Consider the following 1153433-nt stretch of genomic DNA (forward strand, 5'->3'; position numbering starts at 1 on the left):
AAAGCATTCAGATTTTTGTTTAAAAGTAATGACATTGAAATTGCTCATTCTGAAAATAATTTGATTAGAGGCTTAGCAGTGGTTTCTTGCTTTTAGACAATGAGGAAAATCACATAGGGCTAGCTGTGAGTTGAAGCAGAGTTCTGAAAGGTTTTACCTAAGGAAAAGGAAATGTGATGGGTTTAGACCTCTGCTGCTGAAGACACAGATCTTGTAAAAGATCAAAGTTTGCAACTCTGGCAGGTCTTGTTCAAAGGCTGTCTGCTGGATTGCAAAACAAATCCATGATGACAGGAACCAGCTGACCTCAGCTTGAGTTTCTCCATGAACTTGTCATCACAACCGCAGCATTTGAAGGGTGTTTTCTCATGTGAGGCTTAAATTGGCTTTTCCTTAAATCCATCTCTAATGCCAGTGTAAAGCCTATATTTTGGGAAAGCACATCCAGTTTCTTTTTTTCCATTAACAACATTCACACATGGCACAAATAGTAAGAAAGCTCAAAAGTGCTTTTTAGTGTCACATCTGAAAATGATCTAAATATGTAGCGTAGAACACAAACCTCTGATGGCTGCTTTTACACTGACTCATGAGAGTCACGTAATTATGTTAACTGTGGAAATGCAACACGTGCCGTTATTTTCGCCAGAGCTCAAATGCATTATTCACTGCAAGAAAAAAGTCTCCCTTAGTAAACACTTCATCATTAACAGTATTTTGTGGTTTTTATCTGCAAAAGATCAACCACTAATTCACTACAGATGCTGTTTCTATACATGTCACATATAAGCAGCTGGCAACAGGGAGAGTTTGGTTTTCTGGCTTACATCATGTACTAGAACTGGAAAATGCCCTCCTCCTACTGCTCCTACTCTTGAACATGGCTCCCTCTGAAGTTCTGCACACAAATGAAGACTGCAATTGTAGATGCTCTTACTTGGCAGCAAGTAATTAAGTTAAATGGGACTTGCTTCTGAGTAGGAATGGAAAAGACCAGGCTGCCAATTATTCAAATATGTAAATATACTTATTTATCCTGACTGCAATATCAGGCAGTTGTTCTGGCATGCGTTAATAGTAGTGGCAGAATTTGAATCTTGTTTGACTTCCTAGTTTGTAAAAGTAGGGCCTGGGGGCAGTTCGAATAAAGGATCGGGGACAAAAATCCACAAAGGAGGGCAGAGTAGCCTTAACAAGGATGGATTTGGGCTGCTTTTGAAGACACTACAACATTGGGGAGCAAGCTAGCTGAGTCTCCTGGCTCACAGAAATTCTACTGGAGTATTTAAGAAAAAATCCTACCTCTGAATGTGCAGGCCATGCACATAAGCCCCCATTATCATAACAATCCTCACAAAGACTTCATCTTCAATTTCTCCTGTACGCAGCCTTGCCTCAAGCTCAATCTATGTATGTTGTTGTTATGTGCCTTCAAGTCGATTACAACTTATGGCGACCCTATGAATCAGCAACCTCCAACAGTATCTGTCATGAACCGCCCTGTTCAGATCTTGTAAGTTCAGGTCTGTGGCTTCCTTTATGGAATCAATCCATCTCTTGTTCGGCCTTCCTCTTTTTCTACTCCTCTTTTTCGCAGTCCATGGTATGCGCAAAGCTCTTCTCCAACACCACATTTCAAAGGAGTTGATTTTTCTCTTGTCTGCTTTTTTCACTGACCAACTTTCACATCCATACATAGAGATCGGGAATACCATGGTCTGAATGATCCTGACTTTAGTGTTCAGTGATACATCTTTGCATTTGAGGACCTTTTCTAGTTTTCTCACAGCTGCCCTCCCCAGTCTTAGCCTTCTTTTGATTTCTTGACTATTGTCTCCATTTTGGTTAATGACTGTGCCAAGCTATTGATAATCCTTGACAAGTTCTATGTCCTCGTTGTCAACTTTAAAGTTACATAAATCTTCTGTTGTCATTACTTTAGTCTTTTTGACGTTCAGCTGTAGTCCTGCTTTTGTGCTTTCCTCTTTAACTTTCATCAGCATTTGTTTCAAAGTATTACTGGTTTCTGCTAGTAGTATGGTATCGTCTGCATATCTTAAATTATTGATATTTCTCCCTCCAGTTTTCACACCTTCATTTTAGTCCAATCCCGCTTTGCATGTATGTTCTGCGTATAGATTAAACAGATAGGGTGATAAAATACACCCCTGTCTCACACCCTTTCCGATGGGGAACCAGTCAGTTTCTCCATATTCTGTCCTTACAGTAGCCTCTAGTCCAGAGTATGCCTTCCCCTTTGGCTGTTTTTCTGTTCAATACTGATCTGCTGTGTTTCTACCTGTAGAGAAAAAAAATGTACACAGCCTCAGCAGTAAAATGGCATAATGTTTACAGTTCATTCTCTAGGTTCTCAACATATAGTTTATCCACTCATGAAGATATATTATTGTCTCTCCTGGGTAAATATACTGAGCTAATAATGTCTGTGGATATTGTTTTATCTGCTATTTGTAATTTGCTGTTTTCATATTTATGTTGTTGTGTTCTTACTGAAAGCCATATTGGGTACAGAAATGTAGGGTATGAATTAAGTGAATACCTTTTGTTTTTTATGTGCTTGTAGAGGTAGTTTAGTTTTCTACCCTAAAACCAGAATGTATATAAGGGAAGAGATTTCAGATGTAAAAAGGTGAACTGCTTAGAGAGGCTCTCACTAGGCAAATGCAAGGCAAAAAGGGAAATCAGACTCTAGCCTCATTTTGAGAGTCCAACCCTTTTTGAAAGAAATACATCTGAAACTAGCTGCTCCCAAGTCTTGGATAGACTCCAATTGAGGCTCATTTGGAGGAGCAAGTTCACCTTCTCACCTCACTGTATGAAACAGGAAATTAAATGACTACTTAACAAGTTATTGACTGTTACCCATGCACAACCATCTCATTTATTTCACACGGTTTAATGTAACTTGCATGATTTTAAAATCTGCCTTTTGCCTTTGTAATGCTTTAGAGAAATGCTAGATTCATCAGCTTTTTGCCCGCCAAGGATAATGAAATATGCGAAGTCATGAGAAAACATGTCTGATGTAAAGAGCATGATTTTGTTGTGAAATCAAAGGCTGATGCCCTCCCAGACACCCTTCTGCAGCTGTTATACAAGGCAAGATGTTTTTTTCTGGTAACATTAAAGACAGGGTGGTGGTGAGGTAATATTTATTGAGGGAAATGAAGTATAAAACTTTGGGGAAATAACATTTTTATCCACAGTAACCACATGCCTCCTGGGTGTTAGTATGAATGGCTTTTGTGGAAATTGGTAGTTGCTAGCTCTTTCCTCACAACCCTAGTGAGCTAGATTAGACTGAGCTATGTACTTGCCCAGGGACAGTGAGTGTCACAAGCATCTGCTTCCTGTAGGCTGAAGAAAATTAATGATAAGGCTATGGCAGCAAATATGGTGTTCAACTGACATGTCCAATTCTTTGGCTTCAATATTAAAAACATTCCGTTTAGCTTTTCACAACCTTTTCGTCTACAGAAGAACAGCTGCTTGCATGGAATTGTTTAGTCACAGTTTCCAAACTCTGGCTACTGGAAGTCCCAGCAAAGTTAATCTGTGTCTAGTTCAGTGTGCTGCAGGTTCAGTCTTTCACTGCAAGATGGAGCTTGAGCATCAGGCACTCAGCAGGCCCTTAAAGTAGAAAATGTTCTATGCTGTGCTGGCCTTTAGCCTTCCTGAACACTGCAGATTGAAAGCTGCAGCAGGACACATAGAGTGAATGCAATCTGCACATGAGCAGAAGCTGTCATCGGTGTAAGAGTCTTCAAGCCAAAGCCCACAACTACAAAAAGGGATTGCCTAACTATAGAAAAGTAGTACTGAATCTTGCCAAAGGCACATATCCCTTTACTTTTCATAAAGGTCTTAGCTTGTGCTGAGTTAATACACTGCTACAGTTAAGATATAACATAAGTTTGCCACAACAACATAGTCTTAAAATATCCAACAGTGGGCATTTCTGAAAGTTCCCAGAGAAGTGAACTCGGAAGTCTGGATGTTAAGGGAGAAGGCAAGCTCAAAGAGAGCTCCCTATCTATAATAACTAATAAATAACTAATAATTACTAATACTATACTAATTACTAATACTAATAATAACTAATCAAGGTATTTCCTTCATGTGGCTTTTGAAATTTCTCTTATGAGTCAAAATGGCTACCATTGCTTTTTGTATCTACATACTGCCACCCAGCGGATCAACTCTGAGATTGCACCAACTACCAGATGACCAATTCATCTGGTTATCTTGCAATCCTAAAGGTGACCCACTGGGTTGGTTCATGCACAGTATGAGACTTCTTTGGGTCAATGTTTTTATCTGTCTTATTCACTGTATTTTTATTGTTGCGGCGACCTTTGACTCTATAGATAGAGCAAGGTTGTGGGCCAAACTGGCCAAAACTAATATAGACAAGCATCTTCTCTTTCTCATCAGAGAACTATACACTGACAACAGTGCTAGAGTTAGGGTGGGCCTTTCTGGCACCCTTACAGACGCCATCGTTACTAACAAGGGAGTTAAACAGGGTTGCCTCTTGGCCCCATCTCTATTTAATTTCTACCTTAACGAAATAACCTCAGAATTGGCCAGCCCTGATTTCTTTCCTCCCGCCCTTGGAAACAGGAAAGTGTCGATTCTCTTATATGGTGACGACATGATCCTGTTGTCCATTACGTGTGTTGGCCTAAGGAGATTGCTTAGGAAATGCAGCGCTTATTGTGCAATAGAAAACCTCCGGATCAATTATTCCAAAACCAAAGTTACGGTTTTTGGTAAAAGGCATAGAAATTTTTCCTGGACTATGGATGGCCACCCGATTGAGCAATGTCATGCTTTTAAGTACTTGGGTATTTATTTCCAGGATAATCTTTCCTGGAAAAAACATATAAACAATACTGAAACAGCAGCTTTAAGATCCTGCGGGGCTATCTTGAGCTTCTATAGAACAGTAGGAGGCAATTTAGTCCTCCCAGCCCTAAAAATTTATACAATTTATTATTATTTATTATTTATTAATTAAGCTTATAAACCGTCCGACTAGCAATAGCTCTCTGGGCGGTGAACAAAGTACAGTAAAATCATAATACAATACCACAGGACATAAAAACAATCAAAAATCAATTACAACAATTTGTATAAATTTAAGTTAAACTAAATTAAAATGCTTCGGTGAAAAGAAAGGTTTTCACTTGGCGCCGAAAAGAAAACAGCGTCGGCGCCAAGCGCACCTCCACGGGGAGACTGTTCCACAATTTGGGGGCCACCACCGAGAAGGCCCTAGATCTTGTCACCACCCTCCGGGCCTCCCTATGAGTCGGGGCCCGGAGGAGGGCCTTTGTTGTGGAACGTAGTGTACGGGCCGGTTCATATCGGGAGAGGCGTTCCAACAGGTATCGTGGCCCTGCGCCGTATAAGGCTTTATAGGTTAATACCAACACTTTGAATCTAGCCCGGAAGCTTATTGGCAGCCAGTGCAAGCGAGCCAGAACAGGTGTTATGTGCTCAGACCGCTTGGTCCTTGTTAGCAGTCTGGCTGCCGCATTTTGCACTAGCTGTAGCTTCCGAACAGTCTTCAAAGGTAGCCCTACGTAGAGCGCATTGCAGTAGTCTAAGCGTGAGGTTACTAGAGCGTGTACCACTGATGTAAGGTCCTCTTTACTCAAATAGGGGCGTAGCTGGGCTACCAACCAAAGTTGGTAGAACGCATTCCTTGCCACCGAGGCTACTTGAGCCTCAAGTGAGAGGGAAGAGTCAAAAAGGACTCCCAGACTACGAACCCGCTCCTTTGGGGGGAGTGTAACCCCATCCAGGACAGGGTATATATCCACCATCCGATCAGAGAAACCATCCACCAACAGCATCTCAGTCTTGTCTGGATTGAGCTTCAGCTTGTTAACCCTCATCCAGTCCGTTGTTGCGGCCAGGCATCGGTTCAGGGCATCGACAGCCTCACCTGAAGAAGATGAAAAGGAGAAGTGGAGCTGCGTGTCATCAGCATACTGATGACAACGCACTCCAAAACTCCTGATGACCTCACCCAATGGCTTCATGTAGATATTAAAAAGCATGGGGGACAAGACTGATCCCTGCGGGACTCCATATTGGAGGACCCATGGTGTCGAGCAATGTTCCCCAAGCACTACCCTCTGGAGACGGTCCGCCAAGTAGGAGCGAAACCACTGCCAAGCAGTACCTCCGACTCCCAACTCCGCGAGCCTCTCCAGAAGGATACCATGGTCGATGGTATCAAAAGCCGCTGAGAGATCAAGGAGAATCAACAGAGTCACACTCCCTCTGTCTCTCTCCTGACATAGGTCATCATACAGGGCGACCAAGGCTCTCTCAGTACCAAAACCGGGCCTGAAACCGGACTGAAATGGATCTAGATAATCAGTTTCATCCAATAACGCCTGGAGCTGGTCAGCAACCACTCGTTCCAGGATCTTGCCCATGAATGGGACATTCGCCACTGGTCTATAGCTGTTAAAATTTTCTGGGTCCAAGGAGGGCTTTTTCAGAAGTGGTCTCACCACTGCCTCTTTTAGACAGCTAGGGACCACTCCCTCTCGTAAGGAGGCATTTATCACTTCCTTGGCCCAACCAGCTGTTCCATTCCTGATAGATTTTATTAGCCAAGAGGAGCAAGGATCCAGTACCGAAGTGGTTGCACGTACCAGTCCAAGCACCTTGTCCACGTCCTCGAGCTGAACCGGCTGAAACTCATCCTATAAAACATGACAAGACTGTGCTCCGGACACCTCACTAGAATCAACTGCTATAACTTGGGAGTCTATGTCCCGACGGATGCATGAGATCTTATTCTGGAAGTGACAAAGTTCTTCCCCAGATTATATACGGTGCACCTGTCTGGGGATGGGAAAGTTCCATCTTGTCCTCCCTTGAGACAATTCAAACCAGTTTTTAAAGAAAACTCCTCCGCCTCCCCCCAGGCACGCTGGCTGCATTACTCCAAGCAGAACTTGGCCTCCCCCAAATTAGAGCCTGTGCTCATTATACCCTGTTCAATTTCTGGGAATCTTTAAAAAAACGCTTCTACCAAACTCTCAAAAATCTGCTATGACCAGGGATTAAATGATAGTTTTTGGTGCTCCCGAATAGCGAGCCTACATCACTGTACCACATAACAACCCCGGATTTACTCATTTCGAACCGAGTTAAGTTGAAAGATGCAATTTTTCAACACTGCTTCTGGATTGATCGTCTGGCCATTAATAATTCCAAATTTTCAAGGTGGTATGGAGCAATTAAGTCGGATCATCAGAGGGCTAGTTATGTGTCCTATCCTATGCCAACAAACTTTAGACACGCATTTACTGCCCTAAGGTTCCAGACAATGCCGACGGCGGTCCTGTTAGGCCGCTATAGCCAGGTCCCTTGGGCCCAGCGATTATGTATTTGCGGAGCACAGGTGGCTGAAGATCTACCCCATTACTTGCTGGATTGCCCATTATATGCCCACCCGAGAGCTAAATTCCTTGATGGTTTGTTGTTACAACAGGGAACTTTGCAAGAAATCATGGTCCGTCTTTTATCGGACCAGGACCCATTAGTCACACACAGAGTAGCCCTCTTTGCCTTCGCTGCCCAAAAGCTACAGGTGAAGTATGCTGAAGTTTTGCTAACCAGTTCTTAGTGAGTAGTATCATGAATATGTACTTTTTATCTGTTTTACATGCTGGTATTTTTTTTTTAATACTGTAAATTTTATAATGTATATTGCAAAGGCCTACGGCTAGGCAATAAAGTTTGACTATGACTATGATATTTGCTAATGTTTTAAGTGGTCTATGGATTTTCCAAATAAAAAGGTAAAGACAAACAAAATGAAGTTAGGGGGGAAATGCTCATCAGATCAAAACTGACTGGGGACTCATTTAGTGCAATCAGACTCTGGATAAATTTTAGTTATTCCCACACTGATTTTTTTCCACCTGTCCCTTTTCTGGAGGGAATACATAAGCCAGCTGGCTGAGGTGGCTTGGGAGACCCAGTGCCTGCAGGAGGAAGGGGAATACCACCATCCCTTAAGAACATAAGAGCCTGCTGGATCAGGCCAGTGGCCCATCTAGTCCAGCATCCTGTTCTCACAGTGGCCAACCAGGTGCCTGGGGGAAGCCCGCAAGCAGGACCCGAGTGCAAGAACACTCTCCCCTCCTCAGGCTTCCGGCAACTGGTTTTCAGAAGCATGCTGCCTCTGACTAGGGTGGCAGAGTAGAGCCATCATGGCTAGTAGCCATTGATAGCCCTGTCCTCCATGAATTTGTCTAATCTTCTTTTAAAGCCATCCAAGCTGGTGGCCATTACTGCATCTTGTGGGAGCAAATTCCATAGTTTAACTATGCGCTGAGTAAAGAAGTACTTCCTTTTGTCTGTCCTGAATCTTCCAACATTCAGCTTCTTTGAATGTCCACGAAGTCTAGTATTATGAGAGAGGGAGAAGAACTTTTCTCTATCCACTTTCTCAATGCCATGCATAATTTGATACACTTCTATCATGTCTCCTCTGACCAGCCTTTTCTCTAAACTAAAAAGCCCCAAATGCTGCAACCTTTCCTCGTAAGGGAGTCGCTCCATCCCCTTGATCATTCTGGTTGCCCTCTTCTGAACCTTTTCCAACTCTATAATATCCTTTTTGAGATGAGGTGACCAGAACTGTACACAGTATTCCAAATGCAGCCGCACCATAGATTTATACAACGGCATTATGATATCGGCTGTTTTATTTTCAATACCTTTCCTAATTATCGCTAGCATGGAATTTGCCTTTTTCACAGCTGCCGCACACTGGGTCGACATTTTCATCGTGCTGTCCACTACAACCCCGAGGTCACCGCCAGTTCAGACCCCATGAGCGTATATGGAAAAAGGGTGGGGTATAAATAAAGATAATAAATAAAAATAAATAAATAAATATGTGAAATTAATTTTTTTGCTCCAATATGCATAATTTTACACTTGTTTATATTGAATTGCATTTGGCATTTTTCCGCCCATTCACTCAGTTTGGAGAGGTCTTTTTGGAGCTCTTCGCAATCCCTTTTTGTTTTAACAACCCTGAACAATTTAGTGTCGTCAGCAAACTTGGCCACTTCACTGCTCACTCCTAATTCTAGGTCATTAATGAACAAGTTGAAAAGTACAGGTCCCAATACCGATCCTTGAGGGACTCCACTTTCTACAGCCCTCCATTGGGAGAACTGTCCGTTTATTCCTGCTCTCTGCTTTCTGCTTCTTAACCAATTCCTTATCTACAAGAGGACCTCTCCTCTTATTCCATGACGGCTAAGCTTCCTCAGAAGCCTTTGGTGTGGTACCTTGTCAAACGCTTTTTGAAAGTCTAAGTACACTATGTCCACTGGATCATCTCTATCTATATGCTTGTTGACACTCTCAAAGAATTCTAATAGGTTACTGAGACAGGACTTTCCCTTGCAGAAGCCATGCTGGCTCTGCTTCAGCAAAGCTTGTTCTTCTATGTGCTTAGTTAATCTAGCTTTAATTATACTTTCTACCAGTTTTCCAGGGACAGAAGTTAAGCTAACTGGCCTGTAATTTCCGGGATTCCCTCTGGATCCTTTTGAATATTGGTGTTACATTTGCCACTTTCCAGTCCTCAGGCACGGAGGACCTGAGGAACAAGTTACATATTTTAGTTAGCAGATCAGCAATTTCACATTTGAGTTGTTTGAGAACTCTCAGGTGGATGCCATCCGGGCCTGGTGATTTGTCAGTTTTTATATTGTCCATTAAGCCTAGAACTTTCTCTCTTGTTACCACTATTTGTCTCAGTTCCTCAGAATCCCTTCCTGCAAATGTTAGTTCAGGTTCAGGGATCTGCCCTATATCTTCCACTGTGAAGACAGATGCAAAGAATTCATTTAGCTTCTCTGCAATCTCCTTATCGTTCTTTAGTACACCTTTGACTCCCTTATAATCCAAGGGTCCAATCGCCTCCCTAGATGGTCTCCTGCTTTGAATGTATTTATAGAATTTTTTTTGTGTTGGTTTTTATGTTCTTAGCAATGTGCTCCTCAAATTCTTTTTTAGCATCCCTTATTGTCTTCTTGCATTTCTTTTGCCAGAGTTTGTGTTCTTTTTTATTTTCTTCACTCGGACAAGACTTCCATTTTCTGAAGGAAGACTTTTTGCCTCTAAGAGCTTCCTTGACTTTGCTCGTTAACCGTGCTGGCATCTTCTTGGCCCTGGCGGTACCTTTTCTGATCTGCGGTATGCACTGCAGTTGAGCTTCTAATATAGTGTTTTTAAACAACTTCCAAGCATTTTCAAGTGATGTGACTCTCTGGACTTTGTTTTTCAGCTTTCTTTTTACCAATCCCCTCATTTTTGTGAAGTTTCCTCTTTTGAAGTCATATGTGACCACGTTGGATTTTCTTGGCAATTGGCCAGGGAAAGAGAGCCATTTGCTGCTGCTGTCTGCCTGCCGGCTTGCTGCTGCTGCTGCTCGGCTACCACCACCACCACCCTTTCCCGGTTGGATTTCTGCTCTGCGGGCGTCACACCTTGCAGGACCAGGCCCCAGGTACTCAGCCAGCTGTGGCTGATTTTTTTCCACGTGTTCCTTCTCTGGAGGGGATACATAAGCCGGCTAGCTGAGGTGGCTCCTGCTTTGTCTGCCTTTTCTTTTCTTTTCTTTTTTCTTTTTCTTCTGGGTCTTCAGCCTGGGAGAGAGGACTCAGAGCCAAGTGGGGAGATTTGAGGGGGCCCCATTTAGTGTAGTGATGGGTCGAGGGAGATATGGCATTGTGAGGAGGACTTGCCAGGTAAGTGGAACGTGGCCCAGGCAGTTAATGGCTGTGCCTTGTTCCGGTCCTCCCCACCTCTGCAGGTTTGTTGGTTGCCCTGTCAGCCAGCTCTCAGGCCTCCGGATGCTGCTGCTAAATGTCGGATCGGTGCATAATAAGATCTCCCTCATTCACTATTTAATTGTGGATGAGGCAGCCGATCTGGCATGTATAACCGAGACCTGGGTGGGTGACCAGGGGGGAGTCAGTCTCTCCCATCTATGTCCACCAGGGTACCTGGTCCAGCATCAGGGTAGACCTGAGGGTCGGGGAGGGGTGGTTGCTGTGGTCTATAGGAGCTCCATCTCCCTCTGCAAGCACCCTGTCCATGTGACTACTGGTCTGGAGTGTTTGCACCTTATGTTGGGTCAGCGGGACAGACTGGGGATTCTGTTGGTGTACCGCCCACCCCGCTGCCCAACAGACTCCCTAGCTGAGCTGACGGAGGTGGTCTCAGGTGTACTGTTGAGATCCCCCAGACTGTTGGTTCTTGGGAATGTCAACATCCATGCTGAGGTCACCTTATCTGGGGCAGCTCAGGATTTCATGGTCTCCATAACAACCATGGGACTGTCCCAATATGCCATTGGCCCAACACATGTAGCAGGGCATACTCTAGATTTAGTTTTTGCATCTGGACATGGAGTTGGTGATCTGAATGTGGGGGGCCTTACATCAGTCCCTCTGTCATGGACAGATCACTGCTTGCTGAAGTTTAGACTTACAGCGGCTTTTCCCCTCTGCAAGGGTGGGGGACCTATTAAGTTGGTCCGCCCCCAAAGACTAATGGATCCGGATGGTTTCCAAAGGGCTCTGGGGAGTTTTCCGGCTGATAGGGCTGGCACTCCTGTCGAAAACCTGGTTCAACTGTGGAATACAGAAATGACACGGGCGGTTGACATGATTGCTCCTGAGCGCCCTCTCCTGTGTAGAGCTCGTACGGCTCCATGGTATACCCCAGAGCTGAGAGCGATGAAACAATATAGGAGATGGCTTGAGTGCCGATGGAGGCGAACTCCTAGTGGATGCAATTACACACTGGTAAGTGCCTATGGTAAGCTGTATTTTGCTGCCACTATCAAATCATCAATCTGCCACCCAGCGGAGCTCTTCAGAATTGTCCGGGGCCATTACACTCTGGCCCCAGGGACATGGTAGAACCATCTGAGGCCCGCTGTAATGAATTTGCTAGGCACTTCCAGGATAAAATCTTTAGCATCCGCCAGGACTTAGACTCCAGTGTTATAGCAGGTGAATCAAGCGAGGTATCCAGAGCACAGCCTTGTCCCGACTTCTTGGATGAGTTTCAGTTGGTGCAGCTTGAGGATGTTGACAAGGTGCTTGGACGGGTTCGTGCAACCACTTCTGTGCTGGATCCTTGCCCTTCTTCAGCTTCTCACCTCCTCCCAGCCGGGCTTGGCATTCAGGAGGGACACTCGCCGGGCGGCGGCTCCCCCCCCCTTCGCCTCGGACCCCCCCGCCCGCCAACTTGATGAGTGGTTTTTGAGATCCAGGGCATACTAAAGAATTATCTGCTTAAGTTTTTAGCTTGCAAAGCTGCTGAGCCATGGCTGACTTGGACCACAATCTGAGTCTGGCGGATGCCCTGATGGAGCCCCAGCCGCAGATCGAGGAGGAAGTGAAACGGGATTTCATCGCCACCCTGGAAGCGGAGAAATTTGACAATACCGTTGGAGAAACGGTTGGCAAAACGGACTATGTCCCTCTTCTAGATGACAACGACCCAAAGTCTGGGAACCAGGAAGTGAAAACCAAACCCCATGTGGACAACGTTCCTGTGGAGCATATGTCGGAAACTGGACCGGCAGCCGTGGTCAAGAATGGTGATCATGGGATAGAAAGCTCCAAGAAGGGTACGATTTTAATGGCCCCTATTTAGTACACCAACAACCTTTAGTATGAACAAATATAGTGTTTGGTGTTTTTGATGTTTTATATGTTTTTTGCTTTGTACGTCGCTCAGAGTGGCTGGGTAGCCAGCCAGATGAGCGACTAAGAAATCGAATAAATAAATAAATAAATAAATAAATAAAAGCTAGCAGGGATGGAACAGCCAGCTGGGCCAGGGAAGTGTTTAATGCCTCTCTGCAAGAGGAGGTAGTCCCTGGCTGTCTGAAAGAGGCAGTAGTGAGACCACTCCTGAAGAGACCCTCCCTGGACCCAGAAAATCTTAATAACTATAGGCCGGTAGCAAATGTTCCATTCCTGGGCAAGGTCCTGGAATGAGTGGTTGCAGACCAGCTCCAGACGCTCTTGGATGAGACCGATTATCTGGATCCATTTCAGTCGGGTTTCAGGCATGTTTTTGGCACGGGAACAGCCTTGGTCGCCCTGTATGATGACCTTTGTCAGGAGAGAGACAGCGGGAGTGTGACTCTGTTGATTCTCCTTGATCTCTCAGCGGCTTTCGATACCATCAACCATGGTATCTTGGGGAGACTGAGTTGGGAGTGGGAGGTACTGCATTGCGGTGGCTCCACTCCTACTTGGCAGGTCGCCTCCAGAAGGTGGTGCTTGGGGAACATTACTCGGCACCCTGGACTCTCCAGTATGGGGTTCCGCAGGGGTCAGTTCTGTCCCCCATGCTGTTCAACATCTACATGAAACCGTTGGGTGCAGTCATCCAGAGCTTTGGAGTGCATTGCCATCAGTATGCTGATGACACGCAGCTCTATTTCCCCTTTTCATCTTCTTCGGGTGAGGCTGTCAATGTGCTGAACCGGTGCCTGGCTGCAACAATGGACTGGATGAGGGCTAATAAACTGAGGCTCAATCCAGACAAGACTGAGATGATGTTAGTGGGTGGTTCTTCTGACCTGATATGGATGTCCAACCTGTTCTGGATGGGGTTGCACTCCCCCTGAAGGAGCAGGTTCGTAGCTTGGGGGTTGTCCTATAACCATCTCTGTCACTGGAGGCTCAGGTAGCCTCAATGGCACAGAGTGCCTTCTACCAACTTCGGTTGGTGGCCCAACTACGTCCCTATCTGGACAGGAATAACCTGGCTTCAGTTGTCCACACTCTGGTAACCTCCAAATTAGATTACTGCAATGCACTCTACGTGGGGCTGCCTTTGAAAACGGTTCGGAATCTGCAGCTTGTGCAAAATGCAGCGGCCAGATTGGTAACGGACCAGACGGTCCGAACATGGAAAACCAATTCTGGCCCACTTGCATTGGTTGCCTGTACGTTTCCAAGCTAGATTCAAGGTGCTGGTTTTGATCTAATAAAGCCTTACACGGCTTGGGACCACAATACCTGATGGAACGCCTCTCCCGATACGAACCCACCCGTACACTACATTCAAGATCAAAGGCCCTCCTCCGGGTGCCTACTCCAAGTGAAGCTCGGAGGGTGGCAACAAGGGAGAGGGCCTTCTCAGTGGTGGCCCCCATATTATGGAATGAACATTGTGACGAGGTGCGTCTGGCGCCAACACTGTTATCTTTCCAGCGCCAGGTCAAGACTTTCCTCTTCTCCCAGGCATTTTAGCATGTGTTTTTAAATTGTTTTTATATTGTTTTGAATTTTAAAATTGTTTTAAATTGTGTATTTGTTTTTTTATTGCTGTAAACCACCCAGAGAGCTTGGGCTATGGGGCGGTATAGAAGTGCAATAAATAAATATGTATTTTGTTTATTAAAACAAAGCTTTGAGTGTTCTGCAAATGCAAAAGTGTATTAGGAGCCAACACCCCACCACACATACCATATAGGGTCTTAATGAACAGGTTAAAAAAATAATTTATTCTCCCCCTGCCAAACTTTCCACAGTTGAATTAAGCAGGAAATTAAGAATAGAGACAATCTGCTTTCCACAAATTAATACAGTGGCCCCAAGTCTTAACTCTGCTGCCATTTGGCATCAAACATGTCAGACTCCCACAAAGAAGTTACCGTTAGCAGAAGAGGAGTGGCAATTTGAGACTTCTGGGGTTTGGGTAAGAGTAGGCCACTGAATGCTGGATGGCGAGGCTTGGGAGAGTTTTGGCTTCAAATGACTGGCCTGCTGTGTCACAGAATGCCTGGCCCAGCAGTATATTTGCTATGGAGACAGCATGGGGGGGAAGGAGAAGAGAAACCTATCCTTGTTGAGCCCTCCACTCATGGACCATTGTAATCCAATTCTGCAAACTTACCCAAAAGAACATGTATGCCTCCCTATTGACCTAAGTCACCTACCACCAATTTGTAGTTTTGATATTGGTTCATCTTTGTATTAATGGTGGAGGCCTCAGAAAAACTGAAAAAAATCATTATGCCATATAAGTATTTTTAAAATGAATGTTTAAAATAATTTTGTTACAGCCAGTTCATGCTGCTGTAACGTTCTTAGAGTGAAGTTTCTGGTATATTAAGGTTTATTTTTAATATCCAGCCCCCTATTATATTCATCAAGAAACTTTTAAGGTGGCTGGGCTGCTGCACTTGCCTTGGATTACTAAGCAAGCAACAAGTGTTTTTCAGAACAGCATTTTTCACTAGCTGATAGAAGAAGCCAAATTAATCTAAAATAAAAATGTTTCCCCCCTCTGATTACAGGAACTTGGTAATGTGAAGTAGCAGGCTTGCTGAAAATGGAAAATGTTGAGCTGCCAAATCCAGAAGAAATAGGACCATATTTTCATATCAGTATCATCTGATGCACAATGATGATTGAAGCCAAATTAAGCTTTTATCAAGCTTTGTGGGCAAAATCTCAAAAATACCAAGAAAAAAACCCGGTATTTGCAAAGAGTAACAGCTTTCCATAACTGAAAATCAATACTGAAAGAACATCACAAGCTAATTCAGCCATCAGGTCAGTTACTGTCCTGTTATTGCTTATCACATTAGAAAGAGTATGACAGAACTTAAACAATGGTTAATCAGAGGACTAATCAAAGAGAATCACTGACTCTGATGTCAGAGGAATGGACTGATACAGAAAGGAAATACTTTATTGAACATTAATGTTTGTAACACTTGAACCAATACTCCTCAAGCAACTGCTGCCAAATTTTGTCATCTAAGTGAATACATATTCTCTTCACTCAGTAAAATGGCCAACAGTGCCAGTCGCTCTAGGGTACAAGCCCTTGTAATTGATAATGGGAGTAGATAAAGGGAAACCACTGCCCCTGCAGTTTATGATAGCTCTTGATTCCTATATCTGTACATTGAGTGGTCTGCTGCTTGTTGCTGAAAATGTGGGTGGGCTCTTTCCTCATGGTACCGTGAAAGTAAATAACCATTTCGTACGACAGTTGCTAGTCACAATATACAGTAGAAGGGTTTTTGCTTGGAAGTATAGCTGACCACAGCAAGAACTCAGTATCAAGAAAGATAAATCAGTTTGGATCAATAGCTTCTACCACATTAATACACAAATATTATTATAAACCCTCAATCTTTAATAGATATGAAGCCAATCTGGGTCCCAAAGTTCTCACCATCACGAACATGAGAATAAAACTTATCAGGGCAACACGATGTACAGATAGTGAGATTTTGGTTCTGGTCTATTACAGAATCATCCTGTATGTTCTGAGGCAGTATCCCTCCAGCCTCCAGAAGAATACTAATGCAAGGGGGGGGAGAAAGGGGGGGAAAGAGAGATTATTAGGTTGACACTTATTAGAGGTTGGTTACTATAGAAACATAAGATATTACTTCCAACACCTCACTGTTTAAATTTTTTTCATGGGTGGGAGTAAGCCCCAAGACCCTCTTCCACATACATGGTGATTGGGAAGAAAGGCAATACAGCTCCAGGTTTGCTTGCACCTTGCTCTGATTTATAACTATGAAATAAAAGAAGACAATATGCAACTGTTGTGCCACCTTAAATATATAATCAGAGAATACAGTGGTGACCATAGGCTTCTTTCAAAGATCTGGCAAAGGGATGGGATGTGCTTCATTACCAAAGGGGCCAATATTAAACACTGATGCAAAATGAAGAAACTATGCTTTGCAACAAACTGCATGGCAGCTATGCTTTTACTGGATCCCTAAACAGTGGACATATTATCAAAGACTCATTGGCATGCATATATCCCACCTGACAGCAATATTCTTTGGAAGTTTTACCTCACTATCTCTGTGTAAGATAATGGAAAATGCTGATGTTAAAGCACAATAGGAGGGGTCATAACTCAGTGGTAAGGCATAGGTTTGACATGCAGGAAATCCCAAGTTCAATTCCTGGCCTCCCCAGTTAAAAGATTTCAGGTTTGGGAAAAGTCCTTTACCTGATGATCCAGATAACTACAGCAAGTTAGACTGATGACAATGATTTGACTCAGTAAGGCAGTTTCATAGGTTTACCTTTTCCCCATTTATTTATGTACTGCAGCCTTGTTTAGTGACCCTACAACTAAGATGCTTGGCTTGTATTTTAATGGGCTAGGAAATGTTTATATTATATTTGTATTTATATTAAATCTTTCCCATCACCAGTAAAATTGGTCTCCTGTGCGTGGGTGCACTGATCACCAAAACCATGGAAGGGACATGCCTGGAAGTGGTCCCTACAGGTGGAAGAGGACCGTGAGATAAGCAGATAACACCAAAACATAAACACATCTCCCTGCCCAATACAATGGGAGCCTGAAAGCTGTGCATACAAGCTGCTCTAATATTGCTAATGTGTGTTAGGAGTAGAGAACAATGCATAAATGTGAGCCCTTACCCAATCCAGCTGGGCTGAAGGGAGTCAAGTCAGTAAGAACTATGCACAGTTCAACTGTCAAAAAGATCCTTTAAACTCTTAAAGGGGAACAGCAAGGGGGAATGCTGTCTAAGAGGGCAATACGGTAAACTGGATGCACATCCAAGTGTACATTCCATTGAAAACAATGCAATGAAGTAAAGATAGGCAGCATATACATTTAAATGCACATTCGATTAGGTCTGCAGTGCCTCATCCAGCCAAGTGACATGGATACAAAAGCCTGCTTCTGTACAATGAAGTGTGAGAAAGAGGAGTGAGAGGAGGAAGTTTCCTTCTTTAGTGATGGGATTAACTAACAAAAAGGGAGCAAAATACACAGGCTGAATTGTTCACAGGCCCGCACTTGTGTTATGCTAAACATCTGGAACTCTCCCAATTAAGAACAAAATCAAGCTTACCGTGTTGCTCTTCTGATATCAACATAAGGGTGTGATGATTCATAAAGTCTTACACATTTTGGATCAATCCTATAAAATTCTTTTGCTGATTCCCGAGGCAGTTTAAAGCAACAAGGTCCAACAGATGGCCCCAGCACCACAACTATATCTTTCACATTACAGCCATATTCGGTTATCATAGCATTAACAACAGCCATAGACACTCCTAACAATGTGCCTTGCCAACCTGAGAAGCAGTGAAGAAAAAAGATAATCTTATGGGTTTCAGAGTTTAAACACAAAAGACAACAAAGTTAAATAGACGTAAGCATGCAAAATTGATCACAGAAATGCGGATGGTGGCCGAAGTAGACATGATGGAAGCAAGAGTATTTGTTCTTTATGGATGTCTGCCCTATTTGCATATGAATATCAGGACCAGCCAAGCCCAGATGAGAACTCTCTTTGCAGAGGGCTCACCACCCATTACTAACCCCAGCATATACCAAGGGAAGCAGATATAGGCTGAAGGACACACCAAGGCTGCCACCCTGTAAAGCATGTTACCCATGGAGGCTGCAGAATGAGAGATCATGAAGTTCCTTGACTTGACAAATAACCCAGCTCTGGACCCTTCATCAACACTCCCTGGAACCACAGGAGCAGAGATGGCAATGAGCCCGAGCTGCAGTTCAGACCAGGAGGTGCAGTGTGTGTTTAACAGCATGAAGCCTCCTATGAAGCCTCCTTTCTCAGTGACCTACCTGAGAAGAGGAAGCAAGAACTTATGCATGCTTTTAATCAGGTGTCTTGATATTCAGGGAGGGGGAAGCTGGCAAGGTCAGTTCTGTTACTGCCTGGCTGCTGCTGCATCTTCTGACCAGTTCCTTGTGTTCTTCTCTGACACCTTGGCAGAATAGCTCCATCCCACCTGAACCTTGTTGGACAGCTTGCCAGTACAATGAAGAACTTAGTCAAACCACTCAGGATTGGAAGGAATGTAATAAAGAGTATGTGTCTCTACAATTTTTAGAGCATCTTTTTGATCCCAGGGTATGGTTTGAAGGCACATGAGGCTACAACCTACGCTGGTCTGGATGTGGTCAGTGCCTGGATGAATAAGATCAGGGGGCTGGGACAATCACTTTATCAGGAAAAGTGTCAGTGTTTGGCACTATTTGGGGTACACAACAAAGCAAATAAAGTGGTCAGGATAAATGTGTATGAAATCATGCATGATGTGGACAAAGTAAATAAGGAAGTGTTTTCCCCCCTCTCTCATAGTATTAGAGCCCAGTCATCCAAGTAAGAAGAATAGCGGGAGATCCAGGAGAGACAAAAGAAAGTACTTCACATAGTGCATAGTTAAACCATGAAATCTGATGTAACAAGATGTGTTGAACTGTGATCTTACCAACTTACAGAGCAATCCTAACTATAGGAAGATGGAAGAGTTTATGCTGACTTAATTTAAGCTGGTGTAAGTTACCTCTGTTCAGGAGCGAAGCTACTGCCAGCTAAACTGGCTCAAACCTGGCAGTGGAAAAACAAGTCTTTAAAGTAGAATTTGACTTACACCACTGTTTTTGCCTGTGTGTTCCACCAGGCTGCCAGGCCACATGAATGAGCTGAAAGAGGTGTCTGGCTGTAGTTCTGGAATGGATCAAGGAGAACAAGCTAAAACTTAACCTGGAAAAGTATTAGGAATCTAGGGCAAATGACATTGAGCAAGGGAAGTATTTCCCCAAGCTATAGTCTCATAGGTAGAGCTGTCTTAACAGCTTGGCTTCCCTGTTTGCTTTTTTCCTTTCTCCATGGTTTAGATTTGAACATTCCATTCCACGTAAGGTTTATTGTGTTTTGATAGTAGCACTGTCTAATATATAAACTATGCAATCTTATACATGTCTACTTAGAAGCAGCAGCCATTGAGTTCAATTTAACTTACTCCAAAGTATAGGATTGCAGCCTATTCCTACTAGCAGACTAAGACTAGCTGTTTATTGCTGGAATATACTAGGAAGAAATGGTAAGAAACTGGTGGAAGTGGAAATCTAAAGATGGAGTGTAAAAATCAGGGGACAGAGGTTCAAGATTTAACCCCATAACAGTCAGATTCCTACAGCATGTTTGAGGCTGTGTGTATGTGTGTTTTTAAAGTGAGAAACTGTGGTTATGGTTCTGTGAGTGTATTGTGTAGTAAGGAAGGGGATGGGTAGTACATATGTATGTATGAAATTTAACACATTAAAAATCAAATTAATCATATGACAGAGAATGTCAAAGACTTAAAACCTTCACAGTCTTAAGCCAGATATTTTTCCTAAGAGAAATTTATATTGACCTCTTTGAAACATCATGGTTATCAATAAGAATTGATAAGCCTGTGAAAACCCTATCTACTTCTTTAACCAAAGATAGAAAGTAGGAAAAATCACTGCAGCAATCAGGAAAGAATTGGGTTTCATTCCAGAGCAACAAACAATTCAGAAACTAGCAGTAACCGCAGAATTAAAAAAAAAGTTAATCACAGTTCTCTGTATTGCTGACACACATCTAAAGAAGCAGGTTACATTTCCCAACTTTTAAGTCAGCAGTTTTTATTCACAGTGTTCCCTGTTGCTTCTTAGCTGTGTCAAAACTTCCCGATAGAGAATTGCCAAGGCCCACATACAATCATTATTTTGATTTCTCAATTCAACTGGTTAAAAGACCAGCATAATCCAACATTTAAAAATCCCACAAAAGTCTGTGGGTGTTACCTTTGGCTGAATCAAGCCCTCAAGAAATTAGCATAATTCTTTAAACATTATTCCTTAAATAAGTCCAGGATTAAACAGTGGATTAAAACCAAAAAGGTACCTATTTAAGTAGCCTGCATTTTCATATGGAATAAAGTGTGGGGGAGGGGGGAACACTTGACATTAAAACCCAGAGCAAGAAAATAAATGGGGGGGGGAGAAAGTGCAAATGTATAAAAGGTTATGCAGACCAAGGATATAGTTATCCAATGGATTCCTTGACCGCTGTAAGACAGCAAAGGAGTCTTGTTACCTGAATGAGCAGCACCACATGCTTTTTTGACAGGATCAGCGAAAAGCACAGGGATGCAGTCTGCTCCAGGGGCAGCTATTGTAACACCTTTCTGGTTCGTTACTATACCATCATAGCTATCAGGCTTGGCCTTTCCCATGACCCAAACATCACTGGCATGGTTGACCTGTTAATACCAAGACAAAGTAAGGCAATCTGAAAAACTGGATTTATGAGTGCTCTTTTGCTCCAATATTTCCTAAGGCAGTACTTGTGCCTAACAATATTGCTCATTTCAATGTGATATAATTGACCTTGAAAACCTTAAATGGTCTGGGGTCAGGATATTTCAAGGGCTGCCCACTGCTTACTCCCATGTGAACTTGTCTGATGGCTCCAGTTATCTTTGGAGGTTTTCTCCATTGTACTACCCCCACCATCTAAGGCAGCGGTTCTTAACTGGTGGTGCATGCACCCCTGGGGGTGTGAGACATTTTTTCTAGGGGTGCGAGGCGTTGCTCAAGAGATTTTAAAAATTCATTTAAATAGAAGCAGAAAATTAACTATACAACCAAAGATTTTTGAAAACTGTTACTTATCTTAGCTAAGTTAGGCTAAAACACATTAAAAAAATGAACGGTATTTTTTCAGGGGGTGTGAGAGCATATTTTGGAAATCCAAGGGGTGCTGGCAGTGGATAAGGTTAAGAACCACTGACCTAAGGTATGGTGGATAGTCACAAGAGCAAAGTGTAATTTGAAACTCCTTTCCTAAGGAAATTTGCTTAGCTTCTTCCCTTTAAGTTTTAGACATCAGATTAAGCATTTCAGGGGACAGTCAGTCATTTATTTTTTAAACCTGCATTTTATTGTTCATTAGTTCTGCTAAGCAGAACTATAGGCAGAAAGGCATTTCAACACAAGGATTGCTGTCACTGATGTTAGAATGATGAGTTTTCAGGTCTCAGTTATATCTTTTGAAGTGATAGCTGATATAGCACAGTGGGGAGGAGAGCCTGGCTGGGAGCCCAGAGTCTGTGAGTTCAAATCCCTGCTTATGTCTCCTGGGTGTCAAGGGCCAGCTCAGGGGTTACGTGGCAGCTGTGGGCAAACTGCATAGTCCCAAAGAGCCCAGTTGCCCCCCAGCTGGCAGCTGTGGACAAGGAAGGGGCTGGCATGTGCAGCTGTGGCAAGCTGAGCAGGCCCTAGCCAGCTGGGGAGGACTAGCCTCAGAAGGAGGCAATGGTAAACCCCCTCTGAGTACCGCTTACCATGAAAACCCTATTCATAGGGTAGCCATAAGTCAGGATTGACTTGAAGGCAGTCCAGAATATAATTATATATCATACAGGAGGGTAGTAGAAACACTTACCAGGTAAGAAGCAGTCTGGGGCAATATCATTTTTTATTTCATGAGAAGTCTAAAGGGCCATTCAATTTTATCAATATTCTTACCATTTGTTATTTTCTGTTAATTACATCAAATGCTAGGGATGACGTGTATTTGAGGGACTATGATAGTGAATAAAAGTTTCTCTCTGCAGGATGCAATTCATGTAAAGTAAGTAGTTCTGCAGAGAGTCTGTTTCCAGTCATTAATTTAGAATTTTAGGGGTCTGACACCCAGGGATGGGGAGAATGTAGAGAAAAATCTTTCAGGGTATGGTTGTTCATTACTGTTCTGCACAGGCACTAGGACACACTAGCAGTTACCAACAGGAAGATACTTTATATAGGTTTTCTAATGGCAATCTAGGTGGTTAATTCCCCCTGCCCCCCCCCCCCTGGAGAATCCTTGTTTACTGAAGGCACATTGTGAGTAAAACTAAACAAAAAAACCCCCAATCTCTACCTTCACATACTAAAATCTTTCCCATTACTAAGCAAACTTGCTACATACATGAGCCTCCTCAGTGGCAGCCCCCTGTTTGTGGAACACTCACCCCTGGGAGGTACGCCTGGCGCCATCATCATCCATCTTTAGGCGCCAGGCAAAAACATTTATCTTCTCCAGGTATTTGGTTCTTAACTTTGGAAGCTTTTAGAGGGCTTCTGTTGTGTAGCCTTCTTAAGAAGAGTTGCTCCGCTACCTTATATACTGTTTTTTGTTTGGTTTTATACATATATATATATAATTTTATTTTTATTTTTAATGTTTATTAACTCTTAAGTCGTTTTGAATGCCATATTTGTATAGAAAAGCGACTGACAAATTTAATAAATACATATATACATAGCTAAGAATTAGCTACCTTTGTATTCTTTACAAAATTGTTCCTTTCAACTCAATCACTTCCATACTCTTTCATCTATATAATGGTTATTACTTCATCTTCAGACCTGAAATGTGTAGTTGATTAAACAGTATGCTTAATGCTCCACACACAAAATATTTGATTAAGAGTGTCACTGATTAACTTGGCAGCAGGCTTTTTTAAAAGTTACATACTTACAATATCCAGACACAACAGATATCATTTTACAATCATTTCCTCTTCTCTTGCACACAGTGGCCCAGTTTACAAACAGTGCTAAATTATGTGAACGAATTAATCACTACATGGATGAGTCTCAATGAGTTGTCGTCATGAACAATATTTTGATTACTGATCTTGCTGGTGGCTTATGCAATGCCATTTATTCCAAATATTTCCCACCTTTCCAAAACAGCTCAAGATAGCTCACAACACCTATTTAAAACAATTTCATACAACAAAAAACAAACCTAAAAATGCAAGCATTAAAATATAGAATATGAACACCTCCGAAACCAAAGCACTTTCCTCCCTCCATGTAACCAAAGGCATACAGATAAGGCACTCCTATCAGGAGGGAGGAACACTGATGATCTCTTGAACAATGTTATTCCACAAAGCCAAAACAACTGCTGAAAAAAGCATTAAATAAGGTGTTAGAATAAGGCTCTCAATGAAGATGTTAAAAAGCTTTGCCTAGGGTTGCTGTGTCCAGACCCTGAACGGACTGCTGTGTCTTTAAGAACTACGTCGACAAAAGCAGTCATACTTGGTGCATTTTCCCTTAGAAGTCCTCCAGTCTCAGTTTTCTTTGTCTTACCTTTACTCTGTAATATGTATCCTGATTGAATCCAGCAACAGCAGCAAGCCTACGAAGATTTTCCTTAACCACAACTGGAGGATCACGCCGCTTGGAACTACTGAAGAGATTGAAAGAACTCAAAGTCGGTATATAAGAAATGCCACCTGCTCTTGTTGTGAATCCATGGAGGAAGATATGATCTAGTGAAAGATATAAAAAAGAGGGGGGAAAGCACTGCTATACAGATCCAATATTGTCACCCAAATAACACATTTGATCTCTTCCCATCTCTTTAATACACAATTTCGTTAAAAACCATAACTCTTACAGATAACCTCAATCTACCAGCAAAATAAATAAATAATAAAAATTCAAGCTCAAAATTCACCCACTACTCTTAATTATTTTATCCAGAAATGTTGTGACTTGCAGAAGGCTATAGAAAATGGTTTGAGTCAGGTTTCTTCTCATCACTTTTGGTCCCCCTTTTTATACACACACTAAAAGTTCATGCCACCTGTTGTACTTTCCCCCACTTTTAGTAGTTGTTGCCAAAAACTCAAAAGACAATTCTGCAAAAATTCCAACTACTGTTGTGAATAAAACAAACTGTATGATTATTGGGGTCATTTATTCAAAGCTCACAATTTGGCTTTTCTTGCTGCAGAATGCAATGGAGGAAAACAGGTGGTTCAGGACAGACTGAAGTTTATACATCTGAATATGTATCAACAGATCTTCCAATGAAATGTGCATTTAAGAACTAAATTATTATTATGTTGCAAATTGCTTCAACAGAGTAGACATGCTGGGATTTTTTGCTAGAGCCTGGTATTCAGGTCTACTTCTCTTTCATGAACACACTGTATGTTCACACTGTTCATGATCACACTGTGTATCGAAAAGTTAAAAGACTTATTAGCATTTGAAAAGAATAAAAGGATTGAAGTAGTAGTAATCAGATTGTTAAATATATTTTCATGTTACCTGGAATCAGCAAAGATCTGAGAATAGCAAGTTCTCCTTTAAGACCAGGAAGGTTCTCCAAAAAGATTTTTATCTCACTTTGGATCTTTTCTACATCTTGGTCTGTAAGTGGTGCTAATTCATTCAGCAGTATTGTGGGTTTTGGGGGGTTGTTTTCTTCACAATTCATCTGTAAATCTTTAAACTCAAACTGGTAAATGCTAGTAAAAAGTTGATTAATGTATTCTCTCATTAAGGGTTTTCTTTGTGCTGGCAAGATTACTTTAATAGTGTCTATGTCTTTTTCATCCAGTTTTTGTTTAATGGTGTACAAGGCAGTAACTGTACTCTTGGCATACACAATCTCAAATTTTTTCCCTGGACAAAGAAAACCTTGAATTGCTGTATGAAATACATCTTCACAATTGCTTTCACTTCTGAAAGTTTCGCAACACATAATGTAAACACGTGGGGACTGGAAAGTTTGTAGTGTGCTCACCACCGATTCCCAGGTCCAGTTATTCCAAGAGCTGGGTGCTATGTTGCACAGATCAATCAAGACTGCCATATTCTACAGACAATACTTGAAGATACCAGACACTGAATGATCACCAAGCTGGGAGGGGGGAGAGAGGGAAAGAGAGAAGAAAAATGCATTATCAAAGTGATCTATTCCTTTCTTTTGGCAGATTAAGCATGCAAAAAATTCAATCCACAAAGGGATTCATCATCGACCTACAAAGAAGAAAGGTAGTCAATCATGCAGTGCAGAGCAAAGATTTATCATAGAAAGTGATATTTTGAAATTCAGTGAATTTCAAGATCCACCAAGGATTTTAGCCGGGGAAAATCTGACCTGATGTTCCAGTTTCTTTAGTTATATTGCATACACTTCAGAGCTCTTTTATGAAGTACTCCTTTATGAAAAGAACTGACATTGTTTCTAATGTAGAGGTTCTTGATGTAGAGGTTCTTCAGTGCTGAAGTGTAGGCCCGTTTACTTGAGAGAAATTCTCAGTAATCCCAATTGAGTTTACTTGCAGGGATGCATACATGTGATCAGGCCGTGGGGCACACTTCTTAGGATAAGTACCATTGAATTTAGCCTTTCCGTTGTGGGAAGTGATTAATAAATTCAAAAAAGTAAAACTAAACTAGCTAAGTTGAACTCAATGGAATCTGTTTCTAAGAATATTTTTAGGATCAGACTGCAAAGCAACACTAGGGCTACAATCCTATATGCACACTATACCATCTTGTTTCTTTCCATTGAAAACAGCATGATTGCCATCTTCCTAAACCTATCTAGGAGGTTAGTAAATTGAATTCCAGACAACATTCAAGGGAATTAAAGGTTATTGAATTCAATGGTACTTACTTCCAAGGAAACATGCTTAGAGTTGTGCAAAACGAGTAGATAAATAAAGGCATTACCTCCTCAGATAGCCATCATCAGAAACAGAAACATTACTCCTCAGTCTAACATCAGGGGGCCAAGATTTTAAGATCATTGCTGCTCAGACTTCACAGAAACATAGTCCCCAAATTAGATGCATTTACTTACTAAATTTAAGAAATAGCTTGCAACTTAACTCCTAGAAGAATCCGCGCTGTGCTGGAAGCTATACTCTAGTTTCTCTCTATATATATCACATAGTAACATGTAAGGTAAGAACGGAAAAGCCACTGCCTTCCGCGTCTACAATCGCTAATTGAGGGGAATTCCAAAGTTTGTGCAGGGAGGTGCTAATCTATTAATTCCTCCAAAGTTCCTAAACCGGAAGAGCAAGTTTACTTCTGATACGCACGCAAGAAAATGTAGTTCAGAAATGATCGCAGAGATACGTAGCTGCCAGCGCCAGACCCCTTTCCTCCCTCCCTCGGGCGGAAGTGAAGGGTGTCCTTAGGCCACAATGGAGGAATTAGGTCGTTAGAGAACCGGTGAGTAGGTTGTCACGTGCCTATTCAGAAACAAAATGCAGCAGCAAAGAGAGGAATTTCTATTCTTTCTAACTCAGATCTTCGGTCGTTTAGTAAATGTGTCTTTTATTTTTAGAAATTGATCTTTAAATGCAAGTGCAAATATGGTATATTATCTTCATATTGCAAGGCTGTATGTGTGTGTAGCTGAGAGGGCTTAATACTACTGAGTAGTGTATTCCAGAGTTTAACATTACAGCTCAGGCTGGTTTAGATTGCCAGCCAAAAACCTCTCTAAAAACACTCCTCAGGTTGAAGTAAAGGTCATTCTACTTTGACCATTAAGACTCTTGTCCATCCAAAATCCAATTGCATGCAGAAGCTTTGCGTTCCATAGGCTTGTAGTTTAAAGCATCATTGCCCTGTCCTTTATATTTTAAACACAATATAACATTAGCTGCTACAGTTTGTTTAAGGCTGCTCCCCAATCACAGCAATGGTAAAACCTAGAATTTCCTATTGTTTTTTATGGGCAGATTTCATTGCCACAATAGTGAGACAAAAAAGGTGTTACTCAACGTACATTTACAAAGTGTAGATTTCTGGACTTGAGTCATCGACCTTCCTTGCTTATGACAACAACTCACACTTGTCATGTAGAGAAAGGCAACAGGCATGAGAATCCAGTTTAGCTGAAAATCAGGTTTCCTAGGAGATGGCTGGCCTATCATTGCAGGATGAGCACGGGAAAGGCCGTGGGCATGGGGAAGGTAATAATGGCAGTGCTCAAAATACAGGCAGATGCAGTTTATTAATTGTAAAAATTACATCTCTATGCAGTATTTCCAAGAAGCCCGAGGTGGTGTGTATAAGCCTTCCAGATGGTTTTCTGTTCTAGGCAATTATTAGACCCTTTTACTACAGCAAAATTGCTATGCATTTACAATTGGAGACAGAGGATTCATTTTTTGTAGGTAGGTAGCAATTATGTACAACAAATATTTATTGCAACCGTATTTGAGACAACTGTTCTGTTCCAAGTGTTGTGCAATGAAATCAAATTTGTGCAGTACAAAAAAACAATTTTAAGCACAGCAAACTCGTAACTCTGTAATACAGCACAACTCTAATAATGAAACTAAACCAGCAAATTGACATAGGTAAAACTTTTAATTAAATGGCTGCATTAACAGAAGTATAGTTTCCAAATCACATGAAGTACTAGTTTCCTGCTATTCGGCACTGGTTAGGCCTCATTTTGAATACTGCATTCCGTTCTGGACACTGCACTTTAAGAAGGATGCAGACAAACTGGAACAGGTTCAGAGGAAGGCAATGAGGATGATCAGGGCAGGATGATCAGGGCACTGGAAACAAAGCCCTATGAGAAGAGACTGAAAGAACTGGGCAGTTTAGCCCTGAGAAGAGAAGACTGATGGGAGAAATTATAGCACTCTTCAAGTACTTGAAAGGTTGACACACACAGGAGGGCCAGGATCTCTTCGCAATCGTCCTAGAGTGCAGGACACGGAACAATGAGCTCAAGTTGGAGGAAGCTAGATTTCAGCTGAATATCAGGAAAAACCTCCTAACTTTTAGAGCAGTACGACAAAGGAACCAATTACTTAGGGAGGTGGGGGCTCTCCAACACTGGAGGCCTTCAAGAGGCAGCTGGACAGCTACCTGTCACATATGCTTTAATTTGGATTCCTGCATTGAGCAGGGGGTTGGACTCGATGGCCTTATCATTCATTCATTGGCAATCACTCATGGCCGAGTAAGATTGTCTTCCAGGGTAAAGTCTTTAGCAGTGGGTCCATAAGTGACTGTGGAGGCCAATTCTGGATCCACACAGCCTCCCACAGTGAGGACATAAGTTTCCAGATGGAAGATGGTTGCGATGAGGATTTGCTTGACGTGCCTTCCGCTTAGCTCGTTTGTCCCTTTCACCCTGTACTCGTGCTTCTTCAAAGTCCATAGCACCTTTGATAATGGCCAACCTCCAATTGGGACACTCATGGGCCAAGACTTCCCAGTTCTTGATGCTTATGTTACATTTTTTTAGATTAGCTTTGAGAACATCTTTAAACCTCTTTTGCTGTCCACCGATATTCCGTTTTCCATCATTAAGTTGGGAGTAAAGTAGCTGCTTTGGAAGACGGTGATCAGGCATTCGAACAACATGGCCGGTCCAGTGAAGTTGATGTTGGAGGATTATTGTTTCAACACTGGTGGTGTTTGCTTCTTCCAATATGCTAACATTAGTCCACCTATCTTCCCAAGTAATTTGCAGAATTTTCCAGAGGCAGCGTTAGTGGAATCTTTCAAGAAGTTGGGAGTGAGATACTGTGGTACCCCCATTTCTTTTAAAACCGTTCCATAGTTTTTTGTTATCTACACAATCAAAGACTGCTGTAATCTGTAAAGCACAGGGTGATTTTCTTCTGAAATACCTCGGTCCATTCCATTATCCAGCGTAGGCTTGCAATATGATCTCTGGTGCCTCTTCCTTTCTAAATCCAGCTTGGATTTTTTTCCCCGGAGAGCTGGTTGTTAAATATTTACGAGCACACCACTGGATGTGACCATTCATAACATACTTGAGATGGAAACTTGGTTGTGATACATCCAATGTCAAGGCCTACATTATGATTACTCCTCTCATCTTCCAAATTCACTTCCACATGCATCTGTATGTCTGTTTCATTCTGTTTTCCATTTTCATTTTCTGCATCTGCCCCTTCATCAAAATACTGTGCATGATTACCCAAATCAACTGCTCCTTGTTTGGGGATGAGGTTTCCAACAGTTTCTTCTTGCTCCAATTCTGTAGGTGAGTTCAATGAAAAATGTTTTGAAGCCGCACTTAATCCAAATTGAAAGAGCATTTGTTGACCCCTTTTTTAATTTTCCTCTCGTTCTTTCTCGTCTTTTCTGGGCTCCTGATTTGTGAGAATACATTTTGGAGAGATTATTTTCTCATCGTGATAGGGTTTAAAGGTTCACACTGCTTACCTTATATGAGCCCTCAAACCGCATTTTTCCTTTCATACTAAAGGGGAAGGGTTAATCTAGCTTCCTAATGACCACACCCTCTTAAAGTCAAAGTATCTCTTCCTCTTGTTACCTTGGCCACCGAGCATGCTCAGTTTCTTCCAGAGTAAGTTTCATAAAAAATGAAAAAAATCCTCAAGTTTGATTATTTGTATTTTCAGAATCCAACAGAAATACAAATATTTGTTTGAACAGTGTTATGCTTTTTTGCACAAGTTAGGGGGGAAAGAAAAAAAAGCACCATTTGTAGCAGGCTTGCAGAATGGGAGCCAGCAGGAAATGACATAACAAAGGGAGGAAAAGGGAGCTCCCCTCCTTTGGCTCCCGGGGCCCCTTTTTGACCCCGGGCCCAAGTAAGATGTACTCCCTGCACCCCCCTCTCATGGGCCCTGAGAGAGAGAGATGAGGCAGACTATGTTTAGGGCACCTTTTCTAGCCCCCTCCCCATACGGGGTGAGCAGAGTGGATCCTGAATAGGACTGCTCAGTTGTGGATACAGCTGCCGAACTACTCAACTGCCTCAGTCCTTGAGCCAGGACGACTGAGTTTGTATCCACCGCTCATGTGCCGGTCCATGTCTCGGGGCTTCCGGATTTCACAGTCCTGCCCCCGTTGCCATTCACCAATCACCATGGGACTTTTAGTTTGGTTTGGTTTGGTTTGGTTGGAAGACACCTGTGTGTGAATTTGTTTTATGTGGGGAGATGGGTGCACAATGATCAACACACAATCCTGACAGAAAAAGGCTTTGATCCAATGGCATGGATACCACAACGATTCGAAGTCTTTAATCTGTTGCAGCCTTCATCCGCCTTCACAGCCGTTGTAACATACACATTGTTATCCTCCACCTGTTCTGCCGTTGAGGACTTCCTTGGATCATTCTTTGTCTGGTTCCTCTCCCTTGACCTTACCCCCATGGGTGACCCTGCTGGGAGTACATGACTCCTGACGGCGTCGCTCACAGGGTTCATTGGAACACGCAAGCCCACTCACCACTGCAAGGAAGACCGTTCCAACTCTACTATTCTGTGATTCTATAAAATAGCAAAACATACAAAGATATTTCCTGACAGAGAATGTGTTCCCCACCAATTTTATATCGGAAAAGGAAGCTTCCTTTGTCTACATGGGAAAGAATACATGGAAGGAGGCAGTGGATTCGGAACACACAGCCCAGGTGCTTTAGAGCTTTTCAGGATAACGTAATGCATGTTTACTCAAAATTAAGTCCCATAGCGAAACCATGGGTCTTCCTTCCCTGTATCCAGTTTTCTGAACACATTATTTTTTTTCTGTGTCAGAACAAATAAATTATGGTTAGGATCCAAAACCACACTGATTATCTCCCTGTTTTACAGGCATATCAGCATTGAAGTATGAATGATATTTACATTTTCCCACTTCAACTGAAGCTGAGATGAGCAGGTTCCTGACAAACAAACTGGAACAGCTTAACAGCTGAATCTGAATCAGAAAGTGGTTTGACTCCCTGGTTTTAATCTTTTTGGGGGAGATAGTTGTTGTTTTGTTCTTGAAATAAAATATTTTTGAAAAAGAAAATAGTATCTTTTGCAGTGGCATTTCCCTTCTCATAGTGTTCTCATAAGCCTTAACACGTTATAGAAGCCCCACCCTTTCCCCCCAAGGACATATTTGTTGCTTATGCATACTCATGGGATTGTGCAAGAAATATTGTCTCATCAAAACATGTTTACTTGAAAGATGCCCCACTTGGTTCAGTGGGGCATACTTACAGGTAAGTATGTGTAGCAGTGCAACTTTAATTAGCTGATGGCATAGGAAAGGAGGGAATTAAATAAAAAGGTCAATGATGGCTTATTTACATGACTAGAAAGATTCAGAGGTTGCTGCAGTATTATTTCCTCAAGTGAAAATCACCCTTGTCTAGCTAAATAAGGAAGTCTGGTGCTTCAGCCACACACCCTTTCTCTGTTTTTGTCATATATCGATTGTTATATTTAAATATACAGATACAAGTTTCAGATGGTTAAGACTGCAGTTCTAACGCCACTTACCTTAGAATAAGCCCCATTAAACTCAGTGGGATTTTATTTTATTTATTTATTTATTTATTGGATTTCTTAGTTGCCCATCTGGCTGGCTATCCAGCCACGACGTACAAAATAAGCATTCAGATACAATAAACATTAAAAATTTGGACACAAGATAATAAAATCTAGCCCACCCCAAAAACCTGCCTGAGTAGGCATGGTTAAGAACACACTCTAAAGCATTAGTTGAGTAACAAATTGAGACCAATTGGGAAGAGCTGAAATTAGTTTAATTTTTGAGGTGCTTTTGATTCTGGGAACAATGAAAAAGAAAATATCAAAGATGTAATTTCCTTCTATCAATGTATGGTCATTTTTTCCTTTTTTAATTTGTAAGTTATCACAAAACCTTTGGTATTTCAAGAAGGCACCTATATTGACGTTCTGGTAATGTGCAGCTTTAATTGAGATAAAAAGTCCAGTTATTTTCAGGCTTTGTACCCAGAAGTAATGCTTTCTTTCTTGACTTAATCTTCTGAGGAACCCTTCTACATCTGTCCTAGAACTGTGCTATGCGTCACAGTTGATTCTTGGGCATGCTTCTTCATGTACCCATTGGGCCTCTCTGACGCTCACTTAAACTGCAAGTATGCTTGGGAACACCAAGAATCAAGATCATTGAACCAAGATCATTACTGATCTACTCACTGAGGAATCCATAAGGAACAGGATGGAAAACTCTGGATTAACTGACTGATTAAAAGGCAACAAGTTAATCTTTTAAAATTGACAGAGCAGGATTTATTTATGCCAGTGAACTGATATATTCAAAGCTTTGGGCAACTTTTAAAAATATGTGTATAGATTTATACTTGCTATGGGGCAGAAAAGGGTATGTGTTTGAGGAATATGTTAGAAATCAATTGAGCCTAGAGGCCCAGGAAAAATAAGAAAAGCTGCAGGAATAATATGAGTTTATGTGAAGGCCACAAATGATAACTCCTTAAAATCTAAGTCAATGTAGGCCCCAGTGGGCTGTTCTGTTTTTCCGTTTCTAGCCTGCTTCATTTTAGAAGTTCAGAGAGGGTACTATTAATATAAAACCAAACACTTTGAAAACCTTTCTCTTTCAACCAGCCTTTTAAGTAGAGACCTTATCCCAGTCTGAGTCTGTGTGGAATTGCTTTTTAAGATTTTTTAAAGATTTTAAAAAAAAGATTTTTACAAAGATGCCATTAAGGAAGTCTTGTTTGAATATATTTTAAAGTCTGTTTTTAAGATGTTTTAGAGTGTTTTTAGTGTTTTGTTTGCTGCCCTGGGCTCTTTCTGGGAGGAAGGGCAGAATATAAATTTTAATTTTAATAATAATAGCAGCAGCAGCAGCAACAAAGTAAAATAAAAGCAGAATAGTCACAAAATACCTAATTCTATTAGTCACCAAAAGATGGAAAAAACTGAAAGGTTTTTTGACACTATGAGGTTGCTGAACTTTTTTTTATTGTGGAACTTGTTTCCTCTGAAGTAACTAGTATGTGATCTCATTCCTGAACCCATATCAGTAATTGGGTCAGCTCTTTTCTGTGCTTTTGGTGTGGTTTTACTTGTCCCATCACCTCAAAACCTGCCTCTAAAATTATCTATAGAAGCAAATAATCTTTTCTTCCCAGTCAGCCAGGTTTTGATGGTTGGCTGTTTTCCACTCTACAGAGAGGGCCTTGCCAGCTACTATTTTATTCCCAGGGAATTGTAGAGAAAACTCACTCATATACTGCTGTTGTCATACAGACTGAACTGTCTCACCTACAGTCTAGTTCAAATAGTCCCTGTGAAAGCCATTGAAAATCTGTTCAGGAAAACAAATATTTTTTTAAGAGTAATATCTATTCGCTCAGGAAATGCAGTTATTTTGAATTCCTCAGGGCCATCATCTTTTTAAATAGTCTCTCTTTTGATGTCCTTCTGTTAATATATTTGTTATTTTAGCTAGCTCGGTTATTTAAATTTATGAAACAAGCATCTAAAAGACAAAATAATGAAAACAAGGGCTAATGTAATGTATATTGCATAGATAATCCTGGAAAGGGTCATCAGAACAAAGAGAAGGGATAGCAAAGGAATTGGAAGAGGGAAAGAGGGAAAGGACCCTTTCTAACAAGGGTTTTGCCTCTAAGAAATGCATTTATCATCTCAGGGCAGTGCCGGAACAGTATTTTGAATGAAAATGTGAGTGGGGATTTTTTATTTATTTATTTATTTATTAAATTTATTAGTCGCCCATCTGGCTGGTTGTCCAGCCACTCTGGGCGACGTACAAGATAAAAAACAATACATTAAAATGTTAAAATTTAAAACCATAACAGTAAAAACCTAACCCTTTGAGTGTTGACACTCTTTGAGAGTGTCAACAAGCATATAGATAGAGGTGATCCAGTGGACATAGTGTACTTAGACTTTCAAAAAGCGTTTGACAAGGTACCTCACCAAAGACTTCTGAGGAAGCTTAGCAGTCATGGAATAAGAGGAGAGGTCCTCTTGTGGATAAGGAATTGGTTAAGAAGCAGAAAGCAGAGAGTAGGAATAACGGACAGTTCTCCCAATGGAGGGCTGTAGAAAGTGGAGTCCCTCAAGGATCGGTATTGGGACCTGTACTTTTCAACTTGTTCATTAATGACCTAGAATTAGGAGTGAGCAGTGAAGTGGCCAAGTTTGCTGACGACACTAAATTGTTCAGGGTTGTTAAAACAAAAAGGGATTGCGAAGAGCTCCAAAAAGACCTCTCCAAACTGAGTGAATGGGCGGGAAAATGGCAAATGCAATTCAATATAAACAAGTGTAAAATTATGCATATTGGAGCAAAAAATCTTAATTTCACATATACGCTCATGGGGTCTGAACTGGCGGTGACCGACCAGGAGAGAGACCTCGGGGTTGTAGTGGACAGCACGATGAAAATGTCGACCCAGTGTGCGGCAGCTGTGAAAAAGGCAAATTCCATGCTAGCGATAATTAGGAAAGGTATTGAAAATAAAACAGCCAATATCATAATGCCGTTGTATAAATCTATGGTGCGGCCGCATTTGGAATACTGTGTACAGTTCTGGTCGCCTCATCTCAAAAAGGATATTATAGAGTTGGAAAAGGTTCAGAAGAGGGCAACCAGAATGATCAAGGGGATGGAGCGACTCCCTTACGAGGAAAGGTTGCAGCATTTGGGGCTTTTTAGTTTAGAGAAAAGGCGGGTCAGAGGAGACATGATAGAAGTGTATAACATTATGCATGGCATTGAGAAAGTGGATAGAGAAAAGTTCTTTTCCCTCTCTCATAATACTAGAACTCGTGGACATTCAAAGAAGCTGAATGTTGGAAGATTCAGGACAGACAAAAGGAAGTACTTCTTTACTCAGCGCATAGTTCAACTATGGAATTTGCTCCCACAAGATGCAGTAATGGCCACCAGCTTGGATGGCTTTAAAAGAAGATTAGACAAATTCATGGAGGACAGGGCTATCAATGGCTACTAGCCGTGATGGCTGTGCTGTGCCACCCTAGTCAGAGGCAGCATGCTTCTGAAAACCAGTTGCCGGAAGCCTCAGGAGGGGAGAGTGCTCTTGCAGTCGGGTCCTGCTTGCGGGCTTCCCCCAGGCACCTGGTTGGCCACTGTGAGAACAGGATGCTGGACTAGATGGGCCACTGGCCTGATCCAGCAGGCTCTTCTTATGTTCTTATGTTAACCCACCCCAAAAGCCTGCCTGAAGAGCCAGGTCTTCAAGGCCCGGCGGAAGCTCATCATAGAAGGGGCATTAGAAGGGATGGAATTAATTTCTTTTTAATGCCCAGAATTAAAACAATTTCAAAATTACATTGTATATTTCTTGATTTCTATAGTACCAGTCATCAGCCTGATATTTCTTCTACAGTGGTTAAAAACCTTATTAACAATTACTTCTATATGCATGCTTTTTAGAATGTTATGGTTTGTTGAAAATATTATAAAGAATGTTTTATTTCTTTTTTTATTCTTATTCAACTGAATAAATAAAAAGTTGAACAATTTTCAAAGAAAAAAAAGTTTAAAAGTACATACACATGTAGAATAACAAAAATATTTTAGTAATCTTTTTCTAGGAAGGCTTCAACAAAGGATTCCAGGAAAGAGAGGGAGGTGAAGACCACCTCAGAGCTTGCTCCAGCAGCACTTTCCCTCCCCACCAGAGTTATTCTACCACCAGCTGCTTTATAGGAAGGATCCTAATGGCTTTTTCTATGTTGACATTGTTGGTTGAGGTTTTTTTAAAATGTAGTTTAATGTTTCTTGTAAGCTGCCTTGAAGGGATTTGTATCCTGAAAAGCAGGACATAAATGACTGCGTTAGATAAGTAAATTAAACAATAATAAATAGTATTGTGAAATCATATTTTACTTATATGTATTCTATAGAATAAATGGTAATAACTAAAATGTTGAGAATATATAACTTACAGTTTTTTAAAAAATAGTATGTTAAATTGCAAAGAAATAAGAATATACCTGTGAATAAATGTTTAAAAACAATGGCTTGAATCAGAAGGTTAGTTAACTTAACAAAGCTCATGGAAGGAAGGTTTCCCTCCCCTCCCCTCCCCTGTAGCCACCAGCTGCATGCACTGAAATTTCTCTGGAGAGTTGGGGGGCTGTCTGGAGAATGTGGGATAGTGTGCGAGAGACTTTTGGGAGAGGGGAAATCATACCAATTGGGCTTGGATCCTAAGGCAAGTTAACTTAAGGAAGTTCATGGACACTGCTTCTTTTCTCCAGTCACTCATGCCCCACCTTGCATTGTTCAGATGCCACTCACCCCCCCACCTCTAGAGTTTTCAGGGGTCGCAGGTGACGGGGGAAGGAGAGGATGGGCCCTCCATAAACTTCCTTAAGTTAACTAGTCTTGGAATCCAAGCCATTTTTTTGTATAAAAATAATACATAGTTCCCAATAGTTGTGCAACCAGTTCTTTCTTTTTGCCATCCTCCCACTGCAAAGAGGTTTCTGTGAGAGAGAGTTTTCAAGGGGGTAGGGCTGCAGGGAGGAGGACAGGACAAGAAAGATGGGTTGCACAAGCTGCTTTCTGGATATGACAGTATGTTCTTTCCATATCGTATTAAAATCATTAATAAGGTGTGAAATTTAAAGAACAACATATTAACATTTCTTCATGGGGCCCTACTTGTGTGATCTCCATTTCAAAGTAGAACTTGAAATAATAGGGCTTACATTAACTGTACTTTGTAAGCAGTTTTCCAGGCTGCTTCTCACCAACTCTTTCTAGTCCTTTGTTTCTCTAGTGGTCTTTTTTTAAATGTTGTTTTTAGGCATGGCTAATCCAAATTCGTCATCAATAGATGAAGCTGTAAAGCAAATAGCCAAGCAACAACAAGCTCAAGCTGCTGAAATAGAAAAGAGCAAGACTGTTCTTGTGAGGTTGCAGGTAATATAACTTTTTTTAAAAAATGGCAGAAAATGAAGTGTCATGCTGAAACTCTGCTGAACATTTTGCTCCTAGCTTTTGTTTTGACAAGCAAACTTCCCATTGCCTGTCCAAAGATATGGCTGCTTAGTCCAGAATTGTCCAACACGGCAGTTTTTAGGGCTCATTCATTTGAATTTTTTTCTTTATGATTAAACACACTTTGATCCAGTTGTGGCAAATCAAGTCATAAATATAGAATGAAATTTGCTGGAAGGAGTGAAGAGTGTTTTTTTTCCATTTGTGATATCAAAGACTTGTCTAAGTACTAAAAACACTTGTTGGTCTTTAATAGGCTTTAATTTGCTGTGAACAAGCGTAACAGTACAGACTTTTCCAGAGAGGCCTTCTTCTTCTTTTTTTTTTTCAATAATTTTTATTCAGATTTTCATAAAGCATACAAGACAAAATCATAAAACATTCAAAGACAAAAAACAAAATCAAAAATAGTTAAACAAAAAGAAAAAAAGAAAAAAAAAATAAAATAAAAAATAAAGAGTAAAATATTGACTTCCCATTTGTCAAAGATCAAATCAGTTATAAGTCTATAATATATAACAATCCTGTCTCTTAAGTCATATTATAAAATCACTTTCCTCCAGTAGTTATCTTACTTAATCATCAAATCTCATAAACATTACTTTATTCTTTCCACAAAAAGTCAAAGAGAGGTTTCAATTCTTTAAGAAATATATCTATCAATTTTTTTTTCCAGATAAGCATATCGATTAATCCATCTCATTACTAATTATGATAATCTTATTGTCATAACCATAGTCAAAATAAACATTTCAATTAATCCATCACATCAGAATCTGTTAGGTTCAGTAATTTCAGTAGCCATTGTTCTATTATCCCTATTAGTTCCATTTTCCATCTTCCATCTTCAGTAGTCTTGTTAAGTCCAGTAATTTCAGTATCCAATCTTCCATTATCAGTATTCCATAATAATCTTGCTGTCAAAGCCATAGTCATATAGTAAGAGTCTGATGGGAATTACCTCTATCCCAAATATTTTCTTGCCATCCATTCTGAATAGGTTGCTGAAATACTGCTGTAAAATCATATCTCTGTTCTTTTTTTCAAAATACACTGGGTCATCTCTTGAAAGTTTTTCCATTGTCACATGGCTGCAGTTAATTCCATAGATTTTCTCTATATTGGGCTCCATCACATCATTCCAGTCCAGAAGATTATCCATGCCATTGATAACTTTATCTCTAGAATCTTCATTAATTTCTTCAGAGATAACATTGAGTTCCAAACAATAGATTTTATTTCTAAAGTCCATAGACTCCAAATCTTGTTCCTGTTCCACGTTTATTCCAATCTCCGGGATCTCCTCTCTCACAGGGACCCCTGTTCCAGTCTCCAGGGTCTCCTCTCTCACAGGGACCCCTGTTCCAGTCTCCAGGGTCTCCTCTCTCACAAGGACCCCTATGTCTTTAATCTCCTGTGTCTCCAAACAATAGATTTTGTTTCTAAAGTCCATAGACTCCAAATCTTTTTCCTGTTCCACGTTTGTTCCAATCTCCGGGGTCTCCTCTCTCACAGGGACCCCTTCCAGGGTCACCTCAGAGAGGCCTTCTTCTTCTGATGCAAATAGTAGGCATGGAGGACCTGATCCAGATTGAAATCACAGAGGGGGAGAGTCCAAGGGTTAAAGTCTCCTACTTCCTGACAGGATCCAGATCTTCATCAGGGTCCTAGCACCTATTTATTCTAAAAATATGCAGTTCTTAATTGCATGAATGATTGGCCAGGCTAGTTTGTTTATGTGTCTGGTTGAAGAATTCAATTTGGTCTGCATGTCATATGCAAGCCACCCTTGCTGGTAGGTTCTCTTCAGTGCCTGGCCTTTTGGATTTCCCCCTTTTTTCCTTTTGTACAGGAAAACCCTTACACCTATGCTGCATCTCAAACTCAGAAGAAGTTTGTCATGTAGTGGGGGAGGAAAGGCAGATGCTGTTTGAGGAACACAATTGCAATCTTCCTTTGAGTGTGCAGAACTAGCCACGTGGATCTGTGCCAGTGCTTCCCAAACTTTCCCCCCCACAGACCACTTGAAAATTGCTGAGGGTCTTTGCAGATCACTTAATTACGTTTCTGCCTGTTGTAGAATTTGTAATGTGCTGTGCTAGATGCTGTGTGGTTTTTAATTGTCTTTATTGCTTCTTTTATTTGTTATATATTGAATTTTATTGTTTTCCATAGAATTCGAATTGTGATACAATAAAATACAATATAAGAAATAAGAGAAGCAATTAAAATATAATTAAAAATCAGTATGAATATTTAATAAGATAGATGTGCCATCTCCTGTCTTCAAACAGAAATCCACAGACGTGCCGTGGATCACTTGAATGAAGCTCACGGACCACAGATTGGGAACCCTTGATCTGGGCCATTGTGATAGCATTACAAATCATTATATCATTATTTTTATTTGTAAGCCACCCTGAGTTCCAGTTTTGGAAAAAGGGCGGGGTAAAAATAAAGAGTAATAATAATATATAATATATAGGAGACGGCTTGAGTGCAGATGGAGGCTAACTCCTAGTGGATGCAATTATACACTGGTAAGTGCCTATGGTAAGCTGTATTTAGGGGCAGTGAGGGCCATGATGGCTGTGCTCTGCCACCCTAGTCAGAGGCAGCATGCTTCTGAAAACCAGTTGCCGGAAGCCTCAGGAAGGGAGAGTGTTCTTGCACTCAGGTCCTGCTTGCGGGCTTACCCCAGGCACCTGGCTGGCCACTGTGAGAACAGGATGCTGGACTAGATGGGCCACTGACCTGATGCAGCAGGCTCTTCTTATGTTCTTATGCTCTGGGGAGTTTTCCAACTGATAGGGCTGGAGCTCCTGTCGAAACCCTGGTTGAACTGTGGAATAGAGAAATTACCCAGGCGGTTGACACGATTGCTCCTGAGCGCCTTCTCCTGTGTAGAGCTTGTACAGCTCCATGGTTTACCGCAAAGCTGAGAGCGATGAAACAATATAGGAGACGTCTTAAGTGCAGATGGAGACTTTGGAGTGCGTTGCCATCAGTATGCTGATGACACACAGTTCTATTTCTCCTTTTCATCTTTTCATTGTGTCTGTCAATGTGCTGAACTGGTGTCTGGCTGTGACAATGGACTGGATGAGGGCTAATAAACTGAGGCTCAATCCAGACAAGACTGAGATGCTGCTAGTGGGTGGTCCTTCTGACCAGATGGTGGATGTCCAACCTGTCCTGGATGGGGTTGCACTCCCCCTGAAGGAGCAGGTTCGTAGCTTGGGGGTTCTTCTAGAACCATCTCTGTCACTTGAGGCTTAGGTAGCCTTGGTGGCACGGAGTGCCTTCTACCAACTTCGATTGGTGGCCCAACTACGTCCCTATCTGGACAGGGATATCCTGGCTTCAGTTGTCCATGCTCTGGTAACCTCCAAATTAGATTACTGCAATGCACTCTATGTGGGGCTGCCTTTGAAGACGGTTCGGAAACTGCAGCTTGTACAAAATGCAGCGGCCACATTGGTAACTGACCAGACGGTCCGAACATATAAAACCGATTCTGGCCCGCTTGCATTGGCTGCCTGTATGTTTCCGAGCTCAATTCAAGGTGCTGGCTTTACATGGCTTGGAACCACAATACGTGATGGAACGCCTCTCCCGATATGAACCCACCCATATACTACGTTCAAGATCAAAGGCCCTCCTCTGGGTGCCTACTCCAAGGGAAGCTCGGAGGGTGGCAACAAGGGAGAGGGCCTTCTCAGTGGTAGCTCCCAAATTATGGAATGATCATCCTGATGAGGTGCACCAGGCGCTGACACTGTTATCTTTTCAGCACCAGGTCAAGACTTTCCTCTTCTCCCAGGCATTTTAGCATGTGTTTTAAATTGTTTTAATATTGTTTTAAATTTTAAAATTGCGTTTTAAATTGTTTTTAAAATGTGTTTTAAATTGTATATTTGTTTTAATGTTTCTGATTGCTGTAAATCGCCCAGAGAGCTTCAGCTATGGGGCGGTATACAAGTGCAATAAATAAATAAATAAATAATAAATTATAAATCAAGAAAGGCCAATAACAGAAGTCTGCTCAAACTGAAATGCCAAATTTCAAAATAAACTGGATCCATATGTATTTTTTACAGTGCTATAAGTTTTCATACTAATAATTATAATGCTTTCACAATTTGGCTTTTTTTTTAATCAACAAGAACTTGTTAACTAAATCTCAAGCATTTATGCAATTGTACAAATGGTTTAGTACTATCTACCAAAACTAACTTTCCCTTGTGTATTAATATATTTTTCTATAGACTCAGCTTCAGGATCTTGAGACACAAGTGAAAGGTGTTGTAGCAAACAGAAAGGCAACAGAAAGACAAATTTATCATGAAGATGAAGCCATAACAATTATAAAAGATCACTGTGAAAACCTGGAGATTCAGATCACAGCCTTGTATGTAGAGAATGTAAAGCTGGCATTTGACATGGAAATGCTGCAAGAAGAGTATAAAATCATGCTTCTAAGAAATGGTGCCTACTACTCAAAAATAGCTGCTCATAGACACCATTTTGTGGAGGCAGAAAACAAATTGCCACTCATGATTGAGCTCACTAAAAAAAAAGCTGCGATCAAAGATATGATGACAAACAAAGAGGAACTAATGTCTGTTCTTCAGAATCCAGAAGTAAATACTACTACCCCAGTCCAGGTCCAATTAATTTGCTTTTTCAGCTATTTTATATTTTATGCAAAATTGAATTTGTTGGCCAAAATGAGCCTAACTGAAGATATGTCCAGTTTTTTAAAAAATGTATCGGATTGGGACCTAACCTGATAGTTTGATTACAAGGAGATGAGTGCTCTTGCTTGCCTGGATGGAGGATGAGGGGGCAGGGGAATGTGTATAGGAAGAACTAGCCTACAGTACAATACAATAGGGCAATATTTACATTCATTACACCACCCACTTTTGCCTCTGGCCTCCACTGACATGTGGGCCCTGGAAGGTTGCCAGAAGGGAATACAGCCCTCGGGCTGAAAAGGGTTCCCCACCCCTGCCTTAGACATGCAGCATATTGATTAATAAAAATTTGTAACTTTACAATTATAAAGTATACTGAGCATATCTGAAACAGAATTTGAAACTGCTGAACTGATTCCTGTATATGATTCCTGTCGGGGTGCCACAGACACATAAATTAATCAGGAAAAGGAACAGTACCCAAGGATTCAGCAACAACTTCTGATGTACTGTTGCTGTGGTCAAGCCTTAAGTGATGACACAGCTTTGTGTGTGCATAATTTTGATGAGAAATGGCATTGAGGAAAAAGTTAAATTCCCCCCTCAGAGCTGCTTATCTCACTAAATTAGCAACCCCCTATAGCTTCTCTGAAACAAAGAAATTACGGATCTCCTGCATCACATTTAGGTTGGACCAACAAGCTTGAGTGTGGGAAGCTATATTAGTTGTTAAACCCTTTATATTGTGTGCTTGAAAAGCCAGTGTTCCATGAGACCTACCTGTGTCTGCAGGCACTTGTTCTCAACTCAGCAAGGTTGGGTCTTACTTTTAACAGGCAGTTGCTCTTGGGCAGTCACACTAGCATCGTATATCTTAGCTGCTCTCTCAGATCCCATTTTAGTATTTACTTAAAAACTTCTAGCATGTATCTAGAAATAATCCCAATTGTCATCAAAATCCCAAAAAGATCTGTTAACACAATTTTTTTTAAATATTTCTTTATCTGTCTATAGGATGAAGTTGTATGTTTGGAAGCTGAAATTGGTGTGCTGAAAGAAGCTATCAGTGTAAAGGAAAATGCACTTAGAGATGAAAAAAATGTGCATGCTAGGCTTCGAAAAGAATTTGAGGTGATTTTCAGTCATTTGAATAAAATACATCTCTAGGTGTGTTGTGGCTCATGTCTTCTAGAAAAAGAACTCTTAATCCTAAACACTCAAGTTTATGAATTTTTGATTCGTTCTAACACTAAAAACAAAACCCAGTATTGCTGGAATTCTCTCCCCATCTCCATTTTACAAACACACAACAGTAAAAGCTGATATACCCAGTCGATCACTATGCTCTGCAGGTGAGGGCCTCCTACAGATACCATCTTACCAGGATGTCCATTCTGCACAATACAGGAAGCGGACCTTTAGTGTGGCGGCACCTATCCTTTGGAATTCCCTCCCCTTAAATATTAGACAGGCACCATCTCTGTAATCTTTTCGGTGCCTACTTTCCTCTTTCAACAAGCGTTTTAAGTAGAAAGCTTATCCCAGTCTGCATCTGTGTTGGAATTGCTTTTTAAGGTGTTTTTAAAGCTTGTTTTTAAAAAAGATGTTTTAGAGTGTTTTCAGTGTTTTGTTTGTTTGCCATCCTGTGCTCCACCTGGGATGAAGGGCAGGATATACATGTAATAAAAATAATATTTTACTTAATTGCAATGTGAAATAGTCATGATATTCAGCTTATTGTCATTAATCATTTAGCATGTAAACCACTGGCTCCACAACTTGTTTAATAAGCACATGAAGAGCTGGAAAAATATTCTGTATTCCTACGTTGCGGAATAAAATGTTGAATGCTAATAATGTAAACACTTGGGTCCTAGTGACTGTCATATTAGACCTTGATGGCCATGCCCGTTTCAGTGGTTCGTGTATAGACCAGTGCAGGAGGAGCTAACTGATCTTTGCATTTTTGTGGATGAGGAACATTGTGGATGAGGTACTTCATTGTGTTAATGGAATCTTGTGAGTAGCTCCTCTTACCCCACTGGTTATGGATATTGTTGGCAATGCAAAGAAGGATTTAATAATTACATGCAAATAAATTTTAGGGAAATTTATAAAATAGTGGAAGGTAGACTACTCATCTTCTCAAAATCCCTCTACGATGTCCAACAGGATTCCGTCTTCTTCGCTTTGGGATCAAGGTGCACAGGAGACGGTTAGATGGTCTGAAGTTTTGGAGTGGGCTGTTATCAATCAATATGCAAATATGCTGACAACACCCATGATATATCTCCTGTTCGCACTCTGGCCTCTGGGTCTCTTTTTCTATTCTGTACACCAGCCTTTCCCAACCAGTGTGCCTCCAGATGTTATTGGACCACAATTCCCATCTTTCCTGACCGTTGGCTATGCTGGCTGAGGTTGATGGGAGTTGTGGTCCAAAAACATCTGGAGGCACACTGGTTGGGAAAGGCTGCTCTACACAGTCAGCATGGCCAATGGTAAGGAACAATGGAAGCTGTGGTCCAAAACATCTGGAAAGCACCATATGGGGAAGGCAGCTGTACATAATTGGTTTTGTCCTCTGTACAACACAATATTCCTGATATTCGCTGTATTTTCATGACAATCTATGCACAGTTCAAGATGCTTGTTTTAACTTATAGCCCTAAATTGCTTAAGTCATACATAACGCTGCTTTCTCCTTTTATTCTACCATGACTTCTGTAGTTATCAGATTATGTTTCTTAGTGATTTCCTTAATAAACCAAGTCCATACCATGAAAGCATGTGGGAAAAGTATGATCAGTGAGCTCTCCCTGCCCCAGGTTTGAAACTCTATTTCATGAAGCTGTTTTGAAAACCTGAAATTATTTTGGCAGGGGATATCATGGCAGTGCATAAATCTGAGAAGTCATAAAGATTTTTCAGTTGATAGACAGTCCCTGAAGAATAAACCTGCCACGATCAAGTTTGCTAAATCTATAATGTATGTTGGTACTTAAACAGAGAACAACACAGTTATTGTGTTGCCTAATTATATATTTTAGTCTCTTGGTTTGATTGTCATAGTTTTAAAAATGTTAGATGTGTGGCTTTAAGTCTGTAATAGTGCAATCCTATATGTGAAGTAAGGCCCACTGTGTTCAAAGTGACAGCATATAGCAGGTGTGGAGAACCTTTAGCCCTCCAGATGTTGCTGAACTACAGCTCTCATCCCTAGCTATTGGCCATGCTTGCTAGGGCTGATGAACATTGTAGTTCAGCAACATCTGGAGGGCTAAAGGTTCCCCACACCTGGCACATACAGTTGCAGCCTAAAAACCTTTGTAACCAAATAGTTGTGCACTGTATTTCTGTTGTTCCCAAGCTGTTGTTAATTTGTTTTATTCTTATTGAAACAGGTGCAGAATAAACGATACGAAGCTATACTAAAACGTTTGCACTCTCAAGTGAACAAATTTCAGTCCAATAAAAGACAGTGGCACTGGAACATTCAACAAATGGAAGAAAAAGTAGTGGAACTAAGGAAGCTCCTTGAAGTAACTGACTGATAGGATTCACTTTAGGATACAGTCTGCTCTCTTTATGGAACTTACAATTCATGAAACTTTCCCATCTCCTGCTCTGCATTTTCAATTGAATACTGCCCTTTTCCCAGTGATAATCTAGTAACAAAATGTGCTTATTTCTTACACAGCAGTGACTTTACAATGCATAGAAGCAGTGAACCTGGAAAAAAGGAGGTGTGCACAACCACCTGCTCACTCTGATTTGCTGTTACTTATAAAACCTTGTGCTAATTGAATTTAGGCCTCACAAATATAGTCTAAAAAACCAGCAGATAGGTCTGATTTGGGGTAATTTTATCACGTGCAAAACTATACCTAGTCTGAATCTGGGAAATTCCTTTTTACCCAGGCTTTTGGCCCTTAATTTGAACTGCTTTAGGTATCGGTGGCCTCTTTTAATGTGGCAGGGCTTGCAAGACCTGTCTTTATTTGTACTGATCTGTTTTAGGTTGTGTTGTGTTTGTTGTTTTAATGGGTTTGTTGTAATTGGTTTTAATCTTATTGTTGTAAGTCACTTTCTGTTGCTTTGCAAGGAAAATGACTAATAAATATAATACATTCATAAAGCAAAATGTTTAATTCATTCAGAGAGACAAGAAAGTCAAGTACATGGGTGCAATTCTAAGCATGTTTACCTTAAACAAAATAACTGGAAATGTGGGCCTAACTACATGTTACATGCAAATGTGTCTTACTGCACCCTGACAGTCCTTTTCGTGAGGGTTAAAAATGTTTGGAATGCTATGGGACAAACAGATGCATAGTAGTACTGGTGGGGAATTTAGAATGCAAGAGCAGCAGCTTGGGAAAGAGTTAACCACCTCTTCCCCTGCGTTGCTACTTGACTCAAACTGGTCCCCTTCCAGAGTGAAGTCCTAAAGAAGAGGACTGAAGGATTGTTATATGCATTAGATAGGAGGACTTGCAAGTAAATGTGTTTATATTTCAGGTTCCAATAAGTGTTGCTTGTCTGTTTCTGTTGCTTGATTATTTCACTTCTGGACTTGATTGATACCATCTATTTCTTTCCTATTCCAGTATAAATAGAAGACTGAGAAAAAGGGAATATGAGGGGGTTTCCTATTTCTGTATTCAGCCACAATATATTGTGATGTTTCTATAGGCAAAGTATTCTTCATGTGGCTCAGTCTATCAGAATTATGTTACAAATATCTAATTGTTTAACGATGACAGATGTAAACCTATGCCATCTATAGCAGAAGGTATTTGAGAGATGCTGTCTGGACAGTGCAGTTTTGCACCACTCTCTATGTAGGCTCTAAGTAAATGTCAAAGCATGTTTAAAAAGTGGATTGCGTGTTTTGAAAGTGTGTTTCTCCCAGCTATGCAGCTTACCCTTTTGTCTGGTACAAGGTTTGTTTTCAATAGGGGCAGTGAGATTTTTGATGGGATGGGCAATGAGTTGCCAGTTCCTGAATAATTTCTTCTGTTAGGGCTCAGCTCAACCCTCATTGATTCCTATGGAACAGTATTATTTGAATTATCTGGAACAGAATCTCGCCCTTTGTCACCCACATTAGGATCAAGTTTATTAACTGCAACCTTCCCTAGATAATGACTTCCTTGGCAAAACTTGTCCACTTTATTACAGAAAAGGGTCTGAATAATGAGGCTGTTTAAGTGCAGGCTTTTATTTCTTTGAAAAAATTGTTTTCAAATCTTGATATAAATCCAGAGGGAAATTAAACAGAAAAAATGCACTGATATGTTTTGCAGTGCTAGTTAATTTTTTTCTGGTGCATTTTCCTTTCACTTTTAAATCAAGATTCATTTTCAAAACTGAGTAACACCAGCATCCTAACCATAATAATATTTTGAGTCATAACATTGTTACAGCATAATTAAAAGAGACAATAAACCACAAATGAACTTGAACTGAAAGATTGCATTCTAATAATTGGTAGATTAAAATGCAATTTATTTGCATCAATCACCTTGTTCCTATCACAGTTCACAAATGTGCTTTTATGTTTTAGTTCTTCTGTTTCAGCCTTCAAATCTGTAATACCATTATATGTTTAGAAAGCAATGTATCCTATATTTTATAAGTTATTTGCTTAGGTATCTGGCCTTAATTTCCAACATTCTGGTTTTACTTTATAATTTGCATGTTATATATTTTTACTAGCTTAGTAGAATGCCAAGAGATTACTGGACCCACCAACTAAATTTAAAACTAATTATCATCACGATCATAGTTTATTTCAGAAATAATTAGCGACAACAGCTTTATAACTATATTTCTCAGGACTGGGAAGGGATATACACCTGAGACATGGTGTAATGACCATAGCAGTTGGTGCCAATAGCCACAATAAGTAACCATCTGAGCCGTTCATGCCCTAGGACACCTTGCCCGTCCTTCTCCATCCCATGTTTCCCACCCCCTTGTTCTTTAGGATGATTGCCTGTGTCTGCTGCTTAATATCCCAGGACATCCTTTATCAGTTATCCCTCTACTTCATATGGACCAACAACTAAGTTTATTTCACATAAGCAGTAACTGGAGGCAGGATAGGGGGCAGTAACTATCAAGGATAGGAGGGGAGGTCACTGCAAAAATGTTTGATAAATTTGCATATGACACAAAACATACACAAACGTTAGGTAAACTTATGCCTTCTTTGGCAGGTGGAGTGGAGGGCCCAATCTATATACAGTATACTGGACACAGAAAATCCTCTTCGCATCCCTGCAAAGGCTTCTGGTTCAGGCTTGCTTGTTTATCAGAGTAACTGGGAGAGTTGGGTCTTCCTCTTCCTTGCTGACAATTGCTTCCCTTCATCCCATCCTTGATTTAGCAGAAGCCAGAACAGAATTTAATTCCTGCATGCAGCCCCCTCTCTCGACTGTTGTTTCTGTTGTTTTCATAATGGCACATGAAAAGCTCAGTGTCAGAACTGCATGAGACCTCCTCAAATAATGGCCTCACTGCAAGCTCCAGCATGTATAGGAACTAATGGGACTCGGGCTGGCTCTGACAAACACCTTGAAACCATGTACTAGAAAATGCCTCATAGGGGGAGGCTGTAGAGTTGAGGAACTTTGAGTGCTCTGAATGGCTCTATACTCTATTTTATTTAAATTCTAATTTAAAAATGAATTTATATTCTGTTATAGTTACTGTGTTGCAAAGTGATTCCTAACATGAATAGCCTAACAACACAGACTGTTTTGTTTCAAGGTGGCCCTGGGAAGATTTTAATCTAAACATGTCGGAATGAATAAATTATATATTAGTGCTACTTAGAGGTTCTCTCTTTTAGTTTCTGCATTGGCATCTTCATTTCTCTTCTGTTCTAATCATGCTACCAGTTAAAATGCCAACTCCAAACCCTGACAATTGCTAAAATGGTCAGTAAGAAGTAAGACACTACTTAAATTCTTCAACTTGCTTATCTTGTATAGATCTGTCCACGTGTCTCCCTAGTAGAAAAAGCCTACACTTACAGCTCGGAAAGTGCAAATCTATATAACACAGCCCTCACTGTATCTCCAAATATCCTTAAAATCCTTGATTGTGTAGAAATCCTTGAAAGCCAGTTTCTGCTTGAGCATCCCCTTGTCTCAGGACTGTAATGGGATGACATATGTTGCTTGTAAACATTTAAAATGCGCTTTGTGAAATTACACAAGCTTTATGTTTTCCTATTTTATTAGTTTGTTTTGATGTATTTAATTATTCATTTCTTATTAAGTTATTGACTGCACACTTGAAATGTAATTTAAAATGTTGAGATGTTCTTAACAATGGTTGACATCCATAATACAGTCTGATGGTTCCCTCCAGTGGTAATATGCTGCCTTTGTATACATTCCCACAAAAACAACCAACAGCCTGCCCATACTATTTATATAATTTATTTCAGCTCCATGGCAAGAAAAGACTGGGAGCACTCTGATGCCGTTTCCTAAGAGCCCCAGAGCAGATTCATCTACATCATTCAGGTTATAGTGTGCCATGTGCAAATAACACAAATGTGGAATAAGAGCATTTAATAGAGCAATACTTTGAAATCACTCATGCAAGCAAACCAAGTTACTTCCCAAAGGGGCAGACAAGCCCGCTTTCCTCCCATACAAATCACTACCAAGTTGAGTACTAGAAAACCTCCACTCCATCCCTTAACACAGCAATCATATCATCTGGAACATGAGTAAAATCCTGTTCACTAAGGAAATGCCATTTAGCAGTTTCTCCTAGAAGTTTTTGAAAGATCCCATAAGCATTATGAGATCACTGTTGTGCATGTTTTTAAATATTCCTTAAAAACAAAACAAAATTACTATGAAGAAATTTCCAAAATAAGATATTTCTTGAAAAGGCACTTAAAATATGTATAGATCTAAAACACCTATTTGAGAAGCCAGCTCAAATTCTTGTTTTTACTGCTTGTTTCTACTTTCAACAATAATTTAAAAGTGTTCATGGGCTGTAAAATCATGCATATAATAAAGACACTAAAACATTTTATAAAATGTTATAAATCATATAATGAAGCATAAACAATGTTAAGAGACAAATCCATTTTAAAAAGCTGTGACTCATTCCACATCAGAAGTATCAATTACAAGAAATTGTTTAACTCAAAGATGCTACACAATACTCTACCCAAAACAGTCATAAGCCAAATGTACATATGTGAATGTGCCAGTTACGTTTTGAAGGAAATGGGAATAATAGTAAGACGGATTTCCATGTGATGGATTCCATCAGATGGATTTCCATATGGCAATATATTGCTTGGGTAGGGGGAAAAGAAAAAGGCTCCTGCCCCAAGGAGTTTATAATCTAAATTTTAACATGGTGGGGGAAGACAAAAGGAGGAGAGATCTTAAAATAAGCTGCTTAGCAGTATAGGGCAATAATAAGCTAATATGGAGAACAGAAACATTTATTCACTAATAGGCAAAAACCTTGCGGTTTAAGAATGTACCTATAGCCCACAGCTATTTCTATCAAACTTTAAAAAGCAGGGAAATTGGGCAGCTATAGTGCATGCACCAGGGGAGCGGGAGACCTGAACTCCGCTCTGAGATATTGGACTGCCCTACAAATTGGTCAAAATGCAAACACCATTTGGGTTGGTCTTTCACAGTCCAATCCACTTCCTGTGTACCTTGGAGAATTTGGTAACATGTGCCTCTGAGCATAATCGGTCTCAACCAAGAGTGTCTGGAGCTGGCCCGCAACCACTCGTTCAAGGACCTTGCCCAGGAATGGAACATTTGCCACCAGACTATAATTATTAAGATTTTCTGGGTCCAGGGAGGGTCTCTTCAGGAGTGGTCTCACTACCGCCTCTTTCAGGTGGCCAGGGACCACCCCCTCTTGCAGAGAGGCATTAATCACTTCCCTGGCCCAGCTGGCTGTTCCATCCCTGCTAGTTTTTATTAGCCAAGAAGGGCAAGGATCCAATACAGAAGTGGTTGCATGAACTTGTCCAAGCACCTTGTCAACATCCTTAAGCTGTACCAACTGAAACTCATCCAATAAATCAAAACAAGGCTGTGCTCTGGATACCTCGCTTGATTCACCTGCTATCACAATGGAGTCTAAGTCCTGGCAGATGTTAAAGATTTTATCCCGGAAGTGCCTAGCAAATTCATTACAGCGGGCCTCAGATGGTTCTACCATGTCCCTGGGGCCAGAGTGTAATGGCCCCCGGACAATTCTGAAGAGCTTCACTGGGCGGCAGATTGATGATTTGATAGTGGCAGCAAAGTATTTTTTTTTTGCTGCCCTCTCTGCCGGCCCTAAATACAGCTTACCATAGGCACTTACTAGTGTGTGACCGCATCCACTATTATTATTATTATTATTATTATTAAATTTATATACCGCCCGACTAGCAATAGCTCTCTGGGCGGTGAACATGGCAATACAATAACATAAGAAATACAATAAATGACACAATATAGTACAAAAATAATGCAATCTAAAATCAATACAATAACATTTTTTAAAATTAAATCAATTTAAATTAAAATGCTTCAGAGAATAAGAAGGTTTTAACCTGGCGCCAAAAAGAAAGCAGAGTCGGCGCCAGGCGCACCTCCTCGGGGAGACCATTCCATAGTTCGGGGGCCACCACTGAGAAGGCCCTAGATCTTGTCACCACCCTCCGGGCTTCCCTATGAGTCGGAACCCGGAGGAGGGCCTTCGTAGTAGACCGTAGTGTACGGGCCGGTTCATATCGGGAGAGGTGTTCCGACAGATATCGAGGTCCCGCGCCGTATAAGGCTTTATAGGTTAATACTAACACTTTGAATCTGGCCCGGAAACGTATTGGCAGCCAGTGCAAGTGGGCCAGAACAGGTGTTATATGCTCGGACCGCTTGGTCCTTGTTAGCAGTCTGGCTGCTGCGTTTTGCACTAGCTGTAGCTTCCGAACTGTCTTCAGAGGTAGCCCTACGTAGAGCGCATTGCAGTAATCCAAACGCGAGGTTACCAGAGCATGTACCACTGATGTAAGGTCCTCTTTATTCAAATAGGGACGTAGCTGGGCTACCAACCGAAGTTGGTAAAACGCATTCCGTGCCACCGAGGCTACTTGAGCCTCAAGTGAGAGGGAAGAGACTAAAAAGACTCCCAGACTACAAACCCGCTCCTTTAGGGGGAGTGTAACCCCGTCCAGGACAGGGTATATATCCACCATCCGATCAGAGAACCCATCCACCAACAGCATCTCAGTCTTGTCTGGATTGAGCTTCAGTTTGTTAACTCTCATCCAGTCCATTGTCGCGGCCAGGCAACGGTTCAGCACATCGACAGCCTCACCTGAGGAAGATGAAAAGGAGAAGTAGAGCTGCGTGTCATCAGCATACTGATGACAACGCACTCCAAAACTCCTGATGACCTCTCCCAATGGCTTCATGTAGATATTAAAAAGCAGGGGGGACAAAACTGATCCCTGTGGGACCCCATATTGGAGAACCCGCGGTGTCAAGCAATGTTCCCCGAGCACTACCTTCTGGAGACGACCCGCCAAGTAAGAGCGGAACCACTGCCAAGCAGTACCTCCAACTCCCAACTCCGCGAGCCTCTCCAGAAGGATACCATGGTCGATGGTATCAAAAGCCGCTGAGAGATCAAGGAGGATCAACAGAGTTACACTCCCTCTGTCTCTCTCCCGACATAGGTCATCATACAGGGCGACCAAGGCTGTCTCGGTGCCAGAACCGGGCCTAAAACCCAATTGAAATGGATCTAGAAAATCGGTTTCATCCAATAGCGCCTGGAGCTGGCCAGCAACCACTCGTTCCAAGACCTTGCCCAGGAATGGAACATTCGCCACTGGCCTGTAGCTGTTAAAATTGTCTGGGTCCAAGGAAGGCTTTTTAAGAAGCGGTCTCACCACTGCCTCTTTCAGACAGCCAGGGACCACTCCCTCTCGTAAAGAGGCATTTATCACTTCCTTGGCCCAGCTACCTGTTCCATCCCTGCTAGTTTTTATTAGCCAAGAGGGGCAAGGATCAAGTACCGAAGTGGTTGCACGTACCTGTCCAAGCACCTTGCCCACGTCCTCGAGCTGAACCAACTGGAACTCATCCAGCAAAACATGACAAGACTGTGCTCCGGACACCTCACTAGGATCAACTGCTATAACTTGAGAGTCTAAGTCCCGGCGGAGTTCATCTCCATCTGCACTTAAGCCGTCTCCTATATTGTTTCATCGCTCTCAGCTTTGTGGTAAACCATGGAGCTGTACAAGCTCTACACAGGAGAGGGCGCTCAGGAGCAATCGTGTCAACCGCCTGGGTAATTTCTCTATTCCACAGTTCAACCAGGGTTTTGACAGGAGCTCCAGCCCTATCAGTTGGAAAACTCCCCAGAGCATAAGAAGAGCCTGCTGCATCAGGCCAGTGGCCCATCTAGTCCAGCATCCTGTTCTCACAGTGGCCAGTCAGGTGCCTGGTGTAAGCCCGCAAGCAGGACCTGAGTGCAAGAACACTCTCCCTTCCTGAGGCTTCTGGAAACTGGTTTTCAGAAGCATGCTGCCTCTGACTAGGGTGGCAGAGCACAGGCATCATGGCTAGTAGCCATTGATAGCCCTGTCCTCCATGAATTTGTCTAATCTTCTTCTAAAGCCATCCAAGCTGGTGGCCATTACTGCGTCTTGTGGAAGCAAATTCCATAGTTTAACTATGCACTGAGTAAAGAAGTACTTCCTTTTGTCTGTCCTGAATCTTCCAACATTCAGCTTCTTTGAATGTCCATGAGTTCTAGTATTATGAGAGAGGGATAAAAACTTTTCTCTATCCACTTTCTCAATGCCATGCATAATTTTATACACTTCTATCATGTCTCCTCTGACCTGCCTTTTATCTAAACTAAAAAGCCCCAAATGCTGCAACCTTTCCTCATAAGGGAGTCTCTCCATCCCCTTGGTCATTCTGGTTGCCCTCTTCTGAACCTTTTCCAAGTCTATAATATCCTTTTTGAGATGAGGCAACCAGAACTGTACACAGTAAATTGTACACAGCCCTTTGGAAACCACCCGGATCCATTAGTCTTTGCGGGCGGACCAACTTAATAGGTCCCCCACCCTTGCAGAGGGGAAAAGCCGCTGTAAGTCTAAACTTCAGCAAGCAGTGATCTGTCCATGACAAAGGGACTGATGTAAGGAACCCTACTTTCAGGTCACCATTTTCCTGTCCAGATGCAAAAACCAAGTCTAAAGTGTGCCCTGCTACATGTGTTGGACCAGTGGCATATTGGGACAGTCCCATGGTTGTAATGGAGACCATGAAATCCTGAGCTGCCCCAGATAAGGTGACCTCAGCATGGATGTTGACATTCCCAAGAACCAACAGTCTGGGGGATCTCAACAGTACACCCGAGACCACCTCCGTCAGCTCAGCTAGGGAGTCTGTTGGGCAGCGGGGTGGGTGGTACACCCACAAAATCCCCAGTCTCTCCCACTGACCCAACACAAGGTGCAAACACTCCAGACCAATAGTCACATGGACCACAGCAACCCCCCCTCCCCAACCCTCAGGTCTACCCTGATGCTCAACCAGGTACCCTGGTGGGCATAACTGGGAGAGACTGACTCCTCACTGCTCACCCACCCAGGTGTCAGTTATACATGCCAGATTGGCTGCCTCATCCACAATTAAATCGTTAATGAGGGAGATCTTATTATGCACTGATCTGGTGTTTAGGAGCAGCATCCGGAGCTCTGAAAGCTGGCTGATAGGGGAACCAACAAACCTGCAGGTGTGGGGAGGACTGGAACAAGGCACAGCTGTTAACTGCCTGGGCCGCGTTCCCCTTACCTGGCAAGTCCTCCTCACAACACCATATCCCCCTCTACCCGTCACTACACTAATTGGGGGCCCCTCAAGTGCCCCCAGTTGGCTCTGAGAACTCTCCCCAGGCACATAATTCAAGCAATGTTTTCTTTTTGGAAAGGAATGGAGCTTTACCTCTGCCCAGTGCCCACCCACCCAATCTCCTCCCCCTCTCCCCTCCCCCTTCTTCCCCTTCCCCCTCCTCCCCCTCTCTGTCCCTCTCCCAAGTCAGTTTCCCCTATCTTAAGCATGATTGTACAGGAGTAATCCCCAATGAACTCCAAAAGCATGCAAATGATCAAACCTGCCCTTCCTCCCCCCCTCCTCTCTCCTATATCCTCCCTTTTGCCTCTTTCCTCCCCCTTCCTTTGCCCCGTCTCCCTCCTTCCCTCTCCTGTCCCCTCCCCCTCTTTCCCCCTCCTGTCCCCTCCCCCTCTTTCCCCCTCCTGTCCCCTCCCTCCTCCTCCAGTCCCCTCCCCCCTCCTCCGTCATGATCAGTTTTACCTCTTCTAAGTATGATTGCCTGGAAGTAAATCCCATTGAACTCAATAAGCATGCAAATGATCAGACCTGCCTTTCCCACCCCCCTTTCTTCCCCTCCCCTCCCTCTCTTTCCTTCTCCTCTCCTCTCCTCTTCCTTCTTCCTCCTCCCGTGCCCACTCCAGCCCTCCTTCCCTCCTCCTCCTCCCCCATGGTCAGTTTCACCTATCCTAAGCATGATTGCAAGTGCCAGTGTGGCATAGTGGTTAAAGTGTTGGACTACGACCTGGGAGACCAGGGTTCAAATCCGTACACAGCCATGAAGCTCACTGGGTGACCTTGGGCCAGTCACAGCCTCTCAGCCTCAGAGGAAGGCAATGGTAACCCGCCTCTGAATACCGCTTACCATGAAAACCCTATTTGTAGGGTCTCCATAAGTCGGAATCGACTTGAGGGCAGTTCATTTCCATTTTCTAAGCATGACTGCACGGGAGTAAATCCCACTGACCTCAATAGCCATGCAAATAATCAAACCTGCCCTTCTCCCCTCCCCCTTGCTTCCATCCCCCTCCTCTCCTCTGCCCTTCTTTCTCCCCTCCCTTCCCCCCATCCCCCTGTGGTCCGTTTCACCTATCCTAATCATGATTGCATTGGAGTAAATCCCACTGAACTCAATAAGCATGCAAATGATCAATCCATTCTCAGCAGCCTTGCACAGGATCCCATTTCCTACCTCCCGGATTAAAAAGCAGAGAAATTAATTAATAGGCAATGAAACCTAGTGGTTTAAGAATGTACCTATAGCCAATAGATTTCTATCAAACTTTAAAAATCAGGGAAATTGAGCAGCTATAGGGAATGCACCAGAGGAGCAGGAGACCTGACCTCCTCTCTGAGATATTGTACTGCCCTATGAATTTGTAAAAAGGCAAACACATAGTGAGAGAAATATAATTTTCTAGGTTAGACTCTATATAGAAACACTAATAACACAGGAAAGAAGCAAAGTAAGAACACCAACCAACATACAAAAATGTAATTCTCCATCTTTGGAGATAGCAGCTGTTGCCACCACTCACCATATGTTCAGAGGCAGATGTTACCAAATTCTTCCAAGCTACACAGGAAGTGGATTGGACTTTGAAGGACCAACCCAAATTGAGTTTGCATTTTTATAAATTTGTAGGGCAGTACAGTATCTCAGAGAGGAGGTCAGGTGTCCTGCTCCCCTGGTACATACACTATAGGTTCCCAATTTCCCTGCTTTTTAAAGTTTGATAGAAATATCTGTTGGCTATAGGTATGTTGTTAAACTGCAGGGGTTTTTTTTGCCTATTAGTGAATATAATCTATGAAAGAATCAATCCACTTTATAAGAAAGTCTGCAGAACAACGTAGCAGATAAGCAATTAACATTTACGAGACTACAAAGACACATCTTGCAATTCAAAGTAAAGAAAGAAGGATCAATGCAAGAAATTAAAGCCATCTCATTATAAACTTTAATGAAGGTTATGTTCTTGCACTAGTGACCTTAATTTTTCAGTAGCATTTAACCCTTTGACTATTATAACTAACATTTGAAGAGGCCATAGTGATCACTTTTCATTTTGTATACAAGAACACTGCAGTATTCAGTTATCAAATGGCAAGTACCATGCCGCTAAATTTCCCTAATTTTCTACAAGTCAAACACTATTACTTTCTACATAATGTCTGTCTTCTTCCTCTATTCTTGGAGAAGAAGTTACAATCTTGTGCTCATTTACTTGGGAGAAAACCCCACTAATCAATGAGACTCACTTCTGAGAATGCGGGTAAGTGCAAGATTAGAACCTAGATAGCTCTTCGTTAGCCTTTCCCAACCTTTGGGTCCCCAGATGTTATTGGACTACAGCTCCCACCAGCCCCAGCCAGCATGGCCAATGGCCAGGAATTATGGGAACTGTAGTCCAGCAACATCTGGAGACCCAAACGTTGGGAAAGGCAGAAATGAAGACTTATGACACAATTTAATGTTTTAAGGGTGCAATCCTGTGCACTTGTTCTTGCCAGTAAACTCTACTGAACACAGTGGGATTTACTTTTGAGTGAGCATGAATACAACTGTATTGCACATTCTTGACATGCCTATTTTGAAAAGGCATCCTTTTCATATTAATGTATTGGTAATTACTTTTTACATTTTATTTTATTAGCTGAAAGCCTCAGGGGACTTTGAGTATGTTTCAGGTTGCTGACTTCAGAGATGTTCTTAATATACCTACTAGGCCTTGGAGCTGAAAATTTAGGATATATCCCAGATGTTTTAATTTTCTGGTACCATTCAAAGTAGTTATGTTTTCTTTTAATGATTATGTGTAGAAAAGGAAAAGCAGCTATATTGAAGGGATCAAGAAAATAATAGGAAAAATAATAGGATTAGAGTCAGAATAAGGCTGCAATCCTAAACATAGTTACCTGGGAGAAAGCCCCATTGAATTCAACTTATTTCTGGTTAGACATGGTTAGGATTGTGCTGTATATCTGGATCAAACCCATAATTTTAACAAAACCAAAGAGTATTGTTTTACAAACACTGGCCACAATACAGCACAGGGGCTTAGAGTTGGCCACTTCATCTGCTGAACTGGCCTTTTGCATTTTACACACGGCTAGGATTATAGTGTGGCTCAACCCTACCTTCCTGTCCAAGGTTAATATGCAGTGCCATATGAGAGTGAGGTACGATCGATATGCAGATGACACCCAGCTCTACCATCTGAATCAGAAGAGGCAGTTGAGGTGTTGAACCAGTGCTTGGAGGCAGTGATGGACTGGATGTGGGCCAATAAATTGAGGCTGAATCCTGAAAAGACAGAGGTGTTATATGTCCAGAGTTGCCATGTCCAGATGGTAGGAGGATGTCCTGTTCTGGATGGGGTTGTTCTTTCCTTGAAGGAGCAGGTCCACAGCTTGGGAGTATCCTTGATCCAACACTGTCACTGGAAGTTCACGTGGCCTCAGTGGCTAGGAGTGCCTTTTTCCAGCTTCAGCTCCTTTGGGGCATAGAAGACTTGGCCACAGTGCGCCATGCTCTGGTAACTTCCAGTCTGGATTATTGCCGTGCACTCTATATGGGGCTGCCCTTGAAGACAACTCGGAAACTTCAGCTGGTCCAAAATGCAACAGCCAGATTACTGGCAGGGGTTCCTTTTAAAACTCATATAACCCCTGTTTTAAAACAGCTGCATTGGTTACCAGTTCATTTCTGGGCCCAGTTCAAGGTGCTCACATTAGTGCTTAAAGCCCTAAACGACTTAGGTCCCAAATATCTAAATGACTGCTCCTTCCCTACAGACCCTCTTGGGTGTTGAGATCAGCAGAGGGGGCCCTTTTGGTAGTTCTGCTACCCTCGAAAGCTCGGGGTGGTGGTGGCCCAGGAGACGGTATTCTCTGTGGCATCTGCTAAGCTGTGGAACTGCCTCCCCACTGAGGTACTTCTGGCAACTTCATTGTGCAGCTTTTGGCAAATGCTGACAACACACCACTTTACCCAGGCCTTTGACACCTGAGATATCTATTGTTAGGACCCACCCTATTTTCTGTGATGTTGTTTAGTTTTTAAAAAAACTGTTTTAATTATGTATTTTTAAATTGTTGTAACCCACCCTGGGACCTCTGGGCGAAGGGTGCATAATAAATTCTAATTCTAACAACAACAACAATTTATCTCTAATGAACTTTGTATGTTTAATAATAATAATAATAATAAATCTTTATTTTTACCCCACCCTTTTTCCAAGACTGGAACTCAGGGCGGCTTACAAATAAAAACTACACATAGGTAAAAAAACCATACAAAAATATACAATTAAAATAGAATTAAACTATTCGGGACATTAAAACCATGAAACATACATTTAAGATACTAAGATGATATAAAACATTAAGAATAGGACCGTAGAACAATACAACAGACCTTATGAGGCCCTATCTTAAACATCTTCTAGTCCAAAAGCCTGTTGGAATAAAAAAGCCTTTGCCTGCCGACAGAAGGATAGCAAGGAAGGGGCCATTCGTGCTTCCCTAGGAAGAGAGTTCTAGAACCTGGGGGCAGCCACCGAGAAGGCCCTATCTTGCCTTCCCACCAATCGCGCTTGCAAAGGTGTTGGGACTGAGAGAAGGGCCTCTCCTGAGGATCTTAACGCCCGGGCAGGCTCATATGGGGAGATATGGTCTTAAACTCCTTAAGTTGTTGTCACCTGCAAGGTGTGTGCTATGTTCATCTTCTTGACAGAAACCATCCGCGATTACACTTGCAGCAAGTGCAGATTTGTGGCGCTCCTAGAAGAAAAAGTCAGGGGGCTGCAGCAATGCATCGACACCCTGCGACTTGTCAGAGAAGATGAGGACTTCCTCCATAGAACACAAGAGGAATTAAGGGAGCGACACAAAGTACAGGAAGAAAGCGACAAGGAAGAAGAGGACTGCAACAGCAACAAATCCCCATGGAGGACTGTCACTGTAAGAGCAAGGAAAAACAGGAGGGATTCAGAACTGCTGCAACTAACAAATCGCTTTCAGCATCTCTCAGCAGACAGCACCTCTGAAGAGCCTCAAAAAAATCACCTGCATCAAGAGCCACTGGCTGCAAAGGAAGACTCCACACCCCAGAAAAGGAAGCTGATGCAACCACCGCTCGCGGCAAAAAGAGGAGGGTGCTGGTGGTTGGAGACTCGTTGCTCAGGGGGGTAGAGGCACCGGTATGCCAGCCGGACAAAATGAATCGGGTAGTCTGTTGTCTCCCTGGGGCACGCATCCGGGACGTCACTGACAACCTGCCGAGGCTCATTGGGAACCAAGATAGGTACCCCTTTCTCCTCATCCATGTGGGCACAAACAACACGGCCAGAAACACCTTGCAACAGATCACCTCAGACTATGAGGTTCTGGGTAGGAAGGTCAAGGATTTTGGGGCGCAGGTGGTCTTCTCGTCAATTCTTCCTGTGAAGGATAGAGGACTACAAAGGGAAAGGAAGATACTGCAGGTCAACGACTGGTTATGCAGATGGTGTCGACGGGAGAGGTTTGGATTCTGGGACCATGGTCTAAAGCTTCTTGGAGGGGGGACTGTTGGCAAGAGATGGGCTTCTCCTCACGAGGACTGGGAAGAATCTCTTTGGCAGAAGTATGGCAAAACTCATCAAGAGGGCTTTAAACTAAAGCCTCTGGGGGATGGAGATGATAGCTTAAATACCAATCCAAAGACAGCGGGTTGTAAACACAAGGATTTGAAGGGTACAGGAGACACTGGGAGAGAGAAAGGGATGCACTGCAAAGCTCACGGTATATTAACAGAGGAATCCAATCAGGACAAAAGAGACTTCTGGTGTCTATATACCAACGCGCGAAGCTTGGGAAACAAGCAAGAGGAGCTTGAAGTCTTAGTGCATCAAGTCAAATATGACTTCATAGGGATAACAGAGACTTGGTGGGATTACTCCCTTGATTGGAATATAGCCATTCAAGGATATAAAGTCTACAGAAAGAATAGAAGCAACAGAAAAGGAGGGGGAGTAGCGGTATACGTCAAAGACAAATACACCTCTATGGAAATCCAAGAGAGCGAACAAAGTGGTCCGATAGAGACCATTTGGGTAAACATAAATGGAGAAACAAATAAAACCGACATGGTAGTAGGTGTCTACTACAGACCCCCTGGCCAAGAAGAGTGGTAAATGAGGCCTTTCTCAAACAGATCTCTGAAATCTCAAGGAGGCAAGAAGTAGTAGTGATGGGGGACTTCAACTACCCGGATATCTGCTGGGAGACAAACTCTGCGAAGCACAAAGCCTCCAACAAATTCCTGATGGGCCTTGCTGATAATTTCCTCTTTCAAAAAGTAGAAGGAACAAGGGGATCGGCAATCCTGGACCTGATCTTAACTAACAGGGACGAATTGGTCACGGGAATTAAAGCGGTCGGTACCACGTAATGCTGGAATTCGTCATTCTGGGGAAAGCCAAAGAAGAATATAGTCAAATATGGACCTTGGATTTCAGGAAAGCCGATTTTAGCAAGCTCAGGGAAATGATGGGTAGGATCCCGTGGCTATATAGACTAAAGAAAAAAGGAGCCCAAGAAGTGTGGGAGTTCATGAAGAAGGTATTACAAAAAGCGCAATCCCAAACAATTCCAAAGAGGAAGAAAAATGGAAGACATCGGAAAAAGCCAATGTGGCTACACGGAAGACTGGTGGAGGAGGTAAAAATAAAAAAGAGCATGTATAAAGAATGGAAGGAAGGACGCATCACCAAGGAAGAGTACCGACGAGCGGCTCGGGCTTGCAGGAATAGCATAAGGAAAGCTAAAACCCAGAATGAGCTGAAGCTGGCGACGGAAGTGAGGAACAACAAAAAGGGGTTTTTCAGATATGTTCGAAGCAAGAGAAAGACCAAGGAAACGGTGGGACTGCTGCTCAATGAGGATGGCAAAATGTTGACAGATAACAAGGAAAAGGCAGAACTGCTCAACGCCTATCTTGCCTCCGTTTTCTCCCAAAAAGGGAACAGTGTGCAACCTTGCATCGGTAGCAATCTCAGTAAGGGGTCGGGACTGCAGTTCAAGATTGATAAGGAGATAGTCAGGAAATACCTAGTTAACCTAAATGAGTTCAAATCTCCAGGGCCTGATGAGCTGCATCCCAGAGTATTGAAGGAACTTGCTGATGTACTCTCGGAACCTCTTGCCATCATCTTTGAGAAATCCTGGAGAACGGGAGAGGTGCCGGAGGATTGGAGACAGGCAAACGTCGTCCCACTCTTTAAAAAGGGTAAAAAAGAAGATCCGGGGAATTACAGGCCGGTCAGTCTGACTTCAATACTGGGAAAGATATTAGAACAGATAATAAAAGAGTCCATTGGCAACTATCCAGCATGGGTTTGTCAAGAAAAAATCCTGTCAAACTAATCTCATCTCTTTTTTTGATTGGGTCACTAGCTTAGTAGATGGTGGAAATGCTGTAGATGTCATCTATCTAGATTTCAGCAAAGCGTTTGACAAAGTCCCCCACGACCTTTTGATTAGCAAACTGGTCAAATGCGGACTACATGGAAATACTGTCAGGTGGATTCACAACTGGTTGCAAAACCGTACTCAAAGAGTGGTCGTTGGTGGCTCTGCTTCGGACTGGAAGGAGGTTTCGAGTGGAGTGCCACAGGGTTCTGTCCTGGGGCCGATACTTTTCAACATTTTTATCAATGACTTAGATGACAGGGTGGAGGGAAGCCTTATGAAGTTTGCGGATGATACGAAACTGGGAGGGATAGCTAACACAATGGAAGACAGGAATAAAATCCAAAGGGACCTGGATAGACTAGAAAAATGGGCTGAAATTAATAAAATGAAATTCAATAAAGACAAATGCAAGATTCTGCATTTAGGCCACAAAAACAAAATGCACGGGTACAGGATGGGAAATACCCGGCTTAGCAGTAGTGCGTGTGAGAAGGACCTTGGAATTGTAGTGGATCGCAAGTTGAACATGACCCAGCAGTGTGATGCTGCGGCAAAACAGGCAAACGTCGTTTTGGGCTGCATAAACAGAGCTATAGTTTCCAGGTCGAGGGAAGTAATAGTCCCACTATATTCTGCATTAGTCAGGCCTCATCTGGAATACTGCGTTCAGTTCTGGGCGCCTCATTTTAAGAAAGATATAGACAAGTTAGAGCGGGTTCAGAAGAGGGCGACGAGGATGATAGCCGGTATGGAGAACAAGTCTTATGAGGAAAGGTTGAAGGAACTTGGCATGTTCAGTCAGGTGAAGAGAAGGCTGAGGGGTGACATGATTGCACTCTTTAAGTACCTGAAGGGCTGTCACATAGAGGAGGGTACAGATTTGTTCTCTGCTGCCCCAGAGGGTAGGACTAGGTCTAATGGTTTTAAGTTGCAGGAGCGTAGATTCAGATTGGACATTAGAAGGAACTTCTTGACAGTAAGGGCAGTTCGGCAATGGAACCGACTGCCTAGGGAGGTGGTGGGATCCCCTTCGCTGGATGTCTTCAAGCAGAGGCTGGACTGCTATGTGCGGGAGATGCTCTAGCTGTGGATTTCCTGCTGTGAGCAGGGGGTTGGACTCAATGGCCTACAAGGCCCCTTCCAACTCTATGATTCTAAGTTCTTCATGGAATCTTTTGAGATCCTTATCCATGAAAACAAGTTTTTGATCAAACCCCTTAGTATTGTAGGTTCTTTTGAGAGTAGTGACCTCATCTTCTATGGTATTCTGTATAGGCTCATTGGTTTTCCAGGAAATTTCAATGAGTAAACAGAGCAATCCAACTCAGGGGAAGCCAGTGTAAGTGGTGCTGGCGCAAGAGAAGCCAGTGTAAGTTCTACTGCATCCAGTGGCCGTTCAGGAGCCTCTGGGTTGGTTGAATGTTGGCTCAGCCGGGAACTGTGCACGGGTACCAGAAAGTAAAAGCCTGCTCTCCCCAAAACCCCTAACGGGGAGTGAGCCCTCTCTATTGTATTTTTTTTCTTAGACCAATGTTTTTTCTGGCGTAGCTTTTGTCTGAATTGAAACCTGCAGGAGTGCTCAGAACACAAGTTGGATGTGGCCTAAGTTCCCCCCTCGGCCCCTCCTCCAGCATGCCCCTGGAACGCCCCTTTTTCACAGCTTCCACGGTTTCCTTTTCCACTGGGTTGGGCTTCCCAGGCTGAGCCAGCCTGGCCTGGCTAAGCCTTGGATGCTGGCATAGCACAGCTGAGCCAGGACCCAACCAGCTCAGCTAGAAATCTGCTGCATCCAATACCCCTCAGACTGGCAGAAATGCAAGTTGGATTGTGCCCAAAATCATTGAGAACATTTAAGTATGACTCAACATTTTTGACAATTTCTTGATTGTCTCAAAACGTGTCTGGTTCTTAATGGATCCTGAAAGCCCATGGAATACTTTGATGCCTGCAGTATTCTATGAGAGGTGAAGCAGGATTATTGAGACATTTTAAATGAAAGTAGTTTGAACAATAAAAAATCAATATAAATGCTTTTAGTATTACTATGCATTAGCTTTCTTTTCTTGGTGAATGGAGGCTCTTTGAATTGTGTAGTTTCACCCAGAAAATATACAGTGTCTTGCAAAAGTAATCAGATCCCTGACCAATGCTTTCATGTTACTGAATTACAACATTGTAATTTTGTCCTGTATGATATTTTATTTTGAAACACTGAAACTCAAAATCAATCATTGTAAGGTGACATTGGTTTTATGCTGGGATTTTTGGAAGAAACATAAAAAACTGAAACATGTGGCTTGCATAAGTATTCAACCTCTGTCCTGTGGAAGATTCCAGTTTACACAGACGAAATAAATTGCCCTGTCAAGGACACAGTTACCTTACCATTGGCCTCCACCTGTGAACCATTAAAGTTGCTGTCACATTGTCAGGATAAAAACCCCACTGTTGAAAGATCATTGGTCAGGCTGTGGATCTGAAGGAAAATGAAGACCAAAAAGCATTCTACAGAAGTGAGAGATAATGTAACACAAATGCACAGATTAGGGAAAAGGTACAAAATAATATCCAAGTGTTTAGATATCTCAGTGAGCACAGTTGTAATAATTAGGAAGTGGAAGCAGCATCACACCACCCAGGCACTGCCAAGACAAGGCCGTCCCTCAAAACTCAGCACTCGAACAAGAAGGAGACTTGTGAGAGAAGCCACAGAGAGGCCGACAATCACTTTGAAGGAGCTACAGAGTTCAGTGGCTGGGAGTGGAGTAATGGTGCACCATGTCAACCATATGAAGAGCTCTGAATAACACTGGCCTGTATGGGAGGGTGGCAAGAAAGAAGCTGTTACTGAAAAAGTATAATCTGAAAGCACATCTGGAGTTTGCCAGAAAGCATGAGAGTGCCCCAGCTGCATGTGGGAAAAGGTTTTGTGATCAGATGAGACCAAGACAAAGCTTTCTGGCAAAAGCGCTATGTGTGGTGCAAACCTAACACTGCCCATACTGTGGGGATGCTTCTCATCAGCAGGGACTAGACATCTTGTTAAAATTGAAGGAAGAATGGATGGAGCAAAATATAGGGAAATACTGCAAGAGAACCTGCTTCAGTCTGCTAAAAAACTGAAGCTTGAGAAGAAACTCACTTTTCAGCAGGACAATTATCTCAAGCGCAAGACCAAAGCAACATTGGAGTGGCTCAAGAACAAAAAGGTGAATGTCCTACAGTGGCCTAGTCTAGGTCCTGATCTCAATCCCATTGAGAATCTGTGGTGCTCTTTGGAAATGACATCCAACCAACCTGAACGACCTGGAGCGAATCTGCCAAGAAGAATGGGGCAAAATCCCTCCGACACTGTGTGCAAAGCTGGTACATACCTACCCCAAACGACTTAAAGCTGTTATTGCAGCAAAAGGTGGCTTCACCAAATATTAAGGTGTGGGGGTTGAATACTTATGCAAGCAACATGTTTCAGTTTTTATGTTTCTTACATACATTTCCCAACATAAAACCAATGTCACAATAATTGATTTTCAGTGTTTCAAAATAAAATATAATGCAGAACAAAATTACAATGTACGTGTGTAATTCAGTAATAGGAGACCATTGGTCACGGGTCTGAACACTTTTGCAAGGCACTGTATCATCTTGTTTCCTGTCATGTCAAAAACAATTCACCACAGTACTGGAGACTCTCACTGTGTTGGCATAGCATAGATATTCACAGGTCAGTGCTGGATGTTAAATGCCATGGGGCCAGTCTTCCCTGCCTATTGTCTTTTGGCCATTGGTACAGCTCCGAGGAGACAGCAGAAGCACCTCCCCCTACTTAAGAAGTAGCTTTACAATGTGGGTACCAGAACACATTCTCTGAAGGTAAGTGGGAAATTTATCTCTCCAGGTAATCATCCTGCAGAGAATATTAAGCCATCCACTGCAATACATCCAAATACTGATGTGGTTCTTCCAGTTCTTTGTAGACAGCTAAAATGTTTTATTATTCTGGGGCAGCTATTGCAGCAAGGATAAAGAGAGAAGAGATGGCTAAAACCCAAAGAGAAGATTGTATAGCCAGGGAACCAAGAAGCTCATGAAGCATAGTTTAGGTCCTAATCAGGTAGACCCATGGACCTCTGATCTATAGCAACTTCCTTCTGCTGAATCCTGTTGCAAACAGGTTGTAATTGGTGTAGCAGTTCCTTTGCACCGCATGTCCCTGTCAGAAGAACATAGGCAGAGTGCAAGTGGTTTGTTTAATGCATGTGCACCAGCTGACTGGATTTTAGTTTAGCATTGACTCTTCTCTCAAACTGTGTGTGGGACATTTAAGTTAATTTAAATATATGCAAATCTAAAATATCCACTTGCCTAGTCATGCGATTTAAATCTAATTGACAGCTTAAAAGTAAAGCTTGCCTCCCAAAATGCTTAGTTAGTCTTGCCAGGTAGAAAAACACTTGAAGGATGGGTATCATGCTGACCATACATTATAGCCAGAAGAAGAATGCAGAGTTAAGCATTCTTAAAAATGAGCACATTCAATGCAAAAATGTCTAGTTTGCTCCAGTTGTGAAAAACAAGTTCAAGATAGGTTAAGATAGAGGAGAAAAATAACCAGTAGAGGGCAGTATTTAATATCTTATAAAAAGACTGCTAAAACCTAGGGATTCTGTTTTTCTTCAACCTGTTCGTAAAGCAAGAAGAGGTGTAGCCTAGAAGGTAAGTATAAATCTAATTTAATATTCATTTTCCAGGCCATTTGTGATACATTTTGTGGCTGTGTCTTAAATGGGAGTGGGCGGCATTGGAAGCAATGATGGAACAAAAGGGCAACAGGGCTGTGCAGCGGCAGCTCCAGGGAAAAATGGGGAAAGTGAGGTAAAAAAAACGAATTGCATGCTAGAGTCTTAAAAGAAATGCATCTACACTTTATGTTCAGTTAAAATTTCACAGCTAATGGAAAACACATTAGGAGAAAGGTAATAACACTTTTATTCTAATTGAATATAGGCACTGATTTTATTGAAAAGGAAGGCAAATTCCTGGGCTGTGGTTAATCAGTGGTGAGAGATAAAGGCACGATTCTTTCTGTACATGATCAGAGGTGATCACTTATATGTCCCAGGTGTCCTGGCTGGTAGGAGGAGGCCAGTTCTTTCATGTAGTTCCAGCAGGCACCAATCTGTGACGGTAGGGTGGAAGGCAGGGAGACCAACAGCAAGTGAAGCCAGAGCCAGTGGATCCTTTGGACTGTTTATAGGCAAGATGGCAAACAAGAGGGGACTGCCTGAAGTTGGTGGGGCAGGGCTCCATTTGCCCCAATGGGCCAGACTTCACTGCTGCTAGCTGGGGAAATAGGAAGCAGAGTGGCAAGAATGGTCAGGTGCCAGCATGTGCCCATCTACAGGCACCCGTAGCATGTGCCAGGGAAAATCTCAGTGTTTGCTATATTTCTTATAATACTAAGATAACTTGCAGTGTGATCTCTGTGCCATGTCTACTTAGAAGTAAGTCCCATTGAATTCAGTGGTGCTTACTCCCAGGTGAGTGAGGTTAGGACGACAGCTTTAGCAGCTTTAGAGTTTAATCCTAAAGTAAATGGGATCACAGGATCACATCTGTCTGTTTGCTGTTCTTGTAGCGTGATGATAGGCCTTGCAGCCAAATTGTGGGCCACTAGTTATGTTACTAAAAGGTTTTTTTTACATTCAGATGTCAGGGTTTTTTTACATACATATAAACTGTCATCAGTTTAGTTGGCTTCTCTGTACAAGTTTTGACCCTATAATGTGTCCTCTGTCTGCCTCAAATATATTTATTTGGAAGACTATACCCTTGAAGGAGGCAGTGGTGAGTCCCTTCCTTAAGAGGACCTCCCTGGACTCAGAAGTGTTAAACAACTATCACCCAGTGGCAAATAACGCCTTTCTGGGCAAGGTGCTTGAGAAAGTGATAGCTGTCCAACTTCCAGCATGCTTAAAGGAAACTGATTACTTGGATCCATTCCAGTCTGGCTTCAGGCCGGGCCATGGCACTGAAACTGCCTTGGTCGCCTGGTTGATGACATCTGTTGGAAGAGAGATAGGGACAGTGTGACCTTGTTCATTCTCTTTGATCTCTGGGCAGCTTTTGATACTGTTGACTACAGTATCCCTTTGGAATGTCTCAGAGAAGTGAGGGTTGGGGGCGCTGGGCTTCAGTGGTTCCGTTCACACCTCCAGGGCCTCTACCAAAAAGTAGGGAGGGAGCCTACTGTTGTTCAGCAACATGGAAGCTGTCCTGTGGTGTTCTGCAGGGTTTTATCTTGTCCTCTATGCTATTTAACATCTATACGGAGCTGCTGGAAGCTGTCATCAGGAGATTTGGAATGAGGTGACATCAGTATGCAGATGACACTTGACCAAACTCTATCTCTCTGTTCCATCTGAATTGGAGAGGCAGTTGAGGTGCTCGACCAGTGCTTGGAGGCAGTGATATGGGCCAATAAATTGAGGCTAATCTTGAAAAGATAGAGGTGTTATGTGTTCTAAGTTCTCATGTCCAAGAGGTGGGGAGACTGGAGGCTCAGGTGACCTCATTGGCTAGGACTGCTTTTTTCCAGCTCTGGCTAGTTCATCAGCTTCAGCTCCCTCTGGACAACTTCCAGATGGGATTATTGCAGTGTGCTCTACATGGGGCTGCCCTTGAAGATGATCCAGAAACTTCTACTGGTACAAAATGCAGCAGCCAGATTACTGGCTAGGGTTCCCTTTAGATCTCTGTTTTATTCAGTCCCAAATATCTGAAAGACCTCTCCTTCCCCACATACCCTCTCAGGTGTTGAGATTATCAAAGGGGTCCCTTTTGGTAATTTCACCGCCCTCGGAAGCTGGGGTGGTGGTGGCCCAGGAGACGGAATTCTCTGTGGTGGCTCCTAAGTTGTGGAACTCCCTCCCCATTGACATGTGTCTGGCAACTTCCTTGTAAAAGTTTAGGCAAACTCACTCCTCATCGAGGTCCATCTGGCAACTTCACTGTATAACTTTCAGTGAATGATGAAGATGTACCTCTTTACCCTGACCTTAGACACACGACATATATATTTTTAGGACCCACTCTATTTTGTGAATTTAGGTTGTTTTAAATTGTTTTTAATGCTGTATTTTAAATTTTTAAAAAAGGTTGTAACCCACCCTGGGACCTCTGGGTGAAGGGTGGATAATAAATTCTAATTTATTATTTATTTATTTTTATTTATTAGATTTTTATACCACCCGACTAGCATAGCTCTCTGGGCGGTGTACAACAGAAAATACAAATACATCTCATAAAATCCCATGTTAAATACAACAAAAACATGTAAAAAGAAGAAACAATCAAAAATCAATTACACAAATTTTAAAATTTAAATTAAAACGCCATAGAAAAGAGGCAAGTCTTAAGCTGGCGCCGAAAAGACAGCAGCGTCGGAGCCGTACGCACCTCATTGGTTAATTCTAACAACAACAACAATTTATCTCTAATGAACTTTATATGTTTAAACTCCTTAAGTTCTTCATGGAATCTTTTGAGATCCTTATCCAACCCAAATTGTATTTGCCTTTTTTACAAATTTGTAGGGCAGTACAATATCTCAGAGAGGAGATCAGGTCTCCTGCTCCCCTGGTGCATTCACTATAGCTGCCCAATTTCCCTAACGATACAGTAATACAGAAGACAACACATCATGTATAGGTCTTCAAGGCCTTCAGAAAAGACTGGGGTGTGATAGCCTTCCAGGGGGCTAGTTGGTAGTGAATTTCACAGTTGTGAAGCTACCACAGAGGAGCCCCTCTCACTTGTATCCACCAATTAACTGATCTAAGTGGTGGACAAACAAGGAAAGCTTTTGTTGTTGATCTTAAAAGGGGGCAGGTTTATATTATTATCATTATTATCATTATCATTAACCTGCCCTTCACTCAAAGGAAATATCTGTTAGCTGTAGTTACGTTCTTAAACCACAAGGTTGTTTTATTAGTGAATTTCTCTGTTATTTAATCTGGGAGGTAAGAAATGGGATCCTGTGCAAGTTTGCTGAGAATGGATTGATCATTTGCATGCTTATTGAGTTAAGTGGGATTTAAGCTTATTGAGTTAAGTGGGATTTACTCCGCTGCAGTCATGCTTAGGATAGGTGAAACTGACCAGAGGGGATAGGGAGGGGAGGAGGGGGAGGGCAGCAGGCAGGAGAGAGAGGAGGAGGGGTGGTTTGATCATTTGCATGTTTACTGAGTTCAGTGGGATTTACTCCCATGCTATCATGGTAAGGATAGGAAAAATTGACCATGGGGAGGGAGGCCTGGAGTGGGCAGGGGAGGAAGAAGAAGGAAGAGGGGAGGAGAGGAAGAATGGAGAAGGAAGGGAGAGGAGAGAGGAAGGTAGGGAAAGGCAGGTCAGATACTGTCGGAAGGCAGAGCTGGGGTCCCAATCCCGGGGAGCTGGATCCCGGAGAGTTGGGAGAAGAGTATTCGGATGGATGGCAGAGGGAAGGGGGAGGAACTTCCCCCCTTTGGAGCGAAGACGAAACAGAGGAACTGCCAGTGATAAGGTCGCTTAGCAACGGGGAGCCTGAGCCCTCCCTGGACATTCTCACGCCTCCCCCTCTTTCAGGCTCAGAGCAAGAGGGGAAAGAGGGAGGGCTGCTCACAGCCGAAAAGCGGGGAGGCAGTTTACCATCAGCTCCTCCCCTATCCCCCATCCTGGAATCGGAAACTTCAGAAGAGGAGGGGGTGATGCTTCCCCCCTCACCGCGCACACGCAGACAGCTGAAAAGACATGAGAGAAGGGGGGGAAGGCGGGCAGTACCTGAGGGGCAGTTAAGGAGGAGCGAAAGATTGCGCGCCCGTTTGGCCCCTTCTTAAAGAACAGGCGGGAAGAAGTCCCTTGCTCTGTCAACTTTCTCCCAGTGCCGCAGGACCTGTATCCCTGTATTGCTTCATGAGAAAACACAGTCTTTGTTTGGACATTACCCTAATAAAACACGAATTAACTACAGCCGTTGGTCTGGTTCCTGAGTCACATCCTGGGCCTGACAGATACAATACAACCCACTTCCTGTGTAGCTTGGATGAATTTGGTAACGTGCCTATGAGCATATGGTGAGTGGTGGCAACAGCTGCTATCTCCAAAGATGGAGAATTTTTGTATGTTTGTTGGTGTTTTAAATCCATGTTTTACAGGTCCTGCCTGTTATTTAATGAAATGAAGCCAACATCTTGTTTCTTTAGCCTTAAATAATATTTGTTTAGATGCTGTTGGAGGTTGCTGATTCACAGGGTCACCATAAGTTGAAATCAACTTGAAGGCACATAACAATAAAATATTTGTTTAATAATTTTGACACCATTCTCAACCATTCTATTCACCTGAGGATATCACATGCCTAAATTAATAATGAAAAGCAAAATATCTGAATTCCTGACAACTAAATTGTGTTTCATTATCTGTCATAGCAGTCTGTAGAATACCATGTCTTGTAAAAATAGCTTTCAACTTACCTATGACATGCTTTGCATCCAGATAATTTAGCTCACAGATCTCTGGATAATGTGAAAAATAGTCAAACAAATCCATATTAAAAGGCTGTTTTACTTGGTTATCCCAGTATTTCTGACATACCTCCCAATGTTTTCCCAATGTTTTTATATCATGATTCAAATCAGACCAATACATATTTGATCAAGCTCTACGGTTACATTTTTCAAAATTCAAACAGGTGCCATGAATACACTGTAACGTATCATATCTCATAGGGCAAGGAACTATCAGCCTTCGATCTTTTCAGAGTACCCCTTCAATACATACAAAAAGTCATAAACCTATTGTATGGACTTGATACTTTTTTCAAACAATGTGCACCCTGGAGTGACTTCATCACAGTCTGCAAGACCTTATCTGCTATCTTTGCCAGAACAATTTTCTCCCATAAATTATCTAATACAAGAACTGATTTCCTTAAGCTATTGATATGAACCTCAGCCTGATCCAATTTTTTATTTAACACCCTTTGATTTCTATTAAATGACCATGACAAGGCATCAGCCAAGACTTTCTTTCTGTAATTGAAAGAAAAGTGTCTTTAAATTTGGTTGCATATCCACTGGACTTCTATGGACTGGGTTCTGTTCTGTTCTGTTTTTACTGCTGGTTTATTAATCCTGGTGATGGTTTGGAGAAGCTATAATGTTTTCTATTTTTGTATTAATAATGTATTTTGAGTTCTTATGAAAACCGCTTCAAAAGAGTTGTACTCAGAAAGGCAGCCTATAATCAGTGTGTGCTCACTGTGATTTGCTACTTTGTTAATGCATTTTCAATACTATGGACATGATCCAGCTTATTAAGCATTTGTGCAATATAATCTATGCATGTTTCTTTGGAAATAAGACCTGATCCCAGGAAAGCATGCATAGGATTGCAACATTAATTGCCATCAATTTCAGGGCGGGGGCAGGATTTAAGTACATATTTAACTATTTAAATCAATGGGACATAAAAATGTTTAAGAAAGGTGAGGTGTGTGTTACCAAAACATTTTCTATTTATGCTGTCCAAAATTATGTGATAAACTGTCAAAAAATAATATTTTTAGTCCATTACACTTCCTGACAATGAAAGAAGTAGCAAAGTAGTCTGAAAGATGCAAAGGAACAACAAATGCTGTGTAGAAAAGCAAAAGCAGACCTTGTGTTTGTGTTTACTTGCTATTTGTATGCCATGCTGCTTAACTGTGTCGTTAGTTGCATCTAGACTGATTTGCGTTGCACATGCTTTATTCAAAATTCTTGTTATTGCTTTGTGTGGTAGAGAAAATTTTGATTGGTTCCAAAGAAATAACTTTTCTGTGTAGTGTTCATGTAGTGCATTTGTGTTAATGTTCACAGATCAGCCCTTAATGCATGCACAGTGGTTAGAAGCCACTAGCTTAGAGAAGCTGTAATATGTAATAATATTACATATTTGTATCTATTTGTGTATTAAATAGATACCTAATATGATGATGATGATGATGCCCCCTGCAATATACTTGCAGCTTTAAAGAGAAAGGTTTCCTCCTTACATTATAAATTTCAATAGTGGGGGAGACCATAAAGATTGCAGACGGAAGGGAGGAAAGAAAGAGAGAGGCATGGGTAACAAGGGTTTAAGAAGAAAAAGCAGTTACACGTGTAGCACAGTCCTGCCCTGCTGTCAGCCTGTCACTTTAAAACCACTCCACTCTTTACACCTCCATCATGTCAGAGTGGAGCTGTCAGGTATCCCTTATAATACCCAAGTTGCTTCCCATCTGGCAGGGAGATGGGGAAATCCAGCAGTCATTAACACTCTCCCAGCCCATCTCCCATCTCCCAAGGTGGTAGCAGCATCTTTCTTGGCTATGTGGCACCAATTCTGTTGGCTAGACCTGGGGCAGGGGCCTCTGTCGCCCCTCTCCCACAGCCACACCCTTCACCAGCCCTGCTTTTCACCCTGCGTTTGCCTGGTTAGAATGCATCTTTGAACTCTGATCATGCTTCTTCCTTGCCTGGATGGAGGACAGAGAGGAGTGTGTGTGTGTAGACAATAGCCTACTTATTCCCCACTGACATGTGGCCCCGGGAAAGTTGCCCTTGGTCTCAAAAAGCTCTGTCTAGACAGGGCCACCTGTCAGTCAGAGATCACCTGGGTCAAGACCCTTAAAAGCTGGACTGTGGTCAACACTAGTCCTTCCTCACCATCTCTCTGAACATCCAAGGTGCTATGTTACTCGCAAGGAGACCAGATGCCTGTTTGTAAGTAGCTGTATTAGCATAGAAGTGAAATGTTTATTTTCTTTCCTGTACCTTTCCCTTTTTGCCTGCTTAAATCTTCTTTATTAAACATGGGGTTCTTGAATGGATTTGTGCTCCACTCACAGGAATATTTCCCCCTCACATGCCTAGACCATTTGGCTTCTGGCTACATGGGATTTGATGAAGGAAAGCAAGCTCCCCATTGGAGCACTAGGGGTGGGCTGGATACTTCACAACTACAATTAATCATTCAAACCCTTGAGAATTTCCTTCACCTCAAGGTTAGAACAAAAGAAGGGCTGGTGGCAACAAACTTCAGTTTTGGAAGACTGGAGATATTCCTGGTCTCTGTGCAGGAACGAAAGGAGCTTACAGCTCTCCTTTACAACACATGCTTTTGCATGTTTTCAGTTTGGGAAGACAAATTAGGGGCTAAGCCAAAGAGACTACTACATATGTTACATTTATATAAACCCTGTATTTTCAGCTGGATTTATGTCTTATTCTTTTTACTTTGCTCTAATGCACTTTATGGTTTGTTTTGACAAAGTTAAATGGTCTGAGACAGAAGGAGATGACTTTTGGAACTATATGATATATCCGAATACCTTCATGCCTGTTTGTGAACTACTTAGAACCATCTGATTGGTCAATGTCAGAAACGGGGTTGTATTCAACTAAGTCCTAAGTTCAAAGTAGACTCAGTGAAACAAATGACCCTGAGCTAGGGAGCAATCCAAGTGCTGGGCAGCTGGCCAGAGGTGGGCAGTGTAGGAGAAATTTTTAGCAGGTGTTTAAAAGTTGAACAAAAGGCGCCTGCTGAATCTCTGTTGGCAGAGCATTCCAGGGAACTGGGCTGATGACACTGAAGGCTCAATTTTGTGTCATCAACTCGGAAGACCAAAGCTACTCCTGCAGATGAACTCAGTGATCGAGCTGGGATATAAGAGTTCAGGCAGTCCCTAAGATATCCTGGACCTAAGTTGTTCAGGGCTTTGTAAACTAATACATGGACCTTGGACCTGGCTCAGTCATGAATGGGCAGCCAGTGGAGATGTTTTAAGAATGGTGTCACATGGGGTGTCACATGGGGCCATGTGCTCCCGTCAACAGCCTGGCCATGGCATTTTGCACCAGCTGGAGCTTCTGAACCAGGAACAAGGGCAGCCCCACGTAGAGCGCATTGCAGTAATCCAGCATTGAGGTTACCAATGCATGGACAAAACAAAAAGCTCCCCCATAACAATAAGTAAGGGTGATGTCCAACTTTGAGTTGGGCTGCTTTGAGTATGATTAACATTGGATTTCACTTTTAAGTCTTTTTAGTCTTAATTAAAATCCTTGCAACCTCTTCTTTTCATATGACAAGGTTGCAAACTCTGTTAGGAACATTTTGCTTGCACCAATAGTTGGTGAAATTCAATGAGCGCTGAAATTTATTTTGTTTTCAGGATCACCAATTTAGACTGTCATTGCAAATAATGAGGATAGGCTAGCACATGCAATTGATACATTGTCACTCACTATGTACCTGTGTCAGCAGCAAAGTGGAGATACTTTACCAGTGGCAACTTGCTTCTGCCATCTTTTTTTGTGGGTGTGGCAAAATATCAAGCCAAAGGCTTCTGCAAAACAACGTAAGGACAAAGGCCTGCAGGAAGTGTCACAAATGCTTGTGGCAGTACTGTTTCTGAGAACTAGTGGGAGGTGGACAGTTTACCTGAGAAGGTATTATTCCATATTCTTCTTATTCTCTGGTAATGCTTTTTTTTTTTTAAAAAAATAAGCACATGTTTTGTTTATCCTGCAGTTCCTGGACCTACTTTGCCAAGCAGATTTGGAAGATGACAAGAAGAAAATAAAATACCCACAAAAGTGTACCCCTACCCCCCCCACTATGTAGGCTGCTAAAGGTGGTTAGTTCATGAGTTTCATGCTCAGTAATTTGACATGGGTAAGTTCCTTGGGAAAGATAACAGTCTGATAAAATGGGAATCATATTTAACTCAAAAACTAAATGTGAAACCATTATTTTATGTACACAATGGCAACTTGCGGACTGTATGGGGAACAGAGTTGCCAGGTCTCAGATGAATTTATGACCAGAGTTTTAGCCACCTTTCAGGGTTTCCAGAAGAGGGACAGACTCTGGGTGAGGAGCCAGAGTTGTGAGAGAAGGCTCTTTGATGCTACAGAACAAGCATTTTTATAGCACTTTACTTTTGCATCCACGTTTGGAGCAGAACGGCTGTTGACAATTCTACAGCTATCTAATTAAGTTACATGCTTTCTAAATGGTAGCTATTTTAGAAGACTTAGAGCATTGCCCTTGACTCAGGTTATCAGTTATCTGCATCAACGTTCACGTAGTCCTGGTAACTAACAAGGTTTTTTTTAGAACAGTGCAAGGCTATATATTCCCAGCATCCTCATCTCAAATGTACCTGCTTTGGGGCAACATGTTAGGACTATAGAGAAGTTACATGTATAATTTACTAAATAGTTTTTAAAAAATCATATCATAAGTGACCATTCAAATACCATATGCGGAGGTATAATCCAGTCTACTCACCCTGGAACTCTACCACCTCATTCTGCTGTGAGTCTGGCTATACATGCTGGAGAAGAGCATGCTGGTAGACCCTGCTTAACAAGAACATCTCTTCTTTCTTCATCATTGGACCTCAGTGGATTTTCCAGACAGAAATGGTTCCCATTTATAAAACACTTACAGTACAGCATCTACTCAGAATTGGGTATAGGATTGCACCCTTACTTAGGGAGTGTTATTTCGATTGTTTTTGCCTCAATTTTGTTAAGACTGCTTTGTACTGAGAGTCGATTTATAGGTTCATCCTTAACATGCCTAATCACAGTTTTTGTCTGGTTGCTTCTCTACTAACTAGCTGTTTTCTCTGGGATTGCCATCATTTGTTTGCTCATTTTTTATGAAGAATCTAGTCATCATTATCAAATTGTTGTAGTCCAGAGTTTTTTTCTGCTTTGGTCTCCTGTGATTTTTTCAGACCGTTTCGGCTTGTGTGTGTTTTAGATGGAATCAAACTAAATTTCAACACTAGGCTGTCTTGTAAGGGGCAGTCAAAGTGCTATAGACATTTTTAAGGCTAGAGGACCTCTAAAAAAGCTTCCTGGGACCTCTAAAAAAAGCAGGTTGAACCCATTTTATGTCTTCCTATTCAGTATGGCTGGGGGATTACTGGCAAATTGCCCTTTATTTAGTCAATTTCTGTTTATCCTGTTTTTCTTTTAGAGTGAAATAGTGCTATTTCACTGTAAACCTCAAATGAAGAAATCAGTAACGAAGAAATCAGCCTTATCTCCCCAAGACAACAGAAGCTGACTAAATAAGTGGCAATTCATCACTTACTTCCCCAGCTGCACTGAACCTGCCAGGAGGAAGTGTCATATTAACATTGGAAAGGATCTTTGCTGAGTAGAAGTTACTTGTGAGTAAACATTATAGGCTTCTACTGGGAGGAAGGGCGGGATATAAATTAAATAAATAAATATGTCTTGGCCAAAGGAAAGGGCATTACTGAATAATATGGTACTATTTTAAGATGGCTATAGAACCTTGGCTTTAATCGCAGTAACAGCTCATTGCAGAAAAGCAATAACACAGCAGCACTTTAAGAGTTCTGGTATATGCACAAAGGTGATTTTTACAATTACACATTCCTGCACATATCTGACTGCATCAATAAAATTGATGGTCCCAGGCTATGGTCTGAGGGTGCATGTAGCCAGCTCAGGTCTGGTCAGTGCCTGGATGGGAGACCGTTGGGAACCGTATGTAAGCTGCCTTGGTTTTCAATCATGAAAAAGAAAGGCGGGGTAGAAATGTAATAAATAAATAAAGTTTCCCCCAACCCCAAGAGACAGATGCTCTTCAGCTGAATATCTTTGGTAGCATATAATGTTTACAGGTGCAATCAAATTTGTACAGAAATTATAGTGGGAGGTTTCTTTGTTTTTGCAGTGGAAGCCAGGAACATATTTCTGAAAATGGGCCAAACTATGTACAGTATGTTGATCTTCACATGCTTTAGCAGTCTTCAGATTGGGGGGAAAAGATTTATAGTGGCAGTCAGGAACTTCTTATAGCTCACACAATTAAACCATATTCTTTACTATAGATATGTAAACAGAGAGCATCTCCCTTAAACAGAAAACTCATTATTGAAGTGTCAGAAAAAGGTGGATAAAGTGAAACTCCTGGTGTGTCAGCATGTGCTGTGTACGTGTATAATGAGCAAAACTTAAATCATGACATTAAAATGCTCTCTGACAAGCTGTCAGGATAACAAGCTAATTATTGCTAGCACACAGTATCCAAAAGCAGCTGAGTAGTTTGCAGAGAGATATACGTTCAAAACAACTAATCAACCTGAAGAAAGGGAATGGGAGCTGTTGTCATTTATTGAAAAAAATCAAAACCTGCTGTGATTTTGATTAATCAGAATTCCTTGCACAAACGGGCAACTCCAAGGATTTTAAGCAGACATCTTAAAAACCAGTAATAAAGGCAGGTATAGTGAGAATTTTGCTCAAGAAAATGATCTATAAATGGATGACATTCTCAGTCTGACTTTCAAGGTGAATCTGCTGACCCAGGAATCCTTCCATTTCCCAGCTGCATTTCCTTTTGCCATGCTACAGAAATGTGGCCATATCCAAGATGGTGGCAAGTAGAGTGGAAATCTGAAGCTTGAAGGAGCTCCACTGAGTGGGTTGGAGGTAATTAAGTTTACATTCAATTTATGTATGTCTCACATCTTTTGGAATATTTGATAAAAGTTATCCTTTATATTACCAAGACAGGGCTATATTGATACATATTAATGATATTTAATTAATGATTTCTTTCTGGTACAAAGAACGTAAGTTTGCACATCTATTTGCAATTCATCTTACTACCAAAACTTAAGAATTCAATTTGTCCTTCCCTTAACCCCACCCAGTGTTTTACAGATGACAGTAAATTGATGAAAACTAATATATAACTTAAAAATGAGCCTTTCTGCCGTACATCCATTTGCCTTGCTCTGACAAAGAGATGGCAAAATAATAATAAGCAGGGCCCCATTGTGCCTGGCAACTAGCTTTCTTTTCCATCCAGAGTATAAGCAGTTAACTCGCACACCTTAAAGCAGTGAATTAGTTTGTATGCTTTGCCCTTTACATGGATGTCCTTGAGTTGCTCGGTGTAATTTGTGTCAGTACTGTTCCGTTGTCACTGCACAAACTGAAGCTGTGACACGTAACTCTGCCAACCAGCCAGAGGAAAAAGCCACACAAAGAAGCAAGACAAGCCAGTATCACTTAAATCAGGCAGCCTAGCAGCATGGAAATTACTTTTGCTGCATAAGGGGAGGCGGTAATCAGTAACCCCAAATATGTGCAACTTTTCTGTCTATGTTTTAATAATGCCATAATAATTCACACACAAGTGCACACGCACGCATACACACACAGAGGGAATGCAAAACATAAATGTTTATTATTTAAAATTATATCCTGCTCACAAAAGAGACCAGTTTATCAAGAATCCTGACAGTTGACATAGGAACAATGGCATCTTACAACTCCATTCACATTTATCTCCCTATTCTTGTTCCCTTTAATTTCTGGCCCTATGAATGATTACGGCAAAGCCTGTACAATGCAATACATCAAGCCACCAAGTAATCACATTAACACTGATTCTTAATTCCTTTCCCTTCAAACTTCAGTGGAGGTTACAGCTGGAAAACGAAGGGTGATTGGAGGGCTGGTTCGGCACAGAAGGCTTTGTTCTCTGGCTGTATTCCTCCTCTCATGACTTCTTGAAAGGTACTCTCTGTTTAAGTAGAGCCAGTGTGGCGTAGTGGTTTTAAGGTGATGGACTACGATCTGGGAGACCAGGGTTCGAATCCCCACATAGCCATGAAGCTCACTGGGTGACCTTGGGCCAGTCACTGCCTCTCAGCCTCATGAAAACCCTATTTGTAGGGTCGCCATAAGTTGGAATCGACTTGAAGGCAGTACATGCACATACTCTCTGTTTAAGAGCCTTTTATCATGTATAGGCCTGAGAATGCCAGAGAGGAAGGAGCCAGAACAGGGGTATGTAGCTTTTCCTCCTTCAGCACCATCTCAGCCCACTCTCCTCCTTGTCCCCGTGGGACACACCCCCAGCCTTCCAGGATGCCTCCTTCCTTCAATTGCTCATCTATAATATACTACTGAATTACGTTGTAGCTAAGCCAGCAGAATCCAGAGATCTTGTCCTTCCTTAGCAGCTGATGAAGTCTCACTTCTGTTGTTTTGACACTGCTCAGTTACATTGGCCAGACACTGCCTATTTTTTATGCAAACACCGAGTAAAACTGTATTAAAGGAATACAAAAAATGTAAATATACTGCCTTCAAGTTGATTCCGACTTGTGGCAACCCTATGAAGAGGGTTTTCATGAGGCTGAGAGGCAGTGACTGGCCCAAGGTCACCCAGTGAGCTTCATGGCTATGTGGGGATTCGAACCCTGGTCTCCTGGGTCGTAGTTCAACACCTTAACATCTACACCACACTGGCTCTCAAAGGAATACAAACCATGGCCTTTTGTTGTATCACTAGTCTTGGAGGGTAACTGGCATCAGGAAATGGATTGGAATGCTTCCTGCCACTCACTCTTCTGCTTTCTGATCTGTTAATTTAAGGAACAAACTAGCGTCCACATTTGCTTCATTCTCACATGGTCTTCGCGTCTGCCATTCAGTTATGGAGCTATCTCTCTCCCCTGCATCATGCACATAGGTCTTGCCAGCAGCCTTACAGTGCTATCCTCACTACAGCCTGGTGCTCTCCAGGTGATCTGGACTACGACTCCTATGAGACGAGGGCAAAAGATTGGGGAAGGCTGCCTTACTAGGTGCAGGTGCTGGGGCTGAAAGGGCGGAGCCCCCCCTGCTGCAATGGCTTGCTGGGGAGGTAGGCAGATGAATACTGGTGTACCCGGAAGTAACTCTCAAGACAGCAAGGCCCTCCTTTGGGTGAGCACACATTAGTTGCCACCCCAAGCCAGGACTTTCTGTCAAACTTCACTTTCCCAGGAGAGAGCTAAAAGAAGCAATGATTGCAGTTTGATGAAGACAGAAGAGAGAAAGCAATCTGAATGTGGACTTTGCTGGGAAAGATTGCTAAAAGCAAAGGATTTTGGTGTATTGGACTGAAATACTTGCTTCCCATCTGTCCAGCCTGTGTATTTGAATAGAAAATCTAGCACAAGATAGATGTGCTAGAGGTGGTATTATAGTGTAATCTGACACATGTCTCCTCAAAAGTAGGTTCCACTGCATTCAGTGGGGCTTACTCTCAGGAAACAGGCATAGGATTGCAACCTTGGTCCCCAAGCCATCCTATAGTTTGGGGAGATGGGCACCATAGAAGTATATTTTAATTGGGGAAAGTACAGTGAATACTTACCATGCTCACAAAAACCAGATGCTCAGATTTAGTAGCCTTTCCTGGCTAGAATCTGGCTGGGAAAATGAAACCACCCGATAAAAGATTTTGTTTTCTATTAAAGATCCCCCCATTATTTGCATATGGCACTATTGTGCTAGCTGGACTCCAGGTAGCTGTTCCGCTGCCTTTCTGGGTAAGGGAAGTTGTGCCAAGGCAGCTCAGAGTGGGTGCCAGTGTGGTGCTCAAGCTCAGCCTTTCCCACCCTGGTGTCCTCCAGGGTGGGGAGGTGCAGGGAGCCAGGAGTGGTGTAGGCACATGCTGTGACCCCTTTCGGTGCCAGTAGTAACCCTGCCATAGTCATCAGCACCCATTATATTATTTGCCGCCCCAATGTATCCCTAAGTTCAAGACAATGTGTTGCATTGTCAGATTTTTTTTTAAAAAATGATGCATACCTACAGCCTCCGATTAGGGTTGCAAATGTACGTACATTTCCTCGAGAGTCAGCCCCCTTGAAATCAGAGGGACTGGATTTCCAATAAAAAAGCATCAGAGGGTTGGGTGTACACCCCCACCCCGAAAACCCCCCCAGAAGGTACACAGATTGTTAGCTGCCATTTAGGAACATGACGACTTCCATCCATCCATCCACCTCCTCCTCTCAACTGGGCGACGGTTTAGCTCCGCCCTAGAGTCCGACCTGGCTGTGTCCCCCTATCTCGGCCGTCTCCGAGCAAGAGTCCCCCTCACCGCTTGCCCCCGGCTCCGAAAAGTACCTGGTGTGCCCTTTGTCTGCGCTTTGCCTGAGCGCGAGAATTTCGCCTCGGTCCCTTGCAGCGAGCGAGCGAGCGAGCGGCGGCGGCGGCAGCAGCATCAGCAACTGCTCCTCCTCCATCTCGGCTTCGCCCAGCCTCCTGCCCGCTCGCCCACCCGGGCTGCTGACAACACGCGCGTCTCTGGGAGCTCGGCGGACTGCCGCTTCCCTCCTCACCGCCCAGGACGCGGAGGCGCCGCGCCCCGCGGGGGACCCTGCGCGCAGGTAAGGGCGACCAAGGCGGGGGGGCAGGTAGCGACGGCGGCCGCCGTGGAGCAGCAGCCGCCGCCGCCGCCGCCCGGACGCGGCAGCAGGACGCTGGTGCTGCCGCTGCCGGAGCCGCTGCGGGAGGGAGAGGAGGCTCGGAGGAGGCGCCGCGGGGGACCGGGCAGGGGGCGAGTCTCGGGGCCGCCGCACGGGCGATGTCCGAGGAGGGTCGCGGCAAAAGTGGCCCCTGGCAGCAGCCGGACTTGTTGGGTGGGGGCGAGCGGCGGCACCGTGGCAGGCAGCCCCTGTTGCGGGAGAAGGCAGCAGGCCGGGCAAGGTAGCCGAAGGGGCGCTGGGCGGGCAGGGCAGGACCTGCAGCGGACCCGCCGGGCCGGGCCGGGCAGTGCGCGGTCTCTTTTGCCGCGTTCCCACGGGCTCTGCGTCCCGCTAGGCGCCCTTCTTGGCCTCCCGTTCCTCCTCCTGTTGCTGCTGGTCCCCGGCGAGTCCAAAAGTTTCCTCCTCCCCCTCCTGGCTCTGCGTTTTGTATGCGCGCCGCTGGCGCGCCGCTGGGTCGGGCAACAGCCGGAGGGATAGGCGAGGAGATGGAGACAGCCGAGCGTCCCTTCTCCAGTTTCTCCTCCCTTCCAGGAGGCTCTTGCCGAGGAAGAGCTCCTGCGATGCTTCGATAAACTTGAACTCTCGTGTGGGGTTTTTTGGGGCTGAGAGGGGAACTTTACTGGTCAGTTCCCGAAGTTTCCCTTTTGTCCTTGGCCGAAGAGAGGGGCAGGGCGGCTCCCAGGTAGGCAGTCTTGGAGAGTAACGGTTTCCAGCAGGGATGTGGTGTGGCTAGCAAGAAACGTGTTGGCATTTTCCTCGCTGGGTGGGAGAACACATGCTTTGCTTGTAGAAGGTCTGAGGTTCAGTTTCCTGCCCCTCTGGTTCAACAGTTTCAGGGAGCAGAGCTAGGAAATGCCTTCATCTGAAACATTGGAGTGCTGCTGCCCATCAGAACAGACAATCCTCAGCTAAATGACCCGTGCTCTGAGGATATGAAACAGTACCTTATATATTTAAATGCACCCGGTGGTTTCTGAAAACTGGTTTTATGGCCGTACAGAGTTATCAAGATTTGAATGCCTGGCTGGCCACTTTAATTTTGGTTGGCTGTCATACTGTGGAATGATTGTAATGGAAGTGGAAGCAGGGAATGTAAGAGATACATAAGGTGCCTGCTTATAGCTCAACAATCCTTCCTGTTTATTGGAAAGGTGCCAAGGCTGATGGCTATTGTTTGGTTTCAAGAGAGAACAGACACAACCGTATGTGAGTTTTGGGGCTGGGGAATGATTGGCACAATCACCTGCTATTTGTGCTTTTTGAAAAAATATTGTGTGTTTTTCAAAAAAGCTTATGGATGATTTTGCTTTGTTATACAGAACACTTTATTTGGTTTGTTCCTCTTAGATTAGATTTCAGCAGTAAAAATTTAAAGTACCAAGTATTCATAAAAGGAAGAAGCCTTTGGAATTGCAAGAAATGTGTCTGGCAGGCAATTCCAGAAGTTATAGATTTTATTGACCTGGAGCTTTTTCTGGAAGTTGGGAGGGGGCAGGCTGGGTAACCCTCTCTTGGGTGGACGGGGAGGACTCTTAGCTCGCTAGTGGAGCACACATCTTGCTTGTAGAGCGCCCACGAATCCTTAACATGCCTGATTCAAAGGTGACCAGAGAGCTGGGCTGCGACCAGAGAACTGCTGCCTTTTCACAGTGAGACAATATTGGGCTGTGGAGTCGTGGTCTGACTCCGTATGGCAGCTTCTTATGCTGTTAACCCATAATGTGCAGCGTCCTCCGGTAAGGGACACAAGGGCATCTTCTTATGATGTAATAATTTTTAAATGATTTACAAATCTGGAACTCATGCCTATGCTAGGAGGGCTGGCAGACCTGATGTTCCAAAATATTTAAGCTGATTTGGGCGGCAATCTTATGCACACTTTCTTTGTAGTAAGTTCAGCCGGACACAATACTTTTGAGTAAGTGTACTTAGGAACAGGTCTTTAAGTTGTGTAGAAGCTGGTGAGAAATAAAAACAGCACCTTCCTCTTTCAATAAGTTGAATTTATTATTTGCATCATACATTCAGTCATATGTAACTTATGGCATGTTTTTAAGGAAGCATAGAAAATCATAAAAGGTTTGTGTCACAGAAGGGAAGGAAGAATATAGGTTTCCTTGGATGTGTTTGGAAGATATTTTCTTTGTCTTGAAAATGTATTGCTGTTGGTTTCAGTGGTCTACTTAGGACCATTCGTGGGTTTCCTGGTTACATTGTCAGCTCCAGGAAAGTATCACGTTGTTACTCAATCTTACTCCTTTAGCAGTATTCTACTTCTGCTGCCCATCTCCCCCTCCCCCCCATCCCACTCCACCTGCTCCCCCAGTGGTCCTGGGTTGAGTTGAGGTTTAGAAAGAATTCTTGCCAGACATGCTGGGATATCCAGTGTGGTAATGGTATCTTGTTCCTTAGTAACCACCTACTGTGATCAGAAAGCAGAAGAATGCAAGGTGAAGCCTCCTTTCCCTCCCCCAAGACTGAGATGGCCAAAGACCGAGCTCATCCTCACTGGAGCCAACCTAATTGGGTAACACAAAGCGATCTGTAAAGCTTTCTTTGGTATATTCATATGGAGGTTGATGGGAGGCAGGGAACTTCGTGCCACAATTAAACAGTGAAAACTCCGCTCAGTTATACCTCAATCTATAATCACAGTATTAAATTTAAAGCTTAAAATTTAAATATAAATGGAACAGAATTTTTTCTAGCCCTGCACATGGGAACAAAAATAATATTGTATGACTGTATGGAAAATGAATATATGTTTAGAATATTTGTATTTAAAACGCCCCCCAAACAAAACCAGAGTATCAGCTCAGTAGAAGAAATACTTTTACTGCTGAGGTAAAGTATATGTATATTGCAATTCCATAATGTTTGTTCCATCACTGTCAGCAGGTGCCAGTTTATTTATCAATGGTGTTCTGTCATGCTCTCTTTTTGGGATGCCACTCCAGCCCCCACCCACCCCGTTCCAGGCTCCGCATCTCCCTATTCCCCTTTCTCTCTGCTTCCCTTCCTCTGACTAAGGGTGGCTTTGTGTTGCGTAGCAGTACAGGACACCAGTGTTTGCCGCAGTCAACTCTTAAAACCTGGCACATGTCCACTGTATGTTTGGAGGTGCATCTCCCTTTTGTACTTCATCTATGTGGCCTGCATTTGGTCCATCTCCTCCCAATAATAGTCCACTTTCTTCTATCCTCCCCTCCCCCAGGCAACTTAAAATATTATGGGACTTGACATGAAAAAGCCGTTTGGAATGCCTCTTTCATCTGAAGGTGTCGTCACTGGTCTATCAAGCCCAGTAAGATCACAAATTGTACCTGGTAGGAGGAGCACAGGCTGGGGCTTTCCCCAGCACTTCTGCTTCCGTCTGGGTGCTTGTGGATGCAAAGCATGGACTCTGCCACTGAGCTGTGAGCCCACCAGGATAGCTACAGATCTATCCTTACAAAGCAGCTGGCTGGAGCGATGAATGCATTTGGGCTCCCAGCAGGTTTTTGGTTTTAAATATTAGGGTCTAGTTTGGCTCCTGCTGAAGTTGGTGCTAAAACTCCAAAAGCAGGAGACTTTGATTCTGAACCAGGCAGTCCTTATATACATTGTCTGTTTTCATTTTCTTATGCCCCTGGTTTAAAGCTCTAGCCAGTAAAATGCTTCTTGGCACTGGGCTGTAGGTTAACCTCAGGTGCATTTAATGTGCATTGCTATTGATCATGAAGAACAAAGGCAGACATTTCATACTATGCCCTGTCAATCAAGTCCAGCAGCTGAATTTCCTGATTGCCAATTTATTTATTTATTATTTGATTTATATCCCGCCCTTCCTCCCAGCAGAAGCATTAAACAATTTGCAGTTGTTTAATGGTCCTGAGACTTTAACATTCTAGTGACCTGCTGAACTGTGCTTGCAAATGGAGCTTCATGTTTAAGGGCAAATGTTTCCCCCCCCCTTACTTTGTATTGTGAATTTCTTGAAAAATTACACATGCATAAATGGGAACATTTATTTACTGAGATTTTAAGGTTTTGTCTTCCTGAAGCTTTGGAACAGTTTCCAAATTACTATTCTGTTTATTTTTTTCCAAAGACCTCATATTGGTTGGCCCTGTAGTTAAACACTCTACCATATTTGGTCCGCATTTGATCAGAATTTCAAGAAGGTCAGTGGACTGGTGAAATTAGTTAAGAAGGATGTTATCAAGAAGGATAACATTAAAAATATATATCAAAAGGTCAGCTAGGGATGGGATTGGGAGAGGTGGCACAGTGGCTAGACATCTTATGTCACCTTGATGCTTCTCAGGCCTATTTTATCTGTTGTCCAGTCCCAGTGCTGGTAATAATAATAATAATAATAATAAAAATGATGGTTCATGTTTGGTTCATAACTGCAAGGCTGAACTTAGAATAAAATTTCATAAACTGGTCTTTGGTACATGCCTTTATTAGCTATGAGGAAACAAGAGTCGAGGATGGGGTGGACATACCCTAATCGTAGTTGAATATCTAAACTTCTGCTCATTGAGGTAGGCCAAAAAGGTTGAGTCTGAATATCTTCTGCTATAAAAAGAGTTGTTGGACAACCAGTGGGCCTGCAACAAAAATGTTTGAGTGTAGACTGCCCCATTCGTAGTTTCAGCAGCCAACCTTGCCTGCTTCCAGGATGATACATTCCTTTTCTCTCCCCCCCTCCCAGGTTTTCTCTCTCCTCCCCAAAATAAGACAGAATGTTGTCATCACTAAGCATACTCATTGGGCTGTTTGGGAGTTCTCCCCCTCCCCCAAATAGCTTTTTTCCTAAATATTTTTTGTCCTTCTACAATCCTTGGGGTTTCCCTAAGTCTGAAGATAACCTCCTCACACGCATGGACAATGTCATTTTGGCTACATGAGGATCCATACTTGGAGAATGAGTTTGGTATTATAGGAGTGCTCAGGGAAGAAGATTAGTATTTGTCAAGGATGCTTCAAATCTTGGGTGCAAATTGGTGCACTGTTTTATCAGCCTGATTCAGATCAGATGCTGCAGTCGCCTTTGTATCTCCTCCTGTGGGAAACAATGAGTGAGGCTGATAGGGAATTTATGTGACCTATTCTTACTAGATGGAGAATGGGCACGGATCATTCTTCAAGGGTGGCTGTTTTCTCCTTGGAAGCTACATTGGAAGATCTGTGGTGTGTGTTTGTGTGTGCACAGCACATGGGTGCAGGAGATCTGTGTGGCTTCTTGTGCCCATGTGGACGGGAGGATAACTAGCTTCCAATTCTTACCCACATTTCCTCAAAAGTTGCCTATAACTGAAAACTTTGGACTGGGGCACAGGGGGGGACAGGGTCCTCTAGGCATCCCTTTCTGTAGCTCCTTCTCATGTTAATACCATAAACGGGCTCCACGAGCACAAGAGGAAGCAGGGCTATGCTGTTGGCCCTCCCCCTGATGTTATAACAACCCAGCTCTGCCCCCAGCCTCCACAAACTGAGTGAAGGGCTGAATGGGAAGCTGGCTGTATTTGTGAAACAAAACGAGATATATAAAGAATATGCTTCCCTGCAGATATGGAGGGACCATATGGAGGAGGGATCTGCTCAACTCCCCTGTTCAGAACTGTAGTGTTTGAACTATTTGTGAATATGAGGTCTTGGGATGGATAAACGCATTGTGACACCAGTGTGGAAATTGTGATGGATTTTCAGACACAGGTGTGACTCTTGTTTATTGAAAGCATAGTGTGAGAAGAAGAACTAGGGTATTGTCTTTTTTTATGACCATGTCCACATTGTACCAAAATAATAATAATAATAGAATCAGCTGCTGAGTAGCTGGAATTCGCAATAGTTTTAGCACTTTTCCTTTTTATAAGAACTGTAACTGTATCTTTTGTCCTAATGGTTAAAAATGGCACTTAAGTCACTTTTCTCCATTATTAGCCTTTCTGTGTAGACTAATTTTGAGGTTTAATGCTCCATATATAGTCAAGGATACAATTCTGGTCTCAGAATTCTGCTGGGACATTCTGGATGGGTGCCTGGCTGGACCCTTGCTGGTGTCTGTTCTTCACTCCCTTTTTTTCTTTTACATTTTTCTGACTGCTGGTTCTCCTTCTTTTTCTTTTCTTAGTATTTATTACCGTATATTCCGGTGTATAAGATGACTTTTTAACCCTGGAAAATCTTCTCCAAAGTCGGGGGTCGTCTTATATGCCGGGTGTCGTCTTATTAGGGTTGCCATATTGCCCGGATAGCCAGGTTTTACCCGGATTCTAAGCATGCCACCCGGCGCCCGGCTAGCCCCTTAGGTGGCCCGGATTCTCAGCTTTCATTTAAAAAAAAAATTAAGTTTCTAGGTGGTGTGGTTCTCGAGATATATATAAAAACGTCAGGCACCACCCCCGGTTAAATCTTTTTTTAAACTACTGTATAGCACTTCGTAGCTTTAACCCCGCCCGTTCAGGATTTCAGCCAATCAGTGAAGTGTTTGTTTGGTGGCAGTGTCTGCAAAACCTCATTGTGAGGCCAGAAAATGGTGGTTTCCCCTCCTGTTTATCTGAAAATCTCATAAATTGGGTAGGTATATACATTTCAGTTTTTCCCCCTGTTGTGTGTAGGAGTCAGATCCTGGGCAGTGTTTTGAAAACCTTCCCAATAGTTGCTTTTGGGGGTAAAAATCCCATATGTCCAGAGTAAATCCTATTGAATTCAGTAGGAATTACTTTTGAGTAGACATGATTATGAATGTGCTGAAAATCAATGGGACTTTGGAGTGAATGTAAAAAAGAATTGTGTTTGTGTTCTCTTTCTGCCCCCCCCCAGTCCTATTTTAAAGCAAGTAGGCAGGGCTTACTTAGGTATTGCAGTTTTTATTCTGTAGGAAACTAATACTGATTTTTAAAAAACTAATACTGATTTTTCTGCAATGACCAATTGGTTTGACAATAAACTATTATATGGGCTGTATGTATTTATACATCTGCAGTGTGTGCGTGTGTGTATGGAGTCTTTCCAACACCCCTGTGAGGTAGGGTTGCAAACCAAGGCAGCTCACAACAAGAAATAAAGCTATTTAAAATCCAATAACCATAAAAACAAGTATAAACAGTTGCAAAACAGTGTAAAGTGGCATGATTCGGAATTTTGGGTTGTGTGAATGAAGTTGCTTATCACTTGAGGTTGCATTTCTGTCCCTGTTTGAGTAAGCCCCATTGAATACGCTGGGACTTGCTTCTGAATAAATAAATTTAGGATTGCACTATAAATATCTTTACAGTTTGTGTAAATAATAAATATATTTGATAGTTATGCTTATATAAATATTTCTTCATTTATCATATTTTTGGTTTTTGGTTAGGAATCCTGACTGGTTGTGAGATGCTTAGTTTTTTGCCTTATAGGAATCTTGTTGTGGTTGGTATGGTATTACATTTAGGAAAGTGTTACTGCCTTCTGTATTTTTTTTCCTATTTGCATTTCACTTATCTTTAACCTCACTCCGTTACAGCCATAGAAGCAACAGCAGCATATGCAAGATAATTAACTCCCATTAGTGATAAGAACAAGAATTTATAATTATTATTTCAATTAAAACAAGAGCCTTATCAATACTTTGAAGAGGACCAGATATTTATTTTCTTTCTGAGCCCAGGACTGGGTCTTTCATGATGCCCGGTGGGGGGGGAGCAGGAGAGTAGTCGATAAGACAGACATCCTGGCATTGGTAATCTAATTAGCAAGGTATGTGTGGGGTTGTTGTACACTTCCAGGCTCAGTTTCATTTTGAGTATGGAGGTGGAACCTGTGTAGATGTGGTTATCAAAGGGAGAAGAAATTTTGAGTTAAGCAAAGCTCTGCTTTTTGTTTGATTAAGCAGGGGTAGTCTTATACGGCGAGTATATCCCAAACTCTATATTTTAACTGGAAAAGTTGGGGGTCGTCTTATACGCCCAGTCGTCTTATACGCCGGAATATACGGCAGTTGCTTTTTTCCAAAAAGGAACTCAAAGCGGCTTACAAAAAAAACCTGTACTCAAAGTGGCTTACAACAAAAGCAAACAACAATTACAAAAACAATTTCATGATAAAATAATACAACAGCAGTAATAAAGCAATAACAAATGTCACAGCAAACACAAAACCCTTTTCAATACTATAAGTACAACATTACATTATTTAGCAGGCCACATTGCACCTCTTGGCAATATGGGAGAAATAAAAGGAAATTAAGACAGTTTCAGCTTTGCTCCTAGAAACACCCCACCCACGATGTTACTTGCAGTCTCACTCCTGCAGCCACTTCTTGCCAGCCTTCCAAAGGCCGGAGTAGTGGGGCAGCTGGAAACACCACGTTAGTGATTTTATGCACGGTAGCTCAGACAAGTCCCGTCATCATCCAGAGAACTTGCCATGTTGATAAAATTGCAACCTCCACCCCCTTTTTAATACCACTGTTAGAGGTGTGGGGGTGGAGAAGAGACACTTGCTTCAATAGGGCTTTTGAAGGTGTTTGTTTTCACTTCTCCTGGAGCTGCCGCACCTGCTCCACACTGAGGCCGCAGCTCTCCCGCACACCAAAGTGGCGCGGGACTTCCTCAGCTGTTGATCAAACTGCGCCAAGGCAGTATGCTTCAGCCCTGTCTTGTGGAATTTTTCAAGCACAAGAACATTCTTATTGGGACAGCTTTTTTACTGTCTGACACAGGTGGAAGAAGCATAAATATCAGAGTAACACACACACTCCTCGTATTTGATTTGGCATCTCTGCCAGCTTCTGTTTGGATGGTGAGAGCCTAGTGTGTGCCAACAATTTTCTAGGTCTAGCACTTTGTATGTGGATTGGGCCCTGTGTTTCACTCGCAAAATATGGTATTTGCAAAAAATGTGCATATGTTTTATGTTATATGCAAATGTATATCCTCTTTTGTGCATGGGGTGGATGCCCCAAAATCAGGGGCCATACACAAGTAATAAGATATCTGGGAGACAGAATATCAACAGAAGTTTGCTCCATAATTATATTTCCATATCAGCCAAAGCTTAACCTGTTGAATTTCTGCCTGCCACAAGCTGCTAAACGCACAAGAACCTGATGTGATGGATTAATTGAAATGCTTATTTTGACTATGGTTATGACAATAAGATTATCATAATTAGTAATGAGATGGATTAATCGATATGCTTATCTGGAAAAAAAATTGATAGATATATTTCTTAAAGAATTGAAACCTCTCTTTGACTTTTTGTGGAAAGAATAAAGTAATGTTTATGAGATTTGATGATTAAGTAAGATAACTACTGGAGGAAAGTGATTTTATAATATGACTTAAGAGACAGGATTGTTATATATTATAGACTTATAACTGATTTGATCTTTGACAAATGGGAAGTCAATATTTTACTCTTTATTTTTTATTTTTGTTTTTTTTTTCTTTTTTTTTTTTTGTTTAACTATTTTTGATTTTGTTTTTTGTCTTTGAATGTTTTATGATTTCGTCTTGTATGTTTTATGAAAATCTGAATAAAAATTATTGAAAAAAAAAAAGAACCGTGCTCTCATTGGATGGCAAAGCTACATGGTGCAAAGAACTCAAGCTTCACATGAACTGTAAACCTGTCATGTTGCTGTAAGTCGTTCGTCAATTAATCTTAGGCTGGCAATGCTACATTCAGTGTATGACTAGAGTAACCTCTGTAATATTTGCAAGAGTTGAAATGAATCACAAATACTCGTTAGAAGGAACAAACTTTACTTAACAGTCTGTTGCAGCATAACCAAGAGCTCTGCTTTCGTTTTCCTACTGGTCCCTCTCCCAACTGATTCCCCCATCAACTATATCTAATTCACTTGAGTTCCTACTCACATTACATCTCCCTTTTTTAAAAAAAAGAAAAAGATAGAAATTACTGTCTATATCGAATTGGTTTTCTGATCACTCTGCCTCTTGATGTAGTAACAGGTAACTCAGAGTTCAAAATCTTTTCTGGTATATCACTGGCACTTTGTGCTACAGCTGTTCCACTTTTGTTGTCTTGAGACTGATAGGTCTACCTCTGATGGAGGTGCAGTTGCAGTCTCAGTAGTCTCATCCATTTTTGGTTCACAACTTAGAGTGCTTTGAAGATCTCTTCTGTTCTGTCTGTAGACAGCTAAATCATCAGTCTGAACCAAATATGATCTTGGAGTCATGTTTTGTCCAGTCACTCTCGCTGGTTTCCACACTCCATCTTGCCAAACATTAACAGAATCACCAACCTGCAAAGGTGGTAAAGGCTTTGAACCTTTGTGAAAGTAAAGCTTCTGTTTTTCTTGTCTTCTTTTCAGATGTGTCTGTATGTCACCTTTTTACCTGCTGAGGTAGTAACAACGGTGCTGAGGTAGGCAACCTGGTTCTTAAACATCTCCCCATTAAAAGTTGTGCAGGTGAGGCTGTATCTACTGTAGGCGTAGTTCTGTAATCCAATAAACTAAGATAAGGATCTGTGTTATTCAGACTAGATTTCTTAAGAATCCTCTTTACTGTTTGGATCGCTTTTTCTGCCATTCCATTTGATTGAGGAAATAGTGGACTGGATGTTGTGTGAACAAAGTCCCAATCTTTGGCAAACATTTTAAAGTCTCTAGAGCAAAACTGAGGGTCATTATCACTGACAACCTCTTCAGGTATACCATGTCTTGCAAATATAGATTTGCAGTGTAAAATTACTGATCTACTTGTAGTGTCTTCAAGCAAACATATTTCCACATATTTTGAATAATAATCAACCAAAAGTAGATAGTCCTTTCTTTCAAATTCAAACAAGTCCATTCCTTTCGGCGCCAGGTAAAAACCTACCTTTTCGCCCAGGCATTTTAAACATTTTAAATTTAATATTTTAAACCTAATATGGATCTTAATTTATAAACTCAATGGCAATTCTATTTCAGATTTTTATCATGTTTAATGTTTTTATAATTGTACTATATTTTTCACACTTGCTCATATTTTAATTGTGATTTTATATGTTGTACACCGCCCTGAGAGCTTTCTGCTATAGGGCGGTCTAGAAATGTAAATAAATAAATAAATAAATAAATAAATAATTCCTAGCTACTGCCAAGGTCTTCTTGGAATTTCATGAGGTAACATTGGTTCTTTTTGGTTTTTATTTCTGAAGGTGTGACATGGTACATGACAGTACCAATTCTTCAATTTGGGCACACATACCTGGCCAATATACAGCTTCTCGTGCCCGCTTTTTACATAATTCAACACCCAGATGACTCTCATGTATAATATTCAATATCTCTTTCCTCAAATCTTGTGGTACTACGATTCTGTCACTTTTAAAAATGAGTCCATCATGAACACTTAATTCCTCTCTGTAATTCCAACGAACACGTATACACTCTGGAACTTCTACTCTTCTATCTGGCCACCCCTGCAAAATGGCATTTTTCAGGATTTGCAAAATGCTATCATTTTCAGTAGCCACCTGAAATTCTTTCAGTTTTGATTCGGAGATTGGTAAATAAGATAACATGAGGTTAACAGCAACCTCAGCTTCTTCAGAACTTATTCCTTCACCCTGTTCAAGATATGCCCCGGACGGGGTATCAGCAATGATTAATTCTTTGCCTGGTCTATAGTGCACTTGTAATTGATACTTCTGCAGTGTTAACTGCCATCTTTGGATTCTTGGAGGTGCATTATGCAGAGGTTTTCTGAAAATTGCCTCCAATAGTTTGTGGTCTGTTTCCACAGTCACTTTTTTGCCATAGAGAAATTGATGGAATCTTGTGCATCCAAACACTATTGCCAACATTTCCTTTTCTATTTGAGCATAGTTCTGTTGGGCCGCAGTCATTGCTTTAGAAGCATATGCAACAGGTGCACCTCTTTGCAATAGTACAGCACCTAAGCCTGTAGAACTAGCGTCCACTGACAGAGTTACAGGTTCTTTCACATTATAATATTTCAAAACAGGAGTTTTTGTTAATAGTTCTTTCAACTGTGTGAATGCTATTTCATTAACTAACATCCAGCAAAATTCAACATTTTGGGCCAACAGCTGTCTTAAAGGGGTTGTTACTGTTGATAAATTTGGGATAAACTTTGCTAGGTAAGTCACCATTCATAGAAATCTTTGAAGATCAGCTTTGTTACTTGGACTGGGCATATCAGTGATGGCCTCTATTTTAGATGAATCAGGTTTTAGTCCTTATTTGGTTAAGATGTGTCCTAGATATTTTATTTCAGTCATGGCAAATTTGCATTTCACTTTGTTCAATTTCAGATTCCTCTCTCGGCACCTGTCCAGAACTCTCTTCAGTCTCTCATCATGTTCCTGTTTGGTCTTCCCCCAAATCAGGATATCATCTATGTAGCATGTGACCCCATCAATACCCTCAAATGTCTGTTGGATCATCCTCTGATAGATCTCAGGAGCTGAAGAGATACCAAATGGCATTCTTGTAAATCTGTACCTGCCAAAAGGTGTATTAAATGTGCATAGCCTGGAACTGTTGTCATCTAGCTGAATTTGCCAGAATCCACTACTGGGATCAAGAACCATAAACAATTCTGCTTCTGCTAGCTTACTGGTAATTTCTTCTACAGTAGGCAATTGAAAATGTTCTCTTAAAATTGCTTTGATCATATCTCTTGGATCTAAACATATTCTTATCTGGTCCCAGCCAGGATTGTCTACAACCACAATTGAATTCACCCACTCTGTAGGTTCTTCTACCTTAACTATGACTTTTAATTGCTCCATACGAGTCAGTTCCTTTTGGACTTTATCCCTTAGTGCCACTTGAACCTTCCGAGGTGCATGAATTACAGGTGGAACTTGTGGGTTGATTTTGATGGCGTATTTCTCTGGTAAGCAACCTAAGCCTTCAAATACACCTTTGTATTCAACTGCAACATCCCATTGATGTACTGGAGCTCTTTTCATTAAATTAACTCTTTGCACCAAATTTAAATTAGTCAAAGCCCGGAGACCAAGTACAGCTTGTGCATCAAAGTCTACTATGTGAAATTCCAACTCAGCTCTTTGATCTTTATATTTGCAATCCAGGTTACATTTACCAGACACATGTAGTCTTTCTCCAGAGTAGGTTATTAATCTGGTATTTGAGTGCTGAAGTGGTTCAGCTTGCAAGGCTTTGTATGTTTTTAAAGACATTGCATTAGCCTGTGCTCCTGTGTCAATCTTAAAGGTCACATACTTGTGATCATTTATGAGAAGATCCACATACCATTCATCTTCCAGAGCTGTAGAATTCAGTGTGCCAATGACGAAATCACGAGCATTTTTAGCTGTATCTGCTACTGAGAACATTTGTCTGCGTTGAAGTTTTCTATCTCTAGTTTTACACATTTTAGCAAAATGATTAAGCTTGCCACATCTTCTGCATTCTTCCCATTTGCAGGACAAGCATTTATGTCATGATGACTGATACCAAACTTGTAACAGGCCTTTGCTGCTTCTACAGGCCTCTGTGGCATTTCCTTTTTGGGGGGGCTGGTAGTAGTGCCAAAGCTCCATTTGCTCTGAGGCTGGCTTACTTTTGGCTTTTCAAAGGTATTTTTGCCCTATAAGGCATCCGTTTGTTTTTCTGTTGCCCCCAAATATTTCATCTGTTTTGCAGCCACTTCTTCTGCCCTGCATATATTCACTGCACACTCAAGGATTAAATCACTCTCTCTCCGTAACTTGGCTCTCAATCTGTCTTTCTGAATGCCACACACTATGCAATCCTTAATAAGAGAATCACACAGCTCCCCAAATTCACAGGTCTGAGCCAAAGCTTCAAATCAGTCACATATTGGTCTATACTTTCTCCTTCACTCTGTATTCTAGTGAAGAACATGTGCCTTTCATAAGTAACATTTCTTCTGGGCACACAATAAGCATCACATTTATTCATCAAAACTTGAATTTTATATTTATCTGCATCATCATCAAACTGGAAAGTATTAAATACCTCTCTTGCTTCTTCACCTGCCACATGCAGAAATAATGCTGACTGGAGTCTCTCATCTTTCTTATCTGCTCCACTTGCAATGCAGTACAATTCAAACCCTTGCTTCCATCTCCAGTTCTCTGCTGCATTTCCTTCAAACACCAACTTTCGTGGAGGCTTCAACTGGTCGATTTTTCACTGCCTTATGTTTTTAGGTAGTCTTCTGACACCATGTAATATTTGCAAGAGTTGAAATGAATCACAAATACTCGTTAGAAGGAACAAACTTTACTTAACAGTCTGTTGCAGCATAACCAAGAGCTCTGCTTTCGTTTTCCTACTGGTCCCTCTCCCAACTGATTCCCCCATCAACTATATCTAATTCACTTGAGTTCCTACTCACATTACAACCTCCACAGCTTTTACAGGAGGGATTCAGATGCGTACTGAAAATTTAAGTTTGCTCTATTAAAGTGGATTAAAGTGTACTGTTGCTCTGGCACAACAAATCCACCTTTAAAACCAACCCACACTTTTTGCTTTAGGAAAATACTGGGAAAATACATAAGAGTGAGATAAAAGTGTGCTGTTGTTTAAAAAACAATAATGATAGGGAAATGCAATAGAATGTGTGAGATAAATGATAGATTGATGGGAACAAACATAACATCCATGCAAACAAATCCGGAAGAATGCTTATTGTTGTATAACCTCCCCACAAACAAATCAGAACAAATGCTCAATAAAGAGCAGTAATTGTATAACCTCCATATAAGCTTTGTACAAGGGAACCAGGGTGATGGTCATGTGGAGGAGCCCCAAGTGTGGTATATCTGGTGGTGAAAGTAAAAAAAGATTTAAGATCCTCAACAACCAAGGTTCAGATGCCCACGCTTGGATCAATTCAAGATTAAATTGGTAAAAAGCACCGTATTTAACAGCATTAGTTGTGGTTATTTATTGTTTATATGTCATAATAACTACAACAATATTATCAGCACAGGTCAAGTGGCCATCCTTTTCTATTTTTTGTTTTAGCAAAAATAATTTGAGACTTTGACATGAGTATGTCCATATAAGTGCAAAAATGCATCCCACAAAATCCCACTACTTTCCCACATTGATTGGAAGGTGGTTGATCACCCTCACCCCCATTGCTGCTACAGTCAATTTAGCAGTCCCTCCAAATGCCTAAAAAACCAGCACACCAAGAGACTGGATTACAATACTGCACAACACTGTAGGGGTTGTTATACATACACCCCCCCCACAATGTGGGGGTAGGAACACCGGTCTAATTTGCAGGGCTGATGTAACCATCACTTTCTCAACCACAACCCTCTTGCAGTATAAATATAGTAATAATGGATTTTATTTGCAGTAGCAGGGTAGCAATTTTTTTTGCATGAAATAAAGCCTGAAATAGAAAAGAATTCCAGTCTTTGCTGTTTGTTATCTTTTGTTTTTGGGTAGGCAGGTACTGCCCTTCACAGCTACACTAAAATCCTGGATTTCTCAAATTATATTCTCTGAGCAACAATCACTTCCTTATTGGGTGGGCAGAGGAGGGAAAGCATCAAAACAAGCCATGAAGTACCTTCAAAATGAACCAGGCAATCCTTCTCCATTGTCTGTATCTACAGAAAATTATACAATGAGATACACACTTGTATGACTCTAAATTTCTTTAAAGCATTCATCAGTCACATCATAGATGTGACTTTGCTCATTGGTTAACATCACAGAAAGAGTGGAGTAGCCACTCATTGAGCAATTATATAGAATGGTGCCTGCACATCATTTTCATTCATAACTCATTGTCTCTCCTGGCTGTCTCTGCACCTCTAGCAGTCTCCTAACTCCATTTTGTAACATTTACCCAGGACTAGTTTCCACGGTTTCACTCTCTTTACTCACTATTAACCCCCTAACTTTGTATCTCCTGCACCTTCCTGCTTGGACCTATTGAGATGACAAGACCACAGTGGTGGCTTGTCACATCTCCAGTATTATCATCAAGAGGTTCTTGGAGACTGAGGTCAATTCCCTGCACTCCAGGCCAGGCCTGGAGGGTTGGCAATCCTAGTCTATATGCACATGGTTGAAGCACCATGATTTCACTCAAATGACTTTGGGGGTTGGGTTGGAGTTTAAAGAAACAACAGAGGTGACAATCTAATTAGATTTATCTTTGCTGCAACCTTAAGTATGTTTTCTATGGGATGTCTTTTGCTTGAAACCCAAAATAACCATCAGTAAACAGGTGAGGTTAATGTGAGGGCCATACTTACACTGTAATATTTTAAAGGGCTGTTTAATTACCCTCTTGCCAGAGGACACTGGTGCAATATGGCTACCAGGGCAGAGCCCTTAGAAGGAGAATTTCAACCAAAATTGTAAAAGTTTTTCCCCAAATCACAAAGCCACATTCTTTCCTATACTCCACATGATTATGTCCTGCCTCCAGATTCCTGGAGACATTTTGGTAAGCTTTCCCTTTTGTGGCCAATCAGCTCTTTGCACTGCGCAGCCAATCCTAAGCAAGAACTATTGTTACGGCCAGTTGGTCCCTCCAACCCATCTCCAGGCAGAAAAACCATGTGAAAAATTAGTATTTTCACATGGCTCTAACCATCCTTTTCCTCTGATGCAATCCAGCCAATCAGGATACAGGAATAAACATATAGCCACAGAAGAACATTAATAGGACTGTGGCCATGGAACCCTATTAAGTCTGTCAGAATCATTCATCTGTTCTGAGCATGTGCAGAGCTGTTTCCTTGCAGGCCACATCTACACAATATGTTCTGGAAGCCAGGTAGCAGGAGAGGAGACTGACTGTTAGCTTCCCTGAGCAGCCTTGCCCTTTGCTTCTTTTATTTTCTTTATTTGTGTGTGAGTGCGACTAGAACAGGGATCACCAACCTTTTTGAATCAGTGGGCATATTTCAAATTTTGAGAGAGTGTGCCGTGGACCCCAGTCACAAAATGGCTGCCATGGGAGCATAGTATAACACAACATGGCTGCTGTGGAAGGCATTACATAGAAAATATATACTTCTGAGTAGATATGCACACCATTTTAGTGTAAGTTAACTGTATAGTGACTACCTGGTATCACATGAAGCATTAGAAAGATGCATCCTGGCTACTACAGAAAAAGTAATATCAAACTATAAATCCGTAAGACAGAAAGCAAGAAAGTGAACTAAAGGGGAGTGGGAAACAGAAGCTCGTTATGACCCCAGGGATTTCTGTTGCCTGATGTCCAACCAATTATTTACTTATTTAATTAATTAATTAATTAGTCGCTTTATACAATAAGAAAAGTCTCAAAGTATTTGACAAAATAAAATACAGGAAAAAAGAAATCAGAAAAAAATAAAATTAAATTAAAATTTTAAATGACAATACAAAATCCATGAAATGTTCATCTAGCAATATGTTAATAAGGACCAGGTCCTCTCCACCCCACTCAAAGATGAGCACCAATGTAGGAGGCAACATTGCAGGCTATGGTCTGAAGGCACAGAAGCTGAAGCTAAGCAGGGTCAGGTCTGGTCAGTGCCTGGATGGGAGACTGCCTGGGAACCATATGTAAGCTGTCTTGGGTTTCTATCATGAAAAGAAAGGTGGGGTATAAATGTAATAAATTTAAAAAATAACCAAAAGCCTGGGTGACTATTTTCTATACTTCCCTTGGGTGGGGCACATAAAGAAGGGTCTCTGATGAGGACAACTCATTAATCGCAGCTCTGACTACTCATTGGTTAATAGTGCTGACAAGCAGGAGCAGCCATTCTGGCTCATTTCACAGAAAACACTTAGAAGGGTCCTGTGCATTTTGCTTCATAACTTTCTTTCTAGGAGGGCTAGAGCCTTACTTTTTGTTTTTTTAAAGAAAGCTCAGAGTCTGGAGCCCTTGCCTGGGGTTGCCAGTGAAGGCCTTCATGGGCACAGTGGTGTTTATGGGTGCTGCCTTGCTGATGCCTGAAGGAGAGAGAGCGAGAGAGAGAGAGCACCAACGGACACAGTAAGTGTCTGTTGTGCTTTGCCTGTTGCAATAGTTTAGCAACATTCAATTCAAAGTTATTCTAAGTTCCATTAAAAAACAAACACAAAAATCCCTCAATCATTTTGCTGAAGGTGAAGTGACAAAAAAATCTCCAAAGGCATGCTGGGACAAGTATTCAACTAATGTTTCCCTTCAGTGCAAGGATTTCTGCTTGTTCAGTGGGACTTTCCCGCCCTCTCCTCCTGCTGTGCACCCTGTGTCCTCCCCAAATCTGCTCCAGAGGGTTGGAGGAACCCCTAGAACAGATTTAGGAGGGATGCAGGAGGAGGAGATGCGGAGAACATTCCATTGCGCAAGCAGAAATCCTTGCACTGATGGAACATTCACATAGCACTACAAGCTGTAGTTCCATGGCTTGTAGAATTTTTTTTTTTAGCTCAATAGCACTATAAAGGTGCAAATGTATTATTGCATAAGATTTCATGAATTATCAAGATTGATGCATATAATGAAGTGCACTCTCGTCCAAGAAAGCTTATGCAGTAATCAATTTGGTAAGACTTTAAGACACAAGGCCTGCTCTTTTTGCTGTTTTGCTAAAATTGCACTGTGTTCTACATTGCAAGGTTGTTGTGAGAATAAAAGACTGTATGAAAAACCTTTGGGCAATTTTAAAATTATTACAATGGTACAGTGGATGCTGCAGATGAGAACTCAATTTGCAGAGTCTATACGCAGAGTGGGAGTATGGATTGCATCCTGCCTGCACAACCCATGGAGGCAAGCCTATCCCAGAAGACAATGGATTTACTGAGGACCTCCATGCAAAGTCCAATGTATGTAAGCCTGAAAAGTATTAGATTATTTTTCTCTTTGATTTTCAGTGGTTTTTTTTTTTCATGTTTCCAAACTGGGCCACGCACTCACACGTCTTTAAATCAGGGGAGGCATGGGATTTTTTATTTTTATTCCTTATTTATCAGTAGTATGTTTCTGTAACTCTTTTCCTCCATGGAGCTCAAAGTGGCATTTATGGGCCTCATTTTCCCTGTTATCCTCACAACAACCCTGTGAGTTAGGTTAGGGTGAGAGACAGTGACTGGTCGAAGGTAACACAGTGAGTGTCTTGTCCCTGTGGTGATTTTAACCTTGGTCTCCCAGGTCTTAGTCCCTTTAATAAATAAATAAATTAATAAATAAATTCTGGAAAGAAGGTGTGTTGGAGACAATCTTTTCCCTTGGGTCTGGAGGTGTGTGTGGGGCCTTTGTTAACTTCTGTGTGGCACGTTTTAAGACTAACCAGTTCCGGCTGCAGTCCTGAAATGGAAATGGACTGCCTTCAAGTCGATCCTGACTTATGGCGACCCTATGAATAGGGATTTCATGGTAAACAGTATTCAGAGGGGGTTTACCATTGCCTTCCTCTGAGGCTAGTCCTCCCCAGGTGGCTAGGGCCTGCTCAGCCCCTTCCTTGTCCGCAACTGCCAGCTGGGGGCAACTGGGCTCCTTGGGACTATACAGCTTGCCCATGGCTGCACAGGTGGCAGGGCACGTAACCCCTGAGCCACTCACTGTGGGGGTGATCTTTAGCTGGCCCTTTACACTCAGGTGACACAAGCGGGGATTTGAACTCACAGACTCTGGACTCTAATCCAGGCTCTCCTCCCTACACACACATTATTTATTTTCGTGCCTTTCCTCCCAGAAGGAGCCCAGGATGCAATCCCAATGGAATTAACTGGGGCTTACTTCCGAGTAATGTACTATTACTGTGGCATGAACCCACGCCAGCCCATAACTAGCCAATTTTAGTTAGGTGCTAGGTATTTGTATAATTGCGATGATATGTGCCCCAAGTATCTTTGCAAGGGTGGAGGATGAGAAAACCAGAACAACTTGGCCTGCCTACCCCACCAGATCCAGGAGCCTCTGGCTGCCACTGCCTGCTGCTTTGTACAAAAGGGCATATAAAGTATATTTCACTAATGGTGATTAAGTAGGTAACAATTATGGCCCATATTAGATAAGCTTTTATTTATTTATTTATTTTATTTTATTTTATTTTATTTTATTTGTATCCCGCCCTTCCTCCCAACATACCATATATGGAGCGAGAAATGCCAGATGTCCAAGCTGGATTCAGAAAGGGAAGAGGCACCAGAGATCATATCGCAAACATACATTGGATAATGGAACGGACCAAGGAATTTCAGATTAAAATCACCCTGTGCTTTATAGATTACAGCAAAGCCCTTGACTGTGTAGATCATGAAAAACTATGGAATGCTTTAAAAGCAATGTGGGTGCCACAGCATCTATTGACAAGAGGCTACTGTAAGGACAGAATATGGAGAAACCGATTGGTTCCCCATCGGAAAGGGTGTGAGACGGGTGTATTTTATCACCCTATTTATTTAATCTACATGCAGAACATATCATACGGAAAGTGGAACTGGACCAAGATGAAGGAGGTGTGAAGACTGGAGAAATATGTATAATTTAAGATATGCAGACGATATCATACTACTAGCAGAACTAGTAATGATTTGAAATGAATGTTGTTGAAAGTTAAAGAGGAAAGCACAAAAGCAGGACTACAGCTGAACATCAGGAAGACTAAAATAATGACAACAGAAGGTTTGTGTAACTTTACAGTTGACAATGAGGTCATAGAACTTGTCAAGGATTATCAATAGCTTGGCACAGTCATTAACCAAAATGGAGACAATAGTCAAGAAATCAAAAGAAGGCTAGGACTGGGGAGGGCAGCTATGAGAGAAGTAGAAATTGTCCTCAAATGCAAAGATGTATAATTGAACACTAAAGTCAGGATCATTCAGACGAAGGTATTCCCGGTCTCGATGTATGGATGTGAAAGTTGGACAGTGAAAAAAGCGGATAAAAGAAAAATCAGCTCATTTGAAATGTGGTGTTAGAGGAGAGCTTTGCGTATACCATGGACTGCGAAAAAGAGAAATAATTAGGTGTCAGATCAAATTAAACCAGAACTGTCACTAGAAGCTAAAATGATGAAACTGGGGTTATCCTGCTTTGGACCCATAATGAGAAGACGTGATTCACTAGAAAAGACAATAATGCTGGGAAAAACAGAAGGGAGTAGAAAAAGAGGAAGGCCAAACAAGAGATGGATTGATTCCGTAAAGGAAGCCACAGACCTGAACTTATAAGATCTGAACAGGGTGGTTCATGACAGATGCTCTTGGAGGTTGCTGATTCATGGGTCGCTATAAGTCGTAATCGACTTGAAGGCACATAACAAGAAGAAATTAGATAGGCACTGGAAGCATCTATAAGCCTAGTTCCCGGCTAAAGTGTGATTATGAGCAGAAGCCACTGTCGCTTGACCCATCACCACTGACTTGCAGTGTGGGGATACTGGACTACATTTGCAGATGGATTTTACCCCCCTCCTACAAAAAAATAAAATACAGATAAACCCACATATTTTTCCAAGCAGAAAGGCCTGTGTTTTAAAGAACACAAACGTTTGTCTTTACTTCTATTTGTTTTGGGGGATGGGGGGAGGTGAACATGCTGCTGCTAAATCACTGCAACAATAAACTTCTGGATTTCTCCATTGTCTCTCAGGAGCAGCTGTCATGATTTCCACACTTAACTCTGTTTCTGGTAAGATAGTAAGTGTGTCAAAAGCAACCATGAAACCCAGTCAGCAAAGAAAGGAGATGCCAGTCTCATGCTTTCCTCTGTTTAGGGGAGGAAGGGCTGAATGCCAGGGCTGAGAGGCAGATGGTCAGGTGCAGGAAAGTGCTCTTGTGTGGGAATAGCGGAAAGGAACCTGGAAGCAAGCTGCTTGGCAATTTCTAGAAAGGGTGGGGCTAAACATAGGTAGGTCTCTGTCCTTCATTTCTGGATGGTGAAAGAATCTACAAGTGCACCAAAACTAAGTGCATGCTTCTGAACAATTAACATTTAATGCGTAAATACTTCCAGCCTGCATCACCCCACAGTTTTGCGGTAGAATCTCCTTATGATAGTATATATCATTTATGTGGAAGACAGGCAGAGTTACAGTATGTATCCAAGACACCTGATAGGGTACAGTTGTAAAAACCTGAGATTCATCCAGTGTTTTACACAATGGACTATTTAGGGAGAGAGTGGAATTCATACCTTATCCAAGGGTTTGTTGTTTCTCTGTTTTTCTTTCCTGCAAAATTTTGCATACAAGCTGTTTTCACACATTACTTTGAGCTTTTGCAGGTTTTCTGATTGTGGGTGGAGAGCCCTATCCGTATACCATGGGACATGCATAGGTTTCAGTAGAGATAAGTCAGTTGGATGCATCCTGCTCCCACTTCCTCCATATGCCCAACATAATATTTACCCTGATTTTCTTATATTTATGTCCTGCCTTTCATGGAACTCCAGGGAGTATGCATGTGGTACCCAGGCAACCTTCCATCCAGACACTGACCAAACACAGGCTTAGCCTCAGCAAGGTGGTGGCCTCATGTACATTCAGACCATGCCCTGAGGTCACATGAAAAACAAAGTGGGAAAAGGCATAAACATTTGTGTGACTGGCCTGTAAATTATTACCATTGCCCTGCCTACTTTCGTTCATCACTGGAGCCCTTTTCTACATAAAATAAACAAATGTGTTTGTTCCAATGCATCCTTGGCATCTCATAATAGACCCCTTGCTGATTACTTCTGCCACTTACTCTTAGCTGAGTTTGGTTACTTCACAAACCCATCTCAATGTTTTCACTTCTGACCCCCCCCCCCCCCCCCGTTTTTAACAAGCGGTATCAAATATATTAGGAATGTAATTGCACAATTTCAGAATATTAAGAGGAAAAGAAATGGTGGAGGTAAGAAATTCAAGCTTGCAATTCTAAGAGAAGGAAGCATGTATGTGTAGGAAATGCACAAAGGTCAGTGTGAGAGACACAGGTGAAAGGAAAGGTGACAAGTGTTGGATCAGATGTACCCTGAAAGATAATGAGACCTAAAGAAGCTGTAGGTACCAATTGCAATAAGTAACAGAAGAGCAGAAATGCCAAACTGGTTTCTTCTGGAAATGAATTGGTTTGACAAACCTGGGATGTATAGATGCCAGAGACCATCCACTAGCACTGAACCTCAAACTTTAAAAAATAAATAAATAGGGAAGTTGATTATTTTGCTGATGTTATTTTGGAGAATAATTGTTTGACAGAAATCAACACTTCTGTTTTTTCTTGGATATAAGGTGTGTGTTTGTGGTGGCAGAAGTGGGGGAGATTACTGACTTCAGTTACCAGTCATTCTATACCCTGATGGTTCCTGCACTCATCATTTTTAACCTTTTGTTCGATATTGCTGACTGCTTCATAGGTACATGCAAGACTACAGCTAAGAAAATGAATGGAGAAACTTGAATTGCATGAAAATGTTCTGGAGAGTAACTGCAAACTACTTTTAACCTAACGTAAGGATAGGAGGCAACTACACTGGTATAAAACTAATTTATCATGGATTAAATGTTGCAAACTTGGACAGGCCATAGATTTGTGTGTTAGAGATCATAGTACACATATGCAGTGTGCCAAGGAAACCCAACATCTCTCATCAGAAATGAGGAATCTGAGGGCAAATTTACATAACGCATGTTCTGATTTTATCTTTATCGGTCTCATTGCTTAAAAAACAATAAAACGTACAATGGCAAAATGAGGTGACATTTTAATTTTCTTAGAATTTGAAATTCTGTAAATATCATAGCAAGAACATGGGCAGCACAAGATAAACGGGTCAGTCAGTTGCTGGAGAGACAGTCAGGTGACTGGGATATAGGGCAAATGCCACCCCTAACTAAGCAAGGGCTTATTGAATTGTCTTTTTCTAAATGTGGCAAGGAGAACCCAATGCCTTAGAGAACTCTAGGCACCCACTTCCATCAGGTACATGCTCTCATCACAGGCCGTTGCTCTCATCACAGGCCGTTGCTCTCATCACAGGCCGTTGCTCTCATCACAGGCCGTTGCTTATTCTGTGATAGCTATGAATTTCTTCCAGGTGATTTACTGGGATGAAGCTATGTCTTGTGAAAGATTTATGGAGGAGAAGGCTAATTGTAGTGGATCGCAAGTTGAACGTGACCCAGCAGTGTGATGCTGCGGCAAAAAAGGCAAACGCCGTTTTGGGCTGCATAAACAGAGCTATAGTTTCTAGGTCGAGGGAAGTAATAATCCCACTATATTCTGCATTAGTCAGGCCTCATCTGGAATACTACGTTCAGTTCTGGGCGCCTCATTTTAAGAAAGATATAGACAAGTTAGAGCGGGTTCAGAAGAGGGCAACAAGGATGATAGCCGGTATGGAGAACAAGTCTTATGAGAAAAGGTTGAAGGAACTTGGCATGTTCAGTCTCGTGAAGAGAAGGCTGAGGGGCGACATGATTGCACTCTTTAAGTACCTGAAGGGCTGTCACATAGAGGAGGGTACAGATTTGTTCTCTGCTGCCCCAGAGGGTAGGACTAGGTCTAATGGTTTTAAGTTGCAGGAGCGTAGATTCAGATTGGACATTAGAAGGAACTTCTTGACAGTAAGGGCAGTTCGGCAATGGAACCGACTGCCTAGGGAGGTGGTGGGTTCCCCTTCGCTGGATGTCTTCAAGCAGAGGCTGAACAGCTATCTGCGGGAGATGCTCTAGCTATGGATTTCCTGCTGTGAGCAGGGGGTTGGACTCGATGGCCTACAAGGCCCCTTCCAACTCTATGATTCTATGATCACTGGCTATTAGTCATGACAGTGGTGTACTACCTCCATGATCAGAGGTGGCATGCCTCTGAAGACCACTTCCTGGGGAGTACAAGTGGACAAGAGTGTTACTGCACTCATGTCCTGCTTGTGGGCTTCCCGTAGGGATCTGGTTGACCGCTGTGAGTTGGCTGCTTGCTGGACTAGATGGTCTGATCCAGCAGAGCTTTTCTTTGGTAGGACATAGGCTATTTGGGCAGATGTGGAAGATGAGATATCCTCTCCAAGAGTGGAAGTGGGTCAGATGGTCTAGTCAGATCACCCAGTCTCTCTCCTTCCTTCCTTCCATTTTGGGCTTCTCTTGACTTGGTGTTGACAGCTATTTTCAGCAGTGCCTTGTTGACTTCAGGCATCTCTTTGACCATTCGATAGCAAGACGTCCTCTTTGGTGGTGCTTTCAGAGGTTTCCATGCTATCCTACTTTACATGACAGATTGCTTGCTGACTGTCTTCCTTAGTTCCCTTCTACTAGGTGTTTCGAAAATAGATTTCTGATCTTTAAAACTGTGGTAATAATGTATAACTTCACATTGCATCTAGTGTAATATCTTAGAATCTTTGCCCTGAATTATTCTAGAGAAGCCTACATGACCTTTCACCTTTCTTTTGTCGTGGAACCCAAGGTGACATAAATATAGTTCCCAGATGGTCATCTAGGCACTGACCAGACCTATACATTTGCCTCCATAAAGACCTTTATGCTTTTACTGAAGGGTACAAGAAAATACAATATAGTCTACTTGAGAGTGATGGGTGGTGTAATGATTCTATGTGGCGCTTTCAGTCAGGACTGTTGCTAGAGCTTTGCAAATGCAGATTTCTGTTGGATTGCTAAACTAACCAAGCTTTTTCCAGAGAGCAGTCTGTTTTCTTTCACCCTTAATTGTCAGGCCATTAAATTCTTAGCCAGCAGATGATGTTCATTTTTTTCTATTTACATGTCTAGATCCTGCACCTACATCTGCCACAGCAACCAGAAAGCTGCTATTTAAAATTAAGTTCCATGTTTGGTTCCTGTAAATGCACTCATAGTGTTTTTGTATATTGAAGGCCAAAGTGGGTGTTACATAGTACATACATGTCAATCTCCTGGCGGTTTATTTTTGTTCCAGATAAAAGTAGGTGCAGGAGGCCATCAATTTGACTAGAGGATTAGTGGAAGGAAAGGGATGCCCCCTTGGATGATTTTGATCAGAAAAACAACCTATAGGGTTAAGTGCTCCTTTCTTCGTTTTTCTTAAGAAAACAAACCAGATCAGACTTCTGTTGCTGGTTTTCTCAGTCCGTCCATCCGTCCGTCCATCCATCCATCCAACTGCTGAGAGACTTAATTTGTCTCCTCATATAGCATGTAGTTAGGCTTTTGCAGTAAGAATGGCCAACTGGTGATCTCCGCTTCTACCCAATTCCTTCCCCCCAGCATCTATCAATTCAGAGACAGAACTTTACTTGCTGCTTGAGCCAAGAGTTGCGTATGAGGTGTCACTGCTAAGGGGGTTGACATGCCACCACTGAAGGGAAAAGCTGCCCCAGAGGTAGAGGCACCTGTGTCTGTCCGTGGTAATCCATCTTGAAGTAACATGAAATTCCCAGGTATGCTGTTGAGCTTCAGCCCTGCTGCTTCTCAAGAGCTGAGCACAACACATGGTTACTTCTGAGCTGGCCAGTTGCCCTTCAGTCTTCTGTGTGATGGAGGAATGGCCTATGCTATTGAGCATCTTGGCTTGGAAGAGTTACATATGGTAACTCTTAGGAGTGCTGCATTGTCTTAGGCTAAGTCGCCACTTGAGCAAGCCTTCAGGAAGCATTTTGCATTAATCTTGGAGATAAGCTGCTTCCTGAAGGCTTGCTGAATGGCGACTTAGCCTAAGACAATGAGCCAATGAGCCTTGGGCCTTCCCATATGATGACACAAAAGCCTCTGGGGCAGATCTCCATTTCAGCACTCATTGCTGCTCCACTATGTGTTTCTTTAGAGGAGTCTTTGATCGTATAGACGTTGATGCTGGATTCTCTGTAGATAACCTCCCGAAAGTGGATGATTGCAACCTCTGGTTGTTTCCCTTGTTTTCCTACTTGTACTTTTCAGTCCAGGCAGATAGATGGAAACAGATGCAGGCATGCATCTTTTAAAGTTTGAGAACCCCACACAGCGCCTAAGGGGAAGCTCCCTGTACACTGTTGATGTTACAGGAGTGCACTGTCAGCAGTTTTATAACCCCTTCTTAACATCAAGACTGTTTTATTTATTTATTTAAAGCCATTATTATATCTCGCTTTTATACTTTTCCAGCTGGTGAATCAGACACTTAATGCAACAGATGCCACTTAAGCATTGTCAAACTGTTAACTTGCTCCTTTAGGGAGAAGCAGCCACATTTAGAACAAGTTGAAGTCACCACATCCTCCATCAGATGGAACCATCTTCCACTTGCTCCTCTGTCTTGTCATAACTGAGCCTCAGTTGTTAACCCTTGCTCAGTCTGTTTGACCCTAGAGTAGGGATGGGGAGCAATTGATTCAGTTCATGTTTAAAGCTGAATCTATCAAATTTACACTTTTTGAAATAATGTGAGAACCAAACCACAGCTATCCTGTGACATTTGCACTTATTCACATTTTGTGACGCAGTTCCCCAAGTAAACATTGTTTATAAAAATGCATATGTTGGGTAAAGTTGTGTATAAAAGATGAAAATATTAGTGAAAACAACATACAAAAGTGCCCTATATTAGGAAAGAATGCTTGCCAAAAAAGGGTACATTAGTCAACGTGGCCAACAAAAATGTGTTTACAGGGGAAAGTTACACTAAATACTGAAGAATCTCCATTAAGTTGCTGCAGAACTTAATTTAAGAAACATGAGAAGCTGAAAGAACCAAAACTGGCGAATCCTTCCATCCCTACACTAGAAATACGTTGTCTGCATTTTTTGTGCTTCATTTGTAGTTCATGAAAAGGAAAACAATTGAGCCAGATGCTGTCGATGTACTGTTGACACTTCTCCTCAGTTCCGCAGATGCCTTGTTTCAGTAAATGTTAAACAGCATGCAGGGTGGGTGGGTGGAAAATCTGTTATCCTGTAGTACCACCTTCTGAACCGCTGAAGGAGAGAGAGTGAGCACAGTTTTCTTTCTGGACAGCTAGCCCAGAAAAATACCTTGGCTGGTGGCATCAAAGGCCACTGAGAGATGTAGGAGAATTAGGATGGTGTTGCTGTCCCCACCTTCTCCTTGTGTAGGTTCAGAGGTAGCTCTGAAGTTAGTGAGGCCCTAGGCCAGCCTTTCCCAACTAGTGGGCCACCAGATGTTGTTGGAGCACAATTCCCATATTTCCTGACCATTGGCAATGCTGGCTGAGGCTGATGGGAGTTGTGGTCCAACAACACCTGGTGGCCCACTAGTTGGGAAAGGCTGCCCTAGGCAAAAGTCATATATGAGGCCCCTTGATCCCAACAATTTACTTAATTTATTGGTACAATTACTCAGTAGCAATTCCTGTTGCTTTTAAAAGTATGGCCTCTCTAGTATGTGTGGCACATGATTGCTGCCTTAGCATAGCACATTCAAATGAGCGATGGCTATTGTATTTGGAAGTAGCACCTGCTAATCCCTAGACAGGACTATTTTCCCTACAAGATATTTCTATAATATGGGGATAATTTTTCCTACACGCTTTTGCTCAGAAATTACCCCCCCTTTTTAGTGGGGCTTGCCCCTGAGCAGGCATGCATAATAGTGTACCTTTATGTTCTTGCCAGACTGGATTTATAGATTAGTTTTAACTATAACTAGAACTGTCACTTGATTAAATATATGTTAATAGTATGAATATGTGTTGGTGGATCAAATACACATATGGAGAAAATAAATAGTTCTGAAACTAAAGGGTCCACAAATGTTTTCATGAGTTCGCCAGCAATGAGTAATTTTTTTTGCCGTGTTGAGAGTACAAACCCCAGCCCTCCTGCTATGCCTGAAGACTACCTGATGCTATACTGACTTCAGAAACAAAGGAGAATGGGTTCCCGATGCCTTATGTAACCTCAAAAGAGCCCTGTCCCTTCCTCTCCAGGTACTCTAGGTCTTGCCCTGCCCACCTGACAAAATCCCAACATCATTGGAAGACTTGCAAAGCCTTCCCTGAGCTAATCTTTTCAACTTTGTGTGATTGCCCCTCCACTTCTCGTTTGTGCACCCAACAGCATTTCTTCTCCTCACTCATATCCTTCTCTCCCTTTCTATCTCCACCCAAGAACAGCTCCACCCCCACATATTATTCTTTCCCTTTCTGTCTCTCCCCTACACCCCACATATCCTTCTCTCCCTTTCACTCCCCCCCAAGAACAGCTCTCCCTCATCTTTCTGTCTCTTCCTCCCTCTACTCAAGAGCAGATTTCCCCCCATAGCCCACATATCCTTCTCTCCCTTTTCCTCTCTCTCCCCAAGAGCATCTCTCCACCAGTCTCCCCCCATCTTCCCGCTTGCCTGCTGGATGGGCAACCTCCCTCGTCCACTTGCTGGCCTGCCTTGCTTTGCCCGCCATGGACCCTTCTTTTCCCCCCTCCAGACCTTCTCTTGCAAGTTCTTTTCTTGCAGCCCTGGGGTCCTACTGGGAGAAAGGGCGGGATATAAATCTAATGAATGAATGAATGAATGAATGAATGAATGGATAAATGAATGAGGGCAGGAGCAGAGGAGGGGAGGCCAAGGTGAAGTACACGGGAACAGTCAGGACAGGCCTGGGAAGCTCCTCACCAACTGTCCTGCTCTCCTGCCCATCCCTCCTCCTTAGCCTCTGCTGAAACAGCATCAGTGCCTTTGTTGTCCATCGTCATCCAGCCTCCCTTCCCCCCTTGCTTGCTCGCTTGTCTGCTGGCCTACCTGCCAGCCAGCCAACTTATCTCCCTCACCCCACCCATTTGTCAGCCTCCTGTATCTTCATGTTTGTTTCCCTGCAGGGCCCCCTAGAAGCATCAGACCCCTAGGCAGTTTCCTATCTGACCTAAATGGTAGGGTCGCCTATGTGTAGGTTATCAATCAGAACAACTAGGACAGTTTCAGTGGCAAACCTGGGCTGGGAGCCAGACTAAAAGGGATTCAGACCACATTCAGACCATACATTTATTCCACTTTAATCAGTCACAGATTACCCTAGAGAATTCTGGAAAGGGTAGATTGTGAAGGTGCTGAGAGTTGTTAGGAGACTCCTATTCTCCTCACAGAGCTATAATTCCCCAAGTGTTTTATCAGTTAGTCCCTCTTCCCAGAGAACTCTGGGAATTGTAGCTCTATGAGGCAAACTGGGGGCAGCTCTCAGCACCCATCACAAACTACATTTCTCAGGATTCTTTGGAGGAAGCCATGACTGTTTAAAGTGGAATAAATGCATGGTGTGGATGTTGCCTTAGAAATTTGGAGGTGGGGAGAGATGGGATGGGAAGAGTGGCATAAAGATTTGCAGGTTATTGTGAGCTTGCATTAGGCTGATGATTGCACTCTGGGCCAGTGTCCCCAGAATTAGGACTGCCACTTTGGAGGGCTGCAGTGTCAGTGTTTTCCTACTGCTCAGTTATCCCATCTCAAGAGTAGGACTGTTAATCCATAATTATTCTACGTGCTCTATATTCACTGTGCAGCCCAGCACTGGACACAAATTTTGATTCTTGTTCACTTAAAATTCCAACACAGTTCCAAAAGTAGTGAGTTCCCTATGATAGGGTGGTTTATATATGGAGGGAAGACACCTGTTAATGTTTTCTTTGAGAGGCTGGGGCTCGATGCTCTGGAAAAGAGTACTGGGTGTAGGAGGAGGGAATGAGGGAGGTGGATCTGGGGGGAACTGGTTCTGTACAAAATTATTAAAATTATACTATATAATGGTGAGATAGATTGCACTGGTCTGAGCTTTTTTCATGTACTCCATGGAGAAGCATTAGTAGGGTCAGCTTGTACATGCCCTATGCGAGATCACTGTTCCCCCGTACTTCCTGCGTCCCAACTGCTGCAGAGAGGCATGCAGCAATGACTGCTACTCTTTGCTGCCAATAGGGATGGATGAGAAATTTTATTCAGTTTGCATTTGAAGCCGAATCTATCAAATTTGCATTTTCCAAAACAGTATGAGAACCGAATCGCAGCCATCCTTCAAAATTCGCACTTGTTTGAATTTTGCAATGCAGTTCACCAACCAACCAATGTTTGCAAAAATGCATATGGTAGGGGAAAGTGTGCATAAATATGAATATATGAGTGAAAATAACATAAAACGCATTATAACAATAAATTATTTGCAAAAATGTGTGCATTAGTGAAAACTGCCTACAAAAATGTGTTTGTTAGGAGAAATTTGCACTAAAATGCTGGAGGATTTTCATCAGGATTTTTTTAAAAATCGCAAATTGCTGTGAAAATGTGGAGAACTGATTTTAAGATGGGAAAATGAGAAACGGAGGGCAGCAAGTGTGCAGTGATGAAAGGGAGTAGCAGCTGCTTGCCCCTCCTTTGCCTGCTCTCTCCCTTTGGGTTGTGGATGTGAAGAAGCACCTGGAGGTGATGGGATGGTGCTGACCAGGGGCTGGCCAGAGGTTGCCCAGCTCTCCCAGGGAGCCCAATCTGCACCTGCTGCCCAGAGAGAAGAGAGAGAGAAAGAGAAAGAAGTCGAGACTGCAGTGGCAGTGGGAGCTAGTCAGTCTCAGAGTGCCTGATGGTGGTCCTGATGCTAGTCCCGAGTATTAGATCTCCAAAAAACAGTCTTCCTATGACAGATAACAAGGAGAATTCCAGTGCCATTCTACACAAATAGAGAACTGAATGAAGGACAAAATAGACTGTATGAAATCTGCTACTGGACAATTCTGCTTGTCTTAATGGTATCGCTCTTTTACAGTTCCTACCGTGTTCTTTGTGCATAGGGATGCTGAGTAATGATGAAACCAAGGACATAATGAGTCACACACTGCTGTAATGGCCTCATCAATTGATTGAAATTATTGGATTTTCTTTCTTGCAGCAAAAGAGGGATCCAGTACAAAAGGATAAAGATTAACAGTTGTTTCTTATGTTAACTTCCTATACTGGAATCTTTTTGTATACAAAAAAGCATGTGCAATGTCAGGTCATGTATAAAATATAGTTTTCCTTCGCACAAATCAAGTGACCATGCATTTTCTTACATGAAGACTCTTAATGTATGACATGGTTCTGAGACTGATAATAGCTCAAAAAGAGCAGATGAGATACACACCTCTTCTGGATCTAAGTACTATTTAGTGAGACATCTGTCCGTAAACACATGCCTTAGTTCATGCTCCTGAAGGAGTAAGAGAGATTGCTAAAAAAGATGTTGAAATTAGACTTTGGGTCCCTCCAGACATTCTTTTTATTGCACATAGATGAAGATATGGGCTTATGATGCTATCTGAATAGTCATATGTAGTACTGCTTCCAATTCTGTATGAACCTGCAAAAGTTTTGGGGCAGTCACATGGTTTCATTTCTTATCAATGTATATCCTGTAACTCCCTGCTAAAATTCTGTAACTTTTTCTGCTACAAATCTTTTGATTTATTTTTGTTCTGTTTTTGTTGTGGTATAGCCCCTCCACACAGCAATAATGTAGCATTGGGGAAGTAGTGCAGAACGCTAATAAAGCAGAAGAAATCCACCACTAGTGCACTATTATCGTGTCAAGAGCATGTTGCAGAATACACCCACAATAAAATACCAGTCTGGAAGGGCCCTTAATGCATATGAAGGTGTAGAATTCTTAATAGCAACTAATTTATACAGATTTTTCTCACACTTGCCGGCCTGAAAAATCCCATCTCAGCACTGCTTTGCCTGGGCTTTGATCGCTGATTCCCAACCCATTGCTCCTCCCCCAGGCCTCAGGGACCAAAGACAACAGTGGGCCTGGGGGTAAGTCTACAGTCATGGCAAGAGTGCCTCTTTGGTTACCAGATGGCTGTCTTGTCAGAGATCTACTTGGGTGGAGAAAGAAGACTCATCTGCAACCAGTGACCCAACAGGGGAGCTAGCAGTGGCTCTCAGTCTCCTCTGGATCTCTGGTGGGTTAACAGCCCCCTTTTCAGCCAGTTAATCTCCAGTTCTTTCTGGCTCAGCCCCTCATCTAGCTGCAGCTCTTACTCTGGTTCCAGCTTCTCTACAAGCTGGTCATGGACAACTGGGCACGGTAGCAAATAGGGAACCCATGTGGTTCCTCTAGAACTGGTGTAACCTGGCTCTAGGTAAACCAGCCAGAATTCCGTACTAGCTGAAGCTTCTGAATTATTTTTAAAGTGCACCCTCATGTACAAAATATTACAGTAATCCAACCTAGAGGTTGCACTGGATCACTGGAGAGCATGGGTCACTGGGCTCAGGCTATCCCTATTCATGAAAGACCTCAGCTGACAAATCAACCAAAGCTGGTAAAAAGTGTTCTGAGGCTAATTGTACCTCAAGTGAAACCACTGAATCAAAAAGCACCATGAAGTTGGGTGCCTGCTCCTTCAAGGGGAGTGTAACCCCATCCAGTAAAAATAATACACCAACTTCTTGGATCTGGGAACCACCAACCCATGGTGCCTCCATCTTGTCAGGATTCAGCTTCAGTAGGGGTACAGTGTGTGTGTAGAGTAGACTAGGTTTAACATCATTTTTCTATATTAATTACACACCATAGATAAAATAATAGAAATGGTTTAGCAAAATAACTCCGCAAAATTTGCAACACTGAAAGACCACTCTAAATGTCATTCAGAGATGGCACTTTTCAATTAACTCTGTGTCATTATGAACACCCCAGACTTTTAGTTAATAATGTGTGGCACATGTGACTGTTAACCACTGTCTCTTTGATGAGTGGCTTGCTGTAATGAACCCTGTTCTCCTGGGGAGGAGGCACATTTATCTGTCTAAGCAGAAAGAAACGCCTGTGAGGCCATAACTCTTGTTGACACGTGCAACACAGAGCAAAGTTTTGATGCCAGTCAAGCAATGGCTCAGTGCCAGGATATAAATATGATCAGTTTGGAGCTATAATTTGCATTTCTCAATCCACCATGAGAATGTCACTCAGTAAGCCCTCGTTCTTCTGAACAATACACCTATGATTGCAGGCTCCTTGCCCGGAATCTCTGCTTGTCTGTTACCATGAAGTTTGCATCCTTGGGTTGGGAGCCTCTTCACTGAAGAAAGGCCAGCTGCCAACAAACCTGTACATTCAGACAGTGGGAACGTCATACAGCTAATGTACCTCTGTGTTCCATTACTATTCAGTTATACAGCACTCTCATTAGCTTGAGTTACAGTGTAACTACTGCTATTTTCAAGTATAGAGAGATCTCTTTGTTGTAATGAAATAAAGCATGCTATCTTGCGTTAGCTGCAATTAACTCTCCTAACCTCCCTGGTGGTTATTTCTTGCAGAGGTTCTCAGAAGTCAGTGCTATGTGAGTAGACATTGGAATTTTGTGGAATAGGTGTCAGTAAAATGGCATTCATCTTCCGTGAGATCAGACTTGTTGATACTTAGCATATTTTTCTATCAATACTTTCCCGGCAATAAAAATAATATGAGGTAAAACCTGGGTTGTGGGTTTCTGGAAGGGCTCTTCCACACTGGAGTTTAATGTGGACCTGAAGCTGCTTGCATCTCTTTTTTTGTGATATCCACATAACATCCTCACCCATGTGGCAGCCTACACTCCCTGGCCCCTAAATTCGGATTTTCCCAATCTGTGGATAATCCAACAAGGGAAGAAATTCCAATATAGAATTGCATGGTACCCCACTGTGGATGCACCAAAGCACATTGTGTGGGTGTGCTTTTTTACAGTGTGTGGTGTCATTTCACTAGGTGTCATCTATCACTGCACCCTTTGCTTCCCATTTTGTTCCTATCAGCCCAAAGGAAAGGATGCAGCCTGCTTTTTCCCACCAGCTATTGCTGAAGGTACTTTGCATTATTTTCATTTCATCCTCACTGCATGTTACACATGGCAGAGTGGTCAGAGAAGAAGGAGCAGGTGGAGAGGTGGCAAAAGGGAGACAAAAGTTTCTTCGAAAATCCTGCTGATAAGTACTGTACCCACTGTGTTCTCAAAGCTCGCTCGCTCGCTCCTCTGTGCAGTCCTTCCGTCAACAGCTAAACACTTTTTTCTTCCGGCAGGCCTTTGGAATTGAAGGCTTTAAGGGTAGTGACTGAAGAGGATGCTGTATGTTATTGTTTTACTTGTATGCTCCTAAACTGGGTTGCAGTATTTTAAGTGTATAACTAATTGGTTTTAACATCTTAATAGTTTAATCCTGTTTTAATGCTGATTTTATATGTTTATATGTTTTATATGTTTATAGGTTCTTAATGATATGTACTTATTTTTATCTGGAAGCCGCCTTGAGTTCCAGTTTGGAAAAAGGGCGGGGTATAAATAATAATAATAATAATAATTAATAATAATAATAAATAGCTATTCTTCTGGTTTTCATAGGAAAAAGAGGCCTTTGGGTGACACTGGCAGAATGTCTTCAGAATGTGCATATCAGTGTGGGCTCTGTCAGAATTTTTTATTTATTTTATTTAATTACGCTTATATACCAGAAGCCTGGTCTGTGATGCACTAGGACTTTTCTGACTCTGTATTCTATCTCTTTGTTATATCGAGGACAGATCCCTCCCCAGCTGCCCAGGATATGCAGTGAAGATCCCTCCTCTCACTCCCTTCTTATCTTGTAGTGTAGAATATAGCCACCAAGGACCCATTTAAGGAGATAAGCCCTCCTTATCAAGGATGTGGTAAGTAGGACTCTGGACCTTGGAGGAATTGGGTCCATAGGCTCAGGATGGAGTACTGAGCAGTCTCTGATTTACCTGTTGCTGCTTTTTCCATCCTGGCTCAGGGCACATCCAGCGAAAATAGATGTGCCCTGAGCTAGACTGGAAAAAGCAGCGGCAGGTAAGTCAGAGGCTGCCTGTTTTTCTAGAGGGATCCAGGGCAGGTCTTTATGTAAAGATGCTTTTCCTACTTTCTTTGTGTCAGTAGTCTTGCACATCAATGTAGACCCAGAGGTCAATCTGAGGTGGTAGAGTGCCCCCAGCCCAGCAGTGTAGCTACTAGCAAGTCCCATGGCTGTAGCCATTGGTCTCTCCAAATGACCTTTTGCTTCTTGGCTGACAGTGGGAGGTGGGAGAGCAAGGTGGTGCTACTCAAGGCAACCAGCTCATCCTTAGCACAGAGCAATTGTATCAGAACGGAAGGGAGAGGAAGAGCACTGAGCAAACAAGAAATTCCTGACAAATGTACTTTCTTAGAGGCGTGGGACTCCCTCTAGGATGCACATATTAATGTGATGAGGGGGTTTGGAGTGTTGAAGAAGCAGATAACAATGCTGTCAGAAGTTGAGACCAAGAGGCTAGATTCCTAGCAGGGGCACCCTAGGCGGAATGGTCAAAGCTGAGACACCAGACTAAGATGCATCCAAACTCAGAGGAAGGCAATGGTAAATCACCTCTGAATATCTCTTACCATGAAAACTCTATGAACAGACTATCCAAAATGCAACATGAGATCGTGCTGGAAGATGAGACCCCAGGTCAGAAGGCACTCACCGAGCTACTGGAGAAGAACAAAGGACAAGTACAAGTAGCGCTGTGACTAAGGGTCAAAGCCAAAAGGAGCCCAGAGGCTGATGCGCACAGATGTGAAAGGAGAACCCGGAGTTGCACGACGCACACAATAGGAATATGGAATGTGAGAAGCATGAACCAGGGAAAAATAGAAATTGTCAAGCAAGAAATGGAACATATCAACATTACAATACTTGGCGTGAGTGAATTAAAATGGACGGGAATGGGACATTTTCTATCAGGCAACTACAAAATATTTTATACAGGAAATGAGAAATTAAGAAGATATGGGGTTGCCTTAATAGTGGGAAGGGATGTAGCAAAAGCAATTAGGAGCTACAATGCAAGGTCTGAGCGAGTGATATCAGTGAGATTAAACGGGAAACCTATTAACCTAACCATCATCCAAGTCTATGCTTCAACGGCAAAAGCAGAAGAAGAGGAATTGGAGAGATGTTACGCAGAAGTACAGGAGGAAATTGATCACACACCAAAACAAGAGGTTCTGATAATCACGGGGGATTGGAATGCAAAAGTAGGAAACAGAGAAGAACTAGGAATTGTGGGGAAATGGGGCTTAGGAGACAGGAATGAAGCAGGAGAAAGACTGATTGAATTCTGTGAAGCCAATAATTTATTTCTTGTGGACACATTTTTCGAGCAACCGAAAAGAAGACTGTACACCTGGACATCACCAAATGGTCAATATAGGAATCAAATTAATTATATAATTGGTAGCAGAAGATGGAGATCTGCGAAAACAAGACCAGGAGCAGATTGCAGTACAGATCATGAACTAGTTGTATCAAAAATCAGAGTAAAGCTAAAAAACAACAACAAAGCAATCATAATGCCAAAACACAATTTAAATAACGTCCCAGAAGAATATAAAGATCAAGTAAGGAACTGGTGGAACTGTGGAATGCAGAAATGACCCAGGCAGTTGACATGATCGCTCCTGCGCGCCCTCTCCGGTGTAGAGCTCATGCAGCTCCATGGTATACTCCGGAGCTGAGAGCGATGAAACAGTCTAGGAGACGGCTTGAGTGCAGATGGAGGCGGACTCCTGATGGATGCAATCATGCACTGGTAAGTGCCTATACTAAGTTGTATTTAGGGGCAGTGAGGGCAGCAAAAAAGCAACACTTTGCTGCCACCATTAAATCATCGATCTGCCGCCCAGCTGAGCTTTTTAAAATTGTCCGAGGACTACTGCATTCTGGCCCTACGGACACGGTGGAGTCATCTGAGGCGCGCTGTAATGAATTTGCTAGGCACTTCCAGGATAAAATCTCTTGCATCCGCCAGGACTTGGACTCCAATGTTATAGCAGTTGAATCGAATGAGTTGTCCAGAGCACAGTCTTGTCCCGATTTCCTGGATGAGTTTCAGTTGGTACAGCTTGAGGACGTTGACAAGGTGCTTGGACTGGTGCGTGCAACCACTTCTAGGTTGGATCCTTGCCCTTCTTGGCTAATAAAAGCTAGCAGGACCGGAACAGCTGGCTGGGCCAGGGAAGTGATTAATGCCTCACTGCGAGAGGGAGTGGTCCTTGGCCACCTGAAAGAGGTGGCAGTAAGACCACTTCTGAAGAAACCGTCCCTGGATCCGGAAAATTTGAACAATTATAGGCCGGTAGCTAATGTCCCATTCCTGGGCAGGGTCCTGGAACGAGTGGTTGCCAGCCAGCTCCAGACACTCTTGGATGAAACTGATTATCTGGATCCATTTCAGTCGGGCTTTAGACCCGGTTTTGGCACGGAGACAGCCTTGGTCGCCCTATACGATGACCTTTGTCGGGAGACAGACAGGGGGAGTGTGACCCTGCTGATTCTCATTGACCTCTCAGTGGCTTTTGATACCATCGACCATGGTATCCTTCTGGGATGACTCACTGATCTAGGAGTAGGTGGTACTGCTTGGCAGTGGTTCCGCTCCTACTTGGCGGGCCGTCTCCAGAGAGTAGTGCTTGGGGAGCATTGCTCGGCACCCTGGGACCTCCAGTATGGAGTTCCGCAGCGGTCAGTTCTGTCCCCCATGCTTTTTAATATCTATATGAAGCCGCTGGGTGCGGTCATCAGGAGCTTTGGAGTGCGTTGCCATCAGTATGCTGATGACACGCAGCTCTATTTCTCCTTTTCATCTTTTTCAGGTGAGTCTGTCGACATGCTGAACCGATGCCTGGCTGCAACACTGGACTGGATGAGAGCTAACAAACTGAGGCTTAATCCAGACAAGACTGAGATGCTGCTGGTGGGTGGTTCTCCTGACTGGGTGGTGGATGTTCGACGTGTTCTGGATGGGGTTGCACTCCCCCTGAAAGAGCAGGTCCGTAGCTTGGGAGTCCTTTTAGAACCATCCCTATCACTTGAGGCTCAGGTAGCCTCGGTGGCACGGAGTGCTTTTTACCAACTTCGGCTGGTGGCTCAGCTACGCCCCTATCTGGACAGAGAGAACCTCGCTTCAGTAGTTCATGCTCTGGTAACCTCTAAACTAGATTACTGCAATGCGCTCTACGTGGGGCTGCCTTTGAAGACGGTTCAGAAACTGCAGCTTCTGCAGAATGCAGCGGCCAGATTGTTAACGGGGACCAGACGGTCCGAACATATAACACCGGTTCTGGTCCGCTTGCATTGGCTGCCTATATGTTTCCGGGCCCGGTTCAAAGTGCTGGTTTTAACCTACAAAGCCTTACACAGCACAGGACCACAATATCTGATGGAATGCCTCCCCCGATATGACTACCCATACACTACGCTCAACATCAAAGACCCTCCTCCGAGTGCCTACTTATAGGGAAGCTCGGAGGGTGGCAACAAGAAAAAGGGCTTTTTCAGTGGTGGCCCCCGATTTATGGAACAATCTCCCTGAGGAGATACGCCTGGCGCCAACACTTCTATCTTTCTGGCACCAGGTTAAAACTTTCCTCTTCGCCCAGGCATTTTAATATGTTTTTCGCATGTGTTGGAACTGTTTTACCTTTTTAAATTTTTTTAAACTTTTAATGTGTTTTAAATTGTTAATATGTGTTTATTGTATTTTTGATGTTGGTCTTGTGAACCGCCCAGAGAGCTTCGGCTATGGGGCGGTATATAAGTTTAATAAATAAAATAAATAAATAAAACAGATTTGAGGCTTTAAACTTAGTTGGCAGAGAACCAGAAGAACTATGGATTGAAGTCAGAGACATTATCAGGGAAGAATGCAAAAAGACAATACCTCTAGTTAAAAAGAGAGAAAGACCTCAATGGATGACTGAAGAAACTCTTAAAATGGTTAAAGAGAGAAGGAAAGCAAAACCAAAAGGAGATAGAAAGACGGTCAAAATCCTAAATGCAACTATACAGCTACTACGAACGTAGAGAGAAAGAGAACTATTACAATAGTTATTGTATAGAAATAGAAGAGGACAACAAAAAGGGAAGAAGAAATGCCCTATTCCAAAAGATTAGAGAAATGAAAGGGAAATTTAAACCACGAGTAGGAATGTTGAATAATCAACAGGGGAACACACTGACTGACCGAGATGAAATAAAAGGAAGATGGAAGCAATACACTGAAGAACCCTATAAAAGAGATGCAAGGATGACAGATTCATTCACAGAGGAGCCATATGATGAAGAACCAGAAATTTTAGAATGTGAGGTGAAAGCTGCTCTTAAAATACTTGGAAGAAACAAATCACCAGGAACAGATGGCATACCAACAGAGTTGCTACAAGCTACTGACACTGAATCTGTCCAAATCTTGACAAAAGTTTGTCAAGAAATATGGAAAACTACGAAGGAAGTAGAAAAAGAGGAAGGCCAAACAAGGGATGGATTGATTCCATAAAGGAAGCCACAGACCTGAACTTACAAGATCTGAACAGGGTGGTTCATGACAGATGCTCTTGGAGGTCGCTGAGTCATGGGGTCGCCATAAGTCGCAGTTGACTTGGAGGCACATAACAACAACAACAACAAAAAAATGGCCCACAGACTGGAAGCATTCAATCCCACTTCAAAAGAAAGGGGATCCCACGGAATGCAGTAATTATCGAACTATTGCCTTAATATCTCTCGTTTAAATCTTCACCAGAGTTGGCTGTGGAGACCTTGTCCAAGTGCCTGGAATCCGTGAGTGGATGGATGGGAAGGAACAGGCTGAAGCTGAACCCCGATAAGACCGAGGTGCTGCTTGTGGGCGACAAGAGAAGGTTGGGAGATGTTGACCTGAAGTTCAACGGGGTGAGTCTTCCCCTGAAGGACCAGGTCCGCAGCCTTGGGGTTGTACTTGACTCCAGGCTGTCCATGGAGGCTCAGATTTCGGCAGTGAGCCGGGCAGCCTGGTATCAACTACACCTCATACGAAGGCTGAAACCCTACCTTCCTGCTCATCAGCTCCCACTGGTAATACATGCCCTGGTCACCTCTCATTTGGATTACTGTAATGCGCTGTACGTGGGGTTACCCTTGAAAACGGTTCGGAAACTACAACTTATACAAAACGCGGCGGCTAGACTACTTACGAATAGTCGCCGCCGGGATCACATCACACCTGTGTTGTTCGATCTACACTGGCTTCCTGTTGTTTTCCGGGCCCAATTCAAGGTGTTGGTATTAACCTTTAAATCCCTATACGGTTTTGGCCCAGTTTATCTAAAGGAGTGCCTTCAACGCCACCAATTATGCCGCCCGACTCGATCAGCCACACAGGGCCTTCTCTCAATCCCGCCAACAAAAACAGCTAGATTGGCAGGAACTAGAGAGAGGGCTTTCTCAGTGGCGGCCCCCACCTTCTGGAACTCCCTCCCACAAGATCTATGGCACGCCTCTTCCCTAAATGTCTTCCGAAAAGCCTTAAAGACCTGGCTCTTTCAACAGGCCTTCGGGATTTCTGGGGAGGGCTAAATGCTATGATTAAATGCCTCATGCCCTGTATTATTATTGCTTTTGTTGTCGCACTGTTCTATTTTGTATTTTGTATTATTGTATTGTGTTTTAATTTTTCACATGTAAGTCGCCTAGAGTGGCTATTGGTCAGATAGGCGACGCATAAATTAAATTTATTATTATTATTTATTATTAATATCCGATGCAAGTAAAGTAATGCTCAAGATTCAACAGCAAAGGCTCCTACCATATATGGGGTGAGAAATGCCAGAAGTCCAAGCTGGATTTAGAAAGGGAAGAGGCACCAGAGATCATGTCGCAAATGTTGGATAATTGAACGGAGCAAAGAATTTCAGAAGAAAATCACCCTGTGTTTTATAGATTACAGCAAAGCCTTTGACTGTGTAGATCATGAAAAACTATGGAATGCGTTAAAAGATATGGGGGTGCCACAACATCTGATTGTCCTGATGCATGACCTAATCACTGGACAAGAGGCTACTGTAAAGACAGAATATGAAGAAACCGATTGGTTCCCCATTGGAAAGAGTGTGAGACAGGGGTGTATTTTATCACCCTGTTTGTTTAATCCATACACATAACATATCATACGGAAAGTGGGATTGGACCAAGATGAAGGAGGTGTGAAAATTGGAGGGAGAAATATTAATAATTTAAGATATGCAGACGATACCATACTACTAGCAGAAACCAGTAATGATTTGAAATGAATGCTGATGAAAGTTAAGGAGGAAAGTACAAAAGCAGGACTGCAGCTGAACATCAAAAAGACTAAAGTAATGACAACAGAAGATTTATGTAACTTTAAAGTTGATAACGAGGACATTGCACGTCAAGGATTATCAATACCTTGGCACAGTCATTAACCAACATGGAGACAATAGTCAAGAAATCAGGAGAAGGCTAAGACTGGGGAGGGCAGCTATGAGACAACTAGAGAAGATCCTCAAATGCAAAGACGTATCACTGAACACTAAAGTCAGGATCATTCAGACCGTGGTATTGCCAATCTCTATGTATGGATGTGAAAGTTGGACAGTGAAAAAAGCGGATATGAGAAAGATCAACTCCTTTGAAATGTGGTGTTGGAGGAGAGCTTTGCGCATACCATGGACTGCAAAAAAGACAAATAATCGGGTGTTAGAACAAATTAAACCAGAACTATCACTAGAAGCTAAAATGCTGAAACTGAGGTTGTCATACTTTGGACACATAATGAGAAGACATGATTGACTAGAAAAGACAATAATGCTGGGAAAAACAGAAGGGAGTAGAAAAAGAGGAAGGCCATACAAGAGATGGATTGATTCCATAAAGGAAGCCACAGACTTGAACTTACAAGATCTGAACAGGGTGGTTCATGACCTTGGAGGTCACTGATTCATAGGGTTGCCATAAGTTGTAATCGACTTGAAGGCACATAACAACAACAACAACAGAGGGGCGGGAATAAAAGATATAAGGGGGAGGGACATCCAGGATAAGTTACAATTTGAATTGGTGCTCATTTCAAGTTGCTGGAAACTGGAGCAGGGTGTGCTTTTGCACTTAGGTCCTGCTTGCGGGCTTCCCATGGGCCTGTGGCTGGTCACTGTGAGAACAGGATGCCTGACTAGCATCTGGCCTGACCTCGCAGGCTCTTATGTTCTTATGATACAAAGGGAGTATAGTAGTTTGCAGATTGCTGTTGATTGGTTTGTAGGGTTGGAGAGGAGCATAAAGGAATGAGAGTGTCAGTGTAAGCCAAAATAAGATATTTGATTTTGAGAACACGACCATGAATAACTATAAAGCAACAGACTTGACATGTAGATGTGGGAGATTATCTCGCTGTGTGTGCTGTTTGCCGCTCAAATGACCAGAGCCGACTCCAGGAATGCTGGGGCCCTTGGGCATCAGCTTGCCCTGGGCCCTGGCATGTGTGTGTGTGTGCGCCCATGCACGCACCCCCCCGCTCGCACCTACCTATCTGCTGTCTTTTACCATTGCCCTTAACGAAGATGGCAGCCACTGTTTCCCTAAGGAGATGACGTCTCCGCCACCATCTTTGTTGATGGCACGTGATGGCGGCAGGGGCTTCATTACCTTAGGGAAACCGCTGCCACCATCTTTGTTAAGGGCAATGGTAAAAGACAGCAGACAGGTAGGTAGGGGGACGTGGGGGGGCGCTGATCATGGAAGGGGAGTGGAGGGATGGCTGAGGGGCCCCCTGTAGCTCCAGGGGCCATCGGGCCAGTGCCCCACCTGGCCGCCCTTTAGAACCAGCCCTGCAAATGATACATAAGTGTTCTAGCAAAAATGCTACAAGTTCTTTCAGGTGGAGAATAATAACACTCCCGCGGGTAAAATCGAGTTCAAGGCTCCTTATTTATTTACTGCAGTAAAGGCAAACCATACACTTCACACAAGGGGTGAGGCATGAGAGAGCCCTGAGCCCCCCAAAACAGGGATTTTTATATCCTTTACAAAACAAGCTGGTTAATTTTACACCCATCGTTTATTATGCTCTGCTTTCCTAAGGTCTTTCCTAAGGTCAAACCGTTAATCCTTACTTTTGCAAGCGTATGCACAGGCCACTGACCATGCTTATTTCAAAATGCGAGTCTTAAGCTTTTAAGCAAACAGACAGATACAAGCAGTATTTATGCAAATATGCAATACTGTGACCTTTAGATTTTTCAAACTTCACATAAGGCTCAATCGCATGATTTTACTTCCTTACCCCCCCACACACATACACATATGGTGTGTGCATGTGAGCATTTGCTGTAACACAACTTTGAGGTTGCATTCAAAGCCAGAGTGAGGGGATTAAACATAAGAACATAAGAAGAGCCTGCTGGATCAGGCCAGTGGCCCATCTAGTCCAGCATCCTGTTCTCACAGTGGCCAACCAGGTGCCTGGGGGCAGCCCGCAAGCAGGACCCGAGTGCAAGAACACTCTCCCCTCCTGAGGCTTCCGGCAACTGGTTTTCAGAAGCATGCTGCCTCTGACTAGGGTGGCAGAGCACAGCCATCATGGCTAGTAGCCATTGATAGCCCTGTCCTCCATGAATTTGTCTAATCTTCTTTTAAAGCCATCCAAGCTGGTGGCCATTACTGCATCTTGTGGGAGCAAATCCATAGTTAACTATGTGCTTAGTAAAGAAGTACTTCCTTTTGTCTGTCCTGAATCTTCCAACATTCAGCTTCTTTGAATGTCCACGAGTTCAAGTATTATGAGAGAGGGAGAAGAACTTTTCTCTATCCACTTTCTCAATGCCATGCATAATTTTATACACTTCTATCATGTCTCCTCTGACCCGTCTTTTCTCTAAACTAAAAAGCCCCAAATGCTGCAACCTTTCCTCGTAAGGGAGTCGCTCCATCCCCTTGATCATTCTGGCTGCCCTCTTCTGAACCTTTTCCAACTCTATAATATCCTTTTTGAGATGAGGCGACCAGAACTGTACACAGTATTCCAAATGCGGCCGCACCATAGATTTATACAACGGCATTATATCGGCTGTTTTATTTTCAATACCTTTCCTAATTATCGCTAGCATGGAATTTGCCTTTTTCACAGCTGCCGCACACTGGGTCGACAATTTTCATCGTGCTGTCCACTACAACCCCGAGGTCTCTCTCCTGGTCGGTCACCGCCAGTTCAGACCCCATGAGTGTATATGTGAAATTAAGGTTTTTTGCTCCAATATGCATAATTTTACACTTGTTTATATTGAATTGCATTTGCCATTTTTCCGCCCATTCACTCAGTTTGGAGAGATCTTTTTGGAGCTCTTCACAATCCCTTTTTGTTTTAACAACCCTGAACAATTTAGTGTTGTCAGCAAACTTGGCCACTTCACTGCTCACTCCTAATTCTAGGTCATTAATGAACAAGTTGAAAAGTACAGGTCCCAATACCGATCCTTGAGGGACTCCACTTTCTACAGCCCTCCATTGGGAGAACTGTCCGTTTATTCCTACTCTCTGCTTTCTGCTTCTTAACCAATTCCTTATCCACAAGAAGACCTCTCCTCTTATTCCATGACTGCTAAGCTTCCTCAGAAGTCTTTGGTGAGGTACCTTGTCAAACAGGGATTGCTTAACCTTTTTCTCTCCCCAAGCCTCTTTCCCATCTCCCATGGAAGGAAGGATATAATTTTCTTCCATGGGTAGGAAAGCAGCTTGGGCAAGTGGTAAGTTTGGGAAGATAAATGGCAGAAAGGGAAAGAGTTAAGCAGTCCTTCCTCTTGCCACTCTCCTGCTCTTGATTTGCAAACTTGTGGATGTTTTAAAAAAACAAAAAAATGGGAAGGAATCATGCAACTGAGCATCATGTATAGTTTGGCTCTGAGTTGACATTTTAATGAGATTCCTCCACCCTCCCTTGAAAGCTATCAAAAACTCATTTAAAAGTTGCTTCATAGAGATTGCTTAACAGAGCACTTTTGATCCTCATAAATGGGCCATTGACAGGTGATAGGATTGTTATTGCTGTACACCATAAAATGGTTTTATAACTGTACTTAATGACAGGTCTCTTCATTTAGGCTGCATTGGTATTTCCCCCCTATCCCACTTGTGTCTATGTGATGTGTGTGGATAGGATGCGGTGATGCTGTTATCTCCTTAGAGCAAGAGACTGATGGTGTGGTGCTGTGCTGCAGATCTATAGTCTCTGCTTTACAGTTGCAGCTGTCTTTAGCATTGGAGTATCTCTCATCTTGAGAGCCAGTGTGGTGCAGTGGTTAAGGTGTTGGACTATGACCTGGGAGACCAGGGTTCGAATCCCCACATAGCCATGAAGCTCACTGGGTGACCTTGGGCCGGTTACTGCCTCTCAGCCTCATGAAAACCCTGTTAATAGGGTTGCCATAAGTTGGAATCTACTTGAAGGCAGTACATTTACATTTACATCTCTCATCTTAGCTGAGGGTCCCCACAGCATGCCTTAAAAGTAAGGATAAACCTATAATATTATACACATCTAAGAATTGGGGAACAAGCCCCACAGAGTTCAGTGAGACTTTCCTCTTAAGAAGAAGAAAGGTTTGGGCTGCACGGGACAGCATTTCTGGAAAAGCAGCTTCGGAGGCAGGCAGTATACCTTTTAGTATAGGAGGTTGAATGGATTTGCTCTGATTGCACCCCATTTGGGGCTTGTTTTATCTCTATTTTGGCCAAGTAATGGCTTGTTTTATTTTTATTATTTTAAAATGCACACAATTACTTGAAACTTATAACATATTGAATATGCTAATTACATGTATTATACTATGGCTTTTGTTATTCCAGACCTCAATAAAAAGGATCTAGCTGCCCATGTGTACAGTTTTTCCTCTGTTTTCCTCATTTCCTTTACAAGCATGTAATTAGTCAATTTAGCCATTGTTACATCTTAATACATTTTTGTTCTTCTTTTATAGTTGGCATTTTCACCACTCTCCAGTAGTTTACATAAATAATTTTTGTCCTTGTGAAAATGATATATGAAATAATTTCCCTGTTTTAACTTATTTCCCCCCATAAATATTAGCAACAATAACAATGGATTTAGTTTTAAATTCAAACCAATAATATAATAATTTTTGAGAGTGTATAAGTCCAAAACTTTGACTCTGCTGGACATTACTTGTACACTGTGCCCACATTAGTTTGGCTGCATGATGCATTAATGCTTGGTGCTGTAATAACCAGTGTATGTATTGTTGCGCGCCTTCCCAATCTCCGAGCGGTGAGATTTCAGGGGGTCCCTGCACTCATCCAGGGTTTGGTTTCCTTTGGGAAGAAGGTCAGCGGAGACTGCGGTGTCTTTATGAAATATGGTTTATTTATTTATACACATTGCAACCTGAGGTTAGGATGGAGGGGTTCAAGGCATCAGCAGTCCAATATCCAGCTTTTCTATCTGGGTTGCAGGAGGCATTTTTAGGTACTGTAAACTGCCTAGAGAGCTTCGGCTATGGGGCGGTATACAAATATGATAAATAAATAAATGAAGCAATGGTGCAGAGGGATAGCGTCTCTGCCTGCCTGCAGCCCCAGCCATTCTCTAGACACAACTAAAAACAGTCAAAGCACACACTTCTGCCAGCGGCCAGGAGGGGGGGAGTTCAATGACAAAAAGATCTTCCTGGCCCATTCACCAGTTGCTGGGCAACTGATAGACCCATTATCCTACCTGGCCACTCTATTTGTTTAACAAAAGAAATTCATCTGGCCAGCCGAGCCAGCCCCAAGGCACAGGATTCCAAATCAGAGGCTGGAAAGGGGACCCACAGGGATCATCTATTCCAACCCCCATGCTCATAACAGTATACTTCCTTCACTGCTTTCTTTGCTATTTTCATTGGTGACCTATGTATAAATACAAACATCTGGAATTTGGCAGTGAGGATGCCTGCCAAATATCTGCTGGAAGAGTATTCCACAACATGAGGCCAGGAACACAAAATGCCCCATTTCTAGTTGAAGCCAGTCAGGCTTCTGAAACACAGAGGACAACTAACAGCACTCCTTGGGATTATCTCAGTAATTGAGGTGGGATATAAAGGCTTGTCCTTAAGGTATCCTGGACTCAAGTTGTTCAGGGCTGTCCATATGCATACAAGAACCTTGAATCTGGCCCAGCAGCAAATGGGCAGTTAGAGCAGATGTTTTAGCAGTGGTGTCACATGTTGTCGACTGGCTGCCTCTATCAACAGTCTAATCACTGCATTCTGCAGTAGCTGGAGCTTTCAGAGCTGGCCCCCATAAAGCGATCCCCATGAAGTGCATTTGGAAAACAGTAAACCTCTCACTTGTTCATCTTGCATGTGCTTTCTGGGCATGTCTCTATTTACCTGTCTTGTCCCCTGTCTCCACTGTCTCTGTCTCTAGTTACTAGACTTCCATTGTGCATTATATTGCTAATGGCCTTATTGTGTAGAAGCCAGAGCTTATCATATTCAGGGAGGCATTTATCATGATAGATGACAGTGTAAATTATTATACAGGAAAAATGAAAGGGAGATGTCTACAACTCTTAATTATGACCATTTAGATCCTCCAATGTTTGATGAAATTTCTGTATTTCTGAAGATCTGCAATGTATTTTCCTAGCTGCTGTTGAAGAACCTGGGGATAAAATACATTTAGTATTTCATGTTGGCTTTTTAAATGACCGTGTGTTAATTTAGATTTGCTGTGTTCTAACTAATGAACATATTTATGCTGAAGCAATTAATGATGTGGACATAATGTATCTGATTAGTTTGGATAGAACTTTTAAAAAAGTAGTTTTTAAAATTTTATGATAAAGTTATGATTTTCTGCTTAACAATCCCAGGTACTTTAATTTTTTTCGATTTAGTTTGCTATTGTTTTCCATTGGTTGTATTAGTTTCAACATAGTTCAGCCTGAAATCTCATAAGCAGAAGGTTGCACTGGAAAATGGCTTTTTGTATGCACAACTACAGTTTATGCCTCGTTGGACACTCTAATCCTCCGCCACTATCCAAAACCAGACGTTATGGCATATTTGGCTGACTGTGTTGATTTGTAACACTCTAGTTGGATGATATTAGCCAGAACCAAAACACATGGAAGTTAAGCAGAGCTTTTATTCAAGAAGATGGCACAATGGCAAACAATTCTATCAAGGAAAAAAGGGGGAAAACAGCAGAAGAAGCCACTGTGATTTCACAGAAAGCTTAGAGATGACCTGAAAACAAAAAAGGACAAATAGAGGAAGTGGAAAGAAGGCCAGGCCACAAAGGAAGAGTACAGGCAGGTATCACGGAATTGCAGGGATGGTATCAGGAAGGCAAAAGATGAGAATGAGCTAAGGTTAGCGAGGGATGTGAAAAGCAACAAAAAAGCTTTCTTCAGAGAAAAGAAAAGGTGGTACGGCTACTCAGTGAGGATGGCAAAATGATAATAGATGACAAAGAAAAGGCAGAAGTGCTCAATTCCTACTTGGGCTCAGTCTTCTCCAAAAAGAGGGTCTGTGATCATCCTGGGAAATGTGAAATGGAAGGGGCAGAATTGCAGCTTGAGATAGATAGACAAATGGCTAAGGAATACCTAATCACTTTGAATGAGTTCAAATATGCAGGGCCCGATGAACTGCATACTGATATATGGAAGGCACTGGCTGAAGAACTCTTGGAACCGCTGTCTATTATAATTGCAAAATTGTGGAGGATGGGTGAAGTACCAGATGATTGGAGGAGGGCTAATGTTGTCCCTCTTTTCAAAAAGGAGAAACCTGGGAATTACAGACCAGTCAGGCTGACATCGATCCCTGGGGAAATTCTGGAGCAGACTATAAAGTGGTCACTTTGTAAGGACCTTGAAAACAATGTAGTGATTGCTAGAAGCCAACATGGATTTATCAAGAACAAATCCTGCCAGACTAATCTTATCATATTTTTTGATCGGGTAACCTCCCTGGTAGACTGTGGGAATGCTGTGGACATAATATATCTCGACTCAAACAAAGCTTTTGACAAAGTGTCCCATGATATTCTGATTAGCAAGCTACCTGAATGTGGGCTGGATGGAACAACTCTCAGGTGGATCCACAGTTGGCTACAGAATCGTACTCAAAGAGTGCTTACATAGCCCAACAAAAAAAAAATTTTTTTAGCTGCCAAGGATGTTTGAACGACTTTAGGGTATTGTGGAGGTGCTAAATCCAAAAATGACATTAGTTTTGCCGAATTGGCTCTAGTTTTTGAGATAATGGATACCCCTCAAATGACGATTGTACCCCAATACGACCTGTAGCTGCTGACATATGCAGCAGAGTTTGGTCTGTCTTTTTACTCTTGAACACTGTTTTGCAAGTTTATCCATTGCATATAATATCATATTGTTCCTTTTTTTTTTTTGAAGAGGAATATGAGTTCGTCACGAAGAGGCTGCTTAAACAATCCTAATGCATTCTGCTACATTTGTGGCAAACAGGGCCGGTTCCAAAGGGCGGCCAGGTTGGGCACTGGCCCGAGGGCCCTGCAGCTCTAGGAGCCACTGGGGGGCCCTCCGCTCCCCTTCCGCGATCCCGCGGATCGCAGGACGAACTTCCGAACCACCCGCCATCCCCAGCGCTTCACCTACCTTTCTCTGCTGTTCACGCAGGGTTGCCATCAATAAAGATGGCGGCCGAGGTTTCCGTAAGGGACTGAAGCCTTTGCCGCCATCTTGGTTGATGGCATGCAGCGCGCGCATTGCTGCCATCAACCAAGATGGTGGCAGAGGCTTCAGTCCCTTACGGAAACCTCGGCCGCCATCTTTATTGATGGCAACCCTGCGTGAACAGCAGAGAAAGGTAGGTGAAGCGCTGGGGATGGCGGGTGGTTCGGAAGTTCGTCTTGCGATCCGCGGGATCGCGGAAGGGGAGCGGAGGGCCCCCCAGTGGCTTCTAGAGCTGCAGGGCCCTCGGGCCAGTGCCCAACCTGGCCGCCCTTTGGAACCGGCCCTGTTCGCCACAAATGTAGCAGAATGCATTAGGGAAGGGAAGCAGAGGGGCCCGGGGCAGGCTAATGCCCAAGGGCCCCCGCATTCCTGGAGCCGGCCCTGGTGGCGAATACACTCTGCAAAAACAAAGAAAAAACATCACTGACTTTGTAAGACAAGCATGTCTTGCTTATTTTGGAGTGAAGCTTGGAGATCAAGATAAGTCTTGGGCTCCCCATAAGGTTTGCAAAACCTGTGTAGAGTGCCTACGACAGTGGAAAAATGGAGAAAGGAAACGTTTAAACTTTGGTGTGCCTATGGTGTGGAGAGAGCCACAAAACCATCACGATGATTGTTATTTTTGTGTTGTGAATGTGAAAGGCTTCAATCGCTACAAGAAACATAAGTGGGAGTATCCTGCTTTGGACTCAGCAAGGCAACCTGTGCCACACAGCGAAGATGTTCCCATACCAGTGTTTACCTCACTGCCTGACCTTCCATTGTCAGATGTTGAAGAAATGCTGGACATGGAGTGTAGCACAGGTGGTAGCCCTGGAAGTGGATATGAAGAAAGCTTTTCAACACCTGAGCAGTTCTCCCAAAAGGAACTCAATGATCTGATACGAGACCTCAGTCTGTCAAAGCAAGCATCTGAACTTTTAGCATCCAGGCTAATGGAAAAGAACTGTCTACAGCCGGAAGCTAACATAACAGCTTATCGGACAAGAGAGGAGGGACTTCTTCCATACTTCAGCCAAGATGAAGAACTTGTATACTGCAATAACATTCCTGGACTTCTTCTCCAAATGGGACTACCGGAATATCGACCAGAAGATTGGCGGCTTTTTATAGACAACTCCACCAGAAGCTTGAAATGTGTTTTATTGCACAATAGTAACCGCTATGCATCTCTTCCAATTGCTCACTCAACAAAACTTAAAGAAGAATATGAAAATATCAAAATGGTCTTGCAGAAGCTCTGCTATCATGAGCACCAGTGGTCTATTTGTGTTGATCTAAAGATAGTGAACTTCTTGCTTGGGCAGCAAAGTGGATACACGAAGTACCCTTGTTTCATCTGCTTGTGGGATAGTAGGGCAAAGTGAGATCATTGGAAAAAAGTGACATGGCCTTCAAGGGAACACATGACTGTAGGTGCAGCGAACATCATTAACAAGCCATTGGTTGACAGAGAAAAAATCATTCTCCCACCACTCCATATCAAGCTTGGACTGATGAAGCAATTTGTTAAGGCCTTGGACAAAGATGGTGATTGCTTCAAATACATTTGTAGATCGTTCCTTGGACTGACTATGGAAAAACTAAAAGCAGGAATCTTTGATGGTCCTAAAATTCGTAAACTCATCAGTGATTTGAATTTCACTAAATTTATGAATGATGTTGAAGCTTCTGCCTGGTGCAGTTATGTCTCAGTTGTCAAGAACTTCTTGGGTAACCACAAAGCAGACAATTATGAAGAATTGGTGCAAAACATGCTCGCTAACTTTAAACATTTGGGTACTAATATGAGCATAAAGGTACACTATCTCCATAGCCACTTAGACAGATTTCTGGATAATCTTGGTGATTTTAGTGAGGAACAAGGGGAGAGGTTCCATCAGGATATAAAAGTGATGGAGGAAAGGTATCAAGGCAGATGGGACAGACACATGATGGCAGACTACTGCTGGAGCCTCCAACGTGATTGTCCTGATGCCCCACATAAAAGTAAATCGTACACACAGCGTTTTTCTATGCATTAATTGTGATTATCTGAATCAGCTTACTTTGTTTTCATGTTATTGTACTGAATACAACGCCATTAGGTATTTCATGTGTTTACTTTTGTATGATTTGAGACAGTTTCCATGTCATTTGTGGGTAGGCTATGCCTGACCATTAAATTTTTTGAAGTTGTTATGTTTTTCAATGGGGGCATCCATTATCTCAAAAATTAGAGCCAATCTAGCAAAACCGATGCCATATTCGGAATCAGCGACACAAAGCTACCCTAAAATCAATCAAACATCATTGGCAATAAAATTAGTGTTGACTAATAATAAAATTCTGATTAGCACAGCGCATTCATGGATCGTCACCAAATCCCCTCAGAACTGAAAGAGGTGTTTCAATTCTGGATGTACGCAGAGATACACTTTTGCACCAGTTTTCTTCTTCAGCTCTTAAATTCTTCAGCTCTTAAAACACAAGGAACTCAATGTGCAGCACCACTACCTGTTTTGGTGATGACCAGTCCTAGTTCTTGCCTTCATACTCTGCTAGTGGCCATTCCAGAAGCTTCTTTCTGACATTGTTGTAAACTGGATGCTTATTTAGATGACATGTTTGGTTTGATCTAGGAAGAGCTTTTTATTTTGTTTTATTACAAAAATAGACAATATATACATATACATCCTGCTGTTTAGTATTCTCTAAATACAGAAATATCCCTAACCCCAAATTGGTGTTCTAATACAAAACAAAAGACTGCCATTAAGAAAAAAAAATGCTCAATTGTCCCATTTCTTCCATATACCGTCTTTGTTGGCTTTTCCAGATGGGCAATTTCTAAACCAAACCTGCTGTACCCTGGACCTGGGTGTGTGGAGAGCAGCTGAATGGGACATAACTGTGGTGCCTGCCCATAAAAGCTAGTCGAGAGTGAGAGACAAGGGCTATGGCAGCATGTTCCAGGAACCCTCTTTGTTGTGAGGTTTTGTGGGTAAGTTGTATGTTGGGGTCCTGGGTGAGAGCCAGGAGCCTGAGAGGTGTTGAGTGGGAAGGAGAAGGAAATGCTATCTTCATCTCATTTATTAGTAATTTGTATTAATGGTTCATTATGTATATTTGTAACACTTGGGGTTTTTTTTGTATTCTGCTTAGAGATATTTTTATATTTTAAGAAATAGTCAAAATATTAAAAAGGAAAAAAAAGGAATGGTCCTAAATAAATAAATAAATAAATAAATAAATAAATAAAGCTATAAACAGCAATTCTCTAACTGATGGAATTGTACAATTTCCCCAATATCAGGCAACCCTTTTTGCAATCAAGTGGTTAACAAATTAGAATCTCACTCTCTTTGTTTACCACATATTGTTTAAAATGTTTGTGTACATTTTTCTATAAGATTGAACAGCAAATTTAAGGCATCAAATTATAATCTTATTCCTATCATATCACATATATCTGCTAGTGTGTGTGTGTGTGTGTGTATGGTTATTTGTTTGAGACACTTGTGTGCAATAACTTTGAATGTTTGAGCAATTCCTGACAGATGCTTTAAATGCCACAAATTAATAAAAGTCTGTGTCCATTCTGCCACACTGTCAGCATACAGAACATATTAATTCTATATATCCTGGTCACTGGGGAATCATATACCATCTCAGCAGAATTTTAAGCTGGGCTTCCTTCAATGAAGTAATAACAGAAAAGTTCCAATTTGTCTTATCTTCTTCAGTTGCTGTGTTCTGCCCAGAACATATATGTGTGCCTGCTAGCTGAGTTCTTTTCTGGAGGTAATTGCTTATTATTAATATGGCTATTTTTGGTGACGGTTCTCACTGATACAGAGTGCTGGCACCGCTTTTTTGGCTGCTCAGGCCAGTTCTGTGGTGGCACCCACTGCACTTTTGTCAAGGTAGGAGTACCAGCACCTCATTTTTTACAACCTGCCCACTTATTGTTATTGTTTTATTCATCAGTTGCTTTATACAAAGAAAAAGTCTCAAAAAGCAATTTGACAAGATAAAATACAACACATAAAAGCAATCTGAAACCAGAAAATTTTCAAAAAATAAACAATGCAAAGCACATAAAATGCAAAACACATAATAATATATTAATAAGGACAAAATCCTACCCATCCCACTAAAAGATGAGCACTATCATAGGAGGCAACCTAATTACCAGAGGTGTGGGTAAACAAAAAGATCTTATCCTGGCATGTAAAGACTGACAAGGACAGTGTTAGCATGTCTCTCTGGCGAGAGCATTCCAGAGACGGGTGGCCACCACTCACAAGGCCCATTCTCGTATGGCACCCCTCCACACTTACCTCAGGTGGGCACCTGGAGAAGGGCCTCTGATGAAGGCTGCAGTCTGGGCTCATTCATGTGGAGAAAGGCAGTCCTTGAGGTATTGCACTCCAGAGCTGCATAAGTCTTTATAGGTCAAAGCCAGTAGTTTGAATTGAGCCTGGAAACTAATTAGTAGCCAGTGCAGTTGGGTCAGAATTAGCGTAATATGTTCAGACCTTCTGGTTCCGGTCAATAATCTGACTGATGAATTCTGAAGTAGCTGTAGTTTCTGAACAGTCTTCAAAGGCAGCCCCTAATATAACCCCCACATATTGAAGTAATCTAACCTGGAGTTTACCAGAGCATAGACCATTGAAGCAAGGCTATCCAAGGCCAGATAGGGTTGCAGCTGTGCCACTAGCCCAAGCTGATGGAAGATACTCCATTCCAATGAAACCACTTGTGCTTCCAGTGACAGAAGTGGATCCAGAAGTATCCCCAAGCTGTGCACTTACCCTTGGGGGGGGGAAACACCTTTCGGAGCTGGTTGAGCCTCACCCATTCATTCTGGGGAGCCACCCACTAACAATGCCTCAGTCTTATCTGGATTGAGTGTCAGTTCATTGGCTGTCATCCAGTCCATCACTGAAGCCAGATACTGATCCAGCACATCCACCTCCACACCTGCTAATGCGGATCTCCAGATATCACCACTCAGTGGCTTCATATAGATATTTAACAGCAGGAGTAAGATCAACCCCTGTGGAACCCCATATTGAAGGATCAATGGGGTTGAACAGAATCCCCCATGCACCACTCTTTGGTTATGGCCATCCAAATAAGACTAGAACCACTGCAAGGCACTACCATCCTGTCCCAACTCAGATAGCTGCTCCAGGAGAATATCATGGCTGATGGTATTGAGACCACTGAGAGAGCAAGAAAAATTTAAAAACTCGCACTTCCCCTGTCTGTCTCCTGACAGAGGTCATCGTACAGGGTGACCAAGGCAGTTTTTGTGCCAAAACCATACCTGAACCCTGATTGAAATGGATCTAGAAAATCAATCTCATGAAGAGACCCTAGAGTTGGTTAGTGGCCACCCGCTCAAGAACTTTGTTTAGAAAGGTGATATTGGCAACTGGGGAATAGTTGTTCATATTTTCTGGATCCAGGGAGAAATTCTTAAGGCGTGGCCTTGCCTGTGCTGCCTTTAGGCACGCGAGGACCACTCCCTCTCATAAAGAGGCATTAATTGCCTCCCTGGCCCAGCCAAGGGGAGAGGGTCCAGAGCACAGTCACCCACACTGATCCAGGTATCTTGCCCATGTCTTTGAGCTGTACCAACTGAAATTCATCCAACAAAACAGGATTAGATTGCACTCTAAGTATCTCTTGAGATTCACCTGCGCTAAAAGCAGAGTTGAAGTCCTGGTGGATGCAAGTGATTTGATCCTCAAATTGCTTTGCAGACATAGGGGGCAAATGTTGGCTGTACCTGTCCTGTGGGTCAGAATGTAACAGGCCCCGTACTACCTAAGAAAGCTCCACCAGATTGCATAGTGAGGATGCAACGGAAATAGCAAAGTACTTCTTTACTGCTTTCACTTCCACTGAGTAGAGTTGCATTCATCTGGAGTTTTTCTCCACTTGCGTTCAAGCCATCTGTCAGTTTGTTTTATTACCCGCAGCTCTGGTGTATTTCAAGGAGCCAGTCAGACTCTATCAAGAAGAAGAAGGTATTCAGGGGTGATCAAGCCAATGGCCAAGGTAATCCGTGTATCCCACAGATCAACCAGGGTTCAACAGGGTGCCAGCCATATCAGCTGGGAAATCCTCCAGAGTCATCTGAAAACTGATTGAATCAGTCAGTCTCCAAGGATGGACCATTCTAATAGGCCCCTTGCCTCTACAGTGGGGGAAAGCCACTGAAAGTCTAAATCTCAGCAGGAGGTGAGATGATGACTGATGTTAAAATCCCCCATTCTCAGATTACCCTCATCCTGTCCAGTTGAGAAGATGAGGCCCAGAGCGAAGCCTATAACATGTGTCGGGTTGATGATATCTTGGGACAGCCCCATGGTTGTCGTGGTGGCCATGAAGTCCTGAGCTGCCCCAGACTTAGTGGCCTTGGCATGAATGTTGAAGTCCCCCAGCACCAACAGCCTGGGGGTTCTCAACATCACATGCGAGATCACCTTTTTCAGCTCAGGCAGGGAAGACTGTTGGGCAATGAAGTGGGCAGTAAAACAACAGAATCCCTAATCTTGCTGTAGGTGAATGCAAACTATCAGTCTTAATATACATTTTCATCTACTGTGTATAATATCTTAGTATTCTTGTGCTGGAGGAAAAAAATAGTGGGGTACTAGTTGTGCAATGTGTGAAATAATATAATGTTATGGTATTATTACTTTTAAAAATAGGCATAAATGCATTTTTAAAAATTTAGACATTCTGCTGTATTCAGAAGAAATGTTTTTCTTTTATCAGTAAAACCTGAATAGAACTGAAAGTTGACATGAAAGGTAGGGGGAAGTCGAGTTGCATTTGGTAAAAATAGAGCTGTCCTTCAAATAAGTTTGGTAAACAACACCACTTCCATTTTTCCCCTCCTGAAAAAAGTTATGATCTTATCTCTGTAATTGAAAATAATCTTCTAAAGACACTTTTTAACTAGAGTAACACAATCGCCTTTTAAATCGGCTGTTATCTTCCACTGAATTTCAGCATAAATGTTACTGCTTGCACTTGGATGCCATGGTCTTGTATAACAAGCTAGGCTCAGCAGCTGAAACAGGTAATTCAGGCTTAGTTGTAGTAGCTCTTAGCAGTCCTGGTGTGTAGATAAATATTTGTGATGGTGTTGCTGTTGAATTTTTGTGAGGATGCCTGATTCCTAATTTCTTGCCAGGCAAAACTTACTGAACGCAAGGGGTTACACACACACACACACACACACACACACACACACACACACACACACACACACACACACACAGGGACTCTCAGCCCTCCATCCCAGGTACTCCCAAAGATACACACACAAACACAGGCACCCTCAAATGCACACATGGCACATGTGCATGCATGCACACTTCCTGGGCATACACAGGGGCTCCCTAATACACACACAAAACTCATAGGCCAGAGTTTTCCCACCATTGTTGTAGCTATTAAGGGCAAATGAAGCACATTAGAGTTGGATAATGCTTCCTGTACTAGTCAAATGAGTGATCTTAGCCCCAGTTAGTGTAGTGATGGGTCGAGGGGGATATGGCGTTGTGAGGAGGACTTGCCAGGTAAGGGGAACGTGGCCCAGGCAGTTAATGGCTGTGCCTTGTTCCGGTCCTCCCGACACCCGCAGGTTTGTTGGTTGCCCTATCAGCCAGCTCTCAGGCCTCCGGATGCTGCTGCTAAATGCCAGATCGGTGCATAATAAGATCTCCCTCATTCACGATTTAATTGTGGATGAGGCAGCCGATCTGGCATGTATAACCGAGACCTGGGTGGGTGAGCATGGGGGAGTCAGTCTGTCCCAGCTATGTCCACCAGGGTACCTGGTCCAGCATCAGCGTAGACCTGAGGGTCGGGGAGGGGTGGTTGCTGTGGTCTATAGGAGCTCCATCTCCCTCTGCAAGCACCCTGTCCATGTGACTACTGGTCTGGAGTGTTTGCACCTTATGATGGGTCAGCGGGACAGATTGGGGATTCTGTTGGTGTACCGCCCACCCCGCTGCCCAACAAACTCCCTAGCTGAGCTGACGGAGGTGGTCTCAGGTGTACTGTTGAGATCCCCCAGACTGCTGGTTCTGGGGGATGTCAACATCCATGCCGAGGCCACCTTATCCGGGGTGGCTCAGGATTTCATGGTCTCCATGACAACCATGGGAGTGTCCCAATATGCCATTGGCCCAACACATGTAGCAGGGCATACTCTAGATTTGGTTTTTGCATCTGGACATAGAGTTGGTGATCTGAATGTGGGGGGCCTTACATCAGTCCCTCTGTCATGGACAGATCACTGCTTGCTGAAGTTTAGACTTACAGTGGCTTTTCCCCTCTGCAAGGGTGGGAGACCTATTAAGCTGGTCCGCCCCCAGAGACCAATGGATCTGGATGGTTTCCAAAGGGCTCTGGGGAGTTTTCCGTCTGTTAGGGGTGGCACTCCTGTCAAAACTCTGGTTGAACTGTGGAATACAGAAATGACCCGGGCAGTTGACACGATTGCTCCTGAGCGCACTCTCCTGAGCTCGTACGGCTCTATGGTATACCCCAGAGCTGAAAGCGATGAAACAACATAGGAGACGGCTTGAGTGCCGATGGAGGCGAACTCCTGGTGCATGCAATTATACACTGGTAAGTGCCTATGGTAAGCTGTATTTAGGGACAGTGAGGGCAGCATAAAAACAATATTTTGCTGCCACTATCAAATCATCAATCTGCTGCCCAGCAAAGCTCTTCAGAATTGTCCGGGGGCTATTACACTCTGGCCCCAGGGACATGGTAGAACCATCTGTAATGAATTTGCTAGGCACTTCCAGGATAAAATCTTTAGCATCCGCCAGGACTTAGACTCCAGTGTTATAGCAGGTGAATCAAGCGAGGTATCCAGAGCACAGCCTTGTCCCGATTTCTTGGATGAGTTTCAGTTGGTGCAGCTTGAGGACATTGACAAGGTGCTTGGACGGGTTCGTGCAACCACTTCTGTGCTGGATCCTTGCCCTTCTTGGCTAATAAAAGCTAGCAGGGATGGAACAGCTGGCTGGGCCAGGGAAGTGATTAATGCCTCTCTGCGAGAGGGGGTGGTCCCTGGCTGCCTGAAAGAGGCAATAGTGAGACCACTCCGAAGAGATCCTCCCTGGACCCAGAAAATCTTAGTAACTATAGGCCGGTAGCAAACGTTCCATTCCTGGGCAAGGTCCTGGAATGAGTGGTTGCAGGCCAGCTCCAGACGCTCTTGGATGAGACCGATTATCTGGATCCATTTCAGTCGGGTTTCAGGCCTGGTTTTGGCACAGAAATAGCCTTGGTCGCCCTGTATGATGACCTTTGTCGGGAGAGAGACAGGGGTAGTGTGACTCTGTTGATTCTCCTTGATCTCTCAGCGGCTTTCGATACCATCGACCATAGTATCTTGGGGAGACTAGCTGAGTTGGGAGTGGGAGGTACTGCATTGCGGTGGCTCCACTCCTACTTGGCAGGTTGCCTCCAGAAGGTGGTGCTCGGGGAGCATTGCTCCGCACCCTGGACTATCCAGTATGGGGTTCCTCAGGGGTCAGTTCTGTTCCCCATGCTGTTCAACATCTACATGAAACCATTGGGTGCAGTCATTTGGAGCTTTGGAGTGCGTTGCCATCAGTATGCTGATGACACGCAGCTCTATTTCTCCTTTTCATCTTCTTCAGGTGAGGCTGTCAATGTGCTGAACCGGTGCCTGGCTGCGACAATGGACTGGATGAGGGCTAATAAACTGAGGCTCAATCCAGACCAGACTGAGATGCTGCTAGTGGGTGGTTCTTCTGGCCAGATGGTGGATGTCCAACCTGTCCTGGATGGGGTTGCACTCCCCCTGAAGGAGCAGGTTCGTAGCTTGGGGGTTCTCCTAGAACCATCTCTGTCACTTGAGGCTCAGGTAGCCTCGGTGGCACAGAGTGCCTTCTACCAACTTCGGTTGGTGGCCCAACTACGTCCCTATCTGGACAGGGATAACCTGGCTTCAGTTGTCCACACTCTGGTAACCTCCAAATTAGATTACTGCAATGCACTCTATGTGGGGCTGCCTTTGAAGACGGTTCGGAAACTGCAGCTTGTGCAAAATGCAGCGGCCAGATTGGTAATAGGGACCAGACGGTCCGAACATATAAAACCGATTCTGGCCCGCTTGCATTGGCTGCCTGTATGTTTCCGAGCTCAATTCAAAGTGCTGGTTTTGACCTATAAAGCCTTACACGGCTTGGGACCACAATACCTAATGGAATGCCTCTTCCGATACCAACACACCCGTACACTACGGTCAAGATCAAAGGCCCTCCTCCGGGTGCCCACTCCAAGGGAAGCTTGGAGGGTGGCAGCGAGGGAGAGGGCCTTCTCAGTGGTGGCCCCCAAATTATGGAATGATCTCCCTGACGAGGTGTGCCTGGCGCCAACACTGTTACCTTTTCGGCGCCAGGTCAAGACTTTCCTCTTCTCCCAGGCATTTTAGCATGTGTTTTAAATTGTTTTTATATTGTCTTAAATTTTAAAATTGTTTTTAAAATATGTGTTTTTAATTGTATATTTGTTTTAATGTTTTTGATTTCTGTAAACCGCCCAGAGAGCTTCAGCTATGGGGCGGTATACAAGTGCAATAAATAAATAAATAAATCAAAGATCATCCTGTGAATCTAATAGTTTCTTAGCTCTTTCAAAACTATTGCTGAAAAATCAGCCCCCCAAAAGAGTTTCCTTTTTGATTCTCAAGATGTTGCTGGACTACAGCTCCTGTCATGCCTGACCATTGGCCATGCTGGCTGGGGCTGATGGGAGTTGGAGTCCAACTTCTGTGGAGTCCACAGGTTCCCCACCCGATCTGTAGGTTTTATCCTGGGTACATCAAAACAATGGTACTGGGCAGCGATACTGCCTGTACTAAATACAATACACATTACAGTATATGCAGAAGTCTTGCAAACTGTTCTAGCAAATTGAGTTACATTTCTGAGTGTATAAGCAGGACCTGGAGTGTCATAGAATTGTAGAATAGTAGAGTTGGAAGGGGCCAATAAGCCCACCACCTCCCTATGTAATTGGTTCCATTGTCATACTGCTCGTAGGAATTTTTTCTTGATATTCAGTTGAAATCTGGCTCCTTGCAACTTGAGCCCATTATTCCATGTCCTGCACTCTGGGACAATCAAGAAGAGATCCTGGCCCTCCTTGTGTGTGACAGCCTTTCAAGTACTTGAACTGTGCTATCATATCTCCCCTCAGTCTTCCCTTCTCAAGGCTAAGCATGCCCAGTTCTTTCAATCTTTCCTCATAGGGCTTTGTTTCCAATCTCCTCCTCATCCTTATTGCCCTCCTCTGAACCCATTCCAGTTTGTCTGCATCCTTCTTGAAGTGCGGAGACCAGAACTAGACGCAGTACTCAAGATGAGGCCAAACCAGTGCTGAATAGAGGGGAAGTAGTACTTCACACGATTTGAAAACTATACTTCTGATGAAAATAAAAATGGACTGCCTTCAAGTGGATCCCAACTTACAGCTACCCTATGAATAGGGATTTCATGGTAAGCGGTATTCAGAGGGGGTTTACCATTGCCTCCCTCTGAGGCTAGTCCTCTCCAGCTCGCTAGGGCCTGCTCAGCTTGCCACAGCTGCACAAGCCAGCTCCTTCCTTGTCCACAACTGCCAGCTGGGGGGCAACTGGGCTCCTTGAGCCACTCACTGTGGGGGTGATCTTTAGTTGGCCCTTGACACCCAGGAAACAGAAGCAGGGATTTGAACTCACAGACTCTGGACTCCCAGCCAGGCTCTCCTCCCCACTGTGCTATACCAGCTCTACTTCTGATAATACAGCCTAAAATAGTATTTGCCTTTTTTGCAGCCACATCACACTGTTGGCTCATATTCAGCTTGTGATCAGCTACCATTCCAAGATCCTTCTCACATATAGATTGCTGAGCCAAGTATCCCCCATCTCATCACAGTGCACTTGGTTTCTGTTTCCTAGATGCCCAAGTCTTGGATGTTGTTTATACCTACACAGAATAAACAGTGCAAGGAAGAATCTTCTGTGGCACAAAGGCAAGTTTAAATTGCTGTAGAATGAGACTACATTATATGATCCTTAGAAATCTGAGGCCCCAGGGAAGCCAGTGTCTAGGCTTGTGTTTGTCTGATTTGTATGTATATGGAAAGTATCTGGATGATGTGAGGATCACTGGATTTTCTTACCAAATGTTTCTTTGCATTTGTATTTGCGTTCCTACTAGTGATTTTGGATTTAATTCTATTGTATTCTGTTTCTGTTGCACACCATGCTGAGTTTTGTCCTCTGGTGCCTGTGTTGGTGAGTACTTCTGCATCTCCATTCAGGTTTTGGAATTTTTTCTCAGTATCCAGAGATGCACCAAAACTTTCTGAGGTAGGACTCTAATTGTGTTACTTGGTATGATCACTGCAGAGTGGTTGCCTTGACTGTAGTAAAAATGAATGATTTCCCCCCCATTTTTGAAGCTGTAGGCTTTCTGACCCATATTGGATGGAGGATACTCTCACATTCTTTGTGGTTGTTGAATCTATAGCAGTGGCCTGTTGGAATGAAAAGTGTGGAAACCTATAGGGCACTCTCTTAGGGATGAAGCGAGGAATTCTTCTCTGTAGGGGCTAATTTAAGAAGAAAATACTTACCCAGTCTCCTTGGCTTCATGGAGAGTGCTACTTCTTGAGTTTCTGAGCTCATACATCAAACTGTGTGAGACTGAAGTGTTCAAATGAAGACATGCCTGCAAGCTCATTTACATTATGTGCTTGGGAGGAGCTGTTTGGGAAGGGAGGAACATGTGCGATGCCATCCCAATTTCAGTTATCATAGGTAGGGGGAGATGTAGCCATGGGGAGGTGATACGTCATTACTGAAGGTGATGCTGTTTATGATTTGCGCCCGCCCTTCCCATGGCCAGGTTCGTAGTTGCTCACTGGATGCATGCACCAGCAGTATGTTCTGTTGTTTTAATGCCAGATTGGTACATAATAAGACCTCACTCATCCATGATTTGATTGAGAATTTGATGATGGTGAGCTGATGTGTATTATTGAGACCTGGGTGGGCGAGCTGGGAGGAGGTGATCTGACCCAGCTGTGACCACCGAGCTACATCCGCACAGACTGCAGGGATTGGGAGGAGTGCTATAGTCCATAGGACATCCACCTCTATCACCAGGAAATCCCTTTATCTTGGAGCTGGCTGTGAGGATCGGCAGCTAGTGTTGGGCCAAGGACACAGTAAACTAGGGTTGCTGCTGATGCCTGTCAGCTTCTCTGGCTGAGATGGTCTCAGGTGTGGTGTTGACGGTGATTTCAACATTCATTAGTCATACCTGGTCCTGATTTGGCACTTGGTTGCCCTGATGGATGACCTTTGTCAGGAGAAGGATAGGAGTGTGATCCTGTTTTTCTTTTGATCTCTCATTGGCTTTTAATTCCATTGGCCATAATATCCTCCTGAACTGGCTCTGTGAGATGGGCATTTGTGGCCCTGTTTTGGTTTCAAAGAATAGCATTGGTGACTATCTCTCAGCTTCCTGGCAGTTGTGCTTTGGGTGCTACAGGGTACAATTAAACATCTTTTGCCTCCGTTTTCTCCCAAAAAGGGAACAGTGTGCAACCTTGCATCGGTAGCAATCTCAGGAAGGGGTCGGGATTGCAGTTCAAGATTGACAAGGAGATAGTCAGGAAATACCTAGTTAACCTAAATGAGTTCAAATCTCCAGGGCCTGATGAACTGCATCCCAGAGTATTGAAGGAACTTGCTGATGTGCTCTCGGAACCTCTTGCCATCATCTTTGAGAAATCCTGGAGAACGGGAGAGGTGCCGGAGGATTGGAGACAGGCAAACGTCATCCCGCTCTTTAAAAAGGGTAAAAAGAAGATCCGGGGAATTACAGGCCGGTCAGTCTGACTTCAATACCAGGAAAGATATTAGAACAGATAATGAAAGAGTCCATTGGCAACTATCTAGATGACAATGCTGTGATTAGTAGGAGCCAGCATGGGTTTGTCAAGAAAAAATCCTGTCAAACTAATCTCATCTCTTTTTTTGATTGGGTCACTAGCTTAGTAGATGGTGGAAATGCTGTAGATGTCATCTATCTAGATTTCAGCAAAGCGTTTGACAAAGTCCCCCACAACCTTTTGATTAGCAAACTGGTCAAATGCGGACTACATGGAAATACTGTCAGGTGGATTCACAACTGGTTGGAAAACCGTACTCAAAGAGTGGTCGTCGGTGGCTCTGCTTCGGACTGGAAGGAGGTTTCGAGTGGAGTGCCACAGGGTTCTGTCCTGGGGCCGATACTCTTCAACATTTTTATCAATGACTTAGATGACAGGGTGGAGGGAAGCCTTATGAAGTTTGCGGATGATACGAAACTGGGAGGGATAGCTAACACAATGGAAGACAGGAATAAAATCCAAAGGGACCTGGATAGACTAGAAAATTGGGCTGCAATTAATAAAATGACATTCAATAAAGACAAATGCAAGATTCTGCATTTAGGCCACAAAAACAAAATGCACAGGTACAGGATGGGAAATACCCGGCTTAGCAGTAGTGCATGTGAGAAGGACCTTGGAATTGTAGTGGATCGCAAGTTGAACATGACCCAGCAGTGTGATGCTGCGGCAAAAAAGGCAAACGCCGTTTTGGGATGCATAAACAGAGCTATAGTTTCCAGGTCGAGGGAAGTAATAATCCCACTATATTCTGCATTAGTCAGGCCTCATCTGGAATACTGCGTTCAGTTCTGGGCGCCTCATTTTAAGAAAGATATAGACAAGTTGGAGTGGGTTCAGAAGACGGCGACGAGGATGATAGCCAGTATGGAGAACAAGTCTTATGAGGACAGGTTGAAGGAACTTGGCATGTTCAGTCTGGTGAAGAGAAGGCTGAAGGGTGACATGATTGCACTCTTTAAGTACCTGAAGGTCTGTCACATAGAGGAGGGTACAGATTTGTTCTCTGCTGCCCCAGAGGGTAGGACTAGGTCTAATGGTTTTAAGTTGCAGGAGCGTAGATTCAGATTGGACATTAGAAGGAACTTCTTGACAGTAAGGGCGGTTCGGCAATGGAACCGACTGCCTAGGGAGGTGGTGGGATCCCCTTCGCTGGATGTCTTCAAGCAGAGGCTGGACAGCTATCTGGGGGAGGTGCTCTAGCTGTGAATTTCCTGCTGTGAGCAGGGGGTTGGACTCGATGGCCTACAAGACCCCTTCCAACTCTATGATTCTATGATTCTATCTACATAAAGCAATTGGGGATGGTCACTAGAAGTCTGGGGACAATGTGTCATCAGTATACTGTTTCTCTGTAACATCTGAATCAGCAGAGGCCATGCAAGCCTTAGACCAGTACCTGGACTCAGAGGTAGGGATGGAGAGATCTGTCTGTTTCGGTTCTCTCCGTTTCTCACTTTTCCAATGTTAAATTCAGTTCTCTACATTTCTGCAGCAATCTGCAACTTTAAAAAAAAATCCTCATGAAAATTCTCCACCATTTTAGTGTGAATTTCTCCAAATAAACATATTTTTGTAGGCAATTTTAACAAAGGTACACATTTTTGCAAGCCATTTCTCATCACATTATGCCCTTTTGCATGCTATTTTCACTCATGTATTCATTTTTATGCACACTTTTGCCTAATATATATTTTTGTACATGTTGTTTTGTTTGCAAACTGCATCCCAAAATTCTAATAAATGTGAATTTTGAAGGATGTCTGTGTTTCGGTTGTCATACTGTTTTGGAAATTGTGAATTTGATAAATTCCACTTGAAATGCGAACTGAATCAAAATTCTCACCCATCCCTACTCAGTGGTGGACTGGAAGGGCGCCAAGAAACTTGGCTCTGAATCCTGGCAAGATGGACACACTCGGGGTGAGCAATCCCCACATTTGGATAATTGGTAAATTGCCTGCTTTGAATGGGGACATACTTCCCCTGAAGGAGCAGGTTCATAGTGTGAGGTTGCTCCTGGCTCCCTCTCTGTCATTAGAAACCCAGATAGCCTCAGTGGCCAAGAGTACCTTTTATCAACTTCAGCTGGTAAGAAAGCTATGGCTGGACTGGGACAGCCTGATGCACTGGTAACCTCCAGATTGAATCACTGCAATGCACTCTATGTGGGACTGCCTTTGAGGCTGACCTGGCAGCTGCAGCTAGCACAAAATGCAACAACATACCTACTAACTGGGGCAGAATATCACCATCATATTATTCCACTGCTGAAATAATTGCATCGGCTGCCAGTTAGCTACTGGGCTAAGTTCAAGGCATTGGTACTGGTGTATAAAACCATATATAGCTTATAAGAACTGGCCTTTTAGTGTGGTGGCACCTATCCTTTGGAACTTCCTCCTGTTACATATTAGATATTTGCCATCTCTATTGTCTTTTTGGCATCTGTTGAAGAATTCCTTTTTTCAACAAGTCTTCTAAGTGAAGGTTTCCCCCCCAGTTAATATCTGTATTGGATTTGACATTGTATTCATATATGTAATTGTTTTATATATGTGCAATTGCTTTATATATGTTTTTATTGTATTGCATAATCGCTTTTAGGTGCTTCGTAGGAAGCGATTCATAAATGAAAGAAATATGGTGAACTTTCTGAACAGAGATCATGGAATTATCTGAGGCTCGGCTCCTGTATAGCCAAAAGAAAGGTCTCATGAGGGACCTTTCATCTATGCACATCTTGTGCAGATCTGCTGGCTTCTAATTCAGATTCTGGAGTGGGTAGTATTTCTGTCCCGTATCTCCCCTCATAAATAAGAGAAACTTGCTTCCTTTTTGTTAATACTTGCTTAGAAATTAATCCAGGCAAAGTCAGCCAATGCAACTTTCATATAATATGATGAGAATTAGGTTTCAATTAAATCCTTAGGTGTTGTGCTTTGGCTTATGTGATTGGATAAGGAAGGGGGTACTTAGTAGGAAAATGGTACATTGAAGCACATACATCTGGGAATATCCTTTCTTTGTTTTCATGCTTTTTAAAAACTACACATAATCAAGTTCAACACTGCAGTTTTGTAGGATCAATGTATTAATCTTGAAGATAGTTAAAATGGTGAGAAAATATTAAAAATGCCCTTTTCATCTTTATTTTTGTATGTTGCATTTCCATGAGTAAGACAGGTGGGAGAATTATCCCAGAAGGTGTTAGTTTTGATTTTTCTCCACAAAAGGTCACTGATAATTGTGTGTGGGTCACTGTACTTATGGAGAAGACAATTTATTCTATTTAGAGCAGGTCTGCACTTTTTGTGACCTGCTAAGTTAAATGCATCCCAGCAGCCATTTGTTGTGTTTAGCCAGCTGCTCAAAAACCTCCCTGTTGTTATAGTTTCAGGTAAGCATAAAAATCCAGAAGTTTGGAAAGCCACCAGTGGCTTGCCAAACTTCTGGATTTTTATTGAAGACTGGAATGACATGACAGCCAGGGTAATCTGAGGAAAATATGGTGTCTCTCAAGGCAGCCAGCAAAAGGATTTCTGCTGCTGCCTGTTTTCAAAATTTATATCAGACAAAAATAGATAATATTTGCTGATTTGAATAATATGTCATTTTATTTTTTGGGGGGGGCATTTGATGTGAGCCCTACTGCCCTTTTAACCACAGAAGGGAAAAAGAATAAATGGACTAATCCAATGTCCAGCCATGTCTGCCTTTGAAGGTCTCTTAGTTTTAAAAACTTTTGACTTATTTGGGTGATATTTTATCATTTATGTTAACTATTTACAGTTGATCATATGAACTTGACCAAGGCTGCAATCCTAACCCCATTTAGGTGTGAGTAGGCCCTTTGAACTCAGTGGCACTTACTTCTGAGGAGACATGGTTAGGATTATATGGTTATTGTGGCATAAATGCACTCCAGCCCATGTACTGTGATGGCCCAATATATTTGTTAGTTGTAGTTGCTGTTGACTAAATGTGTTTGTTGTTGCTATTATTAATAATAATTTGATGTCGTCATCATCATCATCATCATCATGTTAATGGTAATGATAAAATGATTATGCTTGTCATCTTTATGAGTGTTGCCTTCATGGATAGTATTTCAGTCTTAAGGTATTTTTCCGTTTAGTTAGATGCTAAGTATTTGTACAACTGCAAAGCTTAAGGTCACAGCCACACCATACATTTAAAGCATGTGGCTTCCCTCAAAGAATACTTCACCCCTCACAGAGCTACAATTCCCAGCACCCTTAACAAACTATAGTTCCCAGGATTCTTTGGGGAAAGCCATATGCTTTAAATGTATTGTGTGGATGTCACCTAAGTGTCCACAGTATCTTTGCAAGGGAAGAGGATGGAGAGAAAACCAGAACAATTTGGTCTTGTCTATGTGACCTCCCTTGCTATTTTTTCCTCTTGTCTGCCCTTATTCCATTTTTTTCTTTTCGTCCTCCTTTGCCCTGTCTTCCTAATGGGCAACTAACAAGAAAACTGAACAATCCTTATTGCTTCTTCTTTCTCCTTCGCCTTCTCCCCCCCCCTTGACAATCAGACACAAACATACAGCTGTATCTCATCCCCCAAGACTCATAGGGACAGCATGTACATCCCTCCATCTCTCACTTGCTTGCACGTGCAACAAGTATAGACACAAATGCCTCTTTCCTCATAATCAGGAAGCAAGTGCCTGCCACCAGCTGCATGGGGTAGAACGGCTCTGTGACGGCTGCCCTCTGTGGCTCTTGGGCGAGTGTGGTACAGTGGGGCTGCTGCTGCTGCTGCTTGGATGGGCTGCTGGAGTGGGAGGCCGTCATGTGGCAGGCAACAGTCAATCTACTGCCAGCACCAAACCAATTTCAACACTTGTGTAACTTAGGCTGTTAACATGCTAGTCGCCAGATCAAAGCATTTCCATTAGTCACATCTGGAGAGGGAATGGGTTGATTTGCTGCTTAGTTGCGAAATCTCTTTAAAGCTGAATAATAATAAAAAGGCACTCAAGCTGCTCCCACCAGGTTTTGAAGTGAAAAGGTGTGGGGTTTGATTAGCGTTGTGTGCCCCCATTTTCAGAAGTGAAAGGCAGAGACACACTGGAACTGACAGAACAGTGAGTATGTTTCTACTCTTAGGCTACATGCACACTACTTATTTCAAAAGTAGTGAGATCATTTTGTCTGGTTGTGGTTTGAAAATATTTACCCATGGCTGGACACTTCTCCCTTCCCCACTGCTGATGTCAGACCTTTTAGGACAGTCCACAGCAAAGCGCTAGGCTAATCACTGTTTGCCTGAATCTACAGCAAAGCGTTTCCATTGGACACACCTGGAACAGCAACAGGGTTCATGGCCAATCAGTTCTGAAGTCTGTGTGAAGCTGATTTCAAGGTAAAATGCACTGGATTTTCAATTTCCCAGGTTTTGGAGTAAAAGGGGATGGAGTTTGACTAACGTCATGTGCCTCTGCTTTCAGAAAACAGAGGTGGAGATGCACTGAAACCAGTACAATTGCAAATGTGTCTCCAGCCTAATTCACAGGGGCCTCTGTTGTACATACCTCTTTGTTGTTCCTATCATGCCAGAACAATGCAAGGCACTTTAAAGGCAAAGAAAGTAGTAAGACTTGCTGCCTACAGAGCTTGCAATTAACTTGGTGCCCTGCCCAGGGGCTGCTTTTAATATTTGTTTTCTTTTCTCTTTGATTCTTGCCAAATGAGTTTTGACTTCTCATTCAAACATTTTCTTTAGCCATTTGATGCATTTTTGCTCTTAACCATGCATTACTTTACCAATATTTGAAAAGTTGTTATGTGGTGCTGTGGGGTGGTACACTTATCTTCTTGTACCCAACTGCAGTCCAACAAGGGGGCTGCCTCCTACAACTGTAGCAGCCAGACCCCGGAAGGGGTGTCACTGGGTACCATACACCAGCAGGGTAGCTCAGAAGCAGCAGAATGGGATGTGGAGTTGAAAGATGAGTACTGATGGGCAGAGTATTGGGAAGGAGTGAAGTGGCTGGGGAGAGAGGGAGGCACAGAGAGGAAAGGGCTGGCTTGTATGCTACAAGTCCTGTTTGCAACAGAGGTACTTTGGTGAAACTGAGAAGAGGCCTGGATCTGGGTGGCTTGCTGTGTGATTGAGAAAGACAGAGAGCAGACACAATAATTGGAATTCATCTATATGCATGCTATATAAAGCCAATCTGCATCACATGGGCTTTTGCCTTCTTTCAGGCCCCCATGGAGGTGGGTGAACTGGCTATGATCACAGGTGTCAAGCTTTGTTATGAAAAATTCAAAGAGGATTTCCCCTCAACTTGCTTTGCTGCTGTTATCATTTATTGGTACATGAACACAATGAGCACAAAATTAAAATGTCTGTTTTCATGAAATTATGTTTAGTTATATTTGTATTTAACAGTGAATACAATGAATAACAATTGAGCAATAACATATTTTAACATATAAGCAGAACAGTAACATTTCAAAACTGAAGAATCCCTTGGGGATATTCTGATGAAAACATTCATTGTAGTATAATAATAGTGTAATTAATATTTTGGCAACAGACCTGTGGGCAGAGTTGAGTTTGAGGTGCAACAGTGGAAGACATGTCTCCTCATATGTCAGTTCCATATGCCCAAGTGAAATTGATGTCAGACATCAGCTGCAGAGAGAAGGTGGCAGTAGTCAAAGGGGGGAGGTTTCTACGTGTGATCCGAGTTTTCACTGAAGGATTAAAGGGAAGGACCATATTTTTGCATTGTTGTTGTTCACTGAATGTATGAATTGCCTTCCATGAGATATCCTGAAGTGATTTAAAATTTAACAACATATATAAATCAGTTAACTGAATAAAAAGTTTTACAATTGCATGTATATGAAATATTTAAAAACAATTATATATATATAAGCAATTGAACAACAATACCACATATATAAAATCAATTCAATTCCAAGACAAATACCCACTGGGATAAAGATTTTAACAGGCTTGTTGAAAGAAGAGTGGCTTTAGCAGGCGCCGGAAAGACAATAGAGAAGGTGTTTGTCTGATATGTGATGGGAGGGAGTACCAAACATAGGTGCCACCACACTAAAAGCCCCATTCTGACATTGTGTACAACAGATCTCCTGAGAGATGGGATCTGCAGGATGCCCTCTCGTGCAGAATGCAGTGATTGGTTGAGAATGTAGGGGTGACATAGCCTTTTAGGCATCCTGAACCTAGCCCAGTAGTTAATTGGTAGCTAGTGCAATTCTTTCAGCAGCTTCCGGGTCTGTCTCAAGGGCAGCGCCACATAGAGCCCTTTGTAGTAATCCAATCTGGAGGTTACCAGTGCATGGATGACAGTAGTCAGGCTATCGCAATCCAGGAATTGCCATAGCTGTCTTCTCAAATGAAGCTGGTAAAAGACACTTCCAGCTATTGAGGCTACCTGGGTCCCTAGCTACAAAAATGGATCCAGGAGCACCCCTAGACTACGAACCTGCACCTTCAGGGGGAGTACAATATTGTAATGGAAGACGAATGACTTGGAGATAGACTGAATGTGAAGAACAGATGGGAAATAGGAGTCAAAGAATAATATAAGTTTTGTGCTTTCTTAGTGGAGTGGATGGTGTTGTTGTCAGTGGACACAAAGAATGTATGGGGAGAAAAGGTCTGGGACACACTGAGATGATGAAACAAGCAGAGATATCAGACAGACAAGGCAGCTAGAAAGATAGGATTGGATGGGAATAGGGAACTTTGCAATAGAGAGGAAAAATGATGTCATCAGTGCATAGAAGTTGATGAGGTCACTCAGAGAGAGAAGAGAGAGAGAGAGAGAGAGAGAGAGAGAGAGAGAGAGAGAGAGAGAGAGAGAGAGAGTATAGTAGCTTCCCCAACCGGGTGCCCTCCAGAAGTTTTGGACTGCAATTCCCATTAGCCCCAGCTAGTATGGTCAACGGTCAGGAATGATGGAGGCTGGAGTGCAAAACATCTGGAAGGTACCAGGTTGGGGAAGCCTGATGTATAGAGACAGAATAGCAGAGAGGCAAGAATAAATATCTGAGGGACCCAAACAAAGGGGGGGGGGAGGACAAAGTAAGATTACCTGTGGAAATGTCATAGCTATTTTTACAGTTTCATTCTTTGAAGTAGATTTTTGACAGTAGTCATTTTAGCACTGGACTGTAAGGTCGTTATTTGTTTCCCAAAGGAGTTAGATTCCTATTTATTATGTATGTCCTTACGGTTTTTAAGATAAAGTGACATATATGGAAATGTTGGTTAAAATAAATGCCCATGACCTCCCACTTTATTACAGATTTCATCATATTGCAGAATTTGACAATTGCTGAAAAAATCAAGTGTTATTAGAACCAAATAATTTCCAAATATCGGTATCACCAAGGAAATTCCTTCATATCAAACTTAGAACTTGGTATGTAGTTTAGTGTACTAATAAGGATTTGATTAATAAGGTTTTTATCCAGTTGGTTAAATCAGGACAGAATTATCAGAAGGATAACAAGTCTTTGCTATTCTGCTTAGCAACCACTAATAAATACTTACGAAAACAACCTAACTGCCACATAAGGGGATTCCATGTAAAGGTATAAGCAATATTAGGAACAGTCATCTTTTCTATTCAGTCTTCTTTTGTTTCTGCAATAGCTAATCCTTGCTCTTATTCTACAATAAATCTTTTAATCACTTTGTTCCATAATAAGAATGTTCCTCTTGTTAGATTCAACAGAAGAGTAACAAACAAGTTTGAATACTAAGTTCAGTTTGACCTTTGTAATCCTAGCAGGCCAACCTATTCCATCTGACTAGTTCCTTCTTTAGCTGGACTATAGCTGAGACATCAGCCCTGTAGCCAGCCTTCCTTGTTAGATGGGACAGCCACATTTCTAAGTGGGGCGTGTTTTGGAAGTAGTGCCTAGTGCCAACCAATTCCCCCCCCCCAACTCAGTGGTGGAGAGGATGTGAGGGCAAGACCAGGGAAAGGGAAAGGCAGTGACCTTCCCCCTCCCTCCTCCTCCATGCAGAGAGTGTGTTAACTTACATAATATGTTATGTAAAGGTTGAATGAACAGAAAATGTAGTATGAACACCAGGAAATAAATGACTGGCATATTTTTTGTTTCATAAGAAAAAAGAATGTTAAGGATACAGTGAACAACGGGATAACAAAAGGTGTAAAAAAATACTTTACCCTCTAACAAAGAAGTTAAAAACTAGTAATGGAGCTTGTTCTCTCTCTCAAAACCCCCCAGTTTTTATCTTATATCACAACACCAATACAAAAAAACAGGTTTAGAAAGAGAGTAAGAGTACATTACAATGCAACCATAGGCAAGCATTTCAGAAGAGTGGCGCTGAGAACAATATGCATGACTTTCTTGTTGAAGTCAGTGAGATTGAGTCCTTGACTTTGTAAAATATTTACCACATAATAGACTTCCTTTTGTAAACTTAATGCTTGATAAACGTGCAAGAAAGGTTTCTGAATGGTAAGTTCACAATATACTTTGTTGGGGGGAAATGCATAGCACCTAAAAAGCATACTTTAGAATATTTGCAACTTTTAGGTTTTCCTACAATTAAATCAGTGCAAAAATTTATCAAATTTAAGGTCTTTTTTCACCTGAGGGTCGATCCCTGTGTTCTCATTCTTCATGAACTAAACTACTTTGATAATGACAGTGAGCTCCTGAGCTTGGCTTTGACGCTGGATTATGTATCTAAGTTTTAGATTCCACCTGAAAAACAAACTTGTCCATACTACAATTTTAGGTACGGGTAGAGACAAAAAAAATACACAATGGTGTGTTTGTTAGCTCCTCTTTGAGGGTCCCTTCTAATCTTGTTCCTGAGCTTTAGATTTTCCTTCCTGTTGGACAATCAAGGGAAAACATTTTAATTGGTTGCTATATAAAGAACCAACTAAGCAATTGGAAACTAATTGTGGAATGCAATTGGATTTTCTTCACTAGTTGCTGGGTTGATTTTTCTGCCCAGAAACCCTGAAAAGGCCTCATGCTTTGCTGCACACATTGGAAAAATAAAAAATTAGGCCTGAGGTACAACCCAGGTGGCCAGGTAGCTACCTATAGTGTGCACAGCAATGCTGATATTCCTTTAGGGCTGAGTTCAGATCACTTTATCTCTTTATTTCACCCTTTAGCAATAAGCACCCCATCCTGCTCTACTGATCATAATAACTGCAGAATAAACAAACTCTTACTTCTAACTGCAGGCAAACAAACATTTTTTATTGCTGGTTGAGAGAGTATATAACTGAAACAGAAAAGCAGGGCAAAGGAAAGTCCAAGGAATAGAGTTCTAACTCTAGCCCATAATGCCAGGTTCTGATATTTAACTCTTCAAGGGTCATGTACTAGCTGTTTTTTTCAGGATCAATTAAGTAACTCTGGATTAAGCTTTTGTAGTGTTCTTGTTCTGTCTTATTCACTGAAGTTTCCAGAGGGTCCTGTTCTTGAATTGCTCCCATTCTTAAAACAAAAATGTCATCCTTTAAATGGATATTGTTATTTTCTGTCATGTTACAAATGAAAAAGGAATTTTTCCAAACAAATCTGGCAGAGGGGGAGGAAGCACAGCTGTAAGGGGGCGGTGCGCTCATTTGCCCCACCCTGGCTACAGGGCTGCAAGACATAATTCAATTTAAAAAGTTTGTGAGGGCTGTTGGGAGTAGAGATGTAACATTTCTGGAAATTTTGAAGCCATGGAAAAAACTGGTTTTTCCCCTTTTTTTCCAGAAAAAAACTGAATTTTTCAGAAAAATTGAAAAAATGCAGTATTAGCAGTTTTTACAGATTGAAAGTCACTTTGTTACTTCAGGAACATCAAATGTAATTATGTACCAGTTGGTTTGACATAATATTATCACATTTGGTATATTAAAAGTACATTTTATTCAAACAATTATTACAAATTGAGTTTACTTTTTTAAGCTTTTACTCTTTTTTTGTAACAAATGGAGCTACAAGCTCCTGAACTGTAAGGAGCCTCTTTCATTTTGCCAGTTTATGAGGAGCAGGCAAAAAACAAAAATAAACAGAAGAAACCATCAACATTAATAACAAAGAAAATTATTTATATCTCTGCTAGTCCTCCAGTGTCAAGCAGACATAAAGCATTCATTTCCATAAGAAGAACTGAGAAAAAAGAGAGGGAGACCAAGATTCAATGAAACATTTTATTCGTCATGCTAAAATAAAACATTCCATAATCCAACTTTTCTTCATTTTTTTCAATTTTCCCAATTTTTCAGAAAAACAAAACAAAAAAGGCTTAGGAAAAAAACAGGAAAAAACTGTTTTTTTCTGATTTTGTGTGTGTGTTTTTTGGACCTTCACATCTCTAGTTGGGAGAGTTATTCCTCAACATTTGATAACCCATCTCTAGGGTGCATTACAAATAATAGAGGTTAAATTCCATATGTAGACTGAAAGCCAAGTATCCTGATTTCTTCTCAGTCAAATTATACTCCAATATCATTTCACATTCCTTAACTACTTTCAACATTTAACTGTTGAGGGTTCCACATAAGGTTTCTGTTATTCTGGGTAGGTTTGGTTACCCAACTGACCAAATTACGGGTCCTAGTGAAGTACAACTTAAAATGCCTTTTAATGTTACAGGTCCTTTTAGTAAGAAGTGCTGCTGTGTACTAATGAAAGAGGAGGAGAAGCTTTGCATTTTTCATAATTGGGTAAGGTGAAGACTGGCATAACAGCTGTTGTGTTGCCTAGTTACCCAGGAAACTCCCATCTCTGCCTAATCTCTCCTGCTTCCATCTTCATGAAATTAGTTGTAAAAGATGCTGTCAGAACATAAGAACATAAGAACATAAGAAGAGCCTGCTGGATCAGGCCAGTGGCCCATCTAGTCCAGCATCCTGTTCTCACAGTGGCCAACCAGGTGCCTGGGGGAAGCCCGCAAGCAGGACCCGAGTGCAAGAACACTCTCCCCTCCTGAGGCTTCCGGCAACTGGTTTTCAGAAGCATGCTGCCTCTGACTAGGGTGGCACAGCACAGCCATCATGGCTAGTAGCCATTGATAGCCCTGTCCTCCATGAATTTGTCTAATCTTCTTTTAAAGCCATCCAAGCTGGTGGCCATTACTGCATCTTGTGGGAGCAAATTCCATAGTTTAACTATGCGCTGAGTAAAGAAGTACTTCCTTTTGTCTGTCCTGAATCTTCCAACATTCAGCTTCTTTGAATGTCCACGAGTTCTAGTATTATGAGAGAGGGAGAAGAACTTTTCTCTATCCACTTTCTCAATGCCATGCATAATTTTATACACTTCTATCATGTCTCCTCTGACCCGCCTTGGAACTCTTGGAACTGTTTGTTTCAGACACTTAGGTCAGACTAATACATGATGTGGATGGTGTAATTATTTCTATTGAGTGACAGTTACATCATTCAGTGAAATAGACCATGCTGATTTATAGGGCATTCAGTTTTTTCAATTCCAGTTTTCATTTCCAGTCATTGTTTAACAGATATCCATATACAACTTGTGATGAGAATGTCTGACACATGTTTGGATCACTAGTTAATCTGCCCTTCTGAAGTCAAAGCCCATTGATGCTGCAATGAAATGGAGAGGGGTCAGTTTGTGGAGAAAAGTTAAACATTTACATTAAGAATTTGAAATAAAAGATTTTTTCCAAGGTTTGCATATGGCTTTGCCTCTCCGAAAACTCACATATGAGTAATAGGCACGTGGTGAAATATATCTCATCTTCAGAAGGTCACTGGTGAAGGTGAGACCAAACTACCAAAAAAACGGAAATCATATAAAAAATAGGTGTTTGTGACATTTGCATAAATGCAGTCCCTGCAGCACTGCTAATTGCAGTGGATTTGATTGACAAAGGAAAACTGGCCTCTTCCTAGCAATGTAGAGGAAGCTTCCTTACATCGAGCTCGACCCTTGGTCCATTTAGCCCTAGACTGGCTGGCATTGCTCTCCAAGGTCCTTTCCAGCCCTACTGCCTGAGATCTAGTTCACTGGAGATGCCAGGGATTACACCTAGGACCTTCTGCTTGCAAAGACTGTTGAATCCCGGGAAACAGATTCCCTTTACAAGGGAGGCATTTGTTGTGAGTAGTGAAGGCTCTTGCACTAGGGCTACGAGCACACCCCTCCCAAACAGAATGCCAAGCATTTTTTTCCAAATGTCCCTTCCAAAATCTCAAAAGCACATACTCTTTCGTGTCCCACACACATTTTATGCTTCTATCTGAATGTAGGCTTTTGGAGACATTTCTCTCAATCTCCTGTTCTTTGATCGATTAGCTCTCTACACCACTCAGTCAATCCTAATCCAGAAGTACTGCTATGGCAAAGAGGTCCCTTGCATATGTCTCCAGGCAGAAAAGCCTTGTGAAATTCACATCTTATTAGGACTCCCAGCTATTTGGCTCCAGTTGTGCAGGTTCCCACTTCCTCCTGTCGTCATGAGGGCAAGCCAGGCAAACTACATTAGACTGGGGTGGGGGCTGCAGCTAAGGCAGCCCTCCTAGCCTCAGATAGCCTATCGGAATCCTACATATGTTCTCAGCTGTTTCTTTGGAAGCCACATGCACACAGCACAACACGTTTCTGGAAGCTAGGCCTGTCTGCTTTCCTGATCAGCTTTGCGGTTTGCTTATTTTTATTTCACTGTGGCCTGCCTGTTTGTGTGAGTGAGCACCACTAGTCCCTTCTTTGTAAAATAAATGTTTTTTACTTAAACCATTTTTGTTTAATGGATGGGAATTTGGGGTGTGTGTTAAATTATTATTTTTTAAAATGTGTTTTCCAGTCTTGCAGCAGTTCATCCTCATTAAAAGCTGATGGGATTAATAGGATAATTATACTAAGAGGGAAGGGGAGGGTGGCTTTATACAAAGGCATGCTGGGATGTGTTTTTTTAAAAATTAATTTTTAATATCAAATTTAACAAGGAAGAAAAAGAAAAAAGTGAGAGGGGAAAAAACCAAAAAAGCACCATCATCTCACATTAATGATACAATAACTGTCAGTACATCCATCTTAAATTAAACATATACCGTATATTCCGGCGTATAAGACGACTGGGCGTATAAGACGACCCCCAACTTTTCCAGTTAAAATATAGAGTTTGGGATATACTCGCCGTATAAGACTACCCCTGCTTATGACATGCAGGTACTTAGCAGGAAAACTGTCACTTATAAACTTATAAATATTAATATTTGGATTGTCCAGTTGTTTTGTTTTTGTGCCTAGGAATTACCACCAAAAACTGGGGAAAGATGTGAGAAATCTTTTTTTTAAAAGCAACATTAAATGCCTAGACTCTAGTTTCCAACACTATGGAGTATTTATTGATTGATTAAGAGAATTTATATCCTGCCCTTTTGCTGTTAAAAACAGAGCTCAGCACAGCTTACAAATATAGTAAAAACAATAAAAATACACAATCAGAGAAAAACAAGCCAAAATGTTAGGAAAAGGAGTCTTTCACACCACATGCTCAGTTCTAAATACTGTTGCAGCAAGTTTTACAAGTTCCTCCAGTATTCCACTGGTGCAGGCGCTCAGACATTCAAAGTACTGTATGTTTCTTAGGTTTTATAAAAGCAGAGCTTTGCTTAACTCAAAATTTCTTCTCCCTTTGATAACCACATCTACACAGGTTCCACCTCCATACTCAAAATGAAACTGAGCCTGGAAGTGTACAACAACCCCACACATACCTTGCTAATTCGATTATCAATGCCAGGATGTCTGTCTTATCGACTACTCTCCTGCTCCCCCCCCCACACACACACCGGGCATCATGAAAGACCCAGTCCTGGGCTCAGAAAGAAAATAAATATCTGGTCCTCTTCAAAGTATTGATAAGGCTCTTGTTTTAATTGAAATAATAATTATAAATTCTTGTTCTTATCACTAATGGGAGTTAATTATCTTGCATATGCTGCTGTTGCTTCTATGGCTGTAACGGAGTGAGGTTAAAGATAAGTGAAATGCAAATAGGAAAAAAAAATACAGAAGGCAGTAACACTTTCCTAAATGTAATACCATACCAACCACAACAAGATTCCTATAAGGCAAAAAACTAAGCATCTCACAACCAGTCAGGATTCCTAACCAAAAACCAAAAATATGATAAATGAAGAAATATTTATATAAGCATAACTATCAAATATATTTATTATTTACACAAACTGTAAAGATATTTATAGTGCAATCCTAAATTTATTTATTCAGAAGCAAGTCCCAGCGTATTCAATGGGGCTTACTCAAACAGGGACAGAAATGCAACCTCAAGTGATAAGCAACTTCATTCACACAACCCAAAATTCCGAATCATGCCATTTTACACTGTTTTGCAACTGTTTATACTTGTTTTTATGGTTATTGGATTTTAAATGGCTTTATTTCTTCTTGTGAGCTGCCTTGGTTTCCAACCCTACCTCACAGGGGTGTTGGAAAGACTCCATACACACATGCACACACTGCAGATGTATAAATACATACAGCCCATATAATAGTTTATTGTCAAACCAGTTGGTCATTGCAGAAAAATCAGTATTAGTTTTTTAAAAATCAGTATTAGTTTCCTACAGAATAAAAACTGCAATACCTAAGTAAGCCCTGCCTACTTGCTTTAAAATAGGACTGGGGGGGGGCAGAAAGAGAACACAAACACAATTCTTTTTTACATTCACTCCAAAGTCCCATTGATTTTCAGCACATTCATAATCATGTCTACTCAAAAGTAATTCCTACTGAATTCAATAGGATTTACTCTGGACATATGGGATTAGCACTGTTTTTACCCCCAAAAGCAACTATTGGGAAGGTTTTCAAAACACTGCCCAGGATCTGACTCCTACACACAACAGGGGGAAAAACTGAAATGTACATACCTATACCACCATTTTCTGGCCTCGCAATTGCAGACACTGCCACCAAACAAACACTTCACTGATTGGCTGAAATCCTGAACGGGCGGGGTTAAAGCTACGAAGTGCTATACAGTAGTTTAAAAAAAGATTTAACCGGGGGGGGGTGCCTGATGTTTTTATATATATCTCAAGAACCGCACCACCTAGAAACTTAATTTTTTTTTTAAATGAAAGCTGAGAATCCAGGCCACCTAAGGGGCTAGCCGGGCGCTGGGTGGCATGCTTAGAATCCGGGTAAAACCCGGCTATCCGGGCAATATGGCAACCCTAATAAGACGACACCTGGCGTATAAGACAACCCCCGACTTTGGAGAAGATTTTCCAGGGTTAAAAAGTCATCTTATACGCCGGAATATACGGTAAGTTGATATAAACCATCCAGATGTCCATATAGGTATCCACACATGATTACAGGGAAAATGTTCAAATGTAGCAGGGGCAGTGAGGTCCTCAGACCATTGCATAATATACATGGGTGTTTGCACTTCCATGATCAAAGTATAAGTCTCTTAGGATGGGACATGTATATATTTTTGTCCAGTAGTTGATGCTGTGAGCCTGGCAAAGTGTTGATATAGATGCGTAATGGGAATAGTAGTTTAAAGGCTTTAAACAGGAATACCATACAAAGAAGGTCTGTGTGCTTACAGCTTGATTTGACCTGGGATTATTTATTGTATGAGTGTACTGAATGCTGTTGTCACTTTTGATGTGGGGGGACTGAGTGCAGAAAAATAAATGTGTGCTGATTGTAGGATGTACCCCTTACAAAAAAGACACCTATTTTATTTAGGACAAACTGGAGCACACATTAGGCATGAGGAAAGCCTCACAGAAAGCTTTAAACTACCTCAGGGCCTAGGCTCCTGGACAATGAACTTGTCAAGGATTATCAATACCTTGGCACAGTCATTAACCAAAATGGAGACAACAGTCAAGAAATCAGAAGAAGGCTAGGACTGGGGAGGGCAGTTATGAGAGAACTAGAAAAGGTCCTCAAATGCAAAGATGTATCACTGGACACTAAAGTCAGGATCCTTCAGACCATGGTATTGCTAATCTCTATGTATGGATGTGAAAGTTGGACAGTGAAAAAAGTGAATAAGAGAAAAATCAACTCCTTTGAAATGTGGTGTTCAAGGAGTGCTTTGTGCATATCACGGACTGCAAAAAAGACAAATAATTGGGTGTTAGAACAAATTAAACCAGAACTGTCACTAGATATGCAAGAAATGCAAGAAGACAATAAGGGATGCTAAAAAAGAATTTGAGGAGCACATTGCTAAGAACATAAAAAACAACAACAAAAAATTCTATAAATACATTCAAAGCAGGAGACCATCTAGGGAGGCGATTGGACCCTTGGATGATAAGGGAGTCAAAGGTGTACTAAAGAACGATAAGGAGATTGCAGAGAAGCTAAATGAATTCTTTGCATCTGTCTTCACAGTGGAAGATATAGGGCAGATTCCTGAACCTGAACTAACATTTGCAGGAAGGGATTCTGAGGAACTGAGACAAATAGTGGTAACGAGAGAGGAAGTTTTAGCTTAATGGACAATATAAAAACTGAGAAATCAAATTTTTAAACCAAAACTGTCACTAGAAGCTAAAATGATGAAACTGAGATGATGATGATAATGATTACTCTTTATTTTTACCCTGCCCTTTTTCCAAAACTGGAACTCAGGGCGGCTTACAAATAAAACCCACACATACGTAAAAAACATACAAAAATATACAATTAAAATAGAATTATCATACTTTGGACACATAATGAGAAGACCTGATTCACTAGAAAAGACAATAATGCTGGGAAGAACAGAAGGGAGTAGAAAATAAAATCTGGGCTCCTACTGGGAGACAGGGTGGGATATAAATCTAATTAATTAATTAATTAATTAAATCTGGAGTGGAACTCCTCTAAACTCTGATGAACTGGAACACATAAAAGAGTGACTGGATTCTCTTAACATTACAGTGATTACTATCTGTTGATGCTAGAGCCACTTCCCAGTTTTTCTTTTCTGGGTATTTTGGTAAAAGAATCGTAGTATAATTTCATGTATCATGTTGCTGTCTGGCAATGAAGAGTTTATATTTCAGGCTGAAGTTACTGTTGTGGAATCACCTTAGTAAATACAAAGATTCCTCAAAGAGGAGACAGGTGCACTCTGTGCATGGTCATTCCATGTATTTCTGAGTCTCGCAATGCTTAATCATGTCTCCCGCTGCTCAAGTCAAACCCTTAGGCTGTGTCATGCTTTGATTTGTTAAAATATTGCCTGCACATTTTCCTTGTCAGTAAGCCAAGTAGCAAGAACCTGGCATTTACACTTTTTTAAAAAGAAAAAAAAACAGCCCACCAGAAGATCTGGAGGTGTAATTTAAAATTATTCCTCTGTTACAGACTGATTGTGCGATATTGGGTGTGTTACTCTGATGCACCTTCAGCCAAAGGGCAAGCCAACTAGCATTAGCAACACTCCTCTGTAGACATGTGTTACACATTCTAGGAGTCCTGTGAATTAGGATCTTTAGACATTTTTACACTCACACAGGTCTTAAACATGGAGGTATTAACATATCTACTGACATCAGTGGGGATAGCTCTGGAACAATATGTGTGAGGGAGTTAGCTAAATAAACCTAATCATAACTAAACACACACACATACAAAGGAGCAAGCACAAAAACATAAGAGAAGATGGGGGGTTGAGTTGAGCACAACGGAGGAAGGCACACTAGCCTGCCCTCTCTCTCTGGGCTCACTTTGCAGACTAGGCTTCAGTCATGTACCTCTAGGCAGGGTGGACCAGAATATGGCTTCTGAAACACAGTCACACACACAGTCAAAGATAGGCAGAGGAAGCAGATGTGGAGGCTACAATTTGTAGGGAAAGGACCTCCAGAAGACAGGGTAGAGGGCAAAAAATACCTTTCCCAGCCCTGGTGGGCAATCTGGAAGTAGAACTGGAGCATGTTGAAACTGCTGGATCAGCCAGGGAAACAGCAAATGCAGCAGGCCAGCCCTGAAATGGCTTCTTGGATCTCTGCTTTGGCTAGCAAAGGTTCAGAGCAAAGCAGGAAAAAACAGGCAGGGGTCCAGCGATAGTGAAGCAAAAGCAGGGGCGAGTCAGACCCCTGGGTTCTGGCTTGCTAAGTGATTCAGCAGCCTATTTCAAGTAGAGTGATATACATTAGAGTGGAGCTGGGCAACCAGAACCCAGAACAGTGATTCAGCAGGTGATTTCATAGTGGAACTGGGCAACCACAACCCCAAACCCTGAAAATGGCTCTAGGAGACCAGTTTTTATACCTTTCTGGACAAAAGCCTCAAAGGAGAATGCAGAATTGATTGGCTTAGGCAGGTATCCTTCCTTAATTTCCACACCTACCATAAGATTTCCATATCTATTATGAGTCGTGTGGTCAGGGTAATGGTTTTTTTGTGTGTGAAGACATGTGGTGGCATTCACTTTTTAGCCAGCTTGATAAGTTTTGAACAATAGGCTCCTCTCCTCAGAGCCACGCTTTTGGGATTGCATTGCTTGAATTGCCAAAGGCCATGTCCTATGCATATGACTGGCAACATCCTCTCAGATGAGATGACAAACTTAACTCTTCAGCTACTTTTTCTATCAGGTCTCAGCCATCCTCTTTTCAAAGTGAACCAAACTGAAGCCATTTTAAAAATCATATAGGCCATGTTAGGATGGAGTGTATCTCCAGTGTATAGGCTCATAGCCAGCCTACCAACACTAGCCATGGCTTACACCAGAAGTGAAATAATAGTCCATGCTTGTTCCACTTTTATGGCGGTTTTCGGGCGTTGCGCACCATTCTATTCAATGAGTTCTGCTTTTCAGCAGTTTTCGCTTTTTGGCGGGGGTCCGGAATGTAACCCGCCGTATGAATGGGGCCCTACTGTACTGCAAGAACAAAGAATGATGAGTGCTTTTGACTAAATAAGGCATATTCTTGCCTGAAAGGCGATTGTAATATGAGCTGAGCATGCATACTTTTGGAGGCACACAGCCATCTGATTCTTTTTAATCACATTTGCAGCCTACCATTCCTCCAAGGAGTTCAGTGCTTTATTTTGCCTTGCAGCAGCAGTGTGAGGTAGATGAGGCCAAGAGAGCAGGACTCGTTTAGTCACTCTGTGAGCTTCATGGCTCAGTGTGGATTTGAACCCAGGCTTTTCCTGGTTGGCTGTAAAAATAATCAAATGACTAGGAAAGTGATTGGTTAAAGGTGAACCTTAGTGATATTGACTTAGCCCAAGGTTACCCAGTGAGCTTCATGGCTGAATGGGGATTTGAAACCTGGGATTTGATCTCCCAGATTTTAGTCCAAGTCTAATGCACTATGCCACATGAGCGGTGTGTTCTGTGATTAGAGCATATAGATTACGTAGCATTTGTGTATTTCAAACTTTAAGTGTTCTGTTACATATCCAGGATATTACTTATGTAGCAAATGTTTGATAGTGTAAGTTACTGTCATTACTTCCTTTTTATTTTGAAAGGCAAATTTGCATTGAGGAGTTTAAAAGCTGTGTGGCATAACTATTAAATTATAGTACAGGTCATTAAACTTATTTAATTTCAGTAAATTTATTTCTGACAGGTGACTTTCCCCCACCCTCTTATCCACTAGGGAAGTACTATTTGATTCTAGTAAAGATTTACCCTTGTTATTGAGAATTTAATTTAAATGGAATTGCTATCCTTTTTGGGTGATCCCTAGATAATGTGGCCTTGTACCAGAAGAGGAAAGGAAGGGATTGTCGGTAACAAATGGTGGTGCTTTACAGAGGACTGGAGTAAAGCAAAAGTAAAACTGGAAATACTAGGGAACAGAAGCTCATCACTCTGGAAGTTCCTGTGATGTGGTGGTGTTGCTGCTGCTGCTGCCATTTGGTGAAGGGCCATAGCTCATAGGTAGAGCACGTGGCTTGCATGAAGAAGGTCCTAAATCAATCACTGGCACTTCCAGGTAGTATTAGGAAAGAGCCCTGTCTGAAATCCTGGAGAACCATTGCCACTCAGTGTAGCTGACAGTGAGCTACATGGGCCAATGGTCTGCCTCTGCTTCAGCATAAGGCACCTCCTATCTCTACTTCCTTCTGCACCGCTTGCTAGCTGTAGTACTTGCATATCCCCAGCTGTATCTCTGCTGTTTAAATGATTTGTTGGCTGCCTTTTAGATGATTTTTTAAAAACTATATGATGGTCAAAATTTGGAGGTCCAACCGTAATGCCTATGGACTGGAACTCAAACAGTGAAATGCTCAGGTTCCCCAAAGTTGTTTTGGTACCAACATTTCTGAGTTCCAAAATTGCACCTAACTGAATGTGCTAGCAATATATATATATTAAATAAAGAGGGGCTAGTTCAGGAATACTGAGAATCTAGCACATGGAATTCAAAAAGACTCCAATAGATTTTCTTGTAAAATAGTGCTGACCAAAGGGTTGATTCTGATACTGAGAGAACTCTGCAACAATCTGGAAAGCAGAAATTAAATTTGCGCTCCAGAATATTTCCAGGCGTATCTCAGGTATTCACAGGATTTTGGATTTCCACAGATGTAGCTTGGTTACTAGCCCTCTGCTCATCTTTTTGTGAAAATCTAGACCAAAAGAAAAGAAAAGAATATTCATCATCTTACATAAATCCAGAAATTCAAGGTCATTGGAAGTTAAAGGTTGGCAATTAGGAATAATTAGCCTGCAAGTTATTTTGATGTTTGCATATTATGTGGGTGTTGAAAAGAGTAATGCATGATTTTTACATATATGCTGTTATTTTAACATGTATTTTTGTTCTGTTGTATTTAATGAAGCATTTTTTTAATATTCCCAAGGCCAATGGCTAGTACAATAAAAATTACTCATTCAAACATATATGCTGTAATTCTTGGGCAGAATGGGGTAAGCTAAGGACAGCATGTCAGATGTAATTTTCACCATTCAGTCTGAATCTGCATGGTCTTGTGGATTTATCAGACCATTAATATGAGTTCTTTTTGAATTTCTAACAATTGTTTGATCAGGTAAAATTTGTTACTAAAACACAGTCTTTGTCTTCTGATTTTTTTTAAAGTTATACCTTTTACATTAAAGAAAACATCTGGCGTAATACAATGAACACTATAAACAATGCAAGTGTCTGTTCATTTTTAACAAATACTACAACTTGTCTTGTTGATTGCAAATACAGTGGAAATATTCAGTTGGCTTAACTTGTATTTGTGTAGCTCTGCTTCATAAAGGTCACCCTTTTCACTAGATGATAATCTTAAATGTCACACTTGCAAATAAGAGCTAATTATTTCCTAGAATTAAGAATCTGGCTGAATGAATTTTGAAAATTGCCATAGCCTCTTTGGAAAATGCCCACCATAATGTGATAAATAAGAACTTTCCAGGACATAAGCCATTGGTTACCATGCATTGTTCCTATGTATGAATACAGTTGTAAAATGTGGTACATCTTATATTGAAAACCAATGCTTAAATTGGTTCCCAAACTTTTATTAAAGAAATTTACACCTAATTTTACCCTCCAATTACTGTTGTAGGATAATGGCAAGCTTGCTTCTATGAGCCAGATGGTCACATGGTTTGGCCTTGTGTGGCTGGTTTTTTGTTTTGTTTTTTTAGCTAGCAGGAGCCTCCCAAGCTGGATCAGGGTTATGGAAAAGGAGGGCTTTTCTGTTCTGCCCCTGCACCATCATTTTATGACTCGTAGACCTCAGTAATTTTCAGCTGTCTCAAGTGAGGTTAGAAAGTTTGAAAACCTTGTACAGTTGAAGGTAATTTCTGTGGTTGCATATGATGCCCCTCCTTTTTTGTGATCTGTGACTGTGACACTTTTTAGCACAGTACAATGACATAGGAAAAATGACCCACTTGCATATGGATCTGGCAGGCTGGAGTGCTAAAAGCAAGGAACAGTTTAACATGGAGACTGACTGCCTTCATGGTGACATGATTCTTGGTGGCCTTTCTATTGAAGCTTATTCTTCAGAAGGCTTGAAGCAGCTTGATTTAAGAAGGTCTTGCTGAATTGACAATTAATGAAGCTCTAATATGGGTAAGAGTTTCTTAATAGTATGTAAGACTAAAGATGCTGAATTTGTCTTGTCTCATTAATTTGTTGAGTGCCTAAAAATCCAGCATTTATGGATAGGTAGAGGTCAGTTTATTTTCAGCCTGATCCACAAGCCAGCCAAAATTGCCGTACCTGAAATTAAATTGTTAATAGCCTTATCAGTAATTAATTGGACTAAATGTTTAAACATTCAGGTCACTTTTAACATTTGATTTTGGCTTAAAAATTAAAAGTCTACATAATTTGAGATACAATACAGTGTAATACAAGAAATACATTCCAGCTCTTTACTGATTAAAGCAATATGCAAATACGTTCTTTTCTTATTTTAGAATAATTATTCTAAACTCTAAAAGACTCAAATAACAGTTGTTGAAAACAACATTCTTCTCAGATGTTCATCACCTTCACACCCTTTTATTATTAATTAAGCTAAATTATCCTAGTTTAAGAAACATGTAGGATTAGGGTTGCCAGGTCAGAAGCATCTCTAAACCTGAGATTTGAGGGGCGGGCCCGAATGATGTCATGGGGCGGGCCCCAGTGATGTCACGGGGCAGACCCCAGTGATGTCATTAAGCGTGATACATTAAGCATCAATCACAGTTGCTTGGAGCATACAATTAAAAAAAATATCTGATTGGAAATTAAGACAGAAATCTTAGCTAAAAGATGGAGCCTGGGTAGGGAACATTTAATCTAGCCTACTTGCTTTCAGCAAGAAGGGTTAAGTGCCTTCAGGCCAGGCCAGTCACCAGAAGGCCACTGCAGGGACAAAGGAGCCTAGTGTTGTGGAGATGTTAGATGGGAGCTTTGGGGAGTAAAGATGGAGGCTCCTGAAGGCTGCAATTCTAAACACACTTACTAAGGGATTAAGCCCCATAGAACTCAACAGGACTGACTTCTAAGTAGATATAGTTTGGACTGTGCTGTTGGTAAACCTTGACTAGGGTTCTTCTGCAAACACATCCATATCCAAGCAGGGTTGGCAACCCCCTGCCTGGAATACCCTGCCCTTATCTTTTAATGTGGCTGCTCCAGATGTTTTTACAGATTTGACCCTTTACTTTAGAAAGAGGTCTGAAAAATGAGTAAGAGTAAGAAGTATCATTTAAAATTGTTCTTTTCCATTCACTCTTGAATGAACATCATACCTAGGGCAGATCCACACCATTCATTTAAAGCACATTCAACACCCATTTGAAGCACATGAATCCCACCACAGAATCATGGGAACTGCAGTTTGTTAAGAGTGGTGAGAACTATAACTGTGAGGGGGAAATGACACTTCCCAGAATTCTTTAGGGGAAGTCATGCACTTTAAATGCGAGTTGGATGTGCTTTACACATATTGTGTGAATCCACTTAATAAATTTTGCCTGCATGTAAATTGTTTTAATTAATTTTTCAAAATGGAAATGAACTATAAACTGTAGCGGGTGACCATGGGCTACTCACCACCTCTCAGCCTATCTGCCCCTCAGGATGAAAACAATGGAGAACCATGACTACCCCAAGGCATACTTAAAATGTAAAGGAAGTATTGTATAACCATAGTATGAAATCGGATACTTATAGGGACACAGCATGACAAAACTGGGTGGAAGTAACAAGTGGGGTACCACAGGGCTCGGTCCTGGGCCCAGTGCTCTTCAACATTTTTATTAACTACTTGGATGAGGAGGTACAGAGCATGCTTATCAAATTTGTAGATCATACAAAATTGGGGGACATAGCTAATACCGTGGAAGACAGAAAGAAAATTCAAAGGGACCTTGATAGGCTGGAGCATTGGGCTGAAAACAACAGAATGAAATTCAACAGGGATAAATGCAAAGTTCTACACTTAGGAAAAAGAAACCAAATGCACAGTTATAAGATGGGGGATATTGGCTCAGCAGTACGACATGTGAGAAGGATCTTGGAATTGTTGTTGATCACAAGCTGAATATGAGCCAACAGTGTGATGTGGCTGCAAAAAAGGCAAATGCTATATTAGGCTGCATTAACAGAAGTATAGTTTCCAAATCACGTGAAGTATTAGTTCCCCTCTATTCAGCACTGGTTAGGCCTCATCTTGAGTGCTGTGTCCAGTTCTGGTCTCCGCACTTCAAGAAGGATGCAGACCAACTGGAACAGGTTCAGAGGAGGGCAACAAGGATGATCAGGGGACTGGAAACCAAGTCCTATGAGGAGAGACTGAAAGAACTGGGCATGTTTAGCCTGGAGAAGAGAAGACTGAGGGGAGATATGATAGCACTGTTCAAGTACTTGAAAGGTTGCCACACAGAGGAGGGCCGGGATCTCTTCTCAATTGTCCCAGAGTGCAGGACACAGGATAATGGGCTCAAGTTGCAAGAAGCCAGATTTCGACTGGACATCAGGAAAAGCTTCTTAACTGTTAGAGCCATACGGCAATGGAACCAATTACTAGAGAGGTAGTGGGCTCTCTGACACTGGAGGCATTCAAGAGGCAGCTGGACAGCCATCTGTCGGGAATGCTTTGATTTGGATTCCTGCATTGAGCAGGGGGTTGGACTTGATGGCCTTATAGGCCCCTTCCAACTCTACTATTCTATGATTCTATGAAAATATTTATATAAGCATGACTATCAAATATGTTTATTATTTATACAACCTGTAAAGATATTTATAGTGCAATCCTATGTTTGTTTACTCAGAAGCAAGTCCCAATGTATTCAATGGGGCTTACTCAACCAGGGAAAACTGTACCCTGAAGTGATAAGGAACTTGTTCTTTTAACAAGTCTTGTAAGTTGAGACCTTATCCCAGTCTGCGTCTGTGTTGGAATTGCTTTTTAATATGTTTTTAAACCTTTTCTTAAAAAAATGTTTTTAAAGCTTTTAAAAATGATTTTAAAGATGTTTTGTTTTAATATATTTTAAAGGGACGGTGTAAAAGCAGGAATGGAACGGAACAGGCCGGAACGGGCCCTTTATAAAAGAAATTGATGCCAAAAACACTGGGATGTGTTAGAGACACTTGAGAACAACATTTAGGAACAACACCCATTCTGATAGGATTTTTATTAACCCTTTAACAACCAAAATGCCCTCCAGAACGGAATGAAATAGCCCAGAACAGCGACTTCCCAGCGATCCAGACCTCCCAAATTCACCAGTCCCACATGACTACATGGGATGCATGCAATAAGACACAAAACCTCCATGAAAACCACGTTCCGATACCCGTTCCGGGCTATAATATGCTTTTATGTAAAACAGCCTGGAACGACGACTTCCCAATGAGCCAGACCTCCGAAATTCACCAGTCCCACATGACTACATGGGATGCATGCAATAAGATACAAAACCTCCACGAAAACCACATTCCAATACCCGTTCCGGGCTATAATAGCTTTTATGTAAAACAGCCCGGAATGGTGACTTCCCAGCGAGCCAGACCTCCCAAATTCACCAGTCCCACATGACTACATGGGATGCATGCAATAAGACACAAAACCTCCATGAAAACCGTGTTCCGATACCCGTTCCGGTCTATAATACGCTTTTACATAAAACAGCCCGGAACAGCGACTTCCCAATGAGCCAGACCTCCGAAATTAACCAGTCCCACATGACTACATGGGATTCATGCAATAAGATACAAAACCACCACGAAAACCACATTCCAATACCCGTTCCGGGCTATAATACGCTTTTACATAAAACAGCCCGGAATGGCAACTTCCCAGCGAGCCAGACCTCCCAAATTCACCAGTCCCACATGACTACATGGGATTCATGCAATAAGACACAAAAGTTCCACAAAAACCATGTTCCGATACCTGTTCCGGGCTATAGTATGCTTTTACATAAAACAGCCCGGGACGGTGACTTCCCAGCGAGCCAGACCTCCGAAATTCACCAGTCCCACATGACTACATGGGATTCATGCACAACTGTATGAGTCAATGCTCTGGGCCACAAGCTTTCACAGCAAACACTTTCACTTGCATACACACAAACAAAGATTTGTGCTGTGCGCTCCAATTGTTTTCAATGGTATATAGCCAAATATAAAGGTAAAGGTGTCCCCGCACTTGTAGTGCGAGTCGTTTCTGACTCTTAGGGTGACGTCTTGCGACGTTTACTAGGCAGACCATATATATGGGGTGGGATTGCCAGTTCCGTCCCTGGCCTTTCTTTACCCCCCAGCATATGCCGGGTACTCATTTTACCGACCACGGATGGATGGAAGGCTGAGTGGACCTCGACCCCTTTTACCGGAGATTCGACTTCCTCCTTTCGTTGGAATCGAACTCCAGCCGTGAGCAGAGCAAATTTAAATTGGTACTGCTGAAAGTTAAGGGCACACTTCTGTATTTTTGTGAATACTTTGATTCTCTTATGTTACTGTAATATATATTAAAGATGACGTTTCATTCCAACGAGCGGTAGTGTTTATTTATAAATTATACAGTCATCTACACAAAACATCCTGAATGAAATGTTGATAGTATGCAAATTTAACTGCAAAACAAATTGCTCCAATAAATATTATTACTTAGTTGGCAGCTCTAGTAATGATTAAGGAGGTATGTGTGTGAAAACAATATAGTACATTGTTGTTTTTCTTTCCTAGCAAGGTTTTTGGAGTAAGCTATACTAGTTTTGAATGTGACTACAGATAGCTTTTGGTGCTAGAGAATAGCTGCAGTTTACTCTTCTTCCCACTAGGAGTACTATAAGATCTGCTGGTCTCTGCAGAGACAGGATGATCCCTTCTTTTTTCAGACCAAAAAGGCAGCAGCCCAGGTATGCTGTATTTATACTGTGGAGGTGGCTCAGTGGCAGCAAGTAGTGTCTTCTCCCATTACCTACAGCAGAAAAGCCATGAGTAAAGCCAGCCGACTTGCCCCTCCAATCTCTCTTTCTCTCTCCCCCCCCCAATTGACCAGCCATTCACAACCTGGTAGCAGCACCAATAGACCTACAAACAGCAAGAAAGGGTATTGCTGATCACCCCAGAGGTTCCTGGGTCATCCTGTGTTAACTCCCATTTCCCAACAAAAGCAGAGGCAGCAACATGTGTGGCTGGTGAATTTGGTAGGTCTGGCTCATTGGGAAGTTGCCATTCTGGGCTGTTTTACGTAAAAGTGTATTATAGCCCAGAATGGGTATCGGAACGTGGTTTTTGTGGAACTTTTGTATCTTATTGCATGAATCCCATGTAGTCATGTGGGACTGGTGAATTTCGGAGGTCTGGCTCAAAGTAAGTCCTAATGGAGTTCAATGGGGTTTACTCCGGGTACATGGGATTATTAGAATTGCTTTACTCCCAGAAAAGAAGATATTGGATTAAATACTTTCATATTTCATAGCCCAGGGTCTGACTCTTGGACAGAAGAGGAAAAAACCCGTTAAGCCATATTACTTATGCAGACTGAAAAATCTTAAAGCCACCATTTTCTGATGTTGAAATTAAGCCTAGGCATGCCAGGATCAATAAGTCACAACCCTGGCTTCATTGGCTACAATCCTGAAAGGGCGGAGTTACAGCCAGAGCTTTGAAAAGTTACTTTTTTAAAACTACAACTCCCATCAGCCCCAGCCAGCATGGCCACTGGATTGGGCTGATGGGAGTTGTAGCTAGAGCAAGGAATTGTTCTAAAGATCTGTAAAAAACAGTCATGCAGGCTTTTTTTGACGTTTTGGTGTATATCTCAGGAACCAGACCACCTAGAAACTTAATTTTTTTTTAAATTGAAGCTGAGAGTCCGGAGATTAAGGGGTGCGAGCCGGAGGGCCCTGTGACACCCTTCCCTGGCTCTCTCTGTCAGGTTCCTACCTGCTCGTGGTTACTGCCTGTCACTAGGCACCACCAGGGACTCCACCAGTCCGGACTGTCCTTTTTTATGGTTTCTCTCCCCGCTCTAGCATAGACCTCACCAGATCCCCCTGCTAGGCAGCACCACTAGTCACGTCCTATAACCCGTATTCCCAGAGACTCTGCCTGAGTCTCTCTATCAGGTTAGCTCTGTGACTGCGTGCTTAAGCTGTCCCAATCCCTTTGTATCAATGCAGATAATCCTGGTTTGCTCTGGATACTTGTGGTGTTATTCTCTTCACCGCTGCCACCATTTGTTACCCTTCAGCCTTGGTATTTACCTTACCCTCCCTTCTGGTCTGTGGAACCCCAGCCAAGGATCAGGCCTTTGGTAAACCAAATATATTTATTAAATAACAGAGATAACAAGATTACTTTATAAAGGCACTTAAGCATATGGTTTCATCTATTCCTGAGGTACTGGTCTTAGTATTAATCCGAACTCCACACTCTCCTCACATCCACCAACTCTCCACCCAATCTCCTCTCAAAAACCCACCAAAACAACCCACTCACGTTCACCGTCCACCCAGATTTAACTGTTATCCTTCCATTTATACCCTCAGCCATTCTAAACACTCAGCCAATCATCCAGCATTCTACTGCCCATTCACTCCCCCCTCCTCTTTCATTCCACTTACCATGTATCTCCTATACAAACAGCACTTACCATATATACACATGAACATCACAGGCCCCCCCAAAAACCAGAGACTCCAGCCGAAAACCAGAGATTAAACAACATTGGGGGCAATTCTGGCCGGAGGTGAGAAAAGCAAGAGCGGGGCCAGAGTCTCCGGCCATTTGCCGGAGACCTGGCATCACTATGTAGGATATCTTTGAATCTAAGGCTTAGAATAATAGTAGGAGCTTGTTTGTGAATCAAGTTATTTGTTGAAGTCTGATGCTACAATATAGCTATAATGGGCCAGCCATGATATTGGCCTAATATATGTATAAAATGTGCTGAAATAATTTACATTTGCCTCTGAAATATTTTTCTGGATGTCACTCTAATCCACTGCAGAAGGTGGTGGTGGAGAATGTGGTGATGGCTGAAGGAACCAGACTTTTGGATCTGTATTCCTTTGAACATTATGGGTTCTGAAAGAACACCCCCAGGCACAGTAGAGTAGACTAAACCTGCATGGAAGCCTCTTGCACAGCTCACTGCAGTCTGTTTTGAGTGTTGCAACTTGCCTGTACAGAAGCAGTAGGGAACCTCTGGCCCGTAGACTTGGAGGGGCCCCTAATTTGACCTGTGAGGCTGTTTTCCCCAAACCACATTCGCTTGCCCCACACCTGGTATTCTATGTGATTGCAAAGACCTAGCTGCAAAAGAACAACCAGGACCATAAACTGTACTCTCAATTGTTCTTTGGCAAGTGGGGCTCTGGGCATGCAGCCCAGGAGTATGCTGGATCCCCTGACTGACCTGAATGATTCTCAGTACCAGTTGTCTTGGGTGTTGCTACCAAAGCTCAGCTTGAACCAAATTTTGACAGCATCCCTACATGTAACAAACAGCTGACAATTAGAATATCTTTGTACATAAATACTATTCCTGGTATCCCAAAATGTATGTCTTTGAACATTTTCTCATTTTATGAAACCATTTACTGGTAAAATATCAACTTCTAGAGTTGAAGTTATTTTGAATGTGTGAAACCAAGCAAATACAGAACATTTTTTCCTTACCTTTTTATTTGCCTGACATAGCAGCTCTTTTTATCTGTCGTCCAGCTCCCTGGACACAACTGCAATTTATTCTAGTTTTCTGGAGCACTTTCACCCAGTTTAATTCAGAAGCTTGTAAAAACTGAATTGTTATAGTCAGTCCAATAAAGGTTGCTCCCTTTTCTTCTTTAGAAATTTTCTGCAAGTTGGGACTATGTTTTAAAATTCATCTAGAATTCAAAGTCATCATATTCCTTTGCATGGGAAAATTAAGTTATTGATGGCTATGTAATAAATCCTTGGAAACTTTACTCAAGGGAACATGATTAAAGATCATATGCAGGCAGCTAAGGATATCCTCCCCACACTTCCCTCTCATAGGTGACTCACCATATAGTGGCACTCTGAGGCTGCATGATCTCTGGGGAAAGCTTTGACAGGATGGATATGGTCTATAAGCTGTATAGCTTGAGCCTACTGATGTAAGCAACAAATAGGCACGAGTCAACTCACAGGAAGATTCCTCTAGTGATGCAGGAAGGGTTATGCTTCATAAGGCAATTTAGGACCAGGACAATGTAGGACGTCTTTGCCGGTCCCATCCCCCCAATTAATGACATTGCGAATTGTCACTGCTGATCACAAGGCACATCTGTTAAGGCATCAGCCTTATCTTCCAATTTCCCAACATGAAATACCCTTAACTCTGATCTTGAGCTACCTATTTTTATCATTGAATTACTGCATTTTCTGTATATATCAATTTCTTTAAAATCTATACCCCTAAGATCACTTACTACATCTAGCAGTATCTTCTGCCCTTGTATATTGGAAGGGGCAATGAGACTAGAGAGAGAGCATTTTATTGATTTTTTTGAGGGGGGATGTGCCTTTGTCTGTTGTAAAAGGTCGTTTTTATTTTGAAAAGCTCCAGAAGTCATCGAGCCTCTCACAGCCAGGAACGGCTAGTGTGGGTCATCTTGCTGCCATGTGCTTTGAAAAGAATAAAGCAAATCCCCTCAGGAGCCACAGGATATTAATGTTCCACTGGTGTCAGAGGGAATTGTACGAGTGAAAAACATGGCTGCACACATGTAAAAGTGGGGACAGCTATGTTTTCCCCTATACAATAACTTCTCGAGAGCAGCGGAGCATAATCAAATCCTGCCACTCCCAGGGGAACTTCCTCTGTTCTGTTCAAAGTGCCCTACGTGCTAGAGCTTATTATTATTTCTGGAGCTTATTAAAAGAAAAAATGGTGGAAAATGGACAGAGGCAGCACTGGAGCCCTTGGGTCACGTCGTAATTACTTTTCAGTTTAAAATCTGTGTGGAAATGGGAATGGATAGATTTAGTCCCATCCCCATGTAGAATTGGGACTGGCTAGAGCCAGCCTTTCCCAACCAGTCTGCCTCCAGATGTTGCTGGACCACAACTCCCATCAGCCTCAGCCAGCATTGCCAGTGGTTAGGAAGATGGGAGTTGTGGTCCAACAACATCTGGAGGCACACTGGTTGGGAAAGGCTGGGCTAGACCATAATGTATCCATCCCGAGTGAAGTCCAATTGCATGAGCAGAAGTCCACAGGAACAGAAGCAGCTGCCGTATGCTGCCTTTTGCAGAGTCAGATCATTGATCCACCCAGCTGGGTATCGTCTACACTGACTGGCAGAGGCGCTCTGGGGTTTCAGAGAAACAGGGTTTCTCCCAGTCCCACTTTGAGATACCAGAGACTGAACCTGGCACCTTTTGAATGCAAATCAGTTGGTCTACCAAGGCCCTTCCCCATTAATATGGAGAAACTGACTGGTTCCCTATCGGAAAGGGTGTGAGACAGGGGTGTATTTTATCACCCTATTTGTTTAATCTATATGCAGAACACATCATTGGAAAGCGAGATTGGCCCAAGATGAGGAGGTGTGAAAATTGAGGGAGAAATATCAGTAATTTAAGATATGTAGATGATACCATACTCTTAGCAGAAACCAGTAATGATCTGAAATGAATGCTGATGAAAGTTAAAGAGGAAAGCACAAAAGCAGGACTACAGCTGAACGTCAAGAAGACTAAAGTAATGATAACAGAAGATTTATGTAACTTCAAAGTTGATAATGAGGACATTGAATTTGTCAAGGATTATCAATACCTTGGCACAGTCATTAACCAAAATGGAGACAACAGTCAAGAAATCAGAAGAAGGCTAGGACTGGGGAGGGCAGTTATGAGAGAACTAGAAAAGGTCCTCAAATGCAAAGATGTATCACTGGACACTAAAGTCAGAATCCTTCAGACCATGGTATTGCCAATCTCTATGTATGGATGTGAAAGTTGGACAGTGAAAAAAGTGAATAAGAGAAAAATCAACTCCTTTGAAATGTGGTGTTCGAGGAGTTCTTTGTGCATATCATGGACTGCAAAAAAGACAAATAATTGGGTGTTAGAACAAATTAAACCAGAACTGTCACTAGATATGCAAGAAATGCAAGAAGACAATAAGGGATGCTAAAAAAGAATTTTGAGGAGCACATTGCTAAGAACATAAAAACCAACAACAAAAAATTCTATAAATACATTCGAAGCAGGAGACCATCTAGGGAGGCGATTGGACCCTTGGATGATAAGGGAGTCAAAGGTGTACTAAAGAACGATAAGGAGATTGCAGAGAAGCTAAATGAATTCTTTGCATCTGTCTTCACAGTGGAAGATATAGGGCAGATTCCTGAACCTGAACTAACATTTGCAGGAAGGGATTCTGAGGAACTGAGACAAATAGTGGTAACGAGAGAGGAAGTTCTAGGCTTAATGGACAATATAAAAACTGACAAATCACCGGGCCCGGATGGCATCCACCCGAGAGTTCTCAAAGAACTCAAATGTGAAATTGCTGATCTGCTAACTAAAATATGTAACTTGTCCCTCGGGTCCTCCTCTGTGCCTGAGGACTGGAACTTTCCATGTCAAACATGGCAAATGTAACGCCAATATTCAAAAAGGGATCCAGAGGGGATCCCGGAAATTACAGGCCAGTTAGCTTAACTTCTGTCCCTGGAAAACTGGTAGAAAGTATTATTAAAGCTTGATTAACTAAGCACATAGAAGAACAAGCCTTGCTGAAGCAGAGCCAGCATGGCTTCTGCAAGGGAAAGTCCTGTCTCAGTAACCTATTAGAATTCTTTGAGAGTGTCAACAAGCATATAGATAGAGGTGATCCAGTGGACATAGTGTACTTAGACTTTCAAAAAGCGTTTGACAAGGTACCTCACCAAAGACTTCTGAGGAAGCTTAGCAGTCATGGAATAAGAGGAGAGGTCCTCTTGTGGATAAGGAATTGGTTTAGAAGCAGAAAGCAGAGAGTAGGAATAAACGGACAGTTCTCCCAATGGAGGGCTGTAGAAAGTGGAGTCCCTCAAGGATCGGTATTGGGACCTGTACTTTTCAACTTGTTCATTAATGACCTAGAATTAGGAGTGAGCAGTGAAGTGGCCAAGTTTGCTGACGACACTAAATTGTTCAGGGTTGTTAAAACAAAAAGGGATTGCGAAGAGCTCCAAAAAGACCTCTCCAAACTGAGTGAATGGGCGGAAAAATGGCAAATGCAATTCAATATAAACAAGTGTAAAATTATGCATATTGGAGCAAAAAATCTGAATTTCACATATACGCTCATGGGGTCTGAACTGGCAGTGACCGACCAGGAGAGAGACCTCGGGGTTGTAGTGGACAGCACGATGAAAATGTTGACCCAGTGTGCAGCAGCTGTGAAAAAGGCAAATTCCATGCTAGTGATAATTAGGAAAGGTATTGAAAATAAAACAGCCGATATCATAATGCCGTTGTATAAATCTATGGTGCGGCCACATTTGGAATACTGTGTACAGTTTTGGTCACCTCATCTCAAAAAGGATATTATAGAGTTGGAAAAGGTTCAGAAGAGGGCAACCAGAATGATCAAGGGGATGGAGTGACTCCCTTACGAGGAAAGGTTGCAGCATTTGGGGCTTTTTAGTTTTTTTTAGTTTTTTCTCTGCCTGCCTCCAGTCCCAGCCATTCTCTAGAGTCTAGACAATTCTAAAAACACTCAAAGCACAAACTTCTGCTAGCCGACAGGAGGGGCGGGAAGGCTCTCCCTAAGAGTCTCAATGACAAAAGGATCTTCCTGGCCCATTCACCAGTTGCTGGGCAACTGATAGACCCATTATCCTACCTGGCCACTCTATTAGCTTAACAAAAGACTCATCTGACCAGCAGAGCGGGTTCCAAGGCACAGGATTCCAAATCAGAGGTTGGAAGGGGACCCACAGGGATCATCCATTCTAACCCCCATACTTATAACACTGTATTTGTTTTTAATGTTTTTAATTATTGTAAACCGCCCAGAGAACTTCGGCTATGGGGCGGTATACAAATGTAATAACAATAACAATAATAAATAGCCTGCCCAGTCAGCCATCTTCGCTGCTGCAGCCTGCGCAACACTGTGACGGCATGCCGCTTTACCTGTTTATTATATAGTGAGATAGAATACATTGCAGTTTAGTAAAATGGTTGGGAAAAGTAAGTGGTATTTGTATTTTTGTGTGTCATAGTTGTATAAATATTATTTATGGAATTATTTTAGAGTATAAGGCGTCTTACAGTAATTTAAATGTTGTGTTTTGTATGTTTATAGTTATTGCAGGCCCTTGTCTCTTATAATTTGTTCATGATAGGACCCTGTATTTTTCTGTACAGTTGTTGGATAAAAGAAAAATTCTTAAAATAAAGATAATGAAAAATAATTTATATTAAAAATAACTCCTGTTATTTTTACCATCACCATCAGTTTGTTGCTTTTCAGACAATTATTCCTCTTTTATTCCAGAGAGATAGTTCTGACAGGCACTTCAAAAAAGACTGAATTAATGTGGCCATTCATTGGTTTGGTCTTTAATTTGCCACAGGACCCCTTGTTTTTCCCTCTTTCATTATCTGCGTTTTACCAACAAGGAACTGAGGCTGAGAAGGTGAATCCCCTAGGTTGTCCTGTTGAGACAGTGATTCAGGTTTGGTTTGGACCCAGATCTGGTTGTTCAGTCCTGTTGCTGAATGAATTGTTTTGATGATCCTCATCAACCAGAGTGGTTTCCCTTCAACATTTAAAGCTTTTTTTTAATTACTCTTTCCCCAGGGGCTCTTTCCAAAAGCTTGGGCTTAGTTTACCCAAAGTGATTTATTAAGAACCAGCATGATTTGGTCAGAAAGATTTATTGAGAGATAATCTGATAGCAAATGACATCTATTTCAAGTAGTACAAGAATGGTTTTGTCGGGCTGCTGTGTTTGGCCTTGGGCCTTTAAGCATTTTATAAACTCTCAAGATAGTTATCTCTTGCTCTCTCATTTATTATAAATGCGGGTATTTGTTCCACACTTTGATTTCTGGTTTTGGAATTTAGAACACACAAACCAATAGGGCTTTGGTTTTTCTTTCCTTTTAAAAACATTTTGAGGCCATTCAGGCAAAGATAGATAGGTTCCTCTAGACAATTATGATAAAATATAGTAGCTTCATTACAAAATGTAAACCAACAATGATTTGTAAAAATTACCCTGTTCCAGACAGTTACACCTGACTTTAATTGGATTTTGCCTTGCATCAGCAGAATAAGCTGTAGCTATTGTGCAAATTTGTTAAAAATTGACTTTCTGTTTGTACTAGGTCCTGCACAAATATGTAGGGTTGTCTTAAGTCAAGATGGTTACTTGTACTGTCACTTTTTAAGGTCTGCTTAAATGCTGGGTAATGGGGCAGCTGTACATTTTGGGCATGGTGACCTGGAGTGAGCTGGACAGGATTGCAACTCCTTCTGAAGGAACAAGTATGCAGCTTAGCCGCTATGACTTATGCGGTAACCTCACAATTGGACTACTGCAATGTACTCCCATGAGGTGCTTCCCTTGAGAGTGGTCTGGAAGCTGCAGCTTGTGCAGAACCAGTGGCCAGACTGCTGAGTGCAGCACTTGGGATTGAAGATATTACCCCTGCACTGAGGGAACTGCATTTGCTGCTGATCAGCTACTGGGCCATGTCCAAGGTCTTGTTACTAGCATATAAAGTCCTGAACAACTCAGGTCCAGCTTGCCTCAGACTTTGAATTTGAAGCAATATTCAGAAAACTGAAGCTTCAGTCTTCTTATTGACTTGCTGTGGGAAACCAAAACGGCAATAACTTCATGGTTTTTCACATAGGTGCATGAAACCTGCAGACATAGTAGCCCCATATAGTGGCACATGTTACCAAATTCTTCCAAGCTACACAGGAAGTGGATTGGACTGTGAAAGACCAACCCAAATGGTGTTTGCATTTTGACCAATTTGTAGGGCAGTACAATATCTCAGAGAGGAGTTCAGGTCTCCTGCTCCCCTGGTGCATTCACTATAACTGCCCAATTTCCCTGCTTTTTAAAGTTTGATAGAAATAGCTGTGGGCTATAGGTACATTCTTAAACCGCAAGGTTTTTTGCCTATTAGTGAATTTCCCTGCTTTTTAATCCGGGAGGTAAGAGATGGGATCCTGTGCAAATTAGCACCAGCAGTAACAGAAATAGTTCAGCAGTGTATTTTAAATGTTATATTACCATCAAGAATGCCTTTACCTTTACAAGAGGGTCATGGCTTAGTGGCAGAGAACATGCTTTGCATGCAAAAGTCCCCACATTCAATACCCAGCATCTCCAATTAGGTCTGGGAGAGATCCTTATGTGAAACCTTGTCAGTCAATACTGAGCTAGGGACGTCTATTGTTATAGGAGAAGGCATTAAAAAGGATCTTATTCTCAATGCAGGAGCAAAAAAAGAAGGCGGGGCATGGCTGTGAGCATCATGAAGAGACCCTGCACTTTTTAATTTGCTACTGCACTGCTGGTCACAAACAGAAAAACCACTTGGCCACCTCATTAGTGTAACATGGTATTACACTAACTGCAAATATTTGATGCCCCTGCAAATGTTTGATGAAGACCTTCTGTTCTCTGCAAAAGATGAAAATGAAAATGCCTCTTCCCTATACACCAAAGGCTTTCACAAAAGTGGAAAGCAGTGGCCAACACAGCACTAATTTCAGATGCGGGCTTCAACACAGGACTAATTTCGGACTTCCGGGAAGGGTGACTTCGCTTGTGCCTGCTTTTGGGACGGGCTCCCGCCTCAAAAGAAGCTTATTCAGATATAAATCAGTCAGAACATTTTTTTTTTTGACTGATGAAATTTCTCCCGGGCAGGGAGAAACGTAGAGATCAACCTCAAAAGCCTGTTTTTGTTGGGAGGACTGGATTTCATTAATTTATGAGATAAGGTCCAGCCAACAATGCCGGATGGACTTTCGAACAAGCTCTATCTGCTTAAGCGATACGTTTATCTTTTCTTTAAAGAGAGAACGGACTAACAGGCAAGCACCCTTCTTTCTATTTTTTTTTTTACTTGGTTTAAATTGTTGCAGCAAAAGGAGATTTGTCAGATTGATCGGCTTTGGACAGCTTCTGAGTGAGCTATAACTCTTCTCTGTTATCCACGAAATTAACAGCTTATCTCTGTTTCTGTTGCAAAAAGCTGTCCTGGAAGTGCATTCTAAAGATATACACAGAAGAGGGATTTCTATTCCTGATTTCTATTCCAAGGAATATTATATTGTCTGGGACTATTCTCTTTTTGGTCTATTTTATTTTGACGAATCTGCTTCTTCACGACGCCACTAACTGTTTTGATGCTGGGAACTAAATTTGTTTTGCATTCTTGAACATAGAGAGATAAGGCAGGTTGCTCTGTTTATACTGTGATGTCATCAAGCCTGGAATATTAACCCAATTGTTGCTGAAATAAGAAGTGGTTTTTCTTTATTTTTGTTTTGCTTTGTTTTCGTGGTTTTAAAAATGGCAATCAAGAAAGTGGCTGAGAATCTGGAAGTAACTATGTTTCAGAAAATAATGGATGAGATTGAGATAACGAAACAAACCCTGCGACAGGGTAGTAAGGAGCTGAAAATTGAACTGAGCAAAATGACGCAGGAGTTTAAAGAAATAGGGGATCCTGTGAGAGAGGAGAATGAGATCAGAGATGAGAAAAGAAAAAATAAAGGGAAGATACAAGCCCTGGAGATTGGAACAAATGTGGAATTGGAAAAAGATCTGGAGTTTATGGATTTTAGAAATAAAATCTACTGTTCGGAATTTAACGTTATCTCTGAAGAAATTAATGAAGATATTAGAGATAAAGTTATCAATGGCTTGGATAATCTTCTGGACTGGAATGATGTGATGGAGCTTGATATAGAGAAAATCTATGGAATTAACTGCAGCCATGTGACAATGGAAAAACTCTTAAGAGATGAGCCAGTGCATTTTGTAAAAAAGAAGAACACAGATATGACTTTACAACAGTATTTCAGCAACATATTCAGAATGGATGGCAAGAAAATATTTGGGATAGAGGAAATTCCCATCAGACTCTTATTATATGACTATGGCTACAACAGCAAGATTATTATGGAATACTGATAATGGAAGATTGGACACTGAAATTACTGGACTTAACAGGACTATTGAAGATGGAAGATGGAACTAATAGGGATAATGGAATAATGGCTATTGAAATTATTGGACCTAACAGATTCTGATGAGATGGATTAATCGAAATGTTTATTTGGACTATGGTTATGACAATAAGATTATTATAATTATTAACGAGATGGATTAATTGACATGTTTATTTGGAGAAAAATTGATAGATATATTTCTTAAAGAATTGAAACCTCTCTTTGACTTTTTGTGGAAAGAATAAAGTAATGTTTATGAGATTTGATGATTAATTAAGATAACTACTGGAGGAAAGTGATTTTATAATATGATTTAAGAGACAGGATTGTTATATATTGTAGACCTATAACTGATTTGATATATGACAAATGGGAAGTCAACATTTTATTTTATTTTTGTTTAATCATTTTTGTTTTTTGTTTTGTTTTTTGTCTTTGAATGTTTTATGAAAATTTGAATAAAAATTATTGTTAAAAAAAAAACACAGGACTAATTTCAGATAGTGAGTGAGTGAAAGAGATTTAAGATTAAACAACCAAGAGCTAAATTCAAGATTAAAGTGTTAAAAACAAAGAGTCGCATCAAATCTCAAAATAACTACAACAATGTTATGAGCACAGGTCAAACAGCCACACACACTTCAAACAAAAAGCATTTGAGCATTTGTCATTTATAAACCCATTTAAGGATTTATACCACCAGCATCAACCCAAACACATGAAGCCTCTACTTTTCTCCCATGAGTGGGAAAGCAATGATCCCTCCACCCATTGCCGCCCTGGGCTCCTTCTAGGAGGAATGGTGGGATATAAATTTAATAAATTAAAGAAATAAATCTGCTGCTACAGTCAATTTAAAAGTTCTTTTCAAAAAAGAAAAAGAAAAAACACAAAACCAAGAGACTGAACAACACTGGACTACACTTCAGGGTTGACATACACAACTCCCTCTCAGCCCCCCCCCCCAATATCTGTACAGCCATACTAGGCTACTTTGCAGGGTTGCTGTAACATGGCTGCTGTAACCTATTTATTTATTAAATTTATTAGTCGCCCATCGCTGTCCAGCCACTCTGGGCGATGTACAAAATAAAAACATACAAATACATTAAAACATTAAAAATCTCAACAATAATAAAACCTAACCCAACCTATGCATTCTCCAGCACTATATCCACCCCTCCCCACTGCTCCACTATGTGCGCGCACGTGTGTGTGTGTGTGTGTGTGTGTGTGTGTGTGTGAGTGAGAGAGAGAGAGAGAGAGAGAGAGAGAGAGAGAGATTTAAGATCCAAGAGCTAAATTCAGGATTAAAGTGTTAGAAACAAAGAGTCTCATACAATCTCAAAATAACTACAACAATGTTATGAGCACAGGTCAAACAGCCACACACACTGCAAACAAAAAGTATTTGAGCTTTTGTCATTTATAAACCCATTTAAGGATAGGGGGTGGGGGTGGCAGAGCGATTGAGCCAGAGGAAAGAGCAGGCTGCGGGAGACAGCGGGGGTGGGAACACACACACACATCACTGTCACTCACCTCCATTCTGCTGCTGCCTTCTCCATCATCCTTGCCCTGTGCCTTTCTCCCTCCACCATCCAATTTTCTCTTTCTCTCTCTCCTAACTGTCTGGCTGTCCATTTCCTCCCTCGTGCTTCCTTACACAGAGCACGGGGGAAGAGCAACGCTGACCAGAAGGCCAGTGTGAGTCACATGTAGGGCTGCTTATTCCAATTCCACAAATCCGGGCAGGCTGATTTGCATATTATGCAAATTATAAATTAGTTGCATAATTTGCATAGTATGCAAATAATGTCCTGATTAGGCAAATTAATCATATTAAAAGTTGCATTGTCCAGTTTTGTTTTGTGCCTAGCAATTACCACCAAAAACTGGGGGAGGATTTGAAGATTTAAAAAAATCCTTCATTTTCAACCTTAAATGCCTATTATGGAACATTTATTTATTAAGAGGATTTATATCCTGCCTTTCCACTGTTAAAAACGGAGTTCAGGGCAGCTTACAAACATAGTAAAACAATAAAAACACAACAAACATAAAACAAGTCAATGCAGCACTATAAAAATCATACAACTTTTAACACAGATAGAAATCAAGATTTCAATATTATCAGCTCTGTCAATCATCTTATCTAAAGGGAGCATGTCTGAGCATGTAAGAAGTGTCTTTAGTACACCGATTCTCACATATCCGATCAGAGAGAGGGGAAATGGAGCCTTCTATGATAAAGGCTAGAACATGATGGAGACCTGGGTGATGGCACCTTTTTTAAAAAAGAAAATAAAAATGCAGTGAATTCTAGAGACCTGGCAAGCTGTGGTAGCATTAGACAGGGTAGCTGTTCCATTCCTTAAGGGGGGGAAGGTTACACCCCCCACTGCATTGAATATATGCATAGAGAGAGGGAGCGCCTCTGTGTGTATGTGTATATATACATGCATGTAGGTATACGTGCACACACACACACACACATATCCATCCCTGGGGAGATGGAAGTAGGGTGATCTTTGGTGGAGAGATGCCTGCCAGTCATTTTGAAGAAGGGTATGTATCAAAAAATACTTTTTAGCTTTTTCTGAATTGCTGAACAGAGGCTGTGTCAGGCAACAGGGTGAGAGTAAGCACCATTTAACAAGGTGGGTACAGGACTGAAAAATGCAAATGCTAGTATCACTGCCTTTTCTACAGAGAGGTTTGCTTTTATATCTTGTATCTGTTCAGGGGAGGGAGTGTTTAGTGGAATCAAACCCTTTTATTCCACCCTCCATGATGACAGGCAGACCCTCCCATTGCATTCACCACTTAAGACACATATCCTTGTATGTTTTATTGTAACTTTGTATTTTAACTCTGCTGTTCACCGCCCAGAGAGCTATTCGCTATGGGCGGTCTATAAATAAAATAAAATAAATAAAAATAAATATCCTGAGAAACAGGCAACTGAGATGAAAGCTGCTTCTCCTTGCTGACGCAGCCAGAAAGTGTATGGGTAAGGGGTGGAGCAGCTGCATGTGTTGATCAAGTGGGCATGTGCAGTTTTCTAACCTGCTAGATTCTGCAGATGCAGCAGGCAAGCAGACTAAAATTCTTCATTTTTCCAGGACAACTGTGGTGTCTCTCATTGGCTAAGAACAATGGAAGGCGGGAATTAGGGTTGCCAGGTCAGAAGCATCCCAAACCCTGAAATTTCAGGGGTGGGCCAGAGGAGGTACTCCTGAGTGATGTCAGGGGGTGCGCCTGAGTGATGTCACAGGGATGGGCCCTAGTGTTGCCATTAAGCATGATACATTAAGCATCAATCACAGTTGTGTAGGGCATACAATGGAAAAAAAACATTTTTCTGATTGAAAATTAAGTCAGAAATCTTAGCTAAAATATGAAGCCCGGGTAGGGAACATTTAATCTAGCCCATTTGCTTTCAGCAAGAAGGGTTTAAGTGCCCCCAGGCCAGTCACCAGAAGGCCATTGTAGGAAGAAAGGAGCCTAGTGTTGTGGAGATGTTAGATGGGAACACTCAGGAGTAAAGATGGATGTCCCTGTGATGTTCCTATATTAATGTATATATGGTAAGTGTTGTTGTTTTAGAAGATACATGGTAAGTGGAGTGAAAGAGGGGGAGTGAATGGGCAGTAGAATGCGAGATGATTGGCTGAGTGTTTAAAATGGCTGAATGTATAAAAGGAAGAGTGAGAGTGGAATCTGGGGGGGGAGAAGAGAAAGAGTGGATTGCTTGGTGGGGTTTGAGAGAGTTGTTTGCCAGGAGAGAGTGAAGAAGGAGGGAGGTGGAGTTCGGATTAGTATTGAGTAAAACCATATGCTTATGTGCCTTAAGAAGAAATCTTGTTAATCTTGTTAGCTTTGTTATCTGTAATAAATACTTAATTTGGTTTACCAAAGGCCTGATCCTTGGCTGGGGTTTCACAGACCAGAAGGGAGGGTAAGGTAATGACCAAGGCTGAAGGGGAACTGTAACAAATGGTGGCAGCGGTGAAGAGAATAACAATACCAGTATTCAGAGTCTCTGGGAATACTAGTATTGGGACGTTACTGGTGGTTGCCTAGCAGGGGGATCTGTTGAGATCTGTGCTAGAGCGGATAGGTAAACCATAAGAGAGTGCGGTCCGGACTGGTGGAGTCCCTGGTGGTGCCTAGAGACAGGCAGTAACCATGAGGAGGTAGGAACCTGACAGGGAGAGCCAGGGAAGGACGCATCACAGTCCCCAAAGGCAGCAATTCTAAACACACTTACTAATGGACTAAGCACCACAGAACTCAACAAGACTTACTTCTGAGTAGATACAGTATGGATTGTGATGTTGGTAAACCTTGACTATGGATCCTCTGCAAAGACATCCATATCCAAACAGGGTTGGCAACCCCCTGCCTGCAGTGCCCTGCCCGTATCTTTTAACATGGCTGCTCCAAAATTCTTAACAGATTTGACCCTTCAGAAAGAGGTCTGAGAAATGAGTAAGAGTAAGAAGGTTCTCTACCCTTTCTGTCTACCCTGTGGACTGCTATAAACTCACGTTGACAGCCAACCCAGTTCCAGTGAGCAATAATGGACAGAGAGACAACACACATGGTTTGGTCTACTTTCATAAGCAGCAGCTTGGGAACAACAGTTGCAGCCACACTTCCAAATATATGAATTCTCTTTTACCACTGTTGGGCAAACTGTCATGCAACCAACAAGGTGCATCACCAGTGGGTTTAAGGGGGTTGTCCTGAGCACATGGAACCACTGCTGTTGCTTCTATGGCTGTAACGGTGTGAGGTTAAAGATAAGTGAAATGCAAATAGAAAAAACAACACAAAAGCCAGTAACACTTTCCTAAATGCAATACCATACCAACCACAACAAGATTCCTACGAATAAGGCAGAAAACTCTGCATCCCACAACCAGTCAGGATTCATAACCAAAAACCCAAACTAAAAAAATCCTAGCAGCCAGTCAGCCAAGGTCACAGAAATCCCCATGCAGCACAACCTGACCTGGGGACTTCAGTTAACGCAGAATGCTGCAGCACGATTGCTGACATGAGTGAGATCCTATCAGCACATTACACCTCTGCTCTGAAATCGGCATTGGTTGCTGATTTGCTACCAGGCCAAGTTCAAGCTGTGCTTTCCATGTTATGGGTGCCACATAGTACTTGTTCTGCCCTTGTAAGAAATCAGTCCTGTAAAGTGGCAGCACCTATGCTTTGGAACTCCTTGCCTACTGACATTAGGCAGACGCCTCTTTTCAGCACCTGCTAAAATCAGTTTTCTTGAGGCAAGCCTCTCCAGGCATGTAGAAGCTATTGTGTTTTTAAATGTTTTTAACTCATTGTTGGTTTTATTATTTTGAACTTTTTAAAATATCTGTCAACGCTTTTGCCAATAATTTTATTGTTTTAAGTCTTTCTGTAAACACCTTTGAGATTTTCTTACACTAAAGCGGTATATAAATGTTGCAAATAAAAATACATCAATAAATGTTGGAGTCACTGTGGCCCTTGAGTCTCTTCTCACTTTTAGGAACCAAGGAATCTGCCTTATACTGACTCAGGCCATTTTGTACCATCTAACTCAGTACTCATGACATGGACTAGCATCGGTTCTCCAGGATTCCAGGCAATAGTCTTTTCCAGGAATTGAATTTTGGACCTTGTATGCAAAGCATATGCCCTAACGATGAGCTACAACCCTCCCCCGTTTAAAAAAGTATCTTTTAAAATTTTTATTTGCAATTCACTCTTGAATGCACATCATACCTACAACATTTATTTATAGCACATTCAACACCCATTTGAAGCACATGAATCCCACCACAGAATCATGGGAATTTTCATTTGTTAAGGGTGGTGAGAACTATAACTGTGAGGGGGAAACTACACTTCCCAGGATTCTTTAGGCGAAGTCATGGGCTTTAAATGTGAGTTGGATGTGCTTTAAATGTGTTGATCTACTTAATCAACTTTGCCTGCATGTAAATCGTTTTAATTAATTTTTCAAAATGGAAATGAGCTATAAAGTATACTGGGTGACCATGTGCTACTCACCATCTCTCAGCCTATCCTCCCCTCAAGATGAAAACAACAGAGTACCATGACCACCCCAAGGAAGAAGGGCACACTTAAAATGTAGAGAAAAAATAGTCTACAACCATAGTGTGAAATCAAATACTCATTGGGACGCAGTATGAAGAAATATTTATATAAACATGACTATCAAATATGTTTATTAATTACACAATCTGTAAATATATTTATAGTGCAATCCAATGTTTGTTTACTCAGAAGCAAGTCCCAATGTATTCAATGGGGCTTACTAAACTGGGAAGTGTGCAGAGAACTATAGCCTCAAGTGATAAGGAACTTGTTCTTTCAACAAGCCTTTTAAGCTGAGACCTTATCCCAGTCTGAGTCTGTGTTGGAACTGCTTTTTTAAGCCTTTTCTTTTTTAAAAAAAATATTTTTAAAGCTTTTAAAAAATGTTTTCAAAGATGTTTTAATAGATTTTAAAGTCTGTTTTTTATGATGTTTTAAAGAGCTTTTAGTACATTTGTTTCCCGTCCTGGGCTCCTACTGGGAGGAAGGACAGGATATAAATCAAATAATAAATAAACTTCATTCACCCAACCCGAAATTCAGAATCATGCCTCTTTAGGCTGTTTTCCAACTGTTTATTCTTGCTTTTTTGTTAGTGGATTTTAAAGGGATTTATTTCTTGTTGTGAGTTGTCTTGGTTTCCAATCACCAACCCAATCACAGAGTTGTTAGAAAGACTCCATACACACACTGCAGATTTATAAATACATACAGCCCATATAATACTTTATTGTCAAACCACTTGGTCTTTGCAAAAAATCAGTATTAATTTTAAACAAATCAGTATTAGTTTCCTACATAATAAAAAACTGTAATACCTAAGTAAGCCCTGCCTAATTGCTTTAAAACAGGACTGGAGAAGAACAGAAAGAAAGTCCTTCCCCCATTTTTTAACTCTTTCCCACTCACCTCCCATTTGATGCTGCTTTCTCCTTCCATTGTCAGCCATTCTCTCTCTCTCTCTCTCTCTCTCTGGGTTCCTCACACAGATTCAAGCTCAGCAGAAGGCCAGTGTGAGTCACATGTCTGTTGCCCACCAATCACAGGAGCAGACTTCCTCTCTCTCTCTCTCTCTCTCTTGCTTAATCACACAGAGCAAGCTCAGCAGAAGGCCAGTGTGAGTCACATGTCTGTTGCCCACCAATCACAGGAGCAGACTTCCTCTCTCTCTCTCTCTCTCTCTCTCTCTCTCTTGCTTAATCACACAGAGCAAACTCAGCAGAAGGCCAGTGTGAGTCACATGTCTGTTGCCCACCAATCACAGGAGCAGACTTCCCCTGCTTCCTCCAAGTAACTGGAAGTGGAAGGGGAAGGGGAGGGGGAGGAAGAGGAAGACGAAAGAAGTCTTTCTTTTGCGCATGCGGTACGTTATAACCCACTCTAAGGCATTTTTTAATCACTTAATTAAAAATAAACCATGCCGTTTTTTAAATTGAAACCTACTTCAGGTGAAGTACTGTGTTTGGGGCAAGCTCGGGCAATTGATTAGGGATACCTTAGAGTCATCTCTGAGTTGTAATCAAGGACAACAGATTATGTCAATTTCAAGGGAAAAAAGTCCAAACGGCTTCTAGTTTTTTTCCCTCCCGTTTTTCACTTTAACCTGTGGATTCTCCGTGGGGGGGTTGTGTATCACCACCACTTCCATAGTTGTAGAGCAAGCGATTCTGAATCCAACAGTATAAGCCTTGTAAGTTTTTGTTTTGAATTGGGACTATACAAAGCACCAGAAAGGGGTGTGGGGGGGTATTTTCATTTAACATGGTAGAACGCGAAAAATCCCTACTGACTATAGTATACAGCCACTCTGGTGGCTGTATAATACTAAAGAAGGGGCAGTGTTGTATTGGGAAGAATGGAAAAGGACAGAGAAACCAACAGGTAGGCTGGTTGTGAAATGAAGAATAAATGGACAGGTTTGATTGAGAAGGGATACAGCTGCAAATAAGAAAAATGCAACACAACACAAAGTGCTGCATGAGATTCTAGCCCTGGATTGGAAGCTACAGCTCTCAGTAAGCAAACTCCAGTTCCTCTCCTCCCCACCACCTATGGACTTGTTTACATTTTTCCTATCATTTTGGAGATGGGCTATCTGGTTTATATCATACTTTTTAAAAAACTCGGAATATTTCCAAAGAGCTTTGAGATCCCCCACTTCTGCTCAGATTGCTTTGGAAGGGCCCTTGCCTCATAAGAGCTCTGCTTCATTCTATATCCATCTGCCTCACCTCGGAATTCAGACGAAGTAGTTACACAACTCTGTAGGGTCACTAAGATCATCTGAGGAAATCTGGATTGTGGCATCACATCCTATGAAACATTGGAAGGTTGTAATCCAGAAGTGGACATTTTCCACCATTGCTCCTGTACTGTGGAATGGCCTTTCCTCTGACATGCATGAATAATAATCACTTGCTTCTGACATCTTGTAAAGAAATGTATTTTGCCCAGGCTTTGCTTGACCCATAAGATTGGACCCTGTTGTTACTAAATACTAAATATACTCTCTTTTTGTTGTTTTTTAATTGTTTTACGTTGTATTTTTGTGTACTGCTTTCAGATATTTAAATATTAACTGGTTTAGATATTTTTTTAAAAATAAATAGGTCAGATCCCCCTCCATTCTCCATTGCCCGTCCCCGTCAGAAGTGAATATCTAAGGATTTGCATCTCTGCCATTAGGTGACCTTTGGCATACTACTACCACACAGCCTCAGCCCTTCTCCATCTGGAATATGAAGATAATAAGATCCCTATTCAGGTGTGCTGCTTGCATGTAAATCATACACAGGTACAAGGTGAATGGGTACAAGTGCACTAAGCTTTGCCCGTTGTGCATTGCTATCCCTGTTACCCTCCATGAGTTGGAAAATCTGAAATGAGGAGCTTCCTCTACTCATTGAAATTCCCCACATGATTTAGAACCCTGCAAAATGTGGGATCTAAATCATACAAAATTGGAGATCTAAGTCATGCAGAATTAGGGATCTCGGTTCTCTTTGAATAGAAGAGGCTCCCTCCTTCAGGTCTCCAACTCATGCAGAGTGATGGCAATAGCAAAGCAGAAGTGGAGTGTAGCATGCTTATTCCCCAGTTGTCCTGTTCCCTTGTAGGATTTACATGCACATAGCATGCCAAATAGGGCCAATACTACCCTTACTTAGTTTGTTGATGTTAGGAGTGCACCAAGATAATATACTGTATATGAAGTACTTTGAACACTTGAAAGCAGTGAAGAAAGAATGATGATTCTATATCAGGTTTATATTTCCCATTTCCATTGACATACTGAAAGTGGCTAACAAAATGAATGCTGCCTAAAACAATTACATCAAATCAATACAAAAATTGTATAGTAAAGATAAGAATCTGATATTGTTGAAAAATGAGCACTCTGCATGATTTTTTTGGTATTCAGAAAGTGCTAATATGCTGTCCTATATGATTTATGCAGTGTTGGTATGTTCCTACTGCATTTTGGAGCAAATAGGAATTACAAATAATACATTATAGCACTGAATATAAAAACTGTGGTGATATGAGAAAGACAGGGTGTAAAGCTAAAGAGATAATGTGAGGGAAACTGTTGTTAATATGCAGACATGTGCCTAGTATTATTGAAGAGAAACATATATATATCCTCTCACTTTTTATTCTCTAATATTGTCTAAAATTGTATTGTCCAGTATTGCTGCCCTGGGCTCCTACTGGGAGAAAGGGTGGCGTATAAATCAAATAAATAAATAAATAAAGTGTTCATTGTGAGCTTTTGTCCTGGAGGACAAAAGTTCATAAACCTTGGTTTGTGCCAGTGCAGTAGCAATAATTGCAGTTAACGGACGAAATAAAACACAGAGACATCAGCTTGGGTTGAACAAGGGCCACTTTATTAAATTACAGCAAGAAAAAACCCAATTTAAAGTCACCTGCAGAGGGAAGCCTAGGTGCGGGAACTGTCTATGAGCAAGTAGCTTGCCAAACAGCTCTCGGGCGACCAGCCCCTGTTGGGGTAAGGGCAAGCCCATCTGCTTACCCCTTACCCTGACCACACCTTGTAGGTGAGTAGGGGGGCCTTCCCACGTCATCCCCACCCGGGGCCGAATAACCCCTGGGTAGATGAGATGAGTTGGCCCCAAAGGCAGCCCATATCCTGTCCTCGAGCCGCATAGCCGTGACAGACAGGTCTCCAGAACCGCCAATCACCTCCAAAGGTGCCTAAGGGGGCCACCTAGCTGTCCTTAACTATCGCCTCCTGCCATCCATTAGGAATTTCAGCAGGTGACTCCCTACCCGCTCTCTGGTAGCTGGCGAGTGTGCCAGAGGCCATGGAATCCACGGCCCTAATCCTAGTGTTCTTAAATATAAGGTGGTTACGAAATCTGGCCCATGGCCAATGAACCCTTCTGCCCATGTTGAAATCAAACACACCAGGAAAGAATTAATGAAAGGTGACATCCATAGTTAACCCTTCCATAATCCAGGCCTGCAGCTGCAGGAAAGGGCCACACAGCCAGGTCGGCGCATAAGGCAGCCATGACCCTGAACCTATAGTAAGGCTGTGCAAGCCCTGTCAGGGCATCATGACTCCTGTAAAAGACCCCTAACACCTGGAGGGCCGAAAGGAAACCTTGTATGGCCTCTGAAAACTCTAGGATCCTAGTCTGCAACAGTGAAAACATGTCTATGTGCAGCTTGTAGCCCTGGGCCCCAGGGTCAGTCTTGATACCCAGAAGGGTGAACAACTCCCCACTGTCAAGGGAATCCCCAATTACGTAGCCATACTATAAACTGTGACCTCAGGTGCTAACATGCACCCCAAATCTGCCATACCCATGAACAGCCAATCATATAGATAGTGCTTTACTGCTTCTAAGACCACTTGTCTCCTAATTGCCCCCTGCCAGGAGGATCTGAAGCACTCCATGTAAGAAATATAGCAGTCCATAGGCAAAGCTCTACTGCATAAATGCATAAGGCACCTCTGCCACATACGCGCACCATGTTAAATGAAGTGTAGCGCATGGTACCTAAACTGTCAGGTACGAACCCCTTACAGCCGAAACCATTCAATAAGACTGGTGGTGAATCAGGTGTAATTTGCATCTTTACACTCTGCCCTGGCAAATTACTGCCATAACGAAAACAGATTGAAGATTGTAGGCCATGAAGGCCAGCCTGGAGTTGGAGGCCATGAAGGCCAGCTGGGAGTTGGAGTATGGGATTGGGAAACCAAAAGGAAAACACCATAACACAGACAAACCTTCCTTTAAACCGGGTAGCCTGCAAGCAAAGTTTGTAGTACCTTGAGTCTAACCGGGGAGGAACACATGTCCCTGAGCAGCTTATGCTGGGGGCTTCTTCTTACCCCTGTGAAGAGCTCTTGCCTCCTATGTCACTGTTGCATATATTCTTCTGCAAAAGGGAAGGAAATCATTTATGAGTAAGTACACTTTACCAACTACTAGTCCATTGCAGCTAACCCAGTTCCCCTAAAGTGCAGAGATTCCAGATAATTGTTATCAGAAATCCCAACAAAGAAAGGTTTTGTTATTGATATAAAATCATCAGGAAAGGGTGAAGAGTCTGCCTGGATCTTAAAATGCAGCCTCTGTGTCAAAAACAGAGTCTAACCTTCCGTCAAAGCAGCTCCTATTTCAGTAAAGTCCAAGATCCTGGCAATGAAGATAAGGTCCTGATAAGTGATCCTTTTTTTGCTCTTTATTGCCATCCACCCATCCAGCCACACTATCATCTGCTAGACCTTCAATTCCTTGCAGAAGTTTGCATGCCCTTCTTTAATTATAATAAATGCCATATGCTTTGTGTTTGATATGAGACTGAATTCAAATAAATGCAACTCCTGTCTCAGAGTTACCCAGGAATGCGTAACTGACATTTGGAAAAGGATCACTGTCATCTAGGTTATGGTGATGTAGACTTTTTCTAGCAAACCTTATCATCTCTGCACACTATTAGTATCCAAATAGGAAGGCCGAAAGTCCCAAAAGCCTCACTCGGCCCTACAAAGGCGCCATGTAATATAATAATGATAGAATTAACTACCTCAACCAAATATTCCTGGGCCTAGCAGGAAGTCAGAAGCCTAACCAAAGAGCTCTGCACCCCCCCAAGCAACCACGATGTAATAAAATTAATAGAATAAAGTACCTTGAACCTAATACAGGCCCGAGTCAAGCAAAGGCCGCAAGCCTAACCAAAGAACCCTTCACAACAGCCAAGAGAGGCTGCCAAGGCCTCACCCACATCCTTCACTGTCTTGCCACTGTCTTGCCACTGAACTCACACCCAGCCTTGGCAACCAAAGGGGGGTAAATAGGGCCTGGTGAGAGTCGAAAGGCTTGTGCAGCCTCCTCTCCCGTAATTAGTTCTGAGCCTGCAGCCACGGCTGGTGGGGAGTTCCAAACCCGTCACCCGGGTCACATTCCAAACACCAAACAGCTGCAAGAGGAAGGTAGGAGGGGCAGCTGGGCTTAAATAAGCACAGCAGCTCCGCCCCTAAGGTCTGCTGCATCGCGCTCGCATCATAGATGTGACGTGCGACTTTGCCTTCATTCAAGATGGAGGCAGCAGCTTTGTCCCAACCTGCAATTGTGCCCAGCCTGCCAGCTACGCGGCAAGCAGGGCGTTATTAAATTGTGTTTTTGATGGGGTGGTGAATTTGTTCCAGACGGCCATTTACTCAGAGCTCAATGGAGGCCAAGCTCTGTTGTTTTAGTTAGTTTTTTTAAAAGTCCTTAATATGAGGACATTGGAGCAGTGCAGCAAGAAAGGTTAAAGGGGGAAGGAGCAAATGACACAAACCAGAATAAGAATGTCATGTGACCATTGACAAGTGTCTGCAAGTTGTTCATACCCAAGGGTATTTTGCCTAATCAATGTGAAATGTAGGAACAAGATGAGCTGTGTCATGCAAGAGGGTGAAATGACCTGATTCAAGAGCTCCATCAATAAATGATGGCAAGAATTGGTAACTGGTGCTGTTGGATTTATTGAAGTGCTGGCAACAGCTGTCATTTGGGCTCTGCTTCAACTGACTTGGGGCTGGCACGGTGTAGGGGACTGGCTAATGGTTAGTGTTGCTCTCTGTTGTTGTTGTTATGTACCTTCCAGTGGATTATGACTTATGGCAACCCTATGAATCAGTGAGCTCCAAGAGCATCTGTCATGAACCACCCTGTTCAGATCTTGTAAGTTCAGATCTGTGGCTTCCTTTATGGAATCAATCCGTTTCTTGATTGGCCTTCCTCTTTTTCTACTCCCTTCTGTTTTTCCCAGCATTATTGGCTTTTCTAGTGAATCATGTCTTCTCATGATGTGTCCAAAGTATGAGTCTAGACCCAAATATTTGTCTTTTTCACAGTCCATGATATGCATGAAGCTCTCCTCTGATACCACATTTCAGATGAGCTGATTTTTCTCTTATCCGCTTTTTTAACTGTCCAACTTTCACATCCATATATGGAGATCGGGAAAACCATGGTCTGAATGATCCTGACTTTAGTGTTCATTGATACATCTTTGCATTTGAGGACCTTTTCTATTTCATAGCTGCCCTCCCCAGTCCTAGCCTTCTTCTGATTTCTTGACTGTTGTCTCCATTTTGGTTTAATGACTGTGCCGAGGTATTGATAATCCTTGACAAGTTCAATGACCTCATTGTCAGCTTTAAAGTTACATAAATCTTCTGTTGTCATTACTTTAGTCTTTTTGACATTCAGCTGTAGTCTTGCTTTTGTGCTTTCCTCCTTAACTTTCATCAGCATTCGTTTCAAATCATTACTGGTTTCTGCTAGTAGTATGGTATCATCTGCATATCTTAAACTTTAAATATTTCTCCCTCCAATTTTCACACCTCCTTTATCTTGGTCCAATCCCGCTTTCCATATTATATGCTCTGTGTATAGATTAAACAAATAGGGTGATAAAATACACCCCTGTCCCACACTCTTTCTGATTGGGAACCAACCGGTTTTGCCATATTCTGTCCTTACAGTAGCCTCTTGTCCAGGTTGCACATCAGGACAATCAGATGCTGTGGCACCCCCATTTCTTTTAAAGCATTCCATAGTTTTTCATGATCTACACAATCAAAGGTTTTGCTGTAATCTATAAAGCACAGGGTGATTTTCTTCTGAAATTCCTTGGCCTGTTGCATTATCCAACGTATGTTTGTGACATGATGTCTGGTGCCTCTTCCCTTTCTAAATCCAGCTTGGACATCTGGCATTTCTCGCTCCATATGTGGTAAGAGCCTTTGTTGTAGAATCTTGAGCATTACTTTACTTGCATGGGATATTAAGGAAATATTTTGATAATTACTGCATTCCCTGGGATCCCCTTTCTTTGGAAGTGGGATATATATTAAACTCTTCCAGTCTGTGGGCCATTGTTTAGTTTTCCATATTTCTTGACAAATGTTTGCCAACATTTGGACAGATTCAGTCTTAGTAGCTTGTAGCAACTCTGTTGGTATGCCATCTATTTCTGGTGTTTTATTTCTTCCAAGTATTTTAAGGGCAGCTTTCACCTCACATTCTAAAATTTCTGGTTCTTCATCATATGGTTCCTCCATGAATGAATCTGTCATCCTTGAATGTATTTCTTTCACCTTCCTTTTATTTCATCTCAGTCATTCAGTGTGTTCCCCTGTTAATTATTCAACATCCCTACTCTTGGTTTAAATGTCCCTTTCATTTCTCTAATCTTTTGGAATAGGGCGCTTGTTCTTCACTTTCTGTTGTCCTCTTATATTTCTATGCAATAACTATTGCAATAGTTCTCTTCGTCCCTACGTACTAGTCGCTGTATTGTTGCATTTAGGATTCTGACAGTCTTTCTATCTCCTTTTGCTTTTGCTTTCCTTCCCTCTTTAACCATTTTAAGAGTTTCTTCAGTCATCCATTCAGATCTTTCTCTCTTTTTAACTAGAGATATTGCCTTTTTGCATTCTTCCCTGATAATGTCTCTGATGTCATTCCATAGTTCTTCTGGTTCTCTGTCAACTAAGTTTACAGACTGAAATCTGTTCCTTATCTGATCTTTATATTCTTCTTGGATGTTATTTAAATTGTATTTTGTCATTATGATTGCTTTGTTGTTCTTCTTTAGCTTTACTCTGTTTTTTGATATGACCAGTTCATGATCTGTACCGCCAGGGCCGGCCCCAGGCATGCCGGGGCCGTTGGGTACCAGCCTGCCCTGGGCCCCTCCGCTCCCCCTCCGTGATCCATGGAACTTAAGCATCCGCGGACCGCAAGACAGGAGCTTCTGCACCGCCCACCATCCCCCCGCTATCCCCCCACTTCACCTACCTTTCTGTTGTTTTTTGCAGTGCGCACAGGTTTGCCATCAATGAAGATGGCGACCGAGGTTTCCCTAAGGGGCTGAAGCCTCTGTCGCCATCTTTGTTGATGGCAGCAACGCGCACATGTAGCGCGCATGTGTGCCATCAGCCAAGATGGTGGCAGAGGCTTCAGCCCCTTAAGGAAACCTCGGCCGCCATCTTAATTGATGGCAAATCTGCACGCCGCAGAAAACAATGGAAAGGTAGGTAAAGTGAGGGGATAGCAGGGGAATGGCGGTCTGTGGATGCTTCCGTGAATCGCGGAAGGAGAGCGGAGGGCCTCCTGGAGCTCCAGGGGCCCTCGAGCCAGTGCCCCACCTGGCTGCCCTTTAGAACCAGCCCTGTGTACCAGTCTGCTTCTGGTCTTGTTTTCGAAGAAAGTATGGAACTTCTCCATCTTCTGCTACCAATTATATAATCAATATGATTCCTTTATTGACCATTTGGTGATGGTGACATGTACAGTCATCTTTTCGGTTGCTCGAAAAATGTGTTTGCAAAAAACAAATTATTGGCTTCACAGAATTCAATCAGTCTTTCTCCTGCTTCATTTCTGTCTCCTAAGCCCCATTTCCCCACAATTCCTAGTTCTTCTCTGTTTCCTACTTTTGCATTCCAATCCCCTGTGATTATCAGAACCTCTTGTTTTGGTGTGTGATCAATTTCCTCCTGTACTTCTGTGTAACATCTCTCCAATTCCTCTTCTTCTGCTTTTGCCATTGAAGCATAGACTTGGATGATGGTTAGGTTATAGGCTTCCCGTTGTATCTCATTGATATCACTCGCTCAGACCTTGCATTGTAGCTCCTAATTGCTTTTGCTACATCACTTCTCACTATTAAAGCAACCCCATTTCTTCTTAATTTCTCATTTCCTGCATAAAATATTTTGTAGTTGCCTGATTGAAAATGTCCCATTCCCGTCTATTTTAATTCACTCATGCCACATATTGTAATGTTCCATTTCTTGCTTGACAATTTCTAACTTTCCCTGGTTCATGCTTCTCACATTCCATGTTCCTATTGTGTGTCATACAACTCCAGACTCTCCTTTCGCATCTGTGCACATTGGCCTCTGGGCTCCCTTTTGGCTTTGACCCAGCTGCATCATTAGTCACAGTGCTACTCGTACTTGTCCTTTGTTCTTCCCTAGTAGCTCGGTGAGTGCCTTCTGACCTGGGAGTCTTCCAGCATTATCTCGTGTTGCATTTTGAATACTCTGTTAATAGGGTTTTCGTGGTAAAAGGTATTCAGAGGTGGTTTACCATTGCCTTCCTCTGAGTTTGGATGCATCTTAGTCTGGTGTCTCAGCTTTGACCATTCCACCTTGGGTTCCCCTGCTAGTAGTCTAGCCTCTTGGTCTAGACTCCTGCCGACATTGCTCTCAGCTTCTTCAACACTATCAAACCCCCTCACCACATTAAGGTGTGCATCCTTAATGTGTTGCTCTCTAGCTAGTACTTGAATAATCTGTCTATAATACTCTAGTGTTTGGGCCAACTACCACTTACAACCCAATGAAAACCAGAAGGATACAGACTTGTCTTGTGTGTGCATGTGGTTTGAAAAGCCAAACCGAATTAGTCTGGCTGAAGCAATGACTCCCTTTTCTGACAGTTGAAAGGAAGAGAATGGTTAGTAAATTAAGATAATCTGAGGAGCTTTCTATCCACCAGCATCTCCTCAGTCCAGCAGCCGCAACACTAGCAAAATTGTGATTCTGAACTAGGAGAGTGAGGCCCCATCTGCAGTATACATTTCAGGCACTACCAGACAACTTTATTATTTATTTATTAAAGTTATATCCTGTCCTTTCTTCCAAGAAGGAGCCCTGGCCTGGCTTCTTCCAAAGAACCCTGGGAACTGCAGTTTGCTAAGGGTGTTGAGAGTTGTTAGGAGACCCCGTTCCCTCACAGAGTGGTTTATCAATCCAGAATTGTTTATCAATCAATCCCTCTGGGAACTGTAGCTGTGTGAGGGGAATAAGAATCTCCTCAGCACCCTTAATAAATTACGGTTCCCAGGATCCTTTGGGGGAAGCCATGACCTTGAAGTGGTATGATACAGCTCTAAATGTATAGTGCAGTTGGTGTCTGAGAGAGCATTAAAAGAAAACTTCTTCAGAACTCATACTGCAAATAAATTTTTAAAATGCAATTAATCTTTTTAATTTTCCAATTTTAGTAATGCTTTTTAAAGTTGCACATCTACTGTGCAACTTTTCCTTTTACCTTCATTTTAACACATCTTCATGTGGCTTCTGACATTGCTTTGGGAGCTGCATACTAAAAAATGTACTTTTTCTGAAGATCGCCATATCCCACAATACCAATCATGCCATCAGTTATACATCCATGGCATTACACATGGTACAGTGTGGCTGTGGAAACAACTTTAAGTCCTGGCAGACAAGCCACAGTGGTGAGCAAGCAGATAGATGAAGAATCTGGAACAGCAAGCAAGGCATCATGAGGATGGACAGAGCCTTGGGGAGCTATATACAGTGCATAAGTCAGCAAGCAGGTGGCTTAGGCTTCATCATTAGAGTCCAGCTATAGTGTGGTGTTCTCTACAAGACCCTAACCCTCAGAGTGTTCTCAGCCCCCTCTTGCTCCAGAGAATGTTGCTTAGAGCCACTCTTGGTTGCCGCTATTGGACCTAAGAGTCCCAAATCATCATCAGGTGAGACTGAGAGCAGCCTATTATTCTCTGCTCCTTCCTACAAACCCACTAACTACTCTCACAGTGTTGCTTTGATTCTTTGTGTTCCTCTCTTTGGTCCCTCCATCTGTGGTTTTCCCTTGGCTTTCTCTGATGCTTATAAACCAGAAAGAGCCATCCCCATACCACTGTTCTACCTCCCATGCACTCCTTCAGTACACCTGGGCTTGTTTCCAGACAGCTGGCAGGATTGGGGAGTGTCTCTTCCATGTTGCGCTGGAATTCTGGAACTCCAATGTATTTTTCCCCTTCAAAAAGCAACCAAAGTGTATGTAATTGGACTGGGGCTGCAAAACGGATAGGCAAGTGTGGGGTCTAGCCCTTTCCTCCTGTGCTGGTACCCAAATCAACTCTGGAGTTTCCAACCAGGGGACTCCTATGTAATGTGTAGCTTGGTCCTCACTTAATTGGTGTCTGGATTGGACTGTACTACTTAAGATTGCAGGTGCAAAAAAGGCAAATACTATTTTAGGCTGTATTATCAGAAGTATAGCTGGTATAGCACAGTGGGGAGGAGAGTCTGGCTGGGAGTCCAGAGTCTGTGAGCTCAAATCCCTGCTCGTGTCTCCTGGGTGACAAGGGCCAGCTAAAGATGACCCCCACAGTGAGTGGCTCAGGGGTTATGTGCTCTACCACCTGTGCAGCCCTGGGCAAGCTGCATAGTCCCAAGCAGCCCAGTTGACCCCCAGCTGGCAGTTGCGGACAAGGAAGGGACTGGCTTGTGCAGCTGTGGCAAGCTGAGAAAGCCCTCACCAACTAGGGACGACTAGCCTCAAAAGAAGGCAAAGGTAAACCCCCTCTGAATACAGCTTACCATGAAAACCGTATTCATAGGGTCGCCATAAGTCAGGATCGACTTGAAGGCAGTCCATTTCCATTTCCATTTCACATACAAAATAATTTTTAAAAAGCTCCACACAAAACTAATTAGGACAAAGTGTTCTAGCCCAAATCCTGAAGTCCATAAACAACAGCTTGATTCAACTGTTGGCTGAGTTCCTCAAAACTTTATTAAAATAAAAATGGGAAAAGAATTGAATCTTTGTACAATTCGTTCTCTAATATGGTTCATCAGATAGCTTTGGCTAAATCTTAATTATTTAGGTCTTTGTGAGCAGATTCAGATCACATACAGATTTTTGTGATTGGCAAATTTCAGAAGCAACACTTTAGCAAAATAGCTGATTGCCACGGAAGGCAAGGAAGCTAATTGCTGGGTCACAGAAAAGGCAGGGTGGCCAAAGGAGAAGGCACTGTTGCATTTTCTGATTGGCCAAAAATCCAGGGCATGTCATAGACCATTTCAAGCAAACCATTGTATCCAGTTGCATTTCAGGGCAGCTCTATTTGGGCTTGTCCATCTGTTTCACCTTCAGTTATCTCCATTACAGGATACAGGGATACAAAACTTGGAATTCCTCTTGAACCCTCCAAAAGAAAATGATTGGGAAAAATTATTGGAAAGCCTTTGGAGATAAGGAGTGATTGCACACATGACCCTAAAATTTCCCATGTCAGTAATCTGAAAGTAATATCTGCATTAGATAGAATGTATATTTGATATAATGGCCCACTTCTATGCATACAAATAGCACAAGAGTGGCTCAGACATGAAGTTAAGTGTCATCAGTGAAGATGCCCCAAGTTACTCAGAGAGTCAGCCAGGCTTCATGTTCACGGACTGCAGTAACTATGGCAACATAAACTGAGAAGTTCAACAAGCTGCAAAGATCACAAACATGGAGAGATGAGACCTAAGACAGCAATGCTAATGCTTCCTACTCCCTTGACAGCTTGTGGATGGTGTCAGCTTCCACTTTAGAGAGCAGGCACGTCCTTGTAGCAGTAAATTTGATAGCCAGAATGCTCTCTCTACCAGTTTGCACCTTTCTTGTACCTTACTGCTGTGTCAACAGCCCCGCTTAATGTTTTCCTCTTAATTTTTAACCCTGACATATTTACGTTATTAGTGTGGAGGTAAAAGCTGAGAGGGTTCTATTTTTTTAAAAGCATAGCATATTAATGCACCCGCACCCCAAGCCTAAAATGGTACAGTCCATGAAAATTGGTCCTGACCCTTGTGACAGAAGGACCCCATGAGTCGCAACTCAACAATATGTGATGGTGTGATAATAGAAAGGATGGCTTGTGGATTTGAGACATACTTTGTGATGCAGAAGCTATTGATATCCAAAATGCTCTTACAGGTGGATTCTTAGGAAGTAGTGCAATACCAAACTCTCTATCAAACCCACAGTTTCATCACCGACAATGCTGGAGCAAAAATGGTATAACCTGGAGTGGTTTGGGGAGTGTGGGGGGAGGGTGAGAGAGAAAAGAACGCATACACATTGTTTTAGTCACAGATTGACAGTCAAGCTACACATTCAACACGATCTATTTGTTGCTGGGCAGTTCCACTTCAGACTGCAGGCTAAGGACCATGTTTATATGGGAGAGCAATTCAGAAAAACAAATCTTGCATGTACAAATCAATCTCTCCGTTGGAGACATTGCGGAAGCCCAGAACCATGTGTATACTAAGCTTGTTGCCAGAAAAGTTTTCCCTTGTTGTTTTAGTAATAGATGATGTTGGCGTTGTCATATGTATATTTAGACCCCAAGGAATGGATATGAAAATGTAAGAGAAAATACCATTTTTCCTCATCGCGCGTATGGGGCTAATAGGAGCGTTGGTATTTATTTATTTATTTATTTATTTTATTGTATTTGTATACCGCCCCATAGCCAGAGCTCTCTGGGCGGTTTACAGTAACTAAATGTAAATATACTGCCTTCAAGTCGATTCCGACTTATGGCGACCCTATGAATAGGGTTTTCATGAGGCTGAGAGGCAGTGACTGGCCCAAGGTCACCCAGTAAGCTTCATGGCTAAGTGGGGATTTGAACCCTGGTCTCCCAAGTCATAGTCCAACACCTTAACCACTACACCACGCTGGCTCTCGTACAGTAACTAAAAACATTAAAAACAAATATACAAATTTAAAACATATTTTAAAAAACAATTTAAAAATTGGTATTTGTGTGAGAATTAAATTGGGACAGTGGTGCTGGGGAAATTAGTAACTCCCCTGCACCATGGTGTTAAAACAGCGTAATGTCTATGGTCTAGCTCAGCGTTACCCAACCTTTTTCAACCCAACGCCCCTTTGCAAAATCTTTTTGTGCCCAACGCCCCCCTCAGATTAAGTATATGCCAATGCTTCCTATTCTTCCCTTAAATATGAGTAATGCATAAAAGGTATTTTCAATTATTATTACTGATCGTTTTTATCATGCCTTTTTATTGCAGTTAGATTACACATTGAATTCTTAGTATGATTTATTAATATACATACATAATTATAGTTATAGAAAAGTAAATACAATGAAATTTATTATAAAATACTAGTGTGATCCTTGAGCTTGATGAGTTTGTATAGCCCGAGGATGTGGACAAGATCCTTGGAGAGGCGAGAGCCACCACATGTTTGCTAGACCCTTGCCCTTCCTGGCTCATTAAGAGTGCCAGAGGGGGACTGGCCGACTGGGTGAGGGGAGTGGTAAATGCCTCTTTACAACAAGGCAGAATTCCAATGTGCCTAAAAGAGGCAGTTGTAAGACCTTTGTTGAAAAAGTCCTCCCTGGATCCCTCTATAATGGGTAACTATCGGGCAGACTCCAACATTCCATTTCTGGGTAACGTAATAGAGCATGTGGTGGCTGCCCAGCTCCAGAGATTCTTGGATGAAACGGATTTTCTTGACCCATTTCAGTCTGGTTTCAGGCCCGGCTATGGGAGAGAGACGGCTTTGGTCGCCTTGGTGGATGACCTACGCAGAGAGCTGGACAGCGGGAGTGTGTCCCTGTTGGTTCTACTGGACCTCTCAGCGGCTTTCGATACCATCGACCATGGTATCCTTCTGGGCCGCCTTGCCAGGATGGGACTTGGGGGCATTGTGTTGCGGTGGCTCAGCTCCTTCCTGGAGGGACGAACCCAGAACGTGGTGCTGAGGGATTCCTGTTCGACACCTTGGCCGTTGACATATGGGCTCAGTTTCCCCCCATGTTATTTTTTTTTTAACATAATTTTTTATTCAAATTTTCATAAAACATAAAAAACAAAATCATAAAACATTCAAAGACAAAAAACAAAACAAAACAAAAATGATTAAACAAAAATAAAATAAAATAAAATGTTGACTTCCCATTTGTCACATATCAAATCAGTTATAGGTCTACAATATATAACAATCCTGTCTCTTAAATCATATTATAAAATCACTTTCCTCCAGTAGTTATCTTAATTAATCATCAAATCTCATAAACATTACTTTATTCTTTCCACAAAAAGTCAAAGAGAGGTTTCAATTCTTTAAGAAATATATCTATCAATTTTTCTCCAAATAAACATGTCAATTAATCCATCTCGTTAATAATTATAATAATCTTATTGTCATAACCATAGTCCAAATAAACATTTCGATTAATCCATCTCATCAGAATCTGTTAGGTCCAATAATTTCAATAGCCATTATTCCATTATCCCTATTAGTTCCATCTTCCATCTTCAATAGTCCTGTTAAGTCCAGTAATTTCAGTGTCCAATCTTCCATTATCAGTATTCCATAATAATCTTGCTGTTGTAGCCATAGTCATATAATAAGAGTCTGATGGGAATTTCCTCTATCCCAAATATTTTCTTACCATCCATTCTGAATAAGTTGCTGAAATACTGTTGTAAAGTCATATCTGTGTTCTTCTTTTTTACAAAATGCACTGGCTCATCTCTTAAGAGTTTTTCCATTGTCACATGGCTGCAGTTAATTCCATAGATTTTCTCTATATCAAGCTCCATCACATCATTCCAGTCCAGAAGATTATCCAAGCCATTGATAACTTTATCTCTAATATCTTCATTAATTTCTTCAGAGATAACGTTAAATTCCAAACAGTAGATTTTATTTCTAAAATCCATAAACTCCAGATCTTTTTCCAATTCCACATTTGTTCCAATCTCCAGGGCTTGTATCTTCCCTTTATTTTTTCTTTTCTCATCTCTGATCTCATTCTCCTCTCTCACAGGATCCCCTATTTCTTTAAGCTCCTGCGTCATTTTGCTCAGTTCAATTTTCAGCTCCTTACTACCCTGTCGCAGGGTTTGTTTCGTTATCTCAATCTCATCCATTATTTTCTGAAACATAATTACTTCCAGATTCTCAGCCACTTTCTTGATTGCCATTTTTAAAACCACGAAAACAAAGCAAAACAAAAATAAAGAAAAACCACTTTTTATTTCAGCAACAATTGGGTTAATATTCCAGGCTTGATGACATCACAGTATAAACAGAGCAATCTGCCTTATCTCTCTATGTTCAAGAATGCAAAACAAATGTAGTTCCCAGCATCAAAACAGTTAGTGGCGTCGTGAAGAAGCAGATTCGTCAAAATAAAATAGACCAAAAAGAGAATAGTCCCAGACAATATAATATTCCTCGGAATAGAAATCAGGAATAGAAATCCCTCTTCTGTTTATTATCTTTAGAATGCACTTCCAGGACAGCTTTTTGCGACAGAAACAGAGATAAGCTGTTAATTTCGTGAATAACAGAGAAGAGCTATATCTCACCCAGAAGTTGTCCAAAGCCGATCAATCTGACAAATCTCCTTTTGCTGCAACAATTTAAACCAAGTAAAAAAAAATAATAGAAAGAAGGGTGCTTGCCTGTTAGTCCGTTCTCTCTTTGAAGAAAAGATAAACGTATCGCTTAAGCAGATAGAGCTTGTTAGAAAGTCCGTCCGGCATTGTTGGCTGGACCTTATCTCATAAATTAATGAAATCCAGTCCTCCCAACAAAAACAGGCTTTGAGGTTGATCTCTACGTTTCTCCCTGCCCGGGAGAAATTTCATCAGTCAAAAAAAAAAAATGTTCTGACTGATTTATATCTGAATAAGCTTCTTTTGAGGCGGGAGCCCGTCCCAAAAGCAGGCACAAGCGAAGTCACCCTTCCCGGAAGTCAGTTTCCCCCATGTTATTTAACATCTACATGAAACCGCTGGGTGAGGTTGTCCGGGGGTTTGGGGTTCGGTGTCATCAGTATGTGGATGACACCCAACTCTATTTCTCCTTTCCACCTAAAGCCAAGGAAGCTGTCCTGGTCCTGAACCAGTGCCTGGCATCAGTGATGGACTGGATGAGGGTGAACAAATTGAAATTAAATCCACACAAGACAGAGGTGCTCCTGGTTAGTCGAAAGGCAAATCAGGGAATAGGGATTCAGCCTGTGCTGGATGGGGTTACGCTCCCCCTGAAGACACAGGTTCGCAGTTTGGGTGTGCTCCTGGACTCAGCTTTGAACTTGGAGGCCCAGGTCTCTGCAGTGGCCAGGAGTGCTTTTGCCCAGTTAAGACTGGTGCACCAGCTGCGCCCGTTCCTGGGGACGCCTGATTTGACTACAGTGATGCATGCCTTAGTTACATTTAGATTACTGTAACACGCTCTACGTGGGGCTGCCTTTGAAGACTGTTCGGAAACTTAAACTGGTACAAAGAGCTGCAGCCAGAGTGCTAACTGGGGCTGGTTACCCCCTTGTTATGACAGCTCCACTGGCTGCCAGTTTGTTTCCGGTCACAATTCAAAGTGCTGGTTTTGACCTATAAAGCTCTGCATGGCCCAGGTCCAGGCTATTTGTCAGACCGTATCTCCCCATATGAGCCTGCCCGGGCGTTGAGATCCTCAGGAGAGGCCCTTCTCTCAGTCCCAACACCTTCACAAGCATGATTGGTGGGGACACGAGATAGGGCCTTCTCGGTGGCTGCCCCCAAGTTCTGGAACTCTTCCTAGGGAAGCACGAATGGCCCCTTCCTTGCTATCCTTCCGTCGGCAGGCAAAGACTTTTTTATTCCGACAGGCTTTTGGACTAGAAGATGTTTAAGATAGGGCCTCATAAGGTCTGTTGTATTGTTCTATGGTCCTATTCTTAATGTTTTAAATTGTCTTAGCATCTTAAGTGTATGGTTTTAACGTCACAAATAGTTTAATTCTATTTTAATTGTATATTTTTGTATGTTTTTTTACCTATGTGTAGTTTTTATTTGTAAGCCACCCTGAGTTCCAGTTTTGGAAAAAGGGGGTGGTAAAAATAAAGATTTATTATTATTATTATTATTATTATTATTATTGGCTAACTTCACAATATCTGGAGTATACTTGGATAGTAATAGTCTTACACTGTGTTACTTAACAACAAACTCATTCAGTTTACCGGCATTGTTTCATTAAACAAGTTCATTTAAACATCACAGAAACAACGGGTAGCGAGTGTGTCCCATTCCTGAAGAAAACCAGCGAATAACTGACTGTCTGCGTCACCCGTTTGCACACGGCACTCATCCGTTGAAAGAATGTGCCCTCCACCAATACACCCAGCTTATCAAACACTCTCATGATTGGTTCCAACATCCCTCAAGACAGCATCGGAACATTACCTAGTGCCGTGGCATGGCTAATATCCCCATTCCTTGATATAACACTGGCTGCTATTCAGAATTTCTTTACTAAAGAGCACACACGATTTATAGTGTTATTTCCATGAATTGAGACTATTAAACACATTCTAACTGGGGACAAAACAGTTTAAAAATTAATGATTTGTGTATTAAATAAAAATAAACTTAAATGCTTCAACTGTCACATCAGACTGCCAAATGTCAACGCCCCCCAATGAACCCAAACGCCCCCCTAATGTTTGTAGTCATGCCAACGCCCCCCTGAAAGGCTGTAACACCCCCAGGAGGGCTCTACCGCCCACATTGGGAATCGCTGGTCTAGCTGGACTCTGCCTGGGAAATATAGACAATACCCTGAGGAGAGGAAGGAATGCTCCTGTTGCAGTGATTATAGACAGGTGGAGATATGAAGGTGGAGTTTGGATGGGCTAGGACCTAGGTAAAGAGAATAGAATGATCTTGAAGTATATTCCCTCCTGCAATCTTTCATCCAGCCATTGGGAGGGAGGGAAGGAGAGGAGCCTAGTAACAGAATTTGCAGAGGGAGTGAGGCCAGGGAATGAAAGGGAAGGAAAGAGACAGCAATAGAGGTTGACAGGGAAGAGGCAAAGGAGGAAGAAGCAACAGTGAAAAGCCTCCCTCATTACAAAAACACCTTGTTGTCTTGTGCCACCAGCAACAAAACAGAAATAAGGAAAGAAAAATGAGGACCACCACCACTTAAAGTAGTTTTTCCTCAGTTCTCTGTGGCTCCACACAACCCTTTTAGTTTCTCAAATTGTTCAGCATGTTCTACACACATTACCCCCATTGGATGGATATTACAGCTACATCCTGCCTCCTCTTCATTGTGGTTGGTCAGGAGCATGGAGGAATGAGCTTTCTGTTGGGCCACTCTGTTGCAGTCAGGGCAAAGGTGGAAGGAAGGTGAATGGTAGTGTGACTTTGGGCACATTTCAACACAGCAGGGAAGGGAGCAGAGAGTGGAGCAAGCACCAGGAAAGGTCTCTCTGGGTGCCTTGTTGCCTGTGGGCACTGCATTGGGGACGCCAGTCTTATGGAGTTGCTGCTTAATGCCACCCCCACCACCGTAACCACCCCCACCATCACCATCACACCATTGGCCATCCATAAATTTATTTATTTATTTTATTATATTATATTTATATTCCATCCTTCCTCCCAATAGGAGCCCAGGGTGGCAAACAAAAGCACTAAAAACACTTTAAAACATCATAAAAACAGACTTTAAAATATATTGAAACAAAACATCTTTAAAACATTTTTAAAAAAGCTTTAAAAACATCTATTTTTAAAAAAAGAAGGTTCAAAAATATATTAAAAACCAATTCCAGCACAGACGCAGACTGGGATAAGGTCTCAACTTAAAAAGCTTGTTGAAAGAAGAAGGTCTTCAGTAGGCGCGAAAAAGATAACAGAGATGGCGCCTGTCTAATATTTAAGGGGAGGGAATTCCAAAGGGTAGGTGCCACTACACTAAAGGTCCGTTTCCTATGTTGTGCAGAACGGACCTCCTGATCAGATGGTATCTGCAGGAAGCCCTCACCTGAAGAATGCAGTGATCGACAGGGTATATAAGGGATAAGATGGTCTTTCTGGTATCCTGGTCCCGAGCTGTATAGGGCTTTGTACACCAAAACGAGAACCTTGAACTTGGCCCGGTAGCAAATGGGCAGCCAGTGCAATTCTTCCAGCAGTGGGGTGACATGTTGGTGATACCCTGCCCCAGTGAGCAGTCTTGCCGCCGCATTTTGCACCAGCTGCAGCTTCCTCAAGGGTAGCCCCACCTAGAGAGTATTACAGTAATCCAGCCTGAAGGTTACCAGTGCATGGACAACAGTGGTCAGGCTATCCCGGTCCAGAAACAGTCCAGAAATTTTATCATGGAGGAAGGATGGGATATAAATTTATAAATAAATAAATAAATAAATCACTGAGGTGTAGATGAATGACATGGGACAAGTTGATCTTTTTCAGATGAGTCCCCGCATATTCTTCGTGCAGTGCCAAAACAGGCTCAAGAACTGAGCCTAGCCTATCATTCTAGTTTGGCTTCCTGCTTTCCACAATGGTAGCCAGATGCATCAGGATGCCCATAAGCAGGGTTTGAGGCCAACAACCATTTGGAAACAAGGAGAGCCAAACTATTGTAACTGAAACCCTTTGTTCTTTCCCCTTCCATTTCTCCACAACTGACTGTGCTTTAAAAAGTAGGGAGTCAACAGGATATCTGCTGTCTCACTAATATGGCAGATAGGCTGTGACTCACCAGCCAGAAAGACCTGGAACATAAGGGATATGCATATTCATTGTCTACCAGAGTTTCTGGCAGTGTCTGCTAGAAAAGGTGAGAGGATGCTTAAGGCAGTGAACATGGTGCTTTGTAGAACTCATTGTTCATAGTTAATACTATTAACATAGTTAATACAAAAGGCAGGTTACTAACTGGGATCATTGCATCTTCCTGGTGCTTAAAGGACTCCACTGACTTCTGGTCCATTTCCAAGTATGTACAGGCTCTTATCTGGAGGTGAGGTGGGTGGCAATCAGGGACACGTTTGTGGCATCCCCCCTCCATTTGGAATGCTCTGCCCAGGGAGGTTTGCCTACCATTTACTTTAAATATTCTTTCTGTAACAGGCAAAGACTTATTTTCCCCAGACTTTTTAACATCTATTGAGCTTTCAACACTACTATTCTGTATCTGATGTTTTATTGATTGGTATGTGTTATTTTTATTATTCTGCTGTTGCTGTTGTAGTATTTTCTTAGCAGTTGTAAACTGAACTGGACATGTTTAATTTTTTAATTTATTTTATGGATTTCTATACTACCTTTCACTAAAGAATGCCCCCCACCTCTCAGCATCAGTTTGGAGCCCATTGTGATTGTTTATAAGTGAAATTTAAAATGTGGGGATATTCAGTTGCAGATCTCTTGTGTTATCATTATTACTCTTTATTTTTACTTTGGCTAGAAAAGGGAAAAGAAATAACTTCATTGGAAGTATCGGAGAAATAGTTGGAAGAAACACAATCCAAGATGTGATAACAAAGATATTCCAATCCCTGCATTATTCTAACCATAGAATAATAGAGCGTGCTCCCTTGCATTTATAAAATCATGGTAGCTTACAAAAACTAATCTAGGAATGTGCCAAAGTAATTAAAGCAAAGTAAATAATCTCCAGTGTTCTTATTCCCTACAGAAATTGTTTAGTATGTTATCTTTCAAAGCTAGTTTCCTGCTTATTCATGATGTCCACAAAAAAAGATTCTTCAGTATGCAAGGAACATATCTTGTTCCAACAGAGTGAGAATATCTCTAACCTATTATAAGGTGGGTGGCCTGCTTTGGGAACTGCCTTATCTCCATGTGTATTGTTGCCAATAAATGGGATGTGCAAGGATTAAAGAGCACAACCTACTGGAAATTTCTCTTGTGCAAGTTGCATGGAATTGAATGGGTGCTGAGCGATGCTATTGTGCAGTTTCCACTTATATCAGTGGAGCTTGTACCAGAGAACTAGCTGTTGGCTTACACATGATAGGTGTCAGATCTTCCCAAGGTCAACATTGGATGCCCTATCCCCACACCAGTGGATCAGTGCTGGTACTAAATTTATCACCTTATCCATCTTGTGGTAATTTTCTGTGACTGACATTTTCAGTCAATGAAAAGCTGAGTTTATGATTTTTATTTTATTTTTTGTTTTTATTTATTTTTATTTTTCCCCACTCTGCCTTTCAGCTCACAAAGAGCTCCCGAGGAAAGTGGAACCAATAAAGTATAGACAAATCATTAAAACAAAACGGATTAAAACCGCTCATCATCATCATCATCATTTATTAGATTTATATCCCACCATTCCTCCCAGTAATACAACATTCATAACAACAACAACAATAACTGAACCCTCAACAAAATCTGTAAAGGTAAAATATTGAAGTACACATTATTTTTGAGATTCTCATTCAAGCATCTAAAAGTTAATAATATACTTAGCATTTGAATAATTCTCTCAAGTATTCAAAGCACTTCACAAATATTATCTTGTTGCAGTTTGTACAACAATCCTACAAAGTAGGTCAGTATTATTATCCCTAAGATGCAGGAGTGTTTTTTTGGGGGGGGCAGGGGGTGTCTGCAGTTAATAGTTGCTTCCCTGAGACTATCAAGGGCATTCATAGGAGAGGTGAGATTTGAAGCAGGGACTTGCTAATTCATAGTTCAGTCTTTTGCCCATTGTGCTACACTCCCTCTCATGTTAACATCCTGAGCATTACTAATGGCATATATAGTAAAAAGGAATCAATATCTTGACCAAATATGAAATGACATGTACGTAGAACCCAGAGAAACATGGAAATGTGAAAATTACGAATACATAAAAATAAGTTAGAAATGTCTGCAATTAACATATTTAAGGAAAGAAAGAAATCAGGCTGCCTCTTAGGACTCCAGCATCCACTTACTTATCCCCTACCCCTATCTCCTAGAAGCAACAGGAGGGAAAACTGGACTGTCATTTAAATTGTGTAAGGGGTAGGCATATAAAAGGGCCCTATAGATGCTACATTTGCTGGTGAGTGGGCAGCAGCAGCAGCAGCAATGGCTGGTGAGACATGATCACAGTGGCAGTGGTGGCAACCGGCAGCTCTATGAATGGCAAATGGGGCATACTATCCACTGCCCCTCCTGAATGTAGCTCATTCCTGCCATCACCATTGGATAAGGTTTTTAATAGCCATTTTTCTGGCCCTTTGTGTTGAGCAAAATAAAAGGTGTTAACACAGACCTTGACTTTGCCTGACTAGAGTAACTCTTCTGTGAGCATTTCAAAAGAAAGAACTCTCACTTTCTCATAAGGCTGTTTCGCTTGCCCTCAGTTGAGATGTGCTGAATTTGCTGCTTGTGGACAGCAGTAGTTTGTCATAGACGGAAGTGAATGGAGATGAACCAGAAAATGAACCTGTGTTTTGCTCTTGTCAGCTGTTGTGCCTGGTCAGCTGCAATGCAATATATAACGGTTGCAGCAAACAGTATCCATGTGACCTTCTTGTCCTATTGTCTGTGAAAGGAGCAGATTGGAGAGGGAGGGAATGACAAACAGCTGGGAAGATGGCCTTGGGATATGGGGGAAACACTAAACCTTCTCAAGAGACTTTATTTAAAACTGTGGGTTATAGACCAGAAGGTATATTTTAAATTTACCCATTCTTTGGATGCATGTGTGAATATCAGAACAGAACAAACAACTAGACACAGTTTATACAAATCGATTTCTGGCAGACCTGAGTATATAGAAGTTGCAAACAGAGTGTTCTCGACAGGACCTGAGGGCAGCAGGCTAGCTTACAGTGTGCAAGACAGGCCTCCAACAGAGGGGAATACCTGGGGACATAGGTGTGAACTTCAGGAGGGGGAGCTATGGGGCTCAAGGTACTACTTGGAAGTTTGAGCCTGGAAGAAATGACCGTTTATTCCTACACTCTGCTTACTCTGGAGTCTTTGGTGTGATTCTTTGTCAAAAGCTTTTTGAAAGTTTAAGTACGGAGTGTCGACTGAATCACCTTTATCTACATGCTTGTTGACATTCTCAAAGAACTCGAATAGGTTGGTGAGGAAGGCATTACCTGTGCTGTAATCATGCTGGTTCTGTTTCAACAAGACTTGTTCTTCTGTATGCATGGTAACTTTAACAATGCTTTCCACCAGTTTTCCCAGAGCAGACTTTAAGCTAACTGGTCTGTAATGTCAAGGATCCTTCCCCCTGCTGGATCCCTTTTAAAAAAAGTGTTGTTACATTGGCCACTTTCCAGTCCCCAGGTATGGAGACAGGTATGGTATCTGAGGGACAAGTTACATATTTTTGTTAGAAGATCAGTAGTTTCACATTTGAGTTCTTTTGTACTCTTGGATACATGCCATCTGGACCCAGTGATTTGTCAATTTTATTATGTCAAAGTTTACAACTTCATCTCTTTGTCACTACTATTTGCTTCATTTCATCAGACTACCTGCATTTGAAAGCTAGTTCAGGCATGGGGATCTGCTTTATATCTTCTGCTGTGAAGACAGATGCAAAAAATCCATCCAACTTCTCTGCAATTACTTTTCCTCCTTTAGCACACCTTTGATTCTTTGTCATCTAACTGCTGCTAATGCATTTAAATATTTTTGTTACTGGTCTTTATGATTTCAGCAATGCGCTTCTCAAATTTTTTAGAATCCCTTATTATCTCTTGCATTTCTTTTGCTGAAGTTTGCTGAAGCTGGGTTTGTTCGCCTGAGATCTGGTAGTGCCTAGATATTATTTTCTGCAAATACTGCTACACAATAAGTGTGGGTGAATTTCAAATAATCCCTCTCCCCTAAGGCAAATGTTAAAACTTTGTAATGAGGCTTAGGTATGTCTCCTTCTTTGCAGGATCTAAAGACCAGGGACTCATTAAGAATTCACAGCATAGTTAAATAACAATACAATGGTATACATATCTACGTAGGTCTCTTTGTGTTTAATATGAGCTTAACAGGGGAGGAACGCTTTCCTTGAGCAGCTACTGCTGGGTGCTTCTCCTCACCACTGTGAGGGCCACTGGCCTCATATTTCCGTTTCACATAAGGAAAGGAAATAATTTATGAGTAAGCACACTTTCCCAGCCACCATTTTAGTGCAGCTAACCCAGTTCCCCAAAGCACAGGTACTGGGGATATGGCGCTGCCACCCATATTTGGCCCACTGCAGCGGCCTCCCCCTTGTAGGCTTCCAAACACCTATCATAATAGATGTCCAAAATGCAAAATTAACATCCTATATCCCTTTCTAGTAAATGATATCATAAATCCAAGAGCAGCAGATGCTGAGGATGTGTTGCTGTCACCAATATGTGGCTGCACTATAGCAGGTTTTCCAACACAACACATAGATGAGCCAATGCAACAGTTGCACACTATATGTAATTCCAGGTAATGATATCAGAAGTCCTAACTAAAATGTAATTTCAGGTAATGATGTTTCGTTGTTGGTGCCACAATCCTCAGTAAAGGGGAGAAGAGTCTGCCTGGACCTTAAAAGGCAGCCCTATGTCAATAAACAGTCTGAGATCCTGTAATATGAGGGATCTCTATTAGGCAAATTGGGCTTTCCTCTTTATTCCTATTCCCCAATCAATATGATTACCATCTGCTAAACTTTCCATTCCTAACTAAATTCAGGTAAATGCTTCTTCTGTCTCAGAGTGAACAAATAGCCTGAAATTAACACTTGGAATGCAAAAGGATCGCTCACTTAAGATACAGCGATTTAGACATTTTCTAACAAACTGTTATCTCTGCCCTTATTATCATATAACTATGAAAGGCCCAAAGGCTAAAAAGGCTCACTAGGCCCCACCAATATACTAGTATGTAGTATAATAATCACATAATTAAGTACTTCAAACCTCCTACATGCCCGGTCCTAGCAAGAAGTTGTACCTATGCCTGGGCCTAGCAAGAAGTCATAAGCCTCACGAAAGGGCTCTGCCATCACCTCATGCATCCACCCCGTAATAATATAATAAGGAACCAACCTGTGTATATCATCAGGGGGGGCTAAGCTGGATAACCTGCGGGGGTGGGCAATCCTCCCGCTATGTCTGGGCCTAGCAAGAAGTCATAAGCCTCACAAAAGGGCTCTGCCATCACATCATGCATCCACCCTGTAATAATATAATAAAGAACCAACCTGTGTATAGCATCAGGGGGGGCTAAGCTGAACCTGTTGGGGGGGGGAGTGCTCAGAGGGAACTTAAACTAGAAGGATTAGATACAATTTCATTTGTTTGTCCTTTTTATTCTGATTTATTTTTAATTTCCCTTTATGTGCATGAGTCTGTCTTTAACCAGTGTATTAGCATGACTATATTTAATTTTGTTTGTATATCCAGTATAGTCTCATTTATTTTTAAACTTCCTTTTAGTATGCTGTGTGTCTTTCTTTTAACCAGCAGCAGCACTAACGTCGTGCTGCTTAATAAAAAGCCTCAATCAACCCCTCCACAACTGCTAGGTGTGGGGGGGGTATTGGACGTGCCACTACAAGGCCCGCTGGTCAGGCCCCTTTACGAGGCCTGCCCCAGTCACAGCCACGCCGCAGTGCTACCACCCACAGCTGTTGGGGCTCCCAAAAACCCCTTTGGGGTAACCAATTAGGCCTAAAAGCCCAACCAACGCCAACTGTCCTGCAGCTCTCTCTGCTATGTCCCTCGTCGTCCTCTCGTTGCTCGCCGAAGAAGAAGAGGAGGGTGAGGGGCTGGCGCGAGCTTAAATAGGCTCAGCTGCTCGTCACCTGTGGCGCGCCTTGATGACGTCATGCCAGTCCTGGTGTAACTGCCCTTCCTCTAAATGGCAGCTAGGGCTTCACCCCAGGCCGCAAATCTCGCCCCGCAGCTGGTAAGTACTGTGCGGAGCGGGGAGTTCTTCTCGCTTGTCAAAGGCTGCCCTCCACAGGCAAGAGGATGCCCAGGGCTGGCCTTTCTTGACTGCATCTTTAGTGGCTAAGTGACATTATGCTAAAAAGACAACTGCAACTCATGCAAGCAGTTAGTTGCATGTATTACAGTTTTGTTCATAGTATACTTCCTATGACTGTTATGAAGAGACCTTTTTTATATGTTGTATTAAAATGTTAATGTTTTATATGATTTTTCATTTTTTATAGTATAATGTATTTCTGTTTATGATTGTAAATGTAAGTTGCTTGGAGACCTTTCAGGTAACAGGTGACTACTACTACTACTACTACTACTAATAATAATAAACAATAACAATAATATACAAAATGGCTCCAAAGCCAAATGAGAAGTTCCCTCAAAGCAGGAGGAGGAATAAGCTCCCTCGTGGCCTTACTCTGAATGATGGATAAATGGGGTATGCTTGTGCATGAATGTGAATGGACAAAAATGTGGGGTGGCTGCATCTACTTTTGGCTTTGGCTCTATTCCTGTCCTCTTCTAGTATCTTGCCTACATTGGATACCCCTGAGAAAATGTGGTCCTTCAGAGGGAAAAGGTTCCCTGTCTCAGCTTTAATTAATCTCTGCTTTGATTACTGGTGAGAACAGACGTAATCAATGCATCTGAAGGTGGCGCATCCAGAAATATATCATTTGAGTGGTGAACCTGGTGTGCAATTGCAGTCATCCCATTTTGATCAGATGTGCAATCTCTTAAGCAGTATCAACCTTGGGTAAACCCCATACATTCTTTTTGCATCTGAAGCATACAGTAGTGCTTGGCTGGGTCCTCCTGTGATAGTCATGAGGCCTGCCCCCCAGCTGAGTTGGTAAATTTAAAAAAGCAAGAAGGAGTGACTGAAGTTTTGTTTTGTTTTTTAAGCATGGCACCAAACAAATGTTTGGAAGAAGGTGCTTGGAAGAAAAAGTAAAGTGGGCAACCCACTTGAAGCATGGAGGCAGCTTGGAGATAGGGATGAAACTTGCATTGGATTTGAAAATAAGTATGTGCGAGGAGCAAATGAAGAGCAAAGGGATGTGAGAGGGTAAAGCCAAACACAATTAGCAGCAGCAGAAACCTCAGCAACTCTAGTAGTGGCCATATCTCTATCTGGTCTGACAATTGCTTTGTGTGTGTAAGCAGGGCACCAGCCTGCCCCGGGCCCCTCTGCTCTCCTTCCGCGATCTGCGGCAGGAGCAGCGGATTGCAGGACAGGAGCTTCCGAGCCGCCCGCCATCCCCCTCTTCACCTACCTTTCTCTGCTGTTTTCTGCGGCTGTGTGCACTGTGTGCACAGGGTTGCCATCAATCAAGATGGTGGCCGAGGTTTCCATAAGAGGCTGAAGCCTCTGCTGCCATCTTGGTTGATGGCACACACGCGCACACTGCAAAAAACAGCAGAGAGAAAGGTAGGTGAAGCAGGGGGGTGGCGGGCAGCTTGGAAGCTCCTCCTGTCCTGCCTCCTGCGGATCGTGGAAGGGGAGCGGAGGGGCCCCTCAGGGGCCCCTGTAGCTCCAGGGGCCCTTGGGCCAGTGCCCCACCTGGCCACCCTTTAGAACCAGCTCTGTGTGTATGTGTGTGTGTGTTGGGAGGATTGTATGTATGTGTGAAGGGTGGATATGTGCATCTGCTAGGATTAGTAGAAGATGAAGTTGCAGTGATCTAAGGCCTTGAAAATGTTTGCAGGTTAGTGAGAATATTATGATCTGTATGAAAGAAGCTGAAACAATTAAAAAATATATATGCCAGAACTGCCTATAAAGCATTGGCACTTAGTGTCTTAATTGGATGCACAATTGCAATTACAGAGATTTAAAGCATTTAGCAGCATTTAGAAAGCCTAAACATAGTTTATTTTCATTTATCCTTGTGATAAGTTTAGAAACCATTTGTGCAACGTATTAGTTTCCATTTCCTAGTCTATAATAGAAGGGCATATCAAGCTCATTTTCTACATATCTTCTGGTTCCCCCCCCCCTCATAATTAAATTTTAAAAATTAATAAGAGAATTAGGGAAAGAAACCTAGTATATCAATCCTTTCATCCCTTTCTTGAATTTCATAGGAAGATATATTTAGGATGATTTTAAAAAAAGATCTGGATGAAGGTAGGAGAATTGATGTTTAAAGCCAAAAGTAATGTCTTCAATTATGTTTAATTCACAGATGGTTCCATTATTTCCATTTAAAAGTGTTTCATACTTGTTATTTCATGCAGATCAGCAAATAGAAAACACTGTCAAATCTCTTACTTTCATATATTTGCAGTATATATTAGACAAATATTGAAATGAAGGGTAAATCTAAGTCTAGATATGGAAAATGTGGCACTTGAGAAACAATAAGGTGACGTTTGCCATTATACATTTGTCAAGTGCTGATTCAGAAATAACATCAATAAAAACGGGAACTAAGTGTTTTAAACCAATGAAACTTAAGTGGGATGCAGGGAGTGTTTGGTTTTGCAATTTCTCCATGCAGTTGTCCTTGTGCATGCTGGTGCCTGCAGTCTCATGTGAACTAGCAGTATCTGTTATGCTTCTCAGTGCCTTCTATGTAAGTACTGTCTTGAGCCACAACGATAATGTGCATAATTGCTGCAGTTCCCATGACACATTTTTACATGTGATTGCATGTTTGGACATAGTTTGTACAGAGCACCAGTGATTCAGTGAACTGGTTCTGCTTCAGCAATGCTTAACATCATGGATCATCAGATCACCAGAGGGTACCCTACTGCAAGATGAAGTAAAGTGGGATGTGTGTGAGGAACAGCTGTGGCTATTTTTGGGGAGCAGGGATAGGGAACCTGTGGTCCTCCAGATGTTGTTGAACCTTCAATTCCCATCAGACCCAGGCAGCACAGATGGTGACATTTGTACTGCAACAAAATCTGGAGGGCCACAAATTTGTCATTTCTGTTATAAAGCTTCATCCTTCTTGTGGCTCACAGCAGGATACAGAGCAAGTTATAGAGAAGGAATAGAGAATTTCACAACGGTTTGTCAGCAGTTCATTCAGCTTTCTAAAAGGTACAGGAACAAAGTGAATAATGGCTTGTGTCTTTTAACAGCTGTATGTCTGGCACAAATTTAACAGGCTAAGCCTTTTCTAGTATGGAAATACAATTATGGAGGAAGCTTCGCCTGTGGACATTCTGTATGTCAGATGTCTTATTACTTTGTGTGCATCCCCTGATTTGCTTTTGCACCACATATTTCAGCATAGCAGCTTGTAACATTGTGAATGTGCAGAGCCTGGAAGATTACTTTTAAAAAGTAATAAATTACAGTTACAGATATATGGCCCCAAAAGTAGTAATTCCTGTTACAATTACAATTGCTCTGAAAGTAACTGATTACTTTACTTTTTCTCAAAAGTAATCACTACGATTACATTTCAGTTACTTTTTAAAAAAAACACCTACAAAGTGCTGGCCTTGGCTGCTGCACATCTAAGTAGCCTAAAACAGCATTAAAAATAAACACACACATACAGAGGTAGTAGAATATTTCTTTTTATCCATGATAGCAATGGTGGTCTCTCCACTGGTAAGGGAGGTGGGGAGGGAGGCAGAGGCCACTACTCAGATCTTTGCACATCAAACCAAGTGCACACACCCCTCAGCCAGCAAGCACAATCTCTCTCATTTAACCACCTCCTGGACCCTGCCTTGCCACCAACCAAGGGACACTCACCCAAGCAAATATTTTCCTCTGAGATGCAAAAAAGTTAAAATGCTGCAAATGCAGCACAGTAGCCAGGGAGGGTGGTGGAGGCCACTTTGTGTGCCAAGTGCAAGCACACACATCTTTGGAGCAGGGGGGTGGGTGAGCATGGGGGCAGGGTAAGCGGGGGGCAGGCGAGCAGGCGGGGGGGTGACAGGGTGAGCAGGGGGGTGGCAGGGCAAGCAGGGGGTGGCAGGGTGAGCGGGGGCTGCAGGGCGAGAGGGTGGGCGAGCAGGTGGGGGGCGGCAGGATGAGCAGGGGGTGGCCAGGGAAGCAGGTGGGGGTGGCAGGGCGAGCGGGGGCAGTAGGGCGAGCAGGGGGACGGGCAGGCAGGTGGGGGGCAAGGGAGGGCGTGTGGAGACCCACCATCCAGAGTGAGTCCAGAGTTCACCCCTGCAAGCTGGAAAGGTTAACACACACAGACACACACACGCACATCATCATCATAATCATCACTCACATCCATAGCTCTTCACCTCCATTCTGCTGCTGCCTTCTCCACCGTCCGCTCCATGACTGATTGTCTGGCTGTCCACTTCCTTCCTTGTGCCTCCTAACACAGAGCATGAGGGAAGAACGATGCTGTGCAGAAGCCCAGTTTGACACATGTCTTTCGTCCACCAATCAGAGGAGCAGAAGACTTCCCCTGCTCCCCCCCCCAAGTAACGCCTAAAAGTAATGCTGGAAATGTTGCTGCTGAAAAGTAAGGAAATTACTAGTCGTTGTAAATTACAAGTAACTCATTATTAGTAATGAGTTACTTCCAAGGTCTGTGAATGTGGAACTAAAAAGTTCATTTGGATGAACGAACTACTTCATTTTGAAAAAGGACAAATAAAAATGGGAACTAGTTCCTTTTTGAACAGGATGAGAACTTGAAGTAGAACTAGTTCCTTTTAAAAAATGAACTTTCCAAGCACTGGATCCATGTCATACATACAGTGCCTTGCAAAAGCAGTCAGACCCCTGACCAATGCTCTCATATTACTGAATTACAAATGGTACATTATGTTACAAATGGTAATTTCATTCTGTATGATATTTTATCTTGAAACACTGAAACTCAAAATCAATTATTGTAAAGTGACATTGGTTTTATGTTGGAAAATGTTTGTAAGAAGCATAAACAACTGAAACATGTGGCTTACATAAGTATTCAACCCACACACATTAATATTTGGTGAAGCCACCTTTTGCTCCAATAACAGCTTTAAGTCTTTTGGGTTAGGTATGTACCAGCTTTGCTCACAGTGCCAGAGGGATTTTGGCCCATTCTTCTTGGCAGATTTGCTCCAGGTCATTCAGGTTGGTTGGATGTCACTTGTGGACCGTAATTTTCAAAGAGCGCTGCAGATTCTCAATGGGATTGAGATCAGGACTTTGACTGGGCCACTGTAGGACATTCACCTTTTTGTTCTTGAGCCACTCCAGTGTTGCTTTGGCCTTGTGTCTGGGATCACTGTCCTGCTGAAAAGGGAATTTCCTCGCAAGCTTCAGTTTTTAGTGGACTGAAGCAGGTTCTCTTGCAGTGTTTCCCTGTATTTTGCTCCATCCATTCTTCCTTCAATTTGAACAAGATGCCCAGTCCCTGCTGATGAGAAGCATCCCCACAGCATGATGCTGCCACCACCATACTTCACTGTAGGGATGGTGTGTCTTGAGGCATGGGCAGTGTTAGGTTTGTGCCACACATAGTGCTTTGAGTTTTGGCCAAAATGCTCTATCTTGGTCTCATCTGACCACAAAACCTTTTCCCACATTGCACCTGGGGCACTCTCATGCTTTCTGGCAAACTGCAGACTTGCTTTCAGATGGTACTTTTTGAGTAACGGCTTCTTTCTTGCCACCCTCCCATACAGGCCAGTGCTACGCAGAGCTCTTGATATGGTTGACTGGTGCACCATTACTCCACTCCCAGCCACTGAACTCTGTAGCTCCTTCAAAGTGATTGTTGGCCTCTCTGTGGCTTCTCTCACAAGCCTCCTTCTTGTTTGAGTGCTGAGTTTTGAGGGATGGCCTTGTCTTGGCAGTGCCTGGGTGGTGTGATGCTGCTTCCACTTCCTTTTTTTTTTTTGCAATTAATTTTTATTCCAATTTTCAAAACCAAAACAATACAAAAAGAAAACAACACAAATCAATAACTAGTACAATACAAAAAGAAACATATATATATATATATAAAAAAGAAAGAATATTGACTTCCGATTTGTCATAGTTCAGCTATAAATCTATAATATATATTAAACCTATCTCTTAATAGATTATAAAATCACCTTCCTCCAGCGGTTATCTTAGTTGGTTTCAAATCTCATTAACATCATATCATTTTAATCTTCCACAAAAAGTCAAAGAGAAGTTTCCAATCCTTGAGATATATGTCAATCAATTTTTTTTCTAAATAAACATGCCAGTTAATCCAACTCATCAAATCTACTAAGTCCAGTAATTTCAAATCGCTATAATTCAGCTATAAATCTATAATGTATAACAAACCTATCTCTTAATAGATTATAAAATCACCTTCCTCCAGCGGTTATCTTAGTTAATTTCAAATCTCATTAACATCCTATCATTTTAATCTTCCACAAAAAGTCAAAGAGAAGTTTCCAATCCTTGAGATATATATCAATCAATTTTTTTTACTAAATAAACATATCAATTAATCCAACTCATCAAATCTACTAAGTCCAGTAATTTTAAATCGCTCTTCTGTCATTATCCATATTGGGTCCATCTTCCATCTTCCATCTTTACGCACCCAAAAATCTTGCTGTCATAGTCATATAATAAAAGTCTGATAGGAATTTCCTCCATCACAGATATTTTCTTACCATCAAATCCAAACGTATCACTGAAGTATTGTTGCAAAGCCGCATCTCTGTTCCTCTTTTCCACATGATACACTAGTACATCTCTTGAAGATTTTTCCATTGACACAAAACAGGGATTAATTCTGTTAACTTTCTCCATTTCAAGTTCCATCAAATCCTTCCAGTTCAGGAATTTTTTTGAACCGATAATATCTTTATCTCCAATCTCTTCAATTCCTTCAGGGACAGCGCTGAATTCCAAACTGTAATATTTGTCTCCAGGATCCATCACAGCCAGGAAATCCAAATCTTTTTTCATGTCCATAATTAAGCCAATCTCCATAGTTTGAACCTTGCCTTTAATTTCTCTTTCATCCTTTTTTTGTTTTCCAGATCTATCTTTATTCTCCTTTCTCATAGAATCCTGAGTTTCTTTCAGCTCCTGTCTCATTTCGTGAAATTCAATTCTCCACGCTTGTCTATTATTTTTCAGTTCTTGTTTTATTGAGTTAATCCCATTCATTATTTTCTGAAACATGTCTAGAGATAAAGTCCCTTCTTGTACATCCATGATCTTCTTAATTGTCATTCTTATAGCCAAAGGAACAAAACCCCCTCAATTTTCAATGTCCCAAACAAAGAGCAGCTTATTTCTTTAACCAGTTACTAAGGAGTTAATCTTTCCAACCAACTAACGTCACACGCTAGACAGCCCTTATCTCTTATCTGCCCGGAAGTGTAAGAACGGCTTTAGTTCACAGCGTCCAAATAACTAGTAGCAGAGAGAATGAGCAGATTCGTCAAAAAAAAAAGTAGATCAGGAAAAATAGTCCCAGCCATATATTACACAAAAGTCTTATAAATCAAAAAGATTTCTTATCTCTTCCAATCAGAAATCTCCCGTCCGTTGTAATCTTTAAAACGCAATTTTCCATGTCAGCTTTTTGCAATAAAAAAAAGATAAGCTATTTATATTTTCTTCCCCCTTAGTTCCGTGAATAAAAAAAGGAAAGTCTTACCTCACCTAGGTTATCTCAATTGCTGTTACTTTGACAAATCTCTTTAGCTGTATAGATAAGAAAATGATGAATGTAGACAGGAGGATGTTTGCCTGTTAATCCGTAAAAAAAACGGGTCACTTATCCAGCTGAGCTAGCATAAAAATCCTCGCTCTGTCTGAGCTGCTGGAAGACAGACAATTCTGACGAATTCCAGACTCCAACAATCAAAACAAAGCTGTGTGGGAAATCTCACGTTTCTTCCTTATCCGGAAGAAATTATTCCCAGTCAGAAAAGAGCCTTCTGACTGAATTTAAACTGGATAAGTTTCATCCAAGACGGAGCTCATCTCAGAGGCTGCACAGGCGTAGGGATCCTCCTGGGAAGTCCATCCACTTCCTGATTATTGATCCAACTATGCTCACTGGAATATTATTTTGTACCCTTTTCCTATGCATTTGTATTACATTATCTCTCACTTCTGTAGAGTGCTCCTTGGTCTTCATTTTCCTTCAGATCCACAGCCTGACCAATGATCCTTCAACAGTGGGGGTTTTATCCTGACAATGTGACAGCAACTTTAATGGTTCACAGGTGGAGGCCAATGGTAAGGTAACTGTGTCCTTGACAGGGCAATTTCTTTCATCTATGTACACTGGGAGCTTCCACAGCACAAGGGTTGATTATTTATGCAAGCAACATGTTTCAGTTTTTTATGTGTCTTACAAACATTTTTCAACATAAAAGCAATGTCACGTTACAATAATTGATTTTGCGTTTCAGTGTTTCAAAATAAAATATCATACAGGATGAAATTACAATGTACTATTTGTAATTCAGTAATATGAGAGCATTGGTCAGAGGTCTGACTACTTTTGCAAGGCACTATTTCTATAGGTTATGTCACTTGGCATATGTGAATGTTACTTCTGCTTTGTCCCAGGATCTGGCATTGCCCTTTTGAAGCTCTGATAGTTTTTGTGTCCTTAAATTATGGAGAAAATTTAGAAAAAAGTCCTTAGGTAAAATATTACACTCCTTTTCTGAAGATGCTTAATTCCATGTCCGATATTTGGAGCTTCTTTTTAAGGTTGAACTAAACTATAGGTACATGTGGGAATTTCATCCATCACTGTGGGCTGTACTGGAGACAACATCTGTTGTGGTGGGGCAGAAGTGCCGAGCTGCTCTCTTATCACTGGCATCATAGCAACTTAACTGGGCAGGTTGGGGCAGGATGGTGATGAGTTTGGGGCTGGGGGGATGCACTGGTGTCTAAATCATCTTGGTTCCACTGGTGCATCCACGTAGCCCTGACCTTGCTGCCCTATCCTACCCCAACCCAGCCCTGTCCAGGTAACCTGCAGAAATGCTGATATCAGGCGGGCAGCTTTACCCCACCACATTGACTGCTTCTGCTAGACATGACAGTGGCAGTCATGTTTATTGTTCACATCATGTTTGCCTTGTTCACATATGAAGTAGAAATGGAGAGAGTCTGGTTTTTTTTAAAAAAAAACACTAAGACTGGGTGTGAGGAGCTGTCGTTCCTGATCACAGTCTGTCACTTCTTGTTCGCAGTCTGGATCACTTTCATTATTAGAGCTAGGAAGAAAAGTTACTGGAGCAATGGATTGCAAGGATGAAATGTGGTGGAGGGCTGAGTTCTCTTCACCCACATTCTTCTTCTAAACATTTAAGCACCTAACCCCATATACACTGTGTATTTGAACAGGACAAACTGGTGAATTTGTGCTGAATATAAAAAGAGCCCTTCTGGATCAGGCCAGTGGCCCATCTAGTCCACCATCCTGTTCTCACAGTGGCCACCCAGATGCCCATGGGAGGCCTGCAAGCAGGACCTCAGTGCAAGAACACTCTTTCTTCCTGCAGTTTCCAGCAGCTGATATTCAGAAGCATACTGCCTCCAATTTATCAGTGTGGCTGCCTTGTCATATCTAGTTTGGCCTTTCCTTCCACAGATCCTCAGGAGTTGTGTATAGAGACATTGTCCTGAGAAGCAGATTCCTGTTTCTGCTTTTTTTGGCCAGTCACTATATTTTTGGAAATTGTTCCTATTCAGGTTTTTGCTAATGTATTTTTGAGTGAAGGTCAATTCTTACAAAAGTTAAGCTTCCTGGATATGAAATAATTCTGTTGGTGTAATTGTATCTGCTACATTTATTTTAAAATTATGGGGAAGGCTGCACAGATATTATAAAAAGTGTGTTTGGGGAGTGCACAGTTTAAAACTGTAGATTCCTCAACACAGTTAATTGCTATCTTCTGCTACCCATTAGTATTCTTAAGTGGTTTTTGGTAGCACAAGTTTCTACTTGATTTCCTTTCCTCTTAAATATTTGAGTTTTAGATTATTTTCTCTCCAGATGTATTAGTCTGGCTTTTCAAAGCTGAATTTTTGTTCCAGTCATCCTCTTGCTTCACACCATTACTTGGTTGGTTTAAAATGTGATTACTCCAATTCCTTTAGTAGTTTGTGGCTTCATTCAAAGGGCATTACAGTTAAGTGGAATGTGTGAACATGCTTTGAAAATACTGTATACTTATTTCTCTAACTGTCAGCAAACTAAAATCGTTGCTTATGTATTCTGGGAAGAACAGCCCTGTTCAACAGTGAAATTGTGGTGGGACATTCTGAAATCGGGGACCCTATGCTGGGTGTTGAGGTTTGCTTTTCTGGGGTTGCTCTCAACTTTAGTGGCTTGTTCCTGGGGTTGCCAGGTCTCCGGTTTTCTGCCGGAGTCTCTGGCAAAAGTGGGCCGTCTCCGGCCTCCAGCAATATTTGGTGTGAAGAGGCTGATCTCTGGCTTTTGGACCTCCCCCTCAGGCACACATGCGTGATTGACACGCATGGCTGCTGGGTGGGAGGAGCGGCCGCGATGGGCGTTTCTGGCTGCGGTTTGCATCGCGGCCGATAGAGCAGTTTGGAATCTCGTTTGCTGGGTGGCAGGAGCAGGTTGGACTGTGGCTGATTGCAGAGAGAGGCCTGAGAGAGAGAGAGGCCTGAGAGAGAGAGAGAGAGAGAGAGAGGCCTGAGAGAGAGAGAGAGGCCTGAGAGAGAGAGAGGCCTGAGAGAGAGAGAGAGAGAGAGGCCTGAGAGGCCAGAGAGAGAGAGGCCAGAGAGAGAGAGAGGCCTGAGAGAGAGAGAGAGAGAGAGAGAGAGAGGCCTGAGAGAGAGAGAGGCCTGAGAGATGGGGCTCAGCAGTCTCTGGCCATCACCACACCTTGGGGGAGGAAATTCCATCACACACACACACACTCTCACACCCCGGCCCCCCCTCTTCCTTTTCTGATTGTGGAAAGCTGGTGGTTCCATGTCTGCCACTGCTCCTTGGATTGTTGAAAACCAAATGTTTAAATAAGCAAAATGTATAGCAGGATGAGGTTGCCATGTGATTTTTCCAGCTGGGTTTGTGTGTGTATGGAACTTCAGCAGGTGAACAGGCCCGTCCCCTCATCTCTGTGACAATGAAAGTTCTACGTCTTGAATTTCTGGCTGCCACCCAAAGAAAGCTGGCAGCCCAGGGAACAGGTGGGTGCAGAGTGGGTCTTAAAATAAAGAAAGAATCTTGCAGACGGAAGGCAGGGAAAACCAGGCCAGGTTCCCCTGGAACAATGTCTGTTTCCTAATCCCTGTCCCTGATAAATCACAGTTTCCATTTTAAGCATCACTTGTGTTGGAATTGTGGAAATGCAACTCGATTTGGGTGTTTCCATGTCTGGAGGGAGACAGAGAGGAGACCTCCAGGTTGCTAGGCTGTGCCTTTCCTTTGGTCATATGCTCATCTTCCTTCCTGAAAACTGATACCTCTTAGGAATGCCGACCACACCTTCCAACTCTCTCCTTCCTGCTTCTTCTCTGTCTCTTGAAGAGAAGAGATGTCTTTGCTTTGTCTCTCTCACCTGCAGCATGAGGGCAAAGGCCTTGTCAGGTCTATGAACCTCCAATGCAGGTAGTTTACTAGAACTAGAATCCCTTTCCTATCTATTGTGTATTTCCTTCAATGAAGCAAGCTGTTCCTTATTTTACTAAGTCTGAATCCTCAGTTATTGCTGCAGCGTAAAAGTCTGCTACTTCACAGGGAAAGTCTCTCTCTCTCTCTCTCTCTCACACACACACACACATATACACACAGACATCAGCGCTGGGTCTGCTCTTGATCCCAAACCTAACTCTGCTAACAAGTTTCTAGTCTTTTTTCAGCATTGAGTTGCCTCCACTGAAGACTCTGGAAGTTAAACCTTTCAGTGTGCATGCAAAGCCCCCCGCAGCAGAGTAGGAAGCCTCTTTTTGTCTGTCAAGAGCCATTGACCACCAGCAGCCAAATCAACCTGAGGCCCCAGCTGGCTTTGTCTGTGGGTCAGTGGCCTGAGGAGAAGATGCCTTGGGTCAGCTGCCAGCCTGCCCAATGTGCACTTTCAAAATTCTCCTCAAGCAGAGACTGCCCAGTGCTGAACACCGTCCCGCCTGAGAAGAGCCTGTGGAGCAGGTGATATTGGGGGAACTGCAGGCCAGAGCCCGTCCCCCCCTTTTAACTCAAGGGAAGATGGCCGTAACTCAGTGGTAGAGAACATGGACAGTCGCTGCCAGTCGCTGTAGACAGTGCTGATGCTGAACCAGATGGACCAATGGCCTAACTCAGTATAAAGCAGCTCCCTGTTTAAATCACCCTTCATTCAGAACCATAAGGATTAGAATCTTACTTTATTTTTAGGGAAACTGTTGCGCATGCAGAAGGGCCCAGGTTCAGTCCTCAGCGGCATCTCCAGGTAGGGCTGAGAGACACCCCTGCCTGAAGCCCTGAGAGCCGCTGCCAGTGCAGACAGCACTGGGCTAGAGAGCACCCATGGGTCTGCATCCAACATTCCTGGGTCAATGAAGTGGATCCTCGCATCTGGTCTAATCCTGCCTCAGGCCAGGGCTCGGAGTCTTAGTTTGCCTTGGCCACCCTGCTTCATCCGCCCGTGCCAGGAGCTGCACAGCAGGAGTTGGGCCCATCTGTTCTCCTGGTACCTTTCAGTAGTTTTCAGGTTCCCTTAAGGACATAAGAACATCTAGTTCCTCACCCCAACCGTAATAGGAGGCCTGCAAGCAGGACCCTTCTGGGAGGAAGGGCAGGATATCAGTTTAATAGATAAATAAAATAAATAAGCGCAACTGGCCTTCGGAGGCATATTGCCTCCAAATGTTAATGCAGCTTCAAATAGCATTTGCCTTTTTTGCAGCCACATCACACTGTTGGCTCATATTCAGTTTGTGATCAACAACAATCCCAAGATCCTTCTTGCATGTAGTATTGCTGAGCCAAGTATCCCCCATCTTAATAACTGCATTTGGTTTCTTTCTCCTAGGTGTAGAACTTTGCACTTATCCCTGTTAAATTTCATTCTGCTGTTTTTAGCCCAATGCTCCAGCCTATTAAGATCCCTTTGAATTTTGTTTCTGTCTTCCAGGGAATTAGGTATTCCTCCAAATTTTGCATCATCTACAAGTTTGATAAGCATTCCCTGCCCCTCCTCATCCAAGTCATTAATAAAAATGTTGAAGAGCACTGGGTCCAAGACCAAGCCCTATAGTAGCCCGCTAGTTACCCCCCCCAGGTTGAGAAGAAACCATTGATTAGCACTCTGAATATGATTGTGTAGCCAAGTGTGGATCCACCCAATAGCTGTTCCATCCAGTCCACATTCAGCTAGCTTGCTAATCAGAATATCATGTGGCATTTTGTCAAAAGCTTTGCTAAAGTTGAAATATATTGTGTCCACAGCATTCCCACAGTCTATCAGGGAGGTTTGTTGTTGTTATGTGCCTTCAAGTCGATTATAACTTATAGCGACCCTATGAATCAGTGACCTCCAAGAGCATCTGTCATGAACCACCCTGTTCACATCTTGTAAGTTCAGGTCTGTGGCTTCCTTTATGGAATCAATCCATCTCTTGTTTGGCCTTCCTCATTTTCTATTCCCTTCTGTTTTTCCCAGCATTATTGTCTTTTCTAGTGAATCATGTCTTCTCATGATGTGTCCAAAGTATGATAACCTCAGTTTCATCATTTTAGCTTCTAGTGATAGTTCTGGTTTAATTTGTTCTGACACCCAATTATTTGTCTGTTTTGCCTAGAATGCCCTCCCTTGTTCTTAACATGGCTGCAACCATATCTACTCAGAAGTAAGTCCTATTGAGTTCTATGGGGCTTAGTTCCTTAATAAGCATGTTTACAGTTGCTGCCTTCAGGGGCATCTATCTGTGCTCCCATCTAACGTCTCTGCAACACTAAGCTCCTTTCTTCCAATAATGGCCTGGCCTGGGGGCACGTAAACCCTTCTTGCCAGAAGCAAGGAAGCTAGATTAAATGTTCCCTAAAGGTGTTGAACTGTGACCTAGGAGACCAGGGTTCGAATCCCCACACAGCCATGAAGCTCCCTGGGTGACCTTGGGCCAGTCACTGCCTCTCAGACTCAGAGGAAGGCAATAGTAAACCACCTCTGTCTGAGTACTGCTTACCATGAAGACCCTATCTGGGATCAACTTGAAGGCAGTCCATTTCCATTTTGCATCACCCTAAGCTTGTGAGAAAGAATGACCTTGTCACTTCAGATGGACCTAGGAACACCCTATTTTAGGTAAGATTTCTATTTTAATCTCCAGAGAATTGTTTTTGAATGGTATGCTCCAAGCAACTGTGGTTGATACAATGTATCATGTTTAATGATATCACTAGGGCCCACCCCCTGATGTCACTAGGGCCCGCCCCCTGACGTCACTAGGGCCCACCCCCATTTTCTCAGGTTTTTGGATGGTTCCGACCTGGCAACCCTACTTGTTCCTGTTCTTTGGTTTTCATTGTTCTGCTTTTGCAGGAAATGTGGGATCAGAACACCCTTGCAAATAAGTACATGTTCACTTTCTGTCTGTGTCTGTAGTAGAATCCTTCCAGGAAACTAAAATACTGGTTCACTGTTCTGTGTAATGCACTGCTGCCAAGCCACCAAGCATAAAAGAAAATTATCTTGAGGAAACCAATAGACTTTATTTCAAATACAAATTGAATTGCTGTATCTCTATAGATTTCCTCCTAAATTTGTTGCTTACTTAAGTGGTCCCAGGCATTTTCTGTAATCTAGCAATTTGCATACATTCATTAAACTAAGCGACAGGGGCATTTGAAGAGGTTTTTATTTGTGTATGCCTTATTGCATCTTCATGCTGAGCACTTTTTAAACCATGGATGTGATCTTCAATTTGCCAGCCTTTATAAAGAAAATCCAGTCAAGGTGTTTGAACTCTAGAGAACTGGTGTAGCACAGTGAACTAAGAGAGTGAGCTATGAATCGGGAAGCTCGTGGTCCATATCTCACTTTTGCATATACTAGCTAGATGACTTTATGTTACTCATTTATCCTCACAGCCCAATCTTCAATATGGAGATAATGCTCCCCTGCAATACATGGTTGTATGAATCATTTTGAACACTAGGAAGTACTATGCAAGTAACGTTAAAAATGGCTTGTTTAGGAATTGAGAAAAACAACCATTCAAACCCCAAAGAGGCACCGGTTTCCCCTCCATGCATCTACAGTCTACATTATAGAGCTTTGTGCCCAGGAGGTGATACCTGCTGTGTTCAGTGGAGTCTTTTAACCACAGCCTTCTCAGCCAGTTGCGTGCATGGTTGGTATGCTGCAACCATTCAGCTGTTTGCTTACAATGGGAGACCTACTGGCACTTCCATCAGATCCAGCGGCCTTGTTCTCCCCCAGCCTGCGTGTGAGGCTATGTTTGGATGGAGCATGGGAAACAGAGTCCCAAAACTGTTTTTCTCAGTTGGAATTTTGTGGGTTTGGCGCTCTTTTCAGCACAGATGATAGACAGCATACATTTAAAAACAGATGTAAGCCCCATAAGACCCTTTCTTCACAATTTTGGAGTCAACTGGATCACAGTGCAGTGATTTACTAGCAGTGTGAATGGTGATTGCTATTGTGAAGCTCTTTGTGGAGAAACATTATTATAGTAATGCTGAATAAAAATGGTTTGTTTTTATTCATATCTCACTATGTCCCTAGGGCTGAGAGTGATTAGCAGGAATAAACATGTTTCTCCTAAAAAAACAACCCCCCCCACATCTCACTATATATTAAAAATATTTATTTATTTATTTATTAGATTTATATCTCACCCTTCCTCCCAGTAGGGGCGAAAATACATGCATTACAAGAAGTCTAGTGAATGGTTTTCAAGGATATTGTCTACAAATACCTAATAAAGACTAGGAAGTTTGCAAAATTTATCAAGAGTGATCATATTTTGGATTTTATGGTTTATTGTAAACCATTTTTTTCTAAATTGAGCTCAATGCAAATAACAGTTAAATCACAAATAGCATAAAGCAAAAAAAGAAAAAGAAATTTAAAATTGCATAAAATTTTGCAATACAGCCAGATTAAACTAGAAAGGGAAACGTGAGTATAATGCAATAAAAGCAATACACTCTACATCAGATATAAGTAAAAATAATTTAAAAAATGAATTAGCTTATTTAAAGTTTCCTTGGCAGGTTCCGAAATGTGTCACCACCAAGAAGGACCTGTTGTGTACCCTCATAACCACTGTATACCTTAATGCAGGAATCACAAGCAAGGTGACCTCCACTAGTTTCACCAGATGGTGGTGAATATATCAAGAGAAGTATCTGTTCTTTCAGGTACATGATATCCAAAGTATAAAATAATTCATGAGTAATCACCAAAACCTATCATGGCCTTCTTATATTTGAGGGTGAGGCCATGGACTCTTAGGAAGTGATGAAGGCATCACTTCCCTTCTGCATCAGACCTGCATAACCCCACTTCCCCAGAAGACTCAGCACAGGAAGATCCAATCTTTTCACCACATCCCCAGTCTGAGGAGGTCATGCTGCCATCCTCAGAATTCAAGGTGGCCAACATACCCTACTGTTCGCGCTGGAACTCTTTTATTAGGCCAGTGTGTGTTAACCATGCTGGGTAACAATCAACCTAATACCCAAAACCCCCTGCATCCATCAGTACATTACAACAAACTGTGGAAAAGTGTGTATCTGAGATGTTGCCTGCAAGTTAAAGAGGGTGAAAGTTGGGGAAATGAAATGGGCCCATATGCTCAGGATGACTAATCATTGGCCTGCAGACTGTAAGGTTGGCATGAAAAGAAAGGTTTGTACTGAAAAAACTATTCCAAGCCTAATGATGAATTGAAGAGTGTCATCTAACAAAGCCCTGTAAACAGTGGCAAGCATGTTTGTGGCCTTCATATGAGGCATTCCATTCTTTCTCTGAGCCAAATAACTGTGCTGTCTGTAGGCAAATTCTTCTCTGTTTTCACATTAGTTTTAATGGAATTCTCGTTGTGATCCCTATATTTCTCAGCTATGAAGTTCTGTCACCATGGGGATTCTATTAAAAGTGCCACAATATATTCTGTTGTTTTTATTTCCCTCTGTGACAATTTTTGAATGTTCAAGGTTACTTGATCTGAATTCAACATTAAACTGTGAAAATGGTAATGAAGCATATATGTTTTGTCAGCATTGAAGTACAATCTCAAATTTGTGGTGTGCTAAGAGTGACTGCCTGTAGAGGTAAACTTGAGGGTGGGGAGGGAGATACTTGGTAAGTGCAAACCACAAAAACATAATTTTTTTGTAGCTCTTGGGATGTCTTGTAGCTCTGAGGAGGAGGTGAATAGATTGCTCCCCCCCAAAAAAAATTAGATTATGATTTGAGGAGCCTTGGGGTTCAGGATTCTATCATTCATACCTACACCAACCATTGCATCATTGAAGGATCTTTGCTCTTAATAATTGCAAATGTTTAATTTTCTTTTTTCCTTTAGATGAACCAATCATTCTTGTGATTATTATTATTATTAATAATAATAATATTTGTATACTGCTTAATATACAAAATCCCTAAGCAGTTTATATAAAATACCATAACATCATAAAAAAGAATATACATGCTACACAGAAATATACCAGTAAAAACAAAGAATCCATCAATAAAACATTGTTAAATATCAATACATAATAAACCAGCAGTGTGATCAGGCTTAGGAGCCTATGTAACTGCATAGCAATAATGTGCAAGGCTGATGGGGACTTCATGCAGAGAGAGCTTTACACTGCAGGGGCCAGTCAAATGACGTCGTAGTAAATGAGATATTCCCTGTGCCACTGTCACTTGAAAAATATAGATGGTCTCCATGCTGGCGGCTTCACTTAACCCAATGAAGGATGATCATCATTGGGACCTGGTTCAGGCATTGGTTGATTATCCAGGTGCAGGTCGCCGGCTTTGTGAACCACCACCGACAGGTTTGTGTTGTCGGCTCCCGCCACCATCGCCGCTCACTTCTCTGTCCGTTGAGGTGACGCACCTCAAAACGCTGCGGCTGCCACTTCGCCTTACTGAGCCGCCTGGGAACTGTGCATAGGGACATGCTACTCAAACGCTTCCTTGGGCTTCTGGGCTGTTAGAACGCGGCAAGAAAGAACTGTGGGATTCCAGTGCCATTTGGTGGCTCAAAATAATTTCACCACAGTCAGGCTGCATGCTGAAAAACACTTTTGCATTGTTTTATAGTATTTTATGTTGTGCCTTGATATTTTATGTGAATGGGTAGTATATAAATACTTTTATAAATAAATAAATAAATGGGAATTTGTACTCCCACTCCTGTAGCTAGGGTCAAATAAGTTTTTCTTGACTGCCTCCCCAGTATAATAGATGTTGAGTGAGGAGGGTAGTCAAAACTCCACACACACACTCTTGCAAATACTTTTTGGCCTTGCTAAGTTAGTCCTGTCCCTTCCTCATGCCCTTTTAGCAACATCCTCTTTCTTGCCTCTTTCAATCATGGCCAGGGAGCTGGTGTGGGGCAGAGGACAATATGGAGTGATGGAGGAGGCCTGGTGAGAAAATGCACTGTATAGCTCCTCAGAGGCAATGTGTTTTTCACATATTCTAGGGAAAACTTGTTTATTATAATTGAGGGTGACCTGAATTGTATGGTTTTGGTCCACAAAACAGGCACTATTTTCTGTGTTTATCCTGTGATGGAGACCTTTGGAAATAAAGTGAAGTGGACCCCTGTTTAGAGAATTTATTTTCTGTATGGTAATGACTGTACCAAGGTATTGATAATCCTTGACAAGTTCAATGTCATTGTTGATTTTAAAGTTATACAAATCTTCTGTTGTCATTACTTTAGTCTTTTTAACGTTCAGCTGTAGACCTGCTTTTGTGCTTTCCTCTTTAACTTTCATCAGCATTCTTTTCAAATCATGACTGGTTTCTGCTAGTAGTATGGTATTGTCTGCATATGTTAAGTTAATTATTTTTCTCCAATTTTCACACCTCCTTCATCTTGGTCCAATCCCGCTTTCCGTATGACATGTTTTGCATATAGATTAAACAAATAGGGTGATAAAATACACCCCTGTCTCACACCCTTTCCGATGGGGAACCAGTCAGTTTCTCCATATTCTGTCCTTACAGTAGCCTCTTGTCCATAGATGCTGTGGCACCCCTATTTCTTTTAAAGCATTCCATAGTTTTTCATGATCTACACAATCAAAAGCTTTGCTGTAATCTATAAAGCATAGGGTGATTTTCTTCTGAAATTCCTTGGTCCATTCCATTATCCATCGCATGTTCGCAATGATCTCTGGTACGTCTTCTCTTTCTAAATCCAGCTTGGACACCTGGCATTTGCACCCAGACCCACCCAAAATGATGAGGCAGACACAAGCGTATGGGTTAAGAATGGGCAACGTTTATTAATGCCAGTTAACGAATTGAAGCACATTAGACCAATGAAAACCAATGATAGAAAATGAAAACTGGATTTAAGCCAAAGCCTCGAGATTGAGGTCTGTGAAGGGGACCTGGATAATTTTAAAAGATCAGTGAGGGCCCTTATAAATATGAGTGCTACGGAACTTAATTCCCACAGCTCTGATTTTTGAGCGAATAACCTTGGCTCAAGGCCGCAGAGTAGTGAGCTAACTACTCCTAGCCTTTTATTGCCGGCACATTAACTGTGCCTAGGGAATCATGTCCATCTCACCCCCGACTCCAGCCTTGAGGCATTGAGTCTGTGATCTGGGCAGTCCTCAAGGAGGGCTCCTGTCCCCAGCATCTGGCCATGAGGCTTTGATGGATAGGTCTGAGGAAGTCACCTTTCACAGCTGGGGTAGGGGACCGGGATTGCCGTTCTTGCTCCATATATGGTAATAGTGTTTGTTGTAGAATCTTGAGCATTACTTTATTTGCATGGGATATTAAGGCAATAGTTCGATAATAATAATAATAATAATAATAAAATTTTATTTTTAGGCCGCCTATCTGGCCGAATGAACAGCCACTCTAGGTGGCGTACATAATTACTGCATTCCCTGGGATCCCCTTTCTTTGGAATTGGGGTCAATATTGAACGCTTCCAATCTGTGGACCATTGTTTTCTTTTCCATATTGGTTGACACATTTTTTTTTTACAGTAATTTTTTTATTCAAATTTTCATAAAACAAACAAAACAAAATCATAAAACATTCAAAGACAAAAAACAAAACAAAACAAAAATGATTAAACAAAAAAAATAAAATGTTGACTTCCCATTTGTCGCAGATCAGTTATAGGTCTACAATATATAACAATCCTGTCTCTTAAATTATATTATAAAATCACTTTCCTCCAGTAGTTATCTTAATTAATCATCAAATCTCATAGACATTACTTTATTCTTTCCACGAAAAGTCAAAGAGAGGTTTCAATTCTTTAAGAAATATATCTATCAATTTTTCTCCAAATAAACATATCGATTAATCCATCTCATCAAATCTGTTAAGTCCAATAATTTCAATAGCCATTATTCCATTATCCATATTAATTCCATCTTCCATCTTCAATAGTCCTGTTAAGTCCAGTAATTTCAGTGTCCAATCTTCCATTATCAGTATTCCATAATAATCTTGCTGTCATAGCCATAGTCATATAATAAGAGTCTGATGGGAATTTCCTCTATCCCAACTATTTTTTTGCCATCGATTCTGAATAAGTTGCTGAAATATTGTTGTAAAGTCATATCTCTGTTCTTCTTTTTTACAAAATGCACTGGCTCATCTCTTAAGAGTTTTTCCATTGTCACATGGCTGCAGTTAATTCCATAGATTTTCTCTATATCAAGCTCCATCACGTCATTCCAGTCCACAAAATTATCCAAGCCATTGATAACTTTATCTCTAATATCTTCATTAATTTCTTCAGAGATAACGTTAAATTCCAAACAGTAGATTTTATTTCTAATATCCATAAACTCCAGATCTTTTTCCAATTCCACATTTGTTCCAATCTCCAGGGCTTGTATCTTCCCTTTATTTTTTCTTTTCTCATCTCTGATCTCATTCTCCTCTCTCACAGGATCCCCTATTTCTTTAAGCTCCTGCGTCATTTTGCTCAGTTCAATTTTCAGCTCCTTACTACCCTGTCGCAGGGTTTGTTTCATTATCTCAATCTCATCCATTATTTTCTGAAACATAATTACTTCCAGATTCTCAGCCACTTTCTTGATTGCCATTTTTAAAACCACGAAAACAAAGCAAAACAAAAATAAAGAAGAACCACTTCTTATTTCAGCAACAATTGGGTTAATATTCCAGGCTTGATGACATCACAGTATAAACAGAGCAGCCTGCCTTATCTCTCTATGTTCAAGAATACAAAACAAATTTAGTTCCCAGCATCAAAACAGTTAGTGGCGTCGTGAAGAAGCAGATTCGTCAAAATAAAATAGACCAAAAAGAGAATAGTCCCAGACAATATAATGTTCCAAAGTTCATATTTTTTATTTTTTTCTCCTCAGAATAGAAATCCCTCTTCTGTTTATATCTTTAGAATGCACTTCCAGGACAGCTTTTTGCAATAGAAACAGAGATAAGCTGTTAATTTCGTGAATAACAGAGAAGAGTTATAGCTCACCCAGAAGTTCTTTAAAGCTGATTCATTTGACAAATCTCTTTTTGCTGCAACAATTTAAACCAAGTAAAAAAAAAAAATAGAAAGAAGAGTGCTTGCCTGTTAGTCCGTTTTCTCTTTGAAGAAAAGATAAACGTATCGCATTAATCAGATAGAGCTTGTTCGGAAGTCCATCCGGCATTGCTGGCTGGACCTTTTCTCATAAATTAATGAAATCCAGTCCTCCCAACAAAAACAGGCTTTTGAGGTTGATCTCTACGTTTCTCCCTGCCCGGGAGAAATTTCATCAGTCAAAAAAAAAAATGTTCTGACTGATTTATATCTGAATAAGCTTCTTCTGAGGCGGGAGCCCGTCTCAAAAGCAGGCACAAGCGAAGTCACCCTTCCCGGAAGTCCATTGGTTGACACATTTTTGTCAAAATTTGGACAGATTCCGTCTCAGTACCTTGTAGCAACTCTATTGGTATGCCATCTGTTCCTGGTGATTTGTTTCTTCCAAGTATTTTAAGAGCAGCTTCCACCTCACATTCTAAAATTTCTGGTTCTTCATCATACGGTTCCTCTGTGAATGAATCTGCCATCCTTGCATCTCTTTTATATAGTTTATTGCTTCCATCTTCCTTTTATTTTATCTTAGTCAGTCAGTGTGTTCCCCTGTTGATTATTCAGCATCCCTACTCTTGGTTTAAATTTCCCTTTAATTTCTCTAATCTTTTGGAATAGGGCTCTTGTTCTACCTTTTTTATTATCCTCTTCTATTTCTATACAATAACTATTGTAATAGTTCTCTTTGTCCATATGTACTAGTGGCTGTATTATCGCATTTAGGGTTCTAACCGTGTTTCTGTTTCCTTTTGCTTTTGCTTTCCTTCTCTCTTTAACCATTTTAAGAGTTTCGTCAGTCATCCATTGAGGTCTTTCTTTTTAACAGGAGGTATTGTCTTTTTGCATTCTTCCCTGATAATGTCTCTGACTTCAGTCCATAGTTCTTCTGGTTCTCTATCAACAAAGTTTAAAGCCTCAAATCTGCCCCTTATTTGTTCTTTATATTCTTCTGGGATGTTATTTAAATTGCATTTTGGCATTATGATTGCTTTGTTGTTGTTCTTTAGCTTTACTCTGATATTCGATATTACCAGTTCTTGATTTGTACCGCAGTCTGCTGCTGGTCTTGTTTTCGCAGAAAGTATGGAACTTCTCTATCTTGTGCTACCAATTATATAATCAATTTGATTCCTTTATTGACCATTTGGTGATGACCATGTGTACAGTTGTCTTTTCTGTTGGCTTCACAGAATTCAATATGTTTTTCTGCTGCTTCATTTCTATCTCCTAAGCCCCATTTCCCCACAATTTCTAGTTCTTCTTTGTTCCCTACTTGTGCATTCCAGTCCCCATGATTATAAGAACCTCTTGTTTTGGTGTGTGATCAGTTCCTTCCTGTACTTCTGCATAACATCTCTCCAATTCCTCTTCTTCTGTGTTTGCTGTTGGAGCGTAGACTTGGATAATGGTTATGCTAATCGGTTTCCTGCTAAATCTTGTTGATATCACTTTGCTCAGACCTTGCATTCTAGCTTCTGATTGCTTTTGCTACATGACTTCTCACTATTAAAGCAACCCTGTTTCTTCTTTATCATTTCCTGCATAATTTTTTTGTGGTTGCCTGATTGAAAGTGTCCCATTCCCGTCCATTTTAATTCACTCACGCCAAGTATTGTAATGTTGACACATTTTATTTCTTGCTTGACAATTTCTAATTTTCCCTGGTTCATGCTTCTCACATTCCATGTTCCTATTGTGTACATTGTACAACTCCAGACTCTCCTTTTGCATCTGTGTGCATCAGCTTCTGAGCTTCCATTTGGCTTTGACCCAGTGGTGTCATTAGTCACAGCGCTAGTTGTACTTGTCCTTTGTTCTTCCCCAGTAGCTCACCGAGTGCCATATGACCTGGGGGTCTCGTCTTCCAGCACTATCCGTGTTGCATTTTGGATACTCTGTTCATAGGGTTTTCATGGTAAGAGGTATTCATAGGTGGTTTACCATTGCCTTCCTCTGAGTCTGTATGCATCTTAGTCTGATGTCTCAGCCTTGACCATTCTGCCTTGGGTGCCCCTGCTAGGAGTCTAGCCTCTTGGTCTAGACTCCTGATGGCATTGCACTCAGTTTTTTTGACACTCTCAAACCCCCACACCACGTTGTGCCTTGTAGAAACCCTATATCCTTCTGAGGCATCTCACCGTGGCTCATTATTTGGGATTCTTTTGCACACCTCTAATATATAACAAGTAAGGGAGAAGAAAGATTACAGATTAACTTAGATTGGTTAGGCTTGCTGGCCACAGTGGACCTACTCAAGTTTAAAGGAGTGTGTGAATGTTTCCCCTCAATTACTTGTACTTGATGTATAGCATGTTCTGCTACAAGAAAAGATGAAGTCCAAAGAAATATTATCCAGTCTTTTTAATTCAAGAAGGATTTTAGGATCTAAGTAGCTTTCCCCCAACTTAGATCTAAAGAAGAACAGGTGGATTTGACCATATTTATTTGATCTCTAGAAGCTTAAAAGGGCTAAGAGTTTGGGAGGAATTGATTATTTGGAAGAAAGAAGACCAGAGTCAGTCATACAAAATCTAAGATTAGGTTGGTTAGTCTTTAATAGTATCATTTATATTTCCCCTTTCATCTTGCTCTCAGAGATCATTTTAGCAATGCTGGAGTAGTCATGTTTTATAGATGGAGGAAATAAAAGGAATAGAGAACTGCTCAGGAAGGGTGTTTTATGTAGCTTTTAGCCATTCTTAGATTCAGCTGTTAGCCTGTGCCTTGTTATCATCATGCAGGGATACTGCTCAAAGATAATTATAATTTGGTGATAGTAGCATTTTAAACATCTCTTTAGCTAAACACAATTAATTTATTTTGAAAATATAGAAAGGTGAAAACAAAATTGTGTCAGCAAAACACTTTAATGAAAGGATTCCAACATATATTTTTTTAGCAAAAACATTTTCAGGTGAATAATCTGAAAAAGTTGTAGATACTGATACCCAAAAAATAATTTGAAAGAGTCAAAGGTGATTGGTTCCAGTTTTTTCATTTTTTTTATCATTAATTTTTATTCAAATTTTCAAAAACAAAACAAAACAAAAATACAAATTAAACAATAAAATAAAATGTTGACTTCCGATTTGTTGCAGATCAGTTATAGGTCTACAATATATAACAAACCTGTCTCTTAAATTATATTACAAAATCACTTTCCTCCAGTAATCTTAATTAATCATCAAATCTCATAAACATCACCTTATTCTTTCCACAAAAAGTCAAAGAGAGGTTTCAACTCCTTGAGAAATATATCTATCAATTTTTCTCCAAATAAACATGTCAATTAATCCATCTTATCAAATCTGTTAGGTCCAATAATTTCAATAGCCATTCTTCCATTATCAATGCTAATTCCATCTTCTATCTTCCATCCTTGCACCCATAATAATCCTGTTAGGTCCAATAATTTCAGTAGCCATTCTTCCGTTATCAGTGTCCCATAATAATCTTGCTGTCATAGCCATAGTCATATAATAAGAGTCTGATATGAATTTCCTTTATCACAAATATTTCCTTGCCATCAATTCTGAATGTGTTGCTGAAATATTGTTGTAAAGTCATATCTCTATTCTTCTTTTTTACGAAATGCACTGGCACATCTCTTGAAAGTTTTTCCATTGTCACATATCTGTAATTAATTCTATAGATTTTTTCTATGTCAAACTCCATCACATCATTCCAGTCCAGAAATTTATCCAAGACATTGATAACTTTATCTCTGATATCTTCATTAATTTCTTCAGAGACAACGCTGAATTCCAAACAGTAAACTTTATCTCTAATATCCATAAACTCCAAGTCTTTTTCCAGTTCCACATTTGTTCCAATCTCCAGGGCTTGCATCTTCCCTTTAATTTTTCTTTTTTCATCTTCTAATGCTTGACCATTTGTATCTCTGATCTCATCAACCTCCTCTCTCACAAAATCCCCTATTTGTTTAAGCTCCTGCTTCATTTTGCCAAATTCATTTTTCATCTCCTGTCTACCCTGTCTCAGGGTTTGTTTCATTATCTCCATTTTTTTCAAGGCACCCATGTAGGAGAGAGCTTCCCCTTTATCCAGAACATCAAACAATTTTTGCTATTGTCCATGTGTTAAAGCTTTGAGAATTGTTGTACGTGGTAGATTCTTTATAAGAATTCTAACTCCCCAGTTTTTTCTTTTTTAAAAAAGTATTATGTTTTTAACATCTTTCCACTGAATCTGCTCTGCTTATTTAGCATGACTCTAATAACATAGCAACATCAGTGTACAGCACAAGCTTATCCATAGTTGCTCAGAAGTAAGTCCTACTATATTCAGGCAGGCTTATATCCAGGTAAGTATATACAGCCTTCATGCCATGGTTCTATAATGTAATGCTTAAAATAATAGCAGTAGAAATAGCAGAACACAATAATTTTATAATTCTATAGCACTTTAGAGTAACGTTGGTCAGTATTATTCCCATACTGTAGGTGGGGGCTGGTGTTGAAAGAGTCACTTGCCCAGGGACACCTCATGAATCTCTTGTGGACCAGGACATGCCCTGCCATTAGGCAGAGTGAGGTAGTTGACTCAGGTGGCACATGTTGGGGGGCACCATCTTGTCCTTTGCCTCCCTGCCAGGAACCTTGTGACCTGAAGTTCAGTCTCAGCCACAAACTACATTAGTTCTCATAGGCTCCCAGAGGCTGACTAGCATTCTGTAAAGCTACCACAAACGCCACAACTTCATTGTACAAAAGCCAAAATAAAATGATTCGTATGCAAAAATAAATTGTCTGCTCAAAACTATAAAACTAGAGAGTTACTTTTTAGCAACCAGTCTCAGTTCTCCAAGCTTCTGGACTGCAGTAGGAGAGTTTGCTAATGTCATCTACAACTCCTTGAAGTGCTGGGTAGCTATGTAGAGGCAGTTTGGGTGGCAGGGGAAGCCCATGTAAGCAACTACCTGGATCAGGGGCTGGGATGAAAGACAAGAAGGGGTAGAGCCCCCTGCTCCTATATAGGCTCTTTGTCTAAGCAGCTTCATTGCTGAAGCAACAGCTTCCTTAGAGCTCCAAGCTCCAGTCAGTAGCAGATTGCATGGTGGGGCACCACCACTTACCTGACCTCTGGGGGGTAGAGGGGAGAGGCAAGGTGGCAGTGAAGTTGATGTAGTACAAATGCACCAGCAGAGCCAATCAAGTGCTTCCACTGGTGCATCTACACTGTGCTGACCTCACTGCTGACTTGCTCCTCCCAGTGGCGTACCTAGCATATTTGACACCCGGAGCGGATCATTTTTAAACACCCCCCTCCTCTTAACAGTCCCCTCCCACCAAGACCCTCTGCAATTTTGAAGTGGTCCTTGGGGGGAAAGGTTTGGGAACCCCTGCGCTAGATTCCCCCCCCCATGAACTACAAACAGACATGTTTAAAAGTGGAAACATTTGACTCCTCTCTACTGGCATTCCCACAGTAACAACCTCAATGCAATTCCTGCCGCCAACCTCAAAACTGTCTTGGAATTTATTTAACAAGCTCCCATCCCATTTAAACCATGCACGGGGGGTACTTTATTTGCTTATACGATGGCATCACTGTGCCTAGTGCTTTACAGGGTACAAGAAGAGAGGTCCTTGCCCCCGGGAGCTTCCAATCTAAAACTTCCACAGGGGCTGGGGAAGTAGAAGTCGCCCTGTGGAGGGTTACTTACAGCAGGGCAAGGGAACTTATGTGTGTGTGGGAGAGACTGACAAACCGTGAAAAGCTAAAGCACTCTGCATTCGCTCAGCCTCAGAGGTGCCTCTTTCAAATGGGAGGGCGCTCACTAGCGTTGCTGATGAGAAAAAGTCGCTGGAGCCGGCCAGCCCCACCGCGGAGCGCCCGCCCGGCCTGGAGCATGCGCTGCAGCCCCTCGTCCGAGGCCAGGTTGGCTGGCAGGTAGGCCCTACACGTGCAGTGCTGGGCAGGCGGCATGCAGCTTGCCCTCCAGCTCGCCCAGGGCACCGGCTGAGCAAGCCACCAGCAGCAGGGCTGAGCCAGGTGCCAGCCACAGGGCCAGCAGGCATGCCAGGCTCCGGCCCAAGCCCCACGAGGTGCCTGTCACGATGCACACAGCTTGGCTCAGGCCACCGCCACCCGGCTCGGCCTCCATAGCTGCACGTCCAGCTTCATAATGAACACTCCATCTTATGGTTGCCAGGTCAGAAGCATCCCCAAAACTGAGTTTTTAGAGGCAGGCCCGAGTGATGTCATGGGGGCGGGCCTGAGTGATGTCACACGGCGGGCCCGACTGATGTCATTAAGCATGATACATTAAGCATCAATCACAGTTGCTTGGAGCATACAATTAAAAAAAATATCTGATTGGAAATTAAGCTAGAAATCTTAGCTAAAAGATGGAGCCTTGGTAGGGAACATTTAATCTAGCCTACTTGCTTTTGGCAAGAAGGGTTTAAGTGCCTTCAGGCCAGGCCAGTCACCGGAAGGCCACTGTAGGAAGAAAGGAGCCTAGTGCTTTGGAGATGTTAGATGGGAGCATTCGGGAATAAAGATGGATGCCCCTGAAGGCTGCAATTCTAAATTCACGCACTAAGGGACTAAGCCCCATACAACTCAACAGGACTTACTTCTGAGCAGTTTGGATTGTGCTGTTGGTAAAGCTTGACTAGGGATCCTTTGCAAAGAGATCCATATCCAAGCAGGGTTGGCAACCCCCTGCCTGGAATGCCCTGCCCTTATCTTTCAATGTGGCTGCTCCAAACGTCTTTACAGATTTGACCCTTCACTTCAGAAAGAGGTCTGAGAAATGAGTGAGAGTAAGATTCTTACCCTTTCTGTCTACCCTATGGGCTGCTATAAACTCACTTTGACAGCCAACCCAATTCCAGTGAGTAATAATGGACAGAGAGAAAACAGGCAGCAGCTTGGGACAACAACTGCAGCCACACTTTCAAATATGTGAATTCTCTTTTACCACTATTGGGCAAGAAACAAACTGCCATGCAACCGACAAGGTGCATCATCAGTGGGTTTTAGGGGGTTGAGCTGAGCACATTCAACCACTGCTGTTGCTTCTATGGATGTAAGGGAGTGAGGTTAAAGGTAAACGAAATGCAAACAAAAAATGAAAAACAAAAGACAGTGATGCTTTCCTAAATGCAATACCATACCAACCACAACAAGATTCCTATGAGTAAGGCAGACAACTTAGCATCCCAGTGTACCGGACACAGAAAATCATGTTGGCACCCTTGAGAAGCCTCCCTGTGACTGAGAACTCAGTTGGATGGAGTTAGCACATCCTCTAGACTTTTGCATCCAACACACTAAGATTGAAAGTGAAGGTGACACATATGGGCCCATTGGGGGCAGGGCTTGCATGTGCATTCCCACCCTCTCCAGGGGTCACCAACATTTTTGGACCAGTGGGTGCATTTTGAATTTTGAGATAATCCACCTTCTCCACATTTTCATATATTATACAGTCACAAGTGTGGTTCTATACTATAGCCAGTGTGGATTTTTCACATTCTGCAATGTTAAATTGAAAATACCCCCCATGCCATTCTGATGCTCCCCATAAGCTCATTTAAAAACAAAACGTAACAAAACTTATAGTCCTGAACTCAGAAACGCTTGCTTAATAACCCTCTCAGTTTTCATGGCGATACACAAAACAGTCAGAGAGAATAGAGAATTCAAAGTCTAAAAAGAGAGGAAAACCCCCAGAGCCCTTTTGGACTTTTTTCTGTCAGAGTTCGCATAATCTGTTGAAATTCATTAAAAATCAGCCACGTTCACAGAGTACCTGTAATCCTATTACTGACCTTGCCCCATACTCTGACCTTCATCTTCTGCAGTTTAAAAGTAAAAAAAATGCCTGGCTGATTTTTAATTAATTTAAGAAATTTTGGCTGGAACTCAATGATAATGTCGGGCATGCTCAGTAAGAACCAACTGTCAGTGTTCTAAAAGCCAGACTCACAGCGTCTGGGCTTGGCTAATCAGGGGACCACACCCACACCAGAATTTGATTTCACTTGAGACAGTCATGGCTTCCCCCAAAGAATCCTGGGAAGTGTAGTTTGTGAAGGGTGCTGAGAGGAGACTGCTTTTCCACTGACGGAGATCCAGTGGCCAGACTAGTTTAACAGTCAGCCACTCTAATTGAAGCTCTGTGAGGGGAACAGGGTGTCTCCTAGCAACTCTTAGCACCCTTCACTTACACTTCCCAGGATTCTTTGAGAGAAGTCATGACTCTCTAAAGAGAAATAAAGGCCTGGTGTGGATGTTGCCAGGGACAGCTTTGGTTTAAATTTGGGTGGGAGGCTACATGTGCCTGCTGTAGAATAAAAAAGTGGGGGGAACGCTGAAAAGCAATGATACTGTTCACAATGTTTTTCTTTTGAAGGCGTTTCCCCTCTGCTGAGTGCCCACCCACCCAATCTCCTCCCCTCCCTGCCCCTTCCCTGGGTCAGTGTTGGACTGTAGTCCTGGGAGTCCAGGGTTCAAATCCCCACACAGCCATGAAGCTGACTGGGTGACCTTGGGCCAGTCACTGCCTCTCAGCCTTAGAGGCTCTCCATAGGTCGAGATCGACTTGAAGGCATTCCATTTCCATTTTCAAACATGATTGCACAGAAATAAATCCCAGTGAACTCAAAAAGTATGCAAATAATCAAACCCACCCTCCCTTCTCCTCCCTCCTATCACCTCCCTCTTGCCCCTTCCCTCCCCCTTCCTTTGCCCCTCCCTCTCCATCCCCATCTCCTTCCAATCCCCTCCTTACCATTCCCCCTCCTCCCCCTCCCCTTCCTCCTCCCCATGGTCAGTTTTACCTATCTTAAGCATGATTGCATGGGAGTAAATACCATTGAACTCAATAAGCATGCAAATGATCAAACCTGCCCTCCTCTCCCCCTTCCTTTGCCCCCTCCAATCCACTCCTCCCCCCTCCTCCTGCCCCATGGTCAGTTTTACCTGTCCTAACCATGATTGCATAGGAGTAAATCCCATTGAACTCAATAAGCATGCAAAATGATCAGACCTGCCTTTCTCCTCCTTCTCTTCTCCTCTCCCTTCCTCCTCCCCTCCCCTCTTCCTTCTTCCTCCTCCCCTGCCCACTCCACTTAAACCTTGCAGTTTAAGAATGTACCTATAGTCCACAGATCTTTCTATCAAGGTTTAAAAAGCAGGGAAATTGGACAGCTATAGTGAATGCATCAGGGGAGCAGGAGACCTGACCTCCTCTCTGAGATATTGTACTGCCCTACAAATTGGTCAAAATGCAAACACAATTTGGGTTGGTCTTCCACAGTCCAATCCACTTCCTGTGTAGCTTGGAAGAATTTGGGACATGTGCGTCTGAGCATATGGTGAGTGGTGGCAACACCTGCAACTGCAAAGCACACTTTGAACTTGGCCTGGTAGCAAATCAGCAACTAGTTCAGATTTCAGAGCAGAGGTATTATGTGCTGATAGGGTCTCACTCATGTCAGCAATTGTGCACAAATGCCAGCATTCTGCACTAACTGCAGCCCCAGGGTCAGGTTGCACTGCATGGGGATTTCTTTGACCTTGGCTGACTGGCTGCCAGGAATTTTTAGTTTTGGATAGGAACCCTGACTGGTTGTGGGATGCTGAGTTTTCTTCCTTACTCGTAGGAATCTTGTTGTGGTTGGTATGGTATTGCATTTAGGAAATCATCACTGTTTTTTCTTTTTCTATTTGCATTTCATTTTTCTTTGACCTTACTCCCTTACATCCGTAGAAGCAACAACAGTGGTTCCATGTGGTCAGCTCAACCCCCTTAAACTCCCTGATGATGCACCTTGTTGGTTGTATGATAGTTTGTTTCTTACCTAATAGTGGTAAAAGAGAATTCACATACTGGGAAGTGTGGCTTCAATTGCTGTTGATCCCAGTCTACTGCCTGTGAAGGTAGACCAACCCATGTGCATTTTCTCTCTGTCAATTATTACTCGCTGGAATTGGGTTGGCTGTCAAAGTGAGTTTATACCAGCCCACAGAGTAGGCAGGAAAGAGTAGAGAGTCTTCTTTCAGAATTCAGAATCGATTTATTGCTTAGCCGTAGGCCATCACATATCAAACATCACATATAAAATTTGAACAATAAGACCAATACATTTAAAAGTGCAAATATGTAACAAAACAGTTACAATAAAATAACAGTTAAAAATCTAAAATCCACTAGCTAATCTATTATGAGAAGTAACCATAAAGTGACCTTATAGAAGCAGGAAGACTATCTAGCCAATAACCAGCACTGGTGAATTATGTCGCCCTGGCAATCAACCCCATGCTCTAAAATGAATTTGGCACGAATCTTTTGTGCTGCCAGCGCAAAGAGGGAGACCTTGTATGTTACAGAAAAATCCATATCAGACATAAGGTAAGCAATCCTATTGTCATCATGGTCCCACAACGAGCAAGCCAACAGGCTTTCCAAAAATTTGGCACAGGCTTGTGAATACAAGGGGCAGAATAACAGGTAGTGGGGCAAATCTTCGACCTCCGGGGCTACACAAATACAAAAGTGCTGAGACCAGGGAGACTGAAAGTAGAGTCCATCTAACACAGCGTTTGGCATTGTTTGAAATTGGAGTGCCGTGAAGGCCTGCTGGAGTTTTAAACATAAAGGCCCGGCCAAATAAGATGATCTGCGGTGGTCATTCTTGTATAACCTATACCATTTAGAGAATTTCGAATTGATGATAGCCAGCCTATCTAAGTAGGCACTATGGCGGAAGATGGCATTCCGTAGGTTCCCTCTGGTGTTTAGGAAGTTCCTGCGGAGAGATATGGTAGAAGTGTAAGAGGGGTTTTATTCTTGCAACCCAATACTTGGCTCCTAGTTGATGTTCAAGACATGATTTAAGTATAGTCTTGTAAGGGGCGTCTTTTATAGTTCTCCCAAAAATTATCAGAGCAAGATGGACACGCGCTCTAATTGAGGGCAAGCCGGTTTCTGCGCGAAGCAGGGTGGCGGGAGAACCAGGGGGTAAGTGCAGGAGTCTTTTCAGGAAGCTGTTTTGAACCACCTCTAAGCTTACTAGGTAAGTATCTTCCCATCCCCAAACTGCTGCACCATATAAAATCTGGGGGAGTACTTTGCTTTGGAAGATTTTCAGGGCAGGGTCAATTAAATTGCCACCGGATGAACGGGCAAATTTAAGAATAGCCCCGCTAGTTCTTGCTGCTGTTAGTTTGGTCATGTGGGCATGTGTTTTCCAGGATAAGTTCTCCGAGAAATAAATGCCAAGGTATTTGAATTCTCGACATTGTTCGATTGGATGACCATGGATTGTACAACTAAAATTGACATGTCTTTTACCAAACACCAACACCTTGGTTTTAGCATAATTAATCTGTAGCTTCTCTTTTACACAATAATCATAAAGCTTTGACAATAGCCTTCTTAGTCCAATGTGAGAGATAGATAACAATATCATATCATCTGCATACAATAGAATTGAAATTTTCCTGTTGCCAATTGAAGGTGGAAAAAAGGCCGGGTTGGTTAATTCAGATACTATATCATTTATATAAAGATTGAAAAGTATGGGGGCCAAAAGGCACCCCTGTTTGACCCCTTTATTTGTAGAAATGGGATCTGTTAATATACCAGATGTCCCCGCCCTTACTCTTACCGTGGTGTTTGTGTATAGGGCTCTCATTAGAAATAGCAACCGCCTATCAATGTTGGTGTTGGTCAATTTAGCCCACATCATATTCCTATCTATTGAATCGAATGCAGCAGCTAAGTCAACAAAGGCCACATAAAGGTGTTTAGTGGGACCAGTAATAGTCTGTTTAGCAAGAAAATACAGGGTCATACAATGATCAGTAGCACTTTGGCCTTGCCTAAAACCAGCCTGCTCTGGGCAGATAACTTGGTTAGCGGATTCCCAATCTTCAATTTTCTGGAGAAGATATTTACTATATAATTTAGAACCAATGTCTAAAAGACTAATTGGTCTATAATTATTTGGGCCCTGCTTATCATCCGTTTTGTAAATAGGGAGGACTATGCTCATCCTCCAGCCTTCCGGGAGGATTCCAATATTATTGATGTAATTAAACACCTTTGCCAATATGGGGGCCCACCAGTCCGGAAAGTTTTTGTAAATTTCTGGGGGCAACATATCCTCCCCTGGAGCTGTACCCGATTTAAGGGCAGAAATTAAAGATTTGATTTGTGCTGGAGGCCAGTGTGGCAGCATAGTTGCCTCTGTTAAAGGACAAAACGTGTTATTTGCTAGCGGGGACAGATAGAGCTTGCTAAAGTGGGAATGCCAGACAGATGGGGTTATTTGGTCAACAGAAAAGGGACTGGGTGAACCCATACCTCTAGCAACAAGATTCCAGAACTGACTCCCCTTCCTTTCTGTCACGGCTAACTCCAATTGCTGCCATTGGGATTTGGCATATGCTTCCTTCTTTCGCTTTAGAAGCGATTTATAAGCAGATCTTAGGTATATTAGCTGCTCATGCACATAGTTTGCTGGGTTTCTAATAGCCAGTCTAGAATAATTCATCGTTACTTTCCTGGCCTTTCTACACTCTTGGTCAAACCACCTTTTACCCAGGTTCCTGTTGGCCTTAAGTTGTTTTTCCTGCACCAATAATGGTTTCACGAGACACGAGATAGAGTGCGAGGCCTCAATAGCATCTAGGTTGGAGTTCACAACTCCTTGCCGAAGTGACTGCAGGGTGTTGCTGGCCAAAAATTGTGAAACGGAGGAGTGATTACTAATGGCTGAGGGGACAGGGAGTGCGCGAGTCTCAAGAACAACAAGAGTGGAAAGTGATCACTTTCCACTCTATTCCCGACCTCAAACCTAGTGATGTCTGGGAGCAAAGAGGTGAAAGCTAACATGTAATCTATAGTACTAGCTCCCCGATTGGTTAGATAAGTAAATGGTCCTTTGGACACGTCAACACCAGAGCCCTGGAGACATTCCAAATAATAATAAATAATAATAAACTTTAATTTATAGGCCGCCTATCTGGCCAATGGCCACTCTAGGCGGCTTACAGTAAAATATGATAAAATACAATAAGTAAGATATAGTCAATACATTACATACAGTTCAGTATAACAAATTATCAGCATTTCAATACAAGGCTAATTTACCCTAGAAGTCTCAGAGGTTGTAAAGGCCTGGTTAAAGAGCCAAGTCTTCAGGCCCCGGCGAAATATTTCTAGGGAAGGGGCATGTCGAAGATCTATTGGGAGGGAGTTCCAGATCGAGGGGGCCGCCACAGAGAAAGCTCTCTCCCGAGTCTTCACCAACCTAGCCACTTTAGTTGGCGGGACTGAGAGCAGGTCTTGTGTGGCCGATCTCGTAGGGCGGCACAATTTATGACGGTGGAGGCGCTCCGTCAGGTATACTGGGCCCAAACCGTATAGGGCTTTAAAGGTTAATACCAACACCTTGAATTGAGCCCGGAAAATAACTGGAAGCCAGTGGAGATTGTAAAGCATTGGAGTAATATGATCGTATCGGCGGCTATTCGTGAGTAAACGAGCCGCCGTATTTTGTACCAGCTGTAGTTTCCGGACTGTTTTCAAGGGTAGCCCCACGTAGAGCGCATTGCAGTAGTCTAAACGAGAGGTGACCAGAGCGTGCACTACAAGTGGGAGCTGGTGAACAGGAAGATAGGGTTGCAGCCTTCGAACGAGGCGCAGTTGACCCCAAGCTGCTCGGCACACCGATGAAACTTGGGCCTCCATAGACAGCTCGGAATCAAGAATCACCCCAAGACTGCGGACCTGATTTTTCAGGGGCAATTGTACCCCATTAAATATCAGGTCGATGTCTCCCAATCTTCCCTTGTCTCCCACGAGCAGTACTTCAGTTTTATCAGGATTCAGCTTTAGCCTGTTTCTTCCCATCCATCCACTCACAGATTCCAGGCATATGGACATGGTTTCCACAGCCGACTCTGGTGAGGTCTTAAATGAGAGGTAGAGCTGAGTGTCATCCGCATATTGGTGGCACTGCAGCCCAAACCTCCTGATGATGGTTCCCAGCGGTTTTACATAAATGTTAAATAGCATGGGAGAAAGGATAGAACCCTGTGGCACACCGCAATTGAGGGGCCAAGGGTCTGAAACCTCATCTCCCAATGCTACTTGCTGTTGTCTACTGGAGAGAAAGGAACGGAACCAGTGTAATACTGTGCCTCCTATTCCTAATCCCTCCAGACGATCCAGCAAGATACCGTGGTCGACGGTATCGAAAGCCGCTGAGAGATCCAGGAGGACAAGAAATGTGAGTTCTCCCCTATCTAATGCCCTCCTCATATCATCCACCAGAGCGACCAAGGCTGTTTCTGTTCCATGTCCAGTCCTGAAGCCTGATTGGTATGGATCTAAATAATCCGTTTCATCCAAATGCGCTGACAACTGATTGGCCACCACTCACTCAATGACCTTGCCCAGAAATGGTAAATTTGAAATTGGGCGAAAGTTGTTTAAATCTTGGGGATCCAAGGAGGACTTTTTCAGAATTGGTCTTATAACTGCCTCCTTGAGGGCTAATGGCAATGCACCCTCATTCAAGGATGCATTTACCACCGCCTTGATCCCATCGCCCAATTTCTCTTTACAGCTCATCAAGAGCCATGACGGGCAAGGATCAAAGAGACAGGTGGTAGGTTTCACAGTTGACAGTACCTTGTCCACATCCTCAGAAGGAAGAGGCCGAAACCAATCCCATTGGATCACATTATGACTGGTCAACTCCGGTCCACTATCTGCATTCACGGTATGCGGAATCGAGCTTTTTAGATGCTCGATTTTATCAGCAAAGTGTTTTGCTAAATTGTCACAGGAGGCTTTTGAACATTCCAAGGGTTCTTGAGCAACTGGACCGACCAGGCTTCGGACCACTTGGAATAGCCTCCTGGGACAACACTCTGCTGATGCAATAGAGGCAGCAAAGTAGTCCTTCTTTGTTGCCTTCATTGCCTCATGATAGGCAGTTACTGCTGCTCTACTTGTGTCCGGGCATCTTCGGAGCGGGACCTACGCCACCGGCGCTCTAGTCGTCTCACCTCCTGTCTCAGAATAATGGAGATGCAAAAGTTCAGCCAGTCTCAAGCCTTGTTTGTTACACATTTTGTCCTGGGAAACTCTATTAAACAATGTTGATTCAAAGGTAGGACCATAGTTTGTAGAGGTTTCGGGTTTTGTCCATATATCCCCCAGTCTGGCGTTGAAATCGCCACACAGCAGCAATCTAGAGTCTGGGAATTGCAATTCCAGCTGGAACAAGATTTCAGACAGACGTTCCCATATGCTGTTATGACCCAAGTTCTTAGCCAGAGAAGGGGGAAAATATATATTGACGCATATGAGAAGACCTGTGGGTTTACCCCAGATCTTCAGAATCTGGACAAACTGTGAACTATTATTATCCATTACTTGGGCTTCTACTGGCAAGTCCGCTGCAATAAAGATGGTAAGACCGCCACTGCCGCGGCCTTTTGAACTATGTTTGACAGCAGGGTTGGAATAGGCGCGGAAGCCATGTAGAAACAGTGAGTTTGTATTAACAACCCAGGTTTCTTGAAGGCAGAGGATCTTGAACTTTTGCAGATAAATAACAAAATCCGCATCTTGCAACTTATTTTCCCAGCCCATAATATTCCACGATAAAATGGGTAGATGTCAGGCTGGGGAGATTAAATCAGACTCTTTGGTGGCTAACACACAACCGTTTGTTTTAGCGACAGATGGGCCCAAACTAGATAGATGGGGGTCATTCCCAGAAGGCGTCAGTCTTAACTCAGATCCAACTGTTTCAACAGGGGCTAAGTTCTTAAGGAATTGGATGTTTGCCTCTACCGGGGCCTGAAAGGTGGAGCTTGATGTTACTCTATTCACAATAGGCCTTTCTGGCAGACCTAGCTCCTCCTCTGCAAGGAATCTCATATTTTGCCAGTGATTAGCACTTACACAGTTCATATTATCGGTCGCAAGGGAAGTAATTGAGGCCTCAGGGAATTTATTAGCGCAATATCTAGGTAGGGCATCTTGCTTCAACGTGGTCTGGTAGGTAGAAGGAAAAACTCCCCCAACAGCTTTAATTGATCCCTCGCGATTGCATTTCCCTAAACTATTATGCAGAGAAGTATGGAACACTCCTACTGATGACCTACCGTCAGCCATAGACACACTCTGGGATATAGGAATAGGCAATGGTTGACTCCCCCTTGAGATGTCAGGAGTGCACACTGCTTTAGGAGGCGTTGTTTCTAATACTGCCGTCAGTGGGCCTGACTCTGGGGCTAAGACCGCCAGGTCAGTATTGAATAAAGATTTCTTCTCTTTATGAATATATACAAGGTGCAATTTAAGAAGCTCAAGTCTTCTTAATATTTCAGTTTGGTCTTGAGGTGATAAAGTGCCAAAGGAATCAATCAGCAGTCTTTCGTCCATATCAAAGGGGGCATTGAGCACCGCGGAATTTTGACTTCGTTCTTGGCAGTAGAAGGCCGGAGTTCCTTTGTAGATTGCTGGCTCAGTATTCTCCTTCCTGGCACACACATCAACCAAGTCCACATCGATAGGGATGTCCTGGCTTGCCTTTCTCTCTTCTTGGTTGTGCTCGGCACGTAAGAGATGGTGGGGGATCAAGGACAGTGGAGGGGCCTTGTTTTCAAAATGTCTTGCAACTACTATTCCGCCCCTAGCAAGATCGTCTTTGCTGTTAAGGATTTGGTCCACTGCTTGCCTTGTAGTGAGGGATACTACAGCTCGTGCTGTTATGCCACTGTAGTATAAGTACTCCACCTTTTCGATGTCAGTTGTTATAAGATGGCTTAAAGAGAATCTCTTCAGGAAGTCCAAAAGGTGTAGCTTGCGTTCCATTTGCGATAGTTGCCCACTGGATTTAGGGTAGTTTACTAGCACCAAGTTGTAATGATTCAGTACCAGATTCCATTTAGTGGCTTGTGGATTGTCCGCCTGGACCTGTTCTTTGTTCCCCTTTAGGAGGACATCCGGCCACGGATCCTGGGGGGCATTATGGGACTCCTGCCTAGAATTGTGGGAGGCTAAAATAGATGGAGATGGGGATATGGATATGGATATACAATGAATGAAGGAATCCTTTTGGGGCTTTGTAACATTTTTTCTTCTGGGGCTCTTGGCCGGAGTTATCACTTTCTGTACCGGAGAATTGTCCAGAAGATTAAATAGTTTCTTGAAATTCATTTTCTTACAGTGGGCAGGTTTATAATTTTTAACGTTTTTACTCTTCTTCACATTAATGAGCCCTCTTTTGGTTTTCCTACGCATCACCCTCGAAATCTTTGGCACTGATTTCTTCTGCGTTATGAGTGGGATCTTATGTAAAGAAGGCGGAACACCCTTTTGGTGTAGTTCCACAAGAAGCGTTAATAGATGGTTACATTCCGACAAGAAAGTTTTTACATGTTCGATGTCTGTGACCAACATAGATAGGCAGCCCAAAATTGGAAGCCATTGGGGGTCCAAGTGTTGTTCCTCCACCAAATATTTCCTTTCCTTTCCCTCAGTTGGGTCTGCTTCTTCGCTCGGGATGTTAGTCAGCTCTGTGAGTTGTGACTGAGTTAGGATCTCTATAAGCCCATCCTTAGGGGTATCCGGCTGTATTTCTCCAGGAGCTGCATCTTGATTTGGGGGTATCTCCATAGGCTGTGGTGTAATTATATCATCAGTATCTAAATCGGATGAGGTCAAATTCGATGGCTTTGTTACATGTGCGCCCTCGGCAAGAGCTATTTCTGCTGCCAGACTTAAGGTTGAATACTCCCCTGGGGCTGGATGGGCATTCCCCTTAAGATTAAGCGACCAGTCGAGAGGGGAGTGTAGATTTTGGAAGGCGTCCTCGCAAGGTACATGGTCCGTTGCTGGAGCAAAAAAGTGAGTGATTTTAGGTTGACTCTTTTGGCTCTTTTGGCTCTTTTCCATGGATTGAAAATGGGGAGATGAGGCTTGGGTTTGTTTCCTCCTCCTCAAGGTTTTTTTTACCGGCATACTCTCAAACACAGGGGGACTTCCCAAGGCTTTCCTTGCTTTTCTTGTTAACATCATAGGAGTTATCTGACACCTCTTCTACTACAATTGAAGTCTTTCCATGACCTTATGGCTGTCTGAAAGATTAATGAGTTCTTGATGGTTATACGACGCCATTAACCACGTCCCTGGTAATCAAACAGGCTGTTCGCCGGGGGAGGGGTGTCTTTGGGTAGCTTAGCAGTTTATCAGCCACCCACCAGGTATTGGGCGGTGCAAAGAAGATCTTTACCTTGTTCTTTAGTGTTAGAAACCCCGCCAGGAAAGTTTATAAAATTACTTTCTCATTGCTTTGCTCTCGGCCGTGTTCTCCTGCTCCACAGGCACCGGAAGTCCCACCGGAAGCCTCCTAGAGAGTCTTCTTAACTCTTACTCATTTCTCAAACCTCTCTCTGCAGTGAAGGGTCAAGTCTGTAAAGAAGTTTTGAGCTGCCATGTTAAAAGGCAGGCAAGGCATTCCAGGCATGGGGTTGCCAACCCTGCTTTGATATGGATATTGTTGCAGAGGATCCCTAGTTAAGCTTTACCAACAGCACAATCCTAACAATATTTACTCAGAAGTAAGTCCTATTTAGTTATATGGGGCTTAGTCCCTTAGTAAGTGTATTTAGAGTTGCAGCCTTCAGGGGCAACCATCTTTACTTCTGAGTGCTCCCATCTAACATCTCCACAACACTAGGCTTTCTTCCTACAATGGCCTTCTGGTGATTGGCCTTTTTTGCCAGAAGCAAGTAGGCTACATTAAATGTCCCTTAGCCAGGCTGTCTAAGTAGGTGAGAAGAAATGAGCCCATCACTCCAGCTGGACTGAAAACACCCTCGTTTAGTTAAGATTTCTGTCTTAATTTCCAGTCAGAGAATTTTTTTTGTTTGAGTGGTATGCTCCAAGGAACTTTGGTTGATGCTTAATGTATCATGCCCCCATGACATCACTAGGGCATGCCCCCATGACATCACTAGGGCATGGCCCCATGACATTATTAGGGCCCACCTCTGAAATCTCAGGGTTTGGGATGCTTCTGACCTGGCAACCCTAGAGGAGAGACTGAAAGAACTGGGCATGTTTAGCCTTGAGAAGAGAAGACTGAGGTTGATATGATAGCACACTTCAAGTACTTGAAAGGCTGTCACACAGAGGAGGGCCAGGATCTCTTCTTGATTGTCCCAGAGTGCAGGACACAGAATAATGGGCTCAAGTTACAGGAAGCCAGATTTCAACAGAACATCAGGAAAAAACTTCTAACTGTTCAGACTGGTATGACAATGGGATTATGTAGAGAGTTGGTGGACTCTCCAACACTGGAGGCCTTCAAGAGGCAGCTGGATAGCCACCTGTCAGGTATGCTTTAATTTGGATTCCTGCCTTGAGCAGGGGGCTGGACTCGATGGCCTTATGGGCCCCTTCAAACTCTGTGATTCTACTTCAGTCTCCTGATTCCGCTCTTTCATGTTGGCATGGTTCCATCATACTTCACGGAGAGTCTTCTTCCACAAGAAACTCCTCATAAAGTATGAGGGATGGGGATGTTCATTCCCATGAGATCTGTGAAAGCATAAATTAGGGTTTTCTGTGAAGCACTATAGTAATGATGGAATATTCTCCCAAATGAACCCTACCGGACAGCTTGCACGTAGGGCTTTGCTGTTTTAATCTGGCCCCATTACAGAAATTCTGGCTGCAGCCTGGTGAGAATTCAGGGGAAAGTGAGGAAAATAAAATAATCATGACTAATGAAGAAAAATGTTTAAATTTTAGATTTTTCTATCCTTGAGAAACATCAAAAATTAATCAAATACTCAAAAAGTAGCTTTTATGAAAATGAAGAGCAGTAGGTTGTTACCAGAGACAGCAGGAGTGGGGTGATGGATATAAACTACAGGAAGCAAGATGAAGAGACCACCATTAGCCCATGTTTGATGTTCATTCATTTTCTGTTTGGACTCCTAAGCACTGTGGCTCTTCTAGAAGAGGGACTAGGAAGTTCAGGTGCTCTGACCATGCTACAGCTTTTTGAGTTCTTTTCTGGGAAGCCATGACAATAACTGGTGTGTACATTGTACATTTTCACTTTACAGTCTTCATGCAGGTCTGTTTGCTGGCTCGTGTATTCTGTTCCCAATATGTTCCAATGATATGTATGAGGGCATTTAATTAATCCTGTTGGTATTAGTTCCTTGCTTCTTAGAAATGTTGGAACTGAGTACTGCATTAGTCTGTGTGATGATTGGTTACTGAGCAGAGAGGAACATAAATTGGTCACAGGCAGGTATTCTAGAAGATCTATTGCAACAACGTGAATATCTACATGCTATATTTGTGTTAAATGTCATTCAGCAATTTGTGCTGCAGTGTATTCTTTTCTGTACTTGAAGCATGTGAATTATTGCTTTAATAAATTCTGCCTGCCTTTGGCCAGGTTTCCAGCTAGGACTGATAGTGTGGCTCTGCTTTTGTACATGCTCAGCCTGCCTCCATTAACCAAAGCCAATTCTTTGTTTCTGACCACTATCCTTAACACATCACTCTCTGTACTGAGCCTTTCAAGAAGATTTTGGGGGTGTAGTACTCCAGAAAGTATTTTGTAATAATTCTGAGGGCTTACCTTTCATTATGAGAAGTATTGGCTGTCTGAAGAACGTTCTCCTATACTGCAATCCCATTTTCCTTCCACCAAATTCTAGCTGCCTAGCAGAGCTATTGCTTGTTTCTTATATTTATTTATTTATTATCATTGTTTTTACCCCGCCCTTTTTCCAAAACTGGAACTCACGGTGTCTTCCAGATAAAAGCACACATATAATTAAAAACATACAAAAGTCTAGATTAAAATCAAGAAGTTTCTTCTTCTTTGTTCAATTACACATCAAGTATAACATGGCTGCCACTCATTAGTTAGAATGTTGGAAGATGGAAGCGGCCTTGCTTCAGTAGAACAATTGGTCAGAATAATGCCTGCCTATTTCCCCTCATATATTTAGGACTGTAAGGGTTAGAGACTTACCAAAAGCTTAACATCTGGATCAGCTCATGCCCTCAATGGATGCTGGCTAGCATGCCTGAAATTTCAGCAAAACCTGGTTATTTGAGTATTGCCAAGGTATCCAAATAGTTCCTAGCCCCAAAAGGCTCGGAGGAGATTTGCAACAGAATTTGGGTAGTATTACTGTAGCCTTTGGGCTACATCATTTGGAGGATTGGAAAAAGGGATTAATTGTACAATGATGATAATGGCTAATATGTTTTTCTGATTTTTAAAAATACATGTGTAGTAAATTTGAATGTAGCAAACATTTGAAAGCCACTGGAGGTATGTAATGGCAGAACTGATATGAAATAATAACAATATACTGTTTTATATAAGCTATCTGATCTAAATTCACAAAATAAGAAACCTTTTATTAGCTGAACGTTGTCAGTCAGTTATTTATCGGTCATATACTTGCTAATGAATCCTGACAATCTAAATTAACCCTCTGTCAGAAGCTCTACCGCCAACTATGTCATACTAGCAATTACTCTAAAAGAACATAGTCACTCTACCCTTTCTAAACATAAAGCATTTTTGGGGTTTTTTTTTAATACTTTCAATTGTAGGCTGCTATTAATTTAATTACATTTAATTAGTTTGACAATAAAAGAACCACTGTCTTAATTCCCTTGCCTGTTTCTTGGAATTTTATTCCTAAGAGAAATGGTACAGGCTGCTGATTAACAGCTGAATAGGTTTTTGAGACAAAAGAGAGCATGAGAGTGGATGCGGTGCCATACACAAGCTGTGTATAGATGGTAAAACCAGGCACAATGGTTCTTTGTTGCAGTCACTTTGTTCCATAACTAAGGTAACATAAAGCAAATGTCTCTGCATTGTTATTGCCCACATGCAATACACACTTTCTCCAAAAGCTAATTGTTACTAATGTGGAATGGACACTCTTCATGGAGTTTTGCATGCCTTTGCTTATTACGTGTAGCTGCCAGTGTCGTTTACATCAAATGCCAATCCATCTCAATAATTAAAATAGCTAATAAGTTTAATCAGTAGACTAAGTAAAGCTTAGGGTGTTACTTAGGGGGTTTGGGAGTGTGCAGTTTGTCTTCAGGTCTCACATGCAATCCTGACATTGAACGTTGAGATCTGAACACGCTCCAGAATTTGGCACTCTAAAGGGTTGAAGGACAACAAAAATAGATCAAAATTCAATTTTATTGTATCAAAAAAGGAATTTGCATATTTACTAAAAATGTTGTATAAATCAATAAACAGCACACTAATAATAGGCTAAGTTTACAAGAGTTTAAAATGAATAAAATAGTTAAAACTAATTAAGTTCTAAAAACATTTCTACACACTAGGATGCAGTAAAATTGAGTAGGGAAAGAAGGGAGTAAAGGAGAATGTTGGTGGAATGAGGGAAAGAGGGAGGTTTGGCTAAAGGGATGCAGGTGGTACTCGAAGGAAAATGGGTGCCGACTAGACCTGTTTTAGAATGTTATGGAGCACTGTTTTGTCCCCAGGGCTATTCGGCATCTACCTACCTACAGAGTTGTGTCCAGAGAGTAGCATTGGGAGACTGTGTTTTGGGTGACTGTGTTTTGGGCCCATGGTCCTTTTGCTATGGTGTACCTCAGAGTACAATCATGTCCCCAATGCTGTTTGACATATATATGAAATGACTGGGTGTGGTCATTATGAATTTTGAAGCAAAGCATCATTAGTACGCTGATAACACACAGCTCTAGTTCTCCATAATGTCTGAGTTGGGAGAGGCTGTGCATGATCTGAACCATTGTCTGGACTCACTTGTGGACTAGATGAAAGCCAGTAAGCTGAGTCTTAAGCCTGGGAAGACAGAGGTTTTGTGAGTGAGTGGTTCTCTGACATGGGAGACAGGCCAGTTGCCTGCCCTGAATGGAGTTGCACTCCCTCTGAAGCAGCAGACGCATAGTTTGGAGGTACTCTTTGAACCATCACTTGAGGCACAGGTGGCCTCTGTGGCTAGGAGTGTCTTTTATCACCTTTGGCTGGTACATCAGCTATGGTCATTCCTAGACAGGGATAACCTGACCACTGTAGTTCATGTGCTGCCAACCTCAAGACACTGGGGCAGCCCTTGGGTCTGGTCCAGAAGCTTCAGCTAGTGCAGATCGAAACAGACTACTACCAACACATGACACCATGTTCAAAGACCTGCAATGGCTTCCCTTCTGCTACCAAACCAGGTTCAAGTTTTTTGTACTTGCTGGGAAAAACAGAAGGGAGTAGAAAAAGAGGAAGGCCAAACAAGAGATGGATTAATTCCATAAAGGAAGCCACAGACTTGAACTTACAAGATCTGAACAGGGTGGTTCATGACAGACGCTGTTGGAGGTCACTGATTCATAGGGTCGCCGTAAGTCGTAATTGACTTGAAGGCACATAACAACAGCAAGAATAACTTTGGCCAAGGATTACCTTAAGGACCCACCTTACCCTGTACAACCCAAGTTGATCACTGAGATCTTCTGGGGGAGCACCCTTAGTAGTCCCCAATGGGCCAGAAGCATGACTCGCATGGCTGGCTCCAGGCATGCGGGGGCCCTTGGGCATCAGCTTGCCCTGGCCCCCCGGTGGGTGGGTGGGTGTGCACATGCACGTGTGCATGCGGGGGCCCCCAGCCCCCCTACCTGTCTAGTCTTTACCATTGCCCTTAATGAAGATGGCGGCCGCGGTTTCGCTAAGGGGAATGAAGCCTCCGCTGCCATCTTTGTTGATGGCACATGTGCATGCTATGCGCACACATCTCTGCCATCAACTAAGATGGCGGCAGCGGCTTCAGTACCTTAGGGAAGCTGCGGCCGCCATCTTCATTAAGGGCAGTGCTAAAAAGCCAGCTGACAGGTAAGTGGGGGGTGTGGGGGGCACGGATCGCGGAAGGGGAGCGGAGGGCCCCTCAGGGGCTCCTATAGCTCCTGGGCCCTTGGGCCAGTGCCCAACCTGGCCGCCCTTTAGAACCAGCCCTGATGACTCATGTCAGTGGGCCCAAGTCTAGGGAACTTACTCCCACTAGAAGTTAGACAGGCACCATCCCTGTAGAGTTTCACATGCCTGGTTAAAACCATTTTATTTTGGGAGCCCTATGGATCATGAATGCTTATCTAATGTTTTACATTTTCTGATGGTCTTTCAAAAAAGTTTTTTTTTACATTTTGTATATTTTTATCATTGTAAACCATGTTGAGACCGATGCTGAAAAGTGGAATATACATTTAAAAAATAAAATAATAATCAATAAATAGAAAGGGAAGGGTAGGTGGTCAGAGGAAGAAGGTAGTTTGAATGGTGACTTTGTCGAGTTTATGGAAAAGTTTCAAGGCAAGAATCAGAAGAAAGCAGGTGGAAGACTTCGGGGCAATGGCAGAGAATAAATGTTCAGTTTTTGCAGTAGGTAGTTATGGAAGGAGAATTTGAGATTTTAGGTGAGACAGCTATGGAAGAAGAAAAGAGGATAGCAATGGGAAGAAAGGGAGGTGGTCTCCCCAGGAAACAGGGTGTCCTGCCCAAAGTCGAGGGATTCAGACTCAGACTCGGTTGTGGCTTATTCTCTTTTATTAAAGTAATAGATACATCCAAAGCAGTCCACCTCATTAACCTAACTACTCTTTCTAGGAACTTAGCTCTGCTCTAACTAAGGGTGACTTTGCCAAGACATTGACTCAGCAACTGCCTCCCACAAGTCCACTTAAGTAGGCTTGGATCACGCATGCAAACAAAGACTCTGTCTCAGCTCAGTCTGTTGAACTTCCTGCCTCAAGCGCCTCCAAATGTGAGGTGAAGGTGGTTTGATCTCAGCTTCCCTCTCCAATGGAAGGGGGCTGCTAACTGTCAGTTTGGGCGTGGGAAGCTGGGCAGCGCTCGGCTGGGAAATGTCTGAAGTGCAAGGTGGAATCTCTGGTGGTGGCAGCAGCAGCGGCGTATCCAGTTGGAGAGAGTCAGATGGGCCAGGGGGAGCTTCCACAGGGGGGTCAGGAGCTGAGGGGACTAAGTTGTCAAAGATGGGGGCTGGGGTGCCCTGTGAGTCCACCTGACTGTCTGCCCGCTCCCCAGCTTTCCAGTCCAAGTCCTCTGTTTCACCCTTGTCTATCCGCCCCCTCCCTGCGTGGCTCATGACATCATACCCCCATGCCAATTCCCCCCTCACCCTGGGGGCTTGGGCTTGTCTGGATAAGCTTCATGGAACTCTCTCACCAAATCCAGCACGTGGATGTCTGTCACCGCCTCTCAGGATCTTTCCTCCGGACTGAACCCTCTCCAATGAATCAGATATTGCAGCTTTCCTCGACGCCAACAGGAGTCAAGGATCTGCTCCATTTCATACTCCTCTTGACCATCAACCATGACTGATGGGTACGGAGCTTTGGGTGCTCGATGGGGGTCAGGCAGCTTCTCTGGGGTGAGCAAAGATTGGTGAAATACTGGGTGGATATTCAAGGAGGCAGGTAAGTGTAGGCGGAAGGTGACCAGGTTGATTTGTGCTTCTACTTTGAAGGGTCCCAGCCTCTGCGCCTCTAACTTGTGGCAGGGAACCTGCGTTGGCAAATAACAAGTGGAGAGCCACACTTTGTCGTCCACTTGTATTTCAGGTTGGCGATGCTGATCTGCTACTCTTTTGTAGGCAGCTTTAGCCCTGGCTAATTGTTCTTTTAGCAGTTGGTGTGTAGCTTGCAACTCTTGCACAAATTCTACCACCGCTGGGATGGCCGGATTAGAGCTGGGGGTGGCAAAGGCACACGGGTGGTAGCCAAAATTGGCAACGAATGGTGTCTGCCAAGTGGGTGCATATACTGAAGTGTTGTAAGCAAATTCAGTCAGGGGCAGCAAGGACATCCAGTTATCTTGCTGGCAGTTCATCTAACACAGGAGGTACTGCTCCAAAGCGGCATTCTCTTTCTCCATTTGCCCATCTGTCTGGGGGGGGGTGCAGATGACATTCTCAGCTGCTCTGCAACAGCTGCCACAGGAGGGTGTGCCCTGATCCGAGACCAAACTGGTGGGGAGTCTGTGCAGCCGGAGAACGCGTTGAGCAAACAGCTGGGCCGTCTCCCTCACAAAGGGCCGTCTGGCGCAGGGGATGAAATGAGCCATTTTACTGAAGGCATCCAAGATTACCAATACTGATGCTTTTTCCTAAGAAGCAGGCAAGTCCATGATAAAGTCCAGAGTCACCATTCACCATGCTCCTTCAGGTGTGGGGATTGGCTCCAGCAATCCAGCTGGCCGCCCTGGGGCATTTTTAGCTCTCATGTATGTGGGACAGGACTGTCCATATCTTTCCACGTCATGCTTGACCCTTGGCCACCAGAAGTCCTGTGTGACCGCCTGTAAAGTTTTAAACACCCCAAAATGCCCTGCAGTTGGGGAGTCGTGGCATTGACAGAGGACCTTGGCTTTAACCTCTCCTGGTGGCACATAAAGGACTTCATAATGGTAGAGCATCCCCTCCTCTGAGAGAAGCCTGGCGCACTGTCTTGGGAAGGCTGCTCCAGTTCTTGCACCCTCTCCTGAGTGAAAAGGTCTTGCTTTTGAGCACGACGTAGTTCCTCGAACCATGGATCTGGACAGGCGGCCACCACCATTTTCTCCAGTGGTATAATGAAACATAGTGAGAATGGATGTTGGTCTTCTTTATACTCTGGCTTGCGGGATAAAGCATCAGCCCGGCGGTTCTGCACCTGTGGAATGTAGTTAATGCGGAAGTGGAACCTAGCAAAGAACTGGTCCCACCACACTTGCCACTGGTTTTGGGCCGTCTGGAGGCTTTCTAAATTCCAGTGGTCGGTGTACACCTCCACTTCATGCTGAGCTCCCTCCAGGAGGCGCCACCAGGTCTCGAACGCATTGTGGATGGGGAGTAACTCCTTCTCCCAGACTGTGTAGTTTGTTTCCGCACTAATCAACTTTCAAAAGAAGTAAGCGCAGGGTTGTAACCCCCCTTTTGGTCTGGTTGTAATAACACTGCTCTGATGGCTACGTCTGATGCATCACTCTCCATCATAAAAGGGCTTTGGGGGTCTGCATGCTGAAGTATTGGCTCTGAGGAGAACAGCAGCTTTAGATCCTCGAACGCCTGTTGAGCCGCTTTGGTCCCTTGGAAGGGGCCAGGTCCCTTTAGATACTCAGTGAATGGGGTTGTCAAGTCGGAGAAGGCTCCAATCCCAGAAAATGTTACAGGTCTTTCTTGGTTTGGGGTGGGTGCCAGGAGAGCACCCAGCGCACCTTCCCTGGATCCATTTCGACTCCTGTGGGGGTGATATGGTAACCCAGAAAGTCCAGGGTGGTCAAGTGGAAACCACACTTCTCCAGCTTGGCGTATGGGTTATGCTCTCTCAGTATCTGCAACACTGCCGACACATGTGACTCATGCTGCTCTGGGGAGTCAGAGTAAATAAGGATGTCATCTAAATAAACTATCATAAAGTGGTCCAGGTAGTCCTGAAAGATGTCATTCATGAAATTTTTGAAGATAGCTGGAGCATTCAATAGCCCAAATGGCATGACCTGATACTCAAAATGGCCACACTGGGTCTTGAAGGCAGTTTTCCACTCATCCCCCTCTTTGATTTTGACAATTCTTCCTGTGAAGGATAGAAGACTACAAAGGGAAAGGTCTAAGCTTCTTGGAGGGGAGACTGTTGGCAAGAGATGGGCTGCACCTCACGAGGACTGGGAAGAATCTCTTTGGCAGAAGTATGGCAAAACTCATCAAGAGGGCTTTAAATTAAAGCCTCTGGGGGATGGAGATGATAGCTTAAATACCGATCCAAAGACAGCGGGTTGTAAACGCAAGGATTTGAAGGGTACAGGAGACACTGGGAGAGAGAAAGGGATGCACGGCAAAGCTCACGGTATATTAACGGAGGAATCCAATCAGGACAAAACAGACTTCTGGTGTCTATATACCAACACGCGGAGCTTGGGAAACAAGCAAGAGGAGCTTGAAGTCTTAGTGCATCAAGGCAAATATGACTTCATAGGGATAAAGTCCCCCACAACCTTTTGATTAGCAAACTAGTCAAATGCGGACTACATGGAAATACTGTCAGGTGGATTCACAACTGGTTGGAAAACCGTACTCAAAGAGTGGTCATCGGTGGCTCTGCTTTGGACTGGAAGGAGGTCTCGAGTGGAGTGCCACAGGGTTCTGTCCTGGGGCCGATACTCTTCAACATTTTTATCAATGACTTAGACGATGGGGTGGAGGGAAGCCTTATGAAGTTTGCGGATGATACGAAACTGGGAGGGATAGCTAACACAATGGAAGACAGGAATAAAATCCAAAGGGACCTGGATAGACTAGAAAATTGGGCTGAAATTAATAAAACGACATTCAATAAAGACAAATGCAGGATTCTGCATTTAGGCCACAAAAACAAAATGCATGGGTACAGGATGGGAAATACCCGGCTTAGCAGTAGGGAAGCGAGGAACAACAAAAAGGGGGTTTTCAGATATGTTCGAAGCAAGAGAAAGACCAAGGAAATGGTGGGACTGCTGCTCAATGAGGATGGCAAAATGTTGACAGATAACAAGGAAAAGGCAAAACTGCTCAATGCCTATTTTGCCTCCATTTTCTCCCAAAAAGGGAACAGTGTGCAACCTTGCATCGGTAGCAATCTCAGTAAGGGGTTGGGATTGCAGTTCAAGATTGATAAGGAGATAGTCAGGAAATACCTAGTTAACCTAAATGAGTTCAAATCTCCAGGGCCTGATGAACTGCATCCCAGAGTATTGAAGGAACTTGCGGATGTACTCTCGGAACCTCTTGCCATCATCTTTGAGAAATCCTGGAGAACGGGAGAGGTGCCAGAGGATTGGAGACGGGCAAACGTCATTCCGCTCTGTAAAAGGGGTAAAAAAGAAGATCCAGGGAATTACAGGCCGGTCAGTCTGACTTCAATACCGGGAAAGATATTAGAACAGATAATAAAAGAGTCCATTGGCAACTATGTAGATGACAATGCTGTGATTAGTAGGAGCCAGCATGGGTTTGTCAAGAAAAAATCCTGTCAAACTAATCTCATCTCTTTTTTTGATCGGGTCACTAGCTTAGTAGATGGTAGAAATGCTGTAGATGTCATCTATCTAGATTTCAGCAAAGCGTTTGACAAAGTCCCCCACGACCTTTTGATTAGCAAACTGGTCAAATGCGGACTACATGGAAATACTGTCAGGTGGATTCAGAACTGGTTGGAAAACCATACTCAAAGAGTGGTCGTCGGTGGCTCTGCTTCGGACTGGAAGGAGGTCTCGAGTGGAGTGCCACAGGGTTCTGTCCTGGGGCTGATACTCTTCAACATTTTTATCAATGACTTAGATGACGGGGTGGAGGGAAGCCTTATGAAGTTTGCGGATGATACGAAACTGGGAGGGATAGCTAACACAATGGAAGACAGGAATAAAATCCAAAGAGACCTGGATAGACTAGAAAATTGGGCTGAAATTAATAAAATGACATTCAATAAAGACAAATGCAAGATTCTGCATTTAGGCCACAAAAACAAAATGCACGGGTACAGGATGGGAAATACCCGGCTTAGCAGTAGTGCGTGTAAGAAGGACCTTGGAATTGTAGTGGATTGCAAGTTGAACATGACCCAGCAGTGTGATGCTGCGGCAAAAAATGCAAATGCGGTTTTGGGCTGCATAAACAGAGCTATAGTTTCCAGGTCGAGGGAAGTAATAGTCCCACTATATTCTGCATTAGTCAGGCCTCATCTGGAATACTGCGTTCAGTTCTGGGCACCTCATTTTAAGAAAGGTATAAACAAGTTGGAGCGGGTTCAGAAGAGGGTGACGAGGATGATAGCCGGTATGGAGAACAAGTCTTATGAGGAAAGGTTGAAGGAAGTTGGGATGTTCAGTCTGGTGAAGAGAAGGCTGAGGGGTGACATGATTGCACTCTTTAAGTACCTGAAGGTCTGTCACATAGAGGAGGGTACAGATTTGTTCTCTGCTGCCCCAGAGGGTAGGACTAGGTCTAATGGTTTTAAGTTGCAGGAGCGTAGATTCAGATTGGACATTAGAAGGAACTTCTTGACAGTAAGGGCAGTTCGACAATGGAACTGACTGCCTAGGGAGGTGGTGGGATCCCCTTCGCTGGATGTCTTCAAGCAGAGGCTGGACAGCTATCTGCGGGAGATGCTCTAGCTGTGGATTTCCTGCTGTGAGCAGGGGGTTGGACTCGATGGCCTACAAGGCCCCTTCCAACTCTATGATTCTGTGATTCTATTCTATGATTCTAAGGTTGTAAGCTCTGTGTAGGTCTAGCTTGGTATAGATTTTGGCTGTACACAGATGCTCCAGCATCTCATTGATGAGAGGCAAGGGGTAGCTGTTGGGGATGGTGATCTTGTTAAGCTCCCTGTAGTCATGACAAAGGCACAGCTCCCCACTTTACTTCTTGTCAAACAGCAGCGGGGCTCTGGCGAGCGACTTGGACGGGTTGAATAAACCCTCTCTGCAGGTTGGTGTCCAGGAACGCCCTGAGTGCCACCAGCTCTGGCTCTGACAGGGAATAAATGCACCCCAAGGGGATGCTAGCCCCTAGGACCAAGTCTTCAGTGCAGTTGCAAGAACGATGGGGGGGCAGCTGGTTGGCTTCTTTTTTTTATCAAAAACATCCTGAAAGTCTTTGTATTTGTTAGGCAGGTGGTCTCCTTGGGCAGGGATGTGGCAGCCAGCATTGCTGGGACGGTCATCTCTGGAGGCTGGCAATGCCACTCACAGTAATCTGATTGGGTCACCTTGGCCTTTCCCCAAGAGATGACAGCATCGTGCTGGGCCAGCCAGGTCATTCCCAGTACCACCAGGAATCAAGGCAAATCAGCTAGACAGAACAACATCCTTTCCCCATGTCCCGATATCTCCACCCTCAATTCTGCTGTGGCTTGAGTTACCACCCCAGCGTCAGGGGCCACCCATCAATAGTTTCCATGGACAGCCATGTCTTGAGCTTGCTGCTTGGCAGGCTGTGCCTTTTGACGAAGCTCAAGTCCATAAAGTTGCTGGATGCGCCTGAGTCTATCATGGCAAACACCTGAACATTTTGCCCCATGGGTAAGCCTAGGTGGACTGGCAAATGTAGACCAGACTTCGGTGGGAGAGGCTTAGCTTGAGGTTGCTGACTAAAGGTCGGTCCCAGCTTGTGGACCTCTACAAGAGTTGGGATTTGATGTTTTCCTGCACTGGGGCCTTTTCCGACTTAGAGGGGCACGTCTTAGCCAGGTGCCCTGCTTTCCCACAATATAAACACAGTCCCTCTTTCCAATGCTTCTCTTTCTCTGCCTCCGTCAGGCACAGTCGTGCCCCCTATCTGCATGGGCTCCACCCCTGGTGGCATCGAGATTCCCATGCCGGGGGAGATGTGGATGCAGGGAAGTGGTAAAGGAGGCAAGGATTGAGTCATCTCAGCTTTGCATTCCTGGCAATGACCTTCAAGCCGGCTGTCTATCTGCAGGCACAAATGGGCCTGCTCTGGGAAAGGACTTGGCTGTGGGGCTCGCATCAACTTGTCCAAGATCTCCACGCTGAGCCCATTGGGGTACAAATACATTAAACCAAAATAATTAAAATCCATTTTCTGGGCAAGGTTATGAAAGGTTTTAGTGTAAGTCCCAACAGAGTTCTTCCCCTAGCTCAGGTTTCCCAGTTGGCGGGACACAGTTTCTTTCCACTGGTGTCTCGAAAGATCTTGGCCATGGCATCAACAAAGGTGGTATACTGGGACAAGACGGGGTTGTTTCAGAGCAACAATGGGGTAGCCTACTGGGCAGCCTCTCCTTCTAAGAGACTGATGATGAATGCCACCTTCACGTTATCATTAGGGAATTCTGATTGCCACACTTGTATGTAAAGCTCGCAGTGGGCTATGAATGTGGTGAATTGCTCTACTTTTCCACTGTAGCAGGCAGGCATTCCCACTTGACTTGGGGGGCGGGCACAGGTGGGACAGGTCCCTGTCCTTGCTGTGTGGGAATCACCTGAGTCACCAGTTGAGTCATTTGGAGGCACAAGGTATGTTTTTTGGTTCTTAGAGACTGAGTCTCAGTTCAGAGGCTCTGAACTTCGGTTATTAGAGTTTCAACGACTCTCTGTAGGACCTCCCTGGCTCCACCGCTTGCTTCCATCCCTTTCATGGGGGCATCAGTTGGAGGAGGTTGTGGCTGAGTCAAACTGTCCTGCCCAAAGTCAAGGGATTCAGAGTCAGACTCAGCTGTGGCTTTTTCTCTTGTTATTAAAATAATAGATACATCCAAAGCAGTCCGCCTCATTAACCGAGCTACTCTTTCTAGGAACTCACCTCTGCTCTAGCTCTAAGTAAGTGTGACTTTGCAACTCTAACACGTTGACTCAGCAACTGGGTCCCCCCACCCCAAGTCCCCTTAAGTAGGCTTGGATTGTGCCCACAAACGAAGACTCCACCTCAGCTCAGTCTGTTGAACTTCCCACCTCAAGTGCCTCCAAATGGCGGGTGACAGTGGTTTGATCTCAGCTTTCCCCTCCAACAGAGGGGGTCTGCTGGCTGTCAGTTCAGGCATGGGAGTCTGAGAAATGTCTGGTAGTGGCGGTGGCAGTGTGTCCAGTTGGAGAGTGTCAGATGGGCCAGGGGGAGCTTCCATAGGGGGGTCAGTAGCTGAGGGGGCTGAGCTGTCAAAGATGGGGGCTGGGGCACCCTGTGAGTCCACCCTGCTGTCTGCCCCCTCCCCAGTTTCCCAGTCCAAGTCCTCATCTTCTGTTTTGCCCTTATCTATCTGCCCCCTCCCTACTTGGCTCAGGACACAGGGACCTGACTGAGCTGGAAAACAGAAGAGAAGGGAAAGGGAGGAAGTTTGGGCAGGGACTTGCCAGGGAAGAGGAAGTGGAGATTTAGTACATGTGCTTGTTATGTGAGGCTGAGGTTCAGTGTGGTATATGCGAGGGTACCTCTTCAGCAATAGAAAGGGACAGAGAAAGGAAGAAGAGAGTGGGGAGAGAATTCCTGGGCAGAGCAATGGGATTTATTTGGTATCCAAAAGAGTCTTAGTTGATATGGTGAAAAACATCACCTTTCGTGCTCAAGTTGAAGACAAAGGCTCGTGTCCTATGCTGCAGGTCTGCTAGCGTGAGGGAATTCCATGTATGAAAGGAACTTTCTCTTACTCTTCAGTCCCTTCCAACCCAGCTCCAGAGGGTTGGGAGAATCCCGCTGGTGCAGCATTGGATACAACCCAACAACTACAAATCCTGTCTTCCTGGCAGTGATCGGGTGTTAATGTTTTTAAATGGTGCTAGTCAAGAAGAATTTGTCCTAAATCTCTGAGAAATGGCTTCTAAAAATGCATCTTTATTTTGCTTTCCAGGTGAGTAGGAAAAAAAGATTAATATGTATTTTGGACCCTTCTGGTGGGAGCCTCAGGCCATTGAAACTATTTGGTTAATAACTGGGAGTAGGGTAAGGACAGGAGGAGTGACATTTTAGGTGGTCATATCTTGGCTTAACACTTTCAGAAGGAGTTTTATGCTCTTTTGTTTACTTTAAATTTACAAATGATAAAGGAGGATAGCAGAGATTTACAGTGAAGGAGGATAGCAATCAATGGATTTATCAGAAGGTGTTGCTACTAAGCTTGCTTCAACGTGCATGCCTGGGATCCTGTAATGGAGGTGTAACTCTTTATAAGATTTTACCCTGCCTTTATATGTCAGAGTTCTTTATTCAGGGTCTCTGGAGAGACTCACAGCAAAGGACTTATGCAGAGGTAAATAACATAAAACTCTCAAACACAGAACCATAACTGCATTCTGTTTTAACTATATGTACACAAATATATAAGGATTTTATTAAAATGACATGATTTACATAAATGATGCAAAACAATACAAAAATGTACCATCCTCCCAAAGGTCTGTCTTCTGAATGTTAACAGGGCCCTCCACAAATTTCTAGACCTGCAGGAAAATACTATTCCCTTCTCTAGCGTATTTATTTCTATATCTTCTTTCCAGTATGTGGAATAACTTGGAGGGATATTAAGTGGACTAGGACCTGGGAAATCTGGGTTAAAATCACCTCTCAGCTGAAATTTACTGTGTAACCTTGGGCCAGTCACTCTCTCTCAGGCGAACCTACCTCACAAGATTGTTGTGAGGATAACAGAGAAATTGAGACCCATGAATGCCACCTTAAGCTCCTTGGAGGAAAGATGGAATAGATATAAACACAATACTGATAAATAAGGAATTATCAAAATAAAAACTCTATCTCCAGCTTGCCTGTACCTGATTTTGAATTGGGGGAAGGTGTGTGTGAGAGAGGGGGGCAGGTTTAGAATCATGAAAAAAAACACATCCAGGACACAACCAGTATATTTAGGCCTACAAATGTTGGACTTTACATGTAGATCCTTGGCAGATCCAATGTGTGGCTTGCCTAGGTGGGGTGTATGGGCAGGGTGCAATCCATATAGGCTCTGCACACTGAGTTTTCATCTGAACCATCCTACATTGCTTTATAGTCTTTTTATCCTCACAACAAACCTATTTTACAACCCTGTAAAGTAAATCCTAGTGCAATTTTGCAAAATAACAAAAAGAACAGTACTAGCACCTTCAAGACTAACGAATTTATTATGGCATAAACTGTCTTGGGCTAGAGTCTGCTTCACAAGATGCATCATTCTTGGTAATCCATGAATTTTATGCAATAATACATTTTCTAGCCTTCAAAATGCTACTGGACTATTATTTCACTTATGGTGTAAGCCATGGCTAGTGTTGGTAGGCTGGCTATTAGCCTATAAGCCTATAAACTGGAGAGATACTCCATCCAAACATGACCTATATTGTTTCATTTCTGTGGTAAACCATGGCTTGTTACCTACCCCTTTGACTGAAACTCTACCAGGGCAATATATCCAGTCCTATGCAATGAGCCTGTGGAAGAGAGGAAGAATTTTAAATGACACCTTCAGATCTTGCTGGTGCCCCCCCCTCTCTTGTTATATTCCTTCAAATCAATTATGACTTACGGCGACTCTATGAATCAGCAACCTCCAGTAGCATCTGTTATAGCAAAGTGGGGAGGAGAGCCTGTCTGGGAGTCCAGAGTCTGTGAGTTCAAATCCCCACTCATGTTTCCTGGGTGTCAAGGGCCAGTTAAAAATCAGCCCCACAGTGAATGGCTCAGGGGTTACATGCCCTGCCACCTGTGCAGCCGTGGGCAAGCTGCATAGTCCCAAGGAGACCAGTTGCCCCCCAGGTGGCAGTTGCAGACCAGGAAGGGGCTGGCTTGTACAGCTGTGGCAAGCTAAGTAGGCCCTAGCCAGCTGGGGAGGACTAGCCTCAGAGGAAGGCAATGGTAAACCCCTTCTGAATACCGCTTACTGTAATCCCTATTCATAGGGTAGCCATAAGTCGGGATCGACTTGAAGGCAGTTCATTTCCATTTCATTTTCAGATCTTGTAAGCTCAGGTCTGTGGCTTCCTTTGTGGAATCAATCTATCTCTTGTTTGGTCTTCCTCTTTTTCTATGCCCTTCTGTTTTTACCAGCATTATTGTCTTTTCTAGTGAATCATGTCTTCTCATTATGTGTCCAAAGTATTATAACAAATTAGTTGATCTTTCTCGTACCCGCTTTTTTCACTGTCTAACTTTCACATCCATACACAGAGATCCGGAATACCATGGTCTGAATGATCCTGACTTTAGTGTTCAGTGATACATCTTTTCATTTGAGGACTTTTTCTAGTTCTGTCATAGCTGCCCTCCCCAGTCATAGCCTTCTTCTGATTTCTTGACTATTGGCTCCATTTTGGTTAATGACTGTGCCAAGATATTGATAATTTTTGAGAAGTTAAATGTCCTCATTGTCAACTTTAAAGTTACATAAATCTGTTGCCATTACTTTAGTCTCTCTCTCTATAATATACAGCCACAAGAGTGGCTGTGTACTATAGCCAGCATGGCTTTTCACATTCCGCAATTTTAACTTGAAAATACCCCCACGCCATACTGCTGCTTCCCATAGGCTCATTTCAAAACAAAACCTTACAAAACTTATAGTCCTGAACTCAGAAACGCTTGCTTAACAACCCAGTAAATTTTCATGGTGATACACAAAACAGTCAGCCAGAATCGAGAGTTCAAACTGTAAAAAGAGAGAGAAAAAACCCAGACCTCATTGGACTTCTGTCAGAGTTCTCATAATCTGTTGAAATTAATTAAAAGTCAGCCATGTTCACAGAGTACCTGTAATCCTATTCCTGACCTTGCCGCATACTCTGACCTTCATCTTCTGCAATTTAAAAGTTAAAAAAAAATGTATGGATGATTTTTAATTAATTTAAGAAATTTAGCATTGGAGTCAATGATAACATCGGGCATGCTCAGTAAGAACCAATTGTCAGTGTTCTAAAAGCCAGACTCACAGCTGCTTGGCTGTGACCACACCCAGATCAGAGCTTTATTTCACTTGAGACAGTCCTGGCTTGCCCCAAAGAATCCTGGGAAGTGTAGTGTGTAAAGGGTGCTTAGAGTAGTTAGGAGCAGGGCCGGCTCCAGGAATGCCGGGGCCCTTGGGCATCAGCTTACCCTGGGCCCCTGGCGTGTGTGTGCGTACACATGTGTGCACGCATGCCCACAACCCCCCCACACCCCCACCTACCAGTCTGCTGTCTTTTAACATTGCCCTTAACGAAAATAGCGGCCGCAGTTTCCCTAAGGAGATGAATCCTCTGCCACCATCTTTGTTGATGGCACGCGTGCCTGCTATGCACACGCATCTCTACCATCAACTAAGATGGCGGCAGGGGCTTCAGTACCTTAGGGAAACTGTGGCCACCATCTTTGTTAAGGGCAATGGTAAAAGACAGCAGACAGGTAGGTGGGGTTGCATGGGGTGTGTGGGGGCTGCAGATCGCAGGAGGGGAGTGGAGGGGTGGCTGAGGGGGCCCCTGTAGCTCCAGGGGCCATCGGGTCAGTGCCCCACGTTGCTGCCCTTTAGAACTGGCCCTGGTTAGGAGAATCCTATTCCCCTGACATAACTCCAATGGCCAAAGTGCTGTGATTGAAGCTCTGTGAGGGGAATAGGGCATCTCCTAGCACTGTTCACTAAATACACTTCCCCAGATTCTTTGGGGGAAGCCATGACTGTCTAAAGTGAAATAAATGTCTGGTGTGGATGTGGCCAGGGACAGCTTGGGTTTAAATTTGGGTGGAATGTGCCTGCTGTAGAATAAAAGGGTGGGGGAAAGCTGAAAAACAATGATACTGTGATACTCTGCCCTTCCTCCTCCCCTCCCTCCTCTTCCCCTACCCCTGCCCTTCCTCCTCCTTCCCTCTCCATCCCTCATGGTCATTTTCACCTATTCTAAGCATTGCACGGGAGTAAATCCCATTGAACTCAATAAGCATGCAAACCATCAAACCATTCTCAGCAAACTTGCACAAAATCCCATTTCTTATCTCCCAGATTAAAAAGCAGAGAAATAGGCAAAAAAACCCACCCTTCTTAAACCTTGTTTAAGAATGCACCTATAGCCAACAGATATTTCTATCAAACTTTAAAAATCAGGGAAATTGGGCAGCTATAGTGAATGCACCAGGGGAGCAGGAGACTTGAACTCCTCTCTGGGATTTTGGACTGCCCTACAAATTTGTAAAAATGCAAACACAATTTGGGTTGGTCTTTCACAGTCCAATCCACTTCCTGTGTAGCTTGGAAGAATTTGGTAACGTGTGCCCAATTTCTCTGCTTTTTAAAGTTTGATAGAAATATCCCCCTCTAGGATGCACACCTTAATGTGGTGAGGGAGTTTGAGAGTGTTGAAGAAGCTGAGAGCAATGCCATCAGGAGTCGAGACCAAGAGCAGGGGCACCCGAGGCGGAATTGTCAAAGCTGAAATACCAGACTAAGATGCATCCAAAGTCAGAGACATTATTATGGAAGAATACAAAAAGACAATACCTCTAGTTAAAAGGGGAGAAAGACCTCAGTGGATAACTGGAGAAACTCTTAAAATGGTTAAACAAAGAAGGAAAGCAAAAGCAAAAGGAGATAGAAACACGGTTAGAACCCTATAAAAGAGAGGCAAGGATGACAGATTCATTCATGGAGGAACTGTAAATGAAGAACCAGAAATATTAGAATGTGAGGTAGAAGCTGCTCTTAAAATTCTTGGAAGAATTTTTTTTTTATTTTTTTATTTTTTATTTTTTTATTTTTTTTTATTTTTATTTTTTTATTTATTTATTTATTTATTTATTTATTTATTTATTTATTTTATTTTTTTTTACTTTTTTGTTGGTGTGTTGATGCAATTTGAGATGAATGGGTGCCTGATTATATGAATGTATGTCTGAGTGAGTGTGTATGTTTATATGCTGTATATATGGCTGTATATATAGCTGTTTTTATACGTTTAATTGTTGTATATTTTAGTTGTATTATGTGCTTCGGAGAGAGTTTTATCCATCAGGCGGGGAGACTTGAGGGGGCCCCAATTGCCGTAGTGACGGGCAAAGGAAGGTATGGCGCTGTGAGAAGGACGTGCCAGGTAAGGGGAACGCGGTCCAGACATGTTGTGGCTGTGCCTTGTTCCGGTCCTTCCCACACCCGCAAGGTCGTTGGTAGTCCTATCAGCCAACTCTCAGATCTCCAGTTGCTGTTATTAAATGCCAGATCGGTATATAATAAAACCTCCCTCGTCCACGATTTGATTGTGGATGAGGCAGCCGATCTGGCATGTATAACCGAGACCTGGGTGGGTGAGCAGGGAGGAGTTGGTCTCTCTCAGCTCTGCCCACCGGGGTACTTGGTTCAGCATCATGGTAGATCTGAGGGTCGGGGAGGTGGGGTTGCTGTCGTCTATAAGAGTTCCATCTCACTCACCAAGCACCATGTTCATTCAGTTACTGGCCTGGAGTGTTTGCACCTTGTGTTGGGCCAGAGGGACAGGCTGGGAATCCTTTTGGTGTACCGCCCACCTTGCTGCCCAATGGCTTCCCTAACTGAGCTGGCGGAAGTGGTCTCGGATATATTGTTGAGGTCCCCCAGACTAATAGTACTGGGGGATTTTAACATTCATGCCGAGACCACTTTGTCTGGCGCGGCTCAGGACTTCATGGCTTCCATGACAGCCATGGGGCTGTCTCAATATGTTAGTGGTCCAACACATGTATCGGGGCACACTCTAGACCTTGTTTTTGCTACTGAGCATGGGGAAAGTGATCTGGATGTGGGGAGTTTTACAACACTCCCTTTGTCATGGACAGACCACTGCTTGCTGAAGTTTAGACTTTCAGTAACCTCTTCCCTCTGCAAGGGTGGGGGACTTATTAAAATGGTCCGCCCCCGGAGACTAATGGATCCTGAAGGTTTTCAAAGGGCTCTGGGGGATTTTCCGGCTGATAGGACTGGCGCTCCTGCTGAAGCCGTGGTCGCTCTGTGGAATACGGAGATGACCCGGGCTGTAAACACGATCGCTCCTGCATGCCCTCTCCTGTGTAGAGCTCATACAGCTCCATGGTATACTCCGGAGCTGAGAGCGATGAAGCAAGATAGGAGGAGGCTTGAGCGGAAATGGAGACGAACTCCCGACGGATACAATTATGCACTGGTTAGTGCTTCGACTAAGCTCTATGTAGGAGCAGTGAAGGCAGCTAAAAAACATCATTTTGCTGCCACTATTAAATCATCTCTTTGCCGCCCAGCGGAGCTCTTTCGAGTTGTCCGGGGGCTTCTCCATTCAAACCCTCCGGACACGGTGGAATCATCGGAGGCCCGCTGTAATCAGTTTGCCGATCACTTCCAGAATAAGATCTCATGTATCCGCCAGGACCTAGACTCTCAAGTTATAGCAGTAGATCCTAGTGAGATGTCCGGAGCACAGTGTTGTCCTGTTTTGTTGGATGAGCTTCAGTTGGTTCAACTCGAGGACGTGGACAAGGTGCTTGGACAGGTACGTGCAACCACTTCGGTACTGGATCCTTGCCCCTCCTGGCTGATAAAAACTAGTAGGAATGGAACAGGTAGCTGGGCCAAGGAAGTGATAAATGCCTCTTTACGAGAGGGAGTGGTCCCAGGCTGTCTGAAAGAGGCAGTGGTGAGACCACTCCTGAAAAAGCCTTCCTTGGACCCAGACAATTTTAACAGCTACAGGCCAGTGGCGAATGTTCCATTCCTGGGCAAGGTCTTGGAACGGGTGGTTGCTGGCCAGCTCCAGGCGCTATTGGATGAAACTGATTATCTAGATCCATTTCAATCGGGTTTTAGGCCCGGTTTTGGCACTGAGACAGCCTTGGTCGCCCTGTACGATGACCTATGTCGGGAAAAAGACAGAGGGAGTGTAACTCTGTTGATTCTCCTTGATCTCTCAGCGGCTTTTGATACCATCGACCATGGTATCCTTCTGGAGAGGCTCGCGGAGTTGGGAGTTGGAGGTACTGCTTGGCAGTGGTTCCGCTCCTACTTGGCGGGTCGTCTCCAGAAGGTAGTGCTTGGGGAACATTGCTCGACACCGCGGGCTCTCCAATATGGGGTCCCGCAGGGGTCAGTTTTGTCCCCCCTGCTTTTTAATATCTACATGAAGCCGTTGGGAGAGGTCATCAGGAGTTTTGGAGTGCGTTGTCATCAGTATGCTGATGACACGCAGCTCTACTTCTCCTTTTCATCTTCTTCAGGTGAGGCTGTCGATTTGCTGAACCGTTGCCTGGCCTCGACAATGGACTGGATGAGAGTTAACAAACTGAAGCTCAATCCAGACAAGACTGAGATGCTGTTGGTGGACGGGTTCTCTGATCGGATGGTGGATATATACCCTGTCCTGGACGGGGTTACACTCCCCCTAAAGGACCGGGTTCGTAGTCTGGGAGTCTTTTTAGACTCTTCCCTCTCACTTGAGGCTCAAGTAGCCTCGGTGGTTAGGAATGCGTTTTACCAACTTCGGTTGGTAGCCCAGCTACGTCCCTATTTGAGTAAAGAGGACCTTACATCAGTGGTACATGCTCTGGTAACCTCACGTTTGGATTACTGTAATGCGCTTTACGTAGGGCTACCTTTGAAGACAGTTCGGAAGCTACAACTAGTGCAAAATGCGGCGGCCAGATTGCTGACAAGGACCAAGCGGTCCGAGCATATAACACCTGTTCTGGCCAGCTTGCACTGGTTGCCAATATGTTTCCGGGCTAGATTCAAAGTGTTGGTATTAACCTATAAAGCCTTATACGGTGCGGGACCACGATACCTTGCGGAACGCCTCTTCCGATATGAACCGGCCCGTGCACTACGTTCTGCTACGAAGGCCCTCCTCCGGGTTCCAACTCACAGGGAGGCCCGGAGGGTGATGACAAGATCTAGGGCCTTCTCAGTGGTGGCCCCCAAACTATGGAACAGTCTCCCTGAGGAAGTACGCCTGGCGCCGACTCTGCTCTCCTTCCGGCGCCAGGTCAAAACCTTCCTATTCTCTGAAGCATTTTAAGTTACACTGATTTAATTTTAAAAATGTTTATTGTGTTGGATTGTTGCTTGTATTTTAGTATTGTTTTGTTATTTATTGTATTTTTATGCTGTTTTATGTTCACCGCCCAGAGAGCTATTGCTAGTCGGGCGGTATATAAATTTAATAAATAAATAAATAAAATAAATATAAGAAACAAATCACCAGGAACAGATAGCATACCAATAGAGTTGCTACAAGCTACTGAGACTGAATCTGTCCAAATTTTGACAAAAATTTGTCAAGAAATATGGAAAACTAAACAATGGCCCACAGACTGGAAGCATTCAATATACATCCCAATTCCAAAGAAAGGGGATCCCAGGGAATGCAGTAATTATCAAATTATTGCCTTAATATCCCATGCAAGTAAAGTAATGCTCAAGATTCTACAACAAAGGCTCTTACCATATATGGAGCAAGACATGCCAGATGTCCAAGCTGGATTTAGAAAGGGAAGAGGCACCAGAGAGCAACGGAGCAAGGAACGGAGCCAGGAATTTCAGAAGAAAATCACCCTGTGCTTTATAGATTACAGCAAAGCCTTTGCCTGTGTAGATCAGGAAAAACTATGGATTGCTTTAAAAGAAATGGGGGTGCCACAACATCTGATTGTCCTGATGTGCAACATGATCACTGGACAAGAGGCTACTGTAAGGACAGAATATGGAGAAACCGATTGGTTCCCCATCGGAAAGGATGTGAGACAGGGGTGTATTTTATCACCCTATTTGTTTAATCTATATGCAGATCATAGGAAAGCGGGATTGGACCAAGATGAAGGAGGTGTGAAAACTGGAGGCAGAAATATTTAAGATGTGCAGACGATACCATACTACTAGCAGAAACCAGTAATGTTTTGAAACAAATGCTGATGAAAGTTAAAGAGGAAAGTACAAAAGCAGGACTACAGCTGAACATCAAAAAGACTAAAGTGATGACAACAGATTTATATAACTTTAAAGTTGACAAGGAGGTCATTGAACTTGTCAAGGATTATCAATACCTCGGCACAGTCATTAACCAAAATGGAGACAATAGTCAAGAAATCAGAAGAAGGCTAGGACTGGGGAGTGCACGTATGAGAGAACTAGAAAAACTCCTCAAATGCAAAAATGTATCACTGAACACTAAAGTCAGGATCATTCAGACCATGGTATTCCCAATCTCTGTATTGATGTGAAAGTTGGTCAGTTAAAAAAGCAGGTAAGAGAAAGATCAACTCATTTGAAATGTGGTGTTGGAGGAGAGCTTTGCACATACCATGGACTGCGAAAAAGACAAATAATTGGATGTTAGAACAAATAAAACCAGAACTATCACTAGAAGCTAAAATGATTTAAAATATATCAAAATAAACCATCTTTAAAAATATTTTTTTTCAATTAATTTTTATTCCAATTTTCAAAACCAAAACAATACAAAAAGAAAACAACACAAATCAATAACTAGTACAATACAAAAAGAAATATATATGTATATATATAAAAAAGAAAAAATATTGACTTCCGATTTGTCATAGTTCAGCTATAAATCTATAATATATAACAAACCTATCTCTTAATAGATTATAAAATCACCTTCCTCCAACGGTTATCTTAGTTGGTTTCAAATCTCATTAACATCATATCATTTTAATCTTCCACAAAAAGTCAAAGAGAAGTTTCCAATCCTTGAGATATATGTCAATCAATTTTTTTTTCTAAATAAACATGCCAATTAATCCAACTCATCAAATCTACTAAGTCCAGTAATTTTAAATTGCTCTTCTGTCATTATCCATATTGGGTCCATCTTCCATCTTCCATCTTTACGCACCCAAAAATCTTGCTGTCATAGTCATATAATAAAAGTCTGATAGGAATTTCCTCCATCACAGATATTTTCTTGCCATCAAATCCAAACGTATCACTGAAGTATTGTTGCAAAGCCGCATCTCTGTTCCTCTTTTCCACATGATACACTAGTACATCTCTTGAAGGTTTTTCCATTGACACAAAACAGGGATTAATTCTGTTAACTTTCTCCATTTCAAGTTCCATCAAATCCTTCCAGTCCAAGAATTTTTTTGAACCGATAATATCTTTATCTCCAATCTCTTCAATTCCTTCAGGGACAGCGCTGAATTCCAAACTGTAATATTTGTCTCCAGGATCCATCACAGCCAGGAAATCCAAATCTTTTTTCATATCCATAATTAAGCCAATCTCCATAGTTTGAACCTTGCCTTTAATTTCTCTTTCATCCTTTTTTTGTTTTCCAGATTTTGTTTTCCAAAGCTTTAAAAACATCTTTTTAAAAAAATGTTTAAAAACATATTAAAAAGCAATTCCAACAGAGGCACAGACTGGGATAAGTTCTGTACTTAAAAGGCTTGTTGAAAGAGGAAGGTCTTCAATAGGAGTCTAAACGAAAACAGAGATGGCACCTGTCTAATATTTAAGGGGAGGGAATTCCAAAGGGTAGGTGCTACTACACTAAAGGTCCGTTTCCTATGTTGTGCAGAACGGACTCCTGATAAGATGGTATCTGCAAGAGGCCCTCACCTGCAGAGTGCAGTGATTGACTGGGTATATAAGGGATAAGATGGTCTTTCAGGTATCCTGGTCCCAAGCTATATAGGGCTTTGTACACCAAAACCAGAACCTTTAACTTAGGCTGGTAGCTAATAGGTAGCTGGTGCAATTCTTTCAGCAGCAGGTTGACATGTTGGCAATAGCCTGCCCCAGTGAGCAGTCTTGCCACCGCATTTTGCACCAGCTGCAGCTTCTGGACCAACTTCAAGGGCAGCCCCACATAGAGTGCATTATAGTAATCTAGCCTGGAGGTTACCAGTGCATGAACAACTGTGGTCAGGCTATCCCTGTCCAGAAACAGCCGTAGCTGTCATACCAGACGCAGTTGGTAAAAGGCGCTCCTAGCCACTGAGGTCACCTGGGCCTCCAGGGACAAAAATGAATCCAGGATCACCCCCAGACTACAGACCTGCTCTTTCAGATGGAGTACAGCCCCATCCAGAGTAGGCAACTGACCAATTATCCAAACTCAGGAACCACCAGCCCACAGCATCTCTGTCTTGCTAGGATTCAGACTCAGTTTATTAGCCCTCATCCAGCCCACCACTGATATTTGGTCAATGTGAATTATAATGCCTTGTGTGGTTTGCGTCACAAATTGGGCTTGATTTTGTACTGGTGCAATTTCGACTTAATTTCCAAGAACCTAAATATAGCCTTTGGTGGTAGGTAGCATCACAGTGATACTGAAAGTGTAGTTAATCGCTTTAAGTGGATATTGAAGGTGCCAAAGAAAAGAAAGAAATACCCTGTAGTGGCAGCATGAGTTAATTTCATAAGAGTGCTCAGAGGGAATTGTGCCTTGCCTTAGCTCCAGTGTTATTTCCAATAAATATGAAAGTAATGTCTCACAGTGCTGCAACCTGTTTCGAGATCTCATGGGAAATATCACAAGATTACGTGATGAGTTTGAAATTAATCCATGGTTTTATTGAATTTGCACACACTCTAGTCTGATTTCTGGGTCTACTTACAGGAGATGGTAAATACCTTCATCCAAACCTGGTATTGCATTTTGTCTACTGTTATTTATTTAAATTAATCAAGTAACAGAAAAACAGAAGATGTAGCTTTATAAAATCGCTGGACAGCAACACATGGCAGTCTGCTGGTTTTATTTCTGTTTTTCAGCAGCTTTGTGATTTCACTGGTCAGCCTCCTTTTTTTAACAGCTCTTCCAGAAAGTAGTCTTTAATAGTTATGTCAAAGGCCTTTATTTTTTAACAAAAAATGAATTATGAAGAGAAAATAGAAGAGATTGATTCTTGTATAAATATGTGCTTGCAGGTGGTGAAGGTATCAGTTCCTGTGTTATTTCTGGTCTCACAGCCTTTTCTTAAAAATTGCACTTTTTATTTCAGGTTTCACTGGAATCTTGGGTGGAATCTTCGGTAACTGAAACTACCTGGCAGAGAGACACATTTCACCTTAAAGATATCATTGAAAAGTAGGTTGTCAAAATTTCCCCCCTCCTCTCAAAAAGCTTCTCTAACATAAAATATTTTATTTTTTAAAAGTGATTTTATTAGTAGTGTTGTTTTTGTCACCAGCATTGTGAAAAGTATTCATGCTGCAAAGCACAGTAGTTGTGAACTTTGAGTCAACTGCTTTGTGTTGTTTGACAGAAAAATTAAGTATAAGTTTAAATAACATCATCATCATCATCATTGTACTCTGCATTGTGCAGAGCAATCCAACACAGAAGAGGGTGGTGGGAATGGAGCTGGTGGAAGGAAAGGCGGAGCTGGTGAAAGGAAAGGCGGAGCTGGTGGAAGGAAAGGAAAGGAGCCGCCACATTCTACCATGGTTCAGGAGCGCCAGGGAGGGGAATATGCTTGCTGTGCTGGCAGGGCTCAGCGAAAGAAAAGAAAATGCTTGTTTCCTTTCATCACTCTTTTCCCTGCTGTAGCATCTGCTGGGACCGGGGGCTGCAGGTTGGAACCGAATGGGGCCAGGATGCAGTGTAAGTCCCGCTCCCCATAGTTCCACCATGACACACCCCCAGAATGCCCTTTGGGGGGGCTTGCGCTAGCCTTGGCTGTGCCAGCCAGGCCTCAGCTATGCCCTGATGGCTGTGGAGTTCCCTGGCTGTGCCATGGCTGTGCCCAGGTGGGGGATTTCAGCCTGCGCAGCCCGGCTGCACTGACACCCTCCCTCCTCTTCCTCTGGACATATGCTGCATTCTGATTCCCCTCAGCCTGGCATAAACACCCTGGATTGCACCCTAAGATACACACATGACTGTTGAAGAAATATGTAATAGTAGCTGGGCAGTTCTTGAATCCTGATAAGTGTAAGCATTTGTTTTTGAAAAACTGCACATTATTTCTAGTCCTGAGAATTGTAATAAATAACCAAAAAAGTAGGAAACGTGGCTAGTTGCAGGTAAACTCTTTGTAGCAGAATGGTAAACAGTAGTAGTTTTGCATGGTTCCTTATGCCTTTACGCACTTATCTGTCTTTTTACACGTACACTTATTTGTACACCAAACTTCTTAAATGTTCATATCATCAACACAAATTTGACATCAAAAGATCAGGTTCATTTCCTATAACAAAGAATAGGTTTTAAAATAAATCTATGCATAATTTGCAAGGTTCTAGGCAGGCTGAGCGTACCTTTCCTTCACAGAGTTTGAATTATATTACAACGGTAGTAAAGTCCATTTTGAATTGCTTTGATAAAAGCATCAATGCAAAAAAGTACCTTGAGAATAAGTTCTGCTGTAATTGGTACTGGTTCAGTTTGAAGTGCTGAATGTGCTTGTCTCCCACACTTTTGCAAGCAATACAAACAGATGATTGTTCAGAACAGAAAGAAACCAAAAGGAAAAAGAAAAGGTTGGAATCAATGGCCTCCTTGGAAAGGCTGCAAGAACAGGTTATTTTTAGTTGTTGACAGCTTTCAGATGCCTTAGGGTGCTGTAAGGAAGAGGAAGACCAAATGTGCCAAGGAGCCACTGATTCATGTTGCAGAGAAACAAATTTAGGATGGCAGTAAGAAAAAATTGTGCATTAAAGCAAAGCCAGAATGTATCCTGCAAAGTTGCAAATGCAAATGGTACAACAAATCTCTTTTGGATTTTTTTAAAAAATTAAGATCTTTTGTATTTAATTTTAGTGAATAATGAAAACTAGCATTCCTACAAGGCAGGAGGCAAGCAGGCTGCGGGTTACCTACCTTTTAAAGTTCATGCTTGGTGCAGGAGCTGATACACTATTCCTACTATGTAACCTGGTGACCCAATTAGTTCTGCACTACTTTGCATAGTAGGAATACTTTGCGTAGTTTGCATAGTAGGGATTTCAAAATCAAGTAGGAAAAGGGTCGTTTTTTTGCCTACCATGCTCTGTATCTCCTGTGAAATCATTTATTTAATTATAAAATATTATACTGCTTAATATAATAAGAATGTGTAAGCAGTTTACATAAAAATAATAAAAATACAACATTCAATAAAATTCTCTAAAACTAGATAAAATGAGTTAAAAACAAAACATAACTGTATAACACAAATAAAACTAAGAAGTGCTCAAAAATTGAGTCAGAATCTTACCAAGCTTGGATTATTTTCAACTCAGTACTAAAGCTGAACATTCCATCAGCGCAGTGATTTCTCCTTTCTCAATGGAACATTCTCCTCCTCTCCATCTGTGTTTTCCCTAACCCTCCAGAGCAGATTTGGGGATGCCATGGTACACACATGGGAGGAGGAGAGAGGAGAAAGTTCCATTGCGTGAGCAGTAATCCTTGAGCTCGGACAATTATTTAGTTGAGTCCCTTGGGTATAATATACGTTTTAAAGAGGCATTTAAAGGCCATTAAAATTGGCACACTTGATTGGCTACAGGGGTAGTGTAGGGGTATCCAGCTTTTGGCTGATAGCTAGTTAATAGTTTAATTAAGTATATCTACTGTATATCATGCCTTTCCTAGAACAAAATGTTCAGCTCCCTTCACCTGTGGTGACTTTTTGTTGAAGGAATTAGATACCCACCCTACTTTATCTGTGAATGGGACAGTCATGTGTATAAACAAACGTGCTTCTCTAATCATGTTTAATTTGGCTCTAATAAATTACAGAGCAGGAAGGTAACAGTAGTGAAATTATGTGAGTGTCTTGTGGCTTTAGCTGGTTGGTGAGAATGCTGGCTCAGGAAGGTAGTGCCTGGAGTCAGATTCCCTCACTGACCTAGAACTTGCTGGCTAATTATATATTTTACATACATCCTATTCTTCCAGCTGAGGGTAATAGTGTTTTCCCTTCTCCTTGGCATAACTTATGGTGTATAAGTTGTAAAGAAAGAGAAAAGAGGTCCTGCTTTCAGCCTTAGTTCACATCATACTTCTGGGTCCGGACATTGTTGTTGAGGAAAGAGATGATGATTACACGGGATGTCATTGACAACATGATTACAAGGTTAGTGTGTCAGCTCATTATTAAAGGAAATTATGGATAATGAACAAGACCATGGTAAGCCTTCTTTCATAGGCCTTGGCTAGGATCCAAAGAAGCGTTTGAGGGAAGTCATGCTGGCGAGCATTGGGCATCATAATTAACACAAACTCTGTTGATAAAATATTTTTTTATTTCAGTATTGTATTGTTTTTATTTGTTCAAACAAAACAATACTCATCTGTTGAAAAGATAGTTGTGATACTTTGCTTGAATTTTCATATTTTTCTACTGAATATGTTTTATCATAATTTTCCAAGTAGTTTGGGGACTGAATCAGTCTTAGCTGCCCTGATGGATACCTGTATCGAGAGTGGAATGGGGTGTGTGTGCTTCTTCTTCTTGATCTCTTGGCAGCTTTTAACACCATTAACCACAGTATTCTCCTGGAACAGCTCTGTGGGATGGGTATTGGGGACACTGTTTTACAGTGGTTCTGCTCCTACCTACAGAGTCATGTCCAGAAAGTAGCATTGGAAAATTGTGTTTCAGCCCAGGGTCTTTGCACTGTGATGTACTGCAGGGTACATTCATATCCCCAAAGCTGTTTAATAGCTGTATGAAGCCATTGGTGTGGTCATTAGGAGTTTTGGGGCAAAGTGTCATTAGTACACTGATGACACTCAGCTCTATTTCCATCTAAATCAGGAGAGGTTGTGCATGTTTGGACCATTGTCTGGGTGCAGGAATGGACTGGATGAGGGCCAATAAGATGAGCGTGAGCTCTGGGAAGATGGAGGCACTGTGGGTTGGTGGTTCCCATGTCTGGGAGATTGGCCATGTGATTGTACTGGATGGAGTTGCACTTCTCTGAAACAACACATTCGGAGTTTGGGAGTGCTGCTGAATCTATCTTTGTTACTGGAGGCTTGGATAGTCTCAGTGGCTAGGAGTGCCTTTTACCAGCTATGGCTGGTATACCAGTTACAGCCATTATCGAACAGTGATAATCTGGTCATTGTGATTCATGCATTAGTAACCTCAAGACTCTATGTAGGCCTGGTACAGAGGCTCCAGCTGGTGCAAAACACTATGGCTAGACTGTTATGGAACAGACTATTGCCAGTACATAATTCCAGTTTTGTTTTCATACACTGCCAAACCTTCCTGTGGCTGCATGGGAATGCTATTGCTGTTGTTTATTGTTATGTTTTATAGTGTGATTTATTTTTGTTTTGTTTTAACATTGTGTAAGTTGCTGGGGACCTTTGGGTATCAAGCGACTAATAAATCTTCTTCTTCTTCTTCTTCTTCTTCTTCTTCTTCTAATAATAATAATAATAATAATAATAATAATAATAATTGCTCAAAAGCTTGCACTAGCCATCCATACACTACTAAGCAATGTTCAGGGTTCTTGTATTAATTTACAAGTCCTTTTAGAAGTTAGGTCCAGGATACCTCAGTAACTACCTGATCCCTTATATCCCTGGTCAATCACTATAGTCTTCGAGGGAGTCATTGTTAGTAGTCTCTCATGGCTTGGATACACAGCTCATATCTACCAGAAGCTGTGCCTTCAGTGTTGTGGGCCCAGTTTTATGAATCTCCCTTCTAGTTGAGGTGAGACAAGCCCCCTCCCTGTTTAACTCCCAGCACCTACTCAAGACTTTTTTATTCCAGTAGGCATTTTAACGGAATTCAGATTGTATAATTTTAACTCTTTATTTTCATTGTTCTGAGTTTTTGTACACCACTTAAAGACAATAGCAATTAAGCAGTATATAAATACTCTAAATAAATAAATAGAAAGACAGGCTATTTTTTTAAACAAAATCAGTTTACTACCATTAAACCGTCCATGGTCTTGCATTCCTCCTGTGCTATATGACTCATTCTAATAGTGAAATCAGATGGTGAGTGCTGACAGGATGGGAGCTAAAATGGAGAAGCCTGAGGTTTGTATAAGTACCACCTGCCATCCCTCCCCCCCAAAAAAACCTTAGAAAAAGGAAACCTCTCCAGGTAAAGCAGCACCCTAATGAGGACTAAACATGCCCAGTACCACAGAATGTTGAGTGTCAATTGGAACAGAAAAGGGAGGGGAAAGAGTATACTGGAATATACAGCATGGCTAGCTAACTGGCTGGACCTCTGAAAGGAGCATTCCTGTTAGGAGATGAGGATATGGTGCAACATTTTGATATATTTCTGCCATAACCTTTCTCCTGAAACTCTGCCACCTTCCGTTAATAGATTATGGCCTTGGGTTGACTTCAGCAACTCTACCCATTCTCTCTTGCTGTCCCTTATGTCTTCACATCCTTCCAAGATTCCATGTTGAGCTTTAAATCTCTCCTCAGAGCCCATCTATGAAGTCCTTGATAGAATGAACTGATCAAATCAAGCCAATTTTAATTTTAATTATATATTTTAAAAATACAAGTTTAAACTTCCTTTTGTTGACAAAATGCAACCATGATTTAAATTGCCAAGAAAAAAGACTGGTTGAAATTAATACTTAGTTTGGAGGATTGGAGAGTGCAATGTATGAATGCAGCCCCGTTCAGACAGTAATCTAAACCGTAAATGATCATAAATGACCCTTGGGTTTGAGTACTTCTCCCAAACTCTCCTTGTTTGTACACTAGAAGAGGAGACTGAAAACTTCCTCTTTCACAGGTCTATGTTACATCTGAACTAATCAAAGTTAGCTAACAAAGCAAGGTATTTTTATTTTTTATGTAAAACACTCAAGAGATTTTTATTATATTAAATATATAATAAATTATAAATGCAGTATAAAATTTTAAAATAAATAAATAAATGTAAATTTTATTTATTTACATAAATTATTTTATAATTTATAATTATTTTATAAATTACATTATTTATTTATTTATTTACATAGCCCAGGCTATGGTCTAAAGGCACATGAGGCCAGCTCCCTGCTGAAGCTAAGCAGGGTCAGGTCTGGTCAGTGCTGGAATGGTAGACCGCCTGGGAACCATATGTAAGCCGCCTTGGGTTTCACAAAAAGAATGACAGCGTATAAATGTAATAAATAAATAAATAAATGTCAGACTACAGTTTGATCCTAGTTTGTTTTAATTAATTTTGGTTAGAACAAACTACAGTTCCCAGAACTCTTGACTTAGCATGGTGCTGTGATTTGTCTTGAGTGAAAGTAGAAACTGTCACTTATTTTATCTGGCAAGTGACAGAGGAGAAGAGAGCAGGAGAAATGTGTGCTAGCCTGAGGCTCACACTGGTACATTCACAATAGTCTACTCTAAACCGTAGTTTAGAATTAGTGCTAAGAAACTTCTCTGCTTGAAAAAGGAATATAGATTAGGCAAATTTCCCTAAACATTACTTGCGTGCATTATGCAATTTAGGGAACTGTATACTATATTGATTGAAAATTTATGTTACTAGAAATTTTGAAACAAATTGACAATAAAAGCTTGCCTATAAGGTCTGAAAGGTATTGGGGAGAGAGGGGATAGTAATGGTTTGTAGCTAAAATTGTGTGAAACCTCTCACACATGCATACCCTAGGATCTTAACCAAGATTTTCTCATCCCAGTTTCTTCCCTCAAGCATAAGAAACCATGTCCACCTATATTCAGGATTTTCCTGCTGGTATTATGGTTTTGAAATGGAAATGAGATCTTCATAATTTTCCATTCAGCCCTGTAGTAGGGGGGGAATGGGGGACACCCCCCACAGCTGTGCTTTGCCTCCCCTCCAAATGTTTTGGGGAGCAACTGTCTTTTTAATTTTGTGACATGACAGACACTGACAACCTCCATTTAAAGAATGATAAATTGTTTTAAGAACAGGAGCAATTTAAGAATAGGATCCTCTGAAAAATTCAGTGAATAAGGCAAGGCAAGTGCACAACAAAAGCCTCATCTGGAAGAGCCCCCCCCAAAAAAGTTTGCTCACTCAAGATTTTCCCTGGCTGAGGGTGGATTTTTTTATTATCACAATTGGCCTATAATTACTTAAATGAACCTGAAAAAACAGCCCATATAATAACACGACCTTGAAGAGTTAAATATTACACCTTTATATTCTGGGCTAGAGTTAAATTCTACCCCATGGAGTTTCCTTTGCTCTACTTTTCAGTTTCAGTTTCAGTTGTATTCTCTAGCCAGGCAGCATGTTTGTTTGCCTGCAGTAAGAAATAGTAGTTTGTTTGTTTGGCAGTTATTACATGAGTAGAGCAGGATTGCTGAATAGTGAAATAGAGATAATCTAAAGTAATCTGAAAAAATGGCTACCCTAGGTTACCCTTTACTCTTTTAAAGCAGTCACTGTATTCACAATCACAGCAGCTATTTTTTTCTTCTTTTTCTTGTGTACTTGATGGCAAAGAATGAAAACAGACCTAGAGGAACAGAAATATTAGCTAGCTGGGTGGCCAACCACCTAGGCTGTAACTCAGGCCTAATTTCTGATTTTCCCAATATGTGTAGCTCAGCATGAAGCCTTTTCAGGGTTTCTGGACAGAAAAATCAACCCAGCAACAAGTTAAAAAAATCCAATTCCATTCCACAATTAGTTTCCAAGTGCTTAGTTAGTCCTTTATATAGCAACCAGTTAAAAAGTTTTCTCTTGAATGTCTTGAAGGAAAATCTAAAAGTCAGGAACAAGACTAGAAGGAGGGACCCTCAAGGAGGAGTTAATAAACACACCCTATAGCATTTACTTTCTCTCTGCTTTTCTCTAAACTTGTAGTATGGACAGGTTTGTTTTTCAGGTGAAATCTAAAACTGAGACACCTGATGCAACATCAAAGCAAAGTTCAGAAGCCCACTGTCATTACTAAAGTAGTCCAGTTCATGAAGAATCAGAACACAGGGACAGACCATAGGTGAAAGAGGACTGTAGCTATAGGCAAAGTCAAGCTTTTGGGCCTGATGTTCCTGGGAATCTCTCAAAAAAGGGTGAGACAATTCAACATATTAAACTTCATTCATATAAGTTCACACATGTCCTCTCCACCAGTGAGAGTGTGTGTGTGGGAATTGGCCAGCGCTTTGCGCCTCTCCCCTCCATGCCCCACCTTGAATTGTGGCTCCCCACCTAACAAGGAAGGCTGGCTCCAGGTCTGTCTCAATCTGTGATATTAGTGTACACTCAGTAGTGCAATTTGTTGTGAACCCCCTCTGTATGCACCCTGACAGTGGCATGTCATCCCCCCTTCCCTAATATGTAAGTTAAATTATTATCTATGATAGTTAAACAGACCTGTTGTGTTCAGAGATAATGTCCCTCTGAATTCCAGGTGCTGGAGGAAAAATCACCAGGAGCGGGAGAGCAATTGCTGTTATGTCCCGCTAGTGGGTTCCCTGGAAATATCAAAGCTGGCTGATATTGGATACAACACTTGGAATTTGATGGACCCTTGTCTGATTTTGTTTGGTTGTTCTTTTGAGTACACAATCTATGCTTTCTTTCATGCATGTTCCATGTTACGACCTGAGAGACCAGGGTTCGAATCCCCACACAGCCATGAAGCTCACTGGGTGACCTTGGGCCAGTCACTGCCACTCAGCCTCAGAGGGAGGCAATGGTAAACCCCCTCTGAATACCGCTCACCATGAAAACCCTATTCAAAGGGTCGCCATAAGTCGGGATCGACTTGAAGGCAGTCCATTTCCATTTCAACCTTCCATTCAGTTTTAATCGTACACAGATGATTATACCTTTAACACTCCAACAAATAATGCTAAAGCTCCTTTCATCAGGAGGTGGTAGGAATACTGCTAAGTAACTTTTCTACTGTTCTAGTCCCACTGCTTCATTTTTGTCATTGACTGAAAGTTCAAGGGTTTCGTTTATTTCTCACTATTCAGCAATTTTTCTCTGTTTAACATGAGATATACAGAACCTTTTGTCTCCATTTTGATGACTTATTTATTGTGTGAATTATCTGTCTTTTCTTTCCCCTTTATGAGTTTCTTCAGGAGGGGAACCTGCTCCCTTAACAGGGAAAAGAAATTTCAATTGTTTCAGAATATTTAGAAGTGTAAGATAAATTATTCTGGTCACTTATATGTTTGCTAATCAATGTATTGGAAAACTATTGCATTCTTTTTGTTTGTTTAAAAGAAAACACTACCATTTTGATCTCTGATAATGTAATACATCACAGAGGAAATAGATGGGTGCAGCTGAGAGTTTTTCACTATCTTTGTATAGGGCTGTAAGAATGTATCTATTTCCATTCTCACCTGTGTTTGTCGCATACTGCACTGTGTCCATTCTGCTACAGGTTGGCTTCTGACGAAAATGGCATTATTCGCGTCACTGTCTGCTGTGGCAGAATTTTACATAATTAATTACATTATTATTAAGTTATTCCACACCATTTCCATGCAAAGGTCATTCATTTTCATGCAAAGGAAATGCAATGCAAATTGGGTGGGATGGGGACATCAATTACACATAGAATCATAGAATAGTAGAGTTGGAAGGGGCCTACAAGGCCATCGAGTCCATCGAATATAGTTTGTGGACAGAAAACAGCAGCAGCAAATACCGATTGTATTCTGGGGAAGGCGATTGAGCGTGCAGTGGCCATTCAACTGCAAACCCATCTGGATGAAGGCTGTCATTTAGATATTTTACAGTCTGGTTTTAGGCCAAAACATGGGGTTGAATCTGTTTTGGTCACATTGGTTGATGACTTGAGAAAAGCTTTAGACAGAGGAGAATATACCTTCCTCGTTCTTCTCGATTTGTCTGCAGCCTTCGACACGGTTGATCATAACATCCTTCTAGATCGATTAATGTCTATGGGTGTTCAAGGAGTTGTTCTGCGTTGGTTTTGCTCCTACCTTAGCGAAAGAACTCAAAGAGTAGTATTGGGGGATGAGGTTTCCGAGCCTTGGCCACTGGATTGTGGAGTGCCGCAAGGCTCGATTCTTGCCCCAGTGCTCTTTAACGTCTATATAAGACCGCTAGGTGATTTTATTCGGAGCGTGGGCCTACAATTTCATCAGTATGCAGATGACACCCAAATTTACCTCTCCTTTAAATCTTCTCCACAGGTGGCTGTCACACAACTGACCAAAGGGCTGGAGTTAATAGGGGAATGGATGTCTAGGAATAAATTGCGATTAAATCCTGAAAAAACTGAAATCCTCTTGGTGGGTGATCAGTCTAATTTAGGGATAACTCAAGTGACTTTTAACCAAGTCACAGTTCCCTTGAGTGATCAAGTCCTCAGTCTAGGTGTCATCTTAGACTCTCAGTTGACTATGGAGGCCCAGATAGCGGCGGTAAGCCGATCCGCACTTTATCACTTGTCCCTGATTCGAAAAATCTGTCCATTTCTCCCTAAGCATCTACTACCGACTGTAGTAAGTGCCCTGGTTCTCTCCCGTTTGGACTATTGTAATGGCCTGTATGTAGGTTTACCCTTGAGAACTATGCGTAAACTTCAACTCGTTCAGAATGCGGCGGCACGTCTTATCAAGGGCTGCCATTGGAGAGATCACATCACTCCAATCCTTCGGGAACTTCATTGGCTCCCGATTGTGTCAAGGGTGAAGTTTAAAATATTGGTCATAACTTACAAATCCTTTATCGATGCTGGTCCATGTTACTTGAAGAATAGACTTTCTCTTCTTGGAGAAGGTGGTCTCACTAGATCTTTAGCTGCTAGATTTCTTGTTGTTCCTTCAATCAGAGTGGCTAAATTAGCCGGCACTAGGTCTAAAGCCTTCTCTATTGCGGCTCCCTTACTATGGAATACCTTGCCAGTTTCTGTTCATCTAGCTCCATCACTTTTGTGTTTTCGGAAGCAGTTGAAGACCTGGCTTTTTGATTAGGCGGGATAAAAAAATTATCAGAGCTGTGTAGTTAAAGGTGTGGATTGGTCTTTTGTTTTCTGTGATTTTAATTTGATTTAATTGACTGTTTTGTATTTTGTGTTTTGACATGTATTTGTATTATATTTTTATTGTACGTCGCCTAGAGTGACAAGATTTTACCTACCAGATAGGCGTCTAATAAATTTTAGATAATAATAATAATAATAATAATAATAATAATAATATTCACTGGATTGATTTCCATTCTGAACATGGGATGAATAAGCAAACATTGGCAATTTCTGCTCCCATTTCCATTTCTGTGTGAATTCTCTGACATCCTTATCTATCTTTGTTTGTAGAAGCCATCACATTCCAATCCACAGCCTGCCCCAAATAGTGCAATGCACATGTCTGGATGAGGGTAAGGGGTTGTTGGCCCAATTGTGTTTGCACAACAGATGTATTACCCAGTTGCAAACAGTTTCACACTGTGAAAGAAATGGGCTGTTTGTATGGACCTTGCTTTTACAGACCATTGTGTATTACATGAACAAAAGCTCTTCCCTGTCTGTTGGTTTCATAGGGTTGTGAGGTTAACTTGCTATGCCTACCTTGTCCTGGGATTCAAATGGGAAGTGGAAAATCCACTGATGATTTGGAGGATGTCACGTCTCTTGCCTCAGAGCTGGGAATTAAAAACCCCAATACTTTGTGGTGTCTGTAATCTGCTGGGCAGAGCCTGTGATTGGCAGGGGGACAAATAGGGAGAAGCTTTTTTTTAGAGCTGGCTAACTTTGAGGCGGGCCAGTGTGGAACTTGGGAGACATCAAAGCTTTTGTACGCCTGGGAAAGAGGTGGCAAGAAGACCGTACTGGGATCATATTGAATACAATTTGGTTGTAAATTTGAGACAGGGAAAGAGTATTGTGTTTAACCCTTTATTTGTTTCTTCTTTTTGCTCCCTTGGTGGTTATGCTGGTTTTCTGTGTCTTTTCCATAGAATACCTTTTCCCTAAAACTCCTTATTTTTGTCTTAGCAAACTTTTTTTGTCTTGTTCCTTGTGGTCTCTCATTATTCACCACCCATGTCTGAAGCCAAAACACATGTTAATTGGAGGTACTCTTGGGAAGACACAGAAAAGGGTTTTTTGCTTTTGTTGTTGTTTAACCTGGGTGATAAAGGGTAGCCTTTATCTGGTGGCAGAAGGTTCTTGATAAGGGGAGAATGGGATGAGAAGAGTATACTCTTACGTTAGCTGGGAACTCTATTCGATCATTTGGCACAGGAACAAGGGTGGCTGGGGTGCCATCCCACATTCAAAAAGAGGTGCAAAAAAGATCACTAAAAGTGTGGGCCATGTTTCACTGGGGAAGGGAAATGTTTGTGAAATATGCACATGCCCCTTTTCAAATTGGACTGATACTTCCTTGTGGGTATTGTAGGGGTGTGCAGATACAGTGTAGGCATGGAAGGCCATTGTAGTCATATCATGAAACATAACATTTGTTTAAAAACTAATAATTTTGTGGGCCCCAGGATATTGTCTGAAGCCATATGATGTAACAACCTTGCCAAATCTAAAAGTGAATAATTTCTTATGCTCCTGCTTATGTCCACTGGTTCAACTGTCAGCATGCCCTAAAATGTTCTCTCTAACTGCAGATGTTGATCCTGCTTCTTTGACATGATAATGGGCCAGGAGCCCACTACAATTCTCAGATTAGGTCCATGCTGCACTGGGGGTCAGCTGTCAAGGGCCAGCATGATTTGGAATCTGTTGCGGTTTCACAGCCCAGAAGGGGGCTCACTGACAAGAGCTCCTTTGACCTGCTGCTCCTTTATCATTGCCCTCTGAAGTTTCATTCACCTCTCACTCTGGCTCAGACAAAGGGGGATTGTTAGATACTGCTGCCTGCTTGCTCATTGGCTCTCTATCTGGCAAGCAACCAAGTGATAGCAATGATGAGGAAGGGGAGTCATAGCAGAAACAATTGGCGATGATGATGGTGAGGAGCAAGACTCACTGCAGGAGGAGGGGCATGGAGGGTGTCTTGCCCAAAGGTCCTCCGAAATCTGGAACCAGCGCTGCCAGAGGTATTCGCACAAAACTAAGCTATAGGAAGAAACATTGGCTAGGAAGACCCCACTCTCTCCAGTGCCTTATCAGCTTAATGATTAATTCTGTAGTATAGTCATGAGTATACTATTATTATTTGGAAGCTTTTCTGTAAAAAAAACACAAACCCTCATAGCAGCATACAAAATCAATGCTGTAGCATTCCTGTAACCTTGATCACACCACACACATCTATTTACTGGCCTTATTGTGTCCCTCGTGTACCAGCTTTTGCAATGGATCCCTTTGTAATCCATCAGGGTACTAGCTGGCTGAATTTCTGAAGGATCAAAAGATAAACATAAACACTCATTCACTGTACGGATACTTCCACGGTCTACAGAAAACATTTGTTGGCCAAGAATTAATTTAATCCTTCCTGCAGTTCTACTGACTAAATTTTAAAAGCTGAGATGTTCACAGCCCTGAGCTGACCTTGCCAAGACATAACTGGTATACGCTGAAATCTCATTATAGTGAAATCATTGGGGAAGCAAAGAAATCCAGCTTCAGATATTTCTTACTGTGCTGTATGAGATAAAAGAAAAAAGGCTGAGAAATAAGATTCAGGTAGAGTTGTGTTGTGGCTACAGTGTTTTCACTTTTTTGTCTTTGCTTTTAAAAGCCTTTTAAAATGGTCCTGAAGAAATGAGTATTTTGTGTTCAGCAGCTTGTCCTTGGTGTGATCTCCTTCTGGTGGAGCCTGGTATATGTTACATTGCAAGCCACTTTCTCCTTTTTGAACAACCTTTTATGAAAGAAGGTATTTTTGAGAACAAAGATTGATCTGTTGAGAAATGACAAATAGTATTTAAGCATTGTAATTCAGTTATTTGAAGGCTATTGCAGACCTCTTATATGCAGGCTTGTGGGGGGTTTGGAGGAGGGGCTGAGGCTGTGTAACCCAGTTAACATTTTGAAAATTCAGAGAGGCAGAAATGGATACCATCCTAATTTAGTTAAAGTTAAGGCACATTAAGCTGAAAATTCACTAATACACAAAAAACCCTTGCGGTTTAAGAATATACCTATAGCCAACAGATATTTCTATCACTTTAAAAAGCAGGGAAATTGGGCAGCTATAATGAATGCACCAAGGGACCAGGAGACCTGACCTCCTCTCTGAGATATTGTACTGCCCTACAAATTTGTCAAAATGCAAATACAATTTGGGTTGGTTTTTCACAGTCAAATCCACTTCCTGTGTAGCTTGGAAGAATTTGGTAACTTGAGCAGATCATCCACCCCAATTCTGCCTGCATTGTGCCCCCTTGGAGGCTAGGGAGGTAGTGGTGTGGTGGCTCCTTGAAAGGAAGATGCCCATCTGACTTTCCCACTTGGTTCATGTACACCTGAGTAAAATTGGGGTGGGCAGGCCACATAAAATGGATTGTTTCCTGTCCTGATTTCTCTTTCCTGGCCCCCAAGGTAGCTTTTGCCCCCAAGGAGCAGGGGGGCTAGTGGGGGAGGACAAGGAAGACATTGGCTCAAAGATCTGGTGCGGGGTATGTAAGGGAGAATAGGTGAGTGGGCAGAATGGTTTCCCTTGAGCAGCCTGAGTGAACACTGAAACTGGAGAGCCTCTCTGATTTCCTCTGTAATCTTTAGTATTTTAACTCCTTAATTGCTGTGCCTGATCTCTTTGGGACCCTATGGCACACACATGCATGTGTGCGTGTGCACATGCACACCCACACCCACACATGCAAAACCTGGCAGGCACATACTCAAGGGAGATTACAGTCTGTCATTCTCCCTTGCTTGCTTTCCCCTCCACCCCCATTTGCATTTGTAAGTGTGTGTGATCATTTTATTCATGGGTTTGGGGGAGGAGAAGTTTTCATCCCCTTGAAAAACAGCAGAGCTACATTGAATGTGTATGCAAGCAATGGTGTTTGTGTGTGTGTGTGTGTGTGTGTGAGAGAGAGAGAGAGAGAGAGAGAGAGAGAGAGAGAGAGAGACTGCAGCCTGCTAGTTGACACTTAATAGAGTTTAGCTGGATTCCTGATATGGCTGAATTATTTTATGTGCCTTCTAGCTACTTATACTGGTTCAGAGAGAGAGAGAGAGATGCTTTGTAGAGAATTATCAATATTATAATTACTATTTATTCACAAGTGTCCACTGGTATTGAATTGGACTCTGTAATTATTGCCCATTTACATTCCTTTTCAAATGCATTGCAGAGGAGATTAAGGCAGATAATCAAGTCAGTATCTTCCCCTCTGCTGCTTACAATCAACACCTCATTCCCCCACTGCCACTTTCTGTCTGTCAGTTACAATCAACATTTCATTGACATCAGTGAAAGGGAAATACACATTTGAAGAGCTCACATAGAAAGTAGATCAATCAAGGTATCGCTCACCCTCCTCTAGGATGCACACCTTAACATGGTGAGGGGGTTTGAGAGTGTCAAAGAAGCTGAGAGCAATGCCATCAGGAGTCTAGACCAAGAGGTCTCTGTATGGATGTGAAAGTTGGACAGTGAAAAAAGCGGATAAGAGAAAAATCAACTCATTTGAAATGTGGTGCTGGATGAGCGTTTTGCGGATACCATGGACCGCGACAAAGACAAATAATTGGGTGTTAGAACAAATTAAACCAGAACTATCACTAGAAGCTAAAATGATGAAACTGAAGTTATCATACTTTGGACACATAATGAGAAGACCTGATTCACTAGAAAAGACAATGCTGGGAAAAACAGAAGGGAGTAGAAAAAGAGGAAGGCCAAGCAAGAGGTGGATTGATTCCATCAAGGAAGCCACAAACCTGGACTTACAAGATCTGAACAGGGTGGTTCATGACAGATGCTCTTGGAGGTCGCTGATTCATAGGGTTGACAGAAGTTGAAATCAGCTTGAAGGGTCATAACAACAACAACATGCTATCAATGATTTTAAAGTGAATTTAAAAAAGTGAATTGCAAAAGAAGAAGAATGAATTGGAAACCAGTCTCGGAGAGTTGCTACTTCAAAATTCTCTCCACAAAGATAGAGAATATCAGAAAAAAGAATTAATCCAATGGTAAATGCAGTTATTGCAGAAACAGAGCCCATTGCTAGTGAGAACAGAAGAACACAAGAGGAGCCCTTCTGGATCAGACCAGTGGCCCATCTAGTCCACCATCCTGTTCTCACAGTGGCCAACCAGTTGCCCATGAGAAGCCTGCAAGCAGGACCTGAGCACAGGAGCACTCTCCCCTTTTGCGGTTTCCGGCAACTGATATTTATTTATTTATTTAAAATATTTCTATCTCACCCTTCTACCCTATAATAGGGCACTCAGGGTGGCTCACAATAAAATCGAACATGTACATAATAAAAATTGTACAAAATAAATATCACAAAAACATTAAAAAATTAAAATACAAAAAATGCAATTAAAATACATAAAATACGATAGATAGATAGATAGATAGATAGATAGATAGATAGATAGATAGATAGATAGATAGATAGATAGATAGATAGATAGATAGACACACATACATATATATATAAGGAGTGGTACTGAAGGGACTACAGAGGTAAAAATTAACATAGAAGGCATAAAGTCAGTGTCAGGCTCTACCCTCAGTCCCTCCGAAAGGCTCTCCAGAACAAGATCATTTTCAGATTTCTCTGGAAAACCATCAGGGAGGCAGCAGAGCGGTCTTCTTGGGGTAGGGTATTCCAGCATACTAAATCTGACTATGGTGGCAGAGCACAGCCATCATGGTTAGTAGCCATTGGTAGCATTATCCTTCAAGAATTTGTCTAACCCTGTTTTAAAGCCGTCCAAGTTAGTGATCATCGCTGCCTCCGGTGGCAGCAAATTCCATAGTTTAACTACGTGCTGCATGAAGAAGTATCAGAAGTAGTTAATGCACTATTTGGTCCTGTGGAAATATGCACTAACTTCCAGATTATTTATGGCACCCTAGCTGTCATAAAGATCCTCCATAGTGCAGAGTGGTAAGCAGCGGTAACGCAGCCGAAGCTCTGCTCACGGCCGGAGTTTGATTCCAACAGAAGGAGGAAGTCGAATCTCCAGTAAAAGGGGTCGAGGTCCACTCAGCCTTCCGTCGTCGGTAAAATGGGTATCTGGCATATGCTGGGGGGTAAAGAAAGGCCGGGGATGGAACTGGCAATCCCACCCCATATATACGGTCTGCCTAGTAAACGTTGCAAGACGTCACCCTAAGAGTCGGAAACGACTCGCACTGCAAGTGCGGGGACACCTTTACCTTTTTAGCTGTCATAACTGGATGAATCATTGCTGTTGGACACCATTCTGTACATCTTCAGAGCCTTTTGTTTTGATCTCAAACTCATTACAAAACATTAAAGCGTGTAAAGCAAGGTTGGCTTGATGATGGGGGAAGGAGTAAGGGAGAATAGGTCAGTGGGCAGAATGGTCTGTGTTTAAATACATTTCCACACAAGTCAGAGATATTATTTTTGGAGTGGATGGGAAAATGCACCACAGCCAATGTACATCCCTGGGAAACAAAACCACAAACTGAAGAACAGCTGCTGAAGAGGGCGTTTCTAGGGACATCTGTAACATTGGCGTATCATTTGCTGTTAAAGGCCATTAGAGAATTGGGGAGAATGAATGCTCCAAGAAAAAGAGTCCTAGGTTTAAAAAGGCAACTTAAGGGATTTGGATAGGTACATGTGTACATGAGGTTCTCCAATACAAACCTTATTGAAGGGGGGAGGCTGCACATGGTAATGCTTTGTGTAACTTCTGTGTGCAGAAGACCTTCCTGTTGGACCTGACCATTGTTTGCTAAACATGACTCTTGCAATTTTCCTCCTACCCACCCTGCTCTGCCCCGCTCAGTTACTGTGGAGATACAAAGTTGTGCAGTTGTTTTGATGACCGAAATTGAAGAACTTGGTTTAAGAACTTGGAGAAAGCCGTATTACTTCTTGGCTGTTTGCAGTAGCAGTAAGGAAAAGCATAACGGCAGTCACCAGAAGGCACCACACTTCAAGTAGCAGCTGCTTTCAAAAATAATAATAATTAACAAGATTTTTAATCCAATTACATGACCAGGTCTGGGAATTACCAGGGTTTTTACACTGCTGCTATTGTGTGAAATATTAGTTGAGCTGTCTGAGAGAGGATTTAATTATGATAGTTAACTGTATGGATTTTTTCATCCAAAGCTGAGAAGTAGCCAGCAGATTAGAAAACCAGATGTAGTCCACGAAGCAAAATACCATCTCAGTTTTCTGGGCAAAAATTGTTATTCGTGAATACCTTCTGCCTGGACAAATTGTGTACCTTTATGCCAACAGTTGCTTGAAACAGCTTGTATATTATTTGCCCTACAGAGAATTAGAGGAAAATAAAATTTGGATGCTAGTGCTGCTTCAAAGTTTTTTTTAAGTCAGTTTTGTCCAAAAAAAGGCAGTCTAGTTACAGTTGTCCTACAGACACAGGGTTTTATTTTGACAGTAATTGTTATGGAGATAAATTTATTTCATTTCATTTCTAGTCCGCCCTTCAGCCATATAGATTGCAGGGCAGTATATTTATTTCCCTCATTAGTCACTGGGACACCAACCTGCAGAAGGGGCACCTCAGATGCTTTGGGCACCATGGGGGAATGAGCTCAAAACAAGTCTCAGATGAGGATCCGACAAGCCAAGTGCAACTACTCACAGTTTATTGAAGTGTAGCATCAATAAACTGGGATCAGTAAACTAGAATATACAGGATCAGGCCCCCAACTCCACATGTCCTTCTGGGACAGGACAATGACAGCTTCTTAGCTGGTGCATTCCAAGACCCCCAATAGCTCCTTTCCCCAGGCTTTGGATTTGGGGGAGTGAAAGGTCCCTGGCTCTGCTGCTGGCCCCTGCTTAAGATATCTGGGGACAATGCAGATGGCCAGGTCCTCCCAAAACTGTGTCCAAAAGGGTTGGAGAAACAGCAAAGGCCTTTCTGTAAACGGGAGGATTTAAAAAATATATATATTAGGCAGCGTAATCCAACTTGCTGGAGGCTGGCAGGAGTGAAGCCAGCAGAAGCAGAGCTGGCAGAAATGGCTGCCACATCCGGCGGCTGCTTGGAGGCCTCTTGGAGGGGAGAACGCTGGCTGTGCCAGCACGACACAGTAGAGGGAAAGAAAATACATGTTTCCTTCTACCACCCCTTTTCCTGGCATACCAGCTTCTGTGATGGAGGGCTGTGGGAGGGAGCTGAACGGGACCTGAATATCACATAAGTCACCCCTTCAGCCCCCCCCTCCACCCCCAGAACACACCTTTTACAGACCTTCCACTGGCTGCCTTTATGCCAGACTGGGCTTCACTGATGGACCTCTAAATGAGCTGGCTGGGTCTTGGCTCAGCCATGGCTGAGCTAGGATGAAGGGCTCAGCCGAAGGTCCACCATCTCCAACTCACCTCAACCCGACGTAAATAGCAGTTGAATTGCTCCGTTAGTGATTTAGAAAAAGGTTAATACCCCCAAAGGCATAACAAATAAAACATTTCAATAAAACCATACTAGGAACCCATGACCAAACCCAGCAGAAAAACAACAAAAAATTCAGCAGCAAGAACATTTCATCCAATAGGCCATCAACCAGCTTTCCATAATTCATCAAATGCCTGGGAGAAGAGAGACATTTTAAAGTAGGGGTGGGGAACCTCTTTCACACAGGCCAGACTTGGCCTGCCAGGCCTCCCCATTTGGCCCATGAAGCTTTTGGGGAAGTCACATCTACCCATTCCAAACCTGACATCCTACATGCCATCAGGTATAGGGTGAGTAGGGCTCAAAGGAACAATTGGGAGCTTAAAGTGGGCTCCCCCTTGTTCCTTTGCTGGAGAAAGGTGCACTCCCAACTGCCTATCGACTGGTGGTGGGTTGGAGTGTGCTTTGCACAGGGAGGCGGAAGTGGTTCCCATTCAGTGACAACCGCTTCTCCCTCCTCGTGTTGCTCCTTGTAGCCCTTTGCCAGCTTCAAATTCCTTTTTGATCCTCTATGCACTTCTCTTTTGCCACTCTGACATCAGCAATGAGATTGCAAAGGGGAAATCGTAGGGCCAGCAATGCCCCTTACACTGTGGAGCCCCACATAAGGGATTTTTACAGGTGGGTAGCTCAACTCACCTGTCAGTCATGTCATGTTCTAATGTCATGTGATGGACAGGTGGGTTGCCCTGTCCACCTATCATCATTGGTCCAGAGAGGCAGATAAAGATGTGGCCCCCCAAGGCCAAAATGGTTCCCTATGCCTGTTTTAAAGTATATAAATAACCATATAAAAACCCATAACACACAAAATTCAGACACAGTTTTTAAAAAAATCAAATTAAAATATATTACACTGCAAAATTAAAACATCTTTGAATCTAGGAAAGGGCCATATCTCAGGAGAGCATCTGTGTGCATACAGAAGGTCCCAGGTTCAATCTCCAGCACCTTCTAGACAGCCACTGCCAGTCAGTGTAGAAAATACTGAGCTACTGAGTGGGTTGTCATAAAGCCATGTCATCCTACTGATCCTGAATGAAAAAGTACACCTTCAGCTGGCATTGAAGGATAAGTACCGATGGAGACAACCTTATTTCCAATGGGAAGGAGTTTTATAGTTGGGATGATGTTATGGAGAAGGCCCTGCTTTGTGTCATTGCACAATGAGCTGATCTTCTTGGTGGTACCATGAGTAGGGCCTTTCCTGAAGATCTTGGGACCAAATCAGCACATATTGGGAAAAGTGCTCCTTCAAGTATCTGGATCTTGAGGCATTTGGGCTTTTATACACCAATGTAAGTACCTCAGATTGGACCCAATAGCATATAGGCAGCTATTGAAGGCCCTGGAGAATCAGTGTTATATGATTCCATCATCTGCAGCATCTGGATCATCTTTAAGACTGTCCCACATAGAGCATATTCATGTAATCATATTGTGATATTAGCAGGGCATGGATAACTGTAACCAGGCTATCGTAGTCCAGGAGTGGCTGTAGCTGGTGGGCCACCAGGGCTTCAAGAGACAGTTAGGATCCAGGACTACTGCTAGACTATGTACCTGCTCCTTCAGGTTGAGTGTGATTCTATCTAGAGCAAGCCAATGTTTGGTTGTGGGAACCATGTACCATCAATACTCTGTTTATTGGCCATCATCCATCCCATTACTGCCTCCAGACAGTGATTTTGCACCAATATGGCTTCACATGATTCAGCTGGGTGTCACCCACATATTGGTAACACCAAGACCCAAATCCCCAGATGTCCTCCCCCAGAAACTTCATGTTAAAAAGCATGGAACACAAGATGAAACCTTGTTAGGACTTCACAGTACAAGTGCCATGGGACTGAGCAGTAGTCCCCCAGCCTTACCCCCTGGAAGTGATCTTGCAGACCATATGGTATCCCCAACTCCCAATCTACAGAGCCATTCCTGGAGGATACCATGGTTGATGGTATCAAAAGCCACTGAAAGACTGAAGAGAACTAACAGGGTTTCACTCAATCCTATCTCTCTCTTGACATAAGAAATCTATCACATTTGCATCCTGCCCTTTCTCCAAGGGGCTCACTGTGACATATATGGAGAGTTATACCCCTTCATCCTAACTATAGTCATCTAAGTTAGATTAGATGAGTGACAGCAGTGGAGTAGAGAGGCAGTACATGTATGTATTGCTTAGGTTTGAGAAACCAAAACTCAGCACTGTGCTAGATTAGCATGACCTTTTGGATAAGCCACTGATTCTGCCCCCTTTTTAAATACGGCAATAACAAACCTAACAATTTGCCTCACAAGTGTTACGATTGTCAAAGACTTCGCCAAGTAGCAATCATGGTTTAATAATAAATAGAAGTGTAGGTTCTGAATTAGGCCACTTGCATGAATAGGTCTGTTCCGAACAGAAATAAGATCCTTTGTTTTAACTGTTTTAATATCTCCGGAGCAGTGTAAAATCTGTTTTGTTCTTAAGTGGTTCATTTTGTATCTGATTTTAATTGGGACACATTAAGCCAGCAACGAGATGGCTTTTCAGAAACCATCTGGAAAGGGTACGCCCACTGTTGCCCAGTCTTTCCTTTGACATCTGTTGAGCGGCAGAGGGGAAAACATTAGCTTGTGAATTGTTACCCAGAAAGGCTGGTTCCCATCTCTTTCATTATGTACAGCAGTGTTTCCCAAACTTTCAACATGCGTGTACCCCTTTTGAGACATTGATTTTACCGGTGCACCCAACTTCCACAAAAATATTTGGGGGAGGGGTAAGGTATTATAACACATTTCTAATTCCTATAATTTTATATGAAATGTTTGTAAAAAAATAAATACAAAGTAAGTGATAAACATTTTAATAATAGAAATAATATTTATATAACAAAAATATATATCCAAAAATATATAAATAATTCATATACTAATAATTAAAGTAACTATTATTCAAACAAAAAAAACCATTCTGGAAATAAAGAGTGTATATCTCGGGAACCAGACGACTTAGAAACTTAGTGTTTTTTTTTAATTGAAGCTGAGAGTCCGGAGATTAAGGTAAGTTAGCTGGAGACCCAGAGGGGACCCCCCAAAACCAGAAACTCCAACCGAAAATCATGCAGCATGCAACGGGTTTACAGAGGCAGTGCTTGCCTGGGCTGGAGGTTTGAATCTCCCGCTCTTTGGTTGCAGAGCGTTTTTTCCCCCATCCTGCCTGGGAAGCCACTCAGGCACGCAGCCCAAGAACAGGCAGGGGATTCATACCTCTCGCCTAAAATTCACAGCTGATGAGCGTGCAGGCCAGGCAGGATGGGGGAAAAAACCGCTCTGCAGCCGAAGAGCGGGAGATTCCCCAAGAGGGAAGTGGCTGGCGAGATGGCCGCTGCAGGGCTGAAGATAGAGAAAAAAACCCACTTCACCGCTTCCTGGTGTGAACATTTTTGTAGTCTAGTATACGCATAAATATCTTTGTGGTGCCATCTGTCTGTTTGTAGAAGCGTTTTTTGGTGGCCAAAGTCATTGCGAGGGAGTCCGAGTCTTATGATAAACTGGAGGGGTGCACGAAAAGACAAGGAATGCATTGAGAGTGAAAGAGACTACGCGTTGAATAACATTGGGATAAACCACTGTTATTATGTTGATCTTCCCTCACATGATTGTGTGAGAAACTGGAGAAATCACTAGAACTGTATTTTCTCTTAAAAGAACACACACACACACACACACACACACACGTGTTTTGCTGCTAAAACCCAATGATAAAGTACAAAAAAAAACATTCGGCCGCGTACCCCTTGAAACCCTTTCGCGTACCACCAGGGTTACGTGTACCACACTTTGGGAAACACTGACATACAGCAACAGTTTTAAATTCAAACGGGACAGCATTTCAGAAGAGTTGGGGTGGGTAGAGAAGATCAAGTGTAAGAACAGTATATAGAATATGAGGAAAATGAGAAATGTGAACAATTTCTTTTTTGATAAAGTACTTTGTCCCATATATATAATATCTATAACTGGTTCTACTGCAATGAGAAATGTGTTGGCATTTATCCATCTTTGTTGGATGATGGATCTGCACTGTCCCTTCTGGAAGGTTTTATTAGTTTAAGCTTCATTTCCTCTGGTGAACAAAGAGGCTGAACCTGGACTTTAAAGGCTTGCTACAACAAAGTCACCTCTATAATTTCCTGTGGATAAATCATGAGCAGTACTTACAATCTTGTGTTCGTACTTGTCCCAGAGGTGTAGAAACCAATATTCATTGTGGCTTTGTGTGTTGTTCCTGGGTCTGTGGTGTCCCCATAATTTACCTAACTTCCTTACTGATCAGTATCTGTTTTGAAACCTCTCAGGTCACATTTGCAAACATCCTTAAATCAACTCTTTGGATGTCCCATAGCTCTTCTGGTATTGGATATCATACTATAAAGCAAGGATGGCTAATATCCAGTTCAGGGGCCTTATCCAGCTCCAAGCCAATGTTTCTGGGGGGGCTGACCCCACCAATTTTGGAAGCAGCAGCAATTAAAAAAAAAGAAAGTAGCCACAGTGCTGTAGTGGACAGAGCCCTGATGGGGACACAAATTCCCCCCTCTGGTAATCAAATCAATCATCTGATGAGCGGAAAGTGGGAAATAACCCCCACTCCTGAGCTCTGTGTGTGTACACACTCATGCAAGAATAAGCATGAGAGAAAGTGAGGTAGCAACACCCACTCTTGGCCATACTTGTTATAAAGCATTGTTTTGCTATGCATCCATTTTGCACCCTGGTTATTTTCTTTCATTTATATCCTGCCTTTCTTCCATAGTGGAACCCACTACATGTACATGTGTGTCCCAGATGGTCATCCATGACACTGACTAGACCCAGATCTGTTTAACCTTAGCAAGGTGATTGTCTCATGTGTGTTTGGACCTGACCACAGGGCCAATTAGTGCCCAAAGCCTGTGTATTTAAAAGGAGCCACAAAGCTTGGAAGATTGCCCTGAGCAAGAACTTTTATAATAGTTACTATAGTCTGCTTGCTTGCTAAATAGTCTGTGGCAGCAGACACACCACTATCTGAAACTGGCTGTCCATGCAGTTAGTGCTTGTATGAATAGGAGCCCTCACAGAGATCTCTGCTTGGAAAACTGGTGCCACTCTGTGAATACCTTGCTGGGTTAGATAGATGAACCAGTGGCCCAACTAAGTATACAGTAAATATATGGCAGATTGTGACCACATGGGATCCAGGTAGGACTTGGTGAGGCAGAAAGAACTGTGTAGGTATGGCTACCAGGCACACAAGTTACTGCCCTGGCTATGAGAAGAATTTGCCTCAGGAAGCAGACTTATTTCAGTTGTTTGAAGGCTAAATTAAGGCACACCTTGATGTAGAATTTCCTAGATTGTTTATAAAGAGAGAAGTTTATGTGCAGCATCATGTACCTCTCCAGCTTGAAAATGACAGTTGTAGGACAACCACTGATAACTCTTGTCAGTGCTTTTCTTGATAATGCCAATTAAATTCTTCTTCCATCTGTGGTGACTAATAATTCACTCAATTAAAGGAAAATAAATGTTCACATTTTGACAGCAGTAACCATCATGGTGGGTTCAGAAAGCTTGCCTAGAACTATGTCAGAAGAACCGTTAAGATGAAGTAATCAAAAGAACCATCAAATAAAGGTGCTATAAAAACGCCTATGTTCTTGATATTAATTGCATTTAGTAAGGAATGATCCACCTACAATTACTGGTGGTGTGACTGTTGCCACACTCCCAGGCCACATGGACCTCTCTCTGTGCATTTAGGTACTTCTATGAATAGGCAGCCACACAGAGATCCATTGTAGCCATTCACAGAGAACGCTTCATGTCTCAGGTCTATTCTCAAGATCTTCATAAGTAGAAACCCCTGTTGTCAACGTTGCGGCCCAGCCACTGGATGTTTGGTGTCAGGATACATCTCATAGGAAGAAGGAAGAAAGGGTTAATCAGGTTCCCAGATGGATAATGAGGGAGCCTGACTGAGTAGGGCTAGTTTATTGTTACTGTTATGGATGTGACTGATGACATCAGTAGTACACTGAACCCTTGTGGTATAGAAAGAAGCTCCAAATTTCCAGGTTGAGATATGGCACAAGTTTGCATAAAAGGATCTTCATTTAGTTACACCTGCATGCAGAAAACAAAGCCATTTACAGTTGCATCCTGACCCAATGATTATAACATGCAGACTGAATCAGACAAGTATGGTTGATGGAGATGATAATACTTAGGAAAGTGTCTACTCAGGTCCATGGATTAAGAGGATTTCGATGGTTTCCTCGTGGGAGAAGCTATGCTTAGGACAGAGACTTTTTCTGGGTAATAAGGCTGACTGAGAAGGATAAATCAAACCAGCAGGCAGCCTTTAGGAGCCAGTAACTTGTATACTCCCAAAATGGAATTTGGGGGTCAAAATGTCTCTAATCAGCAACAGACTAGCAGGTCTTGCACACAGACTAACACTTGGCATCTTGTACATGCATTAACATGAGCTCTACCACTGAGCTTTCATCTCCAAAAGAAAAGGGAGGAAAAGCTTCTCAGAGCCTTAACTTTTTTAAACTAAGAAATGCCAGGGATTGAACCCAGGTCTTTTGCATATAGCCCTATCAGAGGCAGCTGGGTATATGTGAATGAATATAAATATTTAAAAACCCAACCAAGTTTTATTGGTTTTCTTATTAGCCTAAGGCAAAAGGGAATTGTTATAATGGTGGGCTATGTGTTTTCTTAATAGTTTTTCCTAATAAATCTGTTTGAGCCTGCTTTAGTATAATGGGGAAAATTATTTTGTGGTAGAAAAAAGCTCCAAGAAGCAACTCCATATGATTAGTTAACCAAAAGAGAATCAGAATTTTCTATGGTAGAAGCGGGGGTGCCTAAATTTTACAAGATGGCAAAAAAATTGATTAACCAGCCAAAAGACTGCTGTTGGCCAAGACATTGGTCTATAGGTAATGGGTTACAACATGACCTAAGATGAAACACTTTGGTGGCAGGATCACTGTTTTCTTTGATATGGTGAAACTTCTGTTGGTTGCCGGCAATCCAAGAGTATCCTTTGCAACACTGCAGAGGGATTCTGGGGAAACAAAGTCCCAGAGTCTCTGCAATATTGGAACAGTTCAGGCATTGCTGCCTCTTGGAGTGCCAAGATGACTCGTTTGCTTATTACATGTTTATCCTACCTTTTCTTCAAGGAGCTCAAGGTGGTATACAAACATGGCCCTCTAGCTCCTGCTTTTACTCTGACAACAACTCTGTCAGCTAGGTTAGACTGAGCAAGCTCTTCTCTAATTTACCATTTTCTCCACAGAAACTATTGCATGGTTTAGACCAGTGATTCTCAAACGGTGCGCCCAGGCACACTAGTGCGCCCTAAGAGGTGGCTAGGTGTGCCTCAAATATTATGAAAGTATATTTTAAAAATGAGAAGAAACCCATTTGTATAGGGTAAGTAATAGTTTTCTATAGTTTGTTATTTTTATTCATAGTTTAAAATATATTAATATATTTTTAATTTTGTACACAAAGTGCGCCAGAATTTTTTTATATGTTTTACAGTGCGCCGTGGACCAAAAAAGTTTGAGAACCACTGGTTTAGACAGAGAGAGACAGAAAATACATGTATTTCTGCTGGTCTTGGCTGTGAGAAGCTGAGAACTAATATAGGTAACTAATAGTAACAGGATGGGCACTTGTGGTGGGGAGGAGGGGCTCTCTCAAGACCAGTGTTGCTGCTGCTTATCTTGATGGGGGTGGTGTGGTGGCGAGGTCAGGACCATGTGGTTGCACCAGTGAGAGCACTGGTACCAGTCTGGTGTTCCTGGCTGTGCAACCGTGTGGCCCTGATCTTGCCACAACCCCAGCCCAGGTTGGTCCAGGTAAGCAACAGAAACACTAGCATCAGGAGGGCAACCCCACCCCTTCCCATGCATTGCTATTGTGATTATTCTGAACTGATGTTTTAAGGCCAAATGCCTTTTGTAACTGGATCTGTATTTCTTAAGAGCGCTTTAAGCTTTGGGGCCTTTTATTTTGCTGTAGCTTCCTATGAGGAAAACTCAAATGTCGTGTTGATAGACAAGCAGGCCAGTGCTATACTGTGATGAAAACATGGGCAGTTGCTGGAAGAGACATTAACTTTATTTATAGCATTATCCACCTCTTTTGAGATTTCTTGAAATATGGAGCAATATGCCAGAAATATAAATAAAAACAATTAAATAGAGTAGCATAGTTGTTGTTTTTTAAAAAAGGAGCTTATAATCTAAATTTCAATAGCAGAGGAGTGGGGTAGTAAGAAAAACAGAATAGATATGTGCAGATATCATTACATAGGCTTAAGGTTTGTATATTTAGTTTCTGTGATTCCTCTAAGGAGCTCATGGTGGTATACATTATTCTCTCACTGCTGCATTCTAACTTATACCACACTGCTTTTAGTTCAGGATACTAACTAAGAGGCTAAGGGCAAAGGTTCAAGGAGGAGGTGGGTTTTGAGGAGGGATTTAGAGGACGAGAGAATCCATGAATAGCGCCATGCACAGGTAGCCTATGAGAGGGGACCGATACAGTCTGTGGCAAACAGCTAGGGGACACCTATGCATGTGTGAGCTCAGAGCCTGCAACATGACTGCCTCCTGGTGGTTTGGCAAGGAACATACAGAAGAGTGTGTATCTTGAAGACATCCAGCCTCATGAAAATAATTGCAGGCACAGGTCAGGCCCATGTAAAAAAAAGTTAATTGGGCATGACTGGGGGGAAGCCACTCATAGATGTAATGTAAAAAATACAGCTATTAAACCCCATTTCATTTGAAGAGAAGACCTGTAAATAACGAGGCTATTTTACAAATGTTCCAGCTGACTTAGGTGGCATGTGTATTGGCCGTCCTTTTATTTTAATGTGTTTGGAGAACTAGGAGTGACTCTGGAGCCCAGACCTGCAACATTAAAGTAGAAAGTGAAAAGTGATTGTAATAATTTGCTAGCCTGTTAATTTAAGTGGTAATTTATGTATTACTTTTGAATGTAGGCTTAACTGGTAAACTCCTGATATTTTCATGGAAGTATACCTAATTATTTTAAATTAACTAGCTGAAGCACATTCTAGCTTCTTAAGATTCTATCCTTGTAACTGTGAAACAGATCTTAAGGTTCTCAAGCTTTCACACTTGTCTGGGTGGTGGAAAGAACAAGGGAGAATTTTAATTGAGCACATATTAAACATGAATGGCAGGGGAAAAGTATCTCCAGCTCACAGACCATGGTTGAGTAACAGCCAATGTACATCTGGAATTGTTAATCAAAACAGAGCAGATGCTAGTGTGAAATAGGTCATTCATGGCACTGAGGCATTGGAAGAAATTTCTTCGTGTCTCTTTTTGCATAGAGCAACTGCTTTTTTTATCTGTGTCAGTAATGAAAATGTTAAGTTTCAATAGCTGCTGTATGATGGCTGGCCAGCTGTGGGCTTGCTTCTGAAGGGCACTGAGGCAAACGCTTAAGCCAGCAATTAGGCTTTTTTCATTATGTCCTTCTGTTTTGCATTATAGCCAAATAAAGCAGAGATATGTCTCTATGGCAAATAAGTTAAAAAATAATTTGTACCATGAAAAGCAAAATACTGTGATTTTAAACATCATATACATTAAATATATTTTGTGATATTGTTTCTACATAGAGCTTGCAATTTTTTAAAATTTTGTTTGTCTGAGATTTAGCTGACATTGCCCACACATTTTTAAATGTGTATTTGCCACTATAAAGGCTAGAAACTTGGAGGTTTTTTGTTTTTGTTTTAAAAAGTTGAGGTTCTTAGGAATCTGAATTCTGCTCCCAATATCATGTTCTGAGCCCCTCATGGCCTATGGCTAGTAGAAATAAAATCTGATTTTACTTAACTTGGCAAATACAGAGCCTTGCAAACAACCTTTGCAGTGTAACTGCACATCCCTCCTAGATATGTGCACTGTGTGGATATTCTCTTAAATTTCAGGACAGGCATTTCTGGGAGTGCCACCTTGGTGGCAAATGACCAGCTGTAGAGATGCTAATTCACAGACACTTCATCCATCATTTCAAAGGAGAGGTCACTCAGATAAGAAAAATGAACAGCATGCAGTAGGCAAAGCTGTGACATTCGATGAGTCCTTGTCACTGGCAGCCATTAGCATGCAAGCTGGTGTGGTTTATTTCTGAGCAGTCAGTGAACGTTCCTTGACCCAAGCAGTGAGCCTTTCAGGAAGTAATGTAGCAACTAATACTGTCCAAGTTGTTTTGTTCTTCAGAGCTGTGTGTGTGTGTTTACTGTCATGGAGAAACTGTTCTGTTCACTTTGGTGCCTCTTCTAAAGAGAACCAACAGATGTGGTGTTTAGATGCTGAAGTAATGGAATGACTCAGTAGTATCTGTGATGGGGATGGTGTCACATTTTATTGTCCCTGAAGGATGAATTGATTGCATGTGTAAACTGGAAACATTTGCCCCAGGGATACCCAGATAATTATCTTTTGCAGCTGCAGGCGTGTGGATTCCAGGAAGACTCAAACATTAACCCACAGTGGATTGAACCTGTCTTCACATCATTGTTGCCACAGTGAAAACCACAACAAGGACTGCATCAGAAGGAATGAAACTTTGTTTTTTCCATTCTAAGGACCAAATGTTATGCGTGCATATTTCTTTCCCCTGATGTTCTTTTTTAAATGAACATAAGAAAAGCCCTGCTGGGACAAACCAAAGGTCCATCTAGTCCAGCATCCTGTTTGCAACAGTAGCCAGCCAGATGCTTCAAGCAGAGCATGAAGGCAGCAACCCTCCACTCCTGTTTGTCTCCTAGCAACTGGCATTTAGTGGCACATTGGTTTGAAACATGGAAGCCCTACTTACCTGTCATGGCCATTGATAGACCTCTCCTCCTCATCCTCCATGAATAAAGCCATCTAACAGAGTGACCATCACTCTGAATTCAATAAATTCAATAAGTGTTCTGTGAAAAAATCCTTTTTTAGTACTGCCAACCAATTTTGTTTGGACAGGCACATTCCAACATTATATGAGAGGCAAAAAACAAAGCAAACTCCTACTGCATCCTCCTCCTGTTATACACTAGTCGCCTTGGATGCTGCCAATAGGAGCAGGAAAAACCAGCATGGGCTAAGGAAAGGGGCTGCTTAACCCTTTCCCTTCGTGCCATTTGTCTGCTCAATATTTCCATTAGCTGCTTCACATCTTCCCCCAGGGAAAAACAAAGAGAAAAGAAAAATATCTGTTCTGTGGGGAGAAAGGTCATTTGGTCAGAAAAACAACTGGGGGGGAGAAGTAAGCCATCCCTCCTCATTGCTGGTTCCTTGCAGGGCCGGCCCCAGGCATGCCAGGGCCCTTGGGCACCAGCTTGCCCTGGGCCTTGGTATGCATGTGTGCATGCACACATACATGCATGTGCGTGCCCAGGGCCAGCCCCAGACACACTGGAGCCCTTGGGCAAAAGCCTGCCCCAGGCCCCAGCACTCCCCTTCCACAACTCGTGCACGGCGAGAGCTTCGGGGCTCCGCCATTCCTTTCCTTAACTTACCTTGTCCTGCGGTTGTGCACGCAGCGGTGCCCTTAAGTAAGATGGCGGCTGAGGTTTCCCCAAGGAGCTGAAGCCTCTGCCGCCATCTTGGTTCATGGCAGGGATGCGAGTGCACAGCACGCATGCATGCCATCAGTCTATCTGAAGGAGTGCCTCCAGCATCAGCAGCGATGCCGCCCAACAAGATCAGCCTCAAAAGGCCTTCTCTCTATCCCACCAGTTAAAACAGCTAGACTGGTGAGGACTAGGGAGAGGGCTTTTTCAGTTGTGGCTGGCTCTTCAGGCAGGCTTTTGGGGTGGGCTAGGTTTTATCTTCCTTGTTTTTAGATTTTTGATGTCTAGGTATTATATGCCTATGTTGTACGTCGCCCAGAGTGGCTGGACAGCCAGCCAGATGGGTCACTAATAAATTTAATAAATTAATAAATAAATAAAATAAAATAAATAAATAAAATAAATACATGTGGCTGTCCAAAATATGTGCGAAGGCAGGCATGGGAACATGGATCCATGAATGCATGGAAAGCTGAGGCATTTGTTTTTTTCTTGAAATTATTTATTTTGTTACAAGGCAAATTTTTTACTTGTGTAGGAAGGATCAGTGAAGTGCACTCACAAAACTATTTTGGGTCTAACTGAGCCTGCGAGTGCCATGGCTAGAAAGAAATTTTTACTTCTTTTGATATGTTATATGATTGAAATTGCACTCTTAAGATGTGTGCTTATAGGCATTTCAAAGGGAATATAAACTGAGGAGGCATTTGTTTATCCTTTACAATGGGGAATGTATCTGTTTCTCATGCATCAAAACAGTTTCTGGAGGCCTATTCAAGTAGGAGATTATTTCCCTCATTATTCATCCGACAAATCTGTGTCAAATTTATTTTTATTAATTTCAAAGCCTTTTTATTGGTCTGTGTCATATGATGGTGAAGACAGCCTTTTGTGTTTCAAACTGGAGGTTAGGTTCTATTTCTATTTTGGGTGCATTAAGAGTTGAATCTGAAACTGCAGTTTGATGTCAAATCAGACTGATTACAATATGTTGCTACTTCAGCAGTGACTCTAGCTGTTTTGGAAAAAGAGGATGCATGTTTTCAGCCTGCTACATTTCATTTAAGGCAAGGTGGGCACGGTTAATTAAAAACATAGAGCACACCTAGAATTTTGCTAGAATATATTTCACCTCCCACTGTTTTATCTTGTGCAAATTGAGATACTCCTGAGGTCCACTGGAGACTATTCTGCAGAAGTCAGTGCCATTATTCCACAATTATGTTTGGAGTTTTTTTAGTATAAATTTTGCAAAGAGTTGCTATACTTCACAAATACACAGAAATAGAAACAAAAGAAAATGATTTCCTATAGGAAACTTCACTAAAATTGCAAAGTAAATCAGACATATTTAAAGTGACCATCTGAACTATATCAACTGTCTTAATAATGTTGCTTCCTCCCTGCTAAAACAAGATCAGCACAGCACATGTCTTTTTATTATTTGGGCTGATTGCAGGTGTTGCCACCACTCACCATATGCTCAGAGGCACATTACCAAATTTTTCCAAGCTACACAGGAAGTTGATTGGACTGTGAAAGACCAACCCAAATGGTGTTTGCATTTTGACCAATTTGTAGGGCAGTCCAATATCTCAGAGAGGTCAGGTCTCCTGCTCCCGTGGTGCATTCACTATAGCTGCCCAATTTCCCTGCTTTTTAAAGTTTGATAGAAAGATCTGTGGGCTATAGGTACGTTCTTAAACCGCAAGGTTTTTTGCCTGTTAGTGAATTTCTCTGCTTTTTAATCTGGGAGGTACGACATGGGATCCTGTGCAAGTTTGCTGAGAATGGATTGATCATTTGCATGCTTATTGAGTTCAGTGGGATTTACTCCCCTTCAATCATGCTTAGGATAGGTGAAACTGACCACAGGGGATGGGGAGGGATGGAGGAGGAGGAGGGAGGGGAGGAAAGGCAGAGGGGAGGACTGGGTAGCTAAAACTGACTGGGGGTAGGGAGGGAGGGCTGGAGTGGGCAGGGGAGGAGGAAAGAAGGAAGAGGGAGGGAGAAGGAAGGGAGAGGAGAGGGGAAGGAGGGGAAAAGCAGGTCTGATCATTTGCATGCAATTGAGTTCAATGGGATTTACTCCTATGCAATCATGGTTAGGATAGGAAAAACTGACCATGGGGGAGGAGGAGGGGGAAGGGGAAGAAGCATATTGGAGAGGGGCAAAGGAAGGAGGAGGGGAGGGCAAGTTTGATCATTTGCATGCTTATAAAGTTCAATGGTATTTACTTACTGCAGTAATGCTTAAGATAGGTAAAACTGACCATGGGGAGGAGGAAGGGAAGGGGGAGGGGATAGGAGGGAGGAGATGGGAGGGTGGGTTTGATAATTTGCATACTATTTGAGTTCAATGGGATTTATTTCTGTGCAATCATGTTTGAAAATGGAAATGGTCTGCCTTCAAGTTGATCCCGACTCATGGCAATCCTTTGAATAGGGTTTACATAGTAAATGATATTCAGGGGTGGTTTTACCATTGCCTTCCTCTGAGGCTGAGAGGCAGTGACTGGCCCAAGGTCACCCAGTCAGCTTCATGGCTGTGTGAGGATTCGAACCCTGGACTCCCAGGTCGTAGTCCAACACTGACCTGGGGGAGGGGCAGGGGGAGGGGAGGAGATTGGGTGGATAGGCACTGGGCAGAGGGAAAGTCCCTTTCCTTTCCAAAATGAAAACATTGTGAACAGTATCATTGCTTTTCAGCGTTCCCCTCACTTTTTTATTCTACAGCAGGCACATGTAGTCTCCCACCCAAATTTAAACCAAAGCTGTCCTTGGCCACATCCACACCAGGCCTTTATTTCGCTTTGGACAGTCATGGCTTCTCTCAAAGAATCCTGGGAAGTGTAGTTAGTGAAGGGTGCTGAGAGTTGCTAGGAGACACCCTGTTCAGAGTGGCTGACTATTAAACCAGTCTGGCCACTGAAGCTCTGTCAGTGGAATAGGAGTCTCCTCTCAGCACCCTTCTCAAACTACACTTCCCAGGATTCTCTGAGGGAAGCCATGACTGTCTCACTGAAATCAAAGTCTGGTGTGGGTGTGGCCCTCTGATTAGCCAAGCCCAGCAGCTGTGAGTCTGATGTTGAGAACACTGACAGCTGGTTCTTACTGAGCATGCCCGATGTTATCATAGGGTTCCAGCCAAAATTTCTTAAATTAATTAAAAATCAGCCAGGCATTTTTAAAATTTTTAAATTTAAGAAGATGAAGGTCAGAGTATGGGGCAAGGTCATATTAGGATTACAGAGACTCTGTGAACATGGCTGGTTTTTAATGAATTTCAACATATTATGAGAACTCTGACAGAAAAAAGTCCAAAAGGGCTCCAGGTTTTTTCTTTTTTTATATACTTTGAACTCTGTTCTCTCTGACTGTTTTGTGTATCGCTATGAAAATTTAGAGGGTTGTTAAGCAAGCAATTCTGAGTTCAGGACTATAAATTTTGTAAGGTTTTGTTTTGAAATGAGCTGATGGAAAACATCAGAATGGCATGGGAGTATTTAATTTAACATTGCGGAATGTGAAAAATCCACGCTGGCTATAGTATTCAGCCACTATTGTGGCTGTATAATAAATCTTCAATTTCTTTTTGACCCCCCTTCCAATTCCCACTTATCTGAAATACCATGCCTGTCTTGCGCTGAATGTAGCATTAGTAGACTAAGGAGTGTCTGGGTTGGGGAGAATCCATGTTGCGACAACTCTCCATTGCTTCCACATGCCTAGTGCTGTATCCTGATTTATGCCTAGAATGTTTAAAGCTGTGTTCCTGTGCTGACGTCTGGAATAAAACCTCATGAGAAACCTAGTCTCAAGTCCTGAGTCTGCTTCTTTGGTTGGGAGCCTGGACAATATGTCTGTGGATCTGTACTGATATGAAAAAGGTGGCAACCCATGTAGAGGCCATTGTAATGTGATATTGGTTTCTGATGTGGAAAATCAAATTCAAAGTCTTGGTTAACCAGGAACTCACTGGTGGCCTTAAACAAAAATTTACCTCTCATTGTAACTCTCTGTACTGCTTCCTATGTCTGGAAAACAGGCCAGTGGCCTGTTCTGGATGAGGTTGCACTCCCTCTGAAGGGGCAGGTATGAAGCTTGGGGGCACTTCTCAGTACATCTTTGTTATTAGAGGGCCAAGCAACATCTGTGGCTAGCAGTGCTTTTTACCAGATTTAGCTGGTACACCAGCTATGGCAGTATCTGTCTAGGGATAACCTGGCCTGTGCATTAATGACAGGGCTGGCTCCAGGCATGCCGGGGCCCTTGGGCATCAGCTTGCCCTTGGCCCCAGCGTGTGCACGCAATGCTCACATCCCCCCACGTTCCCCCACCTACCTGTCTCCTGTCTTTTACCATTGCCCTTAACGAATATGGTGGCCGCGGTTTCCCTAAGGGGATGATGCCTCCGCTGCCATCTTTGTTGATGGCACATGTGCGTGCTATGCACACACATCTCTGCCATCAACTAAGATGGCGGCAGGGGCTTCAGTACCTTAGGGAAACCGCAGCCACCATCTTCGTTAAGGTCAATGGTAAAACACAGGACAGGTAGGTGGGGGCGTGGGGGGCATGGATCGCAGAAGGGGAGTGGAGGGGTGGCTGAGGGGCCCCCCGTAGGTCCAGGGGCCCTCAGGCCAGTGCTCCACCTGGCCACGCTTTAGAACCGGCCCTGATTAATGACCTCAATTGAAATGTGCTCTATGTAGGGGCTGCCCTTGGGCCTGATCCAGAAGCTCCAGCTAATGTAGAATGGAACAGCTAGACTGCTGATGGGGGCAGATGGCTGACAGCATGTAACACCCTTGCTAAATCATCTGCACTGGTGCCCATATGCTGTCAGGCCAGGTTTAAAGTTCTTGTATTAATATACAAAGCCCTGAACAATTTGGGTCCAGGATACCTTAATTACTGAATGAGCCCTTATATCCAAGCTGAACCACAGATATAATCCAGAGAAGCATTGTCAGTTGTCCCCTGTGTTTTAGAGCCTGACTGGCTTTGACTAGAAGTAGGCATTTAATGATGCCAGTCCCATGCTGTGAAATACTTTTCCAGCAGAGATTCAGGAGGCATCCACACTTCCACATTTCAGGAGTCTCTTGAAGACTTTTTTATGTTGACGGGCCTCCATTACTTTAAGCTTTTAAGATGAGCCAGTCATTTTTATGATTATTCTGCATTGTTTTTAGCTCTCTAGTAAATATTTTTATATACCTCCCTGGGATTTTGTGTGAGGGTGGTTTAGAAATATTTTTATGAATAAATTAATAACCTACTTCACAGCATTATTGTAATGACACAAAAAGAAAAGATTGTTCAACTCTCTGTACATGGAAAAAAGCTATAAAAATTATTGTTAATTGTGAAATTATTTCCAGTCCCAGATCTCATTGCTGGAGTTCTGCCCTGTTCACAAAAGGATTTATTGTCTAATCGTTTCTTGAGCAAGATTCTGGCAATTACTACTTTAGGACTGGCTGTCACTTTGCTTTCCAAAAATCTTTCCATGAACAGACCACAATTTCCTGGGCCTTATCAGCCAAGAGAGGTATTGATCCAATTTGTAGGTTACAGTCTAATTCTCCCTAAGTACTTGGAAAGCCTTAGTGAATGACATTTGGTAAAACTTGGCACAAGAATGCAATTTTTATCTCTGGCTTTTATACACTGAGTTTAAGCAAGCATACTCTTTAGAATCCAAGTTTCAATAAAGTAGGTGAAAATTCGTTTGTATTGACCAGGTCAGAGCTGTTTGATTCAGCACTGTGATTCATCATACTGTATTCACTGCATTAGAATCCTTGAAAGTTGCCTTTAGAATCCCTCCAACTTGTGTTGTAACATATATTGAACCTAAGTAAATTTGATGATGTCTCTTTAATGTTTGCCTGCCTTTGAAATCACTTTAGTATTCAAGTTTATATTACAGTAGGGCCCCACTCATATGGCGGGTTACGTTCCAGACCCCTGCCTAAAAGTGAAACCCACCAAAAAGCAGAACTCCATCAATAGAATGGCGCCCGACATCCGAAAAACGCCATAAAAGCGGAATAAGCACCATATGAGTGGGGCCTTACTCTAATTGAAAACCGCCGTATTAGCAGAATGCCGAAAACCGGGCCGCCAAAACCCGGGGCCCTACTGTGCTTCTGTATGAAAGCTTGTTAACAAAGACTTGTTATGCTTTACCTGCAATAACATAAAATTAGTGCAAAAATCATTCACTTACAGATCGATTTAGAATTTGGGAAGAATTCTCAGATTTCAAATTAATAAGAATACCACAGTAATCTGTCAACTGTTACAGTTGAATGGCATAAGAAGATTCAAAAATATTCCCAGGAACTGTCTATGGCACTTACACTGTCCCTAGCACTGCCTCTGATGATGTGGAGCCTTAACTGGAGAAAGCTGAGCCTGTTTGTCAGGTTGCAGCACCCAGTGAGACCAGGTTCTCTTTTAAAATTCAGTCCAGAACTGAAACTAGAAGCTAAAATGATGAAACTGAGGTTATCATACTTTGGACACATCATGAGAAGACATGATTCACTAGAAAAGACAATAATGGTGGGAAAAACAGAAGGGAATAGAAAGAGAGGAAGACCAAACAAGAGATGGATTGATCCCATAAAGGAAGCCACAGACCTGAACTTATAAGATCTGAACAGGGTGGTTCATGACAGATGCTATAGTAGGTCACTGATTTATAGGGTCGCCATAAGTCATAATCGACTTGAAGGCACATAGCAACAACAAAGAAAGCAGGTACAGAAATTCACATTGCTTTTTTTTAGCCTTACAATTTTCTGAAATCAAAGGCTGGTTTATAATCCCCACTCCTAGCCACAAGCTTTCTACAAGTTTCTACAAATTTAGAAAACATTAAGTTCACAGTCCTATGCTATGACAGTTTCTATCCACCCCTGAAAAACAAGCCTGATTTTCAGTGAAAAACCCACCACCATCTTCACATGATTTGCAGGATAAGAGCAAATCCTAATTTGTTTTTGTGTTGCCTATTAAAATGTTTTGTTCATTGCCCTGCAATTTAACACATTTATGTTAATAAAAAGTGTGGTTGCCTTTTGTTTGAAAGCCTCTTTGCAGTTAAGTAGGAGCAAAGAGCAACATGGTGTGACAAGCTGTAAACTGTATCCGTTCTGTATGGAATTCTAGTTGCCACAAAGTGCTGGGTCTTTCCAAAGCTCTTCTCGTTTCTACCATCTATGATATCTGTACCAAACAGGATGTCATCTGCTTGCTCCATTGACACAAGTTGTGCATATTTACTAGCTTGTTAATTGGGAATGTGTCATGCTGCTGAACTGAGCTGCTGCTCTCTCTGTTCCCATTTTTCTTTTTCTTTTGCCAATGATTCAAAATGCTAACATGTCTAGAATGTATTTTGTGCTTGGAGTTTCTCTTTGTAAACCAATTAGGTCTTTGCAATTTAAATGCTGTTTTGTTTGCCAATGGGGAAGCATCCTCCTTGGTGGAAAAAGGTTTTCTTCATCTTGAAACTGCTGTTTGATATAATGATTTATTAAGGTACTAGGAGAAATATTGATCTGGTAATGGCTTCTGCCTTGCTGCATAGCGCTTTACATTTTACTCAGCTGAAAGGGCCCCATATTCCTTCTCTCATCCTCTGATTGACCATAAATGTTTTGGCCTTTTCCCCAGCAATTATCACCAAAGAAATAGAATTTATGGACTAATTAGAGAAGTCAACATGTCCAAATAGTGTTCTGTGCATAAGGGATAGAATCCCTTGTAAGGTTAAAGAATGTTTCTGTAGTGTTCCATAGAAGAAAAGGTTGCTTTAAATCAAGTGTGGGGAACCTTTGGCCCTGCAGTTGTTGCTGAACTACAACTCACATCATCCCTAGCAACTGGTTTGCTGAGGCTGATGGAAGTTGTAGTTTGGCAACATCTGAAGGCCAAAGTTTCCCCACACCTGCTTTAAAAAATATCTTAGCTCTAGAAGATTCACTAGTGCCTAATGAGGGCTGGATGAGAATTCTGTAAAGGAGAACAAGGGCTTTGTAGGCAGAGATCTGAACATCTTGTCTCACTCTTATGAACAGCTACTGATCAAACAGGTATCCTGGCTTAAGACCCACTTCCCTCCAGGCTGATGGAATAATCCATCTCTTGTTTGAACTGGCATGCATTTCTACAGGCCAAGAGCACAAGCTAATCCAGAATACTAGGACACATCTGGTTAAGAAGATTTGCTGTAATGAAACATTGGTCTAACACTCCTACAGATCTGAAAATTTGCCTCTCCCCCAATTTTCAGAAAATTACTTGCTGGCAAGTAGCTACGAGGAGACGCAGCAGATTGCATAGTTGTTATATTTACATAAGAAATTAATTTGGAGAACTTAGAAAGTGAAACCTGGGATGTACAGTCCATCAGGTCAATTGACCATCCCTCCACTTGCTAAGGAGCAAAAAACACATTACATACCACTTTGGGAGAGGGCTATTTTGAGCAGAGGAATGTGGCATCTGCCCAGCCCTTTCCATGCCAGCCATTATTCTTTTCCAAATGCTTTTTCCCAACATGCCTGGCACCTCATGGGAGAAAAAGCAACTGTTGGGGTGATTTGGAATTGGCTAATGGGGAAGCATGGCTCCTACCATTCCTTTGCTGAAAAAGCCCCCCCTCACAAAGCTGTCTTTATGTTTTTACACATCTTTGCAAGTATTGTGTACTTTTCCCATAAGAAGCCAGCTAATGAGGAACCTGACAAGTTGCTTTTAAGTCTTCATGACAAGCTGAACTCAAGGAGCTGACCAGGGTGCTGAAACCATCAACATCCAGGAATGGGGTAAACGGCATCATTTGGAATGAAGTATGGTGTGCCTGTTTGTTTTTCTACATTAAATTGTATTTGATGGCCTACTTTAATTTTTTTCTCCTTGTATTTCTACAATAAATGCTTCTGGTAAAGTGTAATAAATATGTTTTATGAAATTACTTAATTCTGTAATGGCTTCTGAAATGTGAGGTATTTTGTCTTTTTTGTTTGAGGAAAAACTAGTATTTCAGGATGGACTGGATGACATTTGTACAACTGTCTCCTCTGGCAAGAGCTAGATTTCTTGTTAGAAATCAGAGTTCTTCTAATTCAAGTAATGGACATGCAAATATTTGGTTCCAATGGCAGCACAGTTAAACTTTGGAATGGCTGGTGCCTTTGTTTTAAAGGGTGAGACTAATCTCATTTTATTCTGAAAAGCACCATTCAGGGCTGTGCTCTAGTGGGGAGAGATCCCAATAAAGCAGAATGTGAATGTAAACTTTAAATTAATTGTGCTCTAGTAATTCTGTTCTGGTAAAATCTGGGCTATGAAATGGGAATGAGAGGTTTCATTTGGTCCTAGTTCTTACTCAAGTGGTTAAACTTATGCCTGGGCTGTAACTTTTAAGTGTCTCACATATTCCATGTGCCTTAAGGTGAACTTCCTCTATATAGAAAACTAGATGTCATGGAAATGGCTAGGTTAGAACCTTTCCCTCAATGTTAGTTTTCTGTAAGGAGGGAATTTATTTTTGTCCAAAGAAGCAGTCAGTCTTGTGATCTCCCATTGCAGTCTGAAGACATAGGTTTATTAGTTTTCTTTTCTTGTTGTTTATAATATTAGCCAATAATGGAGGCAGTCTTCGGAGGCAGCAAAGGTAGAAGGCCCTCAATTGCATTCATTATTCCTTCTAACAGTGACTTCAGTGATGAGTGTTGCCAAGATTGTAGTCAAAATGAGATCACTGAAAAACATGAGGAAATGAGCATGCTTGGGGGAAGTCTAGAATTCTGAGGTCTGCAGAACTATAAGTTTTTTTAAAAACAAACAAACCAAGGGGGCACCCCTGCTGAAAAACTAGCCCAATGTGATGTGGGCCACCGAATGTAGTGACAGTTGAGGAAGACATAACATGGATGGTGGTGGGAAGAACTGGATTTGCTGTTCTTGAAGGGAATGGCTGGCTGGAACCCTGAACACTGCATTTAGGAAAAGGGATACTGCAATATTTTGTTGCAGGCCCCACTAGTAGTTTTCGAATGCTAAACCTATAAATTATCGTTTGCTTTGTAGCATTGGTTTCAGATTTCTCCTCCATGGGTATTTCTCTATGGGAAACCATGATGTCAGAAGTGGTACAATGTCCTCTACCCGCCATCTGTGAGTCTCCACTTGATTTGGTGCTTGGATGTACAGGGGCCAAAACTACTACATAAAGATGGGTTTTGTCCTTTGGAACTCCTTGTGTTTGTTTTATTATTATTTATGTATCGCTAATATTTTGATATCACCTTTCTGAAAACACATTTACAATTTATTTTATGTACAAATCATTGTAGAATTACATTTACAATGATTCGTACATGTTGTAACACTTCTGTTTGTTAATTTGATTTTTTGTTTTGTTTTTTATATGTTTAGATTATGGCTAATAAAATTACCTTTTTAAAATTAAAAAAATAAAAGTAAAACAATTACAAACAGAAACACTACTAAAAGGCTAAATTAAAAAGATGTGTCTTGAAACCTTTTCTAAAAACAGAGAGAGTGGGAGCTGATTGTAGCTCTGAAGGGAGTATGTTCCACAGTCTGGGAGCAACACTGGAAAAAGCCCTCTCACATGAGCTCATCATCCAGGCTTCTGTAAGTGGCAGTATCCTCAAAAGGGCTTCTGCTTGGGGATATTAAGCAGACCCACACTTCTTTGAAGCTTTAGCTGAACTTTTGCTTTAATCTGTCTTCATTTTGTCTCAGGACTGAAACACCAACCATTTCAGCAGACTTTGGTGTTTAATGACCTGCCTCCCAACAAATGCAGCTTAATGTTCTTTTTTAAAAAGCTGAGGACAAGCAGTGAGTGCTGAGACATAAGTAAACTGCTTCTCATATTAGCAGTTGTGATCATATTTCCAGTGTACTCTATGTGCAGGTGCATAGTATATTAGTTTATGAGTCATCAGCTTTGAACTGCAGTCTTAACTTTTGAGGGGGGAAAACCTTACTGCTAGAAAAAAATCAGGTCTCCCTATATACAAATTCTTTTAAAAAAATTAAGGCTGTAATCCTAACCTCACTGGAGTAAACCCCATTGAATTCAGTAGGATTTACTTCTGAGTAGACATGGTTAGGATTGCACTGTATTTATTTAATTTATTTATTTAATTACATTTCTAGACCGCCCTATAGCAGAAAGCTCTCAGGGCGGTATACAAATTGATAACTTCTTGGGGAAGAGGATACAAACCACACTGAGCCAGCATAATCTTGTGGAAAAAAGAAGCTGATATGCCTCAGTTTTACTGCTCCATTCTGACATAGAATCATAGAATCATAGAGTTGGAAGGGGCCTTGTAGGCCATCGAGTCCAACCCCCTGCTCACAGCAGGAAATCCACAGCTAGAGCATCTCCCGCAGATAGCTGTCCAGCCTCTGCTTGAAGACATCCAGCGAAGGGGATCCCACCACCTCCCTAGGCAGTCGGTTCCATTGCCAAACTGCCCTTACTGTCAAGAAGTTCCTTCTAATGTCCAATCTGAATCTACGCTCCTGCAACTTAAAACCATTAGACCTAGTCCTACCCTCTGGGGCAGCAGAGAACAAATCTGTACCCTCCTCTATATGACAGCCCTTCAGGTACTTAAGGAGCGCAATCATGTCACCCCCCAGCCTTCTCTTCACCAGACTGAACATGCCAAGTTCCTTCAACGTGTCCTCATAAGACTTGTTCTCCATACTGGCTATCATCCTCGTCGCCCTCTTCTGAACCCGCTCTAACTTGTCTATATCTTTCTTAAAATGAGGCGCCCAGAACTGAACACAGTATTCCAGATGAGGCCTGACTAATGCAGAATATAGTGGGACTATTACTTCCCTCGACCTGGAAACTATAGCTCTGTTTATGCAGCCCAAAACCGCATTTGCCTTTTTTGCCACAGCATCACACTGCTGGGTCATGTTCAACTTGCGATCCACTACAATTCCAAGGTCCTTCTCACACGCACTACTGCTAAGCCGGGTATTTCCCATCCTGTACCCGTGCATTTTGTTTTTGTGGCCTAAATGCAGAATTTTGCATTTGTCTTTATTGAATGTCATTTTATTAATTTCAGCCCAATTTTCTAGTCTATCCAGGTCCCTTTGGATTTTATTCCTGTCTTCCATTGTGTTAGCTATCCCTCCCAGTTTCGTATCATCCACAAACTTCATAAGGCTTCCCTCCACCCCATCATTTATTTATTTATTAGATTAGATTTCGCAGAGTCTGTCTCCCAGCAGATATCCGGGTAGTTGAAGTCCCCCATCACTACTACTTCTTGCCTCCTTGAGATTTCAGAGATCTGTTTGAGAAAGGCCTCATTTACCACCTCTTCTTGGCCAGGGGGTCTGTAGTAGACACCTACTACCATGTCGGTTTTATTTGTTTCTCCATTTATTTTTACCCAAATGGTCTCTAGCGGACCACTTTGTTCGCTCTCTTGGATTTCCATAGAGGTGTATTTGTCTTTGACGTATACCGCTACTCCCCCTCCTTTTCTGTTGCTTCTATTCTTTCTGTAGAGTTTATATCCTTGAATGGCTATATTCCAATCATGGGAGTCATCCCACCAAGTCTCTGTTATCCCTATGAAGTCATATTTGCCTTGATGCACTAAGACTTCAAGCTCCTCTTGCTTGTTTCCCAAGCTCCGCGCGTTGGTATATAGACACCAGAAGTCTCTTTTGTCCTGATTGGATTCCTCCGTTAATATACCATGAGCTTTGCCGTGCATCCCTTTCTCTCTCCCAGTGTCTCCTGTACCCTTCAAATCCTTGCGTTTACAACCTGCTGTCTTTGGATCAGTCTTTAAGCTATCATCTCCATCCCCCAGAGGCTTTAGTTTAAAGCCCTCTTGATGAGTTTTGCCATACTTCTGCCAAAGAGATTCTTCCCAGTCCTTGTGAGGTGAAGCCCATCTCTTGCCAACAGTCCCCCCTCCAAGAAGCTTAGACCATGGTCCCAGAATCCAAACGTCTCCATCTGCATAACCAGTCGTTGACCTGCAGTATCTTCCTTTCCCTTTGTAGTCCTCTATCCTTCACGGGAAGAATTGACGAGAAGACCACCTGCGCCCCAAAATCCTTGACCTTCCTACCCAGAGCCTCATAGTATGAGGTGATCTGTTGCAAGGTGTTTCTGGCCGTGTCGTTCGTGCCCACATGGATGAGGAGAAAGGGGTACCTATATTGTTTCCCAATGAGCCTCGGCAGGTTGTCAGTGACGTCCCGGATGCGTGCCCCAGGGAGACAACAGACTTCCCGATTCATTTTGTCCGGCTGGCATACCGGTGCCTCTATCCCCCTGAGCAATGAGTCTCCAACCACCAGCACCCTCCTCTTTTTGCCGCAAGCGGTGGTTGCATCAGCTTCCTTCTTCTGGGGTATGGAGTCTTCCTTTGCAGCCAGTGGCTCTTGATGCAGGTGAGTTTGTTGAGGCTCTTCAGAGGTGCTGTCTGCTGAGAGATGCTGAAAGCGATTTGTTAGTTGCAGCAGTTCTGAATCCCTCCTGTTTTTCCTTGCTCTTACAGTGACAGTCCTCCATGGGGATTTGTTGCTGTTGCAGTCCTCTTCTTCCTTGTCGCTTTCTTCCTGTACTTTGTGTCGCTCCCTTAATTCCTCTTGTGTTCTATGGAGGAAGTCCTCATCTTCTCTGACAAGTCGCAGGGTGTCTATGCGTTGCTGCAGCCCCCTGACCTTTTCTTCTAGGAGCGCCACCAATCTGCACTTGCTGCAAGTGTAATCACGGCTGGTTTCCGTCAAGAAGATGAACATAGCGCACATCTTGCAGGTGACAACAACTGATTGATTCCCCTCCATTTTCTGTTTGTTGTTTACTATTCCTGTTGTCAGTGCCAGGAATTAGTTGAACGGATTGTAGTTTGTGTGTGTGTCTGTGTGTTTAATTCGTGCACCCCTGTCAGGCGCGCGCTGCTGAGCCTGGTGGGAAAGAAAGTATGCAGATGAGCTGCTTACCTCACCAGAGCTCCTCCTCCTCTCTTGGTCAGCTGCCTCCCAAGTCTCTGTATGCCTTCCACATCTGCAAGAGGACAGAGGAATGATTGTCTTGTACATCTTTACTGGAAGAAGATGGGAAAGCAGCTACTGCTCATTGGTGCATGTTCTTTAAAATGTTCTTAGGAGTTTTTACTTTTAAAAAAAGGAACACTAAGAAATGCCTTTCAGGCTGCTCAATATCTGGCGTAAAGAATCTATATAAAGATCCTTCTATTACCACCTTAGGACTGAAGCAAACTGCAAACCCTTAGGATTTTTTTCTCCCTCTCTTGATTTTGGTTTTGCTTTATTTACCATGCAGCCTGTGTAATTAAGAAGCTTATATATCGCACTGAAATTTAGTTTAGCCTAATAAAGGTTCACTGTCTTTGTTTGAATATTTTATAATGGTTCCACACATCCATCTGGTTTTTTCCACCTACTTTGAGAATACCAAAGTTTTGGTTTGAAGCCTATTACTTCTATAAACATAAAACTCTTCTCTCCCCCCCCATCCCCATTTGGAGTGTTTAAATTTCAAGCCAGTGTGGCATACCAGAGCTTGGAAAAGTTACTTTTTTGAACTACAACTCCCATCAGCCCAATCCAGTGGCCATGCTGGCTGGTGCTGATGGGACTTGTAGTTCAAAAAAGTAACTTTTCCAAGCTCTGCATATAACCTAATGCTTAATGGCTGTTTAACTAACAGCAATTGGCTATATTTGGAAGGCATATTAAGAGATGTAAGAAATATCACCAGGTACCGGCTACTTGCTTCTTAAATAACCTTTTGAACATGCTATAAGCAATGGTGGCAAACAAAGCAAGCCTTAAAACTTCCTGAGTAAAGGGCTGGTGTTCCTAATTGCTTCAAGGTAAAATCAGGCTATTCTTTGCTGTTCATAGTTGACCTAGCAAAAGATCACTTAATTTTTCTATTAAGATTGAAAGTGGCTTAGATTTTTGTTGTTCTTAGCAATTTTTTAATGGACCCAGGCATCCAAGAAGGCTTTTAGGTAGGTATGCGCTGGCCCAAAGGCCTTGGAGATTAGCTTCTAATGCATTCAGCACATAACCTTCCACGTGACATTTCGATTTCTGCTAAGTACAGTGAGCATTCCAAGGTGAGGCTTGTCTCTCTGCAAAAAATATTCAATACTCTAAGCACTCAAAGCTATCAGACTATGGACAGAAACTATGCTATTGTTCTGTTCCCATTAATTTCAGTGAACTTTTGCAGGAGAACTTCCTGGTGGGTAATGCCTTCTGACTATCAGGATACAGACACAAATGTTCTGCTTGTATTGGTATCAGATCTTAAGAAAGTGAGTGATATTAGTTCAAATATATTATATATTATTTGAAATGTATTGGGGGGAACAAGCACTAATATTTTCATTAGTGTTTGCTTCATTTGGCATATTCATTGTGTATCATAAGGATGTTGGAGAACTACATGCACAACCTTGTTAGGTATCCTAATAATCTAGAAAATATGGGGGAAATTAGCTGTCTTCTATGGTGTTGGACCACTAGCTCATTTACCCTAGTGCTGTCTACTCTGACTGGTAGCAGCCTCAACAGTTCCTCAGACAAGGATCTTTCCCTGATCTGCTGCTTGAGATGCCAGGAACTGAAACGGAGACATTTAGGATGCAGAACAGGCATTCTGCCACCAAGCTATGGCGTGTCTCCAGCTCTGCAGTTTTTGTCATTTTTTTGGTGGTATCACCCCCTACTTCCCAATTTCTTTTTTATTTTGTATTTTAAAAATTTATTTTAAATGCTTTTATTCTGCCTTTCATCCTTTCTGGTTTTCAGGGTAATCAATAATAATAGTGTGAAATCAATAATACAATAATAAATAAATAAATTAAATCCCTAAAATTAACTTCTAACAGATTAAAATTCCTGGGTAAACAAACATCAAAAAGATTGCAACTGTTGGTGCCAGGTGAGTCTCTTTAGGTAGGTTGTTCCATAGCTGGAATAAAAGCTCTCTTGTTGTTGAATATTGTACTTCCAATTAAGGAAGTACCTGAAGAAATTTTTCAGCAGAAGATGCCAAGGTATGGGCAAATAGATATGGGGAGAGGCATTGTTAGGCTTAAGTTCCAGCATCTTGAATTGGGCCCATAAACAAATAGCCAATCAGTGGAATTCTTTCAAAATTGGTGTTATATGTATAAACCTGGTTGTACCAGTCAACATCCTAGCAGATGCATTTTGCACCAAGTGAAGTTCTGGGTCTTCTACAAGGCAACTCCATTTATAATGCATAGCAGATATCAAACCAGGAAGTTATAAGAGATGTATCACCACAGCCAGATTATCCCTGTCCAAGAATGGTTGAAGCTGGCTCAAGGCACTCTGTGCCACTGACGCACCTGGACTTGTAATAAGAAAGATGGATGTAAGGAGTATCCTCAAACTCTGCACCTGTTCTTTCAGGGGCAATGTAGTCCTTTCCAAAACAGGGCACCTGCTAGTTTCCTGGATCTGTGCGACAATACCTCTATCTTGTCAAGATTCAGCTTCACTTTATGAGCCTTCATCCAGCCAAATGCAGTATCCAGGTACAAGCTCAGTATCCTTGCAGGCTTACCTGACTGAAATGACACGGAGAAACAGAGATTAATGTCACCAGCATGCTGAGGGTATTTCATTCTATATTCATGGAAGACCTCTCCAAGCAACATCATATAGACATTAAAAAGGCTTTTTAAAAAAGATGTTTTTAAAGATGTTTTGTTTTAATATGTTTTTAAGGATGTTTTGTTGTAATATATTTTGAAGTCTGTTTTTATGATGTTTTAGAGTGTTTTTAGTACTTTTGTTTGCCTCCCTGGGCTCCTTCTGGGAGGAAGGGTGGGATATAAATCTAACAACAACAACAACAATAATAATAATAAAGCATGGGAGATAAGATGAAGCCCTGTAGGACTCCCCTCCCAATAACATGAGTGCCACAGGGTAGAGCAGGAATTTCCCAATTCTTCAATCTGGAACTGATCCTGTAGGTAAGAGCAGAACTATCATTTTGCTACTTCTCCTCCGATCCCACAAAAGTAGTCCAGAAAGATACCAAAAGCTACTGAAAAACCAAGGACAATTAACAAGGTTGTATTCTCTCTGTCTCTCCCAGCAGAGGTGATTTATCTGGACAGCCAAGGCTGTCATTGTTCTTCTCTTAGGTAGTGGCAGTAGCAGGACAAAAATGAGAACATCTGAGTGAATAAGGAACACTTTCTGTGCTCCCTTTAGAGACTCAATGGATTATCTCCATCAAGAGCATCTTTTGAACTTGAAAATGTAGTTACAGAATAGAGTTTTGTCAAAGACAGCTATTGCTCTGCAATCTTTTATTACTTTTTATATGACTGCCTCAGTTTGGAGGAAGAAAGTAAAGCAACTGGGATCCTTTTATTCTGACACTAACATTCAGATAATTCAGAATTTTCACCAGTGTTCTATACTCGGAACTATAGCCATGATCCAGCTCTTATGCTGCGCTGGTGACCTCAAGTCCTCTGAATGTTTCTCCTCCCTTTGGGGGAACATCCTAGCTATGCACGTCGAGTAGCAGGTGTGAGTTTTGCATGTGCTGTCCTAGCTGCTCCATGGGGAGGAACAGGAGGCTTTATCCCAAGTGAGCTCTGTATGGCCACTATTACTGAACAACAAATGAAGCATAGCGTGGAATAGAGGGCAATAGATCAACTCAGCTGCTTCAGCTCTTTTGGCCTCCCCCTGTACACCAATGCACAATACAGGTACCCTATGTTCCAGTTTTCATGCATGTAGGCTCTGCTCCACACTCTTAATGGTGAAATTGTGAGCATCTTTTGTCTCTGCAGTTTTATAGCAGGTAATGGAAGAAAAGTGACATTAATTAGCCACGAATCTTGTATGCAATCTTAAATGTATGTGATTCCTGTCAAGATGCTATGACAGCAGGTTAAATTAAAGGACCACCTTTAAAAATAAGCAAGAAGTCACTTGCTTGAGTTGTAGACCTTTAAAAATGGTTGAGACCAGATATTATTTAAAATAGATATACACACCAAAATTATTACTTTTTTCCTTTGAAAGGCTATAAAATGCATCTAGCCACATTCATCAATGTCTTTATAGTGTAATTACAAATCCTGTGAAAGTTGGGATCCCTAAATTGAAATACAGAGACGCGTCTGGAAAATGGTGCCGTGTCAGCACTGTTAGTGCAATAAATATGAGCCACACAGTAAACGCAGACTTTGAAGCTGTCTAAGCAGGCATCGTTTTTCTTTCTTCTTGACATATGGTTCTCTGCCCCCTTTGTTTTTCATTTCAAGGTTATGCTTTGTCTCAGTTTTGGAGAGGTGAGGAATTGCCACATCCCAAGGGGATTTTTTTTCTTTTATTTTGGAGCCATTTGTAGTTTTATTTCTGCTACAAATAGCTCCGTTAATCCATTCCAGTTTGTTGTCATCTCTCGACATACAGTTGGCAGGTAGACTTATGAAGCAAGAGGTGAGAGGATCACCTGCTATCAAAGGTTATGGCTATGACTGCAGAGAGAAATAGGGTTGTATTGTTCCGGAGCAGGCATCCTGCATGTAATTTTCCTCAGTTAAGCCTTTTATCCTCAAGTAGCTACGTAATTGGGTTGTATGGAGCTGAACCCTCCTGCCTCTCCCACTTTGGTTTGTTCTACTCTGTTGCTTCAGACCCTTTTGTTTCAGTATTGAGAGACCCAGCACTTTCCCAGTATTGGTGCCTGGCCAGGAGGAAGGTACCTGGGGCAAGGGAGCCAAGGGAGAGGCAGGGGGCAGGATTTAGCTTCTTTCATCCACATGACCTTTTCTTCTAGAAAATAGAACCCACCTTCCACTTTATGCATGAAAAAGGCAGGCACATGAACAGAAACAGTCTAGGCTGGCCCATGTAAAATTAGGCATGGATTTTTGACACAAGTTTGTTTTTAAATCAATTTGGAGTCTTGACCATCCTTATTGTAACTTTTACCAAACTGACAGATTCCAGGACTCAAAACTGAGAGGGTTGGTGTGGGTAAAAATTTACAAGCCCCTTCTTCAATGTCTTCAGTGCTTTTTAATGGAACTACTAGCAAAATACCAATCATTATAATAGATCAGACAGAGAGTCCATAGATTATAAAGCCACTCTTGGGGTGGGGTGGGGTGGGGTGGGGATGCAGTACCCCTCTGTACACTCTACATACAGAGACACAATGAACTTCACATATTAGACTGGTCATATGTCAGGCCAGGATATGCAAAGTTTTGTTTCCAGTTAGTGCTTTGCTTTGCTTTTTTCTGAGGGCCGTCTGTTTACCCTATTATACAGAGTCTTCCTCCTATTAGTACTTACCTTGGAGCCAAAAAGGATCCAGCCAGTTCTTATTAGCACAGCCCCCATTTCATCTTCATAGTTTTAGTTTCTTGACTCGTGCTATAGTAGCCCTGTTCAGACATTTGTTTTATATACAGATGAATGCATGAAAGGGGAATTGGGATTGTACTTGCTGGTCCCAATCCTGATTTCAATGCATTGATTCTAACTCCTTTACAGGGACCTATATGCACAGACTACATATGCACAAACTGGACCCGCTGTTGTTGGGTTTTTTTGCAGCCTATGGATAGTGGATGGTGCTATCAGAGCCTACACAGGTAGACCCTATGCAGAAAGGGCCATGACTGTGTGAAGGTAAGAGCAAAATGCCAGTCGGCTGGGTTTTGGTTTTCCTTTCCATATTTTCATTGCTACATAGATGACAAATCTGTGTAGAGTTGATGTATAGGACCCAGTTGTTCTTTATACTGTGGAATACTGACACACCTGCAGTTAGGACTTTATTTATTCATTTCATTTGATTTGATTTATGTATTTGTGAGGAATGGGAGGAGGAAGCTTCTAGACCAGTTGCTTACTCCCAGGTAGTCTGACCAGCAGTCATCTCTCACAGAGAGAGTTGGAGAACGGTAGGACTGTTGAGATGCTGCAAGCTTCCAGATTTCTCCTTCAGATGGCTTTTAAGTCTCAGAGGAAGCTGCCAAGAAGAACTATTTAAATGTTGTTTTGACCTGAAAACATGGCTCTGCATGATGGATTCTGGGCCCATCTTGGATGATCCTGACAAGTAAAATCTGGATTGAAAGCAGGTCGTGTGAAATAAGCTGTTTTTCTTTCTACAGGCTCCTTCCGTTAACTGACTGTGTGTGATCATCTCTTGCACCTGGGTTATCTCTGATGGGTTTCTCAAGGTCACTGTTGCCCCTTGCTATTGGATTCACATGCTTGGGTCATGAGACTCTCACATATGCCCCATGCACAGAAAGTTCCATTCAAATCGCCCATCTGATTGGTTAAGACCTGTCCCAGGTCTAGGAAATTCTAACCATTTAGCCCCCATTTTTCTGTCCTGACTCATGTTCCTGAGGGGCTGCTTTGCTGTCCTAAAGCTCTGTTCATATGTATAGAGAAGGAATAGCTAGAGTTTGTTATTTTGTCCTGTGGTCTTATTTCTCAACTGTCCTTTTGATATTTTGATGTTTGATGCCTACACCATTTGTGCAATCTGGGTTCAAGGAATTTGATGCTGCTCCTTTTATGCATTTACTCATTTTGATGCACTTACATATTTTCTTTATGTGCTTCTAATATTTTTAATAAAGCTATCTCGTATTTATGCTAGCTAGTGTGTATTCTTCCAGAGAACTCAGGTCTAAGTCTAGCACTTTGGCCCTTCTTGGCTATGAGCTACTGGATAATTTTTCTGGCTTAGGGCTGCAAGAGCAGAGAGCATGGCTTTAGCTCTTACTTTATTGGAATCCCAGGCAAGCCCCTTATTTTCTTTTGGGGTTTGGATTTTCTTCCTTTGACCCAGGCTATTGGGAATAGAAGAGGTGGTGGCAGTGTGACTACTTTGCAGGGCTGGGTTGTTGTTTTCTTGTTATTTTTACCGGCTCCCGCAGAGTTGGGACCCAGTGACCTTGACAGAAGTCATAGATGCATCATCATCATCTTCAAAGCATCATCAAAACATCGTCAGAGCATCATCAAAACATCATAAAAGAAGAGCATTTTAGTTAGTCCAGTTTTCAGGGGTGTTTTGCTCCTCTAACCTACAAAAGTCATTGAATCAAATACGTTGCCCAGCACTAGGCTTAACCAAGTATCTGTTTCCTGGAATTTGGCTTAAAAGGTTATAAAGAAATACATCTTTATCCCTGATCTGCTAATTACATGCAAAAGCAAACTCAAATAAGCTTTGTTCCATGATCTGTCATTCAAGAATGTGTTATAGCTGATTTGGAATTACTGTATTTCATGAAAGGCCTTTGCAGGTCAAAGTAATTGGCAAGCTTTGCTGGCTGGAAAAGCTGGGAGGTCAGGGACTGTCAGCAGTGAAGAAATATATTGTTCTGGAGGAAGAGGCATTGTTCCTTCAAAATCTTGTGGGCTTATGAATGTGAATTGCTCCTTTCCCATTCCTCATATCTCTTCACTCAGCCTAGGCATTAATTCTAAAAATACTTTCAGTGTCTTTCAGTTCTTATCCCTTCAGCCAGCTAAGACTGCCATATTCAGAAAGGGCACGTTTTCAGAACCCCTCTGAATAGAAATGGGCGATAGCAATGTTTCATTTTCCCCATTTGATCTAATTTTAGGTCTGCCTCTGTTGTTTTTTTGTATCACCTGGGATTCAGCCTGGTCAGTAGAGATGAAATCATTTTCTCACTAGACCTTTTGACAAAGACCTTCTGCTACATTCCCTTCCCAATATTTTGCCTGGGCAAAAATAAAATATAGGGCAGAAAAGCTGAGATAAATGAGCAATGACAATTAGGTTCTTTGCAAAATAGCTGGGATAAAATAGAATAACCATGACCTTTATCATGAAAATATCTCCAGACAGCTCTACTTCTGAGTCTGATTGGGGAAGCACTTTAATTTATTTCCTAGAGTTACCTACACAAATTTGAAAGCTGATGTTAGCAAAGAAAATCAGAAGTGGCAAACACAATAGGTAATATCCAATGCCACTCCTACTCAGATTAGACCCAGGGAAATAAATGGACTTATTAGTGGACTAATGCTGTACATCACTCTATTGCAGGAATGGGGAACCTCTGGCAAGTGGGCCAGATTTGGCCCACCAGGTCTCCTCATTTGGCCCATGAGGCCATATTGGCCAAGACACATCCACCTGCCCTACACCCACTGTCACGTGGAAAAGGCAAGGCTTTGCCAAAAGAGGCTTGGCTGTCACTTCCTGCAGAGGCCCTTCCACAATGCTTCCCGGCTGGTTGCCAGATGCTGGAAAAGCTCTGCGCAAAGCGCTGAGCCCAAGGATTGAAAAGTGCTTTGCACAGTGCTTTCCAAATGCCGAACAATCAGTTGGTTGTAAGGCATTTGGGACGCACTGTGCAAAGCACTGCACTTTGACAGGTGTCAATCACTTATTGTCATTATGACATCAAATTGACCAGTGGGTGATCCCATCCACCTGCTAGATTTGATCCACAGGGCTGGAGTTGGGGTGATAAAGATACACAGATGCAGAAGAGCAAACATCTGACACAGGAAAATTACAGCTGGACTGTTAAAAAAAGGGACAAAGCCTGAATTAGTTAATTGATTCCCATTTCCTTGTTACCTCATGTTACTTGGGAGGAAGAGCAGACTGCTTTGAAGCCCTCTCTAACATTGATTCTCATATTAATAAATACTGCTTGCTATGGTGGAGCCCCAGCACTGAAAGGTGACTTCAAGTGAAGTATTGGACCTTTGGGCTACTTTCATCTGATGATTTGCATGTGTGAATGAATAACTTATTTATTGAGTACATTTATATATGAGTATGAGTACATTCATATTCTCCTCACATCAGCTCAAATGCATGTTCTTAAGTGGAGTCAGTTTGCACATTAGCTGCCAGTCATGAACTGTAGAAAAATCAAGTGATGTCGGCTGAAGAGTGGACATCTATGAATCAAAGAGCTGGAATGAGTTTTGAGGTCATGAGCTTCAGGCTTCTGCCCTGCCTGTAAGTAAGTCTGGTCCAATCTTCTTTAAATACTCATATTCAGAACTTTCAGAACTTTCAGAAACCATATTCTCCAGCATGAGATGCCGGTAGGAGCAACAGCTATGGGCGAGGGAGCTCCACAATGAACGGCTTTTATACGGTAATTTCTCCCTTGTTGGAGGTTACAATGCATTGGAAAATACGGGGCAGCCTCCCCCCTTCTTATGCCGTCACCCTTGGACCCGACCTGGACGCCAGCTATCAGAAATGCGATGTGAGACTTCCACCTGCGCTGGGCCGCCGCCGCCGTTTCTTGTTTGCCGGGTCGGAGCTGGGAGTGGGCTGCGGCCCTTCGGCGGGCCTGGCGCCGCGGCCTATCTTTGGGAGACGGCGTTGCTGGCTGCGACGGTTTTCCGATGGCTGCTGGGGTTGGGGCGCACCCCTGCAGCTCCCGCTGTCCTGCCGTGTTGACCTTTGTTCGTTCCGCCTTGTGTTGGCCGCGTTTGCCTCTCGGCGCCTTTGCCTTTGGCTTCTTGGGGAGAACTTTCCTGTTGGTCGCGTCTTCGTGGGGCCTGTTTGTGCCGCCCCCTCGCTGTTTACTACACTGGACGCTGGATGCTGAGAGTGAGAGGAGGTGCCGCTTTCGGTTTCGCAAATGACGCAACTTTTGGACTATACGGGCTAGAAGCCTTATTGAACCTTACTGTAGTAGCTTTTACCTGGTTGTTTTAGTTTTATTGCTTGTTTTTTGATGTTGTGATGTTTATATACCTTTACTTTGTACATCGCTCAGAGTGGCTGGGTCTCCAGCCAGATGGGCGATAAATAAATCGCATAAATAAAAATATTCAGAACTTTCATGAACAGTTTGTTGCCTTATCCAGTTGTAGACTTAAGAGTTGTTCCCCAGGGTGTTGGAAGTTTAGAGCTATTCAAAAGGAGACTAGATCGTCTGGTTCCTAAAGCCTATGTAACTTCTTACCTACAACAGTACTTGCTGTTCATGTCGTACTTGCTTTATTTTTAGTGTGCCACTCTTTTTCCTCATCGTCCTTCAGTGGATTCTTTGACACTTTACCTTCATTCCTAGTGTCATTTTCATGTGTCCTGCTAGCTACCTCCCATTTGATGACATTTCCTCAATACAGTAATACCTCCGTTAACAAAGTAGATGCTTTCCTGGACACATTACTTCTTTAACAGAAACTTTGGTACCAAAGGTAGGAATAACATGGAAAGAATAGGGATAGGTTCCTACACCCACTCATAGATGGTGGGGGCAGCTTCAACAGGGACTTTAAAGGGTGCCTACCTGGCACACATCCCTCCCCCTCCCCCTCCCCCTCCAAATCATATTGGATCCTTTGCTCCCCAGGGAGCAAGCAAGAGAAAGCAAGAGATCTCCTTAATGCAAAGCAACACAGAGACTTGTCAGTTTCACCCAACCAAAGCAAAGAGATAGGCTGGTCAGTTTCACCTTAAAGCAAAGGCACAGGCTTGAACCCTTATCCAAAGCAAAGACACAGGCTAGGAAGGGCAGGATATAATGATGATGATAATGATGGATGCAGTACTCAATATGAGGTCTAACCAGTGCTGAATAGAGGAGAACTACATGCAATTGGAAACTGTACTTCTGTTAATTCAGCCTAAAATAGCATTTGCCTTTTTTGCAGCTACATCACACTGTTGGCTCATATTCAGCTTGTGATCAACAACAATCCCAAGATCCTTCTTGCATTTAGTATTGCCGAGCCAAGTATCCTCCATCTTATAACTGTGCATTTGTTTTCCTTTTCTTATCTCTCTTAAATTTCATTCTGTTTTTCAGCCCACTGCTTCAGCCTATCAAGATCGTTTTGAATTTTGTTTCTGTCCTCCACGGTATTAGCTATCCCTCCCAATTTTGTTTCATCTGCAAATTTGATACACATTTCGTGCACCTCCTCATCCAAGTCATTAATATAAATGTTGGAGAGCACTGTATTCAGGACTTACCACCCTTCAGTTTGAGAAGGAACCATTGATTAACACTCTGTGATTATGATTCTGTAGCCAATTGTGGATCCACCTGATAGCTGTTCCATTCAGCCCACATTTAACTTGCTTGCTAATCAGAATATCATGGGGCACTTTGTCAAAAGCTTTGCTGAAGTCAAGATTTATTATGTCCACAGCATTCTCACAGTCTATCAGGGAGGATAGCCAATCAAAAGTTACTACTTTTTACAAAGACATCCTGGCATTTGCAAAAGACAACACTTCCTGTACTATAAGAAGTAGATTAGATATGCTCAGTGCGTGCATCTGGCTGGGGTTAGCCTGTTTCACAGAAATTGTAGCCCTTGTCAGCTTCAGTTGTAAATCATGTATCAGGACACTTATATGTTTCCCTCCTGCATTAAAATCTCTGACTACATTAGAGAGCGGTGTAAAACTGACATGTTTATAAAGTGAAACATTCCTGGTGTTCATTGTGCCTAAGTCTGAAAAAACAGCACTGATTGCTCAACCAGACCTGATAATTAATTTGTAATAGTTTGATTTTGACATAAGAAGCAGTTGTTACCAGCTGGAATCATTTGTCTTTAAAATTCTGGCATTTAAAAAAATGGCAGAGAATTTTTTTTTTCCTTGTAAGCAATGTCCTATACTGGTTCATTTAGCCACAAAGTGATCGTGTGAGATTTAAGCACTTGACACCTCTGCATATATCTTAGACAGCATAAAGGCCAATTTATGTTCTACATGGCAAATGAGTTTGTCTCCTGAACCATAATATTTGAAAGGCTGGTATTCACTTAGAGCTATTTTGTGGTTATTTTAAGTACCAACTGCATTTTTACTACGTAATGAGTGAATTAAGAAATCGGATAAGACAACCAGAGGAGCTTTAGGGTACAGAGGCAGATTGGCCCCAGTAGCTGGACTGGGTTGTGGGAGTATTTGTCTGGGGTGAAGGTTTAGGGAATTTGGCCAAGTTAGAGGCTAGTGTCATCAGTGGTGTCTCTTGAGTCTTCAGAAACTGTCAACAGTCTTAAAGACCCCAATATAGGTATTGGTATTTCCTTAGGTAAATACTATTCCTTTAATAAAACAATCTTAGTTTAAGCTTTATCCTATCTCTAGTGTTGGTCTCCATCTCACATCTAAAGTCTACTATACACACTACTGGAGGTTTTCAAAGTATTCTGAGTGAATTGATGGCAGAAAATTAGAAGCACGGATACCTAAACTGGTGTTTACCCAACAAGAAGCTGGGGGGGGTATTCAACTAATGCATCCCGTCAGCGCAAGGATTTTCATTTGCTCAATGAGATTTCCCCTCCCTCTTCTTCCCCTGCGTGTGCCCATCACCCTCCCCAAATCTGCTCCAGAAGGTTGGGGTAACTCCTCAAACAGATTTAGGGGACATGTGGGGGGAGGAGAGGGGGAGAACGTTCCATTGCTCGAAGAGAAATCCTTGCACTGATGCAATATTCACGTAGCACTACATTGGATACAACCGATTGGCAGCTACTTTTCATATGCTTAATATATTTTCAGTATCTCTCTACAGATAATTCTGGCAGACACCTGCACACACCTCCATCCTGTCCCTATGTTGATCTTCCTATGAATCCCTTGTATGCATTTTACTGCTGTACTCTCTACTCTCTCCCTGTCAAGCAAGGAACCTATGACAGTTTTCTGGAATTGATAATAGGCATGCAAATTAGCCCACACAAGATTAGTTCAATGGTTCCTATGCTATTGTGTTTTTTTCTGGACTTGATAAGGAAACCAATTAAAAGCCATGAAGCATGTTTAATGACAGTGCTAAATGGGGCACATCACAAATTAAAAATTCACCATGCAAAGAGAAAGCTATTTACTGTGGTTTGTTAACAAGTTTACTTAAGAAAACTGTATACATTATTTTTATTACTGCTTTTAAGAATAGATTTATACTCAGGAGGGTCACAAGCTGGGATTAAGGCAAATGAAATCAGAAGGACCCTGGCATGTCTAGTGGACATTTTTAATCTTACCTGTTTGACCTGCCAATTTTTCAGACGTCTTCCCAGTGTGTCCACCTGACTGATAGGCCTGCAATAGGAGGATCTCAGACAAGCACACTCTCCACTCCTTCCACTTTGCTCTTCCTCAGTTTCCTAAGCCACATAGGCTGCTTTCACACATGGGGCTGATTGTGTTAGTTTAATGGATTAAAAAGGTAGCGCTTCTATCCCGATTTCTAAAATCTCCTTCACACTGCAATACGTGTTGCGTTAAGGAACAGCAGTTTTTTTTCAGCCAATATACCGCCATTTCACGCAGTGGTCTTTCACGCAGCTGCAATGAACATCTGGTTTTCATCTCTAAACCATTATACACATGCATATTGTTCCCCACTATGTAGGAGGTCTAAGATCTCATCCTGTCTCCCTTTAGGAATTGACTTTTAAAATTATTTTAGTTGTGTGTGTGTAGGAAATGCTGCTGCTTTCTGCGCTGATGTCGGAATACTGGTACAATTTTCATCAGGCAAAAAAACCCCTGCGTGACTAAAGGGCGGGAATGCACTGCATGCTGGGATGCCTGTCACATGAGCGGCTGCAGCTAGTGAAAAACTCCAGCAATCTTCCAGGTTCCCAGCCTTGCAAACGGATTATTTCTGGTATCATTTATCATGGAAATTTGCGCTAAACTTGCACTGTATTCCACTAGAATCTAAAGCTAGCTTGTACGTTGTGTGAAAGGTCAAATAAAATGTGCAAATTACCAGGTAAGAAATCGTCAGAATAACGAAATAAAGTGCAGTGTGTGAAAGCAGCCATACAAAAATGGATCCTGTATGGCTTCAGATCCTGATAATTTATCAGCCTTAGTTCTGCAGTTTCTTAACAGTGTAGAGCAACTGCAATTTGTCTCACCCAGAAATTAAACAATACTATTTTAAAATAATTCAGGATTATGTAGGAAACTTTCAGTTAGATTAAAACTGCAAGATCCTGTTCCGTTCTATCCTTTACTGAAAATACTCAGCTAACAAATACTAGGATCAGCAATGGCTTTTGTTATTATTTATTTATTTATTTATTTAATTACGCTTTTAAACCGCCGTATAGCAACAAGCTCTCAGGGCGGTGTACAGCAAAATAAAACCACATTTAAAAATGAACAAGTGTGGATTAAAACATACAATATAAAACATATTTAAAAACAAAATTAAAATACGAATAAAATAAAAATACAGTTACAGTTAAGTTTAAAATAAAATTAAATTTAAGTTTAAAATGCCTGGGCGAAGAGGTAGGTTTTTACCTGGCGCCGAAAAGATAACAAAGAAGGCGCCAGGCGTATCCCATCTGGGAGGGCATTCCATAATTCGGGGGCCACCACTGAAAAGGCCCTAGATCTAATTGTTGTTCTCCGGGCCTCCCTATGGGTTGGGACCCAGAGAAGGGCCTTAGATGTCGAGCGCAGTGAACGGGTAGGTATATAGCGAGAGAGGCGTTCCATCAGATATTGTGGTCCGATGCCGTTAAGGGCTTTATAGGTAAGAACCAACACTTTGAATCTGGCCCGGAAACATATAGGTAGCCAGTGCAGTTGGGCCAGAATAGGTGTTATATGGTCGAATTTCTTCGTCCCAGTAAGAACTCTGGCCGCAGCATTCTGCACTAGCTGAAGTTTCCGAATCATCTTCAAAGGTAACCCTACGTAGAGTGCATTACAGTAATCCAATCTAGAGGTTACCAGAGCGTGAATAACTGAGGCTAGGTTCTCCCTGTCCAGATAGGGTCGTAGTTGGGCTACCAGCCGAAGCTGGTAGAACGCATTCCGTGCCACCGAGGCTACCTGAGCCTCAAGTGACAGGAGCGGATCTAATAAGACCCCCAAACTACGGACCTGCTCCTTTAGGGGGAGTGTAACCCCATCCAGAGCAGGTCTGACATCAACCACCTGGGCAGAGTACCCCCCACCACCAACAGCATCTCAGTCTTGTCAGGATTGAGTTTCAGTTTATTAGCTCTCATCCAGTCCATTATCGCGGCCAGGCTATTGACATTGTTTTACCTTACAAGAAAGGTTTCTTTGACATACTCTGAGCATTACTGTTCAGAATGCAACATACAGAAGGAATGATGAGAGCTGACATTATGTGTGTGGGGGATATAATAATAAATCAATGAAATACTTGGGCCCAAATAGCAAAATGTTACGTAAACATACCTGTTTTAAAACCTGAGACAGCTTCTATTTATGTGCTCTTGTAAACTACCCCTTTGCCAGTGTATGCATGGGGTCGAGGGCTCTTGCTTTCTCCCTTCTCCTGTATCTACACAGAGTCTTTGTATGTCGAAAGTTAGGTCACCTAAGCTCACAGGTTATCAACAGCAGTCGTCTAATGTAGGCGGAGAATAGAATAGAGGAGACCCCAGAGGTACTAGAAATTTTCTATTTGGGAGTCAGACTTCAGACAGCAGAACAGTCTTTAGAATATATGCTATTTATTCATATCTTGCACACTACAACTAATAAAATGCCTTCTAGGTGGCCTTAGCCATCATTGCAGAAACAGAAAACAGAAAAATAGAAAAATGTATATCAGCATAAAAGAAATAGTTGGATATCCATTTAACATCAAAGTAAAACTCTGAAAACACATCTTGATTAAAACAAGTTGCAATAGTTGAAGAACTGAGTTAAACAGAGCCAAATTACAAAGGACATAGGAATACATGTCATGATACATCACCCATCAGATATTATGGATGGTATAGATGGATGGTTCTCCTGCTTTCTTCGACCCCCCCCCCCAGCAGAGCTGAGGGGTCCTGAGTGCTTACTCATGAACTTTGTTACCATTTAGGTGTGGCCTTCAAGGAAACAGCTCTGAACATGCTCAGAACAGACGTATGGGAACAGACCTACTAACGTTATATGCTATGCCTGGATTGCCTTCCGGACAACAGAAAGGAGGGGGAAATTGCACAACCCCTAACCCCGATAAAATACAAATTTATTATCACATGGTTTTCTGTATGGAAATGGGTGGGCCCTCCAGACCATAGCAATACTTTTAGATTGAGATTGGCCGAGTGGTGCAGAGAGCCGATTGGCCAGAAAACAGGAGAATGACAGAAAAGTCTCAAGGAGCTTCTCTTAATTCAAATGGATTAGTAGGTTTGTTTATTATTTATTATTATTTATTAAATTTATATCCTGCTCTTCCTTCCAGTAGGAGCCCAGGCAGCAACCCAATCCCCTCCATGTGTATATCCAGTACATAGAAGGGGCAGGACTTCACTTCTGAGCCCTGCCCCAAATGTTGCATGCCTTGCTTGCCACCACCCACATGTTCAGTGCAACATTTGAAAGAACCAACCCGTGTAGGCTGCCCTTTCAAACATTGCACTAAAAAGACAGATGTCAGGACCAGGAGCGTAACATTGGCAGTGGATTGTGTGACACTGACAATGGATCTGGACGGGGTAGGGTTGAATGAACATCTCTCATTTCTAGGCTCAATTCATGCTGGTGGCAGTTATCTTTAAAGCCCTACAGAGGCTGTGTCCAGTTTAACTGTGAGCCAAATTAGATGTGATGGTGACAGTCATGTGTGTGTAATCATAGATCTCTGCTATCCACATATAAAGTAGAGGGTGTGTATGTGGGTGTGGGAGTATCTTGCTTTCACATCAAAAGAGGCTCATGGGTAAGAAGAGGGTGAACCCTCCCCTGGGTTTACCTCCCTGCATTCTGATGCCCCAGTAGAGGCTTTCCTCCTAGCCTGGTTCAGGGGAAGAAAGTTCAAGTGATTGACTGACGGCAGGGAGGTTTAAATTTCCCCCACACACCTTTTCTGATCTATTAAATTTAGACTGCCTACCTCCTTCTGCTATATAAATTAGTGAGACAGACTCTGGCTGCTGCTCACATGCCTCTGGCTGCTGCTGACATGCCTGACTTGGCCCTTAGGGAGCTTCTTTTCCCATGTGGATCTTAATGGAGAAGGGAGGTGGTAAGAGTGACTTACAGGTGAGTAAGGTAGATGGAATAGGGAACAACTAACTGAAGGATCACCTTCATTTTATAGGGTTTTGGATGTCAACAGGGAGGGGGCCAATTAGCTACCCTAGGTGCCCCTTCCCTGATCACCTTCTTTGAAGATAGGAAGGGCTAGATAGTCACATCAAGTGGTCCCTGATCTGCAATACCCAAACTCCTGACTTTGATCTTAGGAAGCAGATAAGAGAGAACAGATAGGACTCAGCTGCATCTTCTTGACATCAGCAATTTGCAGCTGTCTGGCACTAAAACACTTGGGTTTCCCCAGCACAGAGTATCCCAGAGGACTTTGCAACAAAGCCCCCCAGAATTCCCTCTGGTTGAACCATTTTAGCTTGACCAAACTTAGCTATTCTTGACAGTCAGTAATAGGATTACAGATACTCTGTGAACATAGCTGATTTTTAATTAATTTCAACAAATTATGAGACCACTGACAAAAAAAAGTCTGACGGGTTTGAACTCTCTATGCTCTCTGTTTTGTGCATCACCATGAAAATTTAGAGGGTTGTTAAGCAAGCATTTCTGAGTTCAGGACTACAAGTTTTGTAAGGTTTTGTTTTGAAATGAGCTTGTGGGAAGCATCAGAATGGCATGGGGGTATTTTCAGTGTAACATTGCGGAATGCGAAAAATCCATGCTGGCTATAGTATACAGCCACTCTTGTGGCTGTGTAACAAGCAATGGCTGATGTTGTTAAGTAAAAGAACCTGTTTAAACCTTATAGCCATGTCTATCTTCCTTGAAGTGAGACAAAGAACCTACTCTGCAACAGTAAGCATGACTTGCTGCAGTGAAGGAACAATTGGGAGCTCACATTAAACTCTTGATTGTTCCTTTGAAGCTTCACTTACGTCCCCCACACCTAATGACTGAAGAAAAAGGCTATGGGGTAGAAAGCGAGAAGGAAGTCTAATCCTCCCAAAGGCTAACAGAGACCTTCCATTAAATGGATGAGGAGCAAAGCCAAATATGAACATGGGCCAGGCCAATCAATGAAACCACCTTTGTGCCATGTCTAGGAACTGGCTGCCTTGAATGGCTCCTCCAGGGAGCCATTAGTGAAGATAGTTTGGACCTCCTTATGCTGGCTACACTGTACATAAAACAGAGCAACATTTACAAAAGCTTATCCTGAGAAGGATGTAACAAGGTCCATCAAAGAAAGGGAAGTTATCTACCACCACTACCCTTTGAAGAAAATCCTAGGAGAGCAGGCAAGTAAGACCTCGGTGCCTGCTCAGCAGAACTGTCTCTCCCCCCACCTCCAATGTAGGACTTACAAAAATAATAATTCATCCCTGCATATAGAAAATTAGCATGTCAGGGAAAAGACTAGAGTAGAACTCCTCTCTCTGGCATGCTACTTTTTGATGTGCGTGTTTCATTTATCTTTTTGTATGGAAGACCATGCATAAGCTCCCCATGCAACCTGAAGTAGCGCAACTGAGACTCAGGTTTACTATATCACGGAGAACAGACTTTAAGCTGCAGTGCTTTAAGGCCTTGGTATATATATTTTTTAAAAAAACTCTCCTCTTTGATCATCTAATGAATAACAGAAGGATCTGCAGGACACTTTTTTTCGAGACATTTCAAATGATCAATTTTTCTGTTCGTTTTTTCTAAATTTGATATCAAAGCTATTTCAAAAAGGTGAGGATTTCACCAAAGTCAGTGTTGACTATCACAGTCTGATCCTTCCCCAGTCTCCTTTTCTCTCATTGCACATCAGTTCTTGCAGTAACATTAAATGTGTTTCTGCTTACAACCGAAATAGGAGTCTGATCCCACAGATGTGCGATGAGAGAAACCAAGAAGAAGACCATGGGGTCATAGTGGATAGCTTAATGAAGATGTTGATCCACTGTGCAGCAGCTGTGAAACAGGCAAATTACATGCTAAGGATCATTACAAAAGGTATTGAAAATAAAACTGCCACTGATATAACACAGTTATAAAAATCTGTCGTGTGGACGCATTTGGAATACTGTGTACAGCTCTGGTCACTCCACCTCAAAAAGGATATTGTAGAGCTGGAAAAAGTTCAGAGAAAGACAAACCAGAATGATCAAGGGGATGGAGCAACTCCCCTATGAGGAAACGTTGCAGCACTTGGGGCTTTTAATTTAGAGAAAAGGTAAGTAAGAGGTAACATGACAGAGGTGTATCAAATGGAGAAAACGGATAGAGAATTTTCTCGCTCTCTCATGACACTAGAACTCATGGATATCCAATGAAGCTGGATGTTGAAATATTCAGGACAGACAAAACAAACTACTTCTTCCCAGCACATAGTTACATCATGGAATTCACTCCCACAAGAGGTGATGGCCACCAACTGGGATTGCTTTCTAAGAGAATTAGACAAATTCACAGTGGATACTAGCCATGTTGGCTATGTTCTATCTCCATAGTCAGAGGTAGTATGCTTCCAAATACTAGTTGCTGAAAACCGCAGGAGGGGAGAGTGCTTTTGCAATCATGTCCTGCTTGCGGGCTACCACGGTGGCATCTGGTTGGCCAAAGTGGGAACAGGATACTGGACTAGGTGGGCTACTGGCCTGATCCATTGGCCTCTTCTTATGTTATCATGTTATGTTAAATCTGACTCTTCTGTTCCATTCCAGTCTCTACCAAACGATAATTCTGCTGAGCAAGATTTGTTGTGTCCCTTTTTTTTTGTTCAGTTGAAAGGGACAAAAATAATCCTCCATTGTTAAGCCAATGATATGGTTTCTTGGCCTTTCAGTACTGAAATGCAAGGTATTTAGCTACCAGTTCTGCACACAGGAGCCCCTCTTTCTTTTCCTTTTTAGACATTTTCCCAAATAAGTAGCCTGTTAAAAAAAAGTTAAATGCAAAGGTGTGTGATGTGTTCAAAAGTAAGTTTATAATTGGGAGACCTTATACAAAACTAAATAAACATACGTTTGTATCTCTAGTGATCTTCTGCCAAATTCAGACTAGTTTATGAACATCTGAGGGCTCCAATAAGCACACTTTGCGCACCCCACTCCATTCCACCTTTGCAGGATTAGTATAAGGCAGCCTCCTATGGTCACAGCTGGACCTTATACTGAGTCAGACTCAGAGCTTGGAAAAGTTACTTTTTTAAACTACAACTCCCTTCAGCCCCAGCCAACATGGCCACTGGATTGGGCTGATGGAAGTTGTAGTTCAAAAAAGTAACTTTTCTGAGCTCTGGTCAGACTATAGGTCCATCTAGTCCAGCACTACCTACTCTGATTACTCTGACTGGCAGTGACTCTGAAAGGTCTTTAGCAGAATTATCTCCAAGCTTGCATATTGAGAGCCTTTTTATCTGAAGATGCCAGGGATTAAAGCGGGAAACATCTAAGTCCAAATATGTGGGAGGAACAGTGTATCCAGTTTCCTGCACCAAGCTTTTTTATTTTCCTGACATCACACTGAGCTTTTTACTATCATGACTACAACTGTTGAGCAAAACTTATGGAGAACATGGAGCCACTCATAGTAGCAAACAATCGTAAGTGTTATATGTTTATTCACCACCTCCCATCCCCAAGAGAATCCTCAGAGCACCGATATACTCTTACTTCAGAGTACACTGGGTAAGACTTTTGCTACAAGAGCTCAGGCACCCTTCTCATCACTGGACCCCTCCTGTGGTCTTGTCTTTTATCCTATTTCCTTCTCTAGTTTCCTTACATTACTTTTTTTAAAAAATATGTTTTTAAATATGTTTTGTTTTAATATGTTTAAAAGTCTGTTTTAATGATGTTTTAGAGTGTTTTTAGTGCTTTTGTTTGCCGCCCTGGGCTCCTACTGGGAGGAAGGGCGGGACAAGAAAGAAAGAAATGAATCCCACCAATCGTCTGTTATAGGCTCGCCACTGGGAGTCTTTGTCACTGACCCTGACTCCCAAATCTTGATTTCTTGTTTCCTCTAAGCTTGAAGGCTTTCCCTTTCATTCTTCTCTCCACTTTCTTTGGATGTGCTTCAGAGGACACCACTCTCTTATCTCTGTTCCTCTAAGCTGCTCGCTCTGTAAGCAGAATGCAATGTATCCTGACCATTCCTCTCCTTCTCCTGTTTCTTTCAGCTTTCCTCCTCCTGATTCCTGATCAAGCCCATGCGCCCCTCTCAGCATTTCTACTTTATCCCTGCAGCGGAGAGGAGAGGCATCCCCTCCAGCTGTGTTTCTTCACATACCTGCTCTCAATGTGTCTCCAGTGTGCCCCTGTTTATTGCCAGTGGAGCCTCTGGTAGGGACTCATGGTGGTACAACACAATCCCCACTACCTCCTCACAGGAAGGTTTACTTGAACCCTCTTGCACATGGAAAGAACATGTGAGGGGGCTCTCTGGATCATGCTGTCAGCCCTGCCCCTCATTAATGTGTGTGCTAGCCATGTCTTTTGCAGCCATGAGAAGGCTCTCCCCTTATCTGGAGGAGCAATATGCATGCACATCTGCATGTTTGTATGGGCCCTTCACATGGCCTGCAAAAGTGTAGCTGGCAGGGGAGCATGACCTGTACATATGACAGTAGCAGGAGGGCGGGGATATGTGTTGCAGCCTGCAATTGCAACCCTCTAGGTTAGAATACTGCAATGCATTATACGTGATGCTGCCTTTGAAGACGGTTCAGAAACTGCAACTGATGCAGAATTCAGAGGCCAGACTGCTGACTGGGGCAAGATGGTCAGAACACATAACACCAATCCTGTCACAGCTGCACTGGATACCAATTAGTTTCCAGGCTAAATTCAACATGCTGGTTTTGACCATATGTACCTCAAGGACTTCCTCTGCCCATATGAACCAGCCCAGACCCTTCATCATCTGAGATCCTTCTCCATGTGTCCCCTCTGACGGAGCTGCAGAGGGCAGCAACGTGAGAACAGGCCTTCTCAGTGGTGGCTCCCCATTTGTGGAATGCTCTCCCCAGGGAGGCATGCCTGACACCATCATTCTTAGGTGCCAGGTAAAAACATTTTTATTCATCCAGGACTTTGGCATTTAATTTTCTGTTTGGTTTTAGTCAGGTGGAGGGGAGTTGGATTTTGTTTTTATGTATTTTTTATTTTAGGATGTCTTTATTCTTGTTTTGATATGTTTTTAATGTTGTAAGTTGCATTGAGTTTCTTTTTGAAAAAAGTTATAAATAAATAAATGCTTCGTCCTTTCTTTCGACGCATTGAGGGGGGAGGGGGTTAAGTGAACACCCATAAATTATTTATATTACTTATTTAACAAAATTATATCCACTTGATTGTTATAATCCCTCAAAGTGGTTTACAAAAAACTCATAAACATCTGAACTACTGAAGCAAGTCAAACTTTGGTGACTGAAACAACCAAATGTCACCATAGAGTTTGTCTTGCTTCAGTAGTTGAGATGTAGTGGGAGTATTAGAAGCGTTTGTTCTGTGAAGCTTATATTTTTGCTAGATACAGAGGAAATGCTATCTGTGTCAAACAGAGTCTTGACAGGTTTTTGGAAGAATGTAAAGGGAGAATTAAGAGAGAACATGCCGCATACTTCGTGCATTTATATTGCTTACATTTCGTTCAAGAGTGCTTTATAGTAAGTCAATACAAATAGTTGTACCCAGGTTTCCTTTGGTTGCTTAAACATTTTCTTGCTTGCATGCTAATCTTAATTCTTTTTCATCACAGAATATGTTTAACTGCTTTAGGCAGCAGTTCTCAAAATTCTCACTCTAGAATAGTTTCCTTTGACTTTCTTTTGAAGGAAAAGGTTTGAGGATTGTCGCATTATCAGGTCTATCATACTACTTTGCATTAGAAATGGGGGAAACACTATAGGGAGCTTTTTTGATTCACAAATTCTGTTTTTAGGCCTTTGTCAGAATAACTCCTTTGATGTGAACGAAACTCCAAATCCTTTTTATATTAAATTTAAGTAGGAAGCGTGCTTGAGAATGCTTATGTATTCGCTGTAGATTCTTGAATGGAAGTAACAGCAGAGATGTAGAATGCTGCTTCAGATGTCCCTGACTTTATTGTTGCTGAAATATAGTTTTTAAAGTGTAATGAAGTAGCATATTCACTGTCCCAAACTGGCCTCCTTGTTTGTGGGAGAGCTGTCTGGAAGAATAGTAGGATCCAGCCCTTCTTGTCTCCTCTGGAGGCCATCAGTCCCTTGAAAGTAGTTAAGCAGTTAAATATTTGTATTCAACTTTGAGGCATGGTACTACAAACATTATGTCTGGCAGGTTTTTTTTAAGTCTCTCCCCCATATTTGCATAACTTTTAAATAACAAGGAAGTTTTAGGTTACATGGTGTGTGTTTTAACATTTGAAGAATGGAAATGGACTGCCTTCAAGTTGATTCTGACTTATGGCGACCCTATGAATAGGGTTTTCATGATAAGTGGTATTCAGAGGTGGTTTACCATTGCCTTCCTCTGAGGCTTAGAGACAGGGACTGGCCCAACGTCACGCAGTGAGCTTCATGGCTGAGTGGGGATTCGAACCCTGGTCTCCCAGGTTGTAGTCCAGCACCTTAACCACTACACCACTCTGGCTCTGTTTATAACATTTACTCCTACCTAAATAAGCTGCTATCTGCTGCAGCATTGTGTCAGGAGTTGGTTGGTCTGTCTAGTTAAGTTTCAGTATGGGTATTATTGGAAAACGCTTCATTTTTAAAACAAATAAATGTGTTTTTGAACCTTGTCCCCCAAAATTTCCCTAAAGTCCTGGATATCAAGTCGTAAAAACCAGCCCTTTATTGCTGTTGCACAACACCTCCTAAGAAGTGGTTGATTTCAGGATTCTGATGAAAAACAGAGAACACCTTCAATTTTGAAAATCTAATTGGCTTGCCTCTGAAAGATTCTCTGTTGTGGAAAATGCAAATGTTAGCATGAAAAGTGCAACTCACAAAAATTCATCTCGACTCTCTTGTAATCATACCTGCATTTGCAATTATTTGGCTACAATTTCAGATATAGAGGTGATATCTAATATTAGCCATACTCAGAGTTGATACAGTGAAATTAATGGACTTAGGTAACTTAAATCCAATTAATTCAGTGGGTCTACTCAGAGCATGACTAACATTAGATATCACCCATAATCTTTAAATTGTTTGTGACTTGCATTTGCCATTCACCTGTAGTGAGGAAGAATTGTCCTCATGTGGTCAAGCAAATAGCAAACCGTGCTGTGCTCTAGTCGCTAAAAACACACATGTTGCTTGTTATGGGCTGCTTGCAGACATGGTGAGAACGAGATGGTACTGGGCACATGACAAAAGAATTGCTGGCTCTTAGAATCATAGAATCATAGAGTTGGAAGGGGCCTTGTAGGCCATCGAGTCCAACCCCCTGCTCACAGCAGGAAATCCACAGCTAGAGCATCTCCCGCAGATAGCTGTCCAGCCTCTGCTTGAAGACATCCAGTGAAGGGGATCCCACCACCTCCCTAGGCAGTCGGTTCCATTGCCGAACTGCCCTTACTGTCAAGAAGTTCCTTCTAATGTCCAATCTGAATCTACGCTCCTGCAACTTAAAACCATTAGACCTAGTCCTACCCTCTGGGGCAGCAGAGAACAAATCTGTACCCTCCTCTATGTGACAGCCCTTCAGGTACTTAAAGAGTGTGATCATGGCACCCCTCAGCCTTCTCTTCACCAGACTGAACATGCCAAGTTCCTTCAACGTGTCCTCATAAGACTTGTTCTCCATACCGGCTATCATCCTCGTCGCCCTCTTCTGAACCCGCTCTAACTTGTCTATATCTTTCTTAAAAAGAGGCGCCCAGAACTGAACGCAGTATTCCAGATGAGGCCTGACTAATGCAGAATATAGTGGGACTATTACTTCCCTCGACCTGGAAACTATAGCTCTGTTTATGCAGCCCAAAACCGCATTTGCCTTTTTTGCCACAGCATCACACTGCTGGGTCATGTTCAACTTGCGATCCACTACAATTCCAAGGTCCTTCTCACACGCACTACTGCTAAGCCGGGTATTTCCCATCCTGTACCCATGCATTTTGTTTTTGTAGCCTAAATGCAGAATTTTGCATTTGTCTTTATTGAATGTCATTTTATTAATTTCAGCCCAATTTTCTAGTCTATCCAGGTCCCTTTGGATTTTATTCCTGTGTTCCATTGTGTTAGCTATCCCTCCCAGTTTCGTATCATCCACAAACTTCATAAGGCTTCCCTCCACCCCGTCATCTAAGTCATTGATAAAAATGTTGAAGAGTATCGGCCCCAGGACAGAACCCTGTGGCACTCCACTCGAGACCTCTTTCCAGTCCGAAGCAGAGCCACCGACGACCACTCTTCAAGGCATAAGGATGTCAGAAAGAATAATACTGGTATGTCAGCCAACAGCTCTGGTGAGTGGGATTAGGGTGTAGATTACTATGATTTATTACTTGCATGGCTAAGCTACCTTGATGGGAAATACAACCCTTTCTCTTTATTACGAGCAGCAACAGAGTCAAAATACAATTTGTATGCGTGAGTCCCAAGAGAAATTCAACAATGGAGCAACCTGCCCAAGGAGTGGGTAGAACTGACTTCCTTTGAAGTATTCATTAAAATGTTGGCTAGGTATCTAAGGGATGTTCAAGGTATATGGTATCCATCTTTAGAATGAGATTAATAGAGTATATGATTGAAGCCTTTTCTGATTCTGTGAATGGCACTTACGTAAACACAAAGAAAAGACCTCTTTTGTTCACTTAATAAATGGGCACAATATATGTAGAAAACCAAATCCCAGTTCTGTTGTGTTTGTTTTTAGTCAAATTATATTTTAGCTTTGATTGATGAGACTGAAATCACACATGACTCAATAAAAGTGTGAGTTGGTAAGATATACGAGGAAGAAAAATAAATAAAATTTGGGAGATTGCATACTTGGGGGTGGGAGTGGAATTGTTTTTTCTTTGGCATTCACTATAGATTTCTTTGAATAAATGCATTGTGCTGTGCAGCCATAGCATGGATTTCTACAACTGTGTTTGATATGATAATTAGAATTGCTACATGTTAGTATGGTTCCTTTTCATCACATGAAACATTTGCAAATACTTTCCTCTTTCAACAAGCCTTTTAAGTTGAGACCTATCCCAGTCTGCATATGTGTTGGAATTGCTTTTTAATATGTTTTTTAAACCTTTTGTTAAAATATATATATGTTTTTATCCCTTTTTAAAGGATGTCTTTAAAGCTTTAAAAATGTTTTTAAAGTTGTTTTGTTTTAATGTATTTTAAGGTCTCTTTTTATGATGTTTTAAAGTGTTTTTAGTGCTTTTGTTTGCTGCCCTGGGCTCCTGCTGGGAGGAAGGGCGGGATAGAAATAAATAAATAAATAAATAAATAAATAAATAAATAAATAAATTTCTTGGTGCAGCGGAAAGTTGACCCAAGCTGATCATTATTAAGGATGTGAGGAAACTATCCTTTTAGTTCTGAAGAGTGTTCTTCTTTTCTGCATCTTTAAGTGTCCAGGTTTCTTGCAGTGAAAGCACACCCTGGTTTCTGTCCTCTGCCTGGGGCCTTTGCCTACCACAAGAGCTATCTCCGGTCCCTCAGTCTCCTTGCCTGCCCTGTTTTCCTTTCTGTGGCTGTACTTGTCAATTAGACTGTCTGTAATTTATTCTAGAGTCAGTTCTGGTCTGGTGTCAAGGGCATTAATCAGGGTATTGTATGATTTGAGGAGGCTACACATTGGGCTGTGGAGTCAGAGTCGTGGAATCGGAAGCAATTTTGGGTGGAGTTGGAGTCGGTAGAAATATACCGACTCTGACTTCAAGATAAATTTTGATTGACAATTTTTTAAAAATATAAATTCAAAATGTCAAAGAAGCTTCCCATCAGCTGTAGTTGAGCATTTCACCATAACTCAAGATGGAAAACATTTTGTGTCAGTGTATGACACAGGACCCAGATGAAGACAAATGCTGTGATGCCAAGATCAGCGCATATTCAGGCAGCGATAAAAATGCTCCTACGAGAGCTTCCAATTTAAAAAGACATTTACAGCCCTTTCCAGGGCTGTGGAGTTGGAAGCAATTTTGGGTGGAGTCGGAGTTGGACAGTAGAAAAATAGAGGAGTCGGAGTCAGAGTTGAAGGTTTGGCGTACTGACTCCACAGCCCTGGCTGCACAGCAGTAGTGCTGCAACATGATTCAGTTCCTCCCCTATTCCCCTCAGCTGCTCCACAATATCCAGCATGGAATTCATTTGCTCCTGCGTCTCCTGGCCCCTTCACAACTTCATCCCATACACTTTGTGTAGCAGGTACAGCTTACTGTTTAAGTTTGTACTCTCATGTAGTTCTCACTGGGACAAAGAAATTTGACCATATAACACCTGTCCTGGCGCAGCTGCACTGGCTACCGATATGTTTCCGGGCCAGATTCAAAGTGTTGGTTCTTACCTATAAAGCCCTAAACGGCATCGGACCGCAATACCTGATGGAGCGCCTCTCTCGCTATGTACCTACCCGTTCACTACGCTCGACGTCGAAGGCCCTTCTCCGGGTTCCAACCCATAAAGAGGCCCGGAGATCAACAACTAGATCTAGGGCCTTCTCGGTGGTGGCCCCCGAACTATGGAATGCCCTCCCAGACGAGATACGCCTGGCGCCTTCTCTGTTATCTTTTCGGCGCCAGGTAAAAACTTACCTTTTCGCCCAGGCTTTTTAAATTTTGTAAATTTTTTAATATTTTAATTTAACATTTTAAACTTAATATGATCTTAATTTAAATCTCAATGGCAATTTTATTAATGTTTTATAATTGTACTATATATATATATTTTTTCCACACTTGCTCATATTTTAATTGTGATTTTATTTGTTGTACACCGCCCTGAGAGCTTTCTGCTATAGGGCGGTCTAGAAATGTAATTAAATAAATAAAATAAATAAAATTTGGAAGGCATTCCACATACCTTTAGATATATTTTCTTTCCTTATGTGAATGAGCTGGTCATCTTCTTCAAGCAGGCTGATCACTCCTTTTACTTGCCTGTTCTTTTTATCCCTGTTTTCAGAGACGTCAGCAGGTTTGTCTGGGTTCAGCACTTCCCAAAGGTCATCCTTGGAAAGCAGCATTTCTAGTTTGAACTTCTGTAGCCAGTTGTTCCCATTGTTCAGCTTTGCAGTTCACAGTTGAAAATCTGAGCTGCTTGCCAGTTTCCTCAGAGGTCTTGTGTGCTGTGGACCTTCTTTTCTTTTCTCTCCTGAGTCAGAGTCACTGGTTACAGCAGCAGCAATCTGGGCCCATAACCTGTTAGCAGATGCACTTAAATAATGCGGATGGACTCCAGAGAGAAAATCCTGGTAAACATTTATTGAACAAAACAGTATATAACTTGAGCAGAAACAAACAGAGGAGGTTGTTTTTTGACAGGTCTTGTTGTGAGCAGGGTTAGATTCAAGTATAAATCCACAAGAAAATTCCCTCATAGCTAGAAACCTACTGGAGCACATGCTTCCTCACTAAAGATGATGCCACCTTCCCTGGTTGTGATACAACACCTCTTCCTCCTCCACCACCACCACCTTTGGCTAGTAGACTTTCCTCACAACACTAACAACAGAATTAATCCTTAAGTTACACACTGAATTACCTCTGCTATTGCACTTTCAACAGTGTGTGTATTTCTGGATGGAAAGTAAATTGGATAAAATTAGTTATAAGAGCTTGAATCTAGCAGATTACTGTGCCATCCCTAATAACTATGAATTGATTGTTTGAATCCATTCTCAAATATTTGAACAGAAACAATATTCTGTGGGGAAAACATTGAATTAGTAAATTAGTTCCCCTAGGAAAACCCCAGTAGAATTTTTTTGTAATTGAGGGGAGTTGAAAAGTTCTCAGTTGAAAACATTTGATTGAAATTTGAGGAAACTGGTGAAATATCCTTCCCCCCCCCACATTCTTCAACAGCTTTTTGAGGTCAATAGTAGCAGTAGTAGCTTCTTTCTTCTTTCTATATCAGCTGCCAAGCTATCTTTTTGTGTTTTTTGCATTTTTGTAATTGGATATATCTAAATTTACATTTCCTCCCATGGGAGACAGCAGTCACCTGTCACCTGGGTGTGAGTTCTAATTGGCCAGAGACCCCTCATGATTTCCCCGTCACTCTCTACAGGAAAACAATATTGTGATGGCTAATCACAGCTCATTTCCTGAATTCTTTGTTGTGCAATGTCCCCTGTGTTCAGCCCTGCCCTTAAATCACATTTTGTGTTAGAGCTTACGCCTATCAGGAAGTATCTTTCCTATAACTGCACATTCCTCAGTCCATACTTTGTCAGTCTTCTGCCCAGGATGCTATTCCACAGTACTCTGATTCAGCTTTTCCCTTTAGGCTGTTCCATGCTTCCCTCCAGTTCAGATTTTTGAAATCATGCTGGAGGCTGCTTTGCATCATTCTTTTCTAAGCCTGCTGCAACTCCATGAATTCCTGTGGAGCCAAACGTCAGTCTTACTAGAGCTCTTATCTTTGTCTCCTCTCTCATCTCCCTGCTTCTCAACCATGTTTGTTGTTTTTCTCTCAGTTTAGTCAGGAGCTTGCAGGAAGTACAAGCCAGGAAGCACAACTCACCAGAAAGCTTTTTCTACTTTAAACTATATCAAGAATGTCCTGAGGAACCCAGGATGGAATTGGACTTTGGTTCAATGGCTACCTAACTTTGGTCATCCCATTGCTGTGTGATCATTTGTCTCTCAGGGAAAGAAAACAGCTAACAACTTGCTTTTCTAACCTCACCACAGAATTTGTGTCCAGCCTTTACCAGTGACCCCAGACGTTTTCCATATACCCATAGGTCATGGGGAGACTCAGGAGGCCACTTCTCTTTGCTCTCCCTTGGAACAAGTAATTATTAACTTCTCTTTCTCCTTTCCCATTTCCCTAATCTTGCTGTCTCTGAGCTCTTTCATTAGTTCAAACCTCAGTCATTTGCTGTCAATCCCCCCCCCATGCATTTAGCCCTAAATGTTGCCTGGTTCTCTAGCACTCTCTTCAATCCATTTAAGGCAATATTTCCACCTATCTCCATCTATGCAATGGAACTGTTTAAGTTTCCTGTCCAGGCAACATATAACCATTAACCCTTTTTCTGATTTACTTTTCTGCACTGGTGCTTCAAGCTGCAATGCCATTTTAGTTACTGTCTGTCACTTTGTGTAAATAAATATTTATATTCCTTTATATTTATAGGTTGTTTTTTTAAAAAAATCTCTCCAATACAAGGAAGGGCAACGTTGGTGTTTACCAGTCATATCCACTACACAACAAGTGATGTATCTGCAGTAAGGATCCCCAAAGAATTACTTCTGCAAACATGTGTGTAAAATATGGGTTCACATATCTATGTGAACCAAGACAGATTCAGTAACAGGAGACAATCTTGAATGCTGTTTTCCATGCCACTCCTCCCATACCACAGATTTCTGAACAAGTCCTCAGAGATAAGGAACAGTCTCCCAAACTTATCTTTCAAAAGTTGTAGATGCTGCAATATGTTTTTAAAAAATCAGTTTGTCTTCAGGAACTAATGTGTAGCTGTGATTTAGCTGAGAGCAGAGCTAATTGTACGTTACATCAATAACTGTCAACCTTTTATTAAGAAAATAGCAGATGTGAAAAGAGGAAGGGGTTCTTCTGGCCACTTGCAATTTTACTGCAAAATAAGAATAAAAATTATTTGAGGTGACAGATAAACAATATTGATCCAATTTTGTTTGCCAGTTAGAAACCTATCTTCTGTTTAGTATGCTTCAACAAGATTTGTATAAAAGAAAAAAATATACTTGGCTGGGTATTTTTCTACATACATTTTTGCATAAGCATTTGTAAAGCTCAGAAGGTATGGGATAGCTATGTTGCACAGTAGGTTTCTATCTCGCCAGAAGAAAAACAGACAGGTCTGTAAAGTTTAAACTGGATCCTTGACTTAAGAAGAAAGACTGGGAAGAAGGGCGGAAAATAAATTTAATAAATAAATAATAAAAATACCATGCCTTTTAGAAGTTGTGGTGCAAACCAGTTTTGAACTGGTTCTTTACTTGGAATCATCAGCCATTATTTGTTGCAGAAGAAGCAAGAAAGAAAAGGGGGAAGAGAAACTAAACTCACAACTCACAAAGGCCACATAGCCTTGAAACAGGTACTTTTACTTAAGAACGCCAGCCATTACTTGTTACAGCATAAGGCAAGGAAGAAAAGGGAAAGAGAAACTAAACTCACAACTCAGGAAGGCCACAGTTTCCTGGGCCTGTATGCATTAACCCTTTAGTGTAGTGTATTATACTATGTGATTTTATTGTATTTCCTATGTTCACCGCCCAGAGAGCTATTGCTAGTCGGGCGGTATACAAATCTAATAAATAAATAAATAAATAAAAATACCATGGGTTTTAAGTGAGGGCTTTTGCATATTCCAACAAACTACTAAGTATTGTAGAGTCAATGCTGTTCAGCATGTTCTCAAATGGAAGAATATGTTCAGCGGTATATACTTGATGGAACTCAGCACTCATGAGATGTTGAAAACAAACTGAGGTTTTAACACTAAGAACTGTTGTTTGCCCACCAAAATCTGTTGATCCACACAAAATTCGAGTGAGTCTGTTATCATCATCTGCCGCCTCTAATCTGATACTAAAAGCAAAACGAATTCTACTGAATTTGCTGCTTCAGGACAGGATTTCCAAAACATGAGAGCATTTTGCCCTTCTCCCTTTTCCTTTGTTTCTGTGGTGCCGCACGTTGGCATATAAAGCAAGCAGTTCGTTGTGCTCTTTTTGTGCTTATAAGGGAAAGCTAGTATGCAAAGTGCCCAAATTGATGGAAGCAGCAGAGTGTGCTATGTCGGTTGCTAAGCGTCATTTAAAGTGCAGCTCTCCTCTGATGAGAAACAATTGCAAATATGGCATCATTGTACTCAATAGAACTTAGCCCTGGGTGTATTTGGAATCCTGCCTCTTAGTGACACAGGTCTGTTCTTAACAGCTGTTTATTTCTGTTCATACTGCAGATGCAGAGCAGATAGAAAATGTGAATTTTGTTTCATCACTTCATATCAGTAAAATTATTCCCTAAAACCCAGCCTAAAAGCTTACTTCTGCTCCCATTGCAGCTATGCTGAGTTATTTACAAGTGTCTACAGAAGACTCAATTGGCGTTCTTGTCCTCAGGTTTTGCCAGCACTCTCACCAAAAGGAAACAGTTAAATATTGACATTTTGCGTAACTTGTATGGTTTTTCTTCCAATATTTGTATAATGGGAGGAATTTCCAAAGCAGACTGGTTCAAGTTCTGGCCGCACCAGAGAATAAAGAAGTGTCATTTGTAAGAGGGTGGCTCTTCCATTGCCATTATTTAACAGCTAAACTGAGGTAGGTCTCAGAAAAGTGATGAAGTGAAAACATGACCAAGGGGAAAAAAGGCTTTTAGTAAATCCCAATCAACAATTCAAAGAAATTACATGAAATGTCACACAGGTATTTTATCTGCACTGAAAATATGACATGTTTTCTTGTCCAGGGGATTGAAAGTAGCTTTAATGTTTTAGTTGCTTGTTCTTTTCTTATTCTTTGCTGTCCTTTTTGGAATATTTCTGTAACATATTCCAGATGTCTTAATTGCATCAGAAGATGGGTTCTGCATTAGCTGCAGTCTGTGATCTATCATCGAGGAGAGAACCATAGGCAGAGCCGTCCAACTTGTCAGAGGCCAGTAGAAGCAGTGCTGGCGGAAGCGGCCACAACATTCAGCTGCCACTTGGAGGCCTTATGGAGGGGAGGATGCTGGCTGTGCCGCAGGGTGTGGCCAAAGGAAGCAAAATACATGTTTCTTTCCACCACCCCTTTTCCTAGAGTACTGGTTGCTGCGATGGAGGGCTGTGGGAGGAGCCAAGTGGGACCTGGATATCACGTGTCCCCCTCTCGGCCCCTCTTCCATCACACACCCAGAACACCTCTTTTGCAGGTGTTCCGCCAGCTTCCCTTACACCAGGCTTGGTTTCCCTGGCAGACTCTGGCTGAGCCAGCTGGGTCTACACCTGATCTGGGATGAGGGGCTTATTCCAGTGTAGCCTGGCTGAGCTGGCACCCAGCTAGCTTAGCTGGAGATCTGCCATATCCAACTCTCCTCAGCCCCACATAAACAGCAGTTGGATTGTGCCCAAAAAGTGCATTGCAATCCTTGAAGTTGTAAAGACATGAATTAAAGTTACCAGTACTGAACATAGGGTTTGAGAATCTATTAGATAAAGAGCCAATTAGTGTCCTTCCTCTCAAATGTTTGCCAATATTCTCACTTAAATTTTACTATTAATAGTAAAATAGTATTTTACTATTAAAGCTTACTTTACAGCATTTGTATAATGAGAGGATGCTTTAACATTACTGGAAAAGGTGTTTGAAGCCAATGAATTTCCATAGCAGGCTGGCTATTTTTGTGATGCAGCCAGAATATTTGAAATGTCATTTGTAAGAGGCTGGCACTTTCTCAGCTGTTAAAAATGAGGTGGGGTAAGAATCTTCCAATTTTCTCACCATGAAGATTTGATGAAATCAGCTCTTAATCCCTGTGGCAACTTTAATGTTCTGGATTCACCAGTGTGAAATTTTCTCTTAGTCCTCAGAGTGTGTAAAACTGAGAAAGAGGGGAGGGACAAATGTCTGCTGTAATGGGTGTCCCTATCCCCCAGCACATAAAACCTGCTAATTGTTACTGCAGCTTTTTCTGGGCTTAGCCTCAATTATCTCAACTTAACCAAAGTCCGAATCACATTCTGACATTATGTAAAAATAATAATAATGGAGACCTGCCACAAAATGTTGCTTGCGTGCTGTGAAGCTCCTTCTTCTGGGTGTGGAGGGAGGCTGCCTAGAATGGGAAAGCCTCTCCACTGAACAGGAAGAGCTTTGAAGTCATGTATTGGTCTGCCTGACAGCAGACCTACATCTTCAGAGATCCATCTCTCCTCAAGTGGGAGGCCTAAACTGACCTAATCTGCACCTTCAGTGACATCTCTCCTCCCTCACTAAGCTTCAGGGCCAACCCAAGACATTTTGCTGCAAGGCAACGGACAAGATGGTGGTTCCCATGTCTCATGTTCAAAAGCCAACCAGATTGGCAGTTGAGTCTTATTTTGCTGCAATAATGCCTTCCACTGCACATGGACAGATACAGAGCAGCCCACATGGCACATGAAGCTCTGTCTACTACCTGACCCTCAGTATGTGCTCCTTGAGGTGGTTGCTTCACTCTGTCTAAAGGTAGGGCCAGGCCTGCTACGCTTCCTCTACTCAACTCTCCTCCCTCTCACATCTCTTTATTGTTTGTTCACCTCTTTCCTTCCCCATTCCTCCTCTCCTTCCTTCTCCCACCTCACTCAATCATGAACCTGCACAATGACTTTTGGAAGACTTCCATGCAATCCTTGACTTAAACAGACCTGGCAATGGACCTAGGTGAGTCAGGCATGCACTGCACAGGTGCATAATTGTGTGTTGGCAGTTTGGGGAGTGAAGTACTCTGTCTCACTGTCTTAGCACAGTGTCTCCTTAATCTTTGCTCCACATGTGACTGTGTCAATCAGGAGCATAGGTCAGCATGATAGATACACAAACCTTGGCTCACACTGGCATTCTTAAGTTGAGCTTATTCTCCTTTTCTGCAAAATGTAAGGACTCAAGACATGAGCTTAGAATAGCAGCAACATTAAGGGCTTATTGGTGCTTATTAAAAACATACCTATCATGCTCTCAGGCTTTTGTGGATGTTTCATTTCCAGTAGATTGGTTGTTAATTTTAACTCTGCTCTGGATGCTAGCCGCATTTCATGTGTTGTAATTTTCATGTTGATGTTGTATTTTAAAGCTGTGTTCACTGCCTTGTGATTGATATGAAAGGAGGTATAGAAATGTCTCAATAAATAAATAAAAATAAAATAAAATAAAGATATATCTTAATACCTTATTCCTTTTGCACTCAGCATCTATACGTGTGTGCCTGTTCAGCCATTAATCGGCTCTGGCAAGAACAAAAAACACCTTTTCAAAAAGCAGTGTATCTTTGGTCAATTAACCAATAGGCATTTACATCAGTGAAGATTAGAAAACACCCCCCCACACACACACACACCATTTTGCAGTCAGCACTTTTGTACAAAGCACCCATGCCCCAAATCAATCTGAACTTAGGTTCCGTATTTTATTTTATATGTGAAACCCACCTTTACCTTTTTATTGAGACCAATGACTGAGAGGCATTCTCCACTTTTGCATGCAAGTCCATATCACACTTAGGGGAGTTAACCATTTCTAGTATAAAGCTACTTTAACCTCACTGCCATTTTCATGTAAGGACATCAGAACTATCAGGGTATTTCCAAACCAGATAGGCTGAAGTTTAGCATGCATGTAACTCCAAATACTGTAATTACTGGAACAAAATGACACATTTGTATCCCATTTTCTTGAACTGTGCATTGTACAATCTACCTCATTATCACAGCCAGCAAGCCAGGTTACATACAACCAGCCCTATTTACTCCATCCCCACCTCTCACATGTTGACTGTACATGCAGAGGGATTGTGCTCACTAGGAGAGGCTCTTCTGTGAGTAGAACTCCTGTTCTAGTCTCCCTCTTCATCCTCCCACACCACAGACCACCCAATTCAGTGGGGTGTCCTAACTCTCGGAAGTGGGTGGTGAAGGTGGGAGAGAGCTCAGGAGGCTGCTGCGGAGCGGAGGGAGCAGGAAAGTCACCTTCCATGAGTAGATCTCTGGATCCAACCCACAGACTTCAATAACCAACAAAAGGTTAATCTGATTTGCATGCTGTCCTTTGCTTTACAAAACTTCTAAAACAGTTAACAAATAACCAATAAACAATAAAAACAGATTGAAGCAGCTGAGCTGGTAAAATCCACCAAAAAGTTGATTGAAGATAGCTTAGGTGACATACTGGAAGGCTTAGGCTCCAGCACGTGCTGAAAAAACATCAAGTTCAGCACCATATGAGCCTCCCTGAGAGAGCATCCCACATGTGGGAGGGAGAAACACAAGTGAAAAGGCATCTTTCTCACATATCCACCTCCCTCGCTTCAAGAAGAAGGATTCCTGCATTGGATTCCTGCATTGAGCAGAGGGTTGGACTTGATGGCCTTATAGGCCCCTTCCAACTCTACGATTCTATGATTCTATGAAAGACTAGCTCTGTTCAGGCAATACAAATAAACAGTGGTAGTATAAAAATAAACATCGTGGTGGTGGTGATGATATGCCTGAATGGGAAAGCTCAAGCTGGGGCTATGCACACCATCCATCCCAATGTCCCTGCACTTGCTAGCCCAGGCCTCTCTCTTCCAACCTTCCTGTGTTGGATGGGGAAAATCTGAAGGAGGCCATATGCCCTCATTTAGTTGAACATGAGTAGAGCCCTCTGCACAGGGTTCCAAATTGCATGGAGGCTGCCGTTTGCATTCAAGTGAGTGTGGGTAGCAGCATCCGTCATACCTTCCCCATGCAAGACAGGAAGGTCAGAGACTGAAGAGGTGGGGACAGGGATGCTGTGGGCGGTTCTGTGCCCCCTACATGTGTTGAGATTTCCTTTTCAGGCATAACACCTAAACAGGACTTTGTAGGGCCTCTGAAGATGATCACAGCATTCAGTTAGGTACACATGGGCAGAGGTGGCCCTTTTGATGTATGCATTGTCTATTCGGAGCCAGTATTGTGCTGTGCATTGTTTTATTACATAACAATTACAGTACAGATGCTTGTTTTATAATAGTCATGTTGTCCTGGTTTGAATGGTGTGGTGCCAGGAAGGTGCTTCCCTTGTAACTAAACCTAGAACTGTTTTTACCCCTCTTCAACACTGTGAAGTCGCTGCTTCAGGACCATCTGGTGTTTTTTGGATAATAAAAATTGTCGTGTGAATGCACCCCTCTGATTGGGCTACATTTTCAGTTGAAGAGTGCCCAACTTGCTTGCAAAAAGATGTGCTTGACATCTTCCCCAAGGAAATCTCTAAAATAAATATTGGCATTATGGGAGGGTTTTCAATGAATCTGAAAAATACTATATAATAAATATAAGAGTATAAATTTTAAATTTATAGGCAAGTGTTTTCTTTCCTTATACACATTAACACATATATCTAATCAGGATACCATAAGAACTTGGCTGGAAGATGCTCCCTTGGTGCAGAGCACTATTTGTGTTTGTGTAATATGTATTCTTTGCTGTTCATTGCACCCTGTATAATTTCAATGACTGAAGGCACTTCAGATATCTTCATACATATATTTCTCACACGTATAAGGAGATAGGTGAGGCTGCCAATTGTGAGAAATAATTGGTGGTGTGACCTCCTCATCTCAGTGAGTTATTGGACTGATGGATGTAGCATTAAGATTACACCACTTTCCTTGTGTCAGTCAGCATAATTTATTGGGTGAAATTGAACTACTATATAATATATTGCTAGCCTGTCATTCTTATTGATCATCTTGTGAAACAATCATGGATCTAGTAGCACAAGAAGATGCTGAGATTCATTTCCTAACATACACTTTTCAAACTGTGGGGAGAATAAGGCTGAGAAAAGGCAATGTTGGGGGGGAGGAGCTGAAATAAACCAGAGGGAAGGAGGGAATAAGGAGTGGGGAACAGAACAATGATTAGTATGTTTTGGTGGAGAAAAGCTACAAGACAAAGAGAAACATAGAATGTTCAATGTAGGCTGTGTACACGCCATACATTTAAAGTATGTGCAAAGTACGTGCCCCCACTGCCAAATCCTGGAAACTGTAGTTTACCCACAGCTTGGAAAAGTTACTTTTTAAAACTACAACTCCCATCAGCCCTAGCCAGCATGGCCACTGGATTGGGTTGATGGGAGTTGTAGTTCAAAAAAGTAACTTTTCCAAGCTCTGAGTTTACCCCACACACAGCTAAAACTCCCAGCACAAACTACAGCTCCCAGGATACTTTGGGGGAAGTTCTATGCTTTAAATGTATATTGTGTATGCAGCCTCATTCTAGTTTTCTAATTTCAGAGCTTTGAGCATTTTGTTGTAAGGCTTTACTGCCTCATTTTGAGGTGCTAAAAATCTCTAGTTGAGGTTTGAAATGAGACACAGGGGACTGATATCATAGAAATCAATCCACTTCTTCTGAGGTTTTATAAATAGCATTCTGTTTGGATTTGTTTTTATTACCATAGTAGTCAACATACAGAAAAGTAAAAGGGACAAAAGGTTTTATTGAAATGAAGGCAAAAAGCATAGTATGTATATCATATTATTGTGTACAAAAGATCCAGTCCCCAGGATCTCCAGTATAAAAATATATTCTGGCCTGGGAATAACTAAGTCTTTATGGAAAAAAGCATAGTAACTAGAGGGAAGCCTGAGGGCCAATCAAGAGCCTGCCTTGATGGAACTTTCCAGTGCCTTTTCGCCATCATGTACATACCTTTTCATAGCTAACTAGCAGTCTCCTAGTTGGGCATTACCAGATGACCCAGGTGCCTGCAGCATGAGCTCATTTCTCTCCTAATGAGAACAGGCTTCTTAGCAACAAGATTTTACTCATAATTCTACATGGCAGACAAATTTTCTTAGGCCAAAGAAGCAGGATTTCTTGACACAGACTAGGGTACAAAAACGTCTGCAGCCATCTGAGGAGTTTGCATGATATTTTGCTGATGTTTTTACATCAGATCCTTGGTTGATTAGTGGTTGGATCACTTCTAGCTGATTTCTTGATGCCAACCAGCAGCAATATGTATATTCGATCCCTCCATATCCATCCTGCTTAATCCAAAACCAGGAGGGAAAGACTGTACTATGTGTGTTTGCCTTACGGGTGGTGGACAGATTTTCTAGGCATGTGCATTAGCTGATAATTTCATCAGTCTGAATCCGCATCTGTCTCTTTTTGCGGCTCTCACCTCTGTAGAGTGCATTAGGACCTTGCTGGCACCAGATACCTCCTTGGTAATAGTGATAGCTGCACCAAGTGCCCAATCCACACATAACCTCATCAGAAGTCCTAGAAGCTTTGAGCATGTGTGTCTGGTTTACCACATACTAGGTAAAAGGGGTCGAGGTCCACTCAGCGTTCCGTCCATCCGTGGTCGGTAAAATGAGTACCCGGCATATGCTGGGGGGTAAAGAAAGGCCGGGGAAGGAACTGGCAATCCCACCCCATATATATGGTCTGCCTAGTAAACGTCCAAGACATCACCCTAAGAGTCGGAAATGACTCGCACTACAAGTGCGGGGACACCTTTACCTTTACTTTAGGGATAGAAAAATCTGTCAGTTTTGGTTCTCTCAGTTTCTCATTTTTCCAGTCTGAAATTTGGTTCTCCACATTTCTGCAGCAATTTGTGATTTTAAAAAAAAGAATCTGCATGAAAATTCTCCAGCATTTTAGTGAGAATTTCTCCTACTAAACACATTTTTGAATGCAGTTTTGAGTAATGTACACTTTTTTGTAAGCAATTTATCTTAATGTGATGCATTTCTGTATGCATTATATTAATTACATATTTCACTGATATATTCATTTTTATGCATACTTTGCCTAAAATATGCATTTTTGCAAACATTGCTTAGTTGGAGAACTGTATTGCAGACTTCAGATAAATGCAAGTGTTGAAGGTTTTTCAGTTCTCATGTTGTTTCAGAAAGTGCAAATTCGATAAATTCAGCTTTAAATGTGAACTGACTCACATTTATCTCCCATCCCTACCGAGTACACAGTATCCTGAGATGATGCACACTGCCTGATTCAAATGCACATGGGGAGGCTCTAAGGACCTTGGCCACTTGCCTACTGGGTGGCAAATATCAGCCCCCTCTGTTGATTTCATTTGAGTCCTAGCAGCAGAGATAGTGACTCTATGGGCATGACCCACAGGCTGCTGTTTCTGTCCTCTGTTTGGCTGCAGTCCAGTACAGTAGGGCCCCGCTTTACAGCGTTCCACTTTACAGCGTTCCGCTGGTGTCGTGGCTTTCAATCAGGGGAAATTCCCTGTTTTAAAGCCGATTCTGCCATTTTGCGACGTTTTGCGATGCTTTCGTGTCATTTTCATGCGACGCGGCCCATTATAGTCTATGGGGTTCCGCTTTACGGCGGGGGCCTGGTCCCTAACCCACCGTATTAGCGGGGCCCTACTGTAGTAATCCTATTTTAGTACAGTAGGAACTTTCCTTCACTCACAGCTTTTATGAAATGTGCATTGTTTTACTTCCAACAATCATCGTAAATACACAGCAATGGAAGAGCTATATATATGCACTAACTCAGGAAGTAGTTTGCTAAAATTAACATTTAGAAGCAGGCATCACTAGTTATTTCACACATTATTAACTTATATTACAATTCAAATAAGCTTACAGCTGGCAAAAAGAAGTCTCTTTTGTAAAGTGATCTCAAACATAATAGGCTTAATCAGAGATAAATTAAATTAGTCACTCATGCATACTACAGCATATTAGCACTGAGTAGGTATTAAATACACTATCTTCTGTCAGTTGCACAAGCGGGGATTGTAAGCAAACAGAAGATAACAGGCACCAGTAAATAAAGTTTGTTAGGGAAGCCCTATTCTTGACAGTTCCTCATTTTCTTTCTTTCTCTGTATGTGGTAGGGTTTTTGCTACTAATACTGGTTAGCAACTTAAACTTCCATATATGCTCAAACTTCACTCCCAGGCAATGAGCCAAAAGTACAGCAGACAGAACTAATTAATACCTAGACAACAGATGTTGAGTGTGTTTTCTGATGGGAACTTTTTCCACAGCAATTTAAAAAAATGCATGAATGAGTCATAGCTACTGAAGTGGAAGATGATGATGACAATTCGTCATTGTTATAAAACGGAACTTAATGTTTAAACCTTTGCAATGCAAATAGTCCTATGGATTGTGAGATACCCTTTATAGATCAGTCCTCAAATCCAAGCTATGGCAGCCAAAAAGAGGCTACTGCCATAAAAAGCTGCTGTATTCTGAATCTCTTTCTCCCAGTAGCGTGTTTTTGGCCTAGCACGGCTCTCCAAAATCTCAGACAGTCTTTCCTATCCCTTCTCCTTTTAACTAGAGATGGTGAAGACTGAACCTGGGACCTTTTGTGTTCTAAGTGTTTCAGGTGTTATTATTTTTTTGTCTGCTGTGGACAAGTTTTGCAGATCCAAATATCCTGCTCTGAAAGATAAGGAGTAGATTGAGGCCACTATAATGGCCTATAATGTATATATATATCTCTGATCCTAAAATAAATGTTTCTCTAAATATACTAATGTACTTAACTACATTTGAATCTTAACACACTTGCTTATGTACCCAAGGCCATGTATAATCAATTCTGTGAGAACACCAAAGGCATCAGATGTAGCACTGGACACAAATTTTAGTCACCTGATAATTCAAGCTTTCATATGATAATCATTTTTTTCTAGCCCTTATATCTGTGAAGATATGTTTGGAAGTGTGTGAAAACCATTCTTGGTGAAATCTCAGAAGGCAGAGAGGTGGCTGAATAAGTTTTGCAGTTGTCTAGGATGTGACTTTAGTGCCTTGTGTAGCAATTTGCAGTTGATTGAGCACATTTATATTTTTCCTTTCTCCAAAAAGCTCAAGGTGGTACATATTGTTCTCCTTCTCCTCCCTATTTTATTCTCACAACAACTCTGAAAGGTAAGTCAGGCTGAGAAGTAGCAACTGGTTCAAGATCACACTGTGAGCTTCATGGCTGAGTGGGGATTTCAACCCAGTAGTCTGGCACGCTTAACTTCTACACCACACCGAGGCATTGGCTTTTATATGTACAGAAAGTGGGACAGGAAAACTAAAGTGAAGGGAGCAAAGTTTTCAGTGACAGTTAACAAGCCTGTTCAGTATGAAACACTTTTCCTGGCTAGAGCTAAGTAAACAAATGTAATGAATTAATAATGGCACTGCACATATGGTCACTTTTACCAATAAAACAGCCAACTTCTTAAGTTCGTTGTGATAAAATGAGAATGAAAGAGGAGTAGAGCTGAGAGATAATGCTGATCCGGTTAGTCTCCTCTGTGTGACATTATTTTTGGGCAGCCCACTTCTCACACATAAAGAATAAGCTTCATTAATGCTGGCAGACGCAGCACCCAGCATCTTCTTGCTCAGTTAAAGCATCTTCTGTGATAAAAAATGAGATACAACGTCTCTCAGGCCTTTTTGACAGGAAAAATACATCTTTGATAGGTTTCTAAGAGATGGATGAATGAACAAGGCAAGCTGCCTGAATCCTATCAGTTGTGTACCCAGAGATGGTAAAAGTTCCTGAATATGACCCTGAAGTCTTTGGAACACATCTGACATTCTCTTATGCTGTGCACATTTAAAACTCAATGTAAGGTGACAAGAACATTAAGCTGCCCACAGAGCAAATTGTGTGACTAATCTTTATCTGTTCTGAGCCACAGGTACAATAATTGGAAAATTAAAGTGCCTGTGAACTACTAGGCTGGCTGCATTGAAATGCAACATTTTGAAATGATTAATGAAGACAAAGGCATGCAACTATTTCTATCGACATGCATTTCAGACAACCACAAGTCTAGTATTCCATTTGCCACTTATTTTCCTGTATAATCCTATCATTTCCCATTCTAGAAATACTCACAGGCACTGAAATGATTTAACTGGTGGTTTGCCATATTTGACCCTAATGTATGAAGGCATCAGCTAGGAAACACTACATGTTTATTACAGTAAATCAGCTCTCAGTTGAGTTAAAACCAAATCATCAATCACTTTTGCATGGAGTGCTCAATACCATAATAACAATGGATTAAACGCCGTAAAGCAAGATGGCCCTGGGGTACTACCAGTGATGTTTGTGTTAAATACTTGTGATGTATCTTTGCCAACCCATCCACCCATAGTGCTGTGTTGTTGCTGAATATTGTTGTTTCTCGTAAACTGCTTAGAGGTTTTCTTATAGCCAAGTGGCATATACATTTTGTTAAATAAAAATATATGGCAGAGAATTACCTCTTGAACCGAGCAATAGAAGGCCAATATGAAGTTGATTTCATCACTGTAAAAGTGACGTAAGTATTGCAGCAGTTGAATTGATCAGATGTTAGCAGTCCCATAAGTACTTTACACAAATCCATTAAGTACTGTTACCATACTATGCATCACAGGATATTCAAGGCAGGATCTGGGAGTCTTTATGCAACAGCATCCATACACAAAATACCCCAATATATCACACACAAGATTTTTTAAGGCCATAAGATGGGCCTCCACTCCAGGAAACATTATTCAGCTCTGGTACCTCTTTGTAGACTGTCCTCTTCCATGCAGAACCAAACCAGCAAACCACCACCACCACACAAACGTAGAGGCATTGCACGTACCAAACACTGATTACAAGTATTATGACAGATCAGCTCGTCCCTCTCTTCCCCTGAGGGCTTAATTTATGTGAGTGCTCAACAAGTATCAATAAAGCAAACAAAGAGCAAAGGTAGCTGTGTAAGAAAAGTACCAAAGTCTACATTTTGAAAATATCCTAATTAGGCCCACCAATAGGTCATGAAATAATATGCAAGCTTTTGAGTTTCCCCAGTACCCTTCACCAGGCACTGGGGAGGACAGAAAGGCTGTTGGTGTTAGTCAAGCCATCTATGCCTGTATCTGGTATGTTTTTTAAGCTGGAGTGTGGGATGTGCTAGTAGACATTGAAATGATTTCTGTTTCCTGACTCCTAAATGAGCAGAGCAGAGGGAGCTGTCTCAGCTCGTCCAGAGGTGATACAAGCGAGCCAGTTCTCAAAGAGCAAGCTAACAGAGTGAGCTAACAGGAGCTTGGCAGAGGAGCTTGGCAGGGGAGGTCCCTAAAAATGGTTTTCCCTTGTACGGCACACCACATACCGGAGGGACTCTCCTATTTACCCCGAAGGAGGACAGGACAAAGCCCAGGCCATTCCAATACAAGTAGAAAGAAAGAAACAAAAGGCAGTAGAGATGATGGACGGGACAACAGGAACAACAAGACTGCCACTGACAACAGGAATAGTAAACAACAAACAGAAAATGGAGGGGGATCAATCAGTTGTTGTCACCTGCAAGGTGTGTGCTATGTTCATCTTCTTGACGGAAACCAGCCGTGATTACACTTGCAGCAAGTGCAGATTGGTGGCGCTCCTAGAAGAAAAGGTCAGGGGGCTGCAGCAACGCATAGACACCCTGCAACTTGTCAGAGAAGATGAGGACTTCCTCGATAGAACACAAGAGGAATTAAGGGAACGACACAAAGTACAGGAAGAAAGCGACAAGGAAGAAGAGGACTGCAACAGCAACAAATCCCCATGGAGGACTGTCACTATAAGAGTAAGGAAAAACAGGAGGGATTCAGAACTGCTGCAACTAACAAATCGCTTTCAGCATCTCTCAGCAGACAGCACCTCTGAAGAGCCTCAACAAACTCACCTGCATCAAGAGCCACTGGCTGCAAAGGAAGACTCCACACCCCAGAAGAAGGAAACTGATGCAACCACCGCTCGCGGCAAAAAGAGGAGGGTGCTGGTGGTTGGAGACTCGTTGCTCAGGGGGGTAGAGGCACCGGTATGCCAGCCGGACAAAATGAATCGGGAAGTCTGTTGTCTCCCTGGGGCACGCATCCGGGACGTCACTGACAACCTGCCGAGGCTCATTGGGAAACAAGATAGGTACCCCTTTCTCCTCATCCATGTGGGCACGAATGACACGGCCAGAAACACCTTGCAACAGATCACCTCATACTATGAGGTTCTGGGTAGGAAGGTCAAGGATTTTGGGGCACAGGTGGTCTTCTCGTCAATTCTTCCCGTGAAGGATAGAGGACTACAAAGGGAAAGGAAGATACTGCAGGTCAACGACTAGTTACGCAGATGGAGACGTTTGGATTCTGGGACCATGGTCTAAGCTTCTTGGAGTGGGGACTGTTGGCAAGAGATGGGCTGCACCTCACGAGGACTGGGAAGAATCTCTTTGGCAGAAGTATGGCAAAACTCATCAAGAGGGCTTTTAACTAAAGCCTCTGGGGGATGGAGATGATAGCTTAAATACCGATCCAAAGACAGCGGGTTGTAAATGCAAGGATTTGAAGGGTACAGGAGACACTGGGAGAGAGAAAGGGATGCACGGCAAAGCTCATGGTATATTAACGGAGGAATCCAATCAGGACAAAACAGACTTCTGGTGTCTACACCAACGCGCAGAGCTTGGGAAACAAGCAAGAGGAGCTTGAAGTCTTAGTGCATCAAGGCAAATATGACTTCATAGGGATAACAGAGACTTGGTGGGATGACTCCCTTGATTGGAATATAGCCATTCAAGGATATAAACTCTACAGAAAGAATAGAAGCAACAGAAAAGGAGGGGGAGTAGCGTTATACATCAAAGACAAATACACCTCTATGGAAATCCAAGAGAGCGAACAAAGTGGTCCGATAGAGACCATTTGGGTAAAAATAAATGGAGAAACAAATAAAACCGACATGGTAGTAGGTGTCTACTACAGACCCCCTGGCCAAGAAGAGGTGGTAGATGAGGCCTTTCTCAAACAAATCTCTGAAATCTCAAGGAGGCAAGAAGTAGTAGTGATGGGGGACTTCAACTACCCGGATATCTGCTGGGAGACAAACTCTGCAAAGCACAAAGCCTCCAACAAATTCCTGATGGGCCTTGCTGATAATTTCCTCTTTCAAAAAGTAGAAGACGGAACAAGGGGATCGGCAATCCTGGACCTGATCTTAACTAACAGGGACAAATTGGTCACGGGAATTAAAGCGGTCGGTACCTTGGGGGAAAGTGACCATGTAATGCTGGAATTCGTGATTTTGGGGAAAGCCAAAGAAGAATATAGTCAAATATGGACCTTGGATTTCAGGAAAGCCGATTTTAGCAAGCTCAGGGAAATGATGGGTAGGATCCCGTGGCTAGATAGACTAAAGAAAAAAGGAGCCCAAGAAGCGTGGGAGTTAATGAAGAAGGTATTACAAAAAGTGCAATTGCAAACAATTCCAAAGAGGAAGAAAAATGGAAGACATCGGAAAAAGCCAATGTGGCTACACAGAAGACTGGTGGAGGAGGTAAAAGTAAAAAAGAGCATGTATAAAGAATGGAAGGAAGGACGCATCACCAAGGAAGAGTACCGACGAGCGTCTTGGGCTTGCAGGAATAGCGTAGGGAAAGCTAAAACCCAGAATGAGCTGAGGCTGGCGAGGGAAGCAAAGAACAACAAAAAGGGGTTTTTCAGATATGTTCGAAGCAAGAGAAAGACCAAGGAAACGGTGGGACTGCTGCTCAATGAGGATGGCAAAATGTTGACAGATAACAAGGAAAAGGCAGAAATGCTCAGCGCCTATTTTGCCTCCGTTTTCTCCCAAAAAGGGAACAGTGTGCAACCTTGCATCGGTAGCAATCTCAGTAAGGGGTCGGGATTGCAGTTCAAGATTGATAAGGAGATAGTCAGGAAATACCTAGTTAACCTAAATGAGTTCAAATCTCCAGGGCCTGATGAACTGCATCCCAGAGTATTGAAGGAACTTGCTGATGTGCTCTTGGAACCTCTTGCCATCATCTTTGAGAAATCCTGGGGAACGGGAGAGGTGCCAGAGGATTGGAGATGGGCAAACGTCATCCCGCTCCTTAAAAAGGGTAAAAAAGAAGATCCGGGGAATTACAGGCCGGTCAGTCTGACTTCAATACCGGGAAAGATATTAGAACAGATAATAAAAGAGTCCATTGGCAACTATCTAGATGACAATGCTGTGATTAGTAGGAGCCAGCATGGGTTTGTCAAGAAAAAATCCTGTCAAACTAATCTCATCTCTTTTTTTGATCGGGTCACTAGCTTAGTAGATGGTGGAAATGCTGTAGATGTCATCTATCTAGATTTCAGCAAAGCGTTTGACAAAGTCCCCCACGACCTTTTGATTAGCAAACTGGTCAAATGCGGACTACATGGAAATACTGTCAGGTGGATTCACAACTGGTTGGAAAACTGTACTCAAAGAGTGGTCGTCGGTGGCTCTGCTTCGGACTGGAAGGAGGTTTCGAGTGGAGTGCCACAGGGGTCTGTCCTGGGGCCGATACTCTTCAACATTTTTATCAATGACTTAGATGATGGGGTGGAGGGAAGCCTTATGAAGTTTGTGGATGATACGAAACTGGGAGGGATAGCTAACACAATGGAAGACAGGAATAAAATCCAAAGGGACCTAGATAGAGTAGAAAATTGGGCTGAAATTAATAAAAAGAAATTCAATAAAGACAAATGCAAGATTCTGCATTTAGGCCACAAAAACAAAATGCATGGGTACAGGATGGGAAATACCCAGCTTAGCAGTAGTGCATGTGAGAAGGACCTTGGAATTGTAGTGGATCGCAAGTTGAACATGACCCAGCAGTGTGATGCTGCGGCAAAAAAGGCAAACACGGTTTTGGGCTGCATAAGCAGAGCTATAGTTTCCAGGTTGAGGGAAGTAATAGTCCCACTATATTCTGCATTAGTCAGGCCTCATCTGGAACACTGGTGGGATGACTCCCATGACTGGAATACAGCAATTGAAGGATATAACTTGTTCAAAAAGAACAGAAGGAATAGAAAGGGAGGTGGAGTTGTGCTATAGGTTAAAAATATATATCCCTGCACAGAAATACAGGAGGATGAGTTAGTAGCTCCACCAAGAGTATCTGGGTTAAAATAAATGAGGCAAGACATAAAAGAAACATGGTGGTTGGAATCTACTACTGACCACCCAATCAAGGAGAAGACAAGGATGGAACTTTTGCAAAGGAAATTCCCAATGTTGTGAGGAGGCATGTTGTAGTAGTAATGGGGCACTTCAGTTACCCTGATATCTTTTGGGAGACAAATTCTGCCAAATACGGCCCCTCCAAGAAATTCCTGACTTGTGTTGGAGGTAACTTTCTCCTACAAAAAAGTGGTGGAAGCAACTAGAGGATACTTGATTCTACCCAATAGAGATGACTTGATGGATGAAGTGGCAGGTACGGGAACTCTGCTGGAAAGTGACCATGCTATACTTGAGTTCTTGATTTTAAAGGAAGCAAAAGCTGAGAGTAGCCATATGTGTACCTTGGACTTCAGCAAAGTCGATTTTAAAAAACGCAGAACAATGGTAAGAAAGATTCTGTGGCAAGCGACCTTAATGAGAAAAAGAGCCCAAGGTGGGTAGGAGTTTCTAAAAACGGAAATTCTAAAGGCACAATGGCAAACAATTCCATCAAGGAAAAAAGGGGAGAAGACAGCAGAAGAAGCCAATGTGGCTTCACAGATGCTTAGAGATGACCTTAAAACAAAAAAGGACACATACAGGAAGTGGAAGGAAGGCCAGGCTACAAAGGAAGAGTACAGACAGGTAGCACAGAATTGCAGGGATGGTGTCAGGAAGGCTAAAACTGAGAATGAGCTGAGGATAGCGAGTGACGCTGAAAGCAACAAAAACGTTTCTTCAGGTACATCCATAGTAAAAGACAGAGAAAGGAAATGATGGTACAGCTATTCAGTGAGGATGGCAGAATGATAACAGATGACAAAGAAAAGGCAGAAGTGCTCAATTCCTACTTTGGCTCATTCTTCTCCGAAAAGAGCGCCTATGACAGAATCGTACTCAAAGAGTGCTTATCAATGGTTCCTTCTCAAACTGGGGGGAGGTAACAAGTGGGGTTTGGTCCTGGGCCCAGAGCTCGTCAACATTTTTATTAATGACTTGGAGGAGGAGGTGCAGGGAATGCTTATCAAATTTGCAGATGATATAAGATTGGGAGGGATAGCTAATACCTCTATTTGGGCACTGGTTAGGCCTCATCTTGAGTACTGTGTTCTGTTCTGGACACCACACTTTAAGAAGGATGCAGACAAACTGGAATGGGTTCAGAGGAGGGCAACAAGGGTGGTCAGGGGACTGGAAACAAAGTCCTATGAGAAGAGACTGAAAGAACTGGGCATGTTCAGCATTGAGAATAGAAGACTAAGGGGAAATATGATAGCACTCTTCAAGTACTTGAAAGGTTGTCACACAGAGGAGGACTAGAAACTCTTCTCGATTGTCCCAGAGTGCAGGACACAGAATAATGGGCTCAGCTTACAGGAAGCCAGATTTCAGCTGAACATCAGAAAAACCTTCCTCACTGTTAGAGCAGTACGACAATGGAACCACTTACCTAGGGAGGTGGTGGGCTCTCCGACACTGGAGGCCTTCAAGAGGCAGCTGGACAGCCATCTGTCGGGAATGCTTTGATTTGGATTCCTGCATTGAGCAGGGGGTTGGACTTGATGGCCTTATAGGCCCCTTCCAACTCTACGATTCTATGAATCTATGACTGTGGGCTGTTTTTTAGGGGCTTTTGTTTGAGCCAAAATTTAATTCTGCTGGTCAGTTATTTTTTGTTGTTATTGGGCTTATGTTTTTGTATTATTGTTTAACCGTATTATGAATTATAAAGATATTGTTTTAATTCATTGCACATTAATATTTCTTCTTTAACCTATTGTTTGTGTATTTGAAATTTGTTTTTAACAGTGAATTATGTAACTTTTTTCATGTTCAGAGCTGCCTTGAGCTTAGATGACTATGGAAAAGTGGTATACAAATAAACCATGATGATGATGAAAAAACCCTGTCATGGAACAATACCCGCCAGGCAGCCCGCAATGGCAGTAGCAACAACAAGGCCTCACCTGCTGATTGTAGGGTCTGTTATGGTTGATACTGGGGAAGGTGCTCTTTCAGGTACTTGCATCCCAAACCAGTTAGGGCATTATATGCTAGTACCAACACCTCAGATTGGTCCTGGTAGCTCACTGGCAAAGTGCAGTGCTTTCAGGACCCATCAGGCTGCCACACTTACCACTCTACCAGATGCATTCTCCACTGCAGCCTCCAGACCATCTTCAAGGGCAGCCCCACATCAACATGTTACAGTATACCAGACAAGAAGTCACCAGATCATGGACAACTGAGGCCAGACTATCCTGATCCAGGAATGGCCATAGGTGATGAATCAGCCTTAACGGGGCATAAGCACTTGTAGCCACAGAAGTCGCTTGAGACTCCAGTGACAAGTTGGAATGCAGGAGTACTCCCAGCCTGTTCCTTCAGGGAGAGTACAGCCACTCCCAGAACAGGCCATACACTTAATTCCTGGACATGGGAACCACGCACCCGTAGCCCTTTTGTCTTATCAGGATTCAAATTGTTGGCCCCCATCCAGCCCGTCACTGCCTCCAGACATCTGTCCAACACCTTCACAGCCTCTCCTGATTCAGATGGAATGGAGAGATAGAGCTTCATGTCATCAGCACACTGATGACATCATGCTCCAAATCTCTGGATGACTACACCCAATGGTTTTATATATTGTAGATGTTAAATGGCATAGGAGACAGAATGGACCCTTGTGGGGACCCCACAGCTGAAAAGCTATGGAATCAATCAACATACTACTACTTTCCTGCAAGTAGGAGCAGAAGGACTGCAATACAGTATTTCCCATTCCCACCTCCTTCAGTTGCTCCAGAACAACACCATGCTTAATGGTGTAAAAAGCCACCGAGAAGTCAAAGAGAATCAATAGAGTTGCACTCCCCCATAGTACCTCACCAGTCTAGTGGTGTAGGGCACACACCAGGTGGGACGCTATGCTCATCTTCAGGCCAGGGAGTTGACCCTTAAAGAATCTGAAGTTCTCCACAAGAGGGCCTAGGAGAGGTAGTCTGGAGACAGATGCTTAAAAAGGCTTGCTCTCGACCTCTGTTGGAGCAAGTTGCCTACTTGAACCTCTGTCTGTACTTCTGTAACTTCTGACTTGCCTTCCAGCACCAGACCAGAACATCACACTAGCAAAGGATCTTAGAGTTGTAGTGAACAGCTTGATGAAGATGCCGGCCCAGTGTGCAGCTGCTGTGAAAAAGGCAACTCCTTGTTGGGGAACAAATTTTATAATTTTTATCGTTTGTATTGTATTATTGTGATGTATTTTATTGTAACTGAGTTGTACGTCGCCTAGAGTGGCCACTGGCCAGATAGGCGACACATAAATTAAATTATTATTATTATTATTATCAAAGGAACCTAAAATAAAACTGCCATCACCATTATACAAATCTATTATTTTATTTTATTTATTAAATTTATATCCCACCCTTCCTCCAAGTAGAAAGCATCTGTGGTGCGGCCATACTTGGAATACTGTGTACCGTTCTGGTCAATACACCTCAAAAAGGATCTCCCAGAGCTGAAAAAGATGAGGAATAGGGTAACAAAAAAAAGATCAAGAGTTCGGAGCAATTTCCATACAAAGAAAAGTTATAGGGCTTTTTAGTTTAGATAAAAGGTGAATAAGGTGGGACGTGATAGAGGTATATAAGGTTATTCATGCTGTGGATAGGAAGACATTTTTCTCCCTCTCTTATAATACTAGATGCTGAAGTCATCCAGTGAAGTGAACAGTGGAGTATTCAGAACAGATAGAAGCGGTTTTTCACACAGTACATAGTTAAACAATGGGATCCATTTAAAGATGTAGGAATGGCCACAAACTTGGATAGACTGAAAAGGGGATGAACACATTTGTGGAGGACAAGGCTACAATACCACATCTTGCATTAATGCATATTATCTCTGGTATCCAAGGCAACATGCCTCTGAAGACCAGTTGCTGGGGAACATAAGCAAGAGCGCGCTCTTGTATGCATGGCCTGCTTGTGGGCTTCTCATAAGCATATGATTGGCCATGGTGAGGATGCTGACTAGATGGGCCTTTGGTCTGATCCAGCACAGCTCTTCTTAGGCTCTTATGCCCTATCTGTGCTGCCATGCTAAATGAAATGTCTGGCACATTACCTCAATGGATTGGTTGCAACCTGAATGGTATGGCTACATCCTACACTGCTCTAGGAGAATGTATGAAATGATCAAAGCAATCCCACTTCAGTGTTATAGTTCCTGGCAATACCACCAATGTGATCTGTTCTCCTTTGCCATTTTGCCATTTCATATGGTAACAAGAACAGCATGGAATGTACCCATAGGGAAACAACACCCCTGTAGCTCTGGTAAGATATGAATCAGCCTCATTTGACATTTAATCACATGTTAACCAGTTAAAGGTGTATTGTGAGTCAGCTCTAACCATGTTTGTCTGTAGCTTCTGGACTGTTGCTGGGGTATATATTTTTAACATGAAGGATAGCCGATCCTCTAGTTACTTCCTTCACTTTCTGTAGGAGAAAGTTATCTCCAACACAAGTCAGGAATTTATTGGAGAGGCCGTGATTAGTCTCTGGCATCTCCAGGTAGTAGCGCTTTTAGAACTGTAATCAGTCAGGGCCACACCCTCCCAGGCTGGGGGAAAGTGGCCACTAAGCAGGGAGGGGTTTTTGCAGCACTCACAATCGAGGTGGTCTCTGACATCTCCAGGTAGCAGCAGTGGTGGCTCCCTGTTTTTGGAAAGCCCTTTCCAGTGAGGTGCATCTGTCTTCACCATTATTGACTTTTAGGAGGAATTTGAAAACATTCCTGTTTACCCAGGCATTTGACCACTGTTCCTGACAATCCAGAAATCACTGGATGAAAGCATGTTTTTAAGTGTGCTTGTAGACTGTTTTTAACTGTAAGTGTTTTAGAAAGTTTTGACTGCAACTGTTTTTAGAATGTTTTCAATTGTTTTTGGAATGCTTTTTGTTTGTTAAATTGTTTTATTGATGTTTTTACTGCCCTGGGCTCCTTCAGGTGGAAGGACAGAATATACATTCAATAAATAATCATAATTATTCATAATGTCCAGAGAATGCTCAAAATAATGCTCACTGATAAAGTGGTGGTAGGAGAACCATGCTTGCCACCCCGAATCCCTTGGACAAAGGGCAGGATGAAGTTTAAGGTCCAGGAAGTGCCCTGCAGAGGTCCTTGTGGCACTCAGGCTGGAGAACCCTCAACAGACCTAAACAGGGCTTCACCTCAGACTGGGTGGTTAGCTAAAAGCCACCTCTTCCAACCCTGCCTTGCTTCAGCAGCCAGGTCCTTCAACAGCACAGAGTCTTCAGGCTCAGAGGATGGCAACATGATAGCTGGTCAGGGAGCATATGCCTATTCACGGGAAAATATGGCTATTGACACCTTGGGCTTTCCATATTGTTTTAGGCTGCAATCCTATACACACTTAATTGGGAGTAAGTCCCATAGAACTCAATGGAGCTTATGTCTGGGTACACATGTATAGGATTGCGCTGTCAAAGTAGTCTATATTTGAAGAGAGGTAGAATGAGCCGCAATATAAACGCTGTACTTTAATGAAATACACTTTCTTCTTGATGTCCATGTCCAAGAGCTGCCTCCTTATTTCTAGCTTTGCAGTTTAACATTTTTACACCTAGTTGGCTATTTGAATCTGCAGGTAAGCACCACAGGTTTGAATCTGTCGGTAAAGCACTGAGGTAAAGCATGTAGGGTGTCAATTTTCCCTATTACTTCAATTCTAGGGTTCATGAAAAATAGGACATTGAGGGCAATAACCATGTATTATCAGTTGTTTAAAAAAAATCTTTTTGATTTGGTGCACTCTCGAAAAACATTGATCTGCAAAAGGTCAACAATGTTTGATAGCAGGATGTTAAAAGAAAACAACATTGTTATCCTGAGGCATTTAATGCAAGAATTTGAACCACTTTCAGACTGTAGACATTTTATAGTTAAGCAACACATTAATCCAACTTTCTGTCAGATGGTTATTGCTTAAGAGTTGCTCCCTCCTTAAAGTAGTAATTGAAAAATGAATGGGGCACTCTCTCTTGAAAGGATTACATAGATATACAATATTTAAATCTCTAGAAAGGATTAAATATATTATAGAGAACATTGTTCATCCCTCTAGTAGGCTGTACTGCTCTTCAAAAGGTAAGGTAGCTCTGAAACAACAAATAATATTGAATTTATGCTTATAAACTGAGATTGCACATTAGCAAAGGAGTGGATTTTGAACAGCCAAAAATTTAATCCATCACCTCTCTTGTCACCTGTAGTACATTAGGGACACTGTGTGCATGAACTTTAAAAACAGAATCACAGCTGTGCCTTAAGACATGTACAAATATAATGTTGGAAGGAAACATATGCACTTTTTTCACGCCTAACCCATAATATTAATCAAAGGCTGTCTAAACTGTCAGAAGAGTGATGAGGGTCTGAGTAAGGCCCAAATTGTGCAAACTGCATATATTTAAAGTTTGTAGTTTGTTTGAGTTAAAGTGCATGGCTGTGTGGTAAGCTGCATTTGTATGCCAACCTGAAGGGCATTTGTTTCAGCTTTTGATAATGCAGATTGGATTTTTAAAGCAGCATTTACCTGCTGTGAATGATTCTTTCTTAGTTAAAACTGAACTTCCCATGACTCTAAATTTACTCACTTGTCAAGTAAATGCTAAACAAAAATTCCACAATAATACTTGTAAGTTAACTTAATGTGGCTGCTTGATGTTGGAGGCAGCCCTCTTGGATTTTATAGTAGGGGGGGAACTATTATTAGGTAACATTTATTAATGCACTATGTAGATGTTCCACTCGTAAAGAGACGTATTGCTTTACTGCTAATAATTTTACTGACAGACTTGTCAGTTTAAAGATAGCAAAGAACATAAGAACATAAGAAGAGACTGCTGGATCAGGCCAGTGGCCCATCTAGTCCAGCATCCTGTTCTCACAGTGGCCAACCAGGTGCCTGGGGGAAGCCCGCAAGCAGGACCCGAGTGCAAGAACACTCTCCCCTCCTGAGGCTTCCGGCAACTGGTTTTCAGAAGCATGCTGCCTCTGACTAGGGTGGCAGAGCACAGCCATCATGGCTAGTAGCCATTGATAGCCCTGTCCTCCATGAATTTGTCTAATCTTCTTTTAAAGCCATCCAAGCTGGTGGCCATTACTGCATCTTGTGGGAGCAAATTCCATAGTTTAACTATGCGCTGAGTAAAGAAGTACTTCCTTTTGTCTGTCCTGAATCTTCCAACATTCAGCTTCTTTGAATGTCCACGAGTTCTAGTATTATGAGAGAGGGAGAAGAACTTTTCTCTATCCACTTTCTCAATGCCATGCATAATTTTATACACTTCTATCATGTCTCCTCTGACCCGCCTTTTCTCTAAACTAAAAAGCCCCAAATGCTGCAACCTTTCCTCGTAAGGGAGTCGCTCCATCCCCTTGATCATTCTGATTGCCCTCTTCTGAACCTTTTCCAGCTCTATAATATCCTTTTTGAGATGAGGCGACCAGAACTGTACACAGTATTCCAAATGCAGCCGCACCATAGATTTATACAACGGCATTATATCGGCTGTTTTATTTTCAATACCTTTCCTAATTATCCCTAGCATGGAATTTGCCTTTTTCACAGCTGCCGCACACTGGGTCGACATTTTCATCATGCTGTCCACTACAACCCCGAGGTCTCTCTCCTGGTCGGTCACCGCCAGTTCAGACCCCATGAGCGTATATGTGAAATTAAGATTTTTTGCTCCAATATGCATAATTTTACACTTGCTTATATTGAATTGCATTTGCCATTTTTCCACCCATTCACTCAGTTTGGAGAGGTCTTTTTGGAGCTCTTCGCAATCCCTTTTTGTTTTAACAACCCTGAACAATTTAGTGTCGTCAGCAAACTTGGCCACTTCACTGCTCACTCCTAATTCTAGGTCATTAATGAACAAGTTGAAAAGTACAGGTCCCAATACCGATCCTTGAGGGACTCCACTTTCTACAGCCCTCCATTGGGAGAACTGTCCGTTTATTCCTACTCTCTGCTTTCTGCTTCTTAACCAATTCCTTATCCACAAGAGGACCTCTCCTCTTATTCCATGACTGCTAAGCTTCCTCAGAAGTCTTTGGTGAGGTACCTTGTCAAACGCTTTTTGAAAGTCTAAGTACACTATGTCCACTGGATCACCTCTATCTATATGCTTGTTGACACTCTCAAAGAATTCTAATAGGTTACTGAGACAGGACTTTCCCTTGCAGAAGCCATGCTGGCTCTGCTTCAGCAAAGCTTGTTCTTCTATGTGCTTAGTTAATCTAGCTTTAATAATACTTTCTACCAGTTTTCCAGGGACAGAAGTTAAGCTAACTGGCCTGTAATTTCCGGGATCCCCTCTGGATCCCTTTTTGAATTTTGGCGTTACATTTGCCACTTTCCAGTCCTCAGGCACAGAGGAGGACCTGAGGGACAAGTTACATATTTAAGTTAGCAGATCAGCAATTTCACATTTGAGTTCTTTGAGAACTCTCGGGTGGATGCCATCCGGGCCCGGTGATTTGTCAGTTTTTATATTGTCCATTAAGCCTAGAACAAATCAAAGACACAGGCTTGTCAGTCCAAAGATTGTCAGTTTAATGTTTGTAAAGCAAATGCACAGGGTGGTCAATTTCACAATCAAACACAAGATTGGTTAGTTTAACCCTAGCAAGGCACACAGGCTACTGAATTTCACTTTAGCAAAGCAAAGACACAGGTTTATCGGTTTCAAGTTATCAAAGTAAAGAAGAGGCTGGTTAATTTCACATTAGCAAAGCAAACTTCAATTTTTAAAATTATAATTAAATAATCCAGTGTTGGGGAAAGCCAGGAAAACTCACAGCATTCAGGATCAGTCTGCAAAGACTGCCAGCCTTCATACTATCAGGAAATCTGGTGCTAACGTCGATTTTAACTTCAGTAAATTCTCGCCCATCCCTACATAGGAGTGATGTAACTTGAGTAGTTAATGTGTATAACAACTGGTCATTGTGCATATTCACTAGGCCTCATAGAGAATGTGCACATAACCCAGGGGTTGCCAACCTTTTTGGACCAAAGGGCACATTTCAAATTTTGAGAGAGTGCTGGGGAAACCAGTCACACAAGGGCTGTCATGGGGCATGTGGCATAAGACAAAATTAGAGGGTAGTCATGGAAAACTTTCCCCATAACTGTATTTCCATACTAAAAAAGGCTTCACCTGTTGAATTTCTGCCTGCCAAATAACTGCTAAAGTCACAAGAACCCTGTTTTCTCCCAAGGTCAACCCTAAACCAAAGCATAGGTTGCCATCCTTTAACTATTAAAATAAAATAAAACAATTATTAAAACAACTGCTTACTCAAAAACATTTTAAACATCTGCATAAGCCTGTTAGCACGAATCAGTCTTCAAGAGATGCCTGAAATTTAAAAGTGAGGATGCCTGCCAAATCTCTGCTGGAAGGGTGCTTCACAGCACAGCATAGGAATCAGCTATACTAAATGCCTAACTTCTGGTTGAGTCCAGTTAGGCCTCTGTAACACAGGGGGAAACTAACAGTGCACCTCTGGATGATCTTAGTGATCAGGCTGGGATATAAATGCTCAGGTGGTCCTTAAGGTATCCTGGACCCACGTTGTTCAAGGTTTTGTATATCAACACAAGCACCTTGAACCTGGTCTGGTAGCATATGCACAGCCAGTGCAGATGTTTTAGCAGGGGTGTAACATGCTGTTGGCTGGCTGCCACCATCAGCAGTCTAGCCTCTGCATTCTGCATCAGCAGGAGTTTCCAGACCCAACGCCAGGTCCACATACAGCACATTGCAGAAATTCAGTCTCAAGGCTGACATACCAGACAAAGCTGGTAAAAGGCACTCCTCACTACTGAGGTCACTTGGGCCTCTAATAATAAAGACATATCTAGCATTACCCCCAAGCTACGTACCTGCTCCTTTAGAGGGAGTGCAGTCCCATCCAGAACAGGCAACTGGCTTATCTTCTGGACACAGGAACCACCTACCCACAGAGCCTCCATCCTCCCTGGATTCATTCAGTTTATTGGTCCTTATGAAGCCCACCACTGCATTGGTCTAGAGCTTGAACATTGTCTCCTGATTCAGATGTTATGGAGAAGTAGAACTGTGTGTCATCAGCATACTGATGGCGCTGTGTGCCATAACTCCTAAAGACCATTCCCAGTGGCTTCATATAGACATTGAGTAGCATTGGAGACAAAACAGTGCCTTGCACAACCCTATAGCACAGGTGTCAGGGAACTGAAGACCACTCCCCTGTGTTACTCTCTGGACTTGATCATGCAGCTACGAATGGAGCCATTGTAGTACAGTGCCTCTGATGCCCATTCCACACAGTCAATCCAGGAGGATACCATGGTCAATGTCACCAAAACCTGCTAAAAGATCAAGTAATAGTAATAGGGTTGCACTCCTCTCACCCTCTCTTGATACAGGTAATTCATCAGGAAGATCAAGACTGTTCCTTCCCCTGCGATCCTGATGATGATTGGCCCCATGGTGCTATTAAGTTTTTTCCTAAGCTTAATAGCAGTAGGGGGGATTTTTATCAGCATCATGTGAGGGGTGTTGAAAACTCTTATCTCCCTGCGATCCTCCCTGGACTACTCAGCTGACTGCTGAACAGCAGAGAATAGGGAAAAGGAGGGTTGGCTGCAGACAAAAGTGCTTGGCTGATCAGTGGGACAGTATGCTGCGGGTCACATAAGATTGGGGAATGGGCCAGAAGCAGCCTGGAGGGTGGAGTGCACACTTCTGAACTAGAGAGGGCATGTTTCTTGAAGCCTGCATAGTGAGTGAAGAATATATATATTGCCCAGAGAATGCACAAAATGCAGTTCATAATATACATATACCCCAAAGTTTATTGAAGATTATGAATTTTTACGGAACTGTGTAGATAGTTTTTGTAAACTGCATTTACAATCAATAAAGTGGTATATAAATTTTGTAAAATAAATAATGACCAGAGAATGTTCAAAATTCAGTCAATATATGCACATTCCCCAAGACCTGGAGATTTTGTATATTGACCAAGAAATGTGCACAATCCTCTCTTCATCGAGAGATTATGTGAGCATTCTCTATGAGGCCTGATTATTATGCACAATGGCCAGTTGTTATGCACAGTAACCACTCACATTACCTCTAAGATATGTATGTGAAAATAATGAATGATTAAGAAACTGCTGTCTGAGTAATTTTGGGTACCTTTGGTAATCTGTCAAATACGTATTAATATTTTAATTTACAAAATGTTGCACAGTAAGTATATTAGCATTAAACTCTTTCATCAGAAATGCTTTATAGATGATAAAATGTTTTTTGTATTTTATGCTGTTTTACTTTTATGTACACCGCCCAGAGAGCCTTTTGGCTTTGGGCGGTATAGAAATTAAATTAGATAATAAATAAATAAAATAAATAAAATGAAGATGCCAAGCAGAACAACAAAGTATCCCTGTGAAGTTATTTAATATGTTTTTATTTTAGTCACATAATAGCTGTTGACAATCTTCACTAGTGTTGCCTCTATAATTTCAGGCATTTCTCCAGTTCCATGCAAAATTGATCATCTTTCCATGTCATTGACAGCAGTGTCCACATTTTAAAAACAAGGCTGCCCTTGAAACCTGTTGACATGATGCAGCTGATGACATGGCATTTTTTTTCTGCCTGCCTGTCAATAGGAGAATATGAGGAATAAAATTGCTATCATGATACAAAGCACCCTTTGTGTGCCATGGGGTAGAGGGAACAGATAAATAGGGTTGCTAATATCATTTCATTGGCCCAGTTGGCATGTTATGGTACTGTGAATGTGTTTGTTGATCTGGGCCACTTTGCTCCTCCTTGCTAGTGTACAGGAGAAACACAATCCCTGTGTTAGCATTATGTCTGAACAAGGGATTATGGTTTGCTTTGCTCAAACAAACCACAATCTGTAAGTCAAGAACAAACTGGTGTGGATGCTATCTTGTGTTTCAGCTAACTCTCTCTTATTGTTACAGGATCTGCAGCACTGAAACAGAAAAGCTGGAATAGAGCAGCCCTTGTTCATGGAATATACCTGCTGAATTGGAACTGCCACAGACTTGAAAAAGGTAGAAATTTAAATAATTAACAGTCACAATCATATCTTGGTGACGGTGTACTTAAATGCTCTTTGTGAACTTTTCACATTTAATGTATGATGTACCTTTGTCCAATAGCTTTAGGTGATCTGAGGTGAAGTTTTCCTTTTTTAACTACCAGGAGGCATATATTAATGTAAGGCTGTTGATACTCTTACCAACAACCACTGCTAATATTCTACATTAATGAAACTTTTGGGGGGAAATGCTATGCTTCAATAATTCAATATGCAAATATTTTTGTAAACATTTGCTAACTTTGCAAAATTTATTCAAGCTACAATGTATGAAATGTGGCTTCTCTCCTAGGATATTAGAAATGTTGACAGACACAGTACTCATATTTTAAAATACATCTCTACAAACATTAGCACTAGAAACTTTTTTCCCCCAAAAAAGAAATCAACAGTACAGGTCTATAAACATTTTATGGGGCGTAAGCCTCTGAGTGAGACTGAGTAAATTTGTGTATGAAAGGGCTGTGGGATGCTCAGAACTCCAGCTTCTGTTCTACATATATTGTTTCACATGTAGTTCTGCACGTGTGGAAACACAGAGGATCCAAATAACCTTGAATATAAATAGTTCCTCATTTGAAATTATTATAATTTATTTATTATTTAGTTGCATTTCTAAACCGCCCTGTAACTAGCAGCTGGGCCCCCGGCACTCAAGGACTTACATATATCTGTAACTACCTTTATATCAAATTAAGGCATAGTTTCTAAGATATATTTCCAGTTAAATATATCCTCTTACGTTTTGTATTACTGTTAGCGTGCTGCCAAAGTTTCCTGTGGTTGTTGCTGGGAATGGGCTTTTTGCATTCTGCATGACAACAAAAAAAATGCCTCATGTCTCCCCCTCCTCTTTATAAAGCTGTTTAGGGAAGGGCCATTTGAAGCTGAGAAGGGATGCATGATGTTTTCCCCTATGGGGCATTTTGCTTTCTGCCTGTGAGAAAAGTAGCTGGAGACAGGATTGTGGCAGAAAAATAGCCCAAGAGAAAAGGGTTAAGTAGACCCCCATTCCACAAGTCCAACCTCCCTCGGGGGATTTTCCTGAAGAAAGAAAGAGGAAAACATTAGTGTAGTCCCCTCTCTGCATACATTCTTACACCTGCTTAATTTTAAATATAACACAAGAAGCTGCCTTTATACTCACTTTGCTAAATGTTTCTTTCCTAAATGTGATTGGGTAGAATCTCAGGAGTTAATGGGAGGACTTCAAGCGTTGTACTGCCCTTTCTCCCTCTGTAGCCTATTTCTTTTTTTCATGCTCCCTGACTCAGTAGCTCTCTTATCTTAATCTCTCTATTTTTCCTTTACATTATTCACCAACCTGGTGCTCTTCAGATATTGTTTGACTTCAGCACCCACCAGGCCCAGACAGCATGGCCAGTGGTCAGGGATGATGGGAGTTGGAAGATACCATGTTAGGAACAGTTGTCCCAGATCTTGCCACCGTTCACCAATTGCTTCAAATGCTGGGTCATGTAAAACACAAGGAAAATGCATTTGTATAGTTTGACTATTTTAATATGGTCACACTTTCTTGATTATGCACTTCTGTAGTGCAGAATTCTGATTCCTCCTCCCTCGCTGATAGAAAAAACCTACCTCTTCAGCTCCCTTTTATCATCCTGCTCTCCAGCCCCATGCACGTGTTTGGTTCTGGCAAATTATTGTGCATGGTCATTACTTTTAGAACAGGATAAATGTACTAGTCAGTTTGAGTTTTCTTTCAAAATGCTTCATTCCTCAAGGGCTGGTTGTTACCTTACAGGCAGCTTCTAGATACTGGGTGATCTTTGTGAGTGTTTACACAAATGGACACAGTAGGGAGGATAAGAAATGAGAGAGAATTGAAAATGGGAATGTGTTTGGTGTTGCCTCAGCATTCCTGTAGAATATGTAGTTGCCTTTACAGTAGCATTTGTTCTTTGAATTATTTAGTCAGACCTTGGATAATGGAGAACCTGAGGATTTGTATCCTGTCCATCTCTTCCAATATACTAAAAATTGGAATTGGTCTTTATTTCTCAGGCATTTATCAGGTGACCTGCTGTGAATGTTTTCACTGGTTCCTCTTTATTGGATAAATCAGATCTTACATGCGTTTCTGAGCTTTATACAGAGTATATCTTACTGGCTTCCACATTACACTAACAGTGCCCACACATTTTCATTTCCTTTCCCCTCACTTCCTCTTATCATTTTTTCATGTGGTCACATAAACAAAATCCCAAGGCCTGCTTTTATCATCAGCCCTTTAAAAGACTCCATTCTAACCTATCAATAATTATTAGTTTACTTCTTCTCAAAGGCAAACTTGCATCTGTCTAATCTCCTCCCTCAGCAGTATTTCGGAAGTAGGAATAACCATTTTAAAAGGCATCATGATAAATATTATGTTGTGTTAAAACTCCTGCTGTGCTTCAGTGACCGCTGTTTTGTCTGCCATGTAGGTTGTAAACAATGAAGGATAAGGTGTCATGCCGGGATGAGCATGTGGTTTCTAAACAAATAAAATGGTAATCTGATTAATTATACAGATGCACTGGAAACCTCTTGAAATCCTGGTTTATTAGTGAGCCAAATACAGTTCTCATAGTTACAGCCCGATACAATGCATGTTCATTACTTTTAGAGGAGAGCTTTGCTCACAACATGAACCATGAAAAAGACAAATAACTGGGTGTTAGAACAAACTAAAGCAGAACTATCACTAGAAGTTAAAATGATGAAACTGAGGTTATCATACTTTGGACACATCATGAGAAGACATGATTCACTAGAAAAGACAATAATGCTGGGAGTAGAAAAAGAGGAAGGCCAAACAAGAGATGGATTGATTCCATAAAGGAAGCCACAGACCTGAACTTACAAGATCTGAACAGGGTGGTTCATGACAGATGCTCTTGGAGGTCACTGATTCATAGCGTCGCCATAAGTCGTAATCGACTTGAAGGCACCTAACACACGTATGCATGTTCATTCAGAGGTCCAACCACTTCTTTCAACAGGGCTTAATCTCAGATAAGTATACATAGAAATGAAGCCTAAATGTGCTCAATAGTAAAAGGCATTTCCCATTTAATCCCTCCATATAATGTTGATTTCTCTGTTGCCTACTGTGGCTAAGATTTTGCATATAAAACCATGTGCATTAGGGTTGTGTTCAGTAAAAATACAGGATGTGTTCCATGTAAAATTTCTGCAAGCAGGACTTTAAGCTGGGGAACTTGTCCTGTGGGAGAAAATATATTCTTCCTTTCATGGAGAACTCATTTTGTAAAGTCAAGAGAAATCTCTCATGGAACCTTTCATGGGGCCTTAATGAACTGATTTCTACAAGGTTATGGCTGGACCACAGCAAAGCATCTGACTTACTACTGTTGAAAACAGAATTCTGGCTAGATGGAGCTTTGGTCACTTCTGCAGTCTTCTTGAGGCAACTAATTATGGCATCTGGGGAGAAATGTAAGAAAAGATTTGGACATATATGCTCAACCCTCCAGAGAGAGAGAGACCTTTAGCCATAATGAGTACTTCTTGTTATTACATTTATATCCTTCATGGAGCTCTGGACAGTGTGAGGGAAGAAATGGTGACTAGCTCAAGGTTACCTAGTCCAACAGATTTCTCTACCCATACCCCACTTTCCAGGAGAAGATCTCTGTCTGTTTTGTGGCTTTGTGGGACAATTTCTAGAAGAAGTTTCCATTATTCTCACCAGTAGGTGAATGATCCAGTGGAGATATTTGAAATTTTTGATGGTTTGGAATGTTGCTTTTTATAGCTCCTGGCAACCAGAAAGAGCAAGGAGCTTCTGAACAGAGCCAAAGTCCATCTTGGACATAGCGAAGGAATGCTACTATACTCCATTCATTCATTGGTGATCACTCGTGGCCAAGTAAGATTGTCTTCCAGGGTAAGGTCTTTGGTTGGAAGATTTTTATTATTTATTATTTATTTAGTTGCATTTCTAAACCGCCCTATAGCTAGCAGCTCCCAGGGCGGTGTACAACATGATAAAACCACAATATTTAAAATACAGCAAGTGTGTATTGCGCAAACAATATAAAACATTATATAAACAAAGTAAAAGAAAAGAAAAAGATGCGCGCCTATGCGTGAATTTGTTTTATGTGGGGAGACTGGTGCATGACAATCAACACACAATCTTGACAGAAAAAGGCTCTGATCCAATGGCATGGATACCACGACGATTGGAAGTCTGCTGCAGCCTTCATCCACCTTCACAGCCATTGTAACATACACATTGTTATCCTTCGCCTGTTCTGCCATTGAGGACTTTCTTGGATCGTTCTTTCTCTGGTTCCTCTCCCTTGACCTTACCGCCATGGGTGACCCTGCTGGGAGTACATGACTCCCGACAGCATCACTCACAGGGCTCATTGGAACACACAAGCCCACTCACCACTACAAGGTGACTAAGTTAGCACTGTGTATGCTTATATGACAATCCATTACCCTCTTAGTTCTCACTCTGAGGGCAGATCCACCTTGGGATTCTGGAGCACCTTGATGGTACCGTTAAAGTTTGAGGCAAGTAGTGCTTTCCCCCAGCCCACCCCTCCACCCTAAAAACTGGGTAGACTGAATGCCCACCGGCAGTAGACTGAATTTGGGGAGGTGGCTGAACATTTTCTGTCCCATCATTCCAATGTGATTTGGGAAAAAGGGAATTCAGACAGAGCTAGTGTTTCTTTCTTACACTTTCCTATACAGAGCTTTAGGAGTTGGTTGGAGAGAGCCTGATTTGTTTCTCTTTTAATGCCAGTATTAGAAACACTACGTCAGTCCACAGATTCTGGCATGCAGTAGCAGCCTTTGTGCTCACGACTGCATGCAAGGACCTGTGCACTTGTGGAACACATTGTTGTCCCTGAATTCAAGGGAACCAGAAGGTACTGTAGGTTTAGTGGAAGGGGGGAGTTTAAAATGTTTGAAAAAAATGTTACATTACACCATTACCTCATAGCAATTACAAAATGCCCAAAGCTCATCACTTGGAATCTTTTCTAATCAACATGTCATTACAAAACAGATTGGTCAGGTGCTATCTGTGCATTGCTAGGTAGACTTGACATTTTCTTAGTCTTGTGGCAGTTAAGGAGAGAAATGCTTAAAATACAATTTAAGTTGTTCCCTGTAGCGTAATTACAGCCTTTTCAGTAAGGGAAGTAATTTTTAAATTATAGATTAGTCCAGTCATTTAATTTAATAGGAACAATTGTGGTTAATTTTACAATTCCTTGTGCTACCAAAACAGTGACAAAAATGTTTTTTTATCTGCCTGACTCTGTTTTGAAGTGTCTCTTATTAAAATTGTTTTCTCTCTATATATATTTTTAAGAAAGATAAATAGTGTGATCAATACTTTGGTTATTTTTGTTGAATAAGAGTGTTAAGAAAGAAATGTGGAACAGATAAATGAAAAAATCAAGCAGAGCATGTATCTCACCCTGCTGATATAGCGAAGCCTAGAGATTGTGGAAGTGAATCCATATTAATTTGTTTTAATGGTGTGAACAAAAGGGCTTGTAGAATGTGTGAGTTGGCAGGAAGCTGCTGTGTACCTAATATCCAAGACAAGCACTGGATGGCAACTCTCCTTTCTTTTTGCCAATCTTATTTATAAAAATAGTACTATATCACTAATTCATATAGAAAGCATCAAAGTCAGGGTTGCCAACCTTTTTGGTTCAAAGGTCACATTTTGAATTTTGAGAGAGTACTGAGAGCATCAATCACAAAATGGCTGCCATGGGGGAATGGCATAACACAAAATTATAGAGCAGGCATGGTGAAGCTTTCCCATAATTGTATTTCCATACTATAAAAGGCTTGACCTGTTGAATTTCTGCCTGCCATACAGCTCTTAAAGGCACAAGAACCCTTTTCCCCCAATGCCAGTGCTGCCATCCTGTACCCACTTACCTAGAAGGAAGCCCAATTAAAGACAAAGACTTATTTCTGACTAGACATGTATACCATTGTACGTTAATTATACAGTGCATTTTTAATAGGTGCTTGGACATCATCTCCAGCACAGCTGGAGACATTCCTAAGCCTCTTTGCAAACTTTTCACATCTTGCATTTGCCATTTGGGGGAGGGGGATTCTTTAACATCTACCCACTCTTATTGTGCAGTAGTATTTGAAAAAAATAATTTCTAGGCACTACCTGATCTCAGGTGAACCCAGCACAGGAAAGATGCATCCTGGTTGTTAGGGAAAAGAGAAGGGCAAACTATGTAGATTGGAAGGACTAGGGGAAAAGACAGAAGAAGGAATAGTGCGCTAAAAGAGAGGGCAAAACAGCAGCTTTTTGAACCCCAGGGATTCCCATTGCCTGGTGTCTAAACAATTCACTTGTCAGTCACAGCTCTGACTTCACTCATTGGCTAAAACACTGACAGGCCAGAACAGTCAGGCTGGCTCATTCCACAGAAATCACTTAGAGGTGTACTTGCACATTTTGCTCCATAACTGTCTTTCTAGGAGGCTAAAGACTTACTTTTTAAAAAAATGAAAGCTCAGATTCTGGGCCACCTGCTGGGGGCACCACTAAAGGCCTTAATGGGTGCCATGGCTCCTGCAGGCAATGGGTTGATGACCCCAGCTCTAAGTAATATGTAGCAAATATAAAATCACAATAAACATAAAAGCAGAAATTGCCGTAAGGAACTAATAAAACTGATCCAACTGAAAAGGCCTGTCAATACAAGAAGGTCTTAAAAAGACATTTAAAAATAAGAAGTGAGAATGCTTGGTGGATTTCCATCAGGAGGGCATTCCACACTTCTGTGCCGAACCTGCTAAATGTTCAGTTTCTCATAGATACCAATAGGGCTCATTCACGCAGGGGCAGTTAACAGCATTCTTTCAGGAGATCTTAAGAGACAGAGCTAGGATATAAGGCCTAGACCCAAGTTGTGCAGGGCTTTATAAATTAATGCAAGGACCTGGTCCATTAGGTTATTCTGCTGTTGTCTGCTTCTTAATTCTATTTTTTAAAAAAATAAGAGTCTTATTGAAGAGTATCCAGTTCCCATCACCATTTTATTAAAGAGTCTGCCTAGATTTACAGGAAATACTCCCAAATTGATCAACATCCCAGTAAAAGTTGCATTTTAATGTTAAACTTGTGTGTTGATAGCAGTAGCAACTAAACCCTTTCTATCATCAATCTTCTAGATTTTTAGCCAGCAGGCTTCTGATTAAACTATCTCCTTTCTTCATGTGTTGCTGTTTATTTTCCTCCATTCTATGGAAGGCCATTGAGTGTTAAGTACATGAACTTCAAGAGCAGTCTGTTTCTGCCTTTCCTTCTTTGTGATGAACACTAATTAGGTAAGTCCCTCTAGGCAGGACCAGACTTCGCAAAGATACATGGATTCTCATTCTACAACTGTGCCTTTTCCCAGTACCTTTCAGAATCTATTTGAAACATCTTGTGAAAGAAAATTAACTCCTATCAGTTATCCTGTGTGGACTATAACATTAGTCTGTTCAAGTTTATTTTCTGATTTTAGTGCTTAAGTATAACTGTAGCTTCTAAACCTTTCCTGTCAAATCTGTCCTCTCAGTCGAGGTTAAAACAGAGGGAGAAGAAAGGAAATGCAGCTTGTATTCATCTGAATCTGTAGGCAGAGATGAATAGTAAGGTGGCATGTTTTAGAGCAATGGTTTCCAACTTCTTTGGTATGGCAACCCATTAGTCCAGGTTTACTTGGTATGGTGACCCATCAGTTTATTGCCATATGAATTTTGGACTTTAGGTTTTTGGCAAGCAAAAATTTACTTAACACCCCTAATATGGAATTTGTTGAAATAGATATAGTACTTGCAAAGCCATTCACAGGGCTTTTTTAGGGGAACATCAGAACATCAATTATCTGATTGTAGGATATTGCTTCATAAGCTATACAAATTCATTCTAAAAACATACAAGCAGTATCAATATAATGATCTATGAACAGGGCCGGTGCCTGGCATGACTGGGCCCTTGGGCACTAGCCTACCCCGGGGGCGCGGCTCCTGCCTGTTGCACCTACCTCTCTCCTGTGTTCTGCTGCCATCTTGATTGATGGCACACATGCATAGTATGCTACATGCGTGCACATGCCTGCCATCAACCAAGATGGCGGTAGTGGCACCAGCCCCTTAAAGAAGACTCCACCGCCATCTTGATTGATGGCAGCCCTGTACATGATGCAGCATGTGCAGCAGCAGAACACAAGAGAAAGGTAGGTGGAGTGAGCAAATGGGCAGGCAGCCTGGAAGCTCCATTCCTGCAATCTGTGGCAAGGACCCTGCCACGGATCGTGGAAGTGGAGCACTATCTCCCATCCTAACGAGGGGCCTTTCAGGGGCCCTCAGCCAGAGCCCGACCTGGCTGCCCTTTGGCGCCGGCCCTGTCTATGAATATTTTTAATAGTTTTATTCACGATAAAGTCCATTTTGGCAAGTGTCAGTGGGATGGCTGAGCTTGCATTTTGCCAACAAAAAGGTCAAGTGCAGGATCTGATGGTTGCCAGACATAGTCTCAGATCATTACAGATATATAGCCTGCTACTTTATTTAGTCTTCATAGCAGTCATTGCTGTCTCTCCAAGACATACTACCAAATAGCAGCAGCATAGATATTGCTTCATCAGCAAGCTCAAGGTACTCAGTGGTAACTAAGAAATTTTGGTAACGTGAAGCCAAAATTTGGATCACCTCACTTCCAAAAAGTTATCATTGAGGGTGCTACGACATGACAGTTCAATGAGTTGTGCTTTCTACACAGAGTCAACTTTGTGACATCAGTTACAAATGGATTTCACATCTACTGAAACTTTGTTTCTTCAGCAGAAAAGTAGTGGACAAATTTTGACTAAGCAAATTACCTTGGCTTCAACTATTAACTAACACGGTGGAAGATCCGGTGACGATTTGCCACAAGGTGCTCATACTGGGAGTGGTTTTGAATGATGATTACAGCTTGCTTCTGATGCACAGGCATTGCCTTTGGTGCCTCCACATCAGAGGAGCTGTAACAGTCACACAAAACCACTCCTTGCACCTTGTGTCAAACCAACACTGGATCTGCTGCCAGAGAGCAGTTCCCAAGTGTTATAATGTAAGACTCGAGCCTTTCCAACATTCAGTTACATGTGTCAACACAGCACTCTAATATGCCAGCAAAATAAAGAGTTACTCATCATACTAGTTAAAGATTAAAATGTAAATGTACTGCCTTCAGTCGATTCCGACTTATGGCAGCCCTATGAATAGGGTTTTCATGAGGCTGAGAGGCAGTGACTGGCCCAAGGTCACCCAGTAAGCTTCATGGCTAAGTGGGGATTTGAACCCTGGTCTCCCAAGTCATAGTCCAACACCTTAACCAATATACGACACTGGTTCCCTATCACAGATCAAAAGCAACAATTATTTTGAGTTTACTTACAAAACCTGCAACCCACTTGCACAGGCTTTGCAACCCACTTACAGGTCGTGACGGGTTGGGATAATACCAGAATTTTAAGGATGGTTGAATTGTATATTTCAAAAGAACTTCTCAAACTGGGCGACTGTGAAACAAATCACAGCAGATGGAGTCCAAAGTAAATAAATAATTCCAAAGCAATATACAGTTGTTGAATACAGTACACACTTCTAATTATGCATATACTCTAATGGGTATGGAGTTGGCTATCTCAGCACAAAGATCTTGGAACCAGTGATGGCTGGTGCCTACTAAACCCTGCTAAGAGGTCACAGGGAGTGACCAATGGGAGGTCTGGTTTTCTACCCATCCTTCATTGCAAAGGTACTGCAAAAGCTTAAGCATTGCTGTTTTACAAATAGTTAGTACCTAACTAAACTAAAAATATGGCTTACTGTGGTTCAGAAGGGGTCCCTACTGTCACAATTGCTTCTGTGCTGGAAGAAAGGTTGTGTGATCTCCACCTGTTCTGACTTAAACTTAGTTATTTTAGGCCTGCAGCCATTAAGGGTGGGTTGAGATGGGCTGAATGATACAGAGATCTGACTGGCCAGAGAACAGGAGATTGACAGGAAAGTATCCAGGACTCTCTCTGCATTGAAATGGATTGTGGAAGATTGTGTGGTACAGGAAAGAGTGTGGCTTTGAGATTTTGGGGAAACTTTAAAAAATTGCCTGGCATTTCACTTGTTAGGGCTCTGAATTCCATAGTCCCCCACCCTCAGTACCTGCAGACCTAAGATAACTCTTCTTAGGAATCAATCCCCTGTGCTCACTAATTTAGGAGTAAAATCAATTGAACACAAATAGGATTTGTGCACCTAAAGAATGCAATAATCAGGAAGACTAAGATTGGCTTAAGACTTGGAGTTGTACTAATTTGCAGGGTGAGGGGAAAAAGCATGGCCTTTTATTGTACAAAGATGCTTCATTCTGGTAAAAGGAACCAAAGATTGGATGCCTATGATATAAGCACTAAGTCCCCTTTTACATGTTTTTTTCTCTCCTATATCTTCACAACAGCTATGTGAGGTAGGTTAGACTGAGAGCTGGTAACTGGCCCAAAGGCCAGTGTGGGGATGTAGTTAGAGTATCAAACTAGGACCTGGGACACCAGGATTGAAATCCCCACTCAGTCATGAAGGTCACTGGGTGACCTTGGGCGAGCCTTACCCACCTCACAGGGTTCTTGTGTGGATAAAATGGGGAAGGGGAGAACTATGTACACCACCTTGAGCTCTTTGGGGAAAAGGTGGAATGTACATGCAATAAATAAGGCTGCATGCCAATACATGTCTACTCAGAAGTAAGCTCCACTGGGTCCAATGGGACTTACTCCAAGGTAAGTGTGTATTGAATTGCAGCGTTTGTCAAGACGTGAGCTAAATAATGAGTTAAACGAGTTTAAAAGGCGAAACTGCATATGCTCAAAGTATTTTCTTTCTGTTTATCAAGTTTGACAAAGCTTTTTTCTTTGTGTTTGCTAATAGTTGTGAAACTGCACGTACTCAGTGGTTTTGTTTTCTGTAGTGCACAAAAGCTTATGACAATAAATTTGTTAATCTTGAAGATTGCATAAGACTTATTTCTTGGTACCTTATTTGATGTTCCTTTCTAGGAAAAGGGGGCCCTATTTTGGAACTGCACCAGGGGTCCCAACCATACTGATCTTGCCTTGATTCTTGCATGAACTTCATGGATTATCAAGAATGGTGCATCTGATGAAATGGATTCTAGCCCAAGAAAGCTTTTGCCACGACCTATTTCTTAGTATTTAAGGTGGTAGCACTGTTCTGTTGTTTTGCTAAAATTGTACTGTGACCTACGTTACAGGATTGTTGTGAAGATAAAAGACTCTAAAACACTTTGGCAAATTTAAACTGCCATTACAAAAAGTAGGAAGCTGCAGTGGCTGGTTCAGATCAGAATGCAGTATGCAGAGCCTATATGTAGTAGGGCAGCATGGGTTACACCCTGCCTGCATATGCACACCCTTGCAAGCTTGTCCCAGTAGGCAGCCACACATTGGATTTGCTGAGGACCTACATGTTAAGTCCAATGTTTGCATTGGACTGGTTGTGTTCCAGATTCTTTTTTCTTTGTTTTCAAGTTGGGTTTTTTCATGATGACAAATCTGCATCCCAATTCAAAACCAGGGACAGGCGTGCTGGAGATGGATGTTTTTATTCTGAGTATTCCTTATTTGTCAGTATTACATTTATATCCACTCCACCTTTCCTCCAAGGAGCTCAATGTCGCATTCATGGGTCTCCCTCTCCCTATATTATCCTCACAGCAATTCTGAGAGGGAGGTTAGGCTGAGAGACAGTGACTGGCCCAAGGTCACCCAGTGAGCCTCCTGGCTGAGGGGTGATTTTAACTGTAGTCTCCTAGGTTCTAGTCCACTTAATTTCCCTGCATTTTATTCCACGTTCCAAAAAAATATGTAGAAATGAATAAGCTGGGGGAGGGGGGAAATAATATTTCCCCATAGGTCTGGAAATATATGGGGTCCCTTGTTAACAGTCCTGGATGGCACTTTTAAGATTAGCCAATTCAGGCTGTAATCCTGTACATATTTATCAGGTAACCATCCCCATGTAATTCATTGGGGGATTCCCTCTGAGTAATATATGGTTAAATCCACACTAGAAATTGTGATAGCAGGGACCCCTTCTGAACCAACACTTAGGTGCTAAATATTGATAATTCAGAAATGTTGAAGTGTCCACTGTTTCTTTGCAGACGAAGAGGATCGGGAGAGAACCAGAACAGGTGGAGGCCACACAACTTTTCTTCCAGCGTTGAAGCAACTGAGACAGCAGAGACGCCATCTGAACCAAAGTAAGGCATATTTCAGTTATGTTAGGTGCTAACTATTTGTAAAACAGCAATGCTTGAGTGTGTACAGTATCTTTGCAAGGGAGAAGACTGAGAAGAAAAGCCAGAACAACTTGGCTATCACCCCATCACCTCTTAACAGCCCTACTAGGGTCTAGTAAGTACCAGCCACCTCTGCTTGGAAATTGTGATTAGGCTCATTTGCCTAGAATACCTAGGATGGGATGCCATCTTGCAAAGATTATGGATAATTTAGGCTACAATGTTTTGCTATAGCCCAATCCCACTGGCACACTCATAGAATCTCATAGGCATAAGCAACATCCAATCACAGATCTCAACATTTTAGTTTTACTTTGAAGTAGCCACAAATTTTGATTTAGCAGTGGCTCTGAGTGAGGTATTTCCCCCTTTCCCACTGTGTCATTTTCCTGCCCTCAGTGTGTGTGTGCGCGTGCATGCATGCATGTGAAATACAGACACAGACTGATGAGGTTAATAACGGCTTTTGTGGTGGGTGATTAAATTGGGGAAATGTTAAAATACCCCCTGCCAAAGGCAAGCCCGCCCACCTGCAATTTTTGTTTGTTACACAAAGTGTTTTGATGTCCAATCAAGGACCACCTATTTCACATGCAGCTTGACCCTGAATCTGCAAACAAAAATACCATTTTAGAACAAGCATTCATAAAAGTAGAGGATTTTCTCTGATCTTCATTTTGCCTTTGAGACATGTGTGTGAGCACACAGTTTTATTTCCCACCTTCTGTTGCTTTCCTGTTCCTCCCTCCCTGGCATAATCTGTTCCTTGATGCCATCAGTGTCCTTTCAGTGATTCAACTAAGCGCAGGTGCCTCGTTTCTAACCTGACTGCTTAAATAATAGGATATAAATCGCTCAGTGTATATTTTACTCTTCACGAATGAGTTACGGTTGTAGCTGCAACCCCAGGAGGTAAAGGTGATATTGAAATGAAACTATTGTTCCCATTCTGAATTGCCATCTGTTCCTCTATGGTACGGTGAACTTCTGTTCTGCATCTTAGTTTAATTACACTTTGCATGTATCTGGTTCAAACAGATACTGCATGCTTAAATTCTAAAAAATCTATCTGCCCTTTAGTACAGGCTCACAGTTGTGCTACTTCGTTCCTGACTCGCCCTCCCCCAGTTCCTTGCACTTCTACATAAAAATTGCATGTGTAAGGGGCTGAATGAAATCAGTGGGTTATAAGAAGGATAATAGGATAGTCTATTTAGGTCACCATCAGGTTTGCAACAGTGGCCAGGCAGATGCTTCTGTGAAGTCCACAAGACAATTGTGTCAAATAAATGTTGACAGGTTCACTCTTCTCCATGATTTCTTCTAAATGCCCTGTTTAAAGCCATCTAAGCTAGTATCTATCACTGCATCTTGTGGCAGTGAATTCCATAAGTTAATTACGTGCTGTGCGAAGAAGTATGTCATTTGGATGTCAGCCTAATATGAAAAATCTGTGCTTTTTTTCTTCCTTACTATTTGTATTTTAAACTGATATTAGCTTTCATCTTCACAATAACATCAACTTGAACAAACCATCAATGAAATATATATTTTTTTAAATACAGATTTTATCTGAGAAGACAGAATATTTATGCATTTATTTAAAAGACACACCAGGAAGATTATGCATTTATTTAAAAGACACACCAGGAAGATTAGTTTTAAGCTACTGAAATATTTACAACATGGCTACTTGCCATTGGCAGCTGAGAAATGCCTTTTTGAATGTTAGCTAGAAAATTGCTTCTGGGATATGCCTAGGTGGCAGAAAGTGATAAGGCTAGTGAGATGGGACTGCAGGGAACACATAACAGGATCCTTCCTGTGATATACACATCAGGCTGCTGTGTAAACAGTTTACAAGAGAGACAGCAAGAGGTACCATAAATCAATCAAGTTGCAGAGATAAAAATTCATCCCCTAAAATAGGAAAAATACAGACAAGCAGTGACTCCCACCCCCCTTTTTTAACTGTTTAATCTTCCATCTAAGCTTACGCTTTTAATTGTACTAAACTGTTGGAAGGCCTATCTTTTTACTTCACCTTAGGGACAAAATTTCATCTGGTGATAATGAACATTGACGGGAGTTAAGGGATTTGTAGTGTTCAGAGGACTTTTGGGGAGACAGAATGCACAGTTTGGCTTAAGATAGATGAGTGACATCTCAGGCAGTTGTGAAATTGTATCTAGTTCTTGGAGTATAGTAATACCCAGATCTCAGGAATGTGACCTTGTTTCTCCAGTTAGATTTTTAGGCAATTAAAAAAAAAAGGAATATTTACTATTTAAAGCTTCACTGCTAACTTGAAAGCATTTGACAGCAACATGTAGATTTCCACTTAATTTATTCATCCTGATGTTTTATTGTGCAGGTATTTTGCTTTTGTACTACTAGGAGTACAATGTTCCTGTGTGTTCTTCATTTTTTTTAAAAAATGTAAATAAACCTAATTTCAAATATAGTATGCATTTAAAGAGAGAAAGAACATAACTGATCAGCTATAAGACAGTAGAACATAACTGATCATCTATGAGACAGAAATCTCAGGCTCAAAGTGATCCTCTGCATTTCACCCTTCTGCAGTACCACAGAGAAATGCTAGAAGACCCATTTTTTTCTTTCCTTAAAATATTTATATCTTGCTTTTCTGCCTTCCAATAGGCCTTTAAGTCAGTGCATACACATATAAGAAAGTGAGAATAAAAGAACTTAAAAGATAAAAAGCTTAGAACAGTGTCAGTGTTACAGATATTACAAATGCAGTGGCACCTTAGTGTACGTTTTCATGGACTATGGCAGGCTTCATCAGATGCATTAAGTGTTACGGGTGTCTACATACATGCGGTTTGTGGAGCAGAGTGGGAGAATTGCAAACAGTGAGGTCAGAAATGAAATACATAAGAGATAAAAGCGGGCTGCAGTCCACCAAAGCTTTTGCCATACGACATTTCTAAGTCTTTAAGATGGCAAAAGACTCTTTGTTGCAACAGATTAATATGGCTACTCTATTAGAAATGGTTACAGATTCACTATGCCTCCGTATTTGAATTACTGTGCATGCCTATAAGAACAGCAGTTCTAGAAGGACTTTTAGTCGGTGACGTGTGGTCAACCACATTGGTTGCAATAGCAGTTTTGTGCAAGTGAAAGTATAGAAATCAGATAATTGCAAGAATCACACGACCCCTCAGCTTGGAATAAACAGATAATGGTCAAGTAAAACCTGGTTGTTATTTAGCAGTCCAGCATGCCCTAGCTTGCAGAGATGTTGGAGATGATTTCTGTGACATAGCATGTGGTAGCCACTGAAAAAACAGCCACATGACCTACTAATTGTGGGCTCATATGGTTGGAAGGAAGTCAGCATAAGCTGCAATGCTACACATTGAAACAGGTAATGGGAACTGGCTGTCCGCATAAGTAACCTCAAGGAGTTTGGTCCTGCTAGGTATATGCCAACATTAAAATTTCCTAGATACTGGAAGGCATTTTTAGTGGCTTAAGTTCAATACTTTTCCATCAACAGTTATGAAAGGTTGGCTTACCAGGCTGCCTTGGCACTTGAGAGTTTATCTTTGTAAAAGTGACTTACTTAAGAACTTAGTACATGTTCTGCTATACTATAATTTTTATAGGGATATAAGATCCTGATTTATCTCTTCTGTACTTTCTCTACATGTAAGGAATTCAGATGAATTCTGTGTTTCAATTTTAATGGCAGACTCCAACCCTAAGACTGCAAAAAAATATACCAAGTTCCTCTCTGTACCCACCAAAACCAGACCACAATTATTAACGGGAAGGTGAGCTCTGCATCAAAATTGTCCATATTTTTAGCTATTTCTGATTGTTAATAGATTTTATTATATTTTTATTTTAAAAGGCACAGTTTGTGTGCATGTATTTTTTGTCTTCTGTGGTTGTCTTGATAATCCTGTACTGTATTAGATGTTTAAGGACTGTAAACCAAATAAACTAAACTGAACTGAACTTCATAGTGACTGTTGTGCCAGCTTTTCCTCCTACACTTAGTCGTATCTTCATTCCAATTAGCTTAATACAGTGGTTTCCAAACTTTTTTCTCCATGGGCTGCTTGAAAATTGCTGACAGTCTTGGCGGACCACTTAATGATTTTCGTGCCTGTATGTAGTTGTAAATCACTGGGCTAGATGCTGTATGATTTTCAGTTGTATTTTTACAGTCATGCTGCTGACCACCTGAATGACGGTTTGGGAACCCCTGGCTTAATAGGATATATGTGTTATTTAACCAGAAAAAAATGCTCAAGAACTGTGCTTTGTTAAATTTGGTCCCACGAAGTCCATGAATAGAATCTTTGGTTTTGCTATTGAACTAAAGTAAATAAAATGTTTTTTAAAAAGAATAAGTGGTTGCCCACTGTATGGATTCCTTGGGTCTATTTCAATGCACTTTTTTATAAGGTTTTATTTGATCTGTATGTATACATTTGTTTAATGGGCCTGTGCCCCTTATCTTTCTAGTAGGTATCAAGGTATCCACACCCTGGACAACTCAGAATATTCCTTTTCCAGTTTATGAGGAAGGTGGGCAAGACCATGAAGACCATAATCTGCATACAGAGCAGAGCTGTGGAAAATGCTGCCACAGATTTATAGGAAACAGCTGCATCCAACAGTTCCTTCCTGGTTTCACACTGGGACTGGCAACTCTTAATCAACAGCGCACAAGTCTTGCCCGATATCCTTCTTCTGACCTGTTAACGTAATGCTGTTTCTCCAGACTGAAGTGGACAGGTCTGCTTATGGGTGATGAGGAAGACTGCTGAAGCCAGTGGCGTCACTAGGGGTGTGAAGGGGGGTGCGGACCACACCAGGTGACACCATCAGAGGGGGGTGACTCTCAGCTTTAATTTTAAAAAAATTAAGTTTCTAGGTGGTCCGGTTCTCGAGATATACATAAAAACGTCAGCCGATGCCCAGTGGCGTCACTAGGGGAGTGCGGGGCGTGCGGACCACACCAGGTGACACCATCAGAGGGGGGTGATTCTCAGCTTTCATTTTTAAAAAATTAAGTTTCTAGGTGGTCCGGTTCTCGAGATATACATAAAAACGTCAGCCACCCCCGTTAAATCTTTTTTTAAACTACTGTATAGCACTTCGTAGCTTTAACCCCGCCCACTCAGGATTGCAGTCAATCAGTGGTTTGTTTGACCTGTGGCAGTGTCTAGTAAACCTCATTGCAAGGCCAGAAAATGGTGGTTCCCCCCCCCCGTTTATCTGAAAATCTCATAAATTGGGTAAGTATATATATTTCAGTTTTTTCCCCTCTTGTGTGTAGGAGTCAGATCCTGGGCAGTGTTTTCAAAACCTTCCCAATACTTGCTTTTGTGGGGGTAAAAGCATTGCTAATCCCATATCTCCAGAGTAAATCCCATTGAATTCAATAGGATTTACTTTTGAGTAGACATGGTTATGAATGTGCTGAAAATCAATGGGACTTTGGAGTGAATGTAAAAAAGAATTGTGTTTGTGTTGTCTTTCTGTTCCACCCTCCTCCAGTCCTATTTTAAAGCAAGTAGGCAGGGCTTACTTAGGTATTACAGTTTTTATTCTGTAGGAAACGAATACTGATTTTTTAAAAACTAATACTGATTTTTCTGCAATGACCAACTGGTTTGACAATAAACTATTATATGGGCTGTACATATTTATACATCTGCAGTGTGTGTGTGTAGTCTTTCCAACAACCCTGTGAGGTAGGGTTGGAAACCAAGGCAGCTCACAACAAGAAATAAAGCCATTTAAAATCCAATAACCATAAAGCAAGAATAAACAGTTGGAAAACAGCCTAAAGAGGCATGATTCTGAATTTTGGGTTGGGTGAATGAAGTTTATTTATTTATTATTTGATTTATATGCCGCCCTTCCTCCCAGTAGGAGCCCAGGGCGGCAAACAAAAGCACTAAAAGCACTTTAAAACATCATAAAAACAGACTTTAAAATATATTAAAACATCTTTGAAAATATTTTTTAAAAGCTTTAAAAAAACATTTTTTAAAAAACAAAGAAAAGGCTTAAAAACATATTAAAAAGCAATTCCAACACAGACTCAGACTTGGATAAGGTCTCAACTTAAAAGAACAAGTTGAAAGAACAAGTTCCTTATCACTTGAGGCTGTAGTTCTCTGCACACTTCCCAGTTTGAGTAAGCCCCATTGAATACATTGGGACTTGCTTCTGAGTAAGCAAACATCGGATTGCACTATAAATAGATTTAAAGATTGTGTAATTCATAAACAAAATTCATAAGCAAAATTAAAATTACACCTTTAAATTACAATATCATACGCACAGCCCAAATTCTTGCTCTTATTACTAATGGGAGTTAATTATCTTGCATATGCCCATAGTAGATTTTCAGATACTTTCAGACCCTCAGCAATTTTCAAGTGTTCTATGCAGAAGAAAGGTTTGGGAACCCCTGGAATAAGACACCTGCTTATGTCCCTATGCTGCTCTCTCCCCTCATTTAGGTGCCTGGGATGCATGCGTGTGGACACACCTCCTTAAAATTATGGAAAGTGATTCTTAATAATAAGTCTCCAGACACAAAGTTACATAGGTATTTATCAGTTGTTTAGTAGAAAATTCAGAGCTGCAGGGTCCCTTCATGATAGTTACAGCCACGTACACCCTTTTTTGCTCCTGGATTAAGAATGAGATCTTTGTTAATGCATTCTCTCACAACAACAAACATCTCTAGGAGCCAATCAGCATGAAAGTGGAGAGTGTTAGCAACTGAGAAGAGTCTTCTCAGTGGCTGACTCACCTTTCACTCTGATTGGCTCCAATCTGCAGAAAAGGCAAGGAAGCCTATTAGAAGACTCTTCTCAGTGACTAACACACTCCCTTTTCATGCTGACTGTAGGATGCTTGGAGACATAGGAACCCTGCTCCCAAAAAAGCAGAGGGACTAAGATCCCCTGGGCGACTACCCTCCTCGTGCTTATGTACATGACCGTAATATATTTTGTGATGTGCAAGTTCGACATTATTTATTAAGTGTGTTTAGGATGGCATTCCCAAATATGTACTTTCACACAGACTTTGGTTTTCCATAACACAATGTTTGTCCAAGCCTCCACACTTGGGGGGGGCACTACTTGCACACCCCTTCCATAAGCACATCAAAGTTGGATACACACCTGAACCAAGACCCAGACAAAAGGGCACTCAAAACAAAAAGGTAATTACAGTGGCTGAGTAGATCTTGTACAGTGGTTATACTGACTGGGCAGCCACTGTCCTTCACATTTTACAAAATACTTTTTCCTATACAAAGATTAAATTTCTGTGTATGAAAAAGTAATATATGAAGTGGTCTCAATAGTGAGAAAAGTAAACAAGGGAATGGTGATCCAAATGTTTTTCATTCTCACGTTATGAAGCTAGCTGCCAGATGATGTATCACCTTACCTACGCATGCAGCGTAGACTGAAAAAACAGCACCCAAGCCACCATTCAATACGTGCACATGTTCTTTTCAACATGAATCTACAGGTCTCAAAAAGTAATGTGTGACAAAGTCCTCAAACACCTTATAACATGCCTCAAACATGGTCTCTTGTTCTACCAGCATGCCTTCACACCATCACTTTGCCAAAACATAAGGATAGGTAAATTGCTTTTAGGGAGGTTCACAATTATGATTTCCTATTTATTTAATCTAAAAATATTTAAAATACATAAAAACAGCCAGGGGAAGATATTGGAGAAATATCAAATAAATACAAATAAAATAAAAAGGGGGGGTGAAAAGACCTTAAACGTGCTACTCACCATCTCTCAGCCTATCCTCCCCTCAGGATGAAAACACCGGAGAACCATGACCACCCCTAGGAAGAAGGGCACACTTAAAATGTAGAGGAAAAAATCATCTACAACCATAGTGTGAAATCAAATACTTATTGGGACACAGTATGAAGAAATATTTATATAAACATGACTATCAAATATGTTTATGAATTACACAATCTTTAAATCTATTTATAGTGCAATCCGATGTTTGTTTACTCAGAAGCAAGTCCCAATGTATTCAATGGAGCTTACTCAAACTGGGAAGTGTGCAGAGAACTAAGTATTAGATTAAGTATTGATATTAAGTATTAAGAATCACTTTCCATAATTGTAAGGAGGTGTGTCCACACGCATGCATCCCAGGCACCTAAATGAGGGGAGAGAGCAGCATAGGGACATAAGCAGGTGTCTTATTCCAGGGGTTCCCAAACCTTTCTTCTGCATAGAACACTTGAAAATTGCTGAGGGTCTGAAAGTATCTGAAAATCTACTATGGGCATATGCAAGATAATTAACTCCCATTAGTAATAAGAGCAAGAATTTGGGCTGTGCGTATGATATTGTAATTTAAAGGTGTAATTTTAATTTTGCTTATGAATTTTGTTTATGAATTACACAATCTTTAAATCTATTTATAGTGCAATCCGATGTTTGCTTACTCAGAAGCAAGTCCCAATGTATTCAATGGGGCTTACTCAAACTGGGAAGTGTGCAGAGAACTACAGCCTCAAGTGATAAGGAACTTGTTCTTTCAACTTGTTCTTTTAAGTTGAGACCTTATCCAAGTCTGAGTCTGTGTTGGAATTGCTTTTTAATATGTTTTTAAGCCTTTTCTTTGTTTTTTAAAAAATGTTTTTTTAAAGCTTTTAAAAAATATTTTCAAAGATGTTTTAATATATTTTAAAGTCTGTTTTTATGATGTTTTAAAGTGCTTTTAGTGCTTTTGTTTGCCGCCCTGGGCTCCTACTGGGAGGAAGGGCGGCATATAAATCAAATAATAAATAAATAAACTTCATTCACCCAACCCAAAATTCAGAATCATGCCTCTTTAGGCTGTTTTCCAACTGTTTATTCTTGCTTTATGGTTATTGGATTTTAAATGGCTTTATTTCTTGTTGTGAGCTGCCTTGGTTTCCAACCCTACCTCACAGGGTTGTTGGAAAGACTACACACACACACTGCAGATGTATAAATATGTACAGCCCATATAATAGTTTATTGTCAAACCAGTTGGTCATTGCAGAAAAATCAGTATTAGTTTTTAAAAAATCAGTATTCGTTTCCTACAGAATAAAAACTGTAATACCTAAGTAAGCCCTGCCTACTTGCTTTAAAATAGGACTGGAGGAGGGTGGAACAGAAAGACAACACAAACACAATTCTTTTTTTACATTCACTCCAAAGTCCCATTGATTTTCAGCACATTCATAACCATGTCTACTCAAAAGTAAATCCTATTGAATTCAATGGGATTTACTCTGGAGATATGGGATTAGCAATGTTTTTACCCCCACAAAAGCAAGTATTGGGAAGGTTTTGAAAACACTGCCCAGGATCTGACTCCTACACACAAGAGGGGAAAAAACTGAAATATATATATACTTACCCAATTTATGAGATTTTCAGATAAACGGAGGGGGGGGAACCACCATTTTCTGGCCTTGCAATGAGGTTTACTAGACACTGCCACAGGTCAAACAAACACTTCACTGATTGACTGCAATCCTGAATGGGCAGGGTTAAAGCTACGAAGTGCTATACAGTAGTTTAAAAAAAGATTTAACGGGGTGGCTGACATTTTTATGTATATCTCGAGAACTGGACCACCTAGAAACTTATTTTTTTAAAAAAATGAAAGCTGAGAATCACCCCCGTCTGATGGTGTCACCTGGTGTGGTCCGCACCCCCCGCACCTCCCTAGTGATGCCACTGGGGGTTGGCTGACGTTTTTATGTATATCTTGAGAACCGGACCACCTAGAAACTTAATTTTTTTAAAATTAAAGCTGAGAGTCACCCCCCTCTGATGGTGTCACCTGGTGTGGTCCGCACCCCCCTAGTGATGCCACTGCCTGAGAGCTTCATTCAAGAATTTGCTGACTATAAAAGCAAGCAAGTAAAAGACTATGAACTGTGCTGTTTTGCTAGCTACAGGCTAAATTCTTTATTCATAATGCTGCAGTATGTTTGCTTAAAGAGTAACTAACATGCTGTTTGTGGCTCTGTCTTAAGCAGAACAAGTTGTTGCTTTATGCTGTTTACATTCTACTTACATTCCCCTTGCAGGCATGTAGATCCAGTTTTTTCCCTATCATAAAGAGAAATGCAGGTAACTAATTTACCAAGGTTTCTCATACTTTACTTCAAGGCTAGCCACTCATCTTTGCACTAAGCCAGTCATCTACTCAGTGATGGCTGATGATATTTTGAATTGGTAAGGGTGCAAGTTTTCACCTTGCTATTTTCATCACAATAGGACTTGTATGACTTGTATGTCTCTTATTTAGGACATAGTGGCATTATTTCCTTCCTGAAAAAAATCAATTATTTTCTGCACATCTTTGGATAGGGAAAGAGCTTCCACGTAAGAGAGTCCCAAGTATTATTTTCAGAAAGGATTGATTCCATACCTCTTTATTTAGAAATTAAGCCATACCACATGACATAAGTTTTTGAATTCATGCATTGTTTACAGCTACACAACAATTGCTAAAACAATTGCCGCCCTGGGCTCCTGCTGAGAGGGAGGGCAGGATATAAATAAAATAATAAATAAATAAATAATAAAACACTGAACAAAGACACAGAAACTTTTAAAATGTGAGAAAAACTTGCCTTTAATTGCATGCAGTTGTCCTACCCCCCAAAAAATCATTTGATTTTTACCTTTTCATGTTCCAAAACATTTTTTTCTCTAAATAGAAAGAACAAAGTATCCCAACCAATGAACAAAAAAATATTGCTTCATTTGAGCTTGGGCATATCAGAGCATAGTAGAACATATTTTCAATGAGTGGCTTGGTTGTGAAAATGTGAAGTCATAATGTCTGCTCATGTGCAGAGTACATCACACCTGTGAGTAATATAATCGCCTTCTGTTACGTCTGAGATTAGGGCGAATACCTTCTGGGTTTGAGGAAGGATGTGGAGTCTGTTAGTGTGATATCCATACAGGCTAAAATCCAAAACTTTTCATTTTAGAAATTCACTGACAAACTCACAAAAAAGCAAGGCAATAAAAAAACAAGTTACCAAGCCATAATCAGGAACAAAAGTAATTGAATTGTCCCACAAAATGATTGAATAGTCCCATCCCCAACCTCACACTGCTTACATTATTCTAAAATTCTACAGATACTCCCTCAGCTTACCCAACTCCCTGTAAAGAATCCCTTCCCAAGACATTGACTCCTTTAAATAGCATAGTCCAGTGAAAGGCACAAACCTTGAACCTTTGTTTTGTGGCGTTGTTGTTTCCCCTTTGGCAGATCTGCTGTTTTTAACCATTTTGTCATCCTTTGTCAGCTAGGACAGGCTTGTTAGAAGCCGACAGACAGATAGATAGATAGATAGATAGATAAATATGTGCACTCTCACACACCTTTTTGGAAATATTCTGAAAAATACCCTGGAATTGCACATGTCTCAGATCAACTTGCCCTGCCCCACCCAGCAACTGCTGCAGGCTTTAATGAGTGAATGCAGGGAAAATTTTGATACATGGTTCATTGCAACACATACACAAGGCAAGCCATCCACCATTTTTTCTCCCACTCGTCCCCCATTCACAAAAATAAATGCAGAATGATAGTAAAAAATAGATAAATATTTATTATAGAAAGAGACTCACACTGTGTTCTTCCTTGCTGTCTAGCAAGGTCACAAAACAAAAACACTTCTCAAACTAGGAAACACTCTGCTGCTTCTCTGGTTACCAGAACATGCTAAGAGCTGTGAAAAGGCATGGCCTTCAAGGAAACTGCTTTGAACCTGTTCAGAACACATATCTATGATTCAGATAGGTCTAACCTGAGGCAGATCTACTAATGTACTGTGGCTGTATATGTATGCTGTGGCTGTATACAGTGGAGATTGGTCCATTAGGGCAAACTAGAGCATTGTTCTACCAGGGGGAGCTGCAAGCAAAAAAATTATAATTTTCCCAAATTCACAAAAATCTCAAAGCCACAATCTTTCCAGTCTCCCATACACTCATCCTTTCAGCTGAATTTAGACAATGTCCTGTTCTCTGGGCAATCAGCTCTCTGCACTATTCCGCCAATCTAAAACTATTGTTGTGGCCAGGAAGTCTCTTTAAGAGACATGCTAGGTCTGCAACAGAAAGTCCTCTCACCTCCCTGGGTTTGAGTCCCTCCATAATTCAGGATCAACTAGTTGGAACCTTAGTCTTACCTGTGTAGCAAGTCCTACCCGTTATGCTGAGTTGTTGGTCCTTTGTTCACAAATAAATACTACTATCAAAGTTTTCCTGACTTCTGTTACTTCACGGCATTAGGGCAGACCTGCTGCAATCTTTCATCGAATAGTACCCTTCCCAAACTCCATGGGATACTACAGTCCATCTCCAGGCAGAAGAACCAAATAAAAAATAAGGGTTAGCCCTTGCCAGGGCTGTTCTGGCACCTCTATTTTTGCTGCTCATAGCAGCCATTTTGTGGCACCCATGATAATTTTATCAAGATACGAGTATCAGCACCACTTCTTTTTTTTTACTAAAAAAACAATGGCCCTAGCAATTTCAATGATTTCCCCCCTCTCCTGTCATCATCTCTGCTATGGCTGTATGCTAATTCATGTATCCTGATTTGCTGCATTGTCCTCATGACAACAGGAGAGGGAACCGTGAAAGAGCTAGGGCTAACACTAGTAAAATACTAATGTTTCATTTGGTTCTTATGCCTGGAGATGGACGGGAGGGACTTCCTGGCCATAGCAATAGTTTTGGATTGGGATTGGCTAAGCAGTGCAGACTGGTGATTGGCCAGATAATGGCAGATTGATAGAAAAGTCTAAATTGAAATGGAAGGATGATGAGGATGCGGGAGAAATTGTGGCTTTTAGATTTTTGTGAATTTGGGGAAAACGTTTACTTTTCTTGCAGTTCCTGTTGGTAGGGCAGTGCCTGGTGTGCCCTAATGGACCAGGCTCCACTGCATCTATTTATTGTTCATGAGGTGGTATTATAACTCGTTATTGTAAAAGAAAGATTATAAATGTAGGCAATTCTATGAAATTCAATTTGTGATGCAATAAAATACAATATATAAGAGAAGCAATAAAATGCAATTAAAATCATACAGCATCTACTACAGCGCATTATAATTGCTACTTGCTTGATGGACTGCCTTCCAGTCGATCCCGACTTATGGCGACCCTGTGAATAGGGTTTTCATGGTAAGCGGTAATTCAGAGGGGGTTTACCATTGCCTTCCTCTGAGGCTGAGAGGCAGTGACTGGCCCAAGGTCAGTGAGCTTCATGGCTGTGTGGGGATTCGAACCCTGGTCTCCCAGGTCGTAGTCCAACACTCTAACCACTATGCCACACTGGCAGAAAAATTATTCAGTGATCTGCCAAGACCTTCAACAATTTTAAAGTGCTCTGTTGCAAAACAAAAGTTTGGAAACCATTGTGCTAAGTTATTCTGCTGTCACGGTTTGGAGGGGGGGAGAAATTACATTATTCCCCAAGTGGACAATCTCATGTTGTTCTCTTCCTCCTTCTAGAGCTTATGCACTGAAGAAGGGCTCTCCTTTGTTTTTACTGGGTAGACCTTCACAAGGACCTACTGGGGAACAGATGATAAGGCATGTGCCTATATACTCATCTTGACTTATAGGAGCCCTGTCCAATATTCTGTGTGATTCTAATATGGACATGAAGCTGCCTTTTTTTTTTTCAAGTTAGAACATTGGTCTGTCTATCCCAGAATTAATCACTCTCTCTGGCAGTGGCTCCCAAACTCTTAGGCAGAGGAATTTCCCCAGCCCTGTCCTCCGAGTTTCTTTCAATTGGAAGTTGTTGTTTTTTTATGCCAAGCATGTATTCTGTCCCTGGGCTTGGGTCATCTTTTCATGCACAGTTCACATGTTATTCTTTAAGTCAGGCACATGGAACCTCAAAATAATAGGTGCTGCTTGGCACCGATAATGAAAATTACACAAATAGATAGACAAGAATGCAGGGAGGATTATGGAGCAGGAGCCTTAAAGTAATGAGACAGAAAGTTAGATACCACAAAAGCAAACAAACCAAAAAATGGGGATTTGACCCACAAACTAGAGATCATAGAAACTTTTGCCTTAAAAGCATCTTTCTGTGTCAGGTTTGGGGACAGCATTGTTGCAGTGAAGGCAGCAAAAAAGCAACATTTTGCTGCCACCATTAAATCATCTATCTGCCGCCCAGCGGAGCTTTTAAAAATTGTCCGAGGACTACTGCATTCTGGCCCTACGGACACGGTGGAGTCATCTGAGGCGCGCTGTAATGAATTTGCTAGGCACTTCCAGGATAAAATCTCTTGCATCCGCCAGGACTTCGACTCCAGTGTTATAGCAGGTGAATCGAATGAGGTGTCCAGCACACAGTCTTGTCCTAATTTTTTGGATGAGTTTCAGTTGGTGCAGCTTGAGGACGTTGACAAGGTGCTTGGACTGATGCGTGCGACCACTTCTAAGTTGGATCCTTGCCCTTCTTGGCTAATAAAAGCTAGCAGGACCGGAACAGCTGGCTGGGCCAGGGAAGTGATTAATGCCTCACTGCGAGAGGGAGTGGTCCTTGGCCACCTGAAAGAGGCGGCAGTAAGACCACTTCTGAAGAAACCGTCCCTGGATCCGGAAAATTTGAACAACTATATGCCGGTAGCTAATGTCCCATTCCTGGGCAAGGTCCTGGAATGAGTGGTTGCTGACCAGCTCCAGACACTTTTGGATGAAACCGATTATCTGGATCCATTTCAGTCAGGTTTTAGACCCAGTTTTGGCACGGAGACAGCCTTGGTCGCCCTGTATGATGACCTTTGTCGGGAGACAGACAGGGGGAGTGTGGCCCTGCTGATTCTCCTTGATCTCTCAGCGGCTTTTGATACCATCGACCATGGTATCCTTCTGGGACGACTCTCTGATCTGGGAGTGGGCGGTACTGTGTGGCAGTGGTTCCGCTCCTACTTGGTGGGTCGTCTCCGGAGGGTAGTACTTGGGGAGCACTGCTCGACACCCTGGGACCTCCAGTATGGAGTCCCACAGGGGTCAGTTCTGTCTCCCATGCTTTTTAATATCTATATGAAGCCGCTGGGTGCGGTCATCAGGAGTTTTGGAGTGCGTTGCCATCAGTACGCTGATGACACGCAGCTCTACTTCTCCTTTTCATCTTTTTCAGGTGAGTCTGTCGACGTGCTGAACCGATGTCTAGCTGTGACAATGGACTGGATGAGAGCTAACAAACTGAGGCTTAATCCAGACAAGACTGAGATGCTGCTGGTGGGTGGTTCTCCTGACCGGGTGGTGGATGTTCGACCTGTTCTGGATGGGGTTACACTCCTGAATGAACAGGTTCGTAGCTTGGGAGTCCTTTTAGACCCATCCCTGTCACTTGAGGCTCAGATAGCCTCGGTGGCTCGGGGTGCTTTTTACCAACTTTGGCTGGTGGCCCAGCTACGCCCCTATCTGGACAGAGAGAACCTCGCTTCAGTAGTTCATGCGCTGGTAACCTCGAAATTAGATTACTGCAATGCACTCTACGTGGGGCTGCCTCTGAAGACGGTCCGGAAACTGCAGCTTGTGCAGAATGCAGCGGCCAGACTATTAACGGGGACCAGACGGTCCGACCATATAACACCGATTCTGGCCCACCTGCACTGGCTGCCTATTTGTTTCCGGGCCCGGTTCAAAGTGCTGGTTTTAACCTACAAAGCCCTACATGGCACAGGACCACAATACCTGTTGGAACGCCTTCCCCGATATGAACCTGCCCGTACACTACGCTCATCATCAAAGACCCTCCTCCGAGTTCCTACGTATAGGGAAGCTCGGAGGGTGGCAATGCGGAAAAAGGCTTTTTCTGTGGTGGCCCCCGAACTGTGGAACAACCTCCCAGAGGAGATACGCCTGGGGCCAACGTTACTATCTTTTCGGTGCCAGGTTAAAACTTTCCTCTTTGCCCAGGCATTTTAATACGTTTAGTATGCGCTGACATTGTTTTAATCTTTTTAACATTTTAAATTTTTAATGTGTTTTATATTGTTACATGTTTATTATATTTTTGATGTTTTCTTGTTCTTGTGAACCGCCCAGAGAGCTTTGGCTATGGCGCGGTCTATAAGTTTAATGAAATAAATAAATAAATAAACAAATTGCAATGTATTTACACAAATCATATGGTAGATTATGCCCCATCTCCACCCACCCCAAAAAGAGGAAACCTGAGGCTCAAGGATGTGGGAGATGAAACTACAAGTGCATCCCAGGGGATCATGCAGTTGCCCTGCAGTACAAATCCTAAAATAATGCAAGACAGATGGATTCAAGCTAATGGTACTTAAGAAGCAAACACTCTAAAGTGTAAGGTTGCCATATTCCAGTTCCACAAATCTGGTCAGGCTAATTTTCATATTATGCAATTATGTAAATTAAATATATTAATAGTTGCATTTTCCAGTTGTTTTGTTTTTGTGCTTAGTAATTACCACCAGAAACTGGGGGAGAATGTGAGGAATCTTTTTTTTAAAACTTACATTTTCAGCCTTAAATGCCTAGACTTTAGTTTCCAATACTATGGAACATTTATTTATTAAGAACATTTATATCCTGTCCTTCCACTGTTAAAAACAGGGCTGGGGGCAGCTTACAAACATAATAAAAACAATAAAAATACACAATCAATATAAAAACATAAAAAACAAGAAAATAGAAACAAACATAAAACAAGTCAATGCAGCAGATAGAAATCAAGATTTCAATATTATCAATTCTGTCAATCATCTTATCTAGAGGGAGTAGCATCTGAGCATGTAAGAAGTATCTTTAGTACACTGATTCTCACATATCCGATCAGGGAGAGAAGAAATGCAGCCTTCTATGATAAAGGCTGGAACATGAAGGAGACTTGGGTGCTGGCACCTCTTTTTAAAAAAATAAAATAAAAATGCAGGGAATTTGAGAGACCTGGCAAGCTGTGGTAGCATTAGACAGGGCAGCTGTTCCATTGCTATTAGTCGTAAGGGGGGGAAGTTAACCCCCCCACAACATTGAATATATACAGAGAGAGAGGGAGAGGGACAGAGAGAGAGCCTCTGTGTGTATGTATATATGTACATGTGTGTATGTATATGTGCACACACACACATATCCCTGGGGAGAATGAAGTAGGGTGGTCTTTAGTGGGGAGATGCCTGCCAGTCATTTTGAAGAAAGGTATGTATCAAATATGCTTTTTAGCCTTTTCTGAATGGCTGAACAGAGGCTCTGTCACGCAACAGGGTGAGTGAGGCTGCATTCCAATGCAACTTTACTTAGGAGTAAGCACCATTTAACAAGGTGGGCGCAGGGCTGAAAAATCCAAATGCTAGTATCACTGCCTTTTCTACAGAGAGGTTTGCTTTTATATCTTGTATCTGTTCAGGGGAGGGAGTATTTGGTGGAATCAAACCCCTTTATCCCATCCTTCATGATGACAGGCAGACCCTCCCATTGCATTCACCACTTAAGACACATATCCTGAGAAACAGGCAACTGAGATGAAAGCTGCTTGTCCTTGCTGACTGAACCAGAAAGTCTATGGATAAGGGGTGGAGCTGCATGTGTTGATGAAATGAGCATGTGCAGTTTTCTAAACAGCTAGATTCTGCATATGCAGCAGACTAAGATTCTGGATTTTTCCACGACAGCTGTGGTGCCCCTCATTGGCTAAGAACTATGGAAGGTGGGAATAGGCTGATTTCTCACAAAATGGGCAGAAAACTGACTCCACATTTTGCCTTCTACCTCTGGATTCACAAGGGTTAGAGACTAGCTTTTTCTTTTTAATGAAAGTGGAGGACCCGGGCCATCTAATGGGCAAAGCAGGCACAGGGTGGCATGGATAGAATTCGGGTAAAACCCAGCTAACTGGGCAATATAGCAACCCTACCAGAGTGTCAACAGTAAGAAAGCTCACTTTTGTTTTTGAACTGGAAGGCTTTATTAAATCTGTTTTTAAGAAATCAAACTCTACAAACAAAATCAAACTCTTAATCTTGGTTAGCTACCATTAAGAAGCCGAACATTTCTTTAAAAAAAACACCACCTCTCTTAGTCTGCAATCCGATACCCACTTATCCTATTGAAGTCAATTGGGCTTACTACTGAGTAGGCTTGTCTACTGTTTGAGAATTGTTATCAAATTATTTCAATTGAAACTCAATTAGTTATACCTAATCAGGCAACTTTCATAGAAGCCTGTAAGTCAAGGAGAAATCCTTCCACTGTTTTTCGTATTCCTGAACCAAGAACATCGTGCCCCCAAATGCATCAGGATTTGATATTAAAGAAACATAATGCTTGCTTTTTGACAAAAATGTTGTCTCTTTGATATTGTAACATTTTGATACATTGGCTGTAGCTGGCCAAATAGAAGAGTATTTGCTAGCTTTTGTTTTTAAAAGAGAAACCAAAAACATAAATTCTGCCAGGTGAAAAACAATAAAACTATTATACACACAATTTTTTTTAAAAAAAACAACTTGCTAATTCTTCTGTTCAAGTGCTACCCCTCCTGCGCCCATACTTATTCATAGTTCAGATCCGGAATTTCCACCTCTGGATTGAGAACCACAGGAATACATAAGATGCATATGTGAATGTCTTCCGTCTGCACTGCATCGCTTTCAAATGCTTGTACATCCGGTGCACCTAGTCATGCACTCCTATGCACAACCAGAATTGGACTATGGCAAGCATGTTTTGTTTGTTCTGTTGCAAATCAGGATGCTTGAATGTAGTGTAGATATGCCATTAGCACAGTCTTTCTAGAATCTTGAAGGAAAGTAATTACATGCAAAGAAACACACATGTACATGCAAACCCATTGTGGTTTATGTTCCAAAATATTAAAGGAGTTTGGGATGAGTGGGGAAAATGTATTTTCCCCCCTCTGGATTCTTTGCAGAGCTCTTGTGTTAAATGACAAAACAGTATAATTTATTCAATCAGCATTCTTTTCCTTCAAGATAGGAGAGCAATTCACATTTTAAAACCAACTCCTAAGAATGAAAAATGGCGACATGGTCATTGAGATATGGTGGCATTTTGTATATGTGCAATGGCCAGATCTGGGGTTTTTTTTTATTTTGTATATGTGAAATGGCCAGATCTGGGTTTTTTTTTTATCACCAGCACAGTGTCCCACTGGCTTGCAAACTCACTTCCCATTAGATTACATATTTTTTTGTACTGCATATGCTTTTGTTATTGCCAAACTGGACTTCCATAAGCTGCACATTTGTAACCCATTAAGAGCATGCACCAATTGCCAGTGAACAGGATTTAGTTCATAGTAGTGCTGGAATAATAATTAAAGGTGCATCTCTAGACATCAGCTTTGTAGGCTGTTAGCTGTTTTAGATGTTTATGTCTTGCTGTGTTCTGCTTCCTGAAGGAAGTCTGGCTTATGCATACATTAACAATATTATGTTCAAAAACGGTTGGGGCAATCATTTAGTATCCTGGATGAACATGCAACTTTTGGGCTTTCCTGGAATTGAGAATAACACATCAACACATTTTTCCAAGTTGGTTATAACTTGCTTAGTGCTTTGAAGTTCTGTTTCGACTTTGGAACTACTAACACTCTCAACTAACATTTAAAAAAACCTGCCATTTCATCCAGAGTTTAAGATGGCTATACAATTTACATCCAAGCCCATAAAAGTAATACATTAAAATAACTAAAATGATATGTGTGATCATTCCTGTGCATTACACACATTGCTGCAGTTTATGTGTTGTGTTTATTATCCTTGTACTGTTAGGCCTGTTGAAGTCCCTCAGGACAACTTTACCCATGTAATTAAATAGCTTTTTTCTTTTGTCTCTTTCAGACTAGGTTACTTGATCTGACATTTACATTTTAAACTTCCTTCAAAGATGGGTAATATAGCACTGTTTAACTGAAATATTAAATGACTGAAATATTAAATTACCATTCCACATATATAATAGGATGATGAATTGATTGTCACACAAAGGTTTATGATGAAAGCAGTCAGCTGCTTGTGTTCTTATAGCAATGCCAGGCTAGGAATAATGCAGGAGGTGAGTGTGGGAGTCCAGACTTTCTTCTCTTTCATTCAGGACATGAGTCATAGGGCTTATCCAAACGGAGCAGGATAATCCACGGTTTCCATATTCGGTTTGTCATCTGATAGTCCTCACTTTGCCTTTTAGTTCGCTCTTTCCCAATTAAAAAAAATGCTTTTTTGCACCCGCACACACAGCGGTAAGACCCCTACATTCTTTTCGCTTTTTCCAAGCTCCGCCTCTAAAACCTCCCCCTATCAACCAATTGGTCAGCCAAAAAATTACGTGTGCTCCTCTCCCCCTTTGCAACGAAGCACAATATGGCTGTAAAGGAGTTCTCGCCTGGGAAGGAAAGGCTGCTGGTTGGTTTCATGCCTGCCTTCCCACAGAGAATGAAATTGACAAATCTTTCCAGAGCAGGCTTGAAAGGACCAGAAGCCCTTTTCTTATTTGCATTTGCGATATTAAACGAATGTATGCTTTTCTGCCTTTATTGATATTTAAGGAGATACACACGCTGGCAATGCACTTATTTCTCCAAAAAAGCAAGAAACGTGTCACACACCCCTCCTTCTCCCTTTCCTTCCCACGGAGAATGAAATTGACAAATCTTTCCAGAGCAGGCTTGAAAGGACCAGAAGCCCTTTTCTTATTTGCATTTGCGATATTAAACGAATGTATGCTTTTCTGCCTTTATTGATATTTAAGGAGATACACACGCTGGCAATGCACTTATTTCTCCAGAAAAGCAAGAAACGTGTCACACACCCCTCCTTCTCCCTTTCCTTCCCACAGAGAATGAAATTGACAAAGCTTTCTGGAGCAGGCTTGAAACCGACCAGAAGCCCTTTTCTTGTTTGCATTTGCAATATTACACTTAAATGAATGTATGCTTTTCTGATTTGAAGCAAAAACCCCAGCAGGTAGAATGAAATTGACAAAGGGAGGCAGGCTGAAACCGACCATCCCCCCTTTCTCGCTTGCTGTGCATTGCAGATCTCACCCAGAGCGGCCGCCCAGTTTGCAGGCTGGCAAAAAATAAAATGCATCTGCGCAGTAGTTGCAGCCCCCCCCAACACCCCACCATTGTGATGATTGGTTCAATTTTCCCAGGCTTATTCTCGCACATGCGCAAAAGTGCAGATACGTGATTGGCTGGAATGAGGAGAAGGGGCAAGGGGAAACGCCCAAGAACCGCCCATCAGCTGTAAAGTCCACAGTATTGCATCCTAACTCCTGAAGGCACAGCAGATGATTCCCGATTTTAAACAGCAAATCGCATTTTTGCCGGTATTGCAAGGAGCGGATTTAACCCACGAAAATGCGTAACAGCGCGAGACGTCATTTGGACGACCAAAAAATAATGAACACACATAGCCGGCGTGTCACACATTTTGCAGTCGTCTGGATGAGCCCATAGTTGGTAGGAGACACACTTAACAAAGGCCAGTCATCAACTCTGTAGAAGAATCTCAGACTGGCTGTCGTCATGTTCCTAGAGATCACATTTTCCCTGCTGCCTTATTGTAGGTATGCATACAATAGAATAGCAGTGAAGAGCAACAGAATAGTTAATTGAACTATGCCTGCAACTGTTACATTATGAAATTGAAGAAACTATTTAGCTTACAAATTTTAAAATAACCCTTTCAATGGTTTGGTCTTCTGTGTGGAAAGGCTTCAGTTTTGTTATTCAGGCATTACTTTAATCCTGGCTCCATGTACAGATTTACTACAAAATATGGGTTTACGCCACAATATGTAGTCTTATATTAATACATACATAGCACATATGTTCACTTAAAACTTGTTTTCTTAAGCTATAATTTGAGGGGGAAATATGTTAGTAGCTCTGCAGTGATACCATTTTACATTATGGATCAAGTTGATTCTCTGTTCTTGCAACCCTAAATGTCTTCTGAAAGCTGATTTCCACCACTAATCCACAAATACCTTTGAACTGAACTTGAATATTCAGCTGTTCTAGTAGTCTTGTGGCCTGATCGGGATGGATCAGTTAAAGGAATGCAAAAGCATTTTAAACTGTTTTAGCTCACATGCACTAGATACCAAAACAGGATACTGCTTTTGATGAATTTTGACTCATCATAGTCTAGCCCTAGAACCTGCATTTGTCAGAGAATGCTTGTCTCTGATCCTCCAGAGTCTAGAGATGGCCCCTGGATAGGAGCAGGGTTCCTGGAGCGGGACAATATCCTACCCACATCATTCATTCTAGCTGACTTTTAAGAAGCTGTGAAGGACAGTTTTATTCTGCCAGTGTTTATATTTAGTACTGAGTTGCCTGGCTGTTTTTAATGCATTGAACTTGCTCTTAGAGCTAGTTCTTACTGCGATGTCAGGTGTGTATCTCTTGACTATACCATTTCAAACTAGAATTGAAAGCCATGCTTTTGAAATGGGTCTGCAAACCATGACTTGTGCTTAGGGATGGGGTTCGCTGCTCTGTACTTGTTCATCTTTTGATTCCATTATCGTTACTTAAGCTCAGTCTATAGTGGTTCACATTTCATTAAATTTGTATGATCTCAGCCCAGTATGGCAATTTGCAAAAATAACGTTAATGTTTTCAGTTCTCCTGAAAGCAGCATGATCAGCTCTTACATAATGGATATCATTTTATTCTTACCTTTTTCACTATTTAAAGTACTGCTACTGTTAATTGATTGCCCATCATCTGCTCTCAGGGGGCACAAATCAAAACAAAAGATTTAGAACCACTGTTTGTGCGTGAATGACATAGATAATTATCAGCAACACATCTTCTGTGGGGAGAAAATTGCTGAAGGGGTTTGTAGAGCTTGCTTTATTCACTTTTCCTTGGGGAAAACATCACTTTGGCCATTACTTGGATCCATACCAGTCGGGTTTCAGGACTGGTCACGGAACGGAAACAGCCTTGGTCGCTCTGGTAGATGATATGAGGAGGGCATTAGATAGGGGAGAATTCACCTTTCTTGTCCTCCTCGATCTCTCAGCGGCTTTTGATACTGTCGACTACAGTATCCTTCTACATCGCCTGGAGGGATTGGGAATTGGAGGTACTGTATTGCAGTGGTTCCGTTCCTTTCTCTCCGATAGGTACCAACAGGTAGCATTGGGGGAGGAGGTTTCAGACCCTTGGCCTCTCAATTGTGGTGTGCGACAGGGCTCTATCCTCTCTCCCATGCTATTTAACATTTACATGAAGCCGCTGGGGACAATCATTAGGAGATTTGGGTTGCAGTGTCACCAATATGCGGATGACACTCAGCTCTATCTCTCGTTTAAATCTTCACCAGAGTTGGCTGTGGAGACCTTGTCCAAGTGCCTGGAATCCGTGAGTGGATGGATGGGAAGGAACAAGCTGAAGTTGAACCCCGACAAGTCCGAGGTACTACTTGTGGGGGACAAGAGAAGGTTGGGAGATGTTGACCTGAAGTTCAATGGGGTGAGTTTACCCCTGAAGGACCAGGTCCGCAGCCTTGGGGTTGTACTTGATTCCAGGCTGTCCATGGAGGCTCAGATTTCGGCAGTGAGCCGGGCAGCCTGGTATCAACTACACCTCATACGAAGGCTGCAACCCTACCTTCCTGCTCATCAGCTCCCACTGGTAATACATGCCCTGGTCACCTCTTGATTGGATTACTGTAATGTGCTCTACGTGGGGTTACCCTTGAAAACGGTCCGGAAATTACAACTTACTCAAAATGCGGCGGCTCGATTACTTACGAATAGCTGCCACCGGGATCACATCACACCTGTGTTGTTCGATCTACACTGGCTTCCAGTTGTTTTCTGGGCCCAATTCAAGGTGTTGGTATTAACCTTTAAATCCCTATACGGTTTCGGTCCAGTTTATCTAAAGGAGCACCTTCAACGCCACCAATTATGCCGCTCGACACGATCAGCCACACAGGGCCTTCTCTCAATCCCGCTGACAAAAACAGCTAGATTGGCGGGAACTAGAGAGAGGGCATTCTCAGTGGCGGCCCCCACCTTTTGGAACTCCCTCCCACAAGATCTACGGCACGCCTCTTCCCTAAATCTATTCCGTAAAGCCTTAAAGACGCGGCTCTTTCAACAGGCCTTCGGGATTTCCGGGGAGGGTTAATTACTATGATTGGAATGCCTCTAACCCTGTACTAGTATTGTTCTCGCTGCTGCATTGTTTATATTGTATTATTGTATTTTTTGCATTGTGTTTTAATTGCCTACTTGTACGTCGCCTAGAGTGGCCATTGGCCAGATAGGCAACACATAAATTAAATTTATTATTATTATTATTATTATTATTATTATTATTATTATTATTATTACTGCATTGATTAATAGTATAGTAAAAGCCAACAGAAAGATTATTGAAAGCACATAGAAAGGGAAATGAAATCAATACATTGTTTATTTAAACTAAGCATTTTATAACAATACATATTTCAAATTCACTAATAGGCAAAAAACCTTGCGGTTTAAGAACATACCTATAGCCCACAGCTATTCTATCAAACTTTAAAAAGCAGGGAAATTGGGCAGCTATAGGGAATGCACCCGGGGAGCAGGAGGCCTGAACTTCTCTCTGAGATATTGGACTGCCCTACAAATTGGTCAAAATGCAAACACCATTTGGGTTGGTCTTTCACAGTCCAATCCACTTGCTGTGTAGCTTGGAAGAATTTGGTAACATGTGCCTCTGAGCATATGGTGAGTGGTGGCAACACCTGCCATCTCCAAAGATAGAGAATTATATTTTTGTATGTTTGCTGGTGTTCTTCTTACTTTGCTTCTTTCCTCTGTTATTAATGTTTCTACAGAGAATCTACACTAGAAAATTTTATTTCCCTCATTATTCATCCCAGAAATCTGTGTCAAATTTATTTTTTATTAATTTTAAAACCTTTTTATTGGTCAGTGTCATATGATGGTGAAGACAGCCTTTTGTGTTTCAAATTGGAGGTTATGTTCTATTTCTATTTTGGGTGCATTAACTGTTGAATTTGAATGAAAAATCAGTTTGATGAAAAATCAGACTGATTCCAATATGTTGCTACTTCAGCAATGACTCTAGCTGTTGGAAAAAAGACGATGCATATTTTCAGCCTGCTATGTTTAAACCACTTCATTTAAGGCAAGGTGGGCACAGTCAATTAAAAGCATAGAGCACACCTAGCATTTTGCTAGAATATATTTCACCTCCCACTGTTTTATCTTGTGCAAATTGAGACACTCCTGAGGTCGACTGGAGACTATTCTGGAGAAGTCAGTGCCATTATTCCACAATTATGTTTGGAGTTTTTTTAGTATAAATTTTGCAAAGAGTTGCTGTACTTCACATATTCACAGAAATAGAAACAAAAGAAAATGATTTCCTATAGGAAACGTCACTAAAATTGCAAAGGAAATCAGACATATTCAAAGTGACCATCGGAACTATATCAACTGTCTTAATAATGTTGCTTCCTCCCTGCTGAAACAAGATCAGCACAGCACATGTCTTCTTTCTATTATTTGGGCTGATTGCAGGTGTTGCCACAACTCACCATATGCTCAGAGGCACATTTTATCAAATTCTTCCAAGCTACACAGGAAGTGGATTGGACTGTGAAAGACCAACCCAAATTGTGTTGCATTTTGACAACTTTGTAGGGCAGTTCAATATCTCAGAGAGGAGTTCAGGTCTCCTGCTCCCCTGGTGCATTCACTATAGCTGCCCAATTTCCTTGCTTTTTAAAGTTTGATAGAATAGCTGTGGGCTATAGGTATGTTCTTAAACCGCAAGGTTTTTTGCCTATTAGTGAATTTCCTTGCTTTTTAATCCGGGAGGTAAGAAATGGGATCCTGTGCAAGTTTGCTGAGAATGGATGGATCATTTGCATGCTTATTGAGTTCAATGGGATTTAGTCCCCTGCAATCATGCTTAGGATAGGTGAAACTGACCACAGAGGATGGGGAAGGGAGGAGGAGGAGGAGGGAGGGGAGGAAATGCAGAGGGGAGGACTGGGAGGGGAGCAGGCAGGATGGGGAGGGGAGGAGAAGGACAGGTTTGATCATTTTCATGTTTATTAAATGCAGTGTGATTTACTCCCGTGCAATCATGCTTAGGATAGGTAAAACTGACCTAACTGACCGGAGGTGGGAGTGAGGGAGGGCTGGAGTGGGCAGGGGAGGAGGAAGGGAGAGGTTTGAACCTAATGTGCAAATGTCCCTTTTTTGGGCAAGGTCTTGGAACGGGTGGTCGCCGGCCAGGTCCAGGCGCTTTTGGATGAAACCGATTATCTGGATCCGTTTCAATCCGGTTTTAGGCCCGGTTTTGGCACCGAAACAGCCTTGGTCGCCCTGTATGATGACCTTTGTCGGGAGAGGGACAGGGGGAGTGTGACTCTGTTGATTCTCCTTGATCTCTCAGCGGCGTTTGATACCATCGACCATGGTATCCTTCTGGGGAGGCTCGCGGAGTTGGGAGTTGGGGGTACTGCTTGGCAGTGGCTCCACTCCTACTTAGCGGATCGTCGCCAGAAGGTAGTGCTTGGGGAACATTGCTCGACACCCTGGACTCTCCATTGTGGAGTCCCTCAGGGGTCGGTCTTGTCCCCCATGCTTTTTAACATCTACATTCAGCCTCTGGGTGCGGTCATCAGGAGTTTTGGAGTGCGTTGCCATCAGTACACTGATGACACGCAACTGTACTTCTCCTTTTCACCTTCTTCAGGTGAGTCTGTTGATGTGCTGAACCGTTGCCTGACCGCAATAATGGACTGGATGAGAGCTAATAAACTGAAACTCAATCCAGACAAGACTGAGACACTGTTGGTGAGCTCTTTACCTGCCCAGATGGTGGATGTTCATCCTGTTCTAGATGGGGTTACACTCCCCTTGAAGGAACAGATTCGTAGTTTGGGGGTCCTTTTTGACCCTTCCTTGTCGCTTGAGGCTCAAGTGGCCTCGGTGGCACGGAATGCTTAGTAGCCCAACTACTCCCCTATCTGGACAGTGACGATCTCGCCTCTGTTGTTCACGCTCTGGTAACTTCTAGATTGGACTACTGTAATGCGCTCTACGTAGGGCTGCCCTTGAAGACCGTTCGCAAACTTCAGCTAGTGCAAAACGCGGCAGCCAGGTTGTTGACGGGGACCCATTGGTCCGCGCATATAACACCTGTCCTGGCCCGCTTGCACTGGCTACCTATTTGTTTCCGAGCCAGATTCAAGGTGCTGGTTTTGACCTATAAAGCCTTACACGGTGTGGGACCGCAATATCTGATGGAACGCCTCTCCTGCTATGAACCTACCCGTTCACTTTGTTCAGTATCTAAGGCCCTCCTCCGGGTACCAACGCATCAGGATGCCCGGAGGATTGTTATTAGATCCAGGGCCTTTTCTGTGGTGGCCCCCGAACTATGGAACAGCTTACCTGAGGAGATACGCCTGGCGCCTACGGTACTTTCTTTTAGGCGCCAGGTTAAGACCTGGTTATACTGCCAGGCATTTTAACGTTCATGTTTTATATTCAGTGTTTTTTACTCTACCTTGTTGTGACCTTGTATGTTTTATTGTAACTTTGTATTTTAACTCTGCTGTTCACCGCCCAGAGAGCTATTCGCTATGGGCGGTCTATAAATAAAATAAAATAAATAAAATAAATAAATAAATAATGTGAAGGAAGGAAAAGTGAGGGTGGGTTTCATCATTTGCATATTTTTTGAGTTCAGTGGGATTTATTTCTATGCAATCATGTTTGAAAATGAAAATGGACTGCCTTCAAGTCAATCCCCACCTATTGCGACCCTTTGAATAGGGTTTTCATGGTAAACGGTATTCAGAGGTGATTTCACCATTGCCTTCCTCTGAGGCTAAGAGGCAGTGACTGGCCCAAGGTCACCCAGTCAGCTTCATGGCTGTGTGGGGATTCGAACCCTGGTCTTCCAGGTCGTAGTCCAACACTGACTCAGGGAAGGGGCAGGGAGTGGGAGGGGAGGAGATTGGGTGGGTGGGCACTGGGCAGAGGGGAAGCCCCTTTCCTTTCCAAAAGGAAAACATTGTAAACACAAGTAGCCTCAGTGTGTCGAGGTGCAGGGTTGGAGTCCCGGGGATTTAGAGGAATGGGATTCAAAAGAACTAGAGAGAAGGGGGGGGATAACTTCACCACAATGGAGTGAAGAAGAAGCAGTGGAAATTCCAGAGATAGAGTTGCCTAGCAACGAGAACCTTGAAGGCTTGGTAGATTCAGAGGCTTCTCGGGAAGTTCCCACGCCTCCTCTGCTCCCCCCCTCCCCCATACCGGAGTCGGAGACTTCAGAGGAGGAGGGGCCCGTGCTTCCCCCCTCGCCGCGTACTCGAAGACATTTGAAAAGACAAGAGAGGAGGGAAGGAAGGAGGGCGGTGACTGAGGGTCCGTTAAGGAGGAGTGAAAGGCTGCGCGCCCGTTTGCCCCCTTCTTAAGAGACAGGCGGGAAAGCAGCCCCTTGCTCTGTCAACTTTCTTCCACGTCGCAGGATCTGTAACTCTGTGTTGCTTCATGAGAAGGCGCAGTCTTTATCTGGATGTTACCTTAATAAAAACTGAATTGCTTTCAACCACAAGCCTGGTTCCTGAGTCCCATCCTGGGCCTGACACAGTGGCACGGAGTGCTTTTTACCAACTTCGGATGGTGGCCCAGCTACGTCCCTATCTGGACAGAGAGAACCTCGCTTCAGTTGTTCATGCTCTGGTAACCTCTAAATTAGATTACTGCAATGTGCTCTATGTGGGGCTGCCTTTGAAGATGGTTTGGAAACTGCAGCTCGTACAAAATGCAGCGGCCAGATTGATAACAGGGACCAGGCGGTCCGAACATATAACACCGATTCTGGCCCGCTTGCATTGGCTGCCTATATGTTTCCGGGCCCGGTTCAAAGTGCTGGTTTTAACCTATAAAGCCTTATACGGTTCGGGACCACAATACCTGATGGAACGCCTCACCCGATATGAACCTACCCGTACACTACGCTCAACATCGAAGACCCTCCTTCGGGTGCCTACTCATAGGGAAGCTCGGAGGGTATCAACAAGAAAAAGGGCCTTTTCAGTGGTGGCCCCCGAATTATGGAACAATCTTCCTGATGAGGTACGCCTGGCACCAACATTATTATCTTTTCGGCGCCAGGTCAAAACTCTCCTCTTCTCCCAGGCATTTTAGTACGTGTTAAAAATTGTTTTTTTTAACTTTTCTAAGAATTTAAAAATTTTAAAGTTGTTTTTAAATTGTCTAGATATGTGGTTTATTTGTATTTGATGTATGACTGTTGTGAACCGCCCAGAGAGCTTCGGCTATGGGGCGGTATATAAATTTAATAAAATAAAAATAAAATAAATAAATAAACAGAATCATTCTTTTTCAGCCTTTCCCCCACCTTTTTATTCTACAGCAGACACACATAGCCTCCCACCCAAATTTAAACCAAAGCTGTCCCTGGCCACATCCACACCAGGCCTTTATTTCACTTTGGACAGTCATGGCGTCTCTCAAAGAATCCTGGGAAGTGTAGTTAGTGAAGGGTGCTGAGAGTTGCTAGGAGACACCCTGTTCCCCTCACAGACCTTCAAGCAGAGTGGCTGACTGTTAAACCATTCTCTCAGGGGAATAGGAGTCTCTTAGCACCCTTCTCAAACTACACTTCCCAGGATTCTCTGAGGGAAGCCATGACTGTCTCACATGAAATCAAAGTCTGGTGTAGGTGTGGCCCCCTGATTAGCCAAGCCCAGCAGCTGTGAGGCTTTTAGAACTCTGATAGTTGGTTCTTACTGAGCATGCTCCGCGCTATCATTGGGTCCCAGCCAAAATTTCTTAAATTAATTAAAAATCAGCCAGACATTTTTTTAACTTTTAAACTGCAGTAGATGAAGGTCAGAGTATGGGGCAAGGTCAGTATTAGGATTACAGGTACTCTGTGAACATGGCTGATTTTTAATGAATTTCAACAGATTATGAGAACTCGCAGAAAAAAGTCCAAAAGGGCTCTGAGTTTTTCTCTCTCTTTTTGCACTTTGAACTGTCTATTCTCTCTGACTGTTTTGTGTACCACCATGAAAATTGACAGGGTTGTTAAGCAAGCATTTCTGAGTTCAGTACTATAAGTTATGCAAGTTTTTGTTTTGATATGAGCTTATGGAAAGCATCAGAATGGCATGCGGGGGTATTTTCAATTTAACATTGTGGAATGTGAAAAGTCCCCGCTGACTATAGTATACAGCCACTCTCGTGGCTGTATAATACAAATAAAACTTCTTTAAAAAGGAAATCCTTTTCTTTTTTCTTTTTAAATGTTTTCAGCTTAAACTTATTTATTAATATAAATAAGCAACATTAAAATAAATGAACAAAAACATGATATGAATAGATAATAAATTGATGATGAGAGATGCAACTAAAGAAAACTTGTATACTTTAGAATGACCTCAGTTTTGTACAACATTGTATGAGACTGACTCAGAGAAGCTCAGAGAATCATTCTTTCTTGTAAAATGTATTTGTTTGTGTATTTTATAAAGCTACTAGAACCATTAAATAGTACTATCTTAACCCCCCCCCCCAGTCATGTAATGGAGAGCTATATAGGTAAGGAGACAAGATAAGAAACAGAACAATGAATGTTAATGGCTACCTTCATCACCTCAATCAGCAGGGTAACTCCAAAACAATGACAACAGAGTAATGTTAGCATAAAAAATTATCGTTAAATATGTGCTGGGTTCGAAACAGTCCACTGTAATTTTTTTTAAAAATCAGTCTAATTAAAGATTGCCAGCACTTGCATTAAAAGCAACCAGCTCACTGTGTTAGTGAACAAGAGAACAGCTGCAGAGCTCACATTTATGAATAATTATTGCAAAATTCTCCACCATCCCTATCTGTGCTAAGTATGATTTGGTGTCATGTTTCAACTCATGTAGTTACGGCCATTGCTCCACTTCCAGAGGATGCTGAACCATGGAGATGGGAGTGAACTTATGAATCCGAATGGACAAAATAAGACTTGGATTCTTACTTGCAGAGCTTTTGCTCCTTGTTGTATTGTTGTCAGATTTTCAGATTAAAAATGGTAAATAAATTGCATATTAATAAGTTTTAGAAATAAATAATATTTACCTTTTTGCCACAAGGCATACAAGGCAATTTCTAAGAAAAACTACTAATTTACAGAAAATTCTTATCAGGTTACCTTCTCACACAAACCTCAGAAATTTGGAAGAGTAGAACCATCCATCCTTTTACATACACCCTTTACACTATCTCAGTTTGTGAACAAAAGGTGGCAGAGAGTTAAATAATTCCCACTAAGTGATTTTTGAGACAAATCCTTTGCTGTCTGCCTCTGCCATATTTTCAGAGTCACTGTTGTTAAGTATGACATACCATCCTCAACCTTTGGCATGAAGTGGCATATAAATAAATAATAACTCAAACAAGTAAAATTACCCCCAAATTTCCTAGCTTGCGTGCTTCATCCTTAAAGTTATCACAAGGTTGTTTTCCCTCCCCTGCCCCCTTACTGCCAATGCATCAGGGAGTTATGTTTAACAGGCAACAGTTTTCTTTAAGCTTTCAGTATCAATTAATAGTTAACTTTAAAAAAAAGCATTTGTAGCCTCTAGTACGTCCATCCAGTGTAAGCCAGCTTGCTAAGGCGGCAGTGCAGGTGCTAATAAGACCTAAACTGCAGAGAGGTTGCACAGCCCAGAGGCTAGGCATTAGACAAGTTCCTATATAACACTATTTGTTCTGTTCTCAGTCAGCAAGGAGTGTTGGCTTGTTTCATTCCGTTTTTAATGCTTGGGAAAGGAATGTAGCTAAAGTTGTTCTGGAGACCCAACTGTAAGTGGCTAGTCATTCTAGGTGTATTTCCCATCAATATCTGTTTTGAAGAGGTATTTTAAACCAGTATTTAATTTCTGATTTTTCTTCTTCTTGCAGAGCATAACATCCTAACCCTGTGATGAAGAGACTTTCTTAAACTTGAAGATGTTAATACAGTAGCAAATGAAGAAGTCAAAGGGTAACAAGTTGAAGAAGTCAAAGAGTAGCAAGGAAAAGCCACTAGAACAATGGCCGCAGGTGAATGTCTCTGTCCTGTAGCTGTGATCATAAGTGATATGCTGTGTTCATTGCGGCAGTATTGGATTTCAGTGTTTGGGTTCTTCATCGGAATGTGATATCTCCCTGAGATATGCCATATTGATCTGCTAATCTCCCCCCCCCCGTGCCTTACTAATGTCTTTATTTTGGTGTTAAACTGAAATTCATTCTAAATGGGTTATTCTTGCAAATGTATCGACGTCCTTGGGAATTTGTTTCCATAGGAACCTTTGCCCCTTATTGGATTAGGTTTCTACGTGTGCTGGATTTTTGTTTGTTGGTTGCTATGCTATTTCCCATAGATGATCAGGAGAGAACAACTAATGATAAGTCCTAAAATCTGTATGCTGGAACAATTTAAAAGATTTTACTAATTTGTACTTGGTCATCCTTGCTTCTTTGCTTAAAAACTAAGAAGGTGCTTTTTTCTCTCCCCACCCCCGGGCAGCAGCCGATGGCTTGGGAAGCATAGCTATAGATACCTCACAACTTAACATGTCAGTCACTGATCCAGCAGCTTGGGCAACTGCTATGAATAACCTGGGTATGGTTCCAGTGGGATTAGCTGGACAACAGCTTGTGACGGGTAAGGTTTTCATTGAGATTTGTTGCACTGGTTTATGGATTTTTCTAGAATCCTAAAATAAATGTCCATTTTTTTCTGAAGGTGCATGCTTTTTTCTTCTTTTTGTTTTTAGTACACTTCTAGGACACATTTTTTCCTAAAGGCAAAGATTCCTTTTATTAATGTTGTGAAATAGGTATTAATCTCCTGGTCTTAACAGCCATCTAATCCTTACTGCATCTTAAAGTTAGTGGAAGCTGAGAGAAACCCTTGGGGAAATTTGAGTCTAAAGTCAAAGAATGATCTTTAAGACCTGTACTGGGTTGAATCTGAAAGAGAAGCCTCATAACAGATAAATTTGACATTTTAAAAAGCTATTCCCACACCCCCATACCAAAGCATTTGCTACTATTCCACCAAGGAGCAGAGTGGGAAATTGGCTAAAAGCTTTTGCAGAGAGGATGAGTATTGTTATGCTGAGAAAAGGAAGTACAGCTATAAATAGAGAGGTTATAAAAACAAGAATCCCAAATATCTGCCAACATCATCAGATAGCTGGACCTCAGAAACCCTCCTCTTATCTACTGTTACTGAGACTTCCTTCACATATTACATGGCAGCCTCTGTGCCCTGGCATTCCACTAGTGTCTGCTGCAGAAAACCTGAAATATGAGAAAGGAAAACTTAAACTTCTAACACACAATGGTCACATGCCAGGAATATGGAAGTATTTGACTCTCCTTTCAGACATTCTCAAGTGGTCAGCACCTCTTCTTTAAATTTTACGCATTTACTGCAATAAATATTGGTGGATCTTTAATGTGCCCAGACTGTGTTACATAAAATATGAAGTGGTTATGAGTTTCCCATAAAAATAGAGGTTTGGGAAGGATCTGAAAGAAGATTTTCATTTTCCTCCTGTTATTCTGAAATAAGAAAGAGAAGCACTACCTTTGCAGACACATGTGCTGTTGGAGATGTATTTGGGGTGAGGTCTATAGCTCACTGGTAGAGCACATATTTGGCATGTAGAAAGCTCCATATTCAGTCCCTAGCATCAGATAGAAGCATCTTTCCTGGGAAAAGACCTGTATCTGATACTGTGGAGACCTGTTGTCAGTCAAAGTAGGCTGTTCCCCAGACTCTCTGGAACTGGCCCTGCAGGTAGAAGCAGAGCCACTGTGTAACCGTGCTTTCAACTCTACTCTGTAGAGCAGTCTAGGAGGGTAATATGCTCAATAGTATCAGAGACTGAGAGATCAATGAGAGCAGGCAGGCTCGCACTCCCACTGTTTCTCTCCCAAAACATTGACCAAGACTGTTTCAGTGCTGTAGCTGAGCCTGAACCCAAATTAAAATAGGTCCAGATAATAAGGTTCATTGAAAAGCATCAGAAACTGGCCAGCCACTCTGGCAGGTGACAAAATATGGTTGTCCCCTCTCTCCCTTTTTGTTTGCACTTGTAATGGAACCCCTTGTATTATACATTAGGGCTAATGAAAATATTGCTGAGATTAGGGTTAATGGATGGATGTGTCCCTTAAGATTATATATGGATGAGATGGCTTGATATATGGAACCCACCTGAGGCAATGGTAGTGTTAAAGATGGAGCTGCTGGGTTTTCAAAAGGTTGCAAGTCTCAAAGTCAGTTTTAATAAATTGGAAGTCATGTTCTTTGATGTCCCCCTGAGTCCAATCATAATTTTCTAAATTTCTTCAAATACCAATTTGTTATGATAAGTTTAGGTGCCTAAGGGTTAAAATAACAAAATAAAAATAAATAAGCTCTATGAATGGGGAAGTGTGGGACATGATTAGTAAGGATGTTCAAAGATGGAAAAAATGAACTTGTCAGTTACGGAAGGAATAGTAAAAGTGAAATCCATAATTCTTTCAAGGCTTCTGTTTTTATTTTGGACTCTCCCAGTCTCTGTTCCAATTACCTAGTTCAACTCATAGCAAAAATAATTGAACTGGGAGAGGCCGTGCAAGTCCTGGATCAGTGGTGGGCTGGATGAGGACCAATAAACAGAGACTGAATCATAGCAAGACAGAGGTGCTATGGGTTGGTGGTTCCCAGGTTTGGATAATTGGTCAATTGCCTGCTTAGGATGGGGTCATACTCCCTCTGAAAATGCAGGTTCGTAGTCTGGGGGTGCTTGTCACTATGGGCCCAGGTGAGCTCAGTGGCTAGGAGTGCCTTTTACCAGCTTCAGCTGATAAGACAGCTGTGGCCATTTCTGGAATGGGATAGTCTGACCACTGTTGTCCATGCACTGGTAACCTCCAGACTGAATTACTGTAATGCACTCTATGTGGGGCTGCCCTTGAGGTTGGTCTAGAAGCTGCAGCTGGTGCCAAATGCCAACCCCACAGCTGAAATAATTACACTGACTGCCCATTAGTTACTGGGCCAAGTTCAAGGTTCTGGTTTTGGTGTACAAAGCCCTATGCAACTTGGGACCAGGATACCTGAAATATCATCTTACCCCTTATGTTCCATTCAGTCATTGCACTCTGCAGGTGAGAGTGTCCTGCAGATATCATCTGATCAGGAGGTCTGTTCCACACAACATAGGAAGTGGACCTTTAGTGCTGTGGGACTGACACTCTGGAATTCCCTCCCCCTAAATATTAGACAGACACCATCTCTGTTATCTTTTCGGTGCCTGCTGAAGACCTTCCTCTTTCAACAAGCCTTTTAAGTAGAGGTCTTATCCAGTCTGTATCTATGTTGGAATTGCTTTTTAAAGATGTTTTGAAAGTTGTTTTTTAAAGATGTTTTGTTTTAACATGTCTTAAATTCTTTGTTTAAAGATGTTTTAAAGTGCTTTTAGTGTTTTTGTTTGCTGCCCTGAGTTCCTTTTGGGAGGAAGGCCGGGATATAAATTCAATAAATAATAATAATCAATAATAAAAACAGTTAAATTCTGTTCAAACCTCACATTAGGATTCAAACCTCCTATCCCTAACTGACTGTTTTAACTGAACCTAATGTGAAGGATTCAAATCCTCCTATCCCCTCCTCTTGCCCCTTCCCTCCCCCTTCCTTTGCCCCTCACTCCCCATCCCCTTCCAATCCCCTTTTTCTCCTTCCCCTTCCCCCTCCCCCCTTCCTCCTCCCCATGGTCAGTTTTACCTATCTTAAACATGATTGCACGGAAGTAAATACCATTGAACTCTATAAGCATGCAAATGATCAAACCTGCCCTCCCCTCCACCTTCCTTTGCCCCCCTCCAATATGCTCCTTCCCACTCCACCTCCTCCTTCCCCATGGTCAGTGTTTCCTATCCTAACCAAGATTGCATAGGAGTAAATGTGAGGATGAGGGATTCCTAATTTATTATTATATTTTAAAGTGAGCCAATTGCAGCATATAATCTTTCATTAATGACGCCCCCACAAAACAACACATTAAATTAGAACAATGTACAGTGGATAAGGTGCCTTTGCTCATATTTCCATTTTCAAAACACAAACTTAGATCTCTAAATTGGCTTGGGAACAAATTTACCAAACCTCTCTTTAGGGTGTGGGTAAAAAGAGCTGCTTTTGTATCTCTGGGGGTCTCCCCTCTGCTCCCACTGCAATTCTATCCTGCCTTCTGAGATGTTTGTAGGCCATATGATATTAGTAGATGGAGGAATAAAAACCTTCATAGAGTAATAGATTTCTCTGAGAGAAAAAAGTGCTGTTAACTTTGGAAATTATTAAAAACCAATTAGAAGGATATCTGGTCCCTGATTCTTGGAATGTCAAATTACTTCCTTATTGTCTAGATCAGTGATCCATGAGCATGCCACCAGAAGCTTTTCTTAGCTTGAAAAGCTTCTTTTAGACAGCACAGGAGATTTGAAAGGATTAATCTTATCAATTTATCATATCTTGTTGCAAATGGATTTTGGCCATAACACTAAAAATTTGGTGGGAAACGAATGTTCAGTTACAGATACAAGATGAAGATTAGGACTCCCTGTATTTATTTTATTTATTTATTTATTTTGTTGCATTTATATACCGCCCATAGCAAGTAGCTCTCAGGGCGGTAAACAGAATAGGATAAAATACATACATCATAATAATAAAATCACAAACATATAAGACACAATGAAAACAAAATACAATTAAACAAAATATAAGATGATAAAAGGATTAGTATTACAAGATTAAAAAGATAAAAAGATTAAAATGAATTAAAATGCCTGGGAGCCAGCACAACCTAGCGCTGGAAAGATAATAATGTAGGCGCCAGGCGTACCTCTTCGGGGAGGCTATTCCACAACTCGGGGGCCACCACAGAAAAGGCCCTAGATCTAGTAACCACCCTCCAGGCTTCACAATTGGTTGGTACCCGGAGGGGAGCCTTAGATGCTGAACGAAGTGAGCGGGTAGGTTCATAGCGGGAGAGGCGTTCCACCAGGTATTGCGGTCCCACGCCATGTAAGGCTTTATAGGTCATAACCAGCACCTTGAATCTCGCCCGGAAGCAAATAGGTAGCCAGTGCAGGCGAGCCAGAACAGGAGTTATGTGCGAAGACCGACTGGTCCTCATCAATAGTCTAGCTGCCGCATTCTGTACTAGCTGAAGCTTCTGAACTGTCTTCAAGGGCAGCCCTATGTAGAGCGCATTACAGTAATCCAATCCTATGGGATAAAGCTCTGTACAAATCCATCTCTGTTCATACTAGAGAGCTTTCATTAAATATTTCACATGGTCGGTATTTGATATCTAAAATGTTATCAGTTGTACCACCTGAGAGTTCCCCCTTGTGCTAGAGAGGTTGCTCGGTTATTGGCACTTATCAGCATGTGTGGTGGGACTGTCAGGTAGTACAGCGGTTCTGGACAAAAGTGTATGACAAAATTTCATGTATTACAAAGCAAAACATTAAACCCACTTTGTGTTTGGCTTTACTCAATTTGTTTTTGGATCAACAATCTGAATTAATTGTTAAAGAATTGATTTCATGTTTATTATTTGAAGCTAGGGCTACAGTCACAAAAATCTGGAAGGATTTTCAAATTACAGAGCTAAATTACTGGTACCAGAAAGCTTGGCACATAGATGTCATAGAAACGTTATCCTATAAAGTAAAATTAATGAGAGGTCAAACCAAATGAGATCCCTTTTTTCAGTATGTTTTAATTTGGGAAAATGGGAGGATGGTTTCAACACTGTATTCTGTTTGGCTACAGTAATGGAGAAGAGCTGAGAGCTTTATTAGTTCAGGTTGATTTCTACTGTAATATGACACAAATATGTCCCATATCTGTTAAAAAGGAAAGGATCAAAATTAATCATTGGTAATTACCCCTTTTGTTAATATTTTATTATATTATATCTGTAGGTAGTATAGAAGCTAATTTGTACTGTATTATTTTCTGGAATACACATCCTGTCCACAGGTTGCTCTGTAATTACATTGGAATGTGTTGTTTTGTTTTAGGTTTTATATAATTTTGGAATAAAATTATTTCTTTAAAAAAGAAAAGAAATTGGTCAGCCACCACCTTCCCAAGCACCTGCCCCAAAAGTGGGTATTTGTGCCTAGGCAGTAGTTATCAAACACCTCTGGGTCCAGTGAGGTAAGTAGGGTAACACTACCATCTCCTTTAAGGTGACAGGCACCTGCCCCTCACACAACAACACATTCACCACTCCCTGCACCCACGCAGTCATCCCCCTCCTGCTAGTAGTTAAAAGTCAAGGTCATAGAATAGTAGAGTTGGAAGGGGCCTATAAGGCCATTGAATGCCAAATAGAGGTGAGCTAGTACTTCATGCAATTTGGAAACTATACTTCTGTTAATGCAGCCTAAAAAAGAATTTCCCTTTTTGCAGGCATATTGCACGGTTGGCTCATATTCAGTTTGTGATCAACAACAATTCCAAGATCCTTCTCTCATGTTGAACAAGGGTTGAGGATACATGTTAGTTGGACACCTTCAAACACTTTGTCCACATCAGCAGGCTGAACCAACTGAAACTGATTGCATATACGCAGACCAGACTGATCTCTGTGCAATCCCTCAGCACTATAGCAGTAGTGGTGTGGAGTAAATGCTGATAGTATGATATGAATGCATGAAACTAATTTATGACATGAAAACTATGACAAAAAAGAAGGGGGCTCAAAGGTCTAAAGGGACTGGAAGCAAAGCGAAGCAGGATCCTTGCACAAACCTTTCTATGAACTAACCCATATGATCCAAATTATAGCACATCAAAAGCAGAGATTGGGGTGGGGGTTGCTGTGGTCACAAGTACTTGTGGAGCAAGGCATAATAAATACATTGAATAACACAATGGCCTAGCACAAACCATGGATTAGCACAAATGAGAACACATGTAGGATCCTGAGAGTAGGAATGGGGTAGGATTTTCTGTCAGCTGGATGCGTGTCTGGATTTTCCGTAATCAACGAGTTTGCATACACATCAAGACTGGATTGAACAGTGGTGAATGCTTGCCCCTTTCAGCAACAAAGTAATAATAATAATAGCAGATTTAACATAAATAATTGCATGGTTACCCTACGTTGTTCTAAGTTTGTTCTGTGTGCTTATTGGGAACTGTGCAGATTAATATATAGTTCTGTGTTTAGTCCCTGACTGCCTTGTCATTTCAATGTAAATGAAGTAGCTAATGTCTTTTGTAAACCACTTAAAGGTTTTTACAATTGAGCAGTATATACATTTTATTAAATAAATAAAGGCACATCAATTAACCATCTCCCCACAAGGAATATTTTCAGTGGAAGAACTTTAATATTGGTAAGCCTAGTAAGTGCTGATGGCATCTGAGGAGATCAGGAAAGTATGACAGCCTGGAATGAGGTGTGTGTTGTTTACTCAAAAGTCAGTCTGCGGTATTCAGAAGGTCTTTCTCCCTAGTAAACATACTTAGCATTGTATTCTTAATTTTGTAATGCTGCTTTGCGCTATTTCCAAACAATCAGGGACATGCAGTAATGGGAGAGCATAACAATAATACAGCCCAACAACAACAACAAAAATTTTTAGTTGCCAAGGATGTTTGAATGACTTTAGGGTATTTGGGGGGTGCTAAATCCAAAAATGACATTAGTTTTGCCGAATTGGCTCTAGTTTTTGAGATAATGGATACCCCTCAAATGACATTGTACCCCAATACGACCTGTAGCTGCTGACATATGCAGCAGGGTTTAGTCTGTCTTTTTACTCTTGAACATTGTTTTGCAAGTTTATCCATTGCATATAATATCATATTGATACTTTTTTTTTTTTGAAGAGGAATATGAGTTCGTCACGAAGAGGCTGCTTAAACAATCCTAATGCATTCTGCTACATTTGTGGCGAATACACTCTGCAAAAACAAAGAAAAAACATCACTGACTTTGTAAGACAAGCATATCTTGCTTATTTTGGAGTGAAGCGTGGAGATCAAGATAAGTCTTGGGCTCCCCATAAGGTTTGCAAAACCTGTGTAGAGTGCCTACGACAGTGGAAAAATGGAGAAAGGAAACGTTTAAACTTTGGTGTGCCTATGGTGTGGAGAGAGCCGCAAAATCATCACAATGATTGTTATTTTTGTGTTGTGAATGTGAAAGGCTTCAATCGCTACAAGAAACATAAGTGGGAGTATCTCAGCAAGGCGACCTGTGCCACACAGCGAAGACGTTCCCATACCAGTGTTTACCTCACTGCCTGACCTTCCATTGTCAGATGTTGAAGAAATGCTGGACGTGGAGTGTAGCACAGGTGGTAGCCCTGGAAGTGGATATGAAGAAAGCTTTTCAACACCTGAGCAGTTCTCCCAAAAGGAACTCAATGATCTGATACGAGACCTCAGTCTGTCAAAGCAAGCATCTGAACTTTTAGCATCCAGGCTAATGGAAAAGAACTATCTACAGCCGGAAGCTAACATAACAGCTTATCGGACAAGAGAGGAGGGACTTCTTCCATACTTCAGCCAAGATGAAGAACTTGTATACTGCAATAACATTCCTGGACTTCTTCTCCAAATGGGACTACCGGAATATCGACCAGAAGATTGGCGGTTCTTTTATAGACAGCTCCACCAGAAGCTTGAAATGTGTTTTATTGCACAATGGTAACCGCTATGCATCTCTTCCAATTGCTCACTCAACAAAACTTAAAGAAGAATATGAAAATATCAAAATGGTCTTGCAGAAGCTCTGCTATCATGAGCACCAGTGGTCTATTTGTGTTGATCTAAAGATAGTGAACTTCTTGCTTGGGCACCAAAGTGGATACACGAAGTACCCTTGTTTCATCTGCTTGTGGGATAGTAGGGCAAAGCGAGATCATTGGAAAAAAGTGACATGGCCTTCAAGGGAACACATGACTGTAGGTGCAGCGAACATCATTAACAAGCCATTGGTTGACAGAGAAAAAAACATTCTCCCACCTCTCCTGATGAAGCAATTTGTTAAGGCCTTGGACAAAGATGGTGATTGCTTCAAATACATTTGTAGATCGTTCCTTGGACTGACTATGGAAAAACTAAAAGCAGGAATCTTTGATGGTCCTAAAATTTGTAAACTCATCAATGATTTGAATTTCACTAAATTTATGAATGATGTTGAAGCTTCTGCCTGGTGCAGTTATGTCTCAGTTGTCAAGAACTTCTTGGATAACCACAAAGCAGACAATTATGAAGAATTGGTGCAAAACATGCTTGCTAACTTTAAATATTTGGGTACTAATATGAGCATAAAGGTACACTATCTCCATAGCCACTTAGACAGATTTCTGGATAATCTTGGTGATTTTAGTGAGGAACAAGGGGAGAGGTTCCATCAGGATATAAAGGTGATGGCGGAAAGGTATCAAGGCAGATGGGACAGACACATGATGGCAGACTACTGCTGGAGCCTCCAACGTGATTGTCCTGATGCCCCACATAAAAGTAAATCGTACACACAGCGTTTTTCTATGCATTAATTGTGATTATCTGAATCAGCTTACTTTGTTTTCATGTTATTGTACTGAATACAACGCCATTAGGTATTTCATATGTTACTTTTGTATGATTTGAGACAGTTTCCATGTCATTTGTGGGTAGGCTATGCCTGACCATTAAATTTTTTGAATTTGTTATGTTTTTCAATGGGGGCATCCATTATCTCAAAAATTAGAGACAATCTAGCAAAACTGATGCCATATTCGGAATCAGCAACACAAAGTTACCCTAAAATCGATCAAACATCATTGGCAATAAAATTAGTGTTGACCAGTGATTACTCTGCAATAACTGTTTCCTGAAGTAGGCAATTTCTCCAGTCTGACAGTGCAGTCCTATGCAGATCTAGTTAGAAGTAAATCCCATTAGGATCAATGGGATTTATTCCCAGATTATTTATTTATTTATTTATTGCATTTGTATACCGCCCCATAGCCGAAGCTCTTTGGGTGGTTTTCAAGAATAAAAACATTAAAAACCAATATACAAATTTAAAAACACATTTTTAAAAAGCAATTTAAAACACATGTTAAAATGCCTGGGAGAAGAGGATAAGTGTGTGTACAGTTGCAGCATTGATTAGATTGTATTGTACGAGGTGCAACCAAGATTTGGTTGCATCATCTGCTAGAGACCAAGACACAGTGGCACTCTCTTTTGAAATACAAACATGATGTTGTATCAGTGAAGTTATTCAAATTTTTCTCACACACAATTGAAATATACGGGGGCTTTATATATGCTAGTGACAGATTTGAATAACTGCTGAAATTTCTATTTTCCATGGGAAAGTGGCCATTGTTTGTTTCTGTCTCTAGTTTTTATATCTTACATGGAAACCCTTTTTTCCCCTCTCCCCCTGCTCCCTCCATGCTTTTTGGTTTCATTGTTGTTGTTTTAAAAAAGCATCCAGTTGGGAGAAGCATTCAAATGAACTCAAAAGCTTTCTTGCTGCACTTTGATCATTTTAAAACTACAGAGTTTAAAGAGATTAAAGAGTTGGCTTTTATGAAACCATTTTATTTTCTTTGTTTAAAATAAAGGCAGGAAACACCCTTTCCCCCCTCCAAAATACCAGGCAACTCAATCCCTCCCCAACCAAAAAAATCATTTAAAAAAGTTTCCCTAACGGAGCAATCCTACATCGAGGAAGCTAGCAGAACTTAAGTGGCTGCTTCCAATCCTCCCTGTTAGGGATAGGGATGGGGTTTGCTGCCTAGGTCCAATCCACTTGGGTTCTGATAGTCTGTCGTTCTATCCTGATGCACCCTTTTTTTGTTCCTGCTTGCTTTGGCATTCGCTGATTTGATCCACTGTGCTTTTTTTTTAGTGATTCGATCCGTGGGTTTTTTTTTGGTGGGGAAATTTTTTTCATAATTTTTAACATGAATGCTTATGTAAATGATCACGTGTTCCACATGGGTTTTTTCCTATTTACATATCAGTGAGGCAAATAATTGCCTTTGAGTCTGTCTCTTGCCTTGGGCTAATTGATGTGCTGCTTAATGATTCCCCTCCCTTTTGCTATTGGCTATTCTTGAATTTGTTTGTCAGCAGCACTGCAGCAGCATCACCACCACCACTAGCACCACCTTGTATTTTTATTCACGCACACACAGAGCGAGAGAGAGAGAGAGTGTGTGATGAATTGAGGACAGCAGCAATGAAAACGGGATAGGGGTCGTGTGGGTCAGTCCCTCTCATCATCATCATCATGTTTCCCACTCAAGAGAATGGATGGAGATTCAGAATGCTCTGAATGGTCTTGTTTGAAAAACACAAAATTGCAGGATGATTTGACAATTTTTTAATTATTTATTTATTAATTAAATTTATTAGTCACCCATCTGGCTGGTTGTCCAGCCACTCTGGGCGACGTACAAAATAAAAACATACAAATACATTAAAACATTAAAAACCTCAACAATAATCATAAAACCTAACTCACCCCAAAAGCCTGCCTGAAAAGCCAGGTTTTCAAGGCCTGTTGGAAGCTCATCATAGAGGGGGCATGGCAGAGATCATTTGGGAGGGAATTCCACAAAGTGGGGGCCACAATTGAAAAAGCCCTCTCCCTAGTCCTCACCAGTCTAGCTGGTGGGATAGAAAGAAGGCCTTTGAAGCTGATCCTGTTGGGCGGCATCGCTGCTGATGCTGGAGGCGCTCCTTCAGATAGACTGGACCGAAACTGTATAGGGTTTTAAAGGTCAGAACCAACACCTTGAATTGGGCCCGGAAAACAACCGGTAACCAGTGCAACTCCTTCAGCACTGGAGTGATGTGATCTCACTGGCGGCTGCCTTTAATCAGGCGAGCCACCACATTCTGTACCAGTTGCAGCTTCCGGACTGTTTTCAAGGGTAACCCCACATAGAGCGCATTACAGTAGTCTAGGCGAGAGGAGACATGGGCATGTACCACCGATGGGAGCAGATGATTGGGGAGTTAGGGGTGCAGCCTCCGTATCAGATGGAGTTGATACGGCGCTGCCCGGCTCACAGCCGAGACCTGAGCCACCATTTATTTATTTATTTATTTATTTAGTTAGTTAGTTAGTTAGTTAGTTAGTTAGTTGCATTTATATACCGCCCATAGCAAGTAGCTCTCATGGCGGTAAACAGAATAGGATAAAATACATACATCATAATAATAAAATCACAAACATATAAGACACAATGAAAACAAAATACAATTAAACAAAATATAAGATGATAAAAGGATTAGTAATACAAGATTAAAAAGATAAAAATATTAAAATGATTAAAATGCCTGGGAGCATAAGAAGGTCTTTACCTGGTGCCGGAAAGATAATAATGTAGGCGCCAAGCGTACCTCTTCGGGGAGGCTATTCCACAACTCGGGGGCCACCACAGAAAAGGCCCTAGATCTAGTAACCACCCTCCGGGCTTCACGATGGGTTGGTACCCGGAGGAGGGCCTTAGATGCTGAATGAAGTGAGCGGGTAGGTTCATAGTGGGAGAGGCGTTCCACCAGGTATTGCGGTCCCACACCATGTAAGGCTTTATAGGTCATAACCAGCACCTTGAATCTTGCCCGGAAGCAAATAGGTAGCCAGTGCAGGCGAGCCAGAACAGGAGTTATGTGCGAAGACCGACTGGTCCTCATCAATAGTCTAGCTGCCACATTCTGCACTAGCTGAAGCTTCTGAACTGTCTTCAAGGGCAGCCCTATGTAGAGCGCATTACGGTAATCCAATCTCGAAGTTACCAGAGCATGAACAACTGAGGCGAGGTCGTCGCCATCCAGATAGGGGTGCAGTTGGGCTACCAAACGGAGATGGTAAAACGCATTCCGTGCCACCGAGGCCACTTGAGCCTCAAGAGACAAGGAAGGGTCAAAAAGAACCCCCAAACTATGGACCTGTTCTTTCAGGGGGAGTGTAACCCCATCCAGAACAGGATGCACATCCACCATCTGAGCCGGGAAGGTGTTCACCAACAGTGTCTCAGTCTTGTCTGGATTGAGTCTCAGTTTATTAGCTCTCATCCAGTCCATTATCGCTGTCAGGCAACGGTTCAGCACATCAACAGACTCACCTGAAGAAGATGAAAAGGAGAAATAGAGTTGCGTCTCATCAGCATACTGATGACAACGCACTCCAAAACACCTGATGACCGCACCCAGAGGCTTCATGTAGATATTAAAAAGCATGGGGGACAAAACCGACCCCTGAGCGACTCCACAATGGAGAGTCCAGGGTGTCGAGTAATGTTCCCCAAGTACTACCTTCTGGCGACGATCCGTGAAGTAGGAGCGGAACCACTGCCAAGCAGTACCCCCAACTCCCAACTCCGCGAGTCTCCCCAGAAGGATACCATGGTCGATGGTATCAAATGCCGCTGAGAGATCAAGGAGAATCAACAAAGTCACACTCCCCCTGTCCCTCTCCCGACAAAGGTCATCATACAGGGCGACCAAGGCTGTTTCAGTGCCGAAACCGGGCCTAAAACCGGATTGAAACGGATCCAGATAATCGGTTTCATCCAAGAGCACCTGGAGCTGGTTAGCAACCACCTGCTCCAAAACCTTGCCCAAAAAGGGGACATTCGCCACCAGTCTGTAGTTGTTCAAATTATCTGGGTCCAGGGAAGGTTTCTTTAAAAGAGGTCTCACTATTGCCTCCTTGAGGCTACTAGGGACTACTTCCTCTCTCAAGGAGGCATTAACCACTTCCTTGGCCCAGCCGGTGGTTCCAGCCCTGCTAGCTTTCACTAGCCAAGATGGGCAAGAATCCAGAACAGACATGGTTGCCCGGACCATTCCAAGCACCTTGTCCACTTCCTCGAGCTGCACCAACTGAAACTCATCCAATAATAAAGGACAAGGCCGGGCTTCGGACACTTCACTGGATTCATCTGTCACAACGTCGGAGTCTAAGTCCCTACGGATGCAAGCAATCTTATTTTGAAAGTGTCCAGCAATTTCGTTGCAGTGGGCTTCAGATGTTTCTATAATATCGTGAGGGCCAGAGTGTAAAAGCCCCCGCACAACTTTAAAAAGCTCTGCTGGGCGGCATAAGGATGACCTAATAGAGGCAGCGAAATAAAGTTTTTTCGCTGTCCTTACCGTTTTCATATACAACTTATTGGTGGCACTTACCAAAGCATGGTTACATTCGTTGGGAGTTCGCCTCCATCTGCACTCCAGCCTCCTCCTCTCTTGTTTCATCACTCTCAGACTCCATGGACAGCTGGGAGTCAAGAATGACCCCCAGTCTGCAGACCTGGTCTTTCAGGGGCAGTTGTACCCCATTGAGCACCAGGTCAACATCCTCCAACCTTCCCTTGTCTCCCACAAACAGTACCTCGGTTTTGTCAGGGTTCAGCTTCAGCTTATTCCTTCCCATCCAGCCACTCACCAACTCCAGGCATTTGGATAGGGTTTCTACAGCCAACCTCGGTGACACTGCAGCCCAAATCCTCTGATGATAGCCCCCAGCGGCTTTATATAGATGTTGAACAGCATCGGGGAGACGATGAAACCCTGTAGCACCCCACAAGTGAGAGGCCAAGGATCCGAAACCTCATCCCCCAATGCCACTGTCTGGTACCTACCAGAGAGGAACGAACGGAACCACTGCAATACAGTGCCCCCTATGCCTAACCTCTTCAGGCGGTCCAAAAGGATACCGTGGTCAATGGTATCAAAAGCCGCTGAGAGATCCAGGAGGATGAGGAAGGTGCATTCGCCCCTATCCAACGCCCTCCTCATATCATCCACCAAGGCGACCAAGGCAGTTTCAGTCCCATGTCCAGGCCTGAAGCCTGATTGAAATGGATCCAGATAATCCGCTTCCTCCAAATGCACCTACAACTGGTTCGCCACCACTCGCTCAACTGCCTTGCCCAGGAATGGCAGATTTGAGACTGGGCAAAAGTTGTTCAGATCTAGGGGATCCAAGGAGGGCTTCTTTGGAATTGGTTTTATTACTGCCTCCTTGAGAGCTGATGGCATTACTCCCTCTTCCAGGGATGTATTTACCACCATCTTGATCCCCTCGCCCAGTCTATCCTTGCAGCTCATAATGAGCCACGACGGGCAAGGTCGAGTAAGCAAGTGGTTGGCTTTAAGGTTGAAAGCACATTGTCCACTTCATCAGAAGGAAGAAGCTGGAACCGATCCCACAGCACCGGAGCACCACTGGCCGCCTCTGGCTCGCTCACTGTGTCCACAGCGCATGGAATAGCACTCTTAATTAACACTGATGACATATATAGCCTAAGGCAGGGCAGGCAGCCAATATTTTTTGCATTATATGGTGATAATGACACATTTTTGCCAACCTTTTTGGACCAGGGAGCCCATTTTGAATTTTGAGAGAGAGCTGAGTGCACCAGTCACAAAATGGCTGCCATTGGGGTGTGGCATAAGTCTAGGGATGTGCTAGAATTCCACCTATTTGGAATTTGGTACCAAATTTTTCATTAATTTGCTTATTCACTATCATTGCAGATTGGATTTTTATGAAATGATTTTCCTTGGCTATTTTGGAAAATGGATTTTAAAATAATGAAATAAAATCTGTGTCTAAAATACTAATATTTTTATCGATGTTTCCTTTAATTTATTGACATTACCTTTCAAAAAATATAGATATTAATATCAACATTTTTTCCTGAGGGGAAAAAGATGGGCAAAAGCAGCATCTTGCTGTGAAAGTACACACTTGAATTGATAACAATCTGTTAGGTTAACAGAATGCATCCAAACCAGCCCAAGCCAATGGATCCCATCCCTAGGCATAACACAACATGGCTGCCAGGGGGGACATGGCATAAAACAAAACTGGAGAGAATTAAGTCTTTGCTGATTTTCCACCCCTGCTCCAAGACAATATCATGCTTACCTTGCTGGTCCTGATTGTTGAGATACAGCTGTTAAAAGCACAAAATCCCTGTCTTCTCCAATGCCAATCCTAAACCTAGGCTGACATCCTGTTCCTACTTACCTGGGAACAAGCCCCATTAAACACAGAGAGACTTACTTCTGAAGTAGACATGTATATCATTGTACTGTAAATTATTGTTTTCAGGGTTGATCATGGGTTGGTTCTAAGAATCTGCTTTAGCAGTTATCATGGTTTGGTGGCGCTCCTGGATTGGTTGCTCTGGATTTATGCAGATCTACCCGTCCTCCAATTCAACATCTTTCAGCAATGCACTTCGGAAATTATATGTTGCTGCTCCTATAGGGTTGAATCCAAGAAAGTCATTGCACTTGCAGAATAACTTCTGCTTGCACAACAGAACTTCCCCTCCCTCTCATCCCCCTGCATGTCCAGAGCAGGTTTTGGAAGTTGCAGGGAGCATGCGAGGGGAGGGGAAGCAGGGAAAGTGGAGTTGAGCGAGCCAAAGTTGGTCTGCAAGGATAATAAATTCATTGGATTCAACCCCTAGTTATTTTCAGTTGAGGTGTTGAATTCAGTAATAATTTAAGTGCTATATTTTCCAAGTAACAATCCAGAAAGTGAGCACAGTGTAGTGATTATAATACATGTCCCATTCAAAAGTTAATGTTTCATGATATTGAAATTCTTGACCCTGGGTCTGGGGTTTATTGCTAGTTAATTGTAAGCAATGACTTAGTTCATGCAATTGTCTAATTCTCAATGAGGAGATAAATTTGTTTCTGTGCAGTACCACTTCATGTGAGGGCTCTCATGGTTGAATGCACCTCCATATTAAAAGAAACCACCAATCGCACCCTTCCATTCAAATTAGCACCCACAGAGAAAATATCTACCTACCTACACATCTTCAGAAGTGTAAAAACCATTTAAAAAATATTAAATTGAAAGCAAAGAAAATGGGACAGGCTTCACTTATTGCCTAAAAGTTAATAATTCCACAATTGGAGCACCACCACTGAAAGGGCCCTTTCACAGGTAACCATTTAAAAAGTAAATGTACTGCCTTCAAGTCGATTCCGATGTATGGCGACCCTATGAATAGGGTTTTCATGAGGCTGAGAGGCAATGACTGGCCCAAGGTCACCCAGTGAGCTTCATGGCTATGTGGGGATTTGAACCCTGGTCTCCCAGGTCATAGTCCAACACCTTAAGTCCAACACCTCCAGTGCCTGCAAGGGAAGAGGACCATCACTGCCCAGGGAGGGAGAGCCATCTGCTTGCTTTGCTGCTGCTGCTGCTTGGCCAACATCTCTGCTCTCTCCTTCTTGGGCTCCTGCTCTGCACTTGGGCACCTTGCAGGACCAGGCTCCAGGTACTCAGCCAGCTGTGCCTGATACTGTTCCACCTGTCCCTTCTTTGGAGGGGATATATAAGCCGGCTGGCTGAGGGGGCTTGGGAGATCCAGTGCCTGCAAGGGAAGAGGACCATCACCGCCCAGGGAGGGAGAGCCATCTGCCTGCTTTGCTGCTGCTGCTTTGCTGGCGTCTCTGCTCTCTCCTTCTTGGGCTCCTGCTCTGCACTTGGGCACCTTGCAGGACCAGGCCCCAGGTAGCGTTTTACGTGGGAAGAAGAACGGTCTTAGAGCTGGCGTTTGGGCGCACAGAATACGGGACTGTGTCTTCTGTGTGGGTTTGAAGTGGATGAATGGGTGTTATATGAGCGTATGTTGTGAGTGAATGTGTATTTTTATGTATATGAGTTTTTTGTATTTATAGTTTATCATGTGCCTCGGGAAGAGATTTTATCATCAAGAGGGGAGACCTGAGGGGGCCCCAATTGCCGTAGTGACGGGTAGAGGGAGGTATGGTGATATGAGAGGGACGTGCCAGGTAAGGAGAATGCAGCCCAGACATGTAGTGGCTGTGCCGCGTTCTGGTCCTTCTCATACCCGCAGGGTTGTTGGTTGTCCTATCAGCCAACTCTCAGATCTCCAGTTGCTGCTTTTTAATGCCAGATCGGTACATAATAAAACCTCCCTCGTCCATGATTTGATTGTGGATGAGGTGGCCGATCTGGCATGTATAACCGAGACCTGGGTGGGCGAACAGGGAGAAGTTAGTCTGTCCCAGCTCTGCCCACCGGGGTATCTGGTTCAGCATCATGGGAGATCTGAGGGTCGGGGAGGGGGGGGTCGCTGTGGTCTATAAGAGTTCCATCTCACTCACCAAGCACCATGTCCATGCAATCACTGGTCTGGAGTGTTTGCACCTTGTGCTGGGCCAGAGGGACAGACTGTGAATCCTTTTGGTGTACTGCCCACCTTGCTGCCCAATGGCTTCCCTAACTGAGCTGACGGAAGTGGTCTCGGAGATACTGTTGAGATCCCCCAGACTATTAGTACTGGGAGATCTCAACATTCATGCTGAGGCTACTTTGTCTGGGGCAGCTCAGGACTTCATGGCCGCCATGACAACCATGGGGCTGTCTCAATATGTTAGTGGCCCAACACATACATCGGGGCATACTCTTGACCTGGTCTTTGCTACTGGACATGGGGATAGTGATCTGGATGTGGGGAGTTTTACATCTCTCCCGTTGTCATGGACAGATCATTGCTTGCTGAAGTTTAGACTTTCAGTAGCCTTTTCCCTCTGCAAGGGTGGGGGACCTATTAAATTGGTCCGCCCCCGGAGACTAATGAATTCTGAAGGTTTTCAAAAGGCTCTGGGGGTTTTTCCGGCTGATAAGACTGGCGCTCCTGTCGAAGCCCTGGTCGATCTGTGGAATACAGAGATGACCCGGGCTGTTGACACGATCGCTCCTGCGCGCCCTCTCCTATGTAGAGCTCATACAGCTCCTTGGTATACTCCGGAGCTGAGAGCGATGAAACAAGACAGGAGGCGGCTTGAGCGGAGATGGAGACGAACTCCCGACGAATGCAATTATGAGCTGGTTCGTGCTTCTACTAAGCTCTATGTAGGAGCGGTGAGGGCGGCAAAAAAACAACATTTCGCCGCCACTATTCAGTCATCTCTCTCACGCCCACTGGAGCTTTTTAAAGTGGTTCGTGGCCTACTTCATCCAGGCCTACAAGATACGGCAGATACATTGGTAGCTCGATGTAATAAATTTGCTGAACACTTCCAGCATAAGATCTCATGCATTCGCCGGGACTTAGACTCCTATTTAATAGCAGTTAATCCTACTGAGGTGTCCAGAGCACAGTCTTGTCATATTTTGTTGGATGAGTTTCAGTTGGTTCAGCTTGAGGACGTGGACAAGGTGCTTGGACAGGTTCGTGCGACCACTTCGGTACTGGATCCTTGCCCCTCTTGGCTAATTAAAACTAGCAAGGAAGGAACAGTTGGCTGGGCCAAGGAAGTGATTAATGCCTCTTTACGAGAGGGAGTGGTCCCTGGCTGTCTGAAAGAGGCGGCAGTGAGACCACTCCTGAAAAAACCTTCCTTGGACCCAGAGGATGTCAGCAGCTACAGACCAGTAGCCAATGTTCCGTTCCTGGGCAAGATCCTGGAACGTGTGGTTGCTGACCAGCTCCAGGCGCTATTGGATGAAACCGATTATCTAGATCCATTTCAATCGGGGTTCAGGCCTGGTTTTGGCACTGAGACTGCCTTGGTCGCCCTGTTTGATGACCTATGTCGGGAGAGAGACAGAGGGAGTGTAACTCTGTTGATTCTCCTTGACCTCTCAGTGGCTTTTGATACCATTGACCATGGTATCCTTCTGGAGAGGCTTGCGGAATTGGGAGTTGGAGGCACTGCTTGGCAGTGGTTCCGCTCCTACTTAGCGGGTCGTCTCCAGAAGATAGTGCTTGGGGAACATTGCTTGACACCGTGGGTTCTCCAATGTGGGGTCCCGCAGGGTTCGGTTCTGTCTCCCATGCTTTTTAACATTTATATGAAGCCGCTGGGGGCGGTCATCAGGAGTTTTGGAGTGCGTTGTCATCAGTATGCTGATGACACGCAGCTCTACTTCTCCTTTACATCTTCTTCAGGTGAGGCAGTCGACGTGCTGAACCGTTGCCTGGCTGCGACAATGGACTGGATGAGAACTAACAAACTGAGACTCAATCCTGACAAGACTGAGATGCTGTTGGTGGATGGTTTCTCTGATCGGATGGTGGATATATACCCTGTCCTGGATGGGGTTACACTCCCCCTAAAGGAACAGGTGCGTAGTCTGGGAGTCATCTTAGACTCTTCCCTCACACTTGAGGCTCATGTAGCCTCGGTGGCCCGGAATGCGTTCTACCAACTTCGGTTGGTAGCCCAGCTACGTCCCTATCTGAGTAAGGAGGACCTCTCATCAGTGGTACATGCTATGTCCATACGCGTCTGGACTACTGCAATGCACTTTACGTAGGGCTACCTTTGAAGACGATTCGGAAGCTACAGCTAGTGCAAAATGCGGCAGCCAGACTGCTAACAAGAACTAAGCGGTCTGAGCATATAACACCTGTGCTAGCCCGTTTGCACTGGCTTCCAATATGCTTCCGGGCCAGATTCAAAGTGTTGGTACTTACCTATAAAGCCTTATACGGCGCGGGACCACGATATCTGTCGGAACGCCTCTCCCGATATGAACCGGCCCGTACACTACGGTCTACTACGAAGGCCCTCCTCCGGGTTCCGACTCATAGGGAAGCCCGGAGAGTGGTGACAAGATCTAGGGCCTTCTCAGTGGTGGCCCCCGAACTATGGAATGGTCTCCCCGAGGAGGTGCGCCTGGCGCCGACACTATCATCTTTTCGGCGCCAGGTTAAAACCTTTCTCTTCTCTGAGGCATTTTAATTCCTGTTAATTGTAAATTATTATATTTTGATTTTAGACTGTACAGTTTTGTGTACAGTTTTGTGTTATTTTTATTGTATTTTTAATGTTCACCGCCCAGAGAGCTGTTGCTAGTCGGGCGGTATATAAGCTTAATTAAATAAATAAATAAATAAATTAACCACTACACCACACTGGCTCTCTCAGGTAACCATTTACCTAACCTCTAAAGACTGCGGCACACAGGGAAGGGCCTAATTTTAAGAGTTTCAGTAAATTGGCAGGCTCATAGGGTTGGAAGTCCATCAAGTACTCTAGGTGAAAACCAGCACTTTGAACTTGATGTGATTTCCAGATACTCGCCATACTTCTGCAGATGATTCAAATGTCAATATCATCATCATCATCATGACATATCTGGAAATTTGTGAACAGGTTCATTTTTAGAAATACATTGTGTAAATTACTGTGCATTGTATTTGTTCCCCTGAGATTTTAGGCTTATTCACATGTAATGCCAAACTGGTTTGGCATTAACAGGTATGATAAGGATCTGAGAGCAGTCCAGCCAATGATGGTTTGAGCTAAAGCAGAAGCAATTAATTGAAGTGGAGTGTATGATGGAAAGAGGAAGTGCACAAGCAAAAGGCATGTACCAGAAGCTCCAAACATAGTTTGATGTTATATCTGGATCAAAACTTCAAGAATTAGAGGATGAAGCAGAATGAAAGTCCATGAACCTTTTAGAGAAAAATTGGTGTCTGTGAGCCCTTGATGTCACACAAGCAGATAAAAAGGAAGCATTTGTGATTGCAAACCCTTCGATAACAGCTCACCCACACAAGAATGCCGTTGATGGAATTTTGTTTTTAACGTATCTCTCTAGTCATTCAAGAACCAAACATCTGGCAACAGTTCTTTTGTCAAATTTAACTGTTAAGGAAGAAATAATACGAAATAAAGCCTGGAATCCAGATAGCCATTCAGCCAAAAGTATACTGAAAATGTTTATTGCAGCAGATCAACTGGTTCCAACAGGTGATCAGCTGTGTTAAGAACTTCTGGCTGCACATGCATTTCCCTCCTGCTTCCATTATGGCTGTGCAAGATTGTGCCCATTTGCGGAGAACCCAACTAAGTCATACTCAAAGTAGATCCATGAGTTTACTCTGTGTCTAAAGTTGGATATCACCCACAGTCTCCTCAAGGCTCAGTTAAATTTTGATAGACAATATTTTTGACACAAACTCTAACAGGCCTGGTGCCAGTGGGCAGTCAGGTTGGACACTGGTCGAGGGCCCCTGCAGCTGACGGGGCACTGGAGATGGCCGCGTGTAGCTTCTGCTCCATGATCCGCACTAACATCAAATCTCAGAATGTGCAACCCGTGACTTGATGCCAGTGCAGATCATGGAGTGGGAGCCACCCTCCCAGGCAACATTCCCCCCACCAGTGTGGGCTGGCCACACCACTTCCCATGTTGCCATGTCACGCACATACTTGTGGGCCTATTTAATCCTGCAGCGGCAGTGCTGCATTCCTGCTGCCCTCCGCCACTGCATTCGAGGGCCCACTGCAGTCTCGTGCCAGCCCTGAACTCTAACATCACATACATAAGGTCACATTTCTACATTAATTACTTTGGAATAACTGTCATCCCCTCTTTTGTATTCATAATCTCTAATGAGATTAAAATCCACTATCCACAAATATTCATTAAAAAGACCTACCCTGCTCACCACCACCTACATTGTGTGTGTGATCAGGCATTGAAGGATAATCCATCTGTGTTATGTTATTTTCCCTCTCCCCTTAGGATACCCATTTAAAGTTTTTGACTGCTAGCTTCTGCCAGTGCAATAGTGCTAATTTTAAAATATGGAAAATGCAATACATAATAATAGCATTAAGTATTATGCTGGCCTTTAGTGTGTTCAAAGTACATTATCAATGTAATGCTTGCCACAGTCTTGTAAGGTAGGCCAGTATTGTTCACATCATTTTACTGAAGTTAGGCTGAGGCTGAGAGGACTGTGAGGACTGTGGCCTGCCTTAGTCAGGCCACATGGTACCAGTGAGCTAATGGCTGAAGTGAAATTTGAACTGAGTACTTCTGGGCTCAAAAAACAAACTCCTATGTAGTTTTTTTTGTTCTCATTTTAAGCAAATGCTAATTTCTCAGAGGTTTGTAAAACCTTGGTATGCCCACCTTGCAATAGCTTGGATAGTTTATAGTCACTCTATACCAGCCTTTCCCAACCAGTGTGCCTCCAGATGTTGTCGGACCACAACTCCCATCAGCCTCAGCCATCATTGCCAATGGTCAGTAAAGATGGGAATTGTGGTCCAACAACATCTGGAGGCACACTGGTTGGGAAAGGCTGCTCTATACAGTAAAGATACTTTCCGAACAAAGGAAATTCTTTTAAAATGGCATGCAATGCCTGGTATATTGTTCTGTAGCACTCTTGGAACATAGTTGGTATCACCTTGATGCTAATCAATGTTCAGCATCGCTAGGCTTTTAATATCAGTTTAGGTGATATCTCTACCCTATATAATTCCTTATTTCCTAGTGCTGTAAAAGTGGATTTTTGATCCAAGCAAATGTCAAGCTATCAATTTGTAACAATGTTAACAATTGTATGGAATCTCTTCAGCTATTTACTCTTTGGGCTGTTTTATTTATGTTATATAGTGCATTTATCTTGTCTGTCCTGCAAATTTGGCTATTAAATATATGTCAATGTATGCATCTTGATGTTAGAATATATTTTATACAGTGTATAGCTCTTTAATTATGTGGTTCTTTGAAGTGTTAAAAGGTGATCCAGGGTATAAAATTAAGGTTGTATCCAGCTAAGTTTTACCCAGGGTAGACCCATTGAAATTAATGGATATGTTCATTAATTTTAATGGGGCTGCAACCCTGACTCTCCGATCTGTCTATGTCTCAACCGCACACATATTTTGTTTTTTGTTTTTAAATAACTTCAGTGGTTGAAATATCTCTAATTCCAGAGAGAAACATTTTCTGGCTGGATTGCAGAAAATGTATTGTAAGATTATGTATGAACTAAGTAATAAAAAGTATTATCCTTAATTTGAGACCTTTTATCAAATATCAAGAATCATTTCCTTAGGTTTGTTTTTGAAAATGTGAACCACTGAACAAAGATAACGATTCTCTCTGTCTCTACTCCAGCTTTTTTCTGTTTTACACCCCTATAAAGAAGACAATAGGCATGTGTTCAGACATTCACTGAACACATGAAGAGAGTGTGGACCAGGGCAAAGGTGCACACACAAGCCCCTACTCCCAGTGTCCTCTTGCACAACATGCCTTCCCCCTCAGTCTGTGACTTTTCCTGTGTTATATGGCAAAAGTCTGCAGAAGAGCTTCTATTTGTGATCGCTTGAACTTGAGTAGACTTTTTTGACAATCAGAATCACATTTATCAGGTGATGTTTGCTTGAGTCCGTTACCGCATACTGCATACAATGGCTTATTAAGGCTTTCTGGGGTGTGTGTGTATGGTCGAGTGGATCAAGAGTGTGAACAACATCCCACCATCCTGAAAGACCCATGGTGGATTCTGCTATTGCAACTATCGGGGGGGAAATCCTTTTCAGGGAAGGTGACAACTATTGGAAAAAAACCTTTTTTAGGGAAGAATCAAGAAGGTTATGGTGCAGCAATTGCAAGTACTCTTGGATGAAACAGAGTATCTTGATCCATTTCAATTTTCAATCTTGGTTCAGGCCTGGTTATGGGACTGAATTAGGCTTGGTTGCCCTGATGGATGACCTTTATCACAAGAAGGACAGGGGGAGTGAGACCCTGTTGTTCTTGCTTGATCTCTCAGTGGCTTTTAATACCATTGACCATTGAGCTGACTTGGTGAGATGGGTATTGGAGGCACTGTTTTACAGTGGTTCAGATCCTATCTCCAGGGTCGGTTTCAGAGAATAGCATTAGGTGATTGTCTGTTGGCCCCTGGCAGTTGTGCTGTTGGGTGCTGTAGGTTACCATCTTGTCCCTAATGCTGTTTAATGTCTATATGAAGCCACTAAGGGCAAGGTGTCAACAGTACACTGATAATACCCAACTCCATTTCTTGGTAACATCTGAATTGGTAGAGGCCGTGCAAGCCCGGGACCAGTCCCTGGACTCAGTAGTGTTACTCTGAATCCGAGCAAGATAGAGGCTCTGTGGGTAGGTGGATCCCAAGTGCAGCTATCTGGTCAGTTGCCTGCTTTGGATAGGGTTGCACTCCCCCTGAAAGAGTAGCTTCATAGCCTGGGGGTGCTCCTGGATCCATTTTTGTCACTAGAAGCCCAAGTGACCTTAGTGGCTAGGAGTGCCTTTTATCAGCTTTAGCTGGTAAGACAGCTGTGGCTGTTTCTGGACCAGGATAGCCTGATAGTCATCCATGCACTGGTAACCTTCAAGCAGGATTAGTGCAGTGTGCTCTATGTGGGGCTGCCCTTGAGGTTGGTCCAGAAGCTGGTCCAAAATGTGGCGGCTTGACTGGTCACTGGGGCAGGATATAACCAGACATGTTACCCACTGCTGAAGGAATTGCAGTGGCTGCTAATTGGCTACTGGGCTAAGTTCAAGGTGCTGGTTTCGGTGTATAAAGCCCTATAACGTTTGGGCCAGGATACCTGAAAGATCCTTTCACCCCTTATATATCCAGTTGATCACTGCACTCTGCAGGTTAGAATCTCCTGAAGATATCATCTCCTCAGGAGGTCTTTTCCGCACAATACAGGAATTGAGCCTTTAGTGTTGTGGTACCTACCCTTTGGAATTTGGAATTAAATATTAGACATGTGCAGTCTCTGTAGTTTTTTCAGTGCCTACTGAAGACCTTCCTTTTAAAACAAGCCTTTTAAGTAGAGACTTTATCCCAGTCTACAACTATACTGGTTTGCTTTTGTTTCTATTGTTTTATCAATTGTTTGCTGCCCTGGGTTCCTCTTGGGAGGAAGGGTGGGTTATAAATTTAAATAGCAATAACAATAATAATAGTGCTGCAAAGAAGGGCCTTCTTTATTGTGTCCCCGGGTCTTCTCCAGAGAAATCTGCCATAGCCTATCGCTTTGGGTCTTTTGGAGATATGTGGAAATTGTTTTGGTGGAGATTAATTTAACAATCTGTGTAGATTTGGTTTATACGTGTATTTTATATGTTGTATTTTATCTTATTGTGCACATCGCCTAGAGTGGCTGCTAACCCAGCCAGATAGGCGACTCAGAAATAAAATTTTATTTTATTATTATTATTATAGAAAAGTACTATTTAAAACTGTGAGTTAGATAGTAATTTTCACTTCCATGAGGAGGGACTTAAAACATAATGTGGATTCTAGCAACCTGTCTCCCAGAACAGGTCAGAAACCCATATCTGTCCTAGTGAAAACAACTGAGAGGTTGTTTGGTGTTGTTGCTCCTAGATTATCCTCATAGGTTCCTCCTTGTACTCTGTTTGGAAATACACGTCCTACTTTAATGCCTTGTTCATAAGCAAATATCTTAACATACTTGCAAGAAATGAAGCACATGTGCTTCATTGGCATGAAATCATCAAATCCTTTTAACTCTAATTATGTTGCTCTTGTTTCCCGTAGTTCTAATTCTTGTTTCAGCAGTGTCATCTGAGTTTCTGTTTTGCCTTCCACTCATTTGTATACATTATGTCAGGAACAAAAGAAGCCCTCTAAAGCATTTCTGTTTCACTTGTAATCCATTTACAGTTGGGAAATGGCTACCCTTTGTTTGCTTGTTCGTGGAGTGCAGATCTACTGTACAGAGCTGATGAGAAGATGGTGTCATGAGGTTACCTGTTTCTTTGTTCTCAGTAACACTGTTTCAATATATCTCTTTTTGATTGTTCACAATCAAGAGAACTCTGTAAAAATGTGTTGGCTTTTCAAATTTATCCCAAGACACAAAAACCTAACCTAATATTTATATATAAAAATATAAAGTTTAATCCACAAAAACAGCAAGTAGAAACTCTGATTTAACAGCACCCAGTAGACAGTCTAAGTATGTCCAAAGGGTTGGACATGTCCAGTGGGATATTTCACATAAACTCACATAATTTCATGGTCCACATAATTCCCCTGACATGGAAGTTAGGCAATGCAATATAGCTAAACTAGTTCCATTGGCAAGTGCAAAGACCCAGTGCATTTTCATGCTTTTGTCTCATTTTCATGTTTTTGTCTCATTTTTTAGTAATTCTTGAGATTTCCATAGTTTACTATTTCTTTTTCCCTAGCAACTAGGATGCATTTTTCCTGTGGATGTTTCATCTGAGATCAGGTATTCCCCAGAAATTAATTTTTTTCAAATGCACAATAAGTGTCAGTGGATGTTAAAGAATACCCCTCCCACATATGGCAAATGCAAAATGTGAAAAGTTTGCAAAGAGGCTTAGGCATGTCTCCTGCTATACAAGAGCTGGTGTCCAGGCACCCTTTAAAAATGTACTATATAGCTAACTTACAGTACAATGGCATACATGTCTGTTTCAGAAGTAAGTCTCTTTGTGTTTAATGGGGCTTATTCCCAGGCAAGTGGGTACAGGATGGCAGCCGAGGCTCTGGTTTAGGATTGGCACTGGAGATAATAGGATTATTGTGCCTTTAAGACCTGTATCTCCACAGTCAGGACCAACAGGATGTAGCTGACTTCCCATGGCAAACATGAGGTTGGCGGGGGGAGCAGCAAGGAGTGTACTCATCCTAATTTTTTGTTATGCCATGCCCCCCCCATGACAGCCATGTTGTGTTATGCCTTCAGCACTCTCTCAAAATTCAAAAAGTGCCCCCAAAGGTAGACAACTCCAGTCCGAAAAGGCTGACAACCCCTGATGTAGCAGCTTCCACCATCTTCCCCTCAGATTATTAAGGAGGCAAGCCTGTTCTGATTGGCTCTTCTTAGTTAAGCTGAATAGGTGGGCTCATCAAGAGATAAATTCACATCAGGAGCTGAAGACCTCTTGCCTTGCCTTGGCTCAAGTAACAGTACAACCCCATAAAAGGTTGGAGGCAGACTTGAACATAAAGTGTAAATGATTTGTTTGTCTTATTTTAAAAAAACATAGGAGATGATACCACTATGGGAAATGTGATTATCCTGAAAGAACACACAGAAGCAGAACTACCAGTGTCAGTTACCAACTCTGTTATTGTTTATTATTTATTTATTTAGTTAGTTATTAAATTTATATCCCACACTTCCTCCTAGAAGATGCCCAGGGAAGAAACAGGGAGCGATAAAACACTAACAACATCTTTAAAAACTTCTTAAAAACAAAACAAAAATCTAAAAAAACCCACATATTTTAAAAACACTTGAAAACAATTTAAAAAACATATTTTAAAAAATATTTAAAAACAAATGTATTGGCCCTCATCCAGCCCACCACCAAGTCCAGGCACTGGTCCAGGGCTTGCATGGCCTCCCCGATTCAGATGTTACAGAGAAATAGAGCTGGGTATTGTCAGAGTACTGCTGACACTTCTCCCAAATCTCCTGATGACTGCTCCCAAGGGCTTCATATAGATGTTAAACAGCATTGGGGACGAGATGATACCCTGCAGCACCCCATAGCAAAACTGCCAGGGGGCCAAAAGCAATACCCAGTGCTATTCTGTGAAAATGCCCCTGGAGGTAGGGTCAGAACCACTGTAAAACAGTGTTGCCAGTACCTATCTCACTAAGTTGGTTCAGAAGGATACCATGGGCAATGGTATCAAAAAGCTGCTGAGAGATCAGATAAGAATAACAAGGTCACATTCCCACCTTTCTCCCTCAGTCATCCATGAAGGTGACCAAGCTCAATTCAGTCTCATAACCAGGCCTGAACCCAGATTAAAATGGGCCCAGATAATCTGTTTAATCCAAAAGTATTTGCAATTGCTGTGCTATCATCCTCTCAATCACCTTCCCTAAAAAGGGGGTAATTGCAGTAGTTGTCACAAACCAATGGGTCCAGCGTGGGCTTTTTCAGAAGTGGCTGGATCACCGCCTCTTTCAAGATGGCTAGGACCACTTGCTCTCACAAGGATATACCCTGGTGTCATGGCCCCTTCGGAGGACTCGTCAGACGAGGACGACTCAGGAGTAACTGCCACAGACCCAGAAGGGGAAACAGAGGAAACTCCTGAGAACCCAGCTCCTTCTCCCCCTCAGCTGGAGAGCGTCCAAGACACAGCTGAAGCTCTTCAGCCTGAATCAGGCTGATTCTAGCCCCCCCCAAAGGCCTGCCTGAAGAGCCAGGTCTTCACGGCCCGGCGGAAACTCATTGTAGAGGGGGCCTGGCGGAGATCATTTGCAAGGGAGTTCCATAGGGTGGGGGCCACAATTGAAAAAGCCCTCTCTAGCTGTTTTGACTGGTGGGATAGAGAGAAGGTCTTTTGAGGCCGATCTTGTTAGGCAGCATAGCTGATGACGCTGGAGGCGCTCCTTCAAATAGATTTGCCAGAAAACCTTTTCCCCACAGTTTCTAATGCACATTACCAGACGTTTAACACTTGCCCATTAGACATTAGTTGTTTATGTAATTGCAGCAGATTGATAAAATTATTTGATTCATACTTATAGAGAATAGAATGGTCTCAGATACAGATAAATCTTTGAGGTTGCAAAACTGTTATGAAAAACACAATAAAGAGAAAGCATTTAAACTGTGGCATACTTCTTGATTATTTTTATAGAGAAGATCAATCCAGTTAACACATAAATTATACAGCCACAAGAGTGGCTGTATACTATAGTCAGCAGGGATTTTTCACATTCCGCAATGTTAAATGGAAAATACCCCTGCATGCCATTCTGATGCTTCCCATAAGTTCATTTCAAAACAAAACCTTCCAAAACTTATAGTTCTGAACTCAGAAACGCTTGCTTAACAACCCTGTCAATTTTCATGGCAATACACAAAACAGTCAGAGAGAATCAAGAGTTCAAAGTGTAAAAAGAGAGAAAAAAACCCAGAGCCCTTTTGGACTTGTTTCTGCGAGTTCTCATAATCTGTTGAAATTCATTAAAAATCAGCCATGTTCACAGAGTACCTGTAATCCTAATACTGACCTTGCCCCATACTCTGACCTTCATCTACTGCAGTTTAAAAGTTTAAAAAATGCCTGGTTGATTTTTAATTAATTTAAGAAATTTTGGCTAGAAGCCTATTATATTATAATATTATATTATTATTATTATTTGTCCCATTGAACCCAATGGAGATTACTTCTGAGTAGACATGTTTTAGATTGCACTATTTGTTAAGGGGCATATGGGACAACAGAAATGCAAGGGCAGGTCCTGAAGGCAAACAATAGGTTTTTGCAGAATGAAGGAATCCCAACCTTGTTTGAACAAACTTTAGGCAGAATTCCCTGAGTGAAAGATGTAACAAAAACATTTGTTAGAAACAGAAAGTTAATCTTTGTAATTTCCTTCTTGCTCTTATGTTGAAGGAGGGGTGGTGGAGGATATGAACTCAAGGCTCTCTACCTGAACTAGGCCATTGTCTTGGTTAACTTTTAGTTATATAACCTTTATATCCTATCTGGTAGAATAGTAGAGTGAATCCAAGTTAAAGCATACCCTACAGGTGGCTTTCCAGCTGCCCCTTGAATGCCTCCAGTGATGGAGAGCCTACCACCTCCCTGGCGCCAACATTATTATCTTTCCGGCGCCAGGTTAAAACATTCCCCTTCTCCCAGGCATTTTAAGCATTTTAAGCATCTTAAGCGTTTTAACATTTTAACATTTAACATCCTATTACATTCCACTATTTAGTATGCTAGTATATTGGTATTTTAATGTGTTTAAATTGTTGATATTGGTTTTAATTGTATTTTGATGTTTTACTTGTTTGTTGTGAACCGCCCAGAGAGCTTCGGCTGTGGGGCGGTATAGAAATTGAATAAATAAATAAATAAATAAATATAACACGGGGCATGCTCAGTAAGGACCAACTGTCAGTGTTCTAAAAGCCTCACAGCTGCTGGGCTTGGCTAATCAGAGGGCCACACCCACACCCGACTCGATTTCACTTGAGACAGTCATGGCTTCCCTCAAAGAATCCTGGGAAGTGTAGTTTGTGAAGGGTGTTGAGAGGAGACTCCTATTCCCCTGAGAGAATGGTTAACAGTCAGCCACTCTGATTGAAGGTCTGTGAGGGGAACAGGGCGTCTCCTAGCAACTCTCAACACCCTTCACTAACTACACTTCCCAGGATCTTTGAGAGAAGCCATGATTGGCTTTGATAAATTCTTTTAAATTGTTTTTAAAAGATGTGTTTTTACATTTGTATATTTGTTTTTAATGTTTTTAGTTATTGTAAACCGCCCAGAGAGCTTCGGCTATGGGGTGGTATATAAATACACTAAATAAATACATAAATAAATAATGATTATCCAAAGTGTAATAGAGGCCTGGTGTGGATGTGGCCAGGGACAGCTTTGTTTTAAATTTGGGTGGGAGGTAGGGTTGCCAGGTTCAGGGCCTGAGACTGATCCTGTATCTTTAGGAGAAGAGAAAGTCAGCCAAGTGCCGGTGTTCTTGCAACATTGTAATGGGAAAAACCACAAGGTAGAATTGTCCCTTCCCCCTGCCCAACTGTGAAAGATGCAGAAGATGTCTTGATTGGCAGGCCCGGCCTGGTCAGTTTTACCTATCCTAATCATGATTGCATAGGAGTATATCCAATTCAACTCAATAATCATACAAATGATCAGCCCTGCCTTTTCCCTCCTTCCCCTTTCCTCTCCCTTTCTCCTCCCGCTTCCTTCTTCTGCCTTCCCTGCCCACTCCAACCCTCCATCCCTCCCCCCCAGTCAGTTTTACCTATCCTAAGCATGATTGCATGGGAGTAAATCCCACTGAACTCAATAAACATGCAAATGACCACATCTGTCCTTCTCCCCTTCCCCTCCTGCCTGCTCCCATCCCAGTCCTCCCCTCTGCCTTTCCACCCCTCTCTCCTCCCCCTCCTCCCTTCCCCATCCCCTGTGGTCAGTTTCACCTATCCTAAGCATGATTGCCTGGTGTGTGTGTGTAAATCCCACTTAACTCAATAAGCATGCAAATGATCAATCCATTCTCAGCAAACTTGCACAGGATCCCATTTCATAGAATCATAGAATCAAAGAATCATAGAGTTGGAAGGGGCCTTGTAGGCCATTGAGTCCAACCCCCTGCTCACAGCAGGAAATCCACAGCTAGAGCATCTCCCGCAGATAGCTGTCCAGCCTCTGCTTGAAGACATCCAGTGAAGGGGATCCAATCACCTCCCTAGGCAGTTGGTTCCATTGCCGAACTGCCCTTACTGTCAAGAAGTTCCTTCTAATGTCCAATCTGAATCTACACTCCTGCAACTTAAAACCATTAGACCTAGTCCTACCCTCTGGGGCAGCAGAGAACAAATCTGTACCCTCCTCTATGTGACAGCCCTTCAGGTACTTAAAGAGTGTGATCATGGCACCCCTCAGCCTTCTCTTCACCAGACTGAACATGCCAAGTTCCTTCAACCTTTCCTCATAAGACTTGTTCTCCATGCCGGCTATCATCCTCGTCGCCCTCTTCTGAACCCACTCCAACTTGTCTATATCTTTCTTAAAATGAGGCGCCCAGAACTGAACGCAGTATTCCAGATGAGGCCTGACTAATGCAGAATATAGTGGGACTATTACTTCCCTCGACCTGGAAACTATAGCTCTGTTTATGCATCCGAAAACCGCATTTGCCTTTTTTGCCACAGCATCACACTGCTGGGTCATGTTCAACTTGTGATCCACTACAATTCCAAGGTCCTTCTCACACGCACTACTGCTAAGCCAGGTATTTCCCATCCTGTACCCGTGCATTTTGTTTTTGTGGCCTAAATGCAGAATCCTGCATTTGTCATTATTGAATGTCATTTTATTAATTTCAGCCCAATTTTCTAGTCTATCCAGGTCCCTTTGGATTTTATTCCTGTCTTCCATTGTGTTAGCTATCCCTCCCAGTTTCGTATCATCTGCAAACTTCATAAGGCTTCCCTCCACCCCGTCATCTAAGTCATTGATAAAAATGTTGAAAAGTATTGGCCCCAGGACAGAACCCTGTGGCACTGCACTCGAAACCTCCTTCCAGTCCGAAGCAGAGACACCGACGACTACTCTTTGAGTACGGTTTTCCAACCAGTTGTGAATCCACCTGACAGTATTTCCATGTAGTCCGCATTTGACAAGTTTGCTAATCAAAAGGTCGTGGGGGACTTTGTCAAACACTTTGCTGAAATCTAGATAGATGACATCTACAGCATTTCCACCATCTACTAGGCTAGTGACCCGATCAAAAAAAGAGATAGATTAGTTCGACAGGATTTTTTCTTGACAAACCCATGCTGGCTCCTACTAATCACAGCATTGTCATCTAGATAGTTGCCAATGGACTCTTTTATTATCTGTTCTAATATCTTTCCCAGTATTGAAGTCAGACTGACCAGCCTGTAATTCCCCAGATCTTCTTTTTACCCTTTTTAAAGAGCGGGACGACGTTTGCCCATCTCCAATCCTCTGGCATCTCTCCTGTTCTCCAGGATTTCTCAAAGATGATGGCAAGAGGTTCCGAGAGTACATCAGCAAGTTCCTTCAATACTCTGGGATGCAGTTCATCAGGACCTGGAGATTTGAACTCATTTAGGTTAACTAGGTATTTACTGACTATCTCCTTATCAATCTCAAACTGCAATCCTGACCCCTTACTGAGATTGCTACCGATGCAAGGTTGCACATTGTTCCCTTTTTGGGAGAAAACGGAGGCAAAATAGGCATTGAGCAGTTCTGCCTTTTCCTTGTTATCTGTCAACATTTTGCCATCCTCATTGAGCAGCAGTCCCACCGTTTCCTTGGTCTTTCTCTTGCTTCGAATATATCTGAAAAACCCCTTTTTGTTGTTCCTCGCTTCCCTCGCCAGCCTCAGCTCATTCTGGGTTTTAGCTTTCCTTATGCTATTCCTGCAAGTCCGAGCCGCTCGTCGGTATTCTTCCTTGTTGTTGCGTCCTTCCTTCCATTCTTACCTCCCGGATTAAAAAGCAGGGAAATTCACTAATAGGCAAAAAACCTTGCAGTTTAAGAATGTACCTATAGCCCACAGATATTTCTACCAAACTTTAAAAAGCAGGGAAATTGGGCAGCTATAGTGAATGCACCAGGGGAGCAGGAGACCTGAACTCCTCTCTGAGATATTGTACTGCCCTACAGAGTTGTCAAAATGCAAACACAATTTGCGTTGGTCTTTCACAGTTCAATCCACTTGCTGTATAGCTTGGAAGAGTTTGGTAACATGTGCCTCTGAGCATATGGTGAGTGGTGGCAACACCTGCAATCAGCCCAAAGATAGAAAGAAGATATGTCCTGTTCTGATCTTGTTTTAGCAAGGAGGAAGCAACATTATTAAGACAGTTGATATAGTTCAGACGATCACTTTAAATATGTCTGATTTACTTTGCAATTTTAGTGACGTTTTCTATAGGAAATCATTTTCTTTTGCTTTTGTTTCTATGAATATGTGAAGTGCAGCAACACTTTGCAAAATTTATACTAAAAAAACTCCAAACATAATTGTGGAATAATGACACTGACTTCTGCAAAATAGTCTCCAGTGGACCTCAGAAGTGTCTCAGTTTGCACAAGATAAAACAGTAGGAGGTGAAATATATTCTAGCAAAATTCTAGGTGTGCTCTATGTTTTTAATTGATGGTGAACACCTTGCCTTAAATAAAGTGGTTTAAACATAGCAGGCTGAAAACATGCATCCTTTTTTTCCCAACAACTAGAGTCATTGCTAAAGTAGCAGCATATTGTAATCAGTCTGATTTTACATTAAACTGCAGTTTCAGGTCCAACTGTTCATGCACCCAAAATAGAAATAGACCGTAACCTCTAGTTTGAAACAAAAAAAGCTATCTTCACCATCATATGACATTGACCAATAAAAAGGCTTTGAAATAATAAAACTAAATTTGACACAGATTTCTAGGATGAATAATGAGGGAAATAAAATTTTCTAGTTTAGATTCTCTGTAGAAACATTAGTAACACAGGAAAGAAGCAAAGTAAGAACACCAACAAACATACAAAAATATAATTCTCCATCTTTGGAGATGGCAGGTGTTGCCACCACTCACCATATGCTCAGAGGCACATGTTAACCAAATTCTTCCAAGCTACACAGCAAGTGGATTGGACTGTGAAAGACCAACCCAAATGGTGTTTGCATTTTGACCAATTTGTAGGGCAGTACAATATCTCAGAGAGGAGTTCAGGTCTCCTGCTCCCCTGGTGCATTCACTATAGCTGCCCAATTTCCCTGCTTTTTAAAGTTTGATAGAATAGCTGTGGGCTATAGGTACGTTCTTAAACCGCAACTTTTTTGCCTATTAGTGAATAGTTTATTGTTAATTTGAGTTCAAATAATAGTAGCTAACACAAAAATATTCTGTAAAGAAGCTTACAAATGTTATGTTGGTCACTACAGAACTACCCACTCAGGATTCCCTCAAAATGACTATCCGCTGCACTCCCCCCCCCAATCGCTGTGACAAGAGGAGTAAGCCAGGACATGGTGATAAATGTATTCAGCACATTGGCTGCAAAGTGCAGAAATCAGAACCAAATTCTGAGTTGTCTACCAAAGGAGAAATATGGGGAGCCCACTCTCAGGCCCACTTCAAAGACTCAGTCAGGGGTGGCTGAAGAAAACAGTCTGCTTATGAGACTGGTGTTATCTATCCGATACCTTAAAGGTACTCTCCCAGTAAGAGGGGGACTTATCCTAGACTAGAACCTCTGTAAAAATAGAGTTCTTGGTTCCATTGTTTAAGGAGGAAGTTCCTGCAGCTCACAGTTATACTACTTATTGTAGCTCCTTCTGTTGGTGCAACATGTCATTAATCCATTTACTGTCTCATTTACATTGTCATCCAAATACAGGATTTGGTGTCAATGTGGAATGCAAGGAGCCTTATCTCAAGGCTCTTTGCATTCCACATTGCTCTGGAAGACTCTTGGTTCACAGATAAAATCATCAATTTTATCTTTGCATACTGCGTTAAACATTAATGTGATATTTCTAATTGTGATCCACGTTGAACTTTTAAGAAAATAAGGAAGCAGTGTGAAAATTTTACATTCTTGCTTTAGCGAAGAGATGTAAATTGGTTGTAGATTTTGTCATTGTAATAGTATTTGAAATAATTCTTGGGTTCATCATCTTGCTGACCTATATGAAGTATGTACAGAAGTCAGTGAAGTGTAAATGATGGAGCTTAGTGCAGAATTGTCAGACAGTATTTTGGGACATGGTTGCTCACCAGGTTTGTAGAATTCTTTTTAAAGTGTTTCAAATAATGAGACACTTCTGTCAGTACTATTTCTATTTCATACTTTCATAAATGCTTTATTTTATTCCTATTCTTTGTTTCTAACTGCCTCTCTTTCTTTTATGTAACAGTGCTAGTAAGATACTTGTGGATCAACTTAGGTTTGATTGCCATAAACCTTTTGGTACAGTATTTGGCGTGAACAAGAAATGGGAACTTTTGAAATGTAACAAACTCTCAAGTAAAAAGGTAGAACAATCATATATATGGAATGGTAGTAATTAAAATGAGGAGATGTTGAAACCCTAACCCTCTGAAAACCCTATGTACTGATTCCTTACACTGGTGTGATTCGTATTAAATATACATTGGTTGACTTCTAGAAAATGGATTGCCACTATTGTGCCTGTAGGCAAACCTTCACCTACCGATGCTTTCCATGGTACCTGCAGGGTCCTGTTCCCCCCCCAACTGAAATTAGCTTGAAAGAAGCCTTTCAATTAGAAACCTAATTACAATGGAGGAGGGACAATTTCAGGGGTCATAGCTAGGGAGGAATGGAATAAGATTACTCCTTCCCTCCCTAGCTGTGACTCCTCTGCCAAAAAAATCCGCCCCCTCCCCAATTAAGGCTTGAAAAAAGCCAAGATTTATTGTTCGCTGCTGCTCATAGTTTGTGAGGAGAGAGCTTAACCATGAGACCGGATTCAGATGCTGAGCCAAGATTGAGGAGAAGCAACGTGGCTATGAGCGCCTCTCTGGGAGACTTCTGCACATTAATGATCTTACTGCCAAGTAACTCTTTAGAAAGGGTTGCAAGATATTGCTATTTCTGGCGAGCTTTTGGCCTGTCTGGTTAAAATGCACTGAGGTGGGTGAACTGAAAGATAGTAGATAATGTTTTCTTATCCTGCTGTGTATAGATCTTGTATGTTTTTATGGTTTTTAGAGTTGTATTTTGCTGTTTAAAGTGGTATTTTATTTATATTTATATATTATTTATTTCAATGATTTCTGCCCTATCTTTCTATAAATGTACTCATTATCCATTCTAGGCCACTTGGAGCATTTGAGAAAGCAGTCTTTAATATTTAAAATACAAATAAGGACTTCCTGGTACATTTATTTTATTTTATTACAAATAAATTAATAAGGCTTCTTTACACAACAATACAAATATGGCAATAGTTTTATTCATAAATGGCACAAAGACATTTTTCTTTAAAAGAACTGTATGTCAAATGAAACCTCTCTGACAAAATGTTATTTAATATTTTTTTAAATGTCCCGTTAAAAAAGGCTAATAGTTTTTTGTTGTTTATTTATTTATTTATTTTATTTGTTATATTTTAAACCACCCGACTAGCATAGCTCTCTGGGCGGTGTACAGCAAAAATACAAAATACATACGATAAGAATCCATAATAATACAGCAAAAACACATATAGAATAATGAAAATCTAAAATCAATTACAGGAAATTTAAACTAGATAAGATTAAAATTAGATTAAAATGCCTTGGAAAAGAGGAAAGTTTTAACTTGGCGCTGAAAAGCTAGCAGCGTCGGTGCCAAGCGCACCTCATCGGGGAGACTGTTCCACAGTTCAGGGGCCACCACTGAGAAGGCCCTAGTTCTTGTTACTACCCTCTGAGCTTCTCTCTGAGTCGGAACTCGGAGGAGGGCCTTCGATGTAGAACGTAGTGTACGGACAGGTTCATATCGGGAGAGGCGTTCCAGCAGATATTGTGGTCCTGCACCGTGTAAGGCTTTATAAGTCAAAACCAACACTTTGAATCTGGCCCGGAAGCATATTGGCAGCCAGTGCAAGTGAGCCAGAACAGGTGTTATATGCTCAGACCGCTTGGTCTTCGTTATCTGGCCGCCGCGTTTTGCACAAGCTGCAGCTTCCGAACTGTCTTCAAAGGTAGCCCTACATAGAGTGCATTGCAGTAATCCAATCGCGAGGTTACCGGAGCGTGTACCACTGATGTTAGGTCCTCCCTGCTCAGATAGGGACATAGCTGGGCTACCAACCGAAGTTGGTAGAACGCATTCCGTGCCACCGAGGCTACTTGAGCCTCAAGTGACAGGGAAGGATCTAAAACAACTCCCAGACTACGAACCTGTTCCTTTAGGGGGAGTGTAACCCCATCTAGGACAGGGTGTATATCCACCATCTGGTCAGAGAAACCGTCCACCAGCAGCATCTCAGTCTTGCCTGGATTGAGCCTCAGTTTGTTAGCTCTCATCCAGCGGCCAGGCAGCAGTTCAGCACATTGACAGCCTCACCTGATGAAGATGAAAAGGAGAAATAGAGCTGCGTGTCATCAGCGTACTGATGACAACGCACTCCAAATCTCCTGATGACCGCACCCAACGGCTTCATATATTTATTTATTTATTTATTTATTTTATTCAATTTTTATACCGCCCAAAGCCAAAGGCTCTCTGGGCGGTGCACAGCATAAAGTAAATACAATACAATAAAATACAATAAAATAACAATAGAAACACTAAAAGCATACATATTAAATATTTAACAGCCTGGTATATATTAACAACAATAAAATATGTTAAAATGCCTGGGAAAATAAAAAGGTTTTAACCTGGCGCCGAAAAGATAAAAGTGTAGGCACCAGGCGCACCTCGTCGGGGAGACTATTCCATAGTTCGGGGGCCACCACTGAAAAGGCCCTAGATCTCGTTACAACCCTCCGAGCTTCTCTGTGAGTCGGAACTCGGAGGAGGGCCTTTGACGTTGAACGTAGTGAGCGGGTAGGTTCATATCGGGAGAGGCGTTCCGCCAGGTATTGTGGTCCCGCACCGTGTAAGGCTTTATAAGTCAAAACTAGCACTTTGAATTTGGCCTGGAAACAAATAGGTAGCCAGTGTAAATGCGCCAGAACAGGTGTTATATGTGCGGACCATCTGGTCCTCGTCAGCAGTCTGGTTGCTGCGTTTTGCACTAGCTGTAGTTTCCGAACTGTTTTCAAAGGCAGCCCCACGTAGAGCGCATTGCAGTAATCCAATCTTGAGGTTACCAGAGCAAGCACAACTGAGGCAAGGTCGTCGCTGTCCAGATAGGGACGTAGCTGGGCTACCAACCGAAGGTGGTAGAATGCATTCCATGCCACCGAGTCTACCTGAGCCTCAAGAGACAGGAATGGATCAAAAAGAACCCCCAAGCTACGAACCTGTTCCTTCAAGGGGAGTGTAACCCCATCCAGAACAGGTTGAACGTCCACCGTCTGGGCCGAGAAGGCACCCACCAGCAGTGTCTCAGTCTTGTCAGGATTGAGCCTCAGTTTGTTAGCTCTCATCCAGTCCATTATCACGGCCAGGCAACAGTTCAGCACATTAACAGCCTCACCTGAGGAGAACTCCACATTGGAGAGCCCACGGTGTCGAGCAATGTTCCCCAAGCACTACCCTCTGGAGATGACCCGCTAAGTAGGAGCGGAACCACTGCCAAGCAGTGCCTCCAACCCCCAGCTCCGCAAGCCTCTCCAGGAGGATACCATGGTCGATGGTATCAAAAGCCGCTGAGAGATCAAGGAGAATCAACAGAGTTACACTCCCTCCGTCCCTCTCCCGACATAGGTCATCATACAGGGCGACCAAGGCTGTCTCAGTGCCGAAACCGGGCCTGAAGCCCGATTGAAATGGATCTAGATAATCGGTTTCATCCAATAGCGCCTGGAGCTGGCTAGCAACCACTCGTTCCAAGATCTTGGCCAGGAATGGAACATTCGCTACTGGTCTGTAGCTGTTGAAATTTTCTGGGTCCAGGGAAAGTTTTTTCAGAAGTGGCCTCACTGCCGCCTCTTTCAGACAGCCAGGGACCACTCCTTCTCGTAAAGAGGCATTTATCACTTCCCTGGCCCAGCCAGCTGTTCCATCCTTACTAGTTTTTATAAGCCAAGAAGGGCAAGGATCTAGTACCGAAGTGGTAGCATGCACCTATCCAAGCACCTTGTCCACATCCTCGAGCTGAACCAACTGAAACTCATCCAGTAAAACATGACAAGACTGAGCTCTGGACACCTCATTCATTGTTCATAAAACCAGCACATTATTGAAATTACTGTCAAAGTGAATCATATATAAAAGTTTCAGAAATATAGAGAAGACTAATAATACCTTGAATGGCTTTTTCTATATATTTTAAGAGGAATGTTAAGTTAAATGTTAATGTGCATAATATTATTATATAACATTATACACATTCACCAGGCCTTATGGAGAATGTACACATAATCCATCCATGAAGAAGCAATTGTGTATATCGCCAGGGAATATACAACAGTCACCAGAGATATGCACATTCCACAAGACCTGTTGGGGATTATGCATAATAGCCAGAAAATGTACAAAATTCAGCTGAGATATGCGCGTTCCTTAAGGCTCGTTGGAAATTATGGATATTGACCAGGAAATGTGCACAATTCCCTCTTCATGGATGGATTATGTGTACATTTTCCATGGGGCCCGTTGAATGTGCACAATGACTAGCAGTTATGCACGTTAAGCACTCAAGTTACATTCCCCCTAACATATATATTAAATTGTTATGCATTGTAGTGCTACAGTGCTATCAAAGACATGTATGAAGGATGCCAAAATGAGAAAAAACAGGAACATTCTAATAGCAGACTTTTCAGAGATCACCGATTATATAGAAACTACAAAATTGTTTTGTGTATTTTAAAATACATTTAGAGTATAAACAACAAAGGGCACCCCCAGACTATCAGTATTTTTTGGGAGGGATTGAAGTCCATCCTGGGAAGTATATGTTTGTGCAATTAAAGTGAATTAAAGCACCCTGTTGCCCCAGTACAACAAATCCATTAAATATATATATATATATATATATATATATATATATTTGCAGTTAAGAAAGTGGCAGGGAAATGCATGAAAAGCATGGAAGAAAGGAATGATTAATGAGAAGATGTATAAACATCCTGCAAGCCAAGGATGAATGCAGGATGAATGCTCACTGTTATATAACTTTTCTGCAAATAAATCAGAACAATGTAAGCTTTGTGCAAACAAATCAGGATGAATGCTCAGTAAACAGGTTGTTTAGAGGAGCCTAAAGTCTGGATTTTACCCTAATTGACAAAGAGGGAAACTTATTTGAAACATCTCAGCTGTGTTCTTGAAAATATGCTGTTCTGTTATAAAGCAAAAAGATTTTCCTTCTTTGAAAAAAGAATAATGAAACCATGCTTTGTTAGAACATCAAAACTGCTGCATTTTAAAGGTGATATTTTTTGGTGTACAGTTTACATTTAAACCCCATTGGAGATCCTAAAACATATTTGGAGTGAGTCATTCTTTTTTATAGATATTTATCCATTTTCCTATGTCTATGGAAAGAAAAAAAGTTTCTTTTTAAAACAAGCACAGTGTAGCATATGGCTGTGGGGTATTTGGTCCATTATCAACTTCAGGCTAGAGTTGACGAGGATGTGCAGGTGACAACTGGCCTTGATTATGTCCTTTGTGTTGAGTGCCATGGATGGATTGGAGATCCTACTGGTATGCTGAATGCTCCTAGCCAATAGACTTCCTAACTTTGCTGGGAGAGGCGGTCTTGAGTCTAGGGTTATAGACTTCCAGATTTATTGCTATGAGAATGCAACATCCATGCCAAGTCCTCCTTGTCTGGTTTGGCTCAGGAGTTTCATGGCTTCCCTAGCAATCATGGAAGTGGTGGGGCCCAACAAAAGTCACGTGCTGAATTTACTTTTTTGCCCTTCTGAAGTCAGCCAAATTAATTGTGTGGTTCTTTCCTATAGAAGCAAAGAGTGCATTAAATTTGCTTGGTGAATATAGTTTTTTCCCCTTAAGTAGGGTTCCAGTGCCATACTTCCTGCACCACCGAGGTAGGCTATCTAATGAAAGAGCTGTACTGTATTACCAAGGGACATCACATTATAAGCCTCACCAGCTGACTCAACATCCAGTCAGGAGGCCATGCAGCTCATGTAAAACCCCAATCCAGCTGTATTCTGCCCTTCCTCCCAAAATTGTTCAGGGCAGCAAACATACAAGCAAGAAAACAAATAAAACATCCAAAAACATCTTAAAAGCAATTCCAGTACAGTGCAGAATGGGAAAGATCTCTACTTAAAAGACTTGTTGGAAGGTCTTCAGTTGGAAAAGATGACAGTGGTGGTGCCTGTCTAATATTTAATGGGAGGAAATTCTAAAGAGTAGTTGTCCTGACAATAAAGGTCCAGTTCCTATATTGTATGAAGCAAACCTCTTGATAAGTTGGTATTTGCAGGGGGCCCACATCATCCCTCACCTGCAGAGCTCAGTGATTGGGCATATTAGGGGTGATAAAATTTTTTAGGTATTTGTATCCAACACTAGTATCTCTGAATGGGAATGTGTATCCTAATTCCCTGTCAAAGGGTGCACTGGGCCATTTGGCAATGAGCATTGTGCGAGGTGCTATGTGTCTCAAAGCAGGACTTCCAAGGGTTAGCAAATCTACTGAAGAAATTGTAGGCTCTACTGTATCATAAAGAGGCACTACCTGAGCAATATCATAAACTTCACTGTCTCCCAGGCAGGTGCCCCAGAGATCCAATGCAGCTTCAAGTTGTCCTAAAAAACCTCAGCTCAGGGGCTGCCCTTTAACCTGAGCAACTTGTGTCCTGATGAGAAGGTCCTTCCAGGCTGAGCTCACCACTCTTTTCCACACTGTCTCTGGAATCTGGCCCTTGGACTATACTGCTGCTTCTAGCCCATCTGCTTACCAGCTGCTGTTTGTGGAACCAGACTCTTTCTCTGTCTTGTGCGTTGCTGCTTGCCTCTGACCCATCTGCTCAATCGCTTTCGCCTCTGGAACTTGGTCCCTTGTACTGGACCACTTTGGCTTGCTCCCATCTGACACTGGGCCTCCAATCCTGATACCACTTAGGATACTCACCTCTGGCAGACCATGGCACATTGTGCTGCAGATGTGCATGTATATATGTAAGTCTGATTCTGCATTGGCTAGCCTGCTTCTGCGCATGGATATCTCTTCCTGGATTGAATTGAAAGGTTGGCTGTAGGTGAGGGGGTTGGAGAAATGAGTAGTTTTTGAACTGATTGTGTTGGATGCTGGAAAGTGAGGTTTGAGCGATCTGGGTGAGCGATCTGGGAGGTATTAATCTCTCCCAGTTGTGCCCACCTGGGTATTCGGTTCAGCATCTGGGTAGATCTGAGAGTCGGGGAGGGGGAATCGCTGTGGTCTATAGAAGTTCCATCTCTCTTGTTAGGCACCCCATCCAAGTGGCTAATGGCCTGGAGTGTCTGCACATTACGTTGGGCCAGCGAGACAGACTGGGAATACTGTTGGTGTACCGTCCGCCCTGCTGCCCAACAGCTTCCCTAACTGAGCTGACAGAGGTGGTCTCGGACTTGGTGTTGCGATCTCCCAAACTTTTGGTATTGGGGGATCTCAACATTCATGCCGAGGCCGCCTCTGGAGCAGCTCAGGACTTCATGACCTCCATGACAGCCATGGGGCTGTCTCAATTTGTTACTGGCCCAACGCATGTGTCAGGACATACTGTAGACTTGATTTTTGCCACTGGAATGGGGGAAGGTGATCTGGGAGTGAGGAATCTTACATCTATTCCTTTGTCATGGACAGATCATCTTCTCCCCTCTGCAAGGGTGGAGGACCAATTAAGATGGTCTGTCCCCGGAGACTAATGAATCCTGAAGGATTTCAGAGGGCTCTGGGGGATTTTCTGGCTGATAAAACTGACGATGCTGTCGAAACCCTGGTCACTCTGTGGAATACGGAAATGACCCGGGCAGTTGACACAATCGCCCCGGTGCGCCCTCTCCATTGCAGAGCTCAATTGGCCCCTTGGTTTACCGAGGAGCTAAGAGTGATGAAGCAAGAAAGGAGACGGTTGGAGGGTAAATGGAGACGAACTCCCGATGGCTGTAATTATGCACTTGTGAAGGCCTCCACGAAACGCTATGTGAAGGCGGTGAGGATGGCAAAGAAGCAATACTTCGCTACCTCCATTCAGTCATCTTGTAACCGCCCAGCAGAACTTTATAAGGTTGTCCGGAGACTTTTACACTCTGGTTCTCCGGATGCAATATTACCATCAATGGCCCGCTGTAATGAGTTTGCGAGGCACTTCCAAGACAAGATCATAAACATCCGTCGGGACCTTGACTCCAATATTGTAACAGTTGAATCTAATGAGGTGTCCAGAACACAGTCTTGTCCTGTTTTATTGGATGAGTTTCAGTTGGTACAGCTCGAGGATGTGGACAAGGTGCTTGGACAGATAGGGGCGACGACTTCCGCTCTGGACCCTTGCCCCTCGTGGCTAATAAAAGCTAGCAGAAATGGAACGGCCAGCTGGGCCAAGGAGGTGATTAATGCCTCGTTACGAGAGGGAGTGGTCCCACCTTGCCTGAAACAGGCGGTAGTGCGACCGCTCCTAAAAAAGCCCTCCTTGGACCCTGATAACTTTAACAACTATAGGCCGGTAGCAAATGTTCCATTTCTGGGCGAGGTTCTAGAGCGCGTGGTCGCTCGCCAACTCCAGGGCCTCTTGGATGAAACTAATTATCTGGATCCATTTCAATCTGGCTTTCGGCCGGGGTTTGGTACAGAAACAGCCTTGGTCGCCCTGTATGATGACCTCTGTCGGGAGAAAGACAGAGGGAGTGTAACTCTGTTGGTTCTCCTTGATCTTTTGATACCATCGACCATGGTATCCTTCTGGGGCGACTTGCGGATTTAGGAGTTGGAGGCACTGCTTGGCGGTGGCTGTGCTCCTATCTTGGGAATCGTCTCCAGAAGGTGATGCTTGGGGAACACTACTCGAGTCCCTGGGTGCTCCAGTATGGGGTCCTGCAGGGCTCAGTTCTGTCCCCCATGCTTTTTAATATCTATATGAAGCCGCTGGGTGAGGTCATCAGGAGTTATGGAGTGCATTTCCAGCAATATGCTGATGATACGCAGCTCTATTTCTCCTTTTCATCTTCTTCAGGTGAGGCTGTTGCTGTACTGAACCGCTGCCTGGCCGCTATAATGGACTGGATGAGAGCAAACAAACTGAAACTCAATCCTGACAAGACTGAGATGCTGCTAGTTGGGGGGCCCTCTGCTCGGTTGATGTCAGACCTGCCCTAGATGGGGTTACACTCCCCCTAAAGGAACAGGTCTGTAGTTTGGGAATCTTATTAGATCCGCTCCTGTCACTTGAGGCCCAGGTAGCCTCGGTGGCACAAAATGCGTTCTACCAGCTTCGGCTGGTAGCCCAACTACGACCCTATCTGGACAGGGAGAACCTAGCCTCAGTTATTCACGCTCTGGTAACCTCTAGATTGGATTACTGTAATGCTCTCTACGTAGGGTTACCTTTGAAAACGATTCGGAAGCTTCAGCTAGTGCAGAATGCTGCGGCCAGAGTTCTTACTGGGACGAAGAAATTCGACCACATAACACCTATTCTGGCCCAACTGCACTGGCTTCCAATATGTTTCCGGGCCAGATTCAAAGTGTTGGTCCTTACCTATAAAGCCCTTAACGGCACTGGACCGCAATATCTGATGGAACGCCTCTCCTGCTATGTTCCTACCCGTTCACTCCGCTCGACGTCTAAGGCCCTTCTCCGGGTCCCAACCCATACAGAGGCCCGGAGAACAGTAACAAGATCTAGGGCCTTTTCGGTGGTGGCCCCCGAATTATGGAATGCCCTCCCAGATGAGATACGCCTGGCGCCTTCTCTGTCATCTTTCCGGCGCCAGGTAAAAACCCACCTCTTCACCCAGGCATTTTAAAGTATTTTAAGCTTTTAATCTTATTTTTTTTAGTTTTCTTTTACTTTGTTTATATAATGTTTATATTGTCTGCGCAATACACACTTGCTGTATTTTAAATATTGTGGTTTTATCATGTTGTACACCGCCCTGGGAGCTGCTAGCTATAGGGCGGTTTAGAAATGCAACTAAATAAATAAATAAATAAATAATAAAGAACCAGCTCTGCCTGGGCTTGCTATCAGATCCTCCTCACTCTTTGCCAGATTTTAAATAATAAGCATATTTCACAAAGCAGCAGAAGTTCTCAGGAGAGGCTGGTTTTGAAAAGGCTGCTCATCACTTCCTACCTATTGGAAAAGATGAAACAAAACACTGAATCATACTGCTGTGTAATATCTGCTTGGTGTATTACAATCAACCCCCCAGCCTGCAAATATCTGGAGGTGGGGAAACGGTTTCTCAGAATACTGAAGGATGTAATATAGAAGTGTGCCTCAACCCCAAAACTTTAAATTGATGCAGATTTATAAACTCTCAAGAAACACCAAATTAAATATTTTTCATCAAGATATAGTAACATTGCCAAACAAGACAATTGACCATCTGGAAGCTGAGCAGCTTTCCTTTGTTAGTTATTTTTGAATAGAAAATCCATAGACAAAAATATATTATCGGTGCTAGCAAGGCTGAGAATTTCACCATATGTTAATAAGTTACTCCAAGGAAAATGTAAGTAGCCCATGTTATTGTACTGCTTATTCAAGTTGTATTTTTGCAAAATTATTCATAGAGAAAGACATACATGGGATGAGAGATAAGAAAAGATTTGGAGTTTTTAATTAGCACAAACAGGAGATAGAATCAAAACTTACTCATATTGAATTCTAAATTCTACTCCAAGTGAACCAAATTCTGCAGTGAAAGTAAATTATACAAACAAGTAAAATAAATGCAACTGTGATTGACTAGAACAGCCTTCCCCATACTGGTGCTTTCCAGATGTTTTGGAATACAACTCCCATCAACATGGCCATTTGTCAGGGATGATGGGCATTATAGTCCAGAACTACAACTGGAGGGCACTAGTTTGAGGAAGGCTAGACTAGAAGTGATCAGCTGATATCTATGCGTCCACAGCAGGATTTTAGGCTCTAGATAGCTGGATGCTCCATAATAAGCCACAGAACAACACAAACTATGAACATTCATGGGGAAACAAGTGCAAATCAGGTTAATTCTGGCTATGACCACTTGCTGACAATGGAGAATTTTTTCCTCGGGTTCAGACAACAGGAGGTGTAACACATATTGGGCACAATTCAGTCAAAATTATTAACTTATGAATCCCATTGATTTCCAAGGCAGAGTTTAGCATGTGCTTTAATCTCTCCCACAAATCAATAGGCCAAAAAGTGCTTACTTTTGGCTGTGTTGTGTCCAATATGAATTGTATCAGTTATGAAGAGTGTGCTTGTGAATAACTAATTGCATTAATGGAAATAGGAGAGAGAGATAACAAGCCATTATAAGTACAAGAAATCCTTGTAACTATTTTGTTTAGAGGACTATCTATACAATGAAGAGGGTCATGTTTTATTTTTAGACCTGAATGTTGATTTGTGGCAGCACGGAAAGTTACATAAACATGGAAAATCAGAACTGGAGGCAGATTGGCCACCAAGAGCTGGCTCCAGCTATAGAAAGAAACGAATCCTATTATAAACCATTTTAGAAAAACACCATGTGATTTTTCTGGACAATTGTGCAAGTTGCTCACTAGAATGGACATTATCTTCAGACAAATGCAGTTTGGACTGCAATATATTCTGGGTCTGAATAAGAGACTGCATATCTTAATGTTATTATACAGCCACGAGAGTGGCCAGAGCTTGGAAGATTACTTTTAAAAAGTAATAAATTACAGTTACAGTTACATGGCCCCCCAAAAGTAGTAATTACCATTACAATTACAGTTGCTCTGAAAGTAACTGATTACTATACTTTTTCTCAAAGGTAATCACTGCAATTACATTTCAGTTACTTTTTCTAAAAAACACCTACAAGGTACTGGCCTTGGCTGCTGCACATCTAAGTAACCTTAAACAACATTAAAAATAAACACACACATACAGAGGTAGTAGAGTAATTCTTTTTATCCATAAGATAGCAATGGTGGTCTCTCTGCTGGTAAGGGTGGTGGGGAGGGAGGCTGAGGCCACTACTCAGATCTTTGCACGTCAAACCAAGTACAGCCCCCCCAGTCAGCCAGCCAGCATAATCTCTCTCACTTAACCACCTCCCAGACCCTGCCCTGCCACCAACTAAGGGACACTCACTCAAGCAAACATTTCCCCCTGAGGCAAAAAAGTTAAAATACTGCAAATGCAGCACTGTAGCCAGAGAGGGTGGTGGAGGCCACTTTGGTGCCAAATGCAAACACAGTATTCTCTCTCTCTCACTCACTCTCACTCACTCACTCTCACTCTCTCTCTCTCACTCTCTCTCACTCACTCTCTCTCTCACTCTCTCACTCTCTCACTCACTCACTCACTCTCACTCTCACACAGTCATCTTTCACCTCCTTAGTTCTTTATCTCCATTCTGCTGCTGCCTCCTTCTCCTTTATCCATGTTCTTGACCTCCAGATCCTTTCCCCCTCCACTCCATTCTTCACCACCACTATCCGTTTTTTAAAATAATTGTTTTCTCCACTCCACCCTATCTCACTCTCCACCTCCTCCCTCGTCACCTCCTACCCATCCACAGAGCATGAGGAAAGAGCAACACTGCGCAGAAGTCCAGTTTGAGGCACATGATTTTCATCCACAAATCAGAGGAGCAGAAGACTTCCCCTGCTCCCCCCCGCAAGTAATGACCAAAAGTAATTCTGGAAACGTTACAATTACTCCACAAAAGTAATAAAATTACTCCTAGTTCTATTACAATCAAAATGTAAAGGAATTACCCACTCGTTACTCAAAAAAGTAATGAATTACAAGTAATTTGTTACTTGTAACTAGTTACTTTCAAGCTCTGAGAGTGGCTGTATACTATAGTCAGCGGGGATTTTTCACATTCCGCAATGTTAAATGGAAAATATCCCCCCATGCCATTCTGAGGCTTCCCATAAACTCATTTCAAAACAAAACCTTACAAAACTTATCATTCTGAACTCAGAAATGCTTGCTTAACAACCCTGTCAATTTTCATGGTGATACACAAAACAGTCAGAGAGAATTGAGAGTTCAAAGTCTAAAAAAAGAGAAAAAAACTCAGAGCCCTTTTAGACTTTTTTCTGCGAGTTCTCATAATCTGTTGAAATTCATTAAAAATCAGCCATGTTCACAGAGTACCTGTAATCCTAATACTGACCTTGTCTCATACTCCGACCTTCATCTACTGCAGTTTAAAAGTTTAAAAAATGCCTGGTTGATTTTTAATTAATTTAAGAAATTTTGGCTGGAAGCCTATTATAACGTGGGGCATGCTCAGTAAGGACCAACGGTCAGTGTTCTAAAAGCCTCACAGCTGCTGGGCTTGGCTAATCAGGGGGCCACACCCACACCAGACTTGATTTCACTTGAGACAGTCATGGCTTCCCTCAAAGAATCCTGGGAAGTGTAGTTTGTGAAGGGTGTTGAGAGGAGACTCCTATTCCCCTGAGAAAATGGTTTAACAGTTAGCCACTCTGATTGAAGGTCTGTGAGAGGAACAGGGCATCTCCTAGCAACTCTCAGCACCCTTCACTAACTACACTTCCCAGGATTCTTTGAGAGAAGCCATGATTGGCTTTCAGCCATGGCTTTGAGAGAAGCCATGATAAATTCTTTTAAATTGTTTTTAAAAGATATGTTTTTACATTTGTATATTTGTTTTTAATGTTTTTAGTTATTGTAAACCGCCCAGAGAGCTTGGGCTATGGGGCGGTATATAAATAGACTAAATAAATACATAAATAAATAATGATTGTCCAAAGTGTAATAGAGGCCTGGTGTGGATGTGGCCAGGGACAGCTTTGTTTTAAATTTGGGTGGGAGGTAGGGTTGCCAGGTTCAGGGCCTGAGACTGATCCTGTATCTTTAGGAGAAGAGAAAGTCAGCCAAGTGCCAGTGTTCTTGCAACATTGTAATGGGAAAAACCACAAGGTAGAATTGTCCCTTCCCCCTGCCCAACTGTGAAAGATACAGAAGACATCTTGATTGGCAGGCCCAGCCTGGTCAGTTTTACCTATCCTAATCATGATTGCATAGGAGTATATCCGATTCAACTCAATAATCATACAAATGATCAGCCCTGCCTTTTCCCTCCTTCCCCTTTCCTCTCCCTTTCTCCTCCCGCTTCCTTCTTCCGCCTTCCCTGCCCACTCCAACCCTCCATCCCTCCCCCCCAGTCAGTTTTACCTATCCTAAGCATGATTGCATGGGAGTAAATCCCACTGAACTCAATAAACATGCAAATGACCACATCTGTCCTTCTTCTCCCCTTCCCCTCCTGCCTGCTCCCATCCCAGTCCTCCCCTCTGCCTTTCCACCCCTCTCTCCTCCCCCTCCTCCCTTCCCCATCCCCTGTGGTCAGTTTCACCTATCCTAAGCATGATTGCCTGGTGTGTGTGTGTAAATCCCACTTAACTCAATAAGCATGCAAACGATCAATCCATTCTCAGCAAACTTGCACAGGATCCCATTTCATAGAATCATAGAATCATAGAATCAAAGAATCATAGAGTTGGAAGGGGCCTTGTAGGCCATTGAGTCCAACCCCCTGCTCACAGCAGGAAATCCACAGCTAGAGCATCTCCCGCAGATAGCTGTCCAGCCTCTGCTTGAAGACATCCAGTGAAGGGGATCCAATCACCTCCCTAGGCAGTCGGTTCCATTGCCGAACTGCCCTTACTGTCAAGAAGTTCCTTCTAATGTCCAATCTGAATCTACGCTCCTGCAACTTAAAACCATTAGACCTAGTCCTACCCTCTGGGGCAGCAGAGAACAAATCTGTACCCTCCTCTATGTGACAGCCCTTCAGAAACTTAAAGAGTGTAATCATGTCGCCCCTCAGCCTTCTCTTCACCAGACTGAACATGCCAAGTTCCTTCAACCTTTCCTCATAAGACTTGTTCTCCATGCCGGCTATCATCCTTGTCGCCCTCTTCTGAACCCACTCTAACTTGTCTATATCTTTCTTAAAATGAGGCGCCCAGAACTGAACGCAGTATTCCAGATGAGGCCTGACTAATGCAGAATATAGTGGGACTATTACTTCCCTCGACCTGGAAACTATAGCTCTGTTTATGCATCCGAAAACCGCGTTTGCCTTTTTTGCCACAGCATCACACTGCTGGGTCATGTTCAACTTGTGATCCACTACAATTCCAAGGTCCTTCTCACACGCACTACTGCTCTTAATACTCTTAATAACTATTACTCTTAATACAGGAGATTAAATATGACTTGACAGGTATAACTGAAACTTGGTGGGATGATTCCCATGACTAGAATACAGCGATTGAAGGATATAACTTGTTCAAAAAGAAGAGAAGGAATAGAAAGGGAGGGGGAGTCACACTATATGTTAAAAATATATATCCCTGAACAGAAATACAGGAGGATGGTTAGGCCTCATCTTGAGTACTGCGTCTAGTTCTGGTCTCCGCACTTCAAGAAGGATGCAGACAATCTGGAACAGGTTCAGAGGAGGGCAACAAGGATAATCAGGGGACTGGAAACAAAGCCCTATGAGGAGAGACTGAAAGAACTGGGCATGTTTAGCCTGGAGAAGAGAAGACTGAGGGGAGATATGATAGCACTCTTCAAGTACATGAAAGGTTGTCACACACAGAAAGGCCGGGATCTCTTCTCGATCGTCCCAGAGTGCAGGACATGGAATAATGGGCTCAAGTTTCAGGAAGCCAGATTTTGACTGAACATCAGAAAAAACTTCCTGACTATTAGAGCCATACGACAATGGAACTAATTACCTAGAGAGGTAGTGGGCTCTCCAACACTGGAGGCTTTCAAGAGGCAGCTGGACAGCCATCTGCCGGGAATTCTTTGATTTGGATTCCCACATTGAGCAGGGGGTTGGATTTGATGGCCTTATTAGGCCCCTTCCAATTCTACTGTTCTATGATTCTATGTGAGCTTAGTAGCTCCACCTAGAGTATCTGGATTAAAATAAATGAGGCAAGTAATAAAAGGAACATGGTGGTTGGAGTCTACTACCAACCACCCAATCAAGGAGAAGGTGAGGATGAAACTTTTGCAAAGCAAATTGCTTAAGCTACAGCTGGGAAATGAAACTGCAAAAATCTTTGCTCTCACACAGAGGCCCCATATTAAGACGAAGATGAAATCCTACAATTCTTTGCACAAGAGCCATGTTACATTCAAGCTTTCTTGACAGTCATCATCAGTAACTGAGGCTGAGTGAAGTGGAGCAAGCACATAGATAGGGCTGGTGCCAGAGGGCGGCCAGTTTGGGATGTGGCCGAGGGCCCCTGTGGCTCAGAGGCCTCCTTAGGGTGGGAGGGTGGCACTCCTGTTTGGTGATCCACAGCAGCATCAGCTCCTGCAACCCAACCCTTCTGCAGATCGCAGAGAGGGAGCTCCAAGGCACCCCCAATACAGACAGTGTGCTCTTCAATCAGCCCAGCTGCACGCCTCACCTACCTCTCCCATCAATGTGAATGCTGTGCGCGCTGTGTGCATGGCTGCCATCACTCCATCTTGGTTGAGGGCAGCGTGCAATGTGTTCATGTCATTCACACAACACAAGAAGTGGGTGGGGCACACAGGCAGGCTTATTAGCCTCATGCCACCTTTATGGGGAGGGGTGTTGGGCTATGAAGATGAGGACCCAGGGCAGGCTGGTGCATAAGGGTCCAGTCATGCCTGGCAGTGCCCTGCACCTGGAGCAGCAGGCCATCTCATGACTGTGACTTTGGCAAAAAAAAACAACAACTCCCCAAAACACTGCTAGTGTCAGAATTCAGGAAATATCAGCCATACTAATCACATTGCTGGACTTTGTGTCAAAAATCTGAAGCAGGGCCGGCGCCAGCGCCTCCTTAGAGTGGGAGGGTGGCACCTCCATTCTGTGATTGGGTCCTGTAATCTGACCCTGCTGTTGATCATAGAGAGGGAGCTCCCAGGCACCCCCCAGTTCAGACAATGTGAGCTTCAGTAAGCCTGCATGCATGCCCCACCGACCTGTCCCATCAATGTGAATGAGCATGCTCTGTGTTTGCATGCCTGCCATCACCCAAGATGGTGTCGGGGGCTTCCCTAAGGGGCTTATGCCCCTGCCACAGTCTTGGTTGATGGCAGGCATGTGTGCTATGCGCACAAGTCAACACAAGAGGTAGGTGGGGTGCATGGGAGGGCTTATTAGTCCCACACTGCCTGTATAGGGGATGTTGGGCTACAGCACTGCAGGCAAAAGGCAGGCTAGTGCCCAACAGCCCAGTCATGCCTGGCCCTGGTCCTGACCCTGACCAAAGTCCCTACCAACACAATAACACTCACTCTCACTCTCTTGCTCTCTCTGTCTCACACACACATATACAGTACAAAGATGAAACAGATGCCTGCTCTATAGCATCAAAAATTACAAGACAATGAAATACAAGCAGCAGATGTTTTGGAAGAATATAACGCCAACTGCATAAGCCCTTCTTTGGAGGTGGGAATTAGAAAACTTGGGAGTTTTTTGTTTGTTGAGAAACAATCCTTTAGGATCCTTTTGTTGGTACAACTTTGCTGCAATTTGATACCATCAATTATTCAGAAACGATGGTGAGCAACTTGGGCGTTCCCACAAGCTTTTTGATAACAACTCTGCAATATTTAATGATATCATGTAAACTCAGGGGTTTGGCAGCTTAGGAGTTGAAGTAGAAGTAATGAATAAAGAAAAGCAGATCTTAAAAATAAAAACTATGCCTTATCCTGAAACCATATGACAGAATGCTGGTTTCTAGAAAACCACAAAATATTCACCTTTAAACCTAAACTCCTACATTTTGGTAGCAGGATAGAATACATTTTGGAGGTGAAGTTATTTGTATCTATGTACTTTTAAACCTAAGGTTGTTTTAAAAAGATAAAGGGTACCTATTTTATTCTGACTTGGAATCCTAGGGTATTGTTGATCACATATTGCTCGCTCAGGTTGAACTGAAACTATTCTGTATTTACAGTGCATTCTTAACAGCACCAGTCCTCCTGCTTCAGAACATGCAACAAATAATGAAGCGGTATATAGAGTAATGCTGCTTGTGGCAAAAAATATCAACTTCACAAATACACTAATGGGGCTGAACTGATTGTGACTAACTAGGAAAAAGATCTTGGGCTTATGGTTAGCAGGCGGCCGCTCAATGAAAATACCAACTCAGTGCAGCAGCAGTGAAAAAAGAAACTCCATGCTAGTGTTAGGATCAAAATTGAACCTCAGTCGTCTGCAATACTATAGTTCACTTGCCTTACCCAAACAAAGTCAGGCATTATGGGAAATAGAACCAAAATGGCCTTTAGTCGACTTTTGATATAAAATGTCAGTTTATTCCCTGGCGACCTGGCCCTTACCTACATTCCAGTGGCTTGCATAATAAAAGCCGGTTTAAGCTGGAAACTTCCCTACTATATATCTCTTGTATCACATCCATGCCTATGACCTTGTTTATTGCTATAAAGGTGCCTTGCATAGAAATGTTATAAGCTGTTCCGCTGCCCCTCAGATCTTGACTTGTGAAACCCTTTGATATGCAAGCGTAGTAATTTTCATGTCTGTCTCCTACCCATGGGGCGCCCGGTTGCAGCCGACCACCCCTTTACTCTTCCCTTCTTCTGTAGTTGCATAGTGCTTATCTCTAGGACATGCGAAGTATGCAGACATGGAATCTAAGAGATAATCTTAGTGTTTCCACTTTCGTCCTTCCCCCTACACCCCTTTACCTCCTTTTGTCTGCCCCAAAGCTATAGTGTCTGGCAACTGCTTCTTTTGTATTTTGTGACGTATGCCCGATACTGTAAACTTCGGGGTGAGCCTATATAAACCCTATGACACCAATAAACGAGGTTCCCATGCTGGCCTGCTTCGGCTTGTAAGTATTGGGTCCCCTTTGCAAAGGTTTTTGTCTTGTGTTACTTGATCTCTGATAGTGGGTTCATTTGCACTCAACTCTGCACTCTTCCCGGGTGTAATAAGCGAGTTGGGGTTGACAGGGTGACTTGCGTGTTGGGTTTGGACCTAACACTAGCCATTACCAGGAAAGGGATGCAAAGTAAAAATGGCTCATATTGTAATGTCTGTCTCTATACAGTGTAGCTGTGTATAGTTCTGGTCACCCCGTCTCCAAAAGGAAACTATAGAACTGGAAAATTGCTGGAAATTGCAACTAAAATGAACAAGAGCTTGGAGCAGGATAAAAGATACCTACAAGCCTCCTTCATGTACAGTATCATACACATGAACGGGGCCCATATGATTAACAGGATGTGAGTCTGCACCACACACCTGCCCCAGGACATCTGTTTGTTGCGCATAAACATCTGAAGAGAGGGAAATCTAAGAACATTGAGTTCTAATGCAGTCAAATGTCCATTCTCAGTGGACAGATGTTGGAGATGGGGCCAGGGAGGCAAATGACACTGGGGGTGAGGGAGGTATCTGTTGGACTGTATGAGGTTCAACTCCAGCTTGGTGGGTTGAGGCTGCATGGGGTTAATAAGTGTAGCTAGAGAGAGATAGACTTCTTGCTGGTTGAGGCTATACCTGTCCCTTTGATCCTGCCGTCTCTTCCCTTCCTGCTAGGCTGATAAGCAAAGGAATGTTAATCTCAGTTACTTCCCGCCTTTCTCAGTTGTTCTCTTTCTCTCGAGAGGGGAGCAGACATCTTCTCTTTGTCTCTCCTCTCAAACAGGATGAGGGCGAGTACTGGGACCAGTGCTCGTTGCTCCAGCACAGCCAGTTAAGTTAGATATAGAACTCTTTCCTATCAAGCATGTGCTTCCAGAATAAAGTAGTTGTTTCTTATTTTAAAGCTTAAAGTTTCTGTCTGACTATTTTGCAGGGAAGGTAGAATCTTAGCAAAGATTCATACACACACACTAAGCTCGCTCAATACTCTCCATTCCGCAGCGCTACACAACTTTGCTATGCATCTCAATAGAGAGCAATTCTGACAGTATCAGCAGCATTGCCCCATTTCTCATTAATCATGTAGAACCCCATCACACATCTCATAAAGGTTTATAAAATCATGCATGGTGTGAAAAAAATGGATATAGAATTCTCCTCCCTCTCATAACATTCAGCTTGGAGTCATCCAATGAAATAGATTGGCAGTAGATTCAGGGCAGACATAAGAAAATACTACTTTGCACAACACATAATCAATAATATGGAATTAAATGCCACAAGATACAGTGATGGTTACTGACTCAGATCACTTAAGAACATAGGAAGCTTCCTTATATCGAGTCAGACCATTGGTCCACCTAGCTCAATATTGTCAACACTGATTGGCAGCTGCTGTCCAGGATTTCAAAAAGGATTTTCTCTTAGCCCTACCTGGAGATGCTGCAGATTGAATCTCTGACCTTCTGCATGCAAGGCATATATTCTACCACTGAGCTATGGTCCTTCCCCTATCTCAGATGATTAGTCAAATGGATGAATAGGTCTATCAATTGCTTAGCTAAGCGAACCACCAAATTCAGAAGCACTATGTCCTTGAATGCCAATTGCTAGGTGATAAAAAAAAGCAACAGTAGAAAGCTTGTGGGCTTGCCTAAGGCATCTGGATGGCCAATTTTGGAAAAAGTAAGAAACCTGCAGCAAGACTCTTCCTGGTGTCAGAGACCAGGAGTCAGATGCCTCTTTATTCCCTCTGAGATCACCTCTGGTCTCCACCTGGCAACCAAGAGGTCTTCTGTATCTTTCACAGTTGGGCAGGGGGAAAGGAGAATTCCACCTTGTGGTTTTTCCCATTACAGAGTTGCAAGAACACCTGCACTTGGCTGACTTTCTCTTCTCCTAAAGATACAGGATCAGTCTCAGGCCAAGAACCTGGCAACCCTAGGTGGAGGTGAGGTCTCCAAACTTGGAGGCAGGGCCGGCAAAATACCTATTGGACCGATTGGGCCCAATCAGGCCCCACGCTTAGCGGGGGGCCCGTGCTTGTGGGGGAATTGTGCCTTAAAGGTTAAGTGGGGCCAGGGCTGGCTCCAGGCATGCCCAGACCCCGGCAGTCCCCTTCTGCGATTCACAGCACGATTGGTACCGCGGGCACAGGGTGGGAGATCCCAAGCCGCCTGCCATTCCCCGGCTCTACTTACCTTACTCTGTGCTGTTTTTTTTGGTTGCACGCACTGCACGCGCAGGTTTGCCATCAATCAAGATGGCGGCTGAGGTTTCCCTAAGGGGCTGAAGCCTCTGCCACCATCTTGGTTGATGGCACGCATGCATGCTACACACGCACATTCCTGCCATCAACCAAGATGGCGGCAGAGGCTTCAGCCCCTTAGGGAAACCTTGGCCGCCATTTTGATTAATGGCAAACCTGCGTGTGCAGTACACGCAGCTGCAATAAACAGCAGAGAGAAAGGTAGGTGAAGCGGGGGAATGGCGGGCGGCTCTGAAGCTCCTGCCCTACTATAGCATAGGGGCCCTGCAGGTTCCCAACAGGGCCCCGCATTTGTAAATGCCGGCCCTGCTTGGAGGGAAAGGGCACACAGGGCCAGCCCCAGAACCACTGCTTCCAGATGAAGCTGTGGCGCCAGTGCCTCCCAGAGGACTCCACTCCAGAAGACCCAGGAAGACCTGAGGCTCCCTTGCTCCATCACGATAGGAGATTACTGGAGACAGCTGAGCCCCTCCTTTAAGGACAGCAGCTTCTAGTGGTGAAGGTGCTTCTAGCAATTAGGCTGCACCTGCTGCTGCTGCTGCTGCTATGTAAGGGCTCAGTTTCAGCTTGTTTCTTGCCAAAGCAACTTCAGAGCTTTGTGTTCCTAGAGCCCTGCTTTACACTTACATTTCAGGACTTGCCTTGCTTGCACAGAGCAGGACACCTATGAAGTTCTTCTGCACGAGCTATAATCTTGCAAGGACATTGGGACAAAAATGGTAACAAGTCAGAGAATGAAGCAAGTTGGCAGGTTACTGGCTCACTTTATAGTAATCCCCAGTAATGACAGAATTTGCTTGCTTCAGATCGGGGCTGGCACCAGGCATAACTAGGCCCTTGGGCACCAGGCTGCTGCGGGCCCGTGGTGCTGTAGCCCAATACCCCCCATACAGGCAGTGCAGGGCTAATAAGCCTGCCTGTGTTCCCCACCTGCCTCTTGTGTTGTATGAATGATGTGTGTGCATAGTCCACATGCCTGCCATCAACCAAGATGGTGGCAGGGGCATTAGCCCCTTAGGGAAGCCCCCACCATCATCTTGTGATAGCAATGGACCCCATCTGGTCCATAGTTTTAACAACTATGACTTTAATGCTTTTAAATGCTGGTCTATGTATGTATTGTTTGTCTTAATTTTATGTATTGATTGTTTTAATTTTGGTTGGTAATTCTATTTTATTGCTTTGTTGATTGGTGGCATTTGTTGATTTGTTGATTACAAATGCCCTAAATAAAGGAACAAATAATTTTGGTACCTTAGACAGAAAATCACACAGACAATGCTTCCCACCTTCCCCCCCCCGGTAAAAATACGATAATAATACATTTAAAAATTAACAATTTGCTATCCTTTCATGACACTCAAAATCATGTCTGAGTTGGCTGCTTCACTCTCCAATCAGTGGTACTGATGCAAACTGTAGCAGCAAAATATGTTCTTCTCCGAGTTTTTTCATTTTGCTTTCTTTCACCAGGATTAAAAAAATTATTATTTAGAATAGGAATTTATATCCTACCCTTCATACAAATTCCTAGAAACAAAAGTATCAGAGATTACTTCTCTTGTAATTATGAGACCTCAAGTTTATTTTGTGAAACTGATTGACAGGATATTTAGGACAGTCAAAGTGCAAAATTAATTTGTTGAGTATGCCAACGCAAGATATGCTTTAAGATGTTGAATTCATGGCCAAGAGTTTAGATGGCTTTAAAAAAGGGATTAGGCAAATTCGTGGAGGCTATTACTTTGATAGTTACATTCAATCTTTATGTCCAAAGGCTGAATACCAATTGCTCAAGCAGCAACAGCAGGGGTGGCTATTGCTTTCATGTGATGCTTGTGGGCTTCTCAGAGGCATCTGTTAGCAACTGTGAGAAGCAGAATGCTGGACTAGATGAATCTTTATTCAGATTAGCAGGGCTCTGTTTATCTTCTTATGTGTTTGTGTGAGTCAGAGAAACAATTTATTTTCCAAGAACAAATTATTGGAAATATTATTTTGCTAAACTTACAGAAAGTGTAATAGTCTGAAATAGTTTTTTCTGTAGTGTGTTCATCAAACAGCTTTACAATGTTGTTACGTGCCTTCAAGTTGATTTCGACTTATGGTGACCCTATGAATCAGTGACCTCCAATATCATCTGTTATAAACCACCCTGTTCAGATCTTGTAAGTTCAGGTCTGTGGCTTCCTTTATGGAAACAATCCATCTCTTTTTTGGCCTTCCTATTTTTCTACTCCCTTCTGTTTTTCCTAGCATTATTGTCTTTTCTACTGAATCATGTCTTCTCATTATGTGTCCAAAGTAGGATAACCTCAGTTTCATCATTTTAGCTTCTAGTGATAGTTCTGGTTTAATTTGTTTTAACACCCAATTATTTGTCTTTTTCATGGTCCATGGTATCTGCAAAGCTCTCCTCCAACACCAGATTTCAAATGAGTTGAGTTTTCTCTTATCCGCTTTTTTCACTGTCCAACTTTCACATCCATACATAGTGATCAAGAATACCATGGTCTGGATGGTCCTGACTTTAGTGTTCAGTGATACATCTTTGCATTTGAGGACCTTTTCTAGTTCTCTCATAGCTGCCCTCCCCAGTCCTAGTCTTCTTCTGATTTCTTGACTATTGTCTCCATTTTGGTTAATGATTGTGCCAAGGTATTGATAATCCTTGACAAGTTAAATGTCCTTGTTGTCGACTTTAAAGTTACATAACTCTTTTGTTGTCATTACTTGAGTATTCTTGATGTTCAGCTGTAGTCCTGCTTTTGCGCTTTCCTGTTTAACTTCCATCAGCATTCCTTTCAAATTATTACTGGTTTCTGCTAGTAGTATCTTCTGCATATCTTAAATTATTGATATTTCTCCCTCCAATTTTCACACCTTCTTCATCAATGCAGGGCACAATCTAATTAGATGTTTTCCTGCATCAGCACCACTGAAAAGAATGGAACCTGTATAAGAGATTATCATCCTCTTGCATGGCTCTCATTAATTTGATTGGGGTGTGTTCAGGACATCTTCCTCCTGGTTTGTGACCATAACTATTGGGCCATTTTGCTATTTGATGTTCTTTTTACATTCCATGTGAGAAAAGTGGATGTAAGCAACAGAGTGACATTGTGAATCACATAGTTGTATTCCAACAAACCATTTATAGCACTGTGTTTTACACTTTAATGTGCTCAGTCACAGCAATATCTAAAATTATATAATGTTTCCTTCTTTATTCCTTCTTAGGGTTCTCCCCCTTAGAAGGAAGGCTTGGCTGAAATGCAAAGGGAGATTAGTTTAAGGTTTAGATTTTTGGTATGTGTGTGTGAACAATAATGCCTTAAAAATAAGTCTAAAGTAAGGTGATCTCTACAAGAAGGCTAAAATTTATTTAGAAGTTTATAAAACCGTGAGTTTATTCTCTACATTTTCAGATTCAATTTGTGTGCGAGGCTTTGATCCAAACATTAACATGGTCACAGGAATATCTCCAGTTAACCCCATGTTGCCAAGTATGGGATTAGTAGCCCAGCCTCCGCTGGCAGAGGTGCCTGTCATCAAAGAGATAATTCACTGCAAAAGCTGTACACTCTTCCCTCCAAACCCAAGTAAGTGTGGCTGATTAATTTAATTAATGTTCAAAATCACTAGACCAGTTCAGGCCCTAAGTAGTTTTACCCAGGGTAACACAGGCAATCTATCCATCCCTTCTGGCAATCATTCCTTCACTTAATGTTTCAACAGGGAAAATTATCTCACAATTTGGATAGCTTTAGGCAAGCTGTTTGGAAATCCTTCTGAACACATTTTTCAAGGTTTCTTTTGGCAATACTATCAGACACCCTTGCAAAATAGCTGAGCATTCATTAAAAGCTGACATGGGATAGATATTCATCAAAATGGGTGTGCATTCTTCAGTTTTAAGTTACTGGCTAAACCTCTGGCAAATGGGAGATACTAAGAGATGCTCAGGAGGCCAAAAAGGGGCACCATGACAAACAATTGGCTCCACCATGTAGTGACATTTTGTAGGACTGTATTTTGCTGCGACACAGAAAAAGGCATTTGCTGTTCTGCATTTTCAGACTATGTCTTTGCAATACCAGGTGAACTAAGATTCCAAGGCATCAACCAGGCAAAATATAGTGTATATGTGGGCTGTGGTCAGTGGTTAGGATCCAAAGATCTGCTTTAGGCATGTGTAGTAGCTTGTTCATATCCAGCGTGGTTCTTTTACTCTTGTTTTTTGGACATCAGATTGTTATGCCATATCACAAACTAATGTGGCAAGTCCCCTCAGTTTCAAAAACACCTTGCTGTTTCAGCAGATGGGGGATTACTCTTTGAAAAACCCTTGGACTGTGGAGGACTAGTTGTGCAGGCCTGTAGATCCTGGCCGTAAAAGACAAATATGTCTCCAGTACAGGGGCTCTTTTACAGAGAGAAATGCCCATCTCCAAGCAAACCTGATAGATTGCCAGAATAGATCACTGACCTGATATATTAACAGATGTAGAATTTTACGTTACAGTTTTGTGTCATTTTAATGATTTTTTACCTTTTTAAAATTAAATTCATTGTGATGATCTTTGCCTAAATAGCTTCGATTAATTGGAGATGATACAGCAAATAACACTGAGAGCAAAGTTAACATTTTAATGGCAAACATTTGTGGTGTCAGCTGATTAATATTATAATACCCAAATCAGTTCTATGAGGGCTTGATCTCATTAGATGCTTTTCAGATTATTTGTTAAACTTCTAATCAATTTATATTCTGTCTGACATGAAATACAGGGTTGAGTAATAAAGAAAGCAAAGCCACCATCGACATGTCTCCCAGTGTGAACTTCCATTTTTTCTCTTAGATCTTCCACCACCTTCAACAAGAGAGAGACCTCCTGGATGTAAAACTGTCTTTGTTGGAGGATTACCAGAAAATGCTACAGAGGAAATTATTCAGGAAGTCTTTGAGCAGTGTGGGGATATCACAGCAATTCGGAAGAGCAAGAAGAATTTTTGTCACATTCGTTTTGCTGAAGAGTTCATGGTTGATAAAGCCATTTACCTTTCTGGTACTTATCACATTCTTTAATGGATTTTCTTCATGGCTTCTCATTTGTATTTTGTGATGTTAATATGCTTACTTTCTTTAACCTTTATCTCAGCAAGTGTTTACTGAGCTCAGGAGCTTGGGACAGAAACTGCAAGGGCACAATCATAATTGTTTCTCCACAACTTTTCCCTGTTTCCTGCTGCTTGGTGATAATTCACTAGAGAAGAAAGGCTCCCCAAATGCTACCAGGAAATCTTTGTTTCATACGGTTTATCAATATATGGTACTAACCCTGTACAGTCAGGAAAGCAGATTTTGATATCAATCACCTGTACTGTGTTCTCTCTCTCTCTCTCTCTCTCTCTCTCTCTCTCTCTCTCCAGTCCAGTGCCAATCAATGCTTCCTAACTTAATGAAAATAGCTAAGCCAAACATGAGTCTTGATCTTGTCTTGTTAGGCTATTAAATTCCTACTGGAAGTCAGGATATGGAAAATGCGAAGTTGTGGGTTTTTAAAAAAAAAATACAGAAGTATGCAAAATATTTATAGCTGCAGTCATAAAATGCATCCAAGAATATTGCCCACTTGAACAGGTGTTTTAACATAAAAATCACCATGCAGACCATAGCTCAGAACTAGGCCACTAATCCAATCAGGCATTGTAACTGATGAAGAACAGATAGTCCACAGCACAGCAAGGACAGAAGAGACAAGGGAAAACTAAGAACACAGGGAACAAATATATGACCATTTCAACATGGATTGATCAGTACTTAAGGCACACATCTGTGGATGTGTTTATTATATAGACACAAATGTAAACTGCATTTCTCTACTTGTTATTGATCAGACAAAGAACAGTAGGCTATTCAGGGGCATGTGCCATGTGCATTGTGTACAATCTCCAATTACCATGAAGACTGCTGCACAGATAGTTCCAATTTAATTACAGTTCATTTACATCTATTGTCAAGCTACAAGGCACTATGAGTCATTTTTTGGTGCTGAAGCAAGTGGTTGTAAAATGAAGAACACCAATCAATATTACTCTGACTGAGGAATCCTGAGTATGCATGTAAAACTGTCATATGCTTAAGTAGAAATGCAAGATGGGATCCTGTGTGATGGAAGAACCTGCTCCCACCCTCAACTGACACTTCATGTGCATCATTGAGGGTGAGGCATTATAAATTAGCATAAGAATGTTTTAAATCTCTGTTATATCAAAGACAATTAGCATACATTACAAGTACAATACAGGTGAGTACTTCCCACGTCTTAACATGATCATATATCTGCACTCACAGAGTCCAATGAAGAGCATGTGAAGCTGCCCTATACTGAGTTGGAGCATTAGCCTACCTAGCCTAGTACTGTCTCCTCTGACTGGCAGTGGCTGTCCAAGGTAGGGCAAGCTAGAGATATGGTTTGCAAGACAGAATGATTCAGGTCCAGACAGCAAAAGGTCATATAATGGTGTCCCTTTCTAGGCAAGGTGTGGTAAAGACACATCAGGGAGCAAATGGACAGACCACACAGTCTTTGAGGGGATGGTTGCAAGGTCAAGCCAAATACCAGGCTCAGGACAGAAGGAGCAGTAAGTGTTGATCTAGCACTGTCCCCAAAGCCCCCAAAGAGACAGACTCCTCCACAGAATCATTGCGGGTGGTGACACCAGGCCCCAAGAATAGTGATGTTCTATCATCCCCCTGATCAAAATGCTGAGGGAGATCTTGAGATGAAAAATGAAATCAAAGAAGCATCCAAACTAGGAAATGTTGTAGTAATGAGTGACTTCAGCTACCCTGACATAAACTGGCTACATATGTGTTCTAATCATGGCAAAGAGATAAAATTTCTAGATACCCCAAATAACTGTGCCCTAAAACAGTTGGCCATGGAACTGATGAGAGGGGTGGTGATCCTGAACTTAATCTCAAGTGGCGCCAAGGACCTGATGCGAGATGTAAGTGCTGTTGAACTGATTGGGAGCAGTGACCATAGTGCTATTAAATTAAAATACATGTCAACAGAAAATGTTGCCAAGAAAATCCAACATGATCACATTTGACTTCAAAAGAGGAAACTTCCCCCAAATGAACAAATTGGTAAAAAGAAAGTTGAAAGACAAAGTCCAGAGGGTCAACTCACTCTAAAATGTGTGGGAGTTGTTTAAAAACACTGTATTAGAAACTCAGCTAGAGTATATACCACAGATCAAAAAAGGTACCACCAGAGCCAAGAGTATGCCGGCATGGTTAATGAGCTATTAGAAGCAAGAAGGCTTCCTTCAAAAAATGGAAAATACAAAGGAACACAAATTGTGGCAAAAGAAATGCAAGGAGACAATAAGGGATGCTAGGAAAGAGTTTGAGGAGCACATTGCTAAAAACATAAAAACCACCACCAACAAAATCTTTAAATAAGTTCAAAGCAGGACACCATCCAGGGAGGCGGTTGGACCCTTGGACAACAAGGGAGTCAAAGGTCTGCCAAAGCAGGATAAGGAGATTGTGAAGAGTTCCCAAAGGACTTTTCCAATCTGAGCAGATAGGCAGTAAAATAGCAAATACAATTTAATGTGAGCAAGTGTGAAGTGATCCGTGTCAGGGCAAAAAAATTCTTAATTTCACATTAATTTCACTTCACTCTCATGGGGTCTGATCAGGAATGACCAGTGACTGACCAGGAATGAGAATTTGAGGTCGTAGTGGATAGCTCAATGAAAATGTCAACCCAGTGTGCAGCAACTGTGAAATAGGCAAATTCCCTCATTAGCAAAGGTACTGAAAATAAAACTGCTAATATCATAATGCCATTGCACCAAGCTATGGTGCAACTGGTGCATACTAAACTGGTGCCACATAAGTGGGAAGCCATTGGTGTGTACTAGCAGCTAGCCCAGGTGGTCCAGCTGAATTGCTAAATAAGTCTGTCAGTCCCTTAGCAGACATGGGCTGGCCATGGGCTGGCCATGGAGGTTGATATTGACGCGCCAGGCTGCTGAGTTTCCAATATGCAGGGAGAGTCTGGTAGGGTACACTCTCAATCCCAGGGCCCTGCCATTGCTGCCATTTTGTAATGGCATCACCAGTTGGCTGCTATGCATTTTGTGTAAGAATCAACTGCGACAAAGCAGAAACAGATGCTTCTGTGGGTGCTTTGTATGCATCTTCTTTTCTGCAGAACATCCACTTCTGTCTTCTGGTTCACCAGGAACTGCACTTAGGATGGAAGGTGCCTGAACTGCAGGGGCCAGAGGGCTTCCTGGACTCATCTGCTTGATGCACTTGGTAAATTGCATCAAGGCCTGGGACAGGCACATCAATACACAGTTACTGTCTGCTGTGGGTTTGAAGGTACCTGTTGGGTACTCAGTTCAGGGACTGCCAGTGGCTAGGGATGAGATCTGTTGGTTCCAACCCGATTACATTCTATCAAACTGGAATGCCATGCCATTCTGTCTTTGTTTCTGCTATCTTCTGCTTTTATCCAGTTTCATTTGTGTGTGTGTGTGTGTGAGAGAGAGAGAGAGAGTGTGTGTGAGAGTGTGTGTGAGAGTGTGTGTGTGTGTGTGTGTGTGTGTGTGAGAGAGAGAGAGAGAGAGAGAGAGAGAGAGATCACAAATGAGTGAGCAGGGGAAAGGAACAAGGTGGAAGAAAATTTAAAGGGTTACTATTACAGAGATTAAAAGGCAAGCCTAGAGAGTCTTGCCCATATTAAAAAGATTTTCTAGGCTTACCCTTTAATCTCTGTAATATTACATTTTTAAATGATATACTTCCAGAAATGTTAATGTTTTTTCCTGGCAGAGACAGAGTGGCTATGCCAATATCATAATGATATTATACAAATCTGTGGTGTGACCGCATTTGGAATATTGTGTACACTTCTGGTCATCTTACCTGAAAAAGGATATTGTAGAGTTGGAAAAGGTTCAAAAAAGGACAACCAAGATGATCAAGGGGATGGAGTGACTCCCATGTGAGGAAAGGTTGCAGCATTTGAGGCTTTTTAGTTTAGAGAAAAGGTGAGTAAAAAGTGACATGATAGAAGTTTATAAAATTATGCATGACATGGAAAAAGTGAATAGAGCAGTTTTTCTCCCTTTATCAACACTAGAATTCATGGACTTCCAATTAAGCTGAATGCTGGAATATTCAGGACAGATAAAGAAAGTACTTCTTCACATAGTGCATAGTTAAGCTATGGAACTCATTCCCAGAGGAGGCAGTGATGGCAACCAACTTGGAGGGCTTTAAAGAGGATTAGACAAATTCATGGAGGATAAGGGTATCAAGGGCTGCTAGCCATGATGGCTATGCTCTGCCTCCATAATCAGAGGCAACATGCTTCTGAATACCAGTTGCTGGAAATTGCGCAGGGGAGGGGACTCTTGTGCTCAGATTCTGCTTGCAGACTTGCAGTGGGCATCTGGTTGGCCACTGTGAAAACAGGATGCTGTACTAGATGGGCCACTGGCCTGATCCATCAGGCTCGTCTTAGTCTGGAACCAGCTATGGGTTATGTAGTCTTGTATCTAGAAGGTTATGTGAAGCATGACTCCTTGGAGATACCCTGCTTGACAGTTTCATGGACCATTCTCTACTATTCTTGCCTGCACCCTGAAGGGGTTTGAATGCCTCTTGCAGTTCCTGGGCTTGGTGTGGTGGTTGAGTCTTCTTGGACTGCATCGTGGGTCTGAGGAGGAGTGACCAGATGGAAGATGAAGGTAGAGATACTTTTTCACAAGTGGAGGCTAGAAGGCTCCCTGGGGTGGTTCCTACTCTATGGAAGTTTCTAGTGAGTTGGCTGCTTCACTGGCTGTGGTAGTCGGGAATTCAACTTCTCTCTGTCCTCTAAATTGTCAGGTGCCTCTTCTGGTAGGGAAGGTTAAGGTCCTGAATCTTCACAAACTCCCTTATGTTAAAAAGTTCGGTGAACAAACAAAAAAACAGCCATCAGGCAAAACAGCAGATAGGCTTGAACTTTTCTCCCTGGTGTGCTTGGGGGTTATTTGTAAGGAGTTTTAATTCAAAAGTAGATATTCCCCATGTGTTGTCTAAAGGGATACACTCCTTTTCACTCACTTCTACTTCATTCCCATTCATTGTGTTGTACATGTAAACCAGGCCTTACTCTGGAGTCATGAGGGGGAAGTTGCTGCATGTTTCCCTCGTATCTTCATTCTTAACCAGAAAGGAGAAATAGCTTGGCATCTACTGGGTCCTCCCAGGCTTCATTTTTGTAGAATACTGTGCTGAAGTTCTAGCCCTGACTGTATTCTAGTGTGGCAGAGGAGCTGCTGTGAGTTAGGCAGACGCTTTGTTTTAATTACACTGAATTACTGTTTTTCCTAGATGATCTTTATTATGTTTTCAAACATAAAACATTCTGAAATGGCAATGGAAGAGTGTAATTTTCCAAGCCTATAATAGACAAGAGACATAAAAATAGAATACATAATTTATTGCAACTGCATCTTCATGTTACATTAGAATAGAGCCCTACTGCTGTCATTTACAATATAAAGGTAAATCACACCCCAGTCCGAGAAATGCTCTGCTAGCAAAGTCCTTTATGTTTCACTGAGGTTTGTGATGGTAACAGTGTTACAAGGATTGAGTTTTCACTTTGTGTCACTATGTGCCAATTTGGCAGAAGGAGCCCTTCACTGAGCAAAGGAAGTAATAAACATTTATTGGTGCAAGTCCTATTCTGTCTCCTCTTACCTAACATTGTCATGAGAGGCCACTACAGTAGTGCCCTGCTTCTCGGCGCCCCGCTTTTCAGTGTTCCGTTAATACGGTGCCAGCAGGGCGACCAGCTGGAGGGGGGGCTGGAGCTCCCCGCACTCCAGCTGATTGCGCTGGAGGAGAGGAAGATCAGCTTCTCCTCCTCGGGGGCAGTCAGACTTGTGTACTCCAGGTGATAGCACCAGAGGAGGGGAAGATCTGATCTTCTCCTCCTCCAGTGCGATCAGTGGGTTAGGTTCCAGACCCCGCACGACAGCTGATCCACTTTCCGGCAGTTTTCGCTTTCCAGCGGGGGTCTGGAACCTAACCTGCCGTATGAGTGGGGCCTACTGTATTGCCACGGTGAAGGTGTTTTGCTTTTTTCTTACTTGAAGAAGAGGGGACCTGTTGACCCAGGTTGTAAACTGATATATGATTTGGGGTAGAGAGAAAATGTGCACAATTTCAAAGCTTTCTTTAGTTCAGGGGTGAGGGAACCTGTGGTCCTCTTAAGATGTTGCTGGACTACAACTCACATAATCTTTGACTGATGGACATGTTGGCTGGGGCTGATGGGAGTTGGCATTTAACAGCATATGGAGGGCTACAGGTTCCCCACTGCTGTTTTAGTTGCATAATTGTTCAGGCAGAGGCAATTTGATGGGTATTCTATCTGCCTCAGGACAGAAATGTCATTCATCTTTCTAAAATGTTTGGGAATGTCTGAACACCCCTTGAAAACAGCTTAAACTGCATGTGTTTGGGCCTGCATTTGGAGGTCAATGATAAGCTGGCAGATGGAGAAAAGTAAAATATATTCATGCTTGCTTCTTATTAGCTTGCATATACATAAATGGATTTTAATGCTTTAAAAAAAAATTCTGTTACACTTTAGGATGTGGTGGGATATGTGAGAATTAATTAATTAATCTGGAGCTTTTGAATTGATGGGCTTGTTCAGGTGACCTGTTTATTGAGCATCCTGATTTGCTTGCACAAAACCTATACAGAGGTTCTATACAGAGGTCCTTTCTTCACTGAGCATTCATCCTGATTTGTTTGCACGGAGGTTATATTTTTCCCTGTCAATCAATCACTATTCTACACTTTGTAGTGCATTTCACCATCACTTTCCTAACTGCAAAATATCTGTAGTTTTTTAGAGGATTTGTGCACCAAAGCAGCAGAGCCCTTTAATCCACTTTAATTGCTCAAACCTAAATTGTGATTAAATCCCTCTCCCTAAATAGTGACAATCTGGGGGCAACCCGTGAGATGGATTTTTGCATGCTTTGACATGTGGGATGTCACATGTGGGATGCTTTGACATGTGGGATCCAGGTCTCTATTGGATGTAGTCACAAATCAAAAGAAATGATCCTCATAACCTCTGTCAGTACCCCAAACCTTCTGTTTCTTCATTTTGTTTTAAGAGATGAGCCACTAAGGCTGCAATCCTAACCATGCTTACTCAGAAGTAAGTCCAACGAATTCAAATGGGCGTACTCCCAGGTATTGTGGGGTTAGTTGATCCAAACTTTGTAATGCTCAATCCAAAATGTATGATGTTGATTGCTTTTTTTGGTTCAGGTTTCACCCCTCTTAGGAGAGTTTCATATGCCATGCTATTTGGGTTACCAGCTACCTAGGCAGTATAAGATCTCCCATGAAGGAAGTGTCCCTGCCTGAGCTTAGGGTGGGTTCTAACAGGTTTTAAACAGTAAAAATATTTAAGGGGAAAGGCCTGAGAAAAGGTCTTTAGAAAAACTAATTTACTTTAAAATATCAAACATTTACAAAATTTACATAATGATATGGTATAAGAGCATAGAACACAGACAAAAACAAGATTAGCAGTGTTGGCAATAAACAAAACCCTTACTATTCCTTCGAGAAATAGGTGTAAAGCAGATGAACAAATAACTGACTACATTGGCAGATAACTGATTACAAAACATTGAGCTAAAAGGTACCGTGAGTTTCTAGGTGGAAGGTTAGCTATATCAAGCTTTCCCAATATTTTTATGAGACAGAGGGAACAATCCAATCGTTCAGCAAAGCTATTTAGACAGCAAGAAAAAGTTCATTTTAACTGAAGGTGGTGCCATGTGTCAGTTTATTGTACTAATGCATGCAGATGTTGCAGTGTCCACATGACACTGGCCTCATTAAGATGCTGCCCCTTATTATTTTCCCATGTAAACCACGTGTTAGTGTTTCCACAGAAAACCAATAAATAAAAACACCACTCAGAAATGGTAAATGGAGATATGGCATTTTGATGAGGACAATGTCATGAGGATGATGCAAAAAAACAAAACCCTTGCATGTATCAGGAGCACTGAGTCTACAATAAATTGCTGTGTGGAAGCACCCACAGTGAAATGATGCCTTAAGCAGTTCAGTAGAGACTTATATCACAATATCAGTCTGTTTTCTTCTAATAGCTACAACACTTTGGGCTCAATAAAAGTGATAAGTGCTTTTAAAATGTAGATGGGTGAGTTTATTTATTACACTAATTTTAACGCACTTTTCAGCTGAAAAAAAGTTCCCAGAAAAAATATCAGTAATAGGACAGTCCCCGCTTTCAGGTTAACAGTCTACAAGAGGACATAAAAGGAAAAGGCACTGAGAGACAGGAGGAAGAAAGCAAACTCAGGTAATAGTTTTTAGATATAAAGTTCTTCTAGCAATGACCTGGAATGTAAAGGAGAGGAGGCACTGAGGCAACTGAGAGGCCCTACAGTCCTATCTCTTCCTATGTCTGATGGAGTGTGTGTGTATGTGTAACTTCTTGTTTCTCAGAAGCCAGTGTTTTAATATGAACATTAAGTCATTGACATGATGAAGAGTGAATAAGAAAAGAATTGATTAAAGCAATTTTCTGAAAGTGCTAACATGAAGAAAGGAAGGAAGAGTTGACATGTTTTCACTTGTTGTTTTCAGGTTATCGCATGAGATTAGGATCTAGCACAGACAAAAAGGATTCAGGTCGACTTCATGTTGATTTTGCACAGGCAAGAGATGACTTTTATGAATGGGAATGTAAGCAAAGAATGCTGGCTAGAGAGGAACGTCACAGGCGTAAAATGGAAGAAGATCGAATGCGGCTTCCATCTCCTCCAGCGATAATGCATTACTCCGAACATGAAGCAACTTTGCTGGCTGAAAAATTGAAAGGTAATGGAACATTTTCCAACTGTATTATCAGAACGCTAATAAACCTACAACTCTGTCACAAGAAGATAGTTAGTATTTCATGCTAGCATGCAACAAAACAGGCCTCTTTCTTATTTCCCTTTGTGGCGCTAAAGCTGTGTGACAACACAGGTTTTAGCCTGCACTATGAGAGGGAAGAGAGGGAAGCATATCAGTCAAGCCTAGGGTTGCCATATTCCAGTTCCACAAATCCGGGCAGGTCAATTTGCATATTATGCAAATTATTTGCATATTAATATTTGGATTGTCCAGTTGTTTTGTTTTTGTGCCTAGGAATTACCACCAAAAACTGGGGAAAGATGTGAGAAATCTTTTTTTTAAAAGCAACATTTTCAGCCTTAAATGCCTAGACTCTAGTTTCCAACACTATGGAATATTGATTGATTGATTAAGAGGACTTATATCCTGCCCTTCTGCTGTTAAAAACAGAGCTCAGCACAGCTTACAAATATAATAAAAATAATAAAAATACACAATCAATATAAAAACATAATAAAAACACAATATAGCAACAAACAAAGTAAGTCAGGGCAGCAGTACGGTTAACCATATACGATATATTTCAGAGATGTGGTGGGTGGAGAAAAACAAGAAGCCAAAATGTTAGGAAAAGGAGTCTTTCACACCACATGCTCAGTTCTAAATACTGTTGCAGCAAGTTTTACAAGTTCCTCCAGTATTTCACTGGTGCAGGCACTCAGACATTCAAAGTACTGTATGTTTCTTAGGTTTTATAAAAGCAGAGCTTTGCTTAACTCAAAATTTCTTCTCCCTTTGATCAACCACATCTACACAGGTTCCACCTCCATACTCAAAATGAAACTGAGCCTGGAAGTGTACAACAACCCCACACATACCTTGCTAATTCGATTATCAATGCCAGGATGTCTGTCTTATCGACTACTCTCCTGCTCCCCCCCACACACACACACACACCGGGCATCATGAAAGACCCAGTCCTGGGCTCAGAAAGAAAATAAATATCTGGTCCTCTTCAAAGTATTGATAAGCCTCTTGTTTTAATTGAAATAATAATTATAAATTATAATTAGATTACCAATGCCAGGATGTCTGTCTTATCGACTACTCTCCTTCCCCCCCCCCCCCGGGCATCATGAAAGACCCAGTCCTGGGCTCAGAAAGAAAATAAATATCTGGTCCTCTTCAAAGTACTCATAAGCCTCTTGTTTTAATTAAAACGCTCTGGTAACTTCAAGATTGGATTACTGTAATGCGCTCTACGTAGGGCTGCCCTTGAAGACAGTTCGGAAGCTTCAGCTGGTGCAGAACGCAGCTGCCAGATTATTGACGAGGACCAGTCGGTCTTCGTATATAACACCTGTCCTGGCGCGTCTGCACTGGCTTCCTATTTGCTTCCGGGCGAGATTCAAGGTGCTGGTTTTGACCTATAAAGCCTTACACGGCGTGGGACCTCAATACCTTGTGGAACGCCTCTCTCGCTATGAACCTACCCGTTCACTTCGTTCAGAATCTAAGGCCCTCCTCCGGGTACCAACCCATCGGGAAGCCCGGAGGGTGGTTACGAGATCTAGGGCCTTTTCTGTGGTGGCCCCTGAGTTGTGGAACAGCCTCCCCGAAGAGGTACGCCTGGCGCCTACACTTCCATCTTTTCGGCGCCAGGTAAAGACCTTTTTATGCTCCCAGGCATTTTAATCTTCTTAACTTTTTTAATCTTTTAATCTGTATTTTAATTTTTGTAGTATTTATTTTGTTTTTGCTGTGCTTTTCGTTGTTTGTTTGTATATGTTTTTGTATTTTTATTATGATATATTGTATTTTATTTTGTTTGTTCACCGCCCTGTGAGCTATTTCGCTAAGGGCGGTATATAAATTGAAATAATAAATAAATAAATAAATAAATTCTTGCTCTTATCACTAATGGGAGTTAATTACCTTGCATATGCTGCTGTTGCTTCTATGGCTGTAACGGAGTGAGGTTAAAGATAAGTGAAATGCAAATAGGAAAAAAAAACACTTTCCTAAATGTAATACCATACCAACCACAACAAGATTCCTATGAGTAAGGCAGAAAACTCAGCATCCCACAACTAGTCAGGATTCATAACCAAAAACCAAAACTAAAAAAATCCTAGCAGCCAGTCAGCCAAGGTCACAGAAATCCCCATGCAGCACAACCTGACCTGGGGACTGCAGTTAATGCAGAATGCTGCAGCACAATTGCTGACATGAGTGAGATCCTATCAGCACATAATACCTCTGCTCTGAAATCTGCATTGGTTGCTGATTTGCTACCAGGCCAAGTTCAAGCTGTGCTTTCCATGTTATGGGTGCCACATAGTACAGTACTTGTTCTGCTGTTGTAAGAAATCAGTCCTGTAAAGTGGCAGCACCTACGCTTTGGAACTCCTTGCCTATTGACATTAGGCAGAAGCCTCTTTTCAGCACCTGCTAAAATCAGTTTTCTTGAGGCAAGCCTTTCCAGGCATGTGGAAGCTATTGTGTTTTTAAATCTGTTTTTAACTCATTGTTGGTTTTATTATTTTGAATGTTTTTAAGTATCTGTTGTTACCGCTTTTGCCAATAATTTTATTGTTTTAATTCTTTCTGTAAACCGCTTTGAGATTTTGTACAATAAAGCGGTATATAAATGTTGTAAATAAAAATACATCAATAAATGTTAGAGTCACTGTGGCCCTTGAGTCTCTTCCCACTTTTAGGAACCGAGGAATCTGCCTTATACTGATTCAGGCCATTTCGTACCATGATTTCTTAAATGCAACACCATACCAACCACAACAAGATTCCTATGGGTAAGGCAGAAAACTAAGCATCTCACAACCAGTCAGGATTCCTAACCAAAAATATGATAAATGAAGAAATATTTATATAAGGATGACTATCAAATATATTTATTATTTATTCAAGACTGAGATGCTGTTGGTGGACGGGTTCTCTGATCGGATGGTGGATATATACCCTGTCCTGGACGGGGTTACACTCCCCCTAAAGGACCGGGTTCGTAGTCTGGGAGTCTTTTTAGACTCTTCCCTCTCACTTGAGGCTCAAGTAGCCTCGGTGGTTAGGAATGCGTTTTACCAACTTCGGTTGGTAGCCCAGCTACGTCCCTATTTGAGTAAAGAGGACCTTACATCAGTGGTACATGCTCTGGTAACCTCACGTTTGGATTACTGTAATGCGCTTTACGTAGGGCTACCTTTGAAGACAGTTCGGAAGCTACAACTAGTGCAAAATGCGGCGGCCAGATTGCTGACAAGGACCAAGCGGTCCGAGCATATAACACCTGTTCTGGGCAGCTTGCACTGGTTGCCAATATGTTTCCGGGATAGATTCAAAGTGTTGGTATTAACCTATAAAGCCTTATACGGTGCGGGACCACGATACCTTGCGGAACGCCTCTTCCGATATGAACCGGCCCGTGCACTACGTTCTGCTACGAAGGCCCTCCTCCGGGTTCCAACTCACAGGGAGGCCCGGAGGGTGATGACAAGATCTAGGGCCTTCTCAGTGGTGGCCCCCGAACTATGGAACAGTCTCCCTGAGGAAGTACGCCTGGCGCCGACTCTGCTCTCCTTCCGGCGCCAGGTCAAAACCTTCCTATTCTCTGAAGCATTTTAAGTTACACTGATTTAATTTTAAAAATGTTTATTGTATTGGATTGTTGATTGTATTTTAGTATTATTTTGTTATTCATTGTATTTTTATGCTATTTTATGTTCACCGCCCAGAGAGCTATTGCTAGTCGGGCGGTATATAAATTTAATAAATAAATAAATAAATAAATAAATTATTTACACAAACTGTAAAGATATTTATAGTGCAATCCTAGGTTTATTTATTCAGAAGCAAGTCCCAGTGTATTCAGTGGGGCTTACTCAAACAGGGACAGAACTGCAACCTCAAGTGATAAGCAACTTCATTCACACAACCCAAAATTCCAAATCATGCCACTTTACGCTGTTTTCCAACAGTTTATACTTGTTTTTATGGTTATTGGATTTTAAATGGCTTTATTTCTTGTTGTGAGCTGCCTTGGTTTCCAACCCTACCGCACAGGGTTTTTGGAAACACTCCATACACGCATGCACACACACACTGCAGATGTATATACATACAGCCCATATAATAGTTTATTGTCAAACCAGTTGGTCATTGCAGAAAAATCAGTATTAGTTTTTAAAAAATCAGTATTAGTTTCCTACAGAATAAAAACTGTAATACCTAAGTAAGCCCTGCCTACTTGCTTTAAAATAGGACTGGAGGGGGAACAGAAAGAGTTAGAACATAAACACAATTCTTTTTTACATTCACTCCAAAGTCCCATTGATTTTCAGCACATTCATAACCATGTCTGCGCCAAAGTAAGTCTTATTGAATTCAATGGGATTTACTCTGGCCATATGGGATTAGTATTGCTTTTACAAAAGCAACTATTGGGAAGGTTTTCAAAACACTGCCCAGGATCTGACTCCTGCACACAAGAGGAAAAAAAACTGAAATGTATTATACAGCCACAAGAGTGGCTGTATATTACTATAGCCAGCATAGATTTTTCACATTCCGCAATGTTAAATGGAAAATACCCCCACATGCCATTCTGAGGCTTCCCATAAGCTCATTTCAAAACAAAACCTTACAAAACTTATAGTTCTGAACTCAGAAACGCTTGCTTAACAACCCTCTCAATTTTCATGGCAATACACAAAACAGTCAGAGAGAATCAAGAGTTCAAAGTGTAAAAAGAGAGAGAAAAACTCAGAGCCCTTTTGGACTTTTTTCTGCGAGTTCTCATAATCTGTTGAAATTCATTAAAAATCAGCCATGTTCACAGAGTACCTGTAATCCTAATACTGACCTTGCCCCATACTCTGACCTTCATCTACTGCAGTTTAAAAGTTTAAAAAATGCCTGGTTGATTTTTAATTAATATAAGAAATTTTGGCTGGAAGCCTATTATAACGTGGGGCATGCTCAGTAAGGACCAACTGTCAGTGTTCTAAAAGCCTCACAGCTGCTGGGCTTGGCTAATCAGAGGGCCACACCCACACCAGACTTGATTTCACTTGAGACAGTCATGGCTTCCCTCAAAGAATCCTGGGAAGTGTAGTTTGTGAAGGGTGTTGAGAGGAGACTCCTATTCCCCTGAGAGAATGGTTAACAGTCAGCCACTTTGATTGAAGGCCTGTGAGAGGAACAGGGCATCTCCTAGCAACTCTCAGCACCCTTCACTAACTACACTTCCCAGGATTCTTTGAGAGAAGCCATGATTGGCTTTGATAAATTCTTTTAAATTGTTTTTAAAAGATGTGTTTTTAAATTTGTATATTTGTTTTTAATGTTTTTAGTTATTGTAAACTGCCCAGAGAGCTTCGGCTATGGGGCGGTATATAAATAGACTAAATAAATACATAAATAAATAATGATTGTCCAAAGTGTAATAGAGGCCTGGTGTGGATGTGGCCAGGGACAGCTTTGTTTTAAATTTGGGTGGGAGGTAGGGTTGCCAGGTTCAGGGCCTGAGACTGATCCTGTATCTTTAGGAGAAGAGAAAGTCAGCCAAGTGCAGGTGTTCTTGCAACATTGCAATGGGAAAAACCACAAGGTAGAATTGTCCCTTCCCCCTGCCCAACTGTGAAAGATGCAGAAGACGTCTTGGTTGGCAGGCCCAGCCTGGTCAGTTTTACCTATCCTAATCATGATTGCATAGGAGTAAATCCAATTCAACTCAAATCATACAAATGATCAGACCTGCCTTTTCCCTCCTTCCCCTCTCCTCTCCCTGCCTCCTCCCCTCCCCTCTTCCTTCTTCCGCCTCCCCTGCCCACTCCAGCCCTCCGTCCCTCCCCCCCAGTCAGTTTTACCTATCCTAAGCATGATTGCACGGGAGTAAATCCCACTGAACTCAATAAACATGCAAAAGACTGCATCTGTCCTTCTTCTCCCCTCTCCCTCCTGCCTGCTCCCATCCCAGTCCTCCCCTCTGCCTTTCCACCCCTCCCTCCTCCCCCTCCTCCCTTCCCCATCCCCTGTGGTCAGTTTCACCTATCCTAAGCATGATTACCGTGTGTGTGTGTATAAATCCCACTTAACTCAATAGGCATGCAAATGATCAATCCATTCTCAGCAAACTTGCACAGGATCCCATTTCTTACCTCCCAGATTAAAAAGCAAGGAAATTCACTAATAGGCAAAAAACCTTGCGGTTTAAGAATGTACCTATAGCCCACAGATATTTCTACCAAACTTTAAAAAGCAGGGAAATTGGGCAGCTATAGTTGAATGCACCAGGGGAGCAGGAGACCTGAACTCCTCTCTGAGATATTGGACTGCCCTACAAAGTTGTCAAAATGCAAACACAATTTGCCTTGGTCTTTCACAGTCTATTATTTGGGCTGATTACAGGTGTTGCCACCACTCACCATATGCTCAGAGGCACATGTTACCAAATTCTTCCAAGCTACACAGCAAGTGGATTGGACTGTGAAAAACCAACGCAAATTGTGTTTGCATTTTGACAACTTTGTAGGGCAGTACAGTATCTCAGAGAGGAGTTCAGGTCCCCTGGTGCATTCACTATAGCTGCCCAATTTCCCTGCTTTTAAAGTTTGGTAGAAATATCTGTGGGCTATAGGTACATTCTTAAACCGCAAGGTTTTTTGCATATTAGTGAATATACTTACCCAATTTATGAGATTTTCAGATAAACAGGGGGGGAAACCACCATTTTCTGGCATTGCAATGAGATTTTCTAGACACTGCCTCAGGTCAACCAAATCCAACCCTGGCTTCACTGATTGGCTGCAATCTTGAACGTGTGGGGTTAAAGCTACAAAGTGCTATAAGGTACTGTTTAAAGAAAGATTTAACATCAGGCTGACGTTTTTATGTATATCTCGAGAACCGGACCACCTAGAAACTTAATTTGTTTTTTAAATTAAAGCTGAGAATCCAGGCCACCTAAGGGGCTAAACAGGCACCGGGTGGCATGCAAAGAATCCGGGTAAAACTCAGCTAACCGGGCAATATGGCAACCCTAGTCAAGCCCAACCCTCCTTCTCTTTTTCACCATTGCCACCATGTGGATCTGTCATCCTCTTCCCCCCCCCACGCCCTGCCTTCACTAAACATTCCTTTAACCATTTGGAATTTAACTGGCCCAACCTACTCCCTATACAGAGTAAAGTGGTACTGCACTTAGGCATGGGTGAATAACAAGGCCTCAGAATAACAAGGCCTTGCTTAGGGTTTTAGTAAGGCAACAAGTTAAAGAATTTTTGAAAAAAACTAATATTACAGTTTAAGTAGTTACCCATAAGAGTAAATAAAAAATAAACTGAAACAAATTCATCCAGCTAGACCTCTCCAATGCTGTTTCTTTAATCAAGCCAATACTTATCAATTTGCAGTTCAGCTTCTGGGTCTCCATGCGGACCTCTCCTTGCTCCCGTCTGCTGCGGTGCTTCTCTAAGCTTTCCTACACATTGCACTACCTACCCTATTTTCCAACTCAACTTACATCCAATGTTTTTACTCTCCCTCCCAATGTCTTAGCCAATCAGGAGAGCAGAGTCTTAGTTACATTTCCATTTCCCCTTAATTACCAGGTTTCTAGGATGAACGTTTGACTCTTCATTGCAAAACTTTCTGAGTAAAAAATCCTCTCTAAAACTTTTGATTGTCCTGTGCAGAATTTAACTGTGTATATTTAACCTTCCCACGAACTTTGCCACTCCTATGCAGAAGGGCTGCTTAAAAAGCTAACCATTTTATAACAAAACAGAACATAAAATGGTGAAAAAGCTTCAATCCTTTGTATCAAGCATGAGCTATCTGACCAGATGAAAACATCCTTTTTTTAATCCACTAATTTGCTCTAAAACTTTCTAGATATTTTCTTCTTCTTGATATTTACAACACCTGACTAAAAATGTAGGACTAACTTGAAGTTAGTCCACATAGCCTTGTACTCAACAATATGAGATGTGGGGCCAGCCTTGTCAGGCAGCAGAATGCAGCAACCTGCTTCAAATGGAAAGAATGGAGTCAGGAGTTGGTGGGGAGGGTGCCCTTTAGGTTCAGCTTCGGCAGAAAAATGTCTTGGGTGTATTCTGTTGTTGTTAGTGATTGATTGATTTAGTGCCATCAAATGCACATGGCGCTATACCTAAAATAAAAGAATAAAAACAAGTCCCTGTCCAAAAAGGCATACATTCTAAATAAAATAAAATGAAGACAACAATGGAAGGGAGGGAAACAAATAAAGGACAAAGTGAGGACTTAAAATACACATGATGGACCACTGTCGTCGTTGTAGAGCACTTAACCAAGTGTCTATCTATTCCAGCATCAATAGTGGACAGCCAGATGCCTCTGGAAATCACACACAGTGTGATATGAACACAACAGCTTTTCTTTGTTGTTTGTCTCCAGTATTTGCTATTCAGAAATATACTATCTTCTGAAGATAGATAGTTATTATGGACAATAACCATTGATAGACTATCCTCCATGAATTTCTCCAATATTTTTAAAAAGCCAACTAAGCCAGTGACTATTTTGTGTTACATCACACTCCATGGCAGTGATTTTGTGACTGATTCCCACTGCAGTAACACTGTCTTATGCCATGTTCACCATGGCAGCCATTTGTGACTGGTGCCCACAGCGCTTTCTCAACATTCAAAATATGGCCTCTGGTCCAGAAATGTTGGCAACTCCTGACCTAGAATATAAGTAGAGTGGATTTTCACTTAGATTCTAGACTCAGTGTCTAGACTCATGTTATCTTCTAACTGACCTGAAACAAATTTGGATTACCTACAGCCATGAAAAAAAGAAATGAGCTGACATGTTACAGAAGGGATACTTACTAAATGGTTTTTGGACCATCAAGCAGTCAGCTTCACCTAGGCAGCAATCCTTGTCAGCTTCACCTAGGCTGTGCACACTGCATACATTTCTCCCCCTCCCCCACATACACACAGATAAAACATTCATATGTACCTCCCTCTACTTGTGCACACAGCATACTTGAGCAATGCCCCCATTCAGAAAATCCTCTCCATCAACAAAGGAAGTACTTGCCACCATATCCACATGCTGGTAGGCAACAACCAGCAGAGTGAATGAGGTGATCCCTATTGCTCCTCCAAACATTGAAAAAGAGCACCTTTAAGGGGTGAACCAAGTGCCCCTCACCAGTTCTACATGGTCAGGGGGCAACAGACAAACAAACAGAATGCACTACTAGGTATGCAGAGAAGCCATTCCTGCCATTTCCAATCCCTACCCCCCCCACACACACACCAAACATTGTTGGAAAATTTATAAAATGTTTTTTGTTTATTTGATTGATTTAAATAACTATATAAGGGTCACCAGCCTGGCACTTATGGGCACCAGTAAAGGCCTTGCTTTGCACCCATAGGAACAGGGGTGACCCCTATTGAAAGCATTGGCTTGAAAATCAGGTATTTTTGTTGTAGGCAAAAAAGCATAGATTTGTTTGCAACAACAATTTACACAGCACCATAAATGTACAGGATAACATAAGCCACAAAAGAGGAGCTCACAATCTACATTTTGAAAGTGGTGGAGAGAGTATAGAAATAGGTAGGAAATCTGAGAGGAAAAGCTAATACAGCTCTGTAACAGTAGGTGAAAAATGAGTGAGAATCCCACTGATGTAATGTTCCTAGAAAAACAAGCATCCAAAATGTGAGAATGTATGTTAGCGTCCAGCACAATCAGTCCTTTCCCTTCTGCCAGAATACCTTTTCCTTTGCAGGTGGCATTTGGCAGAGAATGTAATATATAGGAGCTCAAATTTTCATAATGTTCATAATTACCTAGTTTGATATGCATATTTGGCCAGTTCATAATGCTCAACTGTATTACAAATCGTGTCATTCCCCAGAAAGTAGATAGCCATGTTGATCCAAAAGGAAAAAAATCCAAAGACCATATTAGGGCAATACCTTTATTGGGTCAACTGAAGTATGACAAAATAGCATGCAAACTTTCAAGTTTTCTAGAACTATTTATCAGGCTAGATCAGGGATTGGGAACCTGTGGCCTTCCAGACTCCAACACCCATGAACCCCAGCCACCATGGCCAATGGTTAAGGCTGATGAGATTTATAGTCTAACAATAGAAGGGCTCCCTCTGAAGACAGTTTGGAAACTCCAGCTAGTGCAGAACACAGCGGCCAGGTTGCTGACCGGGGAAGATTGGTCTACTACACCAATTCTGACATAGCTACTGATTAATTTCTGGACTCAATTCAAAGTTTTGGTTTTGATCTATAAAGCCTGTGGCTCAGGACCTCAATATCTCAAGGACTGCTTCTCCCTGTATGAATCAACCCAGACCCCACATTTTTCATCTGAGGCCCTTCTTCATGTGCCCCCTTCATGGGAGTCTCCGAGTGTGGCAATATGAGAACGGGCCTTTTCAGTGGTGGACCCCCAGCTGTGGGAGGCCCGCCTACTGCCTTCTCTGTCCATCTTTAGGTGCCAGGCAAAGACCTTCCATTTCACTCAGGCTTTTGGTATGCTGCCTTAGTCCTTTTTGTTTGGGTTTTAAATTTTGTAGATTGTATGTTTTTAAATTCATTTTATATTATATGTTTTTAAAATGTGTTGTAAGTCGCCTAGACACTGGGTATGAAGTGACTAACAAATTGTTTGTTTGTGTGTGTGTGTGTGTGTGTGTGAGGCCACAGGTTCACTACCTCTGCACTATATAGTAAACAAAGTGTGTGTGAGCGTGTGGAGGACTTAGCTGGTGGTAATGCCATGAATCAGTATCTGGTAAGAATCTTAAGGCAGAATGTTGGAGGAGGTAGCATACATTTGATAAGCTGTACAGGTAGCAAGTTCCATGAACACCTGCTGGGAAGAAGAAACTTTCCATTTCTAGAACTACCAAAATCAGCTGTTATATAGGTCCCATCTAGATTGCCCAGATTCTATCTCTTCCTGTTTCCTCCCTAAGTTATGAAACATATCTAAATATCAGTGGGAAATCAACCATTGTTACATTTCTTCTTTCTTACATACTTTTTTGGTGATATTTTGGTTGGCCTAATAAAAACCCTACCCTAATACGGATTTTGGAATTCTCCAATAATTTCTTTTCTAGTACAGAATGTAACATGTGATGCTTCATATGCTTGTTTAGGCTAGCCCACCCGCTTTTGCATATGTGCAAAATTCTTTAATCTTGGCTCCTTGGTCTCAGTCATACTGGTTGATTGCACTGGTCACGTAATTTGTAGCATTTGATCAAACAACCTTTATTTGGTGACTATCTGTTTGAGTCAGTCAAATCAGTTTTCTTGATTGTTTCCAGCAAATGGTTTATGTGGCTGCTGTCCCTTATCCATATCTAAACACCTCTGTTGTCCCTGGGTGTGTTTGTTTTGGCAGTGTGATAAGTGTTGTTGAATTTCCAAATGATACTTTACCATGATTGGTGCAGCAAACTTTATTTACTGGGAGCAGAACAATAAGATGCAGGCATGCAGTACCATAATGTGCCAATATTGTGAGCCAGGAGATAACTCTCAGAAATGGACAAGCTGAAGGCTTCCTGAGAAGCTCATAAATATGTCAAGTAGAAGTGAGTTTGCCCATCACTACTCAAATTCATCACAGCAATGGACAAAGTAAGGAGATAACTAGGTGTGAAAATTAAGGGCCCTTGTTATATAGCAAGTCACAAAATTAAAAATGGGAGACAATAAGAAAAAGGAGGCACCATGAACCCAGTGTCACCAGTGTCATGGTGGACTCCCACTCATAGTAAAGTTTTCTGTAATTGTAGGCTTTACATTTCATATTGACAATGAAATCCAGCTTCCTGATGTCTGCAAAAAAATGCATTTGCTGCATGTTTATGTACACATAAAATAGAGGGCAAGGCAAGATAGAAGGTAAAGCTAGGCCAGAACAACAGGCAGTGGAATCAAGTCAACCTGAGATGAGTTATAAGTTTGCTGTGGAATCGCACTCAAAATCTCTGAAGATCTGAGCACCTGCTCTCCCTTTTTGTAGCAGAAGGAATTGTGCACCGCACTAATTAGCTTCCTGATGTCACGTGGTTAGTTTTCACTTCTGTTTTGGAGCTATTTTTCAAGTTTTGTAACACTCTGATTGACGTGTGTGTGTGTTAAATAAGTAAAGGAACAAACATTTAACTAAATGAATGTGCATGTTGTGCTTAAAGAAATAAAAAGATGCAGACAGAGCAACTGAAGCAGTAGTGCATGATTGCATGTGTGTGTGCAATATAATCAACAAATTTACTGATTATCTTGCACATCTTCCCTCCCAGTGCTTCAGATATGTTGTCTTCATCTTCATTTTTTTAAGCACATCATATACCTTCATTTAATTAATTTTTTCCCTTGACTTATTTTTTACCTCCTTGCAAAATCTTATTATTAAAGCAAATATAAACCTAGTGGTGAAAGAAACTGGCTTACATACCCTGAAGATTTTCAGTTTAGGAGGTGGGTTTGTTCTTTTTCTATGGAGTATAAATAAGAGTTTCATAGAAAGGATTATTATATCCATCACTGACCCTCAAAGCATAGAAGGCAGCTGGGCTCATCCCACAAGGGAAGTATTTATAGCAGCTCCTTTTCTTTTTACAGTTTGTACACAGCTCACGGTGTAGAGGCAGGCATGTCAGAATGGGCCTAGATGCTAAGCTCGCGTAGAAAAATATGGATGGTAAAGGGTCGCCTAGCCAGAGTGGTGACTGGAATAGAGTATGCAGATTATCAGCTTTGTAGGCAAAATGGTTCAACGGGTTGGTTCATATTTATGCAACCTCCCACTCCAAAAAGGCTGTTGTGATTGAACTGATTCTGGTGGTCATACAATGATGCTGGATCTCACAAAAGTGTTTCTCTTTGAGCGCCACCCAGCAGTCACCCTCTCCCAAGGCACTTGCATGGCAGCGCACTGTAATGTGAATGAGGTCAATGTCTTCCTTGATTTCTTTGGGGGTCTTTGCAAAATGAAAGCTTCATCTGCAAATTTGAAACCCTGAGGTTCAAAAGCTTGAACAGATCATTTACAGTGAACACCCTGATGGCTGACTTTGATAAACTGATGGCATTCAAATATATAAATCACAATTTTCAAGACAATTCACGCTTTACAACGTTTTAATGGATCTTCCGATAAGTATATGTATGCTTGAGTAAATGATAAACTGTCGTCATAGCAGTACTTTCTCTAAAATATACTTTAATGTTGGGGAAGAATGACTTTTTTAGTGCAAGAAAGTGCTGCAATGTATGGAGAATTTTAAAAGACCAATTATGCAAAGGAACATAGCTAAGTGTTTTTATATAAGCAACAAAGCATTATATTTTTATTTTTATTCCTCTGAATATTTTTGAACGTGTCAACTTGTCTCAAAAGAAATGGTTTCAAAAGGCTGCAAACTAAGCCCAGCTTTTCAATTGGATTCTACTATTTGCTTTCCCTAAAATATTTTCAGACAAAAATTAAATTTACTATCAGGGATCCAGGTGAACATGCAGAGGCTTGGAAGGGGGGTCTATATTCTGTTTTCTACGAAAAGAATTATTTCAGAATATAAAACACTGGGCAGTAGGCTCATCATTTGAAAGCAAGAAGATGAAATTGGTATTTTAAAAATAACCTGTAGAGAGGGCATTACATTAGGTAATATAGTTGAGCTGTGAATAATTTCCCTCTAGCGCTTCTTAAACTGTTAGCAACTTGTATCTCCTAATTACACAACCAATGAAGCTTTTTTCTCATTGTACAGAACCATCAATTAACTGTTAATCAGCTTGCAAGTGCATGCAGCTTGCTAGAATGTGGGCTCGGGTTTTTGTGCTTGTGTGTGAGCAGAGCCAAAGTACTCTTATTATATTATATATGTATAGATCTAGACAAAATCACAGTAAAAATATGCTTTTTTGTTCAGACTCGTTTCCTTCATTCTTCTCTTTGTAGCCATCACCTTTTGTCCCAGTTCTCCGCCTTTTGGACTGCAAGCCCCCAGGCTGTGCCTGCATCATTATATACCAATTAGATTGGACAATGCTATATAATAAATACTCCAGTAATAATTATAAATATCAAATTTTCTGATTACTCTAACTCTATTTCCAGCTTAATTTTCACAGTTAACATGTTCCTCTGTGTAGCAAATGTCACATTATAAGTTGTAATGTTTTATTTTTGAAAAATAAAAAGCAGCCTTAGAAGGCTGCAATTTCAAGTGAAGAAGTGGTAGGATGGGAAGGGGGTGCTTAACTCATTCTTCACTAGCTCTTTTTCCGTTCAGAATTGCTTCCCCATTTTCTTTCCTGAGGAAAGAATGTTGCTTTGCTCAGTTTTCCTTTGGAAATTGGGTAATTGGTCAGTTGCCTGCCTTGGATGGGGCCGTACTCCCTCTGAAAGAGCAGGTCCGTAGTCTGGGGGTGCACCTGGATCCATCTTTGTCACTAGAGGCCCAGGTGACCTCCGTGGCTAGGAGTGCCTTTTACCAGCTTGGGCTGATAAGACAGCTGTGGCTGTTTCTGGACCGGGATAGCCTGACCACTACTGTCCACGCACTGGTAACCTCCAGGCTGGATTACTGTAATGCACTCTATGTGGGGCTGCCCTTGAGGTTGGTCCAGAAGCTGCAGCTGGTGCAAAAAGCGGTAGTGCAACTGCTCACTGGGGCAGGGTATTGCCAACATGTCACCCTGCTGCTGAAAGAATTGCACTGGCTGCCTATTAGCTACCTGGCCAAGTTCAAGGTTCTAGGTTTGGTGTACAAAGCCCTATACAGCTTGGGACCAGGATACCTGAAAGACCATCTTATCCCATATATACCCAATCAATCACTGGGCTCTGCAGGTGAGGGCCTCCTGCAGACACCATCTTATTAGGAGGTCCATTCCTCACACCATAGGAAGCAGACCTTTAATGTAGTGGCACCTACCCTATGGAATTCCCTCCCCATAAACGTTAGACAGGCGTCATTTCTGTTATCTTTTCGGGGCCTACTGAAGACCTTCCTCTTTCAACAAACCTTTGAAGCAGAGATCTTATCCCAGTCTGTGTCTGTATTGGATTGCTTTTAATGATGTTTTCAAAGCTTTTTTAAAAAGATGTTTTTATAGATGTTTTGTTTTCATATGTTTTTAAAGATGTTTTGTTGTAATATATTTTAAAATCTGTTTTTGTGATGTTTTAGAGTGGTTTTAGTGCTTTTGTTTGCTGCCCTGGGCTCCTACTGGGAGGAAGGGCGGGATATAAATCTAATAAACAAACAAACAAATAAATAAATAAAATACAATTAAATACCGTATGTGAAGTAATGTTACCATGCTGTATGTCCTCCCTCCAGACAGTGATGTGAGGCAGTAATGGAAAGAGGTACAGCACAATGAAGTCACATTACAGTTTGCTTTGTGTTGGACATTGCAACAAGGAAGGGGCTTTGAGCGGTGGCAGAACTGCTGCCTCTCTTAAATTACCCAATTCTTCCTCCTTATCCGTAGAGTCATCTGACTACAGTAATTCTTCCTGTGCATTGATGTAATTTTGTTAAAGGCTTTTTTAGAATTAGAAACAAGTGAATAAAGTGTTTCAAGTTGGCAAATAAAAGTTATGTATTTACTTCTATTGATTAATGAAGATAAAATGTGCCTTGTGACAATTTTTATTTTTTACTTTTGCCTGAGCACCATCAGTTTACTTCATTTGCACTAATAACTGATGGAAAACAAAAACTCTATCTATTAATGCTTTTAGGCACATCTAGAAATTTGGATGGAAAGAACACGGGGTACAGCACAGTACTGTTACACGGATATCCTCTACTGCTGTTCTTAATAGAATTAGGTTCTTAATCAACCTAAATCAACCATGACAGTCACCTGTGGAAGAGGTCTGTCATTTAGAGTCCTGATTTACTACCTGATTCTTTCAAACTGCATTTGATTTATTTAGTTAAAGTGGATATGCACATAGTATTTTTGGAAAGAGTTCAATAAAGTAAGTTCTCAAAATATGATGTAAATAGGTTTAGGACTTTCAAACATGGGGTGGTGCTTGGACAGAAGTATGACCTGAACAGAGCTTGGAAAAATTACTCTTTTGAACTGCAACTCCCATCAGTCCAATACAGTGGCCATGCTGGCTGGGGCTGATGGGAGTTGTAGTTTTAAAAAAGTAACTTACCCTGGACCTGAACCAGTCACATCACCTGGATAATGCATGCATATGCAAGAGAACCTGGCTAAGAGGACACCAAGAACCTGGAGGCAAAGGGTGTATGCGTTAGCTGGCAATGTGAGATCTCCAGGCAATCTGTAGCAGCTCTGACTGAGGAGGTAGGCAGAGGTAGTGGTTTCATAGGGCTAGACTGGACCTTATTGGATTCTTAGGTTACCTATACCTTCAGGCCATAAGCAGCAGAGCACAGATTAGATACAGATGGATGCATAATCCAAGGGCTGCTTATCCAAATGAGCCTAATCCTCACTCTGATTTCAGTTTAGAAGGAAAAATCACTAAAATCAGTTATGGGGGACATGTCAAGGATGTGGTTATACCAAGAGACACAATGTGGTTATACCAACAGACACAATGGAACCTGCAAAGCAGGACAACAAAGTAAACATGGCGTCCAAAGCAAAACAAACCACACATGAGGCAAAACCAGACATACTGAAAAAAATGACTTCAGACAGACACCAATTCAAAAAATATTTAACTGACAGTTGGGCACTGGTAGTTAAATGTCTGGAGAACAAAATAAATAATATAGCAGGTAGATTGAAAATGCTTACTGGAACTGTAAATAAGGTGTTAGATATGAGCACAATGCATAAAACAATCCAACCAGGAAATAAAACTTAAACTTGAGGATTTAGAAAACTGAGGTATTGTTCCCAATATCCATATCAGCAGAGTAGTAGAATCTGAAGAAGGTGACAGTACGGCTGGTTCCAGGTGAACTAATTAAATAACAGCAATTCAAACTATAGGAAGCCAGCATAATTAGTTCCAGCATAATTTATGCTGGACTAAGTTATTTCTATTCCAAATTCCATTCAGGAGCCTCTGGCAGAGGGTGAGCCAGCGCTAGCCAGTGGAGGGAAAACCAGCGCTAATGAGCCGGCACAGTTGGAATCTGCTCAGGGAGAGCGGCCAAGTGTTGTCACAAATGGAAATATTCTCAAAGTTGTTATCGCTTTTGAATGCACTCTGAGAGTGCTTACAGACATTTTGTGGGAGGAGAAATAAAAACGTGTGTGTGTAAATACACAGGGAAAATGGCAAACGCAGCATTCTTAGCAACCACAGCACAGGCAACAAATCACCATATGCTGCCCACCACCCAGCTGCATGCACCAACTCCATGACACGGTGCAACCAAGTAAACAAATACACATGGAGACCCCTGAACATACCAACCATCCCAGATCACAGCCTCTGCAAGCACCCACACACACAAAGGCAGCACCGATCACCCACACTCCACAAGAAAACACATAACACACACCAGGAGATGGAAAAGGCAAGTTTATTCAAGCACCCAAGGAGATACACATTATAGAAGACAAACTCCTGCAAACAACCCCTGAAACAAACACTCAGGGATGGGTGTGGCCCTGGCCACGCACAGCAGCCAACTCCTCTGCCACTTCCTCCTCCTCCGTGTCAGCTGCCTTGACAGCCACAGCAGTCGCAATATGAGTGTGAGCACGAGAAGTTGCCCTTCCCCGGCTAGAGCCACCTTGGTCACCACAGACACCTCCCAGACCAGCCACTGCCTTGATCAGGTTGTGTGTGTGTGTGTGGGGGGGACATCTTTGCAATCCCCACAACCATGCAGCCATATTTTGGCAGAGCTGGATCACACTCTGCTAGAGGGTATCAGGCTGGGCATGGGAGGTGGCAATGCCATATCCACCACACCTGGACACCTCACAAAGACATTGCCACTTTGCAGTGTGACGTTTGATGCAGCTGCTGGGGAGGGTGCAAGAGTCAGAAGAGGCAGCTCAGCTGCACCAGCTATTGTATCCATGGACATGGTGTGCATTAGCTCTACAAGCGCTGGAGGGCCATGCAGCCCCATGGAAGCCTGCGAGGGAATCACAAGGGTGAGAGGGGGATCATGGAGAAGGATGATCAAGTTGCCCACCAGGAGCCAGACAAGTGTCTGCTGGCTGCTCAGCCATGCTTACGCCAACCACCAGCCGGCTGTAGGAGGAGCCAAGGACACTCCCAGGCAGACAACACCCAGCTGTTGGGCTGCACGTGAACTCCAGCAATGCAGCCACAGTGGGGAAGGGATGGACTTTCTCAGCTGGCACAGGCACTGGAGGCGGCTGCTCCTGCTGCTATTATGACTGCTTCAAAGCCTCCAGGACAGGCAAGGCTGGCACCTTCTGGAGGAAAGGCTCAGTGCACAACTCTGATATACAAGGCTGCACCTTGGGCTAGGGAGGCTTGGCATGTGCAACAGCCTCTGCAGGACCAGCTGGAGGGTCAGATCACTGCTCAGGGCTGGTATGGGATTGGGTGCTTCCACCAAGCCCCCCCTTCCTCTTATCTGGAGGAGTCAGGTCCCTCCCGCATGGCTGGTTGTTATCATTGCTTGGGGGGGGTGTCTGCAGGCAAGAGGAGGGAGGGAGAGGGGGGAGCTGGTCAACGTGGGTGTGGCAGACCACCTCAGCCACCCAGAGGTCCCTCTGTCTCACAACCCCCTTCCACTCTCCGCAGGTGTGCTCTCCAGTCAGGGAATGTACTCCATCCCACACACCACTTCATCTGGCGGGATGGGAGCAAGGATCAGCTCATTCTGGGTCAGGGCTTGCTTCAAGGCACCCCATATGCTCCCTGGCATGCCTGCAGCTGCTCCTGTAAATGTCGTTCTAGTGAGTGTGAATGGACTCCATCATGTGGGGCTTCTGAACTTCATGGCACCAGCAGACCACTTCCAATACTAATCCTCCCCCCATGGGTGCATGGAACTATTCCAGCATTGGCTTCCGCCAGCGGCTACAGGAGGGCCTTCTCCTTGGGCAGCCCTGTATCAGCCACGGCATCCAGGACAAGTCTGCCAAGATTCCTTGGAAGTAGTAAGCAACTGTAAACTTTCCCAGACACCCCCCCCCCAGCACAGCAACTGCTCTCCTTGTGAAACAACATGTCTAGCTCCTATCTTATGCCTCCCACCTTCAGGATGCAACCAACAAGCAGACTTTTGAGAGCTCCTTAAGGCTATGCCACCCAGCCACCACAGTTAAAGTGCAATGTGAAATATGATTCCCCACTGCCAGTCAGACAAGCACAATGGCTCCTCACATGTGACTGACATACCTCCTTTGCTATATGTCTGAGCAGGACAATGAGAGGCAGAGGGGTAGGACAGAAAGAGGGAGACCACCAATGACGGGATGGCTTCTCAGACATCATGCTAGGGCAGGGAGCTGTCCAGTGTGATGAAGTTCAGCTGTGCCAGGGCTGGCAGCAACAGAGAGATGGTCATTTTTGAAGATACTTTTTAAAAATTGCACGTATTTGCAAAATGAGACCTCAAAACGGGCAGAGATTTCAACTAGATACAAGGTGGACACTGGATCAAACACCCACGAAAAGATAGCCAAGATCAATTGGCAGCAGTAAATTATGTAGGTTATTGAAAGAATATGATTTAATCAAGCGAGGTATCCAGAGCACAAGCCTTGTCCCGATTTCTTGGATGAGTTTCAGTTGGTGCAGCTTGAGGACGTTGACAAGGTGCTTGGACAGGTTTGTGCAACCACTTCTGTACTGGATCCTTGCCCTTCTTGGCTAATAAAAGCTAGCAGGGATGGAACAGAGACGTGATTAATGCCTCTCTGCGAGAGGGGGTGGTCCCTGGCTGCCTGAAACAGGCAGTAGTGAGACCACTCCTGAAGAGGCCCTCCCTGGACCCAGAAAATCTTAATAACTATAGGCCAGTAGCAAATGTTCCATTCCTGGGCAAGGTCCTGGAATGAGTGGTTGCAGGCCAGCTCCAGGCACTCTTGGATGAGACCGATTGACTGGATCCATTTCAGTTGGGTTTCAGGCCTGGTTTTGGCATGGAAACAGCCTTGGTTGCCCTGTATGATGACCTTTGTCGGGAGAGAGACAGGGGGAGTGTGACTCTGTTGATTCTCCTTGATCTCTCAGCGGCTTTCGATACCATCGACTATGGTATCCTTCTCAGGAGACTAGCTGAGTTGGGAGTGGGAGGAACTGCATTGCGGTGGCTCCACTCCTACTTGGCAGGTCGCCTCCAGAAGGTGGTGCTTGGGGAGCATTGCTCGGCACCCTGGACTCTCCAGTATGGGGTTCCGCAGGGGTCAGTTCTGTTCCCCATGCTGTTCAACATCTACATGAAACCGTTGGGTGAGGTCATCTGGAGCTTTGGAGTGCATTGCCATCAGTATGCTGATGACATGCAGCTCTATTTCTCCTTTTCATCTTCTTCAGGTGAGGCTGTCAATGTGCTGAACCGGTGCCTGGCTGCGACAATGGACTGGATGAGGGCTAATAAACTGAGGCTCAATCCAGACAAAACTGAGATGCTGCTAGTGGGTGGTTCTTCTGGCCAGATGGTGGATGTCCAACCTGTCCTGGATGGGGTTGCACTCCCCCTGAAGGAGCAGGTTCATAGCTTGGGGGTTCTCCTAGAACCATCTCTGTCACATGAGGCTCAGGTAGCCTCGGTGGCACAGAGTGCCTTCTACCAACTTTGGTTGGTGGCCCAACTACGTCCCTATCTGGAGAGGGATAACCTGGCTTCAGTTGTCCATGCTCTGGTAACCTCCAAATTAGATTACTGCAATGCACTCTATGTGGGGCTGCCTTTGAAGACTGTTCGGAAACTGCTTGTGCAAAATGCAGCGGCCAGATTGGTAACAGGGACCAGACGGTCCGAACATATAAAACCGATTCTGGCCCTCTTGCATTGGCTGCCTGTATGTTTCTGAGCTCGATTCAATGTGCTGGTTTTGACCTATAAAGCCTTACACGGCTTGGGACCACAATACCTGATCGAACGCCTCTCCCGATACGAACCCACCCGTACACTACGTTCAAGATGAAAGGCCCTCCTCCGGGTGCCTACTTCAAGGGAAGCTCGGAGGGTGGCAACAAGGGAGAGGGCCTTCTCAGTGGTGGCCCCCAAATTATGGAATGATTTTATTGACGAGGTGCGCCTGGCGCCAACACTGTTATCTTTTCGGCACCAGGTCAAGACTTTCTTCTTCTCCCAGGCATTTTAGCATGTGTTTGAAATTGTTTTTATATTGTTTTAAATTTTAAAATTGTGTTTTAAATTGTTTTTAAAATATGTGTTTTAAATTGTATATTTGTTTTAATGTTTTTGATTGATGTAAACCGCCCAGAGAGCTTCGGCTATGGGGCGGTATACAAGTGCAATAATAAATAAATAAATAAATGTTTGGTTTATAGATAATCCACAGAAAATTACACATATTTTACAATGAAACATGACTCACATTCAAGAACTGATTTATTTTACTTTCTGTAACTTTAACACAAAACAATATTATCTGACTGCTCCCTTGTGCAGGTTCAACTAAATGTAATGGGTCCCCATGGAGATGTAATACACTATTGTTAACAAAACCAGAGGGGAAAGTAATATGCCTTCATTTCTACAATATGTCTACACATATCATGTGGGATGCCATAAAATCTGTAACGGGGGGGATGTATCCACAGCGGTCATTACCATATATGTATATAAAAGTAGTAGTACTCAGCCTTCCATCCATCCGTGGTCGGTAAAATGGGTATCTGGCATATGCTGGGGGATAAAGAAAGGCCGGGGAAAGAACTGGCAATCCCACCCCATATATACGGTCTGCCTAGTAAACGTTGCAAGACGTCACCCTAAGAGTCGGAAATGACTCGCACTATAAGCGCGGGGACACCTTTACTTTTTAGCACAGCAAAATGAGAGAAATTAGAAATTAAGCAAAAAAATGGGTCAAAAGATATATCAAATTAGTAGGCAAAAGAGAAAACAGCAACTGAAATGGATAACTGCCAATTTGTTATATGATTATTTTATGGTATTTTTATTATTTCATATTTTATATTGCTTTAGGGTATTGTATGTTTTATTGTACATGTGTATATTGTTGTATACTGCTTTGATATTTTATATGTCTGGGCAATCTATAAATATCTTTATATATAATAAAATTAATATAATTTGAAAAAGCAAATTAACAGAAACAGAATGATCACGGTCAGGACCAATACCTAGCAATGGCCAGATTGGACCACCCACGGTTCATTCCACTTCCACATAGGGAGGGGGAAGCTTGTTTTCCAATTTTGCAGTAATGTGTGGTTTTAAAAATGAAATCTGCACCAAAGGAATTACTTTATGAGGCGGACTAAGGGCTGCCTTTTATCTTTCCTCTTTCTTAACAGATGCTTGGAGCAGCTGTTACCACACTTTAAAACTTATTTTCTATGTCCCTTAAAGAGTTTCTAGCTGCAAATACAGGTAGTAAGTGTGAGTACAAGCACGCACTTTGTAAACTGGAGCCGCAAATGCAACTGGGTCATCATATGACAGTCGTGATGAGGTTGATGTGCCTTGCATTGTATGGAGAAAAACATGGCTGCTGTCATAGATCTATGAAAGCAGCCATCTTTTTTTCATACAACTCATGTCAGATTCATCACACCATCCCATAATGCAGTCACACTTGCTAATTGCTCCAAATAGCTGTTAACTTTTAAAGGGATACAGGAAAAAAGTTTTAAAGCATCACAGGAACCACACTTAATCCTCCCCCATCTCTACTGATAACAAGAAAGTACACAACTGTAAACAAATAGCAAAACTGTTTGCTAGGAGAATAGGAGAATAGGAAACTTGAAATGCAAGGGATGCAAGAATCCCTGTGATTTCGAATCCAGAAAAACAAGCTGGTCTATTAGATTAATATAGAACTATCACTAGAAGCTAAAATGATGAAACTGAGGTTATCATACTTTGGACACATCATGAGAAGACACGATTCATTAGAAAAGACCATAATGCTGGGAAAAACAGAAGGGAGTAGAAAAAGAGGAAGGCCAAACAAGAGATGGATTGATTCCATAAAGGAAGCCACAGACCTGAACTTACAAGATCTGAACAGGGTGGCTCACGACAGATGCTCTTGGAGGTCACTGATTCATAGGGTTGCCATAAGTCGTAGTCGACTTGGAGGCACATAACAACAACAACAAAGTTTTACTGAATCAAATCTCAAAATATTTCACTGCGGTCTTTGCACCCAGCTTATGTCCAATACTATTAGCATATATTGACCCAGATCAGGCCAGCTTCATTCCTCATAGGTGGATATTGGATCTCATCTGAAGAACTGTAAACACAAATTTGATCGAGGCATGAGGAAAACCATTAAGCAATATAGTCATTAGGTGTACAAAAAAACCCTTTGATTATATCAAATGACCTTTTTTATTTACATTGACCGATAAAATGTAGATAAGATCAACATTTACCTTGTCAATAAAATCAATACAAATGTCCAAGGTGTCAATACAAGTAAACACATATGAGCCCAGAAGGTTTAGCCTGCCCAGGGGAACACAGCAAGGGTGTCAGTTATCTGCTTTTTTTGTTATGCTTTCACTTGAGCCATTGACTAATGCCATTAGAACAAAACAAAAATCAAATGATTGGAGATTATTAATTAACGTCACAAAATCAGTTTATTTGCAGACAAAGTGGCCCTTATATCAGATCTCAATAGAACATTTCTAGAAGTCATGAAAGAAATCTGAGTATAGTAAAGTTGCAGGATTGAAAAATAAATAATAATTGAAAGCAAGTTTTATGTGTTAACATGAGCCAAAAGGACAAGAGAGACCTTCAGTGTCACACTGGAATCTCAATTTACTTAAAACACTTTTGGTATTTGGAGGCACTGATCCCAAAGATCTTTAAAAATTACAGCAGCTAAACATTCATCCAGTTACAAGACAATTTAAAAGAGAAGTGAAAAGATGGAAAATGCTTACTTTGCACATTGGATAACATCTGAGCAATAAAGATGATATTGTTAACAAAATACAGTTTCTTTTTGTAAGTATCGCCAATAAATGTTACGAACAAAGAGTTGGAATTCTGGCAAGATATACTCATGAGAGTTTTAAGCCTAAATTTAAAAATCTAGACTTTGCAGGAACGTTTTGAAAAAATCTGCAAAAGGATGGGATAAACCAACTATTCTAAAATAGTATGAAGCCTACTATCTAAGACATGTGGCATAATATGTAGAAAAACCTAAAGAAAAACACTAGATACAAATGGAGATGACAGAGGAAGGACAGCAACTATTAGAATTAGTGATATTTTCAACCAAGAGTCTCAAAGCTATAAACTGGGTGGAAAACCCATAATCCTCTTCTAATTTGGAAAAAAAATCCAGAAAGTAAATAAGCTGTATATATCTCATTTGATACAATTGTTATTACTACATCCATTCTTCCATAGTGCAGATAAACATGAACAATATAACAATGGCTGGGAGATTTCTAGGAAAATAAAAAATCCATTAATAATAGCCAATCTGAAAGAAAAACTTGTGAAAACTCAAATAAATTGGCTTTATGTAGGTACATTACTTCATTTCCAATGCAACAGACAAAGGAATTAGCACAATGAGAATGAATAATAGAAGGATTTGCATCAAATGTTTATCAGGTTTTATTAGCAGCAGACACAATTCTAATTAGAATTTTTGTATTATAATTAAACATATAATAACTTTTAAAAACATTTTTGGGAATCTGATGTTCATTCACAAATATTATTAATGCCAAAATAAAGGCGAAACAACCTCTTCAATCTGTTTCCATCCTATTAGAGTTAGGCCCCTATCTGCGCTATATGTTTAAAGCAATAGCACGCTATTTTAAACAGCCATGGCTTCATGCAAAGAATCATGGGGATTGTAGTTTGTTAAGGTGCTGAGAGTTAGGAGATCCCTATTTCCCTCATGGACCTACAAATCTCAGAGTTCCCTGGGAAGAGGGATTGATTGTTAAACCATACTGAGAATTGTAGTTGCGTGAAGAGAATAGGGCTCTCCTAACCAATGGTGGCTAGGGCCCATTGGGGACTGGTAAAGCAAAAGGAAGGTTAGCTCAGAAGTAGGTGGAACCAGAGCCAACAGCAGGGAGAACTAAGTAATTCTAGTATTGTCCTCATTCTCCTCTCTGCTGAGTTCTACAAGGGTAACACTGAGACTAAGGAGGAGGAAGCTGACAGGCAGGATAATCCGCTAGACTGGTAAGAGTAAGAGTAAGAGGGCAGGCAGGTGGGAACTGACTAGGGCAGACTGAGATTCATGGGGCAGCACCCCACTTGCCCTAAAGGACCAGCCTCCACTGCTCCTAACAATGCTCAACACCCTAAACAAACTACAGTCCCCAGGATTCTTTGGGAGAAGCCATGGCTGTTTAAATTGGTATGATACTGATGAGGCCTGAATTAAAGTTAATTTAAAGTTCATGCACCATTGGTACATCACTCCTTTAAAACTGGCACAGCTGACAAATACGGATTGTCAGAGGGGATGTTCTCAAAAGAGAACTTATGAGTATGTGTGGTGGTTGTGCACTAAGGTATATGAATGGGGGGATGGATTTTTGCTGAAATAGGAAAAAATGTACTAATGAGCCCTTTGGCATTACTAAATATGTAAAAATCAATATGAAACAAAATGAAAAATTGACTTTTTTGCAGCTTGGAATGACTTCTTAATGTGTACAAACCAGCAACAAATGATACAGGGCTTATCAGCAACTTATCTCCAGATAGGGAAAAAGAGCTCACATCATTCCACTATTATATACTGATAAATACAGGAGACAGTAACTTTCATCACAAACTCTGAATTTATTTGTGAAGAAAAAGTACATTATGTATAATATATAAAAAATATGTCCCTGATACCTTCATTTAGCAGGATGGGCAATAATTGGTGAAATGTTTGGTTTGTTATAAAATACAAATAATAAAAGAAATGGTTTCATATTGTCAGATGATACTGTTGAAAGCCTTTGATTGACATTTATATTTAATATCAACCTACCCTCACAAAAGATCATTTGTTGGTAAGGGCAGACCAAAGTACTCACCAACAGAAAGGAAATATGTTAATGCACTAGATTAAACATTAATTTAATTGATAAAATGGTGTCAGAGCATGCAAATCTGTTGCAGTATATATTTTATAATACGTGTCAACTTATTTTCTTGCTACAGCCCCAAGTATTACAAAACTGGAACTATAGTCCTATGATCTGTTATGCCTACTCTGGTATCATCATCTCTAGACAGAACTACGGGAGTCAGTGGACTGACATGGCTAGCATTGCCCCCTAGGAGACTGGCAGCACGGGCTTGTAAATGACACCCTTCAGTTGTTCAACTCATATGGTTCCTCGCTACAGATGTTATTAGAGCAGCATCCTGGCATCCCTTAGGGTTATCATTTTGTTAGCCATGAACTCACCACATGTTCCGATTAAATCACCTAGGATACAATCCATTGGGAGGTTTTCTTGCTCAAAACTCACAGTGCTCTTGCACAGCTCCTATTAACATGCTGGTGCAGACGAATTTCAGCACAGATGATGTTCCCATACTAAATTCTCAGCTGTAAAACAGGGAATGTTAACAGGGGGGCCCTCCACACTAGAAATTGTACCCAATGCTGTGCAGTGGGATTAAATGGCACTCAAGCAATGCTTAAAGGAGGGAGGGCTGCTTCAAATAGCACTTTTGCAAAGGGCTTTCAGAAAGCCCCCTCGCCCACTCCTGTTTCAGGGTCTGGAGGCTCAGACGGGAGCGAAGGGTTTGTCTTAAAGCCCTTTGCAAACAGCAAAAGGCCTTTGATGCTGTTCCAGGTTCCCCAGTGCCCAACAGCCAACTGGCTGGCTGATGCTTGGAAACCCCACGGCAATTTTGACAGCTGGGTGGCCTTGCCCACCTGTCAATCATGTGTTGTCATAATGACACTATGTGACTGACAGGTGGGCAGCCCACCCACCTGTCAAATTTGGCCTACAAGGCCGATCCTGATAGGGATCTGGCCCATGAAACCAGAAAGGTTCCCCGTCCTTCACTGTTTTAGCACTACAACGTCTGTTTTAATCTGTGCACTAACAAATTGGGTGAGTGAACATAACACTACACATCTACTTTGACACACTGGATTCAGCTTCAATTTTATTGTCTCTCTCTCATCCAGCCCATTACTACCTTCAGGCACTACTCCAACACCTACAGAGCCTCACCTAATTGAGATGGTATGAAGGGCCAGAGTTTATTATCCTCATATTGATAAACTTTGCTCCAAAGCTTTGATTGACCTCTCCCACATATCTCATATAGGTGTTAAATAGCATTGGGGACAAGATGAAACCCTACAGGACCCCAAAACCAAAAAGCCAAGAGGCTAAGCTGAAACTACTATAAGAGCATGCTTCTAACTCCCAACCCACTGAATCACTCAAGAGGATGCCATGGTCAGTTATATCAAAAGCTGGCAAAAGATCAAGCAGAATCAGCATAGTTGCACTCATCTTTCTTCCAATTCAGTTCAGCGACTAGGATGACCAATTCAGCCTATTCATTCATTCTATTCCCATTCAGTGCCAAAATCAAGCCAAAAGCCAGATTGAAATGGGTTCATATAATGTTTCCTCTAAGCACACCTGAAGTCCTGCTGCCATCCTTTCACTCCAGAAGGGGATACAGTATTAGCCACTGGGAAGTAGTTGACAAATACTCCTGCTGGAAGGAAGGGCAGGATATAAATCAAATAATAAACAAACAAACAAACAAACAAATAACGTTGGGGTCCAGTGAGGGCTTATTGAAGAAGGGCTGCACCATTGCTTCTTTCGAAGCACTACTCCTTCTTGCACATTACATTCACAGGAATAGCATGGGTCCTGAAAACATACATCTCAAGTGCGAAAGGACAGGATAAAGAGGTCCATCTTCAGCATTTAGCATACAGAAGGAAGGGAATTCCACAACTTAGTGACTACCCGAGAGAAAGCCCTCTTCCGGGCCACCTTTCCCTGAAGTGCTGAGAGTGGCGGAACTACCAATAAGAGCCCGCCTGCTGATCTTAACATTCAAGAGGATCTGTAGGGAAGGAGATGGTATCTGAGATATTTGGGTCCTAAGTCATTTAGGCTCAGAAACAAACTGGCAACCAACACAGCTGTTTTAAAATAGGAGTTATATTTCTAAAAGGAACCCCAGCCAGTAATATGACTGCTGCATTTTGGACTTGTTGATGTTTCCAAGTCATCTTTTTTTTTTCTTTTTTCAATTAATTTTTATTCAAATTTTCAAAACCAAAACAATACAAAAAGAAAAAACACAAATTAATAACTAATACAATAAGAAAAAAAAACTATTGACTTCCGATTTGTCGTAGTTCAGCTATAAGTCTATAATATATAACAAGCCTGTCTCTGAATAGATTATAAAATCACCTTTCTCCAGCGGTTATCTTAGTTGGTATCAAATCTCATTAACATCATATCATTTTATTCTTCCACAAAAAGTCAAAGAGAAGTTTCCAATCCTTGAGATATACGTCCATCAATTTTTTTCTAGATAGACATGTCAATTAATCCAACTCATCAAGTCTACTAAGTCCAGTAATTTCAAATCGCTCTTCTTCCATTATCTGTGTTGGTTCCATCTTCCATCTTCCATCTTTACGCACCCAATAATCTTGCTGTCATAGTCATATAATAAGAGTCTGATAGGAATTTCCTTTATCACAGATATTTCCTTGCCATCAATTCCGAACGTATCACTGAAGTATTGTTGCAAAGCCGCATCTCTGTTCCTCTTTTTTACAGAATACACTAGCACATCTCTTGAAGGTTTTTCCATTGACACAAAACAGGGATTAATTCTGTAAACTTTCTCCATTTCAAGTTCCATCAAATCCTTCCAGTCCAAGAATTTTTTCAAACCGATAATATCTTTATCTCCAATCTCTTTATCAATTCCTTCAGGGACAGCGCTGAGTTCCAAACCGTAATATTTGTCTCCAGGATCCATCACAGCCAGGAAATCCAAATCTTTTTCCAAGTCCATATTTAATCCAATCTCCATAGTTTGAACCTTGCCTTTAATTTTTCTTTCATCCTTTTTTGGTTTTCCAGATCTATCTTTATTCTCCTTTCTCATAGAATCCTGAATTTCTTTCAGCTCCTGTCTCATTTCGCCAAATTCAATTTTCAACGCTTGTCTGTTATTTCTCAGTTCTTGTTTTGTTAGCTTAATCCCATTCATTATTTTCTGAAACATATCTAAAGATAAAGTCCCTTCTTGTACATCCATGGTCTCAACCATCTTCTTAATTGTCATTCTTAAAACCAAAGGAACAAAACTCCTTCAATTTTCAATGTCCCAAGCAAAGAACAGTTTATTTCTTTATCCAGTTACAAAAGAGTTAATCTTTCAAACCAACTGACGTCACACTCTAGACAGCATGGACTTCCTTATCTCTTATATGTCCAGAAGTGCAAAAACAGCTTTAGTTCACAGCATCCAAATAACTAGTAGCAGAAAGAATGAGCAGATTCGTCAAAAAAAAGAAAAAAGAAAAAAGAAAAAAGTAGACCGGAAAAAATAGTCCCAGACATATATTACTCAAAAGTCTTATAAATCAAAAAAAAAAATTGTCTTCCAATTAGAAACCCCTCATCCGTTTGTAATCTTTATAATGCTGATTTCCATGCCAGCTTTTTGCAATTAAAAAAAAAGATAGGCTATTTTTATTTTCTTCCCCTTAGTTCCGTGAATAAAAGAGAAGGTTATGACTCACCCAGGGTTTCTTAATTGCTGGTTCTTTGACAAATCTCTTTAGCTGTATAGATAACAAAATAATGAGCATAGACAGGAGAATGCTTGCCTGTTAATCTGTTTTTCTTTGAAGAAAAAAAATGGCTCACTTAATCAGCTGAGCTAGCTAGAAATCCTAGCTCCGTTTGAGCTGCTGGAAGACCTTCTTTCACAGACAATTCTAATGAATTCCAGTCTCCAACAAACACAACAAAGCTGTGTGGGAAATCTCTACGTTTCTTCCTTATCCGGAAGAAATTATCCCCAGTCAAAAAGCCCTTCTGACTGGTTTTAAAACTGAAAAAGTTTCATCCAAGACGGGAGCCCATCTCAGAGGCAGCACAGGCGGAGCGATCCTCCTGGGAAGTTGTTTCCAAGTCATCTTCAAGGGCAGCCTCGTGTAGAGTGTACAATCAAATTATTAAAGGTGATTGAAAAAATTAATTTAAACCTGTATGCGTAGAATTGTCCCATTCCTGCCTATCCAGCTATCTCATGCCCATTTGTGAAGATAGAATACAGCAGCACGTCCCACCCACCCCATTTTTTATTACCATTTGGCACTTAGCTTACAGCACCAGACCAATGTCTCGGTAGTGCTAGAAGCCATGAGACTAGAAAGACCTGGATTCTTAGCACTTCCTCACTGAAAGCTCTGTTGACATGATACATTAATAGTTTACATTTCAATGATCTTACTCTGACTGTGAGGGGAGAAAGCCTTAAAAATACTTACCATTTAATTATTCCCAGAGTGAAGATGCTTGATACGGCTGTAGCAGTGCAAAGAGTGAATGAAAATTCAAGCCACAGCATTTTACAAGACTCATCGTAATCAGGGCTTTGGAGGGCAATTTATAAAGTTTTATGTTAGGGAGTTAAGTGAAGTCTAGTACAAGATACATCATAAACATTATTTATGAGACTATTAATTCATAAGGGCAGAAGTGTATTCATAGCACAAAGCATGTGATCATAATTTAAACTTCTTGAATTGATTGTTCTAGATGACAGCAAATTTTCAGAGGCTATTACAGTGCTGCTTACCTGGATAGAGCGAGGCGAGGTGAATCGTCGCACGGCCAACCAGTTCTATTCAATGGTGCAATCAGCAAATAGCCATGTCCGTCGATTAATGAATGAAAAAGCGACTCATGAACAAGAAATGGAACAAGCCAAGGAGAACTTTAAGAATGCCTTAACAGGGATTCTCACTCAATGTAAGTAACACCAGTTGGTTCTGTGTAGTAGTAGTAGTTGTGTCAATTTTGGTGTTTTGGTGATGTTTGTGTAACCCTAAGGGTAAGTAGTTATGATATAGTCACTTTATATTCATATCCTGTGGCACTTTGGAAGATCAAGGACCATTCCTAAGGTTTCACTTCTCAAGGTGAGCAAACTTATAGTAGTTTTTAAAATCAATAACCAAAGCTATATAACCAAATAATATAAAACGTAAGGAAAGTATCAGGCAGTTCCCTCTGTCATCTGCTGTGAACAAGCCCAATTGTTTTTTACACTGAAATTCATGGATTGTGATATCAGTAAATTATATCAGTGTAGGTATATTTAAAACTTCACAGGAAGCAGCATGTGTTTTCACTGTTTTTGGATTGGATTCTGACAAGACAAACAAACAAAAACATGTATAGTGCTAAGAAAAGGGAATACAGCCAAGCAACAGAAGACCCAACTGCCCTCAGCATCTTATCTGAGGCCCAGCTGATACACCTGCTCTCTTTGCCCCTAGACTGCTGGAAAACTTACTATCCTGAGCAGAAATAGGGATATGCTACCCCAAAGCTATGCCATAGGAAATTGAAGCAGTCCCAGTTTAGTATACTATTTTATGTAAGTTGCCTTGGGGATCCTTCTGGATTGACAGGTGGGAGAGAAATCAGATAAATAAATAGGCAAGTGTCAGTTACAAATTGTGTTTTGTGTACAGATATATTAATTATCTAAGGCAGATTCCAGTGCAAAAAGAGAAGTTTTGGCAAGATGAGCATTCTTCTGATTTTCTGCAAATGTTCACGTGGCCGATGAACTCTCTCATATATTTAGTGCTGGCATTTTTGTCTTTCTAGAAAATATAATCGGTTCTGTTACCTTAATGAACCTTCCTCATAAAATAATAATCAGAATAATTGCCTGGCAGACTGTCTTTTTTATTTTTTGTAATGAAAAGTACTTTTTACCATTTTAAAGTTTAAAATGTACAGTGCACATTCTTAAAATCAAACCAAAGAAAAATTAAAGCCAAATTTATTTTACACAGACTATGTGGGAAATAGCTTGGATCCAGTAAATCATAAACAATTATAATTACAGCAGTGTTTTATTCATGCTAAAAACCTAATATGCAAAAATTTCATAGGCCATGATTAAATATAAAACATTTACCAGTATCCCAGAACACAATTTACTCAATTACCTAACACCAGATGGATAATAACAAGCTCTCAGAAAACACTAGGTGTCATGAATCTCAGAACTGGATTTTTTCCATGTGTGTTAAAATGAATATTTGTGCAATTATCTACAATATTTTTTGCATATGTTGTTAACTGTAGATATTGCTTATAGACTGAAAATTCCACCACAGTTCTCCATGAGAACTGAGGAAAATATTTGCTCACTTAACTGGACCCTCCTTTTTTAAAAAATGTAGGTACCATTATTTTGATTTCTCACTTAGAAACAAACTTAGTACCAGTGTATACAAATGTATTCATTTATTCATTCATTTGTCCACCTGTTGCTTAGGAAAAGGCATGTGGGAATTCACCCTTTCTACCTGTGAGGTAGTTTAGGCTGAGAAATTATTATTGGCTCAAGTTTACCCACCGAATAAGGATTTGAACCCAGCCTCCTCCAGTCATAGTCCAAACATTTATTCACTATGCTGTGCTGGTTCTCCATCAGCAGAATAAAGCAGCAAAACCTTTCCTAGCTTTACCACTACAGGGGCCTGGAGCAACTCGCCGATGTGAAAAATTACATGTGGGGCTTTTTTGTTAACAAACAAGGGGCATTATGATAGAGATTTATAAAACTATGCATGGCGTGGAGAAAGTGGATAGAGAGAAGATTTTCTTCCTGTCTCATAATATAATAATGTCTCATAATAATGCAGGGTTATCCAATGTAGCTGAAGGGTGCGAAATTCAGGACAGACAAAAGGAAGTACAGTATTTCTTTGGTCAGCACATAGTTAAATTGTGGAATTCACTTTCACAAGGTGCGGTGATGGCCACCAATTCACATGGCTTTACAAGGGAGCTAGACAACTTTGTGGAGGATATGCTATCAATGGCTACTAGCCATGATGGCTATATTCTGTCTCCTGGATCAGAAGCAGGATGCCTCTGAACACCAGTCACAGAGAAATAACAGTAGAGAGGGTTATCACTCTTGGACCCCCCCCTTGTGGGCTTCCCATAGGCATGTGGTTGGCCACTGTGGGAAAAAATGCTGGATTGGATAGGGATGGAGGAGGAATCCATGTAAGTGATTTATGCATGGAATTTGGTGGTTCTGACGCAACTGAGTTTTGCCTGCATTTGCTTGCCTCTTGCCTCTTGCTTATGTTCGGGCCACTCACGCATTGTCCTTTTTTAAAAAAAAATCCTACTAATTATATGCAAAATTACAAACAGCACAATTTTATGTATTAATACACAAGTATTTTTGTACAATTATATCCATTGTTGTATATATCTAGTTACATTAGGAAACTTATATTTAAATGTATTAAGAAACTTATACTTGACACTAAGAAGCATGGTGGGACTATATATACCTCTCCAAGCTCATTGGAGGAAAGCTGGGATAAAAACATGATGCTTTATCTATCTATCTATCTATCTATCTATCTATCTATCTATCTATCTATCTATCTATCTATCTATCTATCTATCTATCTATCTATCTATCTATCTATCTATCTATCTATCTATCTATCTCTCTCTCTCTCTCTCTCTCTCTCTCTCTCTCTCTCTCTATCTATCTATCTATCTCTCTATCTATCATCTATCTATCATCTATCAATCTATCAATCTATTATCACATCTAGCCCACTTTTCTAATACATACATATTACTCAATGTAGCGTACAACAAAAGAAAGAGTCCCAGCAGAAAAAACACTGTATTCAATAAAATCACTTCAACCTGGCAAATTAAAAGCCTGGAAAAAAAGTTTCCATAAGCTGGCTGAAGGCAATCAGAGCGAAGGCTATCTGAAACTCATGGGACAAGTTGTTCCACAATACTAATGCAGCCACTAAGAAAGCTCTATCCCAGTAGAGGGGACCTCCCTACTGTGGACCTAATTAAACCTGCCAGGCCTCCCCATTTGGCCTGTGAGGCTATTTTAGGCAAGCCACGTCCACATGTCCATCACATGATGTCCTGGTGTGGGAAAGGTAAAGCCACACCTGCAAAGGAACAATCAGGAGCGCACTATAAGCCTTTGCTTAGAACATTCTTTTGCACCAGAGGATTGAATTTGGCACTGTTTAAATTTGGTGCCTTTCCTTACTGAAAGCAGTGCAACAGGAAAAGTACCAAATTCAAACAGCACCATAATCTAGCCACAGCTACAAAGCAACATTTGAGAGTATGTTCTTGATTGTTCATTTGCAACTGCAGCTTTACATTTCCTGCTCCTGATGTCATATGACATCAGATGATGGATAGGTGGGTATGGCCACACCCAATTCTGCCTTTGGTCCTGCCCACCATTGGAATGTGGCCCATGAAAGACTGGCCACAGTTCAATCCAACCCTTGTGCCCAAAGTTGTTCCTCACTTGATGAGTGAACAGGCTGTTATGCAAGAAGGTGAGTCAGGTATCCCGGACCCAAACTATTTAGAGATGTTAAGATAATATTTGAACTGAACACTTTGAATTGTGCCTGGAAACAAAGCAACCACTGCAAAAGAAAATACTATGTAATTTATTTATTAAATGAGAAAGTTAGCTAGGCTAGGGAACCTATAATATTTTTAATTAACTATTCACAGATGCCTGCATGAAGATGGTCTGTGCACTCTTGAATTCAACTACCAACAGTATAACTTGAAGGAGAGCTGAATTTGTCCTTAAAGATAGTGAATGGCTATATTATGCCAGTTCCTGAGACCATGCAGAGCTATAGAAGTCACCCAGAAACTTAAGGGAAAAATTACTAAAACGTAGGGCTGTTCATGGCAGTTTTTGAAATGTATGCTCTCTCAAAAATGTATGGGTGTCTTTTCCGTTGTGGCAACACAGCTTTAGAACTCCCTCCCTCCTGAAACCCAGCAGGCACCTAGACTTCATATTCAGACCCCAGGCTACAACCCCTTTATTTGAGAACAGGCTTTTGCTATATGCATTTTTGGCAATACCACACCCCATTTTGTGTCATTTGACTTGAGCCTTACTGTGAAGGTCTCCTTCCTCCTTTTTCTCCTCCGCCACTAAATCTCTAATGTATGTTATGAAGTTGCAGAGGAGTTATAGAAAGGAGACGAGGAGGGGTAAAGGATGGAAGAAATTTCATCTTGCTTCCCTTTGCCATTTGGAAAATATGGAAGAAGAAGAGCAGTGTTCCATTCTATAAATATGGGAGACAGATTGAGGTAGAAGGAGGAAATCCCCTTTTCTTTCTTTGATAGCTATCATTCATAGAATAGTAGAGTTGGAAGGGGCCACTGAGTCCAACCTCTGCTCAATGCAGGAATCAAAGTATGCCCAACAGGTGCCTATCCAGCTGCATCTTGAATGCCTCCAGAGTTGGAGAGCCCACCACCTCCCTAGGTAATTGGTTCCATTGCCATGCCCCTCTTAATAGTTAGGAACTTTTTCAAGGTGTTCAGCCAAAATCTGGCTTCCTGTAACTTGAGTCCATTATTCCATGCCCTGCACTCTGGGATGATTGAGAAGAGATCCTGCCCCTCCTCTGTGTGACAGCCTTTCAAGTACTTGAAGAGTGCTATCATATCTCCCCTCAGTTTTCTTGAAGTTAAACTATCTTACTATCTCAAGATATTGCAGGTCTCCCCTCGTAGTGCTATTAATTTCTAAAGTGTGTTGACATAATCATTTACAGTAGGGCCCCGCTTTACGGCATTCCGCTTTTAGGCATTCCGCTGATGCGGCGGCTTTCATTTTCAATTTTAAAGGTATTTTTTGCTCTTTTGCAACATTTTACGTTTTCGCGTCATTTTCGCGCGACGTGGCCCATTATAGTGAATGGGGTTCCGCTTTACGGCGATTTCCGCTTTACGGCGGGGGTCTGGAACGGAACCCGCCATATAAGCGGGGCCCGCCTGTATCTAATTTTGCACCATCTTGTTCTTGTTTAGTATAGAATTTAGTGTAGAAAATTGGTTTACAATACATTTTTAAATACACAATTAATATAATTTCAAAATTCAGGGAAGACAGATTTAGGAATAGCAATAGAGAGGGCCCAAATTAGACATAACATCTGAGACTCATGAATGCTAATCATGGTTTTGCCTATTTAACACTGCTTCAAATTGGTTCCAGTAAATCTCACAAGATATTAGAAGATGCAAGACTGCATATGTAAGTGTGCATAAATACCCTCAAGCATGATCTATAATTTTGCCACATTTTTTCCTCATGGTAATGGGCTTAGAGCCCAGCTGGGTCCCAGTAGTATCCCTTCTCCCTTCTCCCATGCTTGGGCCCTGAGTTGAACTGGGACAAACCAGCAATTCTCCTCAAAGATCATGGGCATCAACATAGTATCAGCATTTGTTCTGCTTGTCTCTGATAAGCATGCCATCTGGCAATTGTCAGTGGCACTGGCATGGGAAGGTGCTAAAGTCAGAGTGTGAGGCAGATCTCATGGTTTCCTGCCACAGACTAGTTTGTCTTGGCAAACAAGACCACTGTGATACAATCCTTCATACCCACAACAGGCTATTTTTCAAATGAGTATGGTTCTTCCTAGGTTTCATCCAAGAAAAGAAATATAATAAAACTGTCAAGGAGTTCAGGATTTCTTTCACTTACTGAGACCTGTCAAAATCCAGACACTTTCATGCAGCTTTTTTCCTCTGGAGAATTTCTTTGAGGAGCTCTTTTCTAGTGAGATAGACATAAAAACAGCAGCTAACGCTTTAATATTGAGCAAAATGTTTTTTTAAAAAAAAATTGAGAAGAGCTGCACAAAAGGAAAAAGTGAGAATATGCCACATGATAAGTTATAATTAGAAGGGTGATCAGAGAATGACATTCAACATTACTGTATATACTTTGGTGGCAGTCAAAACATTAGCTGTATTACCCATCTGCATTTTTTAAAACAACACAGTTTTGTGATACCTTAAAAACTAAATTCAAGCAATTGAATGCATAAGGTCTTAAACTGATCACATACAAGCCCATCCCAATGACTCTGTGCACACTGGATTCAGCATGAAGGCGGCTTCTAACTACACTAGAGCCTCCCCACAGTCAGAAACCCTTGATAACACAGGGTTCCTCATTGCAGGGAGCCCTCACTCATTTACTTGAATATCTGAATAGGGCTGAACACGTGATGAAATAGACTCTAGCCATGTTTATGGCACAATCAGTTTTTAAAGTGCCAATTCTGGGTTGTAGTGAGGCTAACATTCAATGGGAAATGATAACTAAGGAGCAGGGTTAAGGGCCTCTTGGAAATAAACTGGGTTTTGAGGAGGATTTTTAAGGGAGAGAGAGAAAATTGAGGAATTGTGCAGGTGTTCTGGGAGGGTATTCTAGGTGTAATGTTGGCTGTTGAATTTTATCCTACATATCTAAAAGGGGTAGCAGTGCTTTAAAACCACTTGTAAAATCTGGGGGCTGGGAAAAGGAATCAACATAAAATTAAACATGCCTATCCTTAATCAGTTTGTAATTAAACACTCCCACCCCACTGTTTAAGTGAGAGCTACTCCAAGCAAAGTATATCTGCAGGGGAGCACACAACTTGGAAAGGAGCCACAAAGGATCCCTTTCTGTGTGCTTTTGTAGCTATTTTGGGATAGTTCTTAAAGTTCTTACATATAATCAAAGCCTTTATTCAGGGTGTCTGAAGAGACTCACAACAAAGGCAGTGATAGAGACAAAGAAAATATATTTCTTAAAAATAAACTCTTAACAATGTTTTGTCGAAATTACATATACAAGGATCTTTCATATATAGCCAAATGTACATACCACTGTCACTAAAACTGAAATAAAACAGTAAACACAAAATTATAGTCCCCAACACCACCACCAAAAGAAAGTTCTTAGCTTGTTCCACCACACAGTCTCTCTCTCAAGCAGGGTCTTCCTCAACTAGCTGATAGCTACAGGGGAGAATTGCTTCTTCTCTTCCACCTCAACTTCTTCAGATGGGTACCAGCAAAATTATTACAAGCCCTGTTTCCAAGGGTCCAGGGTTACAGAAAGCAGACAACAGGCACCATCTCAACTAGCTGCCCATAATGGTGGCTTCTCTGCCTCAGCTTTCTCACTGAACATGCACAAACCTTGTTAAAGTGACATACACGAGTGGGTTAGACTTTCATTGAATGGATTAAACCAGGGATGGAGAATTTGTGGCCCTCCAGATGATGATAAACCCCACCTCCAATCAGCCCCAGACACCATGGCCAATGGTCAGTGATGATAGGGTTTGGAATCCAGAGGTTTCCAATCTGTGACTTTAGCGCATGGAAAGGAATTCTTGATCAGTCACAAAAATCACGCTATTAAGTAACATGTAAACCACTTTGAGAGGCAGTTCTGCCTAAAAAAATCAAAACTTCTATTAAATATCAAGTCAAAATCCTATTTAATGTATTAAATTGGTTTTCTTGCTATCTTAATTAATATTTTATACCATTTTATATAAACTACTGAATTGTTTTTTAATTCAGTGGTATATAAATCTTGCTGAATGAATAAAATAAAATAATAAATATTTAGAACATTGTATATCTGGTGGGACTGTGAACGTATTCAAAGATTCTGGATGGAGGTTTTTGAAGAAATATCCATTATAGTGGGAATGAAAGTAATAAAAACACCGGAATTGGCATTACATAATAAATTTGATGGCCAAAACCAAACCATATCACATAAAAAGCAAATTGAGTATCTTAATAGCAGCACACATGTTGATAGCTAAATGTTGGAAAGAGGCAAAAGGATTAAACATTGGGAAGTGGTATAGCATAGTATGGGAAATAGCGTTCTCAGAGAAACTTACTCAACGTTTGAGAGTAGCAAGAGGACAAAAGAAAAAGATAGTTTTGCTACAGAATGGTCGTGTTTTATTACACATACAAACAAAACATCAGCACCAATACAGGTTCCAATTGCCTTTAACAGCTTATGGCTACAATAGTTTCTCTGGAGATCTGGGATCTGTCCTCTTGTTAATTAATTATTATCTAAAACTGCCTAATAACCAATGTTAAGTAATTTGTATTATATGTGAGGGGGGAAAAAAGAACATTGTATATCTATATTCTCCTTGCCCTGTTTGGTATGTTGGCTATGTGTTAGATTCTTGTTTCCTTTATATATATATATATACCATGTAAATTTAATGGTCTTGCTTAGTTCAAGAGGTTTATCTTATGGTAGTGTGTTAAAGCTTTGTATGACAAAGTGCTGCCATCACTTTTATTATAAAATTGAGCAAATTTTGCATTTAAAGCATTTCCCAAACACTTTCTTGGAGACAGATTTCTTTAAGCCATTCCTTACTCACCTCTTTTTACTCTGTAGATTGTTTCAAAGTGTAACAAGAGCAGTTAAGTACATTTATGGTAGAAGATGCTTTTGAATTATTAATACCAATCCTCAGAACATGGGACTGTGCATGTTCTGTTATGGACTCTGAGGCAGATAGAAATTACAGTATTCCCTAGATATCACTGAGGTATCTTTGCCATTGTGCTTTTTCATTCCAAGAAAAGACAATACGGAGAACAAGCTGTATCAACAGATCAGAACAATTCATGCAAATACCTTGGAGTGCCAGGTTAGTCCATGAGCCAGGACTCGGATATTTGGCTGACTGGTGCTAGAGATACCAGATGAAACAATGTGCCCCCCCCCAGCTTATTATCTGTAGTTTATAAATATGAATGCTGGACATCTGTAACTGTCAACTTTTGGGTTGTTAATTTGCATTCAGTCCAAATAGCTAACTATTCATGAATTTCCCAGTTATCTGTTGGATGCAGGAGACCGACATGAAATTTTGTGTGAAATCTGGATCCTGGTGTATAGGATAGGATTTTGCAAGATCTAAGTACTGTCAGTTTACTCACTTAAGTAATGATCAAATTAAAAGGTTGATGACATGGAACAAATATTTACCATAAGCAGATCCATTAACCAGGGGCCTACAACTTGTAGCTGGTCTTGCTTGCCAAGCCAGAAATTTTAATCACTAGCTCTCTCCCATCAAGCCCTCCTGCTAGCATTTTCTTTGAAAAAGAGTGTGTAGGAGAAACTCTACTGGTACCCCATGTGTCTTTAGGCAGGTGAGTCCAACACTCCCACTCCCCCCATTGTCTTTACCGCTGGAACGCACCTTGTTGGACATCCATGTGCCTTTAGGTAGCTGAGTCCAGGGAATGTACCCTTCACCTTCTTTTCTTGCTCTTGAAAAAGAAAGGCCAGCAATGGAAGTAGTTTGGTCCTGCTTGGCCAAGCAGGTACAGATCACCAACCTTCCTTTCAGCTTTGGATCTGCACAATTACCTGGAAGAGCTCTGCCTATGTCTCCAGCTTCACAGCTGGAAAGAAGGCTGGATACTCACCATCACCACCAATGGGCAGTGCTAAACTTCCTTGGCGGTGGTGAGTGGATTTATTGAAGCTGGCATTAGCTTTACGCAGTGTTCGTTTCCTTCCACTATTAGAATTGTGTGAGAGGAAAAGCAGGGATGCTCTAGATAGTTCTATCCCCTCTATCGTGTACCATTCTGCACCATTCTCAATGTGTTGGAAAAGAAACTTCTGTAGGAAGGAGTCTACTGAACTTGTGGAGGCTTCCTGAATTATTTAACCCCCTTATGGTGCAGGAGATCCAACAAGGAACTTCCATGAGCAGGCACCTGCTGCATATATTTGTCATCCAAACCATGGAGGGAGTTGGGGCTAGTAGCAGAGAGGAAGAGGTAACTAACATATTCCCACTCTCTCACTGCAGGAGGAGAAGGATGTGTGCAAATGTCCAAGTGTTGTAAAGTACAGTATTCGAAAATAACATCAAATAACTAAGCTTTAGGGCACAAACCATACACCCACACCTCCAGAGTCCTCTAAAAGATATGCCCAAGCCATATCATGCCCAAGCCAACACTTTCTTTGGGTACAGGACACTGTCAATTACGCAAACCCTTGCCATTAATAGCCAATGTACAAGGAAAGGAATAAAACTTGTGTGCACCCCACAGTAACATTTGGGCAGAGCTTGGAAAAGTTACTTTTTTGAACTACAACTCCCATCAGCCCCAGCCAGCATGGCCACTGGATTGGGCTGATGGGAGTTGTAGTTCAAAAAAGTAACTTTTCCAAGCTCTGCATTTGGGCCACTTTTATTCCTTTGTGATTTTATTTTGTAGGAAACTAATACTGATTTTATTTTTTAAAAAATATGTTCTTCAATGACCAACTATATAAACTATTATATGGGATGTATGTATTTTTACATCTCCAGTGTATGTATGTATGTATATGGAGTCTTTCCAACAACTCTGTGAGGTAGGGTTGCTGGAAACCAAGGTAGCTCACAACAAGAAATAAATCCATTTAAAGTCCAATAACCACAAAACAAATATAAACAGTTGCAAAACAGCTTAAAGGAGCATGGTTCTGAATTTTGGGTTGGGTGTATGAAGTTCCTTGTCACTTGAGGTTGCAGTCCTGTACATGCTTTCCTGTTTGAGTAAGCCCCACTGAATACATTGGGACTTTCTTCTGAGTAAACATGCATAGGATTGCACTATAAACATCTTTACAGGTTGTGTAAATAATAAACATCTTTGACAGTCATGCTTATATAAATGTTGCTTCATACTATGTCCCGATAAGTATCTGATTTCACACTATGGTTGTACATTATTATTTCCTCTACATTTTTGTGTGCCCTTCTTATTTGGGGTAGTCATGGTTCCCTTCTGTTGTTTTCATTCTGAGGTGCAGATTAGGATGAGAGATGGTGAGTAGCCCATGGTCACTCAGTAGACTTTGTAGCTGATTTCCATTTTAAAAAATTAATTAAAATGATTTACATGCAGGTAGGCAATGAGGAAGGAAATGGTAAACCACCTCTGAATACTGCTTACCATGAAAAACCTATTCATAGGGTCGCCATAAGTCGGGATCAACTTGAAGGCAGTCCATTCCCATGTCCACATGCAGGCAAAGTTTATGAAGTAGATCCACACAATACATTTAAAGCACATCCAACTCACATTTAAAGCAAATGACATCCCCCAAAGAATTCTAGGAAGTGTGGTTATAGTTATAGTTCCCACCACCCCTAACAAACCACAGTTCCCATGATTCGGTGGTGGGATTCATGTGCTTCAAATGTATGTCGAATGTGCTTTAAACGAATGGTGTGGATCTTTCTTAGGTATGCTGTGCATTCATTAGTGAATTGAAAAGAACAATTTTAAAAGATACTTTTTTAAACAAGGGAAGGGTTGTAGCTCAGTGGCAGGGCGCATGCTTTACATGTAAAGGTCCAAAATCCAATATCTGGAAAAGACTATTGCCTGAAATCCTGGAGAGCCAATGCTGTCGTTGTCATCAGCACTGAGCTAGATGGTACCAAATGGCTGTACCATCTACTAATAAGGTAGATTCCTTTGTTCCTAAAAGAGGAATGAGACCCAACGGCCACAGTGATTCCAAAATTTATTTATGTGTTATATTTGCAACATTTATATACCACTTTATTGTAAAAAAAATTGAAGTGGTTTACAGAAGGAATTAAAACAAAATTATTGGCAAAAACAGTTAAAGATAGGTATTTAAAAACATTCAAAATAATAAACCAAAAATGAGTTAAAAACAGATAAAAAACATAATAGCTTCTTCATGCCTTGGTAGGCTTGCATAAACAAAAATGTTTTTAGCAGGTGCCAAAAGGAGTAGAATGAAGGCTGGGAGCTCCAAAGAGTAGGTGCTACCACACTAAAGCACAGATTTCTCACAAGAGCAGAACACGTACTATGTGGCACCCGTAACATGGAAAGCACACCTTGAACTTGCCCTGGTAGCAAATCAGCAACCATTACAGATTTCAGAGCAGAGGTATTATGTGTTGATAGGGTTTCACTCATGTCAGCTGCAGCATTCTGCACTAACTGAAGCCCCTGGGTCAGGTTGTGCTGCATGGGGATTTCTGTGACCTTGGCTGACTGGCTGCCAGGATTCTTTTAGTTTGGGTTAGGAACCCTGACTGATTGTGGGATGCTGAATTTTCTGTCTTACTCATAGGAATCTTGTTGTGGTTGGTTTGGAAGGGCCCATCCTTAAGGTGGGAGGGTAGCACTCCCATTATGCGATCCACAACAGCATTGGCTCCTGATCCTGCTGCAGATTGTGAAGAGGGAACTCCCAGACACCTCCCCCTCCCAAACAATCAGTTTAGGAAATCATCACTGTTTTTCTTTTTCTATTTGCATTTCATTTACCTTTGACCTTACTTCTTACATCCATAGAAGCATCATCAGCAGTTCTATGCACTCAGCTTAACCCCCTTAAACCCACTGATGAATCAGCCTGTTGTTTGTATGATGGTTTGTTTCTTGCCCAATACTGGGAAGTATGACTTCAATTGCTGTTCTCAGGTTACTACCTGTGAAGATAGACCAAACCATGTGTGTTTTCTCTCTGTCAATTATTACTCACTGGAATTGGATTGGCCGTCAAAGTGAATTTATAGCAGCCTACAAGGTAAACAGAAAAGAGTAGAGAATCTTCTTAACTTTTACTTATTTCTCAAACCTCTTTCTGCAGTGAAGGGTCAAGTAAAGAGGTTTGGAGCAGTCACGTTAAAAGGCAGGTAGGGCATTCCAGGCAGGGGATTGCCAATCCAGCTTGGATATGGATATCTTTGCAGAGGATCCCTAGTCAAGCCTTACCAATAGCACAATCCTAACCATATATATTCAGAAGTAAGTCCTGTTGAGTTCTATGGGGCTGAGGCCCTTAGTAAGTATGTTTAGAACTGCATCCTTCATGGGCATCCATCTTTACTCCTGAGTGCTCCTATCTAACATCTCCACAGCACTAGGCTCCTTTCTTCCTACAATGGCTTTCTGGTGACTGGCCTCACCTGAGGGCACTTAAACCCTTCTTGCCAGAAACAAGTAGGCTAGATTAAATGTTCCTTACCCTGGCTCTCTGAGCAGGTGAGAAGGAATGATCCCGTCACTTCAGCTGGACCTAGGAACACCCTCATTTAGCTAAATTAATTTCCAATCAGAGATATTTTTTTTAGTAGTATGCTCCAAGCAATTGTGGTTGATGCTCAATGTATCATGCTTAATGACATCACTAGGGTCCACCCTGTGACATAACTAGAGCCCTCCCCCCCTGAAATCTCAGGGTTTGGGATACTTCTGACCTGGCAACCCTACTGCACAACGAAGAGTTCCCAAACATCAGTAGTTTGGAATAGCCCAGCAAACATCTGCCAGGACAAAAATAAAAATAACATTAAATGAAAAACTCACTGACCCAATAAATTAACCAGGATCAAACTCCAAATGCAAAAACCTGTGCAGATGTCATGTTTAAACACTATTAAATCCAGACCTAGCAAGGCCATTAATGCCAAAGGGATTAACCAAGGGCCACTAGTAGCTACAGTCCTACCTCCCCGGAAGAACATCATGACAAGGGGGAGACCAACCTGGCCCCACCCATTAGTCAGTGAAGACGTAGCTCCCTCAATGCTTTCTTTCCCCCACATTTCTTTTTTGCTTTAGCATTGTGACACAGATTGTAATATTTCTATAGAAAATTTTAGGCACCTTTATAAAATTTAAACTGCAAGTACACCACCACTAACATGCCTCCAAAAAAACGTCGCAGTGTGGAGTGCTGCTGTTCATGATTCCAGTTACCAGGACATTTTCAACATGGGGAAATCCCCTCTGCCCTCGTGAATCCCCCCCTCCCCGTGAACTCAAAATCTCCTCCAAATGCTCTGTTAATTCTACTCAACCCCATTTTACATTTGGGGAAAACAAAATGTAGATTTTGATGTTGTTCTATAGACTCTGCAATTTAGGGTTTGCCATTCTGTTTTAAGCAACACTTGTAACTCATTTGGATTAATTGGTGAGGGGGTTTGAGAGTGTTGAAGAAGCTGAGAGCAATGCCGTCAGGAGTCTAGACCAAGAGGCTAGACTCCTAGCAGGGGCACCCATGGCGGAATGGTCAAAGGTGAGACACCAGACTAAGATGCATCCAAACTCAGAGGAAGGCAGTGGTAAACCACCTCTGAATACCTCTTACCACAGAAACCCTATGAACAGAGTATCCAAAATGCAACACGAGATAGTGCTGGAAGATGAGACCCCCAGGTCAGAACGCATTCAACGAGCTACTGGGGAAGAACAAAGGACAAGTACGAGTAGTGCTGTGACTAATGATGCAGCTGGGTCAAAGCCGAAAGGAAGCCCACAGGCTCATGTGCACAGATGTGAAAGGAGAGTCTGGAGTTGTACGACACACACAATAGGAACATGGAGTGGAAGAAGCATGAACCAGGGAAAGTTAGAAATTGTCAAGCAAGAAATGGAATGTATTTACATTACAATACTTGGTGAGAGTGAATTAAAATGGACGGGAATGGGACATTTTCCATCAGGCAACTGCAAAATATTTTATGCAGGAAATGAGAAATCAAGAAGAAATGGGGTTGCTTTAATAGTGAGAAGTGATGTAGCAAAAGCAATTAGGAGCTACAACGCAAGGTCTGAGCGAGTGATATCAATGAGATTTAACGGGAAACCTATTAACATAACCATCATCCAAGTCTACGCTCCAACATCAAACACAGAAGAAGAAGAATTGGAGAGATTTTACGCAGAAGTACAGGAGGAAATTGATCACACACCAAAAGAAGATATGATGATAATCATGGGGGACTGGAATGCAAAAGTAGGGAACAGAGAAGAACTAGGAATTGTGGGGAAATGGGACTTAGGTGACAGAAATGAAGCAGCAGAAAGGCTTATTGAATTCTGTGAAGCCAATGATTTGTTTCTTTCCAACACATTTTTTGAGCAACCAAAAAGACGAGTGTACACGTGGACATCACCAGATGGTCAATATAGGAATCAAATTGATTATATAATTGGAAACAGAAGATGGAGAAGTCCCATATTTTCTGCAAAAACAAGACCAGGAGCAGACTGCAGTACAGATCATGAACTGATCGTATTGAAAATCAGAGTAAAGCTAAAGAAGAACAACAAAGCACTCATAATGCCAAAATACAATTTAAATAACATCCCAGAAGAATATAAAGATCAAATAAGGAACAGGTTTGAGGCTTTAAACTTAGTTGACAGAGAACCAGAAGAACTATGGACTGAAGTCAGGGACATTATCAGGGAAGAATGCAAAAAGACAATACCTCCTGTTAAAAAGAGAGAAAGACCTCAATGGATGACTGAAGAAACTCTTAAAATGGTTAAAGAGAGAAGGAAAGCAAAAGCAAAAGGAGATAGAAACACGGTCAGAACCCTAAATGCAACTATACAACGACTAGTACGTAGGGACAAAGAAAACTATTATAATAGTTATTGTATAGAAATAGAAGAGAACAACAAAATGGGAAGAACAAGAGCCCTATTCCAAAAGATTAGAGAAATGAAAGGGAAATTTAAACCAAGAGTAGGGATGTTGAATAATCATCTGGGGAACACACTGACTGACCGAGATGAAATAAAAGGAAGATGGAAGCAGTACACTGAAGAACTCTGTAAAAGAGATGACAGGATGACAGATTCATTCACGGAGGAACCATATGATGAAGAACCAGAAATTTTAGAATGTGAGGTGAAAGCTGCTCTTACGATACTTGGAAGAAACAAATCACCAGGAATAGATGGCATACCAAGCCAATAGATGGCTACAAGCTACTGAGACTGAATCTGTCCAAATGTTTACAAACATTTGTCAAGAAATATGGAAAACTAAACAATGGCCCACAGACTGGAAGCGTTCAATATATATCCCACTTCCAAAGAAAGGGGATCCCAGAGAATGCAGTAATTACCGAACTATTGCCTTAATATCCCATGCAAGTAAAGTAATGCTCAAGATTCTACAACAAAGGCTCTTGCCATATATGGAGCAAGAAATGCCAGATGTCCAAGCTGGATTTAGAAAGGGAAGAGGCACCAGAGATCATATTGCAAACATACGTTGGATAATGGAACGGAGCAAGGGATTTCAGAAGAAAATCACCCTGTGCTTTATAGACTACAGCAAAGCCTTTGCCTGTGTAGATCATGAAAAACTATGGAATGCTATAAAAGAAATGGGGGTGCCACAGCATCTGATTGTCCTGATGCGCAACCTATACTCTGGACAAGAGGCTACTGTAAGGACAGAATATGAAGAAACCTATTGGTTCTCCATCGGAAAGGGTGTGAGACGGGTGTATTTTATCACCCTATTTGTGTAATCTGTATGCAGAACATATCATACGGAAAGCAGGATTGGACCAAGATGAAGGAGGTGTGAAAATTGGAGGGAGAAACATCAATAAGATATGCAGATATACTAGCAGAAACCAGTAATGATTTGAAACGAATGCTGATGAAAGTTAAAGAGGAAAGCACAAAAACAGGACTACAGCTGAACATCAAAAAGACTAAAGTAATGACAACAGAAGATTTATGTAACTTTAAAGTTGACAATGAGGACATTGAACTTGTCAAGGATTATCAATACCTCGGCACAGTCATTAACCAAAATGGAGACAATAGTCAAGAAATCAGAAGAAGGCTAGGACTGGGTAGGGCATCTGTGAGAGAACTAGAAAAGGTCCTCAAATGCAAAGATGTATCATTGAACACCAAAGTCAGGATCATTCAGACCACGGTATTCCCAATCTCTATGCATGGATGTGAAAGTTGGACAGTGAAAAGGCGGATAAGAGAAAAATCAACTCATTTGAAATGTGGTGCTGGAGGAGAGCTTTGCGCATACCATGGACTGAGAAAAAGACCAATAATTGGGTGTTAGAACAAATTAAACCAGAACTGTCACTAGAAGCTAAAATGATGAAACTGAGGTTATCATACTTTGGACGAGTATGAGAAAACTAGTGAATCATGAGAAGACATGATTCACTAGAAAAGACAATAATGCTGGGGAAAACAGCAGGGAGTAGAAAAATAGGAAGGCCAAACAAGAGATGGATTGATTCCATAAAGCAAGCCACAGACCTGAACTTACAAGACCTGAACAGGGTGGTTCATGACAGATGCTACTGGAGGTTGCTGATTCATAGGGTCGCCATAAGTCGTAATCGACTTGAAGGCACATAACAACAACATTATTTTAAAGAGATTCAAGGCTTCCAAAGTCTTGTGTACAGACTGGGGTGGATAGGTGAGGCAAAGAGAAGAGAAGAATTTTCCAGGGTTGCCTTTTTGACTATGAGCTGCAGGAGTGGAATTCAGGGCAGGCTTGGCCTACCTAAAACAGCTGGTATAGCATAATGGGGAGGAGAGCCTGGCTGGGGAGTCCAGAGTCGGTGAGTTCAAATCCCCGCTCGTGTCTCCTGGGTGTCAAGGGCCAGCTAAAGATCACCCCCACAGTGAGTGGCTCAGGGGTTACGTGCCCTGCCACCTGTGCAGCTGTGGGCAAGCTGCATAGTCCCAGGGAACCCAGTTGCCCCCCAGCTGGCAGTTGCGGACAAGGAAGGGGCTGGCTTATGCAGCTGTGGCAAGTGAGCAGGCCCTAGCCAGCTGGGGAGGACTAGCCTCAGAGGGAGGCAATGGTAAACCCCCTCTGAATACCATTTACCATGAAAACCCTATTCTTAGGGTAGCCATAAGTCGGATTGACTTGAAGGCAGTCCATTCCCATTTCCATTTGGCCTACCTAGTTATTTTAACTAACAATCACAATGAACAGCACAACCCCTCTCGCTGCTTTCTCCTCCTGCACCTCTTGACAATCAGGACAGTCAAGTGTACACACACAGACCACACATACAGACATACCTCCCCCCACACACATGCCCTCTGCTTCTGTCCCTCTTGTACATTGTGCAGACACACAATGCACTAAGCACCCCTCAAAAAGGTGCCGGTACTCTGTACTGGGGTGTACTATCAGAAAAAAAAGCACTGCACAGTGCATATACATAACCTTTTCGTTCTCATACCACTGCACTTTTGCCTCCACCCCCCCAAATAAGGACTCGCCCCCTCATTGCCTGACTGTGGAATGCATTGGCTACAGCATCTTTTTGAAATATGCTGTTGCCACCATGCTCCATGGTTAGGCCTCCTGTGCATTTGCTTTCTTCCCTCCCAGTTTCTAGTTCTATTCGCAGCAATAATGGTAATAATAACCTCGTCTGTAGCGATCCAGCCATCACTGCCACAAGGAGCATAAGAGAGAAGATTGAGAGTCAAAGCTTAGAGGTCTGAGCATGGTGGCTCCATGGATGAGCCTTGTGGGTGCATCTCCCTCCTTGTCTCTTTTCTTGGCAGTGGCACCTGGATTGCTGAGGTAAGGGAAAGAAAAAGAGATACCACGGGCACTGAAGGCCACATACAATGATGCCAGGAGTCAAAAGTGGTCTGCAAGCTGCCCAGCCTTCCTACTGGCTTTCACCACACTGATGCTAGCATCTTAGCTAACACTAGTGCTGTGACCTAAAAGTGCAGCAATAGCCCTTTGATCCTCTCTCTGACCCAAGGCTCAGCATTAGTCATCATAGTCAGGAATGGCATTTAGTTGACCTCTGCGTTCACTATGGATGCCACCTCCCAAACATGCTCCACTTGCAAGCAAGATAAAACATTAGCAATGCTGCCATCCTTGACTTTGAGCTCCATGCCTCAGTCCTGGGGTATGCTGAAAATTGGTGAACATTGCAAAGCAAGCTCTTAAGCCCCCTGTTTCCCACCCTGATCATGGTTGGCCTTGTCCCTTTCCCAACTGTACCTTGCAGCAGGGACTGATAGCACAAATCAGCAATGGAGCACCAAAGTCAGCCACTCTCCCAACACACCTGCACCTCTGGAGGGAAGCAAGGGCCATGAAGAAAGCCTCAATAGCTGCAATGCCAGATCAACAGCTCTCTCTTGAGGACTGTTTCTCCCTCCACTGAGGGCAGACAAAGACGCATGCAAGGTAAGCCTGGTGCAAAGCACCCCTGGTTGGCCAGCATTCCCTCTGATATGAGCCTGGCTTCATTCTGCATTTCTCAAGAGGATGTGAGCAAAGTTGCTCCTCCATCCCTCCGCAGTGGAGTGAAAGCATGATATTCTGTTAATTGCTTTCCTACACTGTGTTCTTGCACATACCTGGTGAGATGAATGCTTTTCTTGGCTCTTCCAAGCAGTTTAATAGCTGTTAAGATGTAGGTTCCTGTTGTAATAACACATTCAAGTTTTAATTCAGCATTATTGCACATGTCTAATTAATGTACTTATCCAAACCTAAATCCTAATGCTTTACTTATTTGCCTCCTTTCCGTGAACAAATAAGAAAATTGGGTTGATTTCTGTATTCATAGAGTAAATCTTCTCCAGCAGTGCTGTGGACTGTAAGCAAATACAAATATGTACAATTAATGAAGGTAAATGAAAATCAGTGTGTAGCCCTTACTTTCTTTTTTGTGCTTAACTAAGTGATTCTCATCCTGTAAGACAGACCCCCCCTCTTTTCTCTCTCTCAAACTGCGGGCACTGTGGGGACCTCTGTGAAGCTCTAGGGAGGAATAGAATCCTGAGGCAGATGGTAACTCCCTCCCACACCATCCAGGGCCTGGTAGACTAAATGTGCATGGGCAATGGAACCCTCTTGGCTCACAACGGCTGCACCTTTATTACTCTATCATCCCAATCTCATTTGAAAGATAAGAGTTTCTGCTTTATTCCCTGTGGATTGCTTTATTTATTTCAGACAATTTCTATACTGCTTCATATGTAAAATATCTCTAAACATCCACAAATATTTCAAAAAATATACAATAAAACCATCAATACAAATACAAATCAATACAGTGCTAATAAATATATACTGCTATCAGTACCATAACTGAGTAACCCCTTCTCTTGCTAACACACCTGGCTGTCACCCAGGAATCCACCCATCCACTCTGGCTCTCACCCAGGGCCCAACCAGAGCTTGGAAAAGTTACTTTTTTGAACTACAACTCCCATCAGCCCCAGCCAGCACGGCGCTGGCTGGGGCTGATGGGAGTTGTAGTTCAAAAAAGTAACTTTTCCAAGCTCTGAAACAAACTCACAGGTCACTCCAAAATCTCTCTCAACAAAGAAACTCCCTTGAACCTGTTGACCCCATCCTAGTTTCTCACTCTAGAGTTTATGGGCAGGCACCAAGGTCTGATGGAGTGTCCTCAGGCTGTCCAGAGCTGTGTCTCATTCACCAGTAGCACTCCACACATCCAATTCCAGACTACAGCAGGTTTGTCCCAGGGGGTACAAATGATGACAAATAGGACTCCACTCACAGGCCTTTCTCTGGCCTCCGCACACCTCTCTCTCCAGCTCCTGGAAGAGGGATGCTCTATTCATCTAATGCCAGCATTGGGATTAGAAGCCCAGTCAGAAAATTCTCATACTCAGCTGCAGGCTATATGTACATGACTGCATGCAAGGATCTCTGCATATTCATATCTGCACACTCAATCAGGGAAATTTAGGTGGGCCCAGCAACAAAAGTTTAAGAAACACTGCAATATTGTATAAATTTTACATAGTCTGCAGGTAATTGTAGATTTGGGACTTAAGACTTCAACATATTTATAGTCTGTCATCAAATAATCTCTGTTGCAAAGCAGTAGCCTTTGGAAAACATCGCCCCTTCTGCTCCAGAACTGACCTATAGTGTCCAACCCATTAATTATAGTATCTCACCTTGACTACTGTAATTCTTTCTGCCAATTCAGTTGTCACACTTCAGCTTTTTCAGAACTCAACTGCCAGGCTTCTGTCTAAGATGCTATTGGTGGTACAAATCCCCACTTTTATGGAATTTGAACCTGGGCTGTAGTAGACGTGAACATGAGGCTTTACTAGGTGGATGAAGTACTAACATTACAACTAGCCTCCATTCTCTGACTGGACTCCCATTCCTTACCAGGCCTGAGGCATCGTTCAGAACAAAATATATCCTGTGGTTAAAGCTGTATAGCAGAGAGGGGAGTCTAACAGAGCAATCCTAAAGGGGGTCAAGTGGGGATGGCTAGATATACTGCCATGTCAGCTGATGTGGTGGGTGAAACTGAGGAGTGCTTCCAAGTGGGTCAGCTCTGAAAACTTGCTGTTTGTTTCATCCTCTTTCAGGTACTTAAAGCTTGCTCCCTTGACCATCAAGGCTGGTGAAATCTGCCAGTGCTGGACTGAGTGTGCAGATTTCAGAGATTCTGCATATCTCCTTGAGAGTTTAGGTGTTCACTATTGTTCTTAAAGAGGCCTAGTGAGACCACTCTTTAAAAAGCCAAAATTAGATCCATTGGTTTGGAGAAAAAAATTACCATCCAGTCTCAATCGTTTCATTCTTGAGCAAGTGATAAAGGACAACTCTAGGCCGTGTTGGATGGTACTGATTATTTGGATCCTTTCCAATCTGGCTTCAGGACTGGATGTGGGACAGATGCAACCTTGGTTGCCTGGAGGATGACATGCTGAGGAATTGATTAGGGAGGAGTGCAACCCTATTGGTTGTCCTGGACTTCTCACTGGCTTTCGATACCATCAACCATGGTATCTTTCTGTATCTGTTGTCTGAGTTGGGTGTGGGAGGCATGGTCAGAGCTTGGAAAAGTTACTTTTTTGAACTACAACTCCCATCAGCACCAGCCAGCATGGCGTTGGCTGGGGCTGATGGGAGCTGTAGTTCAAAAAAGTAACTTTTCCAAGCTCTGGGCATGGTGCTATGGTGGCTCCAGTCATTCCTGGAGAATCAGTCTCAGAAGGTGGTGCTAGAGGATTTCTGTTCCACCCCTTGGCCAATGGCCAACGGAGTGCCTCAGGGTTCTATACTGTTCATACTTCAAACCTCTAAACAGGCCTGTCTTGTTGCTGCTGCTTTTAACAGCTAGTCTTTGTGTCTGGGGTGCTCATCGTAACTCATGCTGGCTTTAGTATTATTTTATACTCTTTTGAAATATCTGTTTTTAAACTTGCTCCAGGCTGGTGTAGCTGAATGGCTCAGATTAGGCCCTGTCAGCGTTGCTGACCCTATTCTTGATGCTATCAGTAGGGACAACCCCAGCAACCATTTCCTCCTGCCTCCAGCGGGTGCCACTGTCACATCTTGTTTGGCCCTAATACTAACATTTTTCAAAATACTTTTGAGAAATAGTCCATTTCAGTTTATCCATAGAATTTAAAGGAAATATACAGTAATGTTCTTAAAAACATTTTTCTCCATCTCCTACCTTCTCAGAATGCCTCATACTTAAAAAAAATAGAATCCTTTTCAGTGCTTCAGTTATTGACAGCGAGACAAAATGTTGCATCTGGCTAATGAAAATTTTATATGACATTAGATTAATCAACAGATGTTTGTTGATGAATATTTAATCATGCTTATTGCATCGCACTTCTGCTGAACGATGCTGTTCCTCCTCCACTTTCATTAAGAATCATTAAACCTTTTTCCATTGTGAAACTTGCTTGCATTCACGTACACATAACCTTTTTCGTTGCCAAGAAACCCCTGAGATCTCTATTTGGTTCAAGAAGAGTGATGCTTCCTTCATTTATGTCAACATTTCTTTCATAAAAGGATGTATTCTGTGAGTCAGAAACCAGTTTGAGAGACTACAACTGAGGAAGGGAGCAAGGGGATCAAATTTTCCCCTTTCAGGTTTGATAACTTCTTTGGTAGCATGAGGACCAAATACCAATAAAATAACAATTGCTGTGGTCTGTTTATAGAATGCAGGGGAGAAGGTAAAATCAGAGGATCCCATGCAGAAATCCCACAAGATAGGCAATGTCTTATCTCAGCCATTAACAGAACATGGCTGGACACTGACATAGCCCTCTCAACTTGTGAACCTGTCCTTCTTCATCCTTGTTTGATGTTCTTCATTAACATAATGTATTGCTAGTGTTCTGATACACTTGGAACTGAAGTAGTTGCTAGAGACCAAAATGGTCTTTAGAATAGAAAATAGCATAATGGTTTAGACTCAGCATAGCCCTTCCTACCCAAGCATGCCACCTCTGTATTCGGCACCACTGATATGCAGGATGTTCTATGACATGAGTGGGAGGAGCCAAAGGAGCCGCATTTTGCAGAAATCTTTGTCAATAACATAAGAGGCAATTTGGGGGGATCATTGTGAGAACAGAAGTGTTCATTTTGTGATCCCTGACCATTTGTGATCCTTGAATGGTTAAAAATACCATTGTGCCCCTAATTTGGATGTATTTGCTTCATTTATATACTGTACCACCTTTTCTCCAAGGAGCTCAACATGGTGTACATAGTTCTCCCCTCCCCATTTTATCCTCGCAACATCCTGTGAGTTAAGTTAGGATGAGAGACAGTGACTGCCCCAAGACACCCAGTGAGCTCCATGGCTGAGGGAAGATTTCAACCCTGGTCTCCAAGGTCCAAGTCCAACACTCCAACCACTACACCACACTGGCTGTCATGCGTCCATGTAGCCAAAATGATATCAGAAAAGAGCCCTTTCTGATTATAGAACAAAAAACAAACACAAAATGACTGAACGGTTTTGTTCCTTCACACTAGTTGTTTATGCTGGTTGTTGTGATCTCATGTGCAGTTTGTGATCCCTTACGAGAGGGGTGGCAAATGCAGTCTGTGAGACTGATTCAGCCTACCAAGCTTTTTTAAAATGCTCACCAGACCCTGATTCAGTTTACCACTGCCAACAACATTGGCATTTGCAGTGGTTGTGGGGAGTTTAAACAATGTAAAGCTGCATGTAAACAGCGCTGATGCCTCTGTTTGCAACCTTTGCCTGCCTGGTGATGGGGGTGGCAGTGGTGGTGCACACAGCAATCCCCCCAAGGATGTGGCCAGAGTGTCTTTCTACTACCTGCCTGCAGGCAGCTATTTGCCAATCCTGCTACTATTGAGAGCAGATTGGAGCACTCTGTAAGCAAAACCTCCTTCCTTTTTGTGGAGTACTCTAATCAGCAACAGGGCAAATCTCTAAGCTCAGCAACTGGGGTCCTTTTTTCATTCCCCAGATGGCTCCAAGACAGCTGGACCCAGGGCCAGGCTTCGGGGTGGGTGAACTGGGCGGTTGCCTGGGATGCCAAACTGAGCTTAGGGGGCACCAAGCTGACGTCAGTGGCTATGTTGTTTGGAATGTACTGTCTGCAGTGAGCTAGGGTGGCAAAATGCAAGTGTCTGTAGCCCATTTTTCCCAATGTTATACAGGTTGTTGGGTACTAACTACAAAAATGATCTTCCTTCAGTTAGTTTTAAAGTATGCTTCTTTTTCTGTTTCCACTTCGATGGCATTTGAGGAACAGTAGAACAGTTTTGCTTTAAGGCAATGTTACCGAGCACTTAGCACTTCAAGTGCTATCGATACTATAAGCACTATATAAATAATAACAACATTAAGCCATGAGCTGTAAGAGGTCAGCTAGATACCTTTTTATTTATAACTTTTCTTTGTTATTTTTAAAGATAAAAACAACGGATATTCTAAAATAAAAATGGCTATCAAAAGATAGGAACTGCTCTAAATAAAAATATTAAAAGTAAAACCTAGTGTTGAGGTGGTAGTGTTGGAGCTCAGGGAGGAGAATTTGCAGCAGGAGCCATTTTGTGTGTGCACTGAACATAATAAAGAAAAAGCCTACAACCCTACGGGGCCTACAACTCCACGAGAGTCATCCTTGCACCCATACTGCATGACAGAGACTTCATTGGGATCCTAGAACTGGAGCAGGAGTTCACTGAAGGCAGAGCAGAAAGCAGAGGTGGCCTGCTCTGGGTCCTTTTCATAGACATTGCGGAGGGAAAGTCTGAAAGTTGTAGGATCTGTTACTTTGCTGTGTTTTGCAGTTCTGCACACATTGCTCACTACAGTTCTTAGTATTTTGTTTGAAATTTTCAGAAAATGAGGAAATAGTATATTAGAGTGTAAGATTATACTGAATGACAGCATGTCATTGTGACATAATGGGACCTCTCCCTGGCTGTGATGAAATATTTTACATAGTTGTGTATAAGACAGAATAGATGTTAATTTGAGGCAGACGCTGGCTGTAAAATATATCCTTTGGAGGCTGGAAGGAAAGGGCCTGCTTATTAGCCTGCAGCCTAATCCTATAGCTGGGGGGGGGGAATGGGGGCACCACCCCCTTACAGCTGTGCTTTGCCCCCCAATTTTTGGAGGAAATATTGTGGTTTTTTTAAAATTTGGAACATGACAGACAATAACAGCCTCCATTTAAAGAATGGCAGCTTTTTTTAAGAACAGGGGCAATGTAAGAATAGGACCCTCTGAAAAATTCAGTGAATAAGGCAGGGTTAGTGCATGACAAAAGCCTCATCCAGAATAGCCTCCAAAAGTCTGCTCACTGAAGACCTTCCCTGTCTGAGGATGGATTTTCATGATCACAATCACCCTATAATTACTTGTGATCCTTAAAAGAACACCCTGTACGTGACCCTTGAAGAGTTAAAAATTAGAACTTTTTATTATGACTCTGCTTCACTCTGCTTTTATCAGTTTCAGTTGTGTTCTGTATCCAGCCAGCAATAAAGAAGCAGGTGTGCTTGCGGTAAGAAGTAAGAGTTAGTTTATTCTGCAGATATTTTGATGAATAGCGCAGGACTAGGTGCTTATTGGTCCCCACTGCTACTGCAGACAACACCTCCCCCTTGCTTGAAACGAAAGGGGAGGACTTTTGCTGAAACACCAGAGCATTTTTCAGGCATGCCAAGGGCAGGTATCTGCCTATAAAACACGTGGCAGACACCAAAGGAGGCTGTGGGTGAAGCTACCAAGAAGAAGTTGCTATCACCAACTCCCGTCTCCTCGCACTGCTGCTGCTGACAACACCCTTACTCAGAATGAGTACTGAAGCTGAAATGTATTTATTTAATTATTATTGCATTTATATCTCACCTTTCCTCCACATTGCACAAGGTGGTACACATAGTTTCCCCCCTTTCCATTTTATCCTTATGTCAACCCTGTGAGAGAGGTTAGGCTGAGAGACTGTGTGTGGCCCAATTTCACCCAGTGGGCTTCATGGCTGGGTGGGGATTTGAACCTGGATCCTAGTCCAACACTGTATCCCACTGGTGTTGGGTGACAGGACTGTACATTTTTAGGCTATGTGTGTGTGGGGGAGGGGGATACCAATTTGATGAACCTTTGCATTAAGAAAAGAAAGCAACACCTCCCTGTCCGCAGGGAGCTTTTAATGGAAAGGAATATTTGAAGATGTGATTTTGCCACATACCTTTTTTTCAATTAACAGAGGCTAAAGTTAAAATTAGTGTGTGTGAGGGGGTTTCACAAAATGTTTTGAGCTTTTAAAAGGGGTCCCGTACTCATAAAGGTTGGGAACCACTGGGATAGACTGAGAGACAGTTACTGGCCCAAGGTCACCCATCAAGCTCTTCATGTCTGAGCAGGGATTTGAAACCAGGTCTGACAGGAGGTCCTAGTTATCATGTGTCTCTTTAAATTGGAAACTTGTACATTTACAATGCCTGCTGGTAACATAGCACATTCAGACACTAATAGTTTGTCCTGAAAAAGGCCCTTTTTGCAGTCCTTCATACAAAGCACTATATTAGTAGTACTAGTAGCATTAAATCTCCACCACAGCTCAGAAAAGTTACTTTGTTAAGCTACAACTCCTATCAGCCCCAGCCAGCATGGCCACTGGATTGGGCTGATGGGAGTTGTAGTTCAAAAAAGTAACTTTTCCAAGCTCTGATCTCCACCAGTGCTGTGTGTTTATTTTGCACTAGACATCAAAGGTGATTCCTCTTATTAAACATTTTTATGAGGGTTTCTGATTAACTGAGACATGCTGGAGTATTGAGTGCATCTGTGTTTTTATGTGTCTACAGTATTCAAAAGTTTCTCTGCATGTAAGCCCTGTGATGTGGAATTATTCTTTAGTATCATTATTGTACACTATACACACTTCTTAACATACAATTGTAGCTGAATTATTGTGAATGCCTTTTTTTTTGAGAAATTGAATTTTAACTGTTAAAAAACAGTATTTGCTTAAAAGGGCAGCTTTTATCTACTGTCCTGTCCTTGGTTTGTGCCATGTGCCATGTGGCAATAAGAGCTTGTCAGAGGAATTCTAGAATGCCTCCTGATATCTCAGCACAGCTGAGTAAGTTGTGAGTGCAGGGAAAGGGCCATTGCAGCATCTGCCTTGCATGCAGAAGGTCCCTCAGGCTCAGTCCCCAGTGGCATCTCCAGGTAGGAGAGATGCCATCAGGGACTGAACCTGAGAGACTCCTGCCTGAAACTCTGGAGAGCTGGTGCCAATCAGTGTAGTCAGTGCTGGGATAGATGGACCAATGATCTGACTCAGTATAAGGCAGCTTGCTACATGAGTAGAAAATCCTGGTGGAGAATTGAAATGTTTATTTGAAGTGCTTTTTTCAAAGATCTTTGCAAATGACAGGAAAGGATGACATCAATCCCCACACACTCTTTTTTTCTGTGAAAATGTTAAAGTAGAGAAGCCAACAGAAACAGCAAAAATTAGAATTATTTCTGAGTACATTTTGTGGAAGATCCCAGGCTCTGGTACCATTCATATAATCTGCCTATCATTAACATGGTAAACCAGAATAAATTCTTAGGAGCTGAGACCTACAAAATAGGCAAATTTACCCCAACAAATTAAAATAAATCAAAATTTTGTATTTTTATTTTACAAGAGGGGGTTGCAATATTGACATAAATTTGTTTCTTTGAAAGGAGTGGGGCCACAAGAGAGGAGGAATGTGGTTTGAGGAGGAAAAGGAGAGGACAAGGGCCCACTGATACTCTGTGCCCAAGGCCCCCATAAACCTGCAGCTGGCCCTGCCTTTCACAGTCCAATCCACTTCCTGTGTAGCTGGGAAGACGTAACATGTGCCTCTGAGCATGTGGTGAGTGGTGGCAACACTTGCAATCAGAACTGCATCTCCAGAAATAGAGAATTACATTTTTGATATGTTGGTGTTCTCCTTACTTTGCTTATTTCCTGTATTACTATTATTTCTACAGAGAATCTAAGTTAGAAAATTATATTTCACTCGTTATTCATCCTAGTAATCTGTGTCAAATGTATTTTTATTTTTTCAAGCCTTTTTATCGGTCAGTGCCTTTTGAGGTGAAGACAGCCTTTTGTGTTTCAAACTGGAGGTTATATTCTATTTCTATTTTTGGTGCATTAACAGTTGAATCTGGAACTACATTTTGATGTGAAATCAGACTGATTACAATATGTTGCTACTTAAGCAATGAATCTAGCTGTTGAAAAAACAAACTTGGCCTGCCCAAGATGGATGTTTTCAGCCTACTATGTTTAAACCATTTCACTTAAGGAAAGGTGGTCATGGTCAATTAAAAACACAGAGCACACCTAGAAATTTGCTAGAATATCTTTTACCTCCCACTATTTTATCTTGTGCAACCTGAGACACTCCTGATGTCCACTGGAGACTATTCTGCAGAATAATCAGTGCCATTATTCCACAATTGTTTGTGGAGTTTTTTTAGTGCAAATTTTGTGAAGGGTTGCTGCACAGAAGCAAAAGCTAATGATTTACTATAAGAAACTTCACTAAAATTGCGGAGTAAATCAAACCTATTTGAAGTGACTATCTGAACTATATCAACTGTCTTAATAATGTTCCTTTCCCCTTGCTAAAACAAGATCAGCACAGTACATGTCTTGTTTCTGTTTGGGCTGATTGCAGGTGTTGCCACCATTCACCATATGTTCAGAGGCAGATGTTACCAAATTCTTCCAAGCTACACAGGAAGTGGATTGGACTGTGAAAGACCAACCCAAATTGTGTTTGCATTTTTACAAACTTATAGGGAAGTACAGTATCTCAGAGAAGAGATCAGATCTCCTGCTCCCCTGGTGCATTCACTATAGCTGCCCAATTTCCCTGCTTTTTAAAGTTTGATAGAAATATCTGTTGGCAATAGGTATGTTCTTAAACCGCAAGGGTTTTTTGCCTATTAGTGAATTTCTCTGCTTTTTGATCCGAGAGGTAAGAAATAGGATCCAGTGCAAGTTTCCTGAGAATGGATTGATCACTTGCATGCTTATTGAGTTCAATGGAATTTACTCCCCTGCAATCATGCTTAGGATAGGTGAAACTGACCACGGGATGGGGAGGGGAGGAGGAGGAAGGGCAGATAGGGGAGAAGGAGGGAGGGGAGGAGAAAGGGCAGATGGGAGGGGAGTGGGTGGGAGGGGGAGGGGGGAGGAGGGCAGGTTTGATCATATGTATGCTTATTGAGTTCAGTGGGATTTACTCCCGTGCAATCATGCTTAGGATAGGTAAAACTGACCATTGAGGAGGAGGAGGAGGAGGGGACAGGAGAAGGAAGGAGGAAGGGAGGGGAAGGGGATTGGAAGGTGATGGGGTGGGGAGGGAAGGGGGAAAAGGGAGAGGATAGGAGGGAATAGGAGGGGAGGGCAGGTTTGATCATTTGCATGCTTTTTGAGTTCAGTGGGATTAACTCATGTACAATCATGTTTAGGATTGGTGAAACTGACTTGGGGGAGGAGCAGGGAGAGGGGAGGAAGGGGGAGGAGAGGAGATTGGGTGGGCGGGCATTGGGCAGAGGGGAAGCTCCTTTCCTTTCCAAAAGGAAAACATTGTGAACAGTATCATGGCTTTTCAGCATTTCCCCCACCTTTTTATTTTACAGCAGGCACATGTAACCTCCCACCCAAATTTAAACCAAAGCTGTCACTGGCCACATCCATACCAGACCTTTATTTCACTTTAGATAGTCATGCCTTCCCCCAAAGAATCCTGGGAAGTGTAGTCAGTGAAGGGTGCTGAGAGCTAGGAGACAACCTGTTCCCCTGACAGAGCTACAATCCCCAGAAGAAGAGCTGACTGTTAAACCACTCTGGCCACTGGAGCTCTGTCAGGGGAATAGTTCTCCTAACAACTCTCAGCACTCTTCACAAACTACACTTCCCAGGATTTTTGGGGGGAAGCCATGACTGTCTAAAGTAAAATAAAGGTCTGGCGTGGGTGTGGCCACCTGATTAGCCAAGCCAAACAGCTGTGAGTTTAGCTTTTAGAACACTGACAGTTGGTTCTTACTGAGCATGCCTGATGTTATAATAGACTTCAATGTTAATTTTCTTAAATTAATTAAAAATCAGCCAGGCATTTTTAACTCTTAAACTGCAGAAGATGAAGGTCAGAATATAGGGCAAGGTCAGTAATAGGATTACAGGTCCTCTGTGAACATGGCTGTTTTTTAATTAATTTCAACAAATTATGAAACCATTGACAGAAAAAAGTCCAACAGGGGTCTGGATTTTTTTCCTCTTCTTTTACACTTTGAACTGTCAATTGTTTCTGACTATTTTGTGTATCACCATGAAAACCTTGAGGGTTGTTAAGCAAGCATTTCTGAGTTCAGGACTATGAGTTTTGTAAGGTTTTGTTTTGAAATTGCAGAACATGAAAATCATGTAGAGCAGTTTTATACGGATCCAATATTATTCTACAAAATAGATTTTCAATAAATTAAAATACACATTTGTGACATGGAGAACTCCATGTAAGATACTTGAAATGTTTGAAGGCAGTTCTAAATCAGCTTAGGTGCCATTGCTAAGTGCCATACAAAATTCTTCATGTACAGATATGGTGCAATTCTATACACACTTACCTAGGAGTAAGCCCATTGAAGTCAATAGGATTTATTTTTGAATAGACATGCTTAGGATTGTGCTGTTAAGAACACATGGAATCTTATACTCATTCAACTACTTGATTCACATTTAATATTTAAAAAATCATAAATGGATTTCTTTTTCACATGATTTTTTAAGATAATACTGTATAAGATTTTATTTGTACTTTGTCTGTCCCAAGATATGCAAAATAGGAAAAGGTTATCTTATTGGTCTGCTGTTCTTCAGGACAAATATGATCACAACCATCAGTCTCTGGTAATTAAAATACTACAGTATTTCATTTTTCTTTCATGCATTGAAATCTCTGAGTGATCATAGAAGGATTAATTCTAACACCTGTAGAAAAAGCTCTCAGCCATTTTCATAATCAGCCACTTTAAAGTTCAAGGGTTTCAGCAGAGGAATCCTAATGTTCCCACTTAAACATTTCCAGTCTGAAAATAATAAAATACCATTTCCTTGCACCTTCAGGAATATTTTCTGCTTGAAACATCTGTCACTGATTAATTATACACAGATAGTTGATTAAGTTCAGTGCTCTTTCCACTTATGATAGATACAACAGAATTATGCTTAGAATCTAAATTTTCTTAATAAAATAGGTCCCTTAATGACAACCCTTATATATTTATCTATACTTCTTCCAATTAATTTAATAACGCTATGAAATATAAACCTGACTCTTAAATATATGCAAAAAATTTTTACTCTAGCAGCTACATTCACTTTACTTCACTAACTGAAGTGTTATTTTTATTTTATACTCCATGTTTCAATCAAATTTTCACCAAGACTGCTTATAATACATTAATGCAATGCAAAAAGCTACCCAGCAACCCCTGTCCCCTGGCCAGTGGATGAGGCCAGAGAATGCTTCTCTTCAGCTCTGTGGTCTCATTGACAGTTCCTGCAAGTTCCTGTAGCTGTTCCTTCACCGGCCAGTTGATGTCTCCCTCTTGCCATGATGCTCTTCTTTGGAAGCAGGGGATTAAGCTTCCCAGCAGCCCTTAGTTCCCTGGCTGATGGCAAAGGTCAAAATGTGCTTGCTTTCAGCTCTACAGTCGCAAGGCATCTGGCAGTTGGAGCAGAGTATTTTTTCTGGCTGCAGTGGGTGGAGAGTCCTTTGAAGAATGACTGAGGCTAGTTTACCCATTATTGTGATGTTCTTCCTGGAGGAATGGAAGTTCATAATGGGCCTTGCTCCACTGGATGGTGGTAGAAGCCAGTGTGTCCTTCTCTTCTGAAGTCCCAGGGCAACTCAGTTTTGGCTGTGAGATCATTTTGCTCCCCTGGTTGTTAAGTTTGAAGCTCCAGAATTTGATTTGCAGTGTGTGTTCCAGTCATATATAAGGCCCCAGGAAAAGTATGTTTGTCCTTTGCTTGACAGACACAAATGTTCTCCTTTGACTTGAAAATGTAACATGTGAAAGAGAGAGGGAGAATAAAAACAAGAGGACTAGGAAAATAAAACCATGATTTGAAAGGTGGGTGTTTAGGGTATCTTCACTATTCCCATGTCTGCAAATACTGTATCCCTCTTAAAAATTAGCAATACACTCATTTAACTCTTAATAGATTAGTGTATCCCCAAATTCAATTAACAGATTTGCAACTTACAAATTGGGTAGGTAGAATGATTTCTCTGATTCCTGTCTCATATAAGTTGCTTGCTGATATGGGAGCCAAACTGAGAAGCCATTATTTAAATGCACAGGTAAGAGGTAATCTCAGGGGCTTGGTTGGTCTGGCCTAGGGTCAGTCTAGGAAACGCCTTTACGATGTTTAGAGTATAGCCCCCAGATCAGAAAAACTGCACACTAATCTGTCAGTAATCTATGTACAACTTGTACAGACTTTAAGTTATGGAGACAGACATGAAGGGAGACATCTCCAACAATTCTAAAATGTAAGTACAGAAAGGCACGTGATTGGATGGATATTGATGATGTTTCAGCAGTGACATCATCCATAGACTCCTAGTGTCTTTGCTTTGCTTATCTCTAGTGACCACAACATAAATTGCTTGTCTTGTTTGACTTCCTTGTTCACTAAAGTTGAGCAGATTGTGGCCGTTTTCAACGCCTCCACCAGACAAAAAGCTTGGGACCATTTCTCGAAAGCTCAGCGCAAGAACATAGACATTTGGCGAAAGCACTCTGAGGTTGGTAAATTTCTTCTCTTTCTCTTTTACCTTTCATCTCATAGCCTGGACTAAGGGTGTGGGTGGTGGGGAGCAAGAGTGTCTGTAGTTGGTTGTGTTTTGTTCAGCAATATCTAATTGCTGCTGTTTTAGAACTTAAAAGTAATTAAGAACTGCTTATGCAACCTCTGTGAGAGTATATATGGTTCCCATTTGCACCTGTAATAATGCAAGTTGAATTAAAACTACAGTGGACAGCCATATGTGACCCTCCCCCTCCAAGAAAGCTTGAACTCTCTGGAGGACCATAGTCATTGTACCAAAACATTGAAATGATAGAATTGGCCAAGTCACTTCAAAATCCATGTTTTATCTCCGTCCTTAATTAATATGAACTTTTACTTTATTCTTGAAAAATGTTATAAGAAAACAGTTGTATCATTAGTTTCCATACTAAAATGGTTTTCCCATTGAGAGAAATCCAGCTTTCTTAACAGCTAGTCTAGATAGAGCAAAGGCCCTTCTCCAATTTACTTTTTGACAAAATAAAAGTAAATCCTTTGCATCGGCCACAATCCAATGAACTATTTTACGTGCACCTACAGCCTAGTCCTATAAGGAATTCAAACCTTTTTTCTTTAAGTAGCAGCCTGACAGGGATGGGTTTTTTGTTGTTGTGGTTGCCAAATGTAGGAGCCAACAAGATTTTCTAGCACTGAGATTCCTGATCTGTGCAACAACTCAGATGCCATTTGCAAGTAGAGTTGCCAACCAACTTTAAAAAAGAGGCCTGGCTCATTTGGGAGAGTCTCCTCCCTCCCAGACGGAAAAGTCAGTTTTCCTGGTCAAATTAATTAATTAAAGAAATGCAAAGTGGGTAGGGAGACACTAGGAGACACATAAGAGTGGAGTGTGTGCATGGTAGTAGCCCACTTGAGTAAAATTACACTGGTTGACATGTCTAGTTATTGACTTCCTGGGTCACTCCACTGAAGTGACATGGAAGGATGATCCTGACTTACCTGAGGTCAGGGACCTGAGCATCATATATGGTGGAGGTAGCAAAAAAGGAGGATGGGCAGTGTGTGGGTAATGGGAAGCTGGTTGTCTTTACTCACTTTATCTTAGTCCAGCTGTCTGGCCCTGTTGCCTGTACCCTGCTCTGCTTGAGGCAGAACCCTGCAGCTACCATCCTTGGACATAGCACATACCTGCCTGCTCATCTGCCAATGGATGAGGAATGACCATTAGCAGTGGAGAAATTCTGCTTGACAGCATCAGAGGTGGTAAAAGCAGCCAGAGTTGGGCACAGTAATTTCTATGACAAGAGATGAAAAGAGCAGGATCACTCTCCAAGGGATGCCCTCGAGTCTCAGCGCTAGGAAGTGTAAGCCTCTTAGCAAAGCACTCACCACAAAGAACAGAGTTGAAGGTGCAGCACAGTCTAAACAAGCCAAGGTCAATCACAGAGAATCACCCTAGGTCAGCCTTTCCCAACTAGTGGGCCACCAGATGTTGTTGGACCACAACTCCCATCAGCCTCAGCCAGCATTGCCAATGGTCAGGAAAGATGGGAATTGTGGTCCAACAACATCTGGTGGCCCACTAGTTGGGAAAGGCTGACCTAGGTCCAAACTATGATGAAGAAGCAAGGCCAGGCAACAGTCCAAGGTCAGTATCACAGACGTTTAACCAAGGTACAAGACAGCACAGGCCCTATCATCAGGAGCCAGAGACTAGAGATGGAAAGATCAGTCAGTTTTGGTTCTCAGTTTCTCATTTTCCCGAGTCTTAAATTCAGTTCTGCACATTTCTGCAGCAATTTGTGATTTATTTTAATCCTCATGAAAATGCTTTAGCATTTTTGTGTGCATTTCTCCTAATAAACACATTTTGTATGCAATGTACACATTTTTGCAAGCAATTTCTCCACACATAATGCATTTTTGTGTTTTATTTTCACTATTATATTCATTTTTATGCACATTTCCCCAGCGTATGTATTTTTGTAAACATTGGTTGGTTGGAGAACTGCATCAGGAAATACAGAGAAGTGCAAATTTTGAAGGATGGCTGTTTATTGGTTCTCATGTTGTTTCAGAAAGTGCAAATTTGATAGATTGAGCTTTCAGCTACAAACTGAATCAGATTTCTTCCCCATCCCTACCAAAGAGCTATGTTATTTTCAACAACTGGAAGGTGCAAGTGGGAGACCTTATAGACTCTGGCCTCCTAGACTACAACTTAACCACAGCTTCTGATAGTAAAGGAGTTCTGGGGATATCTTACTCATGAGTAGACCCCTTACTCACAAGCTGCACAAAGACTTGGGATCCATATGCACATACTATGTTGTTACTCTTTGGTCTGGGCCTGGGCCTTTTCTTGCCAGTGTTGTTGAGGACAGGGTGGTGGTGGCTCCACCTTTTCCTCCGACAGCTCCAAGGGCTTTTCAGCAAGTCTCCCACCAGAGGACTCCTCAAGGGGCTCCTTGGCACTGGTTCCAGGAAACCCTGCCTGTTATCTAAGGTTATTGAACTGATGAGTGTCTGGTTTGTTCTCTGAGGACTCAGTGTTTGTTACCAGATCACAACATGTTCATCTGGAACTTGCCTTTCTATGAGATTGTGTATAATCTCCGTATGAGATTATGTATAAGAGTATCATGTATACAGTAGGAGAAAGTGTGAGTGAGAGAAAGTGACTGTATTTCCGACATCCCACTTTGAGAAGGATTACTTCTTTGAGCACGTAATTCATATGTGATTTAACACAAACTACAGCGTTTGAAAGTAGGGATGGAGGCAGGGACCCCCAAACACACAAGCCCCAGCCGAATGATCCCATCTGTGCCAGCCGAATCCACTCAGTCCCTGACTTTCCCATGTTGGTTTATAGGGGGCTTTTACTTGTGTTTACTTGAAAATGACTAGAACCCTCCACCTGATTGTGAACCCTAATACAGCCAAATCCCCCAATCATGTGGAGGGTTCTACTTATGTTAAAGGGAACACAAGCAAAAGCCCCCTGCAGACCTTCCTGCTGATCACAGGAAGGTCAGGATCAACATGCACAGGGATGCTGGGGGTGGGTCTTTGTGCATGCTCCTGCCCCCACTTTTAAAAACTTGAACATGCCTTCAGTTTCTTGAGTAATGTTGATTGCAATACAGATATAATCCAGATCATGTTTGATCTGTAGAGGCTTGGAATCATGTGTGAATGATCATAGGGAATTTGTGAACACATGCAACAAAGCAGCTAAGCACCTTAGATGAACGGAGTGTTTACTTGGGCTCCACCCTGGGTGCATGGAGGCTATCCCTTGCGTGTGGAATCTGCCTGGGCACGTACTGGATCCACATCCTGGCCCTTTCTAGGTGCCAGTATTTCAATCACCAGGTCAGTGTTTCAGGTGCTAGAGCGTGCTGGTCATCTGAAGTTCTCTACCCCCATATACCACATCATGAATTGTTTTTGAAGCTTCATATGTGGCTTGGCATGGAGCAGGGCTGCTGTAGGGGAGGGGTAGACAGAAGAGGCAAGCTAATTACATAGAGTAACACTAAACATATTTTATTCTGAAACAGGAGTCACAGAAATCAATGGGTCTGCCGTTGAATCTTGGCATTAATTCAAGAGTTTAATACATTTATTTATTTATTGTTTGATTTATATCCTACCTTCCTCCCAGCAGGAGCCCAGGACGCCAATATCTAGTAAAACTATCTGCATACACACAGAGAACCATGCACATAATGTGCACATGTGTTGAAGGGAAGCCACATTTCAGTTTAAAATGTGTCCTGACTCTTCAGTGGTGTGCATGGTTGATCTATAAATGTCAAGAAACATCTGACTGTAAATGTGGTTCCCCACTGTGGGTATATATTTTCAGTGGATATGAAATTTAGAACTATTATTAACAAATGACGTAGTCACCAAACTTTGTTTAAATGGTCATTCTTATCTTGCTTTAAATTCAGTATACAACGCTATGAGCCTTTTTTTTTGTAAAGTACAAAAAGTAAAGTAAGTTTCTTCTTTTACTTTCCTTTTAAAAATTAAGTAGTATGCGTCAGTTTGCTTAGCATTCTATTAGTTCTGCATGTCAGTTATTAACATCACAGTCCTCTTAATGTTTCCTTGCCTAACAACAACAAAAAACATTTTGAAGGTAAGATGCATTTATTTATTTTATAATATGCTTGTAAAATAATTGTTCCATGCTTATAGCTTGAAAAAGAACAAAATTGTGCTCTGATCTAAATCATTTGGGTAACATTTTAAGTACCCATTAACAAATGCTAAATTGAACAACGAAGGCACTGGATGTAATATCTACATGAATACCAAATGAATCCTTTATTATCACTGCTATTATGGTGCATAATAATGGGGCCCTTCATATATAATGTTAACATAATTTATTAGAAAGGGCAATATTTTGTGGTTTATTCACTAAGAGTTCATATGAGTGGCAACAAAGGGATAAGATTTTGTTCATCTGAAAGCTGCTGGTTGTTGTTTTTCTAATCAGCTACAGATGTATAAACTTTGAAGTTTGTGTGTTTTTCATATTAGCTACAGTGTCAATATTCAAGAGGGAACTAATGTGTTAGCATTTGAATTTTTAATGTGGCAAAATGCACTGAAAAGGCTTTCCATTAATGTAAATCTACAAAACATATTTGCTTAACAATGATTATTCTCCTGTCCTTTGTTGTTGTGTTTTTTGAAAGCAACAGAGTTGGGAAGAAACAATAGTACCTTAGGACAAACAAGTGGCTTTGATACAAAGATCCCATGGCATGAGCAGAAAGACACTTGGGGCTCATCCAAACGACTGCAGAATGTGTGACACGCCCGCTATGTGTGTTCATTATTTTTCAGTCGTCCAAATGACGTCTCGCACTGTGACACATTTTCGTGGGTTAAATCTGCTCCTTGCAATACCGGCAAAAATGCGATTTGCTGTTTAAAATCGGGAATCATCTGCTGTGCCTTCAGGAATTAGGATGCAATACCGCAGACTTTACAGCTGATGGGCGGTTCTTGGGCGTTTCCCCTTGCCCCTTCTCCTCATTCCAGCCAATCACGTATCTGCACTTTTGCACATGTGTGAGAATAAGCCCGGGAAAATTGAACCATTCATTCATTCATTCATCATCGCAATGGTGGGGTGTTGGGGGGGGGTCTGCAACTACTGCGCAGATGCATTTAATTTTTTGCCAGCCTGCAAACTGGGCGGCCGCTCTGGGTGAGAACTGCAATGCACAGCAAGCGAGAAAGGGGGGGTGGTCGGTTTCAGCCTGCCTCTGAAAGCTTTGTCAATTTCATTCTACTTGCCCGGGTTTTTGCTTCAAATCAGAAAAGCATACATTCATTTAAGTATAATATCACAAATACAAACAAGAAAAGGGCTTCTGGTCAGTTTCAAGCCTGCTCCCGAAAGCTTTGTCAATTTCATTCTCATGGGAAGGAAAGGGAGAAGGGGGGGTGACACGTTTCTTGCTTTTTTGGAGAAATAAGTGCAATTGCCAGCATGTGTATCTCTTTAAATATCAATAAAGGCAGAAAAGCATACATTCATTTAAGCATAATATCGCAAATACAAACAAGGCAGGTGTGAAACCGACCAGCAGTCTTTCCTTCCAGGCGAGAACTCCTTTACAGCCATATTGTGCTTCGTTGCAAAGGGGGAGAGGAGCATATGTAATTTTTTTGCTGACCAATTGGTTGATAGGGGGAGGTTTTAGAGGCGGAGCTTGGAAAAAGTGAAAAGAATGTAGGGGTCTTACCACTGCGTGTGCGGGTGCAAAAAAGCATTTTTTTTTAATTGGGAAAGAGCGAACTAAAAGGCAAAGTGAGGACTATCAGATGACAAACCGAATATGGAAACTGTGGATTATTCAGCTCCGTTTGGATAAGCCCTTCTTGGTCTGCATACTTGGAAAGGTGCTAGTTTCTCTTCTGCTCTGAAGGGTTCTCTAAAACCCCAGTTTTCAGAGGGCACTAGGAGATGAAGAAGGGTAGGATGATGACATCAACCCCCCCCCCCAATTGCTTTCCAGTTGTGCGGTGGGATCTTTTAATCAAAGCCAATATCTCCAAGTCAATACTTACCTTTGTTCCAGGTGATCCCTGCCATCTGATGTATCGGAGGGGATTCTGTTCATTTTGCTTTCCACCTTCTTTCCCTTTGACATAAATGTTTCATGGCCTGATTTTGTGTTCCATGCAAGTACATAACTGACCTCATTCCCCTATGCTGTCAGCTGGCAACCCAGCCAGAAGACTAGGGGGATCTTGAAATAACCTCTTGATTCAGCACTTCAAATTAACTGTTGGCAGCATATTGTTTTGGCCTTTGGGCTGCATGAAATAATTTCTAATTTTTATCTTATATGGCCTTTAGGATCATCACATATATATATTGAGTCCTAATTTTTGGTTATGTCTTGGGGCTTATTTCTGCCATTGAATAGGATCTAAAGAAATACTTTAGACGTGATACTTTAGAATTTTTGACTTTTAAAAAATGGCAGACCAACTCCTTCCGTGTATACCATATCACAAACTGCTTTTGAACACCCTGAGAGTTAAAGGTGTTTTGCCATGTGGCAAGGAAACACCAAACTCCTTGGGGGGAGTGCCCATGGGTTGGGGAGCAGAGCACATGCTTTGCATGCAAAAGATCCTCATTTTGGAACCTGGCATCTCTGGTTATGAATCTCTGAAGGTCTAGTTAAGACTCTTGCCCAAGACCCTGGAGAGCTGCTGTCATAAGAAGAGACAATACAGAGCTAGGTGGACCGGTGTTTTCATTCAGTATAAGGCAGCTTCCTATTATTCGCCCCTTGAGAAGGGCTCCATTACAAGGGAAGTGCTCATAACTTAGGGTAGGGCAGACCTTTGCATACAGAAGATCCCAAGTTCACTCCTCTTCATTGCCACTTTAAAGCTCATTTGTTGTTGTTATATGCCTTCAAGTCGATTATGACCTAGGCAGTAGATTTGAGAAAGGCCTGTGGCCTGAGACGTTAGGGAGCTACTGCCCGTCAGGGTAACAGCACTGGCCTAAGTTGATCATTTGTCTACCTCAGTATAAAGCAGCTTGATATTTTCACTAGCCTGATTCTCCTTGGGCACAATTAGTTGGACCCAGTACATAAAAAAAATCTGATTCCCTTTGAAAGTCACATCAGTTCTTAAGAATATGTTTAAGAATGCATGTATTGTGAATCAGATATCAGTGCATTACTCTAAAAGTCCTTCCACATCTCTCAAAGAGATATACTGTTGTTTGCATTATGTATGTCCCCACATCTTAGGATACAGCTATGATTCATTACAACAGAGATGGCTAACTTGTGTCCTTCCCAATATTGCTGGACTACATCGGACATAATCATTTACCATTGGCCTTGCTGGCTGGGGCTGATGGGAGCAACATCTGGAGGGCCACAGTTTCCCCAGGCCTTGAAAACATGAGGAACATTCTGCAGTTTCAAAGTATTTTTTTGTAAAACATGCATCATTCAACTTCAGTGCCTTTGCAGTGATTAAGGACTGCATGCACTTTTATAATGCATTAGATTTATTGATGAAGTCTAGGTGCATCTCTCAAAGGAATTCTTTAAGCGTCTCATTAATTGTAAGGAATAAATAACATGTTATTTCGATAACATTTATTCCTTGAATGTGACTTCTCTTCCTTGTTTCAAAGATTTCAAGCCACCTCTGTGGGAATTGGGCTCTTTGTCGATAGAAAAATTAGCTGTCTGCTGGCTGAAAAGCACTACACTAATCACTGGACTGCATCCTTGTGTTGCACCTGACAGTATTATTATTAGGATAAAATAGAATTCCCTCAATCTTCCTTTTGCCACTGTTAAGGAAGGCAGCTATTACACACGTTCTCTGCTTTTCTATAAGAACAAAAGCGATCTGAGCTTTTCTACAGACCATACATTTGCTGATTGCATTCCTTGGCTGACTTTCCTTCCAGTGATTTCTCTGAGGATTGGCTGTTCAGCCTCCACATTTATTTCATAAATGCACACATTTCCACAGAGGCTTAGGGGCTTCATCTTTCTGCTTATGGCACACTATAATATGGACAAATCTTTGAAGATGCGTTATGTGGAGGATTGTATCCTGTTTCCTCAGTACAGAGAGCATACAAAATAGGTAAGGCAGTCTCTCTGATTGGAACAGCTTGTGTCAAAAAACAATGCAAACTTTTATGGTCCACTGAACTAAGTAAATAACTGGGCCATAGTATTTGACACAGAATCTGGTAAATGCCACAATATCCTGAGATTTTGAACTTCGTAAACATCAGGAGGTCTGGGATACAGTACAATCATTAGGTGATGGAAGTTCTCCCAGTATGAGTATCAGTACCTGTTCAACTTCCTTTACATCTCAGAGCAGAATGTTGGTTAATTTGGCTGAGGAACCTAAGATTTCTAATGTAGAATTCTAGGTCTCTTGGCTACATAGACAGCAAAATTAGTTACTAAGAATGGGCACAATACACACGCACACACGTTGAAACCACAGGAGAGTATTGACATATAGCAGTTTCCACTCCCTCTGAACTTCAGAGGAATGCATATCGCAGACCTCAGAATAAGATGGCTTGTGCCCAATTTTTTTAGTTACTTGTAGCAAAAAACTATTCAAATAGTTTTGTCATCATTTTTTCTGAAATTTAATATATATATATTTATATTTCCACATCAAAATGTATTATCTTTTTTCTTGAAAAAATAAATAAAATCAGCTTACAATTAAAACTGCAAAACATTAAATGACAAAACTGAAAATTAAAATTTAAAACCACATATCAATGCTTGTGTCTCAGTCTAAATCACTTAAAATCCTTTAATACTTTTCTTTTTAAAAAGCCACAACTTTGTAAAGTTCATTATCCTGCTTATAATCAGTGAGTTGTCGTTAAGAAATCAATATAACCCACAAAGTGAGGTTTGGTTTTTTGTCATTTTTAGGAACTCAGGAATGCTCACAGTGAACAGCTCATGGGGATCCGGCGGGAGGAAGAAATGGAAATGTCTGATGATGACAGCACTGACAATCCCAGTAATAAAAAACTAAGAGTGGATGAATCAGGTAAGCTTCGGACCCCGCCTTTACAGTTTTCTTTCAATATCAAAGAGATCTATTCAAACTATGAATGGTTATCTTCTAGTATCTTGTGGCATGCTATTTCTACTACAATTATGCTAATATTTTTAAGAGGAACAGCCTATCCCCACTCTCCACCTTTATATGATGGACTTTGCAAATATACAGACTGGTGGCATTTTCTGCCATCATGCTTCTACCCATCAGCAATAATCTTGAAAAACCAGGTAAAAGATTCCACTTTCTGAAAATGTTTATCTTGGTTTTCTGTGCGTGATTGTATTCATAGCTAATTAAGAGGAGAGCAAGCTATAAATTGGACTCTGGGACAGCCTATTGATTTATGAGCAAATGCTTGAGGGGGACGTACCTTAATTGTAATCGTTCCTCAGGTTCCTGTACATTTGCTCTGTTATCAGCTTAATGACTTGTGAGGGATGCATCAATATTGAGCCTTCCATCTTTCCAGCCTAAAAGACAATCCTTTACCAGAAAGTTTTTTTTCTCCTACAACTCAGAGCTGGGCTATAACTGCCCTTCCAGTCAGACCTAGGATGTGTTGAAAGGTGCAAACCTATGGCCCCTGGTAGGACATCCTGGGGGACCATAGGACAGATCGGGTCTCCCTCTCTGATGTCAGAGCCTCCCTCCCTGCCACCTCCTCCAAAATTCTTGCCCAACCAGCATCAGACGTCCAACTTTGGAAGGGCCAAAAAGGGAGCATGCTGAGGGTGTTCTGGAAAGCAGTATGTATCCAAAAGATCCTAAACCATCCTGGTCCCTTGACACACACCCAAATTGGGAGAGATTTTGTTACACTCCTGACTAAATCTCTCCCTCCCCTTTAGGGAAGGAAAACATTTTTAAAAATTAAGCAATGACAAGAAAAAGGGTGTAGGAATGTAGGGTGCATCCAGGCTGGTATTTTACTGCGGGTGTATGCAGCAACAACCCATTGCCACAATGAAAGTGCATTTGTAGTAGGTTTGAAGTGGACCATCTGCACTTCCTCCCGCTTTATAATGTTCTGCAATTCTCCTGCATAATCTCAGCTCTGCACTAGCATCGCTTTCCCCTTTTTTTACAGCCTTGCAGCTGCCGCCGCATAATCATAAGAGAGTGTGTCTGGTCATCTAGCAGCAGCACAGCAATTTTAACACAGCAAATTGTCAGAGTGCCCTAGCATAAGCTTCCCCTCTCCCCCCCCCCCAAGTATAAGTGATTTGAACTATGACACCACACCATCACTTTCCCACTTTTAGAGTTTGTATGTTCAGGATGTGATTGCTGGGCTAAGTCTTCACTTGTTTCCACAGTAAAACCCATAGGAATGCTGGTATCTGGCATCAACAGCAAAAGACAGAGGGTCAGTTTGCCTTGTCATCCTATGCATATCTACCTAGTAGTAAGTGCCATTCAGTTCAGTGGGCCTTACTTCCTAGTAAGTGTCGCTCAGCAACTGGGATCATGTCTCTATTAGGGATGTGCTAGAATTCTGCCCAGTTTGGATTTGGCACCAAATTTTCCATTAATTTTCTTATTCTCTATTGGTTCAGATTGGATTTTTGTGTAGCAATTTTCTGCAGCTATTTTTTAAATTAATCGATATTAAGATTGATAATTATATCGATATTTCCTTCCATTTATTGATATTTCCTTTAAAATTATCAATAGTAATATCAATATTTTTTGCAAGGGAAAAAATGGGTCAGTAATGGCAGTGGCCAGTGGACAAAGATACTGGCCTGTTAGGTCAACAGAATGCTTTCAGACTGCCCAGCAGATCCCATCCCTAGTCTATACACTGGCATCTTTCCCAGCCAGACTGGTTTCTTTATTGCATTTGATTTCTTTAAAAAGTGAAGTCACTAGGACTGAGCGTCTGACTTGGAGTTGGTGGAGGGCCAGTTGCGGTGGTGGAAAGACACTTGGCCATCAGAAGTATATTTTATTTTTTCCTCACATATTCCAAAACTCAAGTGGGGAGCGGGAGATTATGGATATGAGCCACTGATCCAGGTCAGGGGTTTTCTCCAGTCGCACTCAGTTCCTTGATTCGCTTATCTCAGGTTTGCTGTAGGCAGGAGGCATCTTTCTGTCAGACTTAATGTGGTTTGCAGGATTGTCACACACAGCTATAGTGTTCATACATATGTACTTCATTCTTTACTGTCATGCTTGAGCATTTGGATTAGGACCTCCTCTGTCATCACCTGGACCCATTCTGGTCCCTTTGGTCACTGGAGGAGCAGTCCACTGACACATGGGACCATTTTCTGGCCAAATTTGGTGGCACAAAAATGCTGGCCTTGGTTATGTATATAAGACTTGGGCTTGGTATTTTCCCTTGCACTGCAGTTATTGCAAATGGATGGGCAGAAGGAGAGCCCTCCTTCACCCTTGTCTAGCTTTCTTCTGTCACTCTTACCTATTTATTTAATAAATTTTTATCCTGCCTTTTGAGGAGGGAAGGAAGTTTGCCAATAGATAAGCTTCTAAATTAGCATGGGTCTAAGGAGGTTTACACAATTAAAGAAACCCTACTGAGTTTTATAGGACTCCCTTAGTGCAAGTTTCTCCTCCTCTCTATCCCCCATGTGCGAGTTATATGTGCTGTGACACCATGCCACCACTTTAACACTTTTATGTTATTGCTGTCCTAAACCTTCACTGCTTTCCGCAACTAAACCCACAGGAATGCGGTATCTGGCATCAGCAGGATGTACGTCACAAAGAAGGAAATTTAATTTGGCACGTTTCCAGGGCATGCTAGTGCTGTAGTGCAACGAAAGTGGGATGGAAAAAAAATTGTACTACGAATATTTAGAGAATTTTAGCAGAAAGCTATGGACCACACACAGATTGGTACTGTTGGCATGGGACCATCCAAGAAAGTTGGACGCAAATTGATATGAATGCAGGAGTTCTTATCAAGAGCATAAATCATCCTGAATGTACATGGAAAAGGTCATCTGGGGGGTCCCCGTAGAGTGTTCCTCTGCTCTGCCACCTTGAGCCCAGCAAGGTATTAGATAAGGCAGTAGAACTGCCTGCATATATCACTTCCCACTACCAATTATGGATTACACTGCAAAGCAAGGCATTAGGCTGTTGCATAAAAAAGACTGAAACTTGCAAAATGAAAACCGTTCTTCATTACAATACTTATTCAGCTTCATCTGTAATGCTACCCTCACCTGCATCTTATACCTGCAGTTGGGTAGAGGTTTTTTTGTGTGTCATTCTATTTCATTTTCCATTGTTTGCATTTAGCCCTTCCTATGAAGAGCTTTAATCTTATAACAATTCTGAAAGTCAATTAAGAAGAGGAGATTTGCCCAGGGCTATTCAGTGAGCTTATTAACTGAGCAGGAATGTGAACCTGGGTTTCAGCCATGACACCTCACTATCAGTCTGTAATGACATCTGTAGTGGCTGAATGGTTTAGATTGTCAGCTGCTTATTGGAAGGTTATCCATTTCCCCCCACTTAGTTTTAGACCAGAGGCATTCAGACTCTCCCTAAGTTTAAAATCAGCTTGTCAAACTAAGCAAACCAAAATCAAGTGTGCATGAGGGAGAGAACATTCTGACCTATTTCCTTTATGACCAACATTTCGTATTTAGATTGCAAATTATATTTTTTCTTTCACCTAGTTACCTTAGAGAAGCTTAACTGTGTATTTGATAGACAGTTGACTCTGAGATGCATCTGTATAGCTCAAATTAGTCAGTGTCTTCAGTACATACTTGATTAAAATTGATTGACTGGGGGAATTAATCTTGGAAAACAGTTGATAAAAGTTATCATTATTGTCTGCTCTTGTTTTTAACTGGGGGATACATTATAAGGAGAGTAGTACTTAGTTCATGCATAAAGTTTATGACTTCTGATTTGCATTGATAGATTCAGAGCTTGAAAAAGTTACTTTTTTGAACTACAACTTCCATCAGCCCCAGCCAGCATGGCCACTGGATTTTGTAGCTCAAAAAAGTAACTTTTCCAAGCTCTGGGTAGATTTACCTCACTGCTAAATAGATGTGTGTGAGAAAGATGCACATCCTCCCCCATCACAATTCCAATTGCCCTCTATGCGATGGAGGGTGAACTTCTGAACCTGGGAGCTCTCTGGACCCATGGAAGCTCCCTGCACATTTTAGAATCTGATTTTCCAGGATTCTGAAACATCCTGGGAGTTTCCTTGAGTACCAGGGACTCTCAACTTCAGCAATTTACCATCCAGCTCATGGAAGTGAACAGAATAGTGATGGTGTGGGTGGTGTTGGTACACTTGTCCCACAGTCCTTCCTCATGTATTTACTTAACTCACATATACCTAAAGAGGGCTATGAATATTCCTCTGTTTGCACAGGCTTCCCTGTTCCTGCACATTGTTTTTTGTTTTCAGCATGATGAATATGGAAATAGTTTTGCAGACAAATATGAACATGAAAATACCATTACAATTACTTGTTGTTTAAGGCTGTCTGCCCCATGTTTCTTGGCAGTGAATAAGGGATTGTTGAAAAGGACACATCAGTTGATAATCCAAGATAGGTCAGGATACAGAAACTAGGTATGGTAGAAATTGTTCCTCTGCATTATGTAACTGGTTAGTCTCTTACCATACTGATTGTCATGAACTCTTCAGAATAGTTGGCACATCTTGCAACCCTGACTTCCCTGGACTCAACCACATGCGATGTGCATGCCGAGAAGTACTGGTTGGGGTAGGGAGTGAGTGCTGAGAGTAGAGAATGATATCCTCCATGTGGTATTCTCAATCCAGCCTGAAGAATTTGTGATATAAACAAGGAAGTGATTCTGCACTAGTAAGATTGTAGGATGCAGGAAAATGCTGGAGAATATATCATACTGCTGCATCAAATTCTGTAGGATTTTACATCAATTTCCAAGGACTGATTTTAACCTTTAAAGCCTTAAGGATCTGGGCACTTAGTATTTGAAGGACCAGCCCACCCCAGCCACCACCATGCCTTGAGATATTTGTGAGAAGGCTTGTTGCAGCTAAAGCTATACAGGTGGCACCATGGTCCAGGGCCTTCTCTACAATCATTGTGGAACTCCATCTAGGCTGGCCAGCTCTCACTAGACACTTAGAAAAGCAAAACTTTCCATTTTAGAAAACTTTCTTCCCTGTAAGTTTCAGCAGTGCTGTATGTCTGTGTGCTTTAAACCAATATGCAAATATGCAGGGGATATATATTTTTCTTAGCTTTTTTTTATACTTTTTATCTTGGTATTTTAAATTGATAGCTCTAAGTGTGGAATTTTGTGAATTCAGTTTTAATATACGGTTTCAGTCGCTTCAGAAACATTTTAGTTGAGAAGCAGAATAAAAGTATAAAAAAATAGGGCTGGCCAGTTTCCATTAGGGATGGCAAAATTATTCTTCCTACACAAGCAGAAACAAAATCAGTCCAAGATTATATTCACTGTAGAACTAAGTACAGAAGTCGGTTCAGACATATTATAAGGCTTTTGGTATATTGTTACAATAATTAAGTTCAGGGATCTCCTATCCAGAGCTTGGAAAAGTTACTTTTTTGAACTACAACTCCCATCAGCCCAATCCAGTGGTAACTTTTCCAAGCTCTGCTCCTACCATTGAGTGTAGAATCTTACCCAATACACTGGATACCATGTATGAACCATCTCCATGCTGTAGGAAGCTCAACATTCTAAATCTGTCCTGATGTTAAGGAGGAGGTAAAGTTGAAATCATCATGGAGGATAACAGAGAAGCATAGACCCAAAGGGGACTAGGAATCTGGACTTCAGTTCAGGAAAACCTGAGTAGTTTAGTCTGATTCCTCTCCTTCCCCTGTGTCCCCCAAATCTTGTCTGGAGGGCCCCCCTCCAGAGCTGACTTTGAGAGCACGGGGGCTGCAGGGGAGAGAAGAGGGTGGGAAGGTTCTATTCTGCAAGTGCAAGTCTCTTGCGCTAGCAGAACGGGAGCACTGGATACCACCCCAGAGATTTATTAACTGATCACAATGGCCCGTGACATTACTACTCAATTGAAGCAAGCTTATCACTCGATAAATATCACCCCAATGGAGTTTGCTCTTAGTAATGGACAGCCATAACAACTGGTTGCCACTTTTTATTGCCACAGGGAAGAACAACTCATTGGCTGAGAACTTAAAGTCCTTTATTTTGTCTAGTGGAGCGTATGTTTCCTAACAAAGGGGGTGGGGGAGGGCAAGAAAGATCTACAAAGTTAAAATATTTAAGAAGCTAAATGGATCTATGTACAACTGGAGGTTGGTGCATTCTTTTTCTGCTTTCAGGCTTCCCCTCAGCTTCAGTGTTAAGATGTCAGATGTAATTCCCTCTGAATCTAATGTTTCAGGCAAACTATCCACTTTACCCTCATAGCACCTTTTAAAAAGAAGTGTTATGGGCTTGAAAAACATATAGCACGTGGGAAGTGGGAGAAGGTTGTTTCTCATTTGTCACAAGGGCCTACCAGTAAACAGTGTGCATATCCCACCCTTCCTCCCAGAAGAAGCTCAGGACATTAAACAAGGAACAAAACGCTAAAAACATCTTAAAAACAAAACAACTTAAAAACATAATAATTAACATAATAATGGTTAATTGTGTGGCATTACAAATATATTATAAATGCAAATATATTATAAATAATCCTTGACTCATTTCATTAGTGATTCAGATACTAGTTCTGTGCAAGATTTTTGATCTAGAACTAGGATAGCTATTTAAGGCCATTTCACCCATACAGAAAAGTGCTGGCCTCCCAAATCTACAGTGTGTCTCATGTCTTTTTTGTAATTTTATTTGAAGGTGAGATATGTTAGTTTTCCTTGGGCAACCTAAGCTCTCGGGGCCAGGTATGCTCATAGCTGCTGCTGGGCAATTGTTTTCTACATGCTGCATGCATGTGTCTCCCTTTCAGATGGCACACAAAAAGTGGGGGTTGATGTGCTGTGGAAATGACAGGGGTCATCTTGTCTGTAACAACTGAACAGACCTTACCAGATAAAATATCACTTATGTTTGTGTAGAACAAGGGGAAATAGTTTAGGAAAAGAACCCAGTGTGAACATTCTTTGTAGATTTGCTGAATTTCTTTACACATAAGATAATCTGGTCTATAGAAGAGAGATTCTGAAATAGTTGATCTAGACATAGCAGCACCAGATGGGACCCTTGTGGATGGTTTGACAGACTGACAACTCAGTGTGAACATCAAACAGTTTAAACAGCTAATGAGTTTCATTTGTAGGTTTGGGGCTGCATGTAAGAGGTGGTTCCCAGAAGGGGAGGGAAAATATTCCATTTGTATTTCTTTTCTTTTCACCATTGGCATAGAATTAGGGTGCTTAGGTAAAATTGTAGTTGTTGTAACAGCAATGTTCAGTTGAAATGCTGCCTCATTTGCATTGCTGCTGATAGTGAATGGAATAATCTAAAATGACTGTTTGCTGAAGTAGAGCCATGACAGACAGACAGACAGACAGACAGACAGACAGACAGACAGACAGACAGACAGACAGATAGATAGATAGATAGATAGATAGATAGATAGATAGATAGATAGATAGATAGATAGATAGATAGATAGATAGATAGATAGATAGATAGATAGATAGAATTTTAAAAAAGTGAAAATTAAGGTCTGGCTACAGAAGCATTTATTCAGAAAGGAAAAAAAGGCATCTTGTCCATAACATCTGTAGATCAAATACTATCTTGTGTGTTCTCGCTTTTCTACCTGAGAGCAAAGATCTGGAAGTGAGAGACTCGGAAGCAATTTTAAGAATTATTGAAGGGCAGCTGTGTGCATGCAGCTAGCTGGAAAGATTTTTTACCCTTAGGATATATTTGTAATTTCCCACGTAATGGAAGGGTAGTAGTATTATGCAGTGCAGCAGTGGCACACAGAGGTTCTCTGTTACAGCTCCATTAAGTGAAATGCTTTAGCAGGAAGCAAGTAAAGGGGAAAATATATTTCCTAACAATGTGCCACAAAACGAAGGACCTTACGAAAGCATCACTAGCCATGAGCTTGGTTGATCCTCCATCAAGTATTTTGGCATAAACCAGAACTTTGCATGCTTGCACTGTTGTCCCTAGTTTATTTACTCATTTTATTACGTTTAGAGCTCTGCTATATGTTATGCTCATCATGTGAAAAGTAGCCACACGTAGGGATGGACTAATCTGTTGATTTTGGTTTCTCTCGGCTTCTCATTTTTTAAACAATCTTGAATTCAATTCACCCTATTGCTGCATGAGTTTCTGATTTCTAAAAAAAATCCGTATCAAAATGTGTATGCATTTTCATGTTCATTTCTCCTATTAAACATATTTTGTTGGTAATTTTGCCTAACATGTGCAGTTTTGCAAAAGAAGGCCCCCTAATGTAAGGCATATTAATAGGTTAGTTTCCTAATTGAGGCATTTTTGTGCACAACCTTCCCTAACATAATGCATTTTTGCACGCTATTTTTTGATTGGAGAACTGCAACACAAAATCCAGAGTTGTGAATTTCAAAGGATAGTTGTGGTTCAGTTTACATATTGGATCAGGTATGGGTAGATTTGCATTAAAATGTGAACTGAAACTATTTTCTCGACCAGCCCTACCCACATATAAGCCAGGCTCTGACTGATAAATTCTGCATGCTCTTCCAGAGGCAGGCAGAGAAAGCCGGACAGGATAGTAGGCAAATGTGTAAGGAAGCAGAAGATGCTAGACAACTTTCTCCATTTGTTCCCTGGTTACATTGTTTTTTCCTTTAGTGACTCTCTGCTCTTCCCCCTCTCATGCCCTAGGAACAATATAGGAGACATCACATGAGCAGAGATAAGTGAACTAGCAATTCTAAGATCCTGCCCAGCTGCAGAACTTTCAAATCAAAAGTTGGTCTATATGTCAATATTTTTTGACATTTTTAATGCAGCATGTAGCCAAGTTAAAACTTCGGTCCACTCCATTTGACTCAGGTAAAAATACAAAACTGTTAGTAGACTTGACAAGATTGGGGGAGCCATGTTTTAAAGTTTTATATGATTTTAATTTTAGCATTTATTTATTTTATTTATTTATTTAATTACATTTCTAGACCGCCCTATAGCAGAAAGCTCTCAGGGCGGTGTACAACAAATAAAATCACAATTAAAATATGAGCAAGTGTGGAAAAAAAATATATATATATAGTACAATTATAAAACATTAATAAAATTGCCATTGAGATTTAAATTAAGATCATATTAAGTTTAAAATGTTAAATTAAAATATTTAAAAATTTACAAAATTTAAAAAGCCTGGGCGAAAAGGTAAGTTTTTACCTGGCGCCGAAAAGATAACAGAGAAGGCGCCAGGCGTATCTCGTCTGGGAGGGCATTCCATAGTTCGGGGGCCACCACCGAGAAGGCCCTAGATCTAGTTGTTGATCTCCGGGCCTCTTTATGGGTTGGGACCCGGAGAAGGGCCTTCGACGTCGAGCGTAGTGAACGGGTAGGTACATAGCGAGAGAGGCGCTCCATCAGGTATTGCGGTCCGATGCCGTTTAGGGCTTTATAGGTAAGAACCAACACTTTGAATCTGGCCCGGAAACATATCGGTAGCCAGTGCAGCTGCGCCAGGACAGGTGTTATATGGTCAAATTTCTTTGTCCCAGTGAGAACTCTGGCCGCAGCATTTTGCACTAGCTGAAGTTTCCGAACCGTCTTCATAGGTAGCCCCACGTAGAGTGCATTACAGTAGTCCAATCTAGAGGTTACCATAGCATGGATAACTGAGGCAAGATGCTCCTTGCTCAAATAGGGTCGTAGTTGGGCTACCAGCCGGAGCTGGTAGAATGCATTCCGTGCCACCGAGGCTACCTGAGCCTCAAGTGACAGGAGCGGATCTAATAAGACCCCCAAACTACGTACCTGTTCCTTTAGGGGGAGTGTAACCCCATCTAGGACAGGTCGAACGTCAACCATCTGGGCAGAGGGTCCTCCCACCAACAGCATCTCAGTCTTGTTAGGATTGAGTTTCAGTTTATTAGCTCTCATCCAGCCCATTATCGCGGCCAGGCAGCGGTCTAGTACATCAACAGCCTCACCTGAGGAAGATGAAAAGGAGTAGTAGAGCTGCGTATCATCAGCATATTGCTGGAAACGCACTCCAAAACTCCTGATGACCTCACCCAGCGGCTTCATATAGATATTAAAAAGCATGGGGGACAGAACTGAACCCTGCGGGACCCCATATTGGAGTACCCAGGGACTCGAGTAATGTTCCCCCAGCATCACCTTCTGGAGACGATTCCCGAGATAGGAGCAGAGCCACCGCCAAGCAGTGCCTCCCACTCCTAAATCCGTAAGTCGCTCCAGAAGGATACCATGGTCGATGGTATCAAACGCCGCTGAGAGATCAAGGAGAACCAACAGAGTTACACTCCCTCTGTCTTTCTCCCGACAGAGGTCATCATACAGGGCGACCAAGGCCGTTTCTGTACCAAACCCCAGCTGAAAGCCCGATTGAAATGGGTCTAGATAATCAGTTTCATCCAAGAGAGCCTGGAGTTGGCGAGCGACCACACGCTCTAGAACCTTGCCCAGGAATGGGACATTTGCTACTGGCCTATAGTTGTCCAAATTATCAGGGTCCAAGGAGGATTTTTTTAGGAGCGGTCTCACCACCGCCTGTTTCAGGCAGGGTGGGACCACTCCCTCTCGTAAAGAGGCATTAATCACCTCCTTGGCCCAGCCGGCTGTTCCATTCCTGCTAGCTTTTATTAGCCATGAGGGGCAAGGATCCAGAGCAGAAGTGGTCGCCCGCACCTGTCCAAGCACCTTGTCCACATCCTCGAGCTGTACCATTTCTACCTGACTTTTATCCAAGGCACTTCAGAGATTATTTAAAGCAGCAGAAAAAGCAAAATACAACAAAATGCCATTGGAAAGAAATTACCTCTGCTTTCTTGGAAAAAAACAACCAGAACCATTTGGGTAGTTTTTCCTAGCCAATTCATTTGGAAGAATTACCCTTTCCAGAGCCTGTCCCTATAAGAGTGAATGGCTCCATTCGTTCCTGCAGGAATGAAATCAAGGCATTGTAGGGCAGCAGAGGTTTCAGAGACTGATAAAAGTATATACTTAATATTCTTTTATCTATAATATTTATGATCATCCCTGCTTGGATGCTTTCAACACCCCTAATTATCCCACTGAATTATGGAAGACAAGTTTCTTACTTGGCCCGCATCATATGGAAATCTGTATCTTACATTTTTCCATTTCTGCTGTTGACCACAGTTTCATTAGCCTTTCCTAAATGTAGGCGCTTCATCTACAAGCCACTGTCTTTTCTGCTTGATGCATTAAAAGCACATTGAGATGGGGGAAACCTTATCTAATCATAAAAAGTGGGTTGAATGTATGAAGCTGCTTATACTGAGTGATAATTCTTCCGTTTAGTAATTTTAGCCAAGTATTGTCTCCTCTGAATGGCAGAGCTCTCCAAAATCTGAGACAGGGATCTTTCCTAGAGCTGCTATTTGAGATCCTTTCAATCGGAGGTGCCAGAGGTTCAACCTGGGACTTTCTGTCTGACAAGCATGTGTTGAGTTTATGGCACCTTCCCATAAAACAGAAAATGCAGTCTAAAGTATGTAAGGCCCAGCTGCTTAGATTTTTCATGATATCACATATTTTTTTCCTAGCCTATTGGGTTTGTTGTTTTCTAAAAATCAGCTTTTTACCATTTTGCCTTTTAAATCTAGCTGAGCATAAATCAAGTCTACAATCCAAATGTTAATTACTTATTTTAAAAATGGTACCACATTTTATTGGAAAACAACCAAGCATCACTGTTTGTTAGATGTCTGGCTCTAAAGATTGATTTTAATTATGTGCAGGAAGGCACATCACCAGATACCATTCAATAGGTTACATTTGAACTTCTCATGTAATTTAACACATGTAGCATAACAGCAATACCTAATAAGGGAACATGAAGAGGAGGTAACATGAGGTGGGGACATTCAATATCCTGACATAAATTGCCATATGAATGACACTGCACAGTCTTTGGAAGTTCTAGCTGCTAAAAACAAACATTATTGAAAAAATGTCAAAGGAGGTAGAATTGGGCTATAGAGCATAGGGATGTTCAGGGAATCTGTTGAGAAATGACTATCCAGAAGATTTCCTTCCATCCGCCCCTTCAACCGCAATTGTGACATGGACTCTTGCTGTGAATACTATTCTCCTTAGTTCTCTACAACAAATTTTTTTGAACATGCACATATTATATGTAAATAGACATGTAAATTGCTTTGCAATATATGTTATTTACATATTAATTGAGGTATGCAGATGCCTCTTCGCTTTTCTTGTTTTTGTTTGTTTCCAAAGGCAGCCAGTATACACTGAGGCTGCAAACCTACAAATGTGTACTCAGAAGTAAATTCAATTAAATTCAGTGTGTCTTGCTCTCAGGTAGGAGGTGTTAGGATTTCAGCCTTAATCTGCTTCCTGTTAGGAATTTAAAAAAACCAATGGAATGCATCACTCATGATTGTTCTTTTCACATGGAAAGAAGTTATCACTTTTGTTATCTCTTTTGATCAGTTAAAGTCCCAGTTTCTTTGTCAAAGTGATGAGAACCATCTGTATTTGACTGCCCATTTTGACTACCCTAAATCCTTGTTTTAAAAGTACATTTTTAAAATCCCATCCTCCCCCCTTAGTTTTCTTGACTATACTGTGTCTCCCTAATGAATGAGTGAGAGAAATGAGATAGGATGACAAGTTTATACTGAACTGTGTAATCAAGGTACCAAAAGTGGCTGCGATACCAACCCCACTTACCTGGGAGTAAGCCTTACTGAATTCAATGGGACTCACTTCTGGGTAGACACAGCTAGATCTGCAGCCAGATATAACTTTGTGATGGGCCATTAGCCACTTCATTAACTTTATCTTTAAAGTGCCAGAAGGTTCTTTGTTGTTTTTGCTGCAAAAGGGAACACAGAGGGAAGACAAATGATTTGCAGATATCTGCTGATGGCTGACATACATGTATCTATTGTATGCTACATTAAAAATGTTTAAAATATGTATATGTCCACATGACCAAATGACAAAACAGAATACAATCTTGTGCAATTCCACCAATTGCAGTGGAATTGAAAATACTAGATGAAAGTGCAAATGACTATTGGAAGAGACTGAGGCATGTTCATACATCCTTAATAGAGCATCATGCTGAAGGGTCTGTAGATAGAGACAGCTATAAGGTAGACAGTGGCCTACTTCTCATGGAGATGGTAAATATATATATGGACTGTGTTTAGGGGTGTGAGGAGAAAGTGTGAGTAGAGGCACAGTGGAAAGGGGAAGGCCAGACAGGCCTCTTTCATTCAAGGAACTGATGTCTTCCTGCTCGTTTGTCTGCCTGGTAAGTGTTAGAGGGTATGTGCTGAAGGAGAATGGACTGAGTTGGTCAGGGGAAACAAAATCAATTGAGAGGATGGAGAGGGGATAAATTCCTGTCAATCAGCTCAATAGAACATTAAACCCGCTAACCTCAAAGATTTCAGTGTTTGAGGGGACTGGTTGACAGGGCTTGCCTGGTGGAGAGAAGTTGCAGCAGCAGAGTCCCAGCAGCAACACTGTGCTGCCAATTACTGGGAGGGGTGAAGCAGCAGTGAGGTCAGGACTGTGCAGGCACAATAGCCTGATCATGCTGTAATCTCACTCCTCACACCCCCAGTAAGATGCAGCAATGCAGCTGCCAGGAGGCTATCACTGTGGCTCTGCCCCACTGGGCAAGTCACTCCTGCTGACCTGCCTACCTACAATTCTAACCACAGCCCCATCCTTCTATCATTTACAATTATACAATTTAATTGTTGTAAACTGCCCAGACAGCTTCGGCTATGGGGCGGTAAATAAATGCAACAACAACAACAATAATGACTTATCAGTAGTTGATTCACAAATCCTCATCATGTGGTGGGGGAGGGAAAGGCACACAGCGGATGCAGCTTCCTTTTCCTCATGGAAAATGACATTCATTTGACTTGAGATGAAACAGTCACAAAAGTTCAAGAAGATCCAGAAAGTACAGATTGGCAATCATGGGCTCCCTCACCTATCCAGATATCCTGTTTTTATTTTAAAATATTTCTATGCGTCTTTTCTGGGCAAAGTCTGTACAAAGCAGGCTACAACAATAACAACTACAATGATAATAAAAAAACCCAATATTACAACAAAACCAAAAGAATAAAACCCATTCACATCCTCCATAACATAATCCACTCCAACTGCAAACAAGCAAATGGCCCAAAAATTACTCAAGGGAAATTATTCATTTCTAGATATCTGCTTGACATAACAGAGAGCAATTTTTTTAGGGGACCCAAAGCGTTTTGGGTATTTTGGGGACAATGTTCTGTTTCAAAAGCTGAAGAAACAGCCAGAGGCTTTGCTATTTTTTATTAGGTTCTGTTGTAAGGAGAAAATTGATAAAGATACTGAGGGTGGAAGCCATGTGGGTGGGGGGAGATGAACATGAAACTGTAGGTTTTGAGATCCTAAGAGGAAAACCAAAAACAAAAGAGAGCAGCAGGACACAGATAGGCTTTAAAACAGCAAAGCTAAATTAAATAGGAGATCATAGAGACTGGCAATTTTTGAACTCAGTTCTACTGTGTCTCAATGCATAATTATTCTAATACAAAATAAATGATCAGAAAATCTACTTGGCTGCACAGGGTGCTTTGTATCATTGTGAAAAGAAGAGAAGATTATGAAGAGCAAGTATATCATTAAAACATGAATACATTCAGATAATTTTTGTAAAAAGCAAAAGGACAGGATGAATTACCTAGAGGATATCAGGTAGAAACCCACAAGGAACAAGGTAAGAGAACACATACCTTTGGATTATTTCTCAGTTTAGAATAAGAGTTTTAAATGTAGCAGTTCTCCTTACGACACACTATAGTTTAGTTTTGCAAAAGGAGGGAGTAATAGTAGTTACCTTACTGAAGGAAAATAAGGATAGAAAAATGTCACAGGCCAAGATAACAGAAGAGCAAGTCAGAGTCTAAAATGCATTCAGGTCGATGCAGGATTCTGAAAGAATCCTTTGGGCCTAGCTCAGAATCATTGGCTATAATATATAGGATGTTTGGTTTTAAACGTTTTTTTAAAAAATATGTTTTGTTTTTCAGATGTTTTTAGTGTTTTGTTGTTTGTTTGCTGCCCTGAATTTATTTTGGGAGGAAGGGTGGGATATAAATTTAATGAATAATAAGTAAATTATATTTAAAGCAAAGCATGAAATGTATCTTCAGTTAAGTTCTTTTATCGTCTAGCAAAGTTCCTGACTTCATCATATCAAAGGACCATCATATTTCATTTCATCACAGCAATGAAAGACTTATTAACCTTATTTTTGTTTTTCTAAAGAAAGGGAGGAAGAAAATAGAACTCTCAAGGAGACATATTTAATAAGGGCTTTGGAAAAATGACTGACTAACTACAAACTGTATTGAAATGCCTGTGGTGCTTTGATGCCTTTGAACTGCCAGAAAAGCTATTATCTAGATTACATTTTATTATGTTTTCTGCTTTTTCATCCTGATAAGGTTTAATGCAGGATCATTACATATGAGAATGGATTTAATCCTGTTTTCTTAGCAGACTTTAAGGATACCAAGGGGATTATTTATATAATAAGATGCAAGGTTGCTATGGTAAACTCTATAGCAATCTAACATCTTCACAAAAGCAAGCAGCCGCTTGTGACAGCAATCTAAATTTACATTTATTTTAGTGTCATTTTTATCGACACTCTTGGTTTCTCATTTTGACAAGATGCTAAAATATATTTTGGAGCCTGCGCTTGAACAAAATTAACAGTGCAGTACTGAAATTAAAACAGTACATAAAAATATTGGAAAATAATAATACAGTAGTTTAACTTTTACAAAATAAAAATGTAAAGTAACAGAAATGAGATGTTTGTATCTATCCCTGACAAAATATTGCTTCATTTTTCACAAAGCATGACCATTTATTGTTTATCTTGCCATAATATACTTCATAACGGAGTGTGATGGAATCATCAGAGGCCCTGCTCCTAAATATTTATGCTAGTTTAACTACTTGCAATAATGGCATTAAGAAATTTTGAAATTCAGAGGCCCTAGGATTTATACTATAAATATTTAGTTAATGATACATTGAGCCTTAGGATCAAGATATAACAGAGTACATACACAAGGCATGGTCTATATAAAATTAAGCACTGATTTGAAAGGAAGTGTTAGGTATGAAAAAGTGACTTACTTTGACTCAATCATGCCCTAATTAAATGATTTTCTTCTTATATTATGAGCAATGTGAGGCAAAATATTCTAATGAGGAAATAAATGTGAATATTGCAATATATTTTATGCATACTTCTTCTGCAAAAGTCAAAGCTCAAGAATTAATAAGTATTTATATGCCATATTTCACGTGTCTGGTTTTTGTTATAGCTTGTGGTTAGAGAGGAGAGTGCTTAAGGGACCACGGGGGTGGTCGGAATTAAGCAGATTATTCACCCATTGTCTGTCAGGGTGGTGCCTCTTCCTCCTCTGTAATCTGGCCTTGCTGGGGAGGCTGTTGTTGCAGCCTCTGCTTTGTTGTTCCACCCATGGGGGGGACTACTCTCCTGCTTCTCTGTGGTGCGGGGTGGGCAGGCATGGGGCGGATTGGTGTCAGATTGGCAGCAGTAGACGGATTCTATCCCAAGGCTGAGCAACCACTGAGGTCACTCGGTCCCAGTTTTCTCCACTATGGTGAGATTTATTGTATTTGTATTTAAATTATAGTAATTGTTTCTAAATTTTGTATCTACACATTTGAATTGCCTTGTGCAAATGTGTGATTGGCATGTGCACATTTTATGCCATGCTGTTACATTTTTCATGATGCTTGAAGGCCCAGATGTGCCCAGAAGGATGCAAGGCTTCAAAAAAGAACTTGGCCTAAATGATGGAGACTGTATTCCTACTGCTGCTCCCTCATTGACTCTTGGAGTAATTGAAAAGGAAAAGAGGTAGCAGGGAGAACTCTGTGTTCTCTGTGCAGGGTGTGTTTAGGCTCCAGTGCATGCCAATTTAAGATGGCCACTTAACACCACACCAAAAAAAGAGGGCAGAAGAAGACATAGATTTGTGAGGAAAATGTGTATGCTAATTTATGTATTTAGAAATAATTAGTATGGTTTAAACAGAAATACATTGCATGTAGTGGGGAAGATTGTGACCATCAGGTGATCTGGTCCTATTCAGTCTGTTGTCCCGGTGCTTGCTGTTGATGGGCAACCTCAGGGCCTGTATTCTCCCTTTTTATGGTTCCATATCTTTAAACCAGACTTGGACCAGACAATCTTTCAAATCAAAGACCACCCTTTGTAAAGTAGGACATGTAGCTACCCTAGTGCATATCATTCACATGTTCCATTGTCTAACTACTTTCAATCAGGCTCAACCCCACCCATCCACTAGTCTCAGGCAAAGTCTATGGACTCCAACTCCCATCATCCCTGACTGTTGACAATGCTGGCTGGGGTAGATGGGAGTTGAAATCCAACGACATCTAGAGGGCTGTAGGTTCTTCACCCCCGGACTCAGGTATGTACCAGATCTAGCCTGAAGTGGATTAAGGAAGCACCACATATTCCATGTCTGGCACCTAAATTTTATCACCCCACATTATGGTGTCCTCTTTAGATTTAGGCTTCAAAATCCCATTAAAAATAGACTTCTTAGGAGCCCATTTTTGGACTAGAAAGTATAGTAAACAATAAACATGACTCTGTTCTTTGCCACACAGTTAGATACTATGTTTCTTCTGAGCTCTCACACATTTTTATTCTCTGGAGACTGCCCCCCCCACTTCTTTGCTGGATATTTAGCCAGTGTTAAAAAGTGATGAATAACAATTAGGCTGTTTCCCATATCTGCTATGTGTAAAGGGGAAATTATGCTATTGGCACTGAAAGGGGGCTTGCGTTAGGCAAAAATGTGACTGGGCAACAAGACCTTAAAGCGTGCAGTGATTTTTGTGTCACCAGCTGAAAAAGCAATATTATTACAGACCATGAAGGAAATCCAGTGTGTCATCCCCTGCATTCACTTGGGACAGGATGGGGAGTCAGAATACAAGGAGCAGTCACAGCTGAAACAGCAATTTTTCAGCAGCTAGAATAACTTCCCCATTTTAGCAATATGTCCTTTTACTGAGCTATATGCTCAAAGCTTGGCCTGTCTTGGGTGTCAGACAGTCACTCCTTCTCTCTCTCTCTTTCTTTTTTTTGTATCCAGAATAATTTACAGTACAATCTTACACATGTTTTCTCAAAAGAAAATCCCACTGTATTCAGTGAGGCATACTCAATAATAAGTATGCTTACGATTGCAGCCCAGATTAGCGTTAATCTGTTGGTAGAGTTAAACGATTATATTTTCCCAGTCATGTTTAGATGCTATTGCTAAGAATAACAACTGCATAGTTTTGATTAAGATTAAGATCTCAATCACCCACCTGCCACATCTGGCTTGTGAAGTTGTGAGGAAGGTCAGGCAAAGCTGGTCTGTAGCTGGCATGAACAAGTGGCTTCTTCTACGCTCCCCTCTGTGCTTTTAGTCAGTGCAGGGAAGAGAGCAGGATGAGGCTCATGCCTGCTGCTGACCTTGACCTCTGACTTCCACACACTGAGCAGAACATGAGAAAGGGTTAAATGTGTGTACAGCCACTTATAGTTGTGATCAAGAATCCTGGTCAAACATGCATGTTCTGTCTAAAGCATAGAGTGTGGCTCAGCAGCTGCATACAAGTTGGGGGGAGGGGGGAACAGGGCTGGCAGCCATAATCTCACTTTCCTCCATATGATGATTGAACACGTAGAGGGGAATGTGCAAAGAAGGCTTAGGTCGCCCTGCAATTCCCATGTTTGCCAAGAGGTGAGGCTGAGATCTCTTAGGTTACACACCCCTGTTGTTTCTATGACCTGTGGACAGTAAATCCTAGAACAGCCCTCCCCATTCTGGGACTTTCCCTATTTTCTGGACTACAGCTCCCATTAGCCCAGCCAGCATTGCACTACTGGCTGAGGCTGATGGGAGTAGGAATCCAAAAAATATGGAGGGCACCAGTTTATGGCAGACCATCCTAAAGGAAGGTATTTCTGATTATCTGGGAATTGTTACCTTTTGTCTCAGATGAGATACTGGGGGGTGGGTGGGGGAAGATGAATAGGAACAGAAGAATTTGGGCCTGTGGTGTGCTTTAATGTAATATGTTCTAGGAGCCTCAAGAATGTTGTTGTGTCTGGTAAATACCCTGAGCACCATCTGGGTGGAAAGCATGTATATAACAACTATGGTCTGGATCCAAAGAATTGTATCATATCAGAAGGGGGATGCAGGAGCTCTACCATTCAAGGGGAGGGGGAGAAATTAAAATCCCACCAGACCCTGGGCATGTCTAAAGTAGCTTTTTTGATTTTGGCCTATGGTTTCAATCTAGATAAAATTGGTTGTGCTTAATTCCCAATCAAATAGGCCAGAAGTTTTCCTGTGGCAACTCTTTACAGCTCCTTAAGAAAGCATCCACACAGCGGGAGATTTATGGGTTTAAGACAACAGAAATATAATAATTAAAACAAAACGCACTATAGGCATTTTTTTTTGCTTGCTCCATTATTAATCACCTCATGAGATGGCCCCAAACTGTTCCATTTCTCAGCTGAAGAGAGGCAAAGCACTTTATGCTTGATTAATGGCACTTGAGAACTTGAGGAAAATGTTCATGTAATTTCTGGGTAAGAATAAAACATTACCATTTGATGAATTAACATTTTAAAGAAATTGTTTAAAATCATGCCAACAAGTGTGGGAAATCTTTCTCTCTTTTTTCAACAAACCATTTAAATTATATCAATTATAAGGAACTAATGTCTCTATACTTTACAAAAAACAAATTGCAAGTAATTTTATTATCCCAAAATGTCTAGTGTTCTTCAAATGTAACTTCAAGAAAACAACAAGCAAGCCAAGGGGGCATGAAGCTAAGGAAACTTTCAGCCTGCTACTATTTTGCAGATGGGATTCAGTTGCACACCTGCATATTCCGCTTGCACGATTAAAGGGCCCCTCCAGACAGGTGTTTTATTGCAGGTGTATTATGGAGCATATTACTGACACAACAATAGTGCATTAGTGATGGATTTATGCTGTGTTTTTAGTTGTTCTACGATGCTTCCCCAGTGCTACCACATTATTGATATCCAGAAGGACTAGGGCACAACAAAAGCAGGACCACCAGCAACTACAAAACACCAAAACATTTGTGGTATGACAAGTTACAGGATTTCAGCAAGAAGTTACAGGATATGCACTGACAAATGAAGCAGTAAGACCATCCCAAAACTTTTGCAGGTGCAAATAGTATTGAAAGTGGAATCATGTATGACCACCCTGTTAGTATCATGAGCTCAAATTATCATGAATGTGCAATATAAATAACATCTGGAGGGGCCCAAAGTGGACTTTTTGCAGTAGGGAAAGTGATACTCAAGTACACTACAAAGCAAGGGATAACAGTTGCGCTTGGCCCTGTGTTATATAACCTCTCTGCAAACAAATGAGAATGAATAATCAAGAAACATCTGCCATCATATAACCTCCCTGCAAACTTTGTGCAAACAAATGAGGATGAATGGAAGTGAACAGAGACACCAGAGAAAAAAAACATGTGACAGAGAACTGGAGTGAGAGATCTAAAATGGACTTGTGGAGCACAGAAGGGCAGAAAAGAAACTGGAAGTATCCTAACATGTAATCTCTACCCTAGAAAAATGAAGGGTACCTCATAAGCTTTCTGAAAATAGGACACCTGAACATCTACAGAAGGACACAGCCAGCAGGTCTACTTCTAATTTCCTACATAGTCTGTAGTTTTGCACGTACAAGGTTCCTGATCCTGTCCAAAGCATTTCAGTTTAACAAAAATGATCTTATAGCAAGTGATAGAAAAGGCCTTTGCCTAAGAACCTGGATAGCCTGCTGCCAGTCGGAGCAGAGCATATTAGGCTAGACGCATCAATAGCCTACTGCATTCGTAAGACCGCTTTTACCTTCAAAATAGAATGCAACTAATGTTATTATGGCCTCTTTATATATTACAATTAAAAGACAGTAGCCATATTCAGACATAAATTTAGGTAGAAAAAAAGTGAAGTGGGGATGAGAAGTGTGCCTGCTGGCTGTGCCCCTGCTCTCTAAATGTTTGGGTGTCCTGTTTTCAGAGGGCTTATCAGAGGCCCATACCCTTCATTTTTCTAGGGTAAGGATTACATGTTCAGGAGCCTACCTGGCGCTCCTGTGCATACCATCCCTTGAATGCACAGAGATCAAGGGCGGGGTGCGATGAGTATGACCTCCATTCAAATTTTCTACCTAAATGAGTTTTACCTAAATTCTATCTAGCTGCATTTCTGAAATGGAGTAGCATAACCCCATGGTATGAAGGTCAGGACTGAGGCGAGTAGGCACAATCCTGATTCCCTGTCTCAATGAGTTCATGGCTATTTGAAATCAACATTTGCAAAGGCAACTGGAAAACAAAGGGCTTAGGTACAGTAATGTACTATTAGTTGAAAGAGAGTGGACAGGCAAGGGAGCCAAAGATGTCAGAATGAATTTCACACATTGAAGTATCCAGTAGCAAATTTGACCTCAGATTTATAGTAATAATTATAATATTTAACATTCTGTGTAACAGTAGAATTAACAATTCGGAATAAAGGAGATCAAGAAATAATATTAAATTCAAAAGAATAGCTGTCACTATTACAGGATTAACCAGGAATTTCCGAATGCATCAATGGCTTATTTGAGTTATTTTTTCTTTATAGTACCTCATCTTCTATATAGCATTTGTACCTGGATAGAACATCTCTGACCTGTTGTACATTATGCAGTACTCATCTTGGCACTGTAGATTGATTGCCTCTTCTGACACCATGTTGCACAGCATTATGACATTGTATCATTTGTTGAGACTGCTATTGTATATTACAATGTCATCTCTGTAGTCACTATAAATATTTATGCATGTCAGCTTCCGAACATTTCTTCTTGGCTGTTTTCTCATATTTTGTATCCTCATTGCTCATGTGCTATGCCAACTGGCCTGTGGGTGCAATTGTTTAACACCAGATCAGTACACAATATGTCCACACTCAGTTGCCAATTTGGTGTGCATTACTGAGAACTGGACTGGTGAACTGGGAGGAGTTGATCTGACCCAGCCTTGCTCACCTGGATACTCAGTGCAACACCAGCACAGGCTGCAGGGACTGGGGGGGGGAGAGAGAGAAGAGTTACTGTGGTCTACAGAACCTCCATCTCTGTCATCAGGAAACCACTGTGCCTTGGAGCTGACTGTGACAGCCTGCACATGGTGTCAGGCCAAGGAACTAGAGTATTGAAGGAACTGGATGAAGAACTCTCAGAACCGCTGTCTATTATCTTTGCGAAATCATGGAGGACTGGTGAAGTGCCGGATGACTGGAGGAGAGCTAATGTTGTCCCTATCTTCAAAAACGGCAAGAAGGAGGAACCCGGGAACTGCAGACCAGTCAGCCTAACATCAATCCCTGGAAATGATAAAGCAGTCAATCTGTAAGCACCTTGAAAGCAATGCAGTGATTACTAGTAGCCAACATGGATTTATGAAGAACAAATCCTGCCAAACTAATCTCATCTCATTTTTTGATCGGGTAACCTCCCTTGTAGACTGTGGGAATGCTGTGGACATAATATATCTCAACTTCAGCAAAGCTTTTCACAAAGTGCTCCATGATATTCTGATTAGCAAGCTAGCTAAATGTGGGTTGGATGAAACAACTCTCAGATGGATCCACAGTTGGCTCCAGAATTGTACTCAAAGAGTGCTTATCAATGGTTCCTTCTCAAACTGGGTTGAAGTAACGAGAGGGGTACCACAGGGATCGGTCCTGGGCCCAGTGCTCTTCAACATTTTTATTAACGACTTGGATGAGGAGGTACAAAGCATGCTTATCAAAGTTGAGAGGGCATAGCGAATACCGTGGAAGACAGAAACAAAATTCAAAGGGACCTTGATAGGCTGGAGCATTGGGCTGAAAACAACAGAATGAAATTCAACAGGGATAAATGCAAAGTTCTACACTTAGGAAAAAGAAACCAAATGCACAGTTATAAGATGGGGGATACTTGGCTCAGCAGTACAACATGTGAGAAGGCTCTTGGAATTGTCATTGATCACAAGCTGAATATGAGCCAACAGTGTGATGTGGCTGCAAAAAAGGCAAATGCTATATTAGGCTGCATTAACAGAAGTATAGTTTCCAAATCACGTGAAGTATAAGTTCCCCTCTATTCAGCACTGGTTAGGCATCATCTTGAATACTGCGTCCAGTTCTGGTCTCTGCACTTCTAGAAGGATGCAGACAAACTGGAACGGGTTCAGAGGAGGGCAACAAGGATGATCAGGGGACTGGAAACAAAGCCCTATGAGGAGAGACTGAAAGAACTGGGCATGTTTAGCCTGGAGAAGAGAAGACCGAGGGGAGATATGATAGCACTCTTCAAGTACATGAAAGGTTGTCACATAGAGGAGGGCCGGGATCTCTTCTCAATCATCCCAGAGTGCAGGACATGGAATAATGGGCTCAAGTTGCAGGAAGGCAGATTTCGACTGGACATCAGGAAAAACTTCCTAACTGTTAGAGCCATATGACAATGGAACCAATTACCTAGAGAGATAGTGGGCTGTCCAACACTGGAGGCATTCAAGAGGCAGCTGGACAGGCATCTATCTGTCAGGAATGCTTTGAATTGGATTCCTGCATTGCGCAGGGGGTTGGACTTGATGGCCCTTCCAACTCTATGATTCTATGAGACAGTAATAAACTAGGGTTGCCCCTGGTGGACTGTCCACCCTGCTGCCCAGCAGCTTCTCTGACCAGCTGATGGAAGCCGTCTTGGAAGAGTAAATAACAATATTCCTGGGTGATTTCAATGTCCATGTTGAGGCTGCCCCTAGTGTTCTGGCTCAGGACTCCATGATGACCATGAGGCTATCTCAAGTTGTCACTGGCCCAAAGCATAGGGCAGGGCACACCCTCGACTTGATTTTTGCTCCACATAGAGGAAGGGGTTTTCTGGAGATGGGGGGTGGATGTCACCCCATTGTCATGGTCAGACCACTTCCTGGTGAAGTTTAGACTTATGGCTCCAATCCTCCCTTGCAGGGGTGGTAGACATATTAAGATGGTGTGCCCCTGGAGACTAATGGAATCCACTGGATTCCTGAATGCCCATGGGGAGTTCCCAGTAGATACAGCAGGTGACCCTGTTGAAGCCCTTGTCATGCTGTGGAACAGTGAGGCACATTGGGCTCTTAACACACTTGCCCTGAGTGCCCTCTCTGGCATTGTGGAGCCTGGTTTGCACCAGTGAGCTAAGGGCAATGAAACAGGCTTCATGATGGCTAGAGTGCAAGTGGCAAAAGTTGAGCTGAAAGGTTGATCGGACATGAGTAAAACATCATAACTGTGCCTACTATGTGGCAGCAAGGGTGTTGAAGAAGGCCCACTTCTCTGCCACTATAGCATCCTCAAGTAGCCTTCCAGTGGAGCTTTTCCATTCTCAGGGGTCTGTTGACATCAACTCCAGGAAATGGAGTTTTAGACCCTTCAGGGGCGCACTGTAAATTATTTGCAAGGCACTTTGAGAGTAAAGGTGCTCGCCTCCGTCGCAGTCTTGATGCCCCATCCACATATGTAGTCCCCAGTGATGTGTCCAGTGTAATGTCTGCTGCAACTTCTTGGGATGGGTTTCAGTTGATGCGGCCTGATGATGTGGACAAGGTGCTTGCAACAATGAGGCCAGCTATGTGTCCTCTTGACCCTTGCCCTTCTTGGCTTATTAAAGCTTGCCAAGGGGGGTTGACTGAGTGGATCCATGGTGTGGTCAACGCATCATTGCGGGGGAGAATGTTTCCAGCAGCCCTGAAAGAGGTAGTGATCTGACTGCTGCTGAAAATGCCCAGCCTGGACCCATCGGTTTGTGACAAGTATCACCCGGTCGCAAATACTCCCTTTTTAGGAAAGGTGATTGAGAGGGTTGTGGTGCAGCAATTGCAAGCACTCTTGGATGAAACAGATTATCTTGACCCATTCCAATCTGGGTTCAGTCTAGTTATGGGACTGAATTGGCCTTGGTCACCCTGATTGATGACCTTTTTCAGAAGAAGGACACGGGGAGTGCCACCCTGGTTTTCTGACTTAATCTCTAAGCGGATTTTGATACCATTGACCATGGTATCCTTCTGGGCTGACTTGGTGAGATGGATATTGGAGGCACTGTTTTACAGTGGTTCTGATCCTATCTCCAGGTGCATTTTCAGAGAATAGTATTGGGTGATTGTCTTTCGGTCCCGTGGCAGTTGTGCTGTGGGGTGCCGCAGGGTACCATCTTGCCCCCAGTGCTGTTTAGCATCTGTATGAAGCCCTTGGGAATGGTCATCAGGAGACTTGGGGCAAGGTTTCAGCAATATGCTGATGATACCCAGTTCTGTTTCTCTGTAAAATCTGAATTAGGAGAGGCTGTGCAAGCCCTGGACCACTGCCTGGACTCAGTGGTGGGCTGAATGAGGGCGAATAAACTGAGTCTGAATCCTAGCATGATGGAGGCACTGTGGGTTGGTGGTTCCTGAGTTCAGATAATTGGTCAGTTGCCTGCTTTGGATGGGGTCATACTTCCTCTGAAAGAGCAGGTTCGTAGTCTGGGGGTGCTCCTATATCCATCTTTGTCACTAGAGGCCCAGGTGACCTCAGTGGCTAGGAGTGCTTTTTACCAGCTTTGGCTGATAAGACAGCTGCAGCCATTTCTGGACCGGATAGTCTGACCATTGTTGTCATGCACTGGTAACTCCAGGTCGGATTACTTTAATGAACTCTATGTGGGGCTGCCATTGAGGTTGGTCCAGAAGCTGCAGCTGGTACAAAATATGGCAGCAAGACTGCTCACTGGAGCAGGTTATTGCCAACATGTCACCCTACTGCTGAAAGAACTGCACTGCTTATCTGTTAGCTACTGGGCCAAGTTCAAGGTTCTAGTTTTGGTGTACAAAGCCCTATACAGTTTGGGACCATGATACCTGATACTCCTTATATACCCAGTAGATCACTACGCTATGCAGATGAGGGCCTCCTGCAGATACCATCTTATCAGAAGGTCTGTTCCACACAACATAGGAATTGGGCCTTTAGTGTAGTGGCACCTACCCTTTGGAATTCCCTCTCCTTAAATATTAGACAGGAGCCATCTCTGTTATCTTTTTGGCACCTGCTGAAGACCTTCCTCTTTCGACAAGCCTTTTAAGTAGAGTCCTTATCCCGGTCTTCGTCTGTGTTGGAATTGCTTTTTAATATGTTTTTAAAGTTTTTTTTAAAAAAAGATATTTTTAAAGAAGTTTTGTTTTAATATGTTTTTAAGGATGTTTTGTCGTAATATATTTTAAGGTCTGTTTTTATTATGTTTAGAGTGTTTTTAGTGCTTTTGTTTGTCGCCCTGGCCTCCTACTGGAAGGAAGGACAGGATATAAATCTAATTAACAACAACAATAATAAAATACACCTGGTTCAGGTAACTCTTTATGGATGGACTGTCTCTGATGGAACATTTACAAATATTATTTTAGTCTTGTTCACATGATCATTCCAGATGTTTTAATGTACATACATGGATATTTCTAGGTGGAAACTACTAAACCAGGAATTAAATCTGGATAATTGCATGAATATTTCAGTGACAGGATCTCAGTCCTGGGGAACAGGCCAAATGAGAGCATCCAGGGAATCAGAGTTGATGGCAGTGTCTGCACATGTTACCTCTCAGGGGTGTGTGAGAGTTCAATGCAGCTGTTTGGCATGCAACCCTATAATGTGCCAGCCTTCCCTTGGGCCTCATGCATCAGTCACCCCCTACCCTTTTATTCATAATATCCTGTGTGAGAGAATTGGTTAGTATTCAAACCCCCAGTTCCCCCGTCAAATTCTTTACAAACTAAAAGCCCTCAGGAGATTGCCTGCTGTTAATGAATTGGGATGGCAAAGAGTTAAAATAATTTTGAATGCCTCATACTGACCTATGTATGTAGCCAGCCAAACCATATTAGCATTGCTTCCCTGACCTGTGATCACTGCTTGCAATTCTGTTCTGAAAGTAATTTGACAGGTGGCTCATACATTCCTTCATATGCTGTTTGTACTATATTTACAGCAATGAATCCCATAAATTCCAGACAATGATTTTTCCACCAGTATTTTGGGGATAGTAAAAATGGTAATCATTAGCGGAATTATGTTCCTTTGTTTTGTTTTTCTTTATAATAAGAAAGCTTGTTGTCCATGTTTAGCATTCTTACAGGTATATTCAGTGGCTTCAGTCTAACAAAGTCATTTGGTGTTTTTGATCATGGTGAGTTTGGATTCCTGCTTAGTCGTGGAGTTTGGATCCTCAGGCTTCCAGAACCTGACATGTAAGCTAGAAACAAAAGAAAAACAGATCTCACAAATGGGCCTGAAGGCAGGATATTGATTTTATCTGTATATATTGATAATTATTATTTTATTTCTTTATGTACACTGCTTAGATTTTTTTATTAAGCAGTTTATAACATTTATTAAATAAATAAAAGTTGCTCTGTATGCTCATCTCACTGGAAAGGAAAATAAAGGCATTGGGAAGCAGATGGGCTGGTAAATCAAGTGAAAAGGCAAATTAAGAGACATGGGACTCTCTTCCTTAGCTCTTCTGAGCCAAAGCAGCTACAAGAAGTAGGCCATATTGAAAAAAAACCCAAACAGCTGAGGTAAGGAAGAGTAGAGAAGGCAGCTGACTGAAGTCATGATCCTAGCTCAGTATTGTCAATGAATTAGCAAAGAACCCAATCCTACGCACTTTGCTTCAGGTCAAAAGGACACTGAAACAAGGCCCTCTACCCCCTGATTCCTAGTAATCTGTAGTCTAGTTCTCTCACTAAGGCTGCAATCCATCACCTCCCCCCTTATGCCAGGCTGTGCTGGGGCTTGGATTGAGTGGAGGCATCTGTTTGCTTCAGCTGACTCAGCTAGTCTCCATTCCAGTGCAGACCTCCCCATCTTTCCACTGGGGCATTCCAAGGACAGGACAGGGCTGAACTAACCTGGGATCAACTTGATCCAGTGCTGTTCTCACACCTAGTGCTGACCAGTGGATGGCCTGATCTAGAGCTAGTTGCTGTGCCAAGCTAAAGCTGGCACAGGAAGCCAGCATAATTTGTGCCCCTCTCTTTCTGCTGCTGCTGCCACTGAGTGGCAAAGCTGTGGATGTGGCAGTAATTCCATAGCTCTTTCAGAACCTTGGTGGCAGCAACAAATTAAGATTGCTCTCTAAGGTGGTAAACTTGTATCTCATTTGTACCATTTCAGAGTGCAGGTGGTTATTCACAGAATGCTTGTGCACAGGAAAAGTGTCATTTGAGTGCCCACTTGCAATCTGAAAAGGTGCAGTTCACACACTGGTTTACCACTTCAGTGAGAACGTGGGCCGTATTTCAGTGTCTCAGGCAAAAGAGGACTTGCAGGAAGTTCAAAGCAGTGTAAATTCTCTTATCTGTCTTCATTCAGCCTTAGTTCTGTGGTGAAGACATAGAGACCAAGAGTAGATGAGGCTAGCCTGCTGTAATACTAACATACCTCGATTCAAGGGTAATATGCTGCCATTATTTATTAGCTCTTTGTTTATTTAGAACATTCCTATACAGCCCTTAATTTAAAAAAAATCCAGGGTGGTTCACAACAATATAAATAAATTCTGAATTAAAGCAATATATTAAAATAAATAAATACTTTAAATAGGGAGGCTAATAGAAAGCCAGTGGGATGTAAGGGCTAGAGTGTTGGACCAGGGTTCAAATCCCCACTCAACCATGAAGCTCACTGCGTGACTTTGCTTCAGTTGCTATCTTGCAAGTCTAACTTACCCCACATGGTTATTGTGAGGATAAAATGGAGAGAACCATGTTTACAGCGCAAGTGGCAAAAGACATGCTGTGAGGCTGATTGGGCATGAGTAAAATATCATAACCGTGCAAACTGTGTGGCAGTGAAGGCGGCAAAGAAGGCACACTTCTCTGCCACCATTGCATCCTCAAGTAGCTGTCCAGTGGAGCTTTTTCATATTGTCACGGGTCTGTTGACATCAACTCCAAGAAATGAAGTTTTCAACCCTTCAGAGGCCCACAGTGAATTGTTTGCAAGGCATTTAAGGGCAAAGCTGCTTGCCTCCATAGCAATCTTGATGTCCCATCCACATCTACCGTAATCCCCAGTGAGGTGTCCAGTGCAACGTCTGCTGCAACTTCTTGTGATCAGTTTCAGTTGATGCAGCTTGATGACGTGGACAAGGTGCTTGTAATGATGCAGCCAGCAAAGTGTCCTCTCGACCCTTGCTCTTCTTGACTGATTAAAGCTTGCCGAGGGGGTATGACTGAGTGGATGCAGGGTGTGGTCAATGCATCTTTGTGGGAAGGAGTGATCCCAGCCACCCTGAAAGAGGCAGTGATCCGACTGCTCCTGAAAAAGCCCACCCTGGACCCATTGGTTTGTGACAACGATCACCTGGTCGCAAAAAAACCCTTTCTAGGGAAGGTGACTGAGAAGGTTATGGTGCAGCAATGGCAAGTACTCTTGGATAAAACAGATTATCTTGACCCATTCCAATCTGGGTTCAGGCCTGGTTGTGGGACTGAATCTGTCTTGGTCGCCCTAATGGATGACATTTTTCAGGAGAAGGACGGGGAGTGCGACCCTGTTATTCTTACTTGATCTCTCAGCGGCTTTTGATACTATTGACCATGGTATCTTTCTGAGCCAACTTAGTGAGATGGGTATCGGAGGCACTGTTTAACAGTGGTTCTGACTCTACCTCCAGGGGCATTTTCAGAGAATAGCATTGGGAGATTGTATTTTGTCCCCCTGGATTCTGCTGTGGGTGCTGCAGGGTACCCTATTGTCCCCATCAATGTGAAGCCCTTGCGAATGGTCGTCAGATTTGGGGCAAGGTGTCAGCAGTTTGCTGATGATACCCAGCTCTATTTCTGTGTAACATCTGAATCTGGAGAGGCCATGCAAGCCCTGAACCAGTGCCTGGACTTGGTGGTGGGGTGGATGAGGGCCAATAAACAGGCTAAATCCTAGCAAGACAGAGGAACTGTGGGTTGGTGGTTCCTGAGTTTGGATAATTAGTCAATTCCCTGCTTTGGATGGGGTCGTACTCACTCTGAAAGAGCAGGTCCGTAATCTGGGGGTGCTCCTGGATCCATCTTTGTCATTGGAGGTCCAGCTGACCTCAGTGGCTAGGAGTGCCTTTTACCAACTTCAGTTGGTAAGATTGCTGTGGCAGTTTCTGAACTGAGATATCCTGACCCCTGTTGTCCATGCACCTCCAGGTTGGATTACTGTAATGCGATCTATGTGGGGCTGCTCTTGGGGATAATAATAATAATAATAATAATAATAATAATAATAATAATAATAATAATAATAATAATAATAATATGGAATTTGTAGAATGTCTGCCTACCTTCTTTTCGTATAGGACTATTCAACTTCTTTGGCCAACTCCTGAAAACCCATGGATATTTGGTGATGACATTAGGAATGACCCATGTCAGAACTTCAAGAGAAATGAGGGAGAATATAAAAACCAGGCATTAGAAATGAAAAAGAAAAGGAATATATCTTCTATTTAGTCATTGGTCATTATTCTAATTTAAACTTACAAACAGGATGCCTGCCTTACTTAATGTGGTTATAGATCAATTTCAAAAAAGGGTTACTTTCAAACAGGAAAGTTTGCTTCTTACTTCAGCTGCACATCATGTCTTGATAACATATAATTTTTTTGATGACCAGATACCTCTGAGTGGCTTTGAGATTTGTTTTTATATAAAACATGACCAGACATTTCGGAAAGTGTGATTAAGCACATACAATTTACAGTCAGCTATTATGCTGTTCCTGTAAAAGTCCTTTGAGAACCTTATTTGAGAGTAAGAGCCATTGAGCCGGGGGAACTACATCAGAATAAACTGTGAAGTTTGCCACTATATATGAGAGTAGGGTGCTGCCTTATACAGAGTCAGATCATTGGTCCAACTAGCTTGGCATTGTCTATTCTGGATGCCAGCAGTTGTCCAGCACATAAGGCAGAGATCTTTTCCTAACCTTGGTGCCTGAGTTTTTCTTTCTTTTTTAAAATAGTTATTGCGGATTAATCTTCAACACGTGGAGCTCGCTTTCTACTGCCAAGTATTGGGGCCTCCCTTATTCATATTAGGGGAACCAAGGTGAAGCAAAGAGACAAGGAATAAACATTTCCCTTGTTTTGTCTAACAAGGAGAATCAAATAGTATAAACTATTGATTAGGATTAATGACCCATCACCTGTCCAGGAAAGAAAGGCATAAGCGATGTAGCAGGCACATTGACTTATTGAGACTGGAAAAGCTTGATCAAAGGGAAGGAACAGATTACTGGGTCCATCAGACTGATGACATCTCTTAGCTGTACCAGCTCAAATAGAACAAAGGAAGGGCTTTTAGGAAAAAATGGCTTCACCAGCGGCTTGAGACACAAATATTAATACTACTGTAAGCATATGTCTTTCTACCACAAGGGGTTGTGTGAATGACTAAGAGATCAATACCCTGCAAGTACAAACTCATTGTGGCTCTTTCAGTGGCTTTTCGGGTCTATGACCCAAAACTCTAAGATGATACACTTCATTTTTTGGTTTCCCTATAGTAGTAGGTTGTGTGGTGGGTGGAGCTGTCCTCCTGACATCGGCATCGCTGCTGCTTACCTGGATGGAGCTGAGTCAGTGGCAAGGTTCCACATGGTTGCACTGGCAGGAGCACAGGACTGGAAGCAATGCTCCCAGTGCTCTGACCTCGCTGCTGCCCTGCCCCAGCCCGGTCCAGGGAAGCAGCAGCAATGCCACTGTCGGTTGCATGGCCCCAATCCACTAAACACACTGCTACTGCACATGCCCTGCCTTCAAGTGCACCTGTTGGCCTTTCCAATTTGTCATTCAGTAGACAAGCTGATTAACAAATATTTCAGGATTCAACTTTCTGGTTTTGCAAGGGGAAATGCATGAAGTATGTTCAGATGTCTTTTGAAGTTCATGCTATATTGCTGCTGTCAAACGACAAGTAAAGATTCCATAATTGTCCTGGTTCCCACCCCAAATTGACCACAGGTGCACTTTCTTGTAAGTAAAGAAGTGAATGTTTATTATTGCAGACTAATGGTAGAAATGCAGCATCGTGGAAAGAGCCACTGAAAGAGCCACAATGAGTTTGTACTTGCAGGGTATTGATGTCTTAGTCATTCACACAACCCCTTGTGGTAGAAAGACATATAGTCCAGGTGTTCTTACAAGATAAAGGGGTAGCAACAATAAGTGTACTTCAGGATCCAGGCCAAGGATTCAGGTGTCCAACATCAGTAAGAAGACTTTCAAGACTCCATGGGAGCTGTGAAGTTGTTCCAATCGGTTTCCCTGCCTACCCACCAAGGTTTTAAATAGAGGTGGAGAATGCCCAGCTAACTGGGTGTATCCCCATCCCTGGGGGAATTCCTGGTCTGAAGGCAGGAGACTCATCTCCTCTTTTCTGTTGATATAGTGCTTCTCCCTGGGAGACATTGCTGGACCTCCTCTGAATTCTTCCGCTCTGTCACAGCCAACCACTCCCTTGAGCCCTTCTCACCCTTCAGCAGGGAAACAGTCTCCACAGTCTCTAATGCCCCTGTCCTTTGTGGGTGGGGCAGAGGCAGCTTCTGGCACTCCCACCTCATCAGTTGATCTGGGGGATCTGGAGGCAGAGTGGGGGGGGGTTGTCAAAAGGGCAGTGCTCCATTGTCTCATCTCCTCCCCTCCCCTCCACTTTTGAGTCCTCTTGCTGAAATGCCTCCCACTCCTGGTCTGAATCAGAGTACTCAGAGGGGGTCATGACAAGGGATGGGTGAGAATTTCAATTCAGTTCTCATTTTGAGCAGAATTTATCAAATTTGCAATTTCTGAAACAATATGAGAACCAAAACACAGCCATCCTTTGAAATTTGCATTTATTAGAATTTTGGGATGCAGTTCGCCAACTAAACACCATTTACAAAAATGCATACATTAGGCAAAAGTGTGCATAAAAATAAATACATGAGTGAAAATACCATGCAAAAAGGCATAATGTGATGAGAAATGGCTTGCAAAAATGTGTACCTTCGTTAAAATTGCCTACAAAAATGTGTTTATTTGGAGAAATTTGCACTAAAATGGTGGAGAATTTTCATGAGGATTTTTTTAAAAAGCTGCAGATTGCTGCAGAAATGTAGAGAACTGAATTTAACATTGGAAAAGTGAGAAACGGAGAGAACCGAAACAGACAGATCTCTCCATCCCTAGTCATGACAGTAATACAGAACATGAAAATTATATAATCAGTAGTGTGAATCAGTAATGTGCCCTTAGTTATAAATGCTCATAGAGCTGGTTGCAGTTATGATTTTGATTATAGCGGCTTCATAATGATGTGCTTTTACCACAGTACCAGACTAAATAATATAAAATATTTGCTAAGCCAGTTCTTGTTGTTGCCAGATGTAGCAACCAAGAGAAAAGTTTTCCTGTAGGACTATAACAATATCCCTAAAATGCTAGGTAACACACTTGCCATCCTGTCTATATTTATGCTCAAATAATTTATTTAAATAATGTTGCTGGTGCAATCTTTATAGCTTCCTGCATTTTGCTACACAAATTTTAGTCTACACTGCAGACGGTGCAATTCATTTGCTAAATGTAATTTCCATCTCTGCATACTAATCGATTTCTCCACAAACACCTGCTATCAGTTATGATAATAAAACTGCCATTCTAAATTGAAAAGAGGCCAAATGGAGCTTCCTAAGGAAATGACTGAAGTGTCTTTCAATGCAACTAATGCAGTAATGCTTCTGTAGTGCCAACATTTTTTCAGAGCATTTGCATTTTACATCATTTTGTCCTATTCTGTTGTTTCTCTGTCTAAGCTAAGGAGAATAAATCCATAAGGAAAATCTTAGATTTTATTTTCAGGGCCTCCATCTAGACCCTAGATAATGTTCTAACGCTCATGGGGAGCAAGGGTAATATAAGAAGGCTGGAAGATTTTGACCAAGACTGGTGCTGCACGTCCTGTTCTAATAAAAACATTCCATCAGAAATAATATAGGCATCAATAAGTCTGCATACATACCATTCATTTAAAGCACATTTTCTGCCTGGGAATAGTAGCTCTGAGGGGTAAACTACAGCTCCCAGGATTCTTTGGGGGGGTGCTTTACATGTGTGGTATGTACCCATCACTGAACAGTTTGCCAATATAAACAAGAGGTCATTATTTAAAGAACCACATTACCAGATCTGCACACCCAGGAGAGTTTTGAACTTGTGCTTCTTAGTACAGTAGCAGACCCTTTCTAATCCACTATTTATTAATTTATTTGTTTGTTTATAAAAATATTTATATCACCCCTTATATAAAATATTAGGGTAGTGTATGTCGTGAGGCTGAAGGCTTCAGTGCCGCTGACAGTGACAGCCCCATCCCTGTAGCTCAAATTTCTGTACAGATTCCATCCCAGCCAGATAGCTTCCGCTAAAATGATGGTCTTACCGTATTTTTTTTCCAAGTTCTCCCTGTTCCAATAAAACTATGAAAATATGGCAATCACTATTTAACTGATTTATCTTTTTGACCAAAAGGTCAAGTTTAGCACTAACCTCTCCTCTACACCCAGATTGGGTGGCTAGGGCGTCCCACATACTCAAACTCACTTTGAGACTTTCCAGCTACTTCAGCTTATTCTGATTATAGAGCAGGACACATCTACTCCTTAGGTTATGATGAAGGATTGTGTTATTGAGGGCAGACTCCTGGGTGTAGCCTTGCTTATTCCATAACTGAAGAAACATTGGCTTCAAATTATAAATCCTTTTACTAAATGCATTAAAAGATTCCTCTCCATTCTGTCTCACCTACTGCCACGGCCTTATCATCTGCTTTTTGGACCCCTTGACAAAACTGTGCTGACTTTGTTACTCGGTTGGTTTTTGCCATTTGAGAGATTTCTATTATCATGGCTCTCCTTTAACATAACATATCAACAATTACTTGGAGAGGTGAGAGCCACCACATGTCTTCTAGACTCCTGCCCTTCCTGGCTCATTAAAAGTGCCAGAGAGGGACTGGCTGAGTGGGTGAAGGGAGTGATCAATGGCTCCTTACAACAAGGCAGAGTTCCAGTGTGCCTAAAAGAGGCAGTTGTAAGGCCTTTGTTGAAAAAGCCCTCCCTGGATCCCTCTGTAATGGATAATTATCGGCCAGTGTCCAATATCCCATTTTTGGGCAAGGTAATAAAGCGTGAGGTGGTATCTAGATCCATTTCAGTCTGGTTTCAGGCCTGGTTATGGGACGGAGATGGCTTTGGTCGCCTTGGTGGACGACCTACACAGAGAACTGGACAGGGGGAGTGTGTTCCTGTTGGTTCTGCTGGACCTCTCAGCGGCTTTCGATACCATCGACCATGGTATCCTTCTGGGCCGCCTTGCTGGGATGGGACTTGGGGGCACTGTTTTACAGTGGCTCCGTTCCTTCCTGGAGGGACGAACCCAGAAAGTGGTGCTGGGAGATTCCTGTTCGACTCCTTGGCCGTTGGCCTGTAGGGTCCCCCAGGGCTCAGTTTTGTCCCCCATGCTATTTAACATCTACATGAAACCACTGGGAGAGGTTGTCCGGGGGTTTGGGGTTCGGTGCCATCAGTATGCTGATGACACCCAACTCTACTTCTCCTTTCCACCTAACTCCAAGGAAGCTGTCTTGGTTTTAAACCGGTGTCTGTCATCAGTGGTGGTCTGGATGAGGGTGAACAAATTGAAGCTTAATCCAGACAAGACAGAGGTGCTCCTGGTCAGTCGAAAGGCAAATCAGGGAATAGGGATTCAGCCTGTGCTGGATGGGGTTACGCTCCCCCTGAAGACACATGTTCACAGTTTGGGTGTGCTCCTGGACTCAGCTTTAAATTTGAAGGCCCAGGTTTCTGCGGTGGCCAGGAGTGCTTTTGCACAGTTAAGATTAGTGCGCCAACTGCGCCCGTTCCTTGAGCCGTCTGATCTGGCCACAGTGACACATGCCTTCATTACATCCCGTTTAGATTACTGTAATGCGCTGTATGTGGGGCTGCCTCTGAAGACTGTTCGGAAACTTCAGTTGGTGCAACGTGCTGCAGCCAGAATGTTAACTGGGGCTGGTTACAGGGACCATACAACTCCCCTGTTACAAAAGCTCCACTGGTTGCCACTCTTGTTTCCGGACACAATTCAAAGTGCTGGTGATGACCTATAAAGCCCTATGTGGCTTAGGTCCAGGCTATTTGTCAGACCGTATCTCCCTATATGAGCCTGCCCAGGCCCTGAGATCCTCAGGAGAGGCTCTTCTCTCAATACCTACGTCCTCACAAGCACGATTAGTGGGGACTCGAGATAGGGCCTTTTCGGTGGCTGCCCCGAGGCTTTGGAACTCCCTTCCTAGGGAAGCAAGAATGGCCCCCTCCTTGCAGTCCTTCCGTCGGCAAGCAAAGACTTTTTTATTTCAACAAGCCTTTGGAACTGAAAGCTGTTAAGGACAGGACTTGAAGGGTGCTGCATTGCTATTGTCTAACTGTATTATTTTAAACTGAGTTTGAATTATTTTAACTGTATGTATGAATGGTTTTAATACTGTAAATTGTTTAATTCGATTTTAATGTAGACTTTTGTATGTTTTTAATTACATGTGTGCTTTTATCTGGAAGCCGCCGTGAGTTCCAGTTTTGGGAAAAGGGCGGGGTAAAAATAATGGTAATAAATAAAATAATAAATAAATACTAAATTGATGTCACCTAAATTTAATTGGTTGAGAATTCATCAAATTTCCCACTTCATTACTAATTCTACCATAGAAATTCAAGCGATGAGATCTTTGCCACCTATGGAACTCATCCTTTCTCTTCGGAATACCTCCCTTAAGGGTATGGTGCCGTGGCTATACACTGTGCTCTTGAGTGCAATGTTTTCACCTTTTACAGGTTTATGGGAGATGGACTTAGGTGAGGAATTTGATTGGACGTCTTGGAATTCAGTTTGGTCTACTAAACTGTTCCCCTCTGAGTCAGCACATCTCAGAGAGAATTCTTTGAAAACTGTACACAGATACCTCTGTTCAAATGGCGCATATTCAGAATGCAAGTAATCGATTATGCTGGCATAATTGTGGAATGATTGGTACTTACTGGCATCCGTGGTTGTTCTGCCCACATGTCAAAATCTTCTGGACTGATGTGTTAGCAGAAATTGGAGCCATTATTGGCCACATTTTAGATCCTGTCCCTAAACTGTGTCTACTTTCAAATTTTTTTGGGGGGGGGGCATTCTGATCTCACTTCAAACCACTTACTATTTTCCTTCTGGTTGTTTCTCACATGCTCATCACTCAGGGATGAAAGGATGCTAAGTCTATCACCTTAGACAGGACGTATAAAAAGGCCTTGTATATCGCTGTTGCTGAAAAAATCACCACCTGAAAGTATTGCGAGACAATGCTGAACTGGGGGACTTTGTAGCTGTATGGTGGCTGTGTGTCGTATATATGAAGGACCAACATCTTTAGTCTTTCCCTGCTAATATGAGTTCATCTGGAAATACTTGTGATCTGTTTCTTCTGTATTCCTTGTCTTTCCCTTACCAGTCATTCATTAATTCTACAATTCATACATTGATCCACTTATTTCCTCAGGAGCCTCTTGCTGCTTTCCCCCAGACCTATCACTTATGCACTGAATGTACTCTTATCCACTCTTTTTAATGATCCACACTCAGCCTTACCATTGACTTGTTTATTATATACTACTCTTGTTCTTTGTTTATGTATATTTGTTTAAAAGGTCAATAAAATTTAAAATAAAAATAGGGAAAATAGATGTATTATTTACATCCTATTATGAAAAATGTTAGCAGTAACAAACAGAGGTGTTCCCTTAGATCTTAGTGGAACTGAGAACATTTCATGCAAGCCAGGGTGAAAGGTGGCAGGTGGGGGGAGTAAATCATTTCACGGTCAGGGCTGAGCCAGCCCTAGACTGGTGCAGTGATTGCCTCCCCTCTCCCTGCTGCTTTCTGTCCCAGCTGGTGTAGGCAGGAGGGCTGTGGATGTAGCCATGAGCCACACTCCCCAGCAAATTGCATACTTCTGAACTAGAGAGAGAAAACAAGGAAATGTTTCTTTGAGACTATGCATACTGACCAGAGAATGTGACTGATGAGCTAGCATTGATTGTGGAATACTCCTTGCTGTCTCATTAGTTGGATATGGCAGATAAATGTTCCAGCAGATATAGGCTCCAGTCTGAAGGACAGCTCACAGCTTCACTTCAGAGTGATTCTTGATATAGCATCTTTTTTCCAGGGCAACCATTTGGCCTGATAAGGATTATTATAATTAGCCCAACTGGGTGTTGTTACTACTGATCTATGTAGTTATTTCAGACCACTTAGTTTCATTGTTGGATATGTATTATTCAACATATGTGCCAAACAGCATTCATACATTAGTGACCACTGAAGGAGACCTTTTGGTCGAAACATGTTTGGTCTTTTATATTTGTGTTTGGCTTTTTTATAGCTACATTTGTGTTGTAAATTTTCTTTACTATATTTGTGTTGCAGCATTCATTGCATTTTTTCTGATTCCAATTTGTTATCTTTTTGTGTGTGTTGGGTTGGGATACATTTCCTTTGTTCAGCCTGAGCAACCATACCCAACAAGTACTCATTTTTGGCTGTGCATTAAACTGCAGGGAGGTCTTGTGTGGAGAGTCAGAAGGCTTTGTTCTAAGCCCTGTGCTGTTCAGCATTGTTGTAAATGACTTGGATGAGGGTATAGAAGAGACACTTTTCAAATCTGCAGATAGAACACATATGGGAGAGAAAGCTAACACTGATGGAGACAATCAAGATTCAAAATGATCTGGAAAAGCTGGAACGCTGGGCCAAAGCAAACCAGATGAGATAATGTAAAGTCCTGCAGTTGGGTACAAACACAGGCATACCCAAAAACCAAAGCAACTGTTGGATGGAGAAGACTGGGCTTGCCAGGCAGTAGTACATGTGAAAAAAGATCTAGATGTTATAGTCAATCACAATCAAATATGAGCCACCTGTTTGATGCAGATGCTAAAAATGTTAATGCAATTTTGGTTGATCAGAGGAAACATTGTATCTAGATCAGAGGTGGAGAACCTCTGGCCCATGTGTCAACTTTGGCCCACCAGACCATCCCATTTTACGTGTGAGGCCATTTTGTGGAAGCCACACTCACCCACCCTACACCTGATGTCATACATGACATCAGATGTGGAGCTGGTAAGGACAGGGCTTCAAAGGAGCAATTGGGAACTTCATGTGGGATCATGATTGTTCTGTTGATGGAGGAAGCTGCGCTCCCAACCACCCATCAGCTGATGGGCAGTAGGAGTACACCTTGCTCAAGAAGGGGAAAGAGGTTTTCCAGTGTTGCTCTTTGAAGCTGGCCCATGCAGCTTCTTTCCACCTCTGACATCAGACATGGAAAGAAGTGCAGGCGGGCTTGCAAAGCATAGAGCTGGCAACCCCCATTGCAATGTGGTTCCCAGGCTTAGGAACCCCGCATATGGGATTTTGATACATGGGCAGGACAACCCACCTGTCAATCATGTGATATCATAATTTTATCATTTTACTGACATGTGAGTTGCCACCTACCTGTGAAAGCTGGCTTGTGGGATGGGGCCAGATAAAGATCTGGCCCTTGGAGCCAAGAAGATTCCCCACCCCTGATCCAGATCATGGGAAATAGTTACACTCTATTATGTGATGGTCAGGCCCCATTTTGGAGTACTCCAATTCTGCACACCACATTTTAAGAAGAACATTGACAAACTTGAGCATGTTCTAAGGAGGACAAGCAGGATAGTGAGGGGTTTAGAAACCAAGTCCTATTAGGAACTGCAGAAAAAAGTTTTTATCTGGAGCTCTATCCCTTCTTCCCCATCCTCAGCTGATCAGTGGAAAGGTATGTTGTTAGGGTGCATAAGATTGGGCAGTCAGATTGAACCAGCCAGGGGGGCGCTGATTGCACACTTCTGAACTAGAGATAGAAAATAAGAACATATTTCTTGGAGACTATGCATATTGCCTAGAGAAAATGCAGCCAGGATACACGTAATCCCCATGACCTTTGGAGATTATGCATATTGGTTGGATAATGTACGAAGTTCAGTCAAAATATGCACATTCCCCAAAGCCTGTTGGGGATTATAATATTTGCCAGAGAATGTACAAAATGCAGTGAAGATAGGCACATAGTCCAAGGTCTGTTGGAGATTCTGCATAATCACTGGAGAATGAACAAAATTCATTTGATATATGCACATTCTCCATGAGGTCTGGTGAACGTGCACAGCGGCCAGTTGTTATGCATAATAACCACTCAATTTCAGTTACGCCTAACATATATATGTATAGGGCTGTTATGTAGAAGATGCAGAGACATGTTCTTTGTTGAAATTTTAAGCTGTGTATATATCTGGATAGACCTATTGCCTATTGCACAATTCTCTGATTAGCTTTCAGAATGTTTAATAGTTTATATTATGCTAGCCAGGGAAATAAATAAGAATGAATTGTCTTAGCTTGTTCAAGAACATTCATACAGCAACTGGGCCAATCCAGTAGCAGAGAAGTAACTGACAGACAAAAGTCTCTTTAAAACAGTCTTTAGATCACTCCTGATGGTTTTGAGAAAACAAGCAATGTAAACTGACCTTTAATTCAAGGCAGAATTCAAAATATTGCTGCTTATATTATCAGACGGGCAAACGCCCAAATCAGTCTTAAGAACAAGGAAGTTTTTTTCTTTTTTGTTTTAGAAAGGAGTACAATAAACTTCTAAGGGACATTTTGTGATGATGATGATGATAATAATAATAATAATAAATCATCTTTATTTTTACCCCGCCCTTTTTCCAAAACTGGAACTCAGGGCGGCTTACAAATAAAAACTACACATAGGTAAAAAAACATACAAAAATATACAATTAAAATAGAATTAAACTATTTGTGATGTTAAAACCATGAAACATACACTTAAGATACTAAGACAATTTAAAACATTAAGAATAGGACCATAGAACAATACAACAGACCTTATGAGGCCCTATCTTAAACATCTTCTAGTCCAAAAGCCTGTCGGAATAAAAAAGTCTTTGCCTGCCGACGGAAGGATAGCAAGGAAGGGGCCATTCGTGCTTCCCTAGGAAGAGAGTTCCAGAACCTGGGGGCAGCCACCGAGAAGGCCCATAATCCATTTTATAATCTGGTGCTTCAATAACAAGGGTTAGAATGTCTTCATTTTAGGTTGCAGTCCAAACCTCTGATCCACCACACCACACTGAGTGTGTGTGGATGGGGTGGAAAGTGTCCCTCCACCCAGCCCAAAATGATTCTGCCAGCCTCCATCTGTGGAGTGATGTCAGTGTCACACCTCCAGTGTCGAGCTCCCCATTCCATCTGCCAAAAGTGAAGACAGTCTAAAGTACCACAAACTATGCTGCAGCCAATCCAAGAGGGCCTTCAAGTCACCACCAGTCAGCTGATCAATGCCAACTTCAATCACAGCTGGGATCATCTCCACTCAGGAGCACTACTTAGGAGATTCTGAGTGGAACCAATCCCAGCAGAAGTTGTATTTGGCTCCAAATCTAAAAGGGGGCAGATACAAGCTCCACTTTCCAAGCAACAACTGAGAGCACATTTTGAGGATCCAGATTGTTCCTTTGCAACCACATATTGACCTGCCCTACATCTGATATCTTATATGGTATGGCTTGGGGAAAATAGCCTTGTGGTTTCAGAGCCTCTTGACATGCTACATTTCTCTTACATGGATATAATCTCTCTGTAGAAAAAATGTCTTTGTAATAACATCTGACTTAAGACTGGAGTGTCCTTTTTGTCCTATTCAGCACTGATCAGATAGCACCTGGGTACTTGAACCACACTTGACAGGACATGGAGCAAACTTTTGTGCAATGTTTGAAGCAGCTCCCAGAAGACTGGCTTCTGCTTGACTGACTGGATTGTCTTATGTGGAGTCCGGATGGAACTTTTCTTCTAATTATATCAGCTACTTCCCAGAAGAGTTGATTAACTTGGCTCAGTAAATCTCTTGCTTGGAGCATCTGTAATTTCCTCCCTAATTTTATCCTTTGGCCTCCAGGAAATTCTAGCTCAATTCAGACATCAATAATCAAGGAAGCTTTGAAGTGCATTTGTAAGGTGTGGTTTGTATTAACTATTATTTGGTGTAGTGTTTAAAATATAATTATGCCCATTGCTCCACCCAGCATAGGTTGCTGAACCATGAAGGTGGGAATTAATTTATGAAGCTAAGTGCTAAGAGGAAGGAAAATACAGCAGAAAAACAACTCTACACCATGGTTTGCCTAGTATATGTTTGGGAGTTCATACCAGGGTTAGGGTTCTAAACCATGGTTGACACCAGTTATTTTGTTTTGATGTCTGAATTAAGCCTCTGTCATGATACACTTTGCTCCCTTATATGCTCTGCCTGTGTTATGCAGTAAATTGCCTTATATAAGATTATCTGTTAGTATACCAAGCAAAGGAATTTCTGCCTCAAACAACGTAGATGGTTGAGCTGGGTCATCTTCAGGTGCCCCTGGAGAATGTTGTAATTCTGTAGAAGACAACACTTTCAAAAAATGTTCCCAGGAGAGGAACCAGTTCAATTTTTCCAGTGGAAGCAGCTGCAACTCAGAGGTGCCTTATTTGTTCTAGCTAAACTCTGGGTGTTATCTGTTAAATGTGATTCTATTATATTAACTACCAGAGTGTTTTCCTTCTCTTAGCATTAGCTGCTCAAGCTTATGCACTTAAGGAAGAGAATGACAGTCTCCGATGGCAGCTGGACGCATATCGAAATGAGGTTGAACTCCTAAAACAAGAGAAAGGGCAGCTATTTCGAACAGAAGAAAGTCTGACAAAAGACCAACAGCTACAGTTCTTGCAGCAAACATTACAAGGCATGCAGCAGGTACTACAGTCCAAATTGTAATGCTGTGCTCTGGATCTTGACCACTAAAAGTTAGACTTGTTGTTACAAAAAAAAAGAAGTCTCCACAACAAATATCATGGTGGGATACCATGAAGGGATACAAAGGCAAGAAGCTTGCTGACTGTTCCTGAGCTCATGGCTGCTAAGGAAGAGCCATAGCGTAGCAGGAGGGAAGATGCTTAGCATGTAGAAGGTCCTAGGTTACATCACTAGTATGTACACCTAGAGGATCTCAGACATCCAGACTGGCAACAGCCTTTGCTTGCCTATGTTGAAAGTGTTTGGTCTGCATAGACCAGGGGAAGCTGTGCTCAGGATTAAAAGATGAAGTTATATAAAGCACAAGTTAATTAGAAATTTGAACCCTTATGGGCTCTTGACATGTCTACAGTGTTAAAATAATCCTCCAAAATTGAAACATGGAGGGGAGAGCATGTGCAACTGAGAGCCGTCACTAGTTCGCTAATGAATGCTCCCTAACCACATGCAGCACACATGTATTCTTTTAGAGACATGCTCTGGAGGAGAACACATTATTTCTCCTGAAACACAAAGAGTGGAGATGCTGAGTGTGCTCATTGTCACATATCTAAGATTTAATAAATACCAGGGTATAAGCCTGGTTTGAAAATCCCAGTGTTTAGATAGCCATACATGCTCGGGGACAAATTTTACTAATAGCAGAGTCTCAAGCTTGCAGTGGGACCAAATGACACACTCACACTTACCCAAAGAAAATGAGATCTGTGTGGGGTAGCAGCACAAGGTCATGTCCCTGCATTATAGATCAGCAGTGCTTAGACTTGTTGCTGAGAGGGAATAGCGATGCCAGAATGCGGTAGGGAAATTAGCTGCATTTTCTTGTATTTCAGTCAGGATATGTTTCCCCCAGTGACAGGGAGTGCACATTCAAGAACTAAATTTAAAAATGAAGGGATAACACTTAATGAAATGTCAGGGCACAGCTCCTAAAAAGAAAAGAGACTTGCTGATATTTATCACATTTGCACACTCTCACCCATTTTTTCTTTTAAAAAACTACATGAATTCTGCCCCTGGTTTTATATAGCAAAAAGCAGTGGGACTCTAGAATAAGGGTGGGGAGAGAAGAATGTAAAATGGCTCAAGCATTGGGAAGTGTATTGCTAGTTGTTTGTGATATCACAAGTACTAACCAATAGATAAGAGTTATGTACTCACATTCTATGTGACACTTTCAAGGACAATGGATGGGCTAGCTGGGTGAGAATTGCACTTTACCAGAAATAAAATAATGGGAAAATATAGGGAAAAGGTGGTTTCCCTGCAACCAAGTTCTGGCTGGAGTAAAGACATTTTAATTCCTCTGTAAGCGCTGGGGAAAAGATGTTTGTATCTGCAGCAACAACTGAGTAAGTCCTGCACACGGAATGAACTAATGTGCAATTAACTAAACTTCTGGAAAAGCCCTCTGTCTGAGAAAGAAAGCTATCAGATGAAATGGGCCCATTTGCTCTTATTGAGAAAACAAGGTAAATACTACAATACTGATTAATTTGCAAGTTACTGTTACCATTTCCCCCCTTTTTCTTCTCAGGATTCCTTTTCATATTTATAGAATTGGGACATAAAACAAATTGAACCATAGCAACCCTCCAATTGATATCATCTGGAAATGAAAATCCATTCAACTTAAGCAAAGTTCAGGCATGGCACTTACACATTTTTGAGATAATTCTCATAAAGCTATGTTACAGTTTAATTTCACACCCAGTATGAGGTCTCTAACAAACTAATGGAAATAATGTCCTGTATCCATGGTAGCAAATGAGATATACTTTACCTGATCTTATGATGGAACTGAATTGTAAAACTATAAATTTTAGCTCCGAAAGAAGCTTCAAGAATTATCTGGTCCATTCCTTGACCTTAAAAACAGGTATTCCCTCCTCTTTGCATCTAAATTAGGAGCACTTGCATCTAAACCATCTCTGGCAGAGCTTATATCAAACTCCTGTTTGGCCTATTATCCTGCACATAATTAGAGAAAAGGTCTGTAACTAAGATAGTGCTCCTCTCCTAGACACACTGCCTGAGGGGTGCTTTCTTGGTCAGGTCTATTGATAAAGCACTTGATCTGACCTCAGTTATGTTTTGCCGTCATTGCAGAAACCAAATGGTGAAACAGGGCGTAAGGTTCCATTTTGTCGCAACCAGTTATGCAACATTTTATCCGTGCTCTGGTCACAGGAAATTCTTAACTACAGTTCTGAGGGCATGAGAGAATCCATATGTTCCTGACTCAAAGGAGAGAAAATATTTGCCCATTCTGACTTTATTGCTGTGTTAGCTATAGTTTCCAGAATCATATAACCTTTAAATGAAATTGGATTCCCTGGTGCATAATTGTCATGACTAATTGTTGCATTAGTTTCTATATAAAAGTAGGTCAACCAGAAGATGGGGTGGCATTGTCAGAGAAGTTGCCACTGAGAAAGTTGCCAGGTCTCTGATTTGACCTGAATTTCCATGGTTGGAGCCTCCTTCTTGTGGTCTCCTAGGACTGGAGCAAACTCTTAAGGCTATGTTCTGTTTGGCTTAAGATCATTTGCTGTTCACATTTTCCACCTTACCACAGCTACATACATCAGGACTCATTCCTGTGGCGGGAAGCCCAGCTAGGCTGTGACCTCTGACCCATCTGGTGCCATCTTCTATCCCCACCATGCACCAATGTGTTCTGTCTCTTCTCCACAACGGCCTATCCAGAGATCGCCTCTTCACTCCCAGGCTCCACACCCCCTCAAGTCTCAGGATCTGCACTTCAGAAGACCTGACAACCCTGGCTGCTGCTCAGGCAGGCAGGCTTCCTTCCCCCACTACCCAGCCAGTGACTTATGAGACAAAAGAAGTTTCCTGTTTTTTACAGCCACCTTGTTACAGGCAACTATGAATAAGGACTAGTTTGCATAATATGTTATTGCTCCATGTCAACAGTTATCGCTACCCCCCTGAATGGATTCACATGGACAAAAAGTTCATCTAGACCAGTATCCTGTTTTAAAAGGCAGGGTTGGCGACAGGTCTTTGTGGGTCACTGGGTATCTGAGTGTCAGGGAGCCCTCTTTCAACTCATTCCTTTAGTACTGGCCAGTTTTTCTTGTGTCCTATTTATATTTACCCCACCCCTTCCTCCAAGAAAGATTTATGACATAAAAATGGTTTGTCAATACAAGGTGCCAAAGAGCATTTAATTTCTCCCCCCCCAAGAGATTAACATGGGCCATACAAAGCCACCTTTTATCAGGGTTCCTGTGTTGGAAACCCTGCACTTAAGTAAAACTGCCCTCTTCTAATGAACACCAATCATGCATTGACTGGGAAGTGCACCTAAAGAAGCTTTTTGCTCTCATAAATATGCTTTCAGAATGTTGTCACTGAGGGGAAACCAACTGAGCACATAGAGCTAACATCTTAAGGTATTGAAAAAATACATACAAATAAAATATATATTGTTGCCCGCCACCCTAATCTCCGAGCAGTGTGAGACTTCCAGGGGTCCCTGTGCTTACCCAGGGTTCTGTTTCCTTGGAAAGAAGGTCAGAGGAGACTATGGTGCCTGATAGGTTATATGGTTTTTATTTGCACACATTCCGAAGACGGAAGGGTTCACAGCATTATGAGTCCATCAGATCTTGCTCCCCACTGCTGATAGCTTTGAGGGTCCAGAGAGGAAGCAAGCCTCTCCAGTTCCCAGCCTTTCCTCAGACTAGAACAAAAGCACAAGCCTCTCCTTGGCTCCAGGTTGGGGGGAGGAGGGCTCCTCACCTGAAAGAATTCCAATAGCTTCCTTTGGATATGCAGATTGAGCTTTCAGTATGTCCATTAACTCACAGACTAGTTTGACAAAGGAAATTAGGCTGACCAGTAGAGCAGGTTTCTTGCTTGTGTATCCCAACTTCGGATACTACAGGCTTGAAGGGGACACAACAAAATCATCTATCTCATCCCTCAATCCCATAACAATATCCTGAGTTGATAAAATACATACAAATGAGGATGATACTTAAGCCTGTTTTTTATTACTATCAATTGACTTTGCAAATCCTCAAGAGTTCACTGTTATGATAACTGTTAGAAATAACTGTCCTGCGGCCAGCTTATTGGAAGTGAGATCTCTGGTTCTAAATACAAAACTGAAAACTATTTCAGTTTTAGGAACAGGACATTGTTTTGATCATATATTGGGAAAAGTTCCTTCGGAAAGAAAAAACATTAAATATGTATGTGCAAAAAAGGAAAGAAAGAAAATAGCAGAAGGTTCCCATATCCCATAATCCCCATATTTTCACAGACAGCGTAATCCTTATAATCTATATTGTGATCACAATATTTGGGTAAATTCAAATCATCCAAGTATGACATTCAACACCTCTTCCTTTCCCCTCAGCCTCCTGCCTCCACAGTTCTCTTGCCCAACCACCTTCTTCTTGCCAACAACATGTAGCCCCTTCTGTGTGAGACCCCCATCTCTGTTTTTCTCCCAGTCTTCTCTCTCTTAGGCACCTTCTCCTCCATGTATTTTTCCTTGGGACCTTGCTTCCATTCTGCCATCTTCCTTCAGCCTTCCTGTCTCTCCCATAGCCCATATTCTCATAAAAATATATGATGTGCTGGATCAGACGGAGACCTCTCTAGTCTAGTGCTTTGTGCACCTGGTGCCCCAGGGAAGCTCACAAGCAAAGGTCTTCCACACACAAAGATTTTCTCCCCCTACTGACTTTCTACCTCTACTATCGTCCTCCTTCCCTGACACCACAACATGCTATATCCAGCCCCCTCAACCTGAATGAGTTTTTCACCAGCCAAATTGGCCTTTCATTTCCTGCACATGTGAGATTACATTGCTAATTAAACTGACCTAAAAAAATAGCTATCTGCAACCCTCAAGAGAACAGATTTGTAGAATGATGGGCCTTTTTTATAAATTTTTGGAACTAATGATAATATTCCTCCTACAACTCTGTCCCATTAATCTAAGCAATCAAAGTTAACTTTTCAATGGGGGAGAAATAAGAATATAAGGTTTTTATCTCCCTTCTTGTTTTGTACAATGTAGTAATAGTGGTAGTGCTAGAATTATGATGATGACGATGATGGAATGAAGGAGAAAACTGGCTGGGCTCTGTGAATCTATAACCTAAATGGATTGTGGGGGTTGTAATAGGATATGGAGTGTATTGCCTCCAGGTTTCTGACTTATGCCATGCCCTGGGGAAATAGTGCCAGTCAAACAGGGTAGTTTATTCACCTGAATAAGGATGGCAGGGGCTGGCTGAAAATCTGACTGCAAGCTTTTAGTTTAGTGGCTGGTTTTTGGTGGTTTGAGGGGGTGGGGATTGACTATACAGCCACAATTCGCTACTCCAAAAACTAGGAGCAGATCTTTTTTGGAGAAGTCACTCCAAAAAAACTCCAAATGAATCCCATTTTATCATGTTATTACAAAACCATTTCTCCCCTCTCATTAGATAATTGCACATGAGGAGACATTTGTAGCCTGAGTATTATTACAATTCTTAATTTCTATAGTCCAGAAAGACATTAAGATACTTGTGACAAAAATGGCGATAAAGCAGTATGAGTTGTACAGTGTTTCCAAAGTAAGTGTCATTGAAGCACAAAGGTTCTGGAAAGGGAAAATGTATTATAATGTTTTTAATAATGTTTTTTAATAATGTTTTAACCCCTTTTTAAGGTTGTTTTTTAAAATGTTTTTAATGCTGTTTTGTTTTAATGTATTTTAAGATCTGTTTTTATGATGTTTTAGTGCTTTGTTTGCCTCCCTGGGCTCCTGCTGGGAGGAAGGGCGGGATACAAATTAAATAAATAAATTATATTCTAACTTGCTGTGATATTTTGGTATAAGGAATACACATGGCAAGCCAGAGCTGGCAGGTAGAATTATGGCAGGAATGAGGCAGGGTAGCAAAGCAAATTAATGTGATAATGCTTATTGGATTTGTAAGCTAAAGTGGGCACTGAGATGAAACCAGGTGAGTGTAATCCATAGGGGTAGGATAAATTGAAATACCTCAGTGTGAGCCAAGTTGGCAATAAGTTATATGGAGAATGAAGCCACACTAAAGAACAGTTGTTCTCTTGACCATAGCCACTGACTACTTGTTTATCAAAGTGTTCAAGGTACTCACTTATTTAATATATGTTAATAATTTAATACAGTGATGCTTAAACTGGGGTCCAGGAACCACTGGTCGATGCAGTTCCAGGTCCTTAAAACTGTGATGAAAATAATGAAGGAAAATGCCGAAGAGCTCAAGATTTCTTAGGTATCGTAGTGGGCGTTGTAGAGAATAGAAGCCCACAGTACAACAAAATCTCAGAACCATATATTTTATATATATAAGCAGGAAGGTATCCTTGTGTCTCATTGAAGCTGATCTAAAAGGGAAAGTATAGAGTGGAGTGAAAAGTTTGTTCTTATTTAAAGTTAGGCATTTATCTACTTCTGCTGGAGCTTCTGAGGACCCTGCGGACAATTTGTTGAGTGGCTGCAACCTACAATCCCCCACCAGCTTTGGACTTCTCCTGTTGATGAAATATTGAGGACAGCAAGGACAGCTATTGTATGAGCAAGGCATGCAAGGGAGAGAGCAATTGGGGCATACTTGATCCAGTATACCCCAAAACCCCAGATTACTCCAATTCAGCTATGCCAAGATGTACAACCGGATTGTGTTTGTGCATTGTGTGCAGCAATTATCAGATGAATTTATACAAGTGTATACAGAGGAAAACGAAATATTGTGGCTGTGTGCTGCTAGCAACAATTCATACTGCTGCATTGCCCTTTGGAATTTCCATTTCCTTGGGAGCATTTCATGCTGTATTGATATTAGCATTCTTGGCCATGCTGACAATATTCATTGCAGAGGCCTGAGTAATTCAGATGGCTTCTATAATGCTTTCTATATTTAATGTTTCAGAAGCACTCAAGATTGGTTTTAAGATGGTCATTTTCTCTGGTGCACTTCTGAGATCTGAACAGTGAGGTGATGGTTGCAGGAAGAGAACGAGAACGGGAGCTATAGAATGGGTTTTTGTAAACAAACTAGACTGACTATCTCCAGACTGAGATAATTTTATAAATGCTATTTTCACCTTTATGATTTATGCTGTGTAAATAACAGCAGAGATTAGGGGGGTTCTATTTATCTTAAGAGACCATCACAAAAGCTTTAGTTCTCTCCTGCAGTGCTTGTTCAATTTACCCATCCTTTGGCAGCATTCAAGGTCTATACGTTACAGTTCCTGGCCTGGATTTTTTTTTTTTTTTACTTCTTTCCACCTTTCCCCTGCCCCCATCTCCACTTCATTTGAGCATTGGTGAGAACATAAATACTGCAAAACTGCCCGATCCCATGCACATTTACCAAGGACTAAGTTCCACTGAACTCAATGAGGCTTATTTCTCAGTGAACAGGCATACAATATGGGTGAGTCTTGTAATTTAATATTTGTATGCATTCTGACCAAATTCTTAAACATATGTTAAAATCAAGAACATTAAGATACTTCACATTTCCATAATTAGAGGCGATGGATTTTATTTTTGTTTTTCTATTTGTGTAGATTGTCAGCTCATTAATAGGTTTGCAGCTGAACTTTTAAACAGCTTATCAAATTTTGTTCCTTGTGTGTTGCCTGATGTCTAGAGAGCTCCTTTCTGGGATAGTGCTTGAGTATGGTGTAGTTTATTTATGTATTTATAAAAAATATATGAGTTCCATTTCTTCAATGAAGTACTCAATGTGACATTCAAAGCAATATAAAATGAGTAAAAATAGATTGGACTCCCACACACATGCACATACGGACACATTTACTTTTTTGAAACATCTAAAGCCATTCTCAGTTAATTTGCAGAGGAGCTGCACTTTGTTTTTGCCAAGTAGGTCATTCTTGTGGAAAGCGTCCTATGCAGACTTTGTTGTTGTTATGTGCCTTCAAATCAATCACAACCTATGGCGACCCTGTGAATCAGCGACCTCCAGTAGCATCTGTCATGAACCACCCTGTTCAGATCTTGTAAGTTCAGGTCTGTGGCTTCCTTTATGGAATCAATCCATCTCTTGTTTGGCCTTCCTCTTTTTCTACTCCCTGCTGTTTTCCCCAGCATTATTGTCTTTTCTAGTGAACCATGTCTTCTCATTATGTGTCCAAAGTATGATAACCTCAGTTTCATCATTTTAGCTTCTAATGGTAGTTCTGGTTTAATTTGTTCTAACACCCAATTATTTGTCTTTTTTGCAGTCCATGGTATACACAAAGTTCTCCTCCAACACCACATTTCAAATGAGTTGATTTTTCCCTTATCTGCTTTTTTCACTGTCCAACTTTCACATCCATACATAGAGATCGGGAATACCATGGTCTGAATGATCCTGACTTTAGTGTTCAGTGATACATCTTTGTATTTGAGGACCTTTTCTAGTTCTCTCACAGCTGCCCTCCCCAGTCCTAGCCTTCTGCTGATTTCTTGACTATTGTCTCCATTTTGGTTAATGACTATATTGATAATCCTTGACAAGTTCAGTGTCCTCGTTGTCAGCTTTAAAGTTACATAAATCTTCTGTTGTCATTACTTTAGTCTTTTTGACGTTCAGCAGTAGTCCTGCTTTTGTGCTTTCGTCTTTAACTTCCATCAGCATTCGTTTCAAATCATTAGTGGTTTCTGCTAGTAGTATGGTATCGTCTGCATATCTTAAATTATTGACATTTCTCCCTCCAATTTTCACACCTCCTTCATCTTGATCCAATCCTGCGTTCCGTATGATATGTTCTGCATATAGATTAAATAAATAGGGTGATAAAATACACCCCTGTCTCACACCCTTTCCAATGAGGAACCAATCGGTTTCTCCATACTCTGTCCTTATAATAGGCTCTTGTCCAGAGTATAGGTTGTGCATCAGGACAATCAAATGCTGTGGCACCCCCATTTCTATTAAAGTATTCCATAGTTTTTCATGATCAACACAATCAAAGGCACAGGGTGATTTCCTTCTTAAATTCCTTGGTCCATTCCATTATCCAATGTATGTTTGTGATATGATCTCTGGTGCCTCTTCCTTTTCTAAGTCCAGCTTGGACATCTGGCATTTCTTGCTCCATATATGGTAAGAGCCTTTGTTGTAGAATCTTGAACATTACTTGCATGGGATATTAAGGCAATTACTGCATTCCCTGGGATCTCCTTTCTTTGGAATTGGGATGTATATTGAACGCTTCCAGTCTGTGGGCCATTGTTTATTTTTCCATATTTGTTGACACATTTTTGTCAAAATGTGGACAGATTCAGTCTCAGTAGCTTGTAGCAACTATATTGGTGTGCCATCTGTTCCTGGTGATTTGTTTCTTCCAAGTATCGTAAGAGCAGCTTTCACCTCACATTCTAAAATTTCTGGTTCTTCATCATACGGTTCCTCTGCGAATGAATCTGTCATCCTTGCATCTCTTTTACAGAGTTCTTCACTGTATTGCTTCCATCTTCCTTTCATTTCATCTCGGTCAGTCAGTGTGTTCCCCTGTTGATTATTCAACATCCCTACCCTTGGTTTAAATTTCCCTTTCATTTCTCTAATCTTTTGGAATAGGGCTCTTGTTCCACCCCTTTTGTTGTCTTCTATTTCTATACAATAAGTATTGTAATAGTTCTCTTTTTCCCTACGTACTAGTTGCTATATTGTTGCATTTTGGGTTCTAAGCATGTTTCTATTTCCTTTTGCTTTTGCTTTTGTTCTTTCTTTAACCATTTTAAGAGTTTCTTCATTCATCCATTGAGGTCTTTCTTTTTAACTACAGGTATTGTCTTTTTGCATTCTTCTCTGATAATGTCTTTGACTTCACTCCATAGTTCTGGTTATCTGTCAACTAAGTTGAAAGCCTCAAGTCTGTACCTTATTTGTTCTTTATATTCATCTGGGATGTTATTTAAATTGTATTTTGGCATTATGATTGCTTTGTTGTTCTTCTTTAGCTTTATGACCAGTTCATGATCTGTACCGCAGTCTGCTCCTGGTCTTGTTTTTGCAGAAAGTATGGAACTTCTCCATCTTCTGTTACCAATTATGTAATCAATTTGATTCCTATATTGACCATTTGGTGATGTCCACGTGTACAGTAATCTTTTCAATTGCTCAAAAAATGTGTTTGCAAGAAACAAATTATTGGCTTCATAGAATTCGATGTCTTCCTGCTGCTTCGTTTCTATCTCCTAATCCCCATTTTCCTACAGTTTCTAGTTCTTCTGTGTTCCCTACTTTTGCATTCCAGTCCCCCATGATTATCAGCACATCTTGTTTTGGTGTGTGATCAATTTCATCCTGTACCTCTGCATAAAATCTCTCCAATTCCTCTTCTTCTATGTTTGCCGTTGGAGCATAGACTTGGATGATGGTTATGTTAATAGGTTTCCCATTAAATCTCATTGATACAGCTCACGCAGACCTTGCGTTATAGCTCCTAATTGCTTTTGCTACATCACTTCTCACTATTAAAGAAACCCCATTTCTTCTTAATTTCTCATTTCTTGTTTAAATATTTTGTAGTTGCCTGATTGAAAATGTCCCATTCCCGTCCATTTTAATTCACTCACGCCAAGTATTGTAATGTTGATACGTTCCATTTCTTGCTTGACAATTTCTAACTTTCCCTGGTTCATGCTCCTTCCATGTTCCTACTGTGTGCATCATACAACTCTGGAGTCTCCTTTCGCATCTGTGCGCATGAGCCTGTGGGCTTCCTTTTGGCTTTGACCCAGCTGCGTCATTAGTCACAGCACTACTTATACTTGTCCTGTGTCACATTAATAGCTGTGACATGAGGGAGTGTCAGCAAGTGTAACATTTCCCAGTCCTTTATGACAAACTGCACCTGGCCAAAATCCCTCCTACGCAATTGTTAAAGTTCCAGGAGCCTTGCCCACCTTTACACTAGGGGTCCTAGCTGTATGGGTTTTATTATAAATCAAATCAAATCTTTATTTACAGTCAACTGACCACAAATACAGAACATAATATTAGATGTTATGAAATAAGAGACTACATGATGACACAAACTACAACATGCTAGATTATAAAAACAGTGCCATTAGTTTGCCACTAACAATCATACGGGGTCTGGTCAAGATGGCCAAGTTCAGGAATTTTGCCACTTGCTGAGTAATTTCCTTATCTGACCCCTCAAGTAAAATAATCAGAAGGGACTCAGAGGAACAGCCTGGGAAAAACTGTGTAATAGGGTGTATTAGGTCTTTTCTGCCCCCTTTGTAATAACTACAATTGAACAAGACATGTGAAATAGACTCCACTTCATCATTATCACAGGGGCAACATCTGTTGTTGGTTGAAATTTTTTTGTATCTGCCATCCAGAAGTTTGGAAGGTAAAACATTAAATCGAGCCAGAGAGAATGCCCTCCTATACTTGGGAATAAATAACCAACTTAAATAGGGCATCCCATCTTTGCAAGGAAGACCTGGTAGACCCAATGACTGGGAGGAATAGGGACCCTGTACAGCTGCAAAGAGCTTTTGCATATCAATATCCACTAGCCTCTGTTTGATAATCACTTTAGCACTTTCAAGGTCCATAGAGAGCAAATCAGAAGGAGAGAGGCCTATTGAGGTAACCTTTTCCACCACTGCCTTTATCCAAGATGACCCAGAGGAGTCTATCATAACCTGAGATGTGAGGGAGCTGTGGGTGAGCACAAGACAGCAGCGAAGCCAGAAGTGGATAGCATAAATCCAAGCTGAGCATTTTAGGGAATTAAGGCCAGCCTCTAAGTTAAGAGTGGCTCCAGAGACACATCTGGGGACACCAAAAATGGATGTAAGAAAAAAAGTTGAGTTCCTTCAAGTGAACCCTTGAAGCATGGGAACCAAATTGGTGCCCCAAAAAGAATCAGAGGAACTATTTTGGCTTTAAAAATATGAATGGCTGCTGGCAGAAATTTTCCAGCCTTTGTGGGGAAAAAAGCAGATTGTTGCACCCATACTTTGCTCAGCTGTAGCCTTAGCAGTTTTTTTCTGAATTCTCCAGCATGCTGCTTCATGGAACCAAATACCCAGGTATTATAGAAGACAACCTGTTCAATTCTGTCGTTTCCCAAAGACCAAGAATACCTGACCTTTCTCTTAGAGAATACCAGTACTTTGGATTTAGCTTAATTAATTGTAAGAAGTTTTTTTTACAATACTCCACAAAGCCACTCTTAAGACCCAGCCGAGTTTGGGAAATTGAAACTGCATTGTCTGCATAAAGCAGAATAGATACCTTTGTATGCCCAATCTTGGGTGGATGGGATTGTATCATTCCCAATACAGAGGGAAGGTCAGCCAAAGAACACACCCTTGTCTAACACCACGTGAGGAGATAATCTCTTTAGAGAAGTGACCTCGATTGCTACAGCGTACCTGAGCAGACATGTTGTGACACAGTGTGTGGATCAAGAACAATAGCCTTTTCTCAATGGAGTGCTGTTATAGTTCGCTCCACAGGCAATAACGCGAGATGGAGTCAAAGGCAGATTGTAAGCCTATAAAGGCTGTGAAAAGTTTACCTCCTCTTGGTTTAGAGTGTTTGTGCACTAGATGGGCCAGCACCAAACAGTGATCAAGGGTAGAACATCCGGTTTTAAATCCTATCTGCTCTTCCTCCAAGATATTATTGTCATTGATCCACATTTTCAATTTAAGACCTAGAAAACTAGCATATACCTTCCCTACTATAGATAACAAACTGATAGGTCGATAATTGCTTGGATCATCTTTGTGGCCTTTCTTGTAGATAGGAACAATGGAAGCTTTCAGCCAGGCTGCAGGAATTATTAAAGTAAAAAAGGAGGCCAGCAATGGGGTCCACCAGCTGTTATTGCCTTTCAACAGCTCTGAGGGAATGCCATCTGGTCCAGGAACCTTGCCTGACTTTAGCTGGAGTAGTAATTCTTCAACAGTGTTAATATCAACAGGGGGCCATTCAAGAGTATTGGGGTGCAAATAGGGGGAAGAATTAGAATTAGATATGTTCGAGTTGTGAAAAATTGCACAAAAGTGATCTTCCCAAATATTTGCTGTCCTTTGTTGTCGCTTAAAGCTCCAGAGACAAGCTTCCAAAAAGATTTAGAGCTATGTGTGACAGGTGCTGCAATCAGCATTTGCCATGAGTCCCTAATTGCCTCACTTTTTTATGGTGTAAAAGCTTCTTATATTCTTTCCATAACATGAAGTACGAGTGCAGAAGTTGATGTTCATTATTTGTGCGGTAGGAGCAATAAGCAGAGTGAATTCTTCTTCTAAAGTTAGCACACTCCCTGTCAAACCACTTATGTGTTCTATCTGTCAAATGCTTTATAGTACCAGCTGAATTTTGGAGGGAGAGATATTCTGCATCACCTCCTCAAAAGCTGATATACCCTTCTTCGGTGAATTGTCCACTGTTATTTGTTGTAGAGCATTTATTGTAAGAGGAGACTGATCAAAACTATGGAAGGCCTGCCCTGTTTTGTTAGAGCATTTGATCTTTTTAGATCTGACCATGGTAGTTGGACTGGGAGGTAAGTGATGTGGTATGTTCAACTTTAGCATGCCCGGTATAACAAGGGATAGTTCCAGTGGCAAATGATCACTGTCAGAGTGGTCTGCTACTCTAAAGTTATAGCCCAAAGTTTTCAGATCCTTATGGATGAGAATATAGTCAGCCACACTCGAACCCCTAGAGGAAACGTAAGTAAACTCTCCCCAATCATCGTCAGCACTGGAGCCATATACACAGATCAGGTTTTGAGACAAATTGAAGCAAGCCTACCCCCACTGGGTTTACAAAGGTATCTTTTGAATGATGTAAACTGTCCTTAAGTTGATCCTTGCCTACAGAGGGATGGACATATGGGGTGGAAACATCCACCAAATAGGTTCCAGTCCTTGCGTTATTATAAGCTGCTAACCTCCATAGGATGCTAGAGTCTTGTTTGCAGGAAATAGCTTTGTTTTGCAACATTACCAGTAGATGTGCAGCATCCTTACCAATAGATGTACAAATGTCAAATAAATTGTCCTTTGTCAAGAGAGAAATACCTCTCTTCACAACCAAGGGTTGTTGGTTTTCAAAAGTAAACAAACTCTGCTTTGGTAGCACCAATAATGTGAGCTCAGAAGAAATTATGTCAGCAGCGGCCTGAACAATCTTCTGTCCCCCTTCATAACTCTCCACTGGGATAGCTTCTGGGGATGGCTGATGTGGTGAAAATTATGTACGTATCACATTATGCCTCTATTTTTCAAGGGGAGAATGAATTAGCAAGTCTCTGTTATCCCCTGCCAAGCTGCTGCAACTCTTTTCCACATTATAGCAGACCTACACAGTTTTATCTCATGCCCAGAATTGCCTGAGCCAGGTACTAAGGCACCTGCAGCAAAGAATACATTTGTACCGCCCTTCATGCACTGCAGGCTTATTTCTTCCTACATGAAGTTTAACAACGATTTTAATATTTGTATTTCACTTTTCCAAAGGATTCCTCAATATGCATAGAGATGCAAAAGCCACTTTTTAATGCAGCTGTAGAATGTGCATGAATGCCACTTTTGTCCTCGTGGGGTCACTTGTGTGGATCTTTCTTACCTGTTTGCCACCTCATGGGAGAGAGGGTGATCAGGAGGGATAGGCTCCATGATTGGCCTGATACAAATGGTTTCATTATTCACACACAAACATCACAGTTGAATGGAATATCACAGTGAAGGAATGTTTCCCACATGACTTGCTGTGCATGTGAAGGAAATTTAAATGCTCAAAGTGCATAAGAAGAGCCTGATGGATCAGGCCAGTGACCCATCTAGTCCAGGGGCAAGGAACCTTTGGGCTAATCAGGCCTCCCAGAGGGTCTCATTTGGCCCCAAGTTCATTTTCTCCAAACCATGCCCACATCACTAGTGACACGAGCTGATGGGAGGGAGGACAGGGTTTAATCTTGTTTTGGGTGCATGATCCTGTTCCCAAGATTGTGCAGCCAAGGCAGCAGGATTTAATCCCAACCCTGATCTAGTCCACCATCATGTTCTCACGGTGACCCATCACATGCCCCTATTGAAAGCCTGCAAGCGCGACCTGAGTGCAAGAGCACTATCCCCTCTTGCACTTCCAACAGCTGGTATTCAGAAGCATACTGCCTCTGACCCTGGAGGCAGAGCATAGCCATCATGGCTAGTAGCCATTGATAGCCTTATCCTCCACATATTTGTCTAATCCTCTTTTAAAGCCATCCAAGTTGGTGGCAACCATTGCAAATTCCATAGTTTAACTATGGAAAATATTTAAGTGCTTCACATACTTTATCTCAATAATCCTTACAAAAACCTGTATGGTAGATAGGCTTCAAATAGATTCTGGGAGCCAAGGAGTAATGCATCATAGGTCCAGGGTGTAGCCTTATAAGGTGGTTGGTGACATCTCATGAGTGAAGGGGCAGAGCCTGGCTGAGGTTGATGGCTCAAGCTGAACTGGGGCAGAGCTAAAAGCAAGAATTCTCATGCTAAGCAGAAAACTGTCTCAGAAATTAAGGCTGTAGGGAAAGGCATGTATTTTGTGGCTGAAAGGATGCACAAATTGTATAGGTATGGCACTACCTTCACCCCTTGGCATGTAACATGAGCTTTGCTGCATCAGTAAGATACTACAGCATGTGAATATGACATTTGTTACTGAGCCAATTTCTGAAAGAGCTTTTTAGGTTTTAATAATTTCTCAAGCTGTAACTTTCAGAGCAAAATACAGAACAGGATGAGTTGAGCGAGCATACCACAGATGCTGAGACACTGCCTTTTCTCCGACAAACATAAAGATACCTTGTCAAGCTGAGACATTTCAGCCATTATTTCCTAAAATTACTCCTGATACCACAGCAGTGAAAGAGGAATCTCAGTGCTGTGGATCACCATGGTATACATTCTCTATTTCATAATGAGCTTATTTACATGATCTGTGTGCAAACTAAGGATTTGTTTAAATGATCAAAATTTAAACCAGACTTTGAATCAAGAGATAGCCATAGAGTCTTTCCTTGACTTATCTCTAGAGGTGAAACAAGGTAGTTGACAAATGATTAAATTCAATGTATTTTCTCAAATGTGTTTGAGATCCCTTTTTGTGGGTCAAGAAAAATCAGGTTCTTCCACTGCTATATATACCACTCACTCAAGTACATGGTAATTATATGGATTAAAAAACAACAACAGAATGTCAACCAACCATTTATAACCAAACCTTACAAATTCAAATGTTATGCATCAAATTATCTTCATCTCTACAAGTAATAAACTTGGGACCTAATAATATCCAGGAAGCCTTGGCAATGGCCAGTGGTTGTGAGCAAGGGTATGAGGAGGATACTACATGGACTAAATTATCAAGTTCTTGCCACCCACAATTAGGAGTGTACTTTTTAAAACCAATTGTTTCTTTTCTGGTTGTGCAACATTGTCCAGAGTGTACTCAAGTAATATTTACTGCATAACATTACTATGGCTGGTCTAGTCAATATGGCGAACTGATGGGGCACTAAGCCATTTTCTCTGAATCCCACAACTGTATTTTCTTCCGGTGCAAGATGGAGGCAGGTACGCAGCTTGTTTTACTGCTCTCCTAATAGTTCATATAGTTCATAATAGTTCATAATAGTTCATATTATCCCCTTTTTTTTCTCCATCACTGAGGCATAGGAAGATCTCGGCATTACTCTATGCGGATGATCTGGTCCTTCTTTCTTTAAATAAGATTGGACTAAAAAGAATGCTGTCTCGCCTACACAAATATAGTGAGGCCCAGCACTTACAGGTTAACTATTCCAAATCTAAAATAATGGTTTGCGGGGAAAATTATAGAGTAAAATCTAATTGGTCACTAAACGGCCAGCCACTCGAGCAGGTGAATGCCTTCAAATACCTAGGCATATGTTTTAGTAATAGACTACAGTGGACTTCCCACCTGGAAAGTATTAAGCTTCAGGCCACTAGATCTAGTGGCCAATTAAAGAAATTTTTTTACTCTTGTGGCGGCCAATTAATAAGACCAATGATTAAACTCTATGTGGCCAAAATTCTCGCCAAAATCCTTTATGGGGCAGAACTGTGGAGCTACTCTGCATGTCTTAGTCTTGAAGTCCTTCAAAACACCTTCTTGAAGCAGCTCATGGGGCTCCCTAAAGGCGCCCCATCAGCCCACATTAGAGCAGAACTTGCTCTCCCTTCCTTAATGGCAAGGATTGACCTCGCATACCTAAGATATTGGAAAAAGCTATGTCGGAGGACTTATCCCTTGCGAAATTGTGCTGGAATGACCAATTGGAGAAAGGAGGCTGGGCTTCTAAATTTGATGAATTAGCGATTCTTTATGATCTCACCCAAAGTAAACTTTTCGGCCTTAATCACATTGAGCTGCGCAATAGAATTTTTGATTACGATGCTCAACAAGATAGAGCCTCGATAGTAGTCGCTTCCTTTTCCCCTTGGTTTTCCTATATTAAACCCAACCATGTTCTGGCTCCCTATTTTGACATCTTGACTTGCTCCCCTCTTTGCAGGGCCTTTACTGAACTGAGATTCCAAACAATGCCCACTGCATTCCTCGAAGGCAGGTATGCTGGCATCCCACACGTGGAACGCTATTGTATCAACGGCTGTATGGTTCCTGAAGATCTAGTTCACTATATGTTTATTTGTCCCTTATATCATCTCCCGAGAGAGAAATTCATAGCTCCTTTCATAAGTTTGAATGAGGGGATCCCCTTCGATAAACTAGTAATTAGTTTATTATCAGCCTCACAAAAGCATATTATAATTTCTGTAGCCAACTTTGCACTGGCCGCCAAAAAGATAAGAGCAGCACTTGTTAAAACTGTCTAAATTTGTATGGAGTCTTGCCTACGTTTACGGTTTTAAATATTTATCCTGTATAGATGATTTTAACCTTGTCTGTTTTATATTTCCCCTTTTTCTGTCTATGTTGCACCGGCTTATTGGCTATATGCAATAAAATTCATTTACAACTGTATTTTCTTGCTTTTTGACAAGGAAACCTTTTTGTGTTCCTTTGTGTTTTGCTAAACAGTGATCTTACATGTTTTTAAATGTTGTGTGACAACTTTATGGTTTTGAACAAATAAATTGAATGACAATAAGGACCTTATTATCTGTCATCTATGTACAGAAATACATTTAATCCAGCAACCAGTTCTTAACAGATGCTGTGAATGCATGAATGAAGACAAAGATGTTCTGAAGTGTGGAAGAAGTGGGTTTGACTTGTATTCACTGCATTGCTGAGGAATTTGTTTTCAAGGAAGGGAAAGAGGGCAAAAATCACATCCACCACATGCTGAATGTGTCTCTTCCTTCTAGTATGTGGTTCCATACCGGATTGGTTAAGATGAAGCCTGGGAAGTTCCCACATAAAGACCATCTTTGGTCATCCTGTCTTATAATAATTTGCATCACCACTTTTCTTCATTGGAAGGCCTTGGACTCACAGAGCTAATAATCAAACAAAGCAATAGTAGCTCAGGAAAAAAAAGCCATCCTTTGCCTCAATGTAAATACATTTCAGATTATGGCTTGGTGCAAAATGAGATGGCTGTGGGCCAGTGACTAATTATATTAAAGGGCTGTGTTAGTTAATTATTTATGGACTGAAGTGTTTACCTCAGTATTATTAAAACCAGAGCGTCTCCTTCTACAAATAAGGCTTTGGTTTGATGGATGTGACAGCTCCTTTGTGGATGGTATATCCAGCTAAGAGTTTGTGTTTTAATGTGTGGTTAAGCTATTTGTTGCATTAAGAGAAATGCATTTCCTTGCTGAGTGGTAGAAAATGCAGACAGATATAATTTATGTCTTATTCAGCTTAGACATAACAGTCAAAGCAATGAAAACAGAAAATGGAAGAAACTTGAAAAACATCGCTTGCATGAAACTCTGCAGTCCTGAATATTTATTCATGCGTTTAGCCATCAGTAATCAGAAACATATTTTCTTTCATGTAGCAATTATTGAAAATCCAAGAAGAATTAAACAACAAAAAGTCAGAACTTGAGCAAGCAAAAGGAGAGCACATGCACACACAGACTATGCTGAAAATTCTTCAGGAACAGGTGAGTTTGACCTATAAGAGCAGAGTTGCCTTCTTATTGGAAACTTGGCCCAGTGGCATTTGCAATCAATGCAGCACTGATTTTCATTGCCTCTTAATGGCCACATGTGATCCATGTTATGGTTATATGCATATATAACAAGTTCAAAATGAGCATACAGTACAGTTTAAGAAGACAGTGTCAAGGCATAATGGAGCCTCACCTTTTTGGCAGCTTGAGATCTTTAATCTAATCTCTTGTAGCATATTTTCTTCCACACAGATACAAGCAATGTCTGAGTGTTTTTCTGTCTGGAGACAAATGGATTGGGGGATGTTAAATATGCCAGAAAACCAAACGTATTTCAAGTAAAACAGCCATTTCTTTGAAGACCAGTAGCGGGTAAAATGAGTTTAGCACCTCCTGTCTCATTCATGCAGATGCATGCATGCAAAAGACTGAATCATGATGACAGTAAAAGATCCCCAGTGTTTCTGTACATTTACCAAGCACTGTCAGGAAGCAAGCCTCTTACAAACCTGCAAAATCTGTTGGATTTAGTTTTTTTTCTGATACCATGTTATGCTGAAAGGCATTGTCTTATAACTAAAGTATTGAACACAGCTATGTACCATGTAGACATGCTATATTTATTTTGGAAGTTAAGAAGTGCATATTCTAACAAGTTAAGATTGTCATTGTCCATATTCTTTTCTCTCTCCCAGACAGGGCCAAACTAGGACAGGACAGGGTAGCCTGTCCTGTGTATAAATACGCATGTCCCAGCTATGGGTCTCCCTAAATTTGGTAAAGGTATCTTTTTTTATATAACAAAATGTGCACATTTCAGGTAACTTTCACTAATCTGGCTGACTTCCATTATTTGAGCCATACAGACAGAAAGGGGTGGGGGATAACAAAAGTGCAGGAAGATAAGTTAGGGGAGAAGGAAGGTTCAGCACCAGGCCTGATAGCTATTGGCTTAAGGGTGTGGCCTGAGAATTGCTGAGGGCAACAAGCAGCAGCTGTGTGTGCTGGGACTTTCATTCTGTTTCCTGACTCCTAACTGAGCAGAGCAGAGCAGAGGGAGCTGTCTCAGCTGGTCCACAGGAGAGGAGAAACAAGCAAGCCAGCTTTCAGAGAACAAGCGAACAGAGCGAGCAAACAGGAAGAGCAAACAGGAGTTTGACAAAGGAGTTTGATAGGTCAAGGGGAGGTCCCTAAAAATAAATAAATTACTAATTCTTCTTGTACAGCGCACTGCATACCAGTAAGACTCTCAAGTTTACCCTGAAGTAGGACAGGACAAAGCACAGGCCACTCCAAACCAAGTAGTTAGAAAGAAACAAAAGGTAGAAGAAAGTATGAATGGGAAGGATACTCCAGTGGTTGTGACCTGCAAGGTGTGTGCCATGTTTGTTTTCTTGCCTGAGAACAACATGGCATACACATGCAACAAGTACAAGCTCGTGGCACTGTTGGAAGAAAAAGCGAGAGGCCACATTGAGTTCTATAAGAGAAGATGAAGAGTTCTTAGACAGAACGCTGGAACAACAGCAGCAAAGAGAAGTGGAGGTGGAAGAACAACAGCATGTGGTAGCAGAAGAGGAGACTGCTTTGTAGAGGAACAACGAATTGGAGGAAACTCTGTAGGATAGGGTGGCAGTTAGAAGCAGATGAACCAGAAGAAACCCTTCACCAGTGAAACTATGGAACCGCTTTCAACCACTTGAGGATGAGACTGGAGGACAGCCTGTGGTGGAAGAATTACAGGAGACCCCGTGTGACAATGAGCAAGACGCTGAAGCTCAATCAAGCAGTGACCCCACAACAAGGAGAAGAGTACTAGTAGTGGGAGACTCCCTACTGCGTGGGATCGAAACCCAAGTATGCCGAGAAGATCCATGGATTCGCCAGGTATGCTGTCTACCAGGAGGACGGATTAGAGATGTGACAGAAGGATTGCCATCACTCATCAAGCCCAGCGACAGGTGTCCCTTTCTCCTCATCCATGTGGGAACAAATGATACTGCCAAACAGAGCTATGAAGAAATGACATCACACTTTGAAGCTCTGGGAAGGAAACTCAAGGACTTTGGGGCCCAGATAGTTTTTTCATCCATCCTTCCAGTATTTAGAAGAGGAGTAGAAAGGGAAAGAAAAATACTCCGTGTGATTGAATGGCTATGAAGGTAGTGCTGACGTGAGAGATTTGGATTCTGGGAACACAGGCTATGCTTCCTGGAAGATGGACTGCTGTCAAGTGATGGGTTGCAGCTCACAAGGACTGGGAAGAATGTGTTTGGCCACAGCATGGAGAAGTTCATCAGGAGGGCTTTAAACTTTGTCGTAGTGACTGATGAAGGCTTGTGTACAGTAATGGGAACAGAGAGATCGGCTCTTACAGGGCCCAGAAAAATGTAATAAGGAAGCCATAAATCACATGGTCTTCGATGTCTGTATACTAATGCGCAGAGCATGGGAAACAAGCAGGACGAACTTGAACTCTTAATACAGGAGGGTAATTACGACTTGTTAGGTATAACTGAAACTTGGTGGGATGACTCCCATGACTGGAATACAGCATTTGAAGGATATAACTTGTTCAAAAAGAACAGAAAGAATAAAAAGGAAGGTGGAGTCACACTATATGCTAAAAATATATATCCCTGCACAGAAATACAGGAAGATGAGTTTGGTAGCTCCACCAAGAGTATCTGGATTAAAATTAATGGGGCAAGTAATAAAAGGAATGTGGTGCTTGGAGTCTACTACCAACCACACAATCAAGGAGAAGACGAGAATGTAACTTGTGAAAATCAAATTGCCAATGTTTTCAGGAGGCATGATGTAGTAGTAATTATCCCGATATCTGTTGGGAGACAAATTCTGCCAAACATGGTCCCTCTAAGATATTTCTGACTTGTGTTGGAGATAACTTTCTCCTACAGAAAGTGGAGGAAGCAACCAGAGGATCAGCTATCCTGGACTTCTAACCAATAGAGATGATTTGGTGGATGAAGTGGCAGTTACGGGAACTCTGGGGGGAAATGACCACACCATACTTGGATTCTTGATTTTAACAGAAGCAAAAGCTGTAGCCGTACGCACACCGTGGACTTCAGGAAAGCTGATTTTAATAAACTCAGAACAATTTTAAGTACGGTTCCATGGCAAGCGACACTAATGAGAAAAGGAGTTCAAGATGGCTGGGAGTTTCTAAAAAAGGAAATTCTAAAAGCGCAATGCAAGCAATTCCAACAAGGAAAAAAGGGGGAAAACAGCAGAAGAAGCCAATGTGGCTTCACCAAAAGCTTAGAGATGACCTGAAAACAAAAAAAGACACATATAGGAAGTGGAAAGAAGACCAGGCCACAAGGAAGAGTACAGGCAGGTATCACGGAATTACAGGGATGGTGTCAGGAAGTCTAAAGCTGAGAATGAGCTGAGGTTAGCGAGAGATGCTCAAAGCAGCAAAAAAGCTTTCTTCAGGTATGTCCATAGTAAAAGACAGAAAAAAGAAATGGTGGCACAGCTACTCAATGAGGATGGCAAAATGATAACAGATGACAAAGAAAAGGCAGAAGTCCTCAATTCCTACTTTGGCTCAGTCTTCTCCAAAAAAAGGGTCTATGACTCTCCCGGAAAACATGAAGTAGAAGAGGCAGGATTGGAGCTTGAGATTGATAGACAAATGGTCAAGGAATACCTAATCAGTTTGAACAAGTGCAAATCGTCAGGGCCCGATAAACTGCATCCTAGAAGGAACTGGCTGAAGAACTCTCAGAACTGCTATTATCTTTGTGAAATCATGGAGGACTGGTGAAGTGCCGGATGACTGGAGGAGAGCTAATGTTGTCCCTATCTTCAAAAAGGGCAAAAAGGAGGAACCGGGGAACTAATATCAGCCTAACATCAATCCCTGGAAAAATTCTGGAGCAGATGATAAAGCAGTCAATCTGTAAGCACCTTGAAAACAGTGCAGCGATTACTAGGAGCCAACATGGATTTATGAAGAACAAATCCTGACAAACTAATCTTATCTCATTTTTTGATCGAGTAACCTCCCTTGTAGACTGTGAGAATGCTATGGACATAATATATCTCAACTTCAGCAAAGCTTTTGTCAAAGTGCCCCATGATATTCTGATAGCAAGCTAGCTAAATGTGGGCTGGATGGAACAACTATCAGGTGGATCAACAGTTGGCTCCAGAATCATACCCAAAGAGTGCTTATCAATGGTTCTTTCTCAAACTGAGCAGCAGTAACGAGTGGGGTACCACAGGGCTCGGTCCTGGGCCCAGTGGTCTTCAACATTTTTATTAACAACTTGGATGTTGGATGAGCACGTTTATCAAATTTGCAGATGATACAAAACTGGGGGGCACAGCTAATACCATGGAAGACAGAAACAAAATTCAAAGGGACCTTGATAGGCTGGAGCATTGGGCTGAAAACAACAGAATGAAATTTTACAGGGATACATGCAAAGTTCTACATTTAGGAAAAAGAAACCAAATGCACAGTTATAAGATGGGGGATAATTGGCTCAGCAATACGACATGCGAGAAGGATCTTGGAATTGTCGTTGATCACAAGCTGAATATGAGCCAGTAGTGCGATGTGGCTGCAAAAAAGGCACATGCTATATTAGGCTGCATTAACAGAAGTATAGTTTTCAAATCACGTGAAGTATAAGTTCCCCTCTATTCAGCACTGGTTAAGCCTCATCTTGAGTACTGCGTCAAGTTCTGGTCTCCACACTTCAAGAAGGATGCAGACAAACTGGAACAGGTTCAGAGGAGGGCAACAAGGATGATCAGGGGACTGGAAACCATGCCCTATGAGGAGAGACTGAAAGAACTGGGCATGTTTAGCCTGGAGAATAGAAGACTGAGGGGAGATATGATAGCACTCTGCAAGTACATGAAAGGTTGCTACATAGAGGAGGGCCGGGATCTCTTCTTGATCGTCCCAAAGTGCAGGACATAGAATAATGGGCTCAAGTTGCAGAAAGGCAGATTTTGACTGAACATCAGGAGAAATTTCCTAACTGTTAGAGCCATATGACAATGGAACCAATTACTTAGAGAGGTAGTGGGCTCTCCGACACTGGAGGCATTCAAGAGGCAGCTGGACAGGTATCTGTCGGGAATGCTTTGATTTGGATTCCTGCATTGAGCAGGAGGTTGGACTCGATGGCCTTATAGGCCCTTTCCAACTCTACTGTTCCATGATTCTAAGCCCCTAGTAGCACACCTAGAACTTTTAGATGACACACTCTGTGATGTACACTAAAGGTCTCAGAATCAAAAATATTGCAGTTTAATGTTAATTTCCCCAGATTTGACGGTATTGTTTTCGAATCTCAATGGGAAGGTCTGAAGGGAGCTTGTAAGCGTGTTCAGCTCAATAGGATTATAAGCCTCTCCATGATTGGGAACTCTTATTTATCACATTCAACTGAACACATTTACAAGCCCCCTTCAGACCTTCTCATTCAATATGAGAAGGCTGAGGATCAAGTGGCATGCCCAGCATGTGAGAACATTTGAGACGGGGATGGGAGACGTTTGCCTACTTCCTTGTTTTAGTCCTCATTCATTTTTTGTAAAAGTGGGAAGCCTGAGGAGGGGATAACAGCAATGAAATTGCTCATCGAATGCTAAATTTTGAAGTATTAAGTGGATCAATACAAGTCTTTCCTGCTACAAGCAGTTCTTGTCAATTTCCATGTCATATTTGTGAACAACATAACAAGAGCTTTCCAAGGTGTACTGCTCATCTCCAAAGCTTCAGGAAGAGAGAGCAGCTTCTTTAAGACTGCAGCCAAGGCCAGCAACTCCCCAACTTTTAGAGCAGAGTTGGGGAACCTTTGGCCCTCCAGATGTTGTTAGGCTCCAACTCCTGTCAGATCCAGCAAGGGATGATTGGAACTGTACTTCAGCAACATCTGGAGAGCCAAAGATTCCCCAGCCCTGCTTTAGGGAACCTAATTGCTTCACGATATAGCTGTGGTTTCAGAGAAGTGATAATTGGCCAGCTGAGAAATTGACTGTATAGAAAAGGGCTGGGAATTAAACATTAAGTCATTGTAGTCAGAGTCATTTTAACTCAAGCTGATAAAGCTTTGTAATTTTGAAGTTTAATTGCAGTTAATTCATTGTTGATTATCAAGAGATTAAGCAGCCGCCTGAATTCAACAAGGGACTATGTTTGGTAACTTGCCTTAATGGAACAGTAGAGGGCTTTCATATATGCACTCAGCAGAGCTTAGTGGACTCTTGTAAGGATACAATTTCTAATTTTAAAATTTGAATATCCACAGTGATGAATTTTTTTACTAGAGCATACCCTCCAATATTTCACAGATTTAGGCAAGAGCATTCTTGTGCATTTTTAACTATAGGGTATGCAATATTTTATTATTCATTCATTCTTGTTGCTGTTAAATATCTCATTTGTTTTGTAACCCATTTGTTAAAAGCACATTAGTTATAAAATTCATTTGTTAAAATAAATAGCCTGATGGGACTTACTAATGTAACACTAAAGTATATTTTCTTAGCTTCAGCTAATATGCCAGGTGTGACCTTACCTGGAGAGAAACATCTGGGCCACAACCGTCTAGATTATTGCAATGCATTGCACATGCATATGTTTAGAAATTGTTCTAACTATCATTCTCCCATTTTTACCTTACTAAACCTTAAGATTTTTTTTCGAGGCCATGTGCCCCCCAAGTGCCCCCTCATAATAAAAGGAGGTGGGTAAGCACTAAACAGAAGGTCTTTTGAATAGTGACATCCCAGACATAAAACAGCTTTCTCAGAGAGCTTTGCCTACTGTCATGTTTATGGTCTTTCAGTGCCAGGTGAAGACCTTTTTGTTCATCCAAATAGTTTCAGAATATTTGAATGAATGTTTAATCTCACCATGGATCTGTTCATATTTATAGACTAGAACATATCTAGCAACATCATTTACCACCTGAATCAGCAATGATGGGAGGATGGAAAGCAAGCAGTACATTGGCATTTTGTCGAATATACTTATGTTTGTAGGTGTGCACATTAGTCAACTGATCCCATGCTAAGATGATTTAGCTTCTGGACGGTTGTGGAATGAAACACTATGCTTCACATTTCATAGAGTGTCATAACCTTTTTTTCTTTGACCCAGGGATGGGGAATGTGTGGCCCTACAAATGTTGTTGGACTATCCCTGGTGATTAGTTGTGCTGGCTAGGGCTAATGAAAGTTGGAGTCCACCAACATCTGGAAGGCCATAGGTAACCCTTCCCTGCTTTAACCCATAGCATCCTGTGCAATCTGCAGTCTGAGTAAGATCAAATATGAGGTTAGCATATCTCTCCCACCCCTCCCTACTGGTAAAAAAATACAGAGGAAGGGATTATAGAACGTTATGTACAATGTGATGCTAAAACACAAGGCCGGGATTACACACATTTGTAGCTTTGTACTGAATCATAATGGTTTCTTTTATAGATTATGGTGTTACAGTATTTTTCTAGTTGTCCTGACTATAAGAACTTGCCCTCCAAAAGATTTGGTCCAGAATAAATGTAATATTTCCCTTCCCAAATCCATAATTGGATATACTGTCACACTGCTATACAGGATAAAACCAAACTTTATCTGTAATTAAGCAAAAAATTTAAATGTGCCAGTCTGTGTGAGCAGTTGCACTATGGAAACTGTATCTTTATTAGCCCAGTTCTTCCAGTGGATCATTTTGCCTCCAATATTAATGAATGGATTCCCCCATGGAGTTGAACCAGCATGCACATGTGGATTAAATCTCAATTTGGAGGCTAAAGATTGCCAAATCCTTCTGGATGACTGGAACAAACTTGCCAGAAACTTTTAAGATGTTTAGAACCTACCATACTCCAAGATTCCAATAGCTATAAAGCTGGCAGCTCAAACTGGGCCCACAGTGGACAATAAGCCAACCATGTCTACCAAGCCTGACTAATTAAACTGCAATACCCAACCAAGAAAAGACTAACTGCTATGGACTTCTTCTAAGCCAATACAGAGAGGAGTAGTTTTTGTACAGAATGTTTATATTAATGTTATATTTATAGTATTGAAAAGAGTTTTGTTTTTGCTGTGACATTTGTTATTGTTTTATTACTGCTGTTGTATTATTTTATCACGAAATTGTTTTTGTAATTGTTTGCTTTTGTTGTAAGCCATTTTTGAGCACAATTTTTTTTGTAAGTCGCTTTGAGTTCCATTTTGGAAAAAAGTGACTAATAATAATAACAATAACAACAACAACAACAACAACAAAACAATAAGAGAGCTTCAAGTTGGGGAGGTTAAACATTCTTGCTGTAATAGTAGCATACAATTAAGAGGAATGTGAGGCTTGTCATCAGGATACCACAGCATGTGCCTGAAGAGTAGGGTTGTAGTTTGCAGTTGGGTGCTGGTTCAATTGCCATTTTGATGAACTGGCAGCTGGTTATGGTCTGTTGTAATTAGCACTTTGTTATCTTTTGCTTGTCCCATTTTAACTTTTTCAGTTGCTGAAAAATAATATTGTTTTCATTTTTTCTAATAATGGCCTGCAATTTTTTTATTCAAAATTAAATGAGACAGGTAATTGCCCATCAAGTAGTCATCTTGCCTCAGGTTTATTGTCTGTCTGAGGAAAAGAGATGAAACTTTTCACACGCACACACAGTTAAATGAGGCTTGTGCAGTTGAATTATTTTTCCAGCTCAACTATGTGATGTAATTTTGAAAGCTGAAAACTGAACACAATTTATCTTTAAGCCTTGAGTGCTGCTGTCTGCCGAGTTCTTGAAGTTACAGTTAGCCTGTTTCAAGTTAACCAATTTATTTTGCTTCCTCCCTCCCCCCCCCCCCCGGTCAGTTTTTCAGTGTGCTGGTGGTGAGACACTTGGTGCCTACCTGAAGCAACATACTAGCCAAACTCACTGAAATTTTTTTTTTTAAAAAGGTACAAGAGTAATACAGGTTAAGGATCAAACAATTAACGTTAAAGGCTACCATTATCACCTCAGTGTGACCCAGCCAGCATGGCCAATGGGCAGGAATGAGGGAAGCTGTAGCCCAGTGACATTTGAAAGGCCACAAGTTCCCCATATGTGTCCTATCGTCTTCTCTGAATGGCTATCCTTCTTCAGTGATATGATATTGCATTTTATTCCTACGAAGATATTCTCTCTCTCTCTTTTTCATTCAGTGAAAGGCCATTTTTGCTTCAACCATTTTTGATCTAAATGAGCTGCTCTTTCTTCTTCTAGACACTTCCTTGAAAAGGAAACCTATCATAGCACTACAGCCTTTTAAACCGCTCAAAATATATCACTCAAAAGAAATCATTAGCTAACTGCTATTTAGCTAGCAGCAACTTGCAACCACAGCAAAGTTTCAAATTAATAGCAATAAGACTGGGGAATGAAATCATTTATTACTCCTGAAAGCCAATTTTACACAGTTCTTATGCCTTGAGACTGCTTTCTAATCTTATTATTTAAAAAATAATGGCTCAGTCTTGGAATTTGCTTCTTTTATTTTTATTCTTTTATTTTTAGCCAACCTATCAGGCCTTATGTTAGCTTCAAACTAGGTTCAGCAAAAACTCATTAGAATGATATGGTCCATCTGTTTTGCTCATTGGGAGCCTTATAAAAAGTGGTACTTCAAATAAATCAACAATAAGTATGTGAAATACTTCACTATTTATTTATTTATTTTTGTCTTCACAGTTAAAAAAAAATACCAAGGAGTTAGCAGAGACTAATGGCCATGACGAAACTCAGGCAAATGTAGGTACAGCTTTGTATTTCTTTGTCAAGATCCATGTTTACTATTTGCACTCTGAAATAAAAGTAACTGCATTGAATTAATGGCAAGGGGAAAATCCACCTTTCCTTAGAGTCATAGGTTCACCTCCCAGCATTCGTAGTTCAAGATAAATGAATTGAATTTTTTAATCTACCTTTGGAATTAACAAGTCTCTGGTAAGAAATGGTTAGCGTGCCTTGTTACATTTATCACGGCAAAGTTTTCTTGAATTTTTCATTGCTGAGACATTTAAATGCATGGGACCTAGAAGAACTGTGAATAATAATTAAAAATACCACTTTCAACATTGAATCTTCAGAATCCTGAGGAATGTGGCTTCCTTTTTGTAAAAAAAAAAGCAGTTTTCTAGGCCTCATGGTAGTAGAAAAATGTGAAGACTCAGGACATTTTTACATTTTATTTGTATTTGTATTTGTTTTAAGGATTTATAGATCATCCTTCAAAACTTTCTCAAGACAGCTTACAGTAATGCAATTAAAACAATAATAGAATAGTAAAATACAGATACAAACATGTACAAATCTAAAATAACTAATAGCAGAGTAGAAAATGACTTGGCAGTAGATTCAGGGCAGACAAAAGAAAGTAGTTCTTCACACACCACATAATGAACCACAAGATGCAGTGATGACCTCTGGTATACGTGGCTTTAAAGGGGATAAATTCATGGAGGAAATATCTGTCAATGGCTATTTGACATGATGGTTAAATGGAACCTCCATGTTCAGAGTCAATTTAACTCTGAGGGCAAACAGGAGAGGACTGTTGCTTCGTATCCCATTTGTGGGTTTCCCAGAAGCATATCGCCAGTCAATGTTGGAAATATGGTGCTGGACTAGATAGACCATCGGGCTGATCCAGCAGGACTGTTCTGATGTTTATCATGCAAACATTTGTTATTATGCTTTACACCTTTCACAATAGTCCACTTGCTGTTTAGCTTTAATAGATTCTGAAGACAGGACTCAGTACTGAATCTTTTTTTAAAAATTCTATTTGATTTTTTAAAAAATAAGGCAAAAAAAGGGACTGAATCTTTGTTATCTTTTCATTTTCCCTACAGTGCTATCCTAAACATGTCTACTCTGACACAACTCATACTGAGTATAGTAGAACTTGGTCTGTAGTAACTTAGTAAGTTTGCTTAGGATTGCAGCCCTAAGTGATGCAGGGAGCAGGAATGCAAAGCACCTAAAATCCAAGTTATGCTTTTCATGGCCCTGATGAGGTGGGAATATATAGCTCTCAGGAAATCCATTTGCCTTGCGGGTGTTGTCCTTGTCCTCCTAGGCGCCTGGGGAGTTCCCCATGAATTACACTGGATGAACAGTATTGCCTTAGACATTCTGATGTTTGCTTCTAGTCTGGCCACTGCAGTATTGTTGCTCCAAAGTGCATTAATTTGAAAGTATAATCTGTCCAAATAGAATTAATCTCTCATATGATTTTTAGTGCCATGGAAACTGCTCCCAAGATGCGCTTTCCTTTAGTATCCATTGCTCATTCTGAATCAAAATACAGAGAGATTCTATTGATAAAGGAGAGCAAGCAATTTCATTGCTTAATCTACCAGTTGTTTTAATCTATTGATAACGGACAACAAGCAATTTCAGTGCTTAATCTACAGTTGTTTAATCTGTACATTAATGTTTTAAGGACCCTGAGAATGGTAGGATTCTTCTGGTATAATCCATATTTTCTTCCTGCCTATATGACTATGATGTTTGCTTATGCTCTAAGGGGTGGGTGGGAAGGTGGCTAGAGCCTTGCCTTCCACTCTTGCCCATACAGCTCCACTCTGGAGCTCAGTGCATGCTTTACATGCAAAAGATCCCTGGTGCAATTCCTGGGATCTACAGGTAAAGGCTGAGAATGCCTCTTGTCTGAAAACCTGGAGAGCTACTGCCTGCCAGTGTAGATCAGGGTAGGGAATCTGTAGCCTTCCAGATAATGTTATTGGGTTGGGGGAGAATTTCGCTAAAGTCAAACTCTTCACCGCACTCCACTATAGTTCGCATGTTCATTATCTTTGCAGACCAATCTTGTTTGCTGCGAGCTTTCCCAACACTGGATTTGTGTGTGTGTGTGTGTGTGTGAGGGGGGAATAGCAGCAAATATGACAACATTGTTATTGATGACATCTTTGATCCAAACAGCTGAAACGTATATTCTCTTTAACCCCTGTGTCAGTGAGGTGAAGATGGTAGCCATTAACATTCACTGTTCTGTTCTGAACTTGTCTCCCCCTTGTATCTGTTTTTTAACTCACAGACACAGCAGACATTTATATAGTCATTGTCAGATATGTTTGCTTAATGGGGAGGGAGGAAGAAAAAACAACCTTAAAAGTTAAAAATGGTCATCATTGCTGTGATATCAATGGCGGATCCATCAATATCAATTTTTGGTTCATGAACAGGCTAAATGTAAGTACAAGAACACAGCAGCCAATGACTGATTAAGTTTACAACATCACAAATCTGGGAAAAAATCAACTGGACAAGCCTCCTTTAAGTGTGTGTGTGTGTGTGTGTGTGTGTGTGTGTATTAGTTGACTGTCCTAGGATAGACAGTAAGCCTGAGGTAAGAGATGTACTCAATGGGCAATTATCTGCCTCATTTACATTTGAATATACAACACAAAGAGCATCAATAGAAAGAACGAAAACATCAGTAGAAAGAATGAGAATAATAATGTTATTTTTAGGAAAAAAACCAAAATGGTAAAAGCAGAAGATAATGAAAATCGAACAGTTTGGTGAAATGAGAACTGAATCGGCACCAACAAGTGAACTACCTCCCTAGTTAGACTGCAGCTCCCACCATCCTTCACCACTGGCCATGTTAGCAGGGGCTGATGGCAGTTGGAATCCAACAGCATCTGGAGGGCCACAAGTTCTCCATCCCTGGTGAAGACAAAAGTGATCTAGAAAGGCCAGTGGTCTGATGCAGTATAAGGCAACTTCCTACATTCACTCAGCTACAACACTAACACCAGCAGGTGCTACTGGATTGGTGTGGTGGTGAAGCCTTTCAACTCTGTTGCTTGCCATCCTTACCTGATTTTCTCCACAGGAGACTTCCTGCTCCCCATTTCTCCTTCAGCTGTTCCCAGTGTGACCATGGCTGAGGCAGGCTAGAGGGAAGAGGAGTTGTACTTTTTCTATAGGATTGCCTCTATGGCTGTCAGCAAGTCACAGATCAATATGATAACTCTGTAGTGGCACACACAATCTCTGAGGGAGAGTGAAAAGCTAGCCAGCTTAAACCATGCCTCCTTTCCTTGTAGGGGATTTCAACTAGAAGCTGGGAAGAAGAGGGGGCTGTGGGCCCAGGGCACCGTCTTTTTGCTTAGTTTCGTATTACATTCTGCATTTATACTCTGAAGATAAATGGGTTTGTCATGCTTTTGGAAACGATTGCAGAAAACTATAGCTCAGAAAAAGGGGACATACACTCAAATAATAATATTAATAATAAATAATTGTGAAGGTTTCACTTGCTGCAGTAATGAGTATCATTGATAGATGAGAGCCCCGTAAAGTGCATTTCATGATTAATACTTCTTTTTAAAACATGGTTAGTTAATATGCAACGCTGACTTTTTGGGGGAAAGCTTTCAAAACTACATTTATTACTAAGGAAAGTTTACAGTTCTTTTTCCCTTGAGACTAGTCTCTAAATCTGAGCAGATCAAAATGCCCTGAGAGTTATTAAGGTCTGTGATGCATTTAATGGAATTAGTACCTATTTGATACAATTGACAAGCTGGATTTCGCAAATGCCCTCATGTTCAATACAAGTTCCGGGTGTTGTTGTCAAGGAAGTACAGAGAGGCCTGTCCCACATTTTTAGATATCTATGAGACGTGTTACTTAAACTAGTATAAAGAATTGGATTCCAGACAAGACTGAGCGTCCAACTATCATACTGTGCATGGCAAAGCTATGTCACAAGAAATGCTGATATCTTACAATTGCTATGTAGAAAATTTTCCTAGGAACCCGTGAAGCTCTTTCTACTTTGCAATTGGCCTTCATAAGTAATTTTGCAGTGCATCATCATTGCTGCTTTTCCTGTTTCAAAAAACAAAAAACAAAATTGCAGACAAATTAGGCAGGCTTCTTTAGGGAAGCACACACTGTTGCTATGGGAGATGCATTTTCACTTTCTTTTCTGTTGTACCTGGATTGTGTGTGCATTTGACCCATTACCCCACCCCAAGTAAAGGTAATGTGGAAATGCAAATGGATTATATCTCCTTCCACTTGTTTGGTGGTTAACGGATTGTGCTGAGAGCCAGCAGAGCAACCACTTAGAGCAGGGGTAACCAATGTGATGCCATTCAGATGTTGCTGGATTCCAATTCCCAACAAGTGCAGTCAGCACTGACATTGGGAGCTGTAGCCCAACAACATCTGGAGGTCCCCACTTTGGCTACCTCTGCCTGAGAGGTTTTTTGTTCTTTGGGATGCTACTTCTTTTAAACCTTAAAGGGCTGTGGATACTGGAAATCCCAGGAATTTCTCTTCCTTCTTCTTGCCTTTAGACTTTGGTGGCAGAGAAGGCCTCCTGCTCATCCACTTGTCTGTCTTCACTCTTACTCTTAATTGCTCATGAAAGCTTCAACAGTTTTTCATTTGATATGACAACCCATCATCTGGAGTACTTCATGCTCTTTTTCTTTTGTTTCACAATCAATTTTGATATCTATAGTTGTGGATTAGAGTGTTGCTGTTGTGCTAGCCCCCCCGATGAGAGGCAAGGAAAAAAACATATAGGTACAATGTGGTAAAGAAAAGGGAAAATATTTTGAGTTATACATCTCTGTATTCTTAGGGCCATTTTGATACCATAGAAACTGGTAAGGTGGAACATAGGTAAGACAAAACTAAAATGTTACCTAGTCTTGACAGTAATTTCTAAAACACACCAGATAGTGATGTAGAAACTTTGGCCACCATCATGGTTTGTTCTCAGAGGAACCACAGGTTAAATCAAGCCAATATGGACATGGGAAATGATCAAGTCATGTTTAGCTTTAATCAGGGCTGAACAAGTTGTGACACATCAAGCCAAACACAACCCACCAGTCATGTAGTGTGACCTGTAAAATGATTCACTGCTGCCCTGGGTTTTTTGTTTGTTTCAGTCAAAGGTAAGGAGCAAAAACAGTATATTGAGTCCCCGTTGGGCTGCCATGCACGGCTAGTGTACTGTGTTCCATTCAGTGAGAAGTTGTGAAGGCTTAGATAAAAGAAGACACGAGCACACAATTTTCCAATATGTAAAAAAGATTTGGAAAGAAGAGGAGGAACTTTATTGTTTGTTTGTTTCCATTCATGAATCGCTTTCTGATAAACATCTCAAGAGATCTAATAAAAACATCAACAATTAAAGCAATTATTATACAGCTACTATAGTCAGTAGGGATTTTTCGCGTTCTGCCATGTTAAATGAAAATACCCCCCTCACCCCTTTCTGGTGCTTTGTATAGTCCCAATTCAAAACAAAAACTTACAAGTCTTATACTGTTGGATTCAGAATTGCTTGCTCTGCAACTCTGGAAGTTTTCTTGGTGATACACAACCCCCCCCCCACGGAGAATCCACAGGTTAAAGTGAAAAACGGGAGGAAAAAAAACTAGAAGCCGTTTGGACTTTTTTTTGAGAAATTGACATAATCTGTTGAAATTCATTAAAAATCAGAGATGACTGTAAGGTATCCCTAATCAAATCCCTGAGCTTGCCCCATACACAGTACTTCATCTGTAGTAGGTTTAAATTTAAAAAACGGCATGGTTTATTTTTAATTAATTTATTAAAAAATGCATTAGAGTGGATCATAAAGTACCGCATGCGTAGAAGAGTTCTTTCATTTCACTCTCCCTCCCCTTCCAGTTACTTGGAGGAAGCAGGGGAAGTCTGCTCCTGTGATTGGTGGGCAACAGACATGTGACTCACATTGGCCTTCTGCCGAGCTTGCTCTGTGTGAGGAAGCAGGTGAGAGAGAGAGACAAAATGGCCGATGGAGGGAGAAAGCAGCAGCAGAATGGAGGTGAGTGGGAAAGAGTCAAAACATGAGGGGGAGCTTTGAAGGACTCTGCATTTTTTTAAAAGTCTACTCGGAAGTAAGTCCCATTGAGTGCAGTGGGGCTTACTCCCAGGTATGTGGAGTGGTGCTTCTGTTTGCTAGCAGTGAGCTTGAGGGAAGGCAGGTGGTAAAATGTCTACTCAGAAGTAAATCTCACTGAGTTCAGTGGGGCTTACTCCCAGGTAAGTGGAGCAGAGCTTCTGTATGCTTGCAATGATTTTGAAGGGAAGGAGGAAAAAGTCTACTCAGAAGTAAATCACACTGATTTCTGTGGGGCTTACTCCCAGGTAAGTGGAGCGGAGCATGTGTGTGCTAGCAATGAGCTTCAGGGAAGGAAGGAGGAAAATTGTCTACTCAGAAGTAAATCCCATTGAGTTCAGTGGGGCTTACTCCCAGGTAAGTGGAGGTTCTGTGTGCTAGCAATGAGCTTGAAGGGAAGGAAGGTAGTAAAATGTCTACTCAGAAGTAAATCTCACTGAGTTCAGTGGGGCTTACTCCCAGGTAAGTGGAGCAGAGCATGTGTGTGCTAGCAATGAGCTTCAGGGAAGGAAGGAGGAAAATTGTCTACTCAGAAGTAAATCCCATTGAGTTCAGTGGGGCTTACTCCCAGGTAAGTGGAGCAGAGCTTCTGAGTAGACTTTTAAAAAATTGCAGAGTCCTTCAAAGCTCCCCCCCATTTTTTTACTCTTTCCTTCCCTCAAGCTAGATTCAGCGAGTGGGGAAGGCAGGCAGTGGGAGACAGCGGGGGTGGGAACACACACACACACACACACATCACCAGAAGTAAGTTCCACTGAGTTTATTGCAGCTTACTCCTGAAGTGAAAGTGAACATAGAATTACAGCCTTTAACTTCTAAATTCAGTCCTTTCCTTTAAATACTAGGTGATTTATCAATAAATATTATAAAATTTATGTCTGTTAAATGTTCAGTGTGTCATCATGTGACTCTTACTGTTGCTTGTTAAACACCTGCTCTTCAGGATAGTGCCACAAATAGATTCCAAAAAGTCTGATTTTAAACTTGCTCCAAACCGCCTGTGGCATGTAATGAATGTAATGAATGTTACAGTTTGTCTGCATCCTTCTAGAAGTGCAGAGACCAGAACTGGATGCAGTATTCAAGATGAGGTGTAACCAGTGCTGAACAGAAGGGAACTAATACTTTACGCGATTTGGAAACTATACTTCTGTTAATGCAGCCCAAAATTGCATTTGCGTTTTTTGCAGCCACATCACACTATTGGCTCATATTCCGCTTGTGACCAATGACAATTCCAAGATCCTTCTTGCAAGTATCCCCCATCTTATAACTGTGCATTTGATTTCTTTTTCCCAAGTGTAGAACTTTGCATTTATCCTGGTTGAATTTCATTCTGTTGTTTTCAGCCCAATGCTCCAGCCTATCAAGGACCCTTTGTTTGTCTTCCACGGTATTCACAAGGTTTTCTCAAGGTTTTCCATTTGGAAAGGAAAGGGGCTTCCCCTCTGCCCAGTGCCCACCCACCCAATATCCTCCCCTCCTCTTCCCCTCCTCTGGGTCAGTGTTGGACTATGACCTGGGAGACCGGGTTTGAATCCCCACACAGCCATGAAGCTGACTGGGTGACCTTGGGCCAGTCACTGCCTCTCAGCGTCAGAGGAAGGCAATGGTAAAACCACCTCTGAATACCATTTACTATGAAAACCCTATTCAAAGGGTCACCATAAGTCTGGTCGACTTGAAGGCAGTCTATTTCCATTTTCAAACATGATTGCATAGAAATAAATCCCACTGAACTCAAGAAGTATGCAAATGATCAAACCAACCTCCCTTCTCCTCCCTCCTATCCTCTCCCTCTTGCTCCTTTGCCCCTTCCTCCCCATTCCCATCCCCTTCCTCCTCCCCATGGTCAGTTTTACCTATCTTAAGCATGATTGCATGGAAGTAAATACCTTTGAACTCTATAAGCATGCAAGTGATCAAACCTGCCCTCCTCTCCCCCTTCCTTTGTCCCCCTCCAATATACTCCTTCCCCCCCTTTTCCCCCATGGTCAGTTTTTCCTATCCTAACCATGATTGCATAGAAGTAAATCCCATTGAACTCAATAAGCATGCAAATGATCAGACCTGCTTTTCCTCTCCTTCCCCTCTCCTCTCCCTTCCTCCTCCCCTCCCCTCCTCCCCCCCTGCCCACTCCAGCCCTCCCTCCCTCCCTCCCTCCCTGCCCACTCCAGCCCTCCCTCCCCCCCACCTGGTCAGTTTTACCTATCCTAAGCATGATTGCAGGGGAGTAAATCACACTGAATTCAATAAACATGCAAATGATCAAACTTGTCCTCCACCCCTCCTCCACCCCTCCTCCTCTCCTTCCTGCTCCCATCCCCCTCCTCCCCTCTGTGTTCCCTCTCCTCCCTCCTCCTCCCCTCCCCTCCCTCCTCCTCCCCTCCCCTCCCTCCTCCTCCCCTCCCCTCCCTCCTCCTCCTCCCCTCCCCTCCCTCCTCCTCCTCCTCCCCTCCCTCCTCCTCCTCCTCCCCTCCCCTCCCTCCTCCTTCCCTCCCCATCCTCTGTGGTCTGTTTCACCTATCCTAAGCATGATTGCAGGGGAACAAATCCCATTGAACTCAATAAGCATGCAAATGATCCATCCATTCTCAGCAAACTTGCACAGGATCCCATTTCTTACCTCCCGGATTAAAAAGCAAGGAAATTCACTAATAGGCAAAAAACCTTGCGGTTTAAGAACGTACCTATAGCCCACAGCTATTTCTATCAAACTTTAAAAAGCAGGGAAATTGGGCAGCTATAGTGAATGCACCAGGGGAGCAGGAGACCTGACCTCCTCTCTGAGATATTGTACTGCCCTGCAAATTGGTCAAAATGCAAACACCATTTGGGTTGGTCTTTCACAGTCCAATCCACTTCCTGTGTAGCTTGGAAGAATTTGGTAACATGTGCCTCTGAGCATATGGTGAGTGGTGGCAACACTTGCAATCAGCCCAAATAACAGAAACAAGACGTGTGCTGTGCTGATCTTGTTTTAGCAGGGAGGAAGCAACATTATTAAGACAGTTGATATAGTTCAGATGGTCCCTTTGAATATGTCTGATTTCCTTTGCAATTTTAGTGATGTTTCCTATAGGAAATCATTTTCTTTTGTTTCTATTTCTGTGAATATGTGAAGTACAGCAACATTTTGCAAAATTTGCACTAAAAAACCTCCAAACATAATTGTGGAATAAGGGCACTGACTTCTGCAGAATAGTCCGCAGTGGAGCTCAGGAGTGTCTCAATTTGCACAAGATAAAACAGGGGGAGGTGAAATATATTCTAGCAAAATTCTAGGTGTGCTCTATGTTTTTAATTGACTGTGCCCACCTTGCCTTAAATGAAATGGTTTAAACATAGCAGGCTGAAAACATGCATCCTCTTTTTTCCAACAGCTAGAGTCATTGCTGAAGTAGCAACATATTGGAAGCAGTCTGATTTTTCATCAAACTGCAGTTTCAGATTCAACTGTTAATGCACCCAAAACAGAAATAGAACATAACCTCCAATTTGAAACACAAAAGGCTGTGTTCACCTTCATATGACACTGACCAATAAAAAGGCTTTGAAATTAATAAAAGTAAATTTGACACAGATTTCTGGGATGAACAGTGAGGGAAATAAAATTTTCTAGTTCACATTCTCTGTAGAAACATTAGTAACACAGGAAAGAAGCAATGTAAGAAGAACACCAACAAACATACAAAAATATAATACTCTATCTTTCGAGATGGCAGGTGTTGCCACCACTCACCATATGCTCAGAGGCACGTTACCAAATTCTTCCAAGCTACGCAGCAAGTGGATTGGAATGTGAAATACCAACCCAAATGGTGTTTGCATTTTGACCAATTTGTAGGGCAGTACAATATCTCAGAGAGGAGTTCAGGTCTCCTGCTCCCCTGGTGCATTCCCTATAGCTGCCCAATTTCCCTGCTTTTTAAAGTTTGATAGAAATAGCTGTGGGCTATAGGTACATTCTTAAACCGCAAGGTTTTTTGCCTATTAGTGAATATATATAAAAACTATTTCAAATCCAATACAGATACAGACAGGGGCAGGGGTCTGCACATTAAAAGCTTGTTGAAAAAGGAAGATGTTCAATAGGCATAAAAGGAGCAATAAGGATAGCATCTGTCTGATATGTGATGGGAAAGCATTCCAAAGAGTAGGTGCTGCCACTGTAAAGGCCTGATTCTGACATTGTGCGGAATTGGCCTCCTGAAAAGATAATATCTGCAGGAGGCCCTCTCCTGCAGAGCACATTGATCGACTGAGAATATAAGGAGTGAGACAATCTTTGAGGTATCCTGGTCCCAAGCTGTACAAAACTTGAGCTTAGCCCAGTGGTTAATTAGCAGCCAGTGTAATTCTTTCAGCACCAGGGTAACATGTGGGCAATATCCTACAGTGATCCACTATATTTTGTACTAGCTGTAGCTTCCAGGCCAATTTCAGGGGCAGCCCCACATAGAAAGCATTGCAGTAATCCAACCTGGACGTTACCAGGGCATAGACAACACTGCTCAGGCTATGGCGGTCCAGATAAGACCCTAGCTGTCTTAACAGTCAAACCCCTCACCCTCAGGACTCCTGAAGGGGCTCTGAAATATATTATCCCCTTTGGTGTCACTCCTTCAATGGCGATCCTGCTGGTGGCAAGCTCGCCACCCAAAGAGTGCTGGGGTTTTATGTCTCCTGGCCAAGCCAGGCACTGAGGCAAAAGGCTGCATGATTAGGTGTCTCTTTCAAGGGCAGCCTCTATCTGGTCTCTTAATCAGGGGCCCCTGATCTTACAGGGCACCTCTGCTGACTCAGGAGGAGCAGCCCAGGGAGGCAAGAAAAGCACATGGATGGTCAGTCCCTGGGCAGATCTTCCCACTGTGGTGCACCTATTCTCCTGTCATAGTCACCTGATCAATTGAAACAAAGGAATAGTTTTGAAAATTGGAAAGGCAGATTTAATCTACTAGCCGTGATGGCTGTGCTCTGCCACCCTAGTCAGAGGCAGCATGCTTCTGAAAACCAGTTGCCGGAAGCCTCAGGAGGGGAGAGTGTTCTTGCACTTGGGTCCTGCTTGCGGGCTTCCCCCAGGCACCTGGTTGGCCACTGTGAGAACAGGATGCTGGACTAGATGGGCCACTGGCCTGATCCAGCAGGCTCTTCTTATGTTCTTATCTACATTAAACATGAGGAAAATATACAATTTCTGAAACACCAGATCAGTAATGGAACAAGGTGCCCAGAGAGACTGTGGAATCTCTTTCAAACAATATTGATGGCATAGGTACAGGATATCCTGTGTTTGGGCAAACAAAAAACAGTGCAATCTTATGCTTGTCTGTAAGGCATACATACATTACATTATTATGTACAAGAGTTACATTATTTTACTTTTTTTCTATTTTGCACATGTACATTCTGTATGGACTGGTCTTTGTAATAAATAATAAGTCTGCATACATACATTTAAAGCACATTTTCCCCATTAAAGAATCCTTGGAACTGTAGTTTACACCTCACAAAGCTATAATCTCCAGAACCCTCAACAAACTATAGTTCCCAGGATTCTTTGTGGGGGGGGTGTGCTTTAAAAGTGCTTTAAATGTACCGTGCATATGCAGCTTAGAGATCACCAGCCCTTTTATAGCACTAAAGTTCCCAGGATGCTGTGAATGGGAGCCTTACAAGTGAAATAAGTTTTAAAGTTGTTAACAATTGTAGTGTAGGCCATCTTAGACATTAACAGGATATCTTCCTAACTCCTTAATTCTGTAATTTCATATATGAGACATTTTCTTGAAAAAACAGTTTTCGATAAATGCATTTTCTAATTTGACTTACATAAAAATAGAGGTACTGTAGTCTCTTGAGTTATGACAGTCATTCCTGTGAAACAAATTCAGGTGTTTGTGTCAATGGGGCCAGCCCACATAATCTCTTCAATGTATGGCAGGAGAGCAAAAAATAAATGGCAACTGTGCTTTTGCACAACTCTAATTCATTTTAATAGAGCTTGTGCAGGAGAACTTCCTGGTGGATTGGGCTCAAAGCAGGGTAGTGCTGCATCCATCAGTATTAAAATTCATGAGCAGTAATACAACAGGAATGGCATTCTTTGTTTGCCTCTGCTGTGTATTATTCATAGCAGAGCAGGAATAACTTAAGTGCGAGACTCTGCCTAACGGTCATGAAGCTATTTCACGAATGGCTGGCCAGGTGCATATGAAAATATTTTTTCCAGCTGGATGCTTTTCACATGGTTTGAAGTAGTTTACCACCCATTGCTTGGGTCCATCATGCACTGCATTCTGTAGCAAGTAAAGCTAAACATCAGATGCATGCCTGATGCCAGTAACAAAATCCTTAGAGTAGACTAATGCAAGTGACACGTGTGAGAAGCCTCTTCTTACACAGCATACGTCACACGTCTTGCTGCTGTTGCTTTGTACTCCATTTAAGGACAAATTGGCTGCAGTGGCACTAAAATGGCTCGTTATCCTTAATGCCACCCAAACTGCTGCTGTTTAAGTTATGCTTCTTTGTTTGAAATAGGCAGAGGATCAAAACACTTATTTGGGGGTGGGGTTAAAAGCAAAAATTACACAATCAGAAACACCTAGTGTATAATGAGGAGCAGAGAAAACGAGCTCTGGAACAGTTTACAGAGTTTACAGAGTGCCATACAGATGTGCCACATGGCTTCCATACCAATATACAGGGAATCTTTTTTGGTTATTTTTTTCTGGTGCAGGGCGCGTCTGACTTCCATCTGCCTTCACTGTTTAAATTGTGCATATGCTTACCTTCAAACCCAGTGGTAGGAAGGAGGCTTGATGGTTCTCACAATGGTTAACCAATTAACCCTTTGCATAGCTCCTTTAGCTGCAAACAGGAAGAACCGGCCACCCCCATCCCGAGCTCAATTTTATTTTGTTTCCTGAGGGCTGAGAAGCAACTTTTGGCTGCTCTCCCCTGTTCTGCTAGCATTTTTATGTTGCTGCAAACAGTGCCTTCATTTTCTTCCCCCCCCCCACTTGTGTGCAAAAGCATAACACTGCTTAAACAAAGCTTTGTATTTCAACTGTATCCTACCGGGAAAAATGCAGATATTCGCACTTCCATGTTTTTTTTTTAAAGGAACTCACTGTAGTATGCTTGGTTGCTGAGCAACCAGAGGGAGTGGAAATGTTAAATTAGACAGCGTGGTCATTAGGAAACTGCATGATTGATCATTTCCCTCAGTGTGAATAGAAAACACCATGTTTGCAGCTGGCATTGAGCCCTTACTATGGAGATGCAAATAGAAAATGGTGGTAAAACCAGCATCTTTAATATGATGTGGATTAGCCTGTGGTTGTGGGAAAAGCTTTCGTTTTTATGGACAATTCTGACTTTTAATCACAGTGAATTTTCCGCCAGGGCTCTCCAATTGCAGTGATTTGGGAGAGGGGTTAAAAACTGCTTTTCTTTTACATGTGGATCTTTCGCCTGCGCAATACAATGGAGAGATCTCCATCATATCTCCATGTTGGGGGAGCAGAAACCCACCTCCACCAGTGGCTTTTGGGGTAAAAGGGTCCTTGCTGAGGAGTGACATTTTTTCCACTCATCTTTCCTGGGGATTTTCCCACTCTCCCCTTCTCCTGTGATTTATCTCTCCCAGGGATAAGAGGCTGTATCCCAAAAAGGTTGGGTGGGGCAGAAGTCTACCCCCAACCAATGACCCTTGAGATAAGAGAATCATTGCTGGATGGGGGGTGGCATTTCCTTCACTCCAGTCCTTTCTGATCCATGAACTTTTTCCACCATTTATTTCTATTGTACCCACCCTAAAATAGTAAAGTCTGTCCTGAATAGGTGCATCATTTGTTGCTTTAAGCGCTATTCAGAATGCTTAAATAGCACTAGTGTTACTCTGAAGCCCCATTAAAATAAATAGAGCTTATGTTAGTGATAAACTTGACATTGATTTCATTGGGAGTTAGCATAATTCACTCTCTTCATATCCAGTCCAATAATAATGAAGGATTCGGATTTCGGTAATAGGATCTCACAAATGGACAAAAACACTTTTGAACAAACTGCCATGTTAAAAATATTGGTATGAAGATGCACTTAATTTCAGAAACAATTTGACAGAATGTGTGTTTTTATTTCTTGTTCCGCATACATGCCTTTTTATGGAATTGTAGAACTGGAAGGGATGGCCTGCACATTGACTGAATTCATATTTATTCATCCCCACTTTAAAAATTACAAAAGAGGGACTTCCCAGGAGGATCCCTCCGCCTGTGCTGCCTCTGAGACGGGCTCCCGTCTTGGATGAAACTTATCCAGTTTTAAATTCAGTCAGAAGGGTTTTTTCTGACTGGGGATGATTTCTTCCGGATAAGGAAGAAGCGTGAGATCTGCCACATAGTTTTGTTTTGATTGTTGGAGCCTGGAATTCGTCAGAATTGTCTGTCTTCCAGCAGTTCAGACAGAGCGAGGATTTTATGCTAGCTCAGCTGGATAAGTGACCCGTTTTTTTTTAACGGACTAGCAGGCAAACCTCCTGTCTACATTTATCATTTTCTTATCTATATAGCTAAAGAGATTTGTCAAAGTAACAGCAATTAAGATAACCTAGATGAGGTAAGACTTTCCTTCTTTATTTACGGAACTAAGGGGGAAGAAAATATAAATAGCTTATCTTTTTTTTTTTATTGCAAAAAGCTGACATGGAAAATTGCGTTTTAAAGATTACAACGGATGAGAGCTTTCTTTTTTTTTTACAATAATTTTTATTCAAATTTTCATAAAACATACAAAACAAAATCATAAAACATTCAAAGACAAAAAACAAAACAAAACAAAAATGATTAAACAAAAAAATAAAATGTTGACTTCCCATTTGTCACAGATCAAATCAGTTATAGGTCTACAATATATAACAATCCTGTCTCTTAAATTATATTATAAAATCACTTTCCTCCAGTAGTTATCTTAATTAATCATCAAATCTCATAAACATTACTTTATTCTTTCCACAAAAAGTCAAAGAGAGGTTTCAATTCTTTAAGAAATATATCTATCAATTTTCCTCCAAATAAACATGTCGATTAATCCATCTCGTTAATAATAATAATAATCTTATTGTCATAACCGTAGTCCAAATAAACATTTCGATTAATCCATCTCATCAAAATCTGTTAGGTCCAATAATTTCAATAGCCATTATTCCATTATCCCTATTAATTCCATCTTCCATCTTCAGTAGTCCTGTTAAGTCCAGTAATTTCAGTGTCCAATCTTCCATTATCAGTATTCCATAATAATCTTGCTGTCATAGCCATAGTCATATAATAAGAGTCTGATGGGAATTTCCTCTATCCCAAATATTTTCTTGCCATCCATTCTGAATAAGTTGCTGAAATATTGTTGTAAAGTCATATCTCTGTTCTTCTTTTTTACAAAATGCACTGGCTCATCTCTTGAGAGTTTTCCCATTGTCACATGGCTGCAGTTAATTCCATAGATTTTCTCTATATCAAGCTCCATCACGTCATTCCAGTCCAGAAGATTATCCAAGCCATTGATAACTTTATCTCTAATATCTTCATTAATTTCTTCAGAGATAACGTTAAATTCCAAACAGTAGATTTTATTTCTAATATCCATAAACTCCAGATCTTTTTCCAATTCCACATTTGTTCCAATCTCCAGAGCTTGTATCTTCCCTTTATTTTTTCTTTTCTTCTCATCTCTGTTCTCATTCTCCTCTCTCACAGGATCCCCTATTTGTTTAAGCTCCTGCGTCATTTTGCTCAGTTCAATTTTCAGCTCCTTACTACCCTGTCGCAGGGTTTGTTTCGTTATCTCAATCTCATCCATTATTTTCTGAAACATAATTACTTCCAGATTCTCAGCCACTTTCTTGATTGCCATTTTTAAAACCACGAAAACAAAGCAAAACAAAAATAAAGAAGAACCACTTCTTATTTCAGCAACAATTGGGTTAATATTCCAGGCTTGATGACATCACAGTATAAACAGAGCAGCCTGCCTTATCTCTCTATGTTCAAGAATACAAAACAAATTTAGTTCCCAGCATCAAAACAGTTAGTGGCGTCGTGAAGAAGCAGATTCGTCAAAATAAAATAGACCAAAAAGAGAATAGTCCCAGACAATATAATGTTCCTCGGAATAGAAATCCCTCTTCTGTTTATATCTTTAGAATGCACTTCCAGGACAGCTTTTTGCAACAAAAACAGAGATAAGCTGTTATCAGACTTTTATTATATGACTATGACAGCAAGATTTTTGGGTGCGTAAAGATGGAAGATGGACCCAATATGGATAATGACAGAAGAGCGATTTGAAACTACTGGACTCAGTAGATTTGATGAGTTGGATTAATTGACATGTTTATTTAGAAAAAAAAATTGATTGACATATATCTCAAGGATTGGAAACTTCTCTTTGACTTTTTGTGGAATATTAAAATGATATGATGTTAATGAGATTTGAAACCAACTAAGATAACCGCTGGAGGAAGGTGATTTTATAATCTATTAAGAGATAGGTCTGTTATATATTATAGATTTATAGCTGAACTATGACAAATCGGAAATCAATATTTTTATATATATGTATTTTTTTTGTATTGTATTAGTTATTGATTTGTGTTTTCTTTTTGTATTATTTTGGTTTTGAAAATTAGAATAAAAATTAATTGAAAAAAAAAATTACAAAAGAGGAAATTTCATACCTCCATGAAGCAATTTGTTTCACAAATTTGTGCAAAGGCACAAGGGCAGTTTGACCCATTGCCTGCCATACCAATAGGCAAAACTGAGGTGACTTCCTCAGGTGCAGATGTCAGGGGCAGCAGCTCCACTACCAATAGTCTTGAGCCTCCTGATCATTATCATCCTCCCTGATTTAGCACTCTAGCGGCAAAGTTTGCTTGTTGCTGGCTCAAGCTGGTTATCTGCCTGACCTGATTGTCTTTCCCCAATGCATCACAGATGGTGCTGTTGGGAAAAGCCCCTGATCAAGTGTGCAGGCAGAGAGATAGCCAGCTCAGGCCACACACTCCATCAGATATGTCCATGCATTACTCTCTTTACAGGATGCATACTCCTTCTGCTGCTGCTGCTATATTTGTTTGAGTGGGAAATGAGTAGGAGCCAGGAGACGTGGTGAGCAGTGAGGTGATGGAGGATAGAGCTCTGTGTACTACATGGCCTGCCCTGCAATCCCTAATTTGCTATCCTCCTAGCTAGTGAAAAATTTAACTGCCAGTCTCACTGGACATGGAAGGGGAATTGTGTCATTCACCTCAGTCTGAAAAGTATTTCGGCCCAGCCTTAATGTAATTCCTTGTGTTTGCGGGAGCCTGAAACCCCTTCCTGGTTTTTGTCATGTGACTGGTGCAGTTGTAAATAGAACAGCATCTCATTTCTCTTATTTTCTCTGGGGAAAATGCACGAGTGACCCCCTGTACACCTTATGAGTTCATGACTTGGGTTACTCTTTAATACGTGTACTCTACAACAATCTTTTCCTATGATGGCTTTGTTTTCTTTTGGTCACTGTTGCTGACATGATGGTCCTTCTTAGGCATTTCCCTATCTCCAGATATCTGTGCCTGCTTTCTTTTCTGTGTTTGTCTCTATAAATGCAGTAATATGAAATGTGCAGAGGGCTTCATATTCAACAGTTTTTGTAAGTTCTTTTACTGCCCATGATTAAGGAACTATCTGATCTCTCTCTACAAAACAAGAATTCTCCCCCAGCAGAACTTCTAATCAAGGCATGTGTTTCCCATCCAACATAGTTAGGTGCAGAGGAGTTGGAAGGACAGCACCAATACTCACGCTTTCTAGTATATCAATGGTTTCAGCAGAATTGTTATTTTTAAAGACACAATTCACTATCTCCTGCCTTGAAAGTCAGTTGGTGGAAAGGCAGGATACACATACTGTATATGTGTGTGTGTATGTGATTATAACACAGACACACACACACAGCGTTATCACTCCCAATCTGCTAAATTCTCCAAGCCTAGTTTCCTGCCACTTGGACCCAGAGATAAAATACATTAAGACTGAAGTAATTCTTCTTTTCTCCTCTGGAGGCAACCACAGATTCTATGAAATCTCAAAAACACATCTACACAACTTACCACCCAACGAACTGAATGCAGCCCACAAGCTGTATATGGCAGCCAATCAAAAATTCAGCCAACCTGCTTCCCTGGGGTTGCAAAAACATTGGCAGGCCACAATTTATGGGTGGTTAGTTGCCTGCCTTTATCTTGGTGGGTCACAAGCTGTGCATGCCTGTTCAGAAGTGTGATTAGGAGTGTTCATATGAGCACCCGTCATGCATTGACTGGTGGGAAAGGGGAGCACCCAGCTGCCCACACTCACAGTGGCCATTCCTCCCAGTGGTTGGGCATTCAGTCCCTGTGTGAAAAGACCGTATGCATATGCTGACTCCTGCACAAGGGAGGATCCTGGCCCAAGTAGCAGAGGATCTGCTCTTGCATGACTCTCTGTGTGTACATTTTTCTACCAAAATTGCTTCTGATACTGTTAGTTCCACTCTGTAAATTGCCTTCATGGAGGTGATTGCCATTTAGGGACTTAAATCCCCCCCCCCCCGGACAGCCTGTTTGTCGAGGAACCCTGACTGGTGAGGCTGACAGTGATGGCATTGGCTGCTGGTTGTTTGTCATCTTAGCTGATTATTAACACTGAATTCCACTACTCAACAGTGATATTATCTCAGCAATATTTGGAACAATCCTCTACAGTATATTAGTGATAATGCGCTCTTGACGGTACTTCAAAGGAAGCCACTGCAACACACTTAACAGCAAAAAAGATTCCCTTCTCTAGGTTGTTGGTTTTTTTTCATTTTCTAGGGGAGCTCTGTTTTTTCAGAGAAAACTTCATGCCCCCCTCCCCGAAATGTCATCTTTCACTTGAAAAAATTAGCACAATCCAGCTTATTAGCCCTTCAAATGATCCAGGGCTTCACCTTGGCCTGCAAAGCAGCTTCTGTGGCAAAATCCTCTTGGAGCAGAAGTTGCCAACCTTTTAGGGCTGATGAACACGTCTGCAAACTCAATAAACTATTGTGGGCAGCCTGCACACATGCCACACAACCAAGCTTAAACCACATCCTATTCCATTTGTTAGAAGAAAAGCTGTTGCGGGTGGGGGACTAAGGAGCATCATCATCTCTTTTTTCACCATGCCATAACAAGGAGAGATGTCCCAGGCGGAAGGGTGGTGACCTCCACATTTCCCTTGCAGACTGTCCAGAAGACATTGTGGGCACCCCAGAAGGGAGGCACAGGGGCATGGTCAGATATAAGGCAGATGTGTGATCACACACCAGCTGCGGATAAAGAGAAGGCTTATGTAGTCAAGGAAATCAGCCCGTAACAATACATTTTGGAGTTGAACACAAGAAGACCTCAAGAGGAAAGGCATTACTGGGTTGACTGGGAAAAGGGGAAGTCAGAGGATGCTGGAGAGAAACAAAGACTGATGTGAGACTGGGGAGGGAATCAGTGGGCAAGGACATGGACCTAGCAGTATTTGAAAGCAAAGGGTGGGGTCTCCATTAAGGAGGTCTGGGCAGGACAGTCAGTGGTGACCTTAAACTTACAAAAACTTGAAAGAACTGTAGGAGGATCCAATGATGAGAAGGACCTTATTTATTGATTGTTTTGATTTATATCCCGCCCTTCCTCCCAGTAGGAGCCTTTCAACCTTATTTATGTATACCAGGGGCTGGAGGTCCACCAAACAAACCCAAAGGATAGGAAACCTTCTGGAGTTCTGAGGATCTTCTTAAGGGAACTTACAACACTATTGGCCAAAATAGAATGCTTCTTTCAAACCTAATTTTGGAGAGGGAGGGGCAGAGAGAGTGGACACTAAGGCACCAGGGTAAACTCTTGGGGGAACATTGCATCTACAGATGCCACATTGGCAACCCCTGTCTTGGAGTCTGCCCCATTGTCATTTAGGTGTCATCGCCATATTGATAGTTACCGAGATCTGTAAATATTGGAGGCAGTCCATCTATTCTTTTCCATCTGGATAGTTTGCTTTTTGCTGAAGCTATATATGTATTCACTAATAGGCAAAAAACCTTGCGGTTTAAGAATGTACCTATAGCCCACAGCTATTTCTATCAAACTTTAAAAAGCAGGGAAATTGGGCAGCTATAGTGAATGCACCAGGGGAGCAGGAGACCTGAACTCCTCTCTGAGATATTGTACTGCCCTACAAATTGGTCAAAATGCAAACACCATTTGGGTTGGTCTTTCACAGTCCAATCCACTTCCTGTGTAGCTTGGAAGAATTTGGTAACATGTGCCTCTGAGTTCAGGTCTCTTGCTCCCCTGGTGCATTCACTATAGCTGCCCAATTTCCCTGCTTTTTAAAGTTTGATAGAATAGCTGTGGGCTATAGTTATGTTCTTAAACTGCAAGGTTTTTTGCCTATTAGTGAATTTCCCTGCTTTTTAATCCGGGAGGTAAGAAATGGGATCCTGTCCAAGTTTGCTGAGAATGGATGGATCATTTGCATGCTTATTGAGTTCAATGGGATTTACTCCCCTGCAATCATGCTTAGGACAGGTGAAACTGACCACACAGGATGGGGAGAAGGAGGAGGAGGAGGGAGGGGAGGAAATGCAGAGGGGAGGACTGGGAGGGGAGGAGGCAGGATGGAGAGGGGAGGAGAAGGCCAGGTTTGATCATTTGCATGTTTATTAAATTCAGTGCAATTTACTCCCGTGCAATTATGCTTAGGATAGGTAAAACTGACCGGGGGGGAGGGAGGGGGGGAGGAAGGGAGAGGAGAGGAGAGGGGAAAAGCAGGTCTGATCATTTGCATGCTTATTTTCAATGGGATTTTAGGATAGTAAACACTGACCATGGGGAAGGAGGAGGTGGAGTGGGAAGGAGCGTATTGGAGGGGGGCAAAGGAAGGTGGAGGGGAGGGCAGGTTTGATCATTTGCATGCTTATAGAGTTCAATGGTATTTACTTCCGTGCAATCATGTTTAAGATAGGTAAAACTGACCATGGGGAGGAGGAAGGGGAGGAGGGGGAAGGGGAAGGAGAAAAAGGGGATTGGAAGGGGATGGGGAGTGAGGGGCAAAGGAAGGGGGAGGGAAGGGGCAAGGGGAGGGGATAGGAGGAAGGAGAAGGGAGGGTGGGTTTGACCATTTGCATATTTTTTTAGTTCAGTGGGATTTATTTCTATGCAATCATGTTTGAAAATGAAAATGGACTGCCTTCAAGTCAATCCCCACCTATTGCAACCCTTTGAATAGGGTTTTCATGGTAAACGGTATTCAGAGGTGATTTCATCATTGCCTTCCTCTGAGGCTAAGAGGCAGTGACTGGCCCAAGGTCACCCAGTCAGCTTCATGGCTGTGTGGGGATTCGAACCCTGGTCTTCCAGGTCGTAGTCCAACACTGACTCAGGGAAGGGGCAGGGAGTGGGAGGGGAGGAGATTGGGTGGGTGGGCACTGGGCAGAGGGGAAGCCCCTTTCCTTTCCAAAAGGAAAACATTGTAAACAGAATCATTTTTTTCAGCCTTTCCCCCACCTTTTTATTCTACAGCAGACACATGTAGCCTCCCACCCAAATTTAAACCAAAGCTGTCCCTGGCCACAACCACACCAGGCCTTTATTTCACTTTGGACAGTCATGGCGTCTCTCAAAGAATCCTGGGAAGTGTAGTTAGTGAAGGGTGCTGAGAGTTGCTAGGAGACGCCCTGTTCCCCTCACAGACCTTCAAGCAGAGTGGCTGACTGTTAAACCATTCTGTCAGGGGAATAGGAGTCTGCTCTCAGCACCCTTTCACAAACTACACTTCCCAGGATTCTTTGAGGGAAGCCATGACTGTCTCAAGTGAAATCAAGTCTGGTGTGGGTGTGGCCCTCTGATTAGCCAAACCCAGCAGCTGTGAGGCTTTTAGAACACTGACAGTTGGTCCTTACTGAGCATGCTCCGCGCTATCATTGGGTCTCAGCCAAAATTTATTAAATTAATTAAAAATCAGCCAGGCATTTTTTTTTAACTTTTAAACTGCAGTAGATGAAGGTCAGAGTATGGGGCAAGGTCAGTATTAGGATTACAGGTACTCTGTGAACATGGCTGATTTTTAATGAATTTCAACAGATTATGAGAACAGAGAAAAAAGTCCAAAAGGGCTCTGAGTTTTTCTCTCTCTTTTTACACTTTGAACTGTCTATTCTCTCTGACTGTTTTGTGTATCGCCGAGAAAATTGACAGGGTTGTTAAGCAAGCGTTTCTGAGTTCAGAACGATAAGTTTTGTAAGGTTTTGTTTTGAAATGGGCTTATGGAAAGCATCAGAATGGCATGGGGGGTATTTTCCATTTAACATTGCGGAATGTGAAAAATCCCCGCTGACTATAGTATACAGCCACTCTCGTGGCTGTATAATCATTGCACAAGAAGCAGTGATTTTAACTACAAAATTGTGGATTATTCACAGTCTCATCTGTATTGTTTTCCTGCTGTAAGAGGAATGAATGAGATAGATGTGATAAGCTCTTACCATTACATTTTATTTTATTTGTCTTGATTCTGAAATCATCTATTGTAAGTGTCAAATCTTAGCTAAATTTGTTAGGGATTTGGCACATCCTAAACTGTCTATTGTACGATCTTGACCTCTGCAAGAAAGATAAAGAAAAATCAAAGTTGACCCCCCCTTTTTTTTTTACAGTTGGGAATATAGAGCTTCTGCAAACACATCAATAATTTATAATTGTCTTGCCTGTAGTTATAAATTAAAGTAATTACCTTTTTTATAGAGATGAAAAATTCCAGCAATACCTATTGAAATGGATGAATTCTACACAACCACCTGTTTTATTTAGTTTTGTTTGCTAACTTTATAGGAAATCAATGTGTTGACGGTACCACTGGTCAACCAAGACAAAGAAAAAAATTCTGAGAAGCGAAGCCAGCCACTAAAATCAGAGAAAGAGGCACTGTTGATCGGTAAGGTGACCTGTGCTCCAGTTCCAAATCATAACATTTTTCTGCAGCAAACAAGTGACAGTTATTTAAGAATAAGCAGCTTTGAAACTATATTATATTTTAGTGTGTGAGAGACGAAGAATGTGGTCACTTTTGATGACATTCGATACCATAGGAAATTAAAACATTCATGTAGCAATAACCATGGACAACCAGGTCAATAGAAATTGTGAAATCAGTGGAAGGATTGCAGGTGTGTCATAACTGTTGTTGTTATGTGCCTTCAAGTTGACTACAACTTATGGCAACCCTATGAATCAGCGATCTCCAACAGCATCTGTCGTGAACCACCCTGTTCAGATCTTGTAAGTTCAGGTCTGTGGCTTCATTTATGGAATCAATCCATCTCTTGTTTGGCCTTCCTCTTTTTCTACTCCCTTTCTTTTGCCAGCATTATTGTCTTTTCTAGTGAATCATGTCTTCTCATTATGTGTCCAAAATATGATAACCTCAGTTTCATTATTTTAGCTTCTAATTATAGTTGTGGTTTAATTTGTTCTAACACCCAATTATTGGTCTTTTTTGCAGTCCATGGTATGCACAAAGCTCTCCTCCAACACCACATTTCAAATGAGTTGATTTTTCTCTTATCCACTTTTTTCACTGTCCAACTTTCACATCCATACATAGAGATCGGGAATACCATGGTCTGAATGATCCTGGCTTTAGTGTTCAGTGATACATCTTTGTATTTGAGGACCTTTTCTAGTTCTCTCACAGCTGCCCTCCCCAGTCCTAGCCTTCTTCTGATTTCTTGACTGTTGTCTCCATTTTGGTTAATGACTGTGCCGAGGTATTGATAATCCTTGACAAGTTCAATGTCCTCATTAACTTTAAAGTTACATAAATCTTCTGTTGTCATTACTTTAGTCTTTTTGACGTTCAGCAGTAGTCCTGCTTTTGTGCTTTCCTCTTTAACTTTCATCAGCATTTGTTTCAAATCATTACTGGTTTCTGCTAGTAGTATGGTATCGTCTGCATATCTTAAATTATTGATATTTCTCCCTCCAATTTTCACACCTCCTTCATCTTGGTCCAATCCCACTTTTTGTATGATATGTTCTGCGTATAGATTAAATAAATAGGGTGATAAAATACACCCCTGTCTCACACCCTTTCCGATGGGGAACCAATCGGTTTCTCCATATTCTGTCCTTACAGTAGCCTCTTGTGCAGAGTATAGGTTGCGCATCAGCACAATCAGATGCTGTGGCACCCCCATTTTTTTTAAAGCATTCCATAGCTTTTCATGATCTACACATTCAAAGGCTTTGCTGTAATCTATAAAGCACAGGGTGATTTCCTTCTTAAATTCCTTGGTCCGTTCCATAACGTATGTTTGTGATATGATCTCTGGTACCCCTTCTCTTTCTAAATCCAGCTTGGACATCTGGCATTTCTCGCTCCAGGTATGGTAAGAGCCTTTGTCATAGAATCTTGAGCATTACTTTACTTGCACGAGATATTAAGGCAATAGTTCGATAATTACTGCATTCCCTGGGAACCCCTTTCTTTGGAATTGGGATGTATATTGAAGGCTTCCTGTCTGTAGGCCATTGTTCAGTTTTCCATATTTCTTGACAAATTGTTCTCAAAATTTGGACAGATTCCATCTCAGTAGCTTGTAGCAACTCTACTGGTATGCCATCTGTTCCTGGTGATTTGTTTCTTCCGAGTATTTTAAGAGCAGCTTTCACCTCACATTCTAAAATTTCTTGTTCTTCATCATACGGTTCCTCCGTGAATGAATCTGTCATCCTGTCATCTCTTTTATAGAGTTCTTCAGTGTATTGCTTCCATCTTCATTTTATTTCATCTCGGTCAGTCAGTGTGTTCCCCTGTTGATTATTCAACATCCCTACTCTTGGTTTAAATTTCCCTTTCATTTCTCTAATCTTTTGGAATAGGGCTCTTGTTCTTCCCATTTTGTTGTTCTCTTCTATTTCTATACAATAACTATTATAATAGTTTTCTTTGTCCCTACGTACTAGTCGTTGTATAGTTGCATTTAGGGTTCTGACCATGTTTCTATCTCCTTTTGCTTTTGCTTTCCTTCTCTCTTTAACCATTTTAAGAGTTTCTTCAGTCATCCATTGAGGTCTTTCTCTCTTTTTAACAAGAGGTATTGTCTTTTTGCATTCTTCCCTGATCATGAGTCTGACTTCATTCCATAGTTCTTCTGGTTCTCTGTCAACTAAGTTTAAAGCCTCAAACCTGTTCCTTATTTGATCTTTATATTCTTCTGGGATGTTATTTAAATTGTATTTTGGTATTATGATTGCTTTGTTGTTCTTCTTTAGCTTTACTCTGATTTTGATACGACCAGTTCATGATCTGTACCGCAGTCTGCTCCTGGTCTTGTTTTTGCAGAAAGTATGGAACTTCTCCATTTTCTGCTACCAACTATATAATCAATTTGATTCCTATATTGACCATTTGGTGATGTCCACGTGTACAGTCATCTTTTCAGTTGCTCAAAAAATGTGTTTGCCAGAAACAAATTACTGGCTTCTCAGAATTCAGTAAGTCTTTCTCCTGCTTCGTTTCTCTCTCCTAATCCCCATTTCCCCACAATTCCTAGTTCTTCTCTGTTCCCTACTTTTGCATTCCAGTCCCCCATGATTATCAGCACATCTTGTTTTGGTGTGTGATCAATTTCTTCCTGTACTTCTGTGTAAAATCTCTCCAATGCCGTTGGAGCGTAGACTTGGATGATGGTTATGTTAATAGGTTTCCCGTTAAATCTCATTGATATCACTCACTCAGACTTTGTGTTGTAGCTCCTAATTGCTTTTGCTACATCACTACTCACTATTAAAGCAACCCCATTTCTTCTTAATTTCTCATTTCCTGCATAAAATATTTTGCACTTGCCTGATGGAAAATGTCCCATTCCCGTCCATTTTAATTCACTCTCACCAAGTATTGTAATGTTGATACGTTCCATTTCTTGCTTGACAATTTCTAACTTTTCCTGGTTCATGCTTCTTCCATTCCATGTTCCTATTGTGCGCGTCATACAACTCCGAACTCTCCTTTCACATCTGTGCGCATCAGCCTCTGGGCTTCCTTTCGGCTTTGACCCAGCTGCGTCATTAGTCACAGCACTACTCGTACTTGTCCTTTGTTCTTCCCCAGTAGCTCGTTGAATGCGTTCTGACCTGGGGGTCTCATCTTCCAGCACTATCTTGTGTTGCATTTTGGATACTTTGTTCATAATGTTTTCATGGTAAGAGATATTCAGAGGTGGTTTACCATTGCCTTCCTCTGAGTTTGGATGCATCTTAGTCTGGTGTCTCAGCTTTGACCATTCCTCCTTGGGTGCCCTTGCTAGGAGTCTAGCCTCTTGATCTAGACTCCTGGTGGCATTGCTCCCAGCTGTCATAATAGTTTGCTTCTAATACCTGCTTCATCCATTGCTTTAGGATACCCCCATCCACACAAGAGCACCATTTCAGGTTCTGGTGGGAACTGGGCAAAGAGGTTTAGTAGAGATGTGCACAGCCCCCCTGATCCAATTAAGTGATCTGGATTGAGCCCAGCCTGAGACAATCTGGATCCAGACTGAATGCAGATCTGGATGATGATCTGAAAACACAAATCTCCAGATCTTGCATTTGGAAACCAAAATGACCATAACTTTTTTCATTTTTAAAAAATAGCTGCATGTGATTTGGAGACATGGTAGTCCTTGCAAATCAATCAATCAATCATTTATTATTACGATCGATGACCAGCACTATAAAATATTAAAACAATAAAATGATAAAACATATCAATATTATACAGAGAAGGAAACAAATAGCAGCAGCCTGAGATAATATGGCACTAATGAATAAATGCTGGGCAACACTATCTCTGAGAGTTCTCCCTCCCCCTCTTCACCCAGCTCTGAGAAAGTGATCTCCTCCTCATCCTCTGAAGTGCTAAGGTCCCAATCCTGCATCCTGACACACTGTCATGGAAATAACCAGCAATCCTTCTGCAGTTCTCATGGCCGTGGATGGTGGAAATGGAAGAAAGAGTAGCATTCTTGTTGCCCATCCTTGATGATCAGGTGGACTTTGGGGATGATGCCTCAAATCCACCCTCATGCCACACCTTGACCATATCCACTCCTCCATCTGTCACCATGTAACCGCAGGTAAGCAGGTGCCTGGCCAGCCACCCCTCCACCATGCACTTCATGGCTGCTGTGTGGGACTAGTCCATTACTTCAGCGTGAAGGGGAGACCACCAATACCCTTCCTTTCTAGTCCTTGAAGTGCTGGCCACTTCTATCTACCCTCCAGTGAGCTGTCAGAGACCTGTAAGCCTGTACTCCATCCTGGCTGCTCAATGTATCTGATGTGAAGTGCATCATCTGCATCTCTGCCGTGTGCAGATAGTTACTTTTCCTCTGCATGTACAGGGAGGGCACCATCCTCCTGCTTAAGGTGGTGTGAGACAGCAGTGTGTCTTGTGGGACCACTAAAGCCATCAGCCTCTTGAAGCCTACGTTCTTCACAAGGTTGAATGGCTAGTTGTGCAACACCAATGCATTTGGTAATCTGGCCTGGTGTTGGAAACTGCCATCTTGTGGCCCCCACCCCATGTCCTCCATTATGGCCTGCCTAAGCCTCTTAGGGATGGGGGACTGAGTATACCGGTTTCCTGCCATTACTGCCTAAATGCTGGGGCTTGGCAGCATCTATCCCAAGCAAGATGGACCTGTGCTGCCTCTTCAGGTGCAGGAGCAGGCTGTTAGTGCTAGAATCTTACAGTGCTGGTACAGTGCTGGCAGTGCTGGGGTCCACTCCCACCTCAAAGTGGTCCCAGACAATGCTCTGCCACCAGTGGTGAATTATCAGACTTGCTACTGTCTTCAGTCTGGCAGGTCACCACAGGAGAACTGGGGGCATCAGAGGAGGTATCAGATGGCACCAGTGGAGGGTGTGCTGTCTGCTGCTGGTTCTGCTTCTGATGCTCTCCAGTGCCATGGTGACTTGCACTGCTGCCTAGGGGAGAGCAGCCTAAGAGTTCCTCCTCCTTGACCAAGCTCATGACATCAGATGCCTCCTCCTTGTTATACATATGCAGAGTAACTCAGCATTCTGAGCTGTGCGTGCCAGTGTGTGTATTTACCTAAGAAGCAGGCTTTTACCCTGCCTTGAGATCACTGAGACTTAAGACTTAGGGCTCATCCAGACGACTGCAAAATGTGTGACACGCCTGCTATGTGTGTTCATTATTTTTCGGTCGTCCAAATGCCGTCTCGCGCTGTTATGCATTTTCGTGGGTTAAATCCGCTCCTTGCAATACCGGCAAAAATGCGATTTGCTGTTTAAAATCGGGAATCATCCGCTGTGCCTTCAGGAGTTAGGATGCAATACCGCGGACATTACAGCTGATGGGCGGTTCTTGGGCGTTTCCCCTTGCCCCTTCTCATTCCAGCCAATCACGTATCTGCACTTTTGCGCATGTGCGAGAATAAGCCCTGGAAAATTGAACCAATCATTGCAATGGTGGGGTGTTGGGGGGGGTCTGCAAGTACTGCGCAGATGCATTTTATTTTTTGCCAGCCTACAAACTGGGTGGCTGCTCTGGGTGAGATCTGCAATGCACAGCAAGCGAGAAAGGGGGGTGGTCGGTTTCAGCCTGCCTCTGGAAAGCTTTGTCAATTTCATTCTACTTGCTGGGTTTTTTGCTTCAAATCAGAAAAGCAGACATTTGTTTAAGTGTAATATCGCAAATGCAAACAAGAAAAGGGCTTCTGGTCGGTTTCAAGCCTGCTCCAGAAAGCTTTGTCAATTTCATTCTCGTGGGAAGGAAGGGGAGAAGGAGGGGGGGTGACACATTTCTTGCTTATTTGGAGAAATAAGTGCAATTGCCAGCGTGTGTATCTCCTTAAATATCAATAAAGGCAGAAAAGCATACATTCATTTAAGCATAATATTGCAAATACAAACAAGGCAGGCATGAAACCGAACAGCAGCCTTTCCTTCCGAGGCGAGAACTCCTTTACAGCCATATTGTGCTTTGTTGCAAAGGGGGAGAGGAGCATACGTCATGTTTTTGCTGACCAATTAGTTGATAGGGGGAGGTTTTAGAGGCGGAGCTTGGAAAAAGTGAAAAGAATGTAGGGGTCTTACCACTGCGTGTGCGGGTGCAAAAAAGCATTTTTTTAATTGGGAAAGAGCGAACTAAAAGGCAAAGTGAGGACTATCAGATGACAAACCGAATGTGGAAACGGTGGATTATCCCGCTCCGTTTGGATAAGCCCTTAGTAAAATAAGAGAAAGCTACTTAATTTATAGAAATACCTAGTAGATAGGAAAGGCGTACCTAGTTCTAACTAACTAAGTTGGAAGCGCAATGCCCAGGCTTGCGAATTGCCCTCAGAACAAAGACAGAGATGCCCCCTGTCTCCACGGACAGTCGAAGAAGAAGACAAAGGAAGGAGGGGCAGGTCAGCTTCCCTGAGCATATCTGTTTACAGTGGAAGGAAGTTAGGTAGAAAAGAGCACAGATAAAGGTAGGCAAGCCTGGCCAGCTGGAGGACCCTCACTCTATCTTCCTTCTGAAATACAAGGAAAAGAACCAAACAGGTGTTACTCTTGCCCCACTTCCAACACTCCCCAGGGATGCTGATGATATCCAGCACTGGGCTGGGCTCCTTCTTCCCCATTCCCAGCAAAGAAGCTACCACTGACAGGCTGCTGCTAGTGTCAGTACCTGCCTGCTACCTCCTTTGAAAATAGCTCCCTGTCAGTTGGTGGAGGCAGGACGGACTCGCCTGATGAACAAGTCTGGCCAGCGGTGCTTCTATTGCCACCACCAGCACCTCTGCTGACACCGTGGCTGCGACTTTGTCACTCTTATTTTGTGCTGCTGCTGTGTGTGTGTGTAGTGCTGGAGGTACACCCACAAAAGTAAGGATTTGTTAGGGAAGGATTAGGAAAGAGATGGATTAAAACAACAAATTGGATTGAAAACAGGACCAAACACTGCCTAAAACACAGACTGATAGACAAGAAACCAATGTAGGTATGTAGGTATTTATATACTTACTTACTATAAGCACAAGGATGAGAAAGGAGGAAAGGACTGGGGGGGAAATAATGCTGACTGGGTGGGGTGGGCTGTCAGTAGGGTAAGGACTGGAAGACTTGTTAAAAAATAAACTAACCACCAGAAATAAAAAGAAAGTCTATTGGAAAGACTTCCAATGTACACATACAAGAGAAGAAATACAGCTAAGCCTATAAAAAAATAGGGCCAAAATTGGGAGGGGGGGCGGCATCACCTAATAACTAAGATAAGAAGACACAGATAACAACAACAACTAATAATAATAATAATAACAATAACAACAATAATAATGAGGAGGAGGAGGATGGCACTGATTGACTGGAAAATAAAATGATGAACCTCGAGGACAATCTCTTGGATTTTAGCGGAGGTGGTTTTTAGGGATGGACTCTTTCCTCCATTAAAGCATAGATAAAGTAGCATTTAAGGGACTTAATGATGGCTAAGTGAAATTGACCAAGAGTTAGTGAATGTGCAGATGCTGGTAGGGTCAGACAGCTTAGCATTCAACTGTTATTTTCTGAGGAGGAAGCCCCATTCTTCTGTTTCTTGAGCCATTTTCCTTTACTCAGACTCTAAGGTTGGTCATCTTCATCCTGGGGGTCATCATGATCTTGAGACTCCAAATTCAATTACGACAGCAATTTCTCACTTGGTTATCAACTGCCATGTGTGTCAGTTTCAATGGAAATCCCCAGTGACTGGATTTCTCTATCTCTCAGAGCCACAGTAAATAGCCTAAAGGCTCTGCTACGTTTAAGGATTTCAGAGCAGAGATCTTGAAAAGATCAAATCTCCATATTTGAGTTCTCTCATGTTGTGCAGTGCTCAGTAGGCCTGGTCCTTAGCTTGGTATCTTTCAAACCTAGTAATGATATCTCTAGGCTTGTCATCATTGTGCTGTCTTGGCCCTGCCACCCGGTGAGCTCTGACAAAATCTTCAGCCAATGGGGTGCTGCCTAGCTTCAACTCATTTATCCATTGCTACAGGAAACAGGGCATGTTTACCCCCTTCTCTTTTTTCGGGATCCCACACAGACGTAAATTCTTCTTCCATTCCTCCAGCCAGAGCATGGGATCCATGACCACCATCTTTATCTGCTTAACTTTATTCTGGGTTGCTAGGCTGATGTTCAAAGCAATGTTGGCAGTTTTGCTGTCTTAGGTAGTTGAGATAATACTATGTCCAATTTCTCTTCAAAAGGATGAGTGCTGCTGTCCAATCTGCTGTAAGAGCCTCAGGCAATTTTACCACACAGACATACATTTGCAACCTTCAAACATAACGCTAGTCAATTTCCTGCCTTTTGGTGATTTAGAGCCACCCACCACCATTTTGACAGCTTCAGTCTCCCCCTCTGACAGATCCAAAGAACCTGATTTCTTCATCCCCATCAAGCCTAGGGATTTTTTCTTTTTCCAGGGCATTGCTCTGTACATCACCTACTCACATGTAACATGATTAAGCACAAAGAAGAGAAAAACCCCTGATCCATCATGCATTTAGTCCCACGAATGCCAGAGACTCAGCACGTAGCTGCTATTACACTTGCAGGCAAGTAACATGCAGCCTTTTGAGGAATAACCACATGCCCTGAAATGGAGGATGGGGCCTTAATGGCATCACAGCTCCAGTTGTGATTTCTACACCTGAATGAATTTGCAAACATCAGCACAGATTATGCTGCTTAGCAAGCGCATGAACTGCAATTCCAGCATTTAGGGTCTGCTATCCTTTCACATATATTCCAAGGTATAGCAATTATTTGCAGGCGATATATACTGGGAAGTGGGGATTTGCTCAGTGTATTTACAGCTGAACTAGCAACCACATCCAGCACATTTCTGCCATCACTATAGTGTAAGAATTTGTATATGAGGCTCTCTGTATCGTATCTGGAAGTGTAAGAGTCTCTAGGTGACATTAATGAAATTTGAAATGCAACTTGCCTGATGAATTCATATGTATGTAATTTGTGGGCTGAACCTGCTGTGGAACGTCACTTGTCCCACTTTGGTCAGACATGCAACCTGCTCTCAAGCACTGAGCTCAGGGGAAACCAGTTAAAGGGCAGTGCACAGAGCTGAGTGACAACTGTGAACCCATCACCTTCTCAGAGCAGTTTTCCAAGTTAAATTTTTTTTTAAAGCAACGAAAGAAACTGTACACTTGCAAGGAGCATTGGGGGGGGGGAAGAGATTGGAAGCAAGTGCATGTGTCATTTGAAGCCAACATAGGGATGAGGGAGAAATTTGATTTAGTTCACATTTCAAAGCAAACCTACCTACTATGCAGTTTCTGAAACAATACACAAACAAAAACTTAGCCATCCTTCCACTACCTACCTTATTTTTTGCACTTGTATCCTGACCTCCTTCTGAGGACCTTTTGGTTTACAATCTGTTATCCTATTATATTCATACCATAAATCTGTTGAGTAGGTACACTTCGGAGGTAATGACTGGACCAAGGCCACCCAGTGAGCCTTGAGTATGGATCAAACCCTCAGATTTGAGGGTTATCAGTGATACACAAAGTTTCTTTGTGTGGAGAACCCTTTATGATTTGTTTTTGAACTGCGTCATTTTGGTCCAGTTTAAGACCTTTTTCCTTATGAACCTTTGTGAAAGTGCCATTAGTTATGTACAAATAACGGAAAACAATAGTTTTGAAAGGCATACTGTCCAGGTAAGCCACAGGGCATAAAAGAGGCGTTATGGGGGCCCTAAATTAGGGGTCCACTTATCTTTCCTCATGTACTGTGGGGAAACAACATCAATTTTGAGCTGAAAAATGACAGCAGACAGAGTGAGACAGCCTCCTTCCCTACAGTTTTCTTCTGGTCACATGCAGGCTTTATTAGATTAAAACAAAGTGGGAAAACAAAAACAAAATGTGATGTGTAGTTGAACCTAAATAACTTTTGTTGTTGTCTCTGTTACTAGTGATCAACAGTTCCAGGCTATGGTCTGAAGGCACACGAGGCCAGTCCCCTGCTGAAGCTAAGCAGGGTCAGGTCTGGTCAGTGCCTGGATGGGAGACTGCCTGGGAACCATATGTAAGCCGCCTTGGGTTTCTATCATGAAAAGAAAGGCGGGGTATAAATGTAATAATAAATAAACAGTTAATTCCCCTGTCTCCTCCTCACCAACTCACCCATTTAATATCAGTTTCTATGTCCTCAGCAGTTTGGAACCAGACAGGATAGGAAGATATACATTCATAAGGATGTTCTCCTTAAAGAAATCACGAAAGAAACTAGATTGTGTCAGAGAGATCCCTCCACTTTGGGCACAGAACCAAGTGTCAGACAATTCTGGAAGAGCAGACATTTTAGTCTGATGTAAAAGCATGACTATTATCTGGTGGCACCTAAACTATGTAAACTAAATCAAGGCAGTGCAATTTTGGATGCAGTTGATATTCAACATTTTCATGATAAGAACTGAAGGGGAAAAAACCAACAATTTTATCATTCCAACACCTACAGTTTTTTATTGGCAAATCAAGCATTAAACTGAGAGCTGAAACAAATGCTTCCAGCTAGTCTTTGTTGTGAACTCTCTCCCTTCATCTCGGTCAGCTGGTTACGAACTGCTGTTATTGTTGAAAGTGAGTGGTTGTGTTTAAATGTGCTCTCATTGACAAATTTAGAAAATATGAGATGTAATTTGAATGAAAAGCAGGCGCAGTCACATGCAAACCTTAGTTTGTTTTGGCATGTTCTATTCTGCCTAAGGAAATGTGCAAGTTTTTTGTGTTTGTTTTAATACAGGTATCATCTCTACCTTTCTTCATGTCCATCCTTTTGGAGCTAATATAGAATATCTTTGGTCTTATATGCAGCAGTTGGACTCCAAGGTAAATTGAATCCATTACTGTCAGTTATGGGGCTTTAGAAATGTAAGCTTGGATGAGGTCTTGTGAGTTATGTGGAGCAGTTGCAGGCTTGAAGCGGAAATCCTACCTCCTAGCCATCCTTATCAAAGAACTGTCCAATCTCAACATTCCTAATAGAATGCAAATCATGTATTAAGTCCCATTCTCTGCTTCTTCTTTTTTGCTAAATGCAAATTGATAGACACCCTTACATACATTGCCAGAAGCACTATTAAGATGATTCAATCCATCTAAACAATTTAGCCATATTGCTCACTGATCTTGTCCATAGGATTCTGCATATGGATCAGCCATAGTACCTGCTGAAGGGAAAAGAGAAATCTCCCAGGGAGGTTTCTGTCCCAGTCTCACCACTTTGCTGCCACCTATTACAACAGGGATAGCTAATGTGGTGGCATTCAGATGTTGTGGACTACAATTCCCATAAGCCTCAGCCAGCATGGGCAGTAGTCAGGGATTGTGGGGGGTGTAGTCCAAAACATCTGAATGGTACCATGTTGGGTACCCCTGTATTACAACATATTAGACTCAGGCAGATAAGATCCATATTATCCACGCATAAGAATGCTAAAATGGGCCAAAGTCTAGGCAGCCTTCTTACTCACTGGCTCAGGGGGTTCCAGCATTCCAAACCACTTCTAAAGCACTAAAACCAGGTGGCAGAGGTTTATGTGGGATAGGCAGGAAAACAAGATTTATTTAAGAAGACCAGTTGGAGCATAAAAACAAGTATAGATAGGATAAATACAAAGTGTGTCATCTAAAATGAAGCTTGAAAATGTTACCAAGGAATCTGTTGCTCCATTCCATTCAGGCTCCAACTTAATTTAAATGCTTGATTACATCCAGGAACAGCTTTCCCCATGGTTACCGTAGAAGGTATCTAATCCACCTCTAGTTATTTATTCATTCACAGATGAATGGAAGGTATTTTGTCCACACTATTTGCTGTTATTGTGATGGAAGTTGCTATTGCAAATGATGTTTCAGAAAAATGAGGCACAGCCATTAAGAACTATAGATGTAGCAATGCATTAAAGTTTTTGAACAGTGTTCTCCTGGTAGGAATCTCAATATCAGAAAAACTAAGAATATGTATCCCCATGTCAGAGGCAGTAAATATGGCTCCATCTTCATATTCAACCTTACTAAAAATAAGGGTAAATGCATCAGAGTAATATCCATGATAGGTAATATGCAGAACCGCCTGCCTTTCTTCTAGCATCCTACACACATTCTTCCTGGGGGGATTTAAGGGTGGAAGATTAAAGTATGTCAGCGATGCTTCCCTCAGTGCAAATAGAACACTACCTCAGCCATTATGGCATGGTCCCCAAACTTTTTGGACTCAGGACTACACTTGGAAATGTAAGAATCTAACATGGTGATACATCTAATCACCACCCAAATGTCAATAAGCTATAACAGGAAAAAATAATCTACCCACATTGGAGGACTGGATTTTAAGGGTGTGAGAGATGATGCAAGTGGTAAAGTTGACCAACAGTCAGAATAAGGGAAGGAAGACAATTCAGGAATTGTTTTATCGAGAAATTGAGTTTGTTATGTCTTGGAGTAATACAACTCCAAGATAATGTTAAACCGCACTTACTGTTAGAAGCCTTATGATTAACAATGAATGAAATTTGGCTTTACTGGAATAACATCTGTTTATTAATACTCTTTCTGGTGTGTGCGTGTGCGTGTGTTTATTTATGCATTGAGTTCAAGCCCCTACTCCATGCAGGAATCCAAATTAAAGCATACCCGACAGATGGCTGTCCAGCTGCCTCTTGAATGCCTCCAGTGTTAGATATATATATATTCTTTCTTGCTTCTTTTTCTTAGTCTGTAAATATATGGTAAAATTAAATTAAATTTAAAAAAACAACAAGAAAATAAATCTGTCATGGACACCATAAAATATCATTTCACAAGGGAAAAAACTGAAGACCCTGCAAAATGCTACACATCCCCCCCAAAAGAAATCAGAGACAAAAAAGCAGGAAATATCCTCCCACAAAACAAGCAATCACCTCCCAACCAAGGAATCAAAACAGGCCCCAGAACTCATTTTTTTAAAAATATGGGAGGGCCCGGGGGCTTTGGCCTACAGGCCCCACATTTGAGACTTCAGCATTAAAGGATCAGGAACAGGTTGTAGCAACTGCATGCTATTTCCTCCTCCTCCTCCTTCTGCTCCTCCCCCTCCCTTTTATCATAGTTAGGGTTATGTCTCACTATATTGGATTGAATCCAGTGGTATTTGTGGGCAAGTGGAACAGACTTCCACTCACACAAGGGAACTTCCTCTTTCTGTTCCTTCCCCATTCAACCCCCACCCTGCATTTCCAAAATCTGTTCCAGAGATCTGGGAGACCCTCCAGAGCAGATTTGAAAGGTGTGGGGGTTACAGAAGGGGGGAAGATAAAGAGGAAGTTATATGTGCAAGTGGAAGTCCTGCTCATGCAGTGTTAGAATCCACCTATAAACTATGGTTAACACAAAACTGTAGATGTTCCTAGATACAGTTTGTGTTGACTGGCATATAATGAACTGTATTAATTTGATTGAATATGTTTATGACTCCAATTCTACTACTCTCAGCTGCCCAAATTATTTTCCCTGTTCTCCCTTATTGCCCCTTATACTTGGCACTCATTTATAGAACATCTGTCTAGTATCACTTCACGTCTCTTTAAAATCCACCCTTGAAGCCTTTGGCTACTAATGCCTAAACTCTTCAGTTCTCATTCCCAAGCTTAAGTGTACATTTAGCTGAAATTTCCCCAAATACATCCTTGCTGCCTTTGCCTTTCCCTGATCTTCACACCCTCTGTTGCCTTTCCTGCTGACAAAATTTAGATTGCAATAGGCCTGCACCTGCTTCAGACTTCAGAAAGGACAGAGTTAAGACTGTCAAGTACCTGGAAAGCCACAATTTGATGAGTCAAAAGTTGTGCCTCAGTTTCTTAAGTGAGTTCACACTGATGACACTATATAAATATTAACAACAGACCCCAGAGCACACTCAACAGTTTCTATTAAAATCCTACATTTCCTGGTTTGGGGGCTAGATTATCAGCACATATTCTTGCTATTTTAGCTGTCCACCTACTATCAGGAAGAAAGGTCAGACAAGATGAGCAAGCTCTCCCCTGCTTTTATGAGCCAATCCAAGGCTTAGAAAATGAGCCCTCATCAACTCACCAGCTCTCCATGTTTCCCAAACACCATCCATGGCAGCCCCCACTCCACCAAGCATCCTTTACATACCTGGCTAGTAGTGGTAGCAGGAGCAGCAGTGGTGGAGCAGCCAGTCACAGCTCGCAGGGAGAGGAGGGAAGTCTGTCCCTCCCCCCACCTCTCCCGGGAAGGTGCAGTGGCCTTTGTGATTTGTATTCTTCCCAAGGACGACTGCCGCTATTTTCATCTGAGCTACAGAAGAATTAGGAGGCTTTTAATGCTTGCCTCTCCTTTGAGGTGGATTTTTAATGAGCTCCAGAGGTCTTCTCCAAGCCTGTCTCAGGAGAGTTCTGTTGACATCTCTAGGGGTAGAAACACACTCACTGTTCTGCTGATTCCAGTGTGTCTCCACCTCTTTTTTCTGAAAATGGGCACATGACGCTAGTCAAAGCCTGCCCCTTTTTACTGTAGAGCCTAGTGGGATTAGCTCCAGTGCATTTTTAAAAAGATTTAGCTTCAAAGAGATTTCGCAACTGATTGGCAGATCAACCTGTTCCCCCTCCAGGTGTGGCTAATGGAAACATTTTGATCTGGCGACTAGTGTGTTTACAGCTTAAGACAAACACAAGACAAATTAATTAATGGTAGAAATGGCTTTACACGGATCTGATCTTATGAATCAACCCTAAGATCACAAAAAATGTCTTTTTCTATGTCCCCCCCTTTTCCTAGATCTCTGCAAACGAGATAGAAATGCTTTTGATGAAGCTTCCACGCATGTTTAAGCAAGAGTTTTCTGGAGTAGGAGCAACACTGGAGAAGAGATGGAAGTTCTGTGCCTTTGAAGGAATTAAAACAACTTGACTGTGGATTGGAATGGAACTGTGTGTGGGGGAAAGGTCACGGGGGCACAGCAGGGGCCAGCTGAAGTATTAAAGGGAGACAACTAGGTTTGGCAGATACATTTCCAGAGTGCTCCAAGCCTGGTTTTAGTTGCATTTGTGATGTCCTCTTGTGAAAATGTAGTTGTGTGCCAGTTCCAGGAAGAAAAAAAAGAGGGTGGGGGTGGGTGCAAACTTCTGAAATGTGAAAGATCTGTTTCCTATGAAAACTCCAAACTAGCTCACTGAGCAAATCGGAAGAAGAATTGCAGGTTACTAAGCTCCAGCAATGTATATGTAATATGTAGTAGATCTTCCTCAAGTTCCATTCCTGAGAGTCTTTCTGTTTCGTAAGAAGACAAAAGTGATTTCACAGTGAGAGAAAGCATACCAAAAGCAAACTTGAAAATGTGTCTCAACAGTTAGTGTATTTTGTAAATTAAAGTATCTGCTGTAACAGGGACTTTTGCCTTATTGCTAGAGGCCTGAAAAAATGTGATTCGATTCCTTGAGAATGCTTTATCCAGAATATTATTTTTCTAATGTAACTAGTCTCCATTCTAAGTTCGTTTAACATAGATTGCATATCGATTTTCATAAACATGTAAATAAAGAGGAAGGCAGTGTTACTGTATTGTATTTGGTATGTAATATTCAGGGTTATGCATCTGAAAATAAGTATCCAATGGCATTACTGTTACGGATTTTATAGCAAATATATTAATTTTTTCCCAATAAATAGGACTTCTACCATATTGCGTTTTTTACAAGTTGCTCTTTGATTCTGTTCTATCTCCATCTTATTAAAAATCCTAAATCAGCATATCACCAATGCCACTTTTTGGCTGCTGCAAAAGCCAGAGATTCCATTCCTCCTGATGCCATATACTAAACTGCTGTGTTCTAAAAGGTACACAGTAAAATAATCATAGAATCATAGAATGGTAGAGTTGGAAGGCCACAGAGTCCAACCCCCTGCTCAATGCAGGAATCCAAATCAAAGCATTCCCGACAGATGGCTGTCCAGCTGCCTCTTGAATGCCTCCAGTGTCAGAGACCCCAATACCTCTCTAGGTAATTGGTTCCATTGTCGTATGGCTCTAATATTAGATTGGTTCCAGGGACTAACTGTCACCACAAGAACCTTTAGCGTTACTCGTTTTTATACTTTTTTTTTGTCAAATTGAACAAATTTTATTTTGTCGTAGATCTTCATCAGCTGTATTTCCTGTTTAGCTTAAAAACCACAATATAGACTACAGATTTTGCCATGTAATACAGCATATCTAAAGCACCATCAGATAGTTGTTGCGTTTTAAGAGATATATTTGTTGTCTCTTAAATGTGCTAGTAAAATAAGAATTATCAATTTTTAAAGTTGTTTTGAAAGTACTGTGTATTTGAACTGTCTTCTTCAAAAAGGCTTCAGATTCGATGTAACTGTGTTACTGAGAAGTAATCTCAGAGAATAGTGTCCTAATTCTATGAAGAGGGCAGCTAAGAGCGAGAAAGAGAGTTTTTGCATTTGTCTTCACAGTGGGCGATATAGGGCAGATCTCTGAGCCTTTTGCAAGAATGGAGTCTGAGTAACTAAGGCAGATAGTGGTGATGAGAGATAAAGTTCTAGACCTAATAGACACAATCAAAACTGAAAAATTGCTAGGTCCGGATGGCATCCACCCAAGAGTTCTCAAAGTCCACAGATGTGAAATTCCTGATCTCCTAACAAAAATATCAAACTTGTCCCTCAAATCTGCCTCCATACCTGAGGACTGGAAAGTGGCCAATGTAACACCAACCTGTAACAAAGGATCGGGGGGGGGGGCGGGATCCTGGAAAGTACAGGGCAGTAAGCTGAATGTCTGTTCTGTGAAAACTGGTGGAAAGCATTGTTAATGATAAAATAACCAAGCATATAGAAGAACAAAATGAGTATGGCTTCTTCAATGGTAAGTCCTGTGTCCCTAACCTATTAGAGTTCTTTGAAAATGTCAACAAGCATATAGATAGCAATGATCCTGCTGACACAGTGTACTTGGACTTTCAAACTGCTTTCGATAAGGTACCTCACCAAAGACTCCTGACAGGAACTGGTTAACCAGCAGGAATAAATGGACAGTTCTCCCAATGGAGGAATGTAGAAAGTTGAGTCCCCCAAGAATGGGTATTGGGACTGCTTTGTAACTTGTTCATAAACTATCTAACGTTAAGGGTGAGTTGCTGATGATACTAAATTGTTCAGGGTCATTAAAACAAAAAGAGATTGTGAAGAGCTCCGAAAGCACCTCTCCAAACTGAGTGAATGGACGATAAAATGGCAAATGCAGTTCAAAGTAAATAAATGTAAAGTAATGCATGTTGGGACAAAAAAAATCTTAATTTCAATATATGCTCATGGGATCTGAACCGGTGGTGATTGACCTTGAAGGAGACCTCGGAGTTATCATGGATAGCTCGATGAATATATTGACCCAGTGTGTGGCAGCTATGAAAAAAGCAAACTCTGTGCTAGAGATCATTAGGAAAGGAATTGAAAATAAAACTGCTGATAATGTAATGCCATTATATAAAACCATGGTGTGACCACATTTGGAATACTGCATACAGTTCTGGTTGCTTCACCTCAAAAAAGATATTGTAGAGCTGGAAAGAGTTTAGAAAAGGGCAACCAAGATGATCAAGGGGATGAAGCAACTCCCCTATGAGGAAAGGTTTTGCAGCATTTGGGGCTTTTTAGTTTAGAGAAAAGGCAAGTAAGAGGTGACATGATAGAAGTGTATAACATTATACATGGCACTGAGCGAGTGTATAGAAAAAGGTTAAGACCCACTGGATTAGAGGATCTCTCTGTCTCTGTCTCTCTGTCTCTCTCTCAAACACACACACACAAAATCCTCAAAGGGGAGAAGAGGCCATGATGACATAGATTCCTTATAGAAAATTATTGTATATTTTGGGCCAATATTTAAGTAGACAAGCAGTCTCAAAGGACTTCCAAACCACTTTTCCAGAACCGAGGAGAAAGAAGTTGCCTTCAGGCAGAAGACCCCTGTGTAGTTAAAACAGAGTTTTAAACAGAGGGCAAAGGGCCAATCCAGAAATAGATCATAAACTGAAGGGTGGACATGTAAGCCCTTTCAAACCTTGATACATAGTTTTTAATTGTCGGAAATGTTCGGAGGAAAACATAGTGAAATTGCCCTTCATTTCCTATAAATGAAATATCCAAGTCATTACACTGTTTCTCAAGGTTCTTGGTAAGATAACATCAGGAGGGTGAAGAAAGGCATAACAAGCTAAATGTGGTAGGAGTTATTTGCACACATTTGCTGCCCTGAACATTTCTAATAATTTCCATAGTAAAATTATATAGAAGAACTTCTGATATCCAGTTATATCTATTTACTCACCTTATTCTTCTTTGGAACTATGGCAATACAGGGCTGTATTAATTTCTGATTTGGTAAGAAAAATATCCATATGGAAAATGTGTATTCAGTGCAGTTTGGCCTTACAAATTCAGCAACACTTGAATGTGACATGTTCATGGCTGGACTCTGCTCTCTATTTCTTATTTTAATAACCAAAGGGATGGGACTCTGTTTCAGTGGTGAGAAACAGCAAAATCTTTTATACAATAAGACATACTTGATTAAATGATGCCAGATGGTAACTAAGAATCAGCAGGAGTGGGAGGGTGTTTTCATTTTTATTTTCCAATGTGCAATTTGGAAGCTGAAGTCTATTTATCTGCAGAACATGTGCCATGCAGTAAAAAGAATACCAAGAGCATTTCCTGTCCCCCACCTCACTCCACCATCTGCTGCAGCCGCATATATCTATTTTATTGGCCTCCCATTGCCATGGAACCATGGGAACCACCCATTTTCAAATATATTTATTTCCACCCAAGAGAGGGGGGGGATCTTATTATGATGGGAGAGTTCCACATTGCAAAAATCCACAGGAAACTTTCACTTCCCCTGTGCCTTCCCATCAAGTAGTTAGTGAACAACAATAATGTGAAATCAGCCCTCAGTATTCCTCCAGGCCTGCTTATCTGATATATTTTGCATAACTATACATCTGAGGAAGTGGCATGTATGAACTCATTCCATACTGTTCACTCTCAATATAAGAAAAAAAGAGAAAAGAAATAGGAGAAAGAATGTCAGGACATGGATTAAAAAGCATACACTGAAAGCTGGTGAAATGCAATCAGATCACCCTGGCTTCACATACTGCCTCTGTGATGAACTTCCTCGATGGCCTTGGGCAAACCACTCTCAGCACGTGCACACACATACACACCAATCTGCAGTATGCTGATAAGCCATCCACCTGCTCAAGATGGGTTGTGCCTGGTTTGATTCTGCTCACAGACACTTGAGCAGCAGCACTCGTTCACTCATCTTCCCTGTTCCTGACTTTAAGTGCCCGAGTCAATAAGTACAAATCACTGGGATAACTGACAAGCTACTAGACACTTATTTTTAAACTAGCTATAAAATTAGTTGTTATTTCATTAATATGCAATGTAATTAAATAAACATATTAGGCCGCTACTTGTATTTATGTTGCATATTGGATAGTCTATTCATAAGGTTTTCGTGGTAAGAGGTATTCAGAAGTGGTTTACCATTGCCTTCCTCTGAGTCTGGATGCAACTTAGTCTGGTGTCTCAGCTTTGACCATTCCACCATGGGTGCCCCTGCTAGGAGTCTAGCCTCTTAGTCTAGACCCCTGATGGCATTGCTCTCAGCATCTTCGATACTCTCCCTCTCCCTCACCACGTTAAGGTGTGCATCCTAGAGGGGGGAAATCACCCTGTGCTGTATAGATTACAGCAAAGCCTTTGATTGTGTAGATCATGAAAAACTATGGAATGCTTTAAAAGAAATGGGGGTGCCACAGCATCTGATTTTTCTGATGCGCAACCTATACTTTGGACAAGAGGCTACTGTTAAGGACAGAATATGGAGAAACCAATTGGTTCCCCATTGGAAAGGGTGTATTTTATCACCCTATTTGTTTAATCTATACGCAGAACATGTCATACGAAAAAAGCGGAATTGGACCATGATGAAGGAGGTGTGAAAACTGGAGGGAGAAATATAAATAATTTAAGATATGCAGACAATACCATACTACTAGCAGACACCAGTAATGATTTGAAACAAATGCTGATGAAAGTTAAATAGGAAAGCACAAAAGCAGGACTACAGCTGAACATCAAAAAGACTAAAGTAATGATAACAGAAGATTTATGTAACTTTCAAGTCGACAGTGAGGACATTTAACTTGTCAAGGATTATCAATAACTTGGTACAAATGGAGACAATAGGATCATTCAGACCATGGTATTCTTGATCTCTATGTATGGATGTGAAAGCTGGACAGTGAAAAAAGTGGATAAGAGAAAAATCAATGCATTTGAAATGTGGTGCTGGAGAAGAGCTTTGCGGATACCATGGACTGAGAAAAAGACAAATAATTGGGTGTTAGAACAAATTAAACCAGAACTATCGCTAGAAGCTAACATGATAAAACTGAGGTTATCATCCTTTGGACACATAATGAAAAGATATGATTCATTAGAAAAGACAATAATGCTGGGAAAAACAGAAGGGAGTAGAAAAAGAGGAAGACCAAACAAGAGATGGATTGATTCCACAAGGGAAGCCTGAACTTATAAGTTCTGAACAGCGTGGTTTATAACAAATGCTATTGGAAATCACTGATTCATAGGGTTGCCATAAGTCATAATCGACTTGAAGGCACATAACACACACACACACATACCTGTATTTATATTCTGCTGTTCTGCATTCAGGCCTGCCCTTAACATGTGCGGGACCTGGGGCAAAAACATAGTTGGGGCTCCCCCACATTCTTTCTCTCTCTATATATATATAATTTATGAATATAAGTAATTATAATATTTACATATGAGGCTATCAACCTATTAAATACAAATATGATTACCTTCACTTCAGGGAATAGGCCTCTAGTCAACCTGTTCCATACATATCCATTTCTTCACTGGTCTCTCGACATCTGTCTTCCCTTTGTCGATATCTGCTAGATATGGCAGTCTAAACTAGATACACTATTTTCACGCTACACTACACAAATAGTTTCTTACTAACGTAAACGACACCACATGGAACACAGTCCAGCACGTAGCCAAAGGGTGGGAGATTCAAACCTCCTGCCCAGGATAAGCCGGCAAGCGCTGTAAACCTGCTGCACAGCTGATGAGCGGGCGGCAGCACAGGGAAGCCACTCAGACACACAGCCGAAGAGCAGGGGATTCAAACCTCCTGCCTAAAATTAGCTCGCTAAGCACCGCACACCCGCTGCACAGCTGATGAGGGGGCAGGCAGGATAGGGAAAAAACCACTCAAGCACACAGCCAAAGAGTGGGAGATTCCCCAAGAGTGGAAAATTCAAATTTCCCGCCCAAAATCAGCTTGGGAAGCAGCTGGCGAGATGGCCGCTGCATGGCTGAAGAGAGAGAAAAAACCCCACCGCAGCCCAGCTTCTCTATATATGCAGATCGCCAAGCATGGGGGCCCCCAAAGCGCAGGGCTGGCGGTATCTGCCCCGCTTCCCGGTGCCCAGGAGTGGCTGTCTGCATTAATTCCTATCCAAAGATGTCCTCTTAGATTTACACCATTTCATTTCTATAGTGCTGCCTATTCTCTTTCTGCCATCACTGTCCCTTACGGAAACCTCGGCCGCCATCTTTATTGATGGCAACCCTGCGCAAACAGCAGAGAAAGGTAGGTGAAGCTCTGGGGATGGCGGGCAGTTTGGAAGCTCGTCTTGCGATCCGTGGGATCGCAGAAGGGGAGTGGAGGGCCCCCCAGGGGCTCCTAGAGCTGCGGGGCCCTCGGGCCAGTGCCCAACCTGGCCGCCCTTTGGAACTGGCCCTGTTCGCCACAAATGTAGCAGAATGCATTAGGATTGTTTAAGCAGCCTCTTCGTGACGAACTCATATTCCTCTTAAAAAAAAAAAAGTATCAATATGATATTATATGCAATGGATAAACTTGCAAAACAATGTTCAAGAGTAAAAAGACAGACCAAACCCTGCTGCATATGTCAGCAGCTACAGGTCGTATTGGGGTACAATGTCATTTGAGGGGTATCCATTATCTCAAAAACTAGAGCCAATTCGGCAAAACTAATGTCATTTTTGGATTTAGCACCCCCCAAATACCCTAAAGTCATTCAAACATCCTTGGCAACTAAAAATTTTTTTTTTGTTTTTGGGCTGTGTAATATTCAAGCTATTTACTCCAATATATTTGTAGTACTTCACATTATTCTCACTACCTGTAACTGCTGTGTCTGGTGAGAGGTCATTTTCAAAGTTTAAATTGATAAAAAAAAAATCTGTACCCTTCTGTGTTGCAAAAACATCTAGTAGGATGAGCACTTATTTCAACTGAATACAAAATTGGGAGAAGTTTGGATTAGGGATGGGCAAGAAATAAGATTCAGTTTGCATTTAAGGCTGAATCTATCAAATTCGCATTTTCGAAAACAATATGAGAAGACAAACACAGCCATCCAAAATTCACACTTATTCAACTTTTGCAATGCAGTTTGCCAATCAAAAAGATCACTTCATTAAATAGGGTACTAGAGAATTGACTCTTAAATGATTAATCACTATCCTATTATTTATAGTGAATCAATTCACCATATGTGAATTCCATAGTATCATTCAATATGCTTTTTAATTATTATCTTTGTTTTGGTCTGTTTTTTTGTGTTTATGTTTACATGTATCACATATGGAGGCAACAGCTTGTTTCTTTTTGTTTATGACTAGGGGCTACAACCCCTGCTTACTTTGCTGGTCAATCGTGCCTGCACCCCATCCTACAGCACCCTTTAGGCCTTCCCCACCCCTCTGCCAGGCACCCCCAGGCCATCTCTCCATCCCCTCTGCCATGCTGCACCTACCACTCCCCCCCACCTCTGCCAGGTGCCTCTAGCCATCCCTCCATCACCTCATGAACCCCACCCCAACTCCAACACACACAGGTTGTCAGTCATACACACACACAATGCACCCTGGTTGCTAAAGCTCTCCCCCTCCCTCTCCAAGGGTCTCTGAACCTCCCTCTACTCCAAAGGTCCCCAAACCTCCCCACCCCCCACAGGTCTCCAAACCTCCCTCCACCCCCTCCACAGATCTCCAAACCTCCCCTCACCTCTTTCAAGGGTCTCTAAGCCTTCCCTCACCCCCTACAGGTCTCCAGACTTCCCCTCTCCCACCATGGGTCTCCCAACCTCCCTGCCTCCACACTTACCTTATAGCCTTGTTGCTGCTGCTGCTCACTCACTCATTCACCTGCTTATTTGCTTGCTGGGCCCCAGCTAGGCCCCACCCCTAGCCCCCCCTGCCACCCCTCTCATTGTTGTCCCTGCTGCTGCCGCCGCCGCCGCCACCTCCCTGGACCATCACAGCCAAGGTTGGCCTCTCCTTGCCTTCCTTGCCTGTAAGCGTTATGCTACCGGTGAACACTTCAGCTCAGGCACATGCCTACTCAGAAGCGTTCATGGGTAATGTAACACTTACAAATATATAACATAGTAAGATATGTATTCATATATTTACAGAGCAGGGCTAATATAATGTATAAACAATAATATCCACTATAGTTGTAATAAAAATTGACCACAATGAATATGTTATGATCCACTTATCCATACTTTCATTGCAGGTTCAGTCCCATCTGCACTATATTTTTAAAGCAGTATTATACCACATTAAACAGTGCAGTTTCTCCCAAAGAATCCTGGGAACTGTAGTCTGTTAAGTCTATTATGCTGAGAGTTGTTAGAAGACCCCTATTCCCCTTAGAGTTCCCTGGGAAGAGAGATTGACTGTTAAACCACTCTGAATTAGTTTGACTATGTGCTGTGTGAAGAAGTAAGTACTTCCTTCTGTCTGCCCTGAATCTTCCACCATTGTGCTTCTTTGGATGACCCCAGGATCTGGAATTATGAAAGAGGAAGAAAAACTTCTCTTTGCTTTCTCTACATCCTGCATAATTTTATAAATCTCTACCATGTCCCCTCCTTATTCATATTTCCCAGTGTTCTGTTGGGCATATAGAAAGGATATTAAACCAGCTGATCCTGCAGTATACAGATATCCTGAATATTGGGAAACCATATTTTGTAGATCCGGCAGGTTATATGCCACAAAAATGACAAAAGTGAACAAATCATTGATGCCAGATAGTAATCACCCAAGAGATCAAAGAACTCAAATTAGAAATTTCTGAGTTTCTAACAAAAGAGTAACTTGTTCTTATTTTACACTCTGTACCACAGTACTTGAAAGCAACCAATGCAACACCATTTTTAAAAAAAGGAACTCAGATGGTCCCAGGAAATTATAGACCAATTAGCTTAACGTTTAATAGAAAATCCTGGAGAGTTCTAAATGGTGGAAAGCATTATTAAAGATAAAATGAACAAGCATATAGAAGAACAATAATTGCTGAAAAAGAATTCAACATAGCTTCTGCAGAGGTAAATCTTGTTTTATTAAACATTTAAAATACTTCGAGAATGCCATCTATAGACATTGCATACTGGGACTTTCAATAAGCTCTTGACAAAGTTCTTTACAAAAGGCCCTTGAGTAAGCTTTGGAATCATGAGGTAAAATAAGAGGACAGGTTCTGTAATGGATTGGTAACAGTTAAAGAACGGGAAACAGACAGCAGAAATAGACCGTTCTCATAAAGGAGGAATGTAACAAGTGAATTTCCTAAAGAATAAGTATGTGGGACTGGTGCCTTTGTAACTTGTTCATAAAAGGTAGAGGTGAATGGTGAGATTGGCAGATTTGCTGATTACACCATAAGCAAACCTGATTTTAATTTACGGGGGGCGAATGTGAAGAGCTCCAAAAGAATCTCTTTTCACTAACTGAACGGGAATTAAAGTGGCAAATGTGGTTCAATTTTAATAGAGGGTAAAGTGTAAAACCCCCCTTTAGGATGCACACCTTAACGTGGTGAGGGGGTTTGAGAGTGTTGAAGAAGCTGAGAGCAATGCCGTCAGGAGTCTAGACCAAGAGGCTAGACTCCTAGCAGGGTCACCCATGGCGAAATGGTCAAAGCTGAGACACCAGACTAAGATGCACCCAAACTCAGAGGAAGGCAATGGTAAACCACCTCTGAATACCTCTTACCACGGAAACCCTATGAACAGAGTATCCAAAATGCAACACGAGATAGTGCTGGAAGATGAGACCCCCAGGTCAGAACGCACTCACCGAGCTACTGGGGAAGAACAAAGGACAAATACGAGTAGCGCTGTAACTAATGACGCAGCTGGGTCAAAGCCGAAAGGAAGCCCAGAGGCTGATGCGCACAGATGCGAAAGGAGAGTTCGGAGTTGTACGACACACACAATAGGAACATAGAATGTGAGAAGCATGAACTATGGAAAGTTAGAAATTGTCAAGCAAGAAATGGAGCGTATTAACATTATAATACTTGGCGTGAGTGGATTAAAATGGACTGGAATGGGACATTTTCCATCAGGCAACTACAAAATATTTTATGCAGGAAATGAGAAATCAAGAAGAAATGGGGTTGCTTTAATAGTGAGAAGTGATGTAGCAAAAGCAATTAGGAGCTACAACGCAAGGTCTGAGCGAGTGATATCAATGAGATTAAACGGAAAACCTATTAATATAACCATCATCCAAGTCTACGCAACACAACATTAAACAAAAGAAGAAGAATTGAAGAGATTTTACGCAGAAGTACAGGAGGAAATTGATCACACACCAAAAGAAGATATGATGATAATCATGGGGGACTGGAATGCAAAAGTAGGGAACAGAGAAGAACTAGGAATTGTGGGGAAATGGGACTTAGGTGACAGAAATGAAGCAGCAAAAAGACTTATTGAATTCTGTGAAGCCAATGATTTGTTTCTTTCCAACACATTTTTTGAGCAACCAAAAAGACGGCTGTACACGTGGACATCACCAGATGGCCAATATAGGAATCAAATTGATTATATAATTGGAAACAGAAGATGGAGAAGTTCTATACTTTCTGCAAAAACAAGACCAGGAGCAGACTGCGGTACAGATCATGAACTGATCGTATCGAAAATCAGAGTAAAGCTAAAGAAGAACAACAAAGCACTCATAATGCCAAAATACAATTTAGATAACATCCCAGAAGAATATAAAGATCAAATAAGGAACAGGTTTGAGGCTTTAAACTTAGTTGACAGAGAACCAGAAGAACTATGGAGTGAAGTCAGGGACATTATCAGGGAAGAATGCAAAAAGACAATACCTCTTGTTAAAAGAGAGAAAGACCTCAATGGATGACTGAAGAAACTCTTAAAATGGTTAAAGAGAGAAGGAAAGCAAAAGGAGATAGAAACGCGGTCAGAACCCTAAATGCAACTATACAACGACTAGTACGTAGGGACAAAGAAGACTATTACAATAGTTATTGTATAGAAATAGAAAAGGACAACAAAAAGGGTAGAACAAGAGCCCTATTCCAAAAGATTAGAGAAATGAAAGGGAAATTTAAACCAAGAGTAGGGATGTTGAATAATCATCAGGGGAACACACTGACTGACCAAGATGAAATAAAAGGAAGATGGAAGCAATACACTGAAGAACTCTATAAAAGAGATGACAGGATGACAGATTCATTCACGGAGGAACTGTATGATGAAGAACCAGAAATTTTAGAATGTGAGGTGAAAGCTGCTCTTACGATACTTGGAAGAAACAAATCACCAGGAATAGATGGCATACCAATAAAGTTGCTACAAGCTATTGAGACTGAATCTGTCCACATTTTGACAAAAATCTGTCAAAAAATATGGAAAACTAAACAATGGCCCAGAGACTGGAAGCCTTCAATATATATCCCACTTCCAAAGAAAGGGGATCCCAGAGAATGCAGTAATTACCGAACTATTGCCTTAATATCCCATGCAGGTAAAGTAATGCTCAAGATTCTACAACAAAGGCTCTTACCATATATGGAGCGAGAAATGCCAGACGTCCAAGCTGGATTTAGAAAGGGAAGAGGCACCAGAGATCATATCGCAAACATACGTTGGATAATGGAACAGACCAAGGAATTTCAGAAGAAAATCACCCTGTGCTTTATAGACTATAGCAAAGCCTTTGACTGTGTAGATCATGAAAAACTATGGAATGCTTTAAAAGAAATGGGGGTGCCACAGCATCTGATTGTCCTGATGTGCAACCTATACTCTGGACAAGAGGCTACTGTAAGGACAGAAAATGGAGAAACCGATTGGTTTCCCATCGGAAAGGGTGTGAGACAGGGGTGTATTTTATCACCCTATTTATTTAATCTGTACACAGAACATATCGTACGGAAAGCAGGATTGGACAAAGATGAAGGAGGTGTGAAAATTGGAGGGAGAAACATCAATAATTTAAGATATGCAGACAATACCATACTACTAGCAGAAACCAGTAATGATTTGAAACGAATGCTGATGAAAGTTAAAGAGGAAAGCACAAAAGCAGGACTACAGCTGAACGTCAAAAAGACTAAAGTAATGACAACAGAAGATTTATGCAACTTTAAAGGTGACAATGAGGACACTGAACTTGTCAGATTATCAATACCTCGGCACAATCATTAACCAAAATGGAGACAATAGTCAAGAAATCAGAAGAAGGCTAGGTAGGACTGTGGAGGGCAGCTGTGAGAGAACTAGAAAAAGTCCTCAAATGTAAAGTCAGGATCATTCAGACCATGGTATTCCCGATCTCTATGTATGGATGTGAAAGTTGGACAGTGAAAAAAGCGGATAAGAGAAAAATCAACTCATTTGAAATGTGGTGTTGGAGAAGAGCTTTGTGGGTACCATGGACTGCAAAAAAGACAAATAATTGGGTGTTAGAACAAATTAAACCACAACTATCACTAGAAGCTAAAATGATGAAACTGAGGTTATCATACTTTGGACACATCATGAGAAGACATGATTAATTAGAAAATATAATAATGCTTGGAAAAACAGAAGGGAGTAGAAAAAGAGGAAGGCCAAACAAGAGATGGATTGATTCCATAAAGGAAGCCACAGACCTGAACTTACAAGATCTGAACAGGGTGGTTCATGACAGATGCTGTTGGAGGTCACTGATACATAGGGTTGCCATAAGTCGTAGTCAACTTGGAGGCACATAACAACAACAAAGTGTAAAATGACATACAACTTAAATTAGGGATCCTCAACCATTTTGGCCCCACAGGTACATTTGGAAATCCAAGAAACTGTCATGGGCACCACAAAATACCAACTTCCCTGGAACAAAACACACAAATGATGCTCAGAACTCCCTCTCTCAAGCAGGCAAAGCACCTGTACATACACATACACACATACACACTAATAAAACACAGACAAAAAAGCAGGCAAGATACTTAGCTATCCCTGGAAAACAGAGATAACAATTTTACTTTGCTATTTCCCAATTTACAATTTCATAAAAGTGTTTGTTCTGTTCATGATTTTATTTCTTCCATTTCATACAGATAAAAGAGCATTCCAAGGAGGAAAATATGAGCCTGGTGTCAATTGCTTAGTCAGAAGTAAAACATCTTACTGTCATTTACTCTGGCCCATCTCCCTAAATCCCTTCTTGTGCCCACATACATCTCAGTCTGGCAAGAATCACTCTAGGGCTGTTTAGTTCCTTGTTCTCATATGTGCAAAGGGCCTTTAATTAGTTCATTTTGTGATTTGTGTTTGTTTTACTGGAAGGAATTGCAAAGGAGAGGGGGATCTTATCAACCCACATAGTAAAATATGTATAGTAATGACCATGTTCCATGTAGGGCAAATTTATATGTAAATGGGCACCCATACAATTTACAAAGAAAGCAAGAAGCCAGCAATTACAATGAGAAACCCATAAACATTTATATAAATTCACAACATGAATTAGCCCAGAAATATGAAAGGGAACTTGCTGATGGTTATTTAACTCCTGAGAAATGAAAAGCTACCAGCTCATTGGCATGTAAATTTACATCCAGATTTCTCATACGCAAAGGATGTAAGATCAGCCCTATGCATGTGGGTTTCGTTCTGATGCCAGACAGCAGCCACAGTAAACATCTTTAGTCTCCATGATGGATGTTAGAATCATAGGGCTGGATTTCTCCATTTTTATAGCACTATTCCTGTGGTGAGATTTTGCCAGCCTCACACATTTGCACAAGGGACACCAGACAGCCAAATCTTAAGACATACTGTAGCTTTAATTCAGCAAATCCTGTGTTTTGCATTGTTTCGCTTCAGGGAGACAGGGCTGTTGAGCATTGTAACATGTAGTGTAAGCAGAATACACCTAAAGGTAACTCCATGGACCTTAAATGGATTGTTACAGAAAAATACTAATGGCCAAGAGCACTTATGGGTGAGGATTCCTGCCAACTCAGTTGCAATTTTTCTAATCTCTTGGTCTATTTATGAAATGAGGCAACACCATCACATTGGTTTGAACAGATCTCTGTGGTTTGGCATCAGCCTAAGTCCTGGGTCACTCTGATTTGAAATGTTTTGTAACTAAGTGGGCACTATATTAATACCTGAAATAAATAGATACATTGTGGCTAAGAGTGTGAACTGGGAAGTCCTTAGTTAAAATCTCACTTCAGCCATTAATTCCTTATCCCTTAGGAATCTGATTAGGGGCAGTGTTTGGTTATCTGATTCTGATAAGATCTACTCAGACAAATGTGTGACTTGCAAGAATGCAATATCTGCAACAGATAGGATCGATCTATTACTGTATTGTCTTGGTGTTATCAACTTAAGTAAGTGTATTTTGATTTGTCCCCCCCACCACTGCCAATATTTTGTATTTGCACCATTTTTGCACTGACCACTCCTTTTAAACTAATAAATGATTGAGTGGCTGTCATTCTTCTCATCCTACTCTCAATCAGGTGTTGCTTTCTCAGTGGTCACAAGATACCTAATTCTTCCAGATACAAAGTAGGTTGGGTGACAAATTTCCATTGCTGGAGGAGTATGCAAGGTTTTAAATTATACAATACACTTGCCTATTTAAAACTAAATATTGTAGTCACTTCCATTTAACAAGAACATAATAAAATCAATGACAACCAATAAAACAAATCTATAACAGAGAAGCCTGATCAATGACATGTGAGGTAGCTGTACATCATAAAATTATCCAAAATGCAATGCCCAATCAGCAACGCAAGCTGTCTTGCCATTCCAGCAGATCTTCTTTCCACTGTTCGTAGGAGCCGAATTGCTCCCATTCAAAAGCACTAGAAAGGCAAGAAAGGAAGGGGAGGGGCTGTACAAAGTTGAAGTGAGGAAACATGCCATCTATGCTCAAACTCCTTTTCTTTGCTGAATGCTTTCTTTCCCTTTGCCTGCCACCTGAGAGTTTGTGCCTCACCTACTGCTATGCTTATCAGGGTTCTCACCCCCTGTTCCTTGCTCTCAACACCTCAGCACTCTGCCTCTTTTTATAAATCATCAGCAACTATAGTTGCCGGGTCACAAGCATCCCAAACCTGAGATTTCAGGGCAGGCTCTAGTGATGTCATGGGCAGAGCTTGGAAGATTACTTTTTAAAAGTAATAAATTACAGTTACAATTACTTGGCCCAAAAAGTAGTAATCACCGTTACAATTACAATTGCTCCAAAAGTAACTGATTACTTTACTTTTTCTCAGAAGTAATCACTACAATTACATTTCAGTTACTTTTTTTTAAAAAACTCCTACAAGGTGCTGGCCTTGGCTGCTGCACATCTAAGAAGCCTAAAACAATATTAAAAATAAGCACACACACACAGGGGGTAGTAGAATAAAAAAATTTATCCATAAGATTAACATAATGGCATAACAGAATCTCACATTCCCCCAAGCAATGAAGATACCCCAACTCTTGAAATCAAATTTTACATTTGAAATGCTTTTATAATAGGTTTCTGTTATGTCTCAAAAGAACAAGATGCTCAAAGAGCATGTCAGACAAGGAATGTCTTTTTACAGTCATTACGTTGCCACCAGTACTGAACAGGCGTTCTACTGCGGCGCTTGAAGGCATGCCTGTGTTGTGCTGCAAAAAACACCGCAGCACACGTGGAAAGCCATGGAGTGATGACACTTCCCTGCTGGGAGACCTCAGGTACCTCACCAGTTCCTCCTCAGCAGTGTCCACTGCTGACTTCTTGCCCTGGGGCAGAAAGTTAAAGAAGTCATCTTCTAAGTCATCTCCTTCCTGGTCTTTATCTGAAGACTGATCACTGTCCTCATTAAGTACACCCATCTTTATTTCGGCTTTCAACAAGGCTTCCATTGTGTATCTAAGAAAGAGAGAGGATATGTTAACACATATATGTTAGGAAACCATCATCTGCTCTTCATTTCCTGATGCTTGTCATGTCCCCTGGTTCAGGGTCCAGCCTGAGCCTGTGGATGATGACATGGAAGGTAGGAAGGTGACCAAGTCACCACACTCATGGGGCAGCACAGCAGACCCTTAAGGATTACCTGCAGCAACCCAAGGTTGTGATGAGGAGCCCCAGGAAGAAAAGGCCCAGCCCCTGCCTACCACCTTAAGCCCTCTGATGCCTCCCTTGAGACAACATTTCCCTTGGAGTAATCCACCTAAAGGGCTTCCCTAATGTTCTTACTTGTTGGTATGGGTGGTGGCCTGACACGATTCCAGCCGATCTAGTTTGAAGCGAGGGTGTACGCAGGCTGCCAGAAGAAGCAGATCCCTGCCAGATCCCCACCTCTCAAGGGTTGTCTGCTGCTGCTTCAGCATTTTGGGAGGAGGGGTGTCATGCCTTGGTTCAGGAAGGCCACGTCTCCTTGCCTTTATTGCTTCTTCAATTGCTCTCAGCTTCTCAGGGTGTGCCCTCTGAGGAAGAAGAACAAAGCATGAATCCAAGAAAAAATGGAAGAGGAACTTCACAATTTAAACATAAATAGACAATGGACACTCTTTGAGGACCAGCATGACAAAGGCTTACCTCAAAATGTTTCTTCACATTGGATGAGGGGGAAACAGCTGATCTCAGGTTTTTGATCCTTGGAAGGCAGTAATTGCATCGTACAACAACATTTTCCCCACTCTGGCTCACAAATGTACAAGCTTTCTCAAAGCCAAACCATGGTACTTGCTGTTCTGCAGATGTGGCTGTGGGCAACTGGCACTGCTTCATGCCCTCCTCCTCCTCGTGCACAGGGCCTCCTTTCTGAACCTCACTTTCTAGTTTTGCCTCCTCAGGATCAACAAGCTGTGACTCAAGTGGCCGCACTAACTGACTGCTGCTCTCAGCAGCAAAACCTGCAACAGGCGTCTCTGTAATAAACAAGAGATAATGCTCCTATATGGGTGAACTTCAGCTGTGATGTGCCCCCATCTCTTCCCCATGCTGCAAGATCCCCCAGTCAGAGTGGAAGTAAGCAGGTCGATAGCACAATTAAAAGAGATCCTATTTGCTCACTGAATAACCCTGCCTGGGCCAGTCTAACCTACTATCTCACAGGGTTGTTGTGAGAACAAAATGAGACTAGGGTTCAAATCCCCACATAGCCATGAAGCTCACTGAGTGACCTTGGGCCAGTCACTGCCTCTCAGCCTCATGAAAACCCTATTCATAGGGTCACCATAAGTTGGAATCAACTTGAAGGCGGTACATATATTTTTTATTTTGAATATGATGATTATCATAATAAATATGCAGCATTTCAAATTAATTCTGTATGAGAAGCATTCCATGCCAAGCTTGGAAAACCAAGGATGAGGTATAAAATGTAGACAAAAATACTTTTGACAAAATGCCGTTTATATTTTATATATATGAGCCTGGGTAGGGAACATTTAATCTAGCCTACTTGCTTTCAGCAAGAAGGGTTAAGTGCCTTCAGGCCAGGCCAGTCACCAGAAGGCCACAGCAGGGACAAAGGAGCCTAGTGTTGTGGAGATGTTAGATGGGAGCTTTGGGGAGTAAAGATGGAGGCTCCTGAAGGCTGCAATTCTAAACACACTTACTAAGGGATTAAGCCCCATAGAACTCAACAGGACTGACTTCTAAGTAGATATAGTTTGGATTGTGCTGTTGGTAAACCTTGACTAGGGTTCTTCTGCAAAGACATCCATATCCAAGCAGGGTTGGCAACCCCCTGCCTGGAATACCCTGCCCTTATCTTTTAATGTGGCTGCTCCAAATGTTTTTACACATTTGACCCTTTACTTCAGAAAGAGGTCTGAAAAATGAGTAAGAGTAAGAAGTATCTTTTAAAATTGTTCTTTTCAATTCACTCTTGAATGAACATCATACCTAGGGCAGATCCACACCATTCCTTTAAAGCACATTCAACACCCATTTGAAGCACATGAATCCCACCACAGAATCAGGGGAACTGCAGTTTGTTAAGAGTGGTGAGAACTATAACTGTGAGGGGGAAATGACACTTCCCAGAATTCTTTAGGGGAAGTCATGCGCTTTAAATGCGAGTTGGATGTGCTTTACACATATTGTGTGAATCCGCTTAATAAATTTTGCCTGCATGTAAATTGTTTTAATTAATTTTTCAAAATGAAAATAAGCTATAAAGTGTAGTGGGTGACCATGGCTACTCACCATTTCTCAGCCTATCTGCCCCTCAGGATGAAAACGATGGAGAACCATGACTACCCCAAGGCATACTTAAAATGTAAAGGAAGTATTGTACAACCATAGTATGCAATTGGATACTTATAGGGACACAGCATGACAAAACTGGGTGGAAGTAAAAGTTCTACACTTAGGAAAAAGAAACCAAATGCACAGTTATAAGATGGGGGATACTTGGCTCAGCAGTACGACATGCAAGAAGGATCTTGGAATTGTTGTTGATCACAAGCTGAATATGAGCCAACAGTGTGATGTGGCTGCAAAAAAGGCAAATGCTATATCAGGCTGCATTAACAGAAGTATAGTTTCCAAATCATGTGAAGTATTAGTTCCCCTCTATTCAGCACTGGTTAGGCCTCATCTTGAGTGCTTGTGTCCAGTTCTGGTCTCTGCACTTCAAGAAGGATGCAGACAAACTGGAACAGGTTCAAAAGAGGGCAACAAGGATGATCAGGGGACTGGAAACAACGCCCTATGAGGAGAGACTGAAGGAACTGGGCGTAATTAACCTGGAGAAGAGAAGACTGAGGGGAGATATGATAGCACTCTTCAAGTATTTGAAAGGTTGCCACACAGAGGAGGGCCGGGATCTCTTCTCAATGATCCCAGAGTTCAGGACACAGAATAATGCGCTCAAGTTGCAAGAAGCCAGATTTCGACTGGACATCAGGAAAAGCTTCCTAACTGTTAGAGCCATACAACAATGGAACTAATTACTAGAGAGGTAGTGGGATCTCCGACACTGGAGGCATTCAAGAGGCAGCTGGACAGCCATCTGTCGGGAATGCTTTGATTTGGATTCCTGCATTGAGCAGGGGGTTGGACTTGATGGCCTTATAGGCCCCTTCCAACTCTACTATTCTATGATTCTATGAAAATATTTATATAAGCATGACTATCAAATATGTTTATTTATATAACCTGTAAAGATATTTATAGTGCAATCCTATGTTTGTTTACTCAGAAGCAAGTCCCAATGTATTCAATGGGGCTTACTCAACCAGGGAAAACTGCAGCCTCAAGTGATAAGGAACTTGTTCTTTTAACAAGTCCTTTAAGTTGAGAGCTTATCCCAGTCTGCGTCTGTGTTGAAATTGCTTTTTAATATGTTTTTAAATTTTTTCTTAAAAAAATGTTTTTAAAGCTTTTAAAAATGTTTTTAAAGATTTGTTTTAATATATTTTAAAGTCTGTTTTTATGATTTTTAAAGTGTTTTTAGTGCTTTTGTTTGCTGCCCTGGGCTCCTACTGGGAGGAAGGGTGGGATATAAATAAAATAATAAAAATAAATAAATAAACTTCATTCATTTTTTTAAAAAATGAGTATTAGTTTCCTACATAATAAAAACTGTGATAAACCCTGCCTAATTTCTTTAAAAATAGGGTTGGAGGGAGAGAGATTTACAACACAAACACAAGTCTGCACTTTACTCACAATCATGAAAGGGCGGGGTTGCAGCCAGAGCTTTGAAAAGTTACTTTAAACTACAACTCCCATCAGCCCCAGCCAGCATGGCCACTGGATTGGGCTGATGGGAGTTGTAGCTAGAGCATGATCTGTTTAAAAAAAAGTTGTGCAGGGGGGGTTTATATTTTGGTGTATATCTCGGGAATTAGACCACCTAGAAACTTTTTTAAAAAAATTGAAGCGGAGAGTCCAGAGAGTAAGGGGTGGTAGCCAGAGAGCCGGAGCCCCCCCCCAAAACCAGAGACTCCAGCCAAAAACACACACACCGGGGCACACACACACACACACAAATCATCGTCACTCACCTCCACAGCTCTTCGCCATTCTGCCTTCCTTGCCCTGGCTTTTTCCTCCGGCGTCCATTTTTTCCTCTCAGAGTCAGACGCTAGCAGGCTCCCCCTGCCTATTCATCTCTTCTATCGTGCCTCCTAACACAGATCATGAGGGAAGAGACAGTCTGCGCAGAGGTCCAATCAGTGTGAGGCACATGTCTTGTGTTAACCAATCACAGCCAGGAGCTGACTTCCCCTTGTTCCCGCCCCCAAGTAACGTCCAACCTAACGTGGAAACGTTAAAGTTGAAGCTGAAAAGTAGGGAAATTACTATTCGTTCCGTTACTTGCCAAATGTAATGGAATTACCCACTCGTTATTTAAAATTGTAACGAATTAAAAGTAACTCGTTAAAAATAACGAGTTACTTCCAAGCTCTGGACAATGGCAATATTGGACAAAATCACTCTACATCTCCAATTTCTGAGAGGTGCTGCACAACCAGAAACATTCATGTCGATTTGGTGGAGATTCATAGATTATACCTCACACCAGGATCTACATAACCAACTTTCCCCATCAGCAAAAACAATCTGGTTGTCATGAATGACTAATTAAGTTTCTATGGTCTTATATGCCCCATATATTACACTAAATATTACACCCCATATATTACCCTAAATGTATAAATTTCAACACATTCACCTGTATTTTAACACTTACCTATGTATTATTACATTCATGAATACTTGTTATAACAACATCCAAATTATTGGCTATAGGGAGGGGGGTGGGATTTAGGGTTAATTTTATATTGTTGCATCATTTATGTTAATGTTTTGTACAATAATGAAAAAGATAATAAAGAGAAATTAAAAAAAATAAAATACAAACAAATGGATCTAATATTGATCTGGCTTAAGGAGAGAAGGCTATTCTGGCTCAGATAAAGAGTAATGAAAGACTCATTTGCACTAAAGTGTGTGTGTTTTTCCATGTTATTCATTTGCAAGAAATATTTACAATGCAATGTTCATAAGAGCTGGCCATGAGCAAAGACTCTTTTTGCAGGAAGGTAGAGAACATACAGATATTGTGAGTTTGGCTATCTTGATCACTGAGTGGTCAGGGACCTGGTGAAATAATAATATATTTCTTAATGCCTGTGAATGGTTTCCTGGTTAGGCAATTACTTGCCATCCTGGAGTCTGGGAAGAGTACTCTGCAGGGGTGTGTGGGTGTGGATATGGGCAGAAAAAGTGCAGCTTACATTTTGAAGGGGGAAGGGGTTATGAGTAACAAGATAAGACTGTGATGTTACTTTGATCCACATTCACTGTATTTGGTCAGAGCTCTCTCAAATACCAAATAAAACAGAAATAGAGCAGTAACCGAAAAGATGTAATATTTCTCCTTTTCCATGTGCTTGGCCAAATAGAACTGCTTTAACTTGCTGTCAGGAGGATAGAAAATGTGGGTATGGGATAAGCATCCTTAGGGATCTATTGGCATGCCTAAAGCAGCAGCCGCTAGCTCATTTGTGGTTCAGGTGAGATGTGAGCCACGGCTGTCTGAGTTCACACTTCACCTTTTAAGGGCAGAAATTGGCATTACAAGAGAGGCACAAAGCTGGCACTACTCACTGTCTTTTTCCCCTGCAATTCTCCTACTTCAACACAATGCATGACCTATCATTAGGGTTACCGGACCTCCATTTTTCAGCTGGAGACTCTGGTTTTTGGGGGTCTCCTCCAGGTCTCCGGGTGACTCACCTTAATCTCTGGACTTTCAGCTTTCTTTTTTCAAAAAATTAAGTTTCTAGGTGGTCTGGTTCCAGAGATATACACCAAAACGTCAGCCACCCCCACAGCTTCTTAGTTGCTCTAAGTTCTGCTCTAATCCCTGCCCTTTCAGGTTTTTAGCCAATAAGAATCCCGTTCCGTGCCCGGTACTTGCCAGGCAAAGGGGCAAGATTGCAGCCGCAGCCGAAGCCCAGGCCGCCATCAGGGATGTGTGTGTGTGCATGCAGCGCCAGCGTGACACACAGAAAGGAGGCGGGGCGGCTGAAGGCCATTTAAGGCCACTCCACCAGCCTCCCACCCTCCTTTGAATTTTGGTGGCGAGGCTCTCTGGTGCGGCAAGGGCTGCAGTGCGGTGAGGCCTTCCAGCATCGGCAACAGCGGCGAGGGTCCCGGCTCGGCAGCCTTGCAACGGCGAGGCTTCAGCCGAGAGAGGCCTCACAACGGCAGTGGCAAGGCCTTCTGACTGCGGGAGGCCTAACGGCGGTGGCGAGGCCTTCTGAGGGCATGCGTGGTGACTTCGGCACACGTGGAGCTTTCCCTGGCCTTTCCTCAGGCCAGGCCTTTGCGTGCATTGGCCGCGGGGGCGATCCCTCGTCTTCTCGGGAGAGGCGCAGTAGCAGTGGCAGCGAGGCGCAGCAGCAACCCTGGGAGTGGCGCAGCAGGCACTCAGGCCAGGACATTTAAATTTGTTTTTGTGAGCTCTTGCTGGGGGGGAGGCTAGCACTAAGGGACAGTCAAGCTGGTCTCAGGCCCCCACCGCTGACTTTAGCAGAATAGTAGCACAGGTAAAGCTGGGGTGGTGGTAACATAGGTAAAGCCTGGGCGGTAGCAGCACAGGTAAAGCCTGGGCCGTAGGAGTGCAGGTACAGCCGGGTGGTGTGTGTGTGTTTGGTGCACTGAGTGGGGGCAGCTACATGAAGCTACATCCTCATCCTCTGTGTTCACCTGACCCGCCAGGGATTGTTGATCAGGGAGGTGCCCTGTGACCATCATGCTTCAAAGCTCAGCAGTTGCATGCAGCGGCCCTCACACTTAATTTTGGAGCCTTCCGGATGGGGGGCAGGGGTGTTTGGGTCCAGGTCAGACTTCCCTACGAGCCATCCTGCAGTCCGAGGTTTGTTTTCAGGCATACCAGGGGTACAAGAGTCACTCCATTATTTTATCCTGCCCCAGGACTGGACACTTCACCATGAGGGCGTCATAGTGTTTTTGGCCTGAAGCTACAGGCAAGGTTGCCTGATATTCAGGGGGAGGGATCTTCCTTCATAAAGTTTCGGTCTAGTGTCGCAGTGCCTGGGAGCAGACCCATGTGGGTTTTGGGGACATGCTTCTCCGGAATTGGGGTTGCCTACCCGGCAGTGGAATTGCCTACCTGGGATGATCTATTTGGTTTTTGTATATGCAGGTGCAGGCCATCGGGAGGTGGAAGTAGGGGGCGCATGGAATACATTCACCCCTGGGGCGAGTCTGAAGGTCCGGGACCCAACTGTTCACGATTGTTTCTGTTTTTGGCAGGTTGCTGGACGGGGATGGAGTAGATACGCAGCCAGCTCTGCAGCCATGGCATGATCTTATAGGCTGGCCTTGGGGCTGCAAACGCACATTGGTTCACAGCTGGGCCTCTGATGGTGGGCCACGGTTTGGTGGCTGGGTCGACAAAGTATGCGCTGGGATGGTCTCCTACCCATGTTGTTCCAGCAGGTGGTGGTCATTCCCCTGGGTGGGAATGACCTTGGTTCTGAAGGGCAAGGCCCTCAGTGGCAGGCATGTGAGGACATGCAGTTGAGGCCATGGTAGCCTCAGGTCGTCTGCTGTGGTCAGACATGGAAGGCAAGGCCCTCAGTGGCAGGCATGTGTGGACATGCAATTTGTGAGGCAATGATGGCATCTTCCTGATGGACCTGCAGAGGGGTCTGCACGAGATTCTTATCAGGTGTGGGGTAAAGGGAGACTAAGCAGAGGCTTGTCCCCCTTTTGTGGCAAAGAAGTGTGGAAAAAAGTTAAAAGGGAAAGGGCAGCTAGGTGACACCTTTAGGCACCTTTGGGGGTGATAGGCGGTCCGGAGGCCTGCAGCTCAGGGCTATACGGCCCGGGGGCAGAATATGGGCCACCTTTGGGGCCAACGTGTCTCATCCGCTCAGAGTTTGAGGGCTCCAGGGGGCGGTGATGCGGGTTGGACCCCCTACACATCTTCAGGGTGTGGCCTGAACTGGGGTCTGGCACAGGGCAGCCCCGGGCTCAGGCAAGGTTTGGTCGCCCTATGGCTGCAAGCAGGCTTTGCCTGGATCGGCAGAATGCTCCCGCACTTGATTTCCCCTCTGCAGGTTCATTATTCTAATTGATTCTGTTTAATAAAGTGGCCCATTATTTAACTCAATGAATGGTGTTTGTGTTTTATTTCGGCAATAGGCCGCAAATCAGAGCTGTGATTGACAAGAAATTATAGATCCAAAAATGTAGAGTCAAATTGAATTGTCTGCCTTCAAGTCAATTCCGAATTATAGCAACCTATGAACAGCGTTTTCATGGTAAGCCGTATTCAGAGAGGGTTTACCATTGCCTCCCTCTGAGGCTGAGAGGCAGTGACTGGCCTAAGGCTCAGAAACATGCTTTTTCCTGCTTTTCTGAACATCTCACAGATTGAATAAGTAAGCTTTCAGTCTTTTTCTCTCTTGTGTGTAGGAGTCAGACAGGTTTAAATTTTGAAGAGGGCAGTGTTTTGCAAACTTACCAAATTGAAGCTTTAATCCAGTACTTGCTTTTCCAGAGTAAACATACCCAGAGTAACTCCCATTGAATTCAACAGGACTTCCTTTTGAGTAGACATGGTTAGGATTGTGCTGTAAATTGATGGGGCTTTTGAGTGAACATAGGAAAGAATTGTGTTTGTGTATATCTTTCTCTTCCCCTCCAATCCTATTTTTAAAGTAATTAGGCACGGCTTACTTAGGTATCACAGTTTTTATTAAGTAGGAAACTAATACTGATTTTATCTTTTTTAATGTTCTGCAGTGATCAACTGGTTTTGACAATAAACTATGGGGTGTATGTATTTTTACAACTCCAATGTGTGTGCGTATATGGGAATCTTTCCAACAACCCTGTGAGGTAGGGTTGCAGTCTGGAAACCAAGGCAGCTCACAATAAGAAATAAATCCCTTTAAAATCCAATAACCATAAAAACAAGTATAAACAGTTGCAAAACAGCTTAAAGGGGCATGATTATGAATTTTGGGTTGTGTAAATGAAGTTGCTTATCACTTGAGGTTGCAGTTCTGTCCCTGTTTGAGTAAGCCCCACTGAATACATTGGGACTTGCTTCTGAATAAATAAATGTAGGATTGCACTATAGATATCTTTACAGGTTGTGTAAATAATAAATATATTTGATAGCAATACAATATTTCCTCATTTTTTTCATATTTTTGGTTTTTGGTTAGGAATCCTGACTGGTTGTGAGATGCTTAGTTTTCTGCCTTACTCATAGGAATCTTGTTGTGGTTGGTATGGTGTTGCATTTGCCTTTTGTTCTTCTTTTTCTATTTGCATTTCATTTACCTTTATCCTCACTCCCTTTCATCCATAGAAGCAACAACAGTGGTTCCATGCGCTCCGCTCAACCTTCTTAAACCCACTGATGATGCACCTTGTTGTTTGTTTCTTGTCCAATAGTGGTAAAAGAGAATTCACATACTGGGCAGCGTGGGTGCAATTGTTGTTGTTCCTAAGCTGCTGCCTATGAAGGTAGACCAAATCATGTGTGCTTTCTCTCTGTCAATTATATTCACTGGAATTGGGTTGACTGATAAAGTGAGTTTATAGCCGCCCACAGGCGAGACACAAAAGGGTAGAGAATCTTCTTACTGATTACTCAGACATGTTTCTGAAGTGAAGGGTCAAATCTGTAAAGAAATTTGGACTTTAAAAGGTAGGGGCTGGGCATTACAGGCAGGGGGTTGCCAACCCTACTTGGATATGGATATATTTGCAGAGGATCCCTAGTCAAGCTTTACCAACAACACAATCAAAACCATAACTACTAAGTCCTGTTGAGTTCTATGGGGCTTAGGCCCTTAGTAAGTGTGTTTAGAATTGCACCTCTTCGGGGGCATCCATCTTTACTCCTGAGTGCTCCCATCTAACATCTCCACAACACTAGGCTCCTTTCTTCCTACAATGGCCTTCTGGTGACTGAGGGCACGTGTACCCTTTTTGTCAGAAGCAAATTGGCTAGATTAAATGTTCCCTACCCAGGCTCCATCTTTTAGCTAAGATTTCTATCTTAATTTCCAGTCAGGTAAATGTTTTTGTATGAATTGTATGCACCAAGCAACTGTGGTTGATGCTTAATGTATCATGCTTAATGACATCACTTGGACCTGCCCCGTGATGTCACTTGGACCTGCCGCATGACATCACTCAGGCCTGCCCCCCAAATCTCACATTTTGGGATGCTTCTGACCTGGCAACTCTACCTATCATGTTCTGCATTCCTCATCTCTGATGCCCACTGCTAATGGTGTGAGAAAGGGGTAGAGCTAGAAAGGTGAAGGCCTGGGGGGAAAACAGAAAAATGCAGGGGGGAAAACCTGGTGCTTTTGTTTGTTTGTTTGTTTCCTGAATTTTTCTGGGTTTTTTTTTTCAAAAAAAATGAGAACAAATGGGAAAAAATGTTTTTTTCTTGATTTTTGCCAGGGTTTTTCCCCTGGACCTTCACATCTCTGGGTGTACACAATTTGCAGTGTAATCACATCATGGTGTTCAACTACAGTCCTCCTCAGGCACAAGTAGAAAAGGGCCTCCACCCCCACCGCCACTGTTGCATAGCTCGTACCTGCTTCCCTGTGTTCAGTTCTGCAGTGGGGAGCCTTTTCTAACATCAGAGTTCTTACCCCAATGGGGAGCCATGATTAGAAAGAATCCCCACTGCAGAAGTTATACCCAAACACAGGGAAGCCAGCATAAGCCACTCAATGACTATGGGACTGTATGTGGAGTCCTTTTTTACTTGTGTTGACCCTTCATGCCTGAAACACCTGAAGAGAGCTGATAAGTTAGAAGGAAGCAGAGGAAAGAAACAATGCTCTCATTGCCCTCTTCAAGGCATTTTAAACCTCTCACACAATGAAGAAGAGTAGGAATGACCACGCTAGCTCTGTCCACAGGTTGTTCTGACACATGCAGGTTCTAAAACATGTAGGGAGCCTACGTGAATAGAAAAGGCTCTCTGCTGCAGACATTATTTCTCCACCCATGGAGTGCAACAGGAAATGTGTGTGTGTGTGTGTGTGTGTAGAGCTAGCAGACCCGCCCTCTCACTCCTCATTGTGTGAGGGATTTAGAATGCCTGTATAGGGGCTCTCTCTCTCTCTCTCTGTTTTGAGGGTGTTGCTATGAAGGTGTTATTCCACCCCCACTTCCTTAGGAGGAGGGGGAGAAATTAACCCAATATCCAGCCCTGACACCTCCTCAGCATCATGATTTAGCTCCTACAGCTTCCATGCCTTTCATGATTAGACCTCTAACAAAATGTTCTTCCTAAACTAAATGGCAAGGGCATCCTCCATCCCAAAATACATATTAGTTTGTATTAAAGAGCTATGGCTTGCAGTCACTTTTGATTGAGCTTGTCTGACTTTGCTTCATTTTAGTGCATTCTTGGATGTGTGAGAGATCTAGACCATTTTCACACCATACATTTATTCCCCTGTTATTCCACTTTCAACAGTTGTGGCTTCCCCCAAAGAATCCTTGGAAATGTAGTTTGTGAAACGTACAGAGAGTTGTTAGCAGACCTCTGTTCCACTCACAGACGTACAATTCCCAGAGTTCTCTTGGGAAGAGAAAGTGACTATTAAACCACTCTGGGAACTAGTTCTGTGAGGGGAGTAGAGGTTTCCTACCAACTCTCTGCATTCCCTGTCACCCCCACTGAAATTGAGCTTGAAAGAAGCATCTATTGTAGCCAATAAAATGGGATGCAATGTGTGATTGGTTGGGGGGGAATGGCAATTTCTCCAGTTTGCTAATGTGCCAATGCACCCCAAGGAGTATGGTCATCCCTGGTTTCTCTTGCAACCTCATCTGTGCCTGTGACCAGCCATACCCTCAAGCATTCCTCAGCCGTGCATATTTAGTAGAGAGTAGGGAGATTAAGATGACTCTTCCCTGTCCCCGTAGCCCTACCCCCCAGCACAGACCTGCACAATGACCATACCCCCTGTCACTTGCAGGGGGGGGGATGGCCATTGCACTTGTTGGCAGTGAGGGTGGGGCTAGCCTCTGCAGCCTTGTGATCCCTTCATACATTCTTTCAATGAAACCCCCAACATACAATATAAATGAGAAAAAACACTGCATGGTGAAAAAAGGCTGAAGCTTCAAGTGAATTTTGGGGCTTGAGTATTGTGAGGGTAATGCTAGTGGGCTGGGTCCAGTGACATTTGTAATTTTTTATTTTTAAAAAAACTAATCCATAAATGTGTTTCTGGATTGTTCTTTGATAACTGGCAGATGGCTACAAGCAAGAATGGGCAGGCACTAGAGGGGGAGAGTTTGGCAGGATTGGAGTATAACCAATGAAAGAGATGTTTTGTTTTTCAGCCAGAAGGCAAGTCTGTTCCATGTTGTTTTCTTTTGAGGAAACCAGTGGGGGCTGGTTCATGAGGGGAAGTGGGACGCTGCCCACCCTAAACCTCCAACCCCTCCCCAAGCAATAGCTCAGTCCCTTTTCTGTTCCCTACATTCATATTCAATACATGTCCTCATATTTAGAGACCTCTAGAATTGTTTCTGTCTATCTGCTGTGCTAGCCAATCATCTCTGGAGAGCAGAGCCAGTCATAATCATCCCCACCGTCCCACTCATTTCCAGGGGTAAAAATAAGTTTTTAAACAATACATTCTAGTAGGAGTGGCTTAGGGAGGGTAGGGGATCCCTCTGAGCTTCTATTTTGATGTGATTTCCTACTTTTCCCAATAGATTAAACTACTGGTCAATCAGAAGTCCCTCAGAAATGCATTAAAGTTCTATAGGGCTGGAGCAGGCTTAGAAACATCCTCCTTAACCAATCGGATGCATGCATTTGCAATCTGTTGCTCTTTGATGCTGAGTTACTGTTCCCTCCTTTTGTAAGCAGCAGGTTAAACAGCAGCGAGCACAGTCCCACCCACCCCTTCTACAGCCAGCCATTAGGCAGGCATCAGGGATTGGGGTGGGGATCTGGATTCTTCATGGTCTTTTTATTGTGTATGGTGGGGAGAGGAGGTTTTTTGGGGGGGTACACTGCCCCCAAATCTTGTTTGAGCTAGCATGGGGGGGATCTTTTGTCTTCTTGGACTGGGCCTTTTTAATTGTTGAGTGTGGGGAATTATTGGTGGCAAACTGCCCCAAAATAATATTTAGCTGGCATGCGGTGGGGGCAAATTAGATTTCTTCTTGGCCTATTCTGGGCCTTTTTATTTTCCTTCTTTATTTACAATATCTGAAAATTTGTTATGGGCTTATGCAACATAATTAATTCCCATTAGGCCTAAGAGAAGGAACTTACTGTGATTATTTTAATTAAAGCAAAAAGCTTAGCAGTACTTTGAAGAGGACCAGATGTTTATTTTCTTTCTGAGCTCAGGACTGTATCTTTCAGATGGGAGCTGGGGGAGAGAAAGAGAGAATACAGACATGCTGGCATTGGCAATCCAATTAGCAGGGCATGAGGAGGGGTTGTTGCACACATCCAGCCCCAATTTCACAGAGTGAGAAGATGGAACAGTGTCTTGTTCTGTGTAGTTAGGAGGGTGTGGTTGATCAAACGGGGAAGGAATTTTGAGTTAAACAAATCCCTACCTTTATAAAACCAAAGAATGTTAGATATTTGTTTGAATGGCAGAGTGTCTGCATCAGCAAGTACTGGAGAAAACTGTAGAACTTACTGCTACAATATTTGGAAATGACCATATGATATCAAAGATTCCTTCTTCTAATATTTTAGCTTCTTCTTTTAGCTTCTTCTTTTTCCCCACCCACCACATATTTTTCTCTGAGCAATAGGAGCTTAGAGTTCACAAGATTGGTTTTATTTTTTTTAAAAGCAACTCTGGAGATCTTTAACCAATACCTATTTACCCAAGACACTTAAATACACTGTTCCAGGTCTGGGAGGTTCTTTCTGTGTACCAGGGAATAAGCCAGGCTTAAATAAAAGGTAATATTCCTGAACGTAATATTTGCTGTTTTCTTCATATGAGTTATATATATTATAGTCATGCTTATGTAATGGCTAATTGTACCAAGCAGAAGGTATGGCTGTGGTTACTAACACAATCCTATTCATTTTATTCAGAAGTAAGCCCTGCTGTTTATATGGGTATAGAACTGGATTCCTGAATTGAATCCCCTTCTCTTGCTGTTTCCTGTGTTGAATTTTAGATTTTAAGCTCCTTAGGGAAGGGACCTGTCTTTCTGCCAGGCACAGAAGAGTGATATATCACTGTTGCATTTTTGTTTTGTTATATTGTATGCTGCTTTATTGTAATGGCACAATAAATGTATTAGTTGTCATCAAATAAATGTGTTATCATTCATTATTATCATATTGAAGAGGATGATATCACTATAGGCTTTTCAGAACTAGGTATCACTGGGCAACACTGATGCCATTTTATAATTATATTCACTAATAGGCAAAAAGCCTTGCGGTTTAAGAACGTAACTATAACCAACAGATATGTCTATCAAACTTTAAAAAGCAGGGAAATTGGGCATCTATAGTGAATGCACCAGGGAAGCAAGGGACCTGACCTCCTGTCTGAGATATTGTACTGCCCTACACATTTGTCAAATGCAAACACATTTTGGGTTGGTCTTTCACAGTCCATCCATTTCCTGTATAGCTTGAAAGAATTTGGTAACGTGCCTCTGAGCATATGGTGAGTGGTGGCGACACATGCCATCTCCAAAGGTGAATTACCTTTTTGTATGTTTGTTGGTGTTCTTACTTTGCTTCTTTTCTGTGTTACTACTATTTCTACAGAGAATCTAATCTAGAAAATTACATTTCTCTCCTTATTCATCCTACAAATCTGTCAAATTTATTTTTATTAATTTCAAAGCCTGTTTATTGGTCAATGTCATATGATGGTGAAGACAGCCTTTGTGTTTCAAACTGGAGGTTATGCTCTATTTCTATTTTGGGTGCATTAACAGTTAAATCTGAAACTGCAGTTTGATGTAAAATCAGACTGATTACAATATGTTGCTACTTAAGCAATGGCTCTAGCTGTTGGAAAAAACAAACTTGGCCTGCCCAAGATGCATGTTTTCAGACTCCTATCCTTAAACTATGCCATGTAAGGAAAGGTAGGCATGGTCAATTAAAAACATAGAGCACACCTAGAATTTTGCTAGCATATATTTCACCTCCCAGTGTTTTATCTTGTGCAAACTGAGACAATCCTTATGTCCAATGGAAACTATTCTGCAGAACAGTCAGTGCCATTATTCCACAATTGTTTTTGGAACTTTTTTTTTTTAGTGTTGTAAAGTGTTGCTGTACTTCACATTTTCACAGAAACAGAAGCAAAAGAAAATGATTTACTACAGGATACTTCACTAAAACTGCAAAGTAAATCAAACTACATCACCTGTTTTAACATTGTTGCTTCCTCTCTGCTCAAACAAGATCAGCACAGCACATATCTTGTTTCGGTTATTTGGTCTGATTGCAGGAGTTGCCACCACTCACCATATGCTCAGAGGCATGTTACCAAATTCTTCCAAGCTACACAGGAAGTGGACTGGATTGTGAAAGACCAACCCAAATTGTGTATGCATTTTGACAAATTTGTAGGGCAGTACAATATCTCAGGCAGTACATTTACATTTTTACAATATCTCAGAGAGGAGGTCAGATCTCCTGCTCCCCTGGTGCATTCACTATAGCTGCCTGCTTTTTAAAGTTTGATAGAAGTATTTGTTGCCTATAGGTACATTCTTAAACTTCAAGGTTTTTTACCTATTAGTGAATTCCTCTGCTTTTTAATTCAGGAGGTACAACATGGGATCCTGAGCAAGTTTGCTGGGAATAGATTTACTCCCCTGCAATCATGCTTAGGATAGGTGAAACTGACCACAGGGGATTGATAGGGGAGCAGGGGGATGGGAGCATGCAGGAGGGGGGGGAGGGCAGGTTTGATCATTTGCATGTTTATTAAGTTCAGTGGGATTTACTCCCATGCAATCATGGCTAGGATAGGAAAAACTGACCATGGGGAGGGAGGCCTGGAGTGGGCAAGGGATGAGGAAGAAGGAAGAGGGGAGGAGAGGAAGAGTGGAGGAAGGAGGAGGAGAGGGGAAGGAGGGGAAAGGCAGGTCTGATCATTTGGATGCTTATTGAGTTCAGTGGGATTTACTCCCATACAGTCATGGCTAGGATAGGTAAAACTGATCATGGGGGAGGAGGGGGGAGGAGAGAGTAGAGGGAAGAGGAGGAAGAGGGGAGCAGAAGGAGGGGTGGGGGAAGGAGGGGATTGGAAGGGGAGGGGGAGGGGTGAAGGAAGGGGGAGGAAAGGGGCAAAGGGAGGTGATGGGAGAGAGGAGGAGGGCAGGGCATGTTTGATCATTTGCATGCTTATTGAGCTCAATGGGATTTACTCCCATGCAGTCATGCTTAAAAATGAAATGGACTGCCTTCACGTCGATTCTGACTTATGGTGAGCCTATGAATAGGGTTTTCATTGTAAGTGGTATTCAGAGGTGGTTTACCATTGCCTTCCAAAAGGAAAACGTGAACAGTATCATTCTTTTTCAGGGTTTTCCCCATCTTTTTATTCTACAGCAGGCACATGTAGCTTCCCACCCAAATTTAAACCAAAGCTGTCCCTAGCCACATCCACATCAGACCTTTACTTCACTTTGGACAGTCATGGCTTCTCTCAAAGAATCCTGGGAAGTTTAGTTAGTGCAGGGTGCTGAGAGTTGCTAGGAGACGCCCTGTCCCCTCACAGAGCTTCAGTCAGAGCGGCTGACTGTTAAACCATTCTGGCCACTGGATCTCTGTCAGGGGAATAGGAGTCTCCTCTCAGCACCCTTCATAAACTACACTTCCCAGGATTCTCTGAGGGAAGCCATGACTGTCTAAAGTGAATTAAAGGTCTGGTGTGGGTGTGGCCACCTGATTAGCCAAGCCAAGCAGCTGTGAGTCTGGCTTTTAGAACACTGGCAGTTGGTTCTTACTGAGCATGCCGGACATTATGATAGACTTCAATGCTAAATTTCTTAAATTAATTAAAAATCAGCCAGGCATTTTTAAAACTTTTAAACTGCAGAAGATAAAGATAAAGGTCAGAATATGAAGAAAGGTCAGTAATAGGTACTCTGTGAACATGGCTGATTTTTAATTAATTGCAACAGATTATGGGAACTCAGAGAAAAAGGTCCAAAGGGGGTCTGGTTTTTCTCTCTCTCTTTTTAGATTTTGAATTCTCGATTCTCTCTGACTGTTTTGTGTATCACCACGAACATTTAGATGGTTGTTAAGCAAGCATTTCTGAGTTCAGGACTATAAGTTTTGTAAGGTTTTGTTTTGAAATGAGCTTGTGGGAAGCAGCAGTATGGCACAGGGGTGTTTTCAATTTAACATTGCGGAATGCGAAAAATCCATGCTGACTATAGTATATAGCCACTCTTGTGGCTGTATAATTTTAGAAATCTATATTTAAGGAGTGGTACTGTCAGCATGCTTTCCTGAACTCTTCTCACCACTGCATGCTCAATGTGTGCATTTGTCCTGCCAGTCCCCGGCTGAGTCTCTAGCATACTTCTGTTCATAAAGAAACTGAACCTGTAAAAAGGTTACCCTGGACGTTCTCACTAAGAATTAGGGGGTCCATAAAGCAGCATAAAAGAAAATGGCAAAAGAAGATTCTTCTAATCTGTCTTTTGGTGCCAGGTGAAGTCTTTTTAAAAAAATAAAATTCCCAGGCTTATAACATTTCATGAAGTATTAGTATTGATTTTGGTGTTCCATTTTTATGTTGCTTTCCCCCACTGTTTTAATAGATGTTTTTATGTTTATATTGTTATGGGTTCAATAACAACAAAGGCTCTTACCACATATGGAGCGAGAAATGCCATATGTCCAAGCTGGATTTAGAAGGAGAAGAGGCACCAGAGATCATATCGCAAACATATGTTGGATAATGGAACGAACGAAGGAATTTCAGAAGAAAATCACCTTATGCTTTATAGATTACAGCAAAACCTTTGACTGTGTAGATCATGAAAAACTATGGAATGCTTTAAAAGAAATGGGGATGCCACAGCATCTACAGTAAGGACAGAATATGGAGAAACTGATTGGTTCCCCATTGGAAAGGGTGTGAGACAGGGGTATATTTTATCACCCTATTTGTTTAACCTATACACAGAACATACCATACGGACAGCAGGATTGGACCAAGATGAAGGAGGTGTGAAAACTGGAGTGAGAAATATCAATAATTTAAGATATGCAGACAATACCATACTACGTGCAGAAACCAATAATGATTTGAAATGAATGCTGATGAAAGTGAAAGAGGAAAGCACAAAAGCAGGACCACAGCTGAACATCAAATAGACCAAAGTAATGACAACGGAAGATTTATGTAACTTTAAAGTTGACAATGAGGACATTGAACTTGTCAAGGATTATCAATACCTTGGCACAGTCATTAACCAAAATGGAGACAATAGTAAAAAAAAAACCAGAAGGCAGCTAGCCTGAGCTGCAGGCCTCCAGACCGCCTATCACCCCCAAAGGTGCCTAAAGGTGTCACCTAGCTGCCCTTCCCTTTTAACCCTTTTCCTGCACTTCTTTGCCCAAGTGACCATTGACATATGAAATCGAAACAGTCCTGATCAGCCTATTAATCGCCCTCATCACCTGTACTAACCCTTGCCCCTCCCTGCTAACCGCAGTGTGGAGTAGGCAAAAGAAACCTGCCGGCAAAATGAGGCCAGCAGGCCAAAAATTCCTAGTCAGCCCCGAAGCGACTACATGCGTCACACTGCAGCACAGGGGGGGACGGGTGGGTGCCGCTGAAATTCAAAGGAGGGCGGGAAGCCGGCAGCCCAGCCTTAAGTACCCTGGACTGCCCCGCCCTCCTAGGTGTGTGCTGCGTCAGTGCCTGATGCACACACACACCCCAACATGGCGGCACGGCATCAGCTGCGGCTGCAAAGCTCTCCCCTTTTGCCCGGTAAGTACCGGGCGCGGAGCGGGATTCTGTTGTTGTGGGATTAGGCATTAACAAGGATCTCATTCTCAACCCAGCAGCAAAAAAGGGTGGTGGTGGCTGTGAGTAACATAATGGGATCCTGCACTTCTGAATTTGCCACTATGCTACTGCTGTTAGGTCCAGTTCTCATTGAGGTGGTGGTGAAATTTCTTTGGACTACGGCAGATGGGGGCTCGCATGATGGAAATTATCCTCCATAAAATAATTCTGTGCACCTCATAAAACTAAAACATCAAGAAGAAAGTTTCTGGCCCAGTCTTCCAAGCAGAGCAAATTGGTTTGTATCATGGAAAGTTCTGTCATCTGAACCCTCTCCTGCAATCCTGTCATAGAGCCCAATTGATCAGAGAATGAGGCTTCACAGGCTATCAGAAGTTCAGAGGATTCTTCAGTTACAGTAGACAGTGGTGGCTGGTAAACACGGATGTGGTGGGGCTGCTAGGAGGTCACAGAAGTGTTCAGCCAATGAGGTTTCAGAGGCTTGGAAAAGTTGTTCTGGTTTCCTCCATAGAAATGTAAGTAGCATATTAATAAGGACAAGTCCTACCCACCCCACTAAAAGATGAGCGTTGCCATAGGAGCCAGCTTAATTATCAAAGGCCTGAGTAAATAAAAAGGTCTTAGCCAGGTGCCTAAAAACTGATACTGATGCTGGCAGGAGAACGTTCCACAGATAGGGTAGGGGAAGCCACTGAAAAGGCCTGTTCTCATGTGGCTGCCCACTGTCCCTCCCTCAGGTGAGCATACAGCCCCTGATGGATTTTACTAGGATGATATAAAGCAGGGATGGAAAACCTATGGCTCTCCAGACACTCTTGGACCTCCTGTCCTATCATCTCTGACTATTGGCCATGCTGGCTGGGGCTGATGGGAGTTGGAGTCCAACAACATCTGGCGGGCTCCTGCTATAAAGAATGTATATTGCTAGGTACACACAACTGCAGTTGTCATATATACTAGAGGTAGTTTTATTTTTTAGCATTCCACAGTCATGGGATAACAGACTAATGAAGACTTTGCAGACTTTGCAGATTTCTTCAGCTCACGGAAGCTTTTATCCAGGTTTTACTTTAGATATTTGTTAGTATCACAGCCCCATCTGGTATAAAACAGCCAGGCCAAAGCTGTGTCAGAGAGATTGTCTAGGGAGGGGTCAGCTATCCTCCCCACATGTTTATCTTGTGGTTTAAAGTCATGCCTAGCCTTGAACAGAGTTGAACTCCCAGCTCCTGCTTCATGTTTAATGGATGGCAATTTGGCTTGTATACATGCCACCTGGTACAGTTTGGCCCATGAGCAGACCATCATGGCTGTTCCCTTCCTGCATGACAGGTTGAAGTTTATGTTCCTTCCCACTTAAAAACAGTCCTAGCCTGCAAGCTATAGAAGTATACTCAAATAAATTGTGGATGTCAGATTACCTGCGCATGTGAAGGGTATAGCCCTCCTGTTTTCCAGTATGAAGGCAGACAAGAGACAAAGATGTGTAATAAGCAGAGGTGAGCAATAATTAAACCACCAGTAGTTAAATTAATAGTTAAATTACTTTTCATATAGTTTATGTATAACTACTTTGTGAAAAGTAGCTCAAGCTATGTAGTTAAAGTATTTTTTTTAGTTTTCTGCTGTAGTTTAACTACTAACAGTAATTATTATTATCCTTTGGGGGGAAACACCTTCTATTAAAATAATTGTTACCACGCTGAAAACTTTGTGTAAATACCAATAGAAACACCTAATCAGTCACTAAAAATAATATAGGCACACCTGCAAAAAGTTATTAAAAAGTAGTTCAAATTACTTAACTACCTCAAAGTAGTTAAAAAGGTAGGTTGCTTTAGGTACCTTTCCTAAAATGTGATTAAAATTAAATTTTAGGTAGAATTTAGTAGCTTTAGTTTGGTGGCTGCACAACAAAGGTCATTCTCAATGGCTGCATTCAAGCTGTGGATCTCCCTTTGTACTGAGGGCCTCTTAGTCCTCTTTGTGGTATCTTATTACAGTCAGGTGAAGACTTTTAAAATTATTATTTCCAGTTCTTTGATCTCTCATGGTGACTTGACTTGCTATGTACAGCTTGTCCTGCAATTGCTGGCCTCTATTGGTGTTTTTGGTCTTTTATTAAAATAGCTATCGACTTTATTGTAAAAACTGTTTTATTATTTATTTATTTATTAGATTTATATCTTGCCCTTCCACCCAGTAGGAGCCCAGGGTGGCAAATAGGAGCCAAAGTTGCTTTGTGGTATCTTTTATTGTTATTTCTGTGGTTAACCATCATGGATGCTATAAGCAAAAAGACATAATATGAACTGAAATCAATGATCTACACTGGTTACCAGTTGTCTACCGGGCCCAATTCAAGGTGTTGGTGCTGACCTTTAAAGCCCTATACGGTTTCGGCCCAGTTTATCTAAAGGAGCGCCTCCAGCATCACCAATTATGCCGCCCGACAAGATCAGCCACACAAGACCTTCTCTCGGTCCCACCAGTTAAAACAGCTAGGCTGGTGCGGACCAGAGAGAGGGCATTTTCGATTGTGGCCCCCGCCCTCTGGAATTCCCTTCCTTTCGATCTTTGTCATGCCCCCTCCTTGATAGGTTTCCGCCGGGCCTTGAAGAGCTGGCTGTTCAGGCAGGCCTACGGGATTTCTGGGATGGGTTAGCTTTTAATATTGCTTAGCTTAATTATTGAATGTGGTTTTTGGTTTTATATTGTATTTTATTATGTCAGTGTACGTCGCCTAGAGTGACCGTTAATTCGGCCAGATAGGCGACTCATAAATAAAATTTTATTATTATTATTATTATTATTATGACGATGACAGCAACAACAATAATAATAACGAAGTGTGGCTTACTCCCAGGTAAGTGTGCATAGAGTAGTTTATGCCTATCAGTAGTTATAGGTATGAGATATAGGTCACAGGATAAGTCATAGGGAGAGATGAGGCTGAACCCTGAGGAGGCAACAGCTCTCCGCAAAGATCCATGTTTGGGAATTGGTCTAAGGCTGTACCAAGACAGACAGCTCTGGAGACATGCTGTCACAGGGGTTGCTCTTTCATGGAGAAAGGTACGAACGTTAGAATTGCTGAAAAATATCTTCATTCTATCTTTAATCATGTGTTTGGAATGATGAGGGGTTTTAGGTGATGACCAGTGAATGGGAAAGGTTAGGGAGAGTTGAGTGAAGGCAAAACTACTTTTGCAGGAGGGTAATTGAAGATAAGTTCTTTGAGGAAGCCTTCTCCCATTTCATCTATTCTATGGGGAACTATAAAGGAGAGCCTAGACCCTTCATTCTGAGGAGGATGGAAGCAGAAAACCTCCATCTCCCCTCTGTAATTGATTTTTGCAAGTTTCAAGTGATAGTGTGTGTTTGTGTGCGATACGTACTAATATGCGCATCCATCTGAAATTATACAGCTTGAAGTACTTTTAAAGACCTAATGTGATTTTAAACTTGACTGGCTATATTAAAAAGATTTGTGACCTATCATGAGATATTAAGATAATTAAACCAATTCTAATTTCAGTATAATATATTTACACACATGCAGACCTTTCACTCTGCTGATATCCTCAGCAGAGGCAATGCTTCATGGTCCTGTGAACTAAAGACTGTAAAAAACTCTAGTTTATTCTGGGAATAGCTTAATGGGTTTGAATATTTAGTTTGGTAAATTTCCTTCTGCTCATTCAGGCAGAGTTAAAATTGCATGTGCACTATAAACTCACCTTTTTGCTCCACAGATGTTATTGATTAAAGTAATGGTAAATACACTGTAAATTTAGTTACATTAACAAGGCCAAAGAGAAGGGGTTAAAATCACATCTTCCAATGTCCTCTCAGGTCATGTTTAGAATTTCCATGGTTGCACCTAAAAATTATGTCCAAGTTAAGTTATAACTTTCTTGGTTATGAGTATTTTGGGTGAAACCAGAGCTTGTCAAGAAGTGGGTTGAAATGTACACCATATGTACTGCACCTGTCCAGGGAGAGTGGAGTAAATTTAATATAAACCATGTCCTCACCATTGGGTACTTGTTAGCTGTATGCCCAAGAGGAGCTTCTTCAGCCACAGTTCTCTTTCTTGAATATTCACCAAGGTGGGGAAACTTTTTTGGCCTGGAGGATACCTCCTATCTTAGCCAATCCTTTAGGGGCTGCGTGTGGTGGCAAGGCCTAAATAAGAGCAGCTGTTGCCAAAGTGGGCATGGCCCACACTCACTCATACATCAATACCCATGTATGCATACAGCACAAGCCACACACACATACACCAATACACACACACTCACTTTCTCCCTGCCCCCCAACAATTGCCAGTGGGGGGGGAGTGAATTGTTGCCATCAGTAGGGTTTTCCAGCCTGATGATGGCAGGGTGGGCATTTTTCCCAGGGGCTTGGAGAGCAGCATCAGGAAAGGGTTAACATTTCCCTTACATCTGTGAACCTCACTCCCTGCAAAAGAAGCCCCGTGCTACAATTAGGTTTGAAAACTTCTTCTATTGGCTCCAATAGGAGGCTTTGTTCAAGACTAAAACCTGCATGGGGGGTGAATGCTGCCAGGTAGGTAGGGAGGCTCCATGGGCTGCAGCTAGCCTCTGGACAGCCTGTTCTCCATCCCTGCTGTAATCAGTTGTCCTGCTGATTCCCCCCCCCGTTAGAGTCTGTCTCCAACTCATGTCCAATATGTCCAGTGGCTGAGCTCTCAGCCTGCCTCTCTGTTTGTTTTCCCAAAGTGGACATGGGAGATGGTAGCTTTTGTATCCCTGTAGCATCTTTGGAAAGTTGCTGCTGAAACTCATAAGTCTGCTTGCCTTGGAAAGAGTATATTTTAGTAAGCTAAACATTTTTTCTTTTCTTCTCACTGTCCTTTGAACTTCAACAAAGCAATTCGTATGTCTCTTTTTGTTCAAATAGCCCATGATGCTTCTTTATACCATCAGACTATTAGTCTACCTAGCTTAGTCCATCATCAGAGACCCTGCTTGAGATCCCTCAATCCTGTGGGACCTGACAGGCAGTAACCTGGGTTGGGGATGGGGATGGGGGAGAAATCCGATTCAGTTCACATTTAAAGCTGAATCTATCAAATTCGCACCTTCTGAAACAATGTGAGAACAGAAACATAGAATCATAGAGTAGTAGAGTTGGAAGGGGCCTACAAGGCCATCACAATGCAGGAATCTAAGCTGAAGCATACCCACCAGCAGAGCTTGGAAGTAATTTGTTACAAGTAATTACTTGTAATTCATTACTTTTTTGAGGAACAAGTGGGTAATTCTTTTAGATTTTGATTGTAATAGAACTAGGAGTAATTTTATTACTTTTGTGGAATAATTGTATTGTTTCCAGCATTACATTTGGGCATTACTTGGGGGGGAAGCAGGGGAAATCTTCTGCTCTTCTGATTTGTGGATGAAAATCATGTGCCTCAAACTGGGCTTCTGTGCAGCATCGCTCTTCCCTCATGCTCGGTGGATGGGTAGGAGGTGACAAGGGACAAGGTGGAGAGTGAGACGGGATGGAGTGGAGAAAACAATTGTTTAAAAAAATGGATGGTGGTGTTGAAGAATGGAGTGGAGTGAAAAAGGATCTGGAGGTCAAGAACATGGATAAAGGACTTCCGGGAAGGGTGACTTAGCCTGTGCCTGCTTTTGAGACGGGCTCCTGCCTCAAAAGAAGCTTATTCAGATATATCAGTCAGTTTTTTCTTTTTTTTTGACTGATTAAACTTCTCCCGGGTAGGGAGAAACGAAGAGATTAACCTCAAAGCCTATTTTTGTTGGGACGACCAGATCTCATTAATTTATGGGACGAGGTCCAGCCGACGAAGGTGGGACGGATTTTCAACAGCAAGCTCTATCTGATAAAGCGAACGTTCACCTTATCTTCTAAGAGAGAACGCACTAACAGGCAAGCACCCTTCTTTCTATATTTTTCTTTTATTTGACTTAAATTGTTGCTGTTTAAAAGAGATTTGCCAGATTGATCGGTTTTTGACATCTCACTGGGGAGCCATAACTTCTCTCTGCTACGCACTAATTAATAGCTTATCTCTGTTTTTGTTGCAAAAAGCTGTCCTGGATTTGCATTCTAAAGATATACACAGAAGAGGGATTTCTATTCCAGATTTTTATTTTGAAGAATATTATATTGTCTGAGACTACTCTCTTTTTGGTCTATTTTTTTTTTGACGAATCTGTTTCCTGACGACTGCCATTAATTGTTTCGATCCTGGGAACTGCATTTTGTTTACTTAACTATGGAGAGATAAGGCTATCTGCTCTGTTTATACTGTGATGTCACCAAGTTTGGAGTATTAACCCAATTGTTGCTGAAATAAGAAGTGGTTTTCCTATATTTTTCTTTTAAAATGGCAATTAAGAAAGTGGCTGAGAATCTGGAAATAACTATGTTTCAGAAAATAATGGATGAGATTGAGATAACGAAACAAAACCTGCGACAGGGTTGTAAGGAGCTGAAAATTGAATTGAGTAAAATGACGCAGGAGATTAAAGATATAGGGGTCCCTGTGAGAGAGGTGACCCTGGAAGGGGTCCCTGTGAGAGAGGAGACCCCGGAGATTGGAACAAACGTGGAACAGGAAAAAGATTTGGAGTCTATGGACTTTAGAAATAAAATCTATTGTTTGGAGACACAGGAGATTAAAGACATAGGGGTCCTTGTGAGAGAGGAGACCCTGGAGACTGGAACAGGGGTCCCTGTGAGAGAGGAGACCCTGGAGACTGGAACAGGGGTCCCTGTGAGAGAGGAGACCCCGGAGATTGGAACAAACGTGGAACAGGAAAAAGATTTGGAGTCTATGGACTCTAGAAATAAAATCTATTGTTTGGAACTCAATGTTATCTCTGAAGAAATTAATGAAGATTCTAGAGATAAAGTTATCAATGGCATGGATAATCTTCTGGACTGGAATGATGTGATGGAGCCCAATATAGAGAAAATCTATGGAATTAACTGCAGCCATGTGACAATGGAAAAACTTTCAAGAGATGACCCAGTGTATTTTGAAAAAAAGAACAGAGATATGATTTTACAGCAGTATTTCAGCAACCTATTCAGAATGGATGGCAAGAAAATATTTGGGATAGAGGTAATTCCCATCAGACTCTTACTATATGACTATGGCTTTGACAGCAAGATTATTATGGAATACTGATAATGGAAGATTGGATACCGAAATTATTGGACTTAACAAGACTACTGAAGATGGAAGATGGAAAATGGAACTAATAGGGATAATAGAATAATGGCTACTGAAATTACTGAACCTAACAGATTCTGATGTGATGGATTAATTGAAATGTTTATTTTTACTATGGTTATGACAATAAGATTATCATAATTAGTAATGAGATGGATTAATCGATATGCTTATCTGGAAAAAAAAATTGATAGATATATTTCTTAAAGAATTGAAACCTCTCTTTGACTTTTTGTGGAAAGAATAAAGTAATGTTTATGAGATTTGATGATTAAGTAAGATAACTATTGGAGGAAAGTGATTTTATAATATGATTTAAGAGACAGGATTGTTATATATTATAGACTTATAACTGATCTGATCTTTGACAAATGGGAAGTCAATATTTTATTCTTCATTTTTTATTTTTTATTTTTATTTTTATTTTTTATTTTTTTTTTTTGTTTAACTATTTTTGATTTTGTTTTTTGTCTTTGAATGTTTTATGATTTCGTCTTGTATGTTTTATGAAAATTTGAATAAAAATTATTGAAAAAAAAAAAAGAACATGGATAAAGGAGGAGAAGGAGGCAGCAGCAGAATGGAGATAAAGAACTGTGGAGGTGAAAGATGACACGTGTGTGTGTGTGTGTGTGTGTGAGTGTGTGTGTGTGTGTGTGTGTGAGTGAGTGAGAGAGAGAGAGAGAGAGAGAGAGAGAGAGAGTACTGTGACTGCATTTGGCACACAAAGTGGCCTCCACCACCCTCTCTGGCTACTGGGCTGCATTTGTAGTATTTTAACTTCTTTGCATCTCAGAGGAAAATGTTTCCTTGAGTGAGTGTCCCTCAGTTGGTGGCAGGGCAGGGTCTGGGAGGTGGTTAAGTGAGAGAGATTATGCTTGCTGGCTGGGGGGGGTTGCACTTGGTTTGACATGCGAAGTTCTGAGCGGTGGCCTCTGCCTCCCTCCGCACCTCCCTTACCAGCGGAGAGACCACCATTGCTATCTTATGGATAAAAAGAATTCTACTACCTCTGTATGTGTGTATTTATTTTTGATGTTGTTTTAGTCCACTTAGATGTGCAGCAGCCAAGGCCAGCACCTTGTAGGATTTTTTTCTATATTTTTCTATATTCTGTTGGCGACCTGCCCCTGGGTTTTCCACAGCACTATTGCTGATGAAAAATCAAGAAGTCTGAGGTACAATATTGTTTAAATGTTATATAAATATAAAAACTAAACAGTGTTACGGACTTTTTATAAGTCATTAACAATGAAAAGTGAAAAAGGTAAGATTAAATGAAGCCTAATTGTTACTTTGTTTGCACAGCTTCCTTTTGGCAGTAAGCCAAGTTCAATGAAGCTGCTATGGTTACCCTCCAGATATTTTGGACTGACTGAGCTGATGGGAGTTGTAGTCCAAAACATCTGAAGGGCACCAGCTTAATGAAGGCTGTCTTAATGGTTCACAGTTAGGCTGTTTTGGCAGTCCAGTTATTAAACATTCTATTGGCAGATAAATACAGGTAATGGACTGGCAGATATAAAAGTGGCAGAATATCATTAGTCAGAGGATCCCAAATATTAGTGCAGAGAAGGGCAGTTCCAGCATTGTCCAAGGTCAATGGGAGCAGTTTGGCCAGTGCCGTCACTTCAGGCAGGGAAAGACCTGAGAAGGCAGTACAGAGCCTAAGCAAGAGCCTGGGGAAGAAGAATGGTTGTTGTTGTCACTGAAGAAGCTCCAAGAGCTAACAAGGAGAGAGAGACTCCAAAGGCAGTTTTTTGCCTGATTGACAGCAGAAGGCAGTTGGACTTGGGAGCAAGAAGACTTCAGAGGAGGCAACTGAGTTACTTATTTTTTGCTGCGTGTTATCATCATCCCTGACCAGAAGGAAGACTTCAGGGAAAGCTGAAGCAAACCTGCAGGTTAAAGTTGGTTTATCTCAAGACGTTGGGAGTCTACTCTTAGAGATAGCTGAAAACCTCTGTTTAATCCTATATCCTTCCATTGAAATCCTGACCAAAAAGATAATTTCATAAATCTCCATGTTGTTCATCATATGCCTACAACCAGACTACTTTATGACTGATAGTGTGCTGAGAGGTTACATTTTTATTAAACGTTTATGGTGGCAGTGAAAATATATAGGATAAAGAACTAAAGTTTATTTATAATATATTTTGTGAGGTAGGATTAGTAAGCCAGGGGCAGTATACAACAGACATATCCCGTCAGAGCAAGGATTTTCCCCTTCCTCCCATAGTGTCCTCCCCAAATCTGCTCTGGAAGGTTGGGGGAACCCCTGGAACAGTTTTAGGGGGATGTGGGAGGAGGAGAAGGGAAAAGTCTCATTGTGCAAATGGAAATCCTTGCACTGATGGGACACATTCCTTGGCTCTACTTTGGATACAACCCAAGACATTCCATGCTAAGACATTCCATGTTTAAAACTCTCAACTTCCACAGTTTGATGGATATACAACCCAAATGTTGACACTGCTCTGTAGCTAGTTATTCAGCTTACTGTTGCAAGAAATAAGGGCTGGTAGGAAGCATCATAATGAATCTACAACCATATCACATAATAGTGTTAGTTAATAATGCTGTGGACATTGGGGGAGGTTGCCCTTTCGTGGCATCTAGGTGGCAGTGTTATAAAGTATTATGATATGGGTTGGATAAGCTGGTGGCTTGAAAGGAATATTAACACGTTTGTTACAGCCTGTTCTGTCTAAAATATTTTATCTATCTATTGGCTGGAATACAATCAAGAGGTCTAGCTGTGGCACCTATTCATTGGGATTCTTTCCCTAGAGATGTCCACCTGGGCTCCTCTTTGCAGGCTTTTATGAATCAAATATAGATATTTGTTTTAGGCTTCCACATAAGGACTTTTAATATATATATATTCATTTTCAACAAATAAAACTTCCCCCAAGAGGAAATAACAAATAAACAAAATACATATTAAGGCTTAAACATGATATTAGAAAATAAATTACATACTGCAAATAAACCAAAGGTTGAGCAGCTGAAGGGTAGGTATATTTAGGGTCAAGCAGTAGGCACAGTATCCTGTATATAAGGAATTGTATGGTGCTACTTCCCTCTTTTCTGAGCTGGTCGCCTTTTGAGTTTTTATTCATTAGTTGTGTTTTTTATTCAGTGTTTCATAGTGAGCCATCCTGTTTCAACAGGTGAGTTATTTGGAAAGGTGGAAAATAAATTCTAAAATACAAAAATAAAATAGCTGTGAACAGTGAGTGGTATTTCTTGGATTGATGCTGTGCTAAACATCCCACTGTGTATGTTCATTATTTCCTTGCCTGTTTCTTCCTACATAGCCGTAGCTCTGCCTTAGCCAATCTGGTGCCCTCCAGAAGTTGTTGAACTCCAGCTCCCATCAGCCCCAGCTGTGTAGCCAATGGTTAAGGATGGTTAGAGTTATAGTCCAAAACATCTGGAAGGCACCAGGCTGGCTAAAGCTGTCATTGCTTGGGGGGAGGGCAGTTGTGTTTTTTCTAATTACAATTTACCTTAAAAAAGACACATAATCTTGTGTTTGTGTGTGTATGTATATATATATATATATGCATGTATGTATTTCTAGCTGCCAAATATTTCCCCATGCAACTGGCCATTTGTATTCCCCTCTTTTCAAAGTCTAGTAGTGGTATAAATGGTTGATTATCATTAACAGCAGTAATGAACTCATGAATTGATTGTTCACAAAACAAACTACTGTTCTGTCCAGTATGAAATAACAAGTTATAAACTGCTGAAAATCACCAATTTCTTGGAGATTATTGTCTGAATATATTTCAGAAGCAAATTCAGATCATTAGTGCCTACAAGAATAAGATCAGACAGGAATTAAATTTAAAATAAAAAGCTTACTAAACCAACTGATTTCTACAGAGCTGACTAGAGACATGCATTTAATTGAATTGTTTGAAGCTTTTGCATTTAAGTATTGCTGTTATCTACAAAAACAAGCTCTAACTCCTTCCTATTTTTTTAGTAGTAGAGAAAAAAATAGTTTCCCATTTTGAAAGGTGATATTTAGATACTCCAACACAATATATATATATATCAACAGAAGCATACAGATCATAGTCTGCAGTATATTAATGAATACTACTTATTTCAATAGCAAAAATATCTTCAGATGGATCGTGGCATGGATGCCATCTTTCCTGTAATGAATGACAGGAAACTTCCTCACCATAGCAACTACGGTTATCTCTAAAGAACAACATTAGCCTCCCACATTAGCAATTTTATATCCTTAAGTATAAGAAGCCGTTGTGTGACATTTGGCTTGATTATATATTTTCATTATTTATTTTATCTGTGTCTGTTTTCTCTTTGCAGTATTTACTAATGAAATGTAGAAATATATGATGAAATAACTGAAGATCTAAGCACATACAAATTACACCATCCAGTCATTAACAGGGAGGGAGGGCTTCCTTTGCTCTTGTGCTCTCTCTTGCTCATTCCACCTTTTTTCCAACCTTTTTTTAAAGGCTGTGAGTTGGAAGGAAAGAGAAAGCAGGAGGGGGAAAGGTGAAGGACTGCAGAATTTCCTTCTGCCTGGTGTCATATCTCATTTGGCATGACCTCCATCTTTGTACGTGAAGATCTTCACACACATTATTGAGGAAAAGCTATTATACATAAGCAATTATGGTTTTTATACTGCCAGAAAGCTTCTAAACTAAATAAAGATAATCCTTTACACCATAACAAGAAGCTTTCAACAGAATAAGGCAGACCCAAGATGTTTTGCTGCCTGAGGCAGAGAAGCTAATAGAATATATGCACACACACAGAGGCACTGGCACAGACACCAAGTAAAGCTGCGCAGTATCCATGGCCTATCAAATTATGTGCCACAGTAATTAGCTATATTCACATGTTGCTCGTGTGTAGGGCACTCATTTGTGAAAGATGTACTGAGCCCACATTGCCCGCCTTGCCCCAGTTCTCTCATGACTGGGTTAGTCCCACCCTAATGTCCATGAGTAGATTGTAGGGATGTGCTAGAATTTTGCCCAATTTGGGTTTGGTACCAAATTTTCCATTAATTCACTTACTCTCTATAGTTGTGGTTCAGATTTTTATGTAGTGATTTTATCAATATTTCCTTTCATTTAGCAATATTTCCTTTCAAAATATAGATATTTCTTTTACTTCGGTTGGTAGCCCAGCTACGTCCCTACCTGAGTAGGGAGGACCTCACATCAGTTGTACATGCTCTGGTAACCTCGTGATTGGATTACTGCAATGCGCTCTACGTAGGGCTGCCTCTGAAGACAGTTCGGAAGCTACAGCTCGTGCAAAACGCAGCGGCCAGACTGATAATGTGGACCAAGCGGTCCGAACACATAACACCTGTTCTGGCTTGCTTGCACTGGCTTCCAATATGCTTCCGGGCCAGATTCAAAGTGCTGGTTTTAACCTATAAAGCCTTATACGGCGCGGGACCACAATACCTGCTGGAACGCCTCTCCCGATATGAACCTGCCTGTACACTACGTTCTACATCGAAGGCCCTCCTCCGAGTTCCAACTTATAGAGAAGCTCGGAGCGTGGTAACAAGAACTAGGGCCGTCTCAGTGGTGGCCCCCAAACTGTGGAACAGTCTCCCTGATGAGGTGCGCTTGGTGCCGATGTTACTATCTTTTCGGTGCCAAGTCAAAACCTTCCTCTTTTCTAAGGCATTTTAATCTAACTTAATCTAGTTTTAACATGTGCTGTAACTGTTTTTAGTCTTCCTACTCTCTTATATTTTTGTTGTATTTTATTATGGGATTTTATGGTATATATTTGTATTTCTTTGTTGTACACCGCCCAGAGAGCTATGCTAGTGGGGCGGTATAAAAATTTAACAAATAAAATAATAAATAAATAAATAAAAATAAAATAAATAAAATAAAATTGGCATTTCCTTAAAACAATCAATATTAATATTTTTGTGAGGGTAAAAAAGTGGTAAAAGCAGAGCTTGGAAGATTACTTTTAAAAAGTAATAAATTACAGTTACAATTCCATGGCCCCAAAAGTAGTAATTACTGTTACAATTACAATTACTCTGAAAGTAACTGATTACTTTTGCTTTTGAACTGGCACCAGCCAACAGATCCCATCCCTAGCTGAGTGCAGGAACCAATCTGTGTGAGCAGTTGCTTGCATGTAGAAATTCTATGTGACCAGGATGTCACAATCAACACATGGACATGGGAGGAGGCAGAGATACCCCAGCCTCATGGTCGGGTGGGGAAACACAGACCTGTTTCTTCTTTGTGTGAGTGTCCTCCAGGTGGGAAGGGCTCTTATATAGCACAAATTGAAAGCACACCTGACACATAGCGTCTTGCAAAAGTAATCAGACCCCTGAGCAATGCTCTCATATTAATGAATTACAAATGGTACATTGTAATTTCATTCTGTATAATATTTTATTTTGAAACACTGAAACTCAGAATCAATTATTGTAAGGTGACATTGGTTTTATGTTGGGAAATGTTTGTAAGAAACATAAAAAACTGAAACATGTGGCTTGCATAAGTATTCAACCCACCTTTCGCTGCAATAACAGCTTTAAGTCTTTTGGGTTAGGTATGTACCAGCTTTGCGCACAGTGTCAGAGGGATTTTTGGCCCATTCTTCTTGGCAGATTTGCTCCAGGTCGTTCAGGTAGGTTGGACGTTGGTTGTGGACTGCAATTTTCAAAGAGTGCCACAGACTCTCAATGAAATTGAGATCAGGACTTTGACTGGGCCACTGTAGGACATTCACCTTTTTGTTCTTGAGCCACTCCAGTGTTGCTTTGGCCTTGTGTCTGGGATCACTGTCCTGCTGAAAAGGGAATTTCCTCGCAAGCTTCAGTTTTTAGTGGACTGAAGCAGGTTCTCTTGCAGTGTTTCCCTGTATTTTGCTCCATCCATTCTTCCTTCAATTTGAACAAGATGCCCAGTCCCTGCTGATGAGAAGCATCCCCACAGCATTGTTGGGGTTAAATTGAAATCCCCAGTGCTTGTAAAACTATAGTTCACTTGTCCTATCTAAACCAGCTTGGGCTTTATGGGAAATAGAACCAAAGTGGCCTTTATTTGACTTTTGATATAAAATGTCGGTTTATTTCCTGGTGACCTGACCCTTACCTACATTCCAGTGGCTCGCATAATAAAAGCCGGTTTAAGCTGGAAACTTCCCTACTATGCATTTCTGTATCTCATGGCCTTGCTTATTGCTGCTAATGTGCCTTACATAGAAATGTCAAATGCTGTTCCATTGCCCCTCATATCCTTGAGTTGTACTACTCCCTTTTGATATGTAAGTAAGAATGATGCCATGTCTGTTTGGTTTAGGGGGCGCCCGGTTGCAACTGGGCCTCTTCTCATCTGCCTTTGTCTGTTCCTGCATAGTGCTTATCTCAAGGACATGCAAAATATGAGGACAAAGAGTCTAAGAGATAGTCTTGATGTTTCCACTTTGTCCTTCCCCCTGTACCCCTTTACCTCCTTACATATGCCCTAAAGCTATGGCAGTTAGCAATTGTTTCTTTTATATTTTATGACGTGAACCCAATATTGTAAACTTCGGGGTAAGCCTATATAAACCCTTGACCACCAATAAACGAGGTTCCCATGCTCGCCTGCTTCGGCTTGTAAGTATTGGGTCCCCTTTGCAAAGGCTTTGTTTCGTGTTATTTTGATCTCTGATAGTGGGTTCATTTGCACTCAGCTCCGCACTCTTCCCGGGTGTAATAAGCGAGTTGGGGAGACAGGGTGGCTTGCGTGTTGGGTTTGGACCTAACAATTGGGGGCTCGTCCGGGATCCCTTGTGCGGACCCCCTTTTTGCCATTGCACCCCTTAATTTGATAACAGGCGCCACGAGAGAATTTTCTCGGTTATCAATAAAAGCGGGCGGCTTTGACATTTTGGGGATAAAGCACAGTTGAGGAAAACCCGCTATCAGACGTCATGGGAAATAAAGGGAGTGTGCCGGTAAAGGAATAATGTGTATGCTGTGGCAAGAGGAGGACTTGCCTGTGCGTAAGAGAGGCCTGAAAAAGAGAAAGATGATTGAGCTCTGTGCGGTAGCGAGACCGCGGGTAACTGCAGTATTGGCACCGGGTGAACGGTAGCCAAAGAGTGGCTCCTTTAAACCCGTTCCTTTAAGAGGAGTAGGGGAGCGGATTGAGGTAAAACATTCAGATTAATTGCATTTCTGGCTCCTATGGCAGATGGGAGTGCAGAGATTGCAGGGTTTTTACAATGCTGAAAGACAGATCTTTGACCGGTGAGGCCCCCCCTCCAAGTTATTTTTCTGAGGATGACTCAGATAGAAGAATGATTTTAAGTCGTTCTATTATGCTTTCCGCGCCAGCGCCGCCTTCCAGCCCCGAAGGCGGGGCTCCTCGGCCGGCGCGGAAACAAGTCTCTTCCGATTCAAGTGCTGAGACGGAAGAGAAGGATCCAGGAGAGGGGCCCTCAGGGGGGAACGGTCACGCGCTTGCGAAAAGGAGAAAAAGAGAAAAAGAGAAACGGTTATTGACTAAGGAAACGCCATTGATTGTGCGAGACCAGCCGTACCTGGACGCCCAGGGACGGGTCAGACTCCTAGGTGTGTAAGGCTTGTGTTTTCCCGGGAAGTAAGAACGTAAGAATGGTAATAGGAAGGATTTGCATAAAAGAAATGTGTATGAGTTGGGTACCCAAGTGAGAGGTTGTATGCGTATAGCTTTTTTTGAGTGTATGTATGAAAGTTTTTCTGTGGGTTTGCTTTCAAGGGAACTTTCCTTCCATTACTGTCGTTCATAAATCATGCTGATTTTACCTTTTCCTCTTTTAACTGCTTGGATCAGCTGCGCTGCCCACCTGTTCTCTTAGTAGTTCCTAGCATTTTTTTTTATAGAAAGTATAGGATTTGAACTAAGCGATTCCTTTTAGAATGTTGGGGTTTCTTTTTCTTTTGTTCCTGTACTGGGTTAACTCCTTCTTCCCTTCCTCCTTATTTGATATGAATTTAGATTATTAAGGCTTTTTTTGTGTTTGTCTGTCTTGCTTGCTACAGATTACTTGTGTGCATCTTCCTTCCTGATGTAATGTTTTATATCTTCCTTATCTCAGTCCTTGCCATTGAGGAACGTTTTATTTCTTTGGAGCTCCCTTCCTTTTCAAGCTTCTTAAAATTGTTTTCTCCAGTCTGTTTAAACAGTGGGATGATTGTTTTCTCTGCAGCAGTTTTATGCTTTAAGTCTAACGTGATCCCTATGGTTTACTATGTTTTATATAAAGACGGATTGGCTGTGTTTTCCTAATTATTGTGCTGTCTGTTATGTGATTGTAACTTATTAAATATAATTTCTTATTTCAGCCCTTGCCGTTTGACATTAATCCCAATAGCAGATGTTCACAGAGGGGGGGATATTTGTCTAGAATAAGTTTTGCTTTTCATTATTTGTCAGTTATTTCTTATCTTGTAAATGTTACGTTTCTTTTGACGTGGTTCTGTTTTTTTTGTTTGTTTGTTTGTTTGTTTTGTTACTGCATGTTGAGCCAGAATTACAGAAAAGGGAAAGAGATTGGTTCCCCCCCCCTTGTTCTCTAGATCTAGCACAAACGTATTAAGCATACATCTTGAAATCAGGGGAAGATACTAGAGTTCCTTTTGTTTAGATTAGACCTGAACCTTTGGCTGTTGCTTGTAGATAAAAGCCTGGCACAGTTAGTTTTTCTGTCAGTGGTCAAAGGGGCAAAAATAACAAAATTACTTTTGAAACTACTCTACCCATTTACCTGTATATAAAGGGAGGCAATTGTAAGTGCCAACTAAATTTGTATGTAGTGCCTTGTGGGTAGAAATGTTTTCCTCCCCCCATACACTTTGACAGGGAAGAGATACCCATGAATTAGAAAGGTTGTAAGTAAAATGAAGGATTCTAGGAAATAAGTTATTTTGATGGTAGAGGAAGAATAGTTTGAGAAATAGTTATTGATGGTAATAAGAAAAGGGAAAAATGACAGGAAAAGGGAAAAATGACAGGAAACAACAAAATGTTGTATGTGGGTTTTTTTCTCTCTCTTCTTCATCATTGTTGCTAGATTGTGGATTAGAACCTATACCTGTTTAAACTTTTGAACTTGAGTAAAATATATATATATATATATATATTTGGAAGTCAACAACAAAACTTCTTGAAGGTTCTTTCTTCCATAAGGAAAATAAAACCTCTTCTTGAGGTACTCGATCCCAGGTAATTGTTTTAAATTTGTCTGTGAAATGTATGATTTGCCCATTTCCTAGATAGGCAAAACTGAGGCCACCTTGCTGTTTAAACCTAATGTGATGCCCTCTTGTGACTAGGTAAATTCATTAGCAAAAGGGGACCAAAATGCAGAGCTTCCAGCCACAGTAATTGTCTGCCTCATATTAGAATTCACATTGGGAATCAATATTACTTTGCTTCCAAAACAGAAACTCATCCCCAGTTGCTCTTTGACTGAAGATGGACCCGGACTTTCAACAGGAAAATGCTTTCCTCATTGTCATACCTTGTGCATATAAATCACACTATTACTAATGAACTTTTTTCTTTTAAAATGATGTTCACAATTATAACGCATGTTAGTGCATTTATTCCTTGACAGGCACTTAGAGCAACTGCTCTACATACAGGATGAGCACCATTGGAACACCCTGCTGATTTGGAACAGAACTTAATCTATTTGTGCCACGAACATCTCTTTGTTTTGCATTCATAGCAAGAGGTATAAATCCTTTTTCTCTGCTTTCCGTGGCTACTTTTCATGAGCAAGGCTCTACATAGCCAGAGGATGGGGAAACTCAGGAGTTTAGAATATGTTGTACTGTTGTGTGTTTTGTCTGTCTGTTGCAAAAACAATATTTTGGTTTTGTCCACTTTGATCAGAAGTCTCATCTGTGGCCATGGATGTTTTATTTTTATATTTTCCTTCCTGTACTGAAGTGTTTTCTCCCCAAGGAACATTTTCCTTTTGCGTGTGTATCACAGAAGATTTTTATTTTGAGACATTTTGGACTCTATCTTTGAAGTGCTCCAGGACCAGAACACGATATGCAACTGGCATGCTATTTTCCTGTATTGCTGCAATAACAGCATAGAGGCCTGCTTCATTCTACCTAACCACAGAACTATTTTGGGGCCTATTTTGGCCAGCAACCTGAAATGGGCACCTTGTGCAAGTTTGCAATCTTTTCATACAGTCCTTTCTCTGCCTAGCATCAGCAAAAGACACACATGTTCAGTGGAAGCTGTAACTGAACATGAACAGGAACAGGATGAACTTTGTGCAAGCCATCCCACAGTGTGTTTATTTGTTTTATTTACTTGTTTTCTTTGTAATATTTCCATTGTAATATTGAATGTAACTGTTTATGCATTGTCCTTTAAGAATGTGTTGTTGTTATTGTTTTCCCTCCATAATTTATATGTTATGGCTGTTTTGTTCTTTAGATGTTTTTACTTTTCAAATCCTTCTGAGTGATTCTGTAATAGGGGTTTACTGAATTTGGCTACTTCAGATGTGAGGTTCATCAATGTGAAGTTTTGACCCATTTGTTTATTTTCTCACTCTGTCATTACAATGGCTAGGAATAGGTAACAATTAATGTGAATGGATGTCAACACCATAAGAATCTAGGAAGATGATAGTTTGGAATTCCATCAAGATTGCTTTTCTCTCAAAATGATTAATGTATCTTATGGCTTTTTCATGCTAAGAAATGAATTAAGTTCAACTATTGTATATTCTGGACATGGGTGCATGTGCCTTAGAACATTTTGTGATTATGATGTTATTGATAAGTACTATACACAACCTATGCTAACATTTCAATAGATGCCTTTGTGGTATTAAGGAAATGGTAGGATGTGATTTTCCATTTAAAGTCCCTATATGGATCATCCAGAGAATATTAGTTAATCCAGATTTGTTTCAACACCTCAAACCCATCACATTAGGTTATGACCTAGCTGATCTTCAGACACTACTTTCTCATCCTATGTACAGAAACAATTAGAAGCAGTTAAACAAATGGGGGAGCAAGTACACTCTAGATAGCACATGATTGCCATACAGTCATTTACATTATAGATAAGCACTCACAGATATAGTAACATGGATGCATTTGGAATTCCCTGTTTGGCTGGGATAAGGATGCCAAAGAAGGTTTAACCCTTATAATGCACCCCATTGTGGTGATTTGAATTCTGATCTTTGTCTAATTAGCCCTTGTAATGTGTATCCATCTCATATGGCACAGTCACACCCTGGAAGTCAGTATTGGAGCCAGGGGGCAGAACGGTGCTTGCTAATATGTGAAAGGTCATCTGTGTACATCTGCCTTTCACATAAAAGGAGGGAGTGGTACGGCTTGGCTAACCCCGTTTTGGTTCAAGTGGAATCTAGGAGGTGCAAAAGCCAAGAGCTTTAACTTCCACCCCAACTCACACATACCCCCACGGCTGGTAATGCGTTCCAGAGGTTTTGTGCATAGAAAAACAAGGGCAGAGTTAAACGCTGTCGCATAAATGTTATCTTAATCCTTGGCGGATACACCCCCATCCACAGGGAATCCCATTACTCGTTAGAAATAGCATTAGTTTTCCTTTTTTCTTGACTAGAAGCACACATATCGGAAAATATATACAGACATAGGGGGTCTTCTTATATTGAGACCCCCCCACTGGCCTGGACTTTACAGGAGACAGGGACAACCAAAACAAGGAACACACACTTCACCACATGGATAAGTGGGAGTTCCCTTTGTTACTTAAGGAGTACAGTCTCCTTTGCTTCCTGCTACAGCTTAAAGGAGGTAGAGGAGGGCTGGGTGATAAGAGGTTTAGTAAGAGGTGAGGTCTGTGTGACCAATACATGTGATATACCCACTTGAAAATGGCAATTGGACTTTGAAGAATGGGACATAAAACAGTGGGTAAGGTAATATTACTGTTGAGATGGTAGCATTTGTTGCATTTGATTTTCCTTTGGTCACTGACTTGTTCTTTTCCTATGGGGCTTAACGGGTCGCCAAATGCCTGCTGGCCCTTGGTGGCTCTGTGAATTTTGGTCTAGCTGGCAGAAGATATTGTTTTATGTGATTATAGTAATAGTTTTTTTTATTATTATTATTACTGGATGTTGTTACTTGCAATGTATTTCTAATGTTATTCAGTTAATGTCTATAGGTCTCTGAGTTTAGTTTTAGGGACCAAAACCAAGCAAACGGGCCATTCTAGTAGTATCAAAAGGTCCAGTCATACTTGACAGTTCCTTGGTTGATGTACTGAAAAGGAAGTTGAGCAGACTGACGCAAGATTGTGTTTTATGTTGTAATAGTTATAGTATTATTAATAGCTGTTTGTTGCTGTATACAATGCATCCCAAATTTAATCCAGCTTGCTTCCGCCTGCCTGCATAGGCTGATTTCTTCATTTTCTCGAAAGCCTCAATCTGCTATTCCAAATTTAATGCAATTGGCCTCAGTCTGTATAAACAAGCTCACACTGTCATTTTTCCGAAAACCGCAACCAACTTACATGGAAATGGCTTTGAGACCGATTTGGCAACCCAAGCAAGGTAATACAGCTACCTGAGAGACTAGTTAGTCTCTCAGGGCTGAAAGGGGGGACTGTTGGGGTTAAATTGAAATCCCCAGTGCTTGTAAAACTATAGTTCACTTGTCCTATCTAAACCAGCTTGGGCTTTATGGGAAATAGAACCAAAGTGGCCTTTATTTGACTTTTGATATAAAATGTCGGTTTATTTCCTGGTGACCTGACCCTTACCTACATTCCAGTGGCTCGCATAATAAAAGCCGGTTTAAGCTGGAAACTTCCCTACTATGCATTTCTGTATCTCATGGCCTTGCTTATTGCTGCTAATGTGCCTTACATAGAAATGTCAAATGCTGTTCCATTGCCCCTCATATCCTTGAGTTGTACTACTCCCTTTTGATATGTAAGTAAGAATGATGCCATGTCTGTTTGGTTTAGGGGGCGCCCGGTTGCAACTGGGCCTCTTCTCATCTGCCTTTGTCTGTTCCTGCATAGTGCTTATCTCAAGGACATGCAAAATATGAGGACAAAGAGTCTAAGAGATAGTCTTGATGTTTCCACTTTGTCCTTCCCCCTGTACCCCTTTACCTCCTTACATATGCCCTAAAGCTATGGCAGTTAGCAATTGTTTCTTTTATATTTTATGACGTGAACCCAATATTGTAAACTTCGGGGTAAGCCTATATAAACCCTTGACCACCAATAAACGAGGTTCCCATGCTCGCCTGCTTCGGCTTGTAAGTATTGGGTCCCCTTTGCAAAGGCTTTGTTTCGTGTTATTTTGATCTCTGATAGTGGGTTCATTTGCACTCAGCTCCGCACTCTTCCCGGGTGTAATAAGCGAGTTGGGGAGACAGGGTGGCTTGCGTGTTGGGTTTGGACCTAACAGCATGATGCTGCCACCACCATACTTCACTGTAGGGATGGTGTGTCTTGAGGCATGGGCAGTGTTAGGTTTGTGCCACACATAGTGCTTTGAGTTTTGGCCAAAATGCTCTATCTTGGTCTCATCTGACCACAAAACCTTTTCCCACATTGCACCTGGGGCACTCTCATGCTTTCTGGCAAACTGCAGACATGCTTTCAGATGGTACTTTTTGAGTAACGGCTTCTTTCTTGCCACCTTCCCATACAGGCCAGTGCTACGCAGAGCTCTTGATATGGTTGACTGGTGCACCATTACTCCACTCCCAGCCACTGAACTCTGTAGCTCCTTCAAAGTGATTGTTGGCCTCTCTGTGGCTTCTCTCACAAGTCTTCTTGTTCAAGCGCTGAGTTTTGAGGGATGGCCTTTTCTTGGCAGTGCCTGGGTGGTGTCATACAGCTACCACTTCCTGATTATTGATCCAACTGTGCTCACTGGGATATCCAAACACTTGGATATTATTTTGTACCCTTTTCCTATGCATTTGTATTACATTATCTCTCACTTCTGTAGAGTGCTCTTTGGTCTTCATTTTCCTTCAGATCCACAGCCTGACCAATGATCTTTCAACAGTGGGGTTTTTATCCTGACAATGTGACAGCAACTTTAATGGTTCACAGGTGGAGGCCAATGATAAGGTCATTGTGTCTTTGATAGGGCCATTTCTTTCATCTGTGTAAACTGGGAGCCTCCACAGCACAGGGGCGGAATACTTATGCAAGCTACATGTTTCTGTTTTTTATGTTTCTTGCAAACAGTTCTCAACAGAAAACCAATGTCACCTTATAATAACTGATTTTGAGTTTCAGTGTTTTAAAATAAAATATACAGAATGAAATTACAATGTACCATTTGTAATTCAGTAATATGAGAGCATTGCTCAGGGATCTGATTACTTTTGCAAGGCACTGTATATTTCCTACTACAAAAGATATTAAAGTAAATTGCAATTGGAGCTCCATGTCATTGGGAATGCAGAATTATATAATACATGGAAGCTTGTGCTTCCTCTATGCAGGTGTATGTGCAAAATGCCCTTTCCACTCATGGATACCTCTTCACATGATTAATTGTGAAGAGGGTTCTTGTCTGCATGAAATTTAAAAGCATAGCTGCCTGAGATCTGAACAAAGAACAGATTTCTGCTCTCCCTATTGAGAAGAGGCTTTTTTAAAAAAAAAAAAATCTGTTATCTGTCCTATGGTCCCTATTTTGAGGGAATGTTGGGGTTCTCTTTTAAAAATATCATTAATATATGCACACATACACTAGAGTTCTTCAGGTTTTAAGGTCAAGAGTCTGTAATTTCCCTTTACAATAAAAGCTGCTGGAGTTTGTGTGTTCTCTAGCTGTTAGAGCATTAAATAATATTCCCAGTTTCAGGACTAGAATTATTGGCAGATCATTTTGCAGATGCTGGTGAATCTATTTATGAATTGTTCTGTAATAATTAATGTTTTAACTGAAAGCAAGGAGTTTCCTAAATGTATAGGCACTTGAAAGTGATACTTAGATATTTTTATGATCTGGAAGGGACTTCAAGAGACTCCATCAGCAGCAAACATCATATTATTAAATTTGACATCAATTATGATAGTTGTAAAATACATTTGTATTTGTTGTATTGAAGAATGAAAAGTCCATTAAGACTGATGCCTTTAAGAAGCTAGCACCCTACTTATTTCATGGCTTATGACAGCTTTCATCCTTGTCATATTAAAAGTTGAGAAATTGCAGTAATGTAATCTGATTGTTGCAGGCAAGCAAAAATATTGATGAGACAACTTAAAAATAGGGATATCCTAAACGAATTCTGAAGCAAGTCACAAATAATCTTAACAAACTCAAAATGAATAAGAAAAGTTAAAATAAGACAGTGGCTTCATTTTCATCTGATGGATACAATAGAAAGATTCAACAGGCGATACTGAAATATTTGCTGTCAGGAGTTCTTAGAGATAAGGAAAATATTTTATATATATATATATATAAACTCACTTCTAACTTGAGAGATATGTTGGTTGGTACACAACAATGTAAGGAAACATAATGAACTGATGGACAATTTTTCATGTAGGCATTGCAATGGTATGATAGAGGTAATGTAAATTGAGCAGTTAATATGCATAGCAAGTAGCTATTGTGCACATTCCCCAGGCCTCATGGAGAAGGTGCACATAATCTCTCAATGAAGAGAGAAGTATGCACATTTCCTGGTCAATATATATAATCTCTAACAGGCCTTGGTGAATGTGCATATACTGACTGAATTTTCTAAATCCTTTGGTCATTATACATTATGCATGATCTCTAACAGGCTTTGGGATATGTGCATATCTCAACTGCATGTTGTATATTCTCTGGGCAATATGCACATTCTCTGGTCAGTATGTACAATCTCCAAGAAACATGCCCCTATTTTCTATCTCTAGTTCAGAAGTGTGCAGTCTGGTCTACTGCCTCATCTTTTGTGGCCTACAGCATACCCTCCCACTGATCAGCTCAGCAGTAGGAAGCAAAGGGGGAACTCAAGATAAAGATTTTTTTCCCTGCAGTCCAGGCTCCTTTCCCCCACTCCAGTACCGCCACTAGGCACCGGGAAGCGGGGCAGTTGCCCCAGGCCCCGCGCTTTGGAGGGCCGCCGCGCTTGGCGATCTGCTGCATATCACACATATCTCACAGCGAAGCTGTCTGTGTTGCCGCACCCCATTCCCTATGCAGCTCCTCCACAGGCGCTCCCAACTGCAACGAGCCAATCTCTCCTCCTCCTCACTTCCCCACCCGCATGAGCAAATGACTACAGAGCTCCACGCAACCTAGCCTGCTACCTCCCTCCTCCCTTCTTCTTTCGCCTGGTATCAAGTCCAAATGTGGGGAAAGTGCTGCGCGCCCTCTCGATCACCCTGATAGTTCCCTAAGGCACAGCAGGGAAGGAGGAGCTCGTTAGGGAACAAGTTAGGCTGAGTGTGCAAGCAGGAAGGCAGTTGAGAAATGGGGAAGACAGGTGCTGAGCTGAGGGGTTGATGCTGAGCTATTCCAGGCTGAGGAAAGTCGGGGAAGCCAAGCCGCACAACACGGGGCTAAATTAGCACATAATGGAGGTGGACGGGCGCCAAACGAGCGTGGCCTATGAGGAGTCCAGCTCCATGTAGCTTCTCCTGGCACGCTGTCTGACTCAGTTTCGTATCACCAACGTGTGGTACATGAGGAAAGACACTGAGGTTTTCTTTGCTAGCAGGCATGTCGACGCTGGAGAGGGCAGAGAGGTGAGGAAGAGGGTTGGCGACTAGTCGCCAGAATTATTAGAGTCTCCTGGCTAGTTGCCAGAAGGATCTGCAGCCAACGGGGGAAATGTTTTCGTTGTCATCGCCCTAATATATATAAGGGTCATTTGAAACACAACTGTACTCTTCAGAAGAAACACACTAGAGACGTCCAATTTAAGACCGTTTTTGAAAAGCTGCTAACCCTCGAAGAATAACAGCACTTAAGATATGCTTAGGGGCACTGTTTGCTAAGGGTTTGCATGTGTGTTCTATATCTGTTTTTCTTTAGAAATGAAAGGTGCTTTGCTCTTAATCTCTTTCTGTGCACACTTTTATTCTGGTGGTAGAAATGCACTCAGCTTAAAGTTCCAGCACTGTCTGCTCCACAGCTAATTACAAAAGTTGAAGCCCTCTGGTGCAAGACAAGTAATAGACTATAGAGTTATATTTATTTATTAAATTTATATCCTGCCCTTCCTTCCAAAGGAGCTCTGGGCAGCAAATACATCCCTGAGAAAGCAATATATAATTAAAAACAAAATAAAAAACGTATTAAAAACCTCTGAAAACAATCACATAAGAGCTGAATGGGATATAACATTGCAATGTTTAAACCTGATTTCTAAGGTTCATGATTCATTTCCAAATCTCACTATTGTTTTAAGAATTTTATTGACAATTCCTGTTACCACTGCATCAGCAGAGCGAAGTTTCTCTAAACTGAAATTATTGAAAAATTATTTAAGAACTACGATGTCTCAAGAAAGGTTGTCTAATTTGACTTTATTATCAATAGAACATAAATTGTGTGAAAATCTAGATTTTGACCAGTTGATTAATGATTTTGCAGGAGTGAAAGCAAGGAAAATAAATTTTTGAGAATAAATATATAGTTTCTTATATTTGTATTATTTTTATTTTAATCCGAATGTAATTGCCCGTCAACAAAGCAGCCAGACATTTACAGAAATGATTAAATTCTGTCACCCTTGATATTTAAAACAATGGTTCTGCACAAAGTGTTTTCAATTGTTTAGTCAGGAAGATAAAGATGGGAAAATATGCCTAGAAACAGACTGCCATATCTAGCAGATATCGACAAAGGGAAGACAGATGTCGACAGACCAGTGGAGAAATGGATATGTATGGAACAGGTTGACTAGAGGCCTATTCCCTGAAGTGAAGGTAATCATATTTGTATTTAATAGGTCGTTAGCCTCATATGTAAATTAAATATTATAATTACATATATTCATAAATAAAGTATCTATCTATCTATCTATCTATCTATCTATCTATCTATCTATCTATATATAATAGAGAGATAGAGAGAGAATGTGGGGGGGGCCCAACTATGCTTTTGCCCCGGGACCTGCACATGCTAAGGGCAGGCCTGCCCCACTCTCAGCTATTCTCCTGAGCAGCATGGGGGAGGTTGCAAGGAGAGGAGAGTTTTAAACTGTTCCTTCCCTTCTCCTCTCCCCCTCCCCTGTATTCTTTGAAAATGTTGTTACCCATTGGTCTCAATTAAGAACTAAATTGGATTCCTCTGTTGTGATTTCTTTGTGGCACTTTGGAGGCACCCAGAGGCACCCCCTCTAGGATGCATACCTTAATGTGGTGAGGGGGTTTGAGAGTGTTGAAGAAGCTGAGAGCAATGCAGTCAGGAGTCTAGACCAAGAGGCTAGACTCTTAGCAGGGGCACCCAAGGTGGAATGGTCAAAGCTGAGACACCAGACTAAGATGCATCCAAACTCAGAGGAAGGCAATGGTAAATCACCTCTGAATATCTCTTACCATGAAAACCCTATGATCAGAGTATCCAAAATGCAACACAAGATAGTGCTGGAAGATGAGACCCCCCAGGTCAGAAGGCACTCACTGAGCTACTGGAGAAGAACAAAGGATAAGTACGAGTAGCGCTGTGACTAATGACGCAGCTCGGTCAAAGCCAAAAGGAAGCCCAGAGGCTGATGCGCACAGATGTGAAAGGAGAGTTCGGAGTTGTATGACGCGCACAATAGGAACATGGAATGTGAGAAGCATGAACCAGGGAAAGTTAGAAATTGTCAAACAAGAAATGGAATGTATCAACATTACAATACTTGGCGTGAGTGAATTAAAATGGACGGGAATGGGACATTTTCAATCAGGCAACTACAAAATATTTTATGCAGGAAATAAGAAATTAAGAAATGGGGTTGCTTTACTAGTGAGAAGTAACGTAGCAAAAGCAATTAAGAGCTATAACGCAAGGTCTGAGCGAGTGATATCAATGAGATTTAACAGGAAACCTATTAACATAACCATCATCCAAGTCTACGCTCCAACAGCAAATGCAGAAGAGGAATTAGAGAGATTTTACGCAGAAGTACAGGAAGAAATTGATCACACACCAAAACAAGATGTGCTGATAATCACAGTAAGAGAAAAAGTAGAGAACACAGAAGAACTAGGAATTGTGGGGAAATGGGGCTTAGGAGATAGGAATGAAGGAGAAAGACTTACTGAATTCTGTGAAGTCAATAATTTGTTTCTTGCAAACACATTTTTTGAGCAATCGAAAAGATTACTGTACACGTGGACATCACCAAATGGTCAATATAGGAATCAAATTGATTATATAATTGGTAGCAGAAGATGGAGAAGTTCCATACTTTCTGCGAAAACAAGACCAGGAGCAGACTGCGGTACAGATCATGAACTGGTCATAAAGCTAAAGAAGAACAACAAAGCAATCATAATGCCAAAATACAATTTAAATAACATCCCAGAAGAATATAAAGAACAAATAAGGTACAGATTTGAGTCTTTCAACTTAGTTGACAGATAACCAGAACTATGGAGTGAAGTCAAAAGACGACTGTACACGTGGACATCACCAAATGGTCAATATAGGAATCAAATTGATTATATGACTGGTAGCAGAAGATGGAGAAGTTCCAAGACCAGGATCAGGCTGCGGTACAGATCATGAACTGGTCATATCAAAAATCAGAGTAAAGCTGAAGAACAACAACAAAGCAATCATAATGCCAAAATACAAAGATCAAATAAGTAACAGTTTTGAGGCTTTAAACTTAGTTGACAGAGAACCAGAAGAATTATGGAATGAAATCAAAGACATTATCAGGGAAGAATGCAAAAAGACAATACCTCTCCTTTTCATCTTCTTCAGGTGAGGCTGTCAAGGTGCTGAACTGGTGCCTGGCTGCGACAATGGACTGGATGAGGGCTAATAAACTGAGGCTCAATCCAGACAAGACTGAGATGCTGCTAGTGGGTGGTTCTTCTGACCGGATGGTGGATGTCCAACCTGTCCTGGATGGGATTGCACTCCCCCTGAAGGAGCAAGTTTGTAGCTTGGGGGTTCTCCTAGAATCATCTCTGTCACTTGAGGCTCAGGTAGCCTCAGTGGCACAGAGTGCCTTCTACCAACTTCGGTTGGTGGCCCAACTACATCCCTATCTGGACAGGGATAACCTGGTTTCAGTTGTCCATGCTCTGGTAACCTCTAAATTAGATTACTGCAATGCACTCTACGTGGGGCTGCCTTCGAAGATGGTTCGGAAACTGCAGCTTGTGCAAAATGCAGCGGCCAGATTGGTAACAGGGACCAGATGGTCCGAACATATAAAACCGATTCTGACCCGCTTGCACTGGCTGCCTTTATGTTTCCGAGCTCGATTCAAGGTGCTGGTATTGACCTATAAAGCCTTACACGGCTTGGGACCACAATACCTGATGGAATGCCTCTCCAGATACGAACCCACCCGTACGCTACGTTCAAGATCAAAGGCCCTCCTCCGGGTGTCTACTCCGACGGAAGCTTGGTGAATGGCAACAAGAGAGAGGGCCTTCTCAGTGGTGGCCCCCAAATTATGGAATGATTGATCTGACGAGGTGCGCCTGGCACCAACACTGTTATCTGTTCGGTGCCACTTTCCTCTTCTTCCAGGCATTTTAGCATGTGTTCTATATTGTTTTAAATTTTTAAATTGTGTTTTAAATTGTTTTTAAAAGATGTATTTTAAATTGTATTTGTTTTTAGTTATTGTAAACCACCCAGAGAGCTTCGGCTATGGGGCGGCATACAAGTTTAATAAATAAATAAATAAAAAGAGAGAAAGACCTCAATGGATGACTGAGGAAACACTTAAAATGGTTAAAGAGAGAAGGAAAGCAAAAGCAAAAGGAGATAGAAACACGGTTAGAACCCAAAATGCAACAATACAACAACTAGTACTTTGGGACAAAGAGAACTATTACAATACTTATTGTATAGAAACAGGACAACAAAAAAGGGTAGAACAAGAGTCCTATTCCAAAAGTTTAGAGAAATGAAAGGGAAATTTAAACAATCAACAGGGGGACACACTCACTGACCGAGATGAAATAAAAGGAAGATGGAAGCAATACAGTGAAGAACTCTATAAAAGAGATGCAAGGATGACAGATTCATTCATGGAGGAACCATATGATGAAGAACCAGAAATTTTAGAATGTGAGGTGAAAGCTGCTCTTAAAATACTTGGAAGAAACAAATCACCAGGAACAGATGGCAATAGAGTTGCTACAAGCTACTGAGATGGAATCTGTCCAAATTTTGACAACAATCTGTCAAGAAATATGGAAAACTAAATAATGGCCCACAGACTGGAAGTGTTCAATTTACATTCGAATTCCAAAGAAAGGAGATCCCAAGGAATGCAGTAATAATCGAACTATTTCCTTAATATCCCATGCAAGTAAAGTAATGCTCAAGATTCTACAACAAAGGCTCTTACCATATATGGAGCGAGAAATGCCAGACGTCCAAGCTGGATTTAGAAAGGGAAGAGGTACCAGAGATCATATTGCAAAAATACAGTGGATAATAGAACAGACCAAAGAATTTCAGAGGGAAATCACCCTGTGCTTTATAGACTATAGCAAAGCCTTTGACTGTGTAGATCATGAGAAACTGTGGAATGCTTTAAAAGAAATGGGGGTGCCACAGCATCTGATTGTCCTGATCCGCAACCTATACTCTGCACAAGAGGCTACTGTAAGGACAGAATATGGAGAAACCGATTGGTTCCCCATCGGAAAGGGTGTGAGACAGGGGTGTATTTTATCACCTTATTTGTTTAATCTATATGCAGAACATGTCATACGGAAAGTGGGATTGGACCAAAATGAAGGCGATGTGAAAATTGGAGGGATAAATATCAATAATTTAAGATACGCAGACAATACCATACTGCTAGCAGAAACCAGTAATGATTTGAAACCAATGCTGATGAAAATTAAAGAGGAAAGCACAAAAGCAGGACTACAGCTGAATGTCAAAAAGACTAAAGTAATGACAACAGAAGATTTATGTAACTTTAAAGTTGACAACGAGGACATTGAACTTGTCAAGGATCATCAATACCTTGGCACAGTCATTAACCAAAATAGAGACAATAGTAAAGAAATCAGAAGATGGCTAGGACTGGGGAGGATAGCTATGAGAGAACTAGAAAAGGTCCTCAAATGCAAAAATGTATCACTGAACACTAAAGTCAGGATCATTCATACCATGGTATTCCCGATCTCTATGTATGGATGTGAAAGTTGGACAGTGAAAAAAGTGGATAAGAGAAAAATCAACTCATTGGGAATGTGGTGTTGGAGGAGAACTTTGTTCATACCATGGACTGCAAAAAAGACAAATAATTGGGTGTTAGAACAAATTAAACCAGATCTATCACTAGAAGCTAAAATGATGAAACTGAGGTTATCATACTTTGGACACATCATGAGAAGACATGATTCAGTAGAAAAGACAATAATGCTTGGAAAAACAGAAGGGAGTAGAAAAAGAGGAAGGCCAAACAAGAGATGGATTGATTCCATAAAGGAAGCCACAGACCTGAACTTTTAAGATTTGACAAGGGTGGTTCATGACAGATGCTATTGGAGGTCACTGATTCATAGGGTCGCCATAAGTCGTGATCGACTTGAAGGCACATAACAACAACAGTTGTGATTTCTTTGTGGCACTTTGGACTCTGTTCATCTGTTTAACCATCAGATAACCATCTGTGTTATATATTTGTTTGGTGCCTACTGAATACCTTCCTCTTTCAACAAGCCTTTTAAGTAGAGACTTTATCCTAGTCTGTGTCTGTGTTGGAATTGATTTTTAAGATGTTTTTAAAGATGTTTTGTTTTAATATTTTTAAAAAGATGTTTTAATATATCTTAAAATCTGTTTTAAGATGTTTTAGAGTGTTTTTAGTGTTTTGTTTGCCATCCTGGGCTCCTTCTCAGAGGAAGGGTGGGGTATAAATTTAAGTAATAATGATAATTAATAATAATAAGAATAATTTCAGTTTTGTTGTTTGTCAGTCTAGCTACTGTGATTGCATAATTTATACTATGTATGTACAGCAGTTCACCCAAGGGCCCCAGAACAGGAAACATAAAAAGTTAAAAGTATATCAAATTACAGGACCTCAAATCAACCACAATATTACAAAAACAAAAATCAGCAGAATATAAAAACAGCAGAGGTAGTAGAATTAGCTAAAACATCATCTCATCCCACTCCTCCAAAAGACGGAGCAAAAAAGCTCCATCTTGACCTGCCAACAAAGCTGTACAATGTCCAATAGCAATTTTTAAAAATTTCCTCCCAAACTCTCAAAGCCACACACTCTTTCCTGTCCCCACACATTTTAAACTTCCATTTGAAGTTTCAGTTGCTCCAGGGAACATTTCTGTCCATCTCCTGTTCTCTGGCCAATCAGGTTTCTGCAGCACTCAGGTAATCCTAATCCAAAAGTATACTGTGGCAAAGAGGTCCCTCACACATGTCTCTGGGCAGAAGAACAATGTGCAATTTGAATATTAGAAGGACTGCTGGCTTTTCAGCACCAGTTGTGCCAGTTCCCACTCTCTCCTGTTGTCATGAGGGCAATCCAGACAGACTACATTGACTGGGGAGGAGTGAGGATCTTCCAAACCTTTCAGAATCATAATCTGTTCTGAGCATGCTCAGAGCTGTTTCCTGGAACGCCACACCACAGAGCATGTTTCTTGAAGCTAACGCCTCAGGGCTGTTTGGATACCTGATCAGCATTGCTGTTTGTTTATTTTTATTTCACTGACATACCTATTTGTGTGAGGGAGCACCACTGTACATACTGTGAATCTTTTCTTTGTAAAAAAATATATTTTTTACATATACCCTCATTAAAAGCTGGTGTAATTAATAGGATAATTGTGAAAAGGATAAATGCCTTTATTCAAAGGCATGCTGGGACCTGTATTTCTTTGTTGCCAGCAATGGATGCTGTGAGCATGGCATCTTTTGATATAGGTACATCATGGTGATAATAGTTTAAAGCTAAAGCTCTGATTCAGAAATACAGTCTGAAAAGGGGTATATGTATGCTTACAGCTTGATTTGACCTGGGATTACTTATTGTGTGAGTCTACCAAGTGCTATTGCCAGTTTTGATATGGGGAGAATGAGTGCAGAACAATATTGTGTGGTGACTGCAAGATGTACTCCTTACACAAAGGACACCCATTTTATTTGGAACAAACTGGAACATATATTAGGTATGAGAAAAGCCCACCAGTAATTAACTACTACTGCTTCAGGGCCTAGGCTAAAGAAGAAAATAGTTTACATATTCACCAGAGATTTGGAGTCTGGAGCAAAAAGATAAATTCATATTTGTTTGTTTTAATGGTCACACAAAAATAATAATTGGTAAGTCTTGAGAAGATTAGTTTTGAGGTCTCGGATTTGTGAAGGTAGATGTTTTCAACTAGTGATAATTGATTAAAAAATTTTCCAGGACAGTTGTTTACAAAAGAGGTTTGAACTGAATTGTTTTACCCTCCTCCTATGACGTTATCTGCAAGTGTCAAAGCTTATTGGTGAGCATCAGCTTGCTTTCCATGTTTTTAAAATTCTAAAATACGTTTGTTTTTATTTTTTACAAACTTGTCGTATTTAGTTTCTTTGATGTTATATTGGGCTACTGATTAAGACCTTTGTGTCAAAATACATTTGGCTTATATTGAAATATACTACATAACCCACTAATTGTTAGTGAAACATTTGTATATATAATTATTTTATTGTAATAAAGTATTTTGCATTTTTAACACTTTAAAATGTTGTGTCTCCCCCTTTCCTGACAAGGGGCATCTCAGTCATCTGGCTGTGACTTCTGATTGGCAAGAGACCCTTTGTGACCTTCCTGCCATTATTCAGCAGGAAATTTGTATTGAGATGTCTGTAATGCCTCAAATTAACTAATGCCCAAAGTCCCCTTTGCCTAGCCTTCTCATTAATCACCCTTTGTGTTAGAGCTAGTACCCATGAAGCTTCTTTCATATATCTTACCTTTGGCCATCCCTTCATTGCTTGAGGGTAAACCCATTTTTCTAGATGTTTATAGATTACAAGATTCTTGACTCTTGTTATCTGTCATCCAGGCAAATTGGCCACCAAATAATTCATTCCTAGCCCCTGCCAGAACTCCAGGACTCAGCTTTAACTGTGCATACACAAGTCGCCAGGAAATGTAGAATGTTCTGCTTTACTCATGACGAGGGATGGTCACATCTGTCAATTTTTTGTTGCCTCAGTTCCTCATTTTTTCAGTCTTAAATTCACATTTCTGCAACAGTTTGCAATTTTTTTAAAAAAAAATCCTTATGAAAACTTGTAGGCATTTTAATGCAAATTTCTTCTAATAAGAACACTTTTTGTATGCAGTTTTGACAAATATACACATTTTTGTGAGCAGTTTTCCCTAATAATGCATGTTTGTGTATTTTCACTAATATATGTATTTATATGCACATTTTACCTTTATATGCATTTTTATACACATTGTTTGGCTGGAGAATTGCATTGCAAAATTCAGAAAAGTGCGACTTTCAAATGGCTTTGTTGTGGTTCACACATTGTTACAGAAAGTGCAGATTTGGTAAGTTCACTTTTATATGTGAACTGAATGGAATTTCTCCCCCATCCTTACTCATGACAGGTAATTATTAGTGTCTTGCTCCTCCTTCTTAACTCAACTTTTGTAATTTCCCTAAATTTGCTATTTCTGACCCCTCACATCAAACCCGTCATATGAAATATTTTAGATAACCACACATCATGACCCAACAAAATTTCTTTTTCAAGTGATAGCACTGAAGTGCTCTTAACTCAATAGTGCTCTTAACTGATGAGATATTTCCTTTCTCACACAAAAGTCCCATAGAATATGCACATACCAAAATGGAGTGTACAATCGTTATTACACATGTGATAATAAATGTATGCCATCTTGAGCTCCTTGGAGGAAAGGTGGGTTATAAATGTAATAATAAAATAAATAATAAAATAAAATAAACATTACCTGTGTGCAGCTCTGTCACTATGTCCTGTGCCATACAGCAGGATCTGCTTTTCCATAGGCTGAATGGTAGAATCACACTGGCATAACAAATGATGGGTTTCTGTCCACAACAATGCCACCCCACCTTGGAACCAAGCAACATTTTAGTAGGAAAGGAATCCCCTTGCTTGTTCCATTCATTTAGTTCTTCTATACAGACATTATAAACCCATGCTCCTTCATGGCCTTGCTACTTGAGGGTCTATTCCCTTCCACTCTTCTTCACAGAGCCTTGTTGGGGGAAGTAGCCATCTTTGCACCCCAGACAACCATAATGCTCAAGAGGAGGACTGGGACAACTTACATCTGCAGTGCTGAGCTGGTGAATGGATGGTGAGAGAGATACTATGTGTCTGGAAGTGTGACTAGCAGGGCCTGGTGCCCACTGGGACTGGTAGGGTGGAAGGTAGGAAGACCAACAGTAGGTGGAGCCAGAGCGAGTGGGCTGTATTCAACTAAATCTTTGCATTAGCACAACAGGATTTCTCTTCTTCCCTTCTCCTCCCCCCCTGCTGCCACCAATCTAGTCAGGAGGATTGGGGAAAACCCAGAACAGATTTAGAGGGTGTGCGGGGGGCGAAGAGGGGAAGAATGTTCTATAGCACTAACTCCCTGCACTAACAAGTATAAAATTATGCATATTGGAGCAAAAAATCTGAATTTCACATATACACTCATGGGGTCTGAACTGGCGGTGACCAACCAGGAGAGAGACCTCGGGGTTGTAGTGGACAGCACGATGAAAATGTCGACCCAGTGTGTGGCAGCTGTGAAAAAGGCAAATTCCATGCTAGCGATAATTAGGAAAGGTATTGAAAATAAAACAGCCAATATCATAATGCCGTTGTATAAATCTATGGCGCGGCCGTATTTGGAATACTGTGTACAGTTCTGGTCGCCTCACCTCAAAAAGGATATTATAGAGTTGGAAAAGGTTCAGAAGAGGGCAACCAGAATGATCAAGGGGATGGAGCGACTCCCTTATGAGGAAAGGTTGCAGCATTTGGGGCTTTTTAGTTTAGAGAAAAGGCGGGTCAGAGGAGACATGATAGAAGTGTATAAAATTATGCATGGCATTGAGAAACTGGATAGAGAAAAGTTCTTCTCCCTCTCTCATAATACTAGAACTCGTGGACATTCAAAGAAGCTGAATGTTGGAAGATTCAGGACAGACAAAAGGAAGTACTTCTTTACTCAGCGCGTAGTTAAACTATGGAATTTGCTCCCACAAGATGCAGTAATGGCCACCAGCTTGGATGGCTTTAAAAGAAGATTAGACCAATTCATGGAGGACAGGGCTATCAATGGCTACTAGCCGTGATGGCTGTGCTGTGCCACCCTAGTCAGAGGCAGCATGCTTCTGAAAACCAGTTGCCAGAAGCCTCAGGAGGGGAGAGTGTTCTTGCACTTGGGTCCTGCTTGCGGGCTTCCCCCAGGCACCTGGTTGGCCACTGTGAGGACAGGATGTTAGACTAGATGGGCCACTGGCCTGATCCAGCAGGCTCTTCTTATGTTCTTAACAGAACATTCACCTTAGCACTACTTGGAATACAACCCAATGAGAGGCAGATCCAACTAATTCTAGCTTTGTTCCCATCCTCCTCCCTGCTGAGTTTTACAAGGGCAACTGTGTGTTTAAGGAGGAGGAAGCTGATAAGCAGCTCCTCTTAAGAACACAGGAAGCTACCTTATGCTGAGTCAAACCATGAATCTATCCAGCCCAGAATTGTCAACACTGACTGGCAGCAGTTTCTCCAGGGTTTCAGGCAGGGGTCTCTTCAGCCTTACCTGGAGATGCCGAGGACTGAACCAGGGACCAACTGCATGCCCAGAGTGCTCTACCACTGAGCTACAGCCCATTTGCTGGCAGGTGGGGACTGGCTGAGGGCACACTTAGGTTGATGGGGCAGTGCCCCATTTACCCTAATGCAGTGGTTCCCAAACTTTACATCCCATGGACCACTTGAAAATTGCTGAGGATCTTGGCAGACCACTTAATAAATTATCTGCTATAGCAATTGCCACATGCTATGCTAGATATTGTGTGATTTTTCATTGGATTTTTACAGACACACCTCAGGCCACCTGAATGAAATTTGCGGACTACATGGGGTTCCATAGACCACAGTTTGGGATCCCCTGCCCTAATACACCAGCCTCTACTGGTGAATAGTGTGTTTTATATTGGCTGGGAGTTTGGATCATGCTAATTTTGTTCTGATATTAGTTATATAGATATGGATATTGTGTACTTATGTATTTGGATTTTTCATAATATAAATAATCTAAAATTGTGGTTATTGTATATCTACAAATTTTGACGTTTCTTATTGTAAATAAGTGACTGCAAAGGAACTACACAAATAAAATTTTTATATGTAGATAGCTAAGGGCCTTCAAATACAATCCATATATTTGTTTGTTTGTTTGCTTGTTCATTTGCTTAATTTATATACTGCTTTGTATTTCAACAGAAATCTCCAAGCGGTTTACAAATCCCAATGAGAAGGAATTAATGCAAGAATCAAGATAAGAAATAGAATACTAGAATATATTCCTATGTCTAAAATGCATTAAACAAATTGGAGTAGGCACAATGGCCATTTCTGCCTTGCTTTGTAATTATCATCTAGCCCGGGGGAGAGAGAGATGCTTTGGTACCCACATCTGCAGAATGGTATGTGTTATGTAGGTGAGGTATGTGGCCTAAACTGGCTTGATGTGTAGCAAAAAAAAAAAAAAAAAAAAGCTTAATTGTGTATCATCAACATACGTAGGTTCCAATTGAGCATGAAAACTACTTGCAGATGTTACATCTTGCCTTCACACCTGGTTTGCAGCAGCCCACAAATTCCCAAGGCCTTTGCTGAAGTGCTGTCTTCATGCTAGAAACTGTATTTCACCACTCCTCAGAGAACAGAAATAACATAAAGCAGCACCCTGCATGCCTTGTTCCCCAGATCCAAGGTGCTCTTCAGCTAATTAACACTTTTGTATGCAGGGAAAAAGTATTATCAGTTTAGGTGCGTTTGAGGACCCCCCCTTTTAATGTATCAACATACTCCATATTAGGGTTATGGGGGTCTCATTCCTCCACCAAAGCTGGATTTGGAATTCTGTTATGTTAAAATCCTCAAGTGTTTCCACTGGAAAATGCAAATTAAGATATATGCAGAGGACAAAGGGTGGAGCCCTCTGTGTGCAAACAAGTTGGGGGAGAGGGGGTTTAAGGATCCTGTAGGCACCACCCACAGATGATATATGCTTCTGTGTGAATACAGAAGTAAAGAAAAGCCAAGAACAAATCACACACATTTGCTAATATCTCACTAGGCTGTTGCTTCCCCCAGTCCAGTGGTTTTCAAACTGTATTCATGGAAACTCTGGAAGCTTCTCATGGCCTTTAGCCATCAGTAACGAGAAAACAAACTTTCCTGCAACATAGCTTGCCCACATTTATTCATCTTCCCTACAGTACAAAGGCTACAATTGCGGATAGTGCAGTGGCAGTGAAACAGAAAAGGCTTCACCAGGGATGTAGTTGTCCAGGGTCTCATGGGGTCTTGGACTCCTTAGTTTTTTGGGAGCAGGATCCGAATGTCTCCAACATCCTATAGACCCATCAGCATGAAAGGGGAGTATGTTAGCCACTGAGAAGAGTCTTCTAACATGCTTCTTTGTCCTTTCCTGCTAATGGGAGCCAATAAGAGTGAAAGGGGGTTAGTCTCTGAGACTCTTCTTAGTAGCTTTCCCCCTTCAACTGTTCAGAAAGGAGCTGACGGGTCAGGCACCCAGAGCCCTAAGCCTACTCCCAAATGGCCCTGTCGGGAGTTTTTAACTGAGACCCCCAAACTCCTAGGTAGGCGCGCAGGGATTTGGAGAGAGGCTCAGCAGCTACAAGGGAGCCAAATGTTCCTGATCTGTCCTTTCCTGGCCAATGCACCAATTGTAGAAGGAAAATTTTCCAGTCAATTTATTGTGCTCCAAAGGACAGAGTTTATTGAAAGATACAGACCAATGATCATTGGGAGAGAGGCTACGAAGAACCTTCTCTGCCCAAAAGAAACCAAGCAGAGATGTATAAAGGGATTACACGTTATACATTTATCCCAACCCAAAAGCATACGTTATTACCATATTTAGCAGTATCATACACCTTCTGACCTATTCTGGGTGGTTCACTTTACCTGTTTAGACCCTGCCCTATCCATGTGTCAGGTGGTTACCTGCCTATCTTCCCATATTGGGCAGTTCAATCACTTCATCCTAAGATCTCCTACCCGGTGGGTTTACAACCAGAGATGTGAAATATTTCTTCAGACGCACCTAACATAACCATGATCTGCATTTAAACCAAGCATCTCTAAACAGCAGGCTTTAGATCTTTCGCAACTTCCCTGTTCCCTATCTCTTAGCTTAGTTTCATTTTTAGGTAAGCTGCATTATATTGCTTTAATATGAGGCTTTGCAAGCAGCATGACTGAAGCTAACTTGAGGCCCATAAGACACCTTTCTCCCTGGAGCAAATCATAAAGGCATGGAATTGTAAATCCTACCACACATGCTTAGTGACTCCTGGGGACATCTGTTATTGTGGAAAAAGGCATTAACAAGGGTCTCATTCTCCACCAAGCAGCAAAAAAGGGGGCATGGCTTTGTCTATCATGAAGGGACTCTGCACTTCTGAATTTACAACTACTGTACACTATTGGACTTCACCAGTGTTGTGTAAATTGAAAGTGCCTTGGGATATTCAAGAATACGTTGTAACTTGCAAATAGGTTGATGCAGAAAGGGTACCTTAAGTGAAACCATTACTCCACTCAGCTCTCTGTTTCTAAATGTTGTTCCTGAAGGCACAAATACCAGAAGGTAAATAAACTCCCCCAATACTATTAAGGGATCATATGATTTTAAGTCAGTCTGAACTGGCTACCTCTACAATCTTAAATATATAGGGGTGGCCTGATAAGACTCCCAGTTCAATGGCCTAGTCAGAAGGTGAGGTGAAATGCAACACAATCTCCAAACAGTTTATGTTTAACTAGGGAAATCAATAGAGAAATACCAGCTAATTAGCTCAAAATATTTTTTCTGTAAGAACTTAGGTTCAGCACAAATAAATGTACTGTTGCCTCAAATTGTGCTTGTAGGAAAAACATTGTATTCCATCATTTAATTGAAAGAACTTGAACCACAGTCAGTAACCTTAGGACTCAAATCTTCACACCTCACTTACTGAATCAATTTGTCCCCTAAAGCAATTTACACTTAACAGTGATTCCCACCAAAGGAAGGACTGAGTGTTTACTGACTGACTGGCTGCTAAGTTCCGCTAACTAGGCCGCTCATGTCATGACATCTAACAGGCATTTTCTTTTCATTTCAGGCCAATGGTTTCTTTACAGACCACATTTCCTAATTAAACAGAAAGGGTCTCTGCACTTCTCATTGAAATTGAGACAAAACAGTGGCTATATTGTAATCGCAAGGGAAACAGATTTTCTGGCTTAACACTTTCCCCCACTGTGCTGCTGAATCTCCAGCTTCAGTGTTGTCCTTTGCACTTTCACAATTCTTTGTAAGATTCAGTTTTGTTTTGAGATCTGCAAAGACTACAATCCTAAATTTTGAAGAGTTGCTTGCCAGGCTGACTTTCTCAAATTTATTCCCATTTCGCTCCTAGGTTTAAGAACTGCTTGTGATTTTAAAGCAGCACAATAGCATCAGCACATTCACTATTACTTAGTATGTCACACTTGAGAATCTTCTCTAACATTTATCTTGCTATTCTTGTAAGGTAGGGAAGTTTTGATATCCCCATATTGCAGATGGTGGGGGACAGCTAAAGCTGAAGGTTGCTCACTTAAGACTACTTGCCGAGTGCATGCAAGATTCAAACTATGCTACACCAGTCTTCATGTACAATATAATACTGGGTGTGTCTGCTCAACAGCAAGCCCCACTGACGTCAATAGGACTTACTCACAGCCAAATGTGCACAGGACTGCAGCTTAAAAAGTGTCCTGTAAAATCAGACAGAGAGCCAGTGTGGCGTAGTGATTAAAGTGTTGGATTAGGACCTGGGAGACCAGGGTTTGAATCCTCACACAGCCATGAAGCTCACTGGGTGACCTTGGGCCAGTCACTGCCTCTCAGCCTCAGAGGAAGGCAATGGTAAACCACTCCTGAATAGCACTTACCATGAAAACCCTATTCATAGGGTCACCATAAGTCAGATCGACTTGAAGGCAGTCCATTTCCAAAATCAGACTGAAAACCATGACTAAGAAAAATCAAAATAAAAGAGCATGCAATCTTTCTGAAAGATATTCAGACTCTCTCCACGATAGCTTAACAGTGATGCAGCAGCTATCGCAGAAGTTTCTCCATGGAGCTCTTGATGGATGGTCCCTGACGTTGCTGGATCACAGTTCCCATCATTCCTGATGGCTGGGGTGATGGGAATTGTAGTCCAACAACATCCAGGGACCCAAGTGTGGGAAAGGCTAGTTAAGAAGGTATTCTTATGTTGAGAAATTGTGATGGGACAAAAAGATGCAGTTTATTAGGGCTGTATAGATAAAAACTGCTATTTTGATAAGTCTGGAAAATAATAGGCAGCTTAAATGCCAGAATAATAGGATAATTATTCCGGTTACTAATTCCTACCAAGGGGCAGGCTGTCATTATCAGACAGAATAGGACAAGGTGCCTTTACCTTTAATATTTGTAAAGAAGAGGTAATTGTAGGAATGAGAAAAAACTTCACCTGCTGAAATCCCTCCTTTCACACACTATTAAATGTGTGCTCAGTGCTCAATCATGGAAGTCAAATACATGGATTAGAGCTGTCTATCTGCCCATCTTTCATTGGGTTTAGTGGTTATGATTTAAGTATTGCTTAGTTAGGATTTAGTTAGTAGCATGGAGAAAAGGAAACACCTACAGTAGTCTAATGCTCCTGTCCCCACAGTCGTTACTTTGGGTTTGATGTTTTTCTCATTTTGAAGAAGTGGAGTTGAAAAGAACCTCAGAATTTACACTTAGCCCATGTTTCCTTTATCCTCATGTCATAGGCATTTAGATTAATAAAATCTAGCTTCTAACAAGGATACATGGAGACCTTGTAATCTATTGTAATCTAAAATCTAGCCTAATCTAAAGGAAATTTGGAAAATAGATAAGAGGGGGGGAACTCATTACCAACCTTCAAAAGGAAGTCAGAAATACTAGGGTGGACAGCCACAGTTAAGTAAAACACAAGAAGGCAAAAAACACAGAACAAGGAGAAGGGAATAACACCAGCAAAGGGCAGGTTAATTTACAAAGTACAAAGCAGTATTAGCAGTTTTACATGTATTTATGTTTCCATTAAAAATTTTATGTGAGCTTTCATAAATTATTTTCCTCAGCAACAAGAGCATTCAGAGAGAAACAGCAACTCTCATTAGCTCATAAACTCAGTCAAGAGAACATTTTCATTGCCTACCAGGGCAATTTTGCTTTTGGGCAACAGGCCAGATCACATACAGATTCCACTAAGGACAAAGAAAATTCACTTTTCCTCTCACACCTGCCACATTAGTGAAAAGTAAATCAAATCTTCAATGAACATTTAAGATTTTCAGGTATTCATTTAAAAGTACTTTTAAGGCAAATAAAGAACAGACATTGAGGCAAAAAAATATCACAGACTGAATAAAACAAGACAACTTACACGTGTTTGGATTTTTACAAAAATACAAAAACACACAGAAGGTAACTTTTTTCAGAAGGTAAATGATTTTCAGGCATATGAAAAATATATTAGAACAATCAACATTAGCAAGAATTTGGTAACATTTCAAGTATGTCTTAAAAATAATGAGTGAAAGATAAATTAGCATTTAGATAAAAAGGTAGATATGCTAGTGGATAGTTGCACTCCAAGGCCTAGTTAATGAGTCATGGTAACCAAAGCATGCCAAAAGGAGAGTTCAGAAGACCTGAGGCTTTGTTCTTGTGTTTACCTGTGTGTGGCTTGAGGAGGGAGGCTCTGCATGTCAGAGATCCTGCTCTATTTCTCTGCAAATGTCAGTGTAGGAATTAGTACAGTCTACAAATCCTTCATGCATGTACAAAGGTATTTTAACATTATCCGAGATTGCTGGTGTTCAGTTGGGGTCCGCAGAAGAAATAAGTTTAAAGAAAAAAAAAAGGAGGGGGAGTTCAGAAAGAGTGACATAGGTAACACATCTCTTACGCCACACCAAAGGATTAAACAAAAGAATAGAGATAATCTTAAAATGTAAAGATATCATCTTTTTATTTAAGCACGTTTCCTGGTTCTTCCTCTAGGGAGCTCAAAACCCAATCAGTTAGACTGTGACGAGAGAAAGTGATTTGCCCAAGCCAGGGGTGGGGAACATGCCGAGGGCCTGTTCCACATTCCAGTGATGGAGAGGGGGAGGGAAATGTGGTGGAACAATGGATCTAACTGTTGCCTTTGCATATTAGGCTATATTTCAACCACACAAGTCATTGGGTTCTACCTCTACACACACCCTTCTCCATCTTCCATCCAAACAAGTAAGATCATTATCACAGTTCAAGGGCACATTCTAGTCAGGGAAAAACAACTGAAGAGGGTGTGGAGCAGGAGTAGTGAAGATTGTGGTCTCAGGAGGGTTCCAATGGTAAGGGCCAGACACAGAAGTCTGGAATGTAGTATTTGGCCCCCTGATCTCAAGCACCCACCCCTGGGTTAAGGCCACCCAGGGATACGAGCTTCATAGCAAGAGAAATCAGGTCTAAGTTCACACTTTATCCATGATGCACAGTGGTGCAACTGTCACTCCCTTTAAAGGATAATACAGAAATAATGTGAAGGAGGTCCTTATGCTTTACAGACAATGAAAAGTGATAGCACCGATCTTGTAACTTTTTTTGCAAGATTACATTATGCTTCAAGTATAATATTTATATCTTGCTTACTAACCTCAAGGTGGCTTATAATACATTTAAAATACATCAGAACAGACAAGTTACTAGAGAGGTTCAAAGATGGATACGTTTTCTTCCAGCCCTCATATGTTCTACCTGCTACTCTGCTTTTGAAGCTCTGTGCCACAGCAGATCTCAGCGGAAATAGCTGCCAGAGCAGCCAGATGTTAGTATCTCATAGGAGAGGCTGCCAGTGCTGATGTCTTAGACAGTTTTGGCTCCTGGGGGCAGATGTAAGTGGCACTGAGGGAGCAAAGGTGTTTAATATCCATGTAAATGTGCTTTCCTACAAGAATGGCACAAGTGAGGTTTTGAATGTAGAAAACGAATTGTATTATTAAAAACCTGAAACCGCAACTTCAAGTGTTCTTGAACTTTAATAATAAACTGCAGATGAAGACTATATCCAACATTGTCATCCAATACCAAACAAGAAGGTTCTTACAGAAGAAGCCATTGCATGGCCTACAATGTTTCCTGGATGTTAATAAAACGTTTTGCATTTCTCAAAAAAATCCAGGAGCCCTAATGTTTATTGCTTGATTCCAAGAAGTCCTTTGCTTCATTGATTTTTGTTGCTAAGTAAGGAGAGCCACCTAAATAAAGAGAAAAGAAAAATAAGTGAACACTATATAATGCTGATTTTACTTTAAAAATAGTATGATCCTTAGTTATTGAAAGATGTCATCTCATTAGTTTTCATTAACTTTCTAACAAGACAACTATCACAAGGAACCACAATCTTAAGGGCAATTGTTACTTTTTCTGCAATCCTATGCAAGTCTACTCAGTAGTAAATTCCATTAGAGTTCAGTGGGACTTACTCCCAGGTTAGTATATCTAAGATTGCAGTCCAAGGTACGAGATTACTCCCCTGGTTCCACCCAAGCTTGTATTAACAGCCTAATGTCTTGTTCCATTAAGCAATCAGTTATGTGGAAGATCCAGAAGGACAAATGTGGAGTGTTGAATTCAGAGTCTTCTTAGTGGTGGCACACCATTTGTGAAACTCCCTCCCCAAAGAGATCTGCCTGTTGTCAACATTATCTTCTTGATGACATTATTTTTCCAGCTTTTAAATGTATTTTTTAAAATATGAAGTTATGTTTCAAACCATCTTGGAAGCTCTCCTGAAAGACGGTACACACATTTTAAAAATAATGAAATAAAGTGAAGCACTGATGATGTTTTCAAAGCTTCTGTAATCCAACAATGAGGTTTAAACCTTAAATCAGGGTTGAGGGACCTTTTAGAACCCGAGGTCCACAGTCTCTCATAGGCAACCTTACAGGGGCCACTTGCCAGTGGTGGACAGAGCAATGGATGCAACTCTTCACCTGGACCTGAGGTTGCCCACCCCTGATCTAGGAGGCATATTAAGAGGCAAGGAACCGCTGCTTTCTTTATGAAGCACGTTAGAATTGCTCCAAGGCTCAATTCCATACATATCAACACCAAACCCTGAGTTCAGACCACAGGTAGTGTGAGGTACCTCAACAAGTTTTATTTAATTTTTGACAATATTCTCTGAAGGAAATCCCAGCAGGGATATTTTTAATATAGAATCATTAGCTGTGCGCAGCAAGTATGTCCCATTCTTGAGTTAAGGCACAGCCAGCCAAAAGTGTCACATTAATGCTATTTAAACACAGAATGCCTTCTTCCCTGTCCTCAATGCTGTCATTGCTTTCCAGTCCATCTAACAATCTGATTACAGTTCAGCAGCCTTGGTGTTTGTTGTTATTTTACTCTCCCCCCCGAGTGCCAACCATCTGCCTCTTGCCACTGAAAAACAACATCCGAAGGTCTGTTGTCAGCAGCTCACCATGCAAGCAGTACACACCTAGTTGCTTGTCTGTAAATCAACAACAGAACATTACAAACAACCTTTTCTAAGCATCTGTTCAGAAAAATCAGATAAAGTGGAAACACCAAAAACAAGTTACCAATTTTAGAGCAAATGTATATGTGTGGTATGTGACAAGCAGTTGCTAGACCATGCGAAACCAGTACTCCATTATCTTTATATGTAGCAAATGTCCCATTCCTGGGCAAAGTTCTAGAGAGAGTGGTTGCGGACCAGCTCCAGACACTCTTGGATGAGACCGATTATCTGGATCCATTTCAATCGGGTTTCAGGCCTGGTTTTGGCACGGAGATGGCCTTGGTCACCCTGTATGATGACCTTTGCCGGGAGAAAGACAGGGGGAGTGTAACTCTGTTGATTCTCCTTGATCTCTGAGCGGCTTTTGATACCATCGACCATGGTATCCTTCTGGGGAGACTCGCTGATCTGGGAGCTGGAGGTACTGCTTGGCAGTGGTTCTGCTCCTACTTGATGGGTCGTCTCCAGAAGATAGTGCTTGGGGAATTTTGCTCGACACCCTGGGCTCTCCAATATGGAGTTCCGCAGGGGTCAGTTCTGTCCCCCATGCTCTTTAACATCTACATGAAGCCGCTGGGTGCTGTCATCAGGAGTTTTGGAGTGCGTTGTCACCAGTATGCTGATGACACGCAGCTCTACTTCTCCTTTTCATCTTCATCAGGTGAGGCTGTCAAGGTGCTGAACCGATGCCTGGCGGCGATAATGGACTGGATGAGAGCGAATAAATTGAAGCTCAATCCAGATAAGACTGAGATGCTGTTAGGAGGTGGTTCCCCTGACCGGATGGTGGATGTACAACCTGTCCTGGATGGGGTTGCACTCCCCCTGAAGGAGCAGGTTCGTAGTCTAGGAGTTCTTTTAGATCCATCCCCGTCACTGGAGGCTCAGGTAGCCTCAGTGGCACGGAGTGCTTTCTACCAGCTTCGGTTGGTGGCCCAACTACGCCACTATCTGGACAGGGAAAACCTTGCTTCAGTTGCCCATGCTCTGGTAACCTCTAAATTAGACTACTGCAATGCACTCTACGTGGGGCTGCCCTTGAAGACGGTTCGGAAACTGCAGCTCGTGCAAAATGCGGTGGCCAGACTGATAACCGGGACCAGGCGGTCCGAACATATAACACCGATTCTGGCTCGCCTGCACTGGTTGCCTATATGTTTCCGGGCTCGATTCAAGGTGCTGGTTTTAACCTTTAAAGCCTTGTACGGCATGGGACCACAATACCTGATGGAACGCCTCTCCCGATATGAACCTACCCGTACACTGCGCTCAACATCGAAGGCCCTCCTCCAGGTGCCTACTCAGAAAGAAGCCCGGAAAGTGATGACAAGAAAAAGGGCCTTCTCAGTGGTGGCCCCCGAACTATGGAATACTCTCCCTGATGAGATACGCCTGGCACCAACATTACTATCTTTTCAGCATCAGGTAAAAATTTTCCTATTCTCCCAGGCATTTTCAGCATTTTAGTATGTTCAATCATGTTTTAATTTCTGTTGTTTTTAACTTATTTAAATGCTTAATATGAGGTTTTAATTGTATGTCAGATGTTTTTTACCTGTTGTGAACCGCCCAGAGAGCTTCGGCTATGGGGCGGTATATAAATTGAATAAATAAATAAATAAATAAATTATATTGCTTTCAGTCCATGTGCTGACCCCATGGTGTGCAGCATTCCTGGAGGAAGGAACACAGATGTGCAATGCTGTACACATACAGACCAGTGCACAGATTGAAAACCATTGTATGCTGGGCCACATGATACTCTGCACAGGCAAATACATTTTACACACCACACATCTTGTATAAAGTGATCCCTTTGCATCAAAGAAGCAGGAAGAGGAGTGGGCAAGATACAAGACACTTCTGAATTAGGAATCTAAGCACACACACACACACAAATTCAATCATGCACAACAAAATACATTACACAACAACGTACTTTACACCCTTTACCATGAACAGAAAAGGCATAACTAATTAGTTCACACGGATATATAGCTTCTCAAAGTGGGGCATCTAAATCACCTTTGGTTAACATGGGAAGGGGTGATGGAATCTGTAAGGGGGGTAACATTGCTGTGCTTCCAATGTGCAGATGGGTGTAGGGAAAGACAAGCAACCAACAAAATAGGTAACAGACAAGGAAACGAGATCCTGGTGAGGTGGCAATGGGGTGTTGCAATCGGTATCCTGTGAGTAAAAGGGGAAGTGGAATTCAGAAGCTCTAAACTCTGAAGAGAGGAAGAATGTGTGCACATGTGCATATGCTTCTAATGAGGAACTTGACAAACAAGAATTGAAATATCTGGTAGACAACACGTTGTGGAATATAAATGTAAAAGCAACAAGATGTATGAGTATTTGATATTACTTTATCCTATCAGGCGATTTTACTGTAGTTGCTAATTAATAGATGTTATTGTTAGGTCCAAACCCAACACGCAAGCCGTCACTGTCTACTCAGCTCACATCCACCCGGGAAGGTGCGGAGCTGAGAGCAATAACCCACTGCCAGAGATCAGGAAATAAGTTGCCAAAATTACCTTTGCAAAGGGGTCCCAAAACCTGCCAGCAAGTTGCCTTTCAGAAGTGGGAACCCCGTTTATTGAAATACAGTAGATTATATAGATTCCCCAGTGTTACAAAAATGGAGAGCAGACGTCATAAACTACAAGAAAAATAACTGTAGACAAAGTAACTTTTAGATATGTAAAGAGGGGTGCTTAAAGTAACAAAGCTAGGAACATCTTGCTTCTTTTGCAGACATTCACTTGCATAGTTTGTGCAACCTTGAGATAAGTGGTAGGAGCCAAAAGAACAAAGTACAGATAGGAAAAGGGGAGTATTGAAACAAGAGAGGCCCTTCAGTGGGGGATACATTCAGGTTACATTTCTGCATTTACAAACAGAAACGTGTAGAAATCTATAGACATGTTAAAAGAAACATTAGCTTTCTTTGTGCTCAGGGTCAGCAATATGATACAATCTATAGGGTATTGATATTGAATGCACAAGGAAGGAAGGGAGTCATCTCCAGTTTATTCAGGCTTTTATTTACCCAGCCACCTGGAGTGTGGGGTCAGGTCAGGGGGAAATAAACCGATATCATGTTTATATCAACCTTCATTTTCTTAACCCAACATTATCTACATCTAAGACAGTGTAAATACGCAAGCCAGAAACTTGCCCCAAAATTTATTCAGATATATAATGCAATGCATAATGTACATGAATAATAACAGCTACACAATATTATTCCACTAAGAAATGCCTGTAAATTGGTTAACATAGAATCTCATCCCTGGAACAAAAGAATGGGAAGTGGGAGAATCCCACAGAGATGACATTCTTCAGCTCTGTTAGCCATAGAATCTGTATAGCTTACAGAGCCTGGATAGGATTAAAACAGTGTAGCACACCTCCATAAAATGGCCCATAAAGACACATATTACAAGTAAGGGCAGACACATATTACAACTAGTTATAATAAGAGCTTCTATCAGATTATAACAAACATGAAGACAGAGTAAAAATACAAACTAGGCCACAGATATGAAAATATGATATATCCACATTTGTCAGCTGAGTGTTTAAAAATATTGGAGTGTAATATTTTTTCACCTATCATGATTACTTTTTAAATTTTCAATGCAACCTCCATTAAAGAAATTGACATTGCATAAGAGATTGCTATCTCCAGTATTTCAATTGCTGCTGACACTGCTGTCCTTAGAATAGTCAAGGCTTCTAGTGTTGACAATGACTGATGTTCCTGCCATTGACTGATGCCAACGCAAGTGTCTTAGTCGAGGTCTACTCCTAAAAGTATCAGAAAATGCTTGTTCTTCTGTGGAAAACAGGACTGGAAAAATCCCATGAAGGTCACTTGGACAACTAAAACTTTAAGCTGCATCTAGAAATTTCAGAGGTATTTCTAGCCCTTGTATGTTTGAGAGGCATGAATGGGCTGGATGAAATGGAAAGAAGGATTGTGTCTGATGATCCCTGAAAAGTATTCTGTACTATGTATTCTGTACATATGCAAGTGGGTGCTGGGAAGTCATTGTAGCTATGTGCTATAGTAACTCCCCCTCCATTGCAGCTGAACTCCCTTCCCTTGCCCACGACTCCTCATGGTGTTAAGCAGCAATACAATAATAACAGAGCAACTCAGAGAGGCAGAATCTTGATAACTGTTTCATCAAAATTTCTCAAGGTATTGAGAAAAGGAGAGTGTAAAGTCATCATATAGGCCAGAAATCAAAACAAGGGGGGACATTCCCCCCTTTCCTTCTTCGCTAGTCAGGGAACACTGAAAAGCACAGTCTAAAAACACTGTGAGAAATTCTGCTTTCAACTTGTGGGAAGGGAGTGCTATCTTCACTGTGACTGAAACATTGAAGGCCGCACTGTAGTGCATAGCAAGCTTGAAAAAGGAACACCCCCCTTCTTCCTTTGTCCTACTTTGGAATGCAATGTTAAAAGAAAAAAATGGGAAAAAATAATAGCCATTACTCGTGTTAGCAGTGGGATGTGACCAGGACACCAGATGAACACCGAGACCGGATTGGAACAAGACAGACAGAACAGCTAAGGTGCCTCATCTGCTCAGTAAGAGATCCAATTGAAAATATCATTACCTGCAGTTTGTTTTCTCCCTGGTCCTCCGGGCTCCTGTTTCCTTGGCGGTAAGAGTCCATCCATATGTTATATTAATACAGGCTTGTAGCAAACTGGTTTTGGAGAAGGGAAGGGCATTGTTGTGTTCTCTCACTTGCCTTTTATTACTGTGGTGTTGATACTGCTGGTATTGCTTGAGCTATGGAATAATGTGGACCTGAGTGCTGTGTGTGTTGCTGAATGACTGAAAGGAGGAAGATGACCCACCCCACCGGCTAGGGGAAACCTGTTGACCCGGTGAAGACTGAGGCAAGCCCTCCTTGAAAGAGGTCGATCCAGGAGGTAGTTCCCCATGCGAACAGGTGGAGTGGTTAAATGCGAATGACGGCCCTGTCCTACGTCGTGGAGAGACTAGGGATAGGTTTTGGCAGCTGTTAAAAGCCCTGGCTCAGCCTAAGATAGACTGAACTTGAATTGATAATGGCGCCCCAGTTCAGTCTTGAACAGATTGAACCTGTACATTGGTAATGGCAGCTGTTAAAAGCCCCAGTTCAGTCTTGGATAGACTGAACCTGAACAAAGAAAAATAATCAAACAGAAAATAAGAAAAACAGAAAAACATGGAAAAGAAGGGGTCTAAGGTGGACCCTTCACCAGGAACACCCCTTCAAAAAAATGAACTAAAATTTATAGTCAACCTGGGAAACAGCCGGCTGGTTTGAAGATGAAAACATTGATTGGTTTGGTGCATGTGTGGAATGGATATGCATATGAGGACAGTGCACTTCAATTCCCTTGAGAAAGGTACCTTTGATTTGGACAAATTAAGATGTTTGAGAGGGTTCCTGGAAGTTACACACCCTTCCCAGATGGACTATTTTTCTTCTGGGATGATAAGGCCGCGAAATTAAGTGCTAAAAACATAAAGGCTAGCCAAAAGGACTCTCTTAAGAAACTGCAAAATCTATTGGCTGAGATGAAAACGCAGTTTAAAAAAATGAGATGAATTGCGCTGGCGCCGCTCCCTCAGCCCCTTCCCTTCCCAACAATCCCTGCTCCCCTCCTTCCTACCAGACTAGCTTATACCCTCCTTGTATGAATTGAGTATATGAGCTGTGTGCTCTAAGTGTAAATTTAGCGAGTGCGCCCTGAGCTCTTGCATGCATTGAGTGCTCTCCTAATAAATGGAGAGCTACGTAATAATTGGAGGCTTGGTTGAATGAGTTTCCCTTCCCTTTCCCCAGTGTGTATACCGGTTTATGAGCCAGATTAACTGTGGGAAAATGCTCTTTGTGCCGCCCTCTCACAGTTTTGCCTATCAGCATTAGGTGGATGTTGCTGTGCTGTGACAGACACCATGACCAGAACTGGACTTCCAAAATAAGCCTTTCCTGTGTGAGTGAAAACAAACCTGAATGAGCCTTTCCTGTGTGAAAGACCTGTGAGAATTGAGGGGGAAAAATGAGGGTGGGTGGAGGACCCTGTCAAAGAAGGAACACCGGCTTTTAAGAATGATGGCCATAAAAGTTGCAGATTTTGGATGAATGGAATTTTTATATTAGAAATAGTCTGGATGTATAGTTTCCCCTGATGGGAACTTTTGATTTAGATAAAATTGTTCACCTCCGCCGAAACTTTGAGTTTAGAAGCAGTAAAATACCTCAGACTCAGTGGAATGCCTATTTTTTTGGTATGAGGAAACTAGTAAGAGATTACATGAATCCCAGGTAAGGAATCTTAAGGACTCCCAAGGAAAAAAAAAATTAAGCCCAAGGAATTTAAAGAAGAGAACCAGAAGATGTTATAGATTCTTTCACCGAAATTGAAATGAAGTGTTGTCTAAATAATGCAGTGAGAAAGTTTTCCTGCTGTCTGACTCATGAACAAAACACAGGTTTGCCTAGATGATTTTAGAATGTAGCTGAAGCATGTGTAAAGGTGGATGGAGTTAGAGACCAGGGAACTGTGTTAAAACATTCCGTATAAAGAATAAAAGGCAAAGGCATCAGTTGGTGCAAAAGCTAGGTATGTTCTAAATAAAGCCCTATGTGTCCATTACAGAGAAAGGGAAGTTAAGGTTACAAATGGTAGTGATACAGTATGTCGTAAAGAAGGTATGTGGAGAAGGATGGAGAGCTAAGCTGAAGGATTAGGAATGTAACTATTTTTCTCCTTATCTTACTTTGCAGGGAGCAAAGGTTTGGAAGGGTTAAGAAATGTTTTATTGGCAAATGTATTAACTAAAAAGGGAGACGGCAAGAGAATGGGTTAATGCCGACAGTTCAACCCCTCCTCTTCCCCCACTCTCTGAAGGGAGGCTTAAGATCAGTAAATAATTGTAAGTTCAAGGCTGAGATAAAAGGGAAGCGTCTTTCCACCAGCAACCCCTTTCTCCAGCTCGTTGCAAACCAGTATGGTTGTATTTTTATGTTTAATTGGTTTGAAGAACATTTTGGTATACAAATTGAAAAAACTTTTTGCATTAAGCTAGTCTTTGACTGCAAGTGAGCCAGATGCTGGCACCGATATGGGAATTCCAGAGCAACTTTTCATGTACAACACTTTGTGTATGGTCAGAAGCTGTAGGCTCCAAAAAGCCTAGAAAATTAGAATTTGTCATTTTGGGGGGGATGATATCTGTATAAATTCGTATATTGGAAGTCTGTACTTATACTTTTATCCACACTTAGTATTTAATTACAGGACAGAAAAACAGAAGGTAATAACTCCAGCTCTCTGGTGTTAAAGAAACAAAGGTATTTAAAAACAAAATGCCTAAATAGGAAAAGCCAAATTTACATTTTCAGAAATAATGCAATCTTCAGGGTTTGTAAAGACCTTATTAATTTTTATGTTTGTCTGTTATGTAGCTACAAAATGTTTCACTTAATGTTTGCTTGTTTGCTTTTACCACCGGTGCCAAAGGGAGGCACCTCTTCCACCCCTCTCTTCTACAGATGGATTTCCCCCCCTCTTAGCACCTTAATTTTTCCTCTGGAGCTCCTTTCTCTTATTTTTATTATTTTTACCTTCTGAACTCTTGAATTTGGGTTTTTAATTAGATATAAGTACATCACTGCAAAAATTGTTTAAAGTTAAAGGCGATTCAAAAAAAAATCCCAACACCAAAGCTTTGGTTTCTTATGGAAAGACTGGTTATGCTGTTTGTTCCCAACATGAAACAATAGAATACTTCTGGTACAATGCATGATTATAGGCAACTCTAGAAATGCGGCTTCCTCACCTCAGGGGGAGTACAGGCATACCCCGCTTTAACATACGCAATGGGACCGGAGTGTGTATGTAAAGTGAAAATGTACTTAAAGTGAAGCAATTATCTATGCATGTACTGCACTGCAATCGCCACTAGATGGCAGTGGCGTCATGCCATTAAGTGTCCGTAATTGTGAAGCGCGCACGTTAAAGTGGGGTATGGTGGAGTTTGGAGCATGTACTTTATAGTGAGGCGACTTTAAGTGAAGTGACTTTAAGTGGGGTATGCCTGTAAAATATTAGCAATGGTTCATATGTAAAAGCTCTTCTTGATGCTTTGCTATTGCCTTCTGAAATTGCTATTGCAAGTGTGTTGCTCATCAAATCCCTTATGATGACATTTCTACACCTCAGGCCACTCCTGTTTATCTCTCAACCATGATCCAGTCTCCAACAGTAACCATTAAAGATCAGGCCCCAGATTCTGAAAAAGACAAATGGAGACTAGTAGGATGCCTCTTGCACCCGGACCATTTGGGGGGCTATCCAGACAGCTGCTTGGTAGCATCCATGGTCCTTCTTCTCTATTTTTCTGGAGTGCACCACAGCATGGCCCACTCTAGAAAAGGAAGAATGATACATGCAAACAGCAAGATTGGCATGCTCCAAATTTTCCAACTGTGGCCCAGCATATTGGCACACCTGCCGTTTGCCAAGCCCACAGTGTGGGTAAAGCTGTAAGGACAAGAGGACAGCCGATCCCCCACTATGGGGACCTTTTGTAAATGTTAAGGTTGATTTTATTTAAATGCAAAAATGTTGTTCTTATGAATTTGTTCTTGTCATTGTATGCATGCGTTCTGGATGGATTGAGGCCTACCCTAGAGCAAAGGCCAATACCATCACAACTGCAAAACAAAAACAAAAACTGGACTGTCTCTTCACAAAATCCTCATAGGTGGCTCAATGTGAACCCCAGTTTTACCTCCTGTAAATCCTGCCCACTGTGATCTCCATTTAAATGATGAAATAGTCATGAACTATTGTAAGGCATTAATGAAGTGTGCTAAGGCCTTTCATTACAGATCCAGGTGGCCCTACACAGAGAAGCAGATGACCAGTGTCATCCTATCCAGCCAGGTGATTGGATGCAAGTCAAGGTATATCAAAGGAAGTCTTTACTAGAACCTCGCCAGAAAGACCCCTTCCAGGTACTGCTGGACCTGGAACATAGCTGTAAAGCACCAAGGACTCCAGACATGGATTCACACGTCACACTGCAAGAATACTTCACCACCAGAACTTGAGGACTCCAGTAGCAGCACCAGTCACCCCCCCCCCGGGATGTCTCAGCCCTGAAGGAGAAGAGTACCTCCGGCTTTGTTCCTGGTTTTGGTTGGTTCCACTCTTCCTTGTTCTGACAACTTTCTTCCTGCTACTGTTTCCTGTTTGAACTCACGACCATAGACCTCCACAGTCTGGTAGTGAGCCTAGTGCCAGTCAGCAGGAGAGCCTATCAGAAAAGAAACCCTCAGCAAAGGGCCATAATAATGCCCTCAACAAAATTCTAGTGGTAAGCCAAGCTCACTGGTGAAGATTTGCCACTCTAAGATCAGCTGAAAACATTCTAGTACAGAGGAAAGCATTAATCCAGGCTTGATTGCCCAGGTAAGGGCTACAGAAGAGATCCCTGGGCCATTTGGGAAAGACCCCAAGGACTTCATAGAGGACGACTCCTGCCCTGATGAGTTGGCATCAAGTCTGGCTGACGCTTTTGTGGGAACCCAGCTGCAAACCCTAGATGATAGTGGGTATCAGAGTGCAAGCAATAGCACTGGTTTTCCCAACCCACCTCCTCATTCATACAACTTAAGGCCATGGAAAGCCCAGCCAGTCCATGCGAGGCAAAGGGATGACAAAAGGAGGGGGTTGTGGGTAGACTACCCAGCTGCCAGACTGTTTTGATAAGCTGCAAGGACTGTTATTTCTGTGACTCATTTTTTTCTTCCATAAAGAAATTTAGCTCTTTCGTTCATCTGCTGCTATGAAAGTGGGAGAACTTTGGACAACGAACCTGAAGAGTTGCCTGAAGAGGCAAGCCAAACAGTATCATGACTAGATAAAATGCAATGGTTATGGGTATTATACCCTTTTCTGCTTTTATGGGTATGTCCTGGTTTGATGGACTCAAAATTTCCCGTCAAAGCAGCAATACAATAATAACAAACTCAGAGAGGCAGAATCTTGATCACTTTCATCAAAATTACAACTTTGTATCCAAATGCTTTTTCTTCTACGATTCTCTCTGTCTGGATCTACACAGTAAATCCTGAGAGATACTTCATTCATTAAATAAGAATAACCAAAAGAGGGGAAGGAGGGGAGAAATAGTGTGCTTCACACCTGTCACATTAGGTCAGAATTAATTTTATACTCCTGAAAAGAAGGAATAAACTATAAATCAGATATAAAACCAGATATAGAAGTCTTCACTTCCCCCTTTTTGGCTTTTTAAATACTGTGCAACTCTCTACCATCTGTTGTATCAGAGTACAAACAGCAATGAACATATGGGCTTTCTTTCTCAACCAGCTGTAGTGTAGTTAAAGTTATAATAAGAGCTTTTTGGGGAGATACATACATTAAAAACCTGGCTAGTTAAAACATCTGTGGCTGGCTTTATAGTTTTTAAGAGTACTAAAATCTAGTACACACATTTACCATTTGTATAACATTCTGCTAAAAATGTATGTGTTTGTCTATTTAAGGCTGCAAAGACTCTATTCATGTAGACAAGGATTTTCACAGCTTCATGGCTAACATTTCCCCTTCTTCAAAAGCGAGCTGCTTGACATAGCTGTTCTAGAAACACAATGCTTGACAGTTAGTTGGCTTGTGATCTAGTAAACGACCCCAAAGGCAGACATTACACTCTCTGCTATGGTTCAGGGAGACTGGATATTACTGTTTTATATTGCTGAACACACTGCAGGTAACACTTCAAGATATGCTTTGAAATATACTGCATAGAATTGGTGAAGTTCGCTATGAAGTGTAAGGCTAATCACTAGGTAAAGAGAGAGGGTCTGGCAGCATGTTACCTGTCAACTAATATTTAAGAAACTGAAAGCATACCTTTATCAGGGTGATTCAAAAGCATAATTCGTCTGTGAGCAGTTCTAATCTTGGCCTTGCCAGCAGACGGGCTGTAAAGATAAATTTAGAGTGCTTACCATAAATAAAGACTCTTGCAAGCTGTAAATTAGCAAATTTGTTTTCTTCTGGGGAAAAAACTAGAGATATTTGCCATCTGGTGGGGAAGTGATGATATTGCACCCTTGAAGAAATTTCACTTCAAAGTAATCCATAGCTTTGTGTTATTTTCATATGAGTAATCACCTGGGCTAATCAGTGACAGGAAACACCTTCAAGCAGTGCCAACAGTCAGAGCATGAGATGCTGACAGAGAGGATGCTGATGGAACGTGAGATGAAGAGGGTTGACTGACCCTCAAACCAGGAATTCAGAGCATGGTGACTGGGGGAGAGGTGCCTGGTTTTGTCTGCTCAACCTGCTCCCTGGCAGCTCTACCAGCCTGGACATCAATAAGTTGTAGAAGAACTGTTGGGAAGAGTGATGAGATGGGCCTGCTGCCCATTTCTGAACATCCCACCTATTTATCTACAAAAGGATATTGCCCCTTTTGTTGTTTGGATTGCCACTGTTTGTGGAGGCTGAATGATGGCTACTCCTCAGTGAGAAGGGAGGTGCCTGACGTTTATCCCAATCCTTGGCAAGAGCTTGAGTTTCAGGGATAACAGCCTGGGTGGGAGCAGGGGCTGCTACCCACAAGCGTGGATCGACATGATTGGTGCTTGTTACAGTTTGGTTCTGCTTGTAGGTATCGAATCAGCATCCTTTTGCATCTTGGGCAGTGTATTTTAATGAAATCAGTAGAGTGAATGATATTTAGATAGAGAGTGAAGTTGAGCAGGGTGAACGTGGTTAACACTTAGACTGCTTTTTAGCTGCTATTTTGTTAGTACTATTCTACAGATTATAATTACTTATATTCGTTTAATGGTGGGTTTCTTAATTATATTATATGACTTGGTAGTATCAGCTCCTAATGGCCCAGACATTGTAACTGTCATTTTTTGTTTTGTAACTAGAATGTTCTATTGTTATTTTTATTGCTACTATTATTTATAGTTTGTAACTTTAGGATATGCTTGAATGGAAAGCGGCATAGAATACAATCAATCAAAACAGTGGGGAGGTCCATCTCTATGGTAAAAGTCTGTTTCTCCCTGGGTAAGAGTGATTTGTGAGTCCATAACCAGCAGCCAATCACAAATGCTTGGAATTCCCTCCTCTTAAATATTAGTCAGGCACTACCTCTGTTATCTTTTTCGGTGCCTACTGAAGACCTTCCTCTTTCAATAAGCCTTTTAAGTAGAGACCTTATCTTATCCCAGTCTGTGTCAGCATTGCTTTTTAATATGTTTTTAAACCTTTTTTTTAAAAAAAATAAAGCTTTTAAAAAATGTTTTTACAGATGTTTTGTTTTAATATGTTTTTAATGGCTGTTTCGTTTTAATATATGTTAAAGTCTGTTTTTATTTTTATTTTTATTTATTAATTTGTATACCACCCCATAGCCGAAGCTCTCTGGGCGCTTTACAACAATTAAAAACATTAAAAACAAATATACAAATTTAAAAACACTTAAAAAAAACAATTTAAAAACACATGCTAAAATGCCTGGGAGAAGAAGAAAGTCTTGACCTGGCGCCGAAAAGATAACAGTGTTGGCGCCAGGCACACCTTGTCAGGGAGATCATTCCATAATTTGGGGGCCACCACTGAGAAGGCCCTCTCTCTTGTTGCCACTCCTAGCTTCCCTCCGAGTAGGCACCCAGAGGCAGGCCTTGGATGTGGAGCGTAGCGTACAGGTGGGGTCGTGTCGGGAGAGGCGTTCCATCAGGTATTGTGGTCCTAAGCCATGTAAGGCTTTATAGGTTAAAACCAGCACCTTGAATCGAGCTCAGAAACATAGACAGCCAATGCAAGTGGGCCAGAATCGGTTTTATACGTTCAGACCGTCTGGTCCCTGTTACCAATTTGGCTGCTGCATTTTGCACAAGCTGCATTTTCCGAACCGTCTTCAAAGGCAGCCCAACATAGAGTGCATTGCAGTAATCTAACTTGGAGGTTACCAGAGCATGGACAACTGAAGCCAGGTTATCCCTGTCTAGATAGGGGCGTAGCTGGGCCACCAACCAAAGCTGGTAGAAGGCGCTCCGTGCCAAGGCTACCTGATGTGTTAAAAGTGTTTTTAGTGCTTTTGTTTGCCACCCTGGGCTCCTCCTGGGAGGAAGGGCAAGATATGTATGCACTTCATTGAGGTATAATTTATGCCTGCTCAAAAGAGGCTGGGAGTACGCACTGGAGGACTTAATGTTTATTTTTCATATTGCAATATTGGGCCCCTGACTAAAGGCTGTGATTTTTTCTCTCTCCCTGGGTATCTGTTTAAACTCATGCCTGGCAAGGACATGAGCCAAAGGGCTCTTGTCCTGTGGCTCTCAGTTGGGGGTGAGCAGCCTTAGCACAAGATGGTGGCCTGTAAGGCATTACTGGAGCATGCCAGCATAGTGGAGGGAAACAAAAATTGAGTTGTTGGATGGCTTCAACAAGATGCATCTCTAAATTCTAGCCCATGGACATACAACTAGTGCTGTGGATCACCCTTTTTGGAGGGTGTTGCGTGGGGGTGAAATGTTTGTGCGTGCTCCCTGGTGAGAGAGGGGAGCTCCAGGGGTGTGGTGTGTGTAGTGTTGCCCCACCTTTTGATGAGAGTGTAAACTGGGGAGGTAGCAGCAGAAGTGGGAGTGATGCTGCTACCTGTACACGTGCTCAGGTGTATTGGTGGGGGGGCTGGTTGTCTATGTTGTATTGTGCTTTGATCTGCTAGCAGTTATTGTGATCACTATCTTAGTTGCTTTAGTTTATATTGATGCTTAAAAAGATCTTTTGAAATGTTTTGTATTGTTTTAAAAATGCAATTTTGTGACGACTTCCGGGAAGGGTGACTTCGCTTGTGCCTGCTTTTGGGACGGGCTCCCGCCTCAAAAGAAGCTTATTCAGATATAAATCAGTCAGAACATTTTTTTTTTGACTGATGAAATTTCTCCCGGGCAGGAAGAAACGTAGAGATCAACCTCAAAAGCCTGTTTTTGTTGGGAGGACTGGATTTCATTAATTTATGAGATAAGGTCCAGCCAACAATGCCGGACGGACTTTCGAACAAGCTCTATCTGCTTAAGCGATACGTTTATCTTTTCTTTAAAGAGAAAACGGACTAACAGGCAAGCACCCTTCTTTCTATTATTTTTTTTACTTGGTTTAAATTGTTGCAGCAAAAGGAGATTTGTCAGATTGATCGGCTTTGGACAACTTCTGGGTGAGCTATAACTCTTCTCTGTTATTCACGAAATTAACAGCTTATCTCTGTTTCTGTCGCAAAAAGCTGTCCTGGAAGTGCATTCTAAAGATATACACAGAAGAGGGATTTCTATTCCTGATTTCTATTCCAAGGAATATTATATTGTCTGGGACTATTCTCTTTTTGGTCTATTTTATTTTGACGAATCTGCTTCTTCACGACGCCACTAACTGTTTTGATGCTGGGAACTAAATTTGTTTTGCATTCCTGAACATAGAGAGATAAGGCAGGCTGCTCTGTTTATACTGTGATGTCATCAAGCCTGGAATATTAACCCAATTGTTGCTGAAATAAGAAGTGGTTTTTCTTTATTTTTGTTTTGCTTTGTTTTCGTGGTTTTAAAAATGGCAATCAAGAAAGTGGCTGAGAATCTGGAAGTAACTATGTTTCAGAAAATAATGGATGAGATTGAGATAACGAAACAAACCCTGCGACAGGGTAGTAAGGAGCTGAAAATTGAACTGAGCAAAATGACGCAGGAGCTTAAAGAAATAGGGGATCCTGTGAGAGAGGAGAATGAGATCAGAGATGAGAAAAGAAAAAATAAAGGGAAGATACAAGCCCTGGAGATTGGAACAAATGTGGAATTGGAAAAAGATCTGGAGTTTATGGATTTTAGAAATAAAATCTACTGTTTGGAATTTAACGTTATCTCTGAAGAAATTAATGAAGATATTAGAGATAAAGTTATCAATGGCTTGGATAATCTTCTGGACTGGAATGATGTGATGGAGCTTGATATAGAGAAAATCTATGGAATTAACTGCAGCCATGTGACAATGGAAAAACTCTTAAGAGATGAGCCAGTGCATTTTGTAAAAAAGAAGAACACAGATATGACTTTACAACAGTATTTCAGCAACTTAATGGAATAATGGCTATTGAAATTATTGGACCTAACAGATTCTGATGAGATGGATTAATCGAAATGTTTATTTGGACTATGGTTATGACAATAAGATTATTATAATTATTAACGAGATGGATTAATTGACATGTTTATTTGGAGAAAAATTGATAGATATATTTCTTAAAGAATTGAAACCTCTCTTTGACTTTTTGTGGAAAGAATAAAGTAATGTTTATGAGATTTGATGATTAATTAAGATAACTACTGGAGGAAAGTGATTTTATAATATGATTTAAGAGACAGGATTGTTATATATTGTAGACCTATAACTGATTTGATATGTGACAAATGGGAAGTCAACATTTTATTTTTTTTGTTTAATCATTTTTGTTTTGTTTTGTTTTTTGTCTTTGAATGTTTTATGATTTTGTTTTCTATGTTTTATGAAAATTTGAATAAAAATTATTGTAAAAAAAATGCAATTTTGTTTTTACTGTATACTACAAACTGCTTAGAGGCTTCTTCTGAAGTATACCAATTAATTAATAAAATTAATAAAATTAATAAAATACAGGTCTGGCAAAAGAATTCACAGTAGTATGCCCCCCCCCAATGGAGCAAGGGCACATTCCTAAATTGAAAATCCGCTGGCTGAGGAGCTATAGGAGTTGGCAGAAGCCCCATTACACCAGTGGTACACCTCCAATAAACTGAAATGATGGAGCCATGGGCAACACAGTGCAGGAGTACACTTACGCTTCATCATATACTCAATGGTGCAACTTTACACCACTCCAGGGCCTGGCACAGTATATTCAGTCACTGCAGTCTCTCCATTCTATCCAGCACTGGCTGAACACCCAGGTAGCACCACTCCCTCTTCTTTTACTTGTAACTAACACCTACCATCTCATGTTGTTATTCTCTCTCCCTTCCTCCGGCTCTCTGCCAGGAGAGGAGCCATCTCACCCCACCCTATGACCAACAGCAGTGATAAGAAGGCTCCCACCTGTTCATCTGTGGGGTTGTTAACTTACTTGCTCCAGGCAGGCTCCATTACAGTTATGCAACAGGTAAGATGTTCCCAGCATGAAGCCTATCTGAATGAATGAGTTTGCTCAACAACATGTTGGTCCAAAATCCATCTATGCCTAGGACTGTGTCTGCCAAAAAACATTGTCTTAGTCTTAGCATAATTTATTGACGAATATTCCTGTTTACAATATACACCAAATGGGTCCAGAAGGTTTTTGAGACCCAAGCGGGAGAGAGAAATAAGTACTAAATCATCTGCATACATTAAGATAAAAGACTGTCTGTTCCTGATTACTGGAGAAGTTTACTTGAGCTAGTTGTGGTACCAGATCATTGATGTAGGTATTAAAAAGAGTCAAGAGCCAAAAGGCATCTTTGTTTCACTCCCCATGATGTTTTGAAAGCTTACATTAAAAGACCATTTAAACCAACTCTAACCCTCATTTCTGTGTCACTGTATAATTCCTGTATCAGTGTCAAGAGTGTACGGTCAATATTAGAGCACTGTAGTTTCCCCCATAATCTATTTCTATTACTAGAATCAAAGCGGCTGAAATATCAATAAAGGCTGCAAAAATGTTTCTTAGTATTCTTCGTATATTTCCTTATGACATAGTTTAATATAAAGCATTGATCTATGGTATTATCCTCTTCTAAATCCAGCTTTTTCTTTATGTATGATTTGATTTGTTTGTAACCAATCTGATCATTTTTGAAGGCGGTACCACACACATATCTTTGAGGAGATATCTAAAAAAGGTGATTGCTGATAATTTTGTGGGTCATTCCTGTCACTTTTTTTTATAAATTGGAAATATAATACTCATTTTCCACCTGAGGCACAGTTCCAGTACTGTGTATTTTAGTAAATAAACCAGCAAGGATTGGCATCCACCATTCTAAATATTCTTTGCAGAGCTCTGGAGGTAGCATGTCTTCTCCAGGAGCTCTTTTTAGTCTCAGACATGAGATAAGAGTCTTTATCGCCCTGCAGATAACTGATTGCCACTCTGGTAGATTAAGGAGATCTTGTTGCTCGCCTACTTCATGCGATTGCCAAGACTGACCACCAAACACATTAGAAAAATTAACCCATGTAGAGGCTGAAATTGAGGCTTCAATGTAGATGTCACCTCACTGAGGCCCTGGCTGACAAGTTCCCAACATTTGTCTTCCTTCCATTCTAATACTACAAGACCCAATTCTTGCCACTGGATTTTTTGTGTGTGCATTTATCCTTACTTTTGAGCAATCTTTTATAATTCAAGCTACATTTGATTATATTTTCCAGGTATTCCTCTGATGGAGGCCCCACCTGTCAATCACCTCACGTTACTATGCAAGCACCGCCAATCAGCTGACTGTGGATGCTTGCAAAGCCCTTGCAAAGCTTTTGGCAGGGAGCTATGCCTTTAGCTGCCCACACCCCGACATCAGGTGCAGGGCAAGTGGGTACAGTTAGGCCAAAAGGGAGGCCTATCTGGCCTAATTAGGCCAGTGGGCTGGAGGTTCTCCATTGTTGCTGTACCATGAGGCCTCTCAAGATACATAATAAAGATGGGTGTTGCTGCTAAAGTGTATGAGACAGTCTGTCGAGACTGGAAAGAATCAGAGTTGGAAGGGGGCTATAAGGCCGTCGAATCCAACCCCCTGCTCAGCACAGGAATCCAAACTAAACCATGATGAGGCATAATGAGTCCTGCTGTGATGCTGCTTGGCAAGCCTATCACTCAAAATAGTTGGGGAGAGTGGTCCCATGGGTTGCGAGACGAAGGGGTTGGGCCAAAAGGACTGATTGGCCCATACAGAGGCGAGGCTATTAGGCTATGCAGCACTCCTTCTGACCAGCTCACGTGTCTCTGGCTCTATCTGTGAGTGTGTGCTTAACAAGCATCAATTTTCAGTAGTCTTTGTTCTGTGTAATGATACTGGCAAGGCTGGCCCTTCTTTCATGTGAACGCACAGGGTCAAAAGTTCTTGCTTTCTCCCTTCATCCGCATCTACTCAGAGTCCTTGTAAGTTGAACATTAGTTCACTTAAGCTCACAGGTTTCCAACAATAGTTATCTGTAAGTAGGTGAATGAAAGATGAGACCCCACGTAAGGATTCTTGAATCTTGGAAGGTACCAGAAATTTTATATTTGGAGGTCAGATTTCAGACAGCAGAATAATCCTTATAATATATGCTATTTATTCATATCTTGCACACTACAACTAATAAAATGCATTCTAAGTGGCTTCAGCCAGCATAGAAACAGAATAAAATACAAATCATTCATTCATTTAACATCGAAGTATAAGACCTTGAAGGTATACAGTAGGGCCCCGCTCTTTGGCATTCTGCTAATACGGCGCCAGCAGGGTGATCAGCTGGAGAGCGGGGAGCTCTAGCCGCCGTGCTCCAGTGACAGCGATCAGCTGTAGCACAGGGAGCTCTAGCCACCGCGCTCCATCTAACAGCAATCAGCTGTAGCGCGTGATCAGCTGTACTGTACAGATGATCGCGCACTATGTCCCACTTTACAGTGGCTTTCGCTTTTCGGTGGGGGCCTGGAACGTAACCCGCCGTATAAGTGGGGCCCTACTGTAATTTATTTAAACAAATTACAATAATTGAAAAGACTGAGTTAAGACTCTAAGTCTTGTTACAGAGCCAAAGGTATGAAGTACATGAAAATACATGTCATGATACATCACCCATCAGTCATGGATGGAATAGATGGATGGCACTCCTCTTCAACCCCCACTCCAGCCAGAGTTTGGGGGTGCTGAGTGCAGTAAGAGCTCAAAGTGTGCACACCTTCTGATCAAGGGAGATCAGAGAGGGAGAGTGTTTATCAGCTATGCTGCTTGCAAGCAGCAGCATCTTATGTGGGCTGCCTGCTAGAAGCAGCACCAGCCGCTTATCTATGGGCTGCTTGCTAGAAGCAGCACCAGTCTACTAGCAACCTGCTGGGAGCAACAATCAATGGATCTAGAGATAACAACCATACAAGGTGTTTCTTCTTGTGGTTTCTTTGTTGACATTTTTCAAAGCACATTGGCTGACTGCCTAGACGTCTTATCTCTGTACTTCACTGTGTTTCTTTGCAAAGGATCTATGGCCTACAAAAAAGGGGGGCTATAGAAACCCTTTTTCAAACAGGAAGTGTTATAGCTTATGCTTACTATTGCAACAGCCTATAAACTAAGCCAATTATTTAAGCAAGTCCAGCAAATATATGCATATTTTAAGCCTATATGGGGCTGGGTCCATTACAGTAAGATTCCATGTAGAATGAAACATGTGCAGAAGTGTAACAGTTGAATGTGTCACTGAAGAATGTTTTTTAATATGGAAGAATTACAGCACAATCTAAGACATGTCTACTCAGAAGTAAGCTTCACTGGATTCAATGGGACTTACTCCCAGGTAGGTGTATACTGGATTGCAGCTTTAGTATCCAAATTTGCTAATTTTCCTCCTCCACCTCCATCCTTTTTGTATTGTCTAATTTAGTACAAAGTACTCTTAATTTGTAAGCTGCCTTGAATGCATTGGCAGAAAGGAAGTATATAAAGGTAAATAAATACGAGTTCTTTCAAAATAGCAGACTAAGTAACTTCTGAATGCCACGTTTCTTCATGCATTTTATGCTAAATAAAGCTTTTAAATGAGGTGCGTCTACCCTATATTTTACACCATTTTTCTTTCAAGCTTTAGCAGTGAAAAGATTCGGCTTCAATGCAAAACACTTACCTTATGCCTAAAATAAGACTAGCTTCTCGATGATTCATTTTCTGTTCAAATCCGCCTTTATAATAGGAAGAAAGATTCTGTTTGGGAGAGACAAGATGAAGTGATGTGATCTATGTATGAGCTGCAGTGACCTTGATTCAATTGTGCAGCTAGTGCAAACTGTGGCAGCCAGGCTACTCCATGAGGTGACCTACTGCATTCATATTACACAGCTCGTAAAGGAGCTGCACCGGCTGCCAATAAGCGACTGGGCCAAGTTTAAAGTTTAAACAACTTGGGAGAAGGTTACACAAAGACGCATCTTCACCCGTTATTCTATTTGATGGTTACAGTCAGGTGACAGGGCTCTGTTAATAGTGTCACAACCTACAGCGGTTCGGTCAGCAGCAACTAGGGGGAAGAGCCCTTTCCTATGGAACCCTCTCCTATCTGAGCTCAGGCAGGTACCAACACTGGTGAAGTTTGGTTCTTTACCAAAATTATATCTATATTGCCAGGCCTTTGATGGTGTTTAATTCCAGCTGATTGTTTATGTTTTAACCCTGCCCTATGTTATCAGCTGTATTCTTTTTAGTATCTGTATTGATTTCACTGTGGATGCTGTATTTTAAAAATTTGTTGCATGCTACCCCAAGTCTGAAGTGGTAGGCGGTATAGAAATGTTTTAATACATAACAAATACATTATATCATATATTCATTCTGAAATCACGGAACTATAGCTCAACAGCAAGCAATCCTTATATTACCTCTGAGGGAAAGAGTGACAGGTCTTACTTGCGATTTTTTTTCACCTGCAGATCTAACAGCAGTTGCAGGATGAGAAACTTACATTGGTATAAGAATGGAAGGAAAGGGTTAAACACTTCCTAGAACACCATTTCCCCAGTTTTCAAAATAGCCACTTGGGATTGCTAATTATTTTTTTAAAAAAAAAACTGCAGGAGATCCCAGTCACAGATCTGAGGAGCATCACATCTGGTTTAGCCCTTCTCTTGTAAGCTCCCTGATAGAAGAAGTTTCTCTTATGAAACCCTGGAGTATCATATATACCAATGAAGTGTTATAAATAAGTAGTATCCCTTAGGAAAGATGACCATCTATTTAGTATGCTGAGATTTAACTTGCAGCAAGCTATGCTTTGTATCCTATAGTATGATTTTGGTAAATAGGGGCAAATGTCTAATTTTTTAAAGCCAGAGTGCATAGAAAGTAGTTCAGTTAACCATAGTGAGTTAAGCTCACTGCAGTTCTTGTGGATTTTAATAATCTTTTAGGATATAAAGTTCATTTTTAGACTTCAGAAATGCCACCCCTAAACGTGGACAATGACTTGAAAACAAGGTTCATGTTCCCCGTATTTTAGACAGGCAATCTCTGCTGTAACTATCTCATTGTATTTGCAATACAATGTTTATTTAAATATTATTTTACTCAGTATTTGAAAATATTGAAAGGTATCTGAAATCATAAGAGTTTCAAATTTTTGTGATATGGGAAAGTGTCAGTATTCAGCAACAAATCTTTTCGATAAGAAGCCTTTCCATTTCAAGACCTGCCAGATGTCAGAATCTACATTTGAAAACATTATTCAGATTGTACCTAACACCAGTAAAGTTAAATACAGTGAACTGGTCTGCAGGTGATATTAAACCAGGGGTAACCAATGTGGTGTCCTCCAGGTATTGTGGACTACAACTGCCATGTTCCTTGATCACTGGCCGTGTGGGCTAGGGCTGATGGGAGTTGTAGTCCAGCAACATCTAGGGACCCAAAGGTTTGGAAAGGCTGGAATACAACTCCCATCTGTCCCAGTCAGCATGGCCAATGGTCAGGAATTATAGGAACTGTAGCCTAGCAATATTTGGGGGACCCAAAGGTTGGGAAAGGCCGTTGTAGTCCATAACATCTGGAACATCCTTCATTTCTTCACTTCCATGTGAGCATCCATGCTGCTACATTATGCACAAGGAGACCGGAAGTTCGCAAGTAACTGCCATAGCATAGATACTTGAACTAAAAAGGTTTCTGTTTTTCTTTTTAAAAAATTATGCCTTTTACCTTGTCTTCTTGCCTTTTCTAAATAAACTTTTAAAAATTGGTTTCATTCATGCATTTCTGCCAGACGCAGAGATATTTTCATCCTCACATGCCTAGACCACTTGGCTGCATGCTCCATGTGGTATAAGCAGGAAGTGACAGAGAAAAACAAGCTACTTTGGGCTCTGGTGAAGAACAAGTAGACTTGATACTCTTTCTGCTTCTTTCTCCTAAGTGTTTGCCTTGCACCCCCAGGTTTCATTTCCACTCAGGATTAGAAAGAATATAAAGGAAGTGCAGTGGTAGTGTACCCGAGAGTCCCTTGCATGACTGGCCAACTTAGATTGGAGCCATGGCAGGAAGGGAATGAAAGTCCTCCTTCCATTATAGCGGTCACCTAGATGGAGTAGGTATACATATCCTGAGTACAGAAAAGAGAAAAGGTTGTATCTGTCTCTCTCAATCTTTAATCTGAGCTCTATACTTACAGCAGTTGAATTTTTTCTTGCAGTTTCTGTGATGACTTGTTCTAGTGGTTTCCAGAGCTGGAACGCATAACGACCTATAAAATATTGAAACAAAAGGCAACTTAACATCCATTCATCTGCTAAGCAAGCAGGCAGCAACAGTAATTTCTGCAAGAAAACAGAGAAGAACCCAATTTTTCATCTCATTTGTCTGAAGGTCCAAACTGTTGTCCTTTTCTGATTGAAAATGCTCCCTGAGTGGCTGGTTTTGGAGGCCAGCCCAGCACAGTGTCAAGATGAGCTGGCAGGCACATACACCATTTATAGCACAACAAGGAAAACCAGGTCTGAAGAAAATATTTATGAATGGCAAATTTCTTATGTTAATACTCAACACTTTCATAAACCTACCTTGTGAATTTTATAGAAAACAATGATGTGCACTTAGATTTCTTTGGTTGTAAATTTAATTTTTAAAAAATTCTACTTAAGATGGGGCTCATATAACTGCACCTTCCCTGTGATATTTAGTGGTACCTTTGCTATTTCATTCTGTTCAAAATATTAAATACCCAACAAAACAATTACTGTCATTGTCACCATCAAAAACAGGATGCACTCTTGTCAAAAGGCCTCTGGCTATGTTTGCATATCCTACTAAACCACGGCATGCACAAGCTAAAGGAGCCCTCAGAAACAATGCATGAGTTGAGAAGATGACTTTGGCAGCTTTTGCTTTCTCTAGAAGTCAGCTTGCCATGTTGCCTCGACCAAAGGATTGGAACTCCAGCTATTTTAAACAAGCCAGCTTCATAACCCATGGTTTGAAGTTACCTTGTTATGAAACTGATCAGAGCTAGTGTTTTCAAGGATTTTTTCTACCAAATGGTCATCATGCTTCAAAAGCACTGGGATGGAAAGAGAAGACCAAGCCCTGTTTTATTCAGCAATAATACCCCACCCCAATTTTGCCAAGCTTCTCCATTAAAGCCTCTTTTGTGAGGAAGAAGAATCTAGCGCACTACTATAAGCAATTCCAATCCAAACAAGGCTGGATTGCCAGGCTAGGGAAAAACAGTGGACTGTGCCTTGAAAAAAAAAGCCTGATCTATTCTACAGAAAAGTGGTCTCCAACATCCTTTTTAGAAAGAAATCAATATAAGGATTTTCAAGTTGTTTAAGAGATTAACATGCAGATTCTACGTTTGCACATAGCTTCTCCTTGCACCATGAACTGGATGATAAACCCTATATTTAGTCTGTATCTAAAGGCACCAGGGTTGGGAAAACCTCTTGAGACACTGGACACTGCTAGCTACAGTAAATAACACAGGGAGAGGCAGATCCATAATATGTCACAATATAATAAGTAGTTTGAGTCTTTTTCTCATTAAGGCACATTCAATTACTATTCTGTTTTCCTTAAAACATGTTGCAATGGTTGACACATTTGTTTCTAAACCTACACACACTTATTGTACTTACCAGCAAAAGCAACAGCTGCAACACCAAGGCCAATGGTTATCATAGATCGAGCCTATTTAAAAAAAATCAAGCAGGGATTTGTCAAGTTGGCACTAGTGAAATAAGCACTACATCTAACAGACAGTGGAGGAAAATACTGTTGATACAAAAGGAGGCCAAGTAATTTAAAATATAGAAACTCAATTTTTACAAGTTACAAAATGTAGCTTGCCTTGGCACAGAATGTTAATGTTTTCTAGTGCACAGTACATACAGCCCTGCCTATATGCCACTAGGCAACTTCCTTTCCTTCCCCTACAAAATCCGCAGTACCATCTCAAGTCTGATGTAACTGGATTTGCAGCAGACTTAACTACAACTTTCACTTTCAGCAATTCCTATACTTTCCAATTCCCAGACACAAGAACCACCCACCATCTTGTCAGGATTCAATTACTGCCAATTACTGCCTTCAGGAAATGATCCAGCACCTACACTGATTCAGATGGTATGGAGAAACAGAGCTGATTGTCACCAGCATACTGATGACACTGTGGCCAAATCCCTGGATAGCCTCTCTCAGTAGAACCATATAGATGGGACAACATGGAACCCCATAGGATCCCATGGCCCAAAAGCCATGGAGTGGAACAGAAGTCCCCCAATGCCACTCTCTCGTTGTGGCTCTGCAGGTAGGGGCATAATATTGTGCGTCCAACTCATAACCTACCAAGCCATCTCAGAAGGATACCAGCGGTAGCAAATGCCACAAAAAGTTCAAGGAATCACTCCCCCACCCACCCCCAATCTCTCTCCCAAGACAGGTCAACAACCAGGGTGACCAAGACAGCTTCAGTGACAAATTCAGGACTAAAACCAGTTTAAAACAGGTCCAGATAAACTGTCTCCTCCAAATATATCTGAAGTTGTTCAGTCACCATCCTCTTGTCAACCTAGACCCAGAACGCAATATCAGTCACTGGCCAGCACTCAAACACCATGGGGTCAAGGAAGGGCTTCCTAAGGAGGGGTTGCACCACCACCTCTTTCAAGGCAAGTGGTGTGGCCCCTCCTGCAAGGAGGCATTTCCATTCTAGACCCTCTCCCTGGACCCTCTGGCTAGCCAAGGACAAGGGTCAAGGGGGCATACAGTTGGCTGGAACCCTTCTTGTATCTTGTGCACACCCTCAGACTGCAAAAACCAAAACTGATCCCACAAAACATGGCAGTGCTCTGGACATTTCTCCAAGCTCTGTCCAAATGGTGGTGCTGCATTCTGAGTGAATTTGAGTGACTGTGTTCAAAGTGCTTCGTAAATTTGCAAATTTAGGAATATCAGAACCTTCATAACTATGGACCAGATTTCACCAACCTATTTACCATCCAGAAAAGTGTGTGTGGATGACAATTTGAAGACGCAATAATGGTGAAGCAAGCTGCCTTCTCTGCCATCACTGCCATACAGAAATTACAATTATGTACTGTGACCTGTGTTCAATCAGCTTCACTATGGAATTTGTGCAGCTTACACCTCAGCAATTATCCAACATGCTTCAGTGACCGAAGCTCCCCAGAAAAACAAGGAACCATCTTGGTTCCACAATGCTGGAGTGCAACGAGCACTTAGGAGTGCTCATGCAGGTGGTCCCCCCCCATGTCACTATTCTATATGGCCTCAACAGGAGTGCCAGTCATGCCAACCAGGAAAACTCCCAGGCCATTCATAACGTTTCTGAGGGCAGACTATATTAATAGGTACCCTGCTTCTGCAGGGGAGAGCTGTCCCTGCCAATCCAAGCCTCACCAAGGAATGATCCATTCAGGACAACAGGATAACTATTTCTTCTAACAATTATTTTCTAGACATATCTAATTTCAATATACCTTGCTCCTGTATAAAGAGCTTTATGGATGCCACAATTAATTTTATTAAATTGTAAATTTTCTCTATAAACGCATCATGAAATGGTAGTAAAACTTGAGAGCAAATAGATCTGTAAAAAAAAGGAATGCATTTATGAATTTTAGCTCAAACTTCATCTCACCTGTAAAGGCAGCTAGCCTTTATTGTCTTACATAGTGCTAACATACTGTACCGATTAAGAGCTTGCTTTCATTCCCTAAGAAATCACATTAATATTCCTTAACACCCCAGCAGATGCACCACTTCAAGTGATTACAATTCACTGTTGGAATTCGTGTCATGTTTTGCCTGGTTATAGAAACCTAACTCATCATTTTCAAGAATAATTCTTTCCACTTGTATAGCTTCTTTAATCTAAGCCTCTTGAGGCAGTTTACAAACATTCTTACAGTAAGAGACACAAGGTAATTAGAGTGCTCATTTTGCTAACAGGAAAAGGCTATGTTTGTTGCCCCTGCCCTCCAATGTATCACAGAAAAAACCAGGTACTTTATGTTAAGGGATCAAGAGGTTCATAGTATATTAGGGCAAAAACCAAACAGATTACATAGGCTGATCAGGAAGGGATTGGTGCTTGGATGGGCATAATATAGCAGGAAGCAACTCAAGCAAATGACGTTTAGGTATCTCTGATCAGTTCTATTGATGACTTGCATGGGATTTGATGACACAATGCATCCCAACCTTGCGCAATCAAATAAAGTTTTACTTTACAATACACAGCTTCCATTTCCTACAATCCCCAAGCCACAATACCAAAACATTTTTAATGAACATGATATTTTGCACAATGGAGTAATGCTTAAATTTTACACTTTAACTCATTTCTAGGTTGCTTCTTCACCCACAGTGGTATTCAAAGCAGCTTTTCAACAGGACCCAGGACCTGAGAGAGTAGGGTTAAAATCACCACTCATCTATGAAACTCACAGTCGTTCAGTCATTCTCAGCCTAACCTATCTTACAGAGTTGTTGTGAGGATAACATGGGGAAAAGGAGACCAATGAACACTATCTGGAGCTCCTTGGAAAAAAGGTGGAATGGATATAAATGTAATACTGATAAATAAGGAATAGTCAAAATAAATAGTCTCTCTCTGCCTCCCCCCCCCTCAATTTTGAATTGGAGGAGGGAAGGCAGATTTGGAATCATGAAAAACCCCAACCTAAAAATCAAAGAAAAAAGAATCTGGGATACAACCAGGATATTCAGGCCTACCAACATTTATATGTAGATCACAAGCAAATCCAATGTGTGGCTTCCTGCTGGGACAAGCTTGCCTAGATGGAATGCACAGGCTGGGTTCAATCCATGCTCCCATTTTACATAGAGGCTCTGCACACTGAGTTCTCATCTGAACCATCTCTTGCACCATCCTACTTTTTGTTGTAGCATTTTAAGTTTGCCAAAATGTTTTATAGACTTTTTCCTCACAACCATGTAAAGTAATCATAGTGCAATTTTAGCAAAATAACAGAAAGAAAAGAGCTAGCACCTTCAAGACTGACAAACTAATTATGTCATAAGCTTTGGGGGGCTAAAGTCCACTTCATGAAATCCATGAAAGCTCATGGAATAGTATTGTCTCATTTCCACTGTAAATCATGGCTAGTTGGCTACCTTTTTGTTTGAAAGGATACCAGAGTAACATACCCAACACTGAACAATGAGCCAGAGACAAAGAGGAGGGTTTTAAAGTTCGGCCTCCATATCTCTGGTGTGCTTGTATTTTTAAAAGGCATAAAGACAATGATGCTCTTGTCAACTGGCTTATTCAGAAGGAAAATCTGCAAGCAATATTCTACCCAAACTGTGATGCAGCTTACGGGGTTTAACTATTAGCACCACCAACTTCTCTTCTCAAACCAGAGCCTCCTCTCACCGAGTTGAGGAGGTGAGACATGATTAGGAACTATGAGCCTCAGAAATAAATGGCATGAGCAGAATGTGCCAGCCTCACCAATGAGAAACCTCTGTTTGTATTTAATAAAGTGATTCCACAACAGGTAGCCTTTGTATAAACAGTGCATCTTATAATCACCACACTATCACTATCATTTAACAAATATTAATAAAAAATAAGCTGCTCAAGCTAGCAACCACACCCTTCTCCTGGCTACCTACAAAGAATGTGCTTTGAACTATTTGGAGGTGTGCCTTTCAAAGAAACAGCTCTGAGCTTGCTTAAAATACATTATGAGGCAGCAAGTATTGACGTTTGGTTGAAATATGAAGACACAGTCAGTCAGGAATAGCTCAGGTTTTTTAACCATGAGCTTACATAAGTAAGAGGAAAATAAACTGTACAAATCATATAGTGAGGTCATTAAATAGAGTTCTGAAATAGGTATAAGAATAAACAACTTCAGAATCAACACCGTAAGATTAACTGAGGGCTCATCCAAATGGAGCGGGATAATCCATGTTTTCCATATCCGGTTTGTCATCTGACAGTCCTCACTTTGCCTGTTTGTTCGCTCTTTCTCGATTAAAAAAACAATGCTTTTGCACCCGCACACGCAGCGGGAGGACCCGTACTTCTTCTCGCTTTTTCCCAGCTCTGCCCATAACACTCCCCCCTATCAGCCAATTGGTCCACAAAATATGACGTATGCGCCTCTCCCCCTTTGCAACGAAGCACAATAAGAGCGCGAAAGTTTGAATTTCCTGTGGCTGTAATGGGAGTTCCTTGCCGCTCACCACTCTGGAGCAGGGCAGGTGGGGGTGGGGGTGTCTCCAGGTGCTTATATGCCAATAATTGCTGTATATATATTTTTTGCTTGTATTTGCAATATTACGCAAACATGAATGTATGTGTTTTTGATTTTATGCATAGTAAACATTCTGGTGATACACACGGCTGGCAATTCTACCTATTTCTCCAGAACTGCGTGTCATGTCTAGGAAGGTAGACCACCAGTCTCTATGGTTGTTGGTGCCCGAGACGCTGTAGCAAAAAACGTTTGAACGTAAGAGCACAAAAGTTTGAAGTTCCTGTTGATTTGGTAGTAGTGGCTGTAATGGAGTTCACCGAGTTTTTGGCTCTTTTACAGCTCCACTTACAGCTATTACATTTCTGCCTTGTGCAGTTCAGGACAGCCGGAGCCCAACGGGCACCTGGAGAGGGTCCTGTGCCACCCTGGAGCCCAGGAACAGCAGGAGCCCGAGCAGTGCCCAAGCCGTGCCAAGCTTCCTCGGCTCCTGCGGGGTGGTGGTGAAGGAGGCTACTTCACAGCAGCTGCACTGGGGAACGTTTGGGATAGGAAGCGCCGTGATGAAGCAAGCTCAGCGTGGCAGGAGGTGGCGGTGGCTACATGTCCCCCCTTCTGGCAACACTATTAACAAGCCAGGGCCTGGGGGATCTCTGCCTCCCCCCTCGCACCCCCTCCCACCCATCCCCCAAAAGTCTTTTCTAGCTAAGGAACCCCACACAGGTGCTGGATCCCTCAATTCTTGGGGGCTGGTGGTGGTGGTGCCTAGTCCAGGGATTCCCCTCCCCCCCTTTTGCACACACACACGTGCGTTGGACACTGTGATGCGTCCTTCCCTGGCTCTCCCTGTCAGGTTCCTACCTGCGTGTGGCTACTGCCTGTCACTAGGCACCACCAGGGACTCCACCAGTCCGGACCGCACTCTCTTATGGTTTACCTATCCGCTCTAGCACAGATCTCAACAGATCCCCCTGCTAGGCAACCACCAGTCACGTCCTAATACTAGTATTCCCAGAGACTCTGAACACTGGTATTGTTATTCTCTTCACCGCTGCCACCATTTGTTACAGTTCCCCTTCAGCCTTGGTCATTACCTTACCCTCCCTTCTGGTCTGTGAAACCCCAGCCAAGGATCAGGCCTTTGGTAAACCAAATTAAGTATTTATTAGATAACAAAGCTAACAAGATTAACTAGATTTCTTCTTAAGGCACATAAGCATATGGTTTTACTCAATACTAATCCGAACTCCACCTCCCTCCTTCTTCACGCTCTCCTGGCAAACAACTCTCTCAAACCCCACCAAGCAATCCACTCTTTCTCTTCTCCCCCCCAGATTCCACTCTCACTCTTCCTTTTATACATTCAGCCATTTTAAACACTCAGCCAATCATCTCGCATTCTACTGCCCATTCACTCCCCCTCTTTCACTCCACTTACCATGTATCTTCTAAAACAACAACACTTACCATATATACATTAATATAGGAACATCACATTTCCCCCCCCTTAAACAACAGCAGAGTATTATTGCTGTTCCAGGATTTATACGTCGCGTTAACAAATAAAAGTCTCTATGGGGAAAATGTCTTTCTTTGTTCCTCTGTCTGGTCACGTCACTGCAGTCCCAGCCACTTGCCTGGAAAGTCCATCGGCCACTACATTGTCCTTGCCTTTTATGAACTGGAAGTCCACTTGATAGTCCTGTAGGGCCCAGGAACACCTCTGCAGCATAGTGTTATGGTTTTTCATAGTCTGCAACCATAACAAGGCCCGATGATCCGTAGTCACTGTGAATCTTCGTCCCCACACGTATGGGCGCAACTTGTTCAGTCCCCACACGTCCGCTAGGCACTCCTTCTGGACCGACGAATAGTTTTTCTCCCTCGGCGTCAGCTTGCGACTCAGGTACGCCACTGGATGTCTGGTGCCTTCTCTCTCCTGTAGCAAGACGACTCCCAGCGCGCGGTCCGACGCATCTGTAGCCACGATGAATGGTTTCTCATAGTCTGGTGCTATTAATATGGGTCCTTGGCACAAGGCTTGCTTCAGTAGATCAAAAGCCTTCTGACATTCATCCATCCATACCACACGCTCAGAACACTTCTTCTTTGTTAATTCATGCAAGGGGGTTGCTATTTCCCCAAAATTTCTCACAAACTTCCTATAAAATCCAGCCACACCCAGAAATGCCCTTACTTGTTTTTTGGTTAAGGGGATCGGCCATGCTTGTATTGCCTCCACCTTGCTCCATAAGGGGGTGATTTTCCCACTCCCCACCTTATGTCCTAAATAGATTACTTCCTTTAGTCCAAACTGGCATTTCTTAGCTTTTATTGTGAGGCCTGCTTTTCTTAAGGCCTCCAATACTGTTGTCAGGTGTTGGACATGCTCAGGCACCGACTTGCTAAAAATGGCCACGTCATCGATATAGGCCACTGCAAAATCTGACACGCCTCGCAACACAGTATTGATTAGCCTCTGAAATGAACTTGGTGAGTTCCTTAGTCCCATGGGTAAGGTCACAAACTCATATAACCCATCTGGTGTACTGAAGGCAGTTTTGGCTCTGGATTGCTCGTCTAGTTCCATTTGCCAAAATCCTTTACAGAGATCTAGTGTAGAGATAATGGTTGCTGCCCCCAATAACTCTAACATTGCGTCTACCCTAGGCATAGGATACGCATCTGGGACAGTAATTTTATTGATTAGCCGATAATCAGTGCAAAACCTTGTCGTTCCATCTTTTTTCGGAACCAGGACAATACTTGAGGCCCAGGGACTGATGGATTCCCTGATCACTCCTAATTCCAGCATCTCTTCCACCTCCTTTTTGATCTCATTCAAAACTTTCCCATTCACACGGTACGGAACAGATCTGATTGGGGCATGATCTCCAGTATCAATGGAATGTATAACTATACTGGTTCGGCCAGGTTTGTTGCTAAAGAGATTCCTATAGGTTTTCAAAACTCTCAGAATCTCTTCTTTTACTTCCCCCTTCACCTCCTCTGACCATTCCACTTGATCTACCCCTCCTTTGTCTTTGCTTTCCTGTACCAAATCTGGAAGTTCAGGCCCACTTCCCTCAGGGAATAAGGTAACTTGCAACACCTGTGCATCCCTGGTATGGTAAGGCTTCAACATATTTACATGAACCACTTTGCTTTTGTTTAATTGGTCTGTGGTAATTACATACGTCACTGTGTCAAGCCTTTCTCTTATGGTATATGGTCCTTCCCAGTTAGCCTGTAATTTGTCATGTTTCCTGGGTATGAACGCCATAACCATATCTCCCACATCATACACACGTTCTCTGGCTGTTCTGTCATACCAGTAACTTTGCTTCTCCTGTGCATGACTCAAATTCTCTTTCACTACTTCCATCATTGATGTTAATTTATTGTGGAATTCCAATACAAAATCTACTACAGAAGTTTTGTACTCTCCCAGAGTTCCTTCCCATGAATTTTTTAGCAGTTCCAAAGGTCCCCTCACTTTTCTAGTAAACATTAATTCAAAGGGTGAGAAGCCTGTTGACTCCTGAGGGACTTCTCTGTATGCAAATAAGAAGCATCCCAACCATTCATCCCAGTCTTGTGGGTGATCTTGAACATAGCTTCTTATCATGCCCTTCAAAACTCCATTAAATCTGGTTCTGTATTTGCTAGGTACTATCAATTGCTTCACTGGTTCACATTCATCCTTTCTCTCAGCAGGCATCCATAGTCTATATAAAATCCCATTCTCACACACAACTTGATTCCTCAGTTTGTCAGTGAAAGGAATCTGTTGGGTCAGAGCTTGTTCCTTTATCTGCTTCAAACTTACATCTTTATGCAGCTCTTCCCTGAATTGCTCTGCTTCTTCCCCAGAGACCACTTGATACAGTTTGTCTTCTTCAGCAGGCCTGCTAGTGGTTGCGATGGTGACCTGAGGCTGGTTAACAGATTCCACCCTGTTTGTTTCAGCCCCCCTTAATATGGCTTCTTTTTCTCTGCCAATTTGCTGTCTGGTCACTACATAGATCTTTCCTTGGGCGCCCATTACATCCCTTCCCAGTATTACTGGTTCTTGTTGCTGGGCATTAATGCCTACTTTATATCGGCCCTCTCGGCCTCTCCAAGTCATATCCACCAGGGCCACAGGCAAACTTTCTGGTTGACCCCTCACTCCTTGGATAGTCACAGTTTCCTGAAGTAATATTACCTCAGATTTTATTAAATCCGGCCTCAGTAATGTCTGAGTGGCACCAGTATCAAGCAATGCCCAATAATTTGCCCCTTGTACACTCACTTCCTCTCTCAGACTTGAATCAAGGTCTGTTACTTCTGTCCAGTTTATCTGGCAGAACTGAACCTTTTTCGCTGTTTCTAAAGCCTTGGGCTCTGTTTTCACTGCCCTTGTCTGAGCAGGATTACTAATGGGGTTGGCAACCTCACATTGAAAACTTAGGTGCCCTGGTCTACCACATTTGTAGCATAATTTCTCCTCACTTTTAGGGTACACAGATCCACTCTGGGGTGTCCTGTGCCCTTCAGATTTTAATGGAGGACTCACTCGCTGTGGTACCACATCCCTTCTGCCAGCACTATATGGTCTGGGTTTAAACTCTCTTGATGTTTTCCCCACCCAGCCAGTTCTATTGGAGGCGAAGTGATCCGCCATCTCTGCGGCCTCCTGCACAGATGTAGGGGAACGGTCTTTGACCAGGAGCCTTATTTCTGGTGGTAACTGATGGTATAATTGATCCAGTATCATGAGGCTTTTCACCTCTTCCACTGACTGAGCTTTGGAACTACTCATCCACTTTCCAAATATATCCATCAACTTTGCTCCCAGTTCCACAAAAGACCTCCCTGTCTGTATCTGGCAGTTTCTGAAAAGCTTTCTAAAATAATCAGGCCCCACTCTGAATCTTTTAAACACTGCTTCTTTGAATTCAGCATAGGTGACGGGCCTGTCTGAGGGGAAATATTGGTATACCTCAGCCAATTCCCCTTTAATCAGGTTTGATAAATACTGCATGTATTTATCTTCAGGTAGCCCCCACAACTGAGCTGCTTTTTCAAAGGTGCTGAGGTAAATTTGAGGATCTTGACCAGGCTCATAGACAGCAAAGTCCTTTGGAGTAATTTTTATTTTTGCTCCATCTCTGTCTTTCCTTGTCTCCTCAGAGTGAAATTTCTCTCTATCAAATTTTAACTTTTCTACTTGTAATTCAGCATCCACTGCTCATTGCTTCTCCCTCTCCTCAAACCCCAATCTCATTCTCTCAATTTCCAACTCCCTCTGTTTTTCCTTCTCTGCACCTTCCATCCTCAATCTCTCAGCTTCCATCTTCAATCTCTCAGCTTCCAACTCCCGCTATTTATCTTTTTCCTCAGCCTCAAAGACCCGCTGCTTTTCTTTCTCATCAGCCTCCATCCTCAATCTCTCAGCTTCCAACTCCCTCTGCTTGTCTTTTTCCTCAGCCTCCCATCTTAACTTCTCTCTCAAGTACTCTATATAAGCGGGATTGCTTAAATATCCTTCTGGGGTCTCTTCCCTGACAGGTTGTTTTTGCTGGGCAGTTGCAAATCCTATAAGTGCTACCCTCAATTCATCTACCCCTTTACCCTCGTGAGGTAAATTGAATGTTATGCACTTCTCCACCAGCTCCTCTCTTTTCATTTTTATGTATTCAGCCATGGTGTTTGAGTTCACTCACTCTTTGCCACACACTCTTTGCCAGTCACTCTCACAAGTAATCTTGTTTTGTTATTTCTGTTTGCCACACCACTGGTAGGGATTCTCTAGTATTCGTATCTCACTGCTACAGCCAACACCTGTGACGTATTCTCCTGTGTTCGTACCTGGATTCTCTGTTGTTCGTATCCCACCGCTACTGCCACCACATGTGATGCGTCCTTCCCTGGCTCTCCCTGTCAGGTTCCTACCTGCGCGTGGCTACTGCCTGTCACTAGGCACCACCAGGGACTCCACCAGTCCGGACCGCACTCTCTTATGGTTTACCTATCCGCTCTAGCACAGATCTCAACAGATCCCCCTGCTAGGCAACCACCAGTCACGTCCTAATACTAGTATTCCCAGAGACTCTGAACACTGGTATTGTTATTCTCTTCACCGCTGCCACCATTTGTTACAGTTCCCCTTCAGCCTTGGTCATTACCTTACCCTCCCTTCTGGTCTGTGAAACCCCAGCCAAGGATCAGGCCTTTGGTAAACCAAATTAAGTATTTATTAGATAACAAAGCTAACAAGATTAACTAGATTTCTTCTTAAGGCACATAAGCATATGGTTTTACTCAATACTAATCCGAACTCCACCTCCCTCCTTCTTCACGCTCTCCTGGCAAACAACTCTCTCAAACCCCACCAAGCAATCCACTCTTTCTCTTCTCCCCCCCAGATTCCACTCTCACTCTTCCTTTTATACATTCAGCCATTTTAAACACTCAGCCAATCATCTCGCATTCTACTGCCCATTCACTCCCCCTCTTTCACTCCACTTACCATGTATCTTCTAAAACAACAACACTTACCATATATACATTAATATAGGAACATCACAGACACATCCATTCCCCTTTCTCCGCTTTGAAGTGTTCCCTCTGATAAAAGAGACCTGCAAACCACTTATCTGACAATAATTGCTGTATTATTGCTTTCATTTGCGATATTGCGCTAAACTGAATGTATGTATTTTACTGGGGGTAAACACGCCCAGCAATTCCACTTATTTCTCATGGAACTGCAAGCAAGGATGTGTCATGTTAACGGGGAGCACCCCCCTTCTAACAGCACGAATTTTTAATGGGGACCCTCCAAAACTCTGGAAAGGGAGGGGACAAGGAGGAGGAGGAGGAGGGGAAAGAAGCAATCGCTGCAGCTGCTCCTGCCTCTGCCGTTGCCTTGCGCCCACTCGCTGGCTCGTAAATTCAAATTTTGTGCTCTTGCATCCAAGCGCAAGCAATAGGTTCCGGAGGAAAGGATCAGCCCCAGGCCCGGCAGAAATGGCAGCGGCGGGAGAAGAGGGAAATGTGTGAGTGTGTGTGTGCACAAAAGGGGGGAGGGGAGGCCCTGGACTCGCACCACCACCAGCAGCCCCCAAGAATCAAGGGATCCAGCAGCCTCGCGGGGTTCCTTAGTTAGGAAAGGCTTTTGGAGGCTGGGTGGGAGGGGGTGCGAGGGGGGAGGCGGAGATCCCCCTCCCCCAAGCCCTGGCTTGTTAACAATGTTGCCAGAAGGGGGAATATGTAGCCACCGCCACCTCCCGCTGTGCTGAGCTTGCTACATCGCAGCACTTCCTATCCCAAACCTTCCCCAGTGCACTGCAGTACCTGCTTGTGCGCAAATGCGCATTTCCACATCTGGGAAGTACGCGGCTCTGATTGGTTCAGTTTCCCGGGCTTTTCCAAGCACATTTGCGCACATGCGCACAAATGAAAATCCATTATTGGATGGTAATGATGGCAGGGGTACTGAGACACGCCCAAGGTCCACCCATGGACCGCCTACATCTCTATAAACCGCGGTATTGCACCCAAGCTCCTAATGTTGCAGCGGATGATTACCGGTTTAAAAAAGCAAATCGCATTTTTCGCGGTAATGCCAAAGCAGATTTAACCACGCGAAAATGTGGACGACCAAAAAATAATGAATACACAAAGCGATCATGTCACACATTATACAGTCGTCTGGATGAGCCCTGAATGTGTGTCTTATGTGCCTTCACATCGATTAAGACTTATGGCGACCCTATGAATCAGAAACCTCCAATAGCATCTGTTATAAACCATCTTGTTCAGATCTTATAAGGTCAGGTCTGTGGCTTCCTTTATGGAATCAATCCATCTCTTGTTTGGCCTTCCTATTTTTCTACTCCCTTCTGTTTTTCCAAGCAGATGCTGTGACTAATGTGTAGCCGTACCCTTAGAAAACTTTTAATTTTTATCTTTCTTCCAATACTTTATGATATACTTATGCGTCTTACTACCGTATATTTTTTTCATTTTCTAACAATATACCATTTCATGCCATGATCCACACAGAAGCTCAAGGAAAGGTTCAGCGTGCCACTAGAAAGCAAGGAAAAACAAAAATTAGTGCACTAAAGTATCTAAGGAAAACTAGACAATAACAGGGACAATCCCCTTTGCAACTAAAACTATAAATACAGATTTGATGAGTAGACCTCTGCTCATGCAACAGGACTATTTCAACTACTCCCTTCTACAATCCTCTGAAAAGCCAAAGTTGTGGAGCGAGGGACCCTCTGGAACAGCGTATGATGGTAAACAGATGTCTGAAGCAGGAAGGGAAAATCAGGAGAATTCAGCAGAGCTGCCTTGAACAACTGGAATTGCCTCTCTTCTCATGCAAGACATCTCTGGATCCAAGCTTATGTCAATAAAGCTCTTTTGGCATAGAACCCTAGAACTTTGTTATTATCCTTACAATTTCAAGGACTGTGAGCATGCAGTCCAAGGAACAGATAAACAGTACATTGGCAGACCATAGAACATATTCAACAAAGAGAAAAGAAACTCCTTACATCAAAGGATTTCTACAACAAGTCCACAAACTCAGCAACAAAGAACATCTTCCTGAGAACTGAATTAAGGATAACAGTACAGCAGCAACATCTAGATTCCATGTGTCTATTCCTTGAGAATTTGCTGTTGGGATTTTGTGCACATAGAACCTGTTAGATGCTGTGTGTTCACTAAATTTGCTCTCCCAAACACTGTGAGTGACATCATGAAACTTTTTGTACCACCAAATCACAAAGGAGGTACCAGCTCAGAGTACCTACCAAGATGAAGACATTTTTCAGTGGTAGTGTTACCACCTCCAGAACACAAATAAAAAGCTACAAACATTTCAATGTACCCATAAATTTACCCATAAATATCCAAACTAAACAATTTAGAGGTCCAGAAGTCAGAACTGATGTTTTATTTTGACAAAAACCGATTCTTTGCATCAAAATAGCTCTACATAACACCAAAAACACTTTCCTAGGACTTTTGTAAGGGAAAGTGTGTGAAAATTATTCTTTGGTAACTGCCATACAGCATTCCAGTTTTTCAACGACAATTCTCTTCAAAATTTATTATCCATCCTTCACCAGAAGGTCCCAAGGCAGGTCACAACAATATAAAATACAATATAAAAACAGTTTAAAACAAAGTACCCTCACAACTAGAGAGGGTCCTATCAGGGGCCGTGCCAAAGGAGGGCAGAATGGGGACAAACACCCCTCCAAACAAGGAGCTCGCCCCCCTCCTAGTATATTTCACCCACCTAGAAATATTTTTGCCTCTTCTGTACTCCTCCCCGAATTTTTTTCCCCTGGTGTCTGCTGGGTCCTAGATAGCTCCTGTAAAGGTTAAAGACTTCTGCTCTAAAGTAACCTGAGGAGCAGGAGCAAGATCAGCTATACTCCTTCCTCCAGGTGAAGTGGGAAGCAGCGCTGCGAGGAGTACTTGTGCCTTTATAACAGCAATAGGGTAGGCAGAAATTAAATAGGTAACCCCTTTCTTCTGCGGATTTTCTGCCTTTCAATGAAGCTGTCTTAAAAAACTAAAGTCTCCCCCCCCCACCTCCTCCTACGAAGGGGGATTCGTGACGGCCGGAGTGAACGTCTACTAAATAACCAAGCTAAAACAAATACAGTTCCCTAAAAGGCGTGACGACCCACGCCCACCATCACGCGCCTGCAACGGGGGTGGGGGGAACCACCGCGAGAGCATTTCCATAGCAACAAAGCGCTCAAGTTGGCACTGAACTCGAGGCCTCGACAGGCGCATGCGCACGCCACGGCTGTTTCTTGGCGGTCTCGAAGGCCGCGCGGTAGACGCTCGGTTTACTCAACGCTTCCTCTTTCCACTGTTGTCCCTTACCCTCGATACATACCAGGCCCTTGTTTAAGTCCGGCCCGTTGCTGCCGCCGTTTCTGGCCACGTACTCAGGATAGCGAAACGTCTCTGATGAGCTCCTGGCATTTTCCATCGCAGCGAGCTGAAGCCAAAGGGATGGTACATGGACGCACTCGGGACAAAATTAGTGTATCTTTACACTTGCGCAGAACTCTAGCCTAGCCAGGCTTTTCCTACGAAGTTGCACTGAGCATGCGCTCAGCCACTGAGCGGTGACAGCAGCAGGAAGGGGAACTTCCGGCCGTGGTTCGCAATCACACTAGATTTCTGTTCTCCATGCAATAGGCGATCTACTCCAGGGAACGCGGAAGGGACCGAAGTTTTGCTAGGGTTAAACAGAACAATTATATAAAATGGTTTATCTACACAGGCACTTCTCCGGATAGAGAAGGGCGGGGGGATGGAGATTCTGAACAGGCTGCCCTTAATTTCCCGTCCTATGACAGTACCACCATTGCTGAGCAAGGGGCGGGGTGGGGAAGCTGCCAGTCTCCCCCTTGCAGTTGCAGTCAGACGGCACTGTGAAACCTCCCCGGCCCCTTCCGCTGCCAGCACCACCACCTGCTGCCATGGTGCATGGGCCCTAGTAGGCTTTGTGGTGTGTCAGACTGGAGCTATTGCCTTGCCTGTCCCCAGCAGTAGCTGTTATCCACCCAGTGACGGCAAAGGCAGGGAGCTGAGTGGCTACCAGCTCTTCCACAGTACTGCTGCTGGGTAAGCCTGTGAGCAAGGAAGAGGCTGGCAACTGCCCCACCGTCGCAGTAGTAGTGGTGGTGCTGAACTTGCTTGAGAAGCCGAACAGCCACTTGAACCCCGGCCGGTTACAGCACCAACACCAGGTAAGCCTGATCTATCACAAGAAGGAGCCAAGGCTAGCAGCTGCAGTACTTTGGGGGGAGGTGACGGTGAGGGGGGAACCCCACTGAGGGCAGCCTCTCCAGGTCCTCCAGAAATCCGGAGCTGGGTCTTCCTCAGAATGCTAGGGGCTCACATTGGGGCTCTTCTCTTTCCCCCAATATAGCTTTGCCTTTCCAAGTATTGGAAGGAAGATGGGAAACAGCGTATTTTATATCAAGGCTTCAAAAGGCTGAGTGCCTGTAGTGACTAGGATACTCTTTGGGTTGGCAGCTGGTAACCCTACAAAAGACACAAGAAAGGAATCTGTGATTCTACACTAGGCATTTAGTTTGGAATTGTCAAATGTTGCTCACTCATTTTTAAAGGAGGCATCCACATGTCATCATAATCAAATTAGATCTCAAACCGAGTTGGTGGCCAAATTTCTCTATGTTGCTCAATATAAGCGTCAAAACAAGTTTGACACATAATGAGAGTCTCTCATCCCTATGTTTTACTTTCATGCTTATTAATTAACCAATCTTTACTTGTTTTATATTTTTATTCATTTTACCTTTGTACAATGTTGCTCTTTGTATTTTATCCAATACCTATATGGGTCTATGACCGTAATAAAACTGAACTGAACTGAACATAATCAAATAGGTGTTCTGAGTTTTCTTGGTGTTTCTTGCATCTTTTCTGTGATGCCCCAGCCCAAAAAAGCCTATCATGAAGGCCAGGGAATCCTTCTGAAGACTAGCAGGGGATCTCCAAAATCAAGTGGCAGCACAATTTTATCACCCAGTTTATTTTTAATCAATCTTGTAATTTATACTAAAAGGCTTCTCTAGCTACATCTTAAAAAAAAATACAACTGCATTAGCACCCAAGAAAGAGCTTTACATTAAAAACTAAATAAGGCTAAACTAAAGTTCTAGGCTATGGTCTGAAGGCACATGAGGCTACCACCTTGCTGAAGCTAAGCAGGTCTGGGCTGGTCAATGTCTGGATGGGACATCACCTGGGAACCACATGTGTATTGCTTTGGGTCCTAGGATGACAGAAAGATGTAATAAATAAATGATTTTAAAAAAACAACAGCCGGCTTGCTTTTCATCACCAATTCAGCAATTTTGGTTTTTCTTAATTAAACACTTCTGAGCTTTACTTCTGATCCAAAGCAAACATTGTTTTTTAACAATGTCATAGACAATAATGGAATAATCACACTTAAATGAGTTACATGCTTTAATATTAACTAAATAATATGTGGGTGGTCAGGTGAACTTGACCTTCCCCTTCACCACAGAAGCTATGCCATATGGATGAAACATGACAAATGTACCAATGGAAAAAAAAGAACACCCCCAATACAGTGAAAGTCTTGCAATTCTATCAGAAGGGCAATTATTAGGTAGTGCTAGGGGCCACCCATCTGGAAGCAACCATTCACAGAAACTTCTAAACAGAATGTTGGGCTCTAGGAAGTCACACATTCTAGAAAAAGGTGGCAGTTGGAATTGGCAGGTGAGTGAGAGAGAAGTTCAGTGGTGTTGCTTGTATGGCACCCAATCTGGCAGCTCCCTGTCTGAGATTTGAGTAACAGGACTTGTTGCATAAGAGTAATTAATGTTCAGTAAAAAACCTCAGAATTTCCTGGTGCCGTTGCTCCAAGAGACAAAGAAAGATCACAAAGTGAAGAAAAACCACAAAGTTCGGTGTAGCACAAATGGCAAGTCACCAAAGAACCTGTGAGTTTGTTGTGTTTCATGATAAAGAATTAGGTCCCACCTCCAGTATGAAACAGGGAGTATGAAAACTGCTCTTAGCTCAGTTCAGGATGGTTTGGTACTATAAACTTCCTTGAATATTTCTCAGCTTTCTGTTTTCAAGAGTTTTTACCTGGGTTGTAAAGATGGTGTATGCACAGTAATGCTTTGACGCATGTGTATTATTGTATCACCACTTAGGAATTGTTGCTTGGTTTCATGTGCTCTGCACCTACCCCATAGAGCCTGCCACTGTGGAGAGCTATCTGGAAATTCAAATATAAAAACGATTGATTGCATCTGTATACCGCCCCATAGCCAATAATAATAATAATAATAAAATTTTATTTTTAGGCCGCCTATCTGGCCGAATGAACGGCCAAAGCTCTCTGGGCAGTTTACAACAATTAAAAACAAATATACAAATTTAAAAACACATTTTTTAAAAAAAAACAATTTAAAAACACATGCTAAAATGCCTGGGAGAAGAGGAAATTCAAAGATACATACCAAAAAAAGTCAGAAAGGAGATGTCAGATCTGGATGGCAGACAACAATCATGTAAAACATCTGCAACAAACAAGATAAATGATTGACCCAAATATGGAGAAGATATTCAACCAAACAAAAGGTGCTTTGTTTGTTCAATTCATAGCAGCTGAGAATTTTATTTAGAATAAGGGGCTAATATTACTATGCCCCTGCAAAAGAGACATATTTCAATAGCCATTCTCAGTCATTGGTTTTAGTATATCAGTTTTGCACAAGAACCTACAAAGCAACCTCAGTAGCCTGAAAACTGGCTGCATGTAAGAACCTCACTACATTACAAGTTGCAGGAGAACATCTAGTGGAAATGATGCTCAGAAATAAACCAAGCATTACAGGATGAATAGATTCATATTCTGAACCAGACGATTATAAATTTTAATATCACCTCTTTTGATAACACCTCTAGTGTGAAATGAAAAGAACAAGGATATATTCCCATGATAGAAGCCATTTTACCAACAACCACCTTTGTTTATTATTATTACTGAAACTCAATCCAGACAAGACTGAGACACTGTTGGTGAGCTCTTTCCCTGCTCAGATGGTGGATGTTCATCCTGTTCTAGATGGGGTTACACTCCCCTTGAAGGAACAGGTTCGTAGTTTGGGGGTCCTTTTTGACCCTTCCTTGTTGCTCGAGGCTCAAGTGGCCTCGGTGGCACGGAATGCATTTTACCATCTGCGCTTAGTAGCCCAACTACACCCCTATCTGGACAGTGATGATCTCGCCTCGGTTGTTCACGCTCTGGTAACTTCTAGACTGGATTACTGTAACGCGCTCTACGTAGGGCTGCCCTTGAAGACTGTTCGGAAACTTCAGCTAGTGCAAAATGCGGCAGCCAGGCTGTTGACAAGGACCAATCGGTCTGCGCATATAACACCTGTCCTGGCTCGCTTGCACTGGCTACCTATTTGTTTCCGAGCTAGATTCAAGGTGCTGGTGTTGACCTATAAAGCCTTACACGGTGTGGGACCGCAATACCTTGTGGAACGCCTCTCCCGCTATGAACCTACCCATTCACTTCGTTCAGTATCTAAGGCCCTCCTCCAGATACCAACTCACCAGGATGCCCGGAGGACTGTTACTAGATCTAGGGCCTTTTCTGTGGTGGCCCCCGAATTATGGAACAGCTTACCGGAGGAAATACGCCTGGCGCCTACGGTTCTTTCTTTTAGGCGCCAGGTTAAGACCTGGCTATACTCCCAGGCATTTTAATGTTTAATGCTTTATGTTTAATGTTTTTAGTTTAATGTGTTCCTTTGTTACTGATTTTATTCTATATTGTATTTTAATCTCGTTTTGTACACCGCCCAGAGAGCTATTAGCTATGGGCGGTCTAGAAATGAAAATAAATAAATAAATAAATAAATAAATATTATTTATTATTTATAGAATTTATTAGTCGCCCATCTGGCTGGCTGTCCAGCCACTCTGGGCGACACACAACATAGGCATATAATACCTAGACATTGAAAATCTAAAAACAATGAAGATAAAATCTAGCCCACCCCAAAAGCCTGCCTGAAGAGCCAGGTCTTCAAGGCCCGGCGGAAACTCATTTGTTCTATTACCCCTCTGCTAATGTGTTTGGGATGGGTATGTGCTGTCTTCTCCCCCTTTTTAACCTCAGAACAACCTTGTGAGGTAGGTTAGGCTAAATAATGCTGACTGACCCAAGATCACAAAGGAATATGTAGATTTCAAATTCCTCCTCTGTGTCCAATATTCCAGGGCTGCCCAAACTCTCGTCCATGGACCACCAGTGGCCCACGAGCTTCATGCAGGAGGCCCATACCGTGTATATGGGTTTGTGGGTGGAGACAGGAGAGGGCCATCCATTGCATTAAATATTTGTGTTGATTTTAATTGGATTTTTATTGCTTCTTTTATGTCTTGTATTTTATACAGTACAATATAGGGTTGTATCCTAAGTTAGACCTACCCAGAAAAGACCCATTGAAATTCATGGTCGTGACTAACTTAGTTTCATTAATTTCAGTGGGTCTACTCTGAGTAGAACTTAGCTGGATACAACCCACAAGAAATAAAAGACGCAGTACAAATACAATTAAAAATCATACAGCATATTACAATTGCTACAACAGGCAGAAAAATCATTAAGTGGTTCGCCAAAACCCTCAGCAGTTTTCAAGTAGTTGGGAGAGTTTGGGAACCACTGCAGTATTCTGTCAATTACACCACTGCTACTTGTACAGTATATCACTTTGGGGGGGAAACTAGATTTGACAGTGGCAAATCCATGGGTCAAAACTAGCTCAGTGATTTCTTATGAAGTGGGAAGAGGATGATTCAAAGTTCATCCCAGAGAGAGGACAGCTGAACTTGACCCTTTATAATTTCCATCCCCATACTGCTTCTCTGTGGCTGTTACCTCCTAATGAGACTCCAGGTCTGAAAGAAACCCTTATCTGGAAGAAAACGGGTAGGGAAACCTGTGGTGGGAGAAGCATGGAAAGGACTTCGTTCGGCTCCCTCCGCTCACTTGCCCACTCTATGCTTTAAGTTACGTCTCACACTTTATATGAAACTGGCACAAATTATATTGAAACAATTGTCTGCTGCTGAACCATCTTGTTTCACCCTTAAGGTCTCATTTTTTAAAAGTAGGATTGCCAAACCCATTCCAATGGTGGAGGGGAGGGGAGACTCAACTATTTGGCAGCTGCATGCCAAAAATAAAAATTGATCACTCCACTGAAAAATCCCCATTTCTGCATTTCTGTGATGCAGCTACTAAAAGTACAGGAGCCTTGACAGAAAAAAAAAAGTTTCAGCTCTACACCAGAACTAGAGTAACATTTTTGCATACAGCAGTCTAGCAAATCACAAGCTGTTAAAGAGCATATAGCTGTTTCTATTCTAGTATATTCATATTGACTTCAGCGGTATTTGCTTCAGCAGCAGAAATGATAAGGGTGAACTTTTCCTGTCTGTGAGATAAGCTGTGGAAAAAGATTCACCTGTTTGTGTCTCAGTGTCGACTATTATTAAAGGCACAGAAGCAGGTCCTGAAAAGAAAAGCGATGCAATGATAAGGAGTATATCCAGTTTAAAACAGAGCAGAAGTAGAGTAGAAGTTCAGAAAATGCCTTTCTAGGATCAGATACTTGCATCTAAAGAAAACTTTAAAATAATAGGACTGGAGCTTCTTTATAACAAGCTGCGCTTGCCCACATTTCCTCTTCACAATGCCTGCAGTGTGATCCTGAAGATATTTACTCTGAAACAAGCCCCAATGTAATGAAAACAATTTGGTCCCCCAGAAGTACATCCAGGAAAATCCCCACCCTATTAATTAGGGTTGCCAGATCTCCGGCAAACGGCCGGAGTCTCAGGCCCTGCCCTTGCCTTTCTCACCTCTGGCCAGAATTGCCTCCATGTTGTGCAATCTCCGGTTTTTGGCTGGAGTCTCTGGTTTTGGGGGCCCTCCGGCTCTCTGGCTAGCACCCCTTAATATACAGACTCTCAGCTGCAATTTAAAAAAAAAGTAAGTTTCTAGATGGTCTAGTTCCCGAGATATACACCAAAACGTCAACCGCCCCCCGCATGACTCCTTTTTACAGATCCTTGCTCTAGCTACAACTCCCATCAGCCCAATCCAGTGGCCATGCTGGCTGGGGCTGATGGGAGTTGTAGTTTAAAAAAAGTAACTTTTCAAAGTTCTGGCTGTAACCCCGCCCTTTCAGGATTGTAGCCAATGAAGCCAGAGTTGTGACTTGTTGAGCCAGGCATGCCTAGGCTGAACTTCAGAAAATGGTGACATTAAGATTTTTGCAGTTTGCGTAAGTAATATGGCTTAACTTTTTTTCCCTCTTCTGTCCAAGAGTCAGACCCTGGGCTATGAAATATGAAACTATTTAATCCAATATCTGCTTTTCTGGGAGTAAAGCAATTTCTGGGAGTAAAGCATGTACCTGGAGTAAACCCCATTGAACTCCATTAGGACTTACTTTTGAGTAGACATGGTTAGCATCAGAGCTTCGAAGATTACTTTAAAAAAGTAATAAATTACAGTTACAGTTACATGGCCCAAAAAAAGTAGTAACTGTTACAATTACAATTGCTCTGAAAGTAACTGATTACTTTACTTTTCCTCCAAAGTAATCACTACAATTACATTTCAGTTACTTTAAAAAAAGCCTACAAAGTGCTGGCCTTGGCTGCTGCCTAAAACAACATTAAAAATAAACGAACACATACAGAGGTAGTAGAATAATTATTTGTATTCATAAGATAGCAATGGTGGTCTCTCCACTGGTAAGGGTGGTGGGGAGGGAGGCCGAGGCCACTACTCAGATCTTTGCACTCCAAACCAAGTGCAACCCTGCCCCTCAGCCAGCCAGCATAATCTCTCTCACTTAACCACCTCCCAGACCCTGCCCTGCCACCAACTGAGGGACACTCACTCAAGCAAACATTTTCCCCTGAGATGCAAAAAAGTTAAAATACTACAAATGCAGCCCAGTAGCCAGCGAGGGTGGTGGAGGCCACTTTGTGTGCCAAGTGCAAACACAGTATTCACACGCACGCGCACGCACACACACACGTTGTCATCTTTCACCTCCACAGTTCTTTATCTCCATTCTGCTGCTGCCTCCTTCTCCTCCTTTATCCATGTTCTTGACCTCCAGATCCTTTTTCACTCCACTCCATTCTTCACCACCACTTCCCATTTTTTTAAATAATTGCTTTCTCCACTCCACCCCATCTCATTCTCCGCCTCCTCCCTTGTCACCTCCTACCCATCCACAGAGCATGAGGAAAGAGTGACACTGCACAGAAGCCCAGTTTGAGGCACATGATTTTCATCCACAAATCAGAGGAGCAGAAGACTTCTCCTGCTCCCCCCCAAGTAATGCCCAAAAGTAACTCTGGAAACGTTACAATTACTCCACAAAAGTAATAAAATTACTCCTAGTTCTATTACAATCAAAATGTAAAGGAATTACCCACTCGTTACTCAAAAAAATAATGAATTACAAGTAATTTGTTACTTGTAACTAGTTACTTCCAAGCTCTGGTTAGCATTGTGCTGTAAATTAATGGGACTTGTGAGTAAACATAGCGCAGACTTGTGTTTGTGTTGTAAATCTTTCTCTCTCCCTCCAACCCTATTTTTAAAGAAATTAGGCAGGGTTTATCACAGTTTTTATTATGTAGGAAACTAATACTGATTTTTTAAAAAAATTAATGAAGTTTATTTATTTATTTTTATTTATTTATTATTTGATTTATATCCCGCCCTTCCTCCCAGTTGGAGCCCAGGGCGGCAAACAAAAGCACTAAAAACACTTTAAAACATCATAAAAACAGACTTTAAAATATATTAAAACAAAACATCTTTAAAACATTTTTAAAAGCTTTAAAAACTTTTTTTTTTAAGAAAAGGTTTAAAAATATTAAAAAGCAATTCCAACACAGACGCAGACTAGGATAAGGTCTCAACTTAAAAGACTTGTTAAAAGAACAAGTTCCTTATCACTTCAGGGTACAGTTTTCCCTGGTTGAGTAAGCCCCATTGAATACATTGGGACTTGCTTCTGAGTAAACAAACATAGCATTGCACTATAAATATCTTTACAGGTTGTATAAATAATAAACATATTTGATAGTCATGCTTATATAAATACTTTCATAGAATCATAGAATAGTAGAGTTGAAAGGGGCCTATAAGGCCATCAAGTCCAACCCCCTGCTCAATGCAGGAATCAAAATCAAAGTATGCCCGACGGATGGCTGTCCAGCTGCCTCTTGAATGCCTCCAGTGTTGGAGAGCCCACTACCTCTCTAGTAATTGGTTCCATTGTCGTATGGCTCTAACAGTTAGGAAGCCTTTCCTGATGTCCAGTCAAAATCTGGCTTCTTGCAACTTGAGCCCATTATTCTGTGTCCTGCACTCTGGGACAATTGAGAAGAGATCCCGGACCTCCTCTGTGTGGCAACCTTTCAAGTACTTGAAGAGTGCTATAATATCTCCCCCCAGTCTTCTCTTCTCCAGGTTAAAGATGCCCAGTTCCTTCAGTCTCTCCTCATAGGGCTTTGTTTCCAGTCCCCTGATCATCCTTGTTGCCCTCCTCTGAACCTGTTCCAGTTTGTCTGCATCCTTCTTGAAGTGCAGAGACCAGAACTGGACACAGCACTCAAGATGAGGCCTAACCAGTGCTGAATAGAGGGGAACTAATACTTCACATGATTTGGACACTATACTTCTGTTAATGCAGCCTAATATAGCATTTGCCTTTTTTGCAGCCACATCACACTGTTGGCTCATATTCAGCTTGTGATCAATGACAATTCCAAGATCCTTCTCACATGTCGTACTGCTGAGCCAAGTATCCCCCATCTTATAATTGTGCATTTAAAGGTTTCTTTTTCCTAAGTGTAGAACTTTGCATTTATCCCTGTTGAATTTCATTCTGTTGTTTTCAGCCCAATGCACCAGCCTATCAAGGTCCCTTTGAATTTTCTTTCTGTCTTCCACGGTATTAGCTATGCCCCCCAATTTTGTATCATCTGCAAATTTGATAAGCATGCTCTGTACCTCCTCATCCAAGTTGTTAATAAAAAGGTTGAAGAGCACTGGGCCCAGGACCGAGCCCTGTGGTACCCCACTCGTTACCTCCACCCAGTTTTGTCATGCTGTGTCCCTATAAGTATCCGGTTTCATACTATGGTTATACAATACTTCCTTTACATTTTAAGTATGCCTTGGTTCTCCATCGTTTTCATCCTGAGGGGCAGATAGGCTGAGAGATGGTGAGTAGCCCATGGTCACCCACTACAGTTTATAGCTCATTTCCATTTTGAAAAATTAATTAAAACAATTTACATGCAGGCAAAATTTATTAAGCGGATTCACACAATACGTGTAAAGCACATCCAACTCGCGTTTAAAGCGCATGACTTCCCCTAAAGAATTCTGGGAAGTGTCATTTCCCCCTCACAGTTATAGTTCTCACCACTCTTAACAAACTGCAGTTCCCCTGATTCTGTGGTGGGATTCATGTGCTTCAAATGGGTGTTGAATGTGCTTTAAATGAATGGTGTGGATCTGCCCTAGGTATGATGTGCATTCAAGAGTGAATTGAAAAGAACAATTTTAAAAGATACTTCTTACTCTTACTCATTTTTCAGACCTCTTTCTGAAGTAAAGGGTCAAATCTGTAAAAACGTTTGGAGCAGCCACGTTAAAAGATAAGGGCAGGGTATTCCAGGCAGGGGGTTGCCAACCCTGCTTGGATATGGATGTCTTTGCAGAAGAACCCTAGTCAAGGTTTACCAACAGCACAATCCAAACTATATCTACTTAGAAGTCAGTCCTGTTGAGTTCTATGGGGCTTAATCCCTTAGTAAGTGTGTTTAGAATTGCAGCCTTCAGGAGCCTCCATCTTTACTCCCCAAAGCTCCACAACACTAGGCTCCTTTGTCTCTGCAGTGGCCTTCTGGTGACTGGCCTGGCCTGAAGGCACTTAACCCTTCTTGCTGAAAGCAAGTAGGCTAGATTAAATGTTCCCTACCCAGGCTCTATCTTTTAGCTAAGATTTCTATCTTAATTTCCAATCAGATTTTTTTTTAATTGTATGCTCCAAGCAACTGTGAATTATGCTTAATGTATCATGGTTAATGACATCACTGGGGTCCACCCCATGACATCACTCAGGCCCGCCCCATGGCATCACTTGGGCCCGCCCCATGGCATCACTCGGGCCCGCCCCATGGCATCACTCGGGCCCGCCCCATGGCATCACTCGGGCCCGCCCCATGGCATCACTCGGGCCCGCCCCATGGCATCACTCGGGCCCGCCGCTCAAATCTCAGGTTTTGAGATGCTTCTGACCTGGCAAACCTACTATTAATATGGCTCCCCCCACATACTGCTATCTCATCCCATACATGCTGCCCCTCATCTCTAGGCCCTGGTACAGTCTTCCCTGCCCCCCATGCCTAGTAAGCATGTTTACTCAGAAGTGCTCCCCAGCATCTGGTCATCCCCTTAATTCTCCCACCTTGAGGCTGCAATCCTAAACCCACATATTGGGGAGTAAAAAACTCATGGAATTGTTAACTCAGTAACCTGTGCCACTGCTTATAAGAAAGGGAATTATTAACATGGAACTGTACTCACATTTACTTGGGAGTAAGTCTCACTGAACACAGTGTGGATTATTTCTGAGTAAACATGCATCTAATAATAATAACAATAATAAACTTTAATTTGTTAGTCGCCTATCTATCTAGGGTTCATCCTACACCTGGTCTACAAAAAAATGAATTTGGGCTGGTAGCCAAGGCGTGAAAAGCTATATCTGTCAAAGTAAAATGCCTTGCTGATCTCTTTTTCATGTGGGCATTAGAAGGAATCATCACTGCCCCCTGAACATCCTTAGCTTGAAGACAGAACCTCACGGTTTACGGCAGAAGCCTATGTCTACTCAGAGAAGTAAGTCTAATTGAATTCAGTGGGATTTACTCCCACGGAAGTGGGATTCGCATTGCAGCCTTAATTTAAGGTAGTATGCTAATCAAAACCTCATCGATGTCACCAGTGTCAAAGTGCAGGGGAAAGTATCGGCTAGAAAGGGATCCTTTCGGGCTAGAATGCTAACGCACGTGGGAGGAAATTCTCGGCTAGCTCGGGAGGGGCTTTATAAAGAACTCGAAAAGAATTGCAGACAAGAAATTTTCGGTTTCGTTTGTGGCTGTTAGGGAAGACTGAGAAAAAGCAGAAGTTTTTCGTACTTTGTCGAGTCACGTGCAGGGTGAAGCATGAATGGGGCTGGAGCAAGGTGCGGCAGGTGCGGGGTGGTGGATGCTTCTCCCTTCTTCGGAAGGTATCAGGCCGGTGATTATTTCTCGCAGCACAGAGAAGCCCACGCAGGCTCCCGCGACTATGAAGGTTTGGGTCTGGAGGACTTGGAGGGCCCGGCGTCGTCCTCAGGACAGCAGCAGTAAGTAACCGGGTCGTTTATCCTTGGTAAACGAGACGTCCATCGAAATCTGCTCTAGAGATTATCTTGGAATGAGGGTGAGCTATGCAGCATCCTTGAAGGATGAAAGCACGAGACGCGTTTGAAGGATGAGAGGGAGATTGAGTTTCCGTTCCGATTACCATGTTCTCATGGCAGGAAAGCTAATATTTCTGATTGTAGTGATATGACTGTAGATTGCAGTCGGGGGTTTACATAATTAAATGTTGTGCTACTTTTTTTTAAAAAAAAAATCCTTCTACATAGACAGCTAGAATACTGAAGAGAAGACTGCTAAACCTCCTTGACATGCTAGCTTTCTATGCAGAGAGATATGTTCAGTTATGTGGACCTTGCCTGTAACTTGAAGTCAGGTAGCCCAGCCCAGCCCAGTGTATGTACTATTTTAAAGAGTGCTAGGCATTATTTATTGTTTTGATTCATTTCCGTACTGCTACATCTAGAGATAGATACATATACACACACACTCTCAGAGGTTTACAATCTAAATTAATGCATAAAGCCTTAGGAAATATCAAAATAAAGCATTACAGATGAAGATCGAATACAAACTATATATTTAAAGCAGAATAATTAACAGAAAGACAAAGTATTGTCTTAAATATAAAAGCGTTACAGATAAAAAACCAGATAGAAAATACAATGAAATCCATAAAACAGCATCATTAGTAACTAAGCAAAATAACTGAGATAGAAGCTGCCCCCACACTCCCCCCAACACAGTAACTTCTCCCGAATACATCCTGTATGCATTCCCACCAACCATACAAAAATAACATCCCCAGCCAACCAGTTATTAAAGAGCAAAATACATAGCAGCATTAAGCATAATTTACAACCAGCTCATTCACTACTGTAGGCCAATATAGTATCATACAAACAGCAGCATAACCACTCCCTCCTCGTCTCTTATTCAGCTAAGCAGGGTCAGGCCTTATTAGTACTTGGATGGGAGACCACGTGGGAATACCGGGTGCCGTAGGCTTAGAGGAAGGCAATGGTAAACCACCTCTGAATACCTCTCACCATGAAGACCCTATGAGTATATCCAAAAAAGATTCATGGTTTTGCCATAAGTCGTAATCGACTTGAAGGCATCTAACAACGACAACAAAATTGAGGGTTTTGATTTATTCTGCCATCTACTGTGAATAACATGGTACCATGACTGCCTCCCATGTTACAACACAGTGGCATGGTCCTGAGTCATTACCATGTCTCATGGGAACCAGACATCTCGATTCCACAAGTATGAAGACAAAACTAAATAGCATGTATAGTCAACATTTTCTGTTTCTAATGAGGTGACTAGTTCTAAGACAAACCACTCAAAACAACCTTGGATATATGCCTTATCAGTTTATATTGGGGAGTTCTAATAACTTTACAGGATAGCGCCCTGCCTGCAGACTTCATATGATGGAGTCATACTTCCTGAAAACTCTCATGACTACTTAAGGGGAAGTGAAAATGGGAAAGGAGCAATAAATTCACTGAGATTATGGTTCATGTAATCAGTTTTCAGAATCTTGAACAAGACATCAGTTGTCTCTTAGGTACAACTGCACAGCCCTTGCTGTTTGCGCAGTTTCCAAAATCAAAACAGTTCACTAGATTACAGCAGAAACAATGCACTATGCTTGTTGGCTCAGCTTTTCATTAATTGGAAACTGCATTTTGAATAAACTGTTGGGGACTTTTCCACATAATCTGACCACCGCCTCCCTCTAATGCCCATTTGTGACACATAGTCATGCCTATATCTCTCTCAACATTTGCACTTCCGTTACAGGTTTATCTTGTTCCAAGCACTCATAGAGTATTATTCTGAAATCCAGTCTAGACAATTTGAGTGTTCCATCATCATAGCTCCCAATGCTTCCTTAAAAAAAAAAAAAGCTTCATGAGGCCCTACATTGGACAAGGGTTGCAGCATTGAGGGGAGTACATTAATATTTTTCTTCCTTTGAGCCCCAATTCTTCCTTTGCAGCCCCAGTCTGAATTCTATCCAGGAACGCAAAGGAAGAATCAAAAGAACACTTTGAACTTGCCTTTGCCTGGCATCATATATGATGTCAGGAGTAGGAAATGTGGGCAAGGTTAGCCTAAAATGGCCTGGCAGGCCAACCTCTCAGACCACATGGGCCTAATTAGGTGTGGAACTTGGAGTTTCCCCATCAGTGGTCCAGCTTCTGTCTGATTCAAATGACAAAGATAAATATTGTCATCGGAATATTGATGACATCTCAGGCCACATCCCCTGATGACTTCACCTAATGGCTTCATATAAATATTGAAGAGGATTGGAGATAATATGGAACTATGTGGGACTCCACAGTGCAAATGCCTTAGAGCTGAGCAGAAATCCACCAATGCTACTTTCTGAAATCAGTCTTAAACAAGGAGCAGAATCACTGTACCCCCAGCTTCAAACCCAACAGAACGAATCCAACAGGATACTGTGGCTGATATCAAAAGCTGCTAAGTGATCAAGGAAAATCAGTAGAGTCATTCTTCCGCTGTCCCTCTCCCAACAGAGGTCATCCATCATAAATCAGATACAGGGTGAGATTAATAGTTACTTTAAACAACTCTCTAGTAAAAGCTTTAAGAACAGTCAACCCTATAAACAACATCCGGAGGCAACTCTCGCTTGCAGTTCTACAGTGCAGAAACAGAACAATTACATAATAGGTTGTAAGATGTTAAAAATAAAATCAATTTATTATATGTTCGTGTCTTATGAATTGAAATCATGTCATATTGAAAAGGGACAGCAAAAGAAATATTGTATAAAAATATAACAGGTTTGCAGGAAAGGTGAACATGGTTAAACTACCACTTTGAATTTGTAAATTTCCCCCAAACTCAGAACTCTCTTGAATACAGATGCAGTATATTCTTATCACTGTATAATGAATTAAAACAGGAGATCCCATTAAAGCAGGAAAAAGGATGTGTGCATTCTAGTCAACCTCTTTCTCTTAAATTATCTGCCAGTATTTCTATAACCCCTTTCTTCTGTGAGCCCACTTATGAATCGCTTTGGTTTCTCCTTTCCTAGCAGATACAACTGCTATTCTTGATGACTGGCTGAACTATTGTACAAAGTGTTAAATGTACTTGGACCTTGTTTTGACAGATTGTGCAGAAGGGCCCTTGTTCTAGATGGTGTTCTGTAAGCTTTTCACAGAACTGAACTGAGGCACTCTGTCTGGATAATAAGATTTGTTGGAATTTACTACCACTGTGCTGACACTTTCTATGTACGCCATCACTTTCTCATATCTAAAAAGCTAGGATTTATTTTTTCCTATTATGAAAAACTACACAAATCTTTAACTTTGATGCCATGAAAATGAAATGAGAATGTAGCCGTGCTGTGACAGAGTTCTGTTACTATGCTTGGTAGGAGAGAGATGATTATGATCTAGCAGTAAATGTTGTCCTGGGAAATAAAAGTATATCCTTCCAGATACAGAAGTGTCTGTTTTGGCACGCTCACCACTCATTTTCCTATGTAGCATTTCCAGGCAGTATAACTCCAGGTGGAATGATGGTGGCGGTAACCTTTGTACTTGGTCTGGATCAGAGAAGTTAACTTAATTGTGGGGGAAGAATAAGGATGGAAGCAAGTATAAGCACTAGGGATATTCATTCTGAAAATAGTAAAAACAATTGTCTATTTCAGATCTAACAAATACTAATTAAAATAAAATAACCAGTTTTTTAAATGTTTTTGTGCTAGGCTACATCACCTGATCAATCTACTAATTTAAGGTATAGATTGTGTGGGTGTGATAGGTGCTGATGGGACACTGGCCTTGGCTCTTGCTTTTCTGGCAACTGGCTTGAAAGCAAAAAAAAAGCCACTTTCTTCTCTTTTCCCTCTGCCCCAAGTCAGTTGAGGAACCTTCTTTATTTGATGATGGGACTCCAGTCTCTCATCACCTGATGTTTCCAAAAACCTATCATGAAATGTTACAGGTGTCTTGCTCTTGAAGACTCTTTACTCAATTTAGTAATGCTGGATATTCATGGTATAACTTATTTATTATCAAATACTACTGAAGAAGCCGTAATAACTGCTTCAGTGATACTGATTTTGTTAAACAAGTAGTATGTTAAAGCAATGCCTTATTAACACAATCGTATCGTAGCTTAATAAGCCAAATGAGCAAGCAGCAGAACAAGCTAGGATTCAGTTGTTAACCATAGCTTGCTGTTAACATGCAAACCTGTAAACTATGGTTAATGGCTTACCAACACACCAGGATATTAAGCCATAGTTTAAAGTTGGCTTAATATCCAGGACTGTTTGTAAGCCATGCTATTAGTCATAGTTTCTGAGCTCACACATTCTTACTTATTAAAAAAAAAAGATCACCATTACATAGTAATCACAGGACAGTTTCCAACATAGTATCTAAAAACAATACAAATTAATCAAACCATACAGTACTAATAAACTAACATCCAATATAAAACCATTACAGGCAAACAACAGCAGATCAGAAAATGGCACCAGTTAAAAACCAAAATAACTTCCCACTAAGGCCTGAGATAACAAATAAGTTTCAACCAGGCTTAAGAGTGTTTTAGCCATCTGCGCTCTGGGAGAGTGAGTTCCACAACTGAAGAGCCACTACAGTGAAGACCCTATCTTTCAATATCATATAGTATGTGCCATACCACCAGTGGGACAGTGAGCAGCGCCCCCCACCTGATACATCTGGTCTATATAGGGAGAAGTGCTCTGAGGTTCTCAGGTCATTCAGGGCTTTAAGTCAAAACTAATATCTTAAATTGCGCGTGGTAACACATACCAGACAGTGCGGAACTCACAGAATGGATGTTGTATGGTTTCATATAGAGCACCTGCCATTACTCAAGTAGTAACATTATGCGCTAATGGCAGTTTCTGGACCATCTTTGAGTGAAGACCCACATAGAGCACATAACAGTAATCGATATGTCAGGTTACCGGAGCATGCAGTACGGTGGCAAAGCTATTCCAGTCTAGGAATGGCTGTAGAAGGCAAACCAGCTGGAGCTAGAAATAGGCATTCCTCACCACAGAGGCCACTTGGGCCTCTAGTGACAATGAAGGATCTAAGAGTACCCCAGACTCTAAACCTGCTCCTTCAGGGGTAGTGCAACTCGATCTAGAACAGGTCATTTGCCCAGTTTCCACACATGGGATTACCCCCCATCTTGTCAGAATTCAGCTTCATTTTATTGACCTCTTCCATCTCATTGTTGCTTCCAGAAATCTATTCATCACTGGAACAGTTGTATCTGGTATAAATGGAATAGAGAGGTAGAGCTGCATATCATCCACATATTGGTGATGGTGCGCCTAAACTCCTTGATGATCACACCCAGCAGCTTTAAATAGATGTTGATTAGCATTGGACAGGATGAAGCCCTTCAGAACCTCACAGCACAGCTGCCAAGGAGCCTTGCAGGAGTCTCCCAGGGCCAGAGGTAGGAGTGGAACCATGCTTCTGACTCCCAACCCACAGAGCCACTCAAGGAAGGTACCGTGCTTGATGGTATCAGAAGTTGTTAAGAGATCTAGGAGAATTAACAGTGTCACACTCCTCTGTCTCTCACTTGATACAGGTCACTTATCAGAACAATCACAAAGTATTAGTATTAATCATTTAATTTATTACCCATATTTTACTGTGAGGTCCCAGGGCAGGTTACAACAACTTAAAATACAACATTAAAACATTTTTAATGAGTTAATCATAAAAGTAGGCCGCATCCTAAAGATATATATCTCAGATGACAAAGATCAGGGTAAAGAGGTGCATCCTCAGCATTTGCTGAAAACTGCGTAGTGAAGGTGCAAGACACACCTCTGTGGGGAGGGAGTTCCACAACTTAGGAGATGCCACACACTGCCCTGTCCAGTCACCTCCCTGAGCTTCTAAGGGAGGCAAAACTACCAAGAGGGCCACGTATGCTGATCCCCAGAGGGTCTGTAGGGAAAAAGATGGTCTTTCAGAAACTTGGGGCCTAAGTTGTTTAGGGCTTTAAATGCTAACGTGAGCACCTTGAACTGCACAGGAAATGAACCAGCCACCAGTGCAGCTGTTTTAAAACAAGGTTTATATGAGATCTAAGTGGAATTGACATTTTTGGACCAATTGAAGTTTCTGTCTTCAAGGAGAACCCCATGTAGAGTGCATTGCAATAGTACAGTCTGGAAGTTATCGGTGCATGGAGTATAGTGGCCAAATAATTTCTGTCCCAAAAGGGGCTGTTGCTAAGATAATCTTCTTCCAAGCACACCTGAGGTTGCACAGCCACAACCCTCTCAAGAGGGACCAATAAGGGAATGTTGGTGACCGGGCTATAGTTATCACAAACTTCAGGGTCCAGGAAGGGCTTCTTAAGGAGGGGGCATATCACTTCCTTTTTCAAGGAAGCCAGCACAATTTCCTCCTGCAACAAAGCATTTACCACTCACTGGACCCACCCAATTAATCCACTGTGGCTAGATTTTAAACCCAAGGTAAGCAAGAGTCAGCTCAAGAGCAAGTAGTTGACAGCGCTTCCTCAAGCAGGTTGTCTACAACCACAGATCACACTAACTGCAACTGATCCCAAGCACTGGGAAGCTGTGGTTAACTGCTGAATCCTCCTGGCTTGCTCAGCAATTTGCGCTCAGTAGGTAGAGCAAAACTGCATTGAAGGGACCGCATCCAACTGAATGCTGTTCATTCATATCCTTGCTTAATTAGTGTGAATTCACACACTTCAATGCCTTAAGTTGACTGTCTTGTTAAAAAAAAAACCCACTCGTATATACAGATTCTGGCAGCATCTTGAAATTAGTCCTAAATCTTTATGGTATAATGCCGTTTTAAAAAGTTAGCTTACTTATTTAATAAAATTTTTATATTGCTTGATTGTAAATAGAACCTCTCAGCGATTTACGAAAAGCAAGCATTAAAATGTCAATAACAGATTTAAAACAGGAATTGTTAGTAATTAAAAAATAAAATCTACAATAAGCTAAACACAGATTAAAGCACAACTTGTGAATGTTAGATAGTAATGTCTTTTTCCCCTCCTTCCCTCCCTGCAGCCTCTCTAGTCTGGGTGCATACGTTGTGATACCTCCAAATCCAGCAAGGAGGAATCGGTTACAGAAAAGTAAGTGTGGAGTTTAGGATTAACGTGTTGACAAATGTCTTCACAGTATATCAAATTCTAAACTGAATATAACCTTTCTGACCATGTATAGATGTTTTCTAGGTGTTTGATGCTCCTGTGTTGCTGACAAGTCCCAAAAGGAAGTGAGTGTTGGTAATCTTGCACGTTGCCGCAGATGAACTGTGGTACCTTGAACTATCTGGGTGATGCATACTAATACTGAGCTAGATTGGTAATTGGTACACAAGGCAGCACTCTATATTTTGTGCAGGTCGGGACTACAGTTTAACAGAGTACACCTACCAACTGGTGTGCTTTATAGCTTTTGTCACCTAGAGAATATTTTTATCAAGTGACTTGTATGTTGCATAAAATATAAATAAATAAATAGCTTTTGGAGTTCCGGTGCATGCAGGTGCTGCTGAAGAAATAATTCCATTCTTACCTGAAACCATTATAAGAATTGGAACCTTGCTTCTGCATTCTGTATATCCACCAAAATGTTGATTGAACTAGATCTACTCCTTTCTTTCACTTCTGTAAGACTGCTGCTATTCTTGGAGTATCATGAACTACTTCAGCTATTACAGTGCAATCCTCTGCATATCTCTTAAGAATCAAGCCTATACCTTGCAAGTGTCGTTGAAGTCCACCCTGTCAGATTATAGTATCCTGGAGAAGTGCAGTCCAAAGGTGTTAAGCAAGTTGACATCTGAACAGGCCACTTTTGTTCACTAGACACAAGCCACACCTGGTTTTTTTCTGCATGCATTTTTGTATTATAGAGTTGTTTGCTTGTAATGTTAATCTGGATTACATAAGTGAATCCAGTGCTTTTTTGATAAAACAAATCAGGTGCTGCTACTCATATCTTGATAAAAGTGTCATGGGTGCCTGCACAGAATGGCTGACATTGGCAGCAAAAAATAGTTGCTGTCCAGTACTCCGTATTGGTGAGTCCTGTCATTAAAAAAAAACCCTGGGTGAATCTATGGCACTGTGGGTAAAAAAGGCGACTCTTGGACTTGATGGTTTTTTAGAATCTTCCTGCTCCTTTGAGACCATCAAGTAGCCATAGACACACTAACCTTGGAGACATTTGAAGGCTGTTTCTTTTTTGCCTGTCATGAAATCTGTTCCATGCAGTATTTTCACACTCTCTACCTCACTTACTGTGTTTCAGTTGCTAATAAAGAGTTGGAAGACCTGGCAAAATTGAAGGAACAGTACAAGCCAGGACTAATTAACCTGACACCCCAGAAACTGGGTATGTGAACCAGAAAGGAAGAAAAAAATGGATTACATTTCTTACAAAGAGCTGAAATGCCTATTGGAGATGCTGCATTTTTTTTAGTGTCTTTTGGAAAATTTAGTTTGTGTCGTAGTGTTCAATTGTAGTGAGAATGAAACTGTATTGAGGGAAACTAAACTTTAGTGGCCAAATCATCAGGCTTCTTTAGCTCTGGAGCTTTATATGGCATGCTTGGTAACCTTGATTAAATATTGTGGGAATTCCCATAATTATTGGAATATTTTCTGCCTGCTGCTGGCAGGCAGCCACCTCCTGTCTCTAGCTAATCTATGGAGCTAGAGATAAAAGCAAGTAAGATAATAGAACTCATTGTCTCTTCAGTAATGAAGTCCTAAGCAATAACTAGCACAAGTTTATAAATAATTTGTGCCTGAAAAACTTGATTGGAATTGTTGATGAAATTGCATGAAGTGATTGTGGAGGTGTTAGCTTTTTGCCCTGAGTCAATCGTTTAATGTATTTCATAAACTCTTACTTGGAATATTCCATTCAAAATTGCACTATTGAATAGTTTGGAATACTGATGGAAAATAGCAATGAAATATTGAATAGAAGCTGCAGGCCAAAATGTCTGCTTCAAATGTTGATTCAGCAACTTTGGAAGGGGATTTATAGTATATGCCTTAGCATAACAGAAACACGGGCTCTAGTGTGGAAGGAACCTTTCATTGCTGCACAATGCAGAGGCATTGTGATGTGTAACTAGCTGGGCACAGAATTTAATATAGTGCTACATTACACTGTGTGGAATCTTCATTTTAATTAGCAATGTGCTTTCCCATGGCTGAGATCTACTTGCAAGTAAGTTCTATTCAGCAATGGAAGGCCTCTTCCAATATTAATGTTTCCTGATATCAGGGTTTACTTGTTTTACTGAGGGATTAGTGAATAGCCTCTGTCTTGAACTGCGTCTCTAAATTGCCTCAATGTCTGTCCCAGGGTGGGACTGGTAATTTAATTACTGGTTTTCTTGCATTATTTTTCTTTAAACAAAAGAACTGTATTATAAAAATTGAGAAAAGGAAAATGCAAAAACAATTTTAAATCAAGAAATTAAAGCTACCGCACTGCAGAGGGAACTGCTGATTTTGTCAGGATTGCTGATTTATAGTTTCTGAAGCATGTGCGTAGGTCAGTTGTAGTTTTTCTGACGTATTGGATATGACATCCTGGTTTTTTGCATTTGATGACATAAATTATATTGCTGGACCTGCAGGTAATGTTCTGTTTGATGTAGTATGTTCTGCCCGTCCTAGTGCTTTTGAAAGTAGCTATCTCCATGAGGTACACACAGGTGAGACAGCATTTGGTGTGACAAGGATAAGATCTAGGATTCCTGATGGGTGGTTTAAGCACAGCTCTCACTAATAGTCTGCATAAATTAGGAGGCTGGCAAAATGCTACAACAGGAAGCTTGTTGATGGCTCCAGCAAGACATTCATAGTTTGCTAGCAATGGGTAGCTCTCCCTGATTGCTAGGAGATAGGAGATGCTGGATAGAAATCTGCCACAAATGGAATCCATTGATCTTTGTTCTTTGAAACCTCCTTATGATGGAGGAGGTTTTCTCTGGACAGAATGGAGACTTGTTGGGTGTTGCAATCGATAATACGTGGAAGATATCCTCTCAGAAGAAGGTGTTCACTGATCCTTCTCTGGTATTTATCTTCATTGTTGTAAATACATTTGGTTCTCAGAGCTAAGCTATACACAATTGATTGGCTATACACGATTGATTGGCTGGCAGCAGTAGCTGGGAGGAACCAGCCACACATATAAAGTCAGCACCCTAGCGAGGGAGCCTGCTCCATGAGCTAGAGGGAGCCCCAGCTGACAAAGCTTCAAGGCCCCAGCTGACAAAGCGTCAAGGCGAGTTAAGCAGCAGAGCCAAAAGAGAGTAAGTAGTTCCCATTTATTCCATTATTTAATTGAATTAAAACAGCTCAAAGCAATAAGTAATAAGGGCAGCCTAAGGTCACCCTGAGCTAGGAGCCAAATCCTGAAAGAACCTATATCTTAGGAGACAGATCCTAGGAGAAGAAAGCCTATAGAAAGCTAGTGTTCAACACCACCCTGGCAGGAAAGCTTCAGGGGACACTGTAAACAAGGCTAAATTCCAGTCGGAGAGAAGGGGGAAAAGGAAACTCCACCGATACATACAGGGAGAGAGTCAGCTCAGTCCTTGCTAAAAAGGGCAGCTTCAGCCTTCCTGAAACACAACCACAAGCTCTGTTTCCCTAGGTTAAAGAAAGGTCAGGCTGTTCTAGGTGGGAAAACAACAAACACAAAAGACTTGTCTGGAAGTCGCAGCCCCTTGCTGAGATTAAAAGCAGCCAAAAGCTTAAACAGCCCTGCCCCTCGCTCAGGAAGGAAGCCTGCCTTCCTGCCTTCAAAGGAAGGAAGCCTGAGATAATACTAAAGAGTTAAGCCCCAGCTGATAGTTGAGCCATCAGCCTCAAGTAACACATCATTGGCTGGCAGCAGTAGCTGGGAGGAACCAGCCACACATATAAAGTCAGAGCACCTAGCGAGGGAGCCTGCTCCACGAGCTAGAGGGGGCCCCAGCTGACGAAGCGTCAGGGCCCCAGCTGACGAAGCGTCAGGGCCCCAGCTGACGAAGCGTCAGGGCCCCAGCTGACGAAGCGTCAGGGCCCCAGCTGACGAAGCGTCAGGGCCCCAGCTGACGAAGCGTCAGGGCCCCAGCTGACGAAGCGTCAGGGCCCCAGCTGACGAAGCGTCAGGGCCCCAGCTGACGAAGCGTCAGGGCCCCCCACTCTGCCCTTCTGTTCCCTGACCTCAACTAAACCGCAGTCTCCAACCCATTGACGTAATAAACCTTAAACAAAACTATGCAGGTAAGAAGCCAGCAGGGGTGTGGGGGTTTTCCAGTGTTTTGCACCGCCTGCAGCATGTACGACTATCTGCCTGTTGGACAGAAGTCGTGGGTGTGCTCTCGGTGCAATGAGCTCCTGGCTCTCCGGGAATGACTTCATTTCCTTGAGGCCAAGGTGGCTGACCTGGAAAAGCTGAGAGAGGCAGAGAGGTGTGTGGAGGAGGCCTTCAGGGACGTTATAGCTGTGTCCCACTCCAACGGTGATAGCTCTCCTGCTATCATGGAGAACAATGGTCTCGGGGAAGGAGAGCATCCAGCTGAGGAAGAGGGAATCGATCCCTTAGAAGGGACCCATTCCTTGGGGGATGAGCAGCTACCCTCTCGTGCCGAGGATATATCTCCAGGGGGTGGAGGGATCCTTGTAGTGGGTGATTCGATCATTAGAAACATAGACAGTGGGGTGTGTGATGGGCGTGTAGACCGCAAGGTGTTTTGCCTGCCTGGTGTGAAGGTTGCGGATATCACCCATCGTTTAGATAGTTTGGTAGACAGTGCTGGGGAGGAGTCAGTGGTCGTGGTGCACGTTGGCACCAATGACATGGGGAAATGCAGCCGTGAGGTCCTGGAAGCAAAATTTAGGTTGCTAGGTAGGATGCCGAAAGCCAGGACCTCCAAGGTGGCTTTCTCTGAAATGCTACCAGTTCCACGCGCAGGACCAGCCAGCCAGGCCCAGCTTTGCAGTCTCAATGGGTGGATGAGACGATGGTGTCGGGTGGAAGGGTTTGGATTTGTTAGGCACTGGGGAACATTTTGGGACAAGCCGGGCCTGTACAAAAGGGACGGGCTGCACTTGAACCAGAATGGAACCAGACTGCTGGCACTTAAAATTAAAAAGGTAGCAGAGCAGCTTTTAAACTGACTGAGGGGGGAAACCCGACAGGAGCTGAGAAAGGTCTGGTTCGGAATAAACCTCCCCCCTGGGATAAAAACCAAAGAAATGATGAAATTTTAAAAGGGGTAGGCCTAGAAGTAGGCATTGTGAGAGCAGGGGCACAGGATATAAATTCAGAAGAGCAAAATTACCACAGGCCAAACCACAAGTGCCAAAGACACTTGAAGAGAGACACTGCTTACAAGTGCCTGTACGCTAATGCTAGGAGCCTCCGAACCAAGATGGGAGAACTGGAGTGCTTGGTCTTAGAGGAAAGCATTGATATAGTGAGCATAACGGAGACCTGGTGGAATGGAGAAAACCAGTGGGATACGGTTATCCCTGGATTTAAACTATATCGGAAGGACATGGAAGGACGTATTGGTGGCGGAGTCGCTCTATACGTGAAAGAAGGCATTGAATCCAGCAAGCTCAAAACCCCAAAAGAGGCAGACTCCTCCACAGAATCGTTGTGGGTGGTGATACCATGCCCCAGGAGGGATTTAATACTGGGAACGATCTATCGTCCCCCTGATCAAAATGCTCAGGGAGACCTTGAGATGAGATATGAAATTGAGGAAGCATCCAAACTAGGAAATGTGGTAGTAATGGGTGACTTCAACTACCTAGACATAGACTGGCCACATATGTGTTCCAGTCATGACAAAGAAGCAAAGTTTCTAGATATTCTAAATGACTATTCCCTAGACCAGTTGGTCATGGAACCGACCAGAGGGATGGCAACCCTGGACTTAATCCTCAGTGGGGACCGGGACCTGGTGCGAGATGTAAGTGTTGTTGAACCGATTGGGAGCAGTGACCACAGTGCTATTAAATTAAACATACGTGTAAATGGCCAATTGCCAAGAAAATCTAACACGGTCACATTTGACTTCAAAAGAGGAAACTTCACAAAAATGAGGGGATTGGTAAAAAGAAAGCTGAAAAACAAAGTCCAAAGGGTCACATCACTCGAAAATGCTTGGAAGTTGTTTAAAAACACTATATTAGAAGCTCAACTGGAGTGCATACCGCAGATCAGAAAAGGTACCGCCAGGGCCAAGAAGATGCCAGCATGGTTAAGGAGCAAAGTCAAGGAAGCTCTTAGAGGCAAAAAGTCTTCCTTCAGAAAATGGAAGTCTTGTCCGAATGAAGAAAATAAAAAAGAACACAAACTCTGGCAAAAGAAATGCAAGAAGACAATAAGGGATGCTAAAAAAGAATTTGAGGAGCACATTGCTAAGAACATAAAAACCAACAACAACAAAAATCTATAAATACATTCAAAGCAGGAGACCATCTAGGGAGGCGATTGGACCCTTGGATGATAAGGGAGTCATAGAACCTCTTTTGTATTATCTTTGCAAAATCATGGAGGACTGATGAAGTGCCGGAAGACTGGAGTAGAGCTAATGTTGTCCCTATCTTCAAAAAGGGCAAAAAGGAGGAACCGGGGAACTACAGACCAGTCAGCCTAAGGTCAATCCCTGGAAAAACTCTGGAGCAGATTATAAAGCAGTCAGTCTGTAAGCACCTTGACAGCAATGCAGTGACTACTAGGAGCCAACATAGATTTATGAAGAACAAATCCTGACAAACTAATCTTACCTCGTTTTTTGATTGGGTAACCTCCCTTGTGGACTGTGGAGAATGCTGTGGACATAATATATCTCAACTTCAGCAAAGCTTTTGACAAAGTGCCCCATGATATTCTGATTAGCAAGCTAGCTAAATGTGGGCTGGATGGAACAACTATCAGGTGGATCCACAGTTGGCTGCAGAATCGTACTCTAAGAGTGCTTTTCAATGGTTCCTTCTCAAACTGGGCAGAAGTAACGAGTGGGGTACCACAGGGCTCGGTCCTGGGACTAGTGCTCTTCAACATTTTTATTAACAACTTGGATGAGGAGGTACAGAGCATGCTTATCAAATTTGCAGATGGTACAAAATTGGGCGGCATAGCTAATACCATGGAAGTCAGAAACAAAATTCAAAGGGACCTTGATAGGTTGGAGCATTGGGCTGAAAACAACAGAATGAAATTCAACAGGGATAAATGCAAAGTTCTACACTTAGGAAAAAGAAACCAAATGCACAGTTATAAGATGGGGGCTACTTGGCTCAGCAATATGACATGTGAGAAGGATCTTGGAATTGTCGTTGATCACAAGCTGAATATGAGCCAACAGTGTGATGTGGCTGCAAAAAAGGCAAATGCTATATTAGGCTGCATTAACAGAAGTATAGTTTCCAAATCGCATGAAGTATTAGTTCCCCTCTATTCAGCACTGGTTAGGCCTCATCTTGAATACTGTGTCCAGTTCTGGTCTCTGCACTTCAAGGAGGATGCAGACAAACTGGTTCAGAGGAGGGCAACAAGGATGATCAGGGGACTGGAAACAAAGCCCTATGAGGAGAGACTGAAAGAACTGGGCATGTTTCGCCTGGAGAAGAGAAGACCGAGGGGAGATATGATAGCACTCTGCAAGTACATGAGAGGTTGTTACATAGAGGAGGGCCGAGATCTCTTCTCGATTGTTCCAGAGTGCAGGACATGGAATAATGGGCTCAAGTTGCAGGAAGCCACATTTCAACTGAACATCAGGAAAAACTTCCTAACTGTTAGAGCCACACGAGAATGGAACCAATTACTTAGAGAGGTAGTGGGCTCTCCAACACTGGAGGCATTCAAGAGGCAGCTGGACAGCCATCTGTCAGGAATGTTTTAATTTGGACTCCAGCATTGAGCAGGGGGTTGAACTTGATGGCCTTATAGCCCCTTCCAACTCTACTATTCTATGATCTTGTTGTACATGTGGAAGTTTTTGGAGTAAATCTTCTGAATTTCCTGTTACTAGCTTTTACTGTTGACGCAGAGGAAAATATTTCTTTCTAAATAGATCTCTTTTATTAAGTTTGATGGAATATGATATCCTAGAATATCCCTTTTGAGTTGTCTCTTTTTTGTGGCATAGACATTGATAAATGTTGTCCATTCTGTTTTGTGGAGCAGATGCAGGAGGCGTTCATAGTCGTATGGTGTTAGAATGTTTCTTTGAAACATTAATTTCTGCTGTAGTGCTTGTTTCATGATCTTGATTTTCAGAAGATTCTGCTTAACAATCGTAGAGATAAGGAATATGTTCAGTTGATGTTTATCGGTGTGCCGATTCATTCCAGAAAATATATATATTTTCTCCGTCCTAGTATACTGTAGTTTGATTCCAGGTAATAATTTTAAGTAACCCAATCCTTTGACACTCACATAATGTTGAAACTAGGAAAGAGCAAACTTGCAGAAACAGAATCTAGGCAAGACTGAATTACTGATGGCTAATGAGTCTAAATGATGTATAGAAGAGAATGAAAGATCTTGCCTCCCTATTGACTCTGGCTGGGGTTTTCTTGGATCTGTCGCTGCAGGACAGCTAAGACCTACTTGGAGTAGACCTATTGAAATCAATAAACCTAAGTTAGTAATGTCTTAACTTCAATGGGCCTACTCTGGGTAGGACTGGCCTTGAATACCATCCTGCAGCTGTATGTTTTGTAGCCATAATCAGGATTTGTTCTTTTTCAGTTCCATCTGAGAAAGAAAAACAAGACCCTTAGTCGTCAGCATTGAATATGTTACCCTGCCTTCTGTCAGTAGAAGTCCATCATATCATGCCTTGTCATTCAGTCTTGGCAGAATTTAAAAGTATTAGCTGACCAAGAAAGCCCTAACTAAATTGGGTTCTACATATCTTGGAGACCTGAACTATTTCCTATTGCAAACTGTAATGCTTCCAGTGAAACTTGCTAGTCCTGACTAGTGATAAATACTGCTTCTAGTAGGAGGGAATAGGGAAATGAGACTGGCCGCACATCTGTCAGAAAGAGTCTAAAGGGTTTGCCCAACCAGAGGCTAAATAGGCTGCAACATTGGTTATTGAAATTACAGTGTCACCTGCCTCAGTCATGCAGATGTTTTGGAGAGAATGCCATAACTTGAACTTCTGGAAGACTTGGACAGAGGCAGTTTAGTCCACTTAGCTTGTGCAGGCGAACGATATCTTGGGGAAGATCTGTTTCCCTCCCCCATCCTATCTAGAGACTCTGTTAACAAAAACAAATGCTTAGGCTGTTAATAATTTGTTCAGGGAGTCTATCTAGAAATATTTGTATGGGCAGTTCACTGCAGCTCGTGCAGCTATGTGAGATGAACTACCCTGGCTAGTTTGATGCCAAAATCCTTGTTGGAAATGGTGGGGTGTGTGGTTTTTAACTGGCCAAGCAAAATGAAGTACTTAGTTAATTCATCTGTTCAACATTCTCTGTATGTTTATAACACTACCTAAGGCCTGTATACCAAAATACTGGAGTGAAAACAGGAAGACTCAATTCTGTGGCTCAAGCTTGATGTCTCTTGCATTTTACTGGGATGAGGATAAGAGTGCAATGGCATCGTAACACAGTATCTGAGGTGACATAGCTCAATATCTCAGTTAGTACAAAATGTACTTTAATATTGCTGCTTAGATGCTGTTTGTTTAGAGTGAACTTAATAAACAGATGATGAATGTTTGTATTTATAGGTGGAAGAATATCAGAGGCTGAAGTGAGGCAAAAACAGCAACTTGAGCACATCCAATCTAAATACCAGCAAAAGGTCAAGTAGAACATATCTCTTAGTTCCTTGGTCACAGCATGGAACAAGATCAATCTTTTGTTATGTAACTTAACTTTTAGTATTTATTTGTAAATGAAATAGTGCATAGAAACAGGCACAATATTTTGCTTTGGGCTGTCACTTAAAGTCATCAGCAATATGATTTGAATGATTTGAGTGTAGGGAAGAGGGTAAACACAAGGACAACATTTCTAAAGTAGAAGTAGTTCAAACTTTTTAAAAAAATTATTCTATTAGATTTCTTACCCGCCCTCATGACAAGGTCCCAGGGTGGGTCACAGCAATAAAATATACAATTATAAAATGGTTACAACCATAAAACAAATGTAAAAACAATTCAAACAATATATAAAATCAATACAGATATTTGAAAACAATTCCATATATAAAAACAATTAAAATTAGCTCCAATACAGATACAGAGTAGAATAAAGATCTCCACGTATCCATGTGTTTGATCAGTCTACATTTCTTCAGTGAGAGACAACATACGTTCTGTAGATGATGATGAAGGCTCTGAGGCACTTCTGTGGAATCGTTGTAGGACTTCTGAGAAACAAGCCTTGACATGAAATATTTTTTAAAAAATACTGGAAAATGCAATTGCAAAATCAACAAAGCCAAGTACAAATGTTTTCAGTTTGTTTGTGTTTGTAGTATATCCTACTCTTCTTCCAATGGAGTCCATATTATGATATATGGACAAGTCTCAAGAGGTGACTCAGATTTTTTAACATTTAGAGGATAGCTGAAACTATTGTAAATTTGTTGTATGTTCTGTTGGCACCAGCATGTGTGACTTTCTATGGTGCAGTTGCAATTAAAATGTGAAGTTTATCTTACATGCTACAGAAGGAACTACCATGTCTTAGTTGAGCTGTCCAGCATGACTAGAGGACCCATTGTAGAATTCTCTTGGCCCTTTTTTTGTTAGCAAGATGGCATAGCCAGTCTCATCTGCATAAACTAACTGTGGCTTGCAGTGTGCCTGGGGTATTCTGAAACATGTTCTTAAGTACAGGTATACTCTGGGTGTTGAGATAAATCTCCAAAGAATGTGCATTTGAGAAGTGCAAAATAGCCAAATTGCTACTTGTTTGTGGCAATTGCTGTAGCTTGCATGATGCGATGGCAGAGTTGGGTGGGAAAGAAAACCCTCCTCTTCCTTCATCAGCAGTGTGGAGTGTGAGTAGCCAGACCCTTGCCTTCTTTCACCTGCTCATGATTATCTTGTTGCCAGAGAGGACCTCTAAAGGTAGCAGTTCCTGGCATTCTGTGCAGAGGCATAACCTCCATTGTACTTTGGTAGAGCAATTTCAGGTTTACACAATACAGCAGGAGTCCATTTGTCATGTTTTTCCTTGAAATGCTTCCTTGAAAGATTAAAAGTTAGCCTGCTGGGGTTCAGTCTATTCTCTCTCTCTCTCTCTCTCTCTCTCTCTCTCTCTCTCTCTCTCTCTCTCTCTGTGTGTGTGTGTGTGTGTGTGTGTGTGTGTGTGTGTGTGTGTGTGTGTGTGTGTGTGTGTGTGTGTGTGTGTGTGTGTGTGTGTGGCTGATGAAAGAAGAATATGAAAGAATCAAGAGAGAGGCTGAAGAAGCTGACATTTTAAAAAAGAAAATGATTCAAAGAGAGAAAGTAAGATAGACTTGCTCAGGCCAGGTTAACATTTTCTCACATGCCCCTTGTGATGGACATCATGTGAACATGCCATGCAAACCAATTAATACTACTTTAAAACTCTTCCAAAGAACTTACTTGTTTCAATGTGCTGCACTCTTTTCAGAATATTGTCTTATACTGTGAGAGTAGCTTTGTTTGGGTGTAATGAATTGCATTACCATCATGTTACGTGCATATGCCTGGGCTGTTGAGCTCTCCCCTTCTGTCTTCCCCTCTGCTCTGATGTGGCACAAGGAGGAGGAAGAAAGCTTTTGCTTCTCTTTTAAGCTAGTTGTGTTTATTTGTTATGGTCAAACATCACCAAATTTGTATCTGTGAGACAATCCATTGTTCTGATGCTTTAATATTTAATATTCTAGGCCAATAAACTTGAAGAAAAACAAAGGCAACAAGAATGGCAAAGACAGCAGATGCTTGATGAAGACCACCACTTGTAAGCTGAGCCTCACCTTCAGCCTGAAAGATGATGCTTTTTGCTTCCTGAGCGCAGACAATTTGCCACCAATTCCTGATAATAAGCAAATCACATCCTTCAGTTCCAGCATTAGCCTTCTGGCTTCAAGCTACTGTGCTAGTTAAACAGTCCCCCTTTTTTCCATGATTTTGCATGATTGTTTCAGTTAGTACAATGATATTTGTGACTTACTCGCTTACTTCAATATATGCTAGCTCTTTGGCATGATTTATAAAGCAGGAACCACCAATGAGGCACCTGTAAGTGTAATGACACCCCAGAGGTCTCCCCCTGGTCCCTATGAAGCCTCTGACCCCACCCGCACCCCTGATGGTCAATGTTTACATAACAGCTGAAGGAGGAAGTTGGAAGAGTGGCACTCTGTACCACTTCCTGTTTTAGATCTATGTCCTTTTCATTCTACAGGATCTGTCAGATCTCTTAGAAAAGTGAAGTGTGGGTGTGCACACTTCCTGTCCCTTGAAGAAGGGACGCTGATCTAGGGAGAGAAGTGGCTGAAGGATATAGTGCCTACCAGTACTTGCTGAAAAATCCAAATATGTCTTGTCAGGAATTATGGGTCCCTCAGCTTCAGTTTTAGATATTTGTGTTTCATTAATTTTCTGCTGTCACCAGTTCACTCATATTTTCAACACCTCCCTAGTAGCATGTATAGTAAGCTTTAGCCGTGAGAAGGAAACCAACACTAGAGACAGGATAAACTTTAAACTAAGATTGTTGGTTTATTAAAGAAATACTATCTGCACAAGGAAATACAGGTACTTATATTGGGGTCTTTAAGGTGCTTGCTGACAGTTTCCGAAGACTCAAGAGACACCAGCCAAATACTCCCACAACTCAGCTACTGGGGACAATCTGCCTCTGTATCCCAAAGTTCCTTTGGTTGTTCTTCTGGCTGCTTGGACAGTTTAGCCAACTTTAAAAACCTGCCTGTCTCGCATTCCTCTGATAAGACCTTTTCACAGGGCAGCCTCTCAGATGAACCCAGTCCCTGGCTTCCTTATCCCGATCTTTCCCAGACAAGTATTAATAACACATTGGGTATAAATATCCTGGCCTCAGTTTTCTCCTCAGCTATTCTGTTCTTATTCCTCGTGCTCATCAACCAACTCCCGATCTCCTAACATCAAGCAAGCGACTCTTCCCAATTAACTGTTCGCTCTCCCCACTGACTGGAACTCCCAGCCACTCAGCGTCTGCTGTCCCCCAGACCAAACTGAATGAATTTACCTGATCTAGGCCCCATCTAAGAAATTCTCAGAGCGACTGTGACTCCTCTCAGAACCGATCACTAAGCAGTTATCGCTAAACAGGCTTGCAACATAGTAACTGTACAAGGCTCATGGCATTCACAGAACATATTTGTTATTCCAACATAAACATATACAGCGTTTCTTTATATGCCCACATGTCTAAAAAGTTGGCACCCGCTTTCCAAGGCTATTTTTTAAAAGTAAATAAGATTTCTTTTGATCCTTCAAGCTAAATGTTGCACTAAAACAGTTTTCACGTTTTTGAGGACAAACTGTATGCTGCTTGTGGAATGACTTACACATTTTAAAAAAATATTAAGTTGCCAAAACATTTTGTAAAATATAGGAAAAGATTCCAGGGGAAGTATGGACTATCCATATGAAAATATAGTTAGGAGGCTGCCAATACAGAATAAACATCCAAGAGGCATCTCAGAGTATAAAATACCATTCAAAATTCAAAGTTATCAAGCCTGTTATCAGTGTATAAATTCCAGATTCCATAAACAAAAATAAAATTCTATCTAATCGTAAACTAAACGTGAAACTTATTTTTAATAATACAACTGTCCCATTAGGGTAATAAAACTGATGGGAATGTTGATGAACATTGTTCCGACACCAAACATTCTAATTTAATTTTTTTTACCAAACATAGCTTGCCGTCCTTCTCAATTGCATTAAAATGTAATTGTACTGCCTTCAAGTCGATTCCCACTTATGGCAACCCTATGAAGAGGATTTTCATGAGGCTGAGAGGCAGTGACTGGCCCAAGGTCACCCAGTGAGCTTCATGGCTATGTGGGGATTCAAACCCTGGCTCCCAGGTCGTAGTCAACACCTTAATCACTACACCACACTGACTCTGGCTCAATTGCATTAGATGGGTCAATTTTTCAATTACTTTCAATTTCTGTCTCAGCTGCAGCAAGAAAATAAAATTTAAAAATCCTGCAAATTTGTAGGTATTGGATAAAGAACGAAAGGTAAATAAATGGTCTTCACATCTACTGGAGATATTGAAAATTCTATCTTTAAGCTTTTATTTATTGAAAAGGCTGGGACTAAACTGGCAACAAGTCCTGTAAGTAGCTAAATTTTCTATAATCCTAGACCTCTTATCTCTTATGTAGTGGCTAAGGCAATCCAGTTTAAGCCCTGCACCATTCTAGTTGGTAGTGCAACTTGTAGCTGTGCAGAGCCTCTTCAGTTGCTCATCCTAGATCTTGAATTCCAAACCTTTTTAGCTGCTTTGGGTGGCCATTCCTTGAGCCTGGTGACACACTAGTCTTACAATAAAGTCATTGCTCAAAGCTTCCCACTACAGTCAATAGTTGTGAATATATCCCAAATACAAACATCTAATCACCTTGTCCCCCCTGATCCTGTAAGTTCTTTGTAGAAGTAGATGGTACTAGATGTGGTGGTCAAGCTGCCTTTTCTCTATGTTAGGAGTCAGCAGGTCCTAATAACTTTTCAGCTGCTGTATATGTTTAATATGCTGCTGACAATCCATCTTTTGTAGAATTTTGCTAAAATGTCACAATGGTCTATGTCTTCAAATGGAGGGCCTGAACCTTGCCAATGGAAACTGTTTAAACTGTCTATCCACATGGCTATTCCATGTCATAGAATTTATTATTTGTGAATCAAAATAAGAACACCGTAGGAGGAATAGTGTCAACACCAGTATTACTGCTCTATTACTGTTGCTAAAAGGCTAGTAACACCTTTCCGCCACCAAAGTCTGCTCAGTGTGTCAGCACTTTTTTTTTAAGAGCAGTTGCCACAAAAACTTTTCTGAATAGGTCTCCTCACTGCAGTGCTCAGTTTTGTTCTTGCTCCTGATTATTTGGGCTTGGTCCAGTATCAATAGCTAACAGCAGAAAACTAGTCTTCTATAGACATTCTCTTGAGTGTCATAATGAAGGCAGTTTGAATGCCTATGAGGGTGCTTTCTAATTGTACCCATTAATCTGCCCATTCAAGCTGGCTAGAAATATAGAAGCAGATTGCCCACACAGATGGGGAGCCAAGAATGGCTTGCAAGTCAAAATCTCTGCAATATACTCTTCATAGCTGTAATTTTCTGTGGACTATGGGATTTATGTCAACTGTTTCAATATAATAAATTAAATCTTGATGCCTGAAATTGCCTCCAAGAACACACTAATAGGTTAGTGTAAAAAGAAGGTGGTGCAAGTGGAAAAACAATGTCTGCCAGCCAAGAAAGAGACATAAAATAACTGTAAGGTTTTGGCAATAAAAATGGCTGATTAGAAAAGTTAATGAGCACTGAATAAGATGATGCTGTGAAAGTTTCTATTGATCTTGTTTTGCCTATTGCTATCAAGGAAAATAAGGTTAGATTATCTTATACTTGCAGTGTTTACGAAGAAGGAAAAGTAAAATAAGAGTGTAGATGAAGGGAACAGCTAGACAGCCATGATGGCAACCTGGCATTGGGCCCTAGGGGATCCTGTTTAGTGACTTGACCTCCACCTTCAAATTTAAATTCACGAGACAATGGCAGGAGCTGGGAAGAGCCATAGGAACTGTTTTGGTTTTTTAGATTCAATCAAAACCAGAGCCGTTAATGAAAGCTTCCCTCATAAGAAATGAAAGCAGGGTGTTGTTCTGTCTGGTGAAAGCTTAGGCATGAGGTCTACATACAGGATAAAGTGCTTGCTATATCTCATTGTCATCTGATCTATATTATTGCTTCATTTTGTGAAGACATTAGTTTATACTTTGATGAAGACTTTTTAAAATATATATATAAAGACTTACTCATTTTAAAGTATTGAGGGAATGCTGGCTGACAGGAGGACAAACTGAAGCAGGGGTAGGAAACCATTTTCAGCTTGAGGGCTACATCCCCTCCTGTGGAATCTCCTGGGCCACATGCCAGTGGTGGGCAGGGCCAGAGGAACGCATGTGATTTTTATCTTTCTACAGTAGCCTAGTTTCTACACGCACTCTCACACCCCTCTCTATCCTCCATCCAGGCAAGCAGGAGACATTACCAGAATTCAAGGATACATTCCAGCCGGGCAAAAACATTTAAGGCGGGGTGTGGCTGGGGAGAGTTGCCAGGGCCAGAGAGAGGGGACTGGAGGGCTGCATTTGGCCCCCAGGCCTGAGACTCTGAGTACTGAAACAACTAAACCAGGATGATGTCAGTAGGATGAAACATGGGGCCAGACTTCAAAGAAACTATTATATTGTCTTCCATTGTGTGACCAAAAAACTGAGTATAGTTAACTTAAAAAAAAAAAAGACAGATAGGTTTTAAAACTGCCAGGTGGTAGTCCAATCTCTAATACTCAGAGCTGCTACTGCTGCTGCTTTATTCATAATCTCCACAAGGGTGGGAGGCTAATGGTACTTACATAAAATGACTTTCATTTGTATTTCTGTACATGAGAACCTGAACTAGATGTGAGATGTGAACTCTCTTTATCAGGTTTTACAGTGAAGCCCACCTTGTTTTGATGCAGTAACTTATGTTTGTAAAACCTTTGGGATTAAACTTGTCTAGAAAACCTGCGTGCTAACCTAACAAATTTTTCTGTGTACTGCCTATTTTGTTCCAACAGCCCATGTTCACAACGTCATGCAAATGTGGTGTTTCTTGCTAAAAAATTGTGTAGTGCCATCAATGTATATGGTGTTTTGTAACAAAGACGGGTCCCTGTCCCAATCTGCACTGCAACATAGCTGTTCTTGATACTGAGTAAAATTACTTTCCTTTATAAAACAATGTTGCACACCTAAACTACAGGTTAGGGCTAAAGTAGATTTGACTTTAGCTTTTCTCCATGCTACTTCCCAGACTTAAATTGCCTCCCAAAGTTGGGGGTGAGGATTAAACCTTTCCCATGCTGTAGTCCAATCCAAATTGGGCGCGGGGGGGGGTACGCCTCAATAGATACCAAACAAAAAGACAGTGACAATTCTGACAGCAGAACTTCCATAACATACCTAGTTTGGCTTGGTGATCAAAGTTCTCTGGTTGGATTTGTTGGTGCAGAGCCAATTGTGGCAAATGTGATATCTGTCTTGTATATAAGATACAGTTGTGTCTTCCTGTAGCATTATAAGAAAAACCAGTTTATCTGAGTAATGGTTTCTTTTGACGTTAGATGTGGTAATTGCTTATGAATACCTATTGACATGGGGATATCTGAGGGAATAGGGAGAAATTTCTGGACACTTAAAATGCAGACTTCTCCAACAGTGGGTACAAATGAGCATTTATTTTCATTCTGTTTATATTTCCAAAAGGTGAATGCAAAGCGGCTAACAATGGAAACACGGATAAAAATCTAACTGAAAAACAATGGAAACAAAAAGTAGTAGTAGTAGTATTTAAAATATTTCTCTCCCACCCTTCTATCCTAAAACAGGGCACTCAGGAATAATGAAGTATTTCTTTCTCTCTTTCACTACAGCCTCAGATAAAATAGAACAGTTGCCCTGCCCTAAAAAAGCAGGTATTAAGATTGTTGTTGTTATGTGCCTTCAAGTCGATTATGACTTATGGAGACGGTATGAATCAGTGACCTCCAAGAGCATCTGTCGTGAGCCACCATGTTCAGATTTTGTAAGTTCAGGTCTGTGGCTTCCTTTGTGGAATCAACCCATCTCTTGTTTGGCCTTCCTCTTTTTCTACTCACTTCCGATTATCCCAGTGAATCAGGTCTTCTCGTGATGTGTCCAAAGTATGGTAACCTCAGTTTCATCATTTTAGCTTCTAGTGACAGTTCTGGTTTAATTTGTTCTAACATCCAATTATTTGTCTTTTCCACAGTCCATGGTATGCACAAAGCTCTCCTCCAACACCACATTTCAGATGGGTTGATTTTTCTCTTATCTGGTTTTTTCACTGTCCAACTTTCACATCCATACATAGAGATTGGGAATACCATGGTCTGAATGATCCTGACTTTGGTGTTCTGTGATACATCTTTGCATTTGAGGACCTTTTCTAGTTCTCTCGTAGCTGCCCTCCCCAGTCCTAGCCATCTTCTGTTTTCTTGACTGTTGTCTCCATTTTGGGTAATGACTGTGCCAAGGTATTGATAATCTTTGACAAGTTCAGTGTCCTCATTGTCAACTTTAAAGTTTCATAAATTTCCTGTTGTCATTACTTTAGTCTTTTTGATATTCAGCTGTAGTCCTGCTTTTGTGCTTTCCTCTTTAACTTTTATCAGCATTTGTTTCAAATCATTACTGGTTTCTGCTAGTAGTATGGTATCATCTGCACTGATATTTCTCCCTCCAATTTTCACACCTCCATCTTGGTCCAATCCCGCTTTCCGTATGATATGTTCTGCATGCAGATGAAACAAATAGGGAGATAAAATACACCCCTGTCTCACACCCTTTCTGATGGGGAACCAATCAGTTTATCCATATTCTCTCCTTACAGTAGTCTCTTGTCCAGTGTATAGGTTGCACATCAGGACAATCAGATGCTGTGGCATCCCCATTTTTTTTTAAGCATTCCATAGTTTTTCATAATCTACACAATCAAAGGCTTTGCTGTAATCTATAAAGCACAGGGTGAGTTTCTTCTGAAATTCCTTGCTCCGTTTCATTATCTAATGTATGTTTGTGATATGATCTCTGGTGCCTCTTCCTTTTCTAAATCTAGCTTGGACATCTGGCATTTCTCACTCCATATATGGTAAGAGCCTTTGTTGTAGAATCTTGAGCATTACTTTACTTGCATGGATATTAAGGCAATTGTTCGATAATTACTGCATTCTCTGGGATCCCCTTTCTTTGGAATAGGGATATATATTGAGCACTTCCAGTCTGTGGGCCATTGTTTAGTTTTCCATATTTCTTGACAGATTTTTGTCAAAATTTGGACAGATTCAGTCTCAGTAGCTTGCAGCAATTCTGTTGGTGTGCCATCTGTTCCTGGTGATTTGTTTCTTCCAAGTATTTTAAGAGCAGCTTTTACCACACATTCCAAGATTTCTAGTTCTTTATGATACTGTTCCTCCGTGAACAAATTTGTCATCTTTGTATCACTTTTATAGAGTTCTTCAGTGTATTGTTTCTGTCTTTTATTTCATCTCAGTCAGTGAGTGTGTTCCCCTGTTGATTATTCAACATCCCTACTCTTGGTTTAAATTTCCCTTTCATTTCTCTAATCTTTTGGAATAGGGCTCTTGTTCTTCCCTTTTTGTTGTCCTCTTCTATTTCTATACAATAACTATTGTAATAGTTCTCTTTGTCCCTACATACTAGGTCTTAAGATAGCAGAACAAAATTAATGAGGCTTTTCTAGGCAAGGCCTTCCCTGCCTCTCATTCTTGCCTGTAGCATCTCAGTAGATGGGGGATCCCAGAACAGTACAGCCAGCATTGATTAAATTGCATGTATAAAAACATTTTTTTAAAAGCATAATTATATAAAAGCAGTTTAAAACAACAACAGCACATACATAACACCAATTAATATCTAATACACATATCACCTGGGATAAAGAATAACCATTAAGAAGGCCTGTTGAAAAAGGAACATCTGTTGCAGGCACCAAGAAGACAATAGACAAGGGTGCTATGCTATATTAGAATCAGACCTTCAGTGTGGCGACACCTACCCTTTGGAACTCCTTCCCATTATATATCAGACCCAAAGGAGGTCTGATCAGCTGGATAAGTAGGAGGTGAGATGATCTTCTAGGTGTCCTGGTCCCAAGCTATATAGGACTGTACAGCATGTTACAATTGCACATGTAACAAGCACAGTTTGGAATGACTGGGCAGATTTATCTTGTGCAGCCCAAGCTGATACAGGACTCGTAGTCACTGCATCAGAAGCAATACCAGATCAAGGCTATAAATCGGGGATGGTTAGTCCCCGATTTGGAAGCCTAATCTGCCCCCAAGCAAATTTTTCTTCCCCTTCACCCAACCCAACTAATTTTGGTGGCAGCAGCAAAATTAATTACACAGTGCTGGGATGGGCAGGGCCCAGCAGTCTGCTGGGTATATATTTGAGCAGAGAGGGGGTGATGACTTCCGCTTAGCTGATCTCAAAGGATAAGCTGTGATGAGAGGGGGTCAATCTGTCCGAGAATGTGCAGGTGAGAGTGTGGGGTGGCCAATACACAGCCCCCAGAGGATTAGCGGTGAATGCAGCACTAAGTCCCAAAAATCTTAACCACCCCTGCTATAAGAAGGGTGTACAACCCATTCAAGGGTGGCTGTACAGCTATCTCTCAATCTAAATTTCTATCTTATCTAGATTAGTTTTCAGTTTGTTCACCCACACTTGATCCTTCACTTTCTCCAAGCAATGATTCAAGGTTTCTGCTGCCTCCCTAGTATATGATAAAAAATGAAAGATGGCATAATGTCATTGGTATACAGTACTGATGAAATCTCAGCCCAGTTCACTAAATAACTTCACCCAGCTGTTTCATGTAGATGTAAAAGTATGAGGGGCAAGATTGAACCCTATGGAAGCCCAAAAGCCAGAGCACTACTACTTGCTGAGATCTGTTCTCTTTCCCCCAAATTACTGGAGACACCTGAGCATAATCTTTACCTTTAGAAAAAGAAGCAGTTGTGTTGCGTTCCTTCCAAATCAGTTTTCAGGAACTTGATTTCAGTTATAAGCAAAAGTCAAGTTGGCTTTTTAATATTTCACGCTATTATGCCTTTGTGGGCAGTGTGTTATGGATGATCTTCCACAGTCTGTCTTCCAAATACTACATGAGTTTTCATTCCAGTTCTTTTGTGGCATTCAGTTTATTATATTTTGTATACTCATTTTAATTATGCCAATCTTTTTGTGAACTGCCCTGGGAATATAATTCAGGGGTGATGTAACAATAAATTTCTGAAACTCTTGTGACTGGGGACTGACGTCTAAAGCAATGGGAAAACTAGACAGCATGGTTTGAATGTCCTGTGTTTTTGTAGTGTTGTATGAGGAGTATGAGTTGACTTCCACTGCATCAAAGATGGAAGAAGTCCTAGGACATGCAGCTTCACGTGTTTAGTGTGGCTTGAATAGTTCATATTCAAGCTGTCCTTGGCTCTTTCTAACAGGAGGTAAGGAACACTTCAGAATTGAAGCACACTGTTTAGAAAGAGTACAAAAATGGAAGGATGGGGCGTGGGACTACCTGTGAGAATTTTCAGGCTATTTGACCAAATAAACAGCCTTATTCAGAGTTAAGTGGAAACTTTTTTCTGCTTAATGGGTGAGTGGGGAAGATTGAGGACAGGACTTGCTACGTGTTTATGGGCCCTTCTGATGCAATTTAACATTTCTTTGGAATTTAGAAGACAGTTGGCTGTTCGGAGAATTGAAGTGATTGCATCCCATACCTGGAGGGCTTACACCTTGCATGTGCAGATGTAGCATGGGGACAAAGAATGAACAAATCAAGAGTGGTTCATAAAAGCATAGCAAGTATGGGAGTCTTAGGATGGTTCAGGAGAGATATTTTTAAAATTGAAATATGACTTTTAACTGTAAGAAAATTGGAGTTTAACCAAAGGCTTTATTAAAGTGGGGTTGGAGGAGAGCAAACCCGTTTTCAGCTGTGTAATGGCTCAACCTTAGGGAGTAACAAGAAGGCAACAGGGACACTTTGTCATAGAATAATAAGGAAAGAGAAGAGATATATTGGATATCTTTGAAAGGTAATGATGGAAAGCTAACAGTGTGCTGAGGCATCAGTGCAGGAACTAAAGAGGAGAAAATAGTATGACAAAACAAGAATAGCCAGAATAGCAAAACTGCTAGGGAAAAGTTGTCAAGAAGGAAGTTGTAGTAGACCAGGAGAGGGGGTCAGGCTAGGGTAGGTATAGAAAGGAAACATCAAAAATTGCACAGTTCTGATGACGATTTGAGTGAGCTGGATCACATATAACACAAAGCCAAAATGTGGCTTAGTGCAAACATACAACCATGTGGTCTCCCAGAGAGGAGGCCATGGCTGCTTTGATCCTCTTCTGCACCTGGTACTGTGAGCTACGCTATGGTTTTGTTTAGTATGTAATCCGAACCCAGGCTTATGGTTTGTCTTGCTGTAAATTCAAGAAAAACCTTAGTTACAGCTCATAACTGGAGTGAGACAAACCAGGAACCCAGCTTCAGTTGATGGCTTAGCTCACAACAGTGCAGCAGCAAGAAGACAGAGAGGAGTACAGCACCCATGTGGTCACATTAAGCCATGGCTTGAGATAGTGTTATATGCAAATGAGCTCATTGTGAGATAACATAGCTAGGAAAGAGATTTGGTTTGAGGGACCAGGTGGTTTCTATTCGATAGGGATAGAAAGAGCAAGTAGCAGACTGCCTTGTTAAAAATACCTTTTTAAAATCTCAGTAAAGCAGTTTTCTTTTGCAATCAGCCATTTTCTTTGGCATGCTACTTTCAAGGTTCCTCTTTCTGATTTTCAGTACCTTGTTAGTTCTTAATTGTGATAAATAGCATAATTTCCCAGCCGTGCCCCAAAAGCTCTGACAACTTTATTGGCATCCATTCTACAGAAAAACCACTGAATTCTTGAAGAGATTGGATATAAGCCCATGCAGGAGAACACCCTGTCAAACAGACCATCATAACCTCAAATCTACAGCCTGGGTAAATGGCTTGTTTGAGTTTTGTGTGTGTCTGAGAGAGTGAGAGAGAATGGGGGTTTGGGTGGGGAAGCAACATACGATCCTATTTTTTTTATGTAACTAATAAGTTGATCACTGGAAGCATAGCCCTAAAGCTAATACTGATTTTGAACCAAGAATTTTCAAACATTTTGAACTCAAAACCTTGCAAGTTCTCGGTTAATGCACTTTTATACAACAAATTCCAATATTAGGATTTACCTTCCATTTTACAGTGGAAATTCTTAGACATTGTGAATTTTTAGTACTTACAGACATATTAGTGGCAAAAGAAAATAACTAGAGATTAATGTTAAAATCTTGAATCTTGTGCATTTTGGAAGACAAAATCTAAACACCAGAATCTGAAATACTCATATTCCAAAAGGCGACATCCCATTTCTCCTTTAGAATGTTGCTTGAATATCTTCTGAGAAACAAGGATCTGCTCTCAGCAGCTATGGAGTATTGAAGTATTAAAACAAAACTATCTTTAATGACAAATTTATTCAGCTTCTTGCCAGCTATTCCTTGGCATTGCACTGTGAAACACAGTTCATGTACAACTTCCATTGTTTCAATTTGCTGTGTGCAATAGCAGTACTCTGTTACTGCTGTAGTACTGCATGTAACCCATGCCATGCTATTGTAGAAGTACCAAATACTTTTTTTTCTTTTTCCCACCATGCACCCCTGAAGAAATTGTTAACTACAGCTCCAGGACAGGAGTCTTTCATGTTGTAACTGAGATTGGGCACTTAGCAGTTTTTTGACAACTCCACATCTGTGGCTTATGCCACATTCATTCAAATTCTGGTCTCTGATCAGACAGGTTTTGCAAGTGCTTGCGAAATCGTTTTGACAAAAGACTAAAAGTGGAAAAGAAATATGTATATCACAACAATGATATGTTTGCTCTACTATCAAATGTGAGTAATGATTGTCTCTAGTAGCAATATAGGAAATGTAGAGTGAGTGAGCTAATTTTAAGTAGCTCTCGAATACACAGAAGTAATAGTTTGGTGAGGTGGGTTCCATAAGTACTAGCTAGCTAGACAAATAAATACTCGTAAATGGAGAGAGAGAAATCTGAGACATGTCTTAGGATCTTAAGCCAGGTTTTCTTTACTTTGCAATAGACCAGAAGCCAGTCATATAAGCAAATCCAAAGACAAGAAGAAAACAGAAAACTGCAGGAGATGAAGGAAGAGCAACGAAGAAAGGTGAATAACAGCAGAAAACATTTAACATGCTATTTCCATAGCTTATTACCTAGCAGGTCCCTTGTCTTTAGCCTGGCTGCTATGCAAAACATACCTATACAACTTTAATATTAGCACTGCTGATTAAACCATAGGTCTGAGGTTGGGCTGTTTTACAGATTTTTGAGATGGTTTGAACACCTTCATTTTGCTGGTGTATTTGTAATAACAAAATGTGATTGATCAAGTTGCACTTCCTAGATTAGGTGAACACTGGATTTAATGAGTTGCTCTGTTGCAGGAAAAGCAACAAAAATTTATGGCAAGGGATGTTGGAGAATTTAGCTGAAAATAGAAATGGGAGTGGAAATTGCCGGTAATCATCATATACCTGGAATGGAACTAAGTCTTGCGAATATGATAGGTATTCACTGCTGTCATTTCTTTAGGATACACAGTTGATCATGTTTTCCCCAATTTGCATTGTTCTCTTTGCATTGAAAGGAATGGGGTGGAATAGCATAATGACAATGTGACATATCATTATTTGCATAAATTACATAATTTCACCACTGCGGAGCAAGACCAATAATGTATTATTTGCTAAAAGGCAAACTGTAGTGGAACAGAAAGTGCTGCATGTGATGAAAGGGCGGAGCAGAAAGCGATGCCTGCAGACATCCATGCTTATGGTGCCTGAAAGATGAACAAATTTATTATGGCATAAACCTTTTTGGACTTAAATCCACTTCATCGGATGCAGGAAGTATTCCCCTGGATTACAGGTATAAGCAGATTAGGAAGGATTGTAGACAATGATTAGAGTGCCAGACTGGGAGACTAGGGTTCAAATCCCCACTCAGCCATGAAGCTCACTAGGCGACTTTTGGCTAGTCTCTGCTTCTTAGCCTAACCTATCTTACTGGTTTGTTTGTAAGGATAAAATGGAGAGGGGAGGGAGAAACATGCACACCACCTTGAGTTCCTTGGAGTAAAGGAAGGGTATAAATGCAATAATAAATAAACTGCATTGGATAATATCTAAGAATGCTTGTAGAGCAAGCCTAGGAAACAGCATGGAGGACATCTTGGAGATCTGACTTCCCAATGAAAATACTTGCTGTGTACCTTCCCCTGTTAAATGTATTATTTGGCATCTCCTGGATTACGTAATTGTCCATGCCAGAGATCGTCGTGATGTACTCCTCACTAGGGCCATGACAGGTGCTGATGACTGCTGGACAGATCACCGATAAATTAGATCCACTATGGCCATTAATATTGTTCCTCAACGAAGGCTCCAAGGAAGAAAACCAAGGCATAAAATCAACATCCATGCCCTTCAAGATCCTATTAAGCGAGTCTGCTTTCAAGCAACTCTCGAGAAACATCTACTAACAACTCCCTGAAAATGTCAAGGGACCCTGGATTAAACTGAAGACATCCATTATTGCAGCATGTGAATAAACTATTGGATACCAAACTAAGGAACATCAGGATTGGTTTGATGAGAATGATAGTGAGATTGAACATATAATCAACAAGAAAAGGAAAGCCTTCCAGATATGGCAGAAAGACATTAACTGTACTGCTAAGAAAAAATCTATGCCAGTTCAAAGGCTGAGGTCCAAAGAAGAAGTAGAGAACTTAAGAACGCCTGGTGGATAAAGAAAGCTCAAGAAATCCAGCACTTTGCAGATGCTCACGATGCACGGGGCTTTTTTAATGCCACAAAGGCCATCTATGAACTAACAAATTACAGTACAAATCCCTTACATTCAATGGATGGTACCAAACTTCTTAAGGATAAAGAGTCTATTGCACTGCACTGGAAAGAGCATTGTCACAACCTCCTTAATCATAACTCTATTGTGGCTGGTGAGGTCTTCTCACAAAGTCAACAGCAATAAACTAGAGACAAGCTTGCAGTATCCCCTAATTTGGATGAAGTCAGTAAAGCCATCAATCAAATGAAGAACAACAAAGCTAGTGGACCTCATGGGATTCCTTCTGAAGTCTTTAAAGAAGGTGGGCCTGAATTTACACAACAACTTCATAAACTCATTGAAAAAATCTGGATGAGGGAGGAGATCCCAGAAGATTTTAGGGACACCATAATTATCACCCTTATTAAGAAGGGTGATAGAACAGATTGCGGGAACTATCTTTAACTTGCAGGTAAAATCCTTGCAAGGATCCTCACAAATCGCCTCCTACCGATCTCTGAGGATGTCCTTCCCAAATCTCAAAATGGTTTCCACCCTTCCAGGGGGACAGTGAACATGATCTTCACTGTACAACAGCTTCAAGAAAAATGCCAGGAGCAGAATCGACCTTTATATATGGTGTTTATTGATCTGACTAAAGCTTTTGATACTGTAAATCGAACCACTCTCTGCACCATTCTTCTGAAAACCGGATGCCCTGATAAATTTGTGAATATTTTGCGACTCCTTCATGACATCATGACAGCGACAATTTTGGATAACAATGGCTATCAGAGCGATAAATTCAGAGTCAGATCAGGCGTAAAACAAGGATGTGTCTTTGCTCCGACCTTATTTGCTATCTTCATTGCTATGATTCTGCACCTTATTGAGGGGAAACTTCCTACTGGTGTGGAAATCATATATCGAACAGATGGAAAGTTTTTTAATCTCAGTAGGCTGAAAGCAAAAAGTATGGTGATGTCAACCTCTGTCATAGAACTTCAATATGCCGATGATGATGATGTCTCCACACATTCAGAGAAAGATCAAACTATCCTAAATGTCTTCACAGAAGCATATGGAAACCTTGGGCTCTCACTTAATATTAAAAAAACCAATGTGCTTCATCAACAGGTGCGAACTAGTCCCTCTGTAGCACCATCAATCCTTAATGGTGTGATGCTGGAGAATGTTGATCACTTCCCCTATCTTGGCAGCCATCTGTCTGTAAAAGCTGACATCGACGCTGAAATTCAACATCGTCCAAGCTCTGTGAATGCCGCATTCTCCCGAATGAAGCATAGAGTGTTCGAGGATCGGGATATTCGCAGGGAGACCCAAATGCTTATTTACAAAGCCATTGTACTACCGACATTACTGTATGCCTGAGAAATATGGACATTTATAAATGCCACTCCCAACTTCTTTAAAGATTCCACCAATTCTGCGTCTGGAAAATTCTGCAAATTACTAGGGAAGACAGAGAGATGAATGTTAGCATTTTGGAAGAAGCAAAGACTACCAATGTTGAAACAATGATCCTTCAACATCAACTTTGCTGGAGTGGCCATGTTGTTTGAATGCCTGCTCACCTGATCAGCCTGCTCACCTGATCACCATCTTCCAAAGCAGAGACTTTACTCCCAACTTAAGGATGGAAAACGGAATATCGGTGGACAGCAAAAGAGGTTTAAAGATGTTCTTAAAGTGAATCTAAAAAAATGTAACATGAGCATCAAGAACTGTAAAGTCTTGGCCCATGAACATCCCAAATGGAGGTTGGCTATTATCAAAGGTGCTATGGACTTGGAAGAAGCATGAATAGAGAGCGAAAGGGACAAACGAGCTAAGCAGAAGGCACGTCAAACAAATCCTCATCGCAACCATCTTCCATCTGGAAACCTACGTCCTCACTGTGGGAGGCTGTGTGGATCCAGAATTGGCTTCCACAGTCACTTGTGGACCCACTGCTAAATACCTTATCTTGGAAGACAATCTTACTTGGCCACGAGTGACCGCCAATGACAAATGATTATTTGGCAAGCTTTTTAATAAATAAATAAATGTGGATCATCAAAATGATTGCAAACATGCCCATGCCATGTGGGTCTAGCTTTGTTTCTAGAAGAAAAGCTTCTATCCCAGAAACCCAAATGGAATTCTCTTCCATCTGTAAGAGCCAGTGTGGTATCAGGGAGAGAGTACTGGGCCTGTCCCGGGATGACCAGGTTTATATCCTCATTCAGCCATGAAGCTCACTGGTTGTCTTTGGACTGTGTGTGTGTGCATGAGTGTGCATGCACTCACGTAACTTTCCTGGTGCAGTTGTGGCAATAAAATGGGATAGCCACAATACTCATGCACACTATCCTAAGCTACTTAGGTAAAGGGCAGAGTACTATTTCCTGATGGAGTTTGTTTACCCCAACTGAGCCTGCTAGCTTCTATTTTCTGTCACAGTCTAAATTAACCTTAACTTGTGCTTTGGCCCACGCATATCTGGAAAGACCATGGGGACCCGCATGTTTAATATAGTTGCATTATATATATATATATACTTCTCAGAGGAACAAGGTTAAACAAGCCTTAAAGATGAAGTATAATGGTAGTTTATTCTTACACGCATAACTATGTTAAACATCAATTCAGTTTTTTGTTTGCTTTTTGTTGTTGGCAGGCTGAATTGTTGGAACTTAAACAAAGGCAAGAAGAAAGAATAAGAATGAAAGCACATCAGAATGAGCAGCGGAGGTAAAATTAGTGGAAGGAAGTTTGTGACTTATTTAAGTTCCTGATGCCTCTGGAACTTAAATGTATGATTTTTTTTTTTAAGATTTAAAATCAAGTCTTTTGTGGGTCAAAAAGCAGGTTGGAAATGTTCTTTTTTTAAAAAAAAAATCTGAATGCTAATTGATTCCATAAAGGAAGCCACAGACCTGAACTTACAAGATCTGAACAGGGTGGTTTATAACAGATGCTCTTGGAGGTCGCTGATTCATAGGGTCGCCATAAGTCGTAATCAGATTGAAGGCATATAACTACAACAATAATAAGATGGATGGGTCTTTTCTCCATACCAAAGTTTCCAAACTTTTCCCCATGACTTACGGAAAGTCTGTGGGAAATCAGGTTGATTGCATTGCCAGCAGCCAAATGTTCACCATTGTCTTCTAAACAAATATAGAGGGTCCCTTTTAGCTACATTCATGACAGCAAAGGAGACTTAAGTATTTAATCGCCTGGTTTCCATTTAACCTTAAGGGAATTCACATAACTGACTCCAGCAGTGTTTTGGAGTTACTGTTTACCATAGTTTGACTGAGTTTTTATAAATAGGTTTTGCACTGCAAAGCAGGGTTGGGTAATAAGTGAGTGTCAAGGACCAAATAGTAATAGAGCTAGCTTAGCAAAATGGGAAAGCTAGGGTTGTTAATAGAATATAGTTTTCAGGCTCAAAAGTTACCTGCACAGTTCACTCTCGTCATGAAAAACAATTCAGACTTCTATGTTGAATTCAGTTTCATAATTTCTGCATTTTACAAGATTCTGTTAATGTTTATTTCCTCACTTCTACTTCTAAGGGTAAATAATGAATTTCTGGACAGACTGCAAAACAGTTGTCAGCCAGGTGGCATGTACCAATCTGGACGTCGTGGGAATATGGATTTTAGTGCTGACAGCTGGGTGAGTAACAAACCTCATCTTTGAAAGTCCTGAAGAATAAAAACAATGAAGGGTTTTTTTTAAAAAAAAATGAATATTTATCTGAATAGTCTGTTAGCAGTATTCACTGTCTGGGGTGGGCATGGAGCCAGAATGATGAATATAAATTCAACAATAATTTCTGAGGAGAAAGAAATCAGGACTTAAAACAAGCTTATCTAAACATAAAATGACAGCTGCCCACTTCTGCAGAGTTTAGATTGCCTTGAATATGCTGTTTATCGCTCCTTCTGTGTACTGCAACAAAAAGGGTTCTTGAAGAAATCTGTTTATCTGTGGAGGCAGATATAATAGCTCATATATAAGTATATTTACCGACCGGTAAATATGAAATATTTAGATGTGTTTAAAGGAGGAGCGTTTTGGTGCTTTATTTTCACTGTTTCTATTATCCTCACCTGCTCAGAATAGTACAGGTTACATTCAGGGCACTGGAGGGATTTAAATGTAGGTGGCCAATGCTCCTTTGAGCACTGAGAAATGGGAGGGGGGGAAGAGGCCAGAGACTTTCAGAATAGTCCCACGTTGATGGTCCCTGCTAGCACTGTGGCATTTGCCTGCCATGCTTACTGCTGATCCCAGGCCTCCACATAGCACCTCATAAAGTGCTTTATCTGTATTGCAAACTCGCAATGCTGCGTCTCCACAGCAAGCAAAAGAAAAAGGGTTGATCTTAGAGGTATGTTCAAAAACGCGTCTTATTCTGAACTGCAGCCTCCAGTGGAAAACGTATTGTCTTTGTGGCTTAAAGTGGCTCCTACTTTTCTGTAATATTCAGAACAGCTTATGGAGAAATCTTTTTTTTTATTTCTGAAGTTACGTCTCGTTTAAACGAATGTAAGGGAATTTACACTGTAGAATGTAAAGGGTTAACTGTCTCTAAACTGTCTTGAGTTTTTCCTGACAGCTGTGGAGATACAGTGTGGTATTCAACCAGGGATGGGCTGGAATGTCACTGAATTCAGATTTAGCACTCGATTTTTAAATAGTCCACAATATTTTATATCAGTGAGGAGCGAATTGCTTTGCTCCAAACTTCAGCAGCTTTCCCCAACATCAGATTAGCTCCAAGTGGGGAGGGAGCAAACTAAGCCTATAGAGTTTCTGGCATTTAGAGGGTTAATACTACAGAAATTAAAAGGGAAGCCTAGAAAATATCATTAATGTGGGTGTGACTCTCTAGATGCTCATCCAAATGGAGCGGGATAATCCACGTTTTCCATATCCGGTTCGTCATCTGACAGTCCTCACTTTGCGTGTTTGTTTGCTCCCGAGAAAAAAAACACGCTTTTTTTTGCGCCTGCACTCTCAGCGGGAGGACTCATACTTCTTCTCCGCCCATAACACTCCCTCTATCAGCCAATTGGTCCACAGAATATGACATATGCTCCTCTCCCCTTTGCAACGAAGCACAATATCACGCATGCGCTTGATCGTAACAGCACAAAAGTTTGAATTTCCTGTGGGTGTAATGGAGTTCCTTGCCACTCGCCACTGGAGCAGGGCCAGGGTGCTGATATGCCAATAATTCCTGTATTTTTGTGTGCTTGTATTTGCAATATAACGCAAAAACGAATGTATGTGTTTTTGCCTTTATGCATAGTAAACATTCTGGAGATAGACAGAGCTGGCAAGTCTCAATCAGCAGAGAGAGCAGAAGGCTGCAGGCAAGAATGAAATCCTGGCCTGGAGCCAGGGGTTCCTAGCCAAAGGATGCTGAATGCACTCTGGAGAGGGGGAAGGGGCGCCTGGGCGCCTGGCATCCCTTCCTTCTCCATCGCCTGCTGCCCCTTTTGCTTGGCGCCTTGCCTGGCAGCACGCCTTGCCTGGCAGCACCCTCTGCCAGCTGCTGCCAGGCCGCCTGAGCTCTCCTCTCCTTTTTCCCACTCTGTCTGGCTTCTCTCTGATCCACCCCTGGGCTTCCAGGGTGCTCTAGCCCACCACTTCGCTCTAGGAGCGGCTGGAGCGAAGGGGCAGCAAAAACGATCTCCAGCTCTCCCGAGGAGGGGCCCAAGGGCTCCAGGGGCTTTGTGGGGGATGGGGCACCCCTCCGAGAGCCCTCGCCACCCCCCATCTCCCCCTCCACCGCCACCCAACAGTCAGGCTTGCACTGCAACCGCCTGCTTCTTTCTTTTGCTCTCTCTCTCTCTCTGCTCTGGCTGCTCCACGTTAGGCAGCCGTTCCCCCCCCTTTGCCAGCTGAGCCGTCAGAGTGCCCCACAGCCAGAGCTTCGAAGTAACTAGTTACAAGTAATGAATTACTTGTAATTCAATTTTTGAGTAACGAGTGAGTAATTCCTTTACATTTTGATTGTAATAGAACTTGGAGTAATTTTACTACTTTTGTGGAGTAATTGTAACATTTCCAGAATTACTTTTGTGCATTACTGGGGGGGGCAGGGGAAGTCTTCTGCTCCTCTGATTTGTGGATGAAAATCATGTGCCTCAAACTGGGCTTCTGTGCAGTGTCACTCTTTCCTCGTACTCTGTGGATGGGCAGGAGGCAATGAGGGAGGAGGCAGAGAGTGAGACGGGGTAGAGTGGAGAAAACAATTATTTAAAAAAACGGATAGTGGTGGTGAAGAATGGAGTGGAGGGAAAAAGGATCCGGAGGTCAAGAACATGGATAAAGGAGAAGGAAGCAGCAGCAGAATGGAGATAAAGAACTGTGGAGGTGAAAGATGACAACGTGTGTGTGTGTGCGCGCACGTGTGTGTGAATACTGTGTTTGCACTTGGCACGCAAAGTGGCCTCCACCACCCTCTCTGGCTACTGGGCTGCATTTGTAGTATTTTAACTTTTTTGCATCTCAGGGGGAAATGTTTGCTTGAGTGAGTGTCCCTCAGTTGGTGGCAAGGCAGGGTCTGGGAGGTGGTTAAGTGAGAGAGATTATGCTGGCTGGCTGAGGGGCGGGGTTGCACTTGGTTTGGCGTGCAAAGATCTGAGTAGTGGCCTCAACCTCCCTCCCCACCACCCTTACCAGCGACCACCATTGCTATCTTATGAATAAAAATAATTATTCTACTACCTCTGTATGTGTTTATTTTTAATGTTGTTTTAGGCTACGTAGATGTGCAGCAGCCAAGGCCAGCACCTTGTAGGAGTTTTTTCAAAGTAACTGAAATGTAATTGTAGTGATTACTTTGGAGGAAAAGTAAAGTAATCAGTTACTTTCAGAGCAATTGTAACAGTAATTACTACTTTTTTGGGCCCTGTAACTGTAACTTATTACTTTTTAAAAGTAATCTTCCAAGCTCTGCCCACAGCTGATTCGGCAGCCTCCTTCCCTCGTTGCTTGCCGCCCAGCTCTCCCTCTGGCTGGCGAACATAGCTTCAAGCAGCCTGTGGGAGAGAGGCTCCTGCGAGGAAATGGGTTGCCTGGGAGCCTCCCTGGGGTCTCCCCCCGTGCGGGGGTGGCCTGGCATCACTGCCCGCTCTCTCCCCAGCTGGCCCTCGCCAACAGCAACCCCTTCCTCCGCTCTCCTTCCAGAGCCTCCTTAGATGGTTGCGGGTGGCCATCTAGCAAACCACTTACATGACAATAATTCCTTTGGGGATTTTGGTTGTATTTGCAATATTTCGCAAAACCAACTGTATGCTTTTCTGCCTTGATGCATATTAACGTTTCTGGAGATACACACGGCTGGCAATTCCACTTATTTCTCCAGAACAGCTCCTCTCCATTCTCTCTCTCTCTCTCTCTCGCTCTCTCTCTCTCTCTCTCTCTCTCTCTCTCTCTCTCTCTCTCTCTCGCTCTCGCTCTCTCTCTCTCTCTCTCTCTCTCTTGCTCTCTGTCTCTCTGCCTCTCTCTCTCTCTGCCTCTCTCTCTCTCTGTAGGCAGTGGCAGCATCAACATAAGGGAAGAGCCACCGCGAGAGGCTTCACCCCCCCTCCTTCCCAGCAGCTTCCCCACCACTTCAGGCAAAACTTGATGCTCCATTGCCTGCACCCACCCCTCCTCCCTTTCCTTCCCGTGGCCCTTTGCAAAGCGCCAGGGTCCTGCCATTTTCCGCTGTGTGTGCCTGTGCGTGTGTGTCTTTCTCCGAGTGAGGAGCAAAGAGCAAAGCCAGCTCCCTGCACCAACCAGCCACAATTGACCAGCCAGCCGCAATTCGGGGTCTTTACACACAACCATAATTGCAGATCTCACCTGGAGCAGCAGCCCAGTTCGCAAGCTGGCTAAAAATAAACTGTTCTTGCGTCTTCTGCGCAAATGCAGATTTTTGCATCTGCGCAGCAGAAGTTGCAGAGCCCCCCCCCCAACACCACACGATTGCTCTGATTGATTCCATTATCCCGGGCTTTCCCCAGACATTCACGCACATGCGCAAAAGTGGAAATACGTGATTGGCTGGGAGTGATGGAAGGGTTATGGGGAAACGCCCAAGCACCACCCACGGAATCCCTCCTGCTGTAAAGTCCGTGGTATTGCATCCGAGCGCCGGAAGGCACAGCAGATGATTCTCAATTTAAAAAAGCAAATCGCATTTTTCACGGTAATGCCCAAGTGGATTTAACCGCACAAAAATGCTGAAAAGCGTGCGGCGTCATCTGGACGACCGAAAAATAATGAATACACAAAGCGGTCATGTCGCACATTATGCAGTCGCCTGGATGAGCACTAGGGTTGCATTTTTAAATTCTGTGGTATTAACTTGTAACCCCCCTCCCCGCTCATCCTGTTTGCTGATCTGGTGATCTCTCTCTCTCTCTCTCTCTCTCTCTCTCTCTCTCTCTGTCTCTCTCTCTCTCTCTCTCTCTCTCTCTCTCAAATTGAAATGCAGATAAAGCTAACATGAAATTGGTCAGGAGCGGGCGTGCAGGCAATCTATTGTTTTCTCCCATGGCTGAGGTGAGTGGGGAGTACAATTCAGATAGGAGGCGGCAAAGGGAGAGTCTGAGTGGGTAGCACTGGCCACCACTGACAGAGACTTTCCTTTCTCAGAATTAACTATTGCAATATTGATAATTGTTCAAAAAGAAAAAAATTGAACAGTAAAAGTGGAAGGGGGGGGACTAAAATGGAAAGGAACCGCTTGTCAGTCTGATGGAATGCAATAGGACAAGCCATAGCAATCAGTTCCCATACCTATATTCAACTAATCCCATCAGTGCAAGGATTACTATTGGCGCAATAGGACTTCCCCTTTCTCCTCCCCCTGTGTGGGCCCCACACCCTCGGGATGGTGGTGGAGGAACCTCTTGAACAGATTTAGGGACCATTTGGAGAAGGAAGTCCCATTGCACAAGCAGAAACCTTTGCAATGACTGAACTTCCTTTGTGCTATGTTGAATACAACCCAATAGGTATCAGCAGGAGGGCTGCAGGTTCAACTGACATTTACATTGTGTCAACACAAAGAGTTCTGGAAGCAATGCATTTGTCTTTATATACAGAAACAGTGGACTGAAAACTGATGGGTTCTAACTGGTCAGTCAGTGAGCATTCTGCTTCTATCCCATTGGACCAGCTGATGAGGTGGGGGAGTATTCCACGCAATTTGAAATGGTTGTCTGGAGAGAGATTGTCTTTGGAAATAAAAGGCCTGTCTCAAGTCACAGTGAGTGAGAGTGTGTGTGTCTGAAGATGTGGAAAGAAAAGGGCAGAAGGCCAACTAAAGAGAGAGCAGGAAGCTGGAGTCCAGCAGAGGACATTGAGATTTAGGAAGCCTGAGAAAAGCCAAGAGCTGAAATCTGTGGCTAAAGTTGAGGAAGTCTGTAGGGAACAACGTCTGTCCCAAGAGACAGCCTTCAACAGAGTTCTGCAACCAAGAGTCAGAAGGGTTGCCAAGTGCCTGAGGCAGCAGAAGCTGCTGGACCTTCAGAGGGGTAGTCCTCATAGAACCCAAGAGACTCTAGAGGGAAAAATGGTGAAGACTTGCAAGCATAGTCCTTGGTACAGAGTTGATGAGTGTTAACTGGCTAGGAGTGGTTTATGGAAATTGGCTATAGTTTTCAATTGGGTGAGGAACTGAATCTCTCATAACTGTCTTACAGAAATGGTAACCTTTCTATAGCTTAGGAACCTAGGAAGCATGCCTTATACTGAGAGCTCCATCTAACTCAGTACTGTCTAAACCAGCCTTTCCCAACTAGTGGGCCACCAGATGTTGTTGGACCACAACTCCCATCAGCCTCAGCCACCATTCCCAATGGTCAGGAAAGATGGGAATTGTGGTCCAACAACATCTGGTGGCCCACTAGTTGGGAAAGGCTGGTCTAAATTGACTGGTGGTGGCTTTCCAGAGTTTCAGGCAGGATTCTCTCCGAGCCCTACTTGGTGTTGCCAGGAATTGAACCTGGGACCTTCTGCATGCAAAGCAGATGCTCTGCGACTGAGCTATGGCCCTTCCCCATAAATGTAACCATTCTTTTTCATGCTATATTATGTTTTTATAAGTGTCACACCACCCAAAAGATACCAAAAAGTAGAGAAAGGGAAATTTAAACCAAGGGTAGGGATGTTGAATAATCAACAGGGGAGCACACTGACTCACCGAGATGAAATAAAAGGAAGATGGAAGCAATACGCAGAACATATCATACGGAAAGCAGGATTGGACCAAGATGAAGGAGGTGTGAAAATTGGAGGGAGAAATACTTAAGATATGCAGACGATACCATACTCTTAGCAGAAACCAGTAATGATTTAAAACGAATGCTGATGAAAGTTAAAGAGGAAAGCACAAAAGCAGGACTACAGCTGAACATCAAAAAGACTAAAGTAAGGACAACAGAAGATTTATGTAACTTTAAAGTTGACAATGAGGACATTGAACTTGTCAATTATCAATACGTTGGCACAGTCATTAACCAAAGTGGAGACAATAGTCAAGAAATCAGAAGAAGGCTAAATAATAATAAAGTAATAATAAATTTTATTTTTCAGTCGCCTTTCTGTCCGGGTTAGGGACACTCTAGGCGACGAACAACAAGAATAAAACAATACATATATATAAAACAACATCATCAAATTTTAAACTAAAAAACCATCCTTTAATTAATAATAATATAAATTACTCTGTCCCAATCTTGTAGGCCTGCCTGAACAGCCAGGTCTTCAAGGCTCGGCGATAGCTGGACAAGGAGGGAGCATGTCTGAGATCAAAAGGGAGGGAGTTCCAGAGGGTGGGGGCCACGACAGAAAATGCCCTCTCTCTGGTCTGCATCAGCCTGGCTGTTCTCACAGGTGGGACCGAGAGAAGGTCTTGCGAGGCTGATCTTGTCAGGCGGCATAATCGGTGATTCTGGAGGCGTTCCTTCAAATATACTGGGCCGAAACCGTATAGGGTTTTAAAGGTCAGCACCAACACCTTGAATTGGGCCCGGTAGACAACTGGGCTAGAACTGGGAGGGCAGCTATAAGAGAACTAGAACAGGTCCTCAAATGCAAAGGTGTATCACTGAACACTAAAGTCAAGGATCATTCAGACCATGGTATTCCCGATCTCTATGTATGGATGTGAAAGCTGGACAGTGAAAAAAACAGATAAGAGAAAAATCAACTCATTTGAAATATGGTGTTGGAGAAGAGCTTTGCAGATACCATGGACTAGAAAAAGACAAATAATTGGGTGTTAGAACAAATTAAGCCAGAAGTGCCACTAGAAGCTAAAATGATGAAACTGAGGTTATCATACTTTGGACATATAATAAGAAGACATGATTCACTAGAAGAGACAATAATGCTGGGGAAAACGGAAGGGAGTAGAAAAAGAGGAAGGCCAAACAAGAGATGGATTGATTCCATAAAGGAAGCCACAGAGAAAATCTGAACAGGGTGGTTCACGACAGATGCTATTGGAGGTCACTGATTCATAAGGTTGTCATAAGTCGTAATCAACTTGAAGTCACGTAACAACAACACACTACCCATGAATGCTTCTGCACAGGATCCTGCCTGTGTTAAAACGTTCAAGGGTACCATGACACATACAGGTGAGGTGGGCAAAGGGAGGCAAACTGTGGTGGTGATGGCAGCAGCAGCAAGATGGGCGGTGGTGGGAGGGTCATGTGAGTAGGGCAGCAGCAACAAGAAAAAGACCATGAGGTAATTGGTGGAGGGGGGCTGTGGCGAGTGCTTGAGGGGCAATTTAGGGCGCTGCTTAGGAGTGGGGAGGTTTGGCAACTTGGGGAAGGGAAAGTTTTGGTGACCTTGATATTGATGTAAATATTTTATGGATATTATTACTTTGTTTAATTTACTTTGTTTTCACTTTAAAGTTGAGTCTGTGCTGCTTTGTCCCACGTTTATCCATAGCTGTTGGTAGTAAACTGAGGTACAAAATTGACCTGATAATTTGGTTACATGGTGGCAGCAGTAAAAAGGTTATAAAATTAAAAGTTACAGATTAAGTAAAAAAAAAAGTGTTCAAGACTAAGAAAAAAATAAACAGTGAAATAGTGGTAGGGTTCCGTACTGCTCATTCATCACTTCTGAAGAGACTTTGACCTCTTACCTTTCCCTTTCAACTTTCTTTTTACCAATCCTCTCATTTTTAGGAAGTTTCCAGTGTCAAATGTCATTGTGTTGGACTTTCTTGGTAATAGTCCAATTACAAAAATGCTACTTAGAATTTCTAGAAATCTTGCCCCTTTGTCATGACAAGAACATGCATTTTACCTTGGTCCTGTAAAGATTGCCCTGGATATTTTAGTCAGAGGGGTGATAGAAAATCCACAATACTAAATTACTTGTGGACCCTGGTTAGTCCTCCAGACTTTGTGACACCTCCCCAAGAATGCCCTTCCTTGTCCCTCCTGTAGAGTTTGTATCTGTAGATAACTGATCCACTGGTTTTCTCTATTCCACCAGGTTTCTGTCACGTCCACTAGATCTATGTTCACTTTTAAAACCAAGCACTCCAGCTCACCCATTGCTGGTTCAGGGGCTTTTAGCAACAGTGTACATGTATTTCCCCTGTAGCACATTAGCTTCTGCCATATTGAAACACTGGTTCACCTTTTGCAGTACAACTGATTAAAAAAAAAAGAATGTATTAATATAGAATTCTCATTTCTACAGGAACCTGAATATTTCCAGTAAAATGTGAACTATAGAATGAAACTGGAGAGGTAAGTCTGGAGAGGTAAAAAAAATGGAACTAGATTTGTCTTAAAACATTGACTTACCTGTCTGAATTTCCTTTAATAGTAGCAGTAGTAGAAGTAGTAGTAGTAGTAGACAACAGACTGTCTCCGCTTGTGAGAATGAGAGGTGCTCTTACTATTCTTACTCATTGAATGAGAGGTGCTCTTAGGTATATATAATGTCCCTTCATGTGCATGTATGCACACATGTGCCACCAACAATAGTGGTACACCAACAATATAAGATACAGGGACACTAGCAGTCAGGAGGACTCAAAAATACTGAAGAGGATAGGCACTGGTCTGAAGAACAGATACATTGCTATCTGAGTTACAAGCTAAACTTTTAATGTATCAGAGATGGGGAGCATCTTTATCCCAGAATACTCGGTGTGTAACCTCATATCTGTAGCACCTCCCTCGGAGGGACTCATTCAGCCTGCTATCTTCTATCGGGGAACTGGGGTTACAAGCCAATCTCATGGCTATACAATACAAGCCTAATTTTGGTTGTCCTCTTTTTCCCCCCTCCCCTATTTTTGGTAACATCTTGGCTGATGAAAGAGTTTTGAAGAACTTGAAAGCTTGCCACATTTTTATGATATTTGGATTGGTCCCAATAAAGATATTTTCCAACAGTAGATTTTGGACTTTTTTTCTTATGGACTAACACTGCTAATTTTGCCTTTTGCTTTTTATTTAATATGAAATATGTTTCGTATTATAGGTTTTGTTCTGTAGTCTCTTATCTAGATAGGGTATTGCATGCTTCTCAAATATATTTAGTTATTCGTTTTTCGTTCTATTAAATGGTTTTAGTTTTTTCTGAATACAATAACACCAGTTCTGACTTCATTTTACAGGATTCATGTCAGCGCTTGGAGAATTTACCTTCAGGGATCCATTCTCTCTCTCCCCCTCCCCGCACCAATCTCTCCTCACTTGTTTCATCCTTGCTTGTTTGACCTGCCTGCCTCTCTCCAAAATAAGTATTTCAAACTATTGATTATAGTACCGAAATAGCAGAGAAATGGTTTCTCTCATAGCTTGTCTTGCTTGCTGTAGTAGTCTTGGATCTCTTGGAAGTTTTTGTCCTTGTCTGTGGAAATGGCAGTAACTTGTTTGTACTACTTTGACTAACAAACCATCTGAGTTGCAGAAGTTTTGAAGTTCTGTGTGCCAATGTACATGTTCATTTTTAATGTAGTTCTGAGAGAGAGAGAGAGAGAGGAATGATTATACTGTGTATTGTAACTGGTTCTCATTCAAATCTTTTATAATGCTTTTCCACATTAAAATATTACATAAATAAAAGCTTTAAATATGTTTTGAAATTGAAGCAGTGGCATGGCCATTTCCACCACCAGGCTCTCCAGAGAGGCCACTTCAAGGAGCAATTCGCCTTGGGTGGGGATTCCATTTCCAGGGTGCTTCCAGAGTGTCACTATTTGCATGGGGGATTCAAACACATGCTGGAAATTTAGATTTGCTCAGTTAGAGTGCTGTCTGATAGCAGCCTTGCAGGTAGGCTTAGAATCGCTAACTCAGTGCCCACTACTCCCAACCAGTTGTTCCTCTCCTGGAGGATACTTTGGTCAATGTTATCAAACACTACTGAGAGGCTGAGCAGAATCAACAGGGTAGTGCTTCCCCTGTCTCCTGGTAAACTAGTGCAACAAACCTATTTTGGTGCCCTAGGCAGGCCTGAAGCCAGAAATGGGTCTAGCTAATCAGTTGGCTACCTGGTTGAGTTTTACCAGGCGGGGGAGTGCCCATTATATAATTGCCACACAGTTGCCACTTTTAAAGGAGATGAACAGTTTTGCCCTTTAGAAAGGATGTCAAAACAAGGGACACTTCTTGACTTGCCATTAACCTGGGATGGAACCATTCCCGATGAACCCAGTTATCAAGCTGCTTCATGGGTTCAACTGAAAAATGTCCTTTGATTCAGAAAATAATTCTCTGTACATTATGTTTATCACAGCTGGCCTACTGTGTTAACTAGAGTCTATTATTTAAAAAAACTACAGTTTAAGAATGTACCTATAGCTGCATATATTTCTTTCTAAAAAGCCGGGAAATTGGCCAGCTATAGTGAATACACCAGGGGAACAGGAGACCAGACTGCCTCTCTGAGATGCTGTACTGGTCTACCCATTTGTAAATATTTGTTTTTAAAAAATCCACTTCCTGTTTCATATGTCTTGTTTCTGTTGCCAGCGCTCACCATATGCTCAGAGGCACATGTTACCAAATTCTTCCAAGCTACACATTAAGTGGATTGGACTGTAAAAGGCTGACCCAAATTGAATTTGCATTGTTACAAGCTGTTTGGAAAACTGAGAGTTTAATTTAACAAACAAACTTTATTACTTCTTCAGGAGTGGATTTTTTCTTATGTCATCTTGACTTTGTGGACACTGCCATAAAAGGGCTGTCATAGGCAGGGCAGGGCCAATCACAAAAGGGCTGCCATGGAGGTGTGAGCAATCCCAATATTTACTGCTGCAAACAAAATATTCATTTCAAAGAAGGCCTAAAGGCAAGTAACTTGCCCAAGAACCTCAGTAACAGGCTGAGGTGGGTTATATGAGCCCTAAAACATAAAGCCACTCCTTTGAATCCACAGTCTCCTGCTCCAACATAACATTTATTTCACAGAAGGAAAGTCATTTCTCTAAATCACCTCTCAATAAAATACTGCCCATACTCATATGCACACCCTTTCTCTCACACTCAGGTCCTGCGTCTTCCATTCTTCCTCCCCCAGCCTCTGGCCTAGATCTTCAGTTTTTTTCTTCCCCCACAGTACCTACCTTTCCTTCTTCCACTGAGGCACAGGTACAGGGACTCACTGGCTGTTTTTACTCATCGCCTTGGAATCCATATGCTCTCCTGCTGATAGTGTCCGATTAGAACTGTTATTTATCTTCTCTCAGTTGGTCCTGGCCAATTAGAACTATTCTCTCAGTTCTAATTAGTATTCTCATTGAAGAAGCAAGGGAACCATTTTAACTGGTCTCTGTTCTTTGTAGTGTCCATTTCTGATTCTGTGGTAGAATCATTGTACCAACTGCAATGATAGAAGGCCTAAGAAAACAGTAGCGAGAGTTAAGAAAAGCTGGTGGCCATTATAATTTATAATTGTGCAATGAAGTGAGCTGAGACCCTGGAGGGCATTTTGGTAGGTTTCTGTGAGGACGGTGGTGCCTTTAGCCTCTGCATTGAGGACCTTGGGCCTGTTGTGTATTGGGATCAGTGTGGTGTGGTGGTTAGAGTGTTAGCTTGGTGAAATCCAGGTTCTAGTCCCTGCTTGGCAGGAAGCTCACTGGGTGACTTTGGGCCAGTCACTAACTCTCAGCCTAACCTACCTCACAGGTTGTTGTGAGGATAAAATAGAGAGGGGGAGGAGGATCGTGTAAGCTGCCTTGGATTTCTTGGAGGAAAAAACGTGAGATATAAATATAATTTTTTAAAAGTCTGACTATAGTTGTACTGGGTTGCTACTATTAGCCCCCTCTCATTTATGCTGTCATGACAAAAGGGTACTACCACCAGTTTTTGTGATTTTTTATTAGGATTATGGTGCTCAAATTAGTGAGACTGTAGAAGAAAAGAGTTGGCAACAATGCACCAATGCCAATGTTCATGTGCCCCCCTCCATATATGACCCCCCCTCATATGTGAGACTCAGGGCAATTGACCTCTGTGCTGCCCCCTTAAAAAGGCCCTGGTTAACATTGCTACTTTTCTGTTATGGGCCACCTTATTTATTATAATTCATATTCCCTTTGTACGTGCATGGGAATTGAAATAAAGACAGATTCAACTAACTGTCCTGCTAGCAAGTGCCATTGCAAGGATTCCCACTAGCGGAACATAGCTTCCTCCTCTCCTACCCTTGTGCCCCCCCCAATTGGCCTCACAACACATGGGGGAGGAGATGGGAAATGGCTCCATCAGGCAAGCAGAAATGTTTGCACTGGCAGAACGATATCATTAGTACGTATTATTTTCACTAATATATTCACTTTTATGCACACGTTCTCCTAATATATGCATTCTTATAAACATTGCTTGGTTGGAGAATCACATCACAAAATTCAGATACGTGCACATTTTAAAGGATGGCCGTATTTCGGTTCTCATATTGGTTTAGAAAGTGAAAATTTGACAGATTCAACTTTAAATGCAAGCTGAATTGAATTTGTCCCCCATTCCTAGTTGTGCCTCTTGAAATTAAATATATAGGACACGGATGGGCAACCTGTAGCTGTATGAGATGTTGTTAGTCTCCAGCTTGCATCATCCCTGACAATTGGCTATGCTGGCTGGGGCTGATGATAATAACAGCAACAATGACATTCAGTTATAAAGTCAGAGCCTCCCACTCCTCCCAAGGCTAGAAATCCACACCCTGGATATGCTGTCCTCGGCCTTCTGTTCTCCACTCCTGTCCAGGGTCTCCAGAGTTCCTCACTGCCTCCTTCTAGTCACCCACTCAAATAACTTGGGTGTTTCTTCCCTAAAGGCCTGCTGTGTAAAAGACAAAGTTATGCAGCCTGTAGACGGTGACAGTAAGTTTATCAGGTGAGGCAACAGAGATTGAAAGCCCAGTTCAGTAACAACAGCTGGAGGAACAGAGCCCCATCTTCCTCCCCTCTAAATGTCTTCAGTTTGCTCACCTTAAATGACAGGATTTGGGGGACTGACAGGTAACAGCAGAGTTGCAGCTTAAAAAAGGTAGGAAAGAGTGACCGTCCAATAAAACAAGCTACAAATGTATCCACTATTGCAGAGGAAAGAGAGTGGTGATGTCATAATCATGTCTGCCAATGAGAGTGTATATTTTCAGTCTCTCCAGGACTGCAATTTTCAGCTAACATTAAAGTGCTTTTTAAATGGAAATTATAACAGCTAGATTATTCTTTTTGGCATACCTTTTGACAGAGGGATTCTAAAATTTAGGGCAGACTTTCCCAACTGCTGGATCCCCAGATGTTGGACTACAACTCCCATCAGCCCCAGCCAGCATGGCCAATGGTCAGGAATGATAGGAATTGTAGCCCAGCAACATCTGGGGACCCCAAGGTTGGGAAAGGCTGATTTAGGGGACATCCCTATTATGTTTCTCTAGTATATCTATAACCAAAGAACAGAATCCTATTTGTTTTTAAATCAATGCAGGACAAGCTACCAGAAAGAAAATTGGTACATGTGTGCATCGCGCATGTGCACGCATACACACGCAGAGCAAATTGTAGTAACCACTTCCATAGTATGTCATCGTGTAGGAGGGCAGGCAGGCAGGCGAGTAGTAAAACAAAGGTATTAAAAGATTCAAGTACCAATGTCCATGTTTTCATCTGTGAAATTTCAAGAGGTGTGAAATGCCTGTGTCTTGGGATGTATCTCCTCTCCCAACAACTTTCTGAGCTTAATGCAATGCCTCTAAAGCCAAGTTTTAAAACCAAGGTTTTGGCTATCACTGAAAACAGAATTGAGAGCAACGTCTAAAGCACTCCTCCCATTGTAATTGATTGAGATACTTCAGCTTAGAGGAGTTTGAGAACATGCATTTATATTAAACTACTACAGGCGGGCCCCACTTATATGGCAGGTTCCATTCTGGACTGCCACCGTAAACCGGAAATTGCTGTAAAGCGGAACCCATTGACGATAATGGGGTGCGTTGCGTGAAAATGACGTCAAAATGGCACGTGACGGAAAAAACTGCCGTAAAAGTGGAACAAGCGCCTTAATGCGGGGACTTTCCCTAATTGAAAGCTGCCGCATTAGTGAATCGCTGTAAAGCGGGGCCCTACTGTATATAGTTTGAGTGCTTTGATACTGAAGAGTTGTAAAATGTCAAGAGCCAAATGCCTTGTGCACATTCCTGCTTTCCTGATCATAATCCTTGAAGTGGTTATAAAGGTGTCATATTGGTAGGGGCCTCCTGTTCGTCCTTTCACTTTTTCAGATATTGTATGATGTCCTGTCGAGCTGATTTTTATTGATTATTTGTTCTCATAAAGCTTATGGGGAACAAATCTCCACAAGTATCCATTACATGTGATTTTTTAAAAATCCAATGTGTCTTTCAGCATTGCCTTTTAAAAATGTGAAACTGTGATCCATTTTCTTTTTAAGTACCTCATCTGGTAAGATGTATTGCTATGCTCTGTCTTCTCTGCCTTGTACAGAAGCAACAGGGAGAGCTGGAATTGGAAATTCTTCCCTATTTAACTTAACCTACCGCATCATTAAAACTGACCCTCAATTTTTCATTAGGTGCACTCATGATTCAAAAAAGTTTCTTGCAAGCTCTTGGTACATTTGGCACCCTCCAGTGCCATCAAGGCAATTATACATCTGTCATTTTACATGTGTCTGAGAAGTAGGTCCAGGTTGAAGGCTCCAAATTGGAAGCTGGGAGGAGGTGTGCATGCTGAAGGAGTTTCCGTCGTAGCTTTGATTAGAATCTCTTCGAGTTAACATTGGAGCCACTTCTTTAATGGGCCAAATCTAAAAACCATTTATTTCAGTGTTCATTTTGCAAAAGTAGTACTCCACATTCCTTTTTCCATCTCCTGAAAGGTTTATATTTAAAATTAAAGAACATGGAAAATGTATAGATACAGTTAGAAGTCCTTGCACCCTGATGCTTCAGACTTAGGGCTTATCCACATGGGAGCATTTCTTCAAAGCAAATATGCTGCTTTTACCATTGCAATAGATTTTCAGGTTCCACACTTCATGCTCAATGGTAGCTTCAAATCCATTCACACAAGTAGACATTCCTCTGGGAAGGATTAGTGTCACTGCTTCCTTGTGGCCCCACCCTCTAATTTTACATTTTTACTCCCTCCGGTTGCGCACTTACTGAGCATGTGCAAATATTTTTGACCTGCATAGTATTTCCACTCCCTCCTGCCCCCACCGCTTCCTGAAGCTTGGCAGTTGAAAAGAAGAACTCACAGGCACCTTTTTTTTCTCTGCTGCCCCTTGCTTTTTCTGAGTTGATTTCTCCCTGCTGGAAAAACAAATTGATATAATATTGATATTTCAAATAAATATTGATATTTTGAGAAAATATCAGTATTGATATTTTCTCAAAATATCAATATTTTAGGTGACTTTTTTAAAAAATCCACTTTAGATTTTTTTGGGGGGGGGGAATTGGAAACCAGGCACAGAGAGATGTTACTTCAAAATTTGCTCCGCAGAGATAAAAAAGAATGATAAAATTCAATGGCAATTCCCTTCGCTAGTTACAAGGAATGAAGTTTATTCGGGGAGAAAGGGAGGAAAGGAGGGAGGTCTGCAGCAAACTATGAACTGGGGAGGACAGAGGAGTTGGAAGTTGCTGGATAAACCACCAGAAACAAAATGGAATGCATGAGAGAGTTAGTGAGCAGAGAAAGGGGAGTAGCTGAAAGTGATGACTCACCCACCCACTAAAAACCATCGAAGCAAGCCGTCTGCAAAGACATGTGGAGCAGAGTGGAAGGGTATTGTTCTAAATGTTTCATATTACCAGCGGATTGGGTTAGTATGGATTTACAGGGTGGGAACTGTGTGATAGCTTCTGTTTGCCAGTAATCTCATGTGAACCATGCGAATTAAAAGATGTGAGTAGCACTAAACCACCATGTAGATGAGTCCTTACTTTTCTGAGCTAGCCAGACTTGAATTTCTTCCATTGTGTTTCCACAAACTGTGGTTGCATACACACTTTCCTGTTTGTAGCGCAAATGTACTTTTTCTCAATATGGAATTGCCCTTGCCCATGCTCATCCTCAACATACTGCTTTTAATCTAGATTGAGTGCAGACCCTGCCATCCAGATAGGGGGATGTGGTTACTTCATATGTGTTTGAAAACCTTCCGCTTGATTAGATTACATGTTTGGAAACCCTCCCCATGCTCACCCATAATGTCATCAGGCAGGTGTAAATACACACACAAATCGACACTGCTGAGACCACCTGCACCTGTTTTCAAATGGACATGCTGCAGGGGAATTCAGAATCAATTTGCAATGAGCTTTTATTTTTTGAATGAAACCAGTTGTCAAGAAGCGGTTTTCAGGACCAAAAAATATGCAACAGGTCAAAATTGTGCATGCACAAGATAGGGAAAAACTCAGTTTATCAACACTAGAATAAAATATCGTGTACACAGCCTGTGTGCATCTGGGGAATAATGGTTGTGTGGGGGATAATGCTGGTGAACTTTCCAAGTAATGTTTCCTCAGCATACAATATACATTACTTTGCTTGACTAGATGTTTTAAGCTGTTTTTCTGTGAAAAAGTTACATCAAGAATTGCTTAATGCAAATTAGCTAACCAGAATAGGTATTAGCTGTTTGAATTAGGGCAGTGAAAATGGTAACAGGATTAAGTGCTATTAGTGTCAATAGCAACTTCAGGGGCAATTTTGTCAGGACCTCAGGCAGAAGGGGAATAGGCCAACCTTCCCTCCAGCTACATCACAGTCCTCACCCAGACTGTGGGGGGGGCATGGCTGCCATCTTAAAAACACATGCACACAAATATTCAAAGATACATTTAACATAATGAGTAGTTGGGCCTGCCTCTGGGGTGTTGGAGAACTCTAGAACTGAGGTTGGTCTCACTGGTCTAGCTCAGGTCTTCATGGCAACCATGCAGCTGTCCAAGTGGTCACTGACCTGACCCATAGTGTGCAACATACCCTTGATTTCCCTAGTGGCAAGACTGATGGCCTGGAAGGGAGGGGGATTTCTCTGATCTCGTTATCATGGTCAGAACACTTCCTGGTGAAGTGGCTAATGGTAACAATTTTCCCTTGTAGGGGTGGGGACACATTAGGATAGTCTACCACAAGAGACTTCTGGACTCCAATAGATTCATGAATGCCCTGAGAGATCCTCCAGTGGATAGAGCTGGCAATCCTGCCAAAGCCCTCGTCTCACTGTGAAACCAAGGGCCATAGATATGATCGCTCTTGAGCTCCCTATCCAACACTGTGGAGCATGTTCGGCTCCCTGGAATACTGGGGAGCCATGTGTAATGAAACAGGCTGAACGATGGCTAGAGCACAGATGGTGGAAGTCCCACTGTGTAGACAATGGAAGACATTCTAGAGCGCATAATTGTGCCAACTGCATGGTGGTGAAAGCAGCAGAGGGCCTTCTTTGCTGCTCCATCGCATCCTTGACTAATCATCCAGTGGAACTCTTCAAGGTAGTCCATAGCTTGTTGGTACCTATATTGGTAGATAAAGCCCACCTCTGAGATCCTCTGTGAACTGCTTGCTGGGCATTTTGAGGACAAAGTCATTCATAGTGAGTTAGATGCCATGATTGATGCAATTCCAAGTGAAGTTGCCAATGCCCCATCAAGTCATGTTTCATGGGATCAGTTTCAGGTTTTGCAGCCTGATGACATTGGCAGGGTGTTCGCGAATATGCCCTCTTGACCCTTGCCCTTCATAGCTGATTAAAGCTATTCATTTATTTAAATTTAATACCTGTGCCATCTGAGGGAAGGGAGTTTCCAGCTAACACAGAGTGTACCCCTTTGCTCAGCCCACCCTTCCCCCTTAAAGAACTATAAGGCTGCCTGTTATTAATCAGGATAATAGTAACCACCACCACAACCTTCCTCGGCTCTCCCCAAAGCCTCTAAAGTAGCATGTGATCTGGCTTCTCAGATACACCAGGTTGCTGGACTAGACAGGCTATGGCCTGATCCAACAGACACTTATGTTCTTAAGCTGCCCATCAACAGGTAAGTACTTGGCCAGTGGCCTGAGCAGACAGGTACACAGGCAACCTGTTCATAGGTTTCCCCACTACGGTGAGATGCGCTTCTATTTAAATGATAGCATGTTTTTTAAAAAGTATATTCCTAGAATTTAGCATATGCAAATTTGAGGAAAATGGTGTCCACTTTTGTGGTGATGCATTTCCTCTTTTGCAGTGATGCATAAGTGGCCACTCTACATGATGAAAAGTTTGCAGTACAAAACTACGTGTTTTCAGTATAGAGATGTCGTAAGGCAGCCTTTCCCAACTAGTGGGCCACCAGATGTTGTTGGACCACAACTCCCATCAGCCTCAGCCGGCATTGCCAATGGTCAGGAAAGATGGGAAGTGTGGTCCAACAACATCTGGTGGCCCACTAGTTGGGAAAGGCTGTTGTAAGGTATTGCCTTTTTGCCAGGTCCACAAAACTGCTTCAGATTCAGGCCTTTTATAGCAATTATCATACTTTAGTTCTGCATCATTTGACCTTGCATGTGAGAAGAAGAGGAGCAGGAGGAGAGCAAACCCACTGCAAGAGTTGAATACTGGTTTGTCTAACCCACTTTTGCTCTGCTATAATTTTTTAGATCTGTGTTGCAGCAGCATACTCACCATTTGACTTCAAAAAAAAAAGTACTGCCTTCAAGTCGATTCCGACTTATGGCGACCCTACAGATAGGGTTTTCGTGAGGCTGAGAGGCAGTGACTGGCCCAAGGTCACTCAGTGAGCTTCATGGCTGTGTTGGGATTTGAACCCTGCTCCCCCAGGTCATAGTCCAACACCTTAACCACTACACCACACTGGCTCTCATTTGACTTTAATAAGTATGAAAAAAGAGGACAGAGAGGCTGCGAAGCATTCAAGGAACATAATGGTTCTGCAAAAAGTTCAAGGTGTATTAAAGTGCATAAAGAAAATTAACCAGTTGTATTTACTGTATAAAGTTCTACTGTCAATAGAAAAATAAACCATCTAAGCATTTATTTTGTGTCCGTGATTTGATGCTCATCATTCTGAAAAAACATTCAGCAATGGAGACAAGAAATGAAACTGCAAATAAAAGTGTGTGAGCAAAATAACAGCTACAGCTAATGGGAATGTGATCTAACTAGGTTAGTATCAGAGCATGACCATGTCTCTCTGTATGTGAGGCTTGGCATTCTTTAGTGTGTAGATCAAAACATCCATCATTTCCTGATGACGAGCAATTTAACTAGTATTATTTTTAATGAAATAAGCATATATATTAGAGACAGCTCTGACCTTTGATATCAGCCTGTCCTTTTTACCATAACCAAAGGTACTACCTAAAATTAATCTTCAGCTGTACTAATACAAACACTATTAAATATTCCTTTAACTCTGCACTGTGCCTCACAAGAAGCCTGCCTGTTCCGATTAGAGCTACATACATATCCAAATAACAACTAGTTCTTATGTTTTCAAAGGAAGAGGAGCTGTTGCACCTTCTTCTCAACAACTCTTACTGCAACCTGAGATCTTGGGTTATAGTCTAATCTAACAGACTTCAGGCATAGTCTTCATCCTGGATGCTAAGTAAAACAATTCACCTATTAAATCACAAAAAGGGGGAGAGGAAATATCAATGGGTATGAGGGCAAATCATAGACTAACCTGACAAACCTCATGAAGCAACTCTTCCATCTTAAGACTGTCCAACTGCAGACTTGGAGTGTAGCCAGGATGTTCCTCAGATGTGTCCAAATGTAATGGTGCCAGCTGCAATCAACTGACAGTCAAAGCCATCAAGAGGAATCTGAGCAACAAAAGCAAGAACCATTAGCAACCCATGATGAACAAACACTGAGATAAGAACATAAGAACATAAGAAGAGCCTGCTGGATCAGGCCAGTGGCCCATCTAGTCCAGCATCCTGTTCTCACAGTGGCCAACCAGGTGCCTGGGGGAAGCCCGCAAGCAGGACCCGAGTGCAAGAACACTCTCCCCTCCTGAGGCTTCCGGCAACTGGTTTTCAGAAGCATGCCGCCTCTGACTAGGGTGGCAGAGCACAGCCATCATGGCTAGTAGCCATTGATAGCCCTGTCCTCCATGAATTGGTCTAATCTTCTTTTAAAGCCATCCAAGCTGGTGGCCATTACTGCATCTTGTGGGAGCAAATTCCATAGTTTAACTATGCGCTGAGTAAAGAAGTACTTCCTTTTGTCTGTCCTGAATCTTCCAACATTCAGCTTCTTTGAATGTCCACGAGTTGTAGTATTATGAGAGAGGGAGAAGAACTTTTCTCTATCCACTTTCTCAATGCCATGCATAATTTTATACACTTCTATCATGTCTCCTCTGACCAGCCTTTTCTCTAAACTAAAAAGCCCCAAATGCTGCAACCTTTCCTCGTAAGGGAGTCGCTCCATCCCCTTGATCATTCTGGTTGCCCTCTTCTGAACCTTTTCCAACTCTAGAATATCCTTTTTGAGATGAGGCGACCAGAACTGTACACAGTATTCCAAATGCGGCCGCACCATAGATTTATACAACGGCATTATGATATCGGCTGTTTTATTTTCAATACCTTTCCTAATTATCGCTAGCATGGAATTTGCCTTTTTCACAGCTGCCGCACACTGGGTCGACATTTTCATCATGCTGTCCGCTACAACCCCAAGGTCTCTCTCCTGGTCGGTCACCGCCAGTTCAGACCCCATGAGTGTATATGTGAAATTAAGATTTTTTGCTCCAAGATGCACAATTTTACACTTGTTTATATTGAATTGCATTTCCCATTTTTCTGCCCATTCACTCAGTTTGGAGAGGTCTTTTTGGAGCTCTTCGCAATCCCTTTTTGTTTTAACAACCCTGAACAATTTAGTGTCGTCAGCAAACTTGGCCACTTCACTGCTCACTCCTAATTCTAGGTCATTAATGAACAAGTTGAAAAGTACAGGTCCCAATACCGATCCTTGAGGGACTCCACTTTCTACAGCCCTCCATTGGGAGAACTGTCCGTTTATTCCTACTCTCTGCTTTCTTCTTCTTAACCAATTCCTTATCCACAAGAGGACCTCTCCTCTTATTCCATGACTGCTAAGCTTCCTCAGAAGCCTTTGGTGAGGTACCTTGTCAAACGCTTTTTGAAAGTCTAAGTACACTATGTCCACTGGATCACCTCTATCTATATGCTTGTTGACACTCTCAAAGAATTCTAATAGGTTACTGAGACAGGACTTTCCCTTGCAGAAGCCATGCTGGCTCTGCTTCAGCAAAGCTTGTTCTTCTATGTGCTTAGTTAATCTAGCTTTAATAATACTTTCTACCAGTTTTCCAGGGACAGAAGTTAAGCTAACTGGCCTGTAATTTCCGGGATCCCCTCTGGATCCCTTTTTGAAGATTGACGTTACATTTGCCACTTTCCAGTCCTCAGGCATGGAGGAGGACCCGAGGAACAAGTTACATATTTTAATTAGCAGATCAGCGATTTCACATTTGAGTTCTTTGAGAACTCTCGGGTGGATGCCATCCGGGCCCGGTGATTTGTCCGTTTTTATATTGTCCATTAAGCCTAGAACTTCCTCTCTCGTTACCACTATTTGTCTCAGTTCCTCAGAATCCCTTCCTGCAAATGTTAGTTCAGGTTCAGGGATCTGCCCTATATCTTCCACTGTGAAGACAGATGCAAAGAATTCATTTAGCTTCTCTGCAATCTCCTTATCGTTCTTTAGTACACCTTTGACTCCCTTATCATCCAATGGTCCAATCACCTCCCTAGATGGTCTCCTGCTTTGAATGTATTTATAGAATATTTTGTTGTTGGTTTTTATGTTCTTAGCAATGTGCTCCTCAAATTCTTTTTTAGCATCCCTTATTGCCTTCTTGCATTTCTTTTGCCAGAGTTTGTGTTCTTTTTTATTTTCTTCATTCAGACAAGACTTCCATTTTCTGAAGGAAGACTTTTTGCCTCTAAGAGCTTCCTTGACTTTGCTCATTAACCGTGCTGGCATCTTCTTGACCCTGGCGGTACCTTTTCTGATCTGCGGTATGCACTCCAGTTGAGCTTCAAATATAGTGTTTTTAAACAACTTCCAAGCATTTTTGAGTGATGTGACCCTCTGGACTTTGCTGTTCAGCTTTCTTTTTACCAATCCCCTCATTTCTGTGAAGTTTCCTCTTTTGAAGTCAAATGTGACTGTGTTGGATTTTCTAGGCAATTGGCCGTTTACATGTATGTTTAATTTAATAGCACTGTGGTCACTGCTCCCAATCGGTTCGACAACACTTACATCTTGCACCAGGTCCCGGTCCCCACTGAGGATTAAGTCCAGGGTTGCCGTCCCTCTGGTCGGTTCCATGACCAACTGGTCTAGGGCATAGTCATTTAGAATATCTAGAAATTTTGCTTCTTTGTCATGACTGGAACACATATGTGGCCAGGCTATGTCTAGGTAGTTGAAGTCACCCATTACTACCACATTTCCTAGTTTGGATGCTTCCTCAATTTCATATCTCATCTCCAGGTCTCCCTGAGCATTTTGATCAGGGGGACGATAGATCGTTCCCAGTATTAAATCCCTCCTGGGGCATGGTATCACCACCCACAACAATTCTGTGGTGGAGTCTGCCTCTTTTGGGGTTTCAAGCTTGCTGGATTCAATGCCTTCTTTTACGTATAGAGTGACTCCGCCACCAATATGTCCTTCCCTGTCCTTCCGATATAGTTTATATCCAGGGATAACCGTATCCCACTGGTTTTCTCCATTCCACCAGGTCTCCGTTATGCTCACTATATCAATGCTCTTCTCTAAGACCAAGCACTCCAGTTCTCCCATCTTGGTTCGCAGGCTCCTAGCATTAGCATACAGGCACTTGTAAGCAGTGTCCCTCTTCAAGTGTCTTTGGCACTTGTAGTTTGGCCTGTGGTAATTTTGCCCTTCTGAATTGATATCCTGTGCCCCTGCTCTCACAATGCCTACTTCTAGGCCTACCCCTTTTAAAATTTCATCATTTCTTTGGTCTTTATCCCAGGGGGGAGGTTTATTCCAAACTGGACCTTTCTCAGCTCCTGTCAGGTTTTCCCCCTCAGTCAGTTTAAAAGCTGCTCTGCTACCTTTTTAATTTTAAGTGCCAGCAGTCTGGTTTCATTCTGGTTCAAGTGGAGCCCATCCCTTTTGTACAGGCCCGGCTTGTCCCAAAATGTTCCCCAGTGCCTAAGAAATCCAAACCCTTCCACCCAACACCATCATCTAATCCTCGCATTGAGACTGCAAAGCTGTGCCTGTCTGGCTGGTCCTGCGTGTGGAACCGGTAGCATTTCAGAGAAAGCCACCTTGGAGGTCCTGGCTTTCAGCATCCTACCTAGCAACCTAAATTTTGCTTCCAGGACCTCACTGCTGCATTTCCCCATGTTGTTGGTGCCAACATGCACCACGACCACTGACTCCTCCCCAGCACTGTCTGCCAAACTATCTAAACAATGGGCGATATCCGCAACCTTCGCACCAGGCAGGCAAAACATCTTGCGGTCTGCACACCCATCACACACCCCACTGTCTATGTTCCTAATGATCGAATCACCCACTACAAGGATCCCTCCACCCCCTGGAGATATATCCTCGGCACAAGAGGATAGCTGCTCATCCCCCAAGAAATGGGTCCCTTCTAAGGGATTGTTTCCCTCTTCCTCAGCTGGATGCTCTCCTTCCCCGAGACCATCATTCTCCATGATAGCAGAAGAGCTATCATCCTTGGAGTGGGACACAGCTATATCTCCTCCACACACCTCTCTGCCTCTCTCAGCTTTTCCAGGTCAGCCACCTTGGCCTCAAGGAAATGAAGTCGTTCCCGGAGAGCCAGGAGCTCATTGCAGCGAGAGCACACCCACGACTTCTGTCCAACAGGCAGATAGTCGTACATGCTGCAGGCAGTGCAAAACACTGGAAAGCCCCCACACCCCTGCTGGCTTCTTACCTGCATAGTTTTGTTTAAGGTTTATTACGTCAATGGGTTGGGGACTGCGGTTTAGTTGAGGCCAGGGAACAGACGGGCAGAGTGGGGGGCCCTGGCCTCCTCGCCCTGCTGCTGAACTCGCTGTGCTGCTTAACTCGCCTTGACGCTTTGTCAGCTGGGGCCTTGACGCTTCGTCAGCTAGGGCTCCCTCTAGCTTGTGGAGCAGTATTCCGTGAAGAAGAAGAAAACAGTCTTAAGTTACCAACATTGTGCAAAAGACTAAGGTCAAATTGAGGGTATCATGAAGGTGTCGTCATGACTGATGAACAGTGGAGGCTGCTGTATTCGGATAGTTTTCTCATCTTCATTTGCCTACTGTGGAAAATAGCACTTTTCCTAAACATGTCTCTTCTGTGTCAGTTGTTGATAGCTTCCACTTGATAATCCACTTGATAATTATGTGTTGTTTCATGAAAGAGACAACATAGTAAGGCAGAGTTTCAAAGTAGTTTTTGCTAAAAAATGGAAATTACACTATAGATCCAGTCAATTATCCATTTAGTTTTGCATCCTGTCCTTGAAATTGACAATCCAATGCCCAAGGAAAGCTCACAGTCTGGATAAGAAGGTGATAAATATCATGTGCCCAGCTGTTTGCCCCCAGCCTTCATTGTCAGAGGTATGAGACATATTTTTCTCTGCAGCTCCTGCTGCTGGCTTATCAAACCTTTCTTTCATTCATTATTTTTAAACCATTTAGTATACTGCCCTACAATTTCAAGGTGACATACAATATATAGTTAAAACAATAACGATACAACAATTATATCATCATATAAAACAGCAGTTCAGCATGAAAAATACATCAAGCATCAAGAAATAAAAAGAGGTTTAAACAAATTATATCCAATTTTAATTTTTTCAAATAGTGAAATACTTTCTCTTCTGCGACGAATTAGCTCCATTTATATTCCAAGTTAGATATTTGTAATCCATTTTTAAGCATGTATTTTAGAAAAGTCTGTACCTGTTGCTCCCTTTAATTCATCATCATCCTTTTCTTCCTCTACCTGTTTCTGTTGACTTTGTTTCCCAGGAATTACGTCCATGTCTTTGAGTTTATCTTCTTCCATGTCTTTTGAAGCTTTTCTCAAGAAATCCCTTGCTTTTTGAACAGTATTTAATCGATACTTCTGTTGTCTAAATGTAAAAATCACTCCCTCTGGAACATCCCATCTAAATTGAATTTTACTTTGTTTGAGCTTTCTGTGAAGAAAGCGTATTCTTTTCTCTTACGTAGAAGTCTAATTGGAATTTCCTTCATCACCAGTATTTCTTTACCGCCAATTTTGAAGACATGGTTAAAATGATGTTGCAAAACCATATCTCTGGTCCTCTTTTTTAAAAAATAAACAAGTACATCTCTTGGGATTTTTTTCATTGTTGCATATCTGGAATTAATTCTATAAACTTTATCTATTTCAAATTCCATCCGATCTTCATCCCAGTCCAAGGATTTTACCAAGGCATTAACAATTTTCTCTCTGATATCTTCACCTGTTTCCTCAGGAATTGCACGGAATCTCAAGCAATGTTCTTTATCTCTAAGTTCCATGGCAGCAATATAGTCCAAATTTTTTTCCAATTCCACATTTGTAATATCTATTCTATTCTCTAAGGTTTGCACCTTATCTTTAACATTTTTTACATCCTGTGTTAGTTGCCCAATGTTATTTTTAATCTCACCCACTTCTGTTTTGATATGATCTTGTAAATCTTTAAAATCCTTTTTCATATTGCGAAATTCATCTTTAAATTGTTGTCTGTCCTGTTTCATCTCTTGTTTAAAATCATTAATCCCCTCCATAATTTTCTGGAACATGTCTATCCCTTCCTGTGTATCAGTTGAACTTCTTTGCTCTAAAACTTTGGCTGCTTTCCTGGTTGTCATTCTTGAAAAAAAAAACCTTTTCTATTATTAGCCAATGTTCCCAAACTTAGAGGCAAACTGTTTCTTTTTTTCCCCCAGCAACAAAAGAGTTAATATTCCAGGCCTATTAATATGATCTAACTAGCACAGTTCTTATCTCCAGCACGTTCAGGAATGTAAAACAAATCCAGTTCTCAGCATCCAGCAGTTAGTAACATACACGAACAGCAGATACGTTAAAAAAAATAATCCAAAATAAAAAGGAATAAAAAATAGTCTGAGATATATTTCCTTCAAATAATCAAATCATCTTATCTAATAGGTTGCCTCTAATCCGTTTTAATCTTTGTAATTCCAAATTTAGCCAGCTTTTTGTCATAAAAAATAAAGCAAGTTCTTTGAATTGCTCCCTTCTTCCTTAACTTTATATAAAGAGAAAAAAAGTGTGACTCACCCAAGTTTCTGAGTTGCTGATTCATAAACAAGTCTCTTTTACGGTAGTAATTTAAGTCAAATGATAAGATTTAGACAGAAGGAGGCTAGCTCGTTAAAAACGTTTTTTTTAAAAGAAAAAAAAGTCTCGCTTATTTTCAGCACAGCTTGTTGGAAATCCAGTTTCCGTCTTTCGCTGCTAGATATGCCTTCTTATCTCAGGGGATTCCTGATCAAATCCAGCCATCTACAGCTCAACGAAGTTTCGTGGATAATCTTCGGTTCCCCTTTATCTTATAGAACATTTACGCCAGTCAAAGATTCCTCTTGACTGACTTTTAACTGAAAAAAGCTTCCTCTGAGACAGAGCTCCCTCAGAGACAACCACCAGCCAGCACTCCTTCCGGGAAGAAACTCATATTAAGAAGAAAGATTCTAAATATTTAATCTGTAAAAATTTGGGTGAAGAATTTATTTCGGCAGGATCCAAAAAAAAATGGTGTTGTTCTTTATATTAACTCACAATTGTCTCCTAAATTGATATTATTGGATGATAGTGGTAGATTTGTGGGAGTTGAAATCACCATACAGGGTACAAAATTTTTGATAGTGGGCATTTATGCCCCTAATGAAGATAAAACAAGGTTTTATACTGGACTTATGGAAAAATTATCAGAGTTTGCATACGATCATTGGTGTGTCATGGGTGATTGGAATGGGGTAATTTCACCAAAAATGGATAGACTTTCTGAGAAAAATATTAAAGAGACACAGGGCAAATTGCCAAAGATCTGGTTCGAATTGATGGAAAATTTAGAATTGGTGGATGCTTGGAGATATATAAATGACAATGCAAAGGAATTTACTTACTTTTCAGAAAGACACAAAACATTTTCGAGGATTGATATGATTTGGATGTCTAAAAATTTAGTGAAAGACATTTCCAAGATGGATGTATTACCAAAAACTATTTTGGATCACAATCCAGTGATATTGACTTTAAAAAAAAAAAATCTTGGATTTAGATGGAGACTAAATGAATCTATATTACAGAATGATAAAATAGTGCAGGAATGTAAGAAGAAATTAAAAGAGTTTTTTGAACACAATTTACATAAAGGAACAGATGAAAATATTGTTTGGGATACAAGTAAAGCATTTATGAGGGGATATTTTATTAAATGTAATTCTGAATTAAAAAAGAAGAAACAACAGAAAATGCAATTAATCTTGGAAGAAATAAAACAAAAAGAGGAAGAATTGAAAAAGAATCCAACTAAAGTTTCTATTGTAAATCAAATTAAAATGTTACAGAAACAAGTGTCAATGTTGACAGTTAGAGAAATTGAAAGGAAATTAAACCAAAGGACTTTTGAATTTGCAAATAAACCAGGGAAATTGCTAGCTGTCATGGCCCCGTCAGAGGACTCCTCAGATGAGGACGACTCGGGAGTAACAGCAACAGACCCAGGAGCAACAGGAGACACAGAGGAGCCTCCTGAGAATCCAGCTCCTTCTGCCCCTCAGCTGCAGAGCACCCCAGGGACAGCAGAGGCCCTGCAGCCAGACACAGACAGTGAACAGGATACTCCCCCCTCACCTGCAGAACGTAGAGAGCAGAAGGTCAGGCAGAAGAGAGGCAGGCCTGTCTCCTTAAGGCCCAAACGCTGAGGGCTCACACCTGCTGTCCATCCTGCTCTTTATAAGGCACACCTTGGCTGCAGCTTGTTGCTGACTGCAACGTCAGGCGTGGCTTTGTGTAGACTTAGTTTCCCTGCAGCATCTCTTTGACTGACCTCCTTGGCAATTGATCCCGGACCTCCACTGACCTCGCTTCTGGACTTCTGACTCGGCAAGTACGCTTCGGATAGGCCTGGCTGATTTACAACCCGACTGCTGGCTAAGGACTTTCCTTCCCTGCCAAAGACCCAGGAATTTCCAGCCCCCCCTGACACTGCTGAGGCAGTGTAGAGCTGACACTAGCATATAAATTAAGAAAAGAACGACAAAAAAATCTTATTTTAAAGATACAAGAAGGAGATGTTGACAGACAATGTAAAAATCCAAAGGGTTTTTCATCAATATTATTCAACTTTGTACAAGTGTCAGGAAATTCCCTCTGAAAAAATAGAAGAGTATATATCTAAACAGAATTTGCCTAAAATTACAGATTTTCAGAGAAAAGCTATTAATGGTCCTATTACGTCAAGAGAAATATCTGAGGCTATAAGTAAAATTAAATTAGGAAAGGCGCCAGGACCGGATGGACTATCAGCAGTGTATTACAAATGTTTGGAGGAGGAACTCTTATTACCTTTACAGTATACAATGAATTCTATTTTGCAAGAGGGGAAGGTACCGGATAGTTGGAAAAATGCCAATATAACATTAATACCTAAAGAGGAGCAGGATCTAACCAAAACAAAAAATTATCGGCCAATATCCTTATTGAATAATGACTACAAAATTTTTACAATGATTTTGGCTGAAAGAATGAAAATAATATTGCAACAATTTATTCAGGAAGATCAAGCGGGGTTTTTACCTAAAAGACAATTACGTGATAACGTCAGGAATGTTTTGAATGTGTTGGAATATCTAGAACAACGAAATGACATACAAGCAGCTTTGATTTTCTTGGATGCTGAGAAAGCATTTGATAATTTGAATTGGAAATTTATGTTTAAGGTTCTAGAGCAAATGGACTTTGGAGATAATTTTATAAAATGGATCAGATCGATTTATACATCACAGAAGGCACAGATAATTGTCAATGGGGATTTAACGGACTCATGTGAAATACAAAAGGGTACAAGACAGGGATGTCCACTGTCCCCTCTTTTATTTATTTTGGTTCTAGAAGTGCTGCTTAGAGACATAAGGCATGACAAAAGAATTTCGGGAATAAAGTTAAAAAAAGAGGAATATAAACTGAGAGCATTTGCTGATGACTTGATAATTGTATTAGAAAATCCCTTGGAAGGAATCAAAGTATTGATGGATAAGTTAAAAGAATTTGGACCATTAGCAGGATTTAAGATTAACAACCAAAAAACAAAGATGTTGGTGAAAAATTTATCTTTAAGGGATCAAAAAGAGTTAATGGAGAAGACAGATTTTAAAATAGAAGAAAAGGTGAAATATTTAGGTATTATTATGACTAATAAAAATTCAAAGTTGTTTCATAATAATTATGAAAAATTATGGACAGAGATTAAGAAAGATTTGTTAAAATGGGATAAATTACAGTTGTCATTAATGGGTAGAATATCTGTAATAAAAATGAATGTATTGCCGAGAATGATGTTTCTATTTCAAACAATACCTGTAATATCCTCTGATTTACCTTTTAAACAATGGCAAAAAGATATTTCTAAATTTGTTTGGCAGGGGAAAAAACCAAGAATTAAATTTAAATTATTACAAGATGCCAAAGAAAGAGGAGGACTGGGATTACCTAATTTGAGACTTTATTTTGCTGCTTGTTGCTTAGTCTGGATAAAGGAATGGATTGTATTGAGGAACAAAAGATTATTGGATTTGGAGGGTCACAACCTGAAGTGGGGATGGCATGGATATCTATGGTATGATAAAGTAAAAGTTAATGTGGATTTTAATAATCATTTTATAAGACGTCCTTTGTTGAAAATATGGAATAAATACAAAACAAGTTTTTTTTCGAAAATACCACTATGTGTTTCAAGTCAAGAAGCATTTTATAGAAGAGAAATGGCTGGAAAAGAGAAATGGTTAACTTATCAAGAACTATTAGAAAATGTGCATGGAGAATATATAATGAAAGAGAGAGAACAATTAATAAAGGAAGGATATAGTTCTCAATGGTTTGCCTATTTACAATTGTTAGAAAGATACAAAATGGATAAGAAAATGTATGGGTTTGAAATAAATAAATCTGATTTTGAAATAGGTTTGTGTACAAATGATGAATGTATAATTGCAAAAATGTATAAATTTTTATTGAAAATGGACATGGAAGAAGAACAAGTAAAAGAGTGTATGGTCAAGTGGGCAAAAAAAATTGGTTATAATATACAAGTGGATCAATGGGAAAATATGTGGAAAAAAGGTTTGAAATTTACATTATGTTATAATCTTAAAGAAAATTTTTATAAAATGATGTATCATTGGTACATGACTCCAGAAAAGTTGTCAAAAATGTATAGTAATGTTTCTAATGTATGTTGGAAATGTAAACAACAAGAAGGATCTTTTTATCATATGTGGTGGTCGTGCAAACAGGCAAAATTATTTTGGGCACAGATAGGTAGGATGATGCAAAAATTTTTAAAGATAAATATTCAGTCAAAGCCAGAATTTTTTTTATTGGGTTTTATGGACAAACAAAAGGAAAAGAAATATGGAAGAATAATATTATATATGATTACGGCAGCAAGATTATTATATGCACAAAAGTGGAAAATGGAATCAATACCAACAATGGAAGAATGGCTATTGAAATTAATGGACTTAGTTGAGATGGACAAATTGACATGCCTTCTCAGAGAAAAAACGACAGATATATTTCTTAAGGAATGGAAGCCTCTTTTGGACTTTTTGTTGAAAGAAAAAAATGAAATGATGATAATGGGATTTGATGATTAATTAAGATAGACTATGGAAAAAGGTGAATTTTGTATGTTTTAGGGGACAGGTTCGATATATATTATATACTTATAGCTGATCTGTAACAAATCGGAAGTCAAGTTCTTTTTTTATTTTTGTTGTATTATTTTTGTTGTTTGATTTTGTTGTGTTCACTTTATGAAAATTTGAATAATAAAAATCATTATAAAAAGAAAAGAAATAAAAAGAGGTTTAAAGGCTTTGGTAAATGTTTTGTTTTGTTTATGCTGTTTCTAAACCACTGTTCATCAGTCATATCCCAGGGTAGTTTAGAAACATAGAAACTGAAAAATTAAAACAATATTATGTCAGTTTAAAACCATAATTAAAACAATTCGCATCAATTTACTGTTGGCCTTGTTGGACCAACTTTCTTCAAAGGCCAGTGTGAATAGATACATTTTCAGCTGGTGCTGAAAGTTAAGTAGTGGTAGTTTATTTATTTATTTATTATTTGATTCTTCCTCCCAGAAATAGCCCAGGGTGGCAAAGAAAAGCACTAAAAACACTTTAAGACATCATAAAAACAGACTTTAAATTAAAATACATTAAAACAAAACATCTTTAAAAACATGTTTTTAAAAGCTTTCAAAACATTTTGTTTAAAAAAAGGTTAAAAACATTTTTTAAAAAGGTTTAAAAACATATTAAAAAGCAATTCCAACACAGACACAGACTGGTAGTGCCAGCCATACTTCTGATGAGAGTTCCATAGATGCGATGTCACCACACAGAAGACCCTAACTTGTACCACTGCTTTATGGGCTTCTCCCAACAGCTGGACACCAAGAAGGCCATTCCCTGCAGATCTCAATATGGTGATAGAGGGAGAGGAGCTCCTTCAGATATTTGGGCTCTAAGTCATTTATGGTTTTATAAGTTAACATCAATACCTTGAACTGGACTTGGTAGCAAATAGGTAACGAGTGCAGAACATGTAGAGTTGGTGTATGTGACCCTGATACTCTAAGCTGTTAAACACTCTGCAGTATTTTGCAGCAGTTAGGATCTCTGATTCATCTTCATGGATAGCGTCTCACATTCACACAAAGTATATTTAAGTATCTTGGTTTTTATAAAAGCAGGGATTTGCTTAACTCAAAATGCTTTCTCGTTTTGATCAACCATATTTACACAGGTTCCACCTCTCCACTCAAAGTGAAATTGGGGCTGGACGTGTGCAACAATCCCACACATGCCCTGCTAATTGGATTACCAATGCCAGGATGTCTGTTTTATCAACTACTCTCCTGCTTTCTTCTCCCCCAGCCCCCATCATGAAAGATACAGTCCTGGGTTCAGCTCAGAAAGAAAATAAACATCGGGTCTTCTTCAAAGCATTTTGAAGCTTTTTGTTTTAATTAAAATATTATTATTATTACGGTTTATTGCTATGCTGCCTTTTGGCCAAAAGGCCCTCAAGGCGGCTTACAAAAAATAAACACAAATACAGAATACACATAAAGTACAATTTCCAAAGTTAGATAACAAAGTATTAACATTATTAAAAAGCAGCAATAACAACTTTCAGTGACAATACAATAACAGGCAACACTTTCCTAATACTTCCCTAATAAATTTCTAATAATTAGGTGATGTCTACTAGTTCTTACACCAATATGGGGAAATCAAAGCATGGTACTACTGGGATGTCCTGTTGGTACTGCACCTGCCAGTCCTGATACAGGAAAGGGAGCAGGAGCAATCCAGTTTTTTTTTTTCTGCCAACCTAGATTATGTCCACGGTAAGCAGTATTTCAACTTGATCACGGGGATGAAGCGATCGATATTCCAGCCCACAATCTCCCTGCCCTGGCTGGCCAGGCTGCTCTCGTAGGTCATCGCACAGGTGGAAACGACGGGAAAGGAGGGAAAGTAGAGGAAAGAGGTGGAAGCCTGCTTGGCGTGAGTGGGTCTGCCTGCAGGAGAGATGGAAATGAGATGGAAACAATGGGCTCAGAGAGGGAAAAGGTGGAGGCTGGCTCAGCGTAGATGGATCTGTCCATGGGGGAGGCCCCAGCATTGGAGCTCCTGTCATCAGAGTTGGTGCGGGTCTGTCATCATGACCGGGCTAGACAACAAGAGGTTGCTACTGATGCATTTAGCATGGTGTCCTATTCATTCCTACAAAGTCTTGGCTCTTGGCTCCACCACCTTTTTTGGGGGGTGAACCGAGGAAGATTCTCATCCAGCCATGTGATGCTGAAACCTCTGCACTATCTTCCTGCATCTCCAAATTGCTACATTTTTCTGGGTAGAGGAAGACTGAGCAGAGACAGATTCATGCTTCTCAACGGATGAGATTTTCAGAAAAGCAGGAAAAAACAAGTTTTCTGACTTGCAAATGGCTCTAGTTCCATTTAGTTCAATAATGACAATAAGTTCTCCTCTCCTCTTTCCCCCACCCTAACAATAAAAAGATCCAATCTGTCCCATGAAGAAACATTCCACCACCACCCAAACACACACACACACACCCCTTGTGATGCCAGTCAAACATTTTTGGGGCAGTTTTTTCACCAAGAAATTCCTCTTTCCTGACCCTGATAATAAAAAGGCCCAGTCCAACCCATGAAGGAACCAGATTCCCCTGCAACACCATCTTATGATGCCAGCAGTTTGCCTCCAAGAAGAATCTTCTCTCCCTTCCCAACCCCCTAAAATACAGTAGGGCCCCGCTTGTCGGCGCCCCGCTTGTTGCCGTTCCGCTAATATGGTGGCACCAGCGGGGTGAGCAGCTGTAGCGTGGGGAGCTCCAGCCACCGCGTTCCAGCTGAGTGCACAAGCTCCCCCTGCTACAGCTGATTGCACACTCCAGCTGATTGCTGTCAGCTGGAGCGCGGTAGCTGGAGTTCCCCATGCTACAGCTGATTGTGCGATCGGCTGTAGGGTGGGGAGCTCACGCTCTACAGCTGAGTAGGCCCCACTTTCCGGCAGTTTTTGCTTTTCAGCGGGGGCCTGGAACGGAACCTGCCATATGAGTGGGGCCCTACTGTAAATAGGGCCCAGTCTGGCCTATGAAGACACCAAGCCTGCTTTTAACCACCACCCCTCACACTGATATGTTTAGATATATCTGAGCATGCCCAGAACCAATGTGTGATTCTGACATACGCTAAGACTACCAAGTGGGCTGCTCTTGAAGCAGTCTGGATTTGCTATGGTGTCTGTGTTTGATGGGCCTATTAACAACAGAAGGAGTAGAAGCCTTCTAAGGCTGACAAACAGGCAGACTGAGAAGGACCTCTTTGTCATAGCTACACTTTTGGATTAGGATTAAGTGAGTGATTCAGAGAGCTGACTGGCCAGAGAACAGTTGTTGTTGTTGTTGTTGTTATATGCCTTCAAGTTGATTACAACTTATGGTGTAATCCTTTTGGGTGTATTCATAGGGTTTTCATGGTAAGAGGTATTCAGAGGTGGTTTACCATTTCCTTCTTCTAAACCTACAGCACCCGGTATTCCCAGGCGGTCTCCCATCCAAGTACTAACCATGCCTGACCCTGGAATGGGTCAAGATAATCTGTTTCATCCAAGAGTACTTGCAACTGCTGCGCCACAACCAGTGGTGTGCTGGTAAATATTTAACAACCAGCTCTCTGGGAAAAAAAATCCAAACTGGATTTAGAAAGGGAAGAGGCACCAGAGATAATATTGCAAGCATATGCTGGATAATGGAATGGACCGAGGTATTTCAGAAGAAAATCACCCTGTGCTTTACAGATTACAGCAAAGTCTTTGATTGTGTAGATAACAAAAAACTATGGAACGGTTTTAAAAGAAATGGGGGTACCACAGTATCTCACTGTTCTGATGCACAACCTATACTCTGGACAAGAGGCTAGTGTAAGGACAGAATATGGAGAAACCAATTGGTTCCCAATCGGAAAGGGTGTGAGATAGGGGTGTATTTTATCATCCTATTTGTTTAATCTATATGCAGAACACATCATATGGAAAGCGAGATTGGCCCAAGATGAGGAGGTGTGAAAATTGAGGGAGGAATATCAGTAATTTAAGATATGTAGATGATACCATACTCTTAGCAGAAACCAGTAATGATCTGAAACGAATGCCGAATGCTGATGAAAGTTAAAGAGGAAAGCACAAAAGCAGGACTACAGCTGAACGTCAAGAAGACTAAAGTAATGATAACAGAAGATTTATGTAACTTCAAAGTTGATAATGAGGACATTGAACTTGTCAAGGATTATCAATACCTTGGCACAGTCATTAACCAAAATGGAGACAACAGTCAAGAAATCAGAAGAAGGCTAGGACTGGGGTGGGCAGTTATGAGAGAACTAGAAAAGGTCCTCAAATGCAAAGATGTATCACTGAACACTAAAGTCAGGATCATTCAGACCATGGTATTGCCAATCTCTATGTGTGGATGTGAAAGTTGGACAGTGAAAAAAGCGAATAAGAGAAAAATCAACTCCTTTGAAATGTGGTGCTCGAGGAGTGCTTTGTGCATACCATGGACTGCAAAAAAGAGAAATAATTAGGTGTTAGAACAAATTAAACCAGAACTGTCACTAGAAGCTAAAATTATGAAACTGAGGTTATCATACTTTGGACACATAATGAGAAGACATGATTCACTAGAAAAGACCATAATTTTGGGAAAAACAGAAGGGAGTAGAAAAAGAGGAAGACCAAACAGGAGATGGATTGATTCCATAAAGGAAGCCACAGACCTGAACTTACAAGATCTGAACAGGGTGGTACATGACAGATGCTCTTGGAGGTTGCTGATTCATAGGGTCGCCATAAGTCATAGTGGACTTGGAGACACATAACAACAACAACCTCTTCAAAGTACTGATAAGTCTCTTGTTTTAATTAAAATAATAATTATAAATTCTTGCTCTTATCACTAATGGGAGTTAATTATCTTGCATATGCCCATAGTAAATTTTCAGATATTTTCAGACCCTCAGCAATTTTCAAGTGGTCTATGTAGAAGAAAAGTTTGGGAACCCCTGGTCTAAGACATCTGCTTATGGTCCCTATGCTGCTCTCTCCCCTCATTTAGGTGCCTGGGATGCATGTGTGTGGACATACCTCCTTACAATTATGGAAAGTGATTCTTAATAAGTCTCCAGACACAAAGTTACATAGGTATTTATCAGTTGTTTAGTAGAAAATTCAGAAGTGCAGAGTCCCTTCATGCTGCCACATACACCCTTTTTTGCTCCTGGATTAAGAATGATATCTTTGTTAATGCATTCTCTCACAACAACAAACATCTCTAGGAGCCAATCAGCATGTAAGTGGAGAGCGTTAGCAACTGAGAAGAGTCTTCTCAGTGGCTGACTCACCTCCTTTCACTCTGATTGGCTCCAATCAGCAGGAAAGGCAAGGAAGCATATTAGAAGACTCTTCTCAGTGACTAACACATTCACTTTTCATGCTGATTGTAGGATGCTTGGAGACATAGGAACCCTGCTCCCAAAAAAGCAGAGGGACTAAGACCCCCTGGGCGACTACCCTCCTGGTGCTTATGGACATGACCGTAAAATATTCTGTGATGTGCAAGTTCGATATTATTTATTAAGTGTGTTTAGGATTATACTGATGGCATTTCCAAATATGTACTTTCACACAGACTTTGGTTTTCCATAACACAATGTTTGTCCAAGCCTCCACACTTGGGGGGGGGCACTACTTGCACACCCCTTCCATAAGCACATCAAAGTTGGATACACACCTGAACCAAGACCCAGACAAAAGGGCACTCAAAACAAAAAAGTAATTACAGTGGCTGAGTAGATCTTGTACAGTGGTTATACTGACTGGGCAGCCACTGTCCTTCGTATTTTACAAAATACTTTTTCCTATACAAAGATTAAATTTCTGTGTATGAAAAAGTAATATATGAAGTGGTCCCAATAGTGAGAAAAGTAAACAAGTGAATGGTGATCCAAATGTTTTTCATTCTCACGTTATGAAGCGAGCTGCCAGATGATATATCACCTTCCCTACGCATGCAGAGTAGACTGAAAAAACAGCACCCAAGCCACCATTCAATACGTGCATGTGTTCTTTCCAACATGAATCTACAGGTCTCAAAAAGTAATGTGTGACAAAGTCCTCAAACACCTTATAACATGCCTCAAACATGGTCTCTTGTTCTACCAGCATGCCTTCACACCATCACTTTGCCAAAACATAAGGATAGGTAAATTGCTTTTAGGGAGGTTCACAATTATAATTTCCTATTTATTTAATCTAAAAATATTTAAAATACATAAAAACAGCCAGGGGAAGATATTGGAGAAATATCAAATAAATACAAATAAAAAAGGGGAGGGAGGTGAAAAGACCTTAAACGTGCTACTCACCATCTCTCAGCCTATCCTCCCCTCAGGATGAAAACAACGGAGAACCATGATCACCCCCAAGAAGAAGGGCACACTTAAAATGTAGAGGGGAAAATAATCTACAACCACAGTGTGAAATCAAATACTTATTGGGACACAGTATGAAGAAATATTTATATAAACATGAGTCTCAAATATGTTTATGAATTACACAATCTGTAAAGATATTTATAGTGCAATCCGATGTTTGTTTACTCAGAAGCAAGTCCCAATGTATTCAATGGGGCTTACTCAAACTGGGAAGTGTGCAGAGAACTACAGCCTCAAGTGATAAGGAACTTGTTCTTTCAACTTGTTCTTTTAAGTTGAGACCTTATCCCAGTCTGAGTCTGTGTTGGAATTGGAATCTTTTTTAAAAAAAAGATGTTTTTTTAAAGCTTTAAAAATATTTTCAAAGATGTTTTAATATATTTTAAAGTCTGTTCTTTATGATGTTTTAAAGTGCTTTTAGTGCTTTTGTTTGCCGCCCTGGGCTCCTACTGGGAGGAAGGGTGGGATATAAATCAAATAATAAATAAATAAACTTCATTCACCCAACCCAAAATTCAGAATCATGCCTCGTTAGGCTGTTTTGCAACTGTTTATTCTTGCTTTATGGTTATTGGATTTTAAAGGGATTTATTTCTTACTGAGAGTTGCTTTGGTTTCCAACCCTACCTCACAGGGTTGTTGGAAAGATTCCATACACACACACACATTGCAGATGTATAAATACATACAGCCCATATAACAGTTTATTGTCAAACCAGTTGGTCATTGCAGAAAAATCAGTATTAGTTTTAAAAAAAACAGTGTTAGTTTCCTACAGAATAAAAACTGTAATACCTGCCTACTTGCTTTAAAATAGGACTGGAGAGAAACAGAGAGTTAGAACACAAACACAATTCTTTTTTACATTCACTCAAAAGTCCCATTGATTTTCAGCACATTCATAACCATGTCTACTCAAAAGTAAGTCCTATTGAATTCAATGGGATTTACTCTGGGCATATGGGATTAGTATTGCTTTTACCCCCACAAAAGCAAGTATTGGGAAGGTTTTGAAAACACTGCCCAGGATCTGACTCCTGTACACAAGAGGGAAAAAACTGAAATATATATACTTACCCAATTTATTAGATTTTCAGATAAACGTGGGGGGGGGAACCACCATTTTCTGGCATTGCAATGAGGTTTTCTAGACACTGCCCAGGTCAACCAAACTGGCTTCACACTGATTGGCTGCAATCCTGAACGGGTGGGGTTAGACTGAGCTACGAAGTGCTATAAAGGACAGATTTGTTTTAAAAAAAGATTTAACAGTGGCTGACGTTTTTATGTATATCTCGAGAAGCAGACCACCTAGAAACTTAATTTTTTAAAAAAATTAAAGCTAAGAATCTGGGCCACCTAAGGGGCTAAACAGGCACCGGGTGGCATGCAAAGAATCAGGGTAAAACCCAACTAACCGGGCAATATGGCAACCCTAACTCCAACTCCCATCAGCCCCAGCCAGCATGGCCACTGGATTGGGCTGATGGGAGTTGCAGTTCAAACAAGTAACTTTTCTAAGCTCTGCCCAGAAGCCCATGCTTTTGGCACATGTCTTTCGTCCACCAATCAGAGGAGCAGAAGACTTCCCCTGCTCCCTCTATTAACAAATGGCTTGCAACATTCTTGAAACTTTAACAATCGGCTCTTGTGAGCCGGTGAGAGCTGGCTCCATCACACCACTGGCCACAACCCTCTCAATTTCCTTCCCCAAAAAGGGGGTATTTGCAACCAGTTGGTAGTTGACACATACCAATGGGTCCAGGGTGGGCTTTTCAGGAGGGGTCAGATCACTGCCTCTTTCAAGGTGGCTGGAACCACGCCCTCCTGCAATGATGTATTGACCACACCCTGGATCCACTTGGTCAAACCCCCTCAACAAGCTTTAATAAGCCAAGAAGGGCAAGGGTTGAGATGATACGTTGCTGGCTGCATCATTGCAAGCACCTTGTCTACGTCATCAGGCCGCATAAACTGAAACCATTCCCAAGAAGTTACAGCAGGCATTGCACTGGACACCTCACTGGGGACTACAGTAGATGTGGATGGGGCACCAAGACTTCTATGGAGACAAGCAACTTTACCCTTAAAATCCCTTGCAAACAATTCACAGTGGGTCTCCGAAGGTTCTAAAACTCCATTTCCTGGAGTTGATGTCAACAGACCCCTGACAATACAGAAAAGGTCAACTGGATGGCTACTGAAGGATGCAATGGAGGCAGAAAAGTGGGCCTTCTTCACGGCCCTTACCGCCACACATGGAGGCACTGTTATGATGGTTTACTCATGCCCGATAGCACGTCTTTCGCCACTTGCATTCTAGCCGTCGTCCAGCCTGTTTCATTGCCCTTAGCTCACTGGTGTACCAAGGTGCAAGCCAGGCTCCACAATGCCAGATAGGGTGCTCAGGGGCAACCGCGTTGAGAGCCCGACGCACCTCACTGTTCTACAGTGTGACAAGGGCTTCAACAGGGTCACCTGCTCTTTCTACTGGGAATTCCCCCAGGGCATTCAGGAATCCTATGGATTCCATTAGGTTTCGGGGGTGGACCATCTTAATCTGTCCACCACCTCTGCAGGGAAGGATCGGAGCCATAAGTCTAAATTTCACCAGGAAGTGATCTGACCATGATAATGGGGTGACATCCATTGCATGTTAGGGACTATTAGGAAAGCAAAACTGCCAACATCATAATGGGTATACATTTTAATAACAATAACAATAATGCTGTCATACAAATCTATGGTGAACCACACTTGGAAAACTGTATATAGTTATGGTTGCCCCATTGCTATGTTTTGTATTGTTCAGGGATAAATTCTGGAATTGTGCAGTTTCACTCACTGTGAACCACAGCTATTTACAATTTTTTGGAGTCAAAGATCTAAAAAAAATAAATCCCTCAGAGTCCCTTTTACGGAACCCTAAGATAAGCTGGTTATTGTTTTATTTTGTTTTTTCCCCTGCGGGGGTAGAGAACATAGAGAACTTTGATTCACTCTAAAATAGGGACTGAAAGATTTTCAATTTTGGTTTTCTCAATTTTTCATTTTTCTAATCTTAAAATCAGTTCTCCACATTTCTGCAGCAATTTGCATTTGAAAAAAAAATCCTCATGAAAATTCTTCAGCATTTTAATGCAAATTTCTCCTAATAAATACATTTTGTATGCACTTTTGACTAATGTACAAATTTGTGCAAGCAATTTATCCTAATATAACGCATTTTTGTATGTTATTTTCACCAATATATTAATTTTATGCACACTTTCCCCTAATATATGAGTTTTGTAAACATTGCTTGGTTGGAAAACTGCATCACAAAATTCAAATAAATGCAAATTTCAGAGAATGACTGTGCTTTGGTTCTCATTTTGTTTCAGAAAGTGCAAATTTGATAAATTCAGCTTTAAATGCAAATTGAATCAAATTTATCACCCATTCCTATGCTTGGGATTTTCGGATGGTCTTTTTTACAGCCTATTTTAGAGCACAAGTATCCAAGATGTATCTTTCAATTTTAGGGAATCAATTCTGTTGTGGTGGGAGGGAGTGCTGTTTTCTCTTTATAAACACTATGAAAGTATTGTAAAACATCTGGATTAGTAGTTTCCTCTCTGATGGCTAGGGATACCAGATCTCAGGGTTTTTGGATTTTAGCCTTCTCAAAGTCACCAGAGGAAGGAATAAAAGTCATTTTACAAAATATGGCACTATCTGGAAAAAGCCACGCTCAACCAGACAAGTCTGGTTGAATGATGTTCTGGGATTGCATGCAGCTTGAGGACAGGTTAGGGACATCTTTTTGGGAGCCTTGGGAATGTGATCTGGATGGAGCGGAGAGGGTAGAGACTTATTGTGTTAATGCTGATTGCTACCATTCTTCTTTTTTATTGTATAGAGGGACATGTCTACCTTTGTGTGCTGTGCCACAAGTGATTGTTTTTCTCTAGTTTATTTAAGTTTGCTCATTATTAACATTTCTTAAAAGTAAAAAAAAAAGGTGAGGCTTAGAAGACAGAAGCTATGAGATGTCCTGTTTGGAACATATATAAATGGTTACTAGTGAGTTTCAAAAGACATTATGGGGATATGACCTCAACATTGTAATAGAATTGGAGGACTGGGATGCAATTTGGTCAAAACCATCTTTTAAATCCACCTCAGCAGGAGCTTGCAAAGCCTTCCTAACATTTACAGGTGCCATTTAACCCTGAGAAAGGTTTCCTATATATCTGCTTGGTCCTTTCCCATATATGAGGGGGGTGAAGAGGTGCCAGTAGATAGACATCTACCTCCACATGTGGTGGGTCTGCCCAAAATGTTTATAGGTTCAGTTTTTTAAGAAATTAGTTCTACCACACCTCAGTGGGTTAATCCCTCACCACAACTGGCCCTTTTGACCTTGTTTATTGGCCTAGATATGGATTTACATCAAAAACAACTGGTCAGTCACCTGCTAGTGGTGGCTAGACACATAGCAGCCAGACATCAGAAGGACCTCAAAGGGATAAATGTGGAACTTTAGTCAGAAGAAGTTTGACAAATTACTCCTCTAGAAAAACTGACTCAAAAAGTTAAAGTTTTGAGGGGCCAAAAGAAAATGGAAACCTTTGCTGCTGTATGATTTGATTACTTTTGTTAATAAAGTGAAACATGGGTACTTGCCCCCCAGCAGCTTATGCTTGCCTCTGGGCTCCGTAATGATATCTTTTGTTTGCAGAAGTGACTGTCCTCAGGAGACTCCAATGCCAGTTTACAGTATCCATGAAAAGGACAAGAAACTGTTATTTTCTCTATGTAATACAATTTGTTTTAAATTAAATACATGACCTCTTGTGGGTCCTGTCATTACCTGGGGAAGGTGACTTAGGGAATCTGTAACCTTTTGGTATGCATGGGAGAGGAAGGTAAGAGGATTTTGTTTCATGATTATATTTCCTTACTGTAGTTGTTTATGGTTGGACTGCTTTCAAGTCGATCCCAACTTATTGCAACCCTGTGAATAGGATTTTCATGGTAAACGGTATTCAGAGGTGGTTTACCATTGCCTTCCTCTGAGGCTGAGAGGCAGCGACTGGCCCAAGGTCACCCACTGCACTTCATGGCTATGTGGGGATTCGAACCCTGGTCTCCCAGGTTGTAGTCCAACACTCTAACCACTATACCACCCTGGCTCTCAATGCAATAAAGATATATATTTTATTGAAGGAGAAGGAAACAGAAGCCCCAAAAGAACACACTATTTTCCACAAGCCCTACCTAGTTCCCCATTTTGTATTTCAAACTCCTTTTCCCAACATGTTCTTCCCATCCCATCTTGCTATCTTTCTTTCTTCCTGTGGGGGAGCATGCACACAAGTAGACATCAATAAAAGTATAATATTGTTATGGATCATTCAGACCATGGTATTCCCGATCTCTATGTATGGATATGAAAGTTGGACAGTGAAAAAAGCAGATAAGAGAAAAATCAACTCATTTGCAATGTGGTGTTGGAGGAGAGTTTTGCACATACCATGGACTGTGAAAAGACAAATAATTGGGTGTTAGAACAAATTAAACCAGAACTATCACTAGAAGCTAAAATGATGAAACTGAGGTTATCATACTTTGGACACATCATGAGAAGACATGGTTCACTAGAAAAGACAATAATGCTGGGAAAAACAGAAGGGAGTCAAAAAAGAGGAACACCGAACAAGAGATGGATTGATTCTGTAAAGGAAGCCACAGACCTGAACTTACAAGATCTGAACAGGGTGGTTCATGACAGATGCTAGAACATAAGAACATAAGAACATAAGAACATAAGAAGAGCCTGCTGGATCAGGCCAGTGGCCTATCTAGTCCAGCATCCTGTTCTCACAGTGGCCAACCAGGTGCCTGGGGGAAGCCCGCAAGCAGGACCCGAGTGCAAGAACACTCTCCCCTCCTGAGGCTTCCGGCAACTGGTTTTCAGAAGCATGCTGCCTCTGACTAGGGTGGCAGAGCACAGCCATCACGGCTAGTAGCCATTGATAGCCCTGTCCTCCATGAATTGGTCTAATCTTCTTTTAAAGCCGTCCAAGCTGGTGGCCATTACTGCATCTTGTGGGAGCAAACTCCATAGTTTAACTATGCGCTGAGTAAAGAAGTACTTCCTTTTGTCTGTCCTGAATCTTCCAACATTCAGCTTCTTTGAATGTCCATGAGTTCTAGTATTATGAGAGAGGGAGAAGAACTTTTCTCTATCCACTTTCTCAAGGCCATGCATAATTTGATACACTTCTATCATGTCTCCTCTGACCCGCCTTTTCTCTAAACTAAAAAGCCCCAAATGCTGCAACCTTTCCTCGTAAGGGAGTCGCTCCATCCCCTTGATCATTCTGGTTGCCCTCTTCTGAACCTTTTCCAACTCTAGAATATCCTTTTTGAGATGAGGCGACCAGAACTGTACACAGTATTCCAAATGCGGCCGCACCATAGATTTATACAACGGCATTATGATATCAGCTGTTTTATTTTCAATACCTTTCCTAATTATCGCTAGCATGGAATTTGCCTTTTTCACAGCTGCCGCACACTGGGTCGACATTTTCATCGTGCTGTCCACTACAACCCTGAGGTCTCTCTCCTGGTCGGTCACCGCCAGTTCAGACCCCATGAGTGTATATGTGAAATTAAGATTTTTTGCTCCAATATGCATAATTTTACATTTGTTTATATTGAATTGCATTTGCCATTTTTCTGCCCATTCACTCAGTTTGGAGAGGTCTTTTTGGAGCTCTTCGCAATCCCTTTTTGTTTTGACAACCCTGAACAATTTAGTGTCATCAGCAAACTTGGCCACTTCACTGCTCACTCCTAATTCTAGGTCATTAATGAACAAGTTGAAAAGTACAGGTCCCAATACCGATCCTTGAGGGACTCCACTTTCTACAGCCCTCCATTGGGAGAACTGTCCGTTTATTCCTACTCTCTGCTTTCTGCTTCTTAACCAATTTCTTATCCACAAGAGGACCTATCCTCTTATTCCATGACTGCTAAGCTTCCTCAGAAGCCTTTGGTGAGGTACCTTGTCAAACGCTTTTTGAAAGTCTAAGTACACTATGTCCACTGGATCACCTCTATCTATATGCTTGTTGACACTCTCAAAGAATTCTAATAGGTTACTGAGACAGGACTTTCCCTTGCAGAAGCCATGCTGGCTCTGCTTCAGCAAGGCTTGTTCTTCTATGTGCTTAGTTAATCTAGCTTTAATAATACTTTCTACCAGTTTTCCAGGGACAGAAGTTAAGCTAACTGGCCTGTAATTTCCGGGATCCCCTCTGGATCCCTTTTTGAAGATTGACGTTACATTTGCCACTTTCCAGTCCTCAGGCACGGAGGAGGACCCGAGGAACAAGTTACATATTTTAATTAGCAGATCAGCAATTTCACATTTGGGTTCTTTGAAAACTCTCGGGTGGATGCCATCCGGGCCCAGTGATTTGTCCGTTTTTATATTGTCCATTAAGCTTAGAACTTCCTCTCTCGTTACCACTATTTGTCTCAGTTCCTCAGAATCCCTTCCTGCAAATGTTAGTTCAGGTTCAGGGATCTGCCCTATATCTTCCACTGTGAAGACAGATGCAAAGAATTCATTTAGCTTCTCTGCAATCTCCTTATCGTTCTTTAGTACACCTTTGACTCCCTTATCATCCAAGGGTCCAATTGTCTCCCTAGATGGTCTCCTGCTATTGGAGGTCGTTGATTCATAGCATCACCATAAGTAGTAATTGACTTGAAGGCACATAACAACAACAACAACAACAATTGTTATGGGACTGAGGGTTAAGATGGATGATTTCTATGAATCCCCTTTCCAGCCTCTGATTTGGTATCTGCAGGGGAAGAAATCCGCCCTAATGTCAGACTTGCTTCCTTAGTTAAGCTAATCTGTGAGCTAATGTGTTTGTCAAATGTAAGATTTGTAGCATATATAAGATTTTAGCACAGAGAGATCCTGTTGCTATTGGAGAGAGCCCCCCACCATCCAGAAGTCAAAGAGAGGCTTGTGTTTAATCTGGAGAAACTGGGACTAGGAAGACACACAGAGAGGCCTGCTGTCTGCACCATGGCTTTGGGATGCCTTTCTACAAGCCTGATGGAAAAGCCAGATCTATTGGATTGTTAATGCTGTGAGCCCCTCCGTATTACACTCAGGTTGTATATATGTGTAAATAAAAACCATATATTCTATAAGACACCACAGTCTCTGCTGATCTTCATTCCAAGGAAACCAAACCCTGGGTGAAGCACAGGAACCCCTTAAAGTTTCTCACCACTGGGAGACTGGGTGTGGTATAAAACCACTTGGGAAAGAGGGAATTTGAGAATTAATGTAATCTTAAAATGTCTCTTAAAAAAAATAAATCACAGTGTTCCACCAGGCTCTTACTCTGACAGGCACCACCCGTAAGCTGTCAGACTCCACCCTTCAAAACTAGACAAGAACTTAATTTTTAAAAGTTAAAAGCGGCCTCAGGGTCTCTGAATTGCTACTGTGAGGCACAAAGTTCCCCCTCCCCTTTTGCAGGGCAAATAGGAGCAGAGAAGAGAAAATTTTAAAGGTAGGAAATGGCACTGGCCCTCTGTCAGGGCTGCAGCCCTGATTCCATTTATCTTTCCTTTGCAGTTAACTTTTAAAAAAAAACATTAGGAGATTGATTGGGAATATCCTGCTATCTCCTCTAGTCAGAAGCCCCAGTAGTGGCTGTCTCACTTATGGAAGCCATTTCTTGATGTTGCAGTCATGCATGTGCAAACTTGTCCTTATTCCTGTTTTACAGGCCCAGAAAGTGAGGTTGAGTGAATTGGGACTTGGTGATTAAAACTAAATTGATACTTTTCTAAGACTTTCAAAACAGTGGATACTATAGTATTTATAAAGGAGGAAGTCCTCTTTCCCCACCGTCGTGTCCTCCAAAATACCTAATTTAGGATTGGAATAAGATTAATTTATGCTCACTTTTATATTCCACCTCCTCCCACATTCAAGTGGCTATTAAAACAAACATAAACATAATAATAATTATTACATAACATTTAATGACCAATTGGGGTTATAATTGTTTTTATTAGGGTACTCCCCTGTATTTGGTTTCTGCACTGGGCTCCAGAAGTATCACAAATGGAATATTTACATTGCATGTTAAGGTTCAGAATTTTTAAATGTGCAAGTACTGCTGGAGAAACAAGTACCATCCTAAATAACAGACAAAAATGAGGCAGAATCCAATGTGACCATGTTTCTAGAAGGAGACAGGCTCCAACCCCCTATGGAGAGGGAAATGCATACAAACCAATCAGCAGATACATTGGGTCATCCTCTATTTGTATCAAATGCTTTTTCAAAAGCTCAGAAGAGCCTACTTTGATGTCTGAATCAGAGAATTAAAACTCTGAGGGAGGTTACCACCCAGTAATCCATGTACTATGCTGTACTATATATAGCTACTCACAGTTCTGACCTGTGAGTCTGGGATTAGGAAAGATATAAAATGTAATCTGTTTGCCTTAGTGGAAAATCAGAATTTTATGAGCAGCTCAAAGTAATTTTAGAAGTTTTACATATTAGATAATGTCACATCCAGAAATCCACTTACAAAATGACTACAGTTGTTACATAGTAATTCCTCATCCACTCTGTCTGGACTCACTTTATCTGGAGCACAGGTGGAAGATCTGTGGCTTTCAGATGTTATTAGATTCCATCAGCACCAACCAGAAGGGCTAATGGTCAGGGATGATGGGAGCTGTAATCCAGCAACTTCTCAAAGTGGGGGGAGGTAACTAGTGGCGTACCACAGGGTTTGGTCCTGTGCCCAGTGCTCTTCAACATTTTTATTTATTTATTGTTATTATTTGATTTATAACCCACCCTTCCTCCCAGCAGCAGCCCAGGGCGGCAAACAAAAGAACCAAAAACATTAGAACATCATAAAAACAAACTTTAAAACACATTAAAACAAAACATCTTCAAATACTTTACTTAAAAAAAGCTTTCAAAACATCTAAGATGAAACACATTTTAAAAAGGTTTAAGAACATATTAAAAAGCAATTCCAACATAGACACCGACTGGGATAGGTCTCAATTTAAAATCCTTGTTGAAAGAGAAAAGTCTTCCATAAGGGCCAAAAAGATAACAGGTTAATGACTTGGATGAGGAGGTGCAGAGAACGCTTATCAAATTTGCAGATGATACAGAATTGAGAAGGATAGCTAAGACCATGGAAGACAGAAACAAAGTTCAAAGGGATCTTGATAGGCTGGAGCATTGGGCTGAAAACAACAGAATGAAATTTATCAGGGATAAGTGCAAAGTTAGGAAAAAGAAACCAAATGCACAGTCATAAGATGGGGGATACTTCGCTCAGCAATACTACATGCGAGAAGGATCTTGGGATTGTTGTTGATCACAAGCCTGAATATGAGCCAACAGTGTGGTTTGGCTACAAAAAAAAGCCAAATGCTATTTTAGGCTGCATTAACAGAAGTATATTTTCCAAATCACATAAAGTGTTGGTTCCTCTCTATTTGGTACTGGTTAGGCCTCATCTGGAGTACCATGTCCAGTTCTGGACACCACACTATAAGAAGGATGCAGACAAACTGGAATGGGTTCAGAGGAGGGCAATGAGGATTATTGGGACTGGAAATAAAGCCCTGTGAGGAGAGACTGAAAGAACTGGGCATGTTTAGCCTGGAGAAGACTGAGGGGAGATATGAGAGCACTCGTCAAGTACATGAAAGGTTGTCACATAGAGAAGGGCCAGAATCTCTTCTCAATCATTCCAGAGTGCAGGACATGGAATAATGGACTCAAGTTATAGGAAGCCAGATTTCAACTGAACATCAGGAAAAACTTCCTAACTTTTAGAGCGGTACGACAATGGAACCAATTACCTAGGGAGGTGGTGTGCTGTCCACCACTGGAGGCCTTCAAGAGGCAGGTGCCAGGTATGCTTTAATTTGGACTCCTGCATTGAGCAGGGGGTTGGACTCAATAGCCTTGTAGACCCCTCCCAACTCTGATTCTATGGAGGGTCACACATTCTCCATCCCTGATCTGAAGCTGAATGTTGGAAGATTCAGGACAGGCAAAAGAAAGTACTTCTTCACACAGCACATCGTTAAACTATGGAATTCGCTCCCACAAGAGGCAGTGATGGCCACCAACTTGGATGGCTTTAAAAGAGGATGAGATAAATTCATGGAGGACAACTGTATCAAAGGCTATTAGCCATGAAGGCTCTGCTCTGCCTCCATAGTCTGAGGCAGTATGCTTCCAAAGACCAGTGGCTAGAAACCCCAGCTGGAGAGAGTGCTTTTGTGCTCAGGTATAGCTTGCAGGTTTCCCACAGGCATATGATTGGCTACTGTGGACTAAATGGGCCACAGGCCTGATCCAGTAGGCTATTGTATGTTCTTCATTATAAGTACTGGGCAAGGCTACCATCTTTCTCTCATGATTATGAGTTGTATTATTATCCCCCATTTTGCAGATGGGGAGACCGAGGCTATGAGATTGTAGTTTCTTTACAGCTATCTAGTGAGTTCATGCAGATACAAGATTCATTTATTGTACTTATTGTATTTTTACTGGATATTTGCTTTCTGTATTAAGAAGTGCTGTTTTATTTGTTAATGCTTTATTATTGTTGTGAGCCACTTTGAGCTCAACTTGGTTGCTGGAAAAGTGGCATCCTAATCAAACAAATTAAATCAAATAAATCACATAAATCAAGATTCAAACTGGGGGCTTGGTGATTTGTAGCTGAGTCAGTCACTACACCACACTAACTCTCTGCAATGCTTCTTACCAAAATTAAGTTAATTTGGTAAAAATTTAGATTGCAAAATTAAGGAATCCACTATGCTGGTCAGGACTGGAGGAACAAATAAACTAGTTGTACTACCTGCATTGGGACTTGGGTTTGTATTTCTTAGATAGCAGCCCAGCATGGCACACTACTGTTGAAACCAAGGAGTGTTCAAATGTTTGTGATATGGCTTCACCAGTGAATATATATGAGCCCTTGGGAAAAGTAGCTCCTTGGATCACATTTCTGAATTAGGGATGGGCAATAACATCGATCAGTTCACATTTCAAGCTGAATCTAACAAATTTGCACTTTCCAAAAACAGAGCTTGGAAGTAATTCGTTTCACATAATGAATTACTTGTAATTTATTACTTTTTGAATAATGAGTGGGTAACTTCATTACATTTTGCTTGTAATAGAAACGAGTAGTAATTTCATTACTTTTGAGTTGTCACTTTAATGTTTCCAATGTTACTTTGGGGCTTACTTGGGAGGGGAGAGGAGAAGTCTTCTGCTCCTCTGATTCATGGATGAAAGTCATGTGCCTCATAATGGGCTTCTGCACAGCGCAGCTCTTCCCTCATGCTCTGTAGGTGTTAGGAGGCAACGAGGGAGGAGGTGGAGAGCAAGACAGTGGTGGAGCAGAGAGAAAAACAATTGTTTCAGTGGAGGGAAGAAAGGAGTGGAGGGAGAAAGCCGGAGGGCAAGGACGTGGATGACGGAGGAGAAGGAGGCAGCAGCAGAATAGAGATGAAGAACTGCGGAGGTGAGTGACAGTGTGTGTGTGTGTGTGTGTGTGAGTGTGTGTGTGTGTGTGTGTGAATACTTTCTTGTCCGCCGCCCTTTGTGGCTACTTTGCTCCATCTGAAATGCTTAAAACTTTTTTGCATACAGGGTGCTTGGGCGCATGTGAGGCATGATGCTTGCTAGCTGAGAGGGTGTGTGTGTGTTAATTCTGTGCTTGCATTGAGTGAGGGAAGCAGCTGAGTGGTGGACTCTGTCTCCCTCCCCTCCCCTTCTCCCTTGGGCAGGCAAACCCCACAAGTGCCTTAGTTGCTGGCAGGGGAAGTTAGTTCCATATAGTGTTTTTAATGTTTTTAATCCTAGAAGATGTTTTCATAACTTTTTTTAAGTAAAATTTTTGAAGATGTTTTGTTTTAATGTGTTTTAAAGTTTGTTTTTATGATGTTTTAATGTTTCTAGTGCTTTTGTTTGCTGCCCTGGCCTCCTGCTGGGAGGAAGGGTGGGATATAAATATAATAATAATAATAATAATAATATTTCCTTCCTTCCAAAGTTCCAAATCAAACCCATGTCAAACCATCCATGCTCCCCCACCATAGGCAATTTAGTAATAGCACATAGAGCTTGTGCAGAATTAATTAATTATAATTTTTATTAATAATATTTTTAAAATAATATTTATTAAGGAAAACAAAATTACAAAGTAGTACTAAAATAATAAAAAAGAAAAGGGAAAGAGAAAAAATGCTTTACATACACCATTCAGCTTTATTACTAATTATATATATATAAGGATAAATGGCATTTTGTCAAAAGTATTTTTGCCTACATTTTATACCTCCTCCTTGGTTTTCCAAGCTTGGCATGGAATGCTTCTCATACAGAATTAATTTGAAATGTTGCAAAGAGGATCTCTTTTAATTGTGCTATCAATCTACTTACTTCTACTCTGACTGGAGGGATTTTGCGGGTTGGGGAAGAGATGGGGGCACACTTCACATGGCATCACAGCTGAAATTCACCCATACAGGAGCATTATCTCTTGTTTATTACAGACAGGCCTGTTGCAGTTGTTGCTGAGAGAAGCAGTCAGTTCGTGCAGCCACTTGAGTCACAGGTTGTTGATCCTGAGGAGGCAAAACGAGAGAGTGAAGTTCACAAAGGAGGCCCTGTGCCTGAGGAGGAGGACAACATGAAGCAGTGCCAGTTGCCAACGGCCACATCTGGGGAACAGCAAGTACCATGGTTTGGCTTTGAGAAAGCATGTACATTTGTGAGCCAGAGTGGGAGAAATGTCACTGTAAGATGCAATTACTGCCTTCCAAGGATCAAAACTCTGAGATCAGCTATTTCCTCCTCATCCAATGTGAAGAAATGTTTTGAGGTGAGCTTTTGCCATGCTGGTCCTCAAAGAGCGTCCATTGCTTATGTTTAAATTGTGAAGTGCCTCTTCCATTTTTTCTTGGATACATGATTTGTTCATCTTCTTCTTCCTCAAAGGGTACACCCTGAGAAGCTGAGAGCAATTGAAGACTCAATAAAGGCAAGGAGATGTGGCCATCCTGAATGAATGAGGCCCCTCCTTCCGAAATGCTGAAGCAGCAGCAGACAACCCTTGAGAGGTGGGGATCCAGCAGGGAGGCTTCACCCAGAGCAATCTCAACAGGAAAATCATTGATTTCATTGTAGAGGAGACACTACCAATTCAGACTGTGGACAAACCATCATTAATTAGTCTGGTTCACATTGGACTCCAAAAGATCTCACCATCCTATGTGCCAAGACTCTGAGAGACAGAATTGAGAAGAGAGCATGCCACATGAGAGAAACGCTTGCAAACCGAATGGGTGCTGTGGCATATATAGCAACACTGCAGATTGCTGGACCAATGGCAAGAAGAGTTACTTTGGGGTAACAGCCCACTGGATCAACCCAACTATCCTGAAAGGTGAGGTCGGGGCCTTGGCTTGCAAGCATCTGAAGGGGCACCATACATATGATGTCCTTGCAAAAGCACTGCATGATGTGCATGTGCAGTACAGGATTTACAACAAAGTTATGTGCACTACTACAGACAATGGCTCCAACTTCGTGAAAGCATTCAAAGTTTTCATGGCCAAAGAACCAGCAGAAGCTGCAGAAACCAGTGCAAATGATGATGATGGTGGAGTTTGTGCCCATCTGTGAGATCCTGGACACAGGACCTGAGGCAGAGGAAGAAGCTGCAGACTCAGGAGAAGATTTTGTTTTACCACTACACCAGAGATGTGCTAGACACACCCTCAACCTGATGGCAACAGAAGACATAGAGGCCATGCTTTCTGACTTCTCCAAAAGTAGTCTTTTGGTTCTTTCAAGAAACAGTTTCGTTCCTTGATGGGAAAGTGCAGCAAGTTGTGGCCCAAGCAGAACCAGTCAGCACAGATTGCTGAGTACATCCATGCTCAATGTGGTGTATATCTGAAGGTACCGAACAAGACCAGGTGTAATTCCACCTTTGATGCATTGAAGCAACTGCATGAGCTCCTGTCAACTGTGCCACTAAAAATGATTGCCATAATGGACCAGTGCTCCTTGTCCAGGATAACAGCTGCTGAGACTGTAGTGGTGCAGAAATATACAGAGATCATGGGACCACTAACCCAGTCTCTGGACATCCTACAATGGGAGAATGGCATGTTCATGGGGTATTTGCTACCAATGCTCTACAATCTGGACCTCAAGTTAGAAGGGGTGGAAAACAAACCTGTGAGGTTTTCAGCTACTGAGATACTGTTTTCAGCTGTTGAGAGGTGTGCTTAAAGCCCTAAGAAAGCAGCTTGCAGCTATCTGGGAGGACAAGCGGCTTTTTCTGGCAGCCTGCCTACACCCTCGCTTCAAACTAGAATGGCTGGAATTGTGCCAGGCAACCACCCATACCAACAAGTAAGAACATTAGGGAAGCCCTTTGGGTGGAAATGTTGTCTCAAGGGAGGCATCAGAGGGCTTAAGGTGGTAGGCAGGGGCTGGGCCTTTTCTTCCTGTTACTTTCAGAGCAACTGTAATTGTAACAGTAATTACTACTTTTTTGGGCCATGTAATTGTAACTGTAAATTATTACTTTTTAAAAGAAATTTTCCAAGCTCTGTTCAAAACAACATGAGAACCTAAACACAGCCATCCTTCAAAATTCACACTTACTTGAATTTTGCAATGCAGTTTGCCAAACAATGTTTACAAAAATGCATACATTAGGGGAAAGTGTGCATAAAAATGAATATATGAGTGAAAATAACATACAAAAATGCATTAGAGGAGGATAAATTGCTTGCAAGAATGTGTACATTAATCAAAACTGCCTACAAAAATGTATTTATTAGGAGAAATTTGCACTAAAATGCTGGAGAATTTTCATGAGGATTAAAAAAAAAGTTTGCAAATTGCTGCCAAAATGTGGAGAACTGAATTTAAGATTAGGAAAATGAGAAACTGTAAGATCCATTTGGAAGAAAAAACCCAGGCTTAGATTGAAGTGCTTCAAAGAGGTATATTAAAAGGCCTGCTAGCAACGCCAAACTTAAATCTATATTACCAGGTGGTTGTGAAAGTTTAATTAGATCCTGAACACAATAAGGTTTGCTATTCTTTTGGAACATGAAGTATCAAACATTTGCTTTGGAATATCTCACTTGGCTGAACAATAGAAAAGTGCATCCTCAGCTGGGTGAAATGTAATTATGAGTTGAGTTTTTGTTTTTATTTAGATTTAACAGTTTATTTGAAGATAAATATATACAGCATAAATATAAATTTACAGCATTGAGAAAATGAATGAATTCATAAAATATATCTTTATATACCACCAGGTAAAATATGCAGATTACTTCAGAAATATTTCACAGTGCTCTTAATGCGGTTTATGATTTTACATTTTCTTGCATCAATACGTAAAGAAAACATTTCATTTTCATTTTCTTTTTTTTAAAATGCAGCTTGTAACAAAAATAACATTGCATTCTTGACAATTAATAACAATTCCTTTTATACTAAATAATAATTACATAACAACATAATTGTTTAGTGATAATTTGAGCCTATCATACCAAATAGGAGGGCATTTTGAGTGAAACCATACTTTCTCATAAAATGGTAAAACAATTACAGTTAATTGTCCCTTGCTTACCATACCATAGTTCCTTAAACTTTCACCAATCTTGTTCAGATTTGTTTGTTTTCTCTTCCCCATCTTTAACCCATATAATTCAAGTAATTTTACTCAAAGTAGCCATTTCCCATTACTGCCCTCCCCATCCCAATAATATTTTGGTATAGAAGCTTTGCTGCTAATCCTATGTGAAATAATAGATTCTCTGGTTCTGTAGGTACAAGATTTTTTAACTAAATAAATTTAAAAATGGAATATTTTAAGTGGATGCTGCAAAATACTCCTTTGCTATAGTTAGTTGTCAATATTATTTGCTCCAGAACATTCCTACCAACAAGCTCAATCTTGAAAGCCTGAAATAAATAAAATACTCTTATATTACATACATATAATGTCATTTAGATTTCACTTTCTGATTCACTTAAAGAGATACCAAACTTAAGAGAGCTTAAGTGAGGCATATGCCTAGTCCAAGGCGTATCCTCTGCGATTATAAGAGGAAAATATTAGAAAATAGGAAAATTGGGCCACACTTTTCTCCAAAACATCTTGTAGAAGCTTGTACACAAACATGATGGAACAACGCACTCTTTCCCACTTCAGAAGGCAATCAATGAAATCACTTCCTCTGCTGTATGCATGGTAAGACCATCCTTCCATAGAACACCTGAGTGCTTCCTTGCAGGTCCAAGAGAAGAGGGAACAATCAAGATTCAGATAGTATGCACCCATTTTGCTTCTTACCTTGGTCAGAGCAGTGTAACAGAAATGTGCTCCCATCCATACACTAAGTGACATTAGAAACTACCTGCAGCTGAATTCAAGAGAGCACAAAGGTGACTTCTGTGTGTCTTTTTCTCAGGGGACAAGGGAAATATTGCTGGGTAATGGTAAAGCAAGAGAGACGGTGTTTGTGTGTATGGAGTTAATGTTCAGTCATGGGTTATCCTTGCTACTGCTTTTTGAGTGGTGCTAAAAATATATATACATAAAAGATGTACAAGTTCAAGAATGTAAGAATTGCCTTGCTCCAACGGCCCATCTAGTCCATCTAGTGTTCTGTTTCTAGCCAGAAAGTTCTAGACATTCACAAACAGAGCATCAAGAACATCCCCTGTTCTTTGCCTCAGGCATCCACTACTCAGGGCTATGCTACTTCTCCACTTGGAGGCCCCATTGAGCTATTGTAACTAAGAGCTATTGTTAAACCCATTTGTCTAACCTGTTTTTAAAAGCCACCTAATTTATATCCTGTAATAGTGATGTCTGTAAATTACCTTATGCATTGTGCAGATTAGAACTGGCCATCCAAGTGGCTAGGCTGTCCATTTTCTACTCATTAATCCTGGAAAATGGAAATGGACTGCCTTCAAGTCAACCCTGACTTATGGTGACCCTATGAATAGGGTTTTCATGGTAAGTGCTATTCAGATGTGGTTTTACCATTGCCTTCCTCTGAGGCTGAGAGGCAGTGACTGGCCCAAGGTCACCCAGTGAGCTTCATGGCTGTGTGAGGATTCAAACCCTGGTCTCCCAGGTCATAGTCCAACACTCTAACCTCTATGCCACACTAGACAAAGCTTATATGAATTTCAGTCTTTATTATAGCTAGACTTACATTCAGAATATACATACCCCATGCTTCGAAAAGGTGTATCAGAAATAAGTTCAAAACTTCAATACGCTCTGAAGATTGCTGGATACTCTTTAATAACCTATCTTTTATTCTGCCTCATCTACCTCACGGGGTGGTTGTGATGACAAAATAGATAACTCATGGATACTACTCTGAGCTCTTTGGAGACAGTATGGGAATGAGAAAAAGGAGACATATAAATAACAATGTCATGGCATTTTAGAGTTCTTTGCTTCCTAGCAGAAGAACAATACACCCCATGCTTCCTTTTAGGAATAAGATTCTCAAATATGTCTTAAGCAAGCTACCCCTAATTTCTCTCTCTACTTTGTTAAAGGTAGGTTTGTGGAAAGGATGGGGGACTGGCAGTGGGGAGCATTTCATCCATAAGGGTTGTTTTTAGAGCCTGCTTTCTTGAAAAAGCCTTAGGTCCCCTGCTGCCACCCCCACCCCCGCATTCTCTAGGGTAGCTAAGAACTACCCCTAATGGGATTGCTGGTGAGTCAGTCATGTTTGCCTGTCACTAGTGTTGAATTTGCTGGTATGTAACACAGGCTCCCTTGAGTAGCTGGGTGCATGCTGTTGGTAGAAAACCCACTATGACCATCCTCAAGCATAGGGTTGGGGAATCCGTGGCCCTCCAGATGTTGTTGGACTACAATCCCCATCTTCCCTGACCATTGGCGATGCTGGCTGGGGCTGATGGGAGGTGGGGTTCAACAACTTCTGGAGGGCCAAATGTGCCCCCCTCCTCACTCCAGTATATCCTTTCCTCCATCTCTCACTGTAGTCTGCTGTGCTAAGAGCAGAGCCGGCAGCTCCACCAGGCAGATTTGATTGCAGTTCATCTGCATAAGCTTTGGTATTGAGCCAGTTCTACTAGACTGCATGTTCCATGAGCTTGGGCACAAAGGACTGCAGTTCTAAATGTCAGTGAAATGAGCCTCTTGACAATACATGGTTTACTCAATAATAGATGAAAAGCTGAAGTTGCCTCCTGTTCTTTACTCCTGCCGCATCTCAAGCCCCATCTGCTGCTCACTCTTGGATTTCTTTTTCTTGATGCCTGTCAAGGTCACTTATGAGGATCTCTTTGCTATGTGTGTATGTGTGGATCCGTTCCAGTAAAATATTTGTCACTCAAGAGTTAAGACAGAACAAGGATATACTATCTTGAGTATCCAATTACAGAAAGCTGCCAGGGGGTTGTTGGTTCGTACCATGCAGGGGGATGAAGGATTATCACATTTTTGGGAGGGGAACTCTAGTGATGGAACGTAGGTGATAGCTTAACACAGTTTATTTGTGTTGTTGCCATATTTCCAACCATACCCGTGAATTTGCCAATATCTAGAATTTCTTTAATTGTACCCTCGTATGAATGGTCCCTTTATCTTTATTGGTTAATTTAGGGCTTTCAGATGAAGAGGTAAATAGCCAACATCCTAATCATTTAATGCAGAGCTTGGAAAAGTTACTTTTTTGAACTACAATTCCCATCAGCCCAGTTGACACCAATCTTCTGATTGTGAATGAGAGAAAGGATATTTTGGAGTAGAAATAATAACCAGCAGTAGATCTAGGAATCTGCATGATTGCGATTACAATGCAAAACTAGAGGACTGGGTTTATTTATTTATTTAATTATTGCATTTGTATACCGCCCCATTGCTGAAGCTCCCTGGGCGGTTTACAACAATTAAAAACATTAAAAACAAATATACAAATTTAAAAACACATTTTTAAAAAGCAATTTAAAAACACATGCTAAAATGCCTGGGAGAAGAGGGCTGAGCAATATTCCCCAAGCACCACTTTCTGGAGCCAACCCGCCAAGTAGGAGCAGAACAACTGCCATGCAGTTCCTCCCACTCCCAACTCAGCCAGTGTTCCCCGGGAGCCTGTTTGCCCCATCACTGTGATCCCTTTTCCTGCTAGGTAGCATTCATGAGGCCTGACCAAGGGTGTCAGCTTGAACAGCAAAATGCAATTCCTGCCCCTGAGGAGATAAGGCTGCATGTCCTGAGAATACAGTATGCAAACACCACAACCAAATGACTGCAGTGTCGATTTCAGTCCTCTCCAACTTCCCACTACTCCACTCAACTGGTGGGGTTTATGGAAAGATTTATGTGGGTTTTGTAACCCAGATGGCTTGCTTCCTGTATTAAGTATAGGGGTGCCAAGGAAATATGAATACCTGCAAACGGAGTGAGCATGCAAACTATTTAAAATCCACTTTCAAGTCCAGTTTATGCAGAATTCGCATCCATCTCTAGCAGAGAGCAAAAAAGAGAGTAAAAGAAATAGTCAGTTGTGAATGAAGAACTGTGGGATATTTGTTAGCACAGTTCAAACCTACTGCTGTTCATTGTTGTGATTTTCTAGTTTTATGTCTCCCATAATAGAATACTGCTATATCCAACAGGTGGCAGTGTATATTTGACAATTTAACATAACACTGGAATTGTTTGGGTATCGTACCGTGAAAAACTAATGTATGAAAAAGTGACACAGATTTGCACATTTGCTACATATTTCTGCTGAGTTTCCAGCTGCAGCTTTCATAGAATCATAGAGTTGAAAGGGGCCTTGTAGGCCATCGAGTCCAACCCCCTGCTCACAGCAGGAAATCCACAGCTAGAGCATCTCCTGCAGATAGCTGTCCAGCCTCTGCTTGAAGACATCCAGCGAAGGGGATCCCACCACCTCCCTAGGCAGTCGGTTCCATTGCCGAACTGCCCTTACTGTCAAGAAGTTCCTTCTAATGTCCAATCTGAATCTACGCTCCTGCAACTTAAAACCATTAGACCTAGTCCTACCCTCTGGGGCAGCAGAGAACAAATCTGTACCCTCCTCTATGTGACAGCCCTTGCTTTCATCAGCAAGTCTTTATATTCATGCAAAATAGTATTAGTAGTATTTATTTATTTATTTATTACATTTATACCCCGGCCTTCTTTTTCATCAAACCCAAGGCAGCTTGCATATGGTTCCCAAGCAGTCTCCTATGTTGTGCTTTCAAGGGTTCAATGCCTTCCGTACAAAATGCTTACAACAGTCCTGTGAGGTAGTTCAGTATTTCCAGACAAGACAAGGTTAACTATATTTGTTTGTTCAAATGTGCTCCATTTATTTATAATGAGGTGGAGAACCTGTGGACCTCCAGATGTTGCTGGATTTTAACTCCCATCATCCTCGGCCATTGACTCTGCTAGCTGGGTCTGATGGGGTTGGAGTCCAACAGCATCTGGAGGACCACAGGCTTCACACATCTGATGTATAAAATGGAAATGATTCTGCTGTTCATATCAAGAGAGGCATACACCTGAGGGGAGCTGAGCCCGTTGCCTTCTTTTCTCTTTAAAGTCTATTTATCACTCAAGCTACCTTTTCATGGCCAGCCTGGGAGAAAAGAGCCAGGAGCAACAGACTTTTAAGAACTTGAAAAGCCTCAAACTCTGTACATGATCAGCACATGCTCAAACTGGGAAGCTCAATGTACAAATTTGGATGAGCACATATTTGTTTCACCAGTCCCACTACAACAGAGACCCCATATAACCAAACCACCCCAGGTAAGCTGTGATGCCCCTGTATTTTGATAACTGTAAATATGGTAAGTGCAGGTTTATTAAAGTATACATGGTAAGTGGATTGGGTGAGGGGGGGAGTACATGGGCTAGAATGCTGGAGAATGCTATATGATGATTGGCTGAAGGTATAAATGAGAGGATGACTGTTGAGAGAAACCCAGCATGGGTTTGTCAAGAAAAAATCCTGTCAAACTAATCTCATCTCTTTTTTTGATCGGGTCACTAGCTTAGTAGATGGTGGAAATGCTGTAGATGTCATCTATCTAGATTTCAGCAAAGCATTTGATAAAGTCCCCCACGACCTTTTGATTAGCAAACTCGTCAAATGCGGACTAGATGGAAATACTGTCAGGTGGATTCACAACTGGTTGGAAAACCGTACTCAAAGAGTGGTCGTCGGTGGCTCTGCTTCGGACTGGAAGGAGGTTTCGAGTGGAGTGCCACAGGGTTCTGTCCTGGGGCCGATACTCTTCAACATTTTTATCAATGACTTAGATGATGGGGTGAAGGGAAGCCTTATGAAGTTTGCGGATGATACGAAACTGGGAGGGATAGCTAACACAATGGAAGACAGGAATAAAATCCAAAGGGACCTGGATAGACTAGAAAATTGGGCTGAAATTAATAAAATGAAGTTCAATAAAGACAAATGCAAGATTCTGCATTTAGGCCACAAAAACAAAATGCACGGGTACAGGATGGGAAATACCCGGCTTAGCAGTAGTGCGTGTGAGAAGGACCTTGGAATTGTAGTGGATCACAAGTTGAACATGACCCAGCAGTGTGATGCTGCGGCAAAAAAGGCAAACACGGTTTTGGGCTGCATAAGCAGAGCTATAGTTTCCAGGTTGAGGGAAGTAATAGTCCCACTATATTCTGCATTAGTCAGGCCTCATCTGGAATACTGCGTTCAGTTCTGGGCGCCTCATTTTAAGAAAGATATAGACAAGTTAGAGCGGGTTCAGAAGAGGGCGACGAGGATGATAGCTGGTATGGAGAACAAGTCTTATGATGAAAGGTTGAAGGAACTTGGCATGTTCAGTCTGGTGAAGAGAAGGCTGAGGGGTGACATGATTGCACTCTTTAAGTACCTGAAGGGCTGTCACATAGAGGAGGGTACAGATTTGTTCTCTGCTGCCCCAGAGGGTAGGACTAGGTCTAATGGTTTTAAGTTGCAGGAGCGTAGATTCAGATTGGACATTAGAAGGAACTTCTTGACAGTAAGGGCAGTTCGGCAATGGAACTAACTGCCTAGGGAGGTGGTGGGATCCCCTTCGCTGGATGTCTTCAAGCAGAGGCTGGACAGCTATCTGCGGGAGATGCTCTAGCTGTGGATTTCCTGCTGTGAGCAGGGGGTTGGACTCAGTGGCCTACAAGGCCCCTTCCAACTCTATGATTCTATGATTCTATGAGAGGGTCGGTTGGTTGTGGAGTGTGGATTGGAGTTGGTTGTGGGTTGGATTATATTTGGCTGGTATTAAGGCAGATTATATACGACTGGAAACATAAAGAGTGACACTATATGAAACCATTCGCTTGTTAAATATCCCATAAGTAATCTTGTTATTTCCTGGTGTTTATAAGTAAATATTTTATTGGTTTACCAAAAGCCTGATCCTTGGCTGGGGTTTACACAGACCGGAAGGGAGGGCAGGGTAATTACCAAGGTGCAGAGAAACAGTATCAAATTATGGCAGCGGTGAAGAGATAGTGTATCATCAAGTATCCAGGGCAACCCAGGGCTGTATGCTTTATAGGCATAAAGATACAGGGGGGTTGTGGTCTGCAAGTGCACCCAGACACAAAGTAACAATAGGCCAGAAGGGGACTAAGGCAAAGTCCTAAGGCAATATTGTGAAACAGGGAGTGCCTGGTGGTGCTGCCTAGCAGTGGGATCTTGTGAGATCTGTGCTAGAGCCGGTGAGAGAACAAATAAAACCCAGGATTCTGACTGGAGGGACCTGACAGGTGGTGGTCTGAGGTGGGATCCTCACATAAGCCTGTTCACATGAGAGTAGTTTGGTCTTCTGTAGCATCCTACCAAGTGAATACGTTGATTTTACTACACATCAGGGGTGGATGTGTGGTAGAATATGTAGGGAAATGATCTGTGTCCACCTTGTTGACCCCAAGTGTTTGCATGGGGGGCAATGTTGTTGATTATGACTTCTCTCTGGTGAATCCAAACCCGTCTTCCCCAACCTGGCATCCTCCACATGTTTTGGGCTACAGCTCCTATTATCCCTCCTGGCAGAGGCTGATGGGAATTGTAGTCCAAAGCCTCTGGAGGGAACCATGTTGGGCAAGGCTGGTTTAAAGCTTAATCTATGTCCAAGGGAAAGAAAAAATAAACTGATGTTTTATGGATTAAGAATTTATTGAGGGCTTGGGAGAGAGATAAATGTGTGAACAAAACTATGTACTTCATGGTAAAACATGTTTACAGTTTTTCTTGTTACCAATAGTGGAAGATTTTAAATCTTCAACTGAGCATGGTGCTTATTAAAATGGTCAATTATAGTGTAAGGCAACCATGTTTTTACAGTCACTGCAGTCAATTTGTCTAGACTGTCTAATAAAGGGGGCTGAGACGGTTTCTATCTGTTTTAATATTGACTATTTGTTCCAGTAATTGCTTTCTTTGTATGCACTGGCAGTGTTGTTTCCCCCCATAATATTTAGTCCTATAAATGAGATGGAAAAGAGAGTGGATTTCCCTACTGGAATAATTGCTCTATAAACCTCCTTTTCTTTTCAGTCTGGCTCTAAGCAAGGAAAACAAGTAAGAAGATATACTGTAGCAGCCTTGATTGTAGACATAGCATTAAGAAGTGGATTCAATTTAAAGGGCTTACAATGATCTTTAAAATCCTAAATGGTTTTGGACCAGGTTATTTGAACCTGGCTGGGCCTTGAGATCAGAGGCCTTGCTTGTCAACCAGCTAGACTAGTAAACTCACACACAATGGGACCTCTGATTGGTGGCCCCTTATTTGTGGAACTCCCTCTCTAGGGGATAGCCCTTACTTTGGTGGCATTTACATGGCCCATAAAAGGTTTCATTATTACTATTTCAAGCTGTTTTAAAACAGATAGTGTTCTGAATTGTTTCAACTGTTTAATCCAACTTGCCTTTACGCCGGCTGAAGGGAGCTGGATGTGGTGGATCTCCAACTGAGCCGGCTGAGTCCCAGCTGAGCCAGGCTGTGCCAGCATAAGTTCCTCAGCCTGTCTCAGTGAGGACCCAGCTGGCTCAGCTGAGACTGATGCAAGTGGAGACGGCATAAGGCGGCATAAGGCCCGAAAAAGGGTGTGTCAGGGCATTCCAGGGGAGGGGCTGAAGTTAGGGGAATGCTCCTGCAGGTCCCAATCCAGGTTATGCTGGAAAAAACGTCGGTCTAAGAAAATAATTGCCATAGAAGTCAATGGAGAAGGCTTACTCCCCGGTAGGTGTATTTGGGAGAGTAGGCTTTTACTTTCTGGTCCCGGCATACAGCACAGAGGCTTCTAAATGGCAACTGGACGCAGCGGAACTTTATGCTGGCTTCTCTTGCTCCACCAGAACTTCTGCCAGCTGCCTCTGAGTTGGATTGCTCTGTTTTGTTTTGTTTTAAGATTGTGGCTTTCTTGATTTTGTTGATCTATGTGTTGTTCGCTTTGAAAGGCACCATATAATACTTTGAAATAAATGTGTGTACACACATGTATTTAGTATTTACATTTTGGATATTTAGAGACTGTTCTCACTCAAACATTGGTAAGCCTCTACAGATTTTTACTTTTAGGACACTCTCTAGTTGTGATTGTAATTTGTTTTAAACGGTTTTTATCATTGTATTTTATATTGTTGTGACTTGCCCTGGGACGTTCTGATGAAGGGCAAGTAGTAAATCTAATAATAACTGTTGAACCCTAGCCTGAGAACCTGCAATGTATGGATTCCATAATTCGTAAGAAGAAAACACACACACGTATATGTAATTGCTTTTCATTACTTAGTTAACATATTTTTATCTGAACTCTTAACCACATGGATTCATGAAGCAGCTCATTGGTCATAGTGATTTGCTTTAGCCCTACATAGAGGGACATCATTGGCATAGGTGCTGAACCCACAAATTTAGGTATGTGTAAAGTTGCAATCTGCTTTTAGATTTACAAGTGTGACATGATTTTATTTAGATGTCACTGTGCAAATGTCCATCCATTGCAGCCCAGTTCAGCTATCATGGTAAACTAGGAATGAGGAACCTGTAGCCCTCCTTATGTTGATGGATTACAATTTATATCATACTGGATAATTGGCTATGCTCTTTGGGTTTGATGGAAGGTGAAGTTCAACAACATCTGGAAGTTCCCCATGCCACCTCCACTGTATCTCACATTTTAATACCATTTTACGAAGGAATATTGCATTTCCAGAGACAAGGGATGAAAGTGGTAGAGATTCTCCCATGCCAGCTATACCTGAGCAATATCATAATGTCCCTGATCTCCCCATGATATATCCCACAACCCTCCTATCTTGTTTATTATTAGTAAAATTGGCTTGAATTCTGGAACCACTGATAAATGTTCCTAGCTATGACTAGAAAGCCTCGTCCCCTACCCTGGATCCCAATCAAAGCCTCACCCAGTTGTGCAAGGAACCAATAAATCGTCTACAGATCAAAATTTTATTGTTTGTGCAACTTGGAATGCTCTGTGTTGCATCTTTACCTTTGTAATAAGGTAAACCCATTTATGAGGTAAACAACTGTAATGTCTACTTAGTCTAGCTATATAAGTTAAAACACCTTAACCATTTTGGGTAAACATCACATCCCTGGTTTCAAAGGACAAACGTACAAATTCCCCTTTTCAGATTTTTCCAGTAATGGGGAAGCTTTTCAGTACGTGTTCAGTACAAAATTTCTGATTTCTCACTCTTGGGAAAGTACAATTTTGATACCTCTAGGAGTGAATCAGGGAGTCACTTAGTCACAGTCAACATTAATCATCTTTAGCTGTGTGTTTATTTTTGGTTGCTCAGAGGGTTGAGATCCTTCTCTTGATAATGGTGAATATGTTTATAAGAATGTAGGGCTTTCTTCTGCTTCACTGTAATGGAGCAAGGAAGAGGGAAGGGAGCTACTCAAGGATATGCCTCCCTCTTCTCTAGAGGTCATGCCCTACAGCAGCCTTCCCAAACCTGGCACCCTCCAGATGTTGCCAACTCTCAGCGTGGCAATGGTCAGACATGCTGGGAGTTGTAATTCAGCAGTATCTGGATTAGAAAGCTCCAGGTTGGGGAAGGCTGCCTCATAATATCTCTCTCCCTCCCTCCCTCCCTCCCTCCCTCTCTCTCTCTCTCTCTCTCTCTCTCTCTCTCTCTCCCCACACTCATTTTTCCAGGAGACAGTTCATCACAGATTTATGCCGTATCCAAAGATGAAAGGGCTACTGCTGTAACCTCTGAATCCTCTGATGCAATAAGCACAGAAATATTAAATTTCCAGTTCTATCTTTTTAGTTGTAAACCCCTAATGCATTTCAGATAAGTATACTCTTATTCAAGGGTATTCAATAGCTCAAAATAATATATAAAATTAGAATGCCATAGTGGTACATAATTTTAACTCCAATACATTTTAGCTCATTCTAGATAATGAGGATGTGTTTCTGCATACACACCATATACTTAAAGCACATTATTTTCCTCAGAGAATTGTGGGAACTATACTTTACGCCTCACAGAGCTACAGTTCCCAGCACCCTTAACAAACTACAGTTTCCGGGATTATTTGAGGGAAATAATGTGATTTAAATGTATGGTGTGTATACAGTAGGGATGGGGTTTGCTATCTGATTCCATTTAATTTTTCAATTCGTCAAATGGGCTGCCAGTTCCTATTTGCCATAAATTATGTTCTGCTAGTTTTCATGATTCCTGGTTCTCCCTTTTTTTGGTCATATTTTCCAAAAAGTTACCAAAAAAAGGGATAACCAGGAATCATGAAAACTAGCAGAACACAATTCATGGCAAATAGGAACTGGCAGCCCATTTGACGAATTGAAAAATGGAACAGAATCAGACAGCAATCCCCATTATTTCTTATGCTGCACTATATTTACACAGCAGCAGCAGATTACAAAAATAATTACGTAATTATGTAATTCTTGCAGTGGATTTTTTTTTAAAATTACGGTATTGCTAACAGCCACAAACGCATGCAAAGTGTAGGAATCTGTTTCATGATTAGACAAACGTGCGGATTATCCCAAAATTTGATACCAAATCTGATTTTTCGAATATACCATCCCTAGTATGCAGCCAGTGTATGGTCAGCACACAGGGCTGAGTTCAGCATCTAGGGTTTATTTTCCCTTTTTATTTACTTGAGGCTTCAGGCTGCCCCAGCCAGGAAAACCTGGGACCCCAATGTGGATATCCGGATAACAACTTTCCCAACCCCTCACAAGCACCCTCAATATATAGCTAAATAATCAAAATGCAGGGGAACATTGTTGAGACAATTGTCCACAGCAGGACCCTATGCTAGATTGCATAGGTTTAGGGCATTTGCTGTGTGCAGCTCCCATTCATTTCAGTGGAACTTTAACAAGAAAACCTCTTGATAGATTGTGCCCCATGGAGCAAAACTATCTGTTTTCTCACTCAGCAAAAGTAAGGGAGTCTGTCCTAAAAAGTGTCCACATGTGGCTCCTGACACTAGTGAGGCTCAGTCGCATCAATGCAGCCATATCACCTAGGTGCTGAAAGGGGTGTGAGGGGAGAGGACCGTTTCTTCATCTTTCATGGACTTGTCCAAAGATCCAGGTTTTGGGCAAAGAGTCTCTCTGACCAAAGTAAGTAAGGAAGAGACAAAACACAAGTATGTGGGGTTGAACTAGGGCCACATCTCAGCAGAGGGTAAATGCTATGTGAGAGTGACCCTAATGCAACCAAACCTGGACAAAGCCACCCTGCTCAGGGCAATCTCTGGCAGCTGACTGCACTGATTAAACAGATTATCTCCCTAAAGCTTCCAGAAATCAAAGGAGGTGAAGGAAAGGTGGCCAAGGGCTTAAGCCAGGACCCTGTGATGATGACCAGAGCATGGGAACATGCACCGCCTCCTGCACCTCGCCTCCTTTCCCCCATCCATCCACAAATAACGCTGCCAGGTGCCAGCTTCACACCAGCAGTTGGAGCAGTTTGGGATTATATTGGATATTATGCTGTAGCTGGTCACTTTGAACTCTGCTCTGGCCCTTTTATCCATTCCTCTTTAACAAAGATGCTGGCAGGGGCAGGGCCAGATTAAGCTGAGGCTGATTCTGAGCAGCCCGCCATCCCATCCCATCCCATCCCTCCCGCTTCACCTACCTTTCTGCTTTTTTTGCAGCTGCGCACACTGTGCGCGCAGGTTTACCATCAATCAAGATGGCTGCTAAGGTTTCCCTAAGGGGCTGAAGCCTCTGCCGCCATCTTGGTTGTTGGCAACAATGAGCACGTGTAGCACGCATGTGTGCCATCAACCAAGATGGCGGCAGAGGCTTCAGCCCCTTAGGGAAACCTCGGCCACCGTCTTGATTGATGGCAAACCGCAAAAAACAGTGGAGAAAAAGGTAAATGAAGCGGGGGGATGGCGGGCGGTTCAGAAGCTCTTGTGTCGCGATCCGCAGCTCCTGTCCTGCTTCCGTGGATCGCGGGCCCCCAAGAGCTCTGGGCCCCTAGGCTTCAGCCTACTAAGCCTAATGAATAATCCAGCCCTGGATGCCAGTAGTACATAAAGGCTTAGTAATACAGTTACTTGCAGTGGCCAGAGCAGAAGTTGCCAAGCACTGGAAAACATCAGAGGGCTTCGGTGCAAGCAGCAGGATGGCTAGAATGTGGCAGCTGGTTTTACATCAGAAGCTTACACACACTCATAGAGCCACCAAAGGACAAACAGAGCAGGACAGGTTTGTAGACATGTGGATGCCATTTCTACTGCATAAAGGCAAGGGACCCTCTGGGATTGCTCTGCCCAGTCACCAGGAATCTTTCTGGACTAATCTATGCCCACAACTGAGGGAGGGATAGTTGGTCCCATAGTCAATTTTGCACAATGTAAGGCAATCTCTGAGTTGACTTCAACTAAGTCCTAGTCAGACTAAAACCATTGGAATTAATGAACCCTAAGGCAGTCATGTCTAACCTTCAGTGGGTTGACTCTGAGTAGGACTAGCACTGAATATTTATTATTTGATTTATATCCCGCCCTTCCTCCCAGCAGGAGCCCAGGGTGGCAAACAGAAGTGCTAAAAACACTTTAAAACACCATAAAACAGATCTTAAAATATATTAAAACAAAATGTTAAAAACATTTTTAAAAAGCTTTAAAAACATATTTTTAAAAAGGGTTAAAAACATTATTAAAAAACATATTAATAAGCAATTCTAACACAGAAGCAGACTGGGATAGGTCTCAACTTAAAAGGCTTGTTGAAAGAGGAAAGTCTTCAAAAGGCGCCGAAAAGATAGCAGAGATGGCGCCCGGCTAATATTCAAAGGGAGGGAATTCCACAGGGTAGGTGCCGCCCACACTAAAGGTCCGTTTCCTATATTGTGCGGAATGAACCTCCTGATAAGGTGGTATCTGCAGAAGGCCCTCACCTGCAGAGCCCAGTGATTGACTGCGTATATAAGGGGTAAGACGGTCTTTCAGGTATCCTGGTCCCGAGGTGTATAGGGCTTTGTACACCAGAACTCGAACCTTGAACTTGGCCCAGTAGCAAATGGGCAGCCAGTGCAATTCTTTCAACAGTGGGGTGACATGTTGGCGATACCCTGCCCCAGTGAGCAATTTCGCCACTGCATTTTGCATCAGCTGCAGCTTCCAGACCAACCTCAAGGGCAGCCCCACATAGAGCGCATTACAGTAATCCAGCCTGGAGGTTACCAGTGCGTGGACAACAGTAGTCAATATACTACCCAATGTACTCTAGTATGTTTAGATTTTAATTTTTTTTATAGTTCATTACAGTTTGTATAGTTCAAATGTAATAAAAACCATTTTTAAAAAGAGGGGTCAGGGTATATTAGATGGCTATTCTCTATGCACTTTCTTAGTTTATGAGGCTAGTCATTTCAACCTACCTATATAGATAGGTTTTCTGATTTATAGGTTGGTTTTCTATATAAATAGTGCTAATAGTTTGTTCTGATTCAATTACATTGTTTGTTTAACAAATCAGATGTATTGATTTATTTCTTCTATTTTAACAATCACTTCCTTTTATAGTTATCATATTGACAAACCAGCCAAGGATTCTCTTCTAACACGGTCTGAGAGATAAATCTTCAGGCTAATCCATAATACATTTATGGATTTAATGCATTTCTAATTGATTTTTCTACTGTTTGCCAAAGGAAATCTACAGATAAATCTCTAGCTACCGACTTACAGTCTCCAGCATCTATTGTTGTAGGAATTATCTGAAACACGACCCTGCTTGCTTGTCATATTTAATATCTCTGTTTACTCGTGAATATAACAAAATATATAAAGATGATGGTAATCTACATACATTTTTATGCCGTTGTCCATCTTTGTAGCATCGAGTTTATTAAGACTATAGATGCTACATAAGCTTTTGCTTTTGAAAAGTCTCCATGACACTTTGCTTGTTGCCATGCATTATATCCAGCAATTGTGTTTGTTTTAGCTAAACCTATGTTACATTTATGTTTCCCACAATAAAGTGTGATGAGCACCAACAAAGGCTTTATTTGTGTATCATGGTTCTTGTGGTAAATCCACAAAACACAGAAGAGACAGTAGTTAATTCCGGCTTAAGCTTGTTTCTTATCTGGAAGCCTTGGGCTGTGAGCACACTAGTTGCCTACAGCAAAGTGTTTCCATTGGCCACACCTAGAGGGGCAATGAGTTGATCTGCCAATCAGTTGCGAAATCTGTTTGAAGCTGATTTTTTTTAAAAAACAAACAAACACTAGAGCTGCTCCCACCAGATTTTATAGTAAAAAGGGGCGGGGTTTGACTAGCGTTGTGTGCTCCCATTTTCAGAAGAGAGAGGTGGAGACACACTGGATCCGGCACAACAGTAAGTGTGTCTCTACCCCAGGTATCTAATTGTAGTGATGTGGAAACTGACTTGGAACACTCAGCAGAGAGGACTCTGTACATTCTCAGAGGCATGGTAAACATTGCTTCTTAATCTGTTATGTTCTGAGTAAGACTTCTCAGGAAAACTGTTTTTCTTCCTATTTAGTGTTTTGTCTTTAATTTTATTTCACACCATCAAATATATTTATACCCTGCCTCTCATCTATAATTACAAAGGCAGTGTTGCTTGTGTTGATGAATGAGCCATTGCTCCTAGAAACTGTAGGCCCTCAAGATCAGAGCAATTGCCTATGAGTCTTTATGCATGTGCTTGCTCATTGTTCATTCATTCATCCATGCATAGTAATAAATACAAGTTGTAACCAAGATAGATAAAAATTAACTAGGAAAATTGACAATTTAAATATAAGATTTACACAAATACATAAGGCATGTGCTTGCTTATCTGTGCTTTGGCTTGCATTTATGTGTCTAAAAATCAGGAGTTCAATATAACCACAACCATTTTAGAACTTTACTAAATGTTTCTGTCTGTAAATGGAGGCTCAGCTCAAAGAGATGTCCCGACTTAAACTTTTTGCCTGGAGATATTTCACCACTATTTTATATTTAAATTGAGCTATTATGTAAACTATGTAAATGTGATTTAGTGAACAGACCAATATTGTTTTAATACATGAGTTTTTGTTTTGTTTTATCATTGTCTCCTCCCAGCATTTCCTTTAATTGTCTCTTCTTTCCTTAGATCTTTTGCTGCTTTTGATAACTTCTGAGATGAAGTTTATCCGTGCAGGATCTCAAATCATTCATTTTCTCATTTGCTGAGTGCTGACTAGAGACTTCCCCTGTGCAGTCAGTCAGATTGTTATGTGTTTGTAATCTCCCTGTTTTGTGCTAAGCAAATATAAGGACTTCAAAATAAAATAAAATGATTTCCTTCTGGTCTCTGGATAGAACAGATGGAAGCACACTGAAAGCTTTTAAATTTGCTCTGTTCAAAAGTATATTCTCAACAAAATATTACAGTGTGGAGTACTCCTGTTCATTATTCCAGCCACTCCAGCCACTCCATTCTACGCCTGTCCCTCATTTTCTTTCTCTTCCACCCTCCACCCCCTGTCACTCAGCATTCCTTGCTCAGTGAGCATGGTCACTGGGCTGTTTGGGGGTTGGTTTGTTTCATTTTGGGCTGTATCCCCTCCATTTTGGATGGTTTATTCTTCCCCTAAGAATCCTGAGAACTGTAGTTTGTGAAAGGTGCTCAGAGTTGTCAGGGGAATCACACAGCTATATTTCCTAGTGCTCCCTGGGTAAAAGGATTGATTGTTAAACCAATCTGAAACTGTAGCTCTGTGAGGGCAGCAGGGTCTTCTAACAACTCTTGGCACTCTTAACAAAATACAGTACCCAGGATTCTTGGGGGAAGCCATGACTATAATACTGCTTTCAATGTGTAGTGCAAATGTGGCCCCAGGCAAGCAAGAAGCATTATTACAAGGCCAAGTCATTGTTGGCCTGTGGGGTCCCTCAGGGTTCAGTTTTGTCCCCCATGCTATTTAATATCTACATGAAACTGCTGGGAGAGGCTGTCCAGAGGTTTGGGGTTCAGTGCGATCAGTATGCAGATGACACCCAACTCTACTTCTCCTTTCCACCTAATTCCAAAGAAACTGTCTCGGTTCTAAACCAGTGTCTGACAGCAGTTGTGGACTGGATGAGGGTGAACAAGCTGAAGCTTAATTCAGGCAAGACAGAGGTGCTCCTAGTCAGTCGAAAGGCGGATCAGGGAATAGGGATTCAGCATGTGCTGGACGGGGTTACACTTCCCCTGAAGATGCAGGTTCGCAGTTTGGGTGCGCTCCTGGACTCAGCCTTAAACATGGAGGCCCAGGTTTCTGCGGTGGCCAGAAGTGCTTTTGCACAGTTAAGACTAGTGCGCCAACTGCACCTGTTCCTGGAGTCGTCTGATCTGGCCACGGTGACACATGCTTTAGTTACATCACACTTAGACTACTTTAACGCGCTTTATGGGGGGCTGCCTCTGCAGACTGTTCGAAAACTTCAGTTGGTGCAACGAGCTGCAGCCAGAATGTTAACTGGGGCTGGTTACAGGGATCATACAACTCCCCTGCTGCAACAACTCCACTGGCAGCCAATCTGTTTCTGGACACAATTCAAAGTGCTGGTTATGACCTATAAAGCCCTATACGGCTTAGGTCCAGGCTATCTGTCAGACCATATCTCCCTATATGAACCTGCCCAGACCCTAAGATCTTCAGGAGAGACCCTTCTCGCAATCCCAACACCTTCACAAGTGCGACTGGTGGGGACATGAGACAGGGCCTTTTTGGTGGCTGCCCCTAGGCTCTGGAACTCCCTCCCTAGGGAGGCAAGAATGGCCTCCTCTGTGAAGTCCTTCCGCCGACAGCTAAAGACTTTTATCTTCCGGCAGGCCTTTGGAACTGAAGGCTTTAAGGGTAGCGACTGAAGAGGGTGCTGTATGTTATTGTTTTACTTGTATGCTCCTAAACTGGGTTGCAGTATTTTAAGTGTATGGCTAATAGGTTTTAACATCTTAATAGTTTAATTCTGTTTTAAAGCTGATTTTTATATGTTTATATGTTTTATGTATTTATATGTTCTTAATGATATGTACTTTTATCTGGAAGCTGCCTTGAGTTCCAGTTTGGAAAAAGGGCGGGGTATAAATAAAGATACTACTACTACTACTACTACTACTACTAATAATAATAATAATAAGTCATATTCTATCCAGGAAAAAGTACTCAAGAAGATCAGAAAACAGGGCCAGTAAGTAGTGCAGCCTAAGGGGGCATGACCTGGGAGAGTCTTGAGGGCCAGACAGACAGGCCAGAGAGTTGCAGTTGGCCCCTGATCCTTGAGGTTTCCCACCCCTAATACATGCTTCCATTTGGGGTTCCGTCCATTCCATTCCATTCCTTTCACACCCATACACATTGCACAACAGTCAGTCAGCATTTCATACCCACTGAGCATGCTCAGTTCTCATTGGCCTGTGTTTATTTCCCCCCTTCCATTTAGTTTTTTTCTTTTTAATTTTTTTGGGTGCGAATATGCCAAATCAAATCTGAATTTAATCTGCCTCCACTGTCATGCCTTCAGCCATAGCACAGCTTCCCATGTCTCCTTTTATCTTCTTGCTACTATCTTTTAAAGTGGCCGTCATTTTTAGCACTATGAGCACATTCACAGTAATATTAAAGTGTTGCACCCAGAGTGGAAGATGGGCAATAACAAAAGCAGTGGAAACTATATTTCCTTACATTAATATTCCACGTTTCTGCTGTCATGAAGGTGGTTCCCAGGCAATCACTCATACAGCAACTGACCTGACCCAAGATCTGGTTAGCTTCAGCAAGGTGGTGGTCTCATATACCTTTAGACCATATGCTAAGGCTATAGGTTATAGCCAATGACAGAGCTGGTAGTATACGGCCTTTGCAGTCAGGGGCTTGCCATGTGTAGCTTTTCATCATGTACAAATGTTGGTATGAAATGCTTTCATGTAGCATAGTTAGGACTACAGTTAAGTGAACTTTTGAGTATCACACAATTCATATTCAGGATAAAGTGGTGAGAGCAAAATGCAAATCTACTTTTTAAAAAACAAAGGAAGAAAGGGTGAACCTGTCAAGCTGGCTTGGCTAGTTAGCACTTCAAAGTCACTGGAAAACAAAGGAAGTTCATTTGTAGAGACATTTAGATGCTAATGTAATTAGGAACAATGTATTCTTGCCTTTGTTCTGAAAGATCGTCTTCTCATTGCTATTATCATTTGAACTACAATCTTTCTTTATAATCTCACCTTCTCATTCAACCAGTTTTCTTAATTTCTTTCTGTGTTTTTCTCATATTAATATTGTGTAATTCACAAGATGGTTGAGATAGGTACTTGGACTGTAATCAGTGTAATCCCATTGAAGTAAATATGAACAATTAGGCTTCAGTCCAGGTGTTTTGGTTTAACTGGCTCACATATGAACTGGGTTGTAAAATGCCTAATTTAGCACAGCCCATTTTTGTATTTTCACCAGATTAGTCCAAAATACTGTTGGAGGCCATGCAAAAACTTCTTGTTTACATTTCTATCACCAAATCATTCAAATAAGAGACATTAGCCCAATTCCAAAGAGCTACTTTTGACGTACCCAAGCCCTTGGATTTCCCCCATCTGTTTTGAATAGCAGGTGACCCCAAACCATATCACAAACTGCTTATGAAGTTCCACTCTGTTTTAAAAAAGGTTTGCCATCTGGAATGGGAATACAGTTCCAAACTTCCATTGGGCAAGTAGAACTAGTCATGCTGTTCTTGATATCTAAGCCATCATTTTCTTTCTGGACATCATACACTTGAATAATGCTTCATTCAGTTAAATGTGTTGGTATAAAGGTGCTATAAGAGAGTGAAATGATCAAATCTGAAGTTTTTACCTATTATTTACCTATTTCCATTCATGTTCTCATTAAGAATTGTTGGTGAGATCTTTTCAATAAGCTGATTTCACAGCGTAAGTACACTAAACTAGCCTTTGTTTGGTTTGATTTTACCCTGCTTGTATGTTTGGAGACTGTTATTGCTTAACTTTTAATTTTTATTATTGTATTTTTATGAGCTGAGGTTTTTTTTATTCTGCTGTTACCCACTTTGAGAAGTGAAATATTTCAAAAGCAGGCTATAGATTTTTAAAATAAGTAACAGTGCAATCCTATGAATGTTTACCCAGAGCTCACTGAGAATTGAGTCAGAGGGGCTTACTCCCAGGAATGCTTGCATGAAGCTGCAGCCTAAATGTTTTTGAAATGGTCACCACCATAATCCATATGTCATATAAATACCATTTACAGTTTTCGCGTCCTTGCTCTGTGCTCCTCTCATCTTCCATTTGTACAGCTTTATATTTTTCAACCTTCTGCTTATATTTGGCTGTAGGAAGGCCTTACAGTGTTCCTGTCCATTACTCAGCACAGCAACATAAGCTGCCATTTTCTTCCTTTTTTCTTTAGGATATATTTACTAAAAAGAGTAGAAGGATGCAACTGAATTGCTTCATGGATTGGCAAAATACATCAAATTGTTTTGGTAATCTCTAGCAGGTCTATAGTCAATAACATTTTGTAACACAGCACTAATACATATTGCAAAAACAATATGCTGTGCTTGAAAAAGTACCCACAAGATATGACATTCAGATACATTATTTACTTTCACCAATTCCTATTAAAGCAAAGGTCAATGACCTTGCACATGTTTATGTGCCTTCTGCCCCCCCCCTCACCATGTCTGATCTCCACACACTGAAGATACTATGTGCTTAGAGTATATGCATACGGTTGTAATCAACAATACATGCCCTGGAAAAATGGAAGATACAGATCATATGTTTAGGGTGACTCACTTTAGGATGTATGTGCATAGGCTCATGCAGTGGCATCATTAGGGTCGGTGTCACCCAGTGCGGTAACTCATGGTGTCACCCCCATGGACCTCCTCCCATACCAGACCATACAGAATCCTTAGTAATGTTTTTTGTACTAATGTTACTCGTAAATTGTAATTCCCGTATATCACTGAGTGTAACGCCAATAGTCGGGATATAAACAACTAGCAAAATTAAAATTACACCTTTAAATTACAATATCATACGCACAGCCTAAATGTATTTACATTTATACATAGTTTCATGTGGTTAAAGTGAAAATTCGGTAAGAAAACAATAGAATTCGAAGTAAAAATGTTTAAGAACTACATCAAAATTATGTTCATTTTAACATTAAACTTTACTGTTACATGAGATACATTAATGGATTAGGTTTGCATAATCAATAACGGCCCAAATAATGTAGAAGTTGTAGACAAATGCATATGGAAATATACTCATAAATGAAATAATACCAAAAAAATAAACAGGAACAAATACACAAGCATTTCAGCACTTAGTGAACATCTCGACTAAATCAGAACTTTCCTTTCCTGGCCTTCAAAGCTGCGAACTTGTGAATCACTTCATCGAAATCAATGCCTTTTGCCAACTCACGTTCAATTGATAATATCGCAAGATCGGAAAGCCTTGACTGTCCCATGGTAGATCGCAAATAGTTCTTTATAAGTTTCAGCTTTGAAAAGCTCCTCTCACATGAAGCCACAGACACACAAATCGTCAGAAATAATTTTAGGCTTAGTGAAAGGGTTGGGAGAGATTCTACGAAGTCCCATTCAGCTATGAATGTCAAAACGTCTAATATTGCCCAATCTTTGGCTCCTTCCAGATCAATCTCTGCTGCTTTCAGGTGCCTTCTCAGCCTTCGTATTTCTATTAAAAGCTCACTCTCGGATACCTCATCATAGAAAGTGGTCAGTTTTGGAATGGACACCTTTAACTCTTCTTCAGTGGCAAATATGAGACTCTTCACTTGAACAGCCTCACACATGGCTGCTACTTCCTTGATGGCTCTTGATCTGATCTGGAGTTCAGAATGAAAGCGATCAATGCACTCAAGCATCACCCTCTGATTTTCTTCTTGCAGAGTGAGTCCAGCATTGCTTGCTTGGTCCCCTGCCATCCTCTTTTTGAACCTGGCTCTTCTCTCTACTGCAATTCCATATTCGTCTGATTTTAAAAGCGCCTGTTCAATTGCATGCTCCACTAGGTGACTGCGCTCCTCGTGCAGAAAAAGTTTTAGCGCCTCTAGCTTTGTCACCACCTTGTCGGGAGTTAAGCCCTTAGTCTGCAGGTACTGCTGTGTAAGATTAACTTCCTGAAGTACATCACACCAGAAGTACAGGTAGCACAGAAAAGTGAAGTCACAGACAGCAGGCAAAAGACCTTGTGCTGCACCTCTTGTGTCCAAATTTTCATGTGGATCACAAAGAGCTTCAATCGCCGCCACAAACTTATTGAACTTTTCTTTAACTGGCTTAACTGCAGCATGATGAGCACTCCAGCGTGTTGTTGATAGGCTTTTCACTGACACTCCAGTATGGTCAATTAACACATCCCATCGATGGGTGGAAGCAGCAAAGAAAGAAAACATTGTTTCAAGAGTTCCAAAAAATGTCACACAGGATGCATTTTCAGCAAAAGAGTACTGACCGCACAAGTTAAGCGAATGGTCCACACACCCATTAAAAATAGCTTTCTTGTTCTTTCCCTTAAGAATGGCTTGTACACCTCCATGGATTCCAGCCATAGTGGCAGCATTATTGTAACCTTGAGCGCGGCACATCATTAAGTCCAGTCCATCACTTTCCAGATTTTTAAGAATGTCAGAACTGAGGTCAGCAGCTTTTTTTCCCTTTAAAGGGAAAAATCCTAGAAATACTTCTTTTACTTCAACTTTCCTATTGTTGATTTTTACATATCTGATCACTTCCTCTGAGACTCCCCACCCGCTTTTAAATCAGAACAAAGCCAGCAGCTCTGATGGAAAACTGGCAAAACAAAAGGGTCATTTAGGAGGAACCACTCCGTAGTCTGAGAAGCCCCAAATAACATGACACCTGGAAACAGGTCTTTTCTTGGAGGTTATCGATCAATTCTGAACAACAAAATATTTCCTTGAATGGGCTTCCTGAATTCACTTTTCACCACTTTGGGTTTGTGAATGAGGACAGTGCATTTCCTGCACATTGACTTAGGCATGCTTGCTAAACAAAGTTGGCCCCTAGAGAAGCAATGAAGCCAGGGTGCAACTATTGGATCCCGCCCAAACATTTGGGGCATAGGGGGAGGTCACTTGTGCACCTCCAAAGCGGAAGACCAATGGAGGCACACATTTGCATAATATTTGCATGTAATAATTTATCTGTACAGATACACATTTAGAAATCATTGCTGAGATTTATATAGACATACATGGCATCACACCATGGTTTTGAGATTGTTATAACCCACCCTGGGACCTTCGGGTGAAGGGCGGGTAATAAATGCTAATAATAATAGTCCTACTCAGAGAAGACCCTTTGAAATAAATGGACATGACCCTGGTTGATTAACAATGGGTCTACTCTGAGTAGGATTTAGTTGGCAACAACCCACGCAGATTTGCCTTGCTATTTCCTCAACTAGTTTGGACTTGGTGCTTTTAAATAACAGGAACAGATGCCAAAGAGGAGAAATTTCTTGTACCTTTATTTAGGAGTTATATAGAAGAGAGGAAGTGGGTCGGTGTACAGCCTCATGAGAAAAACAGCCCCAAACTGTTAAATTCTCCCTTCAATGCATTTAATTATTTATTTATTTATTGTACTTATATACCGCCCCATAGCTGAAGCTCTCTGGGTGGTTTACAGTAGCTAAAAGCATTAAAACAAACATACAAATTTAAAAATAGATCTTTTAAAAACAATTTAAAACACAATAAAAAAATTTAAAACACATGCTAAAATGCCTGGGAGAAGAGGAAAGTCTTGACCTGGCACCGAAAAGATAATAGTGTTGGTGCCAGGCGCACCTCATCAGGGAGATCATTCCATAAACACAGTCTGATCTGCTTTTTTATTTGGCGGCGTCACTGTGTTTGGATCTTTTAAAATCTGTATTACAGCAGAATCTGCATGTTTGTGCAGAATTCTGATTGGGGGGGGCAGACAGCCGACAACACGCTACATCCCTGCAAAAGCATCTGCACTGGCTCCCTCTTTGCTACCAGGCCCCATTCAAGGTTCTTGTGCTGATATACAAAGCCCTGAAAGTATCCAGGATACCTTAAGGACCCTCTGAGCTCTGAGACCATCCGGAGGAGCGTTATCAGTTGTCCCCTGTGTTTCAACCAGAAGTCAGGTATTTAGTGTCACTGGTCCCAAGCTGTTCTCTTCCAGCAGAGACGCGACAGGCACCCTACTTTTGACTTCCAATAGTCTCTTGAAGACCTTTTAATGCCAACAGACCGAAGCAGTTGTCTGAAACTGATCAGCCAGTCACTGTATTGTTTTTTAAAAAATGTTGTTGTATGTTTTATATAGTTGTACACTGCCCTGTGGTTTTACTATACAGCGGTACACAAATACTTTTATAGATAAATATTTATTACATTTATAGCCCACCTTTCCTTTAAGGAGCTCAAGGTGGTATACAAACGTTCTCCCCCTCCCCATTTTAGCCTCACAACACCTCTGTGAGGTAGGTTAGGCTGAGAGACAGCAATTGACCCAGTGAGCTTCGTGGTCCAGTGGGGGATTTGGACCCTGGTCGCCCAGGTCCCAGTCCAACACTCTAACCACAAACTTTATAAACAAATCTTTGTTTATTTACAATTAAAGGCCCCAAACGGCTTAGAAGCCACTTTTAAACAATGGGTAAGTGGTATATAAATATAATCATTATTATTCTTTTTATTTATTTGGTATGACTTGATGCATTCATCATAAAATTCATGGAATTTATATTCCATCCCTAAGGGAGACCAGGGTGGCAAACATAAAACACAAGAATTCAGCAAAAAAAAATAAAAATACCAGAAGCAGTTAAAAACAGTCCAAAACAACAAGCACATTGTAAAGCACGGTTAAAAATATTGTAAAACACAGTTAAAAACTTAACTTTCATAAATGTATTTGATGACAATGGTGATAAATACATAAGTGCCCACTCAGAACCAAGTCCCAATGAGTCGAGCAAGGTCTGGGCCCCCTCCCCGGGTTGGCAGCTGCAGCAGCAGTGGCAGGCCGGGTGGCGGGCCAAGGCGGGTGAAGGGCGAGCGCAAGCCAGAGTGTTCGTGCGCCCCTGCTCTCTCCAATGGCTGCGTGCTCCGTGGTGTCGCCAGACAGCGCCGTCCAGCTCTGGGGGCGCACGCGCCATGGTGCGCTGGGGCGCCAGCTCTGCCCAGCCCTGGCCAGCAGGCATGGTTTGAGCAAGGAGGACCTGAGGCAGCGGCAGGCCTTCCCTGCTCTTCCCCCACGCCTCGTGTTAGTGCAGGCAGGGCAGCTCTCCGCCTGCCCCGCTTCCTGGTGCCTAGGGGCGGCTCTGGGTGTCACCCCCCCTCTCATGGTGTCACCCGGTGCGGACCGCACCCCCCGCACCCACCTAGTGATGCCGCTGGGCTCATGTGCAGACAGAACCTTGAACACATAAAGACCATACATGGTAAGGGTGCAGAGCCAGTGATTCCAACCCTTATCACTGCCATGCATTCAGGCTCTACACTTTGACCATCTAGACAGAGATATTGTGGTCACACATTACAAAGATAAGAGCCTTTAGGCACGTTGGTTTCAATGGGCTTAAGTGCTGGTGACTCTGTATTGTGTACCATGTGTTTATGCTATGGAATCTGAAGTACATATACACAGTAGTGTAGTGGCAAATCCAGAGGTGCAGGGTCCCTTCATGATAGTCACAGCAACACCCCTCCCCTCTTTTTTTCTTTTGCTGCTTGGTTGAGAATGAAATCCTTGTTAATGCCTTCTCTCACAAAAACAGATGTTTCTAGGAGCCAAACAGCATGGCTGACTCACCTCTTTTCACTCTGACTAGCTCCAGTCAGCAGGAAAGAACAAGGAAGCATGTCAGAAGCAGGGCCGGTTCTAAAGGCGGCCAGATGGGGCACTGGCCTGAGGGCCCCTAGAGCTACAGAGGCCCCTGCTCCCCTTCCATGATCCGTGGCAGGAGCCATGGATTGCAGGACACAAGGAGCTTTCGAGCCGCCCGCCATCCCCCCGCTTTACCTACCTTTCTCTCTGCTGTTTTTTGCAGTGCGTGCAGGGTTGCCATCAATCAAGATGGTGGCCAAGGTTTCCATAAGGGGCTGAAGCCTCTGCCGCCATCTTGGTTGATGGCAACAATGAGTATGAGTGCGCGCCATCAACCAAGATGGCAGCAGAGGCTTCAGCCCCTTACGGAAACCTCAGACGCCATCTTGATTGATGACAACCCTGGTTGCACAGTGTGCACAGCTGCAAAAAACAACACAGAAAGGTAGATGAAGCAGAGGGATAGCAGGGGGATGGCAGGTGGCTCAAAAGCTCCTGTTCTGCGATTTCTTTCTTTCTTTTATTCGATTTATTAGTCACCCATCTGGGTGGAAACCCAGCCACTCTGAGTGACGTACAAAATAAAGGCATATAAACATCAAACATAAAAGTATATAAACATCAAAAAACAAGAAATAAAACTAAACAACAAAGTAGAAGCTATCCCCAACCCCCACAGCCCAACCCAAAGATCAGAAAGTCCTCCTAAAGAAGCTGCGTTTGAAGGCTGGAGGGTGGGGCAAGGCAGGCGGAAGCAGCCTCCCCTGATGGCAACAGGATCTCTCTCCCCTCATAGTCCTTCTCCTGAGGCAGTGGCAGTGATTTGCACTTAATTTCACATATACGCTCATGGGGTCTGAACTGGTGGTGACCGACCAGGAGAGAGACCTCAGGGTTGTGGTGGACAGCATGATGAAAATGTCGACCCAGCGGCAGCTGTGAAAAAGGCAAATTCCATGCTAGCGATAATTAGGAAAGGTATTGAAAATAAAACAGCCGATATCATAATGCCGTTGTATAAATCTATGGTGCGGCCGCATTTGGAATACTGTGTACAGTTCTGGTCGCCTCATCTCAGAAAGGATATTATAGAGTTGGAAAAGGTTCAGAAGAGGGCAACCAGAATGATCAAGGGGATGGAGCGACTCCCTTACGAGGAAAGGTTGCAGCATTTGGGGCTTTTTAGTTTAGAGAAAAGGCGGGTCAGAGGAGACATGATAGAAGTGTATAAAATTATGCATGGCATTGAGAAAGTGGATAGAGAAAAGTTCTTCTCCCTCTCTCATAATACTAGAACTCGTGGACATTCAAAGAAGCTGAATGTTGGAAGATTCAGGACAGACAAAAGGAAGTACTTCTTTACTCAGCGCATAGTTAAACTATGGAATTTGCTCCCACAAGATGCAGTAATGGCCACCAGCTTGGACGGCTTTAAAAGAAGATCAGACAAATTCATGGAGGACAGGGCTATCAATGGCTACTAGCCATGATGGCTGTGCTCTGCCACCCTAGTCAGAGGCAGCATGCTTCTGAAAACCAGTTGCCGGAAGCCTCAGGAGGGGAGAGTGTTCTTGCACTCGGGTCCTGCTTGCGGGCTTCCCCCAGGCACCTGGTTGGCCACTGTGAGAACAGGATGCTGGACTAGATGGGCCACTGGCCTGATCCAGCAGGCTCTTCTTATGTTCTTATGTTCTTATGTTCTTATGTTCTCCTGCCACGGATCGCGGAAGTGGAGCGGAGGGGCCCGCGGCAGGCTGGTGCCCAAGGGCCCCGGCATGCCTGGAGCTGGCCCTGGTCAGAACAATCTTCTCAGTGGCTAATAGACTCCCCTTTCATGCTGATTGGCTTGTAAGATGCTGGAGACATAGGGACCTTGCTGGGACCCTGCTCCCAAAAATGTAACGGGATGTAAGATCCCCTGAGACCCTAGAGACCCCTGCATATACACAACTTTCTATGTCTGATTAATTTAATGGAATTTTGTACAGAGAGGGAAATGGTAGCGCGGATGAACTGTTACCTAAAATTGGCCAACACTGGGAAAATCTGCCTCAAATGTAGCTTGTGGAAAATTTGCCCACACTATAAAGGTAACATATGAATTCGACATAACTACATTTTTCAAGGTATGGATTAAGGTTTTTCAACAGGCAGGGATGGGAAAGTAAGCACAGCAAGAGCTAGGCCACATTGCACCAGAAACCAGTGGCAGGAATAGACTTTCCTGGATGATGTCTTAACCAATCTGTGGCACAGACTTTTCTAACATTAGATTTATTGAAAGTTAAAGAGAAACTGTAGGAAGATCAAGGCTAAGAAGCCCACAGCAAACGAGGGAAGGAACTGAGGTTAAATAACAGGCTAAGAAAGGGGCCCACAGAAGGGCAAGCCAAGAGTGAAAACAAAAAGCTTTAGAATGAGGCACGTCAAGGGCAGCCTGCTTCCTTTCATTGGGACTTCTGGAAAAGGCCAAGGGATGCTGCTTTTACCAGAGCAGCCATATTTCTCTGCAATAAACCTCTTGCAAAGTTTTATGACAGAACCTTGTGAAACAAGCAAAGCTCAAGAAGGAAGGAAAGAGACACTAAAACTGATATAGACGTTGCTGTCAGGAATTATGTAGCTGGGACAGCAGGAAAAAAAGGTGGAGAAGATCCCTGGAGGCTAAACCATTCCTTTCGCAAACAGGATTTCCATCATGTTAATATCATGTTTGAGAGAGACACTGGGCACCTCCAGACTGTCAGTATTTGTGGGAGGGATTCAAGCACATACTGTGAAATTTATGTTTGCCAGTTAAAATGGATTAAAGCACTCTGTCACTTTCCAAAAGAAATGGCCTTTTTGTGGTTAGGAAAGTGACAAGGAAATGCACTGAAAAGCGTGAGGAATGAATGGAAAGATGTATAAACACCTGTAAGCAAATAAAAATGAATGCAGGATGAATGCTCATTGTTGTATAACCTCCCTACAAACAAATCAGAACAAATGCTCAATAAAAACTGGATATAATCTAACTGTGTAAGCTTTGTGTAAGCAAACCAGGATGAATGTTCAATAAATAGGTCATCTGGAGGAGCCCATTGAGTCAGTGCAGAATTCATGATTATGTGCTAGTTTCAGAAAATCATAAGGAAGGCTTCTGTATGAAAACATAGCACAGATTTTTCAGAAAGAAAGTCACATGCCAGAAAATAAGTGGTGAAGCTTTTGACTAGTCAATATACACATGAATTAATATTCACTTTGTTTGCATTTGTAACATTCTTCATTTTATATGTAAAGCTGGGATTTGGGAATTAATTGAAAGGAGCTAGAGACAAACTTACAGTGGTAACCTTCATACACATCATTGTAATGCATCAGATTTTAGCATATAATTTCCTTACTTCATTCAGATGCTTCAAGCAATCTGTTCTATACCATCACTCAAGTACTCACTTTGAATCGACTCCGCTTTGTAAGACGACATCCTCATTCTCTGTATCTTTACTGAGTAGTTTAGAGATTTGATTACAGATATGAGTACACAGATTCCTGCTTATGCAAAATCTCACAATGAATCATCACTTTCATGTTATTTAAGCAAGTTTCTAGCCCTCATTCTTATGTATGTTTGAAAACATGCAGGTAGCATATACAAATCATACATTTAGGAATCGGAACATCCTGTGTTCTTGGTGGTTGCCAGGTCCTGCTTCATTGCTTCTGGTCACACTCCTCTACTAATAAGAACTTGAAAAATGGAAATAGACTGCCTTCAAGTTGATTTCGACTTATGGTGACCCTATGAATAGAGTTTTCATGGTAAGCGGTATTCAGAGGGAGTTTACCAACCTCTGAGGCTGAGAGGCAATGACTGGCCGAAGGTCACTCAGTGAGCCTCACGGCTGTGTGGGGATTCGAACCCTGGTCTCCCACGTCATAGTCCAACACATCAAACACTACACCACACTGGCTCTCTATAAGAGCTTACTGTCCTTCATTTATCCTGAGTCTCCTTGTGTCACATTCCTCCCTACCAAAAAGGACATTTTTTTCTCCATGCCTCAAAATGGCAAATTCTGCAATATTTTAAACAGCTGTTTCCATATAATACGTGCAAAATTATGGAAATTTTGAGCACTTCCCCCCCCCAAAAGAGAACAATGCATTTAAAAAACAAACAAACCCAGAAAGAAGAGTTACCAGCTTCCTTTGTAAGCACAAACCCCAACTTTTGGAAATATTCATTGCATATTGCAAAGTGGGACAAATGGAAAATAAGGGTAAGTGTCGAATTCTCGCTGATGAAGAAATGTGATTCATCCTTTTTCACTGAGTGTGAATCCTCTCTGGTTTCTTTGATTCATATTTAATTACAGAAACCCAGCTGTGCCTTCCTGCAGTCTGTCTTCAAGGGAGGTGCTGTTCCCACCTACCCTCTGTAGGTTTTGAATCTTTTAGGCAGGACACATAATACTTGACTTGCTGCTGCGTGATGAGCCCTAAAAATGTTTTTAAAAGGGGTCAAGTATTGTCAAATGCACACGTACTCACATAAATACACATGGGTGAGGGTGGGAAAGATGCATTATTCTGATAGCTGGTTACTTCTTTGGGCTGGGGGGAAAAAGTGTCCAGCTGAACAACTGATACAGTGTCATCACATTAGTCAGCATGAGCAGGAGAGGCCATAAAAGTTGATGGAATGAAAAGGGCTCCCTGCCATGCACAAACCGTGGAGTCAGAAAATAACCACGGTAATTGCAAGAGGAGTTTGTGAGCCTTCTGCTGGCAGCCGTTGTCCTGTGGCGATGTGACATGGTTTTCAATGCTTGCAGGAGTGAAAGATGAGAAAGACCTACTTCGTGCTGCCTTAATTGTGAGATGAACGTTTCTACACGTTGTTTCCTTTTAGATCTGCCTGTTTGTCTCTAATTTACACAAGCAAGCATCCTGACATTGGATGTAATCAAGTAGTACAAAGAGTGATAGGCCTATTTTCCAAAGTCTTGAGAAAGGGGTAAATTGTTCCTTTAAAGAAAGGCAGTTTATACAGCTAGGAGAAGGTGAGACTAGTAGAGATAGTTATCTTGTACTTGTAATAATTCCAGTTTAATTTGAAGACTATTTCTAATTTAATCAATCGGAGTTTAGCAGAACGTAAAATATTATAATGCACTATCATTTTCCAGAATAATTACATCTGATTTTACTCCCATGCTAACTGTTTCTGTTTATTTATTTTATTTATTTTTATTTATTACATTATATACCACCCCATAGCCGAAGCTCTCTGGGCGGTTTACAGTGGTTTTGTTCTTATTTATTATTATCATCATTCTTTGTTTATTTATTAAATTTATATCCTGCCTTCCAGTAGGAGCCCAGGGCGGCATTTGTCCTTGCATCTTTGTTATTCCTGTGACAATTATGGCCATCAATATGATTTTCTGGGTTCCATAAATGATTTACACTAGGCAGTTCACTTTACATTTTTTACTTTAAAATATTAAGCAATATATAGAAACAAGGCTAAATAATTCATTTGCTTTACAGATGCAGATCTAACAATGGCTCTAGGAACAAGTGATTACACCTGTTTCTCCTTCCTTACACTTAATATTAGGAATGACTAGTCTACAATCTCCTACAGAAAGTATACAGTAGGGCCGCACTCATACAGTGGGTTACGTTCCAGACCCCCGCCTAAAAGTGAAACCCGCCGAAAAGCGGAATTCCTTCAAGAAAATGGCACCCGACGCCTGAAAAACGCCGTAAAAGTGGAACAAGCACTGTATGAGTGGGGCCTTACTCTAATTGAAAACCGCCGTATTAGCGGAACACCGAAAAGTGGGATGGCGAAAAGCGGGGCCCTACTGTATAGAGAACATACTTCCCGATATTCTCAGCTCCACACTTTCCGGTGTAGGTTTTTCTCAACCCTAGCTGGCAGTGCCATCACCAGACTACCCGGGTGCTCTTGGCATGATGCTGATGATGGGTCCCCAATGCATCCAACTAGGACAGGGTCCAGCCCTACTTGTGGCAGCCATTGCTGCCATATGCTTTCTTGGCTACCACCAGTGCTTTGGTAACAGTGGCATGACTCACCACCCTCCACCGCACACCCAAACACACTTCAGCAGTGGACAGGTAGTGGCACTTTTGATCAGACCAAAGCTTCGTTCCCATGCATGGTGGCCGCTTGCCATCTTAAGCTACCAAAAATGCAGTGCCAGTGCCTGACCTGGCCGACTGCTGGAATCAGGCCTCTACCTGGAGATGCTGGAGAATGAATCTGGGACCTTTTGTATGGAAAGCATATGCTGTACCACTGAGCTAAAACATTAAGTCCATTATAAAAAGTCTGGGAGAACACGGAAGCAGTCTTTTCTGGATCACAGGACTGATCACACTATCCTTTTAACAGTAATCCTTCATTTCACAGTGTTTCTTATTGACTGGCCCTCAGATACAGGGTTCCTGATCCTACAGATCAGGAGCTATGTGGAGGAAAACCTCCAGTGTTTCATGTATTTGGGAGAAGTATGATGGTTTGTTTTGTTCTTTTTAAGGCAGCTGTAACAGCTAAACATTTATTTTAAAGCATTTATCTTTCAGCTGTCTCTGTGTGTGTTTGTATCATTTCTGTGGATAGGAGCTAAAGACAAACTGCACAGTGGATGAATATAGCGTAAATAACACCAGACCCACATCATTTCACTGCCTGTTGTTTCCACTGCCCCTGCTGAGAACGGCAAAGCTTCTTGGCTGAAGGCTGCTTGAACTCTGCCTATAAACCACCGTGTGCTCCGGCTGTGTGTCTGATGTACCTTCATGGCCCATAAACCTCGCCTCATAATCCCCTCAAGTCCCTGGATTTTCTCTGCTGCTCTCCAATTTCTCTGGGCTGCTGATGCAAGTAGCTGCATTGGCTGACACTCACCCAGCACGTTCTGGCGCTGGAGATTGATCACATACCGATGGTACAACATGTCCCTCGGCGCTTTGCTGTCATATATTCTCATAATGCTGTAAAAGTAGTGCTTCTGTCCTCTTTTCAAATCCTGCCAGAACAAGGCCTATACTAGTTACATACAGCAAACAAGCAATCAACATCCCAAACCATCCACCCAAACAACGTAATACAAAAATATTTGCATTTGTGCTGACACTGGACTTTTGTTTGTTGCTTCTTTTATAATTGTGAAAGCAAATAAGTAACAAAGATAGAAATATGTTGAGGTATAAAATAACCAGGGCTGCCAAGCTAGATTACTGTAATACATACTATATCGGGCTGCCCTTGAAGATGGTCCAAAGATTGCAGGTGGTGCAGAATGAATATTGAATGGTGCCTCAGCATGCAATCACATAACACAAATACTGCAGAATCTGCAACAGTTGCCTATCTGTTACCAGGTCAAATTACAGTTTTTGGTACTGGTTTATAAAGTCCTTTATGGCCTAGGACCCAGCTCTTTGTCCAAATGTCTTCTCCAATATCATCTGTCCTGGGTCCTGCAGTTGGCGGGGTGGTGGTGGCTCTTTTTGTAATCTGGTAGTGACACAAGTATGAGCTTTCTCTGTTGTGGCTCTGTTGTGGTGGTACACCATATACCTGGAAGCTCAGTCAGCTGAGACGCTGATTGGTTTTCACTGTCAAGTAAAAACATTCTCCTATTTAGGGTGAAATATTTGAGGTAAACCAGTGGGGCAACGTTCGTTTTCAGTATTTTTAGACTGTTCTGATTTTTTAAATTAGTTTTTTAAACTGCTATATATATTTTTTCTGACTGTTTATTTTATGATATTCTGGAAACCGTCCTAGGATCAGTATATGTAATGAACGGTAGTCTACAAAGCTAAATAATTCATAAGTAAACAAATAAATACATCTTAGTTTCACTGAGAGATTAAGCAACTAACACTTTGGTTGATGAATTAATTTGGGTAATTTTCAGTGAAGGAAATTTGTAATTGGTAAAGCTGTAATTTAAAGTAATATTTTTACTGTTTTGGTTCTGGTAGGTTGCTGTAACAGTAAAAGAAAAAGATAATATTGAAGATGAAGCTATCCTAATAATGAATAGTGTTTGTAAAAATTGAAATTACCTCAAACTTCCCTCAGTGTTTCAAAAAGGCATCTGTTTAAATTTTAAGTAATTAATCCATCACTTCATCAGTTAAAAGGAAAATTATACATTGTTTAACACTGAAAGCCCTTAAAAATAACCATTCGGTTGTCCCAGTTCCCCCCTGTGTCCCCCTTCCAAATTATTATCTGAATTCTCTTAGGATATGTTCCAAAAGACATTTTCCCTCATGATTTCCCCATATCTTTGACTCAATGGGATTTTTGTCCCTGGTTCTTCCCCAGCACAGTCCAAAGACAGGGATAACACAGATATAGGGCTGATAAGAGCCAGTAAAACCAGGAACAAGTCAAAACAGGTATATGTGGTTTATATACCAATTTACATTTGCTTTGCTATTATTATTAATTACCTTTCTATCCAAACCTTTCTTCCAGAAACTCAGAGTGTCACACATGCTATGTCCCCTTTCTGTCCTCTCAGCTACCCTTACGAGGCTGAAAGAAAATTATTAGCCCAAATTGTCTGAGCAAATATTTGAACCCAGATCTCCCCAGTCCTGTTCCAACATGTTATCTGCTACATTAATTCTCCAAATGTTCAAAACAGATACATGGTTGGAATGGATGCTGCTGTTAGCTTTTGTACAAAGTTTTTTAAAAAAAAATAAAGTTCAACACTTTGAACATGGAACTACAAAAAAGTAAATACTTCTTTCTCTCTTTTTTAACAGAGAATCTAACCTAGAAAATTATATTTCTTTCATAATTCATCCTAGAAATCTGTGTCAAATTTATTTTTATTAATTTAATTTAATTAATTTGAAAGTCTTTTTATTGGTTAATATCATAGGATGGTGAAGACAGCCTTTTGTGTTTCAAACTGGAGGTTATGATCTATTTCTATTTTGGGTGCATTAACAGTTGAATCTGAAACTGCAGTGTGATGTAAATATGTTGCTACTTAAGCAATGAATTCAGCTGTTGGAAAAAAAACACTTGGCCTGCCCAAGATGCATGTTGTCAGCCTGCTATGTTTAAACCACTATGTTTAAGGAAACTTAAACATATGTTTAACTTAAACTATGTTTAAGGAAAGGTGGTCATGGTCAATTAAAAACATAGAGCACACCTAGAAATTTGCTAGAATACATTTCACCTCCCACTGCTTTATCTTGTGCAAACTGAGACACTCCTCATGTCCACTGGAATGTCTGCAGAATAGTCAGTGCCATTATTCCACAATTTTTTTTGGAGTTTATTTAGTGTGAATTTTGCAAAGTATTGCTGTACTTCGCATACTCACAGAAACAGAAGCAAAAGAAAATGATTTACTATAGGAAACTTCACTAAAAATTGCAAAGTAAATCAAACATATTTAAAATGAACTATATCAACAGTCTTAATTATATTGCTTCCTTCCTGCTAAAACAAGATCAGCACAGCACATGTCTTGTTTCTGTTACTTGGGCCAATTGCAGGTATTGCCACCACTCACCATATGCTCAGAGGCAGATGTTACCAATTCTTCCAAGCTACACAGGAAGTGGATTGGACAGTGAAAGGCCAACCCAAATTGTGTTTGCATTTTGACAAATTTGTAGGACAGTACAATATCTCATGCAGGAGGTCCGATCTCCTGCTCCCCTATAGCTGCCAAATTTCCTTGCTTTTTAATGTTTGATAGACCTATCTGTTGGCTATAAGTACGTTCTTAAACCGCAAGGTTTTTTTTTGTCTGTTAGTGAATAATGGTATAGCTTCCACACCAGCAATTTCCATTGCAAAAATGGTCCCAATCATCTTCCTTTCTTTTCCTAAGAGACCTTTTAGGGGAAAGAAGAGAGCAGGCAGCTGGATGCACGTGCTTCACTACACAGCCAAATTGGGAGGGGCAGGGCCCCCCTGCAAGTACTAAAAGAGGTAACAGGGGACACTGTGCCATCTATCAGTGCAGCATGCTGAGAATGACACTATGAATCAAGCACCAAGAACTGTCTGTTTTATTTCATAAAATCATGGAAAGGGTTGGATCCTGAGATTGCCACATGGCATAAGGTTATCAAGCCCTCAGATACCTTCATTAAGGAGGAGCCTTGAGCAGATGAAGGAAATTGTATGCATGGAAGCATAGGATCATGGCAGATGCTAGGTTTTCTTTTCCAATGTTCTTCCATCCTTATCCTCTTTCCAAAATGCAGACAGTAAGGCAGCCTGCAATGATAAGAGAAAAGTGAGTCAATTTTGCTATCACTGGAAAAGAATTATGAACTTATTTATTAAAAACAACTATGTAGCTGAGGCAAAACTGAATCATAATTTTTGTTTTGCACCAGAAGTTCCATTAAGAAGGTTATAAGAGGCTCCCATATTTCAGTAACCTATGTGCTTAGTCTTCAGAAACACCTATGTCTCTTCGCAGATCATGGGATTTATCTTCACAGGATGATTATTAATTCAGTGAGCTTATATGCTAGATGTGCACGCTAAAGGCACAAACACCTTTCCTTTAAAAAGTGTTACTGTTCTGCGCTGATAATTTTACTTTATTACTAATTTCAGAGGGTTTTCTTTTTAAAAAGTAATTTGTTTAATTTTTCCTCCACCCTGCCTCCAATGACGTCAGGGTACATGATCTTTCCTCTCAATTTTATCTTTACAGCAGGTAATTTTACAACGTTACCCTACAGCAGCCTTGTATGGTAGGTTGGGCTGACAGTTTGGTTTCATTTCTGAGCAAGGATATGAACGCCAGTTTTCCCAATCAAGCCTCTAGCCAGGCCTGTAGCCAGCCTAAAAGTTAGGGGGAGGGGAAGAGATGAATCAAAGAAAGTAGGGGAGGGCAGAAAAAAAGTAATAAATGTAATTATTTTTTGTTAAAATAATGGGGGGAATATTAACCCCCCTGGGTACAGGCCTGAAGACACTACACACCATATCAAATGATCTCAAAATGTATTGCTTTTTTTGCAGTTTGATCTTCAGAATGTCAAAATGGAATGGAAATGGACTGCCTTCAAGTCGATCCCAACTTATGGCTACCCTATGAATAGCGTTTTCATGGTAAGCGGTATTCAGAGGGGTTTTCCCATTGCCTCCCTCTGAGGCTAGTCCTCCCCAGCTGGCTAGGGCTTGCTCAGCTTGCCACAGCTGCACAAGCCAGCCCCTTCCCTGTCTGCCACTGCCAGCTGGGGGGCAACTGGGCTCCTTGGGACTGTGCAGCTTGCCCACGGCTGCACAGGTGGCAGGGCACGTAACCCCCGAGCCACTCACTGTGGGGCTGATCTTTAGCTGGCCCTTTACACCCAGGAGACACGAGCGGGGATTTGAACACAGACTCTGGACTCCCAGCCAGGATCTCCACCCCACTGTGCTGTACCAGCTGGGTCCAGAATGTCAAAGGGTTGGCTTTATCATGCTTAGGTGGTTCAAAGGCAGTATACCTCTGCACACTAGTTGCTGGAGAGCAACTGTGGGGAGGGCTCTTGCCCCCACATTTTCTTATCAACTTTCCATAGGCATCTGGTTGGCTACTTTAGGAAACAAGGCGATGGACTAGATGGACCTTTGGTCTGATAGTTTATGTTCTTACGCTGAGAATCTTGCCTCTAACCAAATCTCTTTGCTCCTTCTTACTAAAGCTTAACATGGTGTCCCTGGTTTAAACAGCAGCATAGCCCAAATTACAACCTTCTCTTTGCCAAATGGGCTGTTCCACAAATAGGGATTATGAACAACATTATTTTGTATTCTTCAGTTTAAAATAGGCTGTATCCATGTAGAGTGACAAATGCAAAAGCTTTTTAAAAACTACATCATATTGTTTTATTTTAGAATTCTGAGAAGTAAAAGAAATAAGCTGGGTGTTTTTTTAAAAGTTTGGTTTAGTGGAGATATAAGGGTGATATCCAGTGCCTTCTGCGCATCAACAAAACAGACTTCTGCTCATACAATGGGATTTTGCCTTCTTTTCCTCTCCCCCTGCAACCTTCTGCATACCCTCAACATCTCCAGAGGGTCGGGGAACCCCCTTAAAGAGCACCAGTTAGAATGGCAAGTATATTTATTGACTGTCTTAAAGAACAAGGGATCATAGAGCGAGAAGCTACTTCCATCTCAAGCCATACGCCAACAGCAACAGTACCTGGCAATGGGATGAGAACAGGGTTCAAATCTCAACTCGGCTATAAAGCTCCTCGGTGACCTTGGGCCGGGCACTCTCTCAGGATAATTGAGAGACTACAATGGAGGGGGAGCATATGAGCTACCCTTGAATCTCTCAGAATTGTCATGGGATCATAATAAATAACTAATGATAATGTCACCTAAGGACTAAACCTTACCATATAATTATATTTCTGGCACAGGTGATTGCCTAAGATTTCCATTTATTTCTTTCCAAAGCAATGCTGGAAACTTCATTGAACTTTTAAAAGTATTGCTTGTTGGGTACTGTACAATATCCACCACCAAACTGGTTCCACTTTCAAATTGTTTCCAATTTACATGTTTAAAGATATGTGTGTGTGTGTATGTGTGTGTGTGTATTGGGGAAAGCATTCAAATAACATAGTTATTGCATTGCAAATTTGTAGCCACCTCCTCCTCCACATTGCTGCAATTTGAACAATTCACTATAAAATAAAATTTATCCATCACTCACTCACCCTTGGAATGGAGCAGCACTTTTTCTTCACAAGACAATTATTAATATTAGATTCAGTATCTCCCAGGAACCATGGTACTGTACTTCCTGTTCTGTTGACAAAAATCCTAGCAACAGGGTAGGAAGGAGGGTTGAACTTGGCGGAATGCCTGAAGCAACTTTTGACTGGTTGTCAGCTTGCTGATTGGTTTATTCATTTTGCTAAAGTGTTTCTCAGTAGCACAGATCTGACCATTATTGATTTGGCTTTCTCCAAGCAACTAAACTGAACAATTGCCAAGCCTTTGTGTTGTGGACATAAAGCTAATTTGTAAACAGAAAAGGAGAGCTTGTTCAAAGAATGCACACCCCTCTTACAACAACTCAGCTGAACATAGGATCTTCCTCCAATTAAATGTATTCTGTTTGAGAGTGATGATACCAGGTGATGTTAGGTGATATGAACACTCTGTACATGGTATCTAATCTGAGATTGCTATTTAACACATGCAAACCATCACTTGATACTGTAGTCTTTAAGTGCAAGCACTTTAGAACTTTTGTAGGTATTGTTCTGTAGCTCTCCCACCCAATCTCTGCCCTGCTTTTCTGCATTAAAAATGTTATGTCCACGCAACTGCATTGTGATCTGTGCTCCTGCCTGTGTGTATTTGTTGCATTTGTATGCCATTTCTATCCAAAGATAGACTGAGAAATTAACCAAGGACTGAGCTAAGTGGGGATTTGAGTCTGGTTTTCCTGGCACATCTAAAGTTCATACTGTAGTCACTGAATCATGCATGTGTAGCAAACTACATATGATGCTCAGAGGTGTACTGCTTTCTCCCCGATTGTTTTGTTTTGCTTTTTTTGGAAGCTATTACTGAGAGCGAAGCCTGGCAGGAGAGGGGCTGTTTAACCCTTTCCCCTCTGAGCATTTGCCCACTCAATCAAGCTCTAATTGAATTGTCACTATTGGTACTTTTTGCATTTTATATTCTTAAGAACCTTTCCCCACATACACACACACCGGTGTCTGCAGCTGAGGATGAGACTTCATTCTTCTGATGAATTTGTTAATATTTAAGGTATCACAGGACTCTTGCTTTTTTGCTTGCCCACTCAAAATCACCCTTACCCGTGGGGGGAAAGGTATGGGTCTTTCTCCCCATGGGTAGGGAGACTGCACCAGAAGAGAATGCTTGAAGCTGCCCCACCGTCCCTGCTACTCTTTCCATGCTGACGGCAGTCTTCATGAGAAGGATCATGGCATGGTGTGTCCCTTATAGTTTGGTTCTTATAACTTGTTTCTTCTAACTTTGTTCCTTCAAGCATGTGTATGGTGAGTGCCATTGGCTGAGAAGTTCTGCTTAATAGCTAGATTTAGCTCCATTTTGCTGCTGAGAATTGAAGCCAAATAAACAAAATGAAATAAAATTGCAAATGCCACCCTGTTTTGCACACAGACCAAACACAATTCATTTGGTAACTAAGATCAACTGGCAGCTTCATTTGAAAATAACAATTTTTGTCTAAATTTGTAATTGACCATATTTGGTGAGGTGTTCTCCCCTCTCTTTTTAATTAAATTGCTATGAGAGAGACATTTGCGCAGCTGGTGACATGCTGCCCATAGATGGAACCAGATATGATTGTCAACATGTGATGGTGAGAATCAGGAGGAAACAAAATACCCAGAACAGTTGTTTACCATTCGTGGGCAACATTAGAGCATAACCCTCCCAGCTAGAGTACCATTCATCATTCAACAAACATCAGCCAAGATTTTCCCACCATACATTCAGCAGAAGAGCTGACTTGATGGGAGCAGAAGCAGCCTTCTAACAAAAGACACAGTCAGGGAATACAATGTCCAACAAACCTGTGTCCATCCAGACTGGAATCTTTTCCACCGATTATTTCCTTTTAGGTCACTTACAAGGATGGTAGAGAGGTTGACGTACTCTGCAGATTTGGGGAGAGAGAGAGACAGACAGACAGTCAGAGAATTTGCTAGAAACACAGAGAGAAACTACTTCACCAAATTGTTTCAATAAAAACTAATAACTGTCCAACAGAAGACTGGCACTGATACTCACCATGAATAATGCAGCAACTGATAATGACACAGTTCTCTGCACCCAGTGCTTTTCCTGAACAACTCTCTCTGACTTTGCAGGTGCTTTGTGAAGTGGCTTCTTGATCTCCTTAACTAAAACCCTCAACATGGTTGTTCACAAACATTCTTTCCTCTAACTTCTTCAGTAAATGACCCTTAGTTATTGAGAATCATCAATAACCAAATTTCTGAGTTTTTATCTCTCAGCCCATCTCAGATAGTTTGGCTTAAAATTTCTACTTGACATGGGCAACAGGCTCAAAGTAATAATCAGCTGCATTATTTCCTCACACTTTAAAAAAAAATATGAAAAGCATAATCAGATTTCGAAGCTGTGATCAAGAGAGAGAAGAGATGCAGTGGAAGAAAGTCCTCTTAACCTGCTTAAAATCATCCCCAAACAGCTCGTCTCCATTCAGAGAAAAAATGTGGATGGGAATACAGCTTGGAATACCATTTTAGTGGAACACAAAGTACAAGAACGGGTTAAGAAGCTGCTCACTCCCCCCACTGCTTTTTCTCCTCTTGATCATAGCTCCCCAAACAGCTTTTCATTAAAAAAAAAATTGGGGGAAAGTCATGTGGCAGAGCATCACATGTAGTTTGTCCCTAAATGAGCTCAGTAAAGCTTATGTCAGCATGTCGGATTTGAAGATTGTTCTGTAATAAGAGCAGAATTAGTAATTATTCCTGGTAGCGAACAGCAGTGATGCAGAAACCCTCTATGTCATGAAGGCCATCCATACAATCAATGTATTTCAAACATTATGACCCCATGTGGAGCACATAAAAGCCATTTTCAGTGTAAAGTTTACGGTGGCCACATATGCATTGCCAAAATAAAAGAGGACAAAAAGGGGCGCTTATTGGATAATGGACCGGACCAAGGAATTTCAGAAGGAAATCACCCTGTGCTTTATAGACTACAGCAAAGCCTTTGACTGTGTAGATCATGAAAAACTATGGAATGCTTTAAAAGAAATGGGGTGCCACAGCATCTGATTGTCCTGATGTGCAACCTATACTCTGCACAAGAGGCTACTGTAAGGATAGAATATGAAGAAACTGATTGGTTCCCCATCGGAAAGGGTGTGAGACGGGTGTATTTTATCACCCTATTTGTTTAATCTGTACGCAGAACATATCATTCTGAAAGCGGGATTGGACCAAGATGAAGGAGGTGTGAAAACTGGAGGGAGAAACATCAATAATTTAAGATATGCAGATGATACCATACTCTTAGCAGAAAACAGTAATGATTTGAAACGAATGCTGATGAAAGTTAAAGAGGAAAGCACAAAAGCAGGACTACTGCTGAACGTCAAAAAGACTAAAGTAATGACAACAGAAGATTTATGTCACTTTACAGTTGACAATGAGGACACTGAACTTGTCAAGGATTATCAATACCTTGGCACATTCATTAACCAAAATGGAGACAATAGTCAAGAAATCAGAAGAAGGCTAGGACTGGGGAGGGCAGTTATGAGAGAACTAGGAAAGGTCCTCAAATGCAAAGATGTATCACTGAACACTAAAGTCAGGGACATTCAGACCATAGTATTTCCGATCTCTATGTATGGATGTGAAAGTTGGACAGTGAAAAAAGCTGATAAGAGAAAAATCAGCTCCTTTGAAATGGGGTGTTGGAGGAGAGCTTTGCGCATACCATGGACTGCGAAAAAGACAAATAATTGGGTGTTAGAACAAATTAAACCAGAACTATCACTAGAAGCTAAAATGATGAAACTGAGGTTATCATACTTTGGACACATAATGAGAAGACATGATTCAGTAGAAAAGACAATAATGCTTGGAAAAACAGAAGGGAGTAGAAAAAGAGGAAGGCCAAACAAGAGATGGCTTGATTCCATAAAGGAAGCCACAGACCTGAACTTACAAGATCTGAACAGGGTGGTTCATGACAGATGCTGTTGGAGGTCACTGATTCATAGGGTCGCCATAAGTCGTGGTCGACTTGAAGGCACATAACAATAACAATGCAAATTTGAAAATAATTGCTATAATTTAAATATAAATGCAATACATCTCACCACAGTGAGGAAGACTGTGACCAGGTGACCTGTGTGCTTGCTCAGTCTGTTGTCCAGGAGCTAACTTGATGGGCAACTTCAAGATGTCTGCTGCTCTCCTTTCTTAGTTTTTTTTAAAAATCTTTTAATCAGACTTGGCTGGACAGCACCTCAAACAGAAGACTCTTTCAAATAGATACTGGTGTCCATACACTTGGCCACCTTAATTACATTTTAATTGGCCCTGTGGTCCTTCAGAATCTTTTTTTTTATGCTTGGCTTTTCCCTGAAAATTGATGGGAAAACTCCATCTGGGACTGTAAAGATAGGAGGAGAATTAGGTTTTTCTTCAACCCTCTTGGTAAATATTTGGCTCTCAAGCAAATTCATCAGCTCAGACATGTTCACAAGGTGTACTGGGTTTTGTGTGCTCAGTGGATGCCACTCAATCACAGTTATTATTGATAGAACTGGGCTTAACTAAAGGGCATAAGAAGAGGAAATTGTCTGTGTTTAATGGAACTTGAACGCATCCTTCTTTCTGTTCTTCAACATCCTGAAAGGAAAGTTGTTTAAGAAGGCAAGAGTAAACACAGATCTTACAGTACCTTCTTTTTCTATAAGGCCTTTTTCTCACAGAGAGATGGCAAAACCCAGGGTAAGCTATGCAGGTCTGGATTTGGTTAGTGCCTGGATGAGTGACCCACTGGAAACCACATGTATGCACCTTGGGTTCTGTGATGGGGGAAAGCAGGATATAAAAGTAAGAAAACAAATAAATAGACCTGTACTACGTCAGACTACAGGTGGCTGCTCACATGCCCACATTCTTTACAGAGGAAGATAGTGTGTCGGGAAAACTTCCCTAGCATCCTCTTGACCAATGATTTGGGTTAAATTTGGATTCAGCTGATGGTTCTATGTCAGACCCCTCTACTTCTACATTAGGCAGTTCTAAACTGTGAATCAAGGAAGAAGGTATGGAAAGAGACACAGACTCATGGAAAACAGAACAACATGCGTGAGGAAGATCCTGAAAACTTAGTGGTAGTCAATTTATTTAGTAGCACAAAGGTTTATCTCTTGTTCCTGCTGCCAAACATGATTCCCCTCTTCCCAAATTAATGGTTGAACTCCAACAGCTTTTTAGATTGGCCAGTTTCTTTAAGCTAGACATGAAGGTTGAGGGTGGCAAATTGTTATTTAAACCTAAATCGACTTTCAAACCTGTTTCTAGAAATCCAAGGATACAAGTATTTGAAGGTTTGATAAATAGAGAAATTCAGAATGTTGAAACAGGAACGACTCCTGTATGGCATAACGTGATGAGGGAGCAGAATCTAGCTTTGAGGAATGCAGTAGAACAAATCTGTAACATCCAACAAGAAACACGTCCAAAGGGACCTTCTCCTGGTTTCTCTCTGCCTCTGCTGTAGCCTATTCTAATGGGTGCGGCGATGGTTGGTAGGCCTATTCAGATATGTGTTTGTAAAGGTTTTAGAGATTAACGATAAAATCAACAATGGCAGCTCCTGCCCTCCTTTGCTTAAGGAGGAGAGATTATATAAAAATGGAGACATGCTCTGTTAGTCTCCTTGTGCAAAAAAAAAAAAAGCTCCAGTCACCCAGGGACGGATAAATACCATCTAAAGCTGTCGCTGGCTGTTACTAATGTGAAAACGAGGAAGGAAAAAGAAAAGGGAAAGCTCTACAGAACAGGTATTTCTTTAAATAGGTACGTTATTCATATTTATTTTATTTATTTATTTCAAACACTTGATATCTCACCTGTCACTTTCAAAAACTTCCAGGATAGCTTACAAGTATTCCTCTTTATGCCATTCCCAGCCCCATTCTGCGCTCTCTCACTCTCTTCCACACAGACAGAGAACTCAGAGAGCTGCTACCTGAGTAGATGGGTCTGTGCTATGTAGATGAAAGCATCATATGCTGGCTTCAGGCAGGCAGGTATATTGCTACAAATGGTTGGCAGCATCAAATCCATTTTCATTTGTTTTATCATCAACGTTTAGGTGAGACTGTCACTTCATCGGAAACTTTAGTTCATCATCTGCAGTTTGGGAAATTCATATTATGTAAGAGTTGTAGATGTCTAATTAACTAATTAAATTAATTTGAAACCATCAAATGGCTTGGGTTCAGTTTCAAATATTTGTTAAATTGAAAGAAAATCAGAATTTGATTTTCAGATATGAAGAGAGATGCTCATGCAAGTGGTCTTTTCTTGACTGTAGGTGAAAAGTCTGCTACCCCTGGCAATGAAGTCATGTATATTTTTGATGGTGTACCTGGGAGCACTGGTTCTCCCTGCATCTGAAGGTGAGATTAAAGTGCTTCATGATCTTGTGAAAAACTCGTCTCCTGACACATCACCTTGGCTTTTTGCTATATTCCCACAACTACCCTTCATAGGCAGTGGTGCAACTAGGTATTTTTAGACTCTGGACTTATTGGTCTAATGGGCCCCCTTTTAGACAATCATGTGTTGGGAAGCACACAATTGACATTTCTCTTTTCCCTCTCCCATCACTGCTGTTCCATGCTTTACAACTGCTTTTACACTGCTGATACATTAGAGAGCAAAAACCAACAAAAAAGCTTACTGTAATAAGGAAGACTATAAAACCTGTTGTGAAAGTATCAGCTTCACAAGAGATAAAACCTGACTGAGCCATTTTGAATGTGTTCTTCTTAGAGGAAGGGCCTACCAATATTATTGTTTTTGTTATTCCAATTCTTCACCCTAAGGTTCCATGGTAGGTCACATGAATTTAAAATACAAACATTAAAAACAGTTTAAGACAAATTACCATCACCCACCTAAAAATATACATTTCAACTGTCAATGGCCAGGGTAAAGAGGTGCATCTTCAGAGTACAATGAAAACTGTATAGTGAAAGTGCTAGACACAGCTCTGTGGGGAGGGAGTTCCACAACTTATGGGCTGCCACAGAGAATGCTGTCTCCTAGATGACCACTCCCCGAGCTTCTAATGGCAGTGGAACCACCAATAGAGCACCTTCTCTTGATCTTAACACCTGAGAGGGTATATAGGGAAGGATATTTGGGTCTAGGTTGTTTAGGGCTCTGAACACTAATACGAGCACCTTGAATTGGGCCCAGGAGCAAACTAATGTAGCTGTTTTAAAACAGGGGTTATATGAAATCTAAAGGGAACCCCAGCCAGTAATCTGACTGCTGCATTTTGGACCAGTTGAAGTTTCTGAGACATCTTCAAGGGCAGCCCCACACAGAGCAAATTGCAATAATCCAGTCTGGAAGTTACCAGAGCATGGAGTACCATGGCCAAGTCATCTCTGTCCAAAAGGGTCTGTAGCTGGTGAACCAGCAAGAGCTGGAAAAAGGCACTCATAGCTACTGAGGCCACCTGAGCCTCCGTTGACAGTGTTGGATTCTGGAGCACTCCAAACCTATGGACCTGGCCCTTCTAGAGGAGTGCAACTCCATCCAGAACAGTGTTTATATTTTCTAAAGAGGTTTTGAATATTTGGAGGCATTTTCCTCTTGGTGTCTGATTTTGTACTCTTTTCAGGCAATGAGCTTCCAGAGGCCAAGTACCGTGATCGCCGGTTCTTGTTGGGAAACATTTTTGGTGGGAACAATCCTCCTCCTTCAAACACGGAGGCCCCAATACTACCTGACTCCTCTCTGATAGACCCAGAATCTTTTTGTGAAGGTGGCTGTCATGACGGCTGGATGAGTTACATGGACCAATGCTACATGTTTGTTCAGAAACCAATGTCATGGGAAGAAGCTGAGGTAATGACATCTTCAAAATGAACTATTTGTTTGGTGTTCATCTTTCTTCTCTTTTTTCCTTCCTTGCTTAGCCTTTTGTGTGGAATAGTCTCTCAAAAAGGCCTGCTTTTCTACAAAGTACCTGTGACCCCCTTATCAGGTAGCAGGGAAGGAAGAAGCAAGTCTCTTGTTTCTTTCATTCTTCAAACCTTTTTATATAAAAAAATTATTAAAAACAAAAAAAGAGGGCCCACTCCTTCCCACCACAGGTGGTGGTGATGGTGGCCATTGTCACATCTTTCTTTCTTTCTAAATTTTTTTTTATAGACCAGCTGTGTGGCTGCAGAATGAAGCTCCAGACACCCACCGCCTTCATTTTCCAGTGTGCTTCTGGCTCATGTGGGGTCCAGAGGTACAGCACTCCTGGGAAATGAAGATGGTGGGTATGACTGGAGCCTCACCCTGCAGCAATGTGCCTGCTCTGTAAAAAATAACAAAGAGAGAAAGGAAAGACTTTGCAGCAGCTGCTACTCATGACATGTTGTTATCCCCTTGCCCCAAGGGTGTGAACCCCTGGACCTCTGCCCCATTGTGCAGCCTTTGTGGTGCCATTAGGTGGTATGAGTGGCACACTGAGCCTGCTAAATTATCCTTGCAAGATATAGTTTGTGTGTCTGTGCTTCCATATTATTTTGCCTTTTGGCAATTCTGTACTGAATAAAATGGCAGGCATTTACTGAGTTCTTCATTATAATTTTGCAATACAAAGCCTATGCTACCATGGTAGTATTTCCTGAAGCAACATTTCTAGCTAGGTGAATATTGTTTCATCAGACAGACTGTGTACATTCAGAACCAATTCATTCCCAGAAAGACTGCTGAAACTTATCTTCTAAGAAAGAATGGACGGGTAGAATATTTGCTTCAGGCTCATATAAGTAAACTAGAGTTATAACATTGCTAAGAACCTATTGATTTATAAGGGATCAAGAGAATATGTGAATGTAGCTAGCGGCCTCACATTTCCTGTGTTATGTACAACATCCTGTTGGGCCATCAGTGAAGCAAAGAAAACAGCTGTAACACATTTTGGAGGTTTCAGGGTAGATTGGTAGACCAATACTCAATCGTGCATCAGTTCCATCCAAACGTCTTGTAGAATGCTCATGTAGGCACCATTGTGCCTATTACATTGTGAAGTGGAGCTTTTCATTGCCCGAAGAAGGCAAGGCACTTTCATCTCTACAAGCAGGGATACCACAGTGTCTTCCTTTCTGTCTAATATTCAGAATTCTCATTTTGAGTGGGCAGGGATATAATACATTATAGCTCTGCCACTGGCAAGTCTGCCCGTTCCCTAATTGGTAGTGTGTAACCTAAATTATTTAATATTCTCATTCTCTCTCCTCCACCACCTGCTGGCTATTTAATGCTCTGTTTTGCTTGCCTGCATTCTTTCATGTCATTCCTTCTTTCATGCATCTGACATTAATATTGTTTTTTCAAAAAAATTGTTTCCTCTTTTGTGTTTCCTTTTCGTTAATTTACCATTCTTCTCTTGAAACCTTTTATTCCTCTACTTGTCTTATACATTTACTTTGTGTCCTCCAACCATTGCCACACAACTCCTTTCTGAGTCATTTTCTCATCTTCTTTGGTTTCCTTTCCCTTTCCAAATCCCTTAACTTTCCAGAGGTCTTGCCAAAGCCAAGCCACAGGTGGACACCTAACTAGCATTTCAAGTGCAGAACACAATGAGTTCCTTGTGAATCTGGCCACTTACCAGGGACAAAGGACAGCCCAATTTTGGACAGGAGGAAGACACCAAAAGGTAAGTCCAACCAGTATAACACTAAAGATTGTAACTCTACTCTATTCCCAGTGGAAGAAAAAACATAGTATAGTTGCATTACCAAAATTAAACATGTGACTTAACTATTTTGCAGATACAATTGTTATCTTAACTCCACAACCTTGAAGTCTTCCCAGAGTATAACAGAGTATAACAGTCAGCCCAGGTGCAGGCTAACCTCCATGCACCATCATTGCCCCTGTTCTATAACTCCTTCTCCCTGAAAATGAGGGGAATGATTATGCAAATCTGGACATAAACACATACAGCTGTATGCAGATAGTGCCCACATCACGTTTGCTTGTGCACTCAATAGATCCTCCCCATTTGGCCCACAAGGTCATTTCAGTCAAGTCATGACTGCTGTGAGGCAGGTAAAGATGGGCTCAGCCAAAAGTCCTATGTAAGGTGCATCACAAGACTTTTGGGTCTTGTGAAGCACTTTGTAAAGCACTCTGCAAGACACAACAATCAGCTGATCATCTGTTCTTTACAGGCTGTGTCTTTGCCCACACAGTTTGATTTCAAACCATATGGACAAAAAAGGATCACATCAGATAACTGACAAATGGGCAGTCCCACCCACATGTCAGACTCTGCCTGTGGAGAGTGGGGGAGATAATGATCTAGTCTGCCAGCCAGATCCATTTCCCCATCCTTGCAGTAGAGAAGGTATGTACCCACTCCTCCATCATGCATAATGCAGCCTTGGTTGGGTGAATGTGTGAATCAGTCTTTGGATGATGCACCTGCACTCCATTTTTTCACCTAAAACAGTAGGACATTCAGAAGAAAAATCATAGTTGTTATCATTAATATTTGAAGGGAAAGCCTGTCTGACACATTTAATAATGGAACAGAGTTTAACCTACATCTAATTAAAAGGCTCAGTTTAGATTCTTAGAATAAGCAGTGCCCAGAGAAAAATGTTAAGTAACAGATCCTAGAAAATCTCAATCTGTTTGCAGACATTACATGGAAACCTGACTGCAGGCAATAGGCTTTTGTGCACATTTATGTAACAACTCCTCTTGCTCATTCAGTTTCAATTCTATTTGAATATGAAAATACCTAAACAGTTTGCCAGATGGTATGATGATCTTCATTAAATTCCTATTTTATTTTTCTGCAGGGGTCTTCTCTTGAATGGGTGGATGGCTCTGGGGCAAATTTCATTCAGCGACCACTGAGCTCACTTCTTCATACTCTTGGAGAAACAATTAATAGTATTCTGAACATTCGCATCTGCTTGAAGTTAAATATAAATATAGGAGGTACAGTGTACTCCACAAATATATCTGCACTTATCCAGTGTTTGTTTAGTTTATACCAGAAATATACGTCATCTCCACTTTTCAAATATCTAAGTATGAAATACTTTTCTGGTCCCTTTCCAAGCAATTGATGGTTTAGGTAAAGCGATAATTGACTTTTTACATTTTGTTGTATGTTGTTTACTTTGTGACACTGAAATGCCATTAGAAAGAACAATCTAAGGTTCATTTTAGTATATTGCTAATGCAATTTGCATCCTATGGTTACACTGCAGAATAGAGTGATCACTGTAAAAAGGAAGTTTAGAGCCGATTCAATGCCTTCCCCCTGAATTAGGCTTTATTTTTATTATATCAAGCTAGTGTAAATCAGAGTGGAATGCTCAGTTGAACAACAATGCAACTGGTTGTCTCTCCCACAACATCATGAAAAGCACATGTATATCGCAACTAATTGCAGATACAGATCTAGTAAAGCTTGACTGAATGTGCAGAAGAGAGTAGAATCCTGGGGTGTGGGGATCACCTTAATTAGTCTTGTCAAAAATATTTTGGATTCCCTGGAAGCTGGTTTTTTCAGGAGTTTCATCTTGGGATGAACATCTGGGATTGATCCTTGCGGAAGGGCTATACTTCAGTAGTAGATTTTTCTATTGAATTATTTGATTTTTGTTTGTTTGTTTGTTTGTTTGATATTCATTACTTACTTTCATTCCAGGCCAGGGTAACTGGGATGGCTCTGATTGTCAAAAGAAGCTACCCTTCATCTGCAGCTACAAACCAAACCTGACACCCCCATAATCCACACCAGGAAGAAAATGCAACCACTTTTATATAACCATCTTTGCTGCCCCTGGAATGTGAATCATCTACAAGTGTTCAGTTACTTTTCTACACACAGAGATAGACAAAATCAAGGTTTGGTTTGGTTTTTAAATGCCAAAGTGTTATTTGTTAATGTGGTCCAGATATTGACACATGCCATTATTTAGAGCACCATAGAGATTGTACTACTTAAATAAAGTCTGACTTGATTTGAGTGCTTAACAAGATCTATGTGCTACTTAAGCTCCACAGGGATCTAAAGAATATTGATGAGAAACCTTTAATTTAAAATTAATTACAAATCACACATTAACACATTACTTATTTCACCATTTAATGGCCTAGTCATACATTTTAAATGCAGAAAACTCTCTCCTTACGAGTGTCAGATAAATCCATGAAGAGTTAATTGAATGTTGTCACTGGATTCAAAGAAAAAAGAAATTGCTGTAGTTTAATCATCAGTTCAAAGAAAAGTTGCACAACCATGAAAGGAAGTACAAATCAAATGGAAAAATCATGGGTATATCACTATACACACAAAAGATACAGAAATTTGTCAACAACATTGCTGAATGCAAATTTGTTATTATGGTTATGTATGTTAAATTGCTATGCATTTTACATCTCTGTGTCCTGTGTAAACAGACAACTTTCCTTCCCCCCCTTAATTATAACTTGTGAATCACTTTAGACTCATTTGTTAAACGTAATAGGTATGTGTACTTATGCAAGGCACAACCCACCAGGATAGTCTTTTGAATAGCATCCAATGGAAAGAAATAGGAAAAAGCAAGAACACATCAATCTCTTTGCACAACTTCTAATCATTTTGATGGATCTTGCAGTGAGGAAAATCACAATGAATTGTGCTTATAGTCAATAAATGGCAAAACTTTGAAAGGACTTAGACAAAACAGTAACACTCAGAGATTATCAGGATTTGGTGGCTATCAATGGCAGATACTTACATGTTTATAGAACACACACCCTTACTGGCACTCTTATAGACCTTATTGACAAGTTAAAAATGAACAAAACCTGAATATGGATGGCATTCACCTCAGTCCTTAGAAAAGTCAAACATGAAATTGCTGGTCTTCTAACAAAAATACGTTGGATGTTCCTAAGATCAGACTCCATAGTGGAGGATTGAAAAATGTTCAATGTAACACCATTTTTTAAAAAAAGGATCCAGGAGGAATTTGGGAAATAGCATCTGTTTGAGAAAAACGGATAGAAATCATTATTAAAGATAAAAGTATATAGAAGAACACGCCTTGGTGAAGAAAAATTGGCATGGCTTCTCAAATATAAGGTCTATCTAGCTAACCTTTTAGAGTTCTTTAAGAATGTCAATAAGCATATGGATAGTGGTGATCTGGAAGACATTGTATACCATTAGAGCTGAGTGCCAGCAGTATGCTGATGACATCCACCTCTATATTTCATTTGACATTTGAGTCAGGTGAGGTTGTGCAGTTGTTGGACCAGTGCTTGGAGGTAGGATTCAGTGAGCAAACACAGTTTTGTAGAGTTCCGCTTCATTGGACTTCGTCTGCCATATGGCAGACCATACACAGATTTATCAGTTTTTGCTTCATAGGAGAGACAGAAATCCAATTTCTGGGAGGACAGTTTGCTCCCCTCAGATTCTTTGAATCCAGTCGCACTTGTGACTTCCAAGATTATGTTAAGAAAATCCATCCAACACTCTTGTTCAGCTTACCCTACCTTTTACCCTCTCACTTCTCATGACCATGACAATGGGATAACATCTACCCTGCCTACTTTCAGACCACCCCACTTGGAGCAAAAACCAAATTGGGGATATGCCCCACTCTGCATGTTGGGCTGATGACTATCTGATATAATCCCATGGTCCTATGAGGGCATGAAATCTCGAGTTGGACTTGAGGTGTCCTCAAGGTGGATTCTGATGTCACCCAGGGCACCGTCCTAGGCTCCTCCAGCACCATGCTGGAGACTATCTCAGTCAGCCTGGTAGGGAGGCTGTTGGGCAACAGAGTGGACAGTACACCAACAGCATCCCTAGCCTGTCTCCTGGGCCCAGCAGCAGACACAGGCCCTCCAGTCCCGCTCCAAGGAGGAGGATTTTCTAGTGATGGAGAATGAAATCCAGTGGACTGCAGCAACGTCCCCTCCCTGTCCCTTCAATCTGGCTCAGTACTGTACTGAACACTCGAGTAGGCTGAGCTAGGTTAGGTTTGGCCCGCCCAGGTTTCAGTAATACACACCAGGTCTGCCTGCTCATCCACAATTAGTTCATGGATTAGCTCTTCAACCAGGTTGGGGAGGGGGTTTAGGTTGTTAGATTGCAGTTCTAGGGGTGGTTTTAATTTTTCTGCTTATGTTTTTATGGAATGTATTTGTATTTTATTGTACGTCGCCCAGAGTGGCAGGATAACCCCTGCCAGATGGGTGTCTAACAAATTTAATAAATAAATAAATAATAAATAGCAGGGTCTTATGGCAAACTGACCAGGCATTTAACAGTAACACCACCAGACTGTTGGGCACAGTCATACAGCAGCCAGTGGTATCAAGGATAGGCACAGGCTACAAGCACCTGTAATTCCCCCTCTGTGGTTCCCTCCTCTAGCCATATCTGCCTTTTCCCTGGATCACTGTGGCCATCCTACTGTGGACCCTTCAAAATGTCTTCCCCCCCCAGGCATATTCCGCCTACAATCCCTCACTTGAGGATGATCAGAGGTACTTAGCCAAACAAAAACCCAGCCACACAGACCTATTGTAGCCAGTACACATTAAATGGGCACATCACAACAATTAACCTCCAGCTTAACTCCATTCACAGGCATTCCACCCCATCTCTCACCTGGGGCAACATCCCCTGCCTCCCACACAGGGGGTTTGAACTCTTATGCTAAGGGAGGGCCTGCCCACAGTGTCTCACACTGGGTACCCTAGGACTATTGTAAAAGATATAACTTGGAAGCCTATTCTTTGTTCCCAGCAACCTATTCTTTATTCCCATATATTGGACTGGGATATTAGTGAAACCAGTGAGGCATGCTGGGAAATCCCTCTGTACATATTGACAAATTCCAGGGGCAAGCTGCCTTGCTGTCTACTGGCAACAGTACAGGAATTTACAAAACAAAAAGTTGAGCTTGGTCAAATTTCTCAGAAAGTACATTTGATCACCCACCCCACCCAGAATTGGGATTTCCTCTTGACAAAGACAGGATCCACCTAAAATACAATCAAGCCCCATTGCAAATAAAACAATAGCTTTTAGGAAACCAGGAACCCGCATACAAACACCCTGCCTGAGGCATGATAGTTATCTCAGCCTGAAACCTGAAAGAAAGTTTTAATGGATTAGTATACAGGAAACCACCCAGCTCCTAAAAGGAAACAAACAAGTACTAGGCAGTAAAGCGCACCCTACCTTCTAGATTAGGGTTACCAGATCTCTGGTTTTTGGCTGGATACTTTTGGGGGTCCTCCCCAGGTCTCTGGATGAGTCACCTTAATCTCCTAATCTCCGGACTGTCCGCTATCATTTTTAAAAAAAATCTAGGTGGATTCTAGGTGGTCTGGTTCTTGAGATATACACCAAAATGTCAGCCACCCACCACCCGCAACATCTGTGAAATGATCTTAGCTGGCTACTCTAACCCCTCCCTTTCAAGTTTGTAGCCAATAAGTGAAGTCAGGGTTGTGACTGACAAGGGATTTCTGGGCCTCCAGATAGTACCTAGACTCCACTGCAAAGGTAGAAAACTATTGTTTTTTCCTGTTTATCTGAAAATCTCATAAACTGAGTAAGTATATAGCTTTCAGCAGTACCAAAAGTATTTTTTTCTCTTGTGTTCACGAGTCAAACAAGTTTAAATTTTCCTGGGCTGTTGAAGATGGCAGTGTTTTGAAAACCTTCCCAATATGAAGCTTTAATCCAATACTTGTTTTCTGGTAGTAAGGCTGCAATGCTAATCCCACATATCTGAAGTAAACCCCATTGACTTACTTTTGAGTAGACATGGTTAGGATTGTGCTGCAAATTAATAGGACTTTTGAGTGAACATAGCAAAGGATTGTGTTTGTGTTGCAAATCTTTCTCTATTTTTAAAGCAATTAGGCAGGGTTTACATAGCTATAGCAGCTTTTATTATGTAGGAAACTAATACTGATTTAATTGTTTTTAAAAAAATGTTCTGCAATAACCAGCTCATTTTGACAATAAACTATTATATGAGATCTATGTATTTTACATCTCCAGTGTGTGTGTGTGTGTGTGTACGGAGTCTGGGACTCCGGGACCCTGGGAGCTCACAACAAGAAATAAATCCCTTTAAAACCCAATAACCATAAAAAGTATAAACAGTTGCAAAACAGCTTAAAGTAGCATGATTCTGAATTTTGGGTTGGGTGAGTGTTCCTTATCACTTGAGGCTGCAATACTGTACATGCTTCCCTGTTTGAGTAAGCCCCATTGAATACATTGGGACTTGCTTCTGAGTAAACAATCATATTTACTGTTGTGAACCGCCCAGAGAGCTTCGGCTATGGGGCGGTATAGAAATTGAATAAAATAAATAAAATAAAAATAAAATGATTGCACTACAAATACCTTTATAGGTTGTGTAAATAATGAACATATTTGACAGTCATGCATATTAATATTTCTTCATACTATGTCCTGATAAGTATTTGATTTCACACTATGCTTGTACATTATTACCTCCTCTACATTTTAAGTGTGCCCTTCTTTCTTGGGGTTGTCATGGTTCCCCTCTGTTGTTTTCATCCTGAGACAGATTAGGCTGAGAGATGGTAAGTAGCCCATGATCACCCAGTAAACGTTATAGCTCATTTCCATGTTTAAAAAATAATTAAAATGATTTACATGCAGGCAAAGTTTATTAAGTAGATCCACACAATACATTTAAGGCACATCCAACTTGCATTTAAAGCACATGACTTCCCCTAAAGAATCCTGGGGAGTGTAGTCTCCCTCTCAGTTATTGTTCCCACCTCCCTTAACCAACTACAGTTCCCATGATTCTGTGGTGGGATTCATGGCTTCAAATGTGTGTTTAATGTGCTTTAAATGAATGGTGTGCATCTGTCCCACGTATGCTAAAACAAGCACAGTGTATAAATACAATAAATACAATAAATCAAGAAACAAAAACAAACAAACAATAAAAGAACCAAACAACGCCCAAAATACAAAATCTAATAACCATAAAGCAAGAATAAACAGTTGGAAAACAGCCTAACGAGGCATGATTCTGAATTTTGGGTTGGGTGAATGAAGTTTAATTATTATTTGATTTATATCCCACCCTTCCTCCCAGTAGGAGCCCAGGGCGGCAAACAAAAGCACTAAAAGCACTTTAAAACATCATAAAAAACAGACTTTAAAATATATTAACACATCTTTGAAAATATTTTTAAAAGCTTTAAAAAACATCTTTTTTTAAAAAAGAAAAGGCTTAAAAACATATTAAAAAGCAATTCCAACACAGACTCAGACTTGGATAAGGTCTCAACTTAAAAGAACAAGTTGAAAGAACAAGTTCCTTATCACTTGAGGCTGTAGTTCTCTGCACACTTCCCAGTTTGAGTAAGCCCCATTGAATACATTGGGACTTGCTTCTGAGTAAACAAACATCAGATTACACTATAAATATATTTAAAGATTGTGTAATTCATAAACATATTTGATAGTCATGTTTATATAAATATTTCTTCATACTGTGTCCTAATAAGTATTTGATTTCACACTATGGTTGTAGATTTATTCATTTATTTATTTATTGCACTTGTATACTGCCCCATAGCCGAAGCTCTCTGGGCGGTTTACAGCAATCAAAAAAATAAAAACAAATATACAATTTAAAACACATATTTTAAAAACAATTTAAAACACAATTTTAAATTTTAAAACAATATAAAAACAATTGCCTGGGAGAATAGGAAAGTCTTGACCTGGTGCCAAAAAGATAACAGTGTTGGTGCCAGGCACACCTCATCAGTAACATCATTCCATAATTTGGGGGCCACCACTGAGAAGGCCCTCTTCCTTGTTGCCACCCTCCGAGCTTCCCTTGGAGTAGATGATTTTTTCCCCTCTACATTTTAAGTGTGCCCTTCTTCCTGGGGGTGGTCATGGTTCTCCATTGTTTTCATCCTGAGGGGAGGATAGGCTGAGAGATGGTGAGTAGCACATTTAAGGTCTCTTCACCTCCCTCCCCTTTTTTATTTGTATTTATTTGATATTTCTCCAATATCTTCCCCTGGCTGTTTTTATGTATTTTAAATATTTTTAGATTAAATAAATAGGAAATCATAATTGTGAACCTCCCTAAAAGCAATTTACCTATCCTTATGTTTTGGCAAAGTGATGGTGTGAAGGCATGCTGGTAGAACAAGAGACCATGTTTGAGGCATGTTATAAGGTGTTTGAGGACTTTGTCACACATTACTTTTTGAGACCTGTAGATTCATGTTGGAAAGAACATGTGCACGTATTGAATGGTGGCTTGGGTGCTGTTTTTTCAGTCTACTCTGCATGCGTAGGAAAGATGATACATCATCTGGCAGCTCGCTTCATAACGTGAGAATGAAAAACATCTGGATCACCATTCACTTGTTTACTTTTCTCACTATTGAGACCACTTCATATATTACTTTTTCATACACAGAAATTTAATCTTTGTATAGGAAAAAGTATTTTGTAAAATGTGAAGGACAGTGGCTGCCCAGTCAGTATAACCACTGTACAAGATCTACTCAGCCACTGTAATTACCTTTTTGTTTTGAGTGCCCTTTTGTCTGGGTCTTGGTTCAGGTGTGTATCCAACTTTGATGTGCTTATGGAAGGGGTGTGCAAGTAGTGCCCCCCCCAAGTGTGGAGGCTTGGACAAACATTGTGTTATGGAAAACCAAAGTCTGTGTGAAAGTACATGTTTGGGAATGCCATCAGTGTAATCCTAAACACACTTAATAAATAATGTCGAACTTGCACGTCACAAAATATATTACGGTCATGTCCATAAGCACCAGGAGGGTAGTCGCCCAGGGGATCTTAGTCCCTCTGCTTTTTTGGGAGCAGGGTTCCTATGTCTCCAAGCATCCTACAGTCAGCATGAAAAGGGAGTGTGTTAGTCACTGAGAAGAGTCTTCTAATAGGCTTCCTTGCCTTTTCTGCAGATTGGAGCCAATCAGAGTGAAAGGAGGTGAGTCAGCCACTGAGAAGACTCTTCTCAGTAGCAAACACTCTCCACTTACATGCTGATTGGCTCCTAGAGATGTTTGTTGTTGTGAGAGAATGCATTAACAAAGATCTCATTCTTAATCCAGGAGCAAAAAAGGGTGTACGTGGCTGTAACTATCATGAAGGGACCCTGCAGCTCTGAATTTTCTACTAAACAACTGATAAATACCTATGTAACTTTGTGTCTGGAGACTTATTAAGAATCACTTTCCATAACTGTAAGGAGGTGTGTCCACACGCATGCATCCCAGGCACCTAAATGAGGGGAGAGAGCAGCGTAGGGACATAAGCAGGTGTCTTATTCCAGGGGTTCCCAAACCTTTCTTCTACACAGACCACTTGAAAATTGCTGAGGGTCTGAAAGAACATAAGAACATAAGAAGAGCCTGCTGGATCAGGCCAATGGCCCATCTAGTCCAGCATCCTGTTCTCACAGTGGCCAACCAGGTGCCTGGGGGAAGCCCGCAAGCAGGACCCGAGTGCAAGAACACTCTCCCCTCCTGAGGCTTCCAGCAACTGATTTTCAGAAGCATGCTGCCTCTGACTAGGGTGGCACAGCACAGCCATCATGGCTTGTAGCCATTGATAGCCCTGTCCTCCATGAATTTGTCTAATCTTCTTTTAAAGCCGTCCAAGCTGGTGGCCATTACTGCATCTTGTGGGAGCAAATTCCATAGTTGAACTATGCGCTGAGTAAAGAAGTACTTCCTTTTGTCTGTCCTGAATCTTCCAACATTCAGCTTCTTTGAATGTCCACGAGTTCTAGTATTATGAGAGAGGGAGAAGAACTTTTCTCTATCCACTTTCTCAATGCCATGCATAATTTTATACACTTCTATCATGTCTCCTCTGACCCGCCTTTTCTCTAAACTAAAAAGCCCCAAATGCTGCAACCTTTCCTCGTAAGGGAGTCGCTCCATCCCCTTGATCATTCTGGTTGCCCTCTTCTGAACCTTTTCCAACTCTAGAATATCCTTTTTGAGATGAGGCGACCAGAACTGTACACAGTATTCCAAATGCGGCCGCACCATAGATTTATACAACGGCATTATGATATTGGCTGTTTTATTTTCAATACCTTTCCTAATTATCCCTAGCATGGAATTTGCCTTTTTCACAGCTGCCGCACACTGGGTCGACATTTTCATCATGCTGTCCACTACAACCCTGAGGTCTCTCTCCTGGTCGGTCACCGCCAGTTCAGACCCCATGAGTGTATATGTGAAATTAAGATTTTTTCTCCAATATGCATAATTTTACACTTGTTTATATTGAATTGCATTTGCCATTTTTCCGCCCATTCACTCAGTTTGGAGAGGTCTTTTTGGAGCTCATCACAATCCCTTTTTGTTTTAACAACCCTGAACAATTTAGTGTCGTCAGCAAACTTGGCCACTTCACTGCTCACTCCTAATTCTAGGTCATTAATGAACAAGTTGAAAAGTACAGGTCCCAATACCGATCCTTGAGGGACTCCACTTTCTACAGCCCTCCATTGGGAGAACTGTCCGTTTATTCCTACTCTCTGCTTTCTGCTTCTTAACCAATTCCTTATCCACAAGAGGACCTCTCCTCTTATTCCATGACTGCTAAGCTTCCTCAGAAGCCTTTGGTGAGGTACCTTGTCAAACGCTTTTTGAAAGTCTAAGTACACTATGTCCACTGGATCACCTCTATCTATATGCTTGTTGACACTCTCAAAGAATTCTAATAGGTTACTGAGACAGGACTTTCCCTTGCAGAAGCCATGCTGGCTCTGCTTCAGCAAGGCTTGTTCTTCTATGTGCTTAGTTAATCTAGCTTTAATAATACTTTCTACCAGTTTTCCAGGGACAGAAGTTAAGCTAACTGGCCTGTAATTTCCGGGATCCCCTCTGGATCCCTTTTTGAAGATTGGCGTTACATTTGCCACTTTCCAGTCCTCAGGCACGGAGGAGGACCCGAGGGACAAGTTACATATTTTAGTTAGCAGATCAGCAATTTCACCTTTGACTCCCTTCTCATCCAAGGGTCCAATTGTCTCCCTAGATGGTCTCCTGCTTTGAATGTATTTATAGAATTTTTTGTTGTTGGTTTTTATGTTCTTAGGAATGTGCTCCTCAAATTCTTTTTTAGCATCCTTTATTGTCTTCTTGCATTTCTTTTGCCAGAGTTTGTGTTCTTTTTTATTTTCTTCATTCGGACAAGACTTCCATTTTCTGAAGGAAGACTTTTTGCCTCTAAGAGCTTCCTTGACTTTGTTTGTTAACCATGCTGGCATCTTCTTGGCCCTGGCGGTACCTTTTCTGATCTGCGGTATGCACTCCAGTTGAGCTTCTAATATAGTGTTTTTAAACAACTTCCAAGCATTTTCGAGTGATGTGACCCTCTGGACTTTGTTTTTCAGCTTTCTTTTTACCAATCCCCTCATTTTTGTGAAGTTTCCTCTTTTGAAGTCAAATGTGACCGTGTTGGATTTTCTTGGCAATTGGCCAGTTACATGTATGTTTAATTTAATAGCACTGTGGTCACTGCTCCCAATCGGTTCAACAACACTTACATCTCGCACCAGGTCCCGGTCCCCACTGAGGATTAAGTCCAGGGTTGCCATCCCTCTGGTCGGTTCCATGACCAACTGATCTAGGGAATAGTCATTTAGAATATCTAGAAACTTTGCTTCTTTGTCATGACTGGAACACATATGCAGCCAGTCTATGTCTGGGTAGTTGAAGTCACCCATTACTACCACATTTCCTAGTTTGGATGCTTCCTCAATTTCATATCTCATCTCAAGGTCTCCCTGAGCATTTTGATCAGGGGGACGATAGATCGTTCCCAGTATTAAGTCCCTCCTGGGGCACGGTATCACCACCCACAACGATTCTGTGGAGGAGTCTGCCTCTTTTGGGGTTTCGAGCTTGCTGGATTCAATGCCTTCTTTCACGTATAGAGCGACTCCGCCACCAATACGTCCTTCCCTGTCCTTCCGATATAGTTTATATCCAGGGATAACCGTATCCCACTGGTTTTCTCCATTCCACCAGGTCTCCGTTATGCTCACTATATCAATGCTCTTCTCTAAGACCAAGCACTCCAGTTCTCCCATCTTGGTTCGCAGGCTCCTAGCATTAGCGTACAGGCACTTGTAAGCAGTGTCTCTCTTCAAGTGTCTTTGGCACTTGTGGTTAGGCCTGTGGTAATTTTGCTCTTCTGAATTTATATCCTGTGCCCCTGCTCTCACAATGCCTACTTCTAGGCCTACCCCTTTTAAAATTTCATCATTTCTTTGGTTTTTATCCCAGGGGGGAGGTTTATTCCGAACCGGACCTTTCTCAGCTCCTGTCGGGTTTCCCCCCTCAGTCAGTTTAAAAGCTGCTCTGCTACCTTTTTAATTTTAAGTGCCAGCAGTCTGGTTCCATTCTGGTTCAAGTGGAGCCCGTCCCTTTTGTACAGGCCCGGCTTGTCCCAAAATGTTCCCCAGTGCCTAACAAATCCAAACCTTTCCACCCGACACCATCGTCTCATCCACGCATTGAGACTGCGAAGCTGGGCCTGTCTGGCTGGTCCTGCGCGTGGAACTGGTAGCATTTCAGAGAAAGCCACCTTGGAGGTCCTGGCTTTCAGCATCCTACCTAGCAACCTAAATTTTGCTTCCAGGACCTCACGGCTGCATTTCCCCATGTCGTTGGTGCCAACGTGCACCACGACCACTGACTCCTTCCCAGCACTGTCTACCAAACTATCTAAATGACGGGCGATATCCGCAACCTTCGCACCAGGCAGGCAAAACACCTTACGGTCTACACGCCCATCACACACCCCACTGTCTATGTTCCTAATGATCGAATCACCCACTACAAGGATCCCTCCAGCCCCTGGAGATATATCCTCGGCACGAGAGGATAGCTGCTCATCCCCCAAGGAATGGGTCCCTTCTAAGGGATCGTTTCCCTCTTCCTCAGCTGGATGCTCTCCTTCCTTGAGACCATCGTTCTCCATGATAGCAGGAGAGCTATCATCGTTGGAGTGGGATACAGCTATAACGTCCCTGAAGGCCTCCTCCACACACCTCTCTGCCTCTCTCAGCTTTTCCAGGTCCGCCACCTTGGCCTCAAGGAAATGAAGTCATTCCCGGAGAGCCAGGAGCTCATTGCACCGAGAGCACACCCACGACTTCTGTCCAACAGGCAGATAGTCGTACATGCTGCAGGCGGTGCAAAACACTGGAAAGCCCCCACACCCCTGCTGGCTTCTTACCTGCATAGTTTTGTTTAAGGTTTATTACGTCAATGGGTTGGAGACTGCGGTTTAGTTGAGGTCAGGGAACAGACGGGCAGAGTGGGGGGCCCTGGCTGCCTCGCCCTGCTGCCGAACTCGCTCTGCTGCTTAACTCGCCTTGACGGTTTGTCAGCTGGGGCTCCCTCTAGCTCAGAAAGTATCTGAAAATCTACTATGGGCATATGCAAGATAATTAACTCCCATTAGTAATAAGAGCAAGAATTTGGGCTGTGCGTATGATATTGTAATTTAAAGGTGTAATTTTAATTTTGCTAGTTGTTTATGTCACTACTATTGCCATTACATTCAGTGATATATGGGAATTACGATTTACAAGTACCATTAGTACGAAAAACATTACTAAGGATTCTGTATGGTCTGATACGGGAGGAGGTCCATGGGGGTGACACCATGAGTTACCGCACTGGGTGACACCAACCCTAGTGACGCCACTGCTGTCCGCTCCCCACCTTGCTGTAACAAATACCATTTAATTTGTGATCTTGTTGTGAGTGTTCCTGGATCCCGAGCTCTCCTTAGGCATATGCCCAGGGTGACGTGCAGTTGACCCACATACAAGATTTCCCTCTTGCAAGCATGTTTAAGGGTCATCTGTGAAGTATGCACTCATAAGATCATAAGACCAGCCTGCTGGATCAGGCCAGAGACCCATCTAGTCCAGGATCCTGTTCTCACAGTGGCCAACCAGATGCCTGTGGGTAACCCGCAAGCAGGACTTGAGCACAAGAGCACTCTCCACTCCTGTTCTTTCCAGCAACTGGTATTTGGAAGCATTCTGCCTCTGGAGGCAGAGCATAGCCATCATGGCTAGTAGCCACTGATAGCTTTTTCTTCTATCAATGGCTACATTCAAGATCCCAGAGACGTGGCTAAGAAAGATTATATTAGGTTCTCTTTCTGCTCTTTTATTGTAGATTATAGAAGATAAAGCAACATCCACAAAAGCTCAATACTACACTGATGCAACCATACCTCCTTACCATGACACCACACCTAACCAGGAAATTATTGCCACGCCCTAGAAGCTTGACAGCACACACCAAGTAAGTTTTCTCACTGCTTTCCCCCTCAAATTCTCACCAACAATTTTCTCATCAAATCCAAACACAGAGCCAAAATTTGAATGCCTCAAATTGGAAATATAAATTTGAAGTATTGACATTTTAAATATCATGATATAAAATGTATCATTTTTTAAAATCTGTTCAGAGAGATATAACTTTCAAAGTTTAGAACACACACATAGTACTATGATTTTATCAAGCTTTGCTTTCAGCTGGAGCCCTGGAAGCTTTTGAAGTAAAGGCTGACTAGCCAAATGAGCAATGACATCCTCTTCCACAAAGACATGATTAACGTTTTTATTTCTGGTGAATGGTTTGAAAATTGTGCTCCTGCCAAATAAAATGTCCTTGATAAAGGCCATCTTCAGTGTGATGTGATTCAGCAGTTCTGTTCATTCTTCATTACAGAAATGGCAAATGAATGCAGCCAAAAATAAATTATTTTAGAAGAGGTAACATACCCTGCTTGAGGGCAGAAAGTTTAAAATTAATTGGTAGCTCACTTATTTTGATGCCGAGGATTTTTTCTGCAGCACAGTAAGGTGGCTCTTGAACTGTAATTCCCCCCACCCCCAACAGAACTGCATATGTATGTTTATCTAAAAGGCACTGAAAGGCACTTTCATTCAACCGAACTCAGTGTTCACAAGACCTTCAGGAGCATCTTAATTCCTTAAACAAGTGTATATGTTCCATATTCCAGAACCACTGGCTCATGTGCAAATACTCAATTATTAGTTCTTACATATGGCATCACAAAAGACAAGTTTGGTTTAATTTTAATACACATGCTATATGGAGGCACAAACCTTCTACTTCAGCAAAGCATGACTACTTAATCTGTCTTGAGGTCTGGAGTTAATGTAGGGTGTCAAATACAGTGTCCCCAATGACCTGGGATTCCAAGGTACTTACTAGATATGTAGCTATCTTTTGTGATAATCCTTCTTACCACCCTCAGTCACAGATTAATTTTATTATTTTATTTATTGAATTTATATCCTGCCCTTCCTCCCTGAAGGAACCTAGAGCTGCAAACACAAACACTAAAAACATCTATTCAGTTCTTTGTTTTCTGACTGTGCTATGAATGCCTGTCTTGCACACATATTCTAGGACTCTAGGGGTAGCCAAATAGTTGCTGTTCCCAAAAGCTATTCCCACCTCCTGAATGTACCATTAGCATGGCTGGATAATAATGGCATAATTAGAGCAATACTCTCTTTTTCTTAAGGAAATTGCAATTTAGAAAAGCATTTTAAAAAAAGCAATTGCACAAGGACCCATGCCTGCAAGGGTGCCCACGCTCTGAGCTTTCATTAAAAAAAAAGTAATTCAATTGGCCTCCAGTAAAGAAAGTTAAGAAGCAAAATGTGCAAGCAGATGCGCTAGCTTGGCTCCCACCTTTCAGTATTTTTAGCCCATGAGTAAAATCAGCTGTGATTGATGAGCCAGTTATTTCAACACCAGGAGATAGGAATCCCTGAGTCTTAAAAAGTTACTATTTTCCCCTTCCCTTTACTGCACTTTCTATCTCATTTTCTAGTCCATGGAATATCTGCAGTTGCCCAGGCAGCAGTTGGCCAGGTCAGAGAAAACGATCTATGTACACTTGTAATTAATAACGCACAGCCTTATTTATCCTAAATATATGGGGTATCTCTCCCACCCCTCAGCCTTCCACAAATCAATCTAATAAATTGGGGGGGGTTGAAGGTTGGGGGATAAGAAGTGATTTATAGTGTTCTGTGTGAACAAAGTTAAGAGTTTGGCTAAGTATAGTCTGATCAGGGTTAGTCTTTGCATGTTAAGGTGTGCCTTTGACGTCTGTGTGAAATGACAGTTGTAAGTATGTGGAAAAGAGATGGTTAATTTAAAAAATTTAAGGTTTTATTAATTATTAAAGTGTGTTCACAGGTTAGTTAAAAAGATTAGACTCAACAAACCAAAAACAAACAACCCAGACTGGATCAAGCCAAAGGTCCATCTAGTCCGGTATTCTGCTTCCCACAAAGGCAGCCAGATGCATCAGGAAGCCCATAAGCAGGGTCTGGAGCCAATAACCCTTTTCGGTTGCTTATCGCTTCAACATCAGCATATTCATAGGCAGCATATTCAGACTGCCTCCAAACCGTGAGAAAGAAAGGTGTCCTTCAATGGATATTAAACCAAGATAGTTAAATGGAACCTCCACTTTCATTTTTTTTTTTAATAATTTTTATTCAAATTTTTCCAAAAACAAACAAAACAAAGTCAAAAAGACATAACAATACAACAACAAAAAATAAAAATAAAATAGTTGACTTCCGATTTGTCGCAGATCAGCTATAAGTATATAATATACATCAAACCTGTCCCTTAATGTATACATACAGAATCCCTTTTCTCCATAAGCTGTCTTAATTAATCGTCAAATCCCAGTATCATCATTTTATTTTGATCTTTCAACAAAAAGTCTAAGAGAGGCTTCCATTCCTTAAGAAATGTATCTGTCGATTTTTCTCTAAGTAAACATGTCAATTTATCCATTTCTACTAAGTCCATTAATTTCAATAGCCATTCTTCCATTGTTGGTGTTGATTCCATTTTCCACTTTTGTGCATATAATAATCTTGCTGCCGTAATCATATACAATATTATTCTTCCATATTTCTTTTCTATTTGTTTATCCATAAAACCCAATAAAAAAAATTCTGGTTTTGACTGAATATTTATCTTTAGAATTTTTTGCATCTTCCTACCTATCTGTGCCCAAAATGATTTTGCCTTTTTACACAACCACCACATATGATAAAATGATCCTTCTTGTTGTTTACATTTCCAACAAACATTAGAAACATTACTATACATTTTTGACAACTTTTCTGGAGTCATGTACCAACGGTACATCATTTTATAAAAATTTTCTTTAAGATTATAACATAGTGTAAATTTCAAACCTTTTTTCCACATATTTTCCCATTGATCCATTTGTATGTTATAACCAAAATTTTTTGCCCACTTTACCATACACTCTTTTACTTGTTCTTCCTCCATATCCATTTTCAATAAGAGTTTATACATTTTCGCAATTATATTTTCATCATTTGTACACAATCCTATTTCAAAATCAGATTTACTTATTTCAAACCCATACATTTTCTTGTCCATTTTATATCTTTCTAACAATTGTAAATAGGCGAACCATTGAAAACTATATCCTTCCTTTGTCAGTTGTTCTCTCTCTTTCATTATATATTCTCCATGTACATTTTCTAATAGTTCTTGATAAGTTAACCATTTCTCTTTTCCAGTCATTTCTCTTCTATAAAACGCTTCTTGGCTTGAGACACATAATGGTATTTTCGAATAAAACCTTGGTTTATATCTATTCCATATTTTCAACAGAGGACGTCTTATAAAATGATTGTTAAAGTCTACATTTACTTTTACTTTGTCATACCATAGATATCCATGCCATCCCCACTTCAAATTATGACCCTCCAAATCCAATAGTCTTTTATTCCTCAATAAGATCCATTCCTTTATCCAGACTAGACAGCAGGCAGCAAAATAAAGTCTCAGATTTGGTAATCCCAGTCCTCCTCTTTCTTTGGCATCTTGTAGTAGTTTAAATTTAACTCTTGGTTTTTTTCCTTGCCATACAAATTTAGAGATATCTTTTTGCCATTGTTTAAAAGGTAAATCAGAGGATATTACAGGTATTGTTTGAAACAAAAACATCATTCTCGGTAATACATTCATTTTTATCACAGATATTCTACCCATTAATGACAGTTGTAGTTTATCCCATCTTAGCAAGTCTTTCTTAATCTCTGTCCATAATTTTTCATAATTATTATGAAACAACTTTGAATTTTTATTTGTCATAATGATACCTAAATATTTCAACTTTTTCTCTATTGTAAAATCTGTCTTGTCCATTAACACTTTCTGTTCCCTTAAAGTTAAATTTTTCACCAACATCTTTGTTTTTTGATTGTTAATCTTAAATCCTGCTAACGGTCCAAATTCTTTTAATTTGTCCATCAATACATTAATTCCTTCCAAAGGATTTTCTAGTACAATTATCAAATCATCAGCAAATGCTCTCAATTTATATTCTTCTTTTTTTATCTTTAATCCCGAAATTCTTTTATCTTGCCTTATATCTCTAAGCAGCACTTCTAAGACCAGAATAAATAAAAGGGGAGATAAAGGACATCCCTGTCTTGTACCCTTTTGTATTTCACATGAATCCGTTAAATCTCCGTTAACAATTATCTGAGCCTTCTGAGATGTATAAATCGATCTAATCCATTTTATAAAATTGTCTCCAAAATCCATTTGCTCCAAAACCTGAAACATAAATTTCCAATTCAAATTATCAAATGCTTTTTCAGCATCTAAAAAAATCAAAGCTGCTTGTTTATCATTTCGTTGTTCTAAATATTCCAAAACATTCAAGACATTCCTGACGTTGTCACGTAATTGTCTTTTAGGTAAAAACCCTGATTGATCTTCCTGAATAAATTGTTGCAATATTATTTTCAATCTTTCTGCCAAGATCATTGTAAAAATTTTATAGTCATTATTCAATAGAGATATTGGTCGATAATTTTTTGTTTTAGTTAAATCTTGCTCCTCTTTAGGTATTAATGTTATATTAGCATTTTTCCAACTATCCGGTATCTTTCCCTCTTGCAGAATAAGATTCATTGTAGACTGTAAAGGTAGTAAGAGTTCTTCCTCCAAACATTTATAATACATTGCAGATAACCCATCTGGTCCTGGTGCCTTTCCTAATTTAATTTTGTTTATAGCTTCAGATATCTCTCTTGACGTAATAGGGCCATTAATAGCTTGTCTCTGAAAGTCTGTAATTTTAGGCAAATTCTGTTTAGATATATACTCTTCTATTTTTTCAGATGGAATTTCCTGACATTTGTACAATGTTGAATAATATTGATGAAAAATCTTTTTAATTTTTACATTATCTGTCAACGTCTCATCTCCTTCTTGTATCTTTAAAATAATATTTTTTTGATGTTCTTTTCTTAATTTATATGCTAACCATTTCCCAGGTTTATTTGCAAATTCAAAAGTCCTTTGTTTAGCAAAATTTAGTTTTCTTTCAATTTCTCTAACTGTCAGCATTGATACTTGCTTCTGTAACATTTTAATTTGATTTACAATAGAAACTTTAGTTGGATTCTTTTTCAATTCTTCCTCTTTTTGTTTTATTTCTTCCAAAATTAATTGCATTTTCTGTTGTTTCTTTTTTTTTAATTCAGAGTTACATTTAATAAAATATCCCCTCATAAATGCCTTACTTGTATCCCAAACGATATTTTCACTTGTTCCTTTATGTAAATTATGTTCAAAAAACTCTTTTAATTTCTTCTTACATTCTTGTACTACTTTGTCATTCTGTAATAAAGATTCATTTAGTCTCCATCTAAATCCAAGATTTTTCTTTTTTAAAGTTAATATCACAGGGTTATGATCCGAAAAAGTTTTTGGTAATATATCCATTTTAAAAGTATCCTTCGCTAAAATTTTAGACATCCAAATCATATCAATCCTCGAGAATGTTTTGTGTCTTTCTGAGAAATAAGTAAATTCCTTTGCATTATCATTTATATATCTCCAGGTATCCACCAATTCTAAATTTTCCATCAGTTCAAAGCAAATCTTCGGTAATTTACCCTGTGTCTCTTTGATATTTTTTTCAGAAAGCCTATCAATTTTTGGTGAGATTACCCCATTCCAATCACCCATAACACACCAATGGTCATATGAAAACTCTGACAATTTTTCCATAAGTCCTGTGTAAAACCTTGTTTTATCTTCATTGGGGGCATAGATACCCACTATCAAAATGTTTGTACCCTGTAGAGTAATTTCAACCCCCACAAATCTACCACTATCATCCAGTAATACCAATTTAGGAAGCAATTGTGGGTTAATGTAGAGAACAACTCCATTTTTTTTTTTGGTCCAGCCGAAATAAATTCTTCACCCAAATTTTTACAAATCAAATATTTGGAATCTTTCTTCTTAATATGAGTTTCTTGTAAACAAATTATATCCAATTTTAATTTTTTCAAATAATGAAACACTTTCTTTCTCTTCTGCGCCGTATTGGCTCCATTTATATTCCAAGTTAGATATTTGTAATCCATCTTTAAGCGTGTATTTTAAAATGTGCCTGATGCTCCTTTTAATCCATCATCTTCCTTCCCTTCCTCTGCATATCTTTGTTGACTTTGTTTCCCAGGAATTATATCCATATCTTTGAGTTTATCTTCATCCATGTCTTTTGAAGCTTTTCTCAAGAAGTCCCTTGCTTTTTGAACAGTATTCAATCTATATTTCTGTTGTCTGAATGTAAAGATCACTCCTTCTGGAACATCCCATCTAAATTGAATTTTGCGTTGCTTAAGTTTCTCTGTAAGGAAAGCATATTCTTTTCTCTTACGTAAAAGTCTAATAGGAATTTCTTTCATCACCAGTATTTCCTTACCATCAATTTTAAAGGTATTTTTAAAGTGTTGCTGTAATACCATATCTCTGGTCGTCTTCTTTATAAAATGAACAAGCACATCTCTTGGAATTTTATTCATTGTTGCATATCTGGAATTAATTCTATACACTTTGTCTATTTCAAATTCCATCCGATCTTCATTCAAATCCAGAAATTTTACTAGAGCATTAACAATTTTATCTCTGATGTCTTCACCTGTTTCCTCAGGAATTGCACGGAATCTCAAACAATGTTCTTTATTTCTCATTTCAGTCACAGCCATATAATCCAGGTTTTTTTCTAATTCCAGATTTAATATATCTGTTCTATTCTCCAAGATTTGTACCTTTTCTTTAGTGTTTTTTGCATCCTCCTTTATTTGCCCAATTGTCCCTTTGATCTCATCCACTTGTGTTTTAATATAGTCTTTTATATCTGTCAGTTCAGTTTTCATTTCCTGTTTTATATCATTAATCCCTTCCATTATTTTTTGAAACATATCTGGGGGTATAGCCCCTTCCTGTGGATCAGTAGAACCTCTTCGCTCCTGGGCCTTAGTTGCTTTTCTAGTTGTCATTTTCAAGAGAAGCCTTTAATTTCTGATATTAATCACTGTTTCAAAACCTAGAGGCAGTCTATTTCTTTTTTTTTTCCTCCACCAACAAAAGAGTTAATATTCCAGGCCTGTTATTGAAGTCCAGCCAGCACAGCACAGTTCTTATCTACATCCAAGAATGCAAAACAATTCTGGTTCCCAACACCAAACAATTAGTAACATATACGAGCAGCAGATTCGTCCAAAGAGAAATAGTCCAAAGAGAAAAATAGTCCAAAATATAATAATTACCTCTCATCCGTTTTTAAACTTTAAAACTCCAAATTCAGGCCAGCTTTTTGTCGTAAAAAAAGTATATAAGTTGTTTACATTTTCTTTCTTCCTTAATTATATTTAAAAGAGAAAAAGTATGACTCACCCAGGTTTCTCAGTTGCTGATTCGTAAACAAATCCCTTTTATTGCAGTAATTTAAGCCGAATGATAAGATTTAGACAGAAGTAGGCTCGCTGGTTAAGAACGTTTTTTTTAAGAAGAAAAAAGAACGCTTCGCTTTTTTCCAGTACAGCTTGCGTGGAAATCCTGACTCCGTCTTCAGCCGATCGGCATGCCTTCTTATCTCAGGAATTTCCTGATCAATTCCAGCCGCCGACAGCTCAACGAAGTCTTGTGGAAAATCTGATCGGTTCTCCTATACCTTGGAGAACATTTAAGCCAGTCCAAGATTCCTCTTGGCTGGCTTTTAACCTGAAAAAAGCTTCCTCTGAGGCAGAGCTCCCTCAGAGACAACCACCAGCCAGCACTACTTCCGGGAACGGAACCTCCACTTTCAGAGGCAGCCTGCTTTAGTCCTTTTCTTCTGAATGTATGGCTCCCTCTCAATTTCACTGGTGTGACCTTTGTTGCAACCCAATGTATCTTTTGTATGGAGGGAGCTCAGGATGGCTCACAATAAAATCATTAAAATAGAAAAAATACACAAAATACAGTCGAGAAATATGGGAAAGTGACTACAGAGATAAAACTAAAAAGGGGGAGGAATAAAATCGGTTACAGGCTCTACTTTCAGCCCCCCCCCCGGCTCTCTGGAACAAGATGATTTTCAGAAGTCTCTGGAAAACCATCAGGGAGGAAGCAGAGCGGGTTTCTTTGGGTAGGGTATTCTAAAGCTTGGGGGCCACAGCTAAAAAGGCTCTCTCCCGCATGCCTGCCAGTCCGATATCTTTCATTCTAGGCACACAGAGCAGACCAGAGGCAGCTAATCTTAAATCACGGGCAGGTACATATAGGGATAAGCAGTCCTTCAGGTACATCGGTCCAAGGCTGTTTAGGGCTTTAAAGGTCAGAATCAGCACTTTGAATTGGACCCAGAGACAAATTGGGAGCCGGTGCAGTCAATAAAGCACAGGGGTGATATGATTCCTGCGCCATGATCCAGTTAACATTCTGGCTGCTGCATTTTGAACCAAATGCAATTTCCAAACTGTTTTCAAAGGCAGCCCCAAAGCTTGGAAAAGTTACTTTTTTGAACTACAACTCCCATCAGCCCCAGCCAGCATGACACTGGCTGGGGCTGATGGGAGTTGTAGTTCAAAAAAGTAACTTTTCCAAGCTCTGGACAGCCCCACATAGAGTGTGTTACAGTAATAAAGCCTTGATGTCACCAAAGCATGTGTCACTGTGGCCAAGTCAACTGCTTCCAGGAACAGGAACAGCTAGGGTTGCCAGGTCAGAAGCATCCCCCACCCTGAGATTTGGGGGGCAGGCCTGAATGATGTCACAGGGTGGGTCCAAGTGCCATCATGGGGTGAGTCCAAGTGACATCATTAAGCATGATACATTAAGCATCAACCACAGTTGCTTGGCCCATATAGTCCATACAAAAACATTTCACTGATTGAAAATTAAGCTAGAAATATTAGCTGGAGCCTGGGTAGGGAACATTTAATCTAGCCAACTCGCTTCTGGCAAAAAGGGTTTAAGTGCCCTCAGGCCAGGCCAGTCACCAGAAGGCCATTGTAGGAACAAAGGAGCCTAGTGCTGTGGAGATGTTAGATGGGAACACTCAGGAGTAAAGATGGATGCTCCCAAAGGCTGCAATTCTAAACACACTTACTAAGAGACTAAGCCCCATAGAACTCAATAGGACTTACTTCTGAGTAGATATGGTTTGGATTGTGTTGTTGGTAAAGCTTGACTAGGGATACTCTGCAAAGATACCCGTTGTCATGGCCCCGTCGGAGGACTCATCAGACGAGGATGACTCAGGAGTAACAGCAGCAGACCCAGAAGGAGAAACGGAGGAAACTCCTGAGAACCCAGCTCCTTCTCCCCCTCAGCTGCAGAGCACCCCAGACACAGCTGAAACCCTTCAGCCAGATGCAGACAGTGAACAGGATACTCCCCCCTCACCTGCAGAAGATCAGGCAGAAGAGGGGCAGGCCTGTCCACTTAAGGCTAAAACGCTGATGGCTTACACCTGCTGACAAACCTGCTCCTTAAAAGACAAACCTTGGGTTCAGCTTGTTGCTGACTACAATGTCAGGTGTGGCTTCATGTGTTTCCAGATTCCCTGAACCGTATCTTGGACTGACCCCTTGGCAATTGAACCCAGACCTCTACTGACCTCGCTTCTGGACTTCTGGCTTGGCACATAAGCTTGGAAAGGGCCTTGCCCTTATCACGCTTCCTCATTAGCCTGGCAGATTTACAACCAAGCTGCCAGCTAAGGACTTTCCCACCCTGGTAAATACCCAGGAATTTCCAGCCCCCGCCTGCACTGCTGTCTTGGTGCAGAGCTGACACCCAAATTCAAGTAGGGTTGGCAACCCCCTGCCTGGAATGCCTGCCCTTACCTTTTAACATCCAAATTTCTTTACAGATTTGACCCTTCACTTCAGAAAGAGGTCTGAGAAATGAGTAAGAAGATTCTCTACCCCTTTCTGTCTCCACTGTGGGGTGCTATAAACTCACTTTGTCAGTCAACCCAATTCCAGTGAATATAATTGACAAAGAGAAAGCACACATGATTTGGTCTACCTTCATAGGCAGCACCTTGGGAACAACAATTGCAGCCACGCTGCCCAGTATGTGAATTCTCTTTTACCACTATTGGACAAGAAACAAACAACAAGTTGCATTATCAGTGGGTTTAAGAAGGTTGAACGGAGTGCATGGAACCACCGTTGTTGCAACCAGTAATATTTAGGAGCAGAGGTATTATGTGCTGATAGGGTCTCACTCATGTCAGCAATTGTGCCACAGCATCCTGCACTAACTGCAGCCCCTGGGTCAGGTTGTGTTGCATGGGGATTTCTGTGACCTTGGCTGACTGGCTGCCAGGATTTTTTTAGTTTTGGTTTTTGGTTAGGAATCCTGGTTGCGGGATGCTTAGCTTTCTGCCTTACTCATCGGAATCTTCTTGTGGTTGGTATGTATTGCAGTTAAGAAATCATCACTGTCTTTTGTTTTTCTTTTTCTATTTGCATTTACCTTGTAAGAAACCGATCCTTTAGTGTTGCAGCACCTACACTTTGGAACTCCTTGCCTATTGACATTAGCAGGTGCCTTCATTCTACTCTTTTTGGCACCTTCTAAAAATACTTTTATTTATGCAAGCCTAACCAGGCATGTAGAAGCTATTGTTTTTTATCAATTTTTAACTCATTGTTCATTTTATTATTTTGAATCTTTTTAAATACCTGTCTAAATGTTTTTGCCAATAATTTTATTGTTTTAATTCCTGCTATAAACCACTTTGAGGTTTTTTACTATAAAGCAGTATATAACTGTTGTAAATAAAATACATAAATAAATTTCGGTGTCACTGTGGCCCGTGGGTCTCTTTCCCCTTTTGTACTGAGTCAGGCCATTTGGTACCATCTAGCTCAGTATTGATGACATGGACTAGCATTGGCTCTCCAGGATTCTAGGCAATAGTCTCTTCCAGATATTATTTATTTATTTTATTGCATTTATATACCACCCCATAGCTGAAGTTCTCTGGGTGGTTTACAACAGTTAAGAACATTAAAAACAAGTATACAAATTTAAAAAATTAAAACCCATAAAAACCGATAAGCAAGTTCAAAACACATGCTATTCAAATGCTGTTAAAATGCCTGGGAGAAGAGGAAAATCTTGTGCTGGTGCCGAAAAGATAACAGGGTTGGTGCCAGGTGTACCTCATCAGGAAGATCATTCCATAATTTGGGGGCCACCACTGAGAAGTCCCTCTCCCTTGTTGCCATCCTCCGAGCTTCCCTCAGAGTAGGCACCCGGAGGAGGACCTTTGATGTTGAATGTAGTGTACGGGTAGGTTCATGTCGGGAGAGGTGTTCCATCAGGTATTGTGGTATTGTTTTGACAGGGGATCCCCAAAGATCTCAGGCTCAAAGTGTTAATAAACTGAAGATCTGCACTATAGAAAAGAGCCTGAGGTACCTATTTCCTTTGTGTTTTTTCCATAGTCATAGCTAATCTTATGCCTGGGAGAAGAGAAATGCTTTTGCCTGGTGCCTAAAGGTAGATAATGATGGTAAAATTGATGTGGGTGCCAGCACAAAGTGACTGCCATGGGCAGAAAAAAAAATGTGCCAGTACTCCATTCTGGTGAGTACTGTCATGACAATGTGTTTTGAACTGCATCACAACATGCAGAGAAGTGTAAAATCCTGTGGATAGTTAAGTTTAGATCCACACATTAGTCAGAGAGAAGTGGGTCAGGTTGTTTTTAACAAATTTGCAATATATTGCGTTTTGGCACATGCCCTACCGCTGAGCTAGAGCCCTTTTTGAAAATGTATCTTTTAAAATTGTTCTTTTCAGTTCACTAATGAATGCCCAGCATACTAAGGTAGATCCACACCATGCATTTAAAGCACATCCAACATACATTTTGAAGCACCCGAATCCCACTACAGAATCCTGGGAACTGTAGTTTGTTAAGGGTGGTGGGAACTATAACTGTGAGGCAGAAACTTCACTTCCCAGATTCTTTAGGGGAAGTCATGTGTTTTAAATGCGAGTTGGATGTCCTTTAAATGTATTATGTGAATCTTCATAAACTTTGTCTACGTATAAATCATTTTAATTAAATTTTAAAATGGAAATGAGCTGTAAAGTTTACTTGGTTACCATGGGCTACGCAGCATCCCTCAGCCTAACCTGCCCCTCAAGGTGAAGAGAACAGATGGGGACCAAGGAAGAAAGGCACACTTAAAATGCAGAGCAAATATCATTTGTAAATAATCATTTACAACCATAGTGTGAAATCAGACACATATCAAGACATGAAGAAATATTTATATAAGCATGAATGTCAAAGATGTTTATTATTTACACAACCTGTAAAGATATTTATAGTGCAATCCTATGCATGTTTACTCAGAAGCAAGTCCCAATGTATTCAATGGGGCTTACTTAGACAAGGAAGCATGCACGGGACTGCAATTCAATGATAAGGAACTTCACTCACCAAATCCAAAATTCAGAATCATGCCACTCAGGGCTGGTTCTAAAGGGCAGCCAGGTGGGGCACTGGCCCTACAGCCCTGGTGCTACAGGGGGGCCCTCAGCCACCCCTCCACTCCCCTTCCATGCAGCCCCCCCACATCCCCCACCTACCTGTCTGCTGTCTTTTACCATTGCCCTTAATGAAGATGGAGGCTGCAGTTTCCCTAAGGTACTGAAGCCCCTGCCGCCATCTTAGTTGATGGCAGAGATGCACGCACATAGCATGCACGCGTGCCATCAATAAAGATGGTGGTGGAGGCATCATCCCCTTAGGGAAACCACGGCCGCCATCTTCGTTAAGGGCAATGGTAAAAGACAGGTAGGTGTGGGCCATGGGGGGCCATGTGCATGCGCACGCATGCACACACACATGCTGGGGCCCAGGGCAAGCTGATGCCCAAGGGCCCCGGCATTCTTGGAGCTTGCCCTGATGCCACTTTAAGCTGTTTTGCAACTGTTTTATATTTGTTTTACAGTTATTGGATTTTAAATGGTTTTATTTCTTGTTGTGAGCTGCCCTGGTTTCCAACTCTACTTCACAGGGTTGTTGGAAATATTCCATATAAGCACACACTGGAGATGTAAAAATACATACACCCCATTGAATAGTTTGTTGTCAAAACCAGTTGGCCATTGCAGAACTTTTTTAAAAAAAACCTATTAGTTTCCTGCCAAATAAAAGCAGTGACACCTAAGTAAGCCCTGCCTTACTGCTTTTTTTTAAAGGTTCAGAGAGGGAGAGAAAGATTTACAACACAATCCTTTTCTATGTTCAACTCAAAGTCCCATTGATTTTCAGCACAATCCTAACCATGTCTACTCAAAAGTAAATCCTACTGAATTCAATGAAGTTAGCTCCCAGGTATGTGGAATTAGCATAGCAGCTTTATTCCCAGAAAAAAAAAATCATATTTACAAAACAGGTCATGAATAAGACAAATAAGTTGCCCTCTTCCACAATCCTGTAAAATCTAAACTTTGTTTGACTCCTTAATTAGGAAAGTATAACACTGAAGCATGTACACTTTTTAAAACTTCTGTTCAAAAATTATTTGAAAAATAAGAAGTATAATATACCATTTTTGCAAGTAATTAAAAAAACCTTACATGTTACACCTTTATGCCTACCAAGATCCTGCTGTAATTTTTTGTTGTACTGCAATCCTGTGCATGTTTACTCAGAAGCAAGTCCCAATCCTGTATGGAAAAAGTACTCTTTGGCTGCTAAAAGGTATATATTTACTAAATTTCTGATGTGGACAGGAAGAGGAAACTGTTCTCAGAACCTGAAATGAGGGTTAGCTCTTGCTCTTGTCAATCACAACCCTGACTTCTTATTGGCTGAAAACCTCAAAGGGCAGGGATTAGAGCAGAATTTAGAGCAACTAACGTAGGCGTGGAGGGGCGGCTGACATTTTGGTGTATATCTCGGGAACCAGACCACGTAGAAACTTAATTTTTTTTAAATAAAAGCTGAAAGTCCAGACATTAATGTGAGTCGACTGGAGACCTGGAGAAAAACCTCCAAAACCAGAGTCCCCAGCCAAAAACCGGACATCTGGTAACCCTAGGCACAGCTACCAGTTTGAGTTGGCCAAAAGCACTCCTGGCAACCGCAGCCACCTGATATTCAAGCAGCAGGGCAGGATCCAGGAGGACTCCCAAACTGCAAACTTGCTCTTTCAAGGGGAGTGCAACCCCAACCAGAACAGTTGCAGCCCTGTTCTTGGCACAGTTTCCCCTTTGACCAGCAACACGTCCATCTTGTCCAGATAAAGTTTCAGTTGGTTAGCCCACTGTGATGTTCCTGTATGTGAATGTAATGCAAATATGGTAAGTGCAGGTTTAATATAGGAAATATAGTAAGTGGAGTGAGTGAGCAGGGGGAGTACATGGGTTGTAGAATGCTGGATGATGATTGGGTTGTGTTGAATGGCTGAAGGTATAAATGAGAGGATGACAGTTGAGTCGGGGGGGTGTTGGACAGGATGGTTGTGGACAGGGAGGTTGATGTGGAGAGTAAGAGGTAGCTGTTGAGAGATTGGATTGGGAGTTCTGAAGCAAATATTAGGATTAGGAACATAAGAGAAACATATGAAACCATATGCTTGTCAATGAAATCTTTAAGTAATCTTGTTATTTTTAGTGTTATCAATAAATATTTTCTTGGTTTACTTAAAGCCTGATTCCTCAGCTGGGGTGCACAGACCAGGGGGGAGGCAGAGCAACCAAGGCTGAAGAAGAAATAGTATCGAATGCAGAGCTTGGAAAAGTTACTTTTTTGAACTACAACTCCCATCAGCCCAATCCAGTGGCCATGCTGGCTGGGGCTGATGGGAGTTGTAGTTTAAAAAAGTAACTTTTCCAAGCTCTGATCGAATGGTGGCAGCGGTGAAGGAAGAGATATTGTATCAACATCCAGTACCACAGAGCAACCCAGAGCTGTGAGCTTCATAGGCAAGAGGCTTCAGGGGGGTTGGGAATTACCTATACACACAGACACAAGGTATCAAAATAACCAGGAAGAGACTAAGGCACAGTCTAGAGGTTATATTGGATACACAGAGTATTGGGTAGTGTGTCCTAGCAGGGGGATCTTTTGAGATCTGTGTTAGAGCGGAGAGAGGTAAAACTAAACACGATGATCCTGACTGCTGGTAGCCACGAGTGAGAGCGACACAGGTGGTGCCAGGGAAGGACGTCACACCCACATCCAGCCCTTCACAGCCTGCAGTCACCGGTTTAGGATAAGCAGGTGGTAGGGAGAGACAGAATTGTGTGTCATCAGGTGGTAGAGAGAGATAGAATTGTGTGTCATCAGCATATTGATGACATTATACTCCAAATCTCCAGATAACCTATCATAGCGGTTAGAGATCAATAGTCATAGAGTCATAGAATTGTAGAAAAGGGGCCTATAAAGCCATCGAGTCCAACCACCTGCTCAATGCAGGAATGCAAATTGAAGCATACTCGATAGGTGGCTGTCTTGCTCCCCTTGAATGCCTCCAGTGTTGCCCACCACCTCCCTAGGTAGAGTAGGGCCCCACTCATATGGTGGGTTATGTTCCAGACCCCCGCTGAAAAGTGAAAATCGCTGGAAAGTGCGACATAGCCCGAAGCCTGCTGCTGCTCTGGCACGATCAGCTGTACAGTACAGCTGATCGTGTGCTATAGCTGATTGCTGAGCTCTAGCTGCCATGCTAGAGTGATCAGCTGTAGCGCACAATCAGCTGTAGCGTGGGGAGCTCTAGCCACTTGGCAGTGCTTGGCCCTTGAAGCTCCCCATGCTACAGCTGATCACGCGCTCCAGCTGATGAGCTGTAGTGTGAGATCAGCTGTAGCGTGGGGAGCTCTAGCCACTTGGCAGTGCTTGGCCCTTGAAGCTCCCCATGCTACAGCTGATCACGCGCTCCAGCTGATGAGCTGTAGTGTGAGATCAGCTGTAGCGTGGGGAGCTCTAGCCACTTGGCAGTGCTTGGCCCTTGAAGCTCCCCATGCTACAGCTGATCACGCGCTCCAGCTGATGAGCTGTAGTGTGAGATCAGTTGTAGCGTGGGGAGCTCTAGCCACTTGGCAGAGCTTGGCCCTTGAAGCTCCCCGCGCTACAGTTGATCGCCCCACTGGCGCCGTATTAACGGAACGCCAAAAAGCAACGTGCCGAAAACAGAGCTATTCCCTCCCCTAGTTTAAAACAAGAAAATCTATTTCTGTTTGGCAAATGCTGAAAGTTAAGCAAACCAAAGGACAAACCTGGCTGGATCCGATGCTAGCTTTATTTAGCATATCAAACTCAGACAAGAGTCTCCAAAATATTGACCAAAAATGTTCACTAACCTTTGGGCAAGCCAAAACTGTGGTTAGAATGAACAGCACAATAAGTTTGAATTATAAGGCTTATATATATGATTTGAGGTGGAAGCCCAGGCAAATTCAATGGTTTCACATGGATTTCCATCTGGAATTGATTTGAATCTTGGAGGTTTTTGATGATGGATATGGGAGTTACTCATAATGAAATCATAAGAAAATGTAAGACAAGAGGCCTTTTAAATGAATATTACAGAAGGTTCATACATAGGTCAAAAAAGAAATCAAAAAAGAAATGCTTCACATCTTTTAATGGAAGCCAGTCGGAACTAGTGGCTGGCACAGACAGATGGGTTCAAACAATTGCTCAGCTTTAGATTCCTTTGGCAAGTTCATTATAGCACCCTGAGTTTCAGTGTGCTTTCTGTAAAATGTGGACACAAAATGATACAGCAACTAGAACATTTTAATATGTATATCATTCATACACCATAAGCATCTTCTCTATATCTCTTTTAAGCAGCACAGTCTGAGAACCTAATTTGCACCACAAAATAAAAAAAATTATAACCCACTTTTCACCATTTAGGTTTCAAAGCAGCTCAGAGATGTCATGGAAACAATACTTATACATCTGAGCAATACTTATGCCATTTAATTTAATAAAACTAACTCATGGGGTAATATTTCCAATTCTTAATCTTCCTTACTACTCAGCTGCCTAGCTGAATGCTACCTATCTTTTATGCAACATCAGACCAACACTAAACCATAGGCAGTCAAAGGGATGATGGCTACCCTTTTTTTTGTAAGGTCCACCTTGACATCGGGACTGATTAATAATTTGTTGTTCGATAACACTCACACGCCCATAGGATTATTAATTTTATTTAGAAATGAATATGCCACCCTTCAGTGTCAGAAAAAAATAAAAAAAATAAAAAAAATTAATTGAAATTGAAAATATGATTATGCTAGTTATAAACAATAAAAATACTGTTCAACAGCTGACAACAGTTTTTAAAATAAAGTGTACATGACAGAAAAGTATTAGTCTTTATCTTTCTGATTCTCCTTCTACATAATACTTGAAAAATCATGTATGACTTTTAATGATCCAGTTATGGAATCAGCAACCTGATGGGTGTTCCACTGAAATGACCCATATGAAATTAGCTGTTCATATGATACCCTAACCATGGTACCCTAACCATGGGGGAGCCTCTCATAGAAAAGCATCGTTCATATGGCTAGAATAAGTTTTAAATGGCCTGCATGAAACCCTGCAGGCTCCCATCCTGCACACATTTAAACATGCTTTAAAATGGTTTGCTCAGGCATTTAATATCTAGGTCCTCAGCTGCTGCTTTTGTGATAGTGCCCTTAAATGTTGTTTTAAAAGTTTTATTGTACTGGTTCTAGAGTTGTAAACCTCTGCATACCTTGCCTACCAAAGTTGAAAAATGATTAGTCATGCAATTAATTATGCAAATAAGCCCCACAGATGCTGCAAAACCAACTAAGCCAATGTGTTCTCAGTAGCAGTAATTAACATAATTAAAGATGCTGAGCCCCTAAGTGTCCAATGAGTCATGATGTGATGTCTCATGGTTTTCTCCCATGCTGCATTCCTTAGCTCAGTGTATCTTCACAATGCTCTGTCCCATCACAAAGCCATTTATGGCTGCAATTCTAAGCGTATCTACTGAGTTCTACATACTTCTATGTCCCATTGCAGCCTTGCTCTCTTGGTTTTACAGTTCAGTATAAACTTTGAGTGGTATTCAGTGCTAGTCCTACAAAGTGTAGACCTACTGAAGTTAATAGGCATTACTAGCTTAGGTGCATTAATTTCAATGGGTCTACTCTGAGTAGGACTAAGTTGCCGACTACTCTACATTCTGACTCTTTTTCCTCACTAAGGCTGCAATCCAGTACATGTCTACTCAGAAGTAAGCTCCACTGGGTTCCATGGGACTTACTCCCAGGAAGGGTGTATTGGATTGCAGCCTAAGGCATCATGGAAGTGGGATTTAGTACCCTGTTGATATTTTGCTCTTTGTGTCCTAGATTATATGAATTCCTATGGGCAAATTAAGCATTTCACAGGCAATCCTATGCCAACATAATGCCACTTATATAAGTCATTTTTGTAATGCAACTTTTTATTTCATAAATGTGCATTTTATACAGAATGTTCTTTTGTGTGTGTATCTGCAGAAACCTAATGCTCAAGCTAATTTATGTTTGTGTTATACATTACTTTGTGCTTGACAGCTTGAAATCCTTTAACTGACTTTAACTGAGAACATATAAAATCCAACAGGTAACAAAAGAGACAATTTCCAGGTGAAAACAAAAATAAAGAATTATGCATTCCACTGGTTTTTAGAATTCACAGTAGGAAACAGAATATAGTAGGGCCCTGCTTCCCGGCGCTTCGCTTCCCGGCGTTCCGCTAATGCGGCAGCTTTCATTCCCTGTTTTAAAGCCAATTTTTGCGCGTTTGGGGCATTTTGCGGCATTTTTGTGTCATTTTCACACAACGCGCCCCATTATACTCAATGGGGTTCTGCTTTACGGTGATTTCCGCTTTACAGCCAGGGTCTGGAATGGAACCTGCCGTATAAGCGGGGCCCGCCTGTAAGGCTGCAATCCTAATACCACTTACCAATTCAATGCAATTCAATAGGGGTGGCCCCAGATTGTCAGTATTTTGAGGAAGGGATTCAAACATATACTGGATTTTTAGGTTTACATGATCAAAGTAGATTAAAGGGCTCTGCTACCCTAGCACAATAAATCCACTTTTTAAAAAAAATAATGATTTTTTGTAGTTTGGAAAGTGATGGGAAAATGCATTGAAAAGTGAGGAATGAACAAGTGATTAATGAGAACACATATAAACACTCTGTAAGCAAAACAGGATGGATGGAGGATAAATGCTCATTATCATATAATTGTCCACAGACAAAATCAGAACTGCTCAGTAAAGACTGGATACAGTCTTACTTCCTCGCAAGCTTTGTGCAAGCAAATCAGGATGAATGCTTAGGACTAAGTAGGAATGGAAAGATTTGTCAATTTCAGTTTTCTGTTTCTCATTTTCCCAATCTTAAATTCAGTTCTCCCCCTTACTGCAGCAATTTGCAGGGGTTTTTTTAATCATGAAAATTCTGCGTTTTAGTGCAAATTTCTCCTAATAAACACATTTTGTAGCAATTTTAAGCAATTTCTCCTCATCAAATGCATATTTGTATGTTATTTTCACTCATATATTCACTTTTCCTTAATGTATTTTTGTAGACATTGATTGATTGATGAACTGCATCACGAAATTCAAATAAGTGCAAATGTCAAAGAATTGCTGTGTTTCAGTTCTCATTCTGTTTCAGAAAGTGGGAATTTGATTCAGTTTTGGTTTGAAATGTGAACTGAATAGAATTTCTCACCCATCCCTACTTCTGAGTAGACATGGTTAAGATTGCACCCTTGGTGCCTATAGGCCGCCTCTAGCAAAAACAATGTATATGCACACAAAGTGAATGAACAACACTTGGGATAGCAGCAATTATACACAGATGTATATGAAAATAATATCTATTTACATATAATGTGCACTTTAAAAACTTTTATTGTAGAGAACTAAGGCAAAAAGCATTTACAGTATGTGCTCTGATGGGGGTTGAGCAGGCGGACAGATAACCTGTTTTCAATATCCCTAGTTGTTGGTCTTGCTTGTGCTAGGAGAGGCGTGCAGCAGTAGCAATTTGGCAGTGTGCAGTAGCATGGTACTTGTACCCAGTAAGCTATGGTTTATGGTTTACCATGTCATCCAAACATGGCCATTGAATATCTGGTGATACTAGAATACAAAATCAGCTCTCCTTGGTCCAAATCCAGTATTCTGCTTTATTTGTATAGAATTTTCTTCCACATGGTGAATGTGATTTTGTGTTCTGTTTAGTTTTGTGTTACTAGAACATTAAAGAATTAGATTTCTGTACTTTATATATGAGATTAAAATTTCCTATTAATTTTCTAAAATCAACAAATGTCAGGGAGGAAGGCATTGCTTAACTTATATTCTATTTCAATTTTGTAAATATATCTTCCAAAAATATCAAAATAATCCCTTATACAAGAGAAGAAAAAGAAAAGGCACAGTAAATTGTATCCTATTTCCCCCCTTATCTTTGTCCTCATTCCATTGTATTGCATTGATATTATTATATTTTGTTAAAGCTTTTTCATTTCTTTTTCTTTCTCTCTGAAGGTTAAGGCTAGGTGAACAAAGCAGGGTTATCAAAACAAATTCAATTTCACAAGATCCTAAAGGGAAATATTTATGAAAATGCTCCCATTAGAAAAGATGCCTGTCTAACTTTTCTTCATGTGGCTGAGATTATAAATCAAAGTTGAATATATCAGGACTAACATTTTCTGCAGCAAGACAAGGGACATAATATTTCAGCAATGGAAAAGACTATCTTTTATTATAGGAAAGCCTTTTCTTTAATTCACTCATTTTTAGCTTCTTACGCCTCAGCCAGATAAATTAATATGCTAATATGTCTGCTAGTCACACCTGCAAAGACAATACATTTAATTCCGTACTCGTTTCTCAGTCCATCGGTAGCTGGCAAGGGAAGTGCCAGATCATCCAAGACCCATTGACCTAACAGTTATCTAAGTTTTTGTTTTGAAATGGCACTAGATCACCCCCCATGACTACAGCTAGAATTGCTGTCTGCTGCCTGCTGAGTGGGTGCCAATGAGGGAGCTGTCCGCTGGTGGCTTTTACAAATCTTTGTTGAGTCCTTCCTTCAGGGCCTGAAATTATAATCCTGGTGATCACTTTCTTGACACTGGCTGTCCAGAGTTTGCACAAGAGCAAACACTATTAGCTAATCTGACCATATTGTTATTTAATTTAATTTCAATTTGGGGATCCAATCAATGTTACTACTTACCTGAGCAATGCACCCATGTTAATTGGGTCTTCCATTCAGGGTTCAAATCTTGCTCAGTACCAACCCTGTGAGACAGTGAGTAAAGCATAACCAGTGATTAAAAAATCACTCAAGAGTGTAACTGAAACAAATCAGTTTATTAGTTTACAATTTAGGCATATTAAATTTAAAAAGTCAGGCAGAAATTTTTTTGAGTCCACCACACTTCCAGTGGCTTTTTTTGTCTCCTGTACTTTCGGTGTAATAAAGGTTGAATAAAAATTTAACACAAATTGAAAAACTAAAAATGATTAAAAGCAACATGTTTTAAAATCTTGGTATTTAAAATCTTGGTATTTAAAAAGAAGTATATGCAATAGCTAATTAGATATTTAGCTGGTCCACTCATTCATCTCCCTACTACCACCACTTCTCCTCTCCAAATATAACATATTAAAACAAAATTTTGATCACAAAATGTAAGGTCAAAAATACTCTTTGGCTCCAGACATTGTTGTGCCTTGGTGCGCTGGGAGGCAAGGAGTTTGATGGCTTTGTGGGTGGTGGCTAGGCACTGTGCAGGCTCTTGCCAGCCCCAGGAACCAATCCACAGTTTTGGTGGGCTCCTAAGAGGATAAAGCTTGGGCAGGCCCTTTAAACAAGGCCTCACCTGCAGCAGCACCAGCCAGCTTCCTGTCTCTGCCTCACCCACCACCCTCCTTCATTTACTACCTTGTGCTATGGACAACTGTTGGTTGCTGTTTTTGGAGAGATGGGAAGGAATTTTACCCATAACCAATGCCAAACTCCAGTGTACTGTATTCAATAAAGTTATGGCCAGTTCCACCCACATGCTGTCTCCTGCCATTCTTGGCTCCTGCCAACCCCACTCCCTGTGCCTGGTGCACAGTCTAACATGTTGAAAAAATGTTCTGGATTTGATTGCTACTAGGATACTCTGTTTTCTGTTTGGTTTTTAGTGGACAAATCCTCACAGGTTTGGATAATGTAAATGTGTTTGGTTATAGAGGCATCTCTTGCCTAGCACTGAAATAAGGGAGTCGTACAAGTAGCCAAACTTAAAAGTTTGTGCAGCATCTTTAAATCTGTAACATAGGAATCAATGCTTTCCCCTTCCATCTGGTCTCTGGAAAAGAACTTGCATCTCTCATAAGTCATGTTCTTTTTTGGAGCACAGTAAGCCTCAAATTTGCTTATAACAACTGATAACATTTGCTTATCATCCCCATCAGTGTACTGAAACCTCCCTAGCCTCTTCTCTGAGCATGTGCAGAAACAGAGCAGTTTAAAATCTGCCATCTCTTGTATCTGCACCACAAGCAATGCCGTATACTTCGAAGCCCTGCTTTTACTCTCTTCCACTGTTGGACACACTGCTAACAGAGAACTGGAATACACACACACAACATAGATCCCACTCACTGAATGGGCCATGGCTGCAGTCAATCTCCTTTTAACCCGTTACACACTATATATCACAGATGAGGAGGGAAGCTGGACTTTGCTTATTGATTGACAGCTGTACCTTCCAATCCAGGGCTAGAATCTCAGTCATATAGCACCCTCCAACCACAATGCTGGGGGGGGGGAATGAAGTGTTAAAGCTAGCAGCTCTCTCACACTGCCTTTCACTCTTCTGTGAGTTCTCCGAACATCAGAAAGAATTTGGTAGAGTATTTAGCTAGTGCCGGTGCCAGGCATGACTGGGTCCTTGGGCAAAAGCCTACCCCAGGCCTGTGGTGCTGTAGCCCAACACACACTCCCCCATACAGGCAATATGGGGCTCATATGCTACCTGCCTGCCCCACCTAGCTCTCGTATCATGTGAATGACATGCGCTTGTAGCACATATGCCTGCCATCAACCTAGATGGCGGCAGGGGCGGCAGCCCCTTGGGGAAGCACCCACCACCATCTTAGGTGGTGGCAGGCATGTGCACACAGCACACACGGCATTCACACTGACAGGAGAGATAGCTGAGGTGTGTGTGTGGGCTTATTGAAGCCTCTGCTGTCTGTATTGGGGGGTGCCTGGGAGCTCCCTCTCCATGACCCCAGCAGGGTCATGTTGCAGGACTCAATGCTGCTACAGATCATGGAATGGGAACACCAACCTCCCACCCTAAGGAGGGGCCCTTCAGGGGTCCCTCTAGGCCACAGGGGCCCTTGGCCAGGGCTCAACCTGGCCACCCTCTGGCACCAGCTCTGTATTTGGCATTTGTTCAGCTTGTCTTTTGTTTATCCGTCTTTTGTTTATTTTGATTCTAATTTTGTCGGACTGGTAGACAGGATCAGTTCGTCACTGTTCCCCATACAAACTCACACACTATCTTCTGCTATTCCCATTCTGGTTTTTTTTTGTCCTCAGGAAAATATTGTTAATGTCATTGATCACCATAGCAGGGTAGTCCTGCTGTTAGGATCACACAAAAGCCCTCTCTAACAATGCTGGCTTTGTGTGTGTGGGGGGGAGAGAGAGACTGTGTGTGAGAGAGAATCTGGCTCTGGGGCAAAATCCCAGGAGATGGGTAGTCAAGATGCCAAATTGGCTGCAAGGACAGTTTGGGGTGGGGGAACACAGGAGAGGCAGGGGTATGAAGACGAGACGCAACAGCAAATGAAATGAAGAGGAGAGGGTGACAACACACCTCTAGAGGTGCTCTTTCTCAGGAGTTGTTTCTTCTTGATACCTTCACCTGGCACTTTTAGAAAGGGAGAGGTGGAGTAGGGGGATTCATAACACCCAACAGCAACACACACACCCCACAGCTCACAAACCATCCCTGGCCCTTTTGGGTCCTGCCACACAAACAATCCCCTATAGCTGCACAGCACCTAACTGAGCGTTGGGTGAGCAGTGAAGGTCCGCCTCACCCTTTCTTTTGTCCTGAAATAAAGCAATCCGAAAGAAGTGGTGGTGGTGTCAGCATGGAGCCGGCAGGAAGGAAGGCAACCATATGCGCAAAAGTAGTAATTTAACAATGGGCTTTTTTAGGGAGGAGCACTTTCACTGCTGGTGCTGAACAAAACAGGCTTTTGCTGGGCATCCCTCTCATGAACCCTCCTCTCCTCACTCTGCCTTTTAGCTGGGAGGGGATGCTGCTGCTACTTTTGCAAAGTCTCCACCTGGGAACATTTGCTCAAACTGATGCAGAAATAAAACAAAAAGTACAGGGGCTTTTTGGGCGTAGCTGGGTAGGCAGCAGGGGTGTAGTCGTTCAGGATCTCAGGGGGTCTTAGACCCTTTACTTTTTTGGGAGCAGGGTCCCTATGTCTCCAACATCCTATGAGCCAATCAGTATGAAAGGGGAATGTGTTAGTCACTGAGAAGACTCTTCTTACATGCTTCCTTGCCCTTTGCTGATTGAAGCCAATCAGAGTGAAAGGAGGTGAGTTAGCTGCTGAGAAGACTCTTTCAGTAGCTAACATTCTCCTCTTTTATGCTTATTGGCTCATAGGGATGTCTGTTGTTGTGGGAGAAGTTATTAACAAGGATCTCATTCTCAACCCCACAGTGGCAGTGGGGGTGGCAGGGAAGAATGGGAAGGGAGTATGGCTGTGGCTGTGAGTAACATGAAGGGACCCTGCACTTCTCAATTTGCCACTACACTACTGGTAGGCACCTCAAAAATCAAACAGGAGAATAAGAAACGAGCATTTGGGACCAGCTATCCAACCCAACCTTAACATAGGCTTCAATCCAACACCCACTGAACCTGGGAAGAAGCCTCCCTGAACTTAATGAAACCTGCTTCTGACTAGACAGGTACGGAATTGCAGTGTATGTACTATAGGTATATAGGCAAAGCCCAGGCCTCCGTGTGCCCACAAACAGAGCAGGAAAGTTCAGCTGGTCTCCCTCCCTGACAGGGCATGAGACAATCAATCAGATTTTGGGATGGAAAAAAATGCTAAGAAGGGATGCCAACAGTTAGGAAAAACTTCCTCACTGTTAGAGCAGTACGACAATGGAACCAATTATTAGAGAGGTAGTGGGCTCTCCAACACTGGAGGCCTTCAAGAGGCAGCTGGACAGCCATCTGTCGGGAATGCTTTGATTTGGATTCCTGCATTGAGCAGGGGGTTGGACTTGATGGCCTTATAGGCCCCTTCCAACTCTACGATTCTATGATTCTAAGGGGCAGAGAGGAAAGCAGGGATGGGGAAATGGGGCATCAGAAGGAGGAGGTGATAGAACACTAGGCATCGCCCCGACCTAGTAGAAGGTAGCAGGAGGGGGGTTAGACTCAGGACGGCCTGTGTGAGTCTCTGTAAATAGAGCCTCCCAATCCCATGAAGTGGGCGTTGAGCAGAAATTGATCCTGTGCTTTGGAGTGCCATTCAGCTGAAGGTTTGCCTTCTGTAAATCCTCCTTTGTTCCCAGCAGAACCACCGAGGGGGGGGGGAGCCAATCTTCCAGAAGGATATTTTATCCATTTTTTATTTTGCAAACAGGTGATCTGTGTTTGATTTTTTTTATTCCACTCTTACCCGCTGTCACATTTTGCCCCATCCTCCCAGACCGTACACTTCTCTTCCTTCCTTCCCACCCCCCTACCCTGACTCCCTCCTTTGCAGAACACGCCCAGGTAAAGCTGGAGGAAAAGAGCTCGAGTGTAGCACTGAACCTGAGGGGAAACCAGTTGGAGCTGCTGCTGCGAGTTGGCAAGATTACTGGGTTTTATACATGGGTGGTGTTTTCCCCTTTCCCAGAGAGAGGGAGTACAGAGTGAGCCAGTAGAGAGGGCTATGGTGAATGTCTCGTGGGATATATATGATTTGGATTAATAAAACAACAACCAGAACCTGGTGTCAGAACCAGCTGCCTGTCTGGATCTGTTTAAAACAACATCTGCCCTGCCCCCTAAGTGGAGCAGGTGGTGCCGGGCAATGGCAGCAGCCCGTGCAGATCCCTCCCTGTCCTCTTTTGGTAGTGGAAGCAGGCCAGCTCCAACTGGCAGGAGGTTATCTGAGGAGTGAAGTAATTCAGCTCTGCACTTGGAGACGCACTTAGTGCCTGCCTGGCCACAGCCTGTCTTTCTTTGACTTAGATGCCTGGGAGATGGAGTTGCACCCTTCCATCTATTTTTTTTTAAATCTCCATGGAGTGGGCCAAACAGGAGCATGAGAATTGTCAGGACTGAGCACTCAACTGATTGTACAGTCTTTAAAAATAAATAAATTATATATTTTTTAAAGCAAACTTTAAAATTGGCTAACACCAAAAACCTGGACCTATCTATCTGCAATTTAGTAGGGCTAATCCCTTCCAGAAGAGCTGCCATGTTGCCAAGTTACGTGCATCTGTGTGAAAAAACATTTAAAAAGTTAGGGCCATTTTACTTTTTAGGGCCACTTTAGGTTATTTTTTGGGGGGGAAGCAAACTTTAAAGTGGATAGCACAAAACCCCTTGGATCTACTTATCTGAAATTTTGCAGGGTTATTTCCATCTTCAAGGGCTACCAGGTATCCATATTTCATGCACCTATGTGAAACAACAAAAAAGTTATGGAATTTTAGGTTTCCCAGTGCAAGTCAATAGGAAGACCGAAGATTTGGATTTCAAAATTTTGATACGGATTCAGGGTCCAGATTGGGCCGCAACTGATCTGAACCAAATTGGGGCCTGATCTGAATTGGGCCCTGAACTGAACTGTAGGATCTTGCACAGCCCCCAATGTCTGTTGATGTTGTTATTTAAATTTATATCCTGCCCTTCCTCCCAAAGGAGCTGAGGTAGCGAACACACAAGTGATAAAACAATTAAAACATCTAAAAACAATTCCAATATTGATGCTGACTAGCAAAAATCTCTACTTAAAAGGCTTGTTGAAAGAGGAAGGTCTTCAGTAGGTGCCAAAAAGACAACAGCGATGGCACCTGTCTAATATTTAATAGGAAGGAATTCCAAACAATAGGGGCTATGACACTAAAGGTCCAATTCCTGTATCGTGCGGAACAGACTTCCTGATAAAATGGTATCCCCAGGAGGTCATCACCTGCAGAGTGCAGCGATCAACTGGGTATATTTTTATTTGCACACTGGACCCAAACTTGTAACCAGCAGTCAGATGTCTTGTTCTGCACACATATTGCTACATACACATTGCTACTACTGAATTGTTATGAAAGTGAACCTAAACTTGTTTCCAGTATATTTTAAAAAGGTAAAGGTGTCCCCGCACTTGTAGTTCGAGTCGTTTCCGACTCTTAGGGTGACGTCTTGCGACGTTTACTAGGCAGACCGTATATATGGGGTGGGATTGCCAGTTCCTTCCCCGGCCTTTCTTTACCCCCCAGCATATGCTGGGTACTCATTTTACTGACCACGGATGGATGGAAGGCTGAGTGGACCTCGACCCCTTTTACCGGAGATTTGACTTCCTCCTTCTGTTGGAATCGAACTCTGGCCATGAGCAGAGCTTTCGGCTGTGTTACAGCCGCTTACCGCTCTGCACCACGGAGGATCTTTAGTCTACCAAAAAGGGGGGGGAGTGTCAGAGAAAGGTTGATGTGGGAAATTGTAGTATATTCTGTAATAGGAATCATTTCATAATCATGTTGTGACGTGGGCTTTTAGAACAAATGTATTAGTCAACTACAAAGATGAAAGGGTAAATATTACAATTCCAAAACATATTGCTGAGTTGCCAGATGTCCTGTTTATATGGATATGTAAAAAACCACTGAAATGTTTGGAGTCACTGTCAGTTCAATTTAATTCCACCACAATACAAGAGGAAACAGAGAAATTCAGATTATATATAAACAAAATCTGAGAAGATCCACACAAGTTAACACATTTCTGGAGCAGCTACTACAAAAAAAGCAGCTGTTGCTGAGGCAACAGTATTTGGATAGGCAAGAAATAATTAGAAGTTACCCTTCAGAAAGGAGTAACAGAAAGGGGTTGCATAAACAGAGCATGATATCAGAGACAAAGAGCAGCTTTCTTTTTCCTTGCTTTCAGTATTTCCTATATTAAAATGTTTTAAACTTTAAAATGGTTATGTGGCTTGACATTTCCAATTCTGATGAACCGACATAAAAGTCAAGAAGCTGAGAGTCAGCAATTCCTTTACTGCAGTCCTCTACATTCACTCCCTGGTTCACTTTGAATGATGCCCGTTCTGGTTTTTTTTAGTCTCTCCCTCCTTTCATCTTGCTGGATTTGATGGCTAATTTCTCAGTGATTATTCAGAAATGAGAGGAAGCCCTTTACAGTTGAATGTTTAATTCAAACATTTTCAAATTGCCCTAGTGGGCCTCCATTTTCGCAACCAGCTTCATGAGTAAGAGTGTGAAATCACACAGGTTTTTTTTATGGGGGAGGGGAGGGAGAGGAATTCGTCTGGTACCATGTCAGAAGTGAGGGCAGCCACATTGGAATCTCGACCTGGGGGTTGCAATCACCAATTTGGGGTTCCCAAGGTTAGGAGCTGGAGCCTGAAGTGCAGCAAGTGAAATCCACTGCATTCTTGGCCAGGCTCATAGTAAGTATAGCCTGCTTGATCAATTCAGAAACATGGTACTGTCTGCCAGTCATGGGTGCTGATGTAGCATAACTCTGTTTCCTTTGGTGCCTGAAGAAACCTGAGGTCTGATCATATAAACCACAACAGATCACTTCAATAGGCCCCATTCTCAGACCTTGAGGTTCCCAGTTAACCATGAGACAACTGGATTGCCTGGATATGTCAGATCTGCCACAACCTACCATCAGAATTCTGAACGAGTTCATTTCTTTTAGAAGTTTCTCGCTTGCTGCCAACCTGCCACTATTGTTCTTGCTATTGTACATAGCCTTCTAGGGCTCAATATCCTCACTGTGTCAGTGGCTAGGCCAGAGGAAAGATCCAACATTTGGTTAGGAACCGTGGGCATGATGTTCAGCCCTGTTCTGGACAAACAGCTATCAGCATAATCCGCATTGCACTCATTGCAAGGGGTCGGTCTGGGTCCTCTTTCTCCAACCACAAAGGGACACAAAAAGAGCTAAGGCACATCAGGGAGGAGTTTTACACACTTTGAGGTCCCTTAACTATGTAACATTATTTCATCCTATTTTAATTCTGCCTGGATTTTCCCTGGATTTTCATTCTGTGTGGTTTTAATATTGAAGTTGAACAGTACACATTGTTGTACACCACCTTTCAATAAATAAATAACTTTTGAGAAGATTATAAAATACGGCCAGCTTATTGCACATAGTTTGGTCCTGTTTGTATAGATGTGTAAGCAATACTTCCTCTGCTCCCCTCGCTTATTTTCAAAGCCTTTGTACTACCGACCTTACTGTACGCCTGTGAAACATGGACCATCTATAAATGCCACTCCCAACTTCTTGAAAGATTCCACCAACGCTGCCTCTGGAAAATTCTGCAAATTACTTGGGAAGATAGGCGGACTAATGTTAGCGTATTGGAAGAAGCAAAGACCACCAGTGTTGAAACAATGATCCTCCAACATCAACTTTGCTGGACCAGCCATGTTGTTCAAATGCCTGACCACTGTCTTCCAAAGCAACTACTTTATTCCCAACTTAAGGATGGAAAATGGAATATCGGTGGACAGCAAAAGAGTTTTAAAGATGTTCTCAAAGCTAATCTAAAAAAATGTAACATAAGCATCAAGAACTGGGAAGTCTTGGCCCATGAGCGTCCCAATTGGAGGTCGGCCATTATCAAAGGTGCTATGGACTTTGAAGAAGCACAAGTACAGGGCGAAAGAGACACACGAGCTAAGCGAAAGGCACGTCAAGCAAATCCTCATCACGACCATCTTCCATCTGGAAACCTATGTCCTCACTGTGGGAGGCTGTGTGGATCCAGAATTGGCCTCCACAGTCACTGTTAAAGACCTTACCCTGGAAGACAATCTTACTCGGCCACGAGTAATCGCCGATGATGAATGACTTTCTCTGCTACATGCACCAGTACTTGTTTTCTCCATTAAATTTTGAAATGCTTGATTGAACTGCTATAATTTGGTCTAGTTAATTATAGCATGCCTCTGGATTTCTACTGTACTCCAATTAAAAAATAAAAAATAAAGTGCAATAACCCAAATCAACGAATAACAACTAAAAAGACCCTTTGTGAAATATGAGAATTATTTAGTTATGAATACATGCCACACAACAGATATATTATAATGAACTCTGTTCTCAGCTCAGCTGATCACCTTCAAAGACACACATCAATACAGGAAATAGTGTTGATTATAACATGCTTTTTCAGTATTCTAAAACTGACACGACTACTGTTTACAACTCAAGGACACTGTTGACTACACTTATATGCCAATGAAGTTAGTAGGGCAAACATGAGCATAACTGCACAAGGTTGCTGCTGCTTAAAGTTGTGTACTAACATATATATAAAGAGGAATTCGTGCAGAGTTTTTTCTGCTTGGTTTTCTCCTACCTCATGTCTCACAAAAGGGTCATTTCTCAAATGACACACATAGCTAGCCAACTAGTCCCCCCTCCCACACAACCCCCCCCAATTTTACTGTGTTTCTAAATAGGAATACAGAGCAGTACGCTTATCTTTCCTTTTGCTTCTGCTTTTATATTGTTCCTGTTTCGTCTACCAATTGTTATCACCAATGGCAGAATCACTCCCAACCTGTCCCTTTTTGCAATTTTAGATGCCTTCCTCCCAAACAATACATATATAAGCAATATCTGGCCAAATATTTCTGCCAAGGTTGAATCCTTGAACTGCCAACATAGTGTGACACAGAATTTTGTTTAGTTAAACATAAAGATTGCTCATTTTGGGAATTGTAGCACAGTTAATTTACACAGTTAATTTACTTGTGTGTGTGTTAAAAAGAAATGCTAATCTGCTGACTGGCCTTGTTTGTTTAAAGCTGTGCTTGCAAAATGAGATATTAGATTTAGTTGCAATATGCAGCTGTGTTTGTAGGAAAAGGTATCAGATATGAGTGAAACATCCAAGGTTGAAATGAGGAAAACAAGTGTGAATAACAACCTCCAAATATGGAGTTAGGAAGAAGATGGGCATGGATTAAAGTGATGTAAGGAAAATGAAAGTGATGTAGTTATGATGATAATGATGCTAATGTAATTAACATATCAAAGTTAATAAGAAGGCTGACTGTACTCAGCTTGAATCAGAACTAGCTTTGGCTGTTTCTCCACGTGCACATGTTAGTAATAAATATACTCTTCCTCCATCTTGTTTCGTCGTTTCTGAACTCTATTGGGTGAGTATTGGGAGCGAACTCAAGCCACCAGGATCCCTAAGAGGAACTGGGGCGTTTTGTTTGTAACAAACTGGCGACTCCGCCGGGACTCATTTTCTGGTGTCCCTCTTTTGCCTCGGGCGTGGTCCACAGGAGGTTGGGAAAAGAGCGCTCCAGGCCATATTCAGCCTGCCCGAGCCTGTGAGAGCAGACCGGGGTGACGAGGCATCGCCATAATGACTCCCTTTTCAATCGAAACAAGGTTGGAGTGGAGCGGGGGATTGAACATTCCAACGTCTCTGGTCGACAGTGGTAAGGAGCCCAGTGGGCTTAAATGTGAAGAGAGTGACGTGTGAAAGTGTGTGTATGAGACAGGGTGTATCCCCAGGTGGATTACCCTGAAGTGAGTGCCGACCTGCAGTAGTGCGTTTCCCATACCTCGCAAGAGGCTGGGCCACGAAAACAGGGAAGCGAGTGTTGAACGTCATCTGTCCGTCGTTTCGTCTCAGACATCTCCCCTGGTAGAAGGCAGGTAGGCTACCCGAGTGTCGTATGTCATCTGCAGAGGGCAGAGGGGACTGGACACGGGAAGGAGGGGAAGGGTGCATCGAAACAGGAGGGGGCAGAGGGGAAGAAGGTTGCGAGGAAGCCCGCAAAGAGTCAAAAGAAAAAGGACGATTGGAAAATAAACCCCCTTGAATGTGTTTTGCAAAATTTTCCTAGATTTAAAACAAGTGTTATTTCTTCCGGAGGGCCGGTCCCGAACGAAGAACTATTGTCAACGTTTTGTGATGAAGAGTGGGTGGGGCTGTGAATTGGTTGGCCACCGGGTGGGACATTCAATCTCGCTAAGGCTAGACAGTTGGAAGCCACCCTCTATGAGTTGCTACCAGATGAGGCAACCTCATGGTGGTATGCACGAGGCTGGAGAGCCATCTGCCTACACCCCCCCACAAGAATGTGCGCTGACAATGGCGCTGGCTCAATGTAAAATTAATGAGGGGAAGAAATTGAAAACTAAGCCCCCAGTCCTCCAGGCAGAAGAAGAGGAATGTTTAGTTTCACCTACGGCCCCACCCATGATTCCTTTACCGCCGCCTCAGGCTCCGGTGATTCCCCCTACCAGCACCAGCACTACCAGTGCTATCACAGGCGGTTCAACCGCCACCAGTCCAGACTCCGCCACCAGTTCAGATTCCGCCACCAGTTCAAATTCAGCCCCCAACACATCAACTGTCGACTGCCCCGCAGACCCAGTCCACTAGCTTTGGAACTCCGTCTGGAACTGCAGTAACGTTCCAGGATTTAAGTCAATCTTTAGGGCGGCTGAGACAAGAATATGATATTTTGGATCGTTATACCCACTCTGTACTACAAAGCCAGGGTTTAGGAGCTTCGCCCCAAACCATACCACCATGCCTTCGTATGATTGAGGAAGTCAGGAAGGAGAATGAGGGAATGACCCTGCGAAGTGGCATACAGTTAACCTCCACTTTAAAAGGCACAGATAGAGGCAACCCCGAATCGGAAGATGTTTTGGCTGGCGGTACCTTTATGGGACCGATGCGACAAATGCTTGATGGACATGGACAGATTGCTTATGTGCATGTGCCTTTTATTACATCTGATCTGTTTAATTGGAAAAATCAGATGCCAGGTTTGAGAGAAGATCAAGATAAGCACTGCCAATTGTGGGAGACTATTTTTGCCAGCCACCACCCCACTTGGGCAGACATACAGACATTAATGAATACCCTCCTCAGTCCGGAGGAGAAGTCACTGGTACTTTCTCAAGCTAATGCTCTCGCATTAGAAGAGCAGAGACAAGGTGGCAACGCGCCCGGTTTAGCCCCAGATCATGTTTTACCAACAGTGGAGCCTCATAGGTGGATTCAAACCCCAGGAGCAGCGCCCCCTGAGATAACCACATATAAATGGCTGATTTTATATGGACTTAGGCATGCCATCCCTAAACCAATGAATATGGCAAAATTATATGAAATTCATCAGGAAAAAGAGGAAACTCCCTCTGCTTTCCTTAACTGCCTTACTACAGCTATGCGGAGATTTACTACCCTCAATCCCGAGGCTGCTGAAAATCAAAGGCTCTTAATTTCCTTGTTTATTGGCCAAAGTTCTACAGACATTCGAAAGAAATTACAGAAGGTGGAAGGAGTGATGGGTATGGGACTTGGACAAATAATAGACATTGCGTTCGAGGTCTATGTAAATAGGGATGAAGCAAGTAAGAAGGAAGAGGGAAAGTTGATGAAAAAGCAATACAGTATGATTGAGAAGCAATGTGACATGATTGCGGCAGTGGTTGGAGTAAATCAAAGAGACAGAGGAAGAGAGCCAAGGAGGAGACTGGAAAAGGATCAGTGTGCTAAGTGCCTGAAGAAAGGCCATTGGGCAAAGGATTGTAGAAATGAGAGGGTACCTAGGCCCCGCCAAGACGGACATCGTGATTGCAGAGAGGTCCCTGGCACTCGGGACAACTATAGGGAGCCGAGGACAGTCTCGAGCTCTGACCCAAACACACCCTATGTTCGGATCGCGGCTGCCAGAGGGCAGGAGGAGGAATCAGAATGAAGGTGGACGGGATATGAGGGCGGCTTGTGGAAAGAACCATATGTGTCCCTTACCCTGAATAATTCAGCGATCCAAGGACTAGTGGATACAGGAGCGGCCTTCTCTATGATCCCACGAGCAATGTCCCGTCTACCCTTGACCCTCAGCAAAGAAACTAAAGATGTAATGGGAATAGAAGGACAGCGTCGTCGAATCCCTTTGTCCCAACCCATACAGGTACACCTTCCAGGAAGAGAAGATAAACAACAATATTTTACACATCAGTTTTTGGTTTCGGATGGTTGCCCCATTGCAATATTTGGAAGGGATCTTCTAGTAAAGCTCCAGGCCCAAATTACTTTTAGAGGAAACACCTTGGAAGTGGTGATACCAAAGCGGCAAGAATGCGCTTTCCAAATGATCTTAAGGGGGGAGCCGGAAGTTAAAGAGAAATAACAGTGGAAACCTCCGGAAGGAATTCACCCTGATGTTTGGGCCAGAAAGAATAATCCTGCTCGTGCGGTCAATGCTGAACCAGTGAAGGTCAGATTGAAGCCTGGGGCAGGCCCGATTCCAGTACGCCAATTCCCTTTGAAGCCAGAAGTATGCCTAAGCTTAAAAGAATTAGTGACAGACTTCATCCAATATCAATGGTTACATCAAACTACTAGTCCACATAATTCCCCCAGGCAGCTAAGGTTCTCAGTCCGAGCCGGCTTACCCAGTATGAGCAACAGCTGCTGGGGCGGCAAGATTTACGCCTAAGAGCTTGTAATACTTTGAATCCAGCGACATTATTGCCTCAACCAGGAGAGTTGGTGCATGATTGCATCCAGACATTGGAATGTTCATTGAAACCCCGAGTAGACCTGACCGATCAGCAAATAGCAGGGCGACATTTATATGTGGATGGAAGCTCGAAGGTGATAGATGGACAACGGTATGCAGGATACGCCGTGTGTGAGGACTTAAAGACCATAAAGAGTATCAAGTTGCCGGCTACCTATTCAGCCCAGATGGCGGAATTGGCTGCAGCCATAGATGCCCTGCAATAACTGGACCAGCAAGTGGGAAATATATACACTGATTCCAAGTATGTATTCCAAACTGCACATGCTTTCGCTATGCTATGGAAAGAAAGAGGTTTTATTAAAAGTGATGGACACAGGATTGAGCATCAACAAATGATAATGGAATTCCTGGAATGTGTTCAACTACCAAAGAAGGTAGCTATTATTCCTGTGAAGGCCCATGGAAGAGAAATGGATCCAGTTCGGCGAAAGGGAAATCATCAAGCAGATGAAGCAGCAAAGGAAGCAGCACTGAGTGGACAACCTTTGGAGAGGAATCTAATGAACATTATGATTCCATGGAAGGAGTTGACTCCTCAATATTCTAAGAAAGAGGAAGATGCTGCAGTACAGTATGGGGCTCAGAAATTACCTAGTGGTTGGTGGCAGTTACCTACAGGATTAATCTTTGTCCCACGAGCGGTGCTTCGAGTCCTTGTAATGGAAACACATAAGCAGACTCATCTCGGAGGCAACGCTTTAGGGGATCTTCTAATCAGACAAGTGGTTGCACCAGGATTATATGAAGAAACAAAGCAAGCGGTATATGGATGTACTATCTGTGCAGCAACTAACCCTGCTTCAAAGCCACCACCGGCCATGGGAGGAAGACCATGGGCCTACTATCCTTTCCAGAGACTACAGATAGACTTTGCAGAATTACCAAGATGTGCGAGGTACAAGTATTTACTTGTCATAATAGATCAGTTGACAGGATGGATAGAGGCCTTCCCCACGCAGGCGGCGACAGCCATTACAGTAGCAAAGATACTGTTGAAGGAAATTTTTCCAAGATACTCCATGCCAGAGACATTTGAGTCAGACCAAGGTCCGCACTTTGTGAGTAAGATAATTTGTGCTGTAAGTGCGGCCTTGGGGTTTAAGTGGAACCTCCATACTCCTTGGAGACCACAATCATCCGGTCAAGTTGAACGCGCTAACTGGACGGTTAAGACTTTGTTGACCAAATTGTGCCAAGAAACCAAGTTGAATTGGGTGACAGCACTGCCATTGGCCTTGACTATTATGAGAAACACTCCAAGGGGAAAAACAAAATTGACTCCTTTTGAGTCACTGTTTGGCAGACCTCCCATTGAGCCTGGGCCCCAGACAGGGATTAATGGGGAACTAGGGAACAGACAGTTATTGGAATATGTTACTGCCTTGCAGGGTGTTTTGTCCTCTATTCACAGGCACAATCATGAGTTTCAGAGGCTACCCTTGGATGTGGCGATCCACCAATACCAACCTGGTGATTGGGTACGAGTTTGAAAGTGGAAGCAAGAGCCCTTGCAGCCCACGTGGGGACCGCCGGAGCAGATTATCTTAATTATCAAATTGGCAGTAAAGCTCGTAGGCTACAAGCGATGGATCCATGCTAGTCGTATAAAAAGAGCCAAGCCTGTAATTATCCAGGAACCCGAGCAGGGAGTAGCCAAGGACTCCCCACCTGGAGGGGTGAAGGATCAGACACCTGAAGCCAAGTGGCTGTCGGAAACCGTACCGGGTTTCAGCCTGAAGCTTAAGCTCAAGAAACAATAAATTTGAATGGGAGGCTCTGTACGACCTTTACCTTTGAAAACAGCTGTACGAGAGTTTCCAGGAGATAGCCGACCAGCGGTAGATGTGATAGTATTGTATGCTCGACCTAGGTTAAATCAGAAGGGCTACGTACGAACAAGATACCGTTGGAAAGTGCTGACTTGGGGCTTGTTAACATTTTGGAAATTAGGGTTAGAAGATATTAATATAGAATTAGATTATAATTAGTTATACTTTATGTTAAAATGGGTCGAACCCACACAAGTACCAACTCCTTTGGCTTTAAGCCTATGCTTGGTACTATCTTGTGTCTTGCTTCTCTATTTATGGTATATGTATACTTCTCAGCTTCTTTTCCCGCACAAGAAACGAGAGTATGCAGTCGTCAAAGGCGCTCATTCCAGGAGAAAAGGGAAAATGTGTTTGTTGAACTCGCCCAGGAGGTAGTCAAAGGGTTCAATCTTACAAATTGTTGGATTTGTGGGAGTCCAAAAGGATTCCTAAAGTGGCCATGGATAGGATTCCCCCTTGCACCTCGTTGGCTTTTAAGTAATAAAAGTGAGGTACATGTTAATCTAAGTACTTGGACAGAGCCTCACGAATGGGAGTTGTATGAATCAAGTTTGGGCAAATACTGTATTCAGCAGAACATCACGGAAGGAGAACAGGTGGGGCACAGTAGATGCAATTGGATGATGGGATGGTATGAAAAGTGTGTCATAGGTGATTGTCCCATCACAAACTGTAGTAAATATGTTAGCTGAGGAAATCGTACCCATGTAAAATTTACCAATGGCACGTGGTGTCCGTGTTCAGTTATGGAGAAGTCCAACAATTGTGTCAACAAATGCCCGTCCATAGAACTAGAAGTAATATTGTGTTTAAAATGGAATGTTACACAACCCACAACCTTTAAGAGCCCCGCTTGGCTGTGGAAACATTTAAATGGTACCACAGTCTTAGGGTTCATGAATTATTGGGCCACATGGAATCAGAGCACAGCGGATAGAGACTGTAATTATAAAAATGAAACAGGAATATGGAAATGCAGCCTAAGACCGGGAGAGACGGTGCCATATCTTGCAGGTCCTTTTGGTTCCAAAGATACATATTACCTTCCCTATGATAAAACAGTCCCGGTTTTGCATAATGCCTCCATGCCAGCCTTGAGAGGGCATTACTGGATTTGTGGTCATAAAGCCTATGCCATCCTCCCGTTAAATTGGACTGGTATTTGCTATGTTGGAATTATACAACCGATGTATAGCATAAAAGGTGGAAGCTTAAATCCTTTAATTCCAGTGTTTGATGAAGAACAGTCTGAAAGAAAGAAAAGGGCACTTGATCTTTCCCTGACGAAGGGTCAAGGAAATGGTTGGGGGGATACTTGGCCTCCAGAACGTATCATTGCAACTTATGATCCGGCCTCATGGGCACATGATGGCTCGGCGGGATACCGTGGCCCAATATATATTTTGAATCGCCTCATTAGACTTCAGGCGGTATTGGAGATAATAACCAATCAAACAGCTAAAGCCTTAACATTGCTTGCTGATCAGTCAACTCAAATGAGAGAGGGAATACTCCAAAACAGGCTGGCCTTGGATTATTTGTTAGCCAAAGAAGGAGGGGTCTGCAGACTCCTAAATCTGACAGAGTGTTGTTTGAAAATTGATGACAATGGCGAAGTAGTAAAAGACATTGCTAACAAAATCAAAAAGCTTGCTCATGCCCCAGTGCAAACCTGGAAAGGAATAAATCTTGGAAACTGGGGAAGCTGGTTCAACTGGTTTGGAGGAATGAAGACAATGATTGTATAGGTTGTTCTGATTTTATTGGGATGTATGCTTTTACCTTGCTTATTACCTATAATCATGAATGGTATTCACAGTATAGCAGATAATGCAGCAGCAAAAAGTAGTATGCAAATGTATGGCAAAATTATGTATCAACAAATTATTCAGAATGAAGAAGCTATATGATATAAATATCAAAAAGCTTCTAAGGGGCGAATTGTGACACAGAATTTTGTTTAGTTAAACATAAAGATTGCTCATTTTGGGAATTGTAGCACAGTTAATTTACATAGTTAATTTACTTGTGTGTGTGTTAAAAAGAAATGCTAATCTGCTGACTGGCCTTGTTTGTTTAAAGCTGTGCTTGCAAAATGAGATATTAGATCTAGTTGCAATATGCAGCTGTGTTTGTAGGAAAAGGTATCAGATATGAGTGAAACATCCAAGGTTGAAATGAGAAAAACAAGTGTGAATAACAACCTCCAAATATGGAGTTAGGAAGAAGATGGGCATGGATTAAAGTGATGTAAGGAAAATGAAAGTGATGTAGTTATGATGCTAATGATGCTAATGTAATTAACATATCAAAGTTAATAAGAAGGCTGACTGTACTCAGCTTGAATCAGAACTAGCTTTGGCTGTTTCTCCACGTGCACATGTTAGTAATAAATATACTCTTCCTCCATCTTGTTTCGTCGTTTCTGAACTCTATTGGGTGAGTATTGGGAGCGAAATCAAGCCACCAGGATCCCTAAGAGGAACTGGGGCATTTTGTTTGTAACAATAGCATAAGTACAGCCTGCTGCATCAGTTCAAAGGGTCATCTAGTCCAGCATCCTATTCTCACATGATGCCTGCAGATGGTACAAAATTGGGAGGGATAGCTGATCTCTGGGAGACAGAAACAAACAAAATTCAAAGGGATCTTGATAGGCTGAAGCATTGGGCTGAAAACACAGAATGAAATTTAACAGTGATAAGTGCAAAGTTCTACACTTAGAAAAAACAAACCAAAGGCACAGTTATAAGACAGGGGATACTTGGCTCAGCAATACTACATGTGAGAAGGATCTTGGGATTGTTGTTGATCACAAGCTGAATATGAGCCAACAGTGTGATGTGGCTGCAAAAAAAACACAAATGCTATTTTAGGTTTCATTAACAGAAGTATAGTTTCCAAATGGTGTGAAGTATTGGTTCCCCTCTATTAGGCACTGGTTAGGCCTCAAGTACGGTGTCTAGTTCTGGACACAGCACTTTAAGAAGAATGCAGACAAACTGGAAAGGGTTCAAAGGAGGGCAACAAGGATGATCAGGGGACTGGAAACAAAGCCTTATGAGAAGAGACTGAAAGAACTGGGCATGTTCAGACTTGAGAACAGAAGACTGAGAAGCAATATGATAGCATTGCTCAACTGCTTGAATGGTTGCCGCACAGAGGAGGGCCATCAGGACTGGCACCAAAGAGCGGCCAGGTCGGGCCCTGGGTGAGGGCCCTACAGCCCACAGGGGCCCCTGAAGGACCCCTTGTTAGGTGGAGTAGTAGCACTCCCCTTCCACGATCCATGGCAGGATTCCTGCCGCAGACTGCAGGGAGGGAGCTCCCAGGCTGTCCACCCATTCACTTGCTCCACCTACCTCTCTTCTGTCTGCTGCTGCTGTGTGTGCAGGGCTGCTATCAACCAAGATGGCAGCAAAGGCTTCTTTAAGGGGCTGATGCACCTATTGCAATCTTGGTTGATGGCGCGCATGTGCGTGTGCATAGCATACTGTGCATGCGTACCATCAACCAAGATGGTGGCAGGAGTATCAGTCCCTTAGAGAAGTCTCCACCGCCATCTTGGTTGATGGCAGCCCTGTGCGCACAGCAGCAGAACACAGGAGAGTGGTACTCTACAAAGCACTCCAAGCCAGTGTACATATTATGTACAACATGGCTACCCAAGGGCATATTGAAGAATTTAACCCTGCATGCCCCAGCAAGTGGGAAAGTCATGCAGCCAGGCTAGCAGGATTTGGCAGCAATTGGACTTACAGTGTAAAAACTGTGGCAGGTATCAGGAACAACATACCTGTACTGTCATAATCAACCTTCCCTAGGAGTGCAGTGGAAAAGAAGGCAACTGTAATAAAAGCCAAATACCTCATATGACAACACAAGGAGGTAATTAACCACATTCACCCAGGGTTGCAGTATTCTGCCAGTGCAAAGAATATGAGGATGACAGTCACCTTCCAGGGTGCTCCTTGCAACATGAAACTTGGTTCTGGCTCAGGAAGGATACACTATTATTTCATCAGAAGCACACCAGCAAATCTTTTCATGTGGGCCCCCGTAAATTATTCCTTTCCCCACCAAGTGCCAGTACAAGGTATCTGTGAAGCAGATGTTATTACCAATCCTTCCATGGGATCTTAGGGCTGCTGGGTGCCCATTATACCAGTCTCTCCAGCTTGGGCTGGTTTGAGCCACTGGGTATTGGACTCACAGGTGTTCACCAGATTGATGGGTCATTATGTGCAAGCATTTTGAATTTAAAACTGTATTTGATAAACTTCTTGGAGAATACAAGGCCCTTCCATTTAGTTGTCCCTGGTTTCTACTGTGGCTTCCATCAAGGTGAAAGCCCACCAAGAAAAGATTGCTCCTGAACTTGATAATGTCATAGAGCAAGATATCTTGGAGCCAGTGACACATCCTACACAGAAGATGTCCATTGACACTTCACTGAAATTCAGTGATGACATCTCTATTTCTAGTGACTACAACTGCCTATTAATAAAGCTCCGCATCAATACCCATATCCAATTCCAGAGGTGAGTCATCTTTTGGTATTGCTATCAGAGTGGAAAGTCTTTGCCAAGTTGGATTTGGTCCAGGCCTAGCTGTCTGTGGATGATGGCAATGCTGATGCCCAGACTAACACCACTTATCATGGAGCATTTAGAGTTTAACAGAGGACATTCTAGCATTGAACTGGGAATGAGCCTGTCTTTTATCTAAATAAATATATTCCAGAGTTCAAGAATTCAAGAAATTTACCCTTAATTTCGCAATAGAGTACAGACATTGACGAGGCTGTCACATAGAGGAGGGTACAGATTTGTTCTCTGCTGCCCCAGAGGGTAGGACTAGGTCTAATGGTTTTAAGTTGCAGGAGCGTAGATTCAGATTGGACATTAGAAGGAACTTCTTGACAGTAAGGGCGGTTTGGCAATGGAACCGACTGCCTAGGGAGGTGGTGGGATCCCCTTCGCTGGATGTCTTCAAGCAGAGGCTGGACAGCTATCTGTGGGAGATGCTCTAGCTGTGGATTTCCTGCTGTGAGCAGGGGGTTGGACTCAATGGCCTACAAGGCCCCTTCCAACTCTATGATTCTATGATGTGAACGATCAGATTTCTCAACAGCTTTGTCCCCCCAGGTTTAAAAGCACTTAGGATGGAGCTTATTTGTATTGCAAAAACAAAAGCCCAGCTGGCTGTAGCCCCTCCTTTCCTCACTACTAAAACGAGAAAACATGCACTTGGACTGGCAGCAGCTGCCTCAAGGTCTACTCAGCCACTCATCCTTGAGTTTTTAATGGGGGCACAGTGGGGAGCCAGGAAGGTATGTGAGTGAGCAGCTCCCACTGTTGTGCTCATGTCAGGGACTCTGTCCAGTCAGCAGTGGCTCCGCCTAGCAGAAGCCCAACCCTGCTGACAGCTGACACCAAATATGGTCCTAGAGGGCAGTCCACATGGTGAGCTACCTATACATTTCAGTATCCAGCTAATTTGACTTCCCTCCTTTTTCCCTTTGCAAGTATAGCTTTTAGCTATAAATGATATATAATGTTAAGAGACTAGATAGTTCTCCCACTCCATTTTTATAAAGACAACATATTCAGTTCTATTCTTGATATAATGATAGTGGAATTTATTAATAATCACAAATACTACATCTTGAAAACTTAATCATTCTTGTTCCAAAACTGCAAAAGCATTAAATGGGGTTGTCATTTTCTAAACCTCACATACAATATTTAACCAACCAAAAATATTTGTAAATTACAAACCTTAGGCTGCATTCACAAACAAATTTCTCCCGTGGAGTTATAAATCTAGGAATAATGAGGTTTGTTGTTTTTTAAAAAAACAAAAATGGGGTGAACACAATGTGAATTGTAGCAGAGCAAATTGTATCACTGCAAGAGAAAGTTAATGACAAGTTAATGGAAACTAGTTTTTCAAACTAATCCTTAATTTATTGAAACTCAATCACTTAAAGTACATTCTAAATGAGGGAAACTGTATTCAAAGGATGCTACATTTCAATTTGGAAAGCACTGGGGAGGCCTAAGGACACATAATATTCATGACATGCTTTGCAATCAGATCAAGTGTTTTTAAAAATGAATTTTTTATTTGGGTGGGGAGGAATTGTTCTCAAGATGGCAGTGTGTAGAGGGGGAACATTTAAGCCTTCCTTGCCCAGCCCCAGTATCTGTGAAATTCCCCACTGCAGGCCCCCAGCATGACAATTAGCATGGGAGGGGGAACTCCCATTATGACAGTGGGAGAAAAAGTTCTATCCACATCTCACATCATACAGTCGTCTTTTTGGTTTATCAAAAATGTGTTGGCAAGAAACAAATCATTGGCTTCACAGAATTCAATAAGTCTTTCTCCTGCTTCATTTCTGTCACCTAAGCCCCATTTCCCCACAATTCCTAGTTCTTCTCTGTTCCCTACTTTTGCATTCCAGTCCCCCATGATTATCATCATATCTTGTTTTGGTGTGTGATCAATTTCCTCCTGTACTTCTGCGTAAAATCTCTCCTTCTTCTTCTGGATTTGATGTTGGAGCATAGACGTGGATGATGGTTATGTTAATAGGTTTCCCGTTTAATCTCATTGATATAACTTGCTCAGACCTTGCGTTGTAGCTCCTAATTGCTTTTGCTACATCACTTCTCGCTATTAAAGCAACCCCGTTTCTTCTTGATTTCTCATTTCCTGCATAAAATATTTTGTAGTTGTCCCAATCCAGTCCATTTTAATTCACGCATGCCAAGTATTGTAATGTTGATACACTCCATTTCTTGCTTGACAATTTCTAACTTTCCCTGGTTCATGCTTCTCACATTCCATGTTTATTGGATATCACCAGATGGTCAATATAGGAATCAAATTGATTATATAATTGGAAACAGAAGATGGAGAAGTTCCATACTTTCTGCAAAAACAAGACCAGGAGCAGACTGCGGTACAGATCATGAGCTGATCGTATTGAAAATCAGAGTAAAGCTAAAGAAGAACAACAAAGCACTCATAATGCCAAAATACAATTTAAATAACATCCCAGAAGAATATAAAGATCAAATAAGGAACAGGTTTGAGGCTTTAAACTTAGTTGACAGAGAACCAGAAGAACTATGGACTGAAGTCAGGGACATTATCAGGGAAGAATGCAAAAAGACAATACCTCTTGTTAAAAAGAGAGAAAGACCTCAATGGATGACTGAAGAAACTCTTAAAAGGTTAAAGAGAGAAGGAAAGCAAAAGCTAAAGGAGATAGAAACACAGTCAGAACCCTAAATGCAACTATACAATGACTAGTACGTAGGGACAAAGAAAACGATTACAATAGTTATTGTACAGAAATAGAAAAGGACAACAAAATGGGAATAACAAGAGCCCTATTCCAAAAGATTAGAGAAATTAAAGGGAAATTTAAACCACGAGTAGGGATGTTGAATATTCAACAGGGGAACACACTGACTGACCGAGATGAAATAAAAGGAAGATGGAAGCAATACACTGAAGAACTCTATAAAAGAGATGACAGGATGACAGAGTCATTCATGGAGGAACTGTATGATGAAGAACCAGAAATTTTAGAATGTGAGGTGAAAGCTGCTCTTACGATACTTGGAAGAAACAAATCACCAGGAATAGACGGCATACCAATAGAGTTGCTACAAGCTATTGAGACTGAATCTGTACAAATGTTGACAAAAATTTGCCAAGAAATATGGAAAACTAAACAATGGCCCACAGACTGGAAGCGTTCAATATATATCCCACTTCCAAAGAAAGGGGATCCCAGAGAATGCAGTAATTACCGAACTATTGCCTTAATATCCCATGCAAGTAAAGTAATGCTCAAGATTCTACAACAAAGGCTCTTACCATATATGGAGCGAGAAATGCCAGACGTCCAAGCTGGATTTAGAAAGGGAAGAGGCACCAGAGATCATATTGCAAACATACGTTGGATAATGGAACGGAGCAAGGAATTTCAGAAGAAAATCACCCTGTGCTTTATAGACTACAGCAAAGCCTTTGAATGTGTAGATCATGAAAAACTATGGAATGCTTTAAAAGAAATGGGGGTGCCACAGCATCTGATTGTCCTGATGCGCAACCTATACTCTGGACAAGAGGCTACTGTAAGGACAGAGTATGGAGAAACCGATTGGTTCTGTATTTTATCATCCAATTTGTTTAATCTGTACACAGAACATATCATGCGGAAAGCGGGATTGGACCAAGATGAAGGAGGTGTGAAAATTGGAGGGAGAAACATTAATAATTTAAGATATGCAGACAATACCATACTACTAGCAGAAACCAGTAATGATTTGAAATGAATGTTGATGAAAGTTAAAGAGGAAAGCACAAAAGCAGGACTACAGCTGAACGTCAAGAAGACTAAAGTAATGACAACAGAAGATTTATGTAACTTTACAGTTGACAATGAGGACATTGAACTTGTCAAGGATTATCAATACCTTGGCACAATCATGAACCAAAATGGAGACAATAAAGAAATCAGAAGAAGGCTAGGACTGAGGAGGACAGCTGTGAGAGTACCAAAAAAGGTCCTCAAATGCAAAGATGTATCACTGAACACCACAGTCAGGATCATTCAGACCATGGTATTCCCAATCTCTATGTATGGATGTGAAAGTTGGACAGTGAAAAAGGCGGATAAGAGAAAAATCAACTCATTGAAATGTGGTGCTGGAGGAGAGCTTTGTGCATACCATGGACTGCGAAAAATTGGGTGTTAGAACAAATTAAACCAGAACTGTCACTAGAAGCTAAAATGATGAAACTGAGGTTATCATACTTTGGACACATCATGAGAAGACACGATTCACTAGAAAATACAATAATGCTGGGAAAAACAGAAGGGAGCAGAAAAAGAGGAAGGCCAAACAAGAGATGGGTTGATTCCATAAAGGAAGCCACAGACCTGAACTTACAAGATCTAACAGGATGGTTCATGACAGATGCTCTTGAAGGTCGCTGATTCACAGGGTCGCCATAAGTCATAATCGACTTGAAGGCACATAACAATAACAAAACAACAATAATGTTAGCTCATAAGGAACTTGTGCCAACCCTTGAACTTTTTTGTTACTCTTTTGAAATAGGACATAATACAGCTAAGAAATAAACTGAACAGAGTAACTGAAAAGCTGAAAGGGTTGGGGCTACTAAAACCATCCACTAGTAATTTATAAACCTTGTAGGGGTACACAAGTTGAACAAGAAAGGCTGAAGCATGCCTGTAAAAATTAAGCCCCTCAGACTAGAAGGTCCAGAAAATGGGCTGGGACTGCATTTTTGTGCCTATTAGCAGGTGGATTTTTGTCAGGGAAGCAGCACGGGGGAAAGGGGGAAACAGTGTCAATGAAAATAGCATCCCCTGGATCAGAAAAGTACATCAGTAGATCTGATCATGCTTCTCCCACATCATATGTTGTTTGGACCTGAGATTTTACAGTTATGCTATTGGCGAAATTTAGGCTGCAAATTGCCAGACCACAACACTACAAGGGTAGCACAGGCTCCTTAGCAAGACTGCACCATAAGGCCATCTCTGTACATGTAGGCAGGCTGCAGGAGGGGGGGTGGCTAGAGGCAGCAGGGAGAGAAAAAAAGGGTGAAGGGGAGAGGAGTGACAAAAGACTATCTCTCCCTCCATCTGTCCTTTGTGCCCTCCTTCCTTATGTAGTTCAGTACTCTTCTCCCTAATATTTTCATAAAATAGCAAAAAAAATGCAGATGCTTTATTTTTATTTTTTAAAAAGAGACTGTGTCCGTTGGGATTTTTAATGCTTGAATCAACCCAATTGGTTAAAATCTGTAGAGGGAGGTCAGCCCACCAAATTTTCCTTTAAGATTATATTTTATTTTATAACAGCTACATGGATGTTATTGGCTCAATGCTGGGAAGTTATAAATCCCTCATGGGAAAGAATGGTTTAATAAAATTTGGGAATTTGCTGTAATGGCAAAATTGACATGTAATTTGAGAACAAGAATAACAAGAGAATATAGCAACAAATGGGCTCCTGCTGGGAGGAAGGGCGGGATATAAATCAAATAATAAATGAATTTTGGGAAAACTGGTTGCCCTTTATACAATATTGTTCAAAAACTCATTACCTTCCACAAAAGCACATTCAAATAGGTTTTGCATTTTTCTAGAAGAAATATTATCTTAAATTATCTTAAATATTATCTTCTTTGATGAGCTTCCGCCAGACCCTGAAGACATGGCTCTTCAGGAAGGCTTTTGGCATGGCCTAGGCTTTTACTGTTATATTTTTAAATTTTAATGTTTGATGTATTGTTTTTACTCTGTACGTCGCCCAGAGTGGCTGGTAAACCAGCCAGATGGGTGACTAATAAATTCAATAATAATAATAATAATAATAATAATAATAATAATAATACATTAAATATTATATTTAATATTAATTGTGTAATGTAATGATGAAAAGCGAATATTTACTTTTGGATTAGTGTTTTGTTATTGTTTTTTGTTAATATATTTAATAATATATTTTATAATCAAAGTATGATTGTAGCTCTTTATATGCATAAAATCAAGTTTTGTTCTTCCAAATTAGATAAGAGAAACCATTTGGCCCATTGGATCTTATGGTGCATTTGGACTCTGAGAGTGCTGCAGTACTCTCAAACACGTTCCTGCTGTTGAATTCTATTAATTAAAAAAACCCACCTGCACACAAAATTGCAGGAATCAACAGTTATCTAGTTATCAAATTTGTCCTTCAGCTCCATTGAGCTTTAATGCCAATTATACGAGTCTAGCAGTTTTGCTGAGGGTGCAGAAGAAAGATTGTGATTCTGTTTACTGTTCAGCAGCTTCCACTTACTGGCTCTGCTGCAATGCTGAAAGTAAAAGCAGTTTATTGTGTCTCTAAAATGAACTGATGTGTGTGGGAAAGGGTAAAATTGCAGTGTAATATGTATTTGCAACACTACTTAATAAATAAAATCTGTATGACAGCTTCAGACTAAAATTTTACTCCATGAGGGGTATCAGCTTTCCTTCTTTTTTTACTTCATAAAGATGCCAGGTATTTTTCCTTTACTATAATTATTCTTCCCTATTTCCTACACCAAGTCAGGACTGGGCATAGGAACAACATATGGGAAATGATCCCTAAATAAAATAAATAATTTTATCTAAGGACGCCATTACACACTCTTAGCTCTCTCTCCATCTTACCTGACAGACAGCAATGGCAAGAGAAGCTCAGGGAGAGGATTGCGGAGAAGGCTTGGCCAAGCAGAAGAGGGCGGGTCAAGTGGGTACAGGTCAAGTGGCCGGAGTGGGTATGGCAAGTGAACTCCAGTGTTGTCACGTCGTCAAGGGAATTAGACCTTTCCAGTGTTACCACCAATGTATTGACACTCGTAAACATAGTAAGAAGGCAATATCCATGACAGAATATCTCAGGAAAAACGGTTTTAGACAAGGTGGCAGAAATCTTCAAAAATGCTTTTAAATCTGGATTACTAGAGAAGTATTAACATAGACAGCCTATTGGTTATTTAAATATTTACCACTATAATCCAAAATTACTTTTTTATAATAATCTTTCAATAGGCTTTGCTTTACTTCTAATCATTCTTGTGTTGTTTTTTAAACCGCAGTTTAGGTTGCCATTAAACTGCCTTATTTGCCTTAATTACTTAGCTAGTTTTAATCTAGCAGCAATCGGAGACAGTAGAGACTGAGAAGTCACCTCAGTTGCAACATTTGCAGCAGGGGTTGGAAACCTTTTGCTCTCCATATGTTGCTGAACTACATCTCCCATTAGTTCCAGCCAGCATGGCCAGTAGTCAAGCCTGAAGGGAGTTGTTGTCCATCAACTTCTGGAGGGCCAAAGATTCCCTATTCCTGACTGACTGTATCCTGTTCCAATGGCAAGACAAAGGCGGCTCTCCTGAAGGCCCACTGTGAAGTTGCTGCCTCCATGCGATTGTTGCTCCATGGAACAACTCTAATGTGCAGACTGACTGTCCTTCCATGAAGAATGTACAAATCACCTCCAGAAGGTCCTTGGAATTGCTGGCAGTGGCAGAGAAATACTCCACATAATGGCAGTGACGCCACCCTCTGGACTACACTGTCGTTGCTACATGGAGCAGTATAGACCATCCTTCCTTACAGACTCTCTCAGATATTAAGATCAGCAGAAGGGGCCCTCTTTGTAGTTCCACCATCCTCAGAAGTTTGAGGGGGTGGCACATTCTCTGTGGTTAACTTATAGAATGTCCTCCCCGCACAGATGTTGCGAGCACCTTCATTGTGCAGTTTTCATTGTATGCTGAAGACACACCCCTTTACTCTGCCTTTGACACCTGAGACATATACTGTATTTTAGGACCCACCTTATTATCTTGGTTATAATATTTTTAAGTTTTTAAATATATTTTTAATTATTGTAATATGCCCTAGAACCATATGGTGCAGGGCAGGTAAGAAACTATACTAATAGTGATAATGTGTAGCAATAACAATTTAAGAGTAGACTATCCATAGGTTGTGTGGGAAAAGATTTGCACTCACATATACTTAGGGATGGAGGAGAAATTCGATTCAGTTTTCATTTAAAGGTAAACCTACCTAATCTGCACTTTCCAAAATAATACATTGGACCAACCTTTTTGGACCAGAAGGCACATTTCAAATTTTGAGTGGTGCTGGAGGACACTAGTCACAGAATGGCTCCACCTGGGCATAGAATAACACAAAATTAGTCATCAGAGTAGTCATGGTGAAGCTTTTTCCACAATCGTACTTCTAAATTATAAAAGGCTTGAGCTGTTAAATTTCTGCCTGCCATACAGCTCTTAAAGGCACAAGAACCCTAAACCATCTTGAACTCATTTGCCTTACTTCTGAGTAGACATGTATACCACTGTACTGTACGCTAACTATACAGTGAAATCTTAATGAGTCCCTGGTCTTTAACTCTTGCAAAGCAGAAGACATACCTAAGCCTGTTTGCAAAGTTTTCACATTTGCCTTTTGTAGGAAGGAGGATTCTTTAACATTCACCCCCACTTATTGTGTAGTAGTATTTGCAGAAAATAATTTCTAGACATTACCTGATCTCAAGTAAAACCAGCAATAGGAAAGAAACATTGTGGTTGCTAGGGGGAAAAGGAAGGGCAAACTATGGAGATGCCAAGGACTAGAAAAAAGACAGAAGCAGGAAAAGTGCACTAAAAAGAAGGGCAAAACAGCAGCTGTTTAGGACCCCAGGGATTCCTTTTGCCAGTTGTTCAAATAATTTACGTATCAATCACAGCTCTGACTTCATGCATTGGCTAATAAACTGACAGGCTGGAGCCTGTCAGGCTGGGTCATTCCACATAAATCACTTAGAAGTGTACCTGCATGTTTTGCTCCATGACATTTTTTCTAGGAGGGCTAGAGATTTATTTTTTAAAAAAATTATAGCTCAGATTTAGGGGGGCATCACTAAAGGCCTTCGCAGGTGTCATGGTACCCATGGGCAACAGGTTGGCAAGCCCTGTAAAACATGGACCAAAACTCAGGCATCCTTTGAAATTCACATTTCTCTGAATTTTGCAGTGCAGTTCCCCAGCCAAGTAATGTGCACAGAAATGTATATATGATGATGAAGTCTGCATAAAATGCATATAAAATACAAGAATGCATTATATTAGGTAATATTAATTTGCAAAAATGTGCATATTAGGCAACAATTGCATCAAAATGTGTATATTAAGATATATTTGGACTAAAATGCTAACGAATATTCATGAGGACTTTTTTTAAAAGCAAACTGATGTGGAAATGTGGAGAACTAAATCTATGACTGGAAAAAGCTGAAAGAAACCAAAATTAGATTTGCCCATCCTAACCTGGAGCCATCTGCCCACCATGGGAAACAGGATGTTGAACTAGATAGGCCTGAGGCCGATCCAGCAGGTCTACTTATGTTCTTATGAATGATGAATATGATATTCTTGTGGGCCAGTTGGAGAGCCTGGCAGAGGCCCATCTGAAGCTCCTAGAGGACAGGGTTGGCTACACAAGTTCACCTAGGCATGGACCCCGGAACAGGGGTGGCAGGGAGGGCTCAAGCCCCCACTAAGACTAAGCTTGAGTGGGCTGAGGCCCCTCTGAAACAACCAGGCAAAATTGATAGTGATACAGCAGTGTTCTTAAGTTCTGGCAAAAAATGAATGGTTTCCTGCACTGCCACTACAAAGAGGTCTTCAGAGCATGAGGATCCCTTCTGTAATCTATGGCGACCACACCAGGAATCCTAACAGATTAACAGTGTATTTATGATTGTGACAGTGCTAGAATATGACAGATTTATTGTTTACTTAACCCATTAAATAAGCAGATGTAAAAATGCACCTGCAAGTAGGTCATCATGACATAACCTGCCTGCCAGTCTTGAGCCCCCCCCCCCACCTAGAAAACAGTTCTGGGGTCCCTGCACCTAGGTCCCCAACTTAGTCATTAGAAGGATTGTGCAAATTTCCTTGCTATACTGAACCAAGAGAAACACCTGTAGGCATTCTCTTTTATTTGTTTGAATTTTATTTCAAAATATGTATTACTTTTCATCCAAAAGTTCTCACAAATTAGAACATTTGCCAATGGCATGATGTAGGTTTGTACATACAACCTTAGGCCTAATGCAGTTTGGGGAATGATGTGAGAGTGTTTACATCTTGACCATTTTCCTGCAAAGGTAGAGGATTTCTGCTGTTGATAGAGATCCTCTCCTGCCCTGCCTAATCTCATAGTTTGCCATCTTCTGCACCTGCAAACATAGGCTGACAAAAGGTAGCACAGTTTATTACATACTAACATAATTCTGAGTGGATTCCATTCCACTAGTAGCGGAAGCTAGGCTGTCCACTTCCAAAGTATGGATGGCAGGTTGCAATAATTCCTACAAAGAGGTCCCTGAAGGAAGGCTGAAAGATCAAGCCAAGTGTTAGGAAAGGGCTTTCTGGCTCCAATATCTGACAGCTACCAGAGGCAATGAGCTGGAAGAAACAACATTTATAGACTGTGGGAGAAGGTGGAATCTCCAAGGACCTAGTTCCACTCCATCTCCATTTTCCTTAACTGAAGAGAGCCCACCCTTACATCCTGATTCCATTCCCCTCCCATTTGTACTTTCAAACAGCTACTCTGAAACATACTTTTTTTTTTGACCCTGTGGTTAATATAGCTGAGATGAATCCATTTCAAATATTTTTGCTTATTATACAACCCCACTGCAGAAATGTATTTCTCTTTTTCAGAAATGAAGGTCACCTATTCAGGTAATTTGATTCACATTTGAAGCATATATTAACATAATATTAGCAAAAAGGTCTGCACTAATAGCTTTCTATCTTACAGCTGTAGGTATTATATATACTTATTTCAGCAGCATTGATACTTGATTTGAACTGAACTCAGACTTACTTCCTAGCTAAATATTTCCATTTCTCCATCATTTTCTCCATAGCAGCTTCAAAATGTCCACAAGACATTTGAATTCTTTAGCTGTTTCAGATTGTTGCAATTCATGGAGTTGTTCAAGAGTCCAGGTGATTGTTTCAGTTTTTATTACACTAATTTCCATTTCATATTTCTCAGTTCAGTTATTCTGTTTATATTATTAGAAATGATTTTGTCATTAAAATATGAACCATCTATCGAGTTTATCAGGCTGTGACTCAATCTCCAATCAATTTAAATTATGTGGATTTTAAGAGAAGTTCATGGCCTGATGTTGAGGACCAAACCAATATGCTAATGCAAAGACAATGTACACGTATATTTGCATGGAAAAGGCATACTGGATTGATGTATCTGAATGTTTTTTTCCTTACGCAGAATTTAACAGGGATCTATGATCCTGCCCACAAGACAAACCTTGGAACAGTTTAGCTGGATAACACGTTACCATAGCTTTTCCACATGTGCCTTCACACTGAAGTATGAATTAATATTGGCCTGAAGATTATCTCTCTCAACACTTATTCCAACAGATTGGATTATAGTGTGCTAAAGGGAAACAAAATATTCAGTGTAAATGTATAAACAATTTGTTATTTGAATTTTCAGATTTGCAATATTTCCTGAATTCCAGTGGACATGATTAGGATGCCAGGTCTCTGGCAAATGGCCGGAGTCTCCGGCCCCGCCCTTGCCTTTCTCACCTCTGGCCAGAATTGCCTCCATGTTGTGTAATCTCCGGTTTTCGGCTGGAGTCTCCAGTTTTGGGGGGGGCCCTCTGGCTCTCCGGCTACCACCCCTTAATCTCTGGACTCTCAGCTGCAATTTAAAAAAACAATTGAGTTTCTAGATGGTCTAGTTCCCGAGATATACACCAAAACGTCAACCGCCCCCCCGGTGACTTTTTTTTTTTTAGAGATCCTTGCTCTAGCTACTACTCCCATCAGCCCAATCCAGTGGCCATGCTGGCTGGGGCTGATGGGAGTTGTAGTTTAAAAAAAGTAACTTTTCAAAGCTCTGGCTGTAACCCCGCCCTTTCAGGATTGTAGCCAATGAAGCCAGAGTTGTGACTTGTTGATCCAAGCATGCCTAGGCTCAACGTCAGAAAATGGTGGCTTTAAGATTTTTGCAGTTTGCATAAGTAATATGGCTTAACATTTTTTTCCCTCTTCTGTCCAAGAGTCAGACCCTGGGCTATGAAATATGAAAGTATTTAATCCAATATCTGCTTTTCTGGGAGGAAAGCATGTACCTGGAGTAAACCCCATTGAACTCTATTAGGACTTACTTTTGAGTAGACATGGTTAGCATTGTGCTGTAAATTAATGTGACTGCTGAGTAAACATTGTGTTTGTGTTGTAAATCTTTCTCTCTCCCTCCAACCCTATTTTTAAAGAAATTAGGCAGGGTTTATCACAGTTTTTATTATGTAGGAAACTAATACTGTTTTTTAAAAAAAATGAATGAAGTTTATTTATTTTTATTTATTTATTTATTATTTGATTTATATCCCGCCCTTCCTCCCAGTAGGAGCCCAGGGCGGCAAACAAAAGCACTAAAAACACTTTACAAATAATAAAAACAGACTTTAAAATATATTAAAACAAAACATCTTTAAAAACATTTTTAAAAGCTTTAAAAACATTTTTTTAAGAAAAGGTTTAAAAACATTAAAAAGCAATTCCAACACAGATGCAGACTGGGATAAGGTCTCAAAAGACTTGTTAAAAGAACAAGTTCCTTATCACTTCAGGGTACAGTTTTCCCTGGTTGAGTAAGCCCCATTGAATACATTGGGACTTGCTTCTGAGTAAACAAACATAGGATTGCACTATAAATATCTTTACAGGTTGTATAAATAATAAACATATTTGATAGTCATGCTTATATAAATATTTCCATAGAATCATAGAATAGTAGAGTTGGAAGGGGCCTATAAGGCCATCAAGTCCAACCCCCCTGCTCAATGCAGGAATCCAAATCAAATCATTACCGGCAGATGGCTGTCCAGCTGCCTCTTGAATGCCTCCAGTGTTGGAGAGCCCACATGCAACTTGAGCCCATTATTCTGTGTCCTGCACTCTGGGACAATCGAGAAGAGATCCCGGCCCTCCTCTGTGTGGCAACCTTTCAAGTACTTGAAGAGTGCTATCATATATCCCCTCAGTCTTCTCTTCTCCAGGCTAAACATGCCCAGTTCTTTCAGTCTCTCCTCATAGGGCTTTGTTTCCAGTCCCATGATCATCCTTGTTGCCCTCCTCTGAACCTGTTCCAGAGTGTCTGCATCCCTCTTGAAGTGCAGAGACCAGAACTGGATGCAACACTCAAGATGAGGCCTAACCAGTGCTGAATAGAGGGGAACTAATACTTCACATGATTTGGAAACTATACTTCTGTTAATGCAGGCTAATATAGCATTTGCCTTTTTTGCAGCCACATCACACTGTTGGCTCATATTCAGCTTGTGATCAACGACAATTCCAAGATCCTTCTCACATGTCGTACTGCTGAGCCAAGTATCCCCCATCTTATAACTGTGCATTTGGTTTCTTTTTCCTAAGTGTAGAACTTTGCATTTATTCCTGTTGAATTTCATTCTGTTGTTTTAAGCCCAATGCTCCAGCCTATCAAGGTCCCTTGGAATTTTGTTTCTGTTTTCCACGGTATTAGCTATGCCCCCCAATTTTGTATCATCTGCAAATTTGATAAGCATGCTCTGTACCTCCTCATCCAAGTAGTTAATAAAAATGTTGAAAAGCACTGGGCCCAGGTCCGAGCCCTGTGGTACCCCACTTGTTACTTCCACCCAGTTTTGTCATGCTGTGTCCCTATAAATATCCGATATCATACTATGGTTGTACAATACTTCCTTTACATTTTAAGTATGCCTTGCGGTAGTCATGGTTCTCCATTGTTTTCATCCTGAGGGGCAGATAGGCTGAGAGATGGTGAGTAGCCCATGGTCACCCACTACAGTTTCCATTTCCATTTTGAAAAATTAATTAAAACAATTTACATGCAGACAAAATTTATTAAGTGGATTCACAAAATACGTGTAAAGCACATCCAACTAGCGTTTAAAGCGCATGACTTCCCCTAAAGAATTCTGGGAAGCATCATTTCCCCCTCACAGTTATAGTTCTCACCACTCTAACAAACTGCAGTTCCCCTGATTCTGTGGTGGGATTCATGTGCTTCAAATGGGTGTTAAATGTGCTTTAAATGAATGGTGTGGATCTGCCCTAGGTATGATGTTCATTCAAGAGTGAATTGAAAAGAACAATTTTAAAAGATACTTCTTACTCTTACTCATTTCTCAGACCTCTTTCTGAAGGGTCAAATGTGTAAAAACGTTTGGAGCAGCCACGTTAGAAGATAAGGGCAGGGTATTCCAGGCAGGGGGTTGCCAACCCTGCTTGGATATGGATGTCTTTGCAGAAGAACCCTAGTCAAGGTTTACCAACAGCACAGTCTACTTATATATCTACTTAGAAGTCAGTCCTGTTGAGTTCTATGGGCTTAATCCCTTAGTAAGTGTGTTTAGAATTGCAGCCTTCACAAAAGCTGTGTTTAGAATTGCAAAGTGTGTTTAGAATTGCAAAGCTCCACAACACTAGGCTCCTTTGTCTCTGCAGTGGCCTTCTGGTGACTGGCCTGGCCTGAAGGCACTTAACCCTTCTTGCTGAAAGCAAGTAGGCTAGATTAAATGTTCCCTACCCAGGCTCCATCTTTTAGCTAAGATTTCTATCTTAATTTCCAATCAGATATTTTTTTTAATTGTATGCGCCAAGCAACTGTGATTGATGCTTAATGTATCATGCTTAATGACATCACTGGGGCCCGCCCCGTGACATCACTAGGGCCCGCCCCTCAAATCTCAGGTTTTGGGATGCTTCTGACCTGGCAACCCTAGACATGATTGAAGAAATCATTTCAGCCAATGTTTATAAAGTAAAGCTTTGCAGCAGAAGAATTCCATAACAAGATAATTAATCTTATTAATTACTGGCATAGCTGATGAATAACAAGGATATAACAACTGGTTCATCATATCGTATATCACATCATCATAATCATTCTCAGGATGATCCTTCTGAACGGTAGGGGACATAGTTCAGTGGACTGAATATCTCCATTGCATGCAGAGTGTCTCCAGTTTCAACCACTGGCATCATTACTCATAAGGATCTTGGGTAAAAAAGCTTGCTGATACCTGGAGAGATGATAATCAGAATGGACAAACTCAGTATAAGACATCTTCATATCCCAATGTGGCAAAGGAATCATAAGTTATTGTTTTTATATTGTGATCAGCCATGATGTGCCACAAACAAACTTCTGGAAAAGTTTTGAAATGCTAGTTGATCCATACCTCATGCATCTAAATAAGTAAGTGGATTCAGGTATGGCCACTGTATCACAAAAAATCAAGCTATGGTTAACTTTACCACACCCCCTACCACCTCGAAATGGTTGTGTGGCTCTTCCCTATGATGGCATTTCAGTAAAATACTGTGGTGCAAATAATTAGTATCAGAGACAAGCTCCATTGTCTGAAAAACAACTACGGCCTCTGGATTAAATATGCCATGAATCAAGGCATCTAGAAGAGTGGAACTACAAACATGAGGTAAGGATATACCCCCTGATTATTCTTTTCCTAATGCTTGAAATTTCAGATCACAAGTAATTAATCTGTGTTGTATAAATGATCTGTACTTAAGAACAGGTGAGATAAATACAAGAGACAATCACTCAAACCTGAGTTGACTTTTATAAATAAAAAATTATTTAAACATACCAGGTCCTCATAATGTTATGACGCTCTATCTATAGAATAGCTTTTTTATTTGAACTGCTGGTCAAGGCTGAGAAAGACTTCCACCTAAGATACTGAAAGTCTTCTGTCAGAGAAGACAGTGAATGGCTGGAGACCAATGGTCAAGCTAAACTTAAGGATAGGCCATATTTTTGAAACTTTGCTAAGAGTTTTGTGCAAGTTCTATTGTTCTTGTTTCTATATACACGTGTGTGTAAATGCAAGATCTTGACAAAGACAAGAGTTGAAACTACAATACAATTGTGGAATCTTTCAATAAATAATATTTCTGACCCTGTCTGAGCTTTGTTTAGACAGTAATTGCAGTATAACACAGAATATTCAAGGGAGAGTACAAACAAACAGTGCCATCTTTTGGAGAATGCTTAAATTCCACACAGATATATAAAAGTTAGACATTCTTTTTGCAATTATCTACACAAAGGAAGAATGTGCAGTTGTTGCTAGGGAGGCTCAGTGACTTTCCCCCTTTCTCAACATAATATGACTCTTTAGTCTCACATACCCTGGTTCAAATCCAGAACTAGAGGCAGCTGTCTGTAGCAGCCAAACTCAACTACTATAGTAAAGGAAATGTTCAAATGCAGTGTACCAGGCGCTGAACAGGGCCAGCTTTGTCATTAGGGCAGCACTAAGTAGCAAGCTCAGGTAGTAGATGTTGGGGGATGGCAGTAACTGCCCCTCAAGCAATCATTCTGAGCCTCCCCATGGGTTTTCCCATCCTCCTGAGTTAGTGTCTTGGTGATGGTGATGTTTGTTTATTGCTGGCCTCACTTGGCTCGCCTGTCTGTCTCACCTAGGTACCCTCTTCCAATGTGTCATGAGGGAAAGCCCACTGACTGAGTGAGGAGGGCAGACAGCCCAGGCCATGCACTCCAGCAGGCTTGCTCAGCTTGTGCAATGTATGCTGGTGCCAGTACTATTGCACTGCAGCTGTTAAGAACATAAGAAGAGCCTGCTGGATCAGGCCAGTGGCCCATCTAGTCCAGCATCCTGTTCTCACAGTGGCCAACCAGGTGCCTGGGGGAAGCGTGCAAGCAGGACCCGAGTGCAAGAACACTCTCCCCTCCTGAGGCTTCTGGCAACTGGTTTTCAGAAGCATGCTGCCTCTGACTAGGGTGGCAAAGCACAGCCATCATGGCTAGTAGCCATTGATAGCCCTGTCCTCCATGAATTGGTCTAATCTTCTTTCAAAGCCATCCAAGCTGGTGGCCATTACTGCGTCTTGTGGGAGCAAATTCCATAGTTTAACTATGAGCTGAGTAAAGAAGTACTTCCTTTTGTCTGTCCTGAATCTTCCAACATTCAGCTTCTTTGAATGTCCACGAGTTCTAGTATTATGAGAGAGGGAGAAAAACGTTTCTCTATCCACTTTCTCAATGCCATGCATAATTTTATACACTTCTATCATGTCTCCTCTGACCCGCCTTTTCTCTAAACTAAAAAGCCCCAAATGCTGCAACCTTTCCTCATAAGGGAGTCGCTCCATCCCCTTGATCATTCTGGTTGCCCTCTTCTGAACCTTTTCCAACTCTATAATATCCTTTCTGAGATGAGGCGACCAGAACTGTACACAGTATTCCAAATGCGGCCACACCATAGATTTATACAACGGCATTATGATATTGGCTGTTTTATTTTCAATACCTTTCCTAATTATCCCTAGCATGGAATTTGCCTTTTTCACAGCTGCCCTGTTGTTTGACAGGGCAGCAAGGAGGTACCAGGAAGAGGGGCATTAGGGATTGCGGCGCAGTACCTCGCCACCACCACTCAGTCTGCCTCTCCCTAATCTGTGCCCTCTAATCAGGTGCAGTGGAGGTGCACTGGTTTTGAAGATGCTTTTAAAGCTTTTTAAAATTATACAGCCACGAGAGTGGCTGTATACTATACCAAGTGGGGATTTTTCACATTCTGCAATGTTAAATTTAAAATACCCCCATGCCATTCTGAGGCTTCCTATAAGCTCATTTCAAAACAAAACCTTACAAAATTTATAGTCCTGAACTCAGAAACACTTGCTTAACAATGCTGTCAATTTTCATGGTGATACACAAAACAGTCAGAGAGAATAGACAGTTCAAAGTGTAAAAAGAGAGAAAAAAACCTCAGAGCCCTTTCAGACTTTTTTCTCTGAGAGTTGTCATAATCTGTTGAAATTCATTAAAAAAAGAGCCATGTTCACAGAGTACCTGTAATCCTAATACTGACGTTGCCCCATACTCTGACCTTCATCTGCTGCAGTTTAAAAGTTGAAAAAATGCCTGGCTGATTTTTAGTTAATTTAATAAATTTTGGCTGGAGCCCTATGATAATGTGGAGCATGCACAGTAAGGACCAAGTGTCAGAATTCTAAAAGCCTCCCAGCTGCTGGGCTTGCCTAATCAGGGGGCCACACCCACAGCAGACTTTGATTTCATTTGAGACAGTCATGGCTTCCCTCAGAGAACCCTGGGAAGTGTAGTTTATGAAGGGTGCTGAGATGAGACTCCTGTTCCACTGAGAGAGCTCCAGTGGCCAGAGTGGTTTAACAGTCAGCCACTCTGCTTGAAGGTCTGTGAGGGGAACAGGGCGTCTCCTAGCAACTCTCAGCACCCTTCACTAACTACACTTCCCAGGATTCTGTGAGAGAAGCCATGACTGTCCAAAGTGAAATAAAGGCCTGGTGTGGATGTGGCCAGGGACAGCTTTGGTTTAAATTTGTGCCTGCTGTAGAATAAAAAGGTGGGGGAAAGCCTGAAAAAGAATGATACTGTTTACAATTTTTTCCTTCTGGAAAGGAAAGGGGCTTCCCTTCTGCTCAGTGCCCACACACCCAATCTCCCCCCTTCTCCTCTCCTCCCTGCCTCTTCCCTGGCTCAGTGTTGGACTACGACCTGGGAGACCAGGGTTTGAATCCCCACACAGCCATGAAGGTGACTGGGTGACCTTGGGCCGGTCACTGCCTCTCAGCCTAAGAGGAAGGCAATGGTGAAACAACCTCTGAATACCTTTTACCATGAAAACCCTATTCAAAGGGTCGTCATAGGTGGGGACTGACTTGAAGGCAGTCCGTTTTCATTTTCAAACATGATTGCACAGAAATAAATCCCATTGAACTCAAAAAGTATGCAAATGATCAAACCCACCCTCCCTTCTCCTCCCTCCTATCCCCTCCCTCTTGCCGCTTCCCTCCCCCTTCCTTTGCCCCTCCCTCCCCATCCCCATCCACTTCCAATCCCCTCCTTCCCCTCCTCCCCCTCCCCCCTTCCTCCTCCCCATGGTCAGTTTTACCTATCTTAAGCATGATTGCATGGAAGTAAATACCATTGAACTCTATAAGCATGGAAATGATCAAACCTGCCTTCCCCTTCCCCTTCCTTTGCCCCCCTCCAATACGTTCCTTCCCACTCCCCCTTCCCCATGGTCAGTTTTTCCTATCCTAACCAAGATTGCATAGGAGTAAATCCCATTGAACTCAATAAGCATGCAAATGATCAGACCTGCTTTCTCCCTCCTTACCCTCTCCTCCCCTCTTCCTTCCTCCTCCCCTCCCCTCTTCCTTCTTCCTCCTCCCCTGCCCACTCCAGCCCTCCCTTCCTCCCCCAGTCAGTTTTACCTATCTAAGCATGATTGCATGGGAGTAAATTCAGTAAACATGCAAATGATCAAACTTGTCCTCCTCCCCTCTCCATCCTGCCTCCTCCCCTCCCAGTCCTCCCCTCTGCATTTCCTCCCCTCGGCCTCCCTCCTCCTCCTTCCCTCCCCATCCTCTGTGGTCTGTTTCACCTATCCTAAGCATGATTGCAGGGGAACAAATCCCATTTAACTCAATAAACATGCAAATGATCCATCCATTCTCAGCAAACTTGCACAGGACAGGATCCTATTTCTTACCTCAGATCAGGGGACCCAGAATTTCAGTTTGCCTCTGCCAACAGACAGTCAGCATTCTGTGTCCACCAAGCATGCCCAGTCTATCTAAAGGAGCGCCTCCAGCATCATCAGCTATGCTGCCCAACATAGATCAGCCTCAAAAGACCTTCTCTCCATCCCATCAGTCAAAACAGCCAAACTGATGAGGACTAGAGAGAGGGCTTTTTCAATTGTGGCCCCCACCGTGTGGAACTCCCTCCCAAATGATATCCGCCATGCCCCTTCTATGATGAGTTTCCGTCGGGCCTTGAAGACCTGGCTCTTTAGGCAGGCTTTTGGGGTGGGCTAGATTTTATCTTCATTGTTTTTAGATTTTCAATGTCTAGGTATTATATGCCTATGTTGTACATCGCCCAGAGTGGCTGGACAGCCAGCCAGATGGGCAACTAATAAATCCTATAAATAAATAAATAAATAAATTGCTCATGCTCCCTTGGGTTCACTCCCCCATAAAGTTTTTTTGTACTTCTGCAAACCTTGGGATTCCGCTAAAGCATGCTGATACCTTCATCTTGCTCATGTGTTGTGCTGTTTCAGCTACATACACTGAGAGAAAGAGTTCACTATTAATATATATGAGTGGGGCTCTGCAGTAAAAAGTTGCAGCATGGGGTGCCTCTGTTCAAATCACCAGCCACTCTATTCTATTCCATCTCCTGCTTTTCCATTCTTCTCCCTCAACAGCGAGTCAGCATTCTGTGACCACTAAGCATGCTCAGTCCTCACTGGGCTGTTTTTTGAGTTAAGGTTGAAACACTGACGTTCAATCCCAACTACATTAAAATATTGGGTTTCTCCATTGATTTCAGTATGAACCAGGAAATGACCTATCTATGTCACATTCACACCATACACAAAGAATCCTGCGAACTGTAGTTTATTAAGGGTTCTGGGAGACTGAGCTCTGTGACAAACAAGCCAGGATTCTTTGAGGGAAGCCATGTCTGTTTAAGTGGCATAAGAGTGCTTTAAATGTATGGTGTGGATGCTATACCAGCAATTAGATGGTACTGTCTTCACTTTTGTATTTATGTGCCTCTTCATGCCATTTCCCTTCCCTGTTGATAGGTTTTTCCTATCAACAGTCAGTCAGCATTATGCAGGCACTGAATCTTTAATCCTTATTAGGATGAGGTTCGCTGCTCTGTTCCTGTTTGTTTTTTAATCACATTATCGCTACTCACTCAATATGTAGCACTTTGCATTTTGTTAAATTTGCACAATCTTGGCCCAATATGGCAATTTGCAAAAATAACGTTCATGTTTTCATTTTTCCTGACAGTAGCTTGATCGCCTCTTACATCATGGATATCTTTATTTTCCTTCCCCCGCCCCCTATTTATAGTACTGCTACTGTTATTGATTGCCCATCATCAAGTAGTCCTTCATCAAGTAGTCATCTGCCCCAGGGAGCAGGAGTCAAAACAAAAGATTTAAAATCACTGTCTGTGTCTGACTGACACAGATCATCAGCAAGACATTTCCTAAGAAGGGAAAAATTGCTAAAGGGGTTTGTAAACCTCCCTTTATTTACTTTTCCTTGGAAAATATTCACTTTTGCCATTACTTCATGGATTAATACTTTAGTATAAATAAATAAATAATAAATAATAATAAAAAAATAAATAAAATTTAATTTATGTGTCGCCTATCTGGCCAATGGCCACTCTAGGCGACGTACATATAGTAAAATACAGCAAAATACAATACAATAAAAAATATAACAATATAAATTATAAATTATAATAACAACAATACAGAGTAGGAGGCATTTTGATCATAAGAACATTAAGCCTCCCCAGACGTCCCAAAGGCCTGTTGAAAAAGCCAGGTCTTTAAGGCCTTGCGGAACATATTCAGGGAAGAGACGTGCCGAAGATCTTGTGGGAGTTCCAGAGGGTGGGGGCTGCCACTGAAAAGGCCCTCTCTCTAGTTCCCGCCAACTTAGCTGATTTGGTTGGCGGGACTGAGAGAAGGCCTTGTGTGGCCGATCTTGTCAGGCGGCATAATTGGTGGCATTGTAGATAAACTTTAGATAAACTGGGCCTAGACCGTATAGGGATTTAAAGGTTAATACCAACACCTTGAATTGGGCCTGGAAAACAACTGGAAGCCAGTGTAGATCGAACAACACTGGCGTGATGTGGTCCCGGCGACGACTGTTTGTAAGTAGTTGAGCCGCCGCATTTTGAATAAGTTGTAGTTTCCGGACCGTTTTCAAGGGTAACCCCACGTAGAGTGCATTACAGTAATCTAATCGAGAGGTGACCAGGGCATGTACTACCAGTGGGAGCTGATGAACAGGAAGGTAGGGTTGCAGCCTACGTATAAGGTGTAGTTGATACGAAGCTGCCCGGCTCACTGCCGAAATCTGAGCCTCCATGGACAGCTTGGAATCAAGTACAACCCCGAGGCTGCGGACCTGGTCCTTCAGGGGTAGACTCACCCCATTGAACTTCAGGTCAACAGTTCCCAACCTTCTCTTGTCCCCCATGAGTAGTACCTCGGTCTTGTCGGGGTTCAGTTTCAGCCTATTCCTTCCCATCCATCCACTCATGGACTCCAGGCACTTGGACAAGGTCTCCACAGCCAACTCTGGTGAAGATTTAAACGAGAGATAGAGCCGAGTGTCATCCGCATATTGGTGACACTGCAACCCAAATCTCCTGATGATTGTCCCCAGCGGCTTCATATAGATGTTAAATAGCATGGGAGAGAGGATAGAACCCTGTGGCACACCACAATTGAGAGGCCAAGGGTCTGAAACCTCCTCCCCCAATGCCACCTGTTGGTACCTGTCAGAGAGAAAGGAACGGAACCATTGTAATACAGTGCCTCCTATTCCTAATCCCTCCAGGCGATATAAAAGGATACTGTGGTTAACAGTATCAAAAGCCGCTGAGAGATCGAGGAGGACAAGAAAGGTGAATTCTCCCCTATCTAATGCCCTCCTCATATCATCTACCAGAGCTACCAAGGCTGTTTCAGTTCCGTGACCAGTCCTGAAGCCCGATTGGTATGGATCGAAGTAATCCATTTCATCCAAGTGTGTCGACAACTGATTAGCCACCACTCGCTCAATGACCTTGCCCAAGAATGGTAAATTCGAAATTGGGCGAAAGTTATTAAAAACTTGGGGATCCAAGGAGGGCTTCTTCAAGATGGGCTTTACAATTGCCTCCTTGAGGGCTGATGGCATCACACCCTCTTTCAAGGATGTGTTTACCACCGCCTTAATCCCCACACCCAACTTCTCTCTGCAGCTCATGATGAGCCACGATGGGCAAGGGTCAGTTAGACAGGTGGTAGGCTTTACAGTCGAGAGCACCTTGTCCACATCCTCAGAAGAGAGAGGCTGAAAATGATCCAGACATACCGGTGTGTAACTGGCCAACTCTGGCTCATTTACCGTATCCACGGCGCACGGGATCGAGCTCCGTAAGCATTCGATTTTATCAGCGAAGTGCTTAGCCAAAGTGTCACAGGAGGCTTTTGACTGTTCCAAGGGTTCCTGAGCAACTGGACTGACCAGGCGTCGGACCACTTGGAATAACCTCCTGGGACAGCACTCTGCAGACGCAATAGAGGCAGTAAAGAAAGCCTTCTTTTCTGTCTTTATTGCCACTTGGTAGGCAGTTACTGCTGCTCTAACTTGTTTCCGGACACCTTCGGAGCGGGATTTCTGCCACCGGCGCTCTAGTCGTCTCACCTCCTGTCTCAGAGTACGCAACCGTCGTGTATACAGCAGAAAGATGATTAAAAACACATAAACATGAAAATGAAATCAATATTTATTTAAAGTAAGCATTTTTATATCAAGAATATATGTTTTTCAAATAAAAATAAAATGGATTTCTCAAATAAAACACCATTAGTTTGAAAAAAAATCCTTTGTTTTAAAAAAGAAATTTTTCTTTACAGAAAATATTCTGTTTAAATTTGTTGACTAATATAGATAAGCAACATTAAAATAAATAAATGAAAAACATATTTATATATGATGAATATATATGAAATGACAATGAAATATGAGACTAAAGAAAACTTACATACTATTACCAAAAGGGCCCCCTCTGCTGATCTCAGTACTCAAGTGGGCCTGTAGGGAAGGAGGCGATCTTTCAGATATTTGAGACCTAAGTTGTTTAGGGCTTTAAACACTAGCATGAGCATGTTAAATTAAGCCCAGAAAGAAATTGGCAACCAACGCAGTTGTTTTAAAACAGGAGTTACACGAAATCTAAAAGCAACCCCAATAGTAATCTGGCTGCTGCATTTTGTACCAGTTGGAGTTTCCAAGTCATCTTCAAGGGCAGTCCCACACAGAGTGCATTGCAATAATCCAAACTGGAAGTTAGACCTCAGTTTTGTACAAGGTATTAGACTGACTCTGAGAAGCTCAGAGAATCATTATTTCTTGTAAAATGTATTATACAGCCACAAGAGTGGCTATATACTATAGTCAGCATGGATTTTTGCATTCCACAATTAAATTGCAAATATTCCCCCATGACATTCTGATGCTTCCCATGTGCTCATTTCAAAACAAAACCTTACAAAATTTATAGTCCTGAACCCAGAAACGCTCGCTTAACAACCCTCTAAATTTTCATAGCGATACACAAAACAGTCAGATAGAATCGAGAGTTCAAAGTCTAAAAAGAGGAAAAACCCAGACCCCTTTTGGACTTTTCTGTCAGAGTTCTCATAATTTCTGGAAATTAATTAAAAGTCAGCCATGTGCACAGAGTACCTGTAATCCTATTACTGACCTCGCCCCATACTCTGACCTTCATCTTCTGCAGTTTAAAAGTTTTAAAAATGCCTAGCTGATTTTTAATTAATTCAAGAAATTTAGCATTGAATTCAATGATAAGCTGGGCATGCTCAGTAAGAACCAACTGTCAGTGTTCTAAAAGCTAGATGCACAGCTGCTTGGCTTGCCTAATCAGGGGGCCACACCAGACCTTTATTTCAGTTTAGACAGTCATGGTTTCCCCCAAAGAATCCTGGGAAGTGTAGTTTGTGAAGTGTGCTGAGAGGAGACTCATTCCCCTGACAGAGCTCCAGTGGTCAGAATGGTTTAACAGTCAGCCACTCTTGATTGAAGCTCTATGAGGGGAACAGGGCATCTCCTAGCACCTCTCAGCACCCTTCACAAACTACACCTCCCAGGATTCTTTGAGAGAAGCCCTAGCTATCTAAAGTGAACTAAAGGTCTTGTGTGGGTGTGGCCAGGGATAGATTTGGTTTAAACCTGGGTGGGAGGCTACATGTGCCTGCTGTAGAATAAAAATGTTTTCCTTTTGGAAAGGAAAGGGGCTTCCCCTCTGACCAGTGCCCACCCATCCAATCTCCTCTCCTCCCCCTTCCTGCCCTCCTGCTCCCCTCCCTGACCCTCCCTCAGGTCAGTTTCACCTTTCCTAAGCATGATTGCACAGAAATAAATCCCACTGAACTCAAAAAGCATGCAAATGATCAAAACCGCCCTCTCCTCCTCCCTCCTATCCCCTCCCTCCCCCTTCCTTCACCCCTTGCCTCCCCTCCCCTCCCCTTCCCCTCCTACTCCTCCATTGTCTGTTTTACATATCCTAAGCATGATTGCATGGGAGTACATCCCACTTAACTCAATAAGCAAGCGAATGATCAAACCTGCCCTCCCCTCGTCCTCCCATCACCTCCCTTTTACCCCTTCCCTCCCCCTTCCAATCGCCTCCTTTCCCCTCCCCTTCTTCCCCCTCACCCTCCTTCTGCTCCCCTCCTCCCCCCCGTCAGCTTTACCTATCTTAGCCATGATTGCCTGGGAGTAAATCCCACTGAACTCAATAAGCATGCAAATAATCAGACCTGCCTTTCCCCTCCTTCCCCTCTCCTCTCCCTTCCTCCTCCCTTCTTTCTCTCCTCCCCTGTTCCTTCTTCCTCTTCCCCGGCCCACTCCAGGCTTCCTTCCCCATGGTCAGTTTTACCTAGCCTAAGCAAGTAGAGTTACCAGATCTCCGGTTTTTGGGTGGAGCCTCCGGCTTTGGGGGTGTTTTCTGGCTCCCTGGCCAGACCACACATCCTGTCCCTGCATCTCTGGTTTTTGGTGTGGTGTGGTATGGTGTGGCATGGCCACCCAGCACGCACAGGTTTGCCATCAATCAAGATGACAGCCTAGGTTTCCCTAAGGGGCTGAAGCCTCTGCCGCCATCTTGGTTGATGGGATGCATGTGTGCTACACGCTCGTATTGCTGCTATCAACCAAGATGGCGGCAGAGGCTTCAGCCCCTTAGGGAAACCTCGGCCGCCATCTTGATTGATGGCAAACCTGCATGCACTGCAAAAAACAGCAGAGAGAAAGGTAGGTGAAGCGGGAGAATGGTGGGCTGCTCTGAAGCTTCTGCCCTGCTATCCTGGCACGGCTTGCAGAAGGGGAGCACAGGGGCCCCGCAGCTGGTCATCCACTGTGAGAAGAGGATGTGCTGGACTGGATGAGCCCACGTTGGCCTGATCCAGCACTGCGGGGCTCTTCTTAGGTTCTTAACCCATCATCCTCCATGAGGACTAGAGAGCCACCCTTGATCCCTGGTGCTGTTCCCTCCCCAGGACTGATAGGGCGCTGCCTGGATTAACCACCCTCTAACAGTCTCCCACCCCCCGTCCCAAAAAACAAAACTGAACCAAACCCTCCTTGTACACTTGGGTCAATGCAGGTGGGCACCCCCTCATGCCATACCTTCTTGCAGGTTGACTTCAGTTTGGGCTCCTGCCAAAAGAGCTCCCGTCCCCCAGTTTCTCTTCTCCCTCAAACATATCTTGAGCCATAGGGCGCTGTCTGGATTAACCACCCTCTAACAGTCTCCCACCCCCCGTCCCAAAAAACAAAACTGAACCAAACCCTCCTTGTACACTTGGGTCAATGCAGGTGGGCACCCCTCATGCCATACCTTCTTGCAGGTTGACTTCAGTTTGGGCTCCTGCCAAAAGAGCTCCCATCCCCCAGTTTCTCTTCTCCCTCAAACATATCTTGAGCCACCCCTGGCATCCTCTCCCCCCTCCGGAACTCCCCACACTCCCTGGGGAAGGACTGTGGCTGAGTGGGCAGAACACCTGCTTCGCATGTAGAAGGTTCCAGGTTCATCTCCAGGTGGGGCTTGGGAAGACTCCCTGCCTGAAACGCAGGAGAGCTGCTGCTAGTCAGTGTAGGCAGTACAGAGATAGATGTACCCAATGGTTTGACCTGGTGGCAGGCAGCTCCCTATTCCCCCCCCTTCATTGACTGCACCTCATACCCTGAAGCTCAGGTACATGGGCCCTCCTTTTGCCTTAAGATGCAGCTGGTGATGTGCACACACCATGCACTAATTAATGCATGGCATATCTATAATTATTATAGGTTTGTAGACTCTGTGGAACAACTGCCCTGGTGTGCTTTCCGGTGCTAGACTAGATGTGTTCCATACTTGGGTTTAGGCCTCTAGTGCTTGGAGCACTCCAGGACAACACTTTAAAATAAGCAAGTGTGGGAGAGTGAATAAACCTAGAAAATGTAAAAAGTGGAGGGATTTTTAAATGAGACTAACTAGTGCTTCCTGTTCAGTATTATAAAAATAAACACAGAAATAGGAACTAATTTGGTTGGTCCTATTTCTTCTTAGGTAAAAGAAAAGAATATTTACTTACGACCTTTCATATGTTAAGAACATAGGCTCTATAGCTTAGATGAAAGAAAAATAGGAATCTCAGTCCATCTTATTCTTTGTATTTATGCACTCAGCAGAGAGCATCTTGCCATGCAGCCTATCTCAAAGGTAGGAAGATCAGCAATGGAGATTATTCAAAAATCCACTTCCGGGAAGGGTGACTTCGCTTGTGCCTGCTTTTTGAGACGAGCTCTCGTCTCAGAAGAAGCTTTTTCAGTTTTAAAATCAGTCAGAACGTTCTTTTTGACTGGTAAAGATTTTCTCCCGGGCAGGGAGAAACGTAGAGATTAACCACAAAAGCCTGTTTTCGTTGGGAGGACTGGATTTCATTAATTTATGAGAGAAGGTTCAGCCAGCAATGCCAGACAGACTTCCAACAAGCTCTAACTGATTAAGCGACACGTTTATCTTTTCTTCAAAGAAAAACGGACTTTAACAGGCAAGCATCCTTCTTTCTATTTTTTTTTCACTTGGTTTAAATTGTTGCAGCAAAAAGAGATTTGTCAATGAATCAGCTATAAAGAATTTCTGGGTGAGTTATAACTCTTCTCTTTTATTCACGAAATTAAGGAAGAAAGAAATTGAAAAAGCTTATCTTTGTTTTTATTGCAAAAAGCTGGCCTTGAAGTGCATTCTAAAGATACAAACGGAAGAGGGATTTCTATTCCGAGGAGGAAAATAAATAAATTTGATTTATGAACTTTGGAATATTATATGTCCGGGACTATTTTCTTTTTGGTCTATTTCATTTTGACGAATCTGCTTGTTCACAACGCCACTAACTGTTTTGATGCTGGGAACTAAATTTGTTTTGTATTCCTGAACATATAAGATATAAGGCAGGTTGTACTGTCTACACTGTGATGTCATCAAGCCTGGAATATTAACCCAATTGTTGCTGAAATAAGAAGTGGCTTTTTTCTTTTTTGTTTTGTTTTCGTGGTTTTAAGAATGGCAATCAAGAAAGTGGCTGAGATTCTAGAAGTAAGTATGTTTCAGAAAATAATGGATGAGATTGAGATAACGAAACAAACCCTGAGACAGGGTAGACAGGAGATGAAAATTGAATTTGGCAAAATGACGCAGGAGCTTAAAGAAATAGGGGATCTTATGAGAGAGAAGATTGATGAGATCAGAGATGAGAAAAGAAAAATTAAAGGGAAGATACAAGCTCTGGAGATTGGAACAAATGTGGAACTGGAAAAAGATCTGGAGTTTATGGATATTAGAAACAAAGTTTACTGTTTGGAATTCAACGTTGTCTCTGCAAAAAAATGGAGATCTGAATTTAATATTAGAAAAATGAGAAACTGAGGGAACCGAAATTGGCAGATCATTGCATCCCAACCCCACACCTAATATAGGGGCATGGGAAAGTGCACTCTGGTCCCAACCTCAACCTTATTAGAAGCCTTATTAGGGGTATTCACATGTTACTCTGTACCCAGGTAGAAGCCCCCTGTACCCGGGTACAGCTGCTCTTGAGAAAGAGTGTACACATGGTGATTTCAAAAATCACCACATGTACAGGCATCCTGAAAAAAGCCATCTTCTGCTCACGTGGTGATTCTCCCTGCATGCTGTCCCCGTGGAGCTGATCGTGAGCAATCAGTTTCTCTCCCCGGGGACAGCCTGAGCCTTGTACCAGCAGCAGCAGCAGCCAATCAGAAATGGGCTGAAGAAAAATGTCAGTTGCTGAAGCCATGGAGCGGGAAAGAAGAGTAAAGCTAAAATGGAGGCAAGTGCAAGGAAGAGAAAAGGGAGAGCAGCCTGAAGCAACGAAAGAGCTTGAGGGAAGGAAAGAGGCAAAAAAGGGGGGGAGAGGCAAAAAAAGGGGGGGAGAGAGCTTTGAAGGACTCACTGCAATTTTTAAAAAGTCTACTCAGAAGTAAGTCCCATTGAGTGCAATGCTTCTGTGTGCTGGCGGTGACTGAATTTGAGGAAAGGAAGGAGAAAAAAATGGGGGAGAGGGAAAGCTTTGGAGAATTCACATTTGAATTTTAAAAAGGTCTACTCAGAAGTAAATCCCACTGAGTTTAATGGGGCTTACTCCCAGGTAAGTGGAGTGGAGCTTCTTTGTGCTAGCAATGTGCTTGAGGAAAGGAAGGAGGGAAAATGTCTACTCAGAAGTAAATCCCACTGAGTTCAGTGGGGCTTACTCCCAGGTAAATGGAGTGACTAAAAATGTGAGAGACTTGTCAGGAAGCTAGAGATAGGTTTAAAAACTAAATTTGTTTTACAAACTTAAATGGAGTTTAAGCCTCTTGTGGGCTCAGGTGAGTGGAAACTGCTGTCTTGAGAGAAGGGCAGAAGGAAGCAGTAATCAGAAAGCTAGTGAAGAGAGAGAAGGGCAGAGATTCTGAGGGCTCACAATATAATTCTAAAAACATTACTCAAAAGTCTCACTTAGTTCAATGGGGCTTACTCACAGGTAAGTGGAGTTAGGATTGCCTAAAAAAAGCAAGTGTTCTGTCAGAGAAGCTAGAGCTAGGCGAGGACTTACTTTGTTAATTTTTACAAAATTAAGTTTGATTACATTCCTAGTACAATCCTAACCCCATGCTTACTGTAAAGTAAATCCTATTCAGTTTTGTGGGACTTACTCCCAGGTAAGAAGCATTAGGATTCCAGCATCTTAAAAGAAACAGTTGGGGGGGGCAGAGAAAGGGAGGGGAGTTCGCCTCTGTGTCTGCTCACAGTCCAGTGCAGTCCTAGCCATGTTTACTCAGAAGTAAGTTCCACTGAGTTTAATGGGGCTTACTCCTGAAGTGAATGTGAATATAGAATTACAGCCTTTAACTTCTAAATTCAATCCTTTCCTTTAAATACTAGGTGATTTATCAATAAATATTATAAAATTTATAATGTCTGTTAAATGTTCAATGTGTCATCATGTGACTCTTATTGTTGCTTGTTACTAGTACACCTACTTTTCAGGATAGTGCCACAAATAGATTCCAAAACTTGCTCCAACCCCCCTGTTCAGGTAATGAATAATAGCTGCTATCACAACTGCAATAATAAAATAACTTAATGGCTAGGTAACACATTGCTCAGAAATTATATATATAATTTCTCAAGTAATTGTGCAAAGGATTGTAGCCTTAATCTTATTTAATGCCTTATTTCCTTTACATCTCAACTTTCTTGCAAAGAGTTCAGTGTGGCATACGTACACACAGCACCTCAGAATAGCCCTATGAGGTACTTTAGGTTGAGAAGGTGACTAGCCCAAAAGTCACCCAGTAAGTTTCATGGCTGAATGAGGGTTTGAATCCAGGTCTCCCAGGCCCTAGCCAGTACTCTTATCGCTACACCACACTGGCCTTTGCAGAACTTGTACACTACAGTACCTCTATAAATCCAGTATAAATTACCCACTATACTTCTCTTCCTTGGTCTTTTAAAACCTATTGAAATCAATGGTAAGATAAGTTCTGTTGTGTGCTTTCTATTTCCTCCTAAAGGTCAGGAAAGAGAAATATGGCCAAGACTCTTCCAATAATTTGATGACATAGGTCAGTAGTGATACAGGGGAGGGGGGGAGAGAATGGCAGTGGCACAGAGATGGCAAAGTTGGGGGTACTTTGGTGGAATGCAGCACAAGCTTGCAGGTGTGTGCCCACCTGCTGCAGGATGGTGGTGTCACCAGCTCTGAACTTGCAGGCACCTTGCCCCATTCAGTGAGTGGCAATGCTGCCATTACTGAGAGAGCACTGCTATTGCAGAGTCTGGGATCCACCCTGTGTTTTTCTAAAACCTCAAGAACCACCAACTGCAGCCAACTGCAAAAGACATACGTCTAATATGAAAGAACATGGTGTCTGAGAAGGTGCTGAGCACAGGGTTATCAGAACTGAGATGAGCTCACAGTCTTTCCACACATAGATCTATTCCTACTTTCCACAAGTATTCTTAATTTCAGTTGTCAAATTTCCAAACGGATGTGTGTCCTTTTGTTGCTATTGTTAAACAACTGGAAGCCAGAAGCACTTGCCAATTAACTACAAATCTCCCAGGGATCTACCAATAGATTACAGTCTATCTTCTGACCATCCCTGCACTAAATCATTTGTATGGGCACAGACCTACCTTGCTGGGCTGTTGTAGCATGGTTCATAAGAGTGCTTGCAAGAATGAAACTACAATAGCAGAGGTAAGGCTCTTCAAAACATTGCCAAAGAAGGCATTCTCAAAAAAGCAATGTCACCTTTCTACTGTGTATCCAGAAATTGAGAAGAGAAAAATTGTGGATTTGCTCATCTCTGTGCAGCTCTATGTCAAGTGTCATGCATCAAAATTAGACACACCTGATGGTCAAACACATGATAATGGCTGCCTCCATTAGAAACTGCTGTCAGAATGCATCACATGGTTTTATGGTAACACAAACCTGCCTTGTAGGGTTGTAATGTTTTGTTTGTTTGTTTATTATTTGATTTATATCCTGCCCTTCCTCCCAGCAGGAGCCCAGGGTGGCAAATACTCTGTGGTTAGGATGGTTAGACTTCATGGTTCGACTAGATCAGGATCTAATACTCTAGATCAGGATGGTTAGACTTCAGGTTTTTTGTATTGATTTTATTATTATTATTACAAAAACCCAAGATCCACCAACCAGAGCAAGCCACAAAATATATGCACTTAGAGTTAAATAATTCTTAGCTCAGGAATTTGTTTGGAGTTCCAAAATTGAACTGAGCTCACAGTATTTCCACACAAAAATCCACTCAGATTACCCCCCACTTTCTTCATTTCAGCAGTATAATGGTGGGGTGGTCATTTTCTTGTTTTCATTGTGAAACAGGAGTCTGAAATCCTCACTGATCTTCTGTGAGTCATCCTGAGATACACCAATACATTTTGATCTACTTTCTGCCCACCCTGCATTTAAAGTGCTGTCCAAAAGCTAAATATTATGACATAGATCAGCGGTTCCCAACCTGGGGGCCACGAAGTAATCCAGAGGGGGCTGCAAACAGTAAAGAAATTAATTATTAATTTTTTACAAAAGTCTTCACTCCCTGGACACTGTCTGCTCCCCACTGCCACTGTAAATGACACCTCCTTGCTCCAAATGAGAGGGGAGGACTTTTGCTGAAGTGCTAGAGCATCTTTCAGGCGCACCAAAGGTATAAAATACATGGCAGACACCAAAGGAGGCTGAAGGTGAAGCTACCAGAAAGAAGAGGGAATTACTACCACTGACTGCTGTCTCCTCACACTACCACTGCTGCTGATGCCCTTACTCAGAATGAGAGGGCTTTTAGTGAAGCAAAAAGAAGCAAGGCTGCAAGCAAAGGCTGCTTTCCCCCTTCCTTTCTGGCAGCCAAGCTGCTTTCCTGGAGGGAGGTCACAAAAATTTTTGAGCTTATAAAGGGGGTCCCGTACTCATAAAGGTTGGGAACCACTGACATAGATCATAAAAAGAGATACGGCTGATCACTTTGATACTGAGCTACAAACATTTCTACTGAAAAACCATAAAAACCACAGCCCAGAGCTTTCCTGTTTCCCAAATACCAGGAAAGGCTTTCCAGGGGACAGAGTATGTTACAGTGGGAGCAGCAGGCTGGAAAGCCCAATTGATAAAGAATTTCCCCCACATCTATATTTTGAGTGTAGTTTTGTGTATTAAAACACATGATATCCTCAAGAAAGAATCAGGTGTACCATGTTGGAAGAATAGTTTCAGTTTATACTCTTTGAAGCAGCTTGTTTTTGTTGCAGCCCCCTCCTCAAAATATTTTCATATATAAATATTCAATATATTTAGGTCTGCACTTTCACAGATTTATCTATGAGTAAGTCCTATTGATCTCTATAGAACTGTCTGGACATGTATAGGATTGTTTCATGAAAGCCTACATCAAAAACCATACGTACTCTAATAACAGGCAATGAAAAATGCAATATTTTAATAACTATAATTATGATAGTTACAGGTGAGTATTTTCTTTTTAAAAGTTGGGGTTTTGATTTTAAAAACTTAAGAATCTGCAGGAAAAATGAAAAGAGTAAAACTACATTCCTGTTTCTGCCAAAACTCTTTCTATTGAATGTACCCCTTGACAGGAAACAGTTTCAGGAAGTATAACAGACCCAGCGTGCCTTGCCTTGTTGCCAGTAAAAGGGAATTGCTTCAATGGCGCATTTAAAAAGTGTAATTGAAGCCATTTTCTTTCCCTGGCAGCAAATGTGTATATAACAGACTGTACACTCGTTGAATGTTACATGTGAATAACTGTACGAGTGTACAGCCCAGCTACTTGTGTATCCAGGTACACAGACTGTACACTCATTGACTGTAACGTGTGAACAGGGCCAAGGTCATCTGACAAATGTACTTTATCTGTAGTGGTATCCTATCTCTCTCTTGATACACATACACACACCCCCGGCATACTTAACATCAGAAAATGTATGGTTGTTTGTATTAACAGCCTTTTGATTAAGCCACTAGACTGGAGGGCTTTCTGACCCCACAGTCCAATGTCTGCGTTGTGATGTGCATGTGCTGCAAGGCTGAACAGTTTGACTTTCCTGAAAGGGGAACACCCACCCACTGGTCTTTGCCAGGACCCAAAATGTTTCTCAAAAGAGCGTAGCAGCATCAGGCTGCATTCCCACGCCTCAAGCGTGTTTTCCTGCCACTGGAATCAACTGTGGGTTTGAAAGGGTGCTTGTGACAGTACCCCACTCTCAGTCCCATGATAGTTGGAACTCAGGAAGAACCCATCATTAGTAGCTGTATATAAATGGTCACTGAAGGAGACAATGTAATTACAGTGGGCAGAGTTTGGGGGTGATTCAGACATCTGCAACCTTTTCAGAGAAATGTTTGAATGCCAATTGCTTCTTCTGACCTGTCTTTAGTGTACACTGTGGTAAATGCCATTCTAAAATGAAGTAACAGCTGCCAACGTTATCCTTAAGTTTATCTAATTGTGTATTTTTCAGTGAGCACAGTGAATAGTCTGCTTGCTTTCAGTCTAGTGTGGAAAGGTGAATCTGCCTCCATCGCAGCCTCGAGTAGCCATCAAGTGGAGCTTTTTCGTATTGTCAAGGGTCTGTTGACATCACCTCCAGGTAATGGAGTTTCAGACCCTTCAGAGGCCCACTGTGAATTGTTTGCAAGGCACTTTGAGGGTAAAGTTGCTTGCCTCCATTGCAATCTTGATGCCCCATCCACCTCTACTGTTGTCACCAGTGACCTGTCAAGTGCAACAACTGCTGCAACTTCTTGGGATTGGTTTCAGTTGATGCGGCCCGATGACATGGACAAGGTGCTTGCAACAATGCAGCCAGCAATGTGTCCCCTCGACCCTTGCTCTTGGCTTATTATTGTCGAGGGGGTATGACCAAGTGGATCCAGGATATGGTCAAAGTGGCTTTGTGGGAGGAAGTGGTCCCAGCCACCCTGAAAGAGGTGGTGATCCGACTGCTCCTGGAAAAGCCCACCCTGGACCCATTGGTTTGTGACAACTACTGCCCAGTCTCAAATAACCTCTTTTTTAGGGAAGGTGATTGGCAGGGTTGTGGTGCAGCAATTGGAAGTACTCTTGGATGAAACAGATTATCTTGACCCATTCTTGTCTGCGTTCAAGCCTGCTTATGGGACTGAATTGGCCTTGGTTGCCCTGATGGATGACCTTTATCAGGAGGACAGGGGAAGTGCAACCCTATTATTCTTACTTGATCTCTCTGTAGCTTTTGATAGTATTGACCATGTATCCTTCTGAGCTGGTTTGGTGAGATGGGTATTGGCAGCAGTTATATAGTGTTTCTGATCCTATCTCCAGGGTCATTTTCAGAGAATAACATTGGGTGATTGTCTTTCAGCTCCCTGGCAACTGTGCTTTGGGGTGCCGCAGGGTACCATCTTGTCCCCAATTCTGTTTAACATCTATATGAAGCTCTTGGCAGCAGTGATCAGGAGATTCGGGGCAAGGTGTCAGCAGTACACTGATGATACCCAGCTCTATTTCTCTGTAAGATCTGGATTCGGAGAGGCTGTGCAAGCCCTGGACCAGTGCCTGGACTTGGTGGTGGACTGGATGAAAGCCAGTTAATTGAGTCTGAATCTTATCAAGATGGCGGAGCTGTGGGTTTGTGGTTCCCTAGTTTGGATAATTGGTCAATTGCCTACTTTGGATGGGGTCATATTCTGGGGTGCTTCTGGATCCATCTTTGTTTGCCCAGGTGACCTCAGTGGCTAGGAATGCCTTTTAGCAGCTTTGGCTGGTAAGATAGCCTGACCACTGTTGTCCATGCACTGGAAACCTCCAGGTTGGATTACTGTAACACGCTCTATGTGGGGCTGCCCTTGAGGTTGGTCTGGAAGCTGCAGCTGGTGCAAAATGTGGTGGTGTGACCACTTACTGGGCAGAGTATTTTATTTATTTATTTATTTATTATTTGATTTATATCCCGCCCTTCCTCCCAGCAGGAGCCCAATCACCAACATGTTACCCCACTGCTGAAAGAATTGCACTGGCTGTCCCTTAGCTACTGGGCCAAGTTCAAGGTTCTGGTTTTGGTGTACAAAGCCCTATGCAACTTGGGACCAGGATACCTGAAAAATTGTCTTCTTCCTTATACTATATACCCAGCAGATCACTATGCTCTATAGGTGAGCACCTCCCGCAGATATAATTTTATCAGGAAGTCCATTACACACAACATAAGAAGTGGACCTTTAGTGATGTGGCACCTACCCTTTAGAATTTTCTCCCCTTAAATATTAGGCAGTCACCATCTCTTTTATCTTTTCGGTGCCTACTGAAGACCTTCCTCTTTCAATAAGCCTTTTAAGTAGGGATCTTATCCTAGTCTGTGTCTGTGTTGGAATTACTTTTTTAGATGGTTTTAAAGCTTTTAAAAAAAATGTTTTCAAAGATGTTTGAGCTAGTGTAGTGTAGAGTGTTGGACTATGACCTGGGAGACCAGGATTTGAATCCTCACACAGCCATGAAGCTGACTGGGTGACTTTGGGCCATTCACTGCCTCTCAGCCTCAGAGGAAGGCAATGGTAAACCACCTCTGAATACCACTTACCATGAAAACCCTATTCACTGGGTCGCCATAAGTCTGGATCGACTTGAAGGCAGTCCATTTCCATTTTCTATTTTGTTTAAATATTTTTTAAAATGCATTGTCTTAATATGTTTTAGAGTGTTTTTTAGTGTTTTTGTTTGCTGCCCTAGACTCCTTCTGGGAGGAAGGGCGGGATATAAACTTAACCAATGAATAAATATAGGATAGGCACATGGGAAGCTGCCTGATAGAGTCAGACCACTGGCCTATCTAGCTCAGTGTTTGCTGGCAGTGGCTCTCCAGGGTTTCAGACAGGGGACTGTGCCAGCATGATTTGGAAATGCCAGGAACTGAACATGCCAAGCATGTGCCCTCCCTCTGAATCACTGCTCTTCCTGCAGCTTATAGCACATGTTGCACCTGGGGGGGGGGGGCTGTTGCGATCTGCCTGGAATTTTTAAAATGATAAAGGGTATAGAGGAAGTTAACAGAGTCTTCTCTGATAACATTAGAACTCTAATGGCTTCTGTGGCATGACAATTTGACTGTTTGTAGGTTCAGAACAGAGAAAAGGACGCATAATTTAATTTATGACATTTGCTGTCATAAGATGTAAATATAGCTACTAGTTTAGGTAGCCTACCAAAAGTCTTCTGCCATGTTCAGAGGCTGTCTACCCAGGCTCAAGCCAAGCTTTTTGCAGGAGGGAAACTGTTGGAGAATTTCTTTTTCCTCTGGAGAAATTTGATGAAATGGTCTCTGTTTTTCTGCCAAAAAAATGGTTGGAGGATTTCGAGAAGCCATTTGCCCACATCTTGAACATTGAAAAGAAGCACTCTACTCCACAACATTTTTTTTTTTTGCAGGTCTCACTTGTTGCATCTACACTGCATCTGGGAGGATGCTACTCACACATGTAACAAACAATAAAGTTTTTGTAGTTTCTTGTAAGACAATATACATTTGTCAATACTGGCAAATGTTAAGCCTTATTGCTGATTAAGTCTACAGGCATTCTATTGCCATTAAGGATTAAATTCAAAGAACTGGATGGACTCATTGATCAAGTACAGTAACCAGACATTGGAAACTGTTGTGCAGGATCTGGATACAATAATGCAGAATGATGGGAGTGATTGCTCCAGGAAACAAATGATAAAGTCAAACATTATGATGGATAATTGTGCAATTGTTTTCTACCTCACTTCCTTGAGGAGTTGCTATTTATACTTAACAATATGACCAACAAAGTGGAAGCTATTAATACTTGTGTACCAGCAGTGATTGGCATGGGAATCAGGTGCCTGAATGTGTTACTTGAATGCAATTGGCATTCTGAATCACAACACCAAATTATGCTAGGTTGGAAACAACCTAATGTATTACTATGGAATTTTGGTAATTTTTGGTTTTCAGGTTACATTTCTTATGTAGATTATGATTTGTTACGTTTTTCACCCCTTTTGCACTACACTGGATTTAATCTGCGATCAGAGGATTGTCATGTAGACATGCCTTGTACTAGATAACATATACTGAGAAGTACTATCCATCCTCCAGTTTTTATTTTTATTTATTTATTTATTTATTTGTTTGTTTCATTTTTAAACCGCCCATAGCGAGTAGCTCTCTGGGCGGTGTACAAAAGATTAAAAAATACAGAAATACAAAATATCACAATAAATAAACAGTAAACAAAGAGATTTAAAATTGTAACATTAAACACATTAAAATGCCTGGGAGCATAGCCTGGTCTTAACTTGGCGCCGAAAAGATAGAAGCGTCGGCGCCAGGCGTACTTCTTTGGGGAGGCTATTCCACAGTTCGGGGGCCACTACAGAAAAGGCCCTAGATCGAGTAACTGTCCTCCGGGCTTCCCGATGGGTTGGTACCCGGAGGAGGGCTTTAGATGCTGAGCGAAGTGACCGGGTTGGTTCATAGCGGGAGAGGCGTTCCACAAGATACTGTGGTCCCATGCCGTGTAAGGCTTTATAGGTCAAAACCAGCACCTTGAATCTGGCTCGGAAGCAAATGGGTAGCCAGTGCAAACGGGCCAGAACAGGTGTTATATGCACTGACCGGCTGGTCCTCGTCAGCAGTCTGGCTGCTGCGTTTTGCACTAGCTGAAGCTTCCGAACTGTCTTCAAGGGCAGCCCTACGTAGAGCGCATTACAGTAATCCAACCTTGAAATTACCAGAGCATGAACAACTGAGGCGAGGTCATCCCTGTCCAGATAGGGGCGTAGCTGGGCTACCAACCGAAAGTGGTAGAACGCATTCCTTGCCACCGTGGCCACTTGCGCCTCAAGAGACAAGGAAGGATCGAAAAGAACCCCAAGACTACGAACCTGTTCCTTCAAGGGGAGTGTAACCCCATCTAGAACAGGGTAAACTTCCACCATCTGGGCAGGGAAGGCATTCACCAACAGTGTCTCAGTCTTGTCTGGATTGAGTCTCAGTTTATTAGCTCTCATCCAGTCCATTATCGCGGTCAGGCAATGATTCAGCACATCCACAGACTCACCTGTAGAAGATGAAAAGGAGAAATAGAGCTGCGTGTCATCAGCGTATTGGTGGCAACGCACTCCAAAACTCCTGATGACGGCACCCAGAGGCTGCATGTAGATGTTAAAAAGCATGGGGGACAAAACCGACCCCTGAGGGACTCCACAATGGAGAGTCCAAGGTGTCGAGCAATGTTCCCCAAGTACTACCTTCTGGCGACGATCCGCCAAGTAGGAGCGGAACCACTGCCAAGCAGTACCTCCAACTCCCAACTCCGCGAGTCTCCCCAGAAGGATACCATGGTCGATGGTATCAAACGCCGCTGAGAGATCAAGGAGAATCAACAGAGTCACACTCCCTCTGTCCCTCTCCCGACAAAGGTCATCGTACAGGGCGACCAAGGCTGTTTCAGTGCCAAAACCGGGCCTAAAACTGGATTGAAACGGATCCAGATAATCGGTCTCATCCAAGAGCACCTGGAGTTTTGAACTAAAGCACCTGCATTCCTTCATTTCCTAAAACCAGATGCTTCACTCGGTCTGTCCATATGACCCACAATCCTGCAAGCTTTGTTGACCTGAATTAAATTTGTCCAACTTGAAATGTGGTGTCTTCACAAGCTAAAGACAACCATGCCACACACTGAATCATTTAAAAGGTTAAAGTTCAATACTGTGGCTTAAAGGATTGAAGATGCTGATACCAAGTGTGCATTGCCGGAGGGATGTGTTAGATGCCGACCCATTACTTTTCTGGCAGGCACCCCCTCCGATCCACCACTAGCCCACGCGCACCACGAAGGAGCTTGTTTTGTTCACCCTGATATCATTGGCCAACTTGGCTACTTCACTGCTCACCCCCAACTCTTGATCAGTTGTGAACAAGTTAAAAATAAAAGGTCCTCATACCAATCCTTGGGGGCTTCAGCTTTCTACTACTCTGGCCCCATTAGTACTACGTTAAAAATGTAGTTTTGTCAGAAGATACTAAGCTGATGGTTAGTTTATTGACAGCTGTATGAACAGCTATAAATTTTAAAAGGAAGTATCCACCTTTCCTCTGGATGAATGGCTCTGAGCTATATGGTTGATTGAACCTGGTTGTTCTAGGGCAGTTGAGGAGAAATTTCAGTTCCCCAAATGTTGCTAAACTAACATTCCCATCATCCCTGGCCACTGACCATTCTTGCTGGGGCTGATGGGAGTTGTAGTTCAGCAACATCTGGAGGGGCAAGGGTTCTCCATTCCCTTCTAGGGCTCCAGACCTTGTTTAAATCTAGGTCAAGAAATTAAAAAAACAACTTGATTAAAGCAATCTATGCAATGATTAATGGAGAAAGTACCCCACCTCCTTCAGCATAGCCTGGCTTTACTTTTAAAATGAGCTTTGTGGCACATTTTAATCATGCAAAGGAGTATAAATGAAAAAGATTTTAAATTTACTGAAGCCAATAAAAAAATCCTTAGAAACTAAAGAGGCTGTAGATTAAAAGATTCACAAGTGATGGGAGATGATGCTTCTTCTTGGAGGACATCATGAGTCAGTCTGTGTTCCCAGATCATAAGCCTAGTTTCTGTGCCTCCATGTCATGGTCTGCATAACTTGTGACACAGCCCTATCAGACATGAATTGAGGTAGACCAATGCTTAAAAACTTCCCCTCCCCCATTTTCGCAATACTAGATAAGCATCAAAACCAGGTATATTATCAAGCTCCTGGTGGGTTGCCATGCATGGCTGGTGGGCTGCATTTGGCTTGGGAGGAGGGGGAGAAGTTGTCAAGGCCTGCTTTGTGCTCTTACTGCCCCATTATATTGTTCCACCTTAACCCGTTCTCCCCTTTCCCAACTTTTCATCAAAACCAAGACTACGTATCTCAACATTAAAGACAAATCAGTAAAACAAAATGCACAGTTCAACAGGCAAGATCCAGCTTCTAAAAGCAATTTATTTCAATGGAAAAACCTAAGTACTGTACATGCTTAATTTTCCAGCTGAAATGAATTATATTTAAAAATGCTTAACTATCACTGGATTATGCCCAGTATACATTTTATAAAAAGTAACTCAACTTTTCTAACGTGCAAAATATAGTTGCTTAACTTCAGACTTCTATACACTATTCTATGAAAGGAAGACTTTAAAGTGCCAGAATGATTATTGCCAACAAGGCAGCTACAATTATAATTACACTCAAATGGAAGACATTTCATAACACATTCTCTATACTGCTGATTTAAGTGGCTTACAACCCATTTTTGTTCATCCTCTCTCTTGAAAAGGAAAATGGAGCCTGGAGGTCCTGCTGATCTTTTGGTAGCTGTCCCATTCCCATTGTTGATGCAGACTGTCTCATGTTGGTAGCCAGCCCACACTTGACCAAATTTAATTCCTTTCTAACCTAAAATGACCTACAGCCAATGTTTTGAAAAGCCCTCTGCCTTTTATATAGAGATGGCCAGATTATGCTAGGTTGCATTCTCCATTGCCTTGTGTTTTGTTATGGCCCTGTACATATGCCCAAACTAAGATAATTTGATTTGGATTCATTAGACCAATTGCCAAAAATATATTTTTTTGTAGCAGAATTTGCTGAAATCCAGACAAAGCAATAATTTCCTAAACAGATGACAATGTGTAAATACATACATACATACATACATACATACATACATACATACATATATATGTATGTATATGTAAGACAGTTTAGAAAGCAACAAACAGAACGTCACTCAAGCTTGCTCTGGATCCCTATAAGGATTCTGTTAATCACCTAATATTATACAGCCACGAGAGTGGCTGTATACTATAGTCAGCGGGGATTTTTCACATTCCGCAATGTTAAATGGAAAATATCCCCCCATGCCATTCTGAGGCTTCCCATAAGCTCATTTCAAAACAAAACCTTCCAAAACTTATAGTTCTGAACTCAGAAACGCTTGCTTAACAACCCTCTCAATTTTCATGGCGATACACAAAACAGTCAGACAGAATCGAGAGTTCAGAGTCTAAAAAGAGAGAAAAAAACTCAGAGCCCTTTTGGACTTTTTTCTGCGAGTTCTCATAATCTGTTGAAATTCATTAAAAATCAGCCATGTTCACAGAGTACCTGTAATCCTAATACTGACCTTGCCCCATACTCTGACCGTCATCTACTGCAGTTTAAAAGTTAAAAAAATGCCTGGCTGATTTTTAATTAATTTAAGAAATTTTGGCTGGAAGCCTATTATAACGCGGAGCATGCTCAGTAAGGACCAATTGTAAGTGTTCTAAAAGCCTCACAGCTGCTGGGCTTGCCTAATCAGAGGGCCACACCCACACCCGACTTGATTTCACTTGAGACAGTCATGGCTTCCCTCAAAGAATCCTGGGAAGTGTAGTTTGTGAAAGGGTGCTGAGACCAGACTCCTATACCCCTGAGAGAATGGTTTAACAGTCAGCCACTCTGATTGAAGGCCTGTGAGAGGAACAGTCTCCTAGCAACTCTCAGAACCCTTCACAAACTACACTTCCCAGGATTCTTTGAGAGAAGCCATGATTGGCTTTGAGCCATGGCTTTGAGAGAAGCCATGATACATTCTTTTAAATTTATTTATTTATTTATTTATTTTATTAAATTTATATACCGCCCCATAGCTGAAGCTCCCTGGGCGGTTCACAACAGTCAATATCAAAATACAATAAAACACATTTTAGAACAAATTCGTTTCCGACTCTTAGGGTGACGTCTTGCAACGTTTACTAGGCAGACCGTATATATGGTGTGGGATTACCAGTTCCTTCCCCGGCCTTTCTTTACCCCCCAGCATATGCCGGGTACTCATTTTACCGACCACAGTTGGATGGAAGGCTGAGTGGACCTCGACCCCTTTTACCGGAGATTTGACTTCCTCCTTCTGTTGGAATTGAACTCCGGCTGTGAGCAGAGCTTTGGCTGCGTTACCCCCACTTACCACTCTGCGCCACAGAGTAAATCAGACATATTTAAAGTGACCATCTGAACTATATCAACTGTCTTAATAATGTTGCTTCCTCCCGGCTAAAACAAGATCAGCACAGGACATATCTTCTTTCTATCATTTGAGCTGATTACAGGTGTTGCCACCACTCACCATATGTTCATAGGCACGTTACCAAATTCTTCCAAGCTACATAGGAAGTGGATTGGACTGTGAAAGACCAATCCAAATTGTGTTGGCATTTTTACAAATTTGTAGGGCAGTGCAATATCTCGGAGAGGAGTTCAGGTCTCCTGCTCCCCTGGTGCATTCACTATAGCTGCCCAATTTCCCTGCTTTTTAAAGTTTGGTAGAAATATCTGTGGGCTATAGGTACATTCTTAAACCACAAGGTTTTTTGCCTATTAGTGAATTTCCCTGCTTTTTAATCAGGGAGGTAAGAAATGGGATCCTGTGCAAGTTTGCTGAGAATGGATTGATCATTTGCATGCTTATTGAGTTAAGTGGGATTTACACACACACACACACCAGGCAATCATGCTTACGATAGGTGAAACTGACCACAGGGGATGGGGAAGGGAGGAGGGGGAGGAGGGAGGGGGGGAAGGCAGAGGGGAGGACTGGGATGGGAGCAGGCAGGACGGGGAGGGGAGAAGGACAGATGTGGTCGTTTGCATGTTTATTGAGTTCAGTGGGATTTACTCCCGTGCAATCATGCTTAGGATAGGTAAAACTGACTGGGGGAGAGGGACGGAGGGCTGGAGTGGGCAGGGAAGGCGGAAAAAGGAAGAGGGGAGGGGAAGGAGGGAAAAGGCAGGGCTGATCATTGGTATGATTGAGTTGAATCGGATATACTCCTATGCAATCATGATTAGGATAGGTAAAACTGACCAGGCTGGGCCTGCCAACCAAGATGTCTTCTGTATCTTTCACAGTTGGGCAGGGGGAAGGGACAATTCTACCTTGTGGTTTTTCCCATTACAATGTTGCAAGAACACCGGCACTTGGCTGACTTTCTCTTCTCCTAAAGATACAGGATCAGTCTCAGGCCCTGAACCTGGCAACCCTACCTCCCACCCAAATTTAAAACAAAGCTGTCCCTGGCCACATCCACAAATGCTTTGCAACTGGTTGTTCCACTTTTTTGGTTGCTAAACTAAACAAGTCGGCAATTTTGACCAAAAAAGTGGAGCAACCAGTTGCAAAGCATTTTAACATCGAGGGTCACAGCCTGTTGGACTTTTCCATTACAGTGATAGAGATGCCAGCAGATCCAGCAGCATTGACCAAAAGGGAGAACTTTTGGATATACTCTCTGGACACATTGGCACCACATGGCCTGAACCACCACTACTTAGCTTCTGCAAATGAAGCCCCTCTGAGCATTCCATCCTCAAAGCTCTATAACTGCCACCTTCGTAACAGCATTTGTATGTTAGCAGCTGATGAAGGCGGAAGCTGAAACGTTTTGTTAATATAATAAAAACCTCTGTTTGGTTAATCACAATTACGTTTATATGTATGTATATGTATATGTATGGGGGGGGGGAATACCTAGCCTGTGATTTTTAAAAAAAGTGATACAAAAATTATGAGAGCTTTAAAAATTGAAGCAAGAACAAATAGTTTTCACAATGAAGATCATATTCCCCCTTTCAAAAGCACAAAAATAATTTTGACTATATATTGCATTTTGTATTTAATGTATTTATCAGGCTTTGCTTCATGTCTCCACTTTTTCACAGATGTGATAATGTATGGAAATCTGCTATCTTACCTATGTTTGCAAATTTCTAATGTTTGCACTGAGAAGAGAAATCATATATATCCACAGCATCTGATTAAAGTAATTGGAAAGTTAGATGGAACTTTCAGTGCTCAGCATACAGTCTTCTCTATATGAAATATATGCAGCACATAAGCTTCATCCCTCTTTATGCTTGCATTATTTTCATGCCCAATATATTCAGTTCCCAAAAGTGGTGCATTAAATATACTTCTAATTTTCTTACAGTGCAGTCCTATAGAAATCTCATTAAGTTGAATGGTGTTTACTCACATATAAATGGGTATAAAATTGCAGTCTCAGTCTTTATTTTGCAAATAATAAATTTGCTTGTTGACTTTTTAAAATGCAAAACAACCCCCCCCCCAAAGTCTATCTTACACTAGCCTCCATCATGCCACAACCCACAAAATTCAAAGCCAAAATAGAACTGAATCTTCATGGCCCTTCTGATCATGTATTGTACTGCATTTTGGATGGGTCTTGTGTTGAAATGGAAAGCAGAACTGACAAAATACTAGTTGTGAGTGTCCTACAAGTCACTAACCTAAAGACAGCAACACTAGTAGTGTCCGTTTGCATAATTTAAATTCATGCTGCTCACAGTAAACATAACAGATTTTACCATTCCTTTTTGTAATATATCTCAAACTGATGCCAATCACATTGTTATAACTGCTCTTCCTACACTGTATAATGCTGGTATGAAGAGTAGCAATCTGAAGGGAAAGGATGTGGGGGCAGAAGAGAAATGCAAACCACAAACTCTTTTTCTTAGAAATGTATTTATATATATATATATATATATAAAAGGCATAACATTCAAAACATCCTTATTGTACAATATAAAATAACTGTAACATGGGCCTCTAAATATTTATTACAAAAAGTCAATTTTGCAAAAATCTAAAACAGCATTTACATTTTTGCAGCATTTGTAGTATGATCAATTGTCTGTTGAATAATTATATAAATACTCTTAACAAATCTCTTTGTTTGTTGCATACTCATTCATGTTTTTCTAGCAACGTTATATTAATGCCCATCAGAAGGCACAATCTTGAATATACTTATTGCTTCCATTGCCCCATTCCTTCCCTGAAAAACAACAACTTTGTTTCCTCTAGAGTTTCTACACAACTTTGGAACAACTTCGCTAGAACAAATGATTTCTGGAGAAATGAAAGGCACCTAAATTATCAACAGTTGTCACCTTATGATGTATGACCCTTGACTTGTCAATAACACTGAAAATAAAACAAAAGCTATTAAATTAATAAAACAAAGAAATATATCACATTTGCTAGTAGCAAATGATCATATTAGCTGCAGTTTTTCCCAATGGGATTAACAAAGTGCACCAGTTATCCATGTCTGTACAAACTATTTTCAAACATTAAATACACATACAGTAAGTTTTTAAATATTTTCTATCAAATACTTTAGGACAAATATAAATTACAATTTTTTTCAAATAAAAATTACATCTGAAATATAACTTGATATTACAGAATATAAAAATACCCATTTTGCCTTTTTTTGGAAACTATGTATTTGCAAGCTCTGGCATGATGCTAAGATTTCACTGACAGCATTTGCCTTTCAAATTAAAAGGCTCAAAGCTTAATACATGGGAGTTGCAACTTCTCTTATACAGTGGCAAACCAAGTGCGCAAGCAGAGAATCAAGAGAAGGACTTAATAAACAGCTTAACAGAAGAGGCCATCCTCAAATGATTTTATCAAGTAATGACCAAGAAGATGATTCTAAACTGGTGACAATTACTAAACTAGAGATATATTGTGCATACCAGAGGCATGGTAACAGCAAAGGGACCACAGCTCAGCACTGGTTCAGTTGCTAACATCTCCAGTTAAAAGTTCCTCGGGTAGTAGAATGAAAACTATATTTGTGCCCAAAACTCTGGAGAGCCACTGACTAGCAGAGTAAAGAATACTGGAGTAGGTGGACCAAAAGTCTGATTCATTGACCTGGTTCAGACATAGCAAGTGTAAGCCAGCACAAGCCTTGGGTTTGCATACTCACCTCCTGTCTTTGCATGTGAGGGAATGAGATTTAAAGCTTCTGCTCCAGGTTTAGAAGTAACTGCTATTTGCTATTCCATCTGAACTCAGAAAATGCCAGTTTGTTAACTCCTGGTCAGCTATCCTAGCTTGTATAACTCTGGGTTGCACAAACCACCATTTGCCATGTTTAGACTTCATTGTCTTCTAATCCAAGAATTCAAGCTTTAAATCTCCTTCCCTTGTACATCAACGACATGTGGGGAGTGTATAAGCCTGAGGCTTGGTTTATTGTTACATCAGTGGCTCCCAAACTTTGCCCCCCATGAACCATTTAAAAATTGCTGGTGATCTTGGCGGACCACTGAATGATTTTTCCACCTGTTGCAGCAATAGTAATGTGCTGTGCTAAATGCTGTGTGATTTTTAATTGTATTTTTATTACTTCTTTCTTATATCATATTTTACTGTATTACAATGTGCATTATATAGAATTCACATGGTAATACAATATAAGAATCAAAGAAGCAATAAAAATGCAATTAAAAATCAACATGAATTTTTAATATGAGCATACTGCAGACCCTGTGAATAAAGCTCACAGACCACTGGTGGTCCATGGACCACAGTTTGTGAACCGCTGATCTAAACCAGGCACACATTATTCAGATGTTTAGTAATTCTGCATACTTTCTGTAGCAAGCACTACATGAAACATGGAGGTACATAAAAGGGAAAGTGCTTATCACTGAAAGCATGTAAAATTACTGGGAAGTTGTAACATATAAGGAGGCCTGAAGGCTCAGAAAAGGAGGAAAGAATGGTTCTACCATTCAAACTAGTTTCCTACCTCTATTATAGCTCCTATATGAGTTTAAATATAAAAAAATTAAGTATAAAAACACACACATGCTGAATTCATTTTGAAAGACTAATGAAAACGTTTCATACCTTAAAGATTACTAATTATATGGGACAATCAAAACTACTTCACACCTAACTACATTTTATTAGCACCTCTTAACGCTCCAGGTTTATAAATGTGAGAACATTTTTTCTATCTGCTATTATACCACTGAACAGCAAGGATGCTAAACCCAGGTTGTTTCTGGAAAGCCATTGATTATTGCACTGATTGCTGTCTAGGTGTTTGTGCACATTTCATGGTAGCAAACACAGGCTGTGACCAAGTGTACACATATTGACAGTCCCGGATCTTTGATGAGCATATCTGTATGACAAATGTGTTTCTAAACCTCATGGGTTAGATCCAGACTAAATTAGTTGGACTTATTTCCTACTGAAAACAATAGGAATGAAGTTATGAAGTTATTAACATGTTCCACTGATTGCAATAAGGCCAAAGGTTAAGTAACTTAAGTCTGGATCCAACCCAATACATTTAGGTGTACACTTTTAAAAAAATCTTAGATGTATATAACAAACAAAACATATGTGAAACAGCCCCCATTAATCACTACATTGTCATGCCAAGAATTAACCTACACAAGCAGTGTCAAAAGCAATAGATTTGCCCTTTTCTCATTGCTGACCTTCCATCACAACAGGAAAAGCACCCTCATATTGTAGTTAGTAGGAATGCATTATATGCAAGGCAAATACAAATTCAGTACCAGAAATTCAAAAATGTACAACACCAGACCTTTGATCCTGCATATCCCTTGGCCATGGGGGTGGGCACAAAGAAAACAAATGAAGGGACATAGGTATAAAATACAATACACACAAGATGCAATTCTGCCTGCAGAAGAACAGGAAAAATAGATATTTTCATCATCTGGAAAACATAAAAAAGGAGAAGTGACAATTCCATTTTTAATTAAAGATTCTAACATTTCCCCTGAATCCAGTTATATAGTGACTTTTAAATTGAGCTAGGAAGGATTTGTTTTTCAAATGTTTTGGTTGCCAGAAAAATTACAAATGTTTATTAAAAAGTGCCATTAGTGCACAGGTTGCTTTGCAGAATAACATACAAAAGAAAATTTAAGAATTCACAATTATAAATCTTCCATCAAAACTGGAGCAAAAATGCTATTGGAAAAATACACTATGGGTTGAATCAAGACTAAAGCTGTAACCCTATAGATACGTTCCTGGGAGTAAACACCACTGAACACAGTGGGACTTAATTCCGAGTTGATATGTATAGGATGATTTTGTAAGTTAGTTGCATTTAGTTCCCAAAAAAATCAGTGGGACTTAACCTGTCGTATCAATTTCTTTGGGGCTTCTATACAACTAACTTAGACTGGATTCTGTCTTTTATTTCCTATGCAGCACAAAAAGTGTGCTTGGATTTTCAAGTACATCTAAAAACAACAGTTTAGATGCCAGTTTGAACTGGATGCCAATTTATATCCACATGATATCCCAAATTTACAAGCCAGATCACCACAAACATTTTGAATTAAGCACTGAAAGTCAACAATCCTAACACTATGAGTTGAAGTGCACTTGAGCTGTGGGTAAGGCTGTCTAGGACAGGGGTAGCCAATGTGGTGTCCTCCAGACATTCTTGGACTACAGCCCCCATCAAATCCTAGTCAACATGTTCAATGGCCAGTGGTTATGGGAGATACGGTCCAAGAACATCTGGAGAACACCACATCGGCTACCCCTGGTCCAGGAGAAATGATAATTCCTGTACAACTGGATCCTAAAAGCTGTTCCATCACATCTTCCGTAATCTGGTCCAGTTGAATGAATATGATATTTTCCTTTGAAAATTCTCTAGCAAAGCTCAATCAATATCCCTTACTTTAAAGGCCCCAAAGTAAGTTCCTTCTGGAGAGCGATCCAATAATGAGGGGTATGATACCTGGATACTTACTATTTCACCAGCTTTCAATTTGAAAAACCCTCCTACATTTACAGAATAAAAATGAAATTCTGAGTCTCCTGACCAATTCTTTGTACTTCCTCCCTTCATCAGGACTACAGAGTTTCTCCTTCTAATGTCCATTTTTGTCACATACACCATCAACTGCAGCATTTGTCCAGTGAGGTTTCCCAGTGTTTCATGATGTCTAAAGCATACATTGGCATATAAATAATAAAAGCCATCATGGTTGGCTATTAATTTTCCATCACTGAAAGTCATATTCAGTATGTTTGCCCAGCCTTTGTCATGATGCCAAGATGTAAGGTTCACTTTACTGGTGCCTAAGAGGGAAACAGAAAAGAAAATTTCATTTTCATTTTAAGTTTAATGTCACAGATGAATATCTTCTGCAATAGTTTTGGCAGCCATGGATTGGTGTATTCTTGGAGTTGGTTTTACTGTATTTAATAGACTTCTTGTATTGATATTATTGCAATAGGAATTTGGGTTTTGACTTTTGTATTTTGATAAATTATAAAATACCAGAACAATCGTTAATATATTAACTCTGCCTCCCCAAGGTCAGTTTGTTAGTCACTTTGGGTTTTCCTCAGGAAAGAAAAGCGGGTTAAAAGAATGAAATGAAATTTAAAAAACCCTCTTTATTCCATCATGTTTGCCATTTATCCTTTTCCCCATGTATATATATAGATATATATGTATATGCATATATCACAAGAGTGGCTGTATATTATAGTTAACATGGATCTTTCGCATTCTGCAATGTTAAATTGAAAATATGCCCCCATTACATTCTGATGCTTCCCATAAGCTCATTTCAAAACAAAACCTTACAAAACTTATAGTCCTGAACTCATAAATGCTTGCTTAACAACCCTCTAAATTTTCATGGCGATACACAAAACAGTCAAAGGGAGTTGAGAGTTCAAAGTGTAAAAAAGGGGGGGACCCAGAGCCCTTTTGGTGTTTTTTCTGTCAGAGTTCTCATAATTTGTTGAAATTAATTAAAAATCAGCCATGTTCACAGAGTACCTGTAATCCTATTACTGACCTTGCCCCATACTCTGACCTTCATCTTCTGCAGTTTAAAAGTTAAAAAAAATGCCTGGCTGATTTTTAATTAATTTAAGAAGTTATGCATTGAACTCAATGATAAGCCGGGCATGCTCAGTAAGAACCAACTGTAAGTGTTCTAAAAGCCAGACTCACAGCTGCTCGATTTGCCTAATCAGGGGATCACACCCACACCAGACCTTTATTTCACTTGAGACAGTCATGGCTTCTCCCAAAGAATCCTTGGAAGTGTAGTTTGTGAAGGCTACTGAGAGGAGACTCCTATTCCCTTGACAGAGCTCCAGTGGCCAGCATGGTTTAACAGTCAGCAGCTCTGGTTGAAGTTCTAGAGCATCTCCTAGCACCTCTCAGCACCCTTCACTAACTACACTTCCCAGGATTCTTTGGAAGAAGCCATGACTGTCTAAAGTGAAATAAAAATCTGGTGTGGATGTGCCCAGGGACACCTTTGGTATAAGTTTGACACAGATTTCTAGGATGAATAATGAGAGAAATATAATTTTCTAGGTTAGATTCTCTGTAGAAACTGAACTAACACAGAAAAGAAGCAAAGTAAGAACACAAAGAAACACACAAAAATTTATTTCTCCATCTTTGGAGATGGCAACTGCTGCCACCACTCACCATATGTTCATAGGCACATGTTACCAAATTCTTCCAAGCTACATAGGAAGTGGATTGGACTGTGAAAGACCAATCCAAATTGTGTTGGCATTTTTACAAATTTGTAGGGCAGTGCAATATCTCGGAGAGGAGGTCAGGTCTCCTGCTCCCCTGGTGCATTCACTATAGCTGCCCAATTTCCCTGCTTTTTAAAGTTTGATAGAAATATCTGTTAGCTATGGGTACGTTTTTTGCCTATTAGTGAATACATATATATAAGTTGAATGAGATGTGTCTCTGTAAAAAAAACCTCTCTTCTTTTTTCTTTTTTCTTATTGTCTTGTATTTTCCTTTCTTTAATAAAGATTATTTAATAAAACATAAAAGTTTGCAGTTTAAACAATCAAAACCTTTACAGTTGCGAGAAGGTAGCTGTCTAAGATTGTTAGAAAGAAATAAGCCCAGTTTTCATGTAATATGAGGCACAGTTTTTGTGGTTTAGAACTATGAGGATGAGCTGTGGTGAGCCTCATACACACCCATTCCCCCTTCCGCCCTCTCCACCTCCAACATATCTACAAGGAGGCAATCAGAAACTTCTACTTCCATTTTAGATTAGCCATAGTTCAGTGTTAAAACCAAACCCTAATTGTGGTTAAACTAAATGACAGTTTGTTGAAACAAGAGGGAAAGCAAGGAGGGAGAGTTTGTTGAAACAAGCCAGCTTCTTCATGGATTGTATTCAATGTTAGTCTACTGACAGCACACTCCTTGAAGTTAACCTCATGACTAACAGGTTCATTAATTTCAGTGGGTCTACTCTGAATAGGATTTAGTTAACTATAACCCTATGATTTGAAGATCCCAAACCAATCTTCACACAAACAATAGTTTAATTCAACCCGTGGGCAAATTACAGTTTAGAGCTGCTTGTCTGTTTTTCATTTTCCATTTGCTCAGTTCAACAGTTTAGGCCTCTGTGCAGACAGAAAATGAAAGTAGACAATGGCCATAAACATGGTTTGTAAATTCAGATATCCTACCAAGCAACAGTTAATGCAAACCACTGTTTGCAAATCCACTTTAAACCATGATTTCAGATTCTGCTTTGCTAGCAAACTGCTAACCATCATTTATCAATTCAAACATCATTAAGCTTCCTTCACCATGGTTTGGCATGATAACATATAATGGCCCAATTCAGACAACATAATATTGATAATAACAAGCTTAAAAAAGAACTTACCAGCTGGAATTTTGTTGCCATCAATTATGAGATGGGCAAACGGTGCTTTGTCATGTTTGTTTTTCTTGGGTAAATCTAACCACGATGCTTCCATTATAGCTAAAGACAAGACAACCTATTAAAATAACTAGAGAAATTTTACAAGATTTAAACAATATTCAATAATAAAATCACTATCATACTTACATTTCTCTAACCTTGACTGATCCTTCCCAATAATAATACGTTGGACTTCCTAAAAATGAAAGAAGTATACTTATTTTTGCAAAGTCAAGCTGCAGGTAAGTCTGCTGCAGGCTCACTAACACAGCCTAATTTATACAATAAGAGATGCTCAAGTTCATGCTGGCCATACCAGCGGGTCTGGAAGCCCATAGCTTTAAAACACAAGGTTGTCTATATGAGCTCTCCTTCATTAATAATTTACATGCTCCTGGTCTGAGTTCTAACACTAAAAAAGGGGGGCATGTGTTAAGATGCTTCTGAGGAGCTCTAACTTGAATTAACCTTGAACTTCCACCCCCCTTTTATTATTAACCTTCAGGGGAGTCCCCTTGTTTCAAGTGACAGCAAGAACACAAATTGCTTTAGTCACTTTGGGCTAGGTTGGTTGTAGCCCTTAAATTTAAACCACAGTTTAGCGTTACAGGAGTTGCAGCGAGTCTCAGGTTCAGGAGCTTCCCCTTTCCCTCTTTCTCTGGCACGGATGCAAAGAGGAGTTTGGAACCTTTCACTTCCTTTTTATATGAAATGCAGGTTGCTGTGTTGTCTGAACTTGGACAAACTGGTTAATCTACCTATGGTTAATTGAAAAAAGCTAATCTCAAACCATCTTTTATGAAGCTCGCTTTTTAAAACTAACCATACTTAAAAATTTGTGTTTTGACAACACACTAAACTGTGGCTAATCTCAAATGGAAGGCGAAGCTTCCCATTTCTTCCTGGTGCCTACACCAGAGAATGAGAGGGGAAGGGCGAAACTGAGGCTAATTCTCATAAAGTTAAAACCATGCATGGTTTATTGTTATGTCCAAATGCACCCTTTAACTCCGACATTCTCTCACACATGACACAAAATTATGACCTGTGTTACAGTTTAGTGCAGATCTGACAAATGTGCCAAAAATGGCATCCACAAACCAAATTCTCCCCTTCTTCCTTCCAAATGTATAGGAATATTTGCCTGTCACGATGCCATGACAATGTAAGCATCCCCATCCCACAGTATTGATTGCCAGTGCAGGGAAAGACAAATACTCTAGCTATGAATCATGCAATGAGAGGTATGAATCTGTTGCCCCTCTGTTCCCTCACATCCTGTTGCCAACTTCATCACATTCCACATGATGGTAAAGAATCTCTGCAGCCTAGAGTCTAATCTACTGTGGAAGCTTCCCCCCCCCACTTAGAACCCTGGAAAAGCAAAGTACTACATCGGGGTGGCTATTCTGTGGCCCTTCAGATGCTGCTGAACTATTACACCCATCAACCCCAACCAGCATGGTAAATGGTCAGGGATGATTGGAGTTGTTCAGAACAACCGGAGGGCCACAATAGAACAGAGGGTCCTAAACAAGTAGAGAAGGATCCCCACTGCAGATATTCAGCTCTTCCACTTGTGGAGGGCAGCAGGACCAGAGACAGAGGGGGTGCAGCTAGCATGCTCATTTCTGCTCTCTCATTCAATTCTAATCTTGTGAAGGATTTTAATGCCTTCATAGGACTTATGTAATCATCACATATGTAGTTCTGTACAATGTGAACATAAGCAAGATATAAGCCTGGAACTGACAATGTGACTGACACTGAGAGGGGAAAAAAATCAAAATCATTATCTTGCAGGAAATCCACTGGTTTCTATCTTAGTAAGTCAGGAAATACATTGAAAAGAAAGCACAAAACTATTGGTTCAGAATGCTGAAACCATAAAAACTGGTCCAGTGAATCTTTGTAACAACAAATAGCACAATACCTAACAAGGAAAGGTGACAATAAACTGAAAGCAAAATATCCCACTGACTGACTTGCAACATTTGCAACGGTATAGAATTTGGAATATCCTTGGACAGGACAGGACCTTAAAAAGAGGAATGAATGAGGCAAGATGCAAGCTTCTTGGAAAACAGGCCACTGTGTTTCCTGGGTGGGATCCAAGCAGAGCAACAAGTTTAGGGGTGGGGAACCTTTGGCCAACTTTGACATGTGACACAAGGAGATTGACAGGTGGGTGATCCTGCCCAGTTGAGATCAGCCAGCAGAGAGGGGGGAGCAGAAATGAACTCTTGGCCCATCAGCTGATAAGCAAGGGGCATTCAATCCGGCTTTCTTCAGAGATCAACTGTGCCCATTAACCCCACCCATCTGCTGATGTCACCTCCCCACAGAGGTGGCATCACCTGATGGGTGGATGTGCTCTCACAAAAAGGGCCTGCAATCTGGAGGTTCCCCACCCCTGTGATAAAGCAGTGATCTGGTGGATTGCAGCAATAGATTGAATAGTATGGCCATCATTTGATTTTTTGGTGGCTTAGGACTCCTCTATTTTATGTAGTTGTAAGGGAAAGAAAAAGAGAACTAGAGGAAAAAGAGGGCAGTTCTGTATCAGGGTAGAAAACATTTTTCAGCCCAAGCACATAGCTAACCTTTGGGGGGGGGAGCATCATGCCAGAAGTAACCCTTCCCTTCCCAGCCGTGGAATACCACTTGTACAGTAGTTAGGCTTGGGGGAGGGTCTCCTCTTGGAGGCAACATGAGGGTTTGTTAAGTCAATTGGGGAGGTCATAGCACAAGGGGAGGTTATTCCTTCCCTCCCGAGCTGAGCCTCTGCCAGAAAATGCCCTCCTTATGTGGCAATTTTTAACTTGTTCAATAAACAATCTAGAGTTAGGGGTGAGTAGTAAGGTGGTCACGTTTGCTGTAGATACTAAATTGTTCAGGGTTATGAAAACAAAAAGGGATTGTGAAGAGCTGCAAAAGGACCACTCCAAACTGATTGACTGGGTGGTAAAATGGCAAATACAATTCAATGTAAACAAATGTAAAGTGATACATGTCAGGGTAAAAAAATCTTAATTTCACATATACGATCAAAGGGTCTGAACTGGCTGTCAGCGAGAAGGAACGAGACCTTGGGATTGTTGTGGATAGCTTGATTAAGATGACCCACTGTGTGGTAGCTGTGGAAAAAACACAAACTCCATGCTAGGGATAATTAAGAAAGGAGCCAAAAATAAAACTGCTAATATCATAATGCTATTATACAAATCTATGGCGCAACCATATTTAGAATACTGTGGGCAGCTCTGGTTGCCTCGCATAAAAAAAAAGATATTGTAGAGTTGGAAACGGTTCAGAAAAGAGCAATCAAAATTATCAAGGGGATGGAGTGACTCACCTATGAGGAAAGGTTGCAGCATTGGGGGCTTTTTAGTTTAGCAAAAAAGTGAGTAAGAGGTGACATGCTAGAAGTGCATAAAATTAGGCATGGCATGGGAAAAGTGGATAGAGAAAAGGTTTTCTCCCTCTCTCATAACACTAGAACTTGTGTGCATCCAGCGAAGCTGAATGTTGGAAGAGTCAGGACAGACAAAAGGAAGTCCTTCTTCACACAGCACATAGCTAAACTATGGAATTCACTCCCACAGGAGAGAGTGATGGCCATTGTTAGAAGTGTGACAACAGCAACTGCCATTTGGTCCTCTTTCCATGTGGGGAGAGAGAGAGAGAGTCCTCGTAGCTGGCTCGGCTGCCACTGACCTGTGCTCATCTTTACTGTCTGTTGTCCTTCCATGTAAACTGGTATGTCTCAGGGAGCTATTTGCACTTCTGACTCACTTTCTTGTTCCATTCTTCTCTGCTGACCACCGGAAGAGAAGGAGCCATATTCTCTTTATCTTCTCTCCTCAAGCATGAGGGGTAATGTCCAGGCATGGTCATTGCAGCCTCCAACTTAGTTAGTTAGATAGAAGTAGCACCTTTCCTATCCAGTATGTATTTCTATTAATAAAGTAGTATTTTCTTATTTTGAAACCAAGTCTAAGTCTGAGTGATTTAAAACAAGGTAAAGGCTCACTTTCTCTCAGGTTAAATCACACCCATGCAGCACAGAGCTCTGAACAAGCTACACTAAGCTAAACTCTGCTAATTTACCAAATCTCTAATTGGTCTACCAGCCATTGGAGAACCCAACAGCCATCAACTTGGATGGCTTTAAAAAACAGACAAAATAATGGAGGATAGGGTTATCAATGGCTATTATCCCTGATAGCTATGCTCTTCCTCCATGGAGGCAGCATGCTTTTGAATACTAATTGGAGGAAACCACTGGAGGGGAGAGTGCTCTTGTGCTCAGATCATGCTTGTGGGCTTCCCCCAGGCACCTGGTTGGCCACACGTTCTTAACTAGGCTTGTTTAATTAGGCCTATTCTTTTCAACAAGAGCCAGTGTGACATAGTGGTTAGAGAATTGGACTACGACCTAGGAGACCAGGGTTTGAATTCCCACACAGCCATGAAGCTCCCTGAGTGACCTTGGGCCATTCACTCCCTCTCAGCCTCAGAGGGAGGCAATGGTAAACCCCCTCTGAATGCCGCTTACCATGAAAACCCTATTCATAAGGTAGCCATAAGTCGAGATCAACTTGAAGGCAGTCCACTTCTATTCTTTTCAATGCCGCATTAAAACCTTTTATTTGCCCAGGCATTTTAATGTATGGGTTTTCAAGTCAGGTGAATGGCTTTATTTCTCTTAATTTTATTGTATTGACAGTTTGTGTGGTGTTTTCATAATTTAGAATTTCTTTGTATACTACCCTGACAACCATTTTTGCATGAAGGGCAATTTATATTTAAAAAAAAAATAAGGAAAGAAATTTTAAAGGCCTCCTACTGGCGTCAATTGGAATAATTTACAAGCTTAGCTGCAATGCTGGGGAGGGGGGAATGAGTAAGGGAGGCTGCGGGCCACATGGGGAAGCCCAACAGGCCACATCTGGCAAGAGGGACAGAGGTTCCCCATGCCTGTCTTCCATAGAACTTCCATAGAACTTTCATAGTTGGGTAAAAAAAGGGAATTTCAGCAAGCCAGATTTTGTCACTCCATGCATCTAGCAAAATTCTTATACAATTATGAGAAGCTCTGCCCTCCATTTACAGTTAAAAAAATTTAAAGTGGGCCCCAGGTTGCAGTAAAGGGTGGGCTCTGGAAAGGAACACACTGAAGACTAATCGCACAGTCCACATTTGTCCTGCCATCAAATCGTTTTTAATTCTAACCTTCCAAAAAGCACTACACATCCAAAGATGCAGCAACATTTATAAATGCTTTAGACGGTGTTCAAAATGCTACACAACTTGGTATAAGTCTTACAATAATTCTGTGAGATAGGTGAGTATTTTTATCCCCATAGTGCAGAATTTGTGGCAGAAGCAAGATCTGAACCATTGACTTTCCTGCATTTTAGTTCACTCCTTTAACTACTTACCCTACACCAGATCTCTCACCTTCTCATTACAGCTTTAACAGCTTAAACTTTGTGTGATTTTTGCTTGTTTAATGTTTTCAGAAAGCCAATTCTGTGTCAGTTTCCACAGAACATGTTGTATATGAAATATGCACAAACATATACAGTAATCTATTTGGATAATACTTTCCCTTCACCTCCACATGTGGCAAGGTCATGTGTGGGTTCTTGAGCTCACATGCTTCCTTCCTACCCCATCCCATCCTCTACCTCCAACATACATAAGCCTTCAGCCCCAAGACTACAAAGAACAGACTCTCAATGAGTGGCTCTGAAACCCTGGTGCTCAAGCACTCTCATATATGTAAAAGTTTTCTCATGAAAGGCCATCCTGGAGGTCTAGCCTATGAAGTGCTTTGTTGCCATGAGAAAGACGAGTCTAGGCCTGAGTTTTCCCCAACTTGACAGGATCTGGCAGTCCAGCCAAGAGGAGGGGGGATAGAGGGGAAATTACTCCATGAACTGATCCAAGGATTTGTGTTTGCCAGTCTTTCCTCCTAAACTGATGGCAGACTTTTTTTTCTCCAGAGTGGGGTTTGCAGCTCTGGAGTACCAAAGGACTTCCAAGGTTACATGCAAGAAACCAGGAAACTGAAAAGAAAGAAAAATATAATTTGTCTATGTAGTCTGAATAAAGCTGGGGCATTTGCTCACACTTGCCAAGCTCCAAGAAGGAAAGCAGGAACTGTAATCTTGAACACGTTTAAATGGAAGTAAGAGCTACTGATTTCACAGAGAAATGAAAAGGCTGCAGGTGGTGTTCTGCGTTTGACCATTATTTGAACAAGTCAGGAGAGTCCCCTTTACCTATTAAGGGCTAGCCATTCCTTGAGGTGACTGCCCCAGGCCTTGGGCACCACTGCAGAGGACTAGAAAGAGGCCAGGATATTTTTAAAACTGCTGGCTTCCACCTTAGTCTATGGGCCAAGGATGATTAGCATCATCTAGGTGAATAAATGAAGTCACCTTTTTTGGGGTGGCCTATCAGCCTAATCAAATTATCAGCCATGTTGGCTATTGGTAATGAGTAGGCTGCACAGAAAAAAACCTTAATTGTGTAAAGAAAAAGAAAGCCAAAATACATAATATCTAGGTTGGTGATTATGTGTATCACACCTTTTGCCCAATTTTGACTCAAGAAGGCTCACAATGACTGGAAAACATGCATAAATTGAAAGAATTTGGTGGAGCATCACTGAAAAAAGATGTCTCAGCTGTTTACGTTGTATTGTTTTGAAATCTATTTTCATTTTTTGTACTGTTTTAAAACCTATTTTACTTGTTTTTATGATATTACCATCAATCACCTTGAAATGTATGTAAAAGAAGATTTATAAATAAAAATTTGCAAGGGGCAAAATCTTACTTGTTTATGAACAAAATTGTTCACAAAAGCTCTCTTTCACATATTATACATTCAATTTTCCTTCTTTACCCTGCTATCTAACACCAATTAGTGATCAATCATCTCCTGACAGGAAACATTCCTGGTGTAAAACAATACAACACACACACCACACCCCTCCCTCCCTCTCTCTCTGTACAGTTCTTTCCAATCACATGGGCATTAAAATGAAGTGGTTGGTACCATCCTCAGGGATTAAACTAAGAGTTATTTGCCTATGACCCTAGCAAAAGTATTTTTGGTCATAGGTGGTGGTCAATTATGAGTACTTAAAAAACTGTTATTGTGTAAAAAAAAAGCAAAAAATGTAATACTGAAATGCGAGCAACAAAATGACAAGACAAATGCAGCAAACTCCATGTGAAATAGAAGTCGGAGGGATGAAAATTAAGAACTTGATTCCATGACGATACTTGTTATTATACCAGTATGTTGCTTTCATAACTTCACTCACAAATCCACAAAAACAGCAAAGCTGAGGTACATTTCCTCAAATGTTATAACGAACCATAAAAGTCACTATCGCTATTTATTTCAAGGACAGATTGAATATCTATTAAAAAAAATATCATCAGCTTAGTTGTCAGTGTTGTACATGGTTCCATCAGTTTTCCCAATCTGCGCCCATTCTCTCACCTTTGCTGCAGCATCACCAGTTTCCTTTTGAATGCAGGCATACTACAGCGGAGCCCCACCTCTCTTCCCAGATCTGCCTTTTCTGAAGCTGCAAAAGGGCTTCTGGATGAAAGCACAGGTCCCCAGTTAGCCATCATCCAGCTGTTGATCAGTATTTGGGACTCACTCCAAGGTAAGAGGGCTACCAGCTATGGCTACCACTATCGGTGCCACATTAAGGCACAAGGTCCTGCAAGCCCCATCCCCAATGTCCCTGCATACATCATCCCATGCATTCAGCCTCTGATGTTCCCCATGTTGACCAAGGAAGGTCTGCAGGGGGCTTGTACTTACTCTCTCTCCCATGAATGCAGATAGCATGCTTCACACAGCCAGTCAGCCGCTTCATCAGGATCCCAGATCTGTGATGAGCTCTTGTTGTTGTTGTTATATACCTTCAAGTCGATTACGACTTATGGCGACCCTGTAAATCAGCGACCCCCAACAGCATCTGATGTGAACCACCCTGTCCAGATCTTGTAAGTTCAGGTCTATGGCTTCCTTTATGGAATCAATCCATCTCTTGTTTGGCCTTCCTCTTTTTCTACTCCATTCTGTTTTTCCCAGCATTATTGTCTTTTCTAGTGAATCATGAATTCTCATTAGGTGTCCAAAGTATGATAACCTCAGTTTCATCATTTTAGCTTCCAGTGATAGTTCTGGTTTAATTTGTTTTAACACCCAATTATTTGTCTTTTTTGCAGTCCACGGTATGCACAAAGCTCTCCTCCAACACCACTGAAATGGAAATGGACTGCCTTCAAGTCGATCCCGACTTATGGCTACCCTATGAATAGCGTGTTCATGGTAAGTGGTTTTCAGAGGGGGTTTACCATTGCCTCCCTCTGAGGCTAGTCCTCCCCAGCTAGCTAGGGCCTGCTCAGCTTGCCACAGCTACACAAGCCAGCCCCTTCCTTGTCCACAACTGCCAGCTGGGGGGCAACTGGGCTCCTTGGGACTGTGCAGCTTGCCCACGGCTGCACAGGTGGCAGGGCACGTAAACCCTGATCCACTCGCTGTGGGGTGATCTTTAGCTGGCTCTTGACACCCAGAAGACACGAGCGGCGATTTGAACTCACAGAATCTGGATTCCCAGCCAGACTCTCCTCCCCACTGTGCTATACTACTTGCATTTAAATGAAAACAAGTACAAGGCCCCTGTAGATCTATCCCACTCAACACAGGGAAGGTGGGGAAATGAGCATACATGGAGATGTTGGGGAAGGGCTTCTGTGTGCACTCCTGCCTCCCATCCACAGATACAGCATTTGCCTGCTTGGCAATTGAGAATTTGCTAACCTCACCCCTGTTACAGCTGAGATTTATATTGTCTAGGTGAACCCAGCTATGAGTTTCACTTATGACTAGTGAAATAAGTCATGGGCTCCTGCTGGGAGGAAGGGTGGGATATAAATAAAATAATAAATAAATATTTCCCTTGTAAATTGTCTCCACCATCCTACTTCTATTGCATAGAATTAAAAAAAAAACACCACTGTTGTACAGCAAAAGCAACAGTCCAAGATTACACCTATCGGCCTGTTCTTCTGTCTTGGAAGGTATGCAGAATTATTTACAACTGAAGACAAAAAGAGCAAGAGGCTTCTGATATATTCAGGTATTCACAAAACCTGAAAAACTGTATTTAAAAATGTAGAAGCATACATGTAGCATTTCAGTATGATTAAGAGGCTGATTCCTCCCCCTCTACAACACTCCAATGGCAGTTTGCACAACTTTAGCATGGGAAAGTCAAACCCTCAATCATGCAAGAACTTACATGAATAATTTTGCAGAGACTGAAATTATACATGGCTCTGTTAAGCCCATTTTCTTCAGCACTCAGACAACCCTTTTCTTTAAACTTTGAACTAGCACAATTAAAACCCATTGCTGTAATTTTTATTAACAGATCTGTTAGGACATTCAAATCCCTCAAAGGCACTAAAGAGGAAATGGTCCAAAGGATTCCTACGCAAGGGGCTATTATGAAAGACAGTACATATCAAGTGCCTAGTACTCTGTCAGCTTTTAAACAGCCCTATATTAGATTGTAATTACACTTAAATAGAGCTAAATATACAATGATGTGTAAGTCCTCAAACAATCTAAAAAGCCTCTGGAAACAGGTTCTTTCCTACCCTTGAAACATTTGTATCACATGTGCTGCCAGGCAGTTCCATGTGAAACAAGCATACTGTGCTCAGTTTTTCAGAATTTGCTACGATTGTGTCCAGCAGAAGAAAAATCAAGAGCCAATGTTCATGGAGACACATAGAGCTCAAATGGAGCAATAGGAAGAAGGAAGAGGCAAAGGAGGAGCACCTGGCTTCATTCCCAGTTTCATCAACCATGATTTATGAAGCCTGGAATGATCATCCAAACCAGGCCTATATTTATTCATTCTAATTTATGGACCACCCTATCTCAAAGAATCAGTATAAACAATCATTTTTATTACAGCCAGTGCGGGTTCGTGCACAGACTTGGACTGGGAACACCTAGTTCAAATCCCCTTGGAGTAATGAAGCCAGTCACTGCCTTTGTTCAGATATAATGCTAAACTATAGTGAAAGTTCCAAACTCATGCTGGAGGAGAAGCAAAGAGCAGATGGCTCACCATAGTTTGTTCTTGTAATGACAAACTATGGTTTAGCACCACAAGAACAAACTATAGCAAACTCTCCACTTTTTGTCTAGCAATGTTGTGAGGATTTTGGAAACTTTAAAAAAGCACTATATATTTTTATTAGGTTTTTAGCAAATAGAAGGTACAGATTATAGAAACAATGTAAGTATAAGAAGAAATTAACTATTACTTATTCTGGTTTTCCTTCTTCCAAGGGTCTGGAAACTTTCACTTCTGTTTTAGATTAACTACAACTTGTCATGATGTCTGAACTTGAAAAATTGTGGTTCTTTCTAACGATGGTTGTTTATTTAATATATTTCTAGCTTGCCCTTCATTGTATCTGATCCCTAGTTAGTAAGCTGGCTTGTTTCAAATATAGTTAGTCATCATTTGTTCAGGTTCAGACAACACAGTAAACTGCAATTAATCTAAATAGAAGTAGGAGCTTCTGGTCTTCTTGAGAGTATGACAAAGGAGAGGGATGATGATAAAGTGTGTGAGCCCAAAGCTCACAGTGACTAATTCTTATGTCTGAATGCACCAGCATATCACAGCCTAACACATCCCACAGGATTGCTGTGAAGATAAAACAGAAGAGAATTGTGTTTGCTGCACCCTGAGCAACCTGGAGGAAGAGTGAGATAATTCTTCCTTGCAGCTGCTCTAGAAAGTCTGTTACTTCTTGCCACTTCTGACACTTCCCTTGGCAAAATGGGAACTGCTGCTGCAGCAGGGCTCTTTCCTGCATCATGCTGAGAATGCTGGAAGATTGGGGCCACATGGAAACTGGAGAAATATGACACAGACTCTCCCTACATCACTGGATCAGCCCTAGAGGAAGGGCTAATCTGGAACTCAGGCTTTGCTCTCCATTTAGTGTTCTTATCACTGTGTCATTTAACCACTAGAATAAACTCCAACCACTTTATGCAGAGAGAAATACAGAATGTATATTCTCCAATGCCTGAACTCGACTTTTTCCACTAAGAGGGAATGAAGCATTGCTGATTATTATTTATTGATTATAGAAGCACTTAATTATATATACAGTATACAGATTAGATCAATGGTCCCCAAAGCTTTTCTCTCCACAGACCACTTGAAAATTGCTGAGAGTCTTGCTGGACCACTTAATGATTTTTCTGCTTATTGTAGCAGCTATAATCCTTTGTGCTAGATACTGTATGATATTTAATTATATTTTTGTAGACATGCCACAGACCACCTGAATGATGCTCGTGAACCACCAGTGGTCCATGAACTACAGTTTGGGGACCCCTGCACTAGATGAACATAATGCCAGCAATGGTAGCTTTCCAAAGCAATCATAGGTATGAAATGAGCTCTGGGTAAGAGTCAAACTTCAGAATATGTTGCATGCTTTTTATAGATAGAAAAAAGTGTGCTTAAAGGTGCCATTTTATTTTGAAGGAAAAACAGTCTTGGGGCCCTGAACCAATGCTACACTCCTGATCCAGACTGGGGGCCACATAAATTTCCTACCAAAAAAAAAATCCCCAGCTGCTACTGCCCCAGAAGATGCCTGGGGGGTAAAACAGCAGCCATGGGTATTTTTGGCAGGACATCAGCATAGGGCCCTGGTTCAGATTTGACAAGGCAATGCAGGATTGGGGGCCTGTGGCAGCTTTTACTTCCATATATTTATTATTATTTATTTATTTAATTTGTATCCCGCCCTTCCTCCCAGCAGGAGCCCAGGGCGGCTAACAAAGCACTAAAACACTTTAAAACATCATAGAAACAGATCTTAAAATACATTAAAACAAAACAGCATTAAAAACATTTTAAAAAAAACTTTAAAAAAGGGTTAAAAACATATTAAACAATTCTGACACAGAAGCAGACTGGGATAGGTCTCAACCTAAAAGGCTTGTTGAAAGAGGAAAGTCTTCAAAAGGCGCCGAAAAGATAGCAGAGATGGCGCCTGCCTAATATTTAAAGGGAGGGAATTCCACAGGGTAGGTGCCGCCACACTAAAGGTCCGTTTCCTATGTTGTGCAGAACAAACCTCCTGATAAGATGCAATCTGCAGGAGGCCCTCACCTGCAGAGTGTAGCGATTGACTGGGCATATAAGGGGTAAGATGGTCTTTCAGGTATCCTGGTCCCAAGCTGTATAGGGCTTTGTACACCAAAACTAGAACCTTGAACTTGGCCCAGTAGCAAATGGGCAGCCAGTGCAATTCTTTCAGCAGCAGACCATCCCAAATTGTGTTTGCATTTTGACAACTTTGTAGGGCAGTACAATATCTCAGAGAGGAGGTCCGGTCTCCTGCTCCCCTGGTGCATTCACTATAGCTGCCCAATTTCCCTGCTTTTTAAACTTTGATAGGAATATCTGTTGGCTATTGGTACCTTCTTAAACCGCAAGGGTTTTTTTGCCTATTAGTGAATTTATTTATTTTTATGACGCACCTTCCCTCCCAAAGGAGCCCAAGGCATCCCAAGGCAGCAATCATATCAACAAAATAATTAAAAAGCATTCTAAAAACTGTTAAAAACTGTTACAGTTAAAAGCATTCTTTCAATTATCCAATTATCTTCATGTTGCCAGAAAGCTTTATACCCAGCTGGAATGCACTGACCTTCTGCATTGCTCCTTGGAATGCCTGCTTCATCCTTCTGCATGATTCAGACATGAGCTTTGTTTCTTGGTTTGTCAAGGAGGTTTCCTGCAGGTCTGTGTTCCCCTGAAGTCTCAGAAAGGTTCTCAAACAATGTGTGTCTTCTTCTGAAATTCTGTTAGAGTCCATCTGAAAACAAAATATTCCAAGACAGCTAGCTGCTTTTATTTCACAGATTGTTTGTGCATCCAAAAGCAGAAAGGAAACTATCCCAGAGACAGCAAATAGCAAAACGTTTCCTCTAGTCCAGCAAGGCCATTCTTATGTCCTTACAAAGGTTTAGACAAATTGAAGCTAAAAATTGAGCTTTTGTCTCCTTCCTTTGTGATCAGACTCACATGGGAAGGATATCATGGATGGCGACCACACATCTAAGGTATCACCAGATTTAGATAACCAGTGTAGGAAAGAGAATGTACAACAGGCATATATGAAGTGCAGAACATATGTTCTTTCTTTTGCATTGGGCACACGATTCAGACTTAGATGCAAGATAATTATTTACAAAAGGGGGAAGGTAATATGACTGAGAGTCTTCTCTGTCACACTAGGCTTAGTATCAGAAAGGGTTACATGCAGTTGCCAGAAAAAGGAAAAAGAGAGGTGGGGTGGTGAGGAGGTGAGGAGATCAGAGGCTGAGAAGAAGAGAGGGAGAAGAGGAGGGCAGGAGATAGGACAGGTAAGGGACAGAGATACCAGAAACTGCAGACAGATGAGATGCAAGTTGGCTGCAATCAACAATTATGATTTGCATGCACACCTTAAAGGCTGTCCACGGAAGCATTTGCTTATCCACCCAATATCCCATCTATGTTATTACTTATTATATTTCTAACCAGCCCTTCACTATGAGGTCTCAGGACAGGTTACAACAATTAAAAATATATAATATTAAAAACCGTTGCAACAAATTACAATCAAGGTAACCGGATGGGTGTCAAAGGCTAGGGCAAAAAAGATGTGTCTTCAGCATATGACAAAAACTACATAATGAAGGTGGCCAGATGCATCTTTGTGGGGAGGGAATTTCACAGCCTAGGAGCTGCCACAATGTTACTGCATTACATACTTGGCATTTTGCAGTCCTTTACACACAGACATCAAAAAACTAATATATGTTTAAAAATTGTGTTTATGTATGCAAGTGTTATAACTGTTTTCTATATAAAACGGATTATTTGGATCCATACCAATCGGGTTTCAGGACTGGACATGGTACTGAAATAGCCTTGGTCGCTCTGGTAGATGATATGAGGAGGGCATTAGACAGGGGAGAATTCACCTTTCTTGTCCTCCTGGATCTCTCAGCGGCTTTTGATACCGTCGACCACGGTGTCCTGTTAGATCGCCTGGAGGGATTGGGAATAGGAGGCACTGTTCTGCAGTGGTTCCGTTCCTTTCTCTCTGACAGGCATCAACAGGTAGCATTGGGAGAGGAGGTTTCAGACCCTTGGCCCCTCACTTGTGGAGTTCTATCCTCTCTCCCATGCTATTTAACATCTATGTAAAGCCGCTGGGAGCCATCATCAGGAGTTTTGGGCTGCGGTGTCACCAATATGCTGATGACATGCAGCTCTATCTCTCTTTTAAATCCTCACTGGAGTTGGCTGTGGAGACCTTGTCCAAGTGCTTGGAATCCGTGAGTGGGTGGATGGGAAGGAACAGGCTGAAGCTCAATCCTGATAAGACCAAGGTGCTACTTGTGGGTGACAGGGGAAGGTTGGGTGTTGCTGACCTGAAGCTTAATGGGGTGAGATTACCCCTGAAAGATCAGGTCCGCAGCCTCGGGGTTGTTCTTGATTCCAAGCTGTCCATGGAGGCTCAGATTTCGGCAGTGAGTCGGGCAGCTTGGTATCAACTACACCTTATACGGAGGCTGCAACCCTACCTCCCTATTCATCAGCTCCCACTGGTGGTACATGCCCTGGTCACCTCTCGGTTAGACTACTGCAATGCGCTCTACGTGGGGTTACCCTTGAAAACGGTCCGGAAACTACAACTGGTACAGAATGCGGCGGCTCGCTTGCTTACAAACAGCTGCCGCCGTGATCACATTATGCCAGTGTTATTTCATCTACATTGGCTTCCAGTTGTTTTCCAGGCCCAATTCAAGGTGTTGGTGTTAACCTTTAAATCCCTATACGGTCTCGGCCCAGTTTACCTGAAGGAGCACCTCCAGTACCACCAATTAAGCCGCCCGACTAGATCAACCATGCAGGGCCTTCTCTCAGTCCCACCAACGAAAACAGCTAGGTTGCTGGGGACTAGAGAGAGGGCATTCTCAGTGGCGGCCCCCACTCTCTGGAACTCCCTCCCGTTTGATCTTCGCCATGCCCCTTTCCTGGATACATTCCGCCAGGCCTTAAAAACCTGGCTCTTTGGACAGGCCTTTGGGATCTCCGGGGTAGGCTAATTTTTCTATGACTGTTTAAAATTGGTTCTATACTGTTGACTGCATTGTATTTTATTCTGTATTTATATTGTATATTATTTTGTATTTTATTGAATTTCAATATGTATGTCGCCTAGAGTGACTTCGGTCAGATAGGCGACACAAAAATTAAATTTTATTATTATTATTATTATACATAATTGTTTCATATATGTTTCATTATTTTGAAAATCGCTTCAAGATGCCTCATAGGAAGTGATTCATAAATAAATAAATAAATAAAATAATGGAAAATACTGAATCAATCTACTACTATGGGATCACAGGAACATGCATCCTGAAGTTCATGGAGGATTTTGATCATTGAGAACAACTGTGTGAACCAGCCCTCAGAATTTCACCCAAGTTCTTTCTCCAGCACAAGAAGAAGTCTTACTCATGCAAAATACAAAAACAGGTGAGCAACCACCACATCCTGGTTGAGATTCACAGGGCTCTTCAGTTTCCTGTTTGAGATGCACTTTTCACTCGTGTATGGTTTTACATGTGGTTAGATTTTTATAAACCAAGACCTCAATATACAAGATGGCCCTGAAGAAGTGAGTTAAGCATTAATACAGGGTGAATTCAATGCAAAAAGGGGATTTCAAAAATCCTAGAAGGGGAAGGGTCTCATATTTGCAACATTTGAAAAGTTGAATGAGCCTATAAAAAATATTATCAGCTTTGCAGGTGGCTGGGGAAAGGGCTTTAAAGTAGTCCCAGCAACTTGAAAAAGTGAGAAGGGCTATGGGCTAAACTCAATGCTATGGTAGCAAACCCATGTCTTAAAAATCAGATCTGTCGCATGCATATGAACCAGCAGTTTGTGTATGTAATGAAAGCACAGCATGGGCAGGCAGAAGGTGACAGCAACAGAGGTATGTGTGGACTGCTTCCATCCTGAATATGTCTGCACATGCTTAGCACATCATCTGACAATATGCAACATAATCTAGACAGCAACTGTAAATTTCAACCACCTCTTAGCAAGGCAAGGAAATGATAAGGAAGATTTATGAGAATCCAGCTAGCTACCAAATGTCATCAACCTGTTTAAGACCACATGTGTACATTTTCTGCATCCTGGAAAACGGAGATAGCAAAAGATGGAATTATTGAAAACCACAGGTTTACAAGCTTAATCAAAATTATAATTACCAAATGCCAAAGATGTAGTGCAGTATACAATGAAGAGCAAGTCAGAACGTTTTAGTAGAAATATTTGTGGCCAAGAAGTGGCAAGTAGATTCTACATTCTCTAGTGACATCACAATACAAACCTGCAAAGGACTGGGAAACTGGTGAAATTGAGAAATGTATCAAAGGTGAAAGAAAACATGAAAAGATAAAAGCAAAACTTGGATAGCTGTGGTAGGTGGTAGCAAGAAAGACTAGCATATTCTCTATGGGCCTAGGTGCCCCTAAAGGCAGAAGGTAAATGATCTTGGCTGCAATCAAGACATATTGTTTATGTATGTCCCTAAAGCAGGATCTCAGCTTTATTAATTTTAACAGCACCCCCACTCACTGCTACACTGAAACTCCCTTGAGTTTTAAAACTTCTGTTTTCTAGATTCAGGAACATTCAAGATGCAGCACATGCCCCAATGATGGGTAGCTATTAACCATGATTGCCGAATTCAGCTGCAGTAGACTTTCAAGGACGAGGCACTGGGGACAAACTGTGAGTGGCAAGGAGCAGCCCTGACCCGTTATATTATGGGCTCTGCTCCTGGATTTTTTCAAAATGATTTTATGACTAGTTTGTGAAGTAAAGGAACAGTCTTGACTTCATAATGTCACCTTCTCAACAGAGTAACCTGGATAATGGTTGAGCGGAGTCTAAACTATAGGCTGGGTGGAAAGGAGCCCACACAAAGTATCTACTGACATCAATAAGGGTCCCAAAAAACTTCACAGAATCTTTACATTTCTGTCAAAAAAATCAAAATCATAGTCTAGCAATTACTAAGAGTGGGGCACCCAACTGAACCTGAACCAATTGAGGAAGGTCCCCCCCCCCCCGTGAACTGAAACTGAACGTAAACCAAATCTTTAAATACAAAAAGTGGTAGACTGTTCAAAACTAAGCAGTTCTATAAGAGGCTTAGGAAGATCTTTCAACCATACAGAGGCACTCTTTTCCCCAATAAACTACTGGTGATGATGAAGAAAAACAGAGAGAAAAAGACAGGAGCAGGCATATAGGTAACTTGAAATCTTTGGCAGAGCAGCAGGTAGAGGGCCATATTCTGCACACACTACTCTTATTGAAAATGCAAGATAATTCTTTCAACACTGACTTGTTCTAAATGAAAGGGGATAGCTAATCAGTAGACCTCAGGAGCCTGAATTAAACTTGCAAATCAACACAACACCAAAAATGAGGCTAAGTTTGGAGTAGAGAACTCATTGTGCAGAAAAGCCTGTCTTGCACACACAAGAATCATGAACACTCCACCAAGACATAGGGGAACACTAAATGACATGCAATGGAAATATGCACAGAAACTGATGGGTAGGATGTCTGTGCCGGTACAACTTCCTTCTTTCCATCCTTAAGTGGCACATTTGATAACAACTGAAGTACTGGTTTCAACACAAGAATCTTACTGTTGACATGCCTTCCCCACAGCTTTTGCCACTGGTCCCTCAGATTGCACTTTTAAAAAGTCACTCAATAGAACCTGTGCATCTTTAAAAGCATGATGAGTTTCCATCTTTGCAGGAGGACCAGGAGAATGGATTTTAAGATCAACAGTTCTCTTATCTACTGCAGAAAGTACCTTTCTCAAATGAGGACCAAGAAAATGAAAGTCTAACCACAGAGTGAACTAATCTCAAATTTCTTTTCTGTATAAACTCTTTATAGATTTTCTCTTTATAGCGATATTCCAACAAACAAAACAGTACATGTTATTTTACACATAATATGAACTTTCTAAAGAAGTTTATTCCAAATGAACTGCATGTGACTGCTTTTTCAGTCAGAAAGGTCTGGTTAGTACAAATTGTGAATCTGAGTTAGTCTCAGTATGCAAATTTCCAAGAGGCAAGTTTCACAGCGGTTCCCATCCTGTCTCCAAGGTCGTTTTCAGAGAATAGCAATGGGTGATTGTCTTTCGGCCCCCTGGCAGTTGTGCTGTGGGGTGCCGCAAGGTACCATCTTGTCCCCCATGCTGTTTAACACCTATATGAAGCCCTTGGGAGTGGTCATCAGGAGATTTGGGGTGAGGTGTCAGCAGTACGCTGACGATACCCAGCTCTATTTCTCTGTAACATCTGAATCGGGAGAGGGCATGCAAGCCCTGGACTGCTGCCTGGACTTGGTGGTGGGCTGGATGAGGGCCAATAAACTGAGTCTGAATCCTAGCAAGATGGAGGCACTGTGGGTTGGTGGTTCCCGAGTTCAGATAATTGGTAAGTTGCCTGCTTTGGATGGGGTCGTCCTGCCTCTGAAAGAGACCTTATCCCAGCCTGCGTCTGTGTTGGAATTGCTTTTTAATAAGGTTTTTTAAAAAAATAGTGTTTTTAACCTTTTTTTTCCTTTTTTAAGATTTGTTCAAAACTTTTAAAAAAATGTTTTTAAAGATGTTTTGTTTTAATGTATTTTCAAGTCTGTTTTTATGATGTTTTAAAGTGTTTTTAGTGCTTTTGTTTGCCGCCCTGGGCTCCTCCTGGGAGGAAGGGTGGGATATAAATCAAATAATAAAGTAAATAAATAAATAAATAAGATGCTTCATCTCTGTAAAAGTGAAAATAAATTTCTAATCGCCACCTTGGTAGAACAGGCCATAGTCTTTTAAGCCCAGCATTCTATTTCCAGCAGCAGCCTGTTGCCTCTGCTCTCGAGAAGGGAAAGAGAACTATCCTGGTGATGTTGAGCTAGGATCTGAGACACCAGAGTTCAAATCCCCATTCAGCCATGAAGCTCACTGGGTAATCTTGGGCCAGTCACTGCCTCTCAGCCTAACCTACCTCACAGGGTTGTTGTGAGAATCAAATGGGGAGGGGAGAACCATGTACATGACCTTGAGCTCCTTGGAGGAAAGGTGGTATATAAATGTAATAAATAAATAAAATAAAATAAACATGGGTTAGACTAGTCCATGGAGGACTACCAAATGATAGCTAAATCTTCCTCATTTAACTTCTGAGTATGAATTCATTCATATAGTGCCTCTTACACGGCATGGGACCGCAATACCTGGTGGAACGCCTCTCCCAATATGAACCTACCCGTACACTGCGCTCAACATCTAAGGCCCTCCTCCGGGTGCCATCCCATCGAGAAGCCCGGAAGGTTGTGACTAGAACTAGGGCCTTTTCGGTAGTGGCCCCCGAACTGTGGAATAGTCTCCCCGATGAAGTACGCCTGGCGCCGACGCTGCTATCCTTTCGGCGCCAGGTGAAAACCTTTTTATACTCCCAGGCATTTTAAAGTGTATTTTAAATTGTATTTCATAGTGTATTTTATCAGTATTTTCATTATTGTATTTTGATGTTGTTGGTTCTTTGTTATTGTTTGTTTTGATCTTTGATTTTGTTATACTTATTGTATTTATATATTGTGCTTGTTTTATCTCTTGTGTACACCGCCCAGAGAGCCTTTTTGGCTTAGGGCGGTATATAAATAAAATAAAATAAATAAATAAATAAATTAACAAGGCTAATATTAATGGAGGATGAAACAAGGCCAAATCTAACCCTTCTGTAATGCCACCTAAACTACTGGCCATCTTTGCTTTCACAAGTTAAATTACGCATTGTACAAAGTACTCCCTCCTTTCGCCCATTCTGTAAACACAGGAAGAAGAGGACTAGAGGAAGCTGAGTCAGATTATTTACCCATCTAGTCCATTATTGTCTACTGTAGGGATGGGGTTTGCTGTCTGGTTCTGATCTACTTGTATTCCGATAGTTTGTCGTTCAATCCCAATCCGCCCTTTTTGTTCCCGCTTGCTTTGGCACTTGCCAATTCAATCTGCTATGTTTGGGTGGTGGCGTTTTTTTGATGATTTGAGCCGTGGGGTTGTTGTTTTTTATGGCTCAAAGTGCGTAATTTTTAATGTAAATACTTATGTAAATAATCACGGTGTTCCATGTGAGTTCCCCCCCCCATTTACATATCACTGAGGCAGATAATCGCCTTTGCGTTTGTCTCTTGCCTAGGGCTAACTGATGTGCTGCTTAACGATTCCCCTCCCTTTCGCTATTCGCTATTTTTCTTTTGCGTTCTTAAATGTGTGTGACTGTCACTGACTGTGAAGGTGTGGCGCTAGTGTGAAGTAGGGATTGAATAGGATTAGGGTTTTTTTCTTCACCTGCCTGCTTGCTGCATTAATGTTTGTGTCATGGCTGTGAACTATGCAGTGTCAATTTCATGAAGACATCAACACTGAAGGACTACCCTACAGCAGCGACACACATGTTATCAGACACCATAAATCTAGGCCACTGTCCCTTCCTTGACCTTATTTGCAGGACTACGAAACAAGATCAAGCTGCTGCAATTTTTTTTGCATTATATGGTAATTTTTTTTGCATTATATGGCAATAAAAATTTTTCAGGTGTTGGACTAGGACCTGGGAGACCAGGGTTCGAATCCCCACATAGCCACGAAGTTCACTGGGTGACCTTGGGCCAGTCACTGCCCCTCAGCCTCATGAAAACCCTGTTCATAGGGTTGCCATAAGTCGGAATCGACTTGAAGGCAGTACATTATATTTACCGCACCTACACAGTGTTACAAATGCAGCAATTTGGAGGAAATTATGAAGATAATTACGTAAGGGGGGGGAATCCGTGCCAATTGCAGCCGAAGCCCCCGCAAAAAATCCATACCGATTACAGCCATGATCCGCCGCAAGAAATCAGTTCAGGTCTAAAACACAGCAGACTGTCAAATTCAGTCGATATCCAATTCTAAGTCTGATTTAGTGGATATTCTTCTCCATCCTTAGTCTACTGACAGGGGGTCTCCAAGGTCTCAGCAGAGGACTTTCCCATCACCCATTGCCTGATCCTCACAGGAACAGAACGTGGGACCTTGTACAGACAAAGCATGCACTATATTACTAAGCACACTGTGAAGCAACAATCCTTCCTAATCATGGATTCTAGAAGTACAGTCTTGCCTCTTCTCCAACAAGGCAGGGACGTCTAGCATTTGAACCTGGGTCCTCTCGCAGTCTGAGTGAGACGTATACCTCTAGATCAACAAGCCAGACCAATTCCACTGGGCATGGCAGAGTTCCAATACTGACTGGCAGAGAAACGATCTGTTCTCTCCAGCAGTTCACAATTTTATCATATCTACTTAGTGAGGTAACTGAAACAGACTCAAAATGCTTTAGCATAGCAAAGTGCACCAAAGCCCATTTTAGCTGCCTCTCTGCATCATTCTCAGTTCTCTATTTTTATTAGATGGGGTGACCAGAAAGGTACACAGTATTTTGTGTATGTGGCTGTGCCACAGACTTGCATAACGGAACTAACTGTTCCGTTAACTGTTGAGAGAGCCAAAAAGAAAAAGAAAAATCTGAACTGAGCTGAACATTTTGTTTTCTATTTCTACTATGCAAGTCCATGTAGAAAGAAATTCATTCTGTGCTCTAGTGGGCAAATATTACTGACAACAGTCCTGTAAGATATAGAATCATAGAGTTGGAAGGGGTCTTGTAGGCCATCGAGTCCAACCCCCTGCTCACAGCAGGAAATCCACAGCTACAGCATCTCCCCCAGATAGCTGTCCAGCCTCTGCTTGAAGACATCCAGCAAAGGGGATCCCACCACCTCCCTAGGCAGTCGGTTCCATTGCCGAACTGCCCTTACTGTCAAGAAGTTCCTTCTAATGTCCAATCTGAATCTACGCTCCTGCAACTTAAAACCATTAGACCTAGTCCTACCCTCTGGGGCAGCAGAGAACAAATCTGTACCCTCCTCTATGTGACAGCTCTTCAGGTACTTAAAGAGTGTAATCATGTCGCCCCTCAGCCTTCTCTTCACCAGACTGAACATGCCAATTTCCTTCAACCTTTCCTCATAAGACTTGTTCATACCGGCTATCATCCTTGTCGCCCTCTTCTGAACCCGCTCTAACTTGTCTATATCTTTCTTAAAATGAGGCTCCCAGAACTGAACGCAGTATTCCAGATGAGGCCTGACTAATGCAGAATATAATGGGACTATTACTTCCCTCGACCTGGAAACTATAGCTCTGTTTATGCATCCCAAAACGGCGTTTGCCTTTTTTGCCGCAGCATCACACTGCTTGGTCATGTTCAACTTGCGATCCACTACAATTCCAAGGTCCTTCTCACATGCACTACTGCTAAGCCGGGTATTTCCCATCCTGTACCCGTGCATTTTGTTTCTGTGGCCTAAATGCAGAATCTTGCATTTGTCTTTATTGAATGTCATTTTATTAATTGCAGCCCAATTTTCTAGTCTATCCAGGTCCCTTTGGATTTTTTTCCTGTCTTCCATTGTGTTAGCTATCCCTCCCAGTTTCGTATCATCCGCAAACTTCATAAGGCTTCCCTCCACCCTGTCATCTAAGTCATTGATAAAAATGTTGAAAAGTATCGGCCCCAGGACAGAACCCTGTGGCACTCCACTCGAAACCTCCTTCCAGTCCGAAGCAGAGCCACCGACGACCACTCTTTGAGTACGGTTTTCCAACCAGTTTTGAATCCACCTGACAGTATTTCCATGTAGTCCGCATTTGACGAGTTTGCTAATCAAAAGGTCGTGGGGGACTTTGTCAAACGCTTTGCTGAAATCTAGACAGATGACATGTAGATGGTATTATAGCATGCAAAAGCATCTCTAAGCAGGGGTGCCAACAGGATTTCTGGGCCCAGTATACAGTACGTGGATTGGACTTCCTGCTGCACTCACAAAAGAGAGACAAATCTGCATACACTTTTATGTCACACACAAATTTGTACCCTCTTTGCAGGTGGGGGAGGAGGCGTGCCCAAAATTAAATCAGGGGTTATATGCAAGTAATAGTGTGCCAAACAGACAGAATATCAACAGGTGAAGCTTTCTCCATAATTGTAGTTCCGTACAAGAAAAGCTTACTCTTTTTAGCATCTGCCTGCCACTTAGCTGTTAAAAGGCACAACAGCCCTGCTGTCCTTCAGTGCCAGCCTTAATCCATGCAAAGAACTCAAGTTTCATGAGCTGTAAATTAGTTATGTTAGTGTCGATCTTTCATCTGCTGATCTGCAGCTGGCAATGCTACATTCAGTGCAAAACCAGGCACTGGATTTCAGATGGGCTCCTGCTGGGAGGAAGGGCGGGATATAAATCAAATAATAAATAAATAAAATAAATAAAATATGGGGCAGGGGGTAAAAAAGGATTTCAGATTTACAGCACTTCTTTTCAGATGCTTATGCTTGGATAAATTCAAGATTTAAGTAGTTAAAAAGCTAGCAGTGCATTCATTTGTTATGGTTATTTATTAATACTTCATAATAACTACAGTAAGTTTTTTCTCTCTTTCATTTTTGAGCAAAAAGGATTTGAAATCCCTGCTCAGCCACGAAGCTCACTTCGTGCCCTTGGGCCAATCACTCTCACTTAGCCTAACCTAGTTCACAGGCTTGTTGTGTGGATGAAATGGAAAGGGGGAGAACCATGTATATCACCTTAACCTCTTTAAGAACATAAGAGCCTGTTGGATCAGGCCAATGGTTCATCTAGTCCAGCATTCCATTCTCACAGTGCTCAACCAGATGCCTGTGGGAGGCCTGCAAGCAGGACCTGAGTGCGAGACCACTCTCCTCTCCTGCAGTTTCCAGCAACTGATTATCAGAAGCATCCTGCCTCAGACCATGAAGGCAGAGCATAGCCATCATGGCTAGTAGTCACTGATAGCCTTATCCTCCATGAGTTTGTCTAATCCTCTTTCAAAGCCATCCAAATTTGTCGCCATCACTGCACTGTATGAAGAAATACTTTCTTTTGTCTGTCCTAAATCTTCCAACATTCCGCTTCATTGGATGCCCGCCACTTCCAGTGTTATGAGAGAGGGATAAAAACTTTTCTCTATCCACTTTCTCAATGCCATGCATAATTTTATACATTTCTATGATGTCACCTCTTACCCGCCTTTTCTCTAATCTAAAAAGACCCAAATGCTGAAATCTTTCCTTATAAAGAGGAGTTGCTCCATTCCATCGACCATTTTGGTTGACCTTTTCTGGCCTTTTTTGAACAACAGGCATTTAAGTGTTTATACCAGTAAGTACTACCCCACCCCCAAGAACCCCCATATTTCCCCTGCCATGGGAACATTTCTCTCCACTCCATCATTTCAGTGCTCCATGCTGTAAAAACAATAGCAACGAAACATTTGAACAACTTGATATATATAAAAAATAGCATCTGTAACTACCTAATTTGCAATACAGCAGAGGCAAAAAAGAGTGATGAGACACTAAAAATAAAAACACGAAGTCAGGAAAGCAGGCCTCTTCCCACCGTCCATGATGATTGCTGCATTACACTCCTGATTTTTTATAACAAACAGTGTTGAAAAAAGTTCTCTGAACACGTACAGTTTCCCATTTTAAATTTACTTACCTCATTGTTGTACTCATTTCCTGCCTAGGGCAATTCATCAACTCTCAGCCAAACGTAACTGACATGGCTATGGAGAAATGGCTGCAAAAGGGGACTTGATGCTTGTTAATAGGCATGACTTTTTGCTTTCTTTAACCAAAGCGATACATCTTCATAAAGGGACATGTTTTGTTCTCCAGCCTACCTCATTCCAATTAGTACACATCGAGGCTTCAACCCATCTAGCATGATGTGTTTGGATACACAAGTTCAAATCGAAGAGCCCAAGGTGCCCACTCACCATGAACCCTTCTCTGCCCTTTCCTCACAAGTAAGCCTAGGCTGCCATCCTGTACCCACTGACCTGGGAGTAAGCCCCATTCAACATAAGGAGAAGCCATGCATACTATTGTATTGTACGTTAACTAGACAGTACATTCTTGCCTGGAATTTAGGTCCTAAGCCTCTTTGCAAAGTGTTCAGTCGTATCTTTGCTACATTTTGTGGGGGTGGGGGATACCTCAACACCCACCCGCATTTACTTAGCAGAATCTGCAGAAAATAACTAATAAGGAGTACCTGAGCTCAAACAGAAATGGAAAGAAGATAGATGCTAGCAGAAAGAAGAAAACAGCAGCAGCTTTTGATTCCTGGTTGATTCAATCACAACTCTGACTTCGCTCACTGACTAAAAACCTAAAGAGGTGGGGACCTGAAGCAGCAGGCAAGCTCATTTCACAGAAATTGTGTGGAGGGCTCACAGTTTGGTGTCTACATTTTTTCTAACCACTTAAAAATGTTCTTTAAAAAAAAGAAAACTAAGAGTCTAGCCCCCCTGCTAGCTCTGGGTCCACCAGAAATGGACTATTTCTATCCATCTGTCAGTAGCCCTGTCTCTACGTTACACATTCAAGTTACATATTGATCACTGTATTAAATTTATAGGAGTTAAACTGTATTTGTAAGACTTTGTGATTAGCCCAAGTCTGCACAGCTTGTGACCTGCTGAGCCCATCAGGCACTCAGTTAGCCTCTTGTTCTTGCTAGCTGCCTGGGACTGCCCAGACGGACAGGGCACTGCAACCAATGTAGCAGGCCACAATACATGGCTGGTAGCCTGCCTGTATTAATGTATCTGAAATTTATTTCATGTACCAGTTCAGAGTGACCGACCTGGTTACCAAACCATTTTTTAAAAGTCCATGTTTGAACTGTAACTGATCCAGAGCTTGGAAGTAATTCGTTACAAGTGACGAATTACTTGTAATTCATTATTTTTTTGAGGAACAAGTGGGTAATTATGACTGTAATAGAATGAGGAGTAACACACACACACACACACTGTGCTTGCACTTGGCACACAAAGTGGCCTCCACCACCCTCTCTGGCTACTGTGCTACATTTGCAGTATTTTAACTTTTTTGCATCTCAGGGGAAAACGTTTGCTTAGGTGAAGTCCCTCAGTTGGTGGCAGGGCAGGGTCCGGGATTTGGTTAATTGAGAGAGGTTATGCTTGCTGGCTGAGGGGGGGATTGCACTTGGTTTGATGTGCAAAGATCTGAGTAGTGGCCTCTGCCTCCTTCCCCGCCTCCCTTACCAGCGGAGAGACCACCATTGCTATCTTATGGATAAAAAGAATTACTCTACTACCTCTGTATGTGTGTGTTTATTTTTAATGTTGTTTAAGGTTACTTAGATGTGCAGCAGCCAAGGCCAGTACCTTGTAGGTGTTTTTTAGAAAAAGTAACTGAAATGTAATTGTAGTGATTACCTTTGAGAAAAGTATAGTAATCAGTTACTTTCAGAGCAACTGTAATTGTAACGGTAATTACTACTTTTTGGGCCATGTAACTGTAATTTATTGGTTTTTAAAAGTAATCTTCCAAGCTCTGAACTGATCAGAGAGTTTTTTAAAAAACACTGGTAAACTGAGCCACAGATCAATCCAGACGTGTAATTGTATTGTTCTGGCTAAAGAGGATCACCTGCTGCTAGATGACAATGATCCGAAACAGGTTTTTAAACTGACCAGACGTAAACATCGACAGCCTAATCTGTAGCAGCCTTCTCCAGGGCTGTCCTGGGGGTGGAGGGGTGGGGAGAGCATTGGGGTGACCATCTGGATCTTGCATGGGGAGGGGGAACTGTCTGACCAGCCCTGACACTTCCTGCCCACCCAGCAAGGCGCTCCACCTCCTCCCTTCATAGAGGTGGGAGAGAGGGGGGATGGAGAGAGGGCCCCACCAGCAGTGTCCCCCTGTGAGGGGGCAGGGAAAAAGGAGGTTGCTGCTGAAGGGGCAGCAGGAGAAAACAACAGCAAGTCTGAGATAGAGGGAGAGAGGGAGGGATGCCACCACTATCCCTATGTAGAGGAGAAGGGAGGGCAGAGACAGGGTGGCGAATCAAGCTGTGTAGGGCCCTCCCCATTGCAATTTCTCCCAGGCCTTGCACCCCCGAAGAACAACACTGCTGGAACCCTCAAGCTATTATTGGACTACAATTCCCATCAACCCCAGCAAGCATGGTCAAATGTTCAGGGATGATGGGAGCTCCAGTCCAAATGTCTGGCAGGCACCCAGCTGGAGGCAGTCAGAAGAACAAAAATTGTGGAATAAATCCAATGTCTTCAGCCAACATGGGGTTAGGGATGATATGAGTTGTAGTCCAAAACATTTGGAGGACACCACATTGGCCACCCCCGGGCTGTGTTAGGAGTTTTGTTTGCATAAGTTCCTTTGCAGTACAAGAAAGCCAGAAGAAAAAGACTGCAACTTTCAGTAAAAGAACTTTTTGCCAATGAGAAAATATTTGACAAATCCACATTCCCAGTACTGTCTTACCCAAGGAAACTGCCTTCCCAAGAATCCACAGGTTTAACTCCCTGGGTATGTGGTGGCAAATTAATCTAGATACGGTGCACCTGACAAGAACTCTGACCACTGTTTGAGTTACAGTGGAGGCACTAAATTGCACTGATGTAATTGCCCATGTGGTAGCTTAAAATGGTTTGTGTGTGTAAGTCATAGCAGATGAAGAAATATTTGCACACTTAAAGCATGGCATTACAAACATTAGGGAAGGATTGCTGGATTATGTCTAGCCCAGCATTCTATTTTCCACAGTGGTCAGCCAGACCCGGGAAGTCTACAGCAGCATGGAGGCAAAAGGGTCCCCCCACCTTGCTTGTGGCCTAACAACCACTATTCAGACATACACTTCCTCTGAACACAGAAGTTCAATTTAGTGATCATGACTAATGTTTACTCAGAAGTAAATCCCACCAAGTTTGATGGGGGTTTATTCCCAAGTTAGTAAATGACCTAAAATTACTTCCTTAGTCATTAATAGATCTCACAGATCTGTGCTATGCAGTTGTAAACATAGTCCATATTGTCATCCTCAGAAATCCCATACTGCTAAGACATAATTCATTTAAGAAACTAACACATCTGTGAAGATTAAAGGTTTCAGTGAAGTGATTTACAATAGCTCACAGATAAATGTCCAAGATATAAACAGAACCCTGCTTGAGCCTTATTTATTTCCAAGTGATTTACACATTACTGTATTATTTGAATTTACTACCCACCCTTTGACAGCTGGCATAGCACAGTGGGGAGGAGAGCCTGGCTGAGAGTCCAGAGTCTGTGAGTTCAAATCCCCACTCATGTCTCCTGGGTGTAAAGGGCCAGCTAAAGATCACCCCACAGCGAGTGGCTCAGGGGTTACGTGCCCTGCCACCTGTGCAGCCGTGGGCAAGCTGCACAGTCCCAATGAGCCCAGTTGCCCCCCAGCTGGCAGTTGCGGACAAGGAAGGGGCTGGCTTGTGCAGCTGTGGCAAGCTGAGCAGGCCCTAGCCAGCTGGGGAGGACTAGCCTCAGAGGGAGGCAATGGTAAACCCCCTCTGAATACCGCTTACCATGAAACCCCTATTCATAGGGTAGCCATAAGTCAGGATCGACTTGAAGGCAGCCCATTTCATTTTTCACCCGCCCTTCACACAAAGATCCTAGGGCGGGTTACTACAGTTTTAAAATGCATAATAAAAAATCCCTAAAATCACAACATTACAAAACATAGGGTAGGTCTTAAAAATATACATCTCAGGTGTCAAAGAGGTGTTTCTTCAACATTTGCTGAAAGCCATACAGTAAAGTTGCCAGACACAGCTCTGTGGGGAGAGGTTCTACAACGTAGGGGCTGCCACAGGCCACTACCACCACGAGCTTCTGATGGTGCCAGAACTACCAAAAGGGCTCCCTCTGCTTATCTTAACACTTGAGAGGGTCTTTAGAGACAGAGGTGGTCTTTCAGATATTTGGAACCTAAGTAATTTAGAGCTTTAAACACTAATGTGAGCACCTTGAATTGGGTCCAGAAATGAAGTGGCAACCAAGGCAGCTGTTAGAACAGGAGTTCTAACAGGAACCACAACCAGTAATCAGTTGAAGTTTCCAAGTCATCTTCAAGGGCAGCCCATGTACAGTGCATTGCAATAATCCCATTTGGAAGTTACCAGAGCATGAAATACTGTGGCCAGATCATCTCTGTCCAAAAGGGGCTGAAGTTGGAAAAAAGCACTCCTAGCCACTGAGGCCATCCAAGCCTCTAGTGACAATGTTGGATCCAGTAGTACACCCAGGCTGCATTCCTGCTCCTTCAAGGAAGTGCAACCCCATCCAGAACCAGCCGTCTTCCCACCTACTGGAAATGAGAACTCTGGACACATAATACCTGTGTCTTGTCAAGATTCAGCCTAAAATTATTGGTCCATCATCACCTCCAAGCACCAGTCCAGCACCTCAACCGCCTCTCCCAATTCAGATGGAGTAGAGAGGCAGAGCTGGGGGTTATCTGCATATTGAATCTCCTGATGACAGCTTCATACAGATGTTAAATAGCATGGGGGACAAGATAGAACCCTGCGGAACACCACAGGACAGTTCCCATGGTGCTGAACAATATCCTCTCATAACTACATTTTGGAAGCAGCTCTGGAGATATGAGCAGAACCACTGAAGCATACAGCATCATTTATTACATGGGATAAGAAAATACAACTGGTACAATCTAGCCGAAGTTAAGCCCTTTTCCTCTTCACTGATTTCAAGCTAATGAAGCAGGGGTGGCCAACGTGGTGCCCTCCAAATGTTGTTGGACTACAACTTCTGCCATCCCTGGCCATTGACCATGTTAGCCGAGGCTGATGGGAGCTGCAGTCCAACAAATTCTGAAGGCATCACATTGGCCACCCCTGGATGAAAGCTTACCCTTAATGTTCCCTTTGAAAAAAAGTTTAGCTTCATCTGGATGATGTCCTTTCTTTGCACCATTTTAAAAACTAACATTTTAAGAGCATGGGCTTTCACAGAGTACACACTGTCAGATGATGACATGGATTGAACAAGCATATTTATTTAAGTATCACATATATATCCCACCTTTCTTCCTTCATGGACCTTGAGGTGACTTATATGAGGTTTCCAGGCACTGACCAGACCCAGACCTGCTTAGCTTCAGTAGGATGGCTGCATCATGTGTCCTCGAACCTGCGCTGGGATCCCTGAGCAAGCATATTAGGGCTGTTGTTTGAAGCTGAAAAGGACTCACCTTGGCAAAATCTTCATATGTACATTATTTTAAATTAAGCTGTTGAATATTCTAAGTCCTGACCCTTACATTTCTTCTATAATACTTACACAAACATTTCTACAGCATAGCATTACCAAGTAACATTTTGTTCATCATGAAAAAAAGAGAAACTCAACAACAAAATTTGCTTCTACCTCTGGAGAAATAAAAACAAACATCAGCCTCTACATTCCTTTGAGAAAAGTTCAGAACACTAAACCAAAATAACAAAAAAAAGTGAACTCAACCAATGCTCGGGGTAAATTCCAAGAAAGAAAAAAAGAAAGAGCTCTTTTCAACAACACATCATAAAAGTCTGAATACTGACTATCCCAGGAGATATAATATTATTGTGCTGACCTCAATAAAACCATATTTATTTGTTAGATTCCTGTGCCTGAGCCATGGGGTTCTCTCTTTCAGAGATGAGATAAGATGATTCTGGTACCCCTTGACAAATAGAAGTAGCACTCTCTATTCTTTTCCCAAGCATAAGAGATAAAACTAGCTATTTCCCAAAGTGCATTTATACTGCTCTGCAATAGGGATCAGCTCCACTCCACTTTCTCTCTGCATTAAGAAAGTTACTTTCTCTATATCCGAGGCATAATGCTCATTCTGCAATAGCCAACCACAACTGTATTGAAGGGGATTGCTGCCTGGAGTCTGGATCTGCATCGTTTCAGATGTTACCAGAGATTTAAAACACTCACAAAGTTATTCCTTGTTACATTAAAATCTCTACTGGTCCAATTTCCAAAATCTCTAGGCAACTTGCATCCAATTGCATTGTTCATGTATTGGGCATCTTGAAGTTTCTAATTATGAGTTATCAAGCTGATCAACATAGAGCAAAGCCGAAGGCACCACATACAGGCACCATAGCCTCTCAGACCCAGCATGATTAAAGCAAGCCCACCTTCCCTCTATAGTTTCCCAATTTAATGAGCAGGGTTTTGGAGCTTGGGGACTTGATGTTATCCTTTTAAATATTAAGAGCAAATAAGGCTTAAACTCGCCACCTTAACTGCAGCTGAGAACCACTTAGTAATATTGCATGAAACCAGTCTCATACACATGCACAACTAAACTATTGAATTTGAATGAGGTCTTATATAAAGAGTATACATACTCCAGTATACCCACAGTACTAGAGAGTTTACGTACACACACTAAAAATATCACAAGCTTTTGGCCCAATCCAAAAGATTTACAGGCCACACATCCAGTACTCATTTCCAGTTGGGAGTAAGCCTGTTAGGTAACTATTCATTATTTTGCCTATTAAAGGTATCGTCCTCCTAATTTCCACTGCCAATTTTCCACTACAATTAATTCATGATTGACAGCCCAATAAAATTCTGGTTGCAATCAGTGCCAGGTGAATAAACTATCTCCAAGAACTTGCCCAAGGATTGGTCCACTCCTATTCAAAGATGTAAGCAGAGCTTATAAGAACTGGACTCCCCAGCACAAGAGTGGAGCCGTCCTGAAGTAAAGTGGTCTTCACCGATTCCATTTCGTCTGATTTATAAAAAACTAAGCGAGCGCTCCCAAAGAACATGAGAGAGTGCGTGCATCCATCCATAGAGCCAATCTGCAAATCCAGAGGAAATGTTTCTTCCGATTCCTTTCCTAACGGATGCAGTGGCGAATCCGGGGAGTAACTCACAGGCTCATCGTCTTCCCCGAGATCACCCTTCTTGGGAATCCCTTTCCGTGGTCTCAATGATCTCATACTCTGGAGATCAACTTTCCAAAACGAGCGGCTGGAGCAGCCAGCAACAGGTTGGCTACCTGACGCTCCCTCCCTTCCCAATCCCTTACCTGCGCTCTGAAGTAGAGGAACAAGGCAACGCTGCAGATCACCTGGACCAAGCCCAGGAGCACCAGCGCGGCCAGAAGGGATCTGGAGGCAGGCGGGGAGTGGGACTGGACGGGCGCCCCGCCTTGTGCCTGCAGTGGCAGAGGCGGCGGGGCGCACTCGTGGGCAGCGCTGGCGCCCAGCTCTTCGGCGCCGCGCAAGTACTTGGAATAGTCTCGGCTGGCGCGCCGCATCTCCGAACACTCCAGCGAATCCAGTAGTCCAGAGCGGTGAGCGCCCCGGTGGCGTCTACCGCGGTATTTATAAACTCGGCCGGGCGCAGCAGCCAATCCACCTCCTGGCTCCGCCCCCGCTGGAACACTAAGGCTGCGGCGGGGCGGGGGTTTGAAGGTCTTCTTTGCTTCGAAATAACTTCAGCTTGTGTTTTGGTACGGACCGAATAGAGTTGGTTTAGATGCTAAAATCAACATGACAAGAGCCAAAGTAGTAGCCCTGTTTTTTAAAAAATCGTGAGATAATATCTGAATGTAGAACACTAGATTTCTCTTTTACAAAATATCCATTATTTTAAAATTGTTTCATTTAAAAACAGTAGTCTGTTGGATTCTCGTTCATTTTATAGTGCTTCAAGAATATGTAAGTAATGTAAATGTACTGCCTTCAGTCGATTCCGACTTATGGCAACCCTATTAACAGGGTTTTCATGAGGCTGAGAGGCAGTGACTGGCCCAAGGTCACCCAGTGAGCTTCATGGCTGTGTGGGGATTCAAACTGCGGTCTCCCAGGTCGTAGTCCAACACCTTAACTACTACACCGCACTGGCTCTCTTATGTAAGTAAGGGTGTGTAAATAATTTCTTTGGGGCAAGAGGTGTCTTTGCAGACTTACTTGGGAGTTAGCCTATTCAGCATAGTGGGAGCATCAACTTCTGAGGAAGCATGCATGTTTTTGATTGGGCTGAGAGATTTTTAATGAAAATCATACACCTCTGGAAATTGGTGACAAGATTACAATATTTTTTAAAATGTAGGCGGCCATGTTGATCCAGTAAAAGCAATCCAATAAGTAGCACAACCATTATACCTTTATTAGGGCCATGTTAGATAACTTTAGTGATTCACAGAACTCTTCATCAATCTGCATGCTCAACAACAACAACAGAAGATGAAGGGAACCTAAGAAAAGAGGAAAGTTTCCTACTCTTTACATTTTCCTTTTTTTCTTCTGCCTTGTCCTTCCCACTTTTGATTTAACGTTTAGCCTAAGGAAGAGTTTTGTGGAATCTGAAATGTAGCTCACTAGTTTGAGATTTAAAGTTGATTGTAATAAAACCATTTCACTACTATTGTTTGGATTAGAATTTGTTATTTTACCATTTCTTTATTATACTAAATGGAGCACACTAACTTGTTTTGGAAGTTTTGAAGCTGCAGTCTTGGAATTAAATCCCACCAAACTCAGTGGGAATTACTGGGTGGGTGGGTGGGAGGAGATTGGAAGGGAATAGGGATGGGGAGGAAGGAGCAAAGGAAGGGGAGGGCAGGGGCAAGAGGGAGGGAGAAGAAGGGAGGGTGGGTTTGATCATTTGCATACTTTTTGAGTTCAGTGGGTTTTACTCCTGTGCAATCATGTTTAGGATAGGTGAAACTGACCTGAGGGAGGTGAGAGGAGGAGATTGGGTGGGTGGGCACTGGGCAGAGGGGAAGCCCCTTTCCTCTCCAAAAGGAAAACATTGTGAACAATATCATTGCTTTTCAGCGTTTTCCCCACCTTTATATTTTACAGCAAGTGCGTCTGCCTCCCACCGAAATTTTAACCAAAGCTGTCCCTGGCCACATCCACACCAGGCTTTTCTTTCACTTTAGACAGCCATGGCTTCTCCCGAAGAATCCTGGAAAGTGTAGTTAGTGGAGGAAGCTGAGAGTTGCTAGGAGATGCCCTGTTTCCCTCAGAGAGCTTCAATCATAGTGGCTGGGAAAGGCTGCTTTAGACAGTCGTGGCTTCTCCCAAAGAATCCTGGGTACTGTAGTTAGTGAAAGATGCTGAGACTTGCTAGGAGACACCCTCTTCCCCTCAGAGAGCTACAATCCCCAAAAGAGGGCTGACTGTTAAACCACTCTGGCCACTGGAGCTCTAACAACTGGTCTAACAACTCTCAGGACCCTTCACAAACTACACTACCTAGGATTCTTTGGGGGAAGCCACGACTGTCTAAAGCAGGCTTTCCCAACCAGTGTGCCTCCAGATGTTGTTGGACCACAATTCCCATCTTTCCTGACCATTGGCAATGCTGGCTGAGGCTGATGGGTGTTGTGGTCCAATAACATCTGGAGGCACACTGGTTGGGAAAGGCTGGTCTAAAGTGAAAGAAAGGTCTGGTGTGGGTGTGGCCCCCTGATTAGGCAAGCCAAACAGCTGTGACACTGTTTTTTAGAACACTGACAGTTGGTTCTTATTGAGCATGCCCAACATTATCATTGAGTTCCATGAAAACATTCTTAAATTAATTAAAAATCAGCCAAGCATTTTTATAACTTTTAAACTGCAGAAGATGACGGTCAGAGTATGGGCAAGGTCAGTAATAGGATTACTCTGTGAACATGGCTGATTTTTAATGAATTTCAACAGGTTATGAGAACTCTGACAGGAAAAAAAGTCCAAAAGGGGTCTGGCTTTTTCTCTCTCTTTACACTTTGAGCTCTCTATTCTCTCTGACTGTTTTGTTTATCACCATGAAAATTTAGAGGGTTGTTAAGCAAGCACTTCTGAGTAAGGTTGTGTTTGAAATGTGCTTATGGGAAGCATCACCATGTCATGGGGAGCGGGGTATTTTCAATTTAACATCACAGAATGAGAAAAATCTATGCTGGCTATAGTATACAGCCACTCTTGTGGCTGTATAATAAAATGCATAGGACTCCATTAGATTACTATTTTAAATAAAACAATAATTCTAAAATGTGCATTTTGTAAAAGAGAAATGTAGTGTTCTGATATAATCTGAGGATTTCTTTTGTATATGGAATTATCTGAAGACCAGCAGGCAGGCAGCCAAAGATCACTTGTGCAGATAGCCAGCTGCATACTGGAGCTTTGTGCTCGGCTCCATCCTCCACAGCCAGTGGAGGATTCTTCTCCCATCCTAGGTGCATGGGGAAGTGGGAAGAAACACAAAATCTTATTTTTGACAAGGGTGCCTGTGGGTGTGGCTCAGGGGCAAACCAAAGAGCCCTGGGCAATTTTCTAAACAATGAAAATGCAATTTTTGTAAAGGTCAGATGATGAAAACATTACAATCATCAAGAACTAACACCATTTCCTTCAGAGGTGTGAGTAATAACAATATCCGAGTCCTTTGGCTTGTTCTTAAGGCACAAACACAGGCGTCCTTGCTTCCATTTAAAGGTTTCCAGGCCAGTAATGAGATTTCTTGTTCCCCACTGGATGCTTATTTATGGGGGTCAAAGGAGAGGGATGTCTGCCATGGCTCAAATCTCAAAAGAGGATTGTCATGTGGGTATTTGAGAGCCATAGATCCAAACCTCCTTTGCGGTTCTTTGAATTCAGGCCTCAGACGTTAGAATGAGAGAGCTTCTGTGGAATACGATTTGGCAAAATGAGTTATACTGATAGATACTACATAATGCTAGTTTTAAAAAATATTTCAGCTGTATGACTAAAATGTAATTATAATGGGATATTATACTATAAACATTGTACATCCTTAGGGTTGCCAGGTCTCTGGTTTTCTGCCGGAGTCTCCGGCAAAAGTGAGCCGTCCCCGGCCTCCGGCCATATTTGGTGTGAAGAGGCTGATCTCCGGCTTTTGGACCTCCCCCTCAGGCACACATGCGTGATTGACATGCATGGCTGCTGGGTGGGAGGAGCAGCCGCGATGGGCGTTTCTGGCTGCGGTTTGCATCGCGGCCGATAGAGCAGTTTGGAATCTTGTTTGGAAGCAGAAGGCTGCTGGGTGGCAGGAGCAGGTTGGACTGTGGCTGATTGCAGAGAGAGGCCTGAGAGAGAGAGAGAGAGAGGCCTGAGAGAGAGAGAGAGAGGCCTGAGAGAGAGGCCTGAGAGAGAGGCCTGAGAGAGAGAGAGGCCTGAGAGAGAGAGGCCTGAGAGAGAGAGAGAGAGAGAGAGGCCTGAGAGAGAGAGGCCTGAGAGAGAGAGGCCTGAGAGAGAGAGAGAGAGAGGCCTGAGAGAGAGAGGCCTGAGAGAGAGAGAGAGAGAGAGAGAGAGAGAGAGAGGCCTGAGAGAGAGAGAGAGAGAGGCCTGAGAGAGAGAGAGAGAGAGAGAGAGGCCTGAGAGAGAGAGAGAGAGAGGCCTGAGAGAGAGAGAGAGAGAGGCCTGAGAGAGAGAGAGAGAGAGAGAGGCCTGAGAGAGAGAGAGAGAGGCCTGAGAGAGAGAGAGAGAGAGAGGCCTGAGAGAGAGAGAGAGAGAGAGAGAGGCATGAGAGAGAGAGAGAGAGGCCAGAGAGAGATAGGCCAGAGAGAGAGAGGCCTGAGAGAGAGAGAGAGGCCAGAGAGAGAGAGAGAGAGAGGTCTGAGAGAGAGAGAGAGGCCTGAGAGAGAGAGAGGCAGAGAGAGAGAGAGAGAGAGAGGCCTGAGAGAGAGAGAGAGAGAGAGAGGCCAGAGAGAGAGAGGCCGGAGAGAGAGAGAGAGGCCGGAGAGAGAGAGAGAGAGAGGCCTGAGAGAGAGAGAGGCCTGAGAGGCCAGAGAGAGAGAGAGAGAGGCCAGAGAGAGAGAGAGAGAGAGGCCTGAGAGGCTAGAGAGAGAGAGAGAGAGAGAGAGAAGCCTGAGAGAGAGAGAGAGAGAGAGGCCTGAGAGAGAGAGGCCTGAGAGATGGGGCTCAGCAGTCTCTGGCCATCACCACACCTTGGGGGAGGAAATTCCATCACACACACACACACACTCTCACACCCCGGGCCCCCCCTCTTCCTTTTCTGATTGTGGAAAGCTGGTGGTTCCATGTCTGCCACTGCTCCTTGGATTGTTGAAAACCAAATGTTTAAATAAGCAAAATGTATAGCAGGATGAGGTTGCCATGTGATTTTTCCAGCTGGGTTTGTGTGTGTATGGAACTTCAGCAGGTGAACAGGCCCGTCCCCTCATCTCTGTGACAATGAAAGTTCTACGTCTTGAATTTCTGGCTGCCACCCAAAGAAAGCTGGCAGCCCAGGGAACAGGTGGGTGCAGAGTGGGTCTTAAAATAAAGAAAGAATCTTGCAGACGGAAGGCAGGGAAAACCAGGCCAGGTTCCCCAGGAACAATGTCTGTTTCCTAATCCCTGTCCCTGATAAATCACAGTTTCCATTTTAAGCATCACTTGTGTTGGAATTGTGGAAATGCAACTCGATTTGGGTGTTTCCACGTCTGGAGGGAGACAGAGAGGAGACCTCCAGGTTGCTAGGCTGTGCCTTTCCTTTGGTCATATGCTCATCTTCCTTCCTGAAAACTGATACCTCTTAGGAATGCCGACCACACCTTCCAACTCTCTCCTTCCTGCTTCTTCTCTGTCTCTTGAAGAGAAGAGATGTCTTTGCTTTGTCTCTCCTGCAGCATGAGGGCAAAGGCCTTGTCAGGTCTATGAACCTCCAATGCAGGTAGTTTACTAGAACTAGAATCCCTTTCCTATCTATTGTGTATTTCCTTCAATGAAGCAAGCTGTTCCTTATTTTACTAAGTCTGAATCCTCAGTTTTTTTTTTTTCAATAATTTTTATTCAAATTTTCATAAAACATACAAGACGAAATCATAAAACATTCAAAGACAAAAAAAATCAAAAATAGTTAAACAAAAAAAAAAAAATAAAAATAAAAATAAAAATAAAAAATAAAGAGTAAAATATTGACTTCCCATTTGTCAAAGATCAGATCAGTTATAAGTCTATAATATATAACAATCCTGTCTCTTAAGTCATATTATAAAATCACTTTCCTCCAATAGTTATCTTACTTAATCATCAAATCTCATAAACATTACTTTATTCTTTCCACAAAAAGTCAAAGAGAGGTTTCAATTCTTTAAGAAATATATCTATCAATTTTTTTTTTCCAGATAAGCATATCAATTAATCCATCTCATTACTAATTATGATAATCTTATTGTCATAACCATAGTCAAAATAAACATTTCAATTAATCCATCACATCAGAATCTGTTAGGTTCAGTAATTTCAGTAGCCATTGTTCTATTATCCCTATTAGTTCCATTTTCCATCTTCCATCTTCAGTAGTCTTGTTAAGTCCAGTAATTTCAGTATCCAATCTTCCATTATCAGTATTCCATAATAATCTTGCTGTCAAAGCCATAGTCATATAGTAAGAGTCTGATGGGAATTACCTCTATCCCAAATATTTTCTTGCCATCCATTCTGAATAGGTTGCTGAAATACTGCTGTAAAATCATATCTCTGTTCTTTTTTTCAAAATACACTGGGTCATCTCTTGAAAGTTTTTCCATTGTCACATGGCTGCAGTTAATTCCATAGATTTTCTCTATATTGGGCTCCATCACATCATTCCAGTCCAGAAGATTATCCATGCCATTGATAACTTTATCTCTAGAATCTTCATTAATTTCTTCAGAGATAACATTGAGTTCCAAACAATAGATTTTATTTCTAAAGTCCATAGACTCCAAATCTTTTTCCTGTTCCACGTTTGTTCCAATCTCCGGGGTCTCCTCTCTCACAGGGACCCCTGTTCCAGTCTCCAGGGTCTCCTCTCTCACAGGGACCCCTGTTCCAGTCTCCAGGGTCTCCTCTCTCACAAGGACCCCTATGTCTTTAATCTCCTGTGTCTCCAAACAATAGATTTTATTTCTAAAGTCCATAGACTCCAAATCTTTTTCCTGTTCCACGTTTGTTCCAATCTCCGGGGTCTCCTCTCTCACAGGGACCCCTTCCAGGGTCACCTCTCTCACAGGGACCCCTATATCTTTAATCTCCTGCGTCATTTTACTCAATTCAATTTTCAACTCCTTACAACCCTGTTGCAGGTTTTGTTTCGTTATCTCAATCTCATCCATTATTTTCTGAAACATAGTTATTTCCAGATTCTCAGCCACTTTCTTAATTGCCATTTTAAAAGAAAAATATAGGAAAACCACTTCTTATTTCAGCAACAATTGGGTTAATACTCCAAACTTGGTGACATCACAGTATAAACAGAGCAGACAGCCTTATCTCTCCATAGTTAAGTAAACAAAATGCAGTTCCCAGGATCGAAACAATTAATGGCAGTCGTCAGAAAACAGATTCGTCAAAATAAAATAGACCAAAAAGAGAGTAGTCTCAGACAATATAATATTCTTCAAAATAAAAATCTGGAATAGAAATCCCTCTTCTGTGTATATCTTTAGAATGCAAATCCAGGACAGCTTTTTGCAACAAAAACAGAGATAAGCTATTAATTAGTGCGTAGCAGAGAGAAGTTATGGCTCCCCAGTGAGATGTCAAAAACCGATCAATCTGGCAAATCTCTTTTAAACAGCAACAATTTAAGTCAAGTAAAAGAAAAATATAGAAAGAAGGGTGCTTGCCTGTTAGTGCGTTCTCTCTTAGAAGATAAGATGAACGTTCGCTTTATCAGATAGAGCTTGCTGTTGAAAATCCGTCCCACCTTCGTCGGCTGGACCTCGTCCCATAAATTAATGAGATCTGGTCGTCCCAACAAAAATAGGCTTTGAGGTTAATCTCTTCGTTTCTCCCTACCCGGGAGAAGTTTAATCAGTCAAAAAAAAAGAAAAAACTGACTGATATATCTGAATAAGCTTCTTTTGAGGCAGGAGCCCGTCTCAAAAGCAGGCACAGGCTAAGTCACCCTTCCCGGAAGTGTGAATCCTCAGTTATTGCTGCCGCGTAAAAGTCTGCTACTTCACAGGGAAAGTCTCTCTCTCTCTCTCTCTCTCACACACACACACACATATACACACAGACATCAGCGCTGGGTCTGCTCTTGATCCCAAACCTAACTCTGCTAACAAGTTTCTAGTCTTTTTTCAGCATTGAGTTGCCTCCACTCAAGACTCTGGAAGTTAAACCTCTCAGTGTGCGTGCAAAGCCCCACGCAGCAGAGTAGGAAGCCTCTTTTTGTCTGTCAAGAGCCATTGACCACCAGCAGCCAAATCAACCTGAGGCCCCAGCTGGCTTTGTCTGTGGGTCAGTGGCCTGAGGAGAAGATGCCTTGGGTCAGCTGCCAGCCTGCCCAATGTGCACTTTCAAAATTCTCCTCAAGCAGAGACTGCCCAGTGCTGAACACCGTCCCGCCTGAGAAGAGCCTGTGGAGCAGGTGATATTGGGGGACCTGCAGGCCAGAGCCCGTCCCCCCCTTTTAACTCAAGGGAAGATGGCCGTAACTCAGTGGTAGAGAACATGGACAGTCGCTGCCAGTCACTGTAGACAGTGCTGATGCTGAACCGGATGGACCAATGGCCTAACTCAGTATAAAGCAGCTCCCTGTTTAAATCACCCTTCATTCAGAACCATAAGGATTAGAATCTTACTTTATTTTTAGGGAAACTGTTGTGCATGCAGAAGGGCCCAGGTTCAGTCCTCAGCGGCATCTCCAGGTAGGGCTGAGAGACACCCCTGCCTGAAGCCCTGAGAGCCGCTGCCAGTGCAGACAGCACTGGGCTAGAGAGCACCCATGGATCTGCATCCAACATTCCTGGGTAAATGAAGCGGATCCTCGCATCTGGTCCAATCCTGCCTCAGGCCAGGGCTCGGAGTCTTAGTTTGCCTTGGCCACCCTGCTTCATCCGCCCGTGCCGGGAGCTGCACAGCAGGAGTTGGGCCCATCTGTTCTCCTGGTACCTTTCAGTAGTTTTCAGGTTCCCTTAAGGACATAAGAACATCTAGTTCCTCACCCCAACCGTAATAGGAAGCCTGCAAGCAGGACCCTTCTGGGAGGAAGGGCGGGATATCAGTTTAATAGATAAATAAAATAAATAAGCGCAACTGGCCTTCAGAGGCATATTGCCTCCAAATGTTAATGCAGCTTCAAATAGCATTTGCCTTTTTTGCAGCCACATCACACTGTTGGCTCATACTCAGTTTGTGATCAACAACAATCCCAAGATCCTTCTTGCATGTAGTATTGCTGAGCCAAGTATCCCCCATCTTAATAACTGCATTTGGTTTCTTTTTCCTAGGTGTAGAACTTTACACTTATCCCTGTTAAATTTCATTCTGCTGTTTTTAGCCCAATGCTCCAGCCTATTAAGATCCCTTTGAATTTTGTTTCTGTCTTCCAGGGAATTAGGTATTCCTCCAAATTTTGCATCATCTACAAGTTTGATAAGCATTCCCTGCCCCTCCTCATCCAAGTCATTAATAAAAATGTTGAAGAGCACTGGGTCCAAGACCAAGCCCTATAGTAGCCCGCTAGTTACCCCCCCCAGGTTGAGAAGAAACCATTGATTAGCACTCTGAATATGATTGTGTAGCAACTGTGGATCCACCCAATAGCTGTTCCATCCAGTCCACATTCAGCTAGCTTGCTAATCAGAATATCATGTGGCATTTTGTCAAAAGCTTTGCTAAAGTTGAAATATATTGTGTCCACAGCATTCCCACAGTCTATCAGGGAGGTTTGTTGTTGTTGTTATGTGCCTTCAAGTCGATTATAACTGACAGCGACCCTATGAATCAGTGACCTCCAAGAGCATCTGTCATGAACCACCCTGTTCACATCTTGTAAGTTCAGGTCTGTGGCTTCCTTTATGGAATCAATCCATCTCTTGTTTGGCCTTCCTCTTTTTCTATTCCCTTCTGTTTTTCGCAGCATTATTGTCTTTTCTAGTGAATCATGTCTTCTCATGATGTGTCCAAAGTATGATAACCTCAGTTTCATCATTTTAGCTTCTAGTGATAGTTCTGGTTTAATTTGTTCTGACACCCAATTATTTGTCTGTTTTGCCTAGAATGCCCTCCCTTGTCCTTAACATGGCTGCAACCATATCTACTCAGAAGTAAGTCCTATTGAGTTCTATGGGGCTTAGTTCCTTAATAAGCATGTTTACAGTTGCTGCCTTCTATCTGTGCTCCCATCTAACGTCTCTGCAACACTAAGCTCCTTTCTTCCAATAATGGCCTGGCCTGAGGGCACGTAAACCCTTCTTGCCAGAAGCAAGTAAACTAGATTAAATGTTACCTAAAGGCATTGAACTGTGACCTGGCAGACCAGGGTTCGAATCCCCACACAGCCATGAAGCTCCCTGGGTGACCTTGGGCCAGTCACTGCCTCTCAGACTCAGAGGAAGGCAATAGTAAACCACCTCTGTCTGAGTACTGCTTACCATGAAGACCCTATCTGGGATCAACTTGAAGGCAGTCCATTTCCATTTTGCATCACCCTAAGCTTGTGAGAAAGAATGACCTTGTCACTTCAGATGGACCTAGGAACACCCTATTTTAGGTAAGATTTCTATTTTAATCTCCAGAGAATTTTTTTTGAATGGTATGCTCCAAGCAACTGTGGTTGATACAATGTATCATGTTTAATGATATCACTAGGGCCCACCCTGTGACGTCACTAGGGCCCGCCCCGTGATGTCACTAGGGCCCACCCCCTGATGTCACTAGGGCCCACCCCCTGACATCACTAGGGCCCGCCCCCTGACATCACTAGGGCCCACCCCCATTTTCTCAGGTTTTTGGATGGTTCCGACCTGGCAACCCTATACATCCTATTGAACAATTGCCTTATCCAGTTCCAAAGTCTCCTAACATTCTGCTGCAATTAAGTTCAGTATGATAAATCACTGACTCATAAGGGCTCAGTATACTGCTGACTCTTGTTTTTTTTTTCAATTAATTTTTATTCCAATTTTCAAAACCAAAACAATACAAAAAGAAAACAACACAAATCAATAACTAGTACAATACAAAAAGAAATATATATATATATATATAAAAAAGAAAGAATATTGACTTCCGATTTGTCATAGTTCAGCTATAAATCTATAATATATAACAAACCTATCTCTTAATAGATTATAAAATCACCTTCCTCCAACGGTTATCTTAGTTGGTTTCAAATCTCATTAACATCATATCATTTTAATCTTCCACAAAAAGTCAAAGAGAAGTTTCCAATCCTTGAGATATATGTCAATCTATTTTTTTTTCTAAATAAACATGCCAATTAATCCAACTCATCAAATCTACTAAGTCCAGTAATTTTAAATCGCTCTTCTGTCATTATCCATATTGGGTCCATCTTCCATCTTTACGCATCCAAAAATCTTGCTGTCATAGTCATATAATAAAAGTCTGATAGGAATTTCCTCCATCACAGATATTTTCTTGCCATCAAATCCAAACGTATCACTGAAGTATTGTTGCAAAGCCGCATCTCTGTTCCTCTTTTCCACATGATACACTAGTACATCTCTTGAAGGTTTTTCCATTGACACAAAACAGGGATTAATTCTGTTAACTTTCTCCATTTCAAGTTCCATCAAATCCTTCCAGTCCAAGAATTTTTTTGAACCGATAATATCTTTGTCTCCAATCTCTTCAATTCCTTCAGGGACAGCGCTGAATTCCAAACTGTAATATTTGTCTCCAGGATCCATCACAGCCAGGAAATCCAAATCTTTTTTCATGTCCATAATAAAGCCAATCTCCATAGTTTGAACCTTGCCTTTAATTTCTCTTTCATCCTTTTTTTGTTTTCCAGATCTATCTTTATTCTCCTTTCTCATAGAATCCTGAGTTTCTTTCAGCTCCTGTCTCATTTCGTTAAATTCAATTCTCCACGCTTGTCTATTATTTCTCAGTTCTTGTTTTATTGAGTTAATCCCATTCATTATTTTCTGAAACATGTCTAGAGATAAAGTCCCTTCTTGTACATCCATGATCTTCTTAATTGTCATTCTTAAAGCCAAAGGAACAAAACTCCTTCAATTTTCAATGTCCCAAACAAAGAGCAGCTTATTTCTTTAACCAGTTACAAAGGAGTTAATCTTTCCAACAAACTAACGTCACACGCCAGACAGCCCTTATCTCTTATCTGCCCGGAAGTGTAAGAACGGCTTTAGTTCACAGCGTCGAAATAGCTAGTAGCAAAGAGAATGAGCAGATTCGTCAAAAAAAAAAGTAGATCAGGAAAAATAGTCCCAGCCATACATCAAAAAGATTTCTTATCTCTTCCAATCAGAAATCTCTCGCCCGTTGTAATCTTTAAATGCTATTTTCCATGTCAGCTTTTTGCAATAAAAAAAAAGATAAGCTATTTATATTTTCTTCCCCCTTAGTTCCGTGAATAAAAAAAGGAAAGTCTTACCTCACCTAGGTTATCTCAATTGCTGTTACTTTGACAAATCTCTTTAGCTGTATAGATAAGAAAATGATGAATGTAGACAGGAGGATGTTTGCCTGTTAATCCGTATAAAAAAACAGGTCACTTATCCAGCTGAGCTAGCATAACAATCCTCGCTCTGTCTGAGCTGCTGGAAGACAGACAATTCTGATGAATTCCAGACTCCAACAATCAAAACAAAGCTATGTGGGAAATCTCACGTTTCTTCTTTAACCGGAAGAAATTATTCCCAGTCAGAAAAGAGCCTTCTGACTGAATTTAAACTGGATAAGTTTCATCCAAGACGAAGCTCGTTTCAGAGGCTGCACAGGCGTAGGGATCCTCCTGGGAAGTCAGTATACTGCTGACTCTTGGTGCTTCGCTAGATTTGGCCTTCTCTTAGTTTTTAACACAGTCCCATGCATGTCTACTCAGAAGTAAGCTCTGTTGACTTCAGCAAAAATTCATCCCAGGAAAAATGTGTAGAGCAAGGGTAGGAAACCTTTTTTTCCTTGTGGGTAAATTTCTGGGGGTTGCATGAAGTGGTGAGTGGGATCTGGATCACATATATCCCCCTTTCATACACAGCCATATGCTCCCCCTTTTACACAGGCCTCTATCACCCAATTCTCTCGCACACCCCATTGTCACTATTACCCCATTCTCTTTCTCTTCCCTCCCTCTCTCTTGAAAGGAGTTCACATAATTCTGGCTCCTTTTTAGGAAAGCTTTTCCCCAGCGTATCCAAGGTTTGAATTCACCCTCTTTGGAGCTGCCTCATATTTGTACGAATGTATTTGACAGACTGAGAATATTCCACAGACCAAGCAAAACAGTCTTGCCTATGGGCTACCTGCTTCCTTTCTCTCCCTGATGAGGGGGCAAGACTGAACTGGTGTTACTACAGGAAAAGATGGCTCACTTAAAGTTCACAAGTTTGCCATCACCGACTAGCAAACCTTTCCAGCTTCTTTTGCCAATCTCAAAAGTCCTCTGGAACCAGTATCAGAAAAGTGGGTGGGGAGTAGGCATTATCAACATTTTGATGGCTGCAATTTTGCCAAGCCAAGATAATTTCATTTTTTTCTATACCAACAAATCCCTTCGTAATCTGCCACCAGCAAGGCAAAGTTTCTCTTCCTGAGATGCCTCAGATCCTTAGGAATCATTAAACTTCAATTAACAAAAACTACTGAGTTGAAGGCAAAGCCCTGACAACCTCTGCAGCCTTTCTTGTTCTTCCCTACCCATGTTGAGACACACTATACCCTGTTTTGTAAAATGTATCTCCAGACAAACCACCAAACAGAAATCCAGCAACTCCCTGTTTGGTTCTGAAATCACTGTGGCCAGATCACTTAGATGTCACCCGCAGAAACATTTATTTATTTATTAAGTTTATATCCCGCCCTTCTTCCCAGTAGCAGCCCAGGGTGGCAAACAAAAGCACTAAAAACACTTTAAAACATCATAAAAACAGACTTTAAAATATATTAAAACAAAAACATCCTTAAAAACATATTAAAACAAAACATCTTTTAAAAAGTTAAGCATATTATGGACACCCCAGACTTTCAGCTCCTATACTGTACCTTCAAATTCTCCCATATAACTGATGTCAGGACCTCAGTTGCCACAGTGAAAAGTGATGGGGACAAGCAGGCACTCCCTGCCTTGTGCCCCTCTCTAAAGAAAAGGGCTATGAATCCAGCCATTCATGCAGACCTTTGCCTTAGACTCCAAGTACATCCAATCAATTACATTAAAAAACCTTTTTCCCAAATTCAGTTTAATAGACTGCTCAGATTAAAGGCCATTCCTGTTGAGCTGCTAGTGCTCAGGCCAGGCCATCATCAAGTTGTGCTATAGGAATAAAACTGATGTTACTACAGCAATCATCACATTCAGACCCATCCAAAATACCAGCAGCAGCTACTTAGCAATTGCTAGCCCTGCCCTCACTGGAAGATGCCTTTCCAGTTGAAGGGGCCCAGCCGGCTCCTGCAATCATCTGCTCCAAGAGAGCATGGGAGGCTCCAGTCTCACTGGGGCCTGTGTGAGGGAGTCCTCCAAGGAGAGCAATGCTACCATCCTCAGGCCAGTGAGGCTCTGGCACCGTGGGCTTGTCTGATGGAAGCGCTTCTAGGGCCAAATGCCTGACAGGATGGGGGATGTTCGACCTGTTCTGGAGGGGGTTGCACTCCCCCTGAAGGAACAGGTTCGTAGCTTGGGAGTTCTTTTAGATCCATCCCTGTCACTTGAGGCTCAGATAGCCTCGGTAGCGCGGGGTGCTTTTTACCAACTTCGGCTGGTGGCCCAGCTACTCCCCTATCTGGACAGAGGGAACCTTGCTTCAGTAGTTCATGCGCTGGTAACCTCGAAATTAGACTACTGCAATGCGCTCTACGTGGGGCTGCCTATGAAGATGGTTCGGAAACTGCAGCTTGTGCAGAATGCAGCGGCCAGACTGCTCACGGGGACCAGACGGGTTGACCACATAACACCAATTCTGGCTCGCTTGCGCTGGCTGCCTATCTGTTTCCGGGCCCGGTTCAAAGTGCTGGTTTTGACCTATAAAGCCTTACACGGCACAGGACCACAATACCTGTTGGAACGCCTCCCCCGTTACGAACCTGCCCGTACACTACATTCATCATCAAAGACCCTCCTCCAAGTTCCCACTCATAGGGAAGCTCGGAGGGTGGCGACGCGGAAAAAGCTTTTTCTGTGGTGGCCCCCGAACTGTGGAACGATCTCCCAGAGGAGATATGCCTGGCGCCAAAGTTGCTATCTTTTCGGCGCCAGGTTAAAACTTTTCTCTTCGCCCAGGCTTTTAAACATGCTTTTTAACATGCTCTTAACTTGCTTGTATGTGTGGATATTGTTTTAATTTTTTTAACATTTTAAATTTTTAATGTGTTTATATTGTTATAGGTTTATTGTACTTTTGATGTTTCTTGTCTTGTGAACCGCCCAGAGAGCTTCGGCTATGGGGCGGTCTATAAGTTTAATGAAATAAATAAATAAATAAATAAATTCCCCTTCAGAATCAGATCCTGAGTCCTTGTCCTCACCTTTTGAAGAAGGGGAATGGGTCAGGACAATGACACCCTGTCAAATGTTTTAAAAGCATCCAGCAACAAAAGTATAACTGGCTGCTTACTTGTATTACTAAAATGAAATTAAGATTAAATATTAGACAGACACCATCTCTGTTATCTTTTCGGCGCCTATTGAAGACTTTCCTCTTTCAACAAGCCTTTTAAGTTGAGACCTATCCCAGTCTGCGTCTGTGTTGGAAATGCTTTTTAATATTTTTTAAAAAACCTTTTCCCTAAAAAATGTGGTTTTTTAGCCCTTTTTATTTAAGATGTTTTTAAAGCTTTTTTAAAAAAATGTTTTTAAAGTTGTTTGGTTTTAATGTATTTTAAGGTCTGTTTTTATGATATTTTAAAGTGTTTTTAGTGCTTTTGTTTGCTGCCCTGGGCTCCTGCTGGAAGGAAGGGCGGAATATAAATCAAATAATGAATGAATGAATGAAATATATTACAAACTCAGTGAACTAAGTCCCCCAATTGGCATCTGGAATGAATCCTGTTCAATCTGCCAATTTAATGGGTTTACCATAATACTAGATAACAATTTAGCTTCCTGATTGACCAGCAAGATGGGGTAGTAAGATCCCAGAGCCACCAAGTTGTTTCCTGGCTTAAGTAGCACTATGAGCCTTGCCTGTCGCTGAAGGAGTGTTACCCACTTAAGATGCCTCATACCAGTTTTTCAATGTGGGAGTAGTGACTCCTTTGCCATCTTATAGAACTCACTTCCAAACCTGTTTGTGCCTGATGTCTTGCCATTCTTAGTCTTTTGAATAGACCTGAAGTTCCTCAGTAGTCACCAGTTGGTTAAGCAGTTCTTTATGTGGTTGGCTAGAGGCCTGAGATGCTTCTTTTTGAGATTGCTTCTATAAAACTTAAGCTCTGGTTGCCGGAAGAGTAAAGGTCCTGAAAAAAATCCACAAATGTCTCATTTATATTTTCTATTTCATATCCTTCTTTAAGGAGTCATAAGCCATTTCTGACTCAAGCAATACAATTCCTAGCCAAATTCTCCTTCTGTGTCCATGCTAGGAACTTAAGAGTTGTGGGTTCTGACCTATTTTCTATCCAAATAGGTCATTGCAACATGTATTCTGCTTTGGTCCAATCCTCCAAGTTCTTTCTTTTTCTTACTGGTGTGCCTTATATACTTTTTGGACCTATCTGATTTGCAGTACTAAAAGTATACAACTGTTCTTATATAAGCTTTCTTTCTCTCATTCATTAATTAATGCATTCATTTGTTGCACTTCTAAACTACCCTTTATTCAAATGAAACCCAGGGTAGGTTACAATCAAATCAATAAAATACAGATAAAAGCATGAACTATTAATAAATATGTTATTGATTACTTATTGGGAGACATTTCCAAAGCCCCACTGATTGGCTGTTTAAATTAACACACACACACACTTGAAAAAAGTCTGTTGGGGTCAGGTCAGTGACTTGCAAACTTAACATCCATTCACTGGATGCCACTGGTAGGCTTAGAGGCGCTAGCTGGATTGGATTGTTTAGTCTAGAACAGATACGGTTTTCAGTTTCTAATACTGACAACATAGTTAAGATCAACTTAGTGGTCATGGGTAAGAGGATTGGTAATTCTTGTGAATTTGTCTGTTAAGAAACAGGAAGCAGAGAGTAAGAATAAATGGACAGTTCTCCCAGTAGAGGAATGTAGAAAGTGGATTCCTCCAAGGATCAGTATTAGGATTTATTTATTTATTTATTCTACTTATATACCACCCCATAGCCGAAGCTCTCTGGGCGGTTTACAGTAACTAAAAAAATTATTACATTTATATCACACCCTCCGTCCCCAAGGGAGCTCAGGGTGGCAAATGACAAAAGAGAAACACTAAAAAACATATTTTTTAAAAAATATTATAAACAAAACATCTTTTAAAACATCTTAAAAACAGTTACAATACAAATACAGACTGGAATAAGGTTAAAAGGCTTGTTGAAAGAGGAAGGTCTTCAGCAGGCACCAAAAAGGCAACTGATACAGCACCAGTCTAATATTTAAGGGGAGAGAATTGCAAAGGCTTGGTGCCACAACACTAAAGGTCCAATTCCCGTACTGTACAGAATGGAGCTTCTGATGAGATAGTATCTGCAACAGGTCATCACCTGCAGAGCACAGTGATTGACTGGGAATATAAGAGGTGAGACAATCTTTCAGGCATCCTGGTCCCAAGCTGTATAGGGCTTCATACACCAAAACCAGCATGTTGAACTTAGCTCAGTAGCCAACTGACAGCTAGTGCAATTCTTTCAGCAGCAGGGTAGCATGCGAGCAGTTGCACTGCCACATTTTGCACCAGCTGTAGCTCCTAGACCAACCTCACAGACAGCCCCACAACAGAGCACATTACAGTAATCCTGTCTGGAGGTTACCCCAGCACATGGATGACAGTGGTCATGCTATCCTGGTCCAAAACAGCTGTAGCTGTCTTACCTTCCTAAGCTTGTGAAAGGCACTCCTAGCAACAAAGATGGATCCAGGAGCACCCCCAACTGCAAACCTGCTCTTTCAGAGGGAATACAACCCCATCCAAAGCAGGCAATTGATCAATTATCTGGAATTGATATACCTACCCACAGCACCTCCATCTTGCTTGGATTCAGAGCCAGTTTCTTGGCCCTCATCTAGCTCATCACTGAGTCCAGCCACTGGTCCAGGGCTTGCATGGCTTCTCCCAATTCAGATATTATCATGAAATAGAGCTGGGTATCATCAGCATACTGATGACATCTCACCCAAATCTCCTAATGACCGCTCCCAATGGCTCCATATAGATTTTAAACAGCATTAGGGACAAGATGATGTCCTGACGCACCCCACAGCACAACTGCCAGGGGACCAAAAGACAATCATCCAATGCTGTTCTCTGAAACCAACCCTGAAGATAGGATTGGAACCACAGCAAAACAATGCCTCTGATACCCATCTCACCAAGTTGACTCAAAGATACCATCGTCAATGTTATCAAAAGCAGCTCACAGATCAAGTAAGAATATGAGGTTCACACTCCCCCTGTCCTTCCAATAAAGGTCATCCACTAGAGCGATTCAGTCCCATATCTAGGTCTCAAACAAGATTGAAATGGGTCAAGATAATCTGTTTCATCCAAGAGTATTTGCAATTGTTGTGCCACAACCCTCTCAATCAGCTATCCTAAAAATGGGGCATTTGCAACTGGGTGGTAGGTGTAACAAGCCGATGAGTCCAGGATGGGCTTTTTCAGGAGATGTCAGATCACCACCTCTATCAGTATGGCTGAGACCATTCTCTCCCACAAAGATGCATGGACCACACCTTGGATCTACTTAGTCATACCCTCTCAGCAAGCCTTAATAAGCCAAGAGTAGTATGGGTTGAGAGGACATATTGCTGGCCACACTACTGCAGACACCTTGTCCATGTCATCACGATGCATCAACTGAAACTGATCCCAAGAAGTTACTGTTAGTTTGGTCCTTGTTAGGCCAACACTCACAGGTAAAGCATGACATGGGCAGAGCAGAGCAGAACAGAGGACATGATGGATGAAATATGGATGAAACATGCCATATCTGTTCCTTTTTGGGCAAAAGCTGCTCTGTACCTCTCAGACTTCTGACTGTTAGCAGAAGCAGCCTTGGTTTTCTGATGAAAATAGGTGGCAAACAACTATGCAGTCAAATCAATGATGGAATACTATGTTATGGTATATTGTGTGAAAGGGCACTGTGTGCAAGATCACTGAAGAAACCAGGGTCCATTTAGTTATTTTTCTCCCTCCCAGACAGATCATGGTAATTCATACTGTACATATGATTATGTATTATGGTGGTCCACCCACACTCATTGCAATTAATGTAAATTTATTGGATGATTCCCCACTTGCTGATCCAGCTGGTTGATTAATATAAAAGGTGTATTCAAATTATGGGTCAGTTAAATGTTCTAGGGGAAGAATTGCCTTTAGATTACTTTTCCCCTTTTTCTCTTGCTGGGCTCTGTCTGCCTCGGTTCCTGCTTTTGTGTGCTTTGCCCAAGCTTCAAGCCTATCCACCCATAGGTAACTACGGCTTTCTTTAATCTAATATTCTAGGAAACCTGGAGCTTAAATATATTCACTAATAGGCAAAAAACCTTGTGATTTAAGAACGTACCTATAGCCAACAGATATCTCTATCAAACTTTAAAAAGCAGGGAAATTGGACAGCTATAGTGAATGTACCAGGGGAACAGGAGTCCTGACCTCCTCTCTAAGATATTGTACTGACCTACAAATGTGTAAAAACACAAACACAATTTGGGTTGGTCTTAGTCTAAACCACTTCCTGTGTAGCTTGGAAGAATTTGGTAACATGTGCCTCTGAGCATGTGGTGAGTGGTGGCAACACCTGCAATCTCCAAATATGGAGAATTACCTTTTTGTATGTTTGTTGGTGTTCTTACTTTGCTTCTTTTCTATGTTACTACTGTTTCTACAGAGACTCTAACCTAGAAAATTATATTTCTCTCATTATTCATCCTAGAAATCTGTGTCAAATTTATTTTTACTAATTTCAAAGCCTTTTTTTATTGATCAATGTCATATAGTTTCCAAATCGCATGAAGTATTAGTTCCCCTCTCTTCGGCACTGGTTAGGCCTCATCTTGAATACTGCATCCAGTTCTGGTCTCTGCACTTCAAGAGGGATGCAGACAATCTGGAACAGGTTCAGAGGAGGGCAACAAGGATGATCAGGACACTGGAAACAAAGTCCTATGAAGAGAGACTGAAAGAACTGGGCATGTTTAGCCTGGAGAAGAGAAGACTAAGGGGAGATATGATAGCACTCTTCAAGTACATGAAAGGTTGCCACACAGAGGAGGGCCAGGATCTCTTCTCGATCATCCCAGAGTGCAGGACACGAAATAATGGGCTCAAGTTGCAGGAAGCCAGATTTCAACTGAACGTCGGTAAAAACATCCTAACTGTTAAAGCCATATGACAATGGAACTAATTACCTAGAGAGGTAGTGGGCTCTCCGACACTGGAGGCATTCAAGAGGCAGTTGAACAGCCATCTGTTGGGAATGCTTTGATTTGGATTCCTGCATTGAGCAGGGGGTTGGACTTGATGGCCTTATAGGCCCCTTCCAACTCTACTATTCTATGATTCTATATGATGGTGAAGACAGCCTTTTGTGTTTCAAATTGGAGGTTATGTTCTATTTCTATTTTGGGTGCATTAACAGTTGAATCTGAAACTGCAGTTTGATGTAAAATCAGACTGATTACAATATGTTGCTACTTCAGCAATGACTCTAGCTGTTGGAAAAAAGAGGATGCATGTTTTCAGCCTGCTATGTTTAAACCACTTCATTTAAGGCAAGGTGGGCACGGTCAATTAAAAACACAGAGCACACCTAGAATTTTGCTAGAATATATTTCATCTCCCACAGTTTTATCTTGTGCAAACTGAGACACTCCTGAGGTCCACTGGAGACTATTCTGCAGAATAGTCAGTGCCATTATTCCACAATTATTTTTGGACTTTTTTTAGTGTACATTTTGAAAAGTGTTGCTGTACTTCACATATTCACAGAAATAGAAACAAAAGAAAATGATTTCCTATAGGAAACTTCACTAAAATTGCGAAGTAAATCAGACATATTTAAAGTGACCATCTGAACTATATCAACTGTGTTAATATTGATGCTTCCTCCCTGCTAAAACAAGATCAGCATTGTACGTGTCTTCTTTCTATTATTTGGGCTGACTGCAAGTGTTGCCACCACTCACCATATGCTCAGAGGCACATGTTACCAAATTCTTCCAAGCTACACAGGAAGTGGATTGGACTGTGAAAGACCAACCCAAATGGTGTTTGCATTTTGACCAATTTGTAGGGCAGTACAATATCTCAGAGAGGAGTTCAGGTCTCCTGCTTCCCTGGTGCATTCACTATAGTTGCCCAATTTCCCTGCTTTTTAGAGTGATAGAAATATCTGTGGGCTTTAAACTACAAGGTTTTTTGCCTGTTAATGAATTTATCTGCTTTTTAATCCGGTAGGTCAGAAATGGGTTCCTGGAGGAGGGCGAGGGGAGGAGATTGGGTGGGTGGGCACTGGGCAGAGGGGAAGCCCCTTTCCTTTCCAAAACGAAAACACCGTAAACAGTATCACTGCTTTTCAGCATTTCCCCATTGCAGAATGCTAAATATCCATGCTGGCTATATTTTACAGCCACTCACATGGCTATATAATAAGTAGTGTGGCTGGAGAGAGTTAGGAGAAAATTATTTGATTTATCGTATCCCATTCATATTTTTATTATTTTATTGTTAGTTCATCTCATCATTAATTATTAATTAGTTTATGAAAACCAATTGCTTTAAGATATTTTCTAAATTACTTAAAATTGCTATAATTCCAATATTAATTTTGTTTTATTGTCTATCAGTTAATTATCTCATAATATCATTAACTTATCTGCATCAGTAAACTGGTGTATTCATTTCAGTTATGAATTTTGGGTTTATGACTTTGAGTTATGGATTGTGTTTTCCTCCCTATTCCACTGGGTTGCTACTGAGCTAAATGAACCAGCATTTAAAGAATTCAGTGAGGTTTGGTGCAGGGCAGAATATGATGGCATCAAGATTGCTACAGATGTGAGCAGCTTTACCCTTAAAGTGCCTTTCCAAACAATTCACAGTGGGCTTCCAAAGAGTCTAAAACTCCTGGAGTAGATGTTAACAGACCCTTGACAATATGAAATAGCTCCAATGAACAGCTACTTGAGGATGCAATGGAGACAGATAAATGGGCCTTCTTTGCCATCCTCACGATCATTCAGTAGGCACGGTTATGTTGTTTCACTTGTGCCCAGTCAGCCTCACAGCACATCTTTTGCCACTTGTACTCTCGCCGTCATCTGGCCTGTTTCATTGCCCTAGTTGACTGGTGTACCAACATGCATAACAGGCTCCACAATGTTGGAGAGGTCATTCAGGAGCAACCATGTCAACAGCTGTGTAAAGAGGCATTCTACAGCATGACAAGGGCTTCACACAGCCTAATGTATCTACTGGACACATCTCTCCCCTCCCCCAGGCATTCAGGAATCCATTGGATCCAATTAGTCTCCAGGGGCAGACCATCTTAAGCTGTCCATCACTTCTGCAAGTGAGGTTCAGCGCTGTAAGCCCAAACTTCACGAAGAAGTGATGTGACCATGACAATGGTTACATGGTGACATCCACCATCACCCCCAGCTCCAGACCCTTCCTCCATCTGGATCAAAAATCAAATTGAGGGTGTGCTTTGCCCTGTGTTGGACCAGTGACAACTTGAAACAACCCAATGGTCATCATGGAGGCCATGAAGGTCCAAACCAGAACACTAAAAGCAGCCTCACCATGGATATTGAAATCACCCAGGACTATCGTTCTGGCCTCCTCCAACACTATAGCCAAGACAGCCTCTACCAGCTCTGTTAGAGAAGCTGTGGGGCAGCAGCATGGACAGTGCACTAGCAGCAACTTTAGTTTACTATCTCCTTGGCCCAATACCAGGTGCAGGCCCCCACAGCCAGTTCCAAAACAGACTGGTTTCCTGGTGAGAGAGATGGAAGTTCTATGGATCACAGCAACTCATTCCCACACTCCCTGCAGCCTGTGCTGATGTTGCACTGAGTATCCAGGTGGGCTAAGCAGGGTCAGATCAACTCCTCCCAGCTCACCCATCCACGTCTAAGTAATATACACCAGATCTGCACCCTCATCCATGCTCAAATCATGGACAAGTGTGGATTTATTGTGTAGTGATCTGGCATTAAACAACAGCTTAACAAGAAACAGACCAATGGACACAGCAGATGGACAACCAGGACCCCATCCATGGGGTGGGAGTGGGGATGAGGAACAAGGCATAGATAACCTTACCCTGGTCTTCCAAGGTAACTTATTACCTCCCCATGGTTATACCTCTCTCTACTGGTAATCACTGAAATTGGAGTGGCATCACCCATGTCCCTCTTTCTCAAGACTCCTCCTAAACACTTGTTCACAAATGATCTAGACTTAGAGAACAAAAAGACATAATGAAGAGCTCCAAAAGTTCCAAACTGAGTGAATGTGCACTGGGAAGTGAAATGACAAATACAATTCAATGTAAATAAGTGTAAAGTGATGCTCCCTGGAGCAGAAAAAAACTTAATTTCACACATATTCACTAAGATTGCCAGATGTCTGGTTTTCGGCCGGAGACTCCAGATTTTGGGGGTCCCAGCGGTGTCACTAGCCGGGTGCAGGGAGTGCGGACCGCACCAGGGTGACACCATGAGAGGGGGGTGTCACCCAGAGTAGGGTTGCCATATTGCCAGGTTAGCCAGGTTTTACCCAGATTCTTTGCATGCCACCCGGCACCCGTTTAGCCCCTTAGCTGGCCCGGATTCTCAGCTTTAATTTTTTTAAAAAATTAAGTTTCTAGGTGGTCCGGTTCTCAAGATATACATAAAAATGTCAGCCCCCCCATTAAATCTTTTTTAAACTACTGTATAGCACTTCGTAGCTTTAACCACGCCCATTCAGCCAATCAGTGAAGTGTTTGGTTGACCTGTGGCACTGTCTAGTAAACCTCATTGCAAGGCCAGAAAATGGTGGTTCCTCCCCCCCGCGTTTATCTGAAAATCTCATAAATTGGGTAAGGATATACATTTCAGTTTTTTCCCCTCTTGTGTGTAGGAGTCAGATCCAGGGCAGTGTTTTGAAAACCTTCCCAATACTTGCTTTTGTGGGGGTAAAAGCATTGCTAATCCCATATGTCCAGAGTAAATCCCATTGATTTCAATAGGATTTACTTTTGAGTAGACATGGTTATGAATGTGCTGAAAATCAATGGGACTTTGGAGTGAATGTAAAAAAGAATTGTGTTTGTGTTCTCTTTCTGTTCCCCCTCCCCTCCAGTCCTATTTTAAAGCAAGTAGGCAGGGCTTACTTAGGTATTACAGTTTTTATTCTGCAGGAAACTAATACTGATTTTTTAAAAACTAATACTGATTTTTCTGCAATGACCAACTGATTTGACAATAAACTATTATATGGGCTGTATGTATTTATACATCTGCAGTGTGTGCGCGTGTATGGAGTCTTTCCAACAACCCTGTGAGGTAGGATTAGAAACCAAGGCAGCTCACAACAAGAAATAAAGCCATTTAAAATCCAATAACCATAAAAACAAGTATAAACAGTTGGAAAACAGCCTAAAGTGGCATGATTCAGAATTCTGGGTTGTGTGAATGAAGTTGCTTATCACTTGAGGTTGCAGTTCTGTCCCTGTTTAAGTAAGTTCCACTGAATACACTGGGACTTGCTTCTGAATAAATAAACCTAGGATTGCACTATAAATATCTTTACAGTTTGTGTAAATAATAAATATATTTGATAGTCATGCTTATATAAATATTTCTTCATTTATCATATTTTTGGTTTTTGGTTAGGAATCCTGACTGGTTGAGAGATGCTTAGTTTTCTGCCTTACTCATAGGAATCTTGTTGTGGTTGGTATGGTATTACATTTAGGAAAGTGTTACTGCCTTTTGTGTTGTTTTTTTCCTATTTGCATTTCACTTATCTTTAACCTCACTCCGTTAACAGCCATAGAAGCAACAGCAGCATATGCAAGATAATTAACTCCCATTAGTGATAAGAACAAGAACTTATAATTATTATTTTAATTAAAACAAGAGGCTTATCAGTACTTTGAAGAGGACCAGATATTTATTTTCTTTCTGAGCCCAGGACTGGGTCTTTCATGATGCCCGGTGGGGGGGGGAGCAGGAGAGTAGTCGGTAAGACAGACATCCTGGCATTGGTAATCTAATTAGCAAGGTATGTGTGGGGTTGTTGCACACTTCCAGGCCCAGTTTCATTTTGAGTATGGAGGTGGAACCTGCGTAGATGTGGTTGATCAAAGGGAGAAGAAATTTTGAGTTAAGCAAAGCTCTGCTTTTATAAAACCTAAGAAACATACAGCTACTTTGAATGTCTGAGTGCCTGCACCAGTGGAATACTGGAGGAACTTGTAAAACTTGCTGCAACAGTATTTAGAACTGAGCACGTGGCGTGAAAGACTCCTTTTCCTAACATTTTGGCTTGTTTTTCTCCACCCACCACATCTCTGAAATATATCGTATATGTAATGGTTAACTGTACTGCTGCCCTGACTTACTTTATGTTTGTTGCTATTTTGTGTTTTTATTATGTTTTTATATTGATTGTGTATTTTTATTGTTTTTATTATATTTGTAAGCTGTGCTGAGCTCTGTTTTTAACAGCAGAAGGGCAGGATATAAATCCTCTTAATCAATCAATCAATACTCCATAGTGTTGGAAACTAGAGTCTAGGCATTTAAGGCTGAAAATGTTGCTTAAAAAAAAAAGATTTCTCACACCTTTCCCCAGTTTTTGGTGGTAATTCGTAGGCACAAAAACAAAACAACTGGACAATCCAAATATCAATATGCAAATAATATGCATAATATGCAAATTAGCCTGCCCGGATTTGTGGAACTGGAATATGGCAACCCTACCAGCAGGGCAATCAGCTGTAGCATGAAGAGCTCCAGCCACCACACTCCAGCTGACAGCACTTGGCCCCTGAAGCTTCCTGCACTACAGCTAATTGTGTGCTACAGCTAATCAGCTGTAGCGCATGATCAGCTGCAGCGTGGGGAGCTCTAGCCACTGCACTCCAGCTGACAGTGATCAGCTGTAGACCACTTTACGGTGGGTTTCGTTTTTCGGCGGGGGCCTGGAATGTAACCCGCTGTATAAGTGGGGCCCTACTGTACTGAGCTAGATGGTATAAAATGGCCTGAGTCGGTATAAGATAGATTCCTTTGTTCCTAAAAGTGGAAAGAGACCCATGGGCCACAGTAGTAGTAATAATAATAATAATAATAATAATAATAAAATTTATTGGTCACCTATCTGTCCAGGTTAGTGGACACTCTAGGCGACTTACAATAGCAAAAAGCTATACATAATATACATATACAAAAACAGTCCTAAACAATTTAAAACCAATTTCCAATTAAAACATCATAAAATTAATCCTCCTTAATCCCATAGGCCTGCCTGAATAGCCAGGTTTTTAAGGCTCAACGAAAACCTATCAGGGAGGGAGCATGTCAGAGATCATACGGAAGGGAATTCCAGAGGGTGGGGGCCACAACCGAAAATGCCCTCTCTCTGGTCCGGATCAGCCTAGCTGTTTTAGCCGGTGGGACCGAGAGAAGGTCTTGAGAGGCTGATCTTGTCAGGCGGCATAATTGGTGATTTTGGAGGCGCTCCTTCAGATAAACTGGGCCGAAACCGTATAGGGTTTTAAAGGTCAACACCAATACCTTGAATTGGGCCCGGTAAACAACTGGCAGCCAGTGAAGATCTATTAATACTGGCGTGATATGATCACGGCAACGGCTGCGCTTGATCAAGAGCGCCGCCGCATTCTGTACCAGCTGTAACTTCCGGACCATGTTCAAGGGTAACCCCACATAGAGTGCATTACAGTAGTCTAAGTGAGAGGAGACCAGGGCATGTATCACCCGTGGGAGCAGATGAACAGGAAGGTAGGGTCGCAGCCTCTGTATCAGATGTAACTGATACCAAGCTGCCCAACTCACCGCCGAGACCTGAGCCTCCATGGACAGCCTGGAGTCAAGAATGACCCCGAGGCTGCGGACCTGGTCCTTCAGGGGTAATCTCACCCCATTAAGCATCAGGTCCGTAATACCCAGCCTTCCTCTGTCTCCCACAAGCAACACCTCGGTCTTGTCGGGATTCAGCTTCAGCCTGTTCTCTCCCATCCATCCACTTACGGATTCCAGGCACTTGGACATGGTATCCACAGCCAACTCTGGTGAGGACTTAAATGAGAGATAGAGCTGAGTGTCATCTGCATATTGGTGACACTTCAGCCCAAAACTCCTGATGATGGCCCCCAGCGGTTTCACATAGATGTTAAACAGCATGGGAGAGAGGATAGAGCCCTGTGGCACCCCACAATTAAGAGGCCAAGGGTCTGATACCTCATCTCCCAAAGCTACCCGTTGGTGCCTATCTGAGAGATAGGAATGGAACCACTGTAAAACAGTGCCCCCTATTCCTAATCCCCCTAGGCGATCCAACAGGATACCGTGCTCAACGGTATTGAAAGCCGCTGAGAGATCTAGGAGGACGAGGAAGGTATATTCTCCCCTATCCAATGCCCTCCTCATATCATCCACCAGAGAGACCAAGGCTGTTTCAGTTCCATGTCCAGTCCTGAAACCCGATTGGAATGGATCTAAATAATCCGTTTCCTCCAAGTGTGTCTGTAACTGTCTGGCTCAATTACCTTGCCTAAGAATGGTAAATTAGAAACTGGGAGGAAGTTATTCAGCTCTTGGGGATCCAAGGAGGGTTTTTTTAAGATGGGCTTTATCACCGCCTCCTTGAGGGCTGATGGCATTGCATCCTCTTTCAAGGATGCATTTACCACTGCCTTGATCCCTTCACTCAGTCTCTCTTTGCAACTCGTGACGAGCCACAAAGGGCAAGGATCAAGCAGACAGGTGGTTGGCTTCACAGTACTGAGCACCTTGTCCACTTCCTCAGAGGGAAGAGGCTGAAACCGATCCCACCGGACCGGAATGCAACTGGCTGACCCTGGCCTACTACCTGTATCCACGGCGAATGGAATCATGCTCTTCAGGCGCTCAATTTTACCAGCAAAGTGTTTAGCAAAAATGTCACAGGAGATTTTAGATTGCTCCATGGGTTCCTGAGCAACTGGACCAACCAGGCTTTGGACCACCTGGAACAATCTCCTGGGACAACACTCTGCTGATGCAATAGAGGCAGCAAAGAATTCCCTCTTTGTTGCCTTTGACGAGCGGATGGGACGCTCCACTATCCAAAATCCAGTCTGTATCAACTCGAGGCTTTTCTGCGCCAACAAAGTTCACATTGCTCTGCTTCCAGCCTCCGTCCCTGCTTCTTTGCTTGACTGCACAGTCTCTCTGGATGTGACCACGCGCTCCACAAAAATAACAAGTTTTCAGCCATTGCTGCTCCTGGTAGTTTGCCTGCTTGCTTCTGACAGCTTCCTTCGGCTCGGCCTTTTGCGCCTCCTGTCTCCGCTGCCACTCCTGGGTCAATTTTTCCTCAATAAAACCCATGTTCAGGCCCCCATCTGGCATTGCTTCCATAGCCATCACAAAATTATTCCAGCTTCCATCGAGTGAAGCCAGGATAATATACGTTTTCTGAAGGATACTGTGTTCCACGCCTCGGTCTTCTAATTCAGCAAATAGATGCCTAAATTCAGTAAGATGCTCACTCATGGTGCACTCATCCGTGAAATGCATCTGGTACAGCTTCCTTGCCAGACACAGCTTGGATCCCGCTGTCTGTTGCACATGAAGAGCCTGCAACACGTCCCACATACGTCTGGCTGTGGGTTCATCTCTTACATGCAGCAGTTGAGAATCGGATAGAGCCAAGGTAATAAAAGCCTGCGCCTTCTCATCTTTGCGCTTCCAGGCCGCTGTTGGTGGTACCGGTGGGGTCCCTTCAATCACATCAAATAAATCCTCTTTTATCAGGAAAGCCCGCATTCTCATCTTCCAGCTGGCGTAATTATTTTCCATAAGTCTTTCCATGGGCATGCCTCCAGACATGTTTACAGCCATCTTCGCTCACCTCTGTCTGGCACAATCAATCACGCTGCTCTCTGGAACTCAGTCTGCAGCTCAGACCACTTACTTCATTGTAACGTGCACTGGATCTGGGCCCATAACCCTGTTGATGTTGTGCGGTATTTGCGTTGTAAGCGCTGTTACATTAGAGTATAAGTGGTCAAGAAATCCAAGAACACGACATAGTATTAAGAGTCCATTTATTCCGGACATTAAGGCATTAAGCAGTTTCGTTTTCCCATAGCAAGAGCTCACACAGAAAGCTGCTTCTCCTTCAAGAACAAAAACCCCCACAGAAACCCAGAGAAGCTGGCTGCTCTGTCTCCAGCTCTTATCTCCCGTTGCCTAGGAACCTAGGTGTTGACCTTGACAGCCTGCAAGTTCCTACAAAGACATAACAAAAACTCTTCCTTGCTCTAGGCTTTCAGACTTGATGAAAATAACCAGAGGTAGTATAGCCTAAGGGTCAACAGCTCCTACCTCTCACTTCCCACCACTCCTGGGCCTCCACCCCAAGAACCCCCCTACCTCTCACCGCCCTACCTTAAAACAACCCCCCCAAAAGAGGGAAAAGAAAAAACAAACAAACAAACAAACACCCAGGCCACCTCAGCCAGCAGGCTTATGTATCCCTCCAAAGAGGGACAGGTGGTAGCAATCAGTCACAGCTGGCTGGGTACCTGGGGCCTGGTCCTGCAAGATGCAGGTCTGCCAGGCAGAAGTCCCACAGGGAAGGGTGGTGGAGGTGTATGTATTTTATTTATAAGATTTATATATTGCTTTATTGTAAAACATCTCTAAGCAGTTTACAGAAGGAATAAAAACAATAAAATTATTGACAAAAACAGTTAAAGATAGGTATTTTAAAATATTCAAAATAGTAAAACCAACAATAAGTTAAAAACACACAATAGCTTCTACCTGCCTGGGTAGGCTTGCCTAAACAAGAATGTTTTAACAGGTGCTGAAGAGTACAATGAAGGTGTCTGCCTAATGTCAATAGGTAGGGAGTTCCAAACTGTAGCTGCCACACTAAAAGACTGATTTCTTACAAGAGCAGAACAAGTACTATGTGGCACCCACAACATGGAAAGCACACCTTGAACTTGGCCAGCAACCAGTGCAGAGGTATTATGTGCTTGTAGGGTCTCCTTCTTGTCAGCAATCATGCCACAGCATTCTGCACTAACTGCAGAGCCTGGGTCAGGTTGTGCTGCATAGGGATTTCTGCCAGGATTTTTTTTAGTTTTGGCTTTTTGTTAGGAATCCTGACTGATTGTGGGATGTTTAGTTTTCTGCCTTACTCACAGTAATCTTGTTGCGGTTGGTATGATATTGCAATTTGGAAATCATCACTGTCTTTTTTCTTTTTCCCTTTCCATTTCATTTACCTTTAATCTCACTCCCTTACAGCCATAAAAGCAACAACAGTGGTTCCATGCACTCAGCTCAACCCCCTTAAACCACTGATGATGCACCTTGTTGGTTGCATGACGGTTTGTTTCTTGCCCAATAGTGGTAAAAGAATTCACATACGCGGAAGTGTGGCTGTAATTGTTGTGTTCCCAATCTGCTGTCTGTGAAGGTAGATGTGTGTTTTCTCTCTGTCAGTGGACTCTCTGGAAAAGTGAGTTTACAGCAGCCCACAAGGTAGACAGAAAAGGGTAGAGAATCTTCTTACTCTTACTCATTTCTCAAACCTCTTTCTGAAGTGAAGGGTCAAATTTGTAAAGAAGCTTGGAGCAGCCATATTAAAAGGTAGGGATAGGGCACTGAAGCCAGGGGGTTGGCCAGCCCTGCTTGGATATGGACATCCCTGCAGAGGATCCCTAGTCAAGCTTTACCAACAGCACAATTGAAACCATATCTACTCAGAAGTAAGTTCTGTTGAGTTCTATGGGGCTTGGTAAGTGTGTTTAGAATTGCAGCTTTCAGGGACATCCATCTTACTCCTATCTAACATCTCCACAACACCAGGCTCCTTTCTTGCTACAATAGCCTTATGGTGACTGAGCTGGCCTGAGAGCACTTAAACCCTTTTTGCAAGAAGCAAGTAGGCTAGATTAAATGTTCCCTAGGCTCTATCTTTTAGCTAAGATTTCTATCTTAATTTCCAATCAAAGAAATGATTTGGTTTGAATTGTATGCTCCAAGCAACTGTGGTTGTGATAGAGAATTTTTTCTCCTCTTTTGGGATCTTTTGCTGGGGTCCTTGAAGTAATTTAAAGACACAGGCTTAAAGCAAAAAGGTAGGCCTTTATTCTTTACAAGCATACGTGACATTGTTTGCCAATCACATAAGTTTCTTCCCACATAACATAACAGTTCTTCTCTCTTGCAATATTTCCAACCAATCAGATAACTTTTATTAAAATGAATATATGTATTTTCATAAATTTTGCAGATACCTCCCATACTATTGTCTTGTTGTCTTCCCAGTCAATCTTGTCCCTTTGATTGATATTACCACTATTCTACTGTCATACATTACTAATGATTTTAGGCCATTTTGAGACCAATATGTACCATATATTCCATTCTATCATGGCTCCTGATCAGCCAAGCTGGCCAGGAACACCCAGGACATTACTGTAATGTGAGTAGGAACTCAAGTGAATTAGAAGTAATTGTAAGGGGGAATCAGTTGGGGGTGGGACCAGTAGGAAAATGAAAGTAGAGTTTTTTGGTTATGCAGCAACACACTGTGAAGTAAAGTTTGTTCCTTCTAACCAGCATTTGTGGTTCATTTCAAATCTTGCAAATATTACATGGTGTCAGGCTACCTAAAAACATAAGGCAGTGAAAAATGGACCAGCTAAAGCCTCCAGGAAGTTGGTGTTTGAAGGAAATGCAGCAGAGAACTGGAGAAGATGGAAGCAAGGGTTTAAATAGTACTGCATTGCAAATGGAGCAGACAAGAAAGATGAGACACTCCAATCAGCATTATTTCTGCATGTGGCAAGTGAAGAAGCAAGAGAGGTATTTAATACTTTCCAGTTTGATGATGATGCAGATAAAAATAAAATTCAAGTTTTGATGAATAAATTTGAAGCATATTGTGTGCCCAGAAGAAATGTTACTTATGAAAGGCAAAGGTTCTTCACTAGAATACAGAGTCAGTCACCAATATGTGACTGATTTGAAGCTTTTGGCTCAGACCTGTGAATTTGGGGAGCTGTGTGATTCTCTTATTAAGGATTGCATAGTGTGTGGCATTCAGACAGACAGATTGAGAGCCAAGTTACGGAGAGAGAGTGATTTAATCCTTGAGTGTGCAGTGAATATATGCAGGGCAGAAGAAGTGACTGCAAAACAGATGAAAGATTTTGGGGCAACAGAAAAACAAATGGATGCCTTATAGGGCAAAAATACCTTTGAAAAGCCAAAAGTAAGCCAGCCTCAGAGCAAATGGAGCTTTGGCACTACTACCAGCCCCCCCAAAAAGGAAATGCCACAGAGGCCTGTAGAAGCAGCAAAGGCCTGCTACAAGTGTGGTATCAGTCATCATGACATAAATGCTTGTCCTGCAAATGGGAAGGAATACAGAAGATGTGGCAAACGTAATCATTTTGCTAAAATGTGTAAAACTAGAGATAGAAAACTTCAACACAGACAAATGTGCTCAGTAGCAGATACAACTAAAAATGCTCGTGATTTCTTCATTGGCACACTGAATTCTACAGCTCTGGAAGATGAATGGTGTGTGGATCTTCTCATAAATGATCACAAGTATGTGACCTTTAAGATTGACACAGGAGCACAGGCTAATGCAATGTCTTTAAAAACATACAAAGCCTTGCAAGCTGAACCACTTCAGCATTCAAATACCAGATTAATAACCTACTCTGGAGAAAGACTACATGTGTCTGGTAAATGTAACCTGGATTGCAAATATAAAGATCAAAGAGCTGAGTTGGAATTTCACATAGTAGACTTTGATGCACAAGCTGTACTCGGTCTCTGGGCTGTGGCTAATTTAAATTTGGTGCAAAGAGTTAATTTAATGAAAAGAGCTCCAGTAGATCAATGGGATGTTGTAGTTGAATACAAAGATGTATTTGAAGGCTTAAGTAGCTTACCAGAGTTGCTTACGCCATCAAAATCAATTCCACCTGTAATTCATGCACCTCGGAAGGTTTCAGTGGCACTAAGGGATAAAGTCCAAAAGGAACTGACTTGTATGGAGCAATTAAAAGTCATAGTTAAGGTAAAAGAACCTACAGAGTGGGTGAATTCCATTGTGGTTGTAGACAATCCTGGCCGGGACCAGATAAGAATATGTTTAGATCCAAGAGATATGAACATAGCAATTTTAAGAGAACATTTTCAATTGCCTACTGTAGAAGAAATTACCAGTAAGCTAGCAGAAGCAGAATTGTTTACTGTTCTTGATGCCAGTAGTAGATTCTGGCAAATTCAGCTAGATGACAACAGTTCCAGGCTATGCACATTTAATACATCTTTTGGCAGGTACAGATTTACAAGAATGCCATTTGGTATCTCTTCAGCTCCTGAGGTCTATCAGAGGATGATCCAACAGACATTTGAGGGTATTGATGGGGTCACATGCTACATAGATGATATCCTGGTGTGGGGGAAGACCAAACAGGAACATAATGAGAGACTGAAGAGAGTTCTGGACAGGTGCCGAGAGAGGAATCTGAAATTGAACAAAGTGAAATGCAAATTTGCCATGACTGAAATAAAATATCTAGGACACATCTTAACCAAAGAAGGACTAAAACCTGATTCATCTAAAATAGAGGCCATCACTGAAATGCCCAGCCCAAGTAACAAAGCTGATCTTCATAGATTTCTAGGAATGGTGACTTACCTAGCAAAGTTTATCCCAAATTTGGCAACAGTAACAACCCTTTTAAGACAGCTGTTGGCCCAAGATGTTGAATTTTGCTGGATGTCAGTTCATGAAACAGCATTCACACAGTTGAAAGAACTATTAACAAAAACTCGTGTTTTGAAATATTATAATGTGAAAGAACCTGTAACTCTGTCAGTGGATGCTAGTTCTACAGTCTTAGGTGCTGTACTGTTGCAAAGAGGTGCACCTGTTGAATATGCTTCTAAAGGAATGACTGCGGCCCAACAGAACTATGCTCAAATAGAAAAGGAAATGTTGGCAATAGTGTTTGGATGCACAAGATTCCATCAATTTCTCTATGGCAAAAAAGTGACTGTGAAAACGGACCACAAACCATTGGAGGCAATTTTCAGAAAACCTTTGCATACTGCACCTCCAAGAATCCAAAGATGGCAACTGCAGTGTTGCAGAAATATCAATTACTAGTGCACTATAGACCAGGCAAAGAATTAATCATTGCTGATACCCTGTCCAGGGCATATCTTGAACAGCGTGATGGAATAAGTTCTGAAGAAGCTGAGGTTGCTGTTAACCTCATGTTATCTTATTTACCAATCTCCGAATCAAAACTGAAAGAATTTCAGGTGGCTACTGAAAATGATAGCATTTTGCAAATCCTGAAAAATGCCATTTGCAGGGATGGCCAGATAGAAGAGTAGAAGTTCCAGAGTGTATACGTGTTCATTGGAATTACAGAGAGGAATTAAGTGTTCATGATGGACTCATTTTTAAAAGTGACAGAATCGTAGTACCACAAGTTTTGAGGAAATATATATTGAATATTATATATGAGAGTCATCTGGGTGTTGAATTATGTAAAAAGCGGGCATGAGAAGCTGAATATTGGCCAGGTATGTGTGCCCAAATTGAAGAATTGGTACTGTCATGTACCACATGTCACACCTTCAGAAATAAAAACCAAAAAGAACCAATGTTACCTCATGAAATTCCAAGAAGGCCTTGGCAGAAGCTAGGAGTGGACTTGTTTGAATTTGAAAGAAAGGACTATCTACTTTCGGTTGCTTATTATTCAAAATATGTGGAAATATGTTTGCTTGAAGACACTACAAATAGATCAGTAATTTTGCACTGCAAATCTATATTTGCAAGACATGGTATACCTGAAGAGGTTGTCAGTAATAATGGCTCTCAGTTTTGCTCTAGAGACTTTAAAATGTTTGCCAAAGATTGGGACTTTGTTCACACAACATCCAGTCCACTATTTCCTCAATCAAATGGAATGGCAGAAAGAGCGATCCAAACAGTAAAGAGGATTCTTAAGAAATCTAGTCTGAATAACACAGATCCTTATCATAGTTTATTGGATTACAGAAATACGCCTACAGTAGATACAGCCTCACCTGCACAACTTTTAATGGGGAGATGTTTAAGAACCAGGTTCCCTACCTCAGCACCGTTGTTATTACCTCAGCAGGTAAAAAGGTGACATACAGACACATCTGAAGAGAAGACAAGAAAAACAAGCTTTACTTTGACAAAGGTTCAAAGCCTTTACCACCTTTGCAGGTTGGTGATTATGTTAATGTTTGGCAAGATGGAGTGTGGAAACCAGCGAGAGTGACTGGACGAAACATGACTCCAAGTTCATATTTGGTTCAGACTGATGATTTAGCTGTCTACAGACAGAACAGAAGAGATCTTCAAAGCACTCTAAGTTGTGAACCAAAAATGAATGAGACTACTGAGACTGCAACTGCACCTCCATCAGAGGTAGACCTATCAGAGTCTCAAGACAACAAAAGTGGAACAGTTGTAGCACAAAGTACCAGTGATATACCAGAGAAGATTTTGGACTCTGAGTTACCTGTTACTACATCAAGAGGCAGAGTGATCAGAAAACCAATTCAATATAGACAGTAGTTTCTATCTTTTTCTTAAAAATAAAAAAGGGAGATGTAATGTGAGTAGGAACTCAAGTGAATTAGAAGTAATTGTAAGGGGGAATCAGTTGGGAGTGGGACCAGTAGGAAAATGAAAGTAGAGTTTTTTGGTTATGCAGCAACACACTGTGAAGTAAAGTTTGTTCCTTCTAACCAGCATTTGTGGTTCATTTCAAATCTTGCCAATATTACAATTACAACATGTTCCTTTAAGTAATACCATGATGCAAGGCCAAGTTTGATTCCCCTTAGGGTGACTGGAAGTCCTATATGAAATTACACTTATAATTACCCTGCTATAGAGAAAGATTATTTTTAAATCGCCATATTATAGCTGAAAGCCACACAATATAAATAATGATTAGGGAACACAATAAAGGAAAAGGGGTAATTCTGAGCCAGCCATTCTCCATCAAACACAGAGGGATGAAGAAGGCAGCCCACCCCAGCATACCTCTCACCTCGAGAATACATTTATTATATTTATGAAATTATACACATCATGCTATTGTAAAAATCAGTATCAAGCTCAAATTTTATCTCCTTTCTACCTTGATTCTGTTATGAAGACTTCCCTTAGATGAGGCCATTGCTCTGCAGCATACGAGACCAGAAATCTCTTTTCCAAGATCAAATAGTAAAAACTAGATTAATCAAAAGATTGTACTCATTTTGCTTAGGACAAACTGCACATTGAAAGTAATCACAGTGAGGTGAACGTGACCCTTGCCTGCTAACCAGGCTTTATTCATAGGATTCTAGGATATATATATATACAGAAAAGCAGAAACCGCCGAAAAATGGAACCCATTGAAGATAATGGTGCACATCGCACAAGAATGACGCAAAAATGGCATGCAACAAGCAAAAACCGCCGTAAAAGCGGAACAAGAGCCTTAAAGCAGGGACTTTCCCTAATTGAAAGCCGCCGCATTAGCGGAACGCCGATAAGCAAAGCACCATAAAGCGGGGCCCGCCTGTATAGGATTCTCTGAATATATTTCTTAATCTGTATAGAGATAAACAGAAAAGGATATGTGAATTCTCCATAATCTTAACTAAACCCCTCATTTTTTACCATGGGAAGATCTAACCAGCCCCCCCAACACTAGTTACTTCTTACATGTGTTACTTTTGAATTACATGCATACTCATCAACAATATGTCATTAATTATACGCACAGGCCTACTTGTCATGGGTTGGGCAGTGCAAGCTGAATTCCTTTTCTGTGATCAGAGAGCCTGTGGCCTTCTTTGTTCGATTTCTTAGCTCCTTATGATTTTATTATATAAACCCATACCTTCTAATAATCTCTATGTGTGTATATATAAAAATCCATTGTTCTCCATCAGTTGATGCTTAATTACATCACTAGTGCCCATCCCTGTGACATCACTAAGACCTGCCCCTGTGACATCACTTGGTCCCACCCCATGAGACATCACTTGGGCCCACCCCATGACACATCACTACACCCTGCCTCTGTGACATCAGTACGACCTGTCCCCGTGACATCATTAGGGCCCGTCCCTGAAATCTCAGCGTTTGAGAAGCTTCTGACCTGGCTACCCTATTCACTTATGGGATCTGAACTGGGGATGACTGACCAGGTACAAGACCCTGGAGTTGTACTGGATAGCTTGATAAAGATTTTAACTGAGAGCACAGCAGCTGTGAAAAAAGCAAATTGTGTGCTAGGAGTTATTAGGAAAGGAATTGAAAATAAAACTGCCAATATCATAATGCTGTTATACAAATCTATGGTGCAACCACACCTGGATTACCGTGTACAGTTCTGGTGGCCTCTATGAGGAAAGGTTACATACCACATTTGGGGCTTTCTAGTTTAGAGAAAAGGTGAGTAAGATGAGATATGAGTGTAAAATTATGCATTGCATGGAGAAAGTTGATAGAAAAGAGGTTTTCTCCCATAACACTAGAACTTGTGTCCACCTGAATGCTGGAAGTTTCAGGACAAAAAAGTACTTCTTCATATAGCACATTTAAACTGTGGAATGCACTTCCACAAGGTAGAATTTGCTCCCATTTGGACAGCTTTAAAAGAGAATTAGACAAATTCATAGAGGATAACGGTCTCAGTGGCTATTAGCCATAATGGCTATGTTCTGTTGGAGGCAGTATGCCTCTGAATGCCAGTTACTGGGAATCACAAGCGGGGAGAGTGCTGTTGCGCTCAGGGCCTGCTTTCAGGCTTCCCATTGGCATTAGATTAGCCACTGTGAGAACAAGTTGCTGGACTAGATGGGCCATTGGCCTGATCCAGTAAGCTCTTCTTATGTTTTTAACATGATAGCCCATTGAGACCACAGTCTAGTACATTTCAGGTGCATATTTGATAAAGAAAACAGCGTAGGGGTGCAGAGCAATCCTGTATGTGTTACCCTGGAAGTAATTACCAATAAGACTCAGTCCCTAATCAGTGTAATTAAGATTGCAGTCCAAATTATTGTTGCAAGATCCAGAATAAATGGGTTTACCTGAAACCACACTATTATGTCCCTGAAATGTGGAAAAATATAAGGCATGTTTCTCTGTAAGTATGGTATGCCCAAGGGGCAGTTGTCTTTGTCCTCAGAGACACTTGCCTTGAACAGCTGTGGAAAGGAGGAACCATAGCTCAGTCAGTGATAGCACCCCTGCTTTGCATCCAGACAGTCCCAAGTTCAATTCCTGGTATCTCCAGATCAGGTAGCAAGTGAGTGGAAAGAGATCTTGGAAAGATCTGTCTGAGATCTTGGAAAGCTGCTGCCAGTCAGTGTAGACAATATTGGGCTAGATAGATATAACAGCCTGACCCAATATAAAGTAGATAGATTCCTATGCCTCTAGGCTACTACAGGAATAAAGAAACAGCCAAAAACTGAAGAGTTGCAGCTTTTCCATGACGGAAGAGGGGGAGGTAGTGGATCACTGCCTATCATATTAAGGTATTACACATAGGAACGCAGCAGGAAAAATTGTTACAGCAGTTACCTGGCCCGTGAGTCTTCTTGGTAGGGGAGACTGCCCCATTAGTATATTATGATTTAAGACTGTGATTCTCAGTACACACATTTAGAAATAAGTGCTGCTGTTTCAGTAGAATTTATTTCAAAGTAACTGAATCAAGAGGACAAAAAATCTTCTCCTTGCCACAAAGAAACCAAAGGAGTTTTCACCACTTCCTAGAGATGTCTAACCTAGTAAGAAACTACTGAAGAATGAAAAACAGATATGCAGACAATTAGACAAAGTTACTGTTTCTGTGGACATAACTGACAATTGCTATTCTGGAGCTAATTATGAAAACTGAACATTAGGGTACAAACACACTCACTGTTCTGCTGGTTTCAGCATGTCTCTACTTCTCTTTTCTGAAAATGGACAAATGATGCTAACTGAGCCCTGCCCCTTTTTGCTGTAAAACCTGGTGGGAACCCCTTGAGTGAGTTTTTTTTTAATTCAGCTTCACAAACATTTCATAACTGATTAGAAGATTAGCAGATTAATCCTTTCCCCCTCAAGGTGTGGCCAATGGAAACGCTTTGATCTGGCGACTAGTATGTTTACAGATTTAGTTTGGATTCTGCAAGAACTAACAGATTTCCTCCCTCAGAGCAATATTCTGTCATTCTTCAAACCTCCCTGAAGACAGGGGCTATTTTCAGAAAACAAAGGTGTGTAGCTGTGTACATCTTGGCACAGTGACAGATCCCAGCAACTGCGTTTTTACAGGCCAGTCAAAATCTATTTTAAGTATACAAATTTTGAGTTTCTAAACATCTTTCTTCCTGTAATTAGATCTCTTCCTCTACTCCCACAAAGGTATTTGAGTTTATAAACATGTTTCAGTAAAAACGAGTGCTATACAGTGCTAAGGGGCTGAGTACATGTTACACATATATGTGTGCAACAGAACTCTGATGTGATTTCAAAAAAGAAAAAAACAGTTTCAGCAGGGTTGATTCTAAGTGGGGAAAGTGTGTTTGTGTGTGTGTATGTAACTTTAAAGTTGACAACGACATTGAACTTGTCAAGGATTATCAATGGAACAGTCATTAACCAAAATGGAGACAATAGTCAAGAAATCAGAAGAAGGCTAGGACTGGGGAGGGCAGCTGTGAGAGAACTTTAGGTCCTCAAATGCAAAGATGTATCACTGAACACTAAAGTCAGGATCATTCAGACCATGGTATTCCCGATCTCCATATATGGATGTGAATGTTGGACAGTGAAAAAAGTGGATAAGAGAAAAATCGACTCATTTGAAATGTGGTGTTGGAGGACAGCTTTGTGCATACCATGGACCCCAAAAAAGACCAATAATTGGGTGTTAGAACAAATTAAACCAGAACTGTCACTAGAAGCGAAAATGATGAAACTGAGGTTATCATACTTTGGACACATCATGAGAAGACATGATTCACTAGAAAAGACAATAATGCTGAGGAAAACAGAAGGGAGTAGAAAAAGAGGAAGGCCAAACAAGAGATGGATTGATTCCATAAAGGAAGCCACAGACCTGAACTTACTGGTTCATGACAGATGCTATTGGAGGTCGCTGGTTCATAGGGTCGCCATAAGTCATGATTGACTTGAAGGCACATAACAACAACAAACAATTTTTTGAGGCTGCTCCTTCCTTTCACTGTCAGTCAGTGAAGCCATGTCTATGATTGGGGAGTGCTATGGAGCACTCTAAATGGAGAAATGTAGAGTTACAAACATGGCTTCAAAATGATTCAAGAAATCATCTCCAGACAATTTAGAAGAGACTTCCCAGTTCATTTTGAAGTTTTGGTTTTCCTTGATGAATGTGTGACTCTAGCATTTTCTCTAGAGATTTGCACAGTGGAAAAGGGACTGCCTGGTTCATTTTGAAGGGAGTTCCTCATTCATTTTAAAATTGTTTTTTCAAATTCCCTAGGAAAAAAGCAATTACTGTCCAGAAAAATTAACTGAGAAATCCAAGATTTTGTGCAGTGGTGAGTGTTTAGGGGTACTATGTCAACCCAAAAGCAAAAGGCAATAGCAAAGCAGAGGTAGTAGTATCATTTGTACTACTTCTTACTCTACAGACAGACTAGTTGCTTCAAAAGCTGACACACTGTTTTCTCTGGCTGTGTTTTGAAATAACTCTGCCCAGGCTGGACACATCTCCCTTCCCCACTGTTGATTACAACTGCCCACAGCAAAGCATTAGGCCTATCATTGTGTCTGCCTCAGCCTACAGCAAAGCATTTCATTTGACACAACTGTATGTGAAGCTGATTTCAAGGTAACTATTTTATTTATTTATTTATTTATTAGTTTTATATCCTGCCCCTCCTCCCAGTAGCAGCCCAGGGTGGCAAACAAACGCACTAAAAACACTGTAAAACATCATAGAAACAGACTTGTTGAAAGAGGAGAGTCTTCAATAGTCATTGAAAAGGTAACAGAGATGGCACCTGTCTAATATTTAAGGGTAGGGAATTCCAAAGTCTTGATGCCACAACACTAAAGGTCTGCTTTCCATGTTGTGCAGAATGGACCTCCTGATGAGATGGTATCTGCAGGAGGCTCTCACCTGTAGAGCATAGTGATCAACTGGGTATATAAGGGGTAAGACAGTCTTTCAGATATCCTGGTGCCAAGCTGTTTAGGGCTTTGTACACAAAAACCAGCACCTTGAACTTAAAGTAAACCATGCTGGAGCTGCAGCTTCCAAGGTTTTGGAGTACAAGGGGCGGAGTTCAAATAGTGTATGTCCTAGGGTTGCCAGGTTCCTGGTCTGAGACTGATCCTGTATCTTTAGGAGAAGAGAAAGCCAGCCAAGTGCAGGTGTTCTTGCAACCCTGTAATGGGAAAAACCACAAGGTGGAATTCTCTCTTCCCCCTGCACAACCTTTAAAGATGCAGAAGACCTCTTGGAAGATGGAGCTGGAGGTGCACTGAAGCTAGCCCAACTGCAAGTGTCTCTACAGATAGAAAAAACACAGAAAAATATTTTTGTCTCAATATATAAACATTTTTTAAATTATCCTGCAAAGGTAAATGCATAATGTCTAATTAATAATATCCAGGGGGTGTTATGGTTATTTTTAAATTGTTATTAAAACATTTCTATCCTGCCTTTCCTCCCAAAGGAGTCCAGAGAAGGGGAATTCTTGGGGATGGGTTGTTGGCATAAATACTTAATTGGGATATTTCAGCCTTCATATCAATGGCTGAAATACTTTTTGCTCCAGAAAAAAGAAAAAGGTGGCTGTTTGACCTGTTCTGATAGCATTGCTCTAATTATTACAAAGTATAGATCTGCGGTAACATAACTTGCTTACAACTCATGAAATGTGAGTTCTTTGCATGTTTTAGGGTTGACACAGGGAGAGAGCAGGGCTCTTGTGGCTTTAACTGCTGTGTGGTGCATAAAAATTCAACAGGTTAAGCCTTTTCTTGTATGGAAATATAACTATGGGGTAAGCTTCATATGTTGGCACTCTGTCTGTCAGACATCTTATTACTTGTGTGTGGTGCCTGATTTATTTTGGGGCCCTCCACCGTATTTGCAAATAAGGATACAGATTGCATGCAAATTGTATGCTGATTTGTGTCCTCTTTTGCAAGTGGGGTGGAGGGCTCCATCCAGATATAGTGTACTGGGCCCATTAAATCCTGTTGGCACCTCGTCCACAATCCTATGTGTAGTTACTTCAGAAGAGAGTCTTACTCCTATTCAAATATGCCTAGATTTGCTATCTTACTGAGAAAAGTAAGTTCCATTAAAGTTAGTAGGACTTACTCCCAGGTAAACATGGCAGAAATCAAGCTGCATATCTGCTATTCGCTGGTTTAAATAAGCGCTTCTGTGATGCTTGAAATCCCTGTGTTGCTACAGTGCTGTTTGTGCAATCAACAATACATTTGACAAAATATTAGCAGCTTGAAGAAACAAGGAGAGGTTTATTGAAAATAGCTAGGCCTTCTTTCTCCATTGTAGGTAGGGAAAACCCTTTCCAGTTTTGTGGGACTTCTGTTATACAAATCAGCAACCACACTGGAAGCCTCAAAGGCGTAACCCTATGAGAAGACCTTCAGGACAAAAGTTTAGTTCCCCACATGGAGCTCAGCACAAACATTTGAAGGCCCACATGGGATACTGATGATGAGAGCAAACTCCATGTAGGTCTTTAATTGTGTGACTGCACACTATGTGAAACCTGCTTTGTAAGAGCTTTGTCTTTTTATTAGATGTTCACTGCAAAGCAAGGCTTAACTTATGTATTTATTGAGAATTATTGTAATGTTCTTGCTAATTATGTATTATGTTTCATATTTCCTTATTTTTTTGCAAACTGCCCTGTGGCCATTTTTGGTGAAGGATGGTACAGAAATCTCTTAACAGATAAGTAAATTAAATTAACACTTTCTCAGTGACCAGGCATTTGCTAAAACAAGGAATGACTAATATGTTTTATTTCTGAAGTTTTGATCTATATCTTTATGCACAGGTTTCTGACCTTTCTCTTCCTCAGTGTTATGAGTTTGGGGGGGGGCTTGGAATGGATGATCCCTGTGAGTCCCCTTTCCAGCCTCTGATTTGGAATCCTGTGCCTTGGGGCTGGTTCTGCTAGCCAGATTAATTTATTTTGTTAAACAAATAGAGTGACCAGGTAGTTAATGGGCCTATTAGGTGCCCAGCAACTGATGAATGAGCCAGGAAGATCCTTTTGTCATTGAAACTCTTCAGGAGAGCCTCCCCCCCCCCCCGAGCCTAGGAGGGGTTTGTGTTTTTAGTTGTGTCCAGAGAAAGGCTGGTGACTGGAGGCAGGCAGAGAAACTGGCTCTTTGCACCATGGCATTTGGGGTGCCTCCTGTAATACAGATGGAAAATAGAGATGCTGATGCCTTGAATCCCCTCCATCTGAAGCTCAGGTTGGAATGTGTGTAAATAAATAAACCATATTTCATAAAGACACCGCAGTCTCCACTGACCTTCTTCCCAAAGGAAACCAAACCCTGGATGAGCGCAGGGACCCCGGAAATCTCACCGCTCAGAGATTGGGGAGGCACGCAACACTCAGCATGAAAAGACAGTTGCTGTAGTTTTAACAGTCCCAACGCCTATTGCCTGTTGTTGCACCACCGCTAGTAAGGGGAGGCAGGAGCCCTGTTAGGGCATTACTTGCGTGTTGTGAAATGGCATGCTTGCCTGAGAGTAGGGCCATGCTTTTAGCTCTGCCCCTGCCTTCCCATCTGCTTCCTGAAACAACCATGTCAAACAAGGCAGCCTGAGCAGCTCCCTTCCTGTCAGGGTCCTGACAAAATCCCCTCTCCAAGCAGCTATTTGAATACCAAGGGAAGCCTCCACTGAAATTGGTGGGAGTTTGGAGAGGGAACTTAGGTGGTAACCATGGCAGATAAGGCAAGCATGCCATTTCCCTCCATGTGTGTAATGCCCTAATAGGGCTCCTGCCTCCCCTAAGGATGCTTAGCTTTCCTCAAGACTGCTATTTACATTCCAAAAGAAACATGTAACGTTAATTGCAGGTAATCAATCTGTAATCAATATCAGCTCTACTTTGGGTCTTAGGAAGCATTTAGACATAAGAAGCTTTTAGGCCGTCCTTTAGGACTAATGGGGTATTGCCCCACCTACCTCTGCCTGCCATCACCAGCTCCAACCTATCTTGCAGCCAGCCCAGGGCTGGCACTAGCAGTCAGCATCCTCCTCCTTAATCTCACCGTTGCCCTTGCAGAACTGCAGGGAGGAGGATGGAGACATAACTAGAATGAGTTGGCTGTGCCTGCTGTGGCCTTGGTTCCACCTACTGTCGATTGCCCTGCCTTCGACATCAGCCACCACTGCAGTGGGGCATTACTACTTCTGTGTAGTAGTAATCCCACAAGGAGGATCACCTGGGCAACAAACAATGATATTTCAGCTGACCATCAGTACTAGCAGTGAGCTGTATTTATGATCAAATGCATTCAAAGTGTTACTGTGCATGTTTCACAGCTGATTACTGCCATCTAAAACAGGTATAAGGCTGAGCCATAGTGAACTCTAGGACTAATTATCTGCTGCTTCTACAATGATCCAGTAATGCATGTTTTCAGAGATGGGTCTACCACAAGCAGTGGATGTGGGATTTCATTATGCGCAGAAGATGGAAACAGAAAGTCCTGAGCCATGAGGGATGATCTACTAGGAAGTTCTCCCACACAAGCTCCATAGAAAGAAAAGATGTGCAAGAGGAGAGTAGTGCTATTTCACCAGTTCAGGTTCATTTCAAGAGGCTTGTGCAGGAGAATGGCCGGCTGGACAGTATTCCATGGTTCTCGGTGCCAGTGGGACAAAGCATCCTTTGGTTGTGGTGCCTTCCACGCTAAATGCCTCATTACACCTCTTGTCTTTTATATATTTCAGTATGTCCCTACTTACTATTAGGAATTAATGGTGTAATGCTGCCTGCTATTATAATTATTAACAATGACAGAACTTTTTGTGCTATTTTAAGTTATCGACTGATCCTCCAAGCCCGTGTAAAATGAAAAGAAACTGAATCAGCTCAAAACCCTGAAGGTAAACGACTGACTCATTAGATGGTGTTTGGGTTATAGAAGATATTTAGGCTATAATGTCAGTCAGTCGAAAGGAAACCTACATGTGAGAAAGTTAAAAGGAATTAAGGCAAGTATTTTGCAATGGCCAGTGTCTGGGTAGAGGTACAGTTGGTCGGATGTGGTTTCTGGAATTTTATCTTATGACTTAATACCAAGATAAAGAGTTTTTGAAATCTCTTTTAAGAGCATGGCATTTGTAACCAGACAGGAAAATAATACACAAGAACATAATAAACTGAACAGGACTATGCCACAGCAGAGGACTTGTCTGGCTAGCCACATAAATGTTTTAAATAATCTTACTTTAAGCCTACAGTCCTATTTCCAGTTACCTGAGAGTAAGCACCAGTGACTGCAGTGGGACTTACTTCTGAATAGGCATGTATTGCACTGTAAAACAATATTGTCAATACTTTCAAACTCATATCTTTAATATTTTCATTACACCACACAGAAATTAGTGATAATACACCACTAAAAATGGCAAAAAGACATATAGGACTGGATTAACAGATAATGTTTTTTGTTCAGACACTGAAAGATGAGTAAAAGACTACAAGCAGGTAATAGTGAAAGTGGGTGGAAACAGAGAGAGATGGATGCCCAGCAAAACATTTAATCCATTTCATCTCTAAGGTTAGAGTACCAATATCACATTATAGTCACACACACCACAAATATGTAATCCTCTTTCTTCACTGGCTGCACATTGTCGCTGCTCCCTTTGACATTCTTTGTTGGGTCTCTGCCAAAGAGAACAGGAGAGAGCATCAAACACATTTATAAGCATCTGCAGAAAACGTGGTGACATGGTGCAAATAACCTACACTTAAATAAAAGGGGGGAGAGGTAAAATGGCTGCGCACGCACTCTCTTTTGCTGCCTGGCGCTGGCTATAGAGGCTTTGTGTCAGGACAGTCACAAGAAAGCTTTGCAGCTGGCTGAGTCTGTTAGGGTTTTGCTTTGCACAAGGACAGGTGTTTGCAGGAAAATGGAAGGACCCGAGATGGAGGATACACATGCACAGCAAGGGGTGGGCTGTGTGTGTGAAGAGAGAGAGAGGGAAACTAGGATGGCGTGTGCCGGTGGTGTGTGCAGAGGTAACTGAGTAGCAGGGATCAAGTAGGTCTTTTCCTCCCTCTGTTCCTCCTTTCCTCCTCCTTTTCTTCCAGGGAGTAGGGATGGAAAGATCTGTTAATTTTCGGTTCTCTAGTTTCTCACTTTTCTAATTCAGTCCTCCACATTTCTGCAGCAATCTGTGATTTTTTTAAAATCCTCATGAAAATTCTCCACCATTTTAGTGCAAATTTCTCCAAATAAACACATTTTTGTTGGCAGTTTTGACGAAGGTACACATTTTTGCAAGCCATTTCTCATCACATCGTGCCTTTTTGCATATTATGTTCACGCATATATTCATTTTTATACACACTTTCCTCTAATACATGCATTTTTGTAAATATTGTTTAGTTGGCGAACTGCATCCCAAAATTCTAATAAATGCGAATTTCGAAGGACGGCTGTGTTTCAGTTCTCATATTGTTTCAGAAAGTGCAAATTTGATAAATTCTGCTTGAAATGCGAATGGAATCAAAATTCTCACCCATCCCTACCAGGGGCTACATCTTTGCCTGACTGTGGGGTGCATGGAGGCAGGGCTGGTGCCAGGCATGCCTGTGCCTTTGAGTCAGGAGTCGACCCAGCTGAGGATCAATGAAGGGGAGCACTGCCACACACCCGAAGGAGGGGCCCTTCAGGGGCTCCTCTGAGTTGCAGGGGCCCTTGGCCAGGGCCCGACCTGGCCCCCTTTGCCACTGTCCCTGCACTGAGGGCAACGGCAGTGGGGTGGGGGGAGAGCAGGGTGGTATAGCATCATAGCACAACTAATGTCCACTGTGAAAACAAAGGGGGAGGGGGAAAGAGATAAGTCACAGTTTTAGCCAATAAGGAAGAGGAATGCAAGAAGTTGTGGATGAAAGGTGATAATCTTGAAAGACAAGCAAATTATTACACAGACTTTGAAACTAGCCACTGAAAACAGG

General features: G+C 41.9%; 10 protein-coding genes and 1 long non-coding RNA gene across 32 annotated transcripts; 6 read left to right on the forward strand and 5 right to left on the reverse strand.

The window, feature by feature from the left end:
* Nucleotides 1-10435: 10435 nt before the first annotated feature.
* On the forward strand, nucleotides 10436-16454 carry LOC133386198 (microtubule-associated protein 4-like). Its single transcript, XM_061629890.1, has 3 exons — nucleotides 10436-10582; nucleotides 12386-12718; nucleotides 15407-16454. Exons 2-3 carry the CDS (start codon nucleotides 12412-12414, stop codon nucleotides 15415-15417), a joined length of 318 nt encoding a protein of 105 aa, XP_061485874.1. The 5' UTR covers nucleotides 10436-10582; nucleotides 12386-12411; the 3' UTR covers nucleotides 15418-16454.
* Nucleotides 15770-26910, reverse strand: LACC1 (laccase domain containing 1). Of its 5 annotated transcripts, none has more exons than XM_061629882.1 (6): nucleotides 26820-26910; nucleotides 25033-25627; nucleotides 24064-24245; nucleotides 21011-21176; nucleotides 17978-18203; nucleotides 15770-16424 (listed from the first exon to the last, which is right to left on the reverse strand). In XM_061629882.1, the coding sequence occupies exons 2-6, from the start codon at nucleotides 25577-25579 to the stop codon at nucleotides 16250-16252; spliced, it is 1296 nt and encodes a 431-aa protein (XP_061485866.1). In that variant the 5' UTR covers nucleotides 25580-25627; nucleotides 26820-26910; the 3' UTR covers nucleotides 15770-16249. The 5 variants fall into 5 exon arrangements, with proteins under 5 accessions (XP_061485866.1, XP_061485864.1, XP_061485865.1 ...); XM_061629880.1 differs by lacking the exon at nucleotides 26820-26910 and adding an exon at nucleotides 26576-26813; XM_061629881.1 differs by lacking the exon at nucleotides 26820-26910 and adding an exon at nucleotides 26446-26813.
* CCDC122 (coiled-coil domain containing 122) lies at nucleotides 26750-46383 on the forward strand. 4 transcript variants are annotated; one of them, XM_061629887.1, is made up of 6 exons: nucleotides 26750-26952; nucleotides 27772-27905; nucleotides 37346-37461; nucleotides 41808-42182; nucleotides 43254-43370; nucleotides 45644-46383. In XM_061629887.1, the coding sequence occupies exons 2-6, from the start codon at nucleotides 27866-27868 to the stop codon at nucleotides 45791-45793; spliced, it is 798 nt and encodes a 265-aa protein (XP_061485871.1). In that variant the 5' UTR covers nucleotides 26750-26952; nucleotides 27772-27865; the 3' UTR covers nucleotides 45794-46383. The 4 variants fall into 4 exon arrangements, with proteins under 4 accessions (XP_061485871.1, XP_061485869.1, XP_061485872.1 ...); XM_061629885.1 differs by having other exon boundaries at nucleotides 26755-26952; nucleotides 41808-42206; XM_061629888.1 differs by having other exon boundaries at nucleotides 26756-26952; nucleotides 37376-37461; nucleotides 41808-42206.
* A 36225-nt stretch (nucleotides 46384-82608) lies between these two features.
* On the reverse strand, nucleotides 82609-152253 carry LOC133385750 (uncharacterized). Its single transcript, XM_061629335.1, has 2 exons — nucleotides 152063-152253; nucleotides 82609-83602 (listed from the first exon to the last, which is right to left on the reverse strand). Exons 1-2 carry the CDS (start codon nucleotides 152251-152253, stop codon nucleotides 82609-82611), a joined length of 1185 nt encoding a protein of 394 aa, XP_061485319.1.
* ENOX1 (ecto-NOX disulfide-thiol exchanger 1) lies at nucleotides 82734-694131 on the forward strand. 11 transcript variants are annotated; one of them, XM_061629891.1, is made up of 20 exons: nucleotides 82734-82901; nucleotides 288047-288132; nucleotides 393240-393332; nucleotides 397164-397295; nucleotides 404503-404663; nucleotides 405630-405728; nucleotides 437846-437986; nucleotides 438456-438593; nucleotides 498726-498899; nucleotides 500160-500366; nucleotides 509033-509266; nucleotides 540281-540493; nucleotides 573499-573605; nucleotides 582601-582721; nucleotides 625926-626110; nucleotides 645230-645337; nucleotides 655084-655143; nucleotides 678252-678354; nucleotides 689241-689326; nucleotides 693284-694131. In XM_061629891.1, the coding sequence occupies exons 7-20, from the start codon at nucleotides 437977-437979 to the stop codon at nucleotides 693413-693415; spliced, it is 1878 nt and encodes a 625-aa protein (XP_061485875.1). In that variant the 5' UTR covers nucleotides 82734-82901; nucleotides 288047-288132; nucleotides 393240-393332; nucleotides 397164-397295; nucleotides 404503-404663; nucleotides 405630-405728; nucleotides 437846-437976; the 3' UTR covers nucleotides 693416-694131. The 11 variants fall into 11 exon arrangements, with proteins under 11 accessions (XP_061485875.1, XP_061485882.1, XP_061485876.1 ...); XM_061629898.1 differs by having other exon boundaries at nucleotides 438459-438593; XM_061629892.1 differs by having other exon boundaries at nucleotides 397164-397277.
* A 36113-nt stretch (nucleotides 694132-730244) lies between these two features.
* On the forward strand, nucleotides 730245-765984 carry LOC133385767 (uncharacterized). The gene is made up of 3 exons (XR_009762940.1): nucleotides 730245-730478; nucleotides 763668-763772; nucleotides 765914-765984. It is a non-coding gene; the product is annotated as an uncharacterized LOC133385767 (long non-coding RNA).
* A 1427-nt stretch (nucleotides 765985-767411) lies between these two features.
* Nucleotides 767412-812989, reverse strand: DNAJC15 (DnaJ heat shock protein family (Hsp40) member C15). 3 transcript variants are annotated; one of them, XM_061629907.1, is made up of 7 exons: nucleotides 812187-812598; nucleotides 810908-810958; nucleotides 798266-798317; nucleotides 796802-796875; nucleotides 794275-794351; nucleotides 785278-785348; nucleotides 767412-773020 (listed from the first exon to the last, which is right to left on the reverse strand). In XM_061629907.1, exons 2-7 carry the CDS (start codon nucleotides 810908-810910, stop codon nucleotides 772950-772952), a joined length of 348 nt encoding a protein of 115 aa, XP_061485891.1. In that variant the 5' UTR covers nucleotides 810911-810958; nucleotides 812187-812598; the 3' UTR covers nucleotides 767412-772949. The 3 variants fall into 3 exon arrangements, 2 of the variants coding, with proteins under 2 accessions (XP_061485891.1, XP_061485890.1); XM_061629906.1 differs by lacking the exons at nucleotides 810908-810958; nucleotides 812187-812598 and adding an exon at nucleotides 812799-812983; XR_009763088.1 differs by lacking the exons at nucleotides 767412-773020; nucleotides 810908-810958; nucleotides 812187-812598 and adding exons at nucleotides 790538-790663; nucleotides 812799-812989.
* An 11557-nt stretch (nucleotides 812990-824546) lies between these two features.
* On the forward strand, nucleotides 824547-872015 carry EPSTI1 (epithelial stromal interaction 1). 3 transcript variants are annotated; one of them, XR_009763087.1, is made up of 12 exons: nucleotides 824549-824952; nucleotides 832095-832162; nucleotides 833346-833429; nucleotides 841816-841889; nucleotides 843951-844024; nucleotides 854848-854941; nucleotides 856098-856181; nucleotides 860547-860620; nucleotides 861451-861553; nucleotides 866376-866443; nucleotides 870617-870666; nucleotides 871545-872015. XR_009763087.1 is itself a non-coding variant. In XM_061629903.1 (11 exons), exons 1-10 carry the CDS (start codon nucleotides 824771-824773, stop codon nucleotides 870635-870637), a joined length of 858 nt encoding a protein of 285 aa, XP_061485887.1. In that variant the 5' UTR covers nucleotides 824549-824770; the 3' UTR covers nucleotides 870638-870666; nucleotides 871545-872015. The 3 variants fall into 3 exon arrangements, 2 of the variants coding, with proteins under 2 accessions (XP_061485888.1, XP_061485887.1); XM_061629903.1 differs by lacking the exon at nucleotides 866376-866443; XM_061629904.1 differs by lacking the exons at nucleotides 833346-833429; nucleotides 866376-866443 and having other exon boundaries at nucleotides 824547-824952.
* A 76997-nt stretch (nucleotides 872016-949012) lies between these two features.
* On the reverse strand, nucleotides 949013-952667 carry FAM216B (family with sequence similarity 216 member B). The gene is made up of 2 exons (XM_061629348.1): nucleotides 952569-952667; nucleotides 949013-949462 (listed from the first exon to the last, which is right to left on the reverse strand). The coding sequence occupies exons 1-2, from the start codon at nucleotides 952665-952667 to the stop codon at nucleotides 949013-949015; spliced, it is 549 nt and encodes a 182-aa protein (XP_061485332.1).
* Nucleotides 952668-961548: 8881 nt separating this feature from the next.
* Nucleotides 961549-966995, forward strand: LOC133385769 (snaclec coagulation factor IX-binding protein subunit A-like). Its single transcript, XM_061629349.1, has 5 exons — nucleotides 961549-961627; nucleotides 962863-963089; nucleotides 964762-964899; nucleotides 966053-966194; nucleotides 966913-966995. Exons 1-5 carry the CDS (start codon nucleotides 961567-961569, stop codon nucleotides 966993-966995), a joined length of 651 nt encoding a protein of 216 aa, XP_061485333.1. The 5' UTR covers nucleotides 961549-961566.
* Nucleotides 966996-1066552: 99557 nt separating this feature from the next.
* Nucleotides 1066553-1106217, reverse strand: TNFSF11 (TNF superfamily member 11). Its single transcript, XM_061629908.1, has 5 exons — nucleotides 1105878-1106217; nucleotides 1086370-1086537; nucleotides 1073717-1073765; nucleotides 1073531-1073629; nucleotides 1066553-1070927 (listed from the first exon to the last, which is right to left on the reverse strand). The coding sequence occupies exons 1-5, from the start codon at nucleotides 1106106-1106108 to the stop codon at nucleotides 1070506-1070508; spliced, it is 969 nt and encodes a 322-aa protein (XP_061485892.1). The 5' UTR covers nucleotides 1106109-1106217; the 3' UTR covers nucleotides 1066553-1070505.
* Between the last annotated feature and the right edge of the window lie 47216 nt (nucleotides 1106218-1153433).

Source organism: Rhineura floridana, chromosome 5 (assembly GCF_030035675.1).
Source record: "Rhineura floridana isolate rRhiFlo1 chromosome 5, rRhiFlo1.hap2, whole genome shotgun sequence".
Lineage (NCBI taxonomy): Eukaryota > Metazoa > Chordata > Lepidosauria > Squamata > Rhineuridae > Rhineura > Rhineura floridana.

Excerpts from the sequence above, each read along its gene's own strand:
- LACC1 (XM_061629882.1), bottom strand. The coding sequence starts at position 25,579 with ATGGCAGTCTTGATTGATCTGTGCAACATAGCACCCAGCTCTTGGAAT. Across the intron at positions 21,177-24,063 it reads ATACATATTACAGAGTAAAG|GTCAACCATGCCAGTGATGT; the intron begins GTAAGACAAAGA and ends TGGTATTAACAG. Across the intron at positions 18,204-21,010 it reads ATGTGGTGCTGCTCATTCAG|GTTGGCAAGGCACATTGTTA; the intron begins GTAACAAGACTC and ends ACTGCTTCTCAG.
- ENOX1 (XM_061629891.1), top strand. Across the intron at positions 582,722-625,925 it reads ACTAAGAGTGGATGAATCAG|CATTAGCTGCTCAAGCTTAT; the intron begins GTAAGCTTCGGA and ends TCCTTCTCTTAG. Across the intron at positions 645,338-655,083 it reads TGAAAATTCTTCAGGAACAG|TTAAAAAAAAATACCAAGGA; the intron begins GTGAGTTTGACC and ends TTGTCTTCACAG.
- TNFSF11 (XM_061629908.1), bottom strand. The coding sequence starts at position 1,106,108 with ATGCGGCGCGCCAGCCGAGACTATTCCAAGTACTTGCGCGGCGCCGAA. Across the intron at positions 1,073,766-1,086,369 it reads TCCAAGGAGCAATGCAGAAG|GAAGTCCAACGTATTATTAT; the intron begins GTCAGTGCATTC and ends TTTCATTTTTAG. Across the intron at positions 1,070,928-1,073,530 it reads TGGCAACAAAATTCCAGCTG|GCACCAGTAAAGTGAACCTT; the intron begins GTAAGTTCTTTT and ends TTTCCCTCTTAG.
- EPSTI1 (XM_061629903.1), top strand. The coding sequence starts at position 824,771 with ATGAATGGGGCTGGAGCAAGGTGCGGCAGGTGCGGGGTGGTGGATGCT. Across the intron at positions 844,025-854,847 it reads CTTGATGAAGACCACCACTT|AAAAACCACTGAATTCTTGA; the intron begins GTAAGCTGAGCC and ends TCCATTCTACAG. Across the intron at positions 854,942-856,097 it reads ACCTCAAATCTACAGCCTGG|ACCAGAAGCCAGTCATATAA; the intron begins GTAAATGGCTTG and ends ACTTTGCAATAG.
- LOC133385750 (XM_061629335.1), bottom strand. The coding sequence starts at position 152,253 with ATGACGGCCTCCCACTCCAGCAGCCCATCCAAGCAGCAGCAGCAGCAG. Across the intron at positions 83,603-152,062 it reads CTTGTTGCACGTGCAAGCAA|CCCCAAAAAACCCCACACGA; the intron begins GTGAGAGATGGA and ends TTCCCCTCTCAG.
- DNAJC15 (XM_061629906.1), bottom strand. The coding sequence starts at position 812,894 with ATGGAAAATGCCAGGAGCTCATCAGAGACGTTTCGCTATCCTGAGTAC. Across the intron at positions 796,876-798,265 it reads TGCAGCTGTTGCTTTTGCTG|GTCGTTATGCGTTCCAGCTC; the intron begins GTAAGTACAATA and ends AATATTTTATAG. Across the intron at positions 794,352-796,801 it reads CAAGAAAAAATTCAACTGCT|AATCTTTCTTCCTATTATAA; the intron begins GTAAGTATAGAG and ends TCTCCCAAACAG.
- FAM216B (XM_061629348.1), bottom strand. The coding sequence starts at position 952,667 with ATGGAAGAACATTGGAAAAGAAAACCTAGCATCTGCCATGATCCTATG. Across the intron at positions 949,463-952,568 it reads AAGGCTCCTCCTTAATGAAG|GATTTGAAAAGAGGACAGAA; the intron begins GTATCTGAGGGC and ends TTGTTCTGGCAG.
- CCDC122 (XM_061629885.1), top strand. The coding sequence starts at position 27,866 with ATGCATTTACAATTGGAGACAGAGGATTCATTTTTTGTAG. Across the intron at positions 42,207-43,253 it reads ATACTACTACCCCAGTCCAG|GATGAAGTTGTATGTTTGGA; the intron begins GTCCAATTAATT and ends ATCTGTCTATAG. Across the intron at positions 43,371-45,643 it reads GGCTTCGAAAAGAATTTGAG|GTGCAGAATAAACGATACGA; the intron begins GTGATTTTCAGT and ends TTATTGAAACAG.
- LOC133385769 (XM_061629349.1), top strand. The coding sequence starts at position 961,567 with ATGAAGTCATGTATATTTTTGATGGTGTACCTGGGAGCACTGGTTCTC. Across the intron at positions 961,628-962,862 it reads GGTTCTCCCTGCATCTGAAG|GCAATGAGCTTCCAGAGGCC; the intron begins GTGAGATTAAAG and ends TACTCTTTTCAG. Across the intron at positions 963,090-964,761 it reads TGTCATGGGAAGAAGCTGAG|AGGTCTTGCCAAAGCCAAGC; the intron begins GTAATGACATCT and ends TTAACTTTCCAG.
- LOC133386198 (XM_061629890.1), top strand. The coding sequence starts at position 12,412 with ATGGCTGACTTGGACCACAATCTGAGTCTGGCGGATGCCCTGATGGAG.